At 41.8% G+C, this 1,091,671-nt stretch overlaps 27 protein-coding genes and 13 long non-coding RNA genes across 101 annotated transcripts in view; 23 read left to right on the top strand and 17 right to left on the bottom strand.

Moving 5' to 3' along the window:
• Positions 1-153,447, bottom strand: part of LRBA (LPS responsive beige-like anchor protein) — a 373,617-nt gene extending 220,170 nt beyond the window's left edge. For 2 of the 5 annotated variants that reach the window (XM_064416675.1, XM_064416676.1), the window contains exons 1-37: positions 153,237-153,438; positions 152,454-152,922; positions 112,585-112,816; positions 112,357-112,457; positions 110,065-110,160; positions 107,985-108,106; positions 107,753-107,879; positions 106,857-106,976; positions 106,402-106,548; positions 105,358-105,555; positions 104,656-104,789; positions 103,308-103,416; positions 103,047-103,199; positions 102,294-102,462; positions 100,759-100,838; positions 99,381-99,443; positions 97,490-97,587; positions 95,189-95,281; positions 94,286-94,394; positions 93,665-93,746; positions 91,915-92,038; positions 91,473-91,665; positions 81,000-82,025; positions 80,018-80,193; positions 78,658-78,811; positions 78,068-78,248; positions 76,701-76,828; positions 76,247-76,354; positions 73,612-73,783; positions 73,035-73,473; positions 63,421-63,554; positions 55,175-55,253; positions 54,780-54,913; positions 52,568-52,629; positions 33,989-34,053; positions 23,117-23,225; positions 1,966-2,132 (exon numbers count right to left, since the gene is read on the bottom strand). In XM_064416675.1, coding sequence (XP_064272745.1) covers positions 1,966-2,132; positions 23,117-23,225; positions 33,989-34,053; positions 52,568-52,629; positions 54,780-54,913; positions 55,175-55,253; positions 63,421-63,554; positions 73,035-73,473; positions 73,612-73,783; positions 76,247-76,354; positions 76,701-76,828; positions 78,068-78,248; positions 78,658-78,811; positions 80,018-80,193; positions 81,000-82,025; positions 91,473-91,665; positions 91,915-92,038; positions 93,665-93,746; positions 94,286-94,394; positions 95,189-95,281; positions 97,490-97,587; positions 99,381-99,443; positions 100,759-100,838; positions 102,294-102,462; positions 103,047-103,199; positions 103,308-103,416; positions 104,656-104,789; positions 105,358-105,555; positions 106,402-106,548; positions 106,857-106,976; positions 107,753-107,879; positions 107,985-108,106; positions 110,065-110,160; positions 112,357-112,457; positions 112,585-112,816; positions 152,454-152,672 — 5,903 coding nt within the window. In that variant the 5' untranslated portion in view covers positions 152,673-152,922; positions 153,237-153,438. Of the gene's footprint in view, positions 1-1,965; positions 2,133-23,116; positions 23,226-33,988; positions 34,054-52,567; positions 52,630-54,779; positions 54,914-55,174; positions 55,254-63,420; positions 63,555-73,034; positions 73,474-73,611; positions 73,784-76,246; positions 76,355-76,700; positions 76,829-78,067; positions 78,249-78,657; positions 78,812-80,017; positions 80,194-80,999; positions 82,026-91,472; positions 91,666-91,914; positions 92,039-93,664; positions 93,747-94,285; positions 94,395-95,188; positions 95,282-97,489; positions 97,588-99,380; positions 99,444-100,758; positions 100,839-102,293; positions 102,463-103,046; positions 103,200-103,307; positions 103,417-104,655; positions 104,790-105,357; positions 105,556-106,401; positions 106,549-106,856; positions 106,977-107,752; positions 107,880-107,984; positions 108,107-110,064; positions 110,161-112,356; positions 112,458-112,584; positions 112,817-152,453; positions 152,923-153,236 lie in introns of all 5 variants that reach the window. The other 3 variants (XM_064416678.1, XM_064416679.1, XM_064416677.1) reach the window with 3 other exon arrangements.
• Positions 153,448-155,017: 1,570 nt separating this feature from the next.
• LOC135298771 (uncharacterized) lies at positions 155,018-173,395 on the bottom strand. 5 transcript variants are annotated; one of them, XR_010360796.1, is made up of 6 exons: positions 172,974-173,390; positions 172,578-172,744; positions 170,354-172,381; positions 159,223-159,351; positions 156,427-156,529; positions 155,018-155,230 (listed from the first exon to the last, which is right to left on the bottom strand). It is a non-coding gene; the product is annotated as an uncharacterized LOC135298771 (long non-coding RNA). The 5 variants fall into 5 exon arrangements; XR_010360795.1 differs by lacking the exon at positions 159,223-159,351; XR_010360797.1 differs by lacking the exons at positions 156,427-156,529; positions 159,223-159,351 and having other exon boundaries at positions 173,294-173,395.
• A 7,619-nt stretch (positions 173,396-181,014) lies between these two features.
• PPM1K (protein phosphatase, Mg2+/Mn2+ dependent 1K) lies at positions 181,015-199,433 on the top strand. The gene is made up of 7 exons (XM_064416672.1): positions 181,015-181,169; positions 184,040-184,548; positions 185,090-185,190; positions 192,453-192,618; positions 193,152-193,296; positions 194,088-194,222; positions 194,685-199,433. The coding sequence occupies exons 2-7, from the start codon at positions 184,109-184,111 to the stop codon at positions 194,814-194,816; spliced, it is 1,119 nt and encodes a 372-aa protein (XP_064272742.1). The 5' UTR covers positions 181,015-181,169; positions 184,040-184,108; the 3' UTR covers positions 194,817-199,433.
• Positions 199,434-205,298: 5,865 nt separating this feature from the next.
• Positions 205,299-354,349, bottom strand: WDFY3 (WD repeat and FYVE domain containing 3). 14 transcript variants are annotated; one of them, XM_064416660.1, is made up of 68 exons: positions 354,331-354,349; positions 321,376-321,470; positions 302,616-302,826; positions 295,858-295,981; positions 288,232-288,341; positions 287,023-287,184; positions 285,729-285,921; positions 283,145-283,331; positions 280,294-280,460; positions 277,372-277,839; positions 275,911-276,009; positions 273,819-274,012; positions 271,192-271,649; positions 269,171-269,254; positions 263,752-263,929; positions 261,584-261,798; positions 260,301-260,413; positions 258,753-258,984; positions 257,103-257,203; positions 256,112-256,330; positions 253,814-253,995; positions 252,583-252,814; positions 251,807-251,967; positions 250,509-250,620; positions 249,905-250,095; positions 248,301-248,453; positions 246,659-246,732; positions 246,395-246,556; positions 244,943-245,037; positions 243,568-243,688; positions 242,599-242,816; positions 239,361-239,596; positions 238,004-238,138; positions 236,744-236,923; positions 235,221-235,265; positions 234,548-234,781; positions 233,084-233,183; positions 232,256-232,416; positions 231,470-231,699; positions 230,519-230,628; positions 229,486-229,668; positions 228,420-228,577; positions 227,492-227,569; positions 226,529-226,756; positions 225,630-225,683; positions 223,644-223,812; positions 223,304-223,467; positions 222,391-222,539; positions 222,004-222,124; positions 221,553-221,638; positions 221,199-221,279; positions 220,739-220,793; positions 220,268-220,387; positions 219,472-219,589; positions 218,244-218,350; positions 217,582-217,735; positions 215,907-215,998; positions 215,361-215,573; positions 213,514-213,661; positions 212,553-212,707; positions 212,112-212,270; positions 210,596-210,775; positions 209,376-209,558; positions 208,650-208,746; positions 207,314-207,643; positions 207,011-207,122; positions 206,507-206,704; positions 205,299-205,983 (listed from the first exon to the last, which is right to left on the bottom strand). In XM_064416660.1, the coding sequence occupies exons 3-68, from the start codon at positions 302,793-302,795 to the stop codon at positions 205,863-205,865; spliced, it is 10,629 nt and encodes a 3,542-aa protein (XP_064272730.1). In that variant the 5' UTR covers positions 302,796-302,826; positions 321,376-321,470; positions 354,331-354,349; the 3' UTR covers positions 205,299-205,862. The 14 variants fall into 14 exon arrangements, with proteins under 14 accessions (XP_064272730.1, XP_064272729.1, XP_064272728.1 ...); XM_064416659.1 differs by lacking the exon at positions 354,331-354,349 and adding an exon at positions 354,140-354,199; XM_064416658.1 differs by lacking the exon at positions 354,331-354,349 and adding an exon at positions 353,579-353,947.
• Positions 354,350-357,094: 2,745 nt separating this feature from the next.
• On the bottom strand, positions 357,095-373,665 carry LOC135298766 (uncharacterized). Of its 12 annotated transcripts, none has more exons than XR_010360784.1 (6): positions 366,815-368,889; positions 365,487-365,578; positions 363,878-364,859; positions 363,449-363,826; positions 362,388-362,556; positions 357,095-358,447 (listed from the first exon to the last, which is right to left on the bottom strand). XR_010360784.1 is itself a non-coding variant. In XM_064416670.1 (5 exons), exons 1-2 carry the CDS (start codon positions 372,929-372,931, stop codon positions 370,100-370,102), a joined length of 813 nt encoding a protein of 270 aa, XP_064272740.1. In that variant the 5' UTR covers positions 372,932-373,665; the 3' UTR covers positions 357,095-358,447; positions 362,388-362,556; positions 368,896-369,115; positions 369,611-370,099. The 12 variants fall into 12 exon arrangements, 2 of the variants coding, with proteins under 2 accessions (XP_064272740.1, XP_064272739.1); XR_010360783.1 differs by having other exon boundaries at positions 363,449-364,263; positions 364,345-364,859; XR_010360780.1 differs by having other exon boundaries at positions 363,238-364,859.
• Positions 373,649-382,068, top strand: LOC135298767 (uncharacterized). 2 transcript variants are annotated; one of them, XR_010360790.1, is made up of 4 exons: positions 373,649-373,966; positions 374,086-374,394; positions 374,910-375,012; positions 378,013-382,068. It is a non-coding gene; the product is annotated as an uncharacterized LOC135298767 (long non-coding RNA). The 2 variants fall into 2 exon arrangements; XR_010360789.1 differs by lacking the exon at positions 374,086-374,394 and having other exon boundaries at positions 373,929-374,033.
• Positions 375,441-663,848, bottom strand: CDS1 (CDP-diacylglycerol synthase 1). Of its 3 annotated transcripts, XM_064416668.1 has the most exons (14): positions 605,656-605,771; positions 603,637-603,675; positions 396,366-396,493; positions 393,353-393,449; positions 390,099-390,196; positions 389,657-389,796; positions 388,050-388,108; positions 385,666-385,748; positions 384,110-384,197; positions 382,988-383,056; positions 381,916-382,068; positions 381,218-381,337; positions 379,329-379,432; positions 375,441-378,187 (listed from the first exon to the last, which is right to left on the bottom strand). In XM_064416668.1, the coding sequence occupies exons 4-14, from the start codon at positions 393,407-393,409 to the stop codon at positions 378,058-378,060; spliced, it is 1,101 nt and encodes a 366-aa protein (XP_064272738.1). In that variant the 5' UTR covers positions 393,410-393,449; positions 396,366-396,493; positions 603,637-603,675; positions 605,656-605,771; the 3' UTR covers positions 375,441-378,057. The 3 variants fall into 3 exon arrangements, with proteins under 3 accessions (XP_064272738.1, XP_064272737.1, XP_064272736.1); XM_064416667.1 differs by lacking the exons at positions 603,637-603,675; positions 605,656-605,771 and adding an exon at positions 663,563-663,848; XM_064416666.1 differs by lacking the exons at positions 603,637-603,675; positions 605,656-605,771 and adding an exon at positions 404,459-404,613.
• Positions 419,389-422,907, top strand: NKX6-1 (NK6 homeobox 1). Its single transcript, XM_064419312.1, has 3 exons — positions 419,389-420,381; positions 421,012-421,184; positions 422,130-422,907. The coding sequence occupies exons 1-3, from the start codon at positions 419,772-419,774 to the stop codon at positions 422,379-422,381; spliced, it is 1,035 nt and encodes a 344-aa protein (XP_064275382.1). The 5' UTR covers positions 419,389-419,771; the 3' UTR covers positions 422,382-422,907.
• LOC135299948 (uncharacterized) lies at positions 479,189-480,973 on the top strand. The gene is made up of 3 exons (XR_010361791.1): positions 479,189-479,316; positions 480,160-480,202; positions 480,848-480,973. It is a non-coding gene; the product is annotated as an uncharacterized LOC135299948 (long non-coding RNA).
• LOC135299947 (uncharacterized) lies at positions 501,055-502,067 on the bottom strand. The gene is made up of 2 exons (XR_010361790.1): positions 501,771-502,067; positions 501,055-501,251 (listed from the first exon to the last, which is right to left on the bottom strand). It is a non-coding gene; the product is annotated as an uncharacterized LOC135299947 (long non-coding RNA).
• LOC135299946 (uncharacterized) lies at positions 556,685-558,566 on the top strand. The gene is made up of 3 exons (XR_010361789.1): positions 556,685-556,729; positions 557,193-557,397; positions 558,441-558,566. It is a non-coding gene; the product is annotated as an uncharacterized LOC135299946 (long non-coding RNA).
• On the top strand, positions 606,141-615,979 carry LOC135298769 (uncharacterized). The gene is made up of 3 exons (XR_010360792.1): positions 606,141-607,079; positions 613,385-613,450; positions 615,188-615,979. It is a non-coding gene; the product is annotated as an uncharacterized LOC135298769 (long non-coding RNA).
• LOC135298768 (uncharacterized) lies at positions 623,292-624,386 on the top strand. The gene is made up of 3 exons (XR_010360791.1): positions 623,292-623,478; positions 623,728-623,792; positions 623,886-624,386. It is a non-coding gene; the product is annotated as an uncharacterized LOC135298768 (long non-coding RNA).
• A 49,325-nt stretch (positions 663,849-713,173) lies between the features above and the next one.
• LOC135298762 (glycerol-3-phosphate acyltransferase 3) lies at positions 713,174-734,268 on the bottom strand. The gene is made up of 12 exons (XM_064416649.1): positions 734,067-734,268; positions 725,033-725,105; positions 719,001-719,271; positions 718,453-718,527; positions 717,862-717,951; positions 717,575-717,668; positions 717,050-717,165; positions 715,879-715,934; positions 715,320-715,405; positions 714,773-714,901; positions 714,217-714,296; positions 713,174-713,405 (listed from the first exon to the last, which is right to left on the bottom strand). Exons 1-12 carry the CDS (start codon positions 734,205-734,207, stop codon positions 713,279-713,281), a joined length of 1,338 nt encoding a protein of 445 aa, XP_064272719.1. The 5' UTR covers positions 734,208-734,268; the 3' UTR covers positions 713,174-713,278.
• Positions 734,269-744,174: 9,906 nt separating this feature from the next.
• LOC135298758 (glycerol-3-phosphate acyltransferase 3-like) lies at positions 744,175-765,901 on the bottom strand. 9 transcript variants are annotated; one of them, XM_064416636.1, is made up of 15 exons: positions 765,664-765,901; positions 764,785-764,959; positions 763,363-763,483; positions 758,436-760,921; positions 751,376-751,448; positions 749,587-749,857; positions 749,152-749,226; positions 748,764-748,853; positions 748,342-748,435; positions 747,934-748,049; positions 747,145-747,200; positions 746,712-746,797; positions 745,944-746,072; positions 745,456-745,535; positions 744,175-745,019 (listed from the first exon to the last, which is right to left on the bottom strand). In XM_064416636.1, the coding sequence occupies exons 4-15, from the start codon at positions 758,589-758,591 to the stop codon at positions 744,905-744,907; spliced, it is 1,341 nt and encodes a 446-aa protein (XP_064272706.1). In that variant the 5' UTR covers positions 758,592-760,921; positions 763,363-763,483; positions 764,785-764,959; positions 765,664-765,901; the 3' UTR covers positions 744,175-744,904. The 9 variants fall into 9 exon arrangements, with proteins under 9 accessions (XP_064272706.1, XP_064272708.1, XP_064272711.1 ...); XM_064416638.1 differs by lacking the exon at positions 765,664-765,901 and having other exon boundaries at positions 758,436-758,665; positions 764,785-765,368; XM_064416641.1 differs by lacking the exons at positions 758,436-760,921; positions 765,664-765,901 and having other exon boundaries at positions 764,785-765,370.
• On the top strand, positions 765,312-771,912 carry ABRAXAS1 (abraxas 1, BRCA1 A complex subunit). 2 transcript variants are annotated; one of them, XM_064416648.1, is made up of 9 exons: positions 765,312-765,546; positions 766,411-766,501; positions 767,386-767,422; positions 767,852-767,918; positions 768,569-768,762; positions 769,338-769,457; positions 769,773-769,857; positions 770,347-770,455; positions 770,602-771,912. In XM_064416648.1, exons 1-9 carry the CDS (start codon positions 765,460-765,462, stop codon positions 771,027-771,029), a joined length of 1,218 nt encoding a protein of 405 aa, XP_064272718.1. In that variant the 5' UTR covers positions 765,312-765,459; the 3' UTR covers positions 771,030-771,912. The 2 variants fall into 2 exon arrangements, with proteins under 2 accessions (XP_064272718.1, XP_064272716.1); XM_064416646.1 differs by having other exon boundaries at positions 765,419-765,546; positions 767,869-767,918.
• A 2,155-nt stretch (positions 771,913-774,067) lies between these two features.
• Positions 774,068-788,526, top strand: HELQ (helicase, POLQ like). 4 transcript variants are annotated; one of them, XM_064416631.1, is made up of 18 exons: positions 774,068-774,317; positions 774,643-775,390; positions 775,749-775,927; positions 776,471-776,671; positions 777,691-777,763; positions 778,247-778,344; positions 778,913-779,011; positions 779,699-779,844; positions 780,514-780,753; positions 781,419-781,560; positions 781,866-781,970; positions 782,474-782,693; positions 783,409-783,566; positions 783,948-784,046; positions 784,333-784,506; positions 785,017-785,130; positions 786,796-786,930; positions 788,328-788,526. In XM_064416631.1, the coding sequence occupies exons 1-18, from the start codon at positions 774,165-774,167 to the stop codon at positions 788,412-788,414; spliced, it is 3,171 nt and encodes a 1,056-aa protein (XP_064272701.1). In that variant the 5' UTR covers positions 774,068-774,164; the 3' UTR covers positions 788,415-788,526. The 4 variants fall into 4 exon arrangements, with proteins under 4 accessions (XP_064272701.1, XP_064272702.1, XP_064272703.1 ...); XM_064416632.1 differs by lacking the exon at positions 774,068-774,317 and having other exon boundaries at positions 774,933-775,145; XM_064416633.1 differs by lacking the exon at positions 774,068-774,317 and having other exon boundaries at positions 775,339-775,478.
• Positions 781,281-811,032, bottom strand: LOC135298761 (uncharacterized). Its single transcript, XR_010360778.1, has 2 exons — positions 810,863-811,032; positions 781,281-782,040 (listed from the first exon to the last, which is right to left on the bottom strand). It is a non-coding gene; the product is annotated as an uncharacterized LOC135298761 (long non-coding RNA).
• On the top strand, positions 794,569-806,790 carry HPSE (heparanase). The gene is given in 14 exon segments (XM_064416630.1): positions 794,569-794,649; positions 794,651-794,695; positions 794,697-794,953; positions 796,470-796,615; positions 797,627-797,752; positions 798,117-798,290; positions 798,737-798,908; positions 799,419-799,466; positions 800,859-800,952; positions 801,591-801,697; positions 802,209-802,323; positions 803,670-803,788; positions 803,920-804,066; positions 804,804-806,790. Coding segments are annotated over 14 exon segments (1,776 nt in total). The 5' UTR covers positions 794,569-794,583; the 3' UTR covers positions 804,964-806,790.
• On the top strand, positions 810,513-818,415 carry COQ2 (coenzyme Q2, polyprenyltransferase). The gene is made up of 7 exons (XM_064416645.1): positions 810,513-810,762; positions 810,846-811,012; positions 813,369-813,490; positions 813,713-813,798; positions 814,675-814,808; positions 815,258-815,446; positions 817,889-818,415. Exons 1-7 carry the CDS (start codon positions 810,528-810,530, stop codon positions 818,039-818,041), a joined length of 1,086 nt encoding a protein of 361 aa, XP_064272715.1. The 5' UTR covers positions 810,513-810,527; the 3' UTR covers positions 818,042-818,415.
• An 18,288-nt stretch (positions 818,416-836,703) lies between these two features.
• LOC135298754 (placenta-specific gene 8 protein-like) lies at positions 836,704-840,677 on the top strand. 2 transcript variants are annotated; one of them, XM_064416626.1, is made up of 5 exons: positions 836,704-836,858; positions 839,151-839,279; positions 839,420-839,544; positions 840,166-840,269; positions 840,535-840,677. In XM_064416626.1, coding segments are annotated over exons 2-5 (345 nt in total). In that variant the 5' UTR covers positions 836,704-836,858; positions 839,151-839,164; the 3' UTR covers positions 840,536-840,677. The 2 variants fall into 2 exon arrangements, with proteins under 2 accessions (XP_064272696.1, XP_064272695.1); XM_064416625.1 differs by lacking the exon at positions 840,535-840,677 and having other exon boundaries at positions 840,166-840,273.
• A 991-nt stretch (positions 840,678-841,668) lies between these two features.
• Positions 841,669-845,355, top strand: LOC135298755 (placenta-specific gene 8 protein-like). 2 transcript variants are annotated; one of them, XM_064416629.1, is made up of 5 exons: positions 841,669-841,819; positions 844,115-844,259; positions 844,486-844,610; positions 844,948-845,051; positions 845,200-845,355. In XM_064416629.1, coding segments are annotated over exons 2-5 (336 nt in total). In that variant the 5' UTR covers positions 841,669-841,819; positions 844,115-844,153; the 3' UTR covers positions 845,201-845,355. The 2 variants fall into 2 exon arrangements, with proteins under 2 accessions (XP_064272699.1, XP_064272697.1); XM_064416627.1 differs by lacking the exon at positions 845,200-845,355 and having other exon boundaries at positions 844,948-845,055.
• Positions 845,356-847,496: 2,141 nt separating this feature from the next.
• LOC135298753 (uncharacterized) lies at positions 847,497-851,747 on the top strand. Its single transcript, XR_010360777.1, has 4 exons — positions 847,497-847,732; positions 848,059-848,159; positions 848,762-849,949; positions 850,207-851,747. It is a non-coding gene; the product is annotated as an uncharacterized LOC135298753 (long non-coding RNA).
• Positions 851,748-853,050: 1,303 nt separating this feature from the next.
• ABCG2 (ATP binding cassette subfamily G member 2 (JR blood group)) lies at positions 853,051-874,354 on the top strand. Of its 3 annotated transcripts, none has more exons than XM_064416623.1 (16): positions 853,051-853,121; positions 860,876-861,088; positions 862,401-862,460; positions 862,945-863,059; positions 863,794-863,946; positions 864,376-864,533; positions 864,910-865,061; positions 865,524-865,628; positions 866,612-866,859; positions 868,511-868,593; positions 869,438-869,527; positions 870,150-870,274; positions 871,181-871,335; positions 872,250-872,339; positions 873,039-873,136; positions 873,628-874,354. In XM_064416623.1, exons 1-16 carry the CDS (start codon positions 853,066-853,068, stop codon positions 873,776-873,778), a joined length of 2,052 nt encoding a protein of 683 aa, XP_064272693.1. In that variant the 5' UTR covers positions 853,051-853,065; the 3' UTR covers positions 873,779-874,354. The 3 variants fall into 3 exon arrangements, with proteins under 3 accessions (XP_064272693.1, XP_064272692.1, XP_064272694.1); XM_064416622.1 differs by having other exon boundaries at positions 866,609-866,859; XM_064416624.1 differs by lacking the exon at positions 853,051-853,121 and adding an exon at positions 855,715-855,868 and having other exon boundaries at positions 866,609-866,859.
• A 4,357-nt stretch (positions 874,355-878,711) lies between these two features.
• Positions 878,712-902,906, bottom strand: PKD2 (polycystin 2, transient receptor potential cation channel). 4 transcript variants are annotated; one of them, XM_064416619.1, is made up of 16 exons: positions 902,458-902,904; positions 897,345-897,458; positions 894,488-894,621; positions 893,896-894,146; positions 893,410-893,634; positions 892,637-892,865; positions 890,983-891,153; positions 890,384-890,565; positions 889,324-889,444; positions 887,375-887,473; positions 886,930-887,051; positions 886,245-886,362; positions 885,833-885,996; positions 884,906-885,053; positions 883,888-884,154; positions 878,712-881,098 (listed from the first exon to the last, which is right to left on the bottom strand). In XM_064416619.1, exons 1-15 carry the CDS (start codon positions 902,849-902,851, stop codon positions 883,921-883,923), a joined length of 2,706 nt encoding a protein of 901 aa, XP_064272689.1. In that variant the 5' UTR covers positions 902,852-902,904; the 3' UTR covers positions 878,712-881,098; positions 883,888-883,920. The 4 variants fall into 4 exon arrangements, with proteins under 4 accessions (XP_064272689.1, XP_064272688.1, XP_064272690.1 ...); XM_064416618.1 differs by lacking the exon at positions 878,712-881,098 and adding an exon at positions 881,431-883,781; XM_064416620.1 differs by lacking the exon at positions 878,712-881,098 and having other exon boundaries at positions 881,431-884,154; positions 885,833-885,993; positions 902,458-902,905.
• A 531-nt stretch (positions 902,907-903,437) lies between these two features.
• Positions 903,438-915,141, bottom strand: SPP1 (secreted phosphoprotein 1). Its single transcript, XM_064416612.1, has 7 exons — positions 908,048-915,141; positions 906,735-906,801; positions 906,585-906,635; positions 905,586-905,690; positions 905,390-905,434; positions 904,866-905,123; positions 903,438-904,415 (listed from the first exon to the last, which is right to left on the bottom strand). The coding sequence occupies exons 2-7, from the start codon at positions 906,786-906,788 to the stop codon at positions 903,438-903,440; spliced, it is 1,491 nt and encodes a 496-aa protein (XP_064272682.1). The 5' UTR covers positions 906,789-906,801; positions 908,048-915,141.
• A 10,553-nt stretch (positions 915,142-925,694) lies between these two features.
• On the bottom strand, positions 925,695-934,927 carry LOC135298746 (uncharacterized). 3 transcript variants are annotated; one of them, XM_064416614.1, is made up of 14 exons: positions 934,683-934,927; positions 934,317-934,347; positions 933,704-933,845; positions 932,904-932,989; positions 931,911-932,011; positions 931,449-931,503; positions 930,811-930,917; positions 930,335-930,383; positions 929,737-929,837; positions 929,267-929,321; positions 928,445-928,454; positions 927,450-927,597; positions 926,401-926,455; positions 925,695-926,083 (listed from the first exon to the last, which is right to left on the bottom strand). In XM_064416614.1, the coding sequence occupies exons 2-14, from the start codon at positions 934,323-934,325 to the stop codon at positions 925,934-925,936; spliced, it is 1,068 nt and encodes a 355-aa protein (XP_064272684.1). In that variant the 5' UTR covers positions 934,326-934,347; positions 934,683-934,927; the 3' UTR covers positions 925,695-925,933. The 3 variants fall into 3 exon arrangements, with proteins under 3 accessions (XP_064272684.1, XP_064272683.1, XP_064272685.1); XM_064416613.1 differs by having other exon boundaries at positions 934,317-934,483; positions 934,683-934,896; XM_064416615.1 differs by having other exon boundaries at positions 930,335-930,384; positions 930,818-930,917; positions 934,317-934,483; positions 934,683-934,896.
• On the top strand, positions 934,876-935,393 carry LOC135298748 (uncharacterized). Its single transcript, XR_010360775.1, has 2 exons — positions 934,876-935,158; positions 935,243-935,393. It is a non-coding gene; the product is annotated as an uncharacterized LOC135298748 (long non-coding RNA).
• Positions 935,394-937,638: 2,245 nt separating this feature from the next.
• On the bottom strand, positions 937,639-945,195 carry LOC135298743 (ovocleidin-116-like). The gene is made up of 4 exons (XM_064416611.1): positions 945,058-945,195; positions 943,437-943,490; positions 943,204-943,296; positions 937,639-943,108 (listed from the first exon to the last, which is right to left on the bottom strand). Exons 1-4 carry the CDS (start codon positions 945,115-945,117, stop codon positions 941,123-941,125), a joined length of 2,193 nt encoding a protein of 730 aa, XP_064272681.1. The 5' UTR covers positions 945,118-945,195; the 3' UTR covers positions 937,639-941,122.
• On the top strand, positions 940,006-951,515 carry LOC135298749 (uncharacterized). The gene is made up of 3 exons (XR_010360776.1): positions 940,006-940,134; positions 945,544-945,633; positions 951,017-951,515. It is a non-coding gene; the product is annotated as an uncharacterized LOC135298749 (long non-coding RNA).
• Positions 947,978-952,878, bottom strand: IBSP (integrin binding sialoprotein). The gene is made up of 7 exons (XM_064416616.1): positions 952,756-952,878; positions 951,601-951,665; positions 951,471-951,521; positions 951,280-951,351; positions 951,039-951,092; positions 949,010-949,111; positions 947,978-948,714 (listed from the first exon to the last, which is right to left on the bottom strand). Exons 2-7 carry the CDS (start codon positions 951,652-951,654, stop codon positions 948,142-948,144), a joined length of 906 nt encoding a protein of 301 aa, XP_064272686.1. The 5' UTR covers positions 951,655-951,665; positions 952,756-952,878; the 3' UTR covers positions 947,978-948,141.
• A 7,953-nt stretch (positions 952,879-960,831) lies between these two features.
• Positions 960,832-987,538, bottom strand: LOC135298740 (dentin matrix acidic phosphoprotein 1-like). 2 transcript variants are annotated; one of them, XM_064416606.1, is made up of 5 exons: positions 987,139-987,538; positions 963,672-963,745; positions 963,530-963,571; positions 962,816-963,070; positions 960,832-962,697 (listed from the first exon to the last, which is right to left on the bottom strand). In XM_064416606.1, exons 2-5 carry the CDS (start codon positions 963,723-963,725, stop codon positions 961,459-961,461), a joined length of 1,590 nt encoding a protein of 529 aa, XP_064272676.1. In that variant the 5' UTR covers positions 963,726-963,745; positions 987,139-987,538; the 3' UTR covers positions 960,832-961,458. The 2 variants fall into 2 exon arrangements, with proteins under 2 accessions (XP_064272676.1, XP_064272675.1); XM_064416605.1 differs by lacking the exon at positions 987,139-987,538 and adding an exon at positions 978,433-978,619.
• Positions 978,930-991,703, top strand: SPARCL1 (SPARC like 1). Its single transcript, XM_064416603.1, has 11 exons — positions 978,930-979,439; positions 982,513-982,623; positions 982,726-982,779; positions 984,985-986,136; positions 986,827-986,896; positions 987,545-987,672; positions 988,235-988,355; positions 989,118-989,254; positions 989,719-989,867; positions 990,760-990,908; positions 991,423-991,703. The coding sequence occupies exons 2-11, from the start codon at positions 982,570-982,572 to the stop codon at positions 991,449-991,451; spliced, it is 2,043 nt and encodes a 680-aa protein (XP_064272673.1). The 5' UTR covers positions 978,930-979,439; positions 982,513-982,569; the 3' UTR covers positions 991,452-991,703.
• Positions 991,704-993,551: 1,848 nt separating this feature from the next.
• NUDT9 (nudix hydrolase 9) lies at positions 993,552-1,000,067 on the bottom strand. Of its 3 annotated transcripts, none has more exons than XM_064416609.1 (8): positions 999,980-1,000,067; positions 998,339-998,575; positions 997,247-997,342; positions 996,662-996,748; positions 995,648-995,759; positions 995,336-995,482; positions 995,003-995,087; positions 993,552-994,570 (listed from the first exon to the last, which is right to left on the bottom strand). In XM_064416609.1, exons 2-8 carry the CDS (start codon positions 998,530-998,532, stop codon positions 994,395-994,397), a joined length of 897 nt encoding a protein of 298 aa, XP_064272679.1. In that variant the 5' UTR covers positions 998,533-998,575; positions 999,980-1,000,067; the 3' UTR covers positions 993,552-994,394. The 3 variants fall into 3 exon arrangements, with proteins under 3 accessions (XP_064272679.1, XP_064272678.1, XP_064272677.1); XM_064416608.1 differs by lacking the exon at positions 999,980-1,000,067 and adding an exon at positions 999,417-999,562; XM_064416607.1 differs by lacking the exon at positions 999,980-1,000,067 and adding an exon at positions 999,174-999,526.
• A 23-nt stretch (positions 1,000,068-1,000,090) lies between these two features.
• LOC135298742 (17-beta-hydroxysteroid dehydrogenase 13-like) lies at positions 1,000,091-1,011,554 on the top strand. The gene is made up of 7 exons (XM_064416610.1): positions 1,000,091-1,000,407; positions 1,002,694-1,002,801; positions 1,004,224-1,004,355; positions 1,004,988-1,005,094; positions 1,009,351-1,009,488; positions 1,009,764-1,009,880; positions 1,010,832-1,011,554. Exons 1-7 carry the CDS (start codon positions 1,000,198-1,000,200, stop codon positions 1,010,917-1,010,919), a joined length of 900 nt encoding a protein of 299 aa, XP_064272680.1. The 5' UTR covers positions 1,000,091-1,000,197; the 3' UTR covers positions 1,010,920-1,011,554.
• Positions 1,011,555-1,014,813: 3,259 nt separating this feature from the next.
• On the top strand, positions 1,014,814-1,021,076 carry LOC135298738 (17-beta-hydroxysteroid dehydrogenase 13-like). The gene is made up of 7 exons (XM_064416602.1): positions 1,014,814-1,015,138; positions 1,017,039-1,017,146; positions 1,017,698-1,017,829; positions 1,018,467-1,018,573; positions 1,019,264-1,019,401; positions 1,019,689-1,019,805; positions 1,020,512-1,021,076. The coding sequence occupies exons 1-7, from the start codon at positions 1,014,929-1,014,931 to the stop codon at positions 1,020,597-1,020,599; spliced, it is 900 nt and encodes a 299-aa protein (XP_064272672.1). The 5' UTR covers positions 1,014,814-1,014,928; the 3' UTR covers positions 1,020,600-1,021,076.
• A 6,525-nt stretch (positions 1,021,077-1,027,601) lies between these two features.
• Positions 1,027,602-1,048,959, top strand: KLHL8 (kelch like family member 8). 2 transcript variants are annotated; one of them, XM_064416600.1, is made up of 10 exons: positions 1,027,602-1,027,754; positions 1,035,217-1,035,521; positions 1,038,532-1,039,080; positions 1,041,145-1,041,331; positions 1,042,036-1,042,179; positions 1,043,291-1,043,402; positions 1,045,018-1,045,186; positions 1,045,645-1,045,804; positions 1,046,783-1,046,984; positions 1,047,388-1,048,959. In XM_064416600.1, the coding sequence occupies exons 2-10, from the start codon at positions 1,035,318-1,035,320 to the stop codon at positions 1,047,509-1,047,511; spliced, it is 1,851 nt and encodes a 616-aa protein (XP_064272670.1). In that variant the 5' UTR covers positions 1,027,602-1,027,754; positions 1,035,217-1,035,317; the 3' UTR covers positions 1,047,512-1,048,959. The 2 variants fall into 2 exon arrangements, with proteins under 2 accessions (XP_064272670.1, XP_064272671.1); XM_064416601.1 differs by having other exon boundaries at positions 1,027,630-1,027,754; positions 1,035,278-1,035,521.
• An 8,656-nt stretch (positions 1,048,960-1,057,615) lies between these two features.
• On the bottom strand, positions 1,057,616-1,080,562 carry SMARCA5 (SWI/SNF related, matrix associated, actin dependent regulator of chromatin, subfamily a, member 5). Its single transcript, XM_064416589.1, has 24 exons — positions 1,079,902-1,080,562; positions 1,077,511-1,077,585; positions 1,075,170-1,075,336; positions 1,074,470-1,074,570; positions 1,073,749-1,073,849; positions 1,071,634-1,071,813; positions 1,071,120-1,071,275; positions 1,070,886-1,071,017; positions 1,070,546-1,070,614; positions 1,070,065-1,070,174; positions 1,069,019-1,069,245; positions 1,067,439-1,067,560; positions 1,067,198-1,067,350; positions 1,065,919-1,066,055; positions 1,065,340-1,065,484; positions 1,064,836-1,064,955; positions 1,064,489-1,064,599; positions 1,063,866-1,063,979; positions 1,063,124-1,063,246; positions 1,061,798-1,061,930; positions 1,060,724-1,060,842; positions 1,059,349-1,059,561; positions 1,058,803-1,058,913; positions 1,057,616-1,057,910 (listed from the first exon to the last, which is right to left on the bottom strand). Exons 1-24 carry the CDS (start codon positions 1,080,490-1,080,492, stop codon positions 1,057,845-1,057,847), a joined length of 3,576 nt encoding a protein of 1,191 aa, XP_064272659.1. The 5' UTR covers positions 1,080,493-1,080,562; the 3' UTR covers positions 1,057,616-1,057,844.
• LOC135298736 (uncharacterized) lies at positions 1,075,349-1,079,759 on the top strand. 2 transcript variants are annotated; one of them, XR_010360773.1, is made up of 3 exons: positions 1,075,349-1,076,228; positions 1,076,425-1,076,466; positions 1,076,816-1,079,759. It is a non-coding gene; the product is annotated as an uncharacterized LOC135298736 (long non-coding RNA). The 2 variants fall into 2 exon arrangements; XR_010360774.1 differs by having other exon boundaries at positions 1,076,703-1,079,759.
• LOC135298735 (uncharacterized) lies at positions 1,080,305-1,082,205 on the top strand. Its single transcript, XR_010360772.1, has 2 exons — positions 1,080,305-1,080,428; positions 1,080,898-1,082,205. It is a non-coding gene; the product is annotated as an uncharacterized LOC135298735 (long non-coding RNA).
• The last annotated feature ends 9,466 nt before the right edge of the window (positions 1,082,206-1,091,671 follow it).

Genomic DNA, 1,091,671 nt, shown 5'->3' with positions numbered 1-1,091,671 from the left:
TCTCTATAATTGACTAAAAATATTGATGTAATGGCATGGGTCTGATTGTGATTTATTAAAACCACTGCCGATCCCAGGCCAGCTGCCAGCACTGCAGCCCACTGATCGTATGGCATTAGAAAAGCCATCAATATTGAAACAAAATAAATGACATTAATGGGAAAGTATTAGGCCTTCAGAGCCATGGCTACAAGCAATTATATGGATTCCAAAGGAGGAGGAAAAACAAAAATACCACAAGCCAAATATTAAATTTACATAAGAAAAACACTAATATAATATTTTGAAGCAAAATCAAACATATCCCAGAAAACATTATTTTAGCCCCTTACTAAAATATTCCATTAGAATTACAATCATTGCATATATTTATTTTTTATGTGTTTATGATGACTAAGTGCATTCTCCCTTTGCCATAAAGAGATTTGGTTCTGTCTCTAATGCCATTTGAATTTCTAGAATTATGTTAAGTGTGCTGCAAAGTGCATTATGTGATATTTCTATTTTGCTGTAGATCATTACTATGAAATGGAAATTATCATGTCCATATTTTGTGCACTTCACAATTTACAAGCTGATTACATAAACCTTATTTGGGGGCTATCAGAAAACAGTTATCCTTCAAGCATTGAATATTTTATCAGTTACCCTCTTCCCTTACCAACTATACCAGTATTACTTCACCAAGCAAGACACACCTAAAGAGCACATAGGATTCTCTGTTTCTTAGCAAAGCTTCTGAAAAGACAGTAATGATAGTTTGAAATCCAGAAACACAAACAGATGGAGCAAACCACAAGGTACACACTCAGCAAAATGACAGACATACAAAGTACTTAAAGCAATCTGCTTTCACACAATGGTAATACACGCCTTACTAAAAATTCCTGGAAATCTTCAAATAGGCTATTGGTTTTTTTGCACCCTCATCATTTTTTTATTAAACAGTCTTTTTAGATTTAAGCATAACTCACTTAACAAAAGAGAAACAGCATTAAACACTTGAACTTTTCATTTTTAACCTTATAAACTAGAGCCCAAAATTCGTATTAACAGCATGTTTGCAGACATCCTATGCCACAGTTTGATGACTTCTAACTGGAACACTTCCAGTTAATTTAATTTTAAATTTTTTTGCTATGTTTCCATATATTATAGAAATTATTAGAGCTTGGGAAATAATTTTCTTTTTCTTTCCAGAAGACAAGTAGTCACTGAACGATGAATAAACATTACTTGGAAAAAGAGTTTGTTGTCTACTCACGTATTTCTCTTATGCCTATTATTCCATTACATTCAAACAACAGTATCTTGACACATGAGCATATTCAGCTAGGTTCTAGCCTAAATATGTTCCACGTATTTGTAAGTATTAATTAAGGTAGTACTACAGGAACTTGAACTTGCATTTCAGATTTGCAAGTGAAAGATAAGCACACGTCCCAGCTAAAGAAGTTAGACAAGTATCCCTGTAATGAAGGTATGGGCTGAGAATTCCAAAAGGAATTAATTCTGAATTAATCTGGCAGTACTGCTTTTACTTTCAAATTACTAATACAAATCCCACCATTTCCCTGTAACTCAAAAAGATGCTTGTTTGTAAGAAAAGAAAACAAGTTACTGAACTGTGGTTCAATCTTGAATCACATAATACACCAAGAAGAAAGCTAATAGTAAGAAAGCATTTAATTTTAAAAATTATTTTTCAAATAAACTATAGGGCTGGAACATTAAAAAAAAATACTATCACACTTTTAAAGCAAAGTTGAAAGTCACAAGAGACCCATCTTGTTTTTCATTGCTCTAACAAAACCAGTTCTCTGATATTCACTCATACTAAAAATGGACACAATCATTTTACCATTTTTCTATTATTTTATTTAAAAGAAACCCATGCTTACCTCTGACCATATGTCACATCACCAGAGCACCAAAATATTTTAAAACACCACAAAAACGCCTTACCTTGGTGCAGAGCTTCCCCAGGCTCCATGCTTGTCTGTCAGGATGTTGATAATTTTCTGTATTAGTTGTGTTGCAGTCACCTGGTCCCGGTACTTGGCTGCCGTGATCAAATGATGACACATTTTTTCTTCTTCCCGTTTGTCTGCAGAGTACTGGGCACACAGTGACTGGCAAGAAAATAAATACTTTATTACTCTGCATTTTAATTACACCATCCAAAGGAACTTTGAAGCACCTTTGTATAAGTAATTAATCATAATTAATTACTTATACAAAACCCTCGCGAGAGAAGAATTAACCCCATTTTCCAGGTTTGAGAACTGAGACCCTGGGCAGCTGCCCACAGGAAATCCATCCAGAGCACCAAGCAGAGGATCTTGCTTGGCCATGAATTCTTTAACCACATCACGCACACACTCAAAATTTAGCAAAAGCCAACACATTAATGGCCATGAACGGCCAGACTGCATAATAGCACATATAAAAGTGGTTATGCCTGTAACAAAGTGAACAGCTTTATAAAAACAGTGGCAAATTTCAGAATAATGAATGTCAGCTAGCTGACCATTCCACTCCCATGACTCACTTTGATTTGGGGAACCAAGTGCTTGCTGTTGCTTACATAAACATATATCTATGAAAGTTAAGGAGAAAAATCCACATTTTTTCATATAGAAAACAAAACGTATCTGAGGACTAAATCAATCTTTACCCAGTGGCTTCTTGAAGTTGAGCACATTTGCAGGCCAGCATTGGAAAGTCAGTAACTTTCCCGGCAGTATTACACCTGTTGTACAAACATCTTCTGCTTGCCAATCTGGTCAAAAGAAAATTCTAGCAAATAAGAACTCCAAACTATGAGAGATTCTTTGTTACAACATTGTCTCATAGTTTGGGGTTTTGTTGACCTTCTGAAAATTTGCCTATTAATAAAGAACTCAAAAAGTGGGCATCAAATTTGTATCAACCCCTCACCAAAACCCTATTTCGCTGTACATGAAAACACACAAGAAATTCAAGTATTGGTAGAAACAATAAAGGCTTTTCTCCACTTCAGCACTCTGTCTGTAATTTCAGTTTTCATCTGGCAATTCCACAGATCACATATGCCAGACAAAGCATTTTGGCCTTTGTCAATGATTGGATTATTCTATGATCTAGTTAGTGGAATGGACACAAATGTCTGCCTAACAACAAAAAAAATCGCTTCTTCTTTGTGAAGCACAGCTGATGCAGACACTAGTACAATTATTTCTTAGAGGTCAGCTATCAGCACAATGTCATATGCTTTTCATGTTTAAAACAGTAACAACACTGTATCTATACAGTGTACAAGCCTTACAAACTCGCTGCAAATTAAAAAATCAGCAGGCTATGAATGCTATTTATATATGTGTATATACAAATATATATGTCATATAAAGTGACAGGAAGAAAAAATGTAAAAAAACCCCACAAAATAAAACTTGGCCTTGTGTAGATTTCCACAGACACTAGACAACAAAAATGTACTAACAGATGAATAAATTTTAAAGAGCTATTCCAACAATTTTAATATATTTAGGTATTTCCTCAGAATTTCCCCATGCTTTACAGCTATGCTCACCTGATGAGCAGACATCCAGGTGGACTGAAGAATAAGCAGCTGACTTTCCAAGTCAATGAAACATCAAAATTGTCTTTTGTATTCCTACCTGAAGCACTCTGCCACCCCTCTTCACAGAAATGTAAGATGACTAAATCATACCCAACACTGAACAGGATTTTTCCAGCTCTTTCTGAACCCAGCTGTCTTTTCCAATACATTGAACTATTTTGCACCCATGATGATTCCAATTTCTCTCTAGCACTTTGTAAATGTTTCACAAGCTGTTATTTTTAAGTTGCCTGAAAGGGCAGAATTCTAAAAACAAGTGAATAAGGTAAGCTAAGTAGTAAAATGTTTTAAAGTGCTCTTTAATGGATCCTCCTTTACAATTTGAACAGCAACTTTTCATATCTGACATAAAATCCATAGATATAAATCACATTAGAGGGTTATTCTTTCCCCATTATCAATCTCTGTCTCTTTATGGAACATTAAAGTCACATTTGACCTTAAAACATGATAAAATGGAAATCAAACTAGAATGTTTTGTAAAAGATATAGTGAACTTGTACCTTTTTAAAAAAAGTCTCTTTATGATGTGATTTTGAACACATTCTTCATTAAATACCAACAAGGATTTGCAAAATGTAGCTGCAACAAACGGAAAAAAACCCCCTGTATTTTATTGTCCTGACAACTTCCTCAAAAACACAACCAGCTTGTTATAAACTGGAAACAGAACTCCACTTTTCAGGAAATTCACCACTTAATATGAATAGAAATTTGCAATTATATACCAAAACTGAGAGGATCCTCCAGGCAGCAACCACATAAAATTATATCACTCTAGGAAGAACTTTTAGCCATTGCACGCTCTTTACAATATATATTTTGCAGAGAAAAAGAGAAAAAAGTCACAGTTTTGCCAGATATCTGTCACATATATATCTAGCTACTAACCCTAAGAAAGTTCTGCAAGAATAACCTTCTCTTTGATCATACAGGTGTCTCACCAACTGTTCAGTGGTTCAGTTTCTACCCTGTATATATGGCAAATATACAGCAAAATAGAAGTTATTTCTCCACCTCCCTCTCTCAAATACTTGGAATACAAGAGTGAAAGAAGACTGGTTCCACTAAAAGAATCACAAAAAGACCCATCCTAAAGTAGCCAGTCACCACTAGACTATTCTGAAACCACTCAAAAGCCCCTATTTCTCTTCATTTTCCCTTTTCCAGATGCCAGGTTCACCCGATGCACTGCTTCCAAAGGTGCAACAGCAGGATATAGAGTGGTACACAGTCAATACTTCACACACAATCCCAATCATTCCATTTACGTAAAACAGAAATCCAGTTTGATTTCTGTTTGTGCACAATCTCAAAAAGTATTTTTACGGCTTTATTTCTTTTTTATTATTTCATCTCTTGTACCTGCAATGTGCACCCTTGTCATGCCAGGATATGGTTTTACAAATAAGATACACACAGAGTTAAACAGAGCTGTCAAACCTTCCTTCCACTGCTGCCTTGGCCTACATGATTCTTGTTATCTGTTTGGGCAAGTGTGCAATGAAGCTATAATCACAAAAGTAATCCAGTCACACTTAGGATGAAACAAAATATTGTAAGGAGAAAAAAAAATGCATTTTCATATACACACCTCACAGGTTATCTCCAAAAAGTCTTAAATTCAGTGATTGTGGGAAGTTTTACAAAGGGAAAGTGTGTTAAGCATGGAATAGAGGCAAGGCCCTTGTTTTCCAACCCTTCATCCAGAACAGAACAAAATCCTTCGCTTTGCCATTATCACAGAACAGGGTTTTTCCTCTCTCCCATTGTCTGGCCAAACAAGACTGCAGGCAATTTGAACACGTAGGTTATCTAAAGATTCATTTTTAAGGAACTTGAATTCTGAAGGGCCACAAGGTCATCCAAAAGGCAAGTTATAGATATGAAAATACAGTACATTCTGTGTGCAGGAAATACTCAAGAAATACTGACAGGGTGAGTTAGTCTATTCTGCCTGTCTATATTTCAGTGAGGAGGAGGATTAACCTAGTTTTTAGAACTATTTTATCTTTGATCTTTACAAAAATGTCAAGTAAAAGATTTTTTTCTGCATGATACCATCTGCATTGCAATTTTGGGGCTGCACCTCTGCAGCCCTAAAATTACAATGCAATGCTTTCTACAGGAGATTCAAAAGTTTACTAGTGTCGGGTTTTTAAAAGAAATGTTGCACCTTTTTACTTTTATTCTTCAACTCTGAGATCACTGAACACTTTTACATATGCCAGTTCCTTTGTCTAATTTAGCTAAAAGCTACTGGCTTTGTGAACACCCTGTCTCAGAGGGTATCACTTAGGAGGAAAAGTCATCCATAAGATAACGCACAGTCTTGCCACTAATGCAAATTCCCTGCAAATAAGGATATTTTAGTAAATGAAGGAGCTCCTCAGTTCTCTGCTTTCACAGATCTCTGCACTTGACCTCTGACCTGAGGTTTAAAGTCTGGACTAAAAATGCTACCCAGGGAAATCTTACAAAGACTCCTGAATAAGACTTAGAAAAATGAAAGCTTAAAACCTCAACAGCGAACAAAAGTCAACCAATGACAACGTCTGACAGCCACCGTCAATTCTGAAGTGATGCCTCTGTCATCCAACGACTCCAAGTATTGATTTCTCTCAGCATGAAAAAAGCTTAAGCCAATGAAATAGATATAGCATCATCCCCCCGATAATAGCCATCAAGGTTAACACCAGCAGAACACTTATCAAAGTATCTCTTCTATTTCTTCTTGTTTTAATGGACTGAACACAATGCAGTGGCTTCTCATCTCTTCAACCCATGGTTTTCCAAAGCTCGTTTATCCACTTTTCCAGCCTTTTATCTGATTTTTACATTAAAAAGAATCTGCATCTAAATCAACTGTTTGTAATACAAATGGGGCGGGGGGTAGTGGGAGAATGAAAAAAAAGTCGGTTTATAGCCAGACATTCCTGAGGGGGAAAAAAAATGTGCATTTAAAATAACAAGAGGAAGTAAAAAAAAACATGCAGTTGACTTAGATCATACCAAACACAGACTGGTAAAACTATGGTCATGACCAGAAAAAAAAAATAAAACAAAAACTACCACAATCAATTTGGGTTTGTGATTAGAGAGAAATGCAAGGATCTCAAGAGACATCTGGCTTTAATCAGTGCTGAGTCAACAGCTTTATTTTTTACCTTCAAGTCTCACAGAATTAAGCTTTAGTAAACCCAAATAAACACTAGGCAACAGCACTTTTATGTAGATTGTGTATTTCAAGTAAACCCAATTTAGTACAGCAGGTAAATGAGACAAACTAATGTGAGTTCAGCTGGAAAAAAAAGCAGCTGTCAGAATAAAGAAATAGTGAAGAGTAGAAACAAATAAAATCAGATTTCTTCTGCAGTGTCCACTAGCACCACAGACCTTTTTTTAAACTTCTTTTACGCTTATCTAATTGATATTATTTGTGAGACAGCAGCACCCTCGGATCAGAGTCAAAGACAAACAAGATCTCTACCTTTTTGCTAGAAACTGGGATTTCCTACACTATTCCAGTATTCTAACTCTCTAAGCATCACTGCTAACCACTGGCATAAACAATATGAAGGAAGAAATGTTCTTTTCAAATCCAAGGACCTGTTTTTACTGTAGTTATGCACAAACATTGTGCATTCAATTGACACACTAGGACAGGAAATTTCCTACCCTACTCTTTTGCAAATCCAGTTTATCAGCAGTCCCTTCATGCTGCTCTAGCTTAAAACAGTCTAAGAGCCTAAAAGCAACACATTTCAGCAATAAATTTAACATTTTTGGGTTCACATCTTCTAAGTACAAGGCATTTTTCAAGCTAGAAAGAATCCAAGTACCATTCCCTACGCTCTAGAAACAGAAAAGCTCAGCACTCCTGCACAGGTGGCTCTGTGCTCTCAGGTTTGATATTAAGAAAAAGAGCCAGGGATGATTTCTTCAGCCATTCCCCAAGCACACTATTTCACCCTTGTGACATTCAGTGGCTTCAACACCACCACAGAGATTAGTGCTGTATTCACTGAAGAATTTCTAGTCCAGTGCAGCCAGCAAACCAAATCCACTAACAACTTCTGGAACTGACACATAAGGAATACCCACTCTGTCCAAAAAATTGCATATACTTACATAATCTAAGGATTCACCACACATTCTTAGTGAGGGCCAAATTAAGGTCATACTGGTGTGTTATTTCACAGGTGTTGGATACTTCATTTTGCTATCTTTTCATATTGTCCTTTCTATGCAACTTAAGTTTTCAAAAGGGGCTAAAATAACTTTTAATCAGGTGAAAACATATAAGTACTGAAGTGGATCAAATTCAAAGCTCTGGAATGTCCTCATTCATTCCCTTATTGTGACCACCATCTCTGCAACTGTCTCACTCCACTGAGGCACAGGAAGGATTTCCACTTCCTTGAAGGTGGGAACAAAGCAGTGCAGCAGTTTTGGCCCCAGCAGCCAAATGAGTGCTTCCCCAGGATTCAGATTTCCAGACACCTCGCTGCCAGCACAGTTCTTTTACAGCTCACAGCACCATGGCTTGGCACAGGAGTGACACCTGAACAGATTGAAAGTCACATGCAGTTCAGATGGCACAGCTAAACCTGAAATGAAGTCTCTAAGAGCAGGTAGCACACACCAGTGATGATTTCTGAACAACACAACTTACCAGTTAAGAAGCCCTTAAAGGTACTACGTAAAAAGCAATTTTTCACAAGTTTTGTATCCAATTAATTCTGAATAATTTTTCATACTAGTGGCAAAAGCTGCATTTCTGTAAGTGGGGAAATGATAATACCTTAAAACACAGAAAAAATGGACATTCTCAATGAGGGGGGAAATGTAGCCAGAATGATTCAGACAAGCAGATAAACCAAAGGATAATTTGGAACGTTATTACAATATACCTTGTACCACTAGTTCCTGTCATAAATGCTATGGAGCATTTTGTAATGAAGTTCCAAATAAAGTCACTATAAATGTGGCTTCAGTCTCTGGCTATAAAAAAAAAGTGAAAGGCATTTGCATGACTTAAAATTCTTTAATTTCTATAGCTATCAAAGAGACAGCTATAAATACTTAGGTATAGCAGTACTTAACACCTGACTTATGTTAATGGTCTCCAAACTTACCTTGGAGGAATGTGTATTTTTATATAGGTTCATATAAGTCACATTCGTATTGTATGTAGAATTCTAAGCAAAAATAATCAACATGCCTCTGTTGATTTTGTTATTTCTTGCTTGATATTCCTGCTACATCACACTTACTAAATTTCCCTATAAATTTGCAAAACACAGGCAAAGAAAATTCATTTCCAGCCAAAAACCTCTTCATAAACAGTTTCCAATCTTATGTAAAGTTCCAGCTTTGCAAAAGGCAGAAAGATTAGCCCCTTGAGATATCCCTCCAGTCTGGGGTCTGTGTTTCTGGTTCTATTTTATACACAGCTCCCCTCAAACACTTTTCAGGTTTCCCTGTTTAGTGTCTTGGATTCGGAACACAACCCTGATTTTAATCCAGGAGTTTGAGAATGTATCAAAATCTATCAATTCATGAACAAAGAACAGAGAGATCACATTCATTTGAGATAACAAGCATTGAGGCATAATAATTTCCTATCTTGCCATGACGGGTTGCATGCCAGCAACAAGCACATCTTTAATAAACATCAGTTCTTTGGATATCACATTGTTCTCAGACCTGACTGGGTTCCTAAAGATGTCACTTATAAGGCTTAGTGGGAAAATGGAAAAAAAAAATTAAAAACATGTAATTGTCCTTACAAACACAAATTCATTCCCTAAAGGTAACTCATCTGTCCTTCACCAGTTTCTACCATGAGCTCCAAGAGCTAATGTAGTGGTCTTGATGTCTGACCCTACCTTAAGTCATCCTCATCTGCAGAAACATTTCAATGAATTGCTAAGGAAAAGTATTAAAGCTGGGTCTTGGTTTGTTTGATTTGTTTTTTGTCAGAAAAATTTGAAATTACTAGAGAGAATCTGTGAAAAAAGAAGGATTACATAGAATTTTATTCTGAAGTCTATTCAAGAATAACATGTTCAGTGCTGCCAATTTACAAGTTTCTAACGTACACTCCAAAATTGCTCTTTACCTCTTTGTAAAATGAGATTCTTGAGAGGCTTTTTCTTTCCACGGCCAAGTATTTTAAAAACAAGAGATTTTGATTAAGATGATGATGAAAAGGCAAAGACAAAAAAAATCAGAAGCAAAGAGAAGTATTTTTAAAATATGGTCTATATGGTCTTTTATAGCAGTTATTCTTTAAAATCATTCCTAGTCACTTACTTTGGAAACATGTTAAGAGTCACAATCCCAGCTTTGGCTTAACCTCTGCCTTATACTAAAGCCTCCTGTCAGAGCTCCTATAGCATCAAACTATGAAAAGCAAATTGTTTTAACTTTATTTCTGACCCTCTCGTTTTTCTCCTGTGTTTCATTCCACCTAGAGCATGAGACCTTTCTCTTTACAACTGATTCTCATGCATTAAGGTAACATGATTTTTAATTTTAGAACATCATGAAAAGTACAAGACGTTTTCTTAACTAGCATTTTTTTATTCAGAAAACATTCTACCACCCTTGAAAGGTTGATATTTGGCTCTAAAATTTGTTAGGGGCAAGACAATTTAATTTCTTTTATAACTGGGTGATTTTACTATCCATAAAAAGACAGTATTTGAAATATTCTCATTACTGAAAGCATGAGAAGACAACAGCCTCTGGGTTTTTTTGCAGAAATCTTCAGTGAAAAACACTCATCCATACAACTCCAGATCCTTATACGGAGCAATATGGAACACAGACTGAGAATATTGCTCTAAAATGTATATTCTTTTCTTGCTCTCTTGGTGTAAATGAAAAGACTGCATTGATGCAAGAGACAGTATTGCAACTACCACAGATGCTCCCTTCAGAGAAATTGAGAACGATGTAGCACCAAGTAGTTTCCACTGGTATCATCCTTTATGTTGTCAATTTTACTTTAAAAAAACTATATTATACTCCCTAAACGATTTGCTTATCTTTATATAAGAACAGCTAAGAGCCACTTCCTAAATTTTCTCTTTATTTCTCATTTCAATGCTACTTTTCAGAACTTGTGAAATATACCAATTTCAAGGTTATGATGTTCTTGTTGAGTTTTGATTTTGGCTCTGTTTAAGTTCAGCATACAAGGATTTTCTCTCTGTTTGTTCTGGGTTTGTTTGTTTTTTTAAATGGTATGAGGGTGATTTTATATTCACCCTCAATACAGTTATCAGCATTTTCTACCAACAGCTGAACTCAGGGATGCTGGTGTAAGAACACAAAACCGATTACACGTTCCAACTGCACAAACCTTGCTTAAGTAGACTTTCCTAATTTAATTCAGTGTAAAATAATAAATTCAATACTTGGAGCTTGTTATGTTTAGAGAACAAAGGCATGCAGAATAAAAAAAAAGCAACAGCAATTCTGTGGATTTTTAAAACACAAATCTGAGTTTTGGTGTGAATTACAGTTCACTCATTAAAATTATAGGTTTTGAAATAAAGTACAGTGACTAATCAAAATCAGCAGCTTCCACCAAGCATGCACAAAACTGAAAGAAACTACTGAAATTACATAAAACATTATATAAAACACATGTAAGCAACAGTTATTGGACATACCAAAGAGCCATGTAACAACATCTCTCACACACTTTAACAGCTTCAGTTACACTCCAGCCAATAAACTACTTCAAATATTCCAAATTTCTGAACAGCTTCAAACAACTGTGATTCAAAAATAACCCAGGAAACATTCTTCCCTCCTCTCGTGCTGACCACATAATATTGCCTTGCAAAACAGCATTGGGCCAGTGCCAAGATGAGTGATGCTGGCCACAGGGCTCTCAACAACTGCTTAGAAATAAGATATTTGGGGTTTCTAACAGGCAGCACAGGAAAAAAAATCAACAATATTTTAGAAGTCAGAATATCTGATTTTTTTTCTTTTGTGAGTGTTCCCTTGGGACCAAGGGGCAGCATGGAGCCAGCACTGGTGAGGATGACCCAGCCCTACTGGTGTTAGTGGAGAGGGAACAGGGCCAACACTGGCCCCTGGTCCCAAGTTATGACAACATTTGTTTCACAAATTCCACACATTCTCTATAATATAGCAACCCATCCAGTAACTGAGAATTTTGCTGCTTTATCTGTCAAGGATTGGCATCAGCCACAAAAGATGGAATCTCCAATCACTCTAAGGACAACAGACAATTCAGGACAGTTTTGTCAGACTTAAAACTCAAGTTTCTGCAGGGACAGGCAGGGAAAAGGCTTGAAGGAGCACAGACTTCTCAAAATCCATTAGGCCATAATCTTGGCATTACTATTTAGACCTAGAATTTGTTCCAGTAAATTGACCCAAAAAAAAAACAAAAAAAAACCCAAACCAAACAAAAAAAAAAAAAAAAAACCCAAAAAACCCAGTATCATAGTCACTATCATCACCTTCCAAGCCCTACTTCCAAGAGATATCAAAATCTTTGAAGAAGCATTTTCTAAGTAGTGAATTACTAACAGGGACTTAAAAATGTGAGCAGGAAACACCTGAGAGGAACAAGTGGTGAGAAAGGTAACAGGAAACATCTTGTGTGAAGGAAATAGCAAGGACAGTTTGGTCTTTTGATTGGTAAATCTTTCTAAGGGTTGACTCTGCCACTTCCAGTTGGACTCCAGATTAACTGTGAAATCTAGAGGTTTTTAACAGTGAAATCTACAGGTTTTTAAGTCGCTTGGAAGCTCCCCTGGCAAAATAATCACCAGAAGAGCCTGACACATCTTCCTTTTCATGATCTCAGACCATCTCAAAGGAATTGGTTCGGCTTTCTCCCATTTAGGTCAAAGAGAAAAATCAGTAGAGAGACTCATCCTGTAACCACTTCAATAAAAGAATAACATGAAGCAGGAAGGAAAATATTTTTAAACTCTGTTATAGTGATTCCCACACTAAATACAAGGAAGTTAAGATAAAAACCTGGACTGCAAAGCAATGATGTAGAAGAGGCAAGGTGAAAGGACCTTTCAATTCCACTTAAGAATTCTGATTAGTGCAGTCTTGTTCCCTTTCCTGGAAAGCTGCACAGATCTACTCAGAAATAAACAGCTACCTTTGGAAAAGATTAGGAATATCACCCCTGCATGGATGTGGCTCAACAGTTCTCCGCCATTTTCACCTCCCTGGATCCCAGACATCCCCATCTACTACAGAAAATTGTATCAATTTAGTTGTAAAATCTTTATTTAAACAATTACCATCTCTTTTCAACCATCACTCAAGAAGGTGTTTATTTCTGCACACCACAATATTCTGCATCCATAATGAAGCATTTTCAGTGAAAGGCTGAAGCTTTCAACGGAACAAAAAAGTAAATTATTACACTAAATGAAACATTTTGTACAATTTTCTCCTCAATAATATTCTGAAAGACAAATGAGAAAAATACTCAATAGAAGAAATATAGGTAACAGGAAAAACCTTGACTATAAGTGCTTTCAGACACTGCTGACAAACACCTTCAAACATTTTCTAAGCATCTCAGTATGCTGTCCCAAAGCTGATTTTCATAAGTCACCTTCATGAACATCAAAAAATAAACCTGCGGGTATCAAGTCTGTCAACCCTCAATCGGGAGACTGCATTAACAACAAAAACAGACAATTCCTACTAAGATTTTAGTCCAAATAAGAGAATGATGAGGGCAACCACAGCTGACTTAACCAAGAAGCCATAGATCAGGTAGCTACTCAAAATATGGACCAGAATTTCAATTCATTACTTTATAGGGTCAGGTATGCCACATCTTTTAGGCACATCCAAACCTGGTTTGGGGTTGCAAATCAATCCAACATGAAGACACTTGTTCTTCCTTTCTTATATAGAAATATCAGGGTGCACAGGCTTGGGTAAATAATGCAGATAAAAAGCACATTTTGTAACCTTAGTAAGGTTCAGAGTTTAAAAAAGAAACTCTTTTTACATTCAGCTCTAGACAGTAGTTTAGTGTGTCAGTAAATGAGTGCATACTGCAGGTACCCAAACTTGTACAGGGTTTGTTCTTGCACATACAGCTGCAGAGTGAGCTGCCCTCATAAAGTCGCCTCTAAATTTGCATTTCAACCACGAGACACTACAAAAATATTTTATGAGTAACACAAATAACAACATCCTAATACCTGTATGCACCAATCTACACCAGTAACTTCAGAACTGAGAAGCTTTTACATGAATTGCAGCTGTAGTCAAGTGGATGGGCTTTAACCCAATAACCTGAACTCAGGTCAGTCATAAATAGTGTTTGTAACTTGGTTGCTTTTGCCAGGAAAAGCCAAATGAGAGAAAAACCACACAGAGACAGCACTAGGGTATAGGGAATTATTTTAAAATTTTGTGGCCGCTTTCTTCAATTGCTGTTATAAACAACCTTTTTACACAAAAACAATACTTTTGAAATTGAAATTGTATTTAGAATATTCAAGACTACTGCCAAAAGACTGTCAAATACATCTGGACTACAAATGATAATATGTTGAATCAAAAGCTAACACCCATTTAGCAATCAGATGCGTATTTCATCCTTAATGAAGGCCAGAAAAGAAGAGTTCACTTTATTCTGGATGCAGGTATCAAAGCAGATCTCACAAAGAAACACAGGCGCATCATCTAAGGATCTTTTTCACATTAAGAATCCTATTAGAAGGAAAACACTAAAAGGTAATTGAATTTCCCTCAGTTATCTTCATCTCTGTCAGCTCCTGCTACAATAACTTACTCTCCAGAGCAGAGATAACTCAATTCTGTCCGGCAAGCATATGTTATGAATCTCCAAAGCAAACTTGTCTAAATCATTCTGGTCTTCTATCAAGGTTGGCTGTAGATATGAACTCTGACAGAAAGCAAACAAATTTATTTTCATCTTTTCAATAATTCGCTTCCCTGTGCCATGATGGAAGAATCTTAAAAATATAAATGTTTCCACTAATTCTGGAATTATAAAGACTGGTTGAAAACACTTCATGTGAAAGTTAATGCTATTAAAAACGCTTTAATTCCCTAGACAGTTTTAACAGAAAAAAATTAAAAAGCAGGTTTGGGTTCCTGTAGGCAAAATAGAAACCAAATTATCATGCTGTAATTAACACTTTTTTCAGAATGGTTTTGATATTTTCACCTTCTGTGGAAATGTGAAATGGGGAAATAACAACAGAAGAACACACTAATTTCTTTTTTTTTTTCATCAAAGCTCTTAAAATATCAGTAAGCACAAATCCTCCACTCACATAAGCAAACTACTTTCATTTAATAAGTCACATTTTGGGAAGGTATCATGACTTATCTAGCCCAACATCATAAAAGCAAAACAAAAGAAAAAGCAGCCAAAGAAAGGGTATATGAGAAGAATCAGTGGAGCTAATTCCAGAAGGAGAGGAGAGAAAATATGAGATAAGAGCCTGGTCAAACTAATATTAACTGTACAATTCCTGTCAGTTTGTTTCAGGCTCTACAACATATAGGTAAAAACAGTCTTCAGAATGAGTGAATAATGAATTGAGAGAGCTCCTTGCTGACACTCAGCTACTCATAACCATTTAGTCACAAAGAAGATGTGAAGAACTGGAGGGGAAGCTTGGAAGACCAAGTCATCATCATCATAACACAGCACAGGAGCTTCACCTTCAGTAATAAAACACAGAAAATGATACGATTTTAGATGTAAAATTATGACCAGTGCATGGACCTTTATCTTTGCTCCTTTTTGCCATAATTTGGCAGATATTAGAATTAATCCTTCAATACACTTGCCAAAGTCAGCCTCCCAACTGTAAGCATTGAGTGCAGTCATCAGCCATTATCAGCAACAGCTTTATTCTATTAATTACAACAGTGTAATGAACAGGAGGTGCTCTAGGAAATACTGTTTGTGATCCATGTCTCCAACCTGACTCACTATCAGGGAAAAGGCATTTTTCAACCCAAGCATCACTTCAAATTGCAGAAGGGTGGGAGTGTATTCTGGGAGAGTGTTACTGTATTTTCCCTTTCAATAAGCTCTTCCTTAAGAATGCACACTTTGACATAGGGTAATAGGCTTGACAGTGAAGCCCAAAGATAATAAACACATAACAGGAAAGAAATAATGCTAAATGAAAATAAAAATAAGTTCAAGTTTACAACTGAGCAGAGTATTTAAGTCCAACCTACCACTTGAAATACTGAGAAATAACACCTTCAGCTATATAGACCCTGAAGATCTTCTGTGACATTGTCAGCTCCAATATCAGAATTATTTTAACGTAAAGTGTTTCTCATTTAGATCAAACTGAGTTACATTAAAACATATAGGAGAGATGTGTACTGTCACCAGTGTTTTTTCTTCAAAGCTGAACAATTCCTAACACTGTTCTTAAAATGGTACATAAGAAATACAAGTTATCTCTGGACAGAAATTTCAGTATAAAATATCCAATCAAACACAAACAGGATATTTGCTTTGTTAGTGCTAGAAAATTGCATTCTATTTACACTGTATGACTTCAGTCCGGATTATTTAAGAATCATTACCTGGCATGAGCTACCATAAAAATCCGTACATGAATAATAAATAAGGTAAACAATACAGGTTTATTTTTCATGAATAGGTGAGAACAAAAACATTTCTGATGGGAACATCTCATCTGAAGCAAGAAATTTCTTACCAGGCTAGCTAAATTTTCATATTATAAATATAAAAATATGCAGAAAAACATGGAAAATATTTTATAGACAAACCTGTATAAAAAGATACAATATTAAGGGTTCAAAGGAAACATATTCCATCCAAAAGAAGGCTTTTTTAAGAACAAACAGACAAAAAGCTAGAATGGCTAAGCTGTAGAAAGAAAATAGCATTCTTCAGTCAGTCTCCTCAAGAAAGGAAAACAGAAAAATATGTTAACCATGGCATGATAGTTTCAAAACCAGAATGAAGCAGGTCAAAAGAGATGGAGGAACAATTGAATAAAGCCATCAAAGGCCGCGTTAAATTATTTTTCAAACAAATCAGGAGGAGGAAGCCCATTAAGGTGTCTCTGTAGAGCTAATAGAAGATCAAAGGGTAAAAAGCACTCCAGGAACACATGAACACTCCAGAACAGAGAGGTTATGAAAGAAAACTGGGATGAGAACAACTGCTGAGACCAGGCAGGGTCCACTCAGGTGATCCAGAATAACTCAGGGATGAGCACGGCCATCAGCTGCATTGCTCTTGTTCAAACTGCCTCAGTGCCAGAGGAAAGAAATATGCCAAATGGACTCTGGAGGACTGCAGGGAGCAACATGGCAAGAAGTCTGAAATTTCTAGAAGGCAAACTTGGAGCTGTGTTTAAAGCAAAAAGCAAACAAAGGAATAAACACACTGGCAAGAGCCATCATTGCCTTTGTAAAGGAAGTCAGGCTTCATTAGACTTCTTTCAACAAGCCACTCGAGACATAGACAAGAAAGATCAAGCTCATCAAGTCTGAATGCCAAAAAGATATTTAAAGAAAAGCAGGATGAGGCAGGGCAGATAGGAACATCTTATGATGGAGTTCAGATGTATTCCCACAGAAAAAGATAAGTTCAAAGACCTATGGAGAGTAGATAATTTAAGCTTACTGGTAATTTCTAGTGAATACAATAATCTGTAACAGTACTTAGGAGAGGGGATAAACAGTTTTTAAAAGGAAGTTTATCATTCACAAGAAGAGAAAAATAAATAAATGCGTTAAATATGTAAAAGAAGTGAGAAAGGATAGAAAAAGTTGAAATCTCAAACAATGTAAAACACAGTGCATGAGCTTCCTGGATTTTTTTTTTTTAATTACACTTAATCTCCTTCATTTCACTTGAGACAATCCCAAAAATTGCTGCCTCAGGAATAAAAGAAATTTAGTCTCCTAGTTTGGGACTTGCCAGCATATTGCAGCAGAACAAAACTGGTTAATCCTCCCACGGAAAAAAAAGTATTCTCCTATACTCAGTGCTTTGTAAAGTGTTTATAATACCTCAAAAATAAGTTTAGAAATAAAAGTAATTTTTTTCTTCCTACTACTGACAGACAGATGGTGCTGTAACACCTAAACGTCCCAATGCAAAGGGCAGCATTTATTTAAAATTTAAATTTGAGAAAGTCAAGCCCATTCACAGCAATATGTGTCAAGCCTTATTTTTCCATGAGGGAACACCTAACTTCCTTCATGTTGCCCCATTACGTTTTTTCAGTCTTAATGACAACAACTTTCATGTGCATTCCTGCAGCTTGCACTATCCTTTATCTCCATGTGTTCTGTGGAGAACCATCACTGCTGACCCACTCTTAAAGAGAGAATTCCCACTGAAATCAGTACAAAATCTTTTGGTTTAGTAAATAAGGGCATTACTATTAAGTGTGCTGAAAAACACTTCGATGCACAGGTTCTATAACTAAGCAGCTTTTGTTAAAACCATTGGTAAACTACGGAGAATATGGACCCAGTCAAGGATTAAAACCTTCTTTCCCACAGTAACTTCTTATTAAATACAGAAGCAACAATCATCTACAGAAAGTACAAAAACCTCAAATACCTTTCTATAATTCTTTCAAGGGCTCTCAAACATTCCCTTTGTCTTAGGGAATATTCTGCCAGAATTGACATGCAGTAATTTTTAATCCTCTGATACAAATACCATATTTCAACATTTAATGCTCAGCGCACCAAAGGGGAAAAGATCTGGAATACAGAAGATTATGCATCAAGGGAAGCACTGGATTTTGCCTTCTGCCAAGGAAACAAAAAGCAAAAAGCTCCATTCAAGTCACTATTGGAACGCTTGCCTAGCCTTGCATCCCACCTCTGTCAAAGCAATACCAGTTTTAAGATTCGCTTCCCAGCAGGAGCCATGAAGTAAAACATTCTGTTTATTACCACAGCCTGTAAATTGACACTGAATAAGAATTAAAACTGTGAGGAAGTCCAAGTCTTCCGCATGAAAAAACATAACTGAACACAAAAGGGCAACAAATTTTACAGCAGCTGGAAATGTTAGATTTAATTATTGAAGAGAAATCATGCAGAGAAGTTAGCTGCCTAGCATGATTTATAACAAATGCAAAAGGAAAGTCATGTGAAATTCTCAGTTAATCAACAGAAACAGCCAACAACAAGAATGCCAGCACTTTCTATTTCTATGGATGACAAGAATTTGAAAAAAATAAGACCAAAATTCAAGGGGATGACACCACACAATCTTTCAAAAATGACACTTTGAGGAGGCAGGTCATTTTGCCAATTAGAGGAGCAGTAACATTTAACTGAAGAAGTACCAAGGGGTTTGTTTTCCTCAAAATGAAGAATCCTTGACCAGCCATTATAGAAATTTTTCTGAATATTAATATGTGGCACTCTCCACTGCTCTTCTACACACACCATAATGTACAACATTATGAATAGTTTTGTATTATGCATTTTCCCCCATTTTCTTAACTTTTCATGTGAATCTTCAATGCAAAAAATTCCCAAAACACCAAAAAACAAGACAAAACAAAAAAACAGCAAAAAAAGAAATCATGTTCCCAGAGCAGTCATTAAAAATACTTTACTCAAGCATTGAGACTTGGTATGACAGAATTTTGCCTAAATCCATCCAAGTGCAAACTAAAGTTTCACTAGAAAGATGAAACACCGAATAGTCCATGCCTAAAAAACTTGCAGGTTTACTTATTTAGAATTCTATAAATATGTATATTCACCCAGAAGTACATCAAGAGATTTACACAAGACAGGAGGCATAGCCAAGACAATGGGCACTTCTGTCATAAATTACAAAATAAAGTCAATTAGAGTACAAAATTCCCTCCCCCTCATACCAAATCAAATTATTCCCATAGGTCTGACTCCACAGCAGTTTGCACAGATAATCTAAGACATAGTGAGAATCACCACATTTTTCAAGGACATTTCTAGAAAACAATCTGGGTGGCAGCATGAAACTACCATAAAGAGGTTCCTCTTCAGGATTTTCAACTCTGCCAAACACCGAGGGTGACATTTTGAAAACTACATAAGAGACATGTACACATAAATCCAAATGACAATGGAGAAAATTTAGGGTTATAAGGTATATGTTAGAAATACTCACATTCCCACATTCACTGTAAAAAAATATGTGTTTCATTGCTACCCCATTATAGAAATGAGTAGAATATTCCTTCATCGGGCTTCTTTGAGGCTAAATCACACTGTAAAATGAGTATGTCTCAAGTTTCCTGGTTACCTCCCCATATCTCTACATGCATAGATGGAACTACTTCTTATACAGGTAGCAGTGAAAAGACACTTAAGTTTGTGAAAGAGACAAAATTGCCACGAGAAGGCATGAGTAGAATAGTAAATATCTCTTTTCTATTCCTTTCCGTTTAAATCTACCTCACTGAGGCCATTGAGGTTTACTGCATATCCAAAGCTACAGCAAAACTGGAACAACAAGCTTAAAAAAAAGAAAACAAAACCCAAAATTATCCTTGAAGACTTTTCCCATGTTTTTGGTCATCCCACCAAATGTAAAGGATTCCTCTCCACGTTCTTACCAATGCAGAGCCCCATCACACAGAGACAGAGCAAAGCCCAACCAGAGCTTACACAGCAAAGTTCACACGTGCTGCATTTACTGCTGCATCTCTCCCTCCTCCTGGACAGGAAAAAATTGATAGGTGGACATTTTTCAAACCACTTCTGGAAGGAAAACATCTCTCCTGTATGTGCAATGAACTAAGAATGAAACAGGAATGGCACCCCATGCAACTTTTAAACTATCACCTGTCAAATAACTTCTTGGATCACATTTCTAAGATGCAGTTTTCAGCACAGCAGTGTCTTTCCTGTATTACCTACTTTCCTAGGCTTTTCCTTCCTCTTACAATGACCATCCTTACCTCATTTTTAGCTGAATATATACAATTACAATAACTACAGAACTTCATTATGAAGCTTGCCTAAATTCCCACTGCTTTCTCCTGCCTCTATGTGCTCCAAATACCAGACTTCAGTTTTAAAAAGTAAAAGACAATTTGCCTTTGACTTTTAAACTGCCCCTGCAACACAGAGCAAACCTCTTCAAAATCTGACTCAAATATTGCAAGGCTCATCTTCATCATGAATTTTAGAAATGGAGAATTACAATCAGGTAGCAGCACACATCCTTAGGATCTTTAAAAAGAAAATTGGGGGTTGGATTTTTACTGTCCCAGTGTTAACATGGATTATTTCATATGCAATATGAAACACCAGACTTGCAAGTCTGAATTTAAAAAAAAAAATGTAAGAGTTCTTTCCTTTTTTCTCGTCTGAGGGCCTTTATATCTCCTCAACCAGTCTCATCTCCTTTCTCCATAGCACTCAGAGGACAAAACTTTCTTCTGATCTGAACCAAACATGCCCACCCCAACCATTTCTTAAAAAAAACTGCAACTAGTAATTACCAGAAGCACAAAACACTTTTAAATGTGATCAAACCCACATTTTCATATACATAATTTTCCTGAGCTAAGTCTTATAGGATCACTCTGCTGCTCACTTTTTTCAGCTATCACATCTTAAGGATGAAATGTGGAACATCATAATTTCTGATTGTTAATGTGGTACCTGCAGACTCAGATGGATATGACTAATGGTTCCTCTTTCCCCAAAGGAACACAACACTGACTGAAGTCTGCCACAGACATCAGGTTCTTTACACATTTGGAGAATCCAATAGTTGTGTATCCTTACTTTCTACACCTGTGGAAGTCATGCTGGATCAAAGCCTTTCCAACACAGGAACAAAACTAAACTGGATAAACAGACTGCTGATATTTGAGTACACCATTTTCCATTTAAGTTCCACCTGATAAGTTAAACCTCTTGAGCCACCACCGCTGAGACAGGACAGATTCAAACCAGCATCAGCCTAAAATATTAGCCAACTCTCATCCTAGAGACTTGTCACAGCAGAACTCAGAGCTATATTAAAAATGTAAGTTGATGCTCTGTTTAAATTTCTTCCAGACACCATAAAAGGTATCTTGAGGCTGAACTAGGGCTAAGAGTGCAGCTGTCACTGAACAACTGTATTCACAGAGAGCCTGTATTTATATGAGAGAACCCTTCATTTCTCTCACATTTCCTATATACACACCCCCCTCTTTGCAAAGAGTTTGCATCTGAAGGGAAAAAGTGGGCTGCTCATCTAATCAATAACACCATGTCATGCATGGAGCTTCTGCATAAATCCAGAGCAAAAGACGTCAAGCATGTCCCAGTCCAATGATTATCAGGCAGCGGAGCAAAAGGATGCACTTTTCATCTCCACAGGACTGTCGCCAAACCCTTGATGTAATAAATGAAACATGCCTGCTATTTCAGCATTGCAGAACTGTACTGTAGATACCTTCCAACATCTCTGTTTGCAGGAGGGGGTAACTAGCTCTAGATGAAGTGCAGATATGTTATTAGACAACGCACAGCTTGAATCCCGGGGCCAACACAGATGACCTTTAGAACATAAGCACTGTCTAAGACAAATATGCTTTCATCTTTGGGGAGTATTTTTTCAAGTAAAGATTTAAGAGGAAAACAGTTTAGAAATACGTTAAACACAAATGTGCCTTCAATCTCTTAATGCTTCATTTTAAAAACAAAACCACAAGTAATATCACATGTCAGAAGAAAGACAAAGTACTCTTTAAGTAGAATATTAGTGAATTGAGAGAGATTTAGCTTCATTTCCATCAACCCAATAATTAAAGCACAGGGAAAGCTGATATATAATGTAACCAAGACCCTAAATTGGAGGTATGAACAAAGTGACTCAGAAAATAGGCTTGTATTTTTGTTTGAAGTAATACAAGTTTATTACAAAAACAGAAACCATCATTTCACTTTAGATTCCCTTAAGTGGGGTGAAAATATGAAAACATAACTAAACCACACTGAGGCATGTAAAACATAGAGAGAATGGGTTTAGAGAGGGATTAGTTAAATAGCAGATGATACAAAACGATAAAATAAAGTGATTTCTCATTTTGCACTTCACAGCCTGTTACCACTTATCTTCAGCAAAGTGGTTTTTTTCAGACCTGTATCTTGACTGTGATGCTAAGCAGCTTTAACACATACAGTGATATTTGCTAAATGGAAAAGAGCAGCACTGGTATGATAAAATTATTTCCCCTACAATCTATGGTGTGCAGATTTCAGCAAGTTCTGAGCTGCTCTGCTCAGCCTGTTTTTCCATCAAAGTTAGCAGCAAACTTATCAAATCACCCTACAACTGCAAAGCACCATTCAGAGTGGAACCTCCTGAGGCCTGCAAAGCCCATATCACAGCCTGGAATCCTTACACACAGTGGGATGGATACGCTTTTGTGTTTTGCTTTTTTGAAACAAGATTTCCTTTCTTACCTCAAATTCAGCATGGCGGTTTATATCCTCTGCCCTCTGTCTGCTCAGGATAAATTCTGCTTCATTAGCCACTCGTACCAGATGCTCCTTCATGGTTTGACTCAACAACCTGAGGACAGAGAAGATTTAGAAAATGCCTTAAGAGAATGAAGTCTAAAATAAAAGTCTGGAAATACAGTGTATATACATGCAAATATGTTGGGCTCTTATGACTGACTTTAGTGTCCTAAGAAAACAGTATAAATAAAGTTGGGGGGTAATTCTTTGGCAACCAGTAAAATAGTATTTCCACAGTAAACCAAAGTAAACATTAAACAAAATGTAAACACTCTACACAGTCATTTGTTTTACATGAAATAGAGAGATATAAAAAAAAATCTTTCACATTCACCACCATATAAAGTAAGCAGTTTTTGCATATAAACATCCACAGTTAAAGCTCTAATATAATATAACTGATGTAAAATCTAAATTTGAAAAAATGTAATGCAATACAGTTTTTCCTCCAAACACAAGATTGAAATTTTACGGTAAGTATACATTTAAGTAATATTTTCAGGATTATAAAACATTCTCAGTCTCACAAATGAAATGCTAAGATATACATTGTTACAGGTGATGTACAGAATAAAGCTGTAATTCAAACTGAGATTTCTGAGGCCTTCATAAACCCTGAGTTTATGAATGGCAGCAGAGCTGACAGATTGAATTACAACCCAATTATTCTCTGAGTTCACATATTGTTACTAAAAACATTTCCTTTTTAATTAGTTACATTGGGATTCATAAAGTTGAAACTGGCTATACACGACTCACACTGTTTTAGAAGGTGCATATTTCCACAGGATCACTCAAAGATACACCAGATAAATCCATTATATGTTCTACTGATTAAATCTTAAAAACATCTGTTATTAAATCTTCTTTTTTTTGTAAGGTTTCCAGTTGTAGAAAAAAGAGTAGCAGAATGTAAAATCACTTGCTTTCCTTGCACATACAAGCTAAAGTACATTTCAACAAGTTCAGAGTGTATTGAAAGGCTTTCTTTACAACCACAGGATTTATTATTTAGGATGTCTTCTAATGTATCCAATGTTAATTTTAACCCAAATAACTTATTTATCTGAAATAAGGATCCACCTGTCTCTTATTGTATGTTTGAAAGGGTGATGCTTTGCTGTCTCCTTTCCTACGCTTTCAGAATTCCACACTTGCAGGAGACTTGCAGGTCACATGCCTGCTCCCATGAGAAGAAATCCAGAGGCAGAACAACACCTGAAGCTCTTTGTTCACTGCCCCTCTCATTCCAGAAAGCTGCAGCACAGCAACCACATGAGGCCACGAGCTCAGGACCAGCCAAGTTGGTGGATTAGTCTCTCCCCATGGTTGAAGTCTTGAAATAAGAAATATGCACAATTCACTGTTTGAGATGTGACTTCACCTTCTGTTTGGGGAGGCTTGCCCAAAAGCCACTAGTTTGACACCACATTACAAGTCCTTTTTTTTTTTTTCTATTTTTACTCACTGTTAGAATAGATGCACCTGTTGAGCAACAAATATACAATTCTGCCAATTTATCTGCATGCATTAGTGACAAACCAGCAACAAGGAACTGCATAAGCAATAGTCTGGGCAGATTGCAAGTGTTTGTCTCCTTCTCCATGATCTCCAGTAGCACATTCAAATCTGACACATAAGCATTTAAATAAACTCTTTCTTTATTGAACTAACTACTGTTTCAAAAAATTAAGAGGATCACAAAAGCTCATGTACCACAATATCATGTACTACAAGTTGCATGTAACACAGTTGGACAGTATTCCATTATTTTCCCTGAGTTTGCCAATACCAATAGCTTCTACTAGCTTGATCAGACTTTGAAAAGTAACAGCTGTCCTCTAAAAGGTCTACTTTTAATCTGATTATACACTCTGAGTCCCACTTTTCTTTCATCTGTTTATGAAATCACCCTATATAACAATTGTCTTAACACTTAACAACATGGTTTTCCTTTTTTATCTACCAAACATGGTAAGCAACCCAGCAACTGCCATGCACGTCCAGAAAGGATGGATGTGTTCCAAGCAAAGCAAACAACTACATTCCCTCACACAGGAACAATGTTGTCCAAGCAGACCAGAAGTGCACCTAGTGAAAACAAATACACTTCAAGTTCCAGCAAGAGTTTTGTCTCCTATGGATCAGTTGTTTCCTCTGTCACCCCCAGCTCTCCTTACTAATCCCACACACTTCCCTCACTTTCTCTATGATACTCCACACAGGAGTAGGACGGGTAGATGAAACTGAGACATGACTTCTTTTTTTTTTCCTTTCTTTTTTTTTTTTTTTACATTCAATAACTTTAAATTTTAATCTTTCTTTTCAGTTCAATCTTTTTCAAACACTGCATATGCTTGGATTAGCTTTCTTATAACAAACAATTCAAGTTGCCTTATCATCTAGGGCAGTGTGGAGCTCCTTTATGAAAACAGTATCCACACACATGGCATACCACTCAGATTTCTATTTTGAATTTACCACTTAAGTATGGAACTTTGCAAAATAAATTATATATATCCTTACATAAATGCAATGATGGCATGATATAGTAGAGGAGTCTGTAGCCATCAATAAAAATCAAAGGCCAATAAGAGCTCACAGCACCTGTATAAATGAACACACCCCTGCTTATATGTTTGAAATGAAGTTTTAATCACCTAATAAAGACAAATTTTGGCAACCTTGGCAGCTGCTAGTTTTCCTTTTAAGGGAAACAAAATGTTGAACAGAAATTTGTTAAGTGTAGCTCACTGCTGTCAATAAAACAACAGTTCCCAGGTGAGCAGACCACTGCTGAAGCAAGGACAGGATTCTGACTCTTTCTGAAGAATGAGCTTTACTCCAAACTACACACAACACATTTTGTACATGTGGGAGAGCCTATAAACTTATTACCTAGATCAGGTAACTTTGAGAAAAAAAGCCTTTGTTAAGAAAAAAATGTTTAGAAACATCTGATTCTCCTCACTAAAACCGTAAGTGGCACTTCATGGATTTCAAGGATCATAATGGTCCTTTCTGGTTCCTGCTTTGGCCTCCCATGCAAATGGATCATGAATGTCTTCCTGAAAACAATTTCATTTCCTCCATCACGTCTGTACATTCTGTTTGCACTACAGGAGAGCTTCCAGGAAGATGCCCTTTTTCTGTATGATTGTGGGGGGTTTTTTTTGGTTGGTTTTTTGTTGGTTTTTGGTTTTGTTTTTTTTTTTAATAAGGCTTGAAGCTTATAGGATCATAAATTGGTTTCAGTTGGAAGGGACCTTAAGGATCAAGTCCAATTCCATGCCATGGGCAGGGACACCTTCCACTAGACCAAATTGCTCAGAGCCCCATCCAGCCTGGCCTTGAGCACTTCCAGGGATGGGGCATCTGCAGGTTCTCCAGGCAACCTGTGCAAGACCAAAAAGATATTTTACACCACATCCTCCCATAAAATAGTTTTATAATAAGGAAATTACTTTCAATTTAAACAATGGCAAAAACACACAAACAAAAATTTCCTAACCATTTTTGTGCTTTTATCCTGATTTTTTCCCAGCAACTAGATTATATTAGTTCTTTTTCAGTTAAACAAAAATTTCATCTAAAACATATTAAATACTTTTTTTCACAGCAAAATGACAGCTTTTTTTTTCTTTGAGTAAACAGACAGATTGATTTTTTTGTCTTTTTCAAAGTATGCACACCCAAGCTTACAGATAATCTCAAGTCTAATAATTTCCTTCTTGTTGATGCCTCATAATCCGTGTATGAAGGTTCACAGACCATGCTTGCTTTATATTATCTCATATATCTGCTGATTTTTTCAGTACTAATAAACACCAAAATGGTGTTGAATGTACTAATTTACACTCCGCCTTCCTGATAGATTCTCTTCTTGTTTGTTCTTATTTATGACATGCCATTGAATTATTTTCCTGATCTTAATACAAGAAGAATGTGGATGAAGTGTGGATGGACACATTTTGTAGAAGTTAGACATGATTATTTTTGAGTCTAAAGACTCTGGGTACTGGGGCTACTCTTCTGCTTGCAGTGCACACCAGATTCAAGGTCTCAGACAAACTTTTCTTCCCAAGCACTGTTTTTCCAGACTGAAATGTTTTAAAACATGTGCTAAACTTTGAAAAGATGAGCAGCCCAGTAAAAACAAGCAAGGGGGTGAATTCCATGCTGGAAGTTAAATACATACTTGCATATTTTTCTGGGTCAGGAATGAAGTGCTAAACCAGTGAGAGAAGGAGTTGCAGTCAAATACATGAAACAGACTAATTTTCATTGTTATGCTGGAAAACTATGAGACACAGAACTAAAAGTCTTCCTCCAATTTCTGGCTGCTGAATGCTTAGATGAGCAAGTAAAGCTGCTCCTTACAACAAGGAAAAATTAAGAGGTACAAGTGGCAAAAAAATAAACAGAAATGTGCAAAGCAACAGCAAGGGAGAGATTGACAAATTCTGGATTAATATTACTGATGTCCAACAATTATCAATTTTAGTCAAAGTATGAAAAAAGCTTCTTAGGTGACACTGACAACATTTAGGCACAAATCTATCACAAACTACTGCAGGGAGAGACTGCAAGTTCCAGGTGCTCCACAACAGAGAACTCTAAGACAGCCAAGCAAGGTAACCTCTCCTACTTGCCTCCTCATAAACCTGGCGTGTAGGAGATTCTCTGACTTCAAAAGGGGATATGTTCCCCTATTTTCAATTTCCCATGTTCTACATGGGTATATGTGGACTTTTATTGGATCTGACTGCTCAAGGTGCTAAGTAGTGGAATTACTGTTGCAAGGGCATTTTACAATTGCTTTGTAGAACACAGATCCTATACCTTACAGATACTCTACTGAATTCTCAAAGAATATAGTTAGTCCATAAAGTCTTAAAGACTGAAGTTTGAACAAATTTATTGACCTAAATTGGGAAACAACAACAACAATAACAAACAAACAAAAACAACAATGACAACAAAAAAATGCAGACTTGGACATACACTAGCATGAAACAGAAGTTTGAAAAGCAGCTGAAGGAAAATCCAATATTTTCTATCTAGGAAAGCCTCTTAAGACATGGCAGAGCCCATTGAAAACTGCTGTGTTCACATTTCAAAGCCACTGGACAGCACTATTGGAGACGATTTCTGAAAATGCCCCATCAGATGGCAATAGTACAGTACATGTATGCAGAAAATACAGCATAGAAACCTTCTGGTTTCACTTGCAATAATTTATTTTTTTTAAAAGGAGATGTTATCAAAAACTTTCTCTATTAAAAAAAAAAAATTTAAGGACTCCCAGGAGCTCAAAAGTGGTTTATGAATTTCTTTTTTCATAGACCCAGCAAATTAATTATGTATTCTCACAAGCAAAACCTACCTTTGCCACATACATACCCTTCAAAACTCAGTGAAATAAAGAACTGTTTTTTGAATGGTTGTGTCCATCACAGTATACCTTAGTACACACGCACACACAGAAAAAAATTAGGCAGCATCAAGAACCCCACCCAAGTCAACTTACCCAGCTCTGAAACACATCCAGGCTACAATTGCTAACTTTCAGCACATTAAAAATGCTGTTTTAAGTCTAGCCTAATGATCTTTTGTATTCAAATTCACACATTAACAAATCTGCTTTTTCTTTTTTTTAAACAAACCAAAACAATAACATCAAGACTCAGAAAATAAATAATCAAAAACCTCTTTCACAAAATGTACCACTTAAACAGAAAGGGTTGTTAAAAATCAAAAAGCAAGGAAATATGGAAAACATGTCTCTTTTTCTTACAAAACAAGACTGAGGTGCAGGTTCTATGTCATCAGAATCTCAGAACAAGGAGGCTACAGCACAGGGAGTGGGCTGGCAGTAATCAATTCTACTTTAGACCAGACTGCATTTATCATTTTTTTCCAGAGCCTTTTTTGGTCAATTATGCACAAAGTCTGTCAGTTATCATCCATTTTTTCATTAATAGCTGTATTTTTCTAACTGTTTTTCCATCACAGTAGTTGCTCCTATGGCAACACAACCCTCCAACATTCATTCCTTGAGAGTGACCGCAGGGTTGTGAGTGAGAGACAATTGAATGGGGCAGCCTACATCTGTCCCCTATTTTCCATTCAGAAAGCATCCAAGTAATTGGCCAGCCAAGTATTTCAATATTAAAAATATTTGCATCCATGATCAGTCAAAAGCAATACACAGAATTTAAGACAAGGAACAGCAGGTGACATGTGTTTAAATTTTGTTAGTACAGTTCTTAAATTCTTTCCCACCCCCTTCAGCTACAGAAATATAGATTATTACAGCATTCCAGATTTTATACTATTAGATCTTATGTATTGAGGGCATAATACCAGTTGCATTTGGTTGTTTCTGGAGAGGTTTGGGACTTTTTTCGGTTGGTTGACGGAGTTTTTACTTGCTACAGATGTTAAATTTCTGTTTGCCTTCCTTCTTCTCCCAATAACTTTTGAATTATTTGTATAATTCCAACAAATATTTTTAATAGAAGGCTATAGTGTCTCAAAAATAGTAATTTTAAATCCAAGGGAGCACAAAATCCCTTGCAAGATTCCTTTGGGAAAAGAAAAAAAAAAAAAAGCTGTTTTCAACTACACTGAAAGGCACATTAGAAAATGCTCTGATACAGAGGGGAGAATTTTGATTCAATTTCATTCCTCATTAGACAACAAAGAACAGGGCAATAAAAAAAGCTACAGAAAAACAAACATGGATATACCTATGAATCCTTATATTTTGGGTTGCCTTGTTTGAATAAGGATTTGAAAATGCAAAGGTAAAGAGAGGAAATTATACATGGATTTTGCTAGTTTAGTGAGATTGTCTTTAAACCAAACATTTTGGGACTTTTTTTTTGTGAATACTCATTTACAAGTGTATAAAAATGTAAGCACAGAACATTGTTCTATAATTCTTCAGAGGCCCAAGAAAACTGTGTTTGAGAATATTAAAATCAAGCATCTTCCAGAGTCTCTTCAACTGAAAATTGGAAAGAATAATTGCTGCAGCATGCTTAGGAGACTGATCCCTCAACCCCTGCCATGCCAAACCCATTATCACCCCAAAGGGGATAATAACTGTCATGCCTGGTCTCAAGCTCCAGTACGTTTGTTAGTGCCCTGACTGATACAGAAAACAAGATCCAGCATAAGAGATGCTTCACACTAAAGTGTGCTAATGAATCACAGCGACAGCAGAGGGTTTTAACCTTCACACAGCACAGGAGCTGCTTGCTAACTAGTCAACTACAGGAAATCAGGCTCCAGCAAAAGAGCCATTTGTACATGCAAGGAAATAAAACAAAGCTGAGCTTGTTTTAGTTCATAAATAATAGCTCCACCATCTTGTGCATAAGGAGGAAACATAATTAGTTCCAGGGTGCAAAAAAGAAATCCATCTGGGCACCTCAGAAGCCTCCAAAGGAGAGGGCTGGCCATGGCAGTGAACTAGAGCCCACCTAAAGGATGGCTCTGGTGAACAAATTCCCTCGCCACTAAGTTCTCAGGTTTAGGCTCCAAAACAGACTCTCCCTAAAGGGAGGATCCAAAGGTGAAAGGCAAGCACAAAGAATGGAATCCAGACTGACAGAAGTTCAGCAGGCTAAGGAAAACATTTCACAACCTATCCTTCTGCTGCACAGATGGCTCAGTACGTGGAGGAGCCGTGGGTACAGGCACCTTTTTAACAAGGTTTCAAAGAGCGTTAATAGTGTTCCCAGACACTACAATAACATAGAACAATACTTGTTACTTTTTATTAAAACCAGATTAATGTTAAACATAGCAATGTATTGAAATTGATGTATCTTTTACTGCACAGAAAGAGGTTATTCTTCAATTCCTGCTCCTTTACCTTACATTCTGTAGCTTGCTGGATTTCTACACTGGCTTTTTTCTTTTTACTATGCTTGTAACCTGGATTTCAAGCCTTCAGTTGTGTATTTCTGTTTTAGGCAGCTTTACAGTTCTGTATGTCCACACACCAGACTCCTGTTCAGAGATTTTCTTTCAGTTCAAGACTCAAAACTTTCACTGGGCACAAACTAATCAATTCTGCTCTACACATGAAGTGGGTGTGATCTACCTGGAAAGGCAGGGAGCAGATTTTCCGTGGAACACATTAGCTATTTGTGAACATGAAGAAATTCAGACCAACACATTCTGAATGCAGCACACACACTGCAGATCTTACGAGTCCCAGAGGCAAACTTTCTGCACATATTTCTGTCCAGGGAATCTTAGCCAAAACATGGCAAGCCTAAATCTAAAACTTCCAACTGCTGTGAGAGAGAGAGGTACATTCATACCTTTCACATAAAAGCGAAAATTACATTTGAAAGCAAGTAGAAGAGAGATTTACATCTCCCCTTCTAGACTTCCTCCAGGAAGATTTTTCAGTCATCTTATTTGACCAATAAAAAAAAAACCAGTAGAACATACCTCAAGCTGGAATATCCTATAGCATCATTAGTCCAAAAAATCTAGTAATAAAGACTGGGAATAAAACTCTGATTTTCATAGATTAGAGGGTGACCAAATTCCTCACACCAAGGCAGTAGACAATGGCAATTCTGTGATTCCACAAATTCTAGGCATTTCTTCCAGTCCTAGGTTGTATTTACTATAACTCTCATGTCATGGTGCCCTACAGACATCCTTCCCTATCCCATCCTTCCCTGGCGCTGAACCAGATCTGTCCTTTCTACAACTACTTTGACATATTTTCTTGTGCACTTGTAGAAACAACTTAAAATTCAGCTTTTATTGTATAACTATGCAGCTAAAGTCTAAATCAGTATCATTCATATATTTTCTTAAGTTTCAATTAAAAGACTTCAGCCTTTGGCGTTGCTAAGACTATAATGCTATGGCAAAAATATACAAAAAATAGCAAATAAAATAAAAGACAAGGTCTGAGATATTTTAGTCCAAGTGTTAGCATATGTGAAAGAAAAATAATGTGAAAATTGTATAAAGAGAAGGAAAGAGTAGTTCTGGAATACAGTTCCTATCATTTGAGGGATAATAGTTTCATTTTAGTGAATGCTGAAAAGCCACAAAGCACTGCAATTCAGCAGTAACTATAAAGGCTTATAAACAGCAATGGAGGAAAATGGAGGCAGATAAAAGGAGCCATTTTTAAGAAATTAATCCCCTCTCCTCTTCACCATAATGAATGTTATGCTCCCACTTAAAAAAAAAAAAAAACCTAAAAGAAAACCCAACTCTGCTACACGTCAGAAATGAAATGAAGTAATAATTACACAGACATTTTCTGCTAACCAAAACCACACTTCCTAGTCTTCAAGGGATCATTTGTCCCTGAGACAACCACTCTGGCTCAGGCTAGACTCTAAGTTATTGATGTTGTTTATGGAGGTGGGGGAGTGATTCCATCTGTCTGTGATGGGCACTGCATGTTTTGAAGAGAAAATAGTCAATTCCAAACAGTTTACTGATAGAAAGCTTGACCTGGAGGAGCTGAATAGCTACTGGGTGACTGCCATGCACAGCTCAGTCTCAGCAACTGATTTGTCCATGATAATCATCTTACACAGATGAACCTTACATTGTGGTTTACATGTGTGTGGGATCCCTATGTTATCTATGCTAATAAAACATTAATCAAGGGCCAAATTTATAGCAGGCATTTTGTAAGTAAGGTCAAGACAGGTCAGCCTCACATAATAGGAAACAACTATAGGCTAGATCTTAACACTGTAACTGAACACCCTTGTTACTTTACCTTGGCCCTTGGGATAAAGACTAGTAGCAAAATGTTTTTCCTGACTCAGAATGGTGTTTTGCCTACCATAAACTGAAATGCAACCACTAAAATCCATTAAAATGGCCATTATTTTTATGTAGTTTGAAAACATCTACGTCTTAAGAAAAAAAATCTCAAATAGCCATTTCCCCATGCCTACAATTATATAAAGATATTTATATAGCATATTAATTTATGTGATCAGTTATTATGGTTTTAGCTAGACAGCTGTCTTAATCACGTAAAATTTATTTTCTATTTGGATTCTTACTAGCTGAAGTTACTCATTAACTGAAGTTACATTTAAATAAATGGCATTTCTAATAATACACCTTAGCTAACTCATTAAGACATCTTGGAAAAAATCCTTTAGGAAAAAAGTAAATACTGCTCTTAGTCTGCCTCAACAATCAATTCAATATTAATGAATAAAATATTGATGGTTCTGAACACTGAGTACAAGTCAAAGAGCATGGCCTCATCACCTGCTCTGTCATTTTCTATAACTTCCAATAATATACATATAAAGTTATGGATAGAACATTAAACTAATTGGTAATATTAAGAGGGTTTTTTCCTTAGAGGCCCTCTCCTCCTTTCTAGTTTAAGAGATAGATCCGAAATAAATGAGCAAACTGGAATCTAATTTTTGAGACAGAGGCTTATCTCACAATTCCTAGCAGTAATGTCTTTCAAATATCAATTCCCTTTCTCAAGAGATTAGCTGGATACAAATTATAGTTTCAACATTAACCAGTACACAAGGACAGGAAGAAAGAAAATCCATGACACACAGATAAGCAAAGTACTTAATGAAACTGAAGAGCATTAAGATTCTGCAAAATCCCATATTCAGAATTAGAACTGAACCAAAGTGCTAAAGAACATGAAACCATGCTTGTGAAACTCAAAGAAAATTAAACAGAAAGGAACAAGACAAATTATTTTTTAAAAGTTTCAAGGCACAGAACTCCCTGAAGGCTAAGGCAGAGGTGCTACCAAATATTGTGACTTACCTTCCTTCATTGACAAGCTCAATAAAGGCCAGGCCAGCATTCTTCTGTATAGAGTTTTGCCACTCCTGGATAAAGACAAAACAGAAGAGAAAACCAGCTGTGTAAAAACAAAACTTGGAACAGGCATTTTCAGAGACAAAATCATACACTTTCTTTTCCACTTTAGCAACTTAGAGCACCATCAGCAAACACACAAAGCATTAATTGTGTGTGGATCAGGAAGCAATGAATGCCAGCATGAAGGAACAGGGCAGAATGATTTGATTTACTTAAGGTCATATTAAGGGAGAAGAAAATCCAAAAACATCCCACAAAGGATTCTATCATTTTCTTTTGTTATGTCATGTAATAATCCTGAACTTGCTCTGGTTTATGAATACTTTTTGTCTTTTTGAACCATGACAGTGCTAGAAACTGTTTCACATTAAGGCAAGGCTCATTCCTTAGACACAAATTTCTCTTGTAGCTTAAACCCTAGTAAGGATATTTCCTAATAATAACCCGCACTTCAGCATCGCATAGTCATCTCTAATCATTTGAAAAAAAGTCTGTTAACAGTCCAGATATTGCACCATTAACACACTGTTTTTAAAAAATGTAACTTTTTACACACCAAAATAGTGCTATTGGCAGGCGAACATGCACTGCACATTCCTTAAATCCAGCTGAACCTTGAATCAAGCAAAACTCTACACCTCTAAATATGTAGGTGGGTTTTGCCTGGCCCCCCTTAGGGATGCAGGGTGAGCAACCAACTCAGATGACCTATCACTGGGGCTTGCTACCCTCATCTGAAAGACGAGAAGAAAACAAAATTACTTAACAAACACAGAAAGTAAATTTTTTCAATCTTAGATCACATAGGAACAAATTAACCTAGTTAAAAATGAGAGCAGTAAATAAATGTGTACCTTATCTTTTGGGGAAAATGTAGAGGCAAATAGAACAGGACAAATACAGCTGATTTAAACTCTTCAACTCTTCTAATCTAATACAAAAGACTGATTCTGCAGCAGTTAAGTTGCATGTGCTGTTCCACATCAACTTGCTTGTTTTTTTTACTCTTAGTTCTATGAAATAATAATTCTACTGATTATCTACATGAGTGCTTTTATCATTGTGGTTATTTTAAAAAAAATCTCATCAGCTCCAAGGCAGGGAAGAAGTTCAAAACAGGAAATACATCTTAAACAGATTTCAGATTTCTGTATGTAGGAGCTTTTTAATACACAGTGTCGGGGTGCACTTTTTGGTGTTAAGTGTTACAGAATTTCCTCTCAGTCAGTGAGACAAAGGTTTGATCAGACACACAGTGAAACAATGTTGTTATTTACAACTTAAATCCTGCCCCCACAGGAAAAAAAAAGGGATTTCCAAATTTCAAATGCAGGGGAGAAATTATAACACTGATTTCTCAATCTGTTTTTCCAGGCCTAACACCTGCTTATCATGCTCATCATGTATAAGCTGCAATAATGTATTACAATTTTCAAGGAGTCAGAATTAAATGCAGAATGATTGGAACATGTGATGTATTATCACAAATTATAAACGTATTCTAGTGGAAAACAAAAAAAGCCTTTTCGTTTCTAATATTCTAAACAAAAGAACATATGCAAGTAATCCTTCTAAGAGGTTTTAAATATAGTATCAGGTTCTAAATATTTAGCTTTATATAATGATAACTGAAACTATTCTGTTAGCTAAAGTGTGAGAAAACTCAAGAAAAGCAAATTTTTTTTTTCCATTTATGACAGTGTCCATCTGCTGTTCTGCCTTCTAAAGAGCTCACAACAATACTTGAAAATGTAATTGGTGAAGATGGAGGCTGCCAAAAGTGAAAAGAAAGTGCATTTATCATGATACTTTTCAGCATTTTTCTCTACATCAGACATCATCAAAGTAGGTGTTAGTCTAAACATTTTCATAAATCACACCCTAAAGCTTATTTTAATAGTTGAAAGAAAAGACTAATGGTCTTCATCTTTCATGACCCATTCAATATTTCCCCACAGTATATGTTCACTCTCAAACAATTACACTTAGTATACATATTGCATTATTATATCAGCATCTTAGTTATCCATCTCCCAAAGGTATTAGGGAAAAAACACGTTAAAAGCTTCAAACTCAACCACTAATGCAACTAAATAACTACAAAACACATTTCAGCACTTTTCTGAGGAAGGGCTGATCAACTGAGTCGATAATTTCATACCTGTTCTAAGCTGTAGGTAATTGACCATCATTTCCTGTGGCTGTAAATGTTTAGTGACCAAGAGACATCATCTACTCTAATGCTTTTGGTCACTGAACGCTCAACAGTGAAGCAAGGGGAAAACCTAGAGGCACTAGACACGATCACAAATAACTCCAGTGAAAAATCACCATAACAAGGACACAAATAAGAAATCATATTTTATTCAAATACTTTGTCTGATAAGGAACAAACTGTTCCTAACTTGTTACTGTGTCACCTATTTCCTTAATAGAAACTATAAACAGCCCCATAAGTACCCTAGGCAAGGACTAAAACCTTTCCTGAAATGAATTATCTCATCTGAATTATAATTTTGTATGGAATAACATACTACATTTCCTTTCTATGCAGCACAACTCTGAAGTGAGCAGAAATGCATCCCACTCCTCTATAGCTTTAATTTTATATCATCAACAAGTTTCATTAGCACAGTCTTACTGAGTGCACAAGGGTCATTAAATGAAAACATTAAACAGTAGTGGTCTTAAACCCCTCCTTTCAGAAACTAATAATCTCCCTTGAGGTTGGTATCATGACCTGTTGTCCTATTTGAGGAATACTGGGGTTATTTAATCTATTTTACAGTGGAGTTTTTAATTAACCTTAATTAATGATCAGTTGTATGACAGCACCGAATTCTCTAATAAAACTCATAAATTACTACATTTACTTTTTTCTAGGAAATACCAAGACCAACAGCATGCATTATACTATAACCAAAAACCAAAACATACAAAATATCACAAGTTGGATAAGACCATAATCAGCAACAAGATCAGTGTAGCAAACATGCTTCAATACTTGCACATCCCATTTTATGCCATTGTGCCTACATATGTATGTGTAGCTATCTCAATCTTCAGATGCATTTAAAAGTCTTTCACATTATTTCATCCTCATATTTTCTTTCATAAAAAACAAGGTACATCTCCAAACACACAGCATGATCAGATAAATGAAGTCCTTAAAAAATTTCTGCCTTGAATTTGACTTTTTCCATTTGTTATTGGCTTCCTACCCATTCTGAGTATCCTTGTTCAGATCAAATACTTTAGGAACCTCTTATTTACCCAAAAAGCCTTTTTCTGCAAGCAACAGATAGCAGGAGCCAGCTTCAAAACAAAGAATGCAGGTGGTCCTTCACACAATGTGTAAAGAATCTATCACCAAAAGCATATCATGGTGATTAAAAGTCAATAGGATCAAGAGGAAACAGAACAAGTCCGTATAAAAAAACCCCACCACATAAATATTGGCTAAATACACATAAACTGCATCAAATTCAGAAATAACCTGAGCACAAGTTGCACACTTGTCCTATTTCATTCCTTCGGAGCAGATCTTTTTGTATATAGTTGGAGTTAAGACAAGAAGTAAAGTGGAGCCTATATCTAGCCCAATATAACCATTCCTAAACTGTAATCACTCAAACAAATACCAAGAAAATTTTGTTAAAACACATTTTTGTTGGTTTGGAATTTGAAATACTTCCCTGTAGGCAGCAAATGGACATATGCCCCCCCCCCCCCACCTGTACACCCTTGGTAAAGTAATTTAATCGTATTTTAAACAATTATGGCAGGGGTGATGGACTTGGATGTTCTTTATGGTCATCTTAAACTCAAACCATTCTACAATGCTCTTAATACCTCAAAGCATATATTCTTTAAGGTATATACAAACATTTCCAACACCAACCCATCAACTAGTCTGATGGCTAAGCAACTAACCATGGATCTTGAATAGAATATTTAAAACATTTCCAATAATGTTCTGCTGCTCTCTTTCATATATATATATATATATATATATACACACTCATATGGCTGCTCCTTAAAAATACATTTTTCTCAGAAACTTAAAAAATATCCTTCTAAGCAGTTTAACATATTCTACAATTAAGGATTATAGCTAGCAGTGGAAACACACACTCATCAGCAGGCAAAAAAGAGAAAATTCTTCACTAATCCATCCTTCCCATAAAGCTGGTGGAGTTTTGATAATTTATTTTGGTTATGAAACAAAGGAGAAGGATGACTTTGGTACTGACAATTATGAACGGGGCACTAAGGAGCAGGGTGGGAAAATGTGTTAACATATGACTAAGAGACATATTATATCCTAGAGTAAAGGTCAAATCTGCATGAAAAACTTGTTCATCTAGAGATACACTAATCTTTAAGTGCCTAAAGTAAACTATCAAGAACTTTTCAGCAGTGTTTGCACTTGGTGTCAGCACTCTCTCAGCACCACATCCACTACAGGCTTGAATGAACTTAGCAATAAAGAACATATAGTGAAAAGTAGATTATATCTCAGCTGGGTTCTTCATAATTAAGAAAAGTTAGACTGCATGTTAAGCAGAATCTCTGAAAACATAAATTACTTTTAAAGGTTGAAGCATGCTTCAGTTATTTTAATCTATGAAACTTCATTGAAAAAAATAAGAAGCAACATGGACCTATAGGAAATCATATCTAGAAACCATGCAGCAATTTAATATCAAAATTAGCACAGGCCAAGTAATTAAAAAAGAGGAACATTTTGCAAAGATGTGACACAAATTAATATAAAAACAGCATGAAAATACATTTGAGATAGTTATCCAGTATATATACAGACATACCTGTATGCTCAAATGAAATTTAAAAACGACGAAACCACAAAAGAAATAATGAAAGAACAATCAGAAACTGGCTGAGAAAAAAAAATCATTTCAACAAATATTTTCATGGCCCTTTCTCTACAGAGCATCACCACTATTGCTGAATCCTGAAACAAAGTGAGAACTTGCAAAAATATTCACTACTATCCTAAAAATTCAGAACCTGTTATCACCCAAAAAAACATTATCGAACAGACTTGGATTTACTCAAATTTAAACAAAGGCTTCTTTATGAAATCTTTAACGTAGCATCCATGCAACAAGCCAAGCTACCTCACTAATCAATACGGAGGGTTTGATTTCAATAAGGGTGATAAAAGTTACTCTAACCCTGGCCAGCTACAAGCTCTCAACAGATGATGGTCATTAGGGCTCTATCGGGGTCCCGCGTAGTCGGGCTGTACAAATGTGTCCTATTAGTACATGGGCTGTCTGTTTGGCAACTCCGGCTCAAGACAAATGGCAGCTGCTGCCCTTCAAGGTCTGAAGTCAAGTCCTCCGGGAATCTGAAAGCCCAACTGGAAAAATCAAGGCCTGTTCATTAGAGACTGCTCCAGGGGAAACTTGCAAGGCTGCCATTAGAACTATATAAAAGAGCTAATTATTTTTATAAGACTTTTAAAACTATCAAGCACACCCAGTTATAATAAAAAAGTATTTACTGCTGGCATTCCATTAAAAAAAGACATTGTTTTTTGTCAAAAAATCTGCTGGTGACAGTACACAACTGAAGTCTTTGTATTGAAAATTTTAATGATTCTCCTAGGAGAAAGTTGTGTAAAAATTAACTAGATGAGAGAGCTTCTCAAGTGAAGGTATAACACCACACTCACTAATGTGAGAAAATATCCCAAACACACTGATATCAAACTAATGAACCATATATAAAGGTGGGCTGAGATTGTGCTTGTGTGATTATCTACCCCTGAAAAATAGAAGGAATTCAAGAAACAAACATGTTCAGTGTTGCAAAGGTGACTGAAAAGAACAAACAAAATCCTTGTTTCAAATCTCTGCTGCTGAGGAACAGCCAAACTTGCTGCAGTACGTGTGTATTAATAAATCAGTCAGAATGGCACATGGTATCAAACATTAAGACTAAGCAGAAAAATGAAAATTACCACTGTTTCAGTATTTTTCCTCTGTTTTATCAAACACCAAAACAATAATGATAACTCCTTTCATAAAATATACTCTGGAGAAAAGCTGGTACATGGTCTTTTTTTTTTTTATTCATAACCACAAAATTTAACTATGAAACTGAATCAAAGTTTCTGATACTGAAATATTTTCCCAGCTGCACAGCATGACAACGCTGTATTGAGTTCTAAGGTTATAACAGATCACCGCTACAGAGTATTTATTACAAATCTTTTAAACGTGCTATATGAAATTCATTAGTGCTCCTTAATCAATTCTTGGACCAACACGCACATTAGCTTCCGACTGGCTAATTCAAAAAAGCAATTACAACCTTAGTCCCCATGTAAAAGGACGACAGAAAGAAGCTATGTGAAACCAGTTTAAAAGAATGAAAATGTAAAGAAAACAGATTAGGAATGATTTATATCAATGCCTAGTGCTGAAGTTAATTACAACTAACCCAATAAAATAGTGCCTTTATTATTGTACAGCAAGTAATAACCTTAGACGCAAAAACCAGAACTCTTTGCTGACTTTTGCATGCTCAATTCCACAGCACACTACATTAAGAATTAAAGAAGTAGTAAATAAGCCATACAGAAACAGCAGGTTTTTAACTAAAAGCAGAAGACTCCCCTGCTGTTTAACCATGTGGGTTATTCCATGTAAACAGAGCTTCCTATAAACTAGTATTATGTTGTTAGTGGTAAATGCCTAAAACGATAATGAGAGTTTAATTTCAATACTTAAAAGTTAGAGTTCAAGTCACAGTAACCTTTTATAGATTCTGAGACTAAATTATACACATGTAAAGCTGGAGTTACATACTTAAGTACTAAATTCTTCAGTAAAAATACCACAGGAAAAACTGTCAGCTTGTCAGACAATGCCTTTTGTGCTAAGAGATTACTCGCAAAGTGACAAGTGTAGCCTTCTCTACAAAGGACACAAATCTATCCTAAAAAAATACATTGTTATGAAAGATATACTACATAAAATATTACAGCATATACAATCTTTACAAAATACACACAGCCAAAAATCTTGAGATAGTTTGCATTTGCCATAATTTATGGCGACAACAAATATTCTTAAAACAGCAATAAAGAAAACTTTAACTTAATCCAAAATTCATACAAAATTATAAAAATATCACTGCATAAATACAATTATATCAGTAATAATTTTCACAGCATAAAAGCTGCATATCTCTCTGATCAAAATGCATAAACTGCATTTTTGTATCTAGTTTCAAAGAAGTGTGAAAAACTGGGGAAAAATCTGAATGAGTGGATTGCTGTTTTCAGGTCCCCAGTTTCTGATGGAGGAAGCAATTTCCCCAGGCAGCTTTTCCCTTTCTCTCTCCCACTAGCAGGCTGTTGCCATGACGCCCCATGAAACAAAATTAGGGGTCAGGTTTGAGTTCATCTAGCAGCAAACCTTCTCCACTGCAGTTTCCTCTCCAGGTCCTTTAACCATCGGCTATTTTCAATGCCAAGATGAAAGACTAGCTTCAGAAAGAATACAAACAGGAATCTTAAAAATTAATTGAGAAATCCAAGTACCGAGCAGTTCTGTAAATAGGCAGCAATGGGAAGCACAAAACTCAAGTCAAAGGAGATGAGTCAGAAAAACAGACATGAGGAAAAGCAACAACATAAGATGAACAAAGGGAAAAGATCCAAATAATTAAGTTGCAGTGCCAGCATCACATTCATGAACAAAGGCAAACAAATTGAGGAATAGCAGGAACATAATGCAACTGACCCTTGATTTCTGTACTTTTTTGTTTAACTGTGACTGTAATTTGAGATTTTGTAAAACCACTGAACAGGAAGGAACATGCCTTTCAAGGTAGACTACAAATTACAAAAACAAGAAAATCACAGCAAACTCAGTGCTGCACAGCAGCACCAGTGGTGCTGGACTGATAGCAACATTCATCATCACCATCAAATAGCAGCAATCTTCCTGCTCAATGTTCTTAGCTTCAAATAAATAAATTTAAGTAATAAAGAAATATGACAACTGGTATTGGAACCATAAGCCCCTTTATACACCAGGAGGGGTTGGAAATAATGATCTTTAAGGATCCTTCCAAACCAAACCTTCTATGATTCCATGATTCTGGTACCCTTCTCCCCAAATGTAGCTTGCATTCTATTTAAACTCTCACAATGAATGCATGCACATGATGCACATGATTCTTGCTATCACTGTACCCTTGAGGAAATGAAACTGAAGTATCTAAACCAATCCCACCTCTTCACTCATAACGCAGGATGTCCAAACCTGTCCCTTTCTATTCCCTTAGACAATCCTATCCTAATGCAGATCTTCTCTTAAAAGATTTAGAGAAAATGAGGCTAAATCAATTATTTTTAAAAAGGCAGAAAAACTAGTATCTCTCCCATTCATTCTACTTGCATACTCTGTTCCCTTCCTCATCCTACATCTATTGTCTTCATTTACACTAAAAAATAATATATATATATATATAAAACATGTTGCAACAAAGGTCTCTGTTATCATCTGTCACTACAATAAACATGATAAATAATAATTTTTTGCTCCTTTCACAGCAAATCCTTAACTGCACTCACCAAGCAGATTTACCAAAAGAAAAATATATCCATCTTGGTTTCAAGTAGAAATAGAAATAAATGTATGCAGAACTATTCAAAGAGCACTGGAAAATCCAGCTGTTTCTTCTGAATCAAGATTGACTCTGAACTAGGATCTAACACCTCACAGACCTCAATATCATAGATTGCTGCATAATCTGAGTTATGAGCTTTTATCACTTAAGTTACCACAAAATACTCATGGAAAAAATAGTGCATTGCCAACAATCCTTGATGATACAAATGTTTTCCCTGTTCCAGAATTAGGTAAAAAGCAGAGATGCATATAAAGAGTGCAAGTCAGACAATAAACTGAACATCACCACTTCACAAAGTTTCTCTGGGTAGAACTTCCAGTAAATTGCACAGCTCCCAAATCCTGAGTTCCCCAAGCAGCTCTGCTTGGAAACTGCGACACATTATTTGGTTTATTAACACAAACAAAAAAGTTCCCATATTTGTAATTAATATTATATCAGCAAGAAACATTGCTGCTCACTGAACTTTCCACAATGTCCTACCCCTCCCCTGCACTAACACTCTTTCCATAGTCTCAAATTAAACAGACTGGCTGTAAAACAGCAGGGTGTCAAATTAAAGCACACTTTATTTTCAGAGGTCTCCACACTTCGCGGCTGACTTCCTGTCAGGAAGAGTTCCATTTCAGTGCAGAGCCCCACCAGCAGGGAGCTCACAGAATTAAGTGCCAGTTGATATTACTTTGTTTTGCATTTACCACCCCTGAGAATATTGTTCAAAGATCTAGTTATAAAGTCAGCGTGGTATCATCCTTCTGACTAGACTGCCAAGCCACAGGGTGTGCTCTTGCTGCACAAAACTCACCTTAAATGGTGGTGTTTTTTTAAGTCCTAGTGTGCTGGTGAAGCAACAGGATGCCTTTTTTCTTCAGAAAAGTCTTGCTTCTGCAGCTAAATTATGTTCCCTCAGTTTTGAACATCTGCAGCACTGTACATTAATGGAAATTAAGCTGTCCTGTTCCCTTATCCCACTCCCAAGATTCACATTCACATTAGACAATCCACTCTCCTCCCTAGACATAAAAATATATACATTAATCAATCAAACTCTCAGCAACACAGCTTTAAGGGCTAATATTTCTAGCTGTAGAGGGTGTGTTTTCCATTAAACTCACACCAACACCATGTCCTGAATTTCTCAGCAAATGCAAATAATTTTTAACTCATGAGAGAGTTTTTCTTCATATGAGCTTATAATATACGAGAAGTCTATAGAACGACTAAAGATTGCACTTTAAAAAAAAAATCAGGGAGGAAAAATCCTCACTTTTGCCAAAGAACTCTGTTTTGTAAGAACAACTTCAGAAAGTTCATCTCTCTACACTCCAGTGTGGCAAACTATTTCAAAGAAATGGTTTTCTCGTTTGTATCCCTCTTTTATCTATTTCTCTACCAAAAGCCTGCAAGACATATTGAATCCTCCAACTGGAGTTCCAAGAAACAATGCTTGTCATAACTCCAAACAAAACTGTCACAGCTTTACTACACCTGTCCACTTGTACCTCTCTATAAACTTTGTTAGTCTAATATATAGAACCCATCTTGACTTTTTTTCATATTTCAAAACCACAAAGCTCACAATTCCTTCCCAGAAAGCAGATGTGTAGCATAAACCAAAAAAACCTAATTTTTCCTCTTTTAAAATCTCACATTGTACATTTCATCTCCAAACTGGGGAATGAGTAAACCCTTAAAACATCCTTCTAGACTAAGTATTATGGAAGGATATAAGGATATCAAGCAAACACATTTTTACCACTGAGACCACCACCTGCCAGGATCCAACTATCAAGTGCTTCTTGCATCACTAAGTCAAGAATAGATCACTTATTATTCCTGCAGTATTAGCGAATAATTCTCAATATATCCAATCTATTTTCAAGCTTAAGGCAAAAGCAAAGTTAAAAACTTCTTTGATTTCTATTACTAAGCAAACTGACAGTATACATCAATTCATTCATTGCATAATGTTTCTTGCATGAGTCTATCACAATGAAGTTTTTAAAATTTAGTCACTGTTGGACACAGACATTTTAAATAACCTATCTACAGGCCATACTAAAAGCACAATATTCCTGAAGCCAGCTATTATACCTAAGAGAAAAAGCAGATTTCAAGCAGGTCTTAAGTGTAGTAAAGTGTGAACCTTAAGTGTAGTAAAGTGTGAAAGAAACTCCTACTTAAACATGCTAGGTTGCTCTCCAAGCAATTCCATGGAACTCAACAGGCAATTAAACCCTCAAAAAATTTAGAAAGCAACAGGAAATCAGAGCGGGGATGAAGTTCTAACAGACAGGCTTTGCATTACCATGGGGCTTCACACAGAATATATTACAATAGTCTAGTTCTGGAGAGGCAAAATCTACATACTGCTTAAACCAAAGAACAAAAAAATATATGCAGCTAATTTAAATGTAATTTCAACATTCTCCAGTTCAAAGGAAAGGTTTTCCCAGCTGTTTCCATTTATTTCAATCTTATCAGATTTGCACTTCAGGCAGTTATCTACCAATCTGATCTTCAGACACTTCAAATGTATAACACAGTTCAATGAAGCAAGTAGCAAAATATCCATAGCACATGTAATCCGTTTGTAATTATCCCAAGTACTCCACTCAGTGACAAATACCAAGCATGAAAGTTCTCAATAGATGTTTTCAGCACCCAAACTGAAATCCTCAGATTTCAGAGATGGAAGAAAAACTCTCACTCAGGAAGGAAAGAAGTTACACTATGCATAAACCCCCAGATACACCAGGGTAAGGGAGAACCGAGGTGTTCTAGAAAACAGATTTGGTAATGTAACCTTCTGTTTTGTTAGAAGGAGTCTTACTGACAAGACAGAATCTAAAATCCAAGTACCAAAGGACCACATTTAAGGAGTCTGGATTCCACAACCAGTGCCTACTCACACCTTCCAGGACTTTTATTCACATTCTCTCAAGTAATCCTACTGACCACCAGCCAAACAGCTCACTGTGTGTATATCAAGTGTCTTGGAATGCAGGAGAATGCAGAAATCACAACAAATAAAAGGAAATTGCAATTGAGGACAAACAGATGAATCACAGTGTTGCTTTTACAAATTGAGAGAGCCTAATTTGTTTCAAAACTGGACTCTTCTACATGACTGCTGAATGCCATTATGTTCCTGGACTATCAGCTATATAGTGGGGATATGCTGGGACTTTTCAGACAGATTATTTTACCTGGTGTTAATAATTGGTACCTGAAACATTAATTGAACTTAAATCTCTTCTGCTTCAGAAGAATATTTCGATAGCATGGCCCCTGGCTACTGTGAGATCTACCTTCCCCTCTTCCTGGCTTTCCATCCTCTGTAGATTAAAACATATATTGCAGGGGAAAAAGAATTTTTGAGGAGAAAACAATTTATAATGTAAAATCTTTTCACTGAAAATATCAGAAGTAACACTATACATAAAGCTCAACAGACATGTCCCAATTACTTTCCATCCAGCTTCATCCAAAAAAAGATTAGGATGAAGATCTTCCATGTCATTTTCCAGTTACAAAGATCATGTAGTATTTGTTACTAAATTACACTAGAAACATCCCTACTGCTGCTTGCATAACAATTATTAACATGCTTGGCAATCCCACGTTTTCAAATGTTAGGATTTACAGTTTTATTAATGTGCCTGGATCCACTTGGTATGAAGCAGATCTGAGCAGCTTAAGAATTTAGATAGTCCATAGTAAAGATAATCTTGAATATTCTCCCTTCCACAGGTACCTCATCTCTACAAAAAGCTAGGCTAGCAAATATTCTTTCAATCTTCAAATACTTCAAACGAGCGCAAGCAATAAAATTCAAAAATCATTTGTAAAAAAAAAAATTTTAAAAGAAGACAAAAGTGCATTATAAAGTTTCTGGCATAACATTTCATGGAAAGTTAGGAGTATAAGGTGCAAGGCAAACACCTACGGGCGTGATTCATGCAAAATTTTCCCTAAACTTCTCAATTTAGACATTGGTAAGTTCTTTTTTCAATTTTTGTGTGTTAAGATCTAAATCATTTTCATTTGCCTGATAAAGTTATGTTTCTTATCATTTTATCATAAAAGCCATATATCACTGAAGCTTTTTAACTCAAGTACAGCTGCATTAATCTTTGATACAGGCTAAGATCCTATTGGCAGAAGTTCACACTGTATAAAAAGAAAACCTTTCCACTCCTGATATCTTCTAAATGGCTTTTAAAAGGAAATTAGAGCATGTATTACAGCCGATAAAAAAATCACCTGACAGCTTACAAAATCCCTACAAAATCTACCCTTTATGCCAAAGCACACATACATATATATTTTTGACTACATATCTAAAGGATTATCAAATTCTTTTTAAACTTATTTTCAGCTGTTATAACAAAGTGATTAGATGGAATAACATTATTGTGATTAAAATGTGATCATCTAATATTTGGGGCACATAAAAAATATTCCAATGGCATTTATTCTCTTCATATCTCGACCAGGATATTGCTAAAGAGATTCCATGAATCTGCTGAGTTTTGCTGCCATGGTATCACAGTGACTTTGGTCTTTAGATAATCTATAGTCAATTCAATTAAATCTTCATAGCAATCACTGCAGTTATCCATCACATCAAATTGCACTTAAAAGTAAATTAGGAACCAGTGCAGATCACGGAGCATCAGCATAATGTGTTCTCTAAACCAACACTGAAAACCTGCCATCTTCTACATCAACTAAAATCTCCAAGCAATTCAAAGGCTTGCCACATTTTAGAACACACTGCAGAAATCCATTCCTGAGGTAATGAACTTGGATCATTGATGCAAAGTTGTTTTTTTTTTTCTGAGCAGAGGATACTCATAAAAGCCTGGAGATCCCACTGCACTCCACAAACACTTAAGCAATGGGGTGGAAGAGGAAGGAGGCTGTGGAAAAATTCTGCTGAAAAAATCCAACTCCTTTTGTTCTTCCTTAGGGAAAATAATGGAATCATACGGTTTGTATGGGTACAAATGTATGGAACATGTTGGTATTGCTTAATTAAGATTCCTTATCACAGTAAAAGAGATGAGACGACCAAGATGCTGCTCATGCAAGGGATGCACACTGACTTCTTCATAGGCACCAGAATCTACCAGCAAAGGGATTTGGTAGAATCTGAAGTTTCATGTTAAAGAAATACCTGTGGTAAAAATATCACCTCTCAACCAGTGACAACTAAGTTAGACAAGAAAAAACAAAAAGAAAAATGAAAGCAAGCTGAAGTCCTCTAAGCTGAAGACCTTTGCCTATAAGGGCAGTAAGACCAACTTTTACAGTGTAATTTTCTTCTGTCTTAATACTACTAACCAGCCTCTGCTGTATTTTTTAAATGCACATGTAAACATCCAAAAACTGCCAGAGCTGCACATGACATGTTCAACCATGATTATATTTCACTGGGCAATGTGAGGAGATGCTATCTCTGCACATGAAAAGTATTTGGAGTATTAGGGTTTATGCTTTCCTCTTCCATCTCCCCATGGAAGTAATACTTTATCAAGGTCCACTATACATCTAATAGTTATGGTTATGTAGTTTATATTGCAATATATCATATTAGTATTTTCAGAAGATAAAATATTCAGTGATTAAATGCATTGAAATGTTGGTCTTGGTTATGCATACACCATCAGCTACTAAGAATGTGCCTTTAGTCCTTTTTGAAGAAACACTGGATAGAGGAAGGAGGAACCAAGAACCAGAACATCTTGAACAAACACATGGGGTGCATGAGTGGGCAGTGGTGGTGGAGGGGGTCACACAAGTCATTGCAGTATTCATTCATTTTCAGTTTTAACCTCTTAAATAGGTTGGGTGGCATTCCATCAATTTTAGAAAATTATCCAAGAGCTGAACAGTGTTTGAATCAGATAGTGTAAGTTTATTTTGCAGTCTACAACATTTAGATTCAGTAGAAAAATGCTCTTAAGTAGAAGATGAAGCTGAGAAGAGACACCTAATTAGTTCTCTAACAAACTCCACTGATGATTCAGTTGATTGACTACACAAAGCAGCATCCTTCAAGTGCCAGAAATTCTGTAAATCCAAAGGTATCAAGGAAAATTACAGAACCTATCTCACCTATTTCATACCTTTTCACCTTGGAGCTACAATAATCAGATAAATGATTCATGCTTGAGAGCAATAGAGAAATATTTTTAATCCCTTCATGAGAGAGGAGGGAAGACCACAGTCTACAGTCACGTATTTCTACACAGTCATGTATTCCAAGAAAATATCCGACAAATGAAAGGAAGCACTGTAGCATTTATGCTTTATGGACATGCACTCAATTCACCCATGCTGCTTTGAGTTTTAGGCACAGAAAGAGAGCCCTTCTAGATGAAAATGCTTTCTTCAGGGGTGACATCAGTTTCCCCATGAAGAAGTCTTGTCTCACAACTGCATGTGGGCACCTCCAACATCCTAATGTCACTCATTTAAGATGAGAGAACAGAAAGAGAACTTCTCTCTTTTGCCTGGTTTAATTACCCCGACAGGATGCCAGACCAGACAAGATGGTGCTTCCAGGTTCACTGTACTGTATGCATTTCTGATAAATGGGAAAAGAATAGATGACCTGGCAGAAGGCTCAGACAATAACATGTGATTTACAGGACATGAATGCAGCTACTATAAGATTTATCTGACAGCCCTCTCCGATAGTGGACTGTTGAGTATCCGATGGAATGATTTCTAGTCTGGAGAGTCTGCTACTGAGTAGCCATACACATTATTTATTTATTAGATGTTTTGGGTTGAAACCATTTTTAAATGATGCACTTCACAATGCTCAGCCATAAATTTAGTTTTAAACCCTAGAAGGGAGGTAGTGTTATTGGAATGTGTGTCAGACTGAATTAGGATGAGCAACACAACGCTTTTATAAAGTGGCCTTGAATGCAACGTCAATTCCTTCAAAAATGATATTAATGTCAAATAAGCAGGAACACTTTGCAGTAATATTAAATGAAGGATTCTTTATGTTTTGATAGATTTATAGAAATGTAAGTACACACACACAGACACGTCTCAAAATGTAGCGTGTCTATCAAAAAACACAACTGTTTTTGTCTAGAAAAAGCCTTTTGTCTGTGTCTCAAACCACCTGTTTCTCTTTTTACCTTGTGTTAAACAGAAAGCAATATATCAACATGCAAACACAAAAACATTAAATAAGGGTCTTTTTCCATATGCCTAAATATATGAGTTTTAAACGAGAAACGAAATTAACCAGGTGTCACAAATAGTTTCAGAGATTTGTACCTCTTGATTTTTGAAAAAAATTACTTCACCCATTAAAGAGCTTTATTTTCACAATTTTATGAAAAAATAATGGGATATTATTATTCCATTTTCCACTTCTGAGGAAGAAAATCAAAATTCAGACACAGATCTAAATGAACATCAGAAAAATATCAGGTGCTTCAGAAAAACAATCCAAGTACTTACATCACATCTACAATGTTTAAAATTAATTTTGAGAAGAGGTTATCATAAAAAACACTGAAGATTAATCAAAGCAATCTTTCAATTTCATAAAACGATGGCTGACAAATTTGTGAAGTTTTAAATCAAATTTGCAGATACTTACTTCATAACTATGCCACATTATTTATGTGATTAAAAGCTGGTTTTTGACCTGATCTTTTGATCTTTGGCACTGCATCCTCTCCATCTCCTCTTAAAAATTAATTAAAATTTTAGCAATAGGATATCACTTCATTCCCCACCCTATCTTGCAGGGAAAGAAAAGAAAATAAAAAGAAGGGGAAAAAAAAGAAAAAAAATCAATCAAGCTCAACCCCATCTCCTCCCAGTATCTGTAAAATGTCGGCTTGAAATTCAATTTCATATCTCTCAAGCTTTCATGTAGCAAAAGACAGTTCACTTCTTAACAAAATAAATCACTTCTGTGATTGCCATGCTGACCTCTTTGAATTAGGAAAATTCAAAGTGAAAAATGTAATTATCACCCCAGAACAATCTGTATACATCTGGAGCTAATTTTAGATTCATTTCTCACATCATTTTTCATATTCTGCCAAAAATTACAGCTGCTATGTAACTTTAAAAAGACTTTGAGATCTTTGTGACTTTATTGGTTTATTTCTACTACTCCACAAAGAACCACCTCAGCCTGTGCAACTTGCACTGCTAAGCAATCACGGTAGCTTCAATTTGATTAGATTAGCATTAAGTGGCATTGTGACACATATGACAAATAGGTGCATTAGAGCACGTCATTTATTCCTTATCCTTTCCACTTCCCAAAACCAAACAAGTGACGTACAGTACAGAGCACAACATGATTTTAAGAAAGATTAGATTACCTTACCCAAAAAAGGGGAAAGGTCAAGCACTAATTATTGATACAAGCAACATGAAGACCAAAAACTAATTTTTCTAAATGGTAATACCAAGTTGTAAGACACATATTTAATACCTGGATTCGTTTTTACTTAAACACATTCCTGAATGAACAAGGAAATTTGTTATATGGATTTCTCAGTAGCAAAGTTTCTTTCATAATTTAAATCAGCTGCAAGTTCATATTCTAAAGTTGCGAACAATATTCACTTCCAGTACTGCTGTATGTAAAATAATCTCTAAATTCCAAAAGTTCCATAAGGAATATTAAATTCCTTTCGGTCTAAATGACACCATATTTCCTGAGGAAGATGGAAAACTAGATGAGCAAAGTTCTGGTTACATTCATTAATAATAACCTCACTGGAAAACATAACTACTCTTCACTAGTTCATTGTAAAATCTATTAGGTGTAATCTCCAGAAGTAATTGTTCTTATTGCACTTTATTGACAACGTAGACTATCGATTTTTCACACCTTCTATGATTCTTTCATTTGTATTCATGAAATGTCTATCAGCACACTCTAAATAAATTTGGCAATATAGGCACTAAAACGAATAAATCGATGTGAAGAAACATTAATTTTGCATTATCCTTATTCGTCAGGCAAGCAAACCATAGGGGTTGTAAATGAAGGTCAAAGGTTCTGAAATGGGTCAGAACCCTTGACCTCTAGACCAATACCATTCCCATTAAAAAAGGCTATTTTAAAGTTTTAAGTAGGGGAATTTACTACCAGAAAGGTATAATTTTAAGGCACCAAAAGAAAGACTCAATAAAAACAGTCTCACATTTACAAAAAAAAAAAATCCAATTAATAAAGCATACATAATTTTAAGAAAGTTCCTTAGGCTCTGTCTCTTTTTGAGCCACAGGACAGGCAGTTCTCAAGTTCTTACATATCTAAAATCACTTTGCCTTTAGGAATGCAGAATGTCCCAAACTGATGACAACCAGGGTTGCTTTCTTAAATTTTTCTCAAATCCTTAGTACTTGTCAAATCAATTAGGAATGACAGGGTTTTTAAAGTATTTATCACTCATTTCATAACCTCTACACAAAAGGAAAAATTCTATTTATCCCAGAGGATTCAGCATGTCAAGATGCAGGAGTCAGTCTGTTTCTTTAACTTTAATATTATATTGATCCTATCTCATCTGACAAAAAATGACAGCACAGAATTATGTAGGCACACCATCTTCAAGGTTATGTAAATGCTCAATAATATTAGCAAGGTAACAAAAATCCACTTGAATAGACACAATTACTATTTTTTTAATCAAAAGGCCTTGTACATTATCTTTTTACCTATCACACATGAACCTAAATTAAAAGTAAAATTTAAAGAAAAAATTTTATCTGTAAAAATATTCCATGAACACATTCCATTGTGTTCAGACAGATCAATTTCAGACATTATTACTTAAACCTCACCTGAGAGCAAAGGAGCATCACCAGCTCCACAACTGAACTGCTAGATTTCATGCACACAAGACCTACAAAAGGAAAAAAAATGATACATAAACACATGCTCTTATGACACCAGCTATTAACACAAACTATTTTCAAGTGCAATAGATTAGAAGCATTTTCACAAACAAAAGAAAACTGGAATTTTCATGCCATTTCCAGCTCAATTTTGTACTTTATCAGCACAAAAATAAAAGTATGTATGTGAGAGGGAAATCATAAATTCCATGCCTTCCAGCTAAAAGAAGCAGCTAATAGTAATTCTCACCCCCATTACTCAGTTTCATAAATGTTTGTATGTCAGAATGATCAGAAGTGTGGTTAACATATGTTATATTAATCCACTGTATCTACATTTTGCTATTTCTCGAAGGATTGGGTCATTATAAATGCAGAGAAGGGAAATGGCTTTATGACCTCTGCTTTCTCCATGACGCGCTCTCCTTTCAGCCCCCAGCTATCAATCAAGTTTCCATTTTGTTTCATGGCAGCAGACATCCCAAACACTCTTATTAGTACTTTGACCCTTAACCCCACACTAAACCTAAGCAGAAGTGCAAGCAGCAACCTATTATATATTTTCAGTTGTTTACAAACTAATTTGAGTATTATTATTTGTATTCACATTTTGGTTTGGGTTTGTCTATAACGGGGGTTTAGAACCAAAAATTGGTTTCAAATGTTCATTTTTGTCTAGACAGTTCATACACTCCCAGTGATTATCCTGCTTTTTCTTTGCTCATCCAATTTATGCAATACTCATCTATCCATCCATGTAACTATACTACAGTCAAAATATTTTGAACCAGGTTCTCTTTTATCTTCAAGAATAGAGCTTTGAGGAAAACTGCTTTTCTGTTTTTTCTTTTTAAATGAATGAAATAAATTTGTTCACAAGGCAGCTTCCATTAAAATGTTTATCAGCTAAAATGATGCCCAAATGCACAAACAAAAGTAGAATCCCATCTTTTTGAGTCTCACAGAAAGCAATTCATACATTTCTTTCTTCCATTTCTTCTTACCTCAAATGCCAAGCAAGCTAAACTCCTAAACTAAACAACTGTAATTTGTGAAATTTAATGAATTTATCAGCAGTCCTAAGTGAAACACTTAGCAGTGTTTAATACTCTAATTGTGTTTCTGACAATGCTCATATTTAGCCCTACAAATAGGATGACTGTCTTAATCCAAGAAACAAGTCATTTCAAAATTGTTTTGAAAATAACTTTAATTCCCTAGGAAGAAACTAGATCTGTTAGTGCAAACATAGCTCAAGTTAAGCAACCAGGGGATTCTATCATGAGTGCACTTATCACTGGAAGCTGCAACAAGCTCTTCTTGTCACTTCTTCAACAGGACAAAACCTGAAAATTTCACTCTGAAAAGCAGTGGACAAAGCAATTCATATGATACAGTCAAATTCTGAGAAAACTGAAAAACTGGTGTTGCACTGCTAAATTCAGTCTTCCAATATACACAATTTTTAAAGTTGAGGACATTAATGTCTGCATTGCAGAACTGAGCCTCATTTTTAAGCAGAGAGAAACCCGCCAGTAGAAAGAAAACTTCATCATGTCAATCTCAACCATTTGTTGCCAATCTTCCACCAGGAAGGGCCATGATCACTGCTGTGCACAGGAATCCCCATCTTCTCAGTTGTGCCAGAGAATTCTCCTCCATACTGACAAGGATTCCTCTTACCTGCATGACTCCCTTCCAATTAGAAACCAAAAAACCAGGAGCAGACTCACGTGTGAGAGAGGCAGCAGAACACCTCCATTGACATAGTTCTCAAGAACACTTCAGTTCCAACATCCCAGTAAAAATGTCAGGGGATGTACCAAACTCACTAACTATACACTTTACTGTGTATCAAAGAGCTGACCCTGACACCAAAATTGCTCTAAAAGCTCACATTTTGTACACCAGCTTCTGTGGGACAAATGGCCAGGAGAGTCAAAAAACAAAGAAAGATGGACACAAAGAGGTAGCAGAGATGGCAAAGATGAGGAGGCAGTGACAATGACAATGAAGGCTAAAGACAGAAGGAACAAGAGGCAGTGAAATCCAGTGGACAGCACTGTTTGGGAAGGCAACAAAATTCCTAAATAAAGAAATTTTCAATCTCCAAGGTTACAAAGAACACAAAACCCCCCTTTTTTAAATGGAAACTTACTTGTACCTTCTATCAGCAACTCCTGCCCGTGGCTGCCCAAAAGAGTCCGAGAAAGAAAGGGAGCAAAATCCACAAAAATCTCTCTCAGAAGTGGGGCAGCTTTTTCCAAAGCATGCTCAAGCCTGTCTGTAATACTAGTAGAGAGATACATGTATTAGCAATAAAAGAAGGAAGTTACTGGAATTTTGTAAAAAAGGAATATAGATTTTGACAATGTTTAAGTGATATACATATATAAGAAGGAATTAATACAACACTCAGTATTTTCTGAAACCTTCATCAGTTATTGAGAATCAGCAAAAGGACATTCTCAAGTCACGTGGTATCAGGATATCAATTGTAATATCAATAACATGAGCCACAGCACAGCTGTTCAGATCAATTGGAGAAGTTACCTCATATTGGAGGCAGAATCCTCAGGCACTGAAGAAACTGCAGGAACAGATGGCAATTTTGAATTAGATGATCCCCTTCCTACAAGAGAAAGTAATAACAAACAAATTATATAAGAAAACATTCCAGGGATTAGAAAAGCTGACCCAAAACTACAGCTTTCAGTTTGAGCTCTGAGAAACCATGGTTTTCAAGTGTTGTGCGAGGACTAGGTGAACTCCATTCACATCTTTGTACCTCAAATATTTTTTTTCCACAGAAGTCCTATTTACTTGCATTCATATTTACCAGCTATGCCATGGCAAGTTTTTTAAATGTTGTTTTAGCACATACAGAAAGTAATTCGAGGAAACACCATAGCATGTTTTGTGAACAAAGTCAGACTAGGCTGCAGTGATTCCTTCTGGTCTTATAAGCCAGGATCCTCTCGGAACAGATTTAGTAACACTAACAGCTCTAGAAATGAATACAAACAATGTCTTACATCTTTAATATGCCTATAATATGCTAATATATATAATAATACTAATATATAATAATATACAGACAAATAGTAATGTTTTAAAGTCATCTCTTTTGGTTGGTGCAAGTGTTCACCTAATTTCAAGAAACTTGCACAGAAAATCCTTAATGCTTTTGTCTAAAATTAAAATATCTATTTGCACCAAAATCATGGAGAAAACAATGAGTGTGTATTTTCAACACCCAGGCTTAAAATTTTGCAAAAACTGAGACCCTGACAGAGGCAGCTATGATAAAATTTTCCATTGCACTGGCGGTGTCATTAGCATGATGGCAGTGGTATAACCTCATTTATGAGTTATTAACTTTGCCACATCAATTATTCAAAGGTTGATAGGGAAGACTGGGTCATTTATGTATCCTACACTTACAGAAAAAAAGCAGTTGTGTTATGTCAAATTGACACTACATGGCTCTCATCAGCACAGGAGGAATCTGTAAATATTAAATTCTGCTGTTCAGTATATAAAGAGAAATACAACCTCCCCATACTGCAGTACGGATTGGTATTAGCAATGATGAACAGGGGGCAAGCAAGACAGCCAGAGACTTCACAGATATTTTCTGCCAGGATAGGAATGGTGACTCACAAATCTTACACCGCATTCCAAGCTATAGAGAGGAATGAATCTTAGCAGACAGGTTTCTGTGCGTTTCCCAGGAGCATGACTGCTCCTAGTCCATCTGCAATCCTATCTCTTTCTATCCTGAGACCCTGTCCTATTCTCTTTCCTCTCACCCTGCCAGTTACAAATTTTTATGCTGTTGGAAAGGAGTGCAAGAGGGAAAAAAAATTTAAAACCTGAAAAAAGAGAGTTTAATCATTTTAGTTCTCACACCTATCTTAGCAAAGACATTACCTTTCTTAGACCTGTAACTATAGAAAAATTCCTGATGGTCCCACCTACAATGGAGTTTGTTAATTCAGTTAAATACAACCTGTCTGGAAATCATGAAACTATCTACCAAAATGTGTCAACTGAACTTTTCAAAGATTTTCAACTTGACTGAAGTGAAACAGATTCAGAAAGAGATGGCAAAGATAGATCCCTGAGACAGTGAATTTATTTCTCCTGTCAAATTTCAAACTTCTGCTTCAAAACTCTGGCAACACGGAGCATCGTCCAAAAAATATCAAGGGTTTCTGGTGGGTGAGGGGTTCTTTGTTTTTCTATCCAGAGAAGGTGATTTTCTCCAATCTTGTTTCAAAGGAAGCGCAGGAACTAATAAAATAAAGTAGGATATCATAACCAGGAAAAGTTTTGCTCTCGTTTCTTTTTCTTTCTTCAGAGATAGGAAATATTTTTGTGAATGTGATTCATTTGTGTTTTTCATAAATTCAACCTGAAGCTCTTATGCTGACTGTTGTATAGGTATGACAGAATCAGAAGGAAAGTGAGTGGGCCATACAGAATGAAGGATAAGAAAGTGGTGAACAAAGTGTTAGCTGAAAGCAAAATGAAATGTGAATCTTCTGGGCAATCCTAAATAAATTCTCTAATAAAGACTAATCAAATATATATTCCTGAAAGTTTCAAGGTGATGGCAAGATTTTGTAAACATTCTCAATATTTTCATGGATATAATTCCATTTTTTTTAATAGCTAGTTTTCCACGGTCAAACTACTGAAAAGTATTTTGTGTATTCCCAACAGAAAAGTTGTCAAATGATGTGCTGAAAATTAGAACACAGCTTCCTGTACAGAAAAACAAGGTCCACATAAGGCAACAAAGCAACAAGACTCAGTGGTTTGTCAGATACTTTAAAGCAACAATATTTTCTTTCCCTTTTAATTTTTTTATAAAGACTTTAAAACTACTATGTCATTTGTCAGAAGAATTTTTATATTTAAATAATTTGACTAGAATACCCAGCTTTCTCCCTAAAGCCCAACATCCCTACTCTCATTTAACAAGTCCCTCTAACTTGAAAATACTCCAAAGTCCACGTGTCCAAAAAGTGATTTACAGGCACACACTACCCACAAAGGGAAATCAGCACACTGATCTGGGTAGTCCAACACAGTACCAAACTGAAATGGCAAACAAAGCCTTCTAAGTAAGAAAGTCCTCATCACACAGGTTGTGGAAGCAGCATTCTTGATACAGAAATGTTCAGATGTGTTTCACCACATCTAAAATCTGTCACCAGTAATCCACTACTCAGTGGGTATGGTTATATAGTCAATAGTATATACAACTAAAATCCTACCCTACTAAAGCAAAGATTATCAGGATAAAATAAGACTTAAGAGTGAAGCATAACAGCATGAGTTTTTAAATTAAATGAGATGAAAATAATTCTGCGGAGTATTTGGGCCATCACAAAATAACTGAAGGAAAAAATTAGGGAAAAATAAAATCAAAGGAAACATCTGCAAGGACAATGAGAGGGCTTAATAGCCATCACGAGGCTACTAAAGAAACATACTCTCAGTCTAGAGTAACTTGGCTTTCTTGTTGTTTGTTTTATTTTGTTGGGATGGGTTGGGGCTTTTTTAGTTCTCCATTTTGTCAACAACACTGGTAAAAATACTTTGAGTGGGAGGTGAAGGAAATCACTGACAGCATAGGACACAATTATTTTTTCTTCAAGAAATGTAAAAAACCTGCACAAAACAGATTAGGTATAAATGTAAAACATTATAAAATTTTAAGTAAATATCAACATTTAAAAATAGACATAACAGAAAAAGCACTGATAATTTGAATTTAACAAAGCATAAGGGAGGCATCCATATAAACTGATATTCTTTTTGAAGATTACATAAGGATATTTATGGTCTGAATTTCTTCGTGCTTATCAACACCTAACACCACATTCCAAACTCAGATATTTTTCACTAAAAGGGGTGAATCTCTGATTTATCCCAGCAGAGAATTTCAGAGTTCTTTCAATGGGATTAGGCATAGTGATTTTTGCATGCAGACTTTGTTTTATGAAAGTACATTTTTTACTTTATTTAACTCATAAGGAGCTTTTTATTACATTTTTTTTCCTGCTTTTAGTGAAAAAATGAAAATACTTCAGTAGCATATTTTCATCCACAACACACATGTGGGTAAGTTCAGTAGCTACTTCAAACATGTGGAACTAAACTGACTTATCTCTTCCTTATCCTTTCACTGATAAACTGGCTCCTTCAAACTGACAGTTTTACAGACATTTGCAAGAACATAAAAGAAAATGCAAATAGATCATCTGTCTAGCACCCTTACAGTGAAACCTTATTGTTTATTCAAGGTCCCCAAGGGTCTAAACAAATAGTGTCTTGAGCAGTAAAATATTGTTAAAAAACTCTTTGTGCAAGATCATCATGCTTTGGCATGTACACTTAGAAAGTGTACTTGGCAATGCACAAGCAGAACATGATAATTTCCTTTGTGAGGAGATGGAGATGAAGTATAAAAAAAACCCAGAGCTGAATTAATCTCTTAATTTTATACAACAGACCTACCCTACATAAATGCACCAGAGCCCTTGGTGGAAGAGGTATCTAGTAAAATAATGAGCTCATTCAAGAATACACTTCCTGGGCTGGAAGTGCACAATGCAAGACTACAATGAAAGGTTTTACAAGCTAATATAAGGGATCTGTTACGTAAACACATCTGTAGGCTAAACCAAAACAGATTTTTATGAAACAACGGTGAAAACTTCTCTTAAGAGAAGTGGCTTTAAAACAGTTTTTATACTCACACAGTATCAAGTGTATCACAGTACCATTTCCATGGTATATCATCAGAATCTGAGGTTTTTTAAAGTGTCATTCTGCTTTGGTAACCAGCCTTCAACTACTGTCACCATTAAGTTGGAATTCTCTTTGAAATAATTACTATAATCCAGTGAATTGCTTGAACAACCTCTGCACTGATGGTAACTCACTTCATGATCATTTTTCTTACTTTAGCTTGTCTCCTGTTAATTTATTTTATTGCATGACTTGCAAGTTCATTTTCACCTATGTATAAAAATCAATGAATACCATTCATCTTTGCAAAACAAGCCAACTGCCGCAGAAAATTTACATTTTCCTATGTATTGGACTAGAATTCAGGAGTCACAGCTCTGTTTTTACCCACTGTTACTACTTATCTCTGTGTTTCTTCCAAGCATTCACTTCCTTTCTCACCTCACCCTTTGACATGGCCTCGTTTACAACTTGACAATTTGGGGAATAGCTTGTCCAGAGAAGAAAAAATCCTGTAACTGTGTGGCTCAGAGGCAAAACAAGTGAAACTCAAAGGACTTCAAGCAGGAAGGGGAGGAGGCAGGCAAGAGAAACTGAGTGGAACTTCTCAGTGTTTTTCTATATTCAGAACATCAGTAAGGACAAGAGACAATTCACTCCTACTTCCCTCAGACTTTTCATCTCCCCTCTTCAGAAAAATTGTATTTGAACAACCATTTGGAAACTGAATAGTGAAAGCCTCAAGACTGAATTAAGGGCATTAATAAAACACATGTGAAATCCTTCAAGAACATAAACAGAGAAATTCAAAGCATCACAGAAAACAGTGGGAGTGCAAACTGCAAAACATTTTTAAAAATTCTCACCACTTCAAAACATAGTGACTGTAATGGAAACATTTAAAAGGAAATCTGACAAACAAAAATACAGGCATCCTGCTGGCACGTGCACAACAGCTCAGGCAGCTCTACCAATTCCTGCCTGTCCAAATATTAGTCTTGTCTTAGCAGCAGCCCTTCCTGAACACAGCATGTGTAAAACCTCTGCGTCACATCACACATTCAGCCTGTGAGACAACCCAAGGCAGGAACAACTCCAGTGAATCCACCCTTCTTACATTACTACTAGCAAAAATGCTCTTTTGTTCAACACCACCCTTGGTAGTAGGCATCGAGTGATTAGCTCAAGATGGGCCCCCAGGTTTATCTTCTCTGGTCATTTCCAAGATTCCAGCAAACCAACAAGCCAAACAGCAGCCATCAGCAACAGACCGATGGGAAAGTTCAGATCACAAGGGGCACACTTGTGTTCAGGAAAGGCTTTTTGTGCTATGAAATGTTTTGAATGAGTAAAGGTGAAGAAACTTATGCAAAAAGGCCAGAGTGTCTGAGGCCAAAACATGTTTTCACACCCTTTTGATGTATCTGAGGAACAGAGTGAGCTTGGATGGTTCTTTCCAACCCATCAACACTGTATTTGGTAGGCCAAGATTTGTCACAATCCGCGTGATATGGGATCAAATATCTGAGATGCTCACAACCCTTGAGCTACAGTCAAGATGCAAACTTCTGGGAAAATTATTGGGAAGGAGCCTGATGAATTCCGAGCACACACAAATGGCAATGGAGACATCTGGAACCACACAGACTGATATTTGAACACAAATCCTTCCTTGACCAAGCAATTCTGACAATACATCTACAGGTAGAGGATGATCACATACTATGTAACACTTATTCCCAAATTGAGTGTTTCTACACATTACTATTAGAACACTATTCCCAGCTATTTAATCCTATTTCTATGTCTCCATACCACTTTCACCCCTGTTTTATACTAAATCTGCTCAAGTCTTCATCATAAAGCATTATGTGTTCGTATATTTTACATACTAAATACTATATGTATTCAAATAAATTATCTATATAATTTTTATACATGATATATAATTATTATTTGCATATATAGTATATATAATTATATATATTATCAATTTTTAATGTATCAAACAAATGTATACAAAATTCACTTTAAAAAATATGAGATGTGTTTTTAACATAGGAATAATGTTTAACAGTGTTCATATCAAACACAAATTAGCCCCAAACTTATATTCACTACATAAGCCCCTACCTAACTTCAGCACTTTTTTTAAAGAATTGTTTATTTCTTAATTGTGAAAGTAAACAGACTTATAATGAGTGTTAGCTGGAAAAATGAGAACAAAGGAGATTCTCTGCTGCATGAAACTAAAAATTAGTGAAAGAATATGTGATTTGAACTCAGAGGAAAATTACATTAATTATATTTTTGTTTTCTAGGAAGCTTGCTTATTTCTATTTCCATCTTCTAATAAAAAACAAATTAAGGACTTATAGAGAATTTTATTTCAAACTGAAATGTGTGCCATTTACATGAGCAACATTAAATGCACACCACTGCAACTCTTCAAGGTTTTTGTTTCCATGCCATTATTTTACAGGAGAAAAAAGAAACTGTCTCCTGTTTTAATCTGTTTAAGGCATGATTTCATTTATCCCTTTACTTTTTCTTTTAATTAATTATATTGCCAATCTAAACATGTCTATTTTTAATCCTGATTAGTTTCTTTTTATGCCTATCAGTTCAGATTACATGTCCAATTTTTGCCAAAACTTCCAGACATGATGGAAGTCACACAGTCACAAACTGCATTAGTATTGTTTATTGTCTGGATTTCTCATACATTCTACAGGCACAGGAGAACTTATTTTTTTTCTTCTATACGTTCCTAAAAGATGACTAAATCTGAAAATCAATGTTCATCTGTTTTACTTTTACTAAAAGCAAGTGAATACCTACTTCAGAAATTCTAATAATTAAGCCTACAACGAAGCCGGATTAATCAGTCAGAAGTTAACAAATTAGCAATTATTTTAAACAATTTCAATGTAGGTGACATTTTACTATTTTTAAAACAGATTAGCTGCTCAGAGCCAATCTTCCCCAAAGAATTGTGACATTTCAAAATACAGCTAATTCCACTACTTCAAATATTACTCCTACACTAATATACTGCTACCTCCTGCGGTTTTGGTGGCAAAATGAATTCTCCCTTTCACAAAGGGTAAGAACATATTCTATTTCAATAGCTCTTCTTTTACTTTAAAATGACTGGAACAATACCTTTTGATTTTCCCAAGAAACAGAATGGATAGTTGAAGATGGGAACAAATACCTTCCAGACATACAAGTAGAGAGGACATGGTAACAGACGATTTTGTTTTTTTTTTACCCCAGTTCTTGCAGTTTGGATGTAAGTTCACAAAACCAGGAGGCAAGAAACTCAAACATTGAAAGAAAACACCAATAATCAGGCACAGCTTGAGATTTCCTTGATTAAGATCCAAATCACTTCTAAGTCTTGAAGTCAAACTTCATGGGTACAAAGATTCTACACAGCCTTGTGATTCAGACATGGCTAAGTAGAAAAGCATGGCTTTGACATATCATTTGAGGTTAAACATCATTTATCTCGCACAGAACCACCAGAGAGACCAAAGGTTCAAAGGAACACTTGCTTATAAACAACCTACTCCATTTTGTCCCCACTGAAAAAACTGTCCAAAGCAATTGGTTTAGCATCAACACTGAATTTGACCTCAGGCTAAAGCTATTGGAAACACTTGGTTATAATTTTCAGTTCTACTTAGGACTAACACATATACTTGGTCAAACACCACAGAATTTATAAATAAGCTTACACTTTACATTATTAATTTGTAATAAAAAATAGTCTTTAGAATATTACATACTTTATACTACATACAAGTTAATACAGCATGATTGCTCTATCAAAATAGTGAGAAATCTTGAAATTAAGATAAATATTACTCAGTTACATTTGTTGCAACATTAGGGGTTTTCTTCTAATATAGTACTATTTTTCTAATTTGTTTCTTTATTTTCTTTGTATTCAGAGTGAGTAGGGACGGAAATAGAAGCAACAGAAACAAGTGTTTGTATTAAGGCTGCTTAGTTTAACCCTTACTTACCAGGAGATTCTCCTGACAATTCTGGGGCTTGGGCTGAATCTAAAGAAGAAACCACACTGACAGCATTTGTAGGAGCACCAATAGCAGCTGCAGAAGAGGAAATGCTGGATTTCTTCGTTGGAACAACAACACTCCTAGGTGAAGATAAAAAGTAGGTAAATGATACTGTATGTGAAGGCTCACACTACTCTGATCCTTTTTCATGCATGTAGCACTTGCACTACCATGTCCTGCAAAAGTTCCTTTGCTTCCCTACTTTCTTTTTCAATCATCTTTTGTAGGCCACCTTAACCTAAGGACACTTCACTTGTTCATGGTACAGTTTTTTTATGCTACATTTTAATACCTCATCCACTTCCACAGAACCCCTGACTAAAAGCACAAAGTTAGAAGATCACCAGCAACAAGGCTTTTCTTTGCACCTCAGTTTGCCCAAGATTTGGCTTTAAACTTCAGGCAGCTATTTACAAAAGATGTGTCAGTATTCAACTTCAAGGTGAATTATCAACGCTGAAGGATGCATTGACAGGCTTTTACTCCAGGTATTCTAATGCAGAACAGAAGACTGATTGAAGAAGGATATACTATAGCTAAAAACATCCTAACACATCTGCATGCACATACAAATGTTCACACATCTTAAAAATACAGCTAAGGCGTGAATTTAAGTATATCTTGCCAATCAAGTTTTATTTATATAACAAATCAAAACATTCCTTGGAGTTAAGAGAGAGCCTCCATATTTTATACAAGCTAAATGTCAGGCCTTATAGTCAGCATTAAAGACTACATCAGAGGAAAAGATACAAAGTGACAAGTTAGCTATGGAAATTTATCTGACACGGTACAAAGACATGTATTTATGCTATACCAATTTCAATTAAATTGTAGTACTTCATTCCAAATACCTAAAAGGCCTTGTTAAGCATACGTTAAAGGCATTTTTAATTGCAAGTTAGCTCCATAAACATGCAAAACCCCAGCTAATGAGGTAAAGAGTACAGCTGATATATAATGTACTCCCACTGCAGCGCTTACTTTTAATTACCTGGTGTTAACCATAAGCTGAAGATCTTCAACATTCAATTTATTTAATCACATCTTTTGTTGACAGTAATACAACTACGCACTGAAAGTATTCCCTTAATAGCTTTAAAATATTCATTTTCTAAATAAAGTAACTCAGAAACTTGACCTAAATTCAGGTGTGAGAACAACCAGCGAAGTTCTTTCAAATATATCTAAAACAGTTCTTGCTGGAATGGGGAAAGGAGGACTGTATTTGACTCCCTTCTTCAGCCACAGGATGTCAAAGGATGTCACAGAAGCCAGCCCACGTTAGTGATTAAATCAGCCCTCCTCAATGGCCAGAGTAGGTAGGCACCATACTTGGAGGCAGTACATGCCATATCATTATAAGGGTGACTGCTAATGTTAACTAGTCACTAAAAAAATAGAAGCCACAACACCTGAGCCCCAAGTCAAGATATTGTGCCTAAACCATGAATTTTGCTCATATGTTCATGTCTGTTTCCCTGAAACATGAACAATGGGCTAAGAAATAGGTCATATATTCAGAGTGCTTTTAAAATTATTGTCACATTACCAACTAATTTTGCACCATGCAGGTATAAGAAGGGGGTCTCTCACTCAAGATTCTGTGACATTCACTACCTGGAAATTGCTCCTAATATTCTATAACACACATTAAAACACCTGGAAGGGGTTTGGAAATGAATACACGTTTACAGAGTACAAATGCACCTACATACAATAAACTTTGGGACATTTTTCCAATCTTCACAATTCAGCACTGAAGCCCAGGTATACTCCTTTAGACATTTTAAGTCCTTTTACTGTACAGGTATCCAATGCAACAAATACTAACCAATAATATTAAACTTAAAAATTTATAACTTCTCATTGTAAATATGTGTTTATTCAGGTGGACTCCACAAGACCTTGGTACATTATCTGGAAAAATTTCTTTGCACACCAAGTTACAGAAATAATCATCCAGACTAATGGATGTTTATTAACTAATTAATAAACTAATACAGACACAATTATACTAATTGTGTTAACTAATACAGACACAATTATATTGGATATAATATACTGGATTTGGGAGAATGTTTACTGACAAATTTCGGTGCAAATATAGATGGAAGTTGTGCACACATAGGTTGTGTCTGTTCAAAAACATATAATTCATGTAAATAATTTTAAACCGGATAACATCAAATTACCTTGAGGGTAAAAGCAAGTCCCTTAGAGAAGCCTTCTGTTTCCAGGGCTAATAGTCAATCAGAATTCTCTCAAAAACATCAAAGCAGAATGGGTGTGTCCTCTGAATGCCTATGAATGTTCTGGTTTTACTCTCTGACTCTACTAAGAGCCCCAGGAACTACAAAACAGGTTGTATTTAAGTCATAAAGAACACACCAGAACCACACCCTAAAAAATAAAACACATACATGGCAGAATTTTGACCAAATTGAATATTAGAAAAGATCTATTACAGATGAAAATCAAGAAATGAACATGCTGGAAGCATTGAGAAGTTTTAGAAGAGCTTCAGCACTGCTAAAAGCAGCTCCTCACAGGGCAAGTGACAGCTCTGGAACTGCACAGGAGCAAGGATGCCTGGCCTGGAGCAAGGATGGCCATGTGCAGACAGAGCTGTTACCTTAACAATGCTCATCTGCAGCCAGCAATGAGGGCAGAAAGAGAAATCCCAGCTCCAACAGCCTGCTGGCACAACCCTCCAGATTATCATTCCTTCCTGTAAACTCCTACTGACTTTCAGTGTGCTGAAGTGGAGCTGCACTGAGGGAGTTTCAGCAAGTTGTCAGAGCCTCTAAGCTACCCAAGGAGAGGGCATTCAAGCAAAGGAATTAAGACTTTTTTGAGTTTTTCCCCCTGGACTGCAACAGGCAGAACAGTCCCTTCTGCCTTTTCACATCTTTTGTCTATCTCCTCACCTTCCAAACTGAACAAGTTTGGGAATACATGCACAGCTGCTACTCTAACTTTCAGGAACTTACTTTACATGAAGTATATTTAAAAAGAACTGAATTCTAACATTCACTTCTAGTATAATTTTCAGCATCTAGCAATGGCATTCACTATAAGAAAGATACTCAGATTGCCAGCACCAGAAATCTGGCACTTATTCCCTTCACAGCTGTAAAGCAGAGCTGCTGCTTTTATTTTTTTTAATTATCCAATATCATTCCTTTTGCTTTGATTCAAGGGATAAAAATGAATAACTACAGGAGTCAGACTTTGAAATATAAGAGAACGTGCTACCTTATAAACATGACACAGGGAAGTGCCTGAGTATTCCAGTGTCATCACATGCTTTGAACAAGAGGCACTGACTCTCACAAACTTTTCTGAGAGATACACATTGTTTACTATACCCCACTGAAACAGAAACTCTAGCTTTTAGCTAAAGAATAAGACTTCTACAAATTGACTTCATAAATTCAACAGCAAAAAGATCCTGTTGGACCTTGTATCCTTAAAAGAAAAGAGAGGCTTTGAACATCTCACCATAGAGCTCACACTACTTCTGAACAGAATTTATTTTAGATAGTGACCTGTAACAGTCAACTGAAATTATTGCTATTTTTGAGCCAAATTAAAATAAACAGTATGTCTGGTGAGGAAAGAAGGTCCCTTTCAAAAGCTGTGTCAATTTGATGCACACAGCCAAAACAAATGCAAGAAATTGTTTCAAAGCATGATGCAAGAAAACCCCAAATTGTGAATTTTCCTGGTCTCCTGGTCAATTGCCATGGCCTTCTGATGCAAAAATCCTTGAAAGAGGTTAAGAACCACAAACCAAAACATCCAAGTATCCTGACATACTGACTTTCTGGCTGTGCACTGCTGCAGTGCTGGTAATGTAACATTTATTGCCATGGTTCCCTTTCAACAGGGCAACCAACCAATGTTACAGCTGCAGGATTTTTTTTAGGAGTTTCCACTTCCAGGCCTTCTTCAAAGGTATGAAAGGACAGCTCAGCAATCACACACAGATATTCATATTTACCACATACTGGAAAAGCAAACTAATATTTTTGAAGCATAAACATCGGTCATGTTTCTTTATTTACATTCTGAAATTCCTACATTTTTTCCTTCCTTGGTATTTTCTTTGAATATTTAGGCTAATGTGTTCCAAAGAAATATTTTTCCATTAGCTACCAGTGTTTCTTTGTGTTCTTCTTTTGAAAGATTATTTAAATGCTAATATGAGAAAAATGAATGCAACTGGCATAAAGAATGCGAGACAGTGGAAAATTGAGTTTAAATATTGTAGCAAATAAACTAGATAGAAAACATGAAGTGTTCAGCATATTATTAAATCAAGTAAATTTGTCAGAACTGTCTTAAAAATTAATGTGCTTTCAACTTCCCTTAAATAATAGGGCACTTGCTTTTAAAGAGTACACAGATAAGACAGTCCTTTTCCGTAGCTAAACTGATAAGTGTTTGCTGAAAAAATTAAGTATTGCTAAACATATGAAAAAAATATTCATCAACAAGCTGCTTTATATTCTATTTCCTCAGATCTACAAAAATAATATATTTTACAAAACATCTGTAATCATGATTAATTTCATTAGAATACGCACATTAAGCAACCTCACACAGGAGCAAAGAGGCATCATGTGGAAAAAAGCATCAATACATTTTACTCCTTAACATTCACATCAATTAAATTATATTTCTGGGTTACACTTCTATATTAAAACATCCATTATATTAAGTTTCAGCTACAGGATAAATAAAAGTTTAAAACTGCACAAAAAAATATGCTTAGGGTCTCTTGCAAGGAGACCTCAGGCACCACAGTAAGAGCAACACTTGAGCTGCCTCATTTACATTACTATATTAGATTTTTGCCTGTTTTTATTTGAAATAAAATATTTAAGGCTTAAAATAAGAATTTACAGCAGGGGAACTGATAAACATAGGCCAGGCATAGTGAGAACCAGCCACCATAAATACATCTTAGCCAGAAGGTCAGTGTGTTATTAGTCCCAATTATGCTGAAGTGTAAGAAGTCTTCGTGTTGCAGACAATTATTCACTGCTGAATGAGCACAGACCACTGGGCTGAGCACTGACTTCCATCACAGACAAAGGCTTACGCAATAATGATCTATTCTGCCAAATTCCATAAGGATTTACTTATTGAACCCTTCCCTGGTTTCAGTTCACTGATTCTTCTGTTTCAGTATAAAGACAAAAAATACCTACAGCTCCTAAAATTTTAGCATTTCCCCAAGTATTTACTTTTCATTAAGTTGGCAAGTCCCTATTTCATTTTAAATATATTTTATACAAGTATACAAATTTTCCTTGGGTGCAAGTCAAGTATTCCTAATACAACATGAGGCAGCCCAAACTGATGACCTCACTGTAATTTAAAAATACTTACATGAGCTCTGATTCCTCTTGACATACAAGAATTTATACAGATTTAATTCTTAGCTTTTTTTTTTTTTTTTAGTACTGAAAAGCAACACAGGTGACACTTTGTCTGTACCCCTACAGGACAATGGTTTTAATCAAACCCAAAAGAAAATAGCCTTGTTCCAGGCTACCAAAGTGATGGCCACTGCAAGACTCCTGTGCAAAGAGGAAAAGATCAATAAAGAGGATCAGAGACTTATTTTTACCTCTATTTTGTGAGCCAGGAAGGCAGCCTGCCATGTCAGTGTCCTTCTATGGGCTCTGCTGTCTGTGGATAATACCCATTGTCTTATGTCTCCCTTGAAATATTCAAGGAGAAAGGGAGAACAAGAGACTCTCAAAACCATGAGAGATCAGAGAATGTGGGGAGGGGAAGAGAAGATATGATGGAAAGAATACAATCAATTTTGTAAGAGAACTTTAAAATCAGCTTGGCAGGGAGAAGACTTCAAATGGTTTGCCTTTTTGGTCCCTGCAGAATGCAAATTGTTGGTGTGCTGAAAGAGCTGAGCTTTCCATCACAGCACATGTGCCTTTATCTAAAGATTCCCCACTCTCATATTCTGTCTCTACCAACACTTGGCAGATCTAATCTTGTCTAAAAATAGTTCCTTCTTTTTGCATTTAAGGCCCAAATCAATGAAGTCTAAGACGTATCCATTCCATATAAAAAGGGACTTGGATGAAATTTAACTGAAATTACCACAAACAACTACTACAAAGGCATGTGCACACCACTGACTGACAAACGAGCAAACACATGCTAAGCCAAACTAAGCAGCTTACAGACGATGTTCCAAAAAGTTAAACAAGGTTATTAACATATCTGTTCTGCAAGTTGCAGAACAGCTGCAGATTTAAGCTCTATGGTACAAGATCATGATTTAAGAACCCATATTCCTCTGAACCCTCAGCATCAGCCTCTCATAATGACATGGTTATTGAATGTTTCCACAAAGAGCAGCAGAAGCCAGGAGAGACCGAGGTTTTATTTTAAAGCATACGCTAAAAATGGCAAGTGATAGGTTATGGGTTTCATTAGACTAACTGAAGAGAAATGTCATCTCTCTTTTTATCCCAAGCTTTGGTTATTTTTACTTCCATTTTATTTCAAATTGCTTGCATTAGCCCCCTCCTTTTTTCCTACACTATTACTACTAAATAAGAAAACTGCTGGCTTAGGACGCACTGAAATCGGAACATTAATTCATGTCCCTGTGGATCTTGGGAAAAAGCCAATGCAAGTCTTGAACTTTATCATGATAAACCCCTGGCACCCACTAATCACAAGATTGTATCTTCCCATAAGATAAGGGGCAGATTTTTGGCATGGGAATGAACACATACACCTAGCTGTTTCCAAAGGCTTGCAACCTGGCAGCCTTTCAGTAAGGTTTCACTCACATAGCTGTTACTGTATACTCTCCAGCTATGGCTGGGAAGTTGATAATCCTTAAGATATGAGGAGAGTTTTGATTTCTGACACAGCATTCCTGAGATAAATGCAGGATCAGAGAGATGCTTTGAAATTCCCAGAGATACCCCACTGGTAAACCGCTACATGGGAACAACTTTTAACAAAGTACCTTAAAAAAAAAAACAAAAAAAACCCACTCCCTCTCCCCCCTCCCCAAAAAAACTCACAGAATTTTTGTTTGCCATCAAACAATATATTAAATGTAAACCAGACACGGAAGAGAGCATCCCAAAGTCTGTTTTCCCAAAAAATAAATTTTACAATGTAACTTTGTATTTTTACCTATTAAGAGATGAGATCTATTATTTCTAATTCCATCCCAGTTTCTTATAAAAAGTGTGAGGTTTTTTTATCCCTGGCACAATTCCTTCCTACTGTGGTACCTAGGTGTCATTTCAGAGCATAAACTTGTATTTTAAGCAGTCTCACTACATAAAGCCACCTTCAAGTGGCCATTAAAACTTGCCTGTCCATTTAACTTTTAATATTTCATACACAGTTATTTTCTCTTTTTAACTTTAGCTAGTCAGTAACATGCTGACCAAATATTTTATACTACTTCATTATCTTTTCCTCATTATTGAGTCCCACCTACTAAACAAAAAATCTTTGGAAAGTAATGCCCACAAGTTATCACTGTGGAGCAGCCCAGCCAGCCACATAAATCCTACAAAAATCTGCTGTTGTATTCAGAAGCACAGTGCTGTCTACTGCTTCAACACATGCACTCTCTTCATTCCCCTGTATATATTCCTTCATCAGACCACCTTGTTTTGAGCAGCAAGGCAGTAATTTGGCATCAAGGTTAAGTGAAAGAATGTTAAGAGTTGTTACAAATGGCTGGCACTTTGGAGGTGCAAACAGAAGTGTCCATTGGGCAGTGGAGAAGTAAAAGGGCAGAACAGCAAGTAATTCAACTTTTTAGTAACTCGCTTTATAAAACACACCACAACTAAAGGGAGTTTTTTTGGTTATTTTTTGAGTGACTTTGTAACTATACAGGAAGAACACAGAAATGCAAGTGACAGAAGGGTTGCCATCAATGCCCAGTATTTCATTAGTGTACATATTATCAAATTAAATTGTACAGCTTCCTCTGATAAGGTTTTGTAGGTGTAATCTACCTACATCAGCCATCAGGGCTCCAAGTGTCCAATTACTTCCCGTCTAGTTAACCTCCTGTACAGCAATTCAAATCAGCACAAGCACCACAAACCTTTGGTGTCCACAATAGCTAAAAAATAATTCATAAATGCAATAGTCACTTCTGTACCAAATCCCCAGACAAATGTTATTTGCATGACAAAAACCATGCAGCAATTAATACTAGGAATTTCACAACAAAAAAGCACTATCACAGACTAAAACATTTTGTTATTTGACATCAACTGCCCACTTGTAGCAAAGAGCAACGAGAGGCCTCGAAGGGGAAGTGCCAAAAGAACTTGGGCAGCAGCGGGGAGAGAGGTGTGGCAAGTTCTAACTCAGCATCCTCCTTCCACCAATTTCCCCCTCTGCCTCCATCCTCCTCCTGCTCCCAGAAAAAGTCCTCCTGTTCAGCATCACAAGGAGAACACAGTATTTACTTTGAGACAAGAGCCCAAACGCTGGCACACCCCATCTGTGTCTCATCTGGCCAGACAGCACTGTCTCTTCCCCAGCAGAGATAGGGCAGTCAGTGTGAGTGGAGCAGACAGGCAGTGACAGCTGCACCCACACCCTGGCACACGGCACTCCTCTGGTGGGCAGCTGCTACTGTGAACAGGGCTGCCACAGACTGCAAAGACATCAGAGCCAGAGGAAACTTAGGAATCAGCAGAGGATCAGATACTGGTATGGTAACAAGGGATACTCTTGCACCAGACTGACTGCAGGATTTCTGGAAATAACCCAGGCTTTCCTAGAGACAGGAATGCAAGTGTTACAGGAGTCTTTCTTTTCTTTTTTTGTTCCCTTTGCAGTTGTTGGGAATCCTGAATAGGTAAAAGGCACTAAGACTAGTAAAAGATAGTTTGGTTTACTGTGCTTGGGAAAAGATAAAGAGCTAATGAGACAGACATGAGAGACACCAAAATGATTATCAGGAAAGAGTGACTTCATTCTAAAAGGAAAAAAAGCAAGAATTCTCCTTTTTGAATCCACTACAGCATTTGTGTAATAAGAAATGCAGAAATGTATTACAATGAAATAAAAAGCTGTTACAACAAAGCAAATCTAGCAGCTTAGGGATAATATCTACCCAACCAATAATGAAAAGAGTTAAAGTAGGCCTTTGGCACCAGAAGGCAGAACACATATCTGTTTTCCTAAATTAATATGGGAATACTCTCTAGGTAGAAGGACACGGAGATGATTACTCCATTGTTTTTGAACCATTTATAACAATTAGTAAGCCAGTATTTTGCAGGCCCACAATAACAGAGACTAGACACAACACTGTGATGAATACACCTGCTAATCTACGTATCATTATTTTAAGCTATTTAATGTCCATTTTGTTTCTTGAGCTCTTTGAAGCCAACTAAATATGCACAGCTGTCCTCATGCATCAGTGCTACATTTAGTAGTTCTGGTGAAGTGTCAGTTTTCCTGTTCTTTACAAATACCTTTAGCAAAATCAAATTTAAGTATTTCAGATGTTACATTACCTGTCAAAGGAATGGAACTGCACGGGCTGCTCAGCAGCTCTGTCACCAAGAACTCCAAGGAAGGCTGGTGGCAGAAGAGCAGCATCCACTGCAGTCCCATCAGCTGGTGTGCTCACCAGGCTTCTCAAGATGTCCTTCACATTGACATTTTTTGCAGCTGGCACAGAAGCCACAGATTTAATTTCTTCAGTTTCCGTCTCACTTCCGCCCTCCTGAGATTTATTGACTTCCAATGAGAGTGTGCACAGGACTTCACTGACTGCATCTGGGCCTGCACTAACACTCAGAGGTCCTGCTTCAGCAGCACCACTCAAACTGTTTGCTTGTGCTGCAGTTGCTTCCTCCCCAAGACCAGAATCCCTTCTTTGCATAGATGCTGTATTTTCTGAATCTTCAGTAGAGGTTGAAGCACCAAGAGCAGCAGATGGTTTTTCCACAACTGTTCATACCAAAAGAACAGAAAACACATTTTAAGGTCATTATTAATGGAGAAGCATTCACAACATTGGTCCTCAAGAAGATTTCTAAAGCATTTCAAGCCAAGTTATTTCATTTTGCAAAATAATTAACAGTTCACCTGCAGCAGAAGTCTCATTATTTTCATTTTCTGATTCCTTGAGTGACTGGCTTTGGTTTGGTGGTCTTCTTTCATTCTGGGGTTCCAGTATATCTCTGTATTTTGAAACCATGAGCACAGAAATAAAATACACAACAGCCAAAGCCAAAAACTGAGCCTGTTTACTATCCTCCTGTAAAAAACAGACACACACAGATTTTTCCATTACAATTTCAGCAGCATGTTTATTTTTTCATGAAGTATGCCCAACACTATAAACATACCAAGAGGAAGCTGATATGTCAGCAATGGAAGAACAATATTCTCTAGTCACAGTTTGTCTCACCTATAAAGCTAAGGAACGCAGCACTTGTATTCAAGTGGCACTAATCCTTTTGTTTTACATATATTTGCCAACTTCGGCTAAGGTTGTGTGTTTCGATTTCATGTTTCAAATTAGTGTAGGGTCTAGGGTTCCCTTTATTCACGAGTGTTTCTTCTGTTATATTTCCTCAAAAATGCCAAGATATTAACAGCATTTGCAAGGCAAGCATACTCTACGTAACTGGAAGATATTAATGAAGGAAAAGGAGCAAATTCCAGAACAAGCATCAAGGTTTTATTTCATTATCAGATAGTCCAGATTGATGTAATCTACTACATGTAATTTAAACAAGTATTGACCAATATGCATTTGCATTACAGCTGAAACGTTATTAAGAGATTTTAGGAAAACTTTGAAAACAAATCTTTATGTGAACTATGCCAGGTTCAGAGTACTGAGTTGCTCCTAGTGAAACAGAGGGAAAACTGGACATTACAATTTAGTCTAAGCCTGTCCCTTTTGGCTACCAAAGGGAAAAAAGCTTCATACACTTTTGGGTCACAGGAGAATGGAGTATTTGGATCCTCACTTACACTTACTTTTTACTAGTCAGTAAAAAATGAGTGTTTGGAGTTTTTTACCCCTCATTCACATCAGGGCTCAGGTAACATTCAATTTTGTCCTCTGAGCAGTTCAAGAAACTAAGTTACACTAAAAAGCTCATTCTATCATGATTGTACTGCCCACCAGAGCTCCTTATCCCTTGAAGAACTCTTTAGTAAGTTATTCTGGGACATATTTTTGGGAGAGGTATTTATTTACATTTCTAATAAATAAATAAAAGGTATTTATTTACCTTTCTATTAAGAACAGGTAACATAGGTGGATCCTATCTGTTGCACTGAAAAAAAAAACAACTATCTTCCCCTTGGCTTGAACCAAAATCTTAACTTTCATAGAATAATCACAGTGTGAGATTGAGGAAAGCCTCCTACAATAGTAAGGATTATAAAGGATTTTCTTGCAAGATAAACAATAAGACAGTCTCTAACTGTACTTAATAAAGTGGTGATCCAGTGAATTAGAACTAACCCTTCCTTATTTTTTCAGCTGTGTTTGAAGACTGCTTGAAATAAAGCTCATGTAACACTCAAAGTACTGCTACTGGTGGCTAAGTGGATTCCATCCGAGTTCCTGCTACAGGAGTCATACATTCAACTTATGCCACTACTGATTGTAAGTGCTGAATAAAATGTAAGAAACTGCATGCAAATAAAATGATGCTCGTGTAAACAGCTCAGACAAAAACTATTCACAACCAGATCTTTCTAAGTCAATTTTTCCCACACAGCTCAACACCAAAAAACAGACCTATTGCACCTTTTTATACTTATTGGGAGACAGAGAGCCTGATGGATTAGATATGCAAAAAAAGCAGAGGTTGTGGGTGAGTGTTGTTTTGGTAGTTTTTTTTTAAAGCAAAAGGTTCACAAAATGTGCTTGAAGGAATCTTTAAGATTACTTTAACTGGCACCAGTATGGAAGAGTCACTTCCTATTACTCTCTTGCACACTGATACTGATGTAGGGGTTGAAAGAAGCTTGCTTCAATCAATAATTACTGTAAAGATAAAACTCAAAATCCTTCACTTTTCTGGACGGAAAAAAAAAGTCACTGTATAAATCATTACACTTGCTAAACAGCCCAATTATTGTAAACTAAGTTGTGGTGTCCAGGCTTGTGGCCACCAATGACTCACAGCCATTATAGCTGCTGTATTTGCTTACAGAGGTGGTTTTTTTTAAGCAATCAATCTCAATTTCCTCAATATCAGCTATAAAGTTGCTGACACAGGGCAAAGATATTTTTAGTCAATTCAAGACTAAAAAACATATGCATACTTACGGCACAGGCACACAAATTGGTTCCTCTGAGGGGAAGTAAAGGAATTAGAAATTACCTCTGATTTCTAATTAGCTAGAAGAATGGACTTCTTCAAAATGTACAAACATGTTTATGATACATAAGTAGCTTGTCTATGTACATATTTGTACTAAACACAACATAATTAATATACAGCTGGAAGAATTCCACATAATCAATTCTTAGGAACACAAAGAGCCAGATCAGGAGACAGCTGGATTTCACCTCTCCCTCTTTCCAATCACAAACACTACAATAGCTTGCTGAGTATTGCGAGTTCCTAATTACCGTGAGCAGTATTCCCTTTTGGTACATCAAATTTAGCCAAACTCTGTGACACAGAGAGTTGTTTAGCCAACAGATACAAGCAGAAATGCAGCTACAAAGAAAAGGCTATGATTTACTTACTATATCTCTGAACACTACTGCTCGGAGGCGATTAATATCCATATCCTGCAGAAGTCTGTCATGGTCCCGTATTGGAGAAATGCCACCAGTCACAATGTCCACTGGACTCTATTAAAAAAAAGACAAAACAATTGTTTAAGATCCTGTGTTTAATGATTCTTGGTAGAATGCTTTTAAGTGTGTATAATCATCCACTGTGAGTCCTATTGTCATAACTAGACGGCAACTAGAGTTACTGTCATAACTGGAGCAGAAAGATCAGATATGGATTTCATCTTCAAAGGAGAAAAAATCTGGTCATTTCTTGTGACAGATTTAATTTCCAGCATTTGTACCACCCCACTTCAGGTCTGTTAAAATATCAGTGGTGCAGGTGCAAATTTAAAAACTTATCCCCTCTGTACAGACTAATCATTATTGACTTCTGTGTTTCTAAATGTGGTCTTAAACTTGCCTTTGCTGCAGACTTTGCTGATCCTATAAAGCCTTGCACTGCTTTTTGGTTCTTCCCAGTGTCTCCAATAGGCTTCATCTGTGCATGCTGCTGACATTCCAAGCAATTTCTTACTGCTACTGCACATACTTGAAGGGAAAAGAAACGTTAAAGAGTTATTCTGAGAAACAATATTGTTCTATATTCCCTTACAGAAATGTATAACACAATTCTGTTTACCACTTAAAACTAAAAAGTTTGATGCACATCAGTAAAATGCTTTGCTTCTGTAAGTTCTAGACAGTTGCAAACCAATGCTCAAAATTCTTTAATAATTTATAACCAATAATGAATGCTGAACTATTAGAACATATATGCTGTGTCTAATGGATACTTCAAGGTGAGTATCCCTCACTGCAATTTGACCATGCACACAACCACAGGGTGGGTAGGCTGAAGACAGCTAAATTTCACAAGTTTGCAAGGGAAATGACAAGTGATACACCAGTGAAACAAATGGCAATGTTTGCTTCACAATACTCTGTTACTCCTGGACTAAAGTTGTAAAGTTACACAACTGGTTTTTTTTAGCTGCACATTTTTGCCCTGTTTCATCTTCTAATATTAATTTTCAAAGGAAAAATGAACTACCCCACCTCTATACCTGTTTGCATCCCATAAATCTTGTTCTACCTGCACAAAGTTTTAATTGCCTAGAAAGGGAGAGGAAGGCTAGTTACTCTTGAGGCTCTGAGCTGCTCTGGCACTCATGCAAATCAAACTTTTCATTACAAAGTCTTACAGCATGCAACTAAGCATGAATTCTCTCCTCCTGTATTAATTACTTGGACCCTGCTATGATCTCATATGCTGTAATTTTCAGAGTATTTGTTACTTGCTTAGGTAACTGCTCATTTTCCTTCAGCCAATTTGAAGCAAGCATACTGTAATAATCGGATACAATTATTGCCCAATTTGAACTCTTCAGAAATTTACACTTCTCGTTTTCACCATACCTTCATATACTGACCTTCAAGTGTTAAACCTCTTATTTAAGTATTGAAAAACTTCATTTTTTATATAGCACCAGATTAATTTTCTTAAAGCTGCTGTATTCTCAGCCTTGATTATTTGGGGAAGTTTGGCAAAAGAATATCCTCATGGATAAAAGGAAAACAGGCTACCAAACTTAATTTATATTATTTAAACTTTTAGAGAGTAATATGTATATATACATTGCAGAATACAGTAAAACTGTAGAAGATCTTAATGTTTGATTACATTTAATCTTGATTTAACAAAACAATGGACAGGAACAGAAATAAAGCTAGCAGCTGCCAACTGCTTAGTAACTGCAAGCTCCTATGCTTGGGCCTTTATTTGCTTACCCAGACGAAGACACTGTCGCAGAACTCCTCCAGATGACATATTTTTCTCAGACTCAATTTCAGTGAAACCAAGAGAGCTTGCAAAAATTAGCACATCCACAAGGTTGATTAATCTCTGGAGAAATGTTAAAGATGCTTCTACTGAAAGTCCTTGAGTTGGCTCAATATTCTCCAATTCATGCTACACAGAGAAAAATTGAAAGCAACATTTACTTTTTCACAAAGACAATATTCCTGCATGCTAAATAAAGAAAAATGTGTGCTGGAAGTCCACTATCAGTCACATTCAAAAGTAATAATTACTCATATTCTAGGAACAATGATTAATATTGGGATTTAATCCCATTCCAGACCACTGTGGGGCAACAAAGGCAGGAAACTTTTTTATGTCTTCAGGCAATGAAAACAAGCACCTAATTTAACTTAGGGAAAAGTGTGGAGGCAGCAAAGGGAGGAAAGAGATGCCTGTGGAAACACCCCCACATGCACTTCCGTTTCCCAAAAGGACAGATATAATAATTGATACACTCCATAAAGAAAGGCATCCTCCCACAAGTGAGGAATTTTTAAATACAAATAGAATTTCTTACAGTAGCAGATGTGGCAGCAGAAAGCAATGGCAAGATACCACCACAGGCCATGATCATGTTGTCCATCACTTGAGAGATGAGGTGGATTGTGTTGTGCACAAACACCACATTGTCACTGCTATTCACAAAGTCCATAACAGTTTTTGTAGAATGGCTGTCCAAAAATTAAAAAAAAAAAAAAAAAAGAAATAAATTCAGAATAGAGCTTTATTTTTGGGGTATTTTAAAATATTTCTGTTTTCACAAAAGTAAAACCAGACACTTAGCAGTGGGGAAGTAAGTAACATATGACTTAAGGGTCAACTGATGCATCTTAATCTAAACCTAAAACTACATTTCTTTTCTGTTCATAAACTGCTCAAGATGACAGGTTGCTAAAATCACCAAAATGATTGCTAATCCTCATTTGTACAAAGATGCATTATAGGCAGGTCTATGACTGCTTGATAGCAAGAGTCACTACATCAGGAAACAGAATAAAGTCTCCTGGAACAGTGAACTAGATTTGAACTTAAATCTATGAAAAACTAAAGCAAATTCTAAGGATTTCTCAGAGAAATTAAAAATCAACAAAGCACAAAAACTTGGACAAAACCTTTCCAAAATAGAGGTTAAAATAGAAATACATTTTAGCTATATCTGATGATGACCAGATAGGTTAACTTAAACATATCCTAAAAATTATAGTCAGACAAAAATTAACTTCAGTTTAAATCGTTCTAATAACTTACCCACAGTATTTCTTCATACTGACATTCCTTTTTATCAGGTTCAAATTGAACCTATATGGTTCAATTTAAATTTGACACTCAGGACTACAAGCTAACAACAGACTCCCCTCTCATTTCAGTTATTAAACCTTAAAATAAAATTGCAGAATTACTGCTGTTTTCAAAGATCTTCATTATTCCGTTCCAGATCCCTCTTAGTAGTTAATCTTCAAATTAACATCTTTGAGTTCACAGAACCCTATCAAAGCAGCAGTGTGCATAAATGCAGAAGCAAGACATACTATTTTGGATATATTATCTTTCTTATCCACATTTAGATAAGCAGACACAGGCCCTTAAATACATTAGGAAAATTAAAATCTTAGTTGAATAAAAACCAACAGCAAGACTGCCACTGACTTATATGCAGCCAGGATTTCAGTCCAAATCTGTGTGCAGGCCCTGAAACAGCACACAGTTATATCTGCAAAGAGTCTTAAAAAAAGATCTGAGAATAATTCGGTGTAGGTCACAAAATAAGTCAGGCTATTGAATAATGAGTAAAACACCAGATGTCCACGAGTCTAGGTCAGTGAGCCCCTTATAACTGAACCCAGTCTGGATCATTGCACATAAAGCACAGGATGTACCTTCTCCACATCTGAATATCTGTTTCTATGGAGAAGAGCAGGTCTGTGAGCAGGCGCTGGTGCATCAGTGACCACTTGAACTCGGGAATACGGAACACGGCTGACCTCGTGTCCCTCCTCTGCCCATCCGATGGAGCAGCCAGCTCCTGTCCTGAGGAAACCTGCTGCCTTGAGGGCTGAATGCGCCATTTGCAGACAAAAAAGAAAACAAAACACAAAACCCACACTCTGGTTATTAGCTCCCATGGCACACACTGTAATGCTTTTAACAGACTCGAGATTTTGGATATCCAACAAGTTCAGATCGTGTACATGGTTCCAAGTAAAGCTAAAACTATTACACAAATGCTATTTAATGGATATACCAAAACTACACACTAGGCTACAGCTGCTCTACTACACCTGCCAGGCTAGGTATTCACAAGCAGCCACCCAGCCTTACCAGGGGGGGAGAATATGTTGTTGTAGACAGTAGTTTTCCTCCTTTAAGGAAGAATGGTGCAGACTGAAGAGCATCCATTAGGAAGTATCTCTGCAGAAGGGAAGTACTCAGAGACATGACTATTTAACCATTAAAAGCTGCATTAGAAACTAAAGACTAGAGGCTGGAGCACTGCAGTGCACAACAGAAGCTCAGTCTTAATTTATACTCGTACAAAAAAGGTAGGATGACATGATGTAGTGACAAAGTTATCAATTTTTATAATTTAAAACAGCTGAGATGAAGTGTCCATCTAGCCAAATACTCAGTTTATATCAGCATTCATACATGGATGTACAAAAATCTTTGAGAATTCTCAGGAGACAAATTGTAAGAATTGTGGCTATTTCAACCCAGGGTTAAAAGTATTTTATAGATAACTGACAAAAATCACACACATTATAATCCCCAGAATGCTTAGGTACGCTTTCTCAAAAAATTGATTAAAAACACCTTCCTTTTATTTCTAAGCTGGATGGATGAAAGACAGGTAGAATTTACCTCAGGCATGGATCTGGTGGGCAGAGGTGCTTCTAGACATGTGTTAGCTTTCAACTCCAGTCTTTCTGTATCTGATGCAACACTGGAAACATCAAGCTTGGCAATTCTTTTGTCAGGGGCTCCAGAGGGCTCTGCCACCTGTGCATGTGTGTTTTCCACAGTTGTTTTGGTTTCACTGGTAACTACACTTCCTTCCTTCAGCTTCTTTTTTCCTGCTGCATCTGGCTGAGTTACTACTTCTGGAACTGCAGAACTCACCGTCTCTGGCAAAGTCAGTTCTTGGCTCTCCTCACCCACACCTTCAGTACCCTCAGATTTTAAAAGCCCAGTTTCAGGTTGCTTCTCTGTTGTTTCTTCCTGCTTTGTCACTTCACTTGCATTAGAGCCACATTCCTTGCTCCTTTCTGCAAGCTCTTCTGAAGGCAAAGGCAAACTACTTTCATCTTTCAAATCAACAAAGTCATCTTCATCTTCTACCTCTACTGCAGATTTTTCCAGTCCTTCTGGACTTGTGGGAGTTCCTCCTTCCCCTGGAGTTTGCAAGGCTAAAGAAGCAGCAGTGACAGCAGCTGTTTCCTCCACAAGCTCATTATCTTTGCTAGAATCTTCAACTGCTTCAGCTATTCCAGTGCTGATTTCTGAGACACTGGGCTTTACTGATTCTGGTTCTGGAGAAAATTCCACACAAGGCACTGCTTTTAAATCCTCTGTAGTTCCCATATCCTCCCCCTCTAATTCCTCCTCATGATTAGATACTAAATGAGTTTGCTGGCCACCATCTGACGAATTTTCTTTCTCTTTTTTTTCAGTTCTGCACTCGGTATCACCATCAGTAATGCAGGAAGGAGCAGCAGCATTTTCTTTTAACTCCAAAGACTGTTGTTTTCCCTTGGTTTCAGCTTCTTTGCTAATGCCAGAGATTGTTCTAATTGGAGTTGAAGAACATACTCCACTCCCTTCACCTCCTTTCTCTTGGTACTCCTTGTACATTTGGGAAAGACTCTCTTTGTGCATTTCACAAGTTACCTAAAAGAACAGTTCAAAGGAGATGAAAAACTATATATTAATGACTGTTTTCTTGAAAACAAAAATCAATGCTCAAATCACAAATTTATATTGGATCCTGTCCTTTTCATTAAAAAAACTTGCACATCAGATATCACTTCAACTGACAGCAAGTTTTTCTTACATGTACCTGTTTTTCCCTGACTAAAATGAAGAAAGAAAAGTAAAGCCAGTGTAAAAAAACACCCCAACTAGCCTGATCCAAAGGACACCTTAAGCATATGATCCACAGAATTACTAGATTTGAAAACCTCAATTTTTTTGTGAAGAGGTAGGCTGTGACAAGTAGCAGAGCTTTCACATCTTTTTAGCACATTTAGTATGCTCAAAAATCCACAAAGATACATAAACTTTTGAAAATTTTACACTAAAAAGTACAATGTCATAAAGTCAGAGGAGAGAGAAGCGCCTGACAAAGAATCCTGTGGATCCCCAGATGTTACCTAGAATTCCCCAGAGGACATTTCCTTTGGTGAGTGCTATTCACCCCAGGTCAGCCTGAGAAAAGCTACACAAACTCATTAAAGTGAAAAGACTTCTCTACTCCTTAGCTGAAAATACTACTGTTGTTTCTAGGTCTTTAAAAAAAAATCCAGATAGAAAAATTCTTTGTGTACACACCAATAAAACTCATTTGCCCAAATAAATAGCCGTGTTTTAAAAAATAAAATATGACTTGCCTAACTTAAGTTTTTATTACACTGTTATTCAATTTAGTTTATCCATACCTTTTCATTTAGGATTTAGATTTATATTCCACAACACAAGTGTTTATTTATCTGTAAGCTCAGCTCTCAAAATTTTCCCAACATAAGCTCCAACCAAGGGTTGGTTTTTTTTTAAATCAGTTGCTGTGTCAGAAATATTTTCCATAGGCAAAGTAGAGCAGTGCATTCCAATAAATATATAAACATACATTTTCTTATTCTCTTACATACTCAGCTCATTCATTTGGATCTCATAGAAAAATTCCATGTACATGGTATTCAAAGTGATGATTAGTCAGTAGGAATATTTTCCCTTAAGAGGACACAGAGTAGTCAAAAAACAATTTTTCAGATTAAAAATATACTAGAAATTACAGTTAACAAATCAGAGATAAGCAAAGACAGAACAAAGACAAAAATTCTTTTTGGCAGGTTCTGATGTCAATGTTTAGCTTTTTAACATACTATTTTCTCCATTAATCAAGTATATTCAAGCACTGCAGGAGCAATGCATTATTTTAACATGAACTGAAGCATATTATTCATTCAAGTTCATTTAATTAAAACTTTAGTGTCTAGAAACGGAAGTGGGATATCTCACTTTGCTTGTTAAAAAAAAGTCTTCACATATTAGTTTTTATTCAGTTATATACAAAAAAAAGTGTGAATAATTACAAGTGATTGAAAGTTCAGTCAATCATAATGGATCCATAAATTATTTGATTCTAGGTTTTTGCTAAAAAGAGCATGTGGGGGGCATTATTACTTTGGAAATACTTTCTGAATTGTCCCACAATCAGAATGTCGAAGGCAACACAAAATAGATTATGCTAATAAGCTGTCCCTTGCACTTTTCACTTATTTTCCAAACTATGATTAGGCCAAGCTGCTACTTCAGGTCTAATCACTACTTTTCTGAAGAAGGTTTCCTAACAACTTGAACTTATCTCCAGCTAACTTTCCCTTTTCTCTCTCTCCCTGTTGCTTCCTACATTTCCAAATCTACTAAAAAGCTTTGTTCCAGCAAGCACTAAAAAGACATTTAAACAAATGAAAATGACATTGTTTGATTTCAGCAAAACTTACATGTACTTCCCAGAAAGCACACTGCCCCACAATATTTAACAGTACGAACATTTGTAATTTCATGCATCATTCCAGTGTAAATCTCATTAAACTCATATGTAGGAGTAAAAGCTACCAAGTTTATAGCTTCTCACTTTCTGTGAACACAGTCTGTAGGGCTGCCAACTACTTTTGGAGAAATGAGCATTCAGTTGTATCTCAGTTAGCACAACCCATGACCTACTCTCTCACTAGAATGCTTTTTTCTAATGAGCTCCCAAGCCCTGTCCCCTTAACAAAAACCTATTGCAGCTTCCTATTTTTCCTTACTAGTCAAATTGATCACCTGGTTCACAGCCTTAAATCAACTTTGCTTGAAAATAAGTCAAAATCTGTTCTCCATAAGTCAGGATTGTAAGTTTGCTTTTTACTCTTCTCCCTCCCCTGAGAATCCTGAACTCCACCATCTCATGGTCACTGCAGCCAAGGCTGTCTCTGACCTCCACATGTCCAACCATGTTGGAATTTAGGGTATAGGGAATATGGTATGGCCAACGTTTAAAAACACCATGTGTGGTACAGGGATGCAATACCATTTCACAACTAATTTCATCTGAAACCTGGAACAGACAATGCTTTGGAAGACAACAAAGAGCAATACTGAAAATGAAACTGTGCACTGAGGGATTTTTAATTGCTACTAAAAAGAAACAGAAACAAAGACCAGCAAGAAGGTCAATAATGACAATTTGTCGTCACAGACGGGTAATGTAAACTTATGAGCAAATAAATCCAAGCAAATTCTGATAAGAATCTACACTGATTTCAGAACAATGCAAGAAACTGTAAGGAGAGAAACACCGGTGAAGAAAATTAGGCATCAGGGAACTAAAGGAAAACATCACTCCCCAAAAAAATCTAAAATCCACTCAACAAGGATAGTAATTTCTACTTTGACCATAAATATCAACAAGAATTCATGTAACAATGTATTAAATACTGTCCTTTAAATAAAACTCAAATTAAAATACCACGGCACAGAATTAGAGAGCCCACGTGAAACAGTATTTTTCTAACATCCATTTTGAGTCTGGGGGTTTCTTATATAACAAAAGGATATAAATTTCAGAAATTCTGCTTTGTAAAATCCAACTTTTCAACAAGGCTGTATAAACACTTCTGATCACTATATCAATCTGTAATTTGGTTTGACAGGAAACCAAGAAATTCTGGTACTACAAAAGAGGCACTAGACAATTCTTCCCCCACAACTTCTATTGCATGATGTGGCATTTATGAAGGACACAAGTACACAAAACCAAACTATACATACAAAACAAAACACCTAAGGTTAACAAAATCAGTACCAACAAAAATGCAAAATGAAGTAGAAATTACGATTACTAAAAGCAAGTGCACAGAGTACATAAAGATATTAAAGATTAAACATTAGGATGTGCAAGCATGCAACAATTTACAAGACAACTTCAAGAACCTTAAATGTACATAAGTAATTTTTTATTTTCCTTAAGGCATTTGCAACTGTAAAGCTGATAATACAAAATTAATTACCAGAAATTGTTCTAAATTAGTGAGCTAAAAGGCCAATCATTAATCTTCACCATCATTTGATGGTTAATCCATAGCTGTCTGCAATGCTTGGAATGCATCTCTACGCACCACCAGTTGAAGACACTTGTGAGCTAATAACAGCAACATTTGCCTCTGCCATTAATTTTAGCTTAATTTGACATCTAACATTTACTAATTGCCAAGGAGAAAAATTAGCATACAGCTATGAGAAAGGGTAAGATGATTGACATTTGCATTAAAGAACTTAGAGAAAATATTTTAACTATACAATAAGATTTTTTTTGCCTTTTTTCTTCCATTTTCAGGTGGGCAATTTTAGAGAGTAGAGAGAAGAAAGGAATATCTTGCCAGACAGGTCAGATAATTCCTGATATAGTCTGCTCAGTGCAAACCAGCTCCTGTGCTGGTTTAAATAAACTCTTCATAATAAATGAATAAACTCTTCATAATTCCGAAAAGCATCACAACTTTTTGAATCTTAACTAGGATTTTATTGACCTGCCTTTTCCACTTCTCCTCTAATAACACTAACTGTTTCAAAAGTGTCTCTCCAAACACAAACAGGCCTGTTTACACAGGAGACACCACTATCAGAGATATCAAAACTAATCAACTCAGCACAGCAAAAGATTCAAAGGTACTGTGTGCACCATGCACTGAGTTACAGTCTGTAACCCACTGACTTAAGTCTGGGCTATTTCTGAGTGAGTCACAGATGAAAGCTAAGCAAGGCAAGTTAAAAGATACTTTGCAGGATAAGAGGTTTCTAAAGGAGGAGACTAAACTTCCACCAGAAACACATTCAATGATGTACAAGGTGGGGGGAAACCACTGTTCCAAGACAGTTTCATGTTCCTGTATCTTGCATTTTCACCTAAGTAGCAAGCGTTCTGCCTTTTTTTTTTTACTTATCTTGAGAAAAAAAATAATTTCTAGAATAAAAAAGCAAGTACTAGTCAATATAATTCATAAAAGTCTGCTTTTCTGAGGGAGAATTTTATGTATGTCAACAGCATTTTACTTCAAATCAAGTCAAGGTATAGCTTACTGTTACATGATCATACAACAATAAATTCAAACTGCATACCAAATGTGTATTAGCCCATTTTCACTAAGGAAATTATTGCTTTTAATGAGTTTAAATTGCAAGACATGAGCACACACAATCATCTCAAGGTATGTATTTTTTCACTATCTCAATCCCTGCCACCATTCCTACAGTTCAAGGGACTGTCAAACCCTATCTCGTACATATTTGATATTTAGCTATTAACAAAAATATTCTGTAACTAAATTCAGCATTTATCACCCCATTGCTGCAATGCCCAGCAACAGGTTTTATGCACTCCTCACTTCTGCCATCCTTTTCCAGTATCTCCATATATTTTGTTGGCAGCCCTACAGCAAAGACTCCACATCCATCATTTCAAAGAATGGCCAGGAGACCTAATTCAGGCCCCACATTGTGAACAGAGGTAGCTGCACTTATGGAGGAGGATTGCTTCAAACTGCAGCAACAGCAAAGAAAGCCACTAACAATTCTTGAGGCTGCAGATACACGTCCCATCTTCCATGATTTTTTATACCAAGTCATAGAGATGAGAATCCTCTCCCCTCAAGTCTTCTTTACTTAGGAAGACTACTTCAGAGCTACTTGCCTCTTCATACACCAGATCTCTTTGCTGCTAATGCTTTTGTAATTCTTCATTTTGAGAGCCCTGGCACTTAGTAGCAAATCTCTATTACACTCTTCTTTTAAGGCTTCTCTGCAGCCCTATAAATTCTCAGTTTACCTTGCTCCCTTCTAATCTATCCCCAATTCTTTGTTAGCATCCTGCAGCTTTATTCATGACATTGCACTCCCTCAAACCAAGTGAATAATGAGATGGAGGAGCTCCCCATACACACTGCATGTGTAAGAGCCCATCACTGGCACACATCTCTGCCTGCTGAACAATGAAAATACTTTCTTCTCCCGCTGGCCAATGGTTAGAAAAGCCTTCCCACACATCCACTACAAAAGAAGCTGTAAAAAGGAAACCCCTCATAAGGGTGAGGGACTGCATCATCACAACACATTTGTGCTGGGGATGCACAGCTCTAAAGGAGGCTGCACATGCCAGTCTCCAACCTCATTCTGCTCTCCATAACTCAGGTGACAAGCTGAGAATCATTTCTATGTAGAATAAGAAATATGTATTAAAAATATCTATTTACACCATTAGAATGAATGTAATATTGAATGACTTCAAGGGTACTCCCAGCTTTGTTTCACTGACATATTGGGTATGGCCGAAGTGACAACTAAAAACCGGCAGTGGTACAATGATCCTCTGGGCCAGGAACCCCTGCTTCCCCTCAGGGCAATGCAAATACACTTTTCAGAGGACTGAAAAACACCTGACGCCTTCAAATTTCCCCGGAGCTGAAGATCTCCACTGTGGGAGACCCTCCTACCTTCACGACAGGGATAAAAACCAGACAAAAGCATCCTAAGCAAATCCTGGATGCCAACAGGATTTGGACTCCAGATTCTAATGGCCTCTTACCCTCTAAAACCACTGGGCCACATTCACTTCTCTGCAAACTAGTTTTTTAATTGCCACCATTTATTAACTTCTCCACCACCAAATCTCCACAGCTTTTGCTAATTTTCCCTCATCAGTGATGAAAATCTGGCAAACATAAATGCTCTGGGTTTTTTTTCCTCCTCCCTTAAATTAAACAAGCAGGGTACAAAAGAATATGCAAATCTACTTAACAGTCACAATATTTATTACAACTGTACTTTAGACTGAAAACTGACAATTAGTTAGAAATACACTGTACTGTAAAGTCCCACTATTAACATTTCAAAATTATACTTCTCATTCACATCAATGAATAAAATTCTTCCACTTAAACAGAAACAGAACTGCATTTACACATATTAACATCTCTGAGTCTTACTCACTTTTAAGTAATAAAATATATTTAAGGGCCTGAAATAAGCAGATGTTAGTCTTGCCAGTTTAGAACATTCAGAGAATTTAGGAGTGTATTGCACTGTGTAAATAATTTTATTATTTTAAAGCTTGGGGAAGCTGAAAGGATAAAAAGGGAAGTTGTCCACCATTCTTTACTTGTTTCCTATTATTAACCCCCGAAACATTGCTCCTTTGTAAAAAATAACAGGACTAGATAGATAAAAATCTAAGGCTGAGTTAACATGGTTGCAATGTTTAAAAAACAGAAGTTCTTGGATGCTTTCATAAATTCAACACTGGCGAGTCAGAACAAACTGGAGCTGTGATTTCATTTTTCCAACAATATTTTCATTGAACTAGAAGCAACAGATTAAACACCTTTGTATACAATGGTTTAATATCTGGAAGGAATAAAAAATAATATGGAAATTAACAAAATACATGAGTAATACTAAGAAATTTGGCTTTTTAAAGGTTGCACACACCTACACACCTTCTAAATCCTGAATGCAAGGGAAGCCAATGCAGTGCAATTATGCTGGAAAAGCCACTGCTGTTTATAAAATGCTGTGCAGCTGTTGGAGGAGAGGGTTACAGTGACAAACAGCTTCCCTGCTACAAAGGTGGCAGGAAATCTATCAAACTGGACAATAAAATTGCAATTGAGTTTCTTTGGCTTTTTATAGCAGCTGCATGTATCTTGATGTGTAGCTCTGCAAAACCTATCCAATTGTGTAACACTGGTCCTTTATGTACTTGTTCTTTATCATAGAATGGTGTTATAAATTAGTGGCACGAATGGCACAGAGGGTTGTAAAAAGGAAAAATAAGCAGTAACCCAATACAATTAGAGAGAAATAGGAAAAACCCAAACTGGTTATTCTTTTAGCAATGTTAAGGAAATATTTTTGTTCCCATAATTCCCACATTACTTTGAAAGCATGCTAGAAATCAAAAACATCTGAGATGCACTTAGCATCAAACAATTTGCCCACTGAATTATGCCTACACCAGGTTATGTGTTAATCTCTATGAATCTCAATGGTGGTAAAACAGGATACAAGACTATTTAAAATAAGTAAAATTAACAGGATTACAAAATCATTATAATTATCTAAGGACATTTTTCAAGCCCTTTTTTTGTGATTTATCCTAATTTATGTTTATGTAATTAACAGGCAGCTCTGAAGAATCATCTAGTTTTATATGGCTAGTTGCATGAATTGTATGTATTACTTGCAAAAAAGTTCAAACGGAAAGTGCTTAATAAAGGTGAAATTTTAAAATCTTGATAATGGCACCATCATTCACATCAATATTGTCAAGTTAGTTTCTGACTGCTTTTGCTGTTTAAACATTGTCATTTAGGCTTCTGGAACTAGTATTAGTACTGATATCCAAACAAACTGAATTCCTTTAGGAGTCGTTCAATATTCCACCACCACACCCTGCCCACTCACACATTTCCAAACTTGCCATCATTCAGCTTCTTCTGAAATGGGCTGGAAGAACAGACAGCTATTATACATTGACCAGAAAGTCAACAAAGTCAGACTTGAGAAAACTTACAGGGAGTTAGTCCTACAACCAAGGACACCTCCCTATCACACCATGCCAGGAACAAAAAATGAGAAACACAGACTGAAGTAGGTCCTCTTCTCATTCACTACAGTATTTCACAAAAACATACAGCTCTTAAAACAGAAATTAATAAACCAGACCAACATTATCTATGCCTATCTATTTTTTGGTCTTTTCTAAAACTGCCGGGTTTTGTTCTTGATATTTGGCCATGGCACCACAACAAAATCTTGGGGTTTTTTTCTCTAGGAACTCTATAGCATTGATTAGCCACATTAAGTCACTGAAAAGAATGACCAAAAATCCATATAACCTTTCTGACACAGATGTTGTTTAAACGAGATTTCTGACATTACATTGTCTTACAAAAGGAGTCTAGGAATAGAACTACAGATTATAAGATAATGTGCTAGCTAATTTCTAAATTCAAGACACCAAAGCTCTGACTAAGAATTAAAAAGGTGGTCTTCCTTTATTCACCTCTCCATCTTTCCCCAGGGACAATTCCCAGCGATTCCCAGCAATTACACACATGCTAAATTATGCCAGTTTTATATAAAAGGACATTAGGGATCTTTACTCTGGTTACAGCCTGCCATTTTACAATTCACCCATGTTCTCTGCATCTTGGGGCAAAGAGAGGAAACTGGTTTTGCCGAGAAAAAAGCATATTAAGAATGGTCCAACACTGAAAATGTGATCTCCGTAAGAGTTAAAATGTGGCCCTGGGCACTTTGCACAGGAATTCCACTTAGCTAAATGACTGTTTAATAAAGTTATTTCAGCCATTTTTATTACAAAGATTCTTACAATTGTCTCCCCATAGCCCAAGAATGCACTATGGGCCTCTGAATGCAATAAACAGAGCTGCAAAATAACAAGGTTCTTGCTGTCTGCAGAGACTCATCTTTTCTAAGAAAAAGATTTTTTTCAAAATGCAAGACCTCAGAAATGCCAACAATTCCTTAGTACCATAAAGTGATCTTTTGCATTCACAGATGTCCTTTTCACACTGCTAAGTTGCACATATTTAGAAATAGATAATTTATAACTTAATTCATTTTAAGTAAAAATTCTGGTAACCAGAATAATTCGAGTCCCATACTGACCTCACTCTTTTGTTTAGAATACGGCAGTATAAAATACCTTCTGTACTACTGTGCCTCATTCACAGAACCACTAATAACTTTTATGATGTAACTCTGGCTGTAACAACAACAAAATTCAGACAGAACAATAACAAAGGGTAATAGTCTCATTCATGCTGAATGGATTTGCACTCTCACCCCATATTCCATGACACTTTAACAACAGAAGCATCTGCCTTAACTTGGATTTCTTTGCTTTTTACTGATTTGTTTTACAGCCTTTTGATGTTACTAAAAGGTATTTTTGGTGATGAATAGCTATGGTGCGCCACCTTGTGTTCCTGCAAAAAGCAAGACCAGCACCAAAATTTAGGAGCAGAAATGCTCCTAAAATTTGATTCATCTCACCTTTGAATGTGTGATTGACAGTGTATCCACCCACACACGCCAGCCACCCCACTCGTATTTGATTGCATGGTACAGCAAAATCCGAAATATGGTGTACACCATCTCAGTTATCTTCTGCTCCTCAGAAGTCTTTGGATTAAAACAACAAAGGGAAAGCATCCACTCCTGCCAGACAGAGCACTGCAACAAACTCCTGCAAAACACATGCATGCTATTGAATCATATTATAAAATACAGCTTAGAAATATATACAACAGCTAAGTCAAGAATCCAATATGCTTTAAAAAATTGCAAGCTTCTCTAACTTTTCATACTGAGGAGTTTGCTAAAGTACAAAATTTGCTGAAACAGCAGTGAAGCTGTATCTGTCCTCATGAAGTCTCCTAGTAAATTAAACTCATTATTTATTTTATATACTTGTGCATAGAGCAAACCATCTTACCTCCTGTTTTCTCTGCTGTTATTAAACAGTTTAATCATATCTGAGAGAAAGGCTCGCCGGACCTCCAGAGCTTCTGGACACTGTGGAGAATTACGGATCAGGATTGCAATAACCTTCAAAATCTCTGTAAAACAGTTCATGAGTAACAAAATATTAGGAGTAAGCACAGCATAAAACACAAGGCCTCTCAACAGTGTTTGCACAAGGAAAGTGACACCACAAAAAAAAGTTTTATACTGAGAAAAAGCACATCTCTATGAGCAGAAGGTTTAAGTAAAACAAATCCCTTCTTCCAATACTTTTCAAACCTAGTAACCCATCAGGGGGATTTGTATGCCTCTAAAGAAAATGTAATTAATTGAATTACCATGTTTAAGCAACACAAATATTACTGCATGACAATTGACAAGCCATCAAAATCTGTCAGAACAATTTTTACGTGAGGTTCACATAAAAAAAAAACCCTTTAGAAAACCAATATATGAGAAAAATGCTCTACCTTATGAGATTTTGCTCTACCTTAACAATACTGAATTTTCAAAGAATGTGACCAACTTCCCATTAAACGTACCAGTTTCTGTTATAAAAAACCTTCCTAATATAAAATTTTATCTCTTATCATCACAATGTTTTCTGTATTTTTAGGAGGTCAAAATTCAGGGTACATCGCACTTTTTGAACCAGAAAGGTGGTGACTTTTCTTGTTACTTTAAAAGAAGTCAACTTTGGAAATGAATTAGGGTGCAATTTGAACACAGTCACTGTGATAGCTGCAGTTCATCTTGTACCACTTCTTTAAAGAGAAATTCCTAATTTAATAACAGTAATGAACTAAAAAAAAGGGATCCTAAAAGTCACTCTTCCTACCAGACGTACATTATTTCAGAATCAGCTCAGTCCCCATATAGTCTATACTGACCACAGCAGAGACTGTCCACTCCAAAAATCTTAGGAGAAAGCAAAAGAAACCTGCTAACATCTCTTGCTTCATACAAATTTACCAGAAGGAAAATGGCATAATGCAACCAGATTACTTTCCTCCATATCTGCTTTGCTTTGTTTTCTCTTCCCTCACTTTCCACCTGAAGTAAACCTACAATTGTGACCTACGTTTAATGACAAAGCAGCTACAAAAGTAAAAAATCTGTCATTTCTCCAGAAAAAAAGTTAACTCCTAAAGCTATCGTAAGTCCATTGTATAATGCACAGAACACATCAATAATGTATATAATTCAGAAAAGGAGATCAGTACTTTCTCTCAGTTCAAAAAACATCTAAAGTTTCATATCAAGGCATTTCCAATAAAGTAAGCTAACCAAAACAGTGAACAGATGCATTTCTCCTATTTTCCACCTAGCATTGTCATACGGAATGTAATTTAAGATGAAATGTGTTTCTATACTTTAGGTAATTTAGTCTGACATCACTAAATAATGCATTTAGAATTTTGCTGAAACCTTAACATGTATTAAATCAAAGTATCCTGTGCGTAAAAGTCTTGAAAAACCATTTCATAATATGACTGCACAGCCAAAAAAGGTGAGTTATGAACTACAGACACATAAGATGTCTTTCAAAAAGCTATAGATGGAACTCCAATTAAATACAAGTGATCTGTATTTTAGAGTGAAAAAAAGTAAAACTGAGATTAGAAGACTGGTAGATATAATTAATAAGCTTGTTCATTTGTGGGATTCTTTTAAAGCAGACTTTTCTTAAGGTAGCACTTAAAAACATTTATCATTCTTACGAGGATTTTGTATCTTCACCGTTGAATCTGGGTCAGGATGTTGTTTATGTATTACTTGAGTGCAAATTTGTTCAGTCAGAATCTAGCAAGAAAGAAGAAGATGCCATATCAATGTACATGAAGACAGTTAATTGAAAAATAGTTGGATGCAGCACAATCACTATGATTCTAATAATCATCCAAAAACTCCCCACTAACTTTCTTGATAATTTATTTCATCTTGTTTCTAAAACTCTATAAGCTACTTTATTAATTTATTTCTCTCTTAAGTGCACACTGTTATTTAAAGTACACTGGAAGATGAATGTGAATCTAACCAAAGCAATTATCCTAAGGCAAGATCATTGCTATAATAAAATTCCACATCTACATGAGCATCTGGCTGAGACATACAGGTTACTCATTATCTAGAATGGTTCATAATGAGCATAACCAAGTTAAGGAGGGGATAAATCCAAAGTAGTGAGCAAAAAAAGGGGGGGCAAAAAAAGCAGCATTCAGCTGCATCACACTAAGGTTTAATGTCATCTGGAACATATCAGCACAAATATGTAAGCAATTTTCTAACAATGTCTTGCAAGTAATTAGAAAGATTGGATCCTAACTACAGTGTATGACTACCTCAAACAGGACATTGTATGTGGTCATGGTGAATAAGCTTGTCTGAAGCATCAGCCTTTCAGCCAACAAAGAGAACAATCCATGTCCAAGCATGACTTCAGCTTTTCTCCTAAAACGGCAGAGAAAGATTAAACAACATGCATTCCATTTGCTTTAGGGGAGAAAAAGTTTAAAACGTGTGCCTTAAGAAACACAAAATCACTGGTAAGATATTTTTCTTGTTGGTTCCTTAAGTCTTCCACTTTTGGTGAAGGAAAAGGGGAAGTGTTGAGATTCTGAAAGGACAAATCATTCCCTGAAGGCAGACACCTTTCTTCCATAAATAAGGCCCATTCACCCATGGGCCCAAAAAAACTGAAACACTGCCTTGGGGATTTCTGTATAAACACTGAGGAAAGCATACCTTTGCCCTCATTTCACTCAAAAATGTAACCATGGACAGCAATCTCAATAGTTATCTACTATCAGTCAACTCAAGGCATGTTAAACCTAGTTCTCAGTAACATGGGGTTCCCTCTCACCAGTCTAATTCTTGCTATTAATTTCACTGGAAAAGGCTCACTTTAAAAAGAAGGAGGCCATACTGCAAGTAACTATTCAATCAGCCTGACAAGGAAGCAATAATGCCTGGACACTAGCTGTCAGCAACAAGCAATTCCACCATATCAAAATCATATTTGTGACAAATAGACTGAGGGGGAGTTGAAGAAGAGTAGCTCCTTTTCAGTGAAGCCTATCTACTGATTAACCTCCACTATAGCTTTTTCTCCTTTACACACAAATGTGTGTATATACACCCAATAATTTATACCCAGAGTAACAAACAGAATGTTTCTGTCACAACCTACCTTTACTCCTTCCTTTCTTGGGAGGTTCACTTTTAAGACCCAAATCAGTACTTACTTTGGAGAAAGATGCTTTAAGAAATATCCCATCACTTTCAGAGCTTGCACCCTGATGCCTTCACTTTGTGATGCTAAAAGCTTGTAGACAACCCTAAGTGGAGAAAACACATTGGTCTTCTGTCAATGTGAAGAATAACAAATGCAGGTTTTTGGTTCTTGTAAACCTCCCATAAAAACTTTGAAGACATCTAAATATATTTATCAGTTACATCCAATTTCTTTCATCACTTTTTAGACAGTCAAGTGCTTAGGGCCACATCACTATCTGATTCTAGTTGGATTCTGATTCTGTGGTTCATAGTATTCAACAGATCTTTAAATCTGTGAAACATGATTCTACTTATCTACAGGGACTACTATGCTCTCTTTGAAAAAATAAAATATTAATTTCCAAATGTTCCATGAAATCATATTGGAACAGAAGGGCACAGTACTTATCCTTTACCATAAATAAGTTAAGATAAAATTTTTGAAGAAATTTGGATCATTTCACTAGGGGGAAGGAAAAAGCCTACCTCATGTAAAGAATTTTGGAGGGCCTTTCCAAAACTATTCCATGTTACAACATGGCATTTCAGATCTGCAAGTTTTAAAGAATTCAATGGACTTTAAGTTTTTAGGCCTTATTTATAAATAACTGAGCACTCGTCAATAGTTAGGTACTTTTATTTTTATATACCCAAAAATAATTCTCAGGACACCTGAACTAAGACAAGAAAAAGAAAAAAATTCGTTCTATACCAGATACCAGAATTAAAGGTAAAATCTAAGGGTGATTAAAAAACAGTTATATATAACAAATAATTTATCCTGGAGAATTCTGCAACCACAGAAACTGTAGAAGGAAGGAAATAAGCACAACTTATGATGCACTGGCCATTCAAGCAATAGAATCCATTTCTCTGCTTTTCTTTACAGAACACTATCAGGGTTTCCTAATTGTATAGGGGAAAAGCATTTCCTTTCTTTTTTTTTTCTTCCTCCCACTAGATTGGTTACTCTAGCATTTTTAATTTTAAGAGAACTCCAAATATTTACAAAGTTTTGGAAAATTATTTTTAAATTTCAAGATTATCATGCCTTAATTGCAAAAAGTAGATGTATCAAGAAGCATACAAACATTCCATTAAGTGACTGGAGACAACACCAGAGCAAGGAGTGTAACAAATGAGACAGGAAAAAAAACTGATTTCTTGCTGTGGACTCACTATTCATGCTGCCGTGCTCATATACTTGTTAACAAAAAAAAAAGCACCTACTGCTAGTTGTTAAATAAAACCAAATGTACTGCACTGGAGACCCAACCTGTCATTCAAATACTTTGGAAGTTTTTATTAGTTTCCCATACGTAACACATTACCATACAAATGAAATGAAATCTGATGAAAATGGGTAAAAAGAAAAATAAAAATCAGTCTAGCACTAAAAGGGGAGAAAACAATTAGAAACATGCCTGAATGCAGTCTCTTGAGAAAGGACAACTGGAAAAAAAATATATAAACAGGGATTAACCAATAGGTGCAACTAAATGTAAGAAGTGAGACTCTGCCTTTGCAGAGTGAGAGAACTACTATTCCCCATATCCTTTTGTGAACTGTTCTTACATTTGTTTGCCTGTACCAATTTTTCCCCCACTACACTCAGGCAGGTTCCTGTTAAATTAGAAAAGTTCAATACCATGACCACCCTCTGAGAGCCACAAGACAAAAAGAGTCACAACTTAACTCCTCGAGGAGATTTTGTACTTGTACAAGTAGAATTTGCTACTTCCCCTACTCTTCTCTCACAATATTGTTAAACACTTTTTTTTCTGTTTGTTGGGAAAAAGATTCCAAACAGTGCATAGCACAAAGTGCTACTTTCAAACAAATAAAAAGTTTTTCTGGAAAAGTCCCACAGGGAAAAAAAAAAAAAGTAAGAAAACTAAGAAGGATCAGAAGACATCTGAATCAATTTTTGTCAGCCTCCTTCCAGTTCTAAGACATCTGTAAGAATGGGGGGCTGAAGTCAGAGCACCAGTAGATGAAGACATCAATGCACAGACTGAAATGGATCACTCCCTGTTTTAAGTGTGACTGACAGCTTGGAAACATTAAAAAAAAAACACCTCATTGATAATAAATCCAACAGCACCTCTTGTCAAAATGAACACCTGGACCCAAAAATCTCCTAAGATGAGGAGTCTATGATTGCAGCACACACACTGATGAGAACCATTCAGATTTCATGGGAATTCTTGCAAGCAACAGTATGGTCAAAACATTGTTTCCTTTTTCCCACTTAGAAAATTCAAACTTACTGTAATCCATTCCTCTGATCAAATGCAGGGATCATAGAACCAGGATGCTCTGACATCAGAGCAACCAGTAACTGCAAGACATCCATTAGATTGTCATCCTGTTGGATAAAAGTTACAAATTTGAATTCACAACACACAGACACTAGAACATTGTTTTGGCTAAAAGAACCACTATAAATATTTTTAAATTATGTGGAGATTAATAATAAACTAAGGGTCAAATCACTTTGGCCAGGATCAAAAGAACTACAGCTGTAAAGGCAAGTGCAGGAGAAAACATTGCAAAAACTGTACTTAATTGTTTAGGGTGAAAAGTGATATATCAGTGTCTGGGATGTAAGGATTTGACAGGCAATGGAAATTTAGACCATGTTACTTCCTTCCACACACGTGCTCCTCTGTTTGCATGTGTATTTCCCAATCCTTTCCTGCACAGGAGCTACAAATAAATGGCTGCACATTTTCTGGGGCACAGGGTGGTGTTTAATGAAAAGTTTCTATTCAGAAATGTCCAAACCATGAGGAAAAAAATACTACCACCTGCCACAGACAATATTTTAAATGGGTAATTCAAGCCGCTTAGTAAATTTTTCCATACTTTTAATTTAAATCACTCTAAGCTACAGTTCATTAATTTGTTTCAAATTCATTGTAACTAAAAATAACCTAAGAAATAACAAATGTAACTGTCTTTTCCCATACTCCGTAGTATTAAAATGAAAGCTTATTTTAAAACAAAAAGAGTCCACAAATAAAACAGTGACCAATACTTTTGAACAAATAACTCTGATTCTTTACTCTAGAGTAATCTGAACAAATACTCTAACCCTTAATTAGAAAATCAGTTTTACATCCTCCTGAACAACTCTGTTCATCTGATATTAACAGCTGACATTACAGATGCTATCATTATTTAGCCATATGAGAAGACTAAATTTAATTTTTTTGTTGATCCTTTTCTGAATTCACAGTCAGATTGTGGGATTCAGCATTCATGGATCTTTGACACATGAGTATGCAAACTGTCAAGATATTTAAAACATTACATTCTCATGTGAAGCCTATATAAAGCTTCTGCTATTTTAGTTCACTCTTATATGGTACCAAGGATCTTATTATTTACTTCTCCACATAAAGTAGAATTGCTTGACTATGGTAATACCAAGTAGTAGTAACCAGCACAGAGAATAAAATGAAAATATAAGTGTAAGCAAAATTCTTTAAAAATAAAAAATCTATACTGCTTGAAATGAAGTTCAATTAATTCCTTATTTTACCCATTTCAAGCACCCTTACAGAGATGAGATCAGTTAGATTTATGTCCCCATTTCCCTTGTCTTTGATGTTGCATCTGGCATAAAGTGCCTTTTCCTGGTGCTAAAATATGAAGATGCAGATGTATCAGTGGTAACCAACATTTTCTCCCAATTAAGTTTATATGCTTCTCTTAGACGCCATTAACATACGTCTTTATTTTTTAATGCATGTTTTCAATTTTATTGCTTTATTTAAGAAGCAAAATAAAAAAAAGAGAGGAAAAATAAAACAAAAAATATTACTTAGGCAGCCTAAAACAAGGTATTGACTTTTTTTAAAGTCAGTCTCACCATCTGTTTTTCTGCTTGGTAAATTGGTTTGTAGAACATAAGAAACCATTTTGACTTACTGGCTTAATGAACTTCAATCTAACATGGAACATAGTGCTTAAATCACTGCAAGAATATTGGCGTATCAGCACACTACTCTAAAGAATTGGACAATGTTTGCTACTTCCTCTGCAGAGCCATCTTGTGGCATAAAGGAGGTTATATTTGAAATTATTCAAACATTTGGCCACAAACAGCACTAGTATGCTACTCCTCATAAACACACCCTCCAAATTAAAAATTACCTCATGTATGGTAAGCAGGTAATTGAGGATGGCCTGCAATTCATCTTCTTTTATTCCGTAGTCCTTTAAAAACAAACAGGTTTTAAGTATCAGCTTTCAAGTATAGAATGCTATTTCCAAAAAAACAGCATTGTTACAAGAAATGTTTATATCACAAAGCAAGTACCACACAACAAATTTGCTTCCACTTGATCCTGTAATAGCTTCATAGCTGCAAGGTAGCTTCTTCCCTGTCCCCAAAAGCACCCACTGAATGCCATAAGAGTGTTTTAAAGCAATTTCTACACAGGCATAAAAACAATATAAATAGCAATATTGTATATGAAATTGTTAGAGTAATACATGTTAATTGATACAGTCAATTTGAACTGAGAGCTTCCTGTTAACAGAAGAATAAAGGACTCAAAAGCAGATCTGGAAGTTTAATTATGAGCCTCTTAGCTATAGCCATATCTACGTTTGCTTCTTATTTTCCACTAGAGAATGCCATCTTCAGTTGCTATCAACTTTGAAGAAGTCTCAATCATTTATGGCACCTATGCCAGCAATATACCTTGAGGTATTTTTTGTGAAAATAAAATAAAAAACAACAGTTTCTTCTTAGAACAGGATGAGAAAAGCAGGCTTCTTCATTTCAGGGGCTTTTATTTTTTAAACCAAGTCTTTCATTTCCCAGAAAGATTTTGCACCACTATGTACAAACACAAAACTTGCCAAAGGATCAAACCCAATCTTTTTCAACAGATGTTCTATTTTTTGTTGTGCTGGTTTTGGTTGAGGTAGAGTTTACTTACAGGAGACAGCACACAGCTATGGTTTGGATTTATGATGGAAACAGCGTTGATAACACAGAGATTTTTGTTATTGCTGAGCAGGGCTTACACAGAAAGACCAAAAACTTATGATAGGAAAAGGTCCTGAAGAGCCTATAAGCAACAGAGCTGCTGAATTCCAATATTCCTCTAAAGCCCAAGAAACAGTTGTGAAACTTACTGATAGAGTCTTTCTTATCCTCCTCTGTCCCACTGACCCACAGCACATAGTATCAAATGTTTCTATTTAGTCTCTAGGCACGTATGACACAGCTGATACCATTCATTAAAAAAAACCAAAATTAAATACTTATTTCCCCACCAGTAAACATTTCAAAGCTAATAACAGCTCCACTTCTAATACAAACAGCTTAAAAGGGGGATAAAATGAAAAATATGCATCCTTTAGCACTGCTGTCCATGGCAAGAGCCACAACAAAAAGAAGCACCTTACATGGCTTTTTCTGTTCATTTACTATCACAAAATTCAACATGTTTAAAGCATGTTAGGCATTTTTTTGTGAAAGGAAACTCAAATATCCTACCATAATTTACAGCTATCATACCTTCATGACTAGCTGTTTAATGAACATCAACAAAAATGCTCGCAGGGACAAAATCTCCTTCTGAGTAGGCCGTGGACCATCTACAAAATAAAGTAGATATATAAAATAAAAAATAACAGTCGTTAACAGTTAACAGCACAGACAGCATTTTCACAAAATGAAAAATAAAAGGCATTTTCTGGGTGAAGAAGGCACAATTCTAAGTCTTCCCACCCTTTGTTTCAGACCACAAAACACTACTGTGGTTTATCACTTTTTATTAGCAAAATGTCTGATTAGTGAGGTTGCACTAAGGCTTCATCTAAATTCTGATTATTTTAATGTTTCCTTGTAGTGCTACAATCCAACTTCATACAAGGAATAAGACTGATACAAGAGCTTTAGGTCAGAATTTCCAGATTGCAAATTTTTGCAGTTTACAGGTTTTTCTTCAGTTCTGCCATAGCTCAAAGCAAGAGCTACATGCCATTATTATATACTGGCTAAATACACAAAAATTGATCTTACAATGCCATGTATGAAGAGTACCTTGAAAGACATGACTTAAATTTTTAAATCAAAGTCAAAAAGGACTGGCTTCTGCCATCTCTGTGTAAAGCAGACTTTCAAAGAAACATTTTAAATACTCAAACACTCAGTAGCTCCCAGGAGAGGCAAGGTTAAAAAAACAGGTGCAACCAAGTGTCAAAGTCAAGCAAAAGCTTTGGTACAGAAAGCAAATGAAATGCTGCAAACACATTTTGGGGGATAGTTTTTACATTTGCCTGTAGGGTCACAGTTCTCATGATCTTAGTCATCACAGAAAAGCAAACCATCTAGAGAATGAAAGTGATCATATGAGTCTAGTTTTATGAAGAGCATAGGCCCACAGGCATATTTTGGTTTAAGAACAGCTATTTTCAGAATAAACCAGCCTAGTCAAAATAAGCCATTAAACTGCATTACTAAGACTATCCTACTCATCCACTTGCCTCAGGCTCAATAAATGAGTTATGAAAATAAGTAAATCCACAAGAGCCTAAAAATAAAGGAGAAAACGCATGCTTTGCTTCTTAAAGGATGAAAAATACTACAAAACAATCCTCACAGCCCTCTAACAGGCAAGGCTGGTAATTTCAAGAAGTTGGTGGCAGGAAGTCAGACTCATCTAGGGAGCAGTCACCCCTAGTAAATCTAGCTCTCTCCCATCACCTGCTTCTCTCTCTGAAATTCCAAAAATTACAAAGACTATATTCCCAAGCACAGCTCTACTGTTCCAACATCCTACCATTTCTCTGACCATCTCTGTCCAGTATCAGTTTACATAGGTGTCTGATGACAGAGCATATGACTTCTAAAGAAAGTTTCCTATGGATTGTGAAAAAATATCTTTCAAGGACAAAAGCACACCACTCACACTGTTACAGGGAACCCATCCCATTGAAATGTAATTATTTCTGAAGAACTGACGGCTCCATTCTAAACATTGCTTATAAAACCTTTTTAAAAACAAACAGATTGTGAGAATAAAAATCAATATATATCTATGTACATACCTATGCCCTTAGGAGTTATCCCACTGCGATCCTGAGGGTTCACCACCCAGTAATAATACTTGAGGGTGTGCATGACCAAAAGAACCGTCCCAACCCGCCGGATCGCTCCATAAATGTTAACAGTGGCAATGAACTCGGTAGACAGGTAAGTGTACAGGGTCAGCTGAACCTACACCCCCAGTCAGGAAAACAAAAATCATCACACCTGAATTACAGCATGTCAGACAACTGAATTCTTACATTTCATCTATCAAAATGTCCTAAATAGATTTTCTCAGCATGGCTTAGTCTTAAAACCTCTGAAAACTGATGAAAAATTTAATTATATTTCTGAAACTATGCAGTGCTGATAGGAAGGTTTCAGCTGCAAAGATTTGATCAAAATTTTTCTCTGTCAGAGAACAGGAATTCACCAAAACAAAAACACTCACTTTCAATTTATATCAAGACTTAAAATCTGACAACCAAGATCATTTCCTCTTCAAAAATTGCTGAGTTTTTCCCAACTAAACCATTCAAAGTTCCTTCCCAGTCTGGGTCAAAAGTCACAACTCTGTTCTGCAGAACACTGCAAGTTTCCCAAATCCCAGAAAACCCTGAGAGTCTGCAAAACTTGACCACTATATGCAACAAAGCAGAGGCTGAAGACAGTTCCTGGATGAACTCGTAATTCTTTGAAGTCAAGGCTTAGTATCAACACTACCAAATCAATACACAGTAAGATACCTTATTGATAAGAATAAGCAATTTTACCTGTGCTGGGATATGAATCCATATTGCAGGATTCAGGAGAACATGATCACACAGCTGCTTCAGCAGGGGTACCCCATTGTGTAAATTGCTCAGGTATTTTGAGAAGGCAAGGCAAAGGTCCAGCACAGCTCTGGTAACATGAGCTTTGGAAGACTGCAAAAGAAGATTTGCTTAAGGAGAGCACTGCAACAGTCTAGGAAAAACATTTAACTCAAAAAAAATTCAACATTAATGTAAAACATCAAGGAAGATTTACTTTACCTTTTCTAGGCTGTGTCCTATCACAAGGAAGCCTTTACAGGAAAGCATCTGTTCTTGCATAGCAATAGAGTTCTTCAACAACTCCATGATGAATGCCAGTAATGTAGAACTGGAAAACATGTTTTAGTAAATAGAAATGTGTTAAAGGGTTACAGCAAGACAAAGTATTTCCAAATTAACACTCCCACCACACAACCCTGAGATACATGTTATGTAAATATTCTGTTATGTAAATCAGAACTTTTAAAACAAAAAGCAAGACTAAATATTGAATGCTTGCTTCAAAAACTTCTTTATTTTATTAATGCTTTTCTAACTTGAAATTCTGGATTCTGAGATAACCATATAAAAGGAAAATCCTTCTGAATTTTTGCAAAAAGCACAACAGTTAAGTTTGTACTACTCTCTGCTTCATGTTTCAACTACAAACTTCTGCAACATCAGTTATGATTGCCATTCTACTTCTTAAGCTATCAGATGAGCAAATATTTTTGTAGACACAGCTTTGCTGCTGTGCTGCTGCCAGAGGTAATATTCCTTTCAAGGCACTACTGCCTGTGGATTAAGACTTTAACCAGTTGAAAACCCCTGTATTGTTGGGTCAATTTGCAACTGCATCAAATCCCTGACTTATGGCATAGATGCCCAAGTCTGAGCCAGCTCAGGAAATACCCAGACACAAACAGATGGGCTGAAGGAATATTGTGATCATCCCTTCTAAGAAACAATATGGATACAGATAATCTTTAAACAGTCATGAAACTACAAATGCAATGAATCAGAGCAAATTACACCGGAACTCTAAAAATCAATCCCTTTGCTTTTACTGCTGCTCTGTAACTTAGGAGCTCTAGAGCTTCACCAGCCTCTGTGTCTGGATGTTCAGAAGTTGGATGGAGTTGAAACAGAGCTCAAACCAGAGGAAAAGCCTAGCAGCAACACTAAGTAACAGTATCTTCCAAAAATCTGAAGGTTGAAACAAAACGAAGAAAAATTCCAAGGCATGGCTTCATGTCACTGAAAAATTCAGCCTTCCCAGAGTTTCTCTTGAAGCCTCCCCCAGTGAATTCTCTCCATGAAAAGAATAAGCTCAAGAGAACTACCCATAATTCTGCTACACAGAAAAAAAAATTGTCAGCTATAAAATTTGTGTACATTTTGATTCTCTGTGACCTTTCACAGAACACATAGTGCAAACAAGTACAGCACTTTGAGGTCCTGCCTGTAACCTTTTTGTTGTTAGACATAATTCATTGCTGCACAAGACAATGCCACTTGATAAAACAATAGGTAATTTCATTTACTTCAAAGAAACAAAGCCCAGGACACTGCAAGTACATGCACTCACCAAACAGTTGTGTCAATGTGGTCTGAGGAATATTGCCTATAGTCCAACTGTGCAAAGAGAGGGAAAAGCACCTGCACTCCTCCAATGGAGTGCAGGGCACTTTGGATGGAGTGTGTCAAGACCGCTTTCACATCCTGACAGAGAAGAAACAAGAAATATTGAAACCTCCTTCAGACACTGATAAAAAGTTTGTTAAAGTAACCTTTAATTTCTTCAATATAAAAGCTGTATTATTACCAAAGAAAAAGCAACAGCAAAAACAAACTGGCTGCCAGAGTCACAATAAATGCTCAGTACGCCTGACCTACTGCTTTAGATAGAGATACTTGTAGACACAGATCTACAGTGCAGATCCTCAGGTGAATATACAGGAGGTAGCATTCAAAGCACAGGGAAGAAAAGGATTTTATATCAACAGGGCAAAGGATGGGAGATAGGGAACATCTGTAGGGGAGTGAACAAGTCAGAAGTGAGGAAGAAGGATTTTTTTTCAAAGCCAACCCAGCCTTTGTATTTACTAACAGAATATTTTTTTTGTTAGGATTCTTTTGCATGCTCTTTAGTTCAAGAAACAGGGGCAGGTCCAACCCAAAAAAACCCAACCTATGCGCAATTCCATATCAAAATCCCTATAAAACTGGATTTTAGGTTTTCAAACAGAAATCATTTGTACCCTCCAAGTCTATGAAAATGTTGATTTACCTGCAGCATGAGGGCATGTGGTGAATGAACAAAAATAGAAGGGTTATCCTTAGGGGACGACTCAAGACACAGCTGTGCATCTGTAGCCCTTGGATTGTACATAAAAGCAATAGCACTGGAGAGTTTGCCATCATATAGCAACAATTTGTGATGTTCATCGAGGAAGAGATCACTTTCTGCCTTGAACTTGAACGTTCCCTAGATTGGGAAGCAGGATTGAGGAAGGAAAGGAGAAAAAAATCAGATTAAGCACACTGAAGATACAGATCAGAACTATTGCAAAAAATGATTAAAATATTACTTCTTTAATCAAGCAGTATTTCATAAGGAAAGGTTCTCATAAGAACCAAATACTCATAAGACTCAAAGTCAAATTTACAGCATTAAAATGGCAGAATTCTTTTGGCCCCTGAAGACTGTCATTGCCAGGATGGTGGGTAATGTAAAAGAACCACATTAGCCTGGAAACAGCAGGACTGTCAGCAATGTTCACTCAGAAGGAACTAATAATTGAGGAGCAGATAGAAAAGGAACCATCTTTTTTAGCGCGTGTTTGTACAGCTGCTGGGGAACAACAGCCTTCAATTAGTGCCCCTCAGGCTATGACAAAACAAATAATAAATCACTGCAACAAAACTAATCCTCAGCACTCACTTCACACATTAAAAAACCCCACTAGCACAAGCAACTATAAAGCCACGTTTCTAAAACAAATACATCATAACTGATCTAAAGTTTTCAGCCTCAGTGAAAAAGTGAACCCAGTCAGAGATAACAGTTGTGTTCTGCCTCTCCAAACCACCAACATGGAAATTCTGAGAAGCAAACAGGAACGCCTTTCTTTTTGTTTTATAAGAAGTCATGAAACTGAAATAATGCTTACTTGTAGCTTCTAAGGCCATACATAGGCTTACAGAAGAAACATAGAAGAGTTTAATAAAAATATTACAATGTAAAATCTTTTTGTTTTGGACACAGAAGTGTCACAACATTCTTAACACCTACCATAAAGAATTAAACTTAAGAAAGTCAGTTCTAAGATACCTTATATCCCAGGCCAAGCTGATAAATGGCAAAGATCTGAGCAGCATTGAGAGCCTCACTAAAAAGGTAAACAGATGTCATCTGCCCACAAAACACTCGATTGGCATCTGCTGTTTCTGAGGAGCCCAGGAAACATTTGTCAAATGTCTGAAAACAGAAAACAGAACCCAGTAACAGGGTTTAATCCATGCTACACAAGCAAATCATGCAAAAAATATGCATTTCATAGGGAATATTTTTACATAAACAAGTACTTAAGGGCCTCAGCAGAAACAAGTATTATGTTCTGAGATGCATAAAACCACAATTTATTCCTCTACCAAAAAGTTACCACTTTTATTTCAACATTTTTTAAAAATGCATAAAATGAGGGAGGTTTATTAATAAAATGGCAAAGAATATCTCTGTAATGCATCAAGATGATCAGCTGTAGACAGTGTGCAGGGATTACTCACATCACTGGTGTTGACAAACCACGTTATTTCCCCATAAGATGCCAGTTCCCCGTTCACATAACACCGGAGTTCGCTGTTCTTCCAGCGGTTATAGATGTGCACTATAGTCACCATGTACCACTAAACAATAAAAAAAACCAATTGATATAACTCTGTAAACACTTTGGAGTAGCTTAAGCATTCAAGTGGGGCTTGGAAGAACAAATTCAACTCTTTATGTGAATTAAGACTGAAAGATGTATTTTAAGTAGAAAAGATTAATAATTCACCGGTGAGACTTCTTGCATTGCTATGTCAAAGAATAATATGCCATTCTTTCCACACAGGAGCTTAAAAGGTATTTATGGCATATAACTCCAAAAATCTTTATGACAATGCTGAACCAAATTTACACTGAAAGTACTCTGTAAATAAGTTCTAAACTGAGCTACTCTTAGCAGGATGGACTACTACAAATGCCATTCCACAGAGCAAGGATGGCTCCAGACTAAAGCCTCTCAAAGGCTCTGCATGTCAAATTATCACAAACAGAATCCATATTTACAGCAAGGGATTACTGATAAGGAATTCCTGAGAAGGCCTGTTCTCCCACGAGATGTTTACATCAATTCCAGAAACATTAGTCAGATATCTAAGTTAAAAAGGGAACATCCAACATTACATAACACTACCTAATAGGCAAGTCAGTCTTGAACATCAGGAATAAAATCAACTCATGTTTTAGTTGTAAAATTAAAAAGAAATAAGAATTAAGAATACATTATTTGTTTTGCTCATTCCTGTGTAACTATTTTTCTACAGAAAGATAAGATTAATCAACAGCTATAATACAGATTCCAAGGCTACAATTTTAGACTCGTGAAACATGTTTGAATGATTTTATTATTTTCACTCACCTTTTGTGGCTTGAAATCAAATTTTACACAGTGCTGGAAACCTTTTCCCTTGGATTTTATGGACGTTACAATCAAGCAGCCTCCAACAAAGTGAGCAGAATAACCAAGTCCTTTGTTTGTTCGAAAACTGACAAATCAGAACAAAATCAGCACATACACAGATGGATGCAGAAATCATTGAACACTTAATAGAAACTGAACTTTAGCAATATCAGCTTTACATAATACTCACCAATATAAATAAGGCTTATCTTTATCCACATTAATATTATTTACAGGATCCATTCTTAGCCAAGTGTGGAAAGTAAATCCATTCTGGTATGGCCACTTGGCTATAGGAGGTAAGGCAATAGCCTGAAGAAAGAAAGAAGTTATCCATGCAGAAAGATCAACACAACAGTAAAATTGTGCAGCTTAAGATACACTCTACAAATACATGCTGATAAACAGAGCACACTGCAAATGTATACAGTTCCTCTATACTGAAGAAAAAAAATCTGGCCTAACTTCTGTTCTCTTTGTACTTGATTGTTACAATATTTTATTAACCTAAATAGTTAAAAACAGACCTGTATACCTCAAAAAAGATTATTAATAGTAACCTATGCTTCAAAATTTAAACACTTTAGTGAAAGCCTTATGGAATAACAACTTCTCAAAATGCAAATTCAGATTGGTTTGGTTTTATGGTAACCTGACAAAATAATCAGTTCAATTTTCACAGTGTTGGTATTCAGGAAAATAACTGATCATACAGGGAAAGCTGGCCACATTTCACTTAATAAATTATTTTCTCTCCTGAAATTCATATTTAAGTAGGCTTCCAGTGAGTATAACACAGAATTTCTAACTTCCTCAAATGAAACAGAATGCAATCTCCACCAGACAAAATCTTCATATCAAACACTGTGTTTTCAGTTCGAAGCCCTTGAGTTACAAACCATGTGGCAGAATCCTTTGTTTCAAACAGCTGGGGTTTATTTTTTGGAGTTTTTCAGTGGGTTGGGCTTTTTAGCATTACTATTAACTTTCTGTTGGTGTGCAGCCCAGATTTGCAATACACACTGCAATTAAGATTGCCATAACCTCTGATCAAAGATGACACCCAGATGATCAATATCAATGAATAAAAAAACATCAAAGAATCAAGTGTCTCCAGACTTGTTATTATGTTCCCATGCTCCATTCAGCTACTCGTGTCCACACAAAATGCTATAAATCCTTCTGCATATCAGCTAACTAACCAGTCTCCATATCTTTGCATTCAACTCTTGGGAATTGATAACATTATCACTTGACTTAACTCACAATGGATCACAGAGTAATTACAGTAAATACTTAATTTCTTAAACTTCTTAATTTAAATATATATAAAAATACCTACAAAAAGATTACTGAACCACCCCAATATCATAAAATATGGTTCAAGCAATCAACATAATTAACAGAAGTTAAAGCAGAAGTTAAATAGAAAACCATCAATAACCAAAATGAACACAAACATGTCTGTCTATTGCCAACTTCTGTTGCATATGACAAAACTGCAGGAGCAGTTTTCTAGTAGTCGGCATTTTTCAGTCTCCAAGGTTTTCATGCAAAAAAATAATTCATTATGTCATCAAGTTGGTGAAATTCAATCTCAAGCCACCAAGGCAGAAAGCTAATGGGTTTATGTGAAGAAAACTGGAAAGAGTCATCTGATAAATCTTATTCAAATCTTATTCTGAATTAAGCATGAAATTTTTAACATAATTTTTCATTCTACAATTGTAGAAGCAAAAGTGTTGACATACTTGAATTCCATCAGAAGATTCTGCACAGGGTTTTCCAACTGTCTATTTAGTTTCAAATTCTATTTCAAGTGAACACCACAGAACTTAGAAATGAGTCACAGGAACAATTACAAAAAGTCTGATTGCTGCTAAATTTAATCTTTTTCAGTATTATTCAGCCTATAAATATCTAGGATCAATGCTTTCTCAAAGATTTCTCATAAGCATCTACAGTGAAAAGCCGGTATATTCTCCTTGCAACATGATTTAACTGAACCAGTCTGAAAAGTAACCAACAAAACACAAAAAAGCAGCCTAATTTGTATCCATTATTTATGTAATAGTAGTTGTCCTTCTGTAGTGACATCTATTATAAACACAATTCATTCAGGCACTAGTGTAGGTGTTAGGCAGAGAAAAAAATTTGGTTAAAACTCTACGACAATGACAGATGAGATAAAGAACACTGCAAATGAAAATAACCAAGGGCCTTAATAGAACAGTGAGCAAACAAACAAGAAATGTAAAATATCTACATACTGCAGCACTTTTTCCTGGGAAGTTGAAGAAGGCATCAGGTCCATACTTCTGAGGCATGTGTTTTAACACAGACAGTAATTTCCCAGCATGCGGTGGCTGACAAAGAGAATTATTACATTTGTAACTAAGTAAAACGAACCTCCAAGAAAGAAAAAACTATACACACAAAAAGCAAATTCCAACACATTTTAAAACTTTGCGTATGGTTGAATAACACCCTACTAAGACACTCAGCACTCTCAATGAAACAACATTAACAGTCATGAATACCTTCACACAATATACAGTAGATGCACTGAATTAAATTTAATTAGGTAACTTCACAAAGGACTTGAAGGCCAGAGCCACCCACAATCACCCAACATCAACTAAACTGACCCTAAATGTTGATGCCTGCCACTGTGTGTTCATTCCCATCAGCTCTCTGTATGACTTTGCTGTAAGCTAAAGAAAATGAACTGGTCCAGCTGAAAACTAACTTAGGGAAAACAAATGCAAACCAATGTTTAATTACAGCTGCTCGGGGAAGTGGCTGTGTGAAACCTCTGCCAGCACAAGGGAGACAGGGAATAGCTAGCAAAAGGGAGAGGGAAGATCAGCAGAAGGATTATTTTCATCAGGACAACAGTCATACATTAGATTAAACTGATTTGGTTTATACTTTCACATAAGTCCATGGAGACAGATTCAATGCTCCAAAGGCATTTTGGAGCACCTAATCTGAGTGCTCAGTGTGAATACTTAACACTTCTCCACCACCCATATCCCATTGATTTTATTATAATTGTCTGCAACTATAAACTCCAAATCAAGTGCATGAGCTCACAACAACAGAACAGCAAATACCGATCATAGTGACAGGAAAATTTTGTGTGTTTTCTTTCACCACACCACAACTTTCTGGCAGATCTATTTTTAAACTACAATTTTATAATCCTGATATTTTCCTGAAAGCACTCTTTTTCACCCTGCTGTTAACAGTTACCCTCTGAAAACTATGCATGATGTTGGAGCATTGCATGATCCATCACAAGTACTTCAAATGTACCAAAGTGGGAGTCAGCTAAGCAGTGCTTCAAGAATCTGAGTTAAAACTGAGGAGGAAATGTTGAAAGCAGCTTAGATGTCTGCACTGCTATAGAATTCAACCAGGTAAATTGTGTTACAGCAAAATACTTGGTATCTTTTCAGTTCTGCTGATTTTAAGATTTATGGAGCTGTACAACTCCTTGGCAATCCAACTGTGGCATTTTTCTCTTGCTTTCCTCTGTATGTGGTCTTTAATAAGGAAAGGAAATTAAATGCAAATAGCAGGGAGACAGGAAATGAAAAAGTTAATGTTACAGAGACAACTTTATTTCACCTACAGTTAAATATACTCTCTATGTTCAATTATTAAGTTTAAACCACCTATAAAGTTTAGAGTATTTTTCTTTAAGGAGGTTAAGATCTGCAGAGTTATTTATTTCAAAGGTCCTTTTAAAGTCTGCAGTATTATGTGTGCATACTTGCTTTTATATGGTATACTATTTTTTTAATTATTTGAAGCCAACAGAGCTACCTCTCCCCTACACTAGCCAGAGTATTTAGAAATAACAGGAGCTGAATTTAAATTCAAAGCAGGTAAAATGACTGTTAAAATAGTTCCCAAGTCCAGTGAAACAACAACAGTGTGTTGAACAAAACTTTATCAGGTGGCCTCTACAACATAAGCATTTTTACTTTAGGGAAGGTGGCTTCTCAGCTGTAAAAGGGTCCCTTTCTATTACACACAGGAACAAGAGAAAAATTATACGATTTTTCATTGGGACTTATTTCCTTCAGTTCAATTTCTGCCAAAGTTTTCACTTCCCTAACAGCATAATTTTTTTTAATCTTCAGGTGATGTACAGCAGTGTGAAAATGAGAGCAAACAGATCTCTGTAGGCATTTTTTATTTCTCTCTTCTAGTTTAAAAAAAAAACCCTATCTTTTTCCTTTAATTTCACATAGCTGGAATCAAAAACATAAAATTATGTGCATAAAAACGCTTAAGAGTCACAGTTGTTCAAAAAGACCAATATAGTCTACAGGTTCAGGAAGAAATTTAACTTCATCACTATTCTACTCTCTGTATTTTAATTGCTTTCAGGTAAAAAGATTCTTTACACAATACAAGAAAGCTCTCTATATTTTTTGGTACATTCAAAATTTGTTTATCATGAAGTTTTTTGGAACAGTCTTAACTTGTGATAATTAGGAAAAACAAAAGCAACACCACAAAAATTGTTTCAGTTTTGTGTTTTCTTTTACCCATCTCCCTTTTTCTCCTTGCAGCTTGCTGAAGAATAACTTCAGCTCCCGAACTGTCAGGTTATAGCTGGCCAACACACCGAGCATGTCCACTAAGAGATCTGAAAAGCAGAAAGAACAGCGACGTAAGCGCTTAATAAAATGCAGAGTCAAATTTTTATCATCAAATTAATAACTGTGTCCATGAGAAGTAGCACAGTTTGAGTCCCACTCTGGGGGAGGCTGTACCTGCAATCATGTTGTCAGCTCTGTCGATCCTCCTGAGCACTTGTTCCACGAGCCCCACTTCCGTGCAGGCCTGCAGATTCCGTATGCTTTTCTTCAGGATTGCTGTGAACATGCTCCAAACCTCAGCCTGGCAGGTGATGTCACACTTATCCAGTAAGTCAACCATGCAGGTGATGCCCTCTCCTTCTTGGATGATAAAGTTCATTTCCAAGTCAAACTGGCCCCCAACAAGCTTTCAGAGAAAAATATAAAATAAAAAAAAAAAGCTTAAGGCAACTGTATCAAAGTATTACTCTATGCCTAAAGTTATTTATTCTGTGAGAAGAAATCTAACAAAGGGGGAAAAACATAATAATGAGGCCAATATCAATGTACCATCTTATTTTTCTTCTGTTTCAAGTACTGTTGAGTTACAAAGGTGCTCTTAAGGTGTCAACTATTATCAGAGAATTGCTGCAGAGAAACATTTGGGTAGTTTACAACAGAGATGTCCCAAGTTGAGGTGAAAAGTGAAGACACCAAGTGAGTGTTCTAAAACAGGTGAGCCCAACAAAGCAGGCAAGATATCTTAAACGACCTGGAGTGACCCTAAAAGCTTTCCTTCACATTTGCTTAACAAATCTCCATTAAGAGGGCAATTCTAGCCAAAAGGAGCTGATGCACATCAGAAATATTGCCACTTATAAACACTTATGAGACATTCCAGAGACTAAAGCTGGTTAAGAATTAACTGCCAGGTTCATTAGCAGTCCCAGGTACTCAAAGGAAGCAAAGGCTTGCTGTATTTGCAGGCATGTGGAAGAGCAGCACCTTTCCAAGCCTTTGGCCGTGATTTGGCTACGACACTTAAATCCTGTAATATTTCAGGTCTCCTTGAGGGAAGTTTTGTTTGAACATACACTGAGTAACAGGTCACATGTGCCTGTGCAGAGGAGGTGGAGAGGGGAAGGAAATAACCTGCTCCACTCTCACTTGCATACTTATACTAAGTTAACTCATTTATACCATCCTTCCATCCACTCTTTAAAGTTCTCTTGAACTTTAGAGCAGTATTAACCTTAAATATGTGCCATGCTTACCAAAATAACCATTATATACCAGCATACAAACAAGAATTCAGGTATCATTGACTCAAATTATCAAAATGGACTCATGACCAAAAATATTTCAGCTCATTCTCACTTCTGCAAGTTTGTGTTATTATTTCTGTCCTACGTGGAGGTGTTCTTTGATAGGCTTTGGCCATTACCAGCTTCAGTACTGTCACCAGCTGAAGACACACCATGTCAAAACTGCCCAAAAATCCTAACTTGCTTCCATATTAGCTCCAACAGCTTCTCTCAGCTAGTCAGGATCCAAAGAACAACTTACAGAACAGAATATACACTCTTCATTAACCACTGAAATTACCATACATTTTCCTCAAGTGTCTAAACCTTGCCACTTTGAAGAAGCAATCTTTGGACTTCTGGGAATAAATCAGTAATGCCAAACACCACAGGAAGCAGAGAAAGTTACTGCTCTTTTGACAGAATAGACAATGTCACATGGCAACGATTTCTAAACAGTAATTTACACTTTTCCATTTTCTCCTCTCTGGGTCATGAAAAATAATTATGCAATTTACTATCAGATGCTTCCATAATATCTCAGAAAACAGCAAGAACTGAATGGGGTGACTTGAGTTATATTCCCAGCTTCTCTATATCAACTCATGCTGTCAACTGAAACAAATCCATCAAATCATTACCATCCTCCAAGCCTTAGTTTTCCCCTTCCGAAAGATGGAACAGAGGCCTAACTCAAGAAAGCTCTGTAGGGTATCCTAGGCAGAACGAATTGACACAGAATTATCACAAAACACATGTAAAGAAAAATATACACCCTCCCTTAAAGAAAACTCTCAACAGAGCATTTGAAAATGTAAAATACAAAATCAGAGTTAAACCTTATTTCACTGAATTTGTCTTCTACAAAACTGAAGCATTCCTCAAGAATACTCTTCTTAAAATCAAGGTAAGAAACAAACAAAATATTGTATTCTGTGTAGAGACAGAACAGCTGAAGATTAAATTCTGGCCACAAACCACCTGCTAATTCTTAACAAGAAATTCAACTCTTTATGCATTTGGTTTTAACTATCAGCCAACCATCACTTATCACACGAAAACCACATACAGCTACTGGAGGTGACCTTACCTTCACCCTATAGTCTACACCACCAATCTTTCATTTTTGGCTACATACACCATTATCAGAACCCACCCATCCAGGAAGCTGTCAAATTAGGTTTCCAATCTCATCTGCAAACATAAGCATTTCAGGAAGGACATTCTAGGAATAATATGCTATGGTAAAAAATAATTACCATTTTAGCACTTCCTGTGAGGGAAGTGAGGACAAAAAAAATTGCCAGGGAAAGCAGAACACCCAAGGCAGGGTGCAGCTGATGTACAATATGTATGCACATCCATTAGATACACACAGGCACACACACCCCCACACTATGTCATATTAACCCTTTCTAATGGTGATTTGAAACTGATCAACCTTCAAAACACAAATTTGTTTCCAATGACAGGGATCATAATCCAGGTCCATGCATTGGCTAGTTATTATCTGAGCTGCAGTAATGGCTGTGCACAGCAAAATGTAATCTTCCCAAATGTCACAGTAAGTTATGAATATCTGAGCAGCTTAATGCACCTTACTAGCCATGAAGTGTGAGAATGTAATCTTATTACCTTTTTTATGGTTGTATTTTTTTGAATAATGTAGCCTTTGAACTGATGTATAGTCTTTCCTTGCACTTTAGCATGATTTGGTCTCCTGTGTCGCACAGTACATTTTTCAAAATTCTCCAATTCAACGTATTTTAAGTCCTATGCTGAGCTGCATAAACAATCTTTATAGCAACCCACAGGGTGGCATAACGTTTTCTTTCTTCAGCATGTAGAATTAAGTACAAGCTTACAGGAATAGTTTTAAAGGGCAGCATTCAAATACATCCTCACAAATTTTGAATTTTGCCACATTCAAAAATATATATTTACTAAACCAATAGCCCAAGATTCTCAGTAAAATAGTTCTACATTTAGCTGATTGAGAACAGGGAGAATACAGCAATTTTTGAATACACATGCAGAAAGTGTATTTTTTCCCCCCTTAGGCAATTAAACTAATGAGAAGCCAACACAGTAGCACTAATTTTTAGTATAAAACAGCACTACGACACTTCTAAATAAAACCAAAAAGACAATTTATACACACTTAACCTTTCTTTGCAATGAAGTGATGTGAGATATGAAAGAAATGCCTCACTGTTTGGGTGAGCATCTACCAAACTACTGCATACAGAAAATATCTCAGAATAAACAGTCAAGCTCCACTTTCCTGAAAGGACATGACCTGGATTATTAATCTAATTTAAATTATTTCTCCCATTAACAGATATAAAATATTTAGAAAGCTTGCAAGACAACCCAAGAAAAATTATTTCAATGACCTATAACACAAAAAGAAGAAACCAAGTCCAAAATCAGCATTTCTCCCGGAAAAGACAAATTTGCTATACTTGGGAGAACTACGGGGCTGGATCTTCACATGTTTTTCTCCAACCCCCAAAAAAAGTCTTCACTTCTATAAAGTTCCCTCATCCTTCTGGTTGTTAGACAAGCCACAGATGAAGGAAGTTTGTTCCTTTGTTCCTCAAAGTCAAGATGAAGGACTGTTAACTAAACTATGACCTCCCCCTTTTCCTCAAGATGATTATTTTGTAATATGAGAATTGTTTCTTTAGCATGTCCAAAACAAGGAGTATGAACACTTATCTCATGAAGAAAAAAAAAATGCACTCAAACAGGCTGGCTCAATCTCAGTGAAAAATTTTTAAGTTTATGCTTAATAAGAACCTGCAAAGCTGGACATTTATAATATTCTTTGCCTATGTTTATTCCTTTCTTCCACCAAAGAAATAAACCACCTCTCTGACTCCATTTTCCCCTTTCCCATACTCAGAAACATATTTCACATATTCGGAGATTCATTGAATTTAGCTGACTGAAAATTATTGGTCATCAAAAATAAATGCCAAAGATATGGGAAGCATAAGAATTAAAATCTCTCCAGGGTAAGAATCTCATAGGATCATGTATGATTCCAAGTTGGTTAAATTCCAAGGGCACACAGCAAATAGGAAAAGTCAGCACCATGATACACATGCATGATGTGATAAAAAGATGGTTGTGATTCAGAAAGGCTTCTACAGAACAGAAGACAAAAAACATTGCAAAAGATAAAAACTCAGACATACTAATTTCTATGCATTCTTTTCCACCACTAACACAACACCTGGAGGTGAGAACATTAAAATCTGAGTCCTAAGAAGATTTGGCAGGAAAGGCAAATACTTTGGATAGTTTGGATAAGTACATCAAATAGTGACATTAGCATTAATTGTCAAGTCAGTGAAAGAGGGCTTAGGTCCAGAGAGGTTAATAAGGAGGGCAAGAAAGGGGCAGAAGAAACCTGGATGTCCACTTTTTTCTTCATTATATTGCTAGTGTATCGACCATAATGCACTACAAAACTAGAGAAAACACAAAGAACTGTGGAAAGACCCATTCAAGAAAAGTGAGGTCACACCTTCCAGCAAGACACAGATGATTTAAGGTCATTTGCTACCTTGGCTCAAAGTTTAAAGTAAGTGAGAACATGAACGTGCAGTGACCAGTGACTTTCACAGAAGGAAAGATTCTGTTCCAACCACTTCAGCAAGCAGAAGACTCCTCTTGAATCTTGTTCCAATTTCAGACTTGGTTTCTCCCATTGGAAATAGGTTTCTCCCATTTTCAAACAAAGCCAGAAATTACCCAAAAAACCCCAAACAAACAAACAACAAAACAAAAGAACAAACAGGTAATTTTTGCAGAAAATCACAAACTTGTCCTGCTGATACCTCAGGCTGAAGTCACCAATCTCCACCATCCAGTACCATCCTACAGTTACACCACAAAAAAAAAATAGAATACTAATAGAACTAATCTACCTTCTAAAGAAAAAAGGATGGTAAGAAAGGAAGGGAAAAAAATCTCCTTAATTAGCTGCTTTCTCTCTTATTGCCAAGTTTATAACAAAGCCTACAACTTCATTTACCTGGCGAATGAGAAGTCCATTTTAAACCAGGCATACCAAAAGTGGCATTGCACAACAGCATTGCACCCACTTTAAACTTGATGCTTCTATTGGACTCTGTTCAACACTGCTCTTAACTATAATCAAAGCTGGATCATTCAGGAAAAAAAATATTCCCATTGCTTCCCTTCAAAGGGATGTAATATAAATGTTTTGCATTAAAATAATTTTTTTTTCAAGTCTGTCTGTTATTTGGAAAACTGCCTAAATGTAAATTCAACAGACATCCACAAGGTGTTAAGAGTCTATTGCTGCCACCTAATGTTGTATTTGAAACCATTAGCCCAGAATCACACATTTTTAAGACAGTGTCTCAGCACTGTATCATTCTCTTCCTCCTCCACACACTTCTATCAGCAGCTTTTATCAGCATGCTTCATCACAATGAAGAAAAAAAGCCATATCTCAAGGAAGTAAAACAGAGTAAAACTTCCAAATAGCAGAAGAGCTTACATTTAAGCACTGGCTTCTATAAAACCAGAGTTTCATCAACTTCGCAGAAGCTAACTACAGAGGACATACAATTTACCCAGGAAATCACTGGCAAATATCTCCTACCCAGTTCATCTGAGACATAAACCAAGTAATTAAAACTTTTCTTTAAAAATGCACTTAGCTATGCATACATGAAAATTACTCTCTCAGTGAAAATAACAAATGCAAAAAAGCAAAATTCTTGATCATGTAGGTACAGTACAGCTGAAGCATCCTTTTGGTGTATGAATTTTTCCTTCCCAAGAGAATGGGGGGGGGGGGGGGGGTTAAACAATTTTAAAATTCAACTATGCTGTAATCAATGATTCTTTACTTACCCTAGCTAATAATCCAGTATTTTCACTCTACTCACAAGCATTTTTATGCCAAATAAGTTCACTAACATGATTCGTTCAGTTTGTAGTGTGCAGCTGAAGGCCCAGAAAACAGAGCAATGCAAGGAAGAATTACAACATTTTTAAACATGGGGGCTGGGAAACAGGTGTATGAACTTCAAATTTTATACTTTTTGTGTTTAATCCACTTTAGAAAGAGCCATTAAATATCTTTTAAGTACATACCAAAATCTGAAAATCAGTATCTTATAAATGGCACTGACCAAACTGTGGATAATACCCAGCAAGTCTGCAGCCACTGGAAAAGTTCAGATGGGGAAACAGAAGACAGGATAAAACTGATTCACTACCAGATTTTATCTGACACACAACACTGGGCATGAAGGCCTTTTGCCCCTGAGGAGGCTGCACCACAGAGCTTTATTTCAAATCCCTGGGAAGAAGGAACTACCAAGATGAATTTTTGCAAATCAAACAATTTCAAGACTAAATTTCAACATTCTCCAAACAGTGGCTAAAGGTGTATTTACATGGCAGTTTCCCTTGTTTGACCTGTATTATGTATTTCAATAGATATTACCATAGAAAATATCTAAATCCAGCTGAAATTCCCACCTTTCCAGTACCTGTATTAACAGCATTAAATTCTGCTTTTAATTAACTTTTTTCAGCGTACCTTAACCTATGATCCTGTTTAAGACATACAGGAAAGATATAACTCTGAGAGATCGTTTAATAACATGCAAATTTGTAGCTCCATACAGGAAATGAAATATCCTAAATCTTTACATCACATCAGATTCATATGTGCATTGAAAGCAAATAAATCATTTAAACCATGATACAGAGAACCTTTTTAAATTTGCATTTATCTACAGTAAATACTGCCATGTTCTTTAATAGCTTGCTAGTGCAATCTTAGCAAACTAATGATTTATGGTTTTGACATTTTAAAAATCAGAAATCTGTCATTTTATGACACCCAGTAGAAAGTCTGCTGGAGTTGGAGTTACATTACTCTGAATTTAAACTCAGATACATGAAGCATACACAGCAAAGCACTGTACCAAGTATCCATTTCATTATGCCAGCACTTCCCTCCCTAGCTACATGTCTAAAAGTTATCTAATGTTTTTACTTGAAATAATAATAGATTTTATTTTTTTTTAATTTTCATCAAGGAAGATACTTTTTTGTCAGTTCTGGAAATATCACCCATCAGCAAACAAACCCTGATACACTGAGAACATCATGCTTCAGTGACCAAGCTGCACAGGTCTGCATCATGTCCTACCTTAATCCCTCCCCTCAAGGAAGGCGCCCAAAAGATAACATTTCTAATACCACATTAATCACCAACAAGTCCAGAGTGGGGAACAAACCCTACAGTCAGAACAGCTTTACAGGGAATCATACCTTGCTCGCACCCACTTCCATCGGTCAGGACATTTATGCTGTAAGCAATTTTTTTTCTGCCCAGAGGTTAAATCAGACAAAAAAACAACACTGCCCACCACTGACACCATGCCTGAGCAAACATAGCTGCAGTTCACATGCTTAGCATTTTCTAAGATACTCAGTCTTCATCATCTAAAAAAACTAACAGCCCACTGCTTTTTTGTTACTTAAATGTAAAATATTACCCAATATATATTTTCTTTCAACCAAGCTGGTGTGCAAAGCCAGCCACTATATTTCAACAAGAAAACATTTTAGGATGCTTCATTTAAGCATTTCTTTTACTTATGATTTTATGAAATATTATATTTATTTCCATTTGGCAAGAGAAATCATTGGTGTAGTAAACCCCTTCCAATTATAAAGAAATACAAACAATTATAAAATTTTTCTTGTGTATGCCACTTACACCAAACAGAAATGCTACTAAATATATACAGATATATATCCATGATGAGTAAATAATGTACCAAACACACTATATTTGAGCTTCTGAAAATTGCAGCTTCCTAAGCTAAGAAAACTAGAAAGAATGTAAATAATTCTCAGTCTCCTAGTGCATACAAAAAGAGGTATCCGCCCCCAAGCCAGGACATTCCTCTGGAACATGGAAGGAAAACACTTTTTGAATCATTACTAAAAAAATTAAAATTAGAAAGTTTTTATTTTCCCTTTAAGCCTTTTTAATTACTATTTTCATAATTGTTATAATATGACATACTAATATAGCAGCATGGATATAATTTATAAATAATAGTATATATTTATTGGGGGTGAATGATCACCTTTTTTTTTAACTGATGGTTTGTGCAATCACAAAGGTTTGAAGACCACTCCCCTGGATGCCAGAGAACAGGGATCCCTGGATCCCTATATTTTTCTCCAGATCAGAACTGGTCTGTCTGGTATTTAACAGTATTTGCTGTCTGGTATTTAACAGTGGGTTGAGGACAGAAGCCACTACACTTTACAGAATCTGAAGTTTGCATCCTGCAAGTCTCATACAAACAATTCTTGGCAGAACTTTACAACTTTTGAGTTACATTTGATATCCACTTTGTGATAGTTACAAAGTACATTATTTCAAAAGTGTGTAACAACAGAAATCTACAAGTAAAAACAAGGTTATGAGTTCATTCTAGACAGCATGTTTGAAAGTGGTTTGCTAGACTGTAGAAACTAGGGAATAACAGCTACAAGTAAAGGAGAAGGGTGAAAGAAACAAAGGAAATTGAAGGAAAGTAAACAAACCAGAAGATGTTCCAAACGTGGAATTGTATACCAACAGCAAATAAACTTACAAGGCAAATAAACCGAAGCTCAAAAAGCCAAGAAAGAATACAAGATGAAGAGATTAATCAATTTACCTATAAAGCTCTGGCAGGTTTTATCAGATTTAGAAACCATAATGTTACACACTTCCTCTCCTACTGGAAGGAGCCCCCCCGTAGCTCCTCCACTGCCACCACCTTTCACAGCTCAGCAGGCGAATTGCTGGGAATTTCAGCACAACTACAGGCACCAGGTTACGAATTCCAGCAGAAAGCAAGAACCAGCACATCTGTTTTCATCATTTCTGGCACTGCCTCGACCCAGAACAGCTGGAAAACACCCACTGCAGTTGCCTGCTCAGACTGACAGAGTTTGCTGCCATGGCTGCAGCAGGGACAGATATGAGCTGGGAGGTAAGGGACACTAAATGACATCTACAGAAATGTAACCCTCAGCTTGCCCTCTCGCCATTATTAAAATTTTCTATAACTGTGATCAACATGGGAACACCAAGCAGCCAACCCTGGCTAGAATAAAGGGTGCTTACAAGGGACAGTGTTTTGTTTACTCTTACCAAGTAATAACTTTTGGGGTGTTTTGCTTTCAGATTCTGCCATTCCTTGATTTAGAGTTTTAAAGAAAATGGATTCCTGAAGGCCAGTGTACGGAAATATTACTAAACAGAAGATTTCTACAAATCAGGGGAAAAAAGTGCCTTAGTGAGAACAGGACATCAGGAAAGCCTCCACAATTAGACCATTTTATTTTTATTTCTTTCAATGTCCACAAGGCAATACCGAAAGCAAGGACAGAACTGACTCTGACAGTTAATATTTGTTACAAGTGGCTTACATTTCTGTTTGCAAAAACATTTTAAAGCTTTCCCTCCTCCCTGATTTGCCACAACACTGGTTTTTGGTTGGTTAGGGGTTTTTAACTCCTGGTATAGAAACTACTATTACTCCAAGGCTATACCCCACCCTGATTTCCTTCTTATCCCTTTTCTCAGGGATAAGAAGGCAACGACTGAAACAAAGGCAATGACTGAAACAAACTGTCTCCAAGGAACTGGCACAACAGTAAACAAGAGAAAAAATCTCACAAAATCACAAAGAAACAAGGAAGACAAAGACTACAAGTGTTGCACACGTTATCACTATCATACCATCACCTACAAACACACTCTCCTGTTTACAGTGTTGTGAGCAAGGTAATTTCAATTGTAGAAATTTAAAGCACTGCAATTGGAATTGGACCTAAAAAGGCAAAAGCAGCCTCAATTAATACAAGCCCAAACTACATTCCGTTTCTTTAATTTGGCAATCAAATTACCAACAGCAACTGTCAAATATTGTTCAGCAAACCTGGCAAGACCCTTCCATTCCCTTTGACCGACTGCAGTTCAGACTGGAGGAAAGTAACAACTTAAATAAAATTGGGCTGAATTACATTTTGGAGCAAGTATTTAGCCAGTAAAGCCAGCATTTGCTTAGGCTTGACCTCCACTATTCTTAACTTTAATTTTTTTTTTTTTTAAAACACCAAATTCAGCAGATTTATCAAAAATTCTGTTAAAGACAGAGCATTAATGGAGTTCTCACCATTTTTTCATCAACACTGTCACATGTAGCTGCACTTCTAAAGCAAAAAGGCTTTTTCTGGAATTACTACACTTGCAAGGATTGAAGAATTTAGGAGGATGCTTAAACCCTATCCCACACAAAAAACTGTGAATCAAAACTAAATTATGACCCACAAGTGATAATCCATATAAGCTGAAAACTGCTACATCCAAATAATGTACGAGCTTGTGACACAGTGTTTCTTAGAACACTCTTTTCCCCATGAAAAGTGTGATTAAGTGAACAATAAATCTTGCTTCAGTGAGACGGTGAAGGAAAGAACATCTGCCACTATGAAAAGCTACTCAACTTGAACACAAAGAAAGTATCATTATCAAAAGAGAGGTTAATACCATCAAGACAAACAACAGTATAATCTTTCCAGAAAAATCTTCTCTCATTCCATATCCAAATTATTGTCCCTTTTTTCTTTAGTGTTAACAGCCACCGTTAACTAATAAATATAATTTCCCTCCAATTCTGTAAGTACTAAAGCATCACAATAATAAACCAAAAAGTAATCATCCTCCTAGTTTCTTAAAATCTCTCTCCTATATGAATTTTATTTATTTACTAAAACAAGTTTCAAAGAAAACATAAAACATCTATTATAGTCATGGATTCCGGGGCAGCAAAGGTAACTACAGATTTTACAAATAAAAGAACTTTTAGAAATAACAGAGGAGTTCAATATTTTTCATCTAAACAAATAAACAGAAAATAATTTCATCCTTAAGTAAATAATTTTGAGTTAAACTCTAAACCTGCAGATTTGGTGAAGCTTCTCTCAGAGGAGCTATTTTGTTTTGTTCTCTTTCCTTCTACTGGCACGTTATCTCTAGCAATGAAGTTTTGCCAAGCAAATTTGGTGCTATGAAGAATCACAGACACATTCCTCAAGGTTTATCAAATCAAGCTCTCAGTAACAGCACTTCCTGCAGCTTTCCATGCACATAAATATTTACTTCTACGAGAAAGAAATTTCCCAATACTACAACAACAGAAGTAATTGCCACAAAAACCATGAAACAAGTTTCAAGACAACAACCCAATCAACAGTATAAACTGTGGTCTCTTAGGTGTGAAGCCAAAGCACCAGTATCCGATATTTGCAGTGGGATAAGGGAGTATGTCATGAAATTCATGGACACATACGCCTTTAAGAGGAAGGCAGAAAAAAACCCTAATGACAACAACAACAGCCTTTAATCTTCGTGTTTCCTTTTCCTTTCGGCCTACACATTACCCTTTGTTCCAGTGCAGCTTGGAGAACAAAACTCAAAGAGCATTACTATCTACCACCTGCCCCAGAAGTAGCACTGGTGGGCACATGCACGCTCTCCTGCACAGCTCACCACACTTTGTGACACCTTTAAGGTGGCAGCTACCAGCTGGTAAGATTAAACCACCATTAGCATTATACCAACTTCATTTATACACTGAGCTTTAGTGTTGGCCTTTTTTTGTCAAAGATTAAGTCATATGGCTCTGTTCCAAAGCTCCAGTGTCCTTACAGCGTGCACATTTCTCTGTAAGGCCACCAATTACTCTCTGTAGTGGGTTGACCCTGGCTGGATGCCAGACATGCACCAAAGCCTCTCCATCACTCCCCTCCACAGCTGGAGAGGAGAGGGAAAATATAACTTAGGGTTCATAAGTTGAGATAAGGACAGAGGGAGATCACTCACCAAACTGTTACAGGCAAAGCAGACTCAAATTAAAGACATTAATTGAATTTATTACTAACAAAATCAGAACTTAAAAACACCTTTCCCCCACCCCTCCCTCCCTCCTTCCCAACTCCATCTGATCCCCACCAGAGGCACAGGGAGACAGGAACTGGGGTTCTTCTCCACTCTTGTGGTCCCCCCAGCTACCAAAACCTGCCCACAAATGCAGTACATTCTCAAGCCTCATATTCTTCCAATTGATATTTCTCTACCCCCCCTTAATTTTACAATCATGTATAGACCTCACAGCAGCTGTAGTTTTTCCACCCATTCTGTTTCTGCACAGAAAATGTATGTTAAAAAAAACCAATAATACTGATGAAACCAAATTTCATCAGTACTATTTCTCTTGCTGTTTGGAATTCAGAAAATTCCTCCTAAAGCCAGGATAAATGCAAAAGGAAGTTTCCTGAAGCTTCCAGTTCCTAGGCTTTTAAGTCACTAGACATCACAGAATTGTTAGGTTTGGGAGTGACCTCTGGAGATCATCCAGTCCAACCCCCTGCCAAGGCAGGGTCACCTGCAGCAGGTGACACAGGAATGCATCCAGAAAGGTTTTGAATGACTCCAGAGAGGGAAACTCCATGTTCTCCATGGACAGCCTGTTCCAGGGCTCTGCCACCCTCAGTGTAAAGAAGTTTTAACTCTTGTTGAGTTAGGACTTCTGAGTTCATGGCCATTGCTCCTTCCTGTCACTGGACACAACTGAAAAGAGCCTGGCACCACCCTCTTAGCACCTGCCTTGTGATATTTCCAAACACTGAAGAGATCCCCTCTCAGCCTTCTCTTCTTCAGACTAAACAGGCCCAGCTTCCTCAGTATCTCCTCATAAGACACATGCTCTGGACCCCTCACCATCATCTTCATCCACCCATCAGATAAGCTGTCACAAAACCACAAATATTTAGTGACAGTGGTAATCCTGCCAGATTGTCATTGCACATTTTTTCTAAACAAAATAAAACAGGGATGGTTTACATGGTTGCAAACAAACCTGCATCAAACTTGGTATATTCTGCACACAAAATAAACTCAAGTACATCTATCCAGCTCTGCTACTTATGCTGGCTCTTCCACACAAGTGAACAGCACAAGCTCATGTGCAGTTAGATTGCAACATGACAGCATACAGAGTAACTGAAAAAAGAAATCACTTCACACTTCACATGTGGTCAAACCCACAAGGAGATTTTTTTTTTTCCTTTTTTAAAAATAAATACTGTACTAGCAGGAGTGGTACAGATTGCAGAAAATAAGTTCAAAGAAATAAATGTGAACCTCATTCACTTACACACAGTTCAAGGTGTCAGCAAAACTACAAGGCCTCTAAGCAGGTTTCCTAAAAAGAGGGTCAATTTATATGGATGATGTAAACAGGATGTAGTACATGAAAACTGATATCACCAGTATACTACAAAACTCCTGGCTTTATATTCATGTTTGTTTTCCCCATTATAACAATTCATTCAAACTTGAATATGAAAATTTCTCTACTGGACTATGACAAAAAACATTCACTCCTACTTCACACATTTCCAGAAGCCACAGTCACTTGTGAGGCTGTAGCAAGGCGGGAGTTGGTCTCTTGTCCCAACAAACAATGGGACAAAATACAATGGTCCCAAAGCTGTGCCAGAGGAGGTTTATATTGGGTATTAGGAAAAATTACTTCACAAAAAGTGTTGTTAAGCACTGGAACAAGCCACCCAGGGCAGTGGTTGAATCTCCAGCTCTGGAGTCATTTAAAAGATGTGCAGATGTGGCACATGGGTACACGGTTTAGTGCTGGACTTGGCAGTGCTGGGTTAATGGTTGAACTTACTGATCTTAAGGGGTTTTTTTAACCTCAATGATTCTGTGTATTCTAAACAGTCAGAAAATTCTGCCATTCAATTTTGTTGGTTTTTTTGGTTTTTTTTTACATTTTAAACCCAAGAAAAGCATTATTTAATTGCTGGTGAAAGATGCCAAATCACTTATTCTACACCTGCTTAACCTGATCCCTCCAAAAACTAAACAGGATTGAAGTCAAACACAAGTCTGATGCCTTGTCTGCTTGTCAAGACAAGAACCCATTAATGCTGACAGCTGAGTACTGGCAGGGTGCTTGGAATAGCTGACAGCTGCTGTGTTAAGAAGAAGAAACAAAATATTAAATTTCAGAATACTGCCTTCAAAAATTACTTATATTACTATGGTAATAATTAATTTTAAATACTTGATTAAGAAAATAATGATAATTTGTTGCAACTGTGATAATACTATTTCACAATCCATGAACAGGATGCTTACTCCAAAATCTGCTTTCATCTCAACTACAAAATATTATATGCAGTGTTTGTTTCAAATCATACAACCATAGAAGAAAAAGCAGTTCTTAGTATAAAGCAAAACTCACACAAGTGCTTCAGCAATCACTTCAGTATACAGGAGTTTTCTTAATGTAAAACAAACAGCAAGTACAAAATACATGTTTTGATTCTGACAAAACTTTGTGGTTTAAGCTTTATTCTTAACAAATTTAAGACTTGTACCATCAGCTCAGTAAAGAGTGATTTATGCAGAAAACCTGTTTATTGATTATGGATTCAAGGTTACTTACAGGAAGCTTTTTGCTTGTTTGTTTCACAATTTTCTTTTTTCCATTTGTATGAAAATGTCCATACAAACAATCTTCTAAGCTGTGTGGTATTTCAAGCTGTAAAACACTCATTTCCTGAGAGACAAAACTGCTGTCTTTTTAGAATTATTATTACAAGACCTCTAGCTCTCTTTACACTCTCATATGAGAATGAAAATACAGATTCCTGGGGAACTGCACTTAAACTTAATTCCCTGAAAATGTACTCTCTTTGAATTGTTCAATATGAGATTTGCACTGTGAGAAATACCAGTATCTGATGAGAAATGAGTTTTTCTGGGCCATGAAATAAAAATACTTTTTGGAATGAAACAATTCTTATAGACGTCACTTTCAAGAGTTGTCAAAGGTTCAAAATTTGTGTTTTCGTCGTATGAGATGTAGGCTCACATTCTCCTCATTTATACTGGCCCTACTTCCAGCTAAGCTATTTTTTTCTGACACCAACACAACAATCTCCAGGATTTATTTCATACTCTATCTTGACTTCTTCCATAATCAGCAACTTCCCTGTACCACTGCAGCATTATTTCTTGTTAAATGAAACATTCCAAAACAGGGCAGGAAAACCCGCAAAGAAGTAAAGGGGAAAACAATAACAGATCTGAAGGCATAAAGAACAAGGAATTATTTTTAAGGGACAATAAACAGAATGAGAATTACAGACTATCATCTCAGTGAAATCGTATGTGAGAAGACTAAATCTGAAAGCAGGTTCCCCATGTTCCTTAGAAAGCGTGAAAGGTTGTTGGACATGAAGGGGTTTCAAAGGAGCAATGCTGGAATCTGAAAAGGAAAAACAAGTACTATTTCTGTAATATATTATCCTGTATTGTAGACATATGTGCAGAAATCATATTCTGCTTGTGCCTGTCCCTGGTTTCATCTTCTGCATATATTTCTTTTCCAAGTTTTATTCAGCTTTTCCATAAATATTCTTAGAGCTGAAATTTCCTTTATATAAGTTTTCTTGCACATTGTGGATTAGGGTTAAGAAACTATTTGTTGTTACCTTGCCTTTTCATTCTTAAACTTCACCTGATATTCAATTACCACTTACTCACAAACATTATCACAGAATCTCAGAATGGTTTGGGTTGGAAGGGATTCTTAAGATCTAGTTCCAAGCCCCATGCCATGGGCAGGGACACCATCTGTTGGACCACATTGCTCAGGACACCACCCAACCTGCCCTTGAACACTTTCAGGGGTGGGGCTTTCACTATTTCTCTGAGTAACATCTTCCAGTGCCTCATGACTATCACAATTAAGAGTTTCTTCCTAATATGGAATCTAAGCCTGCACTCTTCCAGTTTAGAGCCATTACCCATTATTTTACCAGTAAAGTTTTGTAAGAAGTCCCTCTCTAGCCCTCTTGCAGCCCCTTTAGGTACTGAATAAAAGGCTGCAGTGAGGTACCCCTGGAGCCTTGCCTTCCCCAGGTCTTCCCCCAAGTGCCCCAGCCTCTCCCCCATGGGAAAGGTGCTCCATCCCCAACTATCCCAACACAGATGACTCAGCTTCAATACATAAAAGACAAAGCTCCTCCTTTCACCATAATCATCAATTCAAAAATTAGCAAAAAAAACACTTTCTGAATACTCCTTGCTCATCTCTCTCAGCCTCCAGCAGCTACAAAGTAATGATGCCAAATTACAGTCCAAGATAATTCTAAAATCTTTGTCCTGCTCATCTCAGCACATCCCAAACATGTGCAAATCCTTCTGTTCCGGGTGAAATTAACATTCCAAACTGAAAACTTAAAACTCCGTTTTCCCAAAGGAAATTCAGCCAGAACTTAACTTTTGTCTTTTTCACCTAAAACTGGAAGAAACCCTGCTTTTCAACAGATACTTGTCTTTTACTTTGATTTTACCCTTTACTTCTGGTTTTGTCTCTATTTTTCTGTCAAGGCGCACTTCTCAATCACTTTATGATCCTATGCTATTCTAACACTACTTTCAGCAACCACTGACAGAACTGAACATACAGACAATTATAACTCAAGTTGCTTACTTGATCAAAGCGATTTCAAAAAGGGAAAAAAGCCTAGGAAAAACACAAAAGAAACATTTATCATAGCACCATTCACATAATTTGGAAGGGAAAAGAAGTTTCCAGAGGAAATAGATATTTTCCTATGTCCTCTTGGTCTGATTTAATTTGAGCAGCCTGTACAAAGATTGTCTTTGTACAGAACCAATCTTTGAATACCTCCCTTAGATGAAGACATCAGGTTTAAAGCCACCCTCATTTTCAGAGGCCTGTAATAATCTCTGCTAGCAGATACTTTCCTTGAGTGTCATCTTAGTCAGTTATAGCAGAAGTGCTGGTCACTTCATTCGACTTCTCATACAACCAACTCTTGTTCTCACACCATCTATCAATATTGACAACTCCTTCCTTGAGAGGTCATCTCTGTCACTTGTGTCCTGTTCCAGATCTCCTCCCAGGTTCCCCAGATCATTCAGGTCACAATCCTCAAAATAAAAATAAAAACAGTCTGAAACAGAATGTAAAATAACTCATCTGGTTCTGCTGTGCTGCAGCCTACTGACAGAGGACACACAACGGACACCAAGAATGGTCTCAAGCCCATCAGCACTTTATTACTTCCCAGTACAACCGTTTATACCCTTGTCACATGCACCTGTGTGCCCTTTTACTCTTTTGTGATTGTTCAAGGCACATCAGCATTCCATGCTTCTCTTCCTTCAATACTGTTCACCTGTCTTATATAGCTGCAACCTAGCAGGGCCAAGATTGCCTGCAGCACTATCTCTTCTTTTACAACCCATTCTCCGACAGCATACTGCAACCATTTCTCTAACCTTATTTCAACTAGAAGACTCTCCCAACTTCTGCCTCTTATTTTGCTGGTTTTCTCCCCATCTTGCATTTAAAATTACACTTTCATAAAACAGCACTGGGGCTTCTAACGTTCAGTCCAGCTCAAAGAAAGGCCGAACAAGGATCTGAGCAGCCTGGTCTAGTGAAAGGTGTCCCTGGCTAAGGCAGAGGCTTGGAACTAAAAGATCTTTTAAGTCCCTTCCAACCTAAATCATTCTATGATCCTCCCTGCCTTAGTTAACAGGAGTTTAGCGTTTCTCTCCTCTCCTTGTTACAGGCTACCTGCATGACCCAAGGGAAAACCTTGAATTTTTCTTTTCCAAAAACCAAATAAATCAACCTCCACCAGAAACATCACCAAAAAATCACACTAGAGTAGATTAGTAGCAGAATGTTCTCTGCACATCTATTTCCCCGGTGGTTAGTACTGGGTAGGGCACCTCAGGTACTTGGTGTCTCATGAGGATTTGAGGAAATACGTAATTGCTGTCAGCAGAGGTGGTTGATGAGTGTTTGTACAGCACAAACCACACAATTTGACACAGATTGTCACTTCTGGGCCCTCAGTAGCCTCATGCTGAGCCTTGCTGCCACAGAAGCCATTGTGTCAGGAGGCCCATTTAGCCTGGAGCCAGTACAAGAGCAATGGGAATGTTGTTGTGAAGACCTTTGGTTGTTGGGGAGTGGATCCGTGTCACCTCTCAACCTTGTACTGGCTCTGAAAGGGGTATCAGGCAGCAGGGCTCCTGGACCCAAAGCTCTAACCTCCTCTCTCCTGTGAGCTTTCCTTTAGGCATCACTGGGAAGATGGTTCCAGGTCCAGCAAAACCACTGATTTTAGGAGATCTCTGAGAAACATCCCTGCTGCAGCTCAGTAGTGTCCCACCTGTTCATGTCCTGCTGAAGCCAAAGGAACAGAAAGCAAATTGGAGTTTCAATGTTGTAGTCCAGATTCTGCATTTGTGACATTTCAGCCAAGCTCGCTCCTGTTGCCTGTGGACCTGATTACCTCAAACATCCAAACAAGGATTTAGGAGAAGAAATGGCAAATGCCTTGTTGGAGAGATGCCTTTTACAGTTCATAGCGTTTCTTTTGTGAGTATAAATAATTTCTCTTTAAAGTACTTGGATAACCTGGCACCTTGCCCTGCCTCAGAGAGCAGTACTTCAATGGAAGGTGACTCAGCAATACAGATACAGGAAAAGAAATCTATTTACACAGCTAATGGCTGAGCTTGTCTGCCATATCACCTCTGGCAGACTGATGCAGCAGTGCCACAAGTTAAGTTTTCCTGTGCTGCCCATAGAGACTGCATCTGAAAGACAGCCTTTGAGTCCTTTCTCAATTATTTCAAAAAGAAAAACCTTCATGGCATTTTCAGCTTACCCTGTGCTGGTGTTCCAGTGGCCTGTAACTTGCATGCTTTAGGGGAAAGTTTGCACCCTGATGTCTTAGGGATTGATTCTGAAATTTTTATCTTAATGTGATCAGCTCAGGGCCTTCTCTTATAACTCCTTCTGGCCTGGTGGCTCTCCCCCTGAGTTTGATAGCAGCTCCAAGTGCACAGTGCTTATAAGCTTAGTCACAGCCACTGGATTTCATCCCTTCAAAGAAGTGTCTGTAAAGAACCAGTTGTACAAAAGTTGTTTCCTTGCAATTTAAGTTAGTTTAAATTCAGTTAGAATAAATAAAACTTTCACAGATCTTAGGAAAAAAAAGACAAAAGTAAAAAAGAAGGAAATAAAGCAGCACAAAAAGGATAGATGTCTAAACGCTTTCCCATACTTCAGCTATTTTGAAACATATTTTTACCAAAAAAAAAGTAAGTGCTGACCTGTTATTTGTGTAAATTAGCATCAAATCCATTTGTCCAAAGATAATCAGATAGCAAGACTAGTTTTACACACACTTCAAAATAATATAATTAATAATGGGTATTTTGTCAATTAATTCAAGGTATTGTCAGGTGTTTTTTGTTATTTTTTTCTCTTAGAAAGGCAACAATGCCAATCACTGCATCCTTACTGGAAAGTCAGAACTATGCACAGATCTGCTGCTACACAGAAACAAGACCGATGAGCACCATCTCATGGGCATTTCAGGTAACAGAAAAAAAGAACTTTGTGAATTCTCCAGTATACGGATATACTTTCCAAAATAAATACATTGAAATTGAATGACACACAAGCATAATTTCAAAGTTTCAGATGCTTAAATAGAAAAATATGGCTCAAATTAAGAATTTTCAAAAAAAAAAATCATTCACTGCAAATATATCTGATAGGAACATTGTCACTTTCACACAGGAAGAATTTCAGAAGTATTTAGCCACTAAAAAAAGTATTTATAAGCAGTTGGGTACATAAAATTAACAACACACCCATCCCAAGGAATCCAGTTTCTGGCAGAGGAAGTATAAAAAAATAAGATAAGAGCAGTACCAACAGAACTTTTATTTCCCTTTTATATGTAATTTTAAAAATAACTTTAAAAGCATGATTACACACTTGAATGTTTTCTTTTCAGCTGTACAATAATTAATGACATTCTAAGAGATTGCTTACATCCATTCCAGCAGATCCTAGAATGACTAAAACATGACTCCTTAAAACCAGTCTTGAGAGCCACATTTCTTGGGAGTACTTGGCATTCAACAATGCAGTTCCTCTGTGGCGTGAAATTTTACCCAGCAACAGCAATACCTCAGAGAGAACAACCCAGTTCAGGTTACAAAGACACTCCTGTTGTAGCTCATGACATTTTTATCTTTCTTCAGTTAATTGGAAAGTTTAATACCAAATAAATTTATAGACAACTAACTTTGCTAAGCACATTTCTGATTAAAAAAAATTTTGCTTACTATAGTTTCTGTAAGCTTTATTGGTAAAACATTTTGTAATAGTCACTGTCAAACTAGTTTTACTCCTTTGAGTGCTAAATTTTACCATCAAATGAAACTTTGTTTAGTGTCTTTATTTAATGGGTACCAGTTAACTAACAAACCAAGGACTAAACCAAAACAAAAGATAAATCATAGCACTTTTAGCACCACTGGAGAAATTAGAGAATGCAGATTCTGCCAGCATAGGCAAAGCTACTCCAGGCTGAGCGCTCCACTACAAAAACCAGACTGTTCATTCTGGAGCAGCATAATTTTTTAAAAGATATGAAGCATTGTTGTGTCCCCTTGCCCTGAACACACTCTAGTTCTGGGAAAGGTGTTCATTAGAACAGCATGGCTGGGACCTGGAAGAGCTCTCCAGCCATTGTGTCACCTGCCTGCACCACCTTTGCAATCCTTCCACCGCAGCCGAGGGTCAAGCCAGATCTAATATTTCAGATGCAGAATGACTCTGTGTAATCCCTCCGAGCAAACCTGACAGTGTTTCCTTGGCTTCCTTCCAAAACTCACTCCAGTGATCCCTCTGCACAGCCTCCCCAGCACAGAGGCTCAGCCAGCTCCCCACTCACATTGTATTAGCAAATTTGCCAGCCTAGATGCTCCCCAGTTGATAATATGATATAAATTCCTGTTACACAACTTGTCATGTCACAACATGAATCTCCATGAAACTATCAGGATCAAAACAGATGCCTTTTCCCAAATTCACTTTTGCCAGGACAAGAGTATAATTCTCAATCAGCTGAAATAATTCTCCTAGTTATGACAGGAGGCAGTCCAAGACTGGACTGCAGGGTTACCAACCCTGCCAACTAACAAGGGTTTCCTGCCTGGTAACAAATATTTCAGCTTCATGCCACGAGTCCATCTCACATAAAAAAATTAACACTAGGGCCAGACACATTTTGTATGAAGCAGAACATAATTATCATAGCCCAGACACTTCAGCATCTTTCCATTCCCGATTCAGGCAGGTCTGGACCAACTCAAATATCATCTTACTCTGGTTTCCAGATTTCTCTGAAAAACATGAAAGATTTCTGCAAGGCCAAACGTATTAAGTTCCACCCAATGTATCAAGCCAATTTCATCATCTTTGGATGGGCTTCCATTAGAACACTGAAATTTCTTCCCTTTACAAACAAAAAGTTTATGCATCATTTATTCTCATAAATACAAAATCCAGACTTTTTAAATTAGTCTACAAGGCTGATCTGCATTCCATAAGACCCCATGGAACTACTTTTAGTACAGTATTTCCAACATCTTCCAATCTCTAGCAGAACACCTCATATAAGAAACACTTGGCTGTTTTTAAGTTTTTGCACTGTTAAACTTGCTGCCACTCAAACCTAAATGACTGCAGGCCTATTGGCAATTGTTCTAAGCTGTCCCCTAATCCACTTTGCCAAGATTTATTATTACACTCAGTCTGCTGACTAACTGCATAAAATATTAGTTGGCCTTATGGTTGATGTTATGCAGGAGGTCACATTAGCACATTGATCCCTGGGTCTGACAATCTATACTTGACACTGTTTCAAGGGGTGCTTTTATTGGCAACTGTAAACTTTGAAGTGCTCTTCCAAGATAAGCGTTTCAGTAGCTGAATCTTAGGAGGAATGTTGCTCTTCCCTCAAACATTTGTATCTTTTCTAACACTTAAACTTCCACTGCTACAAAACAACAGCACCTGCCTTCAAGATTTTTATTTCAGCCCCCACAATTATTGCACAGAGTGATACACTTCTGAAGAGGAATCACTCTGCTTCAATGGAATTCTAGTAACTGGTTTTGTTAAACAATATTATAGTTCTCTTATACTTCTGTGTGGTACAACAAAGTTTTTAAAAATCCATAAGCATATCTCTAGATACCACACATGTAAAACACCATAGAGAGTAAGACAGCATCACATGCAGGTGAACTTAAGTAAAAAACTAAAAAAGCCGACAAAACATTAGGTTTTACCTTAAATTCAAAGAGTCTGAACATATACACTTTTCAGGTGTAAATTGCTATGTCTTAATGCACTAAGTACATTGCAAATAGCTTTATACATGTCCCTGTAAACCTCAGGCTGGTTTCCAAATGTAAAACATCCCCATTGTGGTATCCAGATCAAGTTAATATAAAAACCCAAAGTAAACCTCTCCTCGTACTGGCGTGCCGGGTGAGCACACAATTTGTATTACAGACTTTCTGTAACAGAAAACTGAAGCAAGAAATACAAATACAGATTTTGGCAGGGCCACCACATTATTTCAGCTCTATCAATTGCTGAGTTATGAAGAGTAAGAAAGAAAAACTGTCTCTATTTACTCAAACACTTGCAGTAAGAGCAATGAGGTCTTGGAAATCCAGCAAAACTTATAAACCCTAAGTTTTCTGTAATACCCTTAAGATGTTTGCAAAGTATGGGATTTTCCACCCAGTAAAGTCTCAATTTTCCTTCTGAGATTTATGATATATCTTTTTCCTATTTAGCATTTACTTAAGACTGAATTATGCACCGTGAGTGAAGCAGATTAGCCTTTTAGCCACATTAATCCCTCTTCAAGGGAATAAGTCTGTGGAAGAACATGTATGAGTACTAAGACATACAATTGTAGCATTCTTATTTTATAGAATGACATCACTACTGAAGTATATTTATCCTGTGAAATTGTAGCATTACACACTTGCAAAATATCATGTTTGTTTGGGTTTTTTATACATGTAAACGGAAATACTGAAAAAGAAATTATTCAGTTAGCAACACTGGGGAAAATATGGAGCCAATGGATAGAGGGTGAAAGGAAAAATATTTTTTTCTTTGTGTTTGTCCCGGTTTAGGGCAAATTTGGGACTTAAGGGATGGGATTGTTCAGTTTTTATTTATTACCTTTTGCAAAGCATTCAGCACAAAATACAATTCTTAAGAAACCATTCTTTTTTCAGAATGAACCCAAAACTTATTTCATCCTTGCTGCCATTCACCTGCTTTCTTTTATGTGCAATGCCATCTTCGGCAAAATGTTTACCTAAAAACAGCTGGTAAATGACAGAATTGGAATACAAAAGGTTCCTGTGATACAAATTATTCAAAAATTGAAGAGTACTTCAGTAGAAAAATTTCAACTTTGTTCCTTCCTCTCATGCAAATTTCAAGACAAGAGACAGGAAGGGACATGTGAAACACATTTATAGTCAGCCCAACCAAATACTAATGAAACACTTGAGCAAATGTTCAGGAAGAAACATAAAAGTTATAGAAGAAGAAATTCAAGTTACGCTTATCTGTAACCTTATCAAGGCATAAAGCTAGTGTCAATTATGCCCTGACAAAATACTGCCAGCTGCAGTTTGTAACTTCGTACAAAGCAATTTACAGACAAGCCAGAAAAGAGAACAGCTTTCAACATCTAGAAAATTCTAGCAAATGAGCATTTGACTGAAACACCAACAAATCACATTCAATAACTGTGCTGTTCCAGTGATTCTATCAACTCAAAGATCCCTATTTTCAAAAACAAGGTAAACAAATAAATTTTAAGAATAATAATTTTTTTACTTAAAATGCCATTGCCATTACATTTACTACATAACTGAATCACAAGTATCTTGCTGAATGTCACTACCCTTCCAAATCAAAAGGTCATATGAAGCAAAGTTCTATTTTTGATTTACACACTTCCCATTAAGACAACTAACCAGAGTGCTGAAAACTGCATCCACCTGTTTCTTGAACAGTGGTGGGACTGTTTGCAAAAGTTTGGAGCTGATTTAGCTGCATAACTCTGGAGACTGCTGCAAATCCTGATGCCACTAAAGTAAAGAACAATCCTTACAGTGCTTTTCTCCCTTTCTGCATGTGGACAGTCCAGGCCAAGAGGACAGGCTGCAGCAAATGTAGGGCAAAGCACTAACACAGTTCTAGACGGAGCAGAAAATACAGAAGAAACACACAGTAACCACATTCTCCCCGAGAAAATTTATCAGTGGCAAGCACTTCATCACCACCAAAGCTCTGCACTGAGGGGACCAAGAGGGAAAGAAGAGGGTCATGGAAAATAAAGCTACAGATAAAACCCCCTCTCCATGGTAGATGCTTAAATTCCTAAAATATTATGTACTCATTTGCTCGGCAACCATTTTTAATTAAATGGGGTTTATCCTATTATACCACTTTAACTATGTTACACATGGCACTACAGATGGTGCTAAATGACTCCAGGTAATCAGAGGAATGCTCTTGTGAGATAGCAACACTTAAGAAACTATAAAATTAGATTTCTTTTTCTCGTTATGTTCCAGTCCTGTTTCTCACTGTGTTTAATACAAAACTAATTTCAGCTTTATAGTGCAGTAACATTTTTGGAACCCAAAAATATGTGAAGTCAGTCATGCAAAAATCAAGACTTTGTTAGACTATCATAAATAACCTGAGAAATGCATCCATTTGAGGAAGAATTTTAAGGAGTCTGGTAGGGAAACAGGAGTACATTTCTATGTTTATGCCCCCTACTACTCCAAAAATTAGGAATAGCTTTTATTCACAATACATAAAAATGCTACATTTATGAAATAACCCAATTTACATATTTCCATATTTAATATGCATTTGGTCCATGAATCACCCACCCTACTAGCCTTAATTCTTTCCATCAAATCCACAATTATATTCTCATAAATTCAAAAGCATCATCTTAGGGGACAAGGGACCTTAATTTTTTTTCAAATTACACTAGTCAAATTACCAGTTCAAAAAGTTTTTCACATTGTGAGTATAAAAGCTCTTGTTTCTAACCTCAGAAAGCTGTTGGCAGTAACTACGATTATGGCCATCTGCAGTAATAGCAGTGACAACAGCTGCAGCCAAAGCCAAGCAAGCCAGATACTGCAAACTATAACACATCTGTCCCTCCTCAGAAATCATCCTTCACACCTGGCATTTGCTGCACAAAACTAGAAAGATCTATCCACAATGTATCTCCTTCACACAACGTACAGGAACTCCAAACCTTAGCTGCTAACAGTTACACATTTCTGACTTCAGATTTGAAAACCTGAGAATTTTCACTTCTTCCTCCATTCAAAGCTGCTTCTTCAGTACACACACTCCAGAGAATGAGCAGATAAAACAGAAAAACAATTCCCAGTGTCAATTTTAGCACTAGCAAACAGGATCACCTCTGTATTTGTATACTTTCTCTGGTAATTATTTTTTCAATGCAAAGAGCAAATATTATTTCTGCCAATACATGTTAATACAAACAGCAACTATTACTCTTCCTGATACGTGTTGTTCTTCACTTCAAAGAAAAATATAAGCATTTTGCATTCACACAACTACTATTAGTTGGGTTTGGGTTCAAGCAAGTATTACGCAAGTTCTAGCATGACTTTAAGGTTTAGGACACCCTACTTTGGGAACCTGTTTGCACAACACAGCCTGTCTCCTGCCTTTACAGGAACAAGCCTCTCACTGCACTGTCAGTCACCAGGAACAGCTTTTGTGTTCAGTTCCCTTTGCATAACTAAGCACTATGTAAAGTAGTGACTGGCAATAAGATTCTCAACACACAGCTGATAAAGTCCTCTAATTTCTCACTGCAGTTAGGAGACAGCTAACTTTTGGGACAAATAGAATGTTTCAACAAAACACAAAAGTTTGTCATTTTCCCAATATATTAAAAAAATAAAGTTGTAGCTCCTCACCCCCCAAGTCTAGCAGAGGACTTGAGTGTTTACAACTTTTCTTCAGTGACAGCCACTGTTATGAGACAGGTCACAACCACAGCAAGACAAATCCCAAACAACACAGCTTCATATTCCACTCTCCAAGTTGTAGCAATACCATCCTTGCTAGAGCTTCAATCTATATAACCTCATTTCAGGTTTTAGGTCATTGCTTTCTGAAGAGCTTCAGCCACAGCTGTAGCAGGTTAAAAACAGCCAAAAAAATACCCATATCGCAAATTACATTCTTTAAAAACTAGACTTCCCATCTCCCTTTTTTTTTTCAAGTATTAGGCAACTACAGAATTAGCACAGCAGTATCTTACTGATAAAGTGGCTTCTCAGGAATATTGCTCTTATGGTGTTCACAAAGTGATTAATAGACACCCACGTTGTCTTAGAACACTAAAGTATAGCTGATTTCACAGCTTCCCAATTTCTAGGTCTCATTTGACAATTTCACTTTTTATTTCCTTGTTTTTAAACAGGTTTTTTTTGGCATCTACTCCATATCTCAGGAATTGGAAAACAAGTATCTAAATGGCAACCTACATATAGCAAGTACCCCTCAGAGGATATTTCATGACTTTAGCTAACAGCAGTGAAATCTTGCTATATCCTGATATGTATTGACAGATAATTGTACAATCAGAGAATCACCCCACCTGTTTAAAACACGGGGAGATCAGAAGAGAAGAAAAAAATCAGTCCTTCATAAGAAGGACAGCTTGTTACACTTTCAGAATGAGAGCCCAGCTTCACCTTCCAGCTGCCTTACAACAAAATTTGCAGATGAAACAGAACCAATTCTGTGTAGACAAAGTAGAAGAACAATGGGCGCTGCCTGGAACTGCAATATTTCATTCCAGTCTGTAAAGTTTATGTGGCTATTTATTAGAAAAGTCACATTCTAAGTTACAACAAACAGAACAAATGTTTTCCTTTCTGCCTTGTAAATACAAAAGGAATTCACACATCACCTGGCAGCTCTAGAGCCAGGTACTTAGACTCAATACTCTTGATTATCAAGGAGGAAGAGTAGCTGGGCCAAGCAGTGAGAAGCCCAACACAACCATCCTCCTTTTCTAGGTTCCAACTCAACTTCCTTGATCAGCCTGACTGCACCCAGCAGAAAACACATTTGCTGCTGCTTTGAAAGCACAGAATCACAGAACAGTTTGAGCTGGGAAGGGCCATAAACATGACCTAGCTCCAAACTCCCCATGGTGCACAGGGATGCCACCCACTAGATCAAGTTGCTCAGGGCTCCATCCAACCTGGCCTTGAACACTCCCAGCAGTGAGGCACCCACAATCTCCTGTGCAGCCTGTGCCAGTGCCTCACCACCCACTGAGTAAAGACATTCTTCTTGACATCTAATCTAAACCTGCCTGCTTTCAGTACTGTATGTGCAGCAAGAGTGTGTGTGCTAGAATATCTGTTGTTATGTGACCAAAGGCGGAACCCACACGGCTCTGGAGCACAGTATCACACAAAAAAAGGGTAGAACTTCAGAGAAAATCCTTGAAGATTGCTTAAAACAGAAGACACCGGGCAATCTTAAGATATGAACCACTGACTCTTCAGAGCAACTTCTCGATTATCTTAACATCTTTTCCAGTACACATCTGGCTGTATAAATACCTTAGAGGGTCACAGCAGCAGAACATGGAAATGCCTTACAGAGATCACAACTATGTCACACATAACTAATATTTCATAATTACAGTTGCCATCCATACATTTGATTATTCTGTTTTCTTTCATGCCATGGTTAATTTAACCAGAGAGAGTTAGCATGCAGGCTCATAATGGGCAATAACTCCTCTTGGCCAAATTATTAACCTTCCTAAACAAAGGCATCTTTGCCTTCAAAATTCTGAATATTAAGACTGAGGTTCAGGCACCTTTTAATATAGAAATTTGCACATACAATTACTGCAATTGAGCAATCCTTTACTCTGCATCAATCCCATTGTTATAATGATCAATACCTGTTTTAAGAATCAATATGTGCATTCAAGCATTCTTCCCAATGTGCACAGTAAGGTCAGAGGCAATCAAACCCATTTAGAAGGATCCTTGGTGAACAAATTCCCTTAAGAGTTGAGAAACAGAATTCTAACTACCACTCTAGCCTCATATATGTGAGCACTAGAGCTATAGCAAATATTAAACCTGACTCTTAGAAGCTGAGAAGTTGCACATCCAGCTGGAAAATTACTCTAAATGAGCATTTAAAGCTATTCACCTCCTTCCCCATATACCCACTTTACCAGGAAATTGAGGAATCAAGATCACTCAGTGCTACAGAACCCAAACACAGTGCCAACCCACAGAAGACACACTGTAAGTGTATTTCAAAGCTAAAGAGCTATTCTGCACAGTAGGTATCATGCATGGTGCAAAATGGTAACTAAGCCTGTGTGTGACAGTCCCATTGTCAGTAATATGCAGCATCACTACACTGAAATGCACAGAAACGTCCTGTTCAGGATGATACTGGAATTCAGCTACAAGCCCAGGAATGAGGCATGAAACACTCATTAAACCCCACATGTCAGCAATAGCTACAGGACAGTGTCACACTACAGAGCAAACGAAAGCACAGACACTAAACAATACATGACAGAGATGGCACAAGCCAAAAGCCACTGAAACAACTCTCCCTCCCGTGCCACCACATGTAAATTAAGCTAAAATTCCTGGCACTCTTGTGTACTTAAAAGTGGGTTTTCCTATAGAGATGAACAAAGAATTGCAAAATCACCAAACGGTTTGGGTGGGAAAGGACCTTGAAGATCATTTGGTTCCATCCCTTCTGCCATGGGCAGGGACACCTTGCACTACACCAGGCAGCTCAAAGCCCCATCCAGCCTGACCTTGAACACTTCCAGGGGTGGGGCATCCACAACTTCTCCGGACAATCTGTTATCTTGTGAGTGGCCCATCCATCAAATTCATACCCCTCCAGTTTATAGACAAGGATGTTGTGCCAAATGCTTTGCACAAGTCCAGAGAGATGACATCAGTTGTTCTTCCCCCATCCACCAGTGCTGCAAGCCCATCACTGAAGGCGACTAAATGTGTCAGGCCCTTTGATTTGCCCTCAGTGACACCTTGTTGGCTGTCACCAATCACCTTATTTTCGCTGTGCCTTAGCACAATTTCCAGAAGCATCTGTTCCATGATCCTGTAAGGCACACAGGTGAAACTCAACAGCCTGGAATCTCCCTGGTCCTTCCTTTTTTTCCTTCTTTTAACAATGGGAGTTATGTTTTCCCTCTTCCAGTCACTGGTAACTTCACCAGTCTGCCACAACTCTCCTAATAGGACAGATAGTGACAAGATCATGATATTTAGATAGTCAGGATTTGAATCCATAAGCTTGAATTTGAAACAAACAGTTTATAATCAAGTTTTATAACAGTGCAATTACAGTGATTAAACTAAACTGCTCATGTGTGATGTTATTTTATGACAATTTCTTTGGGCAGCTTGGATGCTCCTCTAAACTTCTATTCATAAGTCTAGAATGAAATAGATCCCAACTATGCCTTGCATACCTAATTGAGGAATCCCTACAGACACATCCATCTTTAAAGAACAGCAACAAAGACATACAGAACAGCAACAAAGACATCAAGACTAACTCAGCACTCAAATAAAATTTCAGGGTTTTTTCCCCCATTTCCACTTTGTATCCAGTACTCCAGGTTTCTCAATTTGCACACACAAAACCCAGCTGAGGGTAAGCCTGAACTGACAAGTTTGCTTGTTACAGTCACCTACATCATCTGACAATGTGAAAATTATTTTCACCACGTGTCTTTTTTTTTGGAGGAGAGGGCAGACAATACACTACACTAACTTGTATCAAGAAGTGTTATATGAGTTTTTTTCAATTTCTTAATGATCCAGTTGGAAACTTACCTGAAAAATGACAGCACCATCATGAAGCAGGAAACCCAAGTTTCTGCCTCTAAATTCTATCTTTTTGAAACATGTCCAAACAACTCTAGTGATATCTTAGTCACTGGACAAAGCCCTTCACCTGAAAATAATGCACTTTCCAGGAATGAAGTCAGGATTTGGTACATTACAAAGAAATCTTTAGTGAAGTCCTAACATGCAGGAAAAAATCCACTGTCTTCCAGCTCCAAACCTTCCCTGCATGTATGAGTGATTAGAAAACCTTATTCAAACACATTAACCACGAGGTCTGACATTTTTTTCTTTCTGTGCCTTCTCCCCAAACTCATTAATCTGGCATTTTTTGCTGTGTATGAGCCTAGTCTTTGCAGAAGAGGTGTTACAAGTGCTCCTTTCCAAGTCACTCACAGCATCCTCAATCCTGACAAATGGCAATTTGAATCTCTTCCTGCTAAGGGGAGAAATCAGGGTGGCTTTCACTTCCTGCAGAGGTGAGACTTCACCAAATCAGCAAAACTCCCAAAGAGCCATATACATTCCTCTTTAAAAGCAGTGCACAGGAAGGGCACAAGTCTTCAGCAACCAGGTCTCAGATGAGTCATGGAATAAACATGTCCCCAGGGCAATGCTCCTGCCCATCAGCTGATCCACAGCAACTGCAGCACACAGTGGCATTCACAGATTCCCAGCCAGCTGCAGATTCCAGTGAGTGCTCAGACTCATTTCTGCAGCCAAGGATGAAGGCAGCAGGTGCCAGGTCATGGAAGAGGAGGCAAGGGGGCACAGAAAGGACAAAGCAGTGCCCCAATGTGAGGTGAGGGAGTGGATAATCTAGTGTGGCACAAGACTGGGACCTTAATTTTAAGGTAAAAATGGGCAAGGAAACATGGCAATAATCTCCTCATAAGCATTTACTGGTGTATATATAAAGATGGGCAACCTTGGTACAGTTTCTGATCCTGAGAACTCTTTTCAGAGCACTTTGCTGTTCAGTTGAGCACCACTGCTGCCCTGTTTAAAACAAGGACATTTGAAGTGATAAAGACATCATAGCTTCAGAAGGTAACCTTAGCTGTAGATTACAAATTGGACAGAGAATCTTTTACAATTCCAATTGAAATATCCATTCCCAGCATCTCAGGTGTTCTCCCATTTTATAACAGCAGCAATATATTGAAAACACACATCTCCCCATCTCATGTTTGACAGTTCAAAATACATTTTAAAAAATGCAATCACAGTTACTCAGTTTTATATTCCATATCACACACCTAAAAGCCAGGCATTAGGGCACCTAAATTACATATTGGAACCAAATCCTATGGTATAAGTAAGCTCCCATTATATAGGGAGAAAAAAAAAAAGCTTGCAAGTTCTTTTCAATCAAGTTCACAACCACAGCTAGAGACAAATCACATGCTCAGTTTCAACAAAAACATTAGCAGGAGGCAGATGCTGACTGGACTAATAGTTTCCATTTGTTTATTTAACAGTCATGCACCATTCACAACATTAGTAATTTGGTTCTTATCCTCTCCTCAATGGCATTGTTTTAAGGCTCATCAGCAATTCTACTTCTGTATCACTGGCCATATTTTGTAACTGAAGTCTATGATTCCACATAAAAAGCTTTTGGGTTTGGTTTGATGGACAGGAGGGTGGGGAAAATGTGTTGTTTTACAGGTTGGTTTGGGAGTTTTTATGGGGAGGGGATTGTTGTTTTGGTTTTGGTTTTTTGGATTTTTTTTGTGATGGTGGTTTTTGGTTAAGCATTTGGTTAAGGATTGATCCAAGGTACACCTGGATCACTAATAATCATTCACAAAACAATTGTCCTTAGGAATACTGTTTTAACTCCAAGAAGTACAAACAGCACAACTTAGAAGCTTCTCTAATAACACACTACTAAACTTAAAAGTTGCAGGATCTGCAAAGCCTTTATTCAGCAGTTCTACAGCAACAGGGTTTATCTCACTCCTTACCTGCCCCCCACCCAAACCACATTTGGGAAAGCAGCCAGTACAAATCCCACCCAAACATACAGTTTGATAAAGGAACCACTTTGTGAGGGGTTTACCATGCAAGTGTTCAGCATCCTGGACTCCATAATCACACGTTTCCCAGTTTACTGTGAGATGCTACTGGTTCTCTTCTTGCTGGTCTCTTATTACAGAAATTGCCCTCCTGCTGCAGTTACCATCTTACCTGCTGCTTCCTGGTGCCTCTTGTCTTTCAGGATTTCCCAAAGAGAGAATAAATAAGCCACAGGTCACCCCATGCATTCTTACAGTTACTGTTTTACAGGGCTAGTCCAGGACAAACCTAGAAATTTAGAGTATTTTAACTGGGGCAAATAGAATAGGCTCCATTTAGTGAATTTATCTCAGTAATTTCTGTCCATACCTCAGACAACTGCTGATGGAAAAAGGGGAAATGCTCACACATACATAACAAACTTTCATAGAACAAATGAGTCCTACACCATTACTCTGGTTTTGATTTCCAACTGCAAAGGAAAGATAACCCAGAAGTCTTCAAGTCTTGATTTCTTCAGCTGCATCAACAAAGAAGAAGAGGCTGTTGCCTGAACAATTCAATTCCAAATAATCTGAATTTTCTGCATTGATGCATATGGATTTTTTTTCCTAGATATATGCAGAACACAAAAACATCAATACAACTATTCATATGCAGGCTGCAGTAAAGAGACTTGCAGCTCAAACTCATGGAACATTTACAGAAGGCAACAGAGCACATCCTATTCCCACTAGCAATTCTCATTTAAATATCTTCTCAAGGCAGCTATTAACAAGAAAATCATGCCTGGGCTGCTCCCAGCTCCCCAGTTACTACTGGGGGAATCCAGTGCAACAGAAGGCATTAGATTTTTCTTCTCCACAAATTAGTTTCTATTTAGGAACTACTTATGCCTATTTGTGAAGCTCTGGAATCTAAAGCACTGCGGCAACACAAGCTCTTCACAAATTATTCCAGGCTCCCAGTGTCACCACAAAGCCCCCAGTGGCTCAGAGAAAGGTTCTATTGCAACTCCTGCAGTATCATCACCTGGTGAGTTTGCTTACAGCAGTTGTGCAAGGATGCATCTCGATTGCTATCTGCCCTAAGCACAGAGCTGCATGCTGGAAACTGCAGTCTCCACTGGCCACGCAGAGCATTCACAAAGCAGGTGGCAATGCTATCCTGTTTTACCCCATTCACGGAGCCCTCAGACTCCTGGCAAACAGCCAAAGCTCACAAAGCTTCAGGGTTTCCCAGAGTCAAATAGAAATGGCCAAACTTGCTTTTGGATGGGCAGTAACGTGATCCAGCCTGATATCAAGTTCGCCAGAAAAATCCAGAATTAGTTAAAGCAGAAACATAATCTAAATTAGGACATTAGTAATTAGGTCAAGCTAATACCAAAAACCATTATGCAAAACGTTGCGAAGAGGCCAGCAAGGCCTCCGGGGGCTGGGGAAGACACTCGAACAGCAGAAAGTTAGCTAACTGTAATTAGTGATTATGAACAAAAACTTTCTGCCAGATTGACCCACTTAAAATAAATAGAAGTTTTTAAAAATATATGCATAAATTTAATGCATGCAAGACTGAATTTGACAGAATAGATTTTTAAAGAAGACAGAAAAGGACAGAAACACCAAAGGTAGCAAGAAGCTATTTCACATCCCAGTGACTAAACAGCAGAGCTTATTTCATCTGTGCAATGGATTAAAGCTTCTTCCTTAAGGCTCATAAAGAACTTGATGACTGCATGAAGACAGAAGCTATCAGTGCTTTAAGCTGCCAACTTATCTAGCAAAAAATAAAAGGTCAGAGCAATGCATCAAGTGAGAGACAGCTCAGAATGAGCACAGGTTCACCAAGAGGTGGTAAAGCAAATATACAGATAGTGAATGAAACCACAGACAAAGCTCATTTTTTATCTTTCATCAGACTTCAATCCAGAACACATGCCAAAAAAAATATCAGGCTTGATGATTTTCAGAAGACTGGGACTTCTCAGCAAACTTCAGCATTTGAACGTACACCGGGCTAGTCACTGAGTACTGAAGACTATACCAAACCAACCCTACCTCAGAAAAGAATTGAGCAAATACTTCATCTTTGATTTTCCTCAACCTCCGATGTTCAGCCAATACAGCAACTTCAAAAGCCTTCTCATCACTCACATTCATCTTCAAAGAGATTATCAGAGGAGTGAACCAAAGCGTGTTGATTCAACATGCATTTATAAATATCCATTTTTGTATCACTCTGCAATATCCAGCCTTTGTGGCAACCTTGACATGCCATCCACCTGCTTCCCTGATGCTTTTGACTAATTTCATTCTATTCCCTAATCCGCAGATGCTTTTCCTGAGCCAGTCCATATGGCCCCTAGGTTTCTGTGCTCTCTGCACTGCTGGGTCAGGCCCATGGTCCATCCGGCCCAGGACTGTCTGGCAGAAGCAGCAAAAAACACTACCCAGAGTCAGCAAAGCAACTGCAATGGAAACCTGACTCCCTCTCCTCTGTTACCAGACACCACCTAGAAAAATCTGTCATTGAACTGATGTGTTCCCCTCTAAAGGGGAGTTCTGAGCCATGCTATGAACACATTTTGACCAGGCTTCCTTGTAGAACAAACTGCTAATTAAAAACTGCCTAACAAATTTTGCATTATTGAGACAAGATACACATAAATGCCCAGCTCAGCCTTGCTTTTTTGGCTTTATGTTTGTACAGAGTCTATTAGTGCCAGTACAGGATGCCAACACTGCTGGAAAACACAAAGCATGTTCCAGGCTTTCACAGACACTTAAAATCTCAGATGGGACACAAAAAGCTATAGAAGTCTGGCAACTTAGCAGAAGAGTAAGCAAAACTGAACACTTTCCCATAAGTCTTTGAAATTTTGTCCTCAATATTTTGTTGTCCTACATTGTGTTTTAAGTTACAGGAGGGAGTTGATACTACAACCAAAGTACAAACCAGCTCCTGTTCAGAGCCTAGACAATTTTCTTCTACATTGTTGCATGCCTAATTAAAGACTGCCATTACCACCTCACTACATTCCACACCTTTCTCAGCCAACCACAAAATTTCCCTCAGCTCCTGCATATACTACATAGAGTATATTCCACTAACTACAAAGTAATGTCCAAGTTGCATCAACACCTGAAAAAACCCCAATATGCATCACTTCAATAAGTAAAAACCATGCATGACCTCTAAGACAGCTGACTGTTCCATTTACTATGATTTTTTAAAAAAAACCCTACAAGCTTGACCCAGCTAAAGCCACAGACTTACCTTATCATCTGTACTTTAAGTGGACAGAAGTGACTGAACTAGGATAACTGTAGCCAGAGGTGTATTTACTAGGAAGCTACTAAGGAAGACTGTGTCTATTAAGAAACACACAATATACAGTGATATTCTAGGAACTACTTGGTTACCCTCACTTGTCATCAGCATTGATAAGTTTATGTAGAAAATAAAGTCTCTGAAAACATACAGTAATGTAATGAAAGGAATGCATTGTTATAAAGACATTTATGGTGGATTTTTACTACTGCAATACATTTAATTCTATCAGCATTAACTTTGGGGGCTTTCTACAACATGATACATGCAAAGTAAGTCTGTGACAAGAGATGAGAAAAGGGGAACTCAGACTTCATTAAAACCATTATGAGTTACAGAGTTCTAGTTGCATTTGTGTGCCAAAACCATCCAAATTAGAAATGTGATGTATCAGCAGGAAAATAATCTGTAAGAATTTTTTTAAGTTAGTTTGATTTTTTGTTTGTGATTTTAGTTTGTCTGGGAGAAGTGAAAAAGCTGACAAATTAAATTTACAAAGCACTTTAAGCCTCTGCTCCTCAGATCCCATTATTTTTCCTCCAAAGGTGATAAAAACTTGTGTTTCTTTCTCATTTGCACTTTGTCACTCTTGGTGAGGATCGCATAATCCATGAACAGAATCAGAAGCAACAGCACACTCTCTTCACCAAAGAGAAATTTGGAAAAAAAAAAAAAAAAAGTCTTTGCAACACAGACTGAGGGGAAAAAATTGAGTCAAATCAAGTAACAATCTATACCATAATCAATAAAACAATGTGAAGCATTAAAGCTTTTTTAAACAAAACTGGCTTAGAGCTATTTTAAGTTAGTAACAGATCCACTGTAAGTAATTTATTTTTTCATTCTATCATCTTCTCCAACCAGGAGGGTTTTTTATTTTAATAAACTAAGAAGGCAAATATGAAGCAATGAACAGGGATTCACCTGATTCGTATGCAAAGAAAATTAAAGGAGTTATTTCTGCCTTAAGTCAATTAAAAATAAAATTCACAATGCATGAGGAATATATATCCATAGTTTAGCTTAGTCTGTCTAAAAAAGTAACAATAGATTAATACTTGAACAAGAAAGTGGTTTCAAAGTTGCCACAGAATAATCAGTTTCTTGCAAGTTCCTATTCCCCTCTTCACTTTTAAGGGGTGCTGAAATACACAAAGACATAGTCAACATAAGCTGGGAGGCTGTGTCCATTGAGGAAACTGACCAAAACCAAAGCAGATCAGCTTGTATGTTTCTAGGAGCAGAATTTCCAAAGACAACAAAACGAGACTAGCAGAGTTTCGATGCTAGAAGTGAGCTCACTAAGCACTTTGTTACATTGCCGGACAGAGAAAATGTCAGAGGTGGCTCTCCAAGATCCACCACTGCTGAAGTGAACAACTTATTTGCTCGAGTAATCAAAGCCACAGAGGCTTACATTTCTTTAGAAAGCAGCAGATCAATTACTGTGCACTTTAGAGTTTTGACCTCGTGAGTCTTTTACATATAAGATGTGATCACCTCTTAAAGATGAGAAACATTAGGACAACACTTCGGTCTTCTCTTGATAACCTCCTTATGCTACAGCAATTGGAAGGGCATAACTAAGAGCAACATGTTTTCTCAAGAAATTCAAATTAGAGCACCTAACCTCCCTGTCCTAAAAACAATCTCTCCATGTTTGAGGATGGTTATGCTATCAAGAATAAATATGCTAAGCCAGATTTCCACCCAGATTTGCCCAGCCCTCCTTGCACTCTGGTCTAAAGATGCCTCAAATTAGTGACCAAATAAAACCCCAGATAGCGTAGGTGTCCTCTTTCCAAATCAAGAGAAGCAGGCTAGCAGAGCTCTGCTCCCATCCCTGGTGACTGCAGCTGTGAGTCACCACACAGAATGAAACCAGACAGGAGGGGATACAGGGCTTAGCCCCATCAGGCAACAGCAGATCAGGGCGTGATTACCCCTGCTCAGCCTGCACACACCCGAGGAAACGCGCTCCCAGAGCCACTGGGAAACAAACTACCAGAAAAGCCAGAGCTAAGACTCACCTTTTCAGAGAGAAGTTACAGATTTTCTGTACACCCACACAGAGGAAACCACTGCTAACCTGTACTTGACACACCTTAAATTCTGGTCAGTGCGATTTCAGAGGTATTAACTGACGAAATGGTCACAGGTAACAAATTAACAGAGGCAGAACTCTGTGACAGATGAATGAGCACTGCTCTAAAGGGAGACTTCATATCCCTCATATCCCAAAAAAAGCTACATCGAAAAGTCAGCTTCACAGTTTTTATTTAAAAAAAATCTAGAAAATAATGGCTTTCTGTAACAAAAATTAGGAGTTTGTTGGCTGGTTTGATTTTTTCATGCTTTTCAATATCTTCCAAAATACCTGGATGTTTCCCTAGGACTCAAAGAAATCAAGGGGCCTACTGTTTTTGCTATTGCTCCAAAATTCAAAATTCGGATTTTGTTCTCACATATCCAGGCAAAGTGTCCTCACTACCAAACTGTTGGCTGTGTCATGACACCCATCAGCTGATGAAACAACATGGGGCACAACCATGACCTTTAGCCTCCCACATGTAGGCAGGTGTGCTGAAATGGTTGAGGAATCTTCTCAGAGAGGTCAGGATTGCTGTTACACTTGTAGAAAAAGTGAGAACACAGTTTCAAAAATTTCCAGTGCCAGAAACTCTCCCCTGTGTATCTGGGAAATGAAGAACCAGGAAAATGCAAGCCACAGGTCAAATTCTCCAGACCTCTTAATCTAAAATCAAGGGTACTCTAAATCACACTGAAGTTTTTGCTCCTCTTTTGAGCAAAATGGAGCAGAAGAAGAATCACAGAAATCGAGGAGCTTTTACAATTTTAATTATTCTGCTGAACCTCTTTCCACTGCTGCTATAAAATACACCTCCAGCACGCCACTCAAAAGACTATGCTAGAAACAAAGCAAAATTTAACATGTTCATGAACAATTTCCCCTCCCACAAGTGTCTTAAATTCTAAATTATTCACCAGAATTTCCTTTTGAACCTCATGTCCATATATGTGAGCATTGTGTTTAGTCCAGGACATTGTCAAGTGAACTCCAAGTAACTTTAATCACTTCCTCATACTTGAAGCATCCATGAAACCTCTGATCTGCACTTTATTTTGTCACTACTGCCATTCCCCTGTATTGAGATTTTCATCCAATCTAGGGCATTACACTGTTAACGCAAAAATATTCCAAAACATATATTTATCATAACCCAAGAGGATAACACCAAAAAACATGAAACAGACACTGCACACTTAGTGTGCACACAAATACTTAGTGACCACTGAAACTTACATATAACAAAGAATACCAAAACCAAAATAACTGAAATGCAAACAGCATAAAAAACCAGTATGACTTCTGCCTCAACTTTGTTACTGAGCTTTATATTATTAAATGCTCTCACTTCCTGGTTTGTCAGAAACCACATTGTTTTAGAGTTAGAGCTGCTCACTCAAAGGAAGAAGGAGGGACGATAATTGTTTTTAGAGATGTTTTAGGAGCTCTGGTAATAGCAGAGTATCTTTGTAAACTTGAGGGGTTTTCTCCTAACATTTGATGTCCTGCATCAAGGAAACATTACTTACTAGTCTAATTGCTTTAAATTAGGTAATTTAAAGCAATTGGCCCAAAAAGTTCAGTAGTATATAATAAATTTGTAGCTTCGACAAGGAAAAGTTGTATCCTCAATGTTTAGTGAGATCTGTTATGAACTATTAGATACAGCCACACAGCATTCAAAAAATAGCAGCTGAGTCCCTAATTCATTAATTTTAAAAGGACACTGAAACCATATTCTACTCCTCCCAAAAAGCAGACCGTATAAAACAAGTTTGAATGAGCTACTCCCTGACACCCACGCCACCTGCACATGGAACATGAAAGTTCTACCTGCTTCCAAAGCCAACAGAAAGCAAGAAGGGATGCAAACATCTCTGAAAAACTGCTTTGACTTAAAACAGTGTGTTTCGAAGACAGTTTGAGTTACTAAATTAACATTTAACTTTCTTGTTGACTACACCTGCTAAATGTTTAAACATAACAATACGCTTCTCATTTCTAAATAAAGGAACAACTTCTCTGAGGAAAACAGAGGAGGAGGATGCTTACAGCTGATTCAAGTATAAGAGTGTCTATAAAGAGGCTTATATGCTTCTTTCCCAGCTTTTGTGGTAAGTAAAAAGAACATGGTTGAAATCCAGCATGGTGAAAGTGTAAACATGTAAAAAAATATTAACAGATAAATAGCATCAAAAAATCTGCAAATTCTTCTGCACACCCATGCTGTTTTATCCCCACATTCAGGCAATCAACTTACCAGGTTAAACACAGTGTCGACTATGTCTCTGTTGGACACTTCACCAACTTCCACCAGTCCTGTCAGCACAGCGAATTTCATCTTAATGCCTCGGATGGGGACTCCTGGATTCAAAGGCTGCAGCACACTTCCCCCTTCAGCAGCATTTCCTTCTTTTCCCGCTCCTCCTCCTCCATCATCACCTGTTGGCTGAACAACTTGTTTCCCTTCACTCGCCATGGCCAGTTCCCCGCAGGCTCCGGCTTCCAGCGCCAGCTCCACACGCTCGCCGCTCCGGGAAGACCTGGTCAGCCGGGAAGGTGAGCGGCGGCCCTCTCCTTCCTTCCCGTGAGCTCCGGTTCCCGAGGAAAGCGTTGTCCGGCGGGGGAGGGTGTCAGGCGGGCGGGGAGGACGCGCCCTGGAAGTCGCGGCTCTCTCCTCGGCAGGAGGCGTCTGTCACCGCGCTGCCCTCGGGCAGGTACCGGCAGCCCTGAAGGACAACCCGCGGCGTGCTCAGCCCGCGCTCCGCCGGGCGCTGCCCGCACGTCCCGGCCCCTGCCCCGCGCCCGCCGGGAGCCGCCCTGCGAGCGCTCACGCCTCTCCCCGCGGAAGTGCTCCCGGACCCGCCGTGCTCCGAGCCCCCACCTCAACGGTTTAATCTGCTTTTTTCTCTTTTTTTTTTCCTTTCTTTTTACCGAGAGGGAACGCGCTCCTCCTTCCCGCCCGGCTGCTGCCCGCCGCGGCCCCGGCTCCGCTGGGGCACGGCCCCGGGCAGGTGCAGCGCCCCGCCAAGTTCGCACTCACCGCGGGCTGCGCAGGGGGCGCGGGCTGCCCGACGCGCGGCTCCGGGGCCGGGAGGCGGCTGCACTGCCCGGCTGCGGGCTGCGCCGCGCCGCCCGCCACTCCGCCCGCCCAAAGGCGCCCCAAGTTCCAGCCGCCGCCGCCGCCGCCGCCGCCGCCGCTGCTGCCGCCGCCTCACAGCGCGGTGCCGCTCAGCCCCATCTCCTTCCTGCCGGCGCGGCCGCTCGCTGCCGCCATGACAGCGCGGAGCCCCCGGAGCGCCTGCGCGGGCCGGGCGCGGGCGGGGCCCGGCGCGGGGCGGGGGCCGCGGGCTGCGCACGCCCAGGTGCGCGCAGGTGAGCGCAGGTGAGCGGGAGCCGCGCCCGCCCCCTCAGCCCCCTCAGCGCCGCTCACCTGTGGGCATGCAGCGCCCGCTGGGCCCGGAGGCTGTGCGCGGTAACTCGTCCCAGACTGTTGCGGTGTTCACAGAGCTGGTAGGGAAGGGGCCTCTGGAGATCATCTGGTCCATCCCCCCTGCCAAGGCAGGGTCACCTGGAGCAGGTGGCACGTCCAGGTGGGCCTGGAATGTCTGGAATGTCAGAGAGGGAGAATCCTCCCTGGGCAGCCTGTTCCAGTGCTCTGTCACCCTCAGGATAAAGCTCTTCCTCATGCTGAGGTGGAACTTCTGGTGTTTTAGCTTATGGCCATTACTCCTGTTCCTGTCGCTGGGCACCCCTGGAAAGAGTCTGGCACCATCCTCTGGGCACCCACCGCTGTGTTATTTATGTGCATTAATGAGATCCCCTTCGGTCCTCTCCAGACTGAAGAGACCCCGGCTCCCACAGTCTCTCCACACGAGATGTTCCAGACCCCTTGTCGTCTTTGTGTCCCTCCGCTGGACCCGCTCCAGCAGCTCCTTGTCTCTCTTGTCCTAAAGAGCCCAGAAGCAGACACTGCCCTCCGGATGTGGCCTCACTAGGGCTGAGTTCTGTACCTGTTCAATAACTGAACTCTGCCCCTCCTGAAGCAATTTTATTTTTCTTTAGGGAGGGGTGGTTTTGCAGAAGGGTTTTTTTCTGGGGTTTTCTTAAGAATCAAAGAAAACGAATGCCAACAGCGGGCTCCCAGCCAGGCGCTCCGCGTTCGCGGACACTCGCCGGAGGAAAACCGCAGCTGTGCGGGAGAAGAGGGTGTTTGGATGGTCCAGCTCCGGCTCCTGCCACCGCCAGAACCATCCTGGGCAGTCGGGCGAGTGGCTTCTACCACCCAAAGCTCCAGCATGGGCGGGCGCGCTGTCGTTCTTCCTCCTCCTCCTCTTCTTCCTCCTCCTGCTGCTGCTCCCCGGAGAGCGCAAGGGGCGCGAATGTGGGTCATGAGAGACGCCACCCAGACGTGACGAGCTGAGATAATAAAAAGGGAGCAGGATGAGGGAAGGAAAACTCGCTCTCTTCCTCCAGGTGAAGAGCCTGTGCAGGCGGCGCCGGTTGTTTCGGTTTCCCAGAGCCGCTGTCGCAGCCGCTCCCCAGCCCCAAAAAAGTCTCCCAAAGGGGCGGCAGTGCCAAAACCCGGTGCCCCGAAGCTCCCGCCGAGCCCCGGGTGGGTGGCGGAACCTCCACGTACAGCTGGGGTAAAGCACCGGAACTGCTGCCCTTTTTGTGCTGTCTCCTACGGTGATGTCAGCTATAAATGGGCATCAATCCCGTCCCGTCTCTCTTTTTTTTGTTTTTCGTTTTTTGTTTTTGACCTTTTACTTGAATATATTTTATGTTAATCTGAGTATCTGTTAATAAAGAAGTCTGCTCGTCCGAACTCTTCTTTCAAGGAGTCTTCAACTGTTCATTTTTAAGGAGACTGCTCGTGTTAATGAGGATTAGACACACTCCTAAAGGCTGTAGGGTCTTGTACCAGCTGTCTAACACACAGACAAGTGTTTGAGGTTTATTAACAGAGTGTCACAGCCAACATGACAGCATCAAAGATTTCCAGAGCGAGAATCATCTCGGGAATGTGAACACAACCTGCAGACAGACAGATATACAAAACAAATATAAGCATATGTACCTTTTAACCCTTCACATCCTCTCTGATATAAAAAGCTGTCATTTATGTAATTCTGTGGAGGGGAAGGGAATGAATCTTTAAACTGGTAAAAATTTTTGTGTTTTGAGATCTAGCATTAAAGAATTTCCAAGGAGGACAACTGGCATTTGTATGGGAAATAAAAATTTCTCCTTACACTTGATACTGCACCATGTTTGGGATGGAACTGTTTGGATGTACCCTTCCCTGACTGTGTTTACACAGACAAAAAAAAGGTAGAAACAAACTCAAACCACATGGAAAATGCTTTTCTGAAGTGATCTGCAATGTTCTTTATAAGCATACCAAATATTATTGCAATTATTTAATATCAATTATTATATGAACTATATTATTACTACTATTATCAACATCATATAAAATTTTAACTTGCCTGTGACCCAATTTGAGAATGCCATACTTAGTATGCGTAGGTATCAAATTTTCCACAGTTTTGGGGCAAAAAGTATGAGGCACTCAAGACACATTCCATTATGCCTGTTCCATTCTCTTCCTACGTAATTTTCTCACATCATTACTTTTATCTATAGAGTACATGTCAAGACTAGAACATTTCATAGCTGCTCTCCTGTTTGAATTTCCAAGTCCTAAGAAAAGACTGAGCTCCTTTCTTTAATTTCTCATTTTCCTTGGTTACATACATATATATACATTATTAGGGAGGCATGCTAATCTCTACTTTGAGCAGCAAACATCTGCAGTTTCTTCCTCAGAATGAGAAATGTTTAGAACTGCAATGTTGACACAGCCAGTCTCTGCAAAGCTACAGTGGTCTTGTGTGGCTGCACACACGCTGTGTAATCTTGAAATTTTCATCTTAGTGTTTGCTGCTGCCAGCATTTCCCATGCATGTTTTGGATTCCTTACATCTACTGCTTGATCTTCTCTGTCTTTCTGAGTCACCTGCAGTTTGCTGAAGCATTACCTTCCCTCTTGTAAGAGGCATACAATTTTTATTTGATCCTTTAATCTGGCTAAGTACGCAAACACATCAGTTTTATCTGCCTGCTTTTAAGTATGCCCTCTCTCCATGCTCGGCCTTTAAGGTTTCCATCAGGCTATTTGCCACCAGGCAAAAGCAGAAAAGAAATAATGTTTGGAATTTTTTGCATACCTAGTGACTTGGAGTACGTGTTCTTTTTGTGGCCTCTCTTTTTATCCAAACAGAATGTAACATTTGTTGTTAATTTTTTTCTGCTTTTTTCTTTAACATCTCACTAGAAAGAAAAATACATAAAATACAATAATTGCAAAAATCCAACTTAATGGATTTCAGATGCTTTCATCTAAACTGCTTACTCCAACAGCCAGCAAATCCAGCTTGCCAGGGAAAGCAGCACTGTCACGTTGAATTCTGTCAGATCTTCCTGTATTTCCTTACAGATAAATAAATACTCCCTGACTGCTCTTGATTGTTAAAGGCAGTGGGGTGTGTGCATCAGTCAAGGCCAGTAAAGTTCAGAAGACTGCTAGTTCAGAGTTCCATAGACAACTGTTTAAAAATGATTTTTCAACCGGGTAAAATCAGTGTTAAATTCTTCAGCTGACCTGTTGAACTCAATTTGGGCTGGGTTTATGTTCAAGCATGCATGCCAAAAACCCATCACCAAAGATCTAGACTGGAGAAACAGACTAGATTGGATTAAATAAAAGTTATTTAAAAGATAGCTAAGAGTTGAAAGTAAACCCTGTGGTCCTGAGCTTCCCAAGTGTGGTTACAAGCCCAGTGCTGGTTCTGCCTCCCACAACTAAACTGGAAGTGTTGCGCTAAGGGAATAAGAAATGACAGAAGTTTTCTGTAAACCTTACACCCTAAATGAAAAATCAGAAAGTGTGGATTCAAAATGAACTTAAACCCCATCGTGGGAATGAGCTCCACAAGATCTTATGGAATGTGCTAGCAAAGTCTCTAAGCTCCATTTTAAGAAAAATTATACTTTCCCTTTAAATAGCCTTTAAAGTATTACCATGGGTGCTGGTTTAGAAGCTTTATTCAAATCTTCTGAACCCTCTATTCACCACTTGGCAAACCCCTTTGGGGATGCTGTGCCAAATTTTGGGCTCCTCAGTACAAAGACACATGGGCACACTGGAGCAGGTTCTGGAGCAGCCCCAGAGATGGTGAAGAGACTCAAGCTTCTGGTGTAGGAGGAAAGCCTGAGAGAAGCCCTGAGGGTCTTTTCAATGTGCATTAATAGCTGGTGAGGAAGTAAAGTACAGCAGCTGAGGAAAGACCCATTGCCAGATCAGTTGCATCTGTTGCAAGAGTAATTTTTGGCAACTGGAGTATTACTCTTTAAATTACTGCAGGTAAATCTGAGCAGCACTCAGAGATCAGATCTTTTAAGTAAAATCTCCCATTTAGTTCATATAGGATCAGAAAACAAGGGTATATGATAACTCATAACTTTCTTCTGTGAAAATTTCACACTGCAACTAAATTGATGTTCAGTTTCATGGGGTCTGAGGGGACTTCATGACCCCTAGCAATGTCAGAAAAAGTTTGAAACTAAGTATATTTTAGCAACTAAATACTCTGCATTTAAGCAAAATGAGGGAAGAGAAGTAATTCATAATTTTATAAATTTTATGACCAGATGCTTCTTAATCTTGAGCAATGGATGAGAAGAAATGGCTGTAGGTTGTGCCAGGGAGGTTTAGATTGAATATTAGGATCAAAGGGTCATCCAGCATTGGAGCAGGCTGCCCAGGGAAGTGGTGGAGTCACCATCCCTGGAAGTATTTAAAAAATGTGTGAATGTGGCACTTGGGGACATGGTTTAGGGGTGAGATTGGCAGTGTTGGGTTGATGGTTGGACTCCATTATTTAAGAGCGATTTTTCCAACCTAAATGATTCTATGATAGTGTGATTTAAAGCTTCTTTTAAAATCCTTTAATATTTTAATATCCTGGATATTAAAATTCAAATAAAAAAGCTGCTTTTAAATATGGTTCACCTTAAATATGACAGGTCCCCTCAGTTTCTGCAGAGAGCATAGTACTTCAAAAGAGCAATGTCATCCCAAAGCAAAGATCAGCCTTGCCTAAAGAGAAAGCTTGCTTTCTTTTTGATTAGGTGTGAAGATTTTTGCAGTATGTGTTTGATGGCATTATTTCATTTTTAGATATATTTTGGTACATTTTTATAATGTAGGATTTTACATTTTTATAATGTACTTTTAAAAATGCATATGGTAATTTTTTCTCATTTTTCTTTACAGCTGTAATCAGTATGACTCCTCATTTGTCTGCATCATGTATTCATGATTGGTAGATTGCTGCTATCAGTGTTCTTAAAAGCACTGAATTAATAAATGAATGTCTAACGAGTCTCAGCTAGGTGCCATTGGAAAATGCATTTCCATTCTCTAAGGAATTTATACAGGCACTGAGCTGAAGAATTTGATTTGCCTCATTTCTTTGGTTCTCTTAACCTGGAAGGAGTCTTCAAAATGTCATTGTAATTCCTTACACTATGCAGATTATATCAGGAAATATCTCAAGAAGTTTTACCACAGCAAATTCTGAATAAATTTATGGAACACCTCATTATGCACTACTCTTAATAAGCAGTCTTTACTTTTGCTTTGATTCTGCACCCTTATTTTGTTAGCCTTTTTTTCCACTCACACATTTGTACTAAAATATGTGATTGTTGTTGTAGTCCTCTTCAGAATCCAGCTCCTGGCAGCACTGAAAGACACATTTGCTTTGTTTTCTGCTTTGGTGGTAAACCCTACTTTGGTTTTGGGCAAAACAAAGGTGCCTGACATGAGCAAACAGAAAACACTACAAATCATGTTTCTTCACCTGGGCCCTGTTCACTGAAAGCCAAGTTTAAATTCATGAGGTCAGATATCTGTGCCCTTGCAGAGTGTGCTGGAAGGAGGTGTCTTTGCAGGTGCTCACCTGCCTTGCTGTGCTGCACCCAAAGGATTCTGTGAGCCTGTGGAAGCAGCTGCTCCCAGCCCTTCCCTCACCACATTCAGCTTGCACTGCAGTTGTTTTTAATGTGCTGTTCAAACTCTCCAGCCAACCCTGGTCCAAAAGAAGCACAAGATCCAGAAATAACTCCATATTAGAGTTTTGAGAGGGATTATGAGAGGTTTTCTGCATAAAACTCTAGTATGATCTCAGCGGATGTTTTGAAATCCCCAGCAAATTGCTTCTCACAGAGGCTGGATTAAGATCCGTGGAGTAAATGCTGTGCTACATCACAGCAAGGAATAAGTAACAAAAACTTGAATCATTACTATTATTATTATTTAAAAACCAGCTCACAGTTGGTAGATATGGTGATGCTTCAGTCTTTCAGTTCTATTGTACAGTTTGAACTGCAAAGGTTAGAGATGCTCCTGTAATGGACACAGGAGCCATGTAATCTCCCTCTGGCTTTTAGTACTTCTTTAGATCACAACACTGAATCAAAAACAGAAGAGAACACAGAAGCCTGAGGATTTTGGCAAAGTCATTGTTTCCCAGAGACCACATAGCAACTGGTGGCTACACAAAAAGGGAAAAAAAAGGAAAAAAAAATAAGGGGAAGATTGTGTCTTTGAAAATTCGTGCTGTATTTGGTTTTCTTTTTTTTAATAGCTTATGTACATTTTGGAAGCTATATTAATTTTGGCTCACCTGAAACATTTCTATTATAGCCACTAATTCCTTATATTTTTCTATCATGCATATATGTTTGCTACCTCATTTTCTTTTCAATATAGCTCCTCCTGAATTAATGCTTTTCTAGGATCAAGAGAGAGGAGGCTCTGTGGGAGGGAGGAAATTTAATAGGCCTTTGTGTAGGATGATGAGCAGGTCAAGGAAGAGAAGGTGATCTTCATGTTTTAGAAGGAAGGAGAAGGACAATATCAAAATAATGAAGTGAATAAAACAGAGGATGGAACAGCAGAAAGCGAAAGGAATGGGGACTAAGAGCCTGTTTTAGAGAAACAGGAATCAGTGGCAAATAAATGCCCAGGGAGACAGTCCCTACAGAGCAGTAATTAATCTGTTCCTGCTTTAGGAACAGAATGGAAACAGGAATAAAATATTTAGAAGATTGCAGTTTTACCAACCTGCAGTGTCTTTCATCAGATTATTAGAAGTCGTGCACCAAGGAACATTCTTTTACTTATTTACCTGAAGAGTCACAAAGTGATCAAGGATTGTCTGACTGGATTGGCTGTGGTGTTTTGCATATCAGGGCACTCAAACTGACTACTTTGCAAAGCAGCCAGGTGCTCTAAGACAGTAGCTCATTGTTAGGCATCAGGCACTGTGGAAGCCAGTATTTCCTGAAGATACAAATCTTTTACATAATACTTTCTGTATTATCCCCTACATACTATCCCCACCAGATTTATGAAACCTGTGATTCACCACTGATCCGATTACACCAGTTAGCACCAGCTGAAAACAAAGAAAGTACTTGCACCTCAAAATGCTGTGAACATCTAGCTTACTCAGGGGAGATGGGAGACCAGAAGAAAATCTGCAATCTGGTAGCAGGGACCCTATATTAGGACATAGAATTAAGGTGAAATTAGGAGATAGAATTAAGGAATTAATTGAGCAAAGTTGGGTCTAAACAATCTCCATTGCATCATGTCCATCTTGGTTTGGTAACGCTTGAGCAGATGGTAATACATTGATAAGAGGTGCCACTGATGTTGCAACCATTCATCTGTGGAAGTACCAGCAAGGGACACGAGGCCAGTCCCAGCTGTTACCTCGATGGATAGTCTGTGTGGAATTCACCTTCTTTATGCTGATAAGAGGTGAATCACAGGATGAATCGATGGAGTTGTGTGGTGACTTAACGATGATGTCGAGTGATCACCCCAAATGTTATAGTAAAAATAAGAGCATTGTTAACTCTGCAGCTGCCAGCCACTTACTCACATTTCTGTAAATGAGGATTAGACACCATTGTGGAAACTATTGATTTACATATGGCCAGATAAATGAAATTCAACTTGTGGTATGTTATTGCACATAAAAATCCCCAGCAGTATCCTAACACTTGAAAATATTGCAAGAATTCCGATCCAGACTATGATGCACTGCAGCCACATTATCCTGTCTAGAATTATCTTTCATTACTGCTATCTGCGGCAGAGTTTCATAATTGTACTTAAGTATTGTTTCACTCTGGCTCTGGTAGTACAATCCTAATAAATGCAAAAAGGTCCCAAAGATCCAGAGTCTTTTTTAAAACTTATTCTAGGAGTTCTCATAAATGCTAAATTCACAGAGAAAATTTCAGAAAAAACATTCCTGAAAGACTTTGGTTTTCTCACATTCATGCACGGAAGGCCAGAGAGATGTTCAATAGGATTGTTTTAATGAATGATCTGCATCAGATGAAGAAGCTGTATACTTCAGGTCAGTAAAAAATGCCAAAGGAGGAAGAAAACAGTAAAAAGTTAGCAATGAATATCGTATTTTCTTGACTTTTGGTCTATTTAAGGCATGGACTTCTTTTCATGTGGGAAAAGAAGAGAGATGGGAGAATCCTGCAGAAATAATTGCATGATTGTGATTATTTAACAGCCAAGGAGGCACTGGGAATCCTTAGACAGAGCTTCCCAAATCATGGCACATGCCAGTGGTGGCACACAGACCACTGCCAAGTGCTGTTCAGGAAAGAGACAAGAACTGCTGCTGCCTCAGGGTTTTCAATAGCAATGTCAGGTGCTGCACATCCTCCCCTTTAGGCCTGTCCAGGGATCCCAGAGCACACAGGCAGAGGCCTCTGTGAAGGAACTGGTGAATCCTCCTTCAGTTAGCAGACTGTAAATCTGAGGGAAGATGAACAGTCTAGGATATGCCATGTCCTACACTTCAATTATTGTGTCCTGGTAGATATTATTACTTTTTAAAGTATATCTAATTTTGCACTGTAATAATTTTTTAAATTATTCTTAATTAAGTCTCTTTTTTAAAATCATGCAATTTCTAATTACTCTGCCAAATTCATCACTAATGGGTTCCCTATACATTAAAAAGCTAGCTTTCTTCTGCATGTTTCCATTTCTTTGTCATGTTCTTATGAGCTTGCAAATCTGTAAGCACTTTTCTCCATTTGCAGGCCAGTGGGGGAGGTCAGGATGTTTATAAAGACCTGGAATTCCAAAAAATTCATTTTGTATTTTAGTTTTGATTACTACCACTTAAGTGTAATGACAACATCCATCCAGTTAAAAGTCCAGCTTCATTGGAAATTGGGGTTTTTTTCCAGTGAAACACTGCTAATCAAAAATGTATGAGCAATGCTTTCATAAGTAAAACAAAACAAAAAAGAAGGTAAAATAGTCTCATAAAATAAAATAAATAATGGAGAGTGAACAACTTTCTGTTCTAACATGGCCATCTGTCATTTATAAAGACATCACCCCATTAACCTGTCTAATCAACTCCATTCTTTTTTCAAAGTTGGTTAGGTAAGTTTATGAGGAGACATAGATGTTCTCTTGATTAAATCTGTTGTAAAATGGCATTCCTGGTGTTCTGCTTTGTGTGCATTTACACATATAAAGGTAATTACAAGTACATATCACTACTGTAAATTCCATGCTTGTCATATTACAGTACATGACATTTTCATTTCCTCTTGGTGAAAATGAAATCTGATATATTCTGTTCAAGCAATAATGACCAATTAGAATTTGTTATTATTAATGTTTACCCAAAAGTACTCCAAGTCGTGGGGTGGTTTCCTTCAAGGCAGCTGAATTTATAACGTGGAAAAAAGGGGGTTGACATGTTGCTATACCACCTTCAGCCATTCCCTCTCAAGCCTGGTTACCCCTTTGCTCTACAGCAAACATGTAGATCCTTATAAAAAACCCACAATGTAAGGAAGAATATTACTAAGTTCAAGTTTAGAAATGAAAACTCTGAGATTAGCTCAGCTGGTCAGAGCCTGGTGCTAATAATATTGACAAGGTTTTGGGTTCGATCCCTGTATGGGATATTCACTTAAAAGTTGGACTCTATGGTCCTTGTGGGAGCATTCCAACTCAGAATATTCTGTGAAAACATTCCTTTTTTTATGTGACACCATTCTCCTTGCAGAAATTTCAGAAGTCTGTCTCTGACACTTCCTCCCTGGTATTTTGCTTTTATCACTGGAAGCGGAGCTCAGCTGTCCTGTGGCACTCGGAGGCAGTTGAGTTGCACCAGTCCTGGTGCAATGTGGTAAAGTTACCCACACCAGGATTGCTTAGTGGCCATGGGTGCCACCAGCAACTGGGGAAGTTATTGGACCCTCAGAAGAACTGCCCAAAAATGAATCCAAACTGTGCTGTCCCTGGGAATCATAACAGGAAGGTTTCTGTAGTGCATGGTCAAAGTTTATGGAGATAGCTCAAATACCAAGTACATTTTAAATGCTTAACTGGTCACTTAGGGAAGCCCCAAATAGGTTGACATAAATAGGCATTTGACAAAATGCCATTTTTGTCACTCCAAATTTCAGCATTTGGATTATTTTTTTAATTGCCTACTTCTTTTGTTTAAAATAGCAGACACATCCTCAAATCCTGAGATGTGTAGATTTACTCAGATTTGTGTAGATTTTTCTAAAAAATCCTTCATGGTGGTGGAAAGCACCCTTACTTTTAGAGGGATTTGAATCTGAGAATGAAAACTTGTTATAGTTGAAGTCTTCTCTCTAGAAACTTTCCTCTCTAGACGTAACCTCAGAGATGGACAACACACAAACCCATAGCGAAGAGAGGAGGAAAACCAGCCCCATATTCTATGGAGAGAGAGAGGGTTAAAAAGAGCAAACAGTTGGAATTATGTTGGGGCATGTCATAAGACAGAAAGCAGAAGATAATTTTGGGGTGCTCCCTTTGGAAGATGGAAGCAGATCTGCTCTACTCTCAGTGAAATTCAGTGCAGGAAGCTGGCTGGGGAGTGTTACAACTCAAGGACTGTCTAGCACATCTCTTGACATATCTCAGAGTATTAGAAATCCAAAGGCAGCCTAAAAATATTCATATATAAATTAAATACCTATAGCCTAGTGTCTAGCATAGAGACAGAAGAATGGAGAATCTGGCTGGCCACTTTTTCCTCTTTCCCAGGTCATAAGCACCCTTGTCACAATCACAGACATAAGGTGGCAGCTGCTTCATCACCTTTTTCTCCCTCTGAAGGAAACTGACACTTGACAAAACAAGGAGTAGGCTTATGTCACCTTTATGATCTGAAAACAGCAGGATGTGATACTATGCAGCAGCTATTTTTAAAACTTTAAAAATTGTGCGGTTTTGAATGATTTGTGCTTTACTGGCTCTTCCCTTAATACATTTTTTTTCTCAGAAGTGGAGAGAGAGAGTAGTACCAGATGCAGAGAGTAGAAGCAGTAGTGGCAGACTAGAAACTGAACTTCTGCTTCTTCTGGTAGCCAGCAGACAGGATGTCATGAGAATTTGTGGATACCCCATCCCTGGAAGTGTTCAAAGCCATTCTGGAGGGGGCTTTGAGCAACCTGGTTTAGTGGGAGGTGTCCCTGCACATGGCAGGCAGGTTGGAATGAGATGATCCTCAAGGGCCCTCCCAACCCAAATCACAGAGTGATCTGTGATTCATGGCAGGCTGCTCTGAAGGGCAAAGGGCCACAGAGACTGGTCAGTCTTGGATGCCAGCCTCCTGAAACACAGGGACCATCCACCCAGAACTGCAGGAAAATGGCTGTACACAGAGGGCAGCCAGACTGGTTGAACAGGAAACTCCTCACTCAGTTCCAATGTGACAAGGAAGTGTGTGGGGCTGGAAGTGGGGCTGGGCTGAGCAGTAGAAACAGAAGTTTTGTGGCTCTGCAGGGATGGAGTTGGGTGTTGCTGCTGCACGTTGCCAGACAGGGTGTCAAATCCACAGCTGTGGAAATTTTTAAAAAACTGGAATGCATAAAACCCTGAACAACCTGGCTGAACTTTCCAACCTAAATTACTAACAATTCTATATTCTTTACAGAAATCAGAGTTGAACAGGCCAGCCTAGACCATTTTCCTCAGGGCACTGTCCATCTGAGTTTTACTCTACAGAAAGGCTACTCACCACTTTAACTTACTCGTATGAAATGAACCTAACTTAAACTTAATCATTTCTGTTTCACTTCTGGCAGTCTTTCTTTTCAATTTGTGTGACATGTATGTACCTGTATACGCATTTCTTTCTTGAAGGGGATGTCCATTGACAAATCAGGATCTGCATTATTATGAGGATTTAAAGATGGAATCAATGAACACCCTGATTAAATGTAGGGTAGAATTGGGTTTTTTTCTAAAGGAATACAGGCTGAAGTCTACATTTTTGTTGTTTCTTTCTATGTGCACAGGCAGTTTATAAATGTATAATATGATATTTTGTAATGAGAGGTATTTCAGGTTCTTGTTAAAAATTGTCTTATTTTGAATATTGGTAGTTATATATATATAAAGATTTACAAATGTTTTCTGATAGCCAGTCAAATCAGAATAAAAAAATCCATGTACTGTTAGCATGATGTAAAATAAAGAATACAAGAGCAGCAGGAATTTTCTACAACAATCACTGCACTTTTTATACAACATTTTATATAAATTTTATAAAAATATTTATAGCAGGGAAGTGAACTAGATGACTTCTTGATGGCACTTCCTGTAAAATATTTCTATGATTTTTTTGTCAGGATATCCCATTACTACAGACGTAAGCCCAGGGTTGAGAAGCCTTTCTGCATCAGTTCATGCATATTGAAATATGGTGAGGTCTCTTTAGTTAGATCATTGTATTTAGCTGAAAAAGATCCAATAAAGAAGGCCTAAGTGCAGAAATAAAGATTTACATGATCTGGTAGTGCAGCTGGACTGATTTTCATGAAAATGTCATGGGTGTTTTTCCCCCTTTTATATTTTAAGTACACTTCCAGTAGAATGGCAAGGATATGTATCCATTTCAAAAGAATCTCTCTTTTTCAACTTAAAATTTGTATCTTAAAAGGATACAGAATTAAAATAGGTGCTATCAGATGTTAGCATGTAACCTCACTGTTTAAATTTAATAAACATAGTAAATTGGAGTCCTGCTTAAAGAAAGAAGCAAAAACTGAACAAAGGGTTTGGGATTCAGATATGAAAAGTAACTCTAAGGATCTACATGTTTTTAAAGGCTTGAATTCCAGCATTACAGGAGTGTGAACCTTGTTAGGGACTGGATATAGTATCATTCTAGTGATAAGTCTATTTGCTGCTTTTTGAAAAAGAATTTTCCACTAAAATCATGCCTGCCATATTTCCTCCATTCCTTGCTTTCCTCAAATATTTTGAAGGCACCCATCATCTTTAATATAAGCTGTGAAAGGGATGATTTGGCCCTGGGACCACATATGCAGCAGTTCCTATGACACTTCAGACAGCTGGTAGTCTGAAAAGTGCAATTAGAAAACTCTTATGTGAGCAAATAATCATGTTCTCCACTTACTAAATTAATTTAATGGGCCACATTGTAAAATTACACTGCAAACCATTCCTGGTCCTTGAGATGAAACATGCTACTCTTCAAATAATGCTGTACAGTGAAATATTTATTCCTTGAAAGGAAAAAAAAAATCACAGAAATATCTTAATTTAGCTGTGGTACCTGATCTTTCATATTTTTAACATATGGACCCAGTAAAAGTGGTGATTGGGTAAATAGACATTCAGGCATATGCCTTTTAGACAAAAACTTTCAAAGTCTCATTTTCTTAATTTGAAGTGGGTGCTGGATAAAATGCATGAGGAAAGTCAGATTTTTTTGCCAACTGCAGCATAGTGGAAATCTTCTTGCATAATGAAGTGTTAACTAAGTCATGCTTTTGGAGAATGATTTAAAGTGTGATTCCAGCACCAAGAGACTCTGAAAAAAGCAGGGCACCATGGTGCCTCAGTAATTTCAGCATAGGATTTGCTGAGTTTGCAAGGAAAAAAGGTGGGAATGTTTGGTTTGGGATTTTTTCCCCTTCCTAATTTCCAGCTGCCCAAACTCCTCCTCTGAGGTTTTTTCATTTCATGCATGATTAAGTGGAATAAATTATCATCAGACTAAGTTGCTAAGTTGCTATGATTGACTATAGCTCAGTTGGTAGGAGAGAAGAAGCGATTTTAAGCTGCACCAAAGGCAAATGTGGTGGGCAATAACTGATACAGAAAATTCTTAACCACCTCACTAGGGCTCTTTTACAAAATAATATAGGAGAATCAGATCTTACAGAATAGCATAATAATGAGCTAAAACAAGCTTGTATAAAAAAGATGCATGCTGTTCCAGTTAACGGGAAAACTCATGAGCAATTTTATGGATAAATTCCAGACTGTTCTATCAAACATCAGGAAAAAAACCCAGGGAACTGAGAAGCCATCGGGTAAATAAAATTTTGATAATCAATCCTTTGCTTAGGATAGAAAATAAGAAAAGGAAGAAAGAATACACAAAAATGCCCTAAAGCAGGTAAAGGTGAACAATCACCTGAAGCATAACCTAAAAGAGCAGAGGATTATGGACCACAGGCACTATCTGCCCCCCCACCCTGTTTAATTTGCAGAAGTGAAAAATTAAGAGGCAGTGGCCTCTTTTCCCTAGAGAGGCCACATTTAATTGTACTTACACCAAGAGACCATTATTTTGTCTAAATAGCTTTCTGCTCTTTCAACCAGAGGACTCTTAGGCCTCTGGCTCTACCTGTGCCCCCCAAAGCAGCAGCAGAAGGAAATGGGTGGGGATTCTGGGGGAGAGGGCAGGAGTGGCCACTCCCAAGGCAGGGACTAATGTGAGAGATGAGAGGGGCTGGAAATTCACTGTGCTCCCTCTTATTACAAATGCTGGGAAATGATCCATGCTAGCAAGTTTTTTCTTCATAATTTATGTGCTATGCCATGGTGTTTTGCTACAGTGGGATCCAAATTATTCCAAGTATTTTTAATTAACGAGGACCCATAAAGGAAGAATTATATATCCATGCAAGAAAATAGGACAGCAGGGAGGTTCTCATGTGAGCCAGGGCTCTGAAGAAAATGTTGCCAATAAGGCATAAGGCTGCCTGCATTTGGACTTACACAGTGCTGTAAATACTTTGACTTAAATAATACAATTTTGAAGCAAAATCAAAAGCAGAGAATTGCACAGGCTGTAGAAGTGCTGTAGAAAAGCATATCCTCACCAAAAATGAACCCAGTGTGACAAAGTCCTCAGACCTTGATTTTTTTCTGCCTAAATTACACCTGAGCTCCAAAGAAATTCACTCCCAAAGAAATTCAGGTTTGACTAATCTATTCCTTAATACCTGCTTGTTGTAGGCAAAAATAAAGTGCTATACATATCAAAACTAAATATTTTTTTCCTAAATTTGAGTATTTTAATAAAAATTTAAGTAAATTTGCCATGGAAGTGGGCCATCAGGATCTGGCAGTGCCGAGGTAGAGAGCTGTCTTGGCTTTTTTGCTATGCAAGTTATTTCTGTAGCTATACCCTGCCTGTAAGATTTGCTAAACTAGAAGTGCAAAAACAGTTGTAGGAGTTATCTGAGAAGGGGACAGGAGGACTTAAAACAAAGAGCTTGTGTTTTACTTTGCTTGTAAGGTAAAAACAAAGGGAAATTTGGGGATAATGTGTATTATGTATACTTTATGATAACTAAAATAAAAGGGAAGATACTTTTTTATCTGGAAAGAATAATTTTCTTAATTCAGATGCTAAATAAAATTATTATAATTTCTCCTTCAACATGGAGTACATAAATAAGTTATACAGGAATACTGATTTTGTTGTGCAGTACATTCATAAATATTAGATAAAAAAAGAATCTCAGTTACAGAAAGCAACAAAAGCTGTTGCAGTCACTTGGGTTTTCCTTTTATTAAAATAAATTAGTAGTCTTGCTTGGATTCTTTAAAATAATTTCTATCCAGAAGTTAAACATATTTAAATAAATGGACTGAATAGATTTCCAAAGAAAGAAAGGCCCAACATTACTGTCAGATTTATGAAGAAAGTTCCTTGTTTTTGTTTTAGTAGATTAAAAAATATATTTTGAAAAAGGCACAGTTTATGTTGATTACTTGATCATAGTTTGTATGGTCAATGTATAAAAAAAATGGTTTCTAGAAAAGAGTTTGTTTTGGCAGGAATTGAAAGTTTTCACTGATGGTTTAAAAAAAAAGATACCACAAGATTACATTTCTTAGGAACATTTAAAAATATCTTTGTCATGTAGCAATAAAAAAGTGTTATTGAAAGCTTGATCATTTAAAGAGAACTAATATAAATCCATTTTGCTCAGACTGGATATCTGAAAGGACAAGACTGAACAAGACCTTCATGCCCCTTTTTTAAAAAGGGACAAAGTAATATCCTGAAGTATTGATTGAGCTGTGCACTCTCAGTTCTCCTTGGCTTTAAAGGTGCCCTACTCTGTCTGCAGTGTGTGATAAGGGAAGTGACTTCTCCTTTCTTAAACCTATGTAAAGATCTTTGAGACTGATTTGATTTTATTTGATTTAGGGAAGCTGAGAACAGGAAATTTCTGGCACTTCCATTGTCCTTATCATGATTATTAGCAAAGGGCACTACAGAACCTCTTCATGTTTAGGAAACTCTTTGCAAAGGCCATTAATTTTGGGTGGTATAGACAGGATCTCAAAAGTTTCATGGGAATGGACAAAGCTAGAGGGGAGGGCAGACTTGGCTTCCTCTATGTTTCCACAGATTTACCAGGAGCTACATAAAACATCCTGGCTTCTGAAGTAGGAAATCATGTTTATTCCTAAGTGGGAGTTACAACTCTTCAAAAGGAGACAAACAGTTCCTTTTCTCACAAAGCCTTTCAGCTAGAAATAGAAATTAAATAGACCTTAGGATTTAAAGTGTGAACTTCTTTAGCCCTTACTTATTTTCTTTACACATATATTTGAAACCCAGTTCTAGTGTAGACATGTATTTCATAAACAGTTCTCACCATAGGAAATAATTTTGTCTGAGATGGTGGATATGAAAAACACATTTCAGAGCTTACCTTCACTCTTGTCTCCTGCCAGTCAGCAGGAGCCTTCATGGGCCAGTCTGGTGGGACAGTGGACAGGAACACCTCTGCTGCTTGTAGCCTCTGGTGAAGCCAGCTTTATTTGGAGAAGTTCCAAAGCCTAACGAAGCCCTTTGCTCAGCACTGCTGGTGCTGCACCTGGAGAACTGTGAAAGCCCAGGTGGCCAAGAAGGCCAATGGCACCCTGGCCTGCATCAGCAGGTGTGGCCAGAAGGACCAGGGCAGTGATCATCCCTGTACTCGGTACTGCTGAGCCTGCACCCCAAATCCTGTGCTCAGGTCTGGAGCCCTCACTACAAGAGGGACACGGAAGTGCTGGAGTGAACCCAGAGAAAGGAAATGGATTTTGGGAAGGGCCTGGAGCAGAATTCTGATAAGGGAGATGAGGGTGTTTAGTCTGCAGAAGAGGAGCCCCAGGAGAGCCCTTAGTGCTCTCTGAAACCACCTGAGAGGAAATTGTAGCCAGATAGGGGTTGGTCTCTTCTCCCAGGTAGCAAATGACAGGACAAGAGCAAATTGCCTCAAGCTGAGCCAGGGGAGGCTGAGATTGGATAATTAGGAAAAATATGTTATCAAGCTGTGGAACAGGCTGTGTGGTTAAGTGGCAGAGTCACCATCCCTGGAAGCATGCATAACCCATACACAACCCATCTACTTTCGCAGTTTAGATGTGGCACTTGGGGACGTGGCCTAGTGGTGGGCTCGGCAGTGCTGGGTTGGCGGCTGGACTCGATGATCTTTAACCCCTGAAGGCCCTTTCTGGGCCGCAGCACTCCGTGACGGGGTGCGAATCCCGGCGCAGGGACCGGCACCAGGCCGCAGTGCAGCTGTGGCGCCGCTGCGGTGCCGCGCTCCGCACGGCAGGCGGCGCCGGCGAGCGCTCGGCGGGGCGCGGGGCGGGAGATCCAGAGCCGCTGGATCGCCCGGCGCTGCCCGGATCCTGGCGCTCCACGGCCTCCCGACTGCCCCGCACTCATCCCGCTGGGAGATCTGCGCCGCTGCGGAGACCTGGCACGGGCAGCGGGAGGTTAAATCACAGCTGACGCTGTTTCATGGCCCCCTCCCGGCAGGAAAAGCTCCGTAGGCGCAGAGAGGAGGGGAAAGGAACCAAGCGCCTTGAGGCACAGGTTTCACGGTGGTCGCATGGCTCAAGTACGCTACAGGTACATCCTTATGGGAAATAAATACAAACGCGTACATCCTGCTCTCTGAGGAGGAACACGCTGGGTTTTGTGCCACGTTAACAAAGTCCCGGTAAAATTACTGGGGGCACCCTGCAGGAAAGCACCCTCCAAGCTGTTCCATTCCTTCAGCCACGCAGACCAAGTGTTACAGCCTTGAAGGCAGTTCTCAGTTTACTGTTACCATCTTCATCCCTCTCCCAGTTAAGGAGCTGAAAAACACACATTTTTGCTGGAACTTTTTTCCAATGTACAGATGGAGACATGATGCACAGGTTTTGCCATGGCAGAGTTTGCTGAGAGTGGGATATCCTGGGAACCCAGATACCTGAGCTATTCCTGCCTGCAGTCGCCACCCTGTGGGTTTCTCTCAGAAACCAAACTGAAGCAGGGAACTTAAAATGTGCTTTCCAGTTATTGGCTCCTGTGACACTGTGCAGACAATCCCTATGAGTGCTGCTGATGGGGGAAACCACAGCCCTGGCCAGAGATAGGACACAACAGCAAAGATCTCATCTGTCACCCACAGGCTGCAGTCTCAGCAGGACTTGGCTGGTACTCGTGCCTTGTGCTCTTCTTCTTCATGGAGCTGGCACTCACAGTGGCTTTTGAAGGAAAGGGAAATACTCACGAATATGAATCAGTGCAGTAGGAATTGCAATGCTGCTTCTTTAACTGGCATGAGGGTCATGTTTCGTGATTTATTTCTGTACCAGAGGCCAAGGTTATATTTAAAGTGCCCTTTGTATGCTTGCTGGGATTGAGGCAGGCAGATGAGCAGACACAGGTCTCAGAAGAACTGCTGATTTCAGAGCTGGTCCTGAGGATGAACAGCAAGATACAAAAGCAATTTTGTCAGTGAGCAATGCATTTACACATATATATTGCATTTCCAATGGAGCAGGTGATGACTGCCCTGTGCAGACAGGGACACAAGGGAATAACTGTGTGGGGAGACAGATTTTTGCCCATGCAATGATTTGGGGAAAGGGAATTAGAATAACTTTGCAGCTCACCTGCCATCTCACCCCCAGCTTTTACTGTTGCCCAAGATGTCTGTGAGAATTTTGGTAGGAAGGGACATGATGAAAAGCCGTTGTGGTCCTGCATTTGTAATTCTGTGTTATGGTTTAATCCCAGCCAGCACTTCAGTCCCACAAAGCCACTCAATCACTCCTCTTCCCTGGTTAAAGGGGGAGAGCATCATAAGAGTAAAAGTGAGAAAACACATGGGTTAAGAGAAAGACAGCTTAATAGGTAAAGCAAAAGCTCCACACACCAGCAAAGGAAAAGCAGGAATTCAGTCACTACTTCCCATGGGCAGGTGTTCAGCCACCCCCAGGAGAGCAGGTTACTTGGGAGGACAAACACCATCACTCTGAATGTGCTTCCCTTTTGCCTTTCCCCCTCACCTTTACGTGCTGAGCATGACCCCATACGTTGTGGGATGTCCCTTGGGTCACTAGGGTTGGCTGTCCTGGCTGTGTCCCCTCCCAGCTCCTTGTGCACCCCCAGCCCCCACTGCTGGGGTGGGGGGAGAGGCACAAAAGGCCTTGGCTCTGTGTAAGCCCTGTCAGCAATAACAAAAACATCCCTGTGTTCCAAGCACTATTTCCAGCACAAATCCAAAACACAGTTCATGCCAGCTACCGAGGAGAAAAGTAAATCTACCCCAGCCAAAACCAGCACAGCCTGGTTCTGTGAGAGAGCCCAGTTACTAAAAAGGACATACAAGGAGGTCCCCTAACCACCATGTCCTCCTAACCAGTCCTTTTCCTTTAGCATCCAAGAGAGACACAATCTTCACCCAGCAAGGCTGCAAATAAAACCAAATGGGTTTTATTTATTTACCTCAAAATCTCCACAGCTGTGTACTCATTCCAGATAAATACCTACACAGCATGAGAGACAGGTTTTCTTGGTGTCAGGCAATTAAACCTTTATCAAGGTTTAAGCAGAAACACCAGGTTACAAATCATTGTCATCAAACATTGCTGGAGGTTATGTTTGCCTGATTCTTTTCCACAGCTTACTACCCGTGTCTTTCTGGAATATACTCTTTTAGATTTGTCAGAGAGTAACACAGAACTTGAATTCAGGTATACGAATGAGTCTTAAAATACTGGAAATAACAATGTGAACATTTGTTAAAGCTGCTTGTGCCTTCATTTATTGGCTGTTATATTCACTTGAGCCTGTGTCATGTTATGGAGAAGTATGCACAGATGCAAAGCTCTCAGAGGTGTCACAGCTAACTGCTTTGGACTCCAGAGAGCCTAAGGGTCTGTCCTGTCAGCTGGATTGTGCACCTGTAACTGATACCCACCTGCCCAATTTATACATTTTGGGAAGGTGCCCAGTGAGGAGCTGGGGCACCTGCCAGGTCACTGATTTCTGACTGTCACAGGCTGAGGTCTGTGAAATTTGACTTTGCTGTGCTACACAATTACTTAAATGCATTACCTGCCCTTTGAGGCAAACAAATCAAATTTGCTGCTGCTGCTGTACACTGTGTTGTACTGGGCACTGTGCCTTTTATTTATTCCAGCCTTACACCATCAAAGCTTTCATTGAAAGAAGATGTAAAACAGAAGGCAACAATCTGTCTGCATGAAGTGACATTTTACTATGCAGGTCATGCTGGATGGAGTCCAGTTTATCTCTTCTCTGTTGCACATAGTCAGATCTTTTAGAAAGGAGAATATTTTGCATGGCTTTATCAAACATTTTGAATGTAGTTCATGCAAAGGTCAAGTGTTCCTATGTGGTCAGTAAGTGATAAGCTAGGTTTAAAATGCATCAGTTAAAAGACAGTCTAAAAGTGCTGCTTTTCCAAAGGGAAAGGATGCTCCACTCCAGCTCTGCAGTTTGGGCCCGGATGTAAAGCAGCATTTTGGAAAGGATGCACTCTAGCATCTCATTGGCTGTTCACACTGTGATTTAGGGTTAACAGCTGTTAAGACAGAAGCAGCATGTACATGTTTTTGTGTGTTGCAAGGGCATTTAAAACCAGACCTTGTAAATCTGCAAACAACAGTGGTGTTGGCAACACACTGTGCTCTGTGCAAGGCAGAACTCTGGCCAGCCATAGCTGGAGCATGATGATCACAGGGAGGAAGGGAATGGGGCCAGAGAAGGGAGAGATTCAACAATTAGATGTGCTCTCACAAAGCATTTTGGCTGGTTCTGTGCTACAGGAAAAATCTTTTTCTTTGCGGCACCAAGCATAAAATATGTTTTTGCTTATTTCAATATATGTATCAAAAAGCATTGGAAAAACAGTCATTTCACAGGGGTGTAGAAAAGGACGAGAAATTAAATACAGACTGGGAGCAACCTGAAACCCAAAGTGAGAGAGAGAAAACAAAATCATTCACAGATGCCACTGTGCAAAGTGACTCACCTGAAAGGCAAAAGGCTGAACAGCTCACAAGAGTCTTAAGGAGCAGAGACCAAAGGCATGTGGAGTCAGGATCCATGAGAACTTGTGAGGGAACACTTCCCATCCGATGGGATAACCTTACATGTTTTCATTCAGGACTACAGCTGGGCCAGGCTCACCCAGGGTTAGAATACAGTAGGTGACAGACTGAATCAGAATGTGCCTACCTGCTCAAAATTACCATTTCCTTAGCTAGGTGCAAAAACAGGTAGGGTCTGCCGCCTCCTGTCACAGTGAAGCCAAGAATTAAGGCCATTCTTCATTTTAGTTTTCATCAATATTTACTGTCATTTCTTTCAAAGCAATTCTTTTTAAAACAGCCTTCTGAATTACCCTCCATTTGGTTTTGAAAACATTCAAATAACATTCCTAAAGATCATCGTAGGTAGCTAATCCTGCTCAGGTGGATTAAGCACAGCGTGACGTTTAACAACGTAACATCATACCTCCACCCTGTGAACAAAGCTAAATGCAAATATTATTTCTTTCCCTGTACTGAGTTGTCCTGAGAACTAAGCAGGTTTTTCCTTCAAATGCTGATAATAAAATTTGTGTTATTCAATCAGCACAAACGTCAAGTTTTGAAATAATCACAAATGGAAGATGACAGCAGCAAATATCCTGCAAGTGCAGAATCACAGCACCCCAGATTGCCAGTGCCTGTAAGGGGCCTGTACAAAAGGTAAAAGGCAGAAAAAAGCAAAGCAGCTCAGATGACACACAGAGTATGTTTCTACATGATATTCTCATGCCAAAACCGAAGATTACACACATCTGAAGTTCCATTCAATGCTGGACATGATTTTGAATGTGTCCGTCTTCCAGTGGAACCAGTGCCATCCATGCTAAGTCAACATGAGGATTCTCCAAAATTTCCGTATGCTATGGGTCAGGGCCTGCAAGTTCCCAGGCTCACCTGTAAACACAAGTTTTCATGAAATAGTTTGCATTTCAAAATTATGCTTAAGGATTCCGTTTTGCAGGTGGGCTCTGGTTTTTCTAGTTTTATACAAACATGCAATTTAATTTGAATATTTCTTCAGTTTTGGTCTTGCAGAAGTGGCATGGATTTACAACACTGAATGCTTATTTTCCTATTCTTATTTGCTCTTATTTTAAGATAAAGCAATAACCCTTTCCATAACAGCAGGCAATGGTTGGACTAACAACTGGTAAGCAAAGATGAGTAGGAAATAAAAAGGAAAAGGAAATAAAAGCTGCTAGTAAGTACAATAATGCCACACACTGAGTCACACAGAGCTGTCTTCTGCACGATTTCTACTTTGAGGAATTTGTGCTGATTTCTGCCTTCAAACCCATGAATACAAAGTAGCAACTGCTTTCTGAAAACACTCTCTTTTTCTGTGTCAGTTCTAGAAAAGCCTTTCTCTTGAGAGTTCCAGAATGAAAAGCATGGCCAAGTAAGAATCTACTCCTACACATCAGGCTTACCTAAAGAAACAAGTGTGAGAATCTCTTAAAAAATGCTTGGCAGCAATTACCTCACTACAACAGCCCTATTTTCCAAGTCTGCCCCCAGAGACCCCAGCACTGCTGGGGCATCCGATGAGGTTCCCACAGGGCTGATGACAAACACCAGGCAAGTGCCCTCCATTCAGATCACTTTAGCACATTTCCCCTGAGCAGCATTTGTTTTCTTGAAAATGCTCAGCTCAGTTCTGCTAAAGCTGCCTTAAATCCCAGATGTCCATAGCAAATAAGGAAGCCAATCCAAATCAGAATGAATACATAAGTGAAAGCTTTGGAGAAGAGCAGGAGATGTTCTTTACATTAATGATGCTTCCAGGATTCTCCATCATTATTGGCTTTACATCCTTATTGATCCTAAATGCTGGATGTGGGGTCAGAGGATAAATTATGTGATGCCCCAGACAGCTGAGATGTAAAACAAAAAATAAAAGAATGCAGGCTGTGCAGCTAAGAGCTGTGCTTGCTTTCTCTTTTAATGGGGAACCACAAGTCACAAGAATTGTCTTGTGGTGGGGGGTGAAGCGTAGACAAATGAGAAATAACCCCCCCCCGTTCCTCGGGGCTGTTGGATAACACAGCCAATGTGAGCATGGCCAGCTCCTCCACCCCTCCGGACGCCTCTGCCAGCTCACCACCAAGAGGTGTGTCCTTGCTCATCTGCAAAAAATCCTGGCAGGCAGCAAGCTTCCCTCTGAGCTGCGGGCTGCTGGGCAGTGAGGAGCTGCACATGACCCAGCAGTGTTGGAAACGAGTGCCTTTAATATTGCAAGGCTGGTCCGAGTCCAGCAGGATACTTAATAGCATGGATTGATCTCTAAAGAAGAGTGGTTGCCAAGGAAACCACTTAAAATCCTGCTCTAAAATATTTGCTACATATTCAAAAGCCACAATCATTTCCTGCTGTCAAATTACAACAGCTCTTCAAAAATCATTAGGAATATTCTTTAATCATCAAGGCAGAAATAGCCACATGGTTCTTCTCAGCAGGCAGATGACTGAATTCTGATCTGGAATATTATCTTTGTAAAACCAAAGCTATGATACTGAAGCAAAATCAGCTGTGCTGTTGTGCAACCATCCCAAAAATCAGATCTTTCATATACAAGTAATACAAAGTTATCATGCATGGCATCCTCATATTTTGAAGTATCACAACTTCTAACTTATGATACTTCCTAATAGAATCATACAATCATTTAGGTTGGAAAAGTTCAAGGAGAAATTCAATTTACACAGCTAACATGCTGTAATTGGAGAACGCCAAAGGCACAATGTGAAGGGATAGGAACATTCTGCTCTAACTCACTTTTCCCTGCACTTAAGAAGGCATATTCTTCACTAGGGGCACAAAAAGCTCAGCCAAACCTTTTTTTTATTTTTTTTTCTGTTTCCAAATAAACTGCTTGAATACTCCAAAACCATTTGAAGTCAGGATAAACAATTCAACCATTTTCTTTTACTTTAGGAAACTCAGTGTGTTGGGTTAGTTAACTTTCTCATAGTAGCCCTCAGTGCTGTGGTTTCTGTTTGTAGCTGGAGTGGTGTTGAAAGCACAACAGTGCTTTGGCCACTGCTGAGCAGTGATGGTACTGCTCACTGAGGAGGGGGAGTGACAGTGGCTTCACTAGGTGGCTGCTCAGGGTCAACCCACCACGCTGGGGATCACCAAGGAATGAGAGCTGACTGATTTTAATGACAACAGCCAGTCCCCTAGGCATGCTCTTGATCTGACCTTCCCAGCACAGTGCTGAGATACAGGAGTTTATTTTCCATCTTCACCAGGACAGAAGAAGCCATGTCATCTGAATTGAGAGGAATCCCGTGGATTCCCATGGATATATATTTGACTCCTGCCTTTTCTGCAAATGAGAACTGGTTCAGAGCCTGCAGGTTGATCTGGGCAGACCTGGGAATGTGCTTAACCTACACCACAGCCCTTCTGTTTCAGAACGCCTTCTGTCTCTTTGTAAACCACGAGTCCCAGATCAAGTAGAAACTTATTAAGTAGGATAACCAGAGGAAAAAGGACTACCATATCCCAAAGTCTGAGCACAGAAGGTTTGTCACATCACCCATAAAACTGTAGAGCATGAGCTTGAGAATTAAATGTTGCATATCATTTGAGCAGTGCCAAAACCAATTTTTTTTTTTTCTTGTTTCTAAACAGAATGCCCATTAGCTTGCTTAGTCATGTTTCAGTGTTAACACTGTGATTATTTACGCAAGGGCAATACCAGGCAAGAATGCCAAAAAGCACATTTTTCTGGAAGTAAAAAGCTGCTTTTTACCCACACCCTGAGGACCGTGTGCAGCCCTTGTCAGCAGGGAGAAGCGTGCCTGCTCCACCAGAGCTGGGGATAAGGGGGATGGTGAGGCAGGCAGGGACCTCCCCGACAGCTCCATGGCACCTAAGGAGAGCCAGGCCACTGGGGACAGCAACAGGGGTCAGCTGCAGTCCAGGGACCACCGAGCCTGACCACAGAGACCAGCCAGCTTTGAGGTCAAGACAGAGGATCCATCAGCCAGGGAAGCACAGGATCAGTGAGGTACAAGGCCAGGAATGGGCACACCCACAGCATGGCTAAGGCAAGGGTCTGAACTTAAATTTGGTTCCTGATCCAAGGAAAAGAGATCCCCAATAAGCTTTCCTGCAGATCTTTTCTCATCACCAATGTCATCACTGAGAGCTGGAGTATCCAGAGCTGGAGTGTCCATGAGCACAGGCAGTCAAATGGCCATGGCAGGGGTGACACAGGAGCTCACCTGATGTTGAAGAGCTGCCTTTGAAAAGTGCTGTGAGAAATTATAGCTGTTGCCAGTTATTTGAACGTTGATGTTAATGTTCCTGTCCTCCAAGTGTTATCAGAGGCCCCTCAAATACCAAATACTGCACTGCAGCCCATCCTGCCTGCCCTGTGCCCTGACCTGTTCCTCTGTGTGTTCCTGCCATTGTGCCCTGGCCTTGTCTTCAAGCCTTCTGCCTTCTCACAAAGCTATTCTTATGCTTACTGCCTCATTTTTTCCTGCTGCCTCTCCAGATGCCTCCCACTTGCCTTCCAAAGCCTTGTAAAGATAAGAGCAATTCTACTGCACATAAGGGCTCAACAAGAAACATTTGCCATTTCCATGCTGGCCTTTCACTGCCAACTCAATGGGGCAGAAATTGTCTCCCAGCACTTGTGCCTCCATATAGTGTAGGACCCTGACACTTCTGAGAAGACCCCACTGGTGCTACTCTGTAAATCTGTTTTACAGGTAATATGCTGGTTTTGTTCTCAGGAATTCGCTGTGCTAGCTTGGATACACTCCTGTATGAATCCTTTGTGCTCAGGAGAACTGCTGCTCTCTGCCCAGTGCCAGGAGAGTTGGCAGGAGAGCTTTGTTCTTCCTGTCTCACTGAGGACAAATGGGAACCAGAGAACAACCTGCAGTGACAGACGACACTGCTGCTATCCTCCAAAGACTCACAGGATCAAATTCCATTCTAGATGCTGAGTGGGACACCACACATCTGGAAACCAGAACAATCTGGTACGTTCTACCATGTTCATCTAACCCCTTCTTGTACAAGTACAGCTGTACAGTGAGAGGTCTGAGAGGTTTTATTGCTGCTTTTCTGGTCAGGTTTTGCAGCACCCAAAAACCTCACTCCAACAAAACAAAAGCTTCTTTTCCTCGAAAATATATAGGACAAACTTGACAGCGATGTCCTTAACCTCCTTTGGAAATTGTCTTGGCTCTCACTCTTCTCTCAGGTGTCTGTTTTCGAGTACTCTAGTCTCCAGCAGACAGCACGAGGAGGGAATGGAAGGCGTGTTTCAAAGAGTTTTGTAATCAGAGCCATCTGATTTGCTAAATTGCATCAAAGGTCAGAGACTGGCAGTAGCACAGCGTGGAGCAAATGTTCCCTTTAAAATCCTCATCGGGCGTGGGTCACGTCAGGAGGCAGCAGGGCTTTGCTCATGGAAACAGCCGCCTGGGAGCAGCGCACACAGCTGTGTTTAAATCTTTGGGATATTTGTTGCACTGGGGCATCACTGCTGCTTCCAGAGGCCTCTTGGGCAGCAGCTGCAGGCACGGCCTGGCTGTGCTGGCGCTCGGGCTTGCACCTGCCGAGTGCAGCCTGAGAGGGGCTGTAGCCGTCGGGGGTCGGGCTCTTCTCCCAGCTCGGGACGAGGGGACCCGGCCTAAAGCTGCGCCAGGGGAGGGTTAGGCTGGACCTGTGCAGGCCAGGAGCGGGTGTCTCAGTAAATTCCGTGATTCTGTGAAATTAGGGGGAATTCCATCACAGAAAGGGTGATTAGACATTGTATAGGCTGCCCGGGGAGATGATGGAGCCACCCTCTCTGGCTGTGTTTAAGGAAAGACTGGGTATGGTTGATCTCTGCGGTCTTTTCCAGCCTAAGCGATCCTGTGAAACCGGAGCTGTGCAGGGTCACCGCGGCCACAGCCACGGCCGTGCCCCGGCTGCTGGCGCGGCCCCAGGCCCGTGTGAGGGGCCGGGCGCGGCCGGCGGGCGGGCCGGGGGCGGCGGGGGAGGCTCGGCCCGCGCGGCCGCCGCCGCCGGGGCCCATTGGCCGGGCGGGCCCGGCGGGCGGGGCCGCGCCGCAGCTCGGCCGGGGAGGCGCCGCTCTCGCACCGCTGAGGCGCTGCCGCCGCCGGGCCCGGGGAGGAGGTAAGGGCCGCCTGCCCGGGGCGGGCGCCGGGGGCGAGGGAGAGTGAGGGGCCGCGCTCGCAAGCGTCGCCTTCTTTTGCCCCTTCCGCTCGCTCCGCTCTCCCTTCTCCTTCAGCTGGGCGGGAAGGGCCGCGGCGGGGCTGGGAATGTCAGGGAGCGGGGCCGGCACATCAGGGAGCGGGGCTGGGCACGGCTGGCGCTCCGCAGGGGCTGCCGCTGCACGCCGCAGCTCTGACACGCACGGAATAAACGCGGTCTGTGCTAATTCGTGACACGCAGGCTGCAGCAGCCTTTTCTTGTCTTTGAATTGCTGCTGTCCGTGTCCGGTTTGCTGTCCAGGCAGCAGACTAGATTGTCACGGATGATTTTAAAAAATAAAACCAAACAACAAAACAACAGCGCACCTGCTTTTTGGCGAGCTTAACACCCAGAACGGTACGGTCCTGCCCACACCCGTGGGGTTGGGAAGGCACGCCGGGCAAGTGCACTTGGAGCTGTGCATTCCTTTTTACATACGTCGGATCCCCCGGGGCAGCAGGCATGCCTTCGCTGTCTTCCGGGTTTCCTTTGCTTCCCCTTTTCTTCTGGAAAATTTCCATCTTTCGAGCAGCAGGCAGTCTGTAAAACTACAGTTTTAATCACCTCATCCCGCTTTAAGTGCCGTGTTTCCCTGCCTGTCTGTAGGAGCTGTTTCCCTCCAGGACAACGTGTACAGATGAACAGGATCAGATGGAGCACCTCAAAGCAGATTTCTGTCTAGAACTGTCCATCTTGGACTTTGTCTCTAGCACCAGTGCCCCCCTTTTCTTTACCTCAGTCTTCTTTTGTCTGCCCAGTGTTTGCAGGCATATCAGCTGGGAAAGCACAGACTGTTTCGTGTCCAGAGCTGTTTACATAACAAACTAAAGAGCAGGTTCCTACTTCTGACTTCCAGAGACATTTGGAAGGCAAAACTATCTCACTATTTTTACTTGCCTGGTGAGAGTCGAATTTGATAGGGAACAAATGCATTAATTAGCTTGTGAGTTCGGATTGATCCTCTGATTCATGCTGTGGATACTGGGTAGTCTAAATATAGCGAGAATTTCATGTTCTCATCTCAAGCTGACAGAAGTGAAAGCGAGTGTGGGTTTTGCTAATTGACAGGCTTTTAGTTTGGTCCTGCTGTGTTTCACAGAAGGAAGTTAACCTGCTGCTGTTACAAGTCAAGGATAGCATGAAAGGAAAAGCAGCTCCAGAAAGCAAACCAGGTTTTAAATACCTGTAAGTATGCTAAAATAAGGGTGTGATATTGCAATCACCTTGCAGTAAAATGGAAAATCTAAAGATTTCAAGTAGTTCCATATTCGGCTGGTGCAACAACAGTGATTTCCAGAACATTCAGCCTTTTATCAAGTCAACAGTTAACCTCCAAGTGCTAAGTAAAGAAACCTTTCCTCTTTTCATGCAACCTAAGAATTGCATGAAAGGTAAACCCACAGCATCTGAAGCAACATTCTTTGAGCTGGGAACAACATGTTTATTGAAGGCCTTCTGAAAGCTCTGTCACTGCCATTTTCTACTAAAGCAACCCATTACTAATTTACCTTCGATTGCATGTTTTTTGTGAGTATACAGATTTTTATCTAGCAACTTAAAAACATAGTTTTAACAAATATTTCAGATGTACGGATGCAGTTGTGATTGGCTTGAGCAGAGGACAACAGCAAGGCACTCCAGCCCAGAATTAGTGTCTCTGGGGTACAAGTGTTGCTCTTTGCTGCTCAATTACGTCACCCTACTGTCTTTTTTATTTTTTTTTTCATTCACCGTAAGTCTGGGTATATTTAGACCTTTTGTTGTCATATAATACTCCTCACTCATAATTTTGCCCTTAGCAAACTTTGAGTAATTAAGTTAGAAATTCCTCACTGGGCTTATACCTTTAGTGTGGTTAGTTACAGTGATCTGTGTGGTCCAGTTCAAATTAGTCCATTGCAACAACATGTAATTATTACAAACTGCATCCTTGGACTTGGGTGAAGTTGGGTGTTACTCTACAAAAGATCAAATAATCCAATCTTTCTACACTTTTCAGCATGCTAGGTGAGTCATCATTAGCGAATTTTCATCTATGCTGAGCCAAGTGGTGTGTTTGAATTTATCTGGACTGGAAAAGAGATGTGAGAAGCCAGTGGAAGACCTTGTCTGTGTTAGCCCATTTCAGGGTTAGGTGGCAGAAAATTTCAAGCCAGACAAAACAGCAAATAGCTGCATGGGCTTTTTTGAGGGGGAAGTTTGTTTGTACAGTTGTGGATGTCCATGGAAATACTCTTAGTAGTCATTATTAGAATTTAAAAAAAAAATCACAATTAACCTAACAGCTCTGTGTTAAAAAGTATTGTTCAAGATCTCCACAAATGTGTCAGAAACAAATATCACATGCAGATAAATTTAAAATCTAAGCATGTATATTTTTCCTCCCTTCCCTCTGGGAGTCACAGTGCAGATATCTCAGCTGGTGTTTGCAGAGCATGCGTGATAAGCTCATTTTCTCCACCTTATCTCATATTTCCACATATTCATATTTTAGTATTATCATCACACCCATTTGCTCCATCTCAGCCCCTTCAGCCTTTGAAAACCCGGGATGTCATTCTGCGAGGGGCCAGCAGAAGTGCCTCCCTGGCTCTCTCTGTGTATGTGGGCTGCTCTGGGGTGGGATAGTTTCCCGGTGAGTCACGCAGATCCCGCTGCAGTCGCTTCCAGCGAGGGCTGTGCTCCGCATGATTAGCGGGCTCTCAGGGTGACATTGTTTCCTGAATGATGCAACCGAAATTTCCCTTTCCTGCGCTTCTTGTTCCCTGATCCATTTTCCCTCGTTCTCTAAGACATTCCAGCAGCTGCGCATCTTTTGCTCCGGGTCTCCTTTCCCCTACGAACCTCCGCGAAGACAAGTTATGTCCACAGCTACTCTGATTAATCTGGTACGGAACGGAGGGTTCCAAGTGAGAAGGAGAGCCGCGCTCACGTCCCGCTTCCTGCAGGACGAGAAGCGCCCGGCCGCCGCCTGCTCCCTCTCCACCTGCGAGCGCCGCGCCTCCCGCTTCGACCCCGACGGCAGCGGGCGGCCGACCACATGGGACACCTTCGGCATCTGGGACAACCGCATCGACGAGCCCATTCTCCTCCCACCCAGCATAAAGTACGGCAAGCCCATCCCAAAGGTGAGCCTGAGCAACGTGGGCTGCGCCAGCCACATCGGGAAGCGAAAGGAAAATGAGGACCGGTTCGATTACGCTCAGCTGACAGAGGATATCCTGTACTTCGCAGTGTACGATGGGCACGGCGGGGCAGCAGCTGCAGACTTCTGTCATAAGTACATGGAAAAATATATCAAGTAAGTGCTCATGAAGGTAATGTGTGTCAAATAAGTTACAGCCGGGATTCCTTCTTTAGGGAATCAATGGGTTGTACATGGTTATGTAGTTGCCTGTCCTTATGGGACAGCAGGAGCACTGGGTGGAACAGATATGCTGTGAATTACTTAATACATTGGTGCCTGCCCCACTGGGCAAGCCCAAAACCCCAGGAGACGAGAGCACGATTGTGCCCCCTGTCCAGGAAAGGTCTTGGAACACAGGGAGAATATGGACTAGCTGTTTTCACACAGGCTCTCTGTAATTGCTTACACTCTTCTGTATCTATCATATCCCTGGATGCTGGATAAGGAACTTAGATATTTGCAAAATTACATGGTTATGCTTTCAGTGCACGCAGTTAGTAAAATCACATTACCTTTCCACTCAGGAAATTTCCCAGGTAATTTCCCAGCATCATTCAGTGGATGCAGGGAGGAGATAAGACTGCAAAACAGATTGATCAGGATGTGTATTGCTTGGAAAGAAGTTTAATTTCCTTGTTTACTTGCTTGCTTCCAGGGAATTTCTTGCTGAGGAAGAGAACTTGGAAAATGTTTTGAGCAAAGCTTTTCTAGAAATAGACAAAGCATATGAAAGGCATGCTAATCTCTCTGCTGATGGTAGGTAAAAAAAATATTCGTATAGGTGTGGAGAATAAAGTTTGTTAATTTGCTCAGTAGTTTTGCAGTAAAATATCCAGAAAACTGCTTGAAAACAATTTTACTTAACACAGGATTTTGCTCTGGTCACTTACTGCAAATGAAACAATTATGCTTTACCTCTGAAAAATGAAATAACTACTGAAAGTCTCAGTCAAATTTACTGGAGGAGTTATGAATGTTGGCATAATCATCAATTAATTTCTCTTAATGTGATTCTAAAAAGGATTATGTTTGTCAAGGTAGCAAAGAGTGATTTAGATTTGCAGGGACCATAATTTTACTGGTAAGAAATGTGGAGAGGGGTGGTTTTGATTCACTTTTTTTTTTTTTAATTTTAGGGGGGTGGGGGTGGGTGCTTTTGTATGTTTGCTTTTTAAAGCTGTTAGTCCTGTGGATTAAAAGCAACGGTGTCAAAGTTCCCCTTCCTAACTTGGCTGCTGCACGTGAGGAGGAACATAAGCCAAAATTAATGCAATCAATATTGCTTCTGTACAAACAGAATCACAGGAGTAGCTGAGTGGGAAAGGGAAAAAAGCAGTGAAGAGGAAAACAAGTTTGGCCGTGGTAAGGCTGTGGTAAAGCTGGTACCAGCTCTTTTAGACTCCCATTTAATCCTGGCTGTTAATGAAGTTCTTGTATATGTGTCTAGAGACTAAGTACATCTGAAGTTCTAGTTGTAGCAAGCAGAGCTTATAGAGAGTAACTTAGGAAGGGAGATAGAAGTGCCTGTCCCAGTTCTGTCACAGGAGCTCTCTCTCAGCCATGAGATACAATTTTGAGAGTCAGTTTAGCCAGTTTTAAAAGAAAACCCCAAAATTAAAAAAAAAAAAATAAAATAAAAAAACCCCAAGAAACACCTACCCATGACAGAAAAAGAAACAAACAAAAACCTGTCCCCATGCTAGTGCAGGCACAGGCAAAATAAATGAGGTTGTACCAGAAGAACAGAAACTGTAAAAGTCTTCTCTCCAAGAAAGACTGGAAACCAATAAACCCTGTATGGACTGAAGTGATACTGTGTTCTCAAGCTGCTTTTCTGAGGCACTGGTTGAGAACAATCAAGTAATGGAGTAGCTTTCTGCACTTTAATTGCTAGAAAAACCTAGGTAAGCTCAAATGCAGGTCAGGTAGCCTGACTGCTGCAACACTGCCTCTTATTTTAGCCTGCACCAAGGATCAGGAAAAAAGTCTTAAGTTCTGAAATGCAGCCCTTAAAAAAGGAGGCCTGAATCTATAAAGGTAATTTTCCCATTGTATTTCATGTTGTAAAAAAGACCAGAGTTACTTTTGACCTGTGAGCTGAGTTTTAGCTGGGCTCTTGAGAGACATCAGCAGAGCAGATGTGCTTTTTATCCCAGAGCCTCTTTGCAAATGTATTTTCTTACCAACCCAAATCTAAGACAGCATTTGAGTACAAGTTTGTGTGCTTCCCCAGATCAGATCACTTCATTTTCAGATCTAATTGTCCTTTTCCCTGCCCCTTTGTGAGTAAGACAGCTCTTGGTTTGGCTCATTGTAGTGCCCTCTGTGCCAGAGCAGCTCCTTGAGGAGAAGGATTGAGAACTGTACTGGATGTATTATTCTGTTTTTTCTGAAAACTATTTCCAGTCATAAAGCTTTGTAGGTGAGACTTACAGAATTGGATAACAACAACATTTGGCAAATTGTGCAGCAAGCAGAGCATTTTGGAACTGCTTATAGGATTTTTTTCATACCGTTTAACTAACTGGTGCTGCTTAATGCCAGAAAAGAAAACGTATGCAATGGTTACCAGGATACTGCACAAGCCCCCTTCATTAAAAAAGCAAAACAGAGGGTAAAAGAGTTGCCAAACATCCACAGGGGCCACGCTCTGGCAGGCACTCAGTGTTTGTCAGGTAGGCTGAACACTTGCAAGCTCTTGCAGGAACCTGGGGGATCTAAGAGAGCCCATTGTTCTTGGCTGAAAATCAAGCTCTAAGGCAAAGAATGGAGTAACAGGGTGCAAAGTCAAGTTTGGATTTCTGAACAGATTAAACTTCTTGCGTATCTGTTGTTAAAATAACTCAATACTTTGTTGACTGCTTTGTGTGGATATTTTTGTTGTTGCTGATGTTTTGAAAGTTACAAAATTATAAAATTTCAGTGCTTGGCATGTGTCTTTGTTAGAAGCCAGCAAAATTTCTGATTAAGTGTGGCTATTCTGGATGTGACAGTCAAGACTGTTGCTAGAGTATCTTGAAATTGGTGTTGATTGTGTAACTTGGTGTATCTGGGTTACACTGGATGCTCCCCAAGTCTGACCTGCTTTTGAAACCTGGCCATAGCTGATGTAGTGCAAAATAATAGCTTTGGCTTGTTCAAGCAGATGACCCTTCCAGGGCTCACCCTCTTCACTGTGTCTGCAAAAAACCAGTGCACATTCAGGATGTCCAGGTCTTTACTAACACACAGCCAGCTTTAAAACTTGTACCTGGGTGTTTGAAGGAAACTAAACCCTGGGACAAATCCCTGTAGCCAAAATGTCACATTTGAGGCATTGTTTATAGTACTATTTAAGGGGTAAAGTCTTACATAAGGCACAAATTCAACAGGACTAGAGACATGCCTTGTTGGGAGAGCCCAGCTATGTCTTCAAGGGCATGTCCCTCGGTAGGTCACTGAACAATGAAACAGTATTTGAAAGTAGAGATGGAAAACACATAGCATGGTAGTTCCTGTGGGCTTTCCATAATAAAAATGGTTTATGTGTGTGTTCCAGGTACTGCTGCTGTGTCTGGCAAGCAGCTCACCAGGGCTGTTGCCAGCAGTATTGGCCTGCTGGGGCCTGCTCCAGTAACCCCTCTGACAGTGACCTGTACCTGTTGTTTCACACAAAAGCGTAAGAAACTTGCTGTAGGCAGGTCTGGGATAATCTGTGCTCTACCTGAATCCTGTGTAATCATTAACAGCTTAGAGCTGCATCTGAGCCCTGAAGCTTGGTGTTTGATACCTCTTCAAAAATATGTTCTCATTCACATCCATGCATTTAAATACAGGCCAGTCACTTTCAAATCACTGCTAAAGTTAGGTATGGAACATAAAGGAAGCTTACATCCAACAAATGACATTATCCATGGCCCCCAGAGATGGGCAGAATTTTCTGCTATTTTTGACCAGCCATAAAAACTAAAACGTAAAGGCTGAAAAGCTTTCCTCAGCAAGGATAGAAACAAGAAATTAAATTCTGTGCTTGAGGAAATTTGAGCATTTCCCTGAAGAAATGTGAGACAAACCCTTTCTTGGCCTACTGGAGTCCTACCAGGTATTGTTACTGCTTCTGTTCACTGTGAGCCAGAGAAAACAAGAGGGAGTTTGTCCATCAACCTCCACATTCAGTGCATCCAACTCTAATCACATTGGTCACTCACATCTGGAATAGCCATCTTATTAAAACATAGCTAGGTATTAACTTGTCTACCCATGTGTGAAAGGCTTCTTACTCTTGAATCTTATTATGCTGACAAACAACATAAGTTATTTTAAAGTAATTATATTTTTTAAGTAATGTTTGTTTTGTTGGGGTTTTTTTAAGTTACCATTCAAAAATGATTTTAATTTCTTTAAATATGTTAACCTGCAACACTGAGGGAAAGGGAGAGCTGCAGAAATTGTACTTGAGTATTTAATAAATTTGTATTGTAAAGTCAGCCTTTTTATCCAAGAGCTCTGATTATTACCTAATCGATTTAAAAGACACTAATTAATATATTAAAGGGATGTTTGTTTTGCCTATTTTTCCATTAGTCAGAACAATTAATAAACTTATTTAAGATGGCCCCATTTCATTTGGCACTGGTTTGAACTCCCCATATTGGTACAATTACCTTGAGGGAGCAGATGTTCTTCAGCAGCCACTCTTGCCATATATGAGACAGCTGGTCCTCTAGCACTGATAAAATTCTTAATTTGATCTGTTAGTTGATTACTTATCTCAATAGGGGAAACTAAATTTAGAATTTATTTGGTCTGAATTTAAACTGATTTTGTCACACAGTTTTAACAAGAAGGTGAGAACAGCGGCAATTCCCCAGAAATACCAAGGCTGATTTACCAAGGCCAAAGGTGCAGGTGCTTCCTACGTGACCTGCACAGGGCAGTGCAGGCAGACCTGAGAGTGACTGACTCCATCTCCTGTTCTGCAGCCCTTTTTCTTGCATCTCCAGTGTTGCAGGTTTATTTTGTTTGAACAAAGTCCCTGGGTGAATTTCCTATTTGCCTCTGTGTGCGTGTTATTTGTGGCAGACACTGTACCTGGTCAGCAGCTCTAGAACTGGAGGCCCTGGACACTTTAAGCTGGGCTTCAGTGGAAAGAGAGATCTGCTTAATTTTGTCCCAGGTGAAGGAGTCCAGCGGTTCCTAGCCTGGACTACTGGAAGGTTTCCACATCCTCTTTGTCACATTAGTTGAGATGACTTGCAGTAGAAGTTGTCCAGTGAGTGTTAAGAACCTATTGAAAGATTTTAGTTTTATAGTGATATTGTTAGGAAAACAAACTCTTTAATTGTTAAAACCAATACATGTGCTGATGCAACATATTTTGTGTTAAACTAGTAGCAGTTGTAGAAAAGCATTAGAAATGCTATCCCATCATCATTCCTGTGGTTTTGAGCTGTGCTAGAAATCACATAATGCTACATCTGGTTTTAGGCATGTTCTTGCATCCCTACCCAGAGCATGAACTGGATACAAGGAAGAGATTGTGAGCAGCATGTATTTTTTCCTAGGAGTGCTATTTAATAAAAAGTATTTATTTAATAAACTAATAAACATATAAAGTTCAAGTCACTATGTTCATTACCACAATTCTGGACAATGTCTTGTTCTTTAGTACCAGCCCTTGATTTTGTGATAGCAGCTCTTTTCTTTGGGTGTTTGCACCAAAAAGATGCAGATTCACCTGAATTCCAAATACTTCCAGTCTTCTGTGAATTGAAGACTATGATTTAACTTTTTATTTGCTTCTCAGCATAGTTCTAAAACCACAGAATGAAATGGGAAAGTAGCAGCAGTTCTGCATTAATTTTAATGTCTAAATACAAGGTATCTTCTGTAAAATAAAAAGGTAGTTTAACATAGGTTGCTCTATTTCACTTGTTCTAACTGTTTGCTAAAACAGGTATTTTACTGGTTCTACTAAAATTTCTAATTGCACTGGTACTTTTTAATATGTTATTTTCATAATGTGCCTCAAAGTGACCCTGCACTGGGCTAGTCCCTGCTTCAGATGAGAAACAGGATGTCGGTGCCCACCAGTGCCTCCAGTGAGAAGCTGCCACATCCAGTTTCCAGTGTCCCAGCCTGCGTGGCCCTGGCACAGCCCAAGGTGTGACCATGGCCACTGAGGTCACCCCTGAGCTGCTGGTTCAGTGTTCAGCTAAACCCAGTCCTCGCTGCAGTAATAATACCTGTTTTAAATAATAACACCAGCTTAATTAACACCTGTTTGTGAGGGTTTGTGTTTGGGGTTTTTTTTCATTCATGGGCTCGATGCTTTCACTGCACAACAAGGCTCAATGCATCTTCCAGGGCTTGGTGACTTGAGTTTACTCCCAGCCCCCTTTGACTTACAGGGCACTGAGACCTCACAGGGCTGGGGAAGGAGGCTGTAGAGATCCCACAGCTCTCGCATTGCTGTTGCTACCTGTTGGCATCTGGTCAGATTTGGGGCTGCTTGGCATTCCTTGGGTATCAAACACAAAGTCCTGTCTCAAATCTGTCCCATGTTCCAGTGTTCAGGGCTGCAGGGCCAGAGGTAGGAGCACATGTAGTTGCAGCTGATCTCTGCAGAAGCAGTGGTGGAAAGCAGTGACATGTTAACTGTTAGTACATGAAAACAAGAATATAACTGGGGAGTCACATTCCTAAGCAAGCCCAAAACTCATCTCAAATTGGCTTGCTTTGAAAAACCAGAATAACTGGAAAAGCCCAGAATGCAGGTGACCTACAGAGGGCCTTTCAAGGGAAACTGCATTGGCTGCAGATGCAAATGTGTTTCAGGCAGTAGCTGGTCCTGTCCAGACATTTTGGTGTAACAGCTCAAGTTAGCAGGACCTTTCCAGGCCTCTCTTGCTGGGTTACCTCTGCAGAATCTGCAGGAAGAGAAGATAACAACAGTAAAGTGGGACTTGCCCTTTCAAAAACAAAGAATAGGAAAGCTGGGCAGTTTTTCTGGCATTTCTTCACTGCAGATGATACAAGAGATCTTTTTCCTGAAACAGGTACTTGCATTTTTCTTTTTCAAGAGGTTTTTTGTTGGTTTTTTGTTTGTTTGTTTTTGTTTGGTTTTTTTCCTCCAGACCATTGTAGCAATTGAAATGAGAAACCCTTAAATCTGCTTGCATGAGTGACTCCAGGCAGGTCCCTGAGTGCAGTCAGCCAGCTCAGCTCACCCCCTTGCCCTGTAGAGAAGGAGGGCAGCACCAGGGCTCTGGGCACTCACAGTGAGCCCCTGCCAGGTGATCCCAGCAGTGCCCTGGGGAGGCTCCCCAGACAGCCACTGCCACCTGCATCAGTGTGCAAGCACAAGGCAAGGCTGAATCTCAGAATCCAGCTTCACCTTTGCACTGGGACCCCCAGCAAGTTGAAAGGGAGCACCTTTCCTAGGGAAAGCCAGGAAGCAGAGGGGGAGTGTAACAGCTCTGACAGCAACAGAAGGATGCCACAGACTGATCTACTGCTTTCCCTCTGGTGGAATTACAATTACTGTAACTATAATTAATAAATTAATATATAATTGCCCGCTTCACCACCTAACAGAAAGAAAGAGCCATCACCTTTATGGTGACCTACTTGTGCAGTCACTGTGCCCAGGGATAAGAACAATAACTCTGTAACTTGAGACAAGCTCATGGGGCTGAAAAACTCTGCCACAAACTGAAAGGAAGCTACTGTACCTTGTACTGCTTTTATCCCACTTGCCCTGTTTGCATGGAGCCATGTTGTTGCACAGAAACACTTAATCCTTCCCACCTCCCTTCTCTTCCTCTAGTCCTAGTCCTACATGCATGCATGTTTGCACCTTTTTTTTTTCTTTTTTTTTTTTTTTGTATGCATAAATTTAGTTTAAACTTAAAAGCAGTTACTTGCTGATTAGGCAGAGCACAAGTTGTCTTTATTTTACCAATTGAAACTGTTGCTGTTATAAAGGGCTCCACTCTTTGAGGCAGCGCTAAAACTTCTCTCTTTGATGACATTTGTAGCAACTCTGCTGAGCTCTGGGACCACTGCAACAGTGGCTCTGCTCCGGGATGGAATTGAGCTGGTTGTGGCAAGTGTGGGAGACAGTCGTGCTCTGCTGTGCCGGAAAGGAAAGCCCGTGAAACTCACCATTGACCATACTCCAGAGAGGAAGGAGGAGAAGGAAAGGTACCTGCTGGCTGGCTGGCTGATGATGTGGCTTCCCAGAGCACGGCCTCAGTCAGGATGGACTCCTGATTTGCTGCTGGGTTGGGCCATGGAGAAAGCAGAGCTGAATGTAGAGCCTTAGACCTCTGAGCTGGCAGTAAGCTCCAGTTAATGCACTGGGTCCTGTTTAGAGGACCAGGAATGTGGAAAGACCTCCATGAGCATAAGATCTCAACAGTAAGACCAGCATCACTGAGATTCAGAACAGAGCTATGACCACATGGTTCAGACTTGTCCAAAAGTGGGAAGTTAGAATCAGCTTAGAACCCGAGGAAATGCACTGTGATTCCCAGGTCAGGACTCAGCCCACCAAGACACATCCCTTCCACAGAGCCCTTCAAACAGCTAAAGTCAACCCTCAGCCTCCCAGCTTAGGCTCTCCATACATCATTCCTCATTCTAGCTACTGACAGAAATAAAGGATAGACATAGGGGCAATGGTGTGAAGCAGTAACTCATTTCCTTTTTTTTTTTTTTTTTTTTTTTGCGGACAGGATTAAGAAGTGTGGTGGCTTCATTTCTTGGAACAGTTTGGGACAACCTCATGTGAATGCTAGACTTGCAATGACACGGAGCATAGGAGATTTGGATCTTAAAAACAGTGGTGTGATAGCCCAGCCAGAAACAAAAAGGGTTCAGGTAAAAGAAGGTCTGGTTTACAGGGACAGCAGCACTTGGACTAAGGGCTTCATAGGTGTTTGATGCAGTGGTGGTACCCACACAACAGAAGCTCAGGTGAAGCCTGATGGCCATGCACTGATTTTTACTGGAATAACCAGAGAACAATTCTCATTAAGTTGCTTCAGATTAACACTAACAGGACAGAAAGGAATCTGGTACTAAATTCAACCAGATCAACTTCTAAATGTCACTTCTCACAACAAAATTTATAATGAGGGAAGAAAGATAACACATGATATCTGTTACAGGTGTTAGTCTGTTTGGGTCCTGTGATCAAATGAATAATTTTGAGGTTAATGCTGGTACAAAACCATCACTGAGAACTGGGTGGGATATGGATGGGCTGCCATCAAAACGTAGGATGTACAGAGATTTGCACAGTAGAGAGGAAGAGGGGGAGGAGGAAAGGACAGCTGCACGTGTCTTACCATAGCTCTGTAGTCATCTAGAAAACAAATTAAACACCCAGAAGATATTCAACCTCCACTCTGGCAGGAAGGTCTCCTGCCAATTCATTGTTTGTTACTTTTCCCCAGTGCACCTCCCAGGGCCCCAAGAACTCCTATTGTTTTGGTCCCAATGAAGTGCCACGCACTAGGGGTTTAGGGAGATGACTGCAGCACTAGCATGTCCTCCTTGAAATCCTCAGCTTCAGGAGGGCACACAGCACCCCAAGAAAAACCACGGGGGCCGTTCCCTTGCCTTGCAGCACTCACCAGGGTGATGCATCCCCTGTGCCTCTGTTGCAGCTGCACCACGCAGACGACAGCTTCCTGGTGCTGACCACCGACGGCATCAACTTCATGGTGAACAGCCAGGAGATCTGCGACTTCATCAGCCAGTGCCACGACCCTGCTGAGGCCGCCCACGTGGTCACTGAGCAGGTGATGCCAGCGCTGCTCTGGGCACCAGGGGCTCCTGGGTGGGCTGGTTTGGCTTAAAAAAGCAGTTTTTGTTTACACAATACCACACTTTCAGCTGAATTGAAGGGTGCTGGCTGGGACATTCACCAGTCCTGCTGGCCAGCCTCTTCCTTACCCTGGGCCTCGCCACATCCTTGCCAGGCATCACATCAATGACTTGTTTAGCTCGCTGTCCACTGAGCTGCATGGGATTGTAACTGCAGCTTCTGCCTGTGCTGAAAATGTCATTGTCACAGACAGAAACGGCCAGTTTCTGACCTTGGTTCTGGATGGTGGCATATCCTAGGGGAAGCTCTGGGGCATATCAGAATGGAGTATCAGGGCTGGGAAGGGGCCTCAGGGTGTGCCGTCCCAGGTGAAGCCAGACGCTCGTCTCCCTTTCCAAGTGAGACACTGATGCTGACACTTTGTTTCTCCTCTCAGGCAGTGCAGTTCGGCTCTGAAGACAACAGCACAGTTGTCATAGTGCCATTTGGAGCTTGGGGCAAGTACAAGAACGGGGAGGTCACCTTCTCCTTCAGCCGCAGCTTCGCTTCCAGCGGGAGGTGGGCGTGAAGGCAGCGCCACAGCCATCCTTCCCTGCCGTCACCTGGACACAGCGTGCTACAGGAGAACACCTCCATCTGTTCCTAGGCTGACTCAGTGTCTTGTCCATCTCTTCTGTTCCCAGTGTTAGAAGATGCCACTGCTCCCTTGGTGCGTAGTGCCCGTGTTGCTTACGGCTGACCGTGTCTCGCTGCCCGCGTTATTCCCGGCGGCATCGGGGCAGCGCCCTGGGTGTGTCGCCCCAGCAGCTCCACACATCACTTTGTTCACACAGACGAGGTTCTGGGCTTTCACCTGAGGCTGGAGGGGGTGCACAGTCATTTCCTGCCTACTTGTATTCCTCAGGACCCTCAGCTCCCTGGCAGCTGTGAGTCCCTGAGCCACACGCTGACTTCCTTGTCCGATAAAACACAGGGGAACAAACGCACAATGTTCTTAGGTAGACAGAAAGAGGGTTTGCTGTCTTCTTCTGCTGCAGCCACCTGAAACTCCCCTGTGCTCCAGGAGAAGTGGGTGAAAAATAAAGAAGTTTCAGAATGTTTAGGTTCTGATGCCAGTGGCATTTGGTGTAGCTGTACAAGTTCCTGAGACAGTGCTGCTTTGTGCTCTCACTGCCATCATCTGTGATCCTCTAGCTCCAAGGAGACAGACCAGGCTGGAGCCATGTGCTGTTGGACAGATGGGAACCTTTCTCCATTGGGTCCAAAGCCTGTGCAGTCTCTGTGGACCATGCAGCAGCCCCTTGCACTGTCTTCTCTTTGCTGTCTGAGTGCCTGACAGAAGCACAGAGGAGGGAAAAAGACGCACAGTTTTGATATCCAGAGACTCATCAACTTGAATATCTTTTTTTTTTTTTAAATAAAGAAAATAAGCTAATTTCAAAGAGTTTACTCTTCAAGATCTGATGTGTAAGACAGTTTATTTCTTCATACATACCTGAGGATTTTCCTGCCCTCTGCTGAAGGTGTCTGAGTTAGTTGTGATCTCTCATGTCCCTTCATGGTACACAAGGAGGTATAAAATGCCCCAAAGAACTAGAGAAAGGAGGGAGCATTATAACAATGTAAGGTAATTTTTGTAAGTTTTGGGTATTGTTTCTAGTGCCAGATAGATGTCAGATATTCAGATACCAGAGAAGAATATCACTTTTTATACTTAAAGGAAGTGTTTCCAATTCCCTTCTTGGAGGGGAATCTGTACCCAGTGAGGCATGGGGGGACCAGAGCTCTGATCCAGCTCATATCACTGCTGTGACATGGACTGCAGTGACGTGTTGGCACAGGTGAAGTTCTGTCCCAGTGTGCCTCATCCAGACCTCTTCCTTCCTTCATTCCACGTCAGCTGTCAGCTCCTGTGGCAGTGAAATATGGGCAGAGAAGAATTGGTCTTTTCTTGCCACAGTGTTTTTCCTTCTATGGATGCTTCCAATAGCACAATTGAAAAAAAACAAAATGAAAGAGAAGTTGCCTAATACTAAATCACCTGGTAAAAAAAAGGAAAAAAATTCTGAGGTGCCTGGACTGATTCTGATTTTCCAGTGTGAAATACATCTCTTCATTTCCTTTAGTCCAGGGTTACCCCTTAGGCCGTCAGTCCATTAGTGCTCCCTTGTCTGTGGAGGAAGGCCCAGCAGCAGCCAGCAGAGCACCGTGTTGTGCTGACAGCATTAAGTACTGAGTGTGCAGAGTGCCCTGGTTTTGTCTGTGCCATCACTTGTGTGTCACATGGTGTGCACAATGTACTTATCTGGGTTGTAACTGCAGTGCTCTTTGTAAATCTCTGCTGTACTGGATGCTGGTGCCCAGGCCTGTGTGCTGAGCACACCACTGGTTAACAATCCTCATTCCCTCTCTCTCCTCAATTTTCCTCAGGGTTGGGGTTCAGTGTTCACATGAGGTCAGGAAGGTTGCTGTTGGGGGTTTTTATTTCTCCAAACAGCATAGCTGTCTTCTCAGGGGAAGGATCCATCCATAATTTCTTTGAAATTTTACCAAGGAAGGGCCAAGACAAAGCTCTGTGAAACAGAGGATTATTAGATTCAGGTGTATTGGTTGTTATTGCTGCTTCTCTACTGTTGCAGAAACTCTTGGATTGGGAAGGACTCCTGGGCACCATCTCATCTCCAGTTCTTTCTATTGGACCCATTGTTTTCTTTGAACAGTTCCTTTTTCACTCCTGGGGCAATTCCTGCAGTTGCTGCTGTTGTTTGAGTCCTGCCTCAAGCCCAGCCCTCTCAGAACTGAGGCTGGGCAGGCACAGGCCAGGCTCCAGTGTGGGGCAGAAGCTGCTGGTTTGCCCTGGGCTGGCAAGGCACCCCTCCATCAGGTGGCACAGGGTTTGCCAGGGTTGGTGCCATTCAAGGGTAAAGTCCCAGGCTCTGGGTGGTGATACCTGTGCTAGGAACCTGCCCAAATCCTGCCACACTCCCTGCCAGCCAGGGAACAGCCACCTCGGGGTGCATTTCTGTATTGCCTCAGCCAGAAATCTCCTCTTATCCCATGAGCACAGCAGATTCCACCAACCCCATTATGTGCCAGCAGTGTCAGCAGCATTAGCAGCTCATGTAAACATGAACAGGGACCCCTGACCCTGCACAATCATCCACACCAATCCAGAGCAGGGACAGGGAGATGTATTCCCTCATCCTCTTGTGGAGACAAGACAGCTCCCACAGCTCAGCAAGGCCATCCGTGCCAGGACACAGCCCAGAGCCATTGTTTGTACTAGCACATTCCCAGCTTCAGCCTTATAAAGGATGGGCAGTGCAGGCAGCAAACTCCCCGACTCCCACGGGCGGCTGCTGCTGCTGCAGCAGTGACACACTGGATACAGAGCTGCCATTGTCCACGTCCCATGCTGGGTGCCAGAAAGGACCACGGAAGATGAACCTAGGCTGAACATCAGCTGCCCACCAAGCTGCACTTGTCACTGCCCTCCACAGCAGAGTAGGGGCAGAGGACAGAAAATAAAATGAAAAAACCCCCAAACCTGGTCAAGATAAAGATAATTAATAAAGAGTGTCACCAGTCCCTTTTCAGGTGCCAATACAGAGCCCGGCACTGTGAGGATGCTGTGGGCAGATGAGCTCCATCCCAGCCAGGCCTAATAAACACTTCAGGTTTTCCATCTGGCCACGAGGCCTCCTGCAGCCCACGGCAGCTCTGCAAGGAACCAGCTCCACTGTGCCCCACCAGGGACTGGCAAGATCCTCCTGCACAGCAGAGCTCCTTCAGCTTGAGGACAAAGAGCAAATTGTTCTAAAACGACAGCTGCCTGCCAGAGAGGTTTATTATTCCAGGACAGTGAAGGATCTCACACTTTGAATGAAACAAAATGGAATGTTTGCTCTCTAGCTCACTGTCTTTCCATGCATCTGAGGTTACACCAAAAAGAGTAATTTTTGTTTATGACAGACTGAAACAAACGTTAGGGGTCACCTGCTGAGCAAACTAAAACATGTTTGCTTTTTTCTACATTTTGGATGGATTCTGAAATCCATTTGATTTGGTAAGAATATTTTCCTGCCTGAACATGCCCCCTGGAGCAGTGGAATCTCCCTCTGCACAGGCACTGCAGGTGGGTGGGCTGTGGGTGCAGAAAGGCAAAAATGCTGTCCAGCTAAGCATTCATTTTTACTGTGAGGATATGGCAGGCATGGGGGTGGCCTCATGTTGCTGGAGGATTTACTAGGAGAGGTGTTGAGAGTGCAGATGGATTTCCAACTTAAGTCTCTCCCTGCCACTTGCAAAGATGGGGGTTTCATGCTTTATAGAGGGAACTCCCAAAAAAGTAATTTGCAGCCTGCATTTAGGAGAGCTGGTCTCTCTGGATGATGAACATAGCACAAGAGCCTGAAATGGGGCAGAGATCCAGTAATTAATTTAATATAGGCCTTCATTACAGTTAGTCCCTTTGGGCTGAAATGCTCAGGGCTGGAGAATAATCCTGGAGCAGCTGAAAATGGGGGTGTGGAGAGAAATCAGCAATATCACTGCTTTTTATATATTTGAAAATTGAAAGGAGCTTAGACTCACCACAGGATTTCTGCTGAGTTCCCCGTGGTCAGGATTCCATGAGCCACATTTTCTGTCTCAGCTGGTGGATGTGCTGTGGTCAAAGACATTGGGATTTTTAGCTAAGGGAGAAACACAAAACAACAGCTATCAGTGAAACTGGTTTAATAATAATTTCTCCTAAAAACCTTCAGTTGGGCACAGCCAGGTCATTGCTCACTCATCCAAGAAGTCAAATGTTCAGTACAACACCACTCTGGGCATTCCTTGGTTCCAAACTGCTGTTCTGGATGCAGAGATACCCATCAGGTGCCCTCCTGACCCGGGGTATGAAGTGCTTGGGCAGTGGGGCCTGCCATAACTGTCTTACAGACTTAAGTGCAATTGTGTGCATTTATTACATGCTTTGCCTTTGGGGCTGTGTGTAATTTCTGTGGTTTGATGTAATCAGTGTTCAAATTCCATCTACTGTGAAATTTTATAGAGGTGCCCATCTTGCCTTTTTTTTTTTTTTTAACGTTTTTTCATCTTCATCAACTCAAAGCTACAGTAGAACAGCTAAGTCTGTATTGGATGCTTACAAGAGCTTTCAATAAAGGATTGGCTTCCAGGAGCTGTGTCACTACAAATGGATTTTTCTTCTTCCACCGCATTGCCAGCTACCAGAAAAGCTGCAGCTTCTCAAGTGTTTTATATATAAAATTATATATAAAATAACAGCTGTCCTGTTAGCCCTGGGCCTCAGTCCTTGCCATAAAGAGCTCCTGATAACCAAGGCTTTGGCTACAAGGACGCTCTCCCAGCGATAACCAGGGCAAAGCACCTCCTGTCTCTGGGCTGTGCTGCACCAGGGTGTCACGTTCTAACTTGCTATTTCTGTCTGCCTGGCTGGCTGTCATGGTGAGCAATGCCAGCCTGTGACACAGGGCAAAGAAACAAATTTGGCCTCTGCAGGAAAGTGTAGTTTTGCTGCTGCATGAATTCAAAGCTGCTCCATTACACTTGAAGAAACCATAAGGAAAAAATAAGAGCTGAGGGTTTTAACTCAGCGGCAGAAGTAACCCTGAGATCCTGGTATTTTTAGTTAATACAGCTTTTCACAGCTGGGCTCAAACCAATTTTACTTTCTCTCCCTTGAAGGCAGCAGCCTTGAATTCAATGAGGTCTTAGTTTCCTACAGCTGAGCTCCAGCATTTCTTTTCAGGAGCAGAGTCCTTTTTTGCTTTCCTTTGTTGCCAATCCACATCTCAGCTCAGTTTGGAGCTGATCAGCTCTTGGATATGTGCCCATATCCCATGGTGGTCTTGTAATCACTGCTCACATGGGTAAATTTGGAGAGCTTGGGTGGCGTGTTGGAAAAGCTCTGCCCTTTCACAGGACTTGGGAAATGGCTCCCAGGTTTCTCTGCAGCTGGAGCATCCCTGCTTTGTGAGAAGAGGGCAGCGAAGCCCCCGCAGCACCACAGTGGCTCCTTCCCCAGCTTCAAGATGGTCTGGGCAGAGCAGCCAAACTTTAAGGAGAGCTTAAAGCTCTCAGAACCTGGGCCTGGGAAGAGCTGGGAACTCTTCCCGGAGCTCGTGTGAGCAGCACCGCTCGCACTCACCCGCACAGGATTTTCATCACTGCTGCTGGGCAGAGCCTTGTCACACCTGCCCCCACCTCACTGCTGGCAGTGAAACTCCCACCCAGACTCTGCCCCTGCACCAGGGGCTCTGGTGCAGGATTGCATTTAGGTTCATCCGTGACCAAGTTTTGATGCCATTCCTTACAAATTGACCTTTTTTGGGGGGCCAGGCCCACATCCAACACAGTGCCACACAACTCTTCCCCAGGAAGACAGGGCAGGATTTGACTCCCAGCACATCAGCCCTGTTCCTGGGCTTGCTTTTCCCATCCTCCTCCCTACACAGTGTGGTGCAGTAACCTCACTACTGAATCAAATCTGTATCCTATGGAGAGAGATGTGTCCCACTGCCTTAAAAGCACTAATGCACTTTATACAGAACACTGATCCTGGAAAGCAGCTCAGCCTCACTTTTCTGAACTGAGTTACTGCACCTGTCATGAAAGACAATTCGGTCACAGCAAATTGGCCACAAATTTGGTTTTACCTGCTAAATGGAATGCCTGGTCCTGGGCAGTGCTTCCAGCTGGCAGGAACAGTGGTGGAGCCACTGCTAAAGGCTGGGGCACTTGCAAGGAGCTGCCCTTGTCACTCAGCAAGTGCCTCGTTTCACTGCAAAACTGGCTGCTGGCCCAGCTGATGCCTGTTGGGATTTTACAGGGCTGGGACTGCACTTTCCCCATCAAAAGGTCCATCAGGATTGTGGGCTCCACCACTTCCCAGTGCTTGTTCCTGGCACCTCCACTCTCCACCGTGCCTGGAAAATGAGCTTGAAATATTGCACACATTAATTGACCCAGCTGCACAGAGCAGCCTGGAGCTGCTGTTAGTAGGAAATCCCTCCCCAAAAAGAGTGGGAGGCAATGCTAGACCCCACAGCCAGAGCTGGTACGGTTACCTGGCTCAGAGTGCTTCGGTGACATCCATCCATGACCTGCTCCCTGGCAGCAGGACGCTCAGGCTGCAGCTGTCAAGTGTCTGCAGCTGCTGAGCAAAGCAACTCCCCCAAAACTGTTGAACAGAAAGAAAGGGTTTTTTTTTTCAGTGTGTGGAAAGATTTAAAACGTGGAAATGGCTGAGGGTGAAATACTTGAACCTATGAAAAGTGGACATGACCATCCTATATAACCAAGACATGGCTAAGCAAGGCCATGGAAATGGCTTCTCTAACTCCCTCCTTTTCCACTGCTCTTGTCCAGCATGATTTAATTCTTTTTTGTCTGCTTTCGCTGTATTGGCACAGCTTGTTCTTCTATGCCCTGTCCCATTCTGCTGCTGCAATGTGGTAGAAATGCTGCAGCCTTCTTTGAGGGTCTCCTTCAGAAGCAAGACCACGAGATCAGCCATTTCCAGCCCCTGCACACACCGCAGACAGCTCAGCGCAGGAAAGCCAGGAAGGGTCCTGCATGATAAAACCCAGCCAGGGGTTTATCACACCCACCACGCCAGAGGGACCACGGACAGCACTGTGGGCTCTGCACAGCTCAAGTGTGGGGTCAGTGACCTGGGGGCACAGGGGTGGGCCAAGGGCAGGAACCTGTAGGGATAAGGGATGAGTAATTGGGGTGGGCAGTGTCAGCTGGCCAGTGGGGGAGGCTCTGATGTGGATTGGCAGTAGTGCTGCAGAGCATCGTGGGTTAACTCTTCTCTACCAGCCTAGGTGGGGAAAAATCTGTGATATCAGAGGATTCCACATTCTGCTGAATTCACACTCTACAACTTAAAGCAAAAAAGAACAAACTGAGGCACATGATTTCATGTCATGAATGGGCATACTCACATTCAGAAAGCAAAACTCTGACAAGTAATAGAAACTTACTCCTCATGATGACACAGAAAAATGTTACTCATTAGTTACCACTCCTGAGTTAAAAACGTTTATTCAACTGCAAATGATGTGTTTTTCCAACAAATGCAAACCAGCTTTTTGGTGGTAAATAGCAGGTATTTATTTGAAATGAAAAAAAATACTTCAGTACCTGAACTATTGCATTTAATCATGTATTGTTGTAATCGTGTTACTCTACCTTTTTGCATTGGAGACAAATATACAATGAACATTCAGATATCACAGATTGCACACTAGATAGTAAATCGTCAGGCCTTTTACGTAACCACCAAAAAACAGATATTGGATTCTGCAATATAGTACAAAATTCCACACTCCAGTCTTAGCCAGTTATCTTCAATTTACTCCTGATGCTGTACAAATAAATGGCCATTTAACTAGGGCTTACAAGTTAATAACAGGACAAAAAAAATATACATTGCACTGACACAAAAAGTCAGCTGTGTTAATAGTCATGCAACAAGTAACCAAACTTGCTGAAATTAAAAATACTTTCTAAAAACAGTTTTAACTGCATAAGTATTTTATACACAGTTCATTTACCGAAACAAAAGGAGTCTTTAAATGATACAAAGCAAATATAAGTTTCTACCAATTTTATACATAAGAAAGTGCAAAATAACTTATCTAAAGTGTTTTGCTATTGAACTGATGAATGTTGGCTGGAGGCAGCCAACCCCTCTCAAAAGCATGACATTACAGTTGCACACTACATACGAATGTTAGGAGTACATGGATAAGTTTACTACAAAGAACAAGGCAGGAGAAGACATGTGAGGTACTTGCAGAGAATACAGTCTACTAATGTTAGTGTAAATGAGTATATTTTTGCTCAACAGATTTTTACATGGAAAACAAAGCAAGTATTTGCATTAGAAGCTCGAATGAAATGGAAAAAAACCCCACTCCCACGTGAACACCGCAGTTGCCCACAGCACCAGCTGCCAGAGGGAATATGAGCAGGTGTGTTTGTCCCCCTCCGCCTCCAACAAGCAAAACCGTGTTTTTTTGGGAACAGAATTAAGTCAGAGGGCTGTGGTGGTTTGCTTGCGCAATGTAAACTGGGCCTAGCCTGCACACTGCAGAATTTGTAAGGAATAAGGATTTCTTTAGCGCGGTGCCAATGCCGCGAACAAGAGCCGTGCAACGGGTCTGTGGCTGACATCCCACCTCAGGACCCCACAGCAGGACTCTGTCCTGGCTGCAGTGCTGGACACATCAGTGCTGTTGTCATAGCCTTGCTTTTATCAGGTTTAACCATGTGGCTGGACAAGCTGCAGTCCACAGAAAAGAAGGCTTCCTTAAATTTGGGGATGATTTGGAAATCTGGAGGCAAGGGGAGAAAAAACTGTGGACTCAAAGGCATTTAAGAGTTGTTAAAACAGCCTTTTCTTCAAACAGAAAACGTTAAGGCCACTAGCCTGTCTTCTGAACTATGCTGGTTTTGCATCATTTTGGGAAGGGTGAAGGCAACGTTAGAGAGAACAGCTGAACACAGAATTCCAGTGCTCTGCACATGCTTACCGAGGATCTCTTCCTGTTTTAGGGTCAAATCTGCCAGGCAGCCAGTAGTCAGTGTGGCTACTTGACCATCACTCTTTGGATCCGAAATTTGGGTCAGCTAAGCTCAACAAACCTGCATTTACTCAACAGTGTGCAAGGGCTATAGAGAAGCCTTTCTGTTCATTTGGGGACCTAGTATACATACCAAAACAGGAATATATCTCATTTTACAGACCAGCACATACATAATAAACAAACAAGTATCAAAATACATATTTAACCTTCAGTGCATAAACATGTGATACCAGGGTAAATAGTAAGTGGTCAGAATTAACAAATTATTCACTGCTAAAAGCTCAAAACAAGAGAAGACAGGGGTGCCCCCACAGTGCCAGGGACCCTCCGGAAGGAGCTCACCCCAACAGAGAGGGCCTGGAATTTTTGATGGTGCAATTCCAACAACAGTGCTGGTTTTAAGGATTTGCTGTCCCAGGGCCAGAGCCTGCCCAAGTCATTCCCAGTGAAGGATAATCTCATCCCTTTGAGTGACAACATTCACTCAAGTACTGCCAGAGCCACCTGTCTTCTGTTGGTCTGGGTCATATCCTTACCTCTATTTAAAAGAATCCATTGTGAATATACCTAGCTCTAGATCAGTTTGTCACCCATTTACAAAATATATACACATATGTTAAAAAACAAAAACAAACCGACCACCAGCCTGCCTGCTGCCCTCCCTCTACCCCTCACCCAAACAAAATCCCACTGGCAAGACCTCATGCAGAAATTAAGTCCATGGGCCTATCCCAATGCACGTGCTCCAATCCCAGCAGATATCAGTGTCTCTACTTCATCCCACATGTAGTGCAAAATAAATGACAAGAGTAGTAAAAAAATACTGCAATTAAATTCATATTGAAACTTAAAAACCATAATGGAAATCTACTGCTGTCCTCAAGCTGATGGTGTGTGCTGAAAGACAAGGAGAGCTCCGAGGAGCATTTCTGACATGACCAAGATCACCCTGCTTTAGAGCAATGCCTGTTGTTACAAAAAGGTTTTTTTGCAGAGAAGCTATGGGACAACAGCAGTTCAATTTTATGCACAAGGAATAAATTCTGTACCTATAGGCAAAAGCCAATTGCTATTGACCAAAGAAGGTAAAAGCTGGTTCTTGCACTGCATGAATCAGCTGCTAATGAACAGTAAGTAATTAACAAAACTGCAGCTCTGACATATGTATAAAAGAGGCCTTATTAAATATGAACAACACTGAGGTGGTAAATATTTTGGTATAAAACACAACACAAGTGTACAATTTAGTTCCTGGTTATCTTACAGCTAGAATAAAATACTCCAAGTTCCTATTCTCAAAAATGTCTTTTGAAAAAATCTGTGTAATTCTATGAATAGCCTCACTTAAATTAAGATACTGTGGGCAACTGAAAGAACAAACATGCACAGACTGGATTTTGAACAGAAATACACATAATGCCTTTGAATTTTCTGTTTTTGTTTTTTTTTTTTTTTTTGTTTTGTTTTTTGTTTTTTAACATTCATATTTAAATTGATAGATGAGATAAAGATGCCACACAAAGTACAGTGGTTAATCTGAAGTCCCATGTAACAGGCAGTTAAGTTCATATTTAGATAAAAAGGCTGTTATACCTATTTACAATATACACAGTTGCTTGCGAAGAAGGCAGATTTACAACTATCTTCTAAAAAGCCTTGCCCTCCCTCCCCCCAGTTAAGATGACTAACTCTACAAAAACAAGACAAGAAGGGATGTTTAGGATAAGTGAGGATTTTTGCAACAACCACCCCAGCATGGGCTCAGGGGCTGCCAGTTCTCTTGGATCTGTGGTTATTTACCATGTGTTCCTGGGCCTTGCTCTTCTCGTCTGCCTTCTGTCAACACAAACCAATGCAATGATCCCTTTTTACTCTCAGTGCTTAGAATGCAGTATAAACATAAGTGTAAACAGACAATATTCCAATTCCTTCCGAGCTCTCACTGGTTCCTGGAGTGACGGCGGGGCTGGATGAGGTTTGCCAGGCCCCCATCAATTTCTGGGCCCCTCCTCTGAGCCCCGCTCGTGCTGCAGGTTGTAGAAGCAGTTCTGGCACACCCTGACCGGTGATGAAATCTTCAGCCGCTTGATTTCGGACTGAAAGCGGCTGCACCTGTGGAGAATAAACAACCAGCACTGAACGCAGGTCCTCCCCATTTCTACCCATTTTCTACTGAGCTGTGGGAATTATTGAAGTCTACCATGACTTCAAACACCAGAAAACTGTCCTAACTCACCTTGACATGGAGATGCAATGCAGTGTGGCAGAAGCCGAATTTAACTCAAATGATCACCACAGAGTCAATGCAGTGAGACTGAGTGACAGATAGCTCAACAACAGCTGTTGCCACCAGTTTAGACTCAGGCAGATAAAACCAGAAATATCATCTCTGACCCAGCGGATCAGAGATGAGACTTGCACTTCAGTTTGTGGGTAAGGAGAGCTCACACACATCCTCTATGTCATAGTTTTGTCTAAGGCTACCTGCTAGTGGCCCCTAAATCAGCATCCTCACAGATCTGCACACAGCTTAGGCAGCCTCAGTCTTTCACAAGAGTTCTGTGGCATTTCACAGCTTTACCCCACCTAAAATGCCGTATGGAAAAGAGCCCGAAGGCGGCTGCTGGCTGCTTACTTCTGGCAGAAGAGCTGTCCGCAGTTCCTGCAGTGGTGCCGCCTCTCGGTGAGCGAGAAGCGCACGGTGCAGCCCGAGCAGCTGTCGCCGCCCTCGTCCTTCACCCAGTGGTCGGCCGCCGACCGGCCCGGCTGATCGCTCACGGACCAGCTGAACACCCTGCCCCGGCCGTCCCCGATCAGGATCCTGCTGTGATCCCTGCAAGGAAAAGCAAAAGCATTCCCGCAACAGCTCTGGCACGGGAACGCACCAAGCGTCGATGCTCGATTTTAAATGTCAGAGAATGTAAAATGGCAAAGCACTGGTGTGGTGACTAACTGAGAAATGAGCTGTGACACTCTGTGTAACACAATGCAGCTGAACAGTCTCCCTCTCTTTAGCGCTTTTATCTCAGTCCTTGAAGAAGGCCACCCCAAAGAGAAGCACCACAGAACAGAGTTATAAACCATGACACTATTTTGACAACAGCCAAAAACGTCTGAAGTCCTCGTGTGAGCTACTCACTTGGAGATGCCGAGCGCAGTGATTTCTGCTGGGTGTGCGTTGTCCTTGCGATCAAATGCCGTGTGCATAGTTAGTTTGCTTCTGAACACCAGCTGACGCTCCCATCTGTATCCTACAAAGGAGTGGGAAGCAGGAGGGGATAAAGCAAATTTGCTCATTGTAATTTTTGTTCCCTCTCCCCCAACATACTTGTAACTGCAACTTTGCAATAAGAACAAAATCTCCCTCAGAGATTGAAGCTTTTCTCTTTTTCTATAACATTTCACTTAGGAATAAAAGAGGGCTGTGCACTGTTTCTTTTACCTGGTTTGAGCTTGCTGTAGTGCCGTGCTTCGGCATAGCTGGGGTGGGGGTGGTTAACCTGAGCATGGGGATGCATTTTTGCTTGTCCCTCCGAATAATTCACAAAGATAAATCCATCTTTCTCATCCAAGCTGAGCTGGTCTGACCAACGCCTGGAGTCATCGGAGCCGCTGTCTGCTGACCATGCTGCTGCTGCTCTGGCTGACGATGACCGAGGCCTGTGGCTGGTGCTGCTTGGCTGGCTCTGGCTCTCCTGCACTCTTGTGTCCTGGCCTATGCATGCATCGTCTGCCTCAGAGTCACTGCTGTCCTCTTCATGGGCTTCCTGCCCTGGATTGGCACAACAGGGGACAGGGCACTGTTAGGGAGCCTGGTTATGGCCTGAGCTTTTCCCTTATTCTGCTGCTGCGCTGCCCACATCCCAATGGGCACCAGCTGCTGGCAGAGGGACACTGCATGCAGGCATCTCAGAGCCTTTTCAGAGATTCAGCTCCTGCCAGGAATCACACCATTCCTATTTTTTGCACTTTTTTCTGTTTTGCCAGAGAACGACAAGCCTTAGCTGAAGCTATTTCCTACAACAGTCCCTCGGATGAAGGCTATGATAGACAAAAGGAGCAGAAACACTCAGGTTGGCAAATCCTTTCAGCACAGCTTACACAAGTAAGCACAGTCAGCTATGCTGAAACTCTGACTGAAAAACATGATGCAGACTCGCTAATAACAAGACTTGTTAACACAAAAGAGCAATTAACAAAGACATTTATACTCCAAGTGACACTGAAAATAACCAAAAGCTGTATTTATATAACTACTTATGAGTATCATGATCCTAATCCAGATCATATCTTCAATATGAAGAGTGCAGGAGGAAGAGGAGATGGCTAAAAGAAGCAGTCATAAGGCATAGAGCAAAAGCTTCCAAGAGCAGAAAGGGATATCATTGCTTGTCTTGTTTAAACTGTTCCATCAGTAGATTTAACTCGGCTGTTATTCCATTCATATAATTCCATTTCATACTAAAAAATATCTAGCTTTTGGACAATCCATTGAGCGTGCCAACAGCCAAAACAAGCCCAGAGAAAAGTTCCACCTTCACAGAACAAAAACCTATGATGGGCAACATTTTTTCTTACTTGTATCAATATGAAACTACCTTAAGTAAGGTAGTGAACACAGAACTGGGATGCTCTGTTCATTGTGCCCACTGGATGTCCACTGCCTTTTGAGATAAAATCTCCATCATCCCATTCTGCACTGTATAACCATAGCACTTAACCTACCTATAGCAAAAATTAGATACAACCAAATACCAAACACTTGTCAGGAGACATACCTATCTGTGTATCCTGACAGTCCTCTTGCATTTCCAGCATCTCCACAGGCTCTGGAGCTGGTGTTTCTGGCACTTGCAAAAACTCCATCCGCCAGAACTGGAGGGACAGGGGATAAGCAGAGTGGCACTTACTGAACTCTTGGCTTTTTCCTGAGCTACTTGAAAAGTTAAAATTGCTTAGTAGAACTGTGTATTCACACTGGTAGCATGCAAGGCAGGTCACATCTCCATACTAAACTCTGTTTTTGAGGACTAGAAACTGTAAGAGGACATCTGTGTTCATGCCTGAATCCACTGCACACAGCTGTCCAACCAGCACACTCTGGTTAAGACTGCATCCAAAAGTACTGAAAATTGGGTTAGATTTGTAGTGATCAGAGATGACACTAAGTTTCTCTTTTCTTTCTAGCCAAGCAAAATGAGTTATCTCAAGGTGTGTGAAATTGAAATGGTGAACCGAAACAATAGTCTCCAGGTATGAAAGCTGGTGACCACAACAGAGCAGGAAAGAAAATGTATGCTCTGCTGACTACTGCTGGTTACCACATCCCAATGGGGGCACCAAAAAAGGAGAAGGAACTGTTCAGGTGAAACTCCCAAGTATAGCAGAACTGCTTTTGATCCTGGTCAGGACACTGTGTTGTCCTGGATAGGCACGACTTTTCCAAATACTACCACCACCAAGGCATAAGCTTTATCTTCCAGGCAGTGACTCCTGGTACTCACCCGGACAACTCCGTCCGAGTGCCCCGTTACGATGACATTCTGGGTGTCCCACTCATTCATCTCTGACACAAAACAACACATAATTTGCTGGCTTCGGCCAGTGAAGGTGTTTACACTTGCAGTAGGGCTGCCATTAATGCTCCACACATGGATGTAAGTGCCAGCACATGATACAATGTCTCCCTGCAAAGACAAATAACACCGCCAGACTTCAATACAAAGTTGCAGGTATTCTTCAGCAAAAATATAAGTGAAGTTCATTTATAAGTCAAGTTGCAAGGCTAGCACTTTTCAGGAAGTTCTATTCAAGGGGCATCTGGCCAGCTGAAGAAACCTTTAGGATTATATGATTTTTTTTTAAACTCTACCTAGAAAACCACACTTAGTAGCAACTTATTTGTTCTATGTTTACAGCACAGAATGAGTTGACCAATTCCTCCACTTTTCATAGCATAACAATCCAACAGACTATTTTTAGTACTTTCAGTTTCCAAAGACTGCTCATGTTGACACCACTCTTTTTCATAAATACGTACCACCTTTAATTTCATTTGCTTCCTCATTGGGCACAGTCCAAACTAGTGCAGAGGGAAACAGGAGCTGCAGTCTAAAGCACTGGCAGCACTACAGCCAGACCACCAACAGTTAATAAACTGTACTTGCTACCCCTGCTTGCATTACAGCCCCCTCTTGACTTGATTTCAACCACTGCATCTGCTCCAACTGCAACAGGGTCCATCCAGCCTTGATGGCCATGCATGGGAGCTGTAAAAATGGTGACTTGTAACTCACAGGACCACCAGGGACAGAAGCCTTTAGGATATGTCTGTTTCCACTACAACTGGCACTGCATTGCCACCCAAGGTATCGTATCCCCTGTTTCCTTTAAATTCAGCTTAAGACAAGAGAAGCCAACCAAGGTCATGTATCAAAAGCTCTTCTTAGCTCCTGTGGCAGATCTGGCAGCTCACTTGGAATGTCACACTAACTACACTGCTTCTGGCACTGTTAATAAATAATCTCTTCTGAGCTCAAGTAGGGCTCTACACAAATGACACACATTATTCCTAAACCAGTTGTTAATCAGTTTTCAGATGAGTTATAGAAGTTCTGCCACATTAACAGGAGAGCCTAGTGGTTTTTTTTTTCTTTTGGTTTAATGATTTCCAACACTTGCTACTGTTCCCACTGCAGCCAGGTGGATGGAGTTTGGCTCTCACCGTTAACTCATTTATACAGAGTGCTGAAATGGGAGCCCTGTGCCCTCGGAGCTGGGTCAGGAAGGAGAGCTTGTTCAGGTCCCAGATGATGCAGGTGCGATCCCGGGATCCGCTCACAATTATGTGATAGGCCAGCGACGCCGTTAGGCACGTGACAGTGTCAGTGTGACCCAGCAGTGCCTGCAAAACAAGCCAGGAGCAAAAGTGGGAATCAGGAGAGAGCACAAAAATTCCACATCCAAGCCTCTTACCAGAAAGATTCAGATAACGTAACCAGAATAGCCCATCAGAAGATGCAGCCACCTTATAAATCTTCAGTTGATAACTATTTCCATAACTGGAAATGGTAAAAGTAATTTTTTTTTCCTTTTAAAAAGAGCTCTGACAAAACGAAATTTGAAGGGTCTAATGTTACAGATCCTTCCACTGAAGAAAACCCCATTCTGCACCAGCAGCCTGTTTATTATAAGGTCAGAAAGTGTTCCAGGCTGCACCTGAAATGACATTCTGACTCCTACAGTAACTACTGATGACTAAGAGATGACAAAAGACACAAGAAAGAGCTGCAGCCAAAAAAGCAAAGTCAATTGGAAGGAGGAGAAAAGTATGAACATCTACTCATATTAGGCCCTACTTTTACATTTAGGCTTCATCTAACTATTGGAAAAAGAGTCTGAAATACAGTCAGATTACTGCACCTTACTCAGTTAAAATGAACTCAGTTAAAATAAAAGTCGCTGAATACAGTAAATGTATTCAAATATACTGCCTCAAAATATAAGATACAGTGTTCTGTTATGTATAGTTTTAAAGTAAAACACTTCAGAAAAGCAGCTTTGGACAGTTGATTACTGCACAAGGGAAGTTACTAAATAATTCTCTAAAATTCTTCTCATAAATTTGAGGGAAAGACTTTCTCTAAAAAACAGTCCTTCTATTGAGATGCTAATGGAACAGTAACACAACCTATAACAATGACACACAGCTGCTAGAATATCTTGACTTAGTTGTGGTTGTGTTTTTTCAGTTACATTTGTTAGGTTGGTTTTTTCTTTAGTAAACACACAAAACTTACTCTGCACTTAGCTGCAGCTGACTTTAAAGCATGGGTGCTTGTTTTAAATTAAAAAGTGCTATAATTAAAGTAATTAATTTTTTTTTTAAAGAGGAAAATTAACCTTTAAGGCAGCCTCCTTTTACGTCCTTCCTGACACAGTTTTTAGATGGAGATATTCACATAACACTACAAAGCAGATCATTTCACAAAACTCACTTGTATAATTTTGTTAACATCACTACCAAATTCCCTTTGTCTCCAGAAAGCTCCTGGTGATCCACTGTTCTTAAAAACAATGCAATTTTAAAGATGCATTTTGCCCATTTTCAATGCAGATCACTATCTCAACTACTCCACTCTCCAGAGATCTGCTGGACTCATGGTTTCAAAGGTGGGCAACACCCATTACACAATCACTTTGATCTTATAACATTCCTCTACAGCTTTATTGTATTTTACCTGTTTCAGTGTGAGGGCTTTAGCTTTTTCTTTGGAGACACCCATTTCCCACACACACACTGCTGTGCTTGTTCCTCCAGTGATAACTAGTTTGGGGTTGGGGCAAATGGCACACAGGATCTGACCCCATTCTGACAAGCATTCATAAACAATCACAGCCTAAAAATACAGAAAACAAAGAATTACTTGCAGAACTAGTACTTTGTAGGATAAAAAATAAAAACATGGCTGCCACCTTGCACTCATTAGGTTACTAAGACCTGGTAAAAAACTATTATGAGTTAATGCTATTCTGCCAGCATCCTGGTGAAGACGCTCAAGAGGGAGCAAAAAAATCCAAACCTGATGAAGCAGAAGATTATTTCATTCACTTGTGAAATAAATGTCCATTGTTATGTTTTTTTCACTACTGATTGCTGGCACAAATTTCAGATTACAAACCTTGTCTGACTCATAGGTTCCCAGTCTGCAGCTGAGGTCTGCATAGCCCCAGGCAAATGTTTTATTCCAGGTGGGTGGGATGAGAACCTTGTTCTGTTCTACTGCCAGAATGCCTTTATCAGTACACACGATCTGCCCCACAGGCTCCTTGAGCTCTGAAAGAGAAGATGGGGTTATGTTTTATTGCTGGGAGAGGTAAATACTATCTGATCCCTTTAAGTACCTGCTGCTCTTCCAAAGCAAGGTCTCTGTAGTGGCTATTTATACATTCTTTGCATCAGCTGCAGTGGTGGCTACTTTTGCTCCATTCCTAACAAATGCAGAGCCAAATATAGATTAGTGCTTTCTAATTTACTGACTTAAGAGTCTTCTCTCTAAGCCCTGCTATGCCCCATTTAATAGAACGTCCTTCTCTCCTTACAGCAGGGAGCCACAGACTGCTTTACAGAAATCCCTGCACAGCATTTACCTGCCTTGCAGACAATTAAGTTTTGTTCAGTGTCAGATTTTGTCCAAAGTCAAAACCCACTTTCTTTTGTCTCAGTGCAGCTACCAACACCATACTTTCCTGCCAACATTCCTTAGTATTTCTTGGCACTGTGATAAATAATCCTTTTGCTGTGAAAATCACAAAAACAGAGGCAATCACAGGCCCAGAAACAACGTACTCTGAATGTTGTTTTTAAATTCAAACTTATAAAGAGGTGCTTGGGCTCCATTTTATCTCTCTATTAAAAAAATGTCATATTAAACCAGTGCAGCTATCGTGTTTTCCAGGTTCCTTTAAAGTAGCTAAGAACATAATCATACAGCATTAGGATATTTTGAATTTTTCTCTCTCATAAAACTAGGGGCAGTAAGAATATTGGAAGGAAGAAAAAGATGAAAAAGTATGAACTTGCTGAAATTCTGAATGCCTGGGCAAAGAAACAGCAATAACTAGTGTGAGTTTAAAGTTTACCTTTCACTGGGGCAAGAGATGGCCGCAGGTTGTCCAAATGATGGAAGAAGATCTTGTCACCTGTGGAGCCAGGGGGCACAGAGGTTCCCACAGCCTCTCCATTCAGACGGCTCCTAACACGCTTTGGTGGGTGGGGTTTTTTGAAGAGCTGAAATTCATCAAGAAACTAATGATCATCAAAAATTACAGGTTTACCAGGGCACTAGCTTAAAAAGATCATAAATACATCCAATGTATCTTCTAAAAATTCTGCAGGTAAGTAAATGCTTTACTGCTCTCAGTATTCACTAATAACTCATGAACAGTTCAAAAACCTTCAACAAACAGTATGAAAACCAACGAGGAGCAAAGTTGCTCTGCTCCCTCAGGCCATGGCATCTTGGTACCCTCATGGAGTCTGTGAGAGCCCTCTTCCAAGCACACCACCAGCTCTGCAATGTTCTGCATCATAACTTTTTAAAATATAAACCCAAACTGCCAGGCACATTAGTGGAAGAGATGGGACAAAGAAGATGCACGTTACATTGTGCAGGAAAGGAGTGCAAAAATGCACAGCAGCCAGGCCACTGAGAGAGCCTGCCCTGGATCCCCCATGGGAAATAACAGAGGGAAACAGCAAAACTCTACAGTTACATGAAAATGTGCTCCAAGAGCACTCACCATCAACAAAGCCCTAAGGAAGTTTTGACTTTCCCCAGGTTACTGCAGTCTATTTCCTCCAGCAAAGCATCATGCAATTCCTGGCAGATTTCACCACAGCTTTGTACCTAAAAGGCATCTGAGGGTGCAGGCAGAGCTCTGGACTCAGCTGCAGTGCTCTTCTATTGCCCTGCCCCCTGCCCCAGTCCCTGTCTGTCCATCTGGCTGTAGCTGGGCCACGTCTGATTATCATCACAACAGAGGGATTGGTTATTACATACGAGGAGAAAACCCTGCAGCCACTACGTAATTACATTACTGAGAGAGAGCAAGGAAGGGAAAGGAGAAAAACCACAGCAGAAGATAGATGAGCAGTTCTTAGCCTTCCATCCAAGCAATGAAACAGACAGCTCTAAGTGGGTTGCCACAGGAAATATCTTGTTTATCCTGAAACATTATGTGCTGAGAGTTGAGTTTAGAGTTTACAACACATGGCTTGAGTTTCCAGCTAATTGCTGAAGGTATCTGTGGCTTCCACCAGATCTAGGATTGGAAATATTTACCAAAGACATTTAAGATTTTCACTGGAAAGCAGAAAGACTCCAAAGAAATGCCCAATAAAAAAACCAAACCAAAACAACCAACACTGAGATCCCCCCAAACCTGAACCTCCAGATCTAATATTACATTGAATTATTTAATGTAGTCTCTTGAAGAGAACACAAACTTTAGAGCTGCACTAAAAACTGGTCTTTACAGCTTCTTAACTACAGCTGTCCTACAAGAGTGAATCACCCATGAGAGTAGGGAAAAAAAAAGAAGCAAAAGTTATTATAGAAATTGTTTTATTACAGGGTAACTTCAAACACCTTAGCACTAGGCATTACTTTGAAGTTGCACTTTCATTCCTCCCCTATGACTCTGCAGCACAAATGTACTTCCCTTTTTTTAAATGCTGATTTTTAGAGTTGAGCCTTCATTATGCCTTTATTTTATGGATGTAAAGGAGAAAAAAAGACATTTCTAATCTCACAAGTAAAGTCCAAAGTTGATCTTTGTGTAATTTGTGATGGAAACATAAATTATTTCATATGACTGGAAGAATATTTATGAATAAACACTCCCACAAAGTTTCACCTTCCTGTTTTATATTAACACATTTCAATTTGAGTGTTAACTGGAAAATAAGAATTCTGTGAAGGGTATACCTGCTTTGGTATCTGTCCAAAGTTATTAATGAATCCTATAGTAGCTGTCTCTTTTAAAGGATCATTGATGTTATATATGTCCACTTGTCCCTCATAGAAGAGATGGTGAAAGACATTTACAGCTTCTACTGCAGCAGGACCTTGCTGTTTATAGCCAAAGATCAAGTCAATCCACTCATGCAGGTGAGCACTCACAAAGTCACATTCCAGAGCCTGAAATTCAGAAGGCATGCATTAAAATGAGACAAATTGCTCATTGGTTGAGTTTACTACACTTGCCACAAGGAAAAATGCAGAAAAATATTAACAAAATGTAATATTTTTGTTACATTTTGACAAAGCTTTTCATTGAAGCAAGTCTTGCCTCAAAGTACTCTGTAACCAAAAAGGAAGGAGAGGAAATGCTGGTTCCACAGACCTTGGCAACAATCAGACACCAACCCTGAGCTCACAGACTGGCCTGTGACTGCACAAATTGAGCTTAGATTAATGTGCAGTGGAAAGTCCCAACAGACATTCTACTGTCACCATTAAAATTTAAATTACCTCCCGATGGACTCTGATAAACTCACGAGGATCTCCTTTTGCCCATGGAGGGAGTATTACATCACCAAGTTTAGTGCCATTTTGTTTACAACCTAATAAAAAGAAAAAGAAGGAAAAAATTTGCACAGAAGCACTGAAACTGAACTGCAACAGCAAAGGTGAAAAAAAAAGTGAAAAAAAAAGAATAAAATTCTAATATCATGTACGTATAAAGGAAGCTATTTCAGTCTTTTCTTTAAAATACTATTGTGGTTTTAAATGTCAGGCAATAAAACATGAACAATTCTGCCTCGGTTGTTCATGTAAAATTGCTTTCCGGAGAAAGAATCCAAACACTCCTCACTAAGGTTTCTGAAGAGGAAAACAGCATTTTATCACAGAATGAAATGTCATTTTACTCCTGAGAATAGCCTGTACTCCTGTGATGTGCAGCCAAATACTCATTTCCTAACGTGCAGAGCTAACTGGTATCCCCCACAAGCTCCATGCCCAAGGATACTGCCAACTCCCCTGATATGCCCGTGGCCTGGGCACAATACATTCACTCTGTCCTGGACAGCCCCCTTCTCACTCTGGACATCAAACAGTGGCATGTTGTGATCAACAAAAATATATTTGGTGAAACTCCTCAGTTATATTCTTGTTCTGTCACTTGTTGTCAAGAGACAATTCCTATTAACTCAGAGGAACACCTACAAATTTCCAGCTTACAGGGGCACACAAAAAATAAGTGCAATGCTCCAACAGAAACATTACTTGCATCACCAAACTTCAAATCTTCCATTCTTTTCACCTGGCAGGATGGGAAGCAGGATTGCTACAAATTACCACAATCAAAAGTACCTCAGTGTTTGGCAATTGTTCCTAAAAGAGCCTTTTCTACTGTTGGTCCAAAAGCTCAGTGAAGAATTTCCAGTGGTTACAGTCCAAAATTATCAGATACAAAGATAGGTGGACAAGAGCTCAACATTTTCTCAGTAATACCCATATTCTTTAGTGTAGAATACAGATGGAAGAGGTTTTGCAGTGTTCTTTGGGTTTTTCCTTCCTTTTTTTGTAAGGTTGTGCTTCCAATCTGTTACAATATTTTGAATAAAGTCTTGCAGGCCATTAAAACCTATGATTTGATTAGTCTTTATTATTGGTAATAGATTCACAGCACAGAGCTCAGAATATAAGAGCTTAATACCAGTGTTAAGAGTGACATATAGTAAGTAACATGCATCTCCAACAAACAGGTCTCCTACACAACTCCTGCTGAATAATCACTGTCACAAGTGCTGTGACAATTCAAAAAACCTTTAGGAATATTTTCAAATGAAGTTCTAAAAGTGAAGATTTGTCAAACAGATTTTGAAAAGCTTAAAAAAATTAACAACAAAGATGGCAAACACCATAGGTGTTTGGAATAGGTTACATGGAGAAAAATGCAAAGCAGAGAAACTCTAAGTAAAAGGTGATTATCTGTGCATTTTGAACTGGTAAAAAGCCCAAAATTTAACGCAAAAATACACCCTCCAAACAAAAGTCTTTTCAGGGACTAGTTCTGCAATTCTCAGAAGACATTTTGTATTAAACTGCTTACAATGAACACTCTCGGCTTGAGAAAGTATCTGAAATCTGTCTGGCTCTGTTCTCCCACCCACCGCGCTGCTACCAAGCTCTTTTTGCCTACCTAGGTCAAAATTGTTGGAATTGAGCAGGAACTCGGGGAGGTAGAAGAACTCTGGGATGAGCTCCTTCACGTCTGCCATGTTGTGCTTGGATGCAGAGTACCAGGCCTCGCGCACGCTGTGGAACATGCGGTCAGCCAGGTCGAAGTGACCGCCCTGCGGGCACAGAGAGCAGCACGTCACTGTCACAGCATCCCCCAGCACAGCAGGCCTTGCCAGGAAGGCACATCAGAACATCCTCTGCCAGATGAAGACACTAGTACACAGCATATTTCTTTCTTTAATGCAGCCAGTCTAATCAGCTGCATTACTTTCAGGTACATGATAAGAGAAAATATAGATACAGATATACAGAATTTTAGGAAAAGAGTCATCTGTCTGATTTCAAATCTAGTCTCTTTCAGAGAAACAGCAAAATATTTTTCACAATAAAACTCATTCTGGTTTTTGTCTGCTGCTACTTTGTTTTGTGTACATTTAGAAAAATGTTCAAACTACAAGGGGAAAAAAAAAGGTGAATTCTATCACATCTTTTTAAAATATGCATCAAAAACCTGCCAGGCAATAAGAACTCTGCTAAAAGGTGTTTTTTCTACTTATTTCCTATTGATGTCTGAAATACACAGCAGACAAGAAACCTGAAGTGAGGTGATGTAGTTTTTACCTGTAACCGTAAGAAAATCTGAGTGAAAGGCTCCATGCGGACAAGATAGGAAGCCACGATCATGGCTGAGGAATAGTGAGTCCCATAGTGGTAAGCTGGGGTTTCCCCTGCAGATTAAAAATCATAAACATAGGAGAAATAAGGTAGTTAGGTGACAGAGTCATTACTAATGGAAAAAAAATAACACTGCATTTTAATTACTCTGTGGCCTTGGAAAAATTCAGAACTGGAATTTGTGATTTTCATTCTCAGATGTGTGAAAGCTTTATGGTTTGTCCCTTGAGTTTGGGCTGCAGTGCAGTGGCCCTAATTCAATAGGGCTCTGCAAAGCAGTACTGAATGGTTACTCATTTTTTATTTTAACTAATTGAAATGTTGCAGTGCAACTACAGTGATTTCTGCTGAAGACACATTTTCAAAAAGATCCTTTTTTAATTTTTGGTCTTATTTTTTACTATGGATTTAAAGTCTTGGGCAGAAATACTTATCAGAACTGTTGCCTATAGATTTTGTACAGCTTTTACTTTCTTAATTTCATGGCAAAATGTTTGCACAAGCACACTTGGAAAATAGTGATTTGTTTCTAAAAATGAATGTCTTTGCCACTTACTGCTGTTTGACACAGAACATCACTGCCTCTATCTTCAATGAAAGCACACAAGAAAACTTGTCTTGCCAAACACAGAAGTTTTATTTTCAATATATAAGGAAGCTCTAAAATCATGACTTAGGTAACTTAATTGCATCTCATTCTGAGGCTTTTTTAGCCAAGAAGCTGCTGTTTCCTTAGCCAAAAAACCACACTTTAAGATTAGAAATGAAAAAGAATACTGCTAATGCAGAAGCATTTGCATTCTTTGTACTACTATTTTTCATGCAGCAGCAATCAAACTGTATTAGAGGACACAACTGGTTGTGTGCTTCATGTGCCTGCCCATTCCAGTCTTTATATAATACTAAAGTCATCTAAATGTGCAACTGTTCTGTTTTTGTTTTTACATCTAAACAAAGATGTCATTTAGATTTTAAACAAACAACACAGAAAGAAAGCCAATGTCCATTTGTTCTAATTTAGACTTGGTTGGGCAGTCACCAAAAAAACCATGGTAGAGTTCTGCACATCCATATCCAAATCTCTTCACCCACACTATAAAAAAAATCCATGAGTCCCTCCTATGACACAGGTGCACGTTCCTCTGCTCTCTCTGCAGGATGGATTATTACTCACCATTGGGATCTTCCCAGTCCTTGTATCTCTTCTTGTACTGGGCTAACCTGTCCTCAGTCTGAGCTCCCATGGGCTTGGCCAGGTTTCTGAATGTTTTGGGATTTGTAAGATCCAGTTCCTTTAAAAATCAATCAGACAATGATTTTATAAAACCAAACCACATCCTTTGAAAACTGCTGATTACCACAGTTAACACCACCTTCCTCCTAAGGCTGTTATCCCTGCTTTCTACACACACAGGAAGTGCAATGTTGGATATGCTTAAAACAGTCCTTCAGTCTGATCCAAGACAGCCAGCATGCTTTTCTGAAATCACATCTGGGCTCTGCACAACTTTTGCCCTGCTCCTTTTAACCTGTCTCCAGTTTCCCCTGATTTTTTCACTAATACTCAACAAGTCCCCTGACAATATTTTACGTAATGGTCTAGTTGGTGGCAATGGCTGTCCACAAAAACATTAATAGGATGTTTCAAAAGCACAATCTTTCATCGTGGGGCCAGATCTCATAGCCCCTACCACAGTCTTCTGGACAAGGATGCTTTCTCCGTGGGCTTAGCATACTTCAGGATACACAGTTTAAAGCTAATGCAGGCTTTTACAGGAACTGCTGCAAGGTAAAGGGGCAAATGTCTCTCTCTGGATCCCAGCCTCACCTGTGCACAGACCAACAACAACTGTAAAATCAGCCCAGCCAAGATTCTCTAATACCCTCCCTGTTGAGAAGTGGGAGAAACAAAATAGAAATCTTCAACTTGTACAAGATTACAATCAAGGCTGACAAGATGTCTTATTTACCTCTGAGTCATAGTCTGCGAGGATCCAGGGGAAGACAGGGTACTGCATGAGGTCATTATAGGATCTGCCAGCCAGAGTGTTCAAGTGCATCAGGTACTGGAAGTTACTGATTTCTCCTCTCTTAAGGAAGACAGATAACAGCACAGCAAAGTTTTCACTTTACAACAATCAAATGCCAACTTGCCAGACTGTCAATGTGCAGCCCTCCCCAAACATAAAATCTTACTTCAATATTGAGTGCTCACTCTACCTTTACTACAGCCCTCCCCATGCAATTCAACAGTAGAACCACTTCCTATTTGATGGCAATACCATGAAATACTAAAAATTAAATGCTGAGATACACTTTCTACAACAGTACGTTCCACCTGTTAGAATTAAGAGCGTGCAACTTATGTGTATTAATTATTTATGTATCACTACAAAATGCGGAATTTAATACAAAAAATACCTCAGAATTTTCATACTTACTTCCCATCTTTGAGTAACAGATTTTTCTCCCACTAAAGTGCTAAGCAAGCCAGACCTAGTGGGAAGAAGAAAGTGAATTTCTTGACTTTGCAGCAAGAACTGGGTTACATCTTCACAAGACAACCCAAAACTTCAAGATTAAAAATTGTAAATTGTAACCATTAGAAGAACGTATCTTTTCCTTTTTGCTTTTGCAGTACCTTTTTTTAGAATTCTAAACACACACTGTAAAAATTATGCATGTTAATTATGCAATTCAGTGCAAGTGGTGGCTGATGAGTAAAATATTTTTAACAACTTGGATAAATCTGATGGCTTCAGCACTCCAATACCTTTCAGAATGTATCAGTATACTGATAACATTAATTCTGATATTATCCAGATAATCACGATAGCAATGCAAACATAATTTATTGGAAACTGATGAGCCCCAGAGGTTGTGAGGAACAGAACCACCTACCCTTGTTCTACGCTGGTGTTTGGTCTTTGTCCAGACACCGACTCAGAGCTGTCAGTCAGAGAGGGCACCACAGCCAAAAACCTGCAGCAGAGTTAAAAGATTATGATTAGTGTTTCTGCCCTCGGGATGTCATCTCCTGAACAGCAGCATCCATTTAGTACAGTTACACACTTCCTTTTCAGGAGCTCCACAACATCTCCAACAAAATCGCAGGAGCTTCTTCTCTCTGAAGGCGTGTAGTGCCTTCTAGTGGCTCTTTCCTGCAGCAGTAAGGTGCTAGCAGGCACCAAAAAAGCCTTCACATAGGTATTGGAAAACATTCATGTTAAATACTCTAATTTATTTTAACATTACCTTTGATAAACTTTGTTTCTAACCCCTTTCTGGAAAGCTAGAAGATAGTTCCGTCCATCTCCTGAGAAAACTTCAATTGCAATTGGCTGAAAACAAAGAGGACAAACCCATGTCAACAATAACTTATTTTCTTGTCACCTCTGAAGGCCAGGCACAGACCAGTTTAGTCATGCTACATGTGGCACTAAATTATACGGTGAAGCAGACTTGGAAGCTCAGTGCAACCACATGTTTTATTTTGGGACCACTGACATTGACTAACATGCCCAATAAAGTAGATCTGGGTAAGTTCCAACAAGGATGCCCAACCTAAATGCTTCAGTTTCAACACAGTCAATAGCTTTTCTTTCCAAATATTCTTCAGTTATGTATTGATTTGCATTTCTAAAAATTACACCATCACAACACTCCAAATATGCCTCCCCCTATCCAAATATGGTGTCCAAGTTACCTGCAAAAGGTATCTCCTTTTATGCACCTCCTTGATATCTTCATATGCAAAAATGCTGCAAGTTCTTTTGAGTTGACTTGGACCTTGCCTTGCTCCCCTAGGTATGATTGGCTCATGCATCCTGTAAAGGAACATAAACAGGCACGAGAGAAGTGATTAAAAAGAAATTTTCTTCTTGGAAAAGAATTATCCAATTAATTTCATATGAGAGTCCAATTACAGAAACAGCTGATAGCATGTTTTCACAATACATCATACTACAAATTGCTCAGCACCTGAGGTCTTCCTGCATTGTACATTATCTTAGAGCTGACTCCTCAAAAACCTCATTGAATACTTCTTGTTCAGCCTTTAAGGATAAAGGAAACCCCCTAAAAATGTACTCACTTTGGAGGCAGCGTCTCGATGTCCCGGATCTCCCTGGTGGCTGTCATGGTAAACCCATCAATGACATAGAAGTGCTCTTTCCCAAAAAGCAGCAGCCCCTCACTGGTGTCCAGACCTTGCACCCGAGCACAGCGGTACATGTGCTGGATCTAGGAGGAAAAGCAGAGGCTTAGGGAAAGCAGGGTGAGGAGCGCAGGCTCAGACCACTGCTCTGGTACACAAGTCCCAGACACTGCTGTATCACTTGCACATAGAGCAAAAATCCTGTCAGTCTCTCTCTGCTTTCATCAGGTCCAATGCCAGTGACTAGTAACTGGGGAGGAGGTTGGATAAAGTCTCCTTGGGTATGATATAAATATATCTCTTTATCAGTTTTATCCACTTACACGACACTGTCTGAACATATTTTAGAACCTGCAGCCTACTCAGCCATGATCACAATGCTATTTAATGGTATATTTCAGGTGGACAAAGCCTGAAACACCAAACATACAGCATGGTAAATCACCACTGATCTTGGGGATAAAATAGGAAACCCCTTATCAAGGTTTCCCATTCTAATGAAGGCAACAGTTAATTAGGAACAGTGTGCCAAATTCAGTGCTTATATTTTCAATGTTTATTTCCTATCCTGATCATTAAGTTGGCAGGACAATAAACAAAGCATGGGATAGCTAATAGCGTTCATTTCAGGAGAGGTGATTTTTCCCTTGCAGGCAAAAGGGAAAAAAAAAGAAAAAGAAAATGCTTCCAGTACAGCATTTTTAGGGTCAGGCACACAAAGTACACATTTTAAGGAAGAAGCTGATGAAATATACAGACCAAGGAAGATATATAGGATATTTATCCATGTTTGGGACACATAATGAAGAAATTCCAATACATTAAGTTCTTAGTGTGTTTGAAACAGTACCTTCTCTCCTTCTTCAAGAAGTCGAAGCAAAGTTGTATTGTCAGTCTTCTCCTCTTCATCAATTGAACTCCCCTCAACAATTTGATCCTGTGACTGGTCCTGGCTCTCATCATCTCCTCCATCAGGAGCAGAGCGAGATCGTTTCAGGGGAGGCTTCACCAGGCCTGGAAAAGAACAGAGACAGATAAACGTCACAAAGAGACGTAAAAAATTAACTTCACAAAACCTACAATCTTTCAAATTACTGACCCAATGCTAAGAGAGAAAAACAAGAGTCCTGCAGGACTTATGCTTGTCTTAAAGCAAATGCATGAGAGGATGACAAACCAAACCATCTAACCTTTGACTCTTGCAATAGTGTCCTCCCCGTGCTCTGGCTCCTGCTGAGCTGTTTCACCGACTGTGTTCTCCTCGATGGCGTCCTGGAAGACCGCGGCGTTCCCGGAGGCCAGGCGCATGTAGTACTCCTTGCTGTCATAGCTGATGGCTCTCCGGTAGCGAGCAGGTTTCTTGGGAATAATGGAAGAAATCCCTTGGTCAGCCAACTCCTCGCTCAGTCCCTCAGTGAAGGTCTTTCAGGAACAGGGTGTGCAGCACAGTGCATGCCCACTGAGTGTTTTGTGCGTGCTCATGTACCAACACAGACAGGAACAGAGACTCTTCAGGAGATCTGATCTGTTGGCTAATCTGCAAGGAGCTATAGAGCCAACTCAAGCAAACATGGGGTTGCAGAAAAGCCTGCAGATGAAACTAGAACATGAGGAATAGGTATAGCCAGTATGTTTTGAACTGTCATAAAAGGCTGGGATTCTTGTGCTTAACACTGATTGCTCAGAAGGCCATTTTATCATCTTTTTGCTCTCTACCAACATAAGCAGTTTATTTGTTAGCCAGCTGACTTCTTAGTCAGGCAGTAATTTGAATAAAAAATTGCCTTAAGAAGACACAACGATGTGGAAGCTGGTATAAACTAAAAGCACCCAGGGATTGGCTTTAAGTCTCAAAAATTCTTCATTAATTTAGTTGCTTCTTTTTTTAGTAAAGTTTCTGATGGCTTATGGGCAGTAGACTGGCATGAGAATATGCATGTATCTGAAGTAAACATTTGAGCACTGTTTGTACCTTTGTGTGGTGTTTTTGGTCTTTTTTTTTTGTGGAGGGTTTTTTGCTTTGTTGAGCATTTGTTGTTTTGGCTTGGGGTTTTTTTCTGTGTGTGATGTTTCCCTCCTCTTTGTCCCAGTGCCCATCACAGGATAATTCTTATGTTCCTCACTTAATTAAGGAAGCAATATTCAGAATAGAGATCAAACTAGCATTATTACAAGTTGATGCTCGGGATGATAAAGATACTAAGATCAGCAACACAGAAATGTATTTTTCAGGTCAAATTGACTGCTCCCAAAAATCAAAAATTTAAGGCACTGTAATTTAATTTGCTCAGTTATGTTTAACCAAGTCTTCACTCCTTATCAGCATGAAACTGCCACTTCAATGATGCTTAAATCATTTGTGGAAACAACTTGTGTATAACCTACAAAGAGAAATCCTTTATAGCACTGGTAAGGTGAAGGAATGAAGGAAAACAGTAACAATTTATATTAGATATCCTGTATAATAGAATTACTTGCATTTATATGAATTAGATAATTGTAGAAGGTAATTCAAAATGAGTGAATGCACATTACACACTGTACTTAGTGATGGGCAAGACCGTGGCTCGAATTAACAGAGAAAGGCATAATACTGAAATGCTTGCAGAGAAGCCACTTCCAAGCATGTCTGTTATTTTCAAGAAGGGATTCATATTTTTTATGCAAATGTGTGCATTTTATTAATAGCAAAATGGAGAAGAGTAAGCTAAGACAAAATTAATATGGGCTTCAACAAAAGTCGGCCTTTTAAAGCCCATTATGGACAAAAAGGAGAAAAAATGCTCCCGAGATCCTCTCTTAGAAGGAAACACTTTCCCAGTAAGTGCTTCCAAGCGATGTGTTGCCCATTACTAAATGTGTTCCACTGACCAACAGTTTCAGGTCCCAAAGCCACAACACTCCACACAGTGAGAACAGTGGTAGCACAGCCCAACACAGCCCTGTTAGTGTGCAGCAAAGAGGGGAAGGTCTACAGAAAGTTTTATTAGGTGAAGGTTGAGGACAGCACAGTAACATCTTCTAATGTGATTACTGAAAAAAACCCTTAGGTCTGGAATTGTTTACTGAAAGAGCAAGTTGAAAGCCAAACGTAGAAGCCTTGTTAAGACTGCCTAACATGCAGGAGAAGTTGTATTTATTTTACATTCTTTCGGTCAGTGTACTTGTTTCTTTACCTTTTGAGGAATGGTATCATCAGATGTCTCAGGAAGTCTGTTTGAGAAGTCAGACTGGAAACAGGGCATCAATTACATAAGCATCAATTACATCAGAGAAAGAACACTTTTGAGAAGAATGTATGATGGCATGTTCTCTACTTCATGTGAATTAGACTGTCACTACAGCTACTGTGTGTCAGACCACAAGCAGGCAAAAATATCTAGTAGTTTAAAATTGACTGACTTCAGTGTTTTCTCTGCTTTTTTAAAGTACTCTGACACTCAGACAATTTGAGGGAAAAAAATCCTGCATGCATACACACATGCTTAAAAAGACATAATAAAGACTGCTTCCTTTCTTATAAGCAGCGTTCCAAAATTAACAGGAACTAACTGCAAAGCTTTCGAAGGCCACAAATATTTCTGCTCCAGAGCCCACCTTCATCTTCATGGATTCATGAAGGTACATTTCACAAGTGCACCCAAACCAAGGCCCTTTTGTCCTTTTTTTTTTTGTTTTGTTTTTCCCAGATCACTGTTTTTTTCCACATTATCTAGATTAAGGACAAGAACCCAGACTGAACCTCACACAGTAATGGAACTTTCAGTCTCTGGAGGCTTGTGAAGATGCCAGCACTGTTTGTTGGCAGGATCACTCAGCACACCTCACATTATATTGCAATATATCCAAATTTGCTTGGTTTTGAGCCAAGTGACTCAGTCCCTTCCCTAAATATATCATGAGGAACAACAGGACTTTACCAACCATTTAGGACAGACACAAGAATATCAGGTCATACCAAGAGAGTAAAATATCTTAAAAAAAAACAAAACAAAAAAATAGAAAAAGAAAAAATAAAAAAGCATTTTGCAACAGGGTGTGTGTAATCAGCCATCCTAAACTCCTGAATACTTACCAGCAAGTTTGTTTCCTGCTCAGCCTCGGGCATGTAGGGATACTGAGTATAAAACATGTCATTGCGCACCATCTTTTTCCTCATCCTGCAGGGCCCCTCAGTCATCTCCAGCATCCACTTGTCCAGGTGGGAGCCGATGGGGGGCCCCCAGAGCCCTCGCTCGCGCAGTAACTCGTACTCGATTTGGGACCACTCCTCTGTCACGTATTTCAGCGCGTTCTGCTGACGCTGAACACAAAGGCATTTGTAAATGCACGGAATTTGAAAAATGATCTTAAGAATGGGACCAGACAGGAGGACTTCCTGGCCGTATTTGCACAGGAGAGAGAAGTTCAATGAAGCAAAGTTAGGTGGCTGGTTTTTTTTAAAACAAATTGCTTTAAATGACATGTTTCTCTCAGAAGTTATTTCTTAAGATTTACAGCATGTAGCTCAGCAACCAGTTTGAATGAAATGTCTTTGGGAATGTTTGGCAGACACCACAGGGTGGAACAATTTCATTCTGGAAGGCACAGACCAGCCACTTTCTATTACTGCATGATATCATAAAATTTTCTTTGTGTTATTATGAAAGTAGCATTTAGACAATGCTTCTCCACATTTCCTCTTAGTTTTTCTACAATGTTTTAGAAACACAGTGTATTTCCAATCACTCTCTTTTTGTTCCCTGTTTTGGTTTTTTTTATACTTACAAGGAATTTAAGCTTCATTAAAAAATTCACACTTAACATGTGATATTGCTACAGGAGTTTTCATCTACAACCAGATCAAAATGAGTGTTGCCATTTGTTTATTTGATTGTACCTAAAAACCCTGTAAAAATAACAACTGTATGTAAACACCCTAGCATTTCACCTATGAGAGCCCAGTATTTCACAAGCCTCATACTGAGAAATGGCATTGGTATAACCTAACAGGCCTAAGTATCAGTGTCAGATAATTAGCACTGCAAGCCATCCATACCTCCTGGTATTCTTTATACTGCATATCAACCAGGTCCCGAACCACTGCAATGTGAGTAAACATCCACTGGGAAATTTCCTAAGACAAAAACAAGGTGACAAACAGAATAAGACTTTATAAACAAGAGTTTGTTTGAATGAAAAGCCTAGGAATACACCACGTTGCTAAACTTGCTCACAAAGAATAGTTCCTTAAAATAAACATTCAGAACATTCCCAAACAGCTGAAGGTTGACACTGAGAAACACTGCTTTTCCCTTCTTCCTTTTCAGTAATATTTTGTGGATGGTGCCTACTTTGCTGGAAGTCTTCAAGACACCCACCCCTCCTCACTTTGCCCCATGGTATCTCTGTTTTCACTTACTGCTTCCTCTCCTGATACAACCAGGAACAGCTCCTGTCAGCTCTGTTTGTTAAGTTCTTCCCTTTCCCCTTCATTATATACCTGCTCACCAGGAAAAGGACTGAGACCACTGAGAATTCATAAATTTCTCAATTCCACTGAATAATTTTTCAGCTCAGAAGCAGAACTAGCAACATATTTTTCCACAAAATTTTCAAACCCCTCTTTCCATCTTGAGGACAGAATGGGAAAAAACCCCAACATCTGTATCACAGCTTCCGTTTCGGTGTAGTATTGCAAACTGAGCTTAAGACCCAGACTACCACAGTCATGAACCAGAAGCAGCTGAGCAGTCTCACTGACAATGAAGGGCTGGCTCTTAGCTTAATGTTACAGATATGCAGATGGACCTACTAAATTAGACACACAGAAGCAAGATGCCCAGTCTGAATAGTCAAAAAAGGGAAAGAAAACCAAGCACAAGATAATACTTCACACTGTGCAAGTACTATTGGGATATTTACCATAAATCCTGAACATACATTGCTGGATTTTAGTCTGCATGTTATTTCTTGACAGAAAATACCTGTGTAGAGAGGTTGTGTTTACTCAGCCCACTCTCCTTGCGGTTTCTCCTGGAACCAGTTAGTTTAGAGAGGCCAAATCCACTGCTGACTCTTGAAAGTTTGGACTGTGTGGTTGGAACCAAAGCCTCTCCTCTACTGATGCATTTTTTCTCATGAGCTGAAAAACAAAGTGTTGGGAGCACTTTTTAGAAGTCTTTTTTCCCCCCTCCACCCAGTATACTTGTTTTTTTAGACTGAATGACCTTTTCTGTTGCTTCAAAAAGGGTGTAGCTGTACTCAAACACTTTCTGCAAATATACTGGCCATCAGGGAGATATTGGAAACCCGAGCAAACATCAGCCAGAAACACACAGAAACCCAGAGACTGCAAAACCATGTATTCCAGGTTTACAAATACGTTTTCTGTACATCCAGGTTAACCTCAGTTACTTCAGAACTGTGAAATCATCAAATGAGTCACATCTATGGAATTGTAATTTCTGCTGTCTAAACTCTTGCTAATTCAGTCAAGCATCAGTTGATCTTTATTACACGGATGCAGAGCTAATTTGTCCGTAACTCGTTGTCCACCAGATTCCCAGGTCCTTTTCCTGCAGAACTGCTTCCTATGCTGAACATATTTCCTAGCCAAGAATTAGTCATAGCATCACTGCTGCTAGAGAAGGACTGCTCAGCCACCCATTTCCCATCTCATCACCAGACTAAGAGTTTGCAGGATGCACCCACATATGCTCAAGACGATCTCCCTCCCTGCCTGGCACATCTAATCCTGGGAATGGTAATAGAGGTCACCACAATCCAAGGCTTCATGGGGAGAAGCTCAATGCCTCTACCATTTTAATCCACAATATGCTATTTGCTGACTCACAGAGGGCCCTGTGCACTGGAGTGTAAGAATATCCTGTTGATAGTCCAATTTCTGAAGGATTCATGTTACACAGTGCCAGTTTATAGAGTATTTACAGCTACAGAAAAAGTTAAGCCTATATTAAAACATCCAGTACATACAGTTCATTCTGAGGAAATCCACCCTTCAGGACAGACAAATCCTCAGTCAGGACTTACCCAAATGATTCTGCCAACACTTTAAACTCGCTTCCTCAATGAAAGGTCTGGCAACAGTTATATCCACTTGGCCACGATCATTGACAGGTAGTGTCACTTTGAAAACTTCTTCCAAAACCTGTTTTTTACTGTGGATCAGCTCTGTCCACACTCTGTTTATGGCTTTTAAAAGAAGCTGGCGACCTGCATAGGTACAAGATCACAAACAGCAAGCTCTCTACAGTACTCGTAGAATTGGTATTTTTACAGTAGTGAAATGAATAATTTCTGTGATTACACTGTAGTTTCTCCCCCCTTGCATGATGTGTGAAATGCCTTTGGCCAGAGCACTTTTTTTTTGCCATTATGTATGCTATCAGAAAGCCTAACAATTAATTGTGGCAGGTTTTTCTCTGTGAATTTGAAACACTGGCTCTGATTAGTTGTGACTCATCTCCCACACCCATCTATTAACAAAATGAGATTGAAAAAACCTTATAGGAGTCTGTGTCTATAAATATATATAATTCTATACATACATTATGCTTCAGCATTTTTCCATATAATGTGTGCCTAAGTACCTGCATCAATATAAAATACATACATATAAGAATCACTGAATGCTTTCCTCCATAGCTAGTTCATAAATTTCCTTTGAGTGAAAGATTGTAAGTATGCCACAAAATAGTAACTGTATAGTTTATACCATATATTTCTTATCTTAAAATGGGCCACTTCTATTGCATTTAAAACAGTGCATATAAAACTGTATTTCTAATTTTGGAGCATGTCCAGAAAACAATGAAGAGCTCTCACTATTTTAACAAAACATTAATTTATCCTCAATGTGTCTATCTTGGTATTTCCAAGAGTCTTTTCATCTATTTTTTATGTAATTTTATACACATACACAGCCCTGACACCCCTCCGGAGAGTTACTGGGTAACACACACATACCACAAGACCCTGCCCCGAGTCACTGGGGTAAAAGATTAGTGATGACAATACAGAAGTGGCATTATGAGCATCTGTGGCTTTGTCATTCTCAGATTACCTTCACTGACATCTTGACTGTAGACTCCATCTGGCTCTATATCAGAAGGGATCATAATGTGCCAAGTTGTCATCCTGGCTTCTGCTTCCAATCCAAACCCATCAACATTACTATAAACACACAATGGATTAACAACCATCAGAACAAAAAGACACAAAAACCCAAGCCAAGATAAAGCATTTGATTTTGTATCAGATTCACACAGATTAATACACACTACTACAGCAAAGCATCTTAACTTCTGTCCATTTCAGTTCTGACAATTTGTGGTCACAAGCTGAACTGAAGGTTTATGAAGAGATGATGTGCCACAGATACTGGTGTCACTAGCAGAAGATGGTGATATTTGAAGACAAGGCCAGAAAAAGAGAACACTGAGGTTTGATGACTGTTACTAAGTATCTTTGGATGAAAGACAAGTTGTGGATCTTCTTGGAAAGACCAAATGAAAACACCAGGCTGGCATTTGCAGCAATGCAGGAAAGTAGGTGTCTACATCATTTTTACAGACACCTGATTTAATGCATGACTGGCCTTACTCAATGCTATACAGAAGAAATACCAAGATATTGAACTTGTATGAAATTATTCAACCGACAGTAAATCCAGTGACAGGACCCTCTGACTATTAATTACCTAGCACCAGTGTTTCCTTCTATCTTTAAAACATATAGATTTTTAAAAGGTTAACAACAAAATAGTTGGATAAACACGTTTGTCAGTATTTAAAATTCCTCTGCAAAAGGAGGTAAAAATGTTCTCCATTTCCAGGATCTTCAAACCTAATTTTGTCTCAAAATGAATTTCTTAAGCTTGCTTGCAACCCACTGGCTGGAAAATTATAAACAGCCCTCCAAAATTTGCTGACTTATTTGCAAGGTGAGTAAAAAAGGGTCATTTTAGTACTTCCCTGCCCTGGCTGTGGAATGTATTTCTGCCTGAGATATTTACCTTCCCACATGCAGATTAATCAAGCAGTGAGCTAGGCAGCTGATGAACTCCTGATCGTGATTTCCAGGTCCCAAAATTAAGTTCCTGTTCACAGTAAGGACCCTTAGGGAATCAAGGAGAGCCACTTGCTGAGGAACAGTTTTGTGTGCTCTTGAGAACTGATAGAGGATGGTTCTGTTCAGGCAGTGATAAATGGCATCCAGCGAGAGTCCCTGAGATCTTCTTTTTGACTGATGGGAAGTAAAAAAAAACATGATCAAAAGTAGCACCAACTCATTTTACTGGCACACAATCTTCCCTTAAACTGACCCAAGCTCATTTTCCAGAATTAGCACCTTACTGTGTCAATTCCATCAATTTCAAGGACTAAAATGACATTAATGATTAAGCACTTTGAATTTTAACATCTATAAAGATGCTGCTGATTTTTAACAGTAAGTCTTCTAACAATTTCCAATAAAAGCGTGTGAGGAAGTTTCCCAAAAATGTCAAGGTAAATTCAAGGAACTTCTCAAAATTCATGTGAGGCAAATTTAATTGTTATTTTGGGCTATTTCTAAAAAATAATGTGATCTGAGAGCAGTTCTGACACAACTGCTCTTCACAGAAAGATGTGCAAAGAAAGCTCTGTAAAGAGAGAGCGAGCCTGAGAAAGAAAAGCATATTTCTGTGCTGACCCAAACATATATCACTAGCAGCTGGTTTAGTGACATTGCTCCATGCATTTCCACATAATCTGCAAAAATGGTTTTTCAGCCAGGGTAATACAACAAACAGCCCTGTTACCTGTGCAATGAGCTGGATTATGAAGTCCACAAGAAGCTTGGATTCTTTGTTGAACATGCCCTGCCAAAGCTTATCTACCACACGCTGTGTAAAATAAAACACATTGTTCACCAGCACTTGGTAGCTTCCTCCACTTGTTATAGGCAGAGATGCATCTTCACCTAGGTAATAAAAAACCCCAATGTTTTCTACATTTATCCAATAGCCCCATCTGCATAGATACATTTACATTAGTTCATGCTTTCTAGACTTCCATAAAAGAGAAAGAAATTCAGTCAATGAAAGCCAAAACCTCATGGATTCCCTACAATAGGTCTTTCCCTTTGATGTAAGCAATCATGGCTCTGGACTTTTATCTTAAAAAAAATTATTCTGGATTTTTAAAACACGATTCTGGATTAATTTTATTAATGCACTGCACCCACAGAAAGACTGTGGGTCTTATTAAATTAAATTTATTAAATTTCTGCCCTGGCAAGAAATGGGGAGCCTTACAAGGAAGTTTGAACAGAAATGCATACAGTCTCTCATGACACCTGGGATGGAGTTAGAGCAGCCCAAGAGCTCCTGGGAAGTCTAGCAAGCCACCATGAAATGTGACTGGGCCCTCTATGCCATGTAGTTTTTGTGAATAACCTATTTTACAGCTTTGGCACAATCAAGGTAGGGAGGGAACATGCAAGCACGTCAACACCATTTACACATCAAATGGGAAAAAAATTAAGATGATCAAATTGCAACAAAACAGAACACCAAAAAAGAAAAAGTCACAGAATCAAAACCTGGTGACCAAATCAATAGACTGACTATTAAACTTTGCTATATTACCCAATAAAACATCAGCTGCAAGTAGGTGGTCCATCACTCCATCCAAAACATATGTCTGAAACTCCTTCTGCTGGGTTCGTGTTGATCTTTCAGGAGAGGCCTAAAAGAAGATATTAAAATAATATTACAATAATCAGTATCTCTGAATAAAAGAGTGGGAGAGGGAGGGTGTTCTACATTATTTTCTTTTCTCTCAGCTCCCATGAACTACTTTTTTTTTTCTCTTAACATTCTGTCTCAAGTAAAAAGTTTTGGCTTTATCAAAAATCTAAGCATGCACAGCGAGTATATACTGGCTGCATGCAGTCTTGCAGAGCAGGCATTATTCCTTTTTAAATTCAGGAAATTTATCTTCTGTCATTACAGGTACTGGAAAAGAACATATTCTGAAAAGGTACATGAAACTCTCCACTACAAACATATGTTCAACCTGTGATTTCCTCAGTTGACACAAGTCACCTCCTTCACTAAACAATGAGCAAATGGGACAGCTCAAACGTTTAAGTTGCAGAAAGAGAAATAACAGTAAGTTTGGCAGTGTGTACCTACCCAACCCTATTTATGCTAATGGCAAGTAACACTGACAAGTGATAACAAGTTAAAAGAGCTGTGAAGAACTGCAGCCACTTGAAAATGATCTCAAATATGCCTCCCAGTGTCTGTGGGTAACTGACATCTTCTGACATTTCATTTGTTTTTGCTTTGTGACAGCAAAGAGGTGCCCAACTGCCCTAGGAAATTTGTTACAATATATACAAGCATGCAGGTATGGCCCAAAATTCCTGCTGCTTTCAAAAAAAAAAAAAAATCAGGGAGACTCAGCAACATGTAAGGTGAGGTAACTAACAGGTAGATCAAGGTGAATAAGAAGTGAATATTTGAAGTACTGTCTGAAGGTGTAGGCAGTTAAACAGTAACTCAGCTCCTTACCTCCTTGCCTCACCATTAGCAGGACAATGCTTTCTTCAAGTGTCATGAACTTCAGAAGTTGACTTACAGCAAGATAACACAGTTATTTTGTGAGGTTTTATAGTACATGGCCCCATACGTCTTTTTATCTAACTAACACCATCTATGGCACAATTTCTTTTTATCTAATACAAACAGAACAGAAACCCTAATTTCCTCAGGGGTTTTATATTTTCAACAAAGTCAATACAGATGTCACGGTTGGAAAGGTGTTTAACTACTGAATCATACTCCACAAAATAAAACCCGAGGAAAGCTTCTTATGCTGGTTTTTCAAGCCATTAAAGAAAGGCGAACAAGCCACTTTCTATGAAACATTAGTGTTTCTTTTTTTTTTCCCCACTCTTATTTCATGACATTTCTACTGAATCTCAGGTCATCTCTAGCCTAACTTTGTAAGGTAATAGAAGAGAAAACACTTTAGGAAAATCAGATGTCACAACTAAACTCAAATAACAAAACCAAACTAAAACACAAACCACAAAGAAATTCTACCTCTAGCAGAAGGTCTACCAGTGGAGTCTGTTTGCTGGCTGGTGTGAGACAAAGGTTATCAATGATCATCACACGCATGAAGTCAAACACAAACTTCTTGGCAGGGTGGTTGGTCAGGTAGGTCTTGGTGCCCACATTGCAGTATTCCGACTGGCTCCTGTTCATGCCAGAATCAGCTGCAAAGGCTTTAAACTCTTCAGCTGGGGACCCAACCTCATCATCAAGATCAGTGACCTGTAAAAACCAGCACGTTAAAACTGTAGAGATTAGCTAATTAATGGCAGTTTCTTCACTTCTCTATTCTTTGCTTGTCTTTCTAAGGGTATTTCACTTCACATTTTGCTTAAGTCTTTTTAGAAAATTATGATGTTCAATTCCCCAGTATGGAAACATCCAGTTTTGGATTCTCAAGGCAAATGATGATCTGGCATGAGTTACATTTCATGCTCCCTGACCAACAGAATTGGATGATTTCTAGATACTTGGCAAAAATAAATGTTCTCATTGAAAAAAAAATAGAAAAAAAAAAGAAAAATAAAAGTTTTGAAAAAGTTATTAACTAAAGCAGTTAAAATAAAATCAAGACAGAAGCCAACTAAAAAAGGCCATCAAGCTTACATAACATAAAACAAAAAAGGAACTGAGCCTTTTTTTTTTTCTTTTAATACAATACCTTCATCAGAGTGCAGTTATGGGTAAGCCGGTTTCCCAAAAATCTCTAAAAGAAGAAGAAAAAAAAAAAGGGTCTCCACAGCTTTCCCATTTCTGATGAACAGAAACCTTGAAAGGCTAGCTCTTAAAGAGGACTGTAACAAAAGCACAAACAGTAATGAAAGCTGTCAAATCCAGAAGACTGACTCTTTCTATGCAACTCCCTTCCTTAAATGAAAGAGGAGGCAATACGATAATTTCCCTCAACAGGCTTCTTGCATCGCCAGCTTATATGTCAAGTAACCAAATGTTTTGAACATTTGGTCTGCTTTAACAGGAGAGTGTTTTCAAGAAATTAAGAGAAGCCCAAATACATATTCTTTCTATTTTTAATAGCAATCTTAGAAAAGCTGAAAGACCTTTTAAAAAGTTAAGAATGTTCTCTCAAGGCTGAATTTAGATTATAATGTTTTATTGCAGAAATCTGGCTGTGATTCAGATATTTTATCAGGCACTGATTAGTGCTACACATTTGGGCAAACAGAAACACTGGAGGAATAAACCAATTTGGAGTGAGGAGCACCCTCAAACAGCAAAGAGCTCAAGTTGCCAGGCACTACACAGAATTTCAAGGAATCTAGTAGTTAAAGCCTGCTTAGAGACACAAGGCTCCTCTAAAAACTCTGTACAGGTGAATGCCAAATCAGCATTATCAGTTTGTAAGTGGAACTTTTTTTTGAGAGAGCAAACTCTTAGTATGTACTTTAAATGCAAGTTTAACAAAAAAGCAAAAACCCCCATGTCTTTATGAGAGACTCACCAGCAGGCACTGTTAAAAACTGGTCTCCCACTTTTACTGACAACAAAACAATAGCACACCACAAGGTATTATTTCCTGAAGTTTTTTATCACACTCTCCACAGTTCTAGCATTTGGCAACCTCTAGACAAATTATTCTTCCATGTTCTTAATAAAATTACTTTTAGATGTTGGCTAACAGTATCTGTTTTTTTCCTTTCCATTCATATTCTAGAAATAGTATCATTTGCAAATGACACTAGGCTCAAAGAAAACTTCAGCCAGCAATGCAAAGTTTAATTCACACCCTCTCTTGGCTTGAACTCAGTAGTTTCAGGAAATAAAAGAACACTGTTTTGTGGTTAAGCCACAAAAACAGAAATGGGAATGGGAAATGTGAGGAAAAAGAGGTTTTAGGTTTCATCACATCCTCCAGAGCAGAGGACTGACAGCCTCTTTTGCTTGTGTAAATCTGAGCTAGCATTTTTCATACGATTGAAAATAATGTCCACTAAAAAACAAGCAAACTGTCTATTGCCCCTAAAATGCTGCTTCTGATATCAGCTGTCCTGCAGTTTAACACAATCTTCTCTCAGATCCACAACCCAAGTACAAAACATCCAGCTCAGCCCTGATGATGACCTCTTGTGCGAGTAGAGCTTTATCTTGGTATGACTGGTAATTGATAAATCCTCAGAAGTAACACGCATGTGAAAAACAGAAAAGGCAAGCAGCTGGACTTCCTACCATCTCAGAGTATGGTCGGATGTTGAAAGGAAACACTGTTGCTGCCAGCGCACACAGGAACTCCGGACTCATCCACAGGGAAATGAGGTCGGGTACATTGTGATACAAATACCGAAAGAACTGCATCAGGGTGACTGGGTATTCCCGAAGCCAAGAGCCTTCTTCCTCTGACTGCCAGGGCTGGGTGGAGAAACAAACACCAGATTAGCACAGACAGGGCCAACTGAATACTCACTGCAGAAAGGAAGAGCACACTTTCAAGCACGTTTCAAACAGGAGACCAACTACATTTCACAGCACATCATTGACCATAGCTAAAATGTGTGCCCTATCATGTAATGACTCAGAAATACTGGCAAACATGACCAGACTGAAGCCAACCCAAAATGTGATGGCACAGTTGAACACATCTGGCACAGCACGTCTCTAAGCATGTCTGAAGTGTAGCCAAAGAGGTGAGGACCAAACACAATGATCGGTCACCAGCAGAGAGACAGAACATGTGACAACAGGAATGGGTACTGCAGCAGGTACACTTGTCCAGAAGATGCTTCTGGACATGTTACCTTGGGAGAAACATGCAAGCAATAGAGCATATCACACACACATGATGATCCAACAGGTGACAACCAAACAAGTGCTGCTTTTCAAGCACTTCAGGAGGCAATTTTCAGCAGATAACACATTCTGACTTCAAGGAAATACATGATTTTCCCACTGAGAAACCAACTTTCCTTACTCTTGACATTAGATTCAAAGATGAGAAGATGACACCTTTCTCTGGCAGTAAATTAATTTCCTCTGGCATGGGGCTATTCATAGTCAGGGACTTCTCTGCATGGGGAAGGTTCATGAAGGAAATGTGCAACTCACACAGCTCTGAGCAGATGGGACACAGAGTCTCAAACATTCTCCCATGATGTTAATCAGGAAAGAAACTGAATTATCTCTGACAAGGTCATTGTATCCTTCTGCTTTCTTGTGTTGTTTTAACTGCAGCTAAACAGAAAGCCCAGCCTTTTTGTGGAAAAGCAGTGATAATTTTGTTGCTACTAATATTTCTACAGATACAGGGAAAAAAGTAACAGAGAAAAACCCAAGAAAATTACATTTTGCACCCAAGTATTACGAGACTAACTCACAGCCAATTTTGTCATGATACTAACAAAACTTTGACCTTTCTAATTTGGCTTTTAACCATGTGGAAAACTTGAACAACACAGTATATACTGAAATACAAGCAACACTTCTGATGCTTACAGAATTCAGCATGCTCCTCAGCATTCCCAGTAACAAGAAGGCAGCTTCTGTGCAAACACTGTGTATTGAGGAGGTAACAGTGCCACAGGAGGCAGGAACTCCAAATATGAATGTCCAAATGGAGTCTAAATCAAACTGCAAGAGGTGAAAGAAAAGACAGGAAATTATTCTTTTCTCCTGGGCAATTGTATACTGCTTTTTCTTACAGATACAATATACTCATTTTGCAGTAGATAAAAAAGTAATTGTTTTACATCCTCCAAACTTTATCACCAAATGTTACATGAAGGTCACATGTCACTGAAGAAAATTTTTGTTAACACTGAGCTAATGAAACTGCAACTCTCATCTTCTCACTTTCTTCTCACTTCTCATAAAGTATGTAAATGTTTTGAAACAAAAGAATTGTCAGCACACATGCCACACAATCAACTTAGTTGACTCACATCTAGCAGTAAAACCCACATGGTATCGCGTAGAAAAAAAAAAAAAAGAACAACACAAACAAATCAAATTGTATTTTCCAGCAAATTACATAATTACATCAATTAAAAATAAAAAGGAACCGAGTGTCCATCTGTAGCATTAAGAGTGCTACTAAGTAGTTGAATTTAGTTTCAGTTTAATGGTGTCATATTTCAGTGCTGTAGGCAGAGGAGTTTGATGCCTCTACCTCACGGTAGCAGAGTGCTGAATGTGCTGTCAAGTATTCCTCTTGAGAAAAAAGGCAGGCACCTTCTGGTTTGAAAGTTTTACTTTTCAGTTCTCACAGATAAATAACATCTATCTGGAGTGTGTGTGGCTTTTCTTCATAAAGCACTACCCTGGGGGTTTTCTAGGACTGTTGTAGGTCATATAATATCTACTCACTTACTTCAAGAAAGCCCAAAATAATCTGTTCAGAATAAGAACAACCAACATTTTTCAGCAACAACTGAGCTGTCTCCCTATAAAACCGCAGAGACTTTCTGAAATAAAAACAATCTTGCTTTGCCTGTAACCTGTGAATTCTCTTTAACACATCAACTGCCTACTCCTTAAACAAAAAAAAACCACAAAAAACCCACCTCACAACCAAAGCAAGCAAACAAAAAATTATGTTCCCTTCAATGCGCACAGCATGCCAGCTTGAACTAGGGATCTACTTTTCATTTGACCCCAAAATGGACCACAGTGACACCAGTGACAGCTAAGCCATAGCAGGCTGGCTTCTACATACTCCCAACCCAAAGGGCTTAGCACTAAACACCACATCCTGACTGTGAGTTGGCTGCAGAGAAGAAGAGAGCCTGGTTAATTCATTATTTTCTTTCATGACAGACAGAATTACATTCACATCTTACTGGACAATCCCTACCTTGGCACCCTGATTACACTGGCTGCTGATGACAGGTGCACTGACCTGCAGGTTTTCAGGCAGTTCAGTGACTGGCTGCTGCAGGAAAAGAGCCATGAGGAGGAAATAGAGTGCAGGCACGTTCGTGTGCTTTGGGAGAAGGGATTGCAGGACGGGGAAGCCTGGGAAGTGACAAGCATCCCGGTTAATCTCCCGCACTGTCGATCTGCCACCAGCACTGCGGCCGACATTGAACCCTACGAGAGAAAACAAGACACAAAGCCAACAGCGTTAAGAGGGTGACACCTGTGTGTCACCATGATCTTTTCTGAAAAATCCTCCTTGCCCAGGATTCTTCTCCTGGGAAGATGAGCAGCCTCAGAGGAAAAGAAAAGCAATATTATCTGATGGCTTCTCCCTGTGTTTTGCTGCTTTGGAATGTGGTCTGGACATTGTTTACCAACAGGTGCATCTTTGATTGATTCCACGTGAATTGTGCTGACTTAATGTCCAGCCCAGCCCAACTGTGTCAGGACTCTGTTCAGTCACAGGTTTTTATTATTCATTCTTTTCTAGCCTTCTGTCTGTATCTTTTCTCTGTAGTTTAGTATAGTTCTGATATATCATGAATACAATATAATACATCATGAATATAATACATAATATATAATATAATATAATATCATATCATATCATATATCATAATAAATCCGCCTTCTAAGAATATGGAGTCAGATTCATCTTTTCCCTCATCCTGTGACCCACACAGCCACAACACCTGTGAGGACCCTTGCTCACCTGGTGAGATTAAAAGGGTACCTTATTAAAAGGGTACCTCAGAAACTAATGCTGTACAAAACAAATGTGTGCATACAGACTATCACACAACACCATTCTGCTTCAGATGTCTCATTTTTTTAAACAATTAAAAAATAAAGGAAATTACTGCTTTCCAGATGACACTCTTCCATACAGAATGCTTAATATAAATGCTTACACACACACATTAATTTTCTAGCTGTGACCATAATTTCTGGCTTTTAAAACACCCAGGTTTCTGAAAATACGTGTTTTGCTGGCTGAGAGCAAAATATCACCTTAATCTCAGTTACAGATTTATATAATGAAGCAGCAACCCACGATCCATTTAAGTCAATGGGCAGCTAATTGTGTCCAGAGAAGTCTCAAAGGCATCTTATTTCAGGTATTTTGTTAATGATTAATCAGCTGGTAGTAAGCATTAAACAGTCTTATTTTATGTAAGTACTGCCAGAACTACCTTTTGTGATCGTGCTTCTACCTATGTATTTCAACTTCCTACTTAAAGGAAAAAAAATACACCTGGGTGGCAGAAGCACTTATTTTCAAGCAAGGAAAGAGGCAGGAAGACAGCTCAGTCTCCACATCAGCACTGTGAGCCATTGGTCTGACACTGCCAGTGGTCAGGTGGTTTTTCTGAGGCTCAAATACAGACACACTTTCCACTAGAAACTAACTTTTTAAAGAAAATTTCTATCAGGAATCAGACTAATGAAATCTGTGCTACATAGTTGCAGAAATTCCATCAGTAACCTTCAACAAAAATTCGTAATATTTGGTTTCATGAGAAATCTTGGAGCCAGTATGTTATGATTTCTTAAAAAACACAGCATACAAAAATTAGATAATCTGTCACTATCAGGTTATGAGACTCAAGTTTAAAAATATCTTTTTCACCACAGCTGAGCTTGGATTAATTTAAAGTGATAGTATAATAGGAAAAATAGGGAAATTTGAAAAATGCTTTCAAATGTAATTGTAAATCAAAATCTTACAAAGATTTTGTGACTGAAGAAAATGTTTATGCTATTGGACATTTAAAGTACATACTAAATAAAAATGGTCTATTCCCTAAAATACTAATGGTTTTCAAGTTTTTAAAGCACAACCAGGCAAGGGAAATGCATGTGCAAAATTGTTCCTTAAATAAAATAGCAGAACCTTAATCAGAATAAACCAAACAACAGATGCTTTTTATTTTAACAATAAAATATTTGCATGTGTTTTACAGCTTCTGAAAAACCATTTTCCTAAATCATGGCAATGCCAAGAATCATCCTATGCTCGTAGCTGAATGCCTTGAGGGATATATTGTGGGAAACAGTAAAAAGAGAGTTTCCTTTAAGCAAAAAAACCCAAGACACTATATTTGAATTTAATCAAAAATACAAAGCAGAAAGAAATATTTTTTATATTTTTGTATTTTCATTTCAGGAAGAGCCCTCTTGCTGAAGGAAGATCACTTCAACAACACTTCAATTACTTCCTTATAGTAAACCAATTCAGAAAAACTTTTAGTGCAGTTACAGATCATGTACTGCTGCAACACAGACAGGTGGTGGCTCCTTGAACAGTTATTTACAACAATGAAGTACTATTGATACCACTGTTCTGATCTAAAGGCTACTGAGGCTTATGAAAGACCCTCATTTAATGACAATGAGTTTGCACCAGAGCCTGAGAAAAGTCCTATTTTATTTTGACTGGGAAAAAAAAACAGGTCAGTGGGAAATTGTCACTACACCTCTCTATAAAGAACTGACAAATGTTATTTCAAACATTTGGATATACATTTCAGACAGCTCAGAGATACTCAGAATGGATCCTGTAGAACTAAAGCCTTACACACAGTTCTAGGTCACAAGGGGTAACTGAGAAGTCTGATAACCTGGCTAACTGAGGATTTAAGAACCTGAAAAAAAAGCCTTTAATAGAAAATGTGCTTGTGTACACAAAAATGCGGGAGAGGGAAAGGAAAATGCTGAGATTATACTGTGAACACAGAAATTTCCAAGACAGCAAAAATTCAAATTGGTAAATCTGATGGACACAGCAATGAAAAGTCAAAGCAGCCCAAATATAATGCTGCACAATTAACTATTAAAAGTAAACAAACAAGCAAATTTTACTGAATCTTTATTAGTTGTGTGCATAAAGTGCTGCTCTATGCTTCCTTTGCACATAGCTCAGCCATGCCTGCCCACGGGACACACTTAACCTTACCCTGATGGTAAGACAAAAAAAACAATTAGCTACACATGATGCACCAAAACTGAACTACAATGACATCTTAACTCTTGCTTGTAAGAAAAATGAAGTGCAGAAGTATCTAATGCTAGCACAGACAAGAGTAACAGAAAGGACTCAGCCAGACATCACCCCCACAATAACCCATAGTTCAACACCCTCCCTGCAATCCCTGAGGGGCTGAGATGCTTACCTAACACAGTCCCAATCTTATTGGTCAGGACAGAATCCGTCTGATCCAGCCAGCCTCCACCGCTGAGACCCTCCTTAAACTTCATAAGGATGGACTGATTGCTCAACAGGACCACGAGAATTCGCATGGCTGCCGTGACTGTAGTGGAATGAAGATGTTCTTCCATAAACATCATAATCCAATCGAAACCCAGCGTCTTGACCAGTTCTTCACAAGCCCTAAGTGAAAGGGAAAAAAAAAAAAGAGTCACATTTTACAGCATTTAGTTTCCTACTAGACAGCAAAAATCAATGTCCTCCACTGCAGAGCAAACGTTAAGAGCAAATTCTTAGTAAAGTTTGCTACAAACAAGTAATATAATTTATCAAGTCTTTATAAGAAACAGGTAACGTGCATTTGTTTGGAAGAAAGGAAGGACCAAATACAGTTCCTGGGACTAATTCCATTACATCAGATTTCTCCAATTGCTGCTTTTGATGACAAATATGGAATTCTGAACTGAAATCATCTTGTTAAACAAAAAGTTTTCACGTCTTCTTAATGAACTAGTATTAAAAAATGAAGGAAGATTGTTTCTTTCTGTGTTTTATTATAGCAAGAGTTACTTGGGAACATCTGAAAGTGTTATTTGCAATTTTAAGGGGCATTCTAGGGTTGATGATCTTAATGATAACGCCTCCTGAAGCCTCTGGATCTCAGCCCAATGAGAAGCTGACTATCCCACTTCTCTAAAATCAAAAGTTTTCTCTTTGACAGATCTTTTTTTTTTTCTATAGCCACACATGAAGTTGAGAGAAAACAATAAAATTAATACTGTATCCCATTTCTACTAGGATACCTGAGAGTAATTCAGTGACATCTGCACAAATCATTCATCATATCCTATTAATTTGAAGGGAGGCTCTATAATTCTTCCCCTTGAAATAAAATACTATCTTTTCTTTGCCTCAAGGGTTTTTTTGTACTTACTGCAAATTAACAGTTGTCTTTTCTTTAGATGTATATAGAAGTTTCAGAAGGATATCTAAAAGCCTGTTCCGCAATAGAATAAGATTAGCTGAAACAAGTCCTCCAAAATCATCCTCTGATCCTAAATATTGAATAAAACCAAACAAAAAAAGAGGCAAAATCAAAATTTTGCAACTTGGGCATTTTAAAGACTATTCATAAATTCCATACATAAGCAAATACAACCCGACCTCCCACTCAGGCTCCAAGGAAGCTGTGCTAAAGTGCAAGCAGCCTGTAATATGGTGCTGAGAAACATCTGGTGCCTCCTTATCACTGTCCCACAGACTTTGGGCAGCTTGAAGAATAAAAGGAATTTAAAAGGAACATGTGAGGCACAGGAAGGTAATGATGAATCCCACCGGACCATGGAATGGTTTGGGTTGGAAGAAACCTTGAAGATCATCAAGTTCCTACCCCCCCTGCCATGGGCAGGGACACCTTCCACTGGATTTCCTCTGTTTGCTCAGAGCCTCATCCAAACTGGCCTTGAACACACCCAGGGATGGGGCATCCATACCTTCTCTGAGCAATCTGTGCCAGTGCCTCACCACCCTCACAGTAAGGAATTTATTCCATATATCCAATCTCAAACAACTCTCTTTCAGTTTGAAGCCAGTCTCCCTCATCTTATCACTACATGCTCATGTGAAAAGTCCCTCTCCAGAATGTGCAGACTGCCAAACCCCGTTTTTTGTGACACCAAACATAACTAACTGTAAAAGAAGAAACATCTCTCTCACTTGTCCCTCTGCAGCAGCATATTCCCAAGAGATGTAGAAACAGAGGTTCTTTGGACAATCCTTCTATTTATTTGGCTGACATCCACTGTGGGACTAAAACATTTCTGTTCAGGGAGACTGAGTGAAAATGCAATTGCACAAGGTAAATAAGTGTAGAAATGGTCTCAAATCAGTTCAATGTAAGAATTATTGAAGGATGGTAACATTTCTTTTTTTGCCTAAGAAAGTTACTAGGCAGTCTTTCACTTCTTTCACACCTGGAGGACTGAGGCACCTAGCAACCAGTTGTTTGTTTGGGTTATTTTCCTCCTTTTCCCACAAAGAAGCAGAAATACACAACTGATTGGAAGGAGCAAGTGGAAGAAAGAGAACAAAACCACACAGTGTTAAATGAAGGAAACAAAAAACCAGAAGTGTTTTGCTCTGCTTTGCACTCAATACTGAAAACTAAAGCCCCCACTAACTGGCAGCCAGGTTACAACAATATTGCAACATTGTTAATGCCACAATTTATACATTTTTTTTTGTATTCAAGCACAGAAGAGACCATAATGTATTTTATTCTACTGCTTCTAAATACTGTCAACACTTACCACTATCAAGCTTTTCTTCATTGTTAATTTCCATGACCACAAATTTCTCACAGACTGCAAACGTAGGTAAAGTGGAAGAGATGAACTGTCCAAACCTCGATGGATACAGAAAAAACATCACTCACAATATGACAGATGCACTCTCATCTATCAATAATTCACTTAAATATAAAACCATGACACCAGTGACAGGGAGATACCCAAAAATGTTGGCTTCCTCACATCTGAAGATTGAGGAAAATGGTCTTCATTTAAAGTTACTAGCCAAAACACAAATTAATTTGTAATAATTACTAGAATACTTGCAGACAAGTCTGCAGGAAAGGAACCCTGAAAATGCTAGGATTCAGGATTTGAACTGGGAGATACCAGTGAGTCCTAGTAAAAGGAACACCTCAAGTTAAAGGAGAACAAAACATTATTCTCAACCTCTTACAGCTGAACAATTATTACATCAAAACAGTGGTAACTCAACTCTGGAAGAACATTTATGCCTATAGCTTGAGGTTATGTAACACAGGGTCATGGTTTTCCATGACAAGACACTGATGTACCACTCCAAGAAAGGAGATGCAATATATTTCTCTTTCCTCTGCATCGAATCTGAAATGGCCCCTAGCGAGTGCAACTTTTCCCAAGTTATGCAACATTTTTCATTCTTTATTTCCAGGAAGGAGAACAGGGAACACTGGTCTACAATCTATTCTGTAACCATTTAAGCATAAAATCAATAGATTTATTCTTGAATCATTTTTTGTCCTGTACAATTAAAACAAAGACAGGTAAGATGCTCAGGTTGAAGTTTCTGATAATAGTACTTCTTTAATAGTACTTAAAAGTAAGGAGCTGGAAACATGACCACACATATGCAAAGAGCTCCCAAACTCCAAAATATCTTATCCATTTCTATTATAATGAAATAAGAGATGAAAAAATCAAGTTCTCAAGGAGTTAAACTATACTTAAAGCATTTCAAATACTCCTGTACACACAAATTGCAGTAACTAGTGTAATTTTCATCAGTCAGAATTAGTAGCACTATATCTGACAGCCTTAAATACCTTTTATACAGTGATGATTAAGAAAAAATCTGGAACTAAACCTTGCATTCAAGATAGTAATCAAAATTGAATTTTAACCAGAAATATCTTTTTAGCCCATATTCAATGGTATTCGGGAGAAGTGCTTAGTGCTTTACATGAACAAAAGGGGCTGCTCAGCACCTTCACTTTTCACTGGTAGAACATTAAACCAGTTTGGCCAGATACAAATTGAAAATCATATGCAAATCAAGGCTTCAACATATTCCTAACGTCTAGTTCAATGTAGCTGATAAAGGAAAAAAAAAATCAGTACGTGAATATTCCATGTCACACACTCCTCAGCAGTACGACCATGAAGTACTTTTGACCAAGGTAACAGAACCAAGGAAATGATCCAGGTGTGGGCTACCTGAGCAGGTCATAGCTGCTGGGGAAGCCCTGAAGTAGAAAGCTCAGCACGTTGCTAATCGCAGCAATAGTGGGCTGGGACAGGGACATGTCTCGAAGAGTCAGCAGCAGCCTTGGGATGAGCTGGAATTCCCTCATTAACTTCGCATTCTTTGCTGCTTCACTGGAAGAAGAAAAGAAATGAGATGGCCATTTAAAATTGGAGTATTCTCTACATATCACCTAATCCTGTAAATCCCACTACTAGGCTTGCAGCAGTTCGTACCTTGACTCAGTGAGGAGCTCAATGAAGTGCTCAAATAATGACAGATGAAGCTCATAGGGCGCATGAAGCCAGACCTGAAATACAGAAAAAAAGCATTTTTTTGTACACAAATTGACTTGTAGGTTAAAAACATTAATATTAAAAGCATTAATAAATAAAATAATTCATATATATGACTGTTTACCTGGGCATGAAGAACCACACACCAGTTCAAAAAATATTCTCTGCAAGGGTACTATGCTGAAAACTTATAAAGGGATCTAGACAAAAGGTCACACACCTTTGTCTTTTTGTACAAACTTTAAACAGACAGTGCAATGACTCCAAAGGAGCTATTGGGATTTACAAGGCTCTGTTAAATTTATTTCATTTAGGTGAAGGTTTATGTATTCATAAAATTAACTTACTACCACCTTCTTCCAAGATTTAACTCAAGGTTTTCCCTGATTTTTATTTTTTAGCCAGCATTGCCTGCACTTAAATTATTTAGATTCTTTACCAAAACCCCCAAAATATCAATTGTTCAATCAATAGAAGTGATAGAAGACATAAAAGCCAGAAAGCTCACAGCTACAGCTGCAAATCTTAAAACTGATTTGCTATTGAACTAAGCACAATTAATATTTGTGCTCTGGAGTATAAAACTGGCTTAAATGAAAAAGATTTCCAGTTTTTGCTTTTCTCCTAATCTTATAATTTAAAATGATGAGAACAAATCTTTTAGTTTCCCTGTTCTTCATGAGTAAGACCATCTAATTTATCCAAATTAAGTGAAATGATTGGGTCACTGATTTCTGAATAAAGTAAGTAATTAAAACAGTCAAAAATCTGAAAAAACAATAGCCAAAATTTAAGACTTTCTTTTTAAATAATGTTTCCAGGAGTGCTTTGAAATACTCAAATAGACATCTAAAAAAAGGAAATGGTTAAGTTTATTAAGTCATTTGTGCAAAACTGACTTCAATATTAAGTCAGCAACTTACAGCTGGCTTAGCAGTGGTAGTAGGGTTTTTACTTACTTACTTTAATGTACATGAATCAGAATTCTGTTAGTCAGTCTGTGTCAGGTACAGATAATGCCAAAGGAGCACCTACTAAAGGGTAAGTTCTGGGAACTTTTATCAGCCTTTACTGCATTAGCACTTCCCTCTGAAATTTGCTACTTTTCTTACTTTAACACAACATTTAAGTATTTCATAGGTCATACAAACAGAATTTTAACTCCCTTACTAATAACCTTGCAGGAGATGTATGATAAAGTGATTCCCATGTGCTATGTTCAAAGTTTACCTTCTACTTTTATTTTCAGGGCACTTTTCATGCCTTGATATATGTACTGCAGTGGAACACACAGGTGAAAAGAAACTGAGGAACAGAAAACTACAGAATGTTGACTTCTAAACCAGCAAAAAGCAGAAAGACCTGTGGCACCCATCCATTTTTTTCTGCAGTGATTCAAGCCATTTCAGCAGGAAAAGTTACCAATAATCTTGCTGCTCACCTGCTTTACTGTACTATATAAAAATCAGATGTTCTGTATAACAGCCTAATTTGCTACTGTTGAATATTTAAGGTACACTATCAGCATCTGACTTAATCACTATCCAGCATTATAATCACTCTTCTGTGCAGCTCTACATACTTCAAAATCACAGAGCAGGTCCTGGAAGGCAGCAGAATTTGGGATAATGGATGTCTCGTGTCCGCTGTCAACAGTTCCCACCAAGGAAAAGGTCAGGTGCAGTATGTGGCTGTTCAGAAGGGACCGCTTCTTCTTTAACAGCATTGCCAGCAGCTTGAACAAGTAAACAGAAAAGGAATTAGTCCTGTGAGCACACTGCAGTGTTGTCTAAGCATGCCAGAGAACAGATGAAATGCCTGTGCCCCTTTTGAGAAGGCCTTTAAAGTATGTCTGCTGGTTGATACTCTTGATGAAAGAGTTTGAAAGTTCATTACAAAAGTAGCATATCCAGGACACCCTCTAGCTCATAAAACATCTGTTTACAGCACAGAGAGGATCTAGGCCCTGAGGATTAGGGACACACACACCGCTCCCAGCTCTCTCGCAGTCAGTTTAAGACAGCACATCCTCAAGCAGTTGTGCTCCTGGACAGGAAACATGGACATGGCAGACAAATGGAGCAGGCCTAGAGCACTGCATGCCCAAATGAGAGGTATTCTGGCAACTGAAAAAAAGTAACATAAATATGAATAAGCCTTTTTTTTTTTTCTTGCTACACTTTGTTCTCCTAGGCATGACTGCAGTCCCCACTTCTGCTCTAACTTATCATCTGGGCTGGGAAAGAAACACTTGTCAGATTTACTGCTATAGTCTCTTTTCTTCTGAAGCAAACTTGTTTAAACACTCAACATCCTGGCCTGTTCAGCTTTACCATCCTCATTGAAACACTAAAGAAACACAAATTTCTGGGAATCTCCCTCAAACCACACTATTTGCTGATGTCAATACAAGTGGAATGTAAGGTCATTTGTGATGCTTCACTGACTACTCATGGTACAAGGACACTGTCTAGACTTGTTTGGCCACAGTAAGCCAAGGTCTGCACCAGGCTCTTTGGAATGATATGTTTTGATGCAAATGCACCAGGCACTAGCATTTCAAGGTTTGCAACTACACAGCCCAAACCACAGAACTCTCCATTTCAGTAAAGCAGCCTCTGTGAGAAACATAAAATGCACTGCTCATGTGAAGACCTTTTCGAATCAGTCAACCAATCCTTCTGCATAAGTGATTGCCTTTTCCCCATCCCAGTGGAGAATTAAAGACTTCAGCTTGAAAGGAAACAGCATCACTAACTACAAAATCCATGCAGTCTCCTTAAAACGATGCTTCTAGGAGTTGACTTGTTTGGGTTTTTTAATGTACCCTTATCCTCTCTGCTGCTGGCACATCAGAGACACAAGCTCCTGGGCTTGCAGGGCTGGGCTCAAAATCACAAGAAAATACTCATTTAAGTACGACAGTTGTGCTCTTCTGTGATGCTACTGAAGGCTCAGTTTCAGCAATGCAGCTAAATGTGCACAAGGGCTTAGCAAAAAACTTTTCACCCTCTCCTTTAAAAGACATCGTAAATAATTCATTTATGCTAATTAACCAAGAGCTCAAGAAATTTCTAAAGAGAAACTCGGGTTACAACACAACAAGAGATTTCCATGGGAACTTTGATGACAAACAGTGAAATTCAATTCAATCAGCCTAGTCTGTTTTAAGACATTCTTACATACCTGATAACCTTTGATTCTTTCCATCTCTTTGCTGGCCAATGGATTGCTCTTTACCACACAGACTAAAGCTTTCACAGCTGCATACAACCCTTCCACATCTGATGCCATGGCTACAAGTCCCAAAATAGCAGCAGCCCCACCAATGTACTGTAGTGTAGTGGCAACAGGTTTGGGGACAAATGTTCTTACTCCTGAGCACAGACAGAGAAAATGAATTAATATATTCAAATCAAATTTTTGCAAGAAATAATTGTGAAAATGTGAAAGCACTTTTTATTTTAGCATTACTTGAATTATAAAATAATGCTACTAGAAGAATTATGACACCTTAGAAGAGGATGTGAAGGAAATATAGAACAATAGTTTATGACCTAAGGTAAAGTAATTGAATATATTTTCATAATAATGAATCATAAACTGAAGCAAGCATCCCATGTGAGCAAAAAAAAAAAATAATAGTATATCCATAAAATATAAAAATGTTCAATAAATACAATGCACCATTAACACTCATCAGTCACATGATTTATCTTATAGACCTAAGTTCTTACTGACAAGTAAATAATGACTTTAAAGCACAGTAATTCTTAAGTGATCAACTCACCCAAATACCCTATCAAAGCTGCACCAATGGAGCGTGCTGGTCCATTCAAATGCCCTGCTGAGTTATGCAGAAGCTTCACAGGTGTGGCATTTTCATGAGAAGAAATTGCCAGCTAAAGAAAACAAGAAAAAAACCAGCAGGGATTGAAGGGAAGAGGTTACTTTTATGCAAGCCTAAAATTCATAACTTACAAATTTCCCTTCTGCGATCAGGAGTAACATGCAACAAACCCAGATAAAGCCTTTCCTTTAAGGCTTTCCTCCATCCCTGTGATCATCTTGGGGGTCTTCCCTGGACTCACTCCAACAGGTCCATGTCTTTCTTGTGCTGGTCACCCCAGAGCTGCAGGTGGGGTCTCACCAAGGATGCAGCACTGCAGGTGGGATCTCACCAGAGCAGAGGGGCAGAATCCCCTCCATGCTGCCCATGGTGCTTTGGATGTAGCCCAGGACATGCCTGGCTTTCTGGGCTGTGAGTGCTCATGGCTGGGTCATGTCCAGCCCCTCTTCCACCAGCACCTCCAAGTTCTTCTCAGCAGGACTGCCCTCAATCTGCTCATCCCCATCCCCATGGACTGATACCAGGGATTGCCCTTACCCAGGGGCAGCACCTTGTACTTGGTGTTAAACCTCATGAGCTTCCAATTGGCTCACTTCTCTGGGGCCATCTAGCCCTGGAACTCATCTAGATCTAGATGTAATCCTGTCCTTGAAATGTGTCAAGAGCACCACTCAGCTTAGTTTCATCAGTGAATATGCTGAGGGTGCACTTGATCCCCCTCTGTCATTAATGAAGGTATTAAATAATACCGGTTCCTACATGGACTCCTGAGGGAGAGCACTTGTCACCAATTTCCATTGGGACTCTGAGCCATTGACCATTACCCAGTAGATGCAACTGTCCAATCACTTTCTCATACATCTTAACAGCCCACCCATTGAACCCATCTTTCTCCAATTTAGAGAGAAAGAGGTAATGGGGGGCTTTGTCAAAGGCTTTACAGCAGTGCAAATAAATCACATCTGTAACCCTTTCCTTGTCCACTGATGCAGTCACCCCATCACAGAAGGCCCCAAGGTTGGCCATCTAGTGCCTACAGAAGCTGTGAGTTCTCAGTTCCTGGAAGCATTCAAGGTCAGGCTGGAATGCACTTTGAGCAATCTGACACAGTGAAAGTTGTCCTTGCCCACAAGAGGGGCAAGAGACTAGATTGTTCCTGGCTGCATTGAGCAAATTGTCTTGAAGTGAGTTGAAAGAAAGGAAGTCATACACATTTACTGACTGATTTCCCAACATACCTGTTTGGCAATAGCTTTACTATCCAACTTGTTGTAAACTTTCCTTATTTTTGCCACTGTAAATGAAGAAACTGACAGTGCATAGAGACCAAAGGAGACCTTCTCTTCTGGTACCAAAGATACCGGCGATGGATTGATTCCTTCAGACTTCGAATCTTTACCTTAAAGACAAAATAGAAATTCCTTTCATTGATGGCGTCGTTTTTTCTTTTAATTTGAACAGTAAAACCTTAAGCAACTCACACTGCAGAATAGGTATTAAAAAAATATTTTGCAAACAGCTGAGATGTGATATTGTCCAGCCTAAAGGCTGTAAACATCCCTTCCCTTCTGAAGGAAAACAAAGCAATCAAAAGCCAGACAAGCATTTGGTAAATCTGCATCTTTGCCTGTGACAAATGGCTTTTTACTACAGTTTGATAGGAAAGCTGCCTTGGAATGGTATGAGAGATGCAAGATGCAAAGAGAATATATAACCATATGTTTAAAATTTTGTATCCTTTCTGATTTCACTTTCTACAGATAAATATCGCATACAGTAGGAATAATGACTTTTCCAACTGGTTTAAAACCAAAGCGAGGAATACACGCACTTCTACTATATCTCAGCACAAGAATTTAGATTCCTATTATCCTCTACAAGTGCAGCTACTAATCTTCTTCCTGTGAAGAGCAAGCTTTTCCTCCCTGTTCCTGCATACTCTCTCACCTCTTCTGCCACAAAGATTCCAGCACAGCTAGCCCAAGCTACCAGGAGCCACCTGGCCTGTACTTACATGGAACATAAACTGCTTGGAAGCTCCCGACGTAGTTGGGTCCCAGCTCATAGATGGTGCTGACCCCTGGGGCGGGCAGCACCTCCTCCAGGAAATGTGTGGGGCCCAGGCGCCACACCAGGGAAGAGAGCTGGCGCTGCGCGGGCGGTGTGCCGATGTATGCGTACACTGTGCTCACCACGGGGGGGTTGGCAGAGCCCGAGCCACTGGGGCTGCTGTGAATGTAGTGAAGCTGTGAGGGAGCAAAACAAGTCAGTGAGGGAGCAAGGGTACCGTGATGAGATCAGAAATTTTGTCCAGAAATGGTTTTGCAAGGCATGGGAGGTATCAAATGATTGCTATGTAATGCAGGGCATAATTACACTGTACTGAACTAGACTGTGAAGAACATTAAAAAGAAAGGAAATGTGAAGACCAGAAGTGGCTATCAAAAGATGAAGGTGTGTATGGAAACGCAGGAGAACATGAGAATTCTGTGTCTAAAGAAGCTCTATCTTGATTCTAAAGACATGGTGCTCGAAGTAGTGTTGTTTCTCCTTTCCCAGCCTTTGGAAATTACACCATTTCAAGCTCAAGTGCAAATGCAATGAACTAAATTCAGCAAGACTTTTCAAATAATTAAACAAATACACAAGTAAGATCCTGGCCAATATAGAAAGACAAGAACAACCTCACAGGCTTTTTTCTACTTGCATTGTAAAAATTCTGCTAGTAGCTATTAAATGTAGTCATGTATAGCCAGAGACATGGCCAGACAGACACTTATGTATTACAGCTGTCAGCATAACAACCTACTGTAGTCCCCCTCTTGCAAAAGGAATACTGAGAGGTAAACTTTGAAAATCAATATGTTGTTTTACCTACAGCAGTATAGTAACATTAGCTAGTTTAAACCCCACACCTGCCAGCTGTCAAATGATGTTTGGATATCTGTTACAGCTTGGGAATACTGTGTGCGCAGTGGAGAGGTCCACAGTGCTTTTCACTGCTCTCTGCAGTTTCTTCCACCTAACAATGAGGTACTGACCTTTGCAAATAAATGTGGTGTTTGCTGGTTGTTTTTTGTTTTGCTGCTTGGATTGGATTTTTTTTCTGTTCTGTTGGGGATGGCCACCTTTTAGACGGGGTAGTAGTGGTTGATTTTGCTCTTTTTTCTTGCAAGGTTTTTTTATTGCACAGAGAAAAAAATCACTCCAACCAGTAAAAATGAGAATTGCAAGATTTATTTTACCTTGACAGTGTTAACAAGCTGTCCATCGAGGTAGAGTGCAGCTGTGCTGTTCTTCAGCATGCCTTTACTCATGACCAGAACTAGGTGATGCCACTGGCCTTCCACAATGAGGTCACCGCAGCGGAAACGGGCACAACAGGGAAGAATTTCATAAAATGATGATTCCTCACTGAAGTCATCAACTAAAGGAAAAGCACAGTTAGTGGACACCAGCAGAAATGTTACAAGAGCTTAAAAATCTCAGGATATATTCAGACTTTTGACAATTGTATTTTACTTCTCACTTTCTCCCCTTCCTTTGAAATGTTAGCTGGAATACTAGTTGGCACAAGTTTTTACTTTCTCATGCTGCCATGCAAGTTACAGAAGGATCTTTTGTTGTTTTCCTAAAGAAGCTTCTACAGCAGCAGTCACCAAGATCCAACAGATGTGTCCCCAAACCCAAAGAGGTATTTTTCACCTTTCTCACACTGTGAAGAAGATGATACCCATGTTCCCAGACTTTTGATTCCCACTTCTGCATCACAAAAATGACCCTTACTCAAAAGCTGTCCCAATAGGAAAAAAAAAAAAAAAGAAAGAAAGATAAAAAATATTCCCCAAAACCCAGGAAACGTATCAACCATGAACTTTTCAGATCTCTCTTCATTTTTTCACACTGAAGGAAAAGAAACCATTAATCCTATTACTACAACAACTGCCTGCACAGGGAGAACACTCATTTCTTTAGAACCAGCACAAGGAAAATGTTACAAGCAGAGTATTTAGAACTAACATTTAGATACAAAAATAATCTCAAGTTCTTTTACGTAGCCTAACATCTCTGAGCACAATTCTTGCTCTCAATAAGGGTCCTCAAATCACCCCATTTATTCTTACAAGAGACTGTCAGCACTTCCATTCCCTGTGTTGTGCACAACACTTCCAGTCTCAGTTCTTCAGGTCCCTACCTGCTCAGCACTCAACAGTACACCATCAACTATGATTTAGACACTTGGGTATCACTTGAGTGAAGCAAAGTGTCCTGGTTGAAGTGAAAAACAGTCTTTATAGTCAGAAACCTTCAGATCTTCCCTGAAAAGCCTTTTCAAATCCAATCTCTTTCAGGGAGTTTGATTGGTGCTCACTAAACTAAAAACATATGAACTATAGCTTCAGTGCAGGCTAAAGCAATTAGTGTGGAGATAAATTTGCTTCATTCTCTAAGAATTTGGTCCTTAGAAAAAAGCACTGTCAGTATCTTTGTAATTTAGGACATTTAACTCCTACTTTACACTGTGGCTTTTCAGCTCTCAAGTTTCAGGTTTTGAACTTGACTTCTACTAAGAGAGAGTGCTGCAGTTAATGATGTGAATGTCTGCTTACAGATTATTCCTTATTTTCATGGTAACAGTCCTCTTAGTTGTTTCTGGGAGGCTTTTAAAATAACAATTTTATATAATCTTTATCAGTGCTGCTTACTCAAAAAGTAAAGACCAGAAGCAGGACCAGGTTTTTGAAAACCATTTGGGCTGGTCTGGTGAAGAGCTAAGCCTGAAACGCATGCAGAAGGCTGCCCTGCTCCTCTCAGCTCCTCCATGGACTCAGTGTGTAACAGCCTCTCAAAACCAACCACTTTTGGAGGCTCTGATGGAGGACCAGGCTGGAGACAGGAGACTCATCCTTAAGCCCCTGAGTGCACTGATAGCTCTCTCTAGCAAATTTATTGGTATCACCAGCTTCACTTAGATTTTCACTACACCTCCTGTAACCCCTCCTTTGGTCACAGACACTGAATGGAGATACAAACTGTTTCTGAAAACTGACCACAGCATTAAAACATGAAGTGAATGACTGCTTGCCCTCAAAAATCCCTCCAGTACTGGCACTATCCAGACTGAAAAAGCCTTCAACCTATTAGTTTACTATTTCCAAACTTCTTCAAAGCAAAGACCATTAGAATTTGCACCTCAAGACCTCAAGAGATGATGTCTAAAACGAATGACACAAGATAAATCAAAGTCAAAACCTTTCAAAATCAATTATGTAATCTCTCCCCTGAATACGTATTACCTGGGGTTTTGGGAAAAAAAAATTTATTTTATATATAATCATTGAATCTTCTTTGGAAATTACAAAAGCTCCATAAATTAATGTTTATATTTTGCATTTTTCCATTGCCAAAAAATCAGGAACTGGTGAAGTAGCAACAGAAGTTCTAGCATGTACAATTCTTCTGGATAATGAGTTTAAAATAAACTTGCCATTGTATCCCTATAACACTGTCAGCATTAGCTGATGACATGGCACAACTCTTACCATAATTCTGAAGCAATTCTTCTTTAGTTGAAACAATCAGTGAGCGATCTTTTGCCGAGAGGACAATGGCAAGGCAGACGTAATGCTGCTCCGAGGAGTTCGCACGCCGCACTACAGTGAGGAGTCTCACTGGGTGGTTATTGGGAGGTGTACTAAAATGTTCAATACAAAACCAAGTTGAGTAGCTTAAACCAGATGGTGGTGGGAAAAACCTTTCACCTAAAAATAAAAAGAAAGCCCATTACAGAGCTGCAGTTCAGATACCTACTTGATGCTGCTCCTTTTTTCATATCAGCTCAGCTAATAGTGGCTGTATTTTCTCAGATCCTGAAGAAGCCTCTGTTATGGGAATATCTCTCTACCACATACATCTGACTCCACTTAATATCCCAGGATGCTCCCACTAGTTCTATCTTACTGCAGTAAGCCTTCACCTTAGTTTTTAGACTTAGCAACTTGTTTAACTAAGTGACCATGTTCAATTAATTCCACAGCTTTTAATTAAGCATTCCAGGTTCCTGTAGGGTGAATAATCCTCAACAACATGTAAAAGTGATTGCAAACAATTTAGATGGGGCTTTTGTGCTGCTGTGCGCAACTACACCTGTAATAAATGCAGTCAAGGATTCAGCAGAACAAAGTCACAAGTACAGCATTACAATTCATTCCGCATTTCCTATTCTCTACACACTACAACCTCAACTTTTTCTTAATGCATCTGGGTTATTACTCGTACACCTTGGTTGATTACAATTTAGCCTTCTACTTTAAGCACTGCATTTTAAAGCAATCACACATTTTACATTTTATATTGCTTTTCATTCTCTTGAAGGCAACAGAAACACACAAAAAAAAAGACACAAGAAGTTCTTGATTGTGGGTGCACAGTGTCCAACACCATACTATCAGTTCATGGCTAACCAAGAAGTCCAAGAGACCTAAACATCAGATACAAACCACTGTTTGTTACCAGTCATACTGGAGTACTCACCAGTTCCAATTCCGCTCACAACGGCACCATCAACAAGTCCTGTAGTAACAGCATTATTTGTAGGTGCATTGTGGGGAGCCAGACTTGGCAAGAACAGGCAGCTGTTAAACACAAGACCAGTAACACACTGGAGTTTATGAAGTCAGTGTAAGTGGAGTTCAATAGAAACAAAACATGGCTTAGGAATATATAACAAGCACACATGCTTTGTGACTTTCTGTAGTAATGAAAACTAGGAATTAATTCTCAAGATTGCTCATTGTGAGTCTAAATTATCGCTAGCACAAAGAACTTTGGCAGTGTATGTCTTTGGTGTGAAGGTATACAGTCATGCCCATGTGGCTCCATAAGCTAAGGTCTTCCCTTGTGGGCACCTGCATCTTGCAGCAGCCTTTGAGTAGTTCTGAACCTTCTAAAGAGACTGGATCAGCTAAATAGTCAAAGGATCTGACAACTGCAGACAATGATGTTCTTATCTTTAAAAAGTATGCTCTCACACTAATATCATATTCCACCAACTTAGCTATGTTTGGTCCTTATAAGAGCCACTGATGCTGTGGACACAATGAAAATCAATATAAGGAGAAAAGTTTTTAAATTAAAAAAAAAATTATTATAGAAGCCTTCTTAGTTGGCTTGCTGAAATTAAAAGAAGTCACAGTTGCATTATGTGTGTTACTTCTGGACATGTTACCAGTACCCACAAATTTCCTGAAGCAAACACACTGAAAATTCATTTTGCCAGCCTATTTCAAGTTCCTAGGTCCAGACAATTTTTTTTCTTCTCTCTTATGAAGGATGTAGAACACATCTTAGAGTAACATTTGTTTACTAAAAAAATAAGTCTGCTCCTGACTGTACTGGATATTAAGGTTAGATGGAAAATGGAAGCTGCATCCTTGCTTTGCACAGCTGAAAAGATAATGCAGACAGCAGCAGAGCTCCCAAGTACTCAAGTTTTTCTATTCCATTTTTATAACCAAAAAGACCAAACATTTTCCTTAAACAGATGTTGAGAATGGTGTCATGCATTCATCTTCTGAATAGTTAAATCATATTACATGATCCTCAAAAAGTGTCTCACTCAGCAGGTGTTTAATTAGAGAGATAAAAACACTAAGTGGTGCTAAAAGAAAAATAAAATAGCTAAGCATGATATCCAGGCTATTCCTTCAGTTAGTAATACTAGGTTTCTTTCAGTTCTTTGAACTCATCATAGTTGCCTTGTCTGCTTCATTTGTATTTCCGATACACTTTCACATTTTCATGTTTTTCAGCAATTTTAAGTGGGTCTCAGAATACCCGTGCCATCCAAATGTCATACAGAAATCTCAGCAACTCTTCAAGGGTATGTTGGCACCACTTTGTTTTAAAAGGGATGTGAAACCCAGAACTGAGAGTCCCACCAATGATACAAACTTCTTTTTTTCACTTTCACACATGGCAAGCAAGCAGTTTTTATCAAGGTATTAATGAGTGAGAAAGTGGAAATATATGTGATTCAAAGCATTGCTTTCTCCTCTTTAAAGAGTTCATTTGTTCCTTACTTGCAAACAGTCTATTAAATTTTACAAGCATTCCTTTAGGAAAACAGGAAGTAAGCAAGCACTGCACTGCCCCACGCGACTCGAGAGCACGGCAGGACCTTACCCAAACCCTTCCAGAGATGTGTCAAACTCGATGAACGCCGGCGTCACCGATGAGCCGTGAAGCCTGATATCATGTGGGGTTGTCATGGAGACCAAACACTTGACTCTGGTCAGGGGCACTGTGCTCCCTTCTGCTGGCTTGAGCAGGCTCCTGCTGATCCGATAGTGGCTGTCCTCGTGCGCACCGAAGACGCTGTCAGGACCCAGACCTTCCATGGAGGTGACCATGCTATCTACAGGAGAAGCCAAGAAACAAGAGCATTGCAATGTAGGATTGCAAAAGGGAGGCATTTTCAGGCTGTTTATTTGGACCTTTCAAGTCTGGTGGAATAGCTGAATTGTCACACGTTGTCAGCTAGTTTAGCCTCTCATCAGATAATGAGCTGGGCAGCATTGCTTTGATTATAAAAATGCTCAAAGGCAGAAAGATGAGCATCTTGCACAACACACCAAGGAAAGTCTGTGGTAAAGCCAAGAGGCCCCCCCATTGCCTCATGTCAGCACGGTGTTCTTTTTGCAGAGGCTCCTCTTTGGATGCATTCCTGCAACCTGATTTAACAAGCAGGGAAAATTCTGCTTTGTGTTCTTCAGATACAGTCTCAGAGCTCTTAGAAAGCAGAAAGTAGACTTAGCTTAGGTAATTTAACATAACTTGTGGTATTCAGAAGGTAGCTTTGCATTCTCTTTCCTAGGCTAAAAACTTTCTCACATTTCATAATTTTCCTTGTTTATTTTCGGAGTGATAATACTCTTATGCAAATATATATATGAAAATAAATAGAGCACTGGCCAAGAGATAAATTGAATGTCTTCTTCTCCCTTCTTTTGAAATTTACTGAACTTGATAATATAACATGAATTCAGTTAATTTATTTTGCTTATTTATTTCATAATTTAATGCCTAATCAGTATCATCTAAGATACTTTCTAGTTTCTTTTAAATATTTCAAAAATTTCAGCTAACGTATTTTTAAGGATATGTTACAGCCAGACATACAATGAGCAAGCTGACACACAGAAATAAATATCTTGTGCTTTGGAAGCTTTTCAACAATTTCTTTGTATTATAATTTACTGAGACTCTCCTATACTACATGAATAGCCATTCCCAAGCTCTACAACTCATGGATAATAATAGGAGACTGAACAGTTATTTTATCTGACACCTTACTGAACCCATGGGAGATACTACACAGATACAATGATTTGCTGAGTGCACATGAAAGTAGCTGAGAAAAAAATATTGCTAAATAATTAAAAATGTAGGACCTACTCAAGACTTAAAAACAAAATACTACCATATTTAACAGTTACTTCCTAAAATAAAATCCTATAATAATCTTTGCTGGATATACATTCAATATAAGTACTACACTCCCTCTGGTTTTGGAACTTTTCCAGTCCAATGGTTCTGATGATTTCACATTCATACAAAGCGGGGGTAAAGTTGGGTTTTGTGAGTGCCTATCTAAAAATTTTAAATAGGTCTGCAACTGGGGGACAGGAGTAAAACATTATTTACACACATTTTTAGCAATTCAGCACCTACTTCTCATTTCTGGTTCAAAACTCAGTGAGCTGGGTTTGTGCACTCGGTACTGTTTCAACAACTTTTTGTCCCAGGCTCCGCAATTCAAAGGATTTCCCAAGCGTAAGAATTCCCTAAGAAAGAGAATAGAAAAATTTGGAAGTCATTTTCTCCATTTATTTGCCTACAGTGGCACCAAGTCTAATAGCACTTAAAAAAAAAAGACAATAATTGCTTGCAATAAATTTAATTTTTAACTAAGAAAATAATTCAATGCATAATTATGATCCATAACATATGCGATCCATTCAAAACAAGTTAATTTTGGAATGCATGCTCTCAAAAGTTTACACTATTTTAAATAATCAAGCCATTTTGATAAAGTAATTTATCATAAAATAAAGCAATTTCGGTAATTCCCTTCTCTTCATTTGAAAACTTGGCAGGAGGCTGCTGCATTCTGCAGGAGAACATCGGGACATTGGACGATGTATGTCCAGCAAGTTGAACTCTTCTGGAGAGGCAGATCATAGGCTGAAGTAAGCAACCTCAGCTTTGTTTTACCAGTGTGTCCTGTTTGGTTGGGGGAATCATTTCACAGCTATCAACATCTGTATCTCTAGATAACTATACTATCTCACTAGAGCTACCCAGGCTATCAGAGTCTATGCTTAGGGAAGCTGAAGTCCCTGTAATGTGACTATGAGCTAGAGGGCTCCTTACAGAATCCCTTCTGACACAGCGACATGTCACTAAAGGGAACCGAGCAGCTGTCCTGGCTACAGGTCAGCCAGCCAGTGATCCATAGGAGATAATACAATTAAATTCCCTCTTACAGCTGAGATCACAGAACCCCAGGACAGTTTGGGTTGGAAAGGACTTTTAAAGGTCACTTGGTCTACGCCCTCTGCTGTGGGCTGGTACTGCTTTCTCTTACACTAGATTGTTCAAAGCCCTGTCTGACCTGACCTTGAACGTCTCCAGTGATGGGACATCCACAACTTTTCTGGACAACCTCTTTCAGTGTCTCATCTCTTTCACCATAAAAAATGTCCTCCTCATGTCTAATTTAAATCCAGCCTTTTGCAGTTTAAAACCTGTGGCACTGGTCCTGTCACTATGGGCCCCAGTAAAAAGTCTATGTCAAGACACAACCTATTTGATGAGAAAAAATAGGATATTGTGCTATCACTCCCCCATCAGGTCACTAAGGCTCTCTACCACTGCCAGCCATTTACAGTGAGCCAGGGACAGGGCAGGCTGCAGGCCTCAGTCCAACTGAACTTCAGGGCAATCCTTCTGACCTCAACACCATGGGCTGCAGAGCCTGGGAGGCCAGCCTTTCAAACATCCTTTGGAGTGGTGGATGCAAGGAGTGGTCCTCATCTGCCAGAGCAGCGCTGCATCTTTGCAGAAGTCGTGCGTGGAGCCCAGCTTCACACATGACTTGCTGGTTTCTCTCTGTATGCACCAGAGATTGCAGGATGTTGGCCACTGCCAGCTGGAGATCCAGTGCATGCTGAAAAAGAGAACAGCACAGGGCTTGAGAAAGTGTAAACTGACAAGGAAAACGGAAGAAAGGCTTTACACATAATAATAGAAAAGAAACTACCATTAGCAATAAATACAGAAAACTAACTATACTTAAATATACATGCATGCACTTGTGTGTTTTCACATGCCTGTGTGAAGAAACACTCTGTACGAAAAAGAGTAATTAGTTAGACAAAGGACCAGAACTGTGGTCAAGAAAAATAATTCAGGTAAGAATGGTCAAACTAACCTCTACTTTTCACCAGCAAAGAGAGGCAGCTCAGAGAGAACTAGAAACTCTTATTTTTGTGACTATTAAGCTATTCCTAGTAATTTAACTTAGAAACATAAGAACACTGGCTTGAACTCTTAACCCAGCATGGCCTAGCCCACCACTAAACCATGTTCCCAAGTGCCACATCTACATGTCTTCTAAAGACTTCCATGTCTGGTGACTCAAACAGTGCCCTAGGCAGCCCATTCAAGCGCTTAACAACCCTTTTGGTGAAGAAGTTTTTCCTAATATCCAACCTAAACTTCTCCTGGCACAACTTGATGCCATTTCCTCTCAGCCTATCACTTGTTTGACTTGTTGAGACCGCCCCTCCCCTCGCTACAACCTCCTTGAGCTTCCTTTTCTCCAGGCTAAAACACTCCCACCTCAGCAAAGAGTCCACCCACTCAAGCCATGAGCAGCCAGTTTCTCCAGGAGAATGCAGTGGGGAACAGTGTCAGAAGCTTTACTAATGTCCAGGTAAACAACATCCACAGCCTTTCCCTCATCAACCAAGAGGGTCATCTTGTCACAGGAGAGCAGGACCTGCCTTTCATAAAGCCATGCTGGCTGAGCCTTGATTTCACAACTGTTCTGTACGTGCTGCAGCATGGGATGTGTAATGATCTGCTCCACAGCCTTCCCCAGCACTGGGGTCAGACTGAGGAGCCTGTGGTTCCCCTGATCTTCCTGGCCAGTCTTGTAGATGGGCATCACATTGACTGAACTGCTGTTTTACAGAGAGCTGTAATTCTCCTGATTAGCCAGGACTGCTGGTAAATGATGGAAAGTGGCTCAGTGAGCACTTCCACCAGCTTCCTCAGCACCCTTGGGCAGATCCCATCAGCCCCATAGATTTGTGAGTGCTTAAGCTGTGTATCAGGTTGCTAACTACTTCTCCTTGGATTATACAGGCTTCATTCTGCTCCCCACCACTGCCATAACCTCTACAAAACTAAAGACATGCAACATAACTGTCAAATTATGTCGTGAAGGCAGGAAGTTACAGCATTCATGACCAGTAGAGACCAAGAAAGAGGAATCCAGTAATTCCTGCAAGCTTTCAGAACTCTATTTTTTTAAATGAAAAGTATTCTTCAGGGAAGACATCTCAAACAATACATAAGCAACTTCCAAAAATGTCCAACAAATCCTTCATATACAAAGTACCAGAAGACATTTTGGGTTGGGAATTGTACAAAGCAGTCAGTACAACTTTAGAACTAGAACATATTTAGAACTTTAAACTTTAACTAGAACAACTAGAAGAACTTTAGAACTAGAACATACTCCAGCTACTTCAAACAGTGTGCATAGCCCAAGATATGATGTTCAGTCCTGTGTCCTCACAGTATACATTAATCCCTAATACACCAGGGAAAACATGAATTAATCACAGTGCTTGGAAACTTATCTGATGGTCACTTCACACCTTTCTTTAACCTTACATTACTAACAAGAGTTTGAAAGAGATAAACAAAAGAAAGCCTAAGAAATAAAGCAATTCTTCTCAGACCTCTATGCCACCACTTATACAATTCAACCTGTGAAATATGTTAGTTTTTCAGCACAAAATGAGAGGACATCACCAGCTTTCCTATTTCCCACAGCCATCCTTTTCCCCAGCAACTCCCAAAGCTTCAGACCACACATTTTTTCACTTACCTCTGGGTGTGTAGCTGATCCAACAGAGGCCAGAAGATCCAGCATTGCAAGCATAGCACCAGGGTGAATAATGACTGCATCAGAGCTTTGTATGGACGTGGGTCCTGTTTGGAGTTTCACATCAGCTATGTTTTTCTGAGGGCAAACAGGAGGTGTTGAAACAGAATGATATGCATGCCTGCAGGACAGAAAACATCCCGTGGTTACAACACCCAGCTATTATGAGCTCTGCATTTTTCAAACGGCTGTAAAATTGTACTGGCCTATAGATGTTATTCCCTTTTCCTTTCTCTTCCCTCAGTTACACAGAACAAGTGTTCCTCTTCTCAAACCTGCTGGGCATGTTTCCCTAAAGACAGCCTGGAGAGGTTTCATTCTTGAATTTGGAAGTGTCTTTCCTAGGTGCTACAAGGTTTCAAGAACTTAATAGATTGTTTTTATTGCCTCCCTCTTTTTATTCTAGTTGCAGTGGTGACACACAACAACTGCAGTGAGCAACCTACCACTGCTGTTCTCTGGATGTGTATCTCCCCGTTTGCTTTTCATTACCAACTGGTTATGAAATGTATTATCTATCACAAAACTCTCAGCAATCTCTAAACAGCCTAGGGGAATAGAAGGGTGGTCTCTGTGGTTACTCATGCCAGCAATCTGTATGTTCTCAGTCCTTCCATGACTGCTATGGCCATTTGGTTTTACATGAAGATGCTTTAGTCTGACCCAGGGAAAAGATGATTTGACACACTGACTTAGAAGCAACCACTGGTCCTGAGAAATGCAGACATGTTCTTCATTGAAACTCTTGGAATATCAGCTTGATGTCACTCTTCTTTCAGCAAGGGTTTCAACATGAGCAACATGAGCAGCTCACTGAACATATGTTTCAAGATGGTGCTTTAGAAGCAAAAGCAAAAGACTCATGCTCACCACAAAAAAAAAAGAAAACCAAAACACACAAGAAACCCCCACAAGTAAAACCCACAAACCCAGAAAAACCCCAACCCATATCACCTACAGCCCGCAGTATTTACCATGTTTATTTGTAAGAAGAAATAGAATAAACTCTGTGTGAGAATTTTTTTTGATGATCATATATTGTCCTTTGTTTTACAACTGAATACAGCAAAACAAGAAGGTTTTCTTCTTATCAAATCAGCTGAAAGAAGTATTTCCTCTCTTCTGTTCTCAGTGACAGAAATTTACTCAAACCCTGACCCTAACACAAGTTAGACTTTGAGACTGGCTGTTCCTCCCCCTTTAGTCACTTCCAACAAGGCAATATTTCTCCTGGGAAAAAAAGGACATAGATGGGAGATGAGGAAGGCTGCAAAGTTCTGCCCTGAACACAGCCACCAAGCCCAATCCCCCAGCAAGAAACACATCCATGGGTGAAGGCTGAGACATTGAATTATTCAGCTTAAGACAGGACAACAGGAAGCACAGCACAATCTTCTTGAGCTGGCTGGAAAACTGGTTCAATAAATAATGTTCCAATAAAAAGGTTCCCACTGAAAAGCTTTATGGCAGATCAGCAAAAACTTGGCACCTGAACAACCCCAGAGTACTGTTCAAAAGAGAGTTTTTAAGAAAAATTAGATTACCGATGCTTTACTCATTTAGCTAATGCTTACAGGAAACAGAAAAAAAATTCCACTGAAACCAACTGCTAAGAAAAAGATCTCCCTAAATGATTTTTTTCTAGTATTTTTTACAAACCCCTAAGCCATTAATTTTCTAAACTTCTCTGTCAGCCCCACCACTTATGGAAACATCTAGCAGGTAAGAAAGGCTTCATTGTGGCTTTTGAAATGAAGTAAGAACAGTATAACAACTGGTAATACTATCACAAAGATTTAATCTCAAGCCTCAGCCCTGACTTACTGCAGAAACTGGAACACAGGCAATTATTTCCCATGCATCCTAAAAGCACTGCTCTTCTGAAGGAGAAAACTGCAGCCTCTTTCCAATGTCACCTTGAGCATCTCAATGCAAGTTTTACAGGTTGCAGTTAAAAAACCTGAATACCCACTTATATTTCAGAATTCTCATAAGCCTAGTGAAATTCCATTCCTTAAGACATTCTGTCCACTCTGAAGTACAAATTTTAAGCACACTGATCTGCACTATCACATTCACCTTGTTAGGTAAATTATGAGGTTAAAACATGGCAGTACACAGACAGCATAACAAAAACATTGCTCACTGTGAGTCACAAACACAAATATGATCCTGATCTCAAACCACCTGGACTGCAGCATTCCACATAACTGAAAAGGCAATACAGTCCAGACTAGGCTTCCTGTTAGCAGTCTAAGGAAAAATTATATTTTAAAGCCATATATTATTGGAAGTTTTTCACGTAATTTTAAAATACCTTCTATTTTTAGTTTTTCCATATAAGGAGAACTTGTATCAATTCAACAGGGGAAAAAAAACCAGTTTGTAAAGATATCTCTACACAGAAAAAAGAAAACAGACCTTACAAAATTCTTCCAAAATATTAATTAAATGTTATTGTTCTATGGGTCAGGGTAGAACTTGCAATAAATTAATTTAGCCATACTTCCATTCTTATATGCCTCCTTTAAGGAAGAAGAAAGAAGAAGCAGATAATGGAAAATTACAGTGTGCACAAGATGACATGCATCTGAATGTCTAATCTGTCTAATTTGATAAAATATATAATTGAAGAGAAATGAATTAATTAATATAACTTTATATAATTAGCTCCAAGTATTGATGAAAATGACAACAGCATTTTGATTTGGAAAGAAATAAATAAGATTTACTGTAGATAAACCCTCTGCATATCGTGCCCCAAGAGTGATCATTATGCAAACTTTTTAAAAATAATGGCTAAAAAGTCAAAGCTACATTCTATTCTCTACTTTATCCTGTTAGGACCAAAATACCTTTAAAAAAATGCTTATTTCTGCTAAAATTTACAACAATCAAAGAGTTGAAAAAGCTGTAGTTCTTGATTCAAATGACACAGGTGTGGAAGAACAATGCATTCCAGGTAACAGGGAGGACAGCCATGCACTGCCATCCCAACACGTGCTGCAGGAGTCCCACCTACTCTGCTTCCATAAAGAGAACACTTGGAGGGCAGCACTCCACAGGGAAATACAGCTTTGAGACATGTCTGAGAGAGAATATTAGCATATTGGTGCATCTAAAACTATTCTAGACTGTGTGAGAAACCAGAACTGTGCTATTTTTGTTTATAAGAATTATCTCTGTGCACAGTGTCTGCTTGCTCTTTTAGCCAAACAACAGAGGGCTCTCCCTCAGGCATCTGTCTTACAAGGTAAAAGGCAGAAAATCAGGCCACAACAAGGGAGATCCCAGGGATGCAAAGCAAAGGAGACAGAAAACAATAAGAGAAGAGCAAACACTTCTCTGGGAAGAGTCAACTTTGACAAAATTTGACCGTATCTGACATTTAGGAGGAGAAAAAGATAATATTGGACTGCAAACCCCAAGCTGCTTATTTTTGAAAGCAGAAAGATCACAGCCACTGGCACTGAATTCACTAGGAATGACAAACATGATGCTGTGAGAAAGCAGACAGCTGTTCAAACATACTTTTTGGAAAGCCTAGTTCTATTTTTTTACTTAAAACATGCTTTTCAGAAAGGATCTGAAAGTCACCCAAGCAAGCATGATCATTCTTTCTGTCCACTTTTACTTTGAGTCTTACACAATTTGTTACAACCCAAAGGCTTTTTTTGTTTGTGAAAATCCATTTCAAAAGCACTTAACCCCAGCAAGTACCTACATTACTGCACTGGAGCTTACCTGAATTGCTGAAAGCACCCCACAGGGATAATGACTTTTCAAACTACCCAATCTTTACCTCAGGTTTTCAAGCAACTGCTTGCATTTTCAGTACCACAAAAAAAAACCCCAAGGGAAGCCTAACATATCTATTCTTATATAGCTATATTTATATTTTAATTTCCAGGCTGCGTCAGCCACCCATCTGGCAGTCTTGTTCATCACACCCTGGAATCAGCTCCTGTTTGGCAGGCACTGCTTGTGTTCTGCTGCAAGCCTTTGCATATATATCTGTGTGTTGGAGTAATTCAGTGAACCTGAGCAGCCCTGCCACCTACACCTGGGAGAAGAGCAAAACGTAGCAAAGGGATGGGCAAGCTGCTGCACTAGAGGTTAATGCAGGGCTGAAGCTGTGAAGAGCCTCCACAGGACACGGTTTTCTTACATGTTTCTTTAGAGTAAATGACAAGGAAAAGACTTTGCCAGCTAAGGTTTTTCTCTGTAAACTGTAATGTTTGTTCTTAAATGCCTCAGTGTTAGAAAAGAAAGGACATGACAATCTAAGAGGTTCTGGGTTACCAGGAAGGCGCCTTTGTGCAAGCTGCTCCCTGTAGAATCCCCAGGTATGACTTGGGTAACGACTCAGTAAAGAAACAATGTTCTCTCTACTAAACTTCTTTAGAATAAACATTCCTTTCAAATCAGTTTTCAAAAGCATCTTTGGTTGTTTTCCTTTGCAGAATATTTTACATTCCAACCATGAAGCTTGAATGCCTATATTAAGCAGTATACCACTCAATAATGATCCTATTTTCTACACATGGCACCTGCATGTCAGATAACCCTGTGTCTTTCAAATGCCTTTTTAGCTTTCAAAAGCAAATCTCTGCCTAAATTGCATCTGTAGATAGTGAAGGGCTGCTCCCTTCCCTGGGGACTCCAGGAAAAAATGGGTTTGCATTTCCACAAACCTCTAAGTAACACTGGTCAGACAGTAACCTTTATTTTTAAAAAAATGTTCAAGTCTACCAGACACATTAAGATGCATAAGAAAAGACTGTAGCTTGGGAGTGAAAGCAGGTGCCTGGATTTCTGAATTGGGTCATTTGTGCTTTCTTTCCACACATTTTAATTCAGCATGTCTCTACATTATATGGTAGTCAAGACAGGTTCATTCTTTACTTTTTATTCTCTGCATTTACTAACAAATGAACACCTTTACAAGCCATTCACCTTCCACCAAAAGTAAGCTTTCTTGAAAAATTAGTCAGGAAAAAAGAAATCCTGCTGTATTTATTGATCTACTAGCACAGTCTGAATGCCTTTGAACTGCTCCTGAGAACGTCATATATACTATACCTCCCTTAGATAATTTCTTATACTAGGCTTTATTTGGTTTTGAAACACAAGCCTAACTTTAAGTGCTATGGGAATCTGGAGACATCTCTAATCTCATCACTGCCTAGGATTCAACATGAAACATGCCTTTACATTTTTTTAATCTAGTAAACACACAAGTGGAAATGCACTCCTCAGAATACCAATTTAAGAGAAATATCCCTCCCCCCAAAACTAAGAAACACAACAGCAAGAGAGAAAAATTGGAAAGGAGATCAACTTCTCTTTGAAGGGTCGGTACCTTTTCCTGGACAAAGCTGGCGTACCCCAAGGAGAGGGGAGAGAAGTCTCATTTGTCAGGCAAGGAGGGATCTGTTCTGCACGACTACAGACAAAACAGACAGGGGTAGGACAGAGAGGTTAGAGAAGAAACCAGAGGCCATAAGCCAGTTAGTTTTACAAAAGCACCAATAAAATTGTTACTTGGATCCACCCTTTAGAAACAACATGGATGACAAAGGACAAATTGAACGACAGCCTCAGGTGAACACACAGACATGCAAAGTGTGCACAGGTCTTGTGGTGTGACTCTGCACTGCTTGTTCATTGCTCTGCTGAGAGCTACTGATACCAGCAAAGCAGAACATCTTGCAATGTTCAACAGAAGAAATTCAGAGGAGAAAGTAAAGCTTCAGTAAATTAGATATAACCAACAGGAGTAAGAAATAAAGTCAATGTAAATTCAATAATGAATGATGAACAGAAAATGTAAAGAAGAAAAAATCACTGAAAATAACAGCCAAAAAAAAAACCAAACTAACAAACAAAAAAAACCTTAGTGAGGTAGCTTATGCAACATCACCATGTGATTTACTTACCCCATTGTTTCCTCATTCACTATTAGCCAGTGTCAACTTCTACAGTACGAGCAACACACTCTTAATACAAATTGTCCTCCTGCTACCTGAATGCTTTAATAATGCTTCAAAATGAGACCAAATAAACTGATTTCTGAAGTTGGCTTTTTGGTGAGTGTGTCAGAGTGCGAGTGTGTCTTAGGGTGGGTTTTTTTGTTGGTTTGTTAGTTGTTAAAATTTTCTTTGAAGAAGAGAAAAGCATTAAGATCTCCCATTTTGGGGGAAAGATGGCCCATCTTATTAGAACAGGGTCACATACATTCAAAGGCTGGGTTATAAATAGCTTAAAGGTCCCAGATACAAAGCTTAGGTCTGTGTTTCATGTTTTGTACCTTAAATTGTGGCAAAAACTACTTTAAGACACGCCAATCTTCAATACATATTTCACAAAGTTTTGTTGTAATTTTCAACCTTTAAAACACATTTCTGTTCATTTTGAGTCTCATTATAATTTTAATTCAAGTTGTTTCACTCTGGGAGTGTCTCCCAGTTAGATTTAAAAAAAACCAGTAAGTTACAGACTATCTAGAATTTTAAAGAACAAGCAAATCCACATAAAACAAGATGTGCTAGCAAGGAGAAAAAGAAGCACAGGGAAGGCGTTATCAGTCTCTAATACTACTTGAGAGATCATCATAGCAGTAGTGTCCATCTCTTCTTCGAAATAACTAGCCAAAAGGCAAGAGGAAATGGCCTCAAGTTGAACCAGGGGAAGTTTAGATTTGCTATTTGGAAAAAAAAAATTCACCAAAAGGGTTATCAAGCATTAGAACAGGCTGCCCTCAGATGGAGTTGAATCATCATCCCTAGGGGTCTTTAAAAGATGTGTAGATGTGGCACTGAAGGACACGATTTAGTGGCTGATTTGGTAGTGCCAAATTTATAGTTAGATCTGATCTTAAGAGTATTTTCCAACCTAAATGATTCTATATTTCTAAATTAATAATGGTATTATTTAATCATTTACTTTAAAACTCCGTATCAAATGAAACACGAAGTTAAGGTATGACATTCAACAACCAAATTTTCATTTACTTAAAAAAAGCATAAAAATATAGTATTTCTAATGATGATAATGCAACCTATCAGCCTATCAACCAACAGGTTGCTTCAACACATCAAATATAACCATGAACTGATACCTCTATATTAACTGCTGCCACAATAATCAGAGAGAATGCTGGGCACCCTGGAGAACACCAGCAAGCAAAGTCATTATTTGGTCAGATGATGACACCTTATCCTCCTCTCAGTGGAGTGAAGTAAGAAAAAAGTAGATTAACATGGAAATACCAAAGCAATGAAGGTATCTGAAGAGAACTCTTTTGGTGAATACTGGCGTGGGACAGGCAGAGAAGATGAAAGAAAAGGAAGGAAAAAAAACCCCAAAAATCAAAGGTCATACCTGTCAAAAGAATCTGTTGCTACCTTGTAGAGGTAAATAAAAAGTTTGCTGCAGTGTCTTAGAGTAGGTGACACAGAATCCAGGGATATTAGGTCATCATCCAAAAGCCTTTGAAACAGTTGTGTATTTGAAGGGAAGACATTCAAGGGACTTATTTTCCTCAAGTCTGAGAAGCAGCCAAGTAATCGAACAGCATCTGCCAGTTTTTCATACTGGATCTCTGTCTTGAAGAAGTGAGAGTTGGCTGGCTCGTAGCGCATTGCTGCAGTCAATGTGCAGAACACAGTGTGAAGCAGTTCAAACACTTGGTTCTGGTTTACTTTTTCCCAGCCATTCTTAGGTGGTGAGCACAAAGATCTTTCCATGGCAACAAGTAAAGATGTGACGTACACAAATCCACCAACCTTCCTAAAAACAGTTCTTGTGCGGTGACTCTCTCTCAAAACCAAGAGTAGAGCCTGTGGACAAAACAAGCAATCAAAACAGGGAAACAACAGCAACAACAAGCAGTAGCATTACAAACAGCCTGGAAAAAGCTTGGAACATTTTTGTTCACGAAGCATTGTTGTGTTAGCAAAATCCTTGTGTCATTTGTCAGAACTTGGTAATCCCTGAAGTGAAAAATGTAGTAAAAGTTGTAGTAAAAGTTCAACAACTTTTCAGCAGATCAACTTTTCAAAAGATCAACTTTTACTATAAAAATTCTCATGCTCAAAAGTTTACAAAATAAAGAAAAATATTAGGGGGGAAAGTAGAACATTGCCCCTTATTTAGAAATAAGAAATTACCTTCCAACAGAAAAGACCTGACCAAGCCCAGAATGGAACCCAAAACTGCCAAGTAATTCTCTTAGTGACAAGGTGGAGAATATCTCTGTTAGGTGAAGAATCTTCTCTGTCATCACACTTCACAAACAATTTCAAACAAAGCAGGCAAATGACTTCTTGCAGCAATGAGAAATCTAAACCTTGGAGCATCCTAACAGACTCCTAGAAATCAACAATGCAGAAGCACCTGGCAGCTATGAAGCCACAACAGCACTCAAATGTAACAACTCAGATAGCAAATTCAGGCAGTAAAAATTAGCCAAATATGCCCACTTATTTTTAGCTTTCCTCTATAAATCTCTGATTTGAGACTGAGACTATATTTTAAGAGTTTCTTCTCAAAAGTAAGCCATAGAGAGAAAGAAAAGTGGATAATACCTTACTTGCTGAACAAATAAATGCAAAGCCATGGTATAAACAGTGAAAAATACATGAACTTAGGTACTAGAGAATAATACCCATTATCTGTGAAATCAGGGGGTGGAGAAGCCCTGTGACACAGCCAAAAACAAACAAAAAGGATACCTGTCATGGGAAGTTTGACCCACGTGTGAATATAGAAGAAAAAGTCTCCCTACAGAAAGCATCATAAACAACAGAAAAATGTTACTGATACAGAAAAATAGGCCAGGGGGAATTTCCCATGACCAAAAGTCTGCTTCTTCAGAATCAAATTGCTTTTTTAAGCACTCAGAAGATGGGTAGTGAAACAGAAGACTGTCATTCCTCTGAAGGCACTATCTCCTTTCTTGACAAACTTGAACAAACAGTAAGAGACACATCACTGCACTGTTCTGGGCTGTCAGTTCCATAACCAAAACTTCTGAGAACAGCACCAATAGAGGACAAGTACAACAGGTCACGGGAAAGACAGAAATCCTGATTTTCTGTTAAATCCTCTGAGGAACTCCAGTATCTTTTCTTTCCCCATAAGTATGGTGAAAAACACATGGTCAAAAATTGCTGAAGACTGTCACAGACATTACACAGTAAATGAATAGTTTTATTACTAGCTTTCCTTTCTGTCTTTTGGAATTATATGAAGGTGTTCATCTGCCAGAGAAATACAGCTCCTTTGAACAGAAATGAAGCTAGATGTCTGAGTTGTCTTCATTAAGACTCATTTACTTTCTGCTATTTGCCTCAGATTTTCTACCCTAAAATAAATCAGTATTTTGTCAATTTAAAAAAATAACATTAGCTACTCTGAAGAAAAATTGTGTGTCTAGATTGGCAAATGAAACACCTAATACAATAGGAAACAGACAAAAGTTTTCTTGCTTCTTCCTCCATTCCCAGCCTTACTTTCTCACTATTCCACTATTTTGCTTAAGCAAGCAAGTTCTTCAGCTTTATCTTCTACTGTGATCATTACAATTTGCATTTATATTAATTATTTCAGCATTCCTAGATAAAAATCGGTAAAATAAGATGCCAGAGCTGAAAATAAATGTACTTTACTTGCTTGCTTTTTTTCCCATACGTATTCCCATTTTTTTTAAATGAATAAGACCTCACCAGGGAAAATCATTTTCTATCCACAAACGTGACAATGCTAAAAACATATTCACTAGCCTACATCTCCAGTTCTGAAGCCTACCATGGATAGATGGCAGGAAGAAAAAAAAAACAAAAAAACAACAAACCATGGATCAAATATAAGAATTTCAACTCCAGAGACAATCTACTACCTAAACACCACCCAACCAATCCAGCTCAACCCAATGCCCATCTCAGTGTTTTCTCTCTTGGAAACCACACCTTAGGAACAAGAGTGCTGAAGAAGAACCCTGCACCTACCCTGAGGATGTCGGTTTTGAGCTGCAGTTCCGTAGGTGGGGCCGAGTGCATCAGCCCCAGCAGGGTGCCCATGTCGTCCTCTCCGCTGGGTGACAGCACCAGCTGCTGGATGATCATCAGGGCGTGCTGGCGGCACTGCGGGTACTTCACGATGTTGTGCACGCACCTGGCACCACCAAACTCCCTGAAAATGCCTGCTCGGGAAGAGGGTGGCAGGGGAAGCACTTTAAGAGTAAGCAAAATATAACCAGTGGCAAATAATGACAACAAAACAACACCAAAGGTGTTAATTTTCATTTCTACAGAATTTTAGCTCTATGGATATGTAATGATTTACTACTATTTTTCCTTCCCTAACACAAATAAAAATAGAACTTTAATGTCTTCTGACAAAAATTTTCACTAAAGGCATTGTGTACAAGGATGGAGGTCAGCTCTAAGAATTTCTTCAATAATTCTGTTACTCTTTACATGCTACAGGTCAAAGCATCTCAGGATGAAATAAAAAATATATCAAACCCTCCATGTTTTGTGAAGAACATGCACTGTTCTGGTTTAGGGTACTGTTTTTCTTACATTTAGTAATGACCTAAATGCAATATGAACTGAAAATATAACTGAGATGTTTCTGGAGACAAGCACTGGTTGATAAGTGGCTCAGTCTATCCACATCATTTGTAAGATTCTGCAGAAGATTTTTTGTGGCAAGACCTATCTCTGTGGAGATTAAGCTTAAGTCAAACAATGTTTTTCAAGTTTGCTGGCTACTGTGATAACTGAAAATTATATGAAAATTGATTCTGAAAGCATTACAAACCCCAAAGTAGAATATACATGGCATATATAATGTGTGTTTAGTACAGTGTCAGCACCTAGACTATTTTTCTATGTTAATTACTGAGGATGAAAACTGACTGGAGAAATGGATCAATGCTGCATTGCTGCATCAAAAGGGATAATTTCCCATGTGACTATAAACTCAAAGAGCAGTTTAAATGACCAAGTTCAGGATTAAAAAGTTGATTCCCTCTAACATATATATATGTACATAGACAGACATGAATCCCACTATCCATTTCCTGCCTCCTGCTTTCTCTGATGTCCTTTGGATCAGAGATGGATTCAGTGCAAAAGGAGAGACCTCAGACCTTGAGACAGGTGAGCTTGCTGCACCCCTCCACAAGTAAAGCCCATCTCCTTTGTGGTCAGGTTTTCACAGAGACTGGGATAACATTTTATGTTTCTCCCACTCTCAGTGTAGGTTCTCAACTATCCAGTGAACCTGTTCCTGTTGAAATGTAGTTAGCAGTTCTGCAATACTCTGGAAAGCTTATCAGAGAGACTGGTTTAAGATCAGAAACCAAGCACTGAGTGTGGTATGAATCACTGCAAAACTGCACCTACTTATGCTTCTGTGGTGACCTACAACCTCTGCTGGCCTCTGGATACAGCGCTCACATCCCAGTACAGATGAGCCAAACTTTTTGAGAAATAATTTCTCAGCTCCTCCTGTATGCTCTGTCCTGCTCCTGAAGTGGGAGAGCTACTGATGAAAGGAGGCCCTTGAACGCTCCAAGATTCCTCAGAAACATCATCTGTGGCATCATCCCAAAGTGCCAATGTCTTTTACACCCCTGCTGTTGTTTCTCCAGTGGATATTCAGAGATGAAATCAGTCCTGAGAAGCAGCAAGTATCGGATTTGCTCGGTGTCCCCGAGTGGGAAGAATGATGCATCTGACTCCATGATATCAGAAGGCTAATTAATTACTTTATTATGAACTACATTTTTAATTACATGCTTAAATTTTTTAATATCTGAACAGTCTTACAAGCACTACCATGAATTATTATAGAACCATTGAAGAGTGATGAGGTCTGGTGTTTGCCTTCAAGTAAACAATACCAAAGAAATTTAAGTTAAACACTGTCTTGTTATCCTATTTTATGCACTCTAGGCTATGCTGTCTATTTTCTTTGCTGGGAAAACTTGGCCAGAGAGAAAGTGTATTTCAGTGTATTTGAATACTGGCCTAAAGATAGTCAAGACATGATTTTCTGTATACATATCTTGACAACAATCTCTTCACTCACCTGCATTTGTGTTTGATCCTTGTAGTAGTACTGTCAGGGTCTCCATAACCAATAAAGCCAGCTGCTTTTGGTCCTCAAATGAACTGTTTCTTGAATCCACTACAAAAAAATTTCAGAAGCTAAATTAATAGAAAATATCACTCTTTTCAAAGATGCTTCTTAATACTTTCCACCAACACTTTTCTTTTCTTTGCTTCCCTAGAGAGCATGCAGCCCCACCATTTTCCAAAGAAAGCTGAGACTTCGTCTACACATGCATTCCTGGGAAAGCTTAACTATCAATCATATGAAAAGTTAATTTTATAAAGACAAGAATTTAAACTGAGGTTTTAGAGCACTGTGAGCTCCACTGTGAGTGCCTGACATTGCAGCTATTGTTTCTTTGAGCCACAAAACTACACCAGTTGAAGATTAACTGCATCTGCTCTTGTTCCGTTTTCAGTACCTGAAAAGAGAAATTCCATACAAAACCCACAAAACTCCACTCACATAATTACAGCAAACATGCTGATTGCTTAACAGGTGTAGCAGACCAACACTGCAATTGGCATAGTACACACAGAGAAACACTCCAGGAAAAACAGTGGGGTTTTGGTTATTTTAAATTACTCTAATAAAAAGTGAACCCAACACAAGGACATGTGCACCCACGTAGCACCCTGATTAGATGACAGTTTCATCCATTTATTTACAGGAACATAAGAACTGATGTGTTTTCCAATGGAGTTGAGGGGGAAAAGGCTTTATAACTAATCCACAGCTACCACTCACTAATGAAGCTTCATACAATTAAACCCAGGTGAAACATCCAGCAGTTGTGGTTAAAAATTAAGTGTCACTGATGCACACCAGCTTGACTGCAGTTTGAATGAAGAATGCAAAAAAAATTGTGTGTGCATGTAGGCTCCTATGGCACAAGGCAGAATCTGCTTTGCAGGCCTAGCAACTGTGCAGCTTATCTGAGATGCTCCAGTCTGGAGACAACTGATCTTAATTTATATTTTTTTAATGCTTAGAAAAATGTAGACCCAGCTTATAAAAAAGTCTCCTATTAAGAGCTCAGATATGCACACTATAGTATTTTTTAAAATCTGGGGCTAAACACAAAGTTACAAAGCACCTTTTGTTACGAAGAACATTGATGCCATACATTGCCCCTATACTTTTTTAACATTAAGTAACAAATATTGAACCAATACATCAAAAAATCATTTAGAAATGAAAATATGAGCTCGCACTACTTTGCATTCATACAGCATCATTCATTAAAGTAAGCCTCAAGCTTCTCTCAAGAAACTGAGAGAGGCAAATCCAATGAGCTTTTAAGATGGCACAGCAGTCCTCAGCAGAATTCAGGCCTTGAGGTACATGTTCAGACTCTCTCATTTCTTCTAAATGCAAGACTCCACTATTTCCAGCCAAAAAAGACAAATATTAGAAAAATGGAAATGGACACACTACCTTGATCATTCAGTGCCTGAGTGGGATCTTTCAAAAGGGCTGCATATTTATGGAGAAGATTTACCATCACCTCCAGAAGCCCCACTTCCCTGAAGACATCCTTAAAGATGTAATCATGACGAGTGAACTTCAAGAGTGTCCTCATGGCAATGATGCTACACTGAAAAGAAGTGCTGGATTTTAAAAGGATGCTCACACTGATCAGTTCTTTACAGGGTATGTAATTCAAGCTGAAGACAACCAATTCCAGCATCTCAAAGTATTTGGTCTGCACTTCTGGAAGTTTAGGAATTTTCTCTGCAAACTGAGACAATGTGTGCTGCGATTCCAAAATGAAGTAGTTGGCATTGTCCGCCATATAAATATTCGTGATGGCATCAAGGATGATTTGTGCTAGGTAGTTGGTTTTTGCTCTCAAAAACGCATTCTGAAGGACAGAAAATGCTTGAATATTCCTCACACTATGACCTAAATCAGGAAATAAAGTGGGATGGGAGGAAAAAGGAAAGAGAAAGTTATTAATCATCATAAACAATGAATACACTTATTAATAATGATCCATGCATTTTAATAAATAGGAATAAAATAACAATGTACAATATCACTTTTCATTAAAAAGTCATTAAAAAAGGCTTCTGCACCTCCACTTACACTGCAGTTTCCACAACCTACTATTCTTTAAGGCAGCATCTTAATCTTTGGTAGTAAGAGTTTATGTAAGCAGCTAAAGATGCTGATGAAAGATTATTTCTTTAAAACAGATAAGTACACTGATTTAGTGTTAAAATGTACACAGGATACAGTCCTAGAGACAAAACAAAGCCTGCCCATCACACACCCATGCCATAAGAGAACTCATTATAGCAACAGTGATACATTCTGTGTTCCGTAATGCAGAACACAGCCCCTGCAGCTGGGAATAAAAAAGCTCTGGCAGGGTTCAGTACTATTAACAATTAAGGAATTAAACACAGGGAAAAAGTTGTAAAGCATAAAGTAGCTATAATTTCAGCACACAAACATCTTACAGCTTTAAAGCTCAGTCACAATTCTTCTTGTAAGTACCTTCAAGTTGATTGATATCTCATTAGCTAAGGAATGCATCATTTATGAGGATGCTCCAAAATTTTCTATGGGCAGATGTTATTCTTATTCTACTAAAAAGATGCCTTAAATTCAACAGTGGACAGATAACATGATACAAAAAACAACTAACAGTAAAAAATAACTAAAAAAAATACACAATCAAGAGTGACAACTTTAAAGACAATCTAAACAAAGCATTTAGAATGTTTTAACAATAAAATCTTATTTTATTTTTTTCAAATAAAAGTATATGCAAACTGTTAACCTGATTTGAAAACCCTTTCATAAAGAAAAAAATCTTATTTATGATATATTTTCTATGGCACACTACTCTCTTCATTTTTGTAAACTAAGTTGTCCAACTGAACAGTAAATTCAATTATCTTCATGCCTAGCCTCCCCACCTTCCATTTCAGCATTTCTCCAGAAGGCAAGAGAAAACTCCCTCGTAAATGAACATTGGAACAATTTCACATCTGGAAGAGCATTTGCTACATTGTAACACAGTTGTTCCTAAAAGGACTTCTTTACATGCTTTCTTTACTATGAAACATGTTCAAATTAGGGGATTTAGAGCTTATTAAATGTGATAGGAACAGTGTCAGATACAACTATTAATATTCTCAGTATCAACAGTTGTTCCAGGCATTATTTTTTATTATTAGGAGGGCCCCTGAAAAAACCAAATTCTAACCAGCTTTTCAGAGTTCAAGAACTAAAATTATTTAAATGGAAATAATTGAGATATCAGTAAATTGAGAAGACAAAGTTTTCATAAAAATACAATTTGCCAACATTATGAAAAGCAGGTAAAAGGAACAGAGATGTCCTGACAAACATCACAAAGTTAAAGAACTCTTTTGCAGATTGCAATAGACCATGGTTCTCTCATAACATTGTGTCAGAAAAGCTGATTAACCTAAAAAAAAAAAATTAATATTATTATCAAAACATGGAAAAATTGAACTCTGAGTGTTCACCTTCTTTCTCTATTTAGTGCAAAAGAAAAACAATTCCTAAGAACAATGAACTCTCTCCATACCAGAGAAAGGAAGTCACTGTCCAAGGAACCTAGGATGTATATTCATTAGTCTATAAATCTATAAATGCAATCCTAGAATACACTTTTCTTGTGCCACTGCACACACTGTATATCTCATAAAAGTTTGACAAATTAGCTCCACAGTCACTATTGAATTCCAAACTCCTTAGTTACATACAAGACTAACCTGAGTTTTAAGTTTATGAACAGGATATGAAACTTAAGTTTATTTTTATACAACCCTTCTCCCCCAAGACTTCCTCAAAGCTTATCTCCAATTCACTGTGGTTTCAACCACACCACAGATTTTATCACTCTGATCACACTGGTGATGAAATAACAGATTTCAGCTCACAAGTGACATTTCCCTGAGCTGACAAAAGGTAACAGAAAGCAAAGTGGAGTAGGGGAAGGATTAAAAAAAAATTTTAAAAAATCAAGCCAGCACATCAGCCTTTCATATCAATTTAGTAAGACAGCAGCTTAAACCACTATAAATAAAATCAGTTGATCTCTCCAATAAGATAATCTCTTCAAATCTCCACGAAGAAAACTGTCAGCTCTGCAGTGAAGAGGCTGGACCTGTCCTCAAAGACAAAAGCCCTAAGCCTTCTTCTTTGGGTACCAACCCCAAAATAAAATATTTGAGAACAAAATAACCGAGTATTTGATCTTATATAAAGAACCTAGACTTAGTTGCAAAGTGTTTGTGCAATACACAGCTGCTCTGTATCTTGTCATTTGCACTTAGAACAACAAAAAAGCAAACAGAGGGAGAATGCAAGCAGACTCACCTTTGCCTGCAGGCTGTGGGACTGCAAATCCAGGTAGCAGGAAAGGTACTCCAGTGGTAACACCAGCTGGCTTTAATTCATTGACACCATATGTTGTCAAAGAAGTTATCAAATTAACTAAGTCCTTCAAAGCATCCTTAGATTCAGCTTCTTTTGCCTGTTCTAATCTAAAGAAAATACAATAGGATCAAGTTAGCAGCACTAGTTTATTTGAACTCAAATCACTTTAGTAAGGTCTCTTCTATTCTGTCAGTTTAGAGATTAATTTTACTGCCTGATTCCTGCAGTGTTTTCAATGTCCATATGTCATACCATTCAGTTAGTCAAACATTGGACTTAAAAGAGCAAACAGTTATTTGCCATAGGAATTTACCTCGTAAATCTCTCCTTGAACTCAACAGTCAGCAGAGAGACGTGAAAAATTACATTAAAAATCCTCTCACGGACATGAAGATACTGTATAGGAAAGTACATGGATAGTCTGTAATTAAATAGATCTGTAATTAACTTGCAAGAGTACATCTGCCACTTTGAGAGTGAATATTTTGTGGCAATGAAATGGTATCTTGGTAAAGGCGTAGCACTCACAAGCATGTGATGAAGCACCTCACTAGAACTACAAACACCACCTCTGAACACAAGAGAACGGAAATGTTAACATCCCATTCCAACCACTGTCCTGACAGGAACGCACCATCCGACCAAACCCTAAAACTGACTCTGAATCTTAACACCATCCTCATTTTCCTGCTACTTCACCACAAATAAAACCATGTTTAATTATTTATTAACTGTAGATCTCAGGAGTAAACTGGGGACCACATTCTTCAACAGACTCAGGCAGTGCAAGCTCTGTTTTGCTCCTTGCTGACAAACAATTGTTGGAGCCCTACAAGCAGCTCATTCTGCATCCTCTGTCTTCTTAGTCAGACGTGGCTGAGGAAGGAACCTCCTTCAAACAAGAACCTCCTGCAAACAGTCACTACAGAAGCACAGAGCTCACCTATTATCATTCTACTAATTCTCACATGCCCTGCCCTTTCACGTCATCCAGATGAAATTACCAAAATGCTCCTCTTGCCCTCACAGATCTTCTGCAATTTCTTACTGAGCCACCTTCTTCACACATCCTACTTTTCCAGCTCCAAAGCCTTTCCTCTTCGCAGCTTGAGACCCAGTGTCCAGATCTCACACCCTCACATGACAGTTACCATCATAAAAGTGCCCCAGAGCTGAACAAGTCTCTGTGGGTAGGTTTGAACAAAACAGGGAGAATACATCACTGTGGTCCATCACTTACCAATGCACGGACTTATTCAAGATCACTGGTTTTTGAAAGGAACTACTTTCTTCTAGAAAACCCCCTCAGGAAGAAATGAGGATAACACATTCCTATGCTATTAACCTTTACTGATGTCACCTGATGACCCCAGATGTCCTCCTTTTTCAATGAGACATGCAAATCCCTAGTCTTCCTATACATTTGGCAGGGATCCTCCATTCTTTGACTAAAGGATGAGCAAGCCCAGGGGAAAATTTGTTTAAAACACTTGATCTACAGAGAATCACTTTTGTACCTCAACATGTAACATGACAGCAGGTTCCCCTCATATTTCCCCTAAACCCTGGCTGACAGTTTCTGGAAAACAACTGCATTTGAATTACACTACTTTGAATTAATGTATTAGTGAATATAACATATTCCAAAACTCTACTTATAGAACAAGAAAAAATAACAATTCCTTAACAGGTGCTTTAGCTTTTGTGACACCAAAGGTAACTTATGAGTGATTTTAAATGTGATTAAAAATGTCAAATGCCATGTCTATGTCTGGTATTCATTTAAAACAAACAAAAATCCCCCTCAGAAGTATACAATGTAGTGGAAAATTTAGTTCAAATATTTGAGTGCCAAACCTCAGCATATTAACACCAAAAATATAGAAATAACAATATCAGCATTTTTCAGTGATAATGTCTTAAGCATCTTTGACTCAAATACACTTGGTAAGGTGTATACTTATAGTTACCCAGTATGTACCTGGGATTCCTTATATATATATATATATATATATATATTTTACAATAGCAACAGCTAAGCATTCTTCTTCAGAACTTCATGTTCAAATAAAGCAACACAAACTGCCCAGAGATTTTACACAAATAAAGCAACAGACACTCTTTTCTTTCTCAGTCAGAAAATTAAAGAAGTTTCCTTCATGGAAAGAAAAAGGAGATAATGGATAGATCATGTACCAAAGGTTTTTTGGGCAGGCATTTTCATGAACATATTTGTTAATGCACTAGAAGCTTAGAAGTACTTTTAATTAGGAAAAAAAACCCTATTCCCTCATAGCATTCACCACATTTACATATGGGAATTTTCATTATGATAGCATGATAAGACAATAATTATAGAATTATTTAGTTTGGAAAAGACCTTCAAGATCATTGAGTCCAGCTGTTAACCCAGCACAGCCAAGTCCACCACTAAACCATCTTCTTAGACAAAACAAAAACTCCAACCACTCAAAAATCACTAGCTGCAGCCAAAATTTTATGTTCTGGATTCTCTCTAAATATTTAGCACCAGTTTTTTTAAGCAACTGCTGTCTTTCCAAAGCAACAAACACTTAGTAATAAGCCAGTACTAAAGAACAAAAAGTTCAACAAAGTAGTTTAATAAATGGAGAGAAACACAGAATTCAATGTTTTGGTCCTAATATCTTCATTCCATAATGATCTATAATCACTTACTTGTTTAAACTTATTAATCTACTCTTTGTTAAGAAAACTTTTTTTGAAAAATGCCCAGTGATCTGTCTGCATTTCTTCAAGCACTTTTGCCTACCTGAGGAGGAGGTCACAGAGGAAGTTGTATCCTTGCCATATCCTAAAATCATCCAACAACGTTTGGGACACATCACTGGAGTCTTTGAGAAAACAAGAAAGTCCAGCAAACATCTCAACTATTTCTAGGGGAGAAAGGTCATCAGACTGCTGCATGTTCTGGACACACGTGGACAAACATTCCTTTTCTGAAAAGAATTGCAGTGGAAAAATTTAGGATTTTACTGACAGGAAGAGGCATAACCAACACACAAAACACAGCAATAAGATAACTTATTCAAGTATCTCTTGTCACAGAACACTTAATACTACTTGAGGATGAGAAGGATTCTCAAGTGGCTTTGGATCAAAACCCTAACCTCTTTTTGCCAGCCTCTTCCTCCCTTTTAAAATCTTTACTCTTGTAAGGAGGAAACTCTGTAGATAATTACCATTTCTTAACTTAAAAAGTCTGACCAGATAACTCAACAGAATAAAAAGACAAATATGACAAATGTAAATAATTCTAAACCATATTTTTTCATTTAAAACACAAAGTTATACAAAGCACTGACTTGAAGTGTTATTAAAACCCTATATATAAACCTTTACACCATGTCATCTTATTCCTTCTCTGGTTGGCATTTCATTGGTTGGCATCAAAGAGGGATAGCTTGCCTTGCCCTGCATAATTCTCATATTCAATCAGTTTATTAGGTCAGTAACAAAGTTTTCTCAAATCTATAGTGAGAACTTAAGTTGCACTCTGTTTTAAAGATGCCCCCTTTAATTATTTGCTATTTTAACTTTGCAGCATGCACAACACAAGCACAAGTCTTTCTAGCTAGACTGATTACAAAATTTTCTAGAGGTTAAACCAGAGCATGAGAGTGTGAAAGGATGCTCCTTTGCATATGATGAAATATCTTAAATTTTTCCTGAACATAAGCTGAGCCTTGTAACAGATGTTGTTATTTCTTAAGTCAGGTTTACTTTTCTAATCAAAAAGAAAGTGGCAATGCTGATTGGTTTTCTTTTTAAAACTCCATTCACTTTTTAAAGAATCTAGAGTATCTTTTCATATGCCAACTTCCCTCCTCTATGGATCAAGCCCATAGCGAAGCAATAATGCCAAACGACAGTCAAAACTCCAGTTATTTTCTTTGTTGCACTTAATAACAGCTTCACACACATACATACACTTTATGTACTCACTAAAAGCCCACCAGAAGCCTATCACTTTGTAAGTCCTATCTAAAAACACTCAACTGGTGACTATGCTGTGCTTTGAGTGATATTATACATTCACATCTTTTTGACTGGAATTAGAAACACACTGCTAGCACAAGAGAAAAAACAGACTGAAACTTTCTGTGAAATATGTGGGAGCAAGGTGATGTATTCAATAAGCCATCAATATGGAGCCTTGTAGCTACTTGCTTCTCAGGGTGTGAGCAACCCAAAATTGTGGGTTTCTTCTTTTCCAGTAGGTGTACACTGCTAAAATGTATAAGGATATTAGTTCACTCCAACAGTCAGTCCAATTTAAAAACTACAAATTTGTCCTATGGTGCCCCTCAGTCTAAAGGCCTTAAATATAACATTAGAAACATATTTTATCAGATTTCTCACCTCAAGTCCTGCATACCTAAACACCCATATGATTTTCAATTAATGCAAAAAGAATAATTTGTATTCAAAGCTGCTTCCAGGCAGCTAATATCCTCTCTAACATTAGTTTTCATCTGCAAGTTGTTGTGAACCAGCTTGGCACTTCCCTCTTTACCAGCTCCTTGCAAAGATAGATGATGACTAAAGTACTACTTTCATTAGCTACCAAAATTTGTAACCAGCTACAAAAATGTGCCTGTACAGTTTCCATGCCAGCAACAGCCAGGGTCTACTTGTCTTAAAAATGGACAGGAGACAAACTAGAATGATTCTGGACGCTTCATTCATTTGGTGTCTTGCAGGTTGGATTAAGCCCATGAGATAACTTTAACTTGGCCTTCAGCATGCACAAAATCTTCCATCCGTAATCTGCAAGGCAAGGTGGGGAAGACAAGGGGCTGGCAGAAGAAATCCAGGCTGAATGAAGTGCCAGCAATCCAGTCAGTGAGAGACCAGGGAAAACATAAGGGCTCCAAACCCATCCAGCACAGGTACAGTTCTCAGCCAAGCAAAGAGTCTCCATGGGCCAGGCGCTCAAAACAACGTCCTTGGGTTGGGAAAGCTGGGCTGCACCACAGCAGAGGAAGTCAGCTGCCTGCTAAGAATTAATGCATCTTCACAGTAAATATTTTTCAATACAGGCAGTTACTGAAAGCCTTTCCTTTTGCTTATGGTGAACTCTACACCAAAACATAAGACAAAACTATCCTTCCAGATTAAATCGAAATGTGAATGAGACAGAGATCACAATCAGCTGAGATCACCTCCCTCACTACACAAGGGCTTAGAAATGTTGCCTGTATGTAAATAAGCACATGTCCAAACCAAAGCCTAGAAGCTTCCCTATTATTTTCCTGCCTATTTCCCAAATAAGAAAACTATGAAAGAAGAGCAGGAAAAAATCCCAGTAACTAATACAAAAGAAAGACACATACCATGGATGTATTTCACTACATTGACACTGAGGCCATGACGAGATATGGTCATTAGTACTTCTCCTGCACTCTTCCTCCAAGGCAGATTATAGGGAGGGCACCATGAGGTTATTGCACTGAACAGAAGCTGGAGATCATCCTTCTGAGCCAGTTCTTCCGCCGGGGACACAAAACTGCACAATTTTACTAGGATCTGAAACAGGAAGTCATTAAACAACTACCATTAATACCTTTATCACTGAAAATTTTGCCTAGACTTAGTAAAGGGTGAAACACTCTTCCACTAAAGAAACACATTAAAAAAGGTAATGTGCTGGTTTCCCTTTGTGTGTTTCCATACTTTGAACATAAGACAAGGTTATTTTACACATGGTTATTTCAAGTCCCAGTTCAGTTTAAAATGCTTACCAGAAGACTGGAAGCAGAATTTAAATTTTTTAGGCTGACACAGCATATTTGCATGGATACCAGAATATTCCACTCTTGGAGAATCTGCCAGTTGCCTAATTTGCAGGTTTAAATTCTGCACTGAGGGAGAAGCTCTGTGAGGCAAACTGCTGTATTCCTTCCTAATGCAGGAAGAAGGCTATTGATGGGTTGTTGGCAGAGCAGCAACCATAACATCTTGGTCAAATTAAGTTTGTCAGGAAAGGCTACAGCAAAACTGCAGATCTACCTGAAAAATTGGCACCTGGTCTGAATTTCCTAATTACCAAAACCAAGACAAAATGCAGCCATACAAGTGAAGCTACTACACCGTGCTCCCTTTTCTGCATGTTTTGAGATGTCTGATTTTTTGCATCTTGTGCAGGAAAAACTCAGGCCCCCTCTCAGAAAACTGGAAAGAGGCTGTCTGCAACTCTCGCAGGGGAGGGAGGGGGAGGTCTGGAACCTCACTTATTCAGTCAGTTCATTTGAGATCATCACTTTATTATCAATACTAACGTTTTTTTACTACATCTATTTCAATCAGTAACAGCCAAAGATAACAAGTACTAGGACCAGTCAGATGAAATCAGAATAGTAGTCCACATGTTGCTCCTTTTAAATACCTGTGCAGAAGAGCTGCGCAGATTTCTGTGCAGGAGGTATTTGTCAAAGACAAAAGCAAGAGGAGGAGTGGGAATTTAACCTCAACTGAGCTTGCAGGAAAATCCACCTCCCTTTTAGCTATCAGTTTTTTAAGAATCAAGGAAGAGTAAAACCTGGCTCAAATGAAAAGTTTCTAGACTTTGCTCACATCAAGTATTCACATTCCTCTTGCAAATTCCCTGACCTATTTTACCTTTCTTACCTGTACAAAGACTTTCTGTAGTAGCGCTCGGCGCTCTGCGAGAGGTAGTTCATTCTGTGCTCCTCCAACTACCTCAGGCACGTGTGGAAGGTCAAAAAACAGATATAGACATTTAACAAGTGTGGAAGGCACTGACATTGTAGTCATGCAGTCCACAGTTTTCTGAGGAAGAAGAAAACACAGCAAAAAATACCAGTTCAGCATATTATATATTCCAAACATCAATAATAATGCAGTTGATTGAAATGCTGGTTTTTCTTTCTCACACCTTTGGTGAGGCGTTGACGCAGCAGTACACATTCACCATCTATTCTTGAGTGCCTATCCAAACAGTAATTTTAAAAATAGGATGATTTAGTTACATGACAACAGCACCTCACAGCCACAGTTCAGAGCAGTCAATGCACGGGACAGAAACAAAACCTGTCAGTCTCTGCCAACAGAAGTTAACAAGTTAATTACAAGACCTTCAGCCAAGCCTTTATCAGCTATCAATTCTTTGTAGTAGGAGAAATGGGAGTGGGAGGAGGACATTTCAATTTATGCTGTCACTTGGCAAGAAGGTGTAAGGAGCTTTAAGAAGCAAGGCAGAAGAAAATATGAAAGCATCAGTGGGAAGAAAAGACAAATTGGTGTGGAGGCTGGTGACATACTAAAACAGAGATAAGATGATATGCTGAATTACAAATGCAGATTAGAGCAGAAATAACAAACCACACAGCTGCCCAGTATACTGCCAGAGAGAGCTCTCTGAATGGAGGGCAGCAGCAGAAGCAGAGGCAGGAATGATTCACTACCACCCCCATTCATCGTTGCTGCTGGCCATGCTTTTTGCAACTGCTGTGGCCCTCCTCCTATGAGGTGTGCAAAGTTCAAGGTCTGAACTATTTAGGTGCTCTGTGTGTCATGCATCTCATGGGGCACTAAGCAGCAGTATGCAAGAGAAGCCTTTGGGCAGCAATAAAAGTTGCATGCATTATTCAGAAGAACATTATAAATTAAAGTCTCAAAACCACTCTTTTTTCAGGCAACTGAAACCACAAGGAGCTAAAGCATAAGTCCTGTGGCAATATACGAGAAAGAGGATCTTAACACAGAAAAGCAGAATATAGTTGTATCTTTTGGAGAGTGTTCATGCAGTTCATTTTATTATTGCTTTTGTATCTTCCACTCCATAATTTATTTTTAGCTTTGCTGTTTCAGACTAACCTGTCCTGATGAAGCTAGTAAATTGATTGTGGTGAGCAGCATCCAACCTCTACTTGCTTCTTCACTTTGATTGACCTCCAGAAACTGGACTATGGCACGACTTGCAGCCTCTGTAGGAGGCAGTAAAAATGAAAAAAACCAAAAACAGTAAGAATTCATTCTGTTAGTCTGCAGAAGGGAACACATCCTCTCAGCAGCCCCAAGCACTGAGCATAAATTCACCTTTACAGCACTACTTAAAAAAGGACTAGGCTTAGGCCTATGCCTTCCAGACACATTCCAGTCTTACACACACACACACACTTGGCTTTGACACTGGCAAGGTGGCAGAAAATACATTCTTTGGTCACGCACCATCCTTTGACCAGCAGATAGATTTCAGTAACCTGCAGTGACATCTGTTTGAGTAGTTTTGCTTTATCAATATACAATATACTTTTCCCAGGCATGAAGTCACCATCAGTTAGTGACCTCTGTGGAAACAAGTGAAATTTCTGAAAAAAAACCACTGCACTGAAACAACAGTATGGAGGATAATGGGGATTTTAAGGAAGGAGAAGTGCTGAAAGACAAAAGGGAAAAAAATAGGAAAAAAAGTAACATTAAGAGTATGGTCAGCAATTATCATATCCCCATCCTACATTTTTTGAGAATGAAAACAGTAACAGCTTACAGATAATTCTTATGATTGAGAATCACTTCTGGATGCTATTCCGTATCAGTCAGAGCCAAAGACAAATACTCAGCCTAGTAAACAAGTTATCAGCCTCAATAAATGAATCAAGAGAAAATGCAACCCTATATCACTGCTACATGAATACACACTTATGTAAGAAGTCTATAATGCCAGTGATGTCTGCCCATTACCTTTAAGAGACATCTAAAAACATTTTTCATTAATAACTGTGTATCAATCATCTCCTGTGCTTTTAGTGTCAACTAGGACAGAAAAGGAAGGTGAATAATATCACATAAAAAAGAAATTACGAAGGAATTACCAATGGAGGAATAAATCTGCAACTGAAGAAAAATCCTATTTAAATATTGGGTTGTTTGCTTCATCTGCTGTTAAGATTCCCCAGCATATACCTGGGAAGTTTATTTGAAAGGCACCACATTTCATGTGGCAAAATACTTATCAAACTTGTGTATCAATTACAGTGAGAAGATCACTTTCTGAAGCATCACACTGTAAGCTGTGCAAATTTGGTTCATTTGTTCAACAGCTCCTCTCTCATGTTTTTGTCTGGCAGACTTTTTCCCATAACAGACTTTTGTACAAACCACTGGCTTTTCCAATTCTTGTGCTAAAGCAAAGAGAGGTCCCTACCACTTCCCTCCATGAGACTGAGATAAAGTTTGAGATACCAAGGTGAAAAGTAAGACAATTTATAAAACTCACACAAACAAGGACAAGTAAGATTTCCCAGCATGCTGACCTGAAACTATCAGCACAAAGCACTGGTCAGGTGGTTGGGTATATGAACAGGCCAACTTAGAAAGCACAACAGCTATGACACAGTTGCATTTCCTACACTAAAGGCACAGGCAAAATGCCAGAATTCCTGACAAAAGCCATTTTTCCTCAGTTTACCTCATGAGCCAAGCATGTCTAAAGCATGCACTGCTGCTACAAGGACAGTGCCTCACCAGCACAGCATAAGGTTTGACTTTTTAGGTCTATTGTCTTTCTATCCCACCACAGACAGAGCTGAGCAATCAATCTCTGCCTCCAAGAGACTGTGCACACCAAACAGGGTGTGCACAGTCTCCTTTGGGCACAGTCTCCAAAGCCACCTATGGAATAAGGGCTCATTCAGTCATCTTAGAAAGCAAGACTCAAGGGTTAAGGCCATGCTTCTGAAAAAGCTGTCATGCTGCTGGCATCCTGGCATAGCAGTTGAACACTATAAATAGCAGTTTCAAAACTGTCACTCTTAATTAAGCACTACCTAAAACACAGACAGCATTTTAAGTGCTGGAACACGTTCTCTTGTCATCTGCTCTGAGCAAATTTGATAGCACTATCATTTAAGATTAACTTCTATCATCAGCACTAGTCTTAATTTATTCCTTGTACCTTTCCCCTGTTTTTGAAGTGCCCAAGTCATCATTTAGTAGAACATCTTCTGTGTGCCCCACTCAGATGTCCTTAGCTTTTCAGCTTCTGCTGCAGAAGAAAGCCAATTCAGTAAAACTAAAACTACTGAAACTAACTAGTAAAACCAGCAAAAAGGCAAACAGAAAAACCTATAAAATAATATGTAAATATACCTATCGTGACAATGGTGCAAGCATGTAAACGTGAGTATGACCATGATTATGTGGTTACATGGTTAATACACAGGAGTCAGATTTTCCAGCATGGATTTATATATATTCATTGTATATGGAATAGATGCTTGGTAGAATCAAGCAACAAAATTTTTTTCACGTGTAAGAGGTGCACTGCATCCTGGACTTCAGAAAACCAAAAAGGCAGCAAGCAGTGGGATTAAAGTAATTCAGATGGGTAGCAAAAATCAGTGCTACAAGCACTGCAAGCAATGTTGTTGCCTATAGCAATAGTACTAAGGGCAAACTTAGTACAAGAAGCTTTTAATTAGATGACCTAGAACCATAAACAGCATATAATAGCATAATCAGACTTCTGTAAAGCTTATTCTGGAAGGAATATCAGTGAAAAAAAATATCTGTGCATGTGCCAAGGGTGGGAGGTGCAGGGAAAAGTATGGATGGGTGTGTCAGGGGGTGGTGAAGGTGAAGCTGAAGTCAGGGATCCCTTCTCTAACAGAGCCTTCTAGAAGTCTCTGTCTCTTCTTTTGGGAAATGCCTGAAGACACATTTAGGTACCTAAAGTTACAGAATACAAATAATTCCAACTACCTAGATAGTAAGAGACAAGCATCAACCCAAATGAAAATGTGATGGCACAAAGTCTGCCATCCATCATCGGGAGCAGAGTTGGGCTGTCATCACATGTGGCATCAGAAGTGGCTGATGCCTTTGCAGTGTGCAGAAATGGAGGGCTGCTCATCCAAAGATAAAACATCTCAACTGTGCCAGCTTTTAGCCTCACTAACGCAGATGATAAAAGAACAGGCTTTCTAGGATCTCTTGGAAAAGCTCTATATTGTACTATACTTGCCTTGCATAAGATATGGTAGAAAGCACCACAAGCAAACAAAGTCAACCAAAAGTAATAAGATACAGGAGTTGTTGATCAGAACTGGCTTTTAATGAATAGTAGCTGACGGGACACTTATTTTTCCCTTCCAGAGCAATTTCTATAAACACAAACCAAAATCACCTTGTAAAGCAAAGTCCCTCACAGAAGAGGAAAAACATTTATATGCAAAGAAAAAACCCAAGATGTGCAATCCCAGCACAGCATGTGAAATCATTTCCAACAGTCTACTCTCAGCAGAAGAAAAGTTACCATACCTAAAAAAGTCTGAAAGCAGCCCTTACTGAAAGCACCCTTACGTGCACTTATTTTATTGACAAAGATCCTCCCTATCAGGAAAACTTCAGACTTCATTAGGGGAGGAGCCTGAATGGCACCTTAGTAGCACAAGAAGATCCCTTCAATTATCATCTGTAATTCACCCAAATGCAAGATGCACTTAAATTATACTAACTTCTGTGAATTGAGGATAAACATAAAATTAGTTCTGCTGATGTGAGAGAGATTAACTAAAAAAAGGAAAAAAACACCAAAAAAACCCAAAAAACCCACCAGAGTTTGCAGATTAATGTATCTTTAAGAAGAATAAAGGTAGGCATTCTCAGAGGCCAAATACCAACCACTGATGTGGTTTTCTGCAATGATGAGGAATGTTTATCAACTTGATCTCCCAAAATGGTTTGATGATGAGATAATAATAGTCTTTCAGCAGATCTGCTAAAAAAAATGCCTGAGGAGGTTAAAGGCATTTTTGGTGGTGAAACAGTTTGAGTAAATCTGTGAAATTAAGAGGAAAAGAAAGAAACTGGGGGAAGAACCCCTCCCCCAGAAAAAAAGCCACAAACTAAAAAAAAAAAAATAAATACAAACCCCAAAACCAAACAAACAAAGAAAAAAACTCCCTAAAGACTAAAAAGAAGGGTGAAAAGAAAAATCCAAACTGAAAAAAACCCAACCCACCCCTCCTTTCCCCCCCTAAAATAACCCTTTAAAAAAGACAAAATCACTACAGTGGTCAGAGGGTATAAACAACAACTGAAAGTCCTGGAGGTAGGAAGGATTAGCTGAACAGCCTAGCAGTACAGTAAAAATAAATTTAGCATTCAATAGTAAATACTGTAACAAACAGGAAACGTTGTAAATATGAAATGAAAAACTGACTGAAATTAACAGAGACACAACTTAACTGAACTTAGAAGGTGCACAAAGCAGTAATGTACAATAGCTAGCCAAATAAAATCACCAAAAAAACAAACTTCTGAAACTGTCTATGAAAGGAGGCTAAAAAGTTCCAGACCTGTGATGTACCACTTTGCTTTCTCATGGTTCAGTTTTCCACCCTTCTTCAGTTTCACCAGTCCTCATAACCACTTATTCATATTCTGTCTATAGGATGGCTTTCCAGGTAGCAGGACTGCCCATCGCTTAGGGAATTCTTCTGAATCTCCCTGGGATAAATGTTAATGCATTAAATAATAGGCCCTGACCAGGTGCCATTTCGTGTGCTCGAGAGGCAGACAGTGGAGAGGACTGAGTTAGAAACCCATTTCAGTAAAAATGGAGTAATCACTGCCACAAATAATAACCAATAACCACCAAATCACAGGTTTGCACACCCTCAACTGATAAAATATGTGAAGCTGTTTAGAGTGAAAGAGAGGTGTTGGTTAGAGCCTGGTGCCAATAACACCAGGTTATGGGCACAGGTTGTGGTCTGTCCCAGCTGTGCCTGTCCTGTTTCTCAGAAGTCTTTTTCAGCTCTGAGCCAGATGCACTTGCTCCCAAAGGAAAAGTTCATCTCAGAACTGAGACTATACTAGAAACAGATGTTTGAACATCTATTTTACACAGCACTACCACAACTTTTTGATCAATTCAGACACAAAATTTGACTTATTTGTGACAAATGTGGCAGCTAAAAATCTCAAGTATATAAAGCTATCTCACCCATGACCCTACCATCTTCTAAACAGATAGACAGTCCATGGCAAGGGAAACTATTCACTAATCCTCATGAACAGCTACTGCTGTCATCAGAAAATCATCCCTGTTGTACATCAAAGACTGAAACCTGCAAGATAATTTAATTCAGATGTAACTGCTTAATTTTTCTTACTATCCCTACCAGAGAAATAAGGCAGTTGAAATGCAGCTGAACACACAAGTACAATGGCAATGTTCAGAGACCACTCAAGACAGGGTGCTGGCACAGTTACTACTGAATCACAAAACACTGTTCTGAGAAAACTACTACAGTCTGCCAAGAATAACTGAGATATGCCTCCACCATTGCAGGCATTACTCACATAGCTATTAGCATAAATATTCAAAGGCCTGATGAAAATAATTGCCCTGTGTTCCATTATCAGATGGAGTAGGGAGAAAAAAAAAAAGAAAAAGCAAAGAAAAAACAAAAACCCCACAAACAAACAAACAAAAACAATACCAAAAAAACCCCAAATCCCCAAACAACCACAACGTAATGACAGGCAAGATTTAACCATACCACATTCCCCACTGTAAAATACTGCCAACACATTTATAGAAGTCAAGTCCTTGCAAAATTTCTTACCCGACATTAACTATCAAAAGCTGACTTTTGACTGTATGGAAAGCTTGTCTCTAGCACAGGCTCAGCTATTTTGTTGACTTACATGGAGCACTTCACACCATGAGGAATTTGCACTTATATATTACCAGAGACATTTCCTGCATGTTGTTGTTACTGAAGTTTTTTACTTTTAAAAACATACTAGGAAATATAACTACCTGTCAGCAACTATTAAGACCTGTTATATTGTTTTGTTTGAGACACAAAAAGAATGGAAGTTCTAAAAAAAATTATGCAAGAGTCTTCACAATCCACAGACAAAGTATGAGGTCTTTAACACAAAACATATTCTAAAAAGCCAATAATTTCTATTTTTTTTTAAATCAGCATCACAGGAAATGTGTATCTAGCTCTAATAATTTTAACACAGAAGTCTACAAACTGAGTTTTAATAGCATGTTAATTGGTTATTTCTGAAGAGGGAACTGCACCCCACTAGTCCCACCAAGAGAGTCACAATGCAACTGCACAACACGGACCCATCAGGCTTTCTTGAGGTCTAAAAAAGGTTTACTGACCAGAGTAACAGCAATCCTGATAACAGAGGAAAAATGACTGCTTCCTTTTTTAACAGAAACATCGGTATTCATTACATTAAAGCTTAGAAGAGCACCAAACTGTCTTTTCAGTCATTGTGGTCAAGTTTCCAAGTGGGGTGGAAAACAAGAAAAATACCCCAAACCAGCACCATCAACAAAAATCTACCTCTGACTTGTGAGGTTTTAAGAACTGGATTATCTTGGAGCAATAAGCAGAGATATAGCTGAAGTAACACACAAAAATGGTTATTCCCTGCAGAATCCAACTGACTAGCAGGCAGAACAGATGCTCCCTGGGAAAAAAGGTCAAGCGAACACCTCCGTTCTGCCAGCACGGCTGTTGGACACTTATTTCCCCCTAATACTCAAAGAAAAGACATTTTGCGCCTGTTTACCCATAGAGAACAGGTTTTGTCTATGATATCTGTTTAGCCATCTGGAATGTTTCACTGCTTCACTGTTAGTCACTCTACTTTAAATGGAAATATATTGTAATTGGCACAGTTTGTGACTCCTGACTTCCTGCACAATAATTTTCAGAGCCTTTTCCAGTCCTCATTTATCACCAAATCCAAACTGAGAACACAGCACAGATCTTAAAATTATCTAGTAGGCAAAGACTTGATACTTCTTGGAAGCATTCCTCTTCAGAAAAGGAAGTCTAAGAGGAAAGCTAATGAAAGCACCCTTTTGGTGCACTGTCCTCAGTTATGCAACTGCCAATACAACATCATCTGATACATTCAGGGGTCAACAGAACCAAATCACACCCTGACTGATTTAATAATCAGAGAAGAAGAGGAGTCCATTGACATTTTTCTAGGACTGGCAATGTTGGTTTGAATGTGGGACTTGCTGTACTTTCACATATTATTAGCTTCCTGGCCAGCAGCTAATTTAAAATGCATAGTTTTGGAATGTTAACATATCCAAGTGACACAACACACCACCAACAGGTACCTCAGGTAAGATACAGCAGCTGTTCACATGCATGTTCTTGGCCTCCTCCTCCTAGTAAGGTCATGCAACTCAGTTCACACTTCTCTCTCTCATCTGCTGAAATTTTGTGGAACTCAGCTTTCTCCGTAACCCAGGGAGGAAACCTCTAACCTCTTCCTCCTCCTCTCTCTCTCAGTCCAAAGGAACAAAAGACAACACATTTTCATTGCTAAAAATTCGGTTTCTGAGCCTGCACAGTTGCTGTGAATGGCAGCTCTTAGAATTCTGACTGATCTGAAAATCGTGACGCACAGATGTGGAAAAGGCCACCCTTGTGCCCCATGCAATACCTGTGGACTTATTTGATGCTCTCCGTCGAATTTCAGTCACCATCAATCGTGACACTTGAGTAGTAAATTGCAGGAGGTCAGAAAATTTCTCTGTCATTGTACTTGGAGGAGCATTTCCAAACACCTAAACCAAGAGAAAAATGGATGCGTTAAAATAATTAAGTTTACAAGGATCACTACAAACTGCCATGTTCCTTTGTGAAGAAGCATTCCTATGGAGATTACGAGTTTTCCTTTACATGCTGCAGTATTCATCACAGCACTGGTTTGCACAGTGCATGCTCTAAGATATGTTCAGGGTTGGAATTCAGACCTCATTCAGGGAGGTAAAATCTGATGAATGGAGGGGAAAAGAGAGTTGTAAGTTTTCTTGCAAGATGAAAACCCTGCAGAGCCCCAAAAGACTGAGATTGCACTTAATGGGGTAAAGAACAGGTACCAGACCAAATTCTCCAACAGGACTTCTGTTTTTAAAATCAACTCCTTTACTATCTACTAAATATAATTACATGTGTAAAGTATTTTAAAAGGACTAAGAATTAGAACTGCCCTGTTATGTCCTTCCTCAATAAACTGACAATACCAGGAAGTCTCCCATGCTGCTGATATCCCAAGGACTTACTCTCCTCTTCTGAGATCCTCCTGAACACAACAGCAGGCTTTTTTTCTAATAAATTGCCACTTAATTCTAGTAACTTATTCTTCATGATTAAGCATTGATTTTGTTATTAAATAATGTATTAGATCACATATAACAGGGAAAAATGTGTTAACTCTGTGGTATTACACTAAGATGTGGAACACAATCTCAAAATGGATTAGCTAGTTGCTGCAGTAATTTACTCTTCATAGAAGACTGCACAAAAATGTGCAGTCTTTATCCACATTTCCAATGTAAAATTTGCACTAAAATTATTACAATAAACCCACAGTATTCATTGTCAAACAAAGCATGCAATCCCAATTATGGTATCATCACTTGTGTTAGTGCTGAAGAAACAGAATAGCCTGAACAGTCTCTGCTTGTTTAAATTTTTCTCCCTTATAGATATCTATGTAGCCTTCAGTAGTGTCCCTGATGAGCATAAAAGGTGTCAGTATTTTTCTAGTAAAACCTATGTTCAACAGGTTATGCTGGCCTCCCAGAAGGAGGATGTGTTCTACAACAGTACAGTTGATTTGGACTCAACCCCTGCCTCCTCTCTCTGGGTGACCCAGTTATCCTATTACAGCTGAACTGCTGACATACTTGGCTGAAGTCATTCTCAAGTCCAGGAACATCCAGTGAAATCCATGATTACAGTCAACAGGGATGCAAGGTAATTGTGGTGCCAGCTAACCTTGGAACTGCTAAGTCACTGAAGAAGACTTAAAAGGCAGAAGGAAAGAATAACCTCTCTCAAAGTTTGACTTCTTACCTCCCTTAGTATCAGTTGCTCTGGCACATCACAAAACAGCCAAAAATATTTCTCCTGTCTACTTGCACTGCAAAGTCATGATGAAATGTAGCCAGAAGTACAACACTGAAATGGAACACTCAATTTCCTCAAAATAAAAGTAATTTTCACCAAAGGCATAAGTATTTCTCATACTGGAAAGATCAACCACCATTATTATTAAAGCAAGCTAATGGAAGACCAGACATTACAGGCAGACAACTGTTTTCTGCAGACCAAGAAAAACACCCTTCATTTGAATTACAGACTACACAACATGCCTAGTACAGACAATCAAAGTTTCCCTAAATATTTCACAAGAACTCCTTTTGCCGTTGTCTGCATCAGCTCCCAATTCATCCATGAGCCCCTAACTTCCACAAAGCTGTAAGAAGGGAAGAGGACCTTGAGGTTTGCATGCTCACATAACATAAGCAAGATTATCTAGACCAGAATGCATATTAGCGTCCTGTTACCACTAATTGTTTAAAGTTCTTTCACCCAGACCAAGCGAAGAGGAAAAACTACTGGCCCTGTTACCTGTCCTGGACTTGCTCAGATTTGTCAGCAGTTACCAGGAAACACAGAGAACTCAAAGTTTAGGTAAAAGATTATCTGACGTCAAGTGGATTTTAATTAGTTGCCCATAACCAAGTCTGCACTATGTAGTATAAGCATCTCCACTGGATATTTATACACCCTTAGACTAAAAGTGGTAGTAAAAAACAGGAACAGGATGTTACACATTTTAGCAGCAAATCACATTTTAATATGGAAAAGCAAGGTTCTTTCAAGATAATGTAACAATGTACCACTATTCAAAACCAGCCTCTTCATCATTCCATCCATTTTTCTCACATAGTGCACAAGCACTACCACCACGCTGGTAGAGCAGTGCTTCCACAAACTCACTGAACTCTGAAAGGAGCCTTTTGAGTACTCTTCCATGGGGCCAATCTTTTGTTAATTATGCACCAATTTAGCTTTTCATTACTATGTGATTCATCATTCCATAAGCCTCCCTGAACAATGAAGAAAAACAAATGGTCTGTAAACCCACTGCTTACCAGAACCAGCAAGACGGTTTTATTCACAGCAGGTTTGAGACATGCTCTGTCTATAAACCAAACTTAAGAATGCTTTAGCTCTACTGAATTTACTGATTAATAATCCTCAAAATAAAAAAATAAAAAGGAAACAAAGCTGTGTTTCCCACAAAACTTAAGCTACCTCTGAGGAAAGGAAAAAATTCAACCCCATGGCTAAGCAAGAAAGCCTCAAGAGCTCCTGGATACCCTGGTTATTTAACTGGCTGCCAGCTACTGGCCACTTGGATGCCTCTGGGAAGCAGAGTTACCTTCCTCACTCTAGATCTCTGCATGCAGCAAAAATAATGCTTCTCCCAGGACTCCCCACTGCATTTTGTGTGCACACACACACAGATTCCAGCCACACACATGCAGTTCCCACTTCCAACAACTCACCACTCTGGTACAGGAGACATTCTGGAGTACACGTAAAGGGATGGCACAGAAGTTTTGATCTGAGCTTCACAATTTGTTTGAGTTTCTCTTCCTAACACAAACATCCCAGTCTTGTAACAGAAAATGCTTTTATAATATACCATCATAATCTTTGCTTAATGCAGTAACAGAAAAAGTACTCTATCACACTTCAAACTCTTCCACAGAATAAAGATAAGCATGGAAAGTAACTGATGGATGGATTCAGAGTCTGAATTTGAACAAAGTTATCATGTAAAACTTCTGCACCTAAGGATTATATTTGAGAAACAAGAAAAACTTTAGAAAGGAACTTCTAATAATGTTTTAGTGTTTCCTGACAGCAAAAGTGTCCCTTCTCAGAAAAAAGCTGTGTCAGAATTTTAGAGTAAACCAAGATTTACCATATCTGCCACTGAAAATCTCTTCCAAGACTCTTTAGAAAATGAGATTTTTTTTCTTGCACCATTTTTTATTCCAATCAGAGCTTGTCTTGCTGTGACCTGCAGCATTACTAAGCTAGCAGGATTGTTCCAAAACAAGCTGTATCATCAAGAGTTGACACTCCAGAAGACATAAAACCAGATAAGCTGTGGAAGCCACAGCCGACCCTGTATGTGAACATCAAAAGAAGAAGGTGGCATTAACCAGGAATCTAAAGAGGTAAACTGCAAAAGTAGAAATAGATGGCATCACAACTGCTCAGCCTCTTGAATAGAGGAAAACAAGAATGCCTTTATATGAAATGCAAGGGAAAAAAATCCCCCTATAGCAGAGACAGGATGAGATCTGACTGATCAGGAAAAATCAGTTTGGTTTGGCTTACACTATCCCAGTTAATCAATGACTAATAATAGTTATCAAGGTCTACAAGAAAGGAAGTGAAAGAGCAGAAACAATGCCTGCTTTCCTCAATATGTCAAGCTATGATCCAGATTTTAGAGACTGAAAATTGAGATGACAACATCTGGCAAGAGCCTGTATTTGTGGCACGAAGGACAGCTCCAAGAAGCTCACAAGCTCAAAGCAGGTAGAGCTTGAGGACAGTGATGTTAAAACTAAACAAGGAAATTGGGTGGAGGGGGGGTGTGGGGGTGGGGGAAATGAGGAAAGAGGAAGAAAACTGCCAGAAGTAGGACTGAAAAACAAAACATCTGGCAAACAAGCAAGAATGTGCCTTCAGCACCAAGTTCACTTCAGTAAAGAAGGGTACAAAAGAGTTGCTAGGACTCAGAGAAAAGAGCCCCTAAACAAAACTAGATGGATTCTGCAAAGAATCGAAAAGAGACATGGGGAACCTGGGAAAGGAAAAGCTACTCCAAAAAAGGGGAAAACTGAGGAAAAGAGTAGACAAGATGCATTCATACAAATAAAAATCACAGAAACCATCAATCTGTTCAAGAATATAAATGGTACCTGAGATTATTTAGACAAGAGCCGATTTTCAATAATTGATTGATTTAGTTTAGCTACTGATTTAGCTACTGATTGAATTTTCAGAATGCTTCAGCACATGAGCTGAATGAGGGACAGTTAGAACATACGGTGCAAAGACATGAAGGAACTTGAACTGGGCTTCAGCAGAGTGCAGAGGAGGAGCTGAGAATTAGGACAAAGCCAGCAAGTGGTATAAAGGGAGAGGGATGTGTATTAAGAAAGAAAACAAAAAAAAAGAGAAAATGCAGAAACAATGGAGAAATTAAAACTTAGATTTTTTTTTTCACCTCAGAAGTCTAATCAAAGTCTTTCTCTAGGCTGCTATACATGCATTGCTACACTAGTTTTACTTAAACCCAATAATATCACCACTGCAATTTTTATAGATATAATGCTTCTGCCAGTAGTTACCACAAAGGCTAAGAAAAAATTCTTCTCCACCTGCACATCAGGGTTAAGTGCTGAAGAGGCTCAAGTGGGGGCATTCTGCTTTCCAGAAGCATCAGCCTCCTGCCACCACCAGAGGGAGATTTCTAAGCGTAACTGCATCAAAATAATCTTCATGGGCTCAAGGCAAGATTAAGATTATACCGTGTTAATTTGTAAAAACAAACCAAGAAAGTCCATAACTAAAAGGTATATAATCTAAGATAAATTAAAGAGGAGGCGTATGAACTGAGCTTACTTCTCCCAAACTCACACAACAGGTTACCAGCAGAAATAAGACCTAGGGCAACAGAATGGCATTCAAGTGATCCATCCACTAAAGCAGACTACCTACTAGATTGAAAATCCTAGTAATGCCATGTCTTGACTAGGATTAATTTTTCTACACAGCATTGCTGTAGTTTAACCTCAACTTGCACCACACTGGCCCATTGCTCTCAGATGGAATAGGGCAGAGAAACAGCAAGGTAAAAGGTAGAAAACTCATGAGCTGAGATAAAGACACTTTAATAGGGAAAGCAAAAGCCATGCAAGCAAGCAAAGCAAAAAAGGAATTCATTCTGCTTTCCATGGGCAAGCATGCCCAGCCTTCTCCAGGACTGCAGAGCCCCATCATGGGTAACAGTGACTTGGGAAGACAAATCACTTTGAATATCCCCTTCACCTCCCTCTCCTTCTCGCCCCTGTTTTATACGCTGAGCCTGACATCGTATGTGGGGGACATCCACTGGGTCAGCTGGGGTCACTGAGTCTCCTCCCAGCTCCATTTGCACTCCCAGCCTCTTCATTGGTGGAGTGGGGTGAGGAGCAGAAAGGCCTTGCCTCTAAGTAACTGCTGGTCAGCAATAACTAAATCATCCTCATATTGTCAGCATTATTTCCAGCACAAATCCAAAACACAGCCCACACTAGCCACTATAAAGAAAATTAACTCCATCCCAGCAAAACCAGCACAAGCATGCAAGCAGCTCAGTGTCTAACACCTTCATAAGCCATACTTTCAACAAAACATCCTTTTAGTTTTTGGATTATTCCAGTTCTCTGAGGTAACATATACAAGCACAAATCTATCACCCAAGAAGTAGAGAGTAAGAGCACACAGTGGGGAAAAAACCAGAAAGCTAGATGTGTACCTACTGGTCCTTCATGACCCTAGAACTACCACCAAAATTATTATTCACAATAACCTGCAGGGTAACTGACTGATGTAAGACATCAGGAGGATTTAGTTCCTATTAATTCTAGTGACAGTTGCCATAGTTCTGCCTCAAAACAAAATCTCAGTGCCTGCCTCAAAACAAAATCTCAGTCTCTAAGTACAAGAGAGTAGTGCAATATGAATGCCACAGTAAAAGTGGCTATTATACATTCCCTACAGATTGCTTGTTCAAAATCTCTCTTGTCCATGAAGGGAGATTCAGACTCAATACATAGAAAAAGGCTTACAAGGGTGATAAGAACATAGAGAATATATCATATGAGAAATTAAAATTGTTCAGCTCATGTAGCCTAGAAAAAACAAGTTGACAGGACATATTATGATTGCTATCTCTAAATATGCATCAGTTCAATAAATGCAAAGAAGGGAGAAGAGCTACTTAGACTCAAGGACAGTGCTGTCACACAAAAATAGTGGGTATAAAGTTGCTCGCAAAGTTTATGTTGGAAATCAGATGACTATAACAGCAGTGAGCACTGCAGAAAAGCTGTCAGTCTATATGCATCTGTGGATTACACTTGAGAAAAAGTGATAAGAAAAGGAAATCTCCAAAGGTAAGTTTATCCCCTAACACAAAACTGTGTGAGGATAAGAGAAAAATTGAAAGGATGTCAGTGGGAGAAAAGCTGTTGGCTAGAACCCAAAGGTCTTGGGAATACAAAACATGAGCAAACAATTCAAACAAAGAAAACACTTCTTGCAAATTGCCCGGCTTACCCTGTTGAACACAGGTAACATCATGTAAAGTTTTTCTTCCTGCTCTTTCTGGGTCATGTGCCGTGGAGGATGACAGAGCTCTGTGAAGAGGCGCCGCAGATGCATCAGGCCCAGCGCGTTGTCCTGGGGGCTGCACTCCTCCTGCCGGGGCCGGCCCATGATCCTCTTCACCATATTCATCTTGGCTGACTTCGGGAGGCTCCCTTGTATCCTGCTCAGAAAGGAAAAGGAACATGCTGAGTACAAGAGACTGTGGCATTACTCCATCAAAGCCTTCAAATACATAGCACCCTCTCTGACAGTAAGTACCACACTGGAGTTAAGAGCATTAGCTAATTTTACATGCCTGGCATTGATCAGGAGAATTTAAAGCCAACAACCTGAAAGAGCAAAACATCTGATATTGTCCAGCAGAAAGCATTGCTGGCCAGGCTTTGAACACTGCAAAATGCTTTGGTACTTTTTAATGGATGAGTTTTACGATCCTTTGGTGCACATCCCATGGCATTTACAACAGTGTTATCTCCATAATGCAAAATATTCTCAAATTCATTCTAGAATAAAAACAGTACTTTAAAATCTAATCAAACAAGACCTTCTAACTCTCTCAGACATCAGCTTTATCATACAGAGACAAGCATAGATTTTTTTTCCTGACTTTCCTGTGGCAAAGAGACAAAGCTGTCCAGTGGAGCTGATGTTCATCTCACCCCTCAGCTACTGGCTCTGCACAATAACACCTCACTCTTCAAAACAACATGGACCAAGTCTTCCAACTGTGCAACTAAGTCTGTCAGGCAGGACATTGCACGAGAGGCGTGAGGGTCAGAACAGGTAAATCCCTAAAGAGATGTAACCAATCAGACACTGCAGCAAAACGGACTAACCTCACAACCACGTTCATGTTAGGGAAGGAGTAAGGGGAATACATGGAAAACAGTTTCTGCTCCATATATAAAGACCACCAGCAATTAAATACTCCACAGAATTGCAATGCCTACATCTCACTGCTTAAATGCAGCCAAAAAACCAAAGGTCAGTAACAGCTGTAAAAATTATTCAAGAGTAGAAAATGCCTTGCAGCAAGAAACTTAAAGAGCTTAATTATTTAAACTATCAAAAAGGTCACCACAAAGGGTCGATTAATAAAAGGAGAAGTGATGATTCCAAAGGTGCTGTAATTAGAGCAATGAAGGGAAAGCAGATGTTACTGAAGAACTCCAACCCAAAGATTAAGTTGTGATGAAAGACTGTAGCTCGGTGCTAAAACCAGGAAAACAACATCAAAAACAAACTAGAGCTATGCTTGTAAAAGTGAAGGAAATTAACTACACATAAGAAACATTAATGAAAGAAAAATATTGTCTCTCTAACCCAAGAAAGAGATACCTTTCTGGAACACGTTCAGAAAACGTATTCATGAGGTATTTTATTAACGCACAGTAAAACATTAGGAACTAAAGCTAATGAACATTTTAGTACCATTATTTTCATAATTCATAAAATGAGAAAATGAGAAGTCAGCAAAAAAGCTAAGCTAAGTTACAAGCCAGCAACTGTAAGTCCATGCTGGAAATGTGCACTGGCTTTTCACAACTGAGGAAAAATTAGATAGAACTGAGTGCTGTCTTTTAGCATATCATCCCTAAGAAATAACATAAGTAAGACTTTGAATCAGCATTAATCACGCAGTTAAAAATAAAACACAGTTTCCTCCAGCAACCCATAGCTTTTCCAAAACTCCTCAGTTTGAGGATGCTTCTCTTGCTGTAACAGGTAAACTGATAGAATACCATATCTGAGCTTAAAGACCCAAACCTTCACTGCCTAAGCAGCAGGAAAAAGTCTGCATCTTCTTTTTAATAAATCTTTTGAAAACAATATTTTAGATTTCTTTTTATGATTCACAAAATATTGAGAATTTATATACCCACCCAAAATTCATGTTGTCATGAAATCCATGACTGCTGTGGACTTTTCCTCATGTGGCCAATTTTTCTTTTAAATTCTACTACTTTGTTCAGCCTAAGCACACACCTAAACCAGAAATTTACACTGGTTCAGCCACACACTTGTAATTATAGATCTGACAAGGTTTGTACAGTCAGAGAAGTCCAAAGAAATGTTACATACTATTTTCCTAGTGTAAAGGAGCCTACTGGAATGGCAGTTTTGATCTGTTTAACTCCACCGGGGCAGTTAACCCCAAGGGAGACAAATGCAGAGAACCATTACAATAGTCCTCACTTCCTCCACACAGTCATGGTCCCTCCTGTCTACTCCTCACTACAAGAAGAGGAGAAGGGAGGGGATGTAATACCATTTTTTTTTTCCAGAAGTAACAGAATTCCAAAATAGATACTATTTCTGGAATTATTCCTGTGTTTCTCTCTTGTTAGAAAAAAGGCTAGTGTGGGCTCCAGGCAATGTAATCTGAAATATACTGTACATAAAAGCTGAAAGAATTTCTGTGATTTATTTTTGCCTGCCCAAAACTGGTGATATTTTGTCTGGTTATCACAGCACAGATTGTCTATGGGAAGAGAGCTGTCAGCTCTGGGACCTTCAGCATTAGGCCCAAATCTTAGATATATGAAAATGAGCAGTGAAAGAACAGTTATATTGCTACTTTGTCCTGTACAAATATTTTGACTGATCTTTTCTTTGTTTAGAATTAGGCCTGCAGAAGAGAAAGCAGTACACCTAAACCTTTCACTATAAACAAAAAGTATAGAGAAAAAAGGCTGCTTCTTCTCTAAGTGAAAGCATCTGCACTATTAATCCTCAGTCAGTCCCGACCATCACATGTGACTTGAATTCAGCATCAAGACCCGGCAGACCCCTTAATGTCAAAAATGAAAAGATTCCAGTATTTTCAGTAACAGCTACTTCACCTGCTCACAACTGCTTGTTTACATCACATGACAGTAATTAAGACAAGCAAACCCAAAAGCTAGGGAACACCAGTCTTGTAAATGATTGTGGAGCTTGAATTTGGCCTGGCTCTGCACATGCATTGCAGTAGAGTCTTAAATTGCACACTCACTTCCTACAGTCCCCAGAGAGCCTCCCGCCTCTCTCAGCAGATGCTTCATGAGCAGCTGGTTGGTATTTTGTTACTTCATCCCTCAGAGCATCATGCTAAACCTTGACTCCTACAACCTGGACTGAAAGGCTGCTCTGTACACCCAGTACTGCATTTCCTCAGGGATCAGAATGCATCACAACTAATAAACCAACTTCCTTTCACAGATCTGCCCCACAACACAGGCATTGCAACAGTCTTAATATCCACACAATGAACACACATCCTCCCTTATGCTAAAATTGATGATGTCTAATAATATGGTATCTATTTGAAGATGCTTTGGAGAGCAGCTAATCCTTCAATCTTGCAATGCTTGAATCTTTCTGCTTGCTTGGGTTGTGTCCCTTAGAGACCAGCTGATGTCCTTCTCCTCTCAGCTTGTGATCTCAGAGCTAAACACCCAGTACACCCAGACGCAATTAGAGGGCAGCTCCAAAAATCTCAAGAAGAATTTTGTGGAAGTGGCAAGGACAGAACCTGTTCTCGGCACAGGAGTCTCTTCCCCGCCTCGCATTCCCTCTTCTGGCACGTACATCCCACTGCTACCCCACATTCTTTGCTACACAGCCCTGATGAGTTTCTTCCCCCAGCAGGCACACTCTTCAGAGGGAACCTAGGAGTTGGACATTCCAGCTGTTGGGTGTTTGGCTTTTTTAAACTGAGGAAGAAGTTAGAAGTTATTCTGAGAAAGCAAACTAAGCAAGTGGAAGTTCTGTGACACAGCCCCACCGTGACAGGCACGCCGTTTATCAGGAGGGTTGAACCATTGTACCCACCTTCTGCTACTAGAGCTAAAAATGAGAATTAATGGCAGTTGCAGAGCATCACGTTCTGTATGGACCAAGACTAAAATAAGACACTTGATGAGTAGATTACAAACATGCACAATAAAACCACTGCTCTTGTAACAAACATGACAGTTTTCTCTTAGTGGCAGAAGTAGAAGAATCTCCATGTGAGGAGAAATGAAGCAAGCAGTGAAAGCACAGCATAAGCATCCTCACTTTAAAAACTGCCCTTTGTTTCCTTCCACAGGCTGTCAGATGGCTGCACATTTCCCCATGAGCATAAGTGAGGCTGACCCATTTGAACAGCTCTGATATAAAGCCATTCACCAAGGTTCTTCACTTTACTGTTAAATTTATACAGGAATCCTACAAGATGAACCCATGACATTCTCCAGAAATTTCACAGGAGTTAGTGTAAGAGCTAATTTCTACCCTTCAAAATATTTTAAAGTGTTTTCTACTGTTAGTGCAAGCTGTTGGAAAAATGATCATAAATTACATTACAGAAAATACCAACAACTTACAAAGCTCAAAGGCAGACACTACAAGAAAAACACAACACACACAATCATTAACACGAGTTAGGGTATGATAATGCATGGGTAATACTACTACAGCTATCAAAACATTTGTGAAGAAAAAAAAGTAGACAGAAACTGCATGAGACACACTCATTTTCACAACAGCTATTATAAATCTGAGCTCTGCATCTAGTTCCAAAAGGATGTTATTTAAATAAGCAGCTAGGTAATTAACTGCTTAGTAATTACAGTCACAAGTGCCTGTTTCTGCAGGCACTATATTGTTATTACATCAGCAGCTTAGCAGTGAAACAGGAACCAACTTCTCTCTTTGCAGATTGTAATGGGACACCAGTACACACCTCCACCCCAACTATCTCAGGACAATTAAATGTAAGTCTTCCTTCTACAATCAATCACAGAAGTCCATTAGGATCAGTAAATTCCACACCTGCTAGTTCCCTCCCCACTAGGTCTGTTACTTCTTTCCTGAATTTCAGGTTCCCTACGCATGTAGTGAATACTAACACTCTGAGGATGATCATCAGTATGCACTATTCAAAAGGACATTGTTTGGCCTTCAAAGGAAACAATAAAGAGCTGTTACTGGCTAGATAGACATCCATTTTTGCTTAGAACTGAGCAGGAATAAAAAATTCTCTTTGTAGACAAAAACATCAGTAGGAGGGGAAGCGAGGAACGCAACTACTTCCTCCCATTCCCTTTCCCCCCACCAGTCCTGCCACCAAACACAAAACAACTACTCACACACAAAGAAAATCATGCACAAGCAAGCTGTGTTGCTGAAAAGGATGCCATGAGCTCTCCCTGACAGAATGAACTGGCACACATGCCTTTGGGGAATGTTGCCTGGTAGAGAGCCTGAAGTAAATCTCATATTCTGCCCCAGTAATAAAAGTGCCTATTCCCATACTCTTGTATGATTTCCTCTTGTTAAATATCCAGTCATCTGGCTGAAACAGGAACTATTTCATTAACAAATACCCCCAACATGAAAACACCACCAACTCCCACTCCACCTTTTAAGTGTTGCTAAGTATCGTTAAGGAAGTTAAGGAAGGTGCGCAGGCAAGGATTTGCAAGGTTACACTGTTACATCAAAGTCATGACTTTTTTGTGTATGGTTTGGCTTTTTTCCTCCTCTGCTAAATAGCAAAATTTGAAAAAATTCAAAATTTACCTTAAGCAACCTTATGTTCCCACCTAAAAACAATCTTGACTTTTTTAGATGAACAGAAGAGCTAATACTGGTCTGTTTCTATAGGTTGAAGAGCTGCTTACAGAGGCGCCTCAGTTCACAGGGTAGTATCCAAACCTGAAAATTCAATGCAGCTATTTTTTGCTTTAACACCTCTATGAAACAAACAAGCCTTGCTATCCTTATTCAGGACATGTTTTTCCTGTTCTCTGAACTCCAGTCAGATGACAGCTAAAGAAAAAATTTCTCTGTTATTTGCAATATTAGAAATGCTATTCTTATGCTCAATCTGACCTTAATGCCTTGAAATCTCTGCAAAACCAAAATTCCTAATGCTTCAACAAATATGAAGAACTTTAGTAACTGTTTATTGAGAAAGATAAAGATATAAAACATGAACTATCAGACTTCTTCGATTTCCCACAAATTATTCATGATAATGACACATAATAGCAAGTGCTGATAGAGTAGATTTCCTGTGGTTTGTTCCCTCCTGAAGGTTAATGTTTTATATTCAGTGTAAAAGGACAACAGTTAAATAACAGTGATACTTTTGACCTATGCTGCAGGGATGGAGGAGAGCTGTCTTTCTAAAGACTAATACTGCTCTTACTCTTACTTAGTAATAACTTAAATGAAAATGACCTTTAGTTATATCAACTTTTTGGACTTCATTTTGTTCAAATAAGAAAATAAAGTACTGCTTTTGACCTCTGCAAATAGCCTATTTTTTCCCCTGACTTACCATGTAAAGCTTGTATCTAGAAGATAACTGTCACTGCATTTTCTAGTGCTTTAATAACCACATTTCCCAAAATCACTTGCACTACTATAACAAAATATTTTCAGGCTACAAACACTTCTTCTGCCACCTCCAAAAAATAAAGCCTGTAAACCAAAGTATTAAATCCTACCCCAGCTGAAAACTGTGTAGTACTTCTCCAAACTGCAGCTGAAGTTGCATCACTTTTCTCCATTGCTATCTCCGTGCAAGAAAAGCACAGACAACTTCCAACACCTCGAGTGGAGTCCCACAATCCAGAATGCCCTTGGGACTGAAGACTCTGAACATCATTGTTCAGAGCAATAGCACAGAACAAGAGCTACCTGGCATGAAGGACTACCCATTCATACATGGAGGCAAAAGGATGTGACTGCAGTCATTGCCCACAGACATCTGGGGATGGTGTACAAAACTCAAAACTCACACCTTGATGAAACAGAAAGGAACTGCAAGTTACTTTTACAGAGAGTAAAGATAAGAAGGAAGCAAATGTGTGCCACCTTTTCCTACAAGGAACAAATCTGTCCACACTGCATCTAGAATGTGATTTTTGCCTGGATGATGATAATTCCACTTCCTACATCTTTATTTAGCACTCATTATGATCTGTCATCACCATGAACCCAATTCTCAGTACTGTTTTTCTTTAAGGAAGCCTTTAACAAGACTTAAGGACTTCCATTTTCTCAGCTCAGTAATAAACTGATAACCAAGCTAAAGAATTGAAAATGCTGAAAAAGCAAACTGCCAGAAAGCTCAAATACAGGCTATTTAGACTGGAGACATGTGGACTTAAGGTGTCTTCCTTTCTACACTTTACATCTTTTTCAATTAAAATGAAAGATGAATTCTTATTTTGTCTCAAACTATCACACACAATCCTGAGAACGAAAAGGTAAATCTGCTGTTGTAAACATTTGAATAGCTAAATCCACCACTTGTTTAAAAGCAGCTTTTGAAAAACATCACGGGAACTGATGAGTAATTTTCACTTTTCAGAAGCCAAATGGCACGTAATGAATATTGTATCCAGCTAGGAAGAGCAGAAAATCCCATCTTTGAGGTATCTGTAACAGATGGTCCTTCATCTCTTCACAAGACCAAGAAACACCATCCAACCAACCCTAAGGCTACCTGAAATCCATATTTGACTGCTGGGTTCTACACACCTTCATCTATGAATTTCAATGCAAAGACTTAAACCATCTCATCTGCATATAAACACAGATCTGATCTCCAAAAACCAGTTTAGGTTTGCTAGCCATCAAAGAAGGTAGAAAATTCCATATCTCAAACTTGCTCCACGGTATCTGCTTAGGTTGGAGAAAAAAGACAATATTTACACCAGAAAAAGGTTTTCAATAATTCATGCAAGGCAGAAATATATTTCCAGTGCAGGGCTGAGGACCAAACAAACTCTTCATGTGTAAAAGAAACCTTTCTTCTTTATGAGATGAGGAATGGTCATTCCAGAAAATAAATCCATCTTGCCATGTTTCATTACCCCTAATCATCAGTCACAGTGAGGATCAAAGTACAGGGCTCTATGCAGGTATTATGTTAGAAAGGAGACACCTGCATTAGCACCTTCAGGTGGCTCATTCATAGACATCCAGGCTCCAAGAAACCATTGCCCCTGCTTGTGCAATCATACCATTGAGACATTTTTTCCACTATGACCTGCTCCAGTGTGGTCTCAAAGCCGGCAATCCAGCTCTGAGAGCCATGAAGTCTGAGCTAGCTCTGGACATACAATTCCTCCTCTACTCAAGGAATGCAAAGGACATTTTTTATACAGAAAATATGCTAACTGAGGAGACAAAAATATGCATAACACAAAAATCCTGACAGGCAGAAGCAAAGTCCAACTTGGCTGGAGCAGACACAAAACATGACAAAAATAGAGACATTGCTCACCAACATGTATTTTTGAAACACTTATTTATAGAAAAATGATGCCTAGTAAGTTAACAGGTTTTGGACTGACGGAACAGAAATTCTGTTCCTCAGTGTAACCGATATGAATACATTATAAACCCAGCAGATTATTCAGGAACCTATAATTTGTCAGATTTATGATAACCTGGAACTTTGTAACTGGATATTTGAGGTGGGAATGACACCCCTTAACACCTGCTGGTTGACAAGACAGTAGATAAACAAACTCATATTATCCTGCAAACCTCAATACTGCTATAAACACCTGCAGCCGAAAAACACATCGAGGAAAAGTAAATACTGAAACATCATTTTAGTTTTGAACATATGCTGGCAGAGTTGAAACATCTCAGAAACATTTGCAGCTCAGCAAAATTATCTGAAATGGAGGAATCAACTGGAACATTTTATCGGAAGCTTATGAACAAACTAACCTATGCAGCATCAGAATACCACAAAGACAGGTAACAACTGGCTAAAAAACTCAAACTAAGAACAGTCTATTTGCTTACTCAATATCTTGGAGAGCAACTTCTAATTGAATTCTTGATGTTTTCTGTAGTAAAGTATCTTGAGCGTCTTTGAATGCTGGTTTTCTTGTTTTGTTTTTGTTTTGTTTTCAAAAGGCCTAAATAAACTGATTTGAGTTAATTGGACAAACAGGATACTAGTTAGAGCCCATTAGGAATACAGCAGAACTGAAATTTGAGCTTGAAGTCCCAAACTGCATGACAATGACTAAACCATGAAATTCAGGAGAGAAAATTCTGCTAAGAAGCCCCCAGAAAACAAAAAAAGGGTGAGAGGATGAGAGGGGACACAGAAAAACAAAGAAAAATGGAAAATCATCTGGGATCTGAGGAGACAAGCGTGTGCTTGGTTGGAATACAGACATCAACAAATGAATAGGAATAATAACACTGCTCTGGAAAGTGGCTCTTGCATTCATAGTAAACAAGCAAAGCAAAAAAGCCTTCCTAGGAAAGTTATTGCATTCAAACCAGTAGTGAAACAATGAGCCACCATCAAGAATAGGGAAGAGTGCTTTGGTCTATTCACCTTTTGAAGTAATGGGGAGTGGGAGGGTGTGGTGTGGAAGAGGGAAGGAAACCAGTGAAACTGGAACAGGAGAGAGCTGTATATCCTCACAGTAAGGCCATGCAGGAAGCAAAGTAGCCCCAAACAGGACATGTTCAGTAATGACAATAGTGACCTAAGCATGGTTCTCATATTTAGCTAGAAAAGCCACCAAATTTTTTTAACAGGATCACGGTCCCTATTTGTGGTAGCAGGTTTTCTTCTCAACAGCAATCTAAAGCAAAAACTTCCTGCAGCCATGTAAACCAGCCATTTATACACCAAAAAGAAAACATTTATTCTGCCTTTAGGAAATTTGCATATGAAGGAACAGTAAGTAGAAGCCCATTACCTGTAAAATTTGTCTCCATAGAGCCACCCTTGTTTCTAACAACATGGATAAGAAAAACAACAAAATGATCCTACCAGCACATGTTTGGCTGATGTAATAAAATTCCTCTCTCTGCTACCATCGAGGCAGAAAGATTGTAACAAAAACTGCAGCCTATCTGCATTTAAATCAGCATTAAAGGCTGGGCAAAAATGTTTGTTTATTCTTCAAGCAATAGGAAGTAAATGAGGGTGAATAACCCAATGTTTTAAGCTGCATGTTCATAGTATCTCTATGTGCAAAACAAAATACAGCAGCCCAAGACCTTATAATTAGCAATTCAGTCCAGAGATTAATGGAAAAGAAGCAGAAATACTTGCATACACGTTACCTACTGCCTGAAATTAGGATGGTCCAAAGGCATCCACTGAGCTCCACTGGAATCAAGTTCTGCATACCATACAGTACAGAACCAAAGGACTACTTAGGCTGGAAAAGACCCTTAAGATCATCAAGTCCAACCTCTAATCCAGCACTGCCAAGTCCACCACTAAAGCATGCTCCCAACTGCCTCATCTGCACATCTTTCAAATACCTCCAGGGATGATGACTGGAGCAGCCCCTTCTCTGGGCAGACTTTTTCAATGCTTGATAATCCCTTCTATGAAGAACTATTTCTTAATATCCAATCAAAGCCTTCCATGGCACAACTTGAGGACATTTGGTGGCTGACACCACCAAATGGGATCCTGGAGTGCATCTGGTAGATTGGGGGAGGTGATCCTGCCCCTTTACGCAGCCCTGGTGAGGCCACATCCGGAATACTGTGTTCAATTCTGGCCTCCATAGGACAAGAAAGACAAGGAGCTACTGGAGAGGGTGCAGAGGAGGGACACAAAGATGATGAGGGATCTGGATCACCTCCCATGTGCGGAGGGACTGTGGAAGCTGGACCTGTTTAGTATGGAGAAGAGAAGATTGAAGGGGATCTCATTAACGCCCATAAATATCACAAAGGTGGGTGCCCAGAGAACGGGACCAGACTCTCTGGCAGTGCCCAGTGACAGGATGTGGAGCAATGGCCATAAACTAAACACAAGAAGTTCTGCCTCAACATGGAGGAAGAATTTCTTCACATTGAGGGTGGCAGAGCCCTGGAGCAAGCTGCCCACGGAGGTTGTGGAGTCTACTTCTCCGATGATATTTCAAATCCACCTGGACATGCTCCTGTGCCACCTGCTCCAAGTGACCCTGCCTTGGCAGGGGGGTTGGACTGGATGATCTCCAGAGGTCCTTTCCAACCCTAATGATTCTGTGAATTCTTCTCATCCTGTTACTTGGGACAGAAGACTGACATCCACCTCACTAGCACTTCCTTTCGCGTAGTTGCAGAGAGCAGTAAGATCCTCTTTGAGCCTCTTTTTCCCCAGGCTAAACAATCCCACTTCCCTCAGGTGCTCCTCATAAGAGGCACTACCAGTGGGAAAAACAGTAAAGATTCCTATGCTTTGTATAACTAAGCAAGTATTGTAACAATGGGAGAAAAGTACTGTCTTTTCTCCACACCTTCCTTCTCTTCTGCTCCTCCCTCCCTTCTCCTTCCCCTGACCCCTCTCTGTTGGGTGGCACAAATTGCAGATAAAAGCAATTCAACCCCTGTCAGTCTGATCTTCAGTCTTCTTGAGGATTACAGGTAGAGCTGGACTATGTCCTGGGCTCCCAGGGTGGTTTTGGATCCAGCTCCACCAGACTGCACAGGGAAACACTTCTCAGGAGCCTCACATGGAGCAAAGACAAAAGAGCTGATTGTGAACCTTTCCTTACAGAAAACAGCTCTAGCTGCTCAGTAACACAAGAGACTGCTGCTCCCAGAACACTGTCTTGCACAGAAAGCCTGGGACAGATCCAAGGCACGACTGAGCTGTTTGGATTTAGAAGTAAACCATCAGAGCTACAAGATTTCCATCCCCAGCAGTGAATGAATGTGTCAGATAAAGGATTAAACAGGAAAAAATAAGAGAGGGTAAAGAAAAGACAAAACACCCCCACAAAATAAACACTTAACAAGAAAAAACACAAACATACAAAGCAGACTAAAACTGCAGACTGTAAAAGCAATATTAATTACTCAAATGAATGGATTCTTCCAGTTCTCCAGTGAATTTTTTTTCAATGGCACACTTATTAAATTATCAAAGTGGGCGTAGACATTATTGTATATTGTAAAACTGGTGTCTCTCATAAAGAGAAAAAGCTGCAACAGTTTAGAAAACCCATACCTATTTTGCTCATTTTTGATTGCTGATAAAGAGGTTGGTATATTTATTATTTACCATAACTACTTTCAAAACTATTTTTGTTTTTCTCTTCATTACTTGTGTTTTAGCCCTGCTTGGCAACAGTACCAAAATAAAAGCTGTATTTCACAATGAATAAATGATTTCTTGACACCAGTCTGCAGTGTATTACAAGAGTAAATATCTAGAAATCCTCCCAAAAGTGAGTTTCTCTTTTTTAAAGGGAAAAAAGGAAGCCTATAGCATTCAAGAGTCAGGGAAAATACTCCCCTTATATTATTTTCTCCAACTTGTTAGATTTCTCAGAACATTTGTAATATAACTCGATAACAAGCTTGCTTCACAACTACTGCACTCAAGGCTCATATTAGCTGTATTTTGAAAACTACCCACATGACAAACTAAAATCAATTATTTTCTTCCTTAGCTGGGATGATAAATGTCAACTACCTACTTTTAACATATTTCTCTAGAGCCAACATCCTAAACACAGAAAATTATGCACTGGTACATTACTCATTTTATTCAAAAATATCCCTAGATTTTGACTAAATCTCTGATCAATTGCAGCTTTGGTTCTCCTATAACTTCTCCTATAACAGCAAGTCTGACAACAAGAGGTACAACTTCACACGTGCTAGTCATGGAATTAAATTTTAGTCTGTGGGGGAAAGGTATCACGCAAAGAAATAAAAGCAGCTGGGATTCATTTAGGTTTCCTCCTACCTTGAATTCTTGAAGTTCAGTGCCAGCATCTTAGTTTTCAAGTCGTCCCCTTGTAAGACACAAGAGACAGGAGACAAGCTCCCGTGCCTCCAAGGTGCTGCCAGCCCTTGGTCAGTAAACATCCCTGTGCCAGCCAGGCGGCTCTGCCGAGCTTTGCGCCACCAGCCCCCGCGCCGACTGTACCAGTGCTCTGGACTGTACCAGTGCCCGGGAATGTACCAGTGCCCGGGAATGTACCAGTGCCCGGGAATGTACCAGAGCCCGGGAATGTACCAGTGCCCGGGAATGTATCAGTGCCTGGGACTGTACAGTGCCCGGGACTGTACCAGTGCCCGGGAATGTACCAGTGCCCGGGAATGTACCAGTGCCCGGGACTGTACCAGTGCCTGGGAATGTACCAGTGCCCGGGAATGTACCAGTGCCCGGGAATGTACCAGTGCCCGGGACTGCACCAGTGCCCGGGACTGCACCAGTGCCCGGGAATGTATCAGTGCCCCGGACTGTACCAGTGCCCGGGACTGTACCAGTGCCCCAGAATGTACCAGTGCCCCAGAATGTACCAGTGCCCGGGACTGTACCAGTGCCCCAGAATGTACCAGTGCCCGGGAATGTACCAGTGCCCGGGACTGCACCAGTGCCCGGGAATGTATCAGTGCCCCGGACTGTACCAGTGCCCAGGAATGTACCAGTGCCCAGGAATGTACCAGTGCCCGGGACTGCACCAGTGCCCGGGAATGTATCAGTGCCCCGGACTGTACCAGTGCCCGGGACTGTACCAGTGCCCCAGAATGTACCAGTGCCCCAGAATGTACCAGTGCCCGGGAATGTACCAGTGCCCGGGACTGCACCAGTGCCCAGGCGGGAGGGATTGTAAGCAAGGAGCAGCTGCTCTCTCCCGGCAGGCTGGGACTCCAAGGGAAGGGATCCCTCGTCCTTGCAATGCCCAGGCCCCCGTCACTGACACAGCTGCTTCACAAAGGATAAATCCAGCTCACACAAGCGCCGGATCAAGATGAAAAACTGTGTGCTCAAGCAAATCGACATCTGGTCAGCAGTACAATCACTGCAAAGGAGAATGACGTATCATGGCTTACAAATTAATTTGCAAGATGACATTTTCTTGCTTCTCTTATCACACAAGAAAGTAAATACGTTTCAATTTCGGTTACAACAGAACTAATTATTCTGGGGGGAAAAATAAACTAAGGACAAGAGACACTCCTTACTAGAATCTGGATCAAATGCAATGTGGATTTTCTTGATTAACTCTTCTGCTTTTAAGGGTTTTGTTGATTTGTTGTGGTTTTTTAACACTGTTTACTATTCTAGCTTGCAATGCCACTTTCATGCACAGCACCATACAATCTAGAACTGCCAGGTGATTTGTTTCAATAACAAAAACTATTCAGAAGTAGTAGTATTTTCCAAGGAAATGCATTATGTTATCCAAACTTGCATATTATGTCTCACCACTACTCTTGCCCCTTCCCCTAGTAATAAGGAAGGGTACAGAAAATAACGAAGGGTACAGAAAACAAATTATGATTGAAGCTGCAGTTCTCTGAAAATAATTCACCCAGAATGATTCTCAAATGACTATAGTGGACACTGCTTTCCAACTAAATTTATCCCAGAAGAAGAGAGCTTGAGCATCCACTTAGTAAAAGCACAACTACTGAGATGGCACTTTTCCCTTGGACTCACCTACGCATACACACAATACTCACACTAAGGAAATAGACTTCCTTGCTGGAGGAAAAAACATCAAGAAGAGAAGAAAAAAAGGAATAATAATTGTCTATCAAATGCACTGTAATGTCATTTATAGGTACAGAAATTACTGAGTAATTATTTAATGCAAGTCCTTTCTTCTGCAGTGCTTCTGTGAAAGTGTATGGCCTCACTTAGATGACCTACACTGTGCTTGGCTGTTCCTGGATGCAAAGAACCTAGGGACAGAACTTGCTCCCCACAAGAGAATAAAACAGACTTTTTTAGTTGTTACCCTTTTCTCTGGTTTTGTGCTCCTTTTAAGCTTTGACAGTAAGCAGTGTACAGAATGAGGATAACTACTCTTGTTTTCTTGTTTACTTTTATGACAAACACAATGCAATAAACAGAGTGAAACCCAACAATATGCTGGCAAACAAAGGCACATGAAATAACTAGGTAAATAAATGCTCAATACTAAGATTTAATTGCAACAATAGTATCAAAGGCTTCTTCTCTTACACATCCATATATTCCTTCACAATTTTATCGTACATTTCTTTTAGTTTGATTTTATTTTACTCCTCTGTCTTCTCCTAAGGTGACCTTTTAGCAACACCAAAGAGTTAGCAGTACTTCGAATATACTCTCACTGCAACACAGGCAGGTGGTAGCCCACTTCTGCACTATTATTTCCTCACTTACAAAAATTGCTGCACATCAGTTTCATCTCCCAGCACTTTGAACAGTTATTCTTGAGTCTACAGGAATGTGCCTTTGAGATTTCTCCCAGGCAGCTTCCTGAAATTAAAATCAAACAAGGGAAAGCTCTAAAACTAGGTTTACCGTGCCTCCAGTTTGTTTCAATTCATGGGACTTAAAAAGTCTTTCCAAGGGACTGCCTAAGGCTTGCCTTTCACAGGCTATCACTTATCAGCAGTGGCTCTTCCAATATTCCCCCTCCCTTTGAGACAGAAGATGTGGCAAGAAACTTTCACAGCATTCCTGTAATTCCAATTACACCACTGGTGCACCACTCTCTGCTGCTAAGGTCTACCTTCATAATTTGTAGTTTTTCTAGAAAACCATTTGCTAGGATACCAAGCAAAAAGCCATACCCCAAGAAGTCAGGAAAACAGCAGCAGGGATCACAGAAACAGAGAACAGCATCCCCACAGAGATAACCTAAATAGAGATTTTTTTTAGTTTGGTTTTTTTTTTTTTTTGCCCCACTATGCTTCCCATCCATAAGAAACTATGGCATCACAGATGGGAACACGTCAGACAAGGGAGTTTTAGGCATTAATCTATTGCTAGCAAAAATTACTGACCCAGTGTGAAATATTAGTGTTTACCTCTAAGGGAGCCATGAAATGAATCTTTCATGATAACCTGACAACTATGAGAAGAGCATTGTGTATACAAGAGCATGGCACACAAGCACCCCTTTCTATCACAGGGCATTTAAAACAAAGCAGTATGACAGACTTCTCTGACACCATCCCAAGACAACAATTATTTCCATATTTCGTATCTTATTCTACAAAAGCTCTTAAAAAAATATGGTCACTCCTCCCTACTCACACATTTTTCTCCCTGTGGCAGAATAAAAAAACTGCTACAAACAAACACTTCCTTTCAAGGTCTAGGTTTCAGTGCTGCAGTTTTCTAAAGGATAGAAAAGTACCACAAGCTGTGCTGTGAGTGTTGCAGGAGGCCATCCAGTGCAGTAAACTCAGCATAATTAGGTTATACACACTGACTGAGCTCCTTTGGTATAACAAATAAACACAGGGTGAGTCAGGTTAAGCCAACACACACACTTTGCTTACCTCAGTGACAAATAGCTTCCTATCAACACTCTGGGCTGCCCATTCTGTCTACTCCCAAACTGACCTCACCAGCACAGCTCGTAAGCAAACTCCACTCCTTGTACTAAAACCTAAATCACGGGTGCCATTGACAAGCCCAGCCATGACAAGCTAGTATAATATGGAAGCCTACTTCAAATGCTTTTCTCCAAGTGATCTCAAATCCCTATTAAGGGCTCCACAGAATAATTTTTAATAATTTTTGCTCCTGCAATATAGTAATTTAAGGAAGATCCCATTTGAAAAAACCAAAATACTGCACATATTGCACTCAAAAGAACATCATTCAGAACCTTATACACTTCTATTTGTATCACTTCTATCACTTGCCTCCCTTATGCACTGATCTAATTCATCTGTCAAGGAAGCAAACTAATCAGTTTGACACAATTTTCTCCCTAGCAAATTCATGTTGGTTGGCTGTCTTCCCTTATCTCATTATCTCCTATGTGCTCATAAACTGTATGCAATTTTTACTATTATCCAAGTAGCTGCAGGTAAGTCATTCCACAGCTGGAGAGAAACTTAACGTGGCCCCATGGAGAGCTCGACCAAATCAAATATAGCAGGCTTAGGTCTGAAAGAACACAACCACAACCCTAAAACCAAGCTGTTAAGTTCTGCCAGTTCTTCTATGTCCTCAGAACTGGAAGAACAGGATGCATGATGTACCAAGGAAATATTTACTACATAAGTATCTGAATAGCAGATTGGGAGTCTAACAAGACAGTCTTCACAGTGTCACAAAATAGTCTGTATTCAACAGGCTGCTTGAAACCAACTGCTTTTACCAAGTCAAAAGGGAGACTACCATGAGAGGAGATCAATCTTTCATCTTCTTTTATTCTCCATAAAGCAGTATATATGTCTAAAAAAAAATCTAAACACAATAGGTTGAAGGGAGCTAGGTATTTTCTATTAAAGTAAAAAAAAAAGCATACTTCTGTCAGACCCCCTTGTGGACAGGTTTGTGGTTTTTGTTAATGAATAAAACATTGGAAACAAAAGCAGCAGCACAGAGCTAGAATGAAAACATTGATGTTGGAGTGCAAGATTTCACATGGAAGGATGTGCTTTGGGGTTTCTGTCTTTCTGGATGCTTTTGTTAAATTAGAAGTGATACCTCACACTTGAACACTGTACAATTCTCAGTTTCATATGAAATAATATAAAATGGTGAGAATACATCAATGACTAAAGCTCTTGATATGAAGTGGCAGCACTTGCAGTTGTTGAGCTCTTCATGCCCCAAAGAGTGACACCAACTAACACTTCCTTGTCTTTTCCCACTGGGTCACCTCTTCACTTTCAGTGTCTGTGACATGCTGTAGCCTTTTTTCCACTGGGCTGTTTTTCTTTTTGCTGCAAACAGGTCTGTATGTCAAAGGGTGTCCTAGCAAAGCTTGGACATTACTCTTCAGTAGCCACACCACACACACACCCCTATGTTTGTAAAGTAAGCTAACAAAGATTAGAATCCTTTACAGTAAACCAGACAGATTTCATAGATTTTCACTCAACTGCTCCTATGGAAATTCACCTCTTTGCTTCAGCAGTGCACTTCCACATGGCTACCCTCTTCCTGCTCTCCCTCCCACTTACTCCATCTAATTTTACTTGCTACATTCATTTTTTATCAGCAAAACCAAGCCTTATTGAATTTAACAGCTAAACAAGCTTTTTTTTTTACTTCACTAGTTAAAAAATACTCCACTAGTTAATAAATATACTTAATCCTTGGCAACTTTCCAAAAAACATGGAAATAAGCTGGACTGAAAGTTCTAGTTGCAAAAGAAAAGCCTCTTGTAGGCTGTAATATTTGTAGCAGGACTATAGGGAGCTCTGGGGAAAAACATTCACAGCAAGCAGTCTATACAGTTTGTACAAACCCAAGTAAAGTAGGATATAACACCGAAATACAAGTCACTTGAGGCAGAAGTAGAGATAACAGTACCTCTGTGTGGATACAGAATGGACCCTTCCTAGCCTGTCAACTCTACTGAAGATCAGGAGTATTCTTCTCTCAAAGTAAAAATGAGAAACTTGAGAAATTCAAAGAAAATCAGGCACTAAAGACTCATGTACTGTGATCATTCTTACCCTTTTTTTTAACCTATTGATGAAAACCTACAACTTTAATGCAGCTTGTCTCTGAGCATGCATCACACCCACACAACTTTCTGTGACCACCCAGCAATGTATTTCCACAGCATCCCCACAAATAAACAGAATCCTAAATTTTGTTTGGGTAGAGCAATTTTAAGCTGACTGTGTTCAGACAGTGCCTGAATTAACTCCCTTTCTGTGACAGGCAAATGAACTGCTTCACACAGAATTTATTGAAGGGTGTGCCAATTACAAATCAAAAGGCAATTTCCACAAAAGCTCTTCAACATTCACATCACTAACCTCTACAGCATTCCTGGGATCAGGGCAAACAGCTTCAAGAGAACAGGGCCCATTCCTTTCCGAGGTTTCTCTTCAACACCAAAGCTGCTCTCTCACTAGGTAAAAGAGAAAAAGGTTAGAATATAAATGTGACAATGAAGTCACAGAGCTCTGCTCTTCATAAATGAAAGAGGAGTCATTCCTATGACAACTGGACTTTCACAAACTAAGAAATCTTTTAAATAGCTCTGGGAAAAGGAACAGTAGCAAACTAGAAACTGGCAACACAGCAGCATTTCTCTGATTAAATGACACTCACTGAGAGCACATGAAGTGCTAAAAGAGTTAATACAAAGTGCAAGCCCAGTAATTAATGCACTGACAGCCCGTGATCAGCAAGAGCATCCCTCTGAGGAACCAAGTGACTTCTCATCATTACAGCAGGGGAATAAGAACTAAGCTACATTGATACTAACCCAGCTGAGCAACTGTGAAGCTACTGAATACAGAGTTTTCCCTGGCCTCTCCCCTAGTTTGTCTGCCTCTTATTTTCAGAGTTATAAAATATTCATCTTAGAACTTGCAAGCAGACACACACAAACCAACAAGGGGCACCAAGTCTGAGCTCACTTCAGCACAACTCCATGAATCCATCACAAGGTTCTCCAGCTAACCCAGACAGGTGGTAGAGGCAGTAAACCCAGCAGTGGTAACTGTAGGACCTGGCAGACAACCAGGTGAAATGCTGCACCTTGGTTATTAGCCATGAGTTGGCAGATTTCTGATTAATTTACCTCTGATTCCCAGTCAGTCCCATCTGGCACTGTTAGTACAGTGTTCCCACACTCTGGAGTACTGCACAATACAGGCATACCTAAAGCAACTGGAAAAACTTTGTAATACTATTTATATCATTTGTTGTTTTAATATTTAGTATATTAAAAGGAGCAGATAATATTTTGGAGGGGGGAAACTGACTTGGGTAAAAAAAAGCAGTACAGCATCAGGTACCTTTGAAAGGCTTTGCAAGAGAGATGGCACTAATGTGAGAATCTTGCTCACAGTGATGTTGCAGAGGTTAAAACAAGATAAAATTTTGTTACTATGTTGTTCCATGCTCTAAAATCTTACATAACTTCCTAGCAAGTTCAAGTGATCAGCATTAACAACTAAAGGAGAATTTCTCTCTTAACTCTGTCATCCATGACTGCGAAACCTTCCTCCAGTTCTATCAGCTCACGGGGAAAAGTAAGGAACCACCAGCCACAACCAAATACTACCTGTGTGCACAGCACGTAAAACTGTAGAAATTGGACCACGGAACTCAGAAATACCAAAAGTAGGGAGAGCTCTTTGGTTTTATCTCTGCAGAAGCAAGTATATATTTAAATTTTTGTCATACGAACACTTACGGACAAACCTTAAATAAGGAACCACCATTTCAGCTATCTTCATTTCACCCTATTAAGAATTGTATTATATAAACAAATGCCTCTCAGGTTCAAAATTATAGATTTTTGTTTTTAAATACAGACAATGGAGGTTTCAGGCTCCAAATCAGAACAGACTGTCATCGCACTGAATTTAATTAACAATTACTATATTTGCAAAGATCAAATGACCAATTATACTACAAGTACACAAAACCCACAAGCTTTCTCGAGCAGAAATTAAAGGGTAGTATCAGCAACTTTTCCAGCTAAAACTATAAAAAAGCCATGAAGAAGTACAACCTTGAAGACAGCTTGCAACCCTCTTTCATATGTGTTATTTACTTGGTCCTGAACCAAAAGTTTATCTATGGTTCATCTATACTCCCATAGTACATTTGGAATGCCTTGTTCTAAGTCCTGATTCCCTTACATTTATCCTACTTCCATATTTTGTCAGGGTCACAATAGCTTGAGAAAGACTTTATCAAATGTATCTGCACAAAGTGAATTGTTTTGACTTGCAGTCTCAAAACCAATAAACACATGGGAGCAGGAGGTCCTGTTTAAACACAGTTAACAAAAACTAAATGCCTTCTGTGGTGCCAAAAAATAAAGCACTTACTTCCATCAACCAATCTTCAGTATTGCCCAAGCTTTAATTCTCCCTGTCATCAGTTAGCAAAACTGACTGCAATACCAATAGCACACACCATCTATACTGCAGCAATGAGAAAAAAGATGATGTTTTCAACCTTGAATATCCAAAAACACCAACATTCTCCAAAGAAATTCAACTAAACTAAGCAACAAAACAGGTTAGTTTTGAAGCCACCAGTTAAGAGCAAAACTCTGGAAGCACCAAAGACAGTTCAAATGACTCCAGTGTCCTCACACCCCCCAGCCTAGTGGAGACACAGAAGCCCTCAAGAAGAAATGGCAGCTACTCTGACAAAAGCCCTGCTACAAGTTCTGAGAAAGGAGAACCAGTTCTGGTCAGTGTCAAGAGGGCGGCATAGCTTAGTCACCTTCCTGCCTTATTGAGTCTCCGTGAAAAGGAGAAGTATCTCTGGGAAGTATACTGACTGGCATGTTCAACAAAACCTTTCCTGGACGAAAGGATTATGTTTTTTAAGCAAGATTCAGATTTAGCATTCCTAGATGATTTCTTAGGGCATTCACCCTCTCTCCAGCTGAACTAGATTGCAGACTTTCCACAGGGACAATGGATCTCCTGGCAACGTGCAGACAATATGGTACTCCATGGCTATGCTGCCTCCAGGCTTCCTTGTCCATCTCTGTCCACTAAAGGGTGCAGAAAGGAATGTAAGTACACCCTGAACCTCTCCAGACAGGCAGCACCTTGCTCTCTGGCTAATGGCTTTCCCATTTGCAGATCACACACTATCCTGAAGCTGCTCAAACCCACAAGAGAAAAGCAACACAGCAAAGAAGCAAACTGCCCGTTCCGTATCCGGTGTCTGCCCCTGACCATTTCAAAAGCGTCTCGTGTGGCAATTACCTCATGAAAAAGCACACCGTAAGTAACCAGTGCAGCCGGGAGTCACGGCGGCCCCGCCTGCCGTGCAGAACGAACAGGGTGGTGATTTCTGCTGCCCAGAACGCTGCACACAGGTAGTGTCTGATTCAGCCGATGGCAGCGCACACCAGCACCATCACCTCACTTTCATGACCCACCACTGAACCCTGGCAGCAGCCACGTCTATTATTTTCCAGAAGTGTCATTCAGCAAACAAGTCTCAGCCACCCAAAACACCCCCACCCATGGCTTACATAAAGCTCCCTGCTGCACTGAAGGGCTTTACTTCAGTTCAAAGAGTTGGAACATATAATTTGCAACTATTTTCTCAAAACGTAATATTAGGGTGGCCAGCTTGAGCATGACCAATAAAAATCTAAGTGGCACTTCACTGCAGTTACCATCAATTTTAACAGATATCTTCTTTTTCAAACAAGTCCCAATCTACAGGCTGTTCTTGAAGAGTTTATTTAGGTAATCTGCATAATAACATAACGTAATTAAAAATATTTTTTCCATCACATGAATAAAAGCTTTTTGGCTTTTCTAAATGCAAAGTGTAATGGCTGAACATGTATTTTATAACAAATGAACTCTGGAATTATAAGTTGGGATTTTTTTTGTATAAACATGTTGAACTATTTCTTATCCAAACACATTTTTTCAAACCAATGCCAAGAAGTTTAAATCAAGTTCTAATAATATGTATTTATGACTTAAATAACTTCTCTTAACTGCCACTACTCCTTTGTTCTCGTGAATTAAATAATTTGTTTGCTGTAACAAACATTTCCAGACCTACATCCTACTAGGTATTCAACCTAGTGTTTTAGGTCTTTTTATTTTGCCTCAGTATCTCAGTATTCACTATTTCTAGAGCTTAACAAATCAAACAGAATTTGATTGCTACCCCCAACAGACATCATAGAAAACGTGCTAAAAAACAAAACCTCAGCAATCACAAACCACTTGGTTCCTGCAAAGAGGAAAACTGATCAAGTAACACCATTCAAATTTGCTTTTATGCACAACTTATTTCTAAAACAGAAATACAAATGTTTTACAGAGTTTCATCTTAGTTGCTTTCCCCTTATTTATTTTCCAAGTATTCCTCTGTGGATAAACTATATTTATCAACTTTATGCACGCCATACTGGTGCCATCAGAATATTAAAAAATTAAAGCCCTACAGGAACATAAGGTTTATTCTGTGCCTACACACACCACAGATATTCAATAGAAACCTATTCACACCTAACCAGCTATTTTTCTCCCTGCTTCCACATTTTGCAAAGTTACAAAACTCACTCACATGTTACATCAAAGAGGAGTCAAGGAAGACATTACATATAAACTGTTGTTGATAGGAATTACAGTAGCTGAGTGTTAGCACTTACTCCACATGGGACAAAGATAAAAATCCTGCCTCTGATGGAAAGAAATCAAAGGGATCATAAACATTATGTGATCCAAGTACATTTTCTGCCTTTTCTAGCAGAGATGTGTGCTTAGCATGCATTCTCAACCTCACTGGTTCACATTCAGACACACTGCAAGGGATGTGATGTCAAAGCCTGCCTTCAGCCAGATGAGGTCAGAGGTCAGGACCACAGATCAGCAGGAGCCTGGATCTGAATTCACACTGCCTACTATGATGAGAAATAACTTTGGCAACAACATATTTCTGCTGTATATAAAATCTGAGAGAAGAAATACAAATGTGGGCAATATGTTGTAAAAGTACTCCCAGCTGTTTTAATAACACGATCAGAATGGAAGAGCCAGATGTTTCCCTCCAACAAAGACAAGACCTTAAAAGCCAACATAAGGGTCAGACCCATTTGTAAAAAAAACAAACAAAAACCTCAAACAGGTAAAAAACTACAGTTTCTGGCTCCCTCCAAAACAATCTTTTCATTACTGTTTCTTATTCACTACTTCTGCCAAAACAAACTCTAGTATTGCAAAACTGCATGCAGGAACAAGTAAAGAAAGGTGCCACATCTGTTTCCAGTAAAGTCCACAACTCCAAAACCTGGTTACTTTCTTCTCCTCACCAGCATTCCTGGATTCTTTTGCTTTTTGTTTATAAATCCAACTTTCAGCAATCTTGTCATACTTCCAAATGAATGCATACTTCCTAGAGAAGACTCCATTACCTCCTCCTGCTCATGGAGGATGAAGGAACACATGAAGGCACTCCACTTTCTCAGAGATCAGCCCCAGACGTTCACAGTAGGAAACAGCAAAAATGGCACACCCAAGCCAACAGACACTTGTCACAACAGACTGCTTAAAAATTTTCACTATTATTCCATCCATCTTCAAATTAGAATATGGTTGAACAGCCGTAACTGTGTTCTTGCTGTACCCAAGACCCCAAGAAAGATGATACCAGTGGTGAGCACAGAGGAAACACCACTACAGCTTAAATACAACCTTCTGGAGGTGGAGGGGGAATATATAATCCCAACAACTAATCCTGTTTAGACAGGTAAAAATTAATTGGGTGGAAAAAACTGAAGATACCCCACTCTGTGCAACAACATGCCAAGTTCCAAGCCAATCTTCAAAATACCTTCATGCTCAAGAGCGAAGGGAAGCACCCTCACAAATGGGGTCTAAATGACAGACTATTACAGCCACCCTACGACATGCAACTCTTAAATGTTGCTCCTCTTCACTGAAGTTTCCAAGAGTCAAACACAAACAACAGAAACCCTTGACAGATCACTTGGGCACCATGCACTTAGAAGTTCCTCCTTAATCTAAAAAATTCCAGTGTTGCCTTTCAGCCAGGTTTCTCCCAATACAGCAAAGCCTGAGAAGATGTAGATGCAAATGGCCAACGAGACACAAGAAAAGGAGACATCACCCAAGAGAAACTGCTTGAGCTGCAGCTGCATTCACATCTCCTCCAGAAGCATCCTCTATACAGAGAAGCAGAATGCAAAACAAGAACTTCAACAATCTGGCACTGGGTACAATTTAAAAGCAAGGATAGTTTAACACCAACTGTTTAAACTTCTTTAAAGCAAGACAATGAAAGTCAAAGAAATAAATTCAGCCTCATTTATTGTGGGCAAGCTCTGTTGAACAGCCCAAATCTTGCTTCAGTGTAACTGCAGTCATTTGGAAGTCAGGAGGTCTTAATGCAACACCTGATTTCTATGCCACTGGAAAGAAAAATGCTCCATAAATTGCATTTATTTTAAGTTAAAGCCAAAATTAGTCTGAAAGAGGAACATGAAAATTGTCATACACGCTTCATGTTACTTCACCTTTTAATTACTCTCTAATTAAATTTGCATACTTTGATAATATCTACTAGTATAAGATGATGCTCCAAATGGAAAGAAATGCTAATTCCCTCTGCAAATGAACCATCAAAACCACGTACATTTAAAGAGATTAGTAAAATTTATTTCAAGTCATCTTCAGAATGCTCTCACCTACCGAACTCAATTCTCAATTTACAAAAGTCTACCATGGATACATTAATCCAGTCACCTATAAACAGTCTTCTGCTCTTAAGAGACAAGACAAGTGCTTCTTGTAGAAATAAATCACAATGTGTCAGTGCTAAAATCCAGATGCTACCTATGTAGACATGCTGAACTGACTTGTAGGTCACCTGTGACATAAAATTTCATGAATTATATTGCTTGACAAGAAGCACTGTCTTTTTTACACAGAGGTTTTCAAACTAAGCAACTGGGTCTTAACGTTATAGCATTATGACCTCTGTCACTGAAACACTGGAAGTTGTTTGCAGGTAAGTACAGAATGGTGTAGGATAGGAGACTTCTGTGAAGCTCAGTGCAGTCCAACCTCTGCTCAGCACAGGGGCAGCTTAGATCAGTTGCTCACATGAGCACTGAGCATCTCTGAGAGTGGAAATCCCACAGCCCCTGTGAGAAACCAACTGTGCTGTTTACCTTCATGGTATAAATTTCTACCTTAATTGTAACTGGCCTTGTGCTGCTTGTGTCCAATGCCTCTCATCTTATCCCTGTGCATCTCCAAGAAGATAAAGATAGTCAAAATTTATGCAGTGGTCATCTCTTCTGAATTATAGGTTAGTGACCATAGAGATACTCTATAAATTGATCAGATATCTGAGGACAGGGCCCTTAATCAGATCAGTCAGGTAGACACTGAAACAGTGAGAGTATTTTTATACAAGCTATTATTTTATGAATGAATAAAATAAACCTAGACAAACACACAACATTTTGCTTCATCAAATGGGAAATAAAGACCAGAATAATAGAGGAGTTCTTTGTTTATTTCAGGAAGCTAATGCCTGGCTCACTCTTTAGCTTTCCATAGGATGAACAAAACCCTCTGGATATAGAGACAAACCCAGATTATCTAAATCACTAGTATCTAAAATTCTGAAATCCAAAAGTCAAATGCAAAGATGCTCTGGCATTTCTAAGAACACATTGGTCACCTTAGTATTTGGAGGCATGCAACACAATTTAAAATCTATGTTCAATTCCCTCACTGATGGATGTATGGTTATTTGTTTCTTTTACAAAGAGCAGTGTATTAGTTGTTGCAAACAGTACACTCAAAGGTAAATAAAGATTTTTCCCTCTCAATTAGTGTCTACATTCTAGCTTGCTCAATACAGCTACACTTACTGATGCTGTATTGCAAAATGCAATCAATATATCACTATGTTATCCCTGCCGCTAATTCCAAGCTCATAAGCATTTTTATTTACTTTAATTAATCACAAAGTCACAATTTCCTAATGAGGAGTGTAGGCTGACCTATATTATAACGCTATTGGCAAACCAAAGACGAAGTCAGGCTTTTCACAGCACTGCATGGTGGGAGGACAAGAGAGATAAATTGATAAAAGAGACTGCACATAAGAGAAGCTTTATTCCCCCACTGAGGACAGAGAGGCACCACAATGGGGCCCAGAGAGGCTGTGCTGTCTCCAGACTTGGAGGCTTTCAAGACACGACAGGATCAAGCCCAGTACAACCTGGTCCCACCTCAGAGCTGGTCCAGCTGTGAGCAGGAGGTTGGACTACAACCCTGCCAAAGTTTCTCCCAACTTGAGAGACCTTGAGAGATTCTCTGCCCCACTGTCATGTATAGAGCAAGTCTCAATCCCAGTGTCCCATTCTAACATTTAATGTGCAAAGTCAGCTGACTTACTGCCCTGCTTTCCTGAACCTCCCAGCTGCATTCTGGATACTTTTCCCTCTGCAGCCTTCAGCTTCCTGCCTATCCTAACACTTTACAACACGTTCACCAGTGGATAGAACTTTCTCTCCAGGCATCTACCTGAGGGCCAAAACACCTCACTGTGTCTGGAGTACATTAAAAACAGCAGGAAAAAATCAGAAAGTAGACAGACTACAGAACATGCTGGGCAGAGGACAGGTCCTCCCAAGCATACAGACCTCCTGAATAGCAGAGCCTTTTGTATTTGTATCACATCCAATCCCTACAAGTTCCAAGCAGGTCCCTCCAGATCTCTACCAGTCACCCAGTCCAGCACACAAGTCCTGTTACAAGTTCTTCTCCAGCTCCTGCAGTGTGGAGGTAACATTTTGGCCTGTGCTAACAACTCCTCCTTAACCAGGATCACAGAGAATCTCAGCATGAGATTTGACCATCAACATTTTGATGGTCCTGCTTGGAGTCAAGACTAGGGTACTACCCACAAGCAGCTGTCGTGGTGAGCTGCCTTTGACAGCAGCACAACCATTTGCTGCTATCAGCATTTAATAATTTAATATTAATAATTAACAGTTTAATAAAGGCAAGAGCTGTCTTGCATCAAGTTGATTCTTGCATCTGTGACATGGAGAAATTGTCCCAGAGTTAATGGAGCTGTAGCTGTGCTTCCTGAAGAGCAGCTTCAGCCTACACACACCTCCTCAATAGTGTCCCTCCCCTTCAAACACAGCACTGGGCCACTTGCTCAGTGTGCTGAGAGAAAGGAAAATTAGGGCAGCTGGCAGAGAGGAAGATGACTTCCAGGTACCTGGCCAGCCAGGCTGCACACACTTCCCACCAGTGCTCCTGCCCTCAGCTCAGCACACAGTTCTCAGGCTGTGGGCTGCACAGCTGGTGTCCAGGTATACCCAGGGATCAGAAGAAACAGATTTGCAGCAGAGCTCCCATTTCTGGGTTTCCAGGTAGCTCTTTCTGTTCTGCAAGAACTCTCTTCTGGTCAGTGACCTTTGACTCCAAGCCTTGCAGGGCATGTATTTCAATAAATTGCTTCCTTGTTGTTTAATTAAATGTTACTGTTCTGAGAAGGTCTGTGGGTCATGTCTCTTTTTGACAGAGAATTTTGCCAGCTAAGATAAAGTTAAGGCAGTAAGTAGCCTGTCCACCAAAAGAGCAGATGATTATGTATATAAATGTTTATTAACAGACTGAAGATTCTGTTCAACATTGCAACTGAACAAATCAAAGTTGATGATATACAGGAATCCTAATAAGAAAGATTTATTTATTCTATCACACACTCCACCATGAATTTTAAGCTGCCAGATTCTGTTTCCAAGGCCCATGCACAGCTATAAAATGTTTTGTAGTTATTTTGGTGCTAGTCCACAATTGTGGTGCTATCACTACAATTTGCCAGCCTTCACCTCTCAGGAGAGTACTGCAGAACTCTGACTCATCTCACAGAAGAGTCTTTTTACTCAGCTCCTTGAACTCTTGCTAATAACCAGTTGTTTGTACTCTGCAAGTTTGCAAGGCTGGTATATATTTGGACAGCTTTCTACAGGTCCAATTTCTAAATTGAATGAAGCAACAAGGCATGATAGAAAAGGAACATTAGGAAAACAATTTCCACAAATGCCAATTTTATTGCAGCATCTGATAGTAAAAGAGAGGATACCTTATTCTAATAACTGCATGGAAACAAAGAAATCCACCAAACTACAGCCACCATCCTGAGAGAAGACCAATATTCTGAATATTCTGAGTATCTGCTCTGAATAACAGATATTCAGATATTCTGAATAACGTCCAATATCATTTACAGTGTTCTTGGGAGAGCTTGTTCTGCAGACTGCCTGCAAAGTCCTCACATCTTTGGGCTCTGCCTTCTTGGCAGCTGCCAGAGATCTCATTTTGAATCAAGCTTCCCCTTGTCCAGCTAATACATATGTTAGAAATAATTTTTTTTTAAATCCCAGCAAAGATCAGCAGAATAAAATGATACTGAATATCCCAATAACTGCTTCAGTTTGCAATGTGAAATCAAAGAGTGTCCAAAGTAAAAAGCTAACTTCTTTATTTAGTGACCCCCAAGTTGAACAGACATCTCACAAATGGGGGTCAGACCTCCCTGTGCAGTTCATCACCGGCACTAATAAACTAAGCTAATTGACTTTTCTTTTTCCTTGAACCAAAGGGAAATTAAGGTACTGCAGAACAAGTCCTACAAGAAAAAAGAAGTGTCTAAACAGACTCACTCTTAAAATCATCTGAAAAAATTATGACCATGTACTTCTTTCTCTTCTTTCAGAAAGCAGCACTCACTACTTGAAACATGCCAGCCTGTTTCCTAAAAGTGTCTCCCTTGACTATTCCTTCATTCCTCAACTCATTCCTTCCTTTTTCCTTTTTCCTGAGATGTCAGATCCAAGAGAGATCACAGGCCAATCAAGATCTCACAATACCCACTCCTCATTATTAACTTAAATCAGATTCAGATGAGTAAGTAATACTAATTTTCATTTTTATAAATACAATCTTATCCTCCAAGTAACAGCATAACTTGATGTATTGCCTAGCAGTCCTAAGAAGTTGAAAGTGTAAGAATGCAGATAATATATTTTGTTTTCCATGTTTTCTTTCTGTCATTCTACGCAAAAAGCTTCCTGTCAAGATTTCACACATGATGTCATTACATAAAAAAACATGGGTAAATGTTCACAGCAAAATCTGTAAAAACACATGGATGCAAATTTCAGATCCAGACAATTTTCAAGGGCTAAACTTTAATACACACAGGAGGAAAAAAAAGTTAAAGACACTGAATGGCTTAAGGAAGTGTAACTTGACAATATTAAATTACATCTCTTCAGTCATCCAGTAACCTCAATATTTGCATGATCTGCATGACCAATCATGAAGAAATGCCATAAGATAAAATATCAACATATTAGAGATTTAATTCTTCCAGTCATCCAGCTCTCCCTCTTACACAAGCACAGAATCATATCTTCATTAGTAAATATCTCTAATAGATTTGTAGTTACTGAGTTTGTGTATGCATGAAGTTTTTGTTTCCATGTGGATTTTTGTCTTACTGTTTTTTGGGGGCAGGTGTTTTGGCTTGATTTAGGGTTTTTTGCTGAGGAAGGGAAAGGAGACAACATTTAGGAAGAGGACGCTAACAGCTACTTGATGATACACCTTGATCCTTCCTTGCTCTTAACACATTGTTACTCAACTTGCTGCAAATATAAGTTGAAGAACTTATTCTTCCTCTGCCTGTGAGTTACCAACAGTATCTTTCTTTTAAAATTTTCCCTCTACTACCTGCCTGGAGTATTTCCCAAATGAAGAAATCCTACTGCTTATACTAAATGCAATCTAAGTTGTTCATAATTATTTTTTATATTGAAAAGTTAAAACTATTTGAAAAGTCTGCACTAGAATTATCAAAGTAAACCAGAAAATCAAGATTCTGGCTAAAATTTTGTGCGCCATACCAAGTGTACAAAAAAACTTTGTCCACAATGGAGAAAAAAATAAACAAACCCGCAAGCCAATAATAAAGTTTCATTACCACTCTGCTCCATGAGAAATAAGTGAAGAAGTCAAAAAAAGCTAAAAGCTGGTGAGGTATGACAATTACTTGTTAACACTGTTTAAACTGTTGTTTATTTCTGTTTGGATACATTTTTCCAGGGAAAGGAAGTGTATTTACAGTTACTCTGAAAAATATTATTAATGACACCAGGTAGTCATAATTTGATTACTCTAGATTCCTACCCATTCTGTAAAGAAATGTCATATTTGTCTTGCTGTCCATGTCACTGAAAACAAACCAAAGTTCATGTGATGTTATGATGTTATTTTGAAAGAATTGAGCTTTTCATGACATAATCAGAAATATTTAGGTTTGCTCTGGGAAAATGAGGAGCACTGCTGAACACTCTGGAATGTCAAAATAAACACATTTAAAAACTGAGATTTGGTGAAACAGAGCTCAAAAAAGGTATCAGGAAACACCACATATACTTCTCTTGTATAAGACAAGTCATTAAGCTTATTGATGTCATCATCTTCCTAGATAAGGGCTTCAGTTCTTCTTTAGAAAAAGAAGCCTAACCAAGATAAGATACTAGATTTTCATGCTTTTCAATGTCCAAACAAAATTGTTTTTCATATTGCAGCCAAAGTCTGTCAAGAGATGTCAAGTTGGAGTTATTTTCTTTAGAGAGACCAATTCAGGCAATAATATTTTGCTGTATTTGCAGTGAAAAGTTACCACCTCAGTTCTCTTCTCGATCTAGGTTTGAAGCGCAAACAGTCTTTAAATAGTGTGATCAAGTACCACTTGATCAAAATTCTTCCCATGTCTCTCCTTAACAGGTAACACAATTCAGATTTACTTCTTGTAAAGGTAAAGGTACAATGGACAGATTAGTCTGAAATCTCTTTTAAGAGAATTAGCATTTCATGAATATGTCCTTAGTACTTAGAAAATCCAAACTGTGCTTAATAGGAAAGAGAACAGACTGAAAAATAAATTCTTCAAGAATATTACTGAACTTGAGCTGCTGTTCATTTCCAGTGTGCTCCTAATACCATTGCAAATTGGTACCAACCCTCACCTGCAATTCAACAGAAACGTGTAGAATTATCATTTCTCATTGCCTTGAATAGAAACTCTCCAGTAATACCAAACTCAACACTGCACTAAGAGGAGATTTAGATAATGGCAACACAGAAAAGAAACCACCAGATTTAAAAACAAACAAAAAAATCTTTTCTCCAAAGCAGGAAATATTTTTCTCCTAAATTGTTCAATTCCTTAGATTTCTAACAACTGCTGACTAATTTTCAAAACCAATACTAAGAAAAAGCAAGTCTTCTAAGTTAGCACTCTACCCAGACCTTGCCATCTAGTCACACATTAGTCATTCATGTTCATTGAAACAGCTGAACAGTTGTTAAATGTTTCTCAGGAATCATACTGATTAAACTCTTGATAAATCAGTTGGAAAAACTACATATATAAAGCAGAGACATTGAGGCAAACAGTAAATACCCCAGGAACAACTGCTATTCAGACCACAGAATATTTCACAGGTGTTAAAAGCAATTTCAAAATTCCCAATCATTTTCTACCTTACAAAAGCACCGCTTTTGTGAATTCTGCATTAGACCAGGGCATTAGCACCACCATGCTGTCAAAGAATTAGACATAATATCAAGCTTTTTCCAGAAAAAACTTTGTAACTCTTCCCTTCTCATCATTACTTTCTGGGTTTCTCCAGTACCAGGTGTTCTGATAAAGTACAACATTCTCGTATTCACAGAGCCAGAACTGCAAGGCTGAGGGAAGAATTCTAGCAGAACCTTCACTAACAATGGAAATAATCAAGTAAGTCTGTGATAAATGTGGCTACAGCATACAGTCTCTTCCAAGCCAGAACTCAGTGTCTCTGGCATGAGAAACTGGAGGGGAGAGGTGTAAGTTGACAAGACTGAAGCATTCACGCTATAAATCCAGTCTTTTGGTTGCAAAAGAGAGTATCTTCTGTGTGCCTGGTGTGTTGAAGCAGACAGGGACAGACTGCCACTGAAGGACAAGAAATTCCAACAAAAAGAGCCCAGAAGAAAGGACACGAATTTCCTACAAATGACAGCACCTTCCCACCTCTCCAAATACCCCATCCACAGTACAGACACTGTGAGCAAGAAAACACAATCTTTGCACTCGCCATAACATCTTCAGCATAAGACTTATAAACTAAATAAGGACCTTAAACTCTTAGCCCCAATTTATTTCCTGATATAGGACACTAAGCACTAGAGCCTATTTATGACTGATGCAGATCACACCTGACATGGCAACAAGCAGTGCAGCCAACAGTGTGGTATCAGAGATCAACTATTATTTCTTTCTGCTGGGACTTGTAGATGATATACTCAGTTCATCTGCAAGCAGGGAAAGCACTGTAGTCTACAAGTCTACCATCTCTTCTCCCATCCCAAAATGTTTTATCAAGGATCAAAACAACCTGCCTCGGTCACTTACACTCACAGGAAGCCATGAAACATGAAATGGAAATGACATGACATAAAACTGAGAACTGAAAATGAAGTGTGAACAGGGCAAACATTTTTACAATATATTAACTGCCTTTATTATACTGCAGTGAGATCACTCAGCTGTAAAAGTACAAGATTTACAACTACCTCATCTTACACACAGGAGTACTCATTTTATTTGGTGATCCCAGGGCAGGGCCAGAAGGAAAAATTAAAATTTCTCTCAGGCCCACCCTTTGAAAAAAACAAGGAACTAAACAAACAGCAGTTATTTACATGTTTCTAAAATCATGAGAGCATGAACTTGTAACTTTTGACCTGAAATCCAACAAAGGCCATCTGCAATATTTCATTTAGATCCAAGCAAATGCCTTTTCTTATGTACGCATAAAGTGTCAAGTTATTTTATTTCCCTATACATTTTATATTTCCCATTATGTACACGGGCAGTTTGATTTTGCCACACAGTGAATTGAAGAATGAACCCAAAAAAACCACTGTCCTACTGTCACTGGAAAAAGAAGGAAACAGCAACATCGGGAAAAAAAAAAAACCTTGTTCACAAACAAATCAGGGCGGGGGCAGAGGGGAAGAAAGAAAAGGGAAAAGCAGCAACCAGAACACAAGCAGCTGGTGCTCAGGGACTAGGAAGGACTTTGGCTCCACAATAACAGGATCAGTTGCATAATCGCTGCTGCCTGAGAAGTTATACAATGTCTGCCCTTCTCATCATTAAGAAAACAAATAAGCAACAAAAGTCTTTTTAGGGTACAGAAGCTAATAAATGAAATACCACATGTGAAGTCCTACTAAAGAGAAGGAGCTCTGTAGTTTCAAACATTACTTTTTAGCTTATTGAAACATTAAACATCAAATTGTATGTTGACCCTTGCTAAAAACATCTATTTCCCCTAAAAGCATTATGTTCTAAAGCCAGTGTCAAGCCACAGGAATTTCCCACCTGGAAATGGTGGCTTTTCCAGTCCAACTCTCAGAAGACTCCCATGTTTGCATGGGAGAAAGCTGTCCCTAAGGCCAACTTGCATGACATGTGACCTCTCTTGCTGCTGTAGAACTTTATGAATTCTGTGGCTATTGTGGCATTTGAACCAAAGTCATAAACTACAAAAATATCCCAAGCACTAACACACTAATTGTCCTAACTGGATTCTAATTGTCTAAATGGATATTTTGCAGATACTTACAGGAGAACCAGTGTAACATTTATAAGACAAAGACAAATCAACTTATGAGGAATGACATCACTGAAGAATGAGGAGGAAAGAGGTTTTCCTGAGTGGTCATGTATTGTGCAGACCTGACACCGAGGCATTGCACAAAGAGTGAAAGTGAAGTTTGATTCAAGAGTGAAAGACCACAAAGATACTGCATGCTAATTAAGAGGCAGTTAAATTTGAGTTTGCCAGCACTGAATACATAAAGATAATTCTAGCCTAATTATAGAGCTCTCTCGTTAAGGACTTGGGCCAAAAGAACAAAGTCTTTTCCTCATCTATCTCCTCATCTAAAATTTGCATTTCTCAGTGACTACCTCTCTTCTGCTCCAAGTCTTGTCCATTTGGTTTTTCTTACCTTTGGGTCAGAAGTTTTGTATCTTTTCACCACAATTTGGGCTCACAGCCCAAAGCTACTGCATTGCAGAATCAGCAAAGACATGATGCAGCAATATTCCAGAATTTCTTTGGATGTGGAAGTACATGTCATTGCTGCCAATCTCTGAAAGCCATCCAGATAAAATTCAGAGGCCCACAACATTTCAGAAAAAAAATTTTGAGAACCCACAACGATGACACTAAGATGGCCATCCTGACACTTTATGTCCCATTGTTATTTTCCAGCCAGCATCTAAAACACTGCAAAATTCACTGATTGTGCAAAGACAGAACATTTACTCTGCTAGTCACCTCTAAAACTCCAAGCATTATCTCCTGTGCTCAGCACACACCACTTCCACAAACAATTGCAGAAATTAGCAGAGAAGTGGAAATACCAGGATCTGTATTGCAGTGGAAATACAGACCAATTTCAGAAGGAAGAGAGACACCTAACCTGTATCCCTCTTGCCTCCACTCCAGCCCGTCAGCTCCTGGATAAGCAAACAGAATGAGAATTGCAACATTCCTAGTGAAGGGAAGGGAAGCTGCTAACCTGAAAGCCTGCACAAAGGAATATAAGGAACACTGATTCTGTATATACAAGATATAGAGGGACCAGCAATTAGAGAAAAGCACGCTGCTCTCTGCTTAACTCACTAGTGCTAAACCTGCCTCAGGAAAATGCAGCAGCTGCTGTCCTGCCTTACTACACTCAGCAGATTGTCTTGACCAGTTACAACTCCAGAACCAGTGGCCAGGTCACATTACCAACCACCTTAACAGAAGAGCAGAAAATTCCAACTCCACCTTTCTTACACTCTTTTTTTCATATCAGGGATTGCTGCAGATGGCAATAATTCAATCCTTAAAGCCCCTTACTGTGAATATGCTAGAAAGCAGCACAGCTTTATCCATAATATCTCAGTTCTGAATTAAGTAAGCCACTTACCTCTCCTAATGCTTCAGCAACAACTCAGAATTTTGATTCATAACCTGCTCTGCAACAAGCACCCCTTACACCAACTTCATCAGCAGTCCCTCACTCCCCTTTTGACTCTGGCAAATATTTTGAACAATTCTCATGTTTAGGACTCAGAGGAGCCATTTTACCTACTCAAAGAGTAAAGCAACACCAAGCAACTCTCAAGACACTACTGTACACTAATCCCAGTGTAACTGGAACAGCTATTGTGGATAAAGAACACAATGCCCTTCCTTGTGGAAAAGAAAGGAAGATCTGAAAATCCTACCTACTCTCCCATTCCTTTTGGACTTGGTGCTAAAGAAGGAGCAGAAGGAGAAAAACTGCAAACATAAAGTGCTCCAAGAATCCAACAAGAAAAATCTGGCACTGTAAAAAAATTCACTTATAAGACACATACTAAAAACGCTAAAAACTCAGTAAATAGTGAATCTCACAGCTAAGCTTCCAAAGTTCCTCACTCTGCTACTCACTTTCATTAGAAATGGTTTATATAAAAATGTGTCTTATTACTAAACTCACACATCAAACAGACAATTGATTCAAAAGACACTTCTTAGGTGGCTAGGGTTGCTCTAGAGTTGATAACTTCTGATTGAACAGCTCTCTGAAAGTATGATCTTCAAACCAACACCTAAGGTAATGGGAATTAAGTACCTGCAAAAGACAATTACTTCCTCACAAGGCTGCAAGGGCATTCCACACTCTACCTTGATTTTGGACAGCTGGGTTCACACCCTTGCAAGAGGTGAATTCTGCTCTCTGTGCTGCTCAGCTGATGAGCAGTTTCTCTTACCTTAATCACCCACTATCCACTATCAGATACTTTAAGTCTATAATGATCTCTTTTCCAATAAAGAATGGACACACAACTAACTCAGACTCACTGCAGAGCCACTCCTAAGACTCCAGGCTTTTTACAACCTGGTAATTTGTCTTCGGGCTTCGCAAATGTAATTGAAGCTCATTCTGGGCTCTGAAAAATCTTCCCCATTACATTAAATCCATCTCCTTCTTCAAAGGGGGAAGAGAGAAAAGCGCAAACTACAAAGAAAGAGGAAAAAAACCCCAAAAGACAATTATCAGTGACTTGGAAAAAAAATTACAAAATTGAGCAAGGAAGTTCTGGATGCAGGAGGAAAAAGGAGATGTATCCAGAAGACATGAAGGAGACAGAAAATGGAAGATGGACTACAATTCTGTGGACACACAAGTCCTGAAAACCTATTTACTTAAACCATGAGAACCTCAAACGCAGATGTTCAAATCTGATTATTCCTGCTTTAAAACCCTAAAGCTTAGTTTCAGAGGAGGTCAAAAAATGAAGGCAATAATAGCATAAAATAATGAAAATAATCATAATTTGTTTTTCTTTTTAAATCATTAAAAGGCTTTTGCCTGCTTTGTCAGTAGTATAATCTAGGAAATCCCAAAGCTTACTGTATTTTGGCCTAAAAAAAAAAAGCAAAGAACTATATACCACTTCCTGAACCTGTCAAGTCTCAACAACTCTCTTGCCCAGCAAAAGAAAAAACCACAAAACTTTCATCCTTACATCATCCTAGTCAACAAGAAATGAGCACAAAACAAAATTAGGATTAAGTATTTACATATCTTGCATAAAACTGAAGTTAACTCACTGATCACCAATCCTATGGACAAAAGGATGCCATTCCAGATTCTATTAATCAGAAACAATTATGTTAATACCAAATTACCTGTGCATGTATATGCTGAAACAAAAATAACAGCAAATTTTTTGTCTAAAAAAAGCAATAGTATTTAGAACATCAATGATATCCTGGATTTAGATGAACTGAACTTACTAGAAGCAATTAAGAGGGAAAAAAAACTATTTAGTCTTCAGTTTATTCTCCCTTTGATTTTTAATGATAATAAGCTCTCCATAGTTAAAAAAAAAAGGAGGGGAGGAGGAGCAAGTTTTGAGATGGGGCCAAGTGCATCAGGCCCATGCTGCTATCTGTGGTTTCTCCCCTGCTCTGATGCATTTCCAGGAGGACACTGGAGGAATTCTCTGTAACAATCTTTTTCCAAGCAATATTTTGGCATTATTCCAAAGCACTTGTTTTAAAACAGAAGCCCAGCAGTCTGGATCAGCAACAGACCTGCATAAAGTCCACAAAACATAATTTTCTTTCAAGGGCAGATCAGGATCATCACACAATTCAGATTATGCTGCACAAAAAAGACTCCAAAAAAATCTCTCAAACCAGCAGAATGGATAAATGAATGCTCTGACAAACCACACAGACACACACACACAACTCTCCTTTGCTTGCTCTCATAAGCAGCATTTTTTGCAAGAGGAAAATATTAAGAGACAGACAAACAAACAAACCAACCAAACGCACTGGGCCAGGAAAGGGAATTTAACGCATTTGTTTCATTTAAAGCACTCCCAGGAGCAACAGTAGCACTTACATGCCAGACTTACAAGAACAAACACTGCAAGAGAAACACTAACTGTGAGACAGAGATGGGTCACTAAGCTGGGTTCTCTTACTTGTGGCAAGCTGACACATTCCTTCCCTCTGCTTGTCCAGACTCGTCAGCATTCTGCTAGCGAGTGGCTGAAAAACCTATAGCCATGTTGATCATCTAAGAACGTTCAGAGAGCACCTCCTCCTCCATCAGCCCAAAGGGACAACTCCACCACCAAGCAACAAGCTTTGCCCAGCGGGGCACAAGGGTAAAAAGGTGTCACTAACCAGGAAGGCAACAGGAAAGCAACAAAGAGTACAAATAAACACTCAGGGTGACTGAAGAGTAAACAGTGTCAGAGGTACAAAACAAATATTCCCTCTTAAATTTAACCAAACTTTCTCATACAATTAAAAAGCAGGGACAAATCTCTGCCTATATCCAAGTGCCAATTTCCTAAACTAAAAGATGATGAGGAAAAGAATATTGCATGGTGATTGCAACACAATTTTCTTAAGCTTGCAGATCTACAAAATAGCTCAGAAGAGAAACTGTCTTCCAAGAACTGCTGTGGTACAAATGGCACTGCTTTGTCTCCACTTCCATCTCCCTGCCCTGCTGACAATACAACCAGCACGCTGGAAGCCAAGAAGAAACAAACTGGTTTAGTACTGGGAGAACCCCACATTCTGAAATCATCTGACATGCTTAAAATATTGAGGGGAAATTAAACAAAAAACCCTCACACCGATAACAACAAAAGAAAACATAGCATCACAAAAAACACACACCAAAATAACACCAAACCCCACAAACCAACCAAACAGACACAAAAACCCCAAGTCCTTCCAAGCCCTCACCTACTGGGTTGAGTAATTAAATTTCTACCATTTTGAGACTGAATTGTGACTATGATAATGTTATTTAGACAAGTATTAGTTCAGATTTGCCAGACATCTTTCTCAGAGACATTTATATTTGCTATCTCACCTGCATTATTAAATTGATCATTTTGAGATAAGCATGGTATCTTCACATGAATATACTCAGTCACTACCAGAGCTGGCACATGCTGCTCAGCATTATTAAACTAATACCTTCAGCTCAGCAACCTCCCTTTAATCACATTAAAGGTACACCAGCTAATATAAGAAATAGAAGCCAGTAATTCATGTACCTGGATGAGCACACTGGGGGAGTAGTTGGTAATTATGAACCAATTATTTGGATACAATTATTTGCACCTCTTTGCAGACAGGGCACCCTCCAATGACACCAATTTTAGTACCTCCAAATGCATGGCTATGTGCTAGAAAGCAGAGTGGGAAGAAGGGATCTGAACACACAGAATACAAATCCCAAAAGAAACAGCACACCCATAGCAACATAAGTTACATGACCCTTGAGTGCAGCAGGAGGCATCCCTGAATTGGGGAAGGAGGGGAGGGTTTCAAAGCAGGCAAGAAATATTACTGCATAAACCAGCACACCAACAGACTACTCTGAGACATCTAAAGGTCAGCCTTCTTATAGCTCAAGAGAGCAACCAGAATACAAATGACCACCAAACACTTAAATATGTTTTATTACTGAAAGCTAAATTTATTATTGAAGGTCAAGATAAAGTTAAAAAGAGCCTGGGTCGTCATCTCTGCATGCAGATCATATTTATACTGCTCAGAGCTCTTGGACCAAGCAGATAATGGCATTACAACACATACTGGAAAGTGAGCAAACTCACTTTCAGTATGAAAATGAAACCTCTTAGGACTGCTAACTGGCCAGGAGAACAGATTTTGAACCATGTAAGATTCCCCCTTAACTCACAGCCATTAATTACACAGAACATCTTTTTAAAAGAGATACCTCCATTCAAATAAAAGAGGTTGCAACCATTGCAGCACTGTTTATGTGGATAACCATTTCTTACAGCAAAAAACCATTATAGTCACCAAAGTTGATCATCACCACTAAAGCAACAGATCCTTCAAAAGGTAGTTGTTTTCAACTAAGAAAGGACACCACATAGAGTGAAAATATGTAAAGCACAGTAATTACAGTGCTCCATTACAAATATTTTTCAGATATTGCTCTGGAACGCCCATGTTCTCTGTCCTTACCCCTTCCTCTCATCTTCCTTTACCATGCCTTTTTATTGAAATAAAAATTAATTTAGACTTGGCTAGCTATTCTTCAAGATGAATCAACACGATGTTTCAAAACAAACAGAAAATGAGAGTAACCTATTAAGAGGTATAAATTTTGAGACAGTAGTACAAGCCTACATACTGAGTACAAGCCTTCAGCTCATGATGAAGCCTTGCCATCTTCCTCCCAGACCCGTTCAACATTTTTATGAGGTCTTAGAAGAGTCCCATCTCAGGAGGATTTGTTACAAATTATATAAACTATTAACATACTTAAGCACAGCAATGAAAAAAAGAAAGGGAGGGTGAGAACGCCACATTCTTTCTGCAAGAGAGGAATAAGGAACAGCATTAATGCAGCATCTGTAATCACATACACGCCACACATTCAGCCTAAGCATTATTCTATAACATTATTCTGTAACAGTACCTGAGGAGAGAGCTGGAAGGCAACACAACTTATTTTTAACACAAACACTAAGAATTACAGTAAAATGGTCAAAACAAAATCCTCATGTCTTGTTTGCCAGACTAGGGTTTTTCTTCTCCTACTTACATGTCGTTAATGAAGAAACTAGGGACAGAGAGAAAGGGACCTATTTTGCTGGTTTAACTTTTTATTGGCAGATTTTTGCTTGTTAACTGGCAAACTGGACATCACCATATAAACAAAACTAAAAAGAAGGTGAAAAGAACTCTACAAAATTCAATATACATGCAAACAAATACCTCTTGTCTAGACTAAAAAACAACCATAATACTTGAATTAAAGAGCAAATAGCACAGAAAAAAAAAATTCTTCATCATGCCTCCATTTTCCATCCATGTAGACAGAGCAATCTTCCTGAAACATTTATACAGAAAACTACTCAAAGACAGTCTTCATACATTAGTAAGAAAATGCACCACTGTGCACCTACTTTTCTTCTTTAAATATCACAGCCATTCATGAACCCCAAACAGTGCAATTCTTTTAAAAACATGGGTTGTTCAGAGACTTTTCATCCAACATTATTTAATGCTTTAACTAGAAAGTGTGACTTTGACCAATGCTCTTTGCATGTTCCAAGTTAATAGCAAACTTTCAGTCAAGTCAGGGTACTCCTGGTCAAGCTCCTGTCCTTCTCCACCTGATTAAGTGCAGGCTCATTTCTTTGAACATCCACCCTAAGCCAAGTAAAAGGATCAAAGGGCACTTGTTTGTAATTAATTTGTTTAAATTCACAAAAGCAGCTTGCTTTCTCCTGGGCAGAGGTAAGAGCCCTCTGCAAGCTGTTCTAACTTTCCAACAAGGTTTCCCTCAGCCACTGCTGGGACCTCACAGCTGCTGGCACATCACTGCTGCCCACCACTCCAAGAGCAAACACAGAAATCTGAGCAACACACCAGTCATAAGCCAAAAAAACTCTTACAGTAAAATATCCAGTACTTTCATAGCCTACCACATTAAAAATTATCCTACTATCTTCAGTATCATGTGGGGAAAAAAAAAAAGAAGAGAAAAAAACACCACTCTCTATCGGCCACTGGGTTTCACAGTGGACATGAAATATTCCCATGTTTCTATTTGCTATTTAAAGCATACAAAAAGCTTGTCCCCTACCCTCACCTCTTTCTGTAAAAAGTCAGGGCTCTAAACACCATGTTCCCAACCTCTGCAAATGTCCTGCTTCAAACACAATTGCAGATGCCCATTCCAACCAAAATTTGTCTAGTGTGTTCAACCTTTTCCAGGAGAACTTAAAATTTAAGATGCATCCTTCCTCACATCACACAATAAAGATGAGTATTCAGAGACAGCAGCAGTCACTCTGTTGAACCCAAGTGAACAAAATGTATTTCAATTTACTATGACCCTGCAGTGCTTGAGCTGCTCCACTTTCCTACTCATTGTGAGTATTTCAAAGGCAGACAACAAGCATGTCTAGGGATTTCCACCTCAGCACCACAACCCTCAACTTAATGCAACAAGACAACTCTAAGCTGAATTCCACACAATATGAACACCTACTAATGACAGTGTCCTTTTCCTAAACTATTTAAATAAGTTTATTCTCATACTTTGTGCTATTTTGTTTTCATTTGAAATGTTTATCCTTACTCAGGTGGCAAGTTCAACTTCATCCTACAAAGGATCATGGAAAAGAGGATAGACAGGAAAGAGGAAGAATGTTTTCATCTTTTAAATTTATTCTGTCTGTGCCAGAGAAACCTAAACCCTCACCTTATTATACTCTCTACTCAATCTGAGCTACTTCAGAAAAACATCAACTATATTGATCTCCTCCTATGAAGAAAGATCACAATGGAAAGACACATAGCTAGACTAAAAAGATTGTTCCAAATACATTATTTGCAGTACAAACACCTCCTCTGCATCCTTTTATTAAAAAGGAGAAAAAAAACCCAACCAAACCCCCAGCAAACAAAGAACTAAACATTCACATCATCTGTATTTGAAGCACACAATATATACATATGTTCTTTACTGAAATAAAATCAGATTATAACTTTAGAGTTTAACTGATCAGTAGGCTATCCCAATTCATACCAGGAAAGTTTATGTGCTAATTTTGGCTGGGGTAGAGTTAATTTTATTCACAGCGGCTGGTATGGGGGTGTGTTTTGGATTTATGCTGAACTCAGGGTTGGTAATACAGAGATGTTTTTGTTATTGCTGAGCAGAGCTTACACAGAGCCAGGGCCTGTTCTGCCCTTTGTACCAGCCACGCCAGCAAGGAAGCTGAGGATGCTTGGGATGGTGGGAGGAGACACAGCCCAGACAGGTGACCTCAGCTGACCAAAGGGATATTCCAGACCATGAGACGTCATGCCCACTATACAAAGTGAGGGGAAGAAGGAAAGGGGAGTGATGGTGTCTTCCAAAGAAATGGTTATCCATGATGGGGCTCTCTGCTCTCTTGGAGAAGGCTGAACAGCTGCCTGCCCATGGGAAGCAGGGAATCCATTCCTTGTTTCACTTTGCTTGTGTGTGTGGTTTTGCTTTCCCTGTTAAACTGCCTTGATCTCAACCCACAGGTTTCCCAACTTTTACCCTTCTGATTCCCTCCCCATTCCTGGTGCAGTGTGAGTGAGAAAGGGGCTTGGTTACCAGCTGGGGATAAACCCTGACACTGTACAAGTAATTTAAAGAAAACAAACTCCTGCTACACAAACTCCTGCTACCTATACAGGACATCCAGAGTCCTGTCTGTACAAAAACATCACCAGCTGAACTACAAGGGCTTTCAACAGACAGCAGGGAAGCCATGGTCTCCCTATCTTGATCCAACACTGCTGGGAGCATGGCTATGTTGCTGGAAAGAAACGCAAGCAAAATATTTCTGTCTCCAGAAATTGCTACAGCCAACGTAAGACATGTTGCTACGGTGCCTTTACACACTCTAATAATGAAAAGCTTGAAAAGATACTCCCTGGTTACTTCATGACCCACTCAAAACCTAAATTAAGTATTCATCACTAGTTTAGGCTCACTGCTCAGACTGTTTAAAAAGAAACTTTTGCAAACCTAATTAACAAGCAAATTATCATTCTCTTAGACCATATCCATAGAGACTTTGTTTTTACATTTGTACTGTGGCTCAGTGCTCAACTGCTGACTCAAGTATTAGTATTTAACTTGTGATGCAATACCAAAATGGTCTCTATGCCTATTCCACATGACTGCTTAAAAAATTATAACGAATGTTTATTTCTGCCTGTTCAGGGAGACATCCTTTCTTCTGCAAGTGTAAAAAAACTCCCAAAAAAAATAAATTTCACTCCTCCTCAATCACTTTATCAGACAGGAAACCAGTGATCACAAGAATATTACCAGCTCTGATTACAGCTTTCTCAGTCTCATACCTGTGGCACCCCAGTCCAGAGCATTTTGCCATGTGAAGATTCCAAAGATGATGTAACCCTCACAGTTGTGGGAAAAACACCCATGACAACTTCATGGTTAAGGCTCAAAATCAAAAAAGAAATCAATTTGGTTTGTGCTTTCAGTGCTTTAAAAGCCATAACTTGAGCCAATCTCACTACTGAGGGCCTACACCATGACATTTCAACTCTGAAAACAACAAAAGGCCCAACTTTTACATTAAGAAATGCACTCTTTAGCAGTTTTGTCTGTCATTCTGCCATGTGATACATTCTGTACTCTGTGCACTCATACAAATACAAACCAAGGCCTCATCTCATTCCTGGCTCTCACTTGAAGACCCAAGGACCTCCTTAAAATCCCATTAGAAGTAAACAAGCCTTGGCAAGCACACAAATGCAGAACCAAATCCGAAGACCATCAATGGCACTCTGAATGCTATCAAGGTGGTAAATTCCTGTCTCTTGGTTCCCATTACTCCTTTGGTTGTCTTAAGGCAACTGTTCAGTTTGATTTTTTGTTGTTTTAGGGGTTTTTGTTGGGGCTTTTTGGGGGAGTTTTTTTGTTTTTTCTTGGGGTTTTCCCCCTAAACCTAAGTATGATTTCTGAGCTTGCTTCCACACATTGCTCACCCCCTGCTCTGCACACTATGGCTGCAGGAATCACGTGAACTGGTACTGCCACTGATGCATCCATATAATAAAAACAAGCTTCCCCTAGAACAGCTCTCTACCACAGGCCGATACTCCCCACTGGTCTAATAAACCTCAGACAAAAGCTCAGGCTCATTATGCCAAGTGCACTTACATCTGATTAACCTTCTCAGGGATCTTTACCTAAGGCACTCTGAACAGCCTTTCTCCCTTTCAGGATTGCCCATCATCCAAGCACTTAAAAAGTTTCTAGAAAGTTTTACTACCAACCCACGTTGATATTTTGGCATATTTTATCCCTCTGTATCCTTTAAACAACATACCTTCTTGATACCCTAAGCATTTGCTTAGCCCTGCAATTTCTCCTTCTATTCCCCTTATCTCAAATTAAACAAAAAGAAAAGGATATGCTTACAGTGCCAAATAACCAAACATAGACTTTAGGAAGTTCCTGCTGTACAAACCCCCTCTTCCTGTTACAGCCCATCTGTGAGCTCAGATTTTGGTTCTCAACAAGAACCAGGGATAAGAAGCGACACTATTTATTTATTGGCATTCAAACACATTCCACTTTCTGAAGTAAAATCCCATCACCTATTCACACAAACCAAACCATCCTGCTTTGGACAACAATGAGATTTTTACCATGTCTTCAAATGAAAATAATAAATCACCTGGTAATATAAGAACATAAAACGTGGTTCACTTGCACCCACATTCCACCTGGCAGAATGATACTGAGAAAAGCAGCACTAGGTAGAGCTACTCTCTCATACCCAATGCATGGTGATAACTCCGACAAAAGCTGCAGTAAAATAGAAAGCCAGATGTACATTTTTCTCAAGAGCTACTGATCCACACTCTCACTGAAGTCATCACATTCCAAAATTGAAAGACCCAAAAAAACCCAAAACACCTAAGAACGTGTAGGAGTATCTTCTCCTTCTAGCCATGTGTCTATCTTTGCACTACCAAACTGTCAGCTCTGAAGGTTTGGGGTTTTTTTCCCATTTGCTTATTTGATATAGCTGGTTTAAGATAATGATCAATTTTACTAACCCCTCCTTAACTCTGAAATCCTTCACTACAAATCCTCAAATGCAAATTCAAAATCAAAACTGTCACAGTTTTGATTAGTAAGAAAATGGATGATTCAATAGAGGGACTAGCTTTATAATTAAATGGGTCTGACTTTTCCAAGGTAGATGTCTTAGAATTGGAAAAAGAAGCTTAAGTTACCCATGGAACTGATGAATACTCACCCAGCCTGCAAAAGCAGGAATTTTTCTCTTACATTCTTCCAGTGCAACAAAAAAAAATAAATCTGTAGAGCAAGAGAGAAAGGGATGAAATAAGCCACCTGGAAAAGCCACTTCTTCTATGTGTTTTCAAATTTATTATTGTTGGTACATTAGGCTAGCCAACCTGATTAAAGCTTTTTCCATGTCATATTGTAATAAAAACACATGGAAATAACAATATTTGTGAAGGTGTATGAACTAAAGATCCTAGACACTTCTGATTGTTATAATTCAGATGCATCCATCTCATCTTTCATTGACATCTCTTAAAATTAGCCCAGAAATGAGAAGCCACTTGCCTTCATACCATCCAACATCCCTTATTGTTTATGGCTCCCACACAATTCCCTCTTTCCTAGCACAACACTGTTCTACTGCATTTGAAATTTCAGAAAGTATTTGTTTACATGTGCAAGTTCTGCAAATCTGTTCCTATTCTGCAATATGTGAGAAGCATTACAAGTCACATGCTCAAGACAGGCAGAAATCCATCACAGGGTAGTGATGAAACACCAAAATCAGCAAAGCAGTCAAACCCCTCTTCCCTCATATAAGAAAGATCCCAAAGATGGCATGTAGCTCTCAGTGGAATAAAGTAATTCCAAAAAAAAAAAAAAAAATCAAACTTTTTTTTCCCCCAAATCTCAATACAGTTCTACTTCCACTATCACAGCTTTGCTCAACAGGTAGGGAGAGAAAAAAAGAAAAAGAAGAAATTATACCATTAAAAAAAGCCAAAAATGTTCCCTGCTGTCATTCAAAATTTCAAAAACATCAGCACAATTGTCAAAAATCATGTCAATTGCACATTTCCACACAGAACAAAAATCAGAAAATTTTGCCCCAGAGCTTTCATGGAAAAAAAAACTAAAGATGTAGGTCATCTTCACTCACAAAAAACTTCAAGGAAAGAAAAGAAAAACCTCCTGCATACTTCGAGTAAAGCAAAGAGAAAAGGAACAAGACCTATTCTTCCTTCTTTGGACTGGACAGAGCTGCCCTTTGCACTTGTTCTGAAAGCCTTGATACCAGCCAAGAGCTCCCAGCAGATGCAAGGAAGTTCCCCCACCAGTGACACCAGCACCTGAGACCATGCCACGGCCTCCTCAGCAAGATGTTGTCGTTCAGTCCCTGTCTGTACCAGGAAGCTGCTGCACACATTTACCTGTAATATCCAGAAGAACAGGGGATGTGACTAAAGAGCCAAAGCCTGCACTACTGCCTCATCAAACACGGGTTGCTTGCCAAACAGATGCTCTCAAGGCTGGATCACCACTAACGCACAGCCAGTCCTGCAAAGCTTGCAGAGCTCTCACCTGAGCCAAGAAGCTGCTCCCACCTCCCCACCAAGGACTTCAGTTAAAATGTTACATCTTGCCAGCAGGATTTTGTACCCAACAAAAGGATATGGCAACACTTTCTATATTGTCTGTGGGACAGCAAAGTAAAACAAATGTGCACGGGGACCTTATAATCGTGGACTAGGGATGAACAGCCCAGCAGCAGCATGAAACTCTCCAATAGAAGATTTTCACTCTTGTATTTCTTGTATTATGAAATTGTAAACGAAATGACAAAGTTAAAGAGAGCTGTTCTAGGAGATATGACAATCTTACATCAATGCGCCTCAGTCCTTCAACACATGAAGGCTTAAAGACTCAAGCTGTTGGTCACTTAGGACAGATAGCAAAAAAAGTACTTTTTAAAGCAACCAGCATTCCAAACACATCAAAAAAAGTTATGTTATGTACTTAAGTACTGTTATGTACTTGTCATAACTTGGGCATTTTCAATAGTGTACTATTGTAATCAGCTGCACCACCAGCACAAAAAAAAGAATCAAGGAGGAAACCAGTGAAGTTAAAAGCTTCTATATCAAAGCCATGAAGAAATAATTTGTTTTCCACCTACACACATATCCAGAAACTGTACTGTGGACCAACAGAAAATTCTATTTACCATTACAAAATGCAAGTTACATTCTAGTAACATATCGTAAGAGTAGACTTCCATGGTACTAATTATCAGAAAAGCAAGCAAGCAAGCAATAGGGGGTAAATTGTGACTTAGATCTATGGTTTCTCACAGCATACTTTATCTGCACTCTTCAAAAATCTGTTTATTTTGGACAAATGACACAAGACTTCCTCATGGCAGGAAGTCCTGCAAGTCAAAGGCCACTGCTGAAACAGTATTTCCACTATTTTGCAATAGGGACTGAAAATCACTTACAGACATGAACGAAACTGCTAATTAACATGAACAGATTTCTCCTCTGTCAATTTAACCACCCAAGAGGGAATCACTGTCTTCTCTTTACATTTTTCGGTTTAGCGCATCTTCAGAAACCAGGCACGGAACAATTAATATCAACAATTAATATTTGGGAAGTGAAACACCATGTCACAACACCAAAGTTTCCAAACAATCTCATGACAGTCCTGAGCATTTCAAAGGGTAAGCAGAACATCTGCCTACACTCACCCCCATTCCCTGCACATAAAGCACCACTGACATTTCCTGAAGGCTAAAAATCCCACAGAACACTTGCAGAAAACTGTGAATTAGTTAATGCAAGGCTGGTGGATGTGAAACACACTGCTGAATTCATCTACCAGCAGCACACATCAATACATCCTGAAGACCTGCTCACCTTGCACACTTCTGCCAGTTTAGCTCCACTAAACCAGAATAAAGTACCGAGGTTTGCACAGCCACACAGACAGCTGTCACATCACCTTCTCAGACCACTCCTGTACCAAGATGCAACAAGGTAACGTAGCCTTGTTATGCCAAGGTTGAAATTATCAATAACTATAATTTTTTTTTTTTAGTTAGCATCCTTCTGTTACCACTTTGAACAAAAAGATAAGTGCTCTCTTCCCATGGACCTTTCCCTAGTACTGTGTGGTAGCAGTACCACCAAGCAGCTGATCTTGATGTACTAAACTGGAAACAAACATTTGACTGGACACACCAACGCTTACTTAAACCTTGATATAGAAATGTTGTAATACATTTTCAAATGGTCACAGCAGCACCATGATTAACTTGCTTCAACTAGATAATCAGCTGGCTAAGAGATGCAATATGAACATAAAACCCAAAACATACTACACTTTTATTCCAAGTCTGGCAGCCTAAAATTGCCCAACTAGAAAAGCAAACATGGCCAGTTCCTAGCAAACACATACCGAACTGAAGAATACCATGCACAATCCTCCAATCTGATATTTGGGGGATTCTTCTACCCAAAACACCTTGTTATCAACAGTGTTGAGTATTCCAGAGCTGGCTCCAATTGAGCTCAACAGACCCACACCACATAGTGAGGAGACACCCACTCACAGACCAAACGTGCAGCTGAAGTTAGACTGCCAGCACGTCTTGACCAGGACCACGGAACAAAGGCACAGTGCCACGTTAACATGGACACATTTCCAGGACACAATGCCTGCTTGCCTACAACCTAAAAGCAAAGAAAGAGACTTGGCTGGCTTACTGCCACTGACCAGCTCCCACAGCAGGTAAGTTCATGTCTTCAAACGCTGTATGTCTACCAAGATTGCACAGGATGAGTGAGATATTGCAGAAATGTCAGTTCACACAGACTGTACAATTTGTTCACATAGCCTACTTCGAGATACTGCTAGCTTGTCACCAAAATGTGCCAAGGATGCAATCAAGCTGGCTCTCTGCAGAGCCTGACTGGATCCATAGGAGTCTGTGAGCCCAGGAATATCCTACAGCTGTACAGCCATAACTGGGCACAGAGGCATGCACAGGCATCAGGGAGCAACCCAGCTTTGGTGCAGAAAAATAACATCTGTTAGCTACAACGTGCAGAAATTACTTCTCTTAACAGGAAACCCACCACTTGTTTTTTGTAGTAAAATTTCATGGTCCAATATGTGGATATGCATGGACCTCATCACAAACCTACATTACCAAGAAACCAAAATTCAGTCATTAAAATAAGGCCAGGACTCACAGGTCTACACTGAAATCTTGCAAGTTACTCTAGCTAGCAAAAAAAAATTCAGTTAAATCATTCATGAAACTACAGGTCAAAATAAACACATCTAGTCCTTTGCACTTCTTCCATAAGTGTTCTGGTATGCAGCCACGGCTAGAAATTACAGTCTCAATATTTCAAGGTGAACATCACACAGGGTTTCAGCACCCAGCACTACTGACTAGTCTCTATGCAAACCTCTCTATTTGCGTGGACCTCCTCTCAGAACTGCAGGGCGAAAACCACACTCAAGACAAGGAGCGGGTACTTCAGCAACCCCGCAAATCCCTCCGCACCATGTTCCGAACCCTCCAGGAGCCACGACTCCCCCGTCCCCAGGGACGCACCGGGGACGAACCTGTCGGGCTCTGTAACTTCAATGTCCCTGCCGCACCGCGGGGTCGACAGCTCGAGGCTGCCGCCAAAACCAGCACCCGCATGAAAAATCAAAATAAAACGCGCTGGGGAGGGGGAAGCCGACTCGACCCACGGCCTGTGATCCGCCCAGGGCCCGCGGCGGCCGGGGCGAGCCCCCAGGCTCCCCGCAGGCCTCCCCAGGGCTGGGGCCGGCGGGCCCCTCCCGCACCCCGCCGGGGCTCCCGCGGGAAAACCGCCCGCCCCAGCCACAACAAAGGCGGCCGGAGCGGCCCAGCGCTCGCGGGGCTCCTTCGCGACCCCCGGGCTTCCCCCGGGCCCCCCTCGCCGCGGCCCTGGCGCAGCCCCGGCACCGGGGCCGGAGGGGGGGTGCCGGCGCACTGACAATGATCGGCCGCCCCCGGCACCTGCGCCGCCGCCCCCTCCTCCAGCCCGGCCCGGCCGCTCGGCATCCCCGGGGAGCGGGGCCTGCGCCCGGGCTGCGGGGGCGCCGGCTCTCCTCGGGCCCGCCGACGGCGCAACAAAGCGGCGGGGCCCGGGGGGCGGCGGGCACTCACCGGGGGGCAGCGAGGTCCCGGCGGTGCGGCTGTGCCGGCCCGGGGAGGGGGCGGCGGGCGGTCCGTCCCTCCTCGCTCTCCTCTCTCCGCGGTGCTCTCTCTCTCTCTCTCTCTCCGCGAGCAGGGCTCGGCTCGGGGGGTTACGCGGCGCGGCGGCCGCGGGCGGGCGGTGCGGGCCGGGCCGGGAGGACGGCTCCTCCCGGGCGGGCTCCGGCGGGAGGCGCCGCCGCCGCCGCTGCTGCACCGTCCGGGCGCCGGGGTCGTCCCGGCCCCATCAAGGCCGGGCCGCGCCGAGGGGGCCGCGGAGGGAGCGGGGCCGCTCCCCGCGGCGGCTGGTGGCCATCTTAGTCCTCCTCCTCCTCCTCGGCGCCGCGTGCCCCCTCCCCGCCCGGCTGCCAGCGCTGCCTCCTCCCTCCGCTCCTCCTCCTCCTCCTCCTCCCACTGCTCCCGGCTGGCTGCGGTCGCTCCCGGGGCCCGGCGAGGCCGCCCGAGGAGAGCCGGCTGCTCCTGGCAGGCCGCGGGCCCGCTTTTTAGTTCTGGGGCTTATTGCAATCATCTCACCTTTTGGAGAGGTGGGTTTGGCTTCTCCCCGGCCTGTGGCAGAATTCCCACCCCGCTAGCCCTGACCGCCCGTGTCCTCTCCCCTGTGCCTCGCCGCCGCAGGCCCGAGCAGCTGACACGCGAGGAGAAGCCGTCCCGGGCGGGGACCTGGATGTGCCATGAGAAAGGGAGTGCCGGAGCAAATAACCCACCCTTGAGCTGGGCTTGAGGTGCTTTCCATTATGCTCTTTGTCAGGTGTACGTCTAGGGAAAGTCCTCTGGATATCCCAAGTGCGGACCACAAAGAGGATTGTGTATTTGTTCTGAACGACCTCTCTCATCTGTATGATCCAGATGTTTCAGCAGAATTAGTTACCCTTTTCCTGCTTAATCCAGAACTCCTGTTAAATTGGCGAAGCCGAAGGACTCCTTTTTGTCTGCAGGACTAAACATCGGTTTAGCCTCACGCTGGGCACACAGTGCAGGGTGTAACTGCAACCCCGGGGCGAGCTTCATCCACTCGGACACTCCTGAGGAGCAGTGCAAAGGTGTGTCCACACGTGTGTGACCAGACATCCTTCTGCCTTTTTCCAATCACTTATAAACTCACCTCCTCTAAGAAATCAGCTGATAGCAGCCATTCACTCTCTAGCAGTTTTGTTTGGGGTATTTTTTTGTTTACAAAATCCATTCTGAAGTCTTCATTGAAAAAACAAAATAGCAGTTTGGAGAATCTGGCTGCAGGGGTAAAATCTGCAATAAACAATGCACAAACAATCCGATACCTCTGTGTTTCATTGGCAAATTATCACAAACACCAGGAACCAGGACCATCGCCTCTTGCCTGTGCTACAGGGGGTTATTAAAGGAAGCTATGTGCTCTGTTGTGCTTGAGGATAAATGGAGTAAACACCATTTATCCATTCTTCTTTCTCTGGCCGTTAGCATCAAATGTGTAAATGCACTTAAATGTTTTTTCTGGCTGATGTTCTGCTGTTCAGCTGGCAGTGGAAGTTATCCAGTCCCATTCGGATGGGAAAAACTGCTTAAAACTTACAGATGTCTTGAGTGGGGCTAGCTCTACTTCAGCTCCTAAGAAGCACTGAAGACAAAAATATAACACCAAACAAAGAAAGCCTACTTCTCCCAACTTGAAAAACAAAATAAGCAAGGAAAAGCGTGTAACATCCTTGCCTACACAATTCAGTGCCGTCTTTACTTGTCAAAGACATCTTCAGGCATTCAAAATTCACTGTGTGGCCAGAAACAACATCTAGCCTAGCTCAGGAGAACAGTCCAGGCTATAGTTTGGGCTGGAATGGAGCCAACTGTCCCTTTGCAATACCTGTATTTTTTTTCTGTGCAGGACAATCAGTGGGGAACAGGCACCGAGAGAAATCACGCAACTGTAATATGATCAGTGGCAGAAGCTCTTAAGACAGTTGGTATTCTTGTGTCTCTGAGGAAAAACTCAAATTTTATTCCATGTGTATCTTGTTTTGCCCCTCCTAATGAAATGCTTACTTTTGTCTACTTTTTAGACATAGAGCATTGTAACAACTTCTTCCTAACCACTCTTTGCAGCCTCCCATTCCCACATCACCTGCTATAACACCTGAAATTGTCACTGTCTACTACAGAAAAAAAAAAAAAAAAATTTCTCTGTGGCTAAGGCCATATAGGAGATGTTATAAGGATAAGAAGGGGAAATGAGGATGTTCAAAACATGAAACTATAGATTTTCTTTCAGGGGATGCCTTTCTGAGGGCACTCATCATGTTCTGTATGCATCATATAACAATGTACACACGGAAAGGAAAGTGTCTGTGTTGGGTTTCTTGCTCTCACATACCAGACTGACATGATTGAAGGCTAAGCTCAGGAGTCAGTGGAAAATATGTTTCTGTTGCAAAACTGCCAAGGTCTCTATCTCAGTCCATTCTAAGCTAACATGCTCTGAATTTTTACGGATGCATCCTCCAGCCATGGCAGTCTAGAGGCGAAAACACAATGAACTCTGCTAGGCAGAATTTGGCCCTGTTTGGTGTTTTCATTCTGAACTGCAGCAGAGGGAAGCAGTGATTCCATCAGCTTGTTCCAACAATTATTTCACTTACTGTGCAAGATGCAGCCTGTGAATGGTACATAGCAGTTACACTTCACAAAACAAACAATCTTCTCCCTGCAATTTACGTGTAGGAGGAGACTTGTATCTTTCTTAGGTAAAGGTTTATCAGGACCTATCTGAGCGAACTCTACTGAGTAAGAATCAAAGCTAACAGAGATGGTGCTGTTCCTAATTCATGGTAAGTAGTGGGAAATCAGCAAAATCCCCCAGGGTGGCAGTGGGAGTTGCAGGGACAGCTGTATGCTGTGCCAGATACACGTTTTGCTGCATGCCAAGTTACACTGTTTTTTCCTTCTTGCGCAGCTAATGCTTATTGCATTCCTATTTATAGTTCCCATCTTTTGGTCAGTTGTCACAGTTCCAAAATAAATAATGGCAAGCTGTAATGTTCCATACTGAGTGACAGCAGACACTCTTTTTACCTTCTCAGCATCTCTCCCCTCACAAAGCTCATCACAGGTACCTGCTTGTCTTTCTCAGAGAAGGTGAGAAATAGTAATTACGGTGCTATAGTTAGACAAAATAAAGTATTTACAGTTAATCTTCCTTCCACTTTGCACAGCAACTGTGCACAAGGGATTGCATCAATAATTTAAAAAGTGGAGATATATTTAAATTTCTTTGCCTTCTGTTTTTGAGGGTAAGGTGAAACTAACACAATTGACTTCCAGCTGTGCAATGCCACTCCACTTTCAGGTGAGGTGCTCATATACTTCGATTGCATTTATTTTACACATCTTGGGCATAAAGCTACATCTGTCCTCTTTGTAGATACTAGTTTATGGCAAAGTACAGGCAAATCCAGAACTGGAAAAGAATTGCTACAAGAAAGTGAGATAAAACAGAAGGAATTTTAGTACTTTTTTAATTAGATTTTTTTTAACAGAAGAAAATAGCAGTGTTTCCCAAATTTACACAGCCTAATGTTTTAATCATACAGGATTCTTAATACTTCCTCTGAGAATTACTCTTCCCTCCCTCCTTCTTGCTTGTTTACAGATAGTTTTTGGTATTAAATAAGAGGAAGGGTGGGGCTGTCAAGGATCTAGTGCCCCTATCCTGTGACACTCATGTTGAATTTGGCTGAAATTTGAAAAATAAAATAAAAGTCCCTTGTCACACATGTTCTTCAGAAAAATAATGGCCTGCTTGTCAGAAGTTAATAAATTATACAATCCCCAAATAGTCTACTACTGAGCTCATAGCATTTGCAAAGCATTAACACAGTCACCAGAGCAGAAACACCAGCAACCTGATGGAGTAACAGTCAAAGAAAGCAGCAGCCAGGGCTGCTACTCCTTCACCCTCTGGGGCCCAGCAATCCAACCCTGCTTTGGATAAAGAGCCATTCTTATGCTGTCAGTGTTAGTCACATCGTTCAGATAAACAAACATTTGCATCCCAGTGCTGCAGAGTTCAAGTTTAAAGGTAGATGTTTTAAGAATAGTTTGTTACAGCTGGACATAATGTGTAGGTTTTTTTCTTCTAATTCAAAACCACTAACAAAGCAGCATTGAAAGCAATAACATGAGGATGAAGGGAAGAAGCAGAACAGAGGATTGTGAGATAACAGAATTCCCAGCCCACAAAGCTTTAGGCCACGTCTGTAACTGTAAAAAAACCCAGATCTTGCAGTTTAGTTCTCAAAAATCCCTGCTCTGATTCAGATTATTTGTCCAGAATTGAGTTCTTGCAACAGAGGTTACAAGTGTAGTAGTGCATAACTTGACATACATAACTTGTGTATAATGAAATATTATTCAAGGAATAAAGCACTGATAGAAAAGGACACATGCCAAACTTGCTTGTAGACAAGTATTACATTGTGCACGTGTGTATATGGAAAAGAGCATGTAGTTAACAAGAATATCAAATAAACTTCATGATCCGTAATATTTAGAGGATGTGGAAAATTTAGAGGCCAGAGCTGTATTCCGTGGTCTAAATTTTTTGCATACCTGTTTGCTAATGATTCTTTTTAGACTCTCTGACCTGCACAGAGAAAAGGCAACCACAACTTCAAGGGCCTGGATTGTGCATGTCTAATAAAATTAGGAAAAAGGAGCAGGTGGCAACAGAGAAGGTGCAGTTCAGCTGAGGTCATTGTGGCTTACGAAGCCTCAAAGCCTGATGATCCCAGGAGTGACTCTGAGAGGATGAGATCACACTCAGTGAGGGAAAAATGCTGCCATCTGGTGCCTCTGGAGAAAAAGAAAAAAAATAAGAAGAAAAAGAAAAGGATTATGTTGATGGTGTGCTTCATCTGCAGTGGTATCAGTGCTTCTGGTTCAGTTCTGCAGACCTCCAGCTGTCTTTGTGTTGTTAGGAGGTGTTACCATTCTGCAAGTCTTACTTTAAACATGAAAAAGTGCATTTTACAGTGGTATGCCCACGAGAGGAATATCATTAAGTATTAATGTAGTCTTTAAGGCAATTTTAGGAAAGATGGTTTCAAACAAAGTCACATCTGAGAATAACATAGACCTTATTTATTTTGATGAAGTTATGTATATTCACACCAAGAGCAAAATGCTCTCCTATCACAAATCCTATATATATGTGTATATATATATATTACTATTATGTAGTAGAAGAAACTAGTAGTCTGTAAAGTACACCTGAGAGAGAATGGAGACGCTGGATTTGCTGTCAAGTTGAGCGAGAAAGTTTAACAGAACAGGAATTCAATGCATTTCTTTTGCAGAACTGACTTTGACCTTGAGCATCACTGCCCAGCCTCTAATGCCCACTATTTTATCTTATGAGCATTGTAGATTATACTGAGTGCTTGTCAGAAGCCTCAGAGGATACAGGACCAGACACTAAACACCACTTACTTTTATAATTTGCCTTTTACATCAGCCTATTTTGGATTGTTGTTGATAGAACCTCAGAGGATGTGCCAAATATGTACTGAGACACTCCACGGTCTTAGAATGAGGGACTGTTATTTTTGTCTAAGATATTTTTATTTTTACAAGCTTTCACAGAAAGCCATAATGGTAGCTTGGAGAGGTTGAAATTACTGATTAAATTTAAACCCATACATTGCTCTATTTTAGATGTAATAAAGATAGCTCTTTCTGGGAACTTAAATTTGTTTATCCCTTGGCTAAGGGAAAATCTGAGGGTCACAGGTCAGCTTCTGACTAGAAGTAAACCAAATAAAGTGGTTCGTATACCATATTCATTTTTAGACAGCATTTTTATAACAAAGTGGTCACAAAACCTCAGGAATCAAATCACTCTTGCAGATAAACTAACTCCCTCAACACCATAGATTTCCTAGGAAGATCCTCTAATCTAAGAGCAGCTTCAAACTCATGAAGTAACTGAAGGACCAGAGAGTCTTGCAAAGGAATTATTGTACAACTCTGCTGAGCAAAGAAAAGGAACATGTTCCATTTAGTTCCTGGCCTTAATGTGTCTACAACCACTTTATATATGTTTTTCCTAAAACATCCCTACATTTTCATTCAAAACAGAGCTAGGTCCTTATATCACTAGTGTTGCATTGGAAGAACTTGTAGTTTCTTCCTCTCCAATGGCATTGGACTTGCTTATGGATACATGGAGGGAATCTGGATTTTTTAGATGTGTACATAACTTACAATAGCAGAGTAATTTCTTTGACAGTCCCTTGATCATGAACAAATCAGGTACCTTGAAGCCCTTCTAATATTCCTAGTCATATCATATAAAACTAGGTTTAAGAAACAACAAAAAAGTTTTGCCAGTGTCTGTGGCAGCCTTGTTAACAGCAACTTCAGTCGTCAGTCTCCCTTCAAGTTACAGTCTGGGAGGGGCATTTCATTTCACACATAAAAATGATTTTGCACAACTTCCACCTCCAAGTAGGGTAACTGAATCATGCCAGCAAGGTGATCCAAAGAGATTTCTTAGTAGCCAAACTTTTGGCTATTCCCAAGGGATTTGATGAGTGTCTTTGTAGTAGGTTGATAGATGGCTAAAAAATCTGCTGAGCAAGCTGTGGGAAACATGGCTGGAAAGAGCCCGTGCCTTATCACTGGGCTTATATTAACCTGGTCTACAGAGTCCACATCTCCACTGGATCATTCTTTAGGTTCCTGCCTTTGGAGAGGAGTGGGAAAACACCAGGCTAAAATAAGCAGGGGTCCAGATATCCATGGCCCAGAGAAGTGGAATTATAGTAGAGATAAGCTACAGCCCTGGTCTTGCCCAATGCTTTCCAAACAACTAGATGTGTTAACCTCTGGGCCCAGGTTGCCACGATACCATGAGATGTCCTTACAAACCCAATTAGTTTATCAGAATACTTTAGCCATCGGCCTACAATCGCTGCTCAGTGCACTCATCCATCTCAAAATCTCCGTTGCAGGGATAAGAGAAAGATGTAGCATGTCTTAGCTTTTCCTTGATTTATGCAGATGGGTGCAGATAATTATCTGCCAGCACCATTGTCCATCTGTGCACTAGCATATGCTACTTTAAACATGTAAAAATGGCACTTTCCTTCAGTCACAAGAGGAAAGCAGTGACTCCTGGCTTTTTTATGTTATCACTTTAGCCAACCAGCTTTTGCTAAGAAGTTTTTTGGTACACAAAATGGATGCTTAACCATTTCTGGAAGAAGATATGTGCATATATCCCATAGTAAAACTACCACCAACTCAGTACGTGAGTATCAGTTTCCTTACACTTTTTAAATAATTTTCCATACATAAATGCTACCTTAAAGAATGGTTTCTTTCAACACCCAATTGCCAGTGCCAGATGTGGAATGTTGGCTTCTGTAAATGAAGCAAACCCCTCAGCCACCCCCTGAAGCAGAAGAATTGGTTGCAGCCTGATGTAATCTGCTTCTGAAGTTCAAGTCCGCCACATGGCCGATCACACAGGATGGGGTTTGAACCCTGCTTTGCCAGATGCACATTCATCCTAATAATGTTTGTGGCTAGCACGTGCACTTATTCTTCTGCAGATGGATAACATGGCTGAAAATAAGGCTTGGGTCTGAAAGACAGCAGTTTCCTGTGTGATTTTAAGCTTGGGGTTTTTTCCCCTCCCATTAAACCAGCTGATCAAAAAGTACACAAACTAGCTTGCATGTTCATTTTGATCCTCTCTTCCTCAAAACACCCAACAGCTTTGTACATTGTCAGCAGTAAGAAACCAAGTACAGGAACCTCCAGAATTTCATGGGCCTTTGACAGAAGGCAGTCCTGAGCATTATTGCACACTTGTCTCTGCATGAGCCACCCTGCTTTCTCAAAACATCTAATGAAGACTCTTGGAAAACAGTCCCTTCCCCTAAACTCTTCCTGAGAACATTCCTTCACTTGTAGCACAAATCTTTCCTGTCAACAAATTTGCTCGCTCTCCTCATAATTTCCTCCTGTGCCCTCTGAAGAGATAAACTGCAAACCCTGCAACTGGCTTTTATTTCCTCATTCAGGCGCTGACCAGAAAGGCACGGGGATATTCTCTTGTCGAGTCATCAGCATAAAATGCTGACTATCACGACTGAGCAAAGAGATGGCAGTTCCTGCAAAATCTGTGTTCTGGGAAGTGGCCAACAGAGCTTGAATAACCTCTCCTAGCTGGTTAGTACATTAGTAGTTATCCATTAGTACATCTGAAACATTACATTTTCCAGCAGAGGCTACAGGAAGGAAATCAAGGTAAAGAAGTGATATTTATGAGGAAAATAATGATTATCAATTCAATTGATTCTAAGTATTCTAGGGACCTGTAATACTTAGACCTGTGCAGAAAACACTTCAGCTGTTCCTTCTCCCTATCACCTAATAAGAAATCATGCAAGGAGATTTTTCTCTCCATTTTGAAGGAAAGCCACAAGCCACATTTTTAGAAGAAGAGGAAGTGCCCTGCTTATCTATCTTACTAAAGCCAAACAGGTGGAAGGCAATGTTTGCAGAAACAACTTGTGCAGTAATTCCATTCTCCAGCATCTTCAAGAGCTGCCAACCTTTTGGCCACCAAGACCTCAGTTATCACTCACAAGGAAGTAATTGATCTAGTTTATTCTGTGATTTGTGACACAATGTGGAATTATGACGAAAGTGATTCACATTTGGTCAGAGATAAGGACTGTAGGAGAAAAGCTGCTGCCTCTCAACCTGTGTGATACAGACTCACCAGATTCTTCTCCTTTCCCCTCACTGGGGAATCGCCCTCAGATACAGAGCCTTCTCATTCTCCTCACCTGGGAATCACAGCTGGTTCTTAAACCTGTCTATTGCCAGTTTGCAATAGGATAAAACTCCTGTGGAAGTGGTCTTCAGTTCGGATTCTACTAGCACAGTGACTGAAAGGGAGAAATTAAGAAAATTTAAACAAATACTAGGACTAAAGCAGAGAACAGCATCCTGACTTCACAGCAGAATTCATGCTAAGATTAGAATTCGTGGTAGACTCACAGTATTGGATTAACTGAAGGGATTTTAACCTTTATGTGCAATCTTAAACAAGAAATATTAATTGGGGGGAGGGAAAAGCAATATAATGTTAAGTTACGTGATTTGTCTTTTCCTCCATGACTGTCTAAAGACTGGGTGAAGGCAAGAAAAACAAAAAAACTCAAATTATATTGGCACATTTGACTGACTCCCAATACTCAGAGAATCACATCTGTGACAATTTTCCAGCAGTAAAAAAAACTTCTAAATTAAAGGTGAGATTGCTTAGTCATCAGGACTTGGTGGTGTAGTTGTACCTGCTGTAGGGGATTATATTACATGACCTATGATTACCATTCTATTCCTACTTCTCTGTTGCACAAACTGCCCAGCAGAATTCCTAAAATTGAAAGGTGACTCAATCTCCCTATCCAGAAATAACGTTGATATTTTTTGCATGAGTATAAGCTCTAGCTTGCAGTGTGATGATAAAATCCTTCCCGAGACACCCAGGGAAGGTCTCTACCATGTAGGAGTTTCCATCACTGTTCCTAGAGGCTTACTGAGCAATTCACATGCTTCCCACGTACCACATTTCCACCATCTGCAGCTTCCACGTGGTTTCCAGATGTCCTATTGCCACCAGCAGCCGTTTGTGAAGCAGCCTCCAGAGCAGGGCTTTCTCACGTTTCCAGGGCAATGCAACACGGCCACACAGCAGCCCCAGCTCACCAAAACACCATCTCCAGCCTACACAGCATCCCACCAGCAGCCAGAATGCTAAACTCAAGCCAGACTCACCTTGTCTGAATTGCACAAAGTGATTCAGAGCAAGAGGAATTATCTCCAGCAGGCTGCAGAGGGGATTTTTTTGAAGATGGATTGCAGGGGGTGAGAGCTGCTTGCAAGAGACAGGTGCCAGGAAGGGGATAGAGCTTTTGGGGGGATGGAAGTGTTTTCTCATGGAGATGGCCTGAAGAATATGATTTGTGTGCTTGAGCAGGTCCAACCAGGCTGGCCAGCTTCAGTAAGGAAGTGCTGTGTGTTCCTTCCTGATCATGGAGACAGATTTCAGAGTTGGCTATTTTGCACAACTGCTTTCATTTCAGGTCATCTCAGTCCATACAGAAAACCTTCATCTGCTTCCTCTATCATTCTCTTTCCAAAATACAGAAAAGCCTTCTTTTAGGTTTTTTGTTTTTGTTTTTTCTCAATGAGCAGATGAGAAGCATAAGTGGCCAATTCACAAGGATGGTCTGTCCCAAAATTGCAGGAGGCATTTGCATGCTCTTGTGAAAAAGATGTGTCACCTTAGTAGATTACTTGATTTTCAAGTTGTTGCACCTAGACGAAGTCATACGGTAGAAACTCACTTGGTGTTTTAAACAGCTAGTTCTGGCAAAGTGCCATCTTTCCCTCAGGTTTGGGGAGTTTGGTCTGTGAATACAGCTAATTTAGGCATTATACTGCGTTCTCTTGGCTGGGTGGGTGTTGGATCAGGTGCTTGTGGCTCTGTGGGACCACCAGGTAGGTGCACTCTGCAAGGCCATCCTCAGTGCCAAGGGCTGCAGGCTTGCCTTCAGGGTGGCTGGAACATGAGACTGTCACCCCAGCACCTAATACCCAAAAAAAAAAAAAAAAAAAAAAAATCCATTCTCAAGCCTCTGGCTCTGCATTGAGGGGTTTTTTTGCAATACCTTGCAGAGGAGATGCCTGGTGCAATCTGTACTTTGCAGCAGAGGAGGTGGATGCTGCAGGTGGGCTGTAGGTTGCAGACAGTGCAAAAGGGGAGGGAATCAGTATCTTCTCTGAAGCTGCAAGCAGCTTCTTCTGGGGGTAGGCACACAAACAAACTTCCTCCTCTCCTCTCCCCGTACTTGTCAAATCAGGCAGTGTTCAAAAATACTAGTCTGGTTTTGTGGAAGCAAGGGCTGTTCTCTAAAGACATTGGAAGCAGGTAAAGAATCTAGCTTAGTCCTTTTGTCTAAAGGAAACAGGTGTCATTTGAACTACCAAAATATATTCTAGTTCTTTAGTCCAGGGCACAAGTATTGTTTTTCAAAATGCTGCATTCAGCTGCCAGTCTCTTCCTATGTGAATGTACTTGACTTCCAGTTTTCTTCTCAAAATTCTTGCTGTAGAGATTTCTGCTTTAGGGTTTTCTGTGTGTTTTCTTAAATAAAAATAATTAACCCCCACAACAAACATCCACCTAAAAAGACAAACATAAAATAACCTGTTTACTGATGGCTAGATAGAGAACAAAACTGAATGGTGAGAAGGTTGATTTATAATGAGTTTTCCCAAAAAACAATTACTGAAAGAAGACTATGAGAACCAGGCTTAAGCAATGGAAAAGTTGCACATCATTTAATAATAATGAAAAAATTCAATATTAATCCTCAGTAAAACAATAGTTTAGTCCTTTTCCACTCTAGAAGTACACTAAACTACAGTCTGAGCAAATGTAATATTATTCACCCAACTGTGTTCTCACTTAGGTCAAGTTTAATTAAGACTTGTCTTAATTCAAACAGTAATATCACATCCCTGATAAAGAGCAAGTTGAACCTCCCCTTGCATTGAACACCATCACATTCCCAAGAGTTTCAGTGTTAGCTCAAGTTAATTATGTTTAAATTATTTCCTTTAGTGAGCCGATGTAAAGATCATCATCTGACCCCTTAGAACAGGAGCAGCAAATTAAAGCTTTCTGCCACTGCCAGCAAAGGCTGCCTCACCACTGCACCCTCGTGGTGGTTTGCCTGCCTTGAATTTTAACACTGAAGGACTACATCATGTAAAAATCATTGCTCACTTACACTGCTTGGCTTCTTACCTCTTAAGATTCTTCCAGGGAGGTTTTCAAAGTTCTTATCTCATCCAAATATATTTGTCTGGCAGTGGCATGAAAACAAAAATCACTGAGCTCTGTGGAAGTTTTCAAGCATGGGAATGTGTAAATTGGAAGCTGTTTCTGTCTTACAGCACAGCTAATGACATATAACATCCAGGTGAGACAGCTGAGAAAAACCTGGTGTTTCTTGGGCAGCATCCCCCTTGTTGACTGTTTTAAAATGAGCCTTTCAAACAGACAAGGGACAGGAATGAAGGAAACTGGATGAAATTGCCTCAAATCTGTTTTACAAGTTTTCAAAGTTTTTAGCCCAGGAACATTCAAATTATCAGACGGTTGGGATATTTTTCTCATATTGTGAGTATACAGATGCTCTGGCCATAAAACCAAACCAAACAACAATGAGCCAGAAGAATTTGTTTGTAGTTAGTGTTATCAGTAGCTCGAGTTCTTGTGCTGAAGACATGCCAAATCTCTGCACATATTAAAAATCAACCATGAAATACAAAAAGGGACCTTTTCTGATTCTGGCAGATGCTTTCTTCTGACCTTTTGTGGTGAATTTCTACAATGTAAATAAATTAAAAAATTACTTAAGACTTTCTCCTAGGGACTTACACTTTGTGATCTGATGAGTAGGGATGATGCCACCTGCAGAAGACTGGCCATTCTTTTGTCCTGCTGTACAGGGGTTTCCACGGGAAAAAAGTGCTTAAAAGCAGCAGAAATCTACAAGCTGTTTTTTCTTACAGCCTCTGCTCAAAAAGGGTGCATTTGCTGCATACCAGATGAATAAACATGATAACCTCATGCTGACAAATTGTTTAAGAGAAGGCAGAAGGCAAATACTACCTTGTCTTCTAGCCAAAGCTTCAGAGGACTTTGTCCTTGGTTTAAAGATTAGGTCAAATACACCAGTGCCTACAGACTAGCTCTCTTTTCAATGCCACCCTAGCAGGGGGCTCAAAGTCCCATCCAACCCAGCCTTGAATGCTTCCAGGCATGGGAAATTTAAAGCCATTCTTCCTTTCTCTATCACTACATGCCCTTATAAAAAGTCCCTCTTCATCTCCACTGTAGCCCTTTTTGATACTGAGAGGCTGCTAGAAGGCCTCTTCAGGGCCTTCTCCAGGCTGAACAACCCAAACTCAGCTTGTTTTCATAGGAGAGGTGCCCCAGCACTCTGATGATCTTTGTGCTGTCCTCTAGACTCCCTCCAACAGTTCCATGTCCTTCTCATGTTGGGGACACAGTACTCAGGGTGGGGTCTTAGGAGAACAGAGTAGAGGGACAGAATCACCTCCATTTACCTGCTTCTTGTGTCACTTTTCACACAGCCCAGGACACACTTGGCTTTCTGGGCTGCAAGTGCACATTGCTGGGTCACGTCAAACTTCTCATCCACCAACATCCCCAGCTCTTCTCAGGGCTGCTCTCAATCCCTTTGCTGCCCAGCCTGTACTTGTAGTTGGGATTGCCCTGACCCAGGTGCAGGATCTTGCACCTTGTTAAACTTCATAAGGTTCACATGGGCCCACCTCTCAAATCTGTCAGGGTCCCTTTGGATGGCATCCATCCCTCCAGCATGTCCACCACACCACACAGCTTGGTGTCATTGGCAAACTTGCTGTGGCTGCACTCAATCCCACTGTCTATGTCCCTGTCATGCACTGGGATCTTAAACAACTTCTTTTCTAGCTAAGCCTTCTTTTTCCCTTTGAATAAGAAGTGTTTGTAAACATGTATTTTTGCAATGGGAAATTACTTTAGTTGTGTAATGACTATAATGTGTCAGTTTACAAAAGAGCAGGCTAAGGTCAAATTTACATGCAGCTTTTGAAAGTACATCTGGCACTAGAAGAGCCAAGGATGCTGCAGCTTGAAGAAAAAAGCTTCCCCTCATATCCATTCACATTCCAAGTAGCCTCCCTAGTTTTTGGTTGAAGTTGGAATTAGCTAGTTTGGGATTGGTTTGGGAATTAGTTTTTGCTGAAGAGAGGAGGGCCATTCAAGTGTGGGAAAAACTGTTTAGTAACATGGTGTCAGATAACTTTGAGTCCAAGCTGAAAACTTAAATTTTTCCTTTCTATTTGCTAACTGTGCTTAGCCTTGAAGTAGTACTGATTGCATGGGGTAGGCCACTTTGCTTAAGTGCCTGGGCATAAAAGCCTCTAGAAGAAAATCCATCAAGATAAAAAAATCTTTCAGATCAACATGGTATGTTTCAATTAAGCCTACTCCAGTTAATGCAAAATCTAGAGTTTCATTTAACCTTTGCTGCATGTTTGGGAAGCCATAATCTCAAAATACATTTGAAGTCACTTCTGCTCAGACAAACAGAAAGGTTAGGGGGTATTTAAATGCCCACATCCAGATATGTGTTCTGCAGGATTCCTGCTAACTGATCCTGAAGGTTTTTGAAATACAAATGCCCAGAAGCTTCCAAATTAAAGCTCCCCAGGTTCACCAACTTCTGCTTCTGATACAACTCTTTCAGCCTGAGGATTAGCCTGCATATCCATGCTTATCCTGAACACACCAAACCCAGATCATGGCTTGCCACACCCTCCTCTCTAAGGTGCTTCGCATACAGTGCCAATGACAGCTTTTTCCAGAAGAGACCACAAAGACATGATTGCTTCCCAAGACAGAGAGAGCACTAGGAATTGGGACCTGCAGCTTTGGAGGTAAGTGCCTTGCCCTTTAGGATAACTAAGCATGGAGTTTCCTTCTAAAACACACACTGCATAATAGAATTCTGCTACAAGCAGCCACTGTGGGAGACAGGATTTCATTCCTGACATAGTACAGAGGTGCTCTCTAGGGACAAGAAGGAGACTGGAACCTGAGCTGGCCACTGTTGTACACTGGAGTAGACAAGAATGGCTGCATTCCTGCTCTGCTGCTGGATGTGGAGGGAATGATGGTCCTTGCTTGGCTCTCAAGAGAGAAGAATTTGTTCTCTCTCTTCAGCAGCAGGAGATACCTTACTATAAATCACAGTACCAAAAGACACTGCATTCTGACCAGGAATTTAAGGGGCTCTAGGATGTACAGGAAGTTGTCTGCAGCTGACTCTGCCAGCTCCTCATTCCGAAACACCAATTCCTATCAACATTTTTTAAAATGCTTGTTACCATGCTTATCCTGAAATCGCCAAACACATCAGGACATCCAGATTTCTAGCCCCAAAAGAGTGTATCCCTAGTGCAACTGGAAGTCTGCTGAGACACAGCTTTGCCCAGTAGAAGCTGTCCTTTATTCCTGTGACCTCTACCACAGCTGGCTGTCCCTTGCTATTCCTTCAGTGAAGAAATTTTCCTAATACTCGAGCTGTGTCCCCCCTAGTGCAGCTCATCCTGTTGCTTGCTACTTGGGAGAAGAGACTCACCCCACTTCACTGCACCCTTTTCTCAGGTAGCTGTAGAGGGTGATAAGGTCTCCCTTGTCTCCCGATCCCGCAGCTCCCGGTCCTCCGGCAGCGACGGGAGGGAGTGGGATGAGGCGGGATGCGCAGGAATGCGGCGGGATGCGGGGACCCCTAGTGGCACCGAGGCCCGGCCGGGAGAGGTTTTAGCTCCTGCTGCCTCTCGCAGGTACCCGGTGAAAAGCTTGTGGAAAAAGTAAAGTCAAGTCAGTATTTTTGGACCACTGTTCAAAAGAGGGCAAAAACAAGTTCAGTGTGAGTAATTGTGACAAAACCGAGTCCACAAAGTGTGGCTGTTTGCAAGTGACACACACTTATTATTTAGCTTAACACTTCAAGTCTCACAAACCTAGTTTAAGAAGGGAGATGAACTGTTAGAAAGGAGGAGGGTCCATTCAAAAACGGGATGTACTCAATGCAATCAAGCGTCACCTTAATGTCCTGTGTCCAACACTGACATTAAGCAGTTGACACCAAAGCATAAGGCCAGAGCCTTCCTTAGGGACACTCCAAATACTCATCCGACTTCATAATTTTCAGCTCATGCTAGGCCACGTACTGCTGTTGTCCATTTAGGATGTCTCAGTGTAGTGCAGACGTGCCTTATACTCATGGGGCTGCCCCATCCCATCCCATCCCATCCCATCCCATCCCATCCCATCCCATCCATGGCACTCACCTGTCTGGGTCTGCTATGGAGCCACCAAGACCATGTCAGGGAGGCAAGAGCTGCTCCTTGCTCTGCTGCTGCAGGAGGTCATTCTTAAGCAGATATAAGAACTACAAAACAGATAGTTCCGATGCCTGCAGGAGCCATCACCTGCTTAGAAGTAATGAAAGTACCCTGTGAAATTTAAAACTGTACTTTATTTCAGCTTTTTGTATTGAGCCAATTTTTTGTACACACACAACTCAGGTAATTGGGCTAAACTGACAGTTTTATTGCAGAAAAATTATACCATATTATATACAAATACATATAAAACATAGTCTATTTGCAAAATGCGTGTGATAAAAATGAACTAGATCTAATCGTAATGCCTGCAGGGGAATCACAGACTGGTGTCAGGAAGACATGGCCAAGAACAGTCTGGCAGCAGGATGGCCTGGGGACAGTCAGATGCCTGAGGCACTGTCCCTGCATCCATCCCTGCTGTGCTTCCCTGAGTCACTCTCTCTGAGGACGCTGTTCAGGCTTGGAGCAGCCATCTCCAGGCACCTGCCTGGCGCTGGGATCAGGGCACTGCTGCTCCTGCTCCTGTGGCTGGTGAGTGCCAAAGAACACCCTGCACACAGCCCTGAGCACCCTCCTCAACAGGGACTGTCGCTGCTGTGGCGCCGTGGTGTGACTGGATGTGAGGGAAGGAGATCTGTCTCCAGGGGGCTCTGAGGGCACCAGGGAAGCTCCTGCCTGCACTAAGGGCACTTTCCAGGAAGAAGCGGATGGTGCATGGCCAGTGCTTGTGGGTGTGGTGCCCCTGACCTCCCCTCGCTGCTGTGATGCTTGAGTTGGGAACGTCGCTGGCTCATCCTTGGTGTCAGTGGAACCAGCCAGGTCAGGAGATGTGCTCTGCAGTTTGCTGATAGCCTCTCCTGTTGCTGCCGTGCTCTTAGGCTCTTCCCATTGAAACACCTCTTGGTCACTGTACACTTCTGACATGTGTCGGGACTCCTGGGTTTCGCTGCGGTCTTCCCACATGTCTGAGGGCACTGAAGATGTGATGTCCTCTTCCAATATCTCATGGGACTGCTCCTTGTCTTCACAGTTCTCTTCCTCATTGGCCAAGGTCGGTGGATCACTGGGGACATGGACTTCAAGCCACTGCAGCACCTTCTGTGTGCTCGAAATCACCTCCAACCTCTCCAGGCCTGTTGGCAATGGCTGCCCAAGGTTGAGAAATGCACTCGCCTGGGAGGTGAGAAAGGAGAGAGGGGTATTTCTTGAGGAGTTCTTCCCCAGCTTCAGTAAGAACTTCTTTACACTGTGGTTGCAGAGCCCTGGAATAGGCGATCCAGGGAGGTTTGTGGAGTCTCCCCCTCTGGAGACATTCCAAAGCCACCTGAACTTTTATGTGTGTAACCAGCTTAAGGCGACCATGCCTTGGCAGGGTGTTGGACTGGACTATCTCCTGAGATCCCTTCCAATCCTAATATTTCTGAATCTGTGTGATTCAGTGATTCTGCTATTTGCAAAGATCATCTGGCTTCCTCCAGGAAATACCTGCTAAAGACCCAGCAGCAGCTGGCCCTGGTCAGAGGGAGGCTCACCCCCTGTCCCATCCTGTCCTGTCCATGGCAGTCACCTGCCTGGGTCTGCCATGGAGCCACCAAGACCATGTGAGGGAGGCATGCTGCTCCTTGCCTTCCTGCTTGGGGGGCTTTTTCTCCTCCAGGCTGTCCTGCTGCTGTGGCAGGATGGCACTCCTCTGCAGAGCCCTGCACCTGGGATGGGCCTGGCCAGCTTTCTCCAGCCCTTGCAAAGGCTTCCACTTGCTTTACAGGGTGGTGGGGAGCCCCTCCATCCTGAGAGCTGTGTGGGCAGAGGAGCGGGCTGAGCCTGTCCCCATGGAGGGACAAGGCCTCGGCCTGGCTCTCCAGAGGCGCTGCCTCTGGCTGCCTGTGGCGCACCCTTGGGAAGCAAGACCAGGAGGAGGAAGGTGGGATGGAGGCAGCAGCCTTGGCATGGCGTCCCTCACAGTGCCAGCAAACCCAGCAAACCCAGCCCCCGGGCAGCTCCGCGCAGCCCCGTCCCACAGCCGGCCTGTCCCTCCTGCCCGGCCCTCACCCGGCGCATCCAGTCCATGTTCAACAGCTTCCTGTGCATCTGGGAGTCGGCACTGTTCGGATGCCTCTCCATGGCTGCCTGTGACACTCTGCTGCAGAGCTGCCAGGGGCTGCGGGGAGGTGCAGCCTCCTGCAGGAAGGCTCTCCCGAGAGTGGGCAGCCAGGGCTCCTTCCATGCCCCATGGCCGAGGTAAGGCCCTGCAGTGTCACAGTGGTCTCTGGGCACGATGCAGCCCCTCATCACAAAGCCCTGGCAGCTGAACCCAGGCCCTGCTGCCTGTGCACATCTTCCATGGCAGACAGAAGAAATTATACAAAAACATTTTATCCCTCAGTTCTTATACCTTAAACAGTTTTAAGAACTATAAGACATATAGTTCTGATGCCTGCAGGAGCCGTCACCTGCTTAGAGGTAAAAAATACCCTGTGAAATTTAAAACTGTACTTTATTTCAGCTTTTTGGGCTTGAACCATTTTTCTTGTATGCACACAAGAGATAAATTGGGTAAATTGACAGTTTAGTTAAGAAAATCTAATAATTATTATATAGATATGCGCAATAAATTTTATTTGCGAAGTATTTGTAGTAAAAATATGAAACAGATCTAATCATAGTCTGTCTGAAGGGGAATCATAGACTGGTCTCACAAAGCCACAGCCAAGAGTGGTCTGACAGCAGGATGGCCAGGCTGTCATCGACCCATCAAGACTTGCATCCATGTCAGCGTTGGAAGCTGCTCCCCCTGCTGTGGGAGTTCTCTTTCAGTGTCTCCTGCTGCCATGGCACGGTGGCATTTCTCCTCGGAGCCCTGCACTTGGGACGGGCCCAGCCATTCCACTGCAGCCACTGAGGAAGGCTTTTCTTGCCTGGCAGGGTGCTTGGGTGCTTCCCACCATCCTGAGAGCTCCATGGAAGCAGTGGCAGCTTGTCCCCATTGAGGGATGAGGCCTGGGTTTGGGTCTCCAGAGGCGCTGCCTCTGGCTGCCTTTGTCCCCTCTCCAGGAAGGAAGAGGAGTGGGATGGAGGCAGCAGCCTTGGCATGGCGTCCCTCACAATGCCAGCAAACCCAGCAAACCCAGCCCCCGGGCAGCTCCGTGCAGCCCCGTCCCACAGCCGGCCTGCCCCTCCTGCCCCGGCCCTCACCCGGCGCATCCAGTCCATGTTCAACAGCTTCCTGTGCATCTGGGAATCGGCATTCTTCGCTTGCTTCTCCATGGCTGCCTGTGACACTCTGCTGCAGAGCTGCCAGGGGCTCCGGGGAGATGCAGCCTCCTGCAGGAAGTGCTCTCCCAGGGCTCTGTGCTCCTTCAATCCCCCCGCAGCCACAGCGGGGCCCTGCAGTGTCACAGTGGTCTCTGGGCACGATGCAGCCCCTCATCACAAAGCCCTGGCACCCGATTCCATTCCTAGTGCAGGTATTCCATGGAAGATATAAGAGACCATATAAAACCATTATTTTTGGTTTTGAATCAATTTTTTGTACACACACAACGCAGTTAATTGGGCTAAACTGACAGTTTTATTGCAGAAAAATGATATTATATACAAATACATATAAAACATAGTCTATTTGCAAAATGCGTGTGATAAAAATGAACTAGATCTAATCATAATGCCTGCAGGGGAATCACAGACTGGTGTCAGGAAGACATGGCCAAGAACAGTCTGGCAGCAGGATGGCCTGGGGACAGTCAGATGCCTGAGGCACTGTCCCTGCATCCATCCCTGCTGTGCTTCCCTGAGTCACTCTCTCTGAGGACGCTGCTGAGGCTTGGAGCAGCCATCTCCAGGCACCTGCCTGGCGCTGGGAGCAGGGCACTCACGGGTGGGTGCCAAAGAATGCCCTGCACACAGCCCTCATGCCAGGGACAGAGGAGATCTGTCTCCAGGGGGATGTGTGGACATCAGACAGTGCACTCCTGGCACTGGAAGGAGTGGAAGGTGCATGGCCAGTGCTTGTGGGTATGGTGGTGCTGAGTGAGCCTGGCCAGTGCTGCTCTCTGCGATGGCTGGGCCAGGCTTGCCCTTGCTTGGACAACACTTGACTCAGGGATGTGGCTGGCTCATCCGTGGGGTCCATGGGACCAGCTGGGCCAAAAGACATGCTTTTGTAGGTTTGCTTCCATCTCAAGTCAGAAGCTTGTTTTGTGCAGCTGGACACAACACAGCATGGAGTCTGGCAGAGCTTGCTTTTCTCTCCGTCCTGGAACAGCCTATGCTTCTATCACAGTTTGTCACATCAGAAACAAGGTCAAAGTATGCAGAGCTACACACACCCTTCAAGTACATAAAACCCCCAATGATAAGCCCCAGTGAGGTAGGTAATTGCCACTGTTGGGCAATAAGAGCTCTTGGTATGTTTTCTTTAGAGGTGTGCATGGTATCTGCCAGATAGCACAAGTATTTCACTTCCTGCAATCAAAGAGCAGGGTCTCAACAGAAGTGAAAATCCAGCCTTTTGCTCTGAAAACTGAGTGGGACTAGCTCAAAACTCAAGTTCCTGCTGAGCTGGGGACAACTGGCCCAGTCACTTCACATGGGAGCAGCAACCGCTTGAGGAAGCAAATTGCTTCTATTGCACCTCGACACAGACAAGTGCAAGTCGCCTGGTGGCAATTAAAGGGAGCCAAACTTTAACTTTCCTGTGAAAATATGTTGTCTTTACACAATCACAAAGGGTATGTGCATGCTAACAAAATCCTTACTATACCAGTCTTTGTCACCTGTTCCTTTAGGGATCAAAACGTGTTCCTGTAATTCACCAAGGAACAAGCATCAGTACTGAAAAGTCAGAGTGCGGTATCCAAGGAACAAATGAACAAATCCCATTGTCTGTAGTACTCAGCTGTACATTAATGGAGGGCTTGGGGTGCTGGGCTAATTTCTAGACTTGATCATGTCAAGGGTATTTTCTGACCTAAATTTGGTGTGTGTTTATGGGTGACACATTTCCACCTGTTTCTGGCATCCTTTCAGATACAGGACTCACGCTTAAGGTAATGCAATTTAAAATTGCTAAACAAGGAACTGAATATCCATTTTGTAATTAGCAAACTACTTGCAAGAGAAAGGGAAATTGCAACTTAGGTAGTAGTACCAGATGGAGAAAGGGACTCCATGTGAGTAACAGTCCCAATCATTATCTGTCTAGCAGGAGAAAGCTCCCTGCTAATTTTCCCCTTCCTTTCCTCAGAATTCCATTAGGAAGCAGATACAGACCACAGAAAAGCTCTGTGCTTCTCCATAAGTTTCCTAAAACCCAAGGAGGTGCACGGCCCACACCCAACTGGCTGAGGGTGAGTGTTTAACGGAAGTTACACTCTGTGTAATTAAGAAATAAGATGCATTTTTTACCTGGCTTGTTTGAGACTGCAGGAGGTGAAGGGCCTCAAATCCAAGACTTGAAAGGGAAGGAACAGGAAAACAGGGAGAGGTAGCTGCCACCCTGTCAGCACCACAAATGGTGAATAGTGATAGGTCTATACCAGTATTGTTGGAGTGAGCACCTTTAGGAAAAGATGACAGGCTTGCATCTTTGGACATGAGGCACATGGTACAATTTTCAGCAACAGACAAGGATAGTCTGAAGCCTGGAGGGGCAAAAGGTTGGAAATTAATAGCAGACTTTCTATTAAGAACACAAATGTAAGGAATGAAAGGAATATAAATTCTTGTTAAGAAAACTCCACCCACTACATATGCTATAAGAAATAAAAGACATGAGGACTTCTGTCCCAATTTTATTTTTTTTACAACACCTGCTTCAATGAAAGATTGAAACAGCCAAACTAAAACTGACATTAAATGCTCATACCATTTACAATATTTACAGAATATACATTTTTCTTTTTTGCTCAGCAGGTAATTATAGCCACTTGGGACAAAAGTGCAAGTGAAAAGAATCACTGGTATAGAAAGTTAACTTCCCTGTTGATCATGTTGCAATGCTTGAATTAAGAAGTAGCCAGTGTGGTAAATTCTCTTTATAGTAACCAAGCATGGATGTCACTTCACAGTGACAGATCCTGCTCAGTCATATTTACACCAAGCCTAAACCAGAAGGAAGCTATTAATCTACCTAGAAAATTGATGAGTGAGTTCACAGGTGATCCCATCTTCGTTTTAACATTGAAAAGCAGAATTGCAATGTTGAATTTTCTATTGTGCACATAGACAGCAATTAATTTCAAATGCTCTGTTGTATTAAATACTAAAATATATTTTAACTTCCTTATTGTACATGCTATAAAATTACACTAAAAATTTCAAGTTTCTGAAGTAACAATTACCCTTTTACATATATATTCTCTATATAATTTTTAAATATTTAGATTTTTTTAATACCCAGGATAAAGATATACTCGCTCCAGTATGGTTGCATTTTATCATAACATATACCAGAGTCCCACACATAACCAAAGCCTCATCTAAAAGCTAGTTTTGAAGATATTCCACTTTGGTTTCTTTCACATTTTCTCTTCCCTTCTTTTTAAATCACCTTTCCAAAGCTGTCTGTGGTACCTTTTAACTTCAGGCTATGCTCTATCCGGAGTGAGGGCTGAACTTCCATCCCCTCCAGCTAATAAGCCAAGCCACAGAGCCACTGATGGACAAGCAGCAGGTGATGTTTCTCACCTCTTGGAGTGTTCCTTCAATACAGTACTGCAATCTCCCGGTCAGACATAATTTAACTCCGTCAATACTTGACAGCAACAGGAATTACTTCAGACCTGGATTTTGTTGGAAGTACAAGGGGCTCCCTTTCCATGCACAAGCTGTACGAGCCCAAGTGCAAAACAGAGTGCACGGTGGCCTCAGCTACGTGGTGTTCAATAAAAAGCAGTTTGAATTTTACTGATACATCTCATCATCCACCCAAGTGATTTTCTCCACGATTGTATCCTCAAGTAGCACCAACCATTTAAATTTTAATCGTTAGTATATATACATACATCTTTTAATAATTTATATGTACACACATAGATATGGCATCAGTATGTGGAGAAACTTATTTACAGTTCGTTGGAAAAATGAAATTGCATCAATTTACAGTGTAGGAAAACAATATTGGCATTTGTGCTTTCTGTTTGTACAGCAGTAATTTTTGTCATTTCAAAAAAGTTTATATTTTTATTTGCATGAAGACATGTTACATGATGAAAAAAGTTGTAAAACAACTAGGATTGAGAATAATGGAGCATTATGTCTCCTCATATATCCCACTGAGTCTACAGAATAGCTGCTTTCTATAAAAATTCTCCATTCAAACCCCTCTGTGGTTACCCAAGCTTACTTGAGGATCTTCTCAATAAATAATGACACACAGCAGAAGAACCATGCATCCTGTTTTGCACTGTGCACATTCATGAGATAAAGTTTCTGCCTTCACTGAGTAACACACTGATAAACACCACTTAAACCTCACTCTTTACTCAGGACCTCAAAGTGCTTTTAAAAAGAAGGAAATACCTCGATTCTACAAAGCAGTCAGGAGGCACAAGGAGTAAGGCTTGAATTACTGTCTTCAGACACTGACCTGGCCATGGAAACTAGGGACTTAAGCTTCAGATTCTCCCTGATCTGTTTATTGGGCTGAAGAATTCTGTTTTCTCAGGTAATCTCTACTCCTGGAGGTACACACTTGTTTATGATGTGTAATGTCAACAACAACAAAAAGCAGCTCCACAGCCCAAACTACCCAACTGTATTTCAATGCCCAGCTGTATTTGCATAAATGTACTTTTCTCTTGAAAGCACAAAATGGTTTCATAAGAAAGCTGTTAAATTAAAAACAGAGCTAGGTTTAATCTTCATAACAACTAAGTAAATACAGGTAGTGTGATACAGCAGGCTCAGACTACTTCTTTCACCAGGCTAACAAGTGTTTTCTGGCCAAAAGTAATTTCAGCATCAGCCTGTATGGAAGTTACTGCCTCCCTCATGTGTTTACACTTCATTAACCATTGGAGACCAAAAAGGTATTGCTAAGATATACAGCTTAAAATAATTCATTAAAAACTTACAGTGAATTTTATAATTTCTTTTCTTAAACACAAAAACCGTTAGGCTGGGTGCTGAAGAATGACTGCTGCCATCCATCTCAGGAACTAAAATGCACAGATGTGTACCATTACTTTGTGAGCATTTGAATTATTTTAGGAGTAAGAAATCTTTAGTGTCCTAGTAGGAAGTCATAGCATTCACATTCTTTTCAGGAAACATTCACCTTTTCCAGACTACAAACTACTCTTCCTTTAGCCATTATTTATGTGCACTTTTGCAATGTTTTTCCACAGGCTTCTGGTAGATGGAGTTTTCTTCTAGTCCTCTGTTTTGACAAACTACCCTCTTAGAGATGGCTGCAAGATCCCTTTTTCAACAAGGTGAGATTTCAGGATTTTATATACACTTAATTGTTGTTCAGGCTGAAGTATCAACAGCTGTTTCAGTAATTTGCTGGGATTGGGACCCCTGTCAATGAAAAAAAGAAATTTTTTTTGTGACCACAGCTCTAATGAGTCTTTTAGATTTCTTCTTGCTGCCCAAACAATGCCTTCCCTTTCTTGAGGGCACCAAGTTACAGATTTCTCTCAGTCTGTCTCCTCAGGATGCATGGGCCAGCATTATTGGCAAAGCATACTCTTAGCTAAATATAAACAGAAACTAAAAAGCATTTCTATTTGCTGTCAAATGGGGATATTGAGAAGGTTTATGATAAAAGATGAATCAAGAAATCTTATTTATCACTGTAATAATTTTTTATTAGCAGATCTTTATTTAGTATCTGTTGCCTGCCAGATAAGCTATGTACTACTGAACTAAATGGGAAATTGGCCAAGTCAGTAAAGAAAACTGCAAATTAAACCAAACTTTTCTAAATATCAGCCTCATTTTTAGCTAGCCACTTACAATCTACGTCTAAGATGAACCAAATATAAGGCAAAGAATCTGTTGCTGATTAGGTATCTAATAATTATTTAGCAATATGCATTCACAAAACTAAGGGCATGTCTTGATTTGGCCTCTTGAACCACCTCTGCCTCAGAAACTAAAATGTCTGTTATAAGAGAATTGTGATTCCCATGATTTCATCTTGAAAGCTGATGTGGTTAAGGGAAGATGAGCAATATTTTAGGAAGTTGTCTCCTTTCTTTCACTATAGGGTTTTCGTCTTAAACAGAAAATCCCAAGGCAAGCAATTGAGAAATACTGAAACTCATGGGAAGAACTGTGGTCTCAGCCTACAGGCTCTTTAGGAACCACACAGGGAAAGCAAATGCTGCACAACCCTCCTGCCTGAAACCCCATCCTACGCCTTTCTGTAATCAGTAAATTCTAATCAAACTTCTGATAGTTTTGTGTAGCAGGCTTTCTTGTATTTCAGGTACACAGGTTACCTTCAACAGCAATCCCAGAAACATTCAGGCATAATTTGAATCCGACAAATCCTAGGTAGGGACACTGTCTTCTTAATAGTCCTGTATTTGAAGTGACTGAATAAATCCTATTTAGCAACCTGCAATCTCTGCTATGTATTCATAACTCCTATGCATTTATTATGGCACAGCTCCTGTGCATGTTTCAATAGTTAATATTGTAAAAAAATCCATACCTTATGAAACTGGTGATATAGACATGAACAAAAGTGGCCATCAGGTACTGACAATCAAAGCGATCCATTATCCCACCATGCCCTGGGATTGTGTCTGCAAAATCCTTTTGGGTGTGAAGGACAAGAAGGGGAAAAAGAGAGAAAAAAAAAAGATGGTCAGTGGTTCCCGTGAAATACACAAATGATGTTATCTCTTGGCAGCAGCACATTAGGGCTGAAAGTAAGCCAGGGTTCCACTGCCTGGAGCCAAAAGTTAGCAAGAGGCTCCTTTGCTAAAGGAGTTTTTAACCGCAAAGGCAAGCCAAGGAGTGAGAAGAAAAAGAAGAGAAGCAGCAATTTGTCCACATTTCACACAAGAGGACAGTAGTAGGTCAGGTGCAGGTATGCCACTACTAAGAATGCTTGTGTGCCTATACACATTTAATTTTGTAGCAAACCTCTTAAGCTGCTGGCTGTTGTTTCTTGCCTCTGCAGAATCTAATTCTCCTCTTTAAGACTTTTTTTGTTTTATCCTCTGCCATAATTAAAAACCATAATATGTGCAAACAATAAAAATTTATTTAACAGAATCAAAAAACACACTGTGAAAAAATGATCACTACTTAAAAATATATTTCTGTTGCAAACAAAGCTTGATACACTACCTTTGTGTTACCTAGCTTGTCTATAGAACAGCTTTATCAGTCAAAATACCGTCAGACATCCTTTCTGTCAGCCACACTCACTCATGTCCTCTCTGAGTGAAAACCCTGACCTTAGTCACGTGGGGTGACTGCCAGCAAGTAAAACTTGTTCTGCCCAGTGTGGGGCAGGCATGGAGTGCCTTCAGCAACAATTCCACAACATCCCTGACTTCTGACTGTCCTTCAGACAGTCCTCTGACAGTCATCTCTAGGGGGCCCAGAAGTTTTAAAAGGAATCTACTTTTTTACTTATCTACTTTAACAATAAGTGCTGCTTTCCAGCAACATTTTTTTCATCACAAATTCCTTCTTCGCACAAACAGTGTTTTGCTATGTGGCTGTACAGGTATTAGAGTGCTGTGGCCAGCAAAGTGCTGGGCAAGCTGCTGGGACCAGCACGAGAAAGAAGGGTAAGTACAAGCACATGTACAGAGTTCAGCACAAACAGAGAGGTTTACACACTTCTGTGCAAAGCACATGCCAGCTTGGCGGACATATGGAACGACAACATGAACAGCAACAAGCAACAGGGTAAGAATTACAGCAGTCCTACCAAGACATAAAGAAGGTCGGGAGAAATTTGGGGCTGCCCTCTTGCCATACTCCTGCTGCCATTTAATACCAGCCAAGGACAGCATTGCCACAAGCGACAGCGCACACCTTGCAATAAACAGAGGGTAGCAGGTCACATAATTTGCTGGTACACGCTCCTGTTACAAGGCAGATGTTTGGAAAAGGCAGCCAAACATCTCATGCTTTGGTGAGCCTGACGCACCAGCATCTGCCTGTGACACCAATGCCACCCGTAAAAACCAGCCAGCCAAAATGTGAAGGGTAAACCACTGTCAGCACTTCTGAGGTGTCTACAGATTGCCCTTCATGTCAAGTATAATACCTCACATCTTGCTTGTCTAAACCACTTCTGCAACACGATTTGGAAGAGTAACTATTGTCCAAACTATGCAACCAAATTATTCTTAGATTTCCAGCACTGAAGTCACATGCTGACTAGGCAAAATTTAAAGAATATCACACACGCACACCTGATAAAACTGAGTCCCGTTTCTGATACTAAAAACCAGCCAAAACATTGTTGCAACTTATTAGAAATACAACTACAATGAAGGACTAAAAAAACCCCTAACCCACCAATTTATCTAATCCAAAGAGAAAAACAAAAGAAGGCTTACAGGATTCATTACATACCTTGATTTTGAAAGCTCTTTTAAATCCACTGGCAAAGAATCCTCCAAATGGCCCAATTAATGAGGCAAATGTTGACAGTGCAAAGCTGTGCATCTGGAATGGGTACATATTCACTGTTTCCTACAAGAAAAATAATTAACACTGTGTTTCAATATGTTTTATTGTAGACATTTTTAGCTTACATATTTAAAGGGTCGGCGAGTATATTACATGTAACTATTGCTGGTAGTACTTTTTCACACAGCATGGAAGTAATGGCACTAACACACAGGATTCTGCATGGTGAAGAGAGTAAAACTCCAATCCTAAAAGCAGTTACACACTAGCTGAAAAGAGAATGAAGTTCTACATGCTTACTTCAGCTTGCCACTAATTCAGGCCATAACAAGCCTTTGTCCACTTCCCACAAAAAATTCAAAGGTTGCTCTTCAAAAATAAGTTTGCAAAATGCTTAAGCAGCATCCACGTGCAGCACAAAGAGAACACAGGCAGGTTCCCTCAGGTGACTCCAGCGGTGATTCTGACTGGGTGACCACATCCCCTGTATGAGCAATGCAGGGGATCATGGTATTGACTCAGTTCGTAATGTTAAGCTTTACCAACCTTCAGATAACCTTCTAAAATGATTTGGAAATCCATTTAAGCTGGGAAGTATGATTCCAATTTCAACTAAAGCCTGTTTGTTTTTTTTCTCTTACCCATCCCAACACAGCCTGAAGCAATGGTGGCACAGAGTACGTCTTCATATGGAAGAGCTCTGAAGGTTCACACTCTGTCACAAATCTGTTGGTTTCACTGTTGTATTCCACAGGGCAGACAAAGTACTGATGTTGAGCCAAAAAATAAGAAAACTGAAAAGTAAAACAAGAACTCCTGAATCAGGCATTTGTTATTACACTCAAAAAAACATAGTAAATTGCTTTATCACCACAAGCTCAGGGTAATAAAAATCTTTCTAATAAGAGACACAGAATGGAGAAAAACCAGCCTGCTTAAACTAGAGACTGCCTCAACAAGGCAGTTGTTCCATGAGCTTAGTGATGATTTTCCAAATTACTTTCCTTTTTCTATCTCTTAGATTTCTATCTTCTGCATTATAAAATCCATAAATGTCATCAACTCATATTTTTTTTGCAGTCCACTTTTCCATTAAAACTTGAATATCTCCTCTACTAAGTTTGGCTATTATGAGTTCTGCTGACCTTGGTGACAAATTACTTATCACAACAGTTAATTATGATGGTATCATTATCTGTGCATATCATTTGAGTAAACTGATTTCCAGGAGAAATATCATTATAAAGCATGTAACAAAGAAGGACTACTTCACAAAACATAAATAATGGTATTGATAAACTTCAATTTCAAAATAGGGGTGCAACTAATAGATAAAATTATTCCAGATACTGTAACAGAAATGGCAGAAAATGGTCAATATGATCTCTTCAGTAGAGGTTAAAACCTTGCCTACTCTTTCCAGCTAGTTATGAATTGGCAGAATTCTCTAGGCAAAAAAAAACACCCTAACCCTGAGGCCTTCAGGAGTTTCACATAAAATTAGTGATAAATTTGGTTATTTCAAGTAAAAATATGAAGACTGATTCTATACAAGGAAATTCCCATGTGCCTGGAAGTGTTCAAGACCTTGAGCAATCTAGGGTAGTGAAAGCTGCTCCTGTCCATGGCAGGGGGATTGCAATGAGATGATCTTAAAGGTCCCTTCCAAACATGACCATTCTTTGGGTCTACGAGTGTCCTGTGCTTACTTACAATAAATCCAAATACAACAGTGGAAAAGAAGCCTCCAATGAACCCTTCCCAGGTCTTCTTGGGAGACAGCTAGGCACAAAAGAGATAGTGTTAGTCCATCAGTTAAATCATTGCACCCTTTTTTACTGAATTTCTTGATCTCGTTTGTGAAAATTAACCTCCTACTTTGTTTTCCAAAGGTTTATGTCAAATACTAAATGTCAGCAGCTGCAGCCACTGAATGTGATCTTCTCTATTCCATACTCTTCTATTATGGCCACGACCCCTTCCCCAAGGTGGGGAAAACCCAACCAACCAACTCTGGCTGGTGCCAGTGGCCAATTTGAGGGAAGGGAGAGCTCCCATCCCATGTGCTGCTGCTGTCTGGAGGCTGCATCTGACCCACATTAAGCAGCTGAACTCCCTTCAAGCAGAAGACTGGGAGACCTGCATGAGCACACCTCAGCTCTGTGTGAGAGCTCTGCAAGCAAGGGCCCATTCAGACAGTGTCAGAAACCCGGGTGTGACACAACCACTGCTGGGGATGCTCCTCAGGAGACACCAGCTTTCTGCAGACAGACTGGATAACAAATACAGCAAATAACTAGAGAGAGCAGTGTGCCAAGCTGTTACCAAATACTATCACATTTTCAATTTAAGAGCCTTTTAGTATCAGAACCAACTAAATCCCCAAAAGTTAACATGATGACATCAAGAAAATAATTCATGGTTTCTGTGGCATCTTGCATATTCTACTAGAATAGGAAGATTAATGCTTGAGCCCTTCTCAAGTCAACAAGAGGAGCAGGTATATATGATCTAGTGGCTTATTTCAAAAAGTTTCTGTGCAATAAGTATGCAGCCAAACCTGCATCTGAAATCTGAAAAGAATGCAATTATAAATTATGATGCAATAGGCTCAAACTGCATTATCCTGTAACGCCAATATCACATTCACATTAATCCCAGTTTCCCATATTCAAATTTTCAGGAACAGGATAGTAAGTTTGGGCTTTTTTAGCAAAGATGTGAATCATGCAGTACGGTGCAAAGTATTTTTTTCCATTAACATGTTTTTGAACAAGTAACAAAATTGCTGTAGATTGTAAAAGCTTGTTAACAAGGAAGTGCCTAAGCACCTACCTTAATTAATGGAGTTCTGCCAAAGAAGAATCCAAAAATATAAGCGGTAATGTCATTGCAGATAACACTTGAAATTGGAACCAGAAACCTAGAGAAAGGCATTAAAAGTTTCACAGAGAAAAACTGTCTGAACCTAAACACCGCACTAAAATTGAAAGAGCCGAATTTCTTTCTGGGAAATTTTTCTGCAGTATTTAGAAGGAATTATGTTTTATAATGTGTTCACCTCGTTCCCCATGAGCACCACACTTAGCTATACTGGTTTTAGTCTTCAGCCAAACTGCATCATAGCAGATTCATGTTAGTTCAAGTTACAGTGTTATTTTGGTGCATGAGCTTAAAACATGAACGGGCTGGCTTTTTCCTACCAGGCTTAAAGACTGGTACCACAGGTGAGAAGAATTCAACATGTTAGTGTTTTAGGTGACATCAAAACAAGCAAATTACTAAAAAATTTTAAATGACAACTAAATAAAAAGAAAATAATTTTCCTTTTTTTTCCCCCCTTATTGTCAGTTTGGAGCAGCTTTTAAAGTGATATTTGCGTGTAGACTGCATCTGAAGTTGCTATTCAAGCCTATTAAGCACTCTTCTTTTCCCCCTCCTTTTCAAAGCAGGGATATATTAATAAGCTAAAAAGTCAGATTTTTTTGATCTTCTGCCAAATTGTCTAGCAAAAGTGGCAACAAGAAATAGTAAGTTAACAAAGAAACTAGGTTCAGCTTTGGACACATGAACATAATCACTATGAAAAGTATTTGTATACAGAAACTTTTTCAAAGGTTTTGGGCTCTCTTTCTGACTGGAAGTATGCCTTGTCTGCAATAATCTCCCCAGATGTACATATATGAGGAAGAGGAGAACATACAGCATTATGTCCTTGGGAAGAACACAAACCATCTTCCACATGCTTCTTCCTTCTTTCTCGACTTGAAATTTACCCTGTCCCTGAAGAAGAGAGGGGTAGGAAAACACACCCACTCTCTGAGGAGTGGCTTTACGTAATCAAGTTTAACTGCATTGCCAAAATTTAATGTATTACTGAAAATGAGGCACAAATGTTGCCCAACCACAACCAAGATTAAAACTCTTAAAATATTTTAAGTACTGTGAATTTATTTGAACAGGACAGGCTGCAGGGAACATAGCCAGATTAGGGATTTCAAATTAAATGGTCCAACTTCAATAGCTCTCAGCAACTCGAAGCTCCCAAGTAATTGCAAAAGAATTGCTGGATATTCATCTGCTCAGCAAAACGCTGTGGAAACTAGTTGACCTCGCATGCAATCAATCCTATTCCCTGCAAGTAAATGAAGTGATTGTTCAAAACTATCAGACTTGTGTCTGTCAATCTAGATAAAGAGGTTTCTGCTTCCTCTCCTGTATGCTTTACCTCCACTCCCAATTCCTCTGATTCCCCTTCCAATTAAACATTAATGCTCCTATAATTTGTCCTGCTTAACTGTTCCCACAATTATTCCCTAACGAGATCTATCCAAAAGAACCAACCTTTCAAAGCAATAGAGGTACAAATCAGTTTGTTACTGTCCCCTTACCAGATCATGCCTTCAAAGAGATTTTGGATGACAAGATGAGATTGAGTTACAGTGATCAGCAAAGTGACATGAGTCCATGCGAACTGTTAACAATGCAACAACACAACAGTTAGTGAAAACACCGACCCGCAGACCTCCATCAATCCTGGCACATAGCTACAGGAGCTACTGAGGAGCACCAGTTCTAGTGATAATGCAAGAGATGTGGGCATACAGTATATCACAAATGAGCTGGCTTTCTGAAGCAAGTTCTAAAACTTCAGCAGGTTTCTCCATCACTTACCTCCACACAGAATTTTTTAACATGCAGTTTTAACACCTGATTTAATAAGACCTACACCTCCAGCATGAAAGCAGCAAAGAAGTTTAAGCAATGTGATATTCTGTATATACATATAACAGACAGGTTAGAACTGTAACAATAAAATGGCAGTGAACTACTCATGAAAGACTACTGTTACACAGATGTGGATGTTTCTCACAACAGAATACACTTATGAAACATGAAAATTCTCAGGATTAGCAAAAATGAAGTGTTTGTTTTTAAGGGCATGGTTATTTAAACAATCATTTAGTTCAGTACTGCTGTATGTACTTGGTGTTTAATCTGTAGAGCCAGTGTGCAATAAAGTGATTTCCAAACAGGTTACCAGTAAAGATTCTGCAATAGATTTATTTTCCAAATGCTTTTAAATCAAGAACTATTCTCAAGATACAACAAACTTAAGCACTCTAAATGTCTGAGCCATTTACACTCAAAATGTCCTACTTCTTTAATTCTCTTATCACATGTGTTTACCTATGGCAGCCAGACTCTACTTCCAGATAAAAGAACTGGAGAAGCCTTAAAGGGCAGAGTGGGGAGGCTACAAGAAAATGACAAAAGGTTTCTGAAAGGATTACCTGCTGGTTAATTAATGCAGCTCTGCAGCAAAGTTTTTAGTATTTGTACAGTGACACTGGAACACCACCTAAACCCAAATACCTCCTCTGCTAGAATCATGGAGCAGTTTGGTTGGAAAGGACCTTAAAGATCATAGTTCCAACCCCTTCACTACAGGCAGGGACACTTTCCACTAGACCAGGTTGCTCAGGGCCCCATCCAGCCTGGCTTTGGACACTTCTAGGGATGGGATAGACTCTCCTTTTCTTCCTAAACATTGTGTTACCACACAGTAAATACATGGCTTCACTTCATTTTGTTGCATTTCCTGGGTAGTCACATTTTAATGTTTTCTGGGCAGACACCAAGTCACATGAACTGTCACTACACATTTTCACCTTCTTTCCAGAAGAGGAAAAAGGAAAAAAATAATAGCAAGTTAACATATTTAGGTTGTGCCAATCTGAAGATGAGTTCTTTTGGGGGTTTTTTTTGCAGATTAGAAGAGAAAGACTAGAAAAGCTGCATCTCACTGTCAGGTAAACACTCCTACAAACAGGGTATATTATTTTGAGTAAAAGATCTTTTTACATGTTATTATAAGGCTCAGTTAAGTCCTAGTCTAGAACTGGGAATCCTCAGTGGTAAAGTGCTACCTAAAGCAGTGCAGAAACAGAAGGGTTAACTGCATTACCAGAGCTTTAGGAAATCTTTAAATTGTGCAATGCCCTGATTGCTCAAGTTCTTTCAAGACAGGAGCTGTACTGCACTGTTGTTCCACTGTGATTTCTAATCATTCCTACATAGAAGTGGGAGGTGGGGTGTTGTCCGTGGGGTGTTTTGGCTGTTTGCTTTTGTTTTAACCTGCAATGTTACAGAATTAGTTTTCAACATATAAGATACACACAAGAAAAAGGTTCATGCTGTTACTTAGCTACTACGCTGATTATTAGGTGGACAAATATGAGAGATGAAAATGCTGGTTTCTTTTAATACATCAATGATCTATTGAGACACTGCAGAGCAAAAGACCAGAACAGCTGTGAAATGTCATGGAATAAATATTTCACACAGGGGTTAAGATCAAGACCCTTCATGGTACTTCAGTGGGGCCTCCAGACAGCAACACTTGAATCACAAGAACCACTTTCCACACAATGCTGAACTGTTTGGCTTCAGACCTGGCAGGGAGATGCATCCCCCTTCTCCAGCAACCTCCTTCATATCAGCCTATCACTAAGGGAAACATATCATGCTGGACTTGCACAAGGCCTCACCAAGGACAGCTTGTACTGACTGAGAGGCCACATCCTGGGATATAATCATCATCATCAGCTGGAAGGTGAACAGATAGAGTCCAGCACGACTTGATTTCACGTAACTCTCAATTTAAGCACATTTTCCACACCGCTCTTCCGAACTATTTTGTGAGCACGTGGATGTGACTGTTCCTAGTGGCATTGGGAACATGAATGAGCACAGCAAAGTGGGTAATACACACCATGTAAAACTGCAGACGATAATGTTTCTTCACTAAACTCAAAACAAACATGCAGAATCCTGTAAAACAAAGCAAGTGCAGTTTGTACCAGCTTATATTTAATGACACTGAACTGTGATATACCAGTAATTCTCTTCTTTTGAAGCAGTTTTTAATCCCTCTGCTGCTAGAAGAGTTGGCTTATATTCAGTTAAAAGTACATATAGAGTTATTCTCATACAAGACTATGGTTTAGTTGACACAGATTTAGCTAACATCAGTAAAGAACATCTATAGTAAACCACCAGTAAAGAACAACCTTCTAGGCACACACAAGGTCCCATTGTGGACATCAATTTTTAGCAAGGGAGATCATCACTATTAAAAACCACTCAAAAGCCAGGCCAACAAACTAGTTTTGAACAATTAACAGAAATAAATTACAGGAAAAGACCAGCTTGCCCCTTTCCCCCAAACGGCATACGACTGCAGGCAATGCAAGTGTGAAGCACAGGGGTTGGAGAATTCAGCTGACCAAAAAGAATTTTCTGAGCGGCTAATTGAGCACTTCTGCTCTCCTGTGGCAACTTCCTCCACCAGAGGCCCTCAAAAGCCCCTGAACTGCATGGACAGCCCCTCAGTGACCTCACAATCCCAGTGCCAGGGGGCTCTGCTATGCTCTGCCTCCTCCTTTTGCTCATGCTTGGCTTGTCTCATGTCTCCCCTCACCAGCTCACAAGGCATTATTTAAGTTAGTTTTCCCAAGCCAAAGCCAGCTGAAAAAGGTCAAGTTCTGCAAAGCTGGTTTCAAGTTTGTGATCTAAGCACTGAGCAGAATTTTTATTTGGTTTAAGAAAAAAAAATAGCAATAGAAAAACTGACAGTTCATCACAAAGATCAGATTTCTCAGTACATTTTAGAAATATTTGTAGCATAGCAAGCACCTATCCCTTAAAAAACAATCTGAGTCTTAAGCTGATTTAATTTTATGCTAAACTGTATTGCTGAAAAAAATGTATTTACATGTCCACAAAGCAATAACCAAAAAAGTATTGGTACCAACTTGTGTCTCTTCTTCCTAAAAAAAAATTTTTTAAAGCTTTTCTTTGGACAGGGAGGAAACTTTTCCATGAGGAAAGTATCTGAATATCTTGCAGACAGAATTAAGACTCGGGCATTTTGACTAATCAGTTTAAAAATATATTAGTAAATCCTATTAGTGGAGACCTAGGAAAACACTTGCACAGTAAAGAATCAACCCAGCACAGAAATTACACACAGAAGTCATCTCTACAGCCTGCCAAAATAGCACCAGGTCTTCAGCAATCAAAATTAATGCTTGCCAACCTATTTTGAGCACTATTATCTCAACTGTCTCAAGATCATCCCCTTGTTTAGGCTGCTTTCTTCTTCTTCTCAGTGAATGCAAAATTTGTACTCATCTTTTCACAAGAAAAATATAACTGCAAACACCTCATTTCCTCAAGCACTAAGAGGAAAAAGAAACTAGAAGGGCATAATGATGGGAAACAATACTTTAAATTAATAGGGTGAATAATTAATACTTTAAAATTAAATGAGCAAATGCAGCACAAAGTTCTTTCATTTTTGCGATTTCCTGCACTTACCTGTTAAATAGAGGGCAAAAGATATAAATCTGTGGTAACGAATGAGGAATTGCAGCTGTTCTCTTCTTTGCACAAATGTAGCAAAGTAATCAGCCACAGTCTCTCCATAAAAGAAGTAGTTCACACAGAGCAAAAAGTACCTGCAATATGCAACATCTAACAGTCACTTTAATAAGACAATATATATTAAATGCAATTCTCAAAAACAAAACAAGCAAACAAGGATTTATTTACAACAAGTTAAAAAAATAAGTAATAAAATGCCAATTGATTTGTCCAAGTTCACAGGGGGAACACAACTACAAAATTCTGTATTAGAGACAGATGTCAAGTTTTATGTCTGCACATGACCCACAAAGTTGTCATTCCACCAGAACACGCAAGGAAGAAGATGATTTAAGTATCACATCCTGGCTTATTGATGTTCTGGCTTGCTACTCACCAGCTGAGGGATCTAAACCACGGTAAATCATACGAGTGGTAGACTCTGTAACCAATAGTAATGATTTCATGATAACACTTCACTTGGATGCTTAAGACCTAAAATAAGAGAAATAAAAAACTTTGTAAATATGTTGCAGTTGTTTCTTACAGGCAGTAAGGAGCACTGCAGCCTACATTAAGGGAAAACATTATTCTGAAGTCAAATTCCAGACAGAAAACAGCTTTAAATCAAATCTAAGGAAAAACTAAGCTCCATTTAAAACTTAAAAAAAAAAATCTCCAAACCATTGTACATGAAGGAAAAAATACCCCACATTGGGCTGGCTTCAAGAAGATATTTGTGAAACAAGACAAGGCTCCTGACCTTTCTGCATTAAAACAGTTTGGTAGCAACTGGCCAGAAGCGTTTCTTGTAAAGAAAACTCTCCTCTTTATTTTGGCTAAGTTTTATCTTTACATTTAATTCTAGAAATATTTTCTGGGCCCAATGGAAAAAACTAGCTGTGCAACACAGGACACCTAGGTCTTTTGCTTGCAAGCATCTCATTAAGGGCAATTAGCCTTTATGATTAGAGGCAAAGCTCATCTAACCCTGAATGTCACACCCTGCCAGGCCTTCATTTTGTCTCGCCGACCTCACTGCCTCCCTGCCTTGCCAGCCTCAGTGGGGCAGCGCGTCCTGCCATGCCTTTGGGCTCCCAAGGACTCTGCCACGCGTGTCCAGCCCGCGGTGTCTGTGCGGATCAGCCTGCCCAGACACGGAATTGCCACACTCAGCCCACGGGCCGGAGCAAGGGCCTGCCCACGCAGGGCCCGGCCCTTCTGCACTCATCAGCGCTCCCTGTCTTGCTCAACTCAGGAACACGGGTTTGGAGTCTCACACCACCTCCCCGAGTGCATCTTGACGCTCCCCTGTCTTGTGCTCTTTCTTCTCTTGGCCAACCTTACAAAACTTAAACGCTATAGAACAACATTGCAGGATTGCAGTCTGCAGTGGAACAGGGCACCAGGGTCCAAGCCTGTCACCCCAGTAGCCAGCAAATGCAGAGCACACATCCCAGCTCTTCAGAGCAGTCTCAGGTCTTGTCCTCCAAACCTCACTGGATTACTCTTCCTACAAGTCTCTGGGCATTTTCAGTCCCAATACTGAGATTTGGTTTTAACATGACAATTGTTATTTTTAAATACAAGCTCTTTTATTCCAGTCAAATTAAATAATTCATGAACAAGACTGGTTTTTCCCTCCATTCTCCTTTTTATGTCATCTCAAATATCAACTTAATTATCAGCTCATTATAATAGAAGACAGACTTTTTGCTTTATGGCACAAAAGAGGAACTCTATTACAATTCTCTACTAACTTTGATTACTTTTTGGTTCATGTCTTAACTGCTTGCCCATGATTGCAATCTCACAGTATACCATGATACACAAAATCACCCAGCAAATTAATTAGTTACTTTTTGTTCATAATCATAATTCTCAAATGTAACTGACTACTAAAGGAAGGATTGCAGGGAAAAAAAATGAATCTTTTTACAGCAATCTGCACTTTAAAAGGGCTTGTTTTGTTGTTTCTTCACACACAAAAAATAAATCCTCCATGGATGAGACAATGAATTAGTAGTTTGTTATGTCATTCATCTGAAAACAGGAAATATTAACCAGACTTATTCAGGCGTAGAAACTGTAATGCAGACCATAATGCTGGGGAAACAGCATTCCAGTCTCTCAAGACACTAGATTTATGACCTTTGGAAGAAGGGGCAGGTGACTCAGAATGACTACAAGGATGTTGTGAGGTTATGCAGAAAGAAAAGTAGAAGGGCCAAAGCCCAATGAGAATTTCATCTGCCTACTGCCATAAAAGACAATAAAAACCACCTCTATAAAGACATCAGAAGCAAAAGTAGGGCAAAGGAGAAGCTCCATTCTTTGTTGGATGCAGGAGAAAACACAGTGACAAAGAATGAGGAACAAGCTGAGGTCATGAATGCTTTCTTTGCCTCTTTAATGGTAAGACCAGTTCTTGAGCTGGTTACTCTGTCCCCTGAGCTGGGAGACGGGTTGGTCTCTTCTCCCAGGTAACAAGTGAAAGAACATGGCCTCAGTTTAGATGGGGTTTAGACTGGATATCAACAAAAATTTCTTCACCACAAGGGCTGTCAAGCATTGCAGGATGCTGTCCAGGGCAGTGGTTGAGTCACCATCCCTGCAGATATTTAAAGGATGTATAGATGGAGGACTTGGGGACATGGTTCAGCGGTGGACTTGGCAATGCTGGGTTAACAGCTCAACTCAATTATTTTAAAGGTATTTTCCAACCTAAATGTTCTTAGGAATACAATCCTAGAATTGCTTCATAGGAGGCCAAGAAAAAAGTTTAAAAATTTTGATACCTGAACAAACTTAGAGTCAAAAACTGAAGCAGTTACCTAGAAGAACCAATTTCAGTATATTAAAAGCTAAATTCCTGTCTGTCCCTTTTTAAGACTGGAAAATATAGTTAAACCATCATTCCATAATAATACCAGCAATTAAAATGGTGCAAAGAAGCAGTAAAGGCTGACCTGCTATATAGCATATATGAAGATTATTATAACTTTTTTTATTGTTATCTTCATCAGTATTTCACTTCATGACCTAAAAATGCACTTTGTACCTCAGAAAGGGATTTAGCTCCAACTTACAGATAAATGCAAGGCCACAAAGAAGTCTCATAGAGAAATATGGAAATAAAGGAGCATGTCTGAGGAAAGCCTTTCAGTGCCAGTTGCAGACAGGAGGCCAGGGGTGTCTGCTTTCCTGAGCCTCAAAATCGCACCAGTCTCTTAAATTTTTGTTTTTAGATTTTTTTTTCTGTTGCTTGTGGGTCTGGAGTGGAGTTTTTCTTGAATTGGTTTTGGTCTGATTTTTGTTTGTTTGCTTTTTCAAACAAACCTCAACATGCAACAGTAGGTGATACAAACTAGTCAATGACATGGACAATAGTAGTTAAGCAAGGCAACAGTAATTCAACTTCTTGGAGCTACTTTAATTCCTAAAAAAAATTTTTAAAATACAGTATATAAGAAGTCCTTAATCTGTAAGGTCCAGTTTTGAATCCCTCAAGTGTTTTTCAGAAGTATTTACATTTACAGAAATAAAAGACAATTGCTCTGAATTGTCCATACAGTTTCCTTTCAGCTTAGGCATGATGAATGAAGAGATCAAATAACTCTTGCACAGAAGAATGCATTTAAATAAACTTACCAGAAGCATCAGCATAAATGATCCCAGATATATAATCAGAAAAAAACCAGAAATCATAGCTAGGGAGAGAATTCCACGAATCCACCAATTTTTCCATCTATTAAAAAAAAAAAGCAGCAAGCAGTTATAAATTAAAATTAATTGCTAACTAGAGATTAAACTGTATCAGAAACAGTGGGAAAAGCAGAAGTTTTTGGGTTTAATCAATGCATAGCAAGAAACACAGAATCAAGCAACTAACCAACTGAACAGGGTGCACAGTAAAAGAAATTAAAGTTGGACACCTTTCTTCTTCCCGTGTGCTGCCTCAACCCTGCCAAACATCATTTGCAATGAATTGGTACAACCCCACATTGGAGCTGCTGTGAAAATACAGCAGGACCCTCAAAAAGCATCACATGCAAAGGCTGTCATATGAAAGAAAGGCTGCCAGGTAAAAAGCAAATGATTCTTTGAGGAGTCACAGACACACAACAACACCTTTGAACAAAACCTCCTTTCTACAGCAAAGTAGCTCTTTTGCAAGGCAGGGGGTTATCTACTGGAAGCAGTCCTATGCTCCTGTGAGCACTGGAACCAGGACAGGAGAATATGTGACAGTGGGGGTTTAAGGGTCAAACTAGCTGTACTCTTTTGTCCTTGTAGGTCTTGGCTGCTGCTAGTGGCTACCTAAGGACAAGAGAATAAAAATTTCTGTGACTACAGAGTCATAGAATCATCTGAGCTGGAAAAATGTTTAAGATCATCAAGTCCAACTGTTAGCCTAGCACTGCCAAGTCCACCACTAAATCATGTCCCTGACTGCCACCTCTACACATCTTTTAAATACCTCCAGGGATGGTGATTGCACCAGTTCCCCAGGCAGCTTGTTCCAATGCTTGACCTTTTTCCTAAATTAAACCTCTCCAAAGGTTTAATTCCAAACCTCTTTCCTAAATTAAATTTTTGTAACATCCAACCTAAATGTCCTTTGGCACAATTTGAGGCCATTTCCTCTAAAAGTCCGCTGATGCAACTAATCACAAGCTACTGCTAAACACAAAGCTTCCTACTATAGCTTCAAAACATTCTTCCTAATATTTTGCTTTGCATCAGTCTTGTGTTTCACTGCTTCATCAGGAGATACACCTGGTTCAGTGTTAGTTTTGAATTAGACTCCAGTTCCAATGTAAACTTCAATAATTTGATTTTCTAGAATGTGACTCATTGACAAGTTAATGGCAGCTACAGCAACTAACTGGATTTGCCTTAAGTATCAGAATAGAGGCAGAAGAGGCTTTATCACAACATGTTTTATGCTGCTCTGTGATGTGGGATACACAGTAGCAGCTTGGCCCTGGTGGCACATCCATAGTCAGCAAGCCTCCTCCAGAAGAATTCAGCTTCCTTTATGAGTAATGTTAAAATACCACATTATCTAGGGGGTGTTGGCAAGCACAGCACTGGAAAGACAACTTCAGTAAGACAAGAAGCTCCAGAATTTAGGAAGCCACCTGGCAAGTTTATTGCATCCTAACTCTCTGCTAAAAAGTTATAGATACTATTTCTTTCAAAGGTCAAATACAAGGAGTATTAATATTTCAAAAAGTTACAGTACAACCCACTCACATTGCACATGATGAACAACAACTCTGCTGGGATTGCAGCTACTGAACTGGCAGGTAATTTCTACTCCAGCATTCATAAAGCACCAAGAATTTAATTTTTCAGTCAAAACACCCTTGTACACCTTGGTGCAAACTCTCCAAGAAAGAATTTCAAGCCCATGAAGCAGGAAAGGCTTCAGCTGCACCTCTTAGTCTCAGGCTTTGAGGTATCACCATGCCCTTTGGAACAAGTCTGATGTGGAGACCTGAGACTTCCACCCTTAACACAATGACAGAACTATGAAACAGACACTCCTTGCAGCATGATGGCAATAGAGAATATTACATTCTGCTCACAGCTGGTGCAGTTTAGAAACAGGCTTTTTAAAACATGAAACATTACATCTGCTTATAGCTCATGGACATTACAGAAATGGACAACAGATTAGAAAATGAGCAAGGCAAAAAACCCATTTCACAGTGCTGTTGGAGATATCTCCTATCTGATAACTGGAGACTAGTTTTTTGACAAGGATTTGGAAGGTTTTAATCATAGTCTGGATTAGAGATGCTTCTTTTGACTCTTGCAAGACCGAAGTTGCTTCTAAAATATACACTGTACATTGCTTGGTTTATTATACTGAGCATAACATATGACACCCATATTCATTTTACTAGGTAGTTTTTTGGTATGTATCACCTAAATGCTCTTTCATAGCATCAGTGAAAAAAACATAATGCAACTTGCTTGCCCCAAAAGCACTTGACTGATCAGGTGTTGTAAAGGAACTGCATAAAAATTATACAAGGAACTTTATCTGACAGCCCTCATGAATATGCAGGTCCACACAACTATCTGTATCTATGCACATACACATGCTCTCACATTTGTTGGCCATCAAGACCCTGGGAAGATGGAGGTAGAAACTTAAGTTTGAAGAGAAACAGCAGGGAAAAAAAAAAGCATTGCTTTAAAAAGTATGGACATATCAGCTATGATGTATTTAACTGTACAGCAAATTATTTAGAAGTGTAAATGTCACAAAACCCCAGCAAATCTTATCATCTTTTCATTCATAAACCAATCCCCCTCTCAATCTTGGAGGTAGGATATCAGTTTATTACAACCTCCAGAAATAACCATTCTGTAATTAAAATTCTTTAGGCCATGTTATTGCAATGCTCAGATTCAGTAGATATTTATGTAAACTGTGTTTACTTAGAAAAGCGTGCAATGGGTAAACACAGGTGTATGCAAAAAATATTCCACTGAAGGGACTATCAAACCATAAATAAATCAATAATATCCAGCAACAACTTATCCTTGAAATTTTCACATCTACCATATGAAACTTAAAACTGCAACACAATCTGTATGACTTTTAGCCACCAGCTGTTAAATTTGATATCTCTTTCTTTTGCTGTACCTGGCAGATAAGCCTGACAAAGCCCTCTTGAGGATTTCTGGAGTGCTGTCTGTTGGTGGAGGAACATCAGGAATATCCGAGTCACTTCTAAGGTCCAACTCATGAAGTCTTTCTTCCAAATCCACTTCCTATCACAAAAAGAAAAATAAAGCTATCAGAAAACTCAATACAAAATGAAAGATTATCAGATCTTTTGTCAGAAAACAGTATTCTGAGTCAAACATTAGTTCAGGAACTGATAATATCTGTATGACCTTCTAAAAAACAACAATGGTGTACTAGTGAAACTGTAGATGTTGTAGGAGACAAATGTATGCAACTAAATGTTTATAGGAAGGCCTGTTCTCGGATGTTGTGACATTACCTGCAGTACTCAAGAAACTTCCCATTCTAGGCATCACTTTTTCATGAATATATGTTTCCAGAAATACTCCAGGTGACGTGGAATACTGGAGTTTGCCAGAAATCCCCAAGCCTCTAACACATTCCCTCATCTACATCTCAAGCTACCCTGCTATGGAATAAGGGGAAGGTTAAATGTCACATTAAGAAGAAAAAATAGATAAAATGTAATGTATGAAGAAACAGTCCCTTTATACAATGAGAAGAGGTTGCTGGCAGTTTTATCCGTGGTACATTGAAACCTCAGGCTTGAAAAGAACAATCCAAAACCAAACTGTGAAGTGACCAAGTGTCCCATGGACAGAGTATTACTCAAAATGATTTTGTGTATGACTGCAACACTGTAATTCTTCCTTCACTGTTTGCTGAGGACTGCTAGAGAAGACATCACCTAGACAGACTGCGTGTCTAACCCGAATACAAAACAGGTGCTATGTATTTTGGTGACTGTACAAATTGTCACCAACAATCAGAGCACGCTGTCAGGACTATTTTTCCCTCAGTTAAAGCCAACACGAAGGGCAACTTCAGTCATTCTGAATCTGCAAACACCACAGCTCCAGGGATCTGGAAATCTGCACTCAGCCCTGGCACAGCAGTAATGCAGAGAGCAATCTCCAGCTCAGCGTCCGGCTCTTCTGAGACCTGAACTTCCTCCTGACCTCCCCGACTCGCCTCACCTTCTTACAACCTCAAACTGCTTCAGCCTGCCCTGGTGCCTCAAGTTCATCAGCTCTTACACTTCTGGGGACTGTTAGGTAACTGTGCTTTAAAACTTTCTTCTCCACTGCTACATGCTATTTCTCCATCTCCCTATCTTTCCAACTTCCTCATCTCTGTTCTTCTTTATTTCCATTCTCCTTTATTTCCATTAATTAGAAACTTCTGCTTTTCTTTCCTCCTCTTCCATAACAATATTACTTTCTTCCCTTGTTCTGAGTATTTTGTCACTTTTTCTAAGCCAGCAGAGGTATGTTCTCTTTTGAGGACACTACAAGACACCACAGAATTCAGGTGCTTACACCCCAGCCATCTCACCCAAGCCCAGCGTGGTTACTCTGTTTATAACCCACGGTCCTTTCCCTGCAGCTGCACTCTGGTGCAACCTCTGTCCCAGTGCCTGGCCTCTGCAAACAACACGAAAATAAAGCTTTACAAAGCCGGTTTCCCAAAGGCAAGGGCCCAGCCCACACCTCGGGGCTGGGCAGAAGGGGCCGTGGAGGGGCCAGGGGTCAGGAGCTGACCAGGGTGCTGCAGGCACCCTCAGACCCTCCCCAGGCTCTCCAGGGACACTGAGCAGAGGAAAAACACCATCCTTTCCATTAAGGCAGTGTTTTTAACCTTTCAGAACCCAAGAGAGTGTGCTGGCACTACACACATGCACAAGGCAAGTGCGTAGGTACATCCTCTCTTTTTGTAAGTTAGGCCTGGGTTTTTCTCGTTCACTTGATGTACCACACACATGCCAAAGAAGAAATCATCAGTTTTACACCATTTACTTCTTTCAAAAAGCTGATCAATGCTTCACCAAACCACAAAACCCCACAGCTGAATAATTAGGCAGACTCTGACTATAATTAATACAAGTAACAAGAGCAAATAAGCTGTGGTCCAGACTTCAGAAAGTCTGTAGAACACCTGAAAAAGCACATAAGTAAGTAAAAAATTACCACACTCACAACCCTGCTATTCAGAGATGTTTCTTGCAGTGTTGTACCACAGCCTAGGAAAACAACTACAGATGCAATTGAGGGGATCACAGCTCCCTCCAAAAGCCATGTTTCAGCTCCTGTGACCGGCTCTGGAGTGCAGCAAGCTGTCTGTGCAGTCCTAGAAGACACTCCTCACCGTGCAGATGACGGGCAGTAATCCTGGCCCTAAGACCATGACTTAGCGTCTTTAATATTAATCCCTGCTTGCAGATGGCAGAGATGTTCTCTCTCCTAAGCACTCAGAACTAAGAATATCCCCAAACTTTTTTATTCCACTTTGGTGTTGCAGAAAACAATTGTGTTTAAACAATTCTTAAAAAAATTGTACTTCATTTTGTCCCTCTGATCTTTAATACACAACTATCACTTATAAGCACCTCATTATCAGCAATACTTTAAATTTGCTACTTCTAACATCTGAATTCACAAGTGCACAGCTTTCTTCAGAGTATCCAACCAGCCTGAAGAAGGGGTCTGTGTTTATCTGATGCAATTTTCAGCAGCTCGTGGGAGTTTGTCTGGTGCAACCTGCAAGTTGCTTAGAACTTGGTGCATTTTTTTTGCCTTATATTACTAAAATAACCAGGAGGAATCAACACCTCAACTATCTTCAACTTCCTTGTGCAACATACCTCAAAAATTACCATGAATGCTCTATTTTCCAGTTAACTGCTATCACAGCCACAACAATTTCCTGAATAAGGCATTTAATTTGTAAAGTCAGGAGCCAAAGAGGACATTGTTCACTAAAAGCTAGTTAATTGTCTTCTGCATCATTAAGTGCTTAGAACCCCATCACTGAGGGTCGAGACTTTCTTGCTAATAATTTTCTAAATTATTTTATGTGATTGATTACAAACATTCCAGTTTATAGCCACAAATACCAATCATTATGGAAGGAAACAGTAAGTTAATCACTATAAAAACACTAAGAAAAAAAAAAGAATCAAGAGCCTTGCTACCGCAGCTTGACCTTGTAGAAGCAGTTCTGGAGTTCAGCACAAACCCAAACAGCCCTTCCTTCTCCTGCTCTTCAGATTTGAGATGTGGCCAAGCTCAGTACACAGCAACATCAAGGAGCTGTGAAGGTCTGTGGGAAATGCTGTGGGCTCCACACCATGAGCAGGTATTTAGGAGGTTTACAAAGGTTAATTGAGACCAGCACAGGTTGTACTGTCCTAAGTGCCTCGGGAACCTTTCAACCCCAACTCCAAATTAAGTGTTTTATCCAAGGTGTTTGGATTTTTTCCTAGAGTTTTCAAACTGCTGGTGGCAGAGCTGTTTATTTATATACAGATAGTGTGCCACTTTGCCTGCTTGATTCACACACAAAGTGTCCGTAAGGGGTAGATGGTTTAAGCTTACTATTCTCAAAAGACAAGACTTTCATCCTTGTGCTAAATCTTCTATACAAGAGCACAAATACTTGGCCATACAAAGGGGGAAACTCAGCCAGTCGAGGGCTCGAGCCTCCATACCAGGAATTCAGAACATGTGACATCTTGCCATAAATTAGGCTTCCATGTGGATTTCTCTTGCCGGCTATTTTGCAACAGCTCATGAAATACAGCTGTGTGTCATGGAGAGAAAAATGGACCTCTCCGTCTTTCATCATCTAAAAGGCCACACATCTGAACTGCTGTTTTGTACCACATGCCCTCCACTGCAATTAATACATGCCAAGCAAACCACGCACCAGAATTATTCTGCTTACAAAGACACTTGCAATGTTCCTCTTGTATGGCATTTTTCCAGGACACCTTAAGGAACTCCTAAGTAGACAGCAAATACGTTCTTCTTTGAGAAGAAAAGCAACCAAAAAAATGAAGCCACTGTCCAACAATTTATGAGAAAAACTTAATGAGCAAAAGAATTCAAGTTATTTTCATTTTATAAGTCTAAGTGTTACTCGAAGTATGTTTTCTTCTCCATCTTTGATCTTTCTGCAGTCTCTCTCACAAGTTCCATAGTAAAAAGTCAATAGTTCAGTTAGAATACATTGTAGAGTATTTAATTAGTTGTACCTTGATACCTTCCTCTGAAGCCAAGATATCAAAGTATCAGAAGATCCTGAATAACGAAACCTTTTTTTCCAAGCTATTAAAGCCTGGCATATGCAGAAACACAGGCAAGAGACCTGCACATACTGAATCAATGACTGGAAACTACAGACCCTTTTCTCTCTGCATTAGTACTAATTCACCACCATTTCCAAGAAAACAGAGGTTTGGAAATAGTCTGCCCTGATTATTACTACCACGCTTGTAGCAGAAAGCATAGAGGTTAGACTTCTCTGTGAAAATTAAACTGATCCATTTTTGGGGTTCTCCGAGAGAAGCAATCCCAATGAAGTAACTAAGTGATCCATGGCAGACAGATCCACAATAGGCTATACTTCCATCAGGAATTTCATTATCTCCCATCAGCTTTCTGAGGTTTTGGACATCAAAGATCCAAGTGCCAAACTGAGCTTCATAGGTCTGAGCAACTTATCTGGCAATTGATTCCCTGGAAGGGCTATCCCATGGAACAGAAACACCTTTTTCAATACCACAAGAGAAACAGCATTGAGTGATTCCAAGCTTCTTGTAGTTATAAATGATTAACAGCCAGCAATGCAATACAATCACAATTTCCCCTCCCTGTCCTACTCTGACAACTCTGTACAGTACAAAGAAGAATAACTGTATGATTTCTTCCAGGATATGCTAATTTTTTTGGGAAGCATTTGAAAGCACTGTCCCTTGCTTTTTAGCAAAGAAAGCAAACAATTGAAATTTTAAAAGAATCATGAACACATGAAGATCAGCATCTGAATGCCAAGTCACTCCTCTTTCCCCCAATGCTCACAGAGTATTTATGAAGGCACTTTGACCAGACATTCTTAGGGAAAGAGCAGCCAGGGCAAGGAGCAGGAAGTAAGAAAGTGACAACCAAAAAATCACTCCTGTATGGCACAGGACAATACAAAGAAAACAACAAACTTGTGAAATTGCAGGGCCCTACATGGAAAAGGCATGTTCACAGCAATTTTGCAAAATGTCACCAGCTCAACAAGGTAGTGAGCAACTGGAGATGCTAAGACTTGCAGAGCTTGGGAACTTCAAGAAACTTTCACAAAGGGTATATCACATTCCTTCATACACAACCAAGGAATTTAACTTTCCTTTGAAACTACATCAATATAGAAATAGCTACCAGTTGTTTCCAGTTAGTGACAAAAAGGCATGCAAATGAGGAAGAAAATCCCCAACAGCTTCACTTAAATTCAGTAGGAAATGAGCATCTGTGAACATAGTAAGTGTAACATGAAAAGTACCAGATAGCACACTGAAAACAGGGCTCAAAGTAGAATACATAAAAACCTTCAAACATATTTAGTATTTCTGGAGTTCTTCAATAAACACAGAAGGCTTCTCTGTGGGCAAAAGAAGGTGCATGTTGCCTTTATATATATGGAAGGCTTGGTTTGGGCCAGCAAGAGCAGAAGCAGAATGAAGCACATACAATCCAAAGAAAGAAGCTTTCTCCTTCATTAGGAGTGATGAAGAGGGTGATATTTCGGAGCTGCATTCTAGAAAGCAGTGCAAACCTACTGGCTACCCTGAGTAGTTACCAGCCAAAGAACCAGTTTTGAGTCCAAATACAGGATCACCACACCAAAAAGGTCATCCCAAAATAGCCAGAGGACAATAAAAGTATCCACTCGCTGTAAAGTCCAGGCAAGATATGGAGCAGAGTGATAACCATCTAGGAAACTGTATAATGTGACACCTGTGAATCCTGATGACCAGATGCTACTCATCAAATCACCTACACCATACACACATGTGTGCACTCATATTCAAAACAGAGTCCCAAATTGTGACCACTGATTGAAACCTCAGTACAAAATACTGGTTTATCTCTACAGTCAGCAAGGGCACTAAAGCCAGCTTAATATGTAAAATCAAAAATCCTTACTGTCACTTGTGAGCCACAACAAGGGTCACCACTGCTGGGCACACTGCAGATAGGTTAAACAACTGCAGTGGGAACACAGAGGGTCCCACAAATAACCCAGGAGAAAGTGTCCTGTGCAGTGGAAAAGGCTTTCCACATCTGTTGTTCCTGTGAACACAAATGTCTGCACGCTGAAATCCATCTCCTGTGAGCAGCATCCCGGCTGCACTCACAGCACCAGCCTCCTGTCTGCTCCACACCATCTGAAAGGGGATGGAACACTAAAGCTCACGAGCAGCTGGAGTAAAACCACAGTAGGCCTGTAAGTAAGAACAGCATTTTCCTCTCTGAAAGTCACACAGGTAAACCAAGATTAGAGGCACCCTTTGGAGGTCTGGGTAGCAGAGGCTTTGAACGGCAAGAATTCTTTAAAGGCAGCTCACTGCACACCTCAGAAATAAACTTACTCTGCAAAATAAAGCAAACCAGAATATCTCCACAGAAAAAGCAGCTTGTGGAGAACAGTGTGATGAGAAAAGTGATGTTTAAAAGTTAATTCTCCTCTACAGAGAAATACTGTGCACAGCTATAGTCTAAACATTACCTTGTGTGATCACAGCTCTCAATGTAGCATAGCACTACAAATTTGCAAATTCATTGGCTTTGAATTAAAGCAACCAATGCATGGATTAAAAAGTCTTGAGTTTCACTTTCCAGTTCCTTGCCACAATGCCTAAGGCAGACTACACACTCTGCAACATCGACACCCATGCAAGTTTAAGCAGTTACTGATTCAAGTAAAAACACACATATTGCTACCTCAATTTAGTCATCAGAAAGCCTTTTTTTAAACTTTAATTCCAGTTACCCAACTTTCATTTTATTCAGACAATCAGCAGCTGCAGTGTGGTGATGTGCTTAGCTTTTGTAGAGATAAGCCTTAACTCCACAGCAAACAAAAGAACAGCACTGTGGCTGTTTTGCCACTGTAATGAACCTGATGCATAGACTTAGTATTTCAAAAACCTCTTGCCTTAGCAGAAATGTCATACTGTAAGTCCTTTCCAGGCCAGAGGTGAATGCCTATCACTTAACAGGCCATAAAGCAGAAAGAGTTGCTGAGGAAATGCTGACACAGCCTTTAAATGGAGCAGATCACTGTTCTGAGTTAGCTCCATTGCTACTGGACTGGCCCAACCACACTGAAGCGTGCTCTTGGCCTGGGCTCACGTCCCAGTTTCATCTGGGATAGAGTTAATTTTCTTCCTAGTAGCTACTACAGCGCTGTGTTTTGGATTTAGCAGGAGAATAACGTTGATAACGCACTGATGTGTTGGCTTCGCTGAGCCCAAGTCAAGGACTTTTCTGCTTCCCATGCTCTGCCAGTGAGGAGGTGCACAAGAAGCCAGGAGGGGCCAGAACAGTTGATCTGACCTGGCCAAAGGCTCTCCTGGGGAGTATTGGCTGAGAAAGGCTGACTGCTGCTCATTTGGGCCGGTGGTGAAGCAATTGTATTCTGCAGCACTTACACTTTCTTGGGTTTATGTGCCTTTTTGCCATCTCCCTTTCCATTAACATTACTATCTCACTTCCAGTATTAAAGTGTTAATCTCAGCCAAATGCTTTTACCTTTTCCCCCGACTCTCCTCCCCATCCCACCGGGCAGGGGGACCAAGGGATGCGAGGCAGCGGCCGGGGTTACATCCCGCACCAGCTCCCAGTCAGGAGGCGAGGCACGGCACGCAGCCCCGGCGCTGAGCTCTCGCCGCGGGCCCGGGGAGAGCCCGGCCGCTCCCGCTCCGCTCTCGCCACGGGGAACGGCTAGGTGTAAAACACGCGTGGGCACACAACCCCTGACCTGGCACCCGGCCCTCTCCCTCCTGCCGCCCCCGAGAGCGCGGTTGCAGCCCGGCGGGGACGGGGGGTGGCGGATGCCGGGGCCAGCAGCGCAGCGCGGAGCCCGCGGGCCCGTGGCGGCGGCAGCGCTGTCCCGCTGTCCCCTGCCCCAAAAGCCGCCGCCGCCCCGCGCGTCCTCACCTTGTCGCTACCCGCCTCCGCCGCCTCCTCCTCCTCCTCTTCCTCCTCCTCCTGCTCTGTGGCCGCCCTCCGCCGCCGCCGCGCCGACATCGCGGGAGCGCAGCGCCCGGCCGGCGGGAGCGGGCGCAGCCGGGGCCGCGACCGGGACGGGGAGGGCGCCGAGGCCGCGCCGCGGAGCCCGCCCGCCGCCTCTGCTTCCTCCTCCTCCTCCTCCTCCCGCTCGGAGCCCGGCGCTGTCCCCGCCGCCGGGGAGGCGGCGCTCCAGCTGCGGGCGCCGCCGCAGCTCGGGGGCGCGGCCGGACCCGGCGCCCCGGGAGCGGAGAAGCGGCCGCGGCCGCGCTGGGGCGGAGCGGGCGGGCGGTGTCGCTCAGGTGCGCCCGGCGCTCCGCCCCGCCGCCCGCACCGCCCCCGGGGGCGGGGAACCACCGGCCCGGCCCGGCCCGGCCCGGTGTGTGCCCGCCGCCCCAGGCCGGGCGGCTGCGGCCGGGGGTACCCGCAAAGCCCCGTGACCCGGGCGTGGAGTTCTCTCCTGGATGCCAGAATGGCCACGGGACGCTGCGTGCCTGCAGCCCGCCGGTGGAATCCCCCGGGAGCCCGGGACAGGCATCTCCAGGCAGCCCCGGTGCCAACTTCGTATCAACCAACCCGTGCTGCAGCCCGAGCTGGCTGTGGAGTGCTTTGTTTCCTTCTGGGATGCTCATGCCCACCTGCTCTATGTCCATTTACGGAGGCAGGTGCGGTGCTTGGCTTGTCCCTGCCCCACCATGCTGTGTGCCCTGCCGAGTGTGGTGCCACCAGACTGCACAGAAACGGGAGCTCCGAGTCGAGAAGAGCGCTCTGCAAGGCCAGCTACACATGCTGAATTCCTGCAGTGCCCTGTATCGGTGCTTGTGCCACTCCACCAATTTTGTATAGCTACTCTTGTCCTGGCCATGGCAACAGTAGCCTGCTAGCATTCCCATAAAGACATTCAGTCTAGATGTCACTTCAATGTCCACACACCGGCTTACTGTGCCTGCAAACTGGGCCAGCACCTTTTGCGAGGCAGTGCTGAACCCCTCCTGCCATCATTTACATTTTCCATATGGTGACTGGCTTCACCAACCTTGACTGGTCTTGTTTCTTTGTTTCTTTTTTTTTTTTTTTATTACATAAACAAGATTATTATTATGTCCCTCCAAAAGTATGCTTGGTATGTTTTTAATGTAAACACCGTGGCTCAGAACTGATGCTGTGGGAGGACATGCATTATGACATTAGTAAAACAATTCCAGTCTTTCTGCCAGGAAGTGGGGACACCCCAGTATTTCAGAAAAACAGCCATTTGTGTGAAAGGTTTTACCTGTGCACTGCTGACAGTGTCAGGGGGTATTGTGTCTGCAGCATCCCCAAAAAAACCTGCAAAAATGTGATGTGCTAAGAGAAGGGCTGGTCCAGCACAAGGCAAAGCAGAGACCCAAAGCCAGGCCAGACAGGCCACAGAAAGCACAGTTTCTGGCATTGTGTCCCTTGGTGACATAATGTGAAAGGTGAAAGCAGCAGCCCACTGCAGGTCAGTGATATGGCCAGGCCTCTCCAACACTTCGTTCTTGTAAGTAAAATTTTGATGTATTTCTCCATAAGCGAAATACTATGGGGTAAATTGATTTGGAAAAATTAATCTCTCCTTGCTCAGAATATGAGAGGGTGGGAAACAGATCCCCAGCAGGTCAGAAACCTAAACCATAGAGGGTGAGCAGAGGGGACCCTGATGAGTAATGAGGCATCCTTTCCACTCTCTCCTTTTTCAATATGTTTCTCCTATTGAGTTTTCCCTTGGGAGTGTTCCCCCAGCAAAGCTCTGAGAAGAAACCAGTTTCCCTTGCTTCAAGTGCAAGTGTGCATTTAGCCTGTTGGCCCTGCACATGGGAGGAGCTGTCTGGGGGGAAAGCATAAACGTGCATTTTCTCTGTGCAGAGAGAAGTGGTTTGTGTGGTCCCCACACCTTTGCTGCCCATGGTTGCTGAGCGTGTGGAGCAGCCAGCCAGGCTGTTCCCCCAGCATGCAGGTCCCACACGTTCACCAGTAGCCTGGATTGAGGTGGACACCAACTGCCCCATGGGCACCGTGTAGCAGCTGGGTCTAGCTGAAGAAGTGCATGCCTTGTTACAGCCCTTCCTGGTAAACCTGGAGTGGAAAATATAGGGCTACAATGACTAGATTTCTTTTCCCACAGAAAAAAAAACCTTTCTGTGGTCGATGAGACAGAGACTATGCTTCAATACCTGCTTAAAGATCATTAGGCAGATCTTTACATCTCATCTAGGAGAAGAGTAAGAACCTCCATTTCTTCTACATCTGTGCTCCATCCTTAACCTAAACGGTGAAGGGGAAGACAATTTGTTTAGAAAAGCTGAGAGGAAAAAAATATTTGTTTAGCAAATGGTGTGTTGGAAAAAAGTAGCAATAATGTCAAAGAAGGAAAAGGTGAAGTACTTGATGGATATTAATGAGCAGAGGCAAGGCAAATTCAAGAAGATGAGTCAGTGTGCAGCAAGCAATGAACAACTGGTGACATTGGGGTGAGGAGTGAACAGTCTTCTGGGCAGGGCCACTGGGAGAGAAAATTAAAAACAAGGATTAGGCCCCAGTGGGATCAGGCAGGAATCCAGCCCTAGCTTTGCTCCTCTCTCCCAGCCAGGTGTTCCTGATGCTGTCACGTACCTTTTCACCCACGGAGTGCTCAGAAATGCAAGAAGGGACAGCAAAAACAATTGTATCACAGCAAAGCCTTTCAAGCCTCTCCAGCTCAGAGGAAAGAGGCAAGGGGCTCCCAGAAGAGCTGTGGGGCAGGGGGCTTCCGGATGAGGCAGATCGTGGGATTGTGGTTGTCCTGCATCTCAGCTGCAGCACCTTGCAGCCATGGGAGCCTAGTACCTGGTTAGACTGGTTGGGTGGGAATTTTCAAGTCAACACCCTGTTACTCAGGTTCCTTTGGGGCAAGTAACTACACTGGCTGGAATGTAACATCACTTCTCCAAATGTTGTGACCAGGCATGGTTTCACAATGCGTGGCAGAGGCTTCCATGTGCTCCCAGGACAGAGGGATTAGCATGTCAGCTGACGACTCTCCTGATATTCAAATATTATCACCTCACCTGGGTGGATTTCAGCGTCTTGACGTGCGAGACCTCAGAGGTTTCTGCTGCTTTGTGTTGCCTTGTATTCCCACATTAATTTAGTGGCTCAAAGCTGCCAGTAAACAACCCAAACCTCATCTACCGACTTAACCTTATCTGCAGAGCAGGGAAGCCTCTAACAAGCAAATCCCTGCCCTTTCCCCAGCTGCCCCAAGTTAGGACACAGCACCTGCCTATGCTGTCCCCTGCCCTGCACTCCGCTTATCCACAGCAGGCAGCTCTGCCTCGTCTGCTGCTGGCTGAGCCCGGAGCTGCTCTGCTCTGTGCCTCGACCTACGTACGTACAAAAGGAGGAGTTTTCTGCAGGCAGACGCCAAACCGGAGCCCTGACATTAGAAGAGTTATATAAGCCCTTACACAAGCTGCACCCAGCCTCCTGCACAGGCAGCCGGCATGGAGCTGCTGCTGTCTCCACCGAGCAGCAGTGAGGCCTTTGAAGAGGCAGAGTGGAGCTGCTTCATGGCTGCAGCAGCAGAAGGAAATGGAAGGAGCTTGTTCCCTGTCTGCTCAGAACCTGGGGAACAGAAAGTATCTGTCTCAAAACGTGTTGGAAAGAACGGCACGTCTGCAGTTGTAACACTGAGGATCCCTATTGCTAGCAGTCTCAGAAACAGAAGTGGTTTGCAGGGTTTGGGGTTTCTTTTAAATGGATTCCTACTAATGCACAGAAGTGAGACAAGTGGAAAATGTTGATACCTTCTGGTCAGCACAGATAGCAATGTCAGGCCTTGTCAGCAACAGTTCAGTATCCTCTTAATATTAATTATGAACAATATTGTAACGTGCTGCTTTCGATCAATTTATAATTTTTTTGCATCCCTAAATCATTTTAAAGAGGGTAATCCCAAGTCAGAAAGAAGCAGAGGAAACAGCAATACAACAGCCTCAATCAAGCTGCATGATTGCTCTCCAAAGCACAAGCCTAGTTATTAATACCCTGTGCTCCCCTGATGAAACCAAGAGAAGCAAAACACTGCCTGGTGCTGTTTTCAGGCAGTGCATGGGAGCCCAGGTGCTCAGGATATGCTTAAAGCTGAAATTCCAGGTCAGAAACTCGTTGTTACACAACCTGTGCACTCTGGGATGAATCCTCCTCCAGCTCTAGGCACTAGACTCAGATGCTAGAAAAAGGGAAAGCTGCACTGAAATATGGGCTTGTGAGTCAATAAAGAAGCTGCTTTTCCCCCTTTAAATGAACACAGCATGAGCTCTAATACTGTCTTACTGGGTTTAACAGGGGTCAAAAGCCAGTGATACTTTGCCAAGGCATCCTGAAGAGAGCATACATATCTATATTTTAGTAATTTAAATCTACTGACAGCACTGAATTGTTCTTTTGTGTTTAGTTAATATGTCGTGTAATCTCTTTTCATTTGCTAGTCTGGCATAAAAACCTTGTAGTCTGTGGCATTTGTGGTTGACTATTTGCTTATTAGTTGTACATTTGAACTTTATAAAATAGGCCACTTGTATGCCAGAAAAAACAAAGCAACAAAACAAACTGACCTCATTATTTCCAAGTTATGCACCAAAGTCTGAGGAACATACTCTAGTGACCACTGTGAAAGCTCTGCCAGCAGAAACCTTTGCCCTAGGCAGCTGTCACCTTCAGTTTGGTCCAAGTGACTGAGTATTGCACAGCTACTGAGTTATTCTTTTTCCTTTATTCCTATCATAATCCCAGGGATGGTCATACTTTTTCCAAAAACAAAGAAACCAAAACAGGGTTCATTTGCGGTGGGTACTTGGCAAGCTGCTGTTTTGCATTAGACATGAAATTAATTCTTGAGCTTGTTGAGGCTGTCTGAACATGCCATGAAATGGCAACACACCCTCCTTGTGCAATCGCACGTGCACTATGTGTTATATTGTCCATGCAGAGTCTTTCTTGTCATACAAACCTCCTTTTGGAATGCCATAACTTGCAACTCTTCTTTTTGCAAGCAGCTGTGGGCACGGAAAAAGGTGGAGACAAGCCTGATGAGGAAACAGACTTGGCAGGGGTAAGGACTATACATTTACAATTCCAACTGGGAAAGGCTGAAGGGGTAACCACTGGATTGTTTAAAGGGACAAATGGCACCACTCTGTCAAACACAGGTGGCTGCCAGGGAAAATAGAGGAGCTGGCTCCATTCTAGTCAAGTCCCACAAAATGTAGCACTGGCAGAATCAGCTGTCCCCCAACAAATTCAGTCTAAAGTATTTGGAGAAACTAGTTTACCCCTGCGTGCTTTGGGCAGGACTGAAAAGCAAACCATTCTTCAAAAAGTTGCATAAAATGCTTTTTAAAAGGCCTCAGTAGATACACCACAGCTCCTTCAGGTGACCCCACGCACGGTAGCTCCCCAGCACCTTCAGAGCCTGGTGGAGACTCCTGCTGCTCCTGATCCCTCACAGGACAAGGTCAGGAGCCCTAACCCACAGCCTGCAGCAGGAAGGGTAGGAGGAAGGAAGAGGAGAGTGATTGCCTCCTACACAGCTGCCATCACTTTGTCTGGCAACACCTTCTTGTGAGGAGAAACTTGGCCAAGCCAAGTGATTGTTCCCAGTGCCACTTCCCAGTGGTTTCCCTGGAGGTGGAGGCCATTTATGCTAACACATATATGGTTGGCACCAGCCTTAACACCACAACTGCTTGCAATTTACAGCCAGCTACAAGAGATAATCCCTTCTGTAGGACGTCAAGGCAGCTGTGTTTGTGCCCAGACTTCACTGCCCTCTTCAATCCCAGGTCGCTCTGGCTCCATCTGTGTAACTGAGCAGACCACGATGCTCTCTGATGGACAGATTCTCTGGGAATGAGATTTCCTACCACACTATGAGCAATCCCCACTTTATCATCAGGCAACACTCACATGCTCCCCCACAGGCCAGATATGAGGCTGAGCCCTGGTCCCATCGGTGGGAATTTTGCCATCTTAGGCTGAGGCAAAAGCTCTTTGACAGTTTCAGCAATATCTCCCAGTCTCAGGTCAGAGTAGCTTCCACAGGAGGTATTTACTGTTTACTGGATTTGTGGTGCATGGAGCACAGCTTGCACTCTGCTCTCTGCCAGTGGATTTGCTCCCCTCCTCTTTGTGTTGCTTTCAATAAGTTTTATATCATTTCATTTAATTGAGCTCCAGTATTACCCACTCTATTACATTTCAGTTCATGAGAAAAGTTCATCTAAGGTATGATCAGGCATATCACCATTGATTTTTAGCAGTTTATGAAATATCACTCTGTTTTGCCAGCAATACCATCTAACTATCTTATCTCAAGGGACAGGAGGAGCATTATGGCCCACTCAGAGTGTATTTTATAAGTGGTGAGCAGCCGACAGGATGCAATTAAGCCAAGTATTACAGTTACAATCTGCAGAGGTTGCCCTGTAAAGTCTTGGTTTGCTGCCACTTTGCTGTGGTAGTCTTCAGACTGAAGTACATCTTGTACTTTACAAAGGTGTTCCTACATACTCACTTAGGCACATTCTCTGAAAGTTACCTTCTAGTGGTATAGCTGTAAAAATACCTAAAAATTACCAGCTGGTTATACATCTCTTCCATCTTTCTCCAAGCTCTCTGGACTGGAACTGTGTTACATGAGATCCTGAGGTTTTTACTGGGGGGATACATGAGAGAAGCATCTTCCCCGTACTTGAAGAGTCAAGACAAAGTGAGCTTCAAAAGACAGAGACTTATGGCCTATTCTCTTTTTTTCTCTGCTTTTCCAGGTTTGTGGTTGAAAGCCTCTCAATAAATCCTCACCAGTGACTTCTGGATATATGCCACAGCACCCCCATTCCTGATCTCACTTTTTTTCTCCCTAAGTCACCAGCACATGCAGAAGCAGCTCCCAGGAAGTTCTTCTTATTCCTCTTTTTCTTACCCAAAAATGCCAGATTTATTGGGAAAGCACTTGATCCTGGAAAGCTTTTTCTAGAGACTTGCTTTTTGTGCTAAATGGGCAAAGGCATCCAGGCTCCACCTATGGGCCTATCCCCCAAGCCCCCCAACTGGCTGCCTGACTTGATCACAATGAAGGATGGGTCTGTAACACCAGGAGGAATGGGTACTAGTTGCTCAGAAGAGGAATCAGTTCTGCCTTTTAACATTTTTAACTCTTTTGGGGGCTGTGACAAAACTGGCTGGTCCTCAGTCAGCTACTGCCAGAAGAGCAGGACCCAAAATGGGAATGGAAAGCAACCATAGCAAGTGGCTTTCTATTGCTTCTATTGTCTGCTTACCTAAAGCCTGCAGTGTAAAGCCAAAACAGGAGAAAGTCCAGAACCATATCTTCAGGCTCACTCACTCTTTGATCCAGGTAATTTTTTTTCCCCATGTAATTGCAAACTAAAGAAATTCCCTGTTTGCAAGCACAAGAAGATTCAGTTTTACCCAGCTGCTGTACTAGCACAGTGCTTTCTGAACAGCATCCTTCGTGCCCTCATGACACCTAGCCAAAGATAGTACTGGAAAAAATTACCTGGGTATCTTATTATAACCAAGTATTCCCTGCTGCCCTGTCCCCAGGGCCACTAGATGTTCATGCAAGCTGCACAACGTGACTTGACATCACTGGTTGTGAGAGATGAAAAGGAAAGTGTGAATGTAATCAGAGCAGGAGCTGACAGAGAGGACTGAGAAACATGTAGAAAAGTGACATTTTCCTCTGTCAGGCAAGAAACAGCAGTATGCTTTATCCCAGGAGTTCTTGCCATTGCCACTGCAAACTGAGGCAAGAACTGGGATTCAAACTTGCACTGTGGGAAGTTGTCCCTTCTGGATGCAGGCTTTTTAGTGGTCTACATTTCTGATCCTTCACTAGAGAGGGAGAAGCAAGGGGGAAAAACACCCTAAAAGACTGAACAGTTTCCCTAAGGATTCAGCTTCTTACTGTAAAATCCGACCAGTGGTTTTCCTGCTTCCTCAGCAGCTCCCTCACCCCTCTGGAGAGCAGGTCCAGCCATGCCGTGCTTCCCCAGCTGAGGGCCTGCTGCCCCTGTCGTGTGTCGTGCCACACAGAAGCCACCACATCCCTTCACGAGGGAGGGAAGTAACTCTTTCCTGCTGCTCGGTGTACTGCCAGGCTGTTCTGCCCCAGGAAGTCCCAAAGGCAGGAATTCTGCCCACGAAAAGCACCAGCGGAAGCTCCAAGCCTGACCCATCCTGGGAGATGCGCTTGCCCCTGCCATTACTGCACAACAGCCTCCGCTGGCATGGGGCAGGCAGACTCACACTCTCTTTTCTGAGTGCACAGATGAATTTGTGCCTTGCTGGGGTTTCCAGCGGCCGGCCAGAGCTCCTCGCTAGGTGGAGCTGCCGGAGCGAGCACGGCAGCGCCGGGAGCCAGCGCCGGGATCGCCGCGTCCCAGCCCTGCTCCCCGAGCTCCCAGTGCTCCTGACACCGCCCGTGTCCCCCAGCTCCTTTCGGTTACACTGAGACAGAAACGGAGAAAGCAAGATCTTCCCTTAAACAAAGTCGTGGTACGAAGTACACCTCCATCAGTGGTTTTCTCCATCCTTTGGGCTGAATCTGCTAATCAATGCTGCCCTGTCAGCCTTTGATGTGATGGAAAATGCTGAAATACGGTTTTCTAAAAATCATAAAATTATGCACATAATGATAGCCATCGCCACTGCTTTCCCCTTCCCACCCCCGTTTAGATCATCAATTTAATGATTTTCAGTTCCCTGACACTGGACCACCCTGTGCCAACAATTCCTAAGCAAAGCTCTCACTGCTGATTTCCATGGTGGGGCTGCTTAAAGATCAATAGCAGCGATGGCCTAGTGTACATATATTTGTCTCACAGAGTGAAAGAAACTGCATAAAAGCTCCAGCTTTGCCAATTAGATTTCCATACATTTTTGCTGCTAATGTGGAACCAAAGTAAAGCCAGACATTCTTTTTAGCCATAGATATCCACATCAAGAAATCCCTCACGTGGATGTGGGGGCAGTGCCTGGATCCACATCCAACAGTTGTGGGGGCACTCACTGCCCTGCAAGTGCTTGGGAGGTTCAGCTGCTCAGCCAGGGCTGGGGATGACAGGTGATTCTGTTGGATTTAAACTGATGTCTTTATCCACATCTCATATGCACACGCACTGCAGAGTGGGAAGCTTCTGTGCAGAAATGTTCAGTGGAAGGGAAAAAGAAGGTAACTTCGGAAGAGAGGCCCTTAGGCAAAGACAAATGAAGGAGATGGAGCACCAGTGTCTCTTGCTGCTGCACACCTGGCCTATGGCAGGTACACTTTGGCATCACTGTTAACAGCAGGTTTCCAAAATAGTTTCCTTCCTGGGGCTGACCAGCTACATGCATCCAGTCCCCACAGAATTCCCAGCTGGAAGTTAAGGAGGCCTCTCACCAGCCATCACACCTCTGCAGTGTGCAGAGTCAGCAGCATTCCCATTGCTGCTGCTCCCAGATGGAGACAAGGGCCATCCCTACCACAAGGACTTCAGCCCAAAGCAAGTTAGAGGGAAATACCTTCTCTGAGTGCCAGGTCCCATCACGGGCACATCTGTGCTGGCTGCAGTGTTTAGTAGCTCCTCATGGGAATACACAAGTATGGGAATGTTGAGAAATCTGTTGTGCACTAATCAGGATAGACGGAGGGCTGGTAATCAGTAATGCCACAGGGCTTTGGGGCCAGGATGCCAGCAGAGGGGTGGGTGCACCTGCAGCACACCCCTGTGGCACTGTTAAATCGCTATGTGATGTTTCTGCAGTGCAGTGTAACAGGGACGTGGTGACAGGTTCTGGAGGTGGAAGCTGGACAAACTCCAGGTAAGGCTTGTACTGCCCCGAGGGGAGCGTGGAGCGTGGGCAGAGCCTGAGCAGAGCACGGGGCTGGGGTGGGAATGGGGCTCGGAGCAGGACTGCGCCAGGAAGGTGAACCTGTGGATTCTGGATAGACGCTCTGCACTCGTAATCATCTCCTCCGGGCTTCCCCCAGCAGGGGTCAGGCTGAACCAACGATCACAAACCAAAAGTAAAAGTAACTACTCCGCTTCAGCAGCAAATATTCTCAGTGTTCCAGAAACGAGAAAAATATTTTGCCTTCCGGAGGATATAGAAAATGCTTGAGCATTTCACTTTAAAAAAGTAAAATAAATATTGAAGTGGTAACAGAGGTGAGTGCAGGCAGCAGCCTGCAACACCCTCCTCTTTGCAGCTGTTTTGAAAAGGCAGTGACCGTGTCCTGTTCCCACTCATCCCAGCCTCCGCTCCCAGTTACTCTGGATACGCTTCGGTGTAAATGCAAAGCGAAATTCGGACAGAGTGAGCGGCCAAGTGACGGGAGCGTGTCCTCCGAAGTGACTGGAAGCCCCGGGGAAGGCAGGGCTCGCTGGAGAGGGAAAGCTGCTCCCCGCACAAACCATTCCTGCACGGGCAGAACAAGTAAGTGACCCAGAGCGGTGCCAGCCCTAGGGCCACTCCAGCACACCCCCAGGGAGAGCTGGCAGCGTTTCATGGTCCTTGGCACTCTGAAGAGCACCCAGGGATCCGCAGTGGGATCTCCCGAGAAGTGCCACCTCTCACCCGAGCTGTCACCAGAGGTCTGCGGGCAGACACTCTGGAACAAGGATGCTAAAAAGCGGGTGAGATGTACCCAAAGGCCCGTCTCCTGAAAAATTTTCTGGCGAGCTTTGTCTCAGTTTATCGCCTAGCAAGAGGACACAGGATGGCATTTCATGCGTGGAATTTTAATGATAAATTTATTATATTTTAGTGTATTATTGGCGTCCGATTTTGTAGTCTTACAAGAAATTTCCGTTTCCACATCTCCATTAAATGTCTGATTCATTTTCTTGGCTCGTGGTAATGCCTCAGGCTACATCACTAAAGAATCAGTGCTCTGCATTAGATAAATATAAGACCAAGTCTGATTAACCTATTAACTATTTTTAATTAACTTTTACTGTTCTTCAAATATTCCGTGTTTTTGAGGAAGCAGAAAGAGGATGAGAGCAGGCTGGTGCTGTAGAGATGTATAGAGCTAGCATATGGACCGAGATTATTCATCATCATTGGCAGCAGCTCTGCTGTAGGGAATCTTGCAACAACATCACAATTTTCCTGCGAGAGTGAATGTCATAATGGACACATTTGCGGGGTGACTTATGGCCAAGATAGAAAAAAATTCCGATCTTTATAGCGTTTTTATGCTCTGTCTTCCTTTTTGGTAATCAGATCTTGATTAAGAGTTCGAATTAGCGCCCAGAAGAACATTATGCTTTCCTGGCTCAGCTCCTTCCCACGATGTAGGGCAGACAACAAATGATTCAGTGGCTTTACAGTGCTGCTGCAACAAAAAGGTGTCTATATACCTATCCACCACTTCAGGAAAGTCACCGGCTGCTTGCTGGCAATGAGGAACATATGGAAGTGGCAAAATATTTTATTTGCTAAATAAAGTGATTGCTTCATTTAATTCAGTCTCCTCTCATAGCCGCGGTGACTTATTTGGGGGAAAGCTGGGCAAGGTGGGGCTCGCTGTCTCTGTGCTGGGTGCTGGAGCAGCTCTGTGGGGCAGAGCAGCCCTTCCCTCGAGGGCAGCACTCGCGCAGCCGGACCCGCGGGCGGCACGATGCTGCACTGCGGGTCCTGTCCCGTCAAGCCTGGAGAACATCTGACCCTGCAATGCCAAAGCACGTTCGACCTTTTAATTTTAGGTGTCCTTATGGTTTGGTTGGGTTTTTTTTTTCCCCTTTCAGATACGCTGGGACCATTCCGGTCGAAGTGAATTTTGGAGGCATAGCTGCTCCCGCACTCGTATTTCCTGTGCCTCGAATCAGCAATACAGCTTTTTAGCTTTTTTAAAATATTTTTTCCCTTTTTTTTTTTTTTTTTCTGACGACGCTTCTTCTGCGTACCTGTGAATTCATTCCCACGTCTCCTTTACTTCCTCCCAGGGAGGCCGGGCCCCCCATGGCACTTCAGCCCCTCCCTGCCCCCAGCCCCCGCCCCTCGCAGCCCGGGACCCCACTGTCCCTGCTGCCCTGCCGCCCCCGGGGCTCTGCTTCCCCGAGGCCCCGGTGGGATTCCGAGGGATCTGCCCTCCTCTCGCGGCTCTGCATCTTCCCCCCGGCCGCTCGCTGCTCCTCTCAGCCCTGCCGGCTGCTCTCTCTTTCATTACTGGGCTTGGTCGTTGCTCCGTCTGAAGCGGCGAATGAGACCCCGCGAAAGTGGTGAAATGCAGCCGGGACTGGTGAGCAGCCCCGGCTGCAGCGGGTCCGGTCAGGTACCCCGTCTGCTCAAGGAGTTCTTCGGCTGCGGCGTTTCCACACTGCGCCTTGCTCCCCCTGGCAGCGAAGTTTGTGGCTGGGGTGGGTTTCACCCCCACCGCTGCCTGGGGTGCTCACGGTGTCCCCGTGAGCGACGCAGCTCAGCCCCGGCTGCCTCCTGAGTTACTTTGCCTCGCTACTTCAGCTTAGGCACTGACTGCTCTAGCTTAGGCACTGACTGCTCCAGCTTAGGGAAAACAGAAGCTGAGTATGGAAAAAGAACCAAATATTAATATTTTCGAATATTTCGGTTGTTAAAGACAGAGAGGAGGTAATTCTGGTGTCTGCTTTTGAATCCGTCTCTCATGCAGGGGCAGCCCTTTGGGCGCCATCCCGCCTGCGATGCTATCTTTAGGGAAGAAGTTGCACGGGGAGACCCCCAAATAAACACTCGTTTTTTTCAATATGCTTTCAGTTTCTTACAGCAGAAAGGGTGGAAGAGCTCTTGTGCTGGTGGAAAATCTTGTTTTGCTTCCGCTAGAGAGCAAGCCGAGAGGTGCCGGGCGGCGAGCTCCCAGCCGAGCGCGGGGCCCGCTCCCCGCCAGCGCGGACCCGCGGCCGGAGCTGCCGCCGCTGCCGGTGCCCGGCCCTGGCAGAGCTCCCTCGGGACGCTGCCAGGAGGGAGGCAGCGAGTCCGGGCCGGGGGAGAGCTCCCGCCCCTGCCCCCGCACCTTCCCCTCTGAGGGAGGGAGGAAAAGAGGCTCCCTTGGGTGCTGGACGCGCAGCGGGGCCGCTCCGCGCCTGCCTGGGCGCTTACAGAAGCAGTTTAGCGTTTCTCTCCCCCCTAATTCAAATGCAAATCGGTCTCTTCGAGAGTCGCTCCCCCCTCTCCGGAGCCGAGCCTGGGCGCGGCCGGGGCTGCGGGGCCGGCCGTGCGGGGCTGGCGGCCGAGCGCTCGCTGGCTCCCCTGCAACCAGCAGGAAAACACTTTTTCTTTTTTCTTTTTATTTTTTTTCTTCTTTTAGAATATTTGCGAAGTGACAAGAGGACAAAGAAAAAAAATTCAGAGATTTAACTCGAGCTTCTCGGAGGTGCCCTTCTTGTGGTTGTGCCAAAGTTAAGGCGAGGCAATATCCTGCGCGCCCTTTCTCCAAATGTATTCAGCAGATTTATAATTTAAACTAAAACAATTCAGAGCAACAAGGGATTATTTAGAAATAGAAGGAAACACCGTTGCAGGCAGACGACCAACCTCCTCTTTAGCTAAGATTCGTAATTAAAATAAAATTAATTTTCGCATGATCCCGTTTTTCCACGCTCAAGGAAAACAGAGTTCCCCACAGTAAAACACACGGGCACAGACAGCACAGGGTAAAAATTGTTCAGGGTGATTTTGCATCACTCTTCCGTGGAACGCTCTTTAGGGGACAAATAGGATTTTTTTTTCTTCCCCTTGCAGCCTTAGGCTGCGGGAATTGTCGCGAGCAGCCGGGGCACTGGGCACAATGTCCAGGGCGCTCGCTGCTACCGGGGACCTCGGGTGTGCAGCACGGGTCTGTGTGGCACCAGCGGGGACAGGGAGCATCCACACGGTCCAGAGGCGGGCGGGAAGGGCCGAGTCAGCTCACACCATCCGCATCCCAGGGAAACGCGGGGCAGGCCCGGCCCGACCGGGACTCGGGCGGCTCTGCTCTCTGGAGTCGCTCCCAAGGCACAGAGACAGACAGACAGCGAGAAAGAGAGAAAGAGAGAAAGAGAGAAAGAGAGAAAGAAAGAAAGAAAGAGAGAGAGAAAGAGAGAAAGAGAAGAAAAGAAAGAAAAGAAAGAAAAGAAAGAAAAGAAAGAAAGAAAGAAAGAAAGAAAGAAAGAAAGAAAGAAAGAAAGAAAGAAAGAAAGAAAGAAAGAAAGAAAGAAAGAAAGAAAGAAAGAAGCGGACAGATAAAATGATGGAGAAACGGAGGCATTAAATGAGAGAGGGGAAAGAAAAAGAGAAGGAGAAAATTAAAAAGGAAATGAAACGAGAAAGTAAAGGAAAAAGAAATAAAATGTAGAAAAATAAGTTGCAATTAAAAAAATAAAAACAAAACGTAAAAGAGAAAGGAAAAAGGAAAGCAAGAAAGAAAAGAAAAAAGAAGAGAAAAAAAGACAGAAAAGGAAAGCAAAAGGGAGAAAAAGAGGGAGAAGAAAGAGGAGAGGAAAAAGGATAAACAAAAGGGGAAAGTAAAAGGAAAGGAAAAGGGAAAGGAAAGAGAGGAAAAGGAGAAGAAAAGGGAAAAGATAAAGAAGAGGAAAGAGGGAAAAGAAAAAAGGAAAGGGAAAAGAGGGAAAAGGAGAGGGGGAAAGGAGAAGAGGGGGAAATAAAAGCAAAGCCGGGAGAGGGAGGCGAGGGGAGCCCGGCGTGTCCCAAGTTGGTGGCAGGGCGGGTGGGCAGGGCCGGCTGCCGCCCCGCCCCCGCCCCGCCGCCGCCGCCGCCGCCGCGCCCGCTGCCGGCCGGGCCCCGCTAAAGGAGGCAGGAGCGGGGCGGCGCGGCAGTGCGCCCGAGCCGCGCCTTAGCCCCGACAGCAGCACCCGGCAGGGATGCGGGCCGCCGGCAAGGAGGCAGGGACGGCCAAGGCAGCCCCCGCGCCGCTGTGAGCCCCCGGCCCGGCGGTCTTTCCGCAGACACCCGCGTACCGCCGCCCGCCCTCCGACAGCCCCGCCGCTCTCCCTCCCGGAGCGTCCGCCGAGGCGCGGCCCCGATGCCCGGCGGGACGGCGGGGCCGCCGCTCGGGCGTGTAGCTCCCCGCTAGAGGCGGCGGCCCCCGCGGGCTGGATGCGCGTCGCCGGGGCGGGCGGCACCCCCGGGCCGGCCGCCGGGGCCCCGCGGCGCTAGGGGCCGTCCGGGCCCCCCGCCCCGGGCCGGCGGCGGCACGGGGATGCTGGCGCTGGGGCAGATGGACGGCGCGCCCCGGCAGGGCGCCTTCCTGCTGGGCAGCCCGCCGCTGGCCGCCCTGCACAGCATGGCCGAGATGAAGGCGCCGCTGTACCCCGCGTACCCCCTGCCCGCCGGGCCAGCCTCCTCCTCGTCCGCCTCCGCCTCGCCCGCCTCCGCCTCGCCCTCGCCGCCGCTCGGCTCCCCCGGCCTCAAGGCGCCCGCCGCCTCCGCCGCCGCCGCGGGCGGGCTCTCGGCGCTGGGCACGGCCCCGCCGCAGCTCTCGGCCGCCACCCCGCACGGCATCAACGACATCCTCAGCCGGCCCTCCATGCCCCTGCCGGGCGCCGCGCTCGCCTCCGCCTCGCCCTCCGCTTCCTCGGCGGCGCCCGCCGGGCTGCTGGCCGGGCTGCCCCGCTTCGGCAGCCTCAGCCCCCCGCCGCCGCCGCCGCCCGCCCTCTACTTCAGCCCCGGGGCCGCCGCCGCCGCCGCCGCCGTGGCCGCCGGGCGCTACCCCAAGCCGCTGGCCGAGCTGCCCGGCCGGACGCCCATCTTCTGGCCAGGGGTGATGCAGAGCCCGCCGTGGAGGGACGCCCGCCTGGCCTGCGCCCCCCGTGAGTACCCAGCGTGGCGGGGCAGCAGGGGGAGAGCGCGGGGAGCCCCGGTGGGAGTCCCGGTGCGCGGGAGTCCCCGCGGCCCGGCATCGCTGTAAGACCCTTCCGCCCCTCCGCCCGGCCGTAGCCGAGGGGGCTGGCTTTGCCTCGATTTCTTTTATTTTCCTTTCTTAAGTTCGTTTTGCTTTCTCCGTCCCCTCGGTCAGCGCAAAACTCTGTAATATGTCGCCGATTATCGCCGGCGAAAAGCGAAGCTCTCCGAGGGGAAATTGGCAGCGCTGCCGCCGCCGCTGCTGGGGACGCTCGGAGTCGGGGTTGGCTTTAGGGGCGCGCAGAAACTTTCCCCGAGCAGGACTTTCTGCTACCACCCGCTCGCACCGGGCACGGCTTTTAAAGAAAAAAAAAATCATTTGCCCGCTCAGATTTTTGGTCCTTAAAGGAAAAATAATCAGGGAGAGCCGAAAGGCCAGAGCTGTCGCCTGGCTTAGGCAGTAGTGTTCTTACACACTCATCCCCCGCGTAGGGACCACTCCGTCCCCTGGGGCCGCTTGAGAGTGAAGCGCTTTCCCAAATCCGTAGATTAACTTGTCTGTCCCTGCCTTCCCTTTCTCTCCCCCCTCCCTTCGCCAGATCAAGGCTCAATTTTGCTGGATAAGGACGGAAAGAGAAAACATACAAGACCCACTTTTTCTGGCCAGCAGATTTTCGCTCTGGAAAAGACTTTTGAACAGACGAAATACCTGGCGGGCCCGGAGCGAGCCCGGCTGGCCTATTCCCTGGGGATGACGGAGAGCCAAGTAAAGGTGAGAGCAGCAGCTCCCGCACCGAGTGCTGCGGAGCTGGAGGAGCGGGGGACAAAAGGGCCCCGCTGCGGAAAGGGGGTCCCGTCCGAACCAGCCGGAGATGCTGCGGGCTGGCGTGGCCGAGCCCGCGGGCACACGGCGAGGGCTTCCCCGGCAGCCACCGGCATTTCTCCCCTCGTTGCCTTACTGCGGGGCCGAGAGGGTTGTTTTATACCCTTTAAAAAAACAACAATCAAATTGAACCAAACAAGCTCAAGCAAGACTGAGAAGCCCTGAACACCATGGGGTGGCCAGCGTTCTGGGAAAGCCGGGGAAAGGGTGGTGTTTGGGTGTCGCACTGCCGCAGCCGCACTCTTACGTTTTGGTTAAAAACTCTGTGCTTTGGGCAAAGCGGAGGTGTGAGGGGCTGGGAGAGCGGGCTGAGCTCCCCGAGAACATGCAGAGGCGTTTGCTTGGCGGACTGGGCCGGAGGGGCCCCTCGGCCGTGCTCACGCTTTCAGTCTGATCCGCAGAGCCTCCTTTGTCACAGCAAATACGTCCCGATGGCTGCGAATAAATTATTGCAGCTTCCGCAGTGAAAATGCCCCCCTCCTCTGGCAGCGCCCTGCCGGGGACTAAATACATCTGGCGGGGGAGGGGGGCTGGGAGAGGAATCAGCCCCAAATGTGTGTTTTGCTGCCCCAGGCAGGATGGCAGGAGCGGGCCTCGGGGGGCTGGGGACGGCTGCTGGCCCTGCGGGGTGGGCCCCGCGCCGGGCCGGGTGTCGGCGGCTGCCGGGGCCGCGGGGATCGGCCGCTTTCGTTGCGGGGAAATTGCCCGAAGGGCGGCGGAGCGGAAAGCGCTCCGCACGCCGGGGATGGGGACGGACGGGGCACGGGGGGAGCGGCCCGGTGCGGCCGCCGCAGGTGGCCGTGCCGGGGGTGCTGACGGTGGCGGCGGGGGCAGGTCTGGTTCCAGAACCGACGGACCAAGTGGCGGAAGAAGCACGCGGCGGAGATGGCGACGGCAAAGAAGAAGCAGGACTCGGAGACGGAGCGGCTGAAGGGCGCCTCGGAGAACGAGGAGGAGGACGATGACTACAACAAGCCCCTGGACCCCAATTCGGACGATGAGAAGATAACGCAGCTCCTGAAGAAACACAAGCCGGGGGGCGGCGGGCTGTTGCTGCATCCCCCGGAGGGGGAGGCCTCCGTCTAGCCTGCTTCGCCCGCCGCCGCTTTCGGAGATGTACAGATCTATTTTTCTAGACTCTACGCGCCCGGGAGGAGGAGGAGACGCCGGAGGGAGAGCAGCCAGAGAGGACTGCGGACAGCGGGCCCCGGCGGGCGCGGCCGGTCCCCCGGCCGTGTGTTGTTGTAGGGTGGCGGGCGGAGGGCAGCGGCGGGGGCGGCCCGAGCCCGGCCCCGCTCCCGGCCGCGCCTTTGCCGCCTCTTTGTAAATAAACCGTGAGTCACCGCGACCATAGGCGTTCCTTACTGTGAATATTTAAAATGTAATATACGTTCTTTTTTTTTTTTTATTTTAAATTTTTTTTTTTTTTTTGTACAGCGGGGCCGAGGGCGCAGCCGTCCTGCCCGCCCCGCGCTCTCCGGCAGCACCGGGGGCACCGCGGCAGCCCCCGAGGAAAAAGCCGTCGTGGCCGCCACAGGTCCCTCCCTCGGGCCGAAACTGCGGCGGCCCCGCGTGCTATTTATTAGTATTTTTGAAACACTTTCTGTTGCGGTCGTCGTGAAAGGGAGGGGGGTGGGCGGGGGGAGAGGGCGGAGGGACAGAGTTTGCTTTCATTTACACCGTTTCCAATCAACCGCGCGTTGAAAAAGTAGCTGGTGGGAATTGTCACAACCACTGTCAGTCAAAGTATAAAATTCATTTAGTTGCTGTATTTGAATTTAAAGTGTGTTTTCTTTTGTATCATACCGAATACTAGAGAATGTAAATTGTTTTTTCTTTTTTTTTAAAGCTAATAACGATGATATATCGTGATATAGCATCTTAACATTTATTAATTTATATTAAAAATAATTCGGTTTGTAAAGAGAAGAAAAGCCCTTTGCAAGACCAGTTAAATGTAATGCACTTTCTGTTAAAAAAAAAGCAAACAAAACAACAAAACGATAAATCAATTAAACCAGTTTAAAGACGTCTGCTGCCTTCACTAAAGGGTACAGATAATCTCATTTTATCAGAGATTAAATAATGAAACCACGGTGCAGGGGGAGGAAAAAAAAGAGAAGAGATAATTTTCATGGTCTTCTGTTGATTCTTAATAGCAGGGTTTTTGTTGTTGTTTGGTTTGTTTGAAGACCTTCGGGCGCTTTTTTTTTTTTTTTTTAAGATTGGAAGTTGACCATTTTGCTGTGGGAGTTCAAGAAGGATACAAATAAAATAAGCCGCTGGTTGCTCGGGAACGTGAGCGGGCAGGTAGTTTCCACCCAGCCGCTGGAGAGGCTCGGCTCAGCCTAAATTAGGCTGTTTCAACTTTCTCAGAGGCGGGCGACGCAAGGCTTTATTAACGGCAGAGTATTACCATTATTATGGGAAATAAACCGCTTTCCAAGAAGAAAACAATGGATAAAATAAGAGCCCGGCTAAGTGTCTAGAACAAATAGACCCAATACCAGAACAACTGGTTTAAATTGAGACTCATTATCTGAAGCGATCATTTCCATATCTAAACAGTCCAGGAACAATCGGGTTTTCTTTTTTTTCTTTTATTTTCTTTTTTTTTTTGGGTTTTTTTTTTTTGTTTTTTTGGGGTTTTTTTTCCTCCCAAGGACCAGCAGAGCAAACAGAATCGCTGATATGAGAGAGAAAAAGGGCCAGCTATTCTGGAGGAGATAAATAAATAAATAATTTAGGAATAATTTTCTAAACAGAAAGAAAAAGGGAAGGAAAAAAAAAGGTAGAGCAGGGTTTTATTCCTCTTTTTATTCCTCTTTCGGCTTACACCAAGCCGGGGCCGGAGGAGGGAAGGAGCCCTGCGCTCTGCGGCTGCCCCGGCGCGGCTCCCCGGCTCTCCCAGGCCGGGCACCGGGGCTGCCCATCGCCCACCGGCACTCCCACCCCCATCTTTCCCACTAGTTGTGGAGGCAGGAAGGGAAAGGCCGGTGGTTTCCCAGAGAGCTGGCTCGGCCCTGCCGGCTCCCGCCGTTGCGATATCCCCGCGGGTTTTGCGGGGCGGCGGCAGAGAAATCCGAACACCGCGGGGTCGGGAGCACCGGGCCCCGCCGGAGCCCGGCTGCGGGTCTCGGCCCGCACCCTCAGCCCCTCTCCCCGGCAGCCGGGTCCGGCCCTGCCCGCGCCCTCCCGAGCCCCCCGGGCTGCTGCGAGGGCTCCGGCCGTCCCCGGCCCCTGTTCCAGCTCGCCGCAGCACCGCCTGAGGCTTTCCAGTTAATTTACTTCTGCACAGAGACCCAGCTGGCCACCAGTTGCAGTTGGCACCGTCCAAGTGGAATGGCAGGGAAGAGAGCCCAACGCTGTCCGCTTGGTTAGGCTGGTTTTGTCTCGGGCGCTGGAAGAAAGAGCAGGGGATTCACACGAGCTCGCGGCCCCCCTTTTCGGGACATGTTTTGGAAGCCAAAGCCGGCTGGGCTCCTTCTCCTCCAGGAAAGGACTTTTTAGGAAGAGATTCAATAGCTGACTCTGGATCGCTGCCACGGACAGCACGGTGAACAATTAAAAGACAAATGTCAGCTGGCTTCACGGGGCGCGAGGTTCCCCCCGGGCGCGGGGGCCTGGCCGAGATCAGCTGCAGCTTCGGCTCAGTCCTTCATGCGGGCAGGGATTTGTGGCGGCACTGTATAAACTCCGGGAAAACGACATTTTAAAAGTGCTGCAGAGCAGTGTCCATAGGGAATGGACATAGCTCGGGCCCGGGCCGAACCCCCGCGGGGAGGAAGCAGCCGCGCACACGCGTGGGGAGCGGGGCTGGGCGGGAGGCCCCTGCCTGAGCGGTGAGAGAGCACCGCAGGCCGCCCCCGACAGCTCCCTTCGCACACAGCTTTTGGCTGTCCTTTCCTTCTGTCGCAGAGCCGTCGGTTTTAAACCCCTCTCCCTTCCGCGCGCGGAACTTCCAGGCTCAGCGGAAACAAAACCAGCTGTTTCTGGGATTTCCCGGCTCAGGGGAATGAGAGGCGGCTGGGTTTACCTGCCTCGGTCCCTGCCATGTGCCTTCTCTGGGGTGCAGAAGATACTCCGGGAGAAGTTCCCGGCTGTGCAATCCCACAGTGCCCAAAGCATCCTCCCCACTTTTCCGACGCCCCTGCTTTGTGGAGGTACTTCGCAAAAGAAACCCGCTGCGGTCCGTCTCCAGCCCAAGCGAGCGTCCCCAGGGACAGAGGAAAAACTTTTTCTTCCCTGTAGGAGCGCCCCAGGCACCGGACCCACTCCGCGCCCTGCAACATCCATGGGCACCGCGGGACTGCGAGGAGGGAGGGATGGAGGGAGGGAGGCAGGGGAGGCACGGGAAGCAAAGGGGGCCGGGGGCCACCCCACCGCCCGCACCCACTCCCGGGCGGCAGCTGCTGCCTGCGGGACGCATGCATATGGATGTGCGCATATGGACGCGGGCAGGATCCGCACCGCAGTGCCACGGGAGGGACACAGGTTACAAGGGGAAGCCCACGGCCGGCGGGCGGGCGGGAGTGGCCGCTGGGACGGGGGAAAGGAAGAGCTCTCCGCTCTCCGCGGGGTAGCGAAGGGGTCGCTTTACTCGGAGCGTGTGCGCTGGGGAGAAGCCGGTCCCTAGGCCGCTGTCACCCCGTCCCCGACAAGGCCACACACCAGCGCTGTCACAGCCCGAGGCCTTCGGGCTCTCTCATTCCCACAGCATCCCACCCCGAGCCCCCGGAGCAGGCGGCAAGGAAGGCAATGCCTACACCCTGCCAGAGGGATGCCCGCACCGAGAGCCACGCGGGGACAGCGCGACCATTTCAGCCAGCGATGGCTTCTCCCGCCCTTTCCCTCGCGTGGGGTCTCTTGTGGTGAGCTCCTGAAATCCCGTTATCGCTCATCACTTCTCAGTGCTATTAATTTTTAACGCTTCCCATATAACCCGCACGCCGTCTTCCCTCTGCTCTCGCTCCTTTTGCTGCCGGGGTGTTATTTCGTGCAAGACTTTCGTTGTATCCCTGCCTTGAGGCTTTTTTGCTTTACGCACCCCTTCCCTCGGGACATGACTCGTCCCTCATGCCAGAGTACCCGGGGGTTAAAATGAGGGCGATGGGCTTTCTCCCCCGGCCCGGACACTCCGAGACAATTCCCGCATCTCGGCCGCGGGGAGAGGGACCGCTGGGAGAGGCGCTCGCTGCAGGACGCACCTCTCAGAGCCGGCGTCGCTAGCCGCAAATTAAAAAGTGAGATGAACTGCTCCCTCCTAATTGCAGCTCCGCCTTTACCTTCTGCACCGATAGGTACTTCCCAGATACGCCTTTCTGGCGGCGTTTGCCAGCTGTCTCCAACAGCGGCTGCAAGTCTCCGTGAGGGATGCAAACATCTGCCGGGGAGGAGGAGGAGGCGGCGCTGCCGCGGGAGCAGAGCGGGCACCGCACACCGCACCCGCACCGCACACCGCACACCGCACCGCGCCCGCACCGCGCCCAGCCAGCGCGGCTGGTAAGAGTAAAGTTATTTTACAAGGGCACGAGCAGGCGGCACGGCGCCTCTCCGCATCCCGCGGGGGCTCAAGCCTTCCCGGAGAGCCGGGGGCCGCTCGGGGCCCGCGGGCTGCGGGCAGCGCCTGGCACCGGCCCCGCGGCAATAACCCGCTTCCGCACACGCCATGCATCCCTGTAATAACGTCCTCGATCATTTATTAAAAGTCGTGTCAAGCGAGCCCATATAATTCATCTTTATGCAAATACATCAATGTCAAGCCATTAGTGTATTGCTCGGGTTTTTTATTAAAGTGCATTCTTTTTAATTCAGCTCAGTAAAATACGAGCCCTATTGCTCAAGAATTATAGCAACTATTAGAGTAACATATGGGCAACATGCACTCAGAAAATAAAAATCAACAGATAAAGTGGCAGGGTCACAACGGGGAGCAAACACTTAACAAAATGGCAGCGGGGTAATAGATTTTCCTCCCGCGCCCCCGGCTCTGGGGTGTCAGGAGGATGCGATGGTGGGGCGGCCCTGCCCGGAGCCCGCAGCCATCCCCGCCCGGCTCCGGCCCCGGCACCTTCCCCGGTCCCTTCCCGGCCGGGACTGCGGGAGCGCAGCCCTGCCCCACAGGCGCGCACCTCCGCACCGCCCCTTCCGCACCCCCCAATCCGTCCCGGATTTAATGAGAGAGTTGCCCACATCCTCATCACCCCAGCATGGTAATTGAGCAGATCTATTAACTTGTTACACTAGATTTGTTTAAAGAGACTATTACACAGTCATTTAATCAATTTGTTACACTGGAGGTCCTGACTTATGAGACACTTGCCGTATGATTCCTTAATGACTGAATTAATTTGTTTTAATAAAACCAACATTGTGTACAAGCACATTTCGAGAAATGTAATTTTGGAGACGGAACAGTCCAATGCTTCATCTGATTAAGTCTTTTCGATGGTTTATCAAAGTCTGGAGTTGCCGTCATAAACTGCATGTATGGGGTATTTTTCTTTTTTATAGCATCATTAATTTAATATGGATCATTAGTTCTTTATACACATGCATGTTCTGACAAATGTACCCAATGAATAATGCACCTAATGTGTTTGGGCTCAAATGCATCACGCCATAAACAGAAACTGCCGCAAAATAAATAACAATAAACAATAATAACAACAACTAATACCGCAGCCGCCCCGTGCCCTCCCGTCCGGCTGCGCTCCGGGCCGGTTTCGGGCCGGAGAAGCCGGGACGATCCCACGCCCTCCCATCACACCGGAATCACGGCCACGGGAGCGCCCATAGATTTACGGTGAGTTAAGGTTATCCCGAGAGCAGATGTAGGACAAGAAAATCGGTTTTGCTCCTGATGGGAACTGACGTGTGTGGAATAAGTGTAAATAAACACGAGGGTTCCCAAGAAAAGGAACTTGATGATATCGATTATGTAAAATAATCGCCGCATTACAAATGTTAATGTACTATGGTAATGCACTACAAGCAGCCGGCGTGCGCAGGGAAGGAAGGGAAGAGCAGCCTCGGGAAACGCTCCGGGAATCGGGAACAGCAATACCGGCAGCGTTACCTACAGCAGTGTCGCTGTCGCGGTGACCGGAGAGGTGACCCCGAGGGGCCCCACGCTGGGCACCACCCCATCCCCAGCCGGGACCCCCCCGGCACCAAGAGCCAAAACGGCTTCTGTGCAGAACGCCCCAGAGCCTTGATATCCGTCAGAGGAGGCGCCTGAACAGACTGTTCTCGTCTAAATCCTTACGTGCTGCCTTTGAAATTCCTCGCCCTGGCAGCGTGGTTTGGTGTTTTAAAGTAATTTCCACCAATGACCTCGTGGTCCAGAAAGTCTGCTGGGCATCTACTTCTTTTTAAACATGAACGTGTATTTCTCGGACTCCGGTGGAACAAAAACCTGAGCCCAAAATGTGGCACTGCTGCTGCACCTGGCACCTCCTGCCCCAGGTGAGTGTCCACCGGCCTCACACGTTCCTCACACGTTCCTCTGCAAACAGAAACCTCGGCTGCAGAGCCCACCCAGCAGCAGCATTTTCCACACTGCAGTCATCTGCACATAGCAGAACTTAAAATTGAAACCCTAAAAAGCTTACTGCTCAAGAAAACAAAACGAGATGGTGAAAACACATCTTCAGAGCCGTTTTTCACCCTCCTCACATGGTTTCTCACAGATAAACTACCCCTTTTCCTCAAAGGTACATGTTCTATCCCCTTTTTAAATGCAGGCAGCACACCCACCAGCAATGTGTGCAGGAGGTGTATTTAAGTAAATGGATTCGACCTTTTGGCCATTTTAACAGATGCTGCTTCTGACCACCCCAAAAAGCTTGTTTAAAGTTAACAACATTAAGCATTGGAGGTCACAAGGCCAATTCAAGGTCATTTTAATTCTGGCTAAAGGTTAATTAGATCACTGCATTAAAGCAAAAATAGACTATATTCAACTTTAATGAGGACAGACAGGTTTTTTACACACCTCTTAACCACTTCCTTTATGATAAGGATATAGGGTATGTATCAGAGACGAAATCTCGCTGTCAGTTCCACAAATCAAGTTAAAGGAGCTCCTCTGGCTTTACACTGGCAAGGCATAAATACAGCCCTTGGTTTGTTTGAACTCTTTTTTTTATTTGCAAGATTGGGCACTGGGTTTCCTGCTACTCTTTCCTCTGTCCTCTCAGAGAGCCCAGGGTTGCTGTGCTCTGAGGAATGCCAGCCTCAGTGCCCAATGTGCATGCTGGAGGTGTGATCATTGAAGTCAGCAGCACTCATCGATGGTGAGGCACTTTCCCTGGACTGATATCACCAGCTCACAGAGACAACAAGCCTCTTTTGGAAAACTCCACAATACTTTGATTAGGAGTGCTGAACCAAACAGAAAGGCAGCTCCTGATCTGGCAAGTGTTTGTGAGCTTTCATAGTACTTTGCACCCTGCACTTGGAAAATCCAGATTTTCTTTTTTTTTCCCAAAAAAATCCAGATAGAAGAGACCAAGGAAATGAGAGACCTTGGTTTGAACTCCATTATCCCTTCTGAAGGAAAGCAAAGACCTCTACCTGTGTCTCCTTTCTCCCACGCAATGCCCTGGCTGCTGGGCTGCAGGATACTCTGGTGTGGACTTCTCTCTGGATGGAGCTGTTCAGCTTTGAGTCAGCAGCTATACCAGAGCTGAGCAGAGAGGCCAGACATCCTTTTTTTAGTGAAATACCCTCACTGATGGGCCTCTAGCTGATCAAGATTCTTATCCCTCACGTCTTCCCAAACTGGACGGGTAATTCCAATCTCCTTCCTAGACACTTTCTATGGGAGAACTTAACCCAAATTATGGTTCCTAGGAGAAAAATGTGGCTTGACAGATATATTTTTCCAGCAAAATCCTGCACTGGAGTGAAAATTCCTAATCAGTTCAACACATAAAATCAAGACAGAATATCAGGCTAGAGGTAAAGTTTGTATCGATTATTAAACTACAGGTATTGGATGAATCACTGACGCAGAGGGATAATGGTGTGGCTTATGCTCCCAATATGACCATTTAACCAGAACAATTGTCAAAGACCACTAGGACATACTGTAAAGCCCCCAGTCTGACTTGCCATGGAAAGGCAAGCCATCTCAGGGCTGGGAGATACTGAGACACAGGCAAGCTGGAGCACCAGGCAAGTCACCAGAGGGAAAGAAGTGAAGAAGAGAGAGATGGGGAGCTTATGTGCCAGACAAAAAAACAAAAACCCTGAATTATGACTTTGCAGCACCTAGTCACTAATGTTATTTTCATCTTAAAAGAAGAGAGTGTGAATGGCACAGCAATACTTAGTGAGGTACCCTCAAAAGAAACAGCCTGGAAATAGCTCCTTCCTTTTGGCACCTCTGGGTACCAAAAACATCTACTGAAATCAGGATCAGGTTGTTAGTTATTTATGATCACTGAAAGGACTGCATTTATTGGATAATTTATTTATAATGAATAATTCAACCAGTTTTATATGGAAGAGTTTCATTCCCTCAGGCTGCTCACTTGGGAGGTAGCAAGGCTGTATCACTATTTATTTTTCAGAGAGTCTTCAATTCCTAAATCTGGTTGTTCTGTTACTTAAGTTACAACACAATCACCAAATTCCAAGCTATTTTATGTACATGTTTTTCTATCTTGATACGGTGGTTTCCAACACTCACAGCTTCCAACTGCAGCATAAAACATCAGTAGGAGAGAAACTTGCTCTTGTAGGATTTTTGGGGTTTGCCCTGTATTTTTAAATGTATTGCTTTATTAAAACAGTATTTTGTTACATTTATTGCTTTATTAAAGTGGTGTGATTGAGAGTTTCTACCCAGAGACTCTCATCTTACCCTGAGACCCTTTGCAGACTAGAGTTAGCTGCTGCCTGGGCCAGCCAAATTCTTCCCCAATACTTCCATCAGGATTAATCCAAATGAGAACCTGCCTCACCTTCTATTTTCCCTGTAGTGCAGGTGATTTAGACACAAGCCATGGATTGCATCTTCACTGGACTTTGCCTTCCCAGTCATCTTAGCTCATCAATAAGCTTATAAAGAAGCTCACTTCAGTTTTTTGGGAGTTTGGTTTTTTCCTTATTTAAGTGACATGGTATTCTCAGTCAATATCCCACTGGAAGAGGAGCTCTATGCTCCATCTTCTCGAGAAGAAAATATTGATAGAGGACTGTTGCTTGGTTTCTTTCTGGGGTTTAGGCATTCTTTTTCACAAAGTTTTCCAAGATCTGCCTCCCACAATTAAAAAAGAAGAAAAAAATATACTTGCAAGGAACAACTGTGCAATAAATAAACAAATAAGCCAAGCAGTCATGAATCTGATTCTCTGCTAGGAAAAATGACCCTTGCTTAGTCAGGTCACCTGCTGAGGACCTTGGCAATTGTCTTTTTCCTGGGTGCTGACAAGCTCCTGACCAGATACTCCAACAATACCTTTCTATTTTGGTAGTAATATCTTCGATCGGGAAAAAAAGTGTCCAGGTCTAATATATGTATATGTATTAGCCCTGGGTATATCCCTGCACACATCTTTATTTGAATAGCTGTTAATCGCTGATGTTCCCCGAGGAGACCAGCAGAAAGAATGTCAGGGGCCCTGCTCATAACCCAGCTGAATACCTGACTATTTTAAGGTACTCTGGAGCTGCATGAATCAGAAAGAAAACAGCTCCCCCTACCCATTTTATTAGAAGGCAATAAAATCTGGTGGTGTCTCATTAAATTTAATGAGCCTTCATAAAATAACCATTACACTGTGGAGGTAATGAAAAGAATAACTATGATGGTTAGTAAATAAACCAGCAAGGGTGATAGTACCAGACATCCCATATCCCTACCAGTATCAAACAGGTAAATGACTCTCAGAGAGGATTGTGGTGCCTTACACACCTTTTCATGCATTGATACCTTCTTCTGTATCAGGTTTGAGGAATTTCTTTCCCCTTTCCCATATGACAACAATGCCATTTGTTTTTATAGCCCCACGTTGCATGTGTAAAACCCTGAACAAATCAGTGCATAGGGATCCTTAAAAACTGTGTGCAAATTTCCATCAGAGGTCATGGATTTGGTGCTTGCCCATTTCTGACGTTTCTTTTGAACTAGCCATCACTGCTGGAAGTGTCACTGCAGAAGCCTCTTGGAAAACCATTCTCATTTGGTATATATCAGAGCCATTCTGTGCATTCTCTAATCATGGTGACAGCTGCAGGCACTACGATTTAAAAAAAGTGGCCCAAAGTCAAAGTCTTTCTTACCCTGCTCATGCATGCCTCAGAAATAAAAGAGTTAATCTAATTACAGAATCAGGTCCACTGAGAGGTTATGACTGCCCATAAAAAAGCAAGAAGAAGGGCTGGTAGAGACTGGCACAAAACTCCAGAAGGTTGCTGCAGGAAATGCACCTTTTACATTTCCCATTTCACTTGAAATGGCCCAAGGAAAGATTTCATCACAGTGGGATTATTCACAGGAACAAGCAATCTGATCTGTGGGCTTATTTCTATACCCATGCTTCCTTCTGAGATTCCTCTTGCTCCTACTGAGGGTGACTGTACTACAGCACTATGCTCCTCTATGGGAGGAGACTTTTGTATCAGTGTAGCAGCATGGGAAGTGGACTTGCCAACAAGCCCTTTGCTTACTCAGAAGCCATTTCTTGGCAATTCACAGTCATTATTGTTATTTTATGGTAGAGGCGGTGCAATTTTTGTTGAATTATAAATATTGCAGATCTATTGCCCCCCTTCCCCAGCAGTTCCCAAAGACATCTAAACCCACAGCGTGATTGCTCCCTAATCTAGCTGAGGTGATGAAACGGTGCCAAAACTCTCATTGCAATTTCATTAGGATATTCATGAGTCGCACTTTTGCAGTGTTGCAGAAACAACACAAATTGGTTTGTGAATTGTGAACTCCCCCTTCTTTGCCGTCATCATCATCTTTTACTTCAGAATCACAAATTGCGGATTAGCGAGGCGAGTGTGCTCGGGTGATTTTGGGATTCGGCTGCTGCAGTTTGTTAATGCACATCTCTGGGTCTCCCTGTGGTTTTCCCCCTTGCCTGGTGCCCGTCCGTGTGGAAGTGCTCTGTTAGCAGAGGAGCGGGAAGCGAGGCAGCTCTGGGGCTCCTGGCTCTGCCAGCCGGCTGCACTGCCACTGCTGTTTCCTCACCAACAACAGGAATAACCACGCCACCGGCAATAATGATTACGTGCAACAGGCACAGGCAGTTGCAATTTTCAGATGACAAGTACTGGAGAAGAGCCACTTCATAGCCTCGGCAGGCATAGATCTCCATTGCTGGCACCGACGTCCTGCTGGTGGCAGGGTGCCTTGCAGGGGTAGTCACCTGAAATTCAAGTTACCTGAAGCAATGGGCAATAATGGTCCACTTTCCTCTAGGACTGCTGGGACATACTCCTGAAAGGTCTTCTCTGACCCACCAGCAAGGTCTCTGGTATTTAAGGGTGGCACCTGCATGTCCCAGCTGATGGGGCAGTTTGTGATCAGAAACTGCAGCAAAATTTGAGGGAGGGTTCTCCCTGCAGCTCAGCAGTAAGTTTGGATGCTGGGTCTCCCTGTGGCTTTAGAGCAGGGAATATATTTGCAGATGACATCCCAGGCCCCGCTTTGTGCAAGCACCATCATTAAAGCACAGTGAGGGGCAGTACCCACTCCCTGAGCACATGCAGCTGAATTTCACAATAACCCAGTAGCTTTTAAATGTGTTCCACTTTAACCATCCAAAGAGACCTATTAGTTAACTTAGCATGGGCTGCAGTTACATCTCTTACAGGGAACTCACTCCTGTATCCATGGGACACTACTCTGGTACCACGTTTGGAAAACCTGAGGAGCTCCCCAGCTCCATGGTGGGCACTGATGAGATGGGGAGATGGGAATTCTGCTTCTGGGGAAGGTTTCTCACAGCTCACAGTTCTCCTCTGTGCAACCCAAACCTCTTAGGAACACAGGATATGAAATATATTTGAAATGGCAGACTTTCACATGGAACTTGATTTAATTTTTCTGTGGAAAGATCAGTTTAGACTCGCATTGTTCACATGAAATAATGAAACATTACTGATTTAATTAGCGCTCAGTTTTCAGTCTGTGCTTTCTATATTGTTGAAATTGCATTTTGCATGGCACAAAACTATCAATAGATAAAGCAATTTAAAAGGCACATCTATAGAATATATTCTCTTCCCCTTTTCTTTTGCTAGTTTCAATTCATTGCTCAATTTAAGTATGGAAATAATGTTTGTCAAAGATTTCCTGACACATGATTTAAAGGAAAAAAAAGAGAAGACGTTGGAAGAATGGTATGAAAAAACATCAGGGCATCTCCTGCTTGTACTTCTAACCCATTTATGGTACAATATAGAGATAATCCAATCTACTGCTGAAAACAAGGTTTGTGCAGTTATGCTCCACTACTTCACAATGCTTCACTTAAAACTTGATAGTTTTCTCATATTTTCTTTCTCCTTGAACTGACAAAGTGGATTGGGCAGGTTCTAGCTGACAGAAATAACTTCACTCCTGAGCATTAGCTCCCCAGTGTTTTACATGGGAGCTGTGAGTTCAGTTTAGGGAAAACAGGGAGTCAGTTTGTGAGATCACCACATGTCCCTGAGGGCAGGGCAGGGCAGGGCAGGGCAGCAAGCCCCACTGCTGGGCCCCAGAGTAGAACAGGAATGGGAAAGGGGTCTGACCTCCAGGGTCCACTCAAAATCACAGTCACAGAATGGTTAGCTTTGGAAGGGACCACAGTGGTCCAACCTTCCTGCTCAAGCAGGGTCTTGCCAGAGTACATGCCACAGGATTGCATCCAGATGGTCCTTGGTGATTAATATCTCCAGTGAGGTATTCATGCCCCCACCCTCTCTGGACAATCTGTTCTAGTGCTAAATCCCAGTCCCTGCACAGCAAAAAAGTTCTTCCTCATGTTCAGGTGGAACTTTCTGTGCATCACTTTCTGCTCGTTCCTCTTACCCTGTTGCCCAGCACCACTGAGCAGAGCTGGCATCCCTCCTTCAGACACTGACAGACCACTGATGAGGTCTCCTCTCCTCTTGAGGCTGAACAGGCACAGCCTTAATCATCTTTCTTGCTCCCACTGGATCTGGTCCAGGAGCTCCATGTCTCTCTTGTCCTGATGAGCCCAGGACTGGACACAGCATTCCAGGTAAGACCTCACGAGGGCTGAGCAGAGGGGCAGGATCACCTCCCTCAGTTTGCTGGCAATGCTTCTCCTAATGTTCCCCAGGACACTACTGGCCTTCTTGGGCACCAGGACTCACTTCTGGCTCATGGAAAGTCTGTTGTCCTGGTGTCCCCCAGGTCCTTCTCCACAGAGCTGCTTCTCAAGAGGTTGGCCCCCAGCCTGTGCTGGTGCTAGGAGCAGGACTCTGCACTTGCCTTTGTGGAATTTCAGACAGTTCTTCTCTGCCCACCTCTCCAAACTGCTGAGGTCCTTTTGTAGGGCTGCACACCCCTCTGAGGTATCAGTCACTCCTCCCAGCTCTGCATCATCAGTGAACTTGCTGAGGAGGCCTCTGCCCTGCTGTCCAAGTCATTGGTGAGCAGGTTAACAATACTGGGCCCAGTATTGAACCGTGGGGGACACCACCATGGACAGGCTTCCAACTGGACCCTGTGCCACTGATTATGACCCTCTGAGATCTGTCATTCAGCTCAATCCACATGACTGTCCACTCATCCAACCCACACTTCCTTTGTTTGCCTCTGAGAATGTTGTGAGAGATGGTGTCAAAATCCTTGCTGAAGTCGAGTTAGACAATGTCCACTGCTGTCCCCTTGTCTGTCCAGGCAGTTTTTTCATCACAAAAGGCAATCAGGTTGGTCAAGCATAATTTACCTTTAATGAATCCACATTGACTACCTTGTCATTCATGTGGACAGAGATGGCCTCCAGCATTAACAGTTCCATCACTTTCCCAGGGGCTGAGGTGAGACAGACTGGCCAGTAGTACCCTGGATCCAGCTTCTAGCCCTTTTTGGTGACTGGAGAGACATTTGCTTTCTTCCTCAGGCACCTCTCTTGAACTCCAGAGATGATTGTGAGCAGCCTCCCTGTGGTGTCTATCAGCTCTCATCGCTCTTGTGTATGGATCCCACCAGGACCCATCCATGTGGACACCAAATTTATGTAGGTGTTCTTTAACCCAATTATTCCTGGCCAAGGGGAAGTCTTCCTTCCAGTATTCCTCTTTCCCTGGTCTCCCGGGTCAAAGATTGCTGAGGACTGGCCTTGTTAGTTAGTGAAGGTTGTTGCAAAGAAATCTGTTTGGTAACTTTGTCTCCTCTGTGTCCCCTCTTACCAGGGTCCCCCCTCCACCATTTAGTAATGGGCCCACAATATCCTTAGTTTTCCAAACACTCACTCCCAGCAACATTTCCAGGAAAGACCCAAACAAACACAACCAGAATTGTGACTTTTGTTTTCTCCTCATTCAGAAAAAGAAGCCTGAAATACAGTTTTTGCTGCTCATTTAAGGGATAGTTGTCTCCCTGCTAGCATAGGTGAGAAGTAACTGAAGCACACTCAGGAATGGGAGCTCAGCACTTAGCTGGACGGCTCTCAGCAGGATCGGTGGTTTTAACTCACAAACCCTATCATTGCTGGCAAAATCAGATTGTTTGGACAATAATTTATGTTGATACGGATATTTGTGCAAGAATGTCAGCACAAGTTGTGTTTCACTGCTAGAGCCACAGGATTTTTCTGTCAGCACCAACAGAGACTAGGGGAAGCTTTGGGTTTTTCCCTAGAGCAAGTGTTTTTCATTGTCTTGTTTGCAGTAAAGAAGCCTTTCCGAGCAAGCTGACATCCACCCTAAATTACTTCCCTGTGTAGAGTGTCTGTGCTGTATAGTAGGAGACTGCTTATTTCTCATATTGATTTACACAAGGCAGGGTAGTGAACATACAATTAATTAATAGTTGACTTCATTGGAAGCCAGCTGTTAGCTCCATAATTTACAATGGGAACAAATTCAGAATAAGAAGAATTATACTTCTAGAAACTGTATTTCTGTGTTTAAAAGGTCAAATCCAGCTTCCACTAAGGTTGGTGGAGACCCTCATGATCTAAATTGATGCTATGTGCTGATGCATACCACCATGAGTTTCAGGTCTTACTGAAAGAATGACTTTTATGATACATGTTATCCTTAGCCTAATCACAGGTATTTTCTTCAGGCCAAATCAGAAATGGTACTGTTAAGTCTGCACATCTCTGTCCAACTTTGCTCCTGAAATAAGTCCAATCCCACCAGCATTTCTTTCAAAATTTCTAGGTTACTAAACTAAAACTTTCTACTGCTTCTGCTTAAATTTTGTTTGTGTCTAGATGCCATGAAATAAATCTATGCAACACAGCTTGGCTCCACAACCAATGGATTAATTTATCAACAGCGCCTTCCTCAATATATTGGGTCAGATATTAAACAGTATTTAATTTGCTGATACCCTTGAAGCTAAAATATGGACATTATTTCCATGTGTCGTCATATCAAGAATTCATCCTGGAGGGTCACGAACTAATACTTTCTGTATGTTTTGAACATGCTTTTCTCAGCCTCTCTGAAGCACTTGGAAGTTAAATGCTTGCACTGCAAATAAACTGGCCTCTGTTCCCAGGCCTGATAACCTAAAGGGTGACCATTACTTCACACATTCTTTTTCCTGGTGTCAAATAATCTGTGGGGAATATTGGAAAGAAGATAAGAGAAGAATGCACATTTTGCAGGACAGAATGCCAACATCTGACACCTAGGAAATGAAATCTGGCAGAGCCTCAGGGCTCAAAAAAAACGTAATGATCCTAAGTTCCTTACATAAAAACTTGTTCCTGTGCAACTTTGTCTTCCAGGATTTTTAACATGAAATATAAGATGCTTGTGTCTTCCTGAAGGACCTGTCATGCACAGCAGCACATCAAGGCCAGGCTTTGTTATTCTCTGAAGCAGCCAGTGGTTTAACAACTTCTTCATGTGGCTGTTTCTGAGGATTGGTCAAGAAGAAGGCGAAATCCTGTCAAGGAGGACTGAGGAGCACCTGAAGGTTTTTAGCCTTATGTTGTAGACTCAAAAGTGCTGGAATTCTTGCATGATTTTTGGATCAGTGTCCGTGCTTCAGATCTCACCCCAGCTGGGTTTGGACCCAGAGAACATTGTCTGGCTTGTCTGCAGGCAGGCTGCCTTCAGTTCAGCTCAGGCAGGAGCCTAAAACTGAAGCAGAAGGAGCCCTGGGCTTTGGGGAGGGGTGGCTGGGTGTGTACATGGATCCAGCAAGGCTGCGGGACAGCCAGCAGAGCCAAGTACAACAGTCACAATAACAAACAGAGAATACACATGATTAAAAGGAAAGATTCTCAGAGTTAGTATCAGGATGAGCAGCTGGGTCACACACTGAATTAACCCAGAGAGAATGGGGTAGGATTTTAAATAACTTTTCAAGTGCCTGGCTACACATGAATGCCACTGCTGTTTGGGGAGAATATACATGCTCCTACCATTTATGTTATTTTTGCATGTTTAACAGTGTTGCTCATCAAAGAGTTTAAAACTTGAAGCAATGTGGAGAGCCCATATCTTCTCTGACTTTGTGGACTCTGTGTTGGCCTGCCTTGATGACAAAAGGTGCTGCTTGCTCACTAGTCCCATGCTTACAGTGCCAGCCTCTGGGTAAGGGCACCATTACAGGACAGCCCCCCAGGCTGCAGGGCCTGGCTGGAGAATGGGAAGGGAAACAGCTGAATCTGTATCCTTCTGCTTTGACCTACAGCTCTGTGAAAATCAGCCCCACTTCTGCTTGTCAGAGTGTAAGAACATGAGAAGAAATTATCTTTCATTGCCATGAAGAGTTTCTATCGAGATGCAGAAACTGAACAGAGAAATGAGGTCTAGAAAGACTCTTTAAAATCCTTCTGAGGTGCTTGGTTTGGGGCACAGTAGACAGCAGAGGTGCTGCACCAAAAGGAGATTTCTTACTGCATCCAAAGGATGCTGAATCAACTTCTCTTCATGAATTCATCTCAGAAAGGCTTCCCTTCGAGAAAGAAAATGAGGGAACTTGTGGTTTTTGTCTTCCCCAGCCAGCTGACTTATTTATAATAATAATAATAATGATGATTTTATAATCATAAATCATTAATCATTATAACAATGATTATTTTATAAACATTAACACTAAGAATCAGATTAATAACAAAGGAAAGGAACTTCCTTGCAAATGAGATTAATAACAACAACTCAAATCAAGAATTCCTGTATGCCTGTTCAAAGCCTGTGGCTCTTATTCATCTCATTAATGTAAAGCAGACTTTTGTTCAGAAAGGTTTGAGACAAAAGCCAATGTTTTAATGTTTATGTTGTTATCCTTTATTTGGTGACTTTTTTCTGGTACTGGAATCATGTTACTTGCTCTTTTACTGCTTTAGGTTCTTTACTGCTCTTACTCCAGACCTCATTGTGGAGATTTTGTAGTATTTAAACAAACAAGAGTTGTAAGACTGCTTCCTCTCAGAAGCCCAGCCTCAGGTAGGACACGTGGCTCTTTTAGGTAAGTCCTGCAGTGACTGAACTGCCATTTTTCTGTGGAGAGGCAATGGCAATGCACAGTAGCACGAGGCTGTTTGCTGTCAGCCTGCCAGGTGCACAATGCTGGGATACCTGATCTGCCAAAACACCTCATAATATGATGAAAATAAAAACACTTCAAAAATTTCAACTATTCACATGCTGCATCCTCCTCTGCTCCTCCTAGGGCTTGCCTTGGGTATTGGGAAGCAGAGCTGGCAGCTCTGACAGCAGGTTTGCAGCTTCATTCACTTGCTCTCCAAACCTAAACTCTCTTGACCAGGCCATGGGAAAGTGGGGTGGGATGAAGGACAAAAGACAAAGATAACAAAGTAAAGGCAAATCTTACTGAAATCAGTTACACACACAGTACATCCTCAGTACCTCCTCAGTACTCAATACATCCTCACACTCACAGAAAAAAAAAAGGTTAATATTTATTTCTTTAAAACATATTTCGTTTGATTAAAAAAACCTCTTGAAAATGAATTAAATACCTAATTTTTGGTCAAGAATAACATTCTGCTCAACCACATAAGACTTTTGATGGATCATTTATCATCTGATGAAAAATAAAGTCCCTTTGGTTTTGACTAATTCAAAATACACTTTTAATACCCTGTGCAAGGAAATTGAAGGAAGGCCTAGTGTGCATTTTAACTACAATATTTACTCCTGAAAACACTTCTTCTGGAAGAAAAACTAAGGAGCTAAGTATTTTGCTTTGTGTTGCTGTGTATCACATTCTTCAGGTTTTCTTGAATTATTTTTTTCACATGATTTTGATGCCCTCACATATCCACAGAAACACCACTGGTACCATCCTCACAGCCAAAATGATTTCTGGTGGCTCCCTCCGTGCTTCTGGTAAAGGACTAAATCCAAGTCACCTGCTGGGCAAGGGAAACTAAATGCAAAAGCAGTGACAAATGCCAGAATGATGCAGGGCACTGGAGACAGGGGACACCAGCACGGCCAGCAGCCCCTTTTGGGAGGATGCCATAAAGAGAGCTGAGTGCTCATGCTGAGACAAAGGGCAGGACATACTAGCAAGGGCAGGGAGCTGCTGGATGCAAGATGAGCTGGGGATCGTGCTGACAAGGTGAGAGCTTTCCCTGCCTCTCTCTTCCTTTGCAAGATAGATTTTCTTCTGATTGTTCAATTGTTGTTCATATAAGATCATCAATGCTTCCCCTGCTGATTTACAATTGATCAGGGAGCATGCTCCCTCCTAACCTGCTGTTTTTCCTCAGCACCGAACCTTTATCTGTATGCACCTGAAAAATTTACCCGGGGTTTTGTTAGTCTTCCTTGCTTGTTTTGCTTTCTCTCCTGGCAACAAAAGAGTTGTCAAAAGTAATGTTTATAATAATTTAACGGATTATTTGCTTATTAGATATTAATCATTCTGCTGTGGCCAGGGTCCATGCTGGTGCTCCTCTACTAGAACAGTGATTCTGATCTCAATTAGATTATGTCTCTCTCCTTTACCTCCCCATAAATCATTCCGGCAAACTGAAATTAACAGCTACTGGAGCGCATTAATAATCTGCCTCACACATTGGAAAATGCATTAGCCGGAACCCTCCCATCACTCTGACTGTTAAGCACATCATTTTGTTTATGAAATATAAACATTTCATGGAAGAGCTCTCCCACATTTCTCTGGGCCTTGTGACAGCTAAAATGATTGCCCACAATTGCCAGTCAGTCAAGCGCCCAAATAAAGTTTGTTTAAAGCCATGGTTCTGTGACTGCCCTATTTTCTCAAGCATTAAAAAACCCAGGTTTAAAATAAAATTCCTCTTTATCTGGGAAGAAAGGAAAAAGAATAGCTGTGTATCTGTCGGAGTTGTACTGAGACAGATGTACACTTTACAAAGGCTCTGTGGTTTCAATATTTGGTTTAGCTTCACAGAGGAGGAAGTGCTGCCAAATTCTTTGTAAAATAAAGCTCCAGAATAATGATTTTTAGGATGATCTAATTAAAACATTTCATTTCTGACAAACTGACATTTCTATCAACTTGCCAAGTAACATTTCAACTTGCATTTTAAAAGCTCAGTGTCTTATTGTAAAGTGTGTTGAAATAGAATACCACTCCCCAACCTAGGAGTTTAATTTCAAAATGAAATATGAATATGCAGCATGCAAAGAACATTGCTGCAGCGTGTTGTGTCAACATTGGGCTTCCTGGTGGTTTTCTTGCAAAGCAAAAACCAGACCGTAATTAAATTGCTTCCAAGCCTGCTAGCCACTCAGCTCAAGAGCAATGCTTCTACCCGGTGCCTCTTCCACCCAGCCCCAACAAGCAGATTTTCCCCCAGCTGGGAGTTGGGGGTTTTGTTTCTCTCTTACATGTGCACTGGCACTGCAGGAGCACAGCAGACCCACAGTGACAGTATTTCTCCTCTTCTCGGAAGTGAAAAGTCCAAGTTTTTTCAGAATGTAGATTGTTTTCACTTGATCTTGGATGCATTTGCACATCAATACAGTCAGTATCTTGAATATATTGATAACAGCAGTACCTTAACCCAAAAGATTTGATCCTCGGCTGCTGCTAGGTTAAAGATCATATAGACTGAATTAAGCAGCAAACCCCAGAGAATCTACCCATGAAACATAACACTAAATCTTACAGAGGCTTTAAATTGGTATGTGTAGTTTACAAGGAATTTATGTCCATCTACTTGCAACAACAAAACCAGGATAGCACCTGCTGTATAATGCATAAATGAAAACCTTACACCTGACTCTAGTCAGCAGTCAGAGATAGTACTTGAAAATAAGCAACACTGGCACCTTCACTTTCACCTTTGCCAAGTTCTTGGTCTGAAAATGTGCATTAAAACTGCAATTAAAGCTCTGTATTAAAATAGTTAGGCATCTGTGACCACTTTTGCTGGCTGGGAGGCCTGGTGTCCACATATTTTCTCATCTGTATCTGGGGAAGAAGTACTGAAGGCTTGGGCTGAGCAAGCTTCTTGAAATATGTGCTTGGGCTTCTGGGAGTGTGCTGCCCTCTCTAAAGGCAGGCATGCACTCATGGCCTTTGCTGAATCAGAGCTCATGTGGGTTCAGCTGTGCAGGTATTAAGAACAGAGTTTGCAGCTGTAAATGCTTGGGGGTACAGGCTGAGTTGCTCTTTCTGGGCTGTGGTCACCTGTGCACTGATAAACAATAAGCAATTCTTATGAATGGTAGTATTTTTTAAAATACAAGAATGAGGCTATTTAAGATTTAGTTGAGTTTTGTTTATTACTCTCAAAATGCATTTGCAGCATATAGAGTAATGTCTCCAGAGGGCTGTTCTGCCATGGAATATTATGCAAGTCCCTATCAATAAATGACACAGCTTTTTATATGTTTGAAGTAAAAGAAATAATTGCTGCTCCTTGTGGGGTTAGGCAATAAATTGCCTAATTATTTTGTTAAGTGTGGCTACTAGAAGAAAAACATTACTGGAGGTTTATGGGTAAATCTCATCTGAAATGAGAGTGAAATTCTGGGAAAGAGCATATATGCTCTATATCTGCACCCTACTGAAGTACTAAACTCCTAATAAAAATGTCCTTTACTTGGAGAAAATTAAATTTGTTTCTTTATCCGTAGCTTGGCCTAATTTTTTCATACTTATATTTTTGGTGCCTCATAATTTCTGATCTCTCTCAGATGCATCTGGGTGCCGATGCATCTTGGCAGAACCAGGCTGGCAGAAGGCTAAGGAGAGGCTCTCAGTGTGCACTGATCTTTTCTGAAACAAGGGGTCTTGGAGCCCCACAGTCCTGTACACACACTGTGAAATATTTTTTGTGATGAGGTGCAGGAATTATAACACCTGCAAGGTAACAAAGCAGACAGCATCCTTCCTAGTTGAGATATAATGCTGAAACCTGGAATTTGGGGTGCTTGGTACCTCAGGACAACCTACTATTCACTCCCTGTCCCATGGATCTCTCCCATAGCAAAAGCCCCATAATTAGGGATGAAAATGAAGGCACTGTCTGAACCTTCACGACTTCTACCAGTGACGGCAGCAGGGGCCTGTCAGCCTCCAGGCACTTAAGTGCAAATGCAAGCCCAGACTACAAGCTCCGTGCTTTAAGTGTGGCTGTCATTCCTTCAGGAAGTTCAAGTGACGTTGTTCACCCAATTAAAAAGGCTGGGATGGAGGAAAACAAAAGGGAATAATGCTACTTGAAGCTGGAGTCCCAGAGGTGCAAACCATGTTTCTTACGGTGGTACAAGCCCAGTTGGATGGGACAGGAGCCTAGGAGAGAACCTCTGGCAGCCCTGTTAGGGTTTTTGGTTGCTGTGAGAAGGGGTCCCAGAGGCTTTTGCCACAGAAATCACAGTGTCAGGGTCACTTTGCACGGCCACTAAATGTCTTCCCATACCAGGGAAGACAGAGTTGAGAGTCTTGGGTTAACAGGACTACAGACCATGTGCCTGTGCAGCTGCACACCAGATATCTCCAAGGAATCCATAAGGCTCATCTCCTGAGCAAGAGAGGAAAGGAAAGCAGGACTGGCAGAAAACAGGGCTTTACTGCAGCCCTCCTGTGAAATGCCTTGGGAGCACCAACAGGAATTTCACACTTCACCTACAGACCCCATCCATTTTCCCTGTGGGTGTGCAAGAGGCAGCCAGTCCAGGAACCCAGCCTGTAGTTATTCAGAGGGATATGGAGGACTCTGTCATATAATTATCTTCATAAACCCATCAAGCTTCATCTTAAAGCTGGCCAGGGCTCAGTTCCTTCTTTTCCTATAGGAAGTGTCTTGCAGAGCTTGGCTCCTCTGCTGGTTAGAAATAATGCAATTGCTGAAATTTATTCACAGTCAGTTCAAAGCCATTTGTTCTTCTGCCAATATTGTTCTTTAGCTCAAACAGCTCTCCTCTGTTGCACAGCGGGCAGCAAATTTCAGTGTCTAAAAATCCAATCTTTGGGATGCATAAGGATTAGACAGGGGCCAACTGCAGCAGATTTGGAGAGGACACAGACAGACAGCTCTGGTTTGCTATGCTGTTTCTGCCATTCTCCCATCTTATCCTGCCTCATCCCCTGACTGAAGCTGACTTAGCTCTATTTCCTAAAAGCTTCCAAATAAATAAGTTCTACCTGAAGTTCTGTGGGAAATTTTAGATTTTAATTAGCGCAACAAGAGACTATTTAACAAGCCCATTGCCCTTTCAGGGGGAGTGCTGGGGAAATGTAGCATCTGAAGCCCCACACTTAAAAAAAAATAATATGATTATATGTGAGAGACCTCAGCTTTATTCCATCTCTGCCTAAACTGAAGTTAATTTTTTTTTTTTTTCATGGCCTACTGCATGCTGGATGTAAGACAGCCAGAGGAATAGCTTGCCAAAATCCATCCCCTCCAATATTCACTCCCATGTACTCCTTCCTCCAGTGACCCTATAGCTGAACCGGTAGCACTTGCACAGCATTTGTTTTCCTTCTCCTTCCCTGAGACCTGTAGGAAGCTTTTGAGAAATGGCCGGCACTTGATGTTTATCAATGTTTTTCTCTCCCTATGTAGGAGAAAGTATGAGGGATATATTTAATGATGAAGTGGTTTTCTATTTAACAGGACAAAATGAAAGCCAAGCCATAGATCAGCATAATATGTCAAAAGAGAAAAGAGTTTGATTTATTTTAAATTATATCCAATGCTAGAAATCAAGATCCTGATTTAGGAAAGTACTCCAAGTTGTGCTTAAAAAATCAAGTGTATATTTCAGCTAAGGCAGCTAAAGGATATAATTGTTTTCTTCCTTTAAAAATATCACTAAAAATATTTTTTGTTTAGGCACATCTTTGGTGTTGCATTTAATGCTGTGCACACCATGTTGTAGGAGACAGTGGGGCATATTTACCCCTTGAAAAATATTCTGAAAATATCTACGACAATATAAAGCTTTGTACATATCTTCTGGCCTGTATTAGCATCAGGATAGTAGGAGATAGGTTGTAGGGCTGCAACAAGCACACGAAGCAGGGCTGAAGCCCCAGTGTGTAGTCAGGTTTTTATTGCCTGATTTGACCCTGAAAGGTTGAGGAGAGCTTTGTGCCTTCTGAAGTGAGCAAACACCGGGGTCAAAGAAGTACCATTCTCATTGTGTTAGTTTTTACAAGGTAAGGGGTTTTTCCCACAGGAAAAAGTTGGCCCAGGAGTTTCACACTTTATCACTGCACATGTTGCTTTTGTCAACCTGGGTATTTACTGCAGGCACAGCCTTCACAAACTGTGCGTTGCACCACCTCAGCTGTTTTTCATATTTGCCAGGTGTGGAAGAGTTTGGTGACAAGTTCAAACTAAAGACAATAGCTACTGAGAGAACACAGTAACTTTTAACCTGCTATTTGTAAATAAATGCAACAATAAGCCTATGGGTAAGACCTGTAATTTAAAGGAAGTCTATTACTGACTGCACGTACCAAACCAGCTGTATCTGCCATAGGAATAAATAAGATTTGATATAACTACATCAGAATAGGGAATTTATAGCAGATTATCCACCAACAGCAATGTTATTTTAATTTACAATAAGAAAATGACTGAAGTAGGAAATAATTCATCTAGTTCTATAGCACCCAAGCATGTAATAGAATAGCCCATATTCAAAGTACAGCCCAGATAAGAGCATGACTACATTCACTAACATACCTAACACTACTTTCTGAGCTTCATACAACAGACAGATACAAATCAAATAAAAAATCCACACTTTCATCCTCCAAAGTAGATGCTCTCATGTTATGGGGCTTGTGCCTGGCTCAGGCTTCGCTGTGGAAGTGATTCAAGCGCAGTGTTTGTGCAGAGACAGGGCAGAGGCATTTCCCCAGCTGTCAGGGCCCTGCACTCCTTCCTGCCCAGTCCCAAACACTTTGCCGGCCTCTTTCTCTAAATGTTTCCGAATGAAGCACCACCTAAGCCTTTATTGCAAGGAAGGCTTCACTGGCTTTAGCAGCAGATAGCTTTGGAAGGCCTCTGTAAGACTCTGTGCTTCTTCAGACCTCCTCTCCCACTCCTTCAGACCTCCTCCTCTCACGCTCCTTCCTCCATAGCTGGAACCATGCTTTAGTGCAGGAGCTCATTTAAAGGAAAGCAAGAAATCCATATTCCTACAGACATAATTACACCAGCAATTACAGTCATTACCATAGCTGTGACTCAGGAGACCTCCCTGAGACCTGAGAACACAAGAATGGATTTTGGGCTCATGATTTCTGTGCTGTCACAAGTGAGACTGGGCAACCCAGGAGCTCCAGGAATGTCCTCAAACTCTTTTTGTAATGGAAGGACAATCAGATTTAACCATTCCATTTAACCTGCAGGCTTAGGTGATATGGACACAGACAACTCTGCCACTAGATATTGATAAATAACCCGACCTTGCTGTGGTCTAAGTGCTGCAGAAACTATCAGCCCAGCTATGTCTAGGTCCATCACTGGGCTGCTGCTGCAAAATTTCCACAGTGTTGGGCAGCCAGAGCCTTCTCATAGCTGCCTGTGTGGGGAGGTGTGCAGTGGCACTGGCAGCTGTGCTCTGCGCTGTCTCCCTGTGCTTGTTTTAGCTGCCATAAATAAAAACATGAGCAGAGCAGTGCCTCGGAAGTATTTACAGAATAATTTTCAATTGGTGACACCGCCAGGCTTAGCACTGAATGCTAAAGTTTATGATGTGTAATGCCTTGGGCTACCACGGCCCCAATTTGGACAAACCTGCCATTAACACCCGTGTGGCAGTTATTTTACCGGGGGTGACAGATTGTGAGGTAGGGAGAGTAATTCAGACTATTACCCAGGTGAAGGCATGAAAGCTCAGTGATATATGAAGACCACTTAAATTCATTGTATCTTGTACATCACATCTTTGATAGATTATAGCTGTGGCATTAAAATGGAAATGGTTTCTCTGAGGCCTGACAGGGGCTGGGGTGACCCATGACCTCCCTCTGAGGAATGTGACTGACCGAATTATCAGTTAAGAGAAAAATCTATGGGGAATAGACTCGCAGTGATGGAGAATCCACCATGCATATATATTTTTTTTAGCTTCTGCTTTGATTGAAAGCTGTGGTACTTGAGCATCCCCCCAACCTCCTCCTCTCCTTGTCTCCCTGCTCCCCCCCAGCCAATCCCAGACTCCTCCACTCCGATTCCAGATCAGCCGGGCCCCCGATATTGATTGAAAAATTGTTATTAGAGATAGTAGGTCTTCCTGCATGCTGCCTACTGATTTAATTTGGAAAACACTTAATTTTATGAAGCGGTAAATGATAGTGGCACGCTCTCTCGTGTTAGGGAGCAGCTGGCTCTTTAGCTGTGCGCCGTCACTACTCCCAGGTGTCCTCTTTGCAATCATGTGTTCCCTTCCCCTTTGCTTAACAAGTTATTTCAATTTCTAAACGAATGCTGAACAAGAGAAAGACAACATGCAAATTGAGATCCCAGCCGCCATTCACACATGAAAAAGTTCCCCTGGAATTCCCTCAACTCTGCCCGTCCCTCCCGCCCTCCCTTTGCATCTGTCAGGAAAAAACAGAGCCCTTGTTCTCATCAGATTGTTTTTACCAATGACCTGACACCACCATCTATAATTAATTACATCATTTACATTAGACTATTGACTAAACAAATACATAAATCATAGGCAGAGTCAATAGACGCAGACATATTTAATCATGTTCTAAATAATGATTACTGCTCCCATAATGCAATAATTATTTTCAGCAGCTGACTTGAATTAATCTTCTGTCAAAGTGCCGTCTGAAAAAAGAAAGCGGACCACGACGAAGATGAAAGTGGCGGCCCTGGTGATGGAGAAGCTGTCTAGCACTTCGCCCTCGCTCTCCCCATGTCCCTGCCTGCCTCCCAGTTCCCAAGAAGCCTGCAGGTGCTGCTTCCTGGAGGATGCTCAGCACGGTGTTCTCACCTGCTGACAGCAGCACACCAAGCATCTCATGGGGCTGGCCCCGGCACCTGCTCTGCTCCCCAAGACTTAAATCTGCTCTCAGGCAAAGGATGACCTCCCATTTACTCCAGTGGGTGCCCAGAATTGTCCCTTCACACCTGAAGGGACCAAGGCTCTGCTCAGACACCCCTGTATCCATCCTCCCTTCTCTGCATACAGAGGATCTTGGTTTGCAAGGTGCCGAATGTGTCTGAAACCCAGGCAGATGTGACCCTGGATGGATACTGCTCTCCACAGAGGTTAATACAATTAGGGTGAATTTAACTCTCATTTACTTAAAAGCATTCCAAAAGGCATTTCATTAATTTGCAAAACACACATCTGGTCTGTCGTGCTGATCTGCCTGGTGTGCTCTGACCATGGCGTGTTTTCAAAGAGCCTTGAGGACAGTGCTGGATTACCCCCCTCTCATTTCCACAGCAGCCAAAAGCCTCCTTCCACCAAATTCCATATGAGCATCAGTGTGAAGAGTATGAGGCCAGAGCCCCATCTCCCCACAGGATACCATCCCTAGTGGTTAGGTTGTGGTGCCATGATCATGGAAGCACAGTATTTTACTGGGGAGAGGCTTAATCATTACAGGGGCTACTGCAGTGCTCAATGGGAATCATCAGAGCAGAAGGGATACCCTGTGTTTAGGGTTGGGAATCCCCCAAGAAGGAGTTGAGCCTGTCTTGACCATGATCCCTGCTCAAAAACTTGTGGAATGACAGCTCTATCTGAGAGCAGCAGGGAAAAGGATTTCTAGCTGGGAGAAGTTTGGGTAATTTAGGGGGTTGTTTATCTTGCAGCTGGCACAAGAGTGGATTTGCAGAGGGAGAAAAAATCTCTTAACAACTTTCATCCTCCAACTGCAAGATGAGATCTAACAACCTTTTGGTCAATTAGTAATTTTGATGACATGTAACTTAATAAAGCATGATTGTACTGTGGGTAACTGCAGGTTTTCTTCCATATTGTTGTGCATTGGGATAAAAATGACCCTGTACCTGACACTGGACAAGGGATTAAGAGTTCTGGAAGAGACAAACTCTCCTGCCTCAGGTATTATCCAGTGTTCAACAAGAACTAGTTAGAATGTCTCCAAATTGCTTATTGCATAGCTTTTCCTGGTCTTGTGGCATTGTCAGGATGTAAATTTCAGTAAATTTCATCCAGCAAAGTCCTTCTCTTTCTGAGGGTCAAGGAAGTGTAAAAGTGGACAAGAGAGAATTCACCATGTAGAACTTGCTAGGAATTTCAATTCCAAAATAAAAAAAAAATATAATAATTCTTTTTCTAAAATTAAAAAAGGAGAGGAGAGGAGAGGAGAGGAGAGGAGAGGAGAGGAGAGGAGAGGAGAGGAGAGGAGAGGAGAGGAGAGGAGAGGAGAGGAGAGGAGAGGAGAGGAGAGGAGAGGAGAGGAGAGGAGAGGAGAGGAGAGGAGAGGAGAGGAGAGGAGAGGAGAGGAGAGGAGAGGAGAGGAGAGGGGAAGGGGAAAGGAGAGGAGAGGGGAAGGGGAAAGGAGAGGAGAGGGGAAGGGGAAAGGAGAGGAGAGGGGAAGGGGAAAGGAGAGGAGAGGGGAAGGGGAAAGGAAAGGAAAGGAAAGGAAAGGAAAGGAAAGGAAAGGAAAGGAAAGGAAAGGAAAGGAAAGGAAAGGAAAGGAAAGGAAAGGAAAGGAAAGGAAAGGAAAGGAAAGGAAAGGAAAGGAAAGGAAAGGAAAGGAAAGGAAAGGAAAGGAAAGGAAAGGAAAGGAAAGGAAAGGAAAGGAAAGGAAAGGAAAGGAAAGGAAAGGAAAGTTCTATTTGGGAAATCAAAGCCTGAGAGCTGAAGGTATTTATAGAATAGACTATTCAGTAACACCATCATTATATATGTCTGGCTGACTCTTCTTATCAGCATACATTTGTCATAAAACAAATCTAAATCTGAATCATTCCAAGGAGATGTAATGAATGGCATTTGGAAGTATACTTTGGTATTCATAGAACCTCCCAACGTGGCACTTTTGAACGTTTTTCTCTAAACTAGAAGAATTGGGCAGACTACACTGAAATATTAATGAAGGAAAATGAAAAAAACAGCTGTCAATGACAGTGTTATAGGTTGGTTAATATTGTATGATGAGTGTGTTATAACCATAAATAAACAATAAGTATAAAAGAAAGTGAATATAAATAATCATTAATACAAATAATAAATAATAAAATATAAGTTTGTGTGGGTGATGGGAAAGAATCAGGAGAGGCACCAGCTATGGAATGGTTTTCTGTTCCACTCCTCAGTCTCTCAAAAAGGTTTCAGAAACTGATATTATTATTCTCTGCTTTCAAATCCAGAACAATGCAGTACGCTGTGCTTCTTTCTCTTTCAGCATGCACTAATAGCATTTCAACAATATGCTAGCATAATAAAAAAGAGCAATTTCTACTTTCTAGAGGGTATGAACCTTAAATGGGTACAAAAGGAATGAATCAGATAAATGTATTGCCAATAATGTTATTTTATTCCCTGGAACTAAATGGAACTTGTGTGAGCCTCGTAGTTGTGGTTGGTTTAAATGCAACCTTCAGCCTCAGACTTTAATTACTGGGGGAAAATGGTAAAATAGTTTGATTTGTTGTACATGTGAAACATTAAATACAGGAAGGAGAGTGAGAGATCTTCCAAAGAGAAAACACACCAAAAAATCAGCTTCACTATTGTAACCTGATGAGACTGATCCAACTCCCCCTGCCAAATCCCTTTCACTCTGAGTGTGCACAGAAATCAACATCACCCTTGGGAAACATTTTGGAGGTGTTCTCTTCTTAAACTGGCGCTTAGTACTCACTGAGCATCTTGACAAGCAACCTGAAGGACACTGGTGGAAGCTGACAAGAAGGTGGAGAGCATGAACAATTCCCTTATGACTTTATAGCTGCCTGCACATAGGAAAATGTGAAATATTCTCATCATGGGATTCCCATTTCCCATTTCATCAGGGAATTCCCATTCCCTGTTCACGTGATGCCTTCTGAATTTGTCTTATCTAAGCAACCTGCTGTGTCCACCCAAAAGCCATACCTTAATAATTCTATCACACCTAGGCCTTTGAAGCCATTTATTGCCTTGGCCAATCTTCTGGTCCCCCTACCAGCCTGAACACATTTGTGAACACTAGATGGCTGTTGAGAGGCTGCAGTGCAAATTGAGACTTTCACAGGGCCATGCCTTGTCTAGAACAGCTGCTTGAAGCCCATTAACCAGAGTCATGACTGAATTCAGATGAAAATTGCTCGCTCAGGAGCTATGGCACTCCTGCCCCTCCTCACGAGCAGTTTTTCCTAAGCCAGGAGCAGGTAAAGCAGCCAGAACCCACACTGTTTTGTGCAACATTGCAGGACACTCAGGTGCTGTGTTAAAAGAATATCCTCTGCAGAACAGGAATCATAGTCATACCAATTTCAACCAGATTTTTGAGTTCTATGCAACTTCCTTGGCACTTCCCTTCTTGCATCTCTATTTTGCTGTGACAGAGTTAAAGCACTGGTCTCTGCTTACCAGGTCTTGCGGAATGGTGTTTATTAGGGACCACTTCCCCTTGATTTGTTTGTCTTCATTACAACGAGATTTTAAAATAACTCCTCCACTGAGGTTTGGTTTTTCAAAGCCAAAAGAGAAGTAATGGCCAAGGCCCTGTTATTGGAGATAGTGACTGGGAACTGGAGAAATCCTCTTGCCTTTCCATCACTTGAATGTGACCCCAGGGGATGGTTGCCCACTGGTGTAAACAGCAGCATGGATATGAGCCTATAGCCCCCACAATCTTTTCTAAAGAAATAAGGCTCACTTATTACAGCCAGAGGTAAGTAGCCAAGTGATATGGTTATTTATAAACTTTTGATAAGTCTGTCATTTTTAGCTATGCTTAAAAGCAACCTTTTAAAATGATGTTCCAGGAACACAGTCAACAGCAAGGCAAGCTAGTCTTTGGCTTGATTAGATTTTGCTCCCTTTACCTTGATGAAATGATGGCTTATTAGCATTCCAAAATGAGAGTGCGCTCTAAATGTAAGTGGATTTTAATACAATCTTTTTGAGGAAATGTCAAACTGTACTGGGTACGTCTCCTCCCTGCCCCCCACCTCCCCTTCCCCGAATAGCAGAGTTCAGCAAGGAACTGAGCCAAAATAATGAGTGAGGGACAGGAGGAATTTCAGAGTCAAGGTAAAAGATGAGAAATAAATCCTGCCGGTAATAATGTCACTGTGGTTCTGCCACCAACATCTTAATTCAGTGCCTTTCCTTTGGTTTTGCACCAGTGTAACAAACAAGACTTTGGCTCTCCACACTTGTCATAACTAAATTAGGATTTAACACCACACACCAAAAGCTGGAGGTTTTGCTGATATCAATTGGCTCAGTTAATTATACCAGCTGGAAAAGTCATGCCAAGCAGTTTTACTCTGTTGTGCACCCTGTTTTATTTGCCATTGCTAAAGCTGTGCACAGATGGGCCTTAGGAGGTTGAAGTACCCTGAAAATTTTTTACCCAAGGTGAAAAAAAACCTCAACAAGCCCAAGCCTCAAACAGTCAAAGTATACCTGCTTAAATTAAATTAAATATTAACATCCTCTGCTTTAGAGTTACACCGTGAACGTAATATGTGCACTGTTAATGAACCGCAATTTATTTACACCTCAAACAAAGAGTATCCTCACTGCCCTAAAGTAGTTAAATTGCTCTCTTCCTAGTGAAATTTATTGCCATTTAAACATGCCAAAAGGCCATTCTGCTGGTCATTACAAAAATCTATCATTTCTACAACTGCTGGTATCCTGTTCTGTGGTCAAATTCAATCTGAGAAGGGTCAACAGAATTTTTCCACCAAATGCTTCCCTCTTGCCTGTCATCAATTTACTTTTGTCAACAAAAAGGGCATTACTACCGAATGAAATAGAAGATCCTCTTAAGACCTCTGGCAAACAGCGAGAGCTCCTCTGACGTACCACATCTTTTCTGCTTGCAGATACATGTGAGTGTGTGTGTGTGTGCTAGGACCAAAATACTGAATGCACGAGCAGGAATGTTGTAATTTTTCAAGTTCTTTTTGCTCCAACAAGCACTCACGTTTCTAACTACTGTGGATAGTTGCACAGTACTTTCAAATCTGCTCTATGAAAACAGTTTTTAGTATATAGTTTCCATTAGGAAATTATGACTGCATTAGTAAGTCAGATTTTTTTCACATGGTTCTTCTGCTTTTCTTCTATACACACAGTCAGAGCACACACCAGGATTTGTTTCACCTCACATCACATTCAGATTTCGGTTAGGTGTCTACAAACCCTAGGGAACAATCTAGTGAAATATAATAAAATTATTATTACTAATAAAACCAGGACAGTGTCCCTACATTTTTTAAAAATTTACAAGTGACAGGAAACACAAACTGAAATTAAGTCAATTAGCTCACTACTACTAATCATCATCCTAATTAATTGAAGGACAGCAACACTGCACCCCGTTCTTCTGGCATACTATCGAACACTTATGCCTAATCCTTGTCACAAAGAGTTAGGAGGCTGACTTTTGTTATACACATAAGACAGGGAGAAATGAAAGGCAAGGAAGAGAGCCAAGTATGTAGCATTGAGGTTTCTCTGTAATGGGAATACTGTGTTCCCTTGGTCTGCAAGTGGTTTGTCCGAAACCCTGCAGGGAATTGCGCCTGGGAGAGAAAGCAGGGAAAAGTTTTGGGTGCTGGCTGGAAGAAAAGGGTCTGAAAGTGTTTCTCAGTGCAAGTAATGGCTGAACACATGATTACTACAACAAGGAAAAGCATGAGTGGGTAATCAAAGTAGGAAAGAGCAAAGCCACAAAGCTCCTGATAGCATGGAATACCTAAAGCATTGCCTACAGCACTGGCTTCCAGCAGTACCCTCACACAGCATACACTCCTGTTTCTGAGGTTCTTCCTCAGAAGCAGGGATATTGTTGCATTTTTAGGTGGATCCAGCTCATTTTCACTGTGTTTTCAGTTTGTTGCATCTGTTATGCTTGTGGATAAATGGTAACAATTTATTCATACCGCATTCTCTCTCCTTGGTTCTTTTTCATGCAGACAAGTAGTTATTGATCTGGAGTGAGTTTTGGCCCTTTCTTCCCATTTTTGACCACTGTAGGGTAGTCCTAGGAGAAATTCTGTGGGTGTTGATCCCTTTCCAGTAGTTGATTTCATTTTCTCTAATCGAGCAATTTGTTTCGATGAACCACAGTACAGATTCAAAGATCCACTTTTTATTTCTTTTCAGTGACTCAAGGAACTAAATTCACAGGTAGCAAAGATTGTGGCTTCTGTTTCTCTCACAGCAAAATATAATTCCTATACTGCATCTTCTGTGTCCCACATCACTTCAGTGGCCAAAGGATAGTGTATATTACTTGGAAAAGCTCTAACTGATACCATGTGTGAGCTTTCTGAAAGTCAAGCACTTAGATGCAGCATTCGATCTTACTGAAAGAGTTGGTAAGGAAAAGTGGCAGAGAAAGAAACAATAACAAGACAACACTCCTTAGTCAAGAACTACCTGAGCTTTGTCCAGTTTTCTTCTTTGTCTGTTGTGTCTGTTTTTCTGGATGTGAACACACAGTGATCAGACCCTCCTCCTCAGGAGTGCCAGCTGGATAATGGTGAGAATGCTGAGCATTGGAAAGCTTGTGTGTCTCGTAATTTTGTTTTTGTACAGGAAGCCAGAGTTCTCAGCAGGCACATTCAATTAAGAAAAACCAAACAAACAAAAAACCAAACCCATGTTCTGAGCCAAAAATTCTCTCAAGCACTTTTGTTTGAGCTTTGAAGCAAAACCATCTCTCAAAGAGTCTCCAAAAGCATCATGTCAAAGTTATACCAATGTTAACAATTTATTCCAAGAAAATGAAATCTGCTGAAGTGAGACTGGGAGGTGTTAAAACTTAATGAACATAAAAATACATAGCCTTGCCTAAACAGAACTGAGTTTTCTTGAGCTGGCTACAGTCATCAACATTCTCTCTTCTGGTTTTTAATCACTTGCAAATTTTCATATTATTTTACCCACACTGGAAGGATGATGAGAGTTGTTTCCTTGTTTGAATACAATTCAGGTGAGGAGAACAGCCTGTGATAGTTTTCAGTAATTGCTTGTCTTAACTTTTCAGAAGAGTTGGCCAACACAGAGGAAAAGAGGGGCAAGTGAGGTGCCCCTCCCTTCAAATGACAACAAATATCTCATGTGTCTGCTCTCAGGGAAACAATCCTGCAGGACTGTGGGGCAGAGGAGAGGGAGAATGAGAGTCAGGCATTCCAACACAACTCATCTTCACCTCACTATGACCCCTGTTCCTGGGAGAACAGGCTGTCCCTAGTAACTCAGCTGGGGCAGATGCTCCTGGTGAAAGGGCAGTGACCTCTTCAGGTGACAAAATCAGATCTGTCACAGCTCACCTGGCAGAGTCAGGGTGGGTATATAGGTTTTTCTGTACAGTTTTGCTATTGAGGATGAGGAATATATCTTGATTCTGACTGGTAGTCTTGCTCAGCTTGGTCTCTGCTGCAGTGGTTTGCATTGCATCTGCATAACAAATTTTGCAAGTTGAATTAATGTGAAAGGCAGAAAATTAAAGATATTATGAGAACTGAAGGCAAGCATAAAGAATTTTGTCTCTGTCAAATAGCAAAACCTCTTGCATGCTCATCTGTGCTTCAGACATGAGGCATGAGATGAATTTGGAAAAGGATTTTTGTGACAGGACAAATTCTCAAGTAGAAGCACTTCATCCAAGAAGCAATTTGCCTCACCAGTAATTTTTCAGAATTTCCTTTGTCGTTGCTGAAGGTGTTTGTGTCTGAAAGCAAGTTTTGTTTTTCACGCTGGCTGGATTTTGTTTGTGGTTTACAGCTCAGGTGAGACCCTTATCTGTACACAGGTGGCATCATTCCTAAGCTGTAAAATGAACAGGGACCTCAGAAGCTGATACAGAGGCTACAGGGTCAGCACCGGATGGAAACATAGACTGTGTGGAAGGGAAAAAGCTTACACAAACATGAATACATATGGTAACTGTGAGTGCAGTTAAAACCATACAGCTTAGGATGGCCTTATTCAAAATTCATTGAAATCAGCTGAGAACATCCTGACACACTGAAGGGCTCTGGGTCATGATTTGCATCAGTGAGTCTCGTTTTGCAAATTTTGTGGTGAAATAGACCTTCCATTGTGTTTAATTTTATTTTGCTCCCAAGGAAGGTGGAGTGCAGAACACTGTCTGCCAAGCACAGCTCTCAGGCACTGAAGATGCAGGACAGATTCCCAGCTGGCAGAACGATCCGCAGTCCTGGGATTTCTTGTACATTGGAAGGAGCCAAGAGAAGGAAGTGAGATATTGTCAGTCACACAGGTCATGACAGACTTTCAGTTTTAATCCACTGAGTGTGTTCAGTGCTGCCAGATAACATAGTTCATTGACAATAGTTCTTTTACACAAGTCAGCTTGTTTCTCATAAAAAGCAAAAAGTCATGGCTTGGCCACAACAAAATAAAAAGAAGACAGAATTCCAGTTTTATTCAATAGGGAAGATGATGACCTATGTTTCTCTAATTAATATCAAAATGCCTGATTTGAAAAATGGAGTCAGATAAACCTATCATATTTTGCAAGAAAATATTTTAAATTATCCATCATTTAATAATTTAAAAACATCAAACCAACCTATGGTAGCACATCAACTGGGCAGGATAAAAATCACCAAATATATTCTGGATTCAAGTGACAAATACCACCACTCTTTATGAAAATCCCATGTTTCATGTTTTTTGTCACTGCTGTCTAGGCTGTGACAAACATTGGGCCTTAGGCAAAAAGGCACAAAGCATTTCATGTCATCAAAACATGAATATGAGCTTTGCTTGGCATTTTTCCAGGAAAGGACCTGGTCTGACAGCTCATGGGCATCCAGAATTATTGCTTGCCTAAATGCTGAATAACATAAACCCTCACAAATCAAATCTCACTTTCCAAGTACCCTAATAATTCACTGTATAGTGGCTTTCTTCCGATGACTGTATGCTAAGCCAGAGAAGCCAGCAGTGCTGCTTGCTTGGTGTAAAAACATATCTGATCATACTAAATGTGCATTTTGTTTCTTAGGTGGATATCCAGCAGTTATGTTCTTTATTCATAGCAGACGTTGCAAACAGAAAAGGAGTGATTTAAAGGGGCACTCAGAGAGTGTGTCTCCAACTAATTCTGATTATTATTATTATTTTCCTACCTCTTAACCAAGACCTGAGAACTTTTTTGTATGATGCAGCTAGGAACTGCACCTTGTTACAATGCAGCTTTTCATTGATGTCTCTCGTGGTGCATTGTGTAAGCATGGAGATCACACAAACCCAATGGATTACTATCAACTTATTAAAAAGCCATCCTACTCCTCCATATCTTCCTCATTTGTGAAGTTAGGTAGGGAAAAGTTTGTTCTGCTTATGGTTCCCAATGCTCCTCTCTACTTCCAATATGCACCTGTTGGGAACTGCCTTGCAGCAGCTTCACTTACAGATGGAATTTCCATCTCTTCACAGGCTTATAGCTGGCTTTGTTTAGGGGCTGCTTTACCACAGTGACAATGAAGAGCTGAAATGGTGCCCCAGATACATAGAGAGAGGGGGAAAATGCAGGCCTTTTCCTCCAAAATGGAAAGGTGAATGGAAAGACAGTTTGTGAGTCAGATATGATGACAGGTTATATTTCATCATATCTATTTATTAGGGACTCAGAAGTCATTCAAGACAGACTTGTACAGGTATAAAGCTCTGATTGCAGGAGCTTTTCTCCTTCCTCTCCCTCAAACTGGTATTTATTTTTTGTTTAGTGTTACTTGGCAAGCTTTTGTTATAATTTACTTCCTCATTCGTCTAAAGCAATTATCATCACTTTAAGTTATGTTTCTGAAGGAGGTTCTGGAACTGAATTCCTGTCCATGAATTGATATGTAGCAAAGGTGGAACAAACTGGTTTTCTGGGAACACTGTTCTCCCTCTGCTCTGACTAGAGGCAGCCTGAACAGCAAGGTAAGAGATATTGAGAGAGGCTTTGAAGATCCTAAAGAGGAGCAAAAGAAAAAAAAAAAAAAGCGACAGACAAACCTTGTCTTTATTTTTCGAGTAAGCTGGTGACAGGGTAGTTGATCAGATGGACTGCCTGCCCTGATCAAGTCTGACAATTCTACAGTTTTATCTTCCTGCAGATCAGAAAACTAGGCTGAACTGATAGTGGCAGTCAAGGCAGCCTCCTAAAACAGCCAAGGGAAACAAATCTCCAATTTGACAAACCAATAAATTACTTTTAAAAGAAATTAGACTACATTAATCTTTTCCAAGAGGTAATTAAGTCAATAATTTAAAATACGTTGCTTTTTTTTGGCTTACAATCAAGACTTCCCATGCCAGGAGCAACTGCTTTTTGTCTGGCATGAGTTACAGCACAAGGAAACTCCTCCCTCTCCACCAGGAGAGCCAATTTTTTTATTTTTGATAGGATTGCATCCTGAACATCTCTACCTTTCTGCCTGTCACTGCACTTTACTTGCAGCTGATGTCTCCAAAAGGTTATTCCTTTTGCTCCTTGCTGAGCTGAGAGCATCTTGAATGAGGTTGAGATCCATTGCAGATGATTGCAATGCCCATTCTCACCAAGGCTTTAGAGAATTCAGAGAATGTGCCCTTTAGAGAACTGTATCTTCTTGTGAGTTCCTGTAGTCAACCATCTCAATTTTCCAATGCATAGGTCTGAATATATAAAAAAATGAATGCATCAAGTGATGGCTGTTGAATTTAAGTGGTGAAGGTCCTACTGATACGACTTGGTGGAAAGCTATAGTTAGCAAAACCTGAAAATATTTCAAACTCAATTCTCCTGTTCTGAACACAGGGGCCAAAAAACTTAAATTACACCCTCCCACAAATTCCCCCTCTGGTAATGTTGGAACAACTCTTAAGAAAAGGAATTTGAAAGAGTTCATTCTTCAGCTCCAAGATCTTCCACAAGAAGGTGAACAGTAGAGCTCTGAAAAGGAACAGTGGTGAATGGGGTTGATTCTCTGAGCCAATGGGGAGGGCTGCACCCTCCTGAAAACCTGGACCTAAATGCAATCAGTTGGAGTTTTCCCCTGTGGAACAGAGTGGTACCAGGGCCTATCAGCCAGCTCACTGCTTGCAGCTGCACAGTGAAGCTGTTACCCTTTTTTTTCTGTTACCTGGCAGTAGATGTAGCTTATCTGAAAGTTTGTTTTAAACCACAGGGTATGTTGGCATTACATCTCACTGCTGCCACTGCTCTCCCCCCTCACTGAGAGTTCCATGGGCACTCCCTGATCCATGGAAAGAGAGACTTGTTATGTTTTGCAGTTCATTAAATGTCCAGAAACACCAATTCTTTGTATGTGTAAACAAAAACTGGTTTTCAATATGTGCTACTATGCACAAATACTAGATAGGCCTTGCACTCGGAAACTAACAGAAACAAAACCTCCGTGTTGTTAACAGGGCACAGATCTCCTTATGGACAATGTGATTTTGAAGAAAAGTGTTTTCAGGTAAAAAAAAAAAAAAATTAAAATAGAGACTGAGATTCACCCTTCAGTTTCTCATGACTAATCGACAGTACTTGGCTATGTTGCCCTGGGAAACAAGCAAGGTAAAAATAAACAAGACTAAAGTTAGTTGAGTGGTGTCAGACTGCACCACCCTGAACAACAAAAATGATTGAACACTCATGAAACAACTCAAAATGTCTAGTTTCAGGTTTGAATTTAAGGAGTCAGCTTGAGTTTGGCATAACACAATTCCCCACAAGCTGCAGCAGCTCAGAATTCACTTCTCCAGCAGGTTGGACCCCTGTTGCGTGGTGGCAACCTCTCCCTTTCCTTGTGGGTATCAGCAATCGAATCACTTCAGTTAAATCCAGAACCACAGGCATATGAGACCCCCACATCACATGCTGATTGTGCTTCCCTTCTGCTCTGCAACCAGAGGAAGTTGCTTTATGCCTCTGTGGAACAGATTATGGCCTTGGGAGGTGCTGGAGTCATTACTGGGTGTGGGAGGAGTGCAAGCCCCAGGAGCAGGGAAAGCAGCCAGGGCTGCAGCACCTGCTCCCACTGCACAGGTACTTCTTGGCAGAAGTAGCAGCTTCCAAGTATGGCTATGCAGTGACAACTCCTCTCTTGTGCTGGATTGAACACCAATGTCATCTTGTTTCTCCATTGCTGTTCTTTCTAGGAACCCACCAATTTACACTACATCCTTATCTGTGCTTGACGCCAATATCTGTATTGTGATTAGGAGAAGCAAACCCACTGTTTTCAAAGCCCAGAGATACTTGTTTTGGAGACAAACTCCCAAAACCCAATTGCTTTCCAACACAAACCTAGTTCAAACTGTGGAAGCTTTCCACAAGGTCTCTCACTAAAATTCTTTGTTAACAAAACTGCACATGACATCCCTTGCCAAAAGGCAGAATATTTTTACAGCCCAGGATTTTCTTCCACACCACACTCATGCTAGCCAGCATGAGATCCTTTCCAAACATGCCAATGCCATCTTCAGTATCACCACATGGACAGAACAGTGCTAGTGAGTAATTACTACTTAATGAAATTAAACATTTCCACTTCTCAAGCGAGTTGAACTTTGTGTGTCCCACCTTCAGGTGTTCTTGTATCATACACTTCCTCCAGTAACTCTTGGGCAAATATTTCGATACCAGCTATCAAGACCAGAACTCTGCCATAGCTTGTGGTTTATGCATAAATTACATATCAAACCTAAAGTTCTGTAAATTAATACCTGCAGGTTTCTACCTATATATTAATTAAATGCAGCTTATATTGAAATTATCCATCAGTATGTTTTTGAACTTTTAATCTGTCATGACAAGGTCTCATTTTGTAGGTTAGTTTAGATACATTATTTGACAAGAGCAATAATTACAAAAGTAGGTAAGATATACAACTAATCCACTTAATTATGATACCTTCACATTCTGCTCTGCCCTTAATAAAGGCCATATATTTATTTTTCCCAATAATATTAATTTGGCTTTGCAAATGAATCTCTCAACACAGCAGCATTATTTCCTATACAATATTAATATCCTCTGAGATACCTCTTTTAGAAAACCCCTGCCTACTGGAGTCATTGCAGAAAACCCAGAAGAGGTCTGGAGGTTGTGATCACCAGCCTCATCTTTATCTGCAGGAGAAAGCAGAGTTAGTTTCTGATTCTGAGTTTCTGCAAAATTATAAAGTAACTCCTGGCATTTAATAATCCATGTGGTTGATTCTATCCCATTCAGACACTTCCATAAACCAATAGTGAGGATTCTTGCCCTAAATTTAAACTGGAGCTTGATGGTATCAAGTATGATTGCCCTGTTTCCAATTGTGTTGGATGTGGCTGTCTGCAGGGTGTGGACCTGCTCCTCCTGAACACAAGCAGCAGTCAGAGCGCGCACATGTGAGCAGGCACATCTGAGATGACAACTCCACTGCATTTTAACAAAATCATCCCTGCAGTGTTGCTGTCCTCGGGGCACTGCTGCAAGTGCATGACAGCAGTGAATGGAACAGTGAATGTGTCACCCCAGTCCTCACATGGCTTCTGGATGAATGCCCTTCAAAAGCAGCATCATGGGAGGATGAAGTGGAAAGAAGGTAGGATGATGGTGGCTGCAAATACTGACCTATACCTGCACCGCTCAATTTAAACACTGGCTGTGATCCTCAGAACTGGGCATAAAACTGCACTTGGATTGCTAATAAATGTCATCCAAAATGCAATTGTCATCTCAGCATTTTGCTATGCAGATAGGGTTGTGCCTCCTGAGAAAAGCAGTGCGCTGCCCTCAAGAGAAAGCCCTGTTTATCACTTGGAGATGCAATAAAAATAACAAATGTCCAGAGTAAACCTAATTCACTGTGCTACTTAGTATTTGAAATACATAAATATGTCAAGCAAAAGACCTCTAATAGACCCTTTTATACTGGTAATAGTGTACATATAATTTTCCTCTCATTAGTAAAAAAACTACCTAGGGAACTATCGGCCCATCCTTCATCCATTTAATCTGCATTAGTTTACTTTTACCTTGTGTTTAATCTGCTTTCCCTCAAGGTATTTTGAATAAATCAATAGGAATACATGATTGTTTAATGATTTTTAGAAGAGCTCCCTTCGACCACAGCTGCATGATTTAGAATGACTAATTCCACTTTTTACGATTGATCCTGCCGCGCACGGCCCATCCATTCCTGCCACGTCTCGCCAGACGGACCAGGAGCTGCTCCACAGTGAGGGGCTTCTTAAAGGGGCCGAGGAAGGTCCCCAACAGCTTGTGGGGAAAAAACAAGAGAGGCAACAATCATCTCAAATTAAATGATCTTAATTCTTGGCAATAGCTTCCAGCTCCCATTGTGGCTCAGCACTACAGCCTGATCATGACTCTCATACACCTGGGCTTTGGGTGCACCACTGTTCCTTTCTCTTCAAAGTGTCCAAGGGCAGCAGAGGATTTCACATGTTGCAGAGAAGGCCCAGTCTGGAAGAAGGACTCCTGGCAGTGGAGTTTTGCTCTTGAGTCTGAATGCACAAGCTTGCTGAAACTCAGTCTAACACCAGAGACTGCTTGCTTAACAGCAGAGGCAAAGCTCTCCTGATTTGACATGCAAACATCCAGTCACTTCTAGCTTTCATTTATTCTTAACCTCAAAGTAGTTTTGGCAGTGTGAACACACCAGTGTAGCAGAAATATCACTGAAAAGGAGTGTTGTGCCTCTCTATCCCATTCACCATGAAGGAGGTGTAGTGTAGTGTGTATAAAACTAGGGCTGGGATCAAGAGGGTTCACAGCTATTCACATTTATGCCATTGAGCTCATGCCTGACAGTGGATGTGCCCTTCTCAACTTGTTTGTCATCTCACCAGTCGCCTGATCCTTTTTAAAAAGGACATAAATTTCCTCAAAAAATCCCAAACCTATACTACATTTTAACAGAGCTCTGAGCTCAGCAGGACCCTGGTGGCTGTTATTGCCTCTGGACAATCAACACAAACAGCAACAGGTACAGCACAATGTTATGTTATTGTGATCATGGAAAGGATAAACCTGCCAGCAAGTGCCCAACCTGTTGTCCTGTGCTCTTCTCCCAAGAGAGGGCCTGATACTCCTTTAACTGGAGATTTTCAGTGTGCAGCCCTTTCCCAGATCTGACACTTTTGTTCAGTTGCACAGCCAAACCTGCTTCCCAAACCTTTCCAGATCTTGTGTGGTCTTCCCAGGGGAGGCTGTCTTCTGCCAGCCCACTTTCTGCTGGGTCTTGTAGCATTGCCAGAAATATCTGAGTTTTGGTGGGGTGGTGGTGAGGGGTGGTGTTTTGAGCTGTCAGCATAGGGCACAGAGGTCTGGGAACTGCAAGAGAATTATCAGCAGTATCCCTAACAAGCTTGACCTTTCAGACACCTGAATTCACAGGACACAGATGTCCGCAAAACATCTCCTCCCCCTGACCCTGTCTCTTTTAAAACATTGGTGGGTTCTGGATAACACTATACATAAAATTCAACATTCCTCTTAAGACTATATTCACCTTATTTCAATAGTGAAGCTGAATAATATATGAGCACATTGGCAAAAAGACCAGCATTGTATCAACACTCAGAGCTGCCATTGCTACAGCACTAAAGGGAGAAATACTGGTAGTTAGCTCAAATAAGTCAGAAGTCTTTGATCAGGACACTGAAAGTGATTGAGACAGGCTGTGTGAGAGTCCTTACAAAGTGACAAGGTACAGAAGACATTACAGTTTACGGTGGATAATCTATTGCTCTAGGGTTTATAAGCTGACTGCAGCCCAACAAAGACTGTCAAGAAGGCTGGCAGCTGAGAACTAGGCTAGCTCTTATTATTTATTCTATTATCAGCTTAATCAGTACCCAAGGCTTTTTGCAAGACGGTAAGGACTTTGGAGAAACAGAGAACACCCATGCAAAGATCAGAAGGCATCATGCTGTGGACACTGGAAATCTCCAGGGACTCAGAAGTCCTTACACTCTGCACTGATAAACTTCCACACATCAGAGGAGAATCCTCAGCGTACAAGGAGGCAGAGAACAGAAGCCACGGTCAGTTGCTGTCACTACTTTCACCCTCAGCTTGTCTCCATGGGAAAAAGGCATCTTGGGGTTTTAGGAAGAGAAAGTAGATGTTTGTGCCCATGTGATGAGTTTCATAAGATGCTGAAAATACCCTTGATAGCCTAGAGCTCTCTGTGTGTGATCTGTTTGATAACTGATATCAAATGGTTGGAGCAGCACATCAAGAAATATGGCAATTGACAGACATCTCCAAGCAGTCCCCTCTCAAGGGTTCCAGTACTCTCCCTGGAGTAATGCACACCTTTAATCACTGCAGAGGGAATAACTCTGGAGCAGATGTTACTCAAGCCACCTACAGACTCCCCCTCAGGCACCTTAACCTGGCATTCAGTCACCCACTCCAGCAGACAGTAGTTCTGCCTGCTGCCCAGGGCATCAGGCTGAGGTTTCTCATTTACCCCAGCACAGAGCAGGGATGCTCTAAATGAAAGGCAGCTTGAACCTGACACCAAAAGGAATTCCAGCCAGCCCCTGTAGCTATAGGCTCCTACTGGCTTTAAATGGGCTCAGAACTTCACCAAGGGAAAATGTCTGCCGCTTGCACTTTAAAACTTAATCTGATTAAATTTAATGTAAAATAAGCGCTGTGTAAATAATTTCCCTGCTTCCCTGGTATTTTCCACTACTGCATCATGAAACCATTTCCATGTTGGCTGTTTTTGTGTTAAGACATGAGTGGTTTAGAAGCTGTCTAATTTTACCTGCATTTTTTAAAAATTAGCATAAAAGACAAGCCAGTGTTTGACTCTGAGGTCCAGCTCTCTTACTAAATATAAAAGCATCTAACTGGGGCAAGGAACACCCTTCTTATGAACAGCAGGTTCTTCCAGACATGCACAAAACCCACTTGGCCACCATCAGCTGTGAACTTTGAGCTCAGAATCCAGCCTCATGGCCCTAGAGCTGGGAGCTGCCCACAGGCCCTTGAAAAATCCCATCCAGACTGGGGTGCTCCAAAGCATACTGGCAAACACTTCCCCTCCACTCCAGGCATTTAAGTTAAACCTAGCAAGTAAATCTGTCTGGCTTTTAGTGAAGTCCACTTATATCCCTGAGTTAGTAACATGTCAGAGGAGTCTTAAGTTTGTCTCCAGGACTGCAAATCCTTAGACTGTGTCTGCTGCTCTTACCCTGACAGCTCTCTGGAGCAGCGCTGGTTCTGGCTCTGTGTGTGGGCAGCAGCGAGCACAGCACTGGTGCCATGAGGATGCAGGGGAATATTAATAACCACACAGAGTATGCCTGCATTTCCTCATTAGGAGCTAAAAATGTTTGTGCTTGAATTGAAGCAACTGAGGGAGCATTTGGACCTTGCACCTAAAGTCATCTCATGGCAAGCTTAAGGGAGCAAGTAAATTACCTTTTCTGTGCTTATGTACTGTATCACTGGTCACTACCTCTACCCAAACCTCAAATAATGCCAGCTTTAGAGGGTCAAATATCAGTCTTATAGGTTTGGAATTGCTACAAGAGTGCCAGGAAACAGAGGAACAAAGGCTGGCACATGTTACTTGAATGTGTGAGCTGTGAAGCCAACTAGCCTGCATGCCTTGGGCTGGGGAGATTTGGTCTTAGCTGAAGTTAAGAAACATCAGGCCACGTTGGTTTCAGAGGCATCAGTGTAATAAGTTGTGAGCCACATTAGCACACTCTGGATTTTCTCCTTCAACTTCCTCTCTGCAGAATCCTAAAAAGGAAAAGTTAGTGTAGATCTATCTCTGTGGGCACTCCTTCAGTCACCATGAAGCGATAAATCATCCTTTTCCGTGGCTCACAAATCTTCAATAAGTAATTTCTAGACTTGCAAAAAGGCATGAATAAACAATTGTTTCATAGTTGTTTTGAACTCAAAGGACAGAGGTCATGTCTTGCTACCCTTCCTCCAAGAAACCACAGATAAACTTCTGTTCTTAGCAGTGACACAAAAGCAGCTCTTCTGACCTTACAGCAGTACAAATGTAGTAACTACCAACCATGAGCTCAAATACCACGAGATCCCCTCCACCTGTTGTAAAGAACAGAGAGGAAAGCAGCATGTTACACTGAATTAGACCCTGAGGCAACGCTCCACAAAAGGCTGGTGTGTCATTGACACACAAAATAAGGTGCTGTGCTCCTGGGCTCTATCTTTCCTGTACTGGGATCCATTAATCCCATTAATTGCATATAAAAAGTCTGGTAGCAATTCTATAAATGAGTAAACACAGAGATAAAAGTGTAATCGTACTAGTACAGCAAATTGGATTCAGGTCCTCATTGAACAATCCTGTTTCATTTCAGCAATTTTATTATCACTGTAACTGGAACAAATTACTTTATTAAACAGAAGGGGCTTTTGTAAAAGAATTTCTTCTTGCAGGCAATATCATGAAGCTCTGTAACACAAAACCAGCAATTACACTTGTCAGGGGATTTCTTTAAGCAATTCAGCTAATGGCTTGTGACAGGTAAGACTTGAAATGTTCATTCAGACCTTCCCTCTGCTATAAAGATATATTTTGTCAGCACAAAAAAAGCATTTTTATTGAAGTGAACGCTTTGGGCAGGGGTTTGAAGTCCTGGAGAAGGCAAGAAGGCTTGGGGTAGGCTGACGTGCAGGACGTGGGCAGAATAAAGTCTGCTGACAGTTGCACAATGGCCAAGAGACACAGACACCTGGAGAAGTCAAGACTAACCTCACGGATGGGGGAAGTAGAATAGAGAAGATTGCTTCTCTGCAACATCAGTCTAAGCAGAAAGCCAAGATCTGCAACTCTTGATGGAAGATGAAAATACCACATGAATTTAAAAGGTATTTCCATTGAAGACAAGTCATCAGGCTCATTGCAGATGTAGCTGGATGACCACTAAAAGACAACGTGGTTTTCTTTTGATTTTTTTTAAAATACAGTTCTCTAGGCCATATTTATGCATAAACAGTGTGGTTGGAAAACTGCTGTCCTGACAAAGCAGATTGTGACAAAGCACTGCAGGATCTATGGAAGACAAGTATTCTATAAATAGAAATATCAAAAAGCTGTCTAAACCAGTACTAGAAGCTTAAAAGGAGTTTTAAAGACAGAGCCAAGTGCCCAAACAACACTGAAATTCATAGGTTCACCTTTACCAAAGCTATCAGGAATTTGAGCAATTAAAGTCAGGGTGTCCCAGTTGTGTGAGGCTTTGATGGGGTCAGTCAATAATCTTGCTGGCTGGTTTTGCTGAGACATTAGACATACTTTTCCTCTATTCTCCTTCTCTTGGTTTTTCCTCCATGCTTCTGTAAAACAGTCAGCCATGATTTGACTCTATCACTCTGCAGAGTGGATAATGAACAGAAAATCATAGAAAATCAGCATAAATATGTCACCAGAAATAAAAAAAAGTCTTGTGTGTCTCTCCTACCTCAGGAGCAAGCCAGGAACACAAGGGAGACCAGATGGACAAGATGATGTGACTGTTTCAGACATTGCACCTTTGTTCTTCTCCACTTGGAGTTTCTCTCTTGTGTATGTCATGAAGTCAAAAGTCCGGGAGAGTTAATATAAATCCTTACATTCTCATTCCCCATGTACACAGCTATTTGGAATAAATAGCTGGGGCTCCTGAGGACTGATGTGGAGCTCAACTTGGAGATCTGTGAACAGCTCCATTCAACCCTGGTGTCCTCCATCTATTCCTAAGCCCTCTAATTCCAAAGACAAACTTTTTTTTTTGGAGGTCACCTCACCCCCCACCTCACTCTCACACAGACACACAGTTCTTCAAAAAGGGAGGCCTGCACTGCCCTGTTTACTTAGAGCACAAACATATTCAAGGCAGCGATGTCAGATTAAAGGAAGAAAGGGGAGAGAAATCAAAGCCTCTAAACTGCACATAAAAGGCAATCGCTGGCAACCAATCTGTTGTACTTCCAACTCTTTGCACTTTATGAATAAAGGTCAAGCTGGTATTGGCACCCAAATGTTAATGTTCTTATAAGGGTTTAAGCTGCTTTAACAGCTGAATAAGTGAGAGTGATCCACAGGGCCACACCTAATCATGCCCTTACAGCAGGGAAAACCTCTGCTTCCCAGCCGGCTGTCCACAGGGGTGCAGGGAGACCTACAGGAGCAAACTGCTTACTGATTGCCTAAAGAAGAACTGAGGTTAACTAGCTCCTTTCCTGCTCTTTCCATCTGCTCTGCCTGCTGTTTGATCTTTTCTCTTCTTTTACCTATTTTGTGCTTGTCGGTCTTTCAGGCTCTGTAGCTGCAGCTTTCAGGATGTGAACTGGCATACAGAAAAAGCACCTTCAGACACTTCCTCTGACTTGCAAGGAGTCCATCTGCCATTCTTGTTGTTTTAAAAATTACACACCTCTTTTTAAACACTAAGGTTAACAAGGCACAACTGCCATTACACTGTTTCACAGCAAAAAGTTTTTGGTAACTGGCAGCCAGACGTGATTACCAGCTTTCTTTCAATGTTGATGATGTTAGGCTCTCTCTGTTTAAAAGACGACACAGCTCACACTTTTCAGGTTTGTCCTGAGTGCACTGGAAGTACTCATCTCCCAAAAGCAGCATTAAATTCTTTCACCTAGCTCTCCAGGCGGCAGCAGAGACTCAGCAACTTCATGTCTACATTTCCCAATGAGCAGCACACTGAAAAGCTTCAGAGTGACTCAACACCAGCCCACTGGAATGAGACAGAGGCCTCACCCATCAAAGGAAAAGAGGTTTTACTGAAGAAAGAAAAAGTCAATATTTGGGATATGTTTTCATAAAGTCAGGGGACAAGTGCACTGCTGAATTAATTAATGTCTGGCATTTACAAACAGTAGCTTGATCTTTCAGCTGGTGCCCTTGCCAAGTCAAGCAGTTTTAAAAAATTTAATTTTTGTAAAGGTGAATTTAGTGCTAATGAAATTGAAAGACCAGTAGCAATAGCTCGCACAAGGCACTGGCCTGCCAAGCTCTGCAGGAGCTTCTCATCTGCTGCTCGCAGGGTATCTCCAGCCTGAGCTCTGTGGAATCAGGTGCTCTAATCCCGGGCCTCACTCCTCCTCTGGGACAGATGTCTGGGATTGCTTTTGGAATGCAGAGCGAGAAAAACCCAGTCATTTCATAGGCTGCTTCAGGGAAGCTGCCCAGCACTGAGCAAAGCTGCACATTACACTGGCTGGAGTAGAGAAGGAATTACCAAATGTGTTGTGTTTTTGTGCCTGGCACTTGGTGTTTGACACCCAGAGCTCCTGGCATCTGGTACTGCATGACTGCAATGCTTTTCAAACAAGGAGGGATATGAGTCCATCAGAAACATCTCGGTCGACATCCAAAACCTAACTTTTGAACTGCTGAGACTCAGTAGGGATGTTTTCCTATGGCTGAGTACCTAAAGTCACAAGGGAAGTCACCTCATTTAGGGTGCCGCTCTACTCCTCTTGTGCAAGGCTTATCCTACCCAGGAGCTGCCCAACCCTATGGATGCCAAACAGCTCTTTCCCGGTTAGCACAGCCTCTCCCTCTGGCAAACACACACCCTCACGGCACGTGAATTATTTTCTGTCAAGAGAGGATTAGGGAACACTGGAGCCCAGCTGACTGGCCAGGCTCACAGTGAAAGCTCAGCTTTGCGGGTGGGAGAGGAGCTCCCTTAAATGGGGCTGCTCTGCTCAGGCAGTGCTCGCGGTCACCCTACGCACCACTGCACAGCTTTGCACCCTTTGATTTGTTTCTGAGGCATTAGCTTTCCATAAAAGCTGATGTTCCTGGTTTTTGGATTGTTTTTTTTAATTTTTTTTTTTTAATTTGCACATTTATAGTAAAGAAATCCTCAGTCAGGAGCACCGTCCTCTTACCTCCTCCTCGCGCAAACCCAGCCAAGTCTCAGAGCCACTTGTCTGTCGAACTTGTTTTCCACCTCATTAACTACAATTGCCTATCCAGTGAGGTGATTAAAAAACAAGGTCCAACTCTGGCTCCGTCAGGGACACAAAAGGAGCGGTGTTTGCACATTCCGGGTGCCTTTTCCTCCCCGACCTTTCAGAGGTAAAGAGGGCGACTAAAGGAGTGCGAGATGGGGGGAGCAGCGACGATTTTGGAGCCCCGAGAGAGAGACGGGGGCACTCGTCTCCGTTCAGCGGGGCCCAGAGAAAGCCCCCACCACACCACCCCCTGCGTTTAAGGACATGTTTTGTCTCCCCCGCCCATCCCATACCACCCTAGCTCTTCCCAAGCACCCCCTGCCCGCCCCTCGGGAGAGACCCCCGCCCGGGGCTGCGGCAGGGAGAGCTCCCAAGCGAGCTCCAGGACAGCATTTCCATCTTAAAGCCGCGAGCTGGTTAAACACCCACCACCAGCCGCTCCCAGCCCCCTCCTCCCCCTCCACCTCCCCACCCCGGCGTTAAGAAATGCAAATGTGGCCAATCCTATTTTATGTTAAAAAGCGAAGAAACATTTCAATGTATTCTTGTCTTGTATGACTGGCTAAGAGCCTCTAAATCCCCACCATTTACCAAATTAAACTAATTGAAAGAGCTTCCAAAAGCCACATCTGTAGGCTGACGTCTGTCCCTGCCTTTTGCTTTAGGCTGGGGGAAACTGTTCTCCATCCCATTGATCCCTGAATAGTCACGCCTGTCAGGAAGCCACATCAACCATTATCATTCTAATTTTACTGCCTTTCTTGGTCCCTAATCTAATTTGCAATGATGCTTAAGCATTTCGCAAGGCCATAGCACTTTCTTCAGAATTTCAACAAGAGCATTAAACCCCCAATTTACATTAATGAAGTGCACATTTAATTAGGGGAGAGGGTAAATGGAGGGCTCTTCAAGAGCAGTTTGCGTGATATGATAGGCACTTGAAAAACGAAGATGTACCTGATAAAAGACTCTCGTGCAGCCTTCGTGACTCATCCCATTTCTCAGCTTCTTTCCCCGCCCCAGCCAGTCTCCCCTCCTGTCCCAAACGCCAAAGAACAGGGGCAAGGAGAGAGGGCAGCATCTCCTGGCCCAGAAGGTTGCCCGGTGTGCATCTCCCACAGACTGGAAGCTCTGCTCGCAGGGGTCAGCTGTGTTTCAGGCCCCATCCTGCACAAACTTGCATGGAATCCGTTTCCAGCCAACCCTGTACTTTCAAAGCCACACATTTGTACCCTCGAACTGGCTGGAAAGAGTCCTTTCTACCTAAGGCTTTCCCTCCTCAAAGTCATCCAAACACAGGCACAGACCCAGAGCTTGGTTTCTGGGGACAGAGACTCCAGCCCACTGAAGACTTCCTATAATTTAACACTACCCGAGTCTGCCTGCGTATCAAAACACCGCTCATGCAGGCACCATTCAGAAAAGAGATTAGAAAACTGTTTCCAGTGCTTAAACATCAATTCAGTGCATGTACGTTTGCAATTTTCTGCTGCTACACTCATGTCCTGCTGTAGCTTTGAGTGGCAGAGAGCTCAAATCTCCTTTTGAGCTTTCTTCTTTGAAACCAAGGTGGGAACGAATAAATGAAGAAAAGCAGCATCAGCCAGCACCTCACAGCTGGGTCCATCTCTCCCAGCACTGCTGGTGTCCCCCCATCTGTGCTGTCAGTGTTAGTGCAGGCACAGGACTAGCAAAGCAGAAACAGCCACCAGGAAAATGGGATCTGGGAGCAGTCCCTATGCTGGGCTGTGGGTCAGCAGGAATTAAATACCTAAATAGCTTCTTAACAGAAAGTATGAAACAATTTTATATTAATAACTTTCATAGAGAAGGCTTACATGAAGTTTTCTTCAAACTGAGTGCAGCTCTTTGAAAGCCTTATCAAGTCTGCAGAAGAGAAAAGCAGCAAAGAAGATATATTCACAACTGAAAGGGACCATGCAAAATCTGTTACAGCAGATAAGACAGAATGTGTCATAAAATAATTCCTGAGCCTTGGATAGAAATATCGTCAAAAAACCAGCAGGAGAGAAAATGTAGGAGAGCACACACAGGCAAATATATCGCTGTACAAGTGGAGGAATCTGAGAAATAAAATAAAGGAAGTGATTTGGAAATAAGTAAGTAGCTGACAGAGTGAGAGCAGAGTGATTTCTAGCAGCAACACAGCAAGAGATGAGCCTGAGGAAGGCGAGGATGAGGGCGAAGGTGAAGAGGTTAAGCAGCAGAGAATGAAGACATGAGAGAAACGCGAGAGCAATGCCTCACAATTACACAAAGATTGTTATGTCAGCTGAGATTCTTTGAGGAGCTACATTTTAGCAGCAATAGCAACATGAAGAAATACATTTATGCCACAAACTCCTGCCAAAAACTTTCCCATCAAATGATACACCCTCTCCCTGATGATTTTTCTCTCCAGCATTTTGTCTGGAGAGAAAAAGCTGCAATGCTGTGTTATTTCACTGTGGACCATTCCCTCGGCTGAGGACAGAACCAATGGTGGAGCTGCTGTGAAGCACAGGACAACCCCAGCCCCAGGGTCTCTGGGGGCAGCAGGACCAGGTGGAGGGGGCATCTCTGCAGTGCCCCAGAGCCCCTGGAGGGGACCCTGATCCACCCAGGTCCCATCTGCCTGGGTACAGGTCACACACCTATGGCCTCTTTCACCTCCTTTCTCCCCAAACTCCCTGTCAGCAGCAGCTCTGGCTGCCACCCACAAATGCCATGAGGAGGGACACACTAGCCCAGGCAGAGGTCTGTCTGACCTTCCCTGATGAGTGCCCAGGCTAGTTTTGCTGTCCCACATTTCACTCACAGAGCAGCACTTCTGTGGAAGACACAGCCCAGAGAAGGGTGGGAAGAATTTCTAGAAGAGGCAAAACTCAGCCTGCACCAAGGGAGTGTGGGAACACATCAGCAAATGGCTTGCACTGGCTGGGAATATCTTACATTTCCAGACTTGCATGACACAGGTAGCCCACCACTGCAGACAAGGCTCTGTGTTTGAGCACTCCCTCAGCAGAACAGGATTTGGTTTGTGCGCTTCTGGTGTTGCATTTGTACGTCAGAGTGGAGGAATTGTTCTTGTTTCCAGGAGTTTATTATAAACACAGCTCTAGAGTGAGGGTCATTTGAGCTCTTCCCTGGTATGTTGACACTGGTATTGTTTCTGCAGCATTACTAATCCAAAGGGTTCACACCAGGTAATAAGATAAAGCAAAAGTATTTGGCCAGATTCGGATTTGTCTGCCCGCCGAGCTGTTATACAAGCTGGTGGGCATGTGGAGTGGATGCAGTGGATGTGGATAAGCTGAATGAATCTGAGACCTGGTACTGCACTGATCATCTCTCTTATAGAGTGATTCTGTTTTTCTCTCCCCACTCATCAACCCTCCATGGCTACTGGAAGGGAATATCTAGATTTGGAGTGTCTTGCTTAACAGCGCTGCAAACGAACCCTCTGTCATCCCATAAAAATGCCCCTGTCTGGCCACTGGAGCAACCAGAACTGTGGGCAGCAGCAGCATTTGTCCTCACCTGAGTCCCTCATTTCTTACAGCTGGGATGAAAAGCAAGGCTAGACCTCACTGCCATTGAATTCACCGTCGCTGCTTTTCTGTGACCCAGAGGCAGACTGCTGTTTGGACAGCATGGGTGAGTGTTTGGGGTCTGCCAGCACAGATCTGGGTGGCATCAATTGCCCCTGCTGGCACCATGCTGGCAACCCAAGCAGCCCTGGAAGAGCCATGAGGAGCAGCCAGTACCCAGCCCTGCCAAGGCCTTTGTTGCCTGTGTTCTTATTGCTTGCCATTGGAAATTTGCCTCAGCGGGGACCCAGTGGGGGATTTTTGGCCTGGGAGTTGGCAGAGTTTTTCTTTACAAAGGACCATGCTATTGGGCCATACCGCCATCCATCTGTGCATACAACATGCTGCCTGTGGGTGAGGATGGAGATTTTTCAGTGCTGGAAAGCAGAGATACCAGAGTGGCTTCATTTTCCCCTTTGCTTTGATTTTGTGGCACAGGAATTAGTTTTGTTTCCCCCCTCCCAAAACTGTGAACATAAGTTTCAACCATGTAAAAACCAGGGAGCTTTTCTCCCCCTCTCTTTTCCTCCCAAACAGTTTAGAGATATTTTTTTTTCCAGTTCACAGCAGAGGAATTTGGCCAAATTTCCTTGTAAATAAAATGCTGGATTGAAAGCGTGTTTGTGTCTCTACTCACAAGTAGCACATGAGCAGCAGGATCACAGGGCTGATGTAATATAGAATCCCATTTCTAAACAGAAGAATATCATCCAACAGAGTTATTGGAGCCCAGATAAAAACAAACCATTAAGGTGGAATCAAGAAAGTTAACACAGCAAGAATACAAAAGCAATACTGAAAGTAATGAATTGCTTGTAAAAAGTCAGAATCTGGGAAGCTGCTCACTGTTTAAACTTCACCGTGTCTTTTAATCACTTTTTCAAGTAACACATTAACAAACTGAAACTGCCCTTTTTGATGGCCATGTGAATTAGATCACATTGTAGACGGCAGCTGTGCTAATTCATCCATGCCAGCAGCCTGTCTGCTGAGATGATAGCAAGCTTCCTTCAAAACTCCTACAGCTGTGCTGGTTTTGCATAGGAACTTCTATTGAAGTCCTCGAAAAAGGAGCAAAAAAACTACCAGAGTACTATAGCCTTAAAAATAAAACCCGACGGAAATTTCTATTGGATAACTTCAAACACATAATAATGATTCATGGTGCTGTTTTCCACAGTATATTTGTGAAGCATCTGGATATTACACTAATATAAAAGAGCCCTTCCAGGGTATCAGGAAGGTTTCTGAAGGCATAAGGCTCTGTTTTGGTTTTAATTCTTCTGTCTCAAAAACAGTGTCCATTTTATATCAGTTTAATGTTATTTTTTGAACCAAAATGTGCTTATTTACTAGAAGACCATAAAAAAAAAAAATCAAATGTCTTAGTTTCCTTTTGGCAAACTTCTGGAAGGACTAAGTTAATTAAAATTATAAATTAAAAATTTAATTTAACTTCAAAAATACTTCGGTTTTAACAAAGCCCACTGTCCATTGTCTGTAGGACTGCAGGAGCTGCTGACCTCTGCTAATGCTGTGGTAAACTTTGCAGATCTGAAATCCCTTCTAAAAATTTACCTTGTGACATAAATTGAACAAAATACTCAACACCAAAATACAATGACTTCAGAACCTGCCAGGGTTGTGCCAGTGGCCTCCAGACCTGGGTAGGTTTCTGTAGAATACTGTAAGGGTCCTTGTCTGTGCACGGTGCCAAAATCAAAGCGATCAATAAAATGGAACACCTGTAGACTTTGTAACATTGGTAATAATTCCAGCATTTCCCAATCAGGTGGTAGATGGAAAGTACCCTCATAACATTTACCACATTTTACTGAAACCCAGAGCAGCTCTGTAAGTAATTCTATATTGGAGACCGGGAGTAAAATAGGACCAAGGTCAGAGATTGGCATAGACCAAATAACCCATCTTTTCAGTGTCCTAATATGTATATTTGGGGGTGAGGGTCAATAACTGAATTCTCAGTTACTTGTGGATTATCCCCCTTTTTTTCTGACAGAACTTATGTCTTACATGGTCTTCTGAGTTGCAGCTGAATTAGTTATTTAGAAAGAATGGAAGAAGAGCTCACTTGGAGGGCAGATCAACACTGCGCTGTCACAAGCAGCCTAGGCAGGGACTATTACTCTGTCTGGGTGTGCCATGACAGACACTTTGTTCTTTTTCTGCAGTCATTCATGGCACCTCTGCCTCAGACAGGAGATCTGGATGACAAAGAGGCACTTGGACCTCCAGCCCACCTTCTCCTTGGTTCCATGGTGGGTCACGTTTTCTTTCACTGATCAAGAAAAACAGTTTTGTCATACGACCCTTTCTACTTCCACAAAAGATGCCCGGTCAGCCACCTTTTAACACCATCCAGTATGCAAAAATGTAAACAACAAAAAGGAAGGCACAGCGGTTTCAGTCTGGAAGATTTCCAGGGGCTGCAACCTGCTTTGAAGCAGGGTTGGCTGTGCTGGATATTGTCCCAAGGCAACAGCACAAGAGAAAGAAAGTGCTAGTGAGAGTAGAACCACCCCATCCACAGGAAACCTCAGCCTGCTCCATGGCAAGAGGTGTGAACATTCACCGGCCTTCCCACTGTTCTTTTGCCATGTATTTGCCCAGCTTTACAGAGGAGACCTCCCACAGGAGTCTGTGCTATGTAACAGGGTGTCAGTGAATACAGGGCCGTGTAGCCCTAAATGGGCCCCCATGTGATCCTGCCTGTCACAGGGCTGCTGCAGAAGTGAGACGTGTAATCACCAGAGGGGTACTCCACACACTCAGTCATAAATAATTAAGACTAAGCTGCCTTCCTCAGCCACCAAAAGAAGATAATGTAATTTGGCTCAGGTCTGGGGACTATTAATTTCCCTTTGGAGTGGCTTCAAAAAGCCTTATAATATATACATACACTGCAATGAAACAATCACCTGAGGACAACTCTAGCAAACAAACCGATTCCTAGCTGAGTCTCTCAGGCAGGGACTCTAATTAGGACAATAATCCATGTGACAAGAAATTATATAGTAACAAATAGTAATTGCTTGCTGGGAAGGATAAGGATTGGGAGACAAAGGGATGGGATGAATGAGTCAAATCCTTTAACTGTTCAGAGAGAGCAGTGGGAGGATGAGAGCAGAAACAGAAACACATTTAGGATTCAGTTCTCCGGGGACACCGCTAACGGGTTTGTTAGCAGAAATGCACTCCCACTCACCATGCTGCTGAAACCACACAAAACCTGGTGCACCTGCATTTCCCACTGCCCAACTGTCACTTGTGGTCACAACCTCATGACATGCTATTCCTAATCCTAGGAATGTCAGAAAAACATTTCTGAGTGTATGTTGGCATTTCTGAGCATGCAGCTGTTGCACACTCTTCTGATGCTGAAACTCCTATTATGTAACACAGATATTTATGAACGTTTTTCCATAGCATGACCGGGAAATGTAACCTTTTCAGATACACACATTTCTTCATGCTGCAGCTAGCTGAGAAATTCTAGCAATTCCAGGATATTATCATCCCAATTTAAAATGAAATATGTGTGTAGATAGCTGTTTTCCTTTCCCTGCTTTTCCACTCTTATATGCATATGCTCAGCTTTCAACAAACATATTTATCCTTTTTTTTTCCCTTTTTCTAACCTTCTCTTCCCAGAGAAGACTAAGTTATCACTTGCATGGCTTTACATGCACTCGAGGCTTTAAAAATTCACCACACCTTCAGGTGCTTGTAAACCTTACGGTGAAAGGCAACACTAAATATTTTATTGAAGACAGCATATTTGATTTTTGCCAAAGTGCAGAACTTTACTCCTGCACAATTGTTTACCCTTACTAACAAATAAAAGACAGATGTGCCACATGAACCTGTGGCTTTATCAAAAGTCCACTAGTGTCACTCTGAAGAGCAAAGGAGAGGGGAAGAAATGTTGATATTTATGTGAATGCCTGAGAGGAAGAAAAGAAGTCTGATTTGTCTGCAGAGCGGGCAAATCCTTGAGCTTCATCTGAAAATTTCTGCCTATTTTCTCCTGCTTCTGCTTTTTGTTTCCCTTGCCCCTTTTTATTTTTTATGTTTCTTTCTGCTTCATGTTTCAAGTCTTGTTTTAGTTGGGTGCTGTGTGTGAAAGAGAGGCAGGCTAGTAACAGGACCGTGTATTTGTCAATCACAAACTCCTTCACTGAACAAAGCAACTGAAATATTAGAAGCAAATTAATGATAACATTCACTGTTAGATGTCAAAGCTAGGGCCATAATTATTATTCTGTTTACTGAAAACCTAAAAAGCAGGAGTGGACAGAGTGATCTGACCTACACTTAATGCAAGGGATCAAGCAGCAGAAGTTTGAGTGCAGTACTCAATGAATTGGTGATTTTAGCTACACTGCAGCCCCTCCCTGACCCAGGGATCCTATTTAAAATTTAGATACTGCTTAAAATATTTCTCAAAGGTAGGAGTTTTAATGTACTCATGTCCTTTCAAGAGTTAAGAATAGACTACCACCATGGGAATTTTTCCTTACTGTGTCAGTGGATGAAATTCAGCCTCGAGCTGCACCCATCAGATCCACTCCCTCTTATTCATTCCTGCTTCCTCCTACTCGCTCCACACATTGCCATACATTTGGTCTGTCAGGAGTTCCTCCTTGGCACTTCCACCTCTACTTCCCCTAAATCCACAGTAAGTACAAATCTTCCTAGTCTGAATATTCTCTGTGTTTCTGTTGTCTTTGGTCTCTGCTAGCACAGCTCCATTCTGTGGGTTCATTTTCTCACAGTGAAGCTGTCTCATTCTGTGCTGTACAAATTGCAAATACTTGAAGCATGAGGATGAAAAGTACTTCTGTGTATTTTGAGGCTAAACTGCTGATTGCTGCACATTCTTTAACTATCACAGTGGCAGTGGAGAGTACCCAAAAAAGAGTATACAGTCTGAAACCTGTGGAATACTTACTCTTGATGAAAGATCCCAGGTATTAGCCAATTAGGGAAATTATTTACCTTTCTCTTTCCAATTTCATTATTTCTTTCATTTAAACTTATTTAACAATGAGTTGTCCTTTCTGTATGGTACTGCAATGGAAAAGAAAAAAAAAAGGAAGAAGAGATGGGTCTAAGCTGAGTTTTCAGATTTCTTCACTCTTTACCCCTTTGGAAGATTTGTCTCAGTATGGGGATGAACTGCCTCCTGGAGCACCTGCTTGTTAGCACCTACTAAACATTTCAGAGCAGTCACTCCCTATGCAGGGAGCTCCAGGCAGCCTCACTACATCTGGCCAAAGCAGGTGAGGTCTTAGCCAAGCAATGATCCAAATCAGACTCCTCCTGGAGCTTTTGTCAGAGGACAGCAGTAATTGTCATTATTCAAACAAAACAAAATCTGTTTTAACACTTACAAGGTATTCCTTTAAGTCAGACCCCTCATCAGCAATCAGGGAAAGAGTCCTTTTATTCTTTTCTCAAAACCAAAACCCCTTGTACCATATGCTGAACCTGGCTAATTTGTTTTCTTTTGTCCTCACAGCCTTGGTCCCACAAGGAAGAAAATGTTCTATAGTCTGATCAAGGTGGGCGTTCTGATGAAAATCAAGCTGGTGTGCTGAAATAAAGAATTAGGAGACATTTTAAAGTATTCACTAATGAGTACCATAGCCTGAGAGCCAGGGGAGAAAGAGTTTAAAGGGTTTTGTCATTTGATGGCTTAAAAGTAAATTGCAGTACAGAAATAATTTTCTGTGAGGTTATTTCAAGTTTTCTGTTAGAAAATTTATTTTCATTTTATTTACAGAAAATTACCCTGACAGAGTTGTGGAGCCTTTGTTACAAGAAGCCCCAAACTTACTGAAAACGTTCTCCAAACCAAACCCTTTCTCTCCTTGTTCAGAAAACACTACTTGTTTCTAGTTTCTAAGTTTTTTGATTCTGTTTTAATAGCTAGAAGATCACAGCAGAGATCACAGACTTGATTTCAACCCTTGGATGAGTCTGGGGAAGAGAGGAGAAAAAAGACAGTGAACAGAGAGGGGCCTGGCAGTTTGGGTGGTATTATAAAAAAAAAGTATTCAGGCAGAGTGTAGTGAGAATAGTGGTTTGAAAATACAGCCCTGAAGGAAGAATCTCCAGAGAAACAATGAGAAAGGAATAAATAAAAAGAAAGTTATAAATTCATCTATTTGCTCTTCCCTGACCCTTGCTTTTACTCCTCTTCACAGCAACTACCCTGGGAAAGGCACAATGCTTTCTCCTGTCACAATATTGAGAAAAATTGAAATGGGGAAGAAAGACCACCAGATGCTTTATTGTCTTAGGCGTTTCCACATAATTAGCTGGGAATAAAGGTCCTCTGCATGGTTTCATTGCATTGAATGAACTTGGATATTGCTACACAGTAGTGTGTTTTATGATTCATGCTCTGTTATCCAGCAGCTTTTTGAAAACTGCCAGCTACTTTATCACTGACGGCCAAGCCCGGGCCTACAACTTAAAATGCAGCAATGCAAAGTTAACTGTGCATGACAGATGTCCATGAAATTGTTTAACACACGCACGCATGCACACACCACACACGCGCTCGCACACACACACTCTCACAAAGCTGCCTCTTGCCTTCCTACTCTTTTCACTGCCTCTCTCACGGAGTGCTCAAGCTCAGTTTTAAATATAAATAAAAACTGGGCACTTCTGGAGAAGAGATTGTGAGGGCATGCTGAGGACCATGGCTTGCTGCAGTAATTATAGGCTCTACCATGAAACTTTCCAGAGAGTTTGTGAGAACCACTAAGGAAGCTTGTCGGAGTGCACTGAGAGTGGAACAGGTTGTCTCCTCTTCCTCTCCCCACACGCTTCTCTCTCCCTCTTCTCTCACACACACTTCCTGCTTCCATCTCTCTGCAGGTGGGAAGCTTGTATGTGAGGATCCCAAGATATTGAAGTTCTCAGTACTGCCAGGGTTTTACCTCAGAAGCACCAGATCCAGAGGAGACATTGAGAGAGCATAACCTTTCTGCCTTTGCACCTGGTACCTCATCACCCACTGACTTCCCTGACAGAGGATCAGGATCACAGGGTCTACAAAACCTTCATGCAAAGTGCTCCTCCTTTGAAGAGAACTTGGGGTGCCCTCAATGGATTTATTGTGCAGTTGGATGGTATAAACTGGGCCAAAAGAAGCAGACTGAGTTCTGGGCACACAGAGAGCAGCTCACACTGGCTCCATGCAGAGAGCTCCCTGGTGCCTAGCATCCGCTCCTGGGAAGCATGGGCCTGTCCCTGCTCCCCAACCCACTTGTCAAGCACCGTGGCATAAAGAGAAGGGGGGGTGAGCATATCCCTCTCCTTTCTCTGCCTTCCATGAACAGCTCTATTGATTGCCATCAGGTTATTAGCATGGGAAGGTGGTACCCAGTGTGAATGCAAGTGACAGCAGCAAGCTAAAATAAAGGAAATGGGGAATCAGTTCCCCTTTAGAAGGAGAGTCGAGAAGTCACCTGACCCTGCTTGGACTCACTTTGTATTCTGGAGGGGATGAGCCCTTTCCCCAAGGTTTACTGGGTGCTTTGACAGGCAGGAGACAAACATGAAAAACCTTCTCAGTGTTCAGCAAATGGAGGCTGGGTGTACACAAGAGAGCATTAGATGAGTTTGTCACATCACAAAAAATACCCACAACAAATTAACATGCAAAAAGATAAATCAAAACCAAGAACAAAGCAGAGAGGTTTACACTCTCCATTTACTTGTATCTAAACAAACATGTAATTCACTTTTGTTTAACTTCAAGGTATTTTGCAAGGAAAGAAATAATTCCGCAGGGGGAATACTGGGCCAAATTCTCTGCTATTGTGCAAGCATGCTTTTGATTTCACAGAGGTGGCTCATCTTTTTCTGCTTAGCAATTTGGGCTTCTGCCCCTATCTAGTGGACATTAAAAGCATCATAAGACTCAATCTTTGGTAAACTATATCCAAGTCCAGACCAAAGAGGATGGTCACAATTTTCAGCAGACCTTGGTATAACTTCTAGAAGGGCTTTCGGAATGAGAAGCAAGAGGATGGAGTGACAGGTGTCACTGATGCAATTTCCCCATGAGATTTCTTTTCAAAGGATAATTTTTCCCCTCTGACACTCACTAACAACTCAGACTAATTTTCAATTGCCTGAGTAACCAGTTCTGTGACTCATGCTCAGATCTTATTAAAGCTTATGTGATATAAAGCAGCCAAGATCCTGCAGAAATATCAAGAAAATTATCTGCTTTTGATCTTTACTAGGGGGGAAAAAAACCAGTCACAGGTCCCAGCTTCCCGTCAAAGTTTCCGCTCCTTCGGCAGAGCATAAAGCAGCTCAGCAGGATGGCAATTCCACAGGGTGGGATACCGTGTATGTGCCTGCATGTCTGCATGCCTGCCCTGCATGTGTGTGTGTGTGCCTGAGTGCGTGGGGCCCGTGGGTGGCCTGCTCAACATTTCGGTGGATGTTTCATTCCCACCCCTTTTACTACGACCCTGGTCAAGCCACTTTTATGCCAGTGACAGCTTCATGAAGCACAAAACATGGAGCAATACATGGCATGAAATTGGCAACAAAGCCGAGCAAAAGAAGGAACAATTCTCTGGCAGGATGTGATCACAATATGGCTGATTGGATCTGGAAGCAGATGCCAGCAGCGGGTATTGTCCCAGTGACTGAAAAGACATGACCCCCGAGGTACAGAAGACAACGAGGCCCTCCTTATGAACCACAGGGGGAGGGGAGAAGAGGTGAAACCAATGAATAAATCAGTCGATGGAAACAGGGGAGAAAAGAAAATGCTAAAGAGGACTTTTATGGGGGACAGGGGCAGCTCAGTATGCAAGAGCGTTGCCTCCCCAGCTAGCTGAACACTTGCTCAAACAATGGCTTTTTAACAGATGGGAGCCCCGCTGAAAGAGGCCAAGTTTCGTGCAGTTGAGAATCCCTGTTTGTTTAGTCTGCTGCTGCCCAGGTGTCTGCAGAGAGGCAATCCAGCAGGTTAAGTGTCTCAGGGGTGGTTTAAGACAGGCAAGTCTGCGTATCAGCAAGGACTGGTTTTATTGGCAGGGGACTGCTCTTGTTAGACTTGTTTGTGAAGCCCTCAGGGAGGAGAGGAAAAAAGAGATCTCTTTTCTCCCTTCCTTCTAAAGAAAGATTTTCCCAGTCTGGGCAATCAGGCCCCTGTAATAAACCGTGCCAGAAAGGCAGCTTCATGTCACAGGGCACAAAATGTTGCAGAGGAGCACACAACGTTGCGACAGAGCACATTACATTGCCACTTGCAATGTCACAGCCCTGAGTTCCTACACACACTCCTCCTTTTTCACCTTTCCTACAATGCATTTGATAACCCATTTGTTTACACTACAGTTTTCTGGATGGGCTTCTTCATCTATTTCAGCATTTACTGCAGATCATTGAAATTCGACTCACATGGCTCCTGACCTCAGCGATGTGCAATTCTCCCCTGCAGTAACAGAGATGCAGCCATTCTCCTCTGGTAACGATGACACCCGGCTAACAGGATTGGTGGGGCTGATTTTTCTTCAGTCACATAAGCACACAGACAGTAAATGCCACACACAGGATTGGGAGACCCCAGCGTGTAAGTGTGGGAAGGCTGTGCCGGACCAGCTCAGTGCAGGTGAATGCCTCAGTCACTCCCAAGATACTCAGCAATGCCTGAGATGACAGAATTTTCTTGCATCACCCTGTCCAAAATAACAAACTTACAACAACATGGACCATGCAAGGAGCACAGAGAATGAGGAGAAGGGAAGGAAAACACACAGAGCAGCCTGCCTGAGCTGCAATGGGATCATCACCTTCCCTCCTGTTGGATCACAACACTCATGATAGTGCTGAATCTCAAACAACCGAAGGGAAGGATGAGGGTACACCCACATTTCCATGTTCCCACCTGTGCTATTGACTTGCTAGGTGACTTCAGACAAGGGACTGCCTTCTCTCTGCTCCCATTCCCCTCTTGCCCTCCACATCCTTTCTCTGCTCAAAATGTAGCAGCTGTCAGAGTTGGTAAGAGTACGGGTTCTATATGCCCAACAAGACTTCTGTCCTAGTTCAGCTACTTCTAGTTATTCTTCCTTTCAAGAGTGTGAGACAGTAACATTTCCTATGCTTTTTGACCTCATTATGTGCTGTGGAACTTTTCTGTAATCATGATTCCCAGTGAGAAAAAAAAACCCATTGCTTTAATTTTACCTAAGCAGCCTTCCAGATGATAAACAGGGATCATTACTTTTAGGGGTACTATGGGTCTGTAACTAAATTAGATCCTTTCTGCCCTAAGACCCCCTTACAATCTCTCCTCCATCTCCAGATCTGTTTTGAAAACAGAGAGGTGAAAGTTTGTTTCCTATATATGCACTAGGATGCCGCAAGGCTACTGAGCCCACCCACAAGAGATCTGCAAAAAAGTGCAAAAGCAGTACTCACTATAGTGAAAGATTCCTTTCCCCTTTCAGAAAAATAATGTGTCTGGATTGGGTTAAACAGCACAAAATATTAACCTCCACATGCAATTGCATGTGCAATTGCACCTTTGGTATCTATTCTCTGGCATAAAAAATGTGAGTCTTGAATTATCAACCTAGACACAAAGGTTTTTTTAGTCACTTTCCAGCTTGCAAAGCCTCTGATTTTAATATTTTTGATACAAAGTTAAACGTTTTTCTTCAAAGTGCCTAAGGACAATGCTAATGCTGTTTCTGAATTTGCCTCTTCCCATTTAGTTATCTTGGTGCTATTCATTTCTAAAGGCTTAGAGTAGAGTTTATGCAGCATTAGTATTCATAGGCACATGCTAATTTACTCTTATGTTCGGATAGGCAAGTGGTTTTTTTCAGATGAAACAGAGAGGATTAGATCTAGATCACTTGCTCTGAAGAAAAGTTGTAGCATGCCACAGCTTTCTATTCTTTTCAATGTGGCATCAATTACTAAAACTAGATTTCTTGTTCCTAAGATAGCAATAAAAATATCTGCTGCAGCCTTGTAAAGGGAAAAAAAAAAAAGTGTATTCTGGTATGAGAAAGTCAGAAAGTCTCCAACCCCTCCCTTTGGCTTCCTCCCTTCTCCACAGGGAGGAGGGATTATCAGCGCTGATCCCTAATGCCCCTCTGACCACCGGGACGCCAGGGCCAAGGGCTGTGCTCCGGCTGCCCATTGTCAGCGGGGCGGCTGGGAGCAAGGCAGAGTTTGGGTTTGCCCCAGCCAAGGAGGTTTGGGTTTGTTCGGGGGTCACCTTCGGGAAGGCGTCACGGCCACAGAAGTTTGCTTCAATCCACAAATGTGTTTGAAGGAGGAGCTAGCAACAAAAGCTTTTACTAACTGCTCCAAATCTCCATGTGATTTGAGACGGAAAACACTACTTTTTTGATTATCTTTTCACTTTATAACTCAGCTTTTAAACTTTGTTTTTGTTAAGTATATTAGCATTAGAAAGCAAGCCCCAACTTTCATCAATTTTCCCTATATTTTCTGTTTGGAAACAAGAGAATTACCTCACCAAAACCAATTTACATAGTGAATTTGATTTGGAATATGTAATCCTCCATGAGGCGATAATGCAGTTAGGGGGACATGAGCGGATGCCCCATTCCCCTCTGGAGCAGCCGTGGGGCATCACAAAGCCAGCCCTCCCACAGACCCCAATGCACCCCACAGGCCCTGCCTGTGTCCCCACACAGTCACAAACAGCCCAAAGTCACTCCTGGAACTCTTTTGGTTTACATTTCTTCCTGTTGTCATCCAGCAGCTGAGGCAACACCAAGGGAGCGCTTCAGCAGCAGGAGGGGCAGGCAGCTCAGCAGGGTCTTCTTCAGACCACTCTACAGGAATGGCCAGGGTGGAAGAGGTTTCCTTTCAGGCCCTCTCTTTCCCCCTGTCACAGGTATTTGCTATTCAGGCACGTTGGGTGTTTCTTTCCCCCTTTAGGAAGAAGAAGGAGATGTAATGATGTGAAAAATTCACTGTGGGGTAAAAGCGAGGAGGTCAGCTGAGTACCTGTAGCTACTCAATGGAAATGTGTAAATATAAAGCACTTCTGTGCTTATGAGAGTATATCAATGCCATTTGGTGATGCTGATTACCTGACACTGTATCTCAGGTCCGTATGACTTTCAATGGCTATTTTATATTTTGCCCCGTGTTGCTAATTTTGCATGAGTAGAAGACACACAAGTGCATGGAAGGGATTGTCCAGACAATAATTCTGGACTAAGTCAACCGAAGTACTGTAACGTCTTCACTGAAGCTAAAGGATGACTACCTGGCCAGACCACCAGGACCTGGGTCAATCAGACATTGAGGTTACATCAAGGTGAGTGCATCAAACAGTGAGAGGACACAGTTCTGGACATCAGAAGGCAGTTGTCTGCCCCAACAAACAGATCTGACTTCCCTGACACTGTTTTGGCCCATGCCAGCCAGCACCACCTTAAAAGATGCCCAGGTGCAATTTCACAGGATGCACATCCATACCTGGGATTGCTTGTAAACAATGGGTGTGCTTTGCCCTACCCTGGAAATGAAGAGGATTTATGACCCAAGTTGCAAGTTGTTCCTCACCACTGGCCTCCGTGCCCAGGGACACTCTGGGACATGTTTAATTGTGTCGTTTGTGTAACCCAAAGGTCCTCTTTCCACCGAGACGTGGAAATTATAGCTCTTGTTTGACATCAAAATTTAAGGACATTGCACTGCTTTTTTTATATCAGTTGCAATACAATTTATTACATAACACACACAAAAGTAGGGGCTTTCAAAGTCTGTCATTCCCAAGAGAGGAAATTTTGGGTTTAAAGTTGCACAGGCAAGTTCTGGTACAACTTTTAGCCATCACACTGAGCCCTTCACAAGCATTACTGTGAAGTCCTTGTTTAAAACAGGATTTTTAATGCACTCATTTTATGCCTGGGAATCAGGCACTGGGAGATTCAGGTGGACAATACTCACCCTTTTATTTTCTTATCAATTTGAAATATTTCTGATTGGCTTTTTTAGGTACTAAAATAATCCAGTTTTAGCCTTATAGATATTCAGAGTACAGTTCCCTGTTGACTTCAACTACTGAACTTATTGTAGAGCAATTCTACCAGAGGCATTACAGCCCACCTCAGACCTCAGTTCTCCTTTTCCTTTTCCATTTTCCTCTCTTCCTTCTCTTTTCTCCTTTTAATTTCCCTTTTTCTTCTTTTTCTTGTTTCTGTCTCCTGCTTCCCTTGTCCCTTCTTCACACAAGTCACAGGGTGCTGAAGGCACCAAATGCATAGGATTGCATCAGATGGAAAGAAGAAGTAATGGGAAAGCTTTGCTCACATTTAGTCTTGGACTTAAGCCCAGGAAAGAAAGACACCACAAAAAAATATAATTTTCTGTTAACTCTGAAAAAGATATATTTTTACTCATGTTTCCCTTAGAAATGTACAGTCTCCGTAGCTTGAAACTGCATGACATATTCAGGCTTCTAACATAGAAAAACTGCTTTAGGGCAGGCAGGTGCAGAGAAAAAGCTGGACCTGTGAGCAGTCACTACTCTTTCCAGGATTTCTCTCCAACAGCTAGGATTTGGCTCTAGAAAATGAAGCCCACTTTTGGGAACAGAAATTGCTGCTCTTGTTTGGGTAAAAGAGATGCTGACTGCTGTAAAATAGAGCTTACATAAAGTTCAAATATGTAAGGGAAAGGAAAAAAAAAAAAGTGCCCTGTCATGAAACTGGAACTGAAGTACTTCCCACGTTTTGCTGTGAGTTACGTGAAATATTCCAGCAGTGGCTGGACTGCACAAATGCCTCAGGTTTTCTGTGGAAGCACAAAACAGAGCATCTCAGTCTTTCATGCAGCACAGAGAAGCTTGAAATCATCACCCCCAGGCAGAGGAACAGCTTTCTAACCAAGAGGCATTTTCTCCACTTCCCAATCTGTGATTTCTGAAAGGCTTGCCATTTCTAAATCAGCTTTTCTGTCTGTTTGTGCAGCTCTGGGAGCTGCACATCTGAGCAGGGACCCCCTGTTGGTGTCACTTCACACATGAGTTGTATGAATATTTCTGTTCATGAACCTGTCCACAAATGACTGGGAACTTAAGCCCCTCAGAAATTGGTGTGGCACATCCCATGGACAGAAATCCTCCCAGCTGACCTCCTCTGGGCTGGGAAAACTCCCAGCTAGTCCCCATAGGCACCTAGAGCCCAGCTGACTGATGTTGAAGCACAGAATGGACCAAACACTCTGTCCCCTTTGTAACTGCCTTAATTGGACCTGAGTCCTTGATGGACTGAGGCTTCCAGCTGTGCTTGTTTAGCAAGAAAAGCTCTCTTAATTTCTTATTGTGGCACACAAGATTTAGTGGAGATCCTTTAATTTAAATGTCAGAATGTGAGCAGTAATTTATTTCCATAAAACAAAAAGCAATAAAGTCAAATATATTAAGCTCTGGCTGTGAGAGCTCAGATTACACAATTTATAATTGTAAAAAACACAAACAGAAAAAAATACCCACCAGAGGATGAGTTATTATCACTCACTGAAGTGTTTGATTCAGGGCTGGTGAAAGCAGTTGCAAGAAAACAATGAAGAAAAAAAAAAAGAGAAGTCAAAGAATTTGGGACACTGAAAGACCCTCAGTGACAATCAGACACGGGGAACAGGACCAGCTGATGTGTCCCTACACCTGCTGGCCTTCACAAATGCTTCTCTGCTGCTCCTCCAACCACTCAGAGGCTTACTCTGACCTTCCACTTTCATAGTGGTTACACTCTGCCAATACTCATTTTTGCATTACACTCCTAAAATAACACTCCTTGACAAATGGTAAGGAGCACAAAGGAATAAGATGTTGTATTTTTTCCAGCTGGGACTACATTTTTTCAGCAGCCAGCATCTGGGATAACCAAAAGCTGGTCTTCAGTAAGACCTTATCTGACACCAGTGGTAACATCACAAATACAACTGTGTCACAGGAATTCAGATGATGATTACCCGAGTCAAACCAGAATGTCTCAATCAACTTAAACTCTGAAAACACATCTCTGAAAGGAGCAGAAGTACTTCAGCTGGTACCTGCACCAGAACTTCTCTGAGAATTTGAGCTCTGACCTTCATTCTGTCAAACTAAGATATTCATATAGTGACCATCAAGTAATGAGGAATATCTAAGTCTATTTGCAGGAAGTATATAAACAAAGGGCATAGGAAAAATGAACAATGCACAAAACACCCTTCTTATTGGTATCTGGGTGACAGAGGAGAGACAGAACTAAGGCTGCTCTATACTACAGCTCCAACTCTTACAAAACCCCCTGAAGCAGAGCTGCAGAAACGGAAGTCTGGTGGCTGCAGACCTTCCAAGCATTCCCCACTTACACTCCTGACCCTCAGGATACATGCAGTGGAGAGTCTAAGGATGTATTTCTGCAGCTTTTCTGGGGAGCAAGAGTCACCTGAAAAGTGGCTCGGGGTACACTCAATCCCCTGTTCCACATGGTTGATAAAGATATTAAACAGAACTGGCTCCAAATCTGAGCCCTAGGGAGTAGTGGCAGCCAACTCCAGTAACTCCATTTACTGCCTCTCTCAGGGCTCTGCCATCCAAACAGTTTTTAACTCGGCAAAAAATATACCTGTCCAAGCCATGGACCAGGAGCATGGTTGCAGGAAGGGTGTCCTTAGCAAAAAGCATCTGCTGTGCTTTCTTGAAATGAGAAGGGGAACAGTGGCAGCCAATCTGACAGAGCTGCAGCCCATGTGAGGGTGTATCAGGCCCAGGAGGACAGGGCACTAAATTTTGAGATCTACAAGCTTTCCTCGCTGTTTTACTTGTGATAGGTTTCAAGAGTTGCACTTCCAGTGCCACTTAATGCCATCACAGAAGCCTCAGGAGGTCCTGATTAACAGGATTCATGCTGGGCCGGGGCTAAGGCGCTCCCCTCCTTTTTGCTAGCCCCTAATGTATTCATTGCCTTATTTTCATACATGCTGATTGAATAGCGATTTATTCCTCTGGTGCTAGGCCAGTCCCTCCATACTAAATGTGAAATCTTTATTCTAACCAATGTCTAAATCATTGTTTTCTGGCGGCACAGATCATGTGGCACAGATTATTAATAGCTCTGGTCTCTACACCACTTGACACGGCGCTCCAGCTGTCATTCTGCTCCCTGGCTCGTATGATTCTTGCACTGGTAAAGTGCCAGGCCCGGGCCGAGCCCATCAGTCACTGTCACCCAGCACCCAGTGATGAATAGCCCCGCGAGCACCGTGGCGAGGCCCCGGCTCCCGTTCACACGCGCCTGACTTTTCCCAACTCCGGCACGCCAGCTGAGGCCGGGCCCTGCCGAGGAGGGCTGCGGTGACCTGGAGAGACCACCCCCCTGCACCCTGGATTAGTTAAAAATGAAACAAATCCTAATGCCATCATGTCACTAATTATGCATTTAATTCAGTTATAAGGAGCTAATGGCTCCCTCAGTGACAGCTTTTACTGCTAAAAGGCAATTCATTCCTAAAACTGAGAAATCTAATTACACAAAATGCTTCGTCCTAATCCTTTCAAAGAATAATCTTATTTGTAGACATTAACATCCCAGATGCTGCTGCTGTTTGTCCATTATGACAGTGTTTGTCCTGAATAATGTATAAATAGCTCTTTCTGGACAGTTGCATGTCACTAAATCAATACAATTTGCTGCCTTCTGTTACATTAAGTCAGCCTGGGCAAGCTGGAGAAAATTAACCTTTTGTTTCCCACTCAAAAGGGCCTTTGAAATTAGAAACAAGAAATGGTTGGAGGGCCTATGGGAATCATGAGGTCTATTTTTTTTAACCCACAAAGTATTCAGCAGATCTGCAGGGCTGGTGATGGGTACATCTTCAGAAAAACTGGCAAAACATTTCCAGGTAGTGGGAAAAACACAAAAGGGAAAATTGTGTACTGCTTTCTCGCCTCTTCCTTAAACATTTCAAGTTTCTTCTAAGGAAGCAGCTTAATTGTAGCAAATTCTACAGTTTCTGTAGGATTCTGTAGCGTTTTGTTCTCAAGGGAATGATACTACTGCTAAGATGTTCCTTAGCAATTGTTAGCTCCCACAGCCAGAGATAGGAAATATCCCTGTGGAGTCACTCTCCACACAAAAGCCCTTTGAGAAAACATGAGAGAATACAAAATTTTTCTCTCATGCAATATATAACCGAGAAGATGAGCTGAGAGCGTGTGGACTTAGCAGAGACACTGCCAAGTGTAAAGCTGGATTTCAGTGTATTTGCCTATTTATCTTATGTGTTAAGAATTCGCTGCCAACACCATTTCTTATGCTAAAGTAATCAGCAATTTCCATGTGATGTCCTGGTGCTATCCCAAGGAAACTCATAGGATTCCCCAAATATCACCACTATTTGTGAAAGCCTCAGATATACTTGGTTTTAACCATAAACTCAAGTCTTGATGAAACCACTCTGGCTTTGCCAGGGACCAAGAGTGAAGCTGAGCAGTGCTCAGAACCCAGAACAAATCAGGGCTCTGAGTGGAAAGGGGAACACAGCTCCTACCAAACCCATACCTCAACTCAAACTACATACTCCGTGTTGTACTGTAAAGTCATCAGAAAGCCAGCTTACTGGAAAAAATCCAGTGATGAGGAATTATGCCCAAGCTCCTGAGAGAAGCGACAGCTTCAGCTCTTATTCTGGCCCCAGCCCCCAAGCATCCATTCTGTGAATTTACCAGCAATGTCCCTAATTGCTAGTTTCTTGAAACAGCACAGAGTGAGCTCAGCAAGCAGAAGGATTAGTGGGAAATGAAGGAATAGTCTCCCATTCAAAAAAAAAAAAAAAAAGCAAAGTTTAAATTAGAAAATGCCACATTTCCACATTAGTGATTTGTGTTCTGACTCAGTAGGAGAAGCTTCCGTGGCCAATCTTCAGGACATTCTAGGGGGTGAAAAAGGGAGAGCAGACCACAGCTTCACTAGCACAGAGGCACATACCTCCCCCTTCAATGCACAGGAATAAATGCAGGAACACCCTTCTTCTAAGCACACAGTTCTAATAGATACTAAGAGCCAAAGTCAAAAGCTTGTTCTTGGAACCAAAAATCAAATAACAGTCTGTTTGCCCAGAGAAATAACAGTACAATAAAGCATTTGCATGACCATCCCGTGAAAGTCTACATGAGGGAGCTCCCTGAGGCTGCACATGCACTGCATAACATTAGGAAGAGTCCCTCACATAGTGACAGGACTGTTGTGACTGCTTCCCGTAGAGAGACCACATCTGGCAGAATTACCAATTTTGCTGCCATTTCAAACCCATTCACTCCCTGTCTACTCATTTTTCAGGTGATTATTTTATTTTCCATGTCTGCCTGAGTTGTTTCATTTTACTCTTCAAGAAAGTCTCATGGCAGCTTTCTCCTGTGAGTGGTGCAGTCCAGCTCTCCAGGACTTTTTGCCATTTATGGCTTCCTGGATTAAGTAATAGCAGCTTCTTTGTTAAACAGAGCTTCTCCTTGCTTCCTCATCCTAACAGAAGAGCAGATCCAGAGAGCTACCAGCAAAGCTCCCTTTCCCACCCTGCACTGCTGGATTGCCTTTGTTTTCCACAGAGGTGGTCAGATTTAGGGGATGTGGTTTTTTTTGGGGTTGCCTCATGAAGGCAGTGAATAACCTGTGACACCACAGCTTTCTTCTGGAAACACATGCTGGTGAGGCATGCACAAAACAGACCTCAAGGGAAGCCCTGATGCCTTGTTCCAGTGGCATCAGCCTCTCACCCTGCTGCTTGTCCTGGCTCTGGCACCAAAATGAAGCAAGAGCTGGGGATTGTGTGTGGCAAAGATTTTAAACTGATTGCATCACTACAGAAAGCATGAAATCACTTCTTTGGACTCCCTGCTGTTAGTATTCTGTGACCAGCAGGACACAGATATGTAGTTATGTCAGGTCAGCATTTTCCACGTATACCAAATGTATTTAAAATATTAATTGTATCCATTTGAATATTTTTAGGGGGATTAATTGTTCAAATCTAAAAAGTTTATGCCATTCTAATGGGCTACTAATGGAAGAAGCTTTAAAAAAATCTCTGCTTGATTCTGAGACCAGACTGTGACCTAACCACCAGGTATAATATGCACCAATATCTATCTTGCACTGTGAAATTTAGATTGCAAATCCATTATGATAGAGTCTGTGTCTTTATGTATTGTGCATTGCTGAGCAAGCTCACAGAGCTCAATAAATAATAAATTGTAGGAAGCTGACCTGGAATATTAAACATGACCTGAAAGATTCTTTACCCAGGAATTTGGGTTCATTTTCCCTAGAAGCTTTGTCTTGGTGACCATTGTGCAGCTGTGACAAAAACAGGCAAGTTAGCCCTGTCTGCTGGCTGGGCTGGGTGTGATTTGAGCCCCAGCTGTTTATTTTGCTGACAGAAGCAGGTGGACAGCCTGTCCCAGTGTCAGCTCAGAGTGTCCACCACTGCCCACCTCACACACAGAGTCTTCAGCTCTCCTTCCAGAGCTCAGTGCCTTATGGGTGAGCTCACCTGAAGCAGGAAATGTGGCTTCCCACAGGATAGTTTTCAGATCCCTGGGCCAAACCAATCCGAAATGTCCTGGCAAGCAAATAAAATTAGTGAAGCTGATTTGTAGCATATGAGCAGGATCTCTGATACTTTAATCAGCTACAGAGTCAAAGAGAACACAATTCTTTTCAGGTGAGGACCAAGTACTTAAACTTTTCCTCAGGCAGAAACTATTTCCCTCTGATCATCTCAGAAATGATTCCTATATTGGTTAAAAAAAAGACAAAGACCAAACATAAAGGTTAAAAAGAATTTAAAAAGTTCTACCTACTGATCACAGTAGTTTGAATGGGTGCTTGGAACCTCATTTAGTTATCAGGATAATGTGAGGTTACTAATTTGTTGTGCCAGCAAGGAGGCCACTGAGAGAGGGATCTCTTAAACTCTCATGATAAATAATATTTCCCTTCTGCTTAGTCAGTAACTAATGCTTAGTGCTGGGTTTAGTTTTGATTCAATCAAACAAATTGGACCTCACCTCTGGTTTTCTGTAAGAAAAGAACACAGAAAGTGGAAGAACAAAGAACCAGGAGGCAAGGAAAGAACATACTGATACATTTTCATTCCCAAAGGAATCATGGGTCTTCAGAAAGGCCTTTTCATCACTGCATGCATTGCCATCATTTTTTGGCTGTGGAAATAATTGCTGAAGATACTAAAACATTCTACCCACAAAAGAGGTGAGTACTGGGGATCAGAGCACAACAAGATGGGCTTGAGCTGCTTCTGGGGGAGATGAGAAGTTAATCCAACTTTTCTCACAAACTCTTTGGATAGCAGATGATTTTCCAGAATAGTTTAGATCGGAAAAGACCTTCCAGATCATTAAGTTGAATCATTGACCCAGCACTGCCATGTTCACCACTAAATTAGATCCCCAAGTGCAACATCCACCTACTTTTTGAACAATTCCAGGAATGGTGATTCCATTGCTTCTCTGGACAGCCTGTTCCAATGATTGACCACCCTTTGAGTGTAGAAATTTTCCTCACAAGCAATCCAGTGTGCTATTCTGTGGACTATATTTTACAGTTATGTGGCTTAACCTTGGTGGGGAGCTGCTTCCTATTTCTGAAAGTAAAGCCTGCCATGTTAAATCCAAGGGTTAAAAGACAAGTAGAATCAGAGGTCTGGAGCAGAAAAGCAGGCATGGAAAAGTGGTACATTGAGAAATGATAATGTTTTCTGATTAAAGAGTGTATTTTTCAACTGAACTAATGGTCAAGATAAGGGAACCCTCTTTCATTATGGGAGTCTTCAATCTTTCAGGTGCACTTTGAAAGTCTATGGAGCCAAGGCAAGGAACTGAGCTCATCCTATCAAAAGGAAACACAGAGACTTCTGTCCTTCTAGGGGTGCACGTGTGCCCAGAAGCAAGAAGGAAAGAAAGAGAATAGTTTCAGATATTTCCTTCAAAGTCACTGGTCTTTTGTTCCCAAAATGAGAGAGGATTTATTGAGTGATGTCTGAGGGTATATCTGGTGTTATCATTATGCATCTGAAATAAGAAATTCGTATTATAAAACATTTCCTGTTACACTCAAAAGAAGTCCTATTTCCATGCTACAGAATAGCACCCAATGGGAAACCTATAGCAACGTTATTTAAGAGGGAAGTGAATAATATCTTTATTTACCCCCAAATACTTCTAGAGAAATTGGCTGAGTACAGTCTACAATATGTGACATCCTTTCCAGGTGTATTTTCTAGGATTCTGCACTGCTTATATTGTTTTAATAATCAGTAAATAAGAATTTCTTAACAAGAACAAGAGAAAAAGATTTTCTTACCAAGAAAAAAATCACAAGCTCAATATCCCTTGCAAGGTTGGAATAAACAGCAACAGTTTCAGAGTTATTGAAAAACTGTAGATTCGTGTAAGAAGTACTGTTAAGATGTAAAATGTTAAATATCACATCATTGCTTACCAAACAATCTCAGCAGCAACATTTTCATTCACACTGAAAAAGGTGTTGAAAGGCTTTGTCCCTCAGGATTGCCATTTCAGGTACACTGCTTGCACTGCATGCCCAAAACACCAGAGTTACCTTAGAGGCCTTTTGAACAGCATCTGGAGGTGGCAAAGGAGAAGGAAAAGTAGTGCCCAGCAGCCCACCATCAGCTGTGCTTCCCTGGTACATTGGGAGGTTTGTGTCTGCCTGAGCAGGCTGGTGTGGTCAGGCAGAAAACACAGCTGAGCAGCAGAGCCTGGGCACCCCTCCATCAATGTCAATAAGCAAAATGGACGGCCCTTACATCATTTCATTTACTATTTCAGTGATTACATAGATCATTGCCTTCCCATTGTTTCAGTGATAGATTTAATTAACTTCCAATTAATCACAGAGGGTGATATTTAATGCTCAGCCCTGCACTGAGCACAGTGTCACAGACCAAAGAATATATTTTGAAGGCTTCAGTAATCAAGAGGTCATGGAAGATAGATGTTCCTTACCAAAAGAGAGAGAGAGAAGATAAATTTGTGTGTCCACTCTGCTCTGTCTGTTTTAGAATAATTGTTTCACATCCAAATTATAACTTTCCTAAAGGTCTATCAATACACAAAGCTAGATGAAAGGGAGGAAGGGGAGTAGGTTATTGGGTTATGTTATAGAGACTTCATAGGGCTATAATAGCCATTGGCAGGCAAATGTTTGCAGCTGCAGTGTCTAAGGTCCCAACAAATGGGCAGAAATAAATTCCCATATATATGGGAATATATATTCCCAATAAATACTTCCATTTAGGTAGACTGACTTAAAAATACCAAACCCAAATAAATGACAAAAGGGGAGTTTCATTACACTAAGGCTGATTACAGGTACTGCAAACCCTACAACTCATTTGTAGCTTTTCTGGAAGCAGGGTGTCAACATCAGGGCATCTACTTGTGGTCTTTTAGAAGGGGTTGAAAGGATTTCCATTAGGAAAATATTTTGCATTATTTTAAGCAGAAACATTTTCCTAATACATCTAGTGAAAATATTTGAGGTTCCTGCATCACTTAACAAAATACTACATGGCATGAGTGACATATATTTTGGACATGAAAAGCAATTTTATTTATTTTTACTCTTTTGACAATCATGTCAGGCTTTTGCCTGAGACAGTGCCCAAAGGTACTATGGTAATACAGTGATGAAGTGTCCAAGGCTGAGAACCTTCCAAGTTGATTCTCTGACCTGAGCTACATCTGAGCAATTCCAAAATTCCCAGCTGTGCAAGCTGGGGGACATACTCAGCAATGCCAGGACTCTGCCCTGAGAGCCAGCAACCTCTTCAGCTCACCAGTTCACAAATTCCCACACAGCCAACATGCCCCAAAACCCCACTGCAAGCGCAATATTAGTGCCTTAAAAGACTAGTGATCTGGCCTGAAAGAATGGATAAAGGCAATGAAATAGGGATAAGGAGAACCCAGAGAAGCTGGAAGGACCAGTAAGGAAGAAGAAATAATTATGAAAGAACAGAGCACCAGGCTCTGGTCTAAAGGGGCCAGCAAATCTGTGACAAAAACCACAAGACATTTCAGCAAGCCCCTGAACAAGACAGCTTAGTACCTCCCCCTTGCCAGAGCTGGTCAGGTAGAGTGGCACACTTGCAGAAATGCAAATGTTGGTGCATGTAGCGAACTTGCCCTGAGCACCCGTTTGGGATGATCTGGCCCATTCTGGACCATGAGTTGCTCACTCATGCTTTCTTCTGGCCTGAGCAGGGCCCCATGCCATCACCTTCCTCACTATCACCAGTGACACGCTGCCCACTGCCTGCCTCAGCTCCAGACCTGCCTTTTAGAAATAGTTATGAGAGAGGGGGGATCAGTAACAAGCAAATATATCCCATAAGGATTTCTCCCATGCTGGCAGTCCTGGCTAACCTGACACTGGGACAGTAAATTCAGCTGTGTGCATGTGTGTGCATGTGTGAGTGGGACAGAGAGATGGCAGGAAACCTTCTAACAAATGCAGAGTGTAATTCTTCCCTTTCCTTTTCCTTCCTATGGCTAATCTCTGAGTGCAAAGTAATTATCTTTCTCATGACTTTAAATCTCTCTCTCTGGTATATTCTTGCCTGCCCAACATGACTTTACAACTCCTTCATCTGGCACACAGCTGGTGTGCCTCACGGTGGATTCCTCTGAAGAGTGATTTAAAGTTGCTTTCCATCAGTGTAAAACTAATGAGCAAGAAACATCTTGACACATGGTAACTGTAAGCAACACACTTGGTCAGCTGCGTACAAGACACCCTCATTTAAGGCTTTCCAACTGTTCTCTCACAAGCACTCACAAGGCTCAAAGCCCAGCGTGCTTATTTATTAGTGTCTTCCCTTGCCCAGGTGTGTCTTTTCAGATGGACACTCACCACACTTCTAATGCAGCTTTCCATCTGGAGTTACTGCTTATTTCTTACTCTGTTCCTAGAGATACACAGGAACCTATTGGCTTTTTAAATCACAGGACATGTTCGCTGTTTTCAGGGGTTTTCTTTCAGATTGAACCTGAAGCTTTTTCTGTAGCACTCATCACCTTGCTCTAGAAGCATGAACAGTCAGCCTGCGGCTTCCCTGTTGTGAACCCAGATTTACCTCAGCTGAACTGAAAGTACTGTGAAATTATTTCAGATTTACCAAGCATATGTAAGAAGAGTTTTAACCCCATATAATTTATCTTTATTTTCTCTCTGTGAAACAGAAAAGCCTGAGCAGACATGGAACCTTGGGGCAGCATTTTCTTACACAAATAACTAAAGCAAGACTCCAAGCAGGATCAAGGCTCTAAGGAAAAGCACCCCCACTTACTCTGATTTAATCTAAATAGCTGTTGGTTGTCAGGAGTTTAAAGAATTCAGCTCAGTGGAAAACCAGCTTCTTTATTTAGTACCTGAATGTGGTTTTGTGGTGGTTTAGGAAACAAATTAAACTGTGCTGATACATCCTCACTTGTGGAACTAACTCTCTGATGCTTGAATGTTTACAACTCTGTGCTTCAGGAGACAAATTGTTCACATCCAGAACTTTAAAAATGTTGAGTGTAGTGCACTCTTGACACAAAATCATCTGAAGGATGCAGGGAGAAAATATCTTTTCCTCATATGCATGTAAAACCACTAAGTAAATAACAGGGGAAGTTATAAGAGTAGCTTGGGACATGGCACTGTCTTGTTTAAATGCATGTAATGCAAGGTTTGTAGGAATACAAACAGATGTACTTGTGGGAAAGAAATACAACAGAAAAAAAGCCTTTGCTCACAAAATGTTTGAGGGTAGGCTGAAGAAGGACTTTTGTGCCTGAAAATTTTTCTGCCTTTTTTTTAAAGCATAGCAGTCTTACTGGGAAAAGGCTTACAAGCTGGAACATTTTACACTCCAAACTACTACACAACTCAAGCATTATCGTTAAAGTACCAGAATTTATTAGCCCTTACTTTACTGTGCCTTTCCTACCATTCTTTCCAATTCCTCTTGAACTTCAATTAGAAATAAATGTTTTAATTGCTGCATTATGTGCATTAATGACCCTTTCCAAAGATATCTAGTTGTTTAAAAAATCCAACAAAGCTACCAGCTCTGCAGACACCCAAAGTAGTGCTCTCTGCAGTGAGGTTGTGATGGAAACCTCCTCAAGGTTCCATAAAGTGCATCAAAGGCTGTAAATGGTAAAACTAAAAAAAAGTGCCAACACAGAGAATAGAGTACCCAGAAAAGAGGCTCAAGCCTCTGAGCATTTCTCTGCGCCTCCAGCCAAGAAGGCAGAACACATTACAGACACCAGTGGTCTGAAGCATCTTCCTGCTAAGAACGGGATATTTTTACTCCTCCCAAAATTAAAGTGTATCAAGACTGGATAACTCAACACTGAAAAGAGATGGACTTCTGATTAGGAAGTTTGAGTGGCCTTTTCCTAACTTTTGTGGATGAGAGTAATTTCCTATCTGCTTTGTTAACATACAAATTCGACAGCTTGGCTCATTTCCTGCTTTCTTCCTGCTCTCTGAAGGCTATTTCCAATTCCCAAACACAACTCCCTGCCTCTCAGATCTGTACAAACCTTCAGCAAATGGGGTTTCTGTGCTCTCCTAAGACCATGGGAAAAATGTTCTCTCCACCCCTTGTTTAAGTCACAGAGCTGGCTGCAAAGAGCAGTGAATTGTAATTATATTTAAACTTCTCCTACCCTGCGACATCTCAGCCTGCACGCCAACCCCAGCTCTCACCACAAAATTGCCAAAGAAAAACAAAGTTCAGTTCCTCTTCTAAGCTAACATTTCTGACCCATTACAGGAGCACAGTGTGAGCACTTCTCCAAGAGACTCCATCAGCACCAAGCAAACATTAGACATGGAGACAGAGCACACATACAGGAGTGTCCCCTTGTCAGTGCACTACTGGCAATGGGAGGAAGGTTTAGCAATGAGCCTGGAATGGAGGAATATCCTTCACTTTGTCTTTTCCATAGCAGAAAATGTATCCATAGGACACCCACCCACCCAGGCTGGAAAGTCAAGTGTGCCAGGGGCTCTGACATCTGTCACTGTGTCAAGGAGTCACCACCTAATCAAACACAAAGGGAGAAAAAGAAATACAGGAAAGTGGTGCAGCATGATGAAGGCACCTCCTCACTTGGCAAGCCTGTGGTCAAACTGAATGTAAACCCTAGTATTTCCAATGTCCTGGCCACAACGCCTCCAAAACACTACGTGTAAGATGGTAAAAGGCTTTTTTGTGAGAACACAAAAGCGGTTCTGTTAGGTACTTTCTAACAAAGCTAAGCCACTGTTATAAAAGACTGGACAACACAGAGAAGTTACCCATATTTTGTACAATTTTACCACCTAGCTTTGTGAACAGCAGTGTTTCCAGGTACAGCAGTATTCAGTGTAGGCTGAATGTCCACTGTGCTTGGCAGAACACCCAGGCACTTCTCTTCCAAACAGTGAATGCTGGGCATCATGGATAGGAAGATCCAGATGTGTAGAAACGTTGAGACATCTCCACACCTATCTAAACAGAGGCACAAAGAAATTGCTGACTTGTCCAAAGGCATGAAACAGCCTGTGGCCAGAGCCTTTCCCGAGTCCCATCCTTTTGATTCAGCCCCCTCCTGCTCCTCGTTCCCTTCTGCAGAGAGGAACAAGGAGCAGCCACAGAGCCAAAACACAGGACATAATTTTGGACTCATTTTAAAGAGGCAGTACTGGATTTTGGATATGCCTCAGCCTCAAATGAAGGCAGACAGGGAGCTACTGCCTTGAATATAGATCAAGAGCACTATGGGAGGAGATGCCTTTTACAGAGAGCTACCCAGCCCTGTGCTAAGCCTAAGTTAGATGGTGGATTATTTTGTGAAACTGGTTAGGATGCTTCTATGATTACCTTTTTTTTTTTTTTTTTTTTTTTTTTTTTTTTTTTTTTCTGGCCCAGAGACCTGCATACTGTGTAGGGGATAAATTCAGGTCACACTCTCTAAAGGCAGATTGATACCTCAGTCAGAAGTGGGGAATATCTGTGCTTGACACACACCTTATCTGTGATGGAATTTGTCAACAGAGCTGGCATACTCTCAGTGTCCAAGAGTGGCAGTGATGGCCCAGAGGGCTGAGAGGCAGACATCCACCCTTGCTCTAACTACAGCCAAACCCTCATTACAAATGCTTTTGAAAAGGTCTGGGACAGGTGTAGAGCCCAGAATTACCTGGGCATGGATACCAACAGGGATAGCAAAATGATGTCACAGCACTGTGTCCCACAATGTCAGAAACAACCTGGACAAAGAAAATGTCTCTTTCTTCATCCAGCCTGTAGAAGATGATGTTTACAAACATTTCCTGTCTGACTTCAGTCCCTGGTGATAGTGGTGAATCATGCAGGTGACCATATCCAAAAAGTTACAAAAATCACGGGCAAAATACTATTTACAGTTCAGAGGTGTTGTGTAGAGGTTGCTGAAAATCTAGCCTCATATTTTATTTGTATATTTCAGGGATTTCATAAGGGGTGTGTCTATCTGAATGGAGTAGAAGTTCAGAAAGAAAGTCAGGATGAAAGCTATGAGGTTTTAATCCTTTGGGAAAGGAGCGAATATGTTACACATCCATTACTGGAAAAAACATTTTGGAAATGGATTCTTGAGATGTCTAATTTCCTTGGAATAGATGACAACTGATTCTCAGCTCAAGAGAAATGTCCTTGCAGACTCTGCCTTTGGGGGTCCCAGCTGGACTGTGCTATGACACCCACTGCTGCTCCAGGGATTTGGTCATCGTCAGAGAGATCTGCTGCCCCTGTGGGGGACACAGCTAAACCCACAGTTTGGACATGCCCATAAGAGTGCTGGTCACCAGTGTTAAACACTTCTTTCTCTCAGATGGTCGATGTCTCAACTTCAGGCCCCACCTTCTGGTACGTCATGTTGCTGTTTCACCCCCTGAAGTGTCTCTTCCCAGTTTAGTGTCCAGCTCTCCCTTACTCAGATTTCAGATCACAAAATTACAAACACGTGGATAACTGGAAAGAGACCTCGGGGATTCTTTGCTCTTCCTTTTAGTTCCCTCAAACTAAATGCTCATTTCCACAGAGTCAAGGGCATTTTTACAGAGGTTTACACTACCAAAATGGAAGCCTCCAGTATCCCCATCACCTTAGTGCAGGTTCCTTGTAGTCTTCATAATGTGCAGTTGTGCTGGGCTGCACCTTGTAACTCTACTGAATGAAGACCTTTTACAGCACTGCGTTTATTGTAACAAAAAAAAGAGCACAATTTATTCCTCTAGAAATATGTGGCAACCCCCCTAGCAAATAACAAACAAGTTAAGAGGGCATCTGTCGACACTGGGCCTTGATGGATTTCAGTCTTGCAACCTCTGCATCTCTGCCTCTGACTGCATCAGCTTATTTGGCCTAATTAACCTGAGTTTTCCTTGCTCAACAGAAATCATCTCCATGAAAAAGTCGTAGCTTGCAGATTCTGAGAAAGGTTTTTCTGTTTTGAAATATGAATGAGAACATGCTCCAGGCCATCTGGCACGGGCCTTCGTAAATTCCAAAATGGATTTATTACAAATTAAAAAGGAATTTTGGAAGTGTATTTTTTTAGAGCTTGTTCTGGTGTTTACAGATAGCTTGAGACTGCACAACTGTGGTGGTATGCAGTCCATGTTTGAGCAAAGGTGTGTCCCCCTACCCCAGTCTTTCTCCACATCAAGTGATAACCTCAAGGGCTGGGGTATTGTTGTTGGTGTAGGGGAGTGGGTATCATGACTTCTCCAAGACGTCCTTTTCATGTAAGAACAAGTGATATAATTGTTGAAAGCTAATGAGATAATTGCAGTGCCAATAATACCTGAACAAGTACCTCCACGTGGTGATGCACCAAACTCTATGGGAACTCGACAGGACCACATGGTACAGACATCCCTTGCACGATGGTCCCAGGACATTTGTGTCCTACAACAGTTTCTGTAAATCCACTTGTTTCCCTGCAGCTTGGTGATACCAGTGTGCCAGCCTAGCAGCAGGCACTGGGTGTTAACATCTGGCCCAGGAACAAGAGCAGAATTCAGGCCCTTGAGGGCAAAGGAGAGAAATAAAGATGGTGGGAAACCATTTCTCAGGTACTCTTTTACTGCAGGAGTGCGGGCTTTAAACTGGCAATTTTAAAAGCACAGCTCTGTTAAATAATCCAAGAAATTGGGAAAGCTGATCTTGTAGTCAAAGGACAAACTCATTTCTGAGTAGTTTCATTCACTTGGGAATAGTGCATATTTAATAGAAAAGAAATACCTACAAAAGCCCAGATGCAAGATTTACATTCAACTGAATTACAAAGGATACTGAAAAGAATTGCTACATTTTGGTGGAAATCTCTTGCTTTCAGCATTTGTGAATTTAGGAATACTTTCATTTTAAAAAAGCTTTCACTGAAGCATGGTTATCCCTAAAAAAATTGAAAAAGGAAACTTGCTGAAAATATTAATTTCCAGAGGCTCTGTTCTATTCCCTTAGGTCTTTAAAAATCTCAGATTGGAATGGATGAATATGCAAGTGCCACTTATTGACGGCCTCCCACAAGCAGTGAAATCCTTTGAAATCATTGTCGAGGTAATTGTAAGAGAAGCTATATGCATAAAATTACTTCTCTGGTGCAATACAGATCATAAATCAGTTCACAATCAATCTACCCACAACTATTTCAATCTAGAAGATTTAAAAATATATCCCTATACATAGGAAACCAAAGTTAAACGACCTGTTAGAAAGGGACCTGTGATTGAAATATGTATTTTCCTCTTGCTGTGATGCAGCATGAAGGAGCTGAAGAATATTTTCATATTCATTGAATTTAGGGAAGAAACTCACGGCCGATGATTTCTTGTGATACTTAATCACACCATTAGCATGGTGAAAATGTTTGGCCACAGTGGTGATTGCAGTAGCTAAAAGAAAATATACGGTGAGCATGGGCAACAGGACACCATGATCCCTGGGTTTTGTCTGCCCACGACCACGTTAATGGTGGCCAGATCTAGACTTCTGCCTCTCACCTTGCCATGAGAGAATCCTAGCTGCTTTATCACTCCTGGGCTTACAAACACAGACAAAACTTGTGAGTGATGCTTATCCACATTTTGAGAAGTTCTGCTAAGAGGAGTGGACAAAGCTGGGATTTTTTTTTTTTGTCCTTTCAGACTCTGCTTCTGGATAGTCTCAAAGGTATAACACAATATTCTTTTATTTTTCCCTTAAATCTCTTGGAAAGTCAATAAGCAATCCATAAAGAAGCACAAGGGCTCTCACTGCTGAGTTACCCAGTCATTTAGTGTAATGCTGAAATTGGTTTAATGAGCTGATATGCTGGTGGGGAAGAAGAAAAGGAATCATCTGCAGTTGAGTCAGACAACCTTGGTGATGAAGGAAGAGCTGCGTTTTTCTAAACAAATTGTAACAAGTGACCTTTTCTGTTTTTCTGACAAGTTACACCTCACAAAAACCACTGATATTGAGACTACTTTCCTGCTAATCTGTTGAAAATAATAAAAAAAAAATCTGAAAAGACTGTGCTCCATTTAAGAGACCAACCCTTTGAAACACAAGGAATATTTTTAAATTAGCAAGAAGGAATGGTGGGGTGGGCCAAGATGAAATGTAGAGAGGGTATTTCCCCTCAGGTTCATGCCAGAATTTTATTTCCTCCTGAGCAAAAAAAGCTCTTATATCAAACCACTAGACTATTTGCTTCATTTTACAAGTAGAGAAATATTTGAAAATGTGAAATGATTATGTTCAATGGAGGCTATGCTTAGCAGAGGAAGAGACTGTGCAAAAGGATATTTCCAAAGGACAACAAGAGCGGGCACAGAGCAGATTCTCACTGTGTTCACATACTTACAATAACAGTAGGTGAAATACATTATTAGTAATGCTTGGTGTTGACTTTTACATTTTCCAAGGGTAAGGCTTATGAGTAATGGGTCCCATAGTAGCCCCATGTTACAAAAATAACACCATTATAATATCAAAGCTGTAAGCAGAGCTTGGAGCAATGGCAATAGAAAACTGGAATGGAATCATGCTCACACTGTGGGTTTTCTCACCTCTGCCTTAAAGTGATTGTGTTTAAATAAAAAATGAGGACAGGAGCTTTTCACCTCAAAAATGGTTTGGAAAATTACCTTTGGCCTGCCTAAATTTCCCCATTTTGTTTGCAGAGCATAAAGATGTCTCCTGCCTTTGTTTTGAAAGCTGCTGGGCACCCCAAGGAGATGCCATGCTGTACTGGAACACTTGGAGTCTCCAAGGCATGAGAAGCTGGACTCACAGCCCTGCTTCAAGTCAGTGACAGCATTTAGGTCATTTGGCTCCCTGGCTTGTGCTTTTAGAATTGGATGCTGTCTTTCTAAAATTGGATACAGTACCTGGTCACTGCTTCTGAATCCTCAGATTCACTTTCCAGCAAATATCTCTTGGTATCTTCAAGGAATATTATTACCTTAGACAGCTAAGGATGAACATTTACACTATGTGCCTGTAACATATCCTTCTAGAAAGTAAGTATCCAATGTGTCAACAATTTTAAAATCCCACATTTGCCCAGGACATCTTCACCTTTTCTTTTTTCCTCCTAATATCTGTATATTATTCCTGGGCATTTGCTTTTGTTTACTTGAAAGAATAAAGGCAGTCCTGGGGCTCTTCCTGCCCTGCACACCCAATTGCTGTTTCTCTTTTTTTCCACTCTCACTTAAATTCCTTTGATTTGCCAAAACTAGCTTAACATTTAAGGAGTTAGCGTGTACAAAGAAAAAAAAAGAAAATAAATTTCAATTCTTCTGTTGTCAGGTTTTGAAAGTTGAAATAGTTATAAAAATGGTATCTGTTATGGTTTAAATTATATGGGTGCATGGAGAAGCCTTTCCCCATTCCCTTCATGCACTGTTAAAAAGGAAGACAAAAAAACAAACCTAGAACCCAATCTGTTTAAAGTTTTCAAACCCAAATTTTCCATTTTAATCAGAAAAGGTTTGTCTGGTGGCATTATAAGATTTCTTGTCAAGAGTAATCAAAATGACACATTCCTAAGAGAAATATAGCTTTAAAACACAGTCCATAAAAATGGAGTTTATAAAATTACTGACATTGCAATAAAACATGGTAAGACACTCTTCTTTGCGTTCTCTCAGTATTATCAACAAGCCTTCAATGATCTCTGTGTCATAGGAAAGCTGAGAATGGTCACAATTTACTCACCTTGCATACACAGCCAGGTCTGTTAGAAGTACACACCATGGCCAACATTGACATGAGCATGAGAGTAAACTTCAGTAACACATGCACAATTTAAAAAAAATAATAGATCTCTTTTTGCTAGTAGGATTTACTCCTTACTCTTCACCCCATTAGTTTGAGGTGTCTGAATGTTGGTTGTTAGAGACATTGGAGCTGAGAATTTTAGTCTGGATCTCCACAGGCAGGTAGAGGTACACACACTCCTGGTCCTGCGGTCTGCATCCTGGAAGGTTCCCAGGAGGGCAGAGACACAGAGACATGGGTACTGCTGAACTGTACAATAAACACACAGGTTTTGAAGTACAGAATGTCATAATCTGGATGTGGTGCTTTTTGTTACTGCATTTACACAGCAACAGTCCTGCTGGCTTCAGCAAGTTTTAAAGTTCATACTTTTTCCACTTGTTTTAGGAGAGTGCTTGCATGAATATCCATGGCAATAAAATATACACTTCAAATCAAACAAAACCTCCAAGCCAAGTCAGTGTTTCCTAATGCCTTTGCTCTGTCATCTGGGCAATGCTCCTTGTGTGACATAGGCTGCTCCACAGAACCCAGCCTTCAACTAATGTTACCATCGCTCAGCTGAATAAATAAATTCTTACAGTTCACTATTTTTATCTTGTGTCCATTCCCAGAGATCATTCCTCTTCTTGTCCTCTTGCTACAGGGCTTTCAGAAACTCTTTTTGCGGGAGGCTGTCAGAGCCTTGACCAGCCCACCCCAGCCTTTCCCAAGGGCTGCCCCTTTCTTACTTCATAGAGTTGTCATCAGGAGAGGAAAGCAGTAAAGTACATATTGGTCAGGGTGGTCAGGGTCAGAGTGGCACAACTTTTGCCCCATTTTCAACTGTTTATGTTTTTTCTTCTATTATTTCAAGTTTCCAAGCTGGTCATTAAAACCTCTTTAAAAAGCTACTGGAAGCATATCAAATCAAGACTTGACTGTTTGGCATTATTTTCCCTTATTGTAACTCAGAGCTGACCTAATCAGATCAAAACTCTTTGGAAAGAAGCTGGAACTGCTGGTTAAACTGCAAGCACTCACAATGGGGAGGGATCAGACAGCTAGCTGGTTTCGTTCCCACAAAGGAGGCTGTCTTCTTCAACAGCTGCAAACATCACCAGGAAATTAACAGGACAAATTAACCAAAATACCACATGCAATTCATCTACCATTTCATTTGATTGATGCCTGTATCCACCCACTTACTATTACCCTAATGAAGATGCCATAAAAACTCTTAGTTACTTAAAAGCCAGTAATTAGTACAGTTTAAGGATGTATAAACTCAGGAGCTGTCACACCATCCACCCAGTGGGGTAGCTATTAGTGAAATGGAAACAGGGAAGGCCTGGCATGCAAAACAGGAGCTGCGTGATCTGAATAATTCAGCTCTTGTGAGCGGAGGCACACGGCAGAGCCTGATGGATATTCCCATCGCCGAGGGACCCAGCCTCGTGCCTGCTTTTGTACCATGGTTTTGGGGCAGGTTTGGCTCTCCACAGAGCCTGCCTCTCTCAGCTGCTGACACAGTAATCCAGAGGCACTGGTAGAAGGGTTGGCTGCTGCACTGGAGTTAATGGAGCTTGGGCAAATCTCACTGTTTGAGGTTTAAGCTTTGCATCAGTTAAGATTTATAAGAATATCTCTTTTTCTCAACCATTCTCTCTCTTTCTAGGCAGAACTGAGTTAAAAGCACCTGTTAGTAATCTCTAGGTAAGGATATGTCCAAGGTTTATTAGCTCTTCTAAACAACTGAGAGTTGAAACTTTCCATGAGAAACTGCCCTTTCACCTGCAGAACTTTCAGGAAAAGCAACTCCTATCTTGCAAAAAAAAAAAAAAATCCCAAAACTCAAACTGTTCATATTTTTTTCAGTGCAAAATTAATTTTTACTCTTCTCTGGCATAATGGGGGCTTGCAGAGTGAAGCCATTCCTACAAACGCAGCCCTGTTGTGACATTATACGACACCTGCAGCATTGCAGTAGGTTGTTATATCAGATGAAATCATACAGACAGCTACACCCCATCATGTTAGGAGCAGCTTATCATTTGCTGTGAAGAATTTTAACTCATTAAACCACATGGTGCAGTATTAATTTATTCAAAAATAATTCTGAATATTTGAAACATGGATCAGCACCTGGGTTTTTCAGCTGAGCTCAACTCTCTTTTTCTCATCCATAAAAGTAACAGAAGTCAAAACCAGTGCTTTTTGAAATAGGCCAAAATTGTGGCTCAATGTCAACTCAGTGGATTGGTTGGGTTTTTTCTTTTTTCTCTCATTTTGTGTGTGTGTGTGGGTTTAACATGACTAATATGGAACCACAAAGATCTAGCAGAATAAACAAAAGAAAGGTTGGAGGTTTTTTAATAGAAAATTTCATAGTGACTATTAGCAGGCTGTAGAACTTTTACTTTACAAAGAGACACTATAAAGGAAGTGGCTGTTTATTCAGTTCCTGGGAAAATAACTAAATGCTGGCTGGTATTTATTCAGCTGAATTATTAGAATAGCATTTGCCCTTATACTTAAAGTTGTGTCAGCATTTCCATTATGAAGCTTAGCACTTAAGAAAATCAACCCAGAAGCAAATTGGTTAATAAATAAAAATAACACAAATCAAATTAGCTTTTTATAAAGTTAAATTGCTTTTTAAAATTCTGACTATTTAAACAAGATGAAAAGAACAAAGAGATGCCAGTAGCAAGCTGTATCAGAAAGCCTTCAGGATGCTTTCATAGTGCTAAATATATAAAAATGTCCTTGAAGAAGCAGTTAAATTATTTTCTCAGTACATATCAGAATAAAGACAAAATTGGGAAGGATTTAGTTGATAATTTTGTTCATTTGAAGTTGTTTTCCTGTGTAAGGACCGAAATTTACTTTCATTTTGAATTTCAGATAATTTCATTATTTTTCATAATTTTAAAATTAGAGGCTGATTTCCCACTTCAGAATTTCAGTGAACTGAATATCTTGATAAAGATTTTGTCTAATATAATTAATAAGCCTTTTATCAATAATTAGAAAAGGACAGTTTTGCTTGAAAGATAGTCACTCTTCCAAATATTTAAAGAAGTTATAATTTTCACTATAAAAAATTGCAGGATGCTTCTACTCTGTCAATATGTGTGCAATCACACTTTTAGTACTATTAAATTGAAGCTAATCAATGTACAAAGTTACACACTTGAATAGGTTTTTGAAAAAATTTTGTCAATTTCTTTTTTTTTGGGAAGCAACAGCTACAAATTCTGAGTACTGAAATTGCTAAATCTCAGTGCCTGGAAGGATCTTTGCTAGAGTCCGTGTTTTCCACACCCACAGAACAACAGCACCCCTGCTTCCTAGGGCAGAAGGCTCAGCTTTATAAGGTGCAGAATTTTGGAGGGAGCTTGGTTCTGATAATCTGGTCATTTTTTAGGGTGCCAGTTTGTTGACTCCAGACATTATCAGCTAATCATGATATCTTCCCTCTCTTCCTCAGCCCCATGTCCCAGCACCTCATCCTCCTTAGTGGGAGGCACCATCTTGTTTTCGAGTCATTAGTTAACTTGTAATACCCCTCATCAATATGATGATAGGATATTCCATCTGTTGATATTCCTTCCTGATGATATTCCTTCTATTATCAATGCCAGCATTTCTTCTGCTCTGTATGAACTACCCAGAGGGTGAGGGAGACAGCCCACGGATGTCCCTGCGTCGGCATTTCCCATCTCTAGCTCCACGCCGCAGTGTGGAAGCCCTAACGCTTGTAGTTACAGCAAGGTTCACACCCAGGATCAACTTGCTGTGCTGCCACAATACACACCCTGTTATTATTGATAACATTACTCTATCACCTCCAGCCAAGCTCTCTCTCACCACTCACAAAGCTGCTGTAACAGAAATATCCATAGCATTGGTCCTGACATCCTTGGGATTGCATTTAATGTCTGTGAGACCTGAAGTAACCCCCTGATACCTGATCATGATGCTAAGCTGTTTATTTATTTATTCTTCCTTATTTCCGAAGGTGAAGATGATTAATGCCACTCCATTTGCTGCATTCACCTCTGCTTTATGGGGGCTGTCCTTGAAGGACATCCCCTTACAGAAAACGCTGATAAAACTAATCTTTCCTTGTCAGGCTATGCAAATGATGACTTTATCAGAACCTGGGAACAGCTACCTCGTAAGTGTGAAAAGCCACTGGAAGAAACTCCAGTGAACAGCAATAATCCTTATAACAAAAAGAAAAAAAGAAAGGACTCCAATGGCTAGTAAACCACTGCACCTTTGAAGAATACAGCACAGTTCAGATCATGTAATAGAGAAGTAAAGCATAAGTGGGAACCTGGAAGTTTCAGGACGTTGTCTTTAGGGTGAGAGAGCATTTCTGGGGAATATTATCAAACCCACACATTTTACACTGGCAGCGACTCCATATTTGATAGCTGTTACTGCAAGATCCAGGAGAGTATTTAATGTTAAACAAATGGGTCAGATGACTCAGTTTCCTAACCCCACCCTCCAGTTCTCAAAGAGATTATGGTTTTTCTTGGAGAGTATTAATCCATCAGAATGATTCATCATACAGTTGCTGTGAACAACCCCTGGTCTCTACAGATTTTCTCAGAAGCTTGGTTAAAGACAGTTTTGATTATACCCCATTTAAAAATCGTGGAGAGCATATCTGAGGTTTCCCTTGGGGTATTTTCTATCTTTACCAGCACCTTCTGCTCCAGACTCTGAACACACCTTCCACAAAATCATATGCCAGCTGCAAAAGCACACAGATCTTTATCAAATATCCATCTGCAAAATCATAACTTAACTCTCAGTAAATTAATAGGATTGCATTTCAAAAAAACTTCTATTAATTTCTCTTTTCTACATATGGATGAGCTTAAAACAAAAATTTACGTACAGTGTGCTGTCATTTTTGTTTCAGGAAGACTGTTTCAAATGGAGGATTTTAATATAATCCCAAAAAGGGAAAAGATTAGATAAAGTTAGTCATCTCTGGTAAACAGCTGCATGTGCTAAAGGCTGTGGAACCATGGTGTCCCAAGCACATAAATGAGGTGAAGATAGCAAAATGCATATCTTTTCCAAGCATGACTGAAATTTGTCATTGTTTTTTTTATGTGAGTCTATTGTTTTTAGAAAAGAATCAAAAATAATCTCCCTATTGCAAGTTATGTCCTGCTTGTGGATGAGACCACTGCTTGTAGAGACAGGGCATGAAATGCCTTATGCCTTTATTTCTCTCAACAGAGAACAAAGGGAATGGTGGCAAAGATGGGCGTGCGTGTCAATTGCTCCTCATCAACTGGCCCATGGTTACCTCTAACATATACTGTACCTTAATCCAGCATACCACTTAGGATACAACATAGAAGGAGCTAGAATTGCTAGCTAAAATTTGTTCCAACCCAAACAAATTTAATGTTGACTTGCATATTTGGTCAGCTAAATTGTGTCTGATTTTAATATTCACGTCTGTGTATTTCTCTGAGTCAGCTGGACTAAGAAGTGAGACATTATAAGAAAACCTGCTCTTGTGGTACTGCCAGCTGGGTCAAAAGGTAGCATCCAGACCTTCAGAAAAATCCACTGGGTGAGATCTCCCACTCACTTTCTTTTGAGACTGTGGAGATTTCACATTCTTGGATTTTTTTTGTGGAATGAGAAAGAGAACCTGACACCTGAGCAAAAAGTTCACTGACCTACATAGAGGCAGTGGAGGGGACCCTAAGCTACACACCTGCCTTCTCAGAAAGGACCTCTGCACAGAGCTGGATGTCACCTTTCAACCTCTGTGACTTCTGCCAGTGACACCAGCCTCCAGAGTGGGTGTTTTGCCTCTCTGTTTCTTACAGACATAGTTTCTGAGCAACAGGTTTCATGCATTTGGGGCTTTGACTTGTTATTTCAAAGAATGAAATTACCTGTCAGGGACATTTGCTGTGTAGTTTTACCACCACAGCAGAACTATTTTAAATACTACTAGATTATTAAAGTTCCCCTTCAGGAATACTTTAGAAATAATTTTGCTGCCCTCTAGCCTACTGTTGAAATCTCTCTAGCATGCCAGCATTATCCTTCAGGAATGCTTCTGAAATAGCTTTACTCTCTTTACTGTCCTTTTCATTTCCATTGAAATCCTTCCAGAATGCTTAAGTTAACCTTCAGTGAGATGCCAGAATAACTTTCACATTCTGGAAGGGTTTCAATACTGCTTTAAAGGATATCAAAATGCCGTTTTGTGTCTGTTGTGTTTTGTTTCAGAGTAAGGATTGTGGTGGCAAAAGACAGATGTATGAACTTCATTATGTTGTGTTTTGTGTTTATATAAACATGTCTAACCACTGAGACTGCAGTAATAGTGGTCCTGGAACCCAGAGAAAGTTATTTTTAAAAAAGAGCTTCTAAAAATTGCCAAGGCATGAACTGAGGTGACAGCAGGGAATGTGGTTTTGTTTGCTTAACAGACCTGCAAGTGAATTCTGCCGATCTTACTCTGACAATGAAAGTTTTGAGGGCATGAGCCAACTCCTTTGATTAAAATGAGAAAGATCACAAACCTTTGCCCCAAACTCTGACTGAACCCAAATTAAATCTATTTTGAGGTGTGAAAAGTTCCTGTTGTTTTTTGTTGCTGTGCATGTCTCGTTTCAGCAGGGGGAAACGTTCAGATACTGCAACAAAAACTGTGTCTGTAATGTTTCCAGCTCAACAGAATCAGAAAATCCCAGTATCTGGTAGATATTTCTAACAAACTCATGAACACCTGAGATAACTTAGCATTCCCATATATCTGATGCATAGTACTCTCCCTTCTTATTTGTGTCCGTGATTCAGATCTCTATATTAAATCAGATAAAAATATACAGCAACCTGGTCCACACGGCTGACCCACAAGCAGAAAGCAAAATTTCAGTTTTTCTAAACAGTTAAAGGACTTCTGCTGGTGTTTGGTGGGGTGAGTGAGCTAAGAACCCACTACCTGTGCCATTTGAATTGAGTGCTAGTGAAACAAGGAGGGGACAAAATTCCAAGTGTCTCTCAGGAAACGGAGGGGCATAAAGGCATCATACACCTCAGCACCTCCTCCTGGATAGCGTGTGGGTGCCTCACCCAGCCTGCTGTATTTTATGGGACCTGTCCTCAGGCTCATCACCTTACCCAGGCATTGTGGCCCAAGAGAAAGGGCCTTGTGGAAGCCCAAAAGGCAGTTCAGTGTTCTTCCTGAATCCAGCAGGCTTCACAATAGAGCCATTATTTAGGAGAAAATAATTCAGATGGTTGCTGGCACTTTCTTGCTCTGGCATGCAGTCCTGGCCCAGCCCAAGTCTAAAGCTCTGACCAGGATCAACAGAATAAAATTTAAAAGATTAATGCCTAAGCACTCACTTAGTGCCTCCTTCTCTCCATCACTGGATTTTTCCATTTTTCTCTGCTATTGCATCCACAACTAGTGGAGATCAGCTAGGACTGTAGGGGTCACTTACACTTCTCAGCAAGAAGCTCAAAAGGGTTTTGATCTTAAAGAAAATCTTCTGAAAGATTTCCTACTATGTCAATAAGGAGTCTTATTAAACTTTCATAAGATATCCAATGATGTTTTTAAAACGGTTTGTCATGAATAGAAGCCTGTAGCTAAAGCAATATACAAATGCATTAAGGTCATTTTTTTGTGAACACCTTATATGAATAATTGTAACTATGTAGCTTAGAAATACAAATTTGAGGAACCTGATCACGTTTCTTCTTTCTTTCTTGGAATAAAATCAAGACTGTACATTCTGCTCAGAAGAGCTGATGTCGTTTTGCTCCTCTAGAAACCTAAGGACAACAAGGTTACACCCCTGTTTAAAGGTCAATCCCATGCACCAGGTTGCCTGCTGAACAGCCAAGCTGCTCTGGAAAAAAAACCCAACTAACTGTGCCCATGTCTTCACCATGTGCTTTGGGGCAGCAAGTTCATTTTAACCGAGAGCATATCTGCACATAGGCAAAGGAAGAACCTACAGCAATGTCCAATAGCAGAGGTTTCAGTACAGCAAACAAAGTCCTGTTCCTGCAAAACCCCTGAACAGGAGGTGAATGTTGAGTACATGAATGAGACCTGAGGATTAAAGTGAGAAAAAGGCTTATCTTCATACAAGTGCTTTGCAGGATTAAGAACTACTCAAATGATACAAAGCAATGACAGGTTCTCCTCTCCAGATCGTGAAACTGCCTCTTAGATCTGAGCAGGACTTGCAACAGTTTGCTTTATTTCATTGCATTCTCATTTAAATACTGGAGGTAAAAACATTTAACCTTTCCATTGTTCGGTACTGCATCCCTGATTTGGTTTTGTACAGCACTGTTGCTGGAAGATGTGGAGCACAGTGGTAAAAGCAGGCTTGATCATATTCCCTACCCCACTGTGTATTTACACTCTTTCCCAAATTTCAAGTTGTGAACACCAGCTATTCCTCATCACAAAGGGACCTTTACTACAACAAAATATTATTTTAAAGCCATACTAACAGTAATTGGAGGCAATTGAGTTTTATCAACTAACACAAACTGTGGGATTTCAGAGTTGGATTTCAGCTGGTATTTTAATGAAGTGTGCACTAACAGCACAAAATCTTCTGTCACTCCAGCAGCTGAGTTTCATATACAGACCTTTGATAGGGTGACCATGTGTTAACACTCACATGGTTCCAGCATATGAGTGTACACACCAGCAGTCCACAGATCCATCACCCAGGTCAATTTTCTCCCCCCTTCCCCAGGGAATGATCCAATGCTGTGGGTACAAGCTCTTGTTCAGGCACTGGAAAAGCCTAACTTTCCTGTCCCACACCACATGTCTGCATTCCTGGTGTGGCACCCAGTCTGTGCACCTTGCAAATGCTGTCCTTTGCTGAGGACATCAGTGCCACTGGGGTCAGTCCTGTGTCCATCACGGCAGGCAAAAATTTTCCTGCTAACTGGAGTGTGTGACTGCATCTGCCCCTCACACTGGCACTGTGGGGAGACCAAATTATGGACCTTCATCAGCCTGTGGTGTCTTTTAGATTTCAGACTACTTGGACCAAATCTGTGAATCCACCTGATTTTGGTCTCCTACACATTTCGTAACAAATTTTATACTGGCTAGGAATATTTCACTAAATCTGTCAAAGCATGTAGACGCCTTCATTGGAAGTGGATATTTAAACTCAAAGTACTTAGACGAATGAGTCTGGAACAAATTTCTCACTTATACTCAACAGGTTCTCATACTGCAGATGAAAAGAAAATGTTCCAATGTTCTGTGAAGACCATTTAGAATTTTGCACGAACATTTAAAGTTATATTCATTATGACTTTTATTCCCTTTGCAGTTAAACAGAAGATTTCATGTCATGGTCTATACATTCATGCAAAAATTCAGAGCATGTGGGATCATGTAACTTTTTTTTAGCTGGTTGGTGAAACAGCTGGTATATTTAGTCTGGAAAGAATAACAGTAAAATTGTATTTCACTATAGCAAAAAGTTTATTTATCTGAAGGCAGAAGAAAGCTCTCAGGCCCATTTAAATGAGTATTTTTTTGACTGAGAATAAACTTTATCATTCCGCTTTTGATTTCTGTTTCTCTCCTCCAAACTTCATCTTGACACAAATCACAAGAACTAACTAGACTACAATTTTGATGAAGAGAAGACTTTCTTTTTTAAGCAGCTGGCCATAAATAATCTCATAAACTTGAAACTGAAGCTGAACTACCAAGCTCATTGGTGCAACAACTTGATTAACTCAGAATTCATTACCTGTAATATTGCTATTTGGATAACTGCAAATTAAGCCAGACAAAAGCAGTATGACTTTGCTTCAAGTTTAAGCTTTTCTCATTATAAATGCAAGATTGCTGCTGAAGATGAGCTACGCAATTTAATTACATTGTAATCTGATTAGTTTAGAACATACGCCTACTATATCGGAATTCTCAATAAGCCTAAAAAAGGCAGGAATTCCCTTTAGTTTGTTTTGATGCTTACTGTCCCACTCTGCTTTAGGCTGAAACATCTTTCATGATAACACAAATGAAAATAGACAAATAAACCTTTCATGATAACACAGATGAAAACAGACAAACTAGTAGAGACTAACAATGTAAGATTTCTAAGGCTGGAAGTACTTTTGATTTGGACACAAGAACTCTTGAGAGTGTTTCACCTACAGAATCTACAATCAAATATGTTTTGAACTTTTGCTGCTATGGTATCTGTGCAACAGGAGAACATTGCTAAGTCACTCCTCTGTTTTCCTTCCCAAATATAAGTAGGAAGAGGGAAAGTTATTCTCATGCAAATGCAGACATGTACAGGTCACATCGGACGTCTGTTGTCCTACAAGAAGAATTTGGAAGATCAAAGAATTCAGATCAGTTTTTCCCAGGGAGAGGGAGATGTTCAAAGTTACGTGGGTGGATAGAAAAATTTGAGGAAGCATGAACTTTTGATGAAAAAATTTAACAACAAAGGGATGGGTGGAGATATGGACATACAAATAGACTGACAAGTACAAATATTCGATGCAACCAAGCATTTCCGGCTGGAAGCTGGACTAGAACATCACAATAGTCTCTTTCTGTATACTAATTTGCAAGCTGTGTATATTCATTCAAAACCAAGATTTGCATGTTGAAAGATGGTTACAGGAGTATGTAAACCAGATTGTATAACAGGACATATTTTAGCACACTTAATTACAGCAAGTTGACTTCTAATGTTTTTATTTCCTATGTGGTCTTCACAAAAATACAACATACATGGCTAACTATTTCAGAAATAGCCAAAGGAAATTATTTTTGGACTATATGTTGGTCTTCTTAATACCTCCTATCCCACTAACCAGGAATCATTCAGCTTTGGTTATTTTGGTGGGATACAGCAGTCAGCTGTCCTCAGCTTTTTTCACCATATTTGTACCCAGAAGAATATACTAGATGATACTTAAAGAATGATAATTTTTAGATTAAATAATCTCTTCTAATAACTTGGCTTCCTTTGTCTTGTGATTACATGATGAGTTGTTCTAATTGTCCGAAATCAGCTGATGAAATTATTTCTTGAACATTTTTAGTCACATTAGTGACTATAATATGGCATGCAAGGAGAGCTGGTAAAATGCAGTTAGTGCTTTAAATCATGAAATCTTATTTCTAGTCTCTTTTTTTAACCCCTTTAGCACTTTTGAGTAGGTTATTTTGTGAGTTAGAGCCACAAGAAGAAAGGAAAATGTTTCAGAAAAATTTCAAGATAATAGGTTTTTCTTTGTGTTCTGAACTGGAAAAAATGACAAAATATCTCTAAATTTCCACACAGGAAAAGAGTGACTGAGAATCAGTTTGGGCCTGGGCAATGGGATTTTTGTCTCAGTAAGTTATGTTAATTAAATTTACTTCCTAAGCATGAAAAAAATTAACTTCTGACTCATCCTCATCTGAAGAACAATAGGAGCAATAGAGGAAGAATATTAGCTACAACCTGCATGTGCCACTCCAGACAAGTAAGATGCAAGAGATATGATTTTGACATAGATAAGCAAGGGACAGATATATTTCAGTGACTGTCCTGCAAGAGGTACAGGTCAAAATAAATGGTCAGCAAGAAAATATTATAAATTACAAGCTGTCTATGCTATTTCACATAGCACAGTTTTTATTGCCTGGCTTTCTACACAACAGCATCAGAAGCATGTAACATCTGTCAGCTGTAGGATGTACTTCTTGGTGGTCTGCAGAAAGACCTTTCAAACAAAAAGCAAATATGTTTCTCCATGGCTTTGAAACCTCTCCCTTTCTTTTAGAAAAGCATGCTATTCATTAATTACATACTGAAATTTTTATAGGAAGACACAAGTACCTGAACACAGGTGATACATTTCTTAAAGGAACACCGAAGGATTGACAAGAGGAAGCATTACAATGATTGTAACTCTTTAGGTGGATATAATCTCCCAGTCTTTCTGAAGCAAATTACTACAAGACTTTACTCATAAAACAACTAAAGTCTCCAAAAAATAATTGAGCAAGAGAAGGAAAACAGAAGCAGGGAACAATTCTGTAAATATACATTATCATCTCTTACCCACGGGACATTTGAAAGATTTAGAGTAGCAAGAAGATCAAGTTTCTAATATCTTATTAGAAGTAATGGTAAGAAAGGGACCATAACACAAGATACATGCATTTAAAAAATAAAATTATTTTTGTAAAAATAAAGGAACAGTTTAGTTGTAAAAAAGAGTCAGAACTTAAGGAAACTAAAACAAAAATTACACTTAAAAGCAACGGTCATGATAAAAAGAAATATTTTACAGAACAGGCACAAAATGATTGTGATTGGAAGCCAATAATCTTATGACAAAGTCATTCTTTTCCATTGTAGAAGAAAATATTTCTTAATGAAGAATAATGCCTTGAAAATGTGATGTAAGTGCAGAAAAGTGGTGTTTATCTTTGGCTTGTGATGCTGACATCAACAATACAGTGCTCATATTAACCCACTGCCCTTAAAAATAAACAGCAGTGCACTTTAATCTTGGTGTTTTTACTTTTATCTGAGATTAGTCCCTCTGCTTTGCTGAACTACAATTAAAGGGGGAGAAAACATGTAGAAATTAAGCAAAAATTATGAGTACTTTTTAGAGCACAAGAACTTTATTAAATCCTCGTTTAGGCTGTTATGTCAAAACATTTCGAAGATGCATGAAGCCCCTGTGCCATTCCAGCTTTATGATCACAATCATTTATGTTAAACACTTAAGGAGTATTTATGTTCTCAGTGTTAAATATTAGTCCTTGCAAGGACAGCTCTGGGTGCTTGCTCCTCTGCATTCCCTCTACATTTGCTGTTGTAGTTTCAAAGTGGGGCAGTCCCTGCAATGTTGACTTCTCCAGGCCTCCATCCAGCAGTATGGAAACTGGTGCAAGTCAGGTCTTTGATTCAACAGGAAGCAGACCAAGACCTGAATTTGGTGATTAGACAAGTGCTCAGTTTTTGTAAATCTCTCCCCCAGAATGAATTTCCCTGCAGGGTGACGGGTCACATGGAGGCCTGAGTGTCGAGGTGCAGGTCCCACACCAGCTCTCCCAGCAGTGCTTATGTGGTGGCATTCCCATATGGCACTGAGCAGTTCCAATCTCCAAGGTAGAAATGCCTTTTTTCTCCTTTCATGGCTCTTTTCTCTGAGTACCCACTTATCCTATTGATAATCTCAAAGTCCACTCCTTCAGCAGATAAGAAGAGGCAGAAGCCATGGAGAGATTAGGTGGAGACTGAGATGACCCTCAAATATGGCCATTGACAGAAACAAAGAAAAGCTGTCACACACGTTTCATGTCTGTACAAGCAGGATGACACAAACTCCTGGCTTGTCATTATGTCACTTACAGGTCTGGATCAAGTGGTTTGCTCCTCTGCTTGTGCTGCCTGTGTGGGGTGCTTAGCATCTCTGGGTGCTGCAACAGAGGTTGGCCCAGGCTGCCTGTCTGGTATGTGCTTTGCCCTGAGTGATTGTGGCCAGAAGTTTGCTATAAAATGGTGCCATGAATCCTTCAATTTAAGCACTTGCTTCTCTCTGAAGAGACTTCTATGGAAGAAAGGTCATTTTTCTGTGCAGAGCTGCTCAAGCATTAAATGTATCACACACTGCACTGAAACACGAGTTCCAATAAGTGAGAGTGAACTGACCAAAAAGGGATGACAATTTTGTGAAAACTTTGACTGACATCTCCATTTAACACTCTGAATTCTATAAACATGATCCATTGATATCTCTATTTATTGAAATGTTAAAAATGGGAGAACAAAATGAAATTACTTCTTTGGTTACTCTAAACATGAATTTGAAAAACCCAACCCTTTCAATCCACTGGAAGGAATCTGAGAATAATATATTTAAGTAAACAATCTGTTTATATCTGTTCACAACTTTTGGACCACCTTAAACTCAGTCTTTTCAAGCAAAAGTTTGTTTCTTTGCATCTACTGCACATTGGAGTGTCTAGGTGCTATGATAAAGCAGTATGTGCACAAGTTTGTGTGGAAGTGAGCCGTGAAAAAGAGAAGACCACCAATTTCTATCCTGACAGATCATTATAACTGAAGACTGTCACTTTCCTTTTTATCAAGTGCTTAGAACCTTTCTAAAAATCACTCTGCTTTCTTTTGCCAGAAACACAAATGCCAAACCTCAGAATGATTGCTGTACCTGGGAGGCCTCAGAGCTGAGGCAGCAGTGGCTGAACACTGGCTTGAAAATATGTTGATTCTCTTTGGAGAAGCAGGGTGGCAGAGAACACAGAAAGGAAAAAAATCCTCTCAGCAGCATGTGTGTCAAACCTACAAGCATATTTCTGGGATGCTCTGCCTTAACACAGATCCATCAATGAAGTAAGGTGCAATTTAGGAAAGCCAAGGACCAACTAAGAACACCACATGCTCACCACAGGAACACAACCAGTAGGATGGAAATCAGGGATCAAATAACAAGTAAGATGCTGAATGCAGATCATTATTTTAAACTACTTGTTGGAAGATAAGGGAGGAAGAGGAAGAAAACAGAGGAAAAAAAGACTGGATGGATGTCTTTTCCCAGGTACAGAGCAAATCTAGGATGTATCCAAAAGGAAAGACTTGCCATGTACTATGGCAATTTTTTTGACTGGAATAAAAAGGTGCAATCTTCAACATCAGAAATCCAACTAATATTTTAGGTGGATTTAACTGAATAATAGCCCAGATGTTTGTGCAGTTGGTGTACTCAGAATATCAAGAAAATTTGTGCAATATCCCTCCCAGACACGGGTTGCAGATTGATCACTTTAAAGAGTGTCCTTCCTTTTTTTCTGCTCTGCAAGACAAGCTCTCTAACATGTCATGCAGCACACATCACACTCAGGCTTTTTGCAACCTGCAGCTTCTAAGTCATAAACTCCAGGAGCCTCCCTGGCAGATCTGAGGAGCTGTGCTATATCCTTGCCCTGAGAAGCTGACAGTCACATGGGATTCACTTCTCTGGCTGTTCTAAAATACCGTCATTGAATTTCTTTTCATCTGGCTGGCATCACAGAAAAGGGCCTGGATTTGCTGAGGAGCACATTCCACACTCCTTTCTGGATGTGTCAGGAACCTTTCTTCGCTGCAGGCCACCCACATCCTGCCAGGACTGTATGTCACTCCTTACATTCCTTCACGTGGCATTAGCTCATAGGGACTGTACAGGGATGTATTATTCCTCAGAAAGACCAGTTTGTAGTACATACTTATTTTTTGAAATTTCCTATTCTTCTTTGCATTTATCAGGAAATAGGTGAGGAGAGGGGCACCCTCTAAAAGACCTGTCTTTTCCTGTAAGCCTGAAAAACTCCTTGGAGATGAAAACACAACAGAGAAAAGATGTTTCATCTCCCATCATCTAAAGCAGGAGGTTTACAGCTCACTAGTCATCTCCTGAGAAATCAGAAAGCTGTGCATGAATATGTAGGTATGCACAAAACAAGCAAAGCAGATGCTGTTGTCATCTCTGCTGGAGCATCTTAGATCACAGAAGCTAACCTGTGGCATCTTTTCCAGCTGCCAATTTAACTATCCCCTCCTCCCCTTGAAAACACAGAGCTCTCCCCTGCTGCAAGACTGAAGTGCTTGAGCCCAAGCAGTGAGCTGTGCTCACAGGGCAGGGCCCATCACTGTGGCTCTCCAGGTGTCCCTGCAATGGGCTCTGAAAGTGCAGCTCTACATCCCCAGTCCACAGCCAGCACCTGAGCATTCCCACCTCCAGAGCTAAGCACATTGCTTTAGCCCTGAGCCTCTCAAATGGCCTCACTTGTACCACACTGAGTTTTCCAGTTAATTCTACATACAGAATGTAGGGGAATCACAAAGGGTCAAAACCTCCTAAATTAATGAGTTACAACTGTAAGACTTTCCCATTGCCTGACCCACACCTCTCCACCCACCACATCAGCAGGATTTCAGGAATTAGCTAGCCCTTTCATTTTGCTGATAGGGAAGAGCCATCAGCTTTCCATGTTGGGTGAGGCAGAATGTGGCCTTGAGTCTCACTACATTTCATATCAGCTCCCTCTCTGGCTTGAGTACTAAGCGGGCAGGGACAGGGCAGCTCAGAAGGGAAATCCACTCTTGTGCTAGCAGGAAGGAACTGCTGTCCAAAGATTCCCTCAGCTTTCTATTGCCAGGGAAAATACAGCTGAAGAAGGAAAGCATGGAAATTTCTGGCTACAGAAGAATCAACTCATATTGCAGTCAGATCCTACAGGTAGCATCCCCTTCCCTGTAAAAGCAGACTGCATACTGTCAAAGCCAGAAGACACCCCAGTTTCTAGTTAAAGAGTTTCTCTCTGTGTTTCTCATTTAAAAAAAGTTTCTCACTGTATAGTAAAAGAATTTCTCACAATACATCACTCCTTCCTCATTCCTGTTAATAGAAGCAGAAATACTTGCAATCAAACCAAAGCACAAATAGCCAAAAGTGAGAGGCCATTTTTAATATCAGAAAGAATTACTGAGTTACTGGGAAGGCAATGAGAACACAACCTCATGGGTCCTGTTGTATTTAACATCTTTTTAAGCTCTGAAATGAGGAGAATGATTCTGTCACTTTCCTCCATTACACACACCCACACCCACCATGTCTTTGATAGCTCAATGAAGAAAAAGGTTTCATTCTTCTGTAGTAAGGACAATAAAAAATGTGATAGCAGAGAGCTGTACAAAATGCTGTCCTGACACTGTTCTCTGACTGGTGATGCTGGCAGAGGAAGAAGGAGGAAGTCTGTCAAAATGTAGAAACAACTGAAAAAAAAAATCAAAGAACAATACAGACCTCTGCATATTTTTAATATTTGTGTAGGCATTATCTCCACTATGCAACATGAATAAACTCATGAGAAAAAGCGTAGAGACTCAGACTTGGAAAACACTGGGAGTTAACTGCAAATGTCTTCTGCTCAGAAATGAGTGCTCAGTCTCCTCTGACTTCTCTGAAAATCTCAGCTTCCAATAAGTTATGTGCTGGGTTGCTTTTCTGTTTAACCAGAGATACTAAGGAGATCATGTTTTAGGTTTCAGCCTAAGATTTAGGAAAAAATAACATAATAAAGGGAGGATGAAATTATCTGATTTCAGCATACAACACTAAGCAAACATTGGAGTATCTTCTGCATGCAGTTTCCCCTTGATCTTCCTTTGGGGACATCCTTGCAGCAGAGATGACTGACCATATACAGCTCCCAGAGATTGTGGGCTTGTTCCTTTCTGTCTGGTTCATGTACGAGCTTACCAATCTATGGCTGGTGACACGCTAAGAGAAGCTATGGGAGCTCCAACTGGAAGACTTTTCCCACTCCAGAAGTCCCAGAGTTACTTCCCAACAGTTATCAACATTACAAAACTACAACAGTCCCAAGTGACATTATAGTAACCAGTGAAAAGGTAACCAGTGAAAAAGTCAGCACTCCACAACAATGTTTCTTCCTGTGCTGGCTCCTAATGGAAAGTTGAAGGCTCTCAATGCTTATCTCTGCTGTACCTGCACAAACTCCACTGCCACTGCCCTGTGGCATGTGGTGAGCTTTCTCCAGGATGAGACTTGGGGCTTCCTAACTCCATCTTCCTGCCTGCCCTTGCACCTTCCCATGTAGCTTCCTTTTGAGGGAAACCATGTGTCTACCTCCAAATCTGGCTGGCCTATGCACTGCAGACAATGTGCCCCCAGCTCTTTAAAAATACAATCAAATGTATTGCATTTCAGGCTTAGCACATGGCCTGAGTAAGAACTTTACTGCAATTATTTACTGCACTATTACTGAGATTTGACCAGAAGCCTCTCTTCCTTCCATATGTTCCATCATCACAAGATGGTAAAAACTGCTAGAAATTGAATGCTGTTGAAATGAGAAGGAAGAATTCCAGCAGCTTCAGTGCAGCAGACCATGTCACTGCTACGAAAGTACCCACAGAAATAATTGCTTGGATGATTATGTTTTTCTTTCTAAAATTTACAGCAAGAGTCACAAGGCTGGGCTTCTCCAAACAAACAAAACCACACCAGTGTAACTGCAGGGACATGTCTGTTTGAGTCTGCATTGTTTCTCTTTTTTCCAGAGTGTCCACTGAGACTATGTTGGCTTTCTTCTCCACCAGGCCTAAGTCAGAGAAGATAATAATTTAAGGAGCTGGCATTTTGTGACTCACTTTGCCCCACTGAGGCAAACATAAACTGTGCATTAATGCAGATGTTTGAAGGGGGAAAGAGCTGCATATTTTCTCTGGAAGAGAGCAAGGAAGTGACAGCCATTGAGATTTAAATGACAGTGTGTGGCATTAGGAACCATAATTAAAACTCATTACAGTTTTCACAGTAACAAATTATCATTGCATGCTACTTAATCAGAAAAAGTTACAAATTAGTAGATTGACCAGTAGCTAAGGTCTGGAAGGAGAAAAGACCAGAAGGAAAAACCCCACCAAACACGATACAAACAACCCTCTGATCTCAAGTGATTTGAAAATGAAGAATCCCAGACATCAGACAAGTACTACCTGGGTATTGCTAATGCACCTAATCCAGTGCAGGCAGCTGCTGGCTGAGAAGTGGGCAAGTACATCAGACATTCCACGTTTTTCTGCTAAGGGAAATTCAGAGTTTGAAGGAGGAAAACATGGAGAAATGCCCTTTCTTTTGTGTCCTTTCCCCCCTGTTTTACAGTTGGTGGATCACCTATGGCAGAGACCTTACAGCACCTTCCAGTACCTGAATGGGCTACAATAGCAATGGAGATGGACTCTTTACAAGGGCCTGTAGTGACAGGACAAGGGACAATGGCTTCAAACTGACAGAGGATAAATTTACATGACATGTTAGAAATTCTTTACTATGAGGGTCGTGAGACACTGGCACAGGTTGGACAGAGAAGTTGTAGATTCCCTGTCTCTGGAGTGTTCAAGGCCAGGTTGGATGGGGCTTGGAGTAGAGGGAGATGTCCTTGCCCCTGACATGAGGAGATGTAACTAGAGGATCTTTGAGGTCCTTTCCAACACAAACCATATGATGAAACCAATGATTCTTTGTTTCTACCTGCCTGTGTATCCAAACTTACTGCATCTGATCTATATTCATGGAAAACTTCTCTCCAAAACCTTCTTTCAAGGCATTCATACTGTAAAATTGAATAGGTCTGTGAGACAGCCTTGAGCTCCTTCAATGCTTTTTGTATATGCACTGTAGAGTTTCTTTGTGCCAGGACTTTACAGAAAACTCTGTACAGTTCTGACCAGGGCAAAGCACCAAGAGACAGGTCAGAATGTGGAAGACATAGTTCTGGATATATTGATAGGTGTTTGATAAAGCTCATAATAATGTAATTTAGCTAAGTGCTGTTCTTTCACATTGTGTTGTTTCCAGATCTGGAAGCAAGTAATTCCAGAGAGAGAACTCTTATTCCTTTACATGTGTCCAGCTACTTGACATAAAATATAATGAGAATGATGCTAAGAATGATCATCAAGGCTCTGAGTAATTTAGTAATGAGTCATACTGGCTCCATATCCTTGTGAGGTTCCTAAAGGTGATCATGAGCTATTTTTACTGTCTGAAAATTACCCTTCAGTGAATCAGAAGAACACAGGTATGTCCCTGTAATGTTGGAGATAGAGACTTTGAGGCCCTGGATGGCTGACACCAGCCTATCATTCAATCCCACATACACTGATCTGAAAGCTTGCACCTGGAAGTGATGGCAAGTTACTCCCATTCTTGGGGAGTAAGCCATGGGTGGGCTCTGCTCAGTTCCTAAGTCTCTGCTACTTTCCCCTGTGGACAGGGGAATACATAAAAAAACAATTAAAAAATAAAAGGACTGAGCACATCCGGAGACTGAATGTCACCTAGACCAGTGCTATTTCATCAGGGCTGTGCCTGAATAGAGGCTCTCTTCATATATGAGTGTGAAAAATCTCTTCCCCAGAGACCAAGGAACAGTTTCAAAAGGAAAAGACAGAGCAGAAGAACAATTTCTCGCTACCAGTGGGTATCCAATCTTTTCTTTCTGCCAGTTGCTATGTGCCCTTCTCCTTCACTGAGCTATCAATCTCAGCTATGGCACTGCTAAAAAGTGCTAAAAATGCTGCTGCTTCAGAATCTGCCACAAACTCCTTGTGTGCCTTAAGCAAATACTCATACAAAGCAAGATCTGCATTTGTAAACAGGCAAAACCACGGATTAATCTGAATCAAAATTAGAGATTTGAATTATTATTTTATATACCTGAAGATCTCCCAGGAGCTCCTCAAGAAACTGGAGCTCTGTCACGAGAGATAAGGTTGGATTGTCTCATCCGAATTTAAGATCATTAAAGGTTTGATGTACAAAGAAGAGCTCACCACAGTAGGTTGCATTTCCATTCAGTACTGAAATTTCTAGGGAGCATGTTTATTACAGGACATTGAAAATAGGCCAGATGAACTTTACCTTGGAAAAGCCCAATTCTTTGTGTGCACTGCCTGCAAGCAAGGCCCAAAAGGCCATATCAGGTGTAAAATAGCTCTATGGCAGATGTCAGTAATCATCCAACCATATCGTCATGCAATGAAGTTCTTCTCTGAAGAACTCTTCCTTTACAACACACATATCCTCAGAACGAGAAAAGAAGCACTGTGCTTAGTCCAACCCACACACAAGTGCCCTGCTCTGGTTTTGCAGGCTGAGCACCATGCCAGGGACCGTACTTTTTAAACCATTGATCTGCCATCAACTAATTTATCAGTGGGTCAACCAAAACCTTCCTTGGTGAGAGAAAAAGCCAACAAACAAAATTCCAATTAGTCAGGATGCTCAGGAGTGAATCCTTGAATTCCTCATGACTCAATGTATGAAGATCTTTCATTGCATTGAGAATGGATGCTCAGAAGACTTCACTGAAGGAAAAACCTATGGCACTCACCACCCTTTCATACTCACTTAACACCTGTCAAAGAAGCAATCTGCAGAAAATGGCAAAATGTTAATATCAGTGGTTCCTAATTTTTCTTCCATTTTTTCCTACAGTTTGGCTATTGTGCTAATTGTGCTTTGCTTAAAAAAGTCCTTGTAGCACCAAATCTCTTCCACAGAACCAGAAGCTTCTTTTTTTCTTCGACATAAAATTAAAACCAAGAAAGGTAATAATATGTCTAGTATGATGGTTGTGCCATGATTAGGAAACAGAAATTTTAATAGAAAGATTATTAAGTATATTAAAAGGCATGAAGAAAAAAAGTAGGATCTTTAAGCGAGATGTCAGGAGCTGATTTAATCAGAAATAATTATTAAAACATTATTACCTGATGCTTATAACATCTCCTAAAATATCAACAGAAAAAGAACCTAACAGTGGGTATCCTAACAGCAGGAATGGCAAAAGACCTATATTGATTGAAAAGTGAGTTACAACATTATCAAAACAGTGAAATGATGAATCAAAATCACCAACTCTGTGCAGAACACCTTTGCACATCACAGCTATGCAATCAATTTCATTTCTCTTATTAATGCATACCTTGTTTTATACTTCTTGTATTTATCTGACATGAGGGGATGCAGAACGGTTCACTCATTTTGTGGGATCTAACCTGCTTATATACAGGCAGCAGTGTCTGTGGACACAAGCACTTATGTGTTCATACCACTGATACTCTTATCTTTATTTATCTTGTCTTCACTAGAATAAAACAGGGTGTGCAGAGATGAAATGTAGCTTAGAAAAATGTAATGAAGGCTAAATGAGATGGGCAAAATTTGAGAAAAGCTGGCAGCCAGAACGACATGATTTGCTGGATTTTGTACCTGTGGAACCTGAAGTACCCCTCTCCTTGTTAACCTGTCTGTGACTGTACTGTGAGCTGAATTTTCCCCATGCCCTCTGAGCATTTATCCTGCCATTTGGTGTGAGAATCTCTTCTCTCTCCCATCTCAGGCAGTAAAACTTAGTCTCTGAATCAGGGGCAAGCCTACAGAATAGAAACATCTGGAGAAGAAAAAGAAATAAATAAAAATAATATCCCCCCCCAACCCCCATGCACTTGGAAGTTGTTTTGTTCTCAGAAAACCAAGCCTGGCAAAAACTTCTGCCCTCATCCCCTCCAAGGTCCTCCCCGTAGCTCCCATCATTCACACCCAATGTATTTATTCATTTTATCAGATCAGAGGGCAGCATTTGGGTTATTTCAAACAGCTAACATTAATCATCAAGACAGAACCTGTAGTTTTTACATGGTGGGTCTGTGCTGAGCTGGGAAGCTCTGCCGCAGGCTTCCAGCGTGAGCAAGGGGCTGAGTGAAAGCAAGATCATCAAAGTCCAGGCTAAGTGTCACAGAAACTGCTGCTCAGCCTGAGACTCCTATGGCCCTTCCTTTTCATCTTTGTTTAAAACAGAGATGCTAAGACAGAAACATCTCTCTTGAGCCATTCAACACATCTTCAATCACACAACGGAATGTCAGTGGATACAACATATACGTTGCTGCTATTCCAATGAAACCATGGCATTACAGTGACTACAGTTGTGGGTACAGCAGGCTATTTCTGCACACACATCTTTAAGTGTCCTTTGGTAAGGGGCATTCCCTTTGTCAGTTTGAGATGGCTTTTCATTACTGAGTTATTCAGATATAGTATGATCTCCTACAGAAACATTCCTCTCCTTTCCTTATTTTCAAAATAAAGGTTATGCTGACTGAAAGAACACTTTTTTTGCTAGAGGGAAAAAATGATACTCGAACTGAAATCAGGCTCCTAGAAAAAACTTCCCCTGACATGGAGCCAATTCATTTGCTCTTTGCAATAGTCACATCATTATATCTCTCTGTCTTTCAAACTGTTCTTCATTTTGAGCAGCCATCATTTAGAATAAAGCTTCAGAGCACCAGGTGGTCTGATATAATATTTATGGATTTCAACCTTTTCACTAGCTACTCTTCTATACTGAATTATATATAATAAATACAAGTTTGCTCAGGAAAACAAATTGAAACTTTAAACAAATGTAGCCTACATTATACAGGGGGTCAGAGAAGGTGTGCATAATAGTCCCTTTTGGCCTGAAAAATCTAGAAATCTATGAATTTTGAAATAACTGCATAAAGTACTACACTTCAACCCTAAATTTGCAGTAAACCTTTTCAAATATTAATGAGAAGCTATGCAGCTGAAAGAGGACCATGCCTTTGGATCCTTGGCTAAGGGATGTTTGCCAATTTGTCCTGAAAAATAACCTCTTGTAGTTTCTGAATGAAGAGAAGTAAGTGCCTTACGTGTTGGAGGAGAGAACAATGAATGCATTAGCTCATTAAACGACCATCATCTTCATCATCTACAACACCACCACAAAACCACTAGGACATGTTATGGTCTGAGGTACCTACAAAGAAATGAATAGATGAGCATAGGTGACACCTCTGAGGTTGCTCATGCCACTGATTTTTTACTGTCCCAGTGTTTTTCCAGGTGTCACTGTGGATGGAAGATTTATAACTTGGTACCAGGAATGGGGCTCTCTTTTGCAAAACTCCAAGTTTTACTTGTAGTAACAGGTCACATAAGGCCTGCTCTTACATGGACACTATCCAGCAGGCCTGGCAAAAGATTTCCAGCACAGACCAACAAAAGAACAGTTCAGCCATTCTTTTTAACTTTAAAGTCCTCTCCTAATCCTGTCTGGGTTGGATTTGGGGACGCCACAGAAGGTGATAAATCCTACCTTGGTTGTGGTTCTGCTGGCTAAAATGGTACTACTCCTCCACTGCATCTTCCCGGATAATTTTTTGTCTCTCATTAGGCTTCTGCTAGTTAATTCACATCTTTGAGAAGTGCTGAAATACTTATATTCTGTCTCCCAATACTCCTTCAACTTGAAACGTGAAGAAAAACTCCCAGGCTGGCATGTGCATATAGCTTAGGCTCATCCTTCTCTTCAGAGCAGTCACAGAACCCTTTCAGACAGCAGTCATTTTCTTTTACTTCTCAGACATGAGGCCTGTTGCCTCACAGGGAATCACAAAACTCATTGCCAGTTTTCAGTATCATAATGTTGTTATTCAATCCTGAAGAGTCAATTTGAAGAAGCATCCAGGAAAAAACATATTCAGGACACAAGTGGTTTGAAACACCCAGGGGAGCCAGAGACTGTATCATTGCCTTAAGTGACAGTGGTTTCTTGCCTTCAAGAAGGGAGAAGGAAGGAGAGACAGATGGTGAGGGCTTGAAGAGCAACTTTTTCCTGAAACCTATGAACAAAAGTCACATCCCTTCCACTGAGCACGAGTGAAGGTGTCTGTGACAGCAACCTTGCAGGATCATGAGGAAGTAGACTGAGGGTCATGGCACTCCTCAGGGGTGCTGGTGCAAACCAGGGCTGTCTGGCCTGCTTGTTCTAAAAGAGCCTCTTGTCCAGTTCCCAGGGCTGAGCCAACAGTGCACACGTGACAGACCTACACATGGCAATCTGTGCCTCCTCTCTGCAGCACACCAGGGTGGTTTGTCATTGCACATGTGGAGTCTGGGCAGATAAAATCTGCTGAGCTAAATTACACCTCTGGTCCCTCTGGCGACATGCTGGAGAGACTTGAGTCACTGGGGTTTGCTGAGGTTCTTTGTTCTTGGAGAGAAGGTTTGCTTTTGAAATTGAGCATAAACAAACCAAAATTACAAAAATAGCAGCAGCAGCTGCCCCCATCTAGAAGTTTCTTAACATTTGGCTCAACCACATTTGAGTTAGGCAAACATGGAGCAAAGTTTTGTAACACAAACCATCAATAAAGCAACTCAGTCCACAGAAGTTTATATGGTGGCTTTGCTGAGCAGCTCCCAGAGAACAAGAAAGGAGTCCTGGAGCAGTCTCCCAATCTCAGAGAAGCCCTGTCACCTCATAGAAGGCTGACTCAGGTAATTCCCTTTCCTAGAGACAAGGAGGTGTCTGCCCGGAGGGCTCCCAGCTCAGGCACAGCCAGATCCAGCAAGCGAAGTCCTTCCCCTGCCGCCCCTGCACATTTGTTTTGTAGCCACGTACAAAGTGGTGTGAGCTGTCAGACTGCTTGAGTGGGCTTGCTATTAAAAAGGCTTTAAAAAGGATAGCCAAGAAGCGCAGGAACCTTAAAGGATTTTTTACAATAAAGCCCTCCCACTTTCCTTCACTTTCTGCTAGCACTCTCAGCTGCAGAGAAAGAAGTACATCACATTTCTTGGTAAACACGTCTTAGTAACTTAAAAATGTTAGGGAACAATACATCCCATTTTCCTGAAACAGTTAAGCACAAAAGTGAGATTAACATTTCTGAAGTGTGTGTGTATGCGGAACGAGATAAGGCCTTTAAAAAACTGAATAACAATGGGGAAGCAATATCCCTCACAGCGAGCCTGAAACTGTCTTTATACCATGAAAGAATAGAAACTCTCCTTTCCCCAGATGCATCTCCAGAGCTTGATTCTTCTTCCCACAGTTTGTCCAGTCCGGGTAGGGGCCACACACATCCAAGCTGCTGTGACATCTGGGACAGAGCTGCTGCCACAGCTTTGTGCTTTTGAAAACTCTGTGTCCACAGTGTTATGTGTGGATTTAAACTTCCAAACTTGCTTGGGATTTTCAAAGCAGTGAGCATTCACCTCTGTATCTCCACAAGATATTTTGTAAACTTTCTTGTCTAGTGGGGAAAAAAGTCCCCCACAAATAAAAATATCAATGTAGGTGCAGAGACTTCTACCTGCAAATCACATATTCAATGTCCAAAGCCTGATAAAAAGCAGTAGTGGGTTATAGAGGGGAATAATAATTTCACATTCACAAAAAATTGCAGAAAAAGGAGGTTTTCTCCTCTCTCGAGCAATCGGGTTATTCTCAGCGTATTCAACCCACTTGTCCTTTTACTCAGCACCATTTAGAAAGAGAGGGAAGTCTCAGCTAACAACAGTGACAAAGATCTTTCTGGCTTCATTGAGAAGAGAATTTTATCTACTCTCCTGGCAAATGACCATGGAAGCCCTTCCCACAGCACTCCAGCTCTGTCAATGAAAACGTGTTGCCTGAAGTTATGGAAAGAAGGGAAGCAGCAGGAAGGAAAGTTTGAGGTGATGTGGCAGAGCCTTAGGAAACATATAGGTAGCATTGCTACTAACAGTCTCACCCTCTCTCTTATTAAAAAATCATTTAAATGACAGAAAAATAAGATAAGAGCTAATCTGGACATGGTGCAAGTGAAGAGTGTTCACTGCAACAAAAAAAAAAATGATCTGAAGAGTCCTGAATGGTCATGAATGTGTGTGCATACCTGCAGAACCCTGTAATAAATTAATAGCCTGCCCACATCCCTACAGACCTGCCTGCAGGGATGACTCCACCTGAAAAACTGTGTTGTAACTAATAATTCTCAGAGGCTTTTGAGGACTCCAGTACTCTTACTATTATTTTTTTCTTTGCATTGCCTAGTGCCCAGCACCCAACATAATATATTACTGTACATATGTACTGTACATATGCAGAAAAACCTTCACTGCCAAATGGGTCATAACAGAGTCAACAATTTAAGCGCAGTAACCATCACATACTAGCAGCTTCTACACACAAAGCCTGAGGTGTTTTCAGGTTTGTAGAAGCAAAGAAATTTACTTACTTAGAGTACCACTTAGAATTGGTGTTTTCAATGTTTCCAAAAATCTGAGGAAAATCCTTATCAAAGCATTTCTCTTTTAAAAATCTGTGTGAAAAATTTCAAAACAAGAGGTCTGCAATGGGATGTGCTACAGTCAGGTATGAGATTCCTAGGTGCTAGAAACTCTATATCTGAGACATAGAAAAGTGCAAAATGATTGCTCCTTTCTTGAAGAACAGAGTAAAAAGCAAATCTTATAACTTCAAAACAACAGGGAGGTGGGACATTGATACAATGGGTTGGTTTGGGAGGGACCTTAAAGATTATCCAGTTCATACCCTGCCCCTGCCGTGGACAAGGACACCTTCCACTAGGTCAGGTTGCTCAAAGTCCCATCTAACCTGGCCTTGAACACTCCTGGGGATGGGGCAGCTGAGACTTCTCTGGGCAAACTGTGCCAGTGCCTCATCATGCTCACAGGGAAGATTTTCTTCCTAACATCTGATCTAAACTTATCTTCAATTTGAAGATAAGTTTATTCCTCCAGCTCCTTTTATAGGAATTCCAATTACACACAATTCATTGAGGTCTTAGCCCTGTCCAGCTCTCTGGCCAATGATACATCTGCATTTAGAACTGAAGGACATTGGCTGAGAGTCCCTGTGTAGATTGACTCCAACCTATCCTTGCTCATACAGGGACTCCAGTGCCACACCTGTGGCTCTTAACCTTCCCCCACCAAAGGGGCACATCACGGGCTCTGTGTTATCTGCTTATTCTAGGTCTGGGAAAAGGGCAACATCTACTGTGTTCAAATTTGAACACATCCTACAGCACTGTAAGATAGATTCTCCACTACCATCATCATCATCATCTGCCCATACTATTAATTGCAGAGGCTGCTAATCTGCCTGAGAAGCCAAAATGATATTAGATTTCAACAGGATCTACATACTTTCAGTCTTACTTCTGCATCAGCCAGCAATTACAGCTTAAACTACTGAAGGCGCAGCTTACTGTAGGCCTAAGTAACATTTAATAGCACTAACAATGCACTTCCCAATAACCCCCCACATCTCTTTACAGACTCATTGATTCACCAGCCCTGCTGTTCAGCAGCAGCATTTGCCCTCACCCCAGCAGCCCAAACATTGCCCCAGTGCCTGCTGCCCCAGCCTGGGCAGAAAATCTTGGGCTGGGTCCTCTAGCAAAAGTGGCTTCTGTCTGTCACTGCAGAGTGAACTCACTGGAATGAAAAAGCACTAAGAGCATGACAAACATCAGTGTTCAGAAGATGGTGGTGGAAAAAGCCTGGAGAGGAGAGTGGGCTGTGCACGGGATAGTGGAGTATCTGTATTTGGGCACATTGGCTGAGACCAGCCTGTGTCCTTATCTCTGACCCCTCCTGACCTTGTAAAGCTGGGCTATGCAATCACAGCTGGCAATGAGACTTCTTTGCCAGACTCCACCCTCTAAATGATGTGTCAGGGAAGCAGCAAGGTATCCTCTGCTCCTGTAAAACATGCTTTTTCTCCTGCCCAACACTGTTGTCTGGCAAGCTTGGAGCACTGATGGGCTAAACACATACCCTTCCCTTGTTGATGTATCCATGGCACATTTTATTTACATTCAGGAGCTAAATTAGGGATAGGAATGACTCTGGAGTGCATGGATGATATGCTTATATGTACTGCCATCAAAAGGAGTGGCAAAGATATTTTTTTCTTGACGTGGAACAAAAGTTGATGTGACATGAAAAGGTAGAGTTAAAACTAGACAAAACCACAAGTGTTTCTCTGAAGCAGAGCCAGAACTGGGCTGCCCATGCAAACCATACAACAAATACAAAATATATTTTTTTATGGGTATCCCTGTGAGTTGCATATGAGTATTCCTGCCTATAAACACTTTTGCTGCATTTGCATAAAAACAATCATGAAAGATGACACATTTGTTCATTATTCATTATAAGTAGATTAATCAGATGACTCTGAATGTTTGTTGATATCTTAATTCTTATGCAAGTATTCAGTCTGCTCTATAAAATAGTTATTGTCATTACCAGAAAGAATCCACACAGTTAATTTGCAGTAATAGGTATCCATTATTGTACCATTTGCGCTTCTTTTTCATTGCCTTGGCAGGAAAAGATAGACCTCTCTCCTTTCTTTTAAGCCTTTTTATATGTTTTTATATAAAACATTTGAAGAGGAAAAAATCCAACTTTAAAATAGAGCTGTCACCGTTGCTTTACCTTGGTTTTCCACCTCTGTGTTTTACTTAATTGACATAAAGTAAAATCGAGTCAATTCAATTACTTGAGATTAAGGAATCAGTCAGTGAGAGAGACAAGTAACAGGCATATATGCATACATCCAGGCAAATATGGAGAGGTGATAAGGAAGCCCTCAATCAAATTCAGAAAAACAAACCCCAAAGAATTCCACATGTACTAATTTGTTGTAATACATAGCAGCACTTAGATACTGCAAGACCATTTTCCAGCCAAAAGTCTTGCCAAACTTTTCACCTCTTTGATGGATCCCCAGCCTCACCCAGTGAGGCTGGGAACATTTGTCTTGCAATCCACAACAGGTAAGTCCACCATACCACTCTGAAGAGGCCTGTCTGGCCATTGTGGGTCTATGAAGGCACTGTCCCTGACAATTGTCTGATTTCTGGCAGGTCTTGTGACCAAGTAAAAACCACACCTGGGCCTGGACGTGGGTACCAGAGCTACCACAAGTTGAAGATAGCAATGCTCCAGCTCCCAAACAGCAAACCTTCCTTCTCACCCCATATGTCTAGGCAAAAGTAGATTGATAAGGGATTTTGGACAGTGCAAACTACATACCAGCTGTCCTTGGAATTTAGGAGAAATAAAAAGCAAGTTTTGTTTCTCCATATTTGTTCTTACCCGTATTAAGTCAGGCTCCAAGAGCAGATGAAGCTTGTCACTCCTACACAAGGATGACTTAATAAACTGATTGACACCTTATCACTGCTTCAAAGGCACTCTACGTTTTAGGGATGTCCAAACAGATTAAATATCAAAAACAAAATGAAGGGCAGTTTAGCAAGCTGCAGCTTATGTCAAGATCATAACGAGAGTTTATAGATAGTCCTTGGGTTCACCTAAAGACACAATAGGGGGAGGAGCTAGGAAAGCAAAATTTGATTTTAAAAAATCAGCAATGATGAGCCACAAGAAGCAAATATTTTTATATTTTTTCTGCAACAGAAAGACAACAGGCTGCCACTACTCAACATAAATGATTCTTACAAGTGCATCCCATCATTAAGGAAAACTGATTGCATTTAACTGAGGGGGAAAAAAGGTCTATTATGGACACAAGAGGATAAGGTTGGGAATCTGAGAAAATGACAGGCTTGTATTTTACAGCCACAGATACGTGAAGCCAAGGGTTATAAGGTGTGGGTGCATAAAATAAAACTATATACGTTTGAGTGAATAAGGCAAGAAAGGCATCAAATTACAGCACTACCTAGTCTTGCACATCCATACTGGGGCCAGTAGCTATAGCAATCCCTTATAAAATCAGTATTATCACAGCTGTGTTTGCCCTCGGTTCTTTTTGCCTCCTCAGGATTTTTGTTGAGCTGGTGCAACTACCTCATTCTACTTACTAAAGTGACTGATATTAAATACACCAGTGATATTTTGCATATCACACGGCTTGATCTCACAAGGCAGCAAACATTCTTGCCCCAGCAGGGCTCTAGTGATGACAGAAGAGGCAACAAAGGATAGGAATTTTCCCCTCTTATGTGAGCAGCACCTCAGACTATCATGTTATCTCTGGACTTGAATCTTTGCATGCACCTCAAACTCCCTGGTCACCCGTATTGCCTAGGTTTTGCTTGTGACTGGCTTTTCTCTGAACTGCCTCCACCTTTGTAAGGTGATCCAGGTTTTGGCTGGGCTGGTTTCCACTCCATCCCTGTAAGAACAATGGGTATAACTGGTGTAAGCTCCCAACCCTGATATTTCCTGTACAGTTACCCAAGTCACAGAAGATGCACCATATCAAATTCACTCTCTAGAGCCAGTCTGGACCAGTGCTAGAGAACGCAGCTTCTACAGTAGAAATGACACAGCAGAGCTTCAGAACCCCTGAGCTGCCACTAACTTTGCTAGCAATGGCTTTTGCATGCTCAGAAGTTTATTAAAATCAGAGAGGCCCATCCTTCAGGCACCCACTGGTGAAACATGTCCTAGGTTTTTAGGAAAGGTATCCATTAATCCTTGAAATACCCTGGAATCCAGCCAGTGAAACTCCAATATTTGCCCTTTTTCCAGTTTTAAAAATGGTGGGATGCACTAGGAGCAGGTATAGTCACTGAATTTTCCTTAGGGTGGAAAAGGGCATGTGAGGGAAGAAAATTTACTGAAATAACATCAATAATTGCTCAAAGCTGTACTGAAGTTTGCATTTTACAAAATGAATTTGCAAAATTTATATGGAAGTGCTTTAGTACCAAATATGTGCTGTACAAAGTGAGATTCTATAGCCACCTGTCTTTTTCTATGGACATCTCCATTTATGGAAGTAAACACTGACTTGGAGCCCCTACGTTCAGACTCGGATCATTTGGGTGAGGCACAGAAAAGCCTCCCTAAGCTTTATTAAAAACCAGACACAATTTGAGGCACTGTGCTATTAAATACATACCCTTCCTGGAACCAGTGCCCGTGGTCTGGCAAGGATTTCTTCCTTACAATAGCTCTGGGCAGACAGAAATATATGGGATATTCATACAAACTCGGCAGGATACTACAGAACAGGAGGTCAACACATTTGGCATAAGATAAAGAGATTCTTCATCACAGGTCAGTGGAAATCCACCAAGTGACTTTGATAGGGTCTGTGTAAGGCCCAGTGTAGAATGCCAGATGTACAAGTCAGACTTGCATCCATGCAGGGGTTCCAAATGGGTGTTTAATAGCCAGAGACTGGGAAATCTGACTCTCATTGGACTAATGTTAAAGCCTATAATCCTAGGAAATAATTCATATATCAAAAATTAAGACAGATGCTGGTCTGCTTTTAAAAGCAAACTGTACAGTATGTGCTAAAATATTCTCAGTGATGGTAATTTATACACAGAGGTAATGATTACTTTTAAGTGATGAGTGCTAAAGCAACCCATGGCAGAAAACATCCCTGACTCAAAGTCAGTGGGGGAAAAAAGGGTAAAAAAATTATTCACATTATTTAGGATATCTTTCTCTGATATTTACTGCAAAATGACTGTAACATTTTGTACTGAGTGCATGTTACAGGGTGTGCTGGAGGCAGTACAGCAAGTTTGGCTTGGAAGAGAGCTCCCATTCTGAGAAAGCCATCCCAGGTCATCTGCCTTCCCAAGCTGTAAACCTTCCTGACTGTCGATGCAGGCGCTGAACTGCTTCAGCAAGGTGACTGAATTCAGGGCTGCTAAGAGGCTCATGAAAACACAGAAACCCATCAAGGGAATCCAGGGTTGTCTTTCACTTGGCAGCAGTTCAGTTACTTTGTCATCATCTGACTGGGCACCTGTCTCATCTGATTAATTTTCTTTTTTTTTTTTTTGCACAAAACCAATTCTCTATCTTCATCTGTGAAATTTGAGAAAGTTTCCTCTGTGTGTCCTGCCTACCACTGAATGCCTGTGACACCTGCCTGTGACCTCTGGCAAGGCTGTTTGTAGTACAGCAGCTGCAGTGGTGCCAGGAGACTGCCACGAGACGGCAATGTTTCAGAAGCCTTGTGCTCTGCCTGCACAGGCAGTGCTGCAGCTTTCAGGGATACACGCTGTTTTATGTTAGAGATCGGGAGTAATTCATTGCCACAGGAAGAACACTTCCAGAGAACTAGAAAAAAAAAAGGACAGGCAGTGCAGTTTTCTGTTATTTAAATTTAGTTGTTCAAGCAAAATTGTGTCATCTCCCTCACATTGCTCACTGTAATGGTCACTTCATTTTTGTTCCTTTCTTTCACAGCACTGGTGTCAGAGAGCCTCGCCTGAAGCTGTGTTATATTGCAAGCATGTTTGAGATGATTTGGGCTGCTGTTCTCTCTAGATAACATTGTCAGGGCTGAACACGTTCATCCCCAAAGGTGAACAACAAAGCTTTTGTAACAGCATATTTTTACAACTGTAAATGATCCCAAGTCATTTGGAAAACATGGGCAAATGCCTGTGTTTAATCGAGCGGGTGAGAGTGCAGACAACTGAACTATGCCAGTTCCTCACCTGGCATCAGAGCTTTTCTGAAGCTGAACTGCTGATGTGTAAGCAGTAATCCAGCCTAAGGGGAGCTATTTGCCCCACGCATTTGCAGATTTCTCTCTGCTCTCCTATCAGCCAACACTCATCATTGGTTGCTGCAACAGTAACAAAACTGTGGGCTTTACCATCGCAGTACTGCCATGCCCGAGTCCTAGTGCCCAAAAGCCTGTCCATTTAATCCACAATGCACTGTATGAAGGACAAAAAATGTCCAAACAAGGCCTTGATGCAAACCCTTTTCTGAGTATTTACCAATAAAATGTTTCATTTTGGACCTTTTGATATGGATGAAACAAGATAGTCCAGATAGCCCTTTAAGGGGATTTTGCATTTCTGGGAACCTCATGGCGCTGCTGGGCTTCAGTGCTGCTGATAGTCAGCTTATCTGCTCTGCTTCATCTGAGGCCAATTTCTGCTGCTTGGAAAGGTGAAAAGCCAGAGGCTGCTGTTTCTTCTACCTTTAGTCATGCCAGAGAAGAGAGCTTGAGATGTCTGAGCTCTAAAGGATACCAACAGGTCCAAAGATGAAAGAAATCAAACAACAACACTAACAACAACTCCTAAAAAGGGCCAAGCTCTTAAACATAAGGGGACTGAAGCAATACCCTCTGAAGTCTATGGGAAGGGTAATAGCTCAAGCTGTAGCTTCTAATGGACCAGTCCTTACTGTTGCTGAAGTGTGAGCCAAAAGCAGCACAGTTTGACTTTCAGCTTCCAGAGAGACTGTGAGCTGCTGACAGCAAGGAAAACCATCAGGTTGCTTGTAGATAAGCACCTTTGATACCAAACAGCTGGATGATTCACGTTGCTATTTTTAAATTTACTTTTTGGAGCTAGACCTGCACTGCTAAACATGCAGGATTCTGCTCTAGCTCTCTGTATATGTTACAAAATCTGTAGTCTTTCCATTTTCAGCAATAAAATAAGCATCTTTTCTTGTGCCAGGTGTACCAGGTAATTGAAATACCTGTACTGATCTTCAAAAATGCCCTTCCATCACAACAGCTTTTGGGGAGCTTGCTATTAAAAACCAAGAATAAACAGCATAATCAGAACTCTTACCTCCTACCTATGTTTCTGCCAAGCCCTTTTGCATTCAAAAGCTTTAGATTCTTTCCACTATTACCCAACTTTTCCATTTATGCTTGAATTGTTTAGTAGAATGCATGACATACATATTAAACTCATAGCAAACACAGAGCATGTATATTCAATAACTATAAACCAGACTTTTTTCTGTGTATGAGCTCATTGCTTATTCTTGTCTGGTTTATTAAAACATGCATTTCTGGGAAGCTGCAATAAAATAAAGTTTAGTAAAACATGCCTAATCACAGAGATAAAGAAATAAAAATGCATCTGGACTGAAAGACCGTTCATAGTAGTTATGAAGATGATTTTGTCTTGCCTGCTGAAACAGCCAGGAAAGTTTGAACACAATATTTATCCTGAGTATTTGCATAGAATTTAAGAAAAATTATGCCCAAGTTCTTTTTGCAAGACAAGAACCACTTTGGCAAAATTATTTTTGCTTTCTCCCTCTTCCGCCCCTCCCCATAAGCAAGGCACGAGCACCCTCATAGCTGTATGGTCTTTTTGGAGGGATGTCCATAAGGCCTTGTCCAATCAAAATGTAAATTCTGGCCCTTTACTAACATATCATACCATCACATATGTAAAACCACTGTATTTCCTGAAACCCTGCCTTTTCCCTGACTCCATCAGTGTAGAAGTGACAAAGCTGCAGTGCTCCTCCTAACTTTGCCACAATGCTGCTCTGAGCATTTGTCCTTCACCCTGGCAGAGCTGCTGATATTGAGGAAGAAACCACTTTCTAAAACGAGATTTTCAATCCAGCCCTTGACTGAGCCACCGCAAATTAAGGCGAAACTGATTGAATATTCAAGTGGAATGTTTCTCATTACCAGTCATGTGCTCTAAGTCCTGCAATTTTCCTTGGATGGCAGTTCTCAAACTGCAGGATATAGGCAGTAATAAGGTGATATGTTTGAGGCATCAGCACAAGAGTTCTTTATAACTATTTTGGCTAAAGTTACAGCCATGCTTTAGCAAGCCTTAATGTCAGTACATCCTTGCAAATCCTTGCTTGTAAGTACTCTTTCTGAAGTTCAACTGTGCCCCTGCATTTAGCTTTCAAAAACCCATTCAGAGTGGCAAGTGCTTATTTATGGCTTTGTGGTTTATTTACACATGAGCATAAGAAATCCCCAGCTAGAAATCTGAAGAATTACTCTAAATGTTTATAGATACCAGTAAACTGAAAATCAAAGATACGTCTATCAACAAAAGTGCCCTTTTACCCTGTTTTCATAATGAGAATTTTAAAAGCCTTTATTAAATTAGAAAATTTTCTCTGAAGACATTTGTAGTTTATGTAAAAACCCTCTAAAAAAGAAGAGCCAACAGAAAGTGTCTTTTAAGGTAACTCGAAATAAAATTCTGTTCCCAGACCTGGCACACTACACTCGTATTGGGCCCTTAAATTGCCCTGCAAGTAGGATGCCTGGGCACCAGATCACAGCCACATGTAGATTCACCAAAAGAAACAGAAGGAAAGTAAGAATTAAAGACAACCTTGGAAAGCCACTGGTGTTGACTTACCAAAAGCCAGGCCACAATGCAAGAGAAGCAAATTTGCCTCTGAACCCACAGTTCCAGGAGTGTGCTACCCTGGGGCTGAGCCCTGCACAGCAAGGGGTGTATCTGTGGCCAAAAATCTACCAGCAACACAAATACATGGAGACATGTTGGACGAGTATTCCTCTGGATGTTTCTTTTGGAAATAAGATGTATTTGGTGTTCTTTGAGACTGAACAAGGCAGATGAATGGCCTCTGAGGTAACTGCTTAAAACCAGCTCTGGGGTTTTTTTTGTTTCATTGGATGTTTTTTGTTGTTGGTGGTGGTTTTTTGGGGTTTTTTTTGGTGTTTTTCTTTTGTTTTAGATTATTGATGTGATTCACAGGAAAACTTTAAGAAATTGTCATTCCCATTCTGTTTTTGAAAGATGTCCTTCACCCTAGCTTTGGGAAATTGTTCCCCTGAAAACATTCCCCAAATATCAACATACCCAGGTTCACAGGGTTCTTTTCAAGTAACAGATCATCCAAACAAATTGTGTTGCAGAGCACAGAATGGCACCTTCCATCCTCCCACTTCTGCAGAAAGATGGCTCTGAGGGTTAGATGGAAAGCTGCAAACCAAGCAGCAAAGTGGAACATGAGGAACTCCATAGAGTACCATTGCCATGGGACACTACTATGACATTCAGAGTAATAAACCTATTTTAATTTTCATACTTGAAATATTGAAAATTATTATTTTCCACCATCCCCAACCACACACAGACAAAAGTCTCCTTCTCTAAGGAAGGAGATCAGAAAGGAAATATTTTAATATTCACTTCAGGTGGAAAGATTTTGTTTCCACCACAGCTATTGAAACTGGATATTCCATTTCATGTTTCCTTTAGCATTTTCTGGATATCATAAATAATTTCTGGTTTTACCATCAGAAAACTGTAAAGTTGGGTTCTCAAACCATCTGTGCTTACTTTTTTTCCCCTCAAGCAGAAGACTTTTCAGCTTGCTGTCAATATTTCCAGTTAAGCTGGTGCCTTCCTGCCACCACTGAACAGAAATAATGAGTCCCTGACAGCATGAATGTCACACTGCTTATGGAGACTCCTTCCATTGGACACCAGTTTGGAGAAGCTTATTTTATAATTATTAACACATTGCTATTCTGACAAAAGATAGTCTTATTTTTACCTTCAGACTACACAGCAATAGCATCATCACCATAGTAGTTAAAACATTACCCTGGCCTGACAGAATCACTTGCTCGCAATCTGCAAAGCTGAATTAAAATGTTCCTTCTACTTCCACACCATTTACAGGTTATTTATGTTTACTTTAGCTTTGGATTCATAAACCTCAACCACACTGACACTACCCCTTTCTTTTTCTCCTCCTCCTTGTAACTCTCTGGGCATGAGCCTTGATTTCCAGCTTCCTACCATAACCACAGCTGGGCTTTAAAGCATCTTTTGTGCCATCACTGTTGTAGCCACCTCCCATGTTTGCCAGCCTGCTACAGAGGAGTCTGTGGACTTCAGCTCCCGCTGCTCCCAGCAGGCACCTGCTGGTGCACAAAATCTCACAGGAACATGGCTCACATCAGGGTATCCTTGTTGTTCAGCCTGCTTAACAAGTTGCTTTTTCATTCCATCTCTATGACCAAAAAGTTGACAGTTGCTACATCCCTTTCTGTGGGCTTGGGTGGGTGTTTTATTACAGCCCAAACCCACCAAAGCAATCACAGTCATAGCGTGACTCTGTTATTTTGGAGGTGCCAGAGCACTGAGGAGAGGCAGAATGGCAAAGGCACTGCGGGGGATCTGGGCCTTACTTCCATGGCTACTTCATTTCCCTCAGCACTGCTTGATGGGCTGGTCAGTGCTAGGGGCCAGCACCCATCCCTTCACTGACACTTGCCCAGTTTCTGTGTTTAGACTAAAAGCCTCAGCTACCCTCTGTGCATATGTGGAGTACCTAGTACAAAAGAGGCTTTGATCCTCGGATCCAAATGAGACTCTGATCGTGGTTGGGGCTCATAGGTGCAAATGCTGGAGAAATAATAACAGATGGAATATCACAGTGATATATTAATTACCATATAGAGCCATATAGAGTTAATAAGGGAACATTTCTGGGCAAAGATCTCATAAATAAACCAAATGCGAATGCATAAATAAGTAGAATACAAACACATAGGGCTATTATAAGGGCAGATGTGTGAAACTTTTTTTTGTCTGTATGTTAAGCAGTCCTTGACATCTCTTTTAAAATTTATATATTTACACTGGCAGAAGAACAATCCTTTCTACCTAAACTACAGAGAGAAACCTAAAACATGCTGGATAGCTTTACCATCAGATCTATTTCATCTTTCTTTTCAAATATAATCAAATTCTTTCCCATGCCTACCTGCCCATTACATTTCTGAAGAACTACGTGTTGGAGTCTGACGAAGGTATTTGAAATCATATGCCTGCAATGAAGGTAAAAAACCCAAAACCAAGTAATGCTTTCCTGGAAGAAGAAAATCATACTGGGCCATAAAGATACATAAGAGATTATACTAGAACAAAAGCCCAATGAACCGGCAAATCTTGGCCCCTACAGAGACACTGGGCTTTCTAACACTTGTGTATTTTTCTCACTCTCTGTTTCATATCAGAGGGCTCAGAGGACACTCTTTAAGGGTCAGCTGGAGAAACAGAAGCACATGAAACACACTGTAGAAGTTGCAAGGAGAGGCCAGGTGCCATCAGCATCTGTGTCATGATGGCACATGGTCCATGTTAGGGCCAGAATAATCTTAAGCTCCTTCTCACTCAGCCAAGAATCTACTAGGTAAGCAGTGGTAAAAATATGAATGTTAAAAATTTCCTCTAAAACAAAAAAATGCTTGTAGTTATACAGATATAGGGACTTGGGCTGGCATATATTTAACTAAAGGACATTCCTCAAGGCAGGGTTTTCATGGATATTCTGGAGCAATAAGCTTTCAATAAATTGAAAGTATATATTTTAATTATTTTTGTTAAAGAGTACTCCCTTTAAATATGTAATATAGCTGGCAGGCTACTATCAGTGGTAAAGGATTTATTATATCTGCTTGTACTCCTTTCTTGTAATTTACCTTATGTTCCACTTCTCAGGCTGGCATTTCCCTAGCTTGAACTCTGCCCATAAAGAGAATTCTTTGGAAAGCTGAAGAAACTTTCCCTCCAGCTCAGCAGTGCAGTTTTAACAAGGGTCCCTCACACAAGGCCGGTAAAACCTGGCTCACTGGAACCAAGACCAACACACATTTTGGTGCCTATTGCTGCAATCGGGATGCAGAGAAGGGACAAAAGAATTATTCAGGCTGACTAAGGCCGTTGGACCCAGCAGGCAAAATTCTTCCATGGTGTAAGCCCTTGCAAAGTTCCCAAAACCAATGGGATCACACAGTTTTCCACCCAAGCTGAGGGAAGCTGTCTCTCTTTCTGCAAGCAAGCAGCTCCGACTTTCCCTCATCGTTCTCCCAGTTATTTAAAGATTTGTTTTTTGTAGCTGGCAGGCTCTCTCTATGAAGCCTTCAATCCACGGAACACTCCCCTGTTGTGAGTTTAAAATGTTTTTGTGCCACACAGGCTGCTGGTCCCTCCACATGGGGCTCCATGAATACTCCCTGTCCCCCCACACCTCCTCCCTCCCACATGCACATCTCGGCTAAGGTCCTGCCTCTCTTTTTCTCCATTCCAACCATTTTACAACCTCAGGCAGAAAGTTGGCTCTCTCTACATCTACAGTGCAGAAAATGAAGTGTAATTTTAGGAAGGAAAAAAGGGGTTGGGGTGGGAGGTAGAATATACGCTCCTTAGAAAACTACACAGATATAAAATAAAGACTGGGGCAAGAAGAACACCTTCCTCATCCTCACAGAACAAACCTTAGCTGCTCTGAGAGCTGTATGAAAGCCAAGTGTCATAAGTGAAATAAGCAGCTAAGAAGAAGGATATAAAAGGCAGGTCACAAGAAGTCTGGGCAGAAGCAGAGAGAGCACCCAAACCCAGAGGCGCTCAGGGGATCTCCCAGAGGAATCATAAGCCTGTCCTGCAGACCTGTCCCAGCTGAGCCAGCCCCCAAAGCCATGGCTGTGCCAAACTCCTCATCCTTCTGCATTCTTCCCATTCTCTCCCCAGGGCTGCACACAGCTGGCTGAAGAGAAACCCAAACCCTACTGGAGAGGAGTCAGGACCAAGGAGAAGCACTGGCAGGGACATCTCTCAGCCCTGACAGACTTTTGGGGAGGTGCTCTGCTGTAGCGGAGCAGAAAGAGAAGTGCTCTCCCATACCACAGCTCACTGCAGAAGTGCCTGTGAGTACAGGAGAGCTGCTCCAAGCTTGTAGTACTGGAAAGTACTGGACTGACAGCAAGTTCTCAAATCTGACAGGGTCTTGAAAGACAACTAGGAGGGAGGCACTGTCAGAGGAGCAAGGGAAATGCAGCACTGAAATAATGCTGTCAGGAGGAATATCCTGTGCTTGCAAAGAATGACCCTCCCACAAACATTCAGGGGGAGTCATCAAAAAGTGGTTGAGCTTTTATTTCTACTCTCTTGCAGCACTTTGTCAATGAGCCATGCTTCAAAAGATGCAGTCCTTCTTCTCTCACCAACCCCTGTGCTCTTCGCTGTTCAGAGGCAGCCTGCAGAAAGAGCCACACAAGTCCTGTTTGCTAAGTGTTGGGGGCTCTGTTTCTGGGGATCTCCAGGGCCCCCTAAAGCACTCTGTCCATGGAGAGGGGGTTGTATGTCCTCCACTAGATCTAGTGGCCAGCTGGCCCTCCCTGTCCTCAGGCCTGTAAGGTCATGTCCTGGCTGCTACTTCTGCAAGATCTTTTTTCTCAAGAAAACAGAACAAGAGCCCTTCTTGTCCCAGCTGCTTGGCACAAGATGATGGACTTTTGATGGACTGATGGACTTTTGATGGACTGATGGACTTTTATCAATTGCAGCTGTGTGCTTGCATACCCCACTCCCACCCTCCAGCCCCTCAGATAAGACATCTCAGTCATCCCTCCAAAGATCTTCCAAAAGAGATTGATAGAAATACCTGAAAGAGGTAAGAGGACACACCTTACTGTCTCTGAACAGGACTGCTGACTTTAAATTCCTGAGCAAATATTTTCTTTTTTTTCTCTTTTGTAAAACTCTCTCCCCCAGTAGTACTTGTTCAAGTGAACATCACCTCCTTGCTATGTTTAGAGGAGCAGACCCTTTACAGCTATTAATTATGTGCCCTTTAAACACAAGCCCTCACCCAAATGTGTGTTTGCCCTGTGGGAAAAGTGTGCCTTTTTCACACCTCTTATTGTAAACTAGGCTGATGACAGACAAGGGTGAAAACCACCTGTCCTTATTCAACAAGATCTATTGCTACAACACCCACCTCTAACAACCAGAAAGAAATCAGGATTCTGTGGATGAATTTACTGGAATTATAAAGAAACTCCAAACAATGAAACAACACACCAAAACCTAAACACAAAGCAGAACCATCACTCCACAAGATTCAAGATTAATAATAACACACTTTTCCAGCCAATTCAACCCAGACTGGCAAACAAAATCCCTCTTTGTCACGGGATGAAAATGGTTCCCTCATTTATGCACATGGGACAGTGTTCCCTCTTGACCCTTTGAAAGGAAACTAAGAAATTACTGACATATAGGCTTGCTGCAGAGTAATTTTTGCTCAGTGCAAATTACACACAGTGCATTCAAATTCTGCTTTGAACTGTCCCCAGTTTGGGTGAAGATCAGGATGAACACTGTTGAAAATAATTACCTTGCTCTTTCTGGACCCAGTCAATTTATTTATTGATGCAGCTGTGCAGAGGAGGCTGTTAATGAAGAATCAAGTGTTTCCTTACACTAAAGGCTTGATTCTCACGTCAAACTATCAAAAGGAATTATGTGTAAATAGCATGAGGTAACTCAAAATGAGAACATTTATGCCTGTTCTTTCTCCTTTTCCATGGAAAAGCACTGTCTGTTTTTCTCACAGTAGTATTATGGTGTCAGATTCCATCACTAGGAATTAAGAAAAAAAAAAAAAGACCATAAATCCTTAAATCTCCTAGGACTGCTTCAGAGGTCAGGTGTCTATTTCTCCCAGGAATAAGTGGCACCTTCTGAGCTACAGAAGGATTCAGCAGCCACCAGGTGACATGAGAAGGGAATTGCAGCAATAGGAAAACCCGGAGACAAGGAAATAACTCCGTCACACCGGAGGCCTGGGTTTTTTTATGAAGATACCCTATGACTACATAGGAGGGAGTGTATTTGTGGAAAACACTGAAGTACAGTGCTGTTATCAGAGAGAGTGCTACAGGAACTGTGAAAAGTAACAAAATACAATTGTACTGAAAAATATGTTTGATGTTTGTGTAATAAGACTATGTTTAATGACACTCTATTCTATTCTAGTACTGCTTTTTCATAGAACAGTTCAAGGAGCTTCAACTAGATTAGGTTGCTCAGAGCCATGTTCAACCTGGCCAGGAATGTTTCCAGGGATAGGGCCCCTACCTCTGTGGGCTACCTATTCCAGTGTTTCACCATCCTCATTCTAAAAAACCTTCTTGTTTTAGGAATAAAATTATTGAGGCTCCTAGAAATCCCTGGGGGGAGGACGGGTAAAAGGTCTTCTTTATGCCTGTTGTCCTTTCATTTTAGACAATGGCACTGCTAGACTCTTTGGAAACTCTTCCACAATCACCTGCACTTGCATGTCCTCCCCATATCATGGCTCCAGAGCAGATGGAGATTTTTCTTCCAATTGAGATGTTCTTTTCTTTTTTGTTTTCTGTTATGGTTTTCATGCTGATATGCAAGGTTAAGATTTTGACTGAAGGAATTAGGAACCTTGACAGCAAACATACAATGAAAGACAGAACAGTTTGGAACTGTTAAGTCTGGAAAAGAGACAACTTAGGCATATGACAAGGCTGACAAACAAAGTAGTTTGGAGCAGGCATATAGGAATCAACAGTTTCTTCTTATCTTAGAAGGTAGGAAAAATGAAGGTACAAGACAAGTTCAAGCCAGACAAAAAAAAAATGGCTCTCTACACAGGAAGATGGAAAAATGAGGAACTTCTAGACAAAGGACAACATGAATGCAAGACTTCTGAAAAGATGCTAGATAAACAGTTAAAGAATATGTTCTGGAAGTTAGTCAACAAGCAAATGAGAAGGGGATCACAAAAAATATCTTTACTGAGCCAAGGATGGGAGACTGTTAAGAGATTCTCTGACATCTGTGCTTGCCTCTTTTAAATATTTTAACTCTTCTGGAGAGCCTGTTTGCTCTCAAGAATCATGGTTATGACTGTCAAGCTCAAACTCCTCCCTGGCACATGACATATCTTTAAGTACACCCAAAACCAAGAGTGAAACAAGGCTGCCCTCCATAGCAGAATTGCATAACAAAATCTACAGACCATTCCTGTTTCTGAGAAACAGCTCTAATGGGATGAAGGCATTATGCTTGTGTGAACTGATGCATCCCTCTCATTCAAACGTCCTGGGGTCAGTAAAATGTGAACTCTTTGAGAAGATGTAATATTAATTTGTGACTGAAATACATGTCTGCATTTAGCTCCACTTATCCTTCTTCCCAGACAGGGAGGTAATCTGGATAATTTTCCCCCTCTTGTATATGTTGCGAAATGGACACCCAAAATCTTGTATTGTCTATATGGCATTATTCTTCTCTTGGACAAGGGCCACCACACACTTTCCAGGTCTGCTCTGCATTTTGTAGATTCATATATCAAGTTCAAGGGTCTCAGGCTTGCAAATTCCTGACTGTTAACTCTGTGACGTAAGCACAAATCTCCTCTCTCACCCGTCTGAGTACCAGAACAAATAAAGACACTAACTCACAGAATTGTTTGTTCCTCTTACAAAACAAAAATCTTCTTTTTAGTTTTTTGGGTGTTTTTTTTCTTTCCCCATCCCTCTATATGTGGAATATAAAGAAGTGCCAAGGCTTTCCCTTCTTCCCTTGTTGGTCTTTCACTGTATGGAACATTAACTTGAGATGAGCTCAGACAGATGCTTTGCTTAAGCAGGTTCTCTTGATCCTGAACCTGGGAACATTTGAGTTAATGGGAAGTAGTTAACACTTAGGCTTGATGAAGTGAAGCAGCAGTTTATGCTGCTGAGCAATCTCTGGGACAGATACTCTGCCATCAAGGTGGAATAATATATGGGCTCAGACTGCTCAGATTTTCTCAATGGAAAGAAAGAAATCTATGTTATAGCCACAGTAACAAGAGCAAAAGTTTAACCAGCTTTTCATTAGCTGAAGAATTTCTTCTTGATTGAACCTGGTATTTTGTGTAACCATTTCCTGTCAGCAGAAACACTCAGTCCATGGGATATATGCTTTGGTAACAGCATGAGGAATAGTTAGCCAAGTACATGGGTGCCCTGTTCCTTACACTAACACTGCCTCATCCAACTTTCAACAGGTCTCACAGCCTTTATGTACCTCATTCGTCAGTCTAAGACAAATAATACCAGGCTGAATTCAGAGGATCTCGTGGGGCTTAAGAGCAGTTTGCAAAAGTATGCTAGAAAAACTTAACCAAAAGACCTTTGCAGCTGCAAATTCTATTAATTCATTAGGCCATGAAAATACTGAAGTGATCGCTACTATTGTTTTTTCTACTTAAAATGCAAGATGAAAAGGGAGATATCTAAATTTGCTTGTGAAGACAGGGTGAAGAAGTAACAATTTAATTCAATTTATGAAGAAAGTGGGAAATATTGCCAATGAAAGATCTGAGACCAAGCAACTCGGTGTGCCAGCTAAATAGAGTGGCTGAAATTCTGCACCACAGCACAACACTATTGATCTGAAAGAATTTGGTTCAAGTATTGCAAAAACTGCTAAACTGGCAAGTAATATACTGCTGGCTCTGAAAGATGCAAATTCACCTGAGGTGTTTATGGAGGTGCAGTGCTATGTATCAACAGTACACAAATAATGGAAAAGAGTTACAACATTTGCAGGATTGATAGAAAAACTGAATCCTCAAATTCAGTGTGCCTTAAAAGTTCTGGTACAGTCACAGGTCCAAAGGAGTTTTTAAGTGACAATTAGACACATTCTTAGAGAGTTTCTCTGAATAGAACATAAAAGCATTTCAAAGGTGAATACTCACTGGAGGCAGGAAATTTTCTTCCAGCTGTATTACAAAGACTTACCAAGATGATTTTATGTACATTTTGCAACTTGCATGGCAAGTGCAGGCAATTTTCTTCTGAGATGCTGTCAAGCCAGAGGATCTGTGAGTAAAACAGTGATGACAGATGTGGAACTGCCGTTCCTGATTCTCTTCCCTCAGGAAATCTGAGGCAATTTGCAATAAGGTTTAAAAAAAAAAAGCAGCCCTCTAGCTTGTATATGACAGCTTCTCTAGAATGCTAGATTTTTCTTTTCACATAGGCACTATGGATCGGTGGGGCTCAAAGGAAGGCGAATCTCACAAGGTTAGAACCAAGCAGCTGCCATCTCTGAGCTGGCTCACCAATAGTTAGAATGAGGGCCAAAAATAACTTCAGGCTATGATTTTTGGTCTTCTGATGCTGGAAAAACTACTAGCCACCAACACGGTTCAAGGCATAAGATAAATTCATCCTTGTCTTTCTGTCTGTTAAATCCAAAGCTCTTCCTGCCTTTCAGGCTGCTGGGAAGTAGCAGTATCTGCCAGAGATACAGTTCATTGTATGCTACTCAATATTTTTCTTCAAACACACAAAATACAGGGGGAGAAAGGCAAAAACAACTGAGATAGGAATGAGAAACCTTCTATCAGCCTTGTCTTGCAATTCCTTTTCAATAAAAATCAGCCACACTCAGCTCGGTCAATGACTGCTTTCTAACAAAGCCTTGAGCCAAACACGGAGAACTCAAATGTCCAAAGTGCTGTCTGGCTTTGGACTGAGACACAGTAAATATTCAGGATTTCTGTAAGAGAAAGGAAATAACCAAGCAGTCTGCACCATGCTCCCTTCTTACATAGTGGAAGAAGACAGCAGACCACGGAAAGCCACTTTCTTGAACATTAAGCCCACCATTTTTCTGACTGCTTTCTACAAGATTCTTGTCAACCCTGTGCCTAAAAAAACTCTGCCTGCACAGTAAGCCATTCATTTTTATGTTGTGTTCAGTATATGATACCATCTCATGCATTTCTTTCTTCAAGTGCTTCTAACAATTTTGAGAAGAATTTGCTTTTCCTGTTATAGAAAAGGTCAGTACTTAATATTCTTAATTTGTTATTGGTGGTTGGCACATCCAATGCCTCCTGTGGAGATAAATGAATGGTTTGATGACCATTTATATCCATAACACTCTCACAAACTTTTCCAGACAGGAGAATAGGACAATGAAGAGGTGCAGGAAGGGACTGAATCATCCTTTCAAGTCTGCAAAAAGCTGGTCACCAGCTACACATGGGATAACCAAGACAGCATAATTTTATAAGAGCACTCAACACCAAACACCTGGAAGCTTGCAATATCCACAGTTCATTTAAAATAGTAGCTTAAATTAAGCAAATCAGCACTTCCATAGGACAGCAGAGTCAGTATGTGTGGCCAATCCTCACAACAAATCCAGCCTGATGAAATGTAGTTAGATTGACTTCTCCCCCAAAATCACTCTCTTTGGAAGTCAGCTCTAAAAAGACTTCACTGATGCAATTTGTTGGCACTCTGTGGGGAGAAAATGTACTTTTGTTTCTTGTCAATGATACTGATTTTTTCTCAACGATGAAGTACTCTCCTCTAACTTGTGTGAGCCCTAACTCTTCCTCAGTAACAATACTACAGAAAAATCAAATTCCTTAAGATCCTATTCCAGATCGTCTTCTCCCCTTCTTCCCTCTTTCCTATGTATAAAATAACTAATACCCACTCATATTCGCTAGAGCCACATAAACATATGTGCAGGTTGGAAACAGCAAGCAGCAAGAATGGGAAGGTAATGAGTGCAGTTGAAGAGTGAGATTATTCCTGATTTGGAAGGTGATGATAAAGTTTTGGTAGGGCTCACAAAGCCAAGAAAGGCATAGAGGAGTGGGAAGGTCAATTATCCTGACCCGTGGAAATGGAAGTCTATTTTAGCAAGTGTGTGTTGTTAGATGGAAAGGGACAATGTGACAAGGTGTGCAAGTAAAGAGATTCTTTTGGTCTGGTAGGTAAGACCTTGGCATGGACACAGAGTTTAAGAGTGAATGAGTAGGATGTACCAGTCTGAAATGTAGGAGGATGTATCAATCTGAAATTTTTGAGATTGTTCCTGCAGAGATATCAAGGTTAGAGCTAAAGCATTTTCCAGCAGTTTAGTTCTTCAGTTCCTGAGGGAAGCACAATCATGTACTCCCCTAGTTGCCAGTGTCTGTGCTTTCCTCACAACTCCTTTTCATTATGTCCCAAGCTGTTGTTGCTGTCTAACCCCTGAACACAATTCTGGGCAGAAAATATTCTGACTCTGACAGCACAGTATGGATGTAACAATAGGTGCCTGTCGGTACTTGCTGTCCAAGGTAGGACTCATGTACTTCTCCTGAATGGCTTCGTCTGATCAGAATTTCCTAAGTTCCCAGCAAAGGCTCTCCCAGAAAAGGTTATTATAAATAAGGTTCAGTCAAGTATGCAATTAGCCAATGATTTTTGAAACAAATCGGAGAGCTGCCTCTCACTCTGAAAGTTCCTTTGGCATAAAGGCTTTCTAGAACTGCTTTTTGTGAACACATGGAAACAAAGATCAAAAGAATACTTTAATGCCGTTACAGGCAGTTGAGCAAGTCAGAAAAACAGAAAATGAAACTAAATCAACAGGGGAGCCGATGCCACACAGGCTGTGTTCTGCACAGCCTGTGAGCCTCTTCACCTGCACACAGCAGAAAAGCCACTTACACTAGGTCCCAGCAGGGTGTCAGAAACATCAAGCATATCAGCAGTGCTGCTAATTCTGAATTAAATATAGCACAGCTTATTCTCTCATAGCTAACAGAAAGAAAGCCTGAGAAATCACTAAATCCTCTCTAGTAATATGTGAACCATCTTGTTGCTGCCAGCAGGAATTTGTGACTGACCTTCAAACCTTCATCCCCTTTTCCTCAAAAAAGAGGAAAACATCTGAATAATGGTGATTATGTCAGAAATTGATAGCAAAATACTCATCTCTGATGTTTTCTGGCTGTGTTTTTGTAGTTATATCATGTATCGGTACCTTGTGTATGTTACAGCCTCTCTGTAATACTTTGACAACCGGTGCTAGCAAAAATCCAGGTGCTGCTGAGTTCATCTCAGCTCCCTAGCAAATACATCCTATTAGAAAGCTACAAGGATTTCTACAGTTCCCTCAGATTGTTCATGTACATTTAGTGCCACGACTTTGTATTAAGTTAAAATAATTTGGCCAGTATTATATCATCTTTGTTCACAAAGAAGAAACTAGAAGACAGTTCAATAACATGCTAAATAAACTCTTAACTTTAGTAATTCAGTTTGGTTGCATAATTTTTCTTTAAGATATATTAAACAGGATGAACTGATGATGTCTTACTCAGCCATTTAACACAGAACTGTGACATCCTATTGCTACCAGAGCCTCAAATGTTGTTAAAATCTCAATGCCAATGACAAGGTCATCAGAAGGAGCTGTCCATGACCAAAACTGCCTTTTGGCAATGCCCAAACAGGAATCTTGGTCATGATGGTGATGGTGGTGGTAAGAGGTGTTCAACACATTGCCAGCCTGTGATACTGTGTTATTTAAAACTGGTTTTTCCAGGTGTTTTGTGAAAGCTGTGAGAAATACAAATAAGTTGCAGAAAAGCCTGGAGTTCTATCAGCCCATTTTTCCTCTATAGTTAATATAAGGAAATCAAATAGTATATGGGGAAAAAAAAACACATGAAAGATGGCCTAGGGGAGGCTACCAAATAACCTGTTCCTGAATATGTGCTGCCATGCACATATGCCATGGCATTGTAGCATAGACAATCAGAGCCCAAAGCCCACATCCCCAATCTCCAGGCAAGATGTGCTGAAATCAGGGTTTCTGTTTCAGTTTAAAGATTTATATACTTCATATGACAAAGGAAAACAAGAGCAACCTGGAATCTCTCAAGAGGTAGAGAACACATATATAAAAAAAAAAAGAGAAACAACTGACTGAAAGAAAGAGAAACAACTGTTTTTTTCTTAAAAACCAGCCGAGAAATTGCTCAATGAGAGGAGACAATCAGCTCAGTTTTTTGCAGATTTCTTAATGGAGTAGCAGGTCATGCTCTGCAATGCCCAGAGCTCCATGGCAAAAACAACAGTTGCTTTTACATTTGACCTGTGGACATTCAGGAAAGAACATCAGCAGAAATGCTGCACTCCTGTTTAACCACAGAAAGCAGGAGATAGCAGAGACAACCAGAAGGTACCAGCTGTAGTCACTGCAGTGAAGAAACTTCTCTCCCCCTTTAAACAATGCCTGTCAAATTAGTATGATTATTGGATATTATGACACTACAAATAACAAAATGACCTCACATATAACACAGGAAATCATAGAAAATTGGATAAAAGGAGCTTTTCAAAGCTAAAGAAAGAAGTAATAACAGACTGTACAGACTAGGTCCTGCGTGACAAGCCAATGGAAAACAAAGTCTGAAATAAAGTAATGCCCAAACTGAAAAAAATACTGCTAGGAGACTAACCTGAAAACTTTTAGCAAATTAGCATACACAATAATTTATTTAAAAATCAATTAATTATATCTATCTGGATCAAAGCTGATCAGAAGTTTGCCACTTAGGCAATTTCATGAAAAAATTGTACTTCGGTTAAAAGCAAAGCATTTGACAAACATATAGATTGTGACAAACCCCAAACCATTAAGGATAATCAGTTTTTATGTCACAAAGGTATTTCAGCATTTTTGTTTGTGCATTTCTCTCATGATCTCATAATTTTGCATTTGGCTTGCTGAGTTCTCCTGTGGCTGTAGCTGTAATAGCTGTTCACATTCCCTGTTAAGGATGTTGTTTTGCCTACACTTGCCCAAAATGTAAGCATGTATGTTTGTGCTGTAAGTAAGAACTGCACAATGGTTTTCAGCTGTATCTACTCACTTTCCCCACACCAATGTTCCACCACCCCAGCATTAATGCTCTCCAGAAGGACAAGAATTTGCCAGGTCTAATACATCTCCCATCACTATCAGCTTTACACAGAACATAGGGATACCACTTCCAGTAGCATCCTAGTAATACCCCTAAGAAATTAATGGCTCTACATTGGCCTTTCCAGGATATCTAGCAACTGAAGCCCAAAGAAGGAGTAGTTGCTTTGCACCATCCATCCCACTGTAGGATGAAGATGTGACAAAGAACTAACTTGCGCTTGGGAGGGTGGCAGCAGCCTCTCATACAATAGTGATGCATATTTCATATTTGCACGAAGGAGCAGAATTAAGATTTTGTAAGTTATCTTAATGACACCATGCCTTTTTTGAATGGTTGGTTATGCAGGATTGCTTATAAGCTGTGGAAGGAACAACCAACCATGAGCGATGCACTCAAATGGTACAACGAGTAGGAAAGAGAGGGAGGACTCTTGGACTGTCATGGACTGTCAATGATGCTGAAAGCCTTTCAGACTGGGTACAATCTCACACAGCTGTGGTGATAAACATCATATTCCACCACAAAAGAGTGTGCCAAGAGACTGTCGGAGGTGAGTGTCATGCAGCAAAATCACAAGCACCAAATGAATCCATGCCAGTGACTACAAAGTCTATGGCAGGCAGGTTCTCTTCACAGAAAGAGGTGTCAGCTATATTCTGTAATGCAATCCACTCCTAGCCAGCTTTAGAACAAGTCCAGTTTTCAATCCTTCCAGTCTGTTCAACTTATCACTATGATGTCACCCAAAAAAGAATACAAAAAAACCAACCAGCATTTATTTTGGTGTGCTCCTAGTCTCTTGATCTCTCCCCCTCACCCCTTTCAGAAATTGCCAGTGAAAGTGAATACTTGCAGTGTTTCTGTTCCTTAAAGGGTTTCATGCTTAGCAGCAGGCACCAAAAAGGTTCAGTTCTTGCTCTGATCCTGTGTTTATACTGAGCTGGAGGTGATTTTAAGCCATCTTCCATATTTGGGGTCTACTCAAAGCTGAGTGACCTAAGGGCAATCTACTGATGCTCCATCTCTGACGTCTACAGAGAGGCCCTTTTGAGCCTTTAACAAGAACAGCCATAACATTCTCCCTCTCTGCCTCACAAGATCTCGTGCTGAAACTCTGTCCTGCCCACAAAGTCACAAGGGGGCCTTACTGCCACTGACAGGCCTCAAAAACAGGAATACAGACAGGGAAAAATCCCATTTCCCTTTTCAGGCTTTTTGGATAATGGACTCAATTGCCTGAAACAGTAAAAGTCTCCCCTGAGATACATCACCAGGCTAAAGGAACACCCCGATTCCCCATGCCTCAAGAGGTAGTGCCAATGAGCAGCACTATGAAAGAAATGACAAATTGGGGAAAGCCTTCCTTAATGGATGCTTAAAAGAAAAAGAAAAGAGAGAAGGGCCACTTGAGGCACCTAAAGCTGTTAATAGTGACAAGACAAGAAGGGATTTCTGGTTAATCAACATCAAGGTCAGAGTCCTGTGGAATAAATTTCATATACAGTGAATAACTCACACAGAGTGATGGCATGTTTAGCATCAACTCTTGGCAAAGATTTGTTTGCTTAATGACTTTTCTCTTTTTTTTTTCAGGCCAGCAACCTTTGACTGAAGAGAGTTTGTTAAAAGAGCTAAATGTCACTGAAAATGTGCTGTTAATCCTACTCATCAACAGATGTTAGCCACGAAGTGATAATAAAGAGAAAAAAGAAAAGACGTGGCTCCAATCAGGATTATGCTGGGTAAGTGCAGAGACCCGCATGACTCTGTAGCAGGCGGCTCTCATACTGGTATTCCAAATACATGTCACCAGCCCTGGTTTTGCAAAAGGGCTTTGATGTTCGTTTGCAGATGGATACACTGTACTTTTCCTTTGGCTTGTGCAAACAAAGAGAGGCATTTTGGTTTTCTTGGCAAATACTGTCAGATGTTTTATGCTCAGCAATAAAAATTAAGTAAATCTTTGATATTACAAGTCTTCCTCACTTGAAACAAGCTTGGCTCAGCTACTGGTGGATGTAAAGAAAGAAACACATAATTTTTTTTCTAGATAAAGAAGTTTACAGATGTCTGTAATGTTTTGAAGATCTCAGCATTTGCTGACTTTAATGATCTCTGTGGAAGCTGTTGGGAAGCAAGAGTTGGGGAAATGAGCACATTAAACCAGCCTTGAGATCTTCCCAGATTCTGACCTTTGCTGCGCACATCCCTCCTAAATCTAAATGGTCTCATTGATCAATGTAATTAAGTTGTGAACAACTACTCTTCTCAAGTGAAGTTTGCTGCTCTGATTTCATGCTGGAGAATGCTTGGGCTTTTAAAGGCTTGTATGTTCATCCTCATTCAAATTAAAAGCAACAAAACCTCACATCTAAGAAAAGTTACTGCTCTCCCATCTGTGCTAACCACCCTGTGTTCTATTTTTTCCCAAGGAAAAGCACAGTGTAGCTACATGAATATTTGTGCAAGCTTTTAGATTTATTTTTTTTTAAAAGATTGGAGTAATTTTGAGACATCTTTACAGATCCAGTAACACTTGGTTTTAGTTTTGGTTTTATACCAGCTGCTGTTAACAGCAGTGAGGCAAATATGGCAATTTCTTTCATGAGGAGAGCAACAGCTTCTCACATTCCTTCTCACATTCAAAATACTCGGGAGAAACCTGTGCAAAGTTTGTGAACCTCGTGGAGCATTGCCACTGAGGTGAAATGGAAGGTATGAAGTTCCAACTCCCTCTTTCTGAAGCTCTCAGATCTTCCACTTCTCCTTTCTGGAAAGCCTACAAAATAGTTCCTGGTTTTATGAGCACTGCACAAGGTGTAACAGAATTTCTACACTACCATTTCAAAGGTATTGCCTCTGATCTCATGAAACCATGAAAAGGACCACTTTTTTAACCTTCCTGTTGTGGCTCAAATCAAGCAGGGATTTCAGCTGTGTGCCTGTAGGTGGTTTTGGGCGTTTTCCACAAGCATCTATCATTACTATAGAACTATAGCTAGCACTCTTTGAAATTAATTCTATCTAAGGCTCCAGCAATATAGTCTGGAAAGGCTGCGACCCCCAGTAATTCTGTATGTTCTAAAATTGCTTCTTAGAGTTTCATCATTCATGAAACCATCCAAAATTCTTGAAAATATAAGACATGACCTCACTCATCACCACTGTATCATCTCAACTTCTCTTATGTAGTAACACTACAGATATATGTGTGCATGCCTCCAAATGTACTTTTTCATAGCAGCACACCCTCAGCGATATTGTTTTGCATTTAAATATATATTGCTTTTAAATTCTTAGCACAGATGTGACTAAAAGGATCTCTGGTAGCAGAGAAATTAGATTGTGAAGTCAAGTGAGAAAGCCAGAAAATACAAAACCGTTAAAATCACATTTTCTATTCAAGGAGGGCAGAGTTTGGTCTTCTCTTTTCCAGCATTAACTCAGGACAACTTTATTTCAGCCAATGAAACTTAAGGAGTTAAAAAACAAAGCAGCCAGAACTATATGTCTCTCCTTCCTAGAAACTAAGAGTCAACATTTTAAAGCATAAGTTTCTCTTTTCAGTGGTTTTGAGCATTTGTACGTGTCTTGAATACAGACTGCCAAAGGTTAATAGTCATGATTACTTAACAAAAAACATGTTTAAAGTAGGCTAAATTCTCCTTTCATGACGTTGAGATGTGCTCAGTAATCCTGGTTCCTGAAGAAATTCGTGGCAGCTCCAAGGTAACTATCACCATCTCATTTCTTTACTCAGTTAACTATTAGGAGGAGCACTCTCTAGTTTATTCTACTTCTTGTTTTTCCCAGGAATTACAAGGTAGAAAAGGACATATGGAATCTACACATCACGTTAGTTGTGCTTACAAAGATATCCTCCAATGTTGTCAGATATTCATAGGGCACATTTCCTTTCTAAAGATTAAACCTAGGATCCACAAAATTCTTTCATATGTTTCCCACGTGCTTCCCCAAAATACCCAGCCATATTTTGGTATGCATCACAAAGAAACTAAACTGAGGGAAGGATGGAAACTTCTCTTCTACTCTTTAGAGACATAATTAAGGATTTGATTTTTATGTTGCAATTCTTTAAGCAGAGGAATTAAACTAAATCCTTTGTACCTTGACAGAAACACCAAACACAAAGTTCTCAGTTAACCCTGTATGGACAGAGTAACAGGGTGGGCTTTATCACCACACACTGCTCAGCAGAAATAAAGCATATTGTTCTCCCTGTTTATACACCCTCTCTCATCAGATGCCAGGAAATACTTAAAGAAGGAACAGCTATGCTTGTCATGAGCTCTAAGCAAGCAATTATGTGAGCTAATTTTTGCGTGTAACAGACAGTGTTATTCCTATAGCTACTGAAACCTACACAAAGGCAAATCTCACAGGTATTTTGTTACTCATGCCTTTCATGCTGTGTTGCTCAGATGACACTGCAGAAACTCAGGATAATTTGTGGGCAACTTCACATTTGATACTTGGGATTGTAGTCACTGTCTGACAAAGTTGGGTCCCTCCACAACAGAGAGTTAGAAAGTGATTTGCAGTCCACTGCAACACCAAGACTAAAGGGCTGTGCTGTCCTTCTCTTGCTACCCTTCATATCATTAAATCAAACATTCACATAAGGTATTTAGAACCTGCTTGCCAGATTGAAAAGGTAGATGTTTTTTTTGGCTCTCCCAGCAGAGCTGAGCCCTGAAGTGAAGCCAAGACCTGTAATCATTTGCCTTGGCTGAAATAAAAATAAACATACCCTATACTGTATGCACTTCTGAGGTAATTACTGCCATTAGATCACAGCCTGGAAATGAATTTTAAACCGTGCAAAGAGACCAAATACAAAAAAACCCTCTGTTAAAACCATGTTAAATGTCCAGTTATAGCACGTCAAAGCAAGAAGGGCTCAACTGAAAGAAAGAGCTTTAGCTGCAGCCCACCTTGTCAGACCCAGCCACTGCAACCCACATGGTGAACTTAAATTCTCTCTTGGTAGGGGCTGACCCACAGGCCCAGCATCAATGGGCTAGGAATCCCATTTGAGGTACTATTGCCTCTAGCAAAATTGTGTTCCTTTAGCACTGCTTAAAGAGTGTGTTACATCTACGTGTTTGCCCCTCTGCATTCCTTAATTTCTTTCCGACTGCCTGTCTCCACTGCCACACAGACACTTACCAGCTGAGCACCACCCAGTCCAACCTCATTTCACCCAGTTAACTCCTCCCAGACCTCAACAGTCTAAAAAGGGAGACTCATTTCTTTGTAAGGATCATTGGAAAAGGACAGAATATACCAGAAGGGTGAATCAATTCCAAGTTCTCTCTCTTGGTAGCCCAGCAGAACAGCTGTCCTGGAATGTCTCATCACTGCTCTATTTCAATCCACTTTCACTCTTCACAGTTGTCAAAGAGACAAAATCCATCCTGCACTCCTTCAAACACCAAGGCATGGAATATCCACAGGAGATCATGAGAGCTTTAGATCCTGGCTGCCCCAGGGAGGAAGCTGTCCTGCCCCAGGGCCTCCCTCTGAGTCCCCCACTGACCATATCTCATACGGGTGCAGCACTCAGCATTTCCCACCAGCCCACCACCAGGATCAGGTATAGCTCTAGCTCTTCAAGCTCAATTCTGTAACAACTCTCTTCTAGAGCCAGATTGGAATTGTTGCACCATTCCAGCCTTTAAAAGCAATAAAGAAATGCTCCTAACTTGGCTGACAAAACCACTCTGTGCGGCTGCATTGGTGAGACTGGGACACTGTTAGGTGTGTTTGCCTTTTCCTTGACCTTGCTGTTACTTTGAAGCCATCCGAGGCTGCTGCTCAGAGTGGCTTCAAGGCCCTTTGTTAGACTTACTGCCATTGACTCAGTGACAGCAACACGATGTCTTTAACTTCTGATTCAGAAAACAGTCATTCAAATAAAGGATACATTGACAGCCCATTAACTACAGCAAAGATTGTTGTTGCTGCTACAGTTTCAGAGAGACCTATTTAAAAATAGATTAGGGTCTTGGAAACCACTCAGCTTATTCTGCCTTTTTTCCCCTCTTCTCTGCAAGACAACTTACCAAACCGAACCTGGCATTTGCTTCCCCTCTGATCTAGTTACAACTTCATTATAGCAATATTGGCCAGCAGCAAGTAACTTATTAAATAAATGCCCTTTAAGTGCTTCTACCTGGATAGTTGATTCAGATAACAGAGAGATAGAGGGAAGGAAGGGCCTGGCTTGGCTCTGCCCATTTTCCACCTTCCCTTGTAGTAGCAGGGCCAGGAGGCCATTCCAGTTCTTCAGGAACAGGTGAGCAGCATTTCCCAGTGCTGCAAGCAGAGGCGAAATTATGCAGGTCTTTCAAAGCCACATTGGCCTTTACAACAATCTTAAAAAAAACCTTCACTCTAATCATCCAGCATTTGTTCTGCACACTCCGGCGAATGTGGCTTTGTAGGAAATGTACTTGTTTGTATGGATGTATTTATTTGCTTTCTCAACAAAAACCAGCTCAATCTCTGCAAACCATTTTTCAATTAAAACTATTTGGCTACATTTTTACCCCTCACAAAGTTGACAATGTCACCCTGAAGCCATTATCATGCCCTACCAAGAGACAAGAGCCCTCCCTGCTTGCAGAAGGAAGAGAACAAAAGGTTCAGGATAGACAGCTTGACACAGTGTGTCACCACAAGGATGGTGCTGGCTTGGTGAAGAACAGCATGAATACTTTTAGAAAAAGTAGAAAAAATCCCAGTCTTCTGAAAGAAATGTTCCACTTCATGTGCTTAAATTAAACAAGTGCCATAACCACTACACTACAGGCTTTTGGGTGCAGCTGCCTCTACATCTCACCACTCGGTGTGCTACAACTGAATTTAAAGAATAGCTAAACATTTAATGAACTTACAAAAGAGTGATTAGTACCTCCAGAAAACACCAAGAGACCTAACACTTGTCAATATCATCATTAACCACACAAATAACCACCACTACCCTTTTCCCCCACTCTTGCTGTGGGAAGCCACCACCAGCAGAACTGTCCAACACAAAGTTTGCAGAAAGCAGGTGACTGTTTCTGGCTGTTTCACAATGACGTGGCTGGAGATGACTCAGCTAGATGGGATTTGTTTATTTGTTTGAGTGAGATATTTTGTTGTTTGAGTTCTTTTTAAACTTTGAGGAATAGAGAAGCTTTACAAAGGGATTTGAAAGCAAATTGTAGTGAATATTTGACTCAACCTAAGTGAGTATGTATAAGTATACTCAAAAGCTGACAGATACACATTTATGTTTACCATTTCTTCAGTAATGTTTGACATGAACAAATGCTTAATTTCAAGCACAGTAGCAGATGAATGCTCAAAGTTCATGACACACATCTTAAACTACCAGAACTTGTGAACATCCACAGGCCAGATCAATTAGCATGCTGCTTATGGCATTGCAGAAGATCCCATCTTGGTTTCTCATTAGTACTTATTTCTCTGCCCAAGATCACAGATCTTAAACACATAGTCATCCAAAGCAGAACGCCTGTCTAATCTGTCATTAGATTAATGAGATATGAAATGTATTAAATTCATGAGCCCTGACTCTTCTTTCCTCTAAAAATACAAAAGTACAATAAAAACTTCAGTTTTTTTATAATTTATAAGGATCATTTGAGGTAGTCTTGTATTAACTTTGATGTTTTCCTCCTTCAGTGATGTAATACACCGAGCATCTACTTCCTCGACCAAGAATTTTGAAAAGATCACTGTATTATTACAAGAATGTTTACTTGCCATCTAACCTCACTTTAAACCAAACATACAGTGAGGATTTCCCCTTACAAAGAGAAATTGTTAAACAACCTTTTCCTCAGGCCTATAATCAACCCTTTAAATCAAACATGAATTACAGATTTTCATTTATCAATTGATCCACTGTTTTTTGGTGGATTTTTTTTTCCTTCACTTTTTTGGGTGCAGCAGATAAAAGACCCAGTTGTACTATCATAGCCCATTGCTTTGTAACCAGACTCTGCATGATAGAAACATTCCTCTTTTTTGTGAAGGAACAAGAAGGAACAGAAAGAGGGAAAGTTAAGATTTTTTCCTCCCTTGTTTTCCTCTTTGACTTAAATTTTATTGTTGTCATCATTTTGAGGCTTTGGGAGGAGGGTAACTGGAGGTTGTTGTTCCTATAATAATCTTTGAAAGGCATTGTGTAGGTGGGTCAAAGAGAAACCAACTTAAAAACTAACAACTTTTGAATCTCAGCAGCCAAAGTTAATGTTGACTAAGAACCAAAAAAAGAAGGGGGAGGAGGTAGAAAAAAAAAAAGTGGCCCTACAGAAAGCAAGGGCCAGCTGAGAGATCTAGAGGACAGCAGGCTCTGAAGGGGCAAAGCTGCTCCTTTTGATGTGGGAGGTCTGCAAGTAACCTACTGGGACACTCCCTGGGCTGGCTCATTAACCATGTCACCAAAGCCCCCCAAGGTCCAGAGAATCATAACATTATCTCTGACATTACCACACAGATACAAGGTTCCTTAGGCAGTCTATAAACATGCCTGTACTAACCAATTCATCGTGGTTTGACACCCCTGCAAGAGCTGGATGCCCTTTAGTGAGCCACATGAATTGCCCCAGTCATTCATCAAAGTTTCTCAGAGTGCATTTCACACAGCATTAAATTTAATTAAAGCAACATTGACTGCATTGTAATCCTCTGGAGGCTCTTTGTCAGAAGGAGCTGGAACACTTTCTACTTAAACATCTATTGTTTAGGTGGGATTTTTTTCCCCTCTTCCGTTGTCTGAACCAAAGTGATTTGCTGCCTCTCCCTGTTTTTTTATTTAAAAACTCATATGTCACGAAAAAGTTCTGTCATACAAACAGAAACCCCAGCCTGACATGCACAGCTCCCATGCTCCTATGCACTTGCCTGCAGATGCTGGAGAATATAGAAGACTGCTCTAAAACTGACAGACGTGTTAAAAAACAACCCTTGACACACACAAATGAAGATTAGTAGCAGAAAGGATGTGTGCAGTTAAAGGCACCTGTTTGTCAGCACACATCCCTATGCACGTCTTCCTGCCTTGGTGCACCAGCCAGGGGCCAGGGTCCCCTCCCCTCGATGCTGGAATGAACGGTGGCTCCGGATGCGCTGAGCGCTCCGGAGTCCAGGCCACCTTGGCCAAGAGCAGGGGCTGCACCAGACCCTCGCAGCAGTGCAGGGTTCTAGCAGTGTGCATTCTTCCTGGTGGAGGAAGCACTAGGCAGAACCCAAATCTCTGAGTCTCTCTTTTGCCAGGTTTGCTCATCTACACTGGAATCCCACTGGTTTCATTTACCTGCTGTTTTGTTGACCCCTTCCAGATCAGCATCAAAAGACAAGATTTTTTTCTCCAACCTAGCTGTCTCTTGGTCCTTTCTGCCATACACCAGCAGTGTAAAAGCTCTACTGTTCTATTTGATGTTAGTCTGGGAGAAGACACAATTCTCAGAAACATAAAGATTTTGCCAACACTGCACTACAGTGAAAACAGATGGAAGCACAGTCTTGCCCAAATGAAGATAGCTGTTGCACTCACTTTTCCTCCTCATGATCAGGAGCAGTTTTTGAGAGGTCTTTCTCTGCACGCAGTAGGCAGAGTGAGATCACATACCTTCATGAACAACACAGGTGAAAAAATCCTTTGCTGTTACAAATGACAACTGCAGAACAGACTAAGGAAAATCTATCTACAATAAGATTTGGTGGCTAAAACACTGATATTGCTATCCTACTCTCTCCTCACTCCCTTATAACTTTTTTTACTTCTATATTGAGGTGATGTTCCAATTTTAGTCTTACCAAATCATTTGGGGTCACAAAGACAACTTCTCAGTCTGTCTACTACGGATGTATGGAGTAGCATCCTCCTTGCTTTATTATCCAGCATGTAATCTGGAAAAATCAATCTCATTATTATTACTGCAGTGGCCTGGAAGCGTCAGATCTTTCTATTTCTTTGTAGTTTTGATGAGGAGAGTAGAATAGAAGGCATTCACATTGCCATCATTCATGGTTATTAGCAGAGGAGGAAAAAAAAAGAAAAAAAAAAGAAAGTATAGTTTTGTATTTCTGCAAAGGAAAGCAACTAAGAAATTCTGCCCAAAAATGGATTTGCTTAGGCCTCGAGGTTTCAAAGGACCTGGCAGGGGGGTCTTGGGAGAAATTCTGTGTTATGCTCAGCCAAGATCAATGTTATTGTTTATCTCAGAGAAGTATTTATTTCCAGTTCTCAGTACTTCTCATGGCTCCTCATGTGAGATCCTCTGCTGCCATGCCATCATGGAAATGGTTCCACAAAATAATGGGAGGTGCTGAAGAATCAGATCATTTTCTTCACAGGATGCACCCATCTATGTCACAGACTCAGGGCACCACAGTGTCTACCACCTCAGAACTTGTTTCTCATTGCTTGCCAGGTCTGAGATTTAAGAGAAAACCCAAAAAGAGATTCAAGCTCTACACAGATCCCAAACCTCAGGGCATGCCCCTCAGCCAGGTAAAAGTATATTTACATTAAGCAGAAGTGATATGAATCTAAAACCAGAATTGCTTTTTCCAAGCTGTAGTCTGAGAGCTTATGCAGGTCCTCAGCTGATGAGAACTGAAGAAGGTTTACAGAAAGTATGGAGAATTCGCATTTGGCAGCTCTGGAAGAAAGAGTCTCTGCTTTTTATCTCCCTATAACTCTGCCCTAGAGTTAAAGGAAGGAGAGAAATTTATGTATCCAGACTAATTCAAGCAATCCAGCCTCACTACGGTGCAAACACAACTTTTCCATTCTTCATATACACTCACTGAGAAGAGAACCTTACTAATGCAACAAAGTAAATTCCCCTAGAAAATCTCAACATTCAAACTCAAGAATTTTTGCCTTAGAGAAAAACACAGCTGAGGAAAAAACAAATAGCCTCTATTCTTTAATAGCTTTTGCAGGAATTTTGCCTTGTGCTGTTTGAGTGGAGCAGAGCTAAACGCAGAGCTGAAATAAAGGTACAAGTCCTCCATGTCTCACACACACAGAGGCCATCAGATAGCTGTTAATGCTGCTCTGGGGTGCTACCATCTGCAGAGTGCTGCATTAGTTATGCATGGCACGCTGATTTTACTACTGTAATTGCACACATATTCACACCCCCCATCACAGCCTCGATGGTAAAACTTGTGCATAACATTATACTTTAGACGACCTCCTGCTGACTTAGAAAGAAAAACTCTAACTTTATTCTACTCTCCCTTGGTATTTACTTCAGTTTCCCTTTCAAGCTTCTCAAACACACAATAAGCTTTTGATTATCAGGGTTTTAAGTGCTCCACTGGACACCCAGTGTGTATTTATGAATGGAATTAATAAAGAAGCAATCTGACTCCATCAGGGGAGAATTTTCAGCTACTCTTAAGTGTCACTGAGCAACACAAGTAGAAATTGAGACAAGCTAGAGGCCTCCTGCCTTCATTTTTTACATTTATTTAGTCACATCCAGTAAAAGTCTTAGAAATTAACATTCGTCATATTAGAATCTCTGCACAACCAATTCATTTAATGAACTGAAAAAAATGTTAGGGGCTACATACACAAACAATCCAAACTATAAAACTACTTGTGTTGCTAAAGAAATGCAGTAATATTACCACTCTAAGACGAATAATTTTGGTTTTGGTTTTCTCCTCCTCCACACAGATTTTTCAAGTCATGTTTTCACCCTTTTTTGTTGTAATTGTCAGTGAATTCTCATAGAAATTCTTAAAGTCCAGATTGCAGATTACTTATAAATAAATAATGAACTAAATGAGTTGTCCCAAATAAAAAGAAAAGAAGAAGCAGGGAGGGTATGTTAAACCTTGCCTTGACAATTTACACGATTGTCCTTAACATTAAGGACAAGTATTTTGTCCTTAACATTAAATACTCATGATGTTTCAATAAAAGTATTTATAAACATATCTAAAATCAAGCTAGTTCTGTTGCAAGATACTGTTTACTGTCCTGAGAACAGCAGCCTACTCACAGCCGAATTAAGTTTTTTTGATGCATGAGAAATCGGGCTAAAAAAAAAGAAAAGCAAAAGGGAGGTTGGGACATTTCAGGCACAACAGGAATCAAGGACTAGTTTAACTCTCTCTAAAGAAAAGTGCTGAGAAGGAAAATTTCCCAGGATAGGTAAGGAAGAGTTTATGAGCCTTCCAAGGACTTAGACACTGCCACAGGACCAGGGGTACAGGTGAGCCATGCTCTGCCAGGCAGCAGCTTCCAGTGGAAGCCAAAGCAGGGGAGGTACAGCAAACCTTCAGCTGCTGTTTCACAACACCGAACTTCCTCAGGTTTTAGCCAAAACCCCTTTCATTATTGCTTTATAGGTGAGGCCATCTCTGCATGAAGTGGTGATCTTTTTTACATCAGTCAGTGTCAAGGCACCTGCATCCTTTAAGAGATTCAGGTCAAAAAATTTCAATATTTATCTGCATGAATTCTGATGTCATAGCTAGATAATTATTATGTCTTAGGAATGATGACCCAAAACATGATGTGCGAAAGACTAATGAAACTGGGGCATTTATATGTAGATATTTATATGTGTATCTTTAATACCCAAACCAAGGAGGACATTCTCCCACATGAGAACCAAAACGAGGCTTTCCCCTATTTTTTCCACCTAGGGTAGTCCCACTCGATTTGCTAAGCATACCTTGCCTGGAGAAGGAAAGTGTGTGTCCTGGCAGTGCAGCCTGTGCACGAAACCCCTGATAACACACAGGATGGTCTCCCTGACAAATGCCCCATGCTGTGCAGCCACAGCAACACAGCCACCTCCTGCCTCTTTGTGAATGCCCAGACTAGGCAAACAAGATGACTCACGGCTATTCAGGCAGATTTGGGCCACCATGATGGGAAAGGTGCAGAGGGAAAACATTATGACCCGAACTCTTTTGAAACAATCTGACAGTTGATAGATGAGCATCCATAAAATGACAAAGGATCCCTGTGTAAAGCCCCTTGCTACCAACATCTTCTCCCTGGGAAACTAATTACCCTGTAGTGTCAGTGAAAATATCATTTTTCCGGTAATTATTTTCCCTTTTCAGTGACAAAATGACCACGAGAAGTCACCTCACTTCTAATTTTTTGCCATAGTTGAATTAAAAGCATCATGCAATACTATTTATGTGACTTCATCTCACTTAGCTCCTTACATCTGTAGGAATAAGTAACACTAAGCAAATTCTAAATCACCAGGGATGTGTTTTTATGATGTTGGTTTCCAGTTGTTGCTTGCTCTGTGGGCACTGCGAAAGGCAGCAGAGACAGCAGAGTTTATCTCCAGGCTGCTGTAGCGGTAGTGAGAGAGGGGTAATTGTTGCTGGATGGAAGTTGCTAAAGGCAAAGTGTTGTCTATCAAAATGTGTTTTAACAAATACTGGGTGGTGCAGGTTTCTTCCTTCAGTGCTGGGTTTGATTCCCTTTGGTTAAACTTACAATGTAAATCTGTCTTTCAATTCACTTGTGTAAAAAAACAGAGATAGTCCTAATCCAGCCTATCGGTGTAGTTAATTCCAACCCTTGGGAGGCTACAATACAAGAGCATTACAACATTTTAAGTGTTACTTGACTTAGATGTATGATCTAATTAACACGATGCTGCAAGATTTACAGATCTTGAAAGCTGAATTCAGCTTCAAAAAGTGCTTTTAGGACACAAGGAATCAAATTCAGGTGTATTGCTTCTGTTTAGTTTTTTTCTTTTATTACAAACCATTCTGAGTCTGTCATATTCTACAAATCTATAGAAACAAATAACACTAATGCTGAAACTTAAGCCTCAGACCACTTTTTATATTCATTAGTGCTAGAAGTAAATAATGGGTTTTTTCTACAGAAGAGAACAATTTATTTGATTACTCAAAATTATCTGCTCAACTCAACATTTTAGTACTACTCGTGAGGTTATCACAAGAAAAATGGTTTAATATAATAAATTATACAGCATCTAACCACAAAGACATATGGGCGAAAGTTTCCTAAATGAATTGACAATCCATTAGGCATTAGCTGTCAAAAAAAAAAAAGTCCCTCAGCTAAGTGTAAAGGGGCATTGTACTTAGCCACAGAATCCAACATTCAAGGATTATATAAACTTTCATGGACTGAGTAGCCAAGCAGGTAAGACAGGAAAACTGGAGTGATTGACCAAACCAGAGGGAAAGAGCTGCTGAGACATGGAGCATCTTTTACCTGCTGACCCATTCACTGTGGCCAAAAGGATCCCAGTCCACAAAATTATCTATTACTCCAAATAGTAACTGATAAATCCTGTTGCAAAACTTGCTTTGATATTAGAATACACACACAGGGCTATGTGAAGAGGAAATTAAATTACCAGGGTCAGCAATTCACTGTTGCTAAAAAAAGACAAGGTCAGAGAGAACCTTCTGATGACCAGGTTCAATTCAAAATTTAGTTCTCTGAAACAGTGGGACTGAAGTTTTCATGTTGTTAGCATAATGTGTCAGTCTGGAATCTCCCAGACACTGCATTTCATGTTCATGTTGTTGTCAGCTTCCCCTGGGTAACATTATCATCTCCAGTAAATATTTTCACATGATCTACTAAAGACAAAAGCCTCTGTTTCCCTGTATAATTTCTTCTATGTTGCAGAGCACATTGAAAAATCACCATTCTTACCACCTCTGGGAAAAAGTCTTATTTCTTGCTAGAGCTTTTTTCAGCAGGGAACAATAAGCAAGAAAAAGAGAAGAGCTTTTCTGTTCATTTCATTCTGTGCCATCTTTGTACAAGTCAGGATGTAAAGTAACTCAAATAGTAAATGTCACACAGCTGTGCACCACAGCAAGTGAAATAATCAGCTCTGATATTGTTTGGAGAGACTTATTTTTAGTGGAAGAAATATCAGCTTTTCAGGTTTCTTATGAAATGCTATTACTCAAGCATAAGGATCAACTCTGTGTTGATTATGAATAGTTAAAAATGTAACAAAAAATGCTCCTTTGAAACATCTCACCCATAAAAGTAAACTTGGAAAAAAACCAAGTAACTTAAGCAAATATGCAATATAGTATCTGTAAGAACATTCATCCTAGAAAAGGGAACCTGTTTAGACAGCCAAATCAAACTCCCATCGGTTAAGTCTAATTTTTTCTTCACATCTCCAGTTACAGCTTCTCCTTAGGAGGAAACTTCAGCGATCTCTAACCTCATGCTACAGCCCCGCTCACCAAGACCTCACACCTGTATGGGAAAATCCATTCCTTTAACTCACCACTTGTTGAGGGTTCTGGGTCTGACAGCACCAGCCTTCTTTCAGCAAGTGACAGCTAATGGACATGGCTGGCAGGGAATTTAATCTAAATTAAGTTTTACATGGACTTTGCTCTGTTGAAGAAAGACCACCCAGATAACTACAGGGTAAAAACCAAATTTGATTCTCTGCTTATGCCTCTGAACCAAGAGACTGGGGTGAAGCCACTAAGTCAAGCAGCTGCAGAATTGTTCTGCAGCCCTCTTACAGATTTCAAGTGGTGAAGAAAAATGCCAATGCCTGAAGGATTCTTTCAGGTTTCAAGGACAGGTTTGTCTTTCTTCACTAAAACTACTTTGGCTTTTATTCAAAACGGGTACAGAGCAATTAAACACAAGAGCAATAAAAGTTTTCAGCCACACAATACCCTATCTGCTGCAACAAGAATTACTCAAGTAGAAAGAGTACCAATCTTCTCTTATTTTGTATGCACAAACATAGAAATCCAAAAATACATCTTTGAGCTACACACAGGTAAATAATTCAAAATACTTTCCACAACTTTTCATGAGTTTAAAACAAAACAAAAAAAGGCACATTACAGACATTCTTTTTGGTTTGCTTCAACCAAAAAAAAAAGCCCAAACTGAAAAACAAATCACCCCCCGCCCACTAACAAACAAACAAAAAACCCCAAAACACAAAGTCAGGTTTTACACCTTTTATCATAACTGAAAGATTAAATTAAAATTCATTTTCACTGAGAATTGAATGAGAAACTGAATTTTAGGGCTTACGTTTCTGCATTTGCCAAACAGTACAAAACCAATAAAAAGAAGGTTGGATTGCATAAGGCTTTTAGTGTGAGAGATCATGTTGCACTGCACCTCTGCTAAAGCCAGACAGTAATTTAGTTCCCACTTTAGTAAAATTTTTCACCTCAGTAGTGTAAGCATTTCACACCTTGCCTAAAGTATCCATAACCTTCAAAGGGAAAAAAAAAAAAATCAGTGGAGACTTATTTCCTGCTGCCTGGACTGTATAACAGAGGTGTCTTTTCTTGGCCTGGTAGTTTGCCACCCCAGTAGAAAGCCCTACAAATTGCTTTTAAAAAGGCATTTGATATAACTACCATCAAGACCAAGTTTGATATAACCACCATCATAGTTATACTACAGCTACCATTGATATATTTGACATAACTATGATCTATAACTAGACTATACATAAATATAACTATCAAGATCAAGTCAAAGAAAGCACAATGCAGAGCCCCATAATCAGCCATACTGTACTTTATTTAAGAAGCAATACACTTTAGTGGGGGTTAAGAGTATACAGTTAGAAGTATAACATGATAATGTTTTATCTTCCATGTCAACAAAAATAAAAGCCCAACGAATGAAGAAATGTGTTTACTTTTAAAGAGAGCTGTTTTTCGCTAGAAATTGGTTATTGGTTAATCCCAGCTTCTACTATGCTTTGCAGTACTACATCAGAGCTCAAATGACTAAAAACAAAAAAGAAAAATTCCATCTGCACAACACTGATTGTGATGCAGTTATCAGGGGATGGAAATGTCCTCAAAGCAGAGACTGCTCTCACACCTTGAAAAACTAAAAATCTTACTTGCAAATATTGCAAAGTCTACTGTAGAAAACACTACACCAATTTTAGTGACTATTCATCAGCAAATTTTGCCAGTGTTACTTACAATGGTTAGAGTTGGACTCAAGGTTCCAGAATTAAAGAGTACAATTTTTGCCTTACATGTCAAATCCATATTTTCCTCACTGCACTAGAACTACAATTTGTTGGAATAAAGTTTTTCAGGGAGTAACAGAAGATAAACTTGAGCCAAGGCAAGGCTTAAAGCTCTCTCTGTTAAACAGCGTGGCATGATGCAGTGAATAGGTAAGTTTTGAAAAAAGTCATAAAATGCTTCTTTTTGTCAGAAAGTCTAACCTACTCTAAGTACATATCCTCTTTACGCTAAATTGATTTAACACCTTATAACTGTATAGATCCCAGTGCCTAGGAAACATGAAAGAAGGGGTTTTTCGTTTGATAGGGTAAAAAAGAGGTTTACCTATAATTCATTAAAATGCAATGGGAAATGAAAATGGAGGGAATCATTTACCAGACTGGAAATTTAACAGCTGGGCAGTGTAATTCTGTGACAGGTCATGACTTCAAGAAAATCACCTTATTAACTTACTTGGCCAAGGGCCAAAGAAAATATCTTTAATCCTTTGGAACTTGATAATCCGATCTATAATCACAAGGGCAAAATCTGCATGTGGACTTTCCACAATTCTAGCTACATGGACTATTATCCTAGCACAACAGGGAACTACAAAAGGCTGATCCACAGTCTAAAGCTAAATGTTTAAATATGCCTTCAATACTTGTCTAGGAGATGGGATCTATTCCAAGAAAAAGTGACCCTTTCTCTGGGAAGAAAAAGAAAAATGAATCTCCAAGGTTTGGCAGGACTTACACATGTATTTCTGGAAGGTGCCACAGCAAGATTTCAAAACTCTTTGAAACATTTTTAGATATCATCTGTGGCCTAGAAGTTGGCCCCTCCAAAGCAGATGGTTCTTAGTAGACCTTGCACAAAAAATAAAATTAGAAGGTTTTTTGTTGCATTGTTTTTCAATTGGTTTTGCTGGGTTTTTTTACAATAAAGATTGTAATACAGAAGTCCTTAGACTAAAATCCACATTCTAGGAAAAAAAACCCCAAAAAACTAACAACTCAATCTGTGCAAATTTTGTTGAATGAAACTTTAAATCAAATTTAGTTCTGAAGTTTAACCCCCTTGAATGGCAGGTGATGGAAAGAACCCTCTCCAAGTTTACAGCCCTTATAAAAGTCACATTTCAGAACAAACAGGGGGAAAAAAGAGTTACAGAATGAGTTGGTGGTGGTCCTGAAGAAGCTATTTCTGTGCTCTCTGCTATTGTAAACTCCAGAAAGCAAGTGGAGTTCACAGCATCTATGAATGGGATACTTCTACACTTGTAGCTGCTGCAATCCCCGGAGAGACAGATAGAGATTATATTACAAAGGGCAGTGAACTACTGTAGTAATTGCACTTACAAACTCAACACAGAAGACAGAGTGCATAGTGCTGATGAACTGGTGCCCTCTGAAAGTCACACTCTTAATTCCAATATTATTTAGTAAATGTTAACTATATCCAAGTGGTAGAAATCTCTTTCAGTGCAAATCGTAAAATCATAGCAGCTATTTAAGACCTCAAATGTATAGTCTCTGGCCTTTCTTCCATAAAACACGTTTCTGTATATTTTAGACACTCTTAAAAAATTCAGGGTCTGTTTCCTTTTTTTTAATTTTTTTTTTATTTCCCATGATCTGAATTTTAGATTCTCCTCTTGTTACATTAATAGACATCACCTACCCAAAATATTGAAATTGCACATTCATGGTATCTCTCGCTCTTAAGAGACCCAAGTGGAACCCCAAAGACAAGTCCTGGTACACAGGTAATGAACATGATGGTGGTTTTCAAATATAATCTCTTTAAATGGAGAAACCAACACTTAATTACCCAGGCAATTAACTGTTCGTCTTTACTCATTAACAGCCTTCCCCAAAGGTAACTCAGCCTCCCAACCTCTCTATGTAAGTATTCCCAGAAACTGGATGGATGGATTTGAATGCATTCATATACATTGTGGATTTCTCCCTGTCCAGCATGCATTTTTGTGACATTAGCAGTGATAGTCTCTTTATGCAAAAGTCAGATGTGTCCACCCCACTGCTGACTCAAAGGCACATGGAAAAAATTAGCTGGAACCCTAAAATCCAACTAGTGTGTGTGAGAGACAACGAAGATGTCCTGTGAGAATCTGAGGCTTCAACTAAAGATCTCAAGCCTATTTCAGGTATCCAGGTAAAAGCTGTTTCCATCACCAGATCCCATGGTTTGACGTAATCTACTTTATTGCATTTGACCTTCTGAATACTTGGACTTTGGCACTTCCAAGCGGAGCTATGGTCCATCTTAAGCATTATCAGAAGATCTAAGACAACAGCTGTTGTGACTTCCTGCTTTTTCAAAGGCTACCTAGTTGCTAAGTGAAGTTTTGAATTTCTTACAAAATTCTGCAAACAAGCATTCCATCATTTCCACTGCAACGATACTGGAATTGCAGTTTTATATAGGAAACACACATTTCTCTGTCTGAATATACAAAATACAGTTTCTCCTGGTTAGATTATAGGAACAGATGTGCTGCATCAGACCCCAAGTCACATTGGGGCCAGCACCCTGTCTTCCACAATAGCCAATGGCACAAAATTAAGGGAAGAGTAAAGAACACAATTGCTGAATTACTTTGCACACAGAGGCATCAACAATCTGGGTCTTAACAACTTCCTAAGCCAGGGGAAGTTCCTATACTGCTCTTAAAAGCTGTGGAAAAAAACACCCTGGACTTTGTATAAACACTTTGATATAGTCATTGTTTTACATCCCCTGAAATAAATAGAGATGAGTTCAAAGAGGTATTTAAAAAAATAAAAATCACATCCAGCAAAGTCTTGCTGTCAGTTAATCTTCCTCTGGTGACATGGTAAACAGGTCTCTCTTTGGCTTCCCACCCCAGCCTCCTCTCAACACATCTCTCTTATAAACCCCTCCAAATAACGGGATAAACCCTACATACTCTGATTTTCAAAGAGGAAAAAGAAATTTTTAAAAAACCCAACTACAACAATAACAAAAAACCCGGAAAAAATTATTCTTTGCCTAACCAAGTTGCTCCCCATATCATATCCTCTGAAGGAAGGCTGAATATTAATTTTCCATGGAATCATCAGATTGAGCTGTGGGACAGGGATCTGGATCTAGGACAAGGTGTAGATTTGGGATTTTTTGTTTGCTTTTTCTATAAGACAGGGCTAAAGAGGGAGACAGGCCCTTCCTTCCATTAAGAGAGCTGAGAAAGAAAATCCTTGGGTATTAAGTAATTCATCTCAGGGTTGTCCACCATCATTTTCCCTCTCTAGACCACACAAGAAAAAAAGGCATCTTAGAGCAAAAGAGAAATGCTGGTAGATGTCAAACACTTAGAGGAGAAGATCACAGGCTGCAGTGGAGATGGCAGGGCTGTGAGCAGTGCCAAGAGCAAGTGATGCATAAAATCATTAAATGTGAAGGGCCGGGCAACAGTGCCTAGACTTATCTGGAAGTTTAATCAGAGAGAAGAATTGCAAAAGAAAGGAATAGAGATGGCTGAAAGCAGCAAAGTTATGTGTTTGACCTTTTTGTAACAAACTCCCAGTTCTTCCCCCAGCCGCAGAAAGGGGAAAAAAGAACAAAAGAAAAGAAAGGCCAGGTAGTCTCAGTGCATTCTTGTGCTTATTATCAAATGAGTATGCACTTAGTTGTAGCTGACTTTCTCAGGAATGCAGTTGTGGCTAGGGCACAGGCTGACAGCTGTTTACTCAATAATGTCTCCACTAAGGGAGAACAGCTTTCAATTTTTAGCTTGTAGAAGACACAGAGAGCTTTCCAGAAACCAAACAACAGACCAAACAATGTGTCTGTGAGTCACTACATCACTGGGAAGACTTTAGATATCAAAATTCTGCAATGACATTTAGTGATTTCGTGCTGCAGGACCTGTATGTCAGGCAGGCTGTATCCCTCATTCCCACAGTCAGGATCTACTCTGGGTGACTGAATCTCACCAAATCCTTCAGAAAAATACAGTGGGTTCTCATAGGACACAGCCTGTGAAGGAGACCACATCACCCTTGGAGAGGTGTAAAAACCTGTCTATCTCTCAGCTCTATCTAAAGTTCCCCGTGGCCGCACTGGGAAATAAATGACAAATGAGATTTGCCATTCTGATCTTTGAATGCCACCTTCCGGAGATCCAGTCCCACTCTAAAGAAAGCATTGGAGGCCCATCAAGGCCAAGTGGTGTTGCATTGCACTAAGTGGTTTCTTTAGTCATTGTTTTGCACTGGGTGATTGCTATTTTGCACTGAATACTATGTTTGTATCCTTCTCTCCTCCTAAGCCCTGGTGGTGGTCTTGTCCCAAGTCAGTCTCTCCCCTCTCCCCTCCCATCACTTGTATCCCATTGGCTGTGGCCCCTCTCCTCTGCCCCCCTTCCCCTGCATTTAAAATCTCCTCGGACAAGACCCTCAGTCTTTTTTCCCTCTTTTCTCTCTCCCAGACCTCCTGGAGTGGCACCACAATAAACACGGGATGTTCATCCCAAGGAGGAAGAGCGCCTCGTTTACTTTTGTCCTTGTGGGATTGTGAAGGGCCAGGGGTCCTGAGCTAGCTGGATCAGACCCCCTGAAAGATCCTGGCTCAATCTTACAGCTGGTGCCCAGTGGGACATAATACAGCACAACTTAGCTGGTTCTTTTCCAGATGGAGGACCTGGCCTGAGACAGAGTGGCTTAAAATGGTTGCCGTTGAAATTAATAAGTGTTCTGCTCGTCCTCCTCATTCATTCAATCAGCTATTTACTTCCATGCTCCACACAATTTATATCTTGTCTTAATCTTTTCCTGTTGAAAGAACCAGCTTTATAAAACTGCAGGCAATATGTTCATGCAGCAGTGCAACAGAGTTTAAAGGAAAAAAAAGGACTGCCACCATTGCAATCAAGAGAGGCATAGCAAAAGTATTCCCCAAAATCCAGCATTGAACTGGATAGTGACCATCTAGCACTTCAGCAAAATGGACAGTCTTTACCTGGTAGACCCAGAGCCCTAACAGCTGGACAAAAAGACTCCAGATTCTTACAAGGCTTCTAAGACAGGGAAAAAAATTAATTAATTTCTTACCCATAAATAGGCATCTGAGTACAAGATTGGATTAATGAGAGTCACAGGAATAGGCTGGACAACATGCCCAGCTTGTATAGGAATTTGCAGTGCTTCCTTTCTCCTAATCTTTCACAGAAATGTGAGGGGATGCACAAATTTTGAAGTGTCCACAGGCTCTTTGTCAAGTGCCATATTCATATCAATGGCCTTTGAAAAGCCTTCCATAAACCCAGGGATAAACACAAAGGACTTAATCCCTCTTGCTTCCCCCAACATTTACACAAGTAGTTGATATGCAGCACTGGATCTTTTGAAGGGACCTGATTCTCAGTGACAGAAGAGTTAAAATTTGGAGGCTAATAAAACTGAGAAAGATCAGCTGAGACTTCTGCGGGGGGAGCGGGTTGTTTCTTAATATTTTGAGGGATCTTGTGATACTACCACCCTAAGGGATACTCTATAGGAACATGTTTGTGAATGCCAGGGCTAAGTTAGACCTATGACTCAAGTTCTCCCCTTTTTTTTTTTTTCTTGCTAAGTAACACTGTTTGACCTCTTTTCACCAGTCACATTTAACTCATTCTTTGGGGTCGACACTGCAAATCTAGCCCATCCAGACAAAAAACAGAGTTTTTTCTCCCTTTTACAATAACTGGCATCACCACCAATCCTGGGTGCTGAGATAATCCCAAATCAGTTGTGTCTTCTGCTGAGGGTGCTGTCCTGAGGCTGACTTCACATCCCAGCTCTGAGTGCAGGGCGCGCAGTGGGCTCTGTTTGGTCACTGGCTCTGGCTGCAGCTGTGCTGATTGCTCAGTGGGGAACATGTCTGTTCTCACAAAGAGTTTAACAAATTAACTATGAACAAAGTAGCCTGGAAATGACATAGATTAACACATGCTGTGTCATGCCAAGAAGCAGCTTGTCAGATTGTTGTTTTCGCAAATCTGAAAGGAAAATTCCCAAGACCCCCTAAATATACGGAAATATTTCCATGTTTAGCTGTGTTGGAAAAGAATACAATCATTGCTGAAAAGAAATAAAAGCAGCCCAGAAAAAAAACAGGGTATAACAAGGCTCCCAGGAAGAATTTGCAGCACAAACAAGATCAAACACAGGGAAGAATCTGTTGTCTTCGTGTGAGCTCCACAACAAAATCAGATGCGAAGGATGAATTTGGGGGGTCACCCACATGTATTTTGTTAACAAGCATGGGGAAAGCCCAAACCTGAAAGCTTACAGATGTTTAGTCCTCTTTACTCTTATCCATGAAGGAGCAGCTCCAAGGACCCTCCTAACATGAAATGCATGGCTGCATTAGCCTTTGGTGTGCCTTTATCCACAGCAGACCTTCTGTGGGGGGGCCTGGGTACAAAATAGCCCAAATCTCTTCAACGCAAAACAAACAGATGAACCCAAAACATATTGACAAATCTCCAGTACTGTTTGATGCTCTCTAGTTGGTTCCTGCTGCAAAATAGTAAATTATCATGCAGGAATAACTTAACTTAGTTAACATAACCCCATGAGGAAGTTCCTTAAATTCTACATCATCTGGTAGTGCTACTCTTGGTACATGCATACATCAAAAGTTACATGTGAAAAAGCTGAAAACCACTCTGAAAACAGCCAGGATTGTGTAAATTTATTAAATCTATCAACTAAGAGTGAAGCCATTGGGGTGTTTTAGCCTAAAGGGCAGGAGGGAAAAAGAAAAGTCTAATAGCAGAAAAATACTTTTGTAAAGATGAAAGGAAACACCTGCTCCAGTAGGCATTGTTAATGGGATCAAATCCAACAGGATTAGGCTGCAGCAAGGAAGACTCATCTCAGATGTGAGCAAAAGGTTTCCAGTAGGGAACAAGAACAGGCTGCCATCACAGGCAGTCCTGTACAACAGGTTGGGTAGACACCTGTAAAGGTCTGCCTTGGGTCTGACAATTTGGCTACATCACCTCCCTTGCAGCCCTATTTATTTCTATGATTTTACCAAACTAAAACAGTAAAAACTCCAAACTTACATAGAAAAATCATAGTCAAAAACACTTAAACAAAAAGCTGCAAGGGAAAGAAACCAAGACAAAATCTTCAGAATTGAAACCATCAGTTATGGCTGATGGCAGCTGTCACAGTAAATGTGATCTTTGATTCTTAAAATGCACTAAATTCAAAATATTACTGATGCTAAGGATACAAGCCCACAAGCTCAGTGTGCAAGCCAATAGGATGCCAGGTAATCCTGGTCCCTGGGGACCTGATCTCTGACTAATCAACTGTGTTCAGCAGAAGCCTTTGTTCAGGACCTGGCACACTCATCTGTGGTGAGCACCTGCCATGGCTCACTGATCCTCCTGGGAACACGGAAAATGCCTCTTGGAAACCTCACTATTAGAAAGGTTTTAAACAAGAAAACACCAACACAAAATAAAAGTCAATAAAGCCTCAAAGTGCTTCATTAGCTGGGAAAAGCACAACAATGTAGATTAGCCCTTCACTGATCACATTTGAAGGGAAGTCTGAAGCCACAGCCCTTTGCAGCAGCCACAACTGCTACCACTTGACTTGTGCTTTATGGTGAGTGCTGCTATCTACAATATAAAATGTGCACAAAGACTTAAGAGCAGATAGGAACCCTTTGCCACCAGGGCCTCTGCCACTGGCCCTGGTAAAAGTCTCTGGGGCTGCCCCATTTTAAACACACCAAGATGGCTTAAAGTCTCTGCAAAGTGTCTTAAATATGCCGGTCACATGCCATCAGTTTACTTTTGGGCCACATACCATGCAGTTACAAACCCAGAATTTGCATCTCAAATGCACATTTACCGTCTCCTTTCCAAAGACAATTTTGAAATAAATGGGTTTACTTATAGGATTGAAGGTTTCTCCTTTGAACAGAGCTCGGAGGCTTTGACTCACCTGCGCAGTTCAGAACAGTTTCATCAGTACAATGGATATGTGTTTTCATCTACCACAGTATTTGATTACAACACACAAAGAAGCAATATTTTACACTGTCTCATTTATGCAAGGTGAAAAAAAAATGTATTCTGCTGGTGGTAACCTGCTGTGTTAGTCTTCCCTTATGAATGAGAAAGCTAAAATTACTCAGGAGTGTACTTGGTGCATGGGTTCCCTGAACTTATTTCTTGTCTTTCATTATCAAAGAAGTGGAGAAAGTGAAACAGTTTGGAGAAGGTCATTTTGATGCTTTCTTTAATAACAATTCCTACCCTTGCTGTGGCTGTAACTGCAGTGTTTTTTGTTTTGGAGGGAGGGGTGGCAACCAGTGGCTACAGATTTATCTTTTCTTGTCAAATGCAGACCATATTTTATTTCACAGAATGAGGAAAAACATCTCTCAACAGTTTCTAAAGGCTGAGGGCTTCCCAATTTGAGGAAAGCAAGGCAATTTCACAGAACATTTCAATCTAACTGCACATTTGGACTATTAATGTAGAAGTTAATGAAAACAAGGCCTAAAAAATAGGAATCGTCAGTGAGTCATTGTTTTAGATATTCTTGGATTGAATAATTTATTGTTTTCATCAGCCTGTTGCCAGAAGAAAACACACTGTGGTACCCTTTAGAGAACAAATACATTTTTCTCAGAAAATGAACATCTACAGAATCCCAGTGTAGGGAAAACTGAAAGGTAACCATTTGGAAAGGACAAGAGCAAAGTAAATTAAAATTTCATCAATTGGACAGAGAGTTTCATCTGACAGCTGTATTTGGTATTACTCCATTTCCTGATGTGCTTGAACTTGCCTTTTGAACTAACCAGAGAAGGTCATATGAAGTGCCAGCAGTAAAACCCACTGAAAATACAGAGCCGTCCTTTGGCTTTCATATTGTTCATCAACTGATTGCAGTTTCTGAAAAAATACCTCCATAGCTATTGATTACTTGGCCAATTTGTAGACACGTTTGGAACATGTAAAAGCCTAGAAGAGGAGGCACATAAGGGTGTGTGTTTTCAGGTGGCCAAACCTTTTTTCTATCTGTTCTTGCTATAGCTAAACCTGAGTTTACCAGCAGACACTATTTTTAAGAGCGCCACACTCAAAGCACATGAAGGAGTTGATCTCTTTTTAGACTCCTGACACAAAGGCTAAACTAATGAAAGCCACTGGAAATAGAAAGAACCACTGGCAGTTATTGAATGGAGAAGAAGACAGGGTAAAAGTGCTGAGAAATTACTAGGATACATCTTTACATCTTACACATGGCGACACACAAACTGGTATATCCAACGAGACGAAAAATCGACAGGCTTTACCACTTTATGTTAGCAGCCTATTCTAACCATGTCAGATCAAGCTAAGAAAAAATATCCTAGGATTTCCTACTACAATTCCAATGCAGGGGCTGACTCACACTCCTCAAGATGTGGATTTTGCTGCATTTCCAAAAATACAATTAATTCATGGCTAATTAAGAACTAATTAATTAAGGATTGGCTGATGTTTTTTAATAGGTCTCAGTTGAATATAGAGAATATATTTCTCAAGGAGCTCCCACCAACACAGCAGACCACCAGGGTGCAGTGAACTATGTACCTAGCCTGACTTTTTAAAGAGTCTATGGATATAGACAGCAACAGGCCAGGTTCTCTGTGGCCTATTTGAGAAAAACTTCAAGCTTGAGCCTTATGTTATCTTGATCTAGACACTACTGCTCTTTTTTTTTTTTTTCCAAAACCAACAAATTAATGGCTGCAAAATGCCTTAGGCTTTCTAGTGCTGCAATTTGACTTAATTTAATTTATATTAAAGAGGAAAGTGTAACTTCATCTGGGTGACAATTGCTTTCTATTTCAGAGTATTTTGCTTCTCTGCCAATGACAAAATGAAACAGTATCCCAGTGCATGATGTCCCTTTTCCTTTATTCACTTTGGCAATGCAGGTGGATTTCAAGGGATGCTGAGAGCATGACTAGTAGGTTTCAGGTTTTATCTGCTACCCATGAGATGACTTTTTTTTTTTTTTTGCAAGACAACAGTGAACACATGTTTATCTGAGTGTGTTAGGTGTGGGGTGCATTGAAGCCTTTTTCTTGTGGCCTGGGATTTGCTTCAAACATACCTAAAGAAGCAGAAAGAAAAGGAACAAAAGAAGGTTTGAAGGAATGATGAAGTGCCTCTGAATTTACACAGTGAAAAATGGGCATTTGCTTCTCTTCAGCTGGAGCACAGTTTTGGACACCCTGTGATGTGGTGAGATTGAGTTGTGAATGCTTTCAGCCAGCTTGGTGTGCCAAGGAAAGAGACATGCCAAAGAATGGGAGTATCCCATTAATATATGTTTAGCGGCCATTTGTGAAACAATTAATTAGTCATTTTGACAGCAAACTTAACCAATATACATGCTTTTGTCAGGACACAGGTTTGTTTTTAAAAAAGTAGGAAGAGAAAACAGAAAAAAGTCCTTTCTCATGCTCAACTCCCTAGAGAGAAGATTAAAAAAAATAAAAATGAGGGGGGAGCTTTGCATATTCTGGTCTTGTCCGATTTCATCTGGTGTGTCTTTAAGAACAGCACCGCTGGAATGGGAGCTCTCTAACATGATTGATAGCTTCTCCTGTTATCTGCAAGCTGAAAATTCAGAAAGCGGGTATTTTTTCATAGGCCTCACTGCTTATTGGTACAAGAGTTATTTCCACTTTGCTGCAGAATTGATTTGCAACAGCAGCATATGAGTTTGTATATTTTTCTCACCAGCCCATCATGAAGTATCCCGCAGTAAACCTCCTGTGGCATGATGGATTGTGGAAATGAGAGCCTCACGACTTTGTTTTCCATCAAAGACTGGGATAATTGTCATTAACTTCTGCAAGTAGTGGAGCATCTGCATCCTTGCTCTGGATGTCTGCATTTCACAAAGCATATTACACAGCAGATGTACAGAGCATATACCGCCATGCTAATTTAATTTCCTTCCAAGCAGGAAGCCAGACACCTTTCTTCAGAGCAAGCTGTCTTACTCCTTAAGTAAAAACCCCAAAGACAGGCTTCTAGGTTGCATCTTGAGTTGTTCTGATTGACAAGGTGATGGCAGATTGCTGATCTTTTCTGCGTTTCAATTCATCCTTCTGGAAAATGGGTATTGACGAAATCTGCCATAGGTTGGTTTATGTTTTGTTGGGTTTTTTTTAGTTATTATTACTTTTGGTCTGTTTTGGCATTGTATGGTTTGGGGGGGTTTTTTGTATGTTTTAATGGATTTTAGTCTGTTTTGGCTTTGGGCTTTTTTTTTTTTTTTTTGCTTTTTTGGGTTTTTTTGTGTGTGTGTAATGGGGTTTGGTTGTTCTGGTTTGGTTTTTTTTTTGGGGGGGGGGGAGAGGGTTTGTTTGTTTGTTTGAATATGGCCCATTATAGAGCATTTATTGATTTTTCATTAATATCACTGGAATGAACACAGTACTTCTAACACTACAACAAGAACCATCACTCAATTTTTCTTCTATATTGACAATTCCTTGTTGGTCTTATCCAAACACCACCAACTTCAGCAATGCATTTAAATACAAGATCAACATCAAGCATGGATTTATGCAACAGGACATGAGTCCTGTCTCCTGTGAGGATGACAGTTTCTTTGCTGCACAGGATGTTGGAGCATCAACATGAACAACAGTTGCTCCAAAATAACCTACAATTCTTTTCATAAATCTCAGAATTCTTCTGCACTAATGTCCATTTCAATTGCAGGAGACTGTCCTGTTGTTTCTAACCCTTTATTGGCAGCAGTCAGATGTAAGGTGCAAGTGGTCAGATCACTGCTGTTGGATCTGACCCCATGAGCAAATATGCTCTCACCTTGAAATAGCAGCTTTTAACGCAAGATACTCTTCAGTCCTCCTGCTTCAGCTGTTTGTGCCATTCCTTATAAGAATCCTATTTTTTTAAAGTCTGAATATAAAGGAAAAGAAATTTCCACCCGACTCCTGAGGAAGATGTCCCATGAATATGTATCTTGTTCTTTGGATGTGGCTCTGCACTGGCAGTGCAGGTATTTGAAGCCACAAATAGGGCTTCAAATAGGAGGGAGAAACACAGGGTTCATGAAGGTTAACAAGCTGCTCACCCACAGAACAATTTCTTCACGTTAAGACTGAGAGAGGATGTGCCCTCACATTAATTTTAGTGGGATCTGGACTGTCAGAGAAGAAGAAAACCCTTAGGTTGCCTGATATGACTCATGTTTTTGTATTTTCAGTGTGGATAACAAAAATCATTAAACTGACATCTTTGACCAGCAGTAAGCAAATTTTAAGTACTCGTCCATTCATCAATTCAGATGACCCAAGAGGCAAATTTTTTGTCTCTAACATCAGTGCTGGCACATCTGGCTTAAAGATCCCTCTACTCTTGCATAGGGATGTATTAAGTAAAGACATTCAATTCTCACACAAAGCAAAAGGCACATCTGCAGAGAAAGCTGGGGAAAGGAGAGGAAGCCCTCTTGCCATGTCAACAGTTCAAGAGCTACATTCAATATGAGAAAGACTGACAAGAAATGCAGACTATCAGCAGAGGTGAATAAACAGATACCCAAGGGAAGACTCAGTACCCAAAAGAGCTCTGGATTTTGCTTAAGGCTTGGACAGGATCGCAGACTTCAAGCTAAATACAGCAACTTATTCCACTTATGTCTAGAGAAACAAGCAGACAGATCAATGTTCTGGCTACAAGTGACCTTTTTAACTATTTAAATATGAACTTCTGTTCACATTTGCGTGCAAATTGTTTTTGTAAAAGAAAAATATTTGTAACTTATTGAGAATAATCACAGAACTTTTGCATCTCTCTCTTATCCTGTTACTCCCTGCAGCAGGTAGAGTCCTTTTCCAGCTTCACTACAAACAAACTCCGTTTGCCAGACTAAATGGGAGATGAAGCCCCAAACTCCTTTTCGTAGCTCTGATTAATGCTCTCCACTGCAGAAATCTCCCACATTTCACAAATACTGAGGAAAAGACACTTTTAGGGGAGTTTCATGCCTACAAAGACAGAGTTCAGCCTGGAGAGAGAAACTACAAGGTAGAGTACCCAACACAGACACAGGGACAATAATTAAGCTGAACTGTACTTATTCAATGCACTTATTTTGAGCAATGTTTAGCTCAAAAAAGTATGAAAATAACAAAGCAAGGGAGAAATATGAGGGGTTTTTTCCACAGTCTGTTCATTAACAAAGTAATATTTTGTTAATCAGGACCAATTTCTGTGCATTCTGCCACAAAATTTGAGTCATAAACCAAAGCCATCTCTTTGGCTGTAACCTTTGTACCTACACTGTGTATAACCTTAAACAAACACTGTCCAGAAACTATAATATACAAAAAAGAAACTCATCAGAAACATTTCTATGAGGGCAGCCAGGCAGAAAAAAAAAACCCAAAAAACAAAAAAACAACATACCCACATCAGGACCTTGTTTCGTTCATTTTAAGCATTTGCAAGTCTTTGAGTATGTAGACATCCCATTAACTGTATTTTAACTGTGTCCCCAACCCATCCTAAAACTCCGACCATGCCCAGTAAGCTTCCCTGTAAAAGCCACAGAAAACCCCCATAGACCAGAATAAAATGCTGGCAGCCGTAGATTGCATGCATCATCACAGCATCAGCAGCTGCTTCCTCATTCAGATGCAAAGCAGTAAATCTAGGAATGCTGCTGCACACATATCATGTGCTGGGGAGGAAACAGGAAAGAACAGAAGACGCGGCATGAAAAACGAGATGCTGACCAGCAGAAAGTTCCTGTCCACCTAAGAAAGCTTCAGCAGTGCAATAACTGCTTTCTATTTTGAGGAATTTAGTAGTGTTTGAGCAGCTCAGCCCTTCTAAGTTGCTCTGATTATACTCAAAACTGTCAACATCACAACATAGCCCCAAGCATGCAGCATGTTCATTATCAGTTATTTTTACAGAGACATTTTGATGCAACTGAAAAGAAATGGCTGTCAGAAAAAGTTTTCTGCAGGTGTTTTTACAAGCAAACCTTTAAAAAGCTTTCATTCAAGAAAAGTTGCATCCCCTTTTTACTCAAAAATCTGGCAGAAGACCCTAGACCACCTGAGGTGCTCAACTGAGCAGGGGAAATTTTAATTTCATCTCTTACTGTAGCTACTTAATAAGAGCACAGATAAAACATGGAGATCAGTGGTAGAACAGGAGCAAACAGACAGAGGCAACACTGCTGTATATTTCTTGAGGGATTAGTGAGATGATGTGAATTGCAAAGCTGATAAACAATTCCATATCTATTGAAATATCAAGTCAAAAAGTTCTCTATTCTGGGAGCTGATTTTAAAAAAGCAATTCTATTATCTTTCCTGTTGCATGAAGTGTGTCTCCATCAGACACCTCACTAGCATTCTGAGTGCTTCTGAAGCAGCCCCATTCCTATCCTGCTCAAACCAGCCCTAGCGTGTGCAACCACACAGAGACAAGCTTATAAATGGGGTGTGACTATTGCCAGCGACAAGGACACCCCGTGCTTCTGATAATATTTTGTGCATTCGTTATATTTCCTTCCAGATAATTCTATTTCTGCAAATGAGAAATGCAGAGGCTTGCTCAGAGCTCTGAAGGGCAGGTGATTAAGACAAAAAGTACAACTCAGGTGAAGAGAAGCAAGGTATTAAGGGCAGACATCTGATCAAGGAATACAAGAATAGGTCTCAGAGTTAATGCAGAGCATCTGCTTTTATGGCTTAGCCTGAGACTTGTGATCCTTCCTTTGAAGTCACTACCAATGGGGTAATAGAAACCTTTTTAACCTTAAAAAAAGAGAAATCCTTTAGAATCTTTTAGTCTAAAAGAGCTTCTCCTCTACAGCAGGTTTTCCTTTCATTCAAGCTTAAGGCTGAGTAACACCAAAGTCTGTTGCCCTCTTGTGGGACACCATCCTTCCCTTTTCATGTCATCCCTGGAAAAACCAGGTTACAGAAAGTTTACAGCTTCATGGAAGGGGTGATAGGAAAAATCCCATATATTTTATCATGGATGCTTAAGTGCTTGATTTTTACAGTATTGAGTCACACTAGTTTAATGTTTAAGACATAATTCACTTTTTAGAGATCTGCACCATCCTGGGTGATGGAAGAGCAGCTATTTTGGAAAGGGTGTTTCAAAGCCTAAGACAGTATTAGAACATCCCAGAATTTACATTTCACACTTGTAAGTGGCGCAGTTCCCAGTCCAGACCATGCACTTCTAACAGAGACCAGGCTACAAATTTCATGCTATGGCAAGTGCCATCAGTTCCATTCCTACTCGCTCCTTGCAGAATGCAAGCAGCAGAAGGAGACTTGTTAAAAGTGTTGCTTTGGTTCATTGAACTCATGCACACTGAAATCTCTCCTGGTTTAGTTCTGCTGTCCCTCAGTACCCCCAAGGAACACACGTCCAGGGCAAAACAGACCCTTCCAGGAAAAGTACGAAACTATTCCTACAGAAAATCCCACTAACATATCCCCAAGATCTTAAAGCAGCTTGATGACAATGCTATGGCAAAAAGCCTTCTTGCAGTGCTAAAGCTGAGAGGAAAACTCACTACATTTTTACCCAGATGCGTGAAAAGCTTGGCATACTACAGTTCTGCTAATATGAAGCTTCAATTCTGCTGTCCTTTCAAACATTCACACACCTCTTTGGTGTGTGCTGTTCCAGTGACATATGTCTTTCCAGATGCTAACATTTCACCAGCCCTTTTTTTCTTGGTTTTTATCAGGCCCATTTACACTAAATGTACTATAAATTCTCCCTCACTTCATATACTATATCATATAAGACACCCTGATAAACATGCAGCTCCAGATATATGAAGGCTAGTAAATGTAATAGGAGATTTAGCATGCTACTTGTACAGATACACTGTTATTCTAATCTTGTGATTAATATGGACTGGCACTACTGTACAGATTTATTTTTGACCATATGTTCTTTAATTGTCATTGCTTCCCCCAGTTTGCCCCCTTGCACATCTGCAGCATGTGTGGGCTGAACGCTCTCTCCTTTTTCCTCAGCAAGATGGGAGAACATTTTCTCAGCTGCACTCCGTGATGAAGAGAGAATTCTAGCAACCTTGTCTCCAAGGAGCAATTAAAGTAAAATAAAGTTTTTTTAAAACTGAACAAACAGAGGGTGGGAGGGAGGAAATTCACTGTCACTGATGTTCTTCATCTGCCCAAGCTCAAATTAACTGGAATACTGTTTAATTGTGAGCTGCTAATGTGCTGCCTCTAACAGCCAGCTGTTGCTAGAGCAAATGGACCCAGGGAAAACACTTTCAAGTCCAAGAGCATATGAGCTTGCAGAGAATGTGAAAACACTACCACAGCTCCCACAGTGACAGGTCTTACTGATTTAAGAGACTTTTGACTGTAAAACTTGGCTAAGATATAATTCAGCAGAGACTTTGATTCATTTTGAAAAGATTTACACTATGGTTTTAAATGAAGACCAAGTTAATTAAGTGTCTTCCTACATTACCACAGAACAGCTCCTCTAAGCTATTTTTTCTCCTTTGTGAACTTTAAAACTTAAGTTCAATAATCTTTTTCCTCTGTTCTGAATTAAATATAAAGAGACAAAATATGTATTTGTGAAGCAAATTTCAAACAAGTTCCCAATTCTTGCAACAGACACCTTTTCAAAATATTTTTTCATCTAAAGAAAAAATGTTTTGAAAGGTAAAAAGTTAAACACGTTTATGTATCTTCTTCTATTTCTAATTAGTCACAGCTTTATAAAACCTTTCCTAAATGAGACTTCTCAGCAATGAGTGCCATAATTTTCTATGCAAATCAGATTAATAAATTAAAGAAATTTTTCTGCATATAAATGAGGAAGCAGTCAATTTATGTCCCTAATAATAACTTTAAGCCTTGGCTATGTGAACTTTGCTAGGAATGTTTTTCATGTAGACAGATTGACAAAAAAAAAGGCCAGTTTAAAAAGAAAAAGTAAAAGCTTTTTTTATCTGCCATTAAATTATTTATAAACTTGTTTTACAAAGGATCTTTTTATATGGTCCTTGGTAGGAAGGGGTGGAAAGTGAAGCACGAGTCCCAGCCTTGCACATGTCTACATTGCAGTGTGCCACAGGAGCAGATCCCTCCGTTTGTTGGGAGACAAGAAACACCAGGATGGGCAGTGCGATGCCACATCCCGGCTGCCTCTGGGCCTCAGCAGCAGCTTGAGCAGCTTCACCTGGGCTTCACTCCCTCCATCTAACAGGAGTCTGAGCAGAAAAAAATTCAACAAAAAGCCAGCTTGTTAGGAGCCCATCCTCCCACTCTCTGACGCTTTTTCATTCAAAAATTACAAAAGCAAGTTTGGCAGCCAGTTTCTCTAGAAGGGCAAAGACAACTCTGTTTCTTCAGGGGTGAAGTGAAATCTTCCCTCATGGTCTGACCTAAATCAGACAAGCACAGAGCATGGATCACATTCTAACCTGACAGTCCAGATCCCCCTCTGACCCCCAGTGTTGTATCATTGACTCCAAGCACCCCAAGTCTGTTGATAGGACCTGAGAATCTGGAAATATTTACCTCAAAATTTTGAGGAAATAACCAACTTCTGCCACAAATTCTGTCTACAAATAGTCTTTAAGATATTTGGGATGAGGTAATTCTATACAGCGTTACAAAGAGCATGCTTGTCTCATGAACAGGAGGATTTGCCACACTCGGTGCTTCCTGAACTGCTCCAGCTCAATCCTCTTTACACCAGTTACACTTTCCTGAAAAATATTTATTGCTCTTTCCCCAGAAATCAGAGAGTAGAGTGGAAGATAGGCCAAGCTGTATGCTTGGACTGGTGAATGTCTCTACTGGAAGATGTTCAGTTGCAGAATATCCATTTGACATCAACGACATATGGATTAATAGCCTGCCCCTTTCCCCACCACTCTCTTTAATATCCTGTCCTTTATGAGTGACATTCAGACTCATTTTTTGTTATGCTCTCAGGCAAGTGTTCCTTGGTTTGTGATTATATTTGCACTTATTTTCTTTATTGAGTTGCTGTCTACAAAACCAATCGTATACACACAGCCACTCCAGTGTAAGGCACCATCCTTGCTGCTGCAAATAGACCTCTCCAAAAGCTGTGAGAGGACAGTCCTCCCTCACACACATCCTCTTGTAACATACCTGAGGCTTCTGCTGCTTCAAGCACTGTAGTTGAGGAGATTTGCCACTTAAAGTTCAACAAGGCCAAGTTCAAGGTTGTGCATGTGTGTCAGGGCAATGCCAAGCACAAGTAGAGGTTGGGCAATGAAGGGATTGAGAGCAGTCCTGAGGAGCAGGACTGGGGGTGTTGGTGGATGAGACATGACCATCCAACATGACCCAGCAATGTGCACCAGCAGCCCAGAAACCAGAGGTTTATCAAAAGCAGCATGAGCAGCAATTTTATATTGCTCAAGCAAAATAAAGAAATTGCTGTTGTGTGGTAAGCAGCTGCCCTGCTGCAGTGGGGATAAAGGCCTGGAAATATGCAGTGCAGGAACACCCAAAGCTTCAAGCACCCCAGCTCAGCATAAGGAGTCTTTCACCCAGGAAATGACTTTCCAATACATAAGTTCAGTACTCACGGGATTCCACACATCCGCTAACTATTTTTTTTTTTTGGCAATAGCACAGAATATGGGTGAATTATTTTATTTCTGTAAATTCATTAGCCTCACATAATAGGCACAGTGAGAAACGGCAAGTAGGAGTAATTTTTTTTGTCCAAACCACAACAAGAGTCTGAGAATACTCATTGCACAAGTATTTACAAGTTATCATGTGTCTTCTTCCAAATTTAAAAATGAATACAGAACATTTCTCTGGCTTTAAAAAAAAAAGCTACAGACCTTCTTTTTCTTTCAACTCAGTTCATATCAAGGAACTTATTGCTGCAATCTCTACACATGTTCTTTCACCCATGAAGGTGACTTCGTAAAAGTTGCTGACTCAAATCTCAGTTTAGAGGTTCAGTGAGTCATCAGCTGCCTTTGCACAAATACAGCTTGCATTTTAGTACCAGTTAAAGTCAATGAACCCTGCTTGGGGAGACACAACAGGTCCTCCCTGTCTTTCACCCTAATCTTTCCCTTTAACTGCTTGTTCTGAGAGAAACGCATGACAAACATATTATTACACTTCTTAGATATTCATTTTCCTCAGCTGTAAGTGCCAACAATAAGACACAAGTACCAGAAGCATCCCTGATGTTTTGATGGTACCTGATTGCTTGGTTAGCACTCCTCACTGCTTTATAGGTTAATAAAGATGAGCTGATGGAGATGTTCATCACATGCAGGCACCCAGACCATGAAATAGGAGTACAGATACAGCCTCAGTTACGCAGGAACAAATGAAGAAAGGGCACAGACAGTTAAAACAGACAGGGGACAGTGACAGAAAACTTACTTGATTATTTTAATTTCCTAGACATTGTGAGGTCTGAATGAGTCTTTAAACTTCATATGCTCCAGCATTTGTCTGAAGCCATTATCTCATCCAGAACTCTCACCTCTGTGCAAGCCAAAGAGACTCTGATACAAAAATAGTGAGATTTAATCAGAGTTTATTGCTTCTGGTATAAGCACTGCCATAGGGGTTTTTATCTTTTTTATTAAATTTACAAACTTGGGCATCCATATTTGGGATCAAAAGGTGATTCCTGCACCCTGTGCAGAGTGCTAGGCTGGATTTCTCATACAATAAAAAACCTTTTCTTGTAATTTGTTGGAAAGTAGATGAATTTTTATTACTGAAGCAGGGCAAGTTAACTTTTTCCTCAGATTATATTCATAATTGCTAATCTCTTTATATTGGAGGGGGCAAGTCTCTATACCTGGACGTCTGACTACAGCTTCACTGCAATCGTGCAGAGTAATCCTATCACTCTCCTAGGGGACAGCACTAGGATTGCCTGCAGAGGGGAAAACTGAAATTTAGAGACATTAATTTGGCAGCACTAAATCACAAATGCCCCACATTACTTAATAAGCACCGCTGTATGTGACTCAGTTGCTCCTCAGGGCACTTCCATGAAAACACAGTTCAAACTTACTTCAGGAGAACATCTTTTGATTTACACCTGCATAGAAAAGCATCAGATTTTCTGACTAGATTATCTCAAAGTGGCAGGTCCAGTCCAGGAACCACATGTTGGTTATTTTAATGGTATACTTTGTACTAGCATTTGGAAAAATAAAAATTATTCTCTTTTTCTTTTATAGATTGAAATACATGAGAACATCCCAGCTTCATAATAATAGCTAAGGAGTCTAGAAGTCCTTTGGTTGAGATTTTTCCACATGTTACCTGAGCTCCCCAGTTTTAATTTGATTAAATTGCACATAATTCCCACTAAGTCAGAAGTAACACAGGTCAGGAAAAGAGCAATAATTTTTCCTAATTTCTAAGTGTTTAGTCTGACTTGTATCACCAATTTTCAGCCTTTTCTGTTTACTGAGAAAAGTCTGTATTGCTGCCCAACTCCTTCATTTTACAGTAACAATACACTTAAGAAAAAAAATTACATATTAATGTTAATAGCAAATTTAGCCATGACAATAAATCACAAGGTTTTCCATTTGACCTGGGAGGTTTGGACGTGTAAGGCAGATATTTGCAGCAAATTTCTTAATTCCTGAACTCTTCTAAATTAATAAAGTTATTCTTTTAAATAAAGAAGTTAACAACAAAATGAAATGGAAACAGAAACGGTTGGTTTGTTGTGTCTTTTAAAATTTAAATTTAACTGGTTTTTTGAGGCCTTACAAGGAAACACTAAGTACCACGAGTTGGCAGTGACATATCAAGGTAAAATAATGGCAAAATATCATTACATTGCCATCTGGTGACAGCAAAATGATTTATTGAAATAGTCTGACGATATCACCTCTGCTCCTTTGAGAGGTATACACATACCCATACTGTACCAAGAGCTATTTAAGCAGAACTGTATTCACAGCTGAGCATGTCTGCAGGGATAACTTTATAGAAACCTCTGGTCACCGTACATCACATCTTTGTGTGCTCACCCAGTGTTCTGCAAGTCCTTTGGGGCAAAGAGGACCCAATTTTCTACACATCCACATATGCACACATTTATATGCACACAGGTGTGTGTACATGGCACGTGTGTGTGCATACAAGACACTCCCTTGTTTCCATTAAAGTGATGACCGACTAGCACCACAGAAACCTGGACTCAATCCCTCCATATTTTACATGGGAAGCAGAGGCACCCAAGGGATCTGAGCCTTACATCCAGGAGCAGTAGCCACTTTGCAGCTCAGCTGGCCATGTAAGATGGCACCCACCAATAGCCTGACCAGTTGGCTGGGAAGCTCAAGTGTGATGTGAGGTACATCAACAATCCTCGCTGAGTGCTCAGCACCACATCCTGGATCCCATTCCAAAGCCCACCAGGACCAGTGGGAACCTCTTTGGGCATTGGGTAAAGTCTTTCTCAAGCCCTTTGAATTCAGCCTTCCAACCCACACAGACACAACTGATATCACAGTGTTTCCTTGCAGCAGGCCCCTAAAGAAATTTCAACCTGTCACCCAAACCCAGACAAATAAAAGACTCAAACTTCAGTGATAACACAATTAAGGTTTCTCCAAAGTGGCTGTCATCCCCTAATGTGTATTTAGACAAGTAGCAGAAGCCCAGATGCATTATGGGATGATAAAACTCACCTTGGAGGGACTTAATGCTTAATTAAAAGGACAAGAACTGCAATAAATGCACTAATGAGATAAAATCACAGTAATTCCTAAATCTTATGAAGCCAAAGTGTCAGTCTGAGTTTTAATTACTAGAGTCCTATATGGGTTTCTCAGAAATAATAATAAAACACTGAAGTAATAAATCACATCTGAAATTTGTTAAAAACTTCTTTCAAATCCTATAGATGTTTTATTTAGGGTTCCAGTTTTCACAATTCCAAAGATGACTAGCCCTTTTTTAAAGCTACTGCAATACTTTTAAATTATAAAATTGTTTTGTTGCTAGTTTAGCCCAATATTTTACATGAATGTTTACCAACAGTCCTTTTTCTCCCCTTCCTGTTTTCTTGTCTTGATCCCTGACAAATACTGAGACAGTCCATAGCACTCAAACATTAAACTACGCACAGTCCAGAGCTCCAATATTTCTCCTGGAAATGTGTTATTTTTATCTTCACGAACCTAAACCCCACAAACCCAAGAAATGATGCTTGTTTTCCATCCCAAGGGTGAGCTGTGTTTGGTGGAACACACCACAATGTGCCTTTCTGCCGTGGCCTTTCTGCTGTGGTCATGACTGAAACCCAGCCAAGTCAAGAGACACCGCCTTCCCACCAACTCCAGTGGGTTTGGAATAAACCAGGTGGCACACAAAGTTAGTTTGTGGACATCTCTGTGCAGCTCCTTGTCTTATTTGCTGGTAAAACAGACCCTGTAATGCATTGTTTTCAGCCCTTGCATATGGTACTGGGGATCGAGTCAGCCATCCTGCATCTGCTTTATTATTTTTTCCCATAATTTTTTGTTGTTTCCTCCATTTCATGATGCTCTGAGGAGATTTCTGAGATGGCTGTCACCCATGAGCTGAAGGCTCAGCTCAACTTTCTCAGGCAGGGATTGCTTATGCCATTAAATATGGACATTAAGCCTGGCAGGTGGACCAGGGCGTGCACCCCAAGCAGGCAAGGAGGATGCCAAGGGCTCTGGATGCCCAGTGTCACCTCCATGTCCCTAACATTAGGCTTTGTCACCCTCTAGTGGGCTGCATACAGAGCTTTACCATCCCATCGGTGACCTCCTGCACCAGGACCTCTGAAGAGGCTTAACTTTGGGAGTCAGGGTTTTCAGTTTCACTGCCCACAGATGACTCAAGTTCCTGGCACTTGCAATTCTCCTCTCTTACATTTTCTTTTCTCAAAGAAAAAACCCCATGAGGACACACAAGAAACCCCAACCAAAAAAAAGGAACCAAATAAACCCCAAATAAACACAATCCCCCCAAACAAGGATACTCCCAAAAAAAGCACAGCCTGCAAACTGTCCATGAAGCAGCAATGGAGAAATGCTAAAATTATGTCAACGCACACTGGCAGAAGGTACAAGAGTATGTCCACATTAAGCTTTTATGTATACATTTATGCATTATACATGTACTACTCAGCAAATCTATATTAATTTGTAAAACAGCAAAATTAATATTAATATACACATAGCACATATTAAGCAGATTTTGACCTGCTTTTTGCCTATTGGCACATAAAATGTGCAGTCATGCTCATAACCTGATGCCCCGAAATGCAGTAAAGGGGCTGGGACACAATGAACACCTTGAAGGAGAACACAAACAAGATTTTGTCTCCTAAAATAAATGCATCTGCAGCATTCCCCCAAAAAATTTTCTCATTTTAAAAGTAGTTTTAATTCTGGTCTGCTGGCACAGTAAGACTGTACATTTTAAAATACAGCTTTAGGTCCAAACCCTCTCTTTGAGTATCTAAGCACAATGAGAAACCTTTTATTTTTGTCGTTTGGGTGTGTAGGTGGAAAGGCCTGATATTTTAGGGGCAACTTCTTTATGTAAGAAGACCTTGCTGAAATAGCTCCAGCTATTACAAAGGCAACATTTTCTGACTATCATACTTCTTTTCCACAGCCAGTGAGCAGTGAACACTGGGACAGAGTTTAGTTATACAGTTCAGGTTATACAGTTTTTTGCAGCACACCAGGATTGTTTTTTTCACTCCTGTTTCCCCAGGCCAGTGTTAACATGCATTGCCAAGAAAATTGGCAGTAAAAACACTAAGCCTTTTTACCTTGGAAGTGCAAGAATAAAAAAAAGAGTTGATAAGTGGGATCTGTTAACATCATTTCAAGATTAGCAAATGAACCAAAGCCAACAAGCTTTCTATTTAAAATTTGCCTTCCAGACTCACAAAATTAGGTCTTTTTTTCTGGTCCTGTTTCACATTGTTATATACTTGCAATAAAACAGCAACTGGAAGCTCCATTTATGGATTGCATCCACAAGCTGCCAACACAAAATCATCATCCGTGCCTTGAAGGTGAAGAACTTGTGATATAACAAAACTTGATGAGATTCCCTAACTTCCCTCTTTGGTGATGGCAGAGATCCCACGAATCAGAGAACATCTCACATTTCCACTGCACATCTTCCAGACCCTTTCTCAGGCTCGTAGTCAGAGAGTCAGTACAGAGAGCTTCCCCTCTCTAAATCTTGGCTTACAGATGTGAAGGACCAGAAATGGTATAGCCACCTACAAACTCAGCTACTATCTACTAACCTAAGTTAGGTAAGTCTGTCCAAGAGTGCCCAACCAAGGCACAGAATGGATAAGCCAGAAAGGAACAGTAGTGTGGAAAGATGCCCCTATTCCCTCCAGTCTCCTGCCATCCTTCTGTGTGACATGGCAGCCCCTGCCCCTAGCTGTCGATGCAAGGCAGACACTTACAGTGTTTGACTTTATAACACCACAGCCAAATCAAATGCACAGCCACTGCTTCCTCAGATGTCTATATTTCATTTAAACTGGGATAAAACAAAGAAACTGGAATATTGTCTCATCATGCATTCTAAATCAGCCAGGGTAGAAAATAATGGGGAGTTAATCAGATCACTGAAACTCTAATTCACTTGGTATTGATCAGGCAGATTCCTAATGGGACAGCAGACCAATTTCAAATTACAGTAAGCTGACTTATCCTGGAATACCAATGACCAGCTCCCGAGAGGAGCTGGGACAGACCATGGGCTCTCCTCTTGTTATGGCACATGCTTGACAGAATGCATCAATGTATAATATGATGTGGCATTTGGCTAATTAATGGGAGATTGATGAAAGGTGCAGTTTTGAAAGCAGAAGTCTCACTTGAATAAATGTGGGATGAAAGTCCCAGCAGGGATAAAGTACACAGAGCCTTAGAAACAATTATAAAAAAAAGGAAGATGGGAGCTAATGGAAGGTAATGCAATTAAACCAGGCTTTTCATTATATTAATCAGAGGCTTCATCACTGAAATCTAATATATGGTGCATTTAACTCTTCACTGGCTTTATTTATAATTTATTTAGAAAATGCTTTGAATTATGACCATGGTGTCACAGACACTCAGTTCTGAAGGGGAAGCCTGCAAGCAGAGGGAGCCAGGGAAGAGTCATCATTTACGTAGTGCTCTCAGGTCAGAAATCCTTCCTCAACAAACTGCTCTTGATTAAATCCTGCTGCAGTGACAGGATTAAAGGGCTGCACTTGTGGTAGTTTCTTCTGCTTGTTAGAGCTACTGAGGAAAAATGGCACCTCAGTTGCTCTTCAGAGCAAAGGATTGGGCCAGGTAGGGTTCCATACAGTGTTTTCCTGAAGATATCCATACAAAAGTTCATTGATCCTTACAGCTTCCCAACTTTTACCATGCAAGAGCCTATCTCTTGTCATGTGTTGCACAAGATCTGTGTCACCCTTTATATGACTGGCTGTACTTCCAGAGAAGAGTTTGCCCTTCCCATCCTCACAAAAAAAATCCCAAAACCCAAAACAAACAAAAAGCCCCCCACAAAACAAAAATACAAAAACAAAACAAAACCCCACAACCAAAAAAAAAAAACCAGGACAGAAGTAATCCAAGCTGGAACTGTGCCAGGCTTCTAACATAGAGGGTGATCTACAGACAGTGTGTATCCCCTTCTGGAATGGAATTTAGCTTGCTGTGCTCTGGGTGCAAAGCTGGAAGTGTTGATGTGGAAAACATAAGTTTACATGCATGTTTTTATATATACACACACATACAAACCACTTGAGATGTAGCAGCACAATGTCCTGTACTTCTTTGTGATGAACTTGATGGTTACAATTAATTTTCTTATTTTAATCCTATATTTTCATTTGTTTACAGTCACTCTAAACTGACAGAGTTTAAATATTTTATGGCTTGTGCTAAAACTGGTAGAATCAAAGGAAAAGAATTTAAGCTTCTCTAGAACTGAAGTATGCCTTTAACTAAAGGAAACCAAAACAAACACCCTTTTGGAGGGGCTACTGCACCCCTCCCTCTTCAAGATGTATGGTAACCTCATACGTGGTTGATGGGGCACAACAAGAATCTGCCTGGTTTTCCCTGACCCAGTTATAGGATGTGTTTCCAGCTCTTATTCCAAAATGAGTCCAAAAGTACTTATGACCAGTGTCAGGCAAGGCAGAACAGTTGTGTCTCAAATGTGCTTATTTTCTGGAGAATAAGAACCCAGAGAGGGTAGGGAGTTGGCCATAGTGAAGGGTACAATGACAGAGCTGGAAGAGAACTGAGATGCCTCAGAGAAAACCAGAGCTTCTCCACAGCCTTCCTATTCCCATCTGCTGCTTTGGCTAATACCCCTCTCCAACACCTCCTAATCCCATACCAACCTCCTATAACGAGGTGCTAATGAATTGCTAAAATCTGGTCCTTAAAGACACCATGAGTCTGGGATTATCTGGAATCCAATTGCCTGTGGTTTAGTTCTGAAAAACTAAGTGAGAGAGGAAGGCTGCTGTCGCAGCACCGACACAAAGGGCAGAGGTCCAGCTGTGCTGCAGCAGGTTTTCATGGAGGCACAGGCACAAGAGACTTGCCTACCCCGGGAATAGCTCTGATTGCTTTTGGCATCGTGTTTGATGCCAGGTTTCCCCAAGTAGAGGAACTGTGAGGCAAAACTAATGGGGCAGTTGTCCTCAGAGTAGTACGTCGTAATAAATCCATTTGTGGAATTACGATGCTGGCAAGTCATTAACAAACAGCAGCTTCCACTTAACCTAACACACAGCAAGACCTCATACCAAATTACCATCAACATACTTGTTGTTTACATAAATCCCTTCCTTCAGTGCATTTCCCATGTCTCTTTAAGCTATCCAGATAAAATCTTCCCTACAGTCCAATACCAGCAACCCACTGGCAGCTGCTGACTCCAAGGGCACAGCCCCAAAAAAACCAAAGATGGAAATGTCCACTTGATCCAACTTGACCTTCTCTTTGGTGATGCTGCTACCTGGCAACTACCCTGAGCAAGACATGGAAGACACTGCTCAGAACGCTTCAGGTGTGGGAAAGTAAATTGTCATAGTCCTAGAAGCTATTTTATAGGGCAAAATCCTTCAGCTCACAGAGGAAAAAAATAGAAGGAACGTAATTTCTGCACTCACATCCAGCCTAACATGAAAGATTCATACAGTTTTCCCCTGGGGTGAGATTTGACTCTGGCAAAAAAGGCTTTCACTCAGAATTCAGGGTTAGAAATTGCCATTTGAAAGAGGACGATAAAGTTCTTCACTTTTAATTACTCACTTTTTAAAAAAAGGTGTGTATGCATTTCCACTGTATTGTTCAAGATTTTTACTTTGTGTTTTCTCCTCTCCTTCCATCCCCTTTATTATTTGCTGAACTTCTCAAGTAATTTATGACTATACATAAAGGCATATGCATTTGGTGACAGTTTTCCCCTAAAATATTACAGATCTGCATTCAGAACTGCTCAGAAATAGACAAATACTTTCTACTTGCAGCCAGAGCACCAGGGTGAATGGAACTCTGCTAATGCTGACAATTTTCAAAATAACTGACCATTAATGAAACAAGTTTCCAAAAGCTCTGCTCCAAAGAGGTTGAGACACTTAATGTTGTTGAAGCCTCTTGCCTAGCTAAGTTTGGGGTAGAGAAACATCCAGCCACAGACACCAGGCTGTTTCTTTGCCTGGATTCTGACAACCAAATATGTGACAAGCTTTGCATACATACTCAAACACGAAAGCCAACACTAATGCATGTACAAGACAGGCATTCCCTTTGCAGTTGTTTTCTAACCTCATGGAGCTCTTCATGGAAAACTGGAATTATTTTAGAAGGAATGACAGCAAAACAGGAAATTGTTAACAATGTAATGCGGAACTTACTTTTGGAGTTCCATTTATTCCCTGCCAGCTCAGTACAGATTGCGCATCACCACTGGCTGTTTCACTACTTGGAGCAGACATTCACAAGCCCCAAAATACCTCTGATTTACCAGAGAGGATTCAAAAATAAAAATAGCAAGATATGCACACAGAAGGGCTGTCCTCTGGCTCTTTCATCTAGCTTTGTTATAAAGGAACAAATCCTGCCAAAACAAATATCTCCACCCACCCCCTAGCAGGAAAAGTAAGAAAAAAAAAATCTTTACTGAAGAGTGAACTTTTCCTACAGTAAGACTGACATTTTAGTCTGGAACTGATGGGCTACAAGAAAGATTGAAGAGAATGCCACTGCATTTAGAGTGTTTCATGGCATCCTCATAAACTTACCTGAGAATATTGATCTCTCTGCTCCAGGAAGCCCTGGTGGACATGTAGTGTTAGACTTCAGCTGATGCTGACTCTTTCTTGCAAAGCTACATATATCAGCTAGAAATTGTTATTGAGAGATGCTTTAGGAAGGTAGCGGTGTTTTCAAAACTACGTAACCACAGATAATATCTAGAATTTGACCCAGAACTGGTCAGCGCTGAAGAAGAAAAACACCAGACTACTGCAGTTGGCCATCTGCTGCTCATAATCATGACTAAAACCAACAAGGAACAAAGGGAATAAACATTTCAGTCTGGGAAACAACATGAGGGGCTTTTTCCCTTTGTCACAAACTAATCTGTGTAGAAAGGCAAGCATTTTAATGTTTTACAAAGCCATGCAAGTGCAGGATTTCCAAGTTGCCCCTGAATTAAAAAATAGATATTTTGCCTGCATGAAGCCTAGTGGTGTTTTATAGGAACAACCATCCGCAATAACTTGGATGGTCTCAAGTGACTCACAGATTAAATTTATCATAATGTGAACCAATAATATTCAAATTATTTATCTAAACTGGGGGAGGGGGAAGACATCAAGAAAACCTTCCCTTCCTTCCATCCTGCCCACCACACAGGGAGCAGGCATGAGACAATTACCAGATTTGGTCTTGCTACATCTCAGTGACTAGTTCACACACTGGTTTTGCAGGTACACAACACTGAAACCCTCTCTGCAGGAAGGAAGCAACTGCTCCCACAAGAGTCTTGAACACAATCAAAGGTCCTGGTTTATGCAGATTATACATACCAAACAAACCTTTAAGAAGACCTTCTACAAATGAGACATCAGAAGTCAAAAAGGAGTAGCAACAAGCTTCCAAAGGACATGCTTGGTTGGGAAAGGGGCTTGTTTTTGTGGAAAAGTTTATGTTTTATATTCTGTGATTCCATAGCTTTGGTGGCAGGAGATCTGTGGTAATGTTGTGTTATTTCTTGGGTACTTTGTGTGGCTCTCTGTGTTGTGACATATTGCATCCCTGAATTTGACCTGTTCCTTTCCACGTACCAAGCAGCCAGCTAGTTGATCCTGCTTTTATTTCATCCACTGTTTACATGCTACCTTACCAAAAGGTAAGACAACAAACTGGAACAACAAACTGACTTTGATTTCAAACCTCTCTAGGGTCTAGTCATGCTGCAGTGCGTGACCAATTTAAGAATTTTTAAAACAAATCCTATTATTTTATCTTAAGCAGTGTTTTGCATTTTCCCCTACCACATGACTGCAGAATATCTAAGATCTTACTATATCTAAGCTGCTTACCTGGAATTAGGGCAAGAGCAAAAGTCAGTGAAGTGCCACCTATCAGACAAAAAGAAAGAAAAGCCATGTCCATTTTCAAGAAATCTGTAACTTTACTTGAAATTTCTGAGCACCTAGCATCCCCCACCATCCCCTGCCTCATTTTATGTCAGTCTATGCTCATGCTTTCCATCATCTGTCTTCATCTTTCATCCTGATGCAACAAATATGTAACACTTGCAACTAAATACTTCAGTGGGACAGATTTCCAAGCTTGAACTTAACTACCCAAATTTATCTATGCCTCTTGGATCATTTTATGTAAACAGATGATGGAAGACATATGGCTTTCTCCCCACTCAGGCTGAACACAATGTACTGCGACAACAGAGTCCTGAGTGTGCCAGATGTACGTCAGCTCAAAAACACACAGATACATCAATTGCCACTGCCTCTCACTACCTACATCCAGCACACTCCCATCCAAGTATTGATTTCCAGAATTTCTCCAAGGAATGCCAAAAATAATAAACAAAAAATAAATCAAAAGCAAAAGCCTCTTTCCATTATGTATTAAATATCCTTCCATGAAGTTAGAACAAATAGGAGATGTATATAGAGTGCAATGGAGACATAAATCTAGTGTCGTAGTAATCGATTTCTGCCTTGTTCTTTTATTTCCAGTAAATAATGATCTTCAGATCTTTCATGGTGGAACTACTGTAAAGTCTGTTAAGGGAACACAGGCAGTGTTTCATCTTTGATATAACCAACAATAACCGCTCTAAAATCATTACACTCACTTATTTCCTGTAGCACACTGGTAACGACATTTAGCAAGATCAAAGGAAATTTACAGAGGGTATCCCCTCCACTAACCTCCATCTAATCATGTATATGATCAATAACACATTTTGTATTGTTCAGCAGTGTGCAGAAGGTACAGATTTCTGCACAAAATGATGTGGCCGTATGTTTCTAGCCACTCTTCATTATTCTAAAGAACACCACAAGCAGCAGTCATGCCTGGTTGCATCAATTATATTTAGAGATACTTCTTGTATGTAAATTAAAAGCAGAAGAAACTCCCCTAATCAGTCCTATTTTCACAAAAAGATGCACAATTGTTTGTTGTTAGTGCTGTGAAAAACCTTTGTGTCCTTTTCTGCATTCAGTCTGAAATAGGATTTTTGATTTGGTTTGTGATCAAATGAGGTTATCAAGTTATAAACCACAAATGAATTAATTAAACAGCAACCATGAGCTACTATTTACACCCTTCAAAAAAACACTAAAACTCCAACACAAAAAGAAGCAATCTCACAGTAGCAAAAAAGAGAAATTAAATTTACTTTGAAGTTGGTATTGTAACCACCACACTTTCCAATAGTTGATTAAATACACACATTTCTTGACTTTGCACCAAATGAGAGAAAAATGCCAACCTTAGACACCAAGTTAATACAGTGAAGTTAAAGGAAAAATCCTAAACTCTTTGCCTGTGATCTCATCAAACATCAGTCAGGATAGCTGCTCATCATTCTAGCCATGATAAAGATGAGGTGAATCCATCTCATTTAGCTTGACATGGCAATAAAAGAAATATTTCTATTTGAGTCAGGCCACTTCAATGCTCATTGTAGAGAACAAGGCAGGGCAAAGTTTGTAGGTGGGATAATATCCTACATTAGACTGATGCATTTGGAAGAAATACATTAAATTTTCATATGCTCATTCGTAACTCAGATTCCGGTCAGACAAGGAAAAAGGGCCTTCTCCCTATCACAGTTACTTTTCCCACTTAAATCTGTTGATTAAAGATATTATTTCAAGTTACAAAACCCAAAAAGTACTTGGGGCTTTACAGTGCCAGCATCCAACTCTGGATAGTGAATATTTAGCAGGACTTATCCTCTAAACAAAGACAACATAATATACTTGATATCTAATTTGCCAATATTCTACTACTGCCATGTTTCTTCATTCATTACAAAAACAAAATCTAAATTACTTTGTTTAAAAACTAATCAGCTCACACACCAGGGAGTCAGTGTTTTTATACACAGAAGTCTAGGTCCACTGACATGCAGCAGGCTGCTCCAGAGGTGCTGTTATCAGGTGCACGATCCATCCTCTGCTGCAACTACGGAAATAGTTGATATTTAGCAGATATACACAGAGCCAGCTTTGACCACTGTAGCAGGCCCAGGGCCTGCAAGGCCTCCATGGCGGTCAGAAGCCTGAGCTAGGAAATGCCGAGTCATCATGACTGGGCCTTAGCAGCCCCTCTCTTCCACCTTCAAATCTTTGCTTATCTCCCCGTAAGCCTATAGGTCACTTTCCCCTGACCCTTACTACTGGACAATTTCCAAAACCCCTGTAGGGTATATAAACCCCTACTTCTGCCTGGTTCGGCAGAACAGCTGTCACTGAGAACCTCTGCGGAAGACACCAATAAAGAATTCTTCGGAACCTCACACAGCTTTCTCCTCTCTCTCCTGGCATCTGCTGCGGCACCTAGCAAGCTAAAGAGCTGAAATCTCAAAGAGCTGATAATCACTAAGAGCTGATATCACTTGAGCTTGCTTACGTTGCCTGTGGTTAGCAGCTGCTTGGGAACTCGGACGCTGTGCTGAGCCCCACTGAGTTATCCTGGCCAAGGCAGCCCAGCGGGCACAGCCCGGCTGGAAGCCGCCCAACAGACCACAAAGCATGGAGCTGAGCTGTGACAGGCAAGAACCCACTTGAAGTGTCAGCTACTTTTTCTCATCTGTTTCATTTGATGTGCTATGACTTCGGTTCCGGTGCAATTTCTCAAAGCAGCTCAGTGGTTTTACACTTGTGCACTTCCACAGAAGAGGGGTTTGCCCTTTTCTTCAATTTCTTTGGCCAAGGCAGCAGCTGGGGCAGCACAAAGTGACGACTCTGGTGACAAGTCAATTTGTTCTTCCAAGTGCTTTTAAGTGTAAGAATAGCAACTGACACACAACCTGAGAAGCCATTGAGAGAAATTAGCTCCCTTCTATTAGGCCAGTATTGTAGTGATGGGACCCATTGAAAACCTTGGAATTCCACATTAGCTGATCTTTTCTTTTACCATAATTGTCACAAACAGAATTTTTTCATTGATTTTGGACTTTTCCTCTGAAACAAAGGAGTCCTCAAGGTGCTTAGCAATTCTGAGACAAAAGCATTTACACATTAAAACTTAAAGAGATTTTCCCAAGATCCAGTCTAAAACAGTTTATAAAGGTCATAAAAATTAACTTATCTTGCTAACTGAAGTTTTTTTAATGAACTACATCTTACAAAGGAATCACAGCCGGAAACCTTTAGGCCAGTATTATACTATATTTTCCTCCCATTAGCAAGGACAGCAAATATCTACACTTGGATTTTGCCACAGCAACTGGCTCTGATTCATCAGTCTTCGTGACTGAATATAAAAGCACAGAACTAGTTGGGTAGGTGTATTTTATGCTTGTTTCACTGAATAACCTTGCAGTTGTTTCCCACAAGAATTTAATAAGAAAACTGCTGAGGCAAAAATCATTACACTTAGCCTGAGCCAAGTTCTTTCTAAACTTTTAAAAGCAGGACACTGATTCAACATTAAAAAGATAACTTTAAAAAGCTGGAAGGACAATACTTGGTCTGCAAGAAAAAACTTGCTTACAGGGAGTGCAATTCAGTGGGCTGAAACACCACGTACGCTTGCCCAGATATAAGATCTATTAGATTTCACATAGTGAAGCTGATGGGGGGGATTTTAATTTTTTTCTTTTTCTCTGTTCAAGATTCCCACCTTAGAGTAAACTTATTAGAGATGAAATCCCTAAACTACATCATCATTCATATGAGAAAATTTGAAAGCAAGTCAGGCCTTACAAGGATGTTATTAAGGTTGTTCTTTGAAGCAAATTCTCCCCATTTGTATTAAGAATGAGATCCTTGGTATTTTATCATATTACATTACTAGGCAGAGTGGATAAAATGAGAGATTTTTCCGCATTACCTTTCAAAACTGAAATTTCTCTCCACTTTGATTAAAATAGATTGCCATGATCCATATTATTTACTATGTATTTGATACAGACAAGGGTCACCATTCACATCCTCCCTTCATCACAAAGATGACAACAGAAATCCAACATAGTCCTCACCTCCAAGCACACCACAAGCCCTTCCATCAAACTACATTCCTCCACTATGAAGTCTTTAATTCCTGTTGAGGAATGGTTCTCTCTCTGAGGCCAACAGTTGTTGGCCCTGACAAAAGGGTGCCACAGAAGTAGCAGATGCCAAATTCTTGCCTTTTGAAATGGTAGCAAAAATCCAGGAGAGAAGAGGGATATGAGGGAAGAATGGGAGCCTGGAAATGTACACAAATGACTGGTGTCTGGAAGAATTTCAAAGCATTTGATAAAATTGGTTTTCCAATATGACCATCCCTGTGGCTACATGCTCCCAGTAATCAGAGTAGCCATGTCCTTTGTACAAGTCAAAACTTCTACAGTGGTCATTACTGCACACAAGACTACCATTTGTGTTCAGGTACCACATTTATTAACTAGATAGCTCATTTAAACAAGCCTAAAGCAACTAAAGTTGTATTTGCTCTTAACTGGCTCTGTAAGCCATGCAATTGTAGATGTTGCACAATGATCTTTTTTATTAAGCAGAGAACCACACTTTTTGGAATAAAGTGTTTCACGGTGACTGCGTGATCTCAATGGGATCTAATTTAATTTTCTTTTTATGAAAGCATTGGTGTATTCTATTAGACCAGATTGTCCCAGTTTCAGCTGAGATAGAGATAATTTTCTTTCTAGTAGCTGTAGGTGTCTTTTGGATTTAGCAGGAGAATAATGTTGATAACACACTGATGTGTTGGCTCTGCTGAGCAGTGCTTGGCCCAAGGACTTTTCTGTTTCCCATGCTCAGCCAGCAAGGAAGGGCACAAGAAGCCAAGAGGGATCATGGCCAGAGCAGCTGATCTGAGGTGGCCAAAAGCTCTCCCACAGTGTCATGCCCAGTATAAAAACAGTGAAGAACTGGCTGAGAAGGGCTGATTGCTGCTCAGGGATGACAAACACAATTTACAAGTGACGCATCCTTCCTAGTTGTACAGCAATTAATTTTTTAATGAAATTTTGACAGGACATTTCCAGCATGCTCTACCTGGAAGGAACCTGTGGACAGATAGAAAATGTAAAAGATAAAATATTGGTCTTCATATAGAATGGCGGTCTATTTTTCTTTTTTCTACACCGAAAGTATTTTGGGGCCCCAAACTAAAATGCTGAGTCCCAATTAAGTGCGGCATGACACAAAGGCATCATCCAAAGGTGCTTAAGCCTAGGTAACAGATAAAATGTGACAAGGGTGTTATCTGCATATTTCACATACACTGGGGACTGTATGAACATACTTACATAGCAATTACATCTACAAGTCCTGGCATTTAAGATCTCAAACCTTTTCATATCATAAATCATCTATTAGTCCAAATATTACCCTATATCCTCATTTTATTCCTAATTGCTCAGGTCACATCCTTCTTGCAGATGCAACCTCTGCCAAATTCAGCAGCTATTTCAGTAAGCTAAGAACTCAAGGTTTAAAGGCTTGTAAAAAACCTAAAGATTAAGAGACTAAGCACGTGATATCACTCATTTGTTTGAGAATATCTAGTTAACTTTCCAAGTTCCATCACATAGATGATGACAATCAAAACAGCAAATTTGCAAGGCTCCAATTCAGCAAAGCACTTAGGCAGGTGTGGAACTTAAAATACACTTTTAAAAGCATTCCCATCCATCAAAACACTTAACTTGTACTTAATACAGGAAAATGAATAAGTCCTATTGACTTCCATAACATCAGTAAAGGATAATTAAATCAAAGTGAGCTGCTGTATCAAGGTCATACTGCAGAATCTCTGACCTTTCAGGATGTTTTCAGCACATTTCACAGTGAAAATGCTAACAGAAGGGAAATGTAGGTGGCTAACAGTGGTGGCACTGTTTAGACCTGCTTAGTAACTGCCTGGTGAAGGGCTTTGGAAACTGTTATTTGAATGTGTGACTGCCCATGTTGCAGCAGGGAAACATCATACATATTACACAATTAATATTATTGCACAAACTGGGAAAAAGTAAGGCAAAAAGCATAAAGTAATCTGGAAATTCTCTCTTTAGTGTATTATCAAGTCTAAAAAGCCTGTTTTAATTTCATAATTCTATGTATGTGCCATACTCTGGGCCTTATTTTCATCTCATTCAACTGTTAATGTCTTAGGCTTCTCAAGTTTTTATGCTTCTTTGAATAACAGTAATAACACATTTTACTTACTCATAACTCAGTTTATCAGTCCTTATTTCAAAGAAAATGGACTTTGAAGTCAGTGTTGTATAGGGTATATACAACCCTCGTAAGTGTCCTGCTCATTTTATCATAAAAGTAACTATTGTTTGAGCACCAAAAGCAGGTATGCTCCCAAATGCTCAACATTTGAAAGTACAGTTCCCAAAAGGAATTTAGAAATTCCTTAGGATCCTTCTAAGATATGTAGCTGACCATGAATATGCTTTTTCACTTGTGTGTTTAAGTTCATCTCTCCAAAAGAGCTCACCATCTTTCTGAGAGGACTCTCTCAGCAGCGCTGAGAACAGATTTCAGGCCTCCTAGTGAAATCTGGCCTCATGCTTCTTCTCTTACAGCATTACTCACAATCTGCTTTGTCAGCTCTTTCCAGAAGACAGAGCCTCAATACAATGGGCTCTAGCCAGCTCTCAGCTTTCAGATAAAAATGTGAGATCTGTATGAATAAAGAAGAAGGAGCCTATGACCAAAAATCTGATACCAGTCACAGAATAACAGCTTGAATGCTGTGAGTAATTCGGCACCATAATGAGGAAAGAAAAGATCATTCTAAACATGAGGGGTATCATGAGATATATACGGTTGGGTGGAGTTTAAGTGTCCAAGGTTTCCACAGCTAATTCTGACCCTTTTAGAGTTTAGCACCCAGACCTTATGTTAGTTTACAAGCCTGCAATTAGCTAGAGTCTAGTCCTTGTTTTATTAATCCATCTTTGATGGGTATTTGCCTTTTCTACCTTCAGAACCTCCGTCAGTTACCATAATCTGTCCAACATTTTAGGTCATAACTGCAGTGACATAAACCAGCTCTCTCAGCACCCACAGGAACATCCTATCCCATCTCTTCCTGGAAACTTGTCTACATCCAGTTAGCAGATTATTGTCCAATCCTCTACAGCAGGTAGTCACTTTCTCCCAAAACTAGTCCTGCATCCCAACCCTGCCGGTAAAGACAGCATCAGACACCTCAGCCCATTCTGCCACCTTTGTCATTTCAGCTGAGAGCACATGCTTTTCTTACTTTACTTTTTTCCTTTGCATCCCACATCAGTTTAAAATGCAACTGAATTTCCCCATTTCATCCATTTGGTTGGTCACCTTTCTGGTTTTACTGCACCCCAGGATCAAAGCTGATTGATCCTTGAAAACACTGTCCTTGAAGGTCAAATAGATTTCCCAAAAGTCATCTGTCCTACAGAACAGATTCCCATGGGCTCCTGCCAAGCAAATCCTTGGAAAATCAAAGCATACTCCCCAGCAATCAGAGCTTCATCCAGATGTTAACCTGCTTCACTCCCCTTTGGATGTGAAACTCTACCAATTCATGTCACTGCAACCAGCACAGCCATTGAGTACCAAATCCCCAAGCAGGTCTTGGTCACTGTTAAGAAGCAGGTTCAGCAGATGCCTTCCTTCGGTGAAGAGGAATTGGAGAATATTCAGGTTTGATTTCTGGGCAGTTTGTGACTGATCCAAGGAAGTTGTGTGTTTCGTGTTTGGAAACAAAAACCAGACTAAGCTAAAGATTAAGTTGCTAAGACTTAAATGCTTAATATTAAAATATAAAAAATATATTAGTAATTCAGTGTTAAGTTTTAATGGTGTTTTTTCCAATGGAGATGACATACAAATGTCAACTATTGAGAGACTTCTTTGATGAGCTAGAAACTCATCATCTCATCAACAAACTTCAGGCTCACAAAGCAATCAAAATGGCAGCAGAGTTTGCGATGAGCAATGTTTACACTTTATTGCACTAAACCAACAACCACAAAGAACTCAAGAACAGCTATCTGTAACAAATACATGGCAGTGCAGTACCCAACAGCTCCAAGAGAAAGCTCTGCAGGGGGATTTATGTAGTGTAAAACACAAATGCATTTGCATGTTCAAGCAGAATGTATTCATTGCTTTCTAGTCCCTTAACTTTGTTGACCTGGCCGAGGCCATGAATACTCACATGGAAGGCGACCTCTTTTCAAAAAGGGTACAAAACCTACTTAATCTTTTTCTTTCTGTTTGCATTTTTATTCCATGATCATCTTTGCTTTGCCTTGCTTAATTACTCCTCTATCGTGCTAGCCTTGCTGCTTATCTAAGAGAAAGCCAACACCCTCCACAATTCCATCTTAGCTCCTCACAGACAGTGTATAAATAGCACCGGTGTATACTGGTTTGCCCAAATACAAGAAGGTCAGAAAAAACATTTTCTTTTGAGATGAAAAAAAGGAAGCAAAACCTAAGAATTTTAATAACAGCCCTGACATGAGAGCAACATAATACCAGCCTGAATTACACTTGGTACCAGACTCTCATTGGAAGCCCTAGATTGCTTTGTTCCTGTCCCTGACATAATATTCAAGTCTGGGTTTATATTTGCACAGAATGGGGCTGTTCACTAGAGTCCATGCAAATCAAACACTTGATTTATGCATCATTCCACTGGAGGGTGTAACACTAAATTTAATTTTGTAAGAAAAGCCTGAAGTGCCTCTGCGCCTGGGGCTGACATTGTGAACTAGGGAGAAAGGTGCACAAGAATTCATTACTGTTTCCAATATGCGAAATGCAGCATTTGAATGAAACATTTGTCTCTTGTCAAAAGGGAGTAATGTCTGTTCTTTATAAAAAATATTTCTCCCCCCACTTTGATTTTTATCGCCAATTCAGCATATTGGAAACTGAGGTTACAAGTGTAGTTCAGACTGGCGATGATGGTGGGATGAATTACAGGATGAAATGAAGAGGCACTGGTTGAGTTGCAGTGCAGCTGCAGAGTGTAGATGTTGGCTAGTCTGAATGCTACCATGTAGCAGCATTTCATCAGAACAATTAAGAACAGTGCTGTTTTCCTGAGTTTATTCACTAATTTCAAAGAAAAGTCTTCCGCTGCCTCAATAGATCGTGTTTACTTACCTGCACCTCCTCCTCCTATTTAGTTCTGAAAACATCAGGAAAAAGTTTTCTAAACTTCATGTCAAGCCTCACTCAAGTAAATTTCTCAAACATTAAGGGGTTTCCACTCTGTCTCTCAGCCTACCTGAGGCAGCTTCAGTAGGAGGCTTCAGATGACCTCCAGCAATAACAAGGCTTTCCAGACAAACAGCCCTTTTAGCTACAGATTGTTAAGAACTGACTCTTCCTCCCTCCAAACCTTCCCACATTTCAGATCTGGATAAAACAATATATATTTGAAGAGCAAATTTGTAAAATTCTTCAAATATAAATTTGAAGAGCAAGGGTTGAAAGCAGGGCAAGAGGTAAGTTTGGTCCACATGAAAGTTCTTGCTACGTTACAGCACTCTTGGTGCCACTCCGATCAATGAGAGCAACAGTAATCCTTCCTTTTAATCCCATTTTTCCCTTGTCTTCCTCCTCTACCAAGCTTCCACAACCCAGCCATGAAAGCAGGAATTATACTGCTACCAGAAAACCTGAATTCTAGCACCCAGTATCATGACTTGTTAACTGTTCAAAAAGTGCACACAGTTTTGAAATGTTTTCTCTCCTTGAAAACAATTAAAGAAAAGGCTTTTGGATAATTTATTTCTGTGGTGAAACAATGTTTTACTTCAAAAGTCATTAATACTTAAAGAAGTTAACTAAAATGAAATATTTCAGGGTCACAGGCAATATTGAACACTTCCCTCCGTTCATTTTGAATTTGTTCTGTTTCACGAAGGGTATTTGTACTCTGAGGTCAGCCCCAGGGAATTTTCTGATTTCACAGCTCAGCTGACAAACTCAAGCTCCTACACCCACCCACACAGCACTATAGCCATGACACTGCTGCCCATTCTGTCCTACAAAATCTCACTCTCAAGGTCACTCCAGAGCATTCATGTCCCACGAGGCCAAGCTTCTGCATAAGTTGTTCAGCTTGCCAAACCTTGATAGACTCTTGATCTGAAATCTTGAAGCTATTTTCTTTGTTCAGCTAATGAACAGTATGGTGATGAATACACATAAGGCAAAATTGATCCACTTAATTCATCATTTGTACATATGTATGGATTTAAGCCCTTTTAAATGGATTCTGGGATTAAACACCTATACCACATTCACAAGCTGTTCAAAAATACCTAAGGGCATTGTGGTAAATTTTGTACTTTAACTTCTGAAATTAAAAGATTGACCCCATGTTTAGCATTTGCAACTTTTTTTAAAACAAGTTGCATTTTGTTTGCTTGTTAATTGCTGCCCATGCAGAGCTTTACTGCAGCTGTATGGCTTTGTCCTGGACAGCTACAGGGGATAGCTCCCTGAGAGCTGCACCCAACCTTGATGTAAGGAGAAGAGAAAGTAAAAAGGTAAAAATCAAATCCACAATTCTGAACCTTAGAAGTCAGGAAAGAATATATTAGCTACAAACGTAAGCCAAAATACTGATAAAGGAAGAGAGAAATGGCAACACATGAGGTGCAAATTCAATTTCTAGCTCCATGTACCATTAATCCTGATGGTCTTTGCAATACTCTTCAATGTCATGTGTTCAAGTGTCTTTCCTCTACCAGTGGCCTTGATCAAAAATAGCAGTTTAAGTCCACTTTAGGCAAAAGAAGTCCTTATATTTTAGGAAATAGAATTCAAGAAGCAAGGCCATACCAAGTGCCTCAGTTATCTGCCTACTATTTAGGAGATACCATTTTTTATCAAACCACTACTCCCTGGTGATTTTGGACTTTTCCATTTGCCAAACTCAGATTATTTTTCCCCCTGTTAAACTGAAGAATTTAAACTTACAAAACCCAGCTTTCAGATTTGTGCTCTGATTCCTACAGCTCTGCAGAAACTGGCTGAAAACCAATGATTTCAGTCAGGTTTCAGACTGAGATGCATTATAGCATTTGCCTTCTATGACAGCAAAACATTATTTGACAATATTATAAAGGGCCAGGTCAGACAACAAGAAAACTCATTATTTTCAGCATTTGCTGCTGATAAAGTGTCTTTAACAGATCAGAAGTTGTCTTGTTTTTGTCACTTCAGTAAACTGTTTCACCCTGCTATTTTGAACCATTCTGAAGGCATTTTAAAACCATTTTTCCTCATAACCTTTAGCATAAACTTGCATAGTCATGCAAGGCAAAAGCTTGGACACCTGCCCCCTGCTCTAAGAATCCAAATAACTACTGCGTTAACAGCGGCTCAATATCAAACCTCACAGTTTTCTTCTCAACCAACACAGGATATTCAAGCATCTGGAGGAGATGCACATGACAGAGAAGCTGAACCTACAACCAGATGATTCCAGAGGTACAATTTGTATGTTCCACAAAGGCAACAGGCATGACTGCTGTCTGAAGCATGCTTAATGGAGGAAAACGTTTTGATTTTAAACAGCACGAGTGAAAAAATCCAACACAATTTTGGTAAATTGCTACTGGAGCTATTTTCTCCCATAGTATTATTTCTTCAGTTCCACATAGAAAGTTTGTACCCTGTGATCCAGACCTGTGTTTCTGTTCCCTGCTGAAAATTCTGTTCCCTGCTATGATTTGTTCTTTCTGCCAGGTTACCAAGAGGGTAAATGTGTTGGAGCCAAGAATCAGCCCCAACAGGTCCTGCTGACAACTCATTCCCTACTCAGGAATGAGCAGCTGCTCAGAAACAGCTTCTGAGATTTAATCTTTCCAGTGTTTCAGGCAATACCAAGTGCTGCCCTCACTTTTCACCATCCTGGTTTCTTCATAGTCTCAACATAATTTAAGTACATTTCAAGATTATTATGAAGGAAGTCCTCAGTCACTTCTTGAGCAGTTATTGAAAAAACAAATGAGCAGATCTTTTAGACCCCCTAGCCCACCATTTCAGAAGCATCCACCTCAATGCTGTTATTTGACAACCTTTCCACTGCTGGAATGGAAAGCCAGATCAACATCACATGATGACCATCTGACCTTTAATGCAAATACAGAATAGAGACTTGATAAGATTTCTTATCTCGAGTTTTATTTCTCTCCAGCAACAGACTAATACTATTCCTGAGATAATTTTATAATTGCATTAAGGAATAAAAGATATGTGTTTACTAACCTCAAGAGTGCCAGCCACATGCTTTTCCTTGTACCTTTTGCTTCAATGCCAAATTTCTATTATCCTTATCTTCTGATTTGTAGTGATTACTACCAGCTTCCCACTTTCTTCTATGTGGTGTCCATGTTTTTCTAACTGCTTTCAAGGTCCTTTTCTGAGCCAGACTATTTTCTCAATTAGGACAGTGGTCTTCTCACCCAGATTTCTGGGGAAGAAAGAGGTGACTATGCAGTAAAGGGCCATTGAGCTGTTTAAGAGTATAAGGTATTTTCCTCTCATGCCTTTCAAGTTTTCCATTTGACCATGGAGTTTAGACCCAGTGGGTTCAGGTACCCCTGACATTCCTTTACACACCTGTCAAGTTTTGTGCTACCCTTAGGTAAGAGCCAAAAGGAGCTGAAAGGAGAAATTCCCTCATTGTTGCAGTGGGCAATAGCACAAAGGAAAAGTCTCCTGGTTTCCAGCTGAAATCAGTTCACAGTTTATATCCATGGCTCTGTGCTGACAGTAGCCTCTCTTGCAGAAATTTACTCTCCTGATAGCTTTATAGGAAGCAATGATATCACCTCTGAATACTGCTAGGCTAAGTAACCCAAGCTCTTTCAGTTCTGGAATGACAGTCAGATCAGTCCTTTAATTATTTCCAGGTGCCTCTTTAGCATTTGAATAATTTCTTTACTCTATCTGAACAGACCTGTGCATCTGTGTGAGGTCTCCTCAATGCCTGTTACAATACCAGCACCTCACCCCTCTGCAGATTGACTAGATTGACCTTGGCTAGAGCAATACTTATTTTCCTACAGCCTACTTATTTTTCCTTGGTGAGCCCAGAGATAGCCTATCATTAATTCCTCCCTTTATCATTAGTCATCCACAAATATTTTCTTACCTTATTCTGCATGTATTTGATATACAAGGCATTAGACACATTTCCTGCTGTTGGAAAGACACCTATGGGTTTTTTATTCCAGTCTTCTGCTTTGTGATATCCGAGTTTTTTTGTTAAATCCCACATTCTTCCAGCTTTAGCACAAAAAGTGAATGTTCTGACAACATCAGAGCATGATGAAAATTTGAGCAAGAGCCATCAAGACAATACCTAGATGGGAAAACCCCTTAGCAACATTCCTCCCAAATTTGTAGCCACACTGCCTTTCATCAGTGGCAAATAACTGCTTCTTTGGCCCCTTTGCACTTCTATCAACCATGATTGTTCCCTGCCTTCCCCCATGTGGGAAACCAGTTAGACATCCTACAGCTGCTAAATAGTGAGCCTGTCCTGTTAAAACTAGGTGGGTGCCACGTTTTAAAGACTGTCAAAATTTGTCCTTAATAAATAAATCATCAGCTTTGATCCCATTCAGCATTTTCATGTCATTTTTAAATACTTCTAGATCAACAGCTTAGACTGTTGTAACTGAGAATACTGTAATTTAAGCTGCTTCCTACAAAGCTGAAAACACAGGCATTACATCCACTGTCGTGTAAACATTCAGTACTAGCACAGAAAAATAACCAGGTTACCCAATCAACTACTTTCTATCAGAACAAACCTACCCAGAATGGCAGTAATAGTGCCAAACAGACAGCACAAATCTCTCTAGGGGTCACACCTACAATAGGATGGGTTAGGCAAACTCTGTCTTAATCATATTTATCTCAACTTTGTGCAGAAGCTGAGTAAGGAAGTGATATTCCTCAAAAGACTATTCTTTGTGGGGCCTGATATTTTTGAACACAAGAAACATTTTTTACAGTGTACAAGTCAGTCCTGGTTCAGGAGGACTTGGCAGCACAAAATATTTTTGCCCAAATCTTGAGACTGCATGACAAGAAAAATTAATTAATCCCAATGGAAACCCTGTCACTCACCAGGCTGCATTTTTCCCAAATCCAAGCAGTTTCATCTATATTTGTGGATGTGGCTTCATTGACTAGAGCATATCTATAAATGATACTATCAATTTTCCTAACCCCAAATCATCTGAAGCCTTATGTCCCACGCGGACTTTCTGTGCAAAGGCTGAGCTTCCTCTCTACTGCAAAATTGCTGGAAATTAAGGTGTCCTATGAAAAGGGCTTGACCCTTGTCCAGTAATGGAATTCAATGCAATATTAACAATCTCACTGGTCCTTTCCACTGTAAATATACTGGAACATTGCTGTATAACCAGCAATTTTGTCTACTGAACTCTTACCCTTGAACCAAATTATAATGAACACAGGCGTTATGCCCACAGACCCAGCCTGCAAACAATAGAAGCATTAAGCTAACACTTTGAGATTTATGACAGACCTATCTGCCTTCTACATGCATTTTATAGGCATTTGAAATAAATTAGCTAGTGAGGCCAGCTCAGTGGCACAGAGACAGTATCATGCATAGCCAAGTAGTAGAACTGGGTGTACTGCAGAACTGGTCATGGCTCACTAAGATGATAAGAGCTGGAGTTTCAACCAGCCAGGAGAGAGATGACCATGTATCGCAGGGCAGCAGCACCTGCTAGTGCTCACTGACTACACTGATAATGCCATGAGAGAGGTTTCCTTCTTTATCAGCCTCTAGAAACAAGGATGAGGAGCAGCACCAAAATTCTACATCAAGTACAGTGACATTACTCCTCCAAAGATCACTTTGTCTGGGTGAGGTTAAATAATTCAATTTAGGATTTGGAGTTTTTGTTCTTGCAGTTTTGGTCATCCCAAGGTTGGGATACAAAGCAGTAACAACTCAACGTAAGGGAGAATAAACAGTTGGTTTGCTGGAAGGAGAGACTATCGACCTGGGTCAGTATTGACTAGCCTATAGCCTAAAGTTTTTCCTTTTGAGCCCAACCCAAAAATAGAGCTCCTAGGAAGAATCTTGAATTGTTCAGACATGAAAATCCCAGCAAACAAAAATTTTGCCCAATTATCTAGAGCTACAGGAATTAACCCATTTATGTCTGTATGACTATTCCCTCTTTAATCTTGGCAAATGAATGCAGTGGGTGTCACTTCAGTTTTACAGCCAAAGCTAAAGATTTCTGCTTGTACAAGAAAAACACGTAGCTTCATCATGATCTCCAAGGCCAACAGGACATCAAACTCGTGGGGAGAAAGGACAACCAGGATGGGGTTCAATGCTGAAGTAATTTAATGAAGTAAGACAGTTTTCTTCTGTCTTTACAATGGTCTGATACACATTACACAAACCTTCTATTTTTAGCCTTTCCGCTTTCCCTTATTCCTCCAGATTATTTTTTTAATCCCCTTGCATTGGCCTCCAGAGCCTGTTTGGACCAATATTGTAAAGCAAATGACCAGACATAATGACTTTCCAAGGTCCTTGTGATTCCTTATTAACATTCAGTTAGCATAAGTCCTGACTTTATTATTGACTACATTGAATACACAATACACTGACCTCTGCCATCTGCAACTAAATCTCTTCCTGCAAATCTATCACACTGATTTCATACACAGAGGAAGTAGAAGAAAACAAAGCAGTAGCTACTTATCTTTTTTTGTCCTGAGAAACTTTAACACTCTGTGGGAAAGACTGCTTCCCCTCATGGTGTTTTCAACCATTATTATTCCATGCTTTTGTTTGTGTGCCTAAACACTGAAGCATTATCTCAAAAACTCAGAAAAGAGGGGATGTACTACACAAAATCCATCATTTTAATTTAATCTTGGTAGAAGCAAAGTGGTGACAGAGAACCTCAGAAAAACTTTGTTTTTAATACATGCCTTTAAGTTGCTTGTGGAAAAAGAAAATGTTTAAGTTACTAAAATATTGTAGCATCTTCAGTTACCAAGCAAGGCAGGACATGGGCCACAAGAAAGTGCGTGAAAACAAAGAATATCTCTTCCATCTCTTCCAAAGCATCTGACGAATTTTTTCCCTATTTTTAATGTTTATAAAGTGGGGTTTTTTTAATTCCTAAAGGAAGGCTGTTGCAGACAGAACTGCACTTTAAGGAATAAGGTCATTCCTGTGGTAAATTCAGGTGCAAACCATGCCAAAGCTATGTTGAAGAACCTACCAGCCACAGGTAAACAGTTCACAAAACTAAAGAATCCAAGGAAAATCTTCATCTGAAGCAAATGAGAATTCAGACAAGATAACAGAGCAAGAAGTACATGTTTCAAAATCTTTTCAGTGCAGAGCTACCAAGGGTGCTTTGTGACAAGTTTTGTTTTATGAAGACACAGAATTAGGCAATATTTTTGCCAGAAGAGCTGGGAAATGTCTCACAGCACACTAACCTGAGGGGTTAAACCTTTCTTTTGAACACAGGAGACCAGAAATCAACCCCACAAGCAATCTCTTCTGAGTCCTACAAAATTGGATACAATGGATACACAGCTCATATTCAAATATAGCCACATCTATGCTTCCAGGTGACACATGGAGTTGAGGAATGAGGTCCTATTCTCCCCAGCCTTCATAGAAACACAGAAAAAGGAAAATAAAAAATCCTTTACAAATCTCCATTAACTATCCTAGAGGGAAAACTTGTATTTCATAGACTGTAGTTTATGCAAATAGGATCAGAGGAATTAACATATTGGAAGGAGCTGACATTTGTCCTGATATATTGAATCGTTAGCATGACAGAATCACTTAAGCTGGATCCACTAACATCAGGTTTCCTCTCATTATTGACCCCTGCAGAGAAGGCCTGACAAGTGGAACTGCTGCAAAGTTCATTAATAATGTGAAATAAATCAATTGTTCGGGAAATACTGAAAACGGATGACACCAAACTCAGACTTTTTGCAAATTCAGCACATACCAGTTTCCATCAAGGACACAAGTTATAACAACGTCCTTTCCCGACCTATATTCAGGAGCTCTGCTTTACACCTAGGCAAGCTCACAGACACACTGGGAATGGTGCCCTCACCGGAATAACGCCCTTCACTAGAAAATGAAAAGCAGTATTACCCTATGGACACCAACACAGACATCTGCAGACATTTTAGCTTACTGATTGACACGTCCAGCATGAATTATGCGCAAGACACACACTCCAAGTGCCAGGCTTTGTTTTCATCTGAAGGTACAGGGAAATACATGGACACTGTGTGAGCTAACAAAAACACTTTTGCCTTATAGTCCTCAGAAGGAGAAAATCCTAGTCTCAAACAAAAGTTCTAAAGAATAGACACATTGAAGAGAAAGCTAAAAATCAAGTTCCCTTGCCTGTGTTACTACCAGAACTTAGAGGGCCAAATGCTGTGACATTTCGTAGCATCAAGTGAAAAACACAAATTGGGTAATAGACTTGATTAATGCTGCTTTTTTGTGGCTCACAAAATGCCCATGAACAGATTGAAATTTTCATTAATATATTCATAGTTCAAGCTTAGCCCAGTTTTGGATTATTTTTAAACTGCATTATGGAGATGTTTAATTTTTTTCTGTAAGAGCACAAGCTGGTTGGAAATACGTGACACAGGGTAATTAAAGCAGAATGCTTCTGAAAAAAGCTATTGGTGTTTGTCAGCCTTGAATAAGGTGAGTGGAACTCAGGCAAAATAGAAGAGTACAGAAAAACCTAAGTTATATGACATCCAGATAAGGTACAGTTGCAGTATAGAGTCAGAAATCAGTAAGAATTAAGAACTCAGGCTTAATTCTTTCATGACAATTGCAGATTTACTAACAAAACCTAACTCCTTGGAAGAAGTTAAGGTATTTTTTGGTGATCATAATGAATTCTCCTACTTTAAAAATGATTTTTCCTTTTTATGCAAGATAACAAATAAAGGTTACAGCAAAAACCTGCCTGTCAACTGAAGTTTTTACTTTAGGATTAAATAGCATTTCTTTCCATTTTCACAGCACTACAGACTCGCATGCACTAAGGAACCACATACCAGTGATCACATTGTCAAAATTCCACAGGGCTCTTGAGAATCTCTGTTGGCTCATAATTGTTTTAAGAGCTGATCTTCTGCAGAGATCAGTCCCTGAAAACTGCTGAATCAGGAAAGGAGTTGCCAGCAGGTCAAGAGAGACAACTCCCCTTGACTCAGCCCCAGTAAGAGGGGCTCATCTTGTTTCTGGAGGCCTGCCAGCCTCAACTCTGATTTTATCTTAACAAACATGGCTCCTCAAGACATCTTGCAAAGTTGTACATATCCTTTCCCCTTTTCTCTTTATACTTCTCTTTCACCTTCATTATTTCACTTCCTTCCCGCCTGTTCAGTTTAGGTCTTTTTTGTCCCTTTTTTTTTTTTCCACTTTCGTACAAATGGAAACAGGTTTTTCAACTCGTGAAATTGAAACTCAAGTTCTGTGCACAGGAGTGTTGTCGCAGATTTAAAAACAACTTATTTTCTTATCCATCATGACACTGTCCTGCATGGTTCCGCAAGTCTTGTAAACCTTCAGTCATATTCTTGCCCTAAACTACAAGTATGGCAAATATTAACAGGAGAGTTTGTGAATCAAGATCTGAAGCCACATTTTTACTGCAGCTGACACTAACTCACACCATTGCAACATGAAGCTGAAAGTTCCATATGAACTTTCACAGTTGCCACCCATGCAAAGTATAGCAAAGAACCCTCAAAACACAAATTTAAAAGGTACAATCCTTTTTCTGTTGAAAATATAGAGTCATCAGGAGGCCATATGTTTTATGCTCAGGGTCACACAACCAGTGAATAGCAATAGAGGCCAGGAGAAACCTGACTTCTGTAATCTCCACATAGAAAAAGACCTTTTCCCCCACGCCCTCCAGTTCTTTGACATACTACTGCTGTTTGAAAGAGTCTGCAAATAGGCCTGGAATCCCATCATGACTGATGATTGTGCTGGTAAGCTAAAGAGTAGGGGAAGTATTCCCCTCTGTATGACAGTTTCAGGTCTTGGCCTTTTCTTCTAAAACCTTACACTTGTCATGGTTTAAATTATCGATTCTGTAATTTCTGTGCTAGCACTTTAATTTAGCATTCCCCAAAATGACAATTATGATACTGTCATGACTGTTGTGGTCTCCGTCGTGGCCTTTCAGTCAGATTCTTTTCATTGGTTCATCATTCTTTACTCTATCGATTATTTCCATCAACATCTTTCCTTCAGCCTGTACAGACCTGATGAGGACAGGTAGAACAAACACTGCAATGCAGAGTCAGCTGTTTGCTTGCAGATTTGAAAGGCAAAGCATTCCAGGAAGGTACACTGAGCGTTCAGCCAAATGCACGAGCATTGTCACTCTATGATGTAGAGAACACTCAAGTATCTCATACCCTTTGTGATGAACAGCTAATTGCAGCTGAATGTGCAACTAAAACTCATCTCTAACTGGATAATTATATGATGTGCCTCAGGTATTTAAGATTTGCACGCCTTTGTCACACACTGCTTCCTGAAAATTCTTTATTTTAGAAAGTAATTACTTGAAGCCCCATGTTCCTGGTGCATGAGTGTTTCACTTAGATGAGAAGGTAAGGCACAAAAGGAGGCTGAATTGGGCCCTCCACACTTCTCTCTTCTGACACATTACCCTGTGTAACAAAGGCCCAAATTTCCTCCGCTTCTGTTTATTCTCTATTTGGCCACTATTGAGATGTAGATCCATAAACTATTACTTTTCCTAGGTACCTACTTTTACATCAATTCCCAAATCAAATTGAACCATCACCAGTGTTCATACCATTGACTTATTGCTAAATTACACCCTTTGTTCTAACTAGGCTGCCTTCTTGCCATACCAAAGCCTGGAGTGACTATCTGGGGCCTTCATTAAGTAAAACTAAAAGTAAGTACTGCAAAATTCATCTGCATACCCTACCTTCAATCTCTCACATTCATTTGTCTATTTCAAAAGCATCACTGCAATTTATTCCCTTAGCAAGCAATTTGGGAGACAGACTTTTCCTTGCACATGGAATTCAACACATGCAGCTGAAGCTCTCTGTTGAGAGAGGGAACCTTTTACCTCAGGAACACCAGCTGTCCGTGCCAGCAAGCTGCCCTTTCAAAAGCAAAGGTATTTGCTCCTGCCTTTTTTTTTTTTTTCACTCAATTTGAACCACTGTAACCCTCCTTTTGCCAGTCTCCCTGAACACATAACAGGCTGCAGCTAGTTCCAAATGCTGCTGCTGCTGGGATTCTGAGTGGCACCAGGTGGAGTAAGTGTGTAATTCTACCTCTGTCTCCATCACACCAGTCAGATTTCATACTAGCTTCAAGGTGCTTTTCCTGACCTATGCAGCCCTTTAAAGTCTTCCATCATGCCATCTCACTGAGGGCATCATGTTTTGTGCCATTTCATGCTGGTCTGCTGTAGTGCACTGGTGGCTAAGCGTTCATGCACCATGGAAGTGGGCATGATAGGAGAGCTCAAATAAAATACAAGGGGACAACAACAGAAAAAAATGTACTCCTTTTTAATAAATAATTTGAAAATATTTTTAATTTTTTTTTATTAAAAATATTAAAAACAACACAAACAGTTAAGCATTGTGGACTTCTATTGATAATTTTACTGTGCAACACATCTTCAAATTACTTTAAATATATATACTCTAACTAAACCTGCATTATTCATATATGTAAAAATTCAATCTGCTCTGGACTGTAGTTTGAATTTATATGGGTCTCTTTTTTATCATTGAAGCATTTCTACCAAAATGTTAAAGCACATAGTACAGCAGCAGAGTACTACTCTCTGGACACCACTCTTTCCCTGTGAGTCCCTGGCTGAATGTGTCAAGGATGCTGTTGTCCAGCATGTGCCTAGGCAGGAGATTAATCTTTTCCCTTTGGAATTGCTTGAATTTATCACTTGGGTTATTAGGACACATGATGGAGAAAAAAGCCCCATAGGTATATGCCAAAAGCAAAGTAGTTCAGCAGAGGCAAGAAGCTCCCAGTGGCTTCTGTTAACTTATAAATCCTCTTTACAGGTAGTCCAGTTAACTAGAGCCCACAGTAGTGCAGAAGTTGTGAAGTTCAGTAGAACTAAAGCATCTTAGCTAAAGGTTTTCAGGGTTTTGAGACAGTTTGCAAACTGATCCAGTTTTTTTGGAACAATACAATAACTGCCCCTCAGCTTTGTTGGGGATGTGTGCTCAGCTATGAACCTTAGAAACTGGCCTGAGCTGTTTTCCTTTTGGTTTTTATTTCAACCATGTAATGAAGACAAAGCAGCTGCCACGATTGTAACAGCTGTCAGACTCTTTCAGCAGCAGAAGACAATTGAGAACAACCTGGCCTAGTTTAGGGATAGTGCTCCAGAAATTCAGGGATGTACACAAAAATTACTGTGGCAACCATGCCTGACCCACTTGCTAACACAAAGCATTTGCAAAGTCCAGAATGGCATAAAGCAGCAATATATTCTGAATGTGAGCATAATTCCATGCAGGTCCCCTTCAAAAGTAAACACCGTAAACACTCCTTTTTTAAATTTCTTTAAATTAGTCAGTGTAGTTAACTGTGCTAGTATAGAAGTAGGAATCACTCGCTAACTAGATTTACTATACCCCACTGAGTCCATCTCACATTCCAGAGAACGTACAGTTTGCTCCCATTTTTCCCTCACTGTATTTTTTTTTTCACTAGTACCTAGGGTTTTAAAGCCCCTTAGTAGATCCAGTCTTTGTGCCATAAACTGTGTTCACAATGACAACCAGCATTTCAGAAACAGCAAGAGAAAAGGGGCAACCCTGAGTTGTTACTGGGTGAAGCTGCAATGGGGATGCACAGCTTTTTAAAAGCCAGGACAATCTGAATTAGCATAGAAATAAATTTACTGTCCACAGACTGAATTTTCTCCTGTGCTTCATTACCTCACTGTAGCTGTGAGAACCTTTGCCCATTTCACGCCAAGCACCCCCTCATCCTGTACCTTTACCTTGCTTTATGCTTCTCTTTACAACTGCATCTCCTTTTAACTTTCCTTCAGGAAAGTTTGCTTTTCACATGCAGGTGACTCTCCATCTATCTTTATCTAGCAGACTTTATTATCAGTAAAACTAAAAAGACAAATTCATCCTTTGTGCTGATGCAAAAAGCATCTACTTACTATTGTCATCCACTTTTACAGCTAATTAGCTCTTCAGTAGATGATGGTGGGTGTCAGAGGCCATCTGATAGCTGATCCTGCTAAACTGACCATAAATATTTCTTTCCAATTGTACATGATTGCCTCTTACTGCTACATTCTCTCAAATTAACACGGCACATTTAACCTACTTATTCAGAAGGAAGAGTATTAAGCCTGGATTTAAAAAAATTACAGTTTCATAAGGTACTAGCACTCAGAACAAAATCTTTCACTGAAGGCCTGACCTGGTAGGTGAGAGTAGCAGAGATATCTAATTAGGACCTGATAACAGCAGTCCTGAGCCATGTTTTCTCTTGACATTTACAGCTCTCAGTATCAGTATCTATTGACCATGTATCGTGCATTACAGGTATGTTGTTAATCAGTGTGCCCAAGGGATACCAGCAGGAAGGGTACAAAATTAGAAGTCTCCACCTCAAAAGACTTGCAAAGTAATTCATTGGTAGAACATTCCTGGGACCACCTAAGCAGGAGCAGTGAGAGCCACTCCCCTTTCACTGCAGGACAGCTTGGGAAAAAAGACTTTGTGGCTGCACAGCAAGAAAAGACCAAATCACTGAATACTTAGAGTTACCAGAAAAACGAAGGACAGAGTTTTACTGCCATTAAAAAAAAAAAAAAGTCCATTTTTAGTTCATCAAAAGTTTCATAAAGCTGAAGTTACTGAATCTGAAGAACACAAACATGCACACAGTCTTAGCCAAAACCCCCCAAACATATGAAAATAAAATACGTAATTTGTAAAACAGACCATAATAACAACAATACTTTTCACCCAAGCAATTTCCCATGTGTTTTTCTTACTGGATTTAGGGCCCCTTCCTAGCACTTGGCACCTAGAGCAGGTCTTTGCTGCCTCTTCCCCCTGAGACCAAGCTGATCCAGTCACCCTCATTTCATTTGTATGCATTTTCCCAGAATTAAACACTATGGCTGTATGTGGTCTATAGCAAAAATACGTCCTCGGTTAAAGTGGAAGGTGCTGTCCCTAAGCTTCCAGCACCACTCCAAGATGAGGCTCCAGAATTTTGGTAGTAGGGAGCTTCCAAAGAAGCCTTGTTACCAGCCATAGCTCTGTTTGAGAAACCTTCCTTACACACGACTTTAACTGTAGCACCCCAGGGTTTCTACACTACAGCAAGGATTTCCAGGGAGCTGTTGGGGCAGCACTGCCCAGCACAAGTGAGCACCCTCAGGCTACCCCTGAACAGCACAAGGGGACAAGGCAGGACTGGGGAACCCCTGGAGACTGCTCAGGGAGGGCAAGGCTTGCTCCTACACAAGTTAACAAATCACAGCTGCACTCTGCTGCAAGAGGCTCCTCAGCCCAGCCAAGGGGAGCTGTGAGCACAAAGAGCAGGAGATGGTACTGTGGTTCCACAAGCTGTGCTGAGCAGCAGCTCTCATTTAATCAAATGTTATCTCCAGAAACCACAGCTGCAGCTGAGGCCTCTAAGAAACACAGCTTCTCCTGGGAGCCCTTTCCCATGCTTCAGTGAGAACATCAGAATATTTGTCTGGGTGATGTGCCAGCAGTTTGGATTTGTACCTGGCACGTTAGCAAGTAGAAAGCTGCAGTCTGCAGGGTGAGGGAGAAGGACCTGCCCTATGCAATACCCAGCTCCCCATGATCCTCAAGACCTTCCTTCTGGAAACTCTCCTGCTTACACTGCTTGGATAGTTTTATTCTAATAAAAAACAGGTTCAAAATAACACAATGAGTAAATAAATGCCAAATTAGTCATACATGCAAAAGTCAGAGGAGGGAACACATGTAAGACACACTGCATGAGCTATGGGCTGCTGTTTCTAGCAGTTTGAGAATCAAGTTCTTGACACAAAACCTCCTCCAGACCCTGGTTCGTGCCACTGGATGATTCATACACAAAAAACACAAACCCATAACACATCAAGACTTTTTGGGCCTTACCTAAATAGAGAAACTAGAAATTAGTTACATTTCCTATTACAATTGATTATCAGTCTTGTTTCTAAGGTACTTAATAAAAATATTTAAGTCTTCCATCAACACATAATAAAAAGACAGATTTTCATGTGGTTTTACCTTGGTCAGAACTTCAACAAATATTTACCACTCCCTCGCTGACCAAAATCATTGCAAGGATTCCAAGACAGAAGTTTAGGAAAACAAGAAAAAAATCTTTACAATATCAATAGACAACTGTCTTTTTTCCTAACTTTGTGATCAAAACATCTTGCCTTTGAGCAAAGGGAGCCCTTCATGCCACCCTCAGTGTAAGCAGCCTGAAACAAGCCATGCAATTACTCTGTGGTACAGCGTGCTCTCAGAAGCTGGAATGCTCATGTTCCTCCTTTCCTGTGATTCAATTTTAACTAAACAGCCTTAGTTCAGGGACCTTCTCTTCCAGCTGGCGTGGCCAAGAGGGTTTTGCTGCTATCCATCTAATTTTAAGGTGCATTTCATATTTAACTCAGGACACTATTTTTTTCTGTTGTTATTGTGTAGAGGTAGAGGGGGAGTGATATCTTATCTTGAGCAATGCTTTCCCATTTTTCAGCTGCAGTCAAATATTGGGCAAAATTCTGAACAGTCATTGATAATTTTTCCTTTAGCTTGATGATCCAGCTGCAGGGGAACGTACAGATGTGAATGGGAAAAGGACAGCTAATATTTCAAGAACATTTTGGAAACAATCTCTCAATATCACACTAGCAATGTATTGTTGGTTCCCAGTTAAAGATCTTTGGAAAATCTGTTATCAAGGATAAATTACCAAAATTTATATGTTTTGAATGTATAGGACAGTTATTTCTGTCATTTACTAAAAGAAGAACCTTAAGCACAAATTTTTAGCTTCAAATGCCATGCAGCCAGAACACCTACTGTTTTATACAAGTACTTCTTTAATATTAGATATTTCTGGCATTCACAGCTGTCTTCAGTGGCAATTGCTTGAAAATCATTTTGCTATTCTTTCTGTATTAAGAAATCAATTCCCCTTTTTTATCATTTATCTATCCAAAGATCCTTCTAATTTATTATCAGTTCATTAATGTACTGCCTACTACCTTTTAAGATCATTAAAGAAGTTAAATAATATCTTAAACCTTCTTCCTCAGCATTTTGTGCCTCAGAGTTGTATTGTATATAAGTGATTAAATTCACCTTACTGTTTCAAGTCCGGTCACCCCTCACCTCTCCTCATTTTTTTTAAGGGGAAAAGATTTGAATCTCCAGCTTTATAATTTTAAGTATAACTAATAACTTCTTCTAGAGATCAGTCATCCTCTATTCATCAAACCACATGTCTTCCCTTCCTTTCAAGCAGAAATTTCTTAGATATTTCTAAGACTCTACCAGGATGGATGCCAGAGCCTCTTTCCATTAAGTTTCCCTGGTTACTTTTGTGTTCTGCTCCAGTAGCCATCTGGGCAAAACAAAACCCTGCCTGTCAATAGAATCCTCTCTCCAGAGAGGGGATCCAGCTGCCTTCCCTGGTCCTCACTGGACTCTGTGTACGCCACTCACCTGTACCTCCTGTCCCCAGCCAGGGAAGGAATTCTCCCTGGACCAGGTACCTCAGAGATGTTCACTCTGTGTTGGTGCCCTACTGTCAGCTGAGCCAGTGGATCTATTTCTCCATTTCAGCATGGTGATTAGCATGAGATGCACTGGCTTCTCACACATCTTTGTGACAATAATATATACTTACTGTTTCTACTGTTAAGGGGTTTTTCTTTTTGGTGATATGGAACGCCAGTTTTGAGCTGTGTTGATGCCCAAGTAATTTCTGCTTTTCCCACATTCCTGAGGCTGCCTTTTCAAGCTGGGTTTGCCACAAACAGGACTATTTCTGTGTGCAATCCTCAACCCAAGAAAGTCTCTCACTTTGTGTCAGCAACACTTTCACTCAGTCAAGGGATGGAGGACTTTGCCTTAAATTAGGAATGACTTCAACAAGGAATGATATGCCAATTCCATCAGCTTTGGATAGCCTTTATTACTTTATCATTAATACACTACAGCAGTATGACTGTCACATCTGATTAAGAAGACGTTTCGTCTAACTTAATTTACACACCACAGATCTAAATTCTTCTCCCGTTTTCTCTCCAGTCATTCCATGCCCTGGGAACTCTCTGCACACAGTCCATCCCAGCTCACCCATAGAGTTCATTATAATACATCAGGCTATTCTCTGACGTGTCTCAGAATAAAGCTACAACTTAATGCCAAGCACAAGATTAAATGCTCCGCTCAAAGAATCAGATTCAGTCAGTGTTCAAAGGAGAGTGCTTTAGTGAATGAGATGCAGCAAAGCCAAAAACACCTTCCCAAGAGCTGGCTTCTGCCAGGACAGCATGCCAGGTTGCTGAACAACACAAATGCCCTGCTCTCATTTCCACCCTGTAACACACCATCTGTTTTTACTACTTCTCACTATCTGGCAGGCCAGACGTCAGGAAAACCACTGTAGTGGCTTTGGTTTGTTAATTTGAGATTACGTGACACCCACAAAGTTGCGTTCTGACAAACAAACCTCAGCAATTCTCTATTCCAGCTTGCCAGCTGTCTGGAAAAGATGGGAGGGAACAGTTGTGAGGCATGTCAGATCGAGGTGAAGGCTAAGAGAAATCACTCTCCCAACTGGAAGTGACTTGGTTTCAGGTTAAGTAAAACAAATCCTGTTGATACAAGCAGCAGGAGGGCTGTGTTAGCTACTTGAGAGATAACTGTCCCAGTCCATCATCTCCATCATGGGGAGATGACTTAGACTTGTTCTACCTCTCCTAACAGCAGGGCAGAGTAACATCTACAGAGAGAACTTCCTGTGCTAGGACTATATGTATCTCCCGAGACAAATGCCAAGGCATGGGCTTCAGTAACACAGGCTAAGGCAGAAGCCAAGGCTTACTGAGAACTAAAAGCAAGCCATGAACAGCCATGGCAGAGGACTGGCTCTACAAGCAGGTATTGCAAACCTCACTCTGAGCTGAAAGAAATATTGTATTTAAGATCAGTTACTGCTTCAATTAAATGAGGTCAAGGATTACACCGTATCAGCCAAAATGCCAAACTATGTCACTTCCTTTAATGCTCTCCAGCTTTTTTTTTTTTAAACAATACTTGGCCAGACAAAAGTACATCATTAACTAATTGGTATGATGTATTCCTTTAACTCTCCAACTTCTGTGCTTGGCAGAGTATTCATAGTATTACAGACACTTATTACAGCAGCAACCTGGATCTAAATATAATTTAGAGATTTATAACTGAATTGGAAACCTTATCAGTGGTGGATTTGCAAACTGTGATGTGATTTTTTTTTTAAGGTAGGCAAACCTTATTTTCACATTTCAGTTACATCATTCACACTGAAGTCACAGTACATGCATTCACCTTTGCAAAGTGAGGACTCCAGTGAGGCAGGGCTCCACAGTGCATGCTGAAGATTAGCAAGCACACATTTCTGCACGGGAGTTGTTCAGGGAGAGGGTTGGAATACAGTTGCTGTATACATTTCACTCTTCTTCCAAGAGTCATCTGTTACTCAGCTACCCCAGTATACCCCAACCAATTAATCTCAGCTCACAGTGGATAAGGACTAGCTCCGCCAGCCTGCATGGCCTGAGTGCCATGCCTAGTGTTTGCCTTTTCCCTTCACGGAGTACAGTTTGCTCTTAAATAAGAGGACATCACCCTTTGTGTGTCTCGGTGCAGATATCTGAGGTTTTCAACTGTTTCCAGCATCACGGGGTATTTTTCATGTCAGCTTCCTATGAATTCCTCAACAGCATGTCATCTATTGGTGAGGTATACATGACTTGCTCCAAGTTTCATATACAGCAGTTACACTAAAAACAGACAAAGGCTGCTAAAGGCACACTTTCCATCTTCTGCCTTTTCATCATCTTGCTGATGCTTAGTGTCAAACTTGCAGTTCTGGCCTGCTTGCTCTGCATCTGCTGTGTATCTATCTTGAAAGCCAGAGATGGCACAGGCACAATCAATAGAGGTTATGATAGGAGGAGAGCAGCTATGAACATTAGATTGTTTTTATTACTGTGTAACCAAATATATGGGGGCTAAAACCAATGTGATTTGACTGATAATATGGGTAGCTCCTAGAAACAGCAGGCAAGATGTTCCCAGACACACTGATAGGTAATAACAAGGTAAAGAGTGAAGCAACAGTTTGTCTCTTTAAGATTAATTTAGTGTCTTCATTGTTTCTTGATACAACTTATTTTGTCAGCTATCAAGCTCTCATAATACAAGCCCCTGCTTTGAGCTGCAGTGCTGCCTAGGTGTTGCTAGCAAACCTCTTTTATTTATTTTGGGTTTTACTGGGCTTTTTTAAGCACCATAGTAGAATGAGTTATGCTTTCTTCATGTCACAGGCCCCCTGGGCTGATTTTGTACACACAGAAAAAGAAGCTTCTGGCATTTTTCACATTTCAACCAGCAGTGGCTTGGCTGCATTATCAAAGCAGGGCTGGCAGATACACAGAGCAGAGCATCCAAGACCCACCGCAGACGCTGCCTGCACAGATGAACTCATAGCACAGATACTGCTGGGCCACAGCAAGGAGGCCAGGGGAAAAATAAAAACCAATGGAGACAGGGCTGAGCCATGGCTGTAAAGAATCCACTTTTCTTAGCAGGTGCTTTAAGCTCCAACATCTGCTGACCATATAACTCAAAGAAGCTCCTACAACTATTTACGCACATGAATGACGTGAACACAGAAATACAGTCTAAGGTTTTTTTCCCTATTACTATTCTTGGCATTGAACCCATAGAGAAGGATCAGAAACTTTTTGTCAACCAGAAAGGTTATGATAAGAAAAATACGTAATATCAACTTGTGTGTCTTGTGGAGGAATTGTCAGAGATTCTTTTAAATAAAAGATTCAATAAGACTACCTCAGGTCTTTTAGAATAGGGCTCCTTCCTACTTTTAGCTCTCTTGTATATTCAGCTCACAGAACTGATTTTATTCAAATGAAGTATTACCAACATCATTTAAAAGAGGATTTTGCTTCTATTTATCATGGAATTCATTAAAAAGAAACAAAAGCTTTCAAAACACTCAGATTACCTCAAGCTGAACTTCATCAGCTGTCAGGTCACATGGTTGTGTTATTTGTCATGTAATTATAAAATGCAAGCAAGTCCTCATAAAATTGATTTTCTATTCTACACCTACTCACTTATCCCTCTCTCTTACAGCAATGAGCTCCTTACATCTTTGGAAACTATCATTTTTTGCACACCTTTACAGAATACTCTTTTCTGGTTTGGAAGGTTTCATGCTTTAATTGTTGTCCTGGCCAAGAAAAAAAATATCTGTTGAACATGTACATGTGTCTCTCATAAAATTTAAAAAAAATAGAAAAAAATAGATATTTCATTCATGGGGACTTAATTATGTGAAAGCCATAACTAAGCTAAGCTGAAGTGTTCTTTGATAACCTTGAATAATGATTAATTTGCAGCATTTTCCTTTTCCTCCTGGTACACATCTTGTGTACATCACATAGCCTTTCTGCTGACATGGGTTGAGACAAAGCCATTTCTAGCCACCTCTGGCACAAAAAGCTGGAGTGTCTGTTTGGTATCTGGCACAAAATGCATCTTGCCCCATCTGATACTCACAAGGCCAGAACACAATCCCTGTTTTCTGCTGGGCTTGTTTCTGTGAGACATAAGGCTGCACAAACCACATGTCCAAACCAAAAGGCTGCAGTGAGCTGTTCACTCTCCTCACACTCAGTCCAGGAAGCTCCTCCAGGCTCCCAGCCTGCCTGCTGTTCCCTGTCAGTCCCACTGAGCAACAGCTTCTGGGCTGACACTGAGAGCCCAGAGCTGCTCCTGTTGCTCAGCCCAACCCAGCCCAAGCAGCTGGGTGGAATAAGCAAGAAGGAGAGGTCATCCTCTGTGCCACACACCTGAGCCTCCTTCCACTGTGCCCACACAGCAATGTTTCCAGCCAAGGGGAGCCTGCATCACAGTGAATTCTGAAAATTGAAAATTCTCCCCTACCTCCAAGGGTAGGGGGGCAGAAATCAGTCTGCCAAAATAAAATATGAGCTCCAGAAGGGCTTTGAGTTTCACTGAATGCTTGTTTTAGACACAGATACAAGTGACATCCTACAGGCCCTTTCCAATGCAGACAGTGCCAGATATCCCCTCTCTTCAGTCTCTGAGGATATACAGTTGACAAGCAGCCCCACTTGGCTCCTAGTGACTCCATCCTATCAGCTGGTCAGGTCTGTGATTTAGCCTTTCATTTGGTAGGCAATTTTATTTTTCTAGTGCTTCCTTATTCTTCTTTCAGAAACACAGAGAAATGAAACAACAAAGTTCCAAAGAAAACATATGAAGGCTGTTTTTTTGTAGAACAGTCTTAACAATGGGGACCATGGGCATTGTAGCTGATTCCAAAAGAACTTCTGTTCCTTGATGAAGATTTCATATAAGGTGGAAAATCATCCATTGCCCAGCTGCAGTGTCAGCTGTTTCAAACTCCCTGCCGTGGATGCCAAAACTACCACCACACAGAGATACACCCATGGCCTGGCATGAAGTGCCCCCTCCTCTGCAGTGGGAAACTACACAGCTTACAGGCAGGATCTGTGGCTCAAGATCCTGAGTTCACAATGCTTTTTGCAAAAAAAAAAGAAAAAAAATCCCACATCAATTTTCATCGGCACTTTTTCAAATTAATAGCCTAATACATTGGAGCTACTGGTTAAATTCAAAGTGTCAAATGTTTTCCTTGTTGTATCCTGGCACTGATGAGATACAATCTGTGCAGTCACTTGGAATGCCTAAGAACCCGCTGCAGAAAATGCTCTGTTATGCTGTCAAGAGTAATGGCCGAGTATTGAAAAATAACTGCATGTAGCAGACTACTCACAGAAGAGATATTATAGACAGATACAATCATGTTTATTAAAGGTCATCTATCCAAAGCAGTGCAACATATCACTGGGCTAGTAGAGAGCAAGTGCTGAGAGTTTTAATAAAAAGAATTAGGACTTCTATAAAAGGACATCCAAGTTGAGAATGTTCATGGACTTCAAAAAAACCCAAACAACAAAAAAATCACTTGTCTCTTTAGAAAATACAAGCAAGTCTAGAATTCACCCTAATAATGCATGTGAACAAAAAGTATATTTGGAGCAAAGTACAAAACTACCACCTAAGAGCAGTAAATCATACCATAGAAAATACACTAAAAGAGAAAAAATTTACCAGACTCAATTTGCTTTCCCAGTTTTGAGCTCTCCTACACAATATGCTTTTGTTCTTGCCCTATTTACTCACTGTAATACTGCAAGTGATCTGAAAAAAAAATCAATGGGAACATTCAAAGAATAAATGAAACAATGAAAAATAATTACTATCTACCCCTAAAGACTAATTTCTTTTATTTTAGTCAAATCTCACAAGATAGCATTGAACCAAAAAATTATAATAATGATTGATATTGAATCATTATCGCCCTGGATTTAACACTGGCCCTTTTGCAATATATCAGAGCAAAAAGTAGTGTAAGAAGACTGTAGAACAGTGGTAAGTATTTAAATGGTACGTGATAGCTTTATAAAACAAGTGATGAGGCTGGAATAAAAGTAAATCCTTGCAGGAGCTAATAAGCTCCCGTCTGTACAGTGGAGTTCGCAAAATGGCAATACTGTGACATTAGGCTGGCACAGCAGCTGAATCTCCAGCACACCACAGCAAGCACGTGCAGGACCAAGTCTGGACTGCTGCCTCGTGCTGGGACATGCTGGAAGGGTCCTGGTCCTTGCCCAGGGCAGCATGGCTCTGGACTACTGGAGTGACACAGCAAACAGACTCGTGTGGCTCGGCATCCCTGAATGGGTTGCGGGTGCCCATTTCATTCAGAGCTTCTCTGCACCTCTGCCATAAGGAAGTGAATAATGCTGCACAAATTTAGGAAGAGATTTCTTCAGAACCAGGAAAAAAGTAACTCCCTGTTTAGATGGGAATTCTCCTCCATTTTCACATCTTGGCAATGCCCCAATTCCTGGTAATTCCTTGAGTGCTTGGAGGAGGGGTCAGGAAATTTCCTGCTCCAGCAGTCAGGAAATCTGTACTCCATGTCTGTAACCTCTCTGCAACAACTGTGACCACTGCTTTTACCCTCAACTTTCTTCAACCCATCCCTGCACCTCTTTCTCTGTCATTTGAATATATATTTTCCCTGCCAGCTTTGAGGCATGGCAAGACCCTCCTCTGCCTGCTCCTCAGATTTCGGCACAGAGCAAGTCCAAGCCCCAAGTGCTGCATGTGTTTCCAGTCTCTTCTGAACCCTGCTGAGCAGCATGAACACAACTAAGATGGACAATTGTTCCTGAGCTGCCAAAATTAAGCCACGATTCCCCCACAGGATCTATCAGTGGAGCCAAAGCAATAGCACAATTATGCCTGTGTATTGCATGGGCTGCTCTCCAGGACTAATGTGCTTCAGGTCTTAGTCTGCTGTAATAAAAACTCAAATACTAGCAAAACAAATAATTAACACTAGCAAAGTGCCTGTATTATCAGAGTCCTGAGCAAACAATGGCTGACAGATATTGCCTCCAAAACAAACAAGGTCAGATTACACGCCAAAAAGTTAGAACACAAAAGTATGCTCCAGAATTTCTGAAGGTAAAACTAATTAGGAATATCAACATAAAATACAACCTTTGCTCTGAAGGAAGAGCTACTTCTTTGTGAATAAAACAAGTGCAGTTCATTAGTTTAAAAGGGAAAATATGTCTCAGACAAGATATGGATGAATAAAAATAGAAGTCAAAAAGTTAAAAAAATAGTTACATAGAGAAATACACACATTTGGCAGCCTTTTGCTATCACAGAAAAACCTAAAATTAGAACACCTTTATCTAACCAAAACTGAATTCTACTTTCCCTCCTCAAACCAGCCTAGCTTATGTGGCCAGCTAGGATGTCATTCCTGGGTGCAAAAAAAGCCTGCAGAGATCAAACTGGGTCCCAACCTGTCACCAGCAGTTCAAGTTTGGATGAAAGCACTCAGCCATCTCCACCTCAGAAGAGTTCACAAGTCAGTATAACAAGGACCTAGATGCAGCCTGCAAGTATCTTTTACACAGGTGTTCTTCACCCCTTTTCTACTGTGGTTGATGCAAAGCCAGTTCAGAATACAAGCAGAAGGAATGTTGTCTCACCAACCATGGTTTGTAACACCAAACATCTCCAGAATACTCTGTGGTGGTCCCTAGCACTGCTAGGATCACAGTCAGGAGAGTCCACAGAGGAAACACCTACATCACCACCAGAAAAAGAGGCAGTTGACTCTTTGAACACTTATGAGAAACATGACAATTTAAGAGGTTGTATCAATGGATGTTAAAGTATTTGGCCTACTTCGTGGCACACTCAGAAAGCCTGTCTGATCTGGATCCAATTCAAAAGAGGTTTTGCCCATGTCTCGTGCCATATGGACACACAGTTGTTTCTCCTGCCTCATAAAGTTTGCTATATGAGTTTTGACATAGAAAGAACTCTCCAGAGAGAAAGGTGGGGAGGCAAAAATCTCATTGAAAAAAATTAAAACTGACAGAAAACCCATCGAAACAAGCTGCCTGGCCTGAGTTAATTTAGTTAAAAGGTATCAAGGCCACATTCTTAGCTACAGCTCATTACTACAGCATGAAAGCTTGTTGTTTGGCCATCAGTTTCCTATTTCAGACACCATTTGCTTGAATGACCTTGGTCAAGTCACTTAATACTTGTTCACAAGCTTCCTACCCTTAAATTCAAGATATGGGCCTTCTTCCATATCCATCAGACTTATTAAGGATACAATCTTCTTAGACAAGCAGGCACCTCTGATCATGTTTGCAAGAAGTCCTAGGTTTTGCTCACCTTTGCTAGTCTTTAACACCTTTTTAACAGTGCCTCAAGCAGTTAAGACCAAAAACTACTACTGGTTTCATCCTCAATAAACCTAAGCACTCAGCTAAGCCACAATATTAAAAAAAGGAACTACTCCAAGTTTAAGGTTTACTTAGATTGGCCAAACAAAGGAAGGAGCTTTGGGTGACTTAAGAAAGATTCCCAAAATCTAAAATGATACCCGAGAAAAATCTAAGATAAATTATATGATTTCCATTTATATCTCTCAGGATAAAAAAAAAAAAAAAGAAAAAGAAACCATTGATCAAAAGTGATTGTATTTCTTTCTCCTCAACTTCTGGCTAGATTTGATTTACACAAGGTAGCAAGGCAGGGAGAGCTGCCTGGCTGCCTTCAGTAATGTCTGTAGAGTTCTCACATTCTGCAGATCCCAGACTCCACCACACTTATGAAGACTGGGGATGCCTACTTCACTACCAGTGCCCTTGGACAAATGCTTCCCGTTTCCTACCTTTGAGCCTGTATCTTTCCTACTCCTCACCCCAGAGCCTGTGAGGGAACACGTCTACTCGTTCACAGAGCTCTAGTCCTTTGAAGTGCCATTGATAATCAAGCCTTGGGGAGCCTTCTGACCCCTAATGGCACCCTCAAACACAACTCAGTCCACACTACAAATAAACTTGCTCTGGTGAACCTGCTAGTGGCTTCAGCACACTAACGTCAGCCTACCTCTGAAAAAAGGGCTCAGCAGCACAGGCATTGCAAAGGAAAATAAAATCCTCAGCATGGAGCCCCAGAGAAGAAAAACAGTGAGATATTTCAATCTAGCCATTTCTTTTTGAATACTTGGGTGTTCTTTATGGAGGGAATTTCCCCCTCTCCCGCTCCCCACCAGAAGCGTCCAAAGTGTTACTCACTTTATTTACAGAGCTTTGATGTGAGCCTCCAAATTTTTAGTTCAGCCTTTAAGAATGTGAGGGTCAACTGATTTTCTTTCTGGGGAAATTAGGCTGAATTTCATACGACCATTTATACCAAACAAGGAAATACATGAAGGAATTCTACTTTAATTCAACAGCAGGATTTAAAATCTAAGTTTAAAATCACTCCACCAACACACATACTTTCACTGATTATTTTTACATGCAGAACATGTTTAGCCAGTGTAAATGAGCATCATTGCAAGATGTGGTTGTGCTCAGTGGTCCAAAGAAAATGACATCCTTCCTGGACAGAAGTTAGGATCCTCACTTTGCAGTGGGAGAGGGCTGCTTGTGCAAAAATAGCAAGTCAAGAAATAACTGGAGTCCTTGAAAAAAGTCAAGCTTGACTTTCAAGCTGTGCCCTCAGAGGTAACGTCTCCTGCTGAGAGGCCACCACTGGAACTGAAACCACGCAGATCTGAGCAGATTTTCCACCCACAGGTAGGGCTGCTTCTACATGATGGATTCCCACCCTTCAGGTAACAGTAATTGCTCTGAACTGCATCAAGTACATGCTCATAGCCCCTGGCATTTCCATTTATTTATTTTGATTTACTGACTTCATTGGCTGGTGTCTGAGCCATTTTTTCCCCATGGCTACAGCAGCCTCTCAAGTATGAAGTCTTTCAGTGAGAGAACAATTTTAATGGCACATTGAGTGCTCATTTGTAAAAGCAATCTTAGTCTCATTAAAACTTTCAGCAGTTATATCATCCAGAAATCTTGTAGCAATCATGACAACAAATTGTCTAATAGGAACAGGAAGAGGATCCCTCCTACCTGAGCTGGATGGATTCTGGCTAAAATCAGTCAGGGACAAAGGCAGAAAACTCTGCATCTACAAGATTTGAAAGAACAAATGTCTCTGACCCTGGAGTCAGATGAACCATTAAAACACAGCTACAAATCAAGGAGCTGACTCTGCAAAACATTCCTGACTTCAAATCCTCCTTCCTGTTGGGAAGCACTGGAAATGGTCAAACACAACAGGCTTTGTAAACATATCAACATAGCATGGGGGAGCAGTGTGTACAACCATTTCATGTTCCCTCATACCTCATCCCTGAGCCCACGCCTGCAGGGGCATCCCACACACAGCTCTCTGCCAGACACTTCTTCCTTCCAAAACCTGGAAGGGAAAGGGAACTGACTGAATTCATGCCCTCAGACACTGAGGTTTTACTTGAAGCACATTCACCAGTAGAATGTCTGTACTTCTCTAGCTGACCACAGGTAAATACACACACAGAGCAACATTACAAGCATATTTATAACACGTACAAGTCTAAGGCCTACTGTTCTTGAAGTGGAAAACTAAAAGGTATTCCTTTCTCTGCTAGTTCATCTTGGGCAAGCATTGCCTTGAAACTGAAGTAGCTTGGATATTACCAGCAACAAAACCATTTATGTAAAGAATTCATTCCTGCACCTGCATTCCAATTTTCAATCAAATAGTACTGAAATTTATCATCAGATCAGTTGCTGCCCTGCTCTTTGGGTCGCAGACACCAAGAAGGTCATTTAGGGTCTCACTACAAGTAACAGAGTCCTATGTGCCTTACAAGCAGCTTGCTGCATTAAACTGAATTCACCTCTGATATTTAGGCTGCCCTTGAGTAATAAAGAAGCAATCAGGTACCCCAAGTGGAGGCTGCATGGGGACAAAACAGTCCTTACTTATAATAACAGAGCATTTCCTTACTTAACTCACTCAACAGAGAAACAATATCCACTTCAAGCTGTGAAAGAGACATCAAGCTGGTCCCTGCCCCAGCAAACTTGTGCTCAGGCAGCATTAAAATAATCAAGTAATACAGTTTAACTGTGACATGGTTTCAGTGCATCTGGCATCCCACTGCTGAGGGCTGAAGCTGCAACACAAGCCAACACTTCAATGTCTTCATCTATACTTAACTAAGTGTGAGACTGAGCTCACACAAAGGGCCCAAGGTCACCCTGCATTTGTTCTACTTACAGCAAAATGCATTCAGATGCTTGGCTTAAAGACAACAGCTGTCTAACTCTTATCTTTTCCTGTACCTATTTATGAGAGAGAAAACTTAAATGTGGTTAACTTTCTGAGCTTAGAATTCCCAACTTCATGTCTGAAGTACAATATTTTGTTTCATATTTGCTAATCACATAGTTTCTAAAATGTTTATTTTATGAAATTTTATTTATTTATATTAAATTCTTCTGCATAACTTCACTGTGAATCACTAGCAGGTATAGAAAATTAAACTTAAAACACTTGGATACTTATACACAAGGTACAGTGTCACACAAACTCAGTTTAGCATCTAAGCCATGCTAATCTTTCAGAGTGTACATGTGTGTATATACCTTTTTAAAAATTCTAATTATATATGTTATGTATACACATACACAGAATTTACTATACATGTTTCCAGCATTATAAATAGTTATCTATCTCACATCTATTCCCAAGAAAGAATTCCAGGCCTTGAAACCTGCAAAACTCTTTGTGTGTACTTACTAAGTGAGGGAATGTGTTATACATGCACCAAGTTTCCCTGTGAAGCAGAGTAGAGAATAACTTGCTAAGCTCTTTATTGTAGCATCAACCATCTGGAAACATGAGGATTATATTGAGAAGGAAGCAGGTGACATACTTTAAATACATCTATATTTTTTCTTCCCATGCCTAAAAGGGAGTGCTATTTTTTGTATCAAACAATATCTTTTACAGTCAGGACAACACTTAGTACTAAAAAAAAAAAAAACAACCACAAAAAAAAAAAAAAAAAAAAAAAAAACCACGAAAAAAACCCCACCAACAAACAAACTGATGTACTTTTAGCTTTGGATGCAATTATCACACAAGCCTGCAATTAAAAAGACATCCTAACCTTAAATACAGCCTTTTCCAGCTTCCAGGAAAACCCCAAGAACTTGCTCCTCCCATTTACAGATACACTTCTCAGTGTCAATATTAGAGTTGATTCAGTTACTCTATTCAATATCTAAGGATATTTTCTCAATTCCTTTGAAGCTGGTAGATGCAAACTTTTTTTAATTTTTTTTTTTTTTTTGCACAATACTGACCTATTGTTTCTTCCAGGAAACAGGACATTACAATATTCAAAAAGGCTCAAGACCATATTTCCTTCTACAACTTAATATGTAGGAAATTGTGAGCAATTATAAAGCAAATGTAGAGTTAATTCTTCTGGCAAACATTTATTTTATGACAAGGTCTGGGAAAATAATTAACATGACTGTTTATGAAAAGTCTCTGCTAAAAATTGGAAAAACAGTAAACAAGCAAATCTTGTTTTTTCTGTTGAGAAACTCCCAGTAAGCTGGACAATCTACACAAGATGGGTTAATTAAGTAAACAAATATGTTCTTCAGAAACACCAAACTTCTTGGAGGGGGGGGGGGGGAAGGCACAGAGCTTTTACTGAAGGCACATTACAGCAGGAAGGAAGCTTTTACGGCATATCACCTTTTAGGGACATCACCCTGGATGTCCATCACACTTCTCAATATAGGAATTTTGCCATGGACACCAATGGAACCAGGATAATCTTCCTAAAACCTGAAGTCCCTTTGAATTAGATTTCACTTAAGAGAACAAACAACAATACCACCACTTGTGTTTGCGTGCAAACAGCAAGAAAAGAAAACAAGAAACAGCAGATAGAGTTCCAGTTAGACATAAGCAGGTGCCTAAATCCTGTATGTGTAAGTATTTCTTCTTAATGTGCTTTTTCAGGAAACACTGGTAAGCTTCAGGGTTTCAAATAAGGCACACTAATTTAATTTACAATTTATTTTAATTTTCACATTGCCACTAATCCAGTGAAGGCATTTGAGGCCCTGATCCCAGAGAGATCTAAGCATGTGCTTAACTTCAAGCACTCAAACTTTCTTCTAGTGAATTATGCCCAATGATGTAAGTATGTTAGTTGGCTGTTTCACAGAAAAGCAAAAAAGACAAATTCATTAATATTTGTCCACAGCAGTGACAGTCACCACAAAGAACAACATCAGGAAATTATTAAATGCATATGTATTGCAAGGTTTACATAACCTCTGGCATTGAGCCATCAGTAGAGGAAGAAATATTGTGGAGTTGTTTAACATTTTGTGCATGGTTCATGCTGCGCACTGAAGTTGGCAATATGTGGAAGAAATAAACATGTGTTTATATAATTGGAACCCATATAAAAATATTCTCACACAAATACATACATATTCCCAGGGCATGTAATTTAGATAGGTTACCTTAAATATGGTATTTCTCAACTTCTGAGAGCTTGACTTCGAACCTTGGAATATAGCTTTGATTAAAAGGTTTTGGGGTTTGCTTGTTTTTCTGTCCCTTTTGTGCTGTCTATTAGGTTTTATATTTACCTCTGTAAAGCTAGTATTTGCAGTAAACCATGTGCAGTTACCTAAGTCTTCAACCTTGCTTCAGCATTAAATCATCCAGAAAAGCAATTTATTGCTTCATATATTCCAACACCATGAACAATATCCATTAAATCTCCATCTCATATAGTGACCACATTGCTTTATGCTTGGATTGCAGTCTCAATATTACAGCCTCTCCCAGACAGTGGATTACCCTCTCCCTGCCAACGTGAGGCTCACTACAGCATCCTGTGGCACTCAAATTCCCAAGATGTGCTATGTGTTCTCCCATCTGTGAGAAAACAGTCTCCAGTTTAAAGTGTTTCTCTGTGGTAAGGAGTAAACATTGAACCCTAGTCAGTACTTTTTCTGGGAACAGAGGAACCACCAAATTGTTCCTTCAAAACGACAACATAACCGTCTCAGAAGTTGCAATAACATCTCAGTGCTAAATCCCATATGGAACATGAATTGAAAGTCTCATAAATGTACCACATAAAATCAATTACAATGTCAGAAGCATTTAACTTGTTTTTTTCCCCTGAGCCTGTACATCTTGTTGAAATAAGAGCCTTTCAGTCCACTTTTAGCCAAATCTGAGTCTAATGGATATTGCTTTTTAAGACACTAAAATCACTTTTATTTCTTTCCCTGACTGTGTGGAGTAGGCTCTCATTAATGTACTGTGATTATTTTTTAGACTTTCTTCCTCCAAAACTATTGGAAACACGAATTCAGCAATTTCAGCGTTTGGTGCCTAGAGTGCAGAAAGGATTTACAATAAGAAATTACTATTACATGCTCAGTGAGATAATTTTTGGCCAGTGGTTAGAAAAATCTGCCAAGAAATCTGCCACTAACAGTGGCTTAAAAAGCTTAGTGAAGACAGTTTCTATTTCTGTAGCAGCTTCCACAAGATTTGTCGCACCTTTTTACCTAGAGTCTGACACTTGGATTAGACAGGCTAGCAAAACTCTAGGAAAAAAACCATCATGCAACAGGTATTCCGAGGACATTTCTTCATGGGCAAATGCAGCACATTGAGAGCCAGGGTGTCACATCTGCCCAAAAAGAGGTCATAAATCTCAGCTTAGGTGACTACCACGTTGGGTATTTCAGGCAGCTTTTTCAACCTTGGAGGTTTGGGCAACCTGCCAGTAATGAAGATGTATTAATGCTTAATGCAGCTTAATGTAATAGGTGTCATGTTCATAATTTACAGAAGCTCTTTCTAAAGCATTAAATTCATTTATACTCCTTAAAAGCTACTCAATCCTCAAGGCTAAGTTAGTTTGGTTGGTGGGAGGTGGCTCTTTTTTAGGATCAAATGATATATAAATTGTTAACATATCCAAACCCATCCATTAGTGCATGTGAAAGCAATAAATGTGCCAAAGTAGCAATAACATGATCGAGGAAAGTCATTGTGGTCATTAGGGATGATAGGGTTTCATTTATGGCACCAAAGAGAATGAAGGCTGTAAAATAAACCTCGAGAGTCCTGGTGACCAGAAGGCTTACCTTATTTTGTTAGAATAGAAAACATTCTCTTTTGTTCATACATAGTTACATATTATACCAGCAACTTTCATTATCGCTTCTCTCACCATCTTCTCCCCAGATCTGGAAATGCAATTGCAGACAATACAAGAGAATCAGGCACCCAAATGCAGCACTGATCTGGAGTCCTCTGCACAGGAACTCAGAGACGCCCTGGAATGTTTGCATTCCTGGAAGGGTGGCAGGAGATTGGCACTTTGGGACTTGCTAAACTCTGGGATGTGCCTGCTTGGCAGAGGAGCTCTTGCTGATGTAAGGAAAGGTTTGTGCTGCCTCCAGACTGAGGCCAAAGTGGCCACAACACATTGCCCACTCAGGACCCTCCCTGACAGATTCCATACCTCAGAGCCTGCCTCCCTTAAAGGAATGCAATGTTGCTGGAGCAGGCACAGACCACTAAGAGCACAGAGAGGCATGGGACAAGAAGGACTTCTTGCCTTCTGTGCCCTGGTAAAAGAAAGCAGATGCTTGTGCTGCTAACAGTGAGCCAGACTCTATAGCTACCAAAACAGACCAAATCTTCCCTTGCTCACAGCTGAAGTTTAGCCCAGTTTTGAACCAGTGGCAAAACTCCTCTGGGAATCCTAGGTTTGACATATTAGATCACTAAAGAGCTGTAAAACCCATACTTGCAATACTGTAGTTGCAGTCCCCCTAGCGTCAGAAATCTCAGCAATTTACCACATCCTAAGTTCCAGCACTACCTTTGTCTTGATGCAGCTCTGGGTCATGTTGTAGAACTTGGTCAGCATTGAAAATTAAAAGCTTCAAATGGCTTGGCTGTTTTCCTTTTTGTTTCTAAAGCATTTCCAAACACCAGCTCCCAAATTGTGTTTCTGCTAAGCTAGAGATGTCCAGCTGGGGTCAGACAAGTTGGTCTGTACTCCTGCTGAGACCTGAGTTTGACCAGAGCCAGCAATGTTGAGAAAAGGACTACACAGAAGACTACTACATGTTCTTTGTCCTCAAGGAAGAACAAGTATTCCCTAAAAAAAATGTAAAAGGGAGGATGGTCACCCAGCGAGAAGGACCTGGTCAAAGACTGCACGAGATGCCCCCAGTAACGGAGCACATTCCTGGTTTTGCCTGGTGTTTGCCTGGTCTTTAACCTGTGTTTTTTCAGCACAACCAAGACCTGCCTTCAGGAATCTGCATTGACACCAGACTGAATTTCCCAGTGAGCAGTGCCCATGTCTGTGTTACAGGTACACACAGAGCTGATGAAGCTGTGCCTCCACATGCACCGCTATGGGATCAGTGTGTCTAACAACCTGTAATTAAGTCATGTCATGTAGCCAGATTAGACTTGGAGAAAAATGCCTACAGTAATTGCATTTAGTTCATCTTGTAGCATGGTCCCCATCATAACTGCTAATTCAATTGTACGTTCATTCTGCCAGCTCATTGCCATTAAGCACACATTTAATTACTTCAATAAAGGATTAATATGCAGCACACAAAAGAAAGGACATCATGCCTTGCCAAAGCACACAGCTGCCTCACCATTTACTGAGGAGATAAAGAAAGAATATCATTGGGCAGTATAATCCTGTTACAAATACATCATTATTAGATGAACATTCGGGACTTTTATTTTTGTGCTTGTTATTCACCACTCAGCATACATATCTTTCCTTGGCACCAGAAAGAGCCATAATGTGCGAGTGACAGCTCTGCCATTGTTTTCCCAGTGATGGCTCTGCTGGCCCCCCTCCTCGCTCCCCCACAAGCTTGTAAGGTTGCTCTTATCTCGTCTCCAGGCGAGGGCTTACAGCAGCTACATTACAACATCCTGAGATAAGGGGCCCTGCTTGACATTATTTCTGTCTGTGCTGCAAACAACTGACAAGCATGGCAAGTATAAAAAGAGCAAGAGCAACAAAGGCGGCTGCCCCCTTCCCAGCTCCCCCCTCCCGCCTCAGAAGACAGCTCATCAATTCTCCAGGATGTACACAATCATTATTGTAGGGGAAACAAAGACCAATGTCAATTGTGCAGTGTTATAAAGCAGTCCCTCAAATTAAAACCATGTACCTAACTGCATCTGATGGCAGAAGCTATTTAGCAGTGATATTTTATGGAAAGGCAATGAAAAGCAATAACTGCTTTATTTAATGTATCTGTTCAATCCAGCTGCCTTGGATGGGCCTTAATAGAAGTTGTCGATCAATGTCAGTGCCTTTGAAATAACTGCAGCAGACTGCAATAAACATGAAGGAAAGATAACTAAAGCTACTGATCAGCCTCTTGTTAACTTCCTGCACCCAGAGATTTGTCATTTGTTTGCACTGCTTATAATAGCCAAGGGTGGATGATTATCATGGGTGCAGGAGGGTGTGTGAGAGGCGGAATGGAGCCAGCTGGGGAGAGAAACTCACAAAAAAATTCAGCCAGGATGCAGTGAATCCAGATGCTGTATCTCTTAACACACAGATCTGTTTTGCTGTTTCAGCTCAGGACAACTTTTCTCTCACATTTCTCTGGTCCACAGAGGAACTTCAAAAACAGTGTCAGGGACAATGCATCCCTTGCTCATCCAAGACCACATCACATTAGCAACACCTCAACTCTTGAAATATTCTTACAATAATTATGAGAAAAGCCGATTTGCATAACCAAACAGATGCTTGAGGTGGTGAGGGATAGGCAGGTGGAATGTAAGCAGCTGCATATTAGGGAATGAACTTACTCAAGTCAAGCCAAACAGGTGCTTGCGCAAGAGAAGCAGCAGAGCCTGATTTGTTCAGTTTGGGAAAGCAATTCATGAGTCACCCCTCTGCTGAACCAGACATCATCATCTTGGCATTGTGCAGTGGCTACTACTGAGGGAAGATCAGACAGCCAAAACCCCCCTGCCTTTTGCAAAAAGGCAGCTTTCAATTACAACTGCAGGAGCTGAGCATATCCCATTTGTCCAAAAGCAGATCAACCTAAGCAGAGCAAAGGCACACAAGCCTCTCCCCAGCACTCCCAGGAGTCAAAGATTTAGGAAGGGGCCAATACATGAGCTTAATTAAGCACTGGAATGGAGACACCACTGTTGACTTTCAGCTGATCTGGTCAACCCATTCACCTTGTGTTTAAATAACCCTTTTAACAAGATCTGATTATCTAGTTTTCTTGGCAATATTTTAAAGCTGCATGTTGGCAGCCTTCACAGCAACAAAATTTGTCATCATTTTACCTCTAGAGTCTCAGCAGGCTGATTGTTATTTGTTTTGCTTCAAGGAGGCCAGCAAGAGCTCAACAGGGACCTGTAAAAATTCAGGAAAATACAAAAATATTCTTCCCTCTTTTTGCAGTCTATCGATTTTGCTCAAAGACTGTTAGAATCTCCCTTGATATACTGAAATCTTGGTCCCTGAAATTTTATCTACTAGCCTCTAAGGAACAGAGGTAAGAATTTTGTATTACCAGTGAATCTGTGACCAGCATCCCAGGATTTCACATAAAATACCAAGTTATAAAAGAGGATCAGCAGAATCCAGTCTTTAATATTTGCCTAACAGCAAATTGGACTAACAGCTTCTGCTTTTCTTTCTGGTATCCAAGTATTAGGACAAGGTCTAAACTGAACTTCCATTAATTATAGATTTGTAATTGTAAAGGTTTGCTTTGTGTCAGCATCCAAGCCCAAAGACAGAAATTTCCTTTAGGAGTTTTTATTGGCAGTTTTGTAACTTTTTAGGGAACAGATCATCTTTTCATCTCATCTTCTCATTACATGGCCCTCACCTATGCAAGTGGATTCTGAAAGCATAGGAAAATAGGATCAAATGCATGCTACCACTTCTGCTTCAAAGGCAGAGAACATAAACCAAGCAGTAAATTGACTCCTCCAAGGGCATGCAAGAGCTGCAGCACATGCAGACAACTCCTGCACATCAGAACTGACACACCCAGCCCCGACCATGCCCATGGGTCCTAAGGGTGTGGCAGCACTCACTGACCAGGCATCCAGCTGCACACACCCAAGCATTTAATTGCAACCACCTCCTGGAGGGTAGCTGTCATGCACAGCTCACCTCCCACTACTGGAAATGGCACCCAAAACTCTTTGGACAAACAGCAGCACCTCCACAGGTGTCCACAGCAAAATGTGAGTTAAGGGAGAAGGCAGCAAGGACAGAGCTCTGCTGACAGACTGGGAAAAAAGACATATTTTAATGTCTCAATTTGGTTATTGCTTCTGTGATGTGTCCTTGCTAGCTGCCTCTCTGCAGGGTGCCCTTTCCTTTCAGCTCAGTGATGTTACTTTCCAATCCATATTTTTTTGTAACATATGCTTCATTCATAATATGGCACTTTGCAGCTTTTAAAAGAATATTTTTTCTTGCTCTTGGCTCTACATATGTGAAAAAGAAATAAATGTGTAGGGAGAAGATAGATGTGGACTCATATCTCTCTCATTTGTCTAGATGAAAGCCTGCTCTGAGTTTGAGCAGCAAACCATGCAATTAATAGCTCTGCCCATTTCCAGTGCAAATTCAGTTTTCCCTGACAAAACCAGAAAGGCCATTAGACTAGACACCATTCCTGTCCAACTCAGTGACTGCAATATGCAAACTCCAGCCATTTCATAATCTCAACATTTACAATAAAAGTTTCCAAAATCTGTATCAGGAAAAAAGCACAAAAACTCCCACAAGCTGGGGCATAATGGAATGCTATGGACAAATGTTCGGTGTTCAAACACTCCTGTTTTAAGCAGAAAGGATCTGACCACACTATTGACTTTTAAGGTGTGGTGATCACGCTGCCATTTCTGTCTTTTCAAGGGCTCCTGCAGTGTGTACAAAGTTAACAGGGCTACTCAAGTGACCCCAAATGTTTTTTAGCTGGATCTACCCATATCCCAAGGGACACAATGCCTCCTGTGTTTCCAAGGCATAGCTCAAGCAAAGCTCTTGACACAGGAGACACAGGAGATGTCTAGGGACAAGATGTCTAGGGACAAGAACGAAGAAAATTGAAAGTGTAAGGAGGGGTATGTAAAGTATCTGAGGCTTCTCCTTGGAATAGTTTCTCAGTATCTGGTAGGACTTGGATTAGTTATTTCCAAGACCAGATGTGGCTACTCTGGTTTTAACAGAAAAGGGCACCACAGAATGAGATTTGGATTCTTCAAACAAACACCTTACACAAAAGCATTTACTGGAAGTGATTTGCCAACCAACAATTTCCATTAAACTTGTGACTTAGAATTTTGAAAATTGTATATAGGGCTTGAGAAGCTTGAAAGTCTTGAGCAGTTGACTTTTCTCCCTGGGATCAAAAATCAGGGGGATTTATCCCATTTGGTCCATTCAAAAACTGGTAGATGCACATCAGTAATATTAATAATTCATAAAATTATATTAATCTCTCTGTATTGGATTAAACTAAGAGAATCTCTACAAGTGCTCTTAAACCAGTGTTTACAGGCAATTGCCTTTCTCACTAAGGCCTGCAGTCAGCTGCTTGAATACCTGCTGATATCAAAGCAGAAAAAGAACTAAGAATAGGGGAAGAAAACAAAGGTTTCCCACATTTTGCTAGCATGGAGGGGTCTTGAGCCTCCAACAGCATGCCCCTGTGCTGCCCAGGGCATATCCTGGTTCCAAGAACTCCGTTCCTTCTATCCCACTCACCATCTGAAAGGAATATGAAGAATTGCAGCTCATTCTCCTAAACCTGCAATCTGCATATCGTCATCATCAGGATGCACAAGTATCCAACAAATAGGTCCTGTTGCGGACAGTTTCAGCAACTGAGCTAATAACCCCAAACACTGCCAAGGGGCAAAGCCAGGGTTGAGAAACACTGACCTAACACACGGCTCCTGCCAGCAAGAGGAGACTCAGGTTCCCACTGTGGTAATAACTCCCCACATCAGCACCAGCCACTTAAGTGTTTAACACAGGGGATCCAGTCTTTGGAGGTAAGCACTATTATCAGTCAAAGAAAATTGAAGTTTCTCAGATTAAGGAATAAAAAACCCACCTGTTGCAAATTAATAGTGAGCAAAACTCTGCAGGGAAACTACTTTAAGCCTCATTTTGGCCTCCCACCTAGGGCCCACACAACTGCTGGCAAATGGCGATTGTGACTTCAGAGTTAGCCCATGGGGAGAGGGCTACAAGGTCCCATCATGGGCTGGCTGGGGGAATTTAAAATCTGAGGCCATTAGCACAGGAGCGGGCAAAGCCAAACACTGTCCAATCCCCTCCTGCTGCTAGGCTGCCCACTGAGCTCCCACTTCAACCCCCAGGCTGGAGAAATCGAAAGAGCCAGAACTGCACCACTTAACACAGCAGCAGACACATTTTCAAGGCACCCTGAGTTTTTATCCTGAGATGACAACTTATTTCTAGCATTTTGTAAAGTAGTTAAAGAAAAAGAGCCCAGGAAAAACACTATAGCAGCAGATGGGTTGTGAGGCAAGGTATAAGAAGTAATTCCTGTAACTAAATTAAGGAATGGGTATATTGAAAGCTTAGAAATGGAGAAGATTACAGACTTTTAAACAGACAGGTACAGATATTTAAACAGCTCTAGCTCTGCTCTTTCCTTCCCTTTTATTTTTGGCTTTACACTTCTTCACTTTCAAACCAAGCACAAAAGACCCTGCAACACTGACATAATTTTGTCCTAACCTTTTAAGAAGAATACACACCAGGAGCCCGAGCAAGCTACTAACTCATAAGCTTACTTCATCTCCCTCCAAATCCCATCCTATGAATTAGCAAATGCTAGAACCCAAAACTGAGTTCGTTTTCCATCCCAGGCCCTTCAGGGTCAACAACAATCCCCTTTGAAGCCCATCATATGAAGACTGTAGATACATCCCTGATGTATCCACGGGTTGTGTATCTGATACGTCCCTTTCCCATTTTTGCAGTATTTACTCTCCTACTTCCTTTCCTTAAAAGTCAAAGTTATTATTTGCTGTCTAATTTCCTACAGCTTCTTTTTTTGACCATTCTACTCACTCAGAAGTATCAACCATTCAGATGACCTCCTGCATCTGCTTTGAAGATACTATTAGTGGTATAAGTCATAATATTTGGAGAGCCAGAACTGCCTCCCACCAGCCCTGGCTTAAGCACTTGGAGTACATACATTAAAAGTCATATTTCAGCCATAGCAATAATTTCCAAACCTCCTTTGTTTTGGACAGCACTACCATAATAGGCCTTGCTGCAGAGTCAGGTGGTTGTGGGGTTTTTTGACAGCAAAAAAACAAAATACCTGGGAATCAGGTTGAAGCAGAACAAAGATTATGGGTTTTTTAGGGTACAGCTGCTGAGGCAGACCCAGTTCCACCAGACTCCCTGAAAACACTGGTGGCCATTTCTACCACGTGACACAATGACTCCACAATGTGGGCAAATGTCCACTAGAGATTAGCATGAGACTGCTAAGCTCATTTCCACTTGTGACCCAAACCTGCTTTGATCCTTCTGACTCAAGGGGTAAAAGGCTAACATACTGCATTAACCCAAAGGAAGATATTTTTCCCATAGTCTCTTATCTCTTCAAGTTTCTCTTATTAACATGCAGCCTCTGTTCCTCATGTTGGCCAAGGTCTCACATAAATCAGGTTTGCTTTCTTATTTTTCCGAGATTGGTAGTTAACAGTTTTCCATGTTCCCCTGCATTTCCTCCATCCCTCTGAGTGCTGCAGGCTCTCAAATGGAAATCAAAATCTTTCTGTTCAACATGTCCAAAACTGTGCAGCACCACCAATGCATAACACCTTGCACCACCTTTTAATCGTAGACAACTAGCCAAAAATACAGCCATGAAGTATTGTAGGAAGGGTTGTTCCCACACCTACATCTACATAGAGAGCAGACCACAGGTGCTCTTGGAGAAGAGTGCTTGTGTCCTGTACAGGTGCCATTTCCATGTCATGCTGTGCACATTTTCCTTCAGTTTAGAGGCCTGAGAGTAAAGTCACAACTGCCTTCCACCTAATCAGGCTCTGTCAAGCCAGTGCCTGACCCAGTTTTTAGATAACAAGGTCCTATGAAGAAACACATAACTAACATTGTTACAGAGAGGACTGAAGCAAAACCACTTCTTCATTGACTGGAGAAGCAGGAGAAAAAGTGAACTCATGACCACAAGAAGTTAGGTGTTTTTCAGTATGGCTTCTAGTCTTTTTAAATCAAGAGTTGAAAACATGACTTCTCTAAGTTAACTACTACACAGACAGACTATCGACAGATAACATACAACAGGCACTGACACTGCTTTGTAGACCAAAACCAAGCCCTTGTCTACTTGTGTTAAGTCAGGAACAAACACGGGATTTGGTGTACGCAGCACCCAGCATCTCCAGATCTGCACAAGCAACACAACTTGTTTTCATCATGTCACAGGGGATCAAGAAAATAACTTTTAGAGAACCTGGATGTGAGGGTTTATACAAGAATGTAAATGAGTAAAGATGGACAGATAGAAATGAAGAAAAGAAAATGTCATTGCAATCTCCTTGTTTGCCAGTAATCTTTGCATGTAAAAGCAGCCAAAAGTAAACAGTTTAGAAGATTTACCCTTCTATGACAAAACCATGGAAGAGTCAAGCACCACAAGCATCTCAACCTCTTCTCCTTTAATAATAAATATTTTTTTAAGTCAGGGGTTTACAAAGTTATCTGCAGTAGGACCCCCATCAGTAGAATACCTAAATACATATAACTTGTGGTATAATCTAAGGCCATGTTGAGCAACCAAGGAGCTCCCACTGTTTTGTAGTAAAACTAGTCACCTATGGCTGGGAGTAAGGACACAAAAATAACCACTCTCTGAACTAGACAAGTGTCACAGACATATTTTATGAAAAATCTTTTTTCCAGGATCTTTTCTCCTGAGAAGCTGGGAAGCTTCACCTTCTCCATGGTTTGCTGCTTTGGAATGTGATTTGGAGAATTGTTTATCCAGCACTTGAAATAGTTTTTAGTTGATGACCAATGACAGCCACCTGTGTCAAGGCTGTGAGCAGTCACAAGATTTTGTTATTCATTTCATTCCTTTCCAGCCTTCTGATGGATCCTTTCTCTCTATTCTTTTTAGTATAGTTTTAGTATAGCATTTTAATATAATATCATAAAATAATGAATCAGCCTTCTGAAACATGGAGTCAAGAGTCTCATCTCTTCCCTGGTTCTGGGACCCTTGAACACGACCAGTATTTGATCTGCACACACAATCACTCTGCTTTCTACTCCTCCCAGAATTTTCACATCCCTGAATCCCTAAGACGTGAAAGACTGTGCAAGACTCTGTGCATTTAGACTTAACTATCCATGAATTAAAGCAAAGACAACAAATCATGACTATTAGACAAGGAATGATAATATAAATTTACCAGTACCTCTGGAGATGTAAGTAGAGTAGTCCCAAGGGGTGAGCTAAGAATAGCATCAAAGAGCTAACTACGGTTATTGTCTCTAATGGACAAAATTGAATTGACCACATACTGTCTGCACTTAATGGCAAAAGTAAATTAATTTACAGCAAATGACACCATTTGGTCAAAAATTTGTGCGATTGGCTACTGACAAGTCAATGACAGGCAACCACAGGACACCACTAACAAACACAAAGATGGGCATTTAGAGAGTTCTTGGAGCTACAGGACAGCAACACAACAGCCAATTCCTCTTCAGGGATAACAGCAATACCCAAACTTGCTTACTTAGCAAGTTTTGTGAGATTGACTTTTAAAAATACATTAATTAGAGATATCAGTTTTATTTTTATTGCATTTTACTAATCTAAATGTTTGAAAACACTCTTGGTTTGCTTTGAGAGCTAGAAAAGCATATAAAAAATTACACAGGTTCCTGTTCCATTTGAAAAAAACAGTGCATGTTCATACGTAACTCAAGTTGGCTGCAAACAGCAACACCACAGTTATGCTCAATTTGCCTGGTGAGATTGATTCAGATTTCTGAACTCTAAAGAGACCCATTAACCCAGTTGTTAACACTCACTAAAGGGTTGTACTGAAATCTGTTGCCTAAGTGGTGCAAGAAGCCAGGGGTTACCCTATTTGGAGTAAAAAGCCTCTTATGCTGACCATGCCTGAAAGGTTCAGTGGGTCACCATGCCTCCCTCAGCCTCTGTGTGACAATACAGTGAGCCCAAATTCAGTGACTCATACAGTCACATCAGTTTGCTGCTGTGTCCACACCACTAAAGGTTCCAAATCTTTCTCAAAGCCTATTAATTTTTTTGTTTCTACTAAAGCGAGTCTGGCTGTATGTAACAGCCTTTCCAGATCTCCCAACCTCACTGATGGAAAACCGTGGTGTTTTTGTGTATTTTTGGGGATGGTTTCAGGGGCATTTAGGGGGTGTTCTCAGGTGTGCTTTCAGGGGTGTTTTCAAGGTGTTTCTGGCGGTGCTTTTAGCATGATTTTGGTTCTGGGTGTTTTGGGATGGTTTTGGAGGTGTTTTGGGGGTATTTTTGGGGTATGTTTTCAGGTTGTTTTTGGCAGGATTTTTGGGGATGTCTTGGGGGTATTTTGGGATGTTTCCCAAAACACTCTTTTGTGGTTGTTGAAAGTGTCTCAGGACGAGGGAAGAGATGAACCTGACTACATATTTCTTAGGAGGCTGATTTACTATATTATGCTATTATATTAAATGAAATTATATACTAAAACTATAGAGAAAAGGATACATCAGAAAGCTAGAAAAGAATGAATAATAAAAACCCATGACTGATCAGAGAGTCCGACACCACTGGACTGAGATTGGTCATTAAGTAAAAACAATTCACATGCTGGGATAAACAATTCTCCAAATCACATTCCAAAGCAGCAAAACAGGGAGAAACTGAAGCTTCCCAGATTCCCAGGAGAAAATCCTGGTCAAGGGAATTTTTCCAGAAAATATCATGGTGACAGCACACCACATAAGTGCAGCAATGATGCTGCTGAAGTGGTCTCCCGTAGACCTCCACACAGGCACCTGCTCCAGTGCAGGCTGCCAACTGCAACTCTGACCTCAGCAAAAGCAACACACACAGGCACTGAACAGGTGGGGGGATTGTTGGGAGAACAGTTGATTAAAGTGTTGAGGAATAAAATGAGGTTAGATTTAAGGTCTTGCATCACACAAAGGGTTCTCCTGAATTACTGACAATGAAAGGCACTTTAATTGCACTGCTTAAAAGCTCTCAACTGGAAAAAAAAAAAGGCCATGAATTGACCTCTTCCTTCACATTGCTTTGATTTTACTCACGTACTCTACAGACCTTTAGTAGTTACTCTTAATTGCTTTTTGCCAAAATTTCCATTTCAGTTGCATCTTGGCTAGGACCTATTTTTTTCCACTCTCTGACTGAAGAAAATACCAGGTCCCAAAAATGTGCAAGCTTGACACCATGTTTCTATTTGTAAAATCAGATTATTTACAGAACAGGAAGACTTGGCCTTAAAAGCTTCACTTCATATTTAGCATTCCTATCTCCCCCTTTTTTGGTGGAATTATACACACATAAGGTGTGAGCTCCACACTTAAAATAGCCACCAGCTTTCAGCCATCTCTACACACACTGCCTGTATCTCCAGGCCATATTACATAAAACATGGGAGCTGATGAAGTCACTAGAATAATGTAAATTTTGTAAAAGTCAGAGCAGCCTGGTACCTACAGGCATTGCTGAGTTTTCACTTACTAGATCACCTTGGGAAGCCACTTAAGTCATCTAGGGAAGGTGAAGTAGTATTCTAGCTGCAATCTCTAATACCTCGGGCAGCCACCACAACCTCTGAGGAATGCAGCTAGTATCAAAGATTTAATGCTTTTTCACATTAGTGATGTCAGCACAAAATGGCCATCTTCTCTGAATAATTTATCTCTCCATTGCATAATTTTTCTTATCTCTTTTTCCCTTCTGGCTTTTTACTGTAGATGGGAAGGCAAGTGGCTGTTAGTCTTTGAAAAAAAACTATGGAGCATCCTTCCCATCAATCAATTAAAAAACACTTACCTTACACTCAACATGATTTATTTCTTGTTAATACAATTGTCTCACTATATCCTTCTATTATTATACCCTTAATTCCATTAGCCATTCACTTAATGCTCTCTTTAAAGCTGACCCCAGGCTGGGGAGAAGGGAAAGAAAAGTTCGTCTAATAGTGGCAATGCCAATAAAATTCTGAAGCTTTTCTCTTAAAATCCTGTAGGTCACAGGAAAGACAGGTCCTGAGCATATCCTGCTTGCTCTGCAGGAGAGTATTTATTTTTCATACACTTTCAGCTAAATGGTTTGTTGGCTCCATGCTATTTGTATTTTCATATTTCACTATCTGCTGCACTCCTCTGACACAAAAACTTTACCAGTGAAGAGAAATTTTTCCCGTTCCTCCTCTACCAAACACAACTCTGATTTTGAAAAAAGCCTTTTCAGTTTGAGAAAATTTGGCTTATTCCTCAGATGAGGTTAGAACCTGACACTCTCCTGCCCACTAACCAAAGCATTTACTGAGAGGATGCTTTAAAACAACACCTAACTACAGAATCCTCACCAGGCAAGACCAAGATTACCCAAGTGTGTTGCTTACATTACTGACAATATCCTCTGTCAAAGCTCACATAACCATCAGATCAATTCTTGAGCATGAAAGAGTTTGCTAGTGCCTCTGCTTCAAAAGAAAAATCCACTGGTAATAGGCTGCTCATTTTCTTTCCTGGCAACACTGATGTCATCAGCCACAGCTTCTGCATCCCGAGAAATAAATTCCCAAAGCAGAAGGCAGGACCACCTCTCCTCAGGCTGAATTGTCACCTTAGAAGTCATCTACATGCAGAATTCCAAACCTCTCCTTAACAAATCACAGTTCATCTGGGCAGCTCCAAGTTCACAAGGACAGAGTGAGAACAGGAAATTGACAAATACAGCATGCCATGTTCCACCTGCTGACCAGCAACAGGCAAAATCAATAGGCAGAAGGACCTTTGGGAGAGTCTAAAAACCAGTCATTCCTGTGGATTAATTGCATCAGGAACATTATGCTTTCTTAACAGCTTCCAGGCAATTAGTCTTTTCTCTGTGCCTGGACTCTTTCCCTCAGTTTTGTTTTTAATTAGAGTATTATTAGCAAGACTGTGAAATATTTCATACCTTTCTCAGTACACATTCATGAATCTATGTCAAGAGATTTAGGCTTGGATGCTAGGCTGGTATCAGTAAAGGTCAGAATCTTAGATTTTGGCTCAATCTCTTCATGCAGCCACCAAATGGTAGGTTTCAATCGCTGAATCCTGCATCTTTCCACTGCAAAAAGACCTTCATTCATGCTGTTGCCACAAAATTCAAAGCAGTTTGCAAACTACACGTATTGTAGCTTTATTTTTGCTCCCTTTTTGGTATGTAAAAAGGAGTGTTACTTCTCATGCATTCGCAAGCAAAGCGCTCATTCCGTGAGCTCAGCTGAAGCCAAGTCCATAGAATAGGGCAAGATCATGCTCCCATCTCCATGGGAACTACAATGTCAACCCTTGCCCACCACAGCAGCTTGGTTATAAAGTGCAAAACTAAAGGTTTTGCACTTTATAACCAAAAAACATATATCTAGAAACATATCTATCCTGAGCATAATAGTAGTAATCTCCAACAAAGTTTACACATTGCCAGGGGCCAAGTCATCCTCAAAGAAGCATAATGTGCCTAACCAAGAGCTGCCTGTTAGAGGCTCATCTCCTATCATTTTCTTTCTTCCAGCTGTATCACCAGAAATTTAGGCAGTGTTGCCAGTAAAAACACACAGGTTTGAGGTTTTGGTGTCTTTTTTTTGTTACTGCATGCTTTTTATTGCTCTCTCTCATCATCACTGGTAACAATTCAAGAGCAGAATGCTTTTCATGGTTTGGGATAGTGCTCTCCATATTTAGCAGCTTTCAGAAAGAGTAGTAAGAAGCAAATGTTTTTCCCAGCACTTGCAAAAGCTTCAAGGCAGTTAAAATATAGCTGCTAAGCAGACCACACCTTACCAATGTCCTTCCCTTATCACTGGCATCCATCGGCTGAACCCTGGGCATTTCACTGGATTTTCCTTTACCATGGGAGTTTCCTCCTGATTCTCCTCTGAAAATTCCTTACTACAACACAGTTCATTTCATGAAAACAATTAACATCAGTAAGTGTGCATATGCATGTCTCTCCTCATAACTGCTACGTGTGACCATCCAGTAGCTGTGTTCTGCTACGCCTTGTTAGGCAGCAGCAAAGCAGTCACAAAAATAAATGGAATTCCAATTTGCTATTGATCTACTTTCAAAACTAATAAACAGGGCTGGTGTTGATAATTGTCAAACCTCTGCCCAAATAAAACTATGACACTTCATAAATACCCAATAGAGATAGATCTACATGTGTCCCATTTTCCCCAGTATATATAAATACATCTCTTTAACACTGAATCTTCTGTTAGAAAATGTCATCTCTGTCATTCCCAGATGTTCTATTTTAAGCATGAATATCTCCTCTTTGACTAACTCAAACAAACATCCCTCTTGCTTTAGGCCCCACGCATAAACAACATTCTACCCCATGCATTCCTATTAGAAGATACAGAAGTGAGAGATGAAAAGAATAACCCATCCCTGGGGTAATCCAATTGCTCTGCTGGCCTCCAGCATGGACTAACCCTGTACCAGCCAGGTTAACATATCTCCAGAGTCGGGAAGGGATGAGCAGCAGCAGTAAGGAGGCAGCTTCCCCTCTACAATACCATGCAGGAATGTTTTGTGCCACTCAATTTCCCTTGCTCTATTTCCACTCATTTCTCAAGAGTGCATAGAGCAATTCTCTCTTGTCCTTGGTGTTCATAACACTCCCTGGGTACCAACCAAAAGGTTTGGCCACATCCCCTCTGCATGCCCAGAGGACACGATGCCCCAAGCTTTAGCTTGGTTGAGGCCTAGGTTGTGTGAAAAGAAACACTTCTGACATCTGCTTCTTTCAGCTGGTCCAAGAAAAAAAGACGAAGTTTTGAACCACACAGCTTGATACCACCACTGGGATATTTGTTAGAGAAGGCAGACCCCTGAAGGTTGAAGACTGCTGATATCCCCCTTCTCTGCAAGGAAAGCCTGTCTTTTGGCCATTATTAAACCCCAGAACTCTCAGGCTAATAAACATGGGAACTGGCCTGGTCTTTGTACAGCCTGCCTACGGTGCTTTATTGTTTAGACTGAACTGCTTTAACAGTAGGGGGAAAAACTTCAGATGTGTGGCAAAGAGAAAAAGGTAGAGAAAAAAATCATAGTTTCTTTCTACACAACATGAGACTTCCCTCTAGTATCAGTGAAATGAAAAGGCATTTCTTCTGCCCCGATCAGTCATAACATTTAAACCACAGAGCTAGCCGTGAAATCCTATGCATCATTTAGGACTTTGATGCTGAACTGACTTCATAGTAAAAATGTCTTGGCAAGGCTAAAGCACCTGCTGTCAAAGGGAAACACTGATTAAAGGGGTGGGTGTTGTTTTAAAGAGGTCTTGTTCACTTTCACAAAACTGCATTAGGGTAATCCCTGAGTTATATCTCTGATGAGTAATTATTCCTGCAGTGTGGCTAGAGAACTGCTACTCAAAATCCTCATTAAAACCCGTATGTATTTCTTCTGCATTTTCCTTTCAGCTATTATCAACGACAATGATCCGTGTATAAATATACACTTTCCTCCTTGATGATTATCCCTATTTCTTCTGCCTGATTCATTCAGCAAGGCCACAGTTCAATGCTTTTGAGGCCACAATGGCCTCTATGGGAATTAAGTCTGACATCAGAAATACCGAATTGTGATTTCAGTGAATGAATTAAATGGGGAGGATTACACTAAATATCACTGAGAGTGCTCCTACTCTTGTAGCCAGTGGCAACCTATTTACTATGGAATCAGTTAAGGAACTTATTTTAGGCAGCGTCCATGAAAATTACCATTTGGGACAAATTGTTTTGCCATTGCTTTAAGAAGAGCATAGTTATATACAAAGTGCTGCTTTCTGTTCCTTGTGTCAGTGTTTATAGGGTGGAATCTCCTGGCCAGTGGCAGACACTTTTAGATTTTTTCATTTACCTGTGGCCTAAAAGTGCCCAAACCTACACATGGTGGCCAGGAGAGAGTAAGTCGCTTTCTGAAAAGAAATACATTCCAAGATGATGCAGCTGATCATTACAAATAAAACTACAGCCTCATTTCCAGTACTTTATAATAAAACACTAAACTTGTTAGTGCTCATTTCACTGTCTCAGTTATCAGCTTCTTACAGAGACAAGACTGCTAGAGCAACACCAGTGCTACCACCTACTTTGGAAAGCTATACCAGGATTAGTGGATTTTCAGAGGAAAAAATATTAGGAGTAAAATTCATTCAGCTTCCCTCTGCCTCGAGCAGTAGCAATGGAAAAGCATACTGATGAAACAAATGAGAGAAGAAAGACCCTGGATGGGGGAGCTGGAAGAGAATACAGACACACAAGACTCAAGAATGTCTAGAAATATGCAACATGCACAAGAAAAAAAAAATCTTTGCAAGTCTGAGAAAATTCCAACTCTTAGAAAAAATTAAACTGAAAATCACAGCAACCCCTTACTCTGCTGGTTTTACTCAATTTATGCAACTTCCTTCAAATGTCCTTGGCCTTCCCAGCTGCTCTTTGGAGCATAGGTAAGATGTTATACTGAATTCTATTACATTCTAACTTCCTCTGTTCCTCAGAATGGAGAGACATGCTTTCATAACAGAGCTTCAGAGGGGCCAGCACCTGCCAAGGTAGCTATCTCTTCTTGCATTTCTGTTAAAATAGGGGTCTTGGCAGTAAAAACAGCAACAAAATCAACAGTTTTCAAGAATCAAACATCTATCCCAAAAGACGCATAAGGGTTTAAAACAGTAGAAAAGCAATTCTCACTCTCTTCTATTTCTCAAGGCCTAGGGAAAAAAGACAATTAACATTGAAGTTTTTCCGCCAAAATCTCATGGTCATCACTTTTTGAAAAGTGAAATCCGAGTTTAATCTGCCAGCACTATAGGCAACAAAATGATGGATACAATTTCCCTTTGTAACACACCTTCTGCCCGTGCAAGGCCCTGCTATTCATATCTATGTGATGCTTCTATGCAGGAGAAAAAAAGTCAAATTTTTAAGCTATTTAAAAAACTATAATGATACATCCCCAAAACCCAAATTCACTACCCCACCCAAAGAAGCACCCCAAAAAAACCCCAAAGAACCAACAAAAAAAAATACAAAACCAGAATAACACTGAAGCATTTGTTGGGAAAATGTTTAATGGAATGGGTGGCTCCCACTGCTCTTTTTTGTAACACCAAAATCAACTTCTCTTTCAGTACCTTGAAGAGTCATGGTCTTGATGGCCAAGAGGCTGATGCAGAAGCCTGTCTGCATACCTGTCCTCAGAGAGAAATGCTTCCTAGAATATTCACATGTGCAAAATAGCAAGCAGCACCTACAAATCAATCAAGCAGACCATGCTGCTAGAATTTATTCTAACAAGATAAACAGCCAGGACGGAGCAAGCAGGTAAGTTGATAGGAAAACACTGAAAATGTTTTCTTCACAAAATAGGCAAGCAGTCTACAAAGGATGCTCTAAGAGAAATGCCTTAAGGATGAGTACAGTTTATTAGCAAGCAGCCTTTAATTTGAGGTTGCTTAGCACATAAATTTGGGGAAGAAAGAATGGAGGGACATTCAGAGTGATCTCATTTTTCTTCCAAAGAAACAATTAAGTATGATGATAACCTGCTTTCATGGATAGCTGAGCACCTGTCTGCCAATGGAGTGTGGTGAAGGAATTCCTTGTTTTGCTTTGCATTCACACAGGCTTTTTACTTTACTTTTACTTTTGACACAGACTTTTTACTTTAAACTCTCTTTATCTCAAAATGCCAGCTTTCTCACTTTTTTGAGCACCCTATTCTTTCCCCCATTTCATTAGTGGTGCCCCCTTGACTTAAGCACCACTGAGATCCAGGACACCACCTGTATTCACTCCTCCCCATCCTACAGACATACAGGTGCTCCTACTTTCTTTTGGGAATTCTGGCAAAGAAATAACCTCAAGGTAATAAAATGTGAGAAGGCCCTATCATGTACAGCATAAACTTGGACAAAGCAACAGATGCAAGGGCAGCCACACAGCATACTGGAAGTTAAACAGGAAAGCTATATTTCACATATGATATGACAGTGTCATTTAGAAACCATTAAAAAATATTAAATGAACAAAAAATAAATCTGCTTCAGGGATAAATAAATGGCATCTGCATCACCACCTGAAGCCCTGTCAGCAGGTTAAGTAGGGAACCTACAGCAACTTCACAACAGGATGACTGTCCTAGCATTACTCTTCATAACTAAAAAACTCACTATAATTATATAGTGAAATACAGAGATGCTTGGAATAAATCTGTGCTTGCACAGTCTTTCTACAACAATTGCTCAAACAAAAGTTTTGAATATCATTTGTTTTTGTCTCCTTTGTCAAGCCAAAATAACAATAATAGTATTTCAGCAACACCAAGTCAGTGTGATAGTCTGAACAGCTTTAACTCTTACTAACTCAGCATAAAATTATCTTAGCAACATATAATTGGCATTACCTGTTCGAGGAGCAGGAGCAAGGCCACGCACATCCTGAGGTCAGCAATCCAGGAGGCAGAAATGACCACAGCACTCAAGAAGGGCAGAATAGGCTGGTGGTTGGGGGTCTTTAAAAGTCGTCACCAACAAAGCAGTCCAGTAAAGAGCACAAGGCACCCCAGAAAAGAGCCATACCTCGTGTTTTGAGCTTAAATAAGAGTCCCAAGCCTACAGGCAGAGAGAACAAAGTCAGGCTAGCTGAGCTAGCTCGGGAAGTTCAGGTTCTAGGTATCCTAGGGTCTGCTCAGACTTAAATGAGCCAATTCTTCTCAGCTGGCCTTTGAGGGAGTCTCTGCTACAGGATTGGCTGGGGGAACTCAGTGACTCCCTTAAGACACCTGAGACAAATTATCTAGAAAAGTCTCTTCATTAACACTGAAAGGCACCTGGCCAGGCAGGAGATGCACAGGTGCCTGTATTTTGCACAGATGAGTCCCTCCCAATGCTACAGAGAGGCCAAGCCCAGGCTGAGGAATAAACAGTGAAGACAGTTAATTACAACTTGAACCATCTCTGGGCCCACTTGTTTCTCAGATATTTGTTTCTGTATGTTTTAAAAAGTATTTTCCTTTTTGCAGAAATCTCTGCTTTCCATAGGTTCTGTACAGTGTACAAGGAAAACCTGTGGGCCTGTTTTGCTGATTCTGACCATAAAACAACATTTTTGCAGTTGTTGCCCAAAAGCTTCTTCTTTTGCTGACCCACAAAGCAGCTGGTCTGAGAGCCATTCCCTGGTACATGGACTTTGAGCAGGAAGTTTTCCCAAAATATTCTTGTCATTTTACCACAATTTTAAATGCACAGAATGGGTGAACCTAGAAGGAACTACAGTGGGTCATTGGGTCCAACCTCCTTTCATTTTAGGAAGGCTCCCTATTTTGGATAGCAAAAAACCTGGGGTTGTTTAAGAAACAGAAATAGCCATAAATCTTGATCATGTAAATGGGAGTATTATTTCATAAAATGCTTTTTATGTGAACTGTTTTTCACAATCTACTTGGGTAAGTTGTAATGGCCACTGTATATTTTCAGCAGTTGTACCTCTAACTTAAAAATAATGGTGCTGTATTGACCACAAGATAACCCTTTTTCATTATGAATAACATCAGATTATATATCTTTCACACGTTTTTGCTTTATTCAACAGTTTTGGTGTGCCTGAACTTATTCTATTAATGTTAAGCAGAATTAATTAAAGCTACAGGCTTTTTTTTCTTAGTGTAACACATTTTGCTTAAAAAACTAATGTATCATTCCTGATTAATTTTTCGTGACTTAAATTATTAGCTTTTCCCAGTGGTTGTCATCATTCCATATTTTTTTTACGAGCTGCTAATTTTTTCTAGTATAAATTTGAACCTGCTTTACTCATGTGAAGAGCTGTTAGGTTTATACAGCTGAGGCAGGGCTCCCTGCAGCCTTGTGCTGAAAGTTTGACATGGAGACCAGAAGTCAATGGCTCTAAAGCAAGACCATTCTATATTATAAATAGGATAATTATATATAGTAGCTAGCCCTGACAGTGGCCATCTGAGTTTGAAAGTCCTTACCCAGCTGAAGACACACTCTCCAATTTGGTTTTGGCCCTGGTTTTCCTAAAACCACCCAAAAACCAGTTGTTGCCTCTGCATTGTATTTAAAATCATTACACCAGAACCACTGGAGTTCTCAGCTGTGTTTACCCCATACATTTACATATTTGTGCCTTAACTATGTCATAGTCACATCAGTCACAAGCCCGTGTCCTCATGTGCTCTGACTAGTTCTTTCCAAAAACCTGGGTAATAACTGGTTGATAATGTTTGCCAGTTTATTGTTTATAACATTTATTGGTTAATAACATTATTCCAACTGTGCTGCTCTAATGGAGCAAGAAATACAAGGCATGTAGGAAGAGCCACAGCCATTAATAGATGCACAGATATAAATGGGGACAAGGGTGATGGGACTTCAAGACATTCTTTAGGTTCTCTGACCCCAAGGATTTCTCAGGCTTCAATGCAGCTCAGATCACACATGTTTGATCTCATTTGTGCATGTACTCCCGTGGCTCAAGTTGCAACAACCTGTTTCCACAAATACTATTCCTACTGTAGGGCACTGCTTAGATTTGTGAAAGTGAGGTACAGATTATGCCACACATCACTGGACATATGGAAACCATGCATGGCTGCTGTGTGGATGATTTCTGGCTGGTTTCATCACTTCCCCATGAAGGCTTTGATTGTGCCTGAATCGCACGTGTTTGTAGAGTTTAGACAGCTGCAGTGAGGCAGGGGAAGACTTTCAATGACTCTCCTCATGTACATGTGAACACTGGAAAATGGGATTTATACCTCAGGCCCTGCTTACTATGGTGAAGGAATATGCATTGATTCCTAGCACTCAGAGAATACCTCTCACATTGTGGAGCAAAATGTAAAATTCCTCCAAAATAATTATAGCAATGCTATGTAGATCTATAAGAGATACAATGAAGTTAAATAATTATGTGTCCAAAAATTGTGAAGGGCAACATTGGCTCAGAGAGCAGACTGGGTGAAATTGAGCATTGGTTTTACAAATCCTCAAAGGAAATGTACACTGGGAAAAACGTTTCTCTAATCTTAAAATCTTGGTGAAGTACCAAGATTGGTTTTAACCTGACACAATGCCCTGGTAGCTCTTTGCCAGATTTGCTCTGCCATGATTTAGTCATCCTTGCTGTGTAATTTCATCCAGAGCCTACCTCTTTTCCTGCCAATACAACTTGCATCAATTTCTGCTGTGTGGATGTAGGGTTTTGTCTATCAAACTTCCACCAAATGGAAAAGGCTTTTGGATATTGTGATCAAGACTTTTAATATGGTAAGGCTCAGTATCCAGCTATCTGTTCCTGAATCTATGCTTTCCTGCTGCTTGCTTGTGCTCCCTTCATTTCTGCACTGCCGACGGAGGATGTTGCCATTCCTTGATAATGCACAAAGAGCAGCAAACCAGCAAAGCTAGAAATGCAACAGTGAAAGATGGTTTTTCTTTGTTTTTTCCAGGCTTTCATGGAAAAGAAGGGTCCTCTGCCCTTTCTGCCCTACATTATTTGCAGCATGGCTAATACATCTGAAATTAAAATGCAGGGAGAGGAGGAGAGCATGATGGTTGATTTTTATAAGCAGAAAGATCTGGAGTCAGAAGTGAAGCAGTTAAAGTAGCAGCAGCATGTTTACTAAGCCATTTGAAGTTGATAGCCCACACGGCCTGGCTTTTTTCTCTATCTTCGTAAACCACAGTGAATTGATGGAATGACCTGGACTTGATCTTCAGGGCAATATGTCTGATGGCACTGCTGGATTGATAAATTGATTCAAAACTATTACCATGGTGAAAAAGCAATAAGGTCATAAAAATTGCATCAGCTGGCTAAGTAAATCCTGGCATTTCATGACAAGTAATGCAGAAGAATCGCAAGAGGATCTGGGCATGAGGCTGAATGAGTGAGCGAGAAATGACTTTGAAGAGCTCATCATCTCCGATCTATTCTTCCTGCCAGCGATTCATGCCTTCGCATAGTGCTACTTCATTATGGGGAAATAACTGTACACTTCTAGCATATTCCTGGCCGTCCCTGGCGGCCCCTGGAGGACCCTTAGCTGGTTAATACCTCATCATGGGCTTCATTGAACACTTTAATCTGCACTTGTGTGATCAATAGAATCCTGGTGTAAATTAAAAGGACAATTTCATGTAATCAAGCCTGTTAATGCTCATTTTGAAAACCATTATTTGTGGAAGGCATTTAGGAGAAAATTACAAAGCGACAGGCTGATGCACTCGCAGCTGATTCAAAAGGAGATCTTTTCTGTGGCTTCGTGGATGGATGGTGGGGGCCACCGGCAAGTGCATTGCTGTGCTGGGCAGGAGGAATGGGGCAGGAGGAGACAGAGGGGTAGCAGGAGAAGCAGTCCAGCAGGAATATGAGTCTGCCTGCTTGCCTTTGCAAGGGGAAGAAAATGAAATTTTCCAGTGTTCTATTTCTGTGGCAAATTCAATTACTGTGGGGACTTGTTCAAAGCGGTGTAGCTTCCAAGAGGCAGAAATTGAAAACCCAGCAGCTAATGAAATGGCAAATCACTAGTAAGTTCAGACAAGGGCTGTCAGTCAGATCAAACACCTAGAGAAAAACAGCCACTTCCTTCTGGGTTTCAACAGGCAGCCTTCCCCCCCAACTCCCACAGCACACACCTCTTTGAAAAGCAAAACACAACTTTCGAGGGCAGCACAGTTATTATTTTCCTGAAATTAAAATAATCATCAGCGTAACATATTGCATATTCCAACAGCTGTACCATCCAGGAAGGCAAGTCCTGCTCTTACTGGGTACCTGAATTTGTTTAAGCAGCTGAATGAGGATAGCTTTTGCCAGAGCACTAAGCTGCACGCTTCTCTGAGGGGTTGCAGTGTGCACACCTGTGTCCATAGTGCTGCAACCTCCTCTGTTTCCAGTCATTCAGAAGCTGACAATTCCAAAAAACTGGGAAATAGATTGGAATACCAGAACATGTTTCAACTATTTTGAAATACACAGCACGACCTCACCTGGCCAGTACTGCCTGAAAGGTAGATGCCACTCTTCTGTTCAGCACGTGGACCTGCCACTTTGCCTTCTCTGCATCTAAGGTATTGGATCCACCAGCAGCCACGTCACACTTTGAAGATGAAACTCCATGAAGGGACATAGACTAGGCCCCTAAAGCATCTTATGCTTTAAATGCTTCTTGTTCATGCCCTCTGAACCTGGAATCATAGCCATAACTAAAATCTTTACTGGTCTGTAACATCCTGTCTCTCTTCCTTTCTTGATTCTGGAGCAGACAAGACTCTTTGGTGGTTTGTTCTTTTCACCTAGATGAGCTTCACCTAGGTGGTAAAAGCAGAAGATGCTGTTATGGACTCCAGTATGAACTCAATTCCAAAATTACAACTGGTTCCCAAGAAGAGGAAGCTAGAAGTTTACCAGCTTTCTAGGATGTGCTTCTATGCAGTTCTTTCAGAAATCTCTCCTTACCAATACTGACTCTTTCCTCAACAAGACGTGTATTCATCTCCAGTTATCCATATCTCTGCTGTCAGTGAATAATTATTCAATAGTCACCCAGTCTCTTCTGAAATACATACTTGAACTAAATGTGGTACATTTGATTTAATATCAGAGAGCCACTTGCAGTTCTATCAAAGGGGAACAAGTAATCTAAATTCAGTGTGAATAGACTGTAGCCCAGAAAACTTCCAAGTGCAAAGAGCTAAGCTACTCTTTCTGCTTCTAGGTTTCAATTTTTACCACTCTAAGTGAGAAAAACTGGTAAAACAAGTAAAGAACACATATTTTTGTGTGTCTTTTTGTTACTTTCATTACTTTTCTCAATGAAGTAATTTAAACTTCAGCTGCAGTCTAAGCTATTTGGTTCAATTTCTGTGGCTTTGTCTTCTGGAAGGGGAAAACATAATAAAAAATAGATGAAAATGTGTGAACAAGGTGTGGGGGTAGTTGTACTTAAATGTACAGTATGTAATATATTTATTTCTATATAGCCAGAATTCTCAGGCCTGTAACAGCTTGGTTGCTTGCAAAAGGAAACAGTGGAAGGCTTACTTTATTCATGCTTTCTTTTCCTGTCTGAGCCAGCCCAGATAGACATGAAAAGACAGCTAATTTGTTTAAGAATCACTGGGAATGTGCTAATGTTCTGAAGATTAATCAGAAAACAGAACTAAGCAACTCTTACAAAAAACCCTAAAAATAAGAACAAGCTACAAGGAAAGACAATTATAACACAGTTCTTCTGCTACTTATTTTTATCTTGTGGAATGAAGACCTTTCTGCTTCTCCGAAACTGAGAAAACAACAGCACTAAGTCTTGGTTAACGAGACTAATCAGAAGACGTCCTGTGAACTTGACAGAAGTTTTTCATTGTCTGTGAAAATTTGTGTTGGCTGTGGAGACAGAAGTTCAAGTTCAGCATATTTATTTTGAGAAGGACTACAGAAAAGAAAAGGAAATGGGAACGACATGAGTGAAGAGAGCAGAATTTGACCCTACGAATTTAAGAAAAAGAATTCATCAAACTGACTTGTAAGTACCAAAGACATCTTGTGCTGGTAAGAATTTAAATTTCGTCTTCAGAAATTTTATGAAAAGTTGTCTAAGACAGCAATGTGAAGCCTGATTTTCCTTTATCCTGCATAGCTGCAAAAGCCAATACAAGAAACAAACTGGGAGTTAAATTACTACCCAGTCAGCATATATATGGTTTGAAGAGTAGAAGAGTAATAAGCTCTACATTCCCTCTCCAAGTAATTAAAACTGCACATTTGATTTAGTGAATGAGAGTTTTTCCTGGGACTAAAAATGGCAGGATCTTGATGATGAGATACAAAATCTTTTGTAGAGTAAAAGGAGAATCTTACCCTTTATTTATGGATATATAAATCATGCCTGAAGCCAGTGCACAAATCCCAGAGCTACAAAGGAGGCATCAAGATGATATTTTAACTTTATGTTCTGCACTTGAATTTTAAATATATTAATATTTTAAAGGTCCTTTTTTTTTAAAGTGTAGCTACCCCACAACTAATTTTTCAGCTTGGCTTCTTCTTGTATTAATGTTTTCATTATACACAGGATTTTTTTGTGTGTGGAAATACTACTTTTGGTTGTGAGCGTTAATTCGTTTATTTTCTGAAGAAGTAAACTTTCAGCCATGCTGTTCTAATGTCCCTTCCCAGTAACTTTTCAAACCAAGAACTCATTCTGACCAACTCCAATGGCAGATAGAGCACTCCACAATACAGAATTCCCTTAGCCTTCCCTACAGCCTTAGGAAAATATGTGGCCACAGGGAAGAGAGACAGAGACAGAGAGCGAGAGCAAGCCTCCATCAGTGCAACAGTAGACATCAAAGCTGTAGCACAATCTCACATCAGGGACAGACAAAAGTCCTCTTGGACCCCTTTCAGAGACTCCACACAGAAGCACATTCCTGTGAGACGGACAGAGCCAGACTTTATCAGCTCCCCTGGCAAAGGAATTGTTTGTTCCACTGTGGTTCTGGCAGGAGTAATGCAAAAGGGCTTCTGCACCCAAAGAACTGTAGTTGCACAAAACAGGTGAGAAGGTGAAGGGGTCACACCACTGTCCCTTGGAGGTGACAATGTGAGGGTGGCTTCCACTGCTCTGGCAGTGGGTCCATTTTCATCATTTCACTTTTACACTGTCATGGGGCTGAAAAATGAAAAGAAGAGTAGTACAACAGGAAAATTCTGTGTCAGATATCTGGCTTTCCTGGCTACATTCAAACAGAAGCTACATAATCACATTTATGCCACATTCCAATCACTTGATCTAACCATTAGTTGCCAACAACCTTGGTGGAGAGCAGAGGCTCATGAGGATTGCTGCAGAACTGCTTTTGTCCAATGCAGTTCAGCCCAGGATCATTTCAAATATGCATTGCATTGCATGAAGCTGTGATGTAGAAAAAAATGGGTTCCTTTTCCCCAGCAGTCACAGACTTTAGCTTTGAGACTGGCTCCAACCAAACTGACTCCGAATCTTCAGCAGAGCTTTGCTGAAATTAGCAGAGCAAAGCATAGGAGATAAAAGTTCAGCCTGGTCTTTGGGACTGGGGCTGAAAGTCATGGAAAGGAAGACAGAAAATAGTGAGTCTTGAAACATGTTACTAAATCTAAGCATTTACTGGATAATAAATTATTTGCTAAAAGTCTAAGACGAACTGGAGCCTTATCATGATTTTACTGTTAATTCAATCATTCTGGAGTTCTTGATGTTAAGTTAATTAATTTTTGTTTTATAATGGGTATATAGTTCTGAAATATAAATTGAAGACACCTCACATTTTTAATAGTTGTTCCTTAACCTTTAAGGCATTTCATTTTGTGTGGTCAATGAAGCCAATGTGAGCTTTTTCCATTAGACAGAGGACATTTTCTGAGATGTTATTTTACACACAACTGAACAGGAAGTCCTTTGTCTACTTACTTTTCCCTATTTGTCCCTCTATGATGCATCCATATATACCTTTATCCGTGGCAGATCATCCTGTTTTGTCACTCAGCAGATATTCCAAGTATGCTCTCCATTATTCCATTTTGCCCTGGGCAGGCACAGGCAGCCAGTCCATCACTCCAGTCCTCTTTCCCAACATGCTCCAATAATGCCTTATGGGAAAGGAGTCTTCCAGGAGATTATCAAGCCTTGGCAACAGTTTAGTAGTGGTTAGACAGCCTGAGTCTTGTCTCTGACAGTGCTGTCTAGGAGATGACACTTCATTCTTGCTGTGGTTGCACCAATACCTGAAGGATATCCTCAAAAGCCAATCACTATGGATAGGCCTCCCAAAAAACTCCATTGTCTACACCTTGCCATGGCCACACTAGGGTTCAGAGGCATTATTCCCACTCTCCTTCCACAATGATGCCACAGTAAATATCTCCCCATGTGCAGGTCATTCTTCCCAACCAACTCAGAGCATTGTCACTTTCCAAGTTTATTGGAAGGCACCCCACAATCCTTTGGGGATCCAGCCTTGTTTCTGGAAATCTTGCCACTCTAATGTCACACATCTCTGAAGGAATTGCTTATCAAGGATGTTGGGAAGCTGAAAGATTTCTAAAAACCATGAAATCATATTGGGTTCCGAGAAACCTGGAGATAGAAGTAGAACATGAGTTAATGGGACCACAAGCTCAACAAAAAAATTACTTTTTCACAGTAAATGAAAAGTGAGGACAACGAGCAGATCTGGGGGTTGGGTTTTCTGCATCTCCTGTTCCTATCAGTCAGCAGAACATCAGATATAAGTAATTCTCAAAAAGTACTTCTCACCATCTTGTGCCTTCCAGACAATAAATCACATCTTTAGGATCCTTTCCCAAAAAAAGACACAGTTTGGGGGATAAACTCTCCCAGTGTGACCCCTGAGAGCTACATTCAGAGCTCAGCTTCTCCCTCATGGGTTCCTGAATCCATAAGCTTGCTGCTTAATTGAAAAGTAATGAAGATATCCATGCTTAGCATTTCCCCCAAGACTGTTGACTGCTACAATCAGGCTTTTTCCTAGACATGTAAAGAATGCTTAAAAGTGCTCCTGTCCCTTGGGTGTTGCCATGCAGTTTTGTTTACTGGCTGTCCAGGAAATAACTCTATCAGTCAGAGGTGGCTGCAGAATCTAAAGACACAGCTGGTACTTAACTTGACTATAAAAAAACTATTTATCCATTCTCCCTTCAGACAAGCAGGAAAATATTTAAGCTTAATGTATGAGCTGAAAATAAAATCATACTTTATACAATCATATAAAAGAGAACAATTAACACAGCTCATTGCTAGGTTTTGACAGGGCTTAGTATGTCAGCAGCCAAATCAATGTGAGGATTATCACATTTTGGAGTAAAAGATGCCAGAATCAGGTTTGAAGGACAGTGCACTACAGCATAACAGAAAAAAAAAATCTCCCTATGAGAAGCTGCAAGATTAAAACAAAGTAAATTACATGATAAGTCCTAGAAGCATTACCTCCATAGAATAACTTCAGCAAGACATCTTTGTGCTTCTCACCTTGAACTTCCTGCTTCTTTCAACACTTAAGATAAATTTTGAAGAGAGTTCATCTTTTTACTAAAAAGCAAAAAAGCAATGGGAGATGGAATTTTCTGTTCCCATTTTCCCCTGCCATGGTAAGCCTTGGGCCCACTTTTGGGTAAATGTGTTTGTCATGTCACCTGCCCAAGACAATCAGCAGCAGTAGCACTGTTTTAATAAAAATATTGTCCCCATACACTGAAATTCACTACTATTTGATTTTGAGTATATTGTCTTCTTAGGACTGATGCTGTTTCCTTTCACTGACTGGTCAGGAAATAGTCCATTCTAAGTCACGAAAAAAAGAAAATTGTATAGACTTACACTAAATCATTTTCCCCCACCAGCTGCAGAATATTCTCAAGACCACAATTAGGCATTTTCCATTCATCCATGCAAACTCTGTCTTTGCCCATCAACAGCTACAAAGTCACAAGATTTCAGTAGCCAAAAATATAATTGCATTTACAAGTCTGTAGTAAACTCGATTCTTTATTGAAAGGGTGAGACTGGCTTTTCTAACTGTGGAGAGAGATACACGGTATTCTCTGCATGCTTAAGGATGATTAAAAGTGGATAGAAATGCTATCAAAAATTCTATCAACACAGAAAAAGGATATCACATGGATGAATCAGTAAGTCTCACTAGATACACAGGGAGATGATAGAGAGAAAGCCATGACCTGCAAAAAAGTTGGGATTGTTCAGCCTTAGGAGGATAAACTGGATGTGGGACCTAACAGTCATAAATACATTAAAATTCTGCTGCAAGCACTAAAAGAGAAAGTTGGTTTTTTTTCCATATTCACAGTGGGAGAGTGAAGAGAGAATATCCATAAACTGTGGGGAGAGGAAAAAAAAGTTTAGTCATCCTTTCTAACAGGAAGCATGATAAGGAAGCAGGTCTCCAACCTGAAGAAGAACCACCTGGTTAGGCTGGTGGGACATCTTTAAACTCTGTCTGAACCAAAATCCATTGGGAATGACAGAAGGATCACTGGGCCTGCTTGGGGCAGTGGAATCCACAAAACTATTTCCAATGGTCCCTCCAGAGCTGTTTTTCTACAGTTTTTGAGGTAAGTTCAGGAATGTATCAAGGGCAAAAATCATGGCAGCAAAGAGGAGAAAACCTGTACCATTTTTACTAACAGAATCTTGTAGCAGGCCCAGGGCCTGCAAGGCCTCCTTGGTGGCCAGAAGCCTGAGCTAGGGAATGCCGAGTCATGAGGACTGGGCCTTAGCAGCCCCTCTCTTCCGCCTTCAGACCCTGCTTCTCTCTCTGTAAGCCTGTAGGTCACTTTCCCCTGACCCTTACTATTTATTTGTTTCCAAAACCCCTGTAGGGTATAAAAACCCCTGATTCTGCCTGGTTCGGCAGTAGAGGTGTCACTGAGAACCTTCGCGGAAGACCCGAATGAAGAATCTTGCGGAACCTCACACGGCCTTCTCCTCTCTCTCCCTGCGGCACCTAGCAAGCTACAAGATGAAATCACTGAGCTGATAATCATTAAGAGCTGAAAATCACTATAGCTTGCTTAGGCTGCTGTGCTGAGCCTCCACTCAGCTATCCTGGCTTCGGCACCCCACTGGGCATCAGCCCGGCGGGAAACTGCCACGATAGAATCTGCAGGTGAATTTGTATCCCACTATCGCTGTTTTGTGTAGAGGAATGACACTGTGAATTAAATCCAGCAAGGCCTGACAACGTTAATACTTTATTAACATTCAGAGAACAAGCCATTCAAACTTGGATGCCAAATGCTCCGCCTAGTTTATTTCAAACATTCTACTGGAAGCAGTATAGACACTTCACAAAAAAAAGGTTTTGTTCACAACATATGCAGAAAAAGAGAAGTTGGGAACGGATACACACCAGGATGATTTGGTATACCATGGGACACAGCTACATGAAACACCATTTTTGAGTGACATGCAGCCATTTATGCCTTTTTCTTTCAGCCTCCACACAATCACTCACTCAGGTGTACACATATTTTCTGGGTTGTAAATAGCTCAGTGAAAAGACAGTCTCTATCTTCTAGCCTTGCATTTGTACAGCACCTAGACCATCACTGACAATATATCATTACCTTTTCCATTATAATCTGTTACAAAAATGAGGAATTCCAAACAACATAGAAGCAAATATTTAAAGGAAACCTATGCCAGAAAGGAAAAGGAAATTACTGTCAGAAGCAGTAATTTGATAGTACACATACTTAATTCTCTGTGTATTTAATTATGTTTAATAGTCAATGTTTCATGAGACAAGTCACTAGTAAAAGAAGTTTGGGGATCTGTATAAAGTCCTTTTTAGAGCTGAGTCAAAGAAAATTCAGGCAACAAAAAATATCTTTTCTACAGGGAATGTTTATTAAAACCTTGGAAGGGCCCATTTTATGATGCTTCCAGTTCAAGGCTCAGAAGTGAAGCAAATTTTTAAAATGCTAAGTAGGCAGTGTTTTCCATTTGACTGTTTGGTTCAAGAAAGTTCAGAGGTTGCTCTTGGGACACAGGAGGCTAAGGCTTTCATGGAAATCATGATAAATGTGTTTTCCAATGTACTGACCTGGATGTTAGCATATTTTTTTGCTGAACATTATGGGGTACTTCACTTACTACATAATTGATTTTCCAGTAAAGCTTGAGACTTTTCTCTGATTCCAGTAGAAATCTGCAAGCCATTTTCTTTATTACCACCATCCCAGACCAGGGGAGGGTGTGGGCTGGGGTGAGGCAGGAGGGAGCAGATTATGAAAATACAGCAGCATTGCAGAGTACCAGTTCAGTAGCTCCAACAATAACCTGTTGAATTCTTTGTGTGTGTGTGCACACACTCATACATTCACTTACACAAGGACATCTACGAAGCCCTAATGGTCTTTAAAAACACAATAATATTTAAGCAACTGGATGTGCCCCAGCTCTTTTTTCCAGTAGTCATGGAATGAGGCCTGGCAAAAACTCGCAGCTGGTAGGGTTTTTTTTGGTGTGTTATATGTATGTTAGTTTTCCCCCTTCATCCTTGAACCTTTAGCACAAATATTTCAATATCCAGAACTTTTCTATGCAAAGCTATTTTTTTTATTCCTCACGTGTTTTTCTCTACATTGAACCCAAACTATCCTCAGGGCATGGAAAAAATCAAAATAAAAATCAAGGAACCTTGGTAAATAAGATTGCTTTTGATATACATGTGACATGTAATTTGAAGAGATCTCAGAACACTCAGTAGAGGAAATTAGTCTGTAGGTAGAAAACTACTACAGGAGTACCTGGCAACCAATCAACCAACCACTTTCTCAATTAAATTAACCTACTTAACTCTCAGGCTGCCCCACCACTGCTAACTGATGCTCTTTTCCAGAACAGTCCAAATTAAAACTGTTCCCCAATATAAATGTAAAAGCCCCAAATAATTTTAACTCCTTTCCCCTTTGTAATAATTTGCTTTGCAATCATGCTCTTCTTCCAAGAGATCACAATGTGGATGGAGAAAAAACAAGCCCATCACTGGCAGTAATGTGTGGAGAAGACAGGAAGAACACACCGAGTGCATCAGTGTCTCTCTGGGTTTCCCAGAGCCTCATTTCTAAAAAAGGTTCATCATATTCCAGCAGCGACGGCTTTGACTGCTTTAATTCAGCAGTACGTGTCTAGGGGCTAAGGCCACCTTGTCATTGATACACTTGACTGGCAGGCATGGATCTTCCCTGTCAAAATACCCAAGTGTTTAAGTAATGACTAGTGCCACTTGAGTGGAAAAAACTAGGCGAGCTGTCAATACAATGGGTGTCAGAAGCACATTGTTACTCATCCTAATCACAGTAATTGTAGACAGGGACAGGCAGGGAAGAAAAGGAAATGAATGCCTATCTGCTGGCAACAATGCAACTTCATTTAACCTTAACAGACCAGGCATTGATATAATTTCTTCCTGGCACTCTCTGCGATCCTGATGTCAAAACAGCTTCTCATTTGCAATGTATGACAATTTCCTCACATCTGAAAAGACACTGCTGCAAGTCAATAGACTATAAATTGCACTTGGAAATGGGATAATCTTAAATAAAGCCTGCCTGCTTTCCCCAGGAGGCCCAGGCCCGCTTCCCCCTCCTTTTAATAATTTGTATGTTTAGGTGTTTGGTCAATTTACTCTACACTTGTAATGTCTTATAGGCAAGACCATCAATCAGATTCGGTGTGACAAAAATATCCTGCTGCGATATTACAGGTTATTAAAGGGATGACGGGAGAAGGCTGCATGCATTTACTGGGCCCCTTTTTTCTCATCTCAGGAAACTTGTCACAGATCTAAACTGGTGATTCATCTTCTCTTTACTATCAACAGGTAGCAGCCAAGAGTGGACTTTGATGAGCTGCTTTCACTGCTCTTTCCTCCACACCTTCTGACCTCCTCTAGCTGCCTCCCAGACCTACATCCAGTTTTCCACACTCCTGGGAGCATGCATGGCCATGGGGAATGCTGCTGTAAAGGCTCACAGCGTCCAAAAATTCAGAAACGGTTCCAGTGTCCATCAAAGGGCTTCCAGCAGGGGCCCATCACAGTCTGAAGCACTGTGTTTTTTCATGGAGCCAAATTCACCTTGCAAATATTTTGCATGAGGCTCTAAAATAGATGTTTATGAAATTATACCATTCCGATAGTCTTTAAAAGATTTTTAAAGAAAAAGCAAGGTAAGTTATTTGCAATATTCTTACCTTCATTGGAATATATAGTAATTATACTTACTAGGCCTCAGAATATTTTCTCTGAGCTTAACAGCCTAGGGCAAAGCAGGGAGGAGCAGAAGGGAAACCTCTCACTCCCTGATTTCCCAGGCTACTGACTGTCTGCACACAGAGTGTCTATTTATCACATGTCAGTCCCAAAATTGGAAAAGAAAGGGACAAAATAAAGTAATAAGCACAAAGAACAATGTGAGGCCTACACAGCACCCTGGGATTTCTAAGAGTGACAGACTGGGTCAGAGAGGCTCTGAAAGGATTCCACAGCCAGCGTACAGACACCAAAGGCTCTTGTGGGATCTCTCTTCCTGCGTTTAGTTCAGTGGGAGAGAGTGCCACCATGACTGCATGTGATACTTCAGCAGCCTTAACATTTTAATCCAAAAGTCTTATTACAATATTGTAACAATTCCTGCCTTCCTTTGGAATAGAGATGATACCACATAGCTCAGTACCTAGGAAGCACATGAGACAATTCTGTCTTCAAGAGGCAGGTGCCCACTAATAACCATCACACAATGAAATGAATGTAAGAAAATGAAGCATATTTACATAATTTCACATAATTTCTCACCTGTTCAGTCCCAGATAGCTGTTTTTCTACATTCTCTTTACTCAGATTCCTCTAAATTGTCCTTTTAAGAAACACCCTTGAGGAGGACATCTTTCAGCCCCCTTCCCTCCAGTCCTGTATCCAGGTTGAAAACCTGTTAGTCATCTCTCCTAGGGTGACTTTATGATGCTGAATTGTATCCCCATTCATCTGTTTAGCCCAGAAATAAATTTTCTTCAAGTTCTGAGAGTGAAGTGGGGAAGAAGAAGTGCAGAGTTTGTTATCAGAAACTCCACTCACTCCTCTGCATTCCTTCTCCTGGACTGTGTTGTCTGCAGCACAGACAGCAGGAGAAGAGCTCTCCTTTGCTTTTTGTTAGTTTTTACCTGGCTGAGGCAGAAAAGTTCCCCAGACTGTGGCTTTTCTTTTTCTTGGAACTGATCAGCTCTACTCTGGACTGAACACCAAAAAAACACCAGCAGCTCACACCTGTGGCCACCGAGGCTCAGGATTTTCCAGCTCAGGAAGGACTGATAAGAGACTGAGAGAGACAAGCTACACCCCACAACAAGGACTCTCTCGCTCTGAATTTGCCATTTCTTCAGAACTGGCAATTTGTCATTTCTTCAGAACTGGCAGAATTTGTAATTTCTTCTTTCTTCATTTCTTCGGAGGGGTTTCATTGTTTAATATTATTCATTATTCCATGTTTGTGAGTACTTTTCTTGTTAAATAAACAGGTTTTTCCACTTTTCTCAAAGGAGATTTGTGTCTCCTGAACTGCTAGGGGCAGAAGCCGTTTGGATTTTCTTCTAGAGGGACCACTTCAGAAGTTTCCTGACAAAATTTGCCCTAAACCAGGACATCGCCCTACCCTGAAGTGTAGGTTCCCACTAAAAAAAAAAAGGAAATTTTTCTCGGGGGCTGTGCAGAGCTGGAAGGGATTTTACATGGTATAATGCAGACTAGGATGATGATGATGATCACATCATCAGAGAGAAAAGTTAACATTTTCAAAGAGATGAAACGATCAGTTCCAGAGACACCACTCAACAAGCAACCCATGAATGTGTAAATTGCATCTAAAGCTTTGTGTGCAATGAGAGAGGAAGGAAACCATAAGAAAAAACATGAGTTGCCAGAAAGACCTCAGGACCCCGTTGATGGCATAGGAAAGGAGGTGGTAGGACACTCTTACCTTCAAGAAGGTGTGTCAGACACAGAATATGAGCTCCATCCTGTGAACTGCCCACACAGGCAGAGGATCCCTTGGAAACCTTTTACAGGCTGGCAGGCAGGGGGCTGTGCAGCACAGGGACCCTCCAACCCAAAAATTCTTCTGAGCCCTTTGTGTATTACTGGTGACTGATGTCAGAAAGGCTTTATTTCCCAGAGGGGAAAAATGTATGAGCAAGACAGACAACAAGGAAAGAAAAATGTGTCTTGAGCTTACGAGTGATGGAGCCGTGGGCTTGTGCTCTGACCTGGATGTGTTGGTGCTGAGGAGTGAGCTCCTCCTGTGGGGAGCAGCCAACGTGCCACAGCCCAGGGGCCAGATGTGTCCAGCCACATGTCATGACTCAGGCTGCCTGGGAAAAGCTGCAAGAAAGTCCACAAAGATAGGAAAGGTGAATAAATCACAGAGGCAGGACTGCTAAAAGACAGCATCCTGTGCCAGCCCAAGTCACACCTGGCCAGCAGTGCCCTTCAGGGGCATCTGCCAACTGGTATCTTCTGCCTTGTGAGCTGATGAAGCATTTGGGTGGCTGAGTGGTGAGAAGGCCTTGCAGCAGGGAGGTTTAGCCCCCATCTTTCCTCCCTGGCTGGAAAAGCCACCAGTGCTTTCACAGCATGCATATTTTTCTCTTCCATATTCACATAATCATTGTTACCCAAAAACATTGTTTGTTTTTGTGTTTTTGAGAATGCAATTTTAAGCATGGTTGGATTTTGCCTGCTGTTTATTAAGAGAAAAGGTCACAACAATTTTGCTTTGCAAGCCATTAAAGGAGGATGTTCATAAGTCTCTCATCCTCAGTGCAAATTAATACAGCCCTGAAATACCCTGGGCTTCACAGTTCACTTTTCCTTAGCACCAGAGCTTTCTGTAATCTAGGCAGCCCCACATGAGGGCTGAAGGGCAACAGCTTTATCTGCAAGGCTAATACAAAGACATATGAATCCAGTGAATGCATCTTTTTTTTTTTTTTTAAGCAATGACAAATTTAAAAGGGGCAACAAAGCATTCCCCAAATTACAGGCAATTTCCCTAATTTACTATTATCTAGTGTTGCAGAATTTTGACAGCAAGGGCCAGGGTGTGAGTTACTGCGAGGCGTGTTGTAAGATGCTGTGATCTTTGCACAGCCAGCCCATTTTTTTATGCTGAACTTTGAACACGCTGTAGTGTCTGTGCCTGTGGAGAGATGGCCCAGGAAACAGCTAGAATATTAAGTACCCAGTTATATGTCTCCCAAAGGAGGCTGCTGCTAATATTATACATTACAACAACATTGCCTGAATGGTTTATTAATGGTAGCAAAACAGAGTGAATACGACATACAATGATAATAACAATAAATGTTATTTATACTGTGCCTAGCCGTGACAACGCTCTAGAGGCCTCACAAAAATACACTTAAAGTGCTAGCATTGCAGTATTAAAATATGCCCAAGGCCTCAGCAAATAAAATGGATTTGGTGTTTAAAATGTGATTTACTTATACATAGTGCCCTTAGCAGCGAATTTACATTTTAGATGAACAGACAGAGGCTTTCAAAAATCACACATGGTTGTCATTGCCCAAGTGTTTGGAAGCCAGCTTAATCTGTTACAAAAAGATTTTGAGCCCAAATTATCTGCAGGTTTCTTTTAGGACTCAGAGCAGATTACATGGAAGTATAAGGTCCTGAAACAAACAGTTTTGTTGGTTTGTGTGTGCAGGAAATTATAACTGCAATGTAAATATAAATGAATTTAGTTTTAAAATGTAGCTAGAGTGTGAGGCAGCCAAGATAAAACAAAATGTCCCTGGAGTCTTTGATCTTCCTTTTATGTTGCTGGATAAACAGTGCCACACATTTGACACTCCTTTACTTCCTGGGCATTTCCAGCCTTGGAAACACCTTTTTTGGAGCTTATCACATGTGTTGGGATTCTCCTCCTGTGTGGATGAGGTGGTGCTGGAGCAGGCAGTGTCTGTCTCTTGGCCTCTGAGCCTGGCTTTCCGTGAGGGATTGGATCTGCTATCTCATACCTTCACCATGCTAGTCCTCCTTCCACTGTCCCAAGCCTCTCCTCAGCCCTGGCACTAACATCCTGCACATAAAACATGGCACATTCTCAAGTATCAAAAGAAGTTTAGAGGAGCAGTAAGCACCAAACTGCACAGCCAATAATTTTCAGAGCTCACTTGCCCTCCAGGAATACAGGGCCTTTCCTTTCAGCATCTATGGCTTCAAAAGCTACCAGCAGAGAAGGAGTGCTAGAGCTGCCAGGAAACACTGCAGACCAGCCTGGGGACAGAGCTGGGCAGGAGGAGACAGAGACTAAGTTAATGTATTTATTAATAGTTGGCAATGATAGCTGGGTTAACTGCCAAAGTCAGACCTAGCTCTTCATTCTTGGATGCTGTGCCTGGACAAAAAGCCAAAATCACATTCCACCACTGCACCTGGTGTGCAGCTACAGAGCCATCCTCCCATTCTTTGTTTTACAGCGTCTCATAGCCCAGAGACACCTGAACACATCTGAAAGGTTTATCAAGGGACAGTAACAAGACTTTGACCAACGCCCTCTTGGTCTGCTACAACCCTTTCCATATGCACTTCTGACAGCACTATAGGATAACTAAAAGGAGCATAAGTACCTTTCTGCATGAAGACTTCCCTCCTTAAACATGCAGAACTAGGAACCAAAACATCCTTGTTCCCTCACTTCATCTCCCCATACCCAGTAAATTTAAAATGGAAAGCACTGAATATGTAAGGAGTGCATGTGGCACAACCCACAGGGTTTTTGATGTGTTCATCAAATACGATTTTTAAAATAATAATTTCTATATATACGTGCATGTCTGTTTGTATAGACACACACACATTTATCACCATACAGTTTCCCAAAGAACAATTGTCATACCACAGAGACCACACTTTGATCCAGCTTGACTGTGCAAAAGAGGAACATCTGCAGGGAAAATCCACTTCTTTGACCTTACTGTTACCATTAATATATACAGGTTATTAGCATTTAAACATTTAAGCCTATGCTTTTATTTATCTGGAAAAAACAAAAATCTCAGATCACTTACATGGAAAAGGTCTTAGACTTCATCAAATAGAATCTGGCAAATGGGCACAACCTGGGGATTAAAAAATGACAAAAAAAAAAGAAATATTAAAAGTTATCAATTAGTAAAAATTCAGTGGATTGCAAGTAGCAGAAGCATTTTAAACCACCAGAAAACTTGGCCCTGAATTCTCCACAGAAGGTGTATAAATAATGATAGTAAAACTGTTCTTAATTCCAGGGCTTCTCTGAGAGCACACCAGGATCTTCTGCCATCCCTCTCCATGTAATAAGCACAGCCTTTTTCTTTATCTATGAACAGTGACAATTTCCCCATTATCAAAGAACCTGGGGGAGAAAAATAATCTTGTCTTTGCATAAAACACCACTCGTTTTTATGCTTTATATAAAATAATAATGAATGTGGAAGGATCGCTAAGTTCCAAATCAATCACAGTCTTTTGATGTTATTATTAACTGCACATACTCCATTCTTGTGGTTTATGATATCATCAGAACCCCTCAATTGATTTATGCCCTAGTGATCTAGTTGTCTCTATTCATTATCCCATATTTAATTAATATATGCCTCAGAAAGAGTTGTCAAAAGACAAAGTTAATTATAGCAGAAAAAAAAATCTAGTTGAAATTATGTCATATTTTAGTTTAGTGACAGGTCCCACAAAAGACAATTCTAGCTCCTTCTGTACATTTTCTGTTTATCTGAATAAATACTATTGTATTTTCCTGCTCAAGTAAGAAAAAAAAAGACTTGTCTCTACTCTTCGCTGGGCACTTTAGAAAGATTTCTTACATAATTAATGTTTTGTTAAGTATTTGCAATTCTTGAGCTGTGCTGAAAAACCTGATCCTGAAGAATGAGAATTTGACAACAGATTACTAACCTTATTTATCAGGCTCAAATAACACCTTTTATGAGAGGAAAGTGAGTATTGTACAATCTATAGGTAAACACATAAGAATTTTTTATTCGGAATTATTCCAGCTGTATGGGCAACCTTCTTTGAGATGTGTTCAAACAAATTACTCCTTCTGGAGGAATGTTTGCAGAAACAGTACATTTTAACTTCATGCTGGAAAATATTGATGTAAAAGGAGCATTTTAGGTCTTAAGTATAAATATTCACTGTGGGAATTTGATTCAAAGCTTTACAGCCATCCAATCAGAGGTGTGAGACTCACAAATCCAAGTAAGTCAAGTTGACTTGACTTAGGTATATTTAAATTAAGTCTGTCAGAGCCCAATGCCAAAAAATACTGATTTTAATATACATCTGCAATATTTTAGTGAATTATTTTGAATTATTAATACATTCAGAAAAATCTTACTTGTTCACAGATATAACTTAATGAAAGAAATAAAAAAAACCCACCCATTACTCTTAGCAAGCTGGGAATGAGTGTTGCTGTCTATGTAGCAATTACACCCTTTATGTTACACATGCTGATGCAGGGGAACTCTCATGCTGATATTTTTAATGTTTGTTGCTTATGATTCTTCTCTCAGAGATCTGTGTTTTATTACTAAGCTTTTATTCTAGGCCTGACAGTAAAATCAGAGAGCAATGGCAAAGTTGGAAATATAAACCACGCCAAAATGGGATTCTTTCATCCATTAAAAATGCCCCTACTCCATATTCTCATACCTTTTACTTCACAGAATCTTACTGTATCTGAGTCTAGATTAGACTGAATCTAAGTCTAGATTCCTTTTTAGAAATCCTTTTATGAGGCTTCACCAGACACTGATGTGTCATCACCACAAAGATTCCTAGATATTTTACATTGGCAACTGCTGTCACCCTCCTAAATTTTCTTCACCACTAGCACTACTGCTTAAAAATCTGTGATTATGTAGATATTTTTCTAGGTCTGAAGGCCACTTATAATTATTCCATGGACTGCAAAATTTTCTGAATGCTGTTCCTGGTTTGGAACCTGCAACATTAACATCCACTACAGTCACACTGTACTGGAATGTGTAATGGAAAAATATCTGCCTCTGTGGGCAGGAATAGCAATGATCCAACTATCAAGCTGGAAAATACACCCCTCCATCCTCCTTGTCCCCTGCCAGATGAACACTGCCTCGTGAGCTGCCTGGATGTCAGCAGCATGTACCAAACAGGGACATGGCAGGAGCTGCTGCTCTTCCATAGAAAACAGGACTGCTAACAAAGTCCTGACATCCCCCAAACCCTAAAGCTGTCATTTCAGAACCGGGTGGACAAGCCTGGGTTCCTCGGTTGGCATTTCAATATCTGATGTATGTGCTAAGCACACACTCATCCTCTTTTCTGTGTGGCAGCATATTCCACTCCAAGAGGCTGTTCCAAACAAAGTTGATCCCAGTTTCCAATGCTCAGTTAATTTCCAATATCTGATCTAAGAATGGCACCGTGGGCCTCACAGAGCCTCCATCCACCTCTCTTGTCTACAGTTCCACTAAAGGCATGCTCCTGCCCTTCCCCTGCCACCCACAAATCCCAGGGGATGCAATTTCTGAAGGAAATATAAACATCTAACAGAGCTGGTCAGCTTATTCTTTAACCTACCCAAGCAAATTGAGCAACATTACTTTGGTTCATTAACCATTTCTGAGCAGACTTCAACTTTATACCTATTCATTTACCATTTGTAGCAAGTTTTAGCAAGCAGAGAAACATTTAAGCCTCACTTCTTGTTTAAATTTCTTGAATGCATGCCTTAAAATGTTTGAAATAATAAACACAAATAACATAAGAAACAAGTGAAAAACATAAATATGGATAAATATATGAATTACAAAAAAATTGTTTAAATTAATACTATTATATATATTATTATTATAACTAATAATAAATAAAAATAATATCTTATAAGTGAAATTATGTCAATATGTAACAACACAGGTGTATACAAATAAAAACAAAGAACATTAAAAAATATCTAGCTAGGCTTTGTAACTATGAAAAAAACCCAGAGGTGTATCATGTACAAGTCATTAAAAAGGGAAATATACTTTGTCAATGCTTGCAATATTTGACCCCTTATGACTTCTGAAAGTGAGACCGACCACAGAGTACCACAGATTATAACTATTAATCTTCTATAAATCTATTTATTGACTTCCATATTTCTCTCCCAATTTTTAGCTTTGTTCAATATTTTTTCTCCTTAATATGCATGCATGCACAGATTTGGCGTTTTCTAATAAATCTCTTTAGACTGGATTATTGCCATTTATTGATGAATTAAGTGTTGAGCCCTTTAGATTCTGTCTCAGCTGGGACAGCACAGTGACCAGAATCAGAGAGCTACTCTGTCAGGGTGGGGAACAAACATCTCCCATCACCTTCTCAGAGGCACTTCCTGCTCCAGCAACTGCATTTAGGGATAGAATACAATTTTCTGGACATATTCTTTTCAAGTAATGGCAGAATACACACTGACACTCAGATATGGGCCAGTGGGAAGGTAATGGATATGGGCTGTGGGAGAAAGGAATGGAGGGTATCAACATTATTTCATTGATACAAGGATACTGAAAGCGCATTTGAAAAAGCTTCATCAGATCACCTGTGTGTGTTCCAGTCACAAATCACCCGTCCTCATGAATTTACAGAGAAACCTAGTAAGTAAATACCTCTTCTTGACTTGTATGGTAAAATGGAAGGGAAAAAAAGGTTGTGAAGTGTCTGCTTGGGAGTATATACAAACTAAATCAAAAGTATTGTTCAAAATTTACAGCAGGTCATCTCTTCTTTTTTCCTATTTCTTTTCAATATCGAATGAAGGGCTGACCAGCAAGGTCAAACTTTCCTTATTAATGAGGCATTGCTAGAGCTTTGTCTCATTAGGGCACTCCGAACTATGCATTTACTGCAATTTGCAGCACTTAATAGAGAAAGGTCAGAGCAGGTTACGTTCAATTTCCACTTGGCAGAGGGAGGAAAAATGGAAGTAATTCATTTGCACAAATTTGAATAATTCTTCTCAGTCTCCCTTTCTTTATCTATGTCCAGATAATTCCTGCATCTTAGCCCACTCACAATCATCCCAAACCTGCCAACAGCAGGCTTTCTATGAAGGCTATAATGGAGCTGACAGATTCTATGGATCCAGGTGTCAAAATAAAGCCATTCAGCTCCCTCTCCTCCCTCTCTCACAACAGGGAATGTGAGCTGCCTCTAGTGAGCTCTTAAACTTATCATAAATGTATCAAGATTGCTGTGGGCCATGAAACAGCTGTAGACAATTAATCTTTTCACAATTCTTCGGCAAAAGAATTGCTTTCCCTGTGAAGTAACATCTGCCATGCTGAGGTGATTATTCATGGGCAATGGGCGCCACCATAGTTTTATGCATAGAGCCATCAGTGGAAATGAAGCAAAATTTATAGTTTTCCCTGGTTCAGTAAAAATAACATTTCAGCTGCATTAAAATGTCATCCATCAGCATTGTCCCCGAGCACAGGGCTCCATCTCATCCAGAGAAATTAAAAAGTATTCATTTTAATGGTAACTTGTGAAGCTTGCAGTGACATGGCTTTTTTCCCGCCTCTCTCTTTTTTTTTTTTTTGTAAGCAATATTGAGAAGGAGGAGGACTGAAGGAAAAGGTTATGTGGTGCAGCGAAGCTGAGGATTAAATGTGCTACTAGGGAGTAATGATATACCAATTACTGGGCTGCTGGTTCTTATTTATTCATAACCCCTGAACGCTTAATCAAAAATCCTTGAATCAAACCGAACAACTAAAGAAGCAAAGTTATTTCACAGAGATAATGTAATTCTTCAACTTAAAAAAAAAAGAGAGAGAGAGAGAGAGAGACAGTGCCAAATGGATATAATGGATATAGAGGCAAGACGTGGCACCTGCCAGAGTGGTAGGGTTAGTCTTTTGAAGCATTAGCTTAAAGGAGTAGAAATTTAAGCCGGAAATGTCATGGTTGTAATTTACAAGCAAGTTTCTATTCTAACTCCTAGAGTAAAGCTGATTAATGTGTGCTTTGGCAGCGAGCTCAAGGGAGAGAAGTGTGCAAAAAACTTATTGTGTGAGTTTAACACTTTATAGCTCATGTGCCACTACATCAGGTTGTTGAGGTAGCTCCTTGCTCTGAAAGCAGTGACGGGTCAAGTACTGCTTAGGAACTGAGGTGCCATTCACCTGAGCAAAGATAACACATCCCAGATTTTAGACTATTTAGATGCTTACATGGGTAAAAGACATTTTTCCTTGGTGAAGAAGTGACAGAAACAAAGAACTAACCACATCTGCACCTTTTGGAACTGGACCTGGACTATGCAGACTCCACAGCCCAAAGGCAGTGGCAAGCTGCAGTGAGTCCAATTCCCATTTCTGAGTTAGTACCACTTCTTTTAAGGTAAAAGAAACTGTGTTTAGAGTAGGACATTATGTATAGAAAACCTTTCAAAATCTCTGAGAGCTATATCTAAATATGTCTACATTCAAATTTTCAGCAAAATTGTGCTGACTTCATTTTTAAAGCATATTAATTTAACAATCTGCATATCAAAAGTATTTTGGAATTAGAAGATATAGAAGAGAATTAGAAGATGCCTTAGCCTTTAAGGATAGATTTTTACAAAGGCATATAGGCAAGTAAAATATTAGATGAAACATAGCACTGAAGGAAGAGCTTCCCTACCAGAGCAGATTTGGTTCCAGCCAGACTGAAGCACACAAACTGCAAGTTTTATCTTTTTTATCTTTTTGTTTACAGAATGATTTTACTGATCAGTTTTAGCATTGTACCTTTAATCACTCAATTGGGTTGTTTTTTTTTCCCATGGCATTTCTGTGGAGACAAACTCCCCCTGAGGGTTAAATCCTCTGTGTTTAATATTTATCTCTCCTATGATGCACCTCATTATGACATGAGTGCCCAAAACAAAAATTCAGGCTTGGACAAGGAGTCAAATCTCAAATCCTTCAAGAACTTAAGTGATACAAAAATATAATCTGCCAAGTCTGGAACAGCCTGAATTTCAATAAAACACCACAGCAGGTGGATGGACTTTTTTTACACTACTTAATTCTGAAAGTACAGCTTGCTATAAGAAAAATATCTCCCTCTCTTTCCTGAGAGTCTCTAAAAAATGCCAAACACGGAGTAAGAGACAAACTCCTCATCTATTGTTTTTGTCTGAGAATGGAATTAAATACGGTCTGAAGGAAAAATTAAATTCCCTCAGTGAGAGGCAGGGCTGTCAGCAGCTTAGTGGTGGTGAGAGACTCCAATGAAGAACAAACAGGTTTGTGATAAATTGTTACATGCTTGTGTTTAGCTCCATTCTTCTGTTTCCTGTGCCATGGGGAGACTGACTCAAGGTCCACATCGAGGATGAAGGGAGCCTGGGCTGATCTTTAGTGGATCCTACACTTCCTACTGTTTGCTGCAGAACAGAAAAAAACTCAACAATGCTGTCAGACCTATCCCCAATACAGGAAGCAACAAAATAATTTTGATGGTTTGCATAAATTCTTTCATTCCTACTGCTGATTCATTGTAAAGACAGGTTCAGCTCCTGGGTCCTGACTGACCTCTCTTGAATTATGAGGGACCTTGCCTGGAAGAAATATTACAGTTGGCAAGATTGGAAAACAGCAACAGTGCCTGCCAGACCCTCTTGAGACTTCAGCGATCAGCTAAAGTGGCACATGCTGAAGGACACGAGACTCAAGAGCAAAGGAAATACTGAAGGGGAATTGCAAGTAACAAACCTTGTAAGGATTGAGAGAGAGAAGGTAGCAGATAGTGAGAAATCATATATGAAATACCTTTGATTTAAGGAGAAAATACAGGTTTACTCATCCGTGTGAAAAGGAAAAGACATCTGACCAAGGCCCCTCTCAGTTTCAACAAGCAATCTGAACTTTCCTGGATTCAGCCTATCCACAAACCATTTTAGTTTTAAGGTAAGAATTGGGTTTTATGAGCACTAAGAACAGACTCAGTTACCACTTTGTACTGGACCTATCTCTGCAAGGTACAAGTGGCAGACTCCCCAGGAACCTGCTAAGAACAAGGCAAAGCATTTGTTCTCCTGGATATTATTCCCAGTTTCCAGCAACCAGTGCCAGAAACACAACCAGTGTTCCTGAGCCAGAGGCACCTTCTTCTTCCTCTTAGGCACCACTTGTAATATCCAGCCCTCCCTCAACAATGTAACTGTGCTTTTGACCAATTAGCAGTTTCAAGCAGCTCCAGAGAGTTGCCCTTAACTCGGTGCAATCCCTGCCCCTTCCCAACACCACCCATCTCCAAAGAGGGGCACTAAGGCAGACCTTGGCCAGTGCTGCTGGCAGCAGCCCAGACAGAGGAATATCATGTAAAGGACTTGTGGAGACATTGGCCTTCCTTCCTTCCTTCCTTGGCATTAACCCACCTTGAGCTCCCCAGCTTTTCCCAGCAGCTCCAGGGCTCTGCCTTCTCAGGAGTCCAAATGTCTTCTGCATTCAGAGGAGAGACAGAACCCTCCACATGACTCCTTTGAGTCTCAGGAGGCGCTCAAATATGTGAACCCTTTTATGAAAATTAGCATCACAAGTATGATTTGGCTTTTGATTTAAAAACGTTTCAACTGAAATAGTAAGCCACAAGGCTTTTAAATTTTGGCTCTTTTTTAAGCTGCACAGTTACCCTTCCCAAGGAATGTTAGGACAAGACAATTAACCATGCTATTGATTTTCTAAAATAGCAATCTTACTGTGACTTCATCAGGAAATCTGCTGATGCCAGGCCATAACTGCACTCCCTGGCCACACCAAGCCATCTTTTCTGACTGGGGAGGTCTTTGTCACCTTGAAAATGACTGGGTTTCACCATAACACGGGCTGAATACCTTTAGGGATTTGTGATGCGCTCTTAACTATCATTTATTATCTGAGATCCAGAAACCCCACTGGCAGTTCATGACCAGAATAGAGCATTGTCCAACATCCCTGCACTAGCTTGCTCTGACAGAGTAAAAACGTGCAGGGAAGGCCCAGTCCCAGCCTGGGGTATATCCCCAGGTCCTCCAGGGAATCTGCATCCGAGTTGTTGAGCCAGGGTGAAACTGCAGCTCTGTATGCTCCCATCTGAGGTCAGTCGTGCATTAGATTTAACTCTTCAGGCTCCACAAGAAAGCACAACCCTTCTTCCCTTTGGATGGGGGAGCACACACGTACCATAGATTATGAGCAGTGATTAGGAACAGTCTGTTAGCTCCAGCCAGAGGAGTTTCCCACAGGCAGAGGAGAATGGGGAAACCTTGGCAGATAAGTGCTGTGTTAGCCACCGAGCAGGTGAGGTGATGGCTGGACTACAGATGGCCTGCCTAAAATCACGTGAGACTAAAACCAGCCTGGGAGCTGTACCTGCAGCCACATTATCCATCAAGCACTCTTTCATACTCCTCTTCCTTCTTGGAACATGTTGAGAGGCACCACTGTCCAGCAACTTCTCAGCACCAATCACTGCACACGCTGAAAGAAGAGATTTAAAGAGAGCTGGGGGTTTTCTGTTTATTTAGCAAAACACCATTGTTTTCTGCCCTACCAAAGTCACTGCAAGGGGAGACCCTGCAGTGAGAAGGAACAACATGTTTCTGGAACATCAGCTCTCAGCCAAGAGCAGCCATTCATTCACTTTCTAGCAACAGCAAAAAGCATGAGGTGTTCACATTTTGAGCCAAGGAGAGAGCAAATTAAATCTTATATTCTTCCCATTGACCTAAATAACTTTCTCTACATGTCTATTTACTATAACTTTGCTTCATTAGAGTTAAAGAGTTTATGTTAAATTGTTGGGGGTCTTTTAAAATAGGACACGCTGTAGAAAAAGAAAATGGGTTGCTTCATCAAACACATTAAACCTTATCTCTCTCTGCTTTTTAAAAATTGTGAAGCACAAATTATCCAGAGCTTAGCACTCAGTGTCTCTTCCTTGGCCTATAAAGTCAACAGTTATGGTGTTAAAGTTTAATCAATCCCATAAAATGTTACTCAGAAAGTGACCCTGGTGTTATGGCTGAAGTACATCTCCTACATTAAAAAGCACTTTCGTGGAAGCCAGAGCAATGTTATTGAAACAGAGAGCTAATAGGTATCTAGATGAGGTTATGAAAAGGAGGAGAAAGTAAAGGAGAGCACTGGGAAAGGCAGCTGAAGGAGGAAAATAAGAGGAGAGGGAGGAGAAAATATTTTTTTCCCACTGGTTCTCCACAAACTTAAATGTAAATACATGAATGTTAAGGTTGAAGTATAAGAAGTTGTTTTGACAGTTGCTCAAAAGCAGAGATCTTCATGAATTTCATATTAAAGCCAGATGCAATTTTCACAGTCAACATAAGAAGAGTACAACAAACAAGAACAGTGGTAAAATCAGTGTAGACAGATGACAGGGCATGACTGATTCCTGCAAAGTATAGGCTTTTGGATACTGTTAATATGAAGTTAATTAAATTATAACTTCCTCAGAACATTATATTTGCTGGCAAAAAAATAAAGCCAGAAGATCAGTAATTATTGTCTGTGAACATCCTTTTTGACCATTATCATCCTGATTATTGATTCACGTCCTAACATCCAGCTGAATTCCATTGCAATATGCAAGCACTAGATAGGGCACAGTGGGCCTTGCCACATATTCTACTTCCTCTATGTTTTGGGTTAGAACAGCCAGCACCTTTCAGTATTTATATTGGGGTACACAGCTCTGTTTGGAAAGTGTCACCAGTGAAGAGGATGAAAGCACATAAACTCTTCTGACAGAGGAAATATGGCTTGAAATCAGAATAGTTAGGCCTACCAATAAATATAAAACTGCACAGTGAGCTGCCAGACCTCTGTGTTTCAACCAGCAGAATTTAGATTCCACCACTCACAAATAGATTCATAAAAGTCTGTCAGATTTCAGGCCAATATTATTAATCATGCTGAACTTTTGATGTGATATTTGATGTCTTCCAGACCCGTGTCCAAGCACACACAAACCACTGAGATTATCAGAGACATTCAGAAACAACCCAAGTTAGCACCTTACCAGAACTAGTTCTGTGTGTTAGATATTGTGCAGGGAGAACTAAAAAGAAGACAGAGCCTGAGGACAACCCAGTTTTGAGAAGCAGCTGAAAAAAAAGCTATTTTAAGAGGGAAAGAAATATTTCTCTTTCAAGGGCCTCTGTCTCCAGATTAACCCATGAGTCATTGGCAGTGTATTTCCAAACCCAAAAGAAAACATTTTTTTGCTTACTACCTTTAATCAAGTTCAGGAGCACAAATCCTGTGAGAAGCACCTGGAGGTGTTCAAGAAAAATCTGGATGTGGCACTCAGTGCTAGCTGACCTGGTAGTGATCAAAGGTTGGACTCGATGACTCAAGAGATCTTTTCCAACAAAAAATGATTCTGTGATACCCATGAGAAATTTCAACTGATTTTTTTTTTTTTTTTTTTTTTTTTTTTTTCTCAGGGATATGGATGAGGAGAAGGCCATACTTTGGAGATAATTTCAAGTTAGTTGTACCCTGAAGTGAGAATGTTCAATTGCAGGATCAGATGCAAGGTGCTGGTATTTCAACCTAGTTTAACTAAAGTAGTTACAACTTGATGTTTGTTAAAGGATTATCTAAGCCTGGGCTGGGCTGGAATTCAGTACTGGAATTCCAGAGCAACTTTGGCTGCAGTAAGGATTTTCTTGTAGTCCTGGAGAAGAAAGCAGAAAAGCTCTCATCTGAAGGAAAGCTAAAGAAACATTAAGAATCACCCCTGCAAGATAAACACAGAAAACATGGCTGGACAGCTCCCTCTACCCAGGCCCTCCCAGATTCAGCAGCAGCCAGACTCCTGTCAGAGCTGTTCTACTCCAGAATCTGCTACAGCATCCAAAGAGAAGGATTCTCCAAACCAACTTCAGTTAGATCTCAGATAACCAAATGTTCATTATGAATTGTTTAGAAGGAAGCAGATACTGGCAATTACTCAAATAAAAGCTGACTTTGAGGGCTTTGCAGATCAGACTGTGTGTCAGCAACAAGAGCACAACCTAAAGAGTAAATTATGACAAGTTATTCCAAATGTACATGTTTGCAGCTCTGCACAAGCTAAGCTGTGAAGGTCATTAAATGCTGGAACTCAGCTGAAGACACTTGAATGTACCAAGGCATCAGAGTGTGTCTTCCAGATACAAATTGTACTAATCTGAATTTAACTTTGAACCTCTTGGTTTACAGTCCGGAATTGCTTCAAGATTTTATCTGAAATTTTGACTAGTTTCATCTTGAAATATATGGCAATACAAGACGTAGTTTAATAAATATAATCCTCTGATCAGGACAGAAATCATGGTAAAAATTCAGTTGTTACTTCTGAACAGGACTCACAACTAAAACACTGAGGCATTTGGTACAGTCTTTACACCTAACCATCCCAAAACTTGTCTTGGACGTTCCTATTCTGACTGCAATGCAAAATTAATGAATAAAACAATGAGAAAACCCATGTTATTCACTCAAATGTGTCAACTTGTTCAGGTGAATTTGCAGATGTGCAGAAGTTGATATCAATGGGAATACAACTTCTCAAGTCCTCAACTTGCTAGTGGTTCCAGATCCTCAGAATGACCAAAGCTGCAAGTACAAAAGACCAATTAGTCTCTTGTATCCATTTTCCACTCTGCTGGGGCTTTATATGTTATTCTATCTCCAAGGTTATCTTTAAACAGTTTTAACCAGTTTTTCCTCCCTACCAAGAGACTACTGCAAAGCCATGACTGCCACCATCAGACTTTTCCTTCAATACTTAAACTAAACCTTTTGCCTCATTTTAATCTTGTCATTCAGATTTTTTATATTCTATATAGAATAAATAATTCTTTCCCCTTTTTATTTTTTCCTGAAAAAAATATTTGTAGACCATAATTACTTGCTCAAAAATGGAGATTTTGAAAGGCCAACAGTAAATCTTTCATCTCCCTACCATGGCTCAGAATAACAAAGATAAAAATGAACTTTTCTTCAAATAATTTCACACCAAAGTAAAGTTCTTTATCACAATTTTGACTAGGAACATACTGCTAGTGAAAACATAGACAATCTCCAGTAGGAGGGAGGCCTAGTATTTAGCAGAGATGTAATGAGTTATGAATAAATAAATAAAACTACCAAACTGAGATAAAGGTTAGTGTTTGAATCTTCCCAGAACAGAGGAAGAGTTGCTATTTCAGCATTATTCTGATCAGTCTATTCAAATTATGAGCTAAAAAGGGTTCCTTTTTTTTATTCCCTTAAATAACTTATTAGTTAAAAGGGTGTGAATTAACTTAGAATGAATGTTCAATTCATATAGTAGAATCGCCATCATCATTATTACAGGAAGCTCTAATCATTACACAGCCACTAATATAAGACATTCTGCTAGCTTGCCTTTAATGAACACGACTCACATTTCACTTTAATGATTCCTACACCCCTGTCTCCTCTGAGCCTTCCACTCAGCCATGGGGGAAGGGTGGCCTAAATACCTTTTTAAAGATAAAGGAGTCACTTCCAGCACCCCTCTTTTACAGGAGTTCACACTGAAGAGCATTGCAGAAATCTGAAGTCCAGAAAGTTCCCAGAGCCATCTCCTTTGAAGAAGCCTCCAACTGGGCTACCCAAAACTGGGGCACGTGGAAAGAGTGAACTCCTCACAGGAAGTGAGCCATCTGCAGCTTTTCCTCCAGAAGATTCCTTTCCACCTTACTCAGTCAGCTCCCTCTTTTCCACAAAAGAATGCAGTGGCTTAAGCAGAGCTCACAGGGAAGGGGCTTGCATTGGTGGCAATGCAGAGATGCTTAAAGTGCATTGTTCTCTTCCCAAAGAGCCTGTAGGAACACTGCAAAGAGAAGCCCAGCACCTCACAGCCTCCTTTCTCACCCAAATCTAACCTCACCATAACAATCAGGTATTGAGAGACTGAAGCTTCAGACTGAAGTTGAAAACAGTTGACATGGTCCATTTAACTCCAGGTGAACCATCTTCACAGCACAGATCATTTCTCAAAAAAATCCACCTCAATCAATCAAGTCAGTCAGAAATATCTCTGTAGCAACTGTAAAATATTGCTTGAGAAGCATTAGGACATCCAGAGATAAGCACATAGTTAGCTCTTTGTGTGTCTGCTACATAAAAAAAAACACCCTACCAAACCACTTCTGTGGCATGAGGGATAAATAAAACTGCTGGTTTCACAGGACTCCCATCCCATTCCTTAGACTTTTCTTGCCACTAAGTGTACAGCTGACCTGCAGACTAAATTTCACTACAAATTCCATCTCTTAGACCGAATCCTGCTCCTAATAACCTCACTGCTAGAGCCAATGCTATGCCATGTGCAATCACAGCCTTCCCAAAGGATGAGGCTTCAATAGTTCAGTGAAATCAAGTTGTGGTTTTATAAGTGGTGGTTACAGGTGTAAATAAATTTCTTCTTTACACACCAAGAAATGCTCAGTTGTACTCCTCAGTCAAATAGACCAACATTTTACAGCATTCCTGAGAAACAGATAAAGGAAAAGCAGAGACAACTTCACTGAAGTTCTCTCACATCCATCCCACCCAGGTGTGATGCCTGGAACAGAAGCACAAAGCATTCAGACACATGAAGCCAGGACTGAACAATTCTACAGTCACTTAAAACAGTGGCATCAGTCTAGGGGGGAATGATGTCATTACTAAAACTGGTTGAAAAATTTAACATTACATTTATTCATAGTCTACTTTGTTTCCTTAACTTTTACAGACAAACTCCTTTCCTTTTGTCATTAAATTTAGAGAGGCTGGCAAAATTAAATATCACTAACCTTCTTAAATTACCTTAATTGTCCAGAACCTGTTTAATATCCAGTTTTACAGGCAGTACTGTACAAGAACAAAGTTTGGTCCACTTCTGACCTAGAAGCCCAAAAATATCATTGAAACTCCACAGAGTGTTCCTAGCAAGGGACAGGAAGTTCAGTTGCCATGTCAAGAGAGGGACAAGGAGAATTTGAGGAACAGCACAGAGAACAAGAGGGGTCTCTGAAACTGCTCTAAAGAAACTGAAGTGACCTGAGAAGAGCAAAATGACTACTCCCTACTCCCTATCCCTGTACACAACACTTATGTCCATGCTTAGCTACCCAGTTTTATTCTTCATCTGTTTAGAGGACATCCCTTTCTGCCCAGTGTTCTTAGGAGATGCAGGACTTTCCTCCATTTCGGGTTTGGAGGACCATAGCTGTTATTTCATGCGTCCAGCTCTTCTGCAGGTGCTTCCTGTTACTCCTTAAAACTGTACAACAACCTTTTCTCTCTCTGGTCTACGGCACACAAGGATCTGTGTGAACTGAACTATTCCTGGAAATGCTAAACATCTCATGCTCAAAATTCATCCCTGGTGTGGTTCAGCAGCCCAATCCATCATTACTCAGTTAGGTCTAACACATGTGCATAATTTTGAACTGGGAATGGAACAACAAAGCCAGCCAAAACTATATTTTCAGTATGAAATTTTGACCAAACATCCCCAAAAAAAATGTTTTCCTCCTTTGTTTCGATGATGACAAAATGAAGATCCTCCTCTCAGTCTGCACCTGCTCCTGACATCCTGCTTCACACCTCTTACAACCCAGGACAGAACCAGAACTGTGGACTGCCATAGGGAAGGCTGACCATCGAAAACTGAGAAGCCTGCAAACCATCCCAAGGCAGCCACTCATTGCCCATACAAACTCCCCAAGCCTTTCAGGCCAAATCCAGACGTTTCAGCTGGTGCTGAATGGCATCTTTCTCACGTGGCTGCACAACAAGTGCCTGAGCCTGTGAGTTAGACTGCTCTGACCTCACAGGCTTGTTCGAGTTTGCAATTATCCCAAAATGTATTCTTGTCAACAACACACAATTTTCAATACATCACTTGCCTTTCAAGTCAAATTAACACTTCACAGTCAGATTCTGCCTTCTAGACAACACAATCCTAATTGAGACTTCCATGATTTCATTTCAAGGGAGGGCAGAAGACTTCATTTGTGATTTTAGCTGCAGGGACAGATAGATAATGAACTGCGTAGATTTCTCCAAACCAAATATCACGTCCTCTGAATGCAGCTACCTGACAAAAGACATTAGACTACAGGGGCTGGGACTGTGCTTAAGCTCAGACATGTATTGTTAAATGTGACATGCTCAATTTATCATTAGTTATGAAGTGAAAACGGATGAATACACATTCAATTTAGTTCAGCTGCTTTCTTCATTTATCACACTCTTTCATCATCCATCATTCTTCCCTGCCACCCTTTTGATTTGAACAAATAACACACTTTCATAAGTTTAATCTAATTAATCATAATTGTAAGGTAATGTTCCCTTAATGAAGCGTATACTGGGCTATATAAAGTTTGTTGCAATTTTAATAAAATCTGTTCCAGATAAAATCTACAAATGTTTTCAATGCAGCCAAACCCAGCCCTATCTCTCTCCCACTCATTACTCAGGTTGATGATGATGTATCAGCACAAAGAGTTGCTCAAGCATATTATTCTTTTGTAGAACCACTGTTTCAATAAATTGGAAAGCGTTCATCATTTTATGAGACAAGACATGCAGTTTAAAAAGTTAATTGAAGTAGAAAAAAAATAGAAAACAAACCTAAAAGATTTTTCACACATTATTGCTACAAAACATCCAATATTTGCTGTCTTCTAAGTGCATCTCACGCGTCAGTATAAAGAGGAAGTTGGTCCTTAGCAGCACAAGCAGTATGCAGAGCTACTAAGTTTTGCTACAGTTCTCCAACTGCAGGCAACCCAGATCAGAACCACTTTATAGCAGTGCCACTGAACATGTAGCTTCCTGCATCAGATCAAGTCAAGGAATTATAGATCTTCTCAGGACAACTCAGCTTTGTTTGCTGAAATTTTGCGAATCATAACCCCAGATTTCATTTCCACCCCTCCACCATCACTGCCTATGTTACACAAAATGTTTCACCTCGTCTTGCTCTTTGTCAGAGTTTCAAAGATCCATAAAACATTTTTGAACATCTGGGTAGGAAGTGCTGTAGAGATCAATATTACTTGTGGTGATTATTAATGAGCAATTTAGTTTGATCATTGTTAACATACACAGGTTCTTCATACCAACATTAGCATAACCTCCATTTGCTCACACCATAACATACTCATTTGCACCTCTTTCCACTCTTATATTGGCAATTATTTCTAAGTTGCAGTAGCAGAAACAGCACATTAGAAAACTGACTTGTTTTTCCACTGACAGTCTTTCAAATCTCTGGATTACTAATGGATTACTAATCTGTCCTTCTCAAAACCTGGCTGAAAGATGTACTTCCTTGCTCCAGGGATTTTTTTGCCCAAGTCAGGGTCCTGGCCACAAATACTGCTGCAGAAGTATTGGTAATTTCGTGCTCCACCCATCAAACCATTTATCCACAATGTAATTTAATGTAAAGTCCCTGTTTTCATTTTCAAGTGGAATTTTACCAGCTTTAGTTCAGTCTTTTTCAAAACTAGTGAGAAATTGTCATGAGATAAACAATTCTAACAATTACTATTACCATCTCCACCAAGATGAAGTTTCACCTGGACAGAGGATGGGTGAACAACCCATAAAGCATCTACTCCAGCATCTTATTCTGATGCAAGTCACTAGAGGATCCCTTCTTGCACCATCAGGAAGGAAGGAAGACAATGCAGCTCTACAGCTTGTTCTCTGGTTTGTGTAAGGAATTGCAGAGTTTTTTCCTTCCACTTTGTGAAATGACTGTGTGATGGTTTGTGGCAGACTGTTAGACAAAATGTGATTGTGACTCTCCCTCGTTGCACACAAGATTAGAGCTGCACAGCTGCCAGTGCTCCCTTTAGACCTGGCAAGTTATTTTACATACCCACACAAACAGGGGTGGAAAATAGGGATTTACTGGTTACAAAGACAAAGGCAAGAATAACAGGAACTAACTTCATGTCTAACACAGATTTCCTGTGGCCAACTGCTGCTTTTAATAGCCACTTACTTCTGTAGCTCACCCCCTGAAACACAGGAGTACAGGGTTTAATAATCCACCAAGGACACAGAGCACCTGAGCAGGAGTGCTTGGAAGAGGAAATAACTCAGCAGTAGGAGTGAGCCCTTGTAGCTGCAGCTTTCTACAATAAATTCATTTGTAACAGAGCAGGTACCCAGAAAGGATCCAGGTCAGTCTCCTTCTAAAGGCTGGTGCAGAGTTATCCTGTGAGAGAGAAACTTCAGGCATTTAACATAGTTCTGCATTTCTTGTGAAAGGAAAAAAAAATAGGTCTTAGCTGGGAAGGGAGAAGGATGCAAAGCCAGCTCTTCTCTCAAGACAGGAGGAGTTTCCACACCTTCTCAGCTGGGGGATTCCTGCTGTAGTCCTCTTTCCCAGCTCTTCCCTTTACTCTTATTTTGCCCACAACAATTATGTAGGCCAGTGAGGTGGCAACTTCTGCTCCTTGTCCTATACCCCTTCACTTTTTTTTAAATTTTTTACTCAGAACAGGTGTATCCTCTAAGTTGCTACAGCAACCAGTGCATCCAAAGTGCTGCTACCAATTAAGTACAAAGTATGAGACCAATTAATCATTCATTATCTTCACAACACAGTAGCTGGAGCTCCAGGGTAGGCAGTCCAATAATCCTTACAACCCCCAAGGTACTCATCTTCTTTTAAGATGACTATTTGTTACCCAGAGCATATCAGCATAGAAATTTCTTCAATTCCAAGGCAGTCTAGTAGAAGTAACAAGTCATTGAAACTCTGGTGCACCTTAACTATGTGAAGTTTACAAGGCCTGTAAACACAGGTTTAATCAGTGCTTTCAGTGAAAGCAAAGGAAAAAGTCATACTGAGCACTTGGAATTCAGGTTCACTTCACAGCCCCCACAAAACCAGGCAGCCTTTACAAAGGCCCTGATATACACTAATGTTACCTCTGTCCCAAGGCAGAAATATGTAAGAATCCAATCCAAGAGGTATATATGTGGTGGAGAAAGCTGCTCTCAGTAAAATGAATCAGGCAGGAGCCTTCAGGCCCCTGGCAGATGAAAGCCTAGAAAGCGCATGTGCAAACCAGCTCAGCTCCTGCCTTCCTTGGTCTGAAATGATGGGTGAACTCTGACACAGGACAAATAGCAAGATGGCAGCACAAATCACAGAAATCCCAGGAGGCACACTTGAAAGCACTCAGACACAAAGTGGTGCTAATTGTTTTGGGCTATGGAGCACCCATTCACTTTTTTAGCAAAAAGGTATTTTATGATGAAGCATCTCAACTTTACAGAGGAAGATATTTCATGGGAAAAAGAAATTCAGTGCCTCCCTGCTCCTTAAAAGAGGCCAGTAGGAAAGACTAAAAGCAACTCCATGGAAATGGTGGAGCCTGTGACCTTAAGCTCTCAAAGTAGGACTATCCAGAGTAATAAAAAGCATTATTTAAAGAAAAGTGACTACCAAAAAGAGAACAGCTTAGATGATGTAATGGGAGTGTCCAATTCAAAGGAATTTGCTGGTCTGCACAGACATTGATTTACCACTGCAAGATCACACAGCTGTTTTTCCTGCTTCACTTTACCCTCTGGACCTCTTTTCTTTCAGTCTCCAAGCTCCACAGCTTCCCACATAACCTGGTTTCCCAGGAAAGCAGTTTCCAACATGGGGCAAGGCAGGCACTGGGGCTGGCCCAGTGCTGGGGGGGTGTGTAGGTGTAATCCAGGAGTGGCAAAAGCTGATTTAACCAAAAATGAGACAGCAAGCAAGGGAATGAGAGGTTTTCAGCTCAGACATCCGCAGAGGGACTACGGCTTGGAAAAGGGATTTGCCTGGTGTCCAGAGATGCTGTTCAGCCCAGCAGGATCCAGGTGAGCCTACACAGCTACTGAGTGCTCCAGATCCCATGCAGTTATTACCTGGCTGTGACTTTGCCACAGTTTGGGAAACTTTTCAGAAGCAGAATGACATTCAAAATCCACTCAGACATCAGTTTTAAAGAAGCTTGCTTTCAGTTCAGCAGTAGGACTAAAGATGTTTGCTCACATCTGGGAAAAGTAAATTAATAGGAACAATATTTCCCAAAGAAATCTGCTACAGCTTTTCTAAATAAGAAATCTCCCATTCAAACAAAAAGCCCAAAACAAAACAAATCCCACCATTTGTCCAAAATAGGGGGGGAAAAAAAAAGAAAAAAAAAGAAAAAAAAAGAAAAAAAGAAAAAAAAGAAAAAAAAGAAAAAGGTGCCAAAACCTCAGAACTTTCTTTCTTACTTTCTTTTTTTTTTTTGACTGGGAAAATTATGTTTCTGCATATAACAGTGTTTCCCCTGCTTTTCCTTGGAAATTAAAGGGGAAGAAAGGAAAAAATCCTAACACAGCTGATTTCTCACATAGCATTTTTGCTAAGTTCCTTCAAAATTCAATTCTTTCCTGCAAAGCATATTTGAAAATGAACTTTGCAGGTCCTCCATGGCAGTTTCCCTAGTTTTTCTGCCAAATCTCATGCAAGGAGACAACATCCCCAGAGTAAACTGCCCCCCTCCAAACATCACCAAACTGAGAGGTCCTTTCTCTATCTGGACAACACTGCCCATGTGTGTTTCAGACAAAATAGTTGTGGCACTACTGGAGTTGTCCCTTTACTTAAAGCCATCAACCTCTCCTCCTATTACTTCTTCAGTAATTTTCTCCTCTGGTTTTCCCACCCCTGCAAACTCACATAGTGCAAAGGACTTGAGGCCACGCAGGGGTTGTGTCCTACTTATTATTGGTGATTGTGTCCACTTCAGTGCCCTCATTGAGCCAGGAGTTTTCATCCGGTGAAGCTGGTGGAAGACCCTTCTATTTAAGAACTAATTTGTTACAAAGAATGATCCCTTGCATTTGGTTGTTGTTTGCCCAGGCAGTTCCTTTGTCATTTACTTGCTTGGTGTAAGGTATTTACTGAGCACTGCATTCCAGCAGCAGCACAGAAACCTCCTGGACTCAATTCATTAGTGTCTAACATTACATTTGTAATAAGACCCACCACTTAAAAACCACTAGCAAATGTTGCCACCATGTTATGCTGCAAGCACAAGATGAGAAGAGGAGAAAATGAACTAAACCTCATCCTTGTTACGTGTGTGCCAATGCTAACCTTGCTCTATGTGGCTGTTATAACCTTGCTTTCAACTCTGCAGAAACAGCTCATAAAATCTGCCTCTGCCACAGAGCACTGTCTGCTCACACAGTGCTAATGTTTAATTAAATGGATACTTGCTAAGATGAGCACAAGGAAGGACAAGTTTCCACTTTCAGCAAGACCATCACTCGTGACGTACCCAGTATTTCATGTTTATGAGTGTTAAACAGCACACAAACAACACCCCCAGCTCCTGAGCTTTGCAGGTGTATTTTGTTCAACCCAAGAAAATGTTTCTTTGGGGCAAGAGCTTTAATTAGAACTGAAAAAAGATCATAAAAATCCTAACAGCAGGTTGCCATTTCAATTTTCTCAAGTAAGCGATTCTTTTTTCCTCTGTTTTCCAACTTTTGGTTAAAAGGGTGTTTTCTTGGAACCGTTTAGAAGAAAATTGCCAAAGAAAGGATCTGATCAATTAAGACCCAGAAAAAAAGATGTCATGCATATGGATAAGCAGGGAGATAGTGCAGGGAGAAAAATAAGTGGTAATGAAAGGATAGAGAAGGAAACTATGTGCTGCCTGTGAACTGTCTTCTGCACAGTGGCACCTTTTCCCAGTTTTTAAAAGGAGAGACAGAGTCTGGAGAGCAAATTTAGCAGTGTCTACTTGAAAGGTAAGAGTAAACTTAGACCCTGACAATTACTAAATAAGAACATAATTAATTATTCCTTCAACTGAATAGTCCTGAATCCTACCACAAATCAATCAGCTCTTCTTGCCTGAGAAGCTCTGACTCTATTTTAGCTCAATGAAAACAAAATCAATGAAGGCCAATTATGGCCCAGCTCGTTAGAGTATGCAAATACTCAGGAGCTGAGCTGCTCTTGCTCTGGGCACTGCCGGGAGGACACGTGTTAGGCAAACCAAACGTGAGCTGGTGCTGGCACCTAGCTGCCTGTGCTGTGATACAGCAGCTCCTACAGCTCGTTTGCAGGAGGATGCAAACGCAGCAGACAGAGACCAACTGTGCAGAGCTGCAGCTCTTCAGCAGCCTCCTGTCCCGGAATTTCAGGTGCAGAAAGCTCACCAGTGCGTCTCAGACAGCAGATTCAGCACTATTTACAAAAACGGGGCGCGCAAATATGTTGAAAACAGAGAGCCTACCAGCCTTGCATCATCTTACATCAAGAGGAAAAGGCACTAAAAAAGCATGTACAAATTACACAATTATAGTAATAATAATGAAATTGCAAGGAAAGGATTTCATCCAAGGGCTATCAATTAAACCTCTCGCCCTCTCCAATGGCAACCTAAAGCTCTGGGTCTCCAGAACAGTTTTGGCTACCAGCAAAAGGCTGTAGTACGTCTCCACCCTGCCACCACTCTAATCTGAGCTTGCTTTTCCCAACACCAAAACCATAGCATTTCAGGAAACTTTCTCCTCTTCCCTGTGAAAATTCAAAATGCAAAGGAAAAGTTTGCCAAAATTTTCCTGCATGCAATGAATGGTCCATAGCTGTCTGGAGATGCAAGGCTACTGCAGCATGAACTGCTTTGAGTTCAGCCTCTTGCTCCTAGCAGTGCCACCCCAGCCCCACGGGAGCACTGAGGGTGCTGACAGTGACTGTGCACACAGCCTTGCAGGACTCAGGCACCGGGCAATGCCTGCCAGACTGGCAGATCCAATTTCATGCACCCACAAAAGTCTGGCCTTCCGAAGTCCTGCTCATCCTGACCAATTTCCCCATCATTTGTTAACAACAGACAGGATTATTCCTTTCAAGGAGCCACCCATAGGAATTGAACCTCCCAGTTTTCTGGCTACAGTCCAGGGACATTTTTGGCCAAAAACCCCATAGTGGCTTTCTGCCCATGACTCTACCCTTGGCCTCAAAGCCAGCTTTGACAGACAGCTTCATCTTTCCACTGGCTACCTAAAAATTATGATCTAATATTTGCTTTACTGCCACACTTGGCAGCGCTGCCAGTAGTGGGGTAAACTACAGAGCAGCAACTACAGAAGGATTTAAAATTAAATGCACAACTTCCGCAAGAACAGGGTGACTCTAGTTTTTTTCTGGTGCAGAAACCTTGATGTCCAGCATATTCCAGGCTTTTGGGCTGTGTGTGGTTGGGAGCTTTGCGTTTGTTTTCTTCTCTTATTGTTGTTTTTATATTGATCATATTACAGCCTGGTCATATTATAGCCAAGGGATTTTTTGAAGCACCTTGAAAATGAACATGATTATGCTACACATAGAGCATGGAATACAAACCATTCCTGTTTTTAAATCTTGACAAACCGTTCCCAAGAGATGCGAGAAGCCAAAGCTGGGAGTTCAAGTGCTCCAAACACTGTTGATCTTCTCTCTGTCTGCATATTAGTTAACATTGATTTCTAAGCTAAATCCAAACATTAGCATTTTGGCCATTTAAAAAATAATCTTCCTACTAAAATACTGCACAACTTCAGGAACAGAAAGCATTAGAACGGAAACCTTTAAAGCAAAAAGGTGGGGAAACAAAATTGTTCATTATTTCATAAGCAGCTACATGCAACAAAAAGCACCCTCTTCAAACAGTTTTAAAAACCATGAGCAAACTCCTGTTCAAAGTAACATGATGTTCAATAGCATAAAAGCCTCCTTGAAACAGTATCCTTAAGAGTTAATTGTACATTTCTGCTAAGAGGATAGTGTGAAATATCCACTTTTACTTCAGGAGCATGCACACAATTGGAGGGCTGTGAGAAACACTACAATATGGGAATTCTGTAAGCTGTAAAGAGGTCTGCTGGAATTTCCATCACATGCCCATTAAAAAAACCTTCAGGGTTATCAAGGGCATGCTCAAGACAGCATTTCTCGCATCACATCCTGGGATGTATTTCTTCCACTTTTTCTCTGGGCCACAACCAATTCAAACAGCAATCTTCTTATTGGCTCAGAGTTTTGCTCCCTGCAGAGTCCATCTTCCTAAAGGACCACAACCTGAATCTTTATCTGTTAATGATTTCTTTCTTCTTTAAGCCTACAGGACAAGATGCTCCACAGCCAGAACAAAATGGCAGACAAGAAGAGGAAGTCTGCCTTACTGATGGAAAAATCCCAAGGACAGCAACAAGCTGGAAAGATTGGCAGAAGCAATATACTTAGCTGTGAGGAAGAAAACCCTGTGAAGCAGAGGCTAAAATGCAACACCATAAAAGCCTCATTAGTTGTCCCATTTACAGATTCTATCTTTTTACTATTTCATTTCAGTTGGTAAATTCAGACACTTCACAACCCTAAAAGCCTAAATACTCTCCCTATCCCCCCAACTCCTCCTTAAAACCTCAGACACGTTTAGCTTTCACCATAGGCCAGCCCAGCTAAACAGGTCTGTTTGGGATTTCAGCTGGTCACTGGTTTCTTCATGTGGCTAACTTGGGAATTGACAACCTCCTAAGCAACATTATTCCTCTCCCTCCCCAAAAAGTAGTGCCACCATTATTATGGAATGAGACAAGGAGGAAATTGCTGCTGCTCTCAAGAGCTCATGCTTCTGAATTCCCCTCCCTTTCCCTGAGCACGAACCCAGCATTAGGAGTTGAGCGCACAAGTGGAAGTTTGATTGTGATTGTTGGAAAGGATTAATCCCTGCCTGGGCAGCTGACTTCCACAGTGCAATAATTAAGTGGAACCGCTGCACAAGATAAAGCATGAGGAAGGAAATTAGAGTATGCCATGCCAGGGTTGTTTTGTGCTGGAGCTGTCCCCACCTGGGCTTACACTCCATCACGCTCACTTTATGCAATTCTAGCAAGCATCTGGACTAATCCATTATCCCAGGATGAAGTGAGGAGAACACAGGGCCAATCTCATCGTTCTCCTTTGTAACTAATTGCAGGAGACAGTGACTTGCTACTGTGTGGGAATGGAGGTAGAAAGACAGAGCTCACAAGCGAGCAATATGAGACAATCAAAGCTGAAAGTAAATACAAACATCAGCCTTCAGCAACAAAACTTGTGCCTTTCCTAAACACCAGGCATGGAATTGCACACCCAGATATCGTTAAAAAACAAAACAAAAATTAGGTTACAACAAACGCATGACACAAAATACAGAAAGGTGGAAAGTCCTGATGAGCAAAGCACACACAAAAACCTGCTGCTGCCCAACAAAGCTCTGACTGATCCCAACAAAAGTCACTTCAGAGGCAGAAACTTTTGGCCTGCCGAGCCTGACACTGACACAGGGCCCCACACTGAGGGTGGCAGTGCTCTGCTGGGAATGCTCTTCACTTAAAAACTCCAAGAGCATCATGAAAGACTTACCTGTAAAAGGCACAAGGTCCCTGCTCCCATCCTAGCTCAGTGCCAGGTCTCCCAAAAGCTCTCTTCATTCCCCAAACCACCACCACCAACAACAAAACAAACCACAAAAGCCAATAAACCGTCATGCAATCATCAGCTGACCGATGGTGCTGCTTTGCAAGGAAATTTCTTTCCTGCAATATGTCTGGATTAGGTGATGGCCTCAAGGTTCTAAAGCAAATTTCCTTTGGACTCCTGTGCAAAGTTGCTTTTACATCAGACTTTGGAATCAAAAGCTCAAAATACTGAGACAGGACATGTATTTAAAGTATAGCTAAAACCCTCACTCTTGAGATCCATTCCTCATCCTGGATGGATGCCCCATTCCTGGAAGTGTTCCAGGAACAGTGTTCCAGTGTCTAGTGGAAGGTGGAAACAAGATCATCTTAAAGTCCCTTCCAACACAGACCATTCTGTGATTCCTTAAGAACTGACATGACTCCAGTCAAATCAAGTTACACTGGTTGAGTGGTGTCAAGACATCGGGTGACAGAGCAATTCACAGAAACTGAAGGCTATTCAGCTCTCAGACTCTCTTTAAAATTAAAACCCCTACAATTTATGCCTCCAAGACATGCTGTGTGCACAGAACATCATCTGGTGTGCGAGAGAAAACTGGATGCAGTCCAGTGAACTGTGCACTACCATAGCACAAGGACACAGCAGAGTCACTGCTCCTGGAGTACTGGAAATCCTGGATTTCAGTGAGCCAGGTCCAGGACAGGCCCTTCCCACCACAGAGAGGCACAAACTGCCACCTGGCCACATCTAACTGAGTTTCCAGCCTTGTACCATGCCTGGCCTAAGAGAGGTGGGAAGCTGGCAGGGAGATTTCCCTCACCAAGCTGCAGAGCAGCTGTGCTGAAACTCAGATACAAATTCATATCACCCTGCCCCAAAGGTGGCCACAATTAGGAAAACTAAGCCAACCACTTTCCCATTCCATGATATTTAACAGAAATATCAGTCTCAGCCATACAATTGTCATATCTTGCATGTCTTGTATTTAAAAACAATGCAATTTTTCTTATTAGCCAAAGGGTAAGGTCACCCAAACAATTAAGAGCCTAAAAGCCAGATATTAATTTTAAAAGATTGTAATAGCTTTGTGATCTGTGCAAAAAAAAAGAAAAAAAAAAAAAGAAAAATCATCATTATTCCAGATGATGTCTGATATGCACTGGCTTCTTTGCAAAATGCATTTACCTTTTCATTACTATTTACTGACTGTGCTTGTATTTCATTTGTATGGATTTTATGCAGCACAAAAGAGCCTTAGAAAAATTTAATAAAAATATGGAGACAGTGAACAATCATTGGAGTCTGTATCTTGACTCTTAAGGTCACAGTTTTGCTGGTTTTATTATGTTCAAACAAAAAACCTTTTTTAATGAGAACAAATCAGGATTGGTAATGGCATGGCCACATTCTTTGTGGCAGAGCGGCACCCAAAAACACGTCTGTGACAAAATCAAAGAATTCACCCTCACTGCTAGGCTTGAGCAGCCAGCTTATCACACAAATAAATATTAAACATCCCCATGACTTTTAGTAGATCTCAGTCCAACTGTGTATCCTCACACAGGGCTCTGTTCTGCAGCACATACTGGCCTACATCATGCTCCAGTGGTGTCCCTCAGGGGGATGCACTGGGACCAGTATTAGCTTCATCCATGACATACTGGGATCCAGTGCCCCCTCAGCACATTTGCAGACACCAAGCTGAGTGGTGCTGTTGACACACCTGGAGGACAGGATACCTGAGCAAGCTGGAGAAGTGGGCCCAGGGACACTTTGTGGTGGCCTTTCAGTATTTGTAGGAGACTTACAAAGATGGGGACAGACTTTTTAGTAGGGTATAGGACAAGGGGTAATGTTTTAAACTAAAAGGTAGAATTAGACTAGAGAGAAGGATGAATTTTTCTACAACGAGGGTACTGAAATGCTAACACAGGTTTCCCAGAGAGGTGGTAGAGGCCCCATCCCTGGAAACATTTGAGGTCAGGTTGGACAGGCTCTGAGCAGAGTGGTCTAGTTGAAAATGTCCCTGCTCACTGCAGGGGCGTTGGACAGGATGGCCTTTAAAAGTCCCCTCCAACCCAAATCATTCTGTAAATAACACTGTACTGTACCACAGCTTCAATCAGAGCTTGCAGTCTAAGTTGAGGCACAATTACATATAAAATCAGGCTTCCTTAGTGATAAATATTGATAAATATTTTTGTTTATCCAACAGCTACTTTATGTCCACCATCCACAAAAAAATCAGAACTAGGAACCTCCTTCCAGGGCATTAGTACTGATACCTTGGAGAAGGCTTCACAGCCAAAGTCAGCTTTCACATTAGTTGTGTATCTTTAGGGTTTTCTTTGGCCCTTTCCTTAAATAGCTCAGTACTGTCTCAAGTTATTTCCATTCCTCAAGCAAGAATTTGTAGTATCAGGACTGCCAAATTCCTGAGAAGCACTAGTTAAAATAAGGAAGTGCAGGAATATATCACATTTGCCAACCTGACACGTGAAGTCTTCAATGAATTAGACCAGATAAATACTGGGGGAAGACCTAAATCTTAACTAGAAACCTTTTTATCAATCTGTTCAGTAACAGGGGAGACAAGGACATTTTTAAGTACCTTAAATTTCAGGATTGGGCCAGGAACTTCCAGAATCACACTGAGATTTTTAAAACAAGTTTCCAAAGATTGTCAATTGACCTTTTCTTCATTAGCCTCCTTCATGTCAATTAGGAGCTGTCTATAATGACAACCTAGATACATTTAATGTATTAAGAGGCAGAGCAGCTTAACAGGATACAAAGGAAACCCTTGGCTATACCCACTGTGCTCAAGGTAGAAATAACAGATTTCAGCAGCAGAAAAATTATTATTAACATTTGAATTGGATTCCATCACCACCTTTAAAACCACCTACCTGTCCAAATCCTGTAGAGCTCTATCAGAGCTTGAAAGGAGCCAACCCTTCTCTGAACTCAAAGGCCTTTCTCTAAATGTAAACAAAAATATGCACTTAGGTCCTAAAATAAGAATTAATGCTCTAGGCGCCCAGCACCAGAAACTAAAACTTCCAGTTCAACCATTGATTTCTTGAGGTATCACTGCTCATTCAATCCAATACAACTGCAAGATTTCCCACATCTGTCAGTGGAAAAGGAAAAAATGTACAAAGCGCTTTCCAAAGGCAGCAGAGGGGCCTAACTGGCAGTGAGTCAAGTCACACCTTGTACACACTGGCTCTCTGCTATTAGTCATCTGCTGCCCTATAAAAATACTTCTCCAAAGTAAAAACTAAGCCACCCCAAGAATGTGGATCTCGTGTCTGTAACAAATCTGGGACACAGTCCAGAACCACCTATTAGTTATCAGCACTGAACACACGGCTTCTCTGAATACATTTTCAGAGCTAAGTGGGGAAATACCACCAAGAGTCAAAGAACACACAGGACTTTCTGCTTAGTCAAGATGTACAAGCTGCTGCAGGTTCAAGAAACCTCAGCTTATTCACCAACATATTTCTCATTTAAGAAATGACTACATGATGGCCCATGCCACTCACTCAGCTAAATCTACAAATTTCCTTGACAAATTCTCTCCAAAATAAGGCAGATTTTGTTAAAAATTAGTTCAGTGGAGACTATTTGTAATTAAGTCACAGAACTCCCTTTCATTTGTCAGACATTTCATTACAGCATCATTGGATTACTTTGTCATTACCCTTTAACTTAGCAGGGCTTTTTGCCTTAAAATTCAGTTTTGCCCTAAGCAAGAAGCAAACTGCAGGCACTTTTGGCCACTTTTGCCAAAGTTCACAATTCTGTTGCTGTAAACACATGCACCTAATAGAGCACCCACAAAACCACTGCAGTTCAGTTACTGATGATCAACTCAAAAAGCAGGAAGAAAGCAGAGGGCCCATAAATTGGCTGTGAAGGTTCTCTTAGGAATCATGTATTTAAACCTTCAACTGGAACAATTCTTGTTCCATCTACAGTGAAATACATAATCTATACCTTATAAGAAACGTTCAAAATATGTATCCCAATACTTATACAGAGTAGATTTTTAAATGTTACCTAAACTGTATTTTAGGTGTGTAGGCATATAAAAGAGGCAGGCATGTTTTTAGAAGAGCTGGCCTTACAAAGCTTCTTATTGTGAGTGGAATCCAGGAAAGCTCAAGCTCACAGCTAACATCCATAAATTATGACAAATGCTTTCATTAGCCCAAAGCTTGTATGACCAGTTCATCTTAAGAGTAATAACAACTCAGACCACAGCTGAACTCTGCTCACCTTAAGCAAAAAGCCTTTGCTGTGTCTCACTTGTCTTACCACTCTAACCCTTTTAACAGAAACAATTTCCTTCTTGAAGGCCTGCCATACTAAACCTGAAAATACTTCCCTATATATGTTTGTGTAAGTGCATAATGGGAAACAGGAATTCTTTTTCTAGGAGACTATGCTCTATCAGATTTTTAAGTTTTGATTTATAGGACAGTAATTTTTTTATGCATTAAATTTAATTTCTCTTTGCTAAAAGGAAAAAACTACTTAGAAATGAACTCAGCTAAAAATTTAGAAGCTCAGTTCTTTCCCAGTTAATTACAGTTTCATTAATTGAGTCTCCCTGATATGACTTCATGCTGTACTTTCAAGATGAGCCCACATGATGAATTACTGCTACACTAACAAGGATAAACATCAAGCCATTTATGTGCCTTAGAGTCCAAGGAGAGGGGAAAAAAGGAAAGAAAGTCAGGTTAGAAATCTGTAGAACTCAACTACAATTGGTCCTTTATGTCACTGATTGACATTTCCATGATTACAATGTTAAGTTCTCAGGCTGTATAACTTTTTTCATTATATAGAATCAGAGAACAGTAGTAATGCCACACAAAACCCATTAGAAATATAGAATTTATTTCTCATTACATTCAGACAACAATATATTGCAGATTTGGACATGCCATATCTCATATCAAAGCTGACTTAATAATCCTATGTTTATAGTTGTGATAGCTATTGCTAGCCCAGGAAACAAGATGTGTTTCTGGAGTGGCTCTCTTGAGAATTTCAAGCCATTAACAGTAATTTCTGCAGATGGGCACTCTTGACAGTCCACAAAGATTCATCTGTCATAGCCTACATTATCCAACCCTTACTGTACCTTACCTTTACAAAGCAATTTCAACAACAGCAATGGACAGGGAGATTGAGGACTTGCCCCTCATCTTCCCTCAGGCAGCAGTTCTCAATAAAGGCAATACCATGTTATAAGGCCACCAAATTCCTCATGTTCCATGGTCTGTGCTTTTGGCAGGGCAGCTCCTTTCCCATCCTGTAGGGTCTCTGCAACCCTTTCTCCCATTCCCTCCTTGCACATCCAGGTGCAAGCTAAGAAAGAGTTAATCTCACAGTTCTGACAACGTCCTCAAGCACGTGATTTAAATCATCTACAACAAAAAGTCTGTGAGGAACAGAAAAATAAAAAGACAAAATTTTGTTATGTTTAAACCTTTAAAGTACCATGAACAGGAGGTATCTTCACAAGCAGTGTCCTGACAGCATCTGTTCAGTGTACTTCCCTTCATTCTTACAAACTCGGAAAAACTGGGGTGGTTTTTTCATCTTCTAACTCTGCAGGCATTCAGCTTGGGAATACCAGGAGCTGCAGTGCATCACCACATGAAGATGCAGAGGGGCAGGATAGCAAAAGAATGAACAGGGAAGAACACAGAGACACTGCCCTTGGCAGGATCTGCACCAGCCACATAGAGAATATGAATACACACAATGAAGGATTTTGTTGTTTTCTTGCTCTATTTTTTGACAGTTTTTTTTTAATTTAAAAAAAACACATTCCTGCTAAGGCTGGTTGTGCAAAGTTACTTTTCAAGAACCACCATTCAGTCTGACTCAGTTTCTGCAGACAAGCTTCCTACTGATCCATTTCTCACTAGCATTTTGCTGTAGTTTTTCTGCTGTTCTTCTTTGAAAGTATCTTTGACTTTTGCTCGTTTCAGTCCTCCATCCCTGGAACAGAGAAAGAGGGAACAGTAAACCATCGGGGCTGTTGTTATAGCTGTTGTTATCAAACTATGCATTACATTAAAACTCTGTGATTGATTAAGGTAGGTAATCTATATTAAAGGCTTTTCTTCAGAACTTCTATTACATTCAATTTTAAGCATGTTTATTAAAACCTTTACCTTAAACACAATGCTTATGCAGTTTAAATTTTGAATTCAGCTCATTAAAGCAGTCTATTCATGTTGTTAACATGCTGTACCCATCACAGAAATATTTGGCAATCTGGGACGCTACTGTAGAGGCAGTCAATTTTCTGCAACACTACAGCTGTGTCTTGCCTTATATTATTCAGAGCTGGGTCTCATAGTTGAATCTATTTGCTCATTCTCATCATCTGAATTTTGCTCTCAAGTTTGTGTCATATGAAATTTAGGCATTATCCTGCTACTTGCTGAGGCAGGACATGAGAGGTCAGAGCAGAAACCCTCAAGACCTGTTTGATTTTTTGTTGTTCATCAGATTTGCCAAGAAACTTCACTTTTGCTACTTAATCTCAATGTCAGAAACAACTGTCAGAATAGACCTACTTCAAAAGCATCAAGCCTTTAGATAAGACTCACTGCATGCTACATGCTCCAAAGACTTCATATATCTTTTACTTTCACATATGTGCATGTGGAGTTACTCCATTGTTTTCCTGAGTGGAATAAACTGATGTTGAATGTTATTTGTCACAAATCTAAGGATGGAAGCACCTATCAGTCAAACTAATCACAAACAGTCCATGAATTCTATCAAGGAGGGCACCACTCACCATGGGAGTTCGGTCAGTCCTCCTTGGCGAGCAATGGCTGACCTCACTCTGTTGGCAAACTGAACAGCATCTTCATCTTCCTTCAAGAGCCACAAATTCAACGTAATCAAAGAGAGAAGTCAATGGAAGCAGACTTTCATAATATTTTTTTTATCTGTTGCCTCATCAAATTAGCCCACTTCCAAACAACCCATTCCTTATCATGCCAGCATCGTAATCTGATGTTCCCACATGATAATAACTCATTTTTCCCCTAGACTGTTGAAATTAGAAGAAAATTTTGCTGCAACAAGATGAAACATTACTATTATTGCTACTGTGAACAGCACTGCATTTACTGCTGTCCTTTGTATATCTAATGCACTGCTGATGGTACTGAGCTGCACCAGGAAAAGCAGAGTCCAATCATACATCAGTCAGCACTGACAAAAATCCAGTATAAAACTAATTTGGAGACACAGTGAGCAGAGGTTTTGAGGGAAAAAAAGAGTAAAAGTGCACTTGCAGACACAGTCAAGTTTTTAAATAGCAGTCAGGCAACCAGATGTGGGATTACCTTTCTAACCATTGGTGGCAAGTACCACACATTGCAAACGATGGCCCAGCTGGTCATTATTCGCAGCAGATAGCTCACAATATTGTATTTGCTGCTGTTCCAGAAGGCATCTCCAAACTGAGGATCATACTGCAAAGGATCACAAAAAACAATTGATTAAGCCTTTCTCCAGACCATCACAGCCTCTCAGACCTGGGACTACATGGCAGAACCAGCAGCAGATGTCACCCATTTGCCCGAACAGCCAAAAGAATTAAGTCTGCTGTGAGCAGGATGCTTCCCTTCAGCACTGTGAAGGACTAGCTGGATTTCTCTTCCTTCCAGCTTTCTGGAGGAAGAAGCTGACCCCAGCAGGCCTACCAGCAGGCTCTATAGGCCAAAGGACTATTAATTTCAGCCACTTATTCTCCAGGAGCCATCCACAGTATCCACCCAATTGCCAGAGCTACCATGCTTTTAATAGCAGCTGTATTGAGAGAGCTTCCTGCCCCTCTGACAAAAACTCATCCCAAACTCTGAAATCCAGCAGCCAGCTATTTCCACTTACTTTGATTGCAACAGGATAGATTGTCCCTCCTATTTCAAAGCTTCCCTTCTTGAACATCATCACAGATGTATTGTTTATGCAGGTGCCTGTCCAGAAGACAAAGTCATTGCTTCACACAGCCATTTCAGTACAACACAACATCCACAAACAGATCATACCCATAAAGGGCCTGCATTTGCTGCTTACTGAGCTAAGCATCTCTCCCCCCTGCTTACTTTTAGCCTTTGTCTCATGACTGGCTCCCTGAATGAAGCCAGAAGGCATGCAAGACAAAAATCACAACGCTGAGGTTAAATCTGTAGGACAGCAAATTAATAATCCCAGGGCAAAATAAACAATCTTCCCCTTCTTCTGCCTGCAGCTTCTGCCAGGAGAAGCAACGTCCAGGGACAGTATTGTGTTGTCTCCCTGTATATTCATTTTATATTAAAAATGAAAACCAGGAATGCCCTAACAAAGTTGAAGCCAGAGGTGAAGACAGATTTGAGCAGCAGAAGCCATGAGAAGAGAACAGGGATGACATCTGCACTGAATGGAGATAAGTAGTTCAGCTTCTTACCTTCTGGAAAAATTAAGATTGGGAGCTTGCTTTTATCTGCCACATGTTCCCTGAGTCTGTGGAAGCAGAAGAAAAGCTTAAAAAACAGTTCCTTTCCACTCTTCTTTCCCCAGGCAAGTGCATTAAAAATACCTTTATGTATTACATATGTATGAAACCAAAGCCTTTTACGAGACACTAATTTGTACTTGCCTTTTCTTTTTCTACAGAAACTGAAGCTTTGGGCCAGCCATCCTTTAGGCCCCTGGAGCATTACACTGAGGCAACATCCTGTTTTCTTTCCCCTACATTATTTTACTAATGACTCTCAGAGAGGCTGACAATTATATACCATTAAGCCAGTCTAACTAACTCTGATCCACTCAACCTTCAAGAAATTGCTTACATAAGAAAAAAAGCATATTGATGCAGTGGTCCATGCAGTCTCTGCTACATAACAGCATATTCCTTAAAAGAGGACTTCTAAATGCCTACAGCTCACAGTACTTGAACACTTGGACAATGTGGCAAAGCTGTCCTACTGTGCAGAGGCCAATAAGCCAGTGAAGAAGTTAACCTGTCAAAATTAACCTAAAAAGTTCTCTACAAATTAGGAAGAATGTTTTATCCCTGTACTACAGTATTCACGGGTATGCTTTTGGTGACATCCTGCAGAAACCTCTTTTGTACACAGCTTATATTCTTATAACAAGACATGTTGCCTTCCACCCAAACAAATAAAGCTTTTTATTTCTAGAGGCTCACAATTTCCAGTGACACTGAGTGTTTATCACAAAAAGCCAATTTTATCATCAGTATTTCTCCGCAACAGAAAGTACCAGAATTCAAGTATCTTCACATTGTTTCAAAGTACACACCTGAATTCATCAGACATTAGTTGTTACATTGATGGCTTCCCAACTGAGATGTTTTGTGACTGTCTGCAAGCCAAAGCTTACCAGAACCTTTGGTCTAAACCATGACACGCTGCATAAATGTTTTGAGCCTTCCCTGGTGACCTGGGAACCTGACATTTTGGCCTCAGCGTACTGCACCAAAGCCCACACGAGCAAGCACACTCAGGTCATTCTGAGTGATGCAGTGCGCTGCACACCACCCCTGCAACTCATTCCCAAATCCAGGGAATGCTGCACAATGCCTCTCCAGGGAGGCAACCCAGCACACACCTCACCTTTTTGTCACTAGATGGCGGTCCTTGATCTCGGAGCGCTCGAACCAGACGTGAGGACAGGCCTTGACCGTGGCCCGCTGGATAATGCCCATCAGCCCACCGTGAACCTGGCCCACCTGCAAGCCCAGCAAGGCACATCAGTATCTGAGACACCTGAAAGGCAGAACTTACTCCTCTCCACCCCTCCAGAAACATCCAACAAAACCAATTGCACCGGGAGGCTGCAAGCCAGGACTGAGTAATGACCGCAGAACTGTTAAAATGCATTCACTTGAAAGAATTGAGACATTCACATGGTACTATCCCAGGTACTTCAACAGAAGAGCCTGGCATTGACAGTCCAAGGACAACTTCTCCAGCACATAATATAGACCAATTTCAACACAATTTACACTTTTCCCCACTGACCAGTGCTCAAGCAAACATCTCTGCTGTGAAAGTTCAGTACTGAAGTCCACAAGCAATACCCCACAATCTTTCCCTCTCCTCGTCCCTCGGCTGTGGTTATCTTAGATCTCCTCATACCATTGCATAGCATCCATCATTTGTCAAAATGATCGCATCTATTGGTGATGTATGGTTGGCAACACAAATTCCTCCTTTCCGAGGTCTGTTTTCCCTGCAATTACATATTTTTTGTTAGACTGCTAGTGCATTAGAGCACCACATTACACACCAAATAGTTCCATGAAGCTGTCAGGTGAGTCAGCCTCTGGAGTGTGACATCAACTTGCAGCTCAGGAGAGAGCAGTCCCCATTTTCAATGGGATGTCACACACACATAAGCACATACACACTTTTTGCTCACTCACTTGTTATGGTAATGGATAGTACCAGACAGAGCTCTGACAAGGATGCGGGAGCACGTGAGGTGAACCACTTCACTCAGGTAGTTTTTCACACTGAAAGAAATTAGACATCTGAAGCATCCTGGAAAGCAGCTAGACACACATGCATTGTTCTCCAGCCTACTCAAGACAACTCAAGGCTGAAATCTGCCTGGTATTCTGGAGCACAGAGGGATGTTTCCACCTCTACCACTCACTTGCTGTACAGCAGCTCAGCCAAGATACATCATGCCCTTGGTGCCACTTTGCTAGGCAAGGCTGTCCTCTCTCTGCTGGGTGTTTTTCATCCCAACACTACTACCTGCCCTACAATGCCCCATTTGAGTATCTCATGGCAGCAGGAGAAACCCATCAGAAATCATCAACCTCAGTGCCAAGACTGACAAGAACCCAACCTCAGCCCAAATTCAAAATGCCACTAAAACAAGGTCCACAAATTTGTGGGTGGAATGGACTATTGGTAGTCTGTTATAGGTAAAAATCTGTCCACTCCTAGTCTTCAGCTGTTTGCACTGATGCAATTTGGAGAGTTCACCCCTCACACGCAGTACCTACCTGCCATTTGGCAGCTGTCCCACCGCAGTTGTTCCCACAATCATTGATGTAATCCCGATGGCAGCAAGGCAAACGCTACAGACGAAAGAGACATTAAACCTTAGTAAGTAGCTTTGCTCATTATAGTAACACTTTTCCCCCTTTAAAATGGAAAGGGATTGCAGAAATTCAATTATTCCTCAGATACTTGACATATGCAGTTCTCTAACTCAGCAATTCCCTAACCTGTTGCTTAAAGTCATGGTGTAGCAACAGCAGCAGATCCAGATACTCCCATGCACACAGTGTCAGGGAGCTTTAGAGCTCACATTTATTTTGCTAATACACATCAACTTAAGGAAGCATTCATGGAAAAGACAACCACCAGCTCTACTCTGCTCTCCACAGCAAATAAGTGCTTCTCAAAATAAAAGGAGCCTTTAGGCAAGTTAGTATTTTATATCTGCCAATGCTACTTTTGGGTTAAAGAAAGCTGAGATGGCATTTACGAAGAAAGCACAAATTTAGCCGTTCTCAGGCTGACAAAACCCCTCAGCACCAGAGCTTACCGTAGGGGCAGCAGGAAGCAGTACCGCACCACCACCCCAATGACCCACACAACAGTCAGCCTCAGGCTGATGTAGTGGAAGTTGACATTAGTTCTTGTGAGCAGGTTCCAGGAGAGCAGCTCTTCTGAGGAAAATCGTTGAGTGACTTCATCTTCCACAATAGCCTCAAACCCCTTTCTGCAGAAGTAAAAAATGTGGGAGAATTCGAAGTCTGCTCGATGCAGAAGGGCAATTTCTTTCTCCATAGGCGTTTCATCCCGTTCAATGATACCTTGGGAAGGAAAAGGATAACCACCTGAGAAAATAGTTCTGTGATGTAACTAACAGTCACCCGCCAGACCACTAGTCACTCTGTATTACTCAAGAAGACAAATTTACTGTCAGAGCCTCTCCTAAGACAGGAAGAGAAGCTGTGCAAAACCTCCAGCATACCCTGCAGGAGGCCATTTCCAGCTCCCCTTCCTCATACCAACACCTTGAGCAGCAACTACATCAAGTTCTGTTACCCACTGGACATGAAGGAAGAAGGCAAACCCTTTCCCACCAACTGGCATGTTCTCAACTCAAATTTTATCCAGGACTCTCTCACACTTTCAGAAGAAACCAAGTGAGACTTTGGCCTTTTCATTCCCTCCTGTGCTCTGTGCATTGCAGGGCATTCAACCTCCTTGATGGAGGCTTCCCTATTCCCATCTCATCTGACATTCTGGTGTCCCACAGCCACAACACTGCCAAAGCCCCAGACCACAACACTGTGCATGGACCAGCTCTGAACATCCCTGCCATCACAACAAAAATATTTTCTGTAAGTACAGGCAGACCACATTGGTTTTTTTATTTTACTTAAAATCAAACAAAGAAAAACCCTCAGAAACACTACGTCAAAGAAAGCTGTGCCTAGAGGAGCCTTGATTTAGTTCAGCACCAACAACTGTTTCAGCTGAACTCTGACTACATAATGCCTGGAGAGAAACCTAGAGAGTTCACAAATGCAGTGCAAACAAGAAAGCATTCCCCTTCCTCCAATCTTTAAGCTTATGGTCTGATAAGCACAAATTTCTCATCAGAGCTTTCAAAGGCAAGAACAAATTGTGTAAGCTAAACACAGATCAAGTAGTTGCTTGCTGGTAAGCAAGTCTGGCTCCAGAAACTGATGACCAAAGAAATCTAGAGTAACAGTTAACCAGAACAACCATCCCCTGAGACACTCAACTTGGATTACAGAGGTCCAAGTTCAGGTTGCCACTCTGTCAGACGCCCTCTGATAGATTGCATAATCTCTGTGCTTCCATGCTGAGTTAAAAAAAAAAGAGAAAGGACATAGCACCCAATTTCATCAAGCTACTAGGAACTTTCCACATCTTCCTCCCAATTAAGTCTTGTCAGCAGAAAATCTCTCAATATATTTCCTGTGGCAATAATTGTAACATTTAAATTACAAGTGATATGGAAAATATTTTTGTCGTGCATACAGATATGGCACATGTAGGATAACATGGGAAGCTCCAAAATACAAGTCCCACAAACTACTGAGGTAAACACTAAACAAGAACAACACTGCAACAAAACCTATTGGCACCTCCAGCCTGGAACCTGGCAGCCACAACTTCCAATTGTACCAGCAGGCCACCTCACTGCATTGTCCTGTGACAAGCCTACAAATACAAACCATCAGTACGGCACACCCAAAAAGCCACACGCTCTTCAGGATCTAAATTATACAAGCATGCATCACATGAAACATTTACCAAAATGGACTATGCTTATGTCATATAAACCCAAACCAGAGCTCTAGTTTTTGATTCAATTTTTCTCACACTCAGTAAATCTCCAAACTGTGAAATATCCAGGACAGTAGGTGAGTCAGTGCAACCTGTCTGCTAGAGGCTGCTGGAAACAGGTTGTAGGCAAGAAACCAGGGGAACGCTCCAGCACCCATCACACAAGTGCCACTCCTCTCTCCAGTTCCCAGAGCTGGGAATGCTTCCTCCTTATCCAGCTATCCTTCCCCCTTATTCAGCACCACTCAAGCAGCTGGCTCATCTAGCTCCAGCTTCTCAGCTGAAAAGTTTATCACACTGCTAGCAAGCTGAGAGAGCTTGGATAGGGCTGGAATGTCTAGCCTCATCAGCCTGTGCTGTCCTTGTCACACGACATCCCCATGCACCAAGTGTCCTGCAGCCCTGGGACAGCTACTCCAAGCCAAGAGCTCAGCAGCACGTGAAGGAATTGCGAACAGAATTACACACACGCTGCTCTGGTGACGTAATTAGCCTGACGTAATCACAAGTCACATTTAATGGCCTTTAATCCCTCGGCCATGGGCACAGCTGAGCTGGCCAAAGACAGCACCATGCAGGAGTACAGCAAACACTACTCTCAACAACAAAAAAAAAAAGCCACAGTCACTGCTTTTCTCAATATTGCAGCGGTAGCCCCAAGCCTTCAAGCTCACATACTCCAGTCAACTAATTATACCAAGCTCGAATTTAACACCATCTACTTACAAAGCAAGTAGATCGACTTAGTAGTATCTAGTAATTAGCTCCTTAGTAGTATCTACTTATGTAGTAACTAGATACTACTAACATTATTTGCATAAGCTTTTCTTTTATTGAATGTAATTTTCAAATATCTTATTAGCATTTTTGTCTTTTTTATACCCATCACCTTGAAGACAACACAGCCAGCATCCACACAGAGAGCTGAGAGCTGATTGTTCAGCTGCAGTGAGATAGACACCTACCCTCCAAGCACCTACTCAGCCAAGAGCTACCACTGAGTCCAGTACACACTGCCCTCTAACAGAGAAGGATCTTGAGGTGACAGCACCACATAATTCCCCATGTAACTACACCAGCCAGCTTTTCTCTTGAAACTATTCCTTATCACACCAACACAGGGGCACTGGCAGCCCTTTCTGCCAAGAGATGTAAAGCACACTGGATTTGATGCTGCAGAGAAAGGTGGTGTCTCTTCAATCGTGCCCACTTGGTTTTGGGGTTGGTCTTTTTTTGTTTTTTTGTTTGTTCAGGTTTTTTGGGGGCGTTTTTGTTGGGTTGTTTGTTTTTTTTTTACTGAGGGACAAAATTTCAAAGTGTTTGGGGAGGACCATTTTTTGTTCTGCCAGGGAACAGGAAAACTTGACTTTGCACATACATCTGCAGTGCTCCCTTCTATCCTGACCCAACTCCCAGTACTAGCTGAGTGGTCAGGAAAATCGTAAGAGATGATACACACATTCGTTCAGCACTTACACAGAGGTGCATACACACACACAAACATTTACCTTTACCCTGTTTTAATCAACTGCTCTGTAATTCATTATCAGCAGGAGTTTCTCCTCCTTCAGTAAATATTGTGTAATGCAATTGAGCCTCTGTCTGATCGTGTTGTGTCACCTCAATGGACACAAACTTATATAACACATTGTTAGACCTACACCTGCCCTGGCCCTCAAGTATTTTCTTCCACAGCCAGGATCTCCTAATCACAAGCCTAATCACTCCTATGCTTTAAAAATTCCCAAGAGCAAGACATAGAGCACAGCTTGGCACCACATGTCTCCCCATACTTTCTCAAGTAAGGAACAGTTAAGATTCCAGCTTCCAGCAGAAAGTGCCACCTCCACTGGGGCAAGATTTTGACTTTTTATTTCAGATATTTGAAGGACATCAAAAAGGGCTTCAGGCTACCATTGTGATTGTGTATTCCCATCCATAAGACTGCTTGAACATAGTCTGCACGCAATCATCTATATGAATTACCTCAGGCCATTTTCACTATCTCTAATGGTCCTCCAGACAGTGAAGTACACTCAGCTTCGTGCAGGTTCTGAACCACAGCACATATTAACACTACAGACGCCTCAGCTGCAGAAGAAATAGCTACTTGTAGCTTCTTTTTAAAGATCATTCAAAGAACAATCCACTAGCTAGGACCTCTCTCCCTTGATGTCTGTTTACTAGAGAAGAAATAACTATGTGTGAGAATGATCAGTTGTCTAGGAGGATGGCAGCTCCCTACTGCAGCACAGTAGGGTCTCTTGCCCTCTCACTGGCCCATGACGTGATGGGACACCATCAGCCTTACAGGAAGAAAAAGGACATCTTCCTGCATCATTGACAAGCTGGGAAGCAGACAACATCACTGACAATTAGCTGACAGAACCACTAACCTTCTCTTTCCCCCTTTCCTCCCAAAAAACCCCACAAGTTTCAGGACACTGGTGAGTGATATAGGATGTACTTTTTCTCAGCCACTTGGAAGACAGCAACTAAGCAAGACAAGTTTTAACCTGTTTTCAGAGGTGCTGTGCAGTACCTCCAGTTTATTACCACAGATGCTGACAGTTGCACCTGCTGCCATGGAAGCCAGTTCCATGCCTGGCCTGCAGACAGTAAGATCCCAGTGTTTGCAGTATTGATAAGGATGTCCCTTTGGAGCTGAAACACACATACCCGGCTCAGCAATTCAGTCCCCACTACTGGATCATGTTCACATGAGCTAATCCACAGGCTCAGGTAACAGCTGACTTGTCTGCTAACTGGCAGGCTGGGCCTGCTTCCAGCTGTGCAGCCTAAGGAAGGAACACACAGAAAATGCTCACACTGCTGCCAAAGGCTGTCAAAACAGAGCAATTGAATAACAAAACTGAAGCATTCAGGAACCAGGAGGAAACCAAGTGCTGACTGCAATGCTTTGTTCAACCTTCTCCTGTTTCCTGGGCAAACTCAGACTTCTCTCATGGCTCCAAAGTCATAAAGACAACTCTGACCTACTACAGTCTGCCACAACTCACACGCAGTATGGGTTAAGATATAGTTAAAGAACTAATTTCAAAACTAGGCTAAAGGAAGAAAGATGAAGCAACTTTTCAGCTGTCTTTCTACAGACAGTGAGTGTAAGAAGTTTGGCAAACACTAACTCCAGAGAGTAAAAGGTCAATAGCAGCAGACTGAAAAAAAGACAAGCCCACCACACACTTTCAACTTGCAGTCCTACCACAGAAAAAACACTGAGCTTGGGAAAGAAAGGTGCTGTCCAACAAACACTTAGATCTCTTCAGAGAATATTTAAGCGCATTCTAATGCTGTTAGGACTGAGATAGCTCGCCAGTAACCCTGGAAGCATCAGGGTAAAGACAAATTTCAATATGAAAATTAACCTCATATTTAAACACAAAAATTACCATCAACTAAGAACAACCTCAATCTTAAGCTCTGCTTTGTTTTGTTAAATTTCATGTTGTTTCACACCCTTCATTTCCTCATCCCCTGATTTTTCAATGACTCAGTATGACCCAGTAAAAGCAGCATATTATAATGCAGGAACTGTTTGCTAGCCAGTAGCATTGCAAAATGATTAGCTATATAAGTGTGCTGGTTTTCAGTGGGGAAGAATTAATTTTATTCAGAGTAGCTGGTATGGGGCTGTGTTATGAATTTGTGCTGAACACACAGTTGATAAAAGAGAGATGTTTTTGTTAATACTGAGCAGGATTTATAGAGCCAGGGTCTTTCCTGTTTTTCATACAACCAGGCTGGTGAGGAAGTTGGGGGTGCTTGGGAGAGTGGGAGGAGACACAGCTCAGACAGGTGACCCAAAATGACCTACCAGACCATATGGCATCATGCAAAGGATATAAAGTGGGAGGAAGGAGGAGGAAAGCAGAACATTTGGAGTGATGATGTTTGTCTTCCCAAATCACTGTTAGCCATGATGGGGCCTGCCCATGGGAAAGCAGGGAATTCATTCCTTGTTTTGCTTTGCTTGTGTGTGTGACTTTTGCTTTCCCTGGTAAACTGTCTTTATCTCAACCCATGGGTTTCCAGGCTTTTACCTTGCGATCCTCTCCCCAGTCTCGCTGGGGCAGTGAGTGAGCAGCTGCCTGAGGATAAACCATGACTTTCAGCAAGCATGTAACACCCCACCTCTTCTCAGGTTCTCTCTAACTGCTTCATTTGAGAAGGCCTCATACTCCAACACCACAACATTAGTCTCATCAATGTGACTTTGCCCCAAGCTCTCACCATTGGCGGTAGGAGTCCGTGGTATCTGCGGCTGCGGCTTTTTGGCACCTTTTTGTAATCGGATAGTGGCCCACTGTTGAACAGAAAGAAAATATTAATTTCACAAATGCAGTATTCGCTTAAGGAAAAAAAGTCACCAGGAAAAAAAACCCCAACAGTTAGTCAAAGACATGTTGTGATTTTCAAAGAATATCTTCATCAGGTAATCATCATTCATCCTCCTCAGATGTGTGCACAAACGCAAACCCATAGACAGTTCTTATGAAGAAACTCAGTAATTAATAATAATTAAAACCAAAACAACACTCAGTGCTAGTCAGTACTTCTCAACTCTGCTTTCAGTCTTCAGAGAGCCAGCTCAGTGCTCCACAGCTGTTTCAGTTCCAGTTCAGGTACACAGCCACCAAGAGCCTGAAAGGCGTCTGTCAGCCTTGCTAATACCACAGCAGCCACCAAGTCCAGGCCACATGGAAAGCCCCAGGTGCTGAGCTAGACACAGGACACACACAGCACGTGTTCACAAAGCTAGCAGACATATCACAACCCAAACTGTCTCCTTTCAGAGTAGTTTCATCATACTGAAGAAAAAAAAAAAAAAAACCAAACAGTCCTAACTGGGTTAAGTGAAACTGAAGCCTGCACACAGCTGATTTCACTAAAAAACAAAATCAGAATTTGCAGTCATGAGAAATTTCAATTCAATTCAGACTCAACCCAAAAATGATAGCACCCAAGAATTTTCCAAGCTGAACAAACCTGACATTTCCCTTGACTCAGCAATTGCTCATTTCTTGGCATCTTCACAGAATCGTAGAATGCTCTGAGTTGGAAGAAATCTTAGAGATCACCTAGTTCCAACCCCCTTCCATGGACAGGAGCACCTTCTACCAGATCAGGTGGCTCAGAGCCCCATCCAGCCAGGTCTTGAACACCTACAGGGGTGGAGAGTCCACAGCTTCTCTGGGCAATGTATTCCAAGTGCCTTCTCTTCTCCAGGCTGAACAACCCCAACTCTCTCAGCTCTCATTCTGAAGCTCTGAGCAGCAAGAAAACAGGCCAATTCACCAGCTTTGGGTGAGCTACAGAGAGCCCCTTCCTCCTCAGTTCTGCTGCTGCTAAGGCAATAGCTCTTCCAGGAACTAATTTTAACTGTAGGAATAACTCAGTTCTTTCTGCAGTACTCAAGTACTTTCAGTAACTTTCTGGCTACATTCTTAGCAGTACTGTCACCATAAAAGTTCTGGGAAATACCAAACCAAAACAATGTTCCAGGAAGAACCTATTCAGAGCACTGTCATTTCATGTTTTGTCTATGGAATGGATTTGGGGGTACAGAGGAATCAGCAAATACATTTACACAATCATTTCTGACCAGTCTTGAATCACTGCATTCAACAAATTTACATCTCCACAAACAGCTAAGTCACTTATCTCACAGAAGAACAAGAACATATTTGGCTAATGGTCTCAGCCATACACACCAGCAGAAAAAAAAGTTTTCATCTTTCAAATCCTCTCAAAGGGATAATTAAAACCTGGAAGAACACTTTGGTGCTCAGAAAGAAAATGCAACACTGCCTTCAGAAAGCTCTTGCTACAGAAAACCTGCAGTTATGGGTTCATTCTAGACTGTGTCAAAGCCTGAGCCTCAGCACAAATCAGGAGGACACAGGTTATTGAGACAGGCCTTTGCAATGCCCAAAAGCTTGCAACACCCCCTATACTGCAGTATCTTGACATTCTGCTCTAAAAAGGAGGCAGTACAATCTTCTCAAAGCAGAGAAATTGCAGGCTCATGTAACCCAAGTCAGTTTCTACTGCTCAGATACATTTATCAACCCTATGCAGAAAAGCACATTTCTTCTTCCTAAGTGGTCTGACCTCTGCTCCTCATGTCCATCTAACTCCAGAAAGGTGCAACAGCCCACCTAGAGGATGGGGGAGCAGTGGCAAAGAGAAAGCCAGGAGAGGACAGTTCCCTTTGCGCTCTACCTGTGCTTTCCCAGGAGGTGGGAGCACGTCATGCACAAGGGTTGCACAGCGCATTCCAGGAGACAGCTGACTTGTGCTCTACAAGTCAGTGGCTGAGGCAGTTTTACATTCCATGCCAGGTCTCTTAGGGGATTTAAGCACACATAATAAAATAGGCAATGATGAGACCAGCTCTCCCCCTTGGTCAGGAGCATTTGGGCATTCCTAAGGACCCACATCTACCAGATGACACAGGAAACAAGTTTTAAGTTCTCTGTCAGCTTTCTTCTTACCTCAATCCATCATATTTCCAAAAACTATGTATGTTCCAGCAACCAAGGAGTAAGAAATGAGAAATTTTTACTTAACATCTAATTCCTTCACATATTCTCGGGCACCTGAATTAAAAGCACTGTGGTCAAAGCCAGAATCTCAACTTTGATCAAGTGAAAAGTTTATGTCCAGGCTGGGAAACAGGAGAGACACCACCCACAGTAATGTGAGTAATTCCCCTTCCCTCCTACTAATCAGGGATATGTGCCATCCATCGCTGCTTCAGCTGGTTCCTATGCTGAAGGACAAGGTTATGCTACAAAGAACTATCACAATGTGAGCTGATCCACCCCATTGAGGGGAAAACAACGTGTTTGCGTATTAGAGATCAAAGCATGAAACAATTACAAGCCATAGCCTCCCTTCTACTCAGGAAATTAGCAAAAAGCAGACTGGCAACTCTTTTGGATCTCTCAGTAACACTGGCATAAAACTAAGTGGCTTCTCCCAGCTGGTGCTGAGCTGGCAGTCCCAAGGACCTTGGTGCAGACCTGTGCTTTTAGTAGGGATTCTTGAAGCAGCTTTGGGGAATAAGTATTAAACACCAGGCTCCTGAACAGATGAAAAAGAGTTCTACAGTGGGGCTACCCATTGGACTGAAAATGTAAAGTTAGAAAACAGCATAATCCCAGAACTACAAGCACCACCACAAGTCTGATTTTGAAACTTGAGTATCCTAACTGCTAACAAGAAAGCAGCTTGGATGCTTTAATTACGCAATGCAGAATCTGAAGATACCACAATTCACTAGGCAAAGAAAACATCAACTTTCCCCTGAAAAGTTCTCCCTCCTCATCCTGCTAGAAAAGTCCTCTAATTTATCAGCACCTTAAAAAAAATCTAAAGTGGCCAAAAGATCAAATTCACTTACACATCACTAAGCAACTGCCACACACATGCAGGACCTATGCAGTACTTGAGAAAGATGTCTATTTATCAACTGTCTTATCTGCAGTTAGGAAGGGGTTTTGATACCTCTTGTAAATGTGTGATTTTTGCCTCTGAGGTCTATGTCCAAAGCCAAGCCTGACATGTCATTTCATGAAAGCACGTCTAGACATTCTTTGCTGGGATCAAAAGACAAATCATTAGGAACACCTCATAGTGTTGCCCTGTTCCCCTAAGAAACGGGGCCCAGCCTTTCACCTCATTTACCACCTCTACACCACCTTTGACTTAATGTTCAGTGATTTTTTGGAAGGCAGGTATGACTGAAATCTGCAATCACATAGACACAGACCGCTGGTGTTCCTCTTTTAAAAGCACCGCTGGATCAGAGCCAAAACTTTACGTGCTAGTTTAGGTGAGCACTCCTCCTTGGAATCTCTCCAAACCTCAGTAACAACACAAAGATTGCAGAGCATGTCCCACACAATGCCACCTTGTTTAACACAGCAAAATCTGCATGCCAGGTATAGAGCTGTTTTGTATGAGGAAAGAACATCAAGAGGAGCAATCATTTCCGAGCCAGGGCAAAACCTCCTCTCTCACCTCCCATGCACTTCTTATTCTGATGGGACACCCCTGGCACTGCCTCCAAGGAGCTTCCCAAATTCTTCTGCACACAGGACTTGCATAGCAAGTCCTTTCTGGTGGACAGGTATCCAGTGAGCAATTAAGAGTCCAGCTTTATAGGATAACACCAATGGCATGAGCAAAAGGAATGCCAAGCAGCTTCTTTTACAGCAGCTTCACAAACTCTTACTTCAAGGCAAGCTCTGAATCCAGCTGCTGGATTTTTTTAACAGCATTTGATTATTAACAGCGTTCACAGGCTGTAAAATTGAGAGCAGTTTCAGACAAGAGTTGTTGATCTGGAATATGGTGCATTAATTACTGATGTAACTGCAGCAAAGGGCAACCCCCAGCTCTGCCAAACTTACTGATATACAAGGACTCTTGATTTTTAAATCTGTGGTAAACAGACATAAAGGTCTTCAAAAACTGTTAATACAGGCCAGGGATTTACTTCAAGATTCTGCACAAAATTTGCTAAAATACTATTCCAAAAGTCAGCATGAGCCCTGTAAACAAGGGTGCATCATTCACACCAGGCATGTCTCCAAGACATGCTTCTCATTACCATCTGAGCTGGCAGCTTTCAGAGCTCTCAGATTCTCCTCTGCCCAGCAGTCCTTGAAGGATACCAATTACACAGACAGAGGCCTTCACTGACTCTGTGCAACGACATTAGTCAGCAAAGCTTGCTGCTGAGGCCAGTGAGTTACACAAGCAGCAGTCAAAGCCCACAATGATTCATCTATTTATCAGGTTACATCCTCTCCTTCTCCATTCCCTACCCTCATGGCCGGGCCACACACAATCCTGATGGTGACTCATGGGAAGAGCAGCCTGGCATACCTAGGACAAGAGTATCAGTCCATCCCACCAGCCCTGCACAGCCTCAATCTCCAGTTTGACCAGACACTGAGAGGTCCTTTTTCCCTCATATCTAGGTACATTCATATCACCAAAGTCATCTGCAACACAACCAAGTTGGGCTTAACCTCCAGCTACAGAATAATATTACACTCTTGTCCAGCAAAAAGACATTCCCTGCAGGCAGCATAATAAGGCATCAGAAATTGCTTCTGTTACAAGGGACTGCTGTTACAGGACCTGAACAACACCTACAAGTGCAGCATCTGCTGTGCATTACAGCCAGCAAATCCAGCCACACAAGAAGCACTCTCTGCTCACTGCAAGCCCCCACAAAAAGCCTCAAGGGACTGGGAAGGGGAGTGCACTAAAAGTGCTTGCAGTCATCAACAAACCATTAGTCCAGAAATAGACAATAATGTGATGTTAGTTAATAGCCAGGTTGTTTGTTTCCTCACTCAAATGTGACCTAAACACCTCACTTCCCTCAGGCTTTCTTGTTTCTTCATATTTCACAAGAATTATGCACTGCACAGTTTAAAAAACACATGAAATTTTCCCATGAGAAAGGGCAAGAAGAGCAGTCTGTACAAAGTGCTGCTGACAACTCTCCTGTCTCAGGCAGCAAGGCACACCCTCAAAAAAAGCCCCAGCAGACTGGAAAAAAAAAAAAACCCAAAGTATTTAACAAGGTGAGCTGCAATCCATTCAGGCAGAGATCATCACTGGAGGGGGTGCATTGCTACTGCAAATATATAGGAACGCAAACCAGTCCTCTTGATTTTCCACAATCTGATGGAAACAGAGAAACTGATCCTGTGTGACAGTGACTGCTCTCTGGGCCTCTGTGAAAGACAAAGGACTTGCTGAAAGGCTGGATTCCCCAGTGCTTGGCAAGACAGCTCCAATGGCATGTTTGCAGGGGTCTCGACAGCTCCAAATTATATTAAGAGTTCACAAGAGGCAATGGATTAAGACAGAGCAAAAATGAGACCAAGAGGTAAAGGTGCACCAAATTTAAAATTGGAAGCTATCTATTGATGCTGAAAAGCAAACAGGGAGCAATGCAGCATGCTGTGATGACTGCAAGAGACAGTCCCCAGCACTTCAGCAGCAGGGAATATTTCTGTGGCAAGAGACTTGACAAGCACTCAGGACAGCAGGTGCCTAGTCCAGACTAGCTCCTCATAGGGTCAAACAGCTGCTAGAAATGTTTCTGCAGCAGTACGCCCACATTTTAACAAAACATACTACCACAGTGCCAGAAATCCTTCTACTAACTCGGGAAGGAAAGCCACAGGCAAAAATGAGCAATCTCCTAAAAGTTTGCTGAGTTTGGTAAGGTAATTCAGAAGCAAGTTCATGCACTTTCAGGAATACCCACACGATGGGGGAAGCGGGCTTTCAAACAGCAAGTGCTGCCTGCTGTACTTCTTTAGCACAAATTTCTACACATTTTCCCTTGTCACATGGAAAAAAATACAAACACATAGGAAAAATATATCCATATAAATCTGGTAATTTCTAGTGCAGTACTTAAGGGTCAAATGCAACCCAACAGCAGCACATCCTCATCTGTGCAGGCTGCATTTTCTTAGCAGCATGTGCTTGCTGAGGCAGCTCAGCAGAGACAAAAATCTATTGTGCACCAACTGATGTCCCTTGTCAGAAATGCCAGACGGTCAAAGTACAAAAACACTTTGTTCCTAAAAAGAGCTTACCCCTCCCTTTTCTCAGATCATGCTTGCAGCACCAAGAACAAGCTTCTGCCCTCCTGAAACAAGCAGAAATTTATTTATTTTGAATTGGCAGGAAAAAATTCAAGCACAAGCCCCCATCACCTTAACTTGCTCCATCCCACAGCCTACAAAACAACTGAACACCACAGACTCATTCTCGGATGTCTTGTTTTGCCTGACATGACCTGAAGAGGTATCACAGCAAACTGTAGAACTGTCCCTGAACTGTGGACAGACTTGGACCCTCAAATAGGTTGACTCGAATAAAGCAGATGCTGTAACCTGACAACACAGGCCTCGTAGGAAACAAACCACAGTCACTGTGTCCTTCCACTACCCCAAGACACGGGATGCAACCAGGCAAAGCCAGGGTATCACCCGGGATGCACAAACAGCCACCACTTTGCAGACAGTTCCTGTAATCTGGCCCATTAAAGAGACAACAAAGGCAGCAGCATCTTGACTGAACACTGTGCAGGTGCAAGAGCCCACCCTCCTCCTGGAAAAGAGGGGAAAAGGCCCGGGGAGAGCCAGGGCTGGGAGCGGAAGGGGAAGCTTAAGGAAGCTATTAGGTTAACACTGCTGAAAAAGGCCTCAGCCATCAGAGACTTCAGCATCCTGTGACTTCACAGAGCCAAAAAACTCTCCTCAGGAGAGAACGTGCACACTCAATTCAACATCCCAGGGAGTCTCAGACACCCAGCTGGCAGCACACTTCACTGTTAACACAATAATTATTAATAACTATCCCTTATAAAAGAAATACGCCTTCCCAAATTACTTAAATAACCCACTTCTTAAAAGTCTGACATGCAAGGATACAGCACTTTTCCCAGTATTACTCTGGTTAATATCCACGGTTTAGATATTACACGTCAGGTGCTCTTCCAGGTGCTGCTTGGACCTGGCTGCAGACAATCACCCTCTGTCGGGCTTCCAGCCAAGACAGACCTGTGAGCAAATGAAGAGGAGACATCCCACAACAAACCACTTCCTTTCAGGGATTATCCCCATGCAAGTATTCTGAGGACAAAGAATTCACAGGCAAAGCAAGGCCAAATTGAGATCAGCAGAATACCTGGGTGGATTGAGCTTCTTCACTCTCCCACAGCAAGTCGAATTTAGCTGACTCTTCTCAGAATACTTTCCAATTTTTCATTGCCTTTTCTTTATAGATACATTATTTTATATCATATCTATGTCCAATATAATTATGTATTAATATAATTTTTAATATATTGAGCAACATGCAACTTCAGAAAGTATTTAATGCAAAAGTAATGGTAATTCCCAAGGTAAGTCATTATTTCCTCCCTATGGCAATAGGAAACATCTCACAATTAACCATCCTCAATATGCCGCCAGATACTTCTCCACAATTTTGCCCAAAACATTTTGAGTCACCTCTTGTTGCAACAGTTGATGACACTAAAAAATAACGATTAATGATCTACCAATAAAGAATGTAAATTGTGGCTGTTCACAGGTGAAGGCAAGTCATCCAAGCAAGACTATCTCACTAGGCCATCTGCATTGCTCCCTCGGGCCAGGGTGATCTTTACCTCGTCAGCTCCTGCTGTTCAAATCCTTTTTTCCACTAACAACTGCATCTTCTCTCCTCAACAGTTATCCTGATACCATTCACAGTCCCAGAAATTACTTAGAGCAGATTCATTCTCACCCAAAAGCCTAAAAATATTTTGCCTTAATATGTATTTAACAAATGCTGATTTAAGAACTGGGATGTTTTTTTTAGCCAGACACTGAAATACACTAACAAGGCTTGCCTGAAAACCTCGAAGAACAAGATGAAACTAGACAAAATCTACTTTCCATAGTCACATAGTGATGTATATTGCATAGCCACTGACTGTGCTGTGAGTCATTTCACTTTTCCTCCTTACAGCTGTTTCCTTGGTTTGGGTGCCCCTCCTTCTTGGAAAAAAGCGTAGTAAAGATCCAAATCTGATCACGTCCAGCAACAATTTAAAAACACGTTTGCTCATCACCACCGTGAGCTTCAGAGGGAGGGTTTTCACACACATATTAAATATGCCCCATGCAGAAAGCAGTTCCTCCGCGAGAAACTGACCATCGCTGAGAATTTAGAGGCAGACAGCAAGTAAAGTGTTGGATATGCTCCACTTGGATGGGAGTCCGCGTCTCTGAGCATCAGCGCTTCTGGCCGCAGCCCCTGACCCCCTCCGAGAGCCTGAGCCGGCATCATTTCCCCAGGTGGAGCACAGCGACAGCCTCGCCCAGGCCATGGTACAGCCTTAGGTAACAAGGTTTATTCCGCTCTCCGGCGGGTTCAGGGACAGCACTCCCGAGCCTACACAACCACAAAACTAACACAGAGCTCCAGTTTCACACGAGGGCTTTAAGCCCGAAGGCACAGCCGGGCAGAGCTGATGCCAGGCAGGACGTGACCCTCTCCAGGAGGGCACGATGGCACGGCAGCGCACGGACGCTGCCCCGGGATATCCAGCCCGCCGGAGGGAGCCGTGCCCGCCCCACGCCGCCCCTCGGCCCGGGGGGAGCGGGCGAGGCGCAGCCCCGCGGGGAACGCGGCGCCAGGGACACCCCGCTTCCCCCGCGGCGCTCCCGCCTACCTCCAGCGTCTTCACCAGCACCCACATATAGGCTTCAGAGATGCCCAGCGAGACGCCCAGCGCCGAGGGCAGCACGATGAGCCCCAGCACCGCCGCCACCCACACGGCGCCCAGCTGCCCCACGGCCCACACGACCTCCATGGCGCAGAGCGGGCGGCGCCGCCTCCCGCCGGCACTAAAGGCCCGCGGCCGGCCCGGCCCGCCCCGGCCCGCCTCGCCCCGCCCCGCGGCCGCGGGATCCGAGCGAGGAGGGCTGGGCTGGTGCGGGTTGGAAACGCCGGTGTGCCTCGGGAGAGGGCGCCCGCGGGGCGGGAAGCAGCGGAACCCGGGTTCGGCGGGCGGCACGGCACCGGAGGCTCCTGGTGCGGGAAAAACGGCTCCAACGGGTGCGGGCGGCACCGCCGTGGCCAGCCGGGTGCCTCGGGGCGGCAGCGCGGGCTGGAAAGCCGTAGGAAGCCCGAAAGGAGCAGCAAGGGGGGCAAAGGAAAACTGGGGAAAGCTCGTGGGTCTGTGAATATCAAAGAGGACGAGGATGGCTAAAGAAAGGAAAAGGAGCAAGGTCTGCTCTGGTCCGCCTGTTTTTCTCCAGATTTGAGCAGAGAAGAGGGATTGACGGAGGGTCCAGCTCCCACCCCGGCATTATGCCCTCTCCAAGAGAAGGGAAACTTGGTGGCAGCTGGCGGGAGGAGGGTTTGCCCACCCCGGCCTGCGCACAGCCAGTCCTACAGCACTTGGTGTGACACAGTCCAAGAAAGCGGTGTTAGCAGAAAAGGGCTAAAAGAAGAGGATGTCAGCCTTGGGGAAAGGGAATAACATCATCTTCTGAGAAAAAGGCAGGCAGCGTACTTTCTGGCATCTTTCATAACTGTTTCATGGAAGTAGGATGTTTGGTGTGCCTCTCCACATTTGAGCAATCAGAAGTGTATCTGAGAGCCAAGTGCTTAGGATTCAATGAAAAACCTGAATTGGAGTCCAAGGCCTAAAGAACTATTTCCAGGAGAGTCGCGTGGACAAGGGCATTGCTTTCTGGTTCCTATTTTTGGCTCTGGTGTCTCTCCTCCTACTCTTTGCCTCATCTGGTTAAATAATTTTTCCGAGGCAGAAGCAGGATGATCCCTGATGAAGCCTCTAGACACAGCAACCACGATTGTCTAGCTAGATCTGGCATTGCCAAACAGCACCGCAGCATCTTCATTCTTCTAAGTGTTTAGTTACGATCATGCCCAAAATGCCCAGTGAGGATCAAGGCCATAACCTGTCAGTGCCATACACAAGGCATAAAGAGTTCTTACTATCTGCACTACAAGTCCTTTTTAAATATTACAAAGATGTGTGGATACAAGTCAATTAAAAGTGCCCAAAGCCCAGACCAGAAACAAATCAAAAGAATATTACTTTCCAGACTGGCTGATATTTATAACACACACACACGGGTCAGATATTTTAATTTTGTATTTTGTCTGCTGCTTTCCAAGCAGAAATTGATACAGGTTTTTTAGTACTTGCTTGTGAATTTTCATCTGGGGTGCAAATGGCAGAGGCCAAAGGCTTGGTCAGTTTGTTTTCATCTGGCATTAAGGAACAAAATGCTTCATCCAGAGGACAGATGTAGCCCAAGCAGCAACAGTAGATTCTGCCTAGATCCCGAGGAAAACAGTAATGGGCCATACAGTTCTGTATCTCCCTGACATTTCAGTACCTTCACTTAGACAGCATCTAATGGCATCTAATCTTGCCATCTGAAACAGGAATTGCAATATAGATAATCCTGTGCAAGTGTTGCCTTGTGGGTTTGTTGAGAAAACAAACCTTGAAAACTGAAAATAATTTGACTAAGTCTATGTGCCTGTTAACCTCTGCTTTAGTGAAATGGCACACTGTATGTCAAGTTTGATGGCATGTGGCAAATTCCTGTGTCTCAGAAGGCTGGAATCCATCAGTGTATCTGGAGAAGCAAAAGAAGATTCTGGAGACCTTTCCTTGTAATATTCATCACATGGAATTAAGGCATTGCTTTTTTTTGCTGCAATAGCCTGGCTATTGGACCTGCTGGCACTGTCCTCAGGGTCCATAAACAAAGAGTAGGAAGGGAGCAGTCTCTACCAACATTTGTGCTTTAAGAGCAGGGAAAGGTGGCTGGGTTGAGCCCTGCTCTCACTATGTAACAGTGGGGAAAAACACTGTGAAAATGAATCATGACAGGAGGCAGTTTTAGGCACAGGCAGCCATCCTGTGTGAGCTAAACAGACCAAGACAGAGGCAAGACTCACACATAAACACATACTCTTCATTTATTGCATCCAGGCTTCCCCTCCATGCTCGCATGAATAATTCACAAAGCCATTAATGTTAAATGGGAAGAAAAAAAAAATCAATTCTGTTATTGAGTTGCTTGAAAAACCACCTTCTCCACCTGGGACAGCAGGAAGGAAACATGCCTGCTCATCCCACAGCCTCCTGGCAACAGAGCTGCTACCAAAGTCCTGTCATGACTGTGCTGAAGTTTGGCCTTTGCACAGATATCGCGCTCCCATTGAAGAAGAGTTGGCTGTTAACTGCAAAATCTGTTCACTTACTTTAAAAAACCAACAAATCTACTTGCTCTCTTTACTGAGTGACCTTTGCCTTTTAAAGATAAAGCTGTTATAAACTGCTGATCACCTATCTAGTGACAATTTAGTTTCAAATTGATTAGATCATTACATTTTATTTGTTTGCACTGTAATCTGTGAGGGCATAAAATTTCTCTGCCTCACTTTTACCAGTGAGCCTGTTTTCCTAAGAGAGGAGGATCTTTTTTGTTGTTGTTGTCCAAGCACTAAGACCATACTTTCAGTATGGGTAAGACAGTACGATGTACATTGAAGATACAGAAAAAGAGTCAGTTTTAAAAATTTTCCATGCTTTAATTTTTTCAAGGTCTATTTCATGTAGAAAGGCTACATTTAGTCATGTTTCTAATGGAGTATTTTTCAAAAAGAAACATCCCAAGAGAATATACCAGTGTTGCTTTACTTGGAAGAAAATATTTTCATATATCCTTATTTTTCAATTTATTTCACCAAGTATAGTGCATAGCAGAAAAGTTGTGGTTGAAGTGGTATGCTTCAAGTTTACCTAAATCAGGTGCTCCAAATGGATGCAAAAATTTGTTGTTTTTTTTCTTTAACCTTGTGAGAAGTTTCTGAGATTTTTAAGTTTTGTCCTATTAATACTAACACTAGTGTATTTTTATGTCTGTAGCAAAAGTATGTTTATTATCCAAATAAAAATGACTCTGTGATGTAACACATACTTTTAATGGGGTTTGGATTGGATCAAAGATAGAGGAAAAGGATCAGTCTTACCACAATGCTTTTCTAAATATTTTGTTGTTTTGTTTTTTTTTTTGTTTGGCCACACTTATTTCATCCCCCCTAATTATCAGCACCTCTCAAGTTTCGGTGGTATGGAACATGGCTACAAACTTGGTTTCCAGGATGGGGGAAATCATGTTAACCAGCCTGGGAAGAGAGCCTGTACCTCATGAGACAGTCTCCTTTGCTAAGTTACTGCATGTGTGACTGGCTTCTGGTAGGTCAGATCTAATAAAAAATAACATTTCATTTGTCTCTTGTCACTGGAGCTGAGCAGCTTCAGAATATCAAACAGTTTCATCTCATGTAAATATCAGTGTTTTATTGCAAGTAAGTAGGGTCAGGGTGGTTATCCCAGGGCTCGTTTTTATCTTGTGCTGTTGAGGAATGGCAGGTGGCCAGCAAACCACTCGGGGGAATTCTGCACTCTCTCATCTGTCTTCTGGCTGCAGGCAGGGCATGCTTTCTCTACCACTGTATTTGCTATAACTCATTGTAAAACTTGATACCTTTTATACAAGGAGTCAGATGTTTTCAGCTTCACTTTGTATCCTAAGTGGAATTTTACTGTCTGCTGTCATGGACTTCCAGTTCTTATTACACTGAAAATAAATAGAAGTAGTTTGGCTTCCACACAGCCTTTGAGCCTGGCAGTGTGCACTGATGGAGCTGCAGCCTTGTGTGCTGTCTCCAGCAACAGCAAGGGCTTATAAGCACTGTGCACTTCATGAACACAGCATGCAGGCGTGCCCCACCTCAAACAATTTAATTTCCAGAGTTTAGAAACTTAGGCTTCTAGGAATTAATCAATCCAACTCAATTAAAACCAACCGACCCAGCAGACATGCTAGAATTTGTGACACTAATACGAGGAGCAGGCACCTTGATGGCTGTTGACCTGGCAGCCTGGATTTCTACTGCACTGGGAGAGAGAAAACAGTGAATGAAAAAACCTGGAAGTATTATTCCAGAACTCCATGATCTCCTTAATGACCAAAACTTCCAGGGCAATAAAATTAACCACTTAAAAAGAAACTTTTTTCCATTCACACCAGGATTTTAAGGAAGGACAAAACATGCTGATAGCCACTAAATTAATTTATCTTTACATCTTGGTTTGTTTTCTTTTTCATTTTTCTTTCTTTTTTTTTTTTTTCTTGAGTGCTATTAAAGCTTGCACTTCCCAAAGGAGCATTAATAAAGCTGTAGTTCTCATGGCAGCTCAGACACACACACACGGGTGCCACTCCCTGGTGCTGCTGCACAGTATAATCCTTGAGCTGGATGCACCCACTGGATCCTTGTGTCACATGGACACTGCAGCATACAAAGAATAACTTAAAAGCCCAAATGTCTCAAGACAGCATTTGGATAAAAATCAGCCTCAGCTCAAATCTAACAAGAATGTAATTTTTATATCGATCTCTGTCCTTCTAATCCCTTGTAGGTGGATTTCAGAAAATTATATTAATAAAACACTGGACAGAGTGGTTATTTGAAGTGTAACAAACGTCAGTTATTTCATTGAATGTATGTACATACATCTTAAAATTTGTACATTTGATAAATTATATGAGAAAAGGAGGCTGTCCATAGCCACATACGATGAGCATTGTGGAAGAAAAAATCTATTATGTAATTGATAAATGCAGTATTTAATGTATGAACTAATGAATGCTTACAAAAAAGGCTGTTTAACAGATGTCTATATAAACTTAAAAGATCGTTATTAATAACTATCCCTTATAAAAAGATATATGCCTTTTCAAATTATTTAATAACTTACTTTTTAAAAGTTTAATATGCAAGGATATAGTAGTTTTCCCAATATTACTCTGATTAATGGCCACAGTTTAGATATTGCACGTCTTTCATCACACACATCTTTCATACTGTGAAATAGAAATACTAGGGGACATCAACTGATATCAATAATCCACATCTGCACACAAATCATGACTACTGATTAGTAAAGCAATTATCATATTAAAAGAGTTCAACAGGGCTCAACATACTGTTAAATTAGAAATCAGTCAATACCACAGCCATTATATAGAATAGCATTGATTGGATGTACTAAACGTGAGCCTTGATGACAATTGATCACAATGAACTCTGCTCACAGAGGAGTCTGGTACACTAATTGAGAAGCCATCCTTAAATAGAATAATAAATAGAGGAGGAGGGGAGAGGAGAAATGGCTACAGAGCTAAGGTGCTGCCTGTCTGTGCAATGAAACAATAAAGAAACAAAGAACTAGGAAGGCCTCTGTATTATGGATGTCCACTAACTTCCAAGCCTCCTTTTCAAACACCAAATGAACCTGTGAACTCCTCACAGGTCATCTCCACAATCTGTTCCACAGCTGGGAAACCTGCTCAAAAGAGTCTGAACAACACCTCAGAAGAAACATTTCCAAAAGCAAATCTCACAAAGAGGCCATAAACCCCAGAAGTCTCATCTGTGACATGTGACTCCACTGGCATGCTTGAAATCAGGCCTTATGGTTGTGTTTGAGGGGGCCAGGATGAGGGAAAAGATAATAATTTTGACTCCATGTTTCAGAAGGCTGATTTATTATATTATTTTATATATTATATTGATATACTAAAACTATACTAAAAAGAATAGAAAGAAAAGATCCTTCAGAAGGCTGGAAAGGACAGGAATGGAATGACTAGCAAAACTTTGTGACTGCTCACAGCCTTGGCACAGGTGGCTGTGACTGGTTATTAAGTGAAAACAAGGAAGATGAACCTGTTGCATTCCACAGCAGCAGGTAGTTATTGTTTACATTTCTCTCCTGAGGCTCCTCAGCTTCTCAGGAGAAAATCTTGGCAAAAGGATTTTTCAGAAAATATCATAGCAACAAGACTGCACATGTAACCAAAATTTGTTCCTTAGAGTGAGGAGCTGCCCAGGCTGCTTTTTCTTGGTTTTGTTCATAGCAAGCTGCACATGGAAGAGTTTGAATGAAACACTGTGTTATTAAATTTGGCACTAACAGTTTGTAGTTCTCACTACAGCTCAAGGAAATGCACGGTGGTAGAAAACAAGTTCCAAACATCTTCATTATCCTGAAATCTTATTCTGAAAGTATCCCCAGCCCCAGATCAAGATCAAACTGCATTAAGGTACTGTCAAAATTCATCCCAGCAAATGCAAATGTTGCACTGCCTCCAGGAACATCCCAAGTGTGTCACCTCTACAGAGTGTTAAAATATATTAAAAAAACAAAAAGCTCAGGGGTTAGACCCCTACCTGATTTTGAATTAACTAAAGGACAGGAACAGTTCTGATTGTGGTTTGTGACAGGGAAGGGATGGCCTGGAGAAACCCCACACAGCAAAGGCTGCTGAAACTTCAAGCAAGCACAAGTTTTGCGGTTAGTAAACCACGATCAATGTTCAAAAAATGCAGTGTACAGATGATGCAACGTTATTTCTACGTTTTCATGGTTTCCTGGAAATGGGAGAGCGGGGTGTCTGAGGCAGATTGCTGCCTATGACTGGACACCACCAGATGGCCCCCGTTGCATATCTCTTCTAACGCTCAGCTATGAACAGCCAGCCAGACGGGGAAAAGTCAAGATATGAGCATTTAAACGTTCCCAAATGTAAAACAGCAGGAGAAAAAGACATTTGGAGCCAAGGGAAGAAAGAATTTGAGCTACACCAATCAGTTTTGCAGGTATGTTACAGGGAAAGATCATCATAAAAATGAGCACACTGCCCAAGTTTCACTAAAGGAGAACTTTTTAAAATATATATGGTTTTCCATCCATGCAGCTGCTATTTTTGTTCTCTGCCCCACCCACATTGCAGGAGGGAGTTATTTTATTCACTTATTCCAACCTACATTTATTTTCAACTCGTGGCTCATTTCCTTGGGCAGCTGAAGTTTGGAATGAATGCCACCCTGGACCACTGTGGTTTGTTTCAGTTTCCTGATGTATTAGTGCCACAGCAACAGTTAGCATCCCTCACATGCTTCATACATAGGTACCAGCTAGCAGCACCAAATTAAAAAGCAAAGCTACCTAGAATGTAGGTCTTCCCTGCACTTATTAGCTGTATCATATTTAATTTGGAGATTAGGTCATCCAGTCAATTAAAAGAACAAGGCTCCTTGGTTAAGGGCAAATATAATGGTAAACAAAAGAGGAAGTTTGTGCTCTGGAGGAAGGCAGCATTCACAGGCTTGTCCAAGATTATGATACATCTTGTCTATGTTGTTTGCACAGCTATCAGATAATAAATACATTTAAAAATATAACAAGCAAAAACATTACTTACACTGACAGGGTTTGGGGACTTTTTGGTTTTTTTTTTTCTTTGATTTGTTTTCTTTTGGGCATTAATTGCCTGGTCCACCCAAATACTCCACTTGCTTCCATTTTAGTCTATCATTTGACACAAATGAGCATGAGACCATGCTGCATTTGATCCTGCAAAGGTACATGGTAAAAAAGAGGAGCTCTAATGATATCATATCTCCTTGAGCCAGGTCTTATGAGCTCTCAGAGATAGCTGGGCTATCACAGCCGAGATAGCCCAGCTACCTCAGATGACATAAAATCAGCAGGATGGCTTCTGAGGTAGTGTTGGAAACAGAAAAGTTTTAATAAAAGGCAAAATAACAAAGCTTTTTACAGAGAAAAACTAAGCAAGGGGCAAGAGGCTCTTGCTCCTGGTAAAAACACCCAACAAAAGCAATTACTTCCTTTGCTCTCTTCTTTTTCTAGTGAATTGCTTAAGCAGGACCTTTTGGCCTCTGTCCAATTGGGTATCCTTAGGTTTGAGGTGAAGTCCCCAAGGTCCTATGAGGTGTCTTTTTACCAAACTGAGGAGAGAAACTTCTGGGCTTTTTTCCTTTTTAAGGAGACAAAGGATAATTTGTTCACTCCATCAACAGGGGGCACATTCCTACACTCTAATAGTTTAGAAACCGGGTTCCTGCAAGACCAGTGAAAGATAAGTAAAGAGGAGGAGTAACATGAGTGCAAGATCCTTGATTGTGAAAAATAAGCTGTTTGTCAACTTCCCACTCATGTTGTTGTCATAAGAACATGTTCTTTTTTACTGTCACCATGCCCTCCTAGTGGAGGAGGAAAACACACTTACCTGTGGAGACCTTTTGGATAATAATAAATTCCTCCATAACCTTGGCAATCTAAGGTCAATATACAATTTCAGGTAAAAGCAAGCTGATGTAATCTGTATTTCATTTGCATTTCAAGAGAAAAGAAAGGAGGAGGTGGAAAGTAAGTAGAGAAAGTAACACCAAAAATCAGAAACACTTCTTTAAAGCAGGGCAAGACAAAGTAGTCTCTATTTCAAGTCAGATTGGCATTTTTACCAGCAGGTAACAAAGTACACTCCACTTGTAATTGATAAGTTCATGGGTTCATCACTTGGTTTATATTTCCCCATTCTATATGTAAGTACCCACTTCACAGAGTTTTCAGCTTGCTTTGCTAAGACAGCCAAAAAATGGCTGAGAAAATACTGACAATGCCACTGTCCTCTCACAAATGACACATAATACTCATACATTCAGAGGTCTGAGCTTTACTTTTACAGAGCTTGGAGTCACAACAATAATGGGGATCACATATTCCAAGGCTCCTCTTGATGAGCTGGAGAAGTGTTGCAGGACAGGAAAAAAAGGCACATCAATCTCCTAATTTCTTACAGAAGCAGAAAATGTCTCTTCCAGCAGTTGTTCTTTATCTCCCATATTTTCCTGTGTCTGGCCCCTCTTTTTTGCCTATTCAGTCTCCCATTTTACCTCTGAGAATGAAGAAAGTACACAGTAGTGCGGGAAGAATGCTCTCACCACTTCTCTTACTGCAGTCTCTGTTAGCAACTCTCAGAAATCTGTCACACAGAAAGACAATCTCCCCATTTTAAACTCCAGCATACCGAAAACATTTGAGAGTTTTCTGGATTTTTAATCACATTTCTTCACATTTTTATACCTAGAAAATAGATCAACAGCTTAAACAGCCATGGAAGCACATCTTACTATAGTTGGGAGTAAGTAGACCTGTTCCAAATCAGGAAAGCCTAAGGCAATTTTCCTTACTTCCTGGTGGCTTTCCTTTTATCCTGTGTAGCTAAAAGCTGCACAAAAGGGCAGATTCTCCTACTGCTTATCCATGACACCTACACTTAGACCACCAAAGAAATTCACATACCTGTAACAATGCCAGGCCTGCCCACAGAAGAGGAGAGCTCAGTTCTGTGCTACCTCTGTGCCATGCAGCCCCAGGGCAATTACCACTTCTGTTAGCCCTTCCAGGGAATATTGTTTTTCCAGACTCTCCAGGGCTGGGTAGGGTTGTGTCTGTGCATCTGTCCCTCTGTAGGATGTATTTGTGCTCACCAAGACTGATCCTCTGTCTTTTCTGAGACTTCAGCCAATGGACTGCTGTCATGCAAACATTATTAACTGTTCTGTCTTAAGAGCACCATGGCCAAAACAGCAGCTATTTGTGTGTTTCATTAGGGACATTCAGATAGTTAAAGAAGCCTGATCCTTTGATATGAGAGCTACTTACCAGGACAGCAAATATTTTATACCAATAAATGCTATAGGAGACAGAAATATTCCCACTGCATGCTCCTTAAGTGCACTTGCTCTGTTCCTGGAGGATGGGCCTGTCAGAGGCCAAATCCTCAGCCTTCACATCCAGTGGTAACACAAGCAAGCAGCTATCCAGAAATAACAGCAGCAGAGGACAGTGGATGTCACATTATAGGCTTTCTTTAATTTGTGTAATGCATACAAACAGACGCAAAAAGGGATCTAACAAAACCACATGATATGATTTAAAAATATTTCTATGACACTGTCCTTGGCTGTGATTAATTTACCTCAGCTTCACACAGCCAGACATCAGGGACATGATGCCCTGGACACTGTTCTGCTCTTTGTCATAGCAGAAAATGTTCTACAATGCCATCCCTGGCCTTGTGACATGGAGTAAGAAGTCAGCATCTGCTTTTTCCCTCTGACATATAACACTTCCTCTCCAACATGCAATTCAGAAAACATACTTTGGTGAAATGCTTCATGTCTTCTGACATCAGGAGATCTATCTCTAGAGCAACATGGTTACTGTGGCTTACAGGAGTATTGTTAGTCTAAGTTGCTGAGGGAGTCTAGCAGTACAGATGTGTACTTTATTATAAGTAACCATTTAAGTCCTCAAGGTATTGCAAATATTTTAAAGTTGTACTTTAATGAACATAAATAATTTTACTGTAGATTCTTCTCAGCATCAGGGAGAATTGTATTAGCATATTTTATGTTTTCTTATTTATAAAATTATATTATTTTGCTTTAAATAAGGATATTTCTTTATTGTTTGCAAAATATCTTACAGGGAGAGAAGGAAAACATGTTGGGTTTAATATAAAGCCAGTCTATTTTCTGGTAGAGATAAATAATGGAAAAATGAGATAAAATAAATAGCATTTAACAAACATTTCCGTTTTCCACAGATCCATTTTCTATTACTATCTCACAATATTTTTTCTGTTGCTCTTCCTTGAAAGACTCTTTGACCTTTTTCCTTTTCAGTCCCCCATCCCTGAAAGACAGAGAAAAGAAACATCCTTAAACTCGGGGTCAAGGCAGGAAAACATTACTATATTTAGACTATGTAGTCAAAGCAGTTTCCACTCTTAATGTTGACATCTGTAAGACAATGCTAAGTGATTTATACTGCCAAGACTTACAACACCACAATGCCCTTCTTTTAACCCAGCATTTAACTGGCAAGTGATTAATTTTCATCTAATACTGCCTGCTGTCTAGATCCACTGTCAGCTCTGTTTCTCCCTGTCTACTATATTATTCTAATTATTCTAATGTAATTGTTAAAGTAATAAAGTAACATTTTCTGAATCAGAGTCAGTTGGAGTGGTGGACTACAGTGTAAACAAAGCAGGTTTTAAAGGATTCCATGCTAGTATTTCAGAATACAGAGCACCTTTAAAAGCAATTCCAGAGGTGTTGCTTCTTACCAAGGAAGCACAGACACTCCTGCCTGAGCAGCGATGACAGCCTTGACTCTGTTAGCAAAGTGAACAGGATCTTCTTCTTCCTGAAAAAAAAATACATTAATTAATTGCTTTACAATATAGACATTTTCTCTGTGCCTCATTTAAAAAGATAGGTTTTGTCAGACAGCGGGCAGTAGGGTTTGTGCCTGACCCACAAGCCAAATGTGAGCAGTTCCAGCTGATCCTGGTTTGCCACTACTTGGTGCCAAAAAGAACTACATGGGAGGCTCTCTGGTTTCTGGGACAACCTCAAGCAACACACAGCCTGAAGTCCCAGGTCTGGCCAGAGCAGGGGATGCATCCAAGATAAATCCAAGACCGTAGTGTTGTTTCCTGGCCTTTGTCCATTAAGTTATCAATAAGGACTCAGAACACCTTGTGTAGTAATGCAGACCTCCTTCCAGACAACATTTCTCAAGCACTTTCAAAACATACAAAAGTGTAAGAACCTCTTTGACCATCGGGGGCAGGTACCACACATTGCAGACAATAGCCCAGCTGGTTAACACATTAAAGGCATAGGTCATCAAGGAATGCTTTGTGCTGTTCCAGAAGGCATCTCCAAAGCGGGGGTCATACTGGAAGACAAGAAAAATAAGTTGCCTTGGATTAAATCACATAAACTGCTGCTTTTTTTTTTTTTGGCCACCAAGTCACAATTCAACTTATTAAATAACGGGCAAATCTAATCACACCTCCTGAAAGCATCAGTAAATTCAGAGTAAATTTCTAACATTTATTACAAGTTCTAACAGTTAACATTTACAAGGAATGCATGATGTCAAACTATGACAGACCTGCAACACAACTACAGCAAAAGATTTATTCAACTTGTCATCTACAAATAAGCTGACTACAAAGGTTTCCTTGACAATGCTCTCACCATTTTTAAGAACTTCCATAAGATCAGGCAACATTATAGCGCCAGAAAAAGTAACTAATATTTCCAGATCTAGAATGACCTGGCTAAAGCTACTCAGAAAGACTTGAAAGAGCCAAGAAAACTGCCCTTATCTTCAGAGCACATAAGAGCCAGGACAGAAATTACATGTTTCCCATACTGCTTAAAACCACAAGTTTGTGTCTCTCAGGGCTTATTCAGTACTTTCTGCACACCAAACATATCCCTTATCAAGGCCTACACATGAACAGCTTCTCTGACATGAGAAGCATTTGCAACCAATCCTTCCACGTTTGGAAAACTGCAGTTACAGTACCTTGATTGCTACTGGATGGATGGTTCCTCCTACCTCAAAGCTTCCCTTCTTAAACATCATTACCGACGTGTTGTTAATGCAGGTGCCTGGTCAGAATTAAAATAGATGAAGGGCTTAATCCACTCTGAGAAAAGTATCAGGAAATTAATCCTAAACTGTCTTAAGGAGACTTAGTTGTTAAAGGAGAAAGTAAGCTTTAGTTCTGGAACATAATCCCAGAGCCTTGTATGTCTTCATTCTGTTATATGCTAAAGCAAATAAACTGTCATAAAATTGTTGTAAAATACTACAGCCTGACCTTTAATATCTCAAAAGAGCTAATTAATTCTACAAACTAAAAACAAACACCTCACTTCTTAAGACTGGATATAATAAACTGCACTCAATGGCAAGAAGTGAGAAGAGCAAAAAAATCAATAGAGTTGCTTCTTACCTTCTGGGAAAATTAAAATGGGTAACTTGGCCTTATCTGCAATGTGTTCTCTAATTCTGTGGAGAGAAAATAAAATTTCAGTGTATACTTCATATTTATTTTGTCCAAGAATCTAAACATTCATTACCTCTCAGACAGAACAAGAAAAGCCCTTGCCCAACTGCCTTTTGCCCAGTCAGTTGCCTCATCTGGAATATGTTCTGGTTTCAGGCTTTTATCTCAGTATCTCTTGCTAATTAAAAAAGTAGATTTTCTACAAAGCTGTAAGAAGTTCCATTTTAACCAGAGAATGGTGGTACTTGAAGTATGTGAAAATAACTTCCCAGATTTCAGCTATGAATGCAGTCAAACTTTTCTTTAGACTGAAATATATTCCAAATTTCTAGTTTTTATGCTTTCTACATTCCCAACATCAGTTTTACATGTATCTAAAGATTCTCCACATTTAGTTAAGTGACAGGTTACTAGATTTCTTTGCTGCATCACTTAAAACCACAAATATCACCACTAAGCAGATTACTGACACTAAAATCAGTCATTTTCCAAGATAACTGTCTTTCCTACAAGTCAAAAACATGGAGCTCCTCTTCAGTCTGCATTAAAGGACAATATCAAAACACCATACATCAAAAAAAAACCAACACAAACCCAAAACAAAATGAAAAAACCAACAACAAAAAAAAAAGAAAAAACCCCACAATTGATGACAAAAAATGTCAAAAAAACCCCACACTGATGACAAATTACCACACCTGACCGGACAATGAAGCAAACACCTCACTACCTTACTTTTTCCTCACCAGGTGACGGTCTTTCATTTCCGAGCGTTCAAACAAGACATGTTGAGAGGTTTGCATGCAGGATTTTTGAATAAGTCCCAGAAGCCCTCCATGTACCTGGCCAACCTGCAAGCCCAAAAGAATTTTGTTACAAAGCAAACACACACACACATACTCTTAAATTAAATTCTAAACACAAATGCAATAATTTCTAAGCTTATTGACAAATTATACCAATCCCCTTGGTCATAAATGTGCACACACCTGCCTGCATCTAGTTTTTTGCAGTTCAGAGTGAACTGTGAGTTTGAATGCTGTCAAATCCCACCTGTTTTCTGAGGAAGTTTATCCTCTTACCTAATGCTACATCTATGTGCATCTCAACATTACTGATATTTACCAACTGTCTTGTTCATACCAAGGAATAGCATCGATCACTGGCCAGGATTAGGACATCCAATGGAGATGTGTGGTTGGCTACACAGATACCTCCTTCCTGTGGTTTGTTTTCCCTGCAGTGACAACCATACAACTAATTAGTTAATGTTTATTCTTCAGACTACAAGCCCAATCAGGTGGCAAGCACTGAAAAATATCTAAATGTCTGAAGACAGTACTACATCATCTACACGCACCCTGCCAATACACGGCAGGAAACGCAGGAGGGCATGTGAACATCCTGACAGAGTCTGGATGATCCAAACAGCTTTTTGGATCAAGTTGTACCATCACCAAGTATCCAGGCAGCAATGGAGTAAGAATCCTGCTCCAAAACTTGAGATGTTAAATACTGCAAGAAACAAATTCCAGACTAATAAAGGGCAAGGTGGCAGCACTCACCTGTTATGGAAATGAACAAGGCCACTCAGACATCGGATACCTAAGGTGGCACATATCATCTGGACCTGGTTGCTCAGCCAGCCTTTAACTCTAAAAGAAATGAAGCCATAGATACATTTCTAGTTCTATGGAGCCACAGATGCAATGTAATCTCTCTGAGTTATCCCCCACTGCTGTTACTACAAAGACCATACTAAGGCTCGCACTGCATGTCTGCTTTCAGACGCCATTGCCATAACTTTCTCTCACAACACTCTATAATTTTACAGGAGAGAAAAAGTCACCCCATGATAGTCCACATCAATCCTCTGGACCTCAGCAGAGTGTTCCAACTACTAGTTCAAATCCTCAAAGAAATACAGAAGAAATTGAAAGAGCAAATACCTACCTGCCGTTTGGAAACTGTCCTACTACAGTAGTGGCCAACACCAGCAACAGAATGCTGAAAACAGACAAGCAGATGCTACAAAGTAAAATAATCTTAATTAAATGGCAAGAAGCAAAACTGGAGGAGTAAGCAAGAAGGCATTCTTATTTGGCTCTTTGATCCACTTCACAATGCTTCCTTCCAGCATTAATAGCATCTAACTAGCAAGAAGCTACTAGCTAACCAGCACACAAACCCCTTAATCCAGCTTTGCTGGATTTTAAAAGCAAATTGACTACTAATAAAACATATGGAATGTGAGAAATTTACTTTTTTTTTTAAGGGATATTTTAGTTTAGATGCCATGCCAAGTTCTTCTTCCTCTGCTAGCCAATACTATATTATTTCACAACTTCTGTAAGAAGTACCATGGAATACAATCCCTGTCTGGCTCACCGGAAGGGCAGCAGGAGGCAATAGCGAATGAGGATGCCAGTGACCCACACAGCAGCCAGTTTCCAGCTGACATGGTGCAGGTTGGCATTGGTTCTGCTGAGGAGATTCCAGGACAGCAGCTCCTCAGAGGAGAACCGTCGAGTGACTTCATCTTCTGCAACTGCCTCACAGCCCTTCTTGGAGAAGTACATGACATCAGCAAGGCTGAAACATCCTCGGCACCGGCCAACAACCTCCTTTTCCATGGGAGTCTCATCTCTCTGGATGATTCCTGCATGAGGAAACAAGCCTTCCTTCCACATGGTGAAATGAACAACATGGATTCCAAAGAGAATATCAAGAAATACATATGCTTTTTAGAAACAGCTCTTCTCCTACTCAAGCACAATAATGGCGTTGCTATGCCTCATTTATGTACTGACAGTTCATTGCACAAGTTACTTCTCTAATCCTATGCCATATAATGCCCCTAAGTTGCTAAGGAAGGAGAAAAGGATTCCAATCAAGCTGCAAATAAAACCTTGAGCACAACACCTACTTCATTATTGTTTACCAAATAACACAGGCACTCACACCTAGAAATGTCACCTATACACTGCCAAGATAGCAGATCCCTCCTGGCGCCTTGACTCAAATTCAGGCAGAGTTGGTATGATTGTTCTTGCTGCTGTGGATTAGCTTTATTGTTTCCCAGCTGTAAAAAAACACATTCTTCTGCATTTTTTTTTCTTGGAACCTTCTATCTCCCCCATTCATTCTCCATTAAGAGTCACTTCCCCATCAAGAAACTTGAAAGTGCCTGGATTTCCCCCCACAGACATACAAAGCATTACACAGACACATTGTGCAGGAAGAATGACAACACATTCTTGCTCTGCTATTCGTAAAATCACACCCCACAGGACAGCCATACAGCAAGTCTCAGATATCTGCTGAGGTCATTCTGAGACCAGATTCTTATCTGTCTGGTTACAGTAACTAAAATTCTCTTGGTTCATACCAGCTAATACTTGGCCTTTTTGTTCCCCCCCCCTCTTTTTTTTTTTTCTTTTAGATGGGGCATATAGGATGACATTAAATATGCATTATAAAAATACACTTAATTTATCTTGGTCAACCTACCTCTCCCAGATCTGAATCACAAAACTTTCCTCCATCTGTACTTCAGTAAAACCTTCAACTCCCAGGAAATCATCAGACCAGAAAATTATTAACTGACAAACCAAGCAGCCTACATGACTAATCATTAAAAAATGACACTACAAGTTAAAGGATAACTATGAGAACTTAACTCTTTGGTCAAAGAAGGAAGGAAAAATAGTTGGGGGAAAAACCTATTTGGATTTTATCCTTGTGTCTAGAAAGAAGTGCAAATTGTATCTGTGATCTGTGGGATGCTGTAACTCTTTTATTTCAGAGCCTGGATTTTTTTCCATGCCAGGAGTTAACAAGAAGCAAAAGATAACTATGCAGAGCCATGTCAAGCACAAAGAACATTAATTTATCCCAATCCTGTAAAGAGAGACCTGATGGAGCCAGAAAGCAAAAAACACTTATGAAAACAGGGATGCTTCCCAAATGCTTATCAGCAATGTCTTTATATACCCACACTAGTCTCTAATTCCTTTTATTCACAAAACTCAGAGATTATATTTTTTATAACATGTTTATGTAGGTTTATAGCTTCAATGGATATTTGCTTATCAAACTCCTTTCTAAGTAAGATTATTTCATAGCTGCCTTTTTACACGATAAATAGTGCTGTGTCCCCTTCATCCAGAGATCTTACCAGTGGAGATTAAATTTTCAAGTGCCATCGCCTTCTGCTTTTTTACTCCCTCCTCAATCTGCAGGGTGGCCCACTGTTCCCAAAACAAGAAAAGCAGATGTTGATGGTTTTCATTTTATCATTTCCAGACATTGTGCAATTACCTCAGGTGAATTGTCTGAGCCTCTTTCACCCCTGCCAGGTCTAGGATTTTCATCTTTCAAATTCAGCCTGAAGGGTGCCCTACACGCCTCCCGTTTCATTTGTTCCATAGACTACCTTTTGCCATTTCCAGGAAAAATTGTTTGGCTCAAACTTCTTTTCAGGACACAGGCAGTTGTTTTTTTTTTTTTTTCTGGGGGTCCAACAAATTACTGAACTACCTATGAGACTATAAGATCCAATGTGTCCAAAACTCTCTCTTCTCCAATTAGCTTCAGGCAATAGGATTATACAAAATAATATCACTGACATTAGAGACATGCCAGCAAAATAGAACTAAAATATTTATTTTAAAGAATAAAAGAGATTTACTCGTTTTGAGGGCATTCAAGTGGTCTCTGTTGACAGAAAACAAAGCTGGCAACATTTCATATTAATAGTATTTCAGAAGGTGGCAGCTGTGGCAATGAGCTTTCACACTTCCCTGTATTCATTTTTTTGGGCTAAACCACTATTTCTCCTTGAATAGAGCATCATAAAATTCTCCATTAGCGAAATCAAATATAAAAATATGCCTAATTTTTGAAGTTTTCCTAGTTTTGAATGTTTTCATCATATATACACAGACATATAAATAGTAGCTGTCATGAGCACTAAAATCTGTCTGTATTTATGTCAAGGTACCTGCCCTAACAAAGGACATAGGACGCTTGAGCGTAGGCTCTGCTCATTATTAAAGGCTCAGTGACCCACTCAGTTTATGTCTTCACCTGCTATTAAGGGTTCCCATCTACAACAGATAAGGATAATCCATCTGCTACATACAAACTCTTGCTAAACACTGTATTTCCCTCTAGGTGACATGTGCAGCCACACAAGTCACCACAAAGCTGATCTCAAATTATCTTCACTACATTACAACATGAATCATGTGCAAACATCAACCAGCTTTTTGCCACCCTTAAGTTTTGCACGCTCTTTCTGTAGCTACTAAAGTTAAGTCAGTAACAAAATGAACACTTTTCCTTGACAGGACTAGGATATTTTAGTTACCCTTAGCTAACATTTTTTTTTTACCAGGCTCATAAAAGAAAAGGAAAAAAGTGAAGGCAGAATAGCATTTGATGTGGTATTTTGAGCTTCATACAAACCTTCTTTAATAACACCATAAAGCAAACAACCTCCCCAAAAAAGAAATTAAAATCCTGCACCACAGAGCATCATCTTGTCTATACTTCCCAATTATTCTCCTGAAAAGGTCAACAGGTACATCATCTCTCAATCTTTTGCAACACATGCAGAGTCATTCAGAATGGTGGAGCCAGGGGATGTCATGAAAACAGCAGCCCACACACTGAGAAATGAAAGAACATACAGAACAGGTACAGGAATGTTGCAAAAGAGAGTAAGGCAGATGTGGCAAATTTAACCTCTTCACAAAATACTGCTGGTCCTCATCCCTTCCCCAACATCCTTTAGGATAGTTGCATGGCATGAGGGAGAAAAAAAGTATAAAATGTAAAATATTTGAGACTGACAAATAAATAAAGCCTTTTGCCTTAGTCTGCTTTCCCGTCTCCTGTCTACCACCCTTATCTTGCCTATCATTGCCCTCCTACATAAAAAAGCATCTGTCAGCTGGCCAGGACTGCCAGAAATGAGCTTGCTCATACTGTCCTGAAGGACCTGAAATACCTCCAGGAGGTATTTTGGCTTTTAGTTCCCAGACAGAAAAAGGGTGACAGTCACTGACCAAGCTGACTCCAAAAATATATGTTAACTAATCTAAACGAGCAAGACAAGTCAAAATCCACAACAATTCCTAAAGCTTACTAGTAAATTATAAAATCTTACCTCCTAACACAGGGAAAGAGTGAGGCAAAAGTGGCAGACAAACTAAATAGTCAAGGCTACAAAGGCAGCGTCCCAGGAAGAGGAGGAAGAACTTTCAAAGGCTGAACAGTTACACAGGGCTCATTAGCTTGGAAAAGAGCTGGCTGAGATGGGTTAAGACAGGCATCTACAAAGTCTGGACTGGCACAGAGCAGGTGTTTAAGGAGCGGTTATCCATTTTCTCTTCTACTACAAGAACTGAGGTTTACCATGGGAAAGCTTTGGGCAGAGTATGTGAGCAAGAAAAAGGGCAATATACTTCCACAAACCATCATGGGACATGAAATTCTCCTAACTCGTGGCTTGGCATGGGAGGCTGAAGAACAAGCAGTGAGGAGGGAATACAGCTGTAGAGTCACCCAGGTCTTAGGCTTTCAGTCCAGCCATTGAACTGACACCTGTCAAAGCCATCTGTCTGGATCAAACTCTGGACTAACTAACTCTGCAGTGGCGACTGTGTTGTTCTGCCTTTGGTAGCATCTGTATGTATAATTTGTTTTCCAAAATGAAATAAGGCTTTGTGATCACCTTTGTATTGCACAGTATTGAGACAGAGCTGTCACGCTGGTCTTTGTTGCAAAACAGTAATGAAAGGATGTTTTAAATACCTTACAAAAAATCCCACTGATGTTGCAACTAACACAGAATTTAAGTATTAAATGTAGCAACTTCATTCCTACATCTGCTGACTGAATGACAACTCAGATGTTGTGCTTTCCCTCACTCCCATTTCTGAAGTGATGAGCACACAAGAAGCCCAAACACCCAATGGTAGATCCCACCTGGAATACTGAATACTTGACAGCTTAACTCCAACAGTCCAACAGTCATTTGTTTGAGCTTCCTGTAATTACATTGTAAACAAAAGGAGGGTGCCCAATACTTCTTTATGTTAATTACTGTCTTCACAGGACATGACATGAAATACAATGTGAAATATTCATTTCCTGAAATTTCATATCTTGCAGGATTTTTCCTCCCTTTTCCCTTTCAAGTATAGCTCAATACCCCATCTTTCCATAGGAAATAATAATTCAGTTTTGCCTCTCTTCCCATATTTTACTACCTCTTCTCCCATATTCTCACAAAAGGTTTTTCTAATCACTCATTACATGAACTTTTCTCAATCTTTTCCTTCTGTGTGACGAAGGCTTTGGGGCAATTCTTCCATGTAAAGTCTTCCACTACAGTGGCAGAGAGAAGGTTGGTAAGTTTTCAGCATGAACTAAAATCACCATCTAAGGTCAAGCACTCGTGACCTCTTCACCCAAGAGTGGTTTCTGCCTGGCATTATTTCCCCTTGCCCATCACGAACATGAACCCAGATCAAATGGTGTGAGTGTTACACTCAGTGTCTCAGAAGATGTGACTGTCCACCCTCAGGCTGTGAAAAGAACTCACAAATCTCCTGGCTGCTCCATGAGGACTGATGAAACAGGTTGAGAAGGGTTTGTTTGGGATAAAAGCACAGGTGTAATTTGTTTTGGTTTTGATGGAGAGGCCAGCTAAGGATAACCATGTATTTAAAAGCACAGCAGTACAATTTTTCACCAGCTGAACTGTCTGCAACATCTGCCATACTCCAGTAGGAGTTCACAGCACACAAGCTACCTCTGTGTACAAGTGAGCTCTCAATGCAAAAACTACGCACAATTTTTAGCTGGCTGATTACTTTTTCTCTAGAAGCAACAATGTTCCAATTTCATACAGAAGTTCAGATCTTGTAGAACTCCAGAACATTTCTTGGCAAATAGAGCTGCAGCTGTTTAATGTGTTCCTTTGACTCTTCACAGGGCTCTGAGAGCATAGATTTCATCCTAGCAAATGCATCTTCTTCTGCAATCACTGGACTAACATTCTTGGAACAGCTTTGCTACTATCCTCATCTCCAACAAACCCCAGGATGGACAAAGCTCAGAGAAAAGACATTATTTACAAATAAAAGTTTATAAGCATGTGTGAAAGAATAACCCTAACAAAACCCAAACCATGTTCACCTTTATAATTTCCAGAAATATTTGAAGGATAATTTAAGGGTAATAAGAAGAAGAATTATGGGCTAATAGATAGGAAATTGAGAAATTACTGTATATTACTGTATATTACTATATTGGAGTATATATTTTGCTATTGTATTATCCATATGTCCTCAAAAAAAAAAAACCAACAAAAAAAACAAACAAAAACCTAAACATAAAAAGCACCTGCAAACAAAACCAGTCACCCCAAATTTTCAAACTTTGAATCTTGCTTTTATAAAATTATTTATTTTCTTTCTAAACTAACAAGTATCTAGATTCCTTGATGGAAAAGCAGCAGAAGGTAAAAATTATTTCCATGCATGATTATATCTTTCCTATTTAGTCCAATCACCACTCATGGTGCTATAACACTTCAGTGAAGTCAAGAAATCAAAGTGACTTATCTCATCATATGCCAACATTACTCACTGCTTAGTGATAAATCTGAAAACTTGAGTTTTATCCTGAAACACCTTTTTTGCTCCCAGCAAATTAAGTAAGGTCTAAAGATACACTTTCTTTGAAAACAAAACTAAAAAAAACTTTTTTTTTTTTTACTTTGAAGTCCTTGATTTCAGTCTCCACTCTTCTATTTTTCTCAAGTTGCCAAACATGGAGGAAAATAGAACATGCTTTTCCTCTGCTCAGCTGTAAGAAACAGATATAAAGAAACTCCTTGGATGAGAAGTTTTCTATTAATTTTGCTGGTCTACATAACAGACTAAGTCAAATGTAACACAATGGAGTGACCAGCCATAGTGCTCAAGGTTGGATTTTTGCTGAAATCACCCAGTTTTTTGGCACTTCCTTGAGCAGTGATATTCCTGCAATATAGTCAGTAGTGTGCTAATATGTGACTAAGCATCTTCAGCATTTGCAGCTCAGCCCTCTGGGAAGACATCCTGTTTCACCATTCCAGAGGACAACAGGAACCACAGATGGTCTCTGTGCATTATCCCATTAGTGGGATGTGCAGGAACACGACACCACAGCTAGAAACCAGCCAACACCTCTCCAGGGTTTCAGTGTCAGGTTGTTTGTATCTCAAACAAATCTGCTTTAAAGCTGACTTATGCCAAGCTGCAATTTTGCTTGCATTCTGGTGAAAAAGCCCCAGGACTCCAAGAAAAGGCCCAGCAATTCCATGCACAAGCTTTAACCCAGGGTTTTCCAGTCCTACCCTTTCTTCCAAAGAGCCTAGTGGGCCACATTACAAGCAAAGGGGACCTAACATCCCCTCCCTTCTTTCTCCCTCCCATTTTCCACCAAGATAGCTCTTAACTACTTTTGTGGCACAATGAGAAGCATTTGACAATACTTCAGAGATAACCATTGGAATTAATTGCAAGATGAAAACAGAGGAAACTCCTTCTTTGCCCACAGGACAATTAGGGAACAACTTATGAATAAAAGAACAAAATAAGCCAGCCCAAATGGCAGTGCATGGAGTTGTGCTGTTCCTGTTATTAGCTGCTGTGGCAACAGGGAACTATACACAAAAGGCTATAGCTGATCATATAACAATTAACTTATTTATTTTTCAGTACATTGATCCTCCACATCGTGAGCATGGAATTATGACACTCAGAACCTGTTACAAAAAGCGTGGAGAGAAAAAATACTTCAAGTGCTTTACCAAGAGAAGTGCCTTCTTACATAAAACACACCCTGAGTAGGTCAAACATCACTTTTGGAGTTGTGAAATGCACAGGGAAAAATCCCCCAGAAATTACTTTGATGCCCACCAACTGCAGCAGCAAAGTTGTCTAAAGACAGGTTTGATATGACAGTAGCTCTTAATTAGGGTGAGAATAAGAATTTAATTAGCATACCACTGTCTTATTAAAAATATTTCATGTATAAAGGCCAATATTACATACAGCCACCGCAGGCAGTCATTGCCCGCTGATATCAGTATCTGAAAAAAATAAGTAACCCTTAAATTTTGCAGTCATCTGCACTATGCTAAATGATGTTCATACAGCTGAAGACAGATACTGCCCAAGAGCTCCTAATCAGTATTAAAACAAACAAACAAACAACAACAAACAGAAGAGAACATAAGGATAAAAGACAGAATTGGCAAGGTAAGATGGTCATGATATTAACTGTATCACACTGTTACAGACATGTTCTACTGCAAAACAGATTACTCCAAGGGCCTAATAATAATAGCAACAATAATAGTAACAAGTTTTCTGCCACAAGTAGAAAGTATATTTACAGAAAGCGGGTTTATGCCAGAAGCACAAAGTCAATCTACTGGAAAATGGAAATGCTTTACTGCTCAATATGATGAATTTACAGCACCTACTTCTGGCTAATAATGGATATCAAAAGCCAAACTTGAAAAACTAAATAGGATTCTGGCTTATAAAAAGCCCCAGAAACCTTTTATTGATAGAAGGAGGATCAGAATCATAGTCATTATCTGTTTATCTCTAGAAAAATTATACTTTTAGAAGGTTGCACACAGATTCCTTTAAGTCTTGTACAGCAGAACTTGTGAATCCCCCAGATTTATAACTGGGTGAAGCAAACACATAGAATCAGTGTTCTTACCTGGAATATTAATTCCATGCAATTAAAACAATCCAAATAAAACCACTGAAACTTATATACATCTAAAATACAGATTTTTATTATTTAGCAACTCCCACAAACTAACAGATCTTTTTCTTTGTACTTGACTTGTCATGAGTATTCTACTTGCATTAAGCATTCTAACAAGCATAAACTAGAAGAAAATACCATGGAATCTCTACTTTAACCCCAAAAAACCTCAAACCAGTAGCAGATAATAAGCCAGCACATAACTAGATATCATTAAAGACACCCCTCAAAAGATTATCTTATAAAATAAAGCAGCAAATAACACATACAAGTTAATGGATTTTGTTTTCTGCTGACTTTCACGGATTTCTACCAACTGTACAGATTTTTATTTTTTTATTAAAAACATCCTGTAGCAAACACATACCTTTTGAACGCACTTCTCAACTTACCTCTAACATTTTAATTACAATTTTCACATAGAAATGAGAAATCCCCAGTGACACTCGAAATATCGAAGGCAACAAAATTAATGCCACAAATAAAATAATCCAGACGGACAAAATCTTGCCTTCTGCAAGGCCATGGCCTTCTCTATTTTCTTCCATGTTTGCCCCTCCAAAATGCCAACCAGCTGCCTTTCTGAGAATATATGCTCATCTGTAGTGGAGAACCTAGCAAGCTTCAAGAGACAGAGGCAAAGAAAAATTTTACATTCTAAAAGCCAAAGCTGTCTCTAGGAGAAGGCTGTTGCTCACTGAAGACTGACACTACTGATACTCTCAATGATAAGGTAATTTCTACCCTATGTCCCGCCCTAACTCCACCCACTTCCTTGTAATTGATAAGCATTTGCTCACCAGGCAAGAAGAAAGAAAAAACATGATAAGTAATAATATATGTTAGATAATTAGATGCTGCCAATAAGGAACCTTGTCAGTGTGAAAACTGGTTTTCACAAGGTGTCCTGCCAATAAATTACAATACAGAACTAGGTGGGTGTGTTTTTCTGACTAAAATCTTCTAGAATCTAAAATCTTCTCTTATTAATACACATGAAGCATTTCTCCAACTGATGTTTGCACAAATCTGTGGCTTATTCACTCATATTTTCTATTTCATAGTGAGATAACTGCCTTGTTTTGGTATTTGAACAAATGAATGAAAGAGAAGCTTGAGGTGCAAATCAGGCTTTTTCTATTTTATTTTATTTTTTAATAACACATTTGAAATGAAGATGCAAGTTTCAGCAGGTAAGGACTGACAAGACAATAAACCTGCTCCCTCCACTCTATCTCTATCAGAAATTCACCAAAAAAGCCTGTATTACAGGGTTACAAAATACACTGTGGTGAAGTAACAAGCCATCTATCTTCACACATATTCAACTACAGAATTGAAATGCAATAGATAATCATGATTCTCCTTCTAGCTTATCAAAATTCAATAATTTAATTCAGTATTTTTTAGAAAATACCCTGCTCAACCCCTTTCAGCCACCCTTCTCCTGCCTTTTTGCTTGCATCAGAGATGATGTAAAGGTGAATAACTCTAGAACTTCATGGGAGACCACCAGCTACTCATTTACCACCTTCCTACAGAACAAATTAACCAGCCTTGGTGGAAGGAGGATTTAGGGTACAACTTCCAAGACAGTGACATGCTGGTCCACAAAAGATCTTCCCTTTGCCAATACATTGCTGTGTTTGTCTGAAGCCCCGGCTGTCCTTTTTAAAATATTCCCATCCCCAAGTACCATTGCTTCGTTTGTGTTATGAAGCAACAAATTCCTTATAAATGGAAGCAGCTACAAAGACCTTGTGTAAAATCCAACACTGTCCAGGCAGTAAGAGAAGCACAGATGTCAGAGGGGGCTGCACCACCTCTAATTTACATCACACACCCAGGCTCCAGCACACAGACTCCTGACACTCACAAGCCCATGTGAATCCATGGCATGCTTCTTGTGTCACATAGTGAGTTGAGTTTCTTCTGTACCTTCAGATTGCTGCTGCATGATATCCCTCGGGTCTTTCAAATGACATTGCAATCTTCTCCAGCAATATAACTTCTCTTTTGCATCTTTTTGTTACTTAGCTTCCTCACCTTTCTCTCCCCTTGCTGGTTGCCTTCTGAGCATTCTGTATCCTCTACATCTCTATCCTCCTCTGTATCCTCACTGGTTTGTTTTTTAAGTGTTTCTGCCTTGCCAATGCTCTTTCTCTCAGTGACAGCATTAAGCCTCTCGCTCTCCACCCTGCTGCTGCCAGGTACACCATTAACCACTATTTCTTACCTGCCCTGCCAAAAGGCTTCTCTAGGAACAATGCTCCATTGTAAGACAGCTTTGCTCGCCCATTTCTCCTTAGCTATTATTCCTTATTCTCCTTTCTGGTCTCTTCCTCAAGTGGCTTGCCCACCTAGCACACATTCCCTAGCGGGGCCTGTGGTGGAGATCTGGAGGAGAGGGCGTTGATCCACCTGGCAGCACCTGTGAATAGCTGCCATCAGCCTCGGCACAGGGGATCGGAATGCACGGAGTCTGGGTGCTAAAAACCCCGTGGGCGGGAGGGTGGAGGTAATTTCTGGGACCTGATTTGAGGCAGGAAAGGGGGACAAAATTAAGTATTGCAAGGAACAGAAATGTGGCGACTCACTTGGTGAGATGTCTCAGCACCAAGTTTAGACACACACAAGACAGATCATTTAAAAGCACAGAGGGAAAGACAGACTTGCCTAGCCTGGGTGGGAGGAAGAAGTTTCCTCTCCTGGATAAGGTAGAGTTGTTTTTCATTCTGTGAAACCATATAAAGAACTGAAGAGTTTCTAGTCGCCTCTCTGTTGAGGTGGTCAAACCATCCAGCCCAAAGGTACTACAAGATCCATATGGCCAAGGCTCTTCTTACAATTATTCTTTGCTTTATCCACTTTGTACCTCCTGAAATAATGAAAACCATTTCGGTGTTCTTACTACTCTGTTACCATTGATGTCACATGGTTTGAAGAGAAAAAGAAGCAAACACACAAACAAAAAACCTGCACCTCAACCACCCAAATTGGGAATGACAGCAAAAATCAAGAAGATTCTGCGTGTCTACCTACTAACAGTATGGAATAAAAATTTTAATTCAATGGAAAATTGTCCCAAAAGCCACTAAGGAATAAACCTGAGTACTGGAACTTGTCCAGTCATGACCAAGGAGTGTAATTTTGTTAAATTTCTGCCAAAAATGGCTGACGAAGCTCCTAAAGCATCCTTCTGCTCTTGAGACCATAAGCATAAAAAACTGAGACATGATGGTCTAAGCACTGTATGTCTTAACTCCAAAAAACTAGAGACTGCTATAGAAGTGAATGTGGATTTGAATTTTATCTCTGCCCTGAATGAAGGTAATGAACTTGCTCATGATGTGAAGTGGAAAGGAAATTATTTATTTCTTCAGGCAATTCATAACATAGCTTCCTATTTTTGGTCAGAAATTTGGCATAGCTTTTTGCACCCCATCACAATAATTGATGATGATATTATCATTATCATTATTTCAGAAGATCCACGAAATGTCATTTTTGTTAAATTCCAATATGAATAGATACGCATCCAACACTAAACTGAATAACACAGTTTGTAATGTGACTACATAAATTTCCTCAGCAAAATATTTTTTTTCAGAATTAGTTCTGCCATCCACTGACTAAACAGAGATTCTGAATGTCATTCTTCTGCCATTTTTGTCCCTCTTAGCCAGAGCCAGCCTACTGCAATCACATCTGTTTAGAAGCTGTGAGAGAGGCTTTATCCAGAAGAGGGGAAGTATTGCAAATAATGCAAATAAACATGCAGCAACAGAATGTAGCAGTCATTTGTAAGGTTCAGTAAATAACAGGAATTTATACCAAATAAACACAAGTGCTTTTTTATGATGAAGTGCCCCATATGTTACGAAAATCAACCAGAAAACGTGCAAAACTCTCTGTCCATTTGGAAGAATGGAACCCAACTTAGAAGAAAGTAATGTGGGTGACATAGGAGGAATCCAAGAGCGAAGATCCTTTAATTTAATGAATCTCAAATTGACACCCACAAGCATAACAAATTCACTTGAAACAATTCCTGGTCTCCTAGGGAAATGACAAGGAGATGGAATGGGCATCAGCTGCCTACTCCAGGTTCTAGATCCCTTGAGGTCATTCTGCTAATTTCATATTGCAAAACATTGCCTATTGCCTAACTGCCAGTTGTCGGAGGGAACTGGAATTACGACCCATTTAATTTTCCACTGCAAGAAGAAGCAAACACAGCGCTGACTTGTGTCTATTTGTAGTGCCTCACATGGAAGGGTTAAATCAGGTATAAACGGCCCTTTCCTGCACAGCAGTCAGCTTTTAAGCAGGTTCAAATACACTGTGAACAGATTAAAAACTGCAGTGGGAAGTGAGAGCTTTCAAGGAGTGCTACCATGGTTTTGCCTTCCCTCCTATACACAAGGGGAACACAGCCTGGAAATAACACTTGCTGTGGTCTTCAAAAAGAAGGAATCACACAGTCACAGAAATTTTGGCAACCACTCTTTACTGCTTTGCTTTCTTCCTGTCCAACACCAACAATTCCAGTGACTCCAAAGGGATGTTGGGAGAGTTTGCAGCCTGCCTTTCTTGTAAGGCCTTTTTTATCAGACCACCCAAACATCACATGTCCCCAGCAGATAGTGCTCCAAAGCAGCACTAGCACATCAGCTTCAGCCAGGTGCTGCTTCAGATGCTGAAGGAACACACTCCCTAAGGATTAACAAAGAGGTATTTCTACCTGAGGCAAATGACAATGATCATGACTGTCAATCAAGGTCAACCTTCTATCACTTGATCCTTTTTTATAGGAAATAGACAGGGTATAATTTTTACCTATTTGGAGTAGCAACATTGTCCAAAGCTGCTTGCAGCCAGTATACAGAAGTACATCCTGACATTGCCATTAGGCATGGGAAGATGGTATTATTGCTAAAATTATTCTTCTGACACCAGTTGTAGGGCTCCCTGGTATTTTTCTTTGAGTTTTGCCATGCTACAAAGATTGATCTATTTTGAAAAGCCTTGTAAGTCGATGACACAGAGTCAGACAGCAAACCTGGGCTGATTCACCAGCATCACTTAACATCCAAGGATATCAGGATCATGCTTTTCATTATAAGAAAGTGTTCAATCAGGACTGATCAGAAAATTCTACACCCCAGTAATTCTGCTGAGTGTACTCAGAATGAAAACTACTAAGAACATCCCTTTTTTCAACTAAACTTTAACCAGCTATAACAACAACAAAAAGGCTTTATTAGTTTTGCTTATGTCTTCTCAATGTTTCAACTTCACATTTATCAAACCCCTTACCTGATTGCTACTCAAGGGTGAAATAATCTCTGGTAGTTTTGCTTTGATATTTATCAAGGCTGAGGTTCATGCTTTACATGTGGAAAATTCTCCAAAAGGCCAGAATAACCTTAGAGGTCACCTATTGCATAGTAAGCAGTGTCAGGTGTAATATTTATTAATGGAAAACACAGTCTTCATGCACTGAAGTGCAAATATGTGCTCCTCTGCATTCTCACTCCAACTGAGCTATGTCTGCTACTCTTGAGGTCTCTATAGATTCCATCTATGCCACCAAACAGGAGCATGTTTATATCTGACCACAGTAAGATTGTGCTAGTTATGCTTTATCTTTGACAAATCCTGAAAACACTGAAGAAGCATCTTTAACTACTGTAACACTCATTAGGATAACTGTAGCACATTTAGCTCTGACTTCAGAAGCATTATTGTTTCCATACAAGATAAATTCAACAGTTACAGAAAGTCATTTATTGTATCCTGTGACTTACAACAGGCTTGAGTCTTTGTATCTCAAACCAGGGAAATCCACTACTGTTCTGATTAGGTTTGTTTGCTCAGCAATGTATTCCCACAGATGTGTGGGCATTGCATGGCTGTCAGTACCCATCTCATATATTGTCCATATAAATCTTGTATGTGGTTTGTGTATCATTGACACTGAATGCAATAAACTAATTTGTCAATGCCTAACACTTATTGCATTGATTAAATGCATACAATTTTCTCCCAGCTCTGGCTTAGGAGTGACTGCAAGCACAACACAGGGTCCTTTGGGAGAATTCCTGAACTGAGTGAGCATTTTGTGTCCACTTTCAATATTTTCTCCCCAAACAGCTATAGAAGCTTATCATATCATCTGTTCTTGTTGCCTCTACCACAGCAACATGGTCCATAATGGAATAATCTGTTGTAATATGTTCCTTTAGATGTGTTGCACTTGTTACCCATTTGTTTAATACCACATGGTCTGCATTGCAAGAAATGCATGCTAGCTCTTCCCCATCAACCTTGCCCATCATTCTGTACTATCCAAGGCTTGTCATCTCCTTATTCAGAGATTTAGATCATTTATGAGTGTGTTGAGAAATTAAAGTCCTACCTGGTCCCTTTCTCTACTGTAACAATAGTTAAGAATCACAACAGTTTTCCCTTCTAAATACTAGCATCAGTCACATATATTTCAAATAATACTTAAAGAATTTTATTTAAATATAAACATGCCAAAACTCCTTCTAAATCTTGAAAAAAAAGAGGAAAAGAAACTGCACTGAAAATATTAATTTTATATTATTTATATGCAACCTAAAAAAATATGTGTGAGACCTAACCAGCATGGAAATACCACTTGAAAGACCACAGGTCCATACATCCTATTTCAAGAGTCAGGAAATTAACCTCTAAGGCTAAGACTGTGCTTACCTATAGTCCTGATGAGTGATGAAATCAAACACTTGTTCTCCCAAAGCAAAGGAGTAAACCCCCTGTGGCCTTTAGACCAGACCTCTGATCACATTTCAAAGAATGCTGTCATTTGTTACTCTCTCTTCCTGAAATTGTTTTCTAGGACTTCTGGCTGATATGTCAGGAACACCTGCTATAATGGGAAAAAATGTTAGTGCGAGTATTAAAAATAAGTAAAATGTGACAGCTCAAAAAATACAAAACACGCATTCTGCAAACGGTCCACATCTGAGGAAGAAGTGGTACAATTTACTGCTGTCAGATGATTATTTAGCACCATCATTTTATTGCCTCCTTATCACATTTTATTAGGCGATTAACTCGGAAGATTCTCCCCGCATTCTCAAGGACCGCAGTGCATAGACATACAGCTGTACGTCCTGTTCCGACAGGCACAGGACTTGGTATTAGATCTCCCCTGGTATTAAATCTCCCTTCTTGCTGACTAGGCTTGAAAACGGACAAAACCAAACACCGGAGAACATCTCTCGAGAGCAAGTTTCCAGTTTTGCAGCTGAGGGGAGCTCCCGGGCCCCGCGGGCCGGGCTGAGGCGGCCGGGCCCGGGCGCGGCGCTGCCGCCGGCGGCCGCTGGGGGCTCCCGCCCGGCCGCGGCCCGTCCCGCCATTGCCGGCATGGAGGGCGAGAGCACCTCGGCCCTGCTCTCGGGCTTCGTCTTCGGCGCCCTGGCCTTCCAGCACCTCAGCACCGACTCGGACACGGTGGGTGCCGCGGGAGGGCCGCTCCGGCTCGGTGGGAGAGGAGGGAGGGGCGGGCCGCCTCCGCCGCGCTGCCGCCGGGCCTCCCCCGCCCGGCCCTGAGGAGAGAGCGCCCGGCACCTCTTTGTGGGCGAGCGGCGGAAAAACGTGGGCGTTCCGCGTTCGAACGGGGCGAGCGGCGGCTGCAGCGCCGTGTCCGCCCCGGGCCCGGGCCCGGCGGGCAGCGCGGCACGGCCGCGGACGGCTCGGGCTCGGGGAGCACGGGAGCCTCCGCACACCCAGCGAGACACAGCAGTGCCGCGCTGAGGATGGCTTCCCAACTGCGGGCTGGTACCGAAAAATGAGCGAGAACACACCCTGTTAAAAAAAAATACAAAATTATATATATATATATAGTTCGTTTTGACAGCCCTTTTTCCTCTCCTGAAGACAGCACTCGCACTTGGTATTAAAGAAAACAATGACAGAATACGCTACAAGGACCGTGTAGCCCAACTCCTGGCCCCACACAGGACACTGCAAGAATGCCACCACATGCCTGTGGGAGCGCTGTCCAAAGCTCCTTGAACTCTGCCAGGCTTGGGTGCTGTGATCACTTCCCTGGGGAGCCGGTTCCACTGCGCAGACACCTTCTGGGGGAAAAGCCTTTTTCTGACATCCAACCTAAACCTCCCCCAACTCAGCTTCACGCAGGCAGTTCTGTCTCTTCCCTCAGGGTGGGCGGAGGGAAGAGATCAGTGTCTGAAGCTGCACTTCTCTCCCGAGGCAGCTGCAGAATGCCAGGAGGTCTGTGAGAGCAAGAGTGTCTGTTCAGTGCTACTGTTAATGTGATTTTTTTTATTTTTTTTTTCTTCTTCCCCTCTAAAGGAAGGTTTTCTCCTCGGAGATGTGAAAGGTGAAGCCAAGAACAGCATTACAGACTCACAAATGGATGATGTTGAAGTTGTTTATACAATCGGTTAGTGTGTCCACATTTTTCATAGCCTGCTTGGTTTGGGGCAGTCAATGACAGCTTTCAGTTTTCAGTCTACGTCAAGATCAAAGCACCAAGATCCTACATGCTTCGCTGATTAAAAAAAACCCCAAACAACTGAAAACATATGGAAGGGTTATTTTGTAACATTTTTAACCGCTAAAAAAGATTACAGTTTTACTGCAGAAAACACAGTAATTTAAAAGAAATAATAGTTTCTAGTTCCTTGGATGGCTACTCTTTGCCAAATATCTTGTTACATTAAACATAACTTAGAGTTTAGAGCCTTGTCTTGGCTACATCACAAACTCTCCTGGACTACAGTTGCCCTGGAAAAGCTTTGTCTATCAGTGATGTGAACTGTAATGTATTAGCATCTATTACCTCATTTGGAGTTTATAAAATTGTGTGCGTGAAGGCTGCAAGCTCTTTAGTAATTTCACTAAGCAGATGCCAGATGTATTTTTTGTTATCATCTTGATGTGATTGGAGGGGATGTGCATTGAATAACTCAGGGACAGCAGTCCCTGAGTTTTCAAGTAAAATCCTTCATACTACATATTTCTCCTTCACTCAGCAGAAAGGAGAAAATACAAAGTACCTGATTTTTCAGTTGACGTAGTAGAAAAGTAAACAAAAATAGAGTTTATATAAGTGGTTCCCTTTACATTTGACAAAATTAATTAGAACATATTTTAAAAATATTTCCTTTCTTCACCTTATTTAATTTTATGTTAATGCATTCAATTTTAGGAAATTATATACAATTATTTCTTGGTCTTTCTATCAGTTTCATGCTGACCATAGCATGCAGCAGAATATACATCTTCAGCTGATGAACCCAGAGTAATGTTACTTTCTCTTTCCAGACATACAGAAGCACATTCCATGCTACCAGTTGTTCAGGTAAGAATCTCAAGGAAAGAGATATTGAAAAGTTAAAATTAACCCTAACCTGAACTCTTTAAGTGTTAAATTTACATTGCCTGAGAAAATCACCCAGCTGTAACTATAGTAGCTGTATCAACCTCTTGGAATTACAGATGCAAAATGCCTTATGCTATTCCTATTTGGTTCTTTATGTCTTTTTTTTTTTAATGTTTGTCTATGCATAAAGAGACAGAGATAAGGCATACTGCACCTTCTGGTGACCTATGATACCATATAAACTACAGAACAGTGTCAACACACTGAAAAAAAGCATTCCATACATTCTAACCCCTCACCCTTAGTAGTATTAATTGGTTTTTTTTAAAGCAAGATGATTCTCAGCATGCTAGAACTATTTTTGCAGTCTAATTTTTTCCCCCTCTAATTGTTCTAATTTTCTTATAGCTTTTATAATTCTGCAGGAGAACTGAATGAACTTGCCCTGAAGAAAATACTATCAGGCTGTAAGAAGGTATTTTATTCTTAAATCTAAACCATACTGAGGAGCTCACTCAAATTTTGGAGGCTGTTCTGGATACCTCTTGCATCAAGGTTTTTTCTTGTCTCATTTTAAACCTTTTATAGTCCCTCATGCTGCTGGTCAGGGCAGCTACATCCTTTTCTTCCATAAAAAAACAGTTTAGCTTATCTTTGACTAGGATTTGCCCACGTATGTGTCACAACTTTATTTTGAATTATTAATTTCTCAAGTGAGCATTTCAAGGATCCCAAAGGAATTGCACCAAAGGAATTTCCACCTTAAGACCAGTGAGGTCAGCTCACAATTGGTTAAGGACCATTACATCAAAAAAACCTACACTTTTTTCCACAGGACAAAGTTTTAGAAGGGGAAAGTAGAAGCTGGAAAGAAACAACAAAACAGAAAAAAGCTTGCAGTGTCAGCTTGAACACAGGCTAAGAAACAGACCAACACATGGTTTTGAAGGAAAGAAGATGGGAATTAGGCTTAGAAGTTTTAAAGGTTTTAACTCAACTAATTGCTTGACTATGCACCTACTAGCAAACAATTCAGACATGACTTTGCACTGGAGGAAACTTGCTTCAGTGACACACAGGGACATCATGATTCAACAGTAACTGTGAATTTTCTTCTGCCTGCAGAGTGTAATAGGATGGTACAAATTCAGACGTAACACAGACCAGACCATGACATTCCGGGAAAGAGTTCTTCATAAAAACCTGCAGTCACACCTATCAAACCAGGGGCTTGTATTCCTCCTTTTAACCTCTAGTGTGATGACAGAAAGCTGTTCTACTTACAGATTGGAACATGCTCTACACCGGCCTCAGGAAGGGTAATGTCTACAGTATGTGCTAAAACTTGAAAGTTTCTCTACTTTGTTGCAACTGAATCAGTAACACTGTATATTTCATCTTTGAAACTTAAACTTTTAATAAGATGACTCCTTATGTCGCCACAGCCCAGTTGAAGGCTTACCCTGGACTTCTGTTCTGGGATTGCCCTTTTTATCTATAGTGCAGACACTGTCAGTTTATTTACACATATAAGCTACATCTGATGGAATTGTTTTGTGTACAGGACCTCAACCATACAAGGTGTTCATCAAAATATTTAAATTGCTGTCAATTTTATCTTCAGAGAAATGCTGCTTGCAGGCTAGGCTTAGCAAGCAAATGTTACATTAGTGTGTGTTGCAGTCAGAAAGAGGGGAAATGATGGGCATTGCTCAGCTTCTGGTTGCTCCTGGAGTTTGCCTTTAGCCTCATCTGTACATGATGTAATACATTTAGCAAAGATTAAGCATACTGTAACTCTCCCATCAGATCCTGAATGGCCAAAAACATTTAACTTTCAATGAAACATCTGTGGATACTAATAGATCATGTTTTCATGCTTATGCATTTTAAGACTTTTCCAGAAAGTCCCTTTGGTGGTTACCAACTTGGGCATGGCAGAACAGCAAGGTTACAGAACAGTGTCCGGTTCCTGTGTATCCTCTGGTTTTGTGAGAGCCATGAGACAACACAGGTACAATATATGTTGTATTTACTGACAGCTGTAGCTTCCCACTACCATAACTACACTTACTTTTCTATAGAAGCATTTAAGTGCTTTTGTAAATGTTACAGCCATACCTTGTTTCACTTGTTGACCTGTGTTCTACAATTACTTACCATTCCAGCATACAAAGAAATTAATTCAGTCCCATATTTTGCCAGGAGCTGTCTGTCTCAGCACAGGCATCTGGCATTGAAGCTCAAAATGCTTTACTCACTAAAGCTCCTACTAAGTAAGCACTGGGATCACTAGCTTGCAATTATGTTGTTCTACTCCTGGTCACAGGTCAGAATTCTTCCACGAAGATGGGTCCCTACAGGAGGTTCATAAGATAAACGAGATGTACGCCACCTTGCAGGAGGAACTGAAGGTAAGCCAGGCAGGCCTGCCTACCTTCATCAGCTCTGCAAAACCAAGGCAGCCAAGGGCTACAACATTTTGCACTGCATGACAAAACAGAGCCATGTCCAAAACATGGACAAACTGAAAGGTCAGCAAGTTCTGTTTACTGTGCTGCACACTACATTGTCAAAGCTGAGGATTTAAGTTCCCATTTGATTAAAGTACAATGTTTAATCTTCAAGTCCATGAATAAATTCTTACAAGAGGATTATTTTGAAGGAGTACTATCTGTAGTTCATTAGATCTCCTTTGCATAGATGGGATCAAATAAAGCATCTTGCACCTTGCTCAACACAAAGTTTAAGTTATCTGACAAATCTACCTCCAAATCATTACTTAATCTATTTACTACTCTGTGTCCAACTTAACCATGAGTAACTTCAAGGATTTTTCAACAATTTTAAAGTCAGCTACTGTGAATACTGTTAGCCTGATCAACATGCTCTTCTTCTTGCAGAAAATATGCATTACAGTAGAAGTCAGTGAACGATCTGTGGAAAAACTCTTAGCAGAGGTGAACCAATTAAAAGAAGAAATAAAGAGGAAAAAGCAACAAAACTGTTCAGGTAAGTTAACCAAATGTGATGGAAGCCTTGCCCTTCCAAAGTTGACTCAAGTTGCAGAAGCAGAAAACACTTCTGAACCTGAGGCAGCCAAAACAGCAGTGGTGCAAGAGGTTCTGCAACTCTGACTTTGATTTTTTTTTCCCCAGGAGAAGACAAAAACCACCCAGCAGAGCCAAAGGAGAATGTTCTCCTTTGCCAGGCACTACAAACATTTTTCCCCAATTCCACACTTCAGACATGCATTGTTTCCTTCAAAGGCCAACAGATATCCAAGAACTGCTGTAACATAGACCATCATATTAATGTCATGGACAAACTGACTCTCATGGTAGAGGAAAGAGACTTCACTGAAGCTGAAACAAGGCATCTAAACAAGCGTAAGGTCAGGGGGACAACACCAGTTTCAAGGTCATTCAAGAAGTCCAGATCACTGCAGCTTCACCAAGAACCACTTCAAAACCAAGAGGACAGTGACCAGGAAAGGAAGCTTACACTGAGCAGCACTGAAACAGATGAGGATGTGTTTGAAAAAAACAGAGATGCAAAGGAATACCCACACTCTCCTACTTTCTGATCTGTCAGATGGCTTCACACCAAAAGCTACTGCTGGTGTATTCCAGTGACGTATCAATCTCTAGCACTGCAAGAATATATGGAACAGGACATTTTTGCAGGCTGTTTTTTTTTTTCCCCCAGTGCACAAATCCTGTTCGGCATAAAGATAAATCCAAGATGACATTCCCTCACTTTGCCTTCCAGAGTTGCATCTGTCTTCTCTCTCTCTCAGGGTTCAAAGCCTGTGCTACAGGATGCTATCAGTCAGATAAGCATGTCACATACTGCCTCAAAGTGAGACAGCTTCAAGCTGCTGGTGAAGAAACAGTGCTACCCTCCTGATGCAGGGGGCATCAAGTGAACATGTTACACAATTAGCTGTCTACGTGAACTGCCACAGTTTAAATACATTAATTTATCCTCAGGAAACCAGTGCTTGTTTACTTCTCCACATCTTGCAACCCAGCAAGTGAAAAAACAGCCACCTGAGCTTTAGCAAGACCAGTGAGCAGAGGAAAGGGTCCACATAGCTGCCAGTTTCTTTTATTGCTTTAATCTTCCTTCAGACAAGAACTTCCAGAGACTTTGTGAAGAAAAATAAAATAAGGACTGACATCCACCCCTCAGTCAACCACACATTATGCTAGCAGACCACATTTCCAGCAAACAAGTATATAAACATGAGAAACAGCTTTATTGTTTATTTCTGTACAGTATATCACTCTGGATACTTGATGTTACATAGCTTGGGGTCTGTGAGAAATTGTGGGTCCTTAAACATAACTGGCATAAATCCTGTTAAAAAAAAAAAGATGGAGGTGTTCTTAATAGAAAAGTAGCCTTGAGTTGGGAAATTCAAAAGCAAAATCATACTTACCAAATACATGAGCTCTTTTAATGGCTTTTGTAATTTCCTTCTGCTTCTTGTTGCACAAGCCTAAAGAGATGAATTATTTTCAACACTAAGTCGTGAGAGCATGAAAGGCATGTTGCTGACAATTCCCTCTAGCTTTGATTAAGTCTTTTTAGAAAAATGCATGTGTGCTTTTACTGTTAAATACAAAATGTATACAGTTAAGGGATATTTTAATTCCTTGACAAAGGCTACAAAGTCAGGGGAACACTATTACAAAATGTATAGAGTTGGGACTGGTTACTTTCAGAAAGACTGGTGAGGCACAATTATTTAGACTCACAAAAATATAATTATTAACCCGTATATTATTTAATTTAATACTTCACATACCTGTGATATGCCTGCCATAAATGGAGCCAGTATATGGAGAAACAAACTGGGAAAGAAGCTACTTGAAATTAAGAAAAATCAAAGTCAGTTTAAGAACTTTTTTTTGAAGCTTTATGTTACTACTTGTACTCTATTTTTCATTTTTTCATCTGTTTTTTCAAAACTCAGTTCTACCTGAAGAAAAAAGTACAGGTTGGAGCTAGACAGTATTTTCTATGCTTTCATGCTTTGTGGCAGCTGAATTGTAGCCAAGAACTCTATTTGTTAAATTGCAAAGTTGTCACACATAGTTAGCAGATTAAGCATCTTAGCATGACTACATTATTTGCCCCTTGACCTACACACAATCTTACTCCTAAGTCTTAAACCTCTACACATATGAACTTTTTTTAATTGGTTTTTGGGGTTTTTTAAATCACTTTAGACCTACTACACACACATTTAAAAACAGTAAACCAGTTCCCTTCATCCAAGGACAGCAATTTCAAAACTCACCTGCACATTCTTATAGTCCACATTTATTCCACATAAGACACATTTCTTTGGAGGGTCTTTGTAGGGGTTCTCCATTTGTATGGGCTGCAATCAGAGAATGATTAACATCTCTTAGCTTCACAAGATGACAGAGAGCATTTGTTACTTTCAATCCTTTAATCAACATTTGTCTTGAAAACAGAAAACATATTTAGTGCACCACTGAACTTTTCAGTAACTTTATTACCTCACTTCTTGGTACCTCACAACTTCAGACTTCTCACAAGTAAACAGCTTTTTATATTTTAGCAACAATGACACTAGCAACTCTATTAAATCATTCAGTAAGGTAGTGCTTACACTTCTACTCGAAGTCAAAATCTGCAGAAGCTGGTAAAAATGTAGTTCTGTCTGACAAGTCACAAGAATCTTTTTTTAAAAAACAATTTCAAAGCAAATGGCCTGAGCAAGCTTCTGTGTGCTCACACACATTTTAAAGACAGAGATTCAGAAATGCCTCCCGAGGAGCCTCCTTGTGAGGTATTTCTGAACAGCCTCCTCAAGCTTCAGAACACACCCAGCACCAAATTCTCAAAAGATATGAAAGGTGATTTTTCACTTTGCACAGAGTCACAGCACAGTCAGTGTTGGAAGGGCCCTGTGGAGACCATCCAGTCCAACCCCCGGCCAAGGCAGGGTCACCCGGAGCAGGTGACACAGGGACACGTCCAGCTGGGGTTGGAATGGCTCCAGAGAGGGACAGTCCGTGGGCAACCTGCTCCGGGCTCTGCCGCCCTCAGTGCAGAGAAGCTTTTCCTCATGATGAGGTGGAACTTCTCGTGATGGGCGGCACAGTGACCAGAGCAGAGCGCTTCCAGCCACGGCTGGTGCCGTGCGGAGGGGGCGGCACAGCAGGGCGGGACAGCCCGGGGAGGCCTCACCTGGTCCGAGCGCTCCGGCTGCCCTTCGTGCAGCAGGCGGCACGGCCGCGTCCACAGCTTCGCTGCAACGGAGAGAGCGACAGGGTTAGCGCCGGTGCGGAGCGGCAGCCGCGGCCGCTGGAGGCCGGGGGGGAGCGGCAGGGACGCACCGAGCGCCAGGCGCGGCCAGCGGCCCCGCGCCGCCATGACACCCGCACCGCGCGCCGCCATGGCACCCGCACCGCGCGTCACTGCCGCCGCCCGCGCCGGCCAATAGCCGCGCGGCATTCCCGGTTCGGGACAGACGATTGGCGGCGGCCCGGCCACGCGCTTCCCCGGCGGGATGTTACCGGAAGTGCCCGCTCCCGCCGTGGTGGCCGCGCCTCCGCGGGGCGGCCCGGCGGGCCCGGCCCGTGTCCCGGCCCGTGTCCCGCCTCCTGTCCTGCTCCGTGTCCCGGCCCGTGTCCCGCCTCCTGTCCCGGCGCGGCCGTGACGGCCCCGTGCAGCCCCGGCCATGGCGGAGCCCCGGCTCGCCGTGCGGAGGAAGAGCCGCTCCAGCTCGGAGCGCAAGCGGAGCCGGGCCCCGGCGCAGCCCGTCGCCGCCAGCTCGCCGGTGGCTCGCAAGAGAGCGAGCCCGGGGGGCCAGGGGGCACCGGCGGAGGCCCCGGTAGGGGATGGCGGGATCCTGGGGGGAGGATGGTGTGTGTCAGGGAGGGCCGTACTTTGTAATTGAGGGTGTAAAGCCGTTTGGCTTTAACTTTAAAAAAACCCCAAAGCCTCTATCATCTCTCTATGCACGTATCTCCTTACTTAGCCAGGGCATTTCTTCGGAACCTAAGCTGGGTTTTCCTCACAGAGACATCACACAAAATGCTTTAGTGTTAGGCTGGGGCAGACTTGGTGTCCTGGCTCTGGTGTTGGCGCTCTGTGAGTTGCTCTGCCCGCTGTGGTGTTGCCTCAGGGTGCCAGTAACTCCCGTTTGGTTTTTGCAGTGCAGTAACGATAGCGAGGAGGATCTGTTTGGTGACTATGACAGCTTTTATGGAAACGATTCGCTGATCGCCCAGGTGGATGACATTGAGCACGAATACCTGCAGGGTAAAGACGTGGATGGGACAGCAGCTGGAGAGATCGTGCTTGGGAACCTTCAGCCAGGAGTCCACCAGAAAGAGCAAGATAACTTCTCTGCTGCACGAAATGTCCTCAAAAGTGACAGAGAAGAGGGTGCCTGCCAAGTGCGTGACAGTGACCCAGCTGGTGGCAATCCAAAATTAACTGAGTCTGCTTTAGATGACTTGCCATCGTCGCAGCTTCTGTATTTTGAAAAAATGGATGAACTTTCTGCTGCTTCTAGGACATCTGCACTCTCAAAAGGGAGGGATGAACGCGTGAATTCTTTCTCAGACAAAATCAGAGACCCATTGTCTATTTATGCTGGTGCTGAACACAGGAACAGACCTGAACACAGACCTACTGACTCTTCCTCACACTCCAAGTGTGTTTTATTTAAATCTGAGAGTCTCAAAGATCACCTGAAAAGTGCTATGACTGGAAATGCCAGAGCCCAGACTCTGCAGGTCTCCAAGACCAAGCAGCTCCAAGAAGCTGTTTTATCTGAAGAGATTTTTGTGGCTAGGAAAGCTATTGAATCTTCTTCTCTTGATATAGGCCCTTTTTATGGATTACCTAGCAAGGTTAAAGATTTATTCAGACAACTTCGAGGGATTGAAACACTTTATGGTAGTGTAACCAATGGTCTGTTGGAAAAAAAAAGAGCTGCTAGTGGAGTATTGTCTGTTTCAGCCATTATACTGTAAAAATATTTAAGGTAATGCTTAACATAAACCACATTGGAAAGTAGTTGTCCTGTTTTAGGAAGTGGCTGTTTTGGTGTTTTAGATGGATGGGATGGATGGATGGATGGTATCCATCTGGAATACAGAATACTTTGGAAATCACCATCACTGAAAGCTTTAAATGCTTTTTTGAGGAAAAGCTCTCAAAGGCTGAGCTCAGAGTGCTCTGGATGAAACACAGGCATTTTTATACTAGCTGACATTCCCCTGGGGTTGCTGATAGTCCCATTTTCATTTTGCAGAGTGGCAGCATGATTGCTTGATGTTAGAATCCCTACAGCAAAGGAAGAACTTGATATACTCCTTGCCAACCGGTGGTGGAAAAACTCTTGTAGCTGAAATAATCATTCTCCAAGAATTGCTCTGCAGGCAGAAGGATGTTCTGGTGATCCTGCCATACGTTGCCATTGTCCAAGAAAAGGTCTGGATACAGTGTTTCTGGTGCTGCTTTGTTTGATGTAAATCTTTCCTGGTGCACTTTGTTTACTTGCTCAGGTGCCTGGTTTTCAGCAAGGTTTTTTTGGGGGGATGGTGGGAAGTGAGTGGCCTCTTCTAAATGCTGCTCTGAGTGTCAGTAATTTTGCAATGGAACAGACACAAACTGAGGTGAAGATGTTGAAGTATGAAGTAAAGGGTGCTGAATTTTGAAATAATGGCTTTTTGGGATGTTTTGTTTAGTTGTGCAGCCTAAGAACTGTGCTGTCCAACTTGCTAAAGAAGTGTTCTTGAAATAAAAACATATTTTGGTATAAAGGGAAAATTAGTTTTTGAGAACAGATGAAACCCAGCTATAGTTCATGTAGACACTTCAATTTTGTAGCTGGAATAGATAGTCTTAGCTAATATGTTTCACTATGTCAAGCAGCTGCTTGTGGTGTGGGTTGGTTTTCTGTTGAGTTGTTGAGGCAGATCTGGAATCCAAAATGAGCATGACTTTCTTCTGTAATTGATTTTTCTTTTATAGGTGAGGGGTTTATCGAGTTTTGGGATAGAACTGGGTTTCCTGGTTGAAGAATATGCAGGAAGTAAAGGAAGATTTCCACCAATCAAAAGGAGAGTAAAAAAGTCTCTTTATATTGCTACTATAGAAAAAGGACATGCTCTGGTGAACTCCTTAATTGAAACAGAAAGAATCGATGACCTCGGCCTGGTTGTGGTAGATGAGGTAGGCCACAAGATGTTCTCCAATTTATCAGGTGCACGTTCCTTTAGGGTCCTAATAAGCAATTATTTAGGAAGGAGCAGTTCTTGGCCTGCTTGGTTTTGCTTAAAGTATTCATCATGAAGATTGCTTTTATTTTCTGCGTTCTGAATTGGCACATAATTTTGAAAGTTGTTGGTTTGTTTTGTTGTTTTTTTTTTTAAATGAAACATTTATTGCTATTTCAGAGTAATAGATTTTTATTGAGAAATCTACTGTGGTAGTGGTTGATGGTGAATTCCTGCATAACTGCTTGTCATTTAGAAGTCTCTAATGGGTTGCAAAAAAGCATACATCATTTTAATTTTATGGAATGTATTTTATGGAGCCTAGACCTTAACTCACAGATGTGAAGCCATGCAACTTTGTGTCTGGTGTTAATGACCCAGTGAAACATTGACAAAAATGAAAAATACAAAGTAACATTTGGCTGTGAGAATTGTCGGTTGCAGTGGTGGGGCTGAGTTGTGCTGCCAAGGGTTGATTGTGGGGTTGTGTAATGTGTATAACACCTAATGGGGATTTTAATTCCTGGAGTTCTCCAGGCTGGCTGGCCATACTTTAGCACTGTAGCTCCTAAACAGAGGGCAGCTGAAGCACTAACTTCTGGTTTTTCTAGAAGCTGGCTGCTAGGAATGTTTTTACTTTAAGTGTTGCTTAAACCACATTTTGTTTAAAGTTTCCTCAGACCGACAAGTACAAAGATCTCCACGTTGGCTGTACTGTCAGGAGTTAACTGTTTGTGTCAGTTGTGGTCTAGTTAAATCTTCTTGTCTACATTTGCCCATGAGTCTGTTCTTCTGTGATTCTTAAATGCTTTTTAAGTGGGGTAATACATCTGAACTTAACAATCCAAATTTACATGAGGGATATCTTTAGGAAGTCCAACAAAACCAGTTCTGTAGTATTTCTTTATATTTTTTTGAGTTTTTTTAATAAATACTCTCAACTCATTGCCTTTTCTTTTTCCCTTCTGTTCACAGCTGCATATGCTCGGGGAAGGAAGTCGTGGAGCAGTACTGGAAATTACTCTGGCAAAAATTCTTTACACCAGTAGTAAGTCATGGCTACAGTTAGTGTCATTAGCATTTTGTAGTTGTGGCCTCTCTGAGAGGAGTCACACTCTCACTTCCTGGATTTGTGCTCTTTTGGAAAACGTGGCATGACTCCATGTATTACCAGCATTTACTCATTGAAGCCTTAATTGACCCTCTAAGGATGTTAGGGTGTTTTTGAAGCTCTTTTGATACTTCTCTGTGAAATCCTGAGTATTGTCAAATGTCTTCCATTTCTTTGTGGGAGCCCTTTAGGCATCCAATTTAATGCTTTTTATTTACATTTAAGTCTCAGTTACTATTTTGTAACTTTGTATTATTTCTTAGTTAGTATTTCTTTAGTAATGGCCTTTTCCTTCAAACCTGCTGCTTTGGCATTTTGGAAAGATTGATGGTGAAGAAGGAGTCTCATGACTTAAATACTGAACAAAAGTGTTAAAATTTGTAATGTGACAATAAATTCATCTCACCTTCTGTTTTACAGAAAAGACACAGATCATTGGCATGAGTGCAACATTAAATAATGTTGGAGACCTGCAGAAGTTCCTGCAAGCAGAGTACTACGCTAATAATTTCAGACCGGTCTGTATACAAGATACCAGGAACCAGTAAAGAAGATATTTGCCTTTAAAATAATAGTAAATCTGTTTAGAATTGTAGCACAGCTTTTGTGCTTAATTGCACAGTGTAATATAAGGCCTGCTATTGCTCTCTAATTGCTAAAAATACAATAAATAGCACCATGCAATTCTAAATACACAAATGCAATAACCTTTATACTGCTGTGCTGAGGCATTTGCTTCTTTTTAACTTAAGCAATTCCTAAATTACAGCTACTGTGATGAATCACTGTAGTCCATTTGGTGTAACTAGAATATGTAGTGCTGGTTCTTGTATGCTGTCAGGACAGCATGGCTTATAAATAATTCATGGGATACATTCTTGGCATTCTTCATTATGATTCCATGCTTTATCAAGGCAAATAATTAAAACAATTAAGTTCTCTTAAAAATCCTAAAGCGTGTGCTTATGTGCAAGTATGTATATGGCGTGATGCTTGGAGAAAAGCTGTAGCTGTACATCAGCAATAGCTTTAGAGAAAAATGACTAATTTAACTGAAGTTTCCCTTTGTGGTTTCTACCTTGCTAGGTGGAGTTAAAGGAATACATAAAGATACGAGACACCATTTATGCCGTTGATAGCAAAACAGAAAATGGCTTTGCTTTTTCACGTCTCCTTAACTTCAAGGTAAAAACAAAGTCCTTAGAGTTTCTTAGAACTGTTGTGAAATGCATTATTTTACACTGGTTTGCTTACAGATCTTTTTCTAGAGAAATTACTTAAACATGATAATTCAGTTGTAGTACCCATGAGAAAGAAGTGGTAGGCTTTGGGGATGAAAAAAACAGCCTTAAAATACTGAATGCTTAACTTGATTTGCACTTCTTTTTGACTCCTCATGGCAGAGGTTTCATCAGTATTTTGACATGCAAAAAGTAATGTGTTTGAGTATCCCAGATACTCAATGTTTTTTGTTCGGGGGTAGATTTTCTCAACAGTTGATCACTCTCAGACAAAACTAAAAGAAGATACCTTTTGGGGGTTTTGCCAGCTTACTACTGCCTTGTAGGGATTCATTTCAACCTTTACAAAGGAAAACGTGTCTAATGGTAGACTGCCAGTATATCAAGTGTTGCTAAAAGAAAATTAAGTATTAAGGGAAAAAGCAAAGAATTTGATTTCTATACATGTATCCCTCAAGTAAGATGTCTTTCAAATGAGGATTGGGAGACAAGCTTATCCTACAACTTCTTGGAATTACGTCACATTAAATCCAATGAGAGTATTCAAGCAATGGTTGAGAACAAGTGTTGAATATTTAGGTTGTGACTTAATTCCTAGGTTTAAATATTTGTCAATCTGTGCTTATTACAGTATTCTAGTAATCTGGAGAAAGCAGATCCTGACCACATCATTGCACTGGTTACTGAAGTAATTCCTAAATATTCCTGCCTAATCTTTTGTCCCACTAAAAAGAATTGTGAAAATGTGGCTTCAATGGTGTGCAAGTACCTCAAGAAGTAAGTTTCTATCTTTTTTTTGTTTTAAATTATATGTGAAATAATTGCTTACAACTTAGGGTTTATTGTCATCTAGTTTGCAAGTGTTTTTCCCTGGTGATTAGAAGTAAATGCTTTGAACATGGAGTCATATAAAGTTGCTAACTGCATAAGTGATAGCAAACTGCAAAAGGCTTATTAAATAATTTTTTTTAAGTTCTTACTTTTATTCCAAAACAGTTGAAAAATATGATAGCCAGAGGAAAAACACTACAGAAAATAAGGAAAAACATGCTAAATTAATCTAACTTTGTGTCCCTTTGGCACTGGTTTCTAGAAGCTTAGAAAATAAACATTTTTCTCTTAGAAAATATTTGGTATTTGGTCATGTACTTTGGTAGCCAGTTGAATATCTCTGTTCCCAAGCCCACTTTGGAATTCTGAGTTATAAAATATAAAGCAGCCAGTATTTGATCTCTTCTGTTCCTGTGCTTCCAAACAAGAAAGGCTCTATTGCAGTTAAATCAGCCTCCTGCATATTGCTGTTTCAAAGTTAGTGGAAATAACTATTTCTCCAACTTAGAGAAAAGAATGATGAACAGAAGTAGACAGTAAGCATGTCTCTAGTTTTTATCTTCTTTTTGGTTAATGATTGGTCAAAGTCTAAAGAAATGCTTTTCCTCCTCCAAGAGAATTTAGAGTTCACAAGGAGAAAGAAAAAGAAGATCTCATCAAGAACCTAAAGAGTATTGGAAATGGAACTGTCTGTCCTGTTTTGAAGCAAACAATCCCTTTTGGTATTGCCTATCACCACAGTGGCCTTACAAATGATGAAAGAAAAAGCATAGAGGAAGCTTATTCTGCAGGTGTCCTGTGTATGCTTGCTTGCACAGCCACTCTAGCTGCTGGAGTGAACCTACCAGCTAGAAGGTTAGTAGCAAAAACATTTAATTTTTGCATTGGTTTTTGCTTTGTAAAAAAAGAATTCTTTAGTAACTTGGAAATCTCAGTGCTATTTAAAATATGTTTGTGCTTTTACCAGGAAATTTGAAATAAAAAGGATGTTGTGTTCAATTTGGGACACAAGACTGCAGTATTCATGTACAAAATGTGAATCAGTAGGAAGCACCTCAGAGTACATCACTGAAGAGCAGTTATGTAAATGGATTAAGCAAGTTTTAATAAATTGAAAAATGTTACAATGTTTTTAGTAGTGTTTTTCAAAAGAACAGTGGTTTCTTTAGATACTCTCCTAAGAACAGTGTTTAAATGGTAAAATAAACCTTTTCTAAGGAGATGCAGTTGGAATATGTTTTAAAACAAAAATGTGTTATCTTTTCATATGCAAGTTCTGGTGATAGGGCTACTGTACTCTGTGGCCAAAGATTGTTTGCTAAGAATCCACTTCTGTGTGCACATTTAATACACCTTAAATAGTTTAAGGCTTTACACATCTGTCCAAAGAGATGCATTTGACTTTTATTAGTTACGAGGTAAGGGGCACATTAATAAAGAATTAATTTTAATTTGTAACATTTTATTGCTGCCTTAGTAATTTGAATATAAAGCATAACTTATTCCAGATGTCTTTGCAGGGTGATTCTCAGAGCTCCTTATGTTGGCAATGACTTCCTGAAGAAGAACCAGTATAAACAAATGGCTGGCAGAGCTGGTCGAGCTGGTATTGACAGTGCTGGAGAAAGTATTCTCATAGTGCAAGAAAAAGACAAACACTTGGTAATTTTTACAAAGCTGTTGGTAATTTAAATTGATGAGTTAAGATGGTGGAATAAACAGGAGGAGCCAAGCTGCCTAGCTTAATTTTTGTTCACCTCTTGAAGTTGCAAGTATTTGATTTATGTAATAATACCTTTAAACTTCCTTTATGTGGCTTGTTTTCAGATGGGAACTGTAAACTTTCATTGTTTACTCTTATTTATTTTCTTTATAAGATGAATCATGCATGTCAGTTTGATTTTTTGAAAGTGTAAAATTAATGCATGCATGTTCCTCTGTACTAATATATTCCTTACCCCTTTTAGGTTCAGGATTTAGTTCACAGTCCTTTGGAGAATTGCTACAGCAATCTTCTGCAGGAGTTGACCAAGGGAATCCAGAGCCTCTTGTTATCTTTGGTTGGACTGAAGGTATCAGTTGACTCTTCTCTGTGAGTAACTTAAGGGCTTGGAACTGCTAAGAAAATGTCACCTGTTGATCCTGTAGAAAAAGACAGACTGCTTAAACACTCAGGCCTGCAAGTTCAGAAAAGCTTTAATCAAATTTTTGTCCTTATCTGATTAGATCTTCTCATTTAACTCAATCATCTAACAACAATTACCTTATGTGTAAAAGCAAAAATTATATCTATCTTACTATACAATAGCATATTAATATTTCTATTTCTGACACTTGATTCAAAATACAGATAGAAACAGTGGAAACAAGCTAACATGATACAGTAGCTGGAATAATAGAACAGATGGAGAGCAGTCCATCAGATCGGCCACTGAGAATCTATCATTCTATTTGTTGGGATGTATTTCTGTAGAAACACAACATCTTTCTTTATTCAGCAATTTTTTTCTTATGTCTTATTAAATGTGTGAAGTGATAACTTCAAATATGCAAATCATTTCCCAAACTGGTGCAGATAGCAGTTACCCATGAGGAAGTGGACAATTTCATGTGCTGTACATTGCTGGGTGTTCAGCAGCAGCTGCTGTCTAAAGAGAAGAGCCTCTCAGAGATAATTAAAGATGGGCTGGAAAATCTAATAGAAAAAGGACTCCTAAAAGGAAGAATATCTGAGAAGGACCACAATTCCAAATCTACACTGACAATCACACCCTTGGGTAAAGCTACATATAAGGGTATGGAATTTTTTACTCTTATTATTGAACTGCAATGAAAAATAAGTTGTCAAGAAAGAGTTTTATTACATGATCTAGACTGAAAATGGGAGTCAAGTAGCACGTGACTGAAAGTGATGTGAATGAAGTGTGATAATATTGATCCCACTGGGAACAAAACCAGAACTGTACCCCTAAAAAAATCACTTACATATTTGATTTAGTCTTGTAATCAAAGTGGTTCAGGACCTTGTTTTACAATTAATTGTTGTGAACAGGTTATTTTAAACAGAAGGATTTCTTGGAAAGCTTAAGAGGGAAAGGGAGCATATGGCATGTAGACCAATTATAATAAATATATCAGGAAGTTCTGTTTTCCTGTTGTATCATAAATATTTTGGGGTATGGAATGTAGTTGGATGACTCTGAAGGGTTCCTTCAATCTACAAAATTATTGTAGGATTTCAGTAAAGCCAGGACATTTCACAAGCACTCCAAAACCACACGGAATGAACATACATGGAAATAGGTGATTGCCTTTCCTCAGCTTTGCTTCACTACTTATGTTAGGTTAGAACAGTAATTCGGGTTACAGATATTTGTCTCCAGTTCAGATGGCATAACAAGCTTTTGTGGAAGGTAAAGACAATACTGATTCTGTGTTTAAATGTACTTCATTTAACTCTCTGTGCCTGTTTTTAATTGTGCTTATTCTTACCCCGTGTGCTTTTTCTAGGTTCAATAGACTTGGCATACTGCAATATTCTGTACAGAGATTTGAAAAAGGGTTTGGAGGGGCTGGTTCTTGAGAGCAATCTTCATCTGCTATATCTGTCAACTCCCTATGATATGACTTCTACTTGTAGCCCAGACTGGATGATCTACTTGAGACAGGTGAGAAATTGCTAGCAAACATGCATTGGGGCATTCTGTAATCCTCTGTATTAAATTTGCAGGGGGTTTGTACATGAAGTTTGACATGAAGTGGGGTGGCAATCTGATGGCAAATGTACTTTTTTTTTTTTTTTACTGGGGGTGCACTAAAATCTGTTTAATTCTGTTAAAATGAGGCATTCAGAAATGGACAGTCACAGGTAATTCAGACAAGTAGGCAAAGAAGCCTCAGAGCTGCCTGTGACTGGTGGCTATGGTACTACTCTACTGATTCTATAGAGATACTGAAAAACATTGTTGCACTGTGAACAATGTACTTGTGTTTTCTGTGATATTAAAAGAACAAAATATCTGAAAATTCTTTATAAAATTTTATTTCAGTTCAACCAGCTAAGTGCAGCAGAGCAAAAAGTAGCAGATATTGTGGGAGTACCTGAAAGCTTTATTACAAAAAAGGCTTCTGGTCAAGCCATCAGAAAGGTAGGCTGGCAATGTCTCATACCTAAGATGTCAGTTTAGTAATTTCATTGGATTATTTGCAAATTCCAGATTATTTTCATGCTAGTGTTGTTTATTGCTGTTCTGATTATTCAAGTTCTTTTAATCTCATTGGTTGGTTTTCTTAATGTTTTCATTGTCTTTGTGTATAATATAAAAATGTTTTAAAGCTGTGAAGGGAGTAGAGATAGAAAGATTTGCCTTGTAGTACTAACAGAACATCTGCAGTGTGACACTGGCTCTGAATTCTAGCTTGTCTTATTCCTAGAATGTGGACGATGCTGTGGTGAACAGGTTCTACCTGACATTTGTCCTTTATGCACTACTGAAAGAGACCAACATATGGAGTGTTTCAGAGAAATTTAACTTGTCCCGGGGATATGTGCAGAATCTCATCAATTCTGCTGCCTCCTTTGCCTCCTGCCTTCTACATTTCTGTGAGGTACTGTGTTAAAAAAATGTAAATAAATTCTTTGTGGCTTGGTTTCACAAAGTCTGGGGTTTTGTTATCTTACTTTAGAACTGAATACAGGTGTGGTATTTCACCTTTCCTGTGCAAAAATGTTTCTTCACCTTTCCTGTTCTATGTTATTTTTCCTGTTGAGCAAAGCATGCTCATACAATGACATTTCTGATAGCAAAAGCAAGCTTTATGCACTGAGAATGTGAAAATATACAAATTGTACAGGGCATTGATCACTGCCAGTGCTGTTGGTGAAATAACTGAAATAATGCATTGCATATCCTTCAGAATTGCCCCAGCTTTGGGATGTTCAGCTGAAGAATGCTGAATACACCTCTGCAGCTCTCTGAAAGGATGACTTAGAGAAATAATAGTACTTCCCTCATCTAAAAGACAAATATATGCTTTTTGCCTTAGTAGAGTTTTGTCAGTCATGTTTGCCAAATACAGAACTTTGGAGCTGATTTGTAGCAATCTTTGTCTCTGCAGGAATTGGAAGAATTCTGGGTTTATAAAGCCTTGCTGGTAGAGCTTACCAAGCAGTTGACATACTGTGTTAAGACAGAACTCATCCCTCTGATGGAGGTGGCAGGAGTTCTAGAGGTCAGTAACCCTGGCTCAATTATACTTTTCAATGTTAACTTGTGTGCTAAATGTTACTGTGCCTTTCAAGTGTATCTGGAAAACCAAGTACAACCAACTGGGAATTCAGCATAATGCAGATATTCCTCAGCAGTCTGGAGGTTGGGGGAAAAGTGATCTGTTTAGGAAATGGGAGCTGGGGCCTATGGTTTTCTTCTGGCTTCTGCCACAGCAGCTATGAAAATACTGTATTTGGACAACAATGTAGCTGTACACTCAGTTGGAAGTTGGGAGTCCTGTATTTTGGCCACAATAACCCCCTGCAATGCTAGAGGCTGGGGATGGTGTGGCTGGACAGTGCCCAGGCACAAAGGGACCTACCTGGGGTTGACAGCAGCTGAAGATGAGCCAGCAGTGTGCCCTGGTGGCCAGTGGCATCCTGCCTGTATCAGGAACAGTGTGGCAGCAGGAGCAGGGAGGTCACCCTCCTTCCCTTGTACTCAGCACTGGTGAGGTCACACCTGGAGTGCTGTGCCCAGCTCTGATCCCTCAGTTTGGGAAGGATGTTGAGATGCTGGAGTGCATCCAGAGGAGGGAACAAGGATGGTGAGGGGCTTGGAACACAAACCCTGTGAGGAACAACTGAGGGAGCTGGGGGTGTTTAACCTGGAGAAAAGGAGACTCAGAGGTGACCTTATCACCCTCTGCAACTCCCTGAAAGGTGGGTGTGGTCAGGTGGGGGTTAGTCTCTTTCTCCAGGCAGCAGCTGACAGAACCAGAGGACACAGTCTCAAGCTGCATCAAAGGAAATATAGGTTGGATATTGGGAAGAAGTTTTTTACAGAAAGGGTGATAAAGTACTGGAATGGTCTGCCTGGGGATGTGGTGGAGTCACCATCCCTGGATGCGTTTAAGAAAAGTGGATATGGCACTCAGTGCCATGGTTTAGTTGAGGTCCTGGAGCATAGGTTGGACTTGATGATCTTTAAGGTCTCTTCCAACCTAGTCATCCTGTGAATTCTGTGGAAAACAGTCCAGGTTTCTTTTGTGGTAAGGATTCTTCAGTTCATGGGAGTAAGGAGGAATGAGAATTTACATATTTAAGTTAGAAGATCCTCACAGAAATATACAAAGTCATGTTGGGACTGCATGTATTTTAAATAAGAAATTTAACTAGTCTCTGAATTGAAGACTTCTATTAAAATAAAAGCTCTTTTGGGACTTCAGTCCAAGGTTCTACTCTTTGCAAAATGATTTAACTTGCCTGTCCAGCATATTGTAGAATCAGTTTGTCAGAAAACCATTTAATTTAGTGGCAGTGAGGTTTTAATCTGAGAAGCTAAACAAGACAGACACCTCCAAAGAATGTGGGACTGTCGTTCCTGTCAGTGACAGTGAATGCAGAAAACATGGCAACAAGAGAAGACAGCAGCATTGGTATCATCTAGGCTCAGAGAAAATAAAGGCAAATGGATTCGTAAGAGCTGGATAAGATTGCTGGGGTGGTAAATCTTACTGGCAAAGCTGTGCTTTTGGGCTATAAGGATTCTCAGTGAGTATTCATGTTAGAAAAAGAGAATTGGATTGATAGGCAGAATGAAATGTTTGAGATTGGTGCAGAGATTGGCACTTACCAGTAATTCTTATTTCCTGTTCTGATAATCTAACACAATTTTGTACTTTCAGGCACGAGCAAAACAGCTTTACAATGCAGGGTACAAAACCTTAGCACACTTGGCTAATGCAAATCCAGAAACTTTGGTGAGGATGATTGAGCACTTGTCACGACGTCAAGCCAAACAAATCGTTTCATCTGCAAAGGTGAGTTAGAAACAAAGCAATAAAAACCTGCTTCAGAATTCCAATATGTCAAAAGTGGATGTTTGAACTGCATTAAAAGGGAAGGATTCCATTTACTAGTAAAGGCAGTAGTGGACATTTGTGATCCAAATGCTGATCTGTACTAAGAAAAATGTGTACAGCCAAGTGGTGCTGCTTTTCAGAGGGGAAGCAAAGGGCAAAAATGCTTGACAGCTTGTCTGATACTTGAAATGCTCTGTTCTGCCAATATCTCAGGACTTATCTTACAGAAGTTCTAGTGGTAATCGTGACAAAAGAATAGGATCTGTAGGATTGTAGAAATGGAAACCAACAAGGTGCAGGGCTAACTTTGCCTATTTAGGTTGCTTTTGACATGCCCTTTTATTCTTTCCTGTCTTTTCCATTTTGTGTATGCATGTTCTGTAACAAACACTGAGTTGTGTCTAAACAAAAAATGCAGGAAGTACTTGATCAAGGAATGGTATTCTCTATCTCCATTCATCATCTGCTGTTGCAATGATACTGGCTTCATGTTTGATTCTACTAAAAGAGCATGCTCCTGGTGAAGTAAGGGAATGTCCAGAATAAAAGGATGGTTGGTGTAAAAATAAGGCAGTCAATTAGGATGTGCAAACCAAAATTTTCTCATGAAGTAAACATACCAACTTTGGGGGCAGTGTACTTAAAAGATCATGTTTGGATAATGTTGTAGGTCTCTTGCTGCTTCTTGAGTTTGCTGCTGTGGCAGCCAATAGAAAGGGATATATGCAGATTGATAGTTTTGTCTTTGATATAGATAAGCAATCTACCCTACTCTCATGCTCATACTGAATTCATAGACTTTTCTCTAACTGGGAAGTTAGAAGAATGCTTGCATGTGCTCCTGTTCCTCTCCATGCCAGCCAGCAACAAACAGTTCAGAGCAGTGGATTAAACAACTTTTGATATCAGGAGTCATGTCTGTCTGGTGTAAAATGCTGTAGTAAGAAATTTCAAATAAAGGAAGAAGTAGTCAGCTCAGCAGGCACAACTTAAAAATGTTTATTCTAGCATGGAAAATGAATGTCTAAGGTTAAAAATGTTCCTTAACAGTTCCAGACAGAACTGTCCATATTCTGTAAATTTGGTGTATTATGTGATGGCAGAATCCAGAAAACCATCTGTGTGCTGTATGAATTTTTGTGTGGCTGCTTTCTATATGGGTGTAAACTAATCAACAAAAAAATGCTGGCTGTTTGAGGCAAAGCTGCTGTGGTCCTGAGAGCAGCAGCAGCAGTCTTTTACAGACCCATCTGCAAATTTGGAAAGAAACATTGGTGTTTTAAAATGTCTAAGAGTTATAACTAATACTTGTATTTGTTTTGTAATTTTTGTTTCTTTGTGTTTTTGTGTTGTAGATGCTGCTGAGTGAAAAAGCTGAAGCTTTACAGGAAGAAGTCGAAGAACTCTTGAAAGTGCCAACAGATATCCCAGGGACCCACTGACTGTCATAGAAAAAAGTCATGAATCCAAAATTCAGATATTTTAAAGTTTTTAACTCTCCTATCTAAAGCTGCTGTAATTTAATAAATATTTAATGTCTTTTGTATACCACAATTTTGACTGAGTTCTGAATTCAGAAGTTGACTTCATTTGAAGGTTTGGGTTATGAACTCCTTGAGCAACATGACAGAATCCTCTTCATTCCTGGTTTTAGACATAGCCCTAGGAGTGCTTTGGGAATTGGACTGACTGCTTTGTGTGTACTTCTGCTGGGAGCTTATGCTCACAGCTGACTTAAATAGTGGTTTTGGATATTCCCTTTAGGACACCTGCACTTAAGTGAGCTACCCAGAAATGCCTGTTTGCAGGATTCCCTGTGCTCTAAGCGTAGTTAATGGAAGGAGCTGCAATTCAAAACAAAGAAGTTGTCCCAGAGTTGTGCAAGAGATAGTAAATGATGCCTAGTTTAAGCCTTTTTAAAAAATGCAGATATCAAATTCATATTCACCCTCTGGCAATTCCCTGAGATAATTCTTTCAGGATGCCTTTGAAGCAGTCTTCCAAACAGAAGGTTTGCTTTTTTTAAAAGAGTTTTTTTAATTTCTTGCTTAAATGTGAAGACCAAATAAAGATGAAATCTTAAAGAACTGACATCCTTAAAAATCATCTCATTCCAAACCCTCTGCCATGGGCAGGGACACTTCCACTAGAGCAGGTTGCTGTAAGCCTCACCCAGCCTGGCCTTGAGCACCAGGCATGGGGCATCCACATCTTCCTTGGGCACCCAGTGCCAGGGCTTCATCACCCTCACAGTAAGGAATTTCTTCCTAATATCCAATCTAAATATCTCTTCTTCTAGTTTAAAGCCATTCTGTCTCATTCTATCACTATCTACCCCTCTAAAAAGTCTCCCTCATTTGTTGTAGCACCTGGAGCCTCCTCCATGCTGAACACCCCCAGCTCTCAGCCTGTGTTCATAGAAGAACTGCTCCACCCCTCTGAGCACCTCCAAGACCACTTCTGAAGCTGCTCCAACAGTGTCCATGGCTTTGTTGTGCTGAGAACCCCAGATCTGGATGCAGTGTTCCAGGAGGGGTCTCATGAGGGCATGAAAGTAGTTTTGAATTATGGTAGCCAGTGTAGCAGCACACCTAAACATGGCTTTCCTGTATAAAGTTTGGTCTCTTCTCAGTAAAGGAAAAGTAAGATAAACCTGAGTTAAACTGGGGGCTTGATAGGTTAATTGTGTTGTGGTTCTAGAAATAAACAGAAAGGTTTTTAAATCCAGTGAGGATATTAGACGTTGAATGCTTGATAGAAAGTGGTTATGATGAAAAACTGATGAAAATGCTAATATTCTACTGCTCATTGTGTTATTGCATTAGAGAAATCATAGGTGGCAATTGAATAATTTCTTTATAAGCCTTTATTTGGCATAAATGTGCCTCTAAACCCATACTTGTGATATTTCTTAGTGGCTTACGTGGTTTGGATAAATGCAATTTGACTGCATTCAGTATTAAACCAGGTCAGGAATCTAAAACCAGCACTTTTCAGAGGCAGTGTGATTCACTTCCACTGGTACACTGAGTGCCCACAGAGGAATCCTGTTACTGATATTTAAGTGCCTAAGGCACAATTGGATTTGGAAACATGAAAAAATGTGAAGTTGGTCCTCAAGGGCAGAAGCAATATTTGCCATGACTTGAGGCTATATGTGAGTCTATCTCTTAATGCCTTGCCCTCTTAATGAAGATCTATTTTTGACCAAATGATAGATAACATTAAATTCTCTATTGGTTTGTGTTACATTCAAAAGTCAGATGATGCTCACTCCAGCATAACTGTGAATACATATCTAAGCAGGACATGTAGTACCCACATAGGAAAACAGAGCTACCTTAGAGGTTTATTGGTGTTTTTCCAAAGTTTGGTACAGTTTTGTGTGGATTTGGTGGGGGAAAGAACCCCAGGAAGTTACTATACAATTACTCACTCTGAGTACTTAGTTACTGCAATAACAGATGTTATGGAAATAATTCCATTAATTGCTGCATTTATTACAGAATAGTTAATGAGCCAGTAACATCTGTGGCAATTCTTTGCATGATATTTGTACTTGCATGTTAATTAAAGTGTACATTTTATGTATTTATATAACAGAGGGAACAGCAGGAAAATATCATTCCTGCCACTTGCTAAATGCACCCTCACACTATACATGACTCTAACGCCCAGCACTGCTGCAAGATCAGGTTTTGATGAGATACACATTTAGGAAAAAAGTCAAATATTCCCTACAAATGCCAGAGCTCCTGAGAAAACACTACAAAAAGCTGGTTTGAAAAAAGAGAGTGGCTTTAAATCTGCATAAACCTGGTCTGGAAAGAAAAAGAGTTTGGCAATAATTGTCTCTGCTGTTCTCTTCACACAGACTGTGCTCTGCCTTGATGGATGAGTGCAATTCCCTTAAGGTTTTCTCTGTGACCTTAGAGAGGATCAGAAATTAAATGAAGCTACACTAATTTGCACTGAAACTTTGCTATATGTAGCTTGTCTTATTTTCCTGAAATCAAGCTTATCAGGCAAAGCAGTACATGTATTTCATACCGCTTGTATTAATGTGTGATTAAATGCTTTTCATATAAAGCTTATTTTGGAAAGCAAACGTTTCCCACTTGCTTCAATGGGATGCTGGTATCCTAAGGCCTGTGTTAAAGGAAAAGAAGCAAAAAAAGTTGATGAATTTATCTGATTTCCATGTGATATAATGGTAGATGCTTCAAAGCTAAGTAGGTCATAAAAATATGCTCTGTGGGATGTTCCTGCCAATGTCTTCATAACCCACAGCAAATTGGATGAGAGCTATTGTGTGTGCAAGTCTGTTCAGGTACAGAAAAATGTTCTGACCTAAAACCTCAGAGCATATTTCTCAGTCTTTATTTCTATTCACTCCACTTTCCAGCTTGCCCACATAGACCAATTCTTGTGTTTGTGTGATTCCCTTTCTTCCTGAGTCATGATTCTGTGAACCCCTGTACATAACTTACTGGAAACTGTCTCCCTGGAAGGACTAGTAAAGAGAGTCAGGCTTAGGATAATGTTTAGCTGTTAATTTTCATTGTGTGAATGAGACCTGTTGCGTTCCTATGTTCTGGAAAGCCATTTCCACATGAGTTAGTCCTGACTAGCTCTCACTTTGTCTTCCTTTTAAAGCTTCATTTCATCTCCGTGTGCATATCAAAGAGAACTGCTAAAATCTAGACTCAAGGTGTCGTTTCCATCTCTGAATAAACAGGATGTGCCATCTCAGACTCTGGGCTCATAAATAAATCCAGCAGGGAGTACTGAGAGCTGTGTGCTGTGTCAGGACAAGGGCTGGCTGCAGGCTTGGGACAGAGAGGAAGGATAACTCACAAAACCACTCTGCTGATAGGCGTCTCTGTTTTTACAGTTTCCATGCTTTCTTGGCATCAGCTTAGCTTGAATTTCATCTTCCTGAGGCTTGTTATGTGGAAACAGAGCAGTATTCTGACACAGGTCAGCTCTGTTCAGCTGCCTAAACATCTGTGTCACAAGAATTTTTGCAAAGGCAGCTCTTCCCTTCTGAATTCCCTTAATATACACAAGGTAAAGCACTGATATATATGTAGACACAGGTATAAATATATCAGTCATTGGTGCTTGCCCAGGAACAGCAGAAGTGCCCCTGCTAGCAATAGCATGTTGCTGCTGCTGTCAGACAGTTGAAATTCCTGGAAGGTTTTATTTTCAGTTCTTTCTAGCTATAAAAACCTAGTCATCACAGGGTGTCTAATGGCATTACTGGGAGAAGCAGAACTGTCTGATAGGAGCTGCAAGACCAAAGCACTGGAATGTTCCAAAGCAGGGGGTAGGTTTTATGTGAAGTGAGGAAGAGGGATGGGATGTTTGTTTGGAGCTGGCTTCAAGTAACACTCAAGTGGGCTTGAGCCTAGTCCTACTTCCTAAGTGCTCCCCTTGCAGCTCACGGGGCATCACTCAAATTCTTCTCTAATTTCCATAAGTCTAAATACATCTATACTGAGCTCCCCTACTCTGCAATATTTAAAAATGTATATAAAACCATGTGAAAAATGCCCAGGCAAAAGCTGCTACTTCTCATTTAGTACCTTAGGCTAATGCTGGAAGGCATTTTTTTCCAGCTACAAGGTTTCACAGACTGCTAAAAACACAACACATGCCAGACTTCACACACACACATCTGTGCACAGCAACTGATCCCAAAACATAGCATTCACCATTTGAAATACACACTTTGTGCCTTTGTTGTGAGAAATACCACACAGTGGCAAAACACCTGAATGTGTCCTCTCAAAGAAGAGCATGGAGGAAATAAAGGCAGAAGTACAGAATTCCAACAGAAAGTAATTGTGCACAGGCTGCATCTTGCCTGACAGCTCCTGACCTTTCCTCCTGCACCTGTGGTAACAACCTTAGCTAGATTTGAGCAATGGTTGTTCACACACTTAACTGCATTCTTATATCCTTAGTTTGCCCATGGGGCTGGGTAGTTTGCTTGGTGCTCCAGTCATCAGCTGATAGATGAGTTATTCCTCTGGCAGATAGTCACCCCAGCCCTTCCTGGGGCGTAGGCATGTAATTCCCAGAATGGGAAGCATTACCCTGACTAAGATACTGAGACTGTCAGAAGTGTCACTGATGTTTCCTTTCTGGCAGGGCCGTGGATGTGCTTGTCAAAAGCAGAGTTAATTTGGTCAAGTTCTTCTAGTTCCGGTGGAGAGTTACTTAATAGTACAAAAATGTAGAGCAAGCAGGAACAGGAAGGGCCAGGCAGGCGAGCACTTGAGCCACAGATTAATGCCCAAACTTTGGTGCATGTGCGTGTGGGAAGTGCTGCACCTGAATAAAGTAACAGGTTCACAGCCTGCTCCAGCAGACAGCCATTTTCAAAACAAACTGCCTGAGAAACATGGATGCTTCAGGGTGAATGGGTGCAGGTGGGAAATGTAATGGTGGTGCTAAATGTAGTTGTTTAAAAACTCTGCAAATGTTTCAGCAGTGTGCATAGGAACTTAGAAACATTCTTGCAGCCCAGGAAGCAAATTGTCTTCTGGGCTGCATCAAAGGGAGAGTGGGCAGTAGGTCAGGGGAGGTGACTGTCCCCTTCTGCTCCAGACTCCATCTCTGGTACTGAATCCAGCCCTGGGCCCCCCAAAACAAGAAGAATTTGGACCTGTTAGGAGGCCACAAAGGTGATCAGGGGTCTGGAACAACTCTCCTTTGAAGAGAAGCTGAGAGAGCTGGGGTTGTTCAGCCCGGAGAGGAGAAGGCTCCAGGGTGACCTTAGAGCACTTTCCAGTACCTGAAGGGATGACAAGAGAGCTGGAGAAGGACTTTTTACAAGGGCATGGAGTGGTAGGACAACAGAGCTGAAGGAAGATCCGTTTAGACTCGATGTTAGTAAGAGATTCGTTACTGTGAGGGTGGTGATGCACTGGCAAAGGTTGCCCAGAGAAGCTGTGTACACCTCATTCCTGGAAGCGTTCAAGGCCAGGCTGGATGGCACTTTGAGCAGCCGGGTCTAGTGGGAGGAATCCCTGCCCACAGTGTAGGGTTTGGAACAACCCAAGCCATTCCATGACACTAAGCCATACCTGCTCCGTGGCTCTTCCCTGCCAGGCCTCCCCAGCAAGGCCAGCTGCTGCCAGAGGAGTTTTGGTACAGACCGGACTCCACAGGTAGCACCGAAGGGGCAGACCCAGAGCCTGCCCGAAACCTTTCTGTAACAGTAATTCCAAGTTTCAGACCTCTGCCATTAGGACAAACACTTGTTCCAACAGTATGGACTGTTGCAGCAGTCAGGTTCCAGCCTGACAGGGCTGTGTGCTGCCGTTTCCCGCAGCGGAGGCCGCAGCCGGGGTGCCAGGCTGACATCCCAGCCCCGGAGAGGCAGCCTTCAGTCCTGCAGCCATTTTCCAGCCCGCTGGCTGTACACGGAAATGCCCAGGGCCGCTGGAGCAGGGCGGGATGTTGGAGGAGGCGGCTGCAAGGCTGCGAAGGTGTGAGCAGGAAAGGAACCAGCTGTAAACACCGCTTCATTTTGTAATGGTTGGGGCGTTTAGGTAACGCCGGGTGCCGGGTGTCTCGCCGCTGATTTGAGGCTCGAAGATGCTCTTGGAGCTCTTCCAGAGAGCGAGGAAGGTGCTGCTCACGCCAGCGCGGTCCTTCCCGGCGGGGAGCGGAGCTCTGCAGCCCCGGGCCCGCCCTCCCTTCCCCTCCTCGGGGGTGGTGCCGGCGGAGTCGGCGCTGCGGGCCGGGAGCGGAGGATGCTGCTGCCTCTCCTGCCTCTCCTGCTGCCTCTCCTGCCTCTCCTGCCTCTCCTGCTGCCTCTCCTGCCGGCGCTGGCCGAGGGGCAGCGGGCGGCGGAGCTGCGGCTGGGGCTCCGGGACAGCCCCCGAGGGGAGGTGAGCCCGGCTTTCCTCTCCCTCACCCTGGATGCCAGCCTCGCCCGGGACCCGCGCTATGTCGCCCTGCTCAGGTGAGTCGCCTCTCGCCCCGCTGGGCAAAGGAGAAAGGGTCTTCGGGGAGAGGGCAGGGCCAGCCCGGCAAACGCGCTGCGGAGCGAGCTGGGCGGAACGGGGAGTCCCCCAGCCCTAAAAATGGGGTCGGGGAGAGGATCCCGTCTGCTTGGGTTCGCTAATTCCCTCCTGCCAGGGCAGAAGGCGGTACCTGCCGCAGGTGGGAGCCGCGCCGGCCCCTTGGTGCTCGGGAAAGGAGCGGCCGGCATGGGGAGATGCAGGGAAAGCTCAGCTCGGAAAGAAGCAGGGTAGAGGAGTTGCTTTGCCAGCAGAAGAAAAAGGAGAAGGAAACGGAGGGAACTGTGGTTGTTTGCCCTCGAGAAATGAAGTCCTCAGGGTGTCCTTATCGCCCTCCGCAAGCACCAGAAAGGAGGTTGTAGTGAGGTGTGGGTCAGTCACAGCTAACAACTGACTGGAGGAGAGGAAACGGCCTCAAGTTGTACCAGGGGTGCTTTGGATTGGATATTAAGAAAAATTTCTTCACTGAGAGGGTAGTCATGCATTGGAACATGGGAACAGGCTGCACAGGGAAAAAGATGGTGGGATCACCATCCATGAAAGTGTTCAAAAAATGTGTGCATCCTCCAGTCCTGCTTTCCCACTACCTGCACGTTTTCATCCTCACTGAGCTGGTGAGAAAGATGTCAGCAGCGTTACTGGAAAGTGCTCAGGTCTCCAACATCCAGCCCCACCTTCACACCTTGGGGTTCAGCCCCAGGCCAGCCCTGCCACCATGAGGAGTAGGAAGTTCTTGGTGGCCTCTAATCTGCTGTTTGTCACCACAGAGCAGATAGCACCTAACATGCCCAGTGCCCTCCAAAGCCTTGTGGTTTCCCCCAGAGAAGGCTGGCTGTCGGTGCTGCACATCCTGCCTGGGGTGTGAGGTGCTGCACACCCTGCATGTGATGTGAGGTGCTGCACACCCTGCATGGGATGTGAGCAAGTCACAGACACGTTCTTTTGGACACCTGCTTTGATGCAGTCAACACCTCTCCCAGCAGGTTAACCTCCCTTGGGTGCAAAGGCAATTGCTTTGGCTGTTGTGATGGAAGTTGGGGCTGATGATGTAAAGTCAGTTTTGTGCCCAAATTCTCACAGGACATTTATGTTGGTGTTGCACAAACAAAACAAAAAAAATCTAGGGGAGGAGGACGTTTAGGATGAAAAAAAAAAAAAGGATTGTTTTAAAGTTTTGCCTTACTTTGCCCCCAGGATTTTGCTCCCTGCCAGTGTTCCCTCAGGTATGTTCTCCCATGCCCATTAGACTCTCTCCTGGGTCACTTGGCCATCAGTGTCCCTCTTGTACAGTGCAGAGGGTTAGGATGCAGATCCCAGTAAGCCATCAGGAATTCCTTGAGGTTACTGGGTACCTCCAGGTCACCTACTGCAGCATGTTCCTCAAAGTGCTTGCCATATTTACCCTCTACAGTCTGCATAAATACAGTGGTTTTCTGTTTCTTGGCATTCCCTCCTCAGCAATTCGAAGCTGCGTGCCCTGGCAACAGCCCTGTCCCCAGGTTTCCTGAGGTTTGGTGGCACTGAGACAGACTTTCTTATCTTTGATCCCAACAAGGATTCAACATCAGAAGAAAAAATCCTCTGGGAATTTCAGGCACAGCAAGGTAAAGTGGGCATCACCTTGTTAGGCTTGAAACCATTCTAGGTTTTGGAGAGTCTTTGATGCAGGCTGAGGATGCTGCAAGGACACAGCAGCAGCAGTGGGGGCCCTCCACAGTCTCAGTATTGCTATCATCCATGAAGAGGAGATCTGTGGATTTTCAGCATGGTTTGTGGGAAGAGCTGTGCCAGCTGTGGGAAATTGAGAAAGGATGTAGGGGAACTTGTATCCTCCCTGGCATCTGCTGAGACTCTCCCTTTGCTTTCCTCTGCTCCCTGCAGCAATCTTGGCAGCTCCCTCACTGTCTGGGAGGTGGTCAAGGTCAGCTCAGAAGCTGTGGCTTCATTATGAAAATTAAGGAACAGATGGAAGAAATAACCTGAGGAGAATAGTGTTCAATCTCTCCCAAGGCCAGAGAGCTTGGCTGGGGGTGCACCCTTGCCTTCCTGCTGCTTTGACAGGGCAAGTGCAAACCTGATGGACCTCTGTCAACTGCTTGAGCTTGGTATTTTCTCTTTGAACTTAGCAAAAGTGTCAAGAGGCGTTTCAGATGAAAAAAAAATCCTGTATATTCCTGTGGCACATAACACAATTGTGCAATCCTACATTACTGTATGACTAGTGATGCTCAGTTTTGAAGTCAAGTGGTACTTTTCCCTTCATGACACTTTACTAAGTAGCCATTTCCTGTGACTCTGGCTCCTGCCTTCTTCTCTGGTTATGGCTTGTTCCTGTTTCGCATGCCAAGAAAAAAGATAAGCTTTGAAGGAAACATGTCCTATGACTCCTGCCAGTGAGCTGTGTGGGGAAGTCAGCACTTTGCCCTGCATTAAATGGTCAGTGCAGGAAGCATTGCCCTGTTCCTGCCCCCAGCAAGGTGGGTCATGATTCCTGCCACACCACTGCATGCCAGCTTGGCTTATCTGCTCCTATGCTTTGTCAGCTCACTGGAACAAGGCTTTGCTGGCTGTGGAGGTGAAGAGTTAATTCCTATCAACCTTCTTCTGCCCTACAGAGGCTTGTGGCTCGAGGCCTGCATTTGCTGCTGTTGAGAAGGTGCTGCTGGCCCAATGGCCCAGCCAGGAGAAGCTGATTCTTGCCGAACAGAACCGGAAAAAGCACAAAAACACCACCATTACAAGTAAGACTTAAACAGGGGGATGCAACTCTCTGCCCCACAGTAAAAGGGCCGTAAGCTATTAGGAGCAGAAACCACTGAAAAAGAAATATTTCACCCACTTTGAAAAGTATTCAGAGAACTCTTTTTCTGTTGTTTGCCATCCCACATTTAATAGTATTCAGCTGCAGGGGTTGGGAGGTTCTCAAAGCTTGCAAGATGTTGTGTAGTGAGGCCTGACCTCTTCTGTCTGGCTGGGAAAGTTTGGCACATCTGTGGCATCAGGCTAAATAAATACAGTAAAGGCAGTAAAGATTGTTGCTTGGCAAGAGCTCAACTAGCACGCTCTAACCTTGAGATAAACACCCCTCCTTTCTCCTCTGTGCAGAAAACACACTGGATATTCTCTACAGCTTTGCAAACTGCTCAGGGTTTCACCTGATCTTTGGACTCAATGCCTTGCTGAGGAAAGGTGGCTTGCAGTGGGACAGCTCAAATGCCCAGGCACTGCTGGACTACTGTGCTTCCCAGAGGTACAACATCTCCTGGGAACTTGGGAATGGTAAGTGCTTGTTGGCCAGACCAGCTGTCACCTAGAAAAGTACCACCAGAGGGTATGGGCTAGTAACTTTGGATATTTTGGATGATGGCATATAAAGGCAAGGTGATGTTTTATTAAGAGATATTAAGGTCTTAATTTGCAGAGGGATTTTAGAAGAAGACAAAATGAATGAGCAAATTATTTTGCTGCTCCTACCAAGGCTTTGAGATCAGGTGAATGATGCCCCACAAGGTGCAGGATGTCACCTATGGCTGGGACAGAGTCCTGGAGAGCAGCACACTGTATCCCCCAAGCTTTTGGTTTCATGATGACCTTCAAATATGTCACCCACACTATGCCAGATCAGATGAAGCCTTAGGGAACTGGTGCTTCCCGTGTGGATGGAACTGCCTGATTTTGTGCCCCAGAAATAGAGTGGGGTGTTGATGTGCATGTGTCTTCCCCAGAGCCCAACAGCTTCAGGAAGAAATCTGGCATCCGCATTGATGGCTTCCAGCTGGGGCAAGATTTTATTCACTTACGCCAACTGCTGAACAACTATGCCCTCTATCAGCATGCCAAGCTCTATGGCCCCGATGTTGGGCAGCCCCGAAAGCACACGCAGAGACTGCTGAGAAGGTAGGGGTGTGAGGTTCCAGCAGCACTCCCTGGGTTGGGGCAGGAGTGGAGAACTGTGGCTTGTCTGTCCCTATACACAGGGGGCATGAAGAGGCTTTAAGGCAGGGGTTGAACAATTTTTTTTACCTTGACAGACGACAATTATAATCTAACCTGCATGCTTGAGTTCAGGGCCTGAATACTCAGCCAGGTAAAACTCAGCTGCTGGAAGTACATCAGTGGTCCACGTATTTTCCCATTGAGTACTGGCTCTAGGGTTGTGCTAACAAGGGCTTTTAGCCCGAAAAACACCCACATGTTATACAAAGGTCAATTCATCCTCCCAGCAACCTGCTGAGGAAGCCAGGCTGCCCAAAGCCTGCTTAAAAGCCACGGGAAGCCTGGCCAAGCATTCAGCATCAGTGCTGCCAGCTGTGGGGAGAGGGGAGGACTGTGCATGGTGTTGTACTAGTGGGAGAGCCATGACTGGACTGCTAACCCCCTGTCCTCCACCATTCCCTCTGGTTGCAGCTTCCTGAAATCGGGAGGGAAGGTGATCGACTCTGTCACCTGGCACCAGTAAGTACCACTGTCACTCTACTGCCTCATTTTCTTTAAAAAATGTCACTTTGAACAGAATTATCAATCTCAACAGAAAAGAGGGGGGTGAAATGCCCCTTTTGACAGTTTCTCAGGGGCCTCTCCGCAAATTTCTGTGTTCAGAATAAAAGATTGATTGAGGGAGCACATTACAGAAATGCTGAAGCCTCCAAAGAGTCCACTTGATGCAGAGACTCAAAAGCAGCGGTGGGGGTTTGTCATGGGGAATGCAACATGTGCAAGATGATAATATTGTTTGCTCTATTTATGATTAGTTGATATAAAGAAAAAGCCCTGTAGGTCTGGCTGACCCCTGTCCATGGAGAATTGCCAGCAGCTCCTCCTGCTCCCTTGAGTTTGTTCTCTGAGTCACTTCAGGCTCTGTGTAGGTAACTCACCCGCAGATCACACATGCAGTGCAAACAGCACTGGCACCTGGCCCTTTGCTCCTGTGCAGCGACTTTGATTGGAAGGTTTAAAGTGCTCACAGGGACAGTGGGGTACCCTGGCCCCAGGGCCATGAACTCCATGTATTTGAAAGTCGTTTCCGTGTGAAGGCAGTTTTCTTTCCAGAGTCAAAAGCAGGACATGACATGCAGCAGTCAGACAATAATGAGAAAAGATGTACATACTTATTTTATATATATATGTATATATATATATATGTATACATACATAAATTATCTGTGTACTTTGAGCTGCTAGAAAGGCATGAAACATGTCCTTTCCCCTTCCTGGGCTGTTGTTTACTCATTTAGGATTATCAGGTTTTAGCTTCCTCTTGTGGCTGGAAGGCCTCAGCTGTTTTTGGTCGGACTGAGTGATAGCAGGATGAAATGCAAAAACCACCATTCCAATTTATTTGGACAAACAAGAATTAAAAGCTCTTCTGCTCATGGTGAAGGGCAACCTTCACACCATAGGAATGCCCACATTTCAGCTCCCTCCAAGTGGCCAAAATATTCCAGCAGATGGACAGATGCTGTGAGCTGATATTTTTAATATATAACTTGATAGAGTAAAGCAAGTAATCATGTAGGAGTGTCGGACTCCTCAACAGGAGAAGACTTACAGAAGCCAGCTCTTGGTGATGTTTTCCTTAATCTTAACAAATAGATGCAAACAAACCTATTACTTCTGCTGGTGGAAATTTCTGTGATATCCTGACTCCACTGAGGTAATTATATCTTAAAGTCCCTTAAATACAAGTGACAGACCTACACATTTGGAAAACAAAAAATTAAAAAGCACTGGACAGAAAAATCATGCTGTGGATAAATGTACCAAACAACTGAATACTTTCAGTGGTGTTTTGTAGCACTGGTGGTATTACTCCCTAATTTTGTCTATGTTTTTTTCCCCCATTTTCAGTTACTACGTGAATGGACAGAGTGCAACCAGGGGGGATTTCTTGAGCCCTGAAGTGCTGGACACCTTTGCCACAGCCATATATGAAGTTCTGGAGGTACCTTGTCCTGTTCAACCATTCCTATGTTCAGTTTCCAGCAGGTTAACAGAGAATCCAAAATAAAGCACTATTTCTTGCTAGCAATAGGCAGGGATACTCAAAGCTTGAGTTCTGCTGACATTGTATATTAAAAGAAATATAATTAAAATTAATTGATGATTGTTAATGATACTAGCAATAAATGAGCTGCAACAGTTTGCTATGCAGTAAAAATTGTGCCAGGTGCATCACACACCTACAACATTCTCATTTATTGATATAATAATTACTCAGGGATGCCATTTATGATTATTCCATCCCCCCAGTACTTTTTTTTTTTTTTTTTAAGATCCTGACAGCATTATAAGTTAGAATATAGCACTACTCAGCACAAGAAGAATTATGGGACCTGCATTTTAGTGATGTTTGCCCTGTTTTACATGGGTAGCAAGTTTGGGGTTTTTTCTGGGGGGCATGTAAATCTACTTCTAGTCCTTTTGACCCAAATTTCTGTGACATCCCATCTCAGAGTGCTATCGCTTAAATGCAAACATCCTAAGCAAGCCTTTGGCTAAAACACAAAATTTTGTCTATTTCAGTAGTCAAAAAATTAACTGTCATCTCTTTCTCTTCTTTCTGAATGCCACACTGACCAGATTGTTGATCAGACTGTGCCAGACAAGAAGGTGTGGCTGGGAGAGACAAGCTCTGCCTATGGAGGAGGAGCTCCCAGACTGTCTAACACTTATGTTGCTGGCTTTATGTGAGTACTGTGTCCCAGGTGTGGAGAAATTACGTATTTTGACAGCTGAATGGGGCTGCCCCACAGGAGGAATGTAGCCTCCTCAGGCTTCCTGGGGAGTGTGGGCAGCTTTTTCCATCCTATAAGACACAATGACTTTTTATCAGGGCCTGGTGGGCCAGCAAGTCGAAGTCTGATAATGACAGGCAATCTTGTTTTCGGTGTGATGATTTCTCTCAGCCTTCAGACCTTTGGCCAGTTCAGGAGAATCTGCTGCCACTCCTTGTTTCCACCCCCCATAAACAGGGGAATGGAGCAACTGCTCCCATCAACTTGGACTTCAAGAGGTGGACTGAAATTATTTTTTAATGTAATCAATGCAAGACTTGAAATTAGTTGGGTGTTTTTAAGGAAGTCAGCATTACTCACTAAGTTTTGCTTTCCTGCTTCCCGAGCTGGTTTGAGAGGGGCAACAATGTACTGTTGAGGTTAGCACTTTCATCTGCATGATATTTGCCTCATTTTTTGGCAGGTGGTTGGACAAACTCGGGCTTTCAGCCAGGCAGGGGATTGATGTGGTAATGAGACAGGTTTTCTTCGGGGCAGGGACCTATCACCTGGTGGATGCCAACTTTGAGCCTTTGCCGGTATGTAAATAACACCCCCTGAATGCACCTCTGCACAGGCAACGCTGGGCGTGGAGGGACAAGTCAGCTGTTTTAACAACACCTCTTTTTGCTTGGATGGTCACAGGTATCCTTGCACCTAAAGTTATCTCATGTTCCATTACGGGTCAATGTATAATTAAATTGAAATATACATTTAGTATAGTATGATTTATTAGGAAATAACACTTTGCTGTGATGAAACTCCATTATATGAACTATGCATTGTTCTTGCACATGTGGCACATTTCTTTGTACTACGGCACTTAGACTGGGGTGAGAGGACAGCATCTTCCTTTTTAGCTTTCCTCTCATTTCTCTGCTTCCAAATTGTGATTTTCACTGGTGGTCAAAGAGCCAGCCTAAAAGAAAACCCAGCATACAGGGGTTTTCCATCTTACTTGCTCAGCTGCTTGCTGTGCCAGAGGATGCATCATCAGACTTGTGACTTTAGGCTTTTCATTCCCTCATTTAAAATAGATTTAATTTGGACTGAAAATGTGTGCCCTTTTCCTCACCTACCAGCAGCACAGATGCTAACCAAGCCAATAATGCTTCAGAGGCAAGGAAATCCAAACCTAGGTGCATCAGCTGTAGTTAGCACTGAAATGAGGAAGCACATCACTGTCAGAAGGCCGCATTTCCTTGCAGAGAGATTCAGCATGAAGGCTGACAGCAAAAGTAATTTCCTAGGCTTGTGGTGAGTCAGAGGAGAAACACAACAGTCTTCCTCCTAAGAAAACCTCAAAGACCAACAGATGAACTGGAAGAAGGTCTCTGAAAGCCAGGAAAGACCTGGAAAAAATGAGTCTGCACTGGGCATCGCCCTGCTCTGAGGCATCATCCTGGAGTGTCAGAGAATACAATTGTGACTTGGATCTAGAAATCAATCCTGATACTTGTTCAAAAGTACAATGTTAATGAAAGGGGTTAAAGTGTAAGAGCTTCTTCCTGGTGTTGCACCTGTGCCTTAGGTACAAGCTGTCCTGCAGGAAGGGCAGCTCACACCCCTACATTCAGCACTGAGGTTCTCTGTACCCTGCAGAAGGGTATTTCGAAAGCACAATCTCTCCCTGACAGAGCTCTGAGATTTGCTTATGAAGGGGAAAACGTGCCTAAGGCACCTTCTAAACACAGCTGCTCGCAGGCAGGGCTTCCCTTTTAGCTATGGTGTTTGTATAAATTTAAGTAGATGTGAGAAGCTTGGTAAAGCAAAAAGCTATGGGGAAAACCCCTTGAAATGAGCTTCAAAATGAAGGTCAGATTAAGCACTGTGTGGAGCACCTGGCACGTACACAAATGTTTCCATGTGTTTTTGTGCCTCCCAGGACTACTGGCTCTCACTGCTCTACAAGAAGCTGGTGGGTACCAAGGTGCTGCAGGTCGGCCTGGCAGGAGCCAACAAGAGGAAGCTCCGTGTCTACCTCCACTGCACAAACAGCCTCAAGTAAGGCTCCAGAAAGGGCAAAATATCCTGGAAACAGCCCGTGGCCACCCCCGGGCCAGCAAATGCCATTTGGGACAGTGCAAGGTCACACATTATTCTAATCCCCACCATCACCTTCTCTTGCCTTGCAGCCCAAAGTACAGAGAAGGGGATGTGACACTGTTTGCCTTAAACCTCTACAATGTCACCCAACATTTGAAGCTACCAGATTACCTATCGAGCAAGCACGTGGATCAGTACCTCTTACTGCCTCATGGCAAAGAGAATATTCTTTCCAGGTAAGTTGCAATTCCTCCAGTCCCTGTGGAAAAGACTGTGAGTAGGCTTAGATGCTCTTTAAAACCTCACCTTATTCAATGTGCATAGGGAAAGAAGAGGTTACCATTCATTCATCTGGGATTTTTTCAGTAAGATCTGACTTCTGTTAAATCAGGTCTCCTAAACTCAGGCTGCTGAAAGCTTGCTAAGTTATAAGGGCATTTACTTGATGTTAATTTGGCAGTTTATCCTAGCAGGTGTCAGTGTTCTGGACCAGCTGCTAAAGTCCTGTTTTGTTTTGGGTTTTGGGGTTGTTTTGCACAAACACAGGTATATTGCTTTCCCAAGTGCTAGCTCCTGATTTACAGCAAAGTGTTCAGCCTTTGTATGTGGGTGGGGTCTTTTTGTTGTCATTGTTAATGTATCCACAGGGAAAAGATCTGCTCTGTGGGCAAAAAAGAATATTAATATTTTCAGGAGAAAAAGTAATTTAAATTTGCACTTTTCAAAGCCCATTTAACTGTTGACCTCACTGGAAGAGAAAGAAACGTACTTTTAAATGTGCTCGTGCTACCAGCCTGAAGGAGTCCTTGTAGTGGGAGTGCTGCAGATGTCTGTGTGTGTGTGTACACACACATTCAGGGGAAGTTTGGTTTGGCTTTGGGCTCAGTTAATGTTTACACTCAGGCCCAGAGCAGTTTGTACTCGATAGCAAACAGAGCACAGCTGCCCAAACAGTCTCTCTGTCCCTCTCCAGGTCTATTGAGCTGAACGGCCATGTGCTACGGATGCTGGACGATGAAACACTGCCAGAGCTTATGGAAAAGCCCCTTGGTCCTGGCAGACTGCTTGGCCTTCCAGCCTTCTCCTATGGCTTTTATGTTATCAAAAACGCCAAAGCTATTGCTTGCATTTAAGCGGTCAACACACACGCTCAGGATAAATGTAAAGCACTTGGCTAGTAGGAAATTCTAATCCTGGAAATTCACATTTTATCATGGGATTTAATTCTGGTAAGGGATGCAAATGTCGCAGCATGAATACAAATCTTAGCTGGGGAAGACATAACATCCCACTGGCTAACTGGTACAAGGAAGATTCCAGGAGAATTATCCAGGTAGAACAAGACCAGGCAGGGGCTGGTTTTGCTCTTGATCCAACCTGTCACTGTGCTTGAGCATGGAACTCTTCTCCACACCACACAGGGAGCTTCTCACACTACTTGGGGCTCTGCTAGCCCAGGCATTGCAACCTCCCCTCTCCCTCTAGTTTCTGCAAGCACAGCTCCTAAAGCAGTTTCCTCAAAAGCCTGCCTTCAGAAAGGATGAACAGAGTTTTTGTATTTGTGCTGTACAGCTGTGGCCTCACACTGTGTGGGGGTTGTGGTTGCTGAGGTTATCTTGGGGTGGAAGGTCTGGACACACAAGGCAAACCAAGGTCAGGGTGCTTGCAGGGGCAAAGGCCTTGCAGAGAAACCAGATCCTCTATTAGATTTGGGGAAACAACACACATTTTTCTTAAGCTAGGATTGTTCAGTCACAAGATGGAGCTGTGGTTCTGTGAGTTGCTGATGCAGGAAATGCAAGCTGTTCCTGTAGGGTGGTCAGCCTCTGCCATCACACCCTTCTTCCCTGCATGGAAAGGAGAGGAGCCCACCAGACCCTGGCAATAACCCTCTGTGCTCAGGGGGCTGCAAAGTGAGTGCTCATGACCTCACCCTGCACCACTCTGCAGGCAGTTCAGCTGGAAAGGACTTTCCTGAACTATGCACAGGTAAAGCTCTCAAGATCTCTCTGCTTTACACTCCCTAATGCACTCAGGTCTCTTCTGTCTTGGAGAAAGAGGCTGAGGAAACCACTCACCCCTCAACCACCAGAGGGACATCACTTGCTATAGAGCATCCTGAGGACAGAAGTGCCCAGTCAGGCTGACATCCTTCCTACTGGGAAAACAGTGATTTTGGACAGAAATCTGTGTTGGTGGTGGCTTTTCTCCCTAGCTGTGCCTTCCCCATGCACACCCTGTTGCAGCTGGCTGTGCCAGCAATAGCTCCCTGTGGCACACAGGTTGCTGGTCCCCAGGGCAACAAAAAGCCTAGGACAGTAGCTGTGGCCTTCTGCATGTATTTATTTGCATCTGCTTTTCTTGAAGGTACATAACCCACACCACTCTCAATGTCTTATATTTATGAGCACAGCAGGGAAGAACAACCCCACACTACTGTACCTCCCTTTTTAAGCTTTAAAAAGATGCTACCAGCTACATGGGGTTTAACGCAGGGCAGGGAACCTTTTTTAATGAGATTACTTTCAAAACTGATGTACTTTTGTAGCTGTGATGAAAACCTGCACACTAAAAAGGTTATACTTCAGTTCAGTGTGTCAAAGGAGTGTGTGCATCCATGGAGCAGATGCATTCTGTTAAGGGTTATGTATCAGGGGATAACATAGATCAGAAACGAGGAGGGCTGAGTTTGTTTGCATTGTCTAAGTTCCATAACACAAGTAAAGAGAGTGTAAGATGGAAAGTCTTACATACAGTCAACACAAAGTTAATAATATATTATTATTATTATTATTATTATTATTATTATTATTATTATTATAAAAATGTAAGTTGCAACTAAAACATCAAAGTTATTCTTTGCCTGGTAGCTTCTTTTTAGAACGTTTCTAAAAATTTTGTTTATTCCAATGCTTGTGAGTTTTGTATTTGAAGATTTTAATTAAAGCGATTTACACCAACTTTTGGCAAATCTTTTTTTTTTTTTTTTAAGGCTCCTTTTTGACATGCTGATACCAGGACACTCCCTACTTTTCTTTTGGCCATAACTACCCATGCTTCTTTTTATTATCAATAAGAGTACCCAAGTACACAAAAATGAAAGAAATCCTACACAGGTTGGTGTGTTTGAGTTGTGTTTGCCCACCAGTTCAGAGGCCCTCCACCCACTGTGACTCAGATGTGATACAAGTGCTGGTGACTGGCACACAGGAACTGCCAGGAGGGGCCCCGGGGATGTTTGCCCATGCAAATGACAGCTGCTGTCAACCGTGTCTCCTCTCTGAGCCCTCTTCCTGATGGTGGGGTGGGGAGGTTTGATTTACAGCTCAGGAACCACCTTTCTATTTACAAAGTGCTGCACATCAAGCTAATAGCTACTGCTAGCTCTATACAAACAGAGCAAGAGGGACCTAAGTGCAGGGAACAGGAAAGATGCTGGATCCCAGCACTCCAAGGAAGCTACGGCTTGAAACAGAGATGAACATCACCAATGCCTGCCCCACCCTTATCTCTGGGACTTTTATTCCTCTGCGAACATTGTAAACCTTGGGGGATTGAATATATGCGTGTACACTTATTTGAGAACAGGGAGAATCATATTTCGCACTCATTCCAGTTCACTTTTGCCCTTTTGACTCTGGAGGTCAGATTACTCACACTGAATTTACTGTAAATCAGTTCCTAGAAGGTGGCGTAATTTGCATCACACTTTGGGGATCATTTGGTGTATGTGAAAATAAGGAAACTGATAACCACCTTAGTGTCGGGGACATTTTCACCATCAACTCAGGTTTCAGCTAAACAAGACAACTGGGCTTTACTGAAATAAAGTAGTCTGAAATTAGATTATCTTTCAGTGAAGGGCCAGGCCACTTTATTATGAATGTAAATACAGTGGCAGTAACTGTAAAAATTGACTTTAACCAAGTTTACTTCACTGCTTTACTTCCATGAGCTCCTTAAAAATTTTCTGCAGACAGTCCAGGGTTTCCTCTCTGCTTCACACACATAAAAGCACCAAAGCAGTGTCTGCAGAGGACGTCCACCTGGTGAAAATCAGAGTATCTATATTCCTATGCACATGGCAGGCAGAGAGGCTGTGGGGATGCATTGCCAGGACTCACTATTCAACCACACCTCAGCTACTAGTCTGTATCTGAATAAAGCCCATGATGACTGTTATAGATAAAAATTTGATCAAGCCAATTTGATAACAAAAAAATATATAATTTATTGTGCGACCGATATACAATCTCGACAGTCACAATTAAAGGGACAGCGTCGACCCCAGGCTCGACACTGGGTGAACCCTGCTCCGACCTCTATCGCATCGACCCGCTCTGTTCACAAAGCTGGACTGGTGCAGTCAGGTTTTATACCCTTTTTGTTGCCCGAGGCAGAGTCTCTCTTGTTCTTTTCACAGTCAAACATATTCATGTCGTCCTCTTTCTCCCAGTCGGACTGGAGAGTGTGGTTCCTGGCAAGCTATGAATGCTGATGGCAGGGTTAAGGGAACCTGGTATTCGGATGCAAGTTCCCCATAGCTTCTGCTATCTTGATCTCAGAGCTTCGCCCATCTCCTTCCTGAGCTAGGCTCTTTTGATTGCAAATTAGACTTCAAATTAGACTTTTCCTCCCTGCTGTCTGCAATGGCATGGACAGTCTCTTTGTATGAGGCAATTCCTCGGCTCCCGCATGTAGATTTGAAAATGCTTTTGACTATTTCTTTTAAACATTATAACATATATTCATATGATATTCTACATAAGCACGAATTACCTATATCATATATTGCAATGACTTTATCAGTGTGATATGGAACCTAGATTATTAGCTGCTCTCCATCAGAGTTGAGCAACTCTTTCCTTTATAGTCCTGTGCAAATCGTTTTACTGCTGTGGAGTACTGCTCATTAAAACAATAAAACAATGGCAAACCATTAAAGTCACTTCTCCATCGCATTCATATTTCACTTCCTCCTGCTAGTCAGCATATTGGGAAATTAAAGTTCAGAATGGTTTCCATTGTTTTCTACCAGTGTGTGAGTCATTCAAGCTGAAGGAAGTGTGTAATGCAAAAGAATTTATACTCTAGAGGGACAATGAACTCCCCAAGGAATCTTTTAGCAGCAGATCTGAGGACATTTAGACACTGAAACCATGCCATGAAAAGCAAAGGTTTTATGGCTCTGTCCTCTGCTCTCTGATTTGTGCAATAACTCATAAGTTGGTGTTATGACCCTGAAGGTGAGGTAACTGAGGTTCTTGTTAAAGGGTCCCTTGGGGTGGGTAAGAGTGAAATGACACATTAATGACTGGTGTTTATATACAGCAGTTTTAGTTTAATGATGGAAAGGAGGTACGCAGCCGTTTCGGTTATTATCTGTAGAAATACAACCATAGAAAATATAAATATAGAATTTAAGAAAATATATAAGTGAAAGAAAGAGAAAGGACAAGATTATGGGAAGATATGAAAGGAATGAGAAGAATGTGTCCTTACAAACAAACTGAGCCTGCCTGTAGGAAAAGCTAGATGCTGATAGGTGAAAGAAGCAACGGGAGTAACCATAAATTCCAGAGGAATGTTAGTAATTGACAGACTTGCTCATCTAAGGCCGTATTAAAATCCTGGACTTAGAGATACAAAGAAAAGGTGGTTGTTTCTAATTAATAGCCAATCACAGATGCAGCTGGCTCGGACTCTCAGGGAGTCACAAGCCTTTCTTATGCATTATATTCTTATTCTTTCAAGCCTTCTGATGATCTTTTTCTCTCTATTCTTTTAGTATAGTTTTAATGTAGTATTTTAATATAATATATGTCATAATATAATAAACCAGCCTTCTGAGAACATGGAGTCCAGACTCGCATCTCCACACATGGGGCACCAGACACGACAGTCATGCAGCTGGGAAAATAGGATTAAAAGAAAGCTACGTCCTCCAAAAACTTAGGAGATGCCAGTGGAATGGCCTCCCCCTTTTTTTTTTTTAATAAAGTCAGAGGACTTCTCTGTCTCCTTTTTGGACATAAACCTCTGGTGCTGTGAATTTTTCTGCACAGATAACGTCACCTGTGGACCCAGCAACAAGACTTAATTGATGCATTGAATTTTCATGCGTGATGATCACAGTCTTGATCCATCAGGGGTGGGGGAAGCCCCTGAAACATGAAGTTCCTGGGGTTAACACACCATCTGTTTCAGGCGGGAATGCCCAGGTACCTCTCCTGCTGCTAAGGTGGGTTTGCTGTGGCCAGCCGTGCTGCTCCTACGCAGGTCTGAGATTCCCCAGCACACACCCCAAGCCCTCTCCTCCTCCCCTGGGCCCGGCCTCGGCCAAGAGCGCGCTGCCTTTGGAGCTCGCTGGTGGCTGGAGCCACCAATCCCCAGCAGGGCAGCACTTCAGTCCCTCACACAGACGGCGGGAGAACTGATACAAAGGCCACGTGGGAAATCTGATTTCCTTTTTTTAAAATTTCCTACAGTGAGGAAAGGTATGGCACGAATGTTAAGAACGAATGTTAAGACACGAATGCTAAGAACGACCACGCTAAGTTTCGAGGACGACGATTTCACCGAGAACACACTGACCCTTTATCCCGCCCCGCCTCAGACCCGGCGCGGGGCGCCTGAGGGCGCCGCGCATGCGCAGCGTCGCGACACTCCGTCCCGCCGGCAGCGGGGCGGCGCTAAGATGGCGGTGGCGCTGCTGGCGCGGCTGTGCCGGGGCGCCCCCGGGCTCCGGGGCTCGCTCGGGCTCCGCGCCGCCCGCCCGCCCCTCGCCGCCGCCGCCGCCGCCCCGCCGCTGCTGCTCCGCCGTCCCGCCGCGCCCCTGGGGCCGCGCAGCTTCTCGGCGGCCGAGCTGGTGCGCGCCGCGCCGGCCCCGCTGCAGCCCTACCTGCGGCTGATGCGGCTGCACCAGCCCGCCGGTGAGCGCGGGGACGGTCGGGGCCGCGTCCCCCCCGCGCCTCCCGCTCCCGCTGAGCCCGGCCGCGGGTTTGTCTCCCCGCAGGGACGTGGCTGCTGTACCTGCCGTGTACGTGGAGCATCGGGCTGGCGGCCGCGCCCGGCTGCCTGCCGGACTGGCGCATGCTGTCGCTGTTCGGCGCGGGAGCCGTGCTCATGCGGGGCGCCGGCTGCACCATCAACGACATGTGGGACCGCGACTATGACAGACAGGTAGCGAGCCGTGGGGCGAGTGACAGGACAGGGGGGCATGGCTTCCAATTCAGAGTGCGTTTAGATATGAGGAAGAAGTTCTTCACTCTGGGCATGGTGAGGCATTGGAACAGGTCGCCCAGAGAAGTTTTAGGTGGCCCATCGCTGGAAGTGTTCAAGGCCAAGTTGGATGGGGCTGTGAGTGACTGGTCTAGCAAAGAGTGTCCCACCCACAGCACAAGGGTTGGAACCAGGTGATCTATAAGGTCCCCTTCCAACCCAAGCCCTTCTGTGATTCAGTGGACCAAGCACATGCCCATTCATCTCCATCGTCACAGATTCAACAGAATTTGTAGGGTTAGAAGGGACCTTGGGAGATGATCTAGTTCAACCCCTTTGCCAAGGCCAGCTCACCTACAGCAGGTTACACAGGAACGATCCAAGTGGGTTTTGAATGTCTCCAGGGAGAGAGACTCCTCTTAACAAATGCTGTTTTTTTCTCAGCCATGCACTAAGGATTCTAAAGGCACTGAAGTACATGAACATCACCAGGGATTCCTTGATGAGTACAGGCTCCAGGTTCAGGAATTCCTCCATGTTTCTGTCTGAGATGCACGTGATTAATTTTTCTACATTTCCTCCAAAAATAGTAGAAAGTATTTTATTTCATATAACACTTCTCTGTCCAGGACTGTAGTAAGTCTTCTAGAGTACTCACCTCTGTGTAAGATAAAATACATGCTGTTGTTGTAGGCAGTACATGAGCAAGTTTATTTCTCAGCTTTCTTTTGCACCACAGAACAAACCAAGTAACACCTTTTTTGTTATGCTTGCTAGTGACAATTTATCCAAGAACAACTTTTTTTGTTGTTTTTCTTAATTTTAGGAGCAGCATTTCCTTTTATTGTTGTACTGTTAATTTTGGCTGTTCAGAGTATCGTGCCCAACCCTGAGCTAATCCCCTCTGTTATGTTGCATGTTTTCATTTATCATCTCCCATTTGTACAGTAGAGGGAAATAAGCAAAAGGCAGAGCCCAGTGTGAGATTTTGAAATGTGCACAGGTGCAGTCTTGGAGGGGAAGGTCCTGGTGATGTGTCACTGTTTGCTTCTCCTGTTTTTTGTTCCTGTATTGCTCCTGTGGTTTTGGAGTTTGGGTTTCGGCCCTGCAAGACACAGAATAATGAGCCAATCCAGTATGTGAAGTTCTTAGTATGGCACTTGAGTTTGTGCTGTTGGGAAGCAGGGAATTAGAATGGGGTTTATGGCAGCTTTGGATGGTTTAGGGTTTAGAAGGTGTTAACAACTACATATGCTAAACAGATTTGATCTGGGGATGTGATAAGTAAGAGGGAATTTCAATAGAATTATTTAATTTATGCATTATGTGATGTGGTCAGATACAAAGTTTTAAAAATTGCCTTCACAGCTTTCTCTGGGGCACCTTACAAGGCTGCCTCCAACACAGGTGCCATAGAGGCCAGGCCAAGAGCAGGAGTTGTCTGGTGTAGGTGATGGTGGTTTGGGGCTTAGATTCTGTGTCACTGATTATTTGGGACATGTTTTCTTTAAGTGAAACATCCCATGTTTGGTTGCACTGTGCAGTGGAATTGGTCACAGGTATGTTAAGTGCATGTTTAGTGCTCCAAAAGCAGTATTTGATGGCAGGGGGGAGAACAAGCTACAAGAGTTAATTTAAATTTGCATTATTCAAGCATAGGCAAGATACTTTTTACATACAGAATATTCTGTAGAAAGTTGGCTTTTGAACCTCATTGAATAGACTTGACACTATTTCCCTCACCATGCCCAATTTAATGGAATTGCTAGGTTGAAAGGCACCTCTGGAGATCATCCAGTCCGACCCCTGCAAAGGCACAGTCACCTGGAGCAGGTGACACAGGAACACATCCAAGTGGGGTGTGGAGTGTCTCCAGAGGGAGAATCCACAGCCTCCCTGGGCAGCCTGTTCCAGTGCTCTGCCACCCTCAGTGTAGAGAAGTTCTTCCTCATGTTGGGGTGGAATTCAGTCATTTGAGGGTTTTTTTGGCATTGGTCACCTTTGGCAAATAATTCACCATTCATTTATTTTATCTTTTTTTCTGATACTTGTTTCTTTCTTCAGTTTACCTTGTATGATTTCTTGTTCCAGACAGAGTTTCTAAACTCCACTGCATCCCAGTTGGGATTAAATGTCTTTTCACAGCTATTAACTCCACATCAGTGGAACTGGATTCTGAAAATGCCATTAGAGAGAAACAAAAGCAAGAAACAGAATTAGGGCCTTTTCATTTCTCTTCAGAAAGTAGGAAACAGACATTGTAAATTGCCCATCAGTTACAGATGTACCTAGTGGTAATATTATTTCCATTTTTTAGGTTGCAAGGACAGCAAGCAGACCCCTGGCAGCTGGAGATATCTCCACTTTCCAGTCCTTGGTTTTTCTTGGGGGACAGCTCAGCCTGGCACTCTGTGTGCTTCTGTGTCTGAATTATTACAGGTGACGTATGAGTTATCTTTTGGTTTTTAAAGTCTGGTTCTGAGTTAAGCAGAGATTTTGAGTAGAAAAGGTGTTGGGGTCAGAGGGAGGAGGTTATTAGTAATGCAATTGTAATGGAAAGGAAAGGAATTAGGTCAGTACCGTGTGCAGCTCCTGCAATGCTGTTCTACATCTACTGATCTTTAGCCTGGCAAACAATAATCCTCTTGGTACTTTTTACAGTATCATTCTGGGAGCATCCTCTTTAATCCTTGTGGTCACCTACCCTCTGATGAAGAGAATAACATACTGGCCACAGCTAGTTTTGGGTGAGATGGAAAGATTTTTTTTCTCTTTTTTAAATTTCAGATGTGGTTTTTGGGGTGTTTTACAAATTAGTACTTGAGCTTCTGACTTTTTATAACTTTATATCAAAATAGAAATACCTTACAGACAAAGCTCTGTTGTGCCACAAGCTTCTTAATTTATGACAGGCATTGGAGTTATGTGTGGCTTTGGGGTTGTTTTTTTTTGTTGTTGTTGAAAATCAGTTCCTTGTTTTGATGCAGTGATAGGAGGTAGAAGAGTAGGGTGGAAATAAACATTTGTCATTTGAGAATGAGATGTAGTTTTGTGGTTATTTCAAAAGCCTTCTTAAATACAGATTTGTCTGTCCAGCATTTCAGTCTTCAGCTTCTAAAATAACTCCTGAACAGATACTGATGGTGCTTGTATTTTAGGGTGAGCTGCTAAAACATACCTGTGTATATTGGCTTTCACATTTGAGCTGTCTTCAAGGGTTTTTTAACCAAAATTGTCATTTTCAGGCTAGAACTGCCAGCTAGTTGGCTGCTGTGTACTGTTTTGCAGCCAGTTATGCTGACATGTTTTGTTACACTGACACCTGAGCATTTTACCTTCAGACCCGTTGTTAGAGTATTCTGGAATAGTTCTGTGCAAAGGTTTCCCTACACTAATGAAGTCAAACTCAATTAGGGAAAAATTTGTGGCATATGTATTTTTTTCTTGCATGTCCAGAGTATTTAATGTCAAATTATTTATATTTATTACCTGCCTGAAAATAAGTAGTAGAAAAATAGAGATGTTGGTATTATACAAAAGGCTACACTCTCAAATCAATCATATTTAATTGCTGCTGGCATTCTTGTAACTTGTATTTTTTTTTACTCTCTTAATGTTTTTAGGATTCACATTTAATTGGGGAGCCCTTCTTGGCTGGTCTGCTGTCAAAGGGTCGTGTGAGTGGTCTGTGTGTTTGCCCTTGTACTTTGCTGGAGTCATGTGGACCCTGGTGTACGACACCATTTATGCACATCAGGTAGGGTAACAGTGAAATCTTCCACATACCTGTGACTAAACACCCAAGTTTGTGTGTTTCATTTACAGATTTGTTGTCAAACAGCAGAGCTAACCTCTTGCAGTTCTTCACACTCAGATGAGCTGAAGCAAAGAAGTCCTAGCCCTTCAATATTTTATTGCTGTTTGCCAAGGTCTTACAAGTCAGGTGGAAAGATGGAAGTACAACACCCTTTGTGCTCTTATGCTTTTGCATTGTGGAAATAACTTCAACATCAGTATTAACTCCTGGCAGCTAAACAGCTCTAAGACCAATCTTCTAGTTTAAATTTTAATGTGGGACCTACAACTTCCCTTAAATTGGGTTCCTAGTAAGAAGCATTGAAAATTTAAGCAAGTCCCCCATTTTTATTTTTCTTATGAAGTGGCATTGCATTATGGATTTTGTGGTAATTCATCTTTTCATTCCAGGATAAGAGGGACGACATCATGATTGGTGTGAAGTCAACTGCCTTGCAGTTCAGGGAGGACACGAAGCAGTGGCTCAGTGGCTTCAGCCTGGCCATGCTCCTGAGTTTGTGTGTGGCAGGGATGAATTGCAACCAAACCCTCCCGTATTACTCGGCTGTGGCTGCCGTAGGGGCTCACCTGGCCCACCAGGTTTGATGGATTTATTCATGCTTTTTCCATGAGGAGGTTCTTACTAAGAAGTCAGAGGGCTTTTCAACCCCCATCAATTAATGAGTTACCCATGAAAAGCAGAGAAAACTAAAAGGAACTGTAAAGAGAACTAAAGTCTTCTGACAATAAACTTGGTCTTCTGAAGTACCTTTTGCAGACCTTTTGTTTGAGAAGACCTTTACTGCTGACCACAAACAGTGGAGCACTGAGTTACAGTCTGTTTGTAACCAACAGAAGTGCCACACATTAAGCTGTGATCTCAAGGAAGGGGTTTTCTCCTCACTGCCAGCAGCAACTGCTGCTAGATCCACCTCAATATGCTGCAAAATACTGTGGTGTTGACTGTTCTGATTCAGCTCTTGCAGTGTCTGCACACATAACAGCAGATGTTAACATAATTTTGTGCTAATTGACAGTTCTAAAGAGTTCTCTCAAAAGCAGAGAACAATCCAATTCAGTCTTGTAGTTGCATTCATTTAGAAATTTTTATGAATAACAGAAAGAAAGAAATTAGGTTTGTCAGTAAAGGATGCAGATAGGATCTTGTTATCTTGTTCTTTCTGAATTGTAACAACTGTGTTACACAGTTGTACTAAGTGATAAGTCAGTCTATTCAAAAATTAATTGCTGGTCTTGATTGGTAAGTGATAGCAGAGTGTTGTGTATTGCAAGTAGTGAATTCATTGCTAGTCTGAGAAGTTAAATCTGTGGTAATGTGGAACTTTTTGTAAAGCACGTTAATTGTAATGTTGCATTTTAATGGGTGGAGCTCATGCAGGTAATGGATATTAAACACATCACTGGGTAAGAGAATCCTTGTGGTAATGTAGTCTGGCACTCAGCCACTGTTCTGGTAGTGACTGTGTTTGGAAATGGATGTCCACTGCATGATCATTTACAGTTTGAATTGTCAGAGAGCCTTTGTGCTGTAGTTTTGTCATGAGTGGGAACCACTTTTAAGGATCTTTACAAGTGAGGATGCAGACTAATGAGTATAAATGATGGAGAATTCACAATTGTGTGGACTGCCAAAGTCACAAGAGCAGCACTGTTCTGTGTATCGCAGAGTAGCTTCTTTTTGAGGAATGATTTTAATATAGTCCTGCTTGAGCATTTTTATGCTTATCTTCATGTTCAAGATTTCTGATCGTGTCCTTAACTGAGTTTAGAAGGCTGAGTAAGATGCTTGAGGACTAGGATTTCCAAGATTTCCTTGATTCACTGAAATTTTATCTGAGGCAGAAGAATTTGGGTCATGATGATGTCAAATTGTATCCCTCTCAAGAAGTGTGCCAATAGAAAAATAACATCTACTTTCCTTGTGCTAAAAGAATAGCTTAGCTGCTGTTTAGTTTAATGTGCCAGTTCAGTGTTTCAAGTTCCCAGTGTGTGAGAAGCTGACAGGTTCTTAAGGGTGTGGATCACATCATATTTTAGAAGCTTGTTTTTGATTATTTGATCAGGACCCAGCCCTGATTTCTCTCTACAACCACAAATGAAGCAGATTTCCTGGGCAAGGTTTCACTTCTTTCAGTCAAATACTTTCTGCTTTAACTCTTTCTAAGGCTGAAGTGCAAAATTTGAATTTGAAGTTTTAGGGGCTCCTTCTCTGTTAATGCTTTCACTCATTTTGCTCAACATTTCCTCTTGTTATCATTCTCAAGACTTTTGCACCAAATTTTGGTTTTGGGAATATTTTTTTCAGTAAATTTGCTCTTGTTATACCTTGAGAGTTGGGTTTTCCTTTGGTTGGGTTTTTTTTTTTCACTTTTAGTTGTGACTCACAGCAGAGAGCTGCCATGTGGGTAAGCCAGGCCTTGCTTCTGGCTGCTATTGCAGGTGTCCTGGTCCTTGTTTGGAAGGGAATTGCATAGTCTTGGCTCAGAGCATCTGGACAGAAACCAGCCCTGTGTGGCAAGGCAGGGCCTAGCACTTGCTCTGGTTCACTGCTGGCTCTCCAGTGCCTTGTCTCTACTGAAACATGGAACAACACCTTGTAGCAGAGATGGAAAAGTGCATTTATTTTTATTTAAAGTTACATTGAAGAGTTAGGTGGCAACCTGCTGAGGAAAATCTCAGAGAGACTTATTTACATGTCTAGATATTTTTGCACTTTTAAGTATCAATCCAGGCACACCAGTAACTGGGCTGTTTATATAGTCTTCCATTGAGATGGTCTGGGAATCATGTTCTTATAAGATCCTTGACTTTTCTGCTGTATGTTGAAAAAAATTTGTCAAACAGAGATGCCAGTTTGCAACAAAAATTTTAAACACAGAGTATTCCTGTTTCTTGTGCAGTTAAAGGTAGACTTTATAGCTTAAAAATAATTTTTTGAAGTTGCAGATAATTTTGTGATGTGTCAGATATTTATGAGTCTGTAAAATAATAATCCTCTAATGTTATACTGTGCTTTTGCAGATTTACACTTTGGACATAGACAAGCCTGAAGACTGTTGGAAAAAATTTGCTTCAAATCGTACTGTAGGAATTCTGCTCTTCATAGGGATTGTGCTTGGAAATCTGTGGAAACAAAAAGGCTCAAATGTAGAAGAGCCTTCAGAGAACAGATAGTTGAAATCACTATCTTGACATTTTAGTCTAACTGAAGTGTAAGTATTGTAAGAAGGAAAACACTTTTAATGTAAATATAGATGCTTTATATTGTTTATTTATAAAAGCTGGTGGAAACATTTCTGAAATCATGCAATTGAGATAATTCTACAGTGGAAGTTTCGGTAATCTGGAAATAACTTCAGTCTGCACAGAAGCTCCAAAAAGTGAACTCCAAAAAGCTCTGCTGGTCCTGTGTAGTAGCAGCAAACTTCTGTCAAGCTCTGGAGACCGTGAACCCAAGATTTTATATGAAGCAGGTGTTTCTTAGTGACAGCACGGGTGAAAATGCAAAATGATTTCTGGATGTAAATAAAATCTGGCTGTACATGTTTGATGGTCTGATTTATTACAAAGGTAATTTTCAGTTTGAGTTGGAGCTTGCTTCATGGAAGAGTTGCAATAACTTTTTCTTCTGGGATGTCTAGGAACAGTCAGGACTGAGTGTGTGAAGTCCACAATAAGGAGTCAGACAAATATTTAAGATTTTCTGCTCTTGCTGTGATTGCTGCAGCAGGTGCTTTCCATGTGAAAAGGACAGGCTTCTGCAAAGTTGCCTGCACAGAGTGAGCTAAGGTTGTTTGTTAGGAGTGGTTTGAACACAGAGTAAGGACTGAAAACAAAAACAGAGAAGCCCAGAGCTGTTGCCAAGTGTGTGTAAGCAGTGGTTGACCCTGGGCTACAACTTCATCACACAAACTGTTGACTTTTTTTTTTTAATTCCTCTTGTTTTGACTTCTGCCTACCGGTCTTATTTGTAGTCTTAGAGGAAAAACTTGTTTCTAGGGGAGTGCCTAGAAACAGTAGATATAGCAAGTGCAGGCTAACTAAATGGGCCTTACACAGAAGTTGTTCTTAATTAGGGTTTGTATTTCTGGGGTGAAGAAAGTATTAAGTTGAAGAAAAGCAGTTTAATAATGAAAAACCATAAGCTTCTGATCAGTTTTGTGGCAGCTGCATTTTGTATAGGGAGAATTTGATGCATCCAACTTGAACTTTATTAGCTATTTACTAGTAATTAAAAAGTCTTGTAAAGTAACTAGTATGGATCAGTTTCAGTAGTGTTACTTTAGTGAGGTGGTGGCAAAAGTTATTAATCTGTTTTTAACATACTAAAGTGTCTTTTAAGTAGCTCAGATTTGGGAAGAGCTCACATTTTGTTGTGCGTTTGAACCTTCTGGTGTCCTTTGTCTGATGACTGCTTGTCACAAGTGTTTGTCTTAAAATGAGAAGAGGAAAAAGGTGTCACTAAATACAGTATAAATTAAAGTTTCAAAACAGTCTTCATGTCTGGAACATGAAAATAATGTTTTCTGGGGCTGTTTTCCAAATTTATCTTAGTTTCATTTTACACAGATAAGACATAGCTGTTCATTATCTGAAAAACAGAAAGATTTAGGTTCCAGGCTTGTAATACTGAGGATATTAAATTAGGGAAAACTTTATGATTAACACAAGGAAATAAATAATTTTTAAAGTGCAAAAGAGGTAAAGGCTACCGAGGATGTTAATTGCGTGAGCATTTTGTGATTAATACACAGAAATGAATAATTTTTAAAGCGCAAAAGAGATAAAGGCTGAGCTGCTTCCTGGTTAAACCTTCCTGTTTGGATCTGTTGGCAGATATACGTGATATATGTACATCTCCTCTCTTCATTCCCAAGGTGTTCTATTGCAAATCTTCACTAAGATGCTCTCTGGTATAATTGGATACAGCTTCTTAAAAAGTTTTCAAATACTTCTGTCTCTCAGCATCAGCTTTTTATTAGTGTGCTTTTGCAGAACTAAACAACATCCTCTGGAAGTTTCTTCTCCACTATCATTGCCTTTCTCCCACACCTCCTTTTCCAAGTATTCTTCCACAGAATGTTGAGATAAAAAAATGCTTTTTTCCTGCAATGCAAAGGTCAAATGTCCCTAACAGTGGCAAACTGAAACACTGCCAGTTGCTCAGGAAGCAGAAAGCTCTGTACCAACATCAGCCCTTGCCTGTGTGTTGCACTTTGTAGAAGGGTGTATCAAAACACCACCAGCTCTTTGTCCAGGATTAGCTCTATAGAGAGGTAAGGGTAGTACCCCTGCAGGGATAAAGGAAGAGGTTGCCAAGGCATTGGTAACGGGCAGGGTGGGGTTGGATCTTTGTTTTAGAAGCCTGTTTTGTACTGTGGCACACGTGAGCTCTCACACTCCCCTTTCCCAGCGAGAAGACTCGTCAGAGGAGGGTCAGCCAAGGCAAACTCTGCCTGGGTTCTGCTATTAGTATTTCTTGGTAAACATAATGGTGTTCATGGGGCGGGCGGGGTTTTCCCTCCCTCTATTCCCGAGGAGTGCTGCAGGAGCTGTGCTGTGTAAACAGCCGGAGTGCCCGTGCCAGCCAGCCTGGCTGCCATGGAGCCTGGCAGCACCATGGCAGTAGGTCGGGCATCTCGCCAGCCACTGGTGCCATGACCTGGGAAAAAAAGGCACTCCTTTCCTATTTCCACTTTGGCAAAAGCTAGGAGAGGGCCGTTGGTTTCTAAACACTCCACAGTGCAAATAGCAGGAGAGAGGCTCTGAGTTTCAAAAGAAATCTGCCAAGAAAAAATGGGCATCTTAGCCAGCCATGGATAACGAGAAATTTAGATACAAGCTGAAGGTACCTGGTACACTGAAGAGGTGATTTTGCTTTTCCTGCGATGCCTCCCTGCATTTTGGGATGGAGGCAAAAGGCCAGAGCAAATTTTAATGCAGTGTGCTAGAGGCAGTACAAGAATTACAAAGGAAATAGAAAAATCTTCATTGATCTTACAGCATTTTTCTTTGCCTGGATGGTGGTGTTTAAAAAACCATCAAAAAATACCATTTCCAGGCAGCTGTACAGAAGTGATTTTGTCTGAACAAAGCAGAAAGAGGCCTAATACACTTAAAAGAAACAGAAACAAAACCAACAACAAAACAACAGTGTTCATGCCAACTTCAATGGTTCTAACAATACAGCTGTAATTTCTGGGATGGAAATTCCCAACCTAATGCAAAACGAAATCCAAAGTCACCCCTGACTTCTTATGCCTGCAAAACACAGTTCCTCCAAATTGCAGAGCTTCTTGTCTGTGACTGGTCCAGTAACAAGGAAATACACAGAATAAAATAAATAAATAAAATATAGCTACATGTTATCTAATATAAGTTGTGTCAACTGCATAAAGAACCAAGCCTGTAACAGGTTGTAAGGGCAATGGGGGAAAGCACTGGCCTGCCCATTCCACAGGACCTTATTTTTTTCCCTGCACTGATGTCAAAGCATTGAGAGTTCAGCTCTGAATGTAAAGTATCTCACTTTCTACAACTCTCTGAAAGGACCTTGTGGCCAGGTGGGAGTTGTCTCCTCGTCTCCCAGGTAACAAGTGTTACAAGTTTGGTTTTTTATAAAGTTGGGGTTTGCTTGTTGTGGGGGAAGGGAAGTGTCCAGGACTTGGTGGGGGCTGGCGGTGGAAGGTGATTGGACCAGGGCACTGACCAATCACTCGACGCCCTGAGGAAATGATTGGTCCAGAATGAACACCAGTAAGGACCAATCAAAGCGCCCGAATTCCACCAATCGGTGCGCGGATCCAAACCCCACCAATCCTGGAGCAGGGTAGTAATAAAAAGCGGGGTTTTCAGTTACTTGGGGGTTCTTTCGATTTTGTTGTAGGTGGTGTGCTGTTTTGAGCTGTTGTGTAGGGATTCTGGGCTTATCCCAGGTCCCTTGTTCTTGCTGGCTTATTTTTTTTAATAAACGAGAGCCTGTTTCAACTTGCTCTGGAATCTGGCCTCGTTTGGAATTTTTAACATCTTTTGGGGGCTCGTCCGGGATACGGCCACGACCCTGAGGTGGTCCGGGGTAGCCTGGAGCCCGAAGACGCGTCCAGCCACATTTTTGGCTGCCGAGCTTTGGACTACATCGGACCGAGGAGGGGAAGGCGCCGACTCCCGAGGCCAGTGAGAACAGCCGCAGCTCAAAAGCGTAAGCCCTCCGAGAGGAGTAGGGAGACTCCTAGGGGTGGTTTTAGGTAGTGGCCCGAATTGCTCCCCTTGAACTAGGACCCCAGTTAAAGGGGGTCATAGAGGGGGGCACACCCAGCACTCTGAACTAGGACCCCAGTTGAAGGGGGTCATAGGAGTGTCTGGGTGGGGGTTAGTGAGGCAGATTTGCCCGGTGGGGGGTTTTCTGCCTAGTAACTAAAACCATCCGGAGGGCTGTTCCTCAGAGGCAGACAGAGAGAAGTCTGACCTCTGAGGAACTAGGACCTTAGGTGTGGGAAGGAATACTCTCACACGGAGACTGGGTGTTTAAAGCAGCCACCGTGTGGGGGAGTGCCCCTTTTTTTTTTCCAGGCCAGGAAAGGGAGAGGGTGCCCCACCTAAGGGAAATAGGAACCTCCGAACTAGGACCGCAGTCGAAGGGGGTCATAGGAGGAAGTTGGCTACCCCGAGCTAGGATCCTAGCTAAAGAGGGTCGTAGGGGTAGCTGAAAATATCTTCACAGGAGTGGTGACCCACAGGGGGGAGGTGGGCCACCGGCTGTGGAAGGGCCTTTCCAGTCACTAGGACTGGAAAGGAGGTTAGAACTGGCCTGGAACTAGGGAAAAGATTTTTTTAATTATCATTTAAATTGTGTTCGGGATATAAGGAGTAAGGTTCTGGGGTGAGGACTAGCCCAAAAGTCCCCAGACGACTCCCAAGTGATTTTTAAGTGTGAGCTGGTAGGCAGCCACTTTAAGTGCTCTCTTTTGTTAGTGATTTTAAGTGTGGGCTGGTAGGCAGCCATTTTAAGTGTTCCTTTATCTTGGTAATTTTTAAGTGTGGGCTGGTAGGCAGCCATTTTAAGTGTTCCTTTATCTTGGTAATTTTTAAGTGTGGGCTGGTAGGCAGCCATTTTAAGTGCTCCCTTAGCCTAGTGATTTTTAAGTGTGTGAGCTGTGAAGCAGCCATTTCAAGTTCCTATTGTGTGGTGGCTATTGGCCGAGTGGTGGCCATTTTGAGTTAAGTGTGTGCTTTGTAGTGTAAAGGCTGCAGTGGCCATTTTGAGAAGTGAAACAATACCCAGAAAACTAAGTGGTTATTTTAATTAAAGGTTGAATTAAATTGTTAGTTAAATTTCCTTCCAAAGTGCTGTTTGGATTTTTGATTCTCTTAAAACAGATTAGTTTACTCCTTTAATTGAATTGTTCCCATTTTATTACATTGGAGCCATTAGTTACTGTAATTCCTTATAAATCTAAGATATAGTTAATTTCTTTAAAACTCATTATTTTATTGTAATTCCTACATTTTGCCATTTTATTCATTAATCCAAATTCGCCATCTTTATTTTAATTCCCACGTCCTGCCATTTTGATTAATTATGCTATAGCTGTTTCATTTAAATTGTAAAAGTTATTAAAATTCATTTATATAAAATCAGCCATCTTTATTTCAATTCACACATCCTGTCACTTTCTTTATTATATCTTTATTTCATTCGTCATAGGACGCCATATTTATTTTTATTTTATTTCTATGAAATCTGCCATCTTTATTTTGATTCCCACCTTAAACAGCCATATTTATTTTATTTCATTTACATAAAATCAGCCATCTTTATTTCAATGCCCACGGTTAAGTGGTTCCCACAGTTAACTCCCATGCCCTGTTACTTTATCTGTTTTATTTAAGTCACCGTATTTAATTTTATTTCATTTCCATAAAACCCGCCATATTTATTTCGATTCCCACCATAAGTTGTCATATTTATTTTATTGCATTTCAATTCCCACGCTTGGTGTTGCCTACATTTAGTTATATTTGATCTTTTTAAAACAGTGTTTCTAGTGTGTAGTAAAGAGTAAGAGGAGCAGTTTAAACTCTAAAATGGGACAGTGTGCAGGAAAAAGTGTAGGTAAGACAAGAAAGGTGAAGCAAACCTTTAAGAGCATACCTCCCAGTAGTCCATTGGGGAAAATGTTAAATAACTGGGACGATAATGAGAACTTAAAAGAGTTAAATAGAATACAAATGATAAAGTATTGCACAGAAATATGGCCTAAAGAAAGCATGAAGGTCCGGTATATTGGCCATGGTATGGCACTGAAGAAAAGTGGTTGTGTGTAGCTTTAAACAGATATGTTAATACCAGGGTAGAGCCATGCCAACAGGAAATTGAATATGCTAAATGTTAGCTGGAAAAGGAGAAGCAAGAAAGAGAAATAAAAGTGTATAAGGTTTCCAAAGAAAAAGAAGTTAATAAGGTACCAGAAAGGAGGTGGGACCCATTAGATCATCTTCCTCCTCCACCCCCTCCAGATCCAATAGAATACCTCCCATTACCTCCTCCTTCCTCAAGTTCACCCATACATGATTTACCACCACCTCCCCCAGAGTTATACCCCACAATACTAACCTCAGGGGAAAAACTGAGACAAGGCACAAATGTAGAGACAATAAAATCACCTCCCTCCTTAAGCAGGGAACACCATATTATAGATGCATCTTCCTCTGTGCCATCTCCCCTCCCAGTAACACCTGAGCCTGAGCACTCAAATTCATCTTTAATTTGGCCAAGGGCGTCAAATTCTTCAAATACTACCCAAAGTACCCCTACCCCTATAGCAATTCCTAAAACCTTCCAAAATTTTCCTTTTTATTTTTCCCCTATATTTCCACCAATCCCTCAAAATTCCATTTTTGGTACTCCTTTCTATATACCCCATGTACCCCAAAACCCTAAAAGTCAAATTGAGGAAGAGCATGCAAGAGTAAAAATAACCTGCTGTTGTAAAGATAAAGAAGAGAGTAAAACAACTGAACAAGACAAACATGTTGAGGGTCATCCATATAACACAAGGTTCCAAGCAAAGAGAATGAAGGAAAATCTAGAAAAGACTGAAAAATTATTTCCTTTAAGGGAAGTACCTATGGGTGGAGCCAGGGGAGGTATAGGGTTTGTGAATGCTCCATTAACCGCTTCAGAGGTCAGAAACTTTAAGAAGGAAATTAAACCCCTCCTGGAAGACCCTATAGGTATCTCCCAACAATTGGATCAGTTTTTAGGACCTACTATTTACATGTGGGAAGAACTAAATTCAATTATGGACATATTATTTTTTTCGGAGGAAATACAAATGATCAGAGCAGCAGGCATGAGAATATGAGAAAGAGAAAATCGAGGTGGCCCTAGAGGGGAGGACAAAATGCCACTTAATGTACCAGACTGGGATCCCAACGAGGAGGAAGGAAGAACAAACATGAGGCAATACAGGACATTAATAATCAGAGGAATACGGGAGGCAGTACCAAGAACCAATAATGCCCGACTAGCTTTTGACAGCCAACAGGAGAAGGATGAGTCGCCAAGTGCTTGGTTGGAGAGGTTAAAAAGAAATTTTCAACTATTCAAGTGTAGATCCAGATAGCCCAGAAGGGCAAGTGTTAGTCAAAATACAATTTGTTATGAAAGCATGGGTGGATATAAGAAGGAGGCTAGAAAAGATAGATGATTGGCAAGAAAAGGGTATGAATGAACTGTTAAGAGAAGCACAGAAGGTATATTTGAGGAGAGATGAGGAGAAGACAAGGACCAAGGCTAAAATCATGGTAGCAGTAGCAAGAGAAAGTGCAGGATTTGGAAATGATGGACTGACCAGAGAGGGAAGGGATAAGTATACTGGACCTAGAGGAAATGAATTTAAAAAGCCATTTGGTGGAAACAGTGAATATACTAAAGACAGTAGAACACCGTGGATGGAAAGGAGACCACCATGGGCAGAGATTACATGTTTTTATTGTGGTGAGAAAGGACACACAAGGAACTTTTGTAAAAAGAGAAAAAGAGATGATGCTATGTCCCAAGAACAAGAGGAATTAGAAAGAAAGCTTAGAGGGAACGATTAGGGGTGTCGGGAGCTCTATGCTCTGAGGGATGGATTAGGTTATCAAAAGGAGCCCCTGGTAAACTTGGAAATTGGCCCTCAGAGCGAGGAAACCGAATTCTTAGTAGACACTGGAGCAGACCGATCAAGCGTTTCAAAAATCCCTAAAGGATGCAAATTGAGTAATAGGACTTGCAAAGTTAGAGGTGCTGAAAACAATCCTTTTGAAGTACTTATCATAGAGGATGTAACAGTGAAGGGAAGTTCCAGAGAAGGCTGTACTGATCTCCTATATTTGCCAGAACTTGATTCGAATCTCCTAGGCCGGGACTTACAGGTGCTACTAAAAATAGGAGTGGTGCCAGAAGGAAAGCATATGGTAGCAAAGATGATGTTATTAAAAGATGAAGATGAAAAAGGAATTAACACGAATGTGTGGGCAGAGGAAGGAAAATATGGGTCGCTAGACATTACACCTATTCAGATTGAAATGAAACCAAACCTTCCTCCAATTAGAGTTAAGCAGTATCCAATTTCTGTAGAAGGAAAACAAGGACTGAAACCAGTTATCAAAAATTTGCTAAAGGAAGGTATATTAGAACCATGCATGTCACCGCACAACACACCTATATTACCTATCAGGAAACCAGATGGTACATATCGTTTGGTTCAAGACTTACGGGAGGTAAATAAACAAACAATTACAAGGTATCCTGTAGTTGCCAACCCATATAATTTACTAAGTAAAGTACCAGCAACCCATACATGGTTCAGTGTTCTAGATTTAAAAGATGCATTTTGGTCGTGCCCACTAGAAAAAGAAAGCAGGAAATGGTTTGCATTTGAGTGGGAAGATGAGGAGACAGGAAGGAAACAACAATTACAGTGGACAAGGTTACCACAAGGTTTTACAGAGTCACCTAATTTGTTTGGACAGACCTTGGAGGAAATAATGAAGTACTTTACACCTGAGGACAATACCCAAGTTCTGCAATATGTGGACGATTTATTAATTTCTGGAGAACAAAAGGAGGAGGTACAGAAAACAACAGTTAACTTGTTGAACTTCTTAGGTGAAAAAGGGTTGAAAGTATCAAAAAGAAAATTGCAATTTGTGGAACCCGAAGTAAAATATTTAGGACATCTAATTGGAAAAGGTTATAAGAAATTAGATGCTGATCGAATTCAAGGGATACTTTCGTTACCAGCACCAAAAACAAAAACAGACATAAGAAAATTATTAGGACTAATTGGATATTGTAAGTTGTGGATTGATGGTCATACAAAATTAGTCAAATTTTTATACAATAAATTAGTCGAAGATGAACCTGTTAATTAGAATGAAGATGATGATGCAAAATTAGAAGAACTCAAAGAGAAATTAGCAAATGCTCCAGTTCTAGGTTTACCGGACTTAAATAGACTGTTTGAATTGTTTGTTAACATTAAAGATGGAATAGCCTATGGTGTTATAACACAAGATTGGTGCGGGGTACGGAAAGCTATAGCCTATCTTTCAAAATTAATGGACCCAGTTGTCAGAGGCTGGCCTACGTGCCTTCAAGCTGTAGCTGCCACAGTAACCCTGGTAGAAGAAGGCTACAAACTAACCTTAAGGAACAAAATCAAAGTGTATACACCCCATGATTTAAAAAGCCTACTGAGCAAACGAGCCTGTCAGTGGATTTCCGACAGCCGACTGTTAAAATATGAATTGATTTTAAATAACAGTGACAACATAGAATTATCCACCACCAGGATACAAAACCCTGCCCAATTTTTATACGGAGAACCTAAGGAAAAGCTCGAACACCACTGCCTCGAGACCATAGATATGCAAATAAAAGTAAGAGAGGATTTACAGGAACAGCCATTACCAGAAGGAGAAATACTTTTTGTAGATGGGTCATCTCGAGTGGTGGATGGGAAGCGAGCATCAGGGTATGCAGTAGTAGATGGCCATACTATGATGATAACAGAACAAGGAAAATTACCTGTAAACTGGTCAGCTCAGTGCTGTGAAATCTATGCACTATTGAGAGGATTGAAGCAGCTTGAAGGAAAAAGTGGAACTATTTATACTGACTCTAAATATGCTTATGGAGTAGTCCACACCTTGGGTAAGATTTGGGCAGAAAGAGGATTTATTAATACAAAAGGGAAAACCCTAATTCACGAAGGTCTCATAAAAGCAATTTTAGAAGCTCTGAAAGGACTTAAGGAAATTGCTATTCATGTGAAAGGACACCAAAGAGGGGACACTAAGGAGATAAAAGGAAATAATTTAGCTGATATGGCAGCAAAACAGGCTGCTCTAGAGGACTCAGAAAAGATCTTTAAGTTGAATGAAATAGGAGATGGGAAGGAAGAGGATAAAGGAATAGAAGAAATTCCTGTTTTTGATGAAAAAGAGCAAGAAGAGCTACTAAAACAAGGTGCAATATTGAAGGAAACAGGAAAATGGGAAATGCCAGATGGGAGGCAAATAGTAAACAAAGCACTCACCAGAAAGATATTGGAAGACCTGCATGCATCAACCCATTGGGGGACTCAAGCGTTACATGACCATTTTATGAGGACCTATGTATGTATTGGAGTATGGGAAATTGCCAGAATAATAACTAGAGACTGCATGATATGTCAGAGAATAAATAGAAAAGTAATGAGAAAACCGCCTCAAGGGGGAAGAGAATTAGCAAAGAGACCATTCCAAAGCATTCAAATAGATTTCACAGAATTACCGCAAGTGCAAAGGTACAAATATCTATTGGTAATAATAGACCATCTGACACACTGGGTGGAAGCCTATCCGACCACCAGAGAAACTGCAGAAACTGTAAGTAAGATCTTATTAGAACACATCATACCCCGGTATGGAATTATAAACACCATCGATTCAGACAGAGGTCCTCACTTCACAGCTAAAATAATACAACAGCTTGTAGAAGCCCTTAACATCACATGGAAGTTTCATACACCTTGGAGACCCCAGAGTTCTGGGAGAGTAGAACGGATGAATCAAACCCTCAAGAATACACTTACCAAATTAACAGAGGAGACAAAAATGAATTGGCTAAAATGTCTCACTTTAGCCTTATTAAGAATAAGAACAGGACCAAGAGCAGATGTAGGAGTTTCCCCATATGAAATGATGTTTGGACTACCATTTTTAACAACTCTCGGACATGCAGGAACATACGAAGAAGGAGAAATGAGTGTAAGAAAATATATAAAGACCATCACCAGCACTTTAGAAGAACTGAGAGTTAAAGGATATCTTCCTCAATCCACTCCTATTGATTTCAAGATTCATAAATTTCAGCCTGGTGATTGGGTACTAATCAGAGCTTGGAAAGAACAACCCTTAGTCCCAAAGTGGGAAGGTCCTTTTCAAGTGCTATTGACTACCGAAACAGCTGTCCGGACACAGGAACGAGGGTGGACACATATAACTAGAGTAAAAAGGCCAGTTTCCGCACCCAAAGAGTTACTACCAACCTTAGCAAAATCTAAAGAGACCTCGGATACACTGCCGAAAAACCCATAGACTGTAATTTCTGAGAGTTGTTATGTAAATGTTTGAGTGAAAAGTTGTTGATATGTTTTTAAATTAAACGGATATTTGGTGTGAAAGATGTAGTAATTGTGAAATATTAATTTCTGGTATCTTTTGTTGCAGATCAGAAGGTCCAAGCAGAGAAATAGAGCATTCTCCCATGCATCTAGCAATCTGGCCCTAAAAAGGATAGAAGAAAGAAGTTGATACAAAAGGGAAAGTGAACTCCTGCTACAGTAACTAGTAAGAGTAACACCTTAAGAAAAGGAGAAAGGGGGGCAAGACCAGATCAAGTTACATTCTCGCCATAGAAAGTTGCTGATCCTCTACGGAGGGGAGACATGATTGGGAGAGTGGCTTGTACCGGACCCCCGTTCCTATGTATCCTCCTACTTATGATCCTTGATAAGGGATAGACAGAACCATGTAAAAAGTGTTACTACTCTTTGTACGCAGGAGAATCTGGGACTGCCATCCTCAGAACACACTAACCCGAGTCCTAATTGTATCAACTTTCTATCGGTAACAACATGCATAGAGGACGGAAAAACATATTGGCTGTTCGAAAATATAGGAAATTTTAAACAGAAATTGTTGGGGGAATGCCCTATAAAAGAAAAGTAGATCTGTTCTGCAAAGAAACCTACCGAAGGATAAGTAAGATATGAGAAGGATAAATCTGATTTGATAAAAGAAAAAGAGAAATAAATGGAGTAATTAAAAAGGGACTGAAAATCTCAACTCTGGGAGAGAAACTAGTATTGTTTTAAGCGGTGCTCCAATAATTATAATTTTTCTTCCCTGTGTGATCACATGCCTCATCCGAGTCGTTACAAAAACAGTGATCAACTCCCTCGAGCTCACCCTCAAAAGTGGAGACAAGGACAAAGATGCTAAAAGCATTTTAATGTTACAAGAACAAAGAGTGGAACCCAACCCGATGGCAGAGACGGATGAGTCCGCAACAGAAACATAGAGAAGATACCAGAAATTAAGAAAATTATATACCATAGAAGAAGAAACTGCTTAAATACAGTTCAAAATGAACTGTTGAAAAGACTTTCTAAAGAAACTGTTCCAAAACTGTTCAAAAATAGACTACTAAGAAACTGTTCAAAAAGACTGCTTAAGAAAAGACTGAATGGAGTTGTTGATGCGGGCTAAAGCCCGATCAAAGTTTTAGAGGGGGGAGTTGTTACAAGTTTGGTTTTTTATAAAGTTGGGGTTTGCTTGTTGTGGGGGAAGGGAAGTGTCCAGGAGTTGGTGGGGGCTGGCGGTGGAAGGTGATTGGACCAGGGCACTGACCAATCACTCGACACCCTGAGGAAATGATTGGTCCAGAATGAACACCAGTAAGGACCAATCAAAGCGCCCGAATTCCACCAATCAGTGCGCGGATCCAAACCCCACCAATCCTGGACTGGGGTAGTAATAAAAAGCGGGGTTTTCAGTTACTTGGGGGTTCTTTCGATTTTGTTGTTGTTGGTGGTGTGCTGTTTTGAGCCTTTGTGTAGGGATTCTGGGCTTATCCCAGGTCCCTTGTTCTTGCTGGCTTATTTTTTTTAATAAACGAGAGCCTGTTTCAACTTGCTCTGGAATCTGGCCTCGTTTGGAATTTTTAACACAAGTACTTGAGGAGGAAAGGAAACAGCCTCAAGTTACACCAGTGGAGGTTTAGACTGGATATAAATTCCTTGGCTGAAGTGGTGGTCACACATGGGAACAGGCTGCCCAGGCAAGTGGTGGAATCACCATCCCTGGAAGTGTTCAAAAGGTGTGAGGTTGTGGTGCTTGGGGACATGGTGCTGGACATCGCAGTGCTGCATTAACGGCTGGACTCAATGATCTTGGAGGTATTCTCCAACATAAGTGTTTTTCTGTAATTTGATATTGAAGTGGAATAATTTTATCTTCCAAGTTATCACTGTTCAATGCTCAACCTCATAAGCAGCACCACATACATAACACCAGGGAACTACTTTGGGGAGAAACTGGTGAAACCACTGTTCACTGTTCAGTATTGACTTGAACACTGTGAAACCACACCACTTAAGTGGCTGCTTAGTAGAAAAACCTGTGTGCAGTTTTTGTTGCCTCTCATGCTGCAGCACAGCCAAATATTTGTCAAACAGATTTTTACCTTCATCAGAGCTTATTTTTCCCAAATTCTGTCATGCTGTTAATCACTTTTCCAGGGAATATGTATAAATGGAAATAAAAATACTTGAGAGGAAAATGGAGGAAAACACAGACTTTGTGTACACCATAACATGCATTATTGTTGTGCTTTTAAGCATGTGCTGGAAGGCACCTTGATTTTATTTGCTTAGAGTTGGCAAGATCCATTTTCCCCCTGCACTTCCGCATGCATGGCATTGCACAGTGGGTGCAGCAAGGCAGACCACCAGTTAAGTGTCACTTTGGCTGTAGCTGTTAGGTGAGGGGTGGGAGTTTCCTGCCTCCCTCCTCCTTGGGAGGAAAGTCCTGGGCAGAAAGCCAAGGCGTGTATGCACAGGCTGTCCCTGGAGCTGGTGGGGCTGCTCTTGGCTAGGTAAGGGCAGGCTGAAGGTCTGGTGTGCAGTGCACGCCTCCTCTCCCAGGTGGCCGGTGATAAACTTTGGGTTGCTCAACCCCAAGCAGGACTCTGGCACTTAGAGAGTTTCTTCCCTTATTGTGTCTTTATCTGATGAATGTGCTGTCTACAGCAGGGCCAGTGCCAGCAGCACCTGGGCGTGACTGCTGGTGGGTTTTTTCTCACGTGCTGGGTAGGATGGGGGAAGTGTTCTCTCACTCCTTCCCATGCCCCAGCCCAGCTGTGAGATGCTGTGCTGCCAGGAGTCCTCTGAGATCTTGGGGCATGCACACAGGGAAACCATCCATATGGGGCAGGTGCAAAGAGAGTGAGTGTTGTATCTGCTGTCTTCAGGGTTTGCTTGAGAAATCAGTGGCAGGAGGGGAAGCGAGAGGCAAAAATTGCCTTCAAGAATTTGAGCTGCTCAGGGCTGATTTATTTATGACCCGTTAAGTCAGAAAAAGGGTGGTTAAACTGCTGGGGAGTGTTGCAGTGTATTGTCATGGTGTGCCTCAGTTTTCCCAGTTCTTCCCCTGAAGTTTCCTTCCCCAGGTGGGTGTCAATCACCTCTCCTTTCCCCATCCTTGACCCCTGCTGGGCACTGTCTATCAACCCCAAAATTCCAAGGGGAGCATAGAGTGATTGGCAGGTTCAAAGGATGCTCTCCACCGCTGGGGGGCCATTGGCCCATCCAGGTGTCCCTCTCACCTGAGACCCCCTCCCCCTGTACCTGGTTGGTGCTCCCTGTGTTCCCTCCCAAGGTAAAACAGCAAGCACACCATGCAGTCAAGAGTTCTGTTGGAGCTGTTGTAGGATTCAGAGGCCATGCAGCCCAAAATAAGAACTCTGGATTAAAAACTCTCCATCAGGACTCACTCCTTTCTTCACCTCACCTTAAGGGCTTCTCTAGCTCAGGAAGGCCCGAGGAGTGACCCTTATCAACAGCAAGTTCCAGCCGTAAGCACTGGAGCTCGGGATGTGCCTGGACTTGTCCCCACGTGCTCATAGCTAACTCCAGCATCTCTGGGGTGACAACACCACAGGTGCCGCGATTGGCTCAGCAGCTGAGGCCACACAGACCAAGGCAGTCCCGTTTGGGAATATTGGTAAAAAAATCCAATAGGGGAGCTTCCATCAGAGGTTATAACCTACCCTTCCATCAGGGTGAGCAATGTTGGATCATGGTACTGGCATGGAGAAGCAAAGGTTTGAAGAGGACTTGGGGTCATGTACATGCAGCAGGTGTGGAGCCATACAGCTTCCCCATCTTGCACATCATCTCTCCTGGTTCAACTCTCTCAATACTTTCTCCCACCTGTCTTAAAAACATCATTATTATTAAGTAGTAAAGGCCCTTTTAATCCACAGTACAACTTATTCTGCTGAATAACATCAATACATTAAAAAAACACTTTTCACCCATCAAATAACATTGCAAAGTGTGTTGGATGTCCTTCTGCCAATACCTTGGTTAATGCTGGATTAACTTCATGACGCATCCTGTGCGGCTGTTTACTTTGCTCCTGCTCAGGTGTTAAAGCAAGGACACCACGTGTGGCAGACACAAGGGACAGCAGAAGGGAAGGTCCATCATCCCCTCCATTGCTCTGGAGGAAGCTGTCAGCTTGGGATAAAACTGCCATAGAAAAGACACAGAGCACATGTCCAAGCTAGAAATTAACCATGGGTCAGCTTACTCCAGAAAGCCTCTGGAGCTGACTCAAGAGCAGCTGAACTGCTGAGGTTCTCCTGCTTCCCACTATTCTCTGGTGATGGGGATGGGGATGGTACAGGAGGGTCCACACTTGCACCCTCTGATAGTTCTTCTTGTGTGCAGGTGCAACTCAGTGAGAATTAGGCAGTTAATGGAGCGGCACACTACAAAATGTATTAGTTGGACTGGTCTGTTTGTAATAAGAGGGTTGATTTGTTGATTTTTACTTTAGTTGTTTTTTACCTTGTGAGCTCCTGAGCTAAAGCTTGATTCCCACAGGGCATTATACTCTAAGTCTGAGTGACCTGGAGAAAGAGTGGCACCACTGAAAGCACAAAAAGGTAGCAAGGCACAGGAAGCAGAAGCTCAGCCAGAAGATGTGTGATATCTTTCTCATACAAGATGTGTGGAACATCTTGTGACAAACCACTGCTAGCACTAGCATACGATTGTAGAGGGATTTGAAACCACTTTTAGGTCTGACCAGCTGTGACTAAGAGCTGCTGTGAAGCTGGTGGTACCCTTTGGTCCTGCTGTGAGCTCTTCACTGTGTGCTGGACTTTATGTTTGGGTGCCTGTGGCACAGGGCTTCAGGCCCCTTGCCCAGATGTCACTACGCTCTCACAACATCATTTCTTGTCTGATCAGCTACCCAAGACCCTCTCCAGTGTGTGCAGTGTCCCTGGCGTGAGAGAGATGAGGGATGAGCAGACATGGGAGCAGCTCTCTGCTTGTACCAGCTACAATGGCTTCAGTGTTGGTGAGATGTGCATCTGACCCTCAGCTATATTTCTGAGGGTTGTGAAAATTTTCCCTCACACTTACTGAGCTCCATTCTCCTGCAGCTTTTACCATTGCAGGAATTTCCCTTTTGCCTGAGCCATTTCAAGCTGTGGGAAGGAAGCAAGGTTTGTGGGTAACATGTTCTTCCATTGAAGCTGCGGAGACATCTAGAAAAAAGGTGAAGTTTCTGATTCAGAAGACCTTCTCCATGTCTGAAACAGAACCCTGAGACTGTTACTCTGTCTCTGGAAAGGACTGGTGGGACCAGAGCTTTGGAACGATGGCCCCAGGCACCCTCCTGTGCCAGCAGCCCCCCTGACCTGCACACCAATGGGATTCATGGACCCTCTGTGAATGAACACACCTCTCACCACTGAAGACATCTTAGTTTGTGTCAATAGTATGAGGCAGCATGCTGGGGGAAGTGGCTTTGCTCATTTGTGGTCATGTTTGGAGTTGCAGGTTGGACTTGTTTTAAGTGGTACGGAGAACAGGCACAAACTTTTATGTGTGAGTGGCCCAAACTGGAATAAATTCATTTCTGCTTGTAACTGCTCCACAAAATACAGTGGTAGACTGTGTAATCCATACTTTGTTCTTTGCAGAGAGAGCAAAAAGGTCTTAAGGGAGATTTTTTTTAATCTGTGCTCCTGAATCTTCATCAGTGTTGCATTTACTGTAGTACATGTTAAATTGGTGGGTATTGGTTTCAGTGGAATTTTTCCATTGTCTTCTTAGAAATAAAAATGGAATGGCTTGGTTTGGAAGGGACTTTAAAGATCATCTAGCTTCAAACCCCATGCTGTGGGCAGGGATGCTTTCCACTAGACCACGTTACTCAAAGCACCATCCAACCTGGCCTTGAGCACTTCCAGGGACAGGGCATCCATAGGTTTCCTGGGCAACCTATTCCAGTGCCTCACCAGCCTAATAATGAAGAATTTCTTTGTAATATAGACTAAACCTATCCTCCTCCAGTTCAAAGCAATTCCCCCTTGCCCTGTCACTACATGCCCTTGTGAAAAGTCCCTCTCCAGCTCCCTTTAGGTACTGGGAGGTGCTCTGAGGTCTCTCTGGAGCCTTTCCTTCTTACCACCTAAAAAACCTGACTGCATTTCAGCTTCCTGGTTCTCTCCTCCCCAGCAGACTCCTAGGCCATGAGCCTCATCCAGCCAGCTGCTAGGATGTCAGGCATCTCCTCCCCTAGGGAGAATCTGCTGATCTACAACTTTTTGCAGACCTCCGTTTTCGTAGCCTGTTGCAATGTTCTTACAAAGAACACCGAGTGTGTATGATCCAGCCAGGGAGTGGCCAGGCAGCCCCATTGTAAAGCAGGGACAGACACAGTTAAACTTTGGAGCTGCTGGAAGCCAAGGGAAGCATTTAAAGGCATGGCTCCCTGTTTTCTCAGCAGCACTACTGGTAAAAAAGCCTTCACTTAAAGCACCCTCAATTCCAGCCTGTTGACAAAGCTGCCATATTGAAGTTTAGCCCAAACTTCTCCTTTCACCACTCTTCACGAGGGCAAGAGAGAAGGGAATCTCACCATCAGCACTTCCCATGGGATGCATTGAACTTGACTTGCTCCTGAGAAACAGCCACTCAGACCCCCTCTGGGATCTCTGCACACTGTGTGCATCCTGCTGGGAAACAAAACGTGCGGTCCTGGTGCCACAGATTCTCCACAAAATTTGGAAGTGCATCCAAAACTGTCATGATTTGCACAGGGCATAGGTGGTTACGTATTTGGGGCATGTTAGTGTAGAAACTGTAATATTGGTATCTTATGAAGTGAAATTTATGTGTGTATGGTAATTGCTCAGTTAATTTTACTGTAGTGGCTGGGCTACAGTGACTGTGACAAGCACTTAGGGAATCAGCCTAATTATTATGGAAAGCCTCCCCATGTGGGATGTGTTTTCTAAGAAATGAAAACCTAAATGTCTGTTCTGATGTAAGTACATTATTTAGAGCTGCTCTTCCCTGAGCAGCAACATCACATGGAAAAAGTTAAGGGAATAAGACAATAAACATGCAAACATTAAAAAAAAAAAGTAATCCCGGGAAAAAGAAAAATAAATGACTGTGTTTTGCACGTGTAAAGTCTGTGGTTGTAAGGACAGGGCACAGCTCCTGACCTCCCCCTTCAAGTTACCTCCCACCTATTGTACGATTTACTGCTAACTGCCAATAAGAACATCCGAGGGAGTAAGTTTAGTTTCATCTTCGCCAGAGCCTCTTTGTGCAGGGAGAGGAAGTCTGCACTGACCAAGGCTGCTCACCAGGTTAGTTCTCTAAAAGCATGGGAGTATCAGTAACTTGTTAGCTTGGGAAAAGTGGGATGATAGTGTCAAAGAAGGGATTTTTTTTTTCCTGCTTAGCTCAAAATATAAATCAAACTATCTGGCAAATCCTACTTGGGGAAGTGAGGGGGCTTTTAAAAAGCTATGTGCAAAAGCTGGATTATGGAGAGTTTACCTTTGCTTACTGCTTTCTGACGCTAACACAATTGTATGAACGTGTTGAAGGAATCTGACTGGTACTTTACTCTCCGTTTAAACTGAACTGCCCTACCAGAAGTTTGGATATGGATGGCTTTTGATCCCTGGTCTCTCTGTGTGCTTGCTTGTCCCTTCAGTGGGGTGTGCTGTTGGTGGCAAGAGCAGCTATGCTTCAAACTCTTCATTGCTGTTTGCAGCTAGGAGAGGAGAAAATAGGTGAATAATACTTGTGCGGGTGGCACTGCTGCTGGCAGGCAGAGGGAAGCTGTGGATAGGCAGAGGCATTGCGCTTCCCTCTGGACACACACCTGATACCACCTCCAGCTGCACTCCCGCCGGGCTTGCAGGCTGCTGTGTGTTGCCAGCTGAAGCCAGGAGTGGGATTTCTGGAGAAGTACACCTTACTCCAAAGGATGGGGAAAGTGAGTGTTCCCCCTCCCCCACCATCACTCCTTGATTTTAGTTTCTATTCTGGCTTCTGAGCTCAGAAGCAAGAAGAGGAGGAGGAGGAGGAGGAGGAGGAGGAGGAGGAGGAGGAGGAGGAGGAGGAGGAGGAGGAGGAGGAGGAGGAGGCAGCAGCTCACCATCCAATAGGGTGGGTCTGCCTTTGTTGAACTGCTGTTTCTAAGACGTAAAATAAATCAACACAACTTACAGAAAAGAAGGTTCAACAAATGTGAGCAGGCAGTTTATCTTACCTCAGAGAACCTCACCCAAGCCCAAACTTTCTCAGAATTGTTACCTAGAAATACTTTGTGCTTTTTTACTTGGCTAGGGAATTAGAAGCAGAAAGGAAGGAATTGTTCTTGTTGCTATTCTTACTATTATCATCATCATCATTATTATTATTTTAGACCTACGGCTTACTGGTTTGCAAGGTTTACTTGCTTGCTTAACCACAGAAATGCAAGGAGTGTTTCAGACTTTGGACATTGATTTTCTCACTTTCTGGCTCCCTACACCAGGAAACCAGAGATACGAGTTTTCTGTTCTACTCTCTTGTGTGTAGCCTGGCTTTGTTATGAGGAAATGAGTCCACAGGTGCTTCCCACATGCCCTGTGCCCATGCTAAAGCCTCTTGTGTAAAATACAAGAAGTCCAACAACCAGAATGCCCAAGTCCCTCCCTTTAGCCTGGAATGAGTCACGTCTAAGCACTAGCAAAGCCTTTGTGGAGTGGAGTGGGGAACATCAGTGGCCTGATGATATTTTGAAGGCTGGATAAAATGGGAGATAACGTGAAAACCTTGAACAGATGTGTTATAAATAATAAAATGATAAAGCCAAATCAATAATCAATTAAAAAAGGTTTTTATTTCACGACCAAGATTCGGTCTCCGATAGCCACAATCAAATGGTCGGTGTCGAGCCTGGGATCCGCACTGGGTGAACACAGATCCGAACTCTACCGCTTCAAATCCTCTCTGTTCACAAATGCTGTCTCTGCCGGGCTAGTTTTATATGGTTTATTTCACCTGGGGCAGAGTTTCTCCTATTCTTCTCTAGTTTCTCCTATTCTTCTTGCTGCACATATTCATGTAGTTTCCTTTTCTCTGTGCTGGGCTGGACAAAATCCTTTCTGGGAAGTGATGAATGCTGATTGTCAGGTTACTGGAACCTGGTGTTGGGATGCACACCCTTGACAGCTCTGACTATCTTGATCACCAATACTTCTCGGGTACTCAATCGCTTGGGGGTCTCTGGACTGTCCCGAGAAAGGACCCATCTCCCTCTGTCATTTGCTAATTAGGTTTTTTCTCTTCGCTGTCTGTGATTTGAAATCACAATTTGTGAAACAATTTCTTTCCCTGGCTGCGGCTTGTGGTTTTAAATCTTTAAGAATTTTTCGTACAAGCACAACTTATTTCATGTATATTTTACATAAGCACGAATTATTCCATAACATCCATCACAGGTAGAAATGCAGGCAAGGTATGGTTATGCTCTATCACCGCCAGTGGCAGCTAGCGAGCTGGGCAAAAGGCAGCCTGCTGAGGGGTGGTAGCCACCAGTTTAGTTGGAGGTTCAGCCCAACCACAGCTTTTTCACTGACTCTCCTGTTTCCTGTCTCTTTCAGAAGAGCACCTGGGAATGGCTGTCCCAACCGTTGTGACAATCCAGCCGCAGTATGGCGGGGCCATGTCCTCTGTGTCGAGATGCACGTGGCAGACGGGCCTGATGGACTGCTGCTCCGACTGTGGCGTCTGTGAGTGCCTTGCACACAGTTTTCCTGCCCCTGCTGCTTGGCTCAGCGGTGCCACTGTGCAGCCAGGCAGCCTGGCTTGCCCAGCTGCTCCAGGCGGGCAGGCAGAGCCTCATCCAGTGCTGTGTTTCTCCCCCTGCCAGGCTGCTGCGGGATGTTCTGCTTCCCATGCCTGGCTTGCCAGCTGGCTGGGGACATGAATGAGTGCTGCCTGTGTGGGACCAGCGTGGCCATGAGGACCCTGTACCGCACCAGATACAACATCCCGGTCAGTGCTGAGCTATGCCCTCACCCTGCTGTGAGCCTGAAGGACAGGGTGCCCCCGAGGCCCCTTTCTCTGCACTTAAGGGATGGGCTCAGGACAGCAGTGATTTCCAGTTCCCCTTTTTTCCCATTCTTATCTACCTCAGCTGCTGCTTCCTTCTTTGAGCTTTGAAAGATGGGAAAGACTTGAGATAACTGTGGGTTGAATAAAGAATAGGTGAAGATGGTTACAAGGATAAAGATCCATCATCAGGTTTGGGAGAAAGGTGGACAGTGCATACGTGAGGGTGTTTCTTCCTGCATGGGAGGTGGTTGCTGCCATCCCAAGGGCAAGCCATAGGGTCCCAAGTTCACTCTGCCCACACTGTCTGTTTCTGTGAACATTTTAATTCCCAGTCTGACCTTTAGAAGTCAAAAGATCAGTAGCTATCTGCAGCCTGCACAAAGGGCTCCTTCCTTCCTTTCCGAGGTGCCTGGGGTTTGCCAGCCCAGGGCTTCAGTGTTTTCTACTCAGGATGCTGCAGCCTGCCAAGAAGAGTACTTGACCTGGAATGTGATTAACATTTTCTTGGCTGGAACATGATCTCTGGGAAGCCTCTGTCCCTAACCAGTTTCTCCCTGACAGGGGTCCATTTGCTCTGACTACTGCATCACCATGTGGTGCACCGTGTGCTCTGTTTGCCAAATGAAGAGAGACGTCAACCGCAGGAAGGAGCTTGGCATATTCTGGTAAGCTGGGGGTGCAGCTGCTTGTCCATAAAGCTGCTCTCACATGCAGCCAGGTGGCTTCCCAGAGCCTCTCCTGCCAACATCTTGACACCAGACTAAGTTTGCTGCAGTGGGGAAATGGCCATGGACAGTTGACCAGAGTGACGTGTCCTGAAGCAAAATATGGCTGGGGACCTTGTGCAGGGTGGAGCGGGGAGGACTGGGGCAAGACAGAGTGTGGTGAGGCTCAGCTCGGTCCTGACACTCCTCTTCCATCCTGTTGCAGATGCTGCCATCCTTGCTGCATCCTTGGAGCTGCTGCAATCAGGAGTCAACACTGTTGGGAAATGTACCACGTGGAGCTTACCTTGACTGCATTTGATTTTCTCTACTTAACTGCAGAAATAAAGTTCTGAGTTTGTCTTCCTACCTCTGTGTATGTTACTCTTGCACCACCTGAGAGTACCCATCCTTCTCCTGCTCCATCCATCTCAGCAGCCCCTGGTGTAGCTGAGGTTTCCCTGTGCCTGCTGCAGAGAAAGATTTTCACTAGTATTTTGTTATTGGATCAGCTTTTAGAAAGGATATTTAATACATTGAAGGAGCCAGTTTTGCTCATCCCAAGTTGCAAAATTTGGGAAAATCACTACTGCTGCAGGGTAGAGCTGGGTCTTCCTGTAGGCAAGTGACTTCTGCAGGCCACAGTATTGCCCCTGCTGTGGTGGCCCAGGTGGCTGCCCAGTGTTGGTCAGTGACACCTTTCTGAATAGAAAGGCATGGGGTACCTGGCACCAGCTCACCTCTATGTTGAAGAGATATGGACCCTGAGCATGAATTCCTCCACACCTGCAATAAAAAACCTGTCTGGGTCGTGGGTTATCTGTGTCCTCTCTAGGTACAATTAGTGCCATCTTCCTGCATGGCATTATACAGCCCATCTTGTCTGCACTGGGCTGTGAGCCCTCATTCCCATGCAGAAGGTGGAGGTTGCAGCCACCCTCTCTCCATCACTCTCAAGAGAAATGCTAAAGGACTTTTGATCCCTGCAAATATCTCCCAGCTTCATTCTTTAAGGAGACTATGATTATTTTTTGTCCCCTCTCTACCTTTACCACAAAACTTTTAAGTGGCTCTGTCGGTGCTGAGGGGTGGGTGGGTGTGATGGCACTCCCAACTGCTTAAACCCACATGGCTCAGACGGTCCTATGGATGATCCCTGGAAATGCAGAAAAATGCATTTTCAGCCTGAGAGAGCTCATCCCCATGTCACCCAGTGCAATTACAGGTGCTGCACCTCCAGCAGCACACGGCTTAGGACAGCACAAGAGCCTGGAAATAAACTGCCCTCCTCTGGAAACCTCTCCCACCGGGGCTCTGGGCCTGGAGAACATCTGGGTGGGGAAAGGCAAAGGTTGGCAGCAGGAATGCAGCAGGGAAGCTGCCATTGTGCAAAGCTGCACCATTTGCTCTGTTAGTCAGAGGGAGCAAAGGTCATTTGCCAGAGTGCATATAAAGCATGAGAGCCAGGAAAAAGAGACGTGTCTTCTGCTGGGACAAGGACAGCTTGGCAAGTATGTATGGCTTGGCTTTGCTTTGGTTGTGGTACGGAAACTGCTTGTGGCTGATGTGGTGATGCTTGGCAAGGGGAAGGGTTGGAAGCAAAGGTGAGGTTTTCTACCTGGAAAGCTGCTTCAAGGGTTAACCACAGCGTGGTGGGTGCTGCTGATGGCATCCTGACAGATGTGGGGAACAGAGGTAGAGGATAGCAGTTTTTGCACTGTGTTGCTCATACAGTGCACTGTATTTGTGCACGTACAGTGCCTGTAGATACAGCTTTGTGACCTTGGCTGTTGGTGAAATGTAGCTGCATGCACTTCAGGATGTTTTTGTCCCCATCATTCATTCCAGTGTGGCTGGTGAAGCCATGGGGTGTGAATTGTGAAATTGTGATACATTTGGTGTGCTGGGCCTGGCCCATCTCTCTGTAGGTGAGTGTGTGGCAGAGGCTTTTCCAGGCTGCTGCCTGCTCTGCACTGCAGCCACCACCTGTGCAGGGTGGTGTGCTCGTACCTGGGGAGGGGAAGGGGAAACCTGACTGGGAGGGATCCTGCCCCTAAAATTTCTCTTGCTGCTGCTGTTCCTGTGCACACTTCTCCCTGTGGTCCTGCCTGCTGCTAAACGTCCCTGTTGCTGCATGGGAGCCCCATGCTGGGCTCACCACTGCACAGCCTGTCCATGGTCTGTCTCCTCTCCTGCCCCTCCTGCTTCTTTCTTAAATCATCGTGTGCCAAGGCTTCCTGAGGGGCCTGCTGTTTTGGCATGCCAGGAGGTGTTACATTGGCTGCAGAGGTGGTGGGAATTACCTGGGATCTCACAGACTAACAAACAGGGACAGCTGGCCAAGGCAGGGCCAGGAGGTGTCCGGAGAGGGACGATGGATGCAGTGTCCCCTGCTGCACCACAGGTGTCTCAGATAGGGACAGCCTAGCTTTGTTCCACTGCCTGCAAAAAGTCAGGAGCAAACCATGCGGAGGTTTTTACCAGCTTTCTTCCCTCTTACACCATAATTCAACAACCTTTTTCCACTTCCTGGATTGCCAGGAACAAGGGCTGTTTCTGACAGCTGGGATGTGTCTGTTGTGCTGGGGAGTCACAGGAGCTTCCAGCGAGCCACCTGTTGGCATTAGTCAGTACAAATGCAATGCCACAGCCGGTGCCACTCTCAATGAGCTCGATGGCATTGTCTGAGTGCTGGGCACAGTAATTGTTCCACCCCATTTCTTGTGTCGTTTAATACTTAACTTTGTGTAACTGTGCAATTCTGGAGAGAAAACAATCCTCTCAGAGTGCCTAACAAAGTGGTGCTGAGACTGGGCAAAGGGCAGGGAGTGTGTCTGCATGGGAGCTCTCCCGGGAGAATCCTCAGGTTTTTTGTTTGTTTTAATTAAAGCTCCAAAACCAAAAGTGAGAGTGGCAGAACTGGTGCTGTGCCTTGCGGGGGTGGCAGGGAGGGAAGGGGCCCCTGATGGAGGTGCAGGGGGAGTGGTTACTTTGGTCAGGTGATTTTGGGGATGGTACTGTGGAGCAGGAGCTTTCCTCTTCTCAGAGAATGCAGCCCATTGCTGAGAAAGGATGGGATGGAGAGGAGCTCCACAGGCTATGGTGACCCCACAAGACTGAGGAAGAGGAGGATGATGATGTGTTGGCACAGACAGTCAAGTGGAGGAGGGATAGGAACTGGTGGCAGAGCTTAGGGTGATTGAAAGAGACAACGAAAACCCACTGCCTTGAAACACCATAAGAAGGAAAGTGAAGAAGGAAGGGAGAGAGGGAAGCAAATAAGCTGAGATTCTCATAGAACAAAGCAAAGATTAAGTTGACTCCTGAGAGCTTGGGGAGGCTAGAACTGAGCAGTAATAACTTTGGGAGACTGTGATCATAAACAAAACAAAACAAACCCCAAAAAACAGCCCAAAATGCAGACAACTTTACCCAGGCAATTTTACACAGATATTTTTATGTGATTTTACACAGAGAACAATGAAAGATGACCTGGAGATGAAAAGACTAGTTTGAGGTGTTAAAGCATTTCAATTCTGAAGCAGAAGGACCTCTGTTTTCCCAGAGAAATTTTACTTGCATAGGGAGGGTGTGCTGCTGCCTTTCGTGGAAGACTGGTTTTAGGGAGGGCTTTCCTTCAGAGGGTAGTGTCAGCTTCTGGCAGAGCTGTGCCCCCCACTTTGTGGTGAGGGTGGCACTACCCTGGCAGTGGGGACTCCCCAAGGAACTCTGAATGCAGCAGCCTGAGCAAGACACCCACTTCAGAAATTCCTGCAGCATCCGCCTCTGACGGCTTTTCTTTCCAGACCACAAACTGCCTGGAGGGACCTGAACCTGTGCTGGCAATGGCCTCTCAAAATGTGATTACAGTCCAACCCCAGTTTTTAGCTGCCCAGCAGCCAGGGGAGTGGCAAACAGGGATGCTGGACTGCTGCTCCGACTGCGGCGTATGTGAGTACATAATGTAGCCCTCATTCCTGCTGTTGTTCATTATATGTCCCTGGTGTTTTACCCTTCTCCTCCTGCAGCATTACCCCTGCTGCCAGCCCCACTCCCGTGGGTACTGGAGGCAGAGCAGCTCTTGCCTGATGTCAAGAGCCACAGCTCTCAGCTGTTTTTTTCCCCTTTCCTCGGTATTGGCACCCCTCAGCCAAGTCCACATCTCACTGTCTCACAGGTCTTTGTGGAATCTTCTGCTTCTTCTGCCTGAGCTGCCAAGTGGCTGGGGACATGGACGAGTGCTGCCTGTGTGGCTCTAGCGTGGCCATGAGGACCCTGTACCGCACCAGATACAAAATCCCAGTGAGTGACCAGCTCGGGGTCCTGTCCCAACAGCGACAACAGCCACGGGATGGGTGCTGGGGTGGGGGCTCAAGGAAGGAGAAAGGGCTGCCCAAGGGGAAGGGCAGAGGTGAGGAGTTGCATGAGCATCCCAGCTGGCCAGGAGTAAGGGACACATCTGGCTCACCGCTGTGAGCTGCAGGTAATCCCAGCGCACACTACTTCATCCCAGTCCTTGCTGGGAGGTGCAGGGCCCGGGTGAGCTCCCATGGATGCTGACGATGTGAAATAGAAAGGCTGAAAGATTTAACGTTTGGTGTGGGAAGGGATTATTCATGCAATGTCGCTTGCTCCACAGGGCTCCATCCTGAACGACTTTTGCGCCCTCTGGTGTTGCAGCCCGTGTGCACTCTGCCAGCTGAAGAGAGACATCAACCGGAGGAGGGCAATGGGCATATTCTGGTAAACTGGGGGGCTGGAGCTACTTCGTCTCAGTGCCTTCCCTGGGTCTCCCTTTCCTCTGACACCTGACTCCAGACACAGGGTTGCAGCAGTGCCAGAGCAGTAATGGCTGAGGAAAGGGTAATCCTGCTCTCCTGTCCCGTTGCAGATGCTGCCATCTTCATTGGACCCTGTGGAGCCTGTGCAGGCAGGAGCTGCTGCTGCCCTGGATGTTGGGACATGCACCATGAGGAGTTTGCCTTCACTCTGCTCGATTCCCTTTTCCCTTGGTAAAGCCAGCAATAAAAGCACTGCTTGTCTTCTTGCCTGTGTGTTGTTATTTATGTCTCTGTGTCTTTCTGTAGCATCAGAATCAGTGCTGTACTTTTCTAGGCTGTGTGGCCAGAGGCACTATGAAGTTGTCAGGTAAATGAAGCTTTCTCTTGCCCACCCACACTGGAATGAGGCCAGACCACAAAATTCAGTGAGGAGAAGATAAAACAATAGTCATATCTGCTATGGGAACAGAAAAGATAAAACAAAAGCCAAATCTGCTATGGGAACAACTTCTCTGTGGACACCACCAATGTGCAGATCTGGTGACAGCATTGCCCTCTGCTCAGAGAGACCCAAAAGCACTGAACCCATCCCTATGGATGCCTGGACTGTCCCCAGCACCAGGACACAAGCGGGGAGTGGTGATGCTGTGGGATTCCCAGTCACTCTGCTTTCCCCACATAAAGATTGTGAAGAGACCAAGAGACCATTACATGGGAGTGGCTTCTCTGGGTCAGACCCTGCAGGTTGTGGGTGTTGGGTGTAATATGCTATGGTGGAAGAGCTGGGACTTGGGGGTGCAAAGGTTTATCCATTGCCTACCATGGTGACAAACAGGGAAGAGGTAAGTCTGGGTCTGGGGTTGCTCTGGCTCAGATTGGTTTAAAGTTTGTTGCTTTGAACAGAGAATGTTGGGGTTTTGCCCAGAGAGGGCTGCAGGGGGCCTGGAGGCTCTGGCATATCTGTACTTCTGTGCTGGCACCTGCTGGACAGGACGGGAATTTATTCAAAAGTACCTTTTCCACTCGCCTGTTTTCAGCATCACAACCCCCGCTGCATTTGCTCCCGGTGTGAAGGGGTGAGGCTGTGCCGCTGCTGACGGCGTGTGCGTTCAAGTTGCAGCGTGTTTTTTGTTTTATTAGTAGGTTTATTGTTTGATTTGTAATTTGGTAGTTTCTTTATGCGGTTTCCTTTTTGTTCCCACCTTTTCCCAGAATTTTCGTCACTTTTTTTGTTGTTAGTTTCTAGTTTCTATTTCTCCAAACTCTATCAGTTTACTGAAACTGTTCTCCTCCCCTGGGATTTTTATTGGTTTATGCCTTGTAGTTCCCGCCTTGTTTTTACTCCCAATTCTCCTGATTTGTTAAAGATTGTACCCTCCCCTGAGACCTGCCCCCAAATATAAGCTCCTTTTTTCCCCCGATCGGAGTCCCGGGATGAAGAGGAGGGGAAGTTTTGCATGAAATAAAGTTACCTCGGGACGCGTGTGCTGCTCTGTGTTTTATGATGTGCCGACCCTGGCACATGGGATTCAACGGGGCTCGAGGGGGGTTCTGCCACTCTGGGAGCTGGCAGTGTGCCTGCTGCGGGAACAGATGTCGCGGGTGCCGCAGGCATGCTGGGTCACCTCTGCTCCCTCCTGGCTGCTGGTCCTAAATCCCTGCTACGTGCACCCTGCCAGCCAACAGCGCGGGGCTGGGGGCTGGCTCTGAGCCCAGCCCACAACGCAGGCAGCTGCCTGGTTTAGCTGGCCAGCTCAGCGACAGCCCTGCTGCTGAGGAGCCCATGGGTGTGCTGAGAGCACCCAAGATCCAGGACTTGTAAGTCAGGAGTGCTGAGGTCCCCTCTTTCCAGGGACAAGTGAGCCCTGTGTCCACAGAACGGAGCTCTCACCGGCCCCCTGTCCTCATCTCTCTTCCCACAGGGTTGGTTGTTTTGGGTTTCCCTGACAATCATTCCTGCTTGGCATCCTTCTACGCCCGTCCTTGATCATGGATCTCCTCCCGGGGTCTCTTTCTCCTCCAGTGCATGCAGGGGTTGTCCATTGGGACCAAGGACCAAAGGCACGAACCTCTACAGTCAGCCGTGTCCTCCTCCACAGTGAGCCAGAAGCAGCCAGGAGGCTGCTGAGCAGACGCGAGGACACAGAGGTTTTGTTTCTGTGAATTTCTTTATTAGAAGTAACTACAAACGACCACTACGAAAGCAAGTATGCACTTAAGACCACTCATCTGTATTCATTATTTGAAGTGCTACTTTGCCAAACTGCTGCCAGCAGCGGGCAGGAAGGAAAAGCCTCTTGTCGCGGGTGCTCCACATCACAGAGTTGTAAAGCCCGGAGCTGCACCCGCCCCTATCCCGATCCCGGAGCGGGCGGTCCCTGGCTGTCGCACGGCTCAGCCACTCGCTCCCGGTGTTCCACCCTCCTGGAGCACACTAGGAGGCGCGGCGAGCTTGTTTTTTCCTCAGGGATTCCGCTTCTCCCGTGAGATCCTTGCAGGCTGTTCCAGCGCCATGTGCCGGGACTCCGCGCTTCCTGACCTGTCCTGCCCCAGGAGCACCGCGACTCTCGGGCTGAGTGCTGTTGGGATGGCACCGTGTCCCAGGGATATCAAGGGACATAGACCTGCCCACAGCACCCCCAGGTGAGGCACCTCGGTGTCAGCAATTCCCGGTCGGGGTCAGCCCTGGACTGGCAGCAGCCCCCTGCCCCGCGGCTGCTTACTGCCGGAACGGGGACATTTTACGGGTCCTGAGGCGTTTCTGTCAGTAATGCCGAGCCTCCCTTTCCTGCTGAGGGGTCCTGTATTGTGCTTTTCCACCTCCCTTCAGGCCGCTGCCAGCTTGCTGGGGCCGGGATCTTTGTGGTTTCCTGGTGGCCAGGATGGTTGTGGTGGTCGTTTTCCTTCTAAGACGGGTCCTTCTTGACACAGCTTTGCCCTTGTGTCCTCACGGGGCTTTGTTTGCACAGGCCGTGCTGTGGAGGTGAGCAAGGAGCCAGGAGCTGCCTGCCCCAAGTGCCTACCTCATCCAAGGAGTGTCAGGGGACACAGGAGCTGCAGGCAGTGCCTGGTGAGTGCCCGAAGTGATGACCACACATCCAGCCATGCTGTCAAGGGGGTCTCTTGCTGTTGGCTAGGGTGGGAGAAGCCCAGCATAACTGGGAAAACCTCATTGTGGGTGATGGACAAGCACTTGAGATCCCCTCTAAGGGCTGGCTGGGTTGGTTCTGTTCCTGCTGCCTCTCTTGGCACCCTATGAATATGAGTGGGGGGGAAAACAATGCCAGAGGGGGGCCAGCACCATGTGGGGAGCTGTCACAGCCCCCCAGACCAAAGCCTCTCCTAGGACGTTTGTGCCTAATGTCTGGGGGCCTGGGAGCTTGGAAGGGAGCTCAGGAAAGGTGAACCAAGAGTTGTTGGGGTCTGGCCCAGCTGCACCCCATTGCCAGGAGTTCTGTGTAGTGCTGGGGACAGTGTGGGTACGGCTCCTGTGCACACAGTCAAGGTGAAATTCACCCTGCTTCACAGATGGGTTTGTGTAAATGCCCTTCCTGGACTGCCCTTCTGGGAGAGATGTGACTCTTCTGGATAGGGAGCGGGAAAGGCATCTCCCGAGGGTCTCTGGGGTGTGCCACCAGGAGCTCTGACTGACTGGTGTCTCTCCTTTTTTAGGTACAGAGGGGACTCCACTGCCTTGTGCTGCTGCCTCAGCTGCAGCCACAGCCTGTGGGCCCTCAGAGCAGGGCAGCCCAGAAGAGCCAGGCTCACCCTCATCTCACTTCTGCTGTCAGGAATGGGACTGAGAGAGACCCTTCATGCAGTGAGGAGCATGTGACATGTGTTTAATCAGCAAGGGAAGAGGCCAGGCTCCTTGCTGAGTAGAGCTCCCTGTAGAGGACAACCCGTGTGGCTTCTGGGTGACAGACACCCTGGCTCCAGCTGATAGACACCCCAGCTAGTTTGGATTAGAGCTGCTCCTGGTTTTCAAAGCTCTGACTGATAAATGCTCCAGCTGCTTACAATTCAAAGTATTTGATGCTCTAAGTGATTTCAACTCCTGCCTCTTCCAGCTCCAGATCACAGTTGTGGCTGCTCTGCTGTTGAGGTACAAGATGCTCCTACCAGCAGATGTCCTCCCCTTGTTACACCCTGAGTTAGGGACACCTGGGCTTCTCTTGAGTTTCAGGTGATTCCAGCTCCTGGATGTGGGATGCTAATTACAGGCAGTGGGTGTTCCACCTCAGGTTATTTGAAGCCCTGAGCTATTTTGGCTCCAGCACACGCCAAAGAAGAGGTGCTCCCACTGCTTTCGGAGGCAGAAATTAAGTAAGTTGGGGGATGTTTGCAAACAGTCTGAAGGACTCCCAGAAATGGGAGACAGCCTGTCTCACAAAGCACACTGGTAAGGTCTGAAAGGCCTCCAAGACTGAGTCCTACTATCAACCTAACACTGCCATGTTCACCACTCAACCACATCCCCAAGTGGTGCCACATCTGCTCATTTTGTTAACACTTTCAGGGTTGGTGATTCCACCACTTGGGCAACCTGTTCTAATTCCTGATCACCCTTTCCATGAAGAAATTTCTCCTAATATCCAATCTAAAGCTCCTCTGGCACGACTTGAGGACATTTCATTTCCTCTCATCTGTCACTTTTTTACCTGGGAGAAGAGATTGATCCTCACCTCTCTACAAACTCCTTCCAGGTAGAGAGCAAAAAGTTCTCTCCTAAGCCTCCTTTTTTCCAGGCTAAACATCTCCAGCTCTGCACTGATCCCACAGGGACATGAGATGATGCAGTGGGGCACGACCCTGAGCATCAGATCAGACACTCCCTTCTCTCTTCAGGACTAATGCAGTGTGAGTATTGATGTAGTGTATGGTGGCAAAAGCACAACTAATGCAAGCCCCTCCTGAAAGCCTACCTACTTTTCCAGGGTGGTTGTCATTGTTTCCAAGAAATCTTTTGCTGTTCCTTCACTGTTCCTTCATTTTTGGTGCACAGCAGTGGTGGTGCTGCCTGCATGAACTACAGGGAAATAAACCAGACCACCAAGTTTCACATCCCACACTGTTACTAATGGACAAACTTGATACTATTTCTTTTCTTCCCCCAGGCCTGGCCCCTAGGCAGGTTTGTGTTTTGGGATCCTGTGCAGTGTGATCTGGGAGAGCAGTCAGTCACCAGAGGGCACCAGGGAAGAAGGATGCTGAGAGCTCCACTTGTTTCTCTGCTTCACAGCTCAGCACATGAAGGAGGGACTGTTCTTCAGCACTGCCCTGCTGCTTCTGCTGCTGCTGTTTGTCCACAGGCAATTTCACCATAACAAAACATTTCTGCTCTGGCACAAGATCACAACAATTTAGCAGTGAGGAGGAAAAATCTCAGTCACTGGTACTTATTAGAACAGCTATTAATGGATGTAAAAACTGAGGGTATCTATCAAGTTGTCCTTGCCCTTTGTTTGTGTTCAGGACGTTTCACAGAGTGTGCAGTGCTTGCCATTGGGATGCTTCAACTCCCTCCCTGGGACTTGCTGTCTCAATGAAATCAGAGAGCTGGGGAAGAAAACATGACTGCAGACATGGAAAGTTGTTAGAAGAATCTGATGTTAGCAGCTTAATAGACTGTTGTGTTCACTGAGAGGAAACAGAGGCCTTAGATATTTCCCAGGTGTGTTAATTCTCAGCTAAGACAGGTTTTGGCCTGCAAAGCAAGGTAGAGTCAAAACACCTGTAAGACAAAGCAGGGTTGTGAAGGATTATATCTCTAAGCCTAAATTCAGGAGGTTGGAACACATCAGTAAAATGCAGCTCACTCTGAGCAGCAGGGAACCTGCTAGGAAATCTCCCACTCAAGTAAAATATATGATGTTAACATCATAGTGATTTAATTGGTACTTTTCTGGGGCACAGTTTAAGTCATTTGTTATGGGAATGTTAAACCTTACAAGGGAAAGGCCCATCATGTTATTTCCAGGGCTAATGAGACAGACCAAATGATTCCTGAGAGGTTTGACACCAAGCTGGAAATACTGCACAGTATCATGCCAGCCTGATCTGCAGCTCAGGAGGATTCCTGGTAAGCATCATGTTGATCAACATTAGATTCAATATCTACATCCTTTCCTTCAGGTTTATCACCTTGAGTTTTTCAATAGCAATTACTCATACAAGATATGTTTCTTCTCCTTGTAATAAAGTTTTATCCTGTTGTTAAACATTGCCTCCGAGTGCTGAGGTGAAAGCTCAGAGCTTCATTCAAGTCCAAACAAAGAAGGGGCACAGTTCAGGGCACACCTTGGTTGGTGTTGCTGCTGTGCAGATTTCACCTTTCGTTTTGGTTAATGGACAGCTGGTGGTGACCTCTGCCAGATTTAATATTTAAACACAGCATGCAAGCTGTCTCGAAGGACTGTCTGATAAGGTGATACCTCACTTATGGTGTGTTTAACATCTCAGGGTTTTTATGTTGTGAACTGAGCAAAGCTCACATGTGTGTTATGGCTGTGCCTCACATATGACCAAGCACAAAACAGAAGTGTGTAAGGTTGAACTCTCTATTTGACCAGTTGCTAACATTAAGTAATTCTGCAATACACCACACGTTTGTCCAAAGATAGATGAGGGAAAATTTATGATCACTTTTTGTGCATTACCTGACAAATAAGCACCTGGGGCAGGCATGGCCATGGAAACAGTATGACAGAAAAAGATTTATTAGGGTTGAATTCATTACTGAGTTTTGCACTCCTGAGGGCACAGGTTTCAAGCCCTGCAGCAATATGCGAACCTTGATCCCGTGGGAGCCCTGCAGCAGTAAAGCCAATGAGATGCCAAAGTGTGCACTGTCTCTCCTTAATGAAATATATAATCTTATCTCTGAGGAATCATTTCCTACAATGCATTTCTTTTATTGCTTATTTGAATGTGAATGGCTCTGTACTATCTTTATACAGGACCACAAAACATCCTAGCAGCTACCAGAGTTGATAACACAGTCCCTTCAGAGTGTATATACATGTGTCCTATACATGTGTCTAAGAGAAAAAACTTCCCAGTGAAGTTAAATTGCTCCTGGCCAGCTCCCAAAACTGCAGAAAGGCTGAATTCCTTTCACTCAATGTTTCAGACTCTAATGCAAGCATCAGCTGGGGCTTTCCTTCAGACAGTCTGCTCCATGCCTGAAGACAGGAACAACTGTGAATTGACACATTCAGAAACAATCTCAAGGATACCTGTGCCCACGATTAAAAAAAAAACAACAAAACCAAACCCAATTCATATTGGCTCTTAGAAGTAGAGCAAATATCTGTGCAAACAAAATAACCACAGTTTTTCATCTCCTTTTGCTGTTGTTGTTGGTTGGTTGGTTTAAGCTGGACCACCAGTCATGCTGAGAGCAAGAGTCACCTCTCTCTGCATCCTCTGCAAGTGCTCTGGTTTTTCCTTACTCATGGAAGAATATCTTGAGTTGGAAGGGACCCAAGAAGAATCATAAAGTCCAACTCCTGGCCCAGCGTAGGACAGTCACAAGAACCACACCATGCACCCAAGGGGATTTGTGCAAAATCTTCTTGAACCCTGTGAGGTTTGGAGCTGTGACCACTTCCCTGGGGAGCTCGTTCCCAGTGCCCAAACACCCTCTGGGCAAAGAAACTTTTTTCTAATATCCAGCCTAAACCTCCCCTGACACAACTTCAGGCCGTTCCCTGGGCTCCTGTCACTGTCACCACAGAGAAGATCTCAGTGTCTGCAGACACCTCAGTGTCTGCCCCTCCTCTGCCCCTCACCACGAAGCTGTGACTGCAATGGGGTCCCCCCTCAGCTTCCTCTACTTCAGGCTGAACAGACCAAGTGACCTCAGCCACTCCTGGTGTGGCTGCCCCTCAAGGCCCTTCACCGTCGTAGCAGGCCCAGGGCCTGCAAGGCCTCCATGGCGGCCAGCAGCCTGAGCTAGGGAATGCCGAGTCATCATGACTGGACCTAGGAAGCCCCTCTCTTCCACCTTCAAACCTTTGCCTATCTCTCTGTAAGATGATAGGTCACTTTTCCCTTGACCCTTACTACTGGAAGATTTCTAAAACTCCTGTACCCCATATAAAGAGCTACTTTTGCCCAGTTTGCCAGAAGGCGCTGTCCCTGAGACCTTTGCAGAAGATCAATAAAGGACACCTCTGTGGAACCTCACACAGCCTTCTCCTCTCTTGCCCTACATCTGCCAAAGGCACTTAGCAAGCTAAAGAGATGAAATCACAAATGAGCTGATAAAGAGCTGAAATCACTAATAGCTGAGCTTGCTAAGGTTGTCTGTGGCTGGGAGCTGCCTGGGAGCTCGGACAGGCTGTGCTGAACAGCGTTGTGTTGCACTAGTTTATTTAGTTGTTCTTTTGCATGGGGTGATTGGGAATTTGCACAGAGTAGTCTTTATATGGCACTGAATAGCTTATGTTATATCATGTGGTTTGCTATCCCTTTCCCCCATCACACGGTCTTTCCCTTACCCACCCCAGTACCCCTGTGATCTCTCCCCTGGGTTAAGAGACCCTACCCTTGCCACTCCTCACTGGTATCCCACTGGCTGTGGACCTCTCCCGCTGTCCACATTCCCCGGGGTATAAAAGTCCCCTGCCACCAGGGAACACTCTCTTTCTCCCATGAGTTTGTCCACCTGGTGTGTCTCTTGGAATAAAGGAAAATGTTTCACATGTGAATAAGAGCCCTTCTCAATCTTTTTACTTTAGTCTATGAATTATTGTGTGGGCAAGGGTCCATAGCTAGCTGGAGTGGATCCCAATAGCCCAGCAGAAACCACGTTAATTCAGAACAGGACTAGGACTAGGCTATGCAGACCCTGGGCAGCCCGCCGGGGATACCCTAAAACCCAGCCGAGGTGAGCCCTATACACCATCTTTGTTGCCCTCCTTTGGATGCTCTCTATAGTTCATACTTTCTTATATATTGGCACCCCAAACTGCCCCCAGCACTCGAGGTGAGGCCGCCCCAGAGCAGAGCAGAGCAGGACAATCCCCTCCCTTGCCCAGCTGGCCATGCTGTGCCTGGTGCCCCCCAGGACACAGTTGCCCTCCTGGCTGCCAGGGCACTGCTGACTCACACTCAGCTTTCCATCGAGCAGGACCCCCAGGGCCCTTTGCACAGCGCTGCTCTCCAGCCCCTCATTCCCCAGTCTGTCCGTACATCCAGGGCTGCCCCATCCCAGGGGAAAAATGCAACACTTGTCTTTGTTTAAAGTTCATCTGGTTGGTGATTTCCCAGCCCTCCAACTTGTCAAGGTCTCTCTGCTGGGCCTTCAAGGGAGTCAACAGCTCATCCCAATGTAGCAACATATTTGAGCATACACCTTTGAGTCCTGCATCCAAGCTGCCTGGGGATAGCCCAGATCTGATACTACAAATTGTCTGCTGAGGTTTCCAGCCCAGGCTGCAGATATGCTCTCTCTGAACAAGATAACAGTATTTCTGCACCTCTTTGGTCACATGTGCATCTTCTCAAATGCCACTGGGACTATGCAATGATTTTCACTAGCTGGTCACATGCTTCTAAGTCTCATATAAATACAGTAGAGAGTTAATTATTGTAAAATCGCTGATAGGGGAAAGAACAAAGTCTCAGGAACATGGTTTATGAACAATGATAAATTCATGAATTACTTATCCCAGGTTACACCTACATAAAAAAAAATCTGGCCCTGCAGTGTTTGGTCCAGGAGAGCTCTTACAGGCAGACTTGGTGTTTAATAATTAGTGATAAGTCTTTCTAGGAAAAAGAGATTATTAAAAAAAAATCATGATTTTAAATTGAAACCATCCATAATGTGTACTCTCCCAAGGAGAAAGATTGTGATTCCATGGGCTTATGTATTTGTCAAAGCTCTGTCAAAGCCCTCACGTGGGATGGTGCCAACAGAACTGAAAGAGTTCTTTCAGTATCGCCCAGAGTTTGCCCAACCTCATCTTTGGGGTTATCAGAAGCTACATCCTGGAAAGCAAAACTTCATCAGGGAGCACATAGGAGAAGTGGCATACTGTCACTGATCCTACTTCCAGTTAGCACAGCTCCTGGAAATCTGTGGCTGATGCTGCCCAGTAACCTCAGCTGGGGACCAGTGCTCCTGCTTTGTATAACAAAGGCTGCCTTACCTTTGGTTCTTTCCACAGCATCAATGTCATACCCACATACTGTCCTGTGAAAACCCCACTCTGGTTTTTGCAGGACAGTATGTGGGTATGACATTGATGGATAGAGAAAAGTCTTCACATTTCTCCAGGTATTTGGAACTGAAGGAAAATGTATCCATCTCCAGGACACTGGGGGAGAAGATATCAGAGCTGACTGAGCCTTGTCTGACATGCCACGCTGGGCTTCATCCCACCCTGCCAGCTTTGCTAGCCCTGTTCGTGGCTGCAAGCCTGGGCAGGTGGAGATGCTCTCTTTCACTCACAGTGTCACCGCTACAGGCGTGGCTGGGTTGCGGCAGCTTAGGAGTTGTTCGGCTAAAAGGAGAAAAGCTGAAACAGCGGCTCGCCCTGGCCCTGCCCTCCCCACGGAGGGAGAGGGTGGAGACTCCCGGGGGTGGCGGAGCGCAGGGTACCCCGCTGCCAGCTCGTCCTGCAGCAGATGTGAGAGCCGGGTGGCACTGCCCAGCCCTGCGAGCCGCCGGAGCTGGGCCACCCTCCTCCCTTCCCTGGATCCTGCATCCCGCCCGGCGCCTCTGCCACCTCCTCAGCAGCCCTGCAGCGCTACCCGGACCTGCAGCTGGTGAGTGAGTCAGTAGCAGCAGCTCAGCCCTTTTACCCAGAGGGAATTAGCTCGGTGTAGGGGTTTGCTCCCCGGTCCATGAATTGCTTGCCCTGCCATTGCTATGGAATGATATTCAGCAGCTGTTTTCCCCCAACACCCAAGGAAACCACAGCAAAACGCTCACCTGCCTCCTCCCAGCTTTTCAAGGGATTTGTTGGGACGGCAAGAAATCAATGAAAATATGCTTTATAAAAGGTGGGGGTGGGGAAGTGTCAAGGCATAAATTAAAACCAGTAGAAAGGTGAAAAATGAGAAAATTTTGGAGGAGTTGCTTTCTCTGTTGCACCGTGCACTGCTTGCTCGGTCCCCATAACACACAGGGCTCTTTTCATGCAAGGTGGATTACAAATCCGCGGTAAATAGGCTGGCAATTGACTTACAGATTGCCTCAATCGCATTATCCTCATTTACTCAAACGGTTTTAATTTCCTGCACATGTTCCTGAGAAAGAGGAATGTGTGGTTCTGGCCCCTTTGCATCCCCACAGCCATTCTCTGGTCAGTCCACATCCCTGGAAATGGCTAAAGAAGGAGGGGAAAAGGTTCTGTGAATTTATATATATGGAAAGGTTACAGCTTCTGTGAATTTATATATATATCGAAACTCCAAAATGCACATACAGTACTGTTTCAGCTTGCAGGCTGCAAGACTTAACTTTGTAACCACTAAAAATAAGAGAAATAATATCACACTTAATTGTGGTTTCTCTGGCATGTTCAAGTATCCAGAAAAAAATAAAAAGAATATTTTTAAGAGGGGTTTAGGGCAGCTTCCTTTGGAAAATTATGCTGAAAGCTGCGTCTGTCTCTAAAACTCTTCCTCCTTAAGTAACTTCAATGCTTATTCTCTATAGAGATAGAATCTATTGAGTAACTGCCTGGATTTTCAAAAATGCATGTCTGAATTTTGCTATTTGTAATTTTACTATCCCTCCTGTAGTATTGTTCTTTATTGTGGGCGTTCTATTTGAACTGCAAATCCTTCTGGTGCCAAAACCTTTGCAGGAAGACTGACAGGAATAAATGTTCCTTAGCTTTTTATATAAACAATGTATCTTAAAGGACACAAATACATTTACTGAAACTGTTTGAAAGATTACTTTGTTGTGGTTCAAGCATGTTTGAATCAACTGAACTTTGTAGCACATTTTGTTGTTGTTTGATGGTTTTGTTTCCTTTTGTGTGTGTAGGAAAAATGAGACTTTGTACTTTACAAGTCTCAGAAGAATATTCAGAAAAATGATTGTACTGAGACTTTCATTTTATCTGCATTGAAACAGTGGGCAGAGATTTCTTGGTTGTTTTAAAGAGAGTAGTTTCATTTTGCCATTCATAAAAGGTTAAATCTCTAGATCCAGTACTTTGTCTCCTGGAAAAAATTTTCTGAGACTACATGTCTCTGAAGAAAATTATTTTCTATTAGACCTGAACCGAAATTATGCTGAAATCAGTGGCAATATAAATATTTCAAAACTATTTGGCAAAACAAACACAATTTGCAAAATTTCCAGAGAGCTTATACAATTTTTATTCTGCTGATGCAAAGTGTACTATACTCAGGACTGATATAATGAGCATATGAAACAATTTATTGAGATTAACAAATACTTCTAAATACAGCAGGAGGTACATGTTGTTGTAGAATCTCCTGCTCATTTCTGATCTAAAGGAAATATTTGTAAGCCAATGGCAATGAAATCTGAGAAACTTAATTTAAAATTTGCATAGAAATTGATTTGATTAACATTCATCTTGGTTGTTTCTTGCACAAGTTCTGACTTAGAATGTTTCATGGCTGTATGTCACATTAAACTTAAATAATTATTTTTTAGCAGATAGAATCTGCAATATTTTAAAAATTCAATTTCTGAGGAGCAATTGCAAACAGCTGACAATTATATTAGCTGTGAAGGAGCAGGATCCTCTGTTCCTCTGGTGAAGTTCATTGCTAGATCAGAAATGGGAAGGTTGTTTTGTGAAATACCAAACTGATTATCTCATTGCAACTTTTTACACTGCAGCAAAAAAGAGGCATCCAAAAAAGCAAAGCAAATCCAATGCCTAATTTTAGCATGTGTGCATCATTTCTACTGTTGGCACTTCATCTCCTCCCAGCACACTGTTAGCTGAAATCCAAATGCCCACTCTCAGAGGTTTCCACGGATCACCCAGGCAAAGTCATGGCTGACCCAATCTCGTGTTGGTGCCAGACCTGCTCTGAGGGAGAAGCAGGAATTTGGGACTTCCCCCAGCCCCTTCCCACTAACATGTCCAGAGCCCTGTCATTCTGCCAGCTCAAGGAGCTGCTGTGGTGGAGACCTTGCAGTGGTTATGTCCCTTTCAGAAGAGAGCAGAGCACAGATTTTATACAGCAGAAATGACCACACCAGCTCTAAGTGAATGAGCATTCTGCAATTTCTTTCTGAAATAAATTCTAGTACCTCTGAAAGTGTGAAATGCTATTTTCAGTATTAATGTAACGTTTGAAATAGATGGGTTTTTTTACTCTGATAAATGGCATGTCCTCACCAATACACTTTTTTTCCTGAAGAGAGGTAGAGAACATAGGTAAATCCATGAACCAGGCGTTCCACCTGCTGCACCCCACCCTCTCCCTGCAAGTGGCACAAGCACCCTGCAGCCAGGAAGGGCTGTGACAACTTAAACCAGAGATCCAGCGAGACCTGAATCCAGCCTCTGCTCCCAGCTCCCAGTAGTTAATTCTTTCCCAAGGGACAATAGCAAAGAATGTTGTTTTTCTCCGGAAATTTGGATTATCCAGCCTTCCTGAACTGGAAGTTTCCTGCTGACAGCTGTATTAAATAGCCATTGAGAGAGTGTTTGCTATGGATATATGTAATTCTTCCCATACCTGATTTAATTATATAGCTTCTACACACATTTTTGCAAGGAAGTGTGCAATCTCATCCTATCTTGATTGATAGATTAAATTTGACTATGACAGACTGTCTGTTCTTAGGAATGACACTATAAAAGCAGTATGATCCTTTACTTGTGAAAACAGTTTCTGATTCTCTGCTTATTGTCTACCTGTCTAGTTCAGTCTGGAAAAATTAATTTAATTCCTAAAAAAATTTTTGTTTTCTGAAGAGCATATCAGAAATTTTAGTGCAAGTGCTGAACTAGGTTTTTATGCTGGTCTTTGGAAAAAAAAAAGACCAAAACCCAACAAAATCAAATTAAACAAAGAAAAATGTAACCATTCTGTTGATTATGTCTGAGGTCAAACTCTACCTCATTTTTTTCTCATTAGCTCATAATGTTGCACTTGTAATACTGAAATATTAAGGTAAGAAAAAAATGTGATCAAGCAAAATACCAATCCAAATACCTTATCTATGTAGTGATATATCAAGGTCATAGTCACACTGCGTCCTGACTTCTGCACTTTGTGCTGCTTGGCTGTCCAACAACTCAAGAGATTTTCTAATGTCTACACGTGGTGTTACCCCTGTGGTTGAGTATTTGGTACCTAGCTCAGCAAATATTTGCTCAGCTTGGTGATACTTTAAGTGACAAGTTCTCACTGTAGTTCTGAATGCACATCTCTAATTTACTAAAGCAAACTTTCAAAAGGCAGTGATTGATGTCCAGACAGATTAATCCAGAAACTGCAGGAAAAATAGCCATAGAAAAATTTCCTGTCCTCCTCCAGGCAGGTAAATCTGCTCTGGCATCAGTGAGAGTGTGTGCAATTTATCAGTAAAAGGCCTCTATATTTTAAATGTTGCACATTTGATTGATATTCAACTTATTCAAAATGCATTTTAGCTAAAATTAAAGCTAGGTCCATTGTAATTACATTTCAAACATGGTTTCTTTGCACTGGGCCAAGACTGCTGGCTACTAAAACATTAAGACCTTATATTTTTGTCAGCACGGAAGACTGCAACTTTCTCAGAAGAGGAAATCTTGGGCTAGATGTGAGATAGTATCACTGAGAGACAGATGAACCAGCCTTTATGTGGAGATAGGCCAGTTGCTGAATGTTGAGCTTCCAGAGGTTTCACTGTGCTGATAGCCACCAAGGAGAGCTCAGCTGTCTGTCAAGCACCCTTAGCAAACTGAAAAGATAAGGGTTTGGATTTTTATATGACCATATGAGCCTGTTAGATTAAATGGCTTTTTTTTTTTTCCCAAGCCTCTTTTTACTAACAGCTCTCAGATTCATTCAGCATGTCTGAAACTGTCATAATTTACCTCCTTTCTTGCTATAAGCAGTGCAACTATGCTGAGTTAGGGGACTGGTCACCCCAGAGCTCCTGGCTGATCATGATTCCCATGAACTATTGCAGTGCTAACATTTCCCATAGTGGCGTTTAAAGTAATTAGACTCTGATGAGTCAACATGTTGTATAGAGAGGCCAGACCCTACCTCTCCCCCAGATAACCCTTAAAGAAGAACAAAGGGGACAAAGGTCTGTGTGCATGGGGACAGCCAGGGATGTTCCTCCGTGCAGATGGATGGTCCACAGGCAGAAGCCTGGCTGATGAGGGAGGTGAGATAACTTTAATTATTCCACAACTACCTTGTAGTTTTCACATGGAAACATGTAAGAAAGGGCAAAAGATGTTCAGCAACTGTGAGAGAGGAGTGAGAAAATGTGGGAGAAACAGACCCTAGAGAAGGAAGTCCAGGTGCCAGAGCAGATGTTCACCTCAGGCCAGCTGGGTGGGCAGCTGTGGTCTCCCAAGGTCAGCCCTCCCCAGCAGACCATCAGGAAGGGAAACTCTTCTATCTCCCTGCCTCTGACAGACCCTCATCAGCTTCGTGTCATCTCCAGGTCTGAGCCCACAGGACACAACCTTCCTATCCAAAAGAGATACTCATAGATGGGCCTCTTCCAGGCCCACCATGGGCCCCGTGCCAAACACTGAGCCCAAAACTTACACCTTTCCTCTTTGTACCTAATGAAATCTTCTCTTTCCTGTGTTTCATGTCCAGAGGAAAGATGGCAGAAGACCAACCACACCTATGTATTCAGATGTCAGAATCCAGTACAAATGGCATTCCCAGTAAAATGCAGTCCTTGCCAGATTTGGCTGGCAGGGTAGGAAGCGTGCTCACCTTCCACAACATCTGCTACCATGTGAAGACAAAGACTGGATTTTCCTGTTTCCAAAAAACCACCAGAAAAGAAGTTTTGAGAGATGTCAAGTATGTATTCAAACATCTCTTTAGAGTACGTGTAAGTTTGATTTCTGTCCGGAGAGTTGACTTCACTCATGTCACTGAGCCATTCAGCACAATATGCAGACCAAGATTTAGAAAAATTATTTGTATGCGTGGTTGCTTTGCGTTTGCTGTCAGCTGTGCTCAAGCCCAGGTCCTCAGTCCCTGGGCTGAGCCTGTACATCAGAGAGCACACTTCCCTTGGCCCTGGGGAGACAGTCCTCCTGGCTGCTATCAGCACTGGGCACACCAGCCAGCTCTGCTTGCTCCTACATTCCCCAGAAATCCTCCCAGTGTGCCAGGGTATTTAGCTAAGATACTAGCAGCCTGTCCTTCATTGTCTCCTTCCCTTAGGTGGCTTTGGGAAAGGTTAATTTTTGAGGAGTTAAACTTAAAACGTTTAACACATTAATATAAGTGAGGGTTAGGTTAACTTTGAAGAGATGTGAAGGTTTCTGGAGTTTTGACTTTTTTTTTGTTGAGTTGTTTTGTGTTTTTTTTTCCCAACATTTAGCACTACTGCAGTAAAGCAGTCATGTCATTATGGCCTTTGTTCAATAATCAGTGAATAAAACTTGCCCATTCACAGTTCAGTAGTTAAACTCAGTGGCAAGGCATTGGCATACAATATGCCATTCCAAGTCACCCATGACTTTCAGCTCCCTAACTCCAATTTCTATCATAAATATTCACCCTTTTGTGTAGCTCTGTCTATCCTACTCTTTGCCCAGGGAATTTCCACTAAACACGAGCTCTTAAAGGCTTTCTTGCTTTCCTCAAAAGCCATGTGTTGTGATACCTCAGTTGACTCACATGGGTCATTTGTGACATTTTCCATCTGGCTTTTGAGTTTCATGGGGCTTTAATGTAAGATATAGAGAAACTATCAATTGCATTTTAAGTGCAGACAAATCCCTAGTTTATTCTGTCTACAGGGACTATTATTCTCTCTGTTGAGAGAATAATACCTTTAGAACTGAGTATGATCAAAACAAGTGTGCTTCTCTTGTAGAGATCCATGTGGTAAAAATACATGCACAGATTTTGCTACATTTTAGTCATATTTCTGTTCTGTCTTCGCTATAAGATTATTAGTTTTTCTTGAATTAGGAAGAAAAAGTTAAGGTGAAGTCTGATCTTAAATATTTCTTGTGAATAGGCAGCTTCATTAATTCCAAAATTAATGGCATGCAGAAAGTAGTTGTACAGATAAGTTACACTGGCCTGCCAGCTGAAACAGGCAAAGCAATAACCCCTCCCTAATTATTTGGTAAAACTTATCCATTTTGTCTTACAGTGGCATCATGAAACCAGGACTGAATGCAATTATGGGACCCACTGGCAGTGGTAAATCTTCGTAAGTGCCCCCTTTGCCTTCCGCAGAAATTACACCAAGGGGAAAATGAAACTGTACACATACAGCAGTAGTGGACCTCTCTTTTAGCAAAAGATTGGGTTTTTATTTAGGACTGTGCAAGTCTCACTGTTTTCTGAGAAATACTTGAATTCCAAAAGACAATCAGATTACATGAGAAAGTTGAAATACAGTTTTAGTCCATACTTTACTGACAGTCACTCCTTACACACCATTCTGCTAATGTGTAACCAATCTGAGGGTAAACGCAAATTATTGAAAAAATTGACATGGACCTGCATGGATCTCATTTCCTTAGGAAGCCAGGACAAAAGAAACTCAGTCCTTGAAAGTTGCTGGGGGTTTTCTAGATTGCAGACATTTAATGTGATCTGCTTTTATACCTGTTTTGTAGCTGTTCATTCCATGAGCTGGGTTTGTGGTTCAGAGAGTGTTCATCTGACAAAGTAACCGACTTTTCCTTTAGGCTACTGGACATTTTGGCAGCAAGGAAGGATCCCCGTGGGCTCTCTGGTGACATTTTGATCAATGGAGCTCCTCAGCCTGCCAACTTTAAATGTACCTCTGGGTATGTAGTACAGGTAAGTAATTTTTATCACTGTGGATTCTATTGTAAGAAGTTGCTGCTGAGTTGCAAATACCTTGCCTTCACCCAAGAATCGAGGAAAACTCCTTAAAATTACTGTCAAACTGTTACAGAAAGGTGGTCTCTCAAACAACATGTAAATCTCAACTTCCTGCAACTGACAGATTCCCTTTGCAAGAGACAAGTAGATGGTATCTAAAAACCTCCCCTCCTTCCTCCTTTGACAAAACAAGTTTGGAACACCATCACCCTCACCCACATGGACCCAACCTGTCTTTACCTTCCCTCTTTTCTCCCTGTTCTCACCTGCGGTGGGCTGAGGCTGCAAGGCAAACACACTGTGATAATGACCTGAGCTGTAGCCGCTCCTTAGGTCCCTTCAGCCCATGAGTCTCTCCCTCAACACCTCCAAAAACTGAATAAGGTAAGAATACATAAGGGACTGTTTTTAATACTTTGCTGTTTATATATTTTGATATCGTGCATGATGGAGGCTGTTCCTATGTGGCATCGCTTTATTAATTAAGGCAAATATAATTATATGCATGAAATCCAAACTCTTCTATGACACAGGCATTGAAGATGCACCTCACTGCATGTTCTGGCTGCTGCTACTGTCCCTCTGCATGCAAGGACAGCAAAAAAATAGGTAGAAACAGTTCTCAGAGGAATAAATAGAAGCTGCTGAGCAACCACCAAGTATCTACCCCTTTTTTTTTTTTAATAAAGGATGACGTGGTCATGGGAACTCTGACTGTAAGAGAGAATCTGAAGTTCTCAGCAGCACTCCGCTTGCCAAAGTCAGTGAAGGAAGAGGAAAAAAATGAACGAGTGAATCAGATCATCAAGGAACTGGGCTTGAGCAAAGTTGCAGATTCCAAGGTAAGGCCTGTAAACGTGTTACTTAAAATGTAGCAAGTTGTTATTAATTAACCAAATCACTCATCATGCCAGATTTTAAAAAAAGTAAATTTCAACAGGATGTTTCAGTAAAACAATAATTAGTGACATTTCTGTGTGGAGATCTGTACAGACTGTGCTGATGCTGCTGTATGGTACATATTGCAGGGAAAAAGAAAGGGAAAGGCAAAGGTGAAAGGGAAAGTCAGTGGTTGGAGAAAAAGGCAAGACCTCAAGTAATATTAACATTAAGAACAAGGCTGTTTGTGAGATAACATTTACATCTGCTTCTGAGTGTAGGGCCAAAATTCCTTACAACTCTCCCCAAATACTGCCATGTGGGTACGATACAGTTTGCTCAAGGATTTCTACTTGGGCCAAACAAGACAAGTTTCATGGTTTTTTTATTAGGTTGGTACCCAGTTCTCTCGTGGGGTGTCTGGAGGAGAGCGGAAAAGGACCAATATTGGGATGGAGCTCATCACGGATCCTGCCATCTTGTTTTTGGATGAGCCAACCACAGGACTTGATGCCAGCACTGCTAATGCTGTCCTACTGCTACTGAAAAGGTGGTGGCCTTAGAAATAGCTTCCTGTTCTCACCACTCCACTCTGCTAGACTTCAGTTGTATTTGACTCGAATTACAGTTCGAATGAGCAAACAGGGAATTCAGACATGTAATTACTCACCAGTGAGCCAAGGATGTGAGAGGGGTAGGAAAAAAACTGAATTAATTCTCTCTCTCCAAAGTGAGAATTCTTTTCTCATATAGACACAGTAAATATGACCTAAATATTTTCTTTTTCTTTTTTTCTCTTTCTTCTTCCTTCTCTGGCATACCAAGTTAATCAGACTTCATCAAGACTTAACTGAACTTTCAAATGCTCTTATCTAAACACTAAATCAACTTGCAAAGCTGACATCTCTGTCATTCTTCTCATTCAGGATGTCAAAACAAGGAAGGACAATCATCTTCTCTATCCACCAGCCTCGATACTCCATATTCCGGCTGTTTGACACCCTGACACTGCTGGCTGCAGGGAGAATGCTGTACCATGGGCCGGCCCAGCATGCCATCGACTACTTTCAGTCCATTGGTGAGCACTACTTCCAGCAGGCCCAAACTTTGGTTTGCACCAACTCCAGTGAAATGCCAATAGCTCTGGGCCAGAATTGGACGTGGCGTGTCCAAGCAAGCCCAGTGTTTTAACAGGCTTAACAGTATTTTAACCCATTTCTCTGTGTGTTTCTCCTCTTGACCCACACATGGATTTGGGTGAGCTGTTCAGAGTACATCTTAATTAGAGAAAGGCTGGGCTAGGGCTGGGAAGGGCATGCTGCCAGCTGTCACTTGGCTTTTGCTGATGGTACTGCCCGGTAGTGCTACTCATCCCTCAAGAAAGCATGGACTTTCCAAAGGCTGCCATGCCTTTGGTGCAGGCTGCTCCATGGGCGGGATGTGTGGCTGTGCTCTTGATAGCCAAGCACAGTCCTTGGCCAGTCACACAACCCCAGGCAGGGCTCACAACACTGTCACCACAGTGTCACTGTCACCACAGGCTACCAGTGCGAGCACTACAACAACCCCGCGGATTTTTTCCTGGATGTCATCAATGGAGACTCCACCGCCGTGGCAATGAACAAGGCTGATGAAAGTAACACAGGTATGAAACTCTGAGCTGAGTCAAGTTATCCTAACGTGTGTGGGAATGGGAATTTAAGAAACACAGAAAGAGTTTCTTTCATCTTCAAGGCAAACCAGCTGAAATCCTGCAGAAGCAGAGATGATAAACCAGGATGGTTGTTCCTGTTAAGGACAGGATGCAGTTGATGCAGTTATGACTTGACTATTTTACCTAATGTAACAACTTTTCTGTTAGGAAATTACTGTGTTCCTTTCTCTGAGCAGGGTGGGAAGGGGTAAACATAGGGTACTGTTGCTCATCTGATGATTCCCTGAAGTTGTGCTAAGGTAGAAATCATCCCCAAACTAACAGCTCAGCTCGCACCTATTTTTTGGAGCACGCTTTCTCATACTTTTCTGCTGTCACTCAGTAATAGCTTACTGTCTTTTCAAAGGAATAAAAAGGTAAATGAAGTAATTAATTTGCTGAGGGCCCAAACACAGTTTCACTATACCTTTACCAAAGGAGCAGCCATCATTTTACAAAAATGCTCTGATCAGGGTCTAGCAAATATGATAGCTGGCAGATATGACACATTATATCTGTCATTGCAAAAGCTCACACTGTACCATAGTTAAGAGAAAAAGGAAGTCCAGCTGAAATTTATATATGACCAAAGTAGACACACAGAGGATTACCTGGATCTAAAAGCCTGGGAAGTCTAGGATTATGTAATTATCTATGAAACAAATCACTTACAGAAACCTTTGGAGGCAAAGGGGATGTAAAAATCACTTTTTGATTAAAAGCCGTGTTGCTACCAGGTTGCAACTCCCTGAGCAGAAGAGAGTTTGCCTGGTCAGAGAACTGAGAGGCTGTGGGACAGGTTGCACAGAAAAACACAGTTGTTTTGTCTTAGTTGTACAAACTCTTTTGAACTGTCTGCTATGGAACTGAGTGCAGCGAATCACTGGAACTACGTGTGCATCATAATTCTTCTGTTTTTTTAATCTTTCCAGCAGATAGCACTGAAGAACGCTCTGAATATGATAAAACCTTGGCTGAGCAATTAGCAGTAAAATACGCCAACTCTACTTACTACCGAGAAACAAAAGAACATCTAGAGAGCATTTCTTCAGGAAATAAAAAGAAAACCAAAGGACTTTTCAGGCAAATCACATATGCCAATTCCTTCCTCCACCAGCTGAAATGGGTGTCCAGGCGCACATTTAAAAACCTGATAGGAAACCCTCAGGCTTCCATAGCTCAGGTAAGATTATTTGTATCTATAGTTTTGTGGTATATGCCGAATTTATTTGGCTCCTGGATTATTAGATAAGTCAATGGGGTGGTTTTGCCTCTTGATATCTTGACTGCAGTAAGCATCTGAAGAAAGAGTGTGCAGGGTCTAGGAATCTGGGGATAAAAGGTGTCCTGAATGCTCGCAAATGTGGGACTGTTCAGTAATTAATTTTGGACTACTGAAAGATTTTGGGAGGCAAGACCTGTCCCAGAAGGGTATTCTGCTACTCCCAGCCAGGAGCACATTATGTCCCAAGAAGTTTCACACGTTTGCTCAAGAACATTCTTCAGATTTGACTCTAATTGTCCAGGCTTGGCACTGTGGGGTTTGGCCTCAAATCCTCTCCCCCACCAGGAAAAGTTAACAGACTGCATTTGCATACTTCATTAAGCTTCAGGACAAAATGAAGTGCTGGAAGTTGGCTCAAGTGCAAAAATATTTTTGCAGACTCGTAATGTATGTGCTGTTTGGTTATTTGCCTGTTCATATTGGTGATGATATCTTCTGGATAAGGTGTCATGAAGTCCACAATGGGGTTCAGCACCCACCATGAAAGATAATCAGTGGCTCTGTTAGTGCTGCTTTTTCTGAAGGATCAGGACCAAAAGTGTTGACTCCTTCAGAGCTGCACATTGATTTCGAAATTGAAGAATGTCCACCTGGCCTCTGCAGAGTGATTAATCCTCAGGAATCCCCTAATTCATGGGCCAAAATCTGCAGCCACAGCACCACCAAAACTCCCACTGCAATTCTCAGCAATTCAGGAGAGGCCAATAGAAAAGTTGGCCTGTAGCCAGGGCTATAAATTATCTTCATCATGTTTTATATAATGAATGAATAAATGGCTGGTGTGGAGGTAAAACAAGTCCAGATTCCCTGAGATTAAAAGGCTTTGAGTACGTGTGTGTGCCTGTATGTTGATACTATGGAGATCCTTAATAATTGCTTTGTAAAAGCTTGACCTTGTGACAAGAATTAGACTCCCAAGAACCTCCTTCACAGCCCAAGGTTAATGGTCCTGACTTGTTTCTCACAATCTTTTTTATCTCCCCACCCTCATTAGGGGTGGATTTGTCCAGCATTCTTTTAGGGGTCCATGGCTCATTAGGCCTTTTTTTCATTAATCTGCTCCAAATTGGACTTGAAATGATCCCTGCTTTCCACTGCAGCTGGCTCAGGAGCTGAATTATCCCTGACATTTGCTCCTTTCGGCAGGATCTTAGTGAGAAGGTACCAAGGATCAAGTAGTTTATGGTGTTAAGACTCATGCATTGCTCAGGCTTAAAAGTGACAGAACTGCCTGATACCATTGTTTTCCTGAGATTTTTTTGTCATTTGCATTTAGCATTTAAAAAGTGTGATGCAGACACTTCAGTCTTTTAAGTGACATCCTTGTGGCAGCTGTTATCTCTTCTATTTAAATAGTTACCGGCTGTAAATATCAGCATATCTGCAGACCTGTTGTAGCATCTCATTAAAAACAATCCCATGAGTAAGATGTATGATAGAGCCCTGTGGAGCATGAAAATAAACTGTCATCCTCACCCTTGCAGTCAGGAAAACCTTTGAAACAATGTGAATGATACTTTCCCTCCTCTTTTCTGTTTTTCCTGTTTAGCTTTGTATTACAGCTTTTCTGGGACTGGTTGTAGGCGCCATCTACTTTGGACTTGAAGAAAACTCTGCTGGACTACAGAACAGGTCAGTCAGTCTAGGTAATGGATATTCAAAATTTTGATAAAGCTCCCTTTAAAGGAGCTTAATACCTCTTCAAAGCAAATGCTTCCCTTCACATCAGTAAGTCCAAGCCCGCGTGACTTTGAAGTGAGGATGTGATTTTGTTCCTCTAGCAAGGTCCTGGCAGAACTGACAGCATTAACATATACAGACTTGGGCTACATAAACCTAGGTAACTAAAGTTGTAATCTTGCAACTGTTTGTATCCACACACTTGAATTTACCAGCAGTAAGAGATTTTCAGATTATGCTGCTCTGTATCATTTTGACAGCTGTATGTACCTGACCTGACACATGAGTTTGCCACTATGATACCTCTGGGTTCTTAATCCTGTAAGACTTCATAGCATTTGTTTAAAAACAGCCCAGTTTTAAATTGAGTAAGAAGTGCCTTAAATTTCTGTGGAAAAGGTGAAAACTACTTCTCACACTGTTTATTTGGCTCCTCTCTGTTTGCAGCAGACAAATGCCTCACCATCTGAGAATTTTTAACGTGTCAGGAAATTACATAAAGGAAAAAACCAAACCGCAGCCCCTCAAAAAAAACCTCAGTTGATTTTCTATATTTTGACTGCATCAGAGAATGTGCTATCATTGCATGCCAAAACCAAAAAATGACTGTACTACATCTAGGTCAGGCTTGTTACATATTCAGACTCATAGCCAAGACTTTTCCCATGGATTTTGGGATGGAAGGTCAAATACTGCCAAATTTCAGGCATTGCAAGTAGATTTATGTATTCTGTTGTGGAAACACTACATTTACATCCCATTTTAAATAACAGCTCACTGTACTGCTATTTTGCAGAGTGGGTGCAATGTTCTTTCTGACCACTAACCAGTGTTTCAGCAGTGTCTCAGCTCTTGAACTCTTTGTTGTGGAAAAGAAGATATTTATGTAAGTAAAACATACAAAAAAGATACCAGAATCTGCTGTTACACCACATGACATGCTGTAAATGTCATTTAAGTACAGTTAGTGCAAAATTTTCAAATTATTTCAATAATAGTGGTCATTGCAAATGTACTCTGTTAGTCTGCTAGTGAGTTGTCTGCAAATCCCCCAAAAGGTGCCTATGTTTACAACTGGCTCAGAGTGTAATATTACTGACACAGTTGGTAAAACCCCTTGAATACTCAGTTTTGGCATTGATTAATAAAGTGTGACTTGTTAGTGAGGGCAATAAATGTCATCTAACTGGATTCTTTAAAGTTATGCATATTATGCTGTATAAAATACGAAAATTATTCAAACTTTACGCTCTCTGTCTTGATGACATGACACATACTTTACTAAAAATTAATATACTAAAAATTATGTGCACAAATACCCATGTTCACTTGCACATGAAAATGTCACCAGTTCTATAGTGTATAGGCTTTCTGGACAGCTGCATTGCAGCCTAAGTATGAAAGATTTTCTTCCAGTTTGAGCTAGAGTTCATTTGTCAAGAGGTGAAAATCAAACTGTTTTTTAGTGGTTACATTTATATTGTGCTGTACCTATCTCTGTGTTCCAGACATGAATATATCAGTGGGTACTACAGAACATCTGTATACTTCATAGCAAAGCTACTGGCTGATTTAATACCCATAAGGACTATGCCCAGCATCATCTTCACCTGCATAGTTTACTTCATGCTAGGCAAGTATGCTCTCCTACAATCTCATTCCAACCCCCCAATAAATCATGGCATATGCATCTTATAGATGTGTATGCATATGTGTATATTTATATAAGCCAAATCCCCACACTGGCGTGGCATTGGCTACTGAGCTTACTTTGAGCACACCATGTTTTCTACAGAAAAGACACAAAGAGTAAAGCACTCATCAGAGAATCTGTGACATGTCTCATCTCCACTGTCCTTAGAAGGAAGCCATAACCTTTACAACATTGTTTTGATTTATTCCTTTTCATCTGTGGCCTTCTTGGCTTCTGATGACTCTTACAAGATACTTTTCTGATCTTTGCAAAAACACCCAAAAGAAAAGGTTTTGTTTTAAGATCTTAATACTGTGTGAATTAGTACCAGTTTGTTGGCTTTGGTCTGAGATTTTACCCTAAGGAGTAGGAAACAAGGCCACATGAGCAAGAGGCTCTCAAACTGTGAAACTGGAGATAAACAGACCTTGCTACTGAATCCATAACCACCTCAAGGCTGCTAGGTTCTTTAGGAGAGCTCTCTGCTGGAAACTAGCAAAATGATGTACAGCTGCTCATGGAAGTGCACTACAAGTTTCTCCTTTGATGGACAACTTGCAGCTACTTTGGATGTGTGAAGTACTGTACTTCTACACATTCTACTATCTTCAGTCTTACTGCAGTTTTGGGCATGCTACTTATTCACCGTCTCTTCCACTGTCAGGACAGACACATAAGGGCAGCCACGAGCACCACAGCAGTCTTGGGTCTCAGTGACACAGCCTGTGCTGGCAGACAAAGTATAACTTGTGAGCAGGACACACTAGGAATGTCAGGATAGTGTTCAGCTTATGCCAGAGCTTTCAGCAGGATCATTCTGAAACCCTTCTTGTTCTGATCTTTAAGGTTTGAAACCAACAGTAGGAGCCTTCTTTACCATGATGTTCACTCTCATGATGGTGTCCTACGCAGCCACTTCCATGGCACTTGCCATTGCAGCAGGACAGAGCGTGGTCGCTGTAGCAAACCTACTCACGACTGTTGCGTTTGTTTTCATGATTGTGAGTAGCACTTTTCAGTTCTCTAGTCTGGATCATGAAACCCCAGAAATGCTGAAATCCAGAAATCCTACTAGCATGGAGTTAAGCTGAATTCTGCAAAATTCTGTTGGGGTCAACATATACTGATTTGTCTGATTTGAGTATCCTGATACTGTGGGGTGGAATATTCTGATTTGTCCTTTGAAAGAACAAGAAGTGAGGGGCTGGGGGGTTGGGTGTGAGGAGGAGAGTTCCTCTGACTTCTTCTCTGTGGCTTGAGCAGGCAGAAAACTGCCTGGGACGTAGGAAAGCCACTTAGGGCTATATTTCATTCTCTCTCCCTTAACTTTGTGAAAGGCAAAGAGAACTGTCTGGCTGAGAACATGACATGCAGCCCCCTGTTTTCTGAGACCAGCAGCCCAGCTGTCCTACTCAGCTGCAGAGCCCACCTTGGGCATGTTAAACTGGGCAACACACAGCCACAGTCAGGAGACTGGCACTTCAGATGAGGCAGAGCTGAACCTACAGCCAAAATCCACATTGCCTCAGACTCAGGGCACACAGGAAAAACCCAGAGCAGTCCCACTCTGAGGAGCTGCAGAGAGTTCATGTGGGACCCCTAGATAGGAAGCACGTGGGTTTACTGCACAGGGGAAAGCATTCCTTGTCCCTTGTTTTGGGGGAAGGACCTGAGGTTATGGCCCAAAGCTGGATAACATATAAATCCTTCCCTTTTGTTCTTCTGCTGGAAGAGTTTCTTCCTCTAGGAATGCTTTCCCATTCCTTTTTATCTGAAGAAGCAAAGTCAAGAGCTAGAGAAGGACACATGATAAAAGCATGTAATTTGCAATATTTTGTTTGTTTGTGGGTTTTTTGTTTGTTTGTTTTTTGTTTTTGTTTTTGTTATGGCTTTTTTTTGTAAACATTGCTTCTAGATTTTCTCTGGGTTGCTGGTCAATCTCACAAGCGTCTTGTCCTGGCTCTCTTGGCTCAAATACTTTAGCATCCCTCGATATGGAATGACAGTAAGTGCTCTGATTTCCTGTGTACAAACCTGGAAATGGTTGGCTAGAAAGGAATGTCTTGAATCACGATAATGAAATCTTCACACTTGATGGCCTAACGAACAGAAGGAAAGCTAATTAAGTACAACAATCTCAGAGTATTGTACAGTATCTTGAAACAAGAAGGGCTTCTCATCAACTAGCACCAACTTCTGTTTAGAAGAGCTCATTTCTGTAATTTGGAAACATCTCATAGGAGAGACATAGCTACTACACTCACTGGACTTCAGCTGGACAGAAATGTTTCAAAGTAAAGAACAATGCTATCCCCACCCAAAAAAGTAAAAATCTCCTGTTTTTCTTTTCCATCAATCAAACGAAAACTTGTCAGGCTAAAGCTTTTCTCCTAATTTGTAAAAACTGAAGTCAGAGTGATGTTTTGCAGAAAAATTTGGGCTTTACTGTGCCTGTGCAGAAATAGTCTGGCCTGGGAGAAGTGGTAAAACCTGTTGCGGTGCATGCTTTACCAGGTGTGTACATTCCTCTCTTAAAAGAAAAAAAGAACTCGACTACTTTGCCAAAAAATTGGGATTTGGCAAATATAATAGTGATACCAGCACATTTTTAGAATGAATTTTAATTGCATTATATCTCATCTTGTTAATGTATCACTCCTTTACCTACTAATTTCTGTTGTCATTGTTTCTTTTCTTTTAAAAGGCTTTACAGATCAATGAGTTGACTGGTCTGAACTTCTGTGGCAGCAGTAACAATACAGTTTTAAGCAGTGACAGTAGATATCAAGAGACAGGCCTGGTGTAAGTATTTTGGTACACTACAATGAATGCCACCCTCAGCAGCTTTAGAAGCCCTAGAACATCAGTCTGAGTATCAGAGATACTCACTGATGATGAGGGAATCTCTGAGTTTTCACATGGAAAAGGAGCCTTTGACTGGGTGTTTGCATTCTGACTGCATGGAACATTTTGCTTGGTGGCATATTTAGTATTTATAACACTAGAAATATCTGGCATTATGCTCCTTACTTTTCTTCAAACTGTACTTAGTGAGAGCTACGCACACATGCACACAATTGTACAGTCTCACAAAATCCATTTCAGCTTCCTACATGAAACTGGAGCTATGAGAAAAGAAAATTTACAAATGGAAAATTAACCACTGACCTATTGCTGGTGTTTGCCTGGTCTACTACACACATGCAAGCACATTACAACTTCTAGAGATCTTCCCAGATCCTGCTGAGTGGGTTATTAAGCGACTAAGCTTATCAATCTGTATTTATCTGTAGAAAATGTACTGGAGATGACTATCTGAAGAGTCAAGGCATCGATGCGAGCACCTGGGGCCTGTGGCAGAACCACCTGGCTCTGGCCTGCATGACCCTGATCTTCCTCACCATCGCCTACCTCAAACTGTGCTTCATGAAGAAGTTCTCTTAAAACCAGAGGGAAAGGTGCAATTCCCACTGTTCAGTAGTTTGCTGAACTGATTGTGCAACTGACTTGATTATTTTTAAGGAGAAATTTCTTTGTACTTTTATTATTACCCAAGTCAACAATATGAATGCCATCCTTGTATATTAAATACTTGCTGTTAATTTACTCTGCCAAAATGTCTAGCATGGCTCACTCCTCTTTGGCACAAAAATGTGTACAGCTGTTCATTTCTTCAAGAGACTGTTCAGTCTTTCTGCATGTTCTAGCTATGATCGTGTCAAACACTATATCTAATATTTAGTGGCTTAAACTGAATAAATAGTGGTTCCATACTTTAATTAACACCTGCCTTCACCAGAAGGCAATTCAGTCTAAAGAGATGCTTATCAACACAACCTCAGCTGCTTATGTGGTCACAGGATAGGTGAGACAGGGACAAAATCCCTTTCATCCCAGTGCCCTGTTCTATATGGGAATCATTACTGCTCTAGAATGTACTTATTGATGCCATCAAGCCTTTCTTGCTTCAGTCAAGCGGTAGAAGCACTATGGTTTTAAATAAAGGTGGTTTTTTTTACAGTGTCAGTGTATTTTCTCTGCATAACTGCAAGTCATCTTCATTGTCCCATTCGTGCTGCTATCATGAGTAGTTCTTAGTAATTTTTATGGTGACCAGTTTCAAGTGCATGACTAAACAGGATGGTAGCACCTTTGTAAAAGTCCATAGATTGGAGCAATCCCTTCCTGGCAGGCCAGATTTTCCCTGGCCATGTGCAGCAATGCTAGCTCATCTCTTTTTTATCTGCAGAACTATGCATAGTAAATGCATAAAAATGCATAAAAGACAACTTTACAGCTCTTTCTAGGGTTGTTACTGTTAATCTTCTTGCTCCTGCAGTGTTTGCCCCAGCTTGCGTGGGCCACAAAAAAATCTTACAAGACCTTATTTCTGTAAGAGATTTAGAAACATAGAATACCCCGAACTGCAAGGGACCACAAGGATCATCGAGTCCAACTCCTGGTCCTGCACAGGACATCCCCAAGAGTGACACCCTGTGCCTGAGAGCATTGTCCAAACACTTCTTGAACTCTGTCAGGCTTGGTGCTGTGACCACTTCCCTGGGGAGCCTGTTCCAGTGCCCAAACACCCTGTGGGTGAAGAACCTTTTCCTACTATCCAGCGTAAAACTTCCCTGATACAGCTTCAGGCCATTCCCTTCGGGTTCTCTCACTGCCTCCACAGAGATCAGTACCTGCCCCTCCTCTTCCTCTCAGCAGAAGTTGTGGACTGAGTTGAAGCCTCCCCTCAGTGTCTTCTTTTCCAGGCTGAAGAGACCAAGCGACCTCAGCCCCTCCAGACCCTCCACATTCTCAAGGCCTCTCTGCCTTCACTTACACCACTCCTCGAGAACGGGCAGCTTGCAGATGTTGTAAATTTAACATCTTCATACATATGGTGTTAGGGTTCATGTTCATGTTGATCTGATCACTAATTATTGTATTGTTTTGTTGGTAACATGTCATGCCTCTGGGGAAAATAAAAGCTTCAGAGCACAAAAAATTGGCAGAGACTGTTCTGTACCTTTAGCTTAGCCCTTTTTAAGCAGAAGAAAACAGTGAGGAGAAAGCACTTATGTGGTTATTAAAAAAAAAATTGACAGGAACTCCAGGTCCTGGTATTACAAAGAAATGAAAGTGGAAGTTTTGCCTTTGGAAAAAAGAAAATTATCCCAGATCTTATAATGTAGAAATCTACAGCTGGTCAGATTGCAGCTGGTCCTTGTAATTTCAAGAAGTTATAAACGTGATCACACAGACTGTGTTCCAGTCATAAAAGAAAAGAATTTCAGTACATATCAGTGGTTTCTGAGAAAGGAAATAAACAAAGTTGAATGACTCACATTTTGAACAGGCTATGACACCACATTGCACAGATATTTACCACAAAACTCCTAAACTTTTCTTGCTTTCTACTACTTATTTCAGCACCTGGTCATCTATAAGAACATATTTACGTAAAAGAAATGTTTCTTTCAGTACTAACACTTTATTCTGTAAACTCATAAAATTCTATACCTCAGTTGCATGGGCATAAATTACAGTAGTAGTGATGTCAGACTTCTCTGTCACACTTTTTTACAGGCTTTAAATTAAGATTTTTTTTTTCTCTTTTTGTCTAGCACCAGACATTACATGTTCTAGTGAAAATTTGTCAACAGACGATCTTCAAAGTCCCTTCTAACCCCAAAATTCTATTATTCTATGATATATCTGTTTCTCCCCTTTAGTTTGGGGCAGATTAGTACAACTACAATTACAGATTAGTAAAGCTACAACTACAATTTCTTGCACAAGCCAGGGGACACATCATTCCTACAATTACTCAAACAAGTATTTTACAAGCAGTGCAAGCAGGGGGGAAAAGACAATTAAGAGAAAGGAAATGAGTCTAGAGTCCCCAAGGTTAAAAGACTTTGAGTACAGTGTGTGTGCCTGTATGTTGATACTATGGAGATCCTTAATAATTGCTTTGTAAAAGCTTGACCTTGTGACAAGAATTAGACTCTCAAGAACCTACTTCATAGTCCAAGGTTAATGGTCCTGACTTGTTTCTCACAATCTTTTTTATCTCCCCACCCTCATTAGGGGTGGATTTGTCCAGCATTCTTTTAGGGGTCCATGGCTCATTAGGCCTTTTTTTCATTAATCTGCTCCAAATTGGACTTGAAATGATCCCTGCTTTCCACTGCAGCTGGCTCAGGAGCTGAATTATCCCTGACATTTGCTCCTTTCGGCAGGATCTTAGCAAGAGGGTAACAGGATTAAGTAGTTTATGGTGTTAAGACTCATGCATTGCTTGGGCTTAAAGGACAGAACTGCCTGATACCATTGTTTTCTTCAGCTTTTTGTAATTTTCATTTAGTATTTAAAAAGTGTGATGTACAGAAATTAATGATTCTGATTATTTCATTAACTTGACTGAAAACGTGTTTTCATGTATGAAAATTCCTCTTTAGTTTGCATACACTGACAGCAAGTGATTTAATCTGGACTCTTGGAAACTGTAGACTTACTCTTATTTAGGTTTTAGAGTACTCAATCTAGTTGAAGATTTTTCTTTACATCCTTCATCTGAATGACTTCAATTAAAATAAATCACAAGCTGAGGGTTGATATTTTCTGAGGAGTTATTAAACTCATTTAATTCAATTAGTTTGAATGAAGCTTTATGATAATAATCTTAAAAGATACCACTTTTAAATTTTATTGCTTTCAGAAACTAAGGTTTTGATATTTTCTGTGCCAGTAACTGAAAGTAATTGCACTTCCTTGTAGTGAATGTCCAAGAAGGCAAGAACAGAAGACAAGCAGACTAGATACAGCTAATACATCACCCAGTTGAAGTGGTCATGTCCTAGGAAGAATATTTAAAACTTACACAGGTTTGGAATGCCATAATTCAGAGGAGCCTGAAAAAGCTCTATATTTATTTATTAAGAAGAAGAAAGAAGTAAACTGCAACCTAATGCTAAGAGCAGCTTAAGGAGTAAACCTGTATTAATTGAGAGCTCTTAATTTGCAGAAGGGCACTGGCAAAACTGAAATCACTGGTATTCAATTCTACTCTTTTAGCTGCTTCTTTGTGCTAAAAATATTAAATAATCAATAATTACAACTGTTGGAGCAATTCTTCTAGAATAAAGAATTATTTCAGTGGATTGTGAAGCAGGTTAGCAAGCCTGGTGGCAGAGCAGTATGAATGGCTTTGGATGAGGAGGCAGAAGGGTTACACAGTATGGAAAATACACATACATGGACAACTGTATGATATAGGCTGTTGACTTTTCAAATGACACATGTCAAAGGCCCATGACACTGATCTGGGCATTGTGACTTATTTTTCACAGTGTGCCAAGGGTTTATAAATTGTATTTGTTCAAAAGCAAAGATTTAACAAGTGTCTGAGTGCTTGCTGACCCTCTAGTTCTCACCATGGGCCTACACGTTTTAGTGATGAAGCCACTACCACTGGCTGGATGCTTTGGGCTGCGTAAAAAAATGTCATCATCTTTCTTGACTTCTGCACTGGTGGACAAAATAAGAGCCTTGTAGGCTGCATTCTAACCACCTGTGAGGAAAAACAAATGTTTCATTTGGGTTTTCCAGGAGCCATTGAGAAATGCGCTTGTAGAGTAGCACCCCACTAAAAGAGAGAATAAATCAATAAAAAGGTTTGCAGTTCTGTGTTTTTTCCAGTACGGAGCAAGAATTGAAAAAAACCCCAAAACATAAAAGACAGAAAGAATTTATGTCAGGTGGACACTGGAAGCTGTCAAACAATAATGGCAATGAATACATCCACTGAGAAGGAAGAAAGAAAACAATTAGGATAGCAACATCACAAACGATTTTAAATTATGTATGTTTATCTCTTGTCTTCAGAGATGAAATAGGTATAGATTAAGAGCTCAAAACAGAAGTTCCTTTACCTGTGGAAACTCAAGGGCGGCCCAACCTACTAAAATAAGTAAACTCTGCTTCTCCAGTTTCATGTATTTCCTTCATATTTCAAGAGAAATAATCTTTGCTTCCATATGGCTTTGGGTCATGTCTGGTTCATTCTCAACAAAGCTGCCTTGCCAAAATCTTAGTCACCCTGCTTCTTCAAGAACACAACACTGCAATTACTCCCTCACTCCCCAGTATTATGAAACAGCCACCTGCCTTCTGATTACTTTTCCACTGTCCCAGTGGGCACAGAGTCAAGTTCTGAGGATGCAATACCCTGCTCTGTAGGGCTGCAGACAGGCACTGCAGCTAACACCATGGGCATTGTTTCTGCACACACACCAGCATCAGTCCAAGGTGAGTCAAATGTTCCCAAATGATTTCTGTTATGGGTTTGTAGTTACTTATTTTCTCTGCGATGCTGATAAACACTACAAGTATTCAAACTTTTATTTCCTGGATAAAAAAATTCAATATTCCTTGCTACAGTGCCAGGTTTTTGCACACTTTAGACAAATGTTCTTCTAAAAGAGAACATCACGATTTAGAAAATTTAAAAAAAGGTGAATAGCTTTCTCATATTAACTGGTAAATGCCATTTTTATAAGCATCAACTTGCTGCCTCTTGAACATTCAGGGAAGTGTTCAGCTGTGTCTTTTTACACAACAGGTATATAGCAGGAGGAGAGAGTATAATCTGATAATGTAAAAAACAGCAATGCCAACAAAGACTCCTGGAGTTGCTTGCCTGGGTCTTCCATGTGACACACTTCTCTTTGTTAAATAATCTATGATTATGGTTCTTACAGACATGAACAACTTCTTTAGACCTAAATATTTTCCTTCTTTTAAAAAAAAAATTAGTTTTCCTGTCAGATCTTATCTTCATCTTCCTGTACCTTAAAAAAAGGAGAAGTATTCTGAACGTAAATGCTTTTCCTCTCCCAGTCAACGTCTCCTTCCTCTTCTTGCTGGGCATGAAATTACAACCAGTTAAGACAATTAAAGCCTTTGTCAAACCTGTTTCTTCACTTAACTGTTTCAAATAACTAAGCCAGGAAACACAGCTGGCCTTTATTACACAGCTATGGCATCACAGGAACACTGAGAGAAATGGAAATTTCTTTCCAGTGCTTGCCAGCTCTGCCTTTCTGCAACACAAGGTGCTGCATCTCGTGGTTCCATCTTCTGCACGCAGACATCTGCAACTGAGAAGTTGGGGAACTCAGTCTGACAGCATCCACCTCGGCTCCAGGCAAAGCTGGTGGCAGTACAGGAGTGTGCTTACCTCAGACTTTGGAATGAACTGGTAATTTCAGGTTTAGCCTGAAAGGAGCATTCTGTTCCTTTGAGTGTTTCTCAGAGTCTACATCACAGCACTCTCCATGCAACAGTGAAAAGCAGCAGCCTGAGCAGCACATACAGGCATTTTTGACAGTGTTAAGTTTTTTATTTCAAAAACACCTCTACTGTGACTTCCCAGAAAACAAAGCCTAACTCTTCTCACTGGAAATAATTTTTTTCAAAACTGGAAGTCTTAAAACCTGAACAGGAGTTAAAACAAATTCTAACTCTGTAAGAGATGAACATTGTTGATTTGTTTTTTATGAATAATTCCTTCATGAGCATTTTGTCCCCTGAGTCTCTGCTAATCATTAACTCTTTCCACGACTTTGCAAATGAATGAAATCACTGGTCTAAACTTTTCTCAGAATGTCACCAGCAAAACTGTGGCTGATGCCAACTGCCATGATCAGTCCTTTGGCAATCTTACTGCATTTATTACTAATGACTTTTTGAGAGCCACACAAACCCAGTACAGTCCCCACATCTCAAAACCCTTCTTGCTCCCTTCCTGGCACCCTGCTGCTGGTAGGCCTGCTCCAAGACACCTGAACACCTGGCTGTAGGAAATCTGCTCCCACATTTCATCCAAATTCACGCCCGTTACAGGAGGCACAAGTTTGCTGCTCTTTGCCTCCTGGGATGCAGTTTCAGTCTCCTTGGCTATTCCTTGGAGTAGAAACAAAACAGAAGAGCTGCCAGAATCCCCAATACAAGGAAAACTTTCGTTTTAGCATTACTGGTGATTAGGCAGCATGTTTGTAGCAGCCCTTTGATCCAAGCTGGAAGCAGCTGAGTGTGTGTTAAGGCATCAGTGTGAGGTGACACAAATAAAACACAACTCTTTTGAATGTCAGTCTGTCGCCTGAACCATTAAGCTGTCACTCCACCTTTCTGTACCTATTTTGCATGATTAGTGCTTAAAACCTGGATGTCCTTGTTATACAAGTGACAATTTCTTGCAGAACTTTAATCATAACCTTTTAACCCCTTTTCCTCAGTTTTTTGACCAAGTTTTTCTTCTTGTTTAGATTTACTGGACAAGAATCTTGGACTATACAAGACATCCAAGTAATGCCTGTGGACATGGAAGAATTACTCCAAAAAGCTCTTATTCCAAATATGCATCTCAAATTGCACTTCCTGAAGAAACCTTCCAAAATCAGCAATGTTACAGCATACACATAGTATTAAATAGATAGATAGATGATAGATAGATAGATAGATAGATAGATAGATAGATAGATAGTTCCCACTTCCCACACACTGTGACTTTTATAGTGCACTCACTAAAGGCTTAATATACTTAATAAATCCAGAATGTATGTATTTAATTAAAGATTGAGATGTATTTACATTAGTAATTCCATTTTCATCAATACAGCTGTCCAGAGAGAATCATAGGTTTTACATGGCAGCCTGAGCTTTCCAAGCTCTATTCAAACCCTCCAGATGCTGTAGTATTCCCTCCTGAAACAAGGTGGAGGGAAAAAAAGAGGAACAGAGAAACAAAAAACCTTAAATTATCCAGAAAGTAATGAAGGGACAGTTACTAGCAGTGGGAGCTGCTACCTGAAATAGCAGAAAGCAGACCTGTGCATTTGCAGAAACACAAATCTACAAGAAAGTGTTAAAAAAGGACTGTTTGGGCAATGAATCCCTAGGATCAGCCCAGACCAATGTGTTCATTTGCACCCTCTACTCCCTTTATTAGGTAATCTAAAGTATGAGCTAAAGGTAACACAAATAAAATGTACGATCCTTCATGTTCCATCATAAACAAACCAAGTGTAGGCACAATATTTGCTTTGTAGATGATATAAAATGTTTATTAGGAAGTAAAGTGCTCATTCTTGATCATTCTAGAAGACTTCCATAATTAACAGCTTCCTAATGAGACCAAACACTGTACATTATTATGCAAAAAAACGTACCTTTGTAGTAAGTGACAAATGATATTATAATCTAAAACTGAAAAAAGCATCAATAAAATGTTTGTAACGTTTATGAAGTGGCACTGCACTTACTGCAAGGCCCACTCCCAACACACATGGGTACCCCATGGAAACTCATTGCACTTCAAGATGAAGTTTGTTATCAAGTAACGACGTGTTACAGAAATACACCCCAACAAATACAGCTATTAATGCAAACATTTTCATAATAAACATATACTACAAATGAAAGGTGAACTGAGTGACTGAATTTACATTTTGAAAGACACATTTTGGATATGAATATAAAGACAAGGCTCTGTATATTTAAACTGCTTTGGTATAGTATTTTCTGTTTTCCTTGCACACCAGATGGCCGTGTGTACAGCTGGTGCATCTCTTTGGTCTGTTTGTTTACAGTCAGAAATGCAGTTCAACACTGAAAAGCTTTCCTCAGAAAGGTTTCTGGGGTGTAAAACCCTTCAATCAAGGTAAATGAGAGCTTAATCTGAATGCTCTCATCCCACACAAATGCCCTACCACTGTGCTGTGCACTGTTTTCACAAGTTCATGAGGACTCTCGTGAAAGGGTCTGAATTTCTTCCCAATACAGGACCAAACAACCCACACAAGAACCACAACCTGTGCTCCTACATAATTCTGTTCCCGAGACACAGCTACTATGAAATTCCAGCACTGAATTTCCTCCTCTTCCAGCTTACATGAATTAGGTTTCTGTGCGTATGGTTTCTCATCAAATTGAAAATGGAAAGCTGTGAATCCTATCTAGTTTTAGCAAGTTCCCTGGTTAGAGAAAAGGCATTCTGAGCCACTGCACATCCAGGCAATGCCATTGCAAGAATATATGGAACATGGAAGCTTTGCCTAAGCAGCACTCCCACAAGAATGAAGAGATACCAACTGCTTGTTGAAACAGAAGGCACCAACATAACACATGCCACTTATATTTTGTTCAACTGGCCTTTTTTCCTCTACATACGCTACTGACAGCTGAGACGTGGTTGATTATGTAGCTTTCCATTATCTTTTTCACCACCTCTGTCTTTAAACACCAGAACACTGCCATCTTCAGGAAAAAAGCACAACTGACAGCCTCCCTCCTAAGCCAGCATTCCACATATGGAGACATATTCCTAGGCAAAACTGCAAACACTGCTCGGTGCTCTCTATAGGAAACCAACAGAATTTCAACGTTGCATGTCCTTTCAAAATACAGCTTCTATGACACAAAGCAGAGGGAATTAAATACTAAAAATCAGTGATTATAATACAAACACCTTCCCAAAGGAATCCTGTGTTGCACCTCCTTGTAGCAGAAAAGTCTGTGTAGAAATCATTTCACAATGTAGCCAATCATTTCACAAGCAGTTTAGTCAAACATAAATACAGACCACATAGTTGAGATGTGATCAGAACTTCACACGGCACAAGATCAGATTTTCCCAACTGCCAGAAACTTCTCTGCCCCTTTCCCTGTCACACCCAAGGAAAACTCAGTGGTTTTCAGTTTTGTGTGCTTTTAAATAATGCATTTTCTGCAAAGTAGCTGTACTTATCTAAGAACCTCTGGAATGTTTATCCCAGAAACACTTAAATCATTAAAAGACAGCACTAAAGAATGGGCACTTTGCAACTTAGCTTAAACTTATTATGTTAGTTGGGTGTGAGGAGGCAGTTATCAAATATTTCTTGCTAAATGCTACTTATAATGCATTCTACCACAGAACGATGCAATTTGCAGTTGTACAAACTAATTGCACTTTCTTCTGCTTAAAGAAATATACCTCCCAAAACAGGAAAAAAATATTTTAAATTAAGTAAAATACTAGTATACCAAGAATAACTCAGAAAGACAAGTAGAAACTCATATTTTAAAAAAAGTGCTGTTTTATCTGTCAGCTGTTATAATCAATAAGACAAACTGATGCCATATTATTATAAAATTTGCTTTTAAAAGCTTTTAAAAATTGTACTTTCCAAGAGGAAGCAGAAAGTTAATAGCCTCTTAGTATGCCAGCCACTGCACATTATTTTGTCTGAAGCTTGCTGCCCTCGTGCAAGTGTTCCCAATAATATTTCATGGAATCAGATTTCTGTCCTGGTAGATTTTGTCCCACTTGCTATCCATTCAGTTTCCAGCATTTTTGTTTCCAAGGGTGACACTCTCACTGCTGGCATTACAGATGGCTTACATGGGCCTGAAAATGATTTATGGAGTGAAAGATGAAACCAGTGAAAGATGTCCTCAGGGGTCTGATCAGAACGCTCCCCTCACGCTGGGGAATTTGCTGCCTGAATACTGACCTGAAACACGTGGAATCACCTACAAAGCTCAAGCTACACGTGCACGTTGTTCCCCCCATTGCCTGCTCCTGCATCAAGCCCATCTGACTGGGAGGAGGAGGGCCGGGAGCTCCTGGAGCGCGGCTGGCCGCCCAGGCCCAGCGGCGTTCCCAGCCGATGGCTCATCTGCGAGGCCGTGTCGTCCGACTCCCAGCGCTCCAGCTCCTCCCGCACCAGCCGCTCCATCTGCTCCCTGTGGATTTCACTGCTCCGGCCCAGTCTCTCGTCCTAAACACATTCAAAGACACAAGCTGGAAGTGCAGCTTCCAAACTGAAGTCCAGGCAAAACCCTGTACAACCACAAGAAATTCTTATACCGCTTGAGTACTTCCATAGGCTAACGGGGAAAGAGCTCCCACAGCAAACTTTTACTTCCAGGGATGAAGTTAAATGTCTGTGTTGCCACCTAGGAAAGCACAACTTGTATTCCACCTGACAGATTTTAGCATCTACAGAAGTAACACACTTCTCCCATTGGCAATTTCCAAAGGGCCCTCAAGGAAAGAGAGAATGAAAGGGGCAGCAGCAGAAGTCAGGTAACCCTGGTGACAGAAGTGACCTCTCCCACCTGCCACACACAGTCCCAGAAGCAACAAAGGAGAATAAGAGCAGACTGGGCTGGATCCCATAGACTATAACAGACTAGTCCACAAAAAATATTATATTAATCCCAACCGGCACCAAGGGATGGAGGAGCTGCTTCAGCAACTACTGAACACCACTGCTCTCCAGATCACAGGTTTAGATGGTGACACAGCTGCCGTAAGACATGTTGTCATATCTGAATCTTGAATCACGTTCCCAAAATTTCATGTTTTAAATTTCATGTTTTCCTAACACCTAACTGAAATCACTCACTTACTGTCAAAGCACCCACCTCCTCTTTACCGCCACTCCTTCAATCCTGCCAAGCCAGGATTTTCCAACAGAAAGGAAGACATCCAGGTTGTGACCAGACCACAGAGAGCAAGTTTCTTACCTCTGTCACTCCATCTAACAGCCTTCCCAACACATCTCTCCTTTTCAGCTTGGCCCTCTCCATGGCTTCCAGCTTCACGATAACGGCATCGATCTTGGAGACGATACTGCCAATGGAATGCTCCATGCGATCCACCCGCCTCATGAGTCTGAGGGCAACAAGTGGGAGCTTCAGTGACTCGGACATTGCCCAGTCAGCACCGTTCTAGCATGTCAACACACAGAGCAGACAAGGATGAGACATCACCGGTATCCAAGCACGCATCTGACTCCCCACAGACCAGTCCTCTATCTAGGAGGGATAAGGTATACCAGAGCAAGAAAGTAAAACATGGGGGAAAAAAAGTACATCTTGCACTCTGCTCTTAGGGCATCATCATGAAAATTTGTTGGTTGCAGTTATGTAATTCTTTATTCAGCTAGTGTTGCTGTAATTAATTAATATGGAGATCTATCACTTCAGACAAAATACACACTCAGGAGTAACTTACTCTTATTAAAAACAACCATTAAAGCTCTCACTGTACTTAAAATAACTCAATGGTTTACTAATTACAAAAACAGAAAAATCTTTTCTGTCATTATCGTCATGACCCTTTTCTCTGACTTTTCAATGACAAGATTTTAAGACAGGGGTTTTGTTGCTTTGGGTTTTGTTGTTTTGGGGTTTTTTTGTTTATTCTGATTTTCTATATTCTAACCAACTCTCACAAGGCTTTCTAAGGCACCTTCAGTTCAGATATTATTTGAAAGCTACTAAAAGGAGTGACTTATGCGCAACAAAATCTTAACACTTGCTTTTATGAATAATTTGATTAATATCAAGGAGAGAATACTATATAACCCAAAGAAGAAAACACACAATGAAATAAAAAAACCAACCAGAAGCCAACATGCAGATTTGTCCCCCTCAGAAGGATAAACTTACACTTGGAACTCTTCATAGGAAACCCCACTAGAGCTGCTGCCCCTCCTCCTGGAGCTGTGCCCGCTGTCTTCATCCTCATCCTCCTCAGAGTCGTCCAGGCTCCGGGGGAAGCTGCGGCTGCTCAGAGGACGTGGCAGAGAGCTCCTATCCAGGTCCAGATCCTCCTTTGTGCAAACACAAGCCAGAGGGAAAGAGAAGATGTAAAAAACTTTCACCTGTACATGGGGGATGGTGGTGTCAAGGTCAAAGAGCTCCTGTCTGTATCAGTTCCCCTGTGCCTTTTTAGAGTTCTGCTCAGACAGCCAGGAATGACAGCAGAAGTGAAGGGGGACAAGAGGATTTTTCTGAGGCAGGAAACCAGCACAGGGAGCAGACAGTGCTGGATGCATCCCACTCCTAGTGCTGAGCTCACCCTCTCTTTCTCCAGGTCATCTCTCATCTGCTGATGCTCATGCTCTGTCAATTCCTGGTCCCCATCCTGATCATATTTGGTAAATATTGCTTCAATCTCTGCATCTGTGTGCCCCTTCCTGAAAAGGCAGAAATAGCACTTCCTTCACTTTCCATTTTTCAGATGCTGAAAGAACTCTGTATTAGAAAACATTTCACTTCAAATAGACTTTCATCCTCAAGACAAAGACATCCCAGTGTTGCCTATAGATTCACAACACTGATAAAAACCCCTCAGTCCTTTTCCTTCATTAGTTAAAGGACCAATCTTCCCTACATTGAACATTTCTCCTTCACAGCTCTGGTCTATATCTCCTTGATTTGTACCCTCGCCTTGGACTCCTGACAAACTCCTGCAGTGATCTGACAGAAACACTGACATTTCTTCAAAGGCCTTAGGTCTCTGCTTCCTCAGAGATTTATGTGTTTTTCTCCTCAAAACACAGAAATTTAAGGAGGTTGGGCCCCAGAGCTTCAAAAACCTTTCTCTGGTATGCGATGCCAACACCAGCCATAATACAGGGAAAACCACTCTGGTGTGTGTCTTTATCCACATTGTGCTTCTGCTAGAGGAAAATCACATCAAAAAGTTAACATCACAAGACCCTGGGTGTACTATTCAAGGTAAAAAGTAACAACTCCCTTACCCTTTGAGATCCTGCCGGAGTTCATCAAAGTTGAGTTTTCCTCCACCTTGTCTCAGACTTTCTGAAATGTCATCAACAGTAGTTTTCTTCAGCTTAAGTTTGATCATGGCTTTGTTGTAGCCCTAAAAGAGAAAGTAAAATCTGTTGTTTCTAATGAAACGAGATTTCTAATAACTTTATTGATTACAGAAATCAGCTACTGTACAATCCCATTCAGTGTGTTCAGTGTGAGCATTCAAGGCAAAGTCTCAGATGACTGAAATACATTGTGATGAGAAGTTTTCACTCATTTAATTTACACTCAGCTCAGATTAATTTATTTTAACTGAGATGTGTACTCTGACCAGCTGCTGCCACCTTTACTTTGTAGAGTTTATATAGTATTTTATGAAATAAGTTCAGATGTGACGAATAAGATGTCAAAAAAACAAAGTATTACATTTACCTTCCTGATAAGGTCAGACAATTCCATTTCTGCCTTCTGTTGTGCCATATCTGATTTGACTTCAGAGTAGGTATCATTGATAATGGCCAAAAACATGTTCTGTTCATAAGAGAAAACAAAAATGTTGAAATTTCAAACTTCAACAGGGCTGAGCCCTACTACTCCTATGACCTTGTTGTGCAGACCTTAACACAGATTTTGTTTCAAAAGACCAGAAGAAAATGGTGATGTGTTTAAAATGAAACTAACATCCAGAGCTTGATATTGAAATATGATGTGCTGCAGCATAACAAATTTTACTCAACACCACTAGTTATTAACATAACTGGAGAATTACTTTCCAGAGAGGGCTCACAGCTACAGACAGCAGTGGCAGTAAACCCTGCAAGGCAAAATTTACACGGGTAACAGCTGTGAATTAATCCAGGCAAAACAGCGGGCAACAAAAATGCCAGAGGAATCAAGTTAACTACTCATCCTGAAATAACCAGCACAAACCAAAGGTTCTTATCTAGTTACAGCTCTACTTGCATTTCAAACTAAAGATAAAATCAAAAAGCTTAAAATGAGGCACTTGGCATTTATGGCACCAACTGTGGAAACAGCTCTTTCTTGTTCAGAAAAAGGAGAAAATATTGGTCTCACTAACCCTGTGCCAAGAATGTAACCTAAGCAAACCATGCTGTCACCACTGAAAGGCTCCTGCTAGACATGGAGTAAACATGACTGAGTTACAAATTGCACATTCAAGAAGAGTTATCCAGTTTACTGGCACGTTCAATGTAGAAAGGCAGTGTTTCCTCATGGACTTAAAAAACATGCTTTGGAACAATCTTTCAGTGCTGTATCTTTAGACATTCATACCCAACACCAGAGAAGTAAGAGGTACCTTGACAATTCACTGTTGTGCCATTTTTTGCTGCTATTTTGCCCAGCTTTAAGAGTTGGTGCTTTCTGCCCATCTTCCCTAACTTAATTTCCAGGTCTCAGACTGGTCTCAAGGGACTTGCATCAACATTTCATTCAGGTAAAATGATATTAAAACATACAAAATGATACTAAAAAATACACAAATTACAGTGAGTATTTTATAACCTGCTCTGACTTCACTTTCCAGTGCTTTTCTGTTGCCCCTTAGAAAAAAGATACTTCTTTCCCTTGCTGGACACTAGACTGTTCCTCTGGAATGCTTTAGGTGCTACAAAGCAAATAGGAAACCTGCTTTGTGTGAACCTTTGGCACATAGTGACACATGTTATTTTCTCATTGAATCCTGGCCCATCTCACCGAACACTTAAATTCCTCACAAAACACTTAAATTCCTCACAAAACACTTAAAATTCTCTGCATCCTTACTAGTGAACATCCAAGATTAAGTATTTTCCCACAAATAAAATCTGAATGCCATTCTTCCTCATCTCAAATAGCAAGAAAAAGCTGCACTAACTATGAGGGTCACTAAATAACACTAAAAATTATGATGATACAGGAGACTGCTGAAGAACCATGCTCTTGGAGCAGGCAAAGCTGTGTGTGGCATACAAGAACAAGGCTGCTGTAACCACAACCAGCCACACATTAGAGCACTTTATGAACCAAGAGACTGCAAGGAGTACAGCTACTTTTCACCAAAAGAGACAGCCTTGCTGTATCTGCCAACCAGGCACTGTTCAGATTTTAGAAATAAAATTAATAATAATAATAATAAATTAAAAACCCACAATGTGGAGCACTACATGAGAATGACAAAAAAAACATACTATGCAAATCAATTTTAAATGAGGCAAAACAGGAAAGAGTGTACTGACCAGTCATGTAGCAGTCCGGCCCCTTCATGGGCCATACATTCATCATTATCAGAAAATGCCCCAGAAGTCACATGAGGAATCAAAGGACAAGTGATGCAAAAACAGCCACTGACCCACCCCACATAAACAAAGTGTACCTACCAAAAGAATGAAGAACATAAAGAACACAAATGTAGTGAAATAAACAGGTCCCAAAATTCGATTAGCTTCTTCAACCTCTGTGAAGTTGAAGTCTCCCAAAATGATGCGGAACTGAGTAAATCTTAAAAAACAAAACACATCCAGGAGCTGAAGAAAATATTACTGGAGCTGTGCGAGGATTCTCAAACTGTTTTATTCTAGCAGTGTGACTGATAGGCTGCAGAGAGATCTGCACTGTTGTAACACTTTATCAGGGACTGCAAAAACAATTCATCAAGCACATCTGTAGGCATAACCCAACTCACAGTCACGTACCACACACAGAACAAAACCATGGGGGTTATTTCTCCTTTTCGGTCACAACAGGAAGCAGAGCAAACTAACAGTTACTACTGTGAAGCTCTGAGACCCACTCCCACCTTCCTCATACACATACAACCCCAACCCTCTCCCTCTAAGCTGGAAGAAGCTTGGCAATCATCACCATATTTCCAGTTCCTTCACTTCTCTGCAAGAAACTCCTTGCAACACTGCCCCAGTGTAAGGGAGCAGGGGAAATCAGAGAATGAACAACCTGTTAATTTCCTCAACAACCAGGTTATGTTGTGCCAAATCAACCAAGGAAAAATTGATTAGCAATCTTATATTAAGTCCTGTCTCTCTCCTGGATTCCAGATACTTATAAATTTTGTGGTTGGCTAAGATGGACTCTGACTCAATCAACTATGAACACTATTAGGAACACAGCCTTATTATGCATCCAATATTTCAGTAAGCATTTAATCACTGAACATGGAGTCATTGCTTTGTCTAGGAATGTAACCAACTCCTGTAAAAATCATATCACACCAACCCAGCCCTGCCCTTTTTGGCTTACTGCTCTGACAGCAATAACACAGAGATAAAAATGTTATAAAAAAGTGTTTGCTACCAGGTTATATCAACAGCAGTGTGCCCGCAGCTTATCTGCTTAGATGGGTGTCACAGGATGTGTCTCTGATAAAGTAACCAATTCACCAATGCACCAAAACCTTCTTTGCATTTTTATACCTGTACTTACATGCAATCCTGGAAAGTGCTGAAGTCATCAATTTGAGTGCCGAAGACAAGATAGGCCAACTGAGCATATGCCAAGAAAATAATAAAAAACATAATGGCAAAGCCAATGACATCCTTGACACAGCGAGACATCGTGGTGGATAACTGACTCATCGTTCTGTTGAAGTTAACAAATTTGAAAAGCTGTTAAAAGAAAAAAGAAAAGAAAAGAAAAAAGCTGAAAACAGAAGGAAGACAATTCCTGAACGTAATTGCTCTCCACTCTTTTACATGAGATGTCTTACTGAACACGGTTGGAGACAAAGCAGTACCCAGTAAGAATTACTGACTTATTAATTGAGGAGCAATAAAAACATTTCTTAACATGTCTGCTGATAAAACACAAGCACTGACTACGTCTTCTAGACCTAAACAAGAGCTGACTACACCTGTGGCAAATTACAACTTAGCTTTTCATCTGCAAGAAGTTATCACTGTTCTGACTTTCTGACAGGACTGACTTTGAGAGAAACATGAGTAAATCTCAAATAACATGACTCATGAAACTCAGAATACTGCTTACATTCTAATGTTAGAATAAAGATGTGTGTCTTGAATTACCTTAATCCAGACAAAAAACACAGTGACTGCAGCAATGTTGTTAAACTGCATTTGCCAATATGCTAAGGGTTCGAAATTGGGGAATGAGTTCTGATCTTCCAGCAGCTTCTTCAGGAGCATATCGACAGTTGATGTCCTATAGATGCTAATTCCTATAGCTACCACAGACAGCTGAGGACAAAAGAAACACACACATTTACAAAAAGTAATTAGGGTTTTAAAACAACTTGTTTGAGACATTTATGCTCGATAAAGGTAAGATATGTGGAACTTCATGCATTTCACAGTAAAACCATTGTAGTCCTGGACTACAGACAAATAGTCTGGGAGTAAGAAGATTTAGAAGTCATTTCCTCGCCACTGTTTGTGAAGAACAAGATGACAGTGGCACCTAACAGGACCACAGAAGTGATGTCACAGAGAAGAAAATGAAAGGAAGGGAATATGACAACTCAAACACACAAAGGTGTAAAAGAACACAGAGCAGAAAAACAGCAGTAGTAAAAAAGGTACTACAGTTTCTCCAGAGCACAGACTGAGCAGTATTGCCCAGAACAAGCAACAGCAGAGAAGCTGCAGTTTTACCACAGAGGTTTTCTTGCTTTGACTTCTGCAAATGTGCTCTTCATTACTGTAAGTGAACACTTCACCACATATAGAGAGTCATAAGTACATAATCCTACATTTAAACAATGTCCCTCAGGCAAGGCATAAACATAGAATTCTGACCTCTTGTGTGAACTGAATTTTACACTCACACTTAAATACTCTTCACTGACTGTAACAGCAAAGCATTTTATCCCTGCCCAACCATTAAGTGTAAAAAACAGCACACAGTTCATGTAAACATCCTCCTAAGCAGCCCTTCATTTACAAAGCACTGTGATGCAAGTATGATTTCCCTGGAATACAAATACTGGCTTCAAGACTTGAAACCTTTGATTAATCCAAGGCTGAAGACACAAAACGAGTATGGGACTGGAACTGTTTCAGCACTTCTGGCTTTGTATATGTTTGGTAAGCACAGCTTAGTCTGAGCCCAGAAAGAATTATATTATGCAGCTTTATATCCAAAGCTCATATTTTCTGTGCATTAAGATTGCTGATGTGCAACACTGTTCACTTAACCTAGACAGCTGCTAGCACTCTACAACTCTGAGGCCCTTCTTCAAACTTGGTATTAGCTGGTGAGTATTTAATACCAAGACAAATCTCCTTGTGGTTCTTTGCAAACATATTCAAATCCCAGTCCTATTCCTTGAAATGCAAATCACTTCTTTAAAGCAGATGATTTTATTATTTGAAAGCCAGTGCAATAGTCTGTACCAGATATGTAGAAGGGAGGGCAAGTTTGTCACCTCCAATAAAAGCTAAGTCTGTACAAACAAAAACTGAAAATGCATGATGGACAAATAGTCTAACTTTGCACCAGGCAGAAAGCACTGAAGACAGAACAACCACCTTTGTGAAACATACCAACATTGCAACACAGACTAAAATTGTCATATTCAGACTGAATAGCCTAATAGTCTGGAAGTGTCCTTCCTAATGATGGTCCTGTACCTTAAAACTACAACAGGAAACTGAGTAATTCATGTCTCCCACAAAGTGCACTTTAGAAAGCAATTTTAGCCTGATTCCAAAGGTTACTTACCACAATGATAAGGATATCAAGGCAATTCCAAACACTTCTGAAGTAGCGCAGTCTATGAATGCGAATTTCTAAGACCTCTTCCACCATATAATACAGAACAAAAAGACAGAAGGACATTTCACAGGCTGCCAGGAAAAAATCAAAAGTGGAGATGTAATGAATCAGCCTCACAGGCTGAAAGTGCCAAGATGTAACCAGGCCTCCAGTGGCTGGAAACTCTACTAGCAACCTGCATTTGAAAAAAGGCAAAGAAATAAAGAATTTAATTTAAAAAGGACTGAAGAAAAGCACTACTAAAAGACACTTGGGTTTATCTGTATAATTGTCTAAATAATAGAAACAAACCCACATAGGATTCTGAGTTTTCACACCACACAAAAGTTGTAAATGCGACCACACTCAATTTTGACTAAAACTCAAAGCCTTTCAGGAACAGTGAGGAAACAGAGACAGAAAGATTTGTTATATTCTCTGCCTGTTTCATGCTGCCTAAACCAAAGGCTGATGGTCTATACCCATGTATTTACTTGAATATGCCAACTCTTTAGAAAGGTCTCCTGCAAACTCCACCCAAGGCACTGTGGCACCGGGAAAGCCAGGAGAGACTCCATGAGGAGTCTCTATTCTTTGACAGGGAGGCATGGCACTTCAGTTGCCTGTTCCTTTTACACAAAACATACTCACCTATGTCCCCAAAACAACACAATCACAAGAGAACCCCAGGTCTACAACCCACACTGTGCAACTGAACACCGTCGTGGTTCTGCTCATACCTGATCACGCAGAACAGGTTGATGTTTGCATTGTACACAGAGAAATCAATGAAGGCTGCTCTGGTCCCTCTGTCCAGCCACAGGTTCTTCTTCAGGCTTGCAATCTGCAGAGCTGTCACTTCTCTGGTCCTAGAGAGGTCTTGGTAATAACCAGCCCCGCTGTATGTGGCAATCAAGCCCCAGTGGCTGCTGCCATTCAAATCCTTCTCACTGGTGTATGTCCAGCTAGTTCAGAAGTGAAAGAGAGCACACTGGTGTTTCCACCTTTAACTTGCAATGAATAAAACAGACATCAACAAAACCTGACCAAAAAACATGCATTAGCTATTAAATATGGTTTAGTTCATGGGGTCCTTGCTACAAAGTTTTGATGTAACCCTCTGAGAAAGAAGTTACAAAAGTTCCTTTGACTAACACCATAAAGTTAAGATAGAAAAATGGGTCACATATAAAAAATGAGTCTGTATCTACAGGAATGCTACGTACGCAGTTCCATTCCGGAGTCCAAAAGGAGCAGTATCTTCATTAGCTACAGAATAGACATCATAGCAGTCTTTGATTTCCTCCTTTAAATCTTCGGGTATGGAGCAGGAACCATTCCTGACTTTCAGCTGCCGAATGCGGGGCACTCCTAGGAGCAGGTTCTCGTAATAAATGAAGCTTTTGTTTTCTGCCATGGTTTTGTTGTTGTACCACATCTCCCAGTAAAGACCATCCAGCAAAGGGCCTTCTGTGAACTGGGGAGGATGACAGAACTTCAGTTTGCATGTTGCCAGCACTGTTTTTGTAAATCTTCATTCCACACAAGTGTTAGAATTGCAGTTAATAATTTCTCTGGCATAAGACTTTACTATGACCTGCCCTCCAAAGACATTTCACAAATTTGCCCTGCCCCACCAACATTACTTGAGTTATAAATTTTCACATATTGTTCCATAGCTTTGACATTGTGCACATAGATTTTCATACACAAGCCTGACCACATTAGGAAAAAAAGATTCTGAAGGTTAAATTTATGGTTCATGACAGTACCAGTGAACCACAGCAACAGAGATACAAAAACTTGGGTTTAGATTACCTTCCAGAAGTCATCCATTGTGGACAAAGTTTTGAAATCAGTTTTCTCTGTTTTTGACACGGGTGTTTCCAGGAAGAGCTGTGACATAACCCTTGTATAATAGTACATACTGGAACTCACAGTCCCATAAGTCACTGCAGGAGGTTTGGTAAAGAGTGAGAGATGAAGGAGTGAAAAAAAGAGAAAAAAAACCCTGAAAACAACAACAACAACAACAACAAACCCAAAACAAACAAACAAACAAACAAAAAACAACAAAAACCCCCCAACAACAACAACAAAAAAACCCAACAACAACCAAAAACCCCACAAAAACAAAACAAAACAAAAAAACGCCAAAAACAAAAAAAAACCCAAAACACCCAAAACAAACAAAAAACAAAACAAAACAAACAAAAAAAACCCCAACACCTCTCAAAAACCAAACCTTTATTTGTTTTGAATACATCAAGTTGCATTTGTGGAACCATTAAGCTCCAAAACAAAACCCACACCAAGCAGCATTTACCTGTCAATTGTGATTAAAATACAAAAAGCAGTGAAGGCAGACTGATCAATCAATCTATAATACTCTCTTCTCCTTTCCACACCTCATTCTATTATAAATGCTTCTACCAAAGTAAGCCTCAAGGAAAACAAAGGCACAATTCAGCAGCCTGAAGAGAGGCAGGCAGTGCCTTTTTAGGTGGCTTGTGCTATCCAAGGCATGCAGGGAGAACTGGCACAGATGGCACAAAGACCTCAGGACAATTATGTTCTGTGAGCAGATAATGACAGTCAACCAGGATACTGCAGGGCACTGGGAATGACATGGATTAGGCAATGAATGTCCAGTACAGCTGTGCAGTGCTTTTAAGAGAAACTCCTCACAGAAAATAAAGGACTGCATTACTCCTTTTCCTCACACAGGGCTAAAGGTATGGCTGAGGGCCACAGAGCATACATTATGAAATGATGTATAAAGCTAAGATGGGCTGAGGAAATAGTCTCTGGCATGGGTATTTATGGGGAATAAAACATGGAGTACAATGGAACTGATTAACCTGGCATCCTAGGCCTGATCAAGCAGAAACCTTAGGAGAGACAAACACAGATAAATTCTCCCTGAGCAAGAAGTGAGCAAGAGACATGTTGTAAAACTTCTGTGATAAGATAATGTTACCAGGTGCTGTGATGTCATGAAGAATGTGTAATCAATGGGAAATTGTTACCAAAAATAGAACCTTATATAAGTGCCATAGCAGTAAAACCATATATAAATGCCTTATATTCTCAATAAAATTGGCTCTTGATACAAGCTCAGATGTCCCTGTCTCTCCATCACCAATAGGTATTATTACCATGTGTAAATACTTGAACCACTCTACGGCTAAAACTCAGAGGAGTCTGAAAAATTACTGAACAATCACTGTCAGTTTTGGTAATTGTATAAAATTTATAAATTGTTTGTTTACCTTAACAACTGGAGAGCAAAAACTATTTTTAACAGAGTTCTGCTGTGCACATGGAATGTATCATGTGACTGTGCAATACCTAGATTCTCTCTAAACATGTACTCTGCAAACAACAAGAGAACAAGAAATGCCCACATCATTTAGCCTGCACTGGGAAGCACTCTCCTAGGGCATGCCAAGCCACAGACCAGACTGACCTCCAGTTATTGCTTCTGTGAAAAATAAAAAGGATACTTAAAAAATACTAATAAGTTAGCAATATCTCCAGATATTTAACACACTACATTTTTCCTTTATTCTGTTAGCAAAAATCTTTTTCTGTAGCAAAACAGTTAACAGCCTGTTAAGGGTCAAACTTCTCCTGCTGAAACAAATTTCACTTTAAGGCAGACCCCCTCACTGCAACACTTCTCCTGGTGCTACAGTGTGCCAGCCACAAGTACCCTTGCACTGCTTTGTTCATAAACCTGCTCTAAGCATTCTTAAATTACTCAGGAAGGGAAAAAAAATGTGATATTTAATATATAAACATGCCTGCAGTACAACATCAAAACAGCTGTGTCAATAGCATAAAATGTGGGCTTTTTAATAATTCTGTTAGGTTCAAGCAGAGCAGACTTGCTCTCAGAGACTACCAGTGTAATTTGCCTTTACTTTTTCACTCTGAGATTCCCTCTCACAAAAATTTAAAACATCACTTTGTTGTATTACAAGTCATCATAAATGCCAAATCAAGAGTCACCAGCACTTCAGGCATTTAGGCCAGAACTGCTCACACTAAAAACTGGAGACTTGAAACATACTGGCTTTCTAAAGATACAGTAACTTAGTGTACACATTTTGTAGGTTTTCTCCCTAACAAACAAATAAAACAGATAGTTTGTAACTCCACAAGAAGTTGTTTCCTGCATTGTAAATTGAATGTTACTATGTTCTGTGTTCTTTCCTGTTATGATACTTCATATGGTATCAAGACAAGAAATGGCACAAACCACAGAAGTCTCCAGCTGTGATCTGTATATAATCTTGCTGATGAACTTCAAATGTGGTGATTCAATTATCTGTCCTGGATGACTAACTCCTCCTCTTCATTTACCATTTCTGCTCAGTGATTTCAAAAAGTGTAGCAGAAGTATCACACTGCCATGTAGTACTACAATAAAAAAATGCTCTCTAAAAACAAAGAACAAGTCTATTATCATCTTGTCTGAAGACTCTAAACTTGTTAAGGTGCAGAAAGTTGTAATATTTTCAGTCTCAAGCAACAGCCCATCAGCAGAAAAAAGAGAAATATTTGATTCCAAGCATTTGCCTACCTGTCTATTACTTCTTCTCCCACAAACAACCTTCTTTCTGGAATCACAAGCAGGTAGTACAGAACTGGATGCACTGGTAGTACTTACAGACACACAGGACCACGAGGAAAACCATGTACGTGATCAGCTCCCGTAATATACTTTTCAAATACTGCTCTCTGCTGGTGTTGCTCTCTTCCATGAGTCTTGTCCCCCACAGACCTTAAAAGGAAAAAGATATATATATATATATAATGATGTGCACAGATACAGAAGTGACATAGTAAGTGGTGTTGAAAGCTTAACCTTTGTTGAAAGCTTAACTTTAAACTTGAAAGCTTAACCATTGCTGCAGGTTCTTCTATGGATTTTAAGTTTAAGCAAGAGGAGCTTCATTTGTAGACAGAATGAGGCCTCAGGCAGTATCAACTATCAACGAGATACCATAATAATTTAGGAACAGTTCAGCAGAACTCTAACAGAATCTGTGGAAGATTTGCAGAAGTGCTGTTGCTTAGAACCACATGGTATGAAAACAGATACAAGGATACAGAGACATGTACAAACAGCCATCCTTCAAGAAATGGAAATGCAGTGTTTTGGTATGTTTTTCTCTTAAACAAGCAAATAATTGTTCAACAAATGAAAATGCACATTCATTACTGAGCCTTTAGTCTTAATTTTCTACATGAAAGGAGGATACTTGAGTCAAACATTTTTAAAACACCTTATCATAACCTTCCCCTCTCACATAGGCAAGACACACAGCAGGGATGTTGGTGAGCATTTCTGCATGATTTCTTTCCCTGCACAACCAAGAGTTATCAATTAAACATCAGTAGCAGCCTAAATGAGACCTGCTGTACAGTCTAGCTGTCAGCTTGAGCAACTGCATCAGCTGAACTGTTTCTGCCTGGTCCTCACTTCATATAATGCTTGACATTCCCAAAAAGACAAGGAGAGAAGCTATTGAACTTTGGTGATCTCTTCCAAGTGGGTAACAAAAAAGCAAAAGGATCTTTTAAACGGAGTCTTTTGAAAGGAACAACCACCTTGAAACAAAATGCAGTTAGCAATCACCATCCTTATTTCCTATGCTTAGTACAGAATAGAAAAAAAGCTGGGAACAGCTGCTGTTGCTCAGACTCTTCCCTTCATGGAGCTTCTCTTTATTTAAACCTAAAGCAAGGTAATTTGACCTCAGTTTCTGATCAGTGAAAAAGCATTTAAAACTAAAATTTAACTCCTACAGAACTGCAGTAAACTTCCATCCTTTTCAGGTGTTTTAAACTGCCAACTTTTCAAAACATCCTTTACATTCTCAGTAGATGGACATGTAGTAACCACAAACTCCCTCGGAAAAATCCTGGATCCATCAAACATACCACAGTAATTTGAAATGGAACAGTAACAAGGGATAGCCAAAACACATTATAAACCTGACAATGAAGCATGAGTTCAGTCAATCTGCAACCACTGCTGTAAGGCTAAGACAATGGGCTAAGATGCCTGCTGCAGACCTTTGTTTGCTAACAGAGATGGGAATAAGGAAACTCTTCCCTCTATCTGCATAAATGAGAAAAAATAATGTGTTAGATGTTTCTTGAAGCCTTTCAGCTACCACATTTTTAAGTTGTGACAAAAAACTTGGAAACTTTTCTTGTACAGGCACAGCAAGCACTAAGAGTTTCAGCGTTAATCTCTGTTCACATGGCTTAATTGGTAAATTAGGGCCTTCCCTAGTGTCAGCCCCAGAGCTGACAGAGAGCTTTTTCAAAGCTGTTCTTTAAGGCCAAGTTTGAAAATGTGCAATAAAGACTGCAACTTTACTACACCGAATGCCAAATCCTCCCCATTATGTCATTCTTGAAGACAAAAACACAAATCCCAGAACATTTACTGAGTCAATAATAACTCAAAAAATTCAGCCTCTAGCACAGCACTACATTGCACTAGCAACCTCCATAAAAAAGGCAGGAAGACATTATGGAAGAGAGGAAGAAAAAGGCTGGAAAAGCCAGTGAGCTAAGCTGGCCAGAAAGCCAAGTCCCGGCTGTCAGCACATTACTCACCAATAAGAAATGTGAGCAGAAGCAGAAAGTTTCCAAACTCAAACTCTGTCATATTAGACTATCGTTAGGTGTCAAGTCAGCAAAGAACAGAAAGTTACAGCAAAGAAAAAATCCAACTAAACAGCACCAGGGATCACACAATGATTTTTTGCTAAATGAACAATGAATTTTCCCATCAGCTAGCTTGGAGCTTTCATTAGCTGTTACATTTTTGAAATATAAATATATTATTCCCCTGTTCCCTTATTAGAATATTGATTTAGATGCATCAAACATAGAGATAAGCAGTGCTGGATTTGACATCTGCTGCAAGCAACAAAACTGTTTTGTTTTCTTACATCCATTTGCTATTCATCTACTCTTTGACTGGATCTGTGTATTTTTTATCAAATAAATCTACAACTAACAGTTGCTCATACTCATTCTGTATGTAGCAGTCTTCATGGAAGTAGCAATTAACGAGTGACTGGGAAGGGTATTTTGTACCTTTATATAACAATAACTAAGAAAACCTTTCAAGAAATGCCCAACACACTTTAGTGATGACACACATGAGGGCATGGCAGCACTGGGTGACCAAGTACAGCTCTACAAGGCAGGATTACCTTTCCAGGCTGGCTCTGGAAACACACCTTGTTTTTACCCATCAAAACTTCTGGTAACTTCCTCCTTAACAGAGCAGAATAATCAGTCCCTTTTCTCCTCTCAGCATCTGGGATATTTACTGAAGAGATCTGTAAAACTAGAGGAACTAAAGGCACTTCACAAATATTCATGTTAGAATCTGAACAGAATCCACAGAAAGAAGAACCTCAACTACTGATAGCTGGTTCTATTCACTTAGTAACTCCTGTTACAGCAATTACCAAAATCCCAATACTTTAAATCCTCTCTGCATTTTTCTTCCATAACTCACAGCAAGTAAAGTGCAATCTGTCATTGAACATCCCTCAATAATAAGTGGAACTTTTTTTGCCATGGTGACACTATCACTTGTGATATCCAAAGGATTGTTCCCTCTTGTTGAATTCTGTCTAGTGAGATGGAATTCCATTAAACAACTTTCCTGTAGTCCTCGAAATAAAACTGAATGCACCATTTCCAGCCTTCAAAGATACTTGTGGATATCCATGGAATGTCAGAAGAACTGTGGAGTATTCTTTCCAATAGTAAACCCGCAGTTATGCTTCAAGTGCCCTATAATAATGTCAGGCTGGCAATCAGCCCCTTTAAACTGTGCAGCACAGGGATCACATTCCTCAGATAAGGTGTTACCTATTCCACAGAAGTACAGTGCCCTGCAGCACCTCCACAGCACCCACGTCTCACCCAGACATTTACTGTGCCCAGGAAATTATGGCAACATTCTCATCAAAGAGCCAGAAAAGGATCTGTCGACTACAGTAACTTTAGCTACACCTGCCTATAGAAGGTGGCCAGGAATCACCAGAAACTGTTTTGAGTACTACTGCACAAACCACAACAGAGATGGAACAGGAGGACACCTGCCAGGCCACCACCAGGTCACTCACATTCGCCTCGTGTACAAACACTGCTGCTTTTTACCACACTTAAAAATATACACAGGAGGTTCCTTCTTAGCAACAACTAAGACAAAGGGAGCACCTGAAGTATAGAAACTTTGTAGAAGTTTTTATAAAAGGACTTAACTTTCTCCATGTGAAGCAGCTCTTTTCCTAGGCAATTACCTAGCTCAGCAATGGACTAAAACAAACACACCACTGGAGACTCCAAACAGCACAGTGCCAATTCATGCACAACACAATTATTACTGGTAGTTTTTCCTGGTTATTCTGCCTTCTTGTTATGAAGTGACTTGGGTCATTGAACATGGTCCCAATAAAATTTGCTAAAAAGAAAACATGCTCTGTTCCATAATCCCTGCAAGTCTGACTTGCATACCACTAAGATATTGCAATGTTCAAGAGGGATTTCTTTTGGTGCGATACAGCCAAAGCTAGAGAAATCATTACAGCAAACAATCTTTGAATGCACATGAAAATCAGAGAAGGTACAAATACTTGCTTAAAGTCAAGCTTGTTTTGACAGTTCCACTGATGCTGTGGCAGCCAGTAACAGTACTATGTACTATCTTCAGAAAATCCACATTTCAGAAGAAGAATCTTTATTTTCTAAATATGCTTTGCTTTTTCTGCAGCTTTATAACTATAAAGATTTTACACTTAAACAAATGCTCTGTTTAAAATCCTTCTAGTTTGAAGCTGACATTTTAAGCTTCTCTGAAAAGAAGGGAGGGTTTTTCAATGTGCTCCCACAACCTTAAATCCAAAGAACTCCCCATCCAGCATTCTCTCTGCTGTTGTCAAATCAACCCTGCACAAGCCTGCTCAGCAGGGAGTTACTGCAGTAAGCCTTGAACAACACCTCAAATGTTCACTTGATATGTGCTCAGTTTTGCTTCCAGCTCTGTCCCTGGTCACCATCTGTGTGACAACAGGAAGCACTTGACTGTAAAGGGCAGCACCAAGGCACTGAACAATACTGCAGAGAAAAATAAGTGATTCAAGCACCCTCCCAGCAGCCCACTCTAAGTATCCCATCCCATCCGAACCACCTCTTCTGTGAACAGCGTATTGCTGAAAAAGAAGCACAAGCAACATTCTGCTCCAACCTTCCAAAGACCTGGTGATGGGACAGAAAGCCGAGGTCGGAAAAGACCTCTGGAGATCATCACATCCAACCTAAGACCCAACATCAGCACGTCAATTTGACCATGGCACCGAGTACCACACCTAGTCTTTCGTTAAACACGTCCAGAGACAGTGGCTCCACCACCTCCCTGGGCAGTCCATTCCAACGCCACCTTTCCTGTAAAGAAATCCATCCTCATGTCCGACCTGAACTTCCCCTGTGCGGGAGTGTCTTACACGGAAAGCAGCCAGCAGTGAGACCCGGGAGGCAGAGAGGAGGGGAAAGGACGGAGCGAGACGGGGGCGAGACACAACCGCAGATGTGCACGAAGAGATGGGGACACAGAGACACAAGGAAGGATGGAAAAGGACACGGGCAGAGGGAAAGGAGGACGAGAGACCACAAACAACTGCAGGGCGCAGGAAGCGGCTGAGGAGCCGAGCCGGGCTGCGGGCTGCGTGCCCGGGCTCCCTCACCTCGCAGTCTCCGCGCCAGGCACTTGGCCCAGGCCGCTCTGCGGGGCGCGGCTCCGTCGGGCGGCCCGGGGAGGCGGCCCGGCCCCTCGGCCCCGCCGCGCCCCGCGGGGCCCCGCCGCGCCCGCCGCCCGCCGCCCGCCATCGGCCCCGCGGCGCCGCTGCCCAGCGACGAGGCGGCTCGGCTGCCCCACTCCACTTCCATCTCCAGCACCGGCCCCGCCGCCGCCGCCGCGTCCTCCTCGGGCTCGAAGCCCGGGTTGTCCCGGCTCCAGGCCTGCCGCGAGCAGGCGGAGAGCGGCGGCGACGGCGGGCAGGAGCCGGGCCGCGCCGCCGGCCCCAGCCGCTCCAGCTCCAGCTGCTCCCGCCCGCGCCGGCAGCCGCCGCCGCCCGCCATCGGGCCCGCCGCCGCCGCCCCTTCCCCGCCCTGGGGCGGGAGGCCCGCGGTGCAGAGGGAGATGTAGTCCCCCGGCTCCCGGCGGGACCTCCTTCCCGCCCTCCTCCTCCTCCTCCCACCGCGCTCCGGGGCAGCCCCGGACCGCCCCTGCGGCAGCGGGGCAGGGGCCGGCGCTGGGTGTGTGGCGGCCCGCTCATCAAAGTACGGGGAGGCCTCGCGGGGAGGTTGTGCTGGTTAAATTGGCGAGGAACAGCCATTTCACATCGTTTTAAGAAGTATTAAAGCTCCCCTCGCCGCCCGGTCCAAGCCGCAGTGAATAGCAATGCAGGAATAGGGTTTTGAGGTTTTATTTAAGTCCCGTTACAGCAAACAGCGCCCGGCAGCGCAGAGAGCGGGGTGCCCGAGGGGCGACGCTCGCCCGCCGTGTCCCACAGCCTCCGCCGGCACAGCCCAGGCCCACGGAGCGCCCCGAACCCCAAAGTCACCACGCGAACTACATTAACAAACAGTTCCCCGAAATGAAGCTACTCCCTGCTCCCCTTAGGCAGGGATTGGAAAAGAAGGGAAACATTATTTTTATCTCCCTCTAAAGGGTGACTTCGTTACTTTCAATGCTGTGACGATCTTGAGAATCCTCGGCACTTTCCAGCGTTTGGCTGCTGATATCGTCAGAGAGCTGAGCTGATACGTGGTCCCGGCTCTCCCTGCTTTCCACACTCGAGTGGCTGTCCCTTTTCTCCCTGCTCTCCACACTGGAGTGGCTGTCCCTTTTCTCCCTGCTTTCCACACTGGAGTGGCTGTCCCTGCTCTCCCTGCTTTCCACACTGGAGAGGCTGTCCCTGCTCTCCCTGCTTTCCACACTCGAGTGGCTGTCCCTGCTCTCCCTGCTTTCCACACTCGAGTGGCTGTCCCTGCTCTCCCTGCTTTCCACACTCGAGTGGCTGTCCCTTTTCTCCCTGCTCTCCACACTCGAGTGGCTGTCCCTTTTCTCCCTGCTTTCCACACTCGAGTGGCTGTCCCTTTTCTCCCTGCTTTCCACACTGGAGTGGCTGTCCCTTCTCTCCCTGCTTTCCACACTGGAGTGGCTGTCCCTGCTCTCCCTGCTTTCCACACTGGAGAGGCTGTCCCTGCTCTCCCTGCTTTCCACACTCGAGTGGCTGTCCCTTCTCTTCCTGCTTTCCACACTCGAGTGGCTGTCCCTGCTCTCCTTGCTTTCCACACTCGAGTGGCTGTCCCTGCTCTCCTTGCTTTCCACACTCGAGTGGATGTCCCTTCTCTCCCTGCTTTCCACACTGGAGAGGCTGTCCCCTCTGACACCAGACTTGCTACTGTCGCCTCCTGCCTCGTGGCTGTCGGATTTGGGCCTGCTGTCGTTCTCCAAGCTGTGGTCCCGCGGGTCGCTGTCCGGCTCGCTGCTGTCCCGCCCGTGGCTCTGGTCAGACCATACCACACTGCTGACATGCTTCCTCAGGGACCTGCGGGAAGCAGAATCCTCCCGGGAGACAGAGCGCTGGCTGTCTGCATCCATGTCGCTCTCATCTTCCTCGGTGGCATCGTAGATGAGCTGTGTTAGAGAGCAGAATAAGAGGCATTGTCACTCCCGAGGAGCTGCTCCATCAAGTACTGCACTAACGCAGGCTGCTTGGACTGCAGGGATGCTCAAAGCCTGCATGATGAACCTCTGCCTGGAGATACTCTGGTGTTTTATGGAGTTACATGAACCTTTCACTTTATGGAAATTCTAATTTGCTCCTGGCCTCAGATTTCGTGTGTGCAAGTATATCATGACAGTGCAACCTGCAGTTTTGCACAGCTTGCAGCAGCAGGCTGCACTCCTGCCCCAGTGCATCGAGAGCCCTGATCTGTGGTATCCAGAGAAAGGAAATGCATTCCTTCACTTATGCCTACTTTCCCTATACAGTTTTCAAAACCAACTCCCATAAAATGCCATGTCCACTTTCAAGTTCACTCCCCATTTCCAAGAACATGAGCACCACTGGTCAGTGCTATTCACCTTTTTGGAAGCTTTGTGGAGTTTGATAGCCTTCAACAGTGCAGCTTTTGCCCTCATCCTGTAGGCCACACTGTCACCTCTGCCAGCATTGTCTCCCCGGGTGAACGGGAAAGTGGGGAATGGCTCAGTTACTGGAATGTCTGTGGGAAAACTCGTGACAACCTCTTCGGATTCATCCGTGTCATTGGAATCATTGTCATCATCATCATCATCATCATCCACATCTTCATGGCTCTTGCTTGACACATCAGGAAAGTGCTGGAAAACATTTATCACACATCAGGCAACTGAACACGGATGAGAGAGGTGCAGACTGGTACCTGTCCCATTGGCCCAGGGCACAGACACTGTTAAGGAGCTATGTGCAGGCACTGCACTGAGTTCACCTCCCCCTGCCTGGAGCTTTGTTTTATTTCGGGGGAGATGTTACTGCAAGAGCCACACTTGAGTGAGGAAAACGAGAGCTGTACCACACTGGCTGCCCCGCAGCACTCAATGGACATGCTGTCCTTCAAAACACTTACTGGTTGTTCTGGGACATCCACACTTTCTTCTGAAGAGTAAAGGGTCTGAAAGGAACACAGAGCTCAATGTTAGTACACAAAGGCACATATAGTAGAGCTGATCAACATGGTGACTATTCTTTAAGCACTTAATCATAACTTGCAAATCTTGGCATGGAAAGATGCTCTGCTTTCTCTTCCAGTTAGGTATCTGTACCTGCTGAGATGATGCCAGGTCACTCTCTGGGTGCTGCTGACTCTCCTGAGACTGGGAATTCACATGGTCATTGTGATATCTGTGCAAGTAATGGCCCCTGGCGTCCTTCAAGAGAAAATAAAAGGGGGGGGGGTTAATCCTCAAAGGAGCAGGCAAAACTGCTGCATCCCAACCTGTGCTTTCAGGCAGATGTGGAATCTGCAGTACACAGTCCTTCTGTGTGGGACGTGTCCTCAGCTGTTCATTGCAGTAGGAAGAGGACTCAGAACAAGCCATCATCCCAGATGAACAGTGTACCCACAAGATAGATAGATGTGCCTCTCTCCCTGGCAGAGCCTGGGGAAATTCAGGTCAGTTTCTCCAGTCTTGTTTTTATTGAGTGGAATTTGGAATTATATCTAACAATCATTGCTCCTGCTAATACTTAGGGCCTTTCTGGAGGGTGATTTATCTCCCACCTCATGAAGATTCTAAACTAAATGCAGCAGCTGGTTCTTAGAGCCATTTTACAAGGGTAACAGCTAGCAATAGGGAATGAACTGAGGAGCTATATGACAAGACTAAATGCAGTTCACTTACATCATTAAAAAAAAAAAAGGATATTGGATTAAGGTGCTCCTCCAACACCAAATATTGTCATCAAATCCACACTAATGAATATGGGTTATAGTAATATTGCCATACTGTTGTCCCTTTCTCTTTTTAATTAAGAGCTAACACATTTTTCTTTAAGAAAAAAGATTTCCAGTGCTGGTCTGGAGATAGAACTAATGAAAGTCCACAACCAAGACACGTGACACAGGAAAAAGTCTGTGGACATCAGTGGCTCTCTGCTTTGAAACTAGCTCATAACAGCCAGGTAAGGACATGTTCTGCAAGCATCTACAATCATAGAACAAGTACCAGAAAACGTGTTCTGGAGGAAAACAAACAAACAAAACAAACAAAAATTAAAAGCACTTATCAAAGAAAATTAACAGAAAGACAAAATGACCGTACATATTTTTCTTTGGAGCTGGCAGAAATGGCATGCTTCTTGGATTGAATCACCTTGAAGGGAGAAGAGAGAAAAAACATTTTTCAGTGTTTCTCGCTGATGTGCAAAGGAAATAATGCAAGTGCTGGGGATAGTGTTTGTGATTTACTCACTGGCCATGCAGCTGTGATGCTGATAAGGCATAAACACAGAACTGCCACCTTCATTGTGATATTTCACCTAGAAAATATTTTGGAACAGTAAGTCAATAAAGTAAAATACCATAAAAGTGTTATAGGTTTTCCTTTTTCCCGGTGTACTTCAATATGCCAAGACCAGGTCCCTGCTATGGATTCAACTTGCTAATTTTATTTCTTCTATCCTCCATCACCACCTCCCACCCACCTTGTCATGATTTAGCAGCTCAAAAAGGTACAAGGAAGTTGAAAGTGAATGCTAAGAAGAGCTGAGCAGCGGTGAGAAAAACCACAGTGAAAAGGTGAACTGACTCCTGTTGTCTACTGACTTCCATAGGCAAATGCAAAGCTCTCTGAAAAACTGTTATAAATATCAGATTTGGTTTATCTTCATTCACTTAACACAATTGTTTTGAAAAAGAGGCAGGTTAAGGCAAGCAATTTGTATTGCCTTGTCAGCTATTTTGAAACTAGTTTTTAGGGTTATTAACTTGATTTGCTGAGTAAAGTCTGTTTATATGAACATAAACTGCTTTTATTGATAGACCTACATTTCCCCATCCAGAAGTTAGAACAAAATAACCTGTGTTTCCAAACAAGGGATTAGGTGAAGTAGTTGCTCCCATAGCTGCTCACATTGCAGCTTTAGCAATTTAATAAATAAGATATTCCTGCTGAAATTAGGATAGCTACAGTAAACTTCAGTGCTCACTGACCAGCTCCCAGAATAAGGAACATCCCTGAGAATTTAAACCAATTTACTGATGAACAAGAGTCATTCAAAACTTTGGTAAGTCACAGCAGGAAGAAAGCTGCTTGGGCCATTTAAAATGCATTAGTAAGGCTGCCCCTGAGACAGGACACTCTAACAGAGGTATTACAATTTCAGTTTTCACAGAGAAGTGTGTCCCATTCACTGTCCCATCCACTCAGGATTGTGCAGCACAAACTGAGCCTGCCAGGAGAAATGAGAACACTGCCAGGCAGTGATTACATGAGGAAGAAAGCTTTCTGTGTTCAAGCACCAGCTCTGAGTTTCTAGTGCGTGATTCAGTGGCAGGGTTTTAGTAACCTTCTCCCAACATCTATCAGTACACAAATTTAAAACTGGGATTATGTGTAAACCTGGCATTGCTAAAGCAACCTTTCTCCTATAAAAGCACACCTTTTTCCACAGAGAAATATCAAACATCTCTGCCCAGTGAAGCAGTTTTCAAAGATCTGCTCAGTGCTTCCTAGGCTAAAGCTGCAGATGGATTGGGACATCAGGTAAAAAAGAAAAAAATTACCTTTTCTGGTGTGAAAGTAGTCAGCCACAATAAGAGCACTCTTGGTGATCCCAGCAGCAGCTCCAGAGAGTTGGCTTCCAGCAGCTCTGGCTTTCTCCCCTCGTCCCCTGCTGCCTGACATCTCTGAGCTCCGGGAATTTAAACCCTGTCCCAAGCACAGCTACCAATCCCCATGTGGTGGAAAAAGATGAGGTCATGAGGCTCCTGGCCACTGTCCTGCCCACGTTCTCCTACACTTCCTTTTTGGCTTTGTGGCTTTTGAAGCAAACAAAAACCATTCTAAGGTTAAAACATTACTTATGAGCGAGATCATTAACCAGCAGCTCTGTTGAATGCACAGTGTTTGGTATTGTGTGGGAGGGCTTCAGGGCATGCTGGTTGTACTTTTGTAGAAAGCCCAGCTTTCCAGAAATCTTCTGTACCCTGTTCTGTAGGGGGTAGGAATATCTAATGTGTGCTGGAAGAAATAAATCTGAACATAAAGTTCACCAAAGAGGTGTTAATGTTTCCACAGAATTGTAGACTTGCTCTCCAGGGCATGCATGGTGCTACAGGAATTGCAAAGGTGTTACAGAATATGACCTTTTGCATTTTTTGGTCTGCCTGGATTAAAAAAAAATAAATTAGTAGTACTAGTTGTCTCAGTAGGCATTCTGCATCCAGCAACTTGTTTGTAAAGGTGTACAAGAGCCAGTGGTCCAATTAAAGAAGATTGGTGCATCTTGATAAGGAATTATGAGGAATTCTTCCTCCTTTTCTGTTCATTTCTATTCCTTCTCGACCCTTTATCAGGTGGTTTGGTCAAGTCATCTGCTACAGCTGTCTCATGCACCAAATCCATTTCAGAACCTTTTTCAGATATTTTTTCAATAAAAAAAAAAAAAAAAGGAAGGAAAAAAGGCACAGATATAGCACCAGCATGAGGAGTACCATGATTGGCATTGGGAAACAAAGGACATCATGGTATGAAATTCCATGCCTGCTATGGAGCAGTGCATCAGCCCTGCTGATGGGTGACAAATCTGTTGTGGCCTCCCTTGGATGTCCATAACTTTTGACTGATTCTGCATCAGCTGGGATGTGCTGGAGGACTCTCAGACACTCTTCTGTGTGGTGTTTCTTTAAAAAAAACAACAAGGAATCATTCAAACACAGGAAAACAAAGAGCCCTCTCAGAAAGCAGAATATTTGTAACTGTTTCAAGGTGGTTATCTTGCTTCTCATTTGTCACACCCCACTGATGGTTGCTGTATCCTTAGCCAAGCAGACAAGAGAGACCTGTTTGTAGCAGCTCCTGTTTCCAGTTATCCAGTGCTTGCTGACACTTCTGGGGCATGTTTAAAGACATCAGGAGTAACATACCCATGCTAGCTCAGCACCTCTCTGTTACATCATCACACAGACTTAGCTGATTATACTTTTGAGTTGAGATCAGCAACAGCTGGAAGTTCAACTTAGTGTACTTAAGAGAGTGTTCTAATATCCCAGTGGGAGAACTGGATAAAAACATAGTATATCATTAGTAGTTCTGACTGCAAGGATCCACCTGAGCGAGGACTATCCTAGCTTTTATTTTTGAACCTGTATGACCATTGTCAAATCTTAACTTAGGAAACACTTTTCAACCAAAAAAGCCTTCAGCAGCTAGGATTTCAGCATCAAGATGTTATGCAGATTTAGGCAGATCTACCACCTCCCATTGTATCTGCAGCTCAGTGCTGCTGAAAACCAGTTTGCTGAAGGTCTTGAATGCAGGTACAGGGCTCCAGCTGGATGTGGGTGCTCTTTGGAAGTGTTGGTTTGAGTATCAGGTGGTAGCCAATACTTAGTTACTAGGGTGGCTTCAAAAGGCCACTGCTGTTGACTCCAGGGAACCCCAAGCCAGGCCCTTAGGTAGCCAAGTACATTTGATCCCAAACACCTGACCATCAGCAGAAAGCTGCTTCAATCTGACAGAGCAAAAACGGAGACAGAGTGAAGCTGGTGGCTCACACCACGGGATGTGGGACTGGGTGTGCTGTGTCCTGTTCTCCTGTCCACACCCTGGATTAAATTTTAAGCCTGAAAAACCCACTTTTCCTACAAGCCTTTCATCAAGAGACATAGAACTGAAAAACAACATTATGCTCAAAGATCCTCTAGAACTGCTGCTGTCTGGCCAAAACCAACACTTGCAATCTGCATAATGGTGTATTACTGTGTATCAGACCATCAGGAAAACACATATTATGTAAACAACCTGTTTCACCAAGTTCAGTAGCAGTTATCAGTTGTGCTGATCGAGCCATTAGAAACAGAGCCTTCCTGCAATTTATTACAGACATCCCTGTAGAGGTCAATTATTACTGTGGCACCTCAAGGCAAATGTTTTGCAAGAACCTGGAACTCTTGTCTCCCAGCAGAGTCTCTGTGTGACCCTCAGGGAGCTGTTTCTGGCAAACAGCTGGTATATGCAGTTTGCTGAGAGATGACAGTGTTTTTGAGTATGTTGCCAAACATATTATACAATCCACTATATGGTAGATTTTGCAAAAGCTGAGGAGCAGCAGGGATGTTTTGCAGTAATCCAGAAGCAGGATGAGAAGTGATGGCTATTACTAAATGCCTTCATTTTATGCAAGATTAGCCTGTACAGAACTGTAGTAAATTTAGCACTTGTCTTATGCCTATCATTATGTGGTTATTCCTTCTGTAAATCATTTCATCTAGCTGAGAAATCCTTTGCCTTGGTAGGATTTGTGCTTCTTTTTGTCTCAAAGATAAGGAACAATCAGGGCAGGAAGGAGGGAACTTTCACCATTTTCACTTCCCACATTAAAATCCTTAGTTCTGGAGAGAACTCTTGTCTGCTGGTGGTGCAGCAGAAGCAGCTTGCTTGAATTTGTACAAGTGGGAGGGTATATGATTCTGGCTTTCAAGAGCTGTCAGGGTCTGTGCAGAGCATGGCTCTGACTGTAATTTGTTACATGTAGGTGACATTTTCTACTTGTCTGTCCTGTCGAACAAAGCTTTTGACCACAATTCCTTCCATCCTGGGCTATGTTGGTAACATGTGGTTAGGCTGTCATTTTGTGTTGTCAAGAACAAGTATCAGTGCCTCCCTGTGCAACCTCCAACACCTACCTAAGATCCTCAGCTGGGACATCACTGTGATGCCCAGCAATACCTCTGGCTGGCTTGGAAAATCCCAGCCTCCCTGCAGTAACCTGTAGTGATCAGTCAGCTTTCAGGACAGCTGCTTTTGTTGAATTTTGTTCATCAAAAAACAAGTGTGGAGGTGAACATGAACAAAGACTAGATGGCAAAGACTAAGGCTGGAAGAGAGAGGCTATTTTCTTTGTCAGCATTAAGAGTGCTATGAAATACTGTTTTGCAGCTAGAATCTCTCCAAGAAAAGCAGCCTTAGTAAAGACAGGTTTCTGTGAAAGACAGATGAAAAGCAAAATGTTTTCATAACTGTGCCATTTCTTAATATATGTAACCCTCAAAAAGCAATTTTTTGAGAACAGACAGGAGGATGAGACTTTCTCTTCTCAATGGGAGCTGAGCTCAATCTGAACCCTGAACAGGTATCTGCAGAAATAATGCTCCAGGATGAAGGAAAGCATGTGAGGTGAGGTGTGTGTGCTTAAATATGCTCATGAAACAGCAACCCTCAGATTGCCAGCTCAGGGCTCACAGTTTGAGTGCTGAGGGGAATTTGATAGTAGGAAACAGCTTTACAGAAGATTGCTTCTCAGACAAGTATTGGAAAAACTTTGTGACAAGTTGTTTCCCTCTCTCCCCCTGCTCAGTTCCCTGTTTCTGATCCTACTGCAAAATTTTCTCCTCCTATTGAGAAAGGACCCTAATGGAAAACTCTGAATATGCAGAATGGATATGGAAAGAACAGCATCCTCTCACTCTGCATTGTGAAACTTGGAAAGTCACAAGATGCCTGTTCTCCCAAGGTCACAGCCCTCCCGTTGTATCTCCATGAAGCTCTGCTGGCAGAACACAGAGAACCCTTTGCTGCGAGAAACAGAGTGGATCACAGCACAGTCAGACAGAGAAGAGGTAGACAGGGAGATGATGGGCCAGCTCCTCCATATGCTGCCTCTGTGCATAACTGGGATGAGCGTGACAGAGTCCTGACTGCATCCTGGGAATCCTTATCACACAGCAGCCTTGATTTTGCATTCCACATTTACCACGTTGAGCTCATGTCATGTTTCCGTACACAGCCACACAAGGATCCCAGCACAAGCAGCTGAGTCCAAAAGAGTTTGCTACTGATCCCAGAGACCAGCCTTTCACAAGACACACTTTCTGAGCTCCTCCTGGAAGAGGCCAGTGCAAAACAGATAATTTGGAGAGGTGCCAGGCGTTGCACAACCCAGAATCCCACCCTGCATATCTGTGGTTATCTGTACACAAGGCATCTTTTCTGCGGAAGGTCTGGAGCAGGGAAAGCATGTGCTGTTTACATGTTGTGACCCTGTCAATAAACCTGACCTCAGACACAGGCTTGGCCACGTATCAGAAACCTGTCAGATTTCACATGGCTTCAGCTTCTGCTGGGAGCAGTTTTCTTCACTCTCAGCCCAGGGCCGCTGTGGTCTGAGGTGGGACGGGCGCAGAAGTGAGTCAGTGTGAAAGCAAACATGTCCCGGGCACTGCACCCCAGGCTGTGGGGGCCCTGTGGTGGAGTGGGAGGAAAAACCCATCTGTGGGCCTGGTGAAGGGAAATTAAAGAGTTGGGGACTGGGCTTGGGGAGGAAGTTGTTTGGCTGAGAAGCTGATTTGATTTTGTGGGGGAACCAAAAATCAGCAGGCTGGGGTCAAGGCCTCTTCCGTCTCGACTGAATCATGGAGAGATTCCCTGCAGCTTGCTCAAGCCTGGAGGTGATAAGGCTGTTTTCCCACAAAACCTATGCAGGCAGGAGCCCTGCAGGAACTGTCCTCTCCACTGCAGCAATGAACCATTTTGGCTCTGGCTTGGAAAGCCAGAATATCTCCTGCATGTCCGAACACTTCTTTTAATTAGTATTGGGGCTGCCACCTCTTGTACAACAAGTAATAAAAGTGCCAATAGAGAACATCACTCAGACCCAGCAATTTCGCCTTGTGTTCTACATACTACATTTTTTTAAACTTGAAAAGGTTTTAAATGAAAGATGAAGTAATAACTCATACCTGACAGGTATAACCATCAGCAAATCAAAGGAAATGTTTTTGTAAATGTATAATTTTTCAAGTAAATAGGATGAATTGATAGACACAATAGTTCAGATACAAGTGTCTGAGACTTAATAGTTCAGATACAAATATCTAGGAAAAAGACTTCATTAAGAACAGAAGCACAAATACATTTAGCAAATCCCTGCTCTCCCTCCTTGCTTACCAGCTCTCTTTAGAAGGAAGCTGCTATTTTGGAAATACACATTTGAGAGATAATCACATCCAGATTTAGGAAATAACATTTTGCACATAATTCTTACTGGCTACCTAGACAGATTGTTGGTTGAGTGTGTAGCTATAAATTTGGCAGAATAAATGGCAAACCGTGGTTGGCATATGGACGCAAAACAGGATGCAAACTGCAGCTATACATTAACTAGAGGAAAGAGAAGCCTAAGAAACTGAGTTAAGCAGCAGGATCTGAATCAAACACTAAGAAGGGGCAGCTGACAGGGCAATTTACTCTTGAGGAGGATATGCAGCATCACATCTCTTTGCATTAGGAAGAACATTACCAGCCAATAAATAACGCTGCCGTTTTCCTCACTGAGTCTTGTTTGTCACAAAGAAATCAAATGACTTCTCCTCACCCATGGAAAATGTGAACACAGTGGATGACAGGCAATTTTGGGAAGCCTCATCCGTTCTATATGGAGAAACTTGATCTTCTGCACCCAAAATAACTGCTGTTGAAACACAGACTAGATCTCATCTCAGCAATTGATGAGGAAGAAGGAGGAAGCTCGACTGCTGGTTGGAGCTGAGTTGGTCTCACCTCAGACAGCAGGGCAGAAAAGGGCGGTGACACAGAAACAGGCTGGAGAACACAGATCTCAGGGTGCAGGTTGTCAGCAGATAACTCTGTGCCCTCTGCAGAGCTGAAAAGCATTTTTTATGCACACAGTCCCTGAAGGGAGCACTACAGGAACTCTGGTACCTGTACCTTCATTGGCACCAATGCAGCCACATCCCACAGGAGTTTGCCATGTTCCTGACACATCCTACCTCCTACCTCTGCTCTACCCTAAAAGTGCAGACAAGGGCATATTACACAGCTACATTATCCAGGCTCCCTAAACCCTGAAAAATCAACAGCAAAGGAGAGTGCTGGATCACAGAAACTCCCAGTGAGATTATTCCTAGTCTTCTGATTCAGGCTTAAGTAAAGAGAGAAAGAAGAAGGTTTAATTTCAACAAATGTTCATGGTCATGGAGGTTTCCTCCAGGCAAAGAAGCCAAGCTGATACGCTGGGAATTTGTATGAATACCTTCCAATCTTTCAGGTCAGCCGATTCGTTCATCCTACCTATTTTTTAGGTAGCTGCTCTCCTGAGAGAGAGGGCAGTGTGACAGTCCCATTGGACATAGATTTTTACAAGAGGAAAGGCAGGACCAAGACTCAGAGCAAGGGCAATAGAAGATGGATTGTCCAGGGAATATTATCCATTAGTCTCTTCTGAGCAGTGCCAGCAGTGTCATTGCTGGGGTGTAACCTGCTGCTTCACAGGCAGGTTACAAGGCACCCTCAGTGGCTTGTTTGGGGTCTTAAGATGGTAGGAATAATGTAGATTTTCCAATAATAGTTTAAAAACAGTAAAATAATAATTTAAAACCAGTATCTAAATAATAAGTAATGCAAACTACTGTAGCAGGATATTTTTAAATAGCCTTTCATTTAGCTTCATGTCTACCATACCTGCCCTTCCCACACTGATGTTGTAGCACGTGACTTTGATAATTTTCAGCAAAAATAACACTAAGTGTGGTTCTGGTCTTGCAAGGCTGCTGTATGGGCACAAACTTTATGTTAGAGATCAAATAGTTGTCAGGTCCTGTTATTGGATAGACTATTAAATATTAATTAAATATATTTTAAATATATTTAAATTATTTTTTTTAAATGCAGGCCACACCAAATCAAATGTAAAAATAATTTCCTCATTTTGTTTATCATCTGGCTTGCTACTGTTAACAAATGAGATGAGGCATAGATGCCTAGGAGACACTAAAACTCACTCTGAACTCCAGTGGTACTAGCATTTCCCATCTTTATCACCATGGATATCAAGGAAAAATACAGAGGCAAAATAGAAAACAAACAAGCGAAAAAATAAACCCAGCCAAGTAATTGCGTTCATTTGCTGTAGGTTTTAAATATCTTTCTCCAGCAGGAAGTCTTCTCCATAGATTCCAGTGAAGAGCAGCTCTGTTTGCACATACACAGACTACACACTGGGGGCAGAGAAAGAGAGTGGGCTACACAATGCTGCAAAGTGAAGCTTTAGACAGCAGGGCTGCTCCCTTTTCACAAAGATAAGGCCTGCTGACAAATTAGCCTGTCTGCTTCTTCCCTGCTTAGCAATTAAAGGGGGCATAGGCAAGCCTGCGGCCTCCCTTGTTCCACAGTCAGACAGCTGCAGGAGCTATCCAGGTGTCCAGATCAGTACCCAGGAGATCTTGCCTGGAAAACCAACAATTCTCCCAGGCCTGAACTGGTAATACAGACAGACTAGAAAAGTCAATTACCACAGTGCACAGATGATACAAACCAGAGGATCAAGATCTGTGGATTTTAAAAGCTTAAATAGGCCATCTTTTACTCTGCACACATCAGACTGAAGGACGAACTTCTCATACTACTGAGCTTATCATCTTGCATTTGCCCAAATGTAGTTATTCCTCCTGTACTATGGTTGTTGCATTGTTAAAGCTACTCTCCATACAACCATGTTGATGAGCACTAGCTATACCACCCAGCTGGAGCTCTAATAATTAAATTATGCACAGGCCTTCAGATTTCCCCTTGTTTTTGGTGGCCAGAGAAGAGATTAGATTATTCTGGCCATTTATAAAATTCAGCCACATATAAACGCAGCAGACTGGCTCACAATTATCAGTTTTATTCCAGCCCCTGGTATTCACAAGTTGTATTCTGATTTTAACAGAGATAAGCCTGATGACAATGCTGGTGAGGTTTTGCCAGCATGCTTATGCTGACAGCTGGGAAAGCCTCCCCAAAACACTGGCTTCTCATCTTGCTCCAGTTTCAGATTTTACTGCCCAAGAAGTGTGTTTCACTCTATGGCAAACCTATCTGTGACTTCTAGTGAAACAGGAGCTTCCCCAGCTTCCTTAGGCTGCATGCACACCTCCTGAAATCTGCTGGCTTTTTGGAAATAGTATTTCTTCTCCCAGGGATCAACTCTGAAAAACAGTAAGATGTCAAAGTACCTGAACCACTGATGCAAAATGGATTAGAAACACATGGGTATTAAAAAATATTTAGAAATTACAATATTTTTCCACACCTTTCTCAATGTAATACAGTGTGCTCTCATTGCTCTTTCTTCTGCAAAAGCTTTTCCCAGCTTCCTAAGAACATCTTGTCATCATGCAGGGCCTGTACCCAGCAGGAGCAATTCTTGTGCAGGTTTTCCAGCTCTTACTCTCCAGAAAATCTCGTTGATGGCACAGGCCCTACTCTAACGAATAGCAAGGTGGAAATTGGGCTCTCCAATGAAAACAGCTATTGCTTTATTTGTTTGGGTTTTTATTTCGACATAGTAATCTCCCCACAGGAGCTCTAGGAAAGCACAGAGGAATGTTTCTTCTGCGAAATGTAATTAACATGGTTTTCTTCCTGTTGCAAAGCATAATTGCAAATATAAACCGACATACAAGACTGAGGTTATTTTGGGTGATGGTTTTGTGCAGCAAAATACTGTGACGAGTTTGGTTTGTCAATCTGAAGACAGGGCAGATGTCTCTCTCCCTTCCTGTTTAAGCCAGTGGTCTGGGAAGATCTGCCGTAACCTATAATGATGGTCAGCTCACCCAAAGAAACTTGCTTCCCCCAATCTATAAATGCAGTTTTCTGAAGGCTGAACATGTGCCAGAATATGCACATGCTTTGTGATCCTGTGTGACATGGCAAACCCTGGTCTGATTTCAAGTTGTGTTAAAACTTACATAAAAATTCCTCAGTTCTGACAAACCTGCTGCGGGGAGCCTACAAGAAATCTGGAGACTGACTCTACAAGGGTAGACGGCCTTAAACTGACAGAGGGCAGATTTAGATTGGCTATTAGGAAGAAATTCTTTACTGTAAGTGATGGGGCACCGGCAGAGATTGGCCAGAGGAACTGTGGAAGCCCCATTCCTGCAAGTGTTTAAGGCCAGGTTGGATGGGGCTCTGGTCTAGTGGAACGTGTCCCTGCTCATGGCAGGAGGATTGAAATTAGATGGCCTTCAAAGAGCTTTCCAAATCAAACTATTCTATGATTCTATATACTTTCTCACGCACAAGGGTGTGGAATATCCTTTCAAAGTCAAAGAAATGAGCTGGACTTTCCCCTGCAAAAGCATTTCCTAAGAACCTGACCAAACGTGGGATCATCTTCACATTTCACTGTGTGTTTGCACTTGCTCTTCAGGTGGCAAAGCACTTAAACCTGTACAGAGCTGAGCCCCAAGAGCTGTTGAGAGCAATGGAGTGTGGCACAGTGGGACTGGATGGCTGCAGCCTAGGGAAGCAGTGGTGAGTCACCTCCTGCCTGGAGGTCACTTTACCCAGATGGGCAATTCCCTGCAATGTGTCCCCACATGTAAAACCTGTAATCCAAGACGGAACCAGGGGACTGAAATAACAAATGGTTTACTTTCCTCTGCTCTCCATGCTGGGTCAATCGTTAAACATAAGTGAAAAATTACATTCCATCAACACAAACCCTCACTAGCAGAAGTAGGCATTTGCTTACTGAATTTGTTTGGATGTGGGCTCTACGGTCATTACTATAAATCTTTTCTGAGCCAGTGTACCTTAAAAAAACATCAGCTGCTTGTTCTCGTATCTTCTTTATTCACTACAGGAATATACAAGTGAATAATCTGTCCTCCATCCATAAGACAATACACTGCAGCACAAGTGGCCTGGCTGAATAAATCACTGGGGAAAAACAGGCAACAAATTTGCACCCTGAGGAGTTACAGACCAGCCAGTCCCCCTGGAAGGATCCTGGAGCCCATCCTCCTGGAAACTGTGCTGAAGAACATGGAAAATAAGGAAGGTGATTAGTGACAGCAAACGTGGTTTCACTAAGGGCAAATCATGCCTGACAGATTTGGTGGCATTCCATAACAGAATTACAGTGTTGATGGATAAAGAAAGAGTGACTAAAATCATCTACCTTGTTCAAAGCATTTGACACTGTCCTGCACAACATCCTTGTTTCTAAACTAGAGAGAGGTGTGGTTTTTATGGCTAGACCACTCAGCAGATAAAGAAGTGACTGGATGGCAGCATGCAAAGTCACAATCAACAACTCATCGTCCACCTGGACACCAGTGAAGAGTGGTGTCCCTCAGGGGTCAGTCTGGACAGGCACTGTTTAACACTTTTGTGGCACACATTGACAGTAGGATTGAGGGCAGAGTCATCAAGATTGCTGACACCACAAAGCTGTGTGGTGCAATAGGCTCACTGGAGGGAAGGGATGCCATTCAGAGGGACCTGGACAGACTTGAAATGCAGAAGCTCTACAAGTCCCTACAAGGCCGAGTGCAAAGTCTGCATCCAAAGCAGTATGGCCAGAAGGTCAAGAAAGGGGATTCCTTCTCATGTTGGGGATACCAGGGCTGGATGGAACACTCCACTCTGCTGAGACCCCACCTGGAGTGTTCCATCCAGCCCTGGTATCCCCAACATGAGAAGGACATGGAATTTTTGGAGGGAGTCCAGAGGAGGTCACAAGGATGATCAGAGCACTGGAGCACCTCTCCTGTGAAGACAGGCTGAGGGAGATGGAGTTGTTGAGGATGAAGAAGACTTGACTCCAGAGAAACCTTATGGCACCTTCCAGTATCTAAAGGAGGCTGCAAGAGAGCTGGAGAAAGACATTTTACTAGAGGACATAAAGAACAAGAGGAAATTGCTTTAAACTGACAGAGGGCAGGTTTAGATTAGATATTAGTTAAAAATTGTCTACAGTAAGGGTGGTGAGACACTGGAGCAAGCTGATCAGAGAAACGTTGGAATCCCCACCCAATTGTTCAAGACCAAGCTGTATGAGGCTCTGAGTAACCTGGTCTAATGAAATATGTCCCTGTCTCTAGCAGGGGGTTGGAACAAGATGGTCTTTAAGGTCCCTTTCCACCCAAACCATTCTGTGATTCCAAGTTAGAAGGCTTTAGGAGCACACATGATCAAGCACAATTGATATGTACACACAGCATATGCTTGTAAAATTAACTTTCTAAATATCAGAAGATATCTGGTTATCTATCAGAAGGTATCCCCATCCTGCTGGGAAGGTGTTAGGAAGGGGAGTTGGAAAGATGACTAAATATTTTGATTCCCAGGTAATTGCACAAAGGCCACTTCACAAATCCTGAAGATCTTGAACCAAATTCCTGCTAAAAACCCGGAATCCAAAACTGTTGCCAGTGTTTCACGATATTTTGGCCCATTCAGTCTGATGACTTGCTCTGTCACATACAGGGAACCTAACGAGCACAATGTTCTGAACATAAAATTCACAGCTACAGCTCAGCAAGGATTTCCCAGACTCCTGATCCTTCCAGCAAGCTTTTAGAACCAGATTACTCTCCTGGCTCTGTTTGTGCAACCTGTGAGAGGATTCATCTGTTAGAACCCAGGACCTTGGTGGCCTGGGTGGTCCTTGCCTGGCCAAGTGGATAATGCAGGCAAGCAGGTGCACAGGAGGGTGAGGGTGCCAGGCACAGCTTGGATTCAGCATTCATCTGACACTGGCAGTGGTCACTGGGACTGCCACAGGCTCACCATCATACAAAGCTCTCCCCATAGCCTGTCATGGGGTACAGAAAGATTGGTTAAGGAAAAACAAGCAGGAAAAGGCACAGAAAATTTGTCAGGCCAACCACTGGGGGGAGGTGGTTTAAGCTAAGCATTGTGTACATTGTGTACAAGGGCTCTGCCTCATGCACCCCCATCCACAGGCTCTGTTGGTTTATAGCTTCTTGTAGGTGCCCATCTCTCAGACCAAACACCTGCAGGCTTTGGAGAATTAGCCTGACTCTCAGAAGGAGCTGAGGTCCAAATTTCCACTTTTTTTCCCAACACAAGGAAATGCACATGAATTCTGAGCAACTTGAGAGGTGTGACAGACTGCTTTGTTTCAGTAGCATGTAAAACTTTTAAACTGGAATTTTCCAGCAGCATTCCAGTGCCAGACAAATGATTTATGAATCATGTTCTGTCTGTCACATCAGCAAGGTGTGTCAGTCCCTGCAGCAAAGTGTATTAAAGCTCTCTTTTACTCACTGAAATGAGAGCAGGGTCCAGCCTGAGCAGTGCTTTATTCCTAAAAATGAGGGGGTGAAACTTACACCAGTGACTAGACAACATCTCTCCAGTTCAAGCTTTGCCTTCCTGGGGGCCTTTAGTGACAGATTTCCATTGCAAGACAGAACAGCCCCAAGTAAAAGTATTTCTCAGGCACACAAACATGGACTATCCAACAGTGTCAGAAGAACACAAGTAGCTGTTGGTAAGTGCTTTTATATGAACTGAATTGAATTATACCAGCATTTTGCTAGAAACTATAATGGAAACTAATTCCTGTATGGTTTCTGCAAGAAGGGGAGGCAAACAGAGCAAGCCATGCCACAATACTTTGACAAAACCTCCCCTTTGTGCCTGGCATGCTGACATGTCAGTGGCCCTTGCAGCAGGTTCTGGAAATACAAATCCTAGGTGCAGAAAGAGTAAGAAACAATATCACCATTGCCCTTCTGATACAAGACACACCAAGGGATTGGTTAGCAGAAGTGAAGAATCAAAGAGAGAGCAAACAAGCTAAATACCTGGGTTTTGCCAGCTGATTCTCATATCCTGAAGAACACATCACAGTAGCTGTTCTAGACTATCACCTGTACACAGTCAGCTGTCCCACACTGAGTTGTTTACAGCCTTACGGCTTTATCTGCTCTTGAAAATGTTAGCTTTTGACGTGTGCCCTTACATTTCTTAGACCTCTGAGCCTTTAAAAACCTTTTCTGTGGTCCTCATGGCTATTGGAATTCTTCTGCAAACCCTGAGCAGCAGAATAGCTGTTTTGAAAACAGTCTGATACAGCAAGTTCATGCCAAAGCCCTGCACAGCTCTGCCTCCTGAGCCCAGCAGCCCTAGGAAGGGGTCCCCTTCCTCTCCCCTCTACAGTGCCCTAGATAAGGCTCTGACATGAAGCTGTGTACTGGTCAGTTTGTCCTTGACAGTACGGTCTTTGAAACCATGGAGAGAAACAAAGGCTGACACCAGCTGCTACTGAGGTTTTTGTACCATGGGGCAAAAGTATTTTATTGTTGTCATTAAAAGTCAAGTGATTTAATCTCACTGGTGTCCTAATGCATACCTTGTTAACTACATCTCATTTTCTAGTTAGCCATGAACTATCAGACTATTCATGCCTTTAAACAAGCAGGACTTTCAGGGATAAGTGTACTGCAGATCTTGCTATGCCAAACCCACTAACACCTTCTCTTCCTATCAGGTGTGCCAGAGCAGCCTGCCCAGACAGCATGACCCAGGACAGTGCCTGGCCACAGACCTCAGTCCCTGGGGCATCAGCCCTTTGATTTTCCCCTTTGGAAGCGGATGCTGCAGCCAATGCTGAAATAATTAAATTTTATCCCCCACCACAAAACTCCTCCGGATGACACAGACGCCCTGCAGTTTCCTCCACATGCCTGTGTGGAGAAACACAAGTCCACACCCCAACAAACACCTCCACCTCCCAGCCTGGGGGAGGTTTCTCTAGCTGTGAAAACCCAGGCCTGGGCAGTGTTTGAGCTGCATGGAGAAAGGACACAGATTAGTTTTTCCAGTGACGATAGCAATGCTTTGCTCTTTTCTGGGATCTGGCTTTCTGTTTTAAGTGGCCCAGAGCCTGGCAGCACTAAGTAAGCAATAGCAAAGGTATAGCATAATTTCTGTTAAAAACCTACTCCTGGCTCTCCAAACAGGAAGGGAAAACTTCCCCACCATCCTCAAACACACCTCCACAAAGCCCGTGTAGTAGGGGACACTGGTTAGGGCAGGCAGGACAACACGGAGGCAGGGGAGAGCATACAGGGCTTACAGGGAGGTTGTGCAGGGTGGAAACAGGGAGTGGAGACATCCTCCTCTGCTGGGAGAGGGCAAGAACATGTTAGACCATGTGTGTCACAGCATCTCACCTTAAACACTCTTAAGTACCCACAAGAGTCCCAGCTGGCAACTAAGGGAGAAGGCACACGGGGAGGTCAGAAAAAGGCAGAGTTTCCTGACACGGGTTCATTTCCAGGAGCACTTAGTCATTGCTGGGAAGTGCTGAGAGCAGCAATTGTTCCCCAGTTCTTCCACAGAAAATCCAATCTTGCCCCCAGGCATGTGTCAGAGACTTTTTCCAGTGACCCATGAGACCTGGGAGGCCACAGCAGACACTGGGACCAAATGAGATGACAAAATCATCATCATCTGATTGTGACTCACCTCAAGCAACTTAGTTTCGGGAAATTAGCTTGGAGACCAACATCCCTCCCTGCCTGTTAATGATTTACATCCAGAATTTACACCCAGAACCTTTGGGTACAGGAGCTGTCTGCAAAATCCAGGGATTTTTTCCAGGGAAACTCATCCTGAAGGGTCCCTCCTTAGCTGCAGCATGGACCTTCCCCTGCTAAGTGGAGTCAGGACCTGTATGAAGTAACCTATAGGTCTTCAACATCAACTTTCTCATCACCAGTGTAGCAGTTATTTAGTTTGTTACAGGGGACTATTGCGCTGCAAGAACCATGCCTTTGCATTAATGGTCATTATTCAGTTGAATTAATGATAAACAGGAATAAAGGCAAAAATTTTCCACGCAGCAAATGAGACTCCCAGATATGCCAAGCCATGGCAGCACTGGGTCTCTTGATGCCCACCCACAGCCTTCCCTACAGCATCTTCCTTTCACTTCTGTTCTGCCTCATTTCAAAAAGCATAAAATTAAGCTTGGAAACATAAAAGAACCAGATACAATGAGTAGCCAACTACTGCACAAAACTAATATCCAAGGAATTTCATTAAGGGGTCCCTTGACCCCTTAATGAAATTTGGCTGAGAATTTTGGACAGTCAGAGCAAGGAGCTAGCACCAGTTTAATCAGATTGGAGCAGGGAAGGTGAACACTGACAGAGGGCAGAGCAGGAGAAAATGAAACACCAGGGTGGAAATGCATAGTAGAAAAGGCAAGGCTGGAGAAACAGCAGTGGGGAAAAAAGGGTTGAGGGGTAAAATGCCAATAGGGCAGAAAACCCAGAAAGCTGGGAGGGAGAAGGATTCGACCACAGGTAACTGAGGAAATTGGACTGGAAAAGGGGGAGAGAAAGCAAAATAATGAAGTGAAATCCACTCCATTAGCTGGTCTGTCAGAGGCTGAGCTTAAGCAGAGGGAAAAAGCATGGCCCCAAGTCTCCCTGTCCCCACCACACACCCTTCTGCACAAGTCTGTGGCAGTGGTCCCTGCTGGGACAGGTCTGGCTGTGTCTGTGCTCCTGCATCAACCCTGTTTTCATGATCTTGATTGCTTATTGGGAGAGCATCAGTACTGGCAAAGACATAGGTAAAGAAATGTTGAGAACCTCTGCCTCACAACCAGCCTTTCTAGTGTTTCTGGTGATTAACTCACCTCTCCTTTTTAACAGAGGGCCAATATTTCCTTTAGGTTTTTGCCTGTTGTTTATGTATCTAAAGAACCTTTTCTGGCAGTTTTTGATATCTCTGGCCAACTTAAATTCAAGCTGAACTTTTGCTTTTCTAACAGCATCTCTGCAGTTTTAGTAGTAGGAAGAGATGCTTGTCATCAAGGAAATGAGATTATGACCAGACCAAGAAAAAAATATGTTTAACATCTGATAGCTGATCCACATCATCACTTCTCGCAGCAGCATCCCCTGGTCCCTGCCAGACAATCATTACATGCTTTTGTTAGGTTTCTATATATGCTCTTTTCTGTAAATTTAAAACGGACCTTCCCTTCCAGTAAATTACAGCTTTCCTTTTGCTTTCAGGCCAGTCTGCTGCTCATGTTTTCATGCAGCCCGAGCTGCTTGTGTTTGGCTTTTCTGAGACGCTGACTGCAGGGAAGGTTAAGCAGTTTAGTGGTTGAGTGGCTGGTACAAAAACAAACCTGCAGATTTCTGATCCAGAACACCAAAACAACACAGTATAGAGAAACAGCCCAGCTGGGGCCAAGTATACGTGCTATTGCATTACACACCCCTGGTGTTTATTTACAAAGCAAGCCAAGTTGGGCTGCCATCCCTCCTTAAACATGTACTTTTCATGCCCAGAAATTGTCCTTGGATCAAGTTCCTGGTGGGAGGAGCGTGTAAAGCAGCCGTGCCTGCAGGATCTGTGGCCAGCAGGCTTCTCCAGTGCATCTTCTCAGAGGTGAAACACAGGTGTGAAGGGCTTGTCCACAGCTGCTGTGAGACACCTGAGACCACAGTGGGGGTGTGGCACCTGTGTCTCAGGCAGAGTGGGAGCTTCAGACAAAGTTCATTAAGAGAAGCCCTCCCATTAAGTCAAAAGGTGTGGAAAGAACTCCCTTGCTTTTTGAATTCCTCAAAGAGTTTAGTTTGAGATCCAGTCTTGGGCACCAGACTTTGTCAATGGTTTATGTCCAAAAGGTTATACAGGGGTAATTAAGCCTTTATGCAACTTTGCCCAGCAGCACAAAGGATGACAAACCCAATATATTTATTAAAATAAAATGAATTATTAATTTAAATTGGTTGCAATAATAATATATATAGGATGACAAACCCAATATATTTATTAAAATAAAATGAATTATTAATTTAAATTGGTTGCAATAATAATATATATATATATTTTAAAGGGCTTAATCAGAATTACTTACAACTAGCTAGCTATAACTATTAGTATCGTGCACTGGTTTTGAAGCAATATTGAAGCAGTTATAATAAAGCATTATATTGAAGCAATTAAGTCCTTAAGCTTACAGGCTTTTTAGAAGTGGAAGAGCTTCATAGAAGCTGGCAGTGCTCTTGTCATCAGCTGACAATCATCACTGGAACATCATAACCAGGGATAAAACAAGAAGCAGCTTGGGCCACAAACAAGCTGTTATAAAAATACAAATTAATTATCCTCAAAGAAAATAGTTGTCTTTGGATGTGCGCACAACCTGCTGCTCTTTCAACCTTCAAAGCACTGAAATAATGACATTTTTAGCAAAATATCCAGCTGGGTCTGTCCTAAGAAACAAAACCTTCTCACCCCAAGCAGTGGCTGTTTCCCTTCCCTTATAAAACACACGCTATCACAAGAACTACAAGGCTTATGCCTTCAGCATTTTCCCCCCAAAATCAGTTACTATAGTGTGATGAAAAGAACAATCACTTCTGACTGATCAAACCAAGGGTTTTATTTCCACCTGTTAAAAGAAATCTCTGTCTACCAGCAGAATCCAACATAGATGAGCAGACTTGATCATATTTAAATAAATTTAAAAAATATTTATCATTAAATTCAGAGAAAATGAAACTTTATGCAACAAAAAGCATATACATATGAAAAAAACCTCATTATACCACCTATCCCCCAAATCCATCTGAGACTGTCTTGAAAAATAGAAGTACTTATATATAAATGGGATGGTACTGTCCTGGAGTGAGATCTGTCCTGCAGGTTGGGCAAAAGCAGGCAGTCTGAAGGGCAAAAGGGAGGCACTGACTGCAGAAGACATGACCACACAGTGTTGACAAAATCAGTCGTCCACTTTGCACAATCTGGAAGAAAGGAAATCACAACAGGAAAGGATGTGAGTTAGCTGCTTTACTGGAAGCAGGCAAATAGGACTTGGAGTATCTGCAATGTGTCAGTTACTGCTGAATAATGAGGAACACATAGGTCTGGCAGTGCCTCCTTGGCAGGGGTTTCTCCCTCTACCTACACCAACAAGTAACTTTTAGAGCTCCAAAGCATGGTCTGTGCTTCAAACCAGCTGCCCACAGCATCCCACATCAGCCAGCTTGGTTGTGCAGCTTCCCTTGTGCCCCATTCCCCACCCACAAAGCTGGAAAGATGCCAACAGGCGGGTCCTTACCTGTGGGTAAAAATCCATGCAGATTGGGCACCTGATAGTACCTGCTGGCCAAGCACTAGAGAGAACAGAAGCAGAAAGAACATTGGCTGTTTATGTCACCACACTGAGGGTCACTGGCACATAAAATGTCATGCAATCTGCAGCTGCACTGAGCAGCCATGACACATTTCCTTTGGAGAACCCTGCATACCCTGAACTCTCTCAGTTTGCTGCGTGCAGTAATGAGTGTGGGTCTCCCAAAGGAAAGAGCATCTTGGTTTTCACTGGGAGAAGGATGCAGTCAGACACCCTGCTCTGGGATCTGAAGTGTCAGCAGCCTCCAGCACTGGGCAGTCTAGGTACAGCAGCATTTATGTCCAACAGGCCATCAATAACAGCTTTGTAACTAAGGCATTGAGCTGTCCTCTGGGAATGATTAGTTCTAGAATGGAGCAAGGCCTGACACTACAGAGTAACACTGCAGACAGCTCTGGCAAGAAGGACTTTGCTCAGTGTTAATTGCTGCTCTTCAGCCTCACCTAAACAGAGCAGGAAGGTGCATGTTGTAACAGAGCAGCTTGAGATCAAAGGGAAAAAATTATGCCTTTTTTATATTAAGTTCTCTCCTATCTTGCCTTCCAGTAATCCAAAGCACACCAGCTTTATTAAAACCCGCACAGATTTTGTCCAGCTGCTGCCAAGCCATCAATACCAATGAAAGTATTTCCTCATCTAACAGCACCACTAGAGCCTGGCATGAAAATAAAATGTAATGTATTGTGAGCTATGGTCTGTGCCTAGTCACCCTCTCTTGCTATACCCCTAAATTCCTCTTTAAGTCTGTGTGCAAAGCTTTCCATCTGCCTTGGGCTGCCTTCCTCTCCTAAAGTAAAAATGGCATCATTTCATCATCATGCAACATGGGAAGTGGTCATCACTGGGAGAGGGAAATAAATAGAGTAAATAAAGGTTTCAAAGGTAAGCCAGGCCACAGCAGTAAAACATAGTCTTGTCTGTATGAAAAACAAAAGGCAAAACTCAATGTCTGGTATGTCATGAGGCATACATACTCTGAACTTCCAGTTTCATCTTCTGATGAATCCCTTTCTTCAGATGCTGAATCAGTCACAGACACATCATTATCTGCTGCTTCATCTTCATCATCATCACTCAGTACAGAGCTGTCCAACAGCAGCTGGCTTCCTTGTTGATCACGCTCTGCAATTTATTTTCAGTTAGTTAGATCTATTACTTACTCCCTCTCTCCTTGGAACTACCTTTGAAATGAGTTATTATAAATGGTCTGTAATGGTTCCTATTTGAAATGGACCCTGTTCAGCTGGGTTAAAATCAGTCTTAAATAAACTAGTTTCCCTAAATATTGAGGCTGAACTCTTCCACACATTGAGTCTATTCTATTACAGACCAACACAGAACATTTGCTCTGTTCACCCTATGAACAGCTAAAAATGTTACCTGAGAGAGTCTCAGTGTCATAAGATCCAAAGAGTTATAATATTTGTGAACAAATCTGCCTTATAAAGGGAAGCTCTCTCACACTCTTCTTACTAACAGGGTCTGCTGTGGTCCTATGGTGTTAAGGTGACTTGAAAATTATAACATATAGTTCAAAGGAGATAGATTTTTAATGACCTGGTAACACCCAAAGGGTAAGAACTGCTGTTTGCTTTTCAATTCTCAGAATACACATGCAACAATGATCCCTGCAACACCCGCGTCCATGTAACAATAATCAAGCACTAATCAAATATATTACAGAAAATGTCACCAAATTAAAGTTCCTTTCTACAGAAGTATTGAGCAACAACTTCTCTTGTGGGGATTTTCCACTCTGTTTGATAGCAGCTATCAGACATAGATGGGATCCATTCTTTAAGACACTGGCCAGAGGTTTTAGCACTGTTCTTTTTCTTTTGCTAAATGCAGTTTCAATCCCCACAAGGATTGAAATGTTGTTGCTGTTCAAGATGGCTGGAAAGGACAAAGAAAACCTAAAGATTATATTTATAACAATTCCATTATCAACTTTAAAAAGTAAACTCACCTTCAATAAACTTGCATCAGTGCATATGGGAAAAGAGAAAAAAGAAAATACAATTAGACTTTGGTGTGCAGCCCTGGTGTTACATATACAACCACCAGCTTAGCCAGGCAATTACAACAGATCAGATGAAGAATGCTGGGCTATTGCTCTCTAATTTTGGTTGAGAACATTTAAAGTAGTAGCCAAATAGCTGTTGTCCTGAGAACAAATAAGAGGTTGCTGCTAGTTCTCTTCCCACTGCTGGAACATGATAGAAACAGAGGCAGCTTTAGAACCTCCTGAAAACCCTCCTCCCTCCTTCCATTTCAGTTTCCAAACTGGAAGTTGGCTGGAGGTGTTTCTTTCCCTCCATTTTCCCCAAACAGGAAAATTGATATTAGATGAAGTAAAGAGGAGAAAAAACAAAACAAAACAAAATAAAACAACAAAAAACCCCCAAACAAACAAAAAAACAACAAAATCACCCAACCAAACCATAAAACAAACCAAAAGACAGAACATGGATTGGGAGGAAAGAATTCCAGTTGTGTGCTCTATGGGAACTAGGCAAATAAAACTCAATTATCTGCAATCGATCAGGGGCTGCTAGAAGAATGAGGAACCCACAGATCTGCCAGTGCCACCTTGGCAGGACTTTCCCCATCAGGGTACACCACCAAGAAGTGACTTGGAGGGACGAGCTGCTTGGAGCTCCAAAGCAAGGGCTGTGCTTTGAGCCAGCTGCCCACAGCATCTCACACTGGCCACATGAGCTACACAGTTCCCTCTGTGCCCCACTCCCCTCCCACAAACCAGAAATGATGACAACACATGGGTCTTTACCTCTAAGTACTCATCCATCCAGTTTGGAGAACTAAGAGTACCTGATGCCCATGCACTAGAGAGAGAGAACACAGCCAGAAAGAACATGCAGCCATTAATTTCACCAAATATAAAGTGTTCTTGATATATAGAATGTCAGAAATTAAAACAACCCCTACTCTGACTTAGCTACACCCCAGCCCAGCAACACAATCATTCCAAAAACTCTTATGAACTGCAAGCATTTCATCACATCTTGAGCCATAATATAAAATACATTAATTACTAGATTCATGAACAGAGAAGAAAAATTTCCATTGCATTTTGCTAGGGTTTCTTTTTTTTCAAAGTCGTTCTCTTCCAGACAGGCCACTATATTCTAGGTCTGAAATTTTTGCATAATATCAAGCAGAACCCAAACTTTGTCAAAAAACTGTTTCTACCCTATGTCAGAAATTACACTTTGGAGAGACATTTTATCTCTCACATACCTATTGTTATTTCTTCCTTCCTCTTCATCACTAGCCAGTAGCAGGACTGAATTATCATCTGCTCTGGAAACAAGTGGGTGCTGCTGGTTTTGCTCCAGCTGCTGCAACAGGGTAGAAACAGAGGCAGTTTAGGAACCATCTAGACACACTCCACCCTGCTCCCCCAGTTCCATGATTGGATTTGGTTTATACATATTTCTTCTCCTCTTTCTCCCCCAGATGGGCAAATTCAGTTGTGATAGCCACAAACATTTGTTGTTAGATGAACAACTGCTGAAGAAAGGAAAACACAACAGGGACTGGGAATAAAGAATTCCAGTTTGCTTCTCTATGGGCAGCAGGAAAAGAAGACTTGAAATATCCTCCATCTGTCAACTGCTGCTAAATAATGAGGAACCCAAAGATTTGGTAGTGCCATCTTGATAAGGGTTTCTCCCTTGATGCAAAAATTGACTTGGAAGGATGAACAGATTGGAGTTTCAAAGCAAGGGCTGTGCCTCAAGCCAGCTGCCCGTTAGCCAGATGAATCCCATAGCTCCTTCTCTGCCCCATTCCCTGCCCACAGAAAATGAAAGGAGGATGACATTGGGATTCTTACCCATAAGAAGCAATCCTTGTAAAGCACACTTGGTAGAGGATGAAAGAGCCTTGTGGTAGAGTGAACAGAACAAGAAAAATATACAGTCATTATTTTCACCATGCAACAAGGGTTACTGATACATAAAATGTCAGAAATTAAGTATCTCCTATTCTGATCTAGCAACATCCCAGCCAGCAACAGCCCAGTCTAGCAACATGAGCATTCTAAGTACTTTTATGTACTAAAACATTTCAACATATCCCAAACCACAGTGTAAGATACAATCAATAATGTCTTCATGAACAGAAAAGTTTCTGATGGATTTTACAAGTTTGTTTTGTTTTGTTTTTTACTCAGCTCTCTTCCATACAGGCCACTATATTCCAGGTATTAACTTTGTGCACAGGATTAAACAGGACCTAAAATCTTGGCAAAAACCTGTTGCTGCTCTGTCAGAAATCAGAATTTGGAGAGACACTTTATTTGTCACATACCCATCATCATCATCATCTCTCAGTTCTTCATCATCATCACTGGCCAGTAGTGCAACTGAATCATCCGCTGGTATGGAGAGAAGTGGGTACTCCTGGTTCTGCTCCCACTGCAGGTGGGTAGAAAGGGTAGCAGCTTAAGAAACATGTTTTAACCCTCCTCCTTGCTCCCCTGTTTCATCCCTATCTGGATTTAGACTGCAGGCAAATCCTTCCCTCTTTCTCTCTTAATTTGCCAAACTTTATGGCAAATTAAATTGTATTAGCCATAGAAATTTCATATTGGTTGCAGAGCTGATGAGAAAAGAAAGCCAGAACAGGGATTGAGAGGAAAGAATTCCAGTTGTGTGCTCTATGGGCACTAGGCAAATAGAACTCAACTATCTGCAATCTGTCAGTAGCTGCTAGAAGAATGAGGAACCCACAGGTCTGCCAGTGCCACCTTGGCAGGACTTTCCCCCTCGGGGTACACCACCAAGCAGTGGCTTGGAGGGACGAGCTGCTTGGAGCTCCAAAGCAAAGGCTGTGCTTTGAGCCAGCTGCCCACAGCATCTCACACTGGCCACATGAGCTGCACAGTTCCCTCTGTGCCCCACTCCCCTCCCACAAACCAGAAATGATGAGAACACATGGGTCCTTACCTCTAAGTACTCATCCATCCAGTTTGGAGAACTAAGAGTACCTGATGCCCATGCACTAGAGAGAGAGAACACAGCCAGAAAGAACATGCAACCATTAATCACCAAACATAAAGTGTTCTTGATACATAGAATGTCAGAAATTTAAACAACCCCTACTCTGACTTAGCAACACCCTAGCCCAGCAACACAATTATTCCAAAAACTCTTATGAACTGCAAGCATTTCAGCACATCTCAAGCCATAATATAAGATACATTCATTAATGGATTCATGAACAAAGAACTGTTTCTGCTGGATTTTGGTAGAATTTTTTTTACTGAGCTCTCTTCCAGACAGGATATTATATTCTATGTCTGAAGTTTTCACACAGAATTAAGCAGAACACAGAAACTTTGTCAAAAAACATCTTTCTACCCTGTGTCAGAAATTACACTTTGGAGAGACCCTTTATCTCTCACATACCCATCACTATCTCGTGGTTCCACGTCATCATCACTAGCCAGTAGCAGGACTGAATTATCTGCTGCTCTGGAAAGTGGGTGCTGCTGGTTCTGCTCCCACTGCTAGAATGGGTTAGAAACAGAGGTAACTTAGGAATCACATGAACACCTTCCACCCTGCTCCTCTGTTTCAGTTCCCTGGCTGGATTTAGGCTGGAAGTGTTTCTTTCCCTCTTTCTCCTACAAAAGGGCAAGTTCAGCTGTGATAGCCATAAACTCTTTGCATGAGATGAACAGCTGTTGAAGAAAAAAATCCAACCCCAAACCCACACTCATTTTTTTGCAGAATTGGAGCTGGGTCATGCAGATTCTTCCATAAGTTCAAGACCTTTTCCAGCATCACTGCTGCGTGTTTCTGCTTTTCACAGCAGCAGTGGCATCCCAAAACTCAGGGGATAAACTACCATGTGGGCCAGATCTTTGTAAAATATTTATTGAAGTAAAAAATAGAACTGCATTAATAAACTTTAAATACTTCTTGGAGTAATAAACAGTCAGTACCCCAGTCAGCTACAGTCGTGCTTGGTACCTAAGTGACAGGAGTACCTCAAATCAACGTTGCAGCTAAATACTTCATATTTGGGAAGTCAAAGTCTTCCCATGCTCATCTTTCCTTTTTCTTTAAATCACTGGCCTATATCTTGTGTATCACTAGAACAGCTTCAGCTTTAAACTGGCACCTTCTATTCTATTACCCATGATTGCTAAACATTCTACACCAGTTTTAGAGCAACAAAAATTTTAAATTACTCTTTAAATCACTCTGCAAAAGATACTCAGAGGTGCTGATGCATTCACCGGTACATTTGGGGTTGACTGAGAGCTATATCTAAAGTAGGTGAGTCAGATCTGTGTTTCAGCCCTGAACACTTGGATGCCAGAAGGCAGGCCTGGCAGTACAAGAGAAAACTAATTTGGCTGTGAGATGGAGAGAAGCTTGTCATTCACTACTTACCACAATACTGCCAGAATCATTGCCAGTTAGATTGATTTCTTCAGAGTCAGGAGAATCAGCTGTGACACTTAGGAATTCCTCACCAGCTGAAAACCAGAATGTTAGAATCAATATGAGAAATTGAAGAGGAATTAAATGGGCAGCCCCAGAGGAACAGACTGAGGTAGGATTCATCTGTGCCCTGGGTCTCCTCTTTTCAGGAATTTGTCCAATATTTCACTCCAGCTTTGCTCTCAACAGTCCACAGGAGAGCATTGCCAGCCCTGTCCTCTGCAAGAACGAGTGGCTGAGCTCCTCACACAGTTCTGTTGGATGACAGCAGCTTGCAGGAGGTACACACTAACACGGGAATGTTTATCACACAGGAAAGAAACCAAACCAAAGCTGGAATCATAGCAGGTATCCTGATTTTACAGACCATGCTCTAGAGGTTCCCTTGAGGGACGGGGCACAACTAATGACCAAGTTTCCCTATCTGCTTTCCAGATGGGAGATCCCAAACTTAGTTTTCTGCCCTGTGTAGTGGCAGCTGCGGCGACTGCCCGCTGCTCAGAGTAGACATTAAGGTACTTGAGTGGCACTTGGACCTTTGCTACACAGTTCATCTCCCACTAGTGTAAATGTATCACAGTGCAGTAACAAACCCATGTGCTTGTCTGGAGCCTTGCTATTTACAGATGCCATACTAGGTGCTCCCTAAAATCCCACATTTTGCTTCTTTCCCACTAAAGGGCCTAGAGACTGGCAAATGCACACAACTGAGTGGACCCCAGCCCTCCAGAAGCAGATTCTGTCCTTACCAAGCTCAAAAGAAAGTGTACCACTTTCCTCGAAGTCTACTGGTTCTGGCTCTGGAGCTCCACCAGTGCTAGGAGCCAGCAGCCTGCTCCATTTCTGGGCTTGACTAGAATCCCCTGCTTCTCCACAGTGCTTTCGCCGATTCTAAGAGGGAGCAAAGCTTTAGCATTTTCTGTAGGAGTAAGGGTAATGTGGCCCCCATTTTTGCAACACCAATGAAAGCACGAGGGTACAGATGACACTCATGCAAAGGCTGGAATATACATCACATAGTGCTGTGGGTCACTCCTCCCTGAGCACATCATCAAGGAAAAGGAGTCCCCCCCCATCCCTTACCAACTCTCTCACCAAGAAAAAGCGTATCCCAAAGGCTTGAAAATTAGGACACTACTTCACAATTTTATCAGGTCATTCTTCACACTGTAAGCATTTCTGAACTATTGCTAGCACTCAGAGAGGTTCAAAATCTTCCTTCTCCCAAAACATGAAGTTACGTGAAGTCTTAATAGGCTTCTGTTCCCATACATTTGCTACAAACTCTTTCAATCCTTTACGGAAGAACCCTGGACAATGTGTTTTAGGAATAGGATCTGCATTGAGTAGTAAAGTACTCACTGTGCTCATGGTGTTTCATGACCTAAAACCACTGGAAGAGTAAGTGGGACAGGCATCAGAGAAGGATGTCAGAGAAGCTGCAGCGATTGATCCCTTAGATTCCTTTAGGTAGTATATTGCTACAAAACCCTGACTTCTAGGGCTCAGAGAATGATGCTCTTCCAAACCTACCAGAAGAGAAGAGAGGAGATTAACTCTCTGGAATATCTGTTCTCTTTAATACCACCCCTGCTTCGGGATTCCCATCCCTGAGTCACCAGTTTCTGTACAAGTTCAGTACTGGAGCCTCAGACACCTGCAGCTGGGCCAGAAGCCCAGAACAGCCCCTCAGCATCAGAAACCTTTTCAAAAATAATCTGCACTTACCTGTGTAGTCAGCCAAGAGTTTTCCTCGTAAATGTCAGCAAATCACCTTCTGCTCCCACCAGGGATGGAGAAGATGTACACTACACAGAGGAGATGGACACTTTGCATCTGCTTCCCGGCAGAGGATCCATCAACTGTCTTAACAGACCCCAGGTCACCTGGGCACCCTGGGATGGAATCCTTGGGGCAACAGTTTGGCTGTGGCAACATTCCATCAATGGTAACAGGAGCCCTCTTTGCACCCTCCTGGTGTCCCAGAATGCTTTGGCATGGAAGGGACCTTAAATATCAGCTGGTTCCAACCTCCTGCCATGGGCAGGGACACCATGCACCACATCAGGGTGTGCAGGACCCTGGCCAGCTGGCCTTCCAGGGAGAGGCATTCCATTTTAGTCTGTGACTGAGAACTCTCATGAGATGTTTTAACTTTAATCCCCAGGAAACAGAAATTAAAATTAAATGAAGAGATTTTTGAAGTTGGGTTGGATTTTTTTCTAAGTTGGTGAAAGTCTAATAATTTTGATTCTTATTTAAAGTCTCTGAAGTCTTGAATTTTTCAGGTGCTCAACTATTCCTCTGCTGAGCATTTCACAAGAGGATTGGGAGGAGATTTGCTCTGCTCCTGGAGACAGCACCTTACTCTTGAAGCCCTGCTCTGCTATGAAAGACAACACAGCAAGGAAAGTGAAATTAAAATTCAGTTTTCTTCCAGCCACTGGACCTGCATTCAAAGGGTTTGGCTGGCGCTCCTGAGAGAAGCACCAAACCCATCCCAGTCCTGCTGGATACAGGGATGCTCTTCAGCCCCTGGTCCCATGAATGTTCTTGGGTGTGGGGAGGATGGTGGAAATTCATCCAGTGCTGTGGATAGCATATGGATATTTTCAGCTCACAACCTACATGAGTAGGATCATTTCTTAAAATAATTTCTCTGTTAGTACAACAGTTGCTATTAGGTAATGGGAAAAGTGTTGGGTGTTTAAAGATGGATGGGGATGACTTTCCCATTTTTCTCAGTCCTGTGTCTGGAAATTGAAGCAAAGGCTGGTTTTGGTCATCATACACACATCCTTCATTTCTCATATTTGGAGCCTGGCACAAAGTACTTACTTATTCATATATTAAATATGTATTTAGAATTGATTAGCACCTTAGCATTTTTATTTCAAGCATTAGATCTCCTTTAGGATTTTTATTATCTAAAACTCTGCCCTTTGGACCCAACATTCTGGAAAGCAGGAGTGTCTAAAGTGAGATGAAGCACAAGTGGATTGACTGGCATATGAAATATCCCATGTGTTAAGGCAGGGAGCCTGTTCACTCACTCAACAGGTACAGCTGAGGTTGGCTGAGTGGGCTCAGCTCCACTTGTATTTTGGGGTGGAATCGGATGGCTTTTTGCAGGAATGTGTCAACAAGGATAAGGGAGGAGGGAGCACTGAGGAAAAGGAGGGTCAGCTTTCAGTAAGTCAAACACTTGAAGGCTCATCTGATCTTCCTCATTGCTGCTGGACAATGGCAGCAGGGGGCTGGGAGATTTTATTGTAAGGCCCAGCACTTTTTAAATTAAAGCCACTATTGAAAATATTCATCACTCGGTGGTGGGAGGGAGATAAAGCTCCTGCCCCTTCTCTGCACATTGCAGGGAAGCTGGAAAGGCGACATACCTATTTTATCTCCTCCCAAGCAGGACAGCTTTGAAGCAAGGTGTAAGATCTCTGCAACACCCCCTGCCATTCTGTTTCATGACAGAAGAAGTTTGTATCTACCAACTTCCCTAACTTAAAAGATTAGTTATAGCCAACAGCCTAAGCTGAACCCAGACTGACTGGCTTGGTATATTAATCACCTGGAGGAATAGCATTGGGATTTTCACACAAAGGCTACAGTTTGCCAGGATTTTTTGGCAAGAGAAGTTTTTTTCCAGAGAACCTCAGGAAGTGAGAAACTCACCGTTCACTGGCCAGAGATTGTCAGCTCTGTACTCTCCCAAATCAGGGGTACCCTGATGTTCAGAGCAAGGCCCATAAAGTAATTTAAGGGTGAATATAGTATAGGATGTTGTTTAACAAAGTATCCAGCTGCAAGGCAATTGCTCCCCAAAGAAACCTTGCAGACCAGTCCCTCTAAAGCTACCATGAGGATGCATGGAAATAAGCAAGGATTACCAAAAGAGGCCCCAAACAGATTATAAAATTGGCTAATATTTTTTACTTGTGTCACTGAGATTTGCATTTTACTCCATGTATCAAAACGTGCCTTTACTTGACTGTAGCAATGGTTCTGACTTCAGAATATGTTTTCCAAAATGTTTACAGGGAAGTGCTGGTGGATGGTCTATTCAGAGTAAGTAAAAACATTTTTGAACCCGCCTAATAACAGGCAGCTCTGTGTGGCTTCCTCTGCAGAAATAACACCCAAGTTTCTTATTGCTGGGGCTGCTTTGCACTCTCCTCAATGTCAATGAGGCAAAGGATGGAGGCTTTGGGGCACCTTCCATCGTCCAAAATCCTGGATGTACTCAGACCCCCTGCAGTTGCCCAGCCTTGGCTGCCAGCTTAGCAGCAGGAATGCTGAGCACTGGGAGGAAAGGTTTGCTGTGATTGTGCACAGTGTTTCAGTCCCTCTCAGTCCCTGGTCTTTGGCAAGGGATGAAGATGGGTCTCACTGAGTAACTACAGCGGTGAAAAGGAAAATCATTATTGTCCTGTAGCCATGCTCAGTCTCTTTTGAGAGGTGCTGCTTTCAACTGCTCCCTCTGGCTGTCTGCCTTTGCCCTCTGTTGTGTTGCACTAAATAGTTTATTTAGTTGTTGTTTTGCACTGGGTGATTGAAGATTTGCTCTGAGTAGTCTTTATATTGCACTGAATAGTTTATGTTATATCACATGATTTGTTCTTCCCCTCTCCTATCACATGTTTTTTCCCTCACCCACCCCTCTCCCCAGTACCCCATGGTAGTGGTCTCTCCCCTGGTCAGCTCCTGCCTCACCCCTCCCATCACTTGTACCTATTAGCTGTGGTCCTTCTCCTCCAGCCCCCTTTTCCGAGTTCTTGAAATCCCCTAGAGGCAGCTGGCCTGGCCTCTTTTCCATCTGGGGGGTCGCCTGATCTGGTGTCTCCTATCAAGCCAATAAAGTGAGGACATTTGTCCCCACATGGAGGAGAGCAGTTCTTGTCTTTTGCCTTTTGTCCTGTGTAAGATCGTGTGGGCTGGGGTCCATGGCTGGCTGGATTGGACCCGAACAGCCCGTCCAGACACGGATTCTTACAGCCCTCTTCTGAATAACCATGGTGTTACAACAGGGAAGGCACCCTTGTCTTTCTGGGAGGTTCCTGCTACCACCCCACAGCCAACAAAACATCTGAGAAGGACTATTTGTGCTGGGCACCACCTGCCCCGTCCATACAGCCAGCACTGATCTCTGTAGCTGAAAACATACAGTTCAAAACTCCATTTGAATGGTTCCTCAGAGCACATCATTGGTTTTTAGACTTCTTTTGAAATGCATTTTAGCAGTTCTTTGCAACCTTGCTGGCCTGAAGCAGTAGTGTGTACTCATACTTGCCTGGCCACATGACCACAATTAGCATTCATAAGAGTGGCTGGGATTTTAGGGACAATTAATTTTTTTGTTCTGTACCCTCAGACAGTACATATCACTCTTCACTTGGGTTCATGCACTTAGAAGGTGGGATGAATGACCTTAAATCACTTCAGCAACAGCCTCTGCTGCCCCAGAGTGAAGAAAAACCTGTAGAAAAATCACTGCTGCTCTTGATTTAAAAAAAACCAAACAAACAACAAAAAAACCCCAAAAACAAGGAACACAATGTAAATGTATATTTATTAAAAGTCTGAATTAAATCTTTTCTCAAAAACACACAGCTCAGCCAAGCCAAAGAGCAAAGGGCCACAGAAGAACCTCTCCCAGACCTGGTGACTACCTCTAGCTCAGCTGTAAGCTTGCTTACAGGTGTTTGAGCATGAGGGGTGGGCAGTGTTACCCTGCCAACCCCCGTCCTGCCAGCCCTCATCTGCTCACCCTTCACTGCAAGGAAAAACCAGCTCCCTGCTTTGCTCCAATACTCTGGGAAAACATTTTCCTAGGGAAACTTGCACTTTTTATATTCAGTGGCCTCTTGTGCTCTTTGGCAGGTGAGTTTTGAAAGAGCAGGGGCAGGCAGCATTGTGGTGTTGAGCAGGGGGCTCAGGGTGAGCATACCAAAATACTGTATTCTCCCAGCTGTAGAGCCAGAGTCACAGCACAAATATTCCAGGTGCTTTTGCAGTGACTGTGCAAGGAGGCAGTGCTGGTTTATGTGTATGCCATTTTTACCTGAACTAGCCAGTTTTACACCTGACCTCGCCATTCAGGCAGCGCTCCCCAGGACCTCAGGGAAGCAGTGGAACAAGATGGCAGCAGTGCCCACGCCAGCATCAGGCAGAAATGGGCATCATTCAACAGGCACAAAACATTCCCAGCAACAGGCTTTTTATTCCACTAGATGGTGCCCAGCCCTCACTTAAGGATGTTGCTTAATCCTTTGGACAAGGGTATGGTAAGGACTGAGGATGGAGGGGCCTGGGCACTACGCTGGGGCTGCAAACTCCTTAGTTCCAACCCTGTCAGTGGTGAGACCCCAAACCCACCCTCTTCATTTGCCAGGCAATCATGCCGAGCCCTGGACCCCCAGAGCATTTCCATAGTCCATAAATCTGGGGCTGTGATGTGCTGTGGCAATTCCAGGGGTGAGTTATCGAGCCCAGACTGGCAGCAGCCCTACAGCACCTTTTAGTCTGAGCCAGATGGGCCAGCATGGGAGGTCCATGAGCCCTTGGGGTCTTCTGCATGCTACCTCGAGCCTGGGAAGCTGCAGGCAAATCCTTGCCACAGGCTGCCTAAATCTCCATGTCTCTGCACCACTGGGACCAAGGTACACAGAGCAGCTTCCCTGAAGTCACCAGGGCCTAATATCCTGGTGGGGGCCATAGTGGGCACGTGCAATTTTGACTTTTTCTGCTGGAGGGCATGAGCAGTAGCAAAGCAAAGTCCCAAGAGCTGGTGGTAACTGATAGCTCCAGTAAGCCACAGTGTCCTAGTGTTCCAGCACGAATCAACTATGTATGATCCCTTAGTACCAAGGTGCTGCAAGAAGCTATAGATGTTTCATCCCTGGAAGTGTTCAAGGCCAGGTTGGATGGAACTTTGAGCAACCTGGTCTAGAGAGTGGCATCCCTGCCTGTGTCAGGGGAGTTGAAACTAAATGGTCTTTATGGTCCCTTGCAACCCAAATAATCTTGTGATTCTGTGTCCCATAACAGGATCTGCCACTTCCCTGCATGCAGGTGTGCAGAGGGCAGGGAAGCAGGCACTCTGTGGGTACTTCACTGATACCATGGCTGCTCCTGGCTGCTCCTACCTGCTCCCTGCATGGGGACAGCACTGGTGGTGAGTTCCCTCAGCATGTGCTGAGACAATACCTCTCTGCTCGAGGCTCAATGCCTCTCCCACTATGCCCTTCACTCTGGCATGCTCCTGAACACTCCTGCTTTAGCAGCTTCTCAGACAGAAAAAGCAACCTGCAATTGCATAAACAGTGATTAACTCTGATTAACACTGAGGACATGGCTCCAGTGTGTCGAAGCCCAGTCTGGCCTGTGTGTGGGGACCAATGGCAGGAGTGGTGATGGCACAGTCAGAGTGTTATGGTGCTCCTGGAAGGACAGTATGGCCAGGAAATGTACCATCAGGAGGGCATGATGGAGACTTCTTGCTGGGGGAGGTGGATGAACCGAGGGGAAGGATGCTCTGTGGGCCTCCCTAGCAAGCCCAGGGATGCCCATGGCCCTGGGCAGGATCTGGTATCCCAAGGGAGGGATGTGTGGGGCTTGTTGGCCAAATTGCAGTCCCACAAGAAATGGCAGGGCCAGGGATGTGCTGGGGCCAGAAATCCCCTTATGCCCAGGGACCAGCCCACCCCCAGCAGGCTGCTTGTGGCAGTGACTGCCTGAAGTCCCATTGCAAACACCAGAGTCAGCAGATCCTCAGGTACAGAAATGCCTTTATTTCTTCAGTAGGCTGGAAGTGAAACTACAAGGACAGAGGCTTTTTCTCACTGCTTCTTTAGTTGCTTCGCATCAGTGCACAAACACCACTACCCTATGCCCTGTAGCATAGCTGCTGTTCCCTGGCTGTCTGGCACAGCACACCCGTGCATTCCTGCTGCGGTGCCATGCGCAGCCTCCCCCAGATTAACAGCAGATTGCATGAACCAGTGATTTTTGGTTCCTGGGCTGTGAAGCACCGTGTGCCCCCCAGCAACCTGCCCCTCACCCAGGCAAGAGTAGAGCCCACAGGGAGGATGCCAAGGGGAAAACACGGCGAGTTACCCCCCGGCTCCACCGCTGGAGCTACCGGGGTGGATACTGGCCGCGCCTCAGAGCGGCCCCTGGATCCAGTGGCCTTGGGGGTACCCTGGGGATCCCCACCCTGAGGGCTGCAGTCCCGTCTGTCCACTCTCACTGTGGCTGCCCCGGTCTCCCTCGGAGGACTGGCTGCTGTCGGCGCTCCCGAGGCCGGGGTAGGGGCCGTGGGGGCCGCCGCCCGCCCCGCCGAGGCTGTAGAAGGCCCGCTCGCGGACATGGAGCTCGTCGGCGCGTTTCACCTGGTCCAGCTGCCGGCTGCGGCCCAGCGCCGCGATGGTGCCCGGCGCCCCAGCCCCCAGCCTCCTGCCATGCTGCCCGGGCAGGCGGCTGCCCCCCGCCCCTGGCACTGCTGTCCCGCTCTCTGCGCCTCGCCCCCGCTCCTGGCCCCGGCCTGCTGCCTTGCTGCCCGTGTCTTGCCCTGCCTGCGGAGCGGGGCTGGCTCCTGCTTTGGTGGCATGAGACCTGCCCCCAGCATCGCCATCATAGCCGCCAACACTTGTCTGGGCCCGGCTCGACGCCCAGCTGCCGGGTTTCCCCCTTGGGAATGGTGCTTTGTCCACCCTGGGTGGCTTGTCCAGCCCTGCTCCCCCTGGACGGACCCTCACCCCTGCCCCGGGCCGTGCCTCTACACGGGAGGGTGTGGAGGTGGCTGTCCCCACTTCACCGCTCCCTCCTCTGCCGAGCACAGGACCCGTGCCTGCCTTGTGGCTGCTGGCTGTCACGGATGGGGTGGTGCGGTCCCCCTCAGTAGTGGCTGGGTGGATGCTGGCCCCCTTGGCTGGGACAGTGACAGTGGCCTCCATGTCATCCCGGTGGTGGGAGGTCGTGGTAGCCACATGGTCTGGCTTCCCCTTGGACTTCTGCCCCTCTCCTCTCACCTCATCATCATCTTTCCCATGGATGCTGGCCACTGTGGGGCTGGTAATGTCACCACTAGTGACTCTCCAGGGGACAGGGGTTACCAGTCCCCTATCAACACCAACGGTGGTGTCACCTTCCTCATCCTCTCCAGTGAGACGGCCATCCCTGAGGCTGCTGGTAACTCTGTCCCCATGGGTTGGGGTGGCTGTGGTGGCCAGTCTTTCAGGCTGCCTGCGGGCAGGAATGCCGTCGTCTCCATCACCACTAGGTGCTGCAGTGACATCCAGCCTGCGGAGGGGCCTGCTGCTCCCCACAGTGGGGATGCCATCATTCTCCCTACTCGCTGTGACACCAGCCTGGGTGGTTACCTGCTCCCCCACACGGATGTTGGCCCTCCCAATGAAGATGTTTACTTCATCATCCTTGCCTGGAGAGACCTGGGTGAAGCCGTCGGCCCTGTCTGTACTGCCCAGGCTCCCACGGGTGATGGTGACACTGCCTGAATCGGGGACGTAAGCGTATTCATCCACACCTTCAGCATCCACTTGGACATCCTCCATCTTTTCAGTGACAGAGGACAAAGCAATGCCTCCTGTCCCTGTATCCTGTTTAACACCCTCCTGCCCTTGGCCAGAGACAGTGGCCTCCCCACTGCCCTCATCCCCTGCTCCTCTGGTAGTAGGGGCCCTCCCTCTCCCAGCAGTCACGGCTCCCACCACTGGAACCACGCTGGGGGCACCATCATCCTTATTCTCACTCCTGACCCTGGACCTGTTCCCCACCACAACCTCACTGGAGCGTTCACCCTGAGGAAGAATGGGAACACCGCCATCAACTTCCACCACCAAATCCAGATCGCCGCTGCCCTCTGAGCTGGATGGGGTGGGACCCATGCCACCACCACTGCCACGCGCTCGTGTGCCGATGCCAGGGTGAGGACTGGGACCATCCCTGCTGATGCCTGGGGTGCTGCGGTTTTCAGGTTTGAAGACAATCCCATACTCAATTACTTCAGTGCTGCTGTTGTCACTGTGCTCTGGGGCTGTGCCAGCTGACCCAGCCGGTGGCTCCTGCCTGGCATTGCCCTCATCCAGCCGGTGGCTGGGGATGATACTCTGCTGGTCAGCCTCTTCTTTCTGTGCAGTACACACAAGGGACAGGTCAGGGTGACAGATTGCTGCTGGAGGCACTGCAGCCAGGCCAGGGTCCCGCAGTGTCCCCCTGTCCTTACCTTTATCTGTGTCTGGTTCCTCCGCGTTGAGAATGAGTAGACATATTTGAAAATGTAGAAGCCGTGCTTGGCGTTGCAGCTTTTCAGAAGTATCTGGTGGGGAAGAAAATAACCAAAACCCACAATTTTCTTATGAATTGCATTGGCAGGAGTTTCCCTTTCTGTGTCTGGCACTGCAGTAGAGTCCCACCAGTGCCCAGTGAGGCCCCAGGAGGTGGCAGAGGGATACATACCCGGTGTTGTCCCACACAGTTCCCAGCACCTCTCCCAGGCAGCGGCGGTGGCACCTGTGGGCAGCAAAACACAGGGAAGAGCTGAGGCATCAAACACTGCCTCAGCAAATAGGCAGCTGCCAGTGCCGACTGCTGACCACCCACCCTTTCTCACCTTCAGGGAAGGGTGGGAAAACTGCACTGATAAGCCACCAAATTCCCAGGCACTACCTCGAGTGCTGACTTAAAGACAGCAGTAGTAGGAAAGGTCAAAATCCCATTTCCAGAGTCTGAAAAGTATTGTGAATTTTGCTACAGCATGATTGTATTGTATGTTAGCTTTCATATGGTATTGTTGATAAATAACAAATAACCTTTTCCTGGAGAATGCTGCAGAGGATTTTACCACAGAGCATTTTTGATACATAGCACCATTGTTCACAAAAGAATGCTCCAGCTTACTGCTTGGATCTGCCTGTGATGAGAGTCCGGAGCTGGTGGAGTTAACTGGTGGAGTTTCCAGTGTTTACTAAGCTACTGAGCACCAACCTATGTGTCCTCATGGCTGGGTTTCTGTACATGCTTGCAGGCTTCCAGCTCTCCCTGATTATCCTGGCATCTTTTGGTGGGTATTGGCTAGTGCATCCCTCAGGGCTGGGGGACCTACTGGTGGGAGCATCCTGTGAGCTCCACAAAGCCATTTCAGGCATTCCTTCCATGCCAGAGTGAGACAGCCCCGTGGAGGGGAGTCCTCTTTGATTTTAGAAAAATTAGTCACTGAACCATCCCAAGCCCAGCTGAAGGGGCAGAAACACACCCCAAAGTATTGAATATTCCCAGGTTGTTTCATTGTGAGCAGTGTCAAAGGCTGGATTACAGCTCTGGTTACACGGCGTAGCATTAGCTGCCATCTGTGCTCCTATCTGAAAAGCAAATCTGTGCTGATTTATTGTCTTCCCCTGGGCTGCTCTGCTACAGACTGGGTTGTGAGAGCTTGCTCTGTGGGGTAAAAGATACATGGGAAAGGGGTAAAGCACACATGGGAGGGGCCGTCTCAAGGAAGATGGGATTTCCCTCCTCCTTACCCTGACAAAAAAGCAAGCCTTTTCTAGGAGCATACTTTAACTCTAGCTGTTTATTTAGTAAGCTGAGCAACAGTTATGCAGGACAAAAATGGCTCCTATTTTATATTCATCTTAGTTTCCCTGTTTTTAGTTAAATCCCTCAAAATTTCAAATTAGGAGAGCTGGAAAATAATTGTGGATGCCCCTCTGACCACTGTTCCCCACACGGGTAAAATGAGCATCCTTCCCACACCTCCCCTCCCGTGCCTTGGCTCAGGCTGTTCGCAGGCCAAAAGCACCGGGCAGATCCCAGATCCACAGAAATCCAGGGGAAGAGGTACAGCCACCCAGACGGACACTTGTGCAATGCCCCAGTTGCTAAACTGAAGCCACCTCAGTGTTAATATATATATTTCTTCTGGGCTCACCTCTGCTGTTTACCTTACTCCCTTCCCCAGAGTTGGTGTACAAGACTACAACCCACGTTTTCCCACTGCTGAAAGCATGCTGGGATGCACTGGATAGCACATCTCATGCTTCCAGCAGTATGCTGGGAACCCAGGAAAAGCCATACTCACAGGTGTGGCGAGGGCTGTGCTGAGCAGGCACAGGCACAAGCAGACAAGGGGTGTTTGCATCTTGGGCTGCTCCTGGAGGTACAAAGTGAAGATTGCTGCAGTTTGTCTTCCTGGGACTTGTGGTCTTCAATAATCCTGGTTAGCAGCAACCCAAAAGCTCCTGCTATCCCAAAGCTCCCATGGCGGCAGGGTTTTCCAGTGACCTAGCTCTTCCCAGGATTTTAGGTGGCCCTTGGCATTGTCCTGCCTCTTTGCATCCCTCGCAACAAGGGCAATGCTCTCACCATGTGCTTAGGGCACAGCCAGCAGCTCCGAGTGGGAGCTCTGACATCAGCTTTTAAAACTGCCTAACTTCCTCTGTCAAAGCAGCTTGGGTGGATATTTGCAATAAATTATCCCCTAAAGTTGCTGCAAGCTAAGCTGTTCATAAATCCAAATTAAGAAAGGAGCAGGCTTTCACCCAACCACCCTTGCTTGGGCTTGCAGGTCCATCCCTGCGACTGAAACCATACCAGTATTGCCACAGAAAACGCCAGAAGGAAATACTTGCACAAAGATCAGCAGTACAAAAGCAAGGTAAGCTCAAGAGATGTGCACAGCCAAGGATCAGGATGTCCCCATCCCACTGTGGCTTGCCCAGAGGGAAAGAAGAAGAATCCCTGCTCAGGGACAGCAGAGCTGAAGGGCTAGGGAGAGACAAGGCAGGAAGCTAGATAAGAAGATTACCTTTTCCCGCTGGAGGCAGGTCCCAGTGGCAGACTGTGGAGCCTGTGCCCACTTTGCTGAAATTTAAAGTTGGCCCCGGGTGCACAGAGCCAATCAGCTCCTGCCCAGGGACATTTGTCAATTCTGGCAGCACTCACAGATAACCAGGGGGAGTAATTTCCAGCTAAAAATGTGTTTGTGGTAAAAGACAGCTATCAAATGTTCCACCTGGCTGGATAAACAGAAAGCACAGTTTATAAATATCTGTTCTGAAGGCAAAATTGCTCAATGATTAGTGCAGATCTTAGTGTGGCAAACATCCAGCTTGGTTATTGATAAGAGGCTGTGCAGTGGGTCTTGGCTTGCTCACCGTGACCAACATGGGAAAGCTGGCAGGGCTGCAGAAATGGAAGGGCAAGATTCAGAGCCAGGCCTGGTCCTGGCCCGTTGGCACAGAAGGGCGGTGTTGGCCAAGCTAAGAGCCACCACCATGCTGTGTCTTCTGACACTTGCTTTTTGGGTTTCAACCCCAACCCCTCTGAGTTAAACCTGTGCAAGCACAAAATAGAAGAGTGGCAAAAAAAAAATATATATGTGTGTTTTTCCATGCACTTCTTGCACAGGTCCCTTTGAGCCCAACTTCATTACAAAGAAGTGCTACAAGGATGTGCACGATGTACAAACCCTCCTTCTCCCCATCTGTACTTTTGGTGGCATTGCTGGTAACCTACACCCTTGCCAAGAAGGGTTCCCACTGCTGCAGCCAGCCTGGCTCAGGCAGTCACTGTGGTGGTGGTGACAGTAGCTCCCATCCCACTCTCCACTCGGCCCTAACCCAAACCCTGGGAGCTGGCACGACTCCCACGTTATCACCAGAAATGTTTAAACCATCAGCATCCAGCCTCAAGCAGGAGCAAATCCTGGAGGCAGCAGGAAACTGACCCTAGCCACCAGGCAGGGAGTGGCAGCCGGATGCCACCCCCCAGGGCAGCCAGCCCGTGTGCCTTGGCTCCTGGAGGAGAGCCTTTGCCAGATGCCTGGGGGGCTGACGCACACAGGACTGGGCTAAGCACCCTGTAGGAGCGGGACCTGGCCCCTGGCAGTGCCAGGGCCCTTTGTCCATGCCAGTTTCCTGACGTAGCTGGGCACCCCCTGGGGATGTGGATGATGGAACTCTCGTGTCCCTGCACCAGCCATGAGCGCGTGCAGGACTCCTCAGTGCTGCCATAGGGATTTGTCCCCAGGGGTGCCCATGCTCCCCAGAAGCTGCAGCCTGGCTTTGGCATACAGAAGCAGTTTTGTACAATGACCAGTGACTTGCTGCTGCAGGAATAGACCAGTTCTGTAGCTGGATCTGCATCAGAAGCTGAACTCAGGTTTCCTTCCTAGGAGTGCAAGAGCAGCACGGTACCTGCCATAAACTGTGCATGAGGGCCATCACTATTCCCAGATGGTGGCATCTGCCTGGAACCCAGTGGGATTTGTTCTATCCCTATCCATAATGCAGATCAGCAGTTGGCCAGGGACATACTCCTGTTGGGAAGGGACCCTGAGCAGGGATCCTGAGGACTCCCAGCTAGGCATCCCTATCGCTGATGAAGGAGGGGAGTAGATGCACCACTGTCACTGTGACAGCTCTATCTTGCTCTGGGAATGAGGTGTGTGACAGGGATATTTTGGGCTGCAGTACTGGTCTTCAAGACACACATCCAAGTTACCCAGCCTTGTTCCCACATGCCTGGTGCAGGGACAAAGCAAAGCCCTCATTACAGGGGTGTGCATCTACAGCTAGTGATGCACAGAAAGAGAAATTAGTGTTTTTACCCTTATTAACATTGCTTGGTGTGTGGTCAGGCCATTACCAAGGAATAGAAGACATGATGAAGTTATCACTGCTCACATATTGGAAATTGACATAGACTTTACATAAAACGTGGCTGTAATCCTACAGCAGTGCCCCTAAGAGCACCCTTTCATTTTTCAGAGGGCAGTCTACAGAAGCTTTCCAAGTTATCCTTGCTGTTCCTCCCTTTCTGTATCTGAGCTGGAGTAACAAGATTCAGCCCTAAGCACCATGGGCAACCGTAGCCCCTCAGCCCCTCACCTAGCTCTGTGCTGCTCCACTGACCCCGGAAAACTGGGCAGCAAACCTTTTATCACCAACAAGATCAGTTCATTTGCTTTATTTCATTTCATTTCATTTCATTTCATTTCATTTCATTTTGCAAGATAAAAAAAAAAAAAGCCTGGGATGGAGCCAGTGTGCATGGCAAGCTGCCTAGCGTCCCCTCTGGCATGCGGCGGCTCCAGGGAACCTTCGAATGCACATTCCTGAGTGGCTGGGGCTGGCAGGGGCAGCACCAGGGCTGTCCCCCATGCTCACTGGTTGTAGTAGTAATCCTGGCCATACACATCGTACCCGTGCCCTTTGTAGTAGCCGTACTCATCCTCGTAGGCCCGGTAGCTGTCCCCGCGTGCATACTCATCCTGTTCCTGGTACCCACCCTCAGTGGTGCCCTCATCCCCCCGGCTGTGGTCCCTGGCTGTCACATCATACTCCCACAGCTCCCCAGCTGTGGTGGCATCTGTGGTGACATCTATGGGTCCCCCATCATCCATAGTTGTCGCCTGTGTCAGACCTTCTTCGTTGGTGGTACTTGCAATGGTGGTGGCTTCAGCTTCCTCCTCCTCCTCTTCTTCTTCCTCTTCTTCTTCTTCTTCCTCCTCCTCCTCTTCCTCCTCTTCCTCAGCTTCACCAGTGCCCTCCTCAGCCACCACAGTGCCATTGCCATGAGGTCCAATACCCTCTGTGGTATTGGTGCTTGTGCCATTGACACCATTCTCATTCTCATCTACTTCTTCTTCCTCCTCCTCATTCTCATCACTGTCTTCATTTTCAGAGTCTTCCCCCTTGCTGGCAGTTCTCTGCCTGATCCTTTGGCAGCCCATGCCCTGGCAGAGGGAAGACAGCACAGCATTACCTGGATGTTGGGAGGCTGCAGCTCCATGTGGAAGGGAGCACGTATGGGCACAGCTGAGCATCCCCCCACACCTTCCATGGCAGGACTGTCTTTTTGGGATACCCCTTCCAACCCCAAGTTAATGCCCAGAGCTTGGTCCAGCTATAGGTATTTCCACACCAATCCCCCAAGCAGAAGCAGGGTGCAGGGCATCCCATGGGTACAAGCAAACATGCAGGGAACAGCCCCCTCCCCATGGGTGCTCCCTCTATCTCCCCAAACCACACCTGATGGGGGGCTGTGACGTCTCCTCCCAGTGCGCCTTGGCAGTCCTCAGGGGCTGCTCCAGCAGGGTGTCCAGCTGCCTTGGTGCCAGCATAAAATGGCTCCTACAAGGACAGGGACAGGACAGGGCAGGGGGTCAGCAGCTGGAGTGGAGCGCAGGCCTCCCCGCAGTGAAAGGGGCACAGTGCATCCACACAGAGCATTTGGGCATTGCTCAGAGTTCCCTGCTTTCTCACGGGTCTTGTTCCAGGCTGGAATGTAGAAGCTGCAGCAGGGCAGCTGGAGCTGTGCAATTACGTGGTGGTGGCTGGAGTCGGGTGTTCCCATTCTGGCTCCACATTTTGCTTTGCAAAGCATCTGAAGGTTTTCTTCTGAAGTTACCTCCCCCAGTTTCCAGTAAACAAAGAAAGCCACAGGCACACTACATGCGAACACACTGCTCATCATGTGTGGATGGTCAGTGAGAGTGTGATGGCTCAAAGCCAAGCATGAGCCCAAACCCCACCAGCCATCAGCAACTCTTGGCCCCAGAGATCAGCAGCGGAGCAGGGCTCTCAGTGGGGTGCACGGCTAAAAAAAGGGTAAGGAATAACTCAAATGCAAACAGAGCCTGGAGAAGACACTGAGGGACTGGTGGGGCAATTCACCCAGGGCCCAGTCTGGGAGGTGGAGCTTGTTGGCACCAGCAAAAGAGCCCAGCCATGGCAGGGAGACCTGAAGTGAGTGTCGTCGCAATCCCTGCTGCTCACACGCCAAGACCAAGGACACCTACCTTGGCTTTTTGGGCCACCTCAGACCTTTAAATACTGGTGCACGTGCTGGCAGAGAAAATCCAGGCTGCTCTCCTCTCCAAGAGGAGAGCCATCAAATTGCACAGTGCAGCAAGCTGTGCCAGTGGAAGCGATACTCCCTATACAGCAGCCAATATAATGCTTTTTACATACCTATAACTGACCCTGGGGCCTTTCAGCATGATTCATTTTGCTGACTACCCTGCCAGTGAAGGCACGTCCCTGCATGGGAGCAGACACTGCTCTGGTGCCCTTAAAATGAAAAGGGCAGTCCTAAAGAGCAGCTACATTCCTGCACACCAGTTAATTTCTTCCTGAGAAAAGAAATTCCGCCTTTTGCTGCCCATCCCACTGCTCAAATCTATCCCTAGAAATTGCAGTGGTAGGGGAGAGAAACAGGTAAAATGGGGCAAATTGCAAGGAGGTGCCAGGGCTGGCACAGGGGCCACCCCATGCTATATGCCAAGCCCTGACTGGCCTCCAAAGTGGGGTTTAAAACCAGATTCCCTGGCTTTGATTAAATAAATTAAACAAATAAATAAAAGACTTGATTAGGCATGACACAGGATTCTAAGCATACCAGATCTTATTTCAAAGCACCTGTGTGACTGAGACACTGGACTATTTTTGAGCATTTGCATCCCGATAAGGCACAAAAGATCTTTGTAATTCCTTACATTTAATTTTGGACCTGGGCTGCTCTCACAACTACAGAGGTGCCCAAGCCCACACTGATCCAGCAGACAGGAGCAGCTTTACCATCTGACTGATACAAATTTGACTTTCCCAATATAGCATCAGTTTGTGTCACTCCACAGACACAGATGCAGAGCATAACTGGATTTTCTGTAGGGGTATTCTCAGTGCTGTGGGGGTAACAGACCCTGAAAGAGGAAGGTAAGAGGAGTTCCTAACAGCACCTTCTTCCTTGTATGAACCTCCCTGGTTCTGTCCTTTGGCCTGTCCTGCTTCTTTCTGAGCTGCTGGAAACGGAAACCAAGAGAATTTGTCTCGGGGTTGTTTGGTGCAACCCCTGCGCAGGAAAAAAAAAGGAAAGCAAAAGGAAAATATCAACCAAAAAAAAAAAAAAAAGCTCTAGAGTAGAAAATCCAGTTGTATCCAGAGTGCAAGCCTGTGGGAAGTCAGTGACCACAAATGCTGATGAGCAGAGACTACAAAACCAAAGAAAGTTCCCAAATTCCCGTATTTGTTTTGCAGACTGCTGGTTTGCCATACTCACCCCCTCTTCCTCCTCCTCCGAGCCATCCCCCTCTTCCTCAGATGAGTCACTACCCTAAGAAGAGGAAAAACCAAGCTGGAGGCGGGTGGGTGGGTTCCCAGTGGTGTCATGAGTACAATGTCCTGCCCACAGGCCCACAGGCTATGCCAACAGGGCACAGACCATGTCCCCATCTCATTTGGGCCAAAACCTCTGCATTTGGAGGGCGATGAAGCAGCAGCAACCCCTCGGAAGCACCCACCTGGTACCGTCGCTGCGGAGGATACACATAGATGTATCTGTACAGGTAATGCCGGTGCCGGCTCTTGAAAACCTACCAGGAGAAGGAGGGGGAAAATCCCATCAGTCTGGGGCCTTGGGTACAGGAGCCACCAAAATGTGCTCTTCCTTTAGATCAGCCCCGTGTGGGACTAGGGGTGGGGGAGACCCTACCGCGTTCTCTTCTGAGTCGCCCCACTTGGGTTGCCGCAGCCAGCTCTTGACCTGGGGGAAAGGGTGGGTTGGTACACGCCCCACAGCAGCCCCAGCAAGGCTGGGGGGTCCCCCCTCGCCTGGCACTCACCGAGAAGGTGCACGCCATCCCCACCAGGCAGACAAACACCAGGACACTCCTCATGGCTGCTGTCTCTAGGAACATCGAAACACATTGAGGGCTTGCTTTTCAGCTAGAAAGCACCAACACCACTCCAAACAATCCACATGTCTGTGTCCACGTGGGTGACTGGGGAGAAGAAAGGCTGACCTCCAGCCTTTCTTGGTGAGGTCACCCAACCCTTCTATAGACCCAATTCTTTCTTTTTCTTCTTTTTTATTTTTAAAGATCTGCCTCAACTTCCATGAATTTTGTGGTTTTTTTTTTTTTTTTAGAAGCCACAACATACCAGAAAAGCAAGTTTTACCACGTAGTGAACTCAAAGCTTTCCTGGAGAAGGATGACTTATTCTTGTTTCCCCATTGCTCTTAAGGGAGGGGAGAAAGCCAAGCCCCACTGGAGATGCAACAGGAGCAGCTGGGAGCACTGCCCACAGCAGCTGCCTTTCCATAGCTCCAAGACCTGCTTGGGCTTTGCCCAGAACACAGTGCTCCTGGGAATTACTCCACAGTGTAACCTCACTGAGGAAAAACAAACAAGCAAACAAATAATGGAAATAATTTGCTTCACAGCCTGCCATTGGCAAAAATAGCAGTGGCAAGGCACCAACGCAAAGAGCCCCCCACAGGCATAACTGGAGGGGACTTAGCTCTGGGCAGGTCTGAGCTGCACACCCAAAGCACCATACACAGCCTGCCCTCCTGCATCAGGGAGAAAGGAGAGCACCCAATCCTTCCAGCAGCACCCCAGCCTTCCCCAGGGAACAATTCTCCCAGCATACCCCTGAGCTCAATCAGACTCACCAACCTTCCTTTCTCCTACCCTTCCTCTGCCTAAACCCAGTATCAACTGTGCTTGTACAGAATTGTTATTACATTTATCTGTGCTTGAAGTTTCCCTATTTTTGCTTAATTCAGGCTATAAAACAAATGGCCACAAGTCTCTCTGACCTTGCAGCAGGCTCTGGATGCTCACCCCCTCCACCCAAGTGCTTCATGAAGCCACAGATCCAGGAAAAGACTAAAAGCAGCACCCCAATCCTGCCAGCAAGCTGACCCTCCCATCTCCCTGCAAAAAGCAGACATCAATTCACAAGCCAACTGGGAAAAGCAGCAGCAAGCTTACCCTGCCCCAGCACCGAGAGCTAACCATGGAGTCAGCCGGCACAGATTTCCTCCCGCTGCTGCCCTGCTGGGATATAAGGCCTGGCTTTGCCCCCCCCCAAGCCAGTCACCGCCCTGCCCGGAGTGACGCCAGCTCTCCAGCATGCACCAAAACCCCTCCAAAACTTCAACGCTGGCAGATTTGGTGCACAAACATAGCGCCCCGTGCCGCTGCCAAACCCAGCGAGGTTTGCACTGCGCCGCTTAATTGAGGGTCTTGCCTCAGATGTGCGGCTGGGAGGCCGAGGATATAATAACACTCTGGGTTTTAATTAAAATAAATATTGGGAAATCTGTTGCTGGGGGGTGTCCACCTCCCTTTTTGAGAAATCCTGTCACTGTTTTTTCAAGTAGACAGAAAGAGCAACCTCAAAGGCCCGGCCCCACAGCCACTTGTGCAGAGCCGTTAGACCAAAAAAAAAGCTAAATCCAAAAATAATCCCTCTCCAGGATGCCTGCAGAGGCCTTGGTAAGGGAAGGGAAAGAAAAGGGGACTCAGATACAGGTGTCACTCAGTGCCCCTTTGAGAGTCATTTCTGCCACAGTGTTGCTACAAAATGCAGGTCTGCTTTGTTTGATGCCCTGCAAACTATGCAGACCCACACAGGGGCCAGCCCTGCTCTCAAAAATCAGGCATTGCTCAGCTGAAATCTGTGTATGTCCCCAGCAGAGCAGAATAACTGCCAGGGAGTGGGGGGAAAATGAAAAAACCCCACCCACATGTGCACTCAGATCACACTGGGGATCTTGGTGACAGGATACAGCAAGCAGATACTGCCCCCTGCACCCACCTCTGCAGGGATGTCTTTTCTCCTTTACCTATATTTATCATTTCCTGCTTGGATTTCATCCACCCAGCTCTCCAGTGCCCCTCTGCTTCCTCTTTCCCAGATTTTTCTTGCACTCATCAGCAAAGGCCACTAAGCTCCTGCACATCTGGGCTGCAGCAGTTCAGGGAATGACTCCTCACCAAATGCAGCTTCGCTTCCTGCAGTGGCAAGGAGAGCTGCAAATCCCACTTGATGCTTTCAGCCCTAGGAGAAGGCAGAGAGGTGCTGAAAAATAAATGCTTTCAGGCAGATCTGTAATGGTCAGCTTAGCCAGTGGTAAAACTATGGTTATTAAGGACAGAAAAATCCACTTTGCCATGAAATGCCTGAACATTTCTTCTCAAAACTAGGGGCAAAACCAGCCTCAGCTACATGCAGGGGAGCCCATCATTGACAGGTACATGATGGGGAGCTGATAATTGCTGATGGAACACTATGCACATAAGTTGCTTCTGGGGAGGGAGAGGTCCCCCACAGCTCCCCAAGGGTCCAGCACCCCTGGCAGCAGACCATGCCACATGCCCACCATGCAACCCCTGGGGCTGCAGGGCACAGCTGCCCCCATGGGCTTCAAAGCCCCTTGTGTCACTGTGAAGTCCTAATTATAAGGGAGGCCTGGAGCTGGCCATGGCTTTCAGCTGACGCCTTGTGCCAGGAAAAGCCACACACAAAAAAAACCAAAAACCAAAAAAATCCCAAACAAATAAAAACCACAAAAACACCTCAGCCATGCAGTTCTTCTGTGCCAACACAGCAGCCTTTGATAAAGAGAGAGATCAGCATTTGTGAGGATGAGATTCCCATGTCCCCCCATCTCCATGGGGCCGGAGCAGCTGGAGGGGCTGCCCTGCTGGGCATTCAGGGCAGAGACAGCCCTGCTTCCCATTGTCCCCTGCTGTCCTAAGCTGCCTGGCCTAGGAAAGCAGTGAGCATGTGCCTGGCTTTGAGCTTAAAATTTCATCAGCGCTTGGGAACAGAGAGTCCTGGTGGGAGGCGATTTTTAATGTAATTAAAGGGCTTCTGCTCCAGTCTGCTTAAAAAAAAAATATGGAAAACTGACTATAAAAACACGTTTCACCCAAGATCCCTAAAAAGCAGCAGGATAATTAACGTGTGCTGAAGTGCCTTGTGCAGCCAGCACCTATGTTTAGCTCCTGGAGCGGGTGCTGCCCAGGCAGGCTACCAGCAGCAGCAACCTCACTGGCACCATGGTGGGAGACCAGCAGGGAACTCAGCCAGCACATCCAAAACATTTTCACTTGAAATTTATTTTTTATTACTACTTTAAAATCATCACATGGCAGGTGTGGAGCATTGGTCTCTTAATGCTCTTGCAAGAACTCCTTATCTTCCAAGATGGCAGGGCTTGGAGGGATCACCCTTTTGTCTGAAAGGAATCTGCTATTAAAAGCAAATGCAGACTTTGAAAGCTTTATGAAATGACATCACCTTGCTGGAAACAAAACATAGAACAGCTTATCTGCCTCCAAAGGATGGGGTTTTAACCAAGGTGGCCTAGTGGAAGGTGGGGTTTGCAGCAGCCGCTGGCCGCAGCTTTGTGCTGCAGCTTGCACCCAGCAAGGGCACCCTTTACAGTTTGGGTGTACTTGCCTGGGCCCCTGAGGACCTCAGGGTCACAGTGTCCCAGTCTGGCTCAGGCTGACATGGCTCCTAAGTCCAAATTTAGTTATTATTTTTGCAGGGCAGTAAATGAGCAGAGCAGAGTGCTCCTGCCCTACCCGGGCACACTGCGGGGCTGAGGCCACACCGTCCTATTTCCATGTCCTGCAGCTATTCTGAAAGGAAACCTCAGGGCCAAAAATAAGTAAAGAAAACAAAACCAGAAGGACTCTTTGAGCATGGTGGGAAGAGACAAAGGTGCTGCTGCAGCCAGGGAAAGGGGCACCCCTGCCATGCAGCTCAGTGGACAGGGCACCCCCAAAACCTGCATAGGAGTCACCTTTGTCAGAACCTGCCCTGGCTTCCAGCTCTCCCCACATACTCCCAGGGACAGGAGTGTGTGTGCCACGGTCACCAGCTGGGGAGAGAAGTGATGAGCAAGAAGAGGGAGCAACTGCATAAGAATAAGGAATGCCTCTCTTTCCCCTTACCTCTCAGAACACAAACACAAATGCAAACCAGCATCAGCTGCATACACAGCTCATTATTCTTTTGCCAACATCCAATTTTAGAATAAAAATGTGATGGGAGAATATCTAAAATGCACCTTGTATCAGTCTCCATTATCAGTACACAACCTTTATATATTGGCCCTCTACAACTGAACACTTTGCATGATTTTCCTTTTTCTCTGAGCAGAAACCAGAAAAAGGAAATTAATTCTATTGCCTGGCAAAATGCAGGCCAGGAGTAGCTCTGTAATGTGAGCACTTTGAAGCACCCTGAACTCTGGGAGCCAAATCCAGCAAATCACTGAGGCTAGGCTGCAGCATTATCGTAAATCCCAGACGTGCCACCACCCAGGCCCTCACGTGTTTGAGCAATATCTGTATATTTGATCTCCTCTGTTTGTTTGTTTTTCTTTTTTTTTTTTCAGGAACAAGAAACTCCTCACTCCACTTGCCAGAGCAAGTTACCAGGTCTGGTCTCCCCCACTGTCTCTGCCCCCATTCACATGTGAGAGCTCTCAAACACATCCTCAGGAGAAAAAGCCAAATAAACCCCCCAAAGGGCCTCATTTTTCAGGAGGCAAGCAGCCTTCCTCTTCAGAAGGAAGATAACCTGTATTCATTGCAGAAGTAACAACCAACTGCCTGCACATCCAGCTCAGGAACTGAGCTCTCTAACAAAGGTAAATGAGTGTCCCTGGACCTTCAAGCATCTGGATGGTGTGGAAGCACACCACTTCTGTGCTGCACTGGTGATGGCTGCCTACCTCCCTGCCACTGCACACGCTGCTCTAACATGGTAAAACCCCTGAGTCTGGCATTAAAAAGCTCCCACTGGCAGCAGAGGCAGAGTGTGCTGTGTGTGTCAGCAGAAACCGCTGCTCTTGAACTGGTTATTTGTTATTGTGTACACACATGAGTTGCAGAAGAGTGATGTATGTATCCACATATCACCGAATTACAGAATGCTCTGGATTGGAAGGGACCTTAAATCTCATCTAGTCCCAATCCCCTGCCATGGGCAGGGACACCTCCCACTAGACCAGGTTGCTCAAAGCCCCATCCAAACTGGCCTAAATACGTAGAGAAGTATGTGTCTTCTGCAAAAAGTACCTTAACACTCAGGCACTCATTTCCTTTTTTTAAAAGGTGGCTTTGCAAAGTTTTCACACTGTCGTGAAACTACTTTTTGCTCTGCAGGTGAAACAACATCAGGTCTAGGACAGAAAGGGCAGAGGTTGCCTTGGCCCCCCAGGTGCAGTTTCAGCCCCTGTGTTCAGTAGGTAACCTGATGCCTTCTGTTAAAATACAACAGCTCTTTGCAGCTTTGCATTTCAGAAAACAGGAAAAAACTGAACTGCAAACCACTTGCTCACTCTGAAGGTTTCCATTGTGAATTTGGGGAGTCCAGTACGAGAGGATTTAAGGTTTCCATCATGAGTTGAGGGAATGCAGTACAGGTGGATGCTAACACTTACACTTTACTTGTACTATCCTGTGGTGCCTGGCTCCTTGGGGCAGTGCTGGGGGACCACAAAACTCCCAGGACATGGCTGAGCCAGGGATGGGAAAGTTATCTGCCATCAAAGTGCATGGCAGTAAAGAGAGCTGGAAGAGAAATTACGGTGAGCATTCAAAAGGTTTGTAGCATTTTGGGGTTTCACTGAGGTCAAAGGCTGTTTTCCCACGTCTGGGATATTTCTTTTGTTCAGATTGATGGCCTCAGTGATTCCGTCAGAGGTTTTTCCTCCCCATTGAAAAGGGCAGAGAAACGCAATCAAACTCTCCTGGCCCCACTGTGTGCTTGGAGAGGAGTGGTTCCCACGCAGAATTGCATCACAGGGAGGAGACAATCCCATCAGACCTGAAGGGAGCCTAAAGAAAGAGGAAGAGAAGGTTCTTACAAGGGCATGTAGTGGCAACACAAGGGGGGGATGACTTCAAACTGAGAGAGAGAAGGTTTAGATTCAATACTAGGAAGAAATTCTCTGCTGTGAGTGTGGTGAGGCACTGGAACAGGTTGCTCAGAGAAGTAGTAGGTGTCCCATCCCTGGAAGTGTTCAAGACCAGGTGGGATGGGGCTCTGGGAAACCCAGTCTAGTGTTCCTGTCCCTGGCAGGGGGTTGGATTGAGATGGGGTTTAAGGTCCCTTCCAACCAATACCATTCTGTGATTCTATCACTGTTTCTTCCACAGATATTCCTATTTTGCTAAAGACAAAACACAGGCCAAGGAAAAGCCTGCAGCCAGCTGTGGAACTCAGATCACCATGGGAAGCCCAGGAAATTTGTCTGCACTGTCAAAAAAGCCATTGCTGGATGGAAAGGTGGTCTGCAAGTGCAGGGGTCTCTCTGCTTCTCCCACTAAATCCAGGAAAAAAATGAGGTTAAGTAAGTACAGCTTTTATGCCATGGCTGCCCCAAGTTCAGCTGCCACAGCCAGGCTCAGCACTGCTGCCTCCCACCACTTCAGGCACACAAGCTACTTATTAAAAATAGAATTTTTTCTTCTTAGTACAAAAAAAAAAAAGAAAAGAAAAAAAAACCACCAACACAAGAAACCTTTATTTTAAGATTATGCAAACTCATGTTTTCAAAAACCCAAATGGATCCAAAAATACCTGCTTTAAGCCCCAATGCTGATTTCTGGGTAAATTGCTGCATTCAGCTCTGGAGGCCACCCCCAATGCACAAAGAATGTCATGTGGGTGGATAATAAAAGCATACATTGACATGGGCATTTTTTATCCCTGCCTAACCAGTCGGGAAAAATGAATCTGACAACTTCATCACATAATCATCCTGAAACTGGAGGCAGGAGCATCTCCAGCAATGGCATAGCCTGTGGCTGACCTTCCCAGCTGCTTGTCCTGCCAGCCCAACAGCAGAGAGCAGGAGTTTCCCTCTCCAGTGCTCACAGTGCACAGACACATGACAAAAAACCTGAGTACATAAACTCCTAAAAATGCCTTTAAATCCTCCCAAAGAGCATCTTTTGGTCACACTCCTCTGCCCATCCAAAACCTCACCCTGCCAAGTCCTGCCCATCGTCAAGCCCTTCCAGATGTCAAGTATACACGGATGAACAGCATTTGACAGGGAGAGCCCAATACCACCAGTGTCCCCCAAAACCTTGAAGAAGTCCTTTGACAGGTTCTGGGCAAATCCCTGCGTGGGCCCATCATGAGCGGCTCCCTCCCTGAGGCCAGGCAGGAGGTTTTCCCAGAGAAGGGCCATGCCCAGGAGGGATGGTCCCGTGGGAAGCTGTCCTGGCAGGACCGGCAGGCAGCAGTCAGCTCTGGCACCGGCTCCCTGGCTTTTGGGGAGCAGCCAGGCAGCAGGAGGCAAGTTTGGGCTTTGCTGGCCAGGACACGAGTGCAGTGGCTGCACATCCTTGTTTGCAAGGCGCTCGTGCCTCCTGCTCGCACCAAACCCAAACCAATCCGTTTTTTCTCTCCACGCATGAAATGAGGAGGACAGGGACACGCAGTGCCCTGCCCAGCTGTGCCAGGCTGCTGTGCGCCCCAGCACCACTCCCACAAGGATGAAGATGGACACAGGGTCACGGACAAATTTGCGAGAAGCACTTTCAAAACCCCACTCCTGAAGCCTTTCGACTGTCCTCGCAGGCTGGGCTCGTGGCAGAGCTGCACGCCTCCTCCTGGAGGGATCCGGAAAAAACTGCTTTATCCCCACCTCCACCAGCTGTGGCTACGTGAACATTCCCTCCGATGGCCCCGGGATGTGGCCCAGCCGTGTGACAGAGGCGGCACCGGAGCGTCGCCGCTGCCTGAGCAGCAGCACCGCTTGCTGGACACGGCAGAGCTGCTGCCCCAGCAAACGCGTCATTGCTGCAGCCTTAAACTGCAGCGACAGGGATGTGACCCAGACCTTTTGGCTGCTGCCACACCCAAGATAGCCCTTGCTGTCTTTCACCCCAGTGGTGGAGCTGCATTGGTGCCCATGTCCCTGACAGGCATCGCTGCCATCACAGTACCCCCAGCTATTCACACAACTGATGTGAGGGGTCAAAAATAAGGGCCAGGTCACAGCTGAGGTGTTCACAGTGGGATGAAGGGTCAGGAAAGAGGCTCATTCCCAAGGCAGCAGCAGGGAGAAGACACAAGTTTCAGAGCTGGTCTCATACAGAAGCAGAAAAATGTTTACACAGTGTGAAAATGAAAATATAATTTCCATAAACGCCAGGAGCTGTTCAGCTCCCAGCCTTCATGTATTGGAAACAGGCTACAAATTAAGTGTGGTTCTGCTATAAGTAGCAGAAAGAATTTCATTTTTTCACTGTCTCTTGAATTTGGTACTGCAATGTTCAGCAGTACCCCTGAGACATGACAGCTGAAGGGAATGTACCCACTCACCCTGGCCCCTTGGGAAGTGTCCCCTGCAGAGCCACAACTCCATGCTGTAAAACTGCACAGTGACACAACAGCCCAAGGCTTCACCTTCAGCATTGAAACCCACATTGTACTGCTTGTCTTGCACATGTGAACAAGGAAGAAGGGCCTGGGTGGCATTTAAAATGATGTGATTTTAAATAACATGTTGTTTATTTGCTAATAGGAGGAAACAAAACCAACCAAATGTCACATAGAGAAAAACAGGCTTTACATGATAACTCCTTTACCTTGCTTACCTGTGTCTCTGCTGCAGGGAACCTGGTACCAGAGGCCACCACGGGCACACAAAGCCAGTGGACCAGAAGAGTCCTCATGGCCTGGCACACCTTTCCAGCACCTCAGGAAGAGCAGCACAACCCTTGCTCACATTGCAGGTGATGACCCTAATACAGCAAAGCCTCAGGCCCAGCTCACTGTGGTCATCAGCCAGATTTTCCACCCCACCGCAGGTTCGCCGGGGGCAGGGGTGGCCTTTGGGGCACCTGGAAATAGAGGGAGTGGGGACACCCTCAGCTTTTGCTTTCCCCCTCCTCCCAGCATGCTGTGGGGTTCCTCACACAAATATCCTGCCCTTTGCTTCCCACTCCTTCTGGTCCAGCCCCAAATTGCAGACCCTGACACACCCAGCAGAAAAAAACCAGCAACACCTCAAACCACACTACAGTGGAGTTTGGTGGTTTTAATGGAGATTAAAGAAATCAACAGGGTATATTTCAGCTTTGAAATACAAGTGCAAAAAGGATACATTATAACATTTTCTGTACATTTCTTACAAAATAATAAAAATATTACATACATCCCATCCTGAAGTGGTACATCACACCCTGCTGTGCCCATGTACCACATGTGCACACCAGCTGCAGCTTTTCCTTTTTATGCGCTGGACATGGAGTTAATGGAAAGCTCCAACTGGAGTCTGGGCAGATGTGTTTAGGGCAGTGGTAGGTAAACACAAGGGGTGAACACAGGGACCTGCCCAGCATCCCCAGGAGTGCCAAGCCACCACTGTGCCCCTGGGGCAAGTGGGCAGCATCACCCTGCCGGCACTCACAGCTCTCAGCTGCTCTCCAGTTTGATACAGAAAATACCCTTTTTCGCTGTGGTTGGGTGTTCTCCCTGTGACTGGCAACCCTTTCACTCCCTGTGCAGCATGCCCAGGCCTAGCCCTGGCAAACCCAACTCCATTTTAGCCACAGCACCCTCTCGAGAAGCAGTCAACCAGTCTATATGGCAAATAAATTAACCCCTCGTACCCCCACACCCTGCACGCCGCTGAGGCCACGGGGCACAGGTCAGTACCCGTCCTGGCAGTCATTGTCATCGTAGTCAGCAGCAGGTCTGTGGCGCAGGGCCCCCAGCCGCTGCTTGCGGCCCCCGCTCTCCAAGCTCTGCATGGAGCTGTCATCCCCGTGGCTGCTGGACTCACGGGTGGCATCCTCCTGGGAGCGGCTCTCCGCGTCATCCTCGTCTTCCTGGGACTCGCTGTTGTCGCTCTCTGTGGACCTGCTGTCCTCACCTGTGTTGTCCTCTGGGCTGCTGTCATCCTCTGGCGACTCTGGGCTCTCGGTCGATGTGCTTGGCACAGAGTCATTCTCATCCTCCTCTGACTCCTCCACAGTGTCCTCTGTGGAATGGCTCTGGTCATCTTCATCTTCCCTGGACTTGCTCAGTTCGCCCTCTTCTTCCCTGGACTCACTGTCAGGTGTGGACAGCACACTCCTATCCTCAGCAGAATCCCAGTCCTCCTGACCTTCCCAGGTTTGGCTGTTGCTGTGCTCATTCAAGGTTCTCACCACCTCTGGGGTCTCCCCTGGTTCTTCATCTGACTGCTCATCAGTGGTGTCCCTGGACTCGCTGTCCTCATCTTCCCTGGAGGGGCTGTCCTCCCCATCCCCATCCCCATCCTCCCTGGAGTGGCTGGAGCTTTTTTCCTCTGACTGGCTGTCAACAGGCTCTTCTGACTGACTGTTCTCCACAGATGGGCTGTCTTCTCCAGAGTCACCATCCTCCACCTCAGGGGACCTGCTGTCACCCTCCTCCCAGTGGTGGGAGCCAGCCCCCTGGGCACTCTCCCCACTGTTCCCCAGAGCACGGGGCCCAGCGTGGCGCATCCTGTAGCTGCTCCCTGGGCCGTCAAAGACAGAGGGATCATCCCCCTGCATGGCTTCATCCTGGAAGTCGTAGCTCTCCTCCTCCTGGCTGCTGCTGCTGGCCCCTCTGTGCCTGTAGGTGTAGCTGTAGCGTCGGTGGTCTGCCCCAGCGCTTTCGCTGCTGCTGCTGCTGCTGCTGTGCCCCACGCCAGCCTCGGCATCCCCACGGCCAGCGTCACGCTCGTGCTCCCCTGCCCCATCAGCACCAGCCACATAGGTAGGGCCTTCGCCCCTCTCCTCTTCCCCGTTGGCATCGAAGGTGTCGTCCCCACTGTCGTCCTCCTCATCCAGGAACCCGCCGCCATGGGAGGGAAACCCGTTGGCTCTGGTGCCGTAGAGGTCTCCATTGTCAGTGTCATCAGTGTCACGTGCATCCATCTCCTATGGAGGTGACAAACAGATTAATGCAAAGCCAAGCACAGCCTTGACCAATGCCAGCTTTGGGGCCAAGGGAGCTTTCCTGGCAGAACAAAACATTCCTCTCCACTCACTCACTCACCAGGAAGCCAAGGTCATTCCCATTGTTGGCACTCGTCTCTTCGTGGTCCACCTGGTTCACGTGCTGAGCCTGCCCAACTTGGTCTCCCCCATCTTGGCCACTGAGCTCACCCAGCTCCTCATCCACAGCATTCCCGCCTGCCAGGTCCCTGGAAAGCGCATTGTCCCCTGTCTCTGGGCTGGCAGGAGGATGTCTGCCATCCCCACCATCCAGGTGGTTGCCCAGCTTGCTGATGTAATCTTCATTTGCAGTATCCTGCAGGCAAAACATGACAAGGTGCTTTTGGTTTATTAAACACCAACCACAGCACGTTTGCTGCTGCAGGACCTCATTCCCAAGCCGTGCAAGAGCTCAAGTCCTTTCTATTTTTTGCACCTCAGCCCTTTAGTTATTTCTGCAGATACAAAATAAAATGGTAGCCACCAACAAAAGGGCAGCCCAAAAAAGTCCAAGCTGCACTAGTTCAGAGGGCAGAAACTCCTTTTTCAGGGCCAGCACAGCAAAAGGTGTCAGGTGAACGGGGAACTTTTTCAGGGAGGCAGGTCAAAACAGGGTGAAACCAAGCCAGTTCGAGAAGAGTGAGCAGACAGACAAAGCTCAAAGACCCACAGAAGCAGCAGATCCCTCCTAGGTTCCTGGTCCAAGGCTGCCTGCCCAGGGCTGGCTCCCTGTCCCAGACTTGCTCCCTGTGGGAGAGGGGCACCTGTGGCTTACCTCCTGCAGGGCGCTGGGGTGGGTGGGTTCATGGCCAGGCACCTAAACACATCCGGGAGACAATTTGATCAGTGATCAGTGTGCCTCGGCTGGGCAAAACCAAGGGGTTTGGGGTGGGAGTGTCAGTCCAGGGGGTACTTACAGGGTAAGCACAAGCCACAGCCCAGAGGAACAGCACCAGGAATGCAGCCCTCATGTCAGTCGTGGTCCCTGTGGCTGCAACAAGGAAGGAAATATTTGCAGGCTAGAGCAAAGCCTTTGCATGTGCCTCTGGCTGGAACTTGGCCCCACAAAGCCCTCCCAAATCACAGTGCTCAGCCTGGTGCGTCATCAAACAAGCCAGGGATTTGTGCTTGTGCCACCTCCTGTGCAGAAACCTCCCTTTATTTTGGGATTTGAAATACCCAGCCATGTACTGGCAGATTATTTGTCTGAGCATCATTAAGGAGCAGGAAAGCTCTCCTGAGTTTCCTGTTCCCATAGTAATATCACCACCTAGCTGAGCTCAGTGGTTGTGACAGGAGCCTGCACCTCAGGTGGGCAGCACTGTGGGACCATGGGCTGCAGAGCTGCACCTCCCACCTGGAGTGGTCCCCACAGCCTCATAAAATCTCCCACCATTCCAAAGTGGAGCATCCCAATGAGATAACACCTCAGAGAGCTGCATCTCCAGAGCCCTCTGGGTGGGCACCCCAGCAGCACTGCTGCCTGGCAGGCAGATAAAGCAGTGGGAGCTTTCCTCCAGCTCTGCTCTCATTTTCCAAATATTTTCTTTAACCAACCCAGCACCTCATCCCTATGGGATACACTAAACACACTGAACATCACCCTGCACCCATAACATGCTGGAATGAGCACACTTCTGATTTCTTCCCTGACAAAGCAACACCTACATCCCAGATGATAACCCTCCTGCTTTCAACCAAAACTTGTGAGGAAATCTTCAACCCCTTTTCCCAAACATTGCCATTTTCCCTCCAGGCAATGCCAGATCAACCCAAACAAACCCAGACCTTTACCTCGAGGTGTGATGCAAGCCTGCCTCTCCTGTGGTGCTGGGGAAGGGATGGACTGGCTGCCTGTGCTGGAATGCTCCGGGCTGTATGTCCCAGGGTGGCAGGGCAGGCATTTAAGTGCTGCTCAGTGCCAGCCCCGGGCCGGGGGCAGCCAATGGCACCAGCGGGCAGCGCTGCTGCACCTGGAGGTGTCACCGGGAACTGGCCTCCCACGCTTCCTCTGGCCTCCGCCAGGACGCCGGCCCCAAAAAAGCTCCTTGTGGTTGCAGGATGATGAGACGGGAGGGCAGTTAATGACGGACTGTGCTGGCCCTGTGTTTTGACTGCTAAATTTGTCCCATTCACACACTTCCCTCCGTGACACACGCAAACAACTACATCGTCACCCACGCCAAGCACTGGACCCCATCCCAGGGATGGCATCCTCCTAACCTGTGCAACCCAACCTTGGGAGCAGAGCGTGCCATGGGCCAGGGTGCTGAAACACACAGGGACCATTTCCCTGCCAGGTTTCAGCCTTGTCCTGTACCTTGGGGCAGGAGCACAAAACCACCCCAGAAAGAGAGTATCGTCTTATTTTCATGCCCACACAGGCACTTGTGCCAGGAAGAAGGGAAGTACTAAATGGAGGTGTATAGGGAGCATCCCACACTCTGCACTGAGTGTAGCATTCCAGTGCTCCTTCCAGCTGCTGGACAGGGAAGGGATGCTACCTCTGCTCTGGAAAACTCAGGCCAATATGTGCCATGGGAACATGGGCAGGGCTGCAGCTTTGCTGGCATTCACAGGAGATGCTGGCACTGTGAAATAAATGACTGAAGGAAACTTGGGCAGGGTCAGGATTGAGCCAGAGCTCTGTAAACTGCAGGTTATCTGAATTTGCTCAGGCTGTAGAAAACAGCATCCAGATGGCATGCCTCGTGCCAGACAGAGTGTCCTGTGAAACCAGACATGTCAGTCTGCTGCTGGTGTGATTTCATCCTCACAATCTCCTGCTGTTCCCCCCCCTCATTACCAGCCCACAGTCCATGTGTGTCTGTCCTGCAAGGACTGCAAGATCTGAATGTAATGAGTATAATTTTTCTCCTTCCTCCTGTGCCCCATGCAGGGAGGCCCCAGTGCCACTGCGGTCCCACTGCTTTCCCCACAGCCCCTTGGCCTCAAGATGGTCACCATCAAGCTGCTCATTCCTGTGCCCATACCTTCAGCAGATGTTTTCCCTCTTCTTCCCCACCTGACTCCTGCCGCAGATACCGTGGGATGTATTTTCCTTTTGACCTGTGTCAAAATTACACCCCTGTCCCCAGCCAGATATGAGTTCATGTTGGCAACCTTTTTTAAGCACCTCCAACAATTACCATGTTTTGTCTTTTTTTTTTTATGTATTTTGTTTTCTTTTGTTTTTTAATGTCAAACCCGCATTTAACTTAGCCCCCAAAGATCTGGTGGTGCCTCATGTCCAGCTGCTGTGGTGCAAGAAAGAGATAAACACGAAGCTCTGCATGCCTGGCTCTTTTATAACACACATCACCCACTGCCCCACCAGCCACTAGCCCAAGGTCACTTCCCCCCTTTGCATTGGCCCTGAAATACCTGCAGCACCAGCACACCCAACGATGCTCCCTGACAGCAGCTGACCTGACCCACATCCCTGTAATCTCCAATAGCCCTGGGTCCATCGATGGGGTCTGTGCCCCAAATCCCTTCCAGAGGTCATCCTACAGCATTAGCCAGATTGCCCCTGCCTCTGTTTTTCAAGGAAAGGAAACCCCAGCTCACATATTGCAACCTTACAATTAACCTCATTAAAAAATATTAAGGATTATTGTTGTTACATCAGAGGTGAGAAATGGATTGAGGGGGGAGCAGCAGCTATCTGTTGGGTGTTTTAAATGCCACTGGCATCTCCCCAAGTCCTACCCTACCAAGATTCTCAGCCCCTGAAAGGAAGATGTGGGGGAGCCTGGCCAGGCTAGAGTTGGCACCCTCAGACTACCAAGTCAGAAACTAGAAGACTGGCAGCGCTGGTAAGAAGATGCAGGAATATCACTCCTCTGTTTGACAGTCTGGACTGCTTGGTGTTCACGAGAACAAAGAAATGAGTGCAGACAGCAGCAGGCATAAGAGACACCAAAGCCAAAAGATGAGCTGGCACTACAGCCTGCCAGCTGGTGGAGGAAGAACATAACAGCTGCTCTCCTCCACTGATCGAGACAGTTCAGCATCAAAAACTCAAAAACGAAATAGTGTTGTAAAAACCACTATTCCCCTCTTTTTTTCCAGTCCAGGGTATTTTAATAATATTAATGTTGCTGGTGCACTTCTCTCCTGAGTAGACTTAAGGATTTTGACAGCAGCATCAAAAGGAAAAGGACCAGTGAATGACGGGAGCAGGGAAGACTAGGATGAGAGCAGGACCCAAGGCACTTGTCTTCAGTACTCAACCAAACACTCAGCACTAACTCCTACTTTATGTCAGATCCAAATCCAAATCACTTTCCCCCACGCTTTCTGGTGACAGGTGTTATAACACAGTGTCATTTTGTTACCTGAGTAAACACTGTCTGCAACTCCCAGCATTAACATGACACAGAGCCTAGTAGCTAATGATGACGTTTTAGGTGTTTGAAGTGCAACACTGATATTCCAACTCCTTCTGGGAGCAAGCCTAACAGCTACAAATGCTGTGATATGGAGCTACCAGCATATTTGTCACAGCATAGAGCCATGCACAGGCTTGATTTCTTCTAAGCCTCTAAATTTGATACTTCTCCTTGCTGGAAAAGAACATCTCACAGGAGCCTGAGTCCAGGGGCCCTGAAATACAGACACACACAAGGCACCTGCTAATGCTAGACCTCTGCACAAGACCAACAGCCCTCGCCCCTGGCATCCTGTCAGCACAGGGGTAGGTTCATTAACCCTATTCCATATCCACCATGGAGTTTCCTCTACAGCCAGAGAAAAAAGACACTTTAAAGGCACCAGTCATTTGCTCTATTTCAGGCACCTATTTCAGACATCACAAATTGCTTGAAGTCTCTGTGACACGTCAAAGGGAGGTGCCGACCTTATCCTACTCACAAGATGCACCATGCCCTTTCCCAAAACCCATGCAAGGCGAGCTCCCAAAATCCCTCACGGCCCACCTCTTGTGCCAGCCCCACACTCTATATATGTCTATTTATAGCATTTTTCTACCACCCTACTCTGAGCAATGAGCTCCAGCAAAACCAGCATATCTCCCTGGTGGTCTGTTGGGACAAAGGCTCACAGGTGTTGTACCTGCTCTGTGCCACTCTTGCCAAAGCACAACAGAAGGAGCAATAACTGCTATCCACATCATGCCCACTGCAGCTGGAGCTCGTGGCTGGACAGGTGCTTTGTGCCATCCCTGCCAGATGTGTGTGACTGGATTGTCTGGTCCTATAAATCTATACTCATCCACCAACTTGCCTGAATTCACTAATTTGAGGCTGTGACTTCATCAGACTTCATCAGACTTCACAATTTGAGGCTGTGGGTAAGGAGGTCTCACTTCTGCCTGGCCACTGTCAGATCCAACACACCTTCCTGCACACAGGCACAACTGCATCTTGCTGCCTGCAGTCAAAGTAAGGGCAGGGACAGATGCTCAGCTCTGCCTCACAGCAGGGACCAGTTTTGACGGTGCTGGCACAGCTACCAGGTAGCTGCAGACTACACTACTGGAACTCCAGCTCCAGCCCAGTGACACTGGGCTGTCAAATAGCTCAGCACTGACAGCAGCAATCATACAGACACTAGAGGGTAATTACAGCTCCTAACATCTCATTCAGAGTACAATATCTTTTACAATCACTTCCTGCTCACAATTCAACCCCTTGGCAGGTGAGAGCAGTAAGTATTTGTCAATTACAAGCTGGAAGTGGAACAATAATGCACCCTTAATATGAAAATCTCTCAAGCAATGTGCTTGCTCCCATCCAATTAGAATTGCAAAGATCTGGAAAGCAGCATAGTGCCAGGGCTCTCAGGAAGGAAAATATGGCAGTGATCAGGGGCCAGCCTTGCTCCTGATCACATCAGTGAATTGCTCAAGATGACATAGGGGCAGTTGTGCTGTTTGTGCAGGCCAGGTCTGTTTCTGTCTCCTGAGTCACAGCACCCTGATTTCTTGTTGGAGGGGACAAAAACATCAGAAGGAAATGACTGGTGGCAATGGATTGTATGAAACAGGCACTGCAGGAGTGCCAATGGGTAATGCAGAGGCACAGGCTGCCCAGAGGGGCAGAGAAGTCAGGACAGGGCTGGCAGCTCAAGGGATGAAGATATTTATACGGAGAGCCAGACCCTCTTGGAGAGTGGTCAGGAGTCCTCTGATTCCTGTGATGTCATTATGGCTCACTCAGGCTAAATTTATTGCTGCTCGGTGTAGCTGGACAGGAAGCACTACCACAGTCCCCTGGGAGCCTGGAAAAACTGACACCATCAGTGCAGCTCTGAGCAAGAGATCATCAGCAATTTGGCTCATGCCTCCAAAGGACATTTGAATCCTCAAAATCCTAATGACTTAAAAAAAATAACATAAGGAACCAAGAAAAAATAAAAAAAGGCAAAAAATCCACCAAACACAAAAAACCACCCCACTACCACCAAAAAAACCCGGAAACCTGAAACCCCTCACTACCAAAACCCAAGCAATGCCAAACAACTCACAAAGCCACAGAAGACTCAACTAATACAACCACAAAAAAAAAAAAAAGCACACCACATCACACATCTGGTGACTTTCATTTGGTTCACAATCTAACTTTTTATTAACTATTATTATGTGAGTGCTGTACCCACATCTTCCACAATATTCCATATTGCACAAAGGTCAATGCAACAAAAATCCCATAGAAGCTACTCTATACAGGAATCTACATGCTTATGATAAACTGCTTTTCAGCAAGAAACAAGTATTAAATCCAAGGAGATGTTTCTTGGTTTTCTGTGGTTCCTAAAAAGGTTGTTAAATACAGGGAGGAGGGGTAGGCCAAGCTTAAGCAGTATAAGCGTGTTCTGAATATCAGAACAGCAAAGAAAAATCTGGAGTTGCTTACTGGATATTGTTTTCCTGAAAACAGTACGTGGGATTGTTGGTGACAAACCTGTCAAGCACTCAGCCAGCAGCCAAAACGCTGGTGTGCACTTCCCAGGGAAACTGTGCACAGCTCACTGCCAGCATCCTAAAATACAGCTCAGGAACATCACCATGGCAACTGACAGCAGCCACCCCTGGTCCTGAGGCAGGGGGCTGCATTTCTGCTCCACTTTCACAGGGACTGCAGTAGGAATTGAAGCTGTTTGCTTTTAAGACCTACATTTAGGAGATCTTCAACTCATTCCTTCAGTAGTCAATTCACCCAATTCAGATACCAGTCATAAAGGCTGGATCCAGCCTTCACTCTTCCATGATGACTTTAACACTCTTCCTTGTTTGATTTATCGATAAATAAAACTTCCTAACCATTTCCCCTGCCCCTCCAGTTGTTCTTTGTAATTTCATACCAATCACCTTAAATGAGCAGCTGTAAATGGCAGATGAATTCATACACAACTCATTCACACTCTGTTAAACTTCCAGTAGAATTCAATGGTGCATCTCAAAGCAGCTGCATATGTGTGAATGCAATGCCAATCAACACCTTTTGACTCAGTCTAGTTCCTCTTCACTATTCCTGCTGGAATACTCTCTCATTACTGGTGGGTTTTTTCTGAACGCTGAATGCATAAAGGATTATTGCACAGGAGATAAGAAGCAGGAATCTTTAAAAAAAAGGCTTGTAAGAAATGAATACTGGGTAAGCATTGACCCTTGTGCACAGAGTTTGATTTTGCATAACCAGTCACAAACAAAAAGATGTGAAAATATGTTTGCTATGCAAGCAGGGAAGACTGATGCAAACAAATGAGAACAAGGTGCTGCCTGGGGAAGCACAGTCAAGACCATGTGCTGCCTGTTCCCTACCTGCACAGTCCCACAGCAGGAGCAGGAACACAAAGCCCCCCTCCAACTCCTTTTAGTAACTTCAGGGCTTCAGTTATTGACAAAACCTTTCCTGAGGGTTTCTAGTATTTCTGACTCCTGACAAATCTGCAAATTCCGGCACTGCCTGCTCCAGTCACATACGTAACCATGCTGTGGGAGCAGCCCTGCTCTGCCCAGATGTAATTACATGGTACACTTTGTGGCTTTCTACAAGGAAGTGGCATCATCACCTCTGTCTTCCACCAGGCTCCTCTCCAGAACCAGCCCAAATGGGAATGCAAAGCCATGAAAGGACTTCCTTTGTCTGCCCAATCACACGGGATCGCAGGAGGATCCCTGGAAGCGTCACCCCAGCTTATGTGCCAGGGCATCCTTTACCTTCAGCAGGGTCTTGGCACTCCTTATTGAAGAAATCAGGCCAGAATCACATAAGCTGATCCATCTCACTCATAATCCTCTCAGCACTGTGGGCTTAAGCACTTCACTACCCAGCCCACATTCAAATCTTGCCCATGCCCACAGCCATCATCTCTTCATATGACTAATGTGCTCCAGCAGGTAAGCTCAAATCTTTCCATTCCCTCCAACTGAAAAATAAATGGAATAAAGGGAGGTTTGAGTTTGATTCATTTCCCCCTTTTTTTTCCTTTCAATGAAACCAAAACCCAAACCGCAGCCAGTGTGAGCTAGCTGAGCGATAACGCAAACAGCGCATTCAAAGAGGCATCATCAAATCCCCCTCAGGTTGGGATCTTTCCAGAAAAGCCATTTCCCATTAACAAACGCAGCCTTTGCTGGCCTGTACCAGGACAGCCCCACAGCCAACATGGGGCTAATAGTCATGATTCCATCACAGTGGTGCAGCCCAGGGAAATGCTCCGTGATGGAGGTGTGGGATGCATCACAGAGGGGCTGACACATGGGAGCAAGAGCTGGGCATGGGCTGGGTACTGCAGACCCCAGAGTGATGCACAGCTCACCAGAACTTGGGCTAAAACTTCTGTCTTTAGGGGATAACAAAGAAACTAGAAAATATATAGTATTATGGAGAATTTTACATGTAGAAATATTCCAAACTATTATCCTTTCTTTCCTTTTCTGTAATGATTAGATCCTGAAATGGTGGCCATGGAGATCTTGCACTACACAATGTGGGGAGCTGTTGACAGGCTGTGCTTTAATGGCTGTGGACCTCAGGAAATTAATTTCTGGGGCAAAGCAGGCAACAGCCAGGGATCTCTATAAGGTGGTACTTCCACACAAGTGCTTTGCTTGCTCCCAGTTTGGGTCTTGCTTCCTTCTGAGCACAGGGAGACAGGCACCCATGCCCACACAGAGAGAAGGTACAGCATCCTTTTCCTTCCCACTACCTCATCCCATGGCAAAACTATAATTTGATTCCTCTCTCCTCAGCTATTTTTGGACTTTTCAGCACTGAAATTAGCATAACTCATACAGACAGGAAGTTGTTGCTACAGCACTAGAGAAGGGTGCTTGGAAATGAAAACCAGTCTTTGATTAAAAGAATAAAGTCAAAAACCCTTTTAGAAAAATATCCCCCAAAAAAGGTCTATCAAAAGAATGCTCTACTCCTTTACTATCACTTAATTTAGGCAAAAGACAATGGGAACAGTTTTGTAACTGCATTGCGTAATTTACCAGGAGTTTCTGCAATGGCAAAGAAATAAACTAAGTTCTTTAAATAAAAATAAAGAACTTCAATAAATAGGAATTGAAGTTTTACTACGTGAGGCACATCTTGAATACCAGAGTATAACCAGACATGACCATCTGGAATCATCGAGGAAGTCTTCACCCAAAAAGTAATTTGGCACCCCTAAAAAGAGGTGAGGTGGATCTCTATAAAAATCTAAGGAGTTCACTGAGGATCAGACACAAACTTTAAACCAGCTCAACTACACTGAGCCTTCTCTAAACCCAAACCTTTGCCTAAAGAGGAAATGAGTCCATGTTAAATGCCTTCCCTGATGCTGTGGAGCAGGAGATGAAGGGTACCTTACGGCAAGAGTGTTTCTCCTCACTCCTCCCTTCCTGACAGAAGGTCCCTGCTACCCGAGGAAGGCTTATCACCCTCCCAGCTCACCCATCTCACTGCCCCTTTGCTCCCCTCTCCCCAGTACAAATCCAGACCCCAAACAGGCATTAGGGCTGCAGTGAAAGCCACCAGCCACTCCACCACAGATATTTATCTCCCCTCAGTGTCCTGTTCCCTTCTTCTTTAGTCAATTTTGTTTTGATATAAACACCTCTTCAAATACCTTTCCCATCAGAAAACTGAAACGTGCTGGGCGTGGATTGCCTTCTAAAACCACTCTCATCAGGTCATTCACAAGTGGTATTTTTAAACCCCTGGCTGACTGAACAACAGACATTACAGACATTACACCCACTCTCCCACAGCCCCATTTTTGTCTTTCGAGAGGCTGTGAGACATCACACATGCAGATGGCAGGTTTGATAGTAGCCTGACCTTTGTGCTGGCACGAATAACACACTCTCCTCAGTATTTATTTCTATTTGAGGAACAGGCGGTTGCATGGAGTTGAGGATGCACAAAGCAAGGGGAAAAACCTGAGGGAAGAGGGGAGCAGTCACCCAGAAACTGGGGACACAATGCCACGGGGAGGGTACCAAAACTCTCCTGTGCCCTGAAAATCCTAAAAGCAGCTCCCTGATTCAGGGAAATGCCTAGTTGTGCACAGCCAAGCCAAAATGCCCCAAGAGCTGCTGTCCCCAAGCTCCCAGGGGTGAGGGAAGCTCTCTGAAATGCTGAGTTGGAGGCAGGGTAAGAAAGGCCAAGGAGCAGGACAGGCTCGTTTAGCTGTACAAAATCACGCTTGGGTTTTTCTGATTCCTGAGGAAGACAGACCAAGCATTAGAGCTGAAACAAGTCACACACTATAAGGGATATCAGCAGAACCAGGACCATGACAGGAGAGGGTGACACTCCATGCTAAGACCATGCTGTTCCTGAAACAACAAGACACAGATTAATTGCAGTGTTTCACAATCCTTGTCTCCTTATGGACCAAGGCTTTGCTGCTTGCCACAGAATCACTTAGGTTGGAAAAGATCTCAGCAATCACCAAGTCCAACCCGTGACCAAACACCACCATGCCAACCAGACCATGGCACCAAGTGCCACACCCATTCTTTCCATAAACAGCTCCAGTGATGGTGACTCCACCAGGTCCCTGGGCAGCCCACTCCAATGTCCAATTACCCTTTCTTGTGAAGAAATTCTTCCTAATTTACAACCTAAGCCTCCCCTGGCACAGCTGGAGGCAGTCTTCTTGTCCTGAGCTGGTTGCTGGGGAGAAGAGACTGACCCCCACCTGGCTGTACCCTCCTTTCAGGCAGTTGTAGAGACTGATAAGGTTTCCCTTGAGCCTCCTTTTTTTCCAGGCTAAACACCCCCAGCTCCCTCAGCCATTCCTCAATAGACTTGTACTCCAGACCCTTCACCAGCTTCATTGCCCTTCTGTCATCACCAAAGATCACAGCACTCACTGAAAAAACAGCCTTGACAAAGTCTTTTGTGTGTATTGACACATTTTTTACATCAGATTCCCATCACAAGTGGACTTGGCTTTTTGCCCCACTTATATTTGTTTCATGGTGCTCCCAAACAGCTGCAGAGCCGCTTCACAGGGCAGTCAGGTTGGAAATCCAATGAAATGGCACCCATGCACAATATAAAACTTGTTTTCCCCCTAGCCTAAGATTTAAACCCATCTACACAGGCAGTTTTAAGGAAAGTGCTCAGCAGAACATCAGAAACAAGGAAGATGAGCCACACTGAGCAGTCCCTGCTGTGTTACACTTCCTCGAAAGCCTCCAGCCATGCTGTACATCTAAAATTATTAAGTGAAAGAATAACCTGCTCTTGAGACAGACGTGGAGATTGCACAACCTCCACAATGTGTTTTCAGCAGAATTGCTCTTAAAATCCTTGTACTGAACTCAATCTCTTTGGCTCATTGTTAAAGTAAATGCACACTACAATAATAAAAATAAAGCACATCTCTGCAGCCCCATAGAACAGAAGGGCATAGATAAGATCTTTTCAGGTTTGAGCGCTGTCTAGCTCTTGGTGGCTTAAGGACTCTTCCTGCTTATTTTCATTCCTCTTTTTAAGAATTTGGTCAAGAAAATTGTTTGAACAATTTAGACCATTAGCTGAGTCTGTCTGGCTGAAGGGCAAAAATAGCCATCTTTCAGTCTGAGCTTTAAAATAGCTCCTCCCCAATGGGACTCAAATATTCCTCAGCTGGGCAAGATGTTTATTTCTCTCCCTCCTTTTTAAACATATAATTTCAACCTATGCAGGCACTGTGGTCAAGAATGACACAGTCCAGGGCAGCAGCTCTCAGGAGAGAGGGATGAGAGTCTTTAACACCCTGACTGCATCCCAGACAAAGCCTGATATAGCAGCAGCACGGGGCAGCCGTGCTGGAGCCTCAGCCCTGTTTGGAGTTGCTTTCTGCACACTGGGAAGTGTCACTCATTCCATACATCCAGGGAATAGGAGCTCTGCCTGGCACGTCTTGTCTTCCCAGGCATCATGAAAACCACAGACAGAACTGCATCCAGTACAGCATTTAACACAGGTGGAATAAGAAATAAAAAGCCACAACAGGGTTTTGACTAACTGAGATTGCTGAAGGGTTGGAAAACTCAGTGTGATATAGTAAAGGAATTGTAGGCAGAACTACTGCTGTATGGAATAAAACACTGGTGATGGAGGGCTCCTGGATTAGAGCAAAAGATAAATTGCAACCACATCATCTGTATTCAAGAGAACCTGATTTTAGATGCAGAACTGACCAAGTAGCAGGTCACAAAAAGAACACACAGGCAGACCTTTAACTTTTTATCTCTGTGATTTTTTTAAAAGTTTTAAATTATAAGCCACACTTTGTGAAATTTTTCACTATAAAGCTCTTGGGAGATAACTCAGTTTCAATGTACTCATCAGCAGCTCATATGCATTTATTATTATGCTCCAGAGATGCTTGCTAATCTTGAAAGGACTCTAGGCATTGCTCTGGAGTCAAAAAAGATGGTAGAGAAGGGCAGCCTTCTGAGTCAAAAAAGCTGTGCCAAAAATTCATTTTCCAGAATATAAAAAAACTGAATTCCAAATTCAGCACAAGAAGCCTTCAGAAGGAAGTCAAGCTTTCTTTTTTCTGAAGAAAGAAAAAAGGAGTAATGTACTAATATTACTTAGTCCAGAGGTTATAACTTATATTTGTCTATGTACACTATATATATGTACAATATCTATATATTATATTTACTATAGTTATCAGTGATTTATATTTTGTAGATAAGTTAATTGAGAAAGAAATGCATGTAAAAATATTTGGGCAAACTTCCTGGGCAGAATCACTATTATAAGATAACTAAAGAGTCACAACTCATTCTCCTGCCTCCCCAAAAATAAGGCATAGAAGGCCCCCCACTTCCAATATTCCTTTGGCGTGGCACAACTGAACGGAACTGGTCAGAGGCATCAGCTCCCTCCTACTCCCAGCACTGTCTGCAATCAGTTTTTCTACCCTTCTCAAGAAAACTAAACTCCCCATGAAATGCCTCTGTGGTCCACATGAACCCCATCAATTATTTCCAGTAGGAAAGGACAAGCAGCACTTGCCAGCATTTCCAATGGGAGTTGCTACAGGCTGTGATCTTTTGAGAATCTAAACAATTCATACCATTATCTAAATGAAGGCCATTTCATCAGCTCATGAAAGGCTTCAGATGCACCTTTTGTGAAGGAAGTTACACTGAGATCTTCCTAAATTTCCCAATCACTTATTTAATGGCTAAGAGGCAACCAGGGATGTGCTTAGAGCCCTCCCAACACCACCTGGCAGATTCTGATCTTCATCACCTGGAACTCCACAGCACACACACATCAGCACTGACTGCAATCAGACTCAAACTGTTTCATGTCTGTCTGTTGTTTTGTGGTTCATTTTCCTGTTTTTTTTCCTCTGTAGTAAAAAGAGAAAACACACAGACACATAGGTATTATATCGTTAATATAATAGCCAGTATATGTGCACAGTTTCTTTATCTACACTAAAACACTTGAGTTCCACCTTGCTTACACCTTTTCATTTTGGGGTAAAGAATATTTGATGGAACAGCCAAACTTTATTTGTAAATCAGAATGAGCACTGATGTTAAAATTTACTTTTCATTTTAAAAACCTGGCAGTTGAAGCCTGGTACATGGTCCGGAAGCCAATGGCTCAACACCACTCTCTTGTGGGCAGAGATATGAACCCTCTGGCAGGACTGAGTATGCAAAAGTACAGACAGCTCCAATAAAAAGAAATGTCTTTTGAGCCTAATTCTGTCTCCCCCATAGTCAGTTAGACCCACAGATCATTGCTGCCAGAGACAGGCACATTAATAAATATAACACAAAATCCTCTGAGGTTTTCTGAAGGTTCTGCCTTCGTTTAAAGTGTCTGTCTAGCAGCTGCCACAGTGAGACAGATAAAACAATTTTTTTCACCTCCCTGTACTCATCTGTTTTCTTTCTTCTATGTTTAATCTTTATTGTTTGCTGCATATCCTCCCTTTCACTTAGCTCAGCAACTGCTTGCCTCCCCTCTTCCCCTCATACTTCACCTCAGTAGCACAGCACCTCTTTCTGGTGAGAGAATTCCTAATCCACCACTGAAAAGCTTTCCAAAAAGCACACTGCCTGACACAGTGGGCCTGGCTGAGGACTGGAGCTCTAGGGCTGATGGCTCCAAGACCAGCCCAGGCCTCCCAGTGGCATCAGAAAACAACCAGAGATGTTCTCAACTGAAGCATTTTGTCATCAAAAGCAAAGATAGAAAATTTTGCTTAATGAAGTATTTTGTAAATATGCAACAGCTCTGATAAGCAATAATCCCTCAATATCCTCAAAACCAAAATGTTTCTTCCCCACTGTCCTGCAAGTCCCAAGAAAGCTGTTTAAACACAGAATCAGGCAAAGCCCACAAATCACATACAGTTTTCCAATAATAACCTTCAGACTCCTACAAATATCCGCTTCAAGTTTCTGCACATTTCTTCAGAGTCTGGCACTTTTTTCCTGTGAATTAAAAACTTCAAGGCAAGGTTAATAGCCATTATCAGAAAATCTTATGACAAAAAGAGTTAATATTTAGTTACCATAAAATTAACATTGCTGTACTTGTCCTAATTTCTGGGTTTCCACCTGAACAGTTTTCTTTTATCAGCTGAGAGCCCATCCATATCTCAAACATTGAGAAATCACAGCAAAGACACTTATCTTTGATAACCCAGTAAAGCTAACCTGATGGTACAGCACAGCACAAAGAGTTTTGAATAGACAAAACCAATCATCTTTTCAGCACGCACAACAAAAGAAAAAACAAACGGGAAGTCCTGAAATAATGCCCACTCCTTTCAGACACCGACTGGCTGACAGACAAGCAGAATTTCAACTCCAATAGGCATGAATTAGTTTCCAGGCAGAGAAGCAGAGACAAAAGGGAAAAGGATTTAAAGAATTTCTCATGGGCTTTTGTCAAAGGGGTATTTTTTCTGCTTGGTCTACAGAATGAGGGCTCAGCTCTGATTTCAGGATCTTTTGGGTTTTTATCTTTTTTTTTTTATTAACTATAAACTTCACAGTTGGCCACATAAAACATGGTAAATTTTTGTACATTTCTCACTGTATTTTTTTCTCATCAACACCCAATGTATATTACCTTTTTGGGTGAACAGAAGACAAGCCAGTAAAACGATAACTTTAAAAAGACCCAATTAAAATATTATCTAAAGTGACTGATTTTTCAGCATTTGCATTACAGTTCTCACCATTCACACACTTCATTTCATTTTGCTTCAACCTCTTTTCCAGTCATGTCAACACAATATGGAAAGTGTCCTCAATAGGAAGAGAGGATATTGGAAAAATGTGGAATTTGAGACTGGATCTGCTGCCTTTATCACTGGAAGTGCCTTTGCTCTTACATTGGTGCATCCACTCCACTATTTCTGGACAACCTCCTAGAAAGTATTCCAGTTCAGGTGGAGCATTTTATGGAATAATGAGATGATTAAAAAAAAAAAAAGAATAAACATATTAATGCTTTCAGAACCAGAAGCCACAAAGCGTCTGCTGCGGAGGCTCGTGGAGGTTTCCACACTCCTCACCAGCTCACTCTGCATTGTCACTATGGCAGACAGGCAGCACAGCCATAGCAACAGCTTCCAAACAGCAAACTCCTCGGAGTTATGCAAGAGCCTCCAATCAGTACTGGGTTTTACATATCTAATTTGGATTTTCTACCTTTTAGCAGGCTCACACGCACCATGCGTGGCATACTGAAACAACACTGGGCAGTTCAGCAGGGACTGGCATCCCCCGTGCTCCACTTTCCCAGCCAACAGCGTAGCTGCCCCAGCAGATCCCTTGGTTCAGCTCTTCTGGGAGCAGCTGAGGCAGCAGAAACTCCTGCACCCGCTCCCTTTGGCTCCCCTCCCTGCAAATCACTGAACATGTCTTTCCCACACGGCCGCTGAGCTCCACTGGCCCAGAGCCCGTGAGCGCTAAATTGTCTTCCTGATCCAACTAATCCATGAGAATTCCACCAGCCCATCGCCCCCCACCTCGTCCCATGGGAGCCTAGGATTCCTTGTTCAGCCGAGAGCCAAAGAGTCCCATCCTCCTTCACTGACACTTGCAGCACAAGGCACAGGCTGAGAAGGTCTGGTCCAGACACCAAAACACATCTCAGGAAAAGCAGCAACATTTTGCAAGGCTCAAGGATTTCCAGCACATCAGAGGCAGGCCAAGAAGGAGCACCTCTTCTACTGCTATGGTACTGTTTCTTTATTCTTAATTAAAACTTTAGAATGCTTTATATCTAACCCTCTGCAATTTTTTTTCCACGTACTGCAAAATAGCTGAAGCTTTCATAAAGTGTCGTCTGTTTCAAGGATAACATAGTTCAGATGTTTATATATAGAACAGAAAATGACCTTTGTAAGATAAAACAATGTGTAGTTACTGTGTTGAGGAAGACAACCCTTATCCTACCACTGGAATAATTATTTTTCCAGTGATCCTGCAAAACAATAAAGCATTACGGCCAACAAGGGCCAAGAAAAGCACACACCTCCTTTGGAACCATACAGTGGTCCAGCTGAAAGCCACGGTGTGACCTAATTTCCCAACACTTCAACAATCTCTTGAAATATCAGTTTAGGAAACTTAGTCCAATAGACAAGGCCAAAAAACCAGATTCAGCTTCTTTTCTCATATTGGAAAAGAAAGAGAAATACTGGCTGGTCTTGGAGGAATCTTTCAGAAATGTGTTGGTAGACCTAGTGAAAACATGTACCAAACAGGGAGCCCTTGATAGAAATGTAGGATCTGGGAGAGGACTAATATCAAAATAATTCTGCATAATGAGCAAGTCTTATTTTGATCCTCCTCAGGTTAAATCAAAGCAGCTCATTGTGACTTGACCTGGTCTTAAATTACAGACAACTCTGGTTAAAAAATAAACCGAAAAAAACCAAACAAAAAACCAACCCACAAAAACAAAACTCTAAAAACTCAAGATCTAACAAAACCTAAACAAGTAGAAAATAAAATTAAGTGGTAGAAAGCAAACATAAGAGATTAAACAATTACAGTAAGTTAATGTGAATGGCTTGTTTAAAAATTTTTTAACTTGACCTGAAATACTTTTGGTTTGGTTTTGATCTTACTGCACTCAGCCATCAAGGACTTGTGTCTGATGGCTTTTGCAGCTGTAAAACTGGCAGCATCAGAGGGATCAATTCTCATTATCAGCTATTTACTGGTACAGAATGAGTGAATTAGTTTTAATGCTTTGATTTTTTTTCTTTTTGTGCTCTCTTCCTTTACTCAGATCAGAAATCTGCCTCAAAATGTGTCTTCCACTTTTATGTTTGTGCACACATGAACCAGCTTCTACATGTATAATGTGCTCTGCTCTCACAAGGGCTTTTGAAACATATCTGGAAACAGGAATGTGCTATACCTGTAATTTAAAAGCATCACACTTATACTTTTATTAAAATCCATGTCATTTGTTAGCATTTCAAGTGGCTGCTGACACTATCAGAATGGCAGCCCTGTAGCCTCCTTGCCATGCAAACCCAGTACCCCTAGTTAGCATTGTTTGCTCAATAACCCAAGATGAAGTATTGTTAAATTACTCATTTCTTGGTCATAAACCCCATCGTACACAAGAAATTTTCCTATTCACCTTTTAGCTAAGTCTTCCTACAGATTCTCCTGCAGATTTCATTCCTGTAATGATTTCATTTTCCCAGAGAGATGTCTCTATGCTAGTATTTTTTTAAAAAAAGCTTGTGTAATCGCTCCTTTCTGACAGTTCTATTAAACTTATGTGTTACAACAGCTTGCTTTTAAAAATTCTCTTTTTTAGGACATATTTGGAAATTAAAGCAAGAATGAAATGCCTTCCCATTTAGTGTAAAAAATATAATCACACCATCCATCATAGCACATTCCAATCAGTGTGGTAAGGCTTCCCTAATAATTTAATACTTATTCAAGACCAAATACTTAATTCAAGACTTATACTTCCTATGGGCTGCTGCGGGCTTGCTGTTAAAAAGAAAATGCAAAAGCCCTGTCCTGCCATCTTAACCCAGATTCATTCCAACTAGTTTTTGATTATTTCAGCAAAGGTGGTAGAGGCAACTTTTACAGAGACAAGCCAAATTAGAAAATTGCAATTATAAATAAAACACAGCATGGAGAACTTGTAATTTATAATTCTCAAACCAGTTTACCAAAACAAATATGACAAATGAGAGTTTTAAAAAAGAAAACTCAGTTAAGTTTTGATGGTCTGTGTTGTTCACCAGCAACAGAAAGAAATGGAAATCAAGCCTACCTGGCATTCAAATGCTTCTTTCCTCAGCCACTTGCCAGGCCTTCAAAAAGCACAGTATGCAGTTTTTAGGGCTTTACACGAAATTGGATTGTTGCCCTGCATTTCTGACAAGTTGCCTGCATAATCCTCAGTCTAACCACACTTGCCTTGATCTGAACTGACTGCCCATATCCAGCCCAGTGAGGCATTTTGCATATGCTCATTATTGGCTTTTGTTGTATTCTGCTGTTCCCTCTGAAAACATCTTAGACAGCTAACTGTGAATGCCAAAGTGATAATAGATAATTAGTCAAGAGGTAATTTGGAGACTAACTGCAAGGAAAAATGGATTGCATACGAGATATACCCCACTAATGAGTATTTTGATCTTCATTAATGGAAAGATAATGACATTAAACAATATTTAACAGAGGCATCTTCCAAAAGTGTACACTTCAGGTGACAATTTCCTAGAAAACACAGAAGCAGGACTGCATCCAAAGCAGGACTGCACCCCTTCTTCATGCAGCCTGGGCAGCACTTCTGAGCTTGGAGACCTGCTGAGCAGAATTTCACCCCTTAATTATTCCTACCAGACAGAGGGAGGAGCAGCCAAGAGACACCTCAGCCATAGAAGTGCCACAAGCAGGCACTGCCTCAGAGTTCAGTGCCTCAAAAAAGAGGCATTTTGCACCAAGTGGTATCTCATAGGGGTGGATAAATACTTACAACTATTTCTGTTTAAATACTTAGCCTCTGTCCATTCACAGCTCTGCCTCTCAGTAACCCCCACCTGGAGTTTCTGAACACAGCCTATAGCTTAATCACTGTCAAAGAACTGAGACTGAAGTGGCCTCTAGTTAAGCTGGTCTCACACCTGAGTTTACAGGACACTGCATAACAATTTTGTGGGTCTCTAGACTTAACAATTTACGGCAGCCACTACATTGCTTCCATCAGCCATTGCTAGGTCATTACACCCAAATCCTAACGTGTTTTGTTTTCATGTTTCTTGCAGAAAGGAAACCTCTAAACCTGTACCATCAACTATTGTCCTCTACAAGATCTGGAAAACATGAAGGCTGTAGCCCTCTTCATTTGTCTTGTAGGACCAGTTTTTGCTATTTCAGTAAGTCGTCACCATGCTATTATTATCAGGCACTTCATTTCCCATTCTGAGAATCTTCTATGCTTATGGATGTGCAGATATTCATATATTTGTCTTTTTTAGACCCATCCTGTAAACCACAAGCTCAGAACTCACAGACAGAAAACTCCAGAAAAGGTACTCTTCTTGTTCTTTGAACAATAGGAAGTAACTTACATTATTCTTCTCAAATATAAAAACACATTACCACATACATACTGGTTGGCAAATTCATTTATGTTAAAAAACTTTAGGCCCTCTCACCTCAAGAATTAGTGCCAAGTGTCTCATGCCTTGCATATTAACAACTGCAAACAGGACAAAATCTAAAGCTCAAAATGGAAGTTTCACTTATTGACGAAATTACCTTAAACGAATACCCATACTTGCACAAGTAATACGCTCCAGTGACAGCCAAAATTAATGTTATCACAGCTCCAGTATAGGAGGAGGATGAAATCCTCAATTTATCACACCATCTCAAATATGTGAAAATTTTAGCCACCATATGTTCCATTATTCATGGTGCAGAGCATTAGACACAGCTTTTCCTGGCAGAGTACTCTGTGGCTGACAGGCCAGATGCTCTGATGGCAATGAGACAGAGGATTTCACCAGCCCTCCCTATGCCACATATGTGTGCTAAGGACAAAGCCCACAGTTTTGCATTCATGGCAGACCCAAATAAAAATTCCTTTTTATTGCACTGTTCTGGTGAGCCTTTGTGACTCAGACACAATGGATCTTGTCTCCAAGCCACTGGGTGTTTCAGAACTACTAAACTCAGATCATGCTCTTTAGTAAGAGATTCAAAATCCCAACTCTTATGTTAACCATTTAAAGGATTTTTAATTATAAATTATATACCACTCTATACAACTTTCCAGATACATTTCATATCAATCTGGATCATGCTCTGCAACACAAAAACAAAAAAATAAATAATTTTCCTAATGAAGTATCCAGCAGAGGAAATGGTATAAAGATTAGTTTGCAGCCTACAGCTGTCTACCAGAAACAACACACATAAGACACTGGCATCAAAACGAAACAAAAATAGCCAATGAATCATCAGTTTCAAGTGTGTGCATCATCTATCAAAAGCCAGCTCTCCCCCACAGTACCTAATACCAGATAGTGACTGAAATTTGCCCAAGTTCCTTCACAAGCACCTGAGCTCTAAGAGCTGATTTTACCCAGGGGAGAAAGGTATAACAGAAAGCAGCATCTGGAAGCTGTATCCAGGCACATCTCTGCAAAACTGGTGCAGGACAAGGCTTCCTGTCAAGACATGAGCCAAATCTTTCTCAAACTGCTGCTTCAAGCACAGGTACCCACAACAGAAAATCTTAAAGTCTGTTTGGCCTTGTGTTTTCTGAATCTGTAAAATTTTGGAAAAGCTCCACAGTGAATTTCTGTTAGATTGGAGCAAACATACAATCTTCCCCTGAAAAAGTTAAGAGTTGGAATTGATACAGTTAATATAGTTCCTAGTACTATTTCCACACCAGCAAGGACGCCGGGCAAAAGACAAAATTGTAAAACATTAAGATACCACTTTGACATTAGGAAATAGGAAATGGCTGATCTACAAGAATCAAATTAATATTTCCAATCCTACCTTTAAAAATAAAAGAAATAAAAGCGTTTGTGAGTAGAGTGCTTGATTCCAAGCAGTCAAACTAAAGGAAAAAGCTATTCCAGCAGCTTGGATGGACCAAGCGAGAAGGACCATTCTTCCCAAATTAAACCCCCCAAAAGCTTTAAGGAATATCAGCATCAGGTTCTATATTGTTGTAAGCAATAAGCAACACTGAACATCCCTAGGTGTTGCTCAGAGACACCCACAGCAGCAGAAAGGTAATTGCTTCAGCAAGACCTGACAGTAATTTTGGTACCTGCTTTCTCCTCAAGCACTTGAACCATTTCCACTGAAGGTACCACTTTTGCTATTGGCTTGACAGATTAAGAAAAAAAAAAAGGCACTTTATATTTTGCATCCCCCTTCCCTGAGGTAAGTGATAATTACTGCAGCCTACAAGTGCCTATGGTTATGACTAAAATAGTAATTAAGTATTTTGAGATTTCACAAGACACCCATATGCATCTTTCTGAAACAGAGTTGCACAGATCTCTCCAGAAACTCCAACAATAAAAGAAGGTAGAGATAAACATTTTCTGAGAAAGAGAAGACACATTAGCTGTGAATGCCATGCTCTGGGCTAGTTTAAGAGGAGCACATACAAAGAAAACAAAGCCAGTGCCATACAAGGCAAAAATAACACCACATCAGCTTCAAATAAATCCTAAGATTTATTATTCTGTTATTTTAATTTTTTTAAGAGTGAATATATTCATGCTGAAGCCTCAAGGGAAGAGAACACAGGGTATGTAGACAAGAGTGATTTGCTGCCCACTCCCAGAAACTTAAAACCAGGCTCTGAAGACAGGGATGAGCCCCAGACCATTAAGAAACAAGGAAGAACTGGGAGTGAGCATCAAGTGAAAAACAGCCTGAAAAGCATCAATTTCCTTGCACTGCACAATAAACTAGGTTTGGCTTCTGACAACCAGGACAGTGATTCTGGGAGCAGTGGCAGAGAGCAATCCAGCTCTGAGCATGAGCAGCTCAGGAAACATGAGAAACATGGGAACATGGCAAACCAACACCTTCCAGGCCGCGCAGAACACCCAGTGAGTGCTTTCAGCCTTCACCATGAGCATAACATGTGGAAATATAACAAAAATGCTGTTGGCCTGCCCGAAAAAACCAGTGAAAACAATGATGAGGAAAGCATGGAAGAAGAGGACGAGAAATGGGGTGAAGAAACTGATTACAGAGACACAAAGCACAAAGACCATGAGACACGTCAAGGTGACCAATACAAAAGACAGCAACCTGAGAACAGCATGCAATTAGATGAACTCCTGAGTGATTCCAGCCAACCAACCTGGAAAACCAAGAGACACAGTGAGAAATTTGACCAAGAGGAAGAAGAGAGGGAGGACAGGAAGAAGTCCTATAAAGAAGAAATCCCCCTCTCTCAACAAACCCATAATGAATATCAGGATGGCAAACAGCAAAGTCAAGAGAGAAAATACCATATTCAAGTGAACTATCAGAGTGATCATGACACAGTGGTGAAAATACATGATAGGGAAGACAGTAATGATGATGATGGTCATGACAGTGGTGACATTGATCGTGAGGAATATCTCAGCAATCCCTGGAAAGAAACAGCCTATGAGGAAGAGGAGAGAATCCAGAGTAATGACCAGGAGAGCACCAGTACCGAGCCTGAAGGGGAAGGAACCACTGAAGATGATACTGCAGTTCACAGAGAGACTGAGGATTACCAAACTGTCAAGATTAAAGACCTTGCTCACTCTGAACAAGATTATTATGATCATGAGCCACCTGATTCTGACAACAGGCAACAACAGAAAATTAGTAGCTCCATTCAGAACATGAATTCAATGGGCAGTCAAGATAAGGTAAATTATCTTTAAAATAAAACTTGAATACTACAAAAAGCGGGGGAGGGACCAATTCTAAATTTAAATTCCTGATGATTGAAATGACCTGTTGGAGAAAAGCAGGTGACTTCTAAATATGCAGAAGTCTCATCTCCCCTTATACTCACTATTCCTCTGGTTCACGCTGTGTCACTGCACCCACAGCACTTAGGTGAACTGGAGCCAGAAAGGAAGTGAACATCATTCACATAAGAGCTCCAGACCCAGTGGGGTGTGTAATGAAACACACAAATAAATACAGATACACAGATGCAAAACCTGAAACCCAGCCTCCAGCTTACCAGGCCAGCCTGTTCACTCATCTCTCACAAAGATTTTAAATGCTACTCCACAGAAGTGAACAGCTTGGAAAGGCAGACTAGAGTCAATAGAATAATTACAAGAAACTCAGGCCTTACTGAGCTCCCATTTCTCTCTCTCTCTCTCTACCTCCTACTCTATTTTTTCCCCAATAACAAAAGCATGGTAATACTACCAGAGGCTTTATGCTCTTCTCACAGATTTTGCTTAGCAACCTCTCTCTGCTAAAAACAGAGCAAACTGTGCCTCAGTCAGCTCTGTATTTGGACCTGAAAAAAAATTAGTCCAAGTATTTTTTTCTTCCCAAGATTTACCACAACTTTCTGCTTATGCCTCTGTGATGTGCAGGTTAAGACTACAGACAGTTCCCATGGTGAGATGGAAAGTGTCAGCAACAACAATGAGGAGGCTCTCCTTGGTAAGCCCCAAGCAAAGCCGTCATGTAACTCCCAACTCTCTGCAGCTGGGGAATCTGCTGGCCTGCATTTCTCTTCTGCCTTTTGCAGCACAGGATTTCACGTGACTGAACTGTACTTGTGCCTAATCCTGTGCTCCCAGAGAATTCCTTCCACACTCCCTTGGATTTAGTAATTCGTTAGTGAAAAACATTTGTAGGCAGTGCACAATTTTTTGTGTCAGTTATACAGAAATGGGGCTTACCTTGTGCTGAGAGCTTTCAGTTTCAGAACAGTAGCTTGAATTCAAGTAGGAGTGGGACAAAGGCCAGTGCTTGATTCAGCAAAGACAGATGGGATATGTTTCACCAAAGGAAGCTGGAAGTGAAACATCAATACCTACAGAACAAACAGCTTTTTCTAAAAAAAAAATAAATTAAATAATTATTTCCCCATCCAATTCAAACCTGGGACTGCTAGAAGTCTCACAAAAATTCTCATTTAAAGTTTGGCTTGTTTTATTCAATACAAGGTCCAGCTTCATAACAAACTTAAAAATGCATTTGAACTTCTTGATGAATACTGGGCTGTGTTTTACTTTGGCTCTCAGTAGTGTCTGACAAACACTTGGCTTCATCCCATCACCTCTAATAGTCCCTCTTTCCTGCTAGGACTGCCAGACACATGCCGGAACTTCCACTGCAAAAGAGGCAAAGTCTGTCACGCAGACAAACAAGGGAAACCCCACTGCATTTGCCAAGATCCTGCTGCTTGCCCTCCCACCAAAGACTATGAGCATGTGAGTATTTCACAGGACTGGGAAAAGCCACCTAAAGCGTTAACAAGATAACATATTCCCCTGCTATTATTTAGCATGGTTCTACCCTAAAAAGCATGCAAGTGGGTTTGAGTGATTCCAGTAATTGAAAAATTAAGTATAAAGCACCCAAACTCATTGAGTGTGGTTTGAGGGCAGTACGAACCCATGTAACTTCACAGTAACTGGCTTGCTTCACTCAGTCTCAGGGATTGTAGCTCTTCCCTGTCACTAAAAATTCTATGTATCCATTTGGTATTTTAGAGCACATGCTTAGTACACATCCAGTGAAATAATCCCACAGCATCTCAGAGACTATACTACAACAATAGAATTAAACTGAAGTGTTGCATAACTGGGCGTACAAGTAAAGACAACTCGTCCTCATGGGGGCATACAACAACCACTAACTCCAATACTTCTGATCACACGCACTCCCTGTGGTATTCACCACATGTCAATGATGCTTTTCATACTGTAATGCCTCTGAGTGACAAGGATTTTTCTCAACACTGTGGTGGGGTGGTGGTTTTCCTTCCTCTAGGTTTGTGGTACGGATAACAAGACTTATGATGGCACATGTCAACTCTTTGGCACCAAATGTCAACTGGAAGGGACAAAACTAGGACGCCAGCTGCACCTAGACTATATGGGCTCCTGCAAACGTAAGCTTCTTTTCCTTTGAGGAATTCAGCTTGGTATAAAGAGACAGCAGCCTTAACCCACCTGCCAGCCCTAAATTACCCTTCTTCCTGTAATCCGCCACCTGTGCATCAATTATCTGCTAATTAAGGCCTTCAAAACCCTAAATATGCTTAAAAGTATCTGAAACCTAGACATCTCTCCTGTGCTTACACCAATTTGTTGTTGACCTTATCTTCCCCTGAAGTGTCTTATATGTTTCTATTGCTATAGCCTTTGAAGATTTCTGTAAATCCTTGACCAGAAAAAGTGTTCACCGAGAGTCAATAAATGAAAATGTACATCTCAAACCCCCAGGGAAAACAAAAACCCAAAAAACATTAAACAAACTTAGATGCAAAATGCAGAAGTCAAGATCTAAAACCCAGAACTGATTTCGAACCTCTTCGACTGCTGCATATGGTAGGAGGAAAATGCATTCCCAGCCAGAATATTCCTTTGCTGTTAAAAACTCTACTTTCATGCAGCTGACTGATTAGAGCTTCACTGCACAACTATGCTCAAAAGCTGCACACATATATAAAGGTTGTGGCTTGCACAACTGGTTAAGCACGTGCACTAAAAATTGTAGATTTATAATTGAACATATTAGGTGCATTCAAAATTTTACGTATTACAGATCCATCAATTCTAATTTTTACTGGAAGTAGATCTCAAATCTCAGAAATGCTCGAATGGGGACTTAACAAATGACTGGTTAACAAAAGCTTTTCTCTTTGGCACAGACATCCCCCCCTGTACTGACTATGAAGTGGATCAGTTTCCCCTCCGGATGCGAGACTGGCTTAAGAACATCCTCATTCAATATTATGAACGTGACCTGAACACTTCTGGGATTCTAACTGAAAAGCAAAGGAATAAGGTCAGCAATCCTTTCCAAATAAGACCACAGAGCCGTTACAGGGACTAGCCCAGAACATCTCACACAAACTGGCATGAACTAGATAACTTCTAGATGGCTTATTTCCCATCAAAACATGTGTTGCTTACCTCAGGACAGAAGATGTGACAAAACTGGTTTAATCTCCTAACAAGCTGGGGTTTCTGCCCCCCTTAGCTGAGTCTGACAATTACACCACAAGAATGCACTTCCTTTCTAGTTATTGCCAAAGGTGACATAAACAGCACCAACAATGTCCAGGACTACTGAAGGCAAGCCTTTCATGCTGCATATGGTCACCAACACTAAAACACATTTCCCTAGGGGTATTTCATTATCAAGTTTCATTTCTCCAAAACACCTTCTTGTCAGATAGTTCTCTTCAGGACAGATCTTCAACCCAAAACAAAAAAAAAAAAAAAAAACAATTTCTGTGTTGAGTTCAGGTAAAAAAGATCTACCAGAATGACAAGCGCCTTGTGGCTGGTGACCACCCAGTTGAGCTGCTCCTGCACGACTTTGAGAAAAATTACCACATGTATGTGTACCCTGTGCACTGGCAGTTTCACCAGCTTGATCAGCACCCTGTTGACAGGTAAAAAAATACCTATGGTTCAGTTCTGATTTGCTGACTAAACTCAGGTTGTTTAACTTTTCTAAAAACCCTAAGGGATTCTCTACATACAGAACCAGTCCCTCAGCTGTTAGAAGCCAGTATCACCCCCTCTCTAACACAGAACTTTTTCTCTCATTGTTTTCCTGGTCATACCCTAGGTTAGAATCTGCTATCCTCTTGCCTTGCACGATCATGTATTACACTGTAAGTTCTACAGTGTCTTAATACCCACTAATGCTCTCAGCCAGGAAGAAGTCCTGTTATTGCTGAAGATAAGAGAAACAGGCTAAGTACAGAGTCCTGGCAGCAAAAATCCAATAGTGAGTGGATAGTTTTCAACTAACACCACAGAGGGCTCTCAGTTTAAGGAGCAGATATAGTCACAGTTCAGAGCAAGCTTCCACCTTCTGAGAACATAACTCAGATTTCAAGCTTTTGGTCATATCAACCAGTGATGGGATGTGTACTTCCAAGTTCACACCTTCAATATCTCAGGACAATCACACCTACTGTTTTAGAATATAGTTAAGCACTTTGCAAGCTTGATATCCTGAGGATTAACAGCAAAAGTCCACAAATTATGACTTGTGAGCAAGTTGCTCCTTTCAGTGCCTGTAATTACTAAAAAAGTAATACTTGTTCTAGGAAAAAAGATGTTGGCAAAAAACATGCAGCAGAAGTATTTTAGCTCATCAAATATTAGATATCTTTATCATGACCTGGGACATATTCACTACAGAAGCACCACAACAAAATCCACTGGGGCATCTCTAATAAAACCATTGTTTTCTTCTAGCATCTTAGATGAGCTTTGATAATCCTGCTGATTTGTTAAGGAAATGCAGCTCTCCATACCTGCCCTTTCTTTCAGATTATTAACACACTCGGAGCTTGCACCCTTGAGAGCCTCCCTTGTTCCCATGGAACACTGCATAACCCGTTTCTTCCAAGAGTGTGATGGAGACCAGGACAAACTCATTGCTTTGAAGGAATGGTGCCACTGCTTTGGGATTAAGGAAGGTAAGCCTAAAAGAACAGGCAGATGTACCTGACAGAATGTTCCTGCCAAGAACATTACTCAGACCTCAAAGTAAGGCAAATAAATTGTGAGCAGAAGCCCATGGCTCCTGTGCCCAGAGGAAAACAGAACACTAGTAACAAGACTGCAAAAGGTCAGCAGGGTTAACACAGCACAGATTAATCCCAGAAGAGTTATGGGACAGTAGGCATTTGGCCAAACAAGCAGACTGAAGAAATGTGTTCAAAATCCTACTAGCAAGTCCCTAATTTAAGAGGAGGCTGATGCTGGTCAGAAGTCAGACACACAGAACCTTTGCTCTTCCCAGAATTTTTCCAGCTCTTCTGATGACATTTTACCAGTCATGAAGGATGAAGCTGCAAGGAGTTATCTTAGTACATGTATACTTCTGCCACTGATTGCTCATTCATAGCATCAGCCACTTTATTGATAGTGATACAGCATAAAAACGTCTCTTTGGCATAAATGTTAATGTTTTCTTCTTCTTTGTTGCAGAGGACATAAATGAAAATCTCCTTTTCTGAGCCCGGATGAACAGACTCCCACTACTGCACGAAAATTGATGAATCCTGCTTACTTCTGTAATTAGCAGCTTAACAGCTTTCAAGAAAATGGTGGAATGAGGTTCACTGACTTCTTATCAAACAACCCAAGTGCAGAAAACTTCTACATTCATTAACAGCAGAAAAATTTAACTACTTCATAGCCAAAAAAACCCAGTGTTTCCCCCACATGTATCCATGATTTTTCTGAACCAATAAATACTACTAACCTAATGACTAAGCTGTTCACAAAACTCTTCAGTAGAATTATAGAATGTAGATGTTATCACCCACTGAAATGGGGCCTGTTTCCTTTACTCACTGTATTGTCAGCTTAACGTGCTGCATAGAAGTCTCAAATAAAATAGAAGTCTATTGGATAAATGGGTTTTGTCACAACTTTGTTGAAGAAAATTGTTCCTTTCACCTTTGCCCATCTTTTTCTCTCCTCAAAAGAAGCACAATTTAAGCATAAAAAAAACCCAGAACAGGATGAGATTATTCCCGAATCCCCATAAATTTGTGATTTTAAGGCAAGCACTTCACTGAAAACATTCCAGGCATATTCTGCTTTAAGGAAAAAGCCCCAAATCCTATTCCTAAAAAGGATGAACAGCAAACACCTTTTGCATGAACCACGTCACCTCTCCAAACAAAAGAAGGGAGTCAGAAATGCTATTTTGGTAGCTTAACTAGTGGAAGTTCCATCTCCCTCTGCTAATTTGCTCTTGAACCAGTAAAGGCTGATAATAATAGGATACAACACCAGGCTGATGCCCTGGGATACAATGAATTAAGCTGTGATTATTTTCAACACAAGGACTTCTTACAAACCAGCGATTACTTCCTAGCACTGCCATTTTTTTCCATAATCCTGACTTGTTGCTCACTTCACATTCCGCAACATTACACAGCAGTGTGTAAATATCTCAACCTGGGTGGCATGTTCAAAAGCACATTCCTATGCTAGTTCCATTTGGAAAAGATCCTTTCTCTGGGACTTCAAATGTCTTGGGAGAGAAAGTAATTTTGACAGGACTTTTCCAGCCTGGCTGCAGCCTATTGCTTATTTCCTCTGTTTTTTGTTTAGCCCACACAGAGTTGGGTGGCACTGCTCTCAAACTGCAAGTACACTGCCAGTACACAGCTGGCCTCAAAAGGTAATGACTTTAACCCACAAATTCCCATTTCTTCAGGAAAAAGAATTTATGCTGTCTCTCAGTTTGCAGCTTCTGTACTCTCAGTATTGTCACCTGACTACTCCTCCAGCATCGCTACAGTTAGACTATCCACAGTGAAAAAATAACAAATACTCTTTTCATAACACATTTCCACTGCCAAACCTATCAGTCCTCTAAGGATTAGTAGGAGTTGTTACAAAAAAAAGAAAAACAAAAAAAAAAAAAAAAAAAAAAAACACACAAAAAACAAAAAAACCCCCCACAGTTTTTATCAGCTGAGAAGTAAACTAATCACCCAAAACATCTGAAGAAGTCATGATTCATGACATTTTGTGGTTTTCTGATGCAAGACAGAGTATTAAAAACTGTATATAGAGACTGCAGATCCACATCCCCTGACTCTCTAAGAAGGGTCTGCTCTTGTGGATCATGCTTTCAAAACCCAACCACACTGGAGTTGGGTTTCTTTCTGGGAGTCTACTCTGCACAATGCATCACATCACAGAAGAAATCAGATGGGCAGGAAGAGGTGAGCAAGGACTGAAAGAAAAATTAATATCTTTTGACATTACCTTTTCCTTTGAAAAGAACATACTAATAACTCTGCAAGATTCCCAGGGTTTCCTGCATGAACACCCATAACTCCTGCAGGTTTCACTAGCTGATTGGGAGGCAGGGGTAGGGTTGAAAAGGAGAAAGTCCTAAACCCATTAATTAGTTAAGCAGGATGTGGATAAAGTCTCAACAGTGCATGAGTGTGTCACAATACTGTTACACAAGGTAATTCCAGACCATGACATTTATCACCAACTTACTCCTACACATGAATCAAAATTCCTGAAGTCCTCAGGTCTCAACATCAACTTTCAGCTGTCACTCTCACCAACTCCTGACACCAGTACACAATTAACAGCAATTTATTAAAAACACAGAGAGAAATGTCAGCAACTGCTGTGCAGCCCCTGTTAGCAGCACAGATGACATAGAAAGCCTTCATCAGCCTCCTGACTGCAAGTTATTCACATCACCTGTCGGGTAAGAAACCAGCACAATTTACAAGATTATACTTCAAAGCTGCTCTTTCCAGTGATTCTGTTTATGATGCAGTCCCCACAACAGCTGTACTGTACCCCACAAGCCGTGGGAAGAGAAGGAACAACAAAATTCAGCTCCTCAAATCAGTCACGATTTCTTTTGACACAGAGGCACAGTCACACATTCTGATGTGAATCCCAGCCACACTGTAAACTAAAAAGTAATTGAATGTGAAAACTGATCTCTCAAAGTGGAAAATCCCTGCAAAGATATGTTAAGTGAAATGACTCAGAAAATAAATTTCACTTTATTATGCAGCACTTAAATTAAGTCATTATTCAGGTTATCCTACAAGTCTCTCATTCCTTAGGGATTCATATTCCTGAAAGGAATCAGTGCAAAAATAAAGAGCCTGTGAACTACCACCAGTCAGAATGCCAGTGCTGCCATGCAGATGTGCAGACATTATGAAACAGCTGCAAATAATGAAGCCAAGAAAGCAAAGCGAGGGCTCCACATTCTTCTCGTTTCACACTAGCTAAGAAATCAAAAGAAGCAATCTGAAGTCTCTGAAAAAGCCTCTGTTTATCACTGTCCAGTGCTTCTCCCAGTTGAATTTCACAGAATTTTCACTGGGGATGACAAGGACATCTGTTTCAAGGCTGGAAAACATATTCTGCTCTCAGAGTCTGTCTGTTCCCAGTTTCCATCACTTGTGGCACTCAGAGCCAGGATCCTCACTCCAGTGGGCTCCCCGTTTCTCTGTCACCAGCTTGATGAAGTAGCTGTGACTCGCATACAGTTCAAGCTTCTCACTGATGTCAACCCACTTCACAACTCCAGCATCATCACCTGCTTCCAGAGGCAAGTTATCCATTGTCTCACCTGTTCACAAAACAAGAGTTAGAACATGCTATTGCATATTTTCTTCCTGCTTTTCCCCCTCTCACATCCTGTTAGTTTTGCCCTTCCAAAATGCTCCTTCACAATCTCCACTATTTTGGGGGACCAATAAATCTAGGACCAGTGACATGTGAAACTTCACAACTGGCACCTACTATCCAAAATTCAGTGGAAATGTCATTGCATGAAGTCTCTGACTTGAACACATCAGAAGCATCTAAGTAGATTGATTTATCTTACAGGTGAAAAATGGGAGTCCAAGATAACAGATCAATTTAAGAATCTAGTCCCATATTTTACACCTGACTTTCATGCTCCCCTGATTTCACTGCCATGCTCAGCTCAACAACAGCCCCAATTTCAAACAAACATATGGAGTAAAAGGAAACTAAGAGCATGCCTGGAGATATTTACCTGTTTCATCATGATAGTTCACAGCCTCTGTCTCCATCCAGGCATTATCAGTGTTACGAGGGTCATCCACATATCCTCTGTACACCTGTAAGGCCCCAAACAAACCAGAACAAGCTCAGTGTCAAAACAAAGGAGGTGGATTCAGTCAGACTTTTTCCTTTCTCTCTGAGACATTTGCCCTCACAGAGTTTTCAACAGTCCCTTCAATTTCCTACACCCCAAGAAGATGAGCATCGCAACTTATTTTCATTTCAGCTGCACTTCTTCAGATTTCATACAGCTGTGAGTTACATGCACAGCTCAAAAGGCCACCACAAGAGACACAGAGCTCACCACAAAGTGCTCCTGGCTGAACAGCTTCTGGAGCTGCTTCTCCAATTTTGCTTTCTCCTCAGGGGATTTCTGCAGAGAGTTCAGGGCCTCCTCCTCAAATTCTCTCTTCAGAGTAGCAGTGATCTTCTCCCCTGGGTCCACCATCCCCTTAGAGAGGGGGAAACAAACAAAAAATTACTATCACTCAGATTCTACACATTTTAACTCCTAGCTCTTAGTATATTACATCCACTTGCATCACACATGTGCCACATCTGCCTCATGGCTTCACCAGCAGGGAAATGCCAGCTGCCTCTGAAGCTTTGCCCTTACCCCTGGAATGGCCCACTCCCCACAGTCTCTCCTCTTGATGGCTACGAACTGCAAGATGTTCTTGCCAGAAACTGGATGAGCAACTTTATTGCCACTTCCATCCCTTTTCCACCTGCAGAAAATGATAAACAAGAATATGTTGCGCTGCTTCTTGACACCTGGGCCTGAGAGAGGAAGAGCAAGGCACTGCAACCTTTGTGTGGTGACAAACAAAGCAGAGAATGAACAGTTGGGATGACCAACAAATGCCATCCAGCAGGACTGCAACCAAGGACAGAACAATGAGGGTTTTCCTCAGCCACAAGGGCAGAAAATGCCCATGAGGCATGTTTCTGCAGCCAGGCTGGTAGCAGCAGCTCCTCTGAAAGCTCTCCGAGCTGCACTTGTGCTAGTTCATACCAAGAGGATGAGATTGTTTCTGCTGGAACAGAATGGTCACACAAGCTGCAGCAGTACCAGGACAAAGCCACAAGCAGCCACCATTGCCTTCAGTAAAGAACTAAGAACTACCAATAGGCAGAGCAAAAAGCTGTCTAAGCAAAAAATAAAATTAAAAAGAAATCCAACATTCATTTTCAAGGAAGCAACTCAGTAGCACTGGCATCCTTCAGGAAAGCAGAAGAAGTAAAATGCATCAGGATGATTTTCCACAATGGTTCTGTCTTCAGCATTGCACTTTCTAGTTCACACTTCTGTTAACCACACAATCTTTTCTGAATACTTTGTGTACAATGGTTAGCATGTACACACATCCTGCTGGAAAAGCACATCAAAACAAAGCATACAGTGACACAAAGACCATCCTAATCCCACCTCCTCCTATCACAGACTAAGTCTAGTGTTTAAGTAAGTTAGTGTTTCTTATATTAACAAAAGCAGAATGAGCTTACACATAGAAAACACACAGAGAAAAGGGCCATGAAAAGTAATATCCTGCCCAGAGAAGCAGAAAAAAAGCAAAATGCACGGGTTTTTCCTCTCGTGCAGGATCCCTTGCAGTTACCTGCCCCTTACCTGGTTACAACAGGATCAGCAGCATGGTTTGGTCCCCAGCGCCCCAACAATCCTCTGCCAGTGAGGCCAGTCCTTCCCACTGGATTGCTGAAATAAAAGCCACAGTACATGACTCATGTAGTCCTGAACTGGCTCCAACTGGAAATTAAGCCCAGCCACACCCAGCTACTCTCATCTCTGAGGACCAGCTGAAATTAAAGGGAGTTTATTTTCTGCTAAATTTCCAAACCCTTAACACATTAGATGTATTTATTTCCCCACATTCAAAACATTGTACCAAAAAAAAGAAAAACCAAACAAAAAAAACCCCAACCAAAACAAATTCAAAAAAACACAAATCAAGATTAAATAACAAAAAAGGGAAGGACAGCAACACATATTTTGTGTTAAAGCATATATATGCTTTAAAGGGCAAGAGACACAACACGTTTTTCTCATTCACCAACTTAGGTTCATCAAACTAAACTCCATTTTTCTCTGTTGGCTTTGTCCTAGCAAGTACCATGTATTGACAGAACTGTAAGAGAACTGAAACTACACTGAAATGAACTGAAATGAAAATACAAACAAAAACCCCACACTCACCGGGGTCTCCCATTTTCGACCACGTACAAGCCATTCAGACTCTTCCTCTCCACTTCTCCATCTCTCTCATTGAATTTGGGAGAAAAACCTTCATCGCTGTGTGGCAAATAAGAATTTAATAGAGACAAATTACAAAACACAAAAGCTTCTATGCCAGCCATCAGACCAGCAACACCCCTTTGAGTGTGTTAATGAGCAGCTTTTACCAGAACTGGAGTTGCAGGCCCTCCCTTTTCTAAAGGAGGCCATGAAGTCCTAACCTTTTCTGATTACAGTCCCTCTGTATCTAGTTCTGTAAGCAAAAGTGCAGAACTAAAGTATTTAATATTGCATCTCTCTAAATCTTCACTTGGACAAAGTGTTTCAAAAGTGTTTTTGTTAAGATTAGAGGTGTAGAATCACAGAATCATTTTGGTTGGAAAAGACTCCTAAAATCACCAAGCTCAATGCAGCACTGCCAAGCCCACTACTAAACCATGCCCCCATGTGCTACATCCAGATATCTTTTAAATGCCTCCAGGGATGGAGATTCCACCAGTTCCCTAGGCAGCCAGTTCCAGTGCCGGACAAACTTTTTGGTGAAGAAATTTTTCGTGATATCCAATCTAAACCTCCCCTGGCAACATGAGGCTATTTGCCTGTTGTCTTATCCGTTGTTACTCAAGACAGAAGAACTGACACCCACATTGTTACACAATCACAAAAAAAAAAAAAAATCTGTAATTAGTTCAACCTTTCACATTTCCTGAGTCAGAGTGCACCTTTCAAAAACTATAATTACACTTTCTTTTTTTCATGTTACATTCCAACCATGAATAAACAAGAGTATTGCTAAAATGTTCTTCCAAATTCTTAAAGAGAATTAGATTTTATTTAGCTCACAACACAGAGAAACACAGCATCAACAGCTGTCCATTATTCCAATCTTAATCACCAGCTCAGTAAAATCATGTATCAAAGACCTTCACAACAATCCAAGTACTCAGTTCTCTAATTTCCACACACCACTGTGGAACCACACATCACTTGTTAATTCAGGATTAGTTCCTGCTTTCCTGCTCACAGGGGAAAAGAGCCACCATTTCCACTCACTTGATTTGGGGATCTGCCCAAGTGGGTCCGGCCAAAACAGACTTTGCAGTGTACTCCACAGGATCGTAATCTTCCCACTCAGTCTGCCAGCCCACTTTATCTCCAGGAACTTGGCTACGCTCAACGTGTGATCCTGGATATGGGGAGGTGAGAGCTTTTCTGTGGTGGAACTTCACATTATAACTGTTGAACATGTTTACAGGACGAAGACGGGACCAACAGCTTGCAGATAAATTACTAAAAGAAAAAAAAAGAAAAAAACAACAAAAAAAATCTTATTCATTACGTTTTAACATGCTTTTTAATCCCCAGTCTTTAAAGTACAATACAGCAAGTGGAATAGACTCAGCTCTTTCACAGAAACAATTGGGTTGGAAAAGACCTTTGAGATCACTGCGGCCAAACTATGAACAAATACCATCGTGTCACCTCGACCATGGCACTGAGCACCACGTCCAGCCTTTCCTTGAACACCTCTGGGGATGGCGGTTCCACCACCTCCCTGCGCAGCCCATTCCAACGCCTAATGAAATTACAAGAAATTCCCCCTAACACCCAACTCACGAAACGCCTGACGCTCACAACAAAAACCTTTTAACAGAAACGCGGCAAAGAGCAAAACCCCTCTTGCACTTTGCAGTAATTACACCACTTTAGGTGACAGCCCCGCCTGCCTTTCCCACGGAGGGACACCCTGAGGGACACTCCGGCCGAGCTCGGCGGGCAGGGTTGTACGGCAGCCCCGGCATCTCGGCCGAGCCGCTCCCGGCGGAGCAGGCCGCCGACCGCCGGCAGCCACACGGCGGCCCGCTCCGGGCTCCGCGGCCCGCAGTACCTGTGGGCAGCGCCCCGCGCCCTCAGCAGGACGGAGAACGAGAGCACGACCACCACCCGCGGCAGAGCCCCGGCCAGCAGCGGCATCGGCCCCGCCGCCACGGGCCCGCCTCCGCCTCAGCCCCGGGGCCGGGCCGGGCAGCGAGGCAGCCCGCTGCAGGATGCCGCTGCAGGATCCCGCTCGGAATGCCGCCCCTTGATCCCGCTCCTTGCTGCCCCGCCTTTGTACAGGCTGGCCCCGCACCGGCGGGAGCGGCGTCAATGGCAGCGCCCGGTGCTGGCGCTGCTGGGGCGGAGCTCCGCGGCCAAGGCAGCCCCGCGGTGCTGGCTCTGCTGGGGCGGAGCTCCGCGGCCAAGGCAGCCCCGCGGTGCTGGCTCTGCTGGGGCGGAGCTCCGCGGCCAAGGCAGCCCCGCGGTGCTGGCTCTGCTGGGGCGGAGCTCCGCGGCCGAGGCAGCCCCGCGGAGCCGGACGAGCGCCGGCGCTCAGGGGAGGGTTGGTGACACAGCCGTGTCTTGGATGCCGTGGGCAGCGCTCCCACAGCATCAGCGCTCCGTCCCCAGCATTCCCAGCCCTGTCAGTGGGCAAGATCCTGGGAGGGAACACAGCCAGGCCAGCGAACCCGACCGACCAAAGGGTTATTCCGTGCCACATGACGGCAGCTCAGACATAAAACATAAGGAAGGGAAGGGAGGGCATTCGTTGTGTTTGCCTTCCGGAGCGACCGACGTGCGTGCGGAAGCCCTGCTCCCCGCGGGGAAGTAGAGCATAACCTTTTCTCTTTCATATCTTTCACTTTAATCAACAACCTTATCCCAAGGTGGGCGTCTCCGTTTCCCGGTTATTGTCCCTCCCTGCGGAACCCGGAAGACGAGCCCCGCACGCGCGCGGCCTCGCACCGCCCACAGACACGGCCCCGCGCTCTGATTGGGCGCCGGGCCCGGGGGCGTGGCCTCGGCCGGCTGTGGGGCGGGCGGCGCCGGCGGCTCCAGCGCAGCTCGGGCACCGCGGGAGCTCCAGGGAAACGATGAATCTGGTTCTGGAGCTGCTCCTGTTCCTGGTCACGCTCCTCTTCTCCTACCTGGAGGCTTTCGTGAAGCTGTTCGTGCCCGTGAGGAGAAAGTCTCTCAGCGGGGAGCTGGTGCTCATCACGGGCGCTGGCCATGGCGTCGGGAGAGCGACCGCCTTGGAGTTCGCCAAGCGCCAGAGCAGGCTGGTGCTGTGGGACATCAATAAGGTAAAGGACACGCTCGTGTCCTCGCTCCGTGTGACCTGAGACCAGAAGGCTGTTTGCAGAGAGGAGCAGGTCTGCCTCCGCTTGTTCTCTCTGTAGCCTCGGGTGTTTTGTGTGCATTGCTGGGAGATGTGTTCGCTCTGCGCTCTCGTCAGCAGCATCCCTGTGCCGGGCTGTGTGTGAGCCCGGCTGCCCTCTGGGCAGCTGCAAGCATAGGTGGCACCTCTCTAAATGTTTACACTGGCCCAAGCTCTTTGATTGATTTGATGGTTTGACTGGAATGCAGAAATGCCGTGGCAGGTGGAGCATGGGCAGGTACAGACATGCAGCATGGCATTCTGAAGAAATCCAGGCCAGGTGCTGGGTGTAGGTGCACCAGGGTGGAGGAGAGGCTGCGTTTCCTGTTTCTGACACACCGGCTCAGCCGAGGAGTTCATCGTGAAGCTGTAAAACAGCCCTCCACAAACAAAAATACACCAAACCTGAGACAAGCTGGATGAGAGGATGGATAAACAGGGAAGTTAGTGTTGTACATTTTCAGTGTCTATTCCTGGTACCCATGATACCTAAGATCAGACATTGGAGGGGGTATGGCACTGCTCTCCCAAAGTGTACAGGGCTGCAGTGAAACAGAATTGTTCATGTTCACGGGATGGAATGGGGAGATTAGGTATAAATTTAGTAGTGAGCGACACCTGGCTTTAGTGCTGGGAAGTAGATTGTAAGCGTGGGTGTCAGCAGTGCAATAAATAGGTGTGATTCATGCTGATAAAATTGAAACAGTAATCAATATCGATACAGTAATTAATATTTGGAAATAATAAAACAGTTAAAGGCGTAATGCCAAGAAATAAAGGGAGAGGAGGGGCTCCCCCCCTTCTCCTGCAGATGTTCAGAACAGGAAGAAGCAAGAGACAACTATTACTAAATTTAGTTGGAAGAGAGGAAAATTTGGTTGGACATCCAGGAAAATATTAATTGTATGAGATGTATTGCTTTGATGCTAGAACATAATACTGGCTTGTATGATATTAGCTTTGGCTTACATTATACCAGCTTGGTGCACGTGTGTAATGCAAAAGGTGAATCAAAGAACATCGAGGAAGAGGAGAGGCCTTCATCAGGGATGACCCCTAAAAAATGGTGTGACCACCTAAAAAATGGTGGAGCATGCGTGGTGAAGGTGATGATGAGGGTGGAGATACAGTGTGGTGAATTGAAATGGGAGGAGATGGTGATGACATGCAGCATAAAAGAGGGAACTTTGGCTTGGCAAGTTTCTACACGAGGTGACAGGGGTCAAGCCCTGCCCTCGGTACCCCGCATGGTTATTTTTGCTTATGCACTATTATCAGAACCTGATTATTCCTTGTTTTAACCAAATTATATTGTCAATATTTCAAGTGTATTCAATTTTATATATTTTAAGCTACTTAATTAAAATTGCTGCTACATTTAATTTTGTTGTGGTTTTTTTTTTTTTAATGGGATAATTGGGCAAATATAACAGCAGGAACTGAAATACAGTATCAAGGGAGGCTGTGGATTGCAGAGGATTTAGGAGTATGCTCCTCCAACCCAAGTGCCTTGACAAGGCCTCCTTCTTGGGGGCTCTCAGCATTAAAGAGCAGCTGGTGTTGAGGACAGCTGCCCAGTCACTCACTAGAGGGACTGCTGAGTTGTCCCAGGCTATTTGTGACCTAGAGCTTTTCACTGCACAGGTTCCACTGGCATGGCCTTCTGGCACCTGGGAACAGGGATACAACAAAGTCATTTCTACTCTGGCTTAACAAGTTAATGTAATGACTTCAGGGAGCTTCTGACCTGTGTGTATCAAAGGTCATCCTGAAATTAAAATCTTTCTACATTGTGAACTGTGGAGGGCACCTTTCTTCTCACACCCAGCATGCAAATACAGAAAGACATAGAGCCAGTTTTTCATATCCCAAGGTGTCAGCCAGGCCTGTATTTTTGAGCTGTTCACACTCCCAGTGCTGCCTGCTGTGCTGTGACAGGCAGCGTGTGCCCCTTTCTGCAGCCTTGCTCTGTCTGCCTTACCAAGCCAAGCTCACTCCTGTTGCCACCCTACCTTTCTGGCTGTCACTACATGCAGATCCTAAATTTAAGGCTGAAATGCCTGTCCTCTCAGCAAAACCATCCACAGCTCTTTCCATGAACTGTTCAGGGGCTGGGCAGTGGTTGCTCAATCCAGGGATGTCTTCAGCCTCTGCTGCCCAGCTGTGGTGAGGGGACAGCTGTGCACGGGGTCTTTCTCTTTGCCTCTTCCAGCACGGCGTTGAGGAGACGGCAGCAGAATGCCAGAAGCTGGGAGCCACTGTTCAGAGCTTCGTGGTGGACTGCAGCAAACGGGAGGAGATCTACAGTGCTGCAGACAAGGTGGGGCAAGGTCATCACGACGGGCCCCCAGCTTGACTCCATGATTCATAGAAGGCTGATCAATCTCTTTATTATATTATTATAATTTATAAGAAACCCATTGCTTTTATAGACAGTTATGATACAGTTCGACCTAATTGGTCCTCCAATCCAAATACCATGATCATTGGCTAATTAAAAAAACACCCTCAATAACACATTGCAGATGTTCACAACAACAGGTCCAGCAAGTAAAGATAAGAATTGTTTCTCCTTCTTTTCTCTGATCTTCTCACAGCCTTCCTCAGAAAGGCCTGGGAAAGTTACGTGTTGCTCCCTGTGGCCAGAGAGCTGCTGCCACAGGGCAGCAGGGGCACAGCCAAAGGCTTTCCCAGCCATGCTTGATTCCCAGAGAAGGCAGGAAAACTAGAGAAGATGTGTTGTACACAAATCCTGCAAGCCCTTGGAAGCTCTCTACTCCTCACTGCTCTCTGGACACACAGTGCTGTAGCATTTCCAAGATCACAGCCAGTCTCATCCAGGAAGCTCCAGCATATCACATCCTCTTGCCAAATTTGTTCTCTAGGGCTCCAGCCTCTGAAGGAACATAGACAGCATTGAGAACATATGAAACATTTTACTGTAATGGCTGTGGTCCAGCTGCCTCAGAACAGTCTGTACCTCTGTGGTCCCAAGTGTTGGACAATACCCTTTTCTTGACCCAGAGATGGGGCAACTGAGAGGCATTTTAAAAACTTTTATTCAATTTTCAGTCTTATGAGAAGAGTGAGACAAGACAGATGTTATAATTCACGCCATCACAATCAGAAGCTGACTGATTCCTAATTACAATACGCTATAAGTGTTTCTTGGCCAATCAGCTTTCTGCCACACCATGCTGTAGATGCCTTAAAATCAATCATCTAAAACCAACCCTTGTGGGGCCCAATACAATGCATCATTCGTAGTTCTATTTCTCCAAACTATCTAGTCTTATTTGCAAGGCCATCCTTTCAAACTTTTTTCTAGCTCCATTTCTCTCTTAACAATATCTGTCCTCTTCCATGGCATTTCTAAGTCAGCATTTCTTGTCTCAAAGTTTGCATATGGATGCATACTGGGTGGAACTTCTGTCAGGCCGTGAAAACTCTGCACAAATCCATTTCCCACACCAATTATGACTACATGGTACAAAGTGTGCACAGTTTGTGGAACACAATTAATAATGGCATTAATGAATGGGGAAGAATCAGATCTAAACCAGATTCCATAGCTCTACTGCAAAGTTCCTGCCACATCTGGAAATGTGGCATGATCTCCCTCTCCCTTGGAGATGCAATGTTAAGAATTTAATTATGGTTCAACCTCTCCACCCTTACTTTTTTTTTTTTCTTTCTTCTGAGTGACAGACTCAATTTTGGGCTTTTGTTTTCTCTCCAAAAGGTGAAGAAGGATATTGGGGATGTGACTATCCTGGTGAACAATGCTGGTGTGATTACAGCTGCCGACTTCCTCTCGACTCAGGAGCACCAGATAGAAAGGATGTTTGAAGTCAACATTCTGGGTCACATGTGGGTAAGGGCCACCACCATCTCTAGCTACAGATTTTTGGGAGTGTCAATGAGGAGGCATGTTGAGACCAACCATTATTAGCAGTGAAATGATCAAACGAACTGTTACAGCCCAGGGGCACCCAAGCAGACTGTGTGCTGGGAAACTGGAATGGTTTCTTCCTGATGTGAGCTGGCTGGAGACAGCCTCATCTGCAGCACACACGGAAGGCCTCTGTCAGAGGAGTCGTGGGGCTGACAGGCTGGGAGGGTTTCAGCAGTTCTTGTTTGTGGCAGAAGAAAAGAGAAGCCATAGATTGACAAGTGGTTTATTGTACGTGCTGGGGGTGAGACCCTGCCAGAATTTCTGCTGACACCTGAAACCTTAAAAGCAGCAAAGGAAAGATGTGAAAACCATCTCCTGTTTATAGCCAACTGCTGGAGCCTTTGGAGAGCAGATTGCCAGCTGCACCAAGGGTCAGAGAGCAGGTATCCCTGTGGCTCTGGGAGTCTGAGGTGCTGTGCAGCTCGTAGCTTTAGGGATGGCTTTGGCCACCTAGTGAATAACATTGAGGGTCAGTGCTGAGTATGCCTAAGAAAACAATGTTCTTTTCCTCCTTTCTGTTCCATGCATTTTGGGTTTAAATGACTTCCAAGACCACAAGAGCTTTCCTGCCAATCATGATGAACAACAACTATGGGCACATTGTCACAGTGGCTTCAGCAGCAGGTCATTTGGTGACTCCTTTCATGGTGGTATATTGGTAAGTCATCTTGAAATCAGCTTGCTTAATTTTTAAGATTTTAATTGCATCTTTTCCATCAGGAATTAACAAGTAATTAGCTCTGACTGAATCACGAGCAATGTTTGTATGGAAGAATAGTCATGTAACACATCTACTAATGAAAGATTCTCCTGTTTCCTCCCCCCACCAATGCAGACTTTTGCTTAGTAAAAAAGGTATCTTCTTTCCTTCTCCTTCTTAGAATGTATTTATTCTGTGATTGTTGTAGTGTTGTCAAGTGAACCTGTACTGAGTAGCTTTTGATCTTTTTACCATTGTGGCATTGACTGTAGAGTGTAAAAATAGAATCATAGAATCATCAGGGTTGGAAGAGACCTTTAAGATCATCCAGTCCAACCATCCCCCCAGCACTGCCACTGTAACCCCTAAACCACATCATCCAGTAAAAATGCTGGTATTGAATGGTGGGTGCTGCTGCCTATTATGTGTTCCCAACAAACCTCTCCTGTAGAAGAGCAGGTTGGCTTAACATTCAGGCAATGCAGCCAGATCCCCACACAACACTTACCACAGCTGGCTCAGTAAGAGAGGCAAGAGAGGCTCTTTTTTGCAAGGTTTTATTCCAGCAGAGTATATCACACGTGGCTGAAGGGGACCCAGAGAAAAAGAGCACAACCACGAGGTGCAGGCAGATGAAGAAGGGGAAGGGGTGGGGGGCAGAGCTAAAGGCAGGGCAAAGGGGATTGGTCTCTAGGCGGGGGTCGGGGACTTGGCCACCAGTGGTAGCAAGCCAGTGAGGGGACAGGGAAAGGGGAAACCAGGGGACGTCCATGTGGGAATCTGTCTTTTCCCTACTCTATGGTAGTTAGTCACTGCCCTTGCCAGGGCAGAGGACTTTGGACTTGACTGAGAGGAGAGAGTTCATGGGATGCTACAATCCAGTGCCAGATCCAAATGCCTCTTAAACATCTGCAGGATGGTGACTGCCCCACCTGCCTGAGGAACCTATTCCAATGCCTGATCACCCTGACAGTGAAAAGATTTTTTTCTAATATCTCATCTGAATTTCTCTTGTCTCAGCTTAAAGCCATTTCTTCTATTCCTCTTACTGTAGGCATGGCAGAAGAGACTGACCCCACCTCTGTCCAACCTTCTTTCAGGGACAGCCGTGAGGCCTGAGCCTACTCTTCTCCTGACTAAACAAACCCAGCTCCCTCAGCCATTCCCCATAAGACATGTTTTACAGACCCTTCATGAGCCTTGTTTCCCTTCTCTGGACACACTGCAGCTCCTCAATGTCCTTTTTAAAGAGAGAGGCCCAGAACTGGACACAGCACTCGAGGTGTGGCCTCACCAGAGCCCAGTACAGGGGAACAAGCACTTCTCTGTCCTGCTGGCTGGTCCAGGCCAGGGTGCCATCAGCTCTCTTGGCCACATGGGCACCCTGGCTCAGGTTCAGCTGCTGTCAACCAGCACCCAGGTGTCCCTTTCTGTCCCAAGCCATTCCTCACCCAGCCTGTGTCCTTGCATGGCTCAGGTGCAGAACCTGACACTTCACCTTGTTGAGCCTCCTGCAGCTGTGTCCTCAGCCCACTGATGGAGTCTGTCCAGGTCTCCAGCAGAGCCTTCCATCCCTTGAGCACATCAGCTCAGTGTCTTCTTCACAATTACCGAGGGAGCACTTGATCCCTGTGTCCAGATCATCCATAAAGACCTTAAACAGGACCGGCCCAAGGTGGAGCCTTGGGGAACACCACCAGTGACCAACTGCCAAATGGATTTATCTCCATTCACCACAGCACTCTGGGCCCAGCCAACCAGAAGATTTTTACCCATTGAAGAGTCAACCCACCCAAGCTGCAAGCAGTCAGTTTTTCTAGGAGGGTGCTGTGGCAGATGGTGTCAAACACTTTACTGAAGTCTAGACAGACCCTGGATAGACACATCCACAGCCTGCCCCTCATCTGCTAGGTGGGCCACTTTGTCATACAAGGAGATCAGGTTGATCAACCAGGGCCTTCTTTTCATAAATCCCTGTTGGCTGGGCTTGATCCCCTGGTTGTGCTGTATGTGCCTTGTAATGGTACTCAGGATGATCTCTTCCATAACCTTTCCGACAACCAAGGTTAAGCTTACAGGCCTGTGATTCTCTGGATAATCCTTCCACCCCTTCTTGTAGATGGGTGTTACATTTGCTAATTGCCAGCCAGATGAAACTTTTCCAGGACTGCTGGTAGGTGATTGAAAGTGGTTTGGCAAGTTCTTTCAACAGTTCTCTCATTACTCTGGCATGGATCCCATCAGAGGTCATAGATTTTTGAGTGTCGAATTGGCACAGCAGATCACTAACCATCTCCTCCTGGATTATGGTGACCCTTCCCTCAGCTCTCTGTCACTAACTTCCAGCTGTGGGAGCTGAGAATCCTGAGGGACAGCTGGAAAATATTAAAGACTGAGACAAAGAAGGTATTAAGTTCCTCTGCCTTTTCCTCTTCCTCTGTCATTACACTGCCTTTTGCGTTCTACAAATGATGGAGACATTCCTTGACTCCCCTTTTGCTGTATTTATAGAAAACTTTTTTGTTGTCTCTAAGGCCAAGTTTTAGTAGGGCTTTGGTCCTTCTAATCTTCTCCCTACATGACCTCACAACATCTTTATAGTCCTCCCAAGTTAACTGACCCTCCATCTGGAAAGAATACACTGTTTTTTTTTCCCCGAAGTTCCAGCCTAAGTTCTCTGTTTAACCAGGCTGATCTTTTCCCCTGACCACTTGTCTTTCAACTACATGGGGATGAGCTACTCTTGAATATTTCACAATTCCTTTTTAAAGCATATCCAGCCTTCCTGTACCCCTTTACCATTCAGGACTGACTCTGTCAATCAGTGTCCTAAACAAGGCCAAGATCTGCCCACCAGAATCCAAGGTGGAAGTTCTGGTGCCCCTCTTTGCTTCACCCACTATTGAAAACTCTGACGTTTTGTGGTCCCTTTGCCCAAGACTGCCACCAACCACCGTATCACCCACCAGTCCTATGTTCACAAACAACAGGTTTACCAGGGCACCTCTTCCAGTAGGTTCTCTTACCAGCTATGTTAGGAGGTTGTCTTCCAAACACTCCAGGAACCTCCTAGGCTGCTTCCTCTCTGCCGTGTTATATTTCCAGCAGACATTTGGCAAGTTGAAGGGCTGGAAACCATGAGGCTTCTGCCAGCTGCTTGTAGAACACCTCACCTGCCTGTTTGTCTGGCTGGGTGTCCTGTAACAGCCTCCCACCATGAGGTCCTCCCTGCCGACCTCCCCGCCAACCTTCTGCCATCATGACATCAAATTACTTTTCTACTTGAAAGGTGTCAGGAAAATCATGGTGCAGGCACCAAAAACCTGTTAGACTGTGTTACCATCCTGCATCACGTCCAGCCCTGGGAACACTCCTTAGAACAATCTTTTCCCAGGAATACTCCCTCTTAGAGAGTCACTCACTGTCAGCAATGCACAAACTCTTCAGCCAGGGATTTTACTGGGATTACATTGCCAAATCCATAGCAATTAACAAACTGATTCTGTTGTTTTCCTTTTTTGGAGTTGATTTAAACCTCAGGCCCACACCTATTTCCATGGCAGGTTGTTCCTCAGTTCTGCTTGCATAATGCTTCTCTATTTCAAAAGTCACACAGAACTGTTACAGGATGCTCCTGTATGGTACAATTAAACAGTAGCAGGTTAATCTCCATTTCTACCCTGCCTATCCTTCCTAATTTTAGAGATTCAGGCTGCATTCCTTCTAGGAATCTTCTCTCATGCGAAAGAACAGGATGTCCATTGATTGATGCACTTCAGATGCAATTTTCTAAGAATTCCTAATGTTTGTCTGTCTGTTTGCAACTGAAGTGCCCTTTTTTGAGATACCTGCTATGCATTGGACAATTAATCCACAAGTTTCAATATCTAATCCACTACACTCTGGCACAGGCAAAGTTAGAATATTCCCTGCCCTGCCTCTCAGATGGATTATATTATTTGGAGGGTTTTGTCTCCACATAACAAGGAGCAGAAAGAGGGGTAAAGGGATAGAGAGCACATAGAGGCAGTAAGGGGTAGGGATTAGGATATAAGGTAGAGCAGAGGTGCACCAGCCCTCACCCCTTCCCTAGATGTTACCTTAAACAGCACCTGAGCAACTGAGAGGATGTTGATGGTTTAGGCCACTTGCAATGGCAGAAAGTTAGAAATAGGATTTCTGCCTTCTCATTTGTACTTTCTCCCTTCCTGTAGCTCAAGCAAGTTTGCTGCAGTTGGATTTCATAAAGCTCTGACAGAGGAGCTGTCTGCCCTGGGAAAGGATGGAATAAAAACAACATGCCTTTGTCCAGTTTTTATAAACACTGGATTTGTCAAAAACCCCACTACAAGGTAACTCTCACTACTCTGCATTCCTGTGTTTCCTTCCTTGCATCAAGGCCCTGCATATTATCCCCAGCTTTAGGCCTCTGTTCCCACTGGCTGTATAACAACAGTTTGTATAGTTGACTAAAGAACATCTGCAATGTCCTTTAATTGTTGTTTAATTGTCCATGTAATTGTTGCATTTGAATTACCTGAGTTTGTACATTTGTGAAACCTCCTAGATCAGCTGGTACCACCCCATTTTATCACTGCAGCTCTTATGTGTTTGCTTTCCTGTGTAGGCTTGGAAAGATTTTGGAGATTGAAGAAGTCGTGCAGGCTTTGATGGAAGGAATAGTGACCAACCAGAAAATGGTTTTTGTTCCACCACAGCTAAACATTGCTTTGTTTACTGAAATGTAAGTACAAAGGAAAATTAAACAATAGATGTGGAAACAACATTACTACCTGAGCATACAAGGTTCAAACTTGTAACCTCTGAGTCAGCAGAAGTTCCAGAAGGAGCTGAGGACCTGCTGCTTATTAGGTTTTGTTTCTTTATGTCAGCACTGAGGCCACAGAGCCTGAGAACATTGTTTCAAAAGGACTGTACTGCTCTCTGCTATGTAAAGCAAGATTTATCCTCCCACACAACTTAATTATCCAGTGCAGCTGCTCTGTGGAGGTGTTTTTACCAGAGCTCCAGTTCCAAATCTGGAATTCACATCCAAACAACTAAGTTAGATTCTCAGTTAAATCCTATAGTATCTCATTAAACACTTGGTAGTTTCTTGTTTGCTAAACCAAACACCAGGCAGTGGGAAAAATATTTTCAATAATTTTGGATCTCCAAGAGCTGTTTGTTGAGAGTGCAAGTCTGCAGAAGCATAGGCAAGTCAAAACTGATGCTGTCAAAGCACTTAGAATAACTGCTTTTTTTGCTCATAATTTAGGACAGGGGGATAAAGAGACAAAGCTCTTTAAAAGGAGGAATCTTAGGAGTGAGAACTCCACCTCAGTTTTAAAATCTCATCCTTCCACAGGCCTGCTGCTTTTCAGAGCATGAAATGTAATACACACCTACATATGTACAATATTCAAACTTCCTGGATCCTGTAGCAGTATTGCAGTTCACATACTGCTCACAGATACCTGGCATTGGAACTGTCCTAAAAGGCCAGGAATGGACTTCAATTAGTCAGAGATTGATGAGAGCTATGGAAACAATGCCCAGTTTAACACATAGTCTCAGTTCATATGTGTGCATGCATTCTGCTGCCAGACCAGCTCTTCCCTCACCTGCAGTGTCACTTTTCCCCATCATTTAAGTTTCTATCCCACTTTTCATTTCATGTTACTCTCTCTTCCAGGGTGTTTCCAGAACGTGCCCTGAACCTTCTGAAGAAGATGACCATTCCAAAGTTTGATGCAGTCATTGGGCACAGAAGCACCCAGTGAAAAGCAAGAACTGATTCTCATTTCCCAGAGGCACCAGTGAAAAGAGAACATGTGCTGAGTGTATTTCAGCTGCCTTGATTCAGAACAGAGCTCAGGCAGCTGCTTCCAGGCCACCATTCCCAGGCACACCTAAGGGCTTCTCCCACACCTGCAGCTGGAATACACCTGCATGAGGTGTAATAATAGCAGGCTGCATAATAGCAAAGCAGTGATGCAGCTCTGGAAGGGCTGCTTTGAATGTACATCCCATCACCTTTGTCTCATTGTGCTGGGGCAGGCAGGATGCCCACAAAGCCCCTGTTTGGGACTCCTTAGCCGAGTGCAAAGGGATTGCCTGAGAACGTGTTAACCTGGACTCATCCCTGAGCAAAAGCATCTTGCAAAAAGCAATTTATAGAGGAGGTGGGTGGCCTGTTTCATCTCACTTAATAATTTTAAGTTTAAAAAAAAATGTGCTCTAATGAACACTTACAGTTCTGTGTGCATTCATAATGAGCATTATTGAATTAATTATTTGTATTATTGAGATAATACAGCCTTATTTGTAATGTAATGCCTGATTACAACATTTATCAATTATGCATTAGCACCATCAACACTCCATATTACAAATAAATAATTTTTTCTAACCCAAAGGTGTCTCTCAGCAATGAAAGTGGTATCCATGTCCAGTACCAGTGGAGCACATGCTGCACTGCTGAAAGGATCAGCCAGAGTCTGCTAAACACCAGCCCAGGCTGCAGGGATGAGGCAGTCCCCAGGGAAGCCACATCAGGATCAGTGAGGTACAGGGCCAGGCAGGGCAACCAACCCATGCAGGGCCAGGGCTTAAAGGCAGTGCCAGGGCAGGGGGTGCAGGGGAAGGCTCCACACGAGCCTTCACACAGCTCCTCACCACAAGCCAGGGGCCTGCTCTGATGGCACAGGAGCTGAAATCCCTGAAGGTCTGTGGCCTGGGGTCCAAGAGAGCAGCAGCTGCTGAGACAGGGGTCAAAGACCCCTCCAGAGCACAGAGGATCTGTGCACCCACTTGTGCAACTCCCACCTGCTGCAGGCACTGCTGGCCCACAGCCACCCCAGGCAGGCCTGAATGCGCTGCCACCTCTGGCACAGTTGGAATCTGTCCTGTTCACCTGAGCCCTTCAAGTTGTTCTGTAAACAGGTTCTTCAGAAAAGGGAGAGCCCTCACCACCCAGCCCCTCCTGCTCTTAACTGGAAACAGGTAGAAGCACTGTTGACAGCTTAAATAACACACAACTTTTTTCCATTTTGCCCATGCAATATTCATGTAACAGGACACTTCCCAGCTTCAGTTCTTGTGCAAGATTACTGTAGTTGAGACAGAAAAGGAAAAAAGGGGGTTCACAAAATTCAGGACATTAAAAAAAAGGTTATAAGCCAATCAAAGAATATTTAGGCATGGTTTTCATTCAAAAAACAAACCAAAATGTGGGGGGTTGCACCCCTGCTTCTTTTTGAGTGCATATTGGCCTCTTGCTACCATGACAGTCCTGTAACATATGAGACACTTGAAGCCACATCTGTGTGGCTTTTTGATGTTCACTTTCATCTATTCTTACTTAGTGAGGAGTCAAAAAGTCTAAAAATACAGATGCTTCAAAAGTTCAAAAGATCTGTCCGAGCAAGCAGCATACCAGCCAAAATGTTTGCCCTTAGCACTCACTGGAACATAAGAGCTAAATCAGTACTTTACAGAATTGTAAGTACTTAACAGCTTTCTCTTGTAGGGCTGGCAAGCATTCTTAACTTCCCACGCAGCTTAGTCTCTCTTTCTACCCACCTTCCACATTTCTTCTGTTTCATGACTTGAATCCTTGCTCAAAGGAGTCACAGTCCAGTGACTCTACAGGAAGACCCTGGAGAAAAGCAACATTGGATGACTTGGCCCTTTTCTTAGACTAGGGAAGGACTGGCTTCAGTAGGACACATCAGACAAGATGCTTGGCTTCTCCTGGCACACCATTCCCACTAGCCCTGTACAACATTTAGATTCTGATGGCAGCATTAAATTGGAACAAAAATCCATCTTGGGGATGACAGTGCTCTTCTGCAGAGTCTGTTTCTTAGCACACTTGCTCCTAAGAAAGGGGAGACTGTAGTGATTCCTGCTTTGCCAGATCTAGTCCAGGGTCTCAGAGCCCAGAGGAATTACTGGGCAAGGCAACTTGTGCAGTACTCCGTGTGTGGCTGTGGTTCTGTTCTGTGTCTTCTATGGCTGCAAATCTTTTGCTTGGCATAAAGAAACATATGTAAAAGCAAGGATTTCAGCCTTCATCTCCTGAACACCAGTGACAGAACTGAGGCACCAAGCCTCCTACACCTAAGTCCCAAATTTGAAGAGTGGTACCTCACACCCTGGCCTAAGGACTCCTTATGAGTCAGGTTAGTGACTCTGGCCCTGTGCTTTGCCTCCTGCTGAAATGTCTCTTGTGCTTCCATGTCCTCCCTGCGCCTTTTTCCTTGGCCCCAGCACTGGCTGGAGCCCTGTGCCAGGAAAAGGACAGCACCACTGAGCTGTGCAATTGGGGTCTGGCACAAATGCTGATGTGTTAATTAAGGAGAGAACCAGGTTCCAAGAGAAAAGTAGGAAGCGCCTAGCCCGAAATCTCTGTGCTGGAAATGACCCAGTCTCCCGCAGGCAAGGTGAGCTGCAGCCAAACCACCAGGGCAAAAATACTTTTCAAAAACTGTAATCTTAACTGGACACGATTTTGGTCAGTTGTTAGATGTTTGTGAACCCTTCACTCTTCCCCAAGCAGTTCAAAAATATCCTTAAATAAAATGCTGAACATGACTGCAAAACATCAGATTTTCTAACTGAAAAGTAAAGGAGTAAGGTCAGCAATACTTTCCAGGAAAGGCCTTGAGTTACGTTGGTAGAGCTGGAAGAAACACCTGAAAGTACTTTTCTCCTATTTCCTATAAGCATTCTTGTTCTGCTTGAGGCTCTGGATACTCCATTATATACAAGTGAGTCCCAAGTGTGAGTTGTGTGATTTAGACTAAATTAAATAAAAATATTCAAATTCATGCAATTTAATGCCATTTTTTAAAGGACTTATGGAAACTAAGTGGCTGCAGCATAAGATGGAAGGTCTGAGTATGGATAACTAAATAAAAGACATAGTAAGACAAATAGCTAGGCAAGAGCTCACCTGTGGAGTTCCAGAAGTTGAAAGGACTTGACTCATTCAGCTTTCCTTAAGGGACCTGGAAGAGGATGGTGGGGTGCAAAGCCTGCTGACCATGCAGACTTTGCAGAGATGCAATGGAAAGAGGGACCATGAAGAAAACTGCTCAAGGACCTCACAGCACTGAGCGACTCGACAGGTACAAAGCACAAAAACTCTAAAGAATTACAGTACAGAGTTGAAAAGACCATCAAGATGCTTCTGTCAGTAAACTGGATGAGCAATTTTATTGCCACTTCCGTCCCTTTCCCACCTGCGGCAAATGACAAACAAGAACATGTTTTGCTGCTTCCTTGATACAGGGGCCTGAGAGAGGAACAGCAAGGCACTGCCACCTGTGTGGGGACAAACAAAGCAGAGAATGAACACCTGGGGCGACTGGCAGATCAAAACCAAGGGCAGAACACAGAGGGGTTCGCACACCTCTATCGTCCGTGTTTTCCTTAGCCAAGGGAGCAGAAAACGCCCTAAAAGCCACATTTCTTTAGCCACGTCCGGTACGTCCTGTTAGCTGCAGGGCGAACGTGGCTCTGCGAGGGCAGGTTGGGGTGCAGACTGCAGCCCCTCTGCACCGCCCTCGCAGGGCCACCACAGGGCCAGCAGCACAGGGACCGCGGGGGCTGCGGGTGGGACAGCTGGGCGGAGCTGGCGCTGCGGACGGGGCGGGGGTGGATCCTGCGGGAGCGGACGGGACCCGCGGCGCGCACCGAGGCGGCAGCGGGTAAATCAGCAACCCGCGGGGCCCCTCAAAAGAGATTAAAGTTCAGTCCCGTGCTCGAGGGAGCTCCAGGGAAACGATGAATCTGTTTCTGGAGCTGCTCCTGTTCCTGGCCACGCTCCTCTTCTCCTACCTGGAGGCTTTCGTGAAGCTGTTCGTGCCCGTGAGGAGAAAGTCTCTCAGCGGGGAGCTGGTGCTCATCACGGGCGCTGGCCATGGCGTCGGGAGAGCGACCGCCTTGGAGTTCGCCAAGCGCCAGAGCAGGCTGGTGCTGTGGGACATCAATAAGGTAAAGGACACGCTCGTGTCCTCGCTCCGTGTGACCTGAGACCAGAAGGCTGTTTGCAGAGAGGAGCAGGTCTGCCTCCGCTTGTTCTCTCTGTAGCCTCGGGTGTTTTGTGTGCATTGCTGGGAGATGTGTTCGCTCTGCGCTCTCGTCAGCAGCATCCCTGTGCCGGGCTGTGTGTGAGCCCGGCTGCCCTCTGGGCAGCTGCAAGAGTAAAGGACCTTGGCAAGTGGAGGATGGGCAGATACAAACATGCAGCATGGTTTTCAGAAGGTATCAAGGTAAACTGCTGGGTGTAGGTGCAACAGGATGAGTGAAAGGCTGGGCTTTCTATTTCTGACACACTGGGTCAACAAAAAAAAAAAAAAATTGTGTTCAGACCCCAGCACAGGGCCCCACTGGCACAGCCTTCTGGTACCTGGGGAAAAGACAACAGCAAAATCATTTCTGCCCTGGCTTAGTGAGCTGATACAGTAACAGAGGGAAGCTTCTGTTCTGTGTGTGTCAAGTGCAGTCCTGTAAGGAAAGTCTCTTTGCATTGTACACAGTTGCGGTGGATTGACCTTGGATGCATGTCAGGTGCCCACCAAGCTGCTCTATCATCCCCTCTTCTCAGCTGGACTGGGTAGAGGAAATAACATGGGAAATGATGGCTTGTAGGATGAAATAAAGCAGTTTGCTAAAGCAAAGCTGTAGGGTTGTGTGCACAGAAGCAAATAGAAAAAAAATTATTATCTGCTTCCTATCAGCAAGAGATGACTGCCCACATCCTGGGGGGTGCTTGCTCCGGAAGACAAACATTGTAAATACTAGATGCCCCACCTCTTCTTCCTCCTTTTCTTAGCTTTTATATCTGAGCTGCCATATGATATGGAATATCCCTTCAGTCAGTTTTGTTCTGCTTTCCTACTTGGGTCCCTCCCAGGCTGTACTGATGGGGCGGGGAATGTTGGGAACGCAGCAATGATGTTGCACCAGCACTGCTCAGCAGCAGCCAAAAAACGGGTGTGTTATCAAGCCCTTCCTAGGAACCAGGGCAAAGTACAGCACTGTGAGGGTGCTATGGGGAAATGAATTCCATCTCAGCCAGACCCAATACAACTGTGGCTCTTCTCACACCCAGCATGTGAATACAGAAACACATAGAGCCACTCTCCACACCTCGGGGTGTCAGCCTGTGTTGCATGAGCTCAGTTCACACTCACAGTGCTGCCTGCTGTGCTGTGACAGGCAGCGTGTGCCCCTTTGTGCAGCCTTGCTCTGTCTGCCTTACCAAGCCAAACTCACTCTTGTTGCCACATCCCTAAGGCTAAGAGAATTGGGATTGCTCAGCCTGGAAAATGGATGGCTTCAGTGACTTAATTGCAACCTTCCAGTATGTGAAGGGGGCTTACAAAAAGATGGAGAGAGAGTATATCCAAGAGCATGTAGTGATAGGACAGAGGGAAATGGCTTCAAATTGAAAGAGATGAGGATTGATTGGATATTAGGAAAAAATTATTTACGGTGAGGATGGTAAGGTACTAAAACAGGTGGCCCAGAGAAGTTATAGATGCCTCATCCCTTGAAATGTTCAAGGCCAGATTGAATGGACAACTTGATCTAGTGTCCTGTCCAGTGCAAGGGAAGGTTGGAACTATATAGTCTTTAAGATCCTTTCCAACACAAACCATTTCATGATTCTGTGATTTCCTTCCTGGTAGTCATCTCTACAGAGCTTCAAAATTTCCAACTGGAGTGCCTGTTCTTTCAACGACCCCACCTGTAGCTCTTTCCCTGGATAGCCATGAACTGTTCAGGGGCTGGGCAGTGGTTGCTCAATCCAGGGATGTCTTCAGCCTCTGCTGCCCAGCTGTGGTGAGGGGACAACTGTGCACGGGGTCTTTCTCTTTGCCTCTTCCAGCACGGTGTTGAGGAGACAGCAGCAGAATGCCAGAAGCTGGGAGCCACTGTTCAGAGCTTCGTGGTGGACTGCAGCAAACGGGAGGAGATCTACAGTGCTGCAGACAAGGTGGGGCAGCAGGGGCATGGCCAAAGGCTTTCCCAGCCATGCTTGATTCCCAGAGAAGGCAGGAAAACTAGAGAAGACATGTTGTACACAAATCCTGGAAGCTCTCTACTCCTTGCTGCTCTCTGGACACAGAGTGCTGTAACATTTCCAAGATCACAGCCAGTCTCATCCTATTCGGGAAGCTCCAGTATATCACATCCCCTTGCCAAATTTGTTCTCTAGGGTTCCAGCCCCTGAAGGAACATAGACAGCACTGAGAACATATGAAACATTTTACTGTAACAGCTGTGGTCCAGCTGCCTCAAAACAGTTGCAAGAGTGACTACACAGTCCACTGGCATTAATAAATGGGGAAGAATCAGATCTAAACCAGATTCCATGGCTCTACTGCAAAGTTCCTGCCACATCTGGAAATGTGGCATGATCTCCCTCTCCCTTGGAGATGCAATGTTAAGAATTTAATTATGGTTCAACTTCTCCACCCTTACTTTTTTTTTTTTTCCCTCCTGCATGACAGACTCAATTTTGGGCTTTTGTTTTCTCTCCAAAAGGTGAAGAAGGATATTGGGGATGTGACTATCCTGGTGAACAATGCTGGTGTGATTACAACTGCCGACTTCCTCTCGACTCAGGAGCACCAGATAGAAAGGATGTTTGAAGTCAACATTCTGGGTCACATGTGGGTAAGGGCCACCACCATCTCTAGCTACAGATTTTTGGGAGTGTCAATGAGGAGGCATGTTGAGACCAACCATTATTAGCAGTGAAATGATCAAATGAACTGTTATAGCCCAGGGGCACCCAAGCAGACTGTGTGCTGGAAACTGGAATGGTTTCTTCCTGATGTGAGCTGGCTGGAGACAGCCTCATCTGCAGCACACACAGAAGGCCTCTGTCAGAGGAGTCGTGGGGCTGACAGGCTGGGAGGGTTTCAGCAGTTCTTGTTTGTGGCAGAAGAAAAGAGAAGCCATAGATTGACAAGTGGTTTATTGTACGTGCTGGGGGTGAGACCCTGCCAGAATTTCTGCTGACACCTGAAACCTTAAAAGCAGCAAAGGAAAGATGTGAAAACCATCTCCTGTTTATAGCCAACTGCTGGAGCCTTTGGAGAGCAGATTGCCAGCTGCACCAAGGGTCAGAGAGCAGGTATCCCTGTGGCTCTGGGAGTCTGAGGTGCTGTGCAGCTCGTAGCTTTAGGGATGGCTTTGGCCACCTAGTGAATAACATTGAGGGTCAGTGCTGAGTATGCCTAAGAAAACAATGTTCTTTTCCTCCTTTCTGTCCCATGCATTTTGCCTCTTGGTTTAAATGACTTCCAAGACCACAAGAGCTTTCCTGCCAGTCATGATGAACAACAACTATGGGCACATTGTCACGGTGGCTTCAGCAGCAGGTCATTTTGTGATTCCTTACATGGTGGTATATTGGTAAGTCATCTTGAAATCAGCTTGCTTAATTTTTAAAAAATTTAATTGCATCTTTTCCATCAGGAAGTAACAAGTAATTAGCTCTGACTGAATCGTGAGCAGTGTTTGTATGAAGGAATACTCATGTGATATCTATTTTCTTTGGAATTTATTGAAACTTAAGGCCCATGCTGATTTCCGTGGCAGGTCGTACCTCCTCTACATTTTGCTTGCATAATATCCCACTATTTCAAAGCACACACAGTTGATTTGAGATACTCCCGTGTGGTACTGTAAGTAGTCAAAGGTTAATCTCCATTTCTACCCTGCCCATTCTTCCTAATTTCAGACATTCATGATGCATTCCTTCCAAGAATCTTCTCTCATGGGAAGAATTGGATGTGCGTCAATTGACACACACTAGTTAATGTTTTCTAAGATTTCCTGATGTTTTCATCTCTGCTTTGTTTGCCTGTTGACACCCTGTCTGCTTTCCACAATTACTCCACAAGTTTCAATACCTTATGCAGCACTACAATCTGGCACACAGAAGGGTAATATAGTCCTTCCTCTGCCTCTCAGCTGGATTATTTTGAGGTTTTTGCATCCTATCCGCTACTGTGTGCGTATGATTGTTAAAGCCATTTGCAGTGGTAGAAAGGTAGAAATAGGATTTCTGTCTTCTCATTTGTACTTTCTTCCTTCCTGTAGCTCAAGCAAGTTTGCTGCAGTTGGATTTCATAAAGCTCTGACAGAGGAGCTGTCTGCCCTGGGAAAGGATGGAATAAAAACAACATGCCTTTGTCCAGTTTTTATAAACACTGGATTTGTCAAAAACCCCACTACAAGGTAACTCTCACTACTCTGCATTCCTGTGTTTCCTTCCTTGCATCAAGGCCCTGCATATTATCCCCAGCTTTAGGCCTCTGTTCCAACTGGCTGTATAACAACAGTTTGTATCATTGACTGAAGAACATCAGCAATGTCCTTTAATTGTTGCTTTAATTGTTGTTTAATTGTCCATGTAATTGTTGCATTTTAATTACCTGAGTTTGTACATTTGTGAAGCCTCCTAGATCAGCTGGTACCACCCTATTTTATCACTGCAGCTCTTATGTGTTTGCTTTCCTGTGTAGGCTTGGAAAGATTTTGGAGATTGAAGAAGTCGTACAGGCTTTGATGGAAGGAATAGTGACCAACAAGAAAATGGTTTTTGTTCCATCAAATCAGGGCATTGGTTTACTGCTTGAAAAGTGAGTAGGACAAAAAAAATGTATCAACTGTAACCTGATGAGTGTACCACCCTCAAACTTGCAAAATCTGATTCAAGATTAAGTTGTATTTTAGAACATATCACTAAGTAGTTAATAATGCAGTGGTTCTTTCCAGTGGCAACGGCAGGCATCATTTTGAGATTTTGTTGGGCCCTCTCACAGCCCTTTGCATTGAACCACTTGCTGCAGCTGACTGGTGTCCATGCAGAGCTTCACTGCTCTGCAGGCCACCACATTCTCTGAAACAGCAGCCCCAGCGTAGCCCCAGAATGAGATGAGGACCTGACTGTTTTTTTCTCCGTCAACACCAAAAATTCAGGCCATTGAGGTTGGAAAATTGCCTTTAAAGGGCTCTGTTGCAAAGAGAAAGCAAATACTTGTGCCTATGTTTAGTATGAAAACTTTCTGGATTCTGCAGCAATATTGCAGCCTTAATCATGGTTGGTACATACCTGTCCTGGAATTGTCATAAAAAGAGATGGGTGGGATTTGAGTTAAAACTTGTCAGAGATTGATGAGGCCTACATGTCCTTAGGAAATAATGCCCAGTTTAATACAAAGTCTCAGTTCATATGTGTGCATGCATTCTGCTGCCAGACCAGCTCTTCCCTCACCTGCAGTGACACTTTTCCCCATCATTTAAGTTTCTATCCCACTTTTCATTTCATGTTACTCTCTCTTCCAGGGTGTTTCCAGAACGTGCCATGAACCTTCTGAAGAAGATCTCTGAGGTCAAGTTTGATGCCATCATTGGGCAGAGAAGCACCCAGTGAAAAGCAAGAATTGATTCTCATTTCCCAGAGGCACCAATGAAAAGAGAATATGTTGAGCATATTTCAGCTGCCTTGATTCAGAACAGAGCTCAGGCAGCTGCTTCCAGGCCACCATTCCCAGGCACACCTAAGGGCTTCTCCCACGCCTGCAGCTGGAACACACCTGCATAACAGGGAGTGTTAGCAAAGCAGTGATGCAGCTCTGGAAGGGCTGCTTTGAATGTACATCCCATCACCTTTGTCTCATTGTGCCGGGGCAGGCAGGAATTCCCACAAAGGTGGGTAGCCTGTTTTCACCTCAGTTTATATCGTTGAATTATAAAATGCTCTAATGAACACTGAATTTCCCATATTTTTGTAGGAAATACCTGAAATAATACAGGTGTATATGTAGTATACCTAATTACATAGATTATCAATTATACATTTGCATCATCAATATGCCTTTATATGAATAAATGCAGTTCTTTAACACAAGGACCACAGTGTCTCTTGGCAGTGAAAGTCATAATCAGGTCCTAGAGATGCATTGAAGGTACAGCATCAAGGAATACACCTTTCCATGTATCATTGCTCACACTGCTCCTCTGCACTTCCCAGACATCTTTAAAACACCTTCTCATGAAAAGAGTGCCATGTTTCTCTACAAATGACTGGGTGCCACAAGTGCAACCCATGCAGGGCCCAGGGCTTAAAGGCAGTGCCAGGGCAGGGGGTGCAGGGGAAGGCTCCACACGAGCCTTCACACAGCTCCTCACCACAAGCCAGGGGCCTGCTCTGATGGCACAGGAGCTGAAATCCATGAAGGTCTGTGGCCTGGGGTCCAAGAGAGCAGCAGCTGCTGACACACGGGTCAAAGACCTCTCCAGAGCACAGAGGATCTGTGCACCCACTTGTGCAACTCCCACCTGCTGCAGGCACTGCTGGCCCACAGCCACCCCAGGCAGGCCTGAATGCGCTGCCACCTCTGGCACAGTTGGAATCTGTCCTGTTCACCTGAGCCCTTCAAGTTGTTCTGTAAACCAAGTTTGTTCTGTTCTTTTTCTTCAGAAAAGGGAGAGCCCTCACCACCCAGCCCCTCCTGCACTTAGCTGGCAACAGGTAAATGTTTTGCTGCCATCAGCACAAATAGTTGCTAGATGAGCTAAATGACACAAAAATAGTTTCCTTTTTGCTCATGGAACATTCATGTAACAGGACACTCAGGGTGAGTGAAGTTCAAGTTCCCAGCTTTGGATTTTGCTTCATAGAGAAAGCAAAAAGAAAAGAAAGAAAAGGTAAACAAATTTCAGAGAGTGTTAGATGTGGTTAGTATTTAAAACCAGGACCCTCCAACCCCCAAAGCATTTGAAAGAAGCATGCTTTGAGTCCTGAACAATAAAGGAGTACAATTTGCATGCATTTTCAGTAAGCTATTTTATAAGTCTGTTTTCCCTGCCTCAGTGGCATCCCTCAAATCTGAGAAGAGTGACTTAGTGACTTTTGTCTAATCTGAAAGTTGTTTTTTCTTCCTTCTATTTAAGCTGCATACTCAGCTCTTTCCGAGAGGACAGGCCTGTCACAAATGAGAGCTACTTGCTCTTCTCCACGTTTCCAAGTCTTTTGCTTGGCATAAAAACCGGACAACAACCAAGGACTTAAGGTTTCATCTCCTGAGCACCACTGACAGAATTGAGGCACCAAGCCTCCCAGGCTCCTCAGTTCTCTTTCTGCCCACAACACTCAGCTGAAGCTTAGCCCAAAACTCTGATCACCCATGGGTGCCCAGCAGGAGTCCGTGTGAGTAGGTTTCATGCAGCCACCTACAGCTAAGTCCCAAATCTGAAGAATTGTACCTCACACCCTGGCCTAAGGACTCCTTATGAGTCAGGTTAGTGACTCTGGCCCTGTGCTTTGCCTCCTGCTGAAATGTCTCTTGGAGTTGGTGCTTCCTTGTCCTCCCTGTGTCTTTTTCCTTGGCCCCAGCACTGGCTGGAGCCCTGTGCCAGGAAAAGGACAGCACCACTGAGCTGTGCAATTGGGGTCTGGCACAAATGCTGATGTGTTAATTAAGGAGAGAATCAGGTTCCAAGAGAAAAGTAGGAAGCGGCTAGTGCTTAATCTTTGTGCTGGAGTCAGTGTAGTCTCCCTCAAACACGATGAGCAACAGCTCAGTTAAAAGCACCATGATGTTGGCTAGGGGTCTGTGGAGCTCCTCCCTCAGCTCTTCCAGCTGTTCTGCTTTAAAAAAAGCACAGCAGAGTGAGGGATTTCACGTGCCAGGTGCACTGTGTACTCCCTGAGGGGCTGCTGCCAGTGGGGCTGGGACCGCCTTGCCAGGTGACAGGGGCTCTGGTCCCCAAAGCAAGAGGCATAAAGGTGAACTACTTACAGAATTTCTAGTAGCGTGGACTGCACCTCCCCACAGCACTGCCACCTGGCCTGTCTCTTTAGCAGAGTCTGAGAGTACTTTGGAGACTGGCTCTGCCACATTTTTCCAAAGTCCTTGAATTCTACTCAGAATGTTAGGAGAATCATCTCATCCTGTGTTTCTTGGCACAAACCTAGGCCACTTACAAGAGAAAATCAGGGCTGTACCTCTCAGTGCCACTGTCTGCTAGCACCAAGGCCCCAGTGTCATGACTAGGACAATAATTTTTAATGCTTGCAGGTAGCACTTGTGTGCATAAAAATCCAGGCAATTTTAGGCAGCATTTCAGAACATGGATTTCTAAATGCACAGAATCTCCTGAACCCAGTGGGGTTTTGTATTGTTTTGTGGTTTTTTACTACTTCTCCACTGAAATTAAGCATCTGAGATTACTGGTGGTTCACAGTGTTACAAAACTGTCTGCAAAAATTCTGTCTCAGCTTTTTGGTACCTTGTCACCATCATATTTTCTGAAAAATCTCTTTACCCAGGATTCTTCTCCTGGGAAGCTGAGAGACCTCAGAGAAAAATGTAAATAATAATTATCTGATCTGCTTCTCCTGTTTTGCTACTTTGAAATGTGGTAGGTGATTGTTTCATGTGAATTGTTTTCACTTAATGACCAATCACTGTCCAGCTGTATCAGGACTATGGAGAGTCACAAGCTTTCATTATCATTCTTGTTGAGCCTTCTGTCTGTATCCTTTCTCTATCTTTAGTATAGTTTTAGTATAGCATTATATCATATCATAATAATTTAGCCTTCTAAGAAAATGGAGTCAGATTCACTCATCTCTCACCTTGTCCTGGGCACACCTGCAAACTCAACAGTACCTTCAATCTCTTATCTATTATCTGACCATAAAAATGCATCTATTATCTGACTATGCATTTTTCCAAGCAAGTCTCTTGCTTTGTTTGAGCTCATCACCAAGAGAATTGTAGGATTGTAGCTTTACTGCAAAACTTCTACCAGAGTATGAATAAGCTTACATTTAGCCAAGAAGACAGGTGTTTGTAGGATTAAACTTGTTCTTGTGCAAACCATTTCCTCTCTGTGTTCTCAGCCTTTTAATGTTCACAGCTGGTAGCTGACCATTTTCTAAAACACCACAGTCAAAATTTTTTCAAGAAACATTCTAGTTAAACTGGTGTTGCAACAGAAAGATATACTCAATGCTCAAAAATAATCTGGTGACAATAGTTGTCGGCAATGGAGAGAGACGGGGAGACTGCTTCAGTGGTCAGAATCTGAATGGAATTTATGCATCATGTATGAGGTGTATGAATATGCAACAGGCTATTGCTTTTAAGGGTTAATCCTCTGTTAATGTGTGTCCATTTTTGGGCTTATTTTGCCCAGAAAAAGGTACCCGGACTGTCCGTAACTCTTTGTTTTTATTGTCTCATATAGTCCTAACCCTAAATGTCCAGATTTTTATTACTCTAATATTATTACTATATTTATAACCATTTTATTACTATTAAACTTTAAATTTTTTTAAAAACAAGTAATTTTCGTTTTTCACAGTCCTTGTATTTTTGTTAAGGTTTAATAAACCTTCTTAAATTTTTAAAGTGAGCAGTCATTTCTCACATCCCCCTCCTTAAAAGTCTTTTTCTTTAGTTGCATCCAGTGATCATAAGGATCAGGAGGGAATGGATCACTCTCATAGTCTGAATCTACGGGTCCTGGATCAAAGGGCTCCTCACTGCTAGAGCCACAGTCAGCGATGTAGGCTGCCAACCACCATGAGAAAGAATGCCTTGCCCTCCTAGGCCTGGGCAGGGGCAAGGTCGATGGCTGTGGCAGCTCTTCAGTATCAGAGGTGCCAGTTTCAAGTGGGCAGGGAGAGTCAGAGTGAGGCAGGAGACCAGCGGCATCTGCAGAGGATACAGCCCCAGACTACTCTTGCTTTTTCAATGTCTTAAAAGGTATTCGCCAGGACGGGAGCCAAAGTGACTCAAGGTCCTTCTTTGGGATGGGGGAGTCAAGCCTGCCCAGAAGGTTTCTGTGGTTTCATAGACGTCTCTCTCTTTCGACATTTCCTTTCCCATATTTTTAGTTCCCCTGGCTCACCTGTCAGTCACATCAGACAGGTGACTGTGGGCCCAAACACGGTTCTCTCACTGTCACACTCAGTTCCAGGGGCCCAGCCAGTCAGGCTGGCTCTTCCTCACACAGAGGCAATGGAGAGAGATGGGGAGACTGATTCAGTGATCACAATCCAATTTTATTGTAGCAAACAAACACTTACATACTATTTTAGGGAGACTAATAATGTGTACTACGATTAGGTTAAAATCACATACACAAATGTATGCATATAAGAATGCATCTTGCTTGCAGAGTTTAATGAGATTTTATTTTTCTGGTTAGCCTGATTTAATCTTCTTGCAGTCTAGATCTAATTTTCAAAGTTCTGTTTGCTTTTGCCAAGGCATCCTGTTATCAAATCTCTTATGTTAACCAGATCCAAAGTCCATCATCTGTCTTGTGCGTCCCACCCCCGCCAAATACTGCCAAATAATGGCAGTATTTTTATATAAAGGAATTCCAGACACTCATGTTCACCAGTGCCTCCCAGTTTGCTAATCAAGAGGTAATCTCTAATGGGAGACAAACCCAAAACCTGAGCAGGAGCTTGCACTAATCCTTTGGTGGCAACATTGCTTTTTCATGATGAGTTGCTGCTGCTTCCCTCTACAGTGCTGACCTGGAATACAGTACATAAGGACTTTTTTGAGCCTTATAGAACTTACACCTGCATTCTAAGAGAGGTGAAAAATCGAAAATCTTGTAATAGCTGGCTTTAATATTACACAGATGTGTTGGTCTGCATTTATTTTCTTTCCATGATTTCTGTGTAGTTACACTGGAATTATACTGGCAAAAGACAAGATTCAAGTTCCTCTGGTATGAAAAACAAGGAAGGGGAAAAAGCAAGTATTTATGTGTAGCTCAGTTCTCTAAATCCTTAAAGCATGCACGTGCTGTTAACACCAGTTCTGGCTGCACAGCCTAATCATTAATGTTATCTTCCCAGCTGAACATCTGCTCATGTGGCACATTTCCACTTCCATCCTCCTCTCTCTCTTAGACATTAAATTGTACCAAAAGCCCTTTTAAACACAAGTACAATTTTAAGGGGATTTTAATGAACTTGTCTGGAAGAAGGCTGCATCATGATTTGTAGCAGGCAATGTAGTATGGGCCAGAAAAAGCTAAAAACATTAGATTAATTAGTTATGATATAAAATTGTGATAGCCAAACCAAATTTTATTTCTATATTTTTTATTTTAAAGCAAGCAAGCAAGCAAGCAGCACTGGGTGGCTGGGGAGTCACCGCTCCACTCATGGCACACCCAGTGCTGCTTGCTTTCTTTAAAATATTTAGTTGGACATTTTTGCCTTTAAAGATTCCTAAATAGATGTGGGAGTCCAGCTTTCAGCTCTGCAGTATGGAATTGGAAAATCCACTGGGCTATTAATCTGTGGGGCTGGAGGTGTCTGGCATTTTCACTTGGCAAGCTGTGCTTGCTTTTATGCAAGGAAGACTCCATGCTCCCCAGGGTATCTATTTCTGTCATAAGGTCTGTCTTTGGTTCTAACAGCCTGCAAAGCTTTCCTGGCCAATTCTTTTCAAGTTCTGAAATCAAGCTTTGACCAAATGGGACCAAGGCTTACACTTACTATTCCACACGCAGAGGAAGATACTACTAACAAAAAGACTAAATCAAACCAAAGTGTGTATTGGGGAAATGTATTCCTGCACTGGAGGGCTGTATGTACCTCTCTGTATTATATATATATATATATATATATATATATATATATATATACACTTGTAGAGACCAGAGTTGGTGGACAGGTGAAGAGGAAGGAGCTAATACAGCCTTTCCTTCTCTGTATTACATTCTTCTCTCTCTGAACTCATGGAGAGCAGTTCCTTCAAAATCTGAAGCAGGATCACTCTGATCTTTATTAAAGAATCAAAGAATCACAGAACATGCTGATATGGAAGGGACCCACAAGGATCATTGAGTCCAAATCCTGGCCCTGCACAGGACATCCCCAAAAGTCACACCCTGTGCCCTACAGCATTGTCCAAATGCTTCTTGAGCTTTGTCGGGCTTGGTGCTGTGACCACTTTTCTGGGGAGCCTGTTCCAGCGCCCAAACACCCCGTGGGTGGTTGAGCAACCACTCCTCAGCCACCCCTTTTCCTGATATCCAGCCTAAACCTCCCGTGACACAGCTTCAGGCTGTTCCCTCTCGGATCAGGAGAGTGAAGAGCTCAGTGCCTGCCCCCCGCCTCCCTTCAGGACGAAGCTGTAACTGCAGTGGGGTCTCCCCTCAGTTTCCTCTTTTCCAGGCTGAACAGACCAAGCGACCTCAGCCACTCCTCACGGCTCCCCCTCAAGAAGGGCGTAGATTATTCCGGTGGAGATTGCACTAACTGAGAGGACAGGGATATTTCTCAGGAGCTGCTCTGCGTGCTTCTGCTTCCCGCTGAAGATCAGCCCTTTTATAAGCCGAGAAAGTCTATTTCCCAGCCGCCACACCGAGCGCACAGCCAGCACCGCCTCGCCCGGGAATGTGAGGGGGCGGGAGCGCGGGAAGCGCCGCCAGGCTCCGGCCTCGCCCCCACCCCGCCCCCGCCTCCCGGCGCATGCGCGCGGGGCGCCCCCTGGCGGGCGGCGGGCGCTCCGCCGGACGCGCCGCGGCGGCAGCGGCAGCGCAGGTGAGCGGGGCGGGCGCCGGGCGGGCACCGCGGGGCTCCCCCCGGGGCTCGCCCCACGCCTCCCCTTCCCCCGCGGCCGGAGCGCTCCATCCCACCCCGCGCCCTTCCCCTGCCGCGCCGCGCCCTCGCACCGCGCTCGCAGCGCCATGGCGGCTCCCCCGCCCTTACGTAACGCGCCCCCTGCCCTCAGGCTGCGCCCAGGGGTCCCGGGAGCGGGCTCGGCGGGGCGGGCGCTGCCGCGGCCTCCCCTCCTCGCAGCGAGGGCTCCGAGCCCCGGGGCAGCGCCGCTGGGGCGGGACGGCCCGGAGCCGTTCCCGGCAGGGCCGCGGCTCCGTCCTCGCCCACGGGGATCGCCGCGATCGGAGCCGGATAGAGCGCGGGAGTGGGGGGAATGGAGGTGGGATGGGTGCTGATGGTCACCAGGGCTGGGCTGTGCTAGAGAGCGCAGAGGCGGCGCCGTGCCCGGGCTCGGCGTCGGGGGCTTGTGCTGCGGGGGCATTCACAGAGAGAGCCCCGGCAGCCATGCCGCTCGAGGAGGAGATAAATGTTAATTAAAAATTAACTGAGCCGGGGTTCCCCGCGTTTCAAGCTGCTCCATGTGGAGACCGCAGCCAGAGGTAGTGCCTTAGTCAGCTCACTGTTGGCATCTTGTAAAGGATAACGAGTAGTCGCTTAGCTTAACCCTGAACAAATATTTGTGTTTAAAATAAAAAACAAACCAGCAAGAAATTGCCCCTTGCTACCGGGGAGAGCCTCAGGGGTTCCTAGTTCCTCCTCCCTTCTGGAATAAATAAGAATTTAAGATGTCACAGCTCCCCCAGCTCTTGGCTTTTCTTCCTGCTTTGGTAGGTTCCTCTTCTCCATCTCCACTCAAGACAATTGTTTACTGGCCACTGGGAAGTGTATCTGTTTCCTCCTTTGCCTTAGTCATTCCCGTCAAAGTTACAAAACTCAGAAGAAACCTGGCTTTCTGTGATGCTTGCAAAGGCTTCTGCAAGAATAATCAAGAAACAGATCACACTGTACCACAACGAGTAAAATAGCTCATCAAGCGTTGTCAAATTAAAACCACAACAGACGTGTCTCATATGTCTTGGGTGGAAATGGAGGTTAAGCTGCAAAAGGTTCAGCCACCTTCAAGCAATGTCTGAGGTTTTTGAGTTAGTTTGGGCTGAGTCCCCTGTAATCTCTGCGAACTCTTGTGCTGTGAAAGAAGTGTCACTGCATTGTTACCTGGCAAGGTTGTGCATGGGGTTTCTGTGCAGTGTGCTCATAACATCATTTAATTTTTTAATTGTTAGCATCATTTATTTTTTTTAATTGCCAGTAACCTGGCATCCAGTTTTCTAGTTGGCTGTTTATTTGTAAAGGCAAATGTAACCAGTGTGGTCACACCAAGACAGGATCCTTGTGTAATGACTGACAGTAATTTGATGCAAGGCAGTGCAGCACCACATCAGCCAGTGCTTTAGTTCCTCCCCAGCACGTTTCACCAAACAGATTTTTGTAATCACAATTTCCTAATGGTTGTAGCATCTTGGGTTGTGAAGCTGTTTGTCTTGCATTACCTCTGCCACCTCTTGATTTCAGATTTTGAAGGAGCCTTGCAGCTCTGGGACAAAAGGAAGGTGATGCTGCTGTATGGCTTGAGCTGTTTGTCTTGTGAATCTCAGCTCTAAATGAGAGAATGTGATGATGGTTGGCAGCTAAGGCAGTCCTGGGAGGAAGGGACTGGTGTGTGCATGGGAAGCATTGTTTGCTTACATTTCTGGAATGCTCTAGTGGATACTACGCCTTGATTTACATGTCCAGGATAAAGGTGAAGCATTAAAACCAAAAATCATGGACAAAGACTCTCTAACTAGTTAAACTTAGAAAGTAGTGTGTTTATTACAGTGGGCAGGTGGCACGGGCAGGGTTGTCATGCATGGCTGCACTGCACAAGGATTTTTCCTTCTATTTATTTCCCAAAATAATGCATGTGCATAACCCCAGCACCTCCCATCCCCGCTTTGTATTAAATTGAGGTTATTGGTCCTTCATGCATGCGCAGTTCTTCTCTTGAATTGGGTCAGTGGGTCAGAGGTCCCAGGGATGAAGTCAGGAAGGTCTTCATCAGTTCTCTGTGACCCTCTGGCACGATCCAAGGCCCCTGTTTCGTGATGGATTAGCACAGAGTCCAGGTGCTGGGCATTGTTCTGCTGGATTCCAAATGTTCCTGTACTGATTCACTTGCTCCACTTCCTTTTATAAATAAGCTCATAATATAACAAATAGCTTTAGCTTAATAATCATTAACTCATCATTGGTGTATCTAACTTCAATATGATTGGTTCTAACCCTCAGCTAAAATCTTCAATTTTTAAAATCATAATTCAAAGGAAGCTGCCGAATGACTTAGAAACCATTTTACTCTCTGTTAATACTTCCCGGGAGTGGCTGAACTAAATGCTGCTGTGGAGATTCTTAAACTATTTTACTATGGTCTCTCAGAGAAGAGCATAGTGCCTCTCTCCTTGGTAAGGGACTGTTCTGTGTTCTTGTCGGTGTAGTAGGCTAGTTAAACTTTGTATCTATGCATTAGCACTTCACTGCACTCCCACCTCACTGATTCTCAGTGGTTTTTATATTGTGTTCTGCTTTTTGGGCCTTCCCAAGTTTACGTTGTGTAAATGATCCATGCCTTAGTTACCCCTGTATGTGCAAAGCAGAGTCCTGCTTTGCTCTTCTGTGACTTCTGAGCGATTTTGCTGGTTGTTCTGAAGTAAAAGGGAAGCATAAATAAATCATGGCTTCTGAGGGTTTTGTTTGTTTTTTATCGTGCAAAATTGAACAAAATCATCAACCTGTCATTCTGTAAATCCCAGGGGACAGGTGGCCTTTCTGGTGTTTCATGGAAACTGGGATTAAACCTCAGAAGAACTTCACTGAGCACTGAATCAAAGCGAGCTGGCAAGAAGCTGTCTCAAATCAGCATGAATGGACTGCCAGGAAGAATTATTTCCAAAAAGAAATTTTATCTATGTTTTTCATGCTCTACAAAACACCTTTTTTTTTTGCATTTTTCCAAGGAAGGGCAGTCCTCATTCATGGCTTGTGTGTCTGCAGCACTGATGGGATTTTCATTATACAAACTTAAGAGAGATTGTGCTAGCTGTACCCATTTCACTGTTGCTGAGCTGTCTGTGTGACAAGTAAAACAAAACAATAATGTCACTTTTTGCTGGAAAGGATCTTTGAAATGCTGAAAGGATTTAGAAACTGTAAATTAGTGTTGTCTAAAAAACTTTTCTATGTGTTTCTACAAAACCTGGTGGTTTTAAACAAGCTAAACCAGTCAGATGGGTGGTTTCTGACTTTGTTTTTCTTTCTGTTAAATAACTTTCTGCTGAAAAGTGCAGTAGGCTTGGGGTTGTAATACAGCGTGTAATTTGAGCATTCCCATGTTTTCCAGCCTTGTCTAATTTGACCTAATTAGTGTGGGCATCTGAACAGTTTTGCATAATGTTTCCGCACTGTCTTCCATCTTCAGTAGAATTAAGGATGAGAAGGGAGAATTGGAGAGAGCTGAGGATTTTCTGCACTATTTTGTCTTACCAGCTTTTTCCCCTCATGTTCCTTTTTGATGGTGCAGCTGCAGCCAGACTGAGCAGTGAGACAGCTGCTGGCACAGTCCCTGCCAAAGCTGCTGCTTGTCTGCAGTTTGCCCTGCAGCTGCCTCCTGCCCTTCCCAATTCTCTCCTCCCTAAGGGGTCTTCCTTGTCTCTGCCAGCTGTCCCTTCTCCAAACTTTCAAGTTTTCTTAGCCCAACACAAATAACAACTCGAATTTCTCTCTCAGCTGGATTAAACTGGAGGAGATCTTGTTGCTGCTTCTGCTGTTCTGATCTTGTGGGCAGCAGTGAGAGCATTTCATTACCCACAGAGACTCACCAGCCACACATACAAAGGCAAATTTCTTATTTCCTTCAATTAAAAGACCTTTTTGATTTTTGAGGGAGGCACACCACCCTTCTTTGCACAGATCATGGTGTGATTTTAGTTCATCTTGGGTGTAGGTAGTCAAAATTACATACAAGATACTTGGGGAAACTTCATCTGTATCTTTATTTCTCCTGCAATTCTGCCACCTTTTTTCTAGCTTCAGTACCACTGATCTTAAGGAGTGTTGGATTTATCTGAACACTGCCTAGTTTTTGTTACAGTGGCAATCGATTTGGTTTGTTTTATATCACTGAAGTATCTTCCTCCCATGTGTCAGAGAAAGAATAAGGATGATCCCTCTTTCTGGGACACTGCCTCCCAAGGTGCTCCACAGGGGAAAAGAGGCCATGTCTAGATTGGCTTGTCCACCAGGATTCCTGGGATTTAATTTCAAAATGGGGGGAAAACAGAGTGATGTTATTAATGTCCTACCATTGCCTATTAATTTCTTTTTGCTTCAGAATGGAGGTATTTTGTCTCTACTGAACATAAGTACTCAATGTGACTTGAGAAATTGCACACTTCAGTTTAAGATTTAGCTAGAATGTTTGAATTAAAATCATGTCACTTTCAGACGTTACTGAATTCAGATGTTATCTGAATTAGAGCAGTTGTAAGATAGCTTTTTGTGCTCTGACCTCCCATCCCTTCATGCTTTTTTAAGTTTGAGGAATAGCTAGGAGGAGATCCTCAGTCCCTTGCCTGAGGGCCAGCACTGACGACCACAGCAGAGACTTGGGGGTCTGGAACAGCCACCCTCTTGAGAACAGCAGAAATCATCAGTATTTCTAAATATTTAACTTGAACAGGGAAATTGCTGACTGGCTCTCAGCAAATGATGGTGAGCTGTAAAGATGTGTGGGATTTGCTTGTTTTGTTTGGTTTTTTTAATTCATGAATTTGGTGTGATCTTCAAATTTTCAGACTTTAGTATCTTGAGTCAAGTGCTACTAAAATTAATTTCTTTTTTGTTTGAAGTCTGAGAACAGAAAAGGCTTATGGCTAAAGATGAGCCCAAGCCAGTATTTTCTTGCAAATGAAACATGGCTACAGCTGGTACTTTCCATAGCAGATGATTTGTTTGAACACTCAAATTATGAGATGCTGTAATTAAGACCAGTGGAAGATTTGGGGATAGATGTCTAAAAAGATTTGCATGACCTAGGTGTATGACAGAAACAAGATGCTGAATTGGTGACTTGGGGGAAGAAGAAAAATCTTCCTGCCACCAAGTCTCTTCAGAAAAAAGCTGAAGTATGTCAGTCCATTGTTGTCTGAGTATTTCTGAAGGTTATATTACACATGTTAATTTTTAACATGTTGCAGAGGTATCTCTTTACCTGAGGAACAGTAACTGACTTGTTCCCATGTTCCCATACACATATTTGATATCACAATACTGGACAGTCTCTCATAGATGTGATTTTCTTATCTATGGCTGTGTGCCTGAGTAATGCCATTGGTTTCCTCTAGGGTAATTTCTAGTTTCTTCCCCTACAATATCAAGTGGGTACTTAGTATGTATCAAATAGATAAATCCAAGTAAACACTCAACTTATTTTCTTACAGGCAAGAGCTCAGAGCATCTCCAAGAGCATTTTTTGCTATGAGCATGAGATATGGATGAAGAATTAAAAATTAGTTATGTCTGGCTTTTGTACTATTGCTTGGTTCATTTGTAGCATAAAAAAATCACCCCAACAGCACTGATTTTTTTCTTAAGACTCATGGGTTTTTTGTTGGTGTTTACAGTGGCATATCCAGAATAGGTAAAATCAGCCTTTTTTACCTTAAGGCACAGAACAGATGAAAAAAGTCTGTGTGCAGCTGTAGTTAAAGCAGGAAGATAAATGTAGCATATGTGTCAGATGGAAAAAACCTTATGACTTGGGAGCTGTGAGCTCTCATTTAGCAGTCAGTGGCAGTTCTGTCTGAAAGCAGCATCTTTACTCACTCTAGCAATGGTTGGATGTGAGTAAGCAGGGAGTGCTGAAGTGAAAGTGTCCTTCAAAGACCAAAATAAGCATGAGTTCCTTCAAGTGTTGGCTGGAGGTGCTGTATCTTACCTACATCATCATGTGAATGAATAACACATGATGCCTTTCAGCATCTCTGTACAGCATTTGAATGTCAGTCTTTTCCCTCTTGTTTGTCCCTGTTAATTTTTGTAACCTCAGGAGATTGTGTCTGAAGTTCTGTGTCAGCTTCAGATCTCAGTGCTATAGTGACCTCTTTGAAGGACATGTTAAACATGAGTGCCAGTCATGGAGAATTAATTTGAGAACCAAAATATCATCATGAACTAGAAAAATACCTTAGTAATTTGTTGCATCAGTCATAATGAAGCTAAGTTTTCAGCAGAAAAAGGTATTCATTGCTATAAAGTGTGTAAAGATCCCGTGATCCATAATATCTTTGAGCTAATTTGTAGTTTTGGAAGAAAACCTTTCTCTTACATATCTTTCAAAGGAAGAATACTTACCTCACTTAAATAAGCACCACAGGCAAATATTCCATGTTTGATCTCACTTGAACCTCCTGGCCCAGTGCAGCCACCAGCTCTGTTCCCACACAGGGTGTAGAGCTGGCAGCAGCCCTGTGACCTACAGCAGCAACAAGTACGGTTGCCTCAGGTCACTGCCTGCTTTTTCTCCAGCTGTAGATTTAGTAAGAGACATGGACACTTCCGAAATCTCACAAAGGAAAATCAGTTCTGCTTCCAGTCATGTGACTTAAATTTTTATTGTAGAAGAATTTTTTATTCCTTTGGCCTGTCCACTTCCTCCAACACCAGAGTCCATGAGCAGAAATCCCTGAATTACAGCGGTCAACTCTTAGCATAGAATCAAGAATGAATGCATCATAAATTAACTAAGAAACCATGAAACCAAAGATGGTCAGTGTAAGAGGAACATGCTTCTTGGTGTACTCTGGAGTACCTTCCAGCACTTAAAGGTGGCTTATGAAAGACAGGGAGAGTTACTTTTTACACAGGCAGGTGGTCATAGGACAAATGGGAGCAGTTCCAGTGAAAAGAGGATTGATTTAGATGGGATGTTAGGAAGAAGTTCTTTCTGTGAGGGTGCTGAGACACTGGAAAATGTTTTCCAAAGAAGCTGCAGATGCCCCATCCCTGGAAGTGTTCAAGGCCAGGGTGGATGGGGTTCTGAACAACCTGGTCTAATGAAAGGTTGGAACTGTATATTCTTTTAAGTTCCTTTCCAACCCAAACAATTGTATGATTCTGTGGTACATATTTGTCTTCTCTTTTTCATGTCTTTATCAAGAAGTGTGGACAAGTTCATAAATAATGGCATTTCCTAAAGGTACCTAGGTAGGATTCTTAGCTGTGGGTCTCTTTTTTGGTCCCTTCACCTCTAACCTTCCCCAAGTAAAATCATAGATACAATGTAATTGAAGTGTTATGTACTAGCATTACCTAATATCTCGTTTTCTTTTTTTGTGTGTGTTTTAAACAGGAAGATGAACAGAACTGAATTTTAGGACCTACTCCTGATGGGCTGGATTTTATCTTGGCAGGAGTTTTTGAAGATTGATGCAGTGAGAGAAGCAACAGCCAATGGCTTCAGAATCCATGGTCCCTGAGCAGGCAAAACAACATCTGATAAAGGGAAAAAGGCGGCAGCAGCAGCAAACTCAGCCTTCCGTCAGTGATGGGGATGAGGATGTCTTCGTGTTTGAGGCCAACGAGGCTTGGAAGGATTTTCACAGCTCTCTTCTTCACTTCTTTGAAGCTGGAGAGCTCTGTGATGTTACACTGAAGGTGATTCTTGTCACATATCCATTGCATGTATCAGTCTGAAGATTAAGCTGCAGATACGTGTGTTGGGAGTTGACTGTGAATATTGGCAGGGGTGTGGAAACCACAGAATACCTCTTGGATCTGAGACATCTCTAGAGATGCTAGGGTTTTTTTTCCGTATTTAGGAAGTTTACAGCTGAAATTTAAACACCTAAAATATTGACAATCTGAGAGAGGACGTACATGACTTTGATCTTATCCAACTTGCCTTCTCAGCAAGCTCCCACAGTTGGTCACTAATTACTATGCAATTCCAGCTACTTGTAGCCTCTTGTTTCTCAATATACTTTCATCCCAAATTTTACCTCCGTGTCTGCATTTTGTGTTGTTTTGCTAGATTCTTCTCAGCAAACAGGATTTCTGGAACAAATCTAATTTCCAGCACTCTTCAAAGAAAGAAAGAAAGAAAAAAACCCCAGATGGTTGTGTTCTACAGCTGATCAAAGAGTAAAGAAAGAGAGACATGAACAAATTTTATGATTCTTGCATAGCATTGCTTTAAGGCATTATTTGTAACTCAGTTGTATATTACTTATATCTTGATTACAATACATTTGTACTTAGCATGCATAGAAGTGGGTGCCACCATCTTTGAATATTAAGTATTGCTTAGCTAAACAACTTATTAGTTCAAGATAATTATTTAAGGAATAGTGATGAAGCACAGTTCCTAAACCAAGAACAAATGACAGATGCCTTTAGGAGAAGTTGTTAGCCTGCTGCTTTGACTGTTAGATATGAACAGGCAAAATCCTTGACAGATGTATGTCCCTGGTGTTACCAACCCTCCTCATCCCTTTTCTTGTTGACCTCATTCTTATCTTGCTTCCTTTCCACCTACCCTTGCACAAAAAAGGCAGAAAGACTTATTTTATAAACATAGTTCAGTGCATATTCCTGCTACAGAAACTTGCCTTGGAAAAAACATTTTACTGGGGCTGCAGTTTAACTTTCCCTAAATTAGGCTTGTATTAATGTTCGTTTGTATGATCTGTGTGGAGCTATTTTGGTAACTTAAGAATATTTGATAATATGACTTGGCTTCCAGTGAAGGCTAGAGCAACCTGTGGACATACATCTTAATGTGTGGCTTCCTAAATGAGGGATTTTCAAGTAACTGCTAATTATGTACTTGAATTAGAATTTTCAGGGGGCGTGATTTTTCTTCCTGTAGTGCTCAGGTCTCACTCATGTTGTAAGAATAATCAGATCTCTACTGAACTTTCTGCTTTTGTGTGTGACCTGAGTTAGTGAGCAATTCTAGCATTGCATTTTTCAGACCAATTATTGAATTATTGTTTTAACTGCTGGCTCTTAAAATATGATAGTTAGTAACTGGAGGGGAACTCTGATTACAAAATAGCAAGGACATGCTGTATAACTGGTGCAAGGTCTCCCTGCCCATGGCAGGGGATGGAATTAGATAACCTTTAAAGTCCTTTCCAAACCAGACCATTCTGTAATTTAAAATTAAGCAGATTTGGGTAACATAGTAAAGCCACTTAATTCAAAAGAAAGGTTTGATTAGCGAGTGGGATGATGGGCAGAATTAAAGTGTCTGAAGGTAAGAATGGCCTGAGAGCTTTCCCTGGTACAGCACACCACGAGTAGCATCTTTCTGCATCAATACTGTAGTTAGTTGGAGTGCTGATGGTGTAACAATGAAAAGCCGTGGCAGCACACAGGAGGACTCCCTCTGTTCCAAAAGTTAAATTCTGGAATTTCACCTACTCTCCTGCTGCTGTCATATGAACAGTTTTAGAAGGCTGTTAGAAGGTGGAGAGTGGCAGATGAATACCATCTGCTTTTCTCCTCGTGGTTTGCTTTTTGTTCATTTGGTAGTTTTGAATTGTTCCTTCTGGGGTGATCTGAAGTAATCACACTGAAGAATCCATCTTCTTCTCTTTTTTAATCTGCATACTCTTTCTTGTGTGTTTGCTTTCTGTTGTCAGCTCACTGCTCACCAGGTAGGTTAAACTTGTGTTGGTCATACTCTTAAAAAAGGTTGGAGCAAGTGAGTATTGAATCAGAGCTAGAAAAAAACTGAAATGTCCTTTATAATTTAGTATCTTTTTATTTTCTGAAATGCACAGCAGCTCTCTGTCACACCTTCATCTGAAAGTGAACATGTAATTTGAGTCCATCAGGGAAACTGGTTGCTTATGTCAGCCAGCTATCCCTTTATGTTAGTGCAGAGTGACAAAGGCTTTGAGAAAGCACTCCTGGAACACATATAAGAAGTGGATTTGGATTGTTCATTTACTTTCAATACTTCAATTCTTTTTTAATGTAGTGGAATTCTAGAATTTTATACATGGAAAGCTTATTTTACATTTTCTCATCGGAATTTTGAGAAATACGTTTTCTTTGTGGGGAGTACACTGTCTTTTATGGGTAAACATTTAAAAAATATTGAAGTAATTGGTTAACTTCTAATAATCCCTGAAATAGCTGTTATTCCTGTGCTTTTACATGAATTTGCTTCTATAAACAACAGTTCTTCAACAGTAATTGAAGTCCAGAAGTCCAGAAATCTAAATTAAGTAGTCTAAAAATGTCTCTTTCTAATTTGCCCCCCTTAAAGTCTCTGAGTACATATAAAACAAATGTTTTATATGTAGAAGTCTCCTCCTGTCTCCAAGATGCATCTAGACCATTTCTAAGGATATTTCATAAGGCTTTTTAAGAAAAGCAAGTTCAGTGCATCACTGCTATTGCTTACCTGTGTTACAGCTTTGCTCTACTCTCACGGCCAAGCTACAAATTAGAATTCCTTGGGATGCTTGGATGTAATATCAAATACAGGACAAATGGGATAGAATTTGGATTTTGTGTGGATATTCTATCCAATTTGTGTGGATAGAATACATGGAGTCCAGAATTCTCATTTCAGTTTCACTGTTCCTGCTTCCACAGCCAAAACTGACGTGCCAGTAAAACATGGGGGCTTTTTTTGCTCTTTCTCTTTCAGGTTGGTTCCAAGCTAATCTCCTGCCACAAACTGGTGCTAGCTTGCGTTATCCCGTACTTCCGAGCCATGTTTCTGTCGGAAATGGCTGAAGCCAAGCAGAAGCTGATTGAGATCAGGGACTTTGACGGCGATGCCATCGAGGACCTGGTGAAGTTCGCGTACTCCTCGCGGCTCACGCTGACCGTGGATAACGTGCAGCCCCTCCTGTACGCCGCCTGCATCCTGCAGGTGGAACTTGTGGCAAAGGCCTGCTGTGAGTACATGAAGCTGCACTTCCACCCCTCCAACTGCCTGGCAGTCAGGGCGTTTGCCGAGAGCCACAACCGCATCGACCTGATGGACATGGCTGATCAGTTTGCCTGTGAACATTTCACAGAGGTGATGGAGTGCGAGGACTTTGTGAGCGTGTCACCACAGCACCTCCATAAACTCCTGTCCTCCAGTGACCTGAACATTGAGAATGAAAAGCAAGTTTACAATGCTGCTATTAAGTGGCTGCTGGCCAATCCACAGCATCACGCTACGTGGCTGGATGAGATCCTTGCACAGGTAGGGCAGACCGAGGCACCAAGTCCCTGTCTCGTCACTGGTTTAGCTGTGTAATCAGCCCTTTGTACTTGGGTAGATCTCAAGGTGAAAAATGTTGTTAGGTTTTGGTGCCTCATCCAGTATTCAGTGTTGGGAGTTGACAGTGGAAGCAAGCTAAGAGTTCTTGAGTATTGGGGAGAAGTGATACTCTCCTGTTTCTGTAGAGAGAAGAGTACTCACTTTATGCTCATGGCTGGGAGGTGGGGAACCAACAAAAATCTACATCTGTGGTTGAACAGAAATATTTTATACTGACCCAAAACAGAGAAAATATAAACCCATCACTTCACTTGGCTTGCCACTCCTACAGCCTGATATTCTCACTGTCCTTGTTGTTATGTATTTGTGCTTAAGAAAGGAGGCAAAGCTGTTGGGTTTTCTTACATTTCTTACTTGTCACATCAAGTTGCGTCACAGTATTTGAGACAGGTGTGGAGAGCCTGCACTGGGAAGAATTTGCATACCATGTGCTGCAAAGCATTCCATGTGTCTTAGCAGGTAGGATTGGCTGGGCAGTTTTAGTTGTCACTGAACTCCAACTTGATTATTTTGCATTTGGGTGAATTGATAATATTGGCATTATGTGAGTAAGGAGAGGTCCACTGAGATGCTGCTGTCATTGTCTTCATTAATCATTTTTCACATTTTCTAGGAAAATATGGTCTATTAGCTCTCTCCCAAAAACCTTCAGTTTCATCTAGACTAGCATGAGGTTTTTGATACAAAAATCCCCTCTTTATTATGCTATACTTAAACTTAGAGGCAATATAATTAAAGATTTTTAAAAATAAATTTATATTTATTGCCCAGTTATACTAGCGATGAGATTAACAGTTGTATTCTGTTGATTGAAACCAGAGACTAGATTCAAGGAAAGAAAAAGTAAACCCTTTCTTGTAAATATGGGCTATTTGCCAGAGCATATGGAGACATCAGTTGACTTGGACATTATTGCTAGCAGAGGACATACCTGGGTTTCTAGACAGTGATTATCTATGTCATACTCAGCCTTATGGGTTTCACTGTTATAATGAGGTTCTGAATTTAACAGCCTGGAGTTCTTACCATGTCACTGACCTTAGAAGCCTGTCAGCAGGGCTACAGTGGTGCTTTAAAGTAGCCTCAAATAAGCTGGGCCAAAATAAAGGAAGAAGTGGGACTGAAAGCAAGGAGGTGAGGAAGAACGGGTAGAGACACATGCTTGCTTCAAGGCAAAGATGCTTGTCAGTGCTATAACAGCTCCATCCTGCTGCTCTGAGATGCACTGGAGGTACTGGACTTCTGCAACATTGCTGTTGAGCCAGCTGAGAGCTGCTTGACAGTGTTGACTCCAAACCTTAGGAAGTCAGGTGGAGATTTGCTTCAGGTCCCCCCACTAACATCTGTCCCACCTTTGCCTCTGATTGTATTCTGCACTGTTTGTCTTAAAAAGAAGGATGAAAGGTTTGCTAAAATAAATGGCAGGAAGGATTTAGAGAAGGAAACAATTAGCTCTCAATATTGATCACTTTCTTTTAAGCTTGAAGTCTGCCAAGTTTGCCTTAAAGAAAGGTGTTACTGCACTAGCAATACCTCCTTTATAGACACTTGGTTCATGGTGACTGTTTCCTTTTTTGACTTGCCACCCAAAGAAAATGAGCCATTTTCCAATGAACAAGCCCTCTCATGCTGGCATAGCAGTGAGCTGAAGATTCATACCCAACAGCAGATGAACCTGGCAAAGCCCTGGTAAAGCCACTGGTGCTGCCTGCATCACACGGGCAGCTGCAGGGGCAGCATGGGCAGCAGCTCGTCTCTTTCCTCAGCACTGGGCCAAGGGACACTTCTCCACTGTGGCTGAAATGCAATGGTTGTAGCAGACATTATCACCAAAAAGAACTGTTCATATCGCTGTTGTGTGGAACAGCTCTGAGAGCTCTCTCCTCACAGAGAAGCGTGGGGCTGCCGGCTGCTGCATGTGCAGCACTGCGTGGTGACACTCAGCAGTTCAGCCACTTTCTCCAACTGTGTTCATTTCTGTGTCAGGTACGGCTGCCTCTCTTGCCCATTTGTTTCCTTATGGGTGTTGTGGCAAAGGAAGAGATTGTCAAGCAGAATCTAAAATGTAGGGATTTGCTGGATGAAGCAAGGAACTACCACCTTCACCTGAGCAGCAGGGCAGTGCCTGACTTTGAGTACTCCATTCGCACAACACCAAGGAAGCAGACTGCTGGTAATTAAATGTGTGTCTGGTTACCCAGTAGGGAGTGGTGTGGAGAAAAAGCAGCACATCTGTGCAGGTGTCTTGATATCAAGCAGGTATAGCTTGATATCGAGGGTTGTTAATGACTTAATGCAAAATTGGGAAAGCCATTATGTACCTCTCTAGTATTTCGGTAATGTGCTGCATTTTCCTAGCAGAACTGTAGCAGTCATTTTCTTTCTTTAAAGCATTAATAATTTATCTGGATTAGCTCTATCTGTATTAAAGCCAGAGCTGTTATGCATGTTATGACCAGGCAATCTGTTCAAAGCTCTACTGCAAACAGTGGACAGTTATCTTTTGGTGTTGAAGGTTGAGCTAACTTGTAAAGTCTTTGACTAGCCTACACCAAAAGTGAGTGATGAATGTTGACTACAGATCATAGTTTCTATATCATTATATTTAACAAACAATGGGTTTATCTCCTTAAGCCAAACCACAAAAGCATATTTAAAACAGGCATTGTTTTTACAAGAGCATAGATAGCTAATTGCTGTAGCAGTATGTCAAGCAAAGGCCAAAATCCAGTACCCAGTTACGAAGGGCAATGACTGTGCTCCTTGAAGTGAAATACAACTTCCCCCAAACTACGTCATTTTCAGTTTGCTCTGCTATACAACTGGTTTTGCCCATCCTCCTGCTAGTTCTCTGTGAACCTGTTTTGTGTTCTCCAGGTGTGCTCTTCTGTGTCGGTGGCAGAGGTGGATCAGGTGACCCCTTCCGCAGCATCGAGTGTTACTCCATCAGTAAGAACAGCTGGTTCTTCGGCCCTGAAATGAACAGCAGGAGGAGGCATGTGGGAGTGATCTCTGTGGGAGGTCAGTAACCCTATCCAAGCAACCCCAGGCAAAAGAGACTTGTTTACTCCTTTTGCAGAGTTGGTACTTTTACTAGCTGTACAAGAAGTAACCTAACTGCTTAACTGTTGGATAGTCTTCAGTGTTTAGTAAAGCTTCTCCCCCTTTGAAGGAAAGTTTGGTCCTGAGCCAATCTGAGACTGTGCTTATGGAAAAAACATTACTGCAAACTGACAGAGTTGGGCTGTTCAGACTTGGGAAGAGAGCTTGTGGCCTTTCTGTACTTCACAGGCTTTTTAATGGGGCCTGTTGTAATAGGACAAGAGGTAATGGTTTTAAACTAAGAGAGGGTAGATTTAAACTAGATATCAAGCAGAATTTTTTTACAGTGAGGTTGATGAAAACCTGGAACAGGTTTCCCAAAGAGGTGGTAAATGTCCCATCTCTGGAAGTGTTCACGGTCATACTGGATGGTGCTATAAGCAATCTGAAAATGAAAATGTCCCTGCTCATTGCAGAGGGGCTGGACTAGATGACCTTTAAAGGTTTCTCCCAGCCCAAGTGAACTGTATATAGATCTGGCCTTAAATAGGTGTTTTTTTAAAAATCCATTTATAAAGAAATGGCCTTACACAGCAATTACCCAGAATTTGCTAGTACTCATACTGGTTCCCTTCCTACTTAAATCCATCCTGGAAAGTTACTAAGATCATAACTCTTCCAAGAGCAGACCTAGCTTTATTTTTGGGTCTGTGCAGTCCAGAGCAGCTTAGCACCAATAATGCAGCTTTCTCTTGTACTTAACAGCCCCTCTGTTGCTGCAGCAGTACAGAGCTAAGTTTTCTTCATATAAAATCTGGAGAGACTGGTAACATGGGTCTGAACTGATTTGACCTGCAGTACTTAAATTATGGGAAGGTTTTTTGTTTACATAATCTCAAGCTTTGTATAAAAGTTCACATTATAATAGATTCCTGGTTGAGTACAGCACATAAAACTCTGAAACTGAAAACATTTTAAAACTTTAACCTTTATTTGACCTCTTTGTCTCCGCTTAGGCAGGGATATTATATAAATGAAAACTGAAATGTTGCCAAGCAATCTCTGTTTTAAAAGATGTCTGTGTCTTCAGGTAAAGTCTACGCAGTAGGTGGACATGATGGAAATGAACACTTAGGAAGCATGGAAGTATTTGATCCTCTCACAAACAAGTGGATGATGAAGGCATCAATGAACACAAAGAGGTATATGTGTCCCACACTCAAAGTCTCAGTCTGTGGTGTACCATTTCTTGCTGATACTGAAAAACATCCTGTCTGTCCTGCTTTTTTTGGGGTTTTCTAAACTGTTCCACTTCCAGGAATTTCTTTCTCCTATTTTGGAGCTTTATGCTATGAATGTATCACCCTTCAGTTCTTTTTTTGGAGGAGCTGGCTTCTGGACCAGGGACATTTTCTACTCCTGCTATGCTTGCATTCTGGTATCTAGGGCCTTTCCTCTGTGCCCAGTAAACAACTTGGAACTGATGAACTGGTTCTGTGGGATTTTTGCTCTTTTTAGGAATGAGTGAGATAACTGCCAGCATAACATGAGAAGTGAAATGCTTCATAGTGAAAATAAAAAAAGTTAAATACTACACCAGGGAACAAATAGCTGCCTGTGTTTTTCACACAAAAGGCCAGAAGCACGCAATCTGAAAGCCAGATTGAGGACTTCTTTTTGTCTTGACATTTAAGATTCTTATAAGGAGTTACTGGACTCAGATCTGTAATTTTTTTTTTCTGCTGTTATTTAAATCAGTGTCCCTAATTCTGCATTTTCTTGTGTTTGTTGTTTTTCAAAGCATCACGTACAAGTAGGAGTGAAATAATAAGTACAGCTTAAGTCTGAAAGCTATTTATAGCTGTGACCTAGTTAAAGTAGAAGACCCAGACTCCTGGAAGTGGCTTGCTCTACTTCTTCCATCCTATCACCTACCCCAGGGCATAATCTCAGCAACAATCAGCCCTAGATTTCTGTGACATTGATTACTGAGTACCCAGGTCAATGAAAGGACTGCTGTGCCTTGGCTGCCTCCCAGCTCTAGTCCTCCCATTCGTGGAAGTCTTGGAATACTTAGTAGAGAAAAATGCCACCATGAAGTGGTGTCTCTGTTACCTGCTGAGGGAATTTAAGATAAGGTCAGGATATTGTCACAGTGTTTGTTCTGTAGAAAGATTGTGCCTCCCTTGCTCCTGCCTTGGTATCTCTGAACCTTCCCTCTTTAATGAGACAAGAATGTTGTCATTAACATGGTAATTCACCTCGCTTGGTGGTTGAAGCAGAAACTTAATGCTCATATTCTAGACCATACTTTCAATTTTATAATAATCATTGTACTCTAATATTGGTAGATTTATTAGAAACAAATCTGACAACCATTTTAACACTCAATTAAAAAACATCAGAATGGAATCAAACTTGCTAGAGTTCAGCTGTTTAATATCCAGCACAGGTTTGCCCTTTAATATGTATTAGTATCACCCTCAGTCATTCTCAGATGGTTCCAGCCAGCTATACCAAAGAAGTTAAAACCAGTAGGTTTTGGTTCATCTTCAGATTCAATAAAACAGAGAAATCATATCTAAGACATTGTCATGTATCCAAGTGTGTGAGCAGAGGACTTGGCCTTAGAGTTGACACGCAGTGAAAAGGCCACAGGTGTGCAGAGGGCCAGCGACATCATTTACTATAAACATCACTTTTAAAATTTCCATTACTCTTTTCCCCGTAGTTTGAAACAGGGGCCATTCGTGTACCGTGGTACTTGCTGTGCTGGTTAAGGACTTGCACTGAGGTGTTGCTGCTGTGCTTCCCTAGGAGAGGCATCGCGCTGGCGTCCCTGGGCGGCCCCATTTACGCCATTGGGGGCCTGGATGACAACACGTGCTTCAGCGACGTGGAGCGCTACGACATCGACTCCGACCGCTGGAGCGCCGTGGCCTCCATGAACACTCCCCGCGGAGGCGTCGGCTCCGTGGCCCTGGTGGTGAGTCACTGCTGGGCAGCCCCCTGCTCTTCAGCAGGCAGAACACCAGGTCTGAAACAAAATGCAGCTGACTTCTAGTCATCAAAATCCCGTGCAAAAAGTGAGGATATTGACGATAGTACTCCTAGCAAATTGAACTGTTTCAACAGTATTTGAAGCACTGGGAGGAGTTCTGTTCTAATGACATCAACAGTGCTTCGTATCTCACTCAGCTGAATGGTTTGTCGTGGTCATTATGTTTAAAGGTACCAGATGCATGCTCTACTTTAATCCCCCCCGTGCTCTGAAAAATACCTGCAACACTACAAAACTGTTGCACTTCTTTCATTGGAAGAGCTACATTTATGTATGTAAATGAAAGTGGATATACAATTTTTTCGTATAATTTTAATACTGCTTATGAGAAGCTGAGTAAAGGCAACTACATCACAAATAATCTTTGTACAACTGTTTTCCAGAACCATGTTTACGCTGTGGGTGGCAATGACGGTGTAGCATCTCTTTCCAGTGTGGAGAAATATGATCCCCACTTGGATAAGTGGATAGAAGTAAAAGAAATGGGTCAGCGAAGGGCTGGGAACGGTGTCAGTGAGCTCCACGGCTGCCTGTATGTTGTGGGTGAGTAGGGCTGTGGCATTTTGTAGTGCTGCTGCTGCTGCTGCTGCTGCCAAGTGCTTGGCTTTGGAAGAGGCTGTTGTTGCTAGAGGAACTGGGAACAGATAGAGCTGACCTGTACTTGGTGTTCTTGGGCAGGAGAAGAATGCAAGCACAATCAGGTCATGCTTAAACAAAGGTACATTAGCAAGGAAATGAAAAGCAGCTCCTAACCCACATTTCAGGAGGGCCGATCTGTTCAGGACAATATGTCTTTATTAGAAAATCCTCTCAAGACTCAGTACTCTTGAGTTTCCTTTTAGGAAACGATTCTTAAGTTCAAATGCTTTCAAACATAACTCCAGTTGTGTTCTGAGTGTAGACAACAGTAGCTTTTTTTGCATTTATTCCACAGCTTCTTGTCTTGTGTGCTAGCTTGTATTTACCTGCTTTCCTGAGAAAGGAAGATGCTAAGTAGGTATGCCACAGTAATAAAGCTCTGACTTGTGTATTATTTTAAGTGCTTAAATAGCTTTTGAACAAAATGTTCCTCTGACAGTTTCCCCAGCAAGAGGAATGCATCACTAAGTCTTATATGAAATTTTTCCCCTACTCAAATATTTGCCAATGCTGTAATTTGAGAACACTGCTAGGGTGTGTTTTGCATAAAGTAAAATAAGTTTGAGACCATCCTTTTACTGGTGTTAGGTTTCTTTCTCTTCCAATTGGGAAGCTGTTTTCATTATAAATATGATTAATTCAGAGAGAAAAATACTAAAATTAGAATCCTTGCAACTTGAGTAGAAGAAAATTACTGCTCTGGGTGATGCTTGAGCAGTGAGAAGAGGGTGAGCTGTTAGATTAATTTTTAGGAGCTTGTAAAGTTCTGGTAGGGAGAATGCTGCACAGGACCCCCTGAATGCTGAGAACGATCTGATGCCAGTCTTGGGTATTCCCTGCACCAGGAATGCCAAAAGCTGACCCTGTGATGGTTGTTTGCAGGTGGGTTTGATGACAACTCGCCCCTGAGCTCGGTGGAGAGGTTTGACCCACGCTGTAACAAATGGGAATATGTGGCAGAGCTCACAACTCCAAGGGGTGGTGTTGGCATAGCGACACTGATGGGAAAAATTTTTGCAGTTGGAGGTCATAATGGCAATGTGTACCTGAATACAGTGGAAGCATTTGATCCCATAGTGAACAGGTAATTTCAAATGTTTTGTTTGTCCTAATAAGACAAGGAAATCTGCCTGTATGAAAACGTAGCGGCATAGAAGCAGTGTGCAGGAGGAGCCTAGCTGTTATTTCCTGGTAATAATTGAGTAATATCCATGGCTATCAGTCCAAGACTGCTGCTTACATCACTAGGGCAGTCTTGTAAATATTTAAGCACCTCCTCCTCTTCTGCTCCTCTCTATTCCTTGTTGTCACCCTTTCATTCAGTAACAATCTATATTCTTCTACTTGTTTCAGTGTGATTTTGCACTAAATGGGGTGCATTTTTGTGCACAGTGAAGAGCTAGGCAGTGCAATAGAATTTCAGGCACAGAAAATACTTTCAGGTTGCTCAGAAAGGGCAGGAACTTACCTTTCTTTTTCTCCTGTAGGTGGGAACTCGTGGGCTCAGTGTCACACTGCAGGGCAGGGGCGGGCGTGGCTGTGTGCTCCTGTCTCAGCAGCCAGATCCGGGATGTGGGCCAAGGATCCAGCAATGTGGTGGATTGCATGTGAGCTCTGCCACCTCCTCCAAATTCCAAAGGAAAGCTACAAGGGAGCCACCATAGAGCTTCTAAACACTGTGTTCTGTATGGTTAAGGAATAAATCCAGCACATTTTCTTTGTGAAAATGGTATTTTCTGCAACCGTAAAGCTTTTGGTGGCTTTCTATCAATAGTGATGCAGAAAAGCCTGTGAAAACATGGAATAAAAGTGTGACTCACAGGAACAAACCTGCCAAGAACTGCAATCATCCCATTTTTGTGAAGCTGCAATTTCAAAATCATTTGAAGGAGCTGTTGCAAGGACTCAACATTGAACTGTAAATCAGGCATGTGGTAAGGAGAGCAGCAGCAGCTACTGCTGCTGAGCTTCCCCCAACAGCCCTGCTACATGTTCTCTGGAGGACTCAAGTGCCATTTCATTTAACTTATTTTCTGGAATGAGTCTTAAACGTTTCCCAATTGTACAAGAGCTTTGTAACAGAAAGTGTCTCTAGTTTTAGAAGTAATGACATCTCTGATGTACCCTGAGATAATTGAGGCAGAGAAGTTCACTGCTTACCTCCCAAGGGAATGCTGGCAGCAGTGGCAATTGCAGGGATTCTGTCTGAAAACTGTCTGTCAAAGTACTTTCTCAAGCTAATAAACTTGTTAGAAAGCTGGAAAGATTCTTGACCTGAGTTCAGCCACTGGAATACTGCCATTCTCTAGTCTTCCATAAAATTTGTAGTTACTACCCCTTTCCAAAGGAGAGTGTCTCTTGAGAGGTCTTGAAGTAACCAGTATAATTTGTCCGATTTTGAGATGGTAGTGTGTAAAAATGTAGGCTTCAGTGGTGTTTTGAATCACCATTTTTATACAAAATGGAAATGCATAATAAAATTGGTATTCTGTAAAACTTCTGAAGTGCAGTGCTAGAAGACTCGACTGAATTCAGTATCCAGTAGCAGCTCTGGTAACATTCTTGAGTTACTTGCTCTTTTAAGGGAGCAGATAAATAACCTCAAAATCTTAAATGAACCAAAGAAAGTCAGCAAGAAAGATAATTGGGAATAAATGAGTATTTCCATCAAAAATTGAGATAGCAACATAACAGCCCTGCATACAATGATGTGTTGTTACACCATTACAAACCCTGAATCCTGAGTAAAGTCCTGCAGATTCCTATTGCTGCATCACCTTGAACAGACCAACAACTGACAATCCTTTGTGACCAAAGTTTCACAATTACCAGGTTGTTCTAAATGCCCAGGGAGAGCAGCAAACTTCTCTGCATTCAGAACCTGGCAGAAGCAGGACAGCTGGAGTGAGGAGGCACAGTCGTGTTTTTCTGCTAAGTCACCATCATTTGGCTTTCCTGCCCAAAATAGCTTTGCACTTTGGTGCACTTTTTGCACCCAGGGACAAAGGGAACGGTACTGTAAATAATGAAATAATGCAATAAAACGTTTGTACTTCAAAGCACCTCATTTGTTTTATGTCTGGAGCATACTGGTGCTGGGAAACAATACAGCACTGAGTATTTTTTGGTTTCTGCAGTGAATATTTCTCAACAGGAAGCTTCTGTTAGCAGAGAGAACCCTGCATTACCACCATGGGCTGCACTGCCCTGCTGCCCTCCTCACAAGGATGTGGTTACCCTCGTGGCTCTTGGCCTGACTCTGACGTGTGGAAAGGAGGGATAAAGGTTTCTTCTCTGGGACCAAATGGATGTCCTGGCTAACATAAACCCTGAGTTTACCAAAAGGCCCTGACTGTGTGTAGTGGTTTTGCATGGGAGGCACTCACGGAAGTGATGTAAAGAGAAAGCTGATACTCCTCTGTGAACATTCATGTAAAAAAACCCCAAAAAATCACGGAAATCTCCTTCTTTTCTGGTGGGCAAAGAGGTAACAGGGGCCAAAAACCACTACGTAGCCAAAACCACTACGCTGTGAAACCAGACAGCCCAGCAGTGCTGGGGGGAAAGTGTGGCACCCGTGGGTGCAGCCTGTGGGTGACACATGCATGTGGACCACAATGACCACATCACCAAAGGGATGCCAGACACCAAAGGGAGAAGCAGCAGGGAAATCAGGTTACAGCAAAAGCTCTGGGATTCTCTGCCGTGTGGGAAGAGCTGGAAGTCACATGGTGCTAGCTCTGAACAGGATCCTAAAACAGGCATCTCATTTGTATTTCAATGCACACCCCCGCCCCAACACTCTTGTTCAGGGCTCTGGAAGTATATCCCTAAGGACTGGCAAGAAAACTGCAAAGCAGGTTTGCAAGGACCAGCCCTGTTCCCAGAACAGTGGTGTCCCACGCTGGTAATCTTGGATGGCACCACAGCTAAACACATTTTGTACAGAACTGGTTTTAGAATCGCTATTGCTGGAAATGTGTTAATGACGACAAAGTATAACAAGAAATAAAAATACAGGATTACTGTGGTGACAAACTGCAGTGACCTACCTGCACATAAAGCTGTTGTGATTTGACACCTGTCCTGGCTAGGGGACCGTGATGACAAAAGAACATTCCCTCCACTCCATGCCGAGGGACAGAGCAGCCACGCAGTGGTAGGAAGCCCTACTCCCCACACCTTCTTTATTTGTGTTCAAAGGGGATTGTGGTCCACTTGGTTCTACTTTCCAAGCTTCAAATACTATTTAATACTCCTCCTTCCCAAGAGAATCTCATTCCTAATAGAGCCATTCTGGCAGCAAAACACTTTGGATTTGACATCCTGCTAAAATACTCAGCTAAGGACAGAAAGTTTTATAAGGCAAAGCATATGATACTTGTATTTTTAAAAATATAAACCAAATACATGCATCCACTTCTATCAGAAAGACTGCAGACTTCCCTCCTGTCTGAACACCGGCTGTGAAAATGATTTCAACTAGAAATGCCTGCCTGCAGGGGGGGATGCAGCCCTGCTGAAAACCGGACCCGCCCTGGCAGAGAGCTCTGCTTGCACCGTGTGTTCATCAGCACAACCAAAGGGCAGCCCCTGCCTCGGGATGCTGCACGAGAGAAGCAGCAGGAGGCAACAATGATCCCAGCCAGGAGGGATACCCTGCCTGTCTCCAGGACCTTTCAGTTTCAGTGGGATTTGGGGCAGTTACTGCAGTGTCAGTGTTGGTAAGCCTCATAGGGTTAACACACTATGCCCATCGAGCAGACTGAACATGTCAGAAACAATTTATTCATCAAAACCACGGAAACCTTGCCTGTGATCCTACACAGATCACAGACAAGAGTCTTACAAAGAAGTGGGAAGGTAATTAAATAGCAGCAGGGCTAGCAGCAGATTTGGAAACCAGCACTTGGATGAGCAGCCTGTTTCTCAGTGCATTCAGGGGCGAGCAATAGTGATGCAAACAGTCCAGCAGTTCTAAGGCTATTGAGGATTCTATGAGATCATTTTGCTGCCATGAACTTTTTGTGTGCAGTTACTTAAAAATCAGAGTGCCTTCCTATGTCATGTGTGGAGACCCTGGGGGGCATCCCCTGGGTTAGGCAGACAAAAGAAGCTTCCCTTAAAAAGCTTCTTGCCCTGTTCCTACGTCCCTGAGCCACATCTTCCCTATTTCCCCATTGGTATCGGATTCAAAGCGTGGCAGGGAGAAATGATGCATCTGGCTCCATGATAACAGAAGGCTAATTAATTACTTTATTATACTATATTATTCTATACTATACTACACTATATTACATTACATCTCAACTGAATCTGCACAAGCACCCAACTGCACTCCACTGAACAGCATCTCGTGACTCTCAGCCCCGACACACACACGTGCTTGGCCCTGACAGGCCAGGGAAACAAAACACCATCCCTCTGGGCAAACAATCTCCATATTGCATTCTACTTTGGCACAACACAGGCACAGCAAGTTAGATAAGAATTGTTTTGGTCATTCTTTTCTCTGCTTCTCTCATTCAGAGAATGTGAATCCCACGCATTGGCCCATGTCTGTACTGCCCCGATGCCACTGTCCAGTCTGGATCTCTGGGAAGAGAGAAACCTGGACTCCCAATGAGGGTGCACGGTACCCTGAACATCTTACAGGGTGGCTGAATGAAACATCTTTTCATTTCACTTCACATTCCTTTTGGTGTACTACAAACTTGTTACTCCATCCTCTTTAAATGTACAGTTTGCTTTTAAAGCACATACGTTCCCGTGTCTCATTTTTCCATGCCTTATGCTGGTGTTCAAGGGAGAATTTAGGGGTATTTCCTTCTGGCCTTGCAGCACTTCAATAAAATGTCTCCGTGGTGTGCAAAGGACACCACTCAGCTGTGTGTGTTTGAGGCACAATGAAACTACTTGAGCAAAAAAAACTTTGTGTTTAATTGTTCTTTGAACTTGACTCTAGGTATCTTGTGTAATTAATTGATGCAAAGCCAATCAAAGTCAACTGAAAGGTGACAGCAGGACTTGAAGGGTTTTGGGTTTTTCTTGTCCTTCAAAATACAGACAAAACCAGCCTAGACCCCAGCAGATTCACGCTTCCTGACCTGTTTTCTTGCTAAATAATCATTGAACTTTTTGTGGTAGTTGGGGGATGAGGACCTATTTTTTACTTTAATAAGTCTTAATTTTTTAACTCAACTTAGAAATTAATTTAGATTTTCTACTCTCTCTCATCTTCTTTTAAACTTTTCCAACATATTCAAATGTTTCCCTTTCAAACAGATTTCTACTTTCTTTTTCTGACATGGTGGGTTTTGTTGTTTCTTCTTTCCATGCTTCTCCAACTTTTCACTTCTTTTATCTCCTTCACTGTTTATTCCCCTCAACTGCTTTCTGTCTTTTTGAACCCTTTGAATAAATTTTAGCTATCCAGCAAATCAAAGCCAACTGCAAACAAGCTTGCATTCACAGGACAGCTGTTGTAAAGAAATATAATTTCACTTAAAGGAATTGATAGGAACAGTGCCAACCAACCAAACTAAACAAAAGTTTGGGATGCTGGTGGGATGGACTTTTCATCAGAGAAAAAAAAAAGTGTTCTGTCATTTGGATTATTGATATACTATTCTTTAATAGTTTAGTACTGGTAAATAGATATTCATACTGTCTCTAAAGGTTACAGAAAGAAAATCCAAGCTTTGTAGTATCAGGATCCAAGCTTTTACCTCCTTTCAGCAATCTAATCCTTTTCCTCCAGGTATTACAACACTTGGCATGACATCAACACTTGCTTAGGGGGTAATAAAACCAGGAAAGTGGTAAACCAGGGCAGTACCTTTAGGAAAACACTAAAAAGAGATGGCTGTCTCTTATGAAACTCAAGGTTTTTATGAAATATTTTTTGACAAGAGAAAAACACGGAGAGAGGCTATTTGGAAGAGCATGACAGAACGACTTCAAACTGAAAAAGGTTTAGATTAGGTATGAGGAAGAAATTCTTTACCTGTGAGGATGATGAGGCACTGTAAGAGGTTGATCAGAGAAGCTCTGGATGCCCTACTGTATTTGCTGGGACCCCCATGGCAGGGAGGAATGATGAATCTGACTCCATGTAGGCTAATTTATTACATTATAATACCATATTAGATTAAGGAATACTATAGTATACTAAAGAATACAGAAAGGATGCTTACTGAAGGCTGAAAAGACAATAATGAAAACTTGTGGCTCTTTCCAGAGTCTCAACACAGCTTGGCCCCAATTAGCCAATGAGTGAAAACAACTCACACCAGAATCCAATGAAACAATCACCTGTGGGTAAACAATCTCCAAACACATCCCACATGGGCAAAACAGGGGAGAAGCAAATCAGATAAGAATTGTTTTTCTTTTCTCTGAGGCTTCTCAGCTTCCCAGGAGAAAAATCCTGGACAAAGGGATTTTTTCAGAGAATGTGAACGCCACAGATGCCCCATCCCTGGCAGTGTTCACGCCCATGCTGGATGGGGCTCTGAGCAGCCTGGGCTAGTGGGAGGTGTCCATGCCCATGCAGGGGGCTTGCAAGGAGATTTTCTTTAAGGTCCCTCCCAACCCAAACCATTCTGTGATTCTATGGCCATAACTGCAGAACTGGCAACCTTCTAATTTCATATTGGCCTGTTTCTGGGATACAGTTTGTTGTCAGTGTTGTTTCTCTGAAAAATGCAAATGTAAAATACATCATGTGAATGCTTCTTTTTCCTAGCAATTGCCCCTTCATGTTCTTCCTACAAATTACAGAATAGAAAGCTGGGAGATTTTACAGCTTTATGGAATAAAGTTTTCCTGGTTTGTATTTTTAGACTAAAAGTACTAAATTCTCACCACAAAGAATGGATTCCTCAGAATGCACTTAGAGCATCTCTTAAAAACTCCAGAAAATACATTATCTTAAATAGCGTAATATACCTGCTGCTCCAAATTTTAAATTTGATTTTAATTTTTTCCCAATTCTGAAATAAGAAATTGGTGAAGAATTACAGAGACATTTAAACAGGTGTTGAAACTTACATTAGTGTTGTGCATAGTCCAAGTTGCTCAGCAAACTTCTGTTATATTAAATTGTCTCTTTCAGTAAGCAGAGGCTTCTAGAGTATTTTTTTTGCAAATTTTGGGAAAAATAATCAGACAAGTTTTAGGAGGACAGGAGTTTTAGCTCTTGATGTGAGCAGCTTTTTTCTTGTCTATGTCTTGTCTGCACCTTGTCTGTTACCTGTTAACAATGAAAATTTTCTGAAATTAGATGTTATCATCTTTTACAATAAAGCATACTGCCTGGACCATAAGGCCTAATTTTGCTGGAAAACAATAAGATAATTAATAAACGGGCAGCTTATGGCTTCAAGACCAGTTGTTATTCAGTTACATTTTCTGTTGAAAACAGATCACACAAGAATTGTACAGAATACTTCTAAATGCTTCTTTAGAGTTAATTTTCTAAACCAAGAAAACTTCAACTTAAATTTTGTTGTCTTTGTACACTTTAAATAGCATTACTTTTTTTTCCCTTGAGTTTTCCTTTGAGGAATACAAAATAACTACTCTTTTAATAAATTATTTTCCTGAAAACAAACTTCATTACTTAGCTTATTCCAGTCAGAAATACAGGGATCAAACACTTGTACACCGAGGCTCATTGACTTGGATTGTTCTCAGTTGCAGACTGGGTGCAGAATAACTCATCTAAAAATAAAAATAATTCTTGATCTTGGTCTGATGAATCAGGCCAAGGGTGTCACACCAGGGCAGTGCTCACACCCACTGAACTCACTCACTGATGGGAGCTGTAGTCAGGTTCCAGGGAAACTTCTGGTAGCAGCAGTATTGGACCAGAAATAATTTCGGTTTTAATTAGTCCCTCATTTATCAGTCTAAAGCTCAGCTGTCCTGTCAAGAACTTAATTTTACTTGCTGTAATGTTATGAGGCTGGTAGTTGCTTATATGTGGTTGTGGGGTGCCCTCTAGTGAAGAGAAGAGAGAACTTGCTTGAAAAGAACAGCACTGTAAGAGTCGTAATTCAGGATGAATTGTAACAGAAAATGAGACTAAAACCCATGACAAGCCAGTAGTGATAGTCATGGAACACACTGTTTTCACATACAAAAATAAATACACTTAAAGTTAGGCAATTCCTCTCCTGAGAGTTTTTGAGAACGTCTTGGTAACAATTCAATTTAGTAATTTTAGATTGACTGGCATAACATGAAAGGTGTTAATCTCCTTTACCAGGATCTCAAATCTATGGGTGGATCCAGTTCAGAATCTCTGTGACTCCTTCAGCTGCAACACTGAGGTGTTCCTCTGCCCTGGGCAGTGCCAGGTACAGCCAGACCACCAGGAACAGGGATGGATGTCTGGGATGGGCGCCTGGCTGACTCACCTGGATTCAAGATTCTGGTATGTAAACAAAGCACACATGGAATGGTAGCAGGAATTTTTAGATCCTGAGGGCCCTTTTGCATAGGAAAAAACCTAAGGAATTAGACTTGATTTTCTTGCAACGTAAAAACCAGTGATTGGTGTGTATATGATACGAAATAAAAGAAGAGAACCATGCATCCTGCTTTAAGCCAGATAAATTCAAATTCCCCTAGTCTCTTTTGGGTCTCCTGAGGGGGAGTTTTTGCCCAAATTAGACAAGTGTTTTGTTAGATAAATGCAATAGCCTCTCTGCATTCACACTAAGGAGAAATTAGCTGTCTTAGAATGTATTTTATCTGTTCTACTTTAGCAGTCTGCCTTAAAGAAAGATTAATCCTTTCTGCAAGTGCCTCTTTCTGCTGTTGACTTCAGATGTATTTCACAGCAGACTTCAGACCTCTGTCCAGATGAATCTGATACTTGGTGTTCTCTAGTCTATAGTAAATGTGCATGAGGGGAGTCCTGGTTTGTTTGGGCTTTTTATGTGTTAGGGGGTATTTTTTTAAGTTGGCAGACAATGTTTTCTCAAATTTTAATGAGGATCCCAGCAAGTTTTTATTTAGACTAATTTAAAACAAGTGTTCATGGTTTCTTTTGGAGTTTTTTGATAGCATTTGGTTGGGGGGGTTTTGGTGAAAATGGATGCTTTTAAAGGAAGGCTTCAGCTTTAAAGCATTTTTCTTTAGGGTATGCTAAGTTTAAGCAGTTGATTTCTTCAAGGACTGCCAGGACAATTCAGTGTGTGACATGCTGTGGTGTGGAGACAGATGAGCACACCAGCCCTCTCCCTTGGAGAGACATCCCTTGAATGGGCTATGACAAAATCTTCCCAACCCTCCTGGATTGAAAGATCCTCCAGTCATGGTGAGCTCCCAGCATGCTTTGGAACCCCAGGTAGATTTTTTGGGGCTGATTGTTTTTTCCCCTTTTGTACCACCCCTGCTCTTCCCCATAAAACCCCATTTCTGCCCCGTTCAGGGGGGAGCTGCCATCACTGGGGTCCTTTGCAGGGTGCTGGAATAAACGCCACCTCTGTGGAATAACCACACGGTGCTCCTGTCCCTGTCCCTGTGCTGGCCTGGGTGCCCCTCGCAAGGCAGAGCTGAAATCCCTGCCCAGAGCTGAAATCCCTGCTCAGAGCTGAAATCCCTGCTCAGAGCTGAAGTGCCTGCCCATTGCTGAGGTTACCCTGCAGCTGAAGGACTAAGACTCCTAGAAAGCTGTCTCTTGTGGGACCTCTCTCTGGGAAGGTTGTGGTGTCCAGGCTGAGCAGTCAGACCCCTGACCAGCCCTTCCCTCCACTGTGGCCTGGCTGTTAACACTGCCAAACACTATCGTGTTGTTGGACTATTTGAAGAGCAAGTGTGGTTACTCACCTTGTTCTCAGCAGATTTGCAAACAAGTCACAGACAAACAGAAACTCATGTCCTGTGCCAGTAAGAGCTATGCTGCACCTGGGACTCCACAGCAAAAGTGATTTTTCATAATTTCTGTTTACATAAAGCTGCTGCCTTTTAGATTTGGGTTCTTACCAAATCTAGGCAAAAACTGAGCAGAGCTTATGAGCATTTGCTCCATTTTGGTTTGTTTGTTTTCTTAATAGATTCCAAAGCTATGCTACATTAGATGATAGCATCTCAGTCAGGAGATGCCAGATACAGCATCAGGAATGGACAATGTAGGGATCACTCATGCATGGCACTGTGGGACTGGCTCAGGGCAGAGTGAGAGTTGTGAACTACAGCTGGAGTCAGCACCAGCTCCCTTCACTCTAGTCACAACCATCTCTGCACTTACCACAGCTGAGTGTGTGAGAGAAGGGGTTGTTTCCTAAATTGACGCTTCTCCTTGTTCTGACTTTGTGGTTGCTTGCCAACACACCAAGTTCCGCCATACTTAGGCCATGCTAATGAAGTGCAGACCTCAGCCTGACTCACCAACCTTTCTTCTGGCTCAGATTTTATGCAAAAAGTGTTAACAGTTTTGTTCCAATCGTTATTCTAAAAGTAAATAACCAGCCTTTCCACAAATTTCAAGGAACTGAATAAATAGGTGCAATATATTAAGTTAAAGTCAGAGCCACAAAATTTCCAGAAATACTGTTTGAGTGGTGGCTTGTACCAAGAAAACACCACTAAACAGTTCTATTTATCATAATGTTCACAACAACCTAAGATGAAACAAACTGGGGGATGACTAAATAAATATGCACTGAAGTTGAAACATTCATGAAAAAAAGGTCACAAGATGCCTTATTAATAAATGAAGACAATTTATTACTTCAAGTGTTAATGGTAAAAAAAATTCAGCACAGCTGTTGCATTTAAAAAAGTGAAACTACAATTAAGTACTATGTTCTAGTTCAATAAACAGATGAACCCAATGTTCTTTAAAACAGTTAAGCATTATACAGTACATCTTATGAAGACCCGTAAATTAAAGAACTACTTCTTAAATTTAGAGATTAAAAAACTTCTGCATTCACAGCTTTAGCTTCTTTTTTCTCCCACGCCCATCAGGAGTGCCGTCCATTTTGCGCTTCTGTGCCTGCAAGGAAAGATTTTATAGTAAGTTCTTGTCATACAGAAAGGCTGTGAGCAAACAATGTGTTTCAAAACAAAGCAGATGAAGAAGATTGACACCCTGGCAGCTTTAAAATGTGACAAATTGCAAATGTGGCATATAGTAAAAATGCCTATCTTTGCTGCTGTTTTTCATTCTCCAAATCTGGAAAAGCACAATTTCACAGAGGTAAAAAGTGTATAAAAACAAGTAAGGATGTTATAAAGTTTCCTATTATGAAAAGGTATTTCTAAATGCCTGTTTAAATGCTCTGTGAACACGTCTAAGAAACTTAATAATCCATCACTATTAACCTTACTGATTTCTGCACATTGTCAAGTAAGTTGTGCTTCTAAGTTTTTTCTACAACAGTTCTAGGCAACAACCTGAACAAACGGAGGTAAGAAAGTGCATACAGGTGATGTTTTATTTACAAAACAGGCCGGCATATTGGCAATACCTTGAATTTAGTCAGCAAAAAGCACAGTCAAGCATATGTGCTGTTTTCCCATATCGAGCTCTAGAGGCCCATTTGTAAATAGATCTGTGGATGATTTAGCAGATTATATAAATCAAAATGCCAAACACATCCCTGATGTACTTACCAGGGGGAATCTATACAGTGTACCAACCCAGTGATCCAAAACGTAGCAAGTTTATCTCCTCCAAAGCATGTGAGGTACACTTAAGAACCTTTTTTCCTTTATTTGACATCCTCAACTGGACTAGCTGAACACTGACATGAATTGTAGGCAGCTTTTAACATTGCTCTCTAAGTTGTTGGTTTCAAGTAACTTTAGATATCACTTGTCCTAAACACTTGGGAAAACACTGTTTTCAAGTGAGCTTTTTCATGGAAATGGCTTTTAAATCTTACTGAAGATGGTTTTGGTCCACGTTTCTTCTTTTCTGCCTTTTCCTTTTCTTCCAGTTCCATGTTTTCTCTTTCAATGAGAGTGATTAAAGTATTACACCTCCTCTGCAGCTCCTGCATTACACAACATATTCAATCAGTACCTTAGGCAGCCACTTAATGTAAAAATCCTCTTTGAATATTAAAAATGCTGCTGAGTAGGTAAGTATTTCGCTGGATCTTGTCAGAGTAACAAAGAATTAAATGTTTCATGATACTTACTTACTGGCTGGCTTCACAAGGATGGATTTGATTGCAGATGTTTGCTTTGTAAAACACATTTATATTTAACTCAAATGGGAAAAGGGTACCTCAGAATTTTGAACTTCTCCTCCCATTTGCCATGGCTGCATTTGACACCCGTACAGTTGTCAGAAAGTTATAAACAGGTAAAGCCTTGTTCCCATGCACCTACCTCAGTATTTCAGCAGCAACTTAATTAGTTTAATATTGTGACAGGCATTCATGAACAAAAAAGAGATATATATATATATATATATATATAAATACCATTGCAGTTCTGGACTTGAGAAACCAGTCAAATCTGAATTGCGGCGAGTTTCGGATACATTGTCTTAATTCATCATAGACATTTTCTTTATCAAATCCTAGTTTGTGAAGCATACAGATTAGGAAGCGATCCTCCTCTTCAGTGTAATTCTTCCCTTTATTAGTACCATAGGATATTCTTAGTTGGTGGAAAGGGGCTTTATATCTCCCAATCTGAATAAAACAAATAAGACCACATAAAGGTAAGAAATAGGTCAGAATTAGCATGGAAGTCTTTTGTATAAAAGCAATAAATCACATGAGGACAGAAAACTAGATCTTTAAGGATCTCCCATGCTAAGTCTTCACAAGAAAATTACTGTAGGCTCAGGATGGTGCATTTATCAAAGCTATCTAAACTGGCAAATTCTGGTTTAGACAATAGACAGCCTTGTAATCTTTTGACTAATGGCAGACTTTCACTACACTTAAAAATAGGCAAGACTGGTCAGGATTCAAATGAAAACCATCCTTTTTAACACAAATCCTCAGGAACTGGTAAAATCAAGAGTAAGAGTAAAAATGTACATGAGAGTTAGCACATGGTTTGGTTGCCTTCTTGTTTATTGAGTCTGACACTTCCCTAGAAGACAACTAACTCAGCAACCTGAAGTGGGGAGAAAATTCCAATAAAGTGTCTTAATTAGCTATAAATCTCTTCACCAACCAAATACTACTTGGTGAAACACAAACAAGAACAAAAGCCTCCTCTGTTGGATTAGTCTTTTTCAAATGCTCTCTAATCTCATGTTTCCAACTCAGTCTTCCACTGTCTCTACCTGTTTCTACCTCTCTCCATTTCTCTCCACCTGTTTTCCTCTGTTTCTCTCTCCCCATCTCTCTACCCCTTTCTCTCCCCACCTACCTCTCTCCCTCTTTCTCCATTTCTCTCTCTCCATCTCTCTATCCCTCTCAATTTCTCTCTCCATCCCTCTATCCCCCCATTTCACCCCCTCTCTCCATCCCTCTCTCTCTGACTCCATCCCTCTCTTGCCATTTCTCTCTCTCTCTCTCCTCATTTCAGTTCCATGTGTCCAGAAGGAACTGTGCTCCTGCCCAAAGCCTGTCCTATGTGGAGTTTGCTACACATAGTACTGCACTGTGTGCTGTCATACAGAAGACTGTTACAAACACCAGGGTACACCATAGCTAAGGGTGTCACCACAGCACTTCCGTGGGATGGAAAAGCCATAGGAAGAAATAGCTGAGTGTTATGCAAAGAGGCCAATGTCATGCCCAAGAGGTCTTCATACATCAGCAGCACTGGCCAGACAGGGGTCCTGCATCTCCCCTCACCTGGCACCAGGAAAAAAAGCAGGAAACTGAGCAAACCCACCTTTGTATCGAGAGCCTTTTTTATGCTGATTCGTCTCTGAATTCTGGCTTCTCCTCTTTCAATCTGAGCCATGATCTTCTCTATGTCTTGGAGTTCATTGCACCTTTCCCAGAACACAGCTAAGAAAAGAACCAACTGCTTAGTTTCCTATCATGCATTGTAAAAGTCAGAGGTTTGACCTTAAAAAAGGATGTTAGCTGTTCCTTCCTTTTACCAGAGCTTACTGCTGTGTAAAAACACACATGCCTTTAGCTAGTTAGAAACCTTCCCTCTGGCTACCATGTGCTGCAGTATTACAAATGCTATTTTGAAGAGGGCAGATAGAGGAATCTTCAGTTTAAGTGAGGTACAATACAGGCTAGAAAGATTTTTGTGCATCAGTCTCCTCAAAGGAAAAAAAGCTTCTTCAAATGGAAACAGATGTAACAGAATACAGTTTTATCAAGAGAAGCAACTGAGTGCCTGAAGACAAGCAAGTGCCTAAAAGACAATTAGGTGTTTAAATAACAGGTTTTTTAGAAGAATTTTTCACATTTTCAACCTTTAGAAATGTAGTGCCAGGACTTTGTAGCTACACTACAATGGAAAAAAATCTCTTCTAATGAGAGGTAAGCAGCCAAGTAGACTCAGGTTACAAAACTAGTGGTCACTGTAGATTCAATCATGATATATTTACTGTGTTTTGCTCTCAAGGAGGAGGTAAAGGTTAACTTCTCATTAATGAATACAAGGAAAAGGGAAATCTCCCCAGCTAAGCAGTATTTCTCAGCATTTCCTTTTGCAAAAGTTAACAAGAACTGAAGACAGTGTTATGCAGTTAGATTCAGGATATAGTGAAGTGGCTCAGCAGGAGTTTACATGTGCATTTTAGTACAGCCTTAGTTATGCAGGCAGTAATGATGGTAAAAGACAGATCAGCAGATCCAAAATCCATGAATATAATTCTACTCCAAAAATCTAAACAGTAGTGTAAGAAATTCTTGAGCAGCAGTAGGACGTTACCATGTTCTCAGGCAGCTCAAATGAGCCAAGCAGAGTTAGATACTCTCAGAGCTGAGCACAGAATTAAGTTACCTGAATACTCAATGACTTCCTCTGGGGTTTTTCCTTCGACTTCTCGTGCTATATTTTCAATGTCATCACGGCCCCACTTCTCATTGGCTTTGATGAACTGGTTGAAATCTCTCTTATTCCAGTTAGTGAAGCCCTAGACATCAATCAAGAGGAAACATTGCACAGAGGTTCAGGATTTGTCCATCTCTGAATTTGATTCAACAGGCTTCTTGAAATTGCCTGTAACACTTCCATCATTCCACAGTGTTAAACCTTTTCTTCTACTGCAGTTTAACTTAGTAGAACTGTTTTTATACTGCAGTCACTGTAGTATCTGCATTTAAATGGACTAGTACTAGTTCTTTATTTACCTAGTAATTTCTGATAAGTTTTCAGCTGAAAAATTAATCCCCTCTTCCTAATAGTCTCTCAGTGGGATTGCTTTCTAAGAAACAAAAATTGCTCAAGTGAAACAAGCAGTGTGATGGCTTTTGTTTTGTCAAAAAGGCCCCCCAAGGCCCTCACAGGCACCCTCAGCCATTGCACCTGGTCACTCTCCCTCAGAAGGACTGAAGCCATCTTGTGCCGCTGATGCTCAGCAGGGGCACAAGTAGCACTGCTGAAGTCATGAACCAAAGTAGGTTCATTTCATATTACCAGTAACTTTTACAAGTAGCGGGAAGTAGCAAGTTCTGCCAGCCATGTTGTGATTTAGCCACAGCTTACTGGACTGTACTGATTCCTGACCTCTGTGATTCTGGTGTCTCCACAGTGAGCTGTTCCAGCTCATTACTACGCAAGCAAGAAATCCTGTCCTGTAATTCCGATCCCCTGCCAAAATACAATGTGTAAATACAATATGCAAATAAGGCATATCAGGCATTCACCTGTTTTAAATTATTTAAATATACACGCTTCCTAATTATATACCTATTCAGCTCTTTTACTGAGGGGAACTATCCACTACCAGATGTAGTTCAGGAAAACTGACTGTTCAGACTCCTAGATTCATTTCCATGTGGGTGTGAAACTGAGACAGAAGATGTGCTTTAAATAAAGTGGAATGCAGCACACTCAGCTCTGCAGCCATTCTGCAAGGTCCCATGGAAAGACATCACAGTCTACAGGCAATGACAGACTAGGATTCAGGAGAATCCAAGTGCACTGACTTGGTGCACATTCCTCAAAGATATCCTATGACATAGGCCTATGACAAACCTAATGCTAGAAACTCTTTTTTCAGTCAGAACCAAAATTTGCATCAGTGACCAAGAAATGTTCCCATAACACTGTGAAACACAAAACAAGGTTCAGCTGATTTCAGTCTCACTGAAGACTCAACAATACCTGGGTTAGAAGTTTCTCTTTTTCTTCTAGTTCTTCATCATTAAGAGGTTCAGCCTCATCAATCTTAAGCTGCTCTTCCTTTTGTGCTTGGGCTGCATTTGGGAGATCAGGATTACGAGGTACCTGAAAGGTTTTGCACTTTGTAAAACTGAAATAATTTTTCACAGATAATTACTAATTGTCACCTTTCTGTTAATATAACCTAATAATTTCTACAGCTGAACATAATTTTATTCCATTTAAATTACTGTGAAAGTCTGGAAAAGTACATATTCTCTTACTGTTGCATTAAACTGTTCCATTGTGAGAATTTAGAGAATCACACAGAAGGGACTGGACCTTAAAGATCATCTCTTTTCCAGCTCCCCTTCTATGGGCAGGGACACCTTCTACTAAGACAAGACTGCTCAAAGCCTCGTCCAACCTGGTCTTGAACACTTCCAGGCAAGTGGAATGTGGGTCATCCACAGCTTCTCTGGGCAAATTGTGCCAGTGCCTAACCACTCTTACAGTGAAGAATTCCCTTCCAATATCCAACCTAAACCTGCCCTCTGTCAGTTTAAAGCCATTCCCTTGTAAAAAGTGCCTCTTCAGCTTTCCTGTAAGCCCCTTCTAGGTACTGAAAGGCTGCAATCAGGTTGCTCTAGAACCTTTTCTTGTCTAGACTGAACAATCCCAACTCTCAGCCTTTCCCCTTAAGAGAGGTACTCCATCCCTCTGGTTGAAGAAATTGTTCAGTTACCTTGTAACCAATTGTTTTCCTGTAGTAGAGAATCTCTTTTTCCAATAGTTCAAACAGGCGAGGAGGAAAAAACTGGAAGTCCTGTACATTTGGCTGTTTTGGAGGCCGTGGAGCCTGAAACACAAAGTTTGCACTTGCTCTCTTTCACATCCAGAATCTGCTTTCTTGTAAGAAGTGATTTAAGTTTATGAGCAAACAAAAAGCACTATTGTTACAAAAATGCACTGTCTTAACTTGGGGAAAAGAAGTCAGACCATGCAAGACACACCAACTACCACAAAGAATTCTAAAAGCAGAAGAGCAGGGAGAGAAGGGGAAGAGAGGTCTTTTGGGAGGAGGAGGCTGGTGAAAAAGTCAGGAAAATTTACAGCTGCTTAAATAAGAACCAGAACAAAACTTGATCTTAGCCTCCCTAACATCTTACAAGTTTCATACTGTTCTTATTTTTTCTCCAGATGTTTGTCTCAAGTCATTCTTAATTTTTTTCTAAATTTAAATAGTCTCTTCACTTTATAAAAGTGAACAGAGCAGTTTTTATGACTAAAGACCTATTTGTTGCTTACAGCTTTAGTCATTTACCATGCAGATTTTAAAAATCTATTTCTTTTGATTAGTCAACTCACCTTGGGTGCTTTGGGTTCACTGACTCGAAGAGCCTCTCTGAAGTAAGCATCCACAGCATAATTCGCTTTTCTTTCTCTTTTAGGTGGTTCAATCCACTCTGTAAATGCCAACTATAAAAACAAAACCCATCACACCCAAAAACAAAAATTAAGTCTTACAAGATCATCAGACCAGATACAAGTTTTACATAAAATTAGATCTACATCTACTTCATTATAAGTGTTATAAGTGTTTTTATTTAAACTATTTTCATAGATGACACTGTATTTTACCCAATACCTCTTAAATAAGTATGATTAAAACATGCAATTCAGTGCATTCCTCCAAAAGAAACTTAAAACATTACCTTCTGTTTTTCTCTGTAGTCTTCCCCTTCAAAATTATACACGCTAGATTCAGTATCCATAGTAAAATTCCTAAGGGAGCTTTCACCCATCTTTGAAAGTTTTTCGTTCATTTCCGCAGTCTTGGACAGGGGATACAGAAAAGAACAGTAGCCATTTGGATGGTATTTCATTATTTAACATCTCATTCCCAGATAGAACGGGAGCCACTTTGGAAGGCACGTCATTACTAAACACCTCATTCCAGAAAGGAGTCACTCTGAAAGGTACTTCATTTTAAAACATCCCATTGCCAGAAAGAAGAGGAGCCATTCTGGAAGGTACTTGATTATAAAACATCTTATTGACAGCATCAGAATAAACAAACACGACTGAGTAACACAAAAATCCTCTACAGCAAAACCCCTTTTCTCTCCAGCTTGGAACCAAGTTATCATCCAGAGACTCACTATCTTGCCATCACATTTAAATCTACAGGTGAGCTTCCCCTTTTCAAACCTTCTCACCTTCTTTGCCCCTCTTTCCAAAATGTGATCAATATCTTCATCTGTAATCTCACTATCCTTTGAGGCAAACACGTGTGTTGCTCCATGTCTGATCATTTGCAGCATTTCATCCTTTCCAAGTTTATTCAGGTTTTGATCCACCAATCTCCCTAAAGATAAAAACGCTTGAGGATAGCAACTCACTAAAGAGTTTATGTTATGGAAGGAGCAATACAGGGTTTTTCTCCCCCTTATATTTCCAAATACATGCTACATATTACTGATTCCAAGCAAGTCAGCTAAGGTTACCTTACTTTTCTCCATCTATTAGAAAGAGGAAAGGCATTCATTTCCCCAGTTTAAAGAAGAAACTGAATGACTTAAAAAGCCAAATCTGACTATATGCCACTAGGGAGGTAAGCAAAAAGTTAGTGAGGAAATGCCTACTCCTACCATAAAACAAATTTTCAAGTGGATGAGGCTGTTGCACACTCTCTTCAGAGTTCACATGAGGCAAAAGCAACATTCCCACTTGTTCTTACTGGCTGACTGCACCATGGTTTACAACGGGAGAAGAAGGGAATTTCATCCTTCATGTACTTGCCTTGCTGGATGACGATGGAATCCAGGCGCAGTTTCATTTCCGCGCGCTCCACTATCCTTTCCTCCACAGTGTTGTCTGTGATGAACCTGAACACCCGGACAGTCTTGGTCTGGCCAATTCTGTGCGCTCGATCCTGCCCAAAACAGGAACAAAAAATTCAACACTTGCCTTCCAGCATGACTACATAATTAGGTTTAAGATTTTCCTTATTTCCAGCACAAGAATTTACAAAACAGAACAGCTCAGGTTACTTAAATGTTTACAGCTATCCATGGCTACCCAAGATATTACATTTTTATCCACACTGCAAGTCTGTTTTTTTTTTTTTTTCAATAACATTAACAGTGAGTCTGTCCCTATGTCATAGCTAAAAAGTAGCAGGTTTTGGGGTTTTTCGTTAAATCACACAGGGGAGAAGACTTGGATGCTTCTGACCTTAAGCAACCTTCCATAGAATCAAAGCATGAAGAAATCATCTCTATGTTGACCAAAAGCTGCCTTTCTCAAAAACCCTTCAGCAGTGCCATAAATAGTTCAAGAAAAATACAATACCATGCCTCTCCTGACTAGTGAAACATGAACCACTGTGAGAATCAGAATTCTCAAAATACACCTGTAGTAGTAGCTGGTACTGCCTCACTTGAGCTATTAGACACCAGTTCCATCATTGTTTTGAAGCAATTTTTGCTAGAGTAACAAACCACTGACAGTTTTTAGATAGCTTTGCTTTCTTAGGTGGTCACTAATGTCCTTGACATGTATCCAGGATGGAGATGCATCCAAACGTACTTAAAAAAACCTCTAAAGATAATTGCTAAAATGAGATTCTTCTATTACCATCACCATAAAAGCAGTTTTTGAAAAGTTTAATTCAACTCTTCTTTATCTCATTTTCAAGATCGCAGGAATAACAGTGCAAACACATTCCCCTCCACTCCCCACAACAGTAAAGCTTTAAAGCTTTATAGTTTTGGGATTAACAGCCTAGACTTAATACATTTTTACTTACTCAAGTAGGCTATTTGTGTTAAACAATACTAAGAGGTGTAGCATACACCCAGCATTTTCCACTGCATAAAATACTGTATAACCCAAATGTACTAAGGACTAATGGTTCCACACAGTGGAAGCTGCACTTGAGCTGAAAATTAGTCTTACAAATCCTATTCCTGTGCTAAAATGGGAAAATACCAATTTATTTTGGAAGTACACATTCCTAGCAAAGTTCTGTGAGAAAAAGAAAAAAACCCCCAAAATTTCCATCTGAAATCTTACCATAGCCTGGAGGTCTACTTGTGGATTCCAGTCTGAATCATAGAGAATTACAACATCAGCAGTAGCCAGATTGATTCCAAGACCTCCTGCTCGTGTACTCAACATGAACACAAATTTTGAGCTGTCAGGATCATTGAATGCATTAATGGAAGCCTAAATAAATGAAAATAACATATCAGTTAAATAAAATGTTTTACAAGTAGTATTTTTACATGAATACAATCCTTAAAATTGTAAATACCTGTCGCTCATTGTGAGGAGTTTGTCCATCCAGTCTGCAATATTCGTAATTCCTCCACATACAGTAGTCTTCCAAAATATCTAGGACTCTTGTCATCTGACTGAAGATTAGAACCCTTGAGCCTGTTTGGGTAAAAAGGTTTCTTATGCTTTCACCAAAATGTAAGATTAAACAAACTCTCCAAGTCTGCACTATCAGAAAAGGAAGGAGGGCAATTCCATGTACTAAGAAGAAAAGTAGTTCGAATTTCAGACCCCAAACTACAATGCAGGGCTGCAGCTGCTGCTGCCACAGCACATCCATGCCATGGGACACATTTGTCTTACTCTGATATGTCACTGTCTAATTAATGGCTGGCTTTTCCCTTTCGTTTTGTGTTGTACTCCTTAAGAAAAAGTTCCCAGACACAGCAGAATAAGATGGCAACACAAATAGAAAAACATCATCAAGTACAAATAATAAAATTTTGAAGTATTTGTTTGTTTTGGATTTAAGATCTCTAGAAATAAAGTGAATTCTTCTTAAGTACTTGTCAGTTTACTTACCTGCCAAGAACAACTTAAACAAAAAAAAAGTAAATGTTCAGTATTTGATGCACACACACTCATTTCCAGTCTACTGGAGAAAGTAAAACACAGGATATAACAAAGTTTCTAATTCTTTTTGTCCTTTGGATTCAAGGGTTAATAATACTGAACTGTCTTGTTTAAGATGATAATTTGATTTGAGACCAGTCCAGTATTAATTACAACACCTCACCAATAAACTTGATAACAGGAAGAAACCAAGTTCAAAAAAGCACAGTAACCACTAAATTGTTTGGTTTTTAGTCTTGAGTTACACGGCCACAGCTGCTTGGATGATATCTAGATACAAAGTACAGTTTACTTTTACACTACAGAAGGCTGAGGTTTGGACATGGTTTTTTTTTCTGCAAAGTGTCCCCACTCACAAACTTAGCTCAAACTTCTTTAGCAAAGTTACTACTGTAACCATACTCAAAAAAATAGTGAGTTAAAAATTTATTCCAGTGTCAAAAATTCTGTGGCAAGTGAGTTTTACAGTAATCCATTTCAAAACTTTGTCGCTACTATCAAATAACTTTAAAACAACTCAAGAGTTCCCCCATGTCTGAATGTTTATAGAATACACAGAAAAACCTCAGGTACTGTTCAAAATCACATCCAGCAAGAAAGACCAACATTTCACACAGGATTTGACTTGAACTCTGTACGAGGACTCTGAATCTGAAATGGTCCTTCATGGCAAATCAAAGATGTGGCTAAAATACTACATAATTATATTTCAAATAGCTAATAATACTAAGAAAGAAAACCTAAAGCCCTGATCAAATGATGTTTTTATAATCTCAACTAAGCTGGGATGAAAAAATGGGGAAAAAAAAAAAAAAGAAATCAAAACACTTCAGCACAAAAAGCCATAACAGACTATTGATCCAAGCTGGTGTCATACTAGAAACCAACAATAATCCTGGCTAAAGTCTGCTGCTTTTTCCTCAGAATACACAAAAACATCACTGAACCAAGAAACTCTCAAAACCCCGGAAAGGAGGTGCATACCTTGTTCTTTCAACTTCGGTAGCAATTTGTCCAGAACTACCATTTTGCCACTGTTAGTGACCAAATGCATGTCTGTTGTGTAAGGTGGGCCAGGCTCTGCTCCATCGAAGAGGTAAGGGTGATTGCAGCACTTCCGCAGCTGCATCAGGATGTTCAGCAGCCTCATCTTGTCCAGCTTCCCAGCTGAGTTCAGGATATCTATATCCTTCATCAAGATTCGGGTATACCTACAGCAAGGAAAGCAAAAAACCCCTTGTGTTCACTCTAAAATGAAGCTGGGGGATGATTTATAAGCTGCATCTTTTGCTGGTGCAGTGGGAGGAGGAGGAAAGGTTTGAATGGTTGTAAGCCAGGAAAAGTCTATGGGAGACAGAACCTGCCCTCAGCATCATGGCAACCTTGCACATGGTTTGGGTGTCATTCTTTTGCCTCTGGGCAAGTCAGAAATGCAGCAGAGTCACAGAATCTATCGGGTTGGAAGAGAACTCTGAGATCATCAGTTCCAACATTAGGTTAAACACCACCAAGCACTGGGTGCCACATCCAGCTTTTTCTTAAATACCTCCAGAGATGGTGAACCCACCACCTGTCTGAGCAGTCTATTCCAATGCTTGACAACCCTTTCCATTAAGAGATTCCTCCTAATGTCTGACTTGAACCTCCCTTGGTGTAGTTTGAGGCCAATTCCTCTTGTCCTGCAGCCTGGGAGAAGAGGCTGATGGCCCCCTCGGCTGCACCCTCCAATTGAGGAGTTGTGCAGAACCAAAAAGTTCCTCCTGAGCCTCCTTTTCTTTAAGCAAGAAGTTAAGCAAGTTTTCTTAAGTCTTTAGGCAATAAATATTGTCAAAAGCTCACCCCACTCTTTATTTAATCAGGTAAATCTCCCTGACATGCATGGCTCTGTCGTAGCAGTGTCACAAAGAAATAGGTATAAATTGGAAGTACACCAGAGAGAAAAAATCGAGTTCCACACAACCTTCAAGCCACAGACAGCACATTCCTTCTGAGCCTTAACCACAGCCCAGTCAAGCACATGCATTAATTACCATTCTCGCTGCATTTTGCTGAGGCCCACATAAATTTTAACTTCCTTCTTCGGGGGCAAGCTTTTCTCCACATCAGCCTTGATGCGACGGAGAAGGAATGGTCGCAGCACCTGAAAGAGGTTCACCATTAAATGCATTTTGGAAACTGAAACACCGATCAGGTCAATGGATGAATCAAAGAGCAGATATTCTTTATCACAGATACAAGACCTATTATTAGACAATCTGAAGAAAAAAAGCAACCTATATGGAGAAATTATTTGCTATAGATGCAAGATTGCTATAGATTGCAAGACTCAAAGATTCAAGGTCAAAATGACCTTTTATATGGTTCTGTGTCCTTTGACTTAATTTTGCTTGACTGAAAATTTGTGGAATAATCTCTCTCATGCTAATAGTCTATCATAAGAATCATTAGAAGAACTGTTTGGGATTTAACTTAGGTAAATGTAACACTTGTACAAAAGGCAAAAGGACTCACCATATGAAGGCGCTCCACCAGTTTTTGATCCCCTAGACAGTTGTTGGTATCAAACCACGAATCAAAATCCTGTATCAACAAAATCATCGGTTTATAAGAGGCTTCCTTTCAAGGTGCAATAGCATCACAATGGTGAACAAATACAACTCTCATATAGCCAGAAAGCAAAAGAACAAATTACCTTATTTGGCCTGTTTTACAAAAAGCTTTATAACACAAACATTTCTAACCCAATCTATCACTTATCAGTCACTGACACCACTAACTATACATATCCAGGTCTACTTTCAAATCGGGAAAACCAGCAAAATTAATTTGATTAGCAGAAATGAAGACTTACTTCAGCTGAGTTAAAGACATCTGGCAAAAGGAAGTTGAGAAGTGCCCAGAGTTCATGTAAATTGTTCTGAAGTGGAGTTCCAGTTAATAGCAGCCGGTTGGTAGTCTTGAATTCCCTTACAATTTCTGATAACTGAAGGACATTGAGACATGACCAAGTATAAAACATTACTAGTCCCCATACCACCACCTAAATAACCCACACAAATCTCTTTTTCAGTGTGAAATAAATTACCTTTGATTTTTCATTTTTAATCCTGTGGGCCTCATCTATAACAAGGTATCTCCAGTTGAACTTTTTGAATACTGACTTCTCTTTGATAAGCATTTCATATGATGTTACACAGACATCCCATTCTCCAGGCAGCAACACATCCCTTACAAAGGCAGCCTAGATAACAAATGACAGCTGGTTACTGAGGCTTTGTCAAATTTAAACCAAAAAGAACACAGCAACACTGTTACAATTTTCCTGTTTAAAGTCTCCTGAAGGCAATGTCCTGCCTTCATAAAAGGAGACTGCAAATCTTTGAACAAGAAATTATGAACATAAAAGTGATGAAGCACTATCTGGGCAACACACACATGAATTCTAAGCTGGTTATACTCCAAGTAGGCAGCATTGTAGGTCTTAAACCACTACAAGTCCAAGTAACGTCCCTCCCCAGGAAGGAAAGGGAAAGGCCAGCAAGATCACATGCTGGATTTACACAGGAACACACAGGAAAAACTACCATATCCAAACTTACTCGCTGGTCTTTGTCACCAATCAAACAAACTGCTCGAAGTGTTGGTACCCATCTCTTGAATTCATTCATCCAGTTCTGCAGAGTGGACTTAGGAACTAACACCATGTGAGGTCCAGGAATGTTTCTGTAGTGTTTCATATAGCCAAGAAGAGAAATTGTTTGCAGTGTCTTCCCAAGACCCTGTAAGACACATTAATGTGTTAGAAAAAAGAAAACAGAAGCCTGAATGAATGAGGGAGATACAAAAAGGGTATCAAAACCTTGGTTAGGAAAAGCTCGGAGGGCTTCCCCCATTTCATTATAACAAAGTAGCAAGAGTATCACTTTGAAACCTTATGAAGTTAGAATTTTGTCTTGCCTTTCAAGTAAGACAACTTGTTAAAAGGACAAGGAAACATTATTTCCTAAAACTTTATTTTGTAGACTATGGTGTACTCAGGATATTTAGAGGTCAAACTTTAAAAATTTGACTTAGGTATTCTCTTAAACTTGACATAAAGTGAATAAATTAAGAACCCTTAGGAATTTTTAATTTATTCAGTTACTTGAGTATTAATATTAGTAACACTGTGACCACAGCATTATATATTGTCATATAAGCAGTCATATTTTGTATATATTATGTTATTAATGTTTCATAATTGTGGATACATTCTAATTAATTTTTAAAAGGAGGCTTCCACAGGCCAGAAATGACATCAGGTCCTGTGAGGAAAGAGCCAAACAAGTGTAAAAAAATGCATAACTCAAAGAAGGAAACAAATACTGAGAGTCTGGTATAACACAGTATCTTCAACATATAATTTTAACTAAAACAAAAGTTTTAGTTATGAGGAAGAACTGAAAAAACAGATCATTCCTATACTTTAAGTAATTCAAAAATATTATTCAAATGCATGGGAATTAAAAACCCCAAACGCCATCAACAAAAGTAATTTCTGTTTCTAAAATTTGAGTCTTTCTCTTCAAAATAACCAAAATGCACCAGGTACAAGATGTGGAAAAGTGTTTATTGGCTGTGTGAAATGCGTTAATAACTTCAAAACAATTAATACCTAAGAAAAAACAAAAAAATATTTAATAATAATATTTAATCTCTTTAACACAAAATGGATATTGGAATACCACAAATCCAAGGGCTCAAAAGGTGTTTTTTGCTAAAACAACCCTCTCCACTTAGCCAAAAAAAAAAATCCTCTATTCAAAAGCATGTATGTTTAAAAAGACCTTGATGTATTTAAAAGTGTAGCATGTTGCTAAACAGTAATTTAAACTCTTTTGTCTCTAACTTATCTTTAAGTTTTATTACACAGAAGTGACAAGATACAGGAAATGCAATACACTGAAATTAATTAGATTTTAGACTTTTGTTTCTTCTTTTCTGCTGAAAAAAAAAAGAGATGAAAAAGAGATACATCTAAAATTATTTAGGGGACAAAAACACCTGCCTTTGGAACTACTACAACTTCTTCCGCATTCATCCCTTATCTTTAGGGGAAAAAGAATAACAAACAAGCAGAAGCTGCTATGGCCAGTGCCAACTGAAATGCCCATGGTCATGATGTATGAGAAATTTTAACACAGCTCTTTAGGTACATCTATCTTTGCATCATTTTTCCAAGAAAATTCCCACTGCTGTAGTTGTTCTATGGACATCAGTCCATAGAGGATACTCATATCCTAATATCTATATATGGCCCTAACAACAGGAAGTGTTTCCACATTTGATGCTCTTTTCATATATGACACTCTCCTCACAAGGGCAGCTGAAGAATAGCATAACAAAACACCTCAAATTTAGAAAGAAAACCGAGGACATGTCATTCTGTGGAACAACTCCCCTCCACCAACTTCATGTTCCTAAAGGTTGACAGATTCCCTTTCCATATGACTATTTTTGAAACCTGCCTGCATGATTTATTTAAATTAAAATACCTTTGACACTTTTAAAATTAGTGACTTTAAACACAGTAGAAAAATAAGAATGGCAAATTATATATTGCATTTTGTGTTATTAAAACTCTCATATATATATATATACACACACTGCTGGACTAAAATGGCATTGTATTGCATGTGTTCTTAAGTGATCCTAAACACAGGCTCTGTGCATACCATTTCATCTGCCAGGATGCCATTGATGCCATTTTCATACAGAGAAATGAGCCAGTTCAGCCCTCGGATCTGGTAATCACGCAGCTTTCCCCATTTCACATCTAAAAGACATCAAAGAATAGATTAACAGATACACAAAAACTTCCGGAAAGAACTTCACCTGTTGGCTGCTAACTGACAGTGATTATCAAAGCTACAGAACAAAATCAAGTAGTAAATTCAAGGACAATGTAGAGTGGAGACAGCAACACATTCATTTTGTTGCTGCAAGTTGCTGCAAGTTGCTTTGTTCTCTGCAAGGACCCAAAGCACACAGAAATTCTAAATCCATCATCACTGTCAAAATCAGAACACAGTCAAACATTAAAACAACAGAATACCATGAAATGAATTGGAAGCTGTTAGGTGCTTTATATCAGAATATAGGTTACGTGTGTAAAAATAACAAGATGACAAACTTAAAAACTCTTTCCTCTTAAGTGAAACATAGCAACTGGATTTCTAAGGGACAAGACTCACTGGATTACCTTTCCAGCCAGAATGAAATCAGCAGTTCCTCAATAATACATCTGGTACCATTAGCTCAGTGCTGGATTTTTTTCCTCCCTCTCCTGTCCCACCAAATTATTTCACTATCCTTTGAAGGTATGCAAATCAAGTTCATTTTAAACATTTTGAAGAAAAAGAACAGGGGCAAAAAAAAATAATAAAGAAAACACACATGATGGAGATTCTTCAAATCGAGTGCAGACATTTGTTGTCTTGGAGCTTTCTGTTAACAGCTCCTCATCTTCTTCCTGCTCTGTTCTACGGTGCCGATAGCTGGAAAAGTCCAAGAAAGTAGTAAGTTTGTGGGCAAACTGAAAAGACATCAAATTGCTGCAAAATTAAATCTAATGTATATTAATGTATATGTTACAATACAGAATGCAAACACCCAAATAAATTTCTAGCAAAATTCTTCACTACAATTCATGTTTGGCAGGCTCAAATATCAGCCCAAAGTGACTGGACAGGGATTAACATATGTATCAGTACTGGCCTTTAACTACAAGACAGGGAACAACACTGCATTAAGTCCTGCTGCACCTGCCAAACACTGCAACCACACGAGCTGCGATGAAGGCAACCCACATTTCTGGACTTAGAATTTTCAAGCTGCCTGCAAGGTGTTGCATAGTGATGATCTCCATGAGCTCTTACAATTTAGAGTCATGACTGCCTTACTTTTCTGCCCCTGCTTTTCTTCATGCTGGAAAGCATCAACACAAATCTCTTGTAAGTCCTTGAATTAAGCAATCATCAACTTACAGATGGGCAGTTGAAAAAAAAGGCACAGACACAGGACAAAAGCTTAGCAAGTTCAACTTCCACTTTTAAAGTACAATAAAATCTTATTTATAGTATGTGTCATCACTCACTCGCCAGCTGACAGTAAATTCTGTTTCTCATCCTTTTTTATTCGTGGACGTCCAGGTTTCATTTTTAAAGGTGAAGTTGGAGTTTTTTGAGCAGCAGGCTGAATGAAATGAGCAAAGAGCTCAGTCTGCTTCAACAGATACTCAAATCTGTTTGCTCTGTCTGTTTGCTGGTGACAAAGGAAAATTAAATGGAACAAGTATGAGACATTCCAGTATGCATTAATTCAAAAGAAAAAGCAAACAAATACTTTGTCAATATACATTCACATTACTTTATACACATCACTCCAACACCAAAGAAGAGATGAGTAACATCAATATACCTCATGCTGACAGATTCAATACTTTTTTGTGGGGCCAGGGCTCATCTTTGCTACACAGCAAGATCAAAGCTCTGAGACAGACCTGTGGCCAAGACTAAAACCTGACTTTGGCACAAAGATTGCCCCAGTCTCACTAGATAAGGCCAGACTCCCTTTAACAACTTTCTTCAATCAAAAGTGATAGTCCCACTCCCAAGAAATTTCCCCCCACGCATCACGCACAGGATTCTTCATTGTACTAATTCACTTGTAACCAAACTGGCAACAACTGCTCCCTACTGGTGACCTGCCTGCTCAGTGAGACACAGCACCTCCCTGGGCTGTCAGATAAGCAACAGAGCTGGCATCAAAGGGGACAGTGACATAGCCACAAGGCAGAACATCTGTTTGTAGCAGAGACCTTAGATATGCTCAGGCTAACTCATCAGGCTGCCCCCTTTGATAGGAGTTGCTGTTTCTGCTGTGCAAGAAAAATGACAGCAGACAATATTAGTATCTGAAAGGTTCAGCTTCATTGAGATAGGTTCCATTTGGAATCAACACACCCTGCCAAGGCCACACCAAAACTCTGAACTGAGAAACAAGCCAAAGCCAGCTTCAAGGCCAACAGTAACCACTCTGACATTCTGCCACCTGCCACAGCATAACCTGGTATTTAGCAACTTGTAGCACAGCTACAGGAAGTCAGTTTTCTTAGTAAAACGGAACGTATGTTCCAGGCCTCTGCAAGAGCAATGTGAGTGTTTTCCTCCTTAGTGTGAGCAGATCCTGCACTATGGAAGAGACATGAAGACAAAGTATTAAAGAGACCACAAAAGGGATCTCAATGTACCACAGAGGACACAGACTCACTCTAAGGGTATTTTAAGCTTGAATGACACAGCTACAATTCACATCCACTAAACTGAAGTTTTCCTGTCTATTCTTCCTAGGTTTTGTTTCTTTACTTTGCAAGTTTCTGAGGTTTAAACCAGGTAAGATCTCACTATCATCTAAATTTCTGACCCTTACTTTTAAGGTTTTTTTTTTTTTACTGGCTGTACAAAACAGAAGTAGAAGAGATGCAGACTGCATTGCAGAAGGTTCCTCATTCTAAAATTTAAGTAAAGAATCTTCTGCAAGTTTTGGCCCTGCACACACATCCCCACACTTCCTTTCACTGCACTTGAGGATGTTCTTTTAAGGGACTAACAAACATTATCTCTTTTAGACAGCACACAGAAAAGACCAGGCTGTATTCTGCAACCCTGAGCTATCCTTACACCAACAGAGATGCACTTCCCATTTTCTTTTTCAATTGCCCTTGTTATTGTGTCTGTCTAGAGACTAAAGGAGACAATTCCAAGTTCATTTCCTTCAGTGTGCCACAAAGTAGCACAAAGAAATATGCAGAAGATGACAGGGTTATTTTCAGTGGAAAGAAGAAATAACACAGGAAGCAGCAAATTATAAGAATCAGTTTCACTTTCCTATGAAGAAATTTCACATGGAGTCACAGACACTGGAATTACAAACAGGAAGAAAGGCAAACAGGCAGCAACTGAGAAAGAAACTGCAATGAGATGGTGAGGAACGGGTGACTCCATCTCTTCCATTACAAAAGCGATGAAAAAATAAAAAACCATGAAAAAACCAAATTTTCTCCTTTCTAACCTGTGAATCACAGAATCAGCACTCATTTTCAAAAACCTTAGGACCCTAATTAAAGCTTCACAAAGAGATTCCAGAGAATCTTTCCATTTCTGACTGAGAAGCTGAATGCTCACCTCTTTATAATCCCCCTTGCCTACAGGATGGACTGCTCTACAGGTAACTTTAAAGTGCTGGGAAGGAGAATGGTCCCAGGAGTGTTCTTCTGAATATTTTTTGTTTCAAGTTACTTATATATTTTTTAATACCTAGACAAATCTTCATAAATCCGTTTAAGATATTTCAAACAAGCAAATAGAAAACTCAAATCTATTTTAAATAAGTGCACAAGTACTGAATAGCTGTACACAGTGACAAATATTACATACCATTTTCTCTTCATATGTAGGATCTGTTTCCTGGATTTCTTTTTGCTTTGCCAAAGATGCATCATCAAAAGACTCCTGAGATGAAAAAGAATTAAGAAGAAATATTTCTGAAAAAGGGAAGATACCTATTTAAAGGAGAACAAGCTTGTTTCACATTGCATCAAAGCAGCAAAAGCAGGCTGTAGCACCTGATGTGGACAGATAGCAGTCAGCTCTCTCTTATTTGCTATACAATTACCTGGAGATGGATTGAAGACCCCTGCCACGGGGTGAGGGACAGAGCAGGGTCTCTGTAATCTGATTTAGCTCCATCATTAAGGCATGACATCAATGTGAATGGGGGAGACAGCTGTGGTCCAGGAGATCAGCATGCCACTTCTAGGGTGCTGAAACAACCCCTCATGAAGCTGGCTCTGAGGTGGACTGTGAAAGCACTAGCTCCAGGCCTGAAGTGAGGGTAATTTCAAGGTTTTTGCCAGATCACCCCAATCCCTCATCACTCTGTATTAAAGGAACAAATCTAAAGAAGATTCCACCCTGCATTTTTGTCCTGAAAGCTGAGGAGGAGTTTAGGAAACTGTATTTTTCTCCTGTGCAGTTTATTAAATTAAATAATGTTCATCACCCATGGCACTACTAAGAACAGTAAAACCAGCTGGCTGGGAGAGGGCAGTCCTCCCTCACTGCCTTCCTGCCACATCCTTAACATACTGCCTTCAATTACTCTTTTGGATCAGGGCTTTTTTATCCTTGTCTCTTCTGTCATTAGGTTAACCCTTTCCACATCATCTCCCATAAGCATTTTCATCTTCTGTTGTTAAAACTAAAAGCAGTGAGATGATCCTTCCCAGACAAACAATGCTAAGGTAACATATTACAACACAACTCTTGAAAGGGTGAGAAAATGAAACAAATGAGATGCTTTCAAGTGTTTATTAACCATCTGTTTAACTGAGCCAAGTAAGAATGGGGCTAAATTCAATCTTTATTGGCAAATATAGAACAAAGGAAGAGGAAAAGTAAGAAACAAATGAAACAAAGGCTGGAAAGAAACAGGATGTTTGTCAGTGGGTATTTCCCCTGGCAGGTGAGGCACATGGAAACAGAAAAATCCTAACACAAATGTTTAATTCACTAGGTCAAAATATAAAGAATTAAGCATAAGAAGTCATAACCAAATTCTCTTACTCATCCCTCACCGGACTGAGCCAACACCCAGTGAGCACAAGCAGAGGACGGTTGGAACTTCTGTTCACAATTCCCCTTTCTCCCACAATGCCTAACCTGGAAAGCACAGCACGGCCATCTGAGCTCATCATCTGCTGCACAGATGACAAAACCCTGCAATTCAGCTGGAGACCAGGGAAAGCAGTCCTTCAAATGCTCACGGCTCCCAGGCATCCCAACTCAAACTTCACTGTATGCCAGGAAATCCCTTCCCAAGGTAAAAAAGGAAGGGACTTGGCAGCACAGAGAGCCCTGGCACACAAGCGCCTCGAGAGCACGCGTTCCTCAGCCCGCACACGCTAAACTCCAGCCTGGAACTGCCCTATTTCTGCAGGCTCGAGCAAGATTTATTTTCCACAGTGCTATGGCTACTTGTTCACCCGAAAAACACGGCATTTGCAAATTTATTTAGAACAAGTAGGCTGAGCAGCCCAGCGTGACTCAGGGTGCAAAATACCCGGCGCTGAAAGCAGGACCGACCAGTTTCCTGCTATCATTAAAGAAACAATGCTGCGACAGAATTAGCATCTCCAGGCAATCACTTCCAGCCCCCTGAAATTTCTGGAATATACGCACCTGTTGTCAAAACAACCCCTCCCACAACCCTCACACCGTCTTCCTCCCCCTCTAAAGGGAAAAAAAAAAAAAAAAAAAAAAAAGAAAGAAGAAAAAAAAGTTTTGAAGCACTTCAGCAGACAAACATGGGCCATGCTTTTTTAGACGCCGGGCTGGCTCGCCGCTGGAGCAGGAAGCGCAGAGGCTGGGCAGGGTCTCGGGGAGGCAGGAGCAGACAGACAGACAGACAGACAGACAGACAGCCTGCGGGTGCGCGGGGGCTCCCGCGGCCCCGCGTGTAAAACGAGCGAGCGGCGTGACCCGGCCGCAGCGCCTCCCTCCCCGCGGCCCGGGGCAGGACGAGCGCGGCCCCCGGGCCCCCCGCGCGGCGGGGAGGGGGCAGCAGGGCCGGGAGGCCCCCGGACACCGGCACCGCGCTCCCGGCCGGAGGGAGGGCAGGCGGGAGGGCGGCGGGGCAGAGCGCGGCCCGGCTCTGCCCGGGGCGGCCCCGCGGCCGCTCCTCCATTGTCTCCCGCGGCCCCACGCGGCCGGGGCGTCCCACCTGCCGCCGGGGGAGCGGGGGGTCCCCGCCGGGCCGAGCCCACTCACCTCCATCTTGATGTCGCCCCCGGCCAGGCCGGCGGCGCAGGGCGGCCCCGCGGCCTCGCCGGCGTTGGCGCCCGGTGGCAGCGGCGGCGCGGGCGGCTCGTCCGGGTGCGGCGGCAGCGGCGGCTGCCCGGCGGACATGATCCCCGCCGCGAGGAAACGGCGCTCCGCCGAGCCTCGGGCTGGCGTCCGGCGGGCTCGGCGCGGGCGGCAGCCGGGATCCCGGCGGAGCAGGAGGAGGAGGAAGAGGCGGCGGGCTGCGGTTCCCGGCTCCCGGAGGGAGGGAAGGAGGGAAGGAGGGAGGGAGGGAGCGAGGCCCGGCCCGGCCCGTCCCGGCGGGTGCCGCCAAGCAGCGCGCAAGCCGCGCCGCGCGCCCGCGCTCGCGAGACTTCGCCCCGCCCGCCCCGCGCGCGGCGCCGCCGGTGGGGGCGCTCCCGGAGCGCCGGGATCCGCCGGGATCCGCCGGGATCCGCCGGGATCCCCGCCAGACTGCGGGCCCTGAGGCCGGGCAGGCAGCCGGAATCGCCTCGGTAAGCGCGCAGTCCTCACCTCCCCGTTATTTAGGGCCACATCGGGTGCAATGTGGGCAGGCATCGCGTAAGGATATTCCGGGTTGGAAGGGAATATCCAGCCAGGCTCCTCGGGTCCCGCTCCTGGCCCTGCGCAGGGCACAGGACGGGCCCAGGAGTCACAGCCCGCGCCTGTCAGCATTGCTCAAAGTGCCCGCTTTCCTGGGGAGCCTGTCCCAGTGCAGGCCCGGCCTCCCTCTGGGGAAAGGATTTTATCCTGACATCCAACCCTGAAAAATGCTTAGCATATGATTGGCTTTTCGCAGATATTAAAATTGATGTTATATGTTAGAAAGTTATGAAAAATTAATGTTGTATGTTAGAAAGTTATGCTGTATTAATCCTTTTAAGTAGTGTGTTAAATATAGTTTTAGGCTACAACACAACGTTAAAATAGAAACTATGTGATGTAAGATACTTTTCTGACTAGCTCAAGGAATGGATGAGATAATCAAGAAATTCTTCACACACAGATGACAGCAACAAGAAACTAAAATCCCAGAGAGAAGAATTATTGCCTCCTTATTCAGGAAGAACCAGGCTTCTTCCACCTCCTTTCAGACTCCACGGAACCAAATGATTATTTACAAGATGAAGGGTGGGAGTCCACAATAAACAGAAAAATCCCTAGTTTGAAAGGAATGTTTGCATCATGTGTGAGATATATGAATATGTAACAGGCTATTGCTTTTAAGGGTTAATCTTTTGTTAGCGGACATGCTTTTTTTAGGAAAGCATCCGAACATTCACAATTTTCTGCTTTTTTATTGTTCTTTATTGTCCTATCGCTGGTTGTCCGAATTCTTATTGCTGTAACTTGTATTATTATTTTTATAACCATTTTATTACTATTAAACTTCTAAAATTTTAAGACAAGGGATTGGTGTTTTTCACAAACCTAGATTTTCCCAGCACAACTTCAGGCCGTTCCCTTGGGAATGTTCCCTCTGTCACCACAGAGAAGAGCTCAGTGCCTGCCCCACCTCTTCCCCTCAGTCTGTCACTGCAGTGGGGTCTCCCCTCAGGCTCCTGCAGGCTGAACAGGATAGTGTAGGGATAAAATGTTTCCAGAACCTTGGGAAAATGTTAGGCTTTACTGGATCGTGCAAAACTGCACCTGTATAATCATTTAATGACCATAATAAATGACATGATTGTTATATGATAAATTATGTCATTGTTAAATGCAATGATTGTTTAATAATAGGATATAATGATTGTTTAATCGTAACAAGCATAATGAGAAACTATGTTTGGGGCGTTTGATGGAAATTACAAAATCCATGTTTGGATGAAATCAATGTATACAATAGAACGATATAAGTTTAATGTTACAGGTAATAAATTATAAAGCGGAATTAATAATCAAAAAATAGGTTTTTCATCACTTGGGTGTCTCCTGGGCTGTCCCAGGAAAGGGCCCATCTCCACACAGAGGCACATCTCGTTTGTTAATTGGGTCTTTCTTTCTGCTGCCATCTGTGGTTTTGCAGTTTGTGGAGCAACCTTTCCCTGGCTGCGGCTTGTGCTTTGAAAACTTTAAGAATTTTTTTGACGAGCACAACTTATTTAATGTATATTTTACATAAGCATGAATTATTCCATAACATATATTACATTTAATAATTAATATGTAGTTATATAATGACAAGGGTATGAAAACGTGTTCATGTCGGAGCCAGATTTGGGTCTGTACCCCTGACACCCAGAGCTCTTCAGTAAAAGCACCTGCATGTAATCATTCCGTGGTTATGTGTTCCTGAACACTAACACACAGACCAGGCGATCTCAGTCACTCCTCACACAGCTTCCCCTCCAGGGAATTCCTCTTCACAGCCCTCCAGGAAAGGCTCAGGAATCACCCAGGAGGTGAAGCCATGCCCTGGCTGGAGCCCAGCAGCAGTCCCCTTCCCCTCTGGCATCTCCAGGCAGGAGCAGCAGGGGCTGTGCTTAAAGCAGGTGCCAGCAGTGTGCTAAAGGCAGCTTCAGGGTGCTGCATGGGCTCCTCATCTCTCCATGAACTTGAACATCCACGGAAGGGTGTCACACGGAGCCGCCCTCTCGAGTCCCCTCACTCGGGTTGGTGGAGCCAGACGGAGTTTGTAGGTACAGAAGTTCAGTTTTGTAACCCCCTGAATACAACAGCAGTGTCTGCTCCCAGCCTGAAGCATCGTGGGCTGCAGCCCCCTGCTTTAAGGTGTGATTGAGCACCTCTACATCTGCTCTGCCTTTTGCTCATGGGAGGAGTGCACCTCCTCACTGATAACCTGTCAGGTGCCACCTACCAGAGCCTGCATCCCAGAACCCCGGAGTGCATGAAATAGGATGGAACTGAACAGGAAAATCTGCTTAAGAGCACTACTATTGCATCCAGGTGCCAAGAGAGGCTGTCCACAGGGCCAGACCTGACCTAGCCAGAAGCAAAATCCGCTGAGTGGCTCACAGCACGGACAGCCACGCTCTGCACATCATCTGAATTGCTCCACACATCCTCTCCTGCACTTCCAGCAATGCTCACAAGTGCTGTCAGGGCAGGTGCAGCCACTGAGTGCACTCCACAGGTTTGTGAAGCTGCATCTTCCACATCCTGAGAAACCATTGTAACCTGGAATGTAGCAGCAAAATAGACCATCTCCACGACAATTATTACAACCTTCATTCAATTGTCTTTTATTACAGACAACCTTTAATATTTTTTGAGGTTAAAATTATTAGCTTTGACATTTCCAAAAGATGGTGTCACTTTGTTTCTGCCAGAACTACCCAGAAGAATAAATTCCCAGAAAATCTCAATTTTCCTAGAATAGGATTTCTCATCTAATCACAAATTTATTGACATATTTTCCCACTCCTCGTTGTTATCTCTCATCACAGATGAAAACTTAGTCCCTGAGCTTTGCTAAATGCTTTTCTCTCCATTCAGGGTCACAGCTAGAACTTTTTAAATACGTGTGGCAGCAAATTACAAATTAAAATAACCTTGTTATTTTAGCCAGCTCTACTCTTCCAGCTCGGTTTTGTGTCCAGCCTCAGCTCCTGCCCCCTCTCCCAGAGCTGCTGCAGATAACGCAGTGCTCTCTCTGTGCTGAGGCGTGGAGCTCTTGGTGGGAAGGGAGCTACACTCCCCCTTTCCCATCTCTCATTCTTTTGCCTCCCCTGCAAAGCGCACAAACAAAACCACACATGGAGAATCACCGGTGAAGGAAAACGGGGTAGAAAGCCCTTGGGAAGAAGTCAGGTGTTTGGGAAGAGTGGTGAGGGTATTTCAGCACCTTTGACACCGTCTCTTGAACTAAAGCTGACAGGTAGGATCTGTTTGATGGGGAAGGTGCAGCAGCCTGAATGTGAAGTCCAAGGTAAAGAAGCAAAAAAGGGCCTTTTTATAAATATTCACAGATGTTTAATTCAGCCACGTTCAGTACCCAGACACACACATACGCACAGAGGGCTCAGCTTTCTCTCTCCAGGGGCCCGGGGGCTGACCCTGGTCTCGGGCAGTGCCCAGATAAGCGCCAATCAGGGAATAGGGAAGGTGTGGCTCAGGAACATGGGAAAAGACATAGGAACAGGGGAAGGAGCCAATGGGGTGTGATTTAGGGGATGCTCCCCAAGGCCTCCGCAGGAAGGGAGGAAAGCACCACCTCCATCCAAACCTCACTGACCCTTGGCTGTTGTGTTGCATTGCACTAAATAGTTAATTTAGCTGTTTTGCGCTGGGTTCTGTATTATTGCCCGGATAAGTACGTTTGTATCCTCACGGGATTCCCCCTTATATCACATGGTCCTTCCCTCCCCAAAGGCCGGCGGTGATGGCTCGTCCGTTCCCTCCGCTCCTCTTCCCCTCAGCTCAAAATCCTCCCCCGGGAGAAGGCGACGCCTTGTTTTCCGTCTCTGGGGTTACCTGGGTCATTTGGTGTCTCCTATCAAGGCAATAAAGTTAGGACTCGGTCCCCACGTGGGGAAGAGCGCTCCTCGTCGTTTGCCTTTTGTCCCGTGTGGGATCGTGTGGGCTGGGGCCCGTGGCTGGCACCAGGCTGACACTTGGCCGTGCAGCAAAGTAAAGCAGCACCATGCCGGCCTCTGGGGATATTTGTGTGCTTGGTGTCAGGAAAGGTGAGCGTTCGCATCTACTTCAACAGGCAAAATAATCGGGAAAAAAAAATCTTGCCAAATGTTAAGAGGCAAAAGGCTCTACATTTCTTTTTGAATTTCCTGAAGTCCTGAAAGTAGAGCAGAAGGCTGTGCAAAAAAACCCCAAAAAACAAACAAACAAAAAAAAGAACAACAAATAACAACAACAAAAAACCCCCAACCAAACAAAAAACCAAAAACAAACAAAAAGCCCCAAACAAACAAACCCAAAAAAATAGAAAACCAAAACAAAACCCCACCCAACAACAACCAAACCAGACCAAACCATCCCCCTCCAAGGAAACACCCCAGCCAAATCAGGAAAGAGGACTTTCCAAGTTAACATGAAAATCTTCAGGAACCATACAGAGCCCAAATATGAAGACCTTAAATTAAAAGCAAGCGATGGCATAAAGAAGTTCATGGCAGAGGTTACTGATGTGCTGAACACCAACATTATGGTCAAATACACAATAAAGCAAGAAATCCCCCCTCAGCCAGTACCCAGCGGTAGAGACAACTAATTACCAGCATGCTTATGAAGTTAGTAAAAACCAGTTTAATTACAGATTTTTGTCAAATCTCTTGGGCAACACATCTTGCAATTTTGTTGCTTAGTTGTGCAACCAAAACTTTAATTAATATTCTTTAGATGACTCCTTGTTAAACAAGAAATTGAAACACCACAAGTAAAAGCAACTCTGATACTATTAGCTGTGTAGCAATTATGCTAATAGGCATTGCTGAACATGTATCAAAGATGTAAATCTTCCCAAAATTTGGGAAACAAAAGGAGTGAAATTGTTTGTGGTTGCTCCATGAGACATTCATTTGGGTTCAACAAGGTAAGAGAGGGGTGAGACCTTTTTTTGTGTTCAGATTTCAGGGGGAGGATTGTCATTTTATTTCAGTTTACCAAAGCAAGATACCATCCACATGAGATGAAATACTGCCAGTTTTTCTACTTCCTCACAAGGCTGATGTTGAGCTGGGCTATCCCATCAAGAGTAAATATAATTAGACTTACTTCAAAGCCATCACTTCTGTCACTGTCACTTTTCTTCTAGCCTCAGATTAACAGTGCTGCCAGCAAGAGGCAGTACACACACACACACACACACACGATCAACAGTCAAAGAAGCCATCAAAATCATGCTACATCTGTCAAAACAAACAAACAACAACAAAAAACCCCCAAAACAAAACAAAAACCCCAAAACAGTCTGCCCATCAGCAAAGGTCACTGTCATCAGCTTCATCATAACTGTCAACACATTGCTTTCCAGTAATAAAAAAACCATCCTCCACAAAAAACCCCAAATGCAACACATGCAAACAATACCATATATTAATTTCAGTAGATTCCTTAATGCAATGGAAACTTTTTAGAGTTTATAACATATGTAGGTATATAAATTTCATTCATGTGCTCTTTGAGTACCATGAAGATGATGTTGAGATTGTTCAAATTACAGTGTAGCCATCCTGGTAAAATTAAACTTCCACAGAAAATAGCCCAGACTTCATTCTGCTGTGCTTAAACAAACTGTAAGCCTGCTGTGTGTGTACCTTCAAAAAGTAGACTACAAAAATAGTGACATGTGAAGACCAAAAGTCTTTTTTAAATTGTGCCCAACCACAAACCAGTGAATATTTGGCAACAGCAACATGTCATGCAGATAGCATATCAGACTCTGCTTGTGTCCAGTTTAAAACAAACCCTTTGATCAATAAAATTTACCCATGCAAAAAAAGATGACCCCATATGGAGTCAACTGCTGATACTCATTACAGAAATCATCAAAGAATGGAGATCCTGTAACAAGCAGCACTCTCACAGAAAAAAACCCAGAATTAATAAAATGCTTTTAGATTTTATTTCTTTGCTGCTGTGAATGAAAACTCAACCAAAAGGCAAACATATATATATTTATAATATGTAAAATACATTTTTGTATAAAAAATAATGCACAAACACTTGGTTACACAGACAGATTTTTCTGTCTTTTCAAAACTCTTTTTCTCCCTCTCAGCAACCAGGTTCTGCCCTGGCCCTGTTTCCTTTCATGAAGTTCACCCCTCACCTTACAGTACTGCAACCAGAGCAAGACAGGGCTAGGAAAGACTCTTTTGGAAAACTTACCTCCACATATTGGCACAGCAGTTAAGCCACCTGACTTACAGAATCACAGAATTAATTAGGTCGGAAAAGACCTTTGAGATCATCAAGATTTTCTCCTGCTGCTGTTATTCTTAGAGCAAAAAGGGACTTTAAGAAGTTGGATATAGACCTTCAGTGAAAGATTAGGATAAATCTGAAGAAGAGATTTTTTTTAAAGCAAGACATAATACTTCAATTTTTCTGTTTTAACTACATGGACAGTTTTATCCCCTCAGTAACAGTTCTAGTTGAATTTCACATATACACAGGTATCTATCTGCCTCTACACCCAAATTTCATACATTGAAGCCTCTGCCACGGCATCTTAATCTCATTTTCATGGTTATCTAGCCTTTCTTATGCTGCTGTGTTTCTCCTCAGTTGTCATCTGGGCCAATTTTCCCCACAGTGTTTAGATACTTAAATACTCATGAAAGACTTAGAAAAACGCTTTTGATACTTAACACTGATAAATATCTACTTACCTGTAACTGTAGTATCAGAATAGATACGACATACAGGGGCTTCCAACACAGCTTTTATTGCAAAAATCATGGACCCTCATGTGTGCTGTGGATTGTGGTTGTTTTGTGCCACATGTATTTCCTGAGCCTTTGGTTTTAGACATGAATATGCTTTTTGTATTAGCCTATAGACACTGCTTTGGAGTTACTGCTTTGTATACATCACCTGAATTACTTTCTGCAGTAGTGATCATTCTGAATCACAGCAGAGATTTGCTACATTAAAAAAACCTTCTCCTCACTCACAGAAAACAGAGCAGCTTTTATAAAAGTAGTTGGTTTTCAACCCTCCTTTAATTAAAGAGAATAGTTGGGGGAAAATTCATGTCAGAAATACACAGAAAATCAAAGTAAGACTTCACCAAAGAACTACGTGTCCTGGAGAAAATGTCACAGCATTTATTCAGATAATTATGATGCAGGGGAGATAAAAGCTACTAAGAGAAAAGTCTGACATTGTGTGTGCAGAATGGATAATTTTAAATAATTTAATTTAAAAAAATGTTTGGGTTTCTTTTAAAGCAGCATAACATTCCATTTACAGAACAATAACTGCTTGCTTGATTTCAAGTTTCCATCCTTATAAACAATGCACCTACTAAAGGAAAATCTTGAGATCTTAGAACTATCCATTGGAAATTTATCCTTAAACTTAAAACATTGTTGGGAGCCAATGTTTTCTGATTCTTGATCCCAGACTTTAAAGACAGCCCTTCTCCTGGTATCCCAAATGCTGTACAAAAAAATACAGAGCACAGATACCAAAAAAAGGGGGTGAACAATAATATTCATACTGAGATACAGCATAGCTCCCAAAGGGTGGTACTGAGTATACTTGCATCACAATCCTAAATATTATCCTGTTCATTTTACACAGAGGAAACAAACCCACCAACCCTCTCCAAAACTAAATTTTTGCTTGAACTCTTGATATTGTTTTTAAGCAAACCACATTTTCAGATCTTGTTGGTGCTTCCCTGGTACTGGCCACAGGATCTGTGTCCCAACTTCTAAACTGAGCACTGGAATTGGGGGCAGCTGCACCACATGGTGTATGAAGAGATCAGAGGCTAAATCCTGGTCCTGGGTGGCTCCTTTACTTTTTTCCTTCTTTCCTTTTTTCCTTCTTTCCTTTTTCCTTATTTTTTAAAAAGTTCAAGGGCCAAGTCTGTTTTGTGCTTCCTCATATTGGGCTGTCAGTGGGTAGAACTAAAGGCAAAAATGTCTTAAGAATCATCACTTCTTTTATTTATGGAGGGAAAAAACCATAGTTATAACACAAGGTGTGTTTTTAAAATTAATTTCTTAAACTTATATTTACATAATTGAGTAGAAATTAGATTTTTAAAAAGTTCTTGGAACTTTCACTTACTTAAAGAGGACAGCAGTGCGTTGAATGTGAAATTCTCCTCCTCAAAAGATCCTAAACAGATTTGTGTGCCTGAGGAATTTGAACCCTGTTACACATAATGCCTTTTCAAATGCTGCTCTATGCGTAACTGGAGATTAGAGACCTTAACTCTGAACACTATTTGTTTCCAATTTAGGTTTCAATTATGACTAATTAAAAAAATTAAATATACACACCATGATTTATAGGTATTACTATGAAGATCACCTCAGCAGAGGGTTGAATGCAGAGGTTTTGATGCAATTAACTCCAGACTCTGAGGTACACCAGCAGGCCAGTCTGAGGCATCCCCAGACTCCCAGGCCTGCATCCTTCACCTCTAACACAAAATAGAAAGAAAAAATGTTAAACCTTCAGCTAATCTGCACAGTTTATAATTGTGCAAAAACCAGCACAAGTGCACAGAAGCAAGTAGTGATTCCTTCCTCTAAAGTATATTCCCTAAAAAGCACATAAAAATATGAAAACTTACATATTTTAGAAGTCTGGTAGGAATTCAGTGAAAATAAGGCACATTTATATTTTCCTCCTCTTCTGGCCTTCTGATTAAAACAATCAGCTGTCTGGGTACCTTGTGCAAGCCCCCCCCATACCTAAACCCAGGACCTCAAAGAGCATTTATTAAAATCTTATTAGGATTGGCCTTTCTGAAAATGTGATACACATTTTCTTTTTATTTCACTGCAGATACAACTTACCAGGAAAAGGCTTGACAATGCTGAGAGATCCTGGGAGAATTTTCAAGAGCAAATCATGATGATTACTACAAGTGCTGGCTTTATAATTGCAGGAAAACTTTGAGAGTCTCCATTTTGCCAACTTGGTGCTTAATGTTCTAAACTGTACAGGATTTTATTCTATTCCATTTTAGCATATTAAAGTTAAACATTTTCTGTGTATGAACAGCAGATTCCACAATGTACACTTCAGCTAACCTACTTATAAAAAAGCTGAAGCAAACAGATCATCCCTCTCAAATGAAACATGGAAATATTCTTTTCTAGACCATCTAGAAAGAAAACCACTGGCACCAGAACAGTCTAGTTCTGTTTACTTAATAACAAGATGGCAAAAACCTTTCAACTAGTCATGCATCCCATACCTGTTCTCCTCCCACCTTTGCTGCTGAAAATTAACATCACAGCTGCGGAACCATAAACATACTCTGAAAAAGTTAATATGTCAAAGATATTGTTCATAACCCTCTCAAAACCTTTTCTTTGTACCCTACGCTGCACCTTGTTAGGCTGAGAGCTGAACTCAAAATGTTTGTTCAGTTAGGGCAAAATCCAGAAACCTTATTGCTTGGGATTTGGTTCATCTCCACCCAATCAACACAATGTTTTTGTGGAACACTTATTACACTAATTGCTAGACAAGCACCTTTTTTGTGGTCATGGCCATATTAAAGAAACAAAACAACAAGGAATTAACATTTAAGAAGCAGTTTGGTGCAATACACAGAGATCAAGAGCAGATCTAGGAAATATGCAGGATAATCTCAAAATCTAAGTCCACCTGTGAGCTTCTTAAGAGTTACAGGTATAAAATATTTCAAAAGATGAAGTGACACTATTGCTGTCCAAATTGCACACTGATATTGTATGGCAGTGCCTTCTCCTTGAGCAAATAAATGTCCATTCACTTTTCATGACATAAGCTAAGGAGGGAATGGAACTTCTCTCCAGGGCTGCTAAGTTTCCAAAGCACTTTTGCAAGAGTACTGCATATATATATGTGTATATACACACATATATATATATATTCACATGTACACACACACACACACATATAAAAATTTACTGGTGCAATAATAGCTAAACTTAAATTTCTCTGTGATAAAAATCTTGCTTGGCTCATAGTGCACTGTAAAAGCTACAGAGGTGCCCATCACTCTCTAATTAGCTACAAGAAGCAATAAATTCTAAATTACTTAATCAAAACAGCTATACTGTAATTGGTCTGTACTCCCCAGGTGTGGCACTATGTCACAGCTGTCATACATGAATGGAATGGTTTGGTTGGTTTTTTTTTACATAAATACAAATATCAGTAAAGAAAAAAGACTAATGACCACATTTTCACCTTTTTCCATGTCACATTATGAAGTTCTAGTGCAGCAGAGCAGCTGTGTTTGCAGCTGCACTTCATGAGGTAATAGTGATTATATCGCAGTCTGTAAAAGTGTGGCTATTGGTACTTAGCAGATAAAGAAATGTTCCCATCACACCATGGAATAATACCAGATCACCTCTCAAGTCAATCTTAGTGTAAAAGGCACCAAGTTTTCTTTTGATTTTTAAGAGCAAGATGTTATGTACTTGTAAAAGACATATTGCATGTATATATGTTTGCAATTTATAATGACACATACAGCAATAAAAACTGTATCTGCAACTGGTAACACAGAGTTTGAGCGAAACAAGAGAAAACTTACCTATTTGAAAAAAGAACACTTAACAAGCAACATTGACAAGCTACTTCTGCACCACTATGTACTTCAGTTTTCCACCAGCTTGCCTCCAACTAGTGTCCTAACATAACTAGTAACTGGAAGTGACACAGGGCTGATATCAGTTTCACTTGCTTTCTATCACCTACAAGTTTAGGAGTCACATTTTCAATTTTATATTCACATCCTTAGACCATCCAAGAACTCAGACAGACCTGCACTGTGAAGCCCCTGTAGTTTCACTGGTGAAAATGAGATGTGTCATCAGAAGTTAATATCACACCTCTGATTCTGAACATACCACAGACAGCATGTAAGTATGGAAAATGTAATGTACTGGAATATGGAGGCGAAAACTGCTTAGAAATCTAATTAAAGAGAAATTGTAGACTGATACTCAGAAAATGTTACACTGTCTGTACAGTGTGGAAACTCCTGTTTTCCTTAACAAAAGAAAGCCTAGAAATTAAGAGTGGATTCTCAATCATAATAACAAATCATGTTGTGAATCCTGCCAAATTTTAA

The sequence above is a fragment of the Passer domesticus genome, chromosome 4 (genome assembly GCF_036417665.1).
Source record: "Passer domesticus isolate bPasDom1 chromosome 4, bPasDom1.hap1, whole genome shotgun sequence".
Taxonomy (NCBI): Eukaryota; Metazoa; Chordata; class Aves; order Passeriformes; family Passeridae; genus Passer; species Passer domesticus.
This window is presented reverse-complemented; position numbering and strand designations above follow the sequence as displayed.

Bases quoted from the DNA above. Each gene is read 5' to 3' on its own strand.
- LOC135298762 (XM_064416649.1), bottom strand. From the start codon at position 734,207: ATGGAGGTCGTGTGGGCCGTGGGGCAGCTGGGCGCCGTGTGGGTGGCG. The intron at 715,935-717,049 runs GTGAGGTGTGTG...CTGCTTCCACAG, and splicing joins CGCCATCTAGTGACAAAAAG to ACTCAGGGAACATGTGGCAG. The intron at 715,406-715,878 runs GTAAGAAGCTGA...TCTTCTGGACAG, and splicing joins AATCTTAATTTTTCCAGAAG to GCACCTGCATAAACAATACA.
- LOC135298742 (XM_064416610.1), top strand. From the start codon at position 1,000,198: ATGAATCTGGTTCTGGAGCTGCTCCTGTTCCTGGTCACGCTCCTCTTC. The intron at 1,000,408-1,002,693 runs GTAAAGGACACG...TGCCTCTTCCAG, and splicing joins TGCTGTGGGACATCAATAAG to CACGGCGTTGAGGAGACGGC. The intron at 1,004,356-1,004,987 runs GTAAGGGCCACC...ATGACTTCCAAG, and splicing joins ACATTCTGGGTCACATGTGG to ACCACAAGAGCTTTCCTGCC.
- COQ2 (XM_064416645.1), top strand. From the start codon at position 810,528: ATGGCGGTGGCGCTGCTGGCGCGGCTGTGCCGGGGCGCCCCCGGGCTC. The intron at 813,799-814,674 runs GTGAGATGGAAA...TAATGTTTTTAG, and splicing joins CTGGCCACAGCTAGTTTTGG to GATTCACATTTAATTGGGGA. The intron at 815,447-817,888 runs GTTTGATGGATT...GTGCTTTTGCAG, and splicing joins GGGCTCACCTGGCCCACCAG to ATTTACACTTTGGACATAGA.
- SMARCA5 (XM_064416589.1), bottom strand. From the start codon at position 1,080,492: ATGCCTGCCCACATTGCACCCGATGTGGCCCTAAATAACGGGGAGGTG. The intron at 1,069,246-1,070,064 runs GTAATTAATGCA...TCCTTGCTGTAG, and splicing joins AGCAAAATGCAGCGAGAATG to GTATACCCGAATCTTGATGA. The intron at 1,065,485-1,065,918 runs GTACATGAAGGA...ATCTTTAGGGAG, and splicing joins ATCGTCATCCAGCAAGGCAA to ATTGGTGGATCAAAACCTGA.
- CDS1 (XM_064416666.1), bottom strand. From the start codon at position 404,548: ATGTCGGCGCGGCGGCGGCGGAGGGCGGCCACAGAGCAGGAGGAGGAG. The intron at 396,494-404,458 runs GTGAGGACGCGC...TTTTTGTGATAG, and splicing joins CGGAGGCGGGTAGCGACAAG to GAAGTGGATTTGGAAGAAAG. The intron at 383,057-384,109 runs GTAGGTGCTTAG...TTTTGTGCCTAG, and splicing joins GCAGAACTCCATTAATTAAG to CTGTCTCCCAAGAAGACCTG.
- LOC135298754 (XM_064416625.1), top strand. From the start codon at position 839,165: ATGGCTGTCCCAACCGTTGTGACAATCCAGCCGCAGTATGGCGGGGCC. The intron at 839,280-839,419 runs GTGAGTGCCTTG...TCCCCCTGCCAG, and splicing joins CTGCTCCGACTGTGGCGTCT to GCTGCTGCGGGATGTTCTGC. The intron at 839,545-840,165 runs GTCAGTGCTGAG...TCTCCCTGACAG, and splicing joins GCACCAGATACAACATCCCG to GGGTCCATTTGCTCTGACTA.
- LOC135298738 (XM_064416602.1), top strand. From the start codon at position 1,014,929: ATGAATCTGTTTCTGGAGCTGCTCCTGTTCCTGGCCACGCTCCTCTTC. The intron at 1,017,830-1,018,466 runs GTAAGGGCCACC...ATGACTTCCAAG, and splicing joins ACATTCTGGGTCACATGTGG to ACCACAAGAGCTTTCCTGCC. The intron at 1,018,574-1,019,263 runs GTAAGTCATCTT...TCCTTCCTGTAG, and splicing joins CCTTACATGGTGGTATATTG to CTCAAGCAAGTTTGCTGCAG.
- IBSP (XM_064416616.1), bottom strand. From the start codon at position 951,654: ATGAGGAGTGTCCTGGTGTTTGTCTGCCTGGTGGGGATGGCGTGCACC. The intron at 951,352-951,470 runs GTAGGGTCTCCC...TTCTCCTGGTAG, and splicing joins GCGACTCAGAAGAGAACGCG to GTTTTCAAGAGCCGGCACCG. The intron at 951,093-951,279 runs GTGGGTGCTTCC...TCCTCTTCTTAG, and splicing joins CTCCGCAGCGACGGTACCAG to GGTAGTGACTCATCTGAGGA.
- NUDT9 (XM_064416607.1), bottom strand. From the start codon at position 999,259: ATGCCGCTGCTGGCCGGGGCTCTGCCGCGGGTGGTGGTCGTGCTCTCG. The intron at 998,576-999,173 runs GTACTGCGGGCC...TTTTTCTTTTAG, and splicing joins GCGCGGGGCGCTGCCCACAG to TAATTTATCTGCAAGCTGTT. The intron at 997,343-998,338 runs GTGAGTGGAAAT...TTTGCCACACAG, and splicing joins TGGGCAGATCCCCAAATCAA to CGATGAAGGTTTTTCTCCCA.
- LOC135298746 (XM_064416614.1), bottom strand. The intron at 932,990-933,703 runs GTAAGGACAGAA...TCTGGTTTTCAG, and splicing joins TACACTTTCTTTTGAGCTTG to CTGGTGAGGAATTCCTAAGT. The intron at 930,384-930,810 runs GTATGTGACAAA...CTCTACCACAAG, and splicing joins AGAGATGATGATGATGATGG to GCTCTTTCATCCTCTACCAA.
- LOC135298755 (XM_064416627.1), top strand. From the start codon at position 844,154: ATGGCCTCTCAAAATGTGATTACAGTCCAACCCCAGTTTTTAGCTGCC. The intron at 844,260-844,485 runs GTGAGTACATAA...ACTGTCTCACAG, and splicing joins CTGCTCCGACTGCGGCGTAT to GTCTTTGTGGAATCTTCTGC. The intron at 844,611-844,947 runs GTGAGTGACCAG...CTTGCTCCACAG, and splicing joins GCACCAGATACAAAATCCCA to GGCTCCATCCTGAACGACTT.
- KLHL8 (XM_064416600.1), top strand. From the start codon at position 1,035,318: ATGGCTTCAGAATCCATGGTCCCTGAGCAGGCAAAACAACATCTGATA. The intron at 1,035,522-1,038,531 runs GTGATTCTTGTC...TTTCTCTTTCAG, and splicing joins TCTGTGATGTTACACTGAAG to GTTGGTTCCAAGCTAATCTC. The intron at 1,042,180-1,043,290 runs GTCAGTAACCCT...CTGTGTCTTCAG, and splicing joins GGGAGTGATCTCTGTGGGAG to GTAAAGTCTACGCAGTAGGT.
- PPM1K (XM_064416672.1), top strand. From the start codon at position 184,109: ATGTCCACAGCTACTCTGATTAATCTGGTACGGAACGGAGGGTTCCAA. The intron at 184,549-185,089 runs GTAAGTGCTCAT...GCTTGCTTCCAG, and splicing joins TACATGGAAAAATATATCAA to GGAATTTCTTGCTGAGGAAG. The intron at 193,297-194,087 runs GTAAAAGAAGGT...CCTCTGTTGCAG, and splicing joins CAGAAACAAAAAGGGTTCAG to CTGCACCACGCAGACGACAG.
- SPP1 (XM_064416612.1), bottom strand. From the start codon at position 906,788: ATGAAGGTGGCAGTTCTGTGTTTATGCCTTATCAGCATCACAGCTGCA. The intron at 905,691-906,584 runs GTACGGTCATTT...TTTCTCTTGAAG, and splicing joins CCAGCTCCAAAGAAAAATAT to GACGCCAGGGGCCATTACTT. The intron at 904,416-904,865 runs GTGAATAGCACT...TCTCTAACACAG, and splicing joins TCCACAAAGCTTCCAAAAAG to CTCATCTACGATGCCACCGA.
- LOC135298758 (XM_064416636.1), bottom strand. From the start codon at position 758,591: ATGGAAGAAAATAGAGAAGGCCATGGCCTTGCAGAAGGCAAGATTTTG. The intron at 749,858-751,375 runs GTAAGATCTCTG...TTCCTCATGCAG, and splicing joins TGAAAATTTAATCTCCACTG to GAATCATCCAGAGAGATGAG. The intron at 748,050-748,341 runs GTATGAACAAGA...TTGGGCTTGCAG, and splicing joins GTGATCGATGCTATTCCTTG to GTTGGCCAGGTACATGGAGG.
- LOC135298740 (XM_064416605.1), bottom strand. The intron at 963,071-963,529 runs GTAAGCCACAGG...TTTTGCCTGCAG, and splicing joins ACCCCAGCGCCCTGCAGGAG to GATACTGCAAATGAAGATTA. The intron at 962,698-962,815 runs GTGAGTGAGTGA...TCACCTCCATAG, and splicing joins GGAATGACCTTGGCTTCCTG to GAGATGGATGCACGTGACAC.
- LOC135298743 (XM_064416611.1), bottom strand. From the start codon at position 945,117: ATGCAAACACCCCTTGTCTGCTTGTGCCTGTGCCTGCTCAGCACAGCC. The intron at 943,491-945,057 runs GTGAGTATGGCT...TGCTGCCCACAG, and splicing joins GCACAGCCCTCGCCACACCT to GTGCCACCGCCGCTGCCTGG. The intron at 943,297-943,436 runs GTATGTATCCCT...CTTCCCCACCAG, and splicing joins ACTGTGTGGGACAACACCGG to ATACTTCTGAAAAGCTGCAA.
- HELQ (XM_064416631.1), top strand. From the start codon at position 774,165: ATGGCGGAGCCCCGGCTCGCCGTGCGGAGGAAGAGCCGCTCCAGCTCG. The intron at 779,845-780,513 runs GTAAGTTTCTAT...TCCTCCTCCAAG, and splicing joins GTGTGCAAGTACCTCAAGAA to AGAATTTAGAGTTCACAAGG. The intron at 785,131-786,795 runs GTCAGTAACCCT...TTGTACTTTCAG, and splicing joins AGGTGGCAGGAGTTCTAGAG to GCACGAGCAAAACAGCTTTA.
- PKD2 (XM_064416619.1), bottom strand. From the start codon at position 902,851: ATGGCGGGCGGCGGCGGCTGCCGGCGCGGGCGGGAGCAGCTGGAGCTG. The intron at 886,363-886,929 runs GTAAGGGAGTTG...CTGCCTTTTCAG, and splicing joins CTCCGGCAGGATCTCAAAGG to GAAGGGGCACACAGATGCAG. The intron at 885,054-885,832 runs GTAAGTTTATCC...TGTTGCCCTCAG, and splicing joins TCCTATGAAGAGTTCCAAGT to ACTCATGAGGCGGGTGGATC.
- NKX6-1 (XM_064419312.1), top strand. From the start codon at position 419,772: ATGCTGGCGCTGGGGCAGATGGACGGCGCGCCCCGGCAGGGCGCCTTC. The intron at 420,382-421,011 runs GTGAGTACCCAG...TCCCTTCGCCAG, and splicing joins CCGCCTGGCCTGCGCCCCCC to ATCAAGGCTCAATTTTGCTG. The intron at 421,185-422,129 runs GTGAGAGCAGCA...CGGCGGGGGCAG, and splicing joins TGACGGAGAGCCAAGTAAAG to GTCTGGTTCCAGAACCGACG.
- ABRAXAS1 (XM_064416648.1), top strand. From the start codon at position 765,460: ATGGAGGGCGAGAGCACCTCGGCCCTGCTCTCGGGCTTCGTCTTCGGC. The intron at 766,502-767,385 runs GTTAGTGTGTCC...TTCTCTTTCCAG, and splicing joins TGAAGTTGTTTATACAATCG to ACATACAGAAGCACATTCCA. The intron at 770,456-770,601 runs GTAAGTTAACCA...TTTTTTCCCCAG, and splicing joins AAAGCAACAAAACTGTTCAG to GAGAAGACAAAAACCACCCA.
- ABCG2 (XM_064416622.1), top strand. From the start codon at position 853,066: ATGACTGGACCTAGGAAGCCCCTCTCTTCCACCTTCAAACCTTTGCCT. The intron at 871,336-872,249 runs GTGAGTAGCACT...CATTGCTTCTAG, and splicing joins TTGCGTTTGTTTTCATGATT to ATTTTCTCTGGGTTGCTGGT. The intron at 872,340-873,038 runs GTAAGTGCTCTG...TTCTTTTAAAAG, and splicing joins TCCCTCGATATGGAATGACA to GCTTTACAGATCAATGAGTT.
- SPARCL1 (XM_064416603.1), top strand. From the start codon at position 982,570: ATGAAGGCTGTAGCCCTCTTCATTTGTCTTGTAGGACCAGTTTTTGCT. The intron at 982,624-982,725 runs GTAAGTCGTCAC...TGTCTTTTTTAG, and splicing joins GACCAGTTTTTGCTATTTCA to ACCCATCCTGTAAACCACAA. The intron at 989,255-989,718 runs GTCAGCAATCCT...TGTTGAGTTCAG, and splicing joins CTGAAAAGCAAAGGAATAAG to GTAAAAAAGATCTACCAGAA.
- WDFY3 (XM_064416650.1), bottom strand. From the start codon at position 315,413: ATGCTGGCACTGAACTTCAAGAATTCAAG. The intron at 221,280-221,552 runs GTAATGTTAAAA...ACTCTGCTGCAG, and splicing joins AGAAACAAAGTTTATCAAAG to GTTTTTGGCTGTGGTGCCCT. The intron at 220,388-220,738 runs GTAAGTATGAAA...GTCTTCCTTAAG, and splicing joins CTGTTACTCAAAGATGGGAA to AGAGGAGAAATCAGTAACTT.
- LOC135298766 (XM_064416670.1), bottom strand. From the start codon at position 372,931: ATGGAGAAGCAAGCGAAGAATGCCGATTCCCAGATGCACAGGAAGCTG. The intron at 370,841-372,859 runs GTGAGGGCCGGG...CTCACCTCCCAG, and splicing joins ACATGGACTGGATGCGCCGG to GCGAGTGCATTTCTCAACCT.